This window comes from Schistocerca americana, chromosome X (assembly GCF_021461395.2).
Source record: "Schistocerca americana isolate TAMUIC-IGC-003095 chromosome X, iqSchAmer2.1, whole genome shotgun sequence".
Taxonomy (NCBI): Eukaryota; Metazoa; Arthropoda; class Insecta; order Orthoptera; family Acrididae; genus Schistocerca; species Schistocerca americana.
The window spans coordinates 938,241,334-939,394,766 of NC_060130.1; the positions used below are offsets into that span (position 1 = coordinate 938,241,334).

At 40.1% G+C, this 1,153,433-nt stretch overlaps 2 protein-coding genes, 2 long non-coding RNA genes and 1 other non-coding gene across 9 annotated transcripts; 4 read left to right on the plus strand and 1 right to left on the minus strand.

Annotated features, from left to right (window-relative positions):
* The first annotated feature begins 527 nt into the window (after window positions 1-527).
* On the plus strand, window positions 528-106,542 carry LOC124555317 (dynamin-1-like protein). Of its 5 annotated transcripts, none has more exons than XM_047129195.1 (14): window positions 528-571; window positions 829-931; window positions 6,049-6,193; window positions 43,350-43,558; window positions 44,152-44,362; window positions 60,689-60,789; window positions 63,325-63,471; window positions 63,695-63,858; window positions 69,827-69,986; window positions 77,186-77,419; window positions 95,320-95,514; window positions 95,596-95,854; window positions 95,937-96,148; window positions 104,627-106,542. In XM_047129195.1, the coding sequence occupies exons 2-14, from the start codon at window positions 830-832 to the stop codon at window positions 104,681-104,683; spliced, it is 2,196 nt and encodes a 731-aa protein (XP_046985151.1). In that variant the 5' UTR covers window positions 528-571; window position 829; the 3' UTR covers window positions 104,684-106,542. The 5 variants fall into 5 exon arrangements, with proteins under 5 accessions (XP_046985151.1, XP_046985150.1, XP_046985149.1 ...); XM_047129194.1 differs by lacking the exon at window positions 528-571 and adding an exon at window positions 578-727 and having other exon boundaries at window positions 811-931; XM_047129193.1 differs by lacking the exon at window positions 528-571 and adding an exon at window positions 578-727.
* Window positions 106,543-205,067: 98,525 nt separating this feature from the next.
* On the minus strand, window positions 205,068-951,335 carry LOC124556412 (dynein axonemal heavy chain 7-like). Its single transcript, XM_047130371.1, has 34 exons — window positions 951,136-951,335; window positions 877,613-877,787; window positions 842,631-842,797; window positions 800,854-801,046; window positions 800,538-800,743; window positions 782,668-782,824; window positions 704,136-704,299; window positions 680,579-680,742; window positions 660,953-661,143; window positions 653,474-653,668; window positions 618,370-618,488; window positions 579,999-580,176; window positions 578,738-578,966; window positions 576,022-576,179; window positions 566,890-567,120; window positions 542,000-542,216; window positions 523,150-523,285; window positions 491,129-491,308; window positions 472,927-473,144; window positions 437,271-437,463; window positions 426,486-426,645; window positions 411,425-411,630; window positions 379,276-379,297; window positions 365,474-365,589; window positions 365,184-365,332; window positions 323,091-323,242; window positions 309,363-309,584; window positions 306,767-306,946; window positions 299,525-299,803; window positions 265,053-265,266; window positions 264,760-264,971; window positions 242,630-242,938; window positions 231,328-231,557; window positions 205,068-205,326 (listed from the first exon to the last, which is right to left on the minus strand). The coding sequence occupies exons 1-34, from the start codon at window positions 951,333-951,335 to the stop codon at window positions 205,068-205,070; spliced, it is 6,381 nt and encodes a 2,126-aa protein (XP_046986327.1).
* Window positions 579,298-579,370, plus strand: Trnat-agu. Its single transcript has one exon. It is a non-coding gene; the product is annotated as a tRNA-Thr (tRNA).
* Window positions 759,904-769,824, plus strand: LOC124556745. The gene is made up of 3 exons (XR_006968677.1): window positions 759,904-760,128; window positions 760,203-760,286; window positions 769,640-769,824. It is a non-coding gene; the product is annotated as an uncharacterized LOC124556745 (long non-coding RNA).
* Window positions 769,931-780,356, plus strand: LOC124556747. Its single transcript, XR_006968678.1, has 3 exons — window positions 769,931-770,106; window positions 772,851-773,059; window positions 779,343-780,356. It is a non-coding gene; the product is annotated as an uncharacterized LOC124556747 (long non-coding RNA).
* Window positions 951,336-1,153,433: the final 202,098 nt, after the last annotated feature.

Here is a 1,153,433-nt window from a genome sequence, read left to right on the forward strand (position 1 = left end):
ATGTCTTTAGCAAATAAAACTGAGTGAAGTGCATGTGGTAGGTCCTTTACGAAGAAAAAGGATGGATAGGAACCCAATATCGAACCTCCTGATCCTCCTTGGGAAATTGTTTTCCAATGTGAGGAGTAATTACTTGTATTTGAAGTTACGCCTCGGGAAATAGTTTTCCAGTTTGAGGAATAATTGCTCGAATTTGAAGTTACAATTTTCCCATCTGTTAAGTACGAGATGAGCCATTGGAAAGCAGTGTGCCTGATTCTATAAACCTGTCATTCGTGGACAAGCAAGGAGCTATTCACTGAATCGACTGCATGGGTCAGATCACAGAATATTTCTGTGACCTTCTTACATGTGGAATATATTTTCCAATAAATTCATTGATGGCATTTACAGTGTTTGAATTAGATCAAAATATTCAGTAATAATTCATTATTTCATACTGTAATGCCTATTTGATGTTGCTACACTCAAACTTCATATGGGGAAATTGATGATATATTTTGAAGTTCTTTGTGTTGGGTGTGTTGCCTTTTGTTTTTGACGAAGTTCTCAGGCTACGTAAGTTCAAGAGGTAAGAGGGAAGTTGTGTTTGTATTGCGAATTGTGTGTGAAAGTTTAGTTGTTTATCAGTGTATTTACAACCTTAGAATGTTTGTTCAGATGGGTTGAATTGCCGAGAGAGAGAGAGAGAGAGAGGAAAAAAACTTAAGTTATTCTTAGAGTGAATGTACGTACTTCCAGTGAGATATGTTTGAAACATAGATATTGGAGGTTTTTGTCATTTTATGAATGATTAATAGTTGTATATAGAAATTGGGTGTATTACAGGATGGAGGCGTTAATACCGGTGATCAACAAACTGCAGGATGTGTTCAGTACTATTGGCGCCGACTCTATACAGTTACCTCAAATTATAGTAGTCGGCACGCAGGTATGTACAATAACTGCAGAACGGTGTTTACATCTGATGACATAAATAAGTAAGTGTTATATGTTACAAGTTCTTAGTGAACATCGAGATTAATTCTGTTGTACGCCGGTTTAAGTACGGTATATGTCGGATGATAGCGCAAGCGAATGTAATCACAAGACCGGATTTATTTTGTGAAACTGTTCTGTAGAAAATGATACTTAGTTCGAAGAAGAGCTCTGTGACAAGTGCATAATTTCTTTTAAGGAGCTACATTATTGTAGCAGAAACTATTTTTGTGACTTTATATCGTTTCTTGTAAACGTCCATGGAAGGTGGCATGGTGCAAGGCCTTTCTACTTTTATGGCAGCGATTGTATAGTTTTTTCAGTGACAGGGAATATGTGGTATTGATAACGGTTTTATTGTGACATTGTTAATATTAATTTTCATTAAAAATTTTAATGTGTTTATGTGGATGCTCCAAAACATCAAATAGCGAACAGAATTTTTTGTTTATGATCTGGCATCAGCATTATAATGTTCACATATTGATTGATAATGCATCAGAGATACCACAGTTGGGCCCTGATGCCTTTCAAATCTGCATGTGACATTTGAAGAATGTTGGTATTATTTTCATTAGGGTGCAGTGGGAACCACTCCGAATGATCATGATCAACAACCTTATCAAGTGAAGAATTTATTTTTGTACATAAATTTAAAAAGTATATCTGCAAAAATCTTCCTTATGAAGAACAGCTATCAGTGATTTAGAATGATCAATTCATTTTCAATTTAAAAAAAATGCTTCTTGGCATTATAATAAGATTACCTTTGGGGAAAAAAAACAACAACTAAGGAGTTCTGCATAATCATTTCAAAATATTTCCATTTTATGTTATGCCTGTGCTATATGACTTTATCCATTGTTTTGGCATCTTTCTTACATTATGAAACTTCGAAGGTTTTTGAGGGCTTGTGCTCTGATATTTGTGATCGTGGTGTTATAGCGATCACTAGAGACACAGCACTTTGCCTCAGTTATGATGAAATATAGTGTGTTTGCTTCAAAAAGTGTCCAATAGTTAATGCACAAATCTGCTTTAATTAGTTATAGTAGTGATTATATGAAAAGAAAAATGGTAATAGGCCTACTGACTGATGATCCTGAAATCCTTGGACAGGTGGTTGCTGGACAATATAAAACAATGTCAGCAATGCAACACTATGTGATTTGAACTGATTGCCATGGGAATCAACTTGCAAGCTGTTTATTCTGTGCACACACTTGGCTAGTCCAGTTAATCTACTGCAACAACCTAAAAGTTTAATGTCTCTATTCTCCCAATATTTTTTTTTCTTCCTACTGAATCATGCCAGTACTATGTACTGTGATGCTATACATTGGCCACCACTGAATGTGTGATGATTGGATGCCATACAGTTAAAGAGAACTATGAACACTGAAAACAATATGGAACATGCAGTAGCATTGCTAAATCAGCTTGCGTTTGCACTGTCACATTTGTCTTAAAAAACTAGGCATGATGTTTAAAAATGAGAACAGTCGTTACTGCGCTAGCAATTCTGGTGGAACTGTCTATAAAAGTCAGTCAGTGTAATGGAAACCTATTGAGATTAATTTGGTGCAGCAGAGAAAACTGGTTTTTCTGTACTGACATCAACCAGGATTTATAGACTACATCAGTAGTATCATCTGCAGTGCATATGATACATATTTGATTTGGAAGATAGTGTAACCGTGATAGTATGCCATATAAGATACTTGGAGATCCTCTTTTAGTGTAACAGTGAAAAGGCGCCCTGAATTCTAATAAAAGAGCAAGAAGAGAATATGGCCAGAGTCTTAGGGTCTCAGTAATTGATCTAGTTCCATTAGGCAACAATGCTTGTACAGCTGGGTGATGTCTTTGGGCAGTTGTCGTAGACATCGCCTGGTTGCATTCCCGTAAGCTATTTTAACAGTTTGTATGCTGGGGGAAGGTAAAGTTCCACATTTGTATAGTGTTTCGGTGTTGTTGGTGGTGGTCTCTGTCCCCCCCCCCCCCCCCCCCTCCCAACCCCCTCTTCCCCCTACCTGTTGCCCACTGTTGTTCCATCTTTGGATGATCATCAGTGTCGATTAATTGCTGAGAGGAGGTACGCTTCACTTCCACTAACATTAAAGAACATAGGGACACACTGTAAGAAAACAGATGCTTAGCTGGGTGGTAATGTGCTTGCCTCTCATGCAAGCGGGCCTGGGTTTGATTCCTGCCCAGGTTGGAGATTTTCTCCGCTCGTGAACTGGGTGTTGTGTGTCCTCATGATCATTTCATCCTCACCACTGGCTCACAAGTCGCTCAGTTTGGTGTCGACTGCAATCAGACTTGCACTTGGCGGTCGTACTTCACCAGATGGGGCCTCCTGGCCAACAGTGCCGTACTCTCATCATCATTATTTAGTGAAGCCTGATGGATAAATCTTAATAGCAGAGGGGTCAGTGCAGTCATAGCCCAAGATGTTAAACGAAATATTTGGAGGTATTGTGTGGACTCACTTGCAATGTACTAATTTTATGAACTTTCAAAAGGCACACTTGGCAGGAAGTTCACAACACAGTTGCAAGGAGGAAAAGAGCTTTAATAAGTGGCTTGTTTGTATAAATACTGACATTATATTTCTGTGTAATATAAGAAATAGGACCTATATCACAACTGGCAGTTGTAGTAGAGTTACTGAATTTAATAGCAGATAATGCTGCTAAGTTCTACAACATGTTACCAGACAGGTTCTACCATTGAGTTACACTAAAAGAATAGGAAGTTCAAGGAATAATATTGAAGTTTATGGTGAGTCATGAATAAAAAGAAAAACACCAGGGCAAAAAGGAGCTCAACATATTATGTCTTCTCCATGGGAAGATGAAAGTGATGCTTCACCAGAGTTCTGTGAAATATTCACTATCAGCTTCTTTTCTATAATTGGGAAGTTGAATGAAAGTTTTATTGGTACAGCCAGATATGCAGGAGTTTTCAAAGCTGGTGTCTAGAGACAGTTAAATCACTTGTAGCTATAAGGAAGGGGGAACCTTAATTAATTATTGAATTGCTGGAGAGTTGAAACTAGGGTGTTTATGTGCAGACCAGAGTACAGTACATTAGTGTCATTCTGTCACCTGTGTTTTTCAAGTGTAATCAATTCATTGATAGATTAAAATGCTTCTTCACGTCTCTCTATTAAAAAGGATAAAGGGATAACAAGGAAAGTTATAGGCCTGTTTCCCTGCTGCAGGTTTCCAGAGATTCTTCAGAAGACAGTTTATGTGAAAGCAGGGTGGCGATTCTTCAGGAAAACCTGGAATTCCCAGGGAATTATAATTTACCTGGAAAACTTGGGGAAATGTCTGAGAATTTGAGGAATTTCATACATTATTTGGGAATTCTGTGTATTTAACATAGCACTGAAATTAAATTTTACTGAGTTTTATAAATCACAAATTTTAAAATATTTAATATTTCAAAGTGTGTTAATTGAATGCATGTTATTCCATGTTAATAATTAATGTTTTAAAACTATTGTTAGGCTACTGCTTATGGCTGGCATATAGCTCATAGGAAAGGAAAGAAAAGAAAAGTTATTATTGTGGTGACATATACCTCACTCTCACCCCACCTCACCCCCTCCTCGTAAACTATTAATTTATTTGGAGCTTCTTACCCCATCTTCCTCCTCACACCTGGAATTCGTAGGGAATTTTTTTCCAAGTTTGAGTAGTACCCTAGAAAGACTAATCTCTGCACTATTAATTCATTTTTGGGCTTGCAGTTAGTGTTCAGGAAGCAGAAATAAACATTGAATGCAGTTTATTCTTTTCTCAGTAAGGCACTTTTAGGGCGATAGTAAATACCTTATTTTATTTAAGTAATGTATTTGATTATGTGGACACTGATACACTTTTGTATAAAGTGAAGCATTATGTTAAAGGGAAAGCAAACACCCACACTACATACGGTGTTAGGTACAGAAATCTTATAAAAGTGAAATTTTTTACTCAGTGAAAGCATGTTATTTCCCAGTACAATAGGGAAGGAGGTAAGTAGCGAGACTGGTTGGTAATTATTATTATCAATCTTAGCATACTATATTTCTTGTAGAGGGGTCTGAGAATAGCACATTGCAGCCCAGCTAGAAATATACATTTCAATGGTGGTGTATTGGCTATGTGACTAAAACATGTGTGTGTGTGTGTGTGTGTGTGTGTGAGAGAGAGAGAGAGAGAGAGAGAGAGAGAGAGAGTGTTGTCAGAGCTTGGAGTAATGATGATTTGTCTATGTGGATATGACATTGTTTTTTGCATGTGTATTATTCCATTTTTCCCCTTAACTTTCCATTCCAATCTTGTGAGCTACTTCCAGGAAGCTGGGAAAAAGCCATCGATATTTGTAACTTATTATTTGGCTGTTTTTCTTTAATAACAAGGTTCTCATATTCTTTAACTGATTTCCTGGTTTCTATTTCAACTATTGGCCACAAATATTTAATTTTATTATTTGCATTCTTCATTTCAGACGTTACGCAGATCGTTTGATTTTTAATCACTTTCCTTAAGGTAGCACACCATTTCTTGATATGTGACATCTACTTATGTCATCCTCAAAATTACAGTTTCCTTTTCCTTCCACCTGATATTTGAACTCCTGATTCCGAAGCTTTTAGGCTTGCTTATGCCATGGGAAAGCAGTTATTAAAAGTTTGCAAGGCAGTTATTAAAAGTTTGCAAGCAGCCATCTAGAAATACATTAAACTCAGAACTGGCATCTGTCACATTATAGCCCACTCTACCAAGCTTCCTGCAAGGCTACCTTGAAGCATTCTGTTGTCTGTTCACTCTGTTTTTCATTATACCACCAAATATAACATAATGTAGTTTTCTTTTTAAATATATATGTTAGAAATAGTTTGTGTTTAAAATCTCTTTTCTCACCAATGAGATGTGATTTTTCATTGTTTTTAATATATAATATGATCCACATTAGAGTTGTTTGGTTTTGTGTCCTGCACTGTAAGCTCCTATTTATTTAAAAAAAATTCTTGATGAGATGATTGTGACTGAACCCAGTCTGTTGTTACAGAGCTCGGGCAAGAGTTCAGTTATTGAGGGTATAGTTGGTCGTTCTTTTTTACCACGTGGTGTGGGCATAGTCACCAGACGCCCTCTGGTACTGCAGCTCATATATAGTCCTAAAGGAAGTACACGTCATAGGTCAGCTGAAGAAGGTAATTAATTATTATTGTAGTTGACTACACATGTACTTCTTTCATATTTGTAATAAACAAGCCCATTCCTAGAATATAAATTTTTGTATCATTACATTTAAAATAATGCTGTCAGTTATACTTCCATTACAATTTTTTTCATGTCACCCTGTAATGACGAAAAGGAGAATTTTTCCGATGTGGGAAGCTTGGAAAGAATTGGCTGATTCTTTTGCAGCCATAAGGATTGTTAGGAATACACTGTGGCAGTGTTGTATCTCTTTGGCTGCCATTTTCACACTATTAGATATGAGGCTTTATGTCAGTGAGAGACTGACTGGAAGCAAGGACTAGTAATATTTAGTATAGAATAAAAATCCCAAAACATTACAAGGCCCAATGAAAGGTTAAAAATATTTTTAATATAGTTTGTGGTAAAATCTACTGAAAAGTTGTAGCTGCTAATCCTCGTTTATTGTGGAATCAGGCTGCAGCCAGTTTCACAAAAATGAATCATATGTTCAGGTTAAATCTTGCTGGAATACATTGAGATAGGATTTACTAGTAGTTGCATCTGCACAGCTGAGTTAGCTGTTCTTAAATGTACTATCAGGACTGCAACACTGGTTCAAATTAGTATGTCCCTCATTTATTACCCATAATCGTCTAAAATTATTGATGAATCTTTCAACCTCCATTTCCATTTGATGATAACTGGATGTGTGCCTTATAGAAAGTTGGGAAACTGTATTGATTTAATGGCTTAATGTAAACAAGCCAAATTAACCTGAAGAGATCAGTTCATTATTGTGAAGCCGGTTGTACATTGATTCCTCAATAAATGAGAATTAGCAGCTACCAGCAGCCTGTACAATTTTTTAGAAGACTTTACAACAAACATTTTTTATAAATGATTTCTTATCTATCTATAGACAAAGCTGCAGTTGCTCACATAGAAAACTTAAATGTTTAGTGAAATGGTCAAACTGTACAAAGATATTATAGTGTGTGTAACACTCCCTTGTAGCATCTATGCCGACCATGCTTTAAGCTGAATAATAGTATTAAAAGCAACAATTTATTGAAAAAGGGTACATTGAGCCAAACCATAACAACTCTGATTACATCTGGTTGTGGGAGATATTGCCAAATATCTGTAGGTGTGCATGTACAGATACACCACTTTCAAGATAAATGCTAAGGTTGCACTGGACTCACATTCAGGATGATGATGGTTCAAATACCTGTCCCACCATCCAGATTTAGGTTTCCTGTGATTTCCCTGATTCCCACCAGCTAAATCCATTGTTGTGAAGGCACTGGAGCAGATGAGATATGGAGATGGAGGAAAACTCCATAGTTGTTACGACATCTTTAATGCTTTAAAAGCAGTCAAATAGATTTAGTCCAGAAGATGCAGTATATAATGCTTCTTCTACAAATGCTGGAGGAAATAATAATCTGAATACACATGGGAAGGAAATGAAATGAGGTAGTGGATAAAACACCAAAAGCAGCAAGCCTCTAAATCCCTGCTGTTCACTTAATGTCCTCCTACAGAGGAGAATTAGTGCACGATGAACTGATGTCAGTGAGGTCACAATCTACCCACTTAACACCTCTTTCTAATATTATAGGAAAGACAAAGGTAATTCTTAGTTGTCTTTCTGTTGGGCATTGTCCTTGTAAATGTTTCTACTTCCTCTGATAAGAAGGCTGCAAGGAATGCATTACTTGCATAGTTCTCACTGTGTACAATATTTTAGCTTCCTGTGTACTATGCTAAGGATATGAAAACTTTTGAGATTACCTTTAATTTTTATTTGTGATTTGTTCATTCATTCATCTAAGGATAATCTGAGAACTGTGCAGGATTTGTCGTCATAATACAGTGAAAGTAAATGGCTGAAATGTAGACTTGCATGTAGTACATAAGGATGTTTTTATGGAGGTAGGATAGGTGATAATAGGGCAGATGATAATGAGATGACTGTAATATAGATGTTATAATTTTATATAACATCAGAATAGCTGTAGTTTAAAGGGGCAGATAATTAAATGTGTTTTAGAGTGGCTGATTTACTTTATGAAGTGTGTGATCTATTGACCATATCTACATGCTGAAATGTTTGATCAGAAGTTCAGATGTTTGTTTTTATGGACTAAAATATGTTTTAAGAGAGTGGTGAATTTGTATGCAATATTTTAAATACTATATGGAGGACAGTCTATTTTTACCTAGCTTAAAATTTTTAATTACTTTCATCCCATTATTTCAGAATATGCTGGGGACCTTGATGCTCAGTACCCTAAAATTAAATATGCCCATACAACACTAATATGAACCGTGGTTTGTTTGTGTACGACAAAGTAGGACATTTAATGTATGTGACTCGCTGGCCACTGTTTTCTCTGTATAAACAGTTGCATAGTTCTGCCAACATCCAATGTGAATAAAATTTTGCTTAAAGATCCAGCAGGTAATTGTAAAATGAAGTTGCATTTATTTTTTTATATTTTTGAAGAATGTAGTAGAAAATGTACACATTGGTTCCTTCAATAACGCTACAGCATATTTCCTTCCTCGTATTGGCTAACAGAACATGTTATATTTCTAATGACCTCCGTCGATAGAGATGAACTCCAATCGAACTTTCTTCTCTCCTTCTGATCCATCAGTAATACAGAGTTACAGTATATCCCTTGCTGAGGAATGAAAATGTTGTGGATCTGCATAGAAACGAAAACGATTCTCCTATTGACATAGGCTCTTATTTGACATTGACTTTCATCTACATTCAGATGCTGTGTGTGTGTGTGTGTGTGAGGTGGGGGGGGGGGGGGGCACACTCTCACTTCACGACAGCACCAGTGATTGTATGAAAGCAAGGTTGAGAACATCCTCTACTATCTGTAACTCTGAATTAATGTAATGAATGTTTCACTTACTGTAGACTGATGGACTTGTCTCATGTGAAGCCCCCAGGCACTGATTGAATTTATAAGAAGATATCCAACATTACAGATACATCTCTGCAGTTTTGATACACATTGTAAACCCGGGGCCAAAGTATCGTAGCTTGCTGGTACAGGAATCAAAACAAAGTTGCACAACCCATTAATAATGCGGAGTTTGTGTGGTAATTCATTTTCTGCTTTTTGTGGGGAACAGTTATGTAAAAATCCTTGCTAAGTTAGTGGAAATGTACAGCAACAGTATATCTTCGTGACACAGTGGTTACACTTCACCACTGCCAATGTGGCAAACAAGTCTGAACGGTGTACAGCAATGTGGTAGACCCTCGCTTTGTGAAGAATTGGGAATTGCAAGAGAAGTGGAAGCCCTGGTGCTGAAAGACCAGTGTGTCACATTTGAGACAGAAGTGGAAAAAGTGAAAAAAATAGTAATGGATGAGTTTTCAGTGTCACGCATGACATTTTGAACATGATGATCACCACGCACTGGTATCTATGAGTACTCATCCTCATTCGTAGAGCCCACTGAACCAAGGCATTGACAGAAGAGATTGCATTGGTGTCAGCACAATCCAGGTGATGTCTTTAGTTGGTAGTCGCTATGCTGGGTGTTTCACTGTGGTCCCACGACAAAGGAGCAAAGCAGACAATGAGAAAGTGGAGTTTTCGCTGGCGAAAAAGATGAAGGCATGACCATCATCGGGCAAGGTAATGCAGAGTGTTTTATGAAACTGCCATAGTGCGTAGCTATCAGATTTATGATCGTAAGGGGTAAAATGCTACGAAAAATCTCCTGATGAGGTTACGGGAGTCTGTCGAGGTGAAGTATTGTGAGAAAATATCGAAGGAGGTGTTTCTTATCGACCACAACTCTTTAGCTTAATGTTCCATGAACGTAGATAACTGCGTCAGTAATGTTGACCTAATTGTCTATGGGATGAAAGCTAAAAACATTTACTGTCACTTTAATAAGAATAATAAAATTGTTTCTGATGTATTGGTCAGATTGGAACAATGTTAGGTTGGACGTCGCCGCAGCAGTCTAAATAAGCCTCCCCACCACAAATATCAAATAGTTATTCAGTAATAAAGTTCACTCTCCTATTTCATACTTACTAAGCATAAACTGCTGACAAAATTCAGCCCCCAGGGGCTCAGCATTTGGTTGCTGGGTACAGGCTTGGTGACCCCAGGTTCCTGAGCTGGGGACTGGTAAGCACCATCAGTCCTCTGTTACTGTAAGCTCTGGGCATGCTTCAGTAACCACCATGCGGTGATTTCGGATATCGGGGACCTCAGCTTTATTGCCTGGGTCGCGAGGAAGGTACATACCTCTATTAAAAAAAAACACCTTAACCTCAGGGTGTGCTACGTGCTGATTAGGTGAGTGGCTGTTGAGGTAAAACAGTCTCTAGTGGGCAACCTCTGGGGCTCATGTTGCCCCCCAGTTCTATAAGGCTTGCTCAGGCATGCAGAGTTTTGCCTGGGTCAACGGTTGTTTCCCTAGTATCTCATGGGATCCCTATGGAACGGCCTCATCAAACTGCTGCTCCTGGGGGGGACGGGTGTACTGTCAGGTGTACCTACACCCACTCATCAAAGAGAGTTCTGTTGGTCAGTCCTCCTGAAAAGAAGTGTCAGAGTCATAGTAACAGGGCATTAGTGTGCCATAACACTTTCATTGTAATCAAGTGAACAGGAGGAACCTTGGAGAAGGTCTCCCCTTTCTATATTCACAAGGCGTTGGAAGGTATTGCTGGGTCTCTAAAAAGTGTCAAACGACTTAGCAGTGGAACACTTCTAGTTGAAACTGCTAATTCAAACCAAGTATCTAAGCTTCTGGGATGTAAGGCCTTAGCTGACTACCCAGTCGAGACTGAGTTGCATAACACCCTTAACTTTAGTAAGGGCGTGGTTACCTGCTCTGATATAATGGGGGTGGACCCTGTGGAGTTAATGTGAAGAATGGAAAAATAAAGGCATCACGGAAATACAGAACTATATGAGGAGAGTGAAGGGCAAATTGGAAAAATCTGCAACATTTACTTGAGCGTTTGGTAATCCAGAATTACCTGACATATCCTTGCAGGCTATATTCGCCTTAAGGTTCGCCCATTTGTTCCTAACCCAATGCAGTGCTTCAGATGTCAGAGATTTGGCCATACCACTATGGGATGTAATGGGAGTGTTACGTGTGGCAACTGTGAAGGCTCAGCTCACGAATTGGACAACTCTTGTACACTGCTCCAGAGATCACCAAGTGCAGAGCAGAAAGTGTGATGTTTACAATGAGGAAAGGAAAATTCAGGAGTCAAAAGTCAAGAGATTCTTACCATGTGCTGAAGCTAAAAAGCTTTCAAAGATAAGTGACCTCCTGTTTTTGCTACTTCTGTTGCATCAGCCCTTAAGATGCCAATTGCCAAGTGCAATACCTCTGCACAAACTCAGACCACAGATGTTGTTGGTGTACCTGTGGGGGAAACGCTACATTTGGAACAGAAGTCATTCAGAAGCCATTGGCAATGGGCTTACCACACAAGCCAGATACCACTTCCCACCGTCAGATGCCTACTAAGCTGTCACCTCAATCCAGGCAACCAACTCCTCCCATAAGTAAAGAAAAACGCCCTTCAAATAGTTCAAAGTCAAAGGAAATGGTAGGTAAACCTTTGGATTGGCAAGCTCTCTTTTTCTCTGATTGGGACTGCCCCCCCTCCCCGCCCAACCTCCCCAGTAAATCCCTGCCTCCAAGGGAGAAAGAAAAGAACAACCTTCGCTAAATAGTGGCTTCCACAGGGACTTCTCTGTTGCAGTGGAATTTAAATGGCTATCAATCACATTTGGAAGAATTCAGCTCCTGGTGTAGGAGAAACAGTTCTGCATCTGCTTACAAGAAACGCATCTTAGTCACTGACAGCTGCATTATGCAGTTACCACTTCTATGGGAAGGACGGTATTACTGGAGGCAGGGCTAAAGGTGGAGTGGCTGTTTTCATTGAGGACAGATGCCACTTCTCTCCTGTCCCTCTTACCACGATCATACAAGCAATTGCTGTGCACGTTCTATCATGCTTTAACGTCACAGTGTGTTCTTTGTGTCTTCCACCTAATGATGCTTTGGATGCAGATGCACTGCCAGAACTCCTACATGCACTCCCACGCCCGTTCCTAGTTGTGAGGGACTTCAGTGCACACAGTAAACTGTGGGGCTCCAGGGATCAGATGATCGAGCGACTCTTCCATTCTGAGAATATCTGCCTTCTGACTGCGGGTCAGATGACACACTTTTCCACAGCTACAAGGTCTTTTACAGCCATTGACCTTTGTTTTTGTTCCCCAGCTATTACAGACTCAATTTAATGGGAAGTGGCTACGGATTTACATTCTGGTGACCACTTCCCAGTGTGGATCCATCTGCCGACTAGAACGGTGGCTGACAGAAGACCATGAAGATGAAGATGGATGATACAAAGGACAAATTGGTTGCAGCACAGTCGACACGCTGTTTTTGTACAAAAGGATTGTGCACAGGAGATAGTGGCCCATATCACTTGTGAGATCCAATGGGCTGCCACAGCGTCCATCACCCGGTGTAGTAACCACCTCAGACGATGGCCTATACCTTGGTGGAATGACAACTGTTGATTGGCAGTCATAGCCAGACGAACAGCTGTGTGGGACTTCAAACAACATCCAACTAAAGAAAACCTTCACGCCTTAAGATATGCGAGGTGAGTGATGAAAGAACTGAAGAGGACTTCCTGGAAGGAATTCAAGACTTCCATTAGAAGTTCCACTTCCACTGCAGAAGTTTGGGGCTCAATAAGACAGATTTCAGTTATGGGTAGTACCCATCCCCTTATGGCCTTGTCAAGTAGTGGACCTTGGTGGACACGCCAGAGCACATGGCTCATGTTTTAGCTGAACACTTTTTTACTGTCATTACATCATCTAGACAAGTTTCTGGTTTTGAGGTGTTCCGTAGTACTGCAAAGATGAGGAAGCTCAATTTATTCTTGCATAATGAGAAAGTTTACAACCTTCCGTTCTCCACATTGGAACTGGAATCAGCTTTGTCTGCAGCCAGACACACTGCTCCAGGCCCTGATGAGATCCATTATGCCATGCTTCATCACCTGTGCCCTGAAGCAAGAGGACAGCTTCTTTCTTGTTTCAATGAGATCTGGTTTGATGGACAGTACCCCGTGACTTGGAAGGGGGCAGTATTAATTCCATTCTCTTACCAGTGGTATGAGTAAGACTCTTGAATCCATGGTTAACCACCACCTCATATGGCCGCTAGAGTCCCGAGGTTACCTGAGCTGCTCCCAGTGTGGTTTCAGGTGCTACTGTTCTACCCTTGACAACTTAATTCTACTGTAGACAGCGATACAGTAGTCCTCCTTATGCTGAAACTGTTTGGTTTGTGTGTTTTTGACCTCAAAAAAATAATGTGACAGTACTTGGAGGTACAACATTCTTTGCCAACTTCATGAATGGGGACTACGTGGATGCCTGGTACTTCTTATGCAATCCTTTCTCGGCGACTGGCGTTTTAGATACTGTGTTGGAGGTGCCTTGTCTGACTGCTTTGTTCAAGAGAATGGGGTCCCCCAAGGCAGTGTCCTCAGTGTCAAAATTGTTTGCCATCACTATCAATGGGATCTCCTCCACAGTCAGGAGCCCTGTCAAATGCTCTTTGTTTGTGGAAATCTGGGCCAGGACAACAGGTTTTCAGTGCTCACCAGAGAAGATTACATGTGTCAATTTTACCCATGCTCATCAAAGTTTCAACCAACCAGTGCTCATAATGGGGGACAATATTTTATGTTTTCAAGAAACTGCGGTTTTCGGTTTATTCTTTGACTCAAAATTAACTTGGCTCCCACACCTGAAAAACCCATCATCAAAGGACTTAGTCATTGACTATTTTGAAATGCCTTAGTGGAAAAACATGGGGAAGTGACAGGTCCCCCCTCCTGCAGTTTTGTAGGACATTTGTTCAGTCATGTTTAGATTATGGTAGTGTGGTCTACAGATCAGCCCGTACTTCCTAACTCAAGATGCTAGACGCTGTCCACTGTGGGGGCATTCGGATATTGACTGGAGTATTTCAGATCAGCTCAGTTCAGAGTGTGTGTGCAGAGGCTGGTGAACCACCACTATGGATTTGGCGACATATCCTTGTAGCTTGACAGGCACTGAAAATCTCTCAGTATAGAAACAAAAAAGTTTTGTGTAGAGAAACATATAGAAGCATGTGCCTGTGAGCTTAAATTAAATAAAGGCACATTTATAATTGTAACTGTATATAGGTCCCCATCAGGAAATTTTCATCTATTTCAGAAAAATTTGGACTCCTTGTTGTGCTATCTGTCAGACAGGGCGAAGCAAATTATTATTTGTGGGGACTTCAATGTAGATTCTCTGAAAGAGGGTAATAGGAAAAATGACCTTGAAGTATTACTCGGTTCTTTCAATTTGACACCCGTTATTGATTTTCCTACTCGGGTGGTAAAGGATAGCAACTCACTGATAGATAACTTCTTTATAGACCAAGGTAAGTTTAACCAGATAAATGCTCAGCCTGTTGAGAATGGTCTTTCTGATCATGGTGCACAGCTAGTTACAATATATGACATAGCTCCATTCAGCAATACTAAACAGTCCTTCAAAGTGGTACGTTCAGTCAACAATTTAACAATTGCAAATTTCAGGGAAAGCCTACAGCAGTTAGACTGGGATGAGGTGTACCGTGAACCTGATGCCAATTTAAAATATAATTTATTTCATGACATTTTTGTAAATGCATTTGAAAACTGCTTCCCCAAGAAAATAGTTAAATATACTCGTAAGAAACCTTGTAACAAACCATGGCTTACTAAGGGTATAAAAATATCTTGTAACCGGAAAAGGGAAATGTATCTGACAGCAAGAAAGAGTAGTGACCCAGAAACTATCAAAAATTATAAAAACTACTGTGTTATATTAAGAAAAGTTATTAAAAAATCCAGGAGTATGTGTATCATGTCTGAAATCAGCAACTCTGATAATAAAATTAAAACAATTTTGAATATTATTAAAAGAGAAACAGGTCAACCAAGAGCAGAGGAAGACAGTATTACCATCAAATTGAATGAAAACTTTACGAACAAAAAGTCAGAAGTTGAAAATATTTTTAATAATCATTTTCTAAATGTTGTGGATATAGTAGGATCCAGGTGTTCATTAGAAGATGCTAGGCTGTTAATGGAAGAGGCCATACCTATGCAATTTGATACAATTGAAATCTCACCCACTTCTCCCTCTGAAATTAGGAAAATAATAAACTTGCTTAAAAGCAAAAACTCACATGGAATTGATGGCATTTCCAGCAAAATACTAAAAGCTTGTTCTCAACAGATAAGTAAGATTCTCAGCCACCTGTGTAATAGCTCTCTGGAACAGGGCATTTTCCCTGATAGACTGAAATATGCTATTGTTATACCTTTGCATAAAAAGGGGGATAGATCTGATGTCAACAATTACCGTCCAATCTCCCTTCTAACAGCTTTATCCAAAATTTTTGAGAAAGTAATGTATTCAAGAGTAGCTTCACATATCTGTAAAAATGAAGTACTAACAAAATGTCAGTTTGGTTTCCAGAAGGGTTTTTCAACAGAAAATGCCATATATGCTTTCACCAGTCAAATTTTGAATGATCTGAATAACCGAACACCACCCATTGGGATTTTTTGTGATCTCTCAAAGGCTTTTGATTGTGTAAATCATGAAATTCTGCTAGACAAGCTCAAGTATTGTGGCATGAGTGGGACAGTGCACAAATGGTTTAATTCGTACCTAACTGGAAGAGTGCAGAAAGTTGAAATAAGTAGTTCTCGTAACATGCAAAGATCAGCACATTCCTCAAACTGGGGAACTATCAAGAATGGGGTTCCACAAGGGTCAGTCTTGGGTCCTTTGTTGTTCTTATTATATATTAATGACTTGCCATTCTATATTCATGAAGAGGCAAAGTTAGTTCTCTTCGCTGATGATACAAGTATAGTAATCACACCTGAGAAACAAGAATTAACTGATGAAATTGTCAATACTGTCTTTCAGAAAATTACTAAGTGGTTCCTTGTAAACGGACTCTCACTGAATTTTGATAAGACACAGTACATACAGTTCCGTACAGTGAATGGTATGACGCCATTAATAAATATAGACCTTAATCAGAAGCATATAGCTAAGGTAGAATATTCCAAATTTTTGGGTATGTCCATTGATGAGAGATTAAATTGGAAGAAACACATTGATGATCTGCTGAAACGTTTGAGTTCAGCTACTTATGCAATAAGGGTCATTGCAAATTTTGGTGATAAACATCTTAGTAAATTAGCTTACTACGCCTATTTTCACTCATTGCTTTCATATGGCATCATATTTTGGGGTAATTCATCACTGAGGAATAAAGTATTTATTGCACAAAAGCGTGTAATCAGAATAATAGCTGGAGTCCACCCAAGATCATCCTGCAGACATTTATTTAAGGATCTAGGGATATTCACAGTAGCTTCTCAGTATATATACTCTCTTATGAAATTTGTTATTAACAACCAAACCCAATTCAAAAGTAATAGCAGTGTGCATAACTACAATACTAGGAGAAAGGACGACCTTCACTATTCAAGATTAAATCTTAACTTTGGCACAGAAAGGGGTGAATTATACTGGCACTAAAGTATTTGGTCACTTACCAAATAGTATCAAAAGTCTGACAGATAACCAACAAGTATTTAAGAAGAAATCAAAAGAATTTCTGAATGACAACTCCTTCTACTCCATAGAGGAATTTTTAGATATAAATTAAGAAAAAAAAACAAGAAAAAAAAACAAAAATATTAAAAAAATAAAAAAAAATAACGAAAAACAAAAAAACACAAAAAATAAAGTTGTTATATTAACTTAAGTATGTTGTTAAATTAACCTAATTATGTCATGTATTGGAAAATTCGACTCGTTCCACATCATTACGAAATATCGTATTCATGATCCATGGAGCTAGTATTAATCTAATCTAATCTCTGTCGCCACAGTCATTGACATATAGTGCAGTGGTCCAACACACCTTTGAATGGCTGTTCAGGAATCATTCTTATGGGACCAAGCCATTTGGGATGCATGCTACAGACTGTCTCAAGGATCTGGATCTACTGGACGTCAAAATACACAGCCAGGGAGGGAATGCATTGCCGCCTTGGTGTCTTCAGAGGCCCAAAGTGATTTTAAGCTTGACACAGTACAAGAAAACTTGTACTCCAGATTATGTTTTTGCAACTGTGTTTTTGTCCATTTTAAGTATGTACCACAGTTTTATCATTGTTTATACAGGTGGAGTCCAACAAGACTTTGTCCTTGGTTGTTCTGCAGTTTTCTCTGATAGGGTTTTTAAAGTGCGTCTTTCGGAACAGTTTACAAGTTATGATGCGGAATTATATGGCATTCTAATGCCACTGAAGAGGATTCACATACCTGGCCACATTGAGATATAGGGAAACAACATGGCCGACAAAGCCACCTAGGAAGCATATTGGGATGATGCTGTCCATCGGTGTCCCATCCTGTTACACGCTATCATCTCATTTTTCTGACAGATGGAGCATGCATCAGTGGGAGATTGAATGGTTGCAGGTAACAGAAGACAAACTGTGTTCTCTCAAATTGACCACACAAGCATGGTGGACTTCACGTCAGCCTCACCGCTGGAAGGAGGTTCTTCTTACCAGACTGTGCATTGGACATAGCCCTTTAACACATGACTTTCTCTGCCAGTGGGAGGATCCATCACTCTGTGAAGTTCGTGGTGTGCCACTTTCAGTTCAGCATATTTTGGCAATGTGTGGCCTATATACTGATATTAGGACAGCCCTCAGTCTCGATGGAAATCTGCCCACCATCCTCACAGATACTGATTCCAGTGTTGCAAGAATGGTGAAATTTTGTGAACTGTCAGGCCTCATCCCTAAATTAGTGGGGAAGGGAGGCAGACTTTAATGCATTATAAACATGCTCTGCATCTGGGGACAGCTTTCGTCCCCACCCGTGAGATTGGCATGCCGACTTTTCATCAGGGTGCTGATGACAATGATGTTGCGTGCCCCTCACCTCAAATCATCATCATCATCATCATCATCATCATCATCAGACTCAACGTTGAAGTTAAGTGAATCGAAAATAGTTCAAGCCCTCAGTATAGTGGTTAACAAACACACCATAAAATTAATATAACTGGACAATACAACAAGTGTTGATTGTTTGAAGTCAAATGAACACTAACACAGTAAAATGCAAGTCTGAAGAGACACGATGTGATGATCCTAAGCGTCGGCCAGTGTGGAATTGAACAGAGTCGCCACTAACAGACAGAGTTAGACTTGATGCATGTAATTCAAAGTTCAATCTAGATTGACACGCAAAAAATTCAAGTTCATCTGGACTACTGGCAGAATAAATTGGAGTCTAGAATACTGTGGATTTTTCTGACTTCCTACTGAACTAATGCAGAATATTTCTGAGTATCATGCCCATTGTCACAGAAAACTTCTGAGTTCAAAAGTGTGCAGCTGGACTGCCACCCGAACCTACATAGGTCTTAGCTCTGCAACTCCATCCAGAACAGTGCTCTTGAGGCCAGATGGCCACCACCTGTAATAAATTTGGCATCCTTTTCTCCAGAAATTCCAAGCTTCTATGTCACATGACTTAGAACAAGTTAGTTAGATCTTTATACAATAATGCAGTCCTAACAGGGTGTGCCTTTAGATGTGCACTAAAAATCTGAATAAAATGACATATTACATTTAATTCTAGAAAATGCACACTGCTCACAAATTGAAGGTAAAAAAATGCATATTTTAATTGCAGTAATTAAATGCAGTTTATGCTTTCTTTGCCTTGAGTGCTTATTGTAAGGCACATATGCATCTCTCTTTCATTTGAATTGATATATTCTTTCCACTGCTGCAGTCAGGTTTAATGTAACTCAAACCATTTTTAAATTAAAGTTAAAACTGTACAAAATAATAAACAATTAATTAAAATAACAAACACGCAAATCTTATCAACAAAGTGTTGGTGATATATATGTGTCTGCCAACACGTACTGACTTGCTGGTAGTGTAACTGTTTTGGCCTACAAATTATGCTGATTTTAACCAAATTTATCATTAAACCATGGCTCATAGGTTAATTCTTTAAGTAATAGAACACATAACTAGCTCAGTCAATGCGTATTGATGAGCAGTGCTAACTTATATGTCAATCTTTTTTGTGCAACTAAAATGAAAGTGCTTGTTAATTATTTACTAAATTTCTGTTAAATTAACCTTCTCAGCACTGTAACTTCCTTTACACATCATCTGAATAGCAAATCAATGTATCTTTTGATTCATTCTTTTTCTCCTCTTCAAAATGGTGTATCGTGCTTTATTGTAATTATGAATGCTATTCATCCCTGTGTGATGTCAGTTGGGCAGATGTGTCACATCTGGTTAGTGCACAGATCTGACAGTTCCATGTAATTTCAGCCATGCCACTCCACGGTACACCACACCCTCCAGTCAGCTGTCAGAGCCACACCAGCCTGGCCTCTGCACCACAGCGTGCCTAATTCAAATGCCATGCTCGACCAAAATCAATCACTTCAGCTCAAGTTGTAGTGCATTGTGACACATCATTCAGAGCAGGACACAGTTGCATGTGCTGCTTCTTTGGGCTGTCAAATTTTGCTTTACCCCTGTGTTGTTCTGATATGGCAGTTAATGACTTGTTTCTCTTTCCTCAGATCAAGAAACTATTCTGTGGCAGTCATTTTCAGAGTGATGATTGATGGTGATTTTTGAGGTGTGACCTCTTGTGAAAAGCCAAATTACAGACTTCTGTAACCAAGGTCTTCACCAAGTCGTTCACCAGTGTGTGAAAATGTCACACTGGAAGTGTAATATGTACAGATGGACTAAGACCATAACTAAGTTTCTCACAGCTTGATTTTTTTCCAGATGATAATTTAAACTTTATGACCCACCCTTGTGTATGGCAATGATCTGATTTCACTGTGACAAGTACTGTGTTTAAATAGCCATTGGATCCTCCCATTTCACTCATGGCTTGCAATCACAGTGGCTACTGCAACTCCAGTGTCAACCGCAAGCTGCACAAGTCAACATTGCTGTACATTCTATGCTGGCCAGAGTGTTAATTTAATCATAACTGCTTCTGACGAGCAGGGATAAAATATGGTACAGCTAATGCCTATTGCAGACATAGAGGTATATTTTTATGAGTGCTGAGTTAATAATGGCTGCATTGTATATGAATCAGTGTGACCTTCATACCTTCAAATGCTGTACTTAGTGCACTGTGAGAAAATCTGATGAGCCACTGGAGTGTTATAGGACTAGGGCAATAACCAGTCCATCTGTAGATATTGGATAACTGCCAGTAGCAATCTTATGGAAGTTAGTAATGGTACAAAACGTGTATTATGAGCACAGCCACAGTCAGCTGTTTCTGTTGCTGTTGTTCATGCACTCGTAGAAACATGTGTATTAGTGCCATTGCCCCATTTGGAGTGTGTATGGAGCAGAATGTGACCTAACTGAGTTTTGCATATATGAATGCCCTTGTACAACATTGGAAACCATTTCAGTGTTACTTATTAAGGCCCAAGTTGATTTTATATATGTTTGAGTGTAGAAAGTATTGCATTCCACTTTTAATTTTTAAAACAATTTTACAATATTTTATGTAAGTATTGCAGTTTTAAGTTTTTGTTTTGTGACAAATTTGAACAAGGGGACACAGTCAGCTGCTACACCACTTTCCTTCACAGTATATTCTGGATTTAGCAACTTGATGAGTATATTACGTTGGTTGCCAAACTTAACACTCTTTAGAGTGTGTAGGAGCTAATAAATTGGTCCAAAACTTCCTAGATGCTCCTTTCTTCACAAAGGGAAAGGAAGAGAGTGCCGTTTGGCTGGATATTGGCCCATATGGGAATTATGGGTAGGTAGTTATTGCAGCCATGAAGGTGTGGAGTTCAAATTGTGTAGGTAACTATGTTGTCCTACTACACATAGTGATAATGAGATGTAGAAGACACTTCTTGGGTCAGTGGGTTTGTTACTGGCTGGAGGTGAGTAGAAGTATGTTATGGATTGGCCAAGCAGATATGATAAAGTTGGTCTCAATAGACACTGCCTGTTGATGTGTGAGTTCCTCCTCTATTTTTAGTTAGAATGCATGAACACAACATTAATTTTAAAATTTTATGTGATGTTAGGACTCCCCCCTAAATGGATAGTATGAAGGTTTTAATTTCTAATGCACTGGCTGGGATGGTCAGACAAAGTTTTTTATGTTAATGATCAGCTAGGCTCATGTGTATGAAAAACCGTTTCATATGCTTTGACCTTTTATTAGTCTTCAAATTTTGTGACTTCTGAGAGTGGTCAAAGTAGCAGTGAAGTACACATAGTTGAGAAGGCAAGTAAATGTCATTAATTTGTGGTTTTAGGAGCAAAGGCAATAAAGTAGAACTGGAATTATTTTCTTTGTGAGAGAATAATAAAGATACAATAAAAATTAAGGTTTTAATTGTATGGATGGATTACAAGGGAAAAAATCACCAGTTCTTTTAATTATTTCTACACACTGAAATATAGGATTGAATCAGTCATCAAAATATTGAAAACTTAATGAAGTATATAACTGCTGTAACAAATTTACTATTGTTGGCCCTGTTTATGTACATGATGATCCCAACATATTTTCACCATAAATATAGTGTGTATTCAATAAGCATTGATACAATTTTATTTTGCACCCCAAATCCATTTGCATTATACTCTGTCCATCGTTTATTCCTTTAAGAACCAGTCATCAAACTGTTCTTCTTTTTTTTTCCGAATACCATCAGCATTCATGGCCCTACACATAAGAGCTAATCATCTTTTAACAAAATCATTGTGCTTGTGAAATTTCTGGAGAGCTACAAACTTAGTGGTGTTCTGGAACATTGTGTAAGTATGAGTAAGTATCACCATTAGTTGTCACGATACAGCAATTATCTCTTCAGTGACTGAAGTAAGGAGTGAGGCTGCAGGTGCATCTGTTACTCTCTGAATTACCCTTGTGGTGCTTCACATTGCACAACTTTCCTACAACTGAAGTTAAATTATTATATAAATTTTGTATACTAATGTAGTTGCCTAGCAAGATGACATTTGAGTTGCATTTGGGAAGTGTGGGATTAAAAGTCCCATGTAGCCATTTCGATTAAAGTAATTTGTGATTTCCCTTGAGTTGCAGGATGCTTATTTGGAAAAGGACATGGCTGACTTGCTTCTCCCATGTAGTGCATTGTGATCTTGAGATTCTTCTCTAATGACCTTGTGTGTGAGAGATTACACTCATGTCTTCCTTCCTTCCACTAGCCTAAGACAGAATTCTTTTGTGGCTGAAAGTAAATAAATTTTGGGATAAACTCTGAATTGCCAAAACTTGGGTAGATTAAGAGGCCTACTTCCATAGCTGCGTGGTCAGCACATCTTTTTTGACTGCCCTGCAGAGGATCAGAGTTAAATTACTCTTACTGCCAGGGATGTTTCCTTGATGGAAGGCGTGGAACAGGCTCCACTTAGCCACTTAGTCTTGTTATGCCAATTGAGGAGATACTTGAATAAGAAGTAGCGGCATCGACGTCTGGGAAGCCAACAGTGGCCTTGCAGGGTGGTGTGTTGACTCCGTCCCCATCTGTACCACATCCAAATGATGCCTTATGACAACTGATTTGCATTGTGTGGTCTTCTGAGCTTGATCAAGGAGTTTAGGTTAAAAATAAAGTAGTCTGAAGTACGTTGTTTTTTTTCTGTTGTAATATTAAGATCATGTTTAATAAATGTTGCTTTTGTCATCAGCTAGTCATCCTAGGATGTGAGCATTGCTGTTTGCTGTTTCACAAGCATTATTGAAATATCAGAAATAAAGTGAAATTTGTGACTGGATTCAGGTAGGGAGGTGCAACATGTTATCTTGGATGGAGAGTCGTCGTCGGGTATAGAAGTAAGTTCCCAGGAAAGTGTGTTCGGACCCTTGCTGTTCATGTAGTGTATTAATGACCTCGTAGACAATATTAATAGTAAATTCAGACCTTTTTTTCTGAGATGGTGCAGTACTCTATAATAACGTATTTTCTGAAAGAAGCTGCACAAGTATTCTGTCAGGTGTGAAGATTTGCAGCTAGCTGTAAATGTTCAGAAATGTAAAATTGTGCATTTCACGAAATGAAAGAATTTGGTACCCTATGACTATATAGTCAGAGTGTCACAGTTGGAATCTGCCAACTCATAAAAATACTTGGCTGTAGCATTTCCTACAGATATGAAATGGAATGGTCACGTAGGCTCACTTGTCAGTAAAGTAGAAGGTAGACTTTGGTTTATTGGTAGAATACTGGGGAAATGCAGTCAGTCAGCAAAGGAGATGCTTTCAAATCACTCACGTGACCCATTCTAGACTATTGCTACAGTTTGTGGGACCTGTACCAAGTAGGACTAACAAGGGATGGTGAACATCTATGGAGAAGGGCAGCATGAATAATCACAGTTTTGTTTGACCTGTGGGAGAGTGTGCACAGAGATACTGAAGAAACTGAACTGGCAGACTCTGGAAGATAGATGTAAATTATGCTGAGAAAGCCTATGTACAGTATTTAAAGAACCACTTTAAATGATGGCTCTAGGAATATTCAGCAGCCTCCTACATACTGCTCGCGCAGGGATCAAGAGTAGGAGATTAGATTATTTACAGCACACAAAGAGGCACTAACTCAATTATTATTCCCACACTCCATACATGAATTGAATGAGAAGTGGCTTGTGGAGTACAGATGTAGATAAGAGTATTTGATTATGCTCTCTCGTGTATCTGTAGAAAACACTCTCAAAGACCATATTACAGCCGACAATTATGTGAACAGTGTAGGTGATCAGGTGCACCCCATGATTCACATGTTGTTACCTAACAGTGACGCCATATTTCAGGATGATAATGCACCCATTTACACAGCCAGGATAGGCTGGAGCATGCAACTGATCTACAGTGTCTTCCCTGGCCAGCACAGTCTGCAGACTTGAACATTATCGGACTCTTGTGGGTGTCATTGGAGTGCAGACTCCGGAGCAGATTTCTGCCTCCCTCATCACTACAGGATTTAGAAGGGGTTCTGATCGAAGAGTATGAGAACAAGGGCATTATTTTAATGTCCCAGTAGCAGAGTTAAAAATGTGTATTTGGAACTGATTGTGTAATAGGAGAGGTGTAGAACAGATGATACAAGAAGAGTTGGGATATCAGATTATGAGTAATTGCTAAACTAAATTTGGTTAAAGCAACATAGGAGCCTTCAAAACTACAAGGGCATTCTGCAAAGTAATGCCTGTGAATTTTTTTATCTGAAAACTCTTCTAGCTTTTTAAATAAAACAAACATTATTAACATTCTTCATCTTTATTCTTCGTGTCTACATACATATTTCTCAACATAGTCACCTTGGCAATGAACGCATTTCTCCCAACAAGAGAGCAGTGTGTTGATGCTCTCACCATAGAATGTTTGACTTTGTTGACGGAACTGCAGCCTCACCTCTGCTTGCACCACTTTGTCACTATCAAAGTGAAGTCCTTGAAGTTGTTATTTAAGTGTTGGAAACATGACACTGTCATACTAAAGGAAAGGGTGCTCTGTTTATGGACGAACTCTTTGTGTTCAAAGCTCAATTATAACCTGCTGTTTCTCATGCTCTGACATAGTTACATTACACTGCCATGTTACACACTGCAATTCGGGGTCCTATAGTGGCAGAGGGCTGCAAATACAGTGGACATTCAAAATAATCTGAACAGTGGTAGTAATGGGATGGTTGTGTTTGATGGTCAACAATGCAGATAACGCAGGTGTCGTGCTGGACTGTGCATGTTGAGTATGGATTAGGCAACAGTGCAGATTGTTTACAAGTAGTGCACACTTCGTATTTGCATTCAGAGACCGAGGTCAACGTGCAGTGAATGACCTAAAAGGGTTCCAAACAGGGTAGATTGTGGGGGCTCAGTTAGGTGGAGCATCAGTAACCAAGACAGCCAACTTAATGTATGTTTAAACAGCAACTGTTTCAACAGTCATGGCAGCCTACAGAAAACATGGGAAGACATTGTGTAAACATAATAGTGGGCACAATTCAAAACTAAATGACAGAGATCGTCGTACGCTAACGCAAATTGTCAAAACAACACAAAACTCCGAGGGCTAATGTGACTGCAGAGCTCAATAGCCAACTTAGAGACCCCATATCTGTTGACACTGTCTGCTGAGAACTCCATAAAGTAAATATTCATGAACGAGCTGCTATACCGAAACCATTAGTGACGACAACTAATGCAATGAAGTTTAAAACGTGGTGTTAGGAGCTTAAAACCTAGACAGGTGATCAGTGGAAACACGTCACATGGTCTGATGAGTCAACGTTTTCATTATTCCCAACATGAGGCTGGGTTTATGTCTGGAGAAGGCCAAAAGAAGCCTACTGTCCTGATTGCATGATTCCAATGGTTAAGCATGGATGCGAAAGTGTGATGGTGTGGGCAGCCATATCGTGGTATTCTGCTGGTCCCATCATTACTCTCAAAGACCGTATTACAGCCGATGATTATGTGAACAGTTTAGGTGATCAGGTGCACCCCATGATTCACATGTTGTTACCTAACAGTGACGCCATATTTCAGGATGATAATGCACCCATTTACACAGCCAGGATAGGCTGGAGCATGCAACTGATCTACAGTGTCTTCCCTGGCCAGCACAGTCTGCAGACTTGAACATTATCGGACTCTTGTGGGTGTCATTGGAGTGCAGACTCCGGAGCAGATTTCTGCCTCCCTCATCACTACAGGATTTAGAAGGGGTTTTGATCGAAGAGTGGCATAACATTCTACTGGAGACTGGACAATCATTATGTGCCACTATTCGAAGAAGAATCGCAGCTGTATTGTGGGCAAGGGTCCAACCCCTTATTAATAAACCATTCCGAAGTATGTACAGGTGTTCACATTATTTTGCCTATCCCCTATATGTAGACATGAAGAATATAGATTTAAGTATTAATAACATTTGTTTTTTTAAAAAAGCTTTAAGAGTTTTCACATAAAAAATTCAGAGGCATTACTTTCAGCACACAAGTCAAGTATCCTGACTAAAAACTTAGATTATGGCATCCAAAATGACCTTTATGGAATAGGAGCTGCAACATCACACCCAAATGTAAATCCTATGGTGATTTTGCAATACCATGGCTGACTTCCAAAGTAAGAATTTTGTAAGCAGCATAAAAAAAGAATTGGACTGGTTGCAATTAACTATAACAAGCTGCTGTATGTCTGATGTGGCTGTGGTGGAAATGAGAGCTGTGGATTTACAAACCATAGATGGACTTGATGGAGGAGGGGGGAAGGGGGGGGGGGTTAGAGAAGGGGAGAGGGAGAGAGAGAAAACCACTGTAGTAATTTTAGTCAGATTTTAGGCAGAATTAGAAATGGTGTATTTTGAGTTCAGGTTATTTTTAAAGCTAAAGCAGGGACATATGTTTCCAGTCAGGGCCATATAGACCCTAAATAGTGGAGGTATGCTGTGCCACAACTACAGGCACAGATTATTGTACAGTAAAACTCCCATTTTTACACTTTTCAGTGATTTGACCTAAGAAAGTGTGAAATACAGGAAAGCATGGGAAACACAATAAAAACGAATAAATTACTGTTACTGTCATTCTCTTTATATTGTTAAAATATGAACTGAAAACAAAATAAGTATTTAAAAAATCTGAAATCCTTAATTGTTTTTGTTTCTTTCTAATAACAATTAGCTCTACTTCTCTCCCCATAGTGTACAAAGCATCAAATGCATTATCACCACAAGATGTGCTACAGATGTACCGCCTCAAAGTGTTGATAGCTTCCCTACTGCTTGTCACAACTAGTTCTTGGTCATTGTGTTCATCATCTTCTTCACCAATCACCTCTCTCTTCTCTTCAAAATGTTTGGTAATGATGCTACCTACTGTTGGTACCTCTGAAGTGATGACTGAAGCATCAACACAGGTACTCTTGAAATGAAATGTAGATGATGTGCAGATGATATAACTACTGCAGAAAAATCTGTAGACTCAGAAAAATCTTCTTCAGTGGTTCCTGTGTGTTTTCTGTGAACTTAAATCCTGCTTTCGTGAAACAGTTAGAAATAGTTAAAGTAGTCAAATCCATTCATGCTTTGGCCATTCTCTGCTTACTCAGTTCTGCACGGTTGCATTTCTCACCTTCAAAACATAAGGTCTTATTTACTAGATAATATGTTACAAAGAAAGACCATTTTTGTCAACATTAAAAATATTTATACTCTTTAAAGATTTTTGCAGTTCTGTTTTCCTTTGGTCCACAGTTCAACTGTCAACACTGAGACTTTCACCACACAGTTGGTTGCAAACAATGTTATGATGAGTTTTGAATCAGTTGATCCAACCATTTGATCAGTGATTCCCATTTTTGCAGCAAACAGCACCTTTTCTCTCAGTATCTTGCTATCAAATGGAATTCCTGGTGCTCCTGTGCTAACAAACCATGCTGCAGTGAGTTTATCCAAACGATCATATGCTGATGGTTGAATGTAGTTATGCTTTTTTGCCATGGAATCAGACTGTTGCACATTGGCTTCAATGTTTTCTCACTGTCGTATTCAGAGTGGAAGCGAAAATTCTTAGGTCCATCGCTAATTGAATTTGTGATCCAAAACTCGGATCTACATGTTGTAGAACCATCATTTATTTCGTTCACAGAAATACATTTCCTATCTTTCTGATCATTTCATTCATAGGCACTGATTGAAATTGTTACAGAGCATGACTTTTACACTAGTGATTATCTTATTATTACTGGTACAGTACTATTTTTTTGGTATCATTGTTAGAATTACAGCTCCATAGTCACGTTCAAAGAAGCAGTCACTGTTAGTAAAAGGTAGAATATAACTTTTACCAACTACTGGTAGTGAAGTTTAATCTAATGGTGCATTTTGTTTCATAATTATTAATTAAATATGCCGTAATCATTTTTAGTTTTTGGCAACAAGAAGTCTTCTTGCATAGCTGAGGAGCGCCAGAACAAAAACCGATAAATCCGCATTTCCCGTTAATACAGAAAGTAACAAATAGTGATCTCTAAATGGCTCCACAAGCTATAAAAAGAAGAAACACATCATAAAACACTTGATGTCGCATTGTGCTGAAAATTATTTTGTGGCAGCGTATATTAATCCCGTATCTCCCCCCTACAGCTCAAACACGCGAATACAGCAAAAGTGGATATATCGGGTTTTGTTCTGGCGCTCCTCAGTTCTTTTTGTGACATGTTGGCACAATTTGGAACATCTCCTATTGACTATTTTAGGTTTTCAATTGTGGCAACTGGAAACAATTGGACAGTAATAACTCAAGTTGCAACCTTCATTCTGTTCATTGCATTGAGTTACAACAGCTTTAATTTATTTTCACAGTTGTGTATAGAACAAGCATACATGTGCGTGCATGTTATTTGTGTGTGTCTGTGTTTGTGTTTGTTTGTTTGTTTGTTTGTTTGTTTGTTGGTGGGTGCGTGTGCGCGCCTGTGTGGGATACACACAGCCACTACCTTTGTGATAATCACAAAGGCAGTGGCTGAGGGTTGACACAAATAAATGCGCACACGAGTTTCCCTTTTAGTTATCTATAGTTTGTTGCCGACAAGATCACTAGGTTCAGGGATGTCCTGGGTGAGAAAGAGGGTGGACATTGTCATGTTACTGAGCATCTTGAAGAGGAATGTTTATATCCGACATCAGCTTGTACCAGCTGAAAGACTGCGCACCTGGTATAAATTAGCATATTTCATGCAAATGTAATGACAATTCGTGAAACCCCATTATATAGAAGACTGTCTTCAAAAGCAGTGTATATTTGTGTATATGACTGTGAAATTAAATTAAAATGTTGTAATACATCGCAATGAGCACAAGGTAGGTTGTTACTAGAGTCACGATCATCAGATCGTGATTATCATTAAGACAATATCATGGTATACTTTCTCACTCTTCCAAAAATTGTGAACCTATAATACAGGTGGTCATGATCCCAATGTGCTGACAGCAAAAATATTGCTTATTGTGCTAACTTTACATTATGTGATAATAACTTTGTCAGCATTTGTGCTTTGTTCCATATCTGACTTTGAGTAGGAATACAACACACTTTTTGCAGAAATCTGTGTGAAAATAAATGTTAAAGGTTGTGATAATGTGAAAGCAAACTTAAAATGTGGAAATGTTGTAGCAAGGAATTGGTAATGGTGGGAAAGCATTGTATTGAAAGAATAAGACTTACGTTGAGGCTGACTGAAATGAACATAAAAAGCAGGAAAATGTAAAACGTGGGTATGTAAAAAATGGGGTTTTACTGTATATCCTCTGGTATATTTATCTACATGGCAGACATTCCCTCTTTCTGTCTGCAGCCTGAAAGCTTTATTCACAAAATGTTTTATAACTCTTATTGGTAGCAATATATTACAGAAATTTTAGAGAAAGAGCAGGTATGGACAAGTTCTATAATGTTCAGTACACACATTGCCTAATGTGGAAGGGAAGATTGATATTAAAAGACAGAAACATGTTGGATTGTTTTTTTTTTATTTGTTGATGTCATTTGTTGGATCAGTTCAGATTTTGACTGTTACGGAGGGACCAGAAAATGTAGCATCTATTTTTTTGTAGAATTCACATTTATTTCACATATATTTTTTGCAAAATTCTAGTGAATTTTTGTCAAAATTTGCATCAAATTTTTTTTTTGTTTGTAATTCATTGGAGACACAATTAAAAGGTTGTCATGCTACATGAGTGAAGACAGACAAAGCCTTAGTTCTTTGAAATTGACTGCTAGAACAAGTGCTGATGGGGAACTTTTGGACTGAAATGTTTGCTTTTGCAAAAACTTTAACACCCTTTTCTTCCAAAATGGATTTTTCTTCATTTGGGTGTATTTAATGTTTAAGGAAGATTGCTTTGTTGAAAAGCAGCAGCATCATTTTCCCCGCCAGGGGACAGAATGCGCCTCTGACGGACAGTGTTTCTGCGCATTATCTGACTTTTCCCCACCCAATTCAATGATTACAAAATCGGCAGACTATTAATTCGATCTTTCATGGGTATTTATAGCTGTGCAACCCATGCTTTACAACGCCACAGGTAGAACTGACAAGTCAGTTAGCATACAAGTAGAACCGAATGTATCTTAACTCCGTTTTAACTTTAGGGGGAGAATTTCAGTGCAGTTGAAAAACTTAACAGATTTTGTTTTCTAAATGCTGTAGCACAGATTGCAGGCACGATAGGCTATAGTGGCAGTGGTAAACAGATGAGAATTTTGACTGCCAGAGGTGAGAGGTGCAGCCTACAACAGACCTAACACATTGTCACAGGGATCGCTGCTTTCTTCTGGTGTTGTAAATATCATAATCGAAATCTGTGATGGACCAGGATTAGTCGGTTCACATATTTCAAAATAAGAAAAGAAAATGATGAGCAACGCACAAGACACAGCAATCTGAGGTGGCCACCATGCAGTTGCTTCTTGAGGTGAGCAATTAACAACGTAGTTGAGGCCCAACCTCTAGCGGAATTCAATGCAACCACAATTCAAAAATCCACCAACTAATTTGGCATGTTAAAAGTGTGTATAACATGATATGTCTCATGGCTGCGTACTACATTGCATTATGTGGTGTGTATCTTCACTGGAGCACCAAAGAAACTGGTATAGGCATGCTTATTCAAATACAGAGATGTATAAACAGGCAGAATATGGCACTGCAGTTCCCAACGTCTTTATAAGACAACAAGTGTATGGTGCAGTTGTTAGGTTGTTTACTGCTATTACAATGGAAGGTTGTGAAGACTTTAGTGAGTCTGAATGTGGTGTTAGAGTTGGCGCACGAGCGATGGGACGCAGCACCTCAGAAGTAACGATGAAGTGGGAATTTTCCCGTACGAACATTTCATGAGTGTACAGTGAATATCAGGAATCCAGTAAAAAATCAAATCTCAAACCTCGCTGTGGCCGGAAAAAGATCCTGCAAGAACGGGATCACCGATGACTTAAGAGCACCATTCAACATGACAGAAGTGCAATGCTTCTGCAAATTCCTGCAGATTTCAATGCTGGGCCATCAAAAAATTTCGGCGTGTTAACCATTCAATGAAACATCACCGATATGGGCTTTCGGAGTCAAAGGCCCACTCCTGTACCCTTGGTGACTGCATGACACAAAGCTTTACACCTCCTCTGGGCCCATCGACACAGACATTGGACTATTGATGACTGGAAACGTGTTGCATGGTCAGACAAGTCTCATTTCAAATTGTGTCCAGCTGATGGATGTATATGGGTATGGAGACAACCTCATGAATCCAAGGACCCTGCATGTCAGCAGGGGACTGTTCAAACTGGTGGAGGTTCTGTAATGGTGTGGGGCACAAGCAGTTGGAGTGATATGGAATCCCTGATACTTCTAGATATGATTCTTAACAGGTGACACATAAGCAAGCACACTGTCAGATCACCTGCATCCATTCATATCATTTGTGCATTCTGATGGACTTGGGCATTTCCAGCAGGACATTGTAAAATCCCACATATCCAGAACTACTACAGAGTGGCCCCAGGAACGCTCTTCTGAGTTTAAACACTTCCGCCGGCCACCAAACTCCCCAAACATGAACATTATAGAGCATATCTGGGATGCCTTGCAACATGCTGTTTAGAAGAGATCTCCACCCTCTCTTACTCTTACTGGGTTTAAGAACAGCCCAGTAGGATTCATTTTGTCAGTTCCCTCAAGCACTGCTTCAAACATTGCTCGAGTCCATGCCACATCGTGTTGCGACACTTTCACGTGCTTGCAGGGCCTCTACGTGATATTAGGCATGTGTAACAGTTTCTTTGGCTCTTCAGTGTAAATGGACTATTTAACATGCACAATTGGCATGACACCAGATCATTGAGCACACTGATATGTTGTTGTGTTCGTACACTTTTTATTTTGCACACAGTTTCTTATGCACATTATCTTTCCAATTAATGTCGTCATTGCCCAACCTTTCTGTGCACTAGTTGACTCAGGAGCTTCCTTTTCTGCAATGTCAAATGCTTATCATCAGCAGCTAAAGAAGACTACTACTTGTGATACCAAAGTGATTATGCTGAAGGTCACAAACAGGAAATACATCCAGCTGACAGGAACATGTATTGCAAGAATAATGATCAGTGACAAAATGCAGACCTTTGAATTTGTCATTTTAGCTGAATGTAGTCATGTTGTTCTCAGATGGGCCTTTGTGCAGACATCACATGTAGTGAGACTGTTCAAGATAGATGAAGCTATTCCAACAAGTGCACACAATAAAGATTGCTGTGGGTGGTTGTTTGCCATTGAAGATGACGTTATCCCGCCATCATCGAGATGAGTTCCAGTGATCAAAAAATTACTCGGGCTCACAAAAGGCATGTATGCTAGTGATGATCATATTCATTGTAGGTGCTCAAGAAAGCTTTGAATCACTAATTGTCCTGAGCAGGTATGTGCATAGGGGAGCTGAACCAGGGTAGCTTAGTGCCGTTGATGAGGAATCATACTTCATTATTACTGAAGACAACATATTGGAGGAAGCAACTATCAAACTGTCAGTAGGATCTGGCCTGACCAAGGAATGATGTGGGCAAGTGTTACCGATTCTGTGCCAATTTTCAGATGCTTTAAAATCTGGAGTGAAGAAGAGACGGACCAAATGACCCATGGTAAACTACTACCTTATCAGTACTGGTTATCATCTACCAGTACGCCAGCACTCATATGGGGAGCTGCTGGCTGAATCCAGGAGGAAGTCTTGAAGGTGCTGAAAGCTGGCATTATTCAGAGAGTCCTTGGGTGTCTCCTATTGTCCTTCTAAAGGAGGAGGATGGCACATGGCATTTTTGCTTTCATTGCCATTGACTGATCAAGGGCGGAGGGGGGGGGGGGGGGGTAGGGAATCCTCCCATTGCTTGAAAGGGTCCAAGTATTTGCCAAATATGGACATGCAGACGGGTTGCTAACAAATCAAGGTTGATGAAGCTGACTAGGATAGCCTGCCATCATAATTTTTGATGCCGTGTACGAGTTCAGAGTTACACCATTGGGACTATGTAACACTCCAGTGATCTTCAGATGTATGGTGGATAGTCTGCTTTGACACCTTAAATGGATGACGTGTATTTGCTATGTAGATGACAATGCAATTTTTTTTGAAGACATCTGACAAAGGTGTGGAAGTGTGCTCAGACTGCAGGTCTTCACCTGAATTTTAAAAAGTTCCTTATTGTTGCCCAAGAAATAGAAATCTAGAGCACCTAGTGAATGGCAATGGAGTCCATTCTAATACGGAGAAAATAAGAGCTGACAGATTTTCTGACTCCTTGGCACATTTGTGATGTGAGAAGTTTTATCAGAATGCACTCAACTACAGGCAATTCATAAAAGGTCTTCTGTACCAAGGCATGTCCCTTGCAACAACTACTACAGGGAGGTGCCAAGATTTACAGGAACAAAGTGCAAGAAAGCTCTTTTCTTGCCCTTACGGAAGCACTAACATCTTCTCCAGTTCCAGCATTGTATGACGAGAATGTCGAGACAGAACATCACAGTGGCACTAGGGTTTGGGATTGGGGCAGTTCTAGTTCAAATTCAGAAAGGTGCCAACTTGTGCTCCCAGATTACTGTCAAAGTGTGAGGTCAATTACTCTCTGCAACTGAGAAAGAGTGCCTTGCAGTCGTTAGGGCCATCAAAAGTTCCAGTTGTATTTGTTTGGCAAACCATTAGCCATAGTGATGGACCACCATTCTCTATGCTGTCTGACTAGCCTGAAGAATCTGTCATAATGACTAATGACTGAGGCTTTAGGAATCTCAAGGACACTGACTGTCTTGCAAGGAATTGTGTGTCAGAAAACAGCAGTGGGTATGAAATCTGTTATTGCTGTATTAAATAAAATTGCTGTTGAACAGAGGGAAGATCCAGCAATGCTCAAAACCATATGCCATGAAGGTTGAAGAACTATCAGAGGAGAATTCCAATGAATAAATGTGACATTATATAAGAGTAACAATGATCCAGTGGGGCAGAAATGGTTGCATGTCATTCCAGCTCATCTACTGCCAGCTATTCTGAAGTTTTCCACAACACTCCAAAATCTAGTCACCTGAGATTCATGAAGACTCAAGACAGAATCAGATGCAAGTATCACTGGCGTGGTCTCTACGGATCTGCTAGATACTGTGTGAGCCACTGTAAGGAATGCCAACAATGGACGTATGTGCCACAAGGTAAATAGTCTGCAGTGATTGCCACCCACTATACTCTCACTAAAGCTATACTGACTACTGAAGCTCCAGAAATGGCAAATGTCTGTGTAGAAAGCATCATTTTGAAGCAAGGAGCACTCAGTGGGATGATCTCTGGTTGTGGAAAAGTTTTCCAGTTAAGACTAGTGTCAGAAGTAATTTAATATTGCGACATCGACTACAGGGTGGCAACTACCTACCACCCACAGAAGGGTGTCCTCAAACAACATGTTTGTAAGATGTTGGCAGGTATGCTCTTGATTTACGTTGATGTCGAACAGAGAAATTTGTATACAATACAGCCCAAAGTGACATTTGCATATAGTACAGCAAAGTGACGCTGCAGGTAGAACAGCAGTCTTCCTGTTCCACAGTTGTGAGAACAAAAAGACAATGGATACACTGTCACGTTTCCAATGGGTGATACTCGGGATGATTATGTGAAACCAGGGCCAATGAAGCAGGGCAATTGGCTTGTGTATGGACCCTGGACACCAAAGAGAAACATGGAGAGTACTGTAATGCCATGTATTGGCCAGTGAGGTACAGCGCGTGAGGCTTGGTGTGTGGAAAGGAACACTATTGGAAATTTTACTAAAGTGCTACTTTGTATTGCACAGTTTCCTTCGTCGCTTGTTGAACATTGCATCTCAAAGGTAGCCAATGAAAACCTTGTAACACTATTTGGTTAAATTTTGCATGTGAAGGAAAAAAACTCTTTCTTAAAATAATAATAATAATAATAATAATAATAATAATAATAAAAGTGACAGAGAAAGTTGCTACATTTGTAACTGTATAGTAAAGCCTAGCTATTGAAAGATTAGAGAAATCCATGTACTTTCAAATCACTTTTTGGCTGTGGAGTTACTGGTTACTGGAATTAAGTTGTCAGAGACAGATGGAATTATGAGGTTTTCATTGCCTGGTGTTGATACGAAGTTGAGGATTCTGACCTCCACCAAGAAGACAAAAGCACATAGACGTATTCCACATCCTCCGTATGATGCCCTATTACAGTCCAGAAGTGCAGATGAACACTGGGAGGTTCAAAGAAACTGAAAATCCTCTTGACTATTGTGAAGCTTTGACACGAGTGACCCTCGTATTTATGATTTATGGAAAGTTCTTGAAATATCTTAAGTTTGTATACTCTGGAATATTCTGTGTTTGTATAAATATCAGCATTCTGTAACATTCAGTGTTTGTATGAATAGCTGCACTCCCGTCCACGAGCTCATTTCTGTTCTGTCCATGTGGTGGTGTTAGTAATAAACATGCTTTCAGTGCTAAGAATTGTACTTCATTGTGACCCTGCCTTTGGATTTGGACTTGATTATGGTTTTGACATGAAAATATAAATAAGTTTCGTACATCTTCCTCTCTTCATTTACTGGTATAGTAAATATTATTATTTCTTCTGTACATGTGATAATTCATACTTAGTAGGATGTTTCACGCTACAGTTGTTCTCATATCTGTCTCTGCGGAGAGCAAAGTGGTTGAAATAGTGGATCAGCATATATACTGGTATAGCCTTCTGTCTTCTGTGCGTCCATCACTATATTCGTCACTTATTGTCACATTTTTAGCTGTGAATGGTACCCGTAATTATTCTTTGTAATGAATAGACCTTCTAGCAGATAGGGAGTTGAGAGATTGTATAGTTCTTCTTTCATTTTTGAAGTATTCTATTTTTGTGAGACGAAATGATTGTATATATAGATGAAAATTTAAACTAGAAGAAATTTGTCATGGAACTTTTGACACACGCAAGCCAATAAATCTTGTTATTCTCGTGATTAATAGCCTCAATAACAAAGGAAACAATGTCACAAGATAGTTTGCCAGTTTCTACTCATTAATGATTGCATGAAAGGAAACAGTAAAAATGAAAGCTGATGCTCATCCAAAATGGCCTTGTATGTGCTTCTTCAAGGAGTTAGGGATTGTAATTACTGCTTCACAGATGTATGTCTGGTAATAAAATTTGACACAATAAGCGAACTAATTTAACAACAATGTTGTACAAAATGACAACACAAAAATTAAAAATTACCTTCATTATTTATTATTATAGCAGTTGCTGGCTCAGAGCTGTGCAGTATGCAATTACGAAAATTTTTGATCATTTACCCAATAGAAAAGTATCAGACCATTTGCAAAGTAAATTTAAATCTAAAGGAAATTCAGCTACATATATTTGACAGATTAAAACAACCAGTAAACAGTAAAGCAAAAGTTGATGAATAGATGAAAAGACATGGGGGAAGAGGCTTGGCTGGGGGTTAGCACAGGCGTAGATGAGTATTTTGCAAACCTTCCAGAACTACACTTAAGGAAAAGACTGTAATCACTGGAAAAACCTGGGGCACAGTGCTTTTAACTAAAAGAAACTGACAAAAAATAAATGCACTTTGATCTTTGCAGATGATTCTATCATGCTAATAAGTTAATGTGGAGGCTGATATTTTTTTGATATCTTTATTACAGCTAACATATTTATCCTTAGTGGTTGCCTCACACGATTTTTTTGGTACTTCTTTCATTGGCAAATATCAAGCAGGTTTTAGGAAAAGTATATCCTTTGTGGAACAAATTCTCAATTTAAGTCTTAAAAATCTGCAAGACAGACGAACTGTGATCATCTTTGTAGACTTCAAAACAGCATATGATTCAATAGATAGGGTACACTGTTTAATATACAGAAAGAGTTTAAAGTTGATAGAAAGACCACACAGTTGATTAAACACTTTTGATATAAAAACTGGTCTGACAGGGAGATTGGTATCCCCCTCACTGTCCAGTCTTATAACAGAAAAAGAAGTATGTCCGGAGAAGGGTCTTAAGGGATGGGAAAGACCCATTGTAGTTTAATAGCTGTTTTTGGAATCAACAATGTAAACAAAGAGAGCTTTATGACAGATTCAAGAGCTTTCAAAACTTGTATGACAAACGAAAAGCTGAATGAAGTGAAAATGAACACAAGGAGAGCAGTGAAGGAAGCTTTCAATCACTTCTAAAGTAAAATTTTGTCAACTGATCTGAGCAACAACCCTAAGAGGTTTTGGTCTGATATAAAATCAGTAAATGGTTCAAAATAATCTGTTTAGTCACTCGTTGACCCTAATGACACTGAAACGAAAAATGACGAGGGAAGGCTGAAGTACTGAATTCGCTCTTCTGAAATTGTTTCATGGCGGGAGACTGTAATGTGGTGTCCCCTTCCAATCATCATATAAATCTTTGAAATGGCAGATACGAGATAACTGATCACAGAATAGAAAAAAAATTAAAATTGTGTTGTTGTAGAAAGGTATCAGGACCAGATGAAACACCTGTAAGATTCTACAGAGATTATGTGAAATAACTTACTCCCTTTCTAGCAGTAGTTCATTGTAGGTTACTGGAGCAATGAAGGGTATCTTGTGACTGGAAAGAAACAGAGGTCATTCACGTTTTCAAGAAGGGCCATAGAACAGATGAACATGATTATAGGCCTATATCATGGACGTCAATCTGTTTTAGAATTATTATCATGTATTATGACATTTGTGGAGAACGAAAATCTCCTCTATTTAAGTCAACATGGATCCTGCAAACAGAGATCGTGAGAAACTCAGCTTGCTCTGTTCCTCTAAGAGATCCACGGAACTGTTGACCTCGGCACACAGGGTGATGCTGTGTTCCTTGGACTCGTGAAGACATTTGACATTGTCCCTCACTGTAGATTTGTGACTGGATTCAAGACTTCCTCACATGTAGAACTCAACATGTTGCTCTTAATAGAACAAAATAGACAGAGGTATAGGTAATTTCCAGACCACCCCAAGCAAGTGTGATAGGACAGTTGCTGTTCATGACGTATATAAATGATCCAGCAGAAAGTGTCACAAGCTCTTTAAGGCTTTTTGCAGATGATGCAGTTGTCAACAAGAAGGTTTCAACGCCAGAAGACGGTAACAACTTGCAGAAGGATGTACAGAGGACTGTTGAACAGTGCAGGGACTTGCCGTAGACTCTGAACATAAATAAATGTGAAATATTGTACATACATAGGAAAAGAACTCCACTACTGTACAAATTTCTGGACACAGTAACCACCATAAGATATCTAGGAGTATCTGTTGAGAGCAACCTTAAGTGGAATACCCAAATAAAACAAATAGTTGGAAAGGCAGATCTCAGAATTAGGTTCGTAGAAAGAATATTGAGGAAATGTAATTAATTTACTGAACAAGTGCCTTACAAGACACTTGTTCAACGAATTCTTGACTATTATCAATCGTGTGTTACATTGCCAAATCCTAAGTTTATTTTGTTTGCAGATGATACAAACAATGCAATAAGTAGCAAGTCAAGTACAGATTTAGAAATAGCTGCTAATCAAATTTTCACTGACCTTAATAAGTGGTTTAAAGCTAATTCACTGTCATTAAACTTTGAGAAGACCCACTGTATGCAGCTCACAACCTGTAAGAGATTTCCTTCCAGTATGTGTATAACATATGGAGACATGCAGATCGAAGAGGTTGAGAGTGTTAAATTTCTGTGGTTACAACTCGATAATAAATTCAGTTGGGAAGGGCATACCACAGAATTGCTTAAGCACCTAAACGAGTCTGTATTTGCTGTGAGAATGATGTCAGGTGTGGGAGATATAAATATATAAAAAAATTGCATACTTTGCTTACTTTCATTCTATTATGTCATATGGGATCATATTCTGGAGTAACTCATCAAACCGAGCAAAAGTTTTTAGGGTGCAAAAGCTTGTGGTAAGAATCATTTGTGGTGTAAATTGAAGAACATCATGTAGAAACCTGTTCAAGGAACTTTGTATTATACTCACTGCTTCTCAGTATTTTTATTCCTTAATGAAATTTGTTGCAAGTAATACATCTCTATTTCCAACCAATAGCTCGATACATAGTATCAATACTAAGAATAAGAACAGTCTACATAAAGACCTAAAATCACTTTCCTTGGTCCAAAAAGGGGTCCAATATTCAGGAACACACATTTTCAATAAATTGCCAGCAACCTTTAAAAACTTGGTTTCAGATAAAGCACGGTTTGAACAGAATTTGAAAGAATTTTGATAGGCAACTCCTCCTACTCCATAGATGAGTATCTTAACAGAGACTGTTAAGTGAGCTTAAGTAAAAATAACTGTTAGATTTCAGTTTTGACAGGACTTGGTCACAACAGTCAAGATTAGGTATTTTGTGTATGATAAATTTATTAATAGTGTATAGCAGTGTTTCATTCTGACGGCATATTAATTCTATAAATATTAGCTGCTACAGTTTACTGAATTGTATTCACCTATTTTGACAATCTCCTGACAAATGATCAGGGTTGTAAGTATTATATTAAAGTGTTTTATGTTATACTTTCTGACATGGTACACACCCACAAAAATCATCTCATTTTTTGGGTTTAAGGAACGTAAACTGAATCTAATCTTATCAGTTAGGACTGATGGGGGTTGGGGGGAGGGGGAGAAGAGGGGGGGGGGGGAGGGGGAGAAGAGGGGGGGGGGAGAGAGAGAGAGAGAAGCACATTTCCGCATGTTATTGTTCAGTCAGCATGGAAGCGTTACAGAGCTGCTGGACAAACTTGTGGCAGATGCTACAAGAGAGGTGTTCTGTATCATGAAGGGGTTTACTAATTCAATTTTGGGAGAGTACTATCCAGGACGAGTTAGCCCCACGTATATCTTCCTGCCACACACATTTTGCAAAATGACTATGAGAAAATTTGAGGAATTAGATCTGATATGGAGGCTTAACGACTATCATTCTTCCGACCTGCCATTTGCGAATGGAATAGAGGTGGGGCATCAGTTAATGTTACCAAAGGTACTCTTTGCCACACACTGACCTCTGGCTTGCAGAGTATAGATGTAGAAGTAGAAGTAAAAGAAATAATCATTGGCAGACTACGTGAAACTACAATTCTTTTATGATGATTGGCTGATGCAGACAATCTAGTAATCCTTTCAAATAATAGAGTAGATTAATTCCCTTGGATAACAGCATGAAATAACAGCTAAAAGTGGACTGAAAATTTCTCAAGAAAAAATCCAATACCTGGAAGGTTCTCCTCTGTGGACAAATCATGTTTTCACAATTTGGCAAAATATCTCAAGTATCCAGATTTAAATACCTATGAGAAATCATCCAGTGCTCAGGGTCAACTCTTGAAGCAAACAAAGAGGGGACCATGAAATTACTAAATGCTTATAGAATTACGTGGGATAGATGTAATGGAAAGTAAATATCTCATAATGCAGAATTAAAACATTACATTACAGTAGGCAACTGGAAGCATTATATGCATTGGATACTGTCATCATTGGAGGTAGATCTTTAACTAGAGACATAGAAAAAGAAGAAAGGAAAATACTAAGGATTTTTTTTTCTGGTTTGTATTGATGATGAAGTCTGGGTGAAGACAGTCATCTAATGAGTTATATCAAAATTGGGAGAAAATCTGACACTTTCAGGGAAAGGAGGTTGAAGTTTTATGGCAAAAATCAATGGCAATAGATTGGCCAAAAGGATTCTTACCTATGCCTTTTCAATGAAATTTGAAAACAATTAGGTACTTGAAATACAGGTAACAGGCATTACAAACAAAATTCTACAGGACACAGCTGCATTCAAAACTTTGACAAGGCATCAGTTTGAAGCCAAAACAAGTGTTACATGTGAGAGAACATGGACAGAAGATTATAAGAAAAATCATAGTGAGAAGATGAAGACGAAAGCAAATACATCAGTGTAAGTTCAAGTGTGCTCCTTAGCTGGGCATAATTGGGCATAATGGTGTAGAAAAAAAAATGCATATTGATCTAAAAAGCCCAGTCTTTCAGTACCTGGCCAAGAAAGTCTCTCTTTGCCCTCGTTTATTTATTTATTTATTCATTCTCAGTGTGTAAAAGTATCACTTCATGAGAGTATTGTACCATTAGAGGTAACATTTTTTAGCATAACTTGAGAAAATGCCCATTGCATAGCACAGTCACTTTCATCATTTCCCTTTCAACTTTTTTTCTGTGCATGGGATTTTAGGTCTAGGAGTAAAATTTTCATTAAACCAAAACCAGAAATTACGTACTAGCAAAACACCTGTAGGCTAAACAATGTAGAGATTTTCTTAATAGTCTAGTCACTACTTCCATTAAAGTGTATCCAGTGGCTTGGCATTCAGTTTGCTTGTTCTGAAAGTTTGAACCCAAAGCAAAAGGGCTGAAACTGTTCAGAACGTTAGCAGTTTGCCACAACTCTTAAGTGAATATGAAATATCCATTATTTTACTGCTCAAAATCACATCGTACTGCTAGCACAAGAAGAGTATAGGTGGCTACTTTGTGAATTTTTTTAGTCTTGAATACTGCAACAACACTGCTAGAATAGTTTGTGTATGATGGTTTGAACAATTATTCCCAAGACAATAGGAGATATTTTGTGAGTTGGCAGAACTAGACTCAGGGTATTAGAATATAAAAAAAAGAGAAATTGTAAACACTGTACACGCGACAGCAATCAAATTTGAGGTAGCGACTATGTCGACAAGATAAAACTCCAGTCATTGTAACAAATAGTACAGTTTAGTGAGATGCATCATGGGGACAACAACAGATGTTGTACGGGCAGTCTTCACCATAATCTAATGCAGGATGGGCATGGTAGCAGGTGATCAGTGTGGTCACTGAACTTATCATGTGCCACCATGTTGAAGGTGTATGCAAGTACTCCACCTGAATTGACTAATGCAGGCAAGAATGTTGATAACAAGAATCACAGTTTATGACAGTGGATACTTGGATGATAGTACTACAAATCGTTTGCATATTAAATGCGGAAAGATAAGTCAGCGGCTGCAATGTCGGGAACAACTGCCTTGGTACAAGGTGCTTTAGCGACTGTTGTTCACGTGTTCCTTGCATGTCACATGTCGTAGAGATTGGAACGTTCAGAGGAACAGCACCATGCGACACTCAGTATGTAAAGGAAGGTTCCCTGGAGTGGCAAGGCGTGATGTGTTAGTGGCAAGGTAGTAGTGTGTTTCACCAATAGCTCTCTCTCCAAGTAGATGAAGGAGCTAGCCTGGTTATACGACATAAATTGGACCCCTCACAAATGACATGGGAATGTACTGTCCATTTGCGTGCATTCATTTGTTGCTTACAGTATTCTGTAGGGTATTACAAGTTGCTTGTGAAACCCCCAGGTTACTAGATTTCATTATGCTGAGCATGTCTGTCATGTCATCGGGAGAGATGCACGCATCTCTGTGTCAACTCTGATGGGTCTCAATGACTTGGGGGCAGTGGCTGAGCAGTGGCAGTTTGACTTTGATCTGCCACACTTTGAACATCTCGTAGAGTTCATCTCACTTCACACTTCTGCCATAATTGGGGTAGATTTCTCTAATTATACTTCTTCTGAGCACAGTTCATGTGGACACTGAAATGTGCCGTGTTCACATGCAGAAACATTATAGCAAAATTACACTACAGGTTGTGCGTGAGCATTTATGCCAAAGTACTTGAATATATCCTACTGTTGTATTCCTTTCCTTTAATGAATTAATCATTACAGATTTCATGTAAGTTTCATCTTTTATTCTAGGCACACTCAACATTGAAGAGTTTGGGAAGTTCCTTCATAAAAAGAATGAAATATTTACTGATTTCAATGAAATACGCAAAGAGATTGACAGAGAAACTGAAAAAGTAGCGGGATCAAATAAGGGCATCAATGCAAATCCTATCACTTTAAAAATTCATTCACCACATGTTGTGAATTTGACTCTTGTTGACCTACCTGGCCTTACAAAGGTAAGGGTAAAATGGCTGTGAGTTGTTCAGATATGTTGTTGTCTAGATATGTTAGTGGAACATATGTGCAAGAGAAGAAGCAGAATTATTTTAAACATTATACTACCTGTTGTGCCTGTACCAAATTGACTAAATTGTTAGGTGTCTTGTTGCTCTGCTTTTTACGATTTCTGATATTAAACATTTTTAATGTGACCACTTTTTCCACTCGCTAGGTCATTGTGATTTAGTATGGGCTCCTACTTCTGTGTGAATATAAATAACAATAATGTGAAGCTGAGTGTTGTAGCAACAAGTTCCAAAGTGTAATGAAGGTGTACTTCAGCTACAATCACTAATCTGCAAATAACTGAAAAGTCTGTTTTCTCCATAACATTTCTTATCTTTCTTGTTTGTTTTCTCAGAATCTGGCAACTTCACAAGAATTTTCTATTAGGTGCGACAGTGTCATTTTTTTCTTGTCAAGTTGCTTGCATTGCTTTTTAATCATTTTTGTTCCATCCATTGAAAGCCTTTAACAATAATTAGGGAAAAAGTAAATAATGTAGTTTTTTTGAATTCTAGGTCTGGTAAAATCAACTCTTTTGTTACAGGTACCTGTTGGTGACCAACCGGAAGACATTGAAGTTCAGGTACGGGAGTTGGTCTTAAAATATATAAGTAATCCGAACTCAATAATATTAGCAGTTGTTACTGCTAATACTGATATGGCAACTAATGAGAGTCTGAAACTGGCAAAGGAATGTGACCCTGATGGACGGAGAACTTTGGCTGTAGTAACTAAACTGGATCTAATGGATGCAGGTATTTTGTTTATTTGAATTACTTCAGTGTATCTTAAGTTACAAATGTAATGTTTGTCTATGCTGCAGAAATATTTCACAGAAAAGTCCTTCCCAATTCAGGGAACTAAAGCAAGAATAAACACATCTGGAAAGTCTTGAGCTTTTGGTTGCCTTCCCTCAGTTCTGTCGTAGCACTGTTTGAAAATTCTCTTGTGGAATAAAAACTTCGTTTCACAGTGCCTAGCTATTTTGTAGGTGGCCCAAAAACAGTTACTGGTTTCTTCACTTTGTACCTTCTCATTAGATGAAGTATAAATATTTTCATTACCTGTTTATTTGCATTACTTGAAATGCAGTAGAAGTCATGGTCCGAAGCTCTCTGAGAATGTTTGGGAGCTTTTAGCTTGTAAATTGTAGAAAATAATTAAATTTCCCGACTAAACTTTTGAAACTTTTTTGCCCTGCATCTGGATGCATGAAGTGGAATAAAGTGCCTCTTGGAAGCAACACATTTATAGGAAGTGAATATTTTGCTTCACTGATTGAATATTGCATTTATTAGTCGAGAAACTGAATGATTTTCCAGGTTACCAACTGATAAAACTGCCCTTAGGGGCCCAGCATTCAGTTGCTGGGAACAGGCTTGGTGGCCCGGAGTTCCATAGCTGGGGACTGGCAAGCGCCACCATTCCTATGTTCGCTGCACACTTCAGCAACCACAGTATGATGCAGCAGTGGAACATTGTGTGTCACGGGGACTGGGGATCTTGGCTTGACTGCTCGGATTGCAAGGATGGTAGAAACCTCTATAAAAAGAACCACTAAACCTCAAGGTGTGCAGCGCACCAATGAGATGTGTGGCTGTTGACGCCGAACAGTTGTTAGTGGGCAATCTCTGAGGTAACTACCAAATGTCAGTTGTACAGGGCTTACCTAGGTGTGTGGGGCACTGTGTAGGTGGACTTTTATTTCCATAGTTGCTCATGGGACTGAGATGGATTCTTCAACATTATCCTTCCTCCTCCCAGCAGAAAGCGTGAGCTCCTGGAAGGTACCAACACCCAATCTAACAAGAGACCTCATGTAGCTAGACCTCCCTACTCGGAACTGTTTCAGAACTCTATTCTGTACTGTAACAGAATACATGCTGTTAGTCATAATGTATTATTATTAGTTAAAAGGGAGGGGAGAAGCTTTGCCAAAGCCTCACATTTTATATTCAATTGGGTTTAGAGGAGATTGCAGGTACGTTAAAATCTGTTAAGCAGTTGCAAAATGGTACGCTGTTGATGGTGACCTCAACTTCCTTGCTTGTGACAGACCTGCAGAAAACCAAACACCATGGGGAGTATCCCACTGAGGCTGTGCTCCATTCTACATTAAACTACGGTTAAGGTGTTGTGACATGCAGGGATGTGGTGGACATCCCCAAATATGACCTCAATGTTGAGTGGACCCAAGAAGGCATTGTGGACATGCAGAATATCATGAAAAGGGTGTAAGGCGATCTGATTAAATCTGACTCATTTATCCTCACTTTTAATGACACAAAACTTCGCTTAACCATGTGGCTCTGTCTCCCCAACCCAATGTGCCATTTTAAGTGCTAGTGCTTTGGGTACTCCACTCTTGGATGTAAGGCGAAAGCCACTTGCGATAAATGTGGTAAGGCTGCCCACAAAGAGGTTGGATGTTCTTCTCTTCCAAAGTGTGTGAATTCCTCTGGGGCTCACCCTGTCTGGAGTAGTGATTGCTGTGTCTTCCTTGAAGAACAGAAGATACAGGAGATCAAAACTAAGAGACGGATCCCCTATAGTGAAGCCAAAAAGATTTACAAGGCCCTGCAGCCCCCCACATTCGCTACCTCCTTTGCGTTACTTGTTAAACAGTCGGTTCAGAAATCTGTTGCTGCTATACAAACAGAAGCTATTAGTGTCAGCACTAGTACCTGCATTTATCAGTGCACTTGTGCTGCTGCAGTTACTTGAAAGCCTGCACTACCTCCCAAAACATCAGACAAGGCTGTGGTAGCCAAAGTTGTGGAGCTCCCTGCTCCTCCAAAGGTTCAGTGTGGTCCACCACCCAGTGCTGCCTGTACCCCTGCTGTGGTTGTGGCTCCGAAGCCTACCCACGACAAAAAATCAAAACGTCAAGCATCTACCACTGATGGATTCGGGAAGTAAACAGTCACACAGTGTCAGCATAATCCTCTCTGAAATTTCTCAGGATTCTTCTGTAGAGCTAATGGACTGATGTCAGATTGGGGCAATCATCTCTGCCCCCCCCGCCCCCTCTCCAAGCCTGGGCCTCTAACCAGTATGGGCTCCCCTCCCTGGCAGAAAGACAGAGTGAAAGTGCAACCCCTGTGATAGATGGCTCCTGTATTACAGTGGAACATTGATGGGTTCAGGACACATGTAGAGGGACTGAAACTGCTAGAACAGGAATGCCCCTGTGCCTGTGTTTGCAAGAAACACACTTGCCACTGACACCCCTGTATCCTGTACCAAAGGGATGACCTGACTGGGGAGAGCCAAGGGAGGGTTTGCTGTGTTTGTCAGTAAGATGCACCACTCCTCTGCTTTCTCCTTGTTCTCCTTGGTTACTGACCTACAAGCAGTACCTGTTGCAGTTCATGTGGATCAGATCATCACTATGCTCACTGTACTAACTTCCAAATGATGTGATACTCTAAAGCTCTCATGGGCATTATTGAACAATCCTGATGCCCATTTCTCCTGCTGGGTGATTTCAATGCCAATAATGTGTTATGGGGCTCGAGCTATACTTGCTCTAGAGGTTGAGTCTTGGAGAACCTCATGATGTCTGAGGAGCTTTGCATCCTCAATACGTGCAGTCACACTCATTTCTCGGCTGCTACTGGATCATCCTCGGCCATCGACCTGTCTTTCTGCTCTCCCACTCTTGCAGACTCAGCTCAGTGGGAAGCAACTGATGATCTTATTCCAGTGGCCACTTCACACTGTGGATCAACCTACTGGATGGAGGATTGCTTGAACAGAAGCCACCAAAATGGATGGTCCATAGGGCTAACTTGACACAGTTCAGCCAGCTGGCTGTGTGTTTGAACACTGCAACGTTGTCCAGGAATGGGTGGAGCCTGTACCTTGGTGGACTTATAAGTGCCACTCAACAATCCGGGACAGGCTTTGATGGTTTAAATGCCACCCAACAGCAGATGACATCACAGCATATTGAGTCGTGAGAGCCTAGGAGGCTCGACACATAATTAAGGAGAGCAAGAAAAGGTTATCGCAAACATTCCTTGGCTCTGTCAACCATTCCACTTATTCTACCAAACTATGGGAAGCCACCAGGAGGATTTACAGTGAACAGTCATTTACCACCACCAGCAGCAGCAGCAGTGCTGAAAGAGGGGTGTCATTGCTCAGATGATAACAGAGCATTTTGCAGAGACTACTGACAATGCCAGCCAGGATCCAGCATTTTGTCAGTACCATGTGACTACAGAGAAGGGGGCACATTAGATTACAGATACAACATATCTGAGTCTTACAATTCCCTTTTTCCATGTGGGAGCTCTAATTGGCACTGTCCGAGACTAGTGATGCTGCTGCACCCAGTAACGACCAAATCCACTACAACATGCTTTAATATTTGCCAGCAATGTCAAAGGAAATCCTCATCGAATATTTTGAATTGACTTGGCAGTCAGGTCAATTCCCCAGCTTGTGGACAGAGCAATTTTGATACTTCTCCTCAAACCAGGGAAGGACCACACATGTCCCAGTAGTTACCAGAGTATTGCCTTAATGAACTATGTCACGAAGACCCTGGAATGAATGGTTAACCATTGTTGGGGATGGTTGTTAGAGACCAGGCAACTTATTAGCCATTCTCAGTGTGGGTTCTGGAGATTTCGTTCCACTGTTGACAACCTGCCCCCTGCTAGAGGCAACTATTCAGCAGGCTCTCCAACGTCAACATCACAAGCTCGGTATTTCCTTTGTCATCTGTTCCCTTCATCATATTGCCTTTCCTGTCTAAAGTGGTATTTTAGGTCCTGCATTGGTGACATGCTGTCAGGTCGTTTTGAGCAGGAGAATGGTGTCCCTCAGGGCAGTGTTTTAAGTGTTACCCTCTTTGCTATAGCCATAATCAGTATCATATCTACAGTAACGGAGTCCTGTACAATACTCAATATTTTTGGACTGGTCCTCCTCCAGTATTGCAACAGTGACTCATCTGTTGCCACTTACAGTGCAGAGGTTAGAGGAGTGGTATGAAAAGACGGGTTTTCATTTAATCGTTCTCTTTGTATTTTAAATTTACCACATTCGCATGTATGGTATGCCATTCTCCATTTCAAGGCTCTGTGAGGTTTCAGGGCCTCATTTTTTTACTCCAGACTGTTGTGGTTACCACACCTGTGAGACTTGAAAGCCAGAACCCAGAATGCACTGAATATCATAAAGTGTCTCAGCCACAGGCCATGGGGAGCAGACAGGATGTATCTGATCCAGTTTTATAAGGCTTTTGTGTGTTCACTACTGGACTATGGGTGCACAGTGTAGGGATTCGCAGGGCCTTCTTATCTGAAGATCATTGACAGTATCCACCATGAGTGGATTAGGCTGGCCACAGGTGCTTACAGGACTAGCCCCATACCCAGTCTCTGTGCTGAGGCTGGTGAGCTGCCACTTACAATATGAGGGCAACTCCTCATGGTATGTCAGACATGTAAGTTTCTTGCAGCTCTGAATTCACCTGCATACCAAACTGTTGCTTGTGTACCTCTGTAACACCTTTTCTCCAATCGTCTATGAGCAACGAGGCCATTTGGGATCCATGTACGGCATGTGCTGGAGTCACTTGGTTTGGACCAAGTACAATCCCAGATCCAGGGTTTTAACTGTCTGCCACCCTGGTTGTCGCAGAGATGCAGAATACTTTCAGATTTAGTGCGCTCTTGCATATGTTTTTAATACATTATTTAGGGATGTTTAACTGACCAACACACCTTTACAGCTGTCTTTACAGATGGGTCAAAACAGGGGGGGACTCCGTAGGTTGTTTACCCTGATCATGTCCTAACGATTGACCTAACACTTTTTTCAAGTTTGGTTCTCAGATGGCATACTTAAGCTGGAACAGCTGTGTATAACAACTAGCACCTTCTAAATTAATGTGATTTTTTTGCCCTGGCTATTGTTTAAACTATGATAATACCAGGCAAATGAGTATTGAGTCCCCACACTGCATCCTTTAGATGTCTAGAATGTTTTTGGCTCAGTGCACATTGTCTTTTGTTTTCTTTACACTATCACAGCTAGATAAACTAAGACTTCCTCTCTCTTTTTTTTGTAATCAATTACAAACTCTCCATGATCTAAAGACAGGTTAGTGGAGTGGGATGTTACCCTTGGAGTTTCACAGTTTCAATTACAGGCTTCTAGGGATTGTCGAGGGGACTTACCAGATAAAGTAAGTCTGGAAATGTACTATTTGGATATAAAATAAGTGGAAATGTCTGATCACTTTCAAATGTTTTTCACAGTACATCCACAAGCTGAGAAGAGTGCCAATGTCAGCCTCTGTTGTAATTATGACATTACATACCATTTTCATCAGACTACAAGAATGGTTGTGGGAAACTGGCGCATTTGCAACTAGGAGGGTTGACTGTGGTACTGCACTGTAGCCGAAGAGGACAACTTTCATCTCATAGAAGAGAACCTGATGACGAGTACTCGAAACACTACCTGTGCAATGATCTCCTGTAGAGCACACAGATCAGAGCTCATTATCTCCACTGTTTGTATACCATGAACCGAGAGAGTTGAAAGTGATGCGATATTCAAAGTTATTTTATGTCTGAATGGTACATTTCTAGATGTGAGTTTTTTGTGAAAACTTTATCTAGTAAGTCCCCTCTACAATCTACATCTACATCCGTACTCCGCAAGCCACCTGACGGTGTGTGGCGGAGGGTACCCTGTGAGTACCTCTATCGGTTCTCTCTTCTATTCCAGTCTCGTATTGTTCGTGGAAAGAAGGATTGTCGGTACTTCTGTGTGGGCTCTAATCTCTCTGATTTTATCCTCATGGTCTCTTCGCGAGATATACGTAGGAGGGAGCAATATACTGTTTGACTCTTCGGTGAAGGTATGTTCTCGAAACTTTAACAAAAGCCCGTACCAAGCTACTGAGCGTCTCTCCTGCAGAGTCTTCCACTGGAGTTTATCTATCATCTCCGTAACACTTTCGCGATTACTAAATGATCCTGTAACGAAGTCCGCTGCTCTCCGTTGGATCTTCTCTATCTCTTCTATCAACCCTATCTGGTACGGGTCCCACACTGTTGAGCAGTAGTCAAGCAGTGGGCGAACAAGCGTACTGTAACTTAATTCCTTTGTTTTCGGATTGCATTTCCTTAGGATTCTTCCAATGAATCTCAGTCTGGCATCTGTTTTACCGACGATCAACTTTATATGATCATTCCATTTTAAATCACTCCTAATGCGTACTCCCAGATAATTTATTGAATTAACTGCTTCCAGTTGCTGACCTGCTATTTTGTAGTTAAATGATAAGGGAACTATCTTTATATGTATTCGCAGCACGTTACACTTGTCTACATTGAGATTCAATTGCCATTCCCTGCACCATGCGTCAATTCGCCGCAGACCCTCCTGCATTTCAGTACAATTTTCCATTGTTACAACCTCTCGATACACCACAGCATCATCTGCAAAAAGCCTCGGTGAACTTCCGATGTCATCCACAAGGTCATTTATGTATATTGTGAATAGCAACGGTCCTATGACTCTCCCCTGCAGCATACCTGAAATCACTCTTACTTCGGAAGACTTCTCTCCATTGAGAATGACATGCTGTGTTCTGTTATCTAGGAACTCTTCAATCCAATCACACAATTGATCTGATAGTCCATATGCTCTTACTTTGTTCATTAAACAACTGTGAGGATCTGTATCGAACGCCTTGCGGAAGTCAAGAAACACAGCATATACATGTGAACCCGTGTCTATGGCTCTCTGAGTCTCGTGGACGAATAGCGTGAGCTGGATTTCACACGACCATCTTTTTTGATACCCATGCTGATTCCTACAGAGTAGATTTCTAGTCTCCAGAAAAGTCATTATACTCAAACATAATACGTGTTCCAAGCTTTTAACAGAAATTGTGAAACATTCTTTATAAGATCAAATGGGATGTAGTAGGGTTATCAGATGAGTAACAAAGAGAATGAACACCAAATAGAATTAAGATCAGACAATGTGGTTTACTACATAGGAACAGAACAGGAATTAAATTCAAATGTAGGAGTCTCGATAAACAAGAAAATTGAAGGTGATATTACAGATTTTGAACAAATCTTGAGTAGAACGATATAACTTGTTTCAAAAATACACAAAAGATATTCTGTAGAGGTAATTAGTCTGTGTACCAATATTGTCACATTCTGGTGAGGAGAAAGAACTACTTTATGAGAGGTAGGGGGGGCTGATAAGTGGCAAATGCCCTACAGAATGATTCTATGCAGAAGTAGGACAAAAACTAATGAACTGTGGATAAGACACCAGAAAAGATGGGAGACAGGTTGTATGTTAGTAGGTTTTACTGTGCCCTTAACACATTCTCTCAAAAGAAAACAAATAGAAAATGGACTTGGCAGGGACCAAGGGGTACTAAAAGTTAACTTTTGTGCTCTCTTATGACTTTCATATTAGGGACTTGATATACTTCATTGAAAGGTTCAGGAAGTTATAACACAGATCGAGTGACATTATGCTCAGTTTCGATGTAGTTTTGTTGTGTTCAAAGTTGCTGCTAAAGGACTTGGTGAAGCACATCGGGTCCTTCTTCACGGATTATATAACAACTGTTCCATACTTACCTCACATTTAGTTACCTCATGTGTGATGGTGATTTCTGTGAACAGTTGGAAGAGGCTACTGTGTGAATTCCACTAAGTCCAGTGGTATCCAGTTGATTATAGAACAGTTCAAATTGCAGGCACGGGACTTGGCACCATAGCAGCTTACAGTGAATAACTAAAAGGATGACACCTTCATAGTGTGGATTCTGGTCTCCCAGCATATTGGACATTTAAATAACTGGTAGGACTGCAGCTGGGTAACATTCTCGAGAATTGTCACTATTTTGACAGGTTAACTCTCTGTTATTGCCAAGACACCTTTGAAATTAGAGATCACTGTGCGTGGCTATTCGAACAGTCATCTTGGTGTATGCATAAACTCAACACACAACTAGTACGACGACACAAAGATAACCAACATCAGATATTAGTGATGGTGAAATGTCAATTAACAACAGGTGAGCAAGTACCGTTAACTCTGTCCTTGTGTTGTTTGACCAGAGAGGGAGTAGGAATCAAAGTAGAAGTGGAAACATTAGTATCTATTTATAAGGTTACATTCTAGCTTAATTCTGAGACACTATCTGTTAAGACACTATCCCAATAACTCGAAGTGCACATCAGATTATCTGTGTTGTTACACTCCATTGGATGACCAGTAAAAAGGCGATACTCTCCAGTCATAGATTTGTCTATCTGTTATATGTCTGTGTGACGTTTCATCAGTTCCCCACACTCAGACCATCAGTGTGATAGTGCAGTAGCATAATAATGCCCTTGCAACAAATGTGCGAAGAGTATATGAGTTGTGACACATTGGAAATGAGGTACAAAACTTGGAATGGGTTTTGTAGGCAGTGGAAGAAATCTAATATGTGATAAAGCCTGACACTGGAGAAATACCTTTAAAGAAGATATTTCAGGCTCAGTGTTTTTTCTACTCAGCCAGAGTGATGGACAGTATGAGCTGTATACTCTGAAAATTCACCACAGAGACAATATATGGGCAGACAAAGTTGACGAGTGCCTCGGATCAGCCAGAGATCTACTGGACCCACTCACAGTATCAGGGGCTTACTTCATAATGTGTAGATGTGACAAAAGTGTAGATCAGTATAACAAGATGATTCATTAACACCAAGATCACAGAACATAAATGAAATTGCAGTCTGTGACAGATGGAAAAAAATCATCTGTGACTGAGCATTCATGTAATGATGCAAGTTGTTGTACAAAATTAGCTGAAACTCTAGTTATATCAGCAAGGGAATTATTGTACTCGATTGAGGAGACAGTGAGATCTATGAACATGATATCCTGTCTTAGAGAGAATGGTGACCACATGTAGCAAGTGTAAAGGCTCATTGAAAATGATCCCAGAGAGGCCCTTGAATGGTGCCGCCACAGTGGCATATATCTTCCACTCATGAACTTGACATTGGTTCACCAGAAGTGATGTAAGATAGTTCTTCAAGAATGCCAGCTAATTGTGCTGGTGAAACGTCTGACGATACAGCTTTGGTCAACATGTCAAGGTGTGTTTGTGAATATTTTGGTTATGTAACTTTTGTGTGCCAGGCTCAAGGATACCCAAGAAATACTGTGAGAGGCCACCGCCACCATACAGGCATGGAAACTCACCTTGGCACCTCTGTTGTGAGCAGCAGGCTCCAGATGCACTTATAATCCGGACATCTTTCTGCTTCCATGCCACATCCTTGAGCATGTCCGTATACATCTACTGATAGTGTGGACAGTTGCCAAAGTGTATGCTCTCAGCCATGGATGACATTGCTTCCAGCTTGTAATGGCGGATGTAGAAATTTTTCTGCTGACATGCACAAAACACAATAAGCCAAACCAGCCGTCTAGACTGTTCAGTTCAGTGCCTGCAGCCAGCTCAGGACAGTTATCTGAAGAGTAGATTGTGACTTAGCATTTGCTATTTATGGAGTAATAGAACAGCCAAGTATGGTTGCTTCATTACTATCAGTTATACAGACAATCTCGTAGACTGCTGAGAGACAGAAAATATTATTTAGATTACATTGTATTAGGTTCAGGACGTAAAGTGCCCTGCAACACACTGTACGAAAGTTAAGTGGCATTGTTCTACAGACTCCTAAAAAAATGTTATTAGTTATTTCTTGAAGTGTTGCCATTTTTCTGTTCTAGTGCTGCCATGTCAAGCTTGTGTTTATGTCGCTGATTAGTAAGCATTTAATCTGCTACCATTGCAGAACAGTAGCAGTAAGCCACTTATCTGCTACCATGGATGTTTCAGCTGAATTAATTATAGCATTCAGTCACAACATTCCCATCAACCACCAGCAGTTACATACATCGTTTCTGATGAGTAAATTCTGTAAATTTACTTACTTTCAATTAAGCCCTGTAAGTATTACTCTGATATTGATATTGAGCTGGTTTTCTAGTGTTAAAACTGCTCTAGTGTACAGCATCTGGTCTTTTCTTACGTATTGCACTGGGAATTTTCTCTTCTGATATGAAGTAGGCATAGTTCATTCTTAAACTGTGAAAGGTTTCCAGATTCCATCCATCCATCTATCTGCTCGATGCAAATTTTGGATCTGATGTGTTAGGTGATACTTGGGGTATTTCAGTGTGGGAGATTAAGCTTGCTTTATCTGTAGCATTCTACGAGGGCGGTTCAGAAAGTAACCTCCGATTGGTCACAGTGCGGGTTGTGGGGGGAGTAGCAACACCATCTGTGCGTTCACGCACTCAACAGGTCAGTCGGCATCAAGCCGTGGTCGAGTGAACGTCGTACCTGCGCTAGTTTAGTTTTTGTGGCAGTTTGAAATGTGTGCTGCAATAGAAAACCCCGCCAAATGTGAAGTGCGTGCTGTCATAAGGTTTTTTACAGCCAAAGGATATTCTGCAGCAGCTATTCATCGTGAGCTTTGTGCCGTGTACGGACCAAGAGTTATGAGTGAAGGAGTTGTCCGTGAATGGGTACGTTTATTTAAAAGTGGACGAGAAAACGTTCATGATGAAGAGAGGAGTGGTAGACCATCATTGGTGACTGACGAACTCGTTCAGACAGTTGATGCAAAAGTTCGTGAAAATCGACATTTCTCAATGTCGGAGTTGTCTACTGGTTTTCCACAGATTTCTAAGACTCTCTTGTACGAGATAGTGACAGCAAGATTGGGTTACCATAAGTTCTGTGCACGATGGGTGCCCAAAATTCTTACCGACCACCACAAAACTCAAAGAATGGCCTCTGCATTAGACTTTCTGTCACGTTATGAGAACGAAGGAGAACCATTGTTAAACAGAATCGTGACCGGTGACGAAACCTGGATTAAGTATGTGAACCCTGAGACAAAAGAACAATCAAAGATGTGGGCACATTCAAATTCGCCTACCAAACCAAGAAAAGCCTCACAAGATTTTTCTGCCAGATAACTGATGGCAACGGTGTTTTGGGATGCCAAAGGGGTGTTGTTGGTTGAATTCATGGAACGTGGTACGACCATTAATCAAGACGTGTACTGTGAAACAATAAAAAAGTTACGACGGGCTATACAGAACAAACGCCGTGGTATGCTGACTTCCGGTATCGTTTTTTTGCACAATAACGCCCGTCCTCACTCTGCTCGCAGAACAACGGCCCTTCTTGAGTCCTTCAAGTGGGACGTTATCAACCATCCACCTTACAGCCCAGACCTGGCGCCAAGTGATTATCACCTCTTCATGCATTTGAAGAAATGGCTCGGGTCACAGCGGTTTGATGACGACGAAGAGCTCAAAGATGCGGTCACAGGCTGGCTCCAGGCACAAGCGGGTGATTTTTATGCAGAAGGAATTTCAAAGCTTGTGAAGAGATACGATAAGTGCCTCAATCGCTATGGAGACTATGTAGAAAAATAGTGCAAAGATGTAGTTGTAAGATGTATATATTAAAATATTTTTATTTAACTTGGTGTATTTTTTTAAATCAACCGGAGGTTACTTTCTGAACGGCCCTCGTATAAATTACATGTGATGTTTGTGTCAAGCATCATCCATTCTGGGTTGTTCATTCCATGTTACGAAGTGCGAATCAGGTGTACTCTGTGACCTTTTTGGCATAGGTCTAGGCACTGGTACTAAGTATAACCATCATTACTGTGCACGTAATGTATGCACTAATTGTATTATGCTTACTGAGGAATGTACCTATGATTTCTTTAGCCATCTGGATAGGCCCGACACAGCTGCAAGACATCCGCTGTGGCCAAAAATGTATTACCACACAATACTCCTCTTCTCAGTGGGTTGAGCCATATTGTTTAGACTCCTCTAGCAGTGTGCTATGAGACTTTGGCATGGAGATTTCAGGGTGTAATAGAACTACAGACATGTATCTGCAAACAAACAAAAATAAATTACGTAACTTAATTTTTTCAAGATGAGAGTTGAAACTTCATGACTACCTGTTACACATGCATAAATTACTCCATCGTTATAGGAGGTACAAGAAGAGCCAGTAAAATGAAACCTACCCTTCATGCCTTTGAAGCCTTTGGTTTCCATTTTTCAACACTACTTCAATGGAAGTGCAATGGTCATGAATGCCACCTGCCGTCTAGCAGAGTTCCATCAGCTGATGACCATTAGCCCTCTCCCCCCATTTCCTGTGTGTATTGCAATACAGGAATCAGTGTTATGATGAGATCACCTTCTAAACATCAGAAATTACCATGTCATTTGCAAAAACAGAGTAAACTTAAGGAGGGCATCTGGAGGAATCTGTGCACTGATAACTTTAACACTCTTAGCACCAAAGTGCCGCCTAACACCACACTAGATGCAGCAGTCAGATTAGAGGCCATAGGAGGGGGAGTGTTCATTGCAGTTGAGAAAAATATTATCTCTGTTCAGGTCAAAGTTGAGTGTGACAGTGAAGTCATCAGGTTGCATGTAACAGGTGTAGATGAAATTAAGTTAATTGTAGGATGTTTTTACTGGCCACCCGATTCCGCTGTGGAGAGTCATTCAAAGAAAGTCTACGGTCAGTTGCATGTAAATACCCAGATCAAGCGGTTTTAGTTGGAGGTGACTTTAATCTGCCGAGTATAGTCTGGGATGTCTACGGGTTCATTGTGGGGGGTACAGACATAGTCATGCGAAATAATTTTGAACACGTTTTCTGAAAATTGTCTTGAGCAGCTAGCTTGGCAGCCCACACACAATGGAAATATCTTGGACAATGTAGCTACAAGTAGGCTAGATCTTACCGACAATGTCAGTATAGAAATGGGATTTAGTGATTACGATGTCATTATAGCAACTGTGATTATGAAAGTTAATAAACCAGTCAAGATGGCTAGAAGAGTGTTCCTGCTAGATAGAGTAGATAAGCAGTTACTGACATCCCACTTAGTGAACTGGCATCACATAGTTCCAGTAAGATGGATGTAGAAGAATTACAGGCAAAGTTTAAATAGATTGTAAATCATGGTCTAAAGATTCACGTGCCTAGGAGGTGGATAAAGGGTGGAAAAGACCTATTGTGATTTAATAACGAAATTCCGAAAATCCTGAGGAAGCAGAGGCTGTTGCACTCTAGGTTCAAAAGGGGACGCACAAATGGCGAAAAGCAAATGTTAGTAGAGATTGATGCATCTGTGAAAAGATGTCTGCTTGAAGCATACAACTACTGCCTCCATCACACCTTAGTAACAGGATTGTGGAAGTTGAAGATAGCGAAACAAAAGCTGAAGCTTTAAATTTCACATTCAAGATATTGTTCACACAGGAGAACTGTACAAACATACCATCATTTGACCATCAGACAGACTGCTGTATGGACGACATAGAAATAAGGGTACCTGGCGTAGAGAGGCAACTTCAAGATTTGAAAACAAACAAACCACCACATCCAGATGGAATCCCAGTTTGATTTTACAGAGTGTACTCGACGGCATTGGCCCCTTACTGAAGTTGCATATATTGTGAATCTCGTGCCCAGCACCAAGTCCCAAGTGACTAGAAAAAGCGCAGGTGACTCCAGCATATAAGAAAGGTAAAAGAATGGATCCTCAAAATTAAAGACCAATATCCCTAACTTCTGTTTGCTTCAGAATCCTTGAAAATATTCTCAGTTCAAATATACTTTCTTGAGGTTAAGAAGCTTATGTCCATGAATCAGCATGGTTTGAAAAAGCAACATCCATGCAAAACTTGGGTTGCCCTTGCCTCGCATGATATACTGCAAACTATGGATGAGGGCAGCAGGCAGATGCCGTATTTCTAGATTTCTGGAAGGCATTTGAACACTGTACCTCATTGCAGGCTGTTAACGAAGGTACGAACATATGGAATAAGTTCACAGTTATGTGAGTGGCTCTAAGACATCATAAATAATAGAACCCAGTGTGTTGTCCTCGACAGTGAATATTTATCAGAGACAAGGATATCATCAGGAGTGCCCCAGGGAAGTGTGATAGGACCCCTGTTGTTGTCTATATATATAAATTAATGATTTGGCAGATAGGGTGGGCAGTAATCTGCGGTTGTTTGCTGATGATGCCGTGATATACGGTAAGATGTTGGAAGTTGAGTGACTAGACGACTTAGACAAAATTTCCAGTTGGTGTGATGAATGGCAGCTAGTCTAAATCTGGAAAAATGTAAGTTAATGCAGATGAGTAGGAAGAACAAACCTGTAATGATTGGATACAGTATTACTAGTGTTGTTTAAATATATGAGTGTAACGTTGCAAAGTGATATGAGATGGAACAAGCATATGAGAACTGTGGTAGGGAAGCCAAATGGTCGACTTCAGTTTATTGGGAGAATTTTAGGAAAGAGTGGTTCACCTGTGAAGGAGACCACGTATAGGACACTGGGGCGACCTATTCTTGAGTACTGCTGAAGTGTGTGGAATCCATACCAGGTTGGATTGATGGAAGACTTCAAAGTGGTTCAGAGACAGGCTGCTAGGTTTGTAACCAGTAGGTTTGAACATCACATACGAGCTACGGAGATGCTTTGGGAACTCAAATGGGAACCCTTGGAGGGAAGGCGCCATTCTTTTTGAGAACCACTATTGAGAAAATTCAGGGAACCGGCATTTGAAACTGACTGCCTAACGATTCTACTGCCACCATCATACATGTATGGACTAAGAGGATAAGATATGAGAAATTAGGGCTCATACAGAGGTGTACAAGCAGATGTCTTTCCCTTGCTCTTTTTGCGAGTGGAACAGGAGGGGAGATGACTATCATCATGATAGTAATAAAATTTATACTGCCAGTTCTGAGTAAGGAGAATACAATGGCTGTTAAGCTGCATTCCCTGCCTCTTTGGAATTTGTATCAGTTATGGTGTTTAGTACAAAAGTTACTAGTTTACGCTTAATATGCTGGCACTTCATTCGGAGGAAGCTTTTTCGAATCCTGGTGGCGAAATGAATTTTTATCACTAGTATTTACCAAGATGATTGAGGGGAGAACTATTGGCGGTGTGAAGCTTTTAATTCCTGTACCTCCATGTAATTGAATGTTGGTGTGTACCATTTCTAAGTAACATACCTCAAATGTGACACTTAAATTCTGACTACTCCATGCAGTACTTTAGAGTGAGGCCTCTCCTGCTCCTGTGGTACTACTCAAGAGACATATGCTGTATGCCATAAGCTAGTTTTATCCTGTCCCTCCCTTTCATTTCCTATCTATCTGTAATGACAAAAAAACACACTATACTGCATAATTTCATCAGTCTTTAATGCGAAACTTGATGCTTCATCACACAATATAGATAAACATTTAATATTTCACATCTGTTACAGCAGTCCCTGTATGTAACTCCACAATTTTATGTTTGGGGAGGTGACAGTGTGAAATAATGTGTCTTTCCTCTGAAGGCTACCATTTTGCTGTAGAGTTGGGAGAGCCGTGGCACTCTCTTAGGAACTGCTGCTTGTGAAGTTAACTGTCTGCCTGCAGCATGTCTCGTAGTAGTCGCTCCACAGGGACTGGGTCAGAAATTGATAGTCCTTTGCCGGGGCACCAACATTTTTCTATTGTATTCTTTATATTCTTATCTGTTAAATTTATTTAACCTTTGTTCAATTTATCATTTGTATCATAAGTTTATAAAACTTACAAATAAAGTGTGTGATATATAGTGGAAAATGTAAACTTTTATCACTTTTGCTGACTCTTGTCTCCTAAGATTAAATAGGGACACTGGAGACCTTGATGTCCTTTTTAAAACCTAGATGTGAATGGGTCTTCCAAATATCTTACTACTCATACTTTAACCAACATATTTAAAACCACAGGATTTGCAGTGGGTCAGTGCACAGTGCTTTAGTTGAAGGTGAAAGGCCCTATCGTGTAATTGTTGCTTGTCTGAACATGTAATATTAACTAAATTTGCGTTTATAAAATTGCTGTTGCTGTGTTGATTTTGCTTCATTTTTATATTAAAAATGTCATTTTTAGGCACAGATGCAATTGACATACTCTGTGGCAGAGTAATCCCTGTAAAATTGGGGATCATTGGTGTTGTTAACAGATCCCAGCAGGATATAATGGACAATAAGGTAACAGAGCTGCTTGTGTAATTTAAGTGTAATATTTCCTTTATGTAATCTGAAATTTTAGTCACTGCCCTTACTATTCTTGCTACTTAATTTCACAGATACTGTCTGTACAGTTCCAGTTTTTATTAGTACAAACTGTTTAAACTTGCACCATTTTCAGCTTAAGTGCTTGGCAACTATACTTTCAAATTAAACTTTCACATTCTTCTAGCTATTACTTCACAGATATCTTATAACTACACACTGACATTTTACACCACGTAACATGAAAAACAGATATCTTATCACTACACACTGACATTTTACACCACGTAACATGAAAAACAGTAAAATGTTAGTAAGTTTTGCTGCACACTTAACACAGTGTACTAGAATAATGTTAATCCAAGATTTTACCTTATTTTATCCATTTTGGTTAGAGAACACCGCAGCTCTTTTCGTAAATTACACTGCAGGAAATACTGCAATCGGTCATAAGTTTTTTGAAATGATTTTATTGTACCATTACTGGTTTCAGACCTGAGCCCATCTTCAGATGGTAGTGCTGACTTCATTGCAAGTTTTACACGTGTATCTTCCTGGTAACCACTCTTCTACATATTATAAGACAGAGGTTTTATTTTCTTTTACAATCTATATTGTTCAGTGAATTGAACTAATAAGAGATGGCAGATAAACTCTACCTTTTATCTTGCATCTGTTCTAGGAAAGCTTTTGCACTTCAGTTGCAGACAAGATACTGAATTCTGTGCATACTTTTCTGATTGGTTCACACTGCAATAGACTTTAGTGTATTGTACTGTGCTAATAGTCTCTGCTGAGTAGGTACATCCCCTGATAGATTGCAAATCAAAGATATAGCTATAAAGTTGTGAGTATACGAAATAATGAACAATTAATGACTGATCATCTTTTTGACTTGACATTACGTATGACAAAGCTGACAGTAGCTAAAATTATGAAAGTCTGAAAAGCTGACAATCGCTTACCTTCAGGAGATGCAACTCCCATTACTGCTAATGCTAAAAAACATATTATTTTTAATTTTTGTAACTACACATTCCTTACTCAGAGAAGGGGAGAGGGTTAAAGTGCGACAACATTTAGGAACTCTGCATCAGAGTCATGGCTTTCATAGCTGCTGTGCATTCTAAACACAGAAAAAAATATTGCTAGAGAAGAAATCTGATGTTAGAGCTATTTGGGGAAGTTTAGTTCAGTCATTTGCAAAAGCTAGATCTTTGTATATTTGTGACAGAATTATGTTATCTGAGGAATTTTATGGTGAATGATGGAGAGCACATAGGTCTACAGCCAAAATCTGCATTTGCGTTTTTTTTTAATTTGTTAAGATACAACTTGTTTAGGTGTTGGTCAACAGCATGTATGAATTTAACAAAATGTATTACACTGTGCTGTCAGTGATAAATGATATTTATTCTGCTACCAGTTTTGGTCTTAAATCATCTTCAGTGGCAGCTTTGCACGTTGATAAGCCAAGATTGCCTGGACCAAAACCGGTAGCAGAATAAATATCACTAGCACAGTGTAATGCATTTTGTAAAATTCGTACATGCTGTTGACCAGCGCCTAAATAATATCTTCAGTTTACTGCCAAACACAGCAAAACAGACAATCTTGGCTAATCGACGTGCAAAGCTGCTGTTGAAGATGGTTTAAGACCAAAACTGGTAGCAGAACAAATATCAATATCACAGACAGCTCAGTGTAATGCATTTTGTAAAATTTTTTGGACATTTCGAATGCGGCCTTTCTAGAACTTGTCTTCAAGTCTGCTCACCAGTGCCTCCTCTCAAATTATTTAGTGTGAACTAGAGAAGGTCCTTCAGAAACACGCAGCAGTCGCAGCAGCTCGGGGATCCAAACTTTCATGGATATTTTGTTTAGCTTTTCAAAAGAGATTCACATAAGCACTAGAGCTGGGCTGTAAAGTGACAAACTGTTTTAATTTGGGACAATTAGCATACCAATTCGCTATTAATGCCCTCATTTTTTCAATTTTGATTGTAATGATGTATCCTGTTGCTGAAGAATAAGTGTACTTTATACCTACATTCATTCTCTTTTTACATTTGATGGATGACATCATTAGGAAATAATAAGTGCACAACTATCACTTCTTTGTGTCATTTGTTGCATTTAGATTTTGAGCAGCCTGTCATTCCTAGCATATGTTGGCAGAACCCCAAATGCTGAGTGTTGTGTCACTGTGTTAGACATACTGGAAACTTTCCCAATATGACTCTACTGCTAAAATTTTACAGGCAGTTGATGATGTAGTACCTACAATTTAGTTAATGTGATAGTAGATGTAGGAGGTATCTTTTTTGGGTGTATAAGACGCAATGTTTTCAGTTGCAGTTGTTACTGTGTGCCCAGACTGACCTTCATCTTAGTCTCTGACATTAAACTGCCGAAATGATATATATCAATTTGCAGTATATCTCTGCAGTAAGTGTAAAACAGATATCACATATTCAAATTATGGTTAAATTTGTTTTTTTACATTTTCAGTCAATAGCAGAATCGCTTAAAGATGAAGCAACATTTCTTCAGAGGAGGTACCCAACTTTAGCAAATAGAAATGGAACACCTTACCTTGCCAAGACACTTAACAGAATGCTGATGCATCACATACGTGACTGTTTACCTGATCTGAAGGTAGTTCTCTCATTTTAAATGTTAGAATGTACATATTTGTTAAAGGTGATTTTTTTTCCTTATAAACTTGTTACTATTAGCTCTCATTTCGTTGTTTCTTGGAACTTGCATTGACTTTTTTCCTCATCATTTTTAGTCATCCATAACTATAAATTTCATGCGAAGAAGAAAAAAATTGAGTTGATTGATTGATTTCTCTCTTTCTTTCTTTCTATTCATACAGACAAGAGTGAATCTTATGATATCACAGTTTCAAACATTACTTACATCATTTGGTGATGATGTGTCAGACAAGAGCCAGACACTACTTCAGATTATTACAAAGTTTGCTTCAGCCTATTGTGCTACTATTGAAGGAACTGCGAGGCACATAGAAACTAATGAATTGTAAGTACTTGCTGTATAATCATGCTTTATATTATGATGTAATTGGCACATTATTGGATAGTGCTGTGGTGTCACAGAAATAATGAAGATATAATTGAGCTTATCATGGTGTGGCCATCTTGAGTCGTGTTTTAGTACAGTTCACTTTATTTACCTCAGCTGAGCTATGAATTAGTTCCTTGAATGATCCCCCATTCATTTCCTCCATACCTCCATATATTCAAACACTTGCTGTCATCCTGCTCATGGTCCAGGTGGTGGCTGATGCAAGAGAGATTACCGCACAACATAGTACTCCATGGCTGAAAAATTTTATTGGGTATCACCATGGTCATTATCATCCTCCTCCTCCTCCTCCTCCACCCAAATCAAATTCTTTGAATAAGGTTCATGAGTATAGAATTAGTAGTTCATACTCCAGTATTAGGTGTGTCAGTGGAGAACAAAAGAATTGAGAAGATTGAATAACAGGACAGTATGTTAGTACATTTTGTGGAGAATGAAAAATACTGATAACTGAAAGCAATATAATGTGGTGTTCCCCTTGTTATTTCATCTCCTGCGAAGGGAATGCCACCATCTTCCTGTTGTGAACTGAATACGACCTGAAGATAGATGTACTGCTTGACAAGCCCTGTGTATCACAAGCTAAGATAGGATCTGACTGGCAAGATTCAAAGAAAAACTGTAGACCTCCTCAGGAAGAGTTCTGTTCCCACAAATTTCGTCCAGGGCCTGAGTCAGCAGGCTGTAGTCTCCCAAGATTGTACAGCATACGGAGGATTCAAAAGGATGGTTCCACTCTTTGCCACACTGTAAGGCCGGTATTACACTATCAAATTTCTTTGTCAAAGATTTGATCAAAGATGTGATCCAATATTCCGTCCAATATATTTGACAAAGATCTTTGACGTAGCGCTAGAGGGGGTATTACACTGTCATCAAACTTTTCGTCAAAGTTCAAGATGGCTGACAACAACTTGCTACAACCGCAGCAGCTCTACATACTCCAATTGCATTGTGTTCACATGTGGGAAAGAAGTGGGGGAAAAAATGGAACCATACATACGAGGTTGACAGTCTTAAAAGTCCTGGGATTACAACTTGATAATAAATTCAGTTGGGAGGAGCACACCACAGAACTGCGGAAAGGCCTTAACAAATCTATATTTGCAATTCGAGTGTTAGCAGACATAGGAAACATAAAAATGAAAAAGCTTGCGTACTTTCATTCCTTAATGTCATATGGGATAATATTTTGGGGTAAATCTTGAAGTCAAACAAGTTTTCAAGGTCCAAAAGCGTGTAATACGTATTATTTGTGGAGTAAATTCACGGACCTCCTGCAGAAACCTCTTCAAAGAACTGGGTATACTAACTACTGCCTCTCAGTATATTTACTTCTTAATGAAATTTGTCGTAAATAATATATCTCTTTTTCCAACAAACAACTCAGTTCATACATACAATACCAGGAACAAAAATGATCTGCACAAGGACTTAAAAGCGTCTGTGATCTATTCTGTTACTCGTTTTTATTCTCTGTGGGTGTTTTTAGTATTTGGAAAAAGGGACCGATGACCATCGCAGTCTGGTCCCTTTAATCCCACAAACCAACCAACTTACTTTAGTTCAAAAAGGGGTCCACTACTCAGGAACACTCATCTTCAATAATTTGCCAGGAAACATAAAAAATTTAGTTAGAAATAAAGATCAGTTTAAAAGGAGCCTGAAAGACTTACTACTGGCCAACTCCTTCTACTCCATTGGCGAAATTTTTAATAGAAACAAATGATGTATTGTATTTATTCATACTATTAGTATTGTTATTTCAGCTTAAAAAAACATCGACATGTTCCACATCCACGAGGCTCTCCTCAGCACGGATCTATGGAACGAAAAACTAATCTAATCTGGGTGAAGCCGTGGGTTTTACGACGACACGATAAAAGCATTCAACAAAACTTCTTACGTGAGCTTACAGTGGAAGACGTCAAGTTGTACATCAATTACTTAAGAATGGATGAGCATACATTTCTGTATGTGCTCAATGAAGTGTATCCTCATATCAGAAAGCACAAAATTCACTTAAGAACTGCTACATCTTCTGAAGACAGGCTCACTATAACACTCCCATTCCTTGCTACAGGAGAGGGTTATGTTAGGTTAGGTTAGGTTAGGTTAGGTTAGGTTAGGTTAGGTTAGGTTAGGTCAGGTCAGGTTAGGTCTCCAATCTTCTTAATCTATTTTTGGGCCGGCCGAAGTGGCCGTGCGGTTAAAGGCGCTGCAGTCTGGAACCGCAAGACCGCTACGGTCGCAGGTTCGAATCCTGCCTCGGGCATGGATGTTTGTGATGTCCTTAGGTTAGTTAGGTTTAACTAGTTCTAAGTTCTAGGGGACTAATGACCTTAGTAGTTGAGTCCCATAGTGCTCAGAGCCATTTGAACCATTTTTAATCTATTTTTGTATTCAGGGTGCCTCACGTTGTAAAGCGCCTCATCAGCTTCAGACATCTCTATTAATTTTGTAGTTGTCGCCACACACCCATTGTATTTACCGGCAATGGTTATAAAAACACTACAGACGACAGTACGCTGCAGCGATGCTAGCACTCCATGTGGTAACATGTCACATTGCAGTGAACAGAAGACAAGCGGTTTCTTTGATCAAATATACAGCGAGGCCCTAGATTTAATCAAATATTGGACGACATTTGACAAAGTCCCTATTACACTATCAAATATCTTTGACAAAGATATTGGACAAAGAAATTTGATAGTGTAGTACCGGCCTAAGCAACATTGGAGCACCTACCTATTTTGTGGGTAAACATCTTACTTCGGCGTTGCAATTTCTCATAGATGAAAGTGACAATCGTATTTAGACGATTTCTTAGGATGCTTGAATATGCTTAAACTAAAACAGTTGGATCTTTCAGTGAACTTCGATGTTGTATCCTTATTTACAAAAGTGCCTCTATGGGACTCATTAGAGCTTATTCACAACAGATTTTAGAAATACATTGTGACATTATCTAAACATATTCCTACCTCAAGGTATTTCTTATGTAATTCCAAGTAATTTGAACAAGTGTAAGTTGTGGCCATGGGAATCTGTAGTTCCCAATGTGCCCAACTATTTTACGGAAGACTTTGACGGACATGCACTTCAGGTGGCAATTCCCCCAACCTTCCTGCTTCTGGCGCTTTGTAGGTGATGTGGCCCCATGAAATAGACAAACTGTGTGTGTTTCTTCAACATTAGAAATCACTCCATTTGAATATTCAGTTATCCATGGAAGTGGAGAGAGGTGACACCCTACCACTTCTGGGTGCTACGGTTAGAAGAAAGGTCGATGGAGCTCAAGACACAGGTATTGCAAACTCCCTCTCACAGGACGTTATTTGCAGGCCAAAAGCTGTCATTACCCTCCACAGTGCAGTAGTGTCTACGTTCCTATTTGCATAGAGCACATGTGGTCTCAGATCCCAACAGCCTGCTAAGTGAGCTGCGACACCTAAGATAAGTGTTCCAACAGAATAGTTATTTTGATAAACAGTTATACAACGTATTATGAAAGGCAAACACAACTCGCACACACATGCCCAATGTCTATGGCAGAGACAGTGGTGTGTGTGTGTGTGTGTGTGTGTGTGTGTGTGTGTGTGTGTGTGTGTTTGGGGGGGGGGGGGGGGTGTTACTCTGAAAGAAGGCTTTTTTTGGCTGAAAGCTTGCTTGTTTAGCAGTCTTTTTGTTGTGTCTGTCTGTTACTCTGCATCTCAATTGTGTGTTGAATATCAATCTGTCCTTTTCATAATATTGTCACTATTCCATCCTGGATATTCCATTGTTTGATATGTAATGTATTCTGACCAAAGTGAATTCATTGTTGGGGTGTGAATGAACATGCGGAGGCATCCACTGCAATTGCCTTTGATGGCATGTTTTCGAGAATTGAAGGGGTCCTCAAGAAATAAAGACACTTAGTGTGTTTTTTGTCCGCCAGCAAAACAGTAGAACTTCTTACAATTTTAGAAAACGGGGTCTACTTAAGATCACTTGCCGGTATAGGAAGCCAGACATGTCACACTGTGCAAGAATGTTGTGCTGAACACTGGTATGACATACACGCGTGGGCCAGCTTGACAAATCAGCTGTGGTGGAACACTGCCTGAATATGGAGCATTGTATGGTCTATGAAAAGACTGAAGTTTTATGCTCAGCAAGTTTTATGCCCAGCAAGTTTTATGCCCAGCAAGTTTTATGCTCAGCATCATCATTCTGCAATTGTATTTTTGAGGAGGCCATACTTATCTGTACAGCAGACAATTTTATCAACAAGGATGTGAATTTTATCGAAGCACTGCTTGAAATCCAGCACTGGCTGCCAGTAAATCAAAATGGGGAGAATCAGGGACTTCAGATTTTTGACCTGACACAGCACATTGCTGACAGTTAATTTAACTTTCAACCACAGCAACATCTGGCAACACAGTCATTATCCACTGCACGCTTGCAGAAAGCCTTTCTTCAGCACTCAGCAGGGGACACAATGAGCAGTACTTCTGTCCAGTTGTGAGTGCCTCTCTGTGTGTGCCATATTCCAGCCCCAGGCCTTGACAAATTTTGATGCTGCTGTGCAAGTATCATCAGTCACATCTGGCAGCAGTAAATACCACAATATTTACAACCTGAAGATATTAAACAGTTGTTTTGGTGAAATACTGTTGGATGTCCATAAGGTTATCCAGTGGCATACCTGAAAACTGTATTACCAACAGATCTGCGAGGAAAGTCTGAAAAATTATAAGCACTTATGCACTGAGGAAAACTACAAGTGAACGCGTGATCCATAAAAATCTGTGGACATGGACTTATTTTTGATGGTTTACAATATTGTTACAGAATACCAGAGGGCAGGATCTATCAGATCCTATGTTCTTAACTTGAAATATTTGAGGATGACTAATACTTTCTTTGATTTTTGGTTGATATTTCAGTAATATGGGGGCAATTTTCATTCTAAAATCATGTTTCTAATAGTTTGCTGTGACTTCCCATCATGCAGTGTCAAATTTAGTTTGGTTTTCTTGTGTCAACGGATAGAATTTCTTAATAGTTCAACAATAAACATAAATTGCTACAGTCTATCATTTGTAGGTGGAATGAGGGGAAAAAATAGATGTTTTATACACAGTCATAGTGAAAGACAAACCTGAAGAGGTCGCAGCAGTGTCATAGTGGGGACAGAAAACATATTATACTCATCACACAAAAGGTAAGAAAAGAACTGCTGAATCACAATGTGAAAACACACGCGTGTGAATCAAAGCAAATCATAATGTATGCATAAAAATTGGTAGCTGATTTATGCAGGTTGTTCACACAACCATGAATGTGTACCAACATTTTTATGGATAGGATTTTGTGTTTTTTGTGGGTTCATGTGCAGAATTTGTGGTAATAAATTACAAGATAACATCCAGTATCCATGTGACTTGTTGGAATTCACAAATGACATTGGATCTCTGATAAAATTTCAGTTGCAGTACAACCAGCCTTGTAGAACCAAATGAATGTACTGTCGAAGATATGCTGTAGGATAGATGGGAACAAGCAAGTGTGAATATAATGGCTCAGCCACACTGTGCAAAATGCAGAATTGTCTGATACTAAAATATATCATTACTGAGAAGAGGAATAGATGTTAGTGATAAAAACTGTAGTGTAAAAATTATGTTGCTTGACTTGTAAATGCCAAACTAGATATCTGAAATGAATACGGTAGTTCATTCAGTTACAGTGTACCATTCTTGCAGAAGTGAAAGTTTCAGCTCCATGTGCATAGCATTCTTTGTTAAAGTTATATTTTAACGTTGATTTGAAGTGTTTGAAGGGCAAAGTAGTTCCATAAAAGGAGGTTTAAAAAATAGTTTTGTGAATGGTTTTTGTGATAATTTTCTTGCAGATGTGGTGGTGCTCGGATGTGTTTCATTTTCCACGAAACTTTTGGGAGAACTTTGGATACAATTCACCCATTAACAGGCCTTAGTAAAATGGATATATTAACAGCAATTCGTAATGCAACAGGGCCTCGACCAGCATTGTTTGTTCCAGAGGTTTGTAAAGTAAATATTATTTCACATACATATTTAGTGATTCTGATGTTAAAACTATTCCACATTTTATAATACTTGAGTGGTGATTTGCCCGGATTAATTTGAATTTTTGGAAAAATTGATTTTTACCGAGAAAAGCTCTGAGAATATGGAGTTATTCTAAGAGACTGGTGGAATCTTTCGAATTTTGAGCTGTTTGTTGAATACTGATTGAAGGGTGCTTTGAATAATGTGTTACAAATTCCAGAATGTATTTTTGCTCTGTAGGGGAATGTGCGCTGATTTGAAACTGTGCTGCAGAGTGAAAATTCATTATGGAAACAATCCCCCAGATTGTGACCAAGACATGTCTGTGCAGTATTCTTTTTTACAGGAGTGCTATTCCCACAAGGTATGCAGGAGAACTTTTGTGAAGTTTGGAAGGTAGGAGATGACATACTGTTTTGGGAGTAAAACTGTTAGGGCCAGTCATGAGTTGTGCTTGGATGGCTCAGTGGGTAAGAGCACCTGCCTGCAAAAGGTAGGTCATAGGTTTGAGTCCTGGTCCGGCACACAGTTTTAATCTGCCAAGAAGTTTCATGTTCTAAATGATCGAGAAATTACAGTTTGGAGAACAAGGAGTTGTAGAGTTGCTGTGTAAAGGAAGGGGAACCGTGCATTGAGTTTTCATAGAGTGTTTTATTTGGTAGTAACCAGCTCAGTGTGTTAACCAAGGTCACTTTTATTTTTAGAAATGTTCACCACCGACATTATTTGCCATTATATCTTCATGTTTCCAAGTGATATCTCGTACTTGAATTCTCCATAGTCTATTCAAAGGTGCTTCCATAGTAAGGAGCATGTAAAGCGTTTGTCAAAAAATTTGTGTGGCAAACATTCCTTCAGTACCATTCAGCTTAATTGTTGGCAAAAGCTGCAAGTAGTCTTGATCCCAATCTGATTGGAACATGTACTGATTTGAGAGAAAACAGTTGGATAAAGTTACTGCAGTACTTAAGGAAAGAATTGACTTGGAAGTTCTGTAACGGTTGCTGTAGTGCAAGAGTTCCAATAACTTTTAACACACCAAGAAGAATTTTAGACATAGTGTCCATAACACAGGCCAACAAAAAATATACTTTTGGATAGTAGCTTAATCTCATGGTTTATTATATTCTGAATCCTTATCTGACATTAGTTTTGTTTCTGTCACTTATGATATTGCCACAGTGTGACTTCGTTATAAACTATAAAATGAACAAAACACACACACAACTGTAATTACAAATAATTTAATTTTTCAATATACACAAAGGTAGTTTCAAAGTACAACTGTAGAAAACCCTCTTTCTTACATAGGAGTATGTGTCCATTGGCTTACATTTCCCTACTGTTCTCTCCTTAAAGCATCTAATGTAGCTTTTTCTCTGATGAATTACCTGTTCCACATCTTTCTGAAGTGACCAAAAGTAGTCTCCCATGATACTGTCATTCCACCAGCCCTGATACTATCTTCCCATCACTTCAGTGTCCTGTAAATGTTCCTCTTATTTCTTATTAGCAGCACTCAGTTTTTTTTCTTTTAGGTGACTGTGCCTTGGGTGAGTCTTGAGGTTAATCAAATCACCCAATCTTTTGGGCTTATCGAGAATATTGGCTGCAGCACAAAGATGATGTGGGCCCTTATTGTTGCATAAGAAGTTCCAGCAAGAAGCTCCTTAGCTGAAACCACCTTCATTAACGCACCCTCTCTCTCTCTCTCTCTCTCTCTCTCTCTCTCTCTCTCTCTCTCTCTCTCTCTCTCTACCTCTACCTCTACCTCCCTCCCTCACTCACTCCCTCCCTCCCTCCCTCTCCCTCTCACAGACTGTTTGTATTCAAAGTATGAGTCAAATGTCATTTTTCGAATTTCAGGTCCAGTGATGTGTCTCTCTTCCAATTTTGCACCAGATGGATGAGGAAACATCCCACAGAGACACTTGAAATACTCCCTATGTCACTGGAACAGCAAAATCTGAATATCGTCCCCCCCCCCCCCCCCTCCTCTCCACAACAGTTGCATAGCATACCTTATGCTGTATCCTTGCAAAGTTTGATAAGCCTACTTTCCTTACAAAAATTGTAATGTTCCTGATGTTTATTAGTCACAAATTCCCATGAAACATAAAAAGTACGTATAATGAAAATCACAGAAAATGCATGTTTGTACATTTGAGAGTTGCTACTATAAAAATAAAACCAAGAAAACTCCAGGTAGAAAGCTCAGAATCGTAGGAAAAACAGATTGTTACTTACAGTAAAGAAGTTGCAGACAGGCACAATTAAGACACATAAAGCTTTCTGCCACAGCCTTCATCAGTGAAACACACACACACACACACACACACACACACACACACACACACACACCATTCCTACCCATGAGAGCAAGCACACCACATGCAAACATGGTCGCCAACTGCGGCATCTGGGCATTCCAGCTGGAGATGCTGGAGTTGGCGGTCGGTGTGTGCATGTGGTGTGCTTGCCTGTGTGTATAAATGGTATGTATCTCTCTTTTACTGATGAAGGCTGTGGCCGAAAGCTTTATGTAAGCGTCTTTTAATTGTGTCTGCCTGCAAATTAATATATATTCTTTACGGTTGTTAGTATAAAAGTACATTTTTTGTTATATTAGATTTCAGCACACTACAAACCACCATGATAAGCCACTGTCATTAAGGAAGTTCCTTTCACTGTTGGCCTTTGTAATCATAAATTCAATCCTCAGTCAGTCAGTAAGTCACTTTTTATTTTTACTTAGTGGCTGGTTTTGATGTTATTCCATCACTGCTGCCTAATTGCCACTGATATAATATATTTATCTATGAACTGTCTTTCTTCATTTCATTGTAATGCTGCATTTGCACTTTCTTTGACCCAGTAATGGAACTGTGGAACTGACCAATAGAGCCCATTTTGTTATGAGATATTATACACTAATTAAAGTTGTTTTCAAAAAGCATTTGCTTAGTATGATGATAGGGTAGATGTTGCAATCAGTATATTTAAATTAAGATTTTTATTAGTTTGACTTGCGTTATTTATATGTATGATTTTATCACTCATATTATTATTGTCGCTGAATTATTCTTTATGCTATTTGATATTTCATGTAACTTAAAAATGCGGTATCAATTATCGATACAGAAATCGTAAGTCAATAGACTGTGATCTTTGATCAGCAACGTGATTTTGGCCACTTGTGTTATGGCCGTGCTCGAGAATTGTTATTTTTTGTGTGTTTCTCGATAAACATGTGCTATCCACAATGTGTGTGGTAATTAAATTTTGTGATTTGAGATTGTGAAATTTACTAAATTACTTTAGTGTTCAAAGTGCTGACAATAAATACGTGTTTTTTCTAAACAAAAAATCGTGAAATCCTGCTTCATGATTTCCATAGTCATTCAGAGCAGCAAAGGAATCAATCATCGCATAGCCAACGAAGGCACATGTACAATGGGTATTCAGCAGCATCAAGATAAGTGACATCATGATCATCTCTGCAAATTACTTTACATCCATTAGCCACACCATAACTGTGTTTTTATGGAAATAACTTTGCATTGTAGTAGAGAGGGTCCATGATAACCCACAATAATTTTCTTTTTAATAGTTGATCTGAAGATCCTTATTTGACCAAAATGGGCCACCAACTACAAATAAAAAGTGATTATGACTCTTTTAAGATCTGCTTTACACCAAAGAATCTGCGATATCTTTTACATTGCAAGAAACAACACTTTGTTTGCATGTGTTTCACTTTTTTGCAAGAAACATAGGTGGTGGTGGTGGTTAGTGTTTAACGTCCTGTCGACAACGAGGTCATTAGAGACGGAGCTCAAGCTCGGGTTAGGGAAGGAGTGGGAAGGAAATCGGCCGTGCCCTTTCAAAGGAACCATCCCGGCATTTGCCTGAAACGATTTAGGGAATCACGGAAAACCTAAATCAGGATGGCCAGAGGTGGGATTGAACCGTCGTCCTCCCGAATGCGAGTCCGGTGTGCTAACCACTGCGCCACCTCGCTCGGTAAGAAACATAGGTTTCTGGTTCCTAGTCGATACCCTAGTGTGGCTTGGAACCAGCAACCTATGTCCTTTGTCTTGTGGAGTAAAAATCAAGTTAAATAAAATCAAAAGGATGTGTGTTCCTGTGTATTAATTCCATTGTTTCATGAAAAACTGACAGTCAAGTCAATTAACCTTTTGCTGCTAGCAGATATCCTCTCTGCATTCCGTGCTGAGGTTGTCTTTTGTTATGGCTATACTGCTCGCCAAATGCCGGTGCCTGTGTTGAGAGACTGCATTCTGGCCATATGAAATACTTAACATATGATTTGTCAAAAACTGTTGGGTGAAAAAAAAATTGATTTTTGCGCATTTTGCAGTACGATTTCTTCACTTGCCTAAGAATTGAATTTCTTTTCGTTATCCACCATACTTTTTGCGCCACATCAACTTAAGTAAAACATTGCACGAAATTTTAAAGAGTTCACAGGGGCAAAAACACACTGCGTAAACTTTACTTATGGTTGATTTTAGCTGATACATTTCAGTGAATGAAATGCAGATTAAGATACCAAAATTTTATTTAAAACTTCGTGCAGAAAAGTATTCCATTTGGTTCTGAAGTTTTTGGGTTTCTGAAGGACAGTCGCATGTGATGCATCCATTCATGTCATTGCACATTGCAAATTGTGTTCATAAGAACCATCATATCTCATAAACAATTCAAAATATTAAAATGAGATATTCTGCAAATCATAGTATGCGATGAGGCACATATGTTGTATGATAAATACTTGAAACTTTTTAATTCCCTGAGATATCAAAGTAGTTTGTCCGTAGCACTGCAGGAAAACCCAAGAGCTGCATGTATGCATGTCCATAGAACCTGGGGAATGGTGTAAAAGGATGTTTATACATTTCCAAATTAGCAAAACAGTTAACATAATTGACACATTCAAAACCTTCAGTTGCATAAAAACATTTCTGGATAGCTCTTCTTGACATAAATAAATAAATTGCAGGCAATGTTGTTAGAAGATAGTGCGGCTTCTAAGTGAATACAATACGTTATTGCTTTTGGAGAAATAAGAGCAATCGATGTACACACATCAAAAAAAGTTTTGCATCACCCCGGTTCCCAGAACTCCTGAAGATAGACGTTGCATGTAGATATTGTATCACAGACTCAGTCCCTTTGACTGTTCACAGATGTCACTAAACCTGCCCAAAGATGTAAACAACCTTGCATGAGCAGTGCCTATTAGACAGAGGGGGTCCAACAGCCCCATTCATTCCACCAGGAAGAAGATACGCGGCTCGTGTTGTGTGTAGTTCAACCATGCCTAGACAGCCAATACTGCAGTTTGATCGCGTACACGTTGTTACTTTCTTCCAGGAAGGGCTTTCAACAAGGGAAGTATCAAGGAGTCTTGGAGTGAACCAAAGCAATGTTGTTCGGGCATCGAGGAGAAACAGAGAGACAGGAACTGTCAATAACATGCCTCACTCAGGCCGCCCAAGGGTTATTACTGCAGTGGATGATCGCTACCTACTGATTATGGCTCGGAGGAACCCTGACAGCAACGCCACCATGTTGAATAATGCTTTTCGTGCAGCCACAGGACATCGTGTTATGACTCAAACTGTGCGCAATGGGCTGCATGATGCACAATTCACTCCCGACGTCCATGATGAGGTCCATCTTTGCAACCACGACACCGTGCAGTGTGGTGCAGATGGGCCCAACAATGTGCCAAATGGACCACTCAGGATTGGCATCACGTTCTCTTCATCGATGGGTATTGTATATGCCTTCAACCAGATAAACGTCGGAGACATGTTTGGAGGCAACCACCATATCGGCAGTATATTGGCAAAGCATTCGTCTTCATGGATGACAATTCGTGCCCCCATCGTGCACATCTTGTGAATGATTTCCTTCAGGATAACGACATCACTCGACTAGAGTGGCCAGCATGTTCTCCAGACATGAACCCTATCGAACTTGCCTGGGGTAGATTGAAAAGGGCTGTTTATGGACGATGTGACCCACCAACCACTCTGAGGGATCTACTCTGAATCGCCGTTGAGAAGTGGGCCGATTTGGACCAACTGTGACTTGATGAACTTGTGGATAGTGTGCTACGATGAATACAGTCATGCATCAATGCAAGAGGAGGTGCTACTGGGTATTGCGAGGTACTGGTGTACCACACTCTGGACCAACACCTCAGGAGGTCTCGCTGTATGGTGGTACAACATGCAATATGTGGTTTTCATGAGGAATAAAAAGGGTGGAAATGATGTTGATGCAAAACTTTTTTTGATGTGTGTGTGTGTGTGTGTGTGTGTGTGTGTTTTGAGTCATAGGTTAACTCAGAATCCCCACTTATAACTGATGTGGCAAATCAAAAACTTCAGTTTGTGACCATGAGAACATGGAGAAATTAAGAATTTCGAGTTGGTTATCTGAGAGAAATCTTCTGGTTGGATAAAATTAGCACCCTGATTAGTGGAAAATTATATTTTGATTGAGACTTGATTTAGTTGTGAGATAGAAGGTTGTATATGCGGTTGGAAGTAATATTTCATGCAAATGAATGCTGATAACAAGAGTACTGGATGGTCCTCATTAGTTGGCAGACATGATATTCATTTAAATTTGCTACATATAAAAATGCATTTTCCATTTGTGTATGTATGACTAGCATAAAATATTAGACTACACCCTATGTGAAGTCAGTCTCATCTTTTCTTTATAGTATCTGATTTTTGGAACTTCAGTGGTTTTCTTTGTCTATTTGCTTTAGTTGTTTACGTTTCTTTTAACATTGCAGTTTTTATCTGTGAGTTTTTTTCTTTTAGCAACCTCAATGCCCCGCCACCCTTCTTTCATACGAGCTTTGGTGTTCACTCATTGAATTTCATCAGTATTGCTTTTTTTCTGTGTTAAAGCATTATATTTCTTTTTTAATATCATTTACAAATTAGACCAACATTCTGTGTTACTGTTCGAACATACCAGTTCCGTGCACTCTTTTTAAGTTTCCTTTCACTTCCGTTGTTTATGCTTATTAGCAGAAAATTGTACTGTGGAGCCAAATTTTTAGGGAAAAATCACTTTTTTATGTTAATGAACGTGGCCAGTACTGCTGACAGGTCATGTCAGGTGAAATTTAGTGTATAATGGTGTTCCAGATATCATTTGAACTTCTTGTGAAACGCCAAATTCGACGCCTTGAAGAGCCTGCTCTTCGTTGTGTTGAATTAGTCCATGAAGAAATGCAGAGAATTATCCAACACTGTGGTTCTGAAGTCCAGCAGGAACTAATGCGCTTCCCTAGGCTTCATGAAAAAATCGTGGATGTAGTAACTCATTTGCTGAGACGAAGACTACCAGTCACGAATCAGATGGTATGAAAACAAGCTGAATATATATTATGTTATGTATGTAGTGCTATGATACTGCAAAAATGTTAGACTAATCTTGGTTTTTCTTTTATATGTGTTAATTTTATGTAAAAGCTTTTGCTGGTTCACAAGAGTTGTAAAAAGTTTAAAAATATTGTGTAATGTTGTCAGTAGAGTCAGGGCTATACAGTGTAGATAAATGAAGGAACTGGGTACTATCATAACCTGCATCTTGTGTTAGAATTTTATGTAGTGACCTTTGTTTTTTAATTCCCTATCAGAAAATCTAACTTTCCCCTGTCTACATGGATTGGCTGAGAAGTGAAGCTATCATGTAAGTGATTTCTGGTGGTATCAGCTGATAGGTTGTTAAATTGAGAGAGAGAGTGCAAAAAATTGGACTGTGAAAAAAAACTGATACTTTGTACGGGTGCTGATGACCACGCAGATTGGCGCACCACAAACCAATCATCATCATCATCATCATCATCATCATCATCAAGAGGTCTGTGGTTCTATTCCCTGTCAGAGCCTCCAGACCTCCAGATATGGATTTTCTGTGGTTACCGTAAATTGCTTAAGGAAAATTCTGATGCATTTTCCATTAATTACCATTCCCAATCATAGGTTTATTCACCTACCCACAACTGTCTGTGCTGATCACCACCTGTTTATCTCAGTAAACCAAAATGGCAAGTACTAATCCTCTTTGAAACGTTCCTGGATCATTGCATGTCATGCCAACCAGAAAAGAGCATTACCCTGCGCACCATCTTGGATTTGGATGAAACTTGGCTTACGTGTTCTTCCTATGAAGATAAGCAACCACACCAAATATTAGCATTTATAACTGTCTGTTACTGTGTTATGCCACCTTAAAGTTAGGAAATTTTGCCATTTTTAACACTGTGATTGCACAAAATGACACTTCTGAACATTTTGAAAATAAACTACTATTTTAAATTTATCATCCAAACTGTGAAATTTGGTGATTAATAATTTCTGTGGTAAAGATTGGTGCAATGCTGCCCCATGTGGTACGAGCATTCCCATTCTCAGGTGCCCCTTGTCACATTTGCTGGCAGGTGCGGGTAGTTCAGGTCACCATATGGTCAGATTGCACAAGTTTTGTCCATGCGCAAGCTGATTGAGCATCTCTGCCTTGTGCACTCTACCAGTACAGTATGATTGTGTATGCTATGGCCTGGCTGCTTGACTGCCCACGTAGCAGCTGTATGCCCTTTCCTATACACCTGTGCCTTGTCTGCCTGAATGCCTTAATGCTGGCACTCAACGTGTTGTGGTCTACTGTAGTATAGGAATGTGAAGATAAATAACTCACATTTTTATGTAAAATCATCAAGAAAAAGAAATTTAGACTTATAGCTTCGTATTTTATTTTATAAAAAACTTAGTTCACCATTATATTGACTCTCACTTAAAGGAAAAGAGAGAAATTCTCCTTTCTGTAAATCGTTGCAACTAGCCCCAAAACTGGTTTTAGGTTACTTTATGAAAAGTTACTTTTACTGGTTTTGAAATGATGGAATTCATCATTAGACAGCGTGCATGCATTCATAAAAAGCAGGTTACGTTGGTTTGCAGGTGGGTTGCCATAGGTTAAATGGTAATTCTCAGTTACAGAAGTGTAAGAATGATGGTTATGCTACAGACTAGTGTGTTAGAATGCAACTTAACACCCCCACCCCCTCTCTCTCTCTCTCTCTCTCTCTCTCTCTCTCTCTCACTCACTCTCACACACACACACACACACACACACACACACACACACAAATAATGGTAATTTATTTTTAAAATGTTAACAAGTGTCATTTGTGTCATCACAGTGTTAAAAACCATAAAACTACAAAAATCTGAAGTTCCATAAAAAGAAGACAGATATAAAGTACTAACATTTGATATTGTCATTTATTTTTCTAGAGAGAACTGAATGTGTAAGGTGGCATGGTGGTTAGCACACTGGACTCATACTCTGGAGGATGACCGTTCAAATCTGTATCAGGCCCTTTTAGGTTTTCTGTGATTTCCCTAAATCGCTCCAGGCAAATGCTGGGATGGTTTCCTTGAAGGGCATGATCAATTTCCTTTCCCATCTTTGAAACATGTCAACCTTGTACTCCATCTCTAATGACATCGATGTCAACGGGATGTTAAGTCCTCGTCTTCCTTCCTTCGTTTGGAGAATAAATAAGCCAAGTTTAATCAAATCTGAGACTCTAGGGGAGAATTTTTTGTGGTGGAATTGACGTGGAAAAGAGAGGAGTGCTTTGAAGAGGACTAGTACTTGCCATTTTGGTGCCTCTACATGGTAAGCAGATGTTTTTCAGTACATACAAGAGCCCTGCAAGTCTGTCATCCAAATAAACCTGGGGTGGGGCAGATAATCTAAAGGATACACCTTACGCATGCTAATCTTGACTCAATGGTAATATTTTTGTTTTTACAAAACTTCTTCCCATAATTGTACTTTGGGCAATAAAACAAAATCCATGCTGCGCAAGATAAATAACATTGTTAATTGCTGCCAGTAGAAAAATCTCGAATGCTTGGTGTTCTGCAGCTTACATCTTCTATACACGGTGAGCTGCACTAGAAATGAAAATTGTTTTGTGGGTTTATAACCCATCAGAACCATATTATATGTTTCTAGAGCAATTGCATGCTCGTCAGTTAATATTACATGATTTGAAATGTGTTCTATAATATAGTACACAGTTTCTCATATATGTTACTGCTGTCAAGTTTTAGGCAGTGATCATTCTTGATAATGTTTGACAGTTAGAGTAAACTGCGCAAGATAGCCCATTGTGGCCAATTACTGTGCCCCACCAAGAGAATATCTGCTCTTGTGGACCAACACCTACTGCCTGTTATCAGTAACCTGTGCTCCTATATAAACAACACTAACCATTTCCTGTTCTGACTCTCCACAGTTCCTGATCCTGTACATACCACACAGCACCCTGCTTGTCATTGTTGATGCCATTCCTCTGTTCACTAACATCCCCAACGCCAGTGGCCTTGCCACTAGTGAACACTATCATTCCCAACGTCCTTCTGACTCCAAACCTACAACCTCCTTCATATCCTCGCCCACAATTACTTCCCTTTTGAAGCAAATCCATGTTACAGCAGTGCGTACCAGCATTGCACCAGGCTGTGCCAATCTGTTCATGGATCATCTAGAGGCATTCTTCCTAATCACCCAGGATCCCAAATCCCTAACCTGGTTCTGATTCACGGATGACGTCTTTGTGACCTGCACTGAGGGTAAGGACACCCTATCCATATCCCTCCAAAACCTGAACACCTTCTCCCTGTGACTCAGTGCCACCCAGGACTGAAGCAACTGAATCATATTCTCTGTCAGGGTTTCAATTGCCTCTCTTCAAACCTTGAAATGAGGAATATCCTACCCACTATACTTCCCACCCTCTCCCACAGTGGTATTTTGCCACCCACCAAATCTGCACGAGATCCTTGTCCATCCCTATTCCAACCCAGCTCCCAAATCCTTGCCTCATGGCTCATATCCCTGGTCAGACATAGATGCAAGAACTGTCCCTTACATCATCCCTCCACCACCTACACTGGTACAGTCACAGGCATCTCCTGCCCTGCCAAAGTCAGGACTACCTTTGAAAGCTGTCATGTGATCTGCAAACTAAGCTGCAGCCATTGTGCTGTTATCTATGTGGGCATGACAACTAACAAACTGTCGGTCTGCATGAATGGCCAATGGCAAACTGACCAAGAGACAGCTGGAGCATCCAGTTACTGAAAATACAGTGCACCACATCGTGCATCACTTACATGTATGCTTCACAGCCTGAGTCTGAATTGCACCTCTCACCCCCCACCACAGGATTGCTGCTCCTGTAAGGCACAGTTACCACTCAGTCTGGCCACAGAGGCTAGAGACAGTGGTCATATGTATGTTTTCTCTGTCAGTAGAAGGCCTAAGTTCTTGAGAAGTCGCACTTCTTATTTTTTATTGACCAGTTTCATTCTTCAAATGAACAAGAGCATCATCAAAATATACACTGTAAAAGATACAACTTGAGATAATACGGAAAACTTAGATTGCTGTTATGTAAAATACATATTCTATTTCAAGCATGGTGACTTTCGTTGATAAGTTGGCTAACAGCTCTAAAGGTTAAACTGGCTGTACTGTAGTACGTAAACTTATGTTTAAAGTACAGTAGTAAATGATATTGACAGAGACCCCCCCTGCGGGTCCGGGGGTTAGAATAGGCCCGAGGTATTCCTGCCTGTCATAAGAGGCGACTAAAAGGAGTCCCTCCCCCTCAAGGGGGTAGTTAGCGCCTGCGTCCGGAGACCGACGGTTCCACGACCTATATTTGCGGTCATTTTTGTTTTTCACTTCTTCTGGTTTCTTCCTTCCTTTGGTTGGTTCCTTTCTTTGTTCTTCTCCATCTCACTGTCTTACTTACCCTTTCCCTTGCCTCCTCCTCCTTGCCTCCTCCTTGCCTTCTCTGGTCTCCGCCTCGGCGTTTGAGACAGTCTGTCCTTTCTCTTCCTCTCTCCCTTCTTTTTCCTCTTCTTCCTTCCTCCCTGTGTGTGCCTGAAGGCCGACCCACGCGTTCACACGCGTAGCCGGTGACGGGGTAACGCGTAATTCCCCGTCCTGGGTAGACAAGTAAGGCACGCACGTACCCCCTGGTAAAGGCCAGGCCCAGGGAGGAGTGATTGCCTGAGCTGACACCTTCTGTCCATGCCTATTGTGGTCCCTCCATCCGTTTCTCGGGAGGTGTGACCAGAGGTGTAAACATTCACCTAAGGTGGGAGTGCCCTCTGAGAGGGTCCCCACAAGGAAGGAGCGTGCCATCAGAGACGCTGGCAATCATGGGGGATTCCTCCGCAATGGATTTCTCTTCTTCTTCTCTCTTCACTTCTGCCCAAAAACGGAAACTTGACCAGCCACCAGTGACAAAAGTACTACCGTCTGCCCCACAGTTTCTCGTAGTTTCTCGATCTGAGGACGGAAAGGATTTTTCCTCTGTCAACCTTTTCGTTATCCAGAACGGCGTAGATGCCATAGCCGGATCTGTCAAGTCTTGTACCAGGTTGCGTAACGGTACCTTGTTACTAGAGACTGAGAGCGCCTTTCAGGCACAAAAACTGCTTCGGGCCACACTCCTGTACACGTTCCCTGCCCGGGTGGAGGCTCACCGCACTTTGAATTCGTCTCGTGGTGTGGAATATACTAGATCACTCGACGGATTGACTGACGAGGAGATTCAGTCTTTCCTCACTGAGCAGGGCGTGACGGCTGTCCATAGGGTCATGAAAAAGGTCAACAATGACCTTGTACCGACCCGGACACTTTTCTTGACCTTTGATAGGGTTCAGCTGCTGTCACGCATCAAAGCGGGCTACGAGGTTATTTCTGTTCGCCCCTATGTCCCGACACCTACGCGCTGCTACCAGTGTCAGCGTTTTAATCACACTCGCCAGCCTTGTTACAATGTGGCTAAATGTGTCACTTGTGGCAGGGATGCCCATGAGGGTGACTGTCCACCTCCGTCTCCTCGTTGTGTGAACTGTCAGAGTGACCATGCAGCGTCCTCCCACGACTGTCCCATCTACAAGGAAGAACGCTGTATACAGGAAATTCGGGTCAAAGAGAAAGTGTCCACTTCGGCTGCTCGCAAGCTATTTGCTAGTAGGAAGCCCACGCTGCTCCCAGCGGGGAAATACAGTACTGTCCTTGCCTCTCCTCGGACTACCAGGGAGGTGGCGACGCAGACATGCGATCTGACCTTCAGCACTACGGTCGTATGTTCGGCCAGTGCTAAGATCGCTTGGTCGACGTCTCCTCTTCCTCCCGTCACCCCTCAGACACAAGCACCTTCATCAGCTTCTGCCAAGACGAAGACCCAGAAGTCAGATGCACGGGCCTTCAAGAAGGAACCGTCCCGTGCAGACTTCCTACGTACCTTGAACTCCCAGCCATCGACCAGTACTTCCACTAAACGACCTTCCAAGAAGGCTCATAGGAAGCACAGTTCTCCTTCTCCGCCACGGTGCGTTTCTTCTCCTGCGCCACCCAGCAGTTGCTGCCCTGGCCGTCATCCGTTTCGCCTGACCGCACCGCTGGTAGCCGAACATCTGGCTGTTCACCAGCGGAGGAAGCTCCCCCTCCTGGCCATCTTAACAAGATGGCCGATGAACCTATAGAACCAATGGACGATGACTGTCCGCCTACTGATAGCGGCGGCAGTACTCGCTCGAAGCCAGGCCCTCAGCGGCCTTCGAGGTGGCCCCTTCTTGCATTTTCTTTTTCTTCTCACGATGGCACTTATTCACTGGAATATTCGCAGCATTCGCTCCAACCGAGAGGACTTAAAGTTGCTGCTCCACTTGCACTGTCCGCTCGTCGTAGCCCTCCAGGAAACGAAGCTACGCCCATGCGATCAAATTGCCTTGGCCCACTACACCTCTGTGCATTTTGACCTACACCCTGTGGCAGGTATTCCGGCTCGTGGAGGGGTTATGTTGCTGGTCCGGGTTGATATTTACTACGATCCCATCACATTGCACACCGGCCTGCAGGCAGTTGCCGTCCGAATTACTCTCCCCACTTTTACATTTTCCATTTGTACCGTTTACACTCCATCGTCGTATGCCGTTACCAGGGCAGACATGATGCAAATTATTGCTCAGCTACCTTGCACCATTTATGTTAACTGGAGACTTCAATGCCCACCGTCCCCTTTGGGGCTCACCAGCAGCCTGCCCAAGGGGCTCCCTGTTAGCAGACCTTTTCAACCAGCTCAGTCTTGTCTGCCTCAATACTGGGGCCCCTACTTTTCTTTCGGACACATCTCACACCCATTCCCATTTAGACCTCTCTATATGTACTACCCAACTTGCACGCCGGTTTGAGTGGTATGCACTTTCTGATACATATTCGAGCAACCACTTCCCGTGTGTTATCCATCTCCTGCATCATACCCCCTCTCTGTGCTCAACTAGTTGGAACATCTCCAAAGCAGACTGGGGGCTCTTCTCTTCCAGGGCGACCTTTCAGGATCAAACCTTCACAAGCTGCGATAGTCAGGTCGCACACCTCATGGAAGTCATTCTCACTGCTGTTGAATATTCCATCTCTCACACTACTTCTCCTCCACGTCGCGTACCGGTCCCCTGGTGGACCGCAGCATGTAGAGACGCTTTACATGCTCGTCGACGTGCTTTATGCACCTTTAAATGCCACCCTACAGTGGCGAATTGTATCAATTATAAACGATTACGTGCGCAGTGTCGTCGTATTATTAAAGAAAGCAAGAAAGCCAGCTGGGCTGCTTTCACAAGCACCTTCAACAGTTTTACTCCTTCTTCTGTTGTCATGGGTAGCCTGCACTGGCTATCTGGCACTAAGGTCCACTCACCAGTTTCTGGCTTGACGGTCGCGAATGACGTCCTTGTGGCCCCTGAGGATGTCTCCAATGCCTTCGGCCGCTTTTTCGCAGAGGTTTCGAGCTCCGCTCATTACCACCCTGCCTTCCTCCCCCGAAAACAGGCAGAGGAGGCTAGGCCACCTAACTTCCGCCCCATTCACCATGCGGGACCTCGAAAATGCACTTGCCCAGTCATGGTCCTCCGCTCCAGGGCCTGATTCTATTCATATTCAGATGCTGAAGAACCTTTCTCCTGCGGGTAAAGGTTTCCTTTTTCGTACTTATAATCGCATCTGGATTGAGGGACATGTTGCCGCATGCTGGCGCGAGTCTATTGTTGTACCGATTCCTAAGCCGGGGAAGGACAAGCACTTGCCTTCCAGTTATTGATCCATCTCGCTTACCAGCTGCCTGTAAGGTGATGGAGCGAATGGTTACCTCTCGTTTGGTTTGGCTGCTCGAATCTCGACACCTACTTACCAATGTACAATGTGGATTTCGTAGGCGCCGCTCTGCTGTTGACCATCTGGTTACCTTGTTGACCTTCATAATGAATAACTTCTTGCAGAAGCACCCGACCGCGGCTGTGTTCTTTGGTTTGGAGAAGGCTTACGACACCTGTTGGAGGGCGGGCATTCTCCGCACCATGCATACATGGGGCCTTCGCGGTCGCCTCCCTCTTCTTATTCGTTCCTTTTTAATGGATTGACAGTTCAGGGTACGTGTGGGTTCTGTCCTGTCAGACACCTTTCGCCAGGAGAATGGGGTGCCACAGGGCTCAGTTTTGAGCGTCGCTCTCTTCGCCATAGCGATCAATCCAATAATGGATTGCCTCCCAGCTGATGTATCAGGCTCCCTTTTCGTGGACGATTTTACCATCTATTGCAGTGCGCAGCGTACATGTTTCCTGGAGCGCTGTCTTCAGTGTTCTCTTGACCGTCTTTTCTCCTGGAGTGTCTCCAATGGCTTCCATTTTTCTGCCGAGAAGACAGTCTGTATTAACTTCTGGCGCTACAAAGAGTTTCTCCCACCATCCTTATGACTCGGTCCCGTTGCTCTCCCATTCGTGGAGACAACAATAGTTTTGGGTCTTACATTTGACAGGATACTTAGCTGGTCTCCACATGTGTCATATTTGGCTGCCCGTTGTACCCGTTCTCTAAATGTCCTCAGTGTTCTCAGTGGTATGTCGTGGGGAGCGGATTGAACCATCCTACTTCGCCTATATCGGTCGATCGTCCGCTCCAAGCTGGATTATGGGAGCTTCGTATACTCCTCTGCACGTCCGTCCATCTTACGCCGCCTCAACTCCATACAACATCGGGGTTTACGTCTTGCGATAGGAGCGTTTTATACTAGTCCCGTCGAGAGTCTTCATGCTGAAGCCGGTGAATTGCCACTCACCTACCGGCACGATATACTGCTTTGTCGGTATGCCTGTCGGCTACTGTCAATGCCCGACCACCCGTCGTATCGTTCCTTTTTTGACGACTCTCTCGACCGGCAATACGGGTTGTATGTCTCTGCCCTGCTACCCCCTGGAGTTCGCTTTCGTCGCCTCCTTCAACACCTTGATTTTTCACTCCCTGCAACCTTTAGAATGGGCGAGAGCCACATGCCACCTTGGCTCCAGGCTCAGGTTCGCGTTCACCTTGACCTCAGCTCGCTCCCAAAGGAGTTTACCCCCGGTTCGGTATACCACTCCCGTTTTGTCGAACTTCGTTCGAAGTTCATTAATATGACCTTCATTTATACAGATGGCTCTAAGACCAATGACGGGGTCGGGTGTTCTTTTATTGTCGGGGCACAAAGTTTCAAATACCGGCTCTGTGGCCATTGTTCGGTTTTCACAGCTGAGCTCTTTGCCCTCTACCAGGCTGTTCTTTACATCTGCCGCCACCGACATTCTGCTTATGTCATCTGCTCCGATTCCCTGAGCACCATCTAGAGCCTCAGTGATCTGTATCCGGTTCATCCTTTCGTGCACCGGATCCAACGCTCTCTTCAGCAGCTGGTGGACGACGGTTCTCTGGTTAGCTTTATGTGGGTTCCTGGCCATGTCGGTATCCCTGGGAACGAAGCTGCAGGTGCCGCGGCCACGGCTGCGGTCCTCCAGCCTCGGACAGCTTCTTGTTGTGTCCCATCATCAGATTGTAGCAGGGTCATTTGTTGGCACATTTTATCGCTGTGGCATGCCGATTGGGCTGCGTTTACGTACAACAAGCTTCGGGCCTTGAAACCTCTTCCGCGGCTTGGACGTCGTCCTCACGCCCTTCGCGGCGGGAGGAGGTCGTTTTGGCCCGGTTATGAATTGGACACTGCCGGTTCAGCCATCGCCATCTGCTGACGGCTGCGCCGGCGCCGTTCTGCCCATGTGGGCAATTGCTGACGGTTCGCCACATTTTTATGTCCTGTCCGGATTTTAATACACTGCGTCTTGATCTTGGCCTGCCATGTACTCTTGGATGCCATTTTAGCGGATGACCCAGGAGCAGCTGCTCGCATTCTTCGTTTTATCAACTTGACAAACCTGTCTAAGGACATTTGATCATGCTTTTTTTTTTTTTTTTTTTTTTTTTTTTTAAATCCTCTGCCTGTCTATGTCTTTTATAGTATTGTCCCTTTTAGTTGCTGTTTTAACCTTGTGCCTCGCGGTGCATTCCTAACTTAGTCTGGGCGCTAATGACCATTGTAGTTGTGCGCCCTAAAACCACAAAAAAAAAAAAAAAAAAAAATGACAGAGCCAAAGATGAAATTGACTGTACAACAGTACTTGTAACGTCCATGGTATAGTGTATCCAAAGATAATTTACAACTACAGAAAACGAAATTTACTTTTTAGTCTCCTCTTTTTATGGGCTTGCATATAGACGTCTGACATCTGTAAGTATACCGTAAGTGTACTTTAAACATAAGCTTAAAACTACAGTAAAGCCAGTTAAATATTTATAGCTATCAGCGTACTTTAAATGCAATCATTAATGCTGTCAGCCAAGTTTCAACATAAGTAACCAGCTGGAAAAATGTACGAGGGCAGTTCAATAAGTAATGCAACACATTTTTTTTCTCGGCCAATTTTGGTTGAAAAAACCGGAAATTTCTTGTGGAATATTTTCAAACATTCCCGCTTCGTCTCGTATAGTTTCATTGACTTCCGACAGGTGGCAGCGCTGTACGGAGCTGTTAAAATGGCGTCTGTAATGGATGTGCATTGCACACAACGGGCAGTGATCGAGTTTCTTTTGGCGGAAAACCAGTGCATCTCAGATATTCATAGGCGCTTGCAGAATGTCTACGGTGATCTGGCAGTGGAAAAAAGCACGGTGAGTCATTGGGTAAAGCGTGTGTCATCATCGCCGCAAGGTCAAGCAAGACTGTCTGATCTCCCGCGTGCGGGCCGGCCGTGCACAGCTGTGACTCCTGCAATGGCGGAGCGTGTGAACATGCTCGTTCGAGATGATCGACGGATCACCATCAAACAACTCAGTGCTCAACTTGACATCTCTGTTGGTAGTGCTGTCACAATTGTTCACCAGTTGGGATATTCAAGGGTTTGTTCCCGCTGGGTCCCTCGTTGTCTAACCGAACACCATAAAGAGCAAAGGAGAACCATCTGTGCGGAATTGCTTGCTCGTCATGTGGCTGAGGGTGACAATTTGTTGTCAAAGATTGTTACAGGCGATGAAACATGGGTTCATCACTTCGAACCTGAAACAAAACGGCAATCAATGGAGTGGCATACACCCACTCCCCTACAAAGAAAATGTTTAAAGCCCTACCCTCAGCCGGTAAAGTCATGGTTACAGTCTTCTGGGACGCTGAAGGGGTTATTCTGTTCGATGTCCTTCCCCATGGTCAAACGATCAACTCTGAAGTGTATTGTGCTACTCTTCAGAAATTGAAGAAACGACTTCAGTGTGTTCGTAGGCACAAAAATCTGAACGAACTTCTCCTTCTTCATGACAAAGCAAGACCTCACACAAGTCTTCGCACCCGAGAGGAGCTCACAAAACTTCAGTGGACTGTTCTTCCACATGCACCCTATAGCTCCGATCTCGCACCGTCGGATTTCCATATGTTTGGCCCAATGAAGGACGCAATCCGTGGGAGGCACTACGCGGATGATGAAGAAGTTATTGATGCAGTACGACGTTGGCTCCGACATCGACCAGTGGAATGGTACCGTGCAGGCATACAGGCCCTCATTTCAAGGTTGCGTAAGGCCGTAGCATTGAATGGAGATTACGTTGAAAAATAGTGTTGTGTAGCTAGAAGATTGGGGAATAACCTGGTGTATTTCAATGCTGAATAAAACAACCCCTGTTTCAGAAAAAAAATGTGTTGCATTACTTATTGAACTGCCCTCGTATTTTACATAACACCAGTGCAAGTTTTCTGTATTATCTTGATTTGTATCTTTTTACGGTGTATATTCTGATAATGATCTTGCTCATTTGAAGATCAAAACCGGTAGATAAAAAATACAAAGTGCTGCTTTCAAGAACTTAGTTTTAACAGCCACTCCCCCTGCAGGCAATTGCTATATAGAAGAGGACCTTTTGGCCGAAAGCAAAATGTATAGCAAACTTTTCATTGTGCCTGTCTGCAACTCAGTGTCTCTTCTGTATGCTGAGTAGCAATCTGTGCTTTTCAGAATATTGTTGTTGTTCCATCCTGGATTGTGTGAAAGAATAAAATAACTAACAGAAAGAATGCTGAGAGAACGAAAGTGAAATGAGTAAACGATTAAAAAAATATAAAAACACCAAAGAAGAGGAATAGGGGGTGGGGGGTGCTATGCTAATGGCGAGTGAAGTGATTGAGGATATGTTTGAAAGTTTCCATATCTTGAGTTCCTGTGGTAAGGAACATACAGAATTAATCTCTGAAATGTTTGTAGAATACACAGGTATAGGTCACAATTGTTGATTTTGTAAGGATGAACCAGTGCATAATATTCCTAAAACTGAAAATTCTCATAAACTATAACATACACAAATCCTTACAGAGGATAAGATACACCGACAGTACTTTTAATATGCATTTAAATCATGAAAGTGTAGAATTTTTAACTGAATCTCTTAAAGTCTGCAAAATGTATATAGAAAAAGAGAAACATGTTGAATTACAATATTTTTTCAGTCAGCATGTTCAGACGTTTTGTACAACTAAAGGGCTATTCCATGTGACAGAAGTGAAGGGTGACAATTACTGAACTATATGAAAAGAAACGTAAATTAGTTACAAGCTACAGCATGCGCACACTTCATTCAACATGTAAACATCACTACAGGTATTCGGATTTAGGTTATGACATGTTAGATATGCCTGCCATCATTGGCGATGATTTGGCGCAGGCAAATATCGAAATTCTGCATGACCTGCTGAAGTGTTGGAACATCGATGCTGTCGATGACCTCCCGAATGGCTGTTTTCAGCTCAGCAATGGTATACCTTGTCTTTAATGTAGCCCAACAAAAAGGAGTCGCATGTATTCAGATTTGGAGAATATGATGGCCAATTGAGGCCCGTGCCAGTGGCCTCTGGGTACCCCAGACCAGAATGCGATCCCCGAAGTGCTCCTCAGTGATATCAAATACTCTCCTGCTTTGATGTGGTCTAGCTCTGTCATGGATGAACCACATCTTCTTGAAATCAGTTTCACTTTGGATAATGGGGATGAAATCATCTTCCGAAACCTTCATGTACCGTTCAGTAGTTATTGTGCCATCAAGGGATATCACACCGATTATTCGGTGACTGGACGTTGTACGCCCCACAGTCACCAGTTGAAGATGAAGAGACTTCTCAATCACGAAATGCAGACTCTCAGTCCCCCAAACATGCCAATTTTGCTTACTGACGAACCTATCCAGATGAAAGTGGGCTTTCTCGCTAAACTAAACCATACATGCACATATGAATTCCCATCATACCTCGTGGCCAACTGTGCAGTTTGAACGTCCTAATGCAAACTGTTCATAAGTTACGATGATTTTATTTCATATACTTATATGATTTTCACCCTGTAATTTACTCTAGATTGCAGTGCGGCTCAGTGAGATATGAGAATGTTATGTTTGTATGAAACTTTCGAGGGTCATTCCATGTCAAGTCACCCAGGCCTTGACACCAACCATGTCAGATTTTGATGAAACTTGGTACAATTACTTCTTTTATCATCATGAAAGCACTAGTAAAATTTTTTTGCTCTATCTCTTATAGTTTTTTTTATAAATTTTTAAAGTTTTTAGATTTGGCGTTGTTTCAGCTGTCGGAAATCGTAACTTAAACATGTCCTCACAACTAAAAAAATTTGTATATTAAAGAATACTAAAGATATCAGTATGAAATTTTGGAATAAGTTTGTGTATTATATCTAAATGTTAAAAAAAATTACCATAAAGATATATTAAAATCTTTCAAATGAAAAAAATTTACTAGTTTTTTTATTTTATTTTATTTTTTATTTATTTATTTATTTTTTTTTATTTTTTTTTTTTTAGCTAATGGATGTTCAGTTTTACAAAAACTGCAATATCTAGAGTCTCAGACCTGATAGAAAGCTCAAATATGTTTTAAAATACTCTTAATTGTATAGGCTATTAGATAAAAGAAAGATTATGTTGGCTTTTTAACCTGTTTAATAGTTACCTAATTTTTAAAATAATATTAATTATATTTTAAAAATAAGAAGTACCAAGTGACTTAGACACCGAAAATAAGTTTTTGTCTTCTTGGAGTAAGAATGTATGCTTGGATTTTGTTTTGTTACTCCTGTGTTTTGAAGTAAAAAATTATTACAGTGTTAAATAGTGCTTGCATAGTATTTTATTAAGTTTATTCGAACTTTCAGTAAGTACTGTTACTTAGTTTACAGAGATTCTTTTCCAATATCCTATAAAAGTAACCAGAACAGTAATCAGACCAAAAGTGAAATCAGTATGTCAGATATTCAAACTTGTAGCGTAGGGTTGTTTAAAAAATCTGACTGTTTCCAAACAACCTACACACCTTCAAAAAAGTTACAGCTGGTATCTGAATTGAGTGAGGAAGAAAAAGATTTGATCCACTTACGATCTGGAATTAATCTGTGTGAATTTAAGAATATATGTTCACACCACAGCTACTACTTTTTAATTGTTTGTGAAAAGTATCAAACAACATGTGCAGACCCACTAAAAAGACACAAAAAGCCCATCAAAAAATCATTGAGAAGTGTAGGCTTGGATCTTTCTAAACAATTTCTGACAAAAAATATTAGCATAAAACCTGGACAAAGGCTTTGCTCAACATGCAGTAACTTTTGTGAGGAAAAATTAAGAGTTGAAGTCAATGAAAGTGAAACAGATGATGAAGTCATGGTTGAATTAGAATCATTGGAATTCAGAAATGAATCCCTTGTACAAACAAACATTGCTCTTGATAATTTAGGTTTAACACTGATAAAGCTTCATGGCTTGTCAGAACAAAGTAAAGGGTCTTATTTTAAAAGGAAGGTTAGCAGTATTGAAAAGACTGCAAAAAAGGCGGTTTCAAAAGCATTAAAATGTGATGTACCAAGTTCTGATGATGACGAAGAAGATAAAAGTGTGGTTGAGAAAGCAAAGGATTTTGATGTAATGATGTCTCTTATGATAGAGAAGTTTCATCTGTTGGGAGGTCCAGAAAAATCCAGATTCTGACCTTGGCCCCAGATTCTTGGAGTCGAAATAAAGTGATAAAAGAATTTAATGTAAGTGAGTACATGGTGCGACAAGCTAGAAAGCTAAAATCTGCAAAGGGTATTTTGGAAACTCCTGGTCCAAAAAAAGGTAAAACTCTTTCTGAAAAGACAGTAAGACTTGTAACAGATTTTTATGAAGAGGATGAAAGTTCCAGAGTGCTACCTGGAATAAAAGACAAAGTAAGTGTTCAAAAAACAAAAAAATGTTTACATGCAAAAAAGACTCATTTTGTGTAACTTGAGAGAACTCTATTATTCTTTCAAACGGGAGAATCCTGAGGTAGAAGTAGGATTTTCAAAATTTTGTTTCTTGAGACCTAAATGGTGTATCCTTGCTGGTGCTGCAGGCACACACACTGTATGTGTATGCAGTATCCGCCAGAATGTTAAACTATTACTGGATGCTGTGAAAATTGAAGAATCTTATAAAGATCTAATTAAGATGCTTGTGTGCAACACGGAAAACCAAAACTGCATGCTACATCATTGCGAAAGCTGTCCTGCAAATACTGCACTAACTGAGTACTTAACTGAAAAACTAAGTGACGATTATGATTTAGAAGAAGAAATTGTAATCAGTCAGTGGGTTAACACAGACAGAGCAGAAATGATCAAACAGTCTATCAGTGTTGAAGACTACATTTCTTTATTGGTTAGGTCATTGGAAAAGTTCACGCCACACTCGTTTATAGCAAAATCCCAGTCAGCAGCCTTTTCAAGATTTAAAGAAGACCCACCACCCAAAACAGCAATTATTGTGATGGATTTCAGTGAAAATTATTCCTTTGTTATACAATATGAGATCCAAAGTTACCACTGGAATAGAGGTGGTTGTACTCTACACCCAGTTGGAGTTTTTCTAAGAAATGAGGAAAACAATGTTTTTGTTTCCAACCACTGTTTTATTAGTGATGATCAAGAACATGACACTGGTTTTGTTAACTTTGTACAAAAAGAAATTACAATGTGGCTGTCATTACATCATACTGCAATTGACTCAGTTCAGTACTTTACAGATAGTTGTGCTGGGCAGTACAAAAATAGAAACAGTTTTAAAAATATGACTGAACACTTGAGAGACTTTAATTTGAAGGCCCAACACTCTTTTTTTGCAACAAGTCATGGGAAGTCAATTTGTGATGGCCTAGGAGGAACTATTAAAAGAATTTTAAGGAAAGCCAGTCTACAGCTTTCAGACGAAGAACAGATGATGACAGCAATCGATGTGTACAAGTTTTGTGAAAAAAATATTGAAAACATCCATTTTTACTTTATTGACAAAGAAGCTGATTTGCTACTGTTAAAACTAGAAAAACGTTTTTCAGCAACTCGAACCATTCCTGGAACAAGAAGTTTTCATAACTTCAAACCACTTCCAACAATCAACCTTGAAATTAGAAGGACTACAAATAGTGTAAAACCCTCCTTAGTCTTTTCTTTCCATTCTCTTCTGATTGGGATTCTTCTTCTGATTGGGTTCGTGCTGGACCATCCATAAATAGCTATGTGGCTGCAAATTATGATGGTAACTGGTATTTTGGACTGGTAAAAACAATATTCAATGATGAAGAAGATGCAGAAATTCTATTTCTACATCCTTCAGGACCAGCTGCATCATTTTATTGGCCTGAAAGAGAAAATTATCGCATAATGCCTTTGGAGCACAGTGTCTGTGTAGTAGACGCACCTCAGTCAAGCGGCACTGGAAGAACGTATTACTTCAAAAAAGACTGTATCAAAAGAACTGAAAGCTCTTGGATGAAGTGGAAAAACAGTTTGAATCAGCATTAATGTTTATTAAAAAGACAAAATTACTCAAAAAATTCAATGTTTCAAGCAGTCAGTTGGGTTATACATAAGTGTCGTAAGTACACTATCTTTGTACATAATTCTAATGTAATCTACTATAATTAATAAACATGTAAAAAATCCATCATTATTTTTCTTTTATCATGTAGCCTATATGTTTAAGAGTAAATTAAAACAAATTTGAGCATTCTATCAGGTCTGAGACTCTAGATATTGCAATTCTTATAAAACAAAACATCTGTTTAAAATATATATATATCTAAAAGAGTTTCTAAGATTAGCAATTTTAAAGTTTTGAATACAAATTAAATTTACCATTTCCGAAGGTTCGGAAAACGCAAAACATAAAAACTTTAAAAATTTATTAAAAAAAAAATATAAAAGATACAGCAAAAAAAAAATTGCAGGTGTTGTCAGGATGGTATTAGAACCATTTGAGCCAAATTTCATGAAAATCTAAGGAGGTGGGTGTAAAATTTATTTTTTATTGGGTGATTTGATATGGAATGACCCTCAAAGCTGTAAGACATAACCAAACTGGTGGTAGGGCATTGTGATGATGAGCAAGGCAGAATAATGAATAGTATCCCAAAATGTAAGAGAGAAAATTAAATAAACTTTTGTGACAAATGGGAAAAAAAGGTCTTACACATTGCTAGCCACCTGAAAATCCCATCTTAATGAAAAGAGAAATATGTTACACTTGCAAGTCAGACACTTTATTTCATCCTTTTACAAACAGGATGAATTCTGTGAATGTAGTATTTCATGTGATGCCTGCAAATTTGTAACATTTTGTGAAGTGAATTTGTCAGCTAGCTCATGTGACAGACCCAGTGCTCTTTGTATATGATAACCAACTCAGTATACAGTTTTCTTAGTTTAATTTTTTTATTTAGATGCGACTTGTCTTTTTTCAGGTAGAAAACCTGGTAGCAATTGAACTTGCGTATATTAATACGAGGCACCCAGATTTTAATAAAGATGCAGCACTTGCGTCATGCTTGTTCTCAACGCCACCAGCTGAAGAAGATACACCAACACCAAAGCCTACAAATCTAAAATATCCTGAAAATAATTTTCCTTACACACCAGTAGAACTGGAAGGGGCCAAGGTAATATAGTACTTTCATTAATTTAGTTGTAAATAGATACGTGTATATTGTGGTACAGCTAAAGATTCGTGTGTTTTGCAGAACTCCTTTGGTGCCAAGTCAAATGCTGATGCCAGCGGGTGGCTATCAAACTTGTTTCCTGCTGGTCGAATGGACAATAAAGAAAACCAAAGTATTAGAGATAAATCTATAGAACTTAATTCTTCTGCTGTACCAAACCATGTTTTTGAAGCAAAAGGTGTGCTTTCGCCTCAAAAGCCAGTAAATTTGCTACCTGAAGTTCCTGTACAGACGAACAGGAAACTTTCAGAAAAAGAGAAAAGGGATTGTGATGTAATAGGTTGGTGTATAATTCAGGCTTTTAAGTCATTCTTATTCTTAATTATGCGTTTTCCGATGTCTGACTTCTTGTTTTGTTTCAGAACGCCTCATAAAAGTATATTTCTATATAGTACGTAAATCAATTCAGGATACTGTACCAAAGGCTGTAATGCATTTTCTTGTAAATTATGTGAAAGATAACCTCCAGTCTGAGCTGGTTGCACATCTTTACAAATCGGCACAGGCTGAGGAGCTGTTGAGTGAAGCGGAACATGTCGCACAGCGTAGAAAAGATGCAGCCGATATGTTAAAAGTATGTACTTTGTGGTGGTTATGTACTTTGTGATGGTGATTGTCTAAATTTCTGTCTATCTGTATAATGGTTACCTTTATAGCTTGTGCCTCTTGACACTGTACAAGAGATGCCATAGGTTTCTTCAAGTAAAAACAAAATTTAAGTGATATATTATTCTTCAGATTACTACAAACCCTGTAGAGCAGACAAAGAGTGACAGACAGGCACAATGAAAAGACTGCTACATACATGACCTCTGTCTCTGGCAGCTGTGGTCAGACTCTGGAAGAAGGCCATTTGTTGAAAGCTAAAATGTGTAGCAGTCTTTTCCATTGGGCCTGTCTGTGACTCAGTGTGTCCTCTATACAGTGAGTAGCAATCTGTCCTTTCATAGTACTGTTGTTGTTCTATCCTGAACTTTACATTGTTTGATATATTAGTCTAATTTTTTCGGATGGATAGAAAAATAAGTCCAATTGTTCAGAGAATGACTAGGTGAACCACAGAAAATTGGAAACCAAAATATACTGTTCGAGGAATGGGCACACTGCACTACAAGCAGTCTTGTCAAATTCCTCACCGTGTCATCAGAAGACATAAACCATGCATTATGCATAAAAATAAAACCCAAGAACAAAGAGAAGGCAGTTGGGAACATTTGTAGGCATGATACTAATTAACTCAGTAAGGAAAACTATATCCAATCATTGATGGCAGTAGCAGTGAACAGATGATAAATTTAGTTCATTGGCCACTAGATTCGATCAGTACTTCGTAAATCGGAGAAAAAATGGGCCATTGGAAGTGGAGGTTTTAGATGTACTTAGACAAGCATTGTATACTCCACCAGCAAATCAAAGTTTTGCCAAGTCAACTATTAAATAGATCTCAAAATTCCTTAGGTTACTGAAAAGCAGCAACTCTTGTTGCTAGGGGATGGTATTTCACCAAAGTGTTGAAACCATCTGTCGAATTTGATAATGGCCCTGCTAGATTTACCTCTTTCATTCAGTCAATATAAGTCAAGTGGTATCTCTTGAAAGACTGATATGTGCAGTAGTAATTCCCATTTATAAAAGTAGAGATAAGCAAATGACCTTTAGTTATGGATTCTGCTTCCTCCTCTGTGTATTCATAAAAATGTTTGAAAACATGTCTTACAACAGAATATTGAACCTCCTACCTAAGAGTAAAATTTTAGCAACTGCACGGTTTGCTTTTATAAAGGATTCTCTACAAAGAAAGCAATATATGAACTCACCAACCTAGTTCGATAGTACTAAACAAGAAAAATTACAGTGTTGGTACTTTCTGTGAACTTGCTAAGGGCTTCAGTTGCGTGGATCATAAGATTCTGTTTTGGAAATGAATATGTAATTGCATTAATGGCACCAGTGTTGCATGGGTAGTCAAATCTTGTCAGAAAACGGTCATGTTAACAAATTATGCCACAGGTATAAATCAAAACTCACAGTGGAGAAACATTAAATATGGAGTCCTACAAGATTCAGTGCTGGCCCACTCCTGTTTTTGACCTGTGTAAATGATCTACTAGGGACATGGAGGACTCTTCAAAAACTGGAATGTGTATTGACACATGAGGAGACTTCTGAAAGGATTCACACATTCACATCAGGCATAGCCTAGAGCTTAATGGAACACACTGATAATTGGTTCACAGCCAACAGTTTAAACCTCAGTTGTATAAAACAAGAAAGAGTGACCTTACGATTAACTCTGAAATTGACAGAGTCCTTATAATTAAACTTTCGCTTCTTGAGCCAGTGTAGAAGGAAAACTGTGTACTCAACTTTATAGGAATGATGTTCAGACTGTCCACTGCAGAATTTGTGTTGTTAGTAGTGTGTGTCATGACTTGTTGTTAGGTGCCAATACTGGTATGGCAACATAGGGTTAAAACACAAAAATCAGTCTGCATTACAGTTGCAGACAGTCAACATGGGGTCTGGAAAGAGTGAGCAGGACTTTACTCGTAAATCTCAGAACAATAATAATAGTGCTACTGCTGGTAGCGAATATTGATCATTAAAGAAACATGGAGAGGTCCTTTTTCAGCAGTGGGGTTGTGGAACTTAATTTGGAAGTTCGAATTAACTAGCGATTAGGGAATTTCTCCTTTAGGCTGACAGCCAATCGTATCACAAATTATTGAAGAAGTTACTGTTGCCTTGGCCGAGAATGCTATATGTAATTTCCAGTCTTTGAGCAGTGCACAAGCTGTGTCTTGACGGCTGAACGTTGCATAGTCTACCATTGTTTTGGGCACAGATAGAGCAGTCTCTATTGTAGTTCCAGGCTGTTGTGAATACAGATGGTCATCACGTTGAGCAACATTTGTAACATGAGACATAAACATTTTACATAGTTGACAAGTGTTAATTTCACATGTAGAAATTAAAATAGGTTTCTTTCAATGGTTTATTCATTATTTCTCTTCCGCATGTCCTTACAAATTTTGCCACAAAGTTTCATTCTCGTATGATCACTCGTTTGTCTTGAGGGTGCTCTCAAGTAGCATAAGTTTCATTATAACCAGTCTTTATATAGAGACTTGAAAGTGTTCTCTGAAATGATTGAAGTCACTTAAATGCTTTATATGCAGTACAGTGTAACCCCACTTTCACTATCCCAAAACTGACATTTTTCCCAACTTTTACAACATTTTTTGTTCAGTCCCTTAAAATTTTCAATGTTCTAGTCATTAATTTTCACCCACTTTTGTGGCATTATGATTATAAATTTATTGCTATTTACACTTAATGAAATGATGTTCATGGAGATAAACAAAAAATGGTGTAATTACTAAAATGTCACTGGCAAGACATTGGATTTCTAGTAGTGTTTACAAACATTACACAGTTAACTTCCTTTGAGCCTTGGACTCCATAGTTATGAAGTGATTAAGTTCATTAAAAGTTGGAAGTACCTCCAGTGCTTGGTCTCCTAACGACTGCTATATTGTGTGTAGCATTGTCCTTAGTTACAATATTGAACAAAATGTCAGATTGAGCCAAACTTCAGTATTAGTCAGAGTGGTGGGAAGTTGGCAGCAATAAAGATGAACAATGGCAGTGTCTCTTCTGAATTATACAAAATATTGTCCCAAACTGTCACAGATGTGGCAACTCTTGTGAAAAATGTAGGAACTGCATGGGAATTATTGGCACATTATTTCATAAAAAAATACATAAATTTTGATTTGCAGGGAAACATCCTCAAGTGGTCTATTGCAGTATCTCCCAATCACGCCTCTGCCCCCCCGCCACACCTCTGCCCCCCCGCCACGCCTCTGCCTCCCCGCCACGCCTCTGCCTCCCCGCCACGCCTCTGCCCCCCCCTCCCCGCCGCGCCTCTGCCCCCCCCTCCCCGCCGCGCCTCTGCCTCCCCCTCCCCGCCGCGCCTCTGCCTCCCCCTCCCCGCCGCGCCTCTGCCTCCCCCTCCCCGCCGCGCCTCTGCCTCCCCCTCCCCGCCGCGCCTCTGCCTCCCCCTCCCCGCCGCGCCTCTGCCTCCCCCTCCCCGCCGCGCCTCTGCCTCCCCCTCCCTGCCGCGCCTCTGCCTCCCCCTCCCCGCCGCGCCTCTGCCTCCCCCTCCCCGCCGCGCCTCTGCCTCCCCCTCCCCGCCGCGCCTCTGCCTCCCCCTCCCCGCCGCGCCTCTGCCTCCCCCTCCCCGCCGCGCCTCTGCCTCCCCCTCCCCGCCGCGCCTCTGCCTCCCCCTCCCCGCCGCGCCTCTGCCTCCCCCTCCCCGCCGCGCCTCTGCCTCCCCCTCCCCGCCGCGCCTCTGCCTCCCCCTCCCCGCCGCGCCTCTGCCTCCCCCTCCCCGCCGCGCCTCTGCCTCCCCCTCCCCGCCGCGCCTCTGCCTCCCCCTCCCCGCCGCGCCTCTGCCTCCCCCTCCCCGCCGCGCCTCTGCCTCCCCCTCCCCGCCGCGCCTCTGCCTCCCCCTCCCCGCCGCGCCTCTGCCTCCCCCTCCCCGCCGCGCCTCTGCCTCCCCCTCCCCGCCGCGCCTCTGCCTCCCCCTCCCCGCCGCGCCTCTGCCTCCCCCTCCCCGCCGCGCCTCTGCCTCCCCCTCCCCCTCGCGCCTCCCCCTCCCCCTCGCGCCTCCCCCTCGCGCCTCCCCCTCCCCCTCGCGCCTCCCCCTCGCCCCTCCCCCTCGCGCCTCCCCCTCGCCCCTCCCCCTCGCGCCTCCCCCTCGCGCCTCCCCCCTCGCCCCTCCCCCTCGCCCCTCCCCCTCGCCCCTCCCCCTCGCGCCTCCCCCTCGCCCCTCCCCCTCGCGCCTCCCCCTCGCGCCTCCCCCTCGCGCCTCCCCCTCGCGCCTCCCCCTCGCGCCTCCCCCTCGCGCCTCCCCCTCGCGCCTCCCCCTCGCGCCTCCCCCTCGCGCCTCCCCCTCGCGCCTCCCCCTCGCCCCTCCCCCTCGCGCCTCCCCCTCGCCCCTCCCCCTCGCGCCTCTGCCTCGCCCCTCCCCCTCGCGCCTCCCCCTCGCCCCTCCCCCTCGCGCCTCTGCCTCGCCCCTCCCCCTCGCGCCTCTGCCTCGCCCCTCCCCCTCGCGCCTCCCCCTCCCCCTCCCGGCTCTGCCTCCCCCTCCCCCTCGCGGCTCGCCCTCGCACCTCCGGCTCGCCCTCGCGCCTCCAGCTGCCCTCCATATCCCCCTCCCATCAGGCCTCTGACTCCATCTCCCCCTCCCCCTCACACCCCTGCCTCCCTCTCCCCTTCCCCCTCACGCCCCTGCCTCCCTCTCCCCTTCCCCCTCACGCCCCTGCCTCCCTCTCCCCTTCCCCCTCACGCCCCTGCCTCCCTCTCCCCTTCCCCCTCACGCCTCTGCCTCCATCTCCCCCTCCCCCTCTCCTTCCCTCTCCATTGCCCACCCTCCCCCTGCCTCTTCTTGAATATGTAGTGATTTCGGAGTGGTGGCTAGGTTAGGACCTGACAGTACATCTTAAATTTAACTACACATGCAACTATGTATTATGTCGTACAGAAGTGTAGTGCACAATGTAACTAATTTCATGATCTGTCATTAGATTTATGTCTTGTCTACACTTTGGTGTCATGTATACGTATGTAACATATGTCCGTGTCTTGTAACCACCTTCGAACTTCTGTTAAATTTTTTATGTACACAGCAAAAGTGTAAAAGCTGTTTACGAATTAGAGGGATAAATTCACCAAAAGATATTGAAAGAAACTATAATAAAAAAGAGACCTAGCAATGTGTTCCAGAAAAATAAAACTTACATAAGAGCAAAGGTCTGGAATTGGTCAGTAGGCAGCAATTACATTGCTAGTTGGGGTTTTGTAATTTTTTAAAGTTACGTGAAAAGTGTGGAAAAGGTTTTGATTGTAGTAGGTAAAAACAGCAGTTCAGTAGTGTAGAGGAAAAGCAGTGATTTACTTCAGAGTGTAATTGTTAATGTGAGTAGATTATTGTTAACTGTAATTGGATGCTTCTGCACATTAATGTAAAACGTGACCCGTTACACACCCCTGATCCTTCATGATGGGATGAACGACTCATTGTTTGAATAAATGACTGAATCTGTGTGATGCTGAAGGATACTGGGTTACCAGAAGTATCATTAAGTAATGTGTTAAATGTAGTTGAGGTATGGGATCAATATAGAGTGAAAATCCACTGGTTCTTAAATGAAATATTTCTGTACAGGTTGTATGTAATGTAAAGATGCATTTTCATCTCAATAGATAAATCACCGTCTAAGGAGAAAGTGCAACATGGTTTGATGTGGCAGAGGTTGTGATACATGAGACAACTTGTACTTTTCACTAATAACACCAAAGGCAGAAAGTTTTTAATATATAAAAAGGATTTGCAGCATATAACCTCTACAACTGTGTGATGCAGTGTATTGCTCACGGTTTGTTGAACTTCGTGTGCAACTTGCCAGTAACACCTTTATTTACACTGATGGCTCCAAAACTGACTATGGTGTCGGCTGTGCCTTTGTCGTCGGGGACGCCACCTTTAAATGCCGGCTCCTCGACCAGTGTTCCAGCTGTACAGCCGAGCTTTTTCAGTATGTCCGCCGCCACCGCCATTCTCCGTATGTTCTCTGCTCTGATTCACTCAGTGCTCTTCAGAGCCTTGGAGCTCCATATCCGGCCCATCCCTTGGTGCAACGGATCCAGCAATCCCTCCATTCCTTTGCAGATGCTGGCTCTCATGTTAGCTTTATGTGGGTGCCAGGCCATGTAGGAGTGCCTGGGAATGAGGCTGCTGATGCTGCAGCCAAGGCTGCAGTCCTCCTGCCTCGGCCAGCCTCCCTTTGTGTCCCATCGTCTGACATTAGTGGGGTTGTTCGTAAGAGGCTTGTGTCATTATCCTGGGATACTTGGTCGTCACTTCAAGACAATAAGCTCTGGGCCATAAAACCGTTCCCAACAGCTTGGACAACCTCCTCCTGACCATCTCGGTGAGAGGAGGTCCTTTTGCCCAGGTTGCGGATTGGGCATTGCCGGTTTAGCCACTGCTACCTGCTATCCGGTGACCCCGCCCCGCAGTGCCCTTGTGGTCATGCATTGACAGTGCGCCATGTTTTATTGTCGTGTCCCCGTTTTAATTAATCTCGTGTTGTCCTGTCTCTGCCACCTACTTTACTGGAAATTTTAGCTGATGATGCTCGAGCAGCTACTCGTGTTCTTTGTTTTCTTAATAAGCTTTGACGGACTTGTCAAAAGACACCTAACTCTTTTAAGTATTTTATCTGCATCTTTGTCAGAACTTTCTGGTGTCTCCCCCCCCCCCCCCCCCCTTGAGTTTTACCAGATTATATGTGCACTTACATTTGTGACTGGGCGCTAATGACCTCAGTAATTGAGCGCCCTAAAACCCCACAAAAAATAAACCTCTACAACTGTGTAACAATTTGGATCGTGTACGTGAAATTCATGGTATGATATAGTCAATGCCAAATATACGCAAACATGTCAGTTAAATTGAGTAAAACTTCTTTTCATTTATAGTGTCATTGAAGTTCAGCAGTTTATGGAGGCATTGTATGAACTATCCAGTTTCATAAAATATTGTTTTTTCACGTTCTCGTCACTTTGTTTTACTACCTACAGGGTGATGATTGCTGTTACCTTGTGTTATGATTAATTATAAATTTCACATGGTATGATGATGAGTACACGTTTTCAAGTGGTTGTAATATAGCAATCAGTGTCCTTTATCAAACCTCAGTGTATCCTGTTGTTCAGTTGCCCAGCTCGAACAATAATTTCTTACTAATGGGCTATTTCTGTCACAATGTGCTAAAGGATTTTGCAGTGATTCATTGTGAATTGCTACATAGCTGTTATTACACATTATTGATGTGGCAGTATAAGATTAGCTACAAATCATTGTACAGACCCAGTGCTCATACTAACAGCTAGTTTGTGGGGTATTGAGTGTTTGAAAGTTCAATATGTAAACAATTTTTTTTGTTGATGCTATCAGTTGGAGGGGGTTTAAGAAATTGTTCCATTACCATACATAAGGTTGTATGTGTAGGGTATTCTATTAATTTGGGGGGGGGGGGGGGGGGGGGAGGGGGCTGTGAGAGTATCACAGAAACATTAAAGACACCTGAGTGTGATACGAGAAAGGCATTGTGCATTGTAGACTTTACCATTAATTTTGTGACAGCTTTCAGTTCAAAACAAATTGAAGAAATCACAATTTATCCAGTGTACATCTCATGTAATGATGACGACGACAGAGTTAAAGAACTTGGAGCTTATTTGTTTTTGCCATTTACTACCTGCAAGTGGTCTGGATAGGTAAAAGGAATACGTCTAGCATATTATATAATCACTGAAAGGTGCTGAGTTAGGTTGCAAAGTACTTAATGCACTCGACTCACATTTGGGAAGAGTAGAGTTCAAATCCCTATTTTCTCATCTAGCTTAAGGTGAATGCCAGCATAGTTCCCTTAAAACAGATACGGCCAGTTTTGTTTCCTGTCATTGTTCTATCTGAGCTTATGTCCACTCTCAAAAGGCATTGTTGTTGTCAGGCCTCTAAACACTGATCTTTCTTCTTTTAGTACATGTGTAGTTACTGTAGCAACTGTGTATGTCACTGTTGCTATTGGCACATGGAAATAAGGAGAAATGGAACAGCATTTACATAAGCAGTGGGAAAAGAATAATAATTTGATGCTGACACATTGGGTGGAGGAAATTATACCAGCAGTAAGGAATTAAGATTTTTACACGTAGGTTAGTTACATCCCATTCTCTTTCTCTCCACTCATGTCATCACATATTGTACAAACGTCACTGGATTCCAGAGGTAACCTGTTTACGCACAGAACAGGTGCGTTTAAGCCTTGCCCACTCAGCTCCTCCCTCAACACTTTATCTTCAAAATTCGTGATTAGAGGATGCTGAGGAAGGGGACTTCACTGCTGTGATTAACTGTGTAGTATCTTATGCTAGCAGTAATGATACTTGTTGCAATAAAACTTTCTTTTTTTTCCAGGCTCTGCAAAATGCAAGTAGCATTATTAGTGAGATACGTGAAACCCATGTGTGGTGAAGACTTAATAGTGACTGGAAACAATTGATTGCGAGTTTCCAGAAAAATCGCAGTTTGCCAGTAGTTTAATTCAGATACATGGAATGTATAGCACATTTGTGACCATGTAGATGACTGGGTTTGAATGCAAATCTGTTTTAATTGTGTTTATTGTTATTTATTTGAATGATACATCCGTTTGCATTTTTTACACAACATAGAATGTAGCAATCATTATTAAATGGTGAAATTCACAATTTTCGAAGTATGTGTGTTATTCATGGTTCCTTGTGTACCTGATTCAGACGTTTGCAGATGACTCGTAAACTTCGTGTATGTAATTAATCTTTGTATTACTACGTTTACGCAAAAAATAAGCTTGTTATTTAAATTTTAAAAATCTTGACATTTGTTAATAACTGTATGTAATCACATAGTTTGTAGGTGTTAATAATAACATCATTGCCTCTGTGAAGTGTTCGATTTTTTTGTATAGCTCAGTTAAGTTTAAAATACAGAAAGTTTACTGTATATATGATGTTCAACTGGACCAAATATTTGGAAGAAAAAAAATTCATGAACATTTGTTTTATACTGCACTGTCAATAATTGATAATCATGTGTTGTTTTGTGATCTTTGTGGAGACAACAGTTCTCCTTTCATGCCTTTAAAACGAAAAGCATTTTGAGATGTTTAAATCTATATTACACTGAACTGCGTGTATAGAAAGAGATGCCAATTCAGACACATTAATGTGGTGATACAAGAACTTATGCAATAACATTCATTTTGAGTTAATTGTTTGACCTGTCTTATTTGTAGTTTATCACAATTGTATTCACTGCAAAAAGTGAATTACTGTCAATTTTCAGTTCAGTTAAAAACATCGTACTTAATTGTTTGCCTGGCAGTTTAGAGCTTAAAGAATATTAATTAAGAGTATGTTTAGTTCTGTCAAGTTTTTCCTAAAAAGCTTGATATGCCATTATTATTTGGAACTAGCAGATTTTGTATTACATCAGTTGTGGATATAATTGAAAGTTAAAATGCATTAATAAACAAATTGAAATTGTTATTGCATACTGAATTTGATGCTGTGTTCCAATTTTATTCATTCCTTCTGTGCACTAATGTTGAGCACACTTTGATCGGATGTTGTGGACCTTTTACTGTTGTTTGTTAAGCAGTAGCGTAAACGCTTTAGACCAGGCAGAAAATCTTCAGCAAATTTCCCTCCCTGACCTTGTCATCTGAGATAATCATCCGTCTCAAATGATGTTAATATGAGGTGAATGGGATGTTAGCCACTGACTGCTCTCCCATTTAAGATGAAATGTGCTCTCACAGAAACTTATTTGCTGCAGTGAGATAACATAAATTTCTGTGACCATTATGCAATAATTGCAAATGCTGAAGAAATATGTGATTATATCAACTTCACTGTCATATGTTGTTGATGATTGACAGTGGGGCATATTTTCATAATGTACCAAATGAATTTCTGTAAAATGTAGTACAAATGGCAAGCAGTTGGAAATGTGCACCCACTGTGGCCCAGTCAGTTTAACCTAGGAAAATATATAGAATAATTATTTCTGTAGTCCATTGCAGATGTCATATATTAAATGACCCATCTGACTCACTGCACTTCGATCAGCTTTGTTTCCATATACACACACAGAATCAGCTCATCGTCTTGTTGAAACTAAAAGTTATGTACATGTAACACTGAACTCTTTGTTCATAAGATACATCTCAGCTCATCGAACGATGAACAGTGTCATTTGGTAATGGTCTTCCACATGTGAGAGAGTCAACATTTTCCATATAAGATTTCAAAATAAAGTTGTCGCTGATTTGTGAAGTGACACAGCAAGTCCTAGTTGGTTTCTTTTATTTGCAGATCCTGATTGCCTCTGTTCCATCAACTGTCTTTTATGCTTGCTATCAAAATTAAGTGTGTTAGCTTTCATCATACATGGTGGTCCATGAAGCATATTGGACATTCCACACAGAAACCTAAAAAGATGAGCATGCAGATTCTTTTTGAATTATATTCCTTGAAATAAGAATTAAAAATGGTTGTCAGTATTTACATGTACCCCAAGATGATTTGCAAATCAATAGAATACGCTGTTATTACTGAAAAGTGCAAGTAGCTGGGCATATAAACATTTGTCGGTGGTTTCTCTAGCTGGTTGAAGAATGCCAAACAGTTTTTAAGTGGGATGGTTTCTTTGAAAAGGACGTGATCGATTTCCTTCCCCAATCCTTCCTCAGCCTGAACTTGTTTAGATTACATTAGATTTACTTTTATTCCAATTGATCCGTAGAGAGGAGGTCCTCCAGGATGTAGAACATGTCAGAAAAACAATAATACATGACAAATATTAACATCTGAAACAAATAAGCTAATATACCTTCCACAGGTCCCAAGTGGAATGATAGTCATTTTTTTAATGAACACTATATGAAATAATCATTTTACAAACACTCATTTACTAAGATTGCATTAATGCACTGAATTTAAAATTAAAAAATGTTTTTTTCTATTTATAAGGTAGTAAACATATAATAGAACTAAAACAATACTTATTTACAATGACCACATTACTGCAATGAAATGATGCAGAAGTTAGATTATATATATACACACACACACACACACACACACACACACACAGAGAGAGAGAGAGAGAGAGAGAGAGAGAGAGAGAGAGAGAGAGAGAGAGAGAGAGAGAGAGAGTTGGTTCTACTGAGAAATTCATCAATGGAGTAGGAGGAGTTGGCCACCAATAAATCCTTTAAGCTTCTCTTAAACTGAATTTCATTGGTTGTTAAGTTTTTATGGCTGCTGGCAAGTTATTGAAAATGTGTGAATAATGCACACCTTTTTGTACAAGAGTAACCGACTTTAAATCCTTGTGAAGATTATTCTTATTTCTAGTATGGATTCCATGAATTGAGCTGTTGGTTTGAAAAAGTGATGTGTTTTTAATGACAAATTTCGCTAAGGAATAAATATATTGGGAAGCAGTAGTTAGTATCCCTAGTTCCCTAAACAGGTTTCTGCAGGATGTTCTTGAGTTCACACTACATATAACTCTTATTGCACATTTTTGTGCCCAGAAAACTTTAGCTTGGCTTGACCAATTACCCCAAAAAATAATACCATATGAAATTATGGAATGAAAATAAGCATAGTATGATAGCTTTTTCATTTTTATATCCCCTATGTCTGACACAATTCACATTGCAAATAAACATTTGTTAAGATGCTTCAGCAGTTCTGTGGTGTGCTCCTCCCAGTTGAATTTATGACACCCCTTACAAGTTCTGAAATGCATGTAGTGTGTTTTTTCAAAGTTTTGTGACAAAGAATTGGCTAGGAACCAGTGATTAATTTCCACAAATATTTTATTACCCGATATTTCTAAGACTACACTTGATTTGCTAATTATTGCAATGTTTGTATCATCGGCAAACAAAACAAACTTGACATCTGGTAATGTTACTGATGAAAGGTCGTTCCCAAAGACGGAACCTTGTGGGACCCCACATGTAAATAGTTCCCAGTTGGAACTCCTCTTCTTTCCTAATAACACCCTTTGTTTCCCTCCAGAGATATAAGATTTGAACCATTTTGCAGCATTTTCTGTAACAACATAATATTCTAATTTACTTAAAAGGATATTGTGATTTACACAGTCAAATGCCTTTGACAGATCACAAAATATACCAGTTGCCAGCAATTTTTTGTCTAATGAATTAAGTACATTTTCACTGTAAGTGTAATAGCCTTCTCAATATCAGAACCCTTTAGAAATCTGAACTGTGACTTTGACAGCATGTTATTTGTGATACGGTGGTTATAAAGCTAATTGTACATTACCTTTTCTAAATTTTTTGAGAATGCTGTCAAAACGGAAATTTGATGCTATTTCTTTATCTCCCTTCTTAAACAGTGGCTTAACTTTAGCACATTTCAACCATTCAGGAAATATTCCACTGATAAACGACTGATTACACAGATAGTTTAATATGTTACATAACTCAGAACCACATTCTTTAATTAACTTTGTTGATATTTCATCATACCCACTAGATGTTTTTGATTTTAAAGATTTTATGGTGGACATTACTTCTGGTGTCCTGCTTCACTGTATCCCATATTGTCTTTATTTTGTTATCTGATATGACTATCTTTTCCTTGTAATATATTTGCTTTGATGTCTGTATTACAGTCTTTAATATTTTGCAGTATTTCTTGTAATGTGCTATAGCATCACCACCAGAGCTGTTTCAGGTTAACAGATACAGTTTTCTTTTTGTTTTACAAGCTACATATATTCCTTGAGTAATCCATGGCTTCTTTGTAGACTTTGCTCTAACCTTGGTTAGTTTTGAGGGAAAACTGTTCAAATAAGGTAAACACTTTATTAGCAAAAGTGTTATATTTTTCATTCATGGCATGAGCTCTGTAAATATCACTCCAGTGAATGTCACTGAGGTATGTCCCAAAATAATTTTTAGCTTATGGATTACCTTCTTGAGCTCAGATTTAACAGATTTTATATCCTCTTCAGTATTAACATATAACAGAAGGACTGCATGTTATGTCTGAGAGGTCTTTGACTATTGGTTTTGTAATGTAATTTTGTTCATTGGACTTTTCTATAAAGATACTATCAGTGGTTGTTTGTGAGCAATTGGCTACCCTAGTGGGGAACTTTACAGTGGGAATGAAGTGTTACTAATTCAAATAATTCTTATTGGGAGAGTCTTTAAGGAAATCTACATTGAAGTCACCAGCAACCACTATTTCTTTGTTTTTGGTTGTTAAATGGGCCAGTACAGCTTCAAGGTGGTTTAGGAACAGATTAAAGTTACCTGCAGGTTCTTGATATGCACTTAATATTATGAAGGAGTTTTAGTGAAATTCTACTTCTGTTGCACATGCTTCCATATGCTGTTCCATGCAAAATTTATGAATGTCTATGTTCTTAAATTCATGACAGTTCCTGATGAATGTGGCAACTTTTCCTTTCTCCATTCCTGCTCTACAGAAGTGAGATGCTAACCTAAATCCTGTGACACTTAAAAGTTCTATACCACTGGTCACATGATGTTCAGAGAGACAGATTACATCAGCTAGGTTTGAGGACTTAATTCATCTATGCAGACAATTAATTCAATAATTTTATTTCTCAGTCCTCAAATATTTTGATGAAATAAAGATAGATGAGTTAAAATTGGGTAGAGTTGAAATTTCTGCTGATTGTTGACAATTATTAACTGACAGCTGTTTATGCTGATGTAATAAGCTAGAATTATGTTTTTTGGTTTCTTTCTCAAACTGAAGGTTTGTCTCAATCCTAACCTCTCTTAAAATTTGGTTTCTTTCTGTCCTCCCTACCCTAAAAAAGGGTCTTTTCTGAACCCTATAACCACAGGTATCTTATCACTCATGACAGTGCCTCCCCTCCTTTAACTTTCCTGCTATTTTCCCAGCCAGTTTACTCTTCCCTTTCCTGTTGAGGTGAAAGCCATGCCTAGTATAATCCCACCTATTGAGAGAATCAACAGGAACCACACCAATGTGTGACCTGGCACTCGACATAAGCAGCTGTTACAACTCCAAATAAACTCTCTTGACAGAAGACTTCAAATGAGGTCAGTCATGGTGCCCAAGAACAGATACAAACTCAACGCTAGTATGCTTCGATGCTGATGCAATCTTTGCCAGGTCACACTCCATACTGTACCCAGCATCTCTGTCAATATTATTACCTGGCCCACCCACTATAATCACAGAATCTTTCTTAGTGAAATCTTTGCAAAGTGATCCTAACTCCTCTGTCACCTGCTCCAGACCAGCACTAGGTTTAAAAAAGTTGTTGACCTTGTATTCTGATCCTAGTTCATCCTGCAAAAGTTGACCAACACCCCTTCCATGGGAACTACCTAACAACAACACTTTCTTTCTCTTTAATGATTTCCCTACATTCTTACTTATAATTTGCTGCTGAAAGTTTGTTGTACCCTGTCTACACCTGCAACTGCAGGCTCACCAGTTTCTTACTGAAGCAATAGGTCAAATCTATTTTACACATTCACCATGAAGCTGTCACACAAAGTTCTAGGCCTGTTCCTCTTGTTGCCACTTCCCACCTCTCTTTACCCTTCTCCCTCCTTAATCTGTCAAGATCTCCCCAGGCCCTGTCTAATTCAGTCTGAAGGGCGGCAATTTTCCCCTCCTGTTCTAGCCTCTTCCTGTCTCTACTAAATATCCTACAAAACCACTGATGAGTCTAATTTACTTTTCCTATTCCCATGCCACTACAGTCACCCACGTGGAAAAAACTACAGCATCCGTCACACCAAAGCCCCGACCTAACAATTCTACGGCAAGTCAAGCACTTTTCACTCATGATAAACGTAATAATTTATTAAGATAAGTCAGTTAAATTACAGATAAACACGAAAATATGATTCCACAAATTTGGCCTGTACGCAACTGTATGTAAACAAGAACAACGGTCCAAAGTTTCTTTAACGACAACTTAAAAGTTTACGCTACTTTCCGGAAATGTGAGTTAAATAATGGAGAGGTACGCTATAGTTAAATTGCTAGAGAGCAAAGAACAATTAAACGAAATTCTTTAGATCTGCTCCGGCAAAACGTAAACAGAAAATACGACTGTAACCCGACTGTACAATCTTTTCGCGTTTTCTGCTATAGTACGTAAAGAAAAATGAAACCTTTAATGGTACGCTTAAAAAGCACACTAATGCACCTATTTACTACGCAATCAGTACTAAACTAATTGTTGTTATAAACATGTCTCATTAGAGAGCACTCGAATGCGTTAACATTAAAGGGCGCTTTACACGTTCCGATTGGTCTGTGCAGACTAGATTCACAGTGGCTGTCTGCACATTTTACGTTGCATGTAAGCGTCCTGATCGTAGGTACAGTTTTGGTTCTTTGGTTGATTCGAAGGAGGGGACCAAACAGATATGTCAGAGGTCCCACCTGAAGCGATTTAGGGAACTCACTGGAAACCTAAGTCAGCATGACCGGACGCGGGTTTGAACCGTCGTCCTCCCGAATGCGAGTCCAGTGTCCTAACCACTGCGCCACCTCGCTCGGTAGGTACAGTTTTGTTCACTCTGGAATTCATCGGGGAACAGTACAGAGGCTTTGGCAAAACTGGGTAAATTTTCTTATAAAGCAATCCTGCTGTCTACAGCTACTGTTTATTTCGCAAGTTGAAAAAAAAAAGGCTAAAACGCGCGTCACACTCACATGTTAATCTTTTAAAGGCCTTAAAATCTGAAAAAGACGGCTGGTTCTACTGTATAATAGTGAACGGGAAAGACATTTTTGGTACTTTTGCGACATTTCATACCATGCATACAGACATAATAGCGTAACGAGAAAATCAGTAAGTGCTTACGAGAGACTTTTAGTGACACTGCCATTTCTAGCAACTGGTAAAAGATATGCTGATCTTAAACTTTATGTTGTGGTGTCATCATTATTAAGTCACATCATTCCAGAAACATGTTGTGTTACATACACAGTATTATGGAAGCAATATTTGAAAGTGACAATAGAAGTTTAGCACAGCTCTTTATTATTTTCCAGTGTGGTTAAGTTTCTTAATCTCGTACAGTGAAGGAAAGTTGTCACATTTACAAATTAAATGTATTTACAAATTTATACGTATGGAATATAGGCCTATTAAAATGTGAGAGACATCTTCTTTCTCCAGTGTATTTAATTTTTGTACACTACGCACTGAAGATTGTCCTCCATCCAAAACACTAACTCTCGTTTGTCAGGGTGATTAACTGTTTCGTTGTTACGCATCTTCTATGTTCTGTGACAGTCAGTCTATTTTTAGATTACCGGTAACTGAAACAATGTGAAGTACAAAACTTATTAAACATTAATATTTTAAAATGATGAACAGTTTTAAGGAGTCAGTATGGTAGTAGGAAATATATTCTACTGCGATTTTTTTGTTGTCAACAAAAAAATGTTTATATTTTCAATTTCCAAACTCTGAGGAAGACTGGAGACACATCTATGTAGTTTGAAGAAAAATGGAATTTCCCACATGCTCTGGGGGCCATAGATGTAAAGCCTAGTTTACATGACGACATTAGGTTGCGCCACTCGTTGCGTGAAATGAGTTGCACGGAAATGGTTTCATATTTGACTGTAGACATGGCGAAACCAGTATATACTTCAGTTTCGTCGTTTTGTGAGTTCCTGAGTCGTGTCTGAAATGATAATTTTGGCAGCTGCACGTCGCACGAGTTGTGATGAAGTTAAAAGCTTGTTGCGCGGAATCGGTGCATAAGAAAAAATAAAAAACGTTTTTCGATTCGTGACTGACAGACATCAGCTCGGTTGCTCAGCATCCTTGCTGAAATAATTTGTAATGGAAGACCCAAGAAGTTTTTTTAATTATCTTAGAATGTCACCAGAACTGTTAACGTTTCTTCTAAATAGAGTTAATTATACGATAAGGAATAAAGATATTGTAATGCATGAAGCACTGTCGCTAGAACCGAAATTACATATCACATTACATGGATTACAATCGAGAACACTGGGCATGCTATAAGATGCGGTTTTAGTTGGTGATGACGCTTTTTCATTAACACCAATGATTATTAACAATAATAATTATTAACACTGACAGCAGTAATTGTTCGAAGCAGGCCGCATTAAGAAAAGAATAGTTTGCAAACTACTCTCTTGAAGATAAATGGCTCTGAGCACTATGGGACTTAGCTTCTGAGGTCATCAGTCCCCCAGAAATTAGAACTACTTAGGCCCAAACGTATCTAACCTAAGGACATCACACACATCCATGCCCGAGACAGGATTCGAACCTGCGCTCGTAGCGATCGCGCTGTTCCAGAATGAAGCGCCTAGAACCATTCGGTCACAAAGGCCGGCTTCTCTTGAAGATAGATCTGTACAGTGGTAATATTTCAAAATTCAAATATATGCGAATGGGGAGTAATGTGAGATATTTTAAATAGATGAATATTGAATAAAGAATGTAGCTTCTTGATTTGTGTACATTCCCTCCTGTCAACAATATTCCTTATTTTGTTTAAAAAAAAAAAAGGCCGGCCTAGGTGGCCGAGCGGTCCTAGGCGCTACAGTCTGGAACTGCGCGACTGCTACGGTCGCAGGTTCGAATCCTTCTTCAGGCATGGATGTGTGTGATGTCCTTAGGTTAGTTAGGTTTAAGTAGCTCTAAGTTCTAGGGGACTGATGACCTTAGAAGTAAGAATTACTTTTGCATGTATTTTTCTTAATTCAGTTGTATATGTGCTCCTAATTCAATAAATTTTTCCCTGCAGCTCAGATATTGTCTAACTATCTATGTTCTGATCGCAGCAGTATGTTGCTTATTTTTGTAATCATCATCACTTAAATCCCACAAATACCTCTGCAAAAGCATAGATATCCAAAAAGCGAACATTATTCTCCGTTCCCCACTTCATATTTCAGTTTGTTTACACTCTACGAACACACATAACCTCAAAACTCTTACAACTAGTATTACCAGAGGACCAGGCGTGAGTCGTGCTTCGGTAGCTCAGATGGCAGAGCACTTGCCCACGAAAGGCAAAGGTCCCGAGTTTGAGACTCGGTCGGGCACACAGTTTTAATCTGCCAGGAAGTTTCATATCAGCGCACACTCCGCTGCAGAGTGAAAATCTCATTCCGGAGTATTACCTGAGTTGGAACACGCCGAAACTATTTAGTTTCACCAACGAGTTGCGCAGACGCGCGGCGCGCATGCGCAGTGGCGAGTAGCGCAGTTGCCTGCAACCTAGTGTCGTCCTGTGAATTAGGCTTAAGCCTGAAAGCATGTGTGTATTATTCCTCCACCGAATAACGGATCATTCTTTTGTAATTACAAAGGATATAACAGCATAATTTTGTTGGCTATTGTCAACGCTAACCACGAGCTCATAGTGGTTGATTTAGGAGTCAATGGTCGTATTTCTGACGGAGGTGTTCTAGAACATACAGAGTTCTACAAAAGGGTAAAGAACAATACGCTGAAAATTCGCAAACCTGAAACTATTGATGATCTGCCGCTTGTTTTTAGTTGAGAGGAGGCGTTTTCCTTGCAGACACATCGAATTTAACAGAAGAGTGACGTGCTTCAACTACTATTTGTCAAGGGCTCGCAGAGCTGTGGAAAACGCATTTTGGATTTTATTTGCAAGATTTAGGATTTTCCACACAGCAGTCGCTTTGAAACCAGAGCACACAGATGTTGTTGTGGTGGCATACTGTGTTCTGCACAATTTCTTGCGGCATAAGTGTGCTTCTGCTTATATTACACCAGAATATAGGGTAGATCTGTAGCCCAGGATACAAATCAGCTAGTGGGATTACAGATAGGGCACAACAGAAACTGTTCATTAGAGACCAAGTTCTTTCGACAAAATTTCGTTGCCTATTTCACAGCCAAAAACACTACAGAATGATTAAAGTACCGACAGTGCCTTCGAAATGTGTTGTAATTTACGTGCTGATGTGCGTTTTTGTTCAACTTATCTGCATAACTATTTATATGTACATAAATTTGTCACGCTGATTAAAATGAGCATATTTATAAAGTCTGCAACATTCTTTCACTTACCGTATTTTCTGTTGAGTCAGTGCCTGATGTCGATGGCCAAGGAAGTTTATGGTCCTGCAGAAAAGAAAGAAGCTCAAAATACCAAAACGTTGGTGTATGTATGTATTCACTGCCTGCCCCTGAACGACTTGTCTGCTGCACTTTTTAAAAAAATTCCATCCTAGACTATCCAGATTATTAATTTTCTTGACAACCACATCACGATTAACATTTGGCGGCCTGACAGGTTGCACGTTTTTTGTTTCTATGACTCTATTCTTTGCTTATAATTTTCCATGCAGATGGTTGTTGTTGTTGTTGTGGTCTTCAGTCCTGAGACTGGTTTAATGCGGCTCTCCATGCTACTCTATCCTGTGCAAGCTTCTTCATCTCCCAGTACTTACTGCAATCTACATCCTTCTGAATCTGCTTAGTGTATTCATCTCTTGGTCTCCCTCTATGCTTTTTACCCTCCATGCTGCCCTCCAATGCTAAATTTGTGATCCCCTGATGCCTCAGAACATGTCCTATCAACCGGTCCCTTCTTCTTGTCAAGTTGTGCCACAAACTCCTCTTCTCCCCAATTCTATTCAATATCTCCTCATTAGTTATGTATCTATCCACCTAATCTTCAGCATTCTTCTGTAGCACCACATTTCGAAAGCTTCTATTCTCTTCTTGTCCAAACTATTTATCGTCCATGTTTCACTTCCATACATGGCTACACTCCATGCAAATACTTTCAGAAACGACTTCCTGAGACTTAAATCTATACTCGATGTTAACAAATTTCTCTTCTTCAGAAACGCTTTCCTTGCCATTGCCATTCTACATATTATATCTTCTCTACTTCGACCATCATCAGTTATTTTGCTCCCCAAATGGCAAAACTCCTTTACTACTTTATGTGTCTCATTTCCTAATCTAATTCCCTCAGCATCAGCCGACTTAATTCGACTACATTCCATTATCCTCGTTTTGCTTTCGTTGATTTTTATCTTATATCCTCCTTTCAAGACACTGTCCATTCCGTTCAACTGCTCTTCCAAGTCCTTTGCTGTCTCTGGCAGAATTACAATGTCATCGGCAAACCTGAACGTTTTTATTTCTTTTCCATGGACTTTAATACCTACACCGAATTTTTCTTTGGTTTCCTTTAGTGCTTGCTCAATATACAGATTAAATAACATTGGGGACAGGCTACAACCCTGTCTCACTCCCTCCCCAACCACTGCTTCCCTTTCATGCCCCTCGACTCTTATAATTGCCATCTGGTTTCTGTACAAATTGTAAATAGCCTTTCGCTCCCTGTATTTTACCCCTGCCACCTTTAGAATTTGAAAGAGGCTATTCCAGTCAACATTGTCAAAAGCTTTCTCTAAGTCTACAAATGCTAGAAATCTAGGTTTTCCCTTCCTTAATCTTTCTTCTAAGATGGTAGCGACCTGTAAAGTTCTATAAATTCTGTTACAAACTCTCGGGTGTAAATCCGCGAATCTCCAGAAACATCACTCATACTAAATTCTGCTTATCACAACACCGACCCAACAACGACACGGTGCTCGCCAAAGCAACAGTGGACTGAGCGGTTAGTCTGAGATGCCGCTTACAGGCTCAGACTTGTGTGTGTGCGTGATTTCAAACCCGGCTAGACTTTGCAAAGGCAACAGTGCAGACCAAGGCTTCTGTTGAACCAGTTTCACGCAACGACATGTCTGAGCAAACACGGTCTGTACAGAGAGATCTGATTACATATCGGTGCGTATAAAGAGAGCCTATCCTACGTGAGCGCACTGTTGCGAATGTGAGGCGGCGCGGCGACCATGCGAAAGTGTCAGACAGTTGCCAACTGTCGAACTGTCATACGGCGAAGTGGACGCGATCAGTTGCTTTGACAGTTTTGCGCGAAGGGACGTATTTTGTGGTCTTTATTTCGACCTACATTGGCAGAAATTTTGATTAGTGCTCTGCTTCGGACAAGAGAAATAAAAATTATAATAACCACATAATATCATACTGTGAGTGGGAGTAAGTTGTCAAAATAATTTATACTCTCAGTAAATACATATAACACACAGTTATTAAGCAGCGTTGTTTGCGTTTTTTTAATATATGATTTTTTCCAAAATACAAAAATCCTTCACTCTCCAAAAAAAAGGTACTTCAAACACGTACCTATAAAACATTTATCAAGCAGCATAGGTAACATTCTTTGTATATTGTTCAAAATACAGTTGTAAATTTTACCTCACTTGCTCAGCTGCTCGCTAGGAAGCATATATCTTTTTTAATCTGTCTTGTGCTGTTTTAGGTATATTTCGGTATAATACTGGAAAAAACCGATCTCAGCTTCATTTACTGATTCGAGATCATGGATGCTGTGTAATAAAGTTATAGCATTCACAGTATTTACTGCATGTTCTACAATAGTTTCGATAAGTTTTTGCACAATTCTGGATTTATCTTTTATAGAATCAAATGAACATTCAACGACCAATCTTGCTTGAGATAACCGAAAGTCTTTCTTGGAAAAGGCCCCACTAAATATTCCTTTAGAGAAAATGCTGGATCCCCTAGGAAAACAGGTAGGCTCTTGTCACTCGATCCTGACAAAATTATTCGTTAGGTATTTTGTCTTCCCTTATCTATTGCATGTCAAAAGGGGCATTCATCGAAAATACCTACGCGGTGCCCTTTACAGTAGGAGTGTATATTCACCGTAACGAGCCTATAATTTGCATCAGTGACAGCTAATAATCCAGTGGAAGAGACGGATTTATAGCGATAACACTTGGAAACAGATTTACTCGGTTTTTTAATGTGAATGTGTTCCCCATCAGTACATCTGAGACTACCGTCTACTGAGCTCAGCGTGAGGAGAAAGGCGTGTGCATGTCAGTGTGTGTGTGTGTGTGTGTGTGTGTGTGTGTGTGTGTGTTTCTCCTACAAGCTTGAAAAAGGAAGTACATTCCGAAAGCTAGGCAAGCTCTGTAACTTTTGATTGTGTACCTACCGACGACGCAACACTGCTGCCTTTTTTGTGAGTCATCTCCTTTATTCCTAAATAATTCGTAATGAAAGGGATCTGTAATTTCCCACATTATTTTTCTTACTTTCCTTAAAAACTGGGTAACTTTTGCCACTTTCCTACAATCATGGAAGGTACCTGACATCAAAGATGAATTGTACACATTAGACAGTGTGAAATGTACCAAGTTGGAGCCTAATCCATCTGTTATACTTTCTGCTCCCAAGAATAACCATTTTTTTTCTCTTTTGCATTCTATATCTAATACAGCTGCATATACAGGGTGTTACAAAAAGGTACGGCCAAAATTTCAGGAAACATTCTTCACACACAAATAAAGAAAAGATGTTATGTGGACATCTCTCCGGAAACGCTTAATTTCCATGTTAGAGCTCAATTTAGTTTCGTTAGTATGTACTGTACTTCCTCGATTCACCGCCAGTTGGCCCAATTGAAGGAAGGTAAAGTTGACTTCGGTGCTTGTGTTGACATGCGACTCATTGTTCTACAGTACTAGCATCAAGCACATCAGTACATAGCATCAACAGGTTAGTGTTCATCACGAACGTGGTTTTGCAGTCAGTGCAATGTTTACAAATGCGGAGTTGGCAGATGCCCATTTGATGTATGGATTAGCACAGGGCAATAGCCGTGGCCTGGTACGTATGTATCGAGACAAATTTCCAGAACGAAGGTGTCCCGACAGGAAGACGTTCGAAGCATTTGATCGGCGTCTTAGGTAGCACGGAACGTTCCAGCCTATGACTCGCGACTGGGGAAGACCTAGAACGTCGAGGACACCTGCAATGGACGAGGCAATTCTTCGTGCAGTTGACGATAACCCTAATGTCAGCGTCAGAGAAGTTGCTGCTGTACAAGGTAACGTTGACCACGTCACTGTATGGAGAGTGCTACGGGAGAACCAGTTGTTTGCGTACCATGTACAGCGTGTGCAGGCACTATCAGCAGCTGATAGGCCTCCACGGGTACACTTCTGCGAATGGTTCATCCAACAATGTGTCAATCCTCATTTCAGTGCAAATGTTCTCTTTACAGAGAACCTTCCAACGTGATCAAATTGTAAATTTTCACAATCAACATGTGTGGGCTGACGAGAATCCGCACGCAATTGTGTAATCACGTCATCAACACAGTTTTTCTGTGAACGTTTGGGCAGGCATTGTTGGTGATGTCTTGATTGGGCCCCATGTTCTCCCACCTACGCTCAATGGAGCACGTTATCATGATTTCATACGGGACACTCTACCTGTGCTGCTAGAACATGTGCCTTTACAAGTACGACACAACATGTGGTTCATGCACGATGGAGCTCCTGCACATTTCAGTCGAAGTGTTCGTACGCTTCTGAACAATAGTGTCGGTGACCGATGGATTGGTAGAGGCGGACCAATTCCATGGCCTCCACGCTCTCCTGACCTCAACCCTCTTGACTTTCATTTATGGGGGCATTTGAAAGCTCTTGTCTACGCAATCCCGGTACCGCCGGCCGAAGTGGCCGTGCGGTTAAAGGCGCAACCGCAAGACCGCTACGGTCGCAGGTTCGAATCCTGCCTCGGGCATGGATGTTTGTGATGTCCTTAGGTTAGTTCGGTTTAACTAGTTCTAAGTTCTAGGGGACTAATGACCTCAGCAGTTGAGTCCCATAGTGCTCAGAGCCATTTGAACCAATCCCGGTACCAAATGTAGAGACTCTTCGTGCTCGTATTGTGGACGGCTGTGATACAATAAGCCATTCTCCAGTGCTGCATCAGCGCATCAGGGATTCCGTGCGACGAAGGGTGGATGCATGTATCCTCGCTAACGGAGGACATTTTGAACATTTTCTGTAACAAAGTGTTTTAAGTCACGCTGGAACGTTCCGTTGCTGTGTGTTTCCATTCCATGATTAATGTGATTTGAAGAGAAGTAATAAAATGAGCTCTAACATGGAAAGTAAGCGTTTCAGAACACATGTTCACATAAAATATTTTCTTTCTTTGTGTGTGAGGGACGTTTCCTGAAAGTTTGGCCATACCTTTTTGTAACACCCTGTATTATACGTACAGGAGCATATAAAATTGTTGTTAATATTTATATTCTTGATTACAATGGTACAAGTGGTTTTGCTATAAGCCTGCATAATTAAAAGTTAGGGTAACTGAAGTTATGACAATGCCATATAACAGAAAAATATTTCGAGCTAGTTAACAGCATAGGAGCTACCATTACCAGTCATTCAAAAGCAGAAATTACCTACTTTCTGAGAACATATTTGCAATTATCCGAAATTAATTAACTTAGGGAATAACGGGCACCAAAAGTTCAGACCCTCAAAATTTAAATTGCCATTTTTGCAGGAATGTTTACAAGATTCTGAACTTTGACGATGTAATTTTATTTCTGTATTTTTACACCACCTCTCACTAATCAGTTCAGTCAGTAAGAATTATTTTGAATAATTCATAATCATGAAACATTTATTGTAAGATGGATGACATATTCATAAATAAGGGTTTTCAGATGATGAGTAATAATATTATTCCATATACTTTTGTGAATTATTAACCTGAAACATTGTTTATGAAGCAAACAATAGTAAAATGTTAGAGACCATGCAGAATAGTAAAATCTAACCTAGCCAAATTTCAAAGCATTAAGTAGTTTCAGAAATCATATCATGTTCTTATGCCAGTTTTTTAAGTAGCCACCCCTTCCGCAAAATAACAGGTAACATCTCTATGTTGGTTTGTGAAAGTCAGGAATCAGAAAACATTTTGGTAATATCTCCGTGTTGACAAAGTGAAAGTTGTGGTCAGGAAGTAAACACTAAACATCTATGTAGCCTAAAGTGGATGACCAATGAACAACCATTTTAGCTATGCCATGTATGTAATACAATTTTTTATAACCTACATGAGCGTGTGGAAACACACAAAATCGAGTTATAGGGCAAATAAATAAGTATTCATGCAATCACCTACAGAACTGCCAAAGAAGAATCACAGTCTGTTACTTCAGAGTCAGTTTTATGAACAGACTGGTGTTAGTGGAAGGGGCATGGCAGCATGTTCATGGTCCAGGACTCACTAGCTAGTACCTTTAGTATGTGCAGTGAAGATGAGCATAACTTTGTTTTATATTATATGTAAGCTGGATCAAATTGTGTGGAAAGTAAAGAAATTGTACAACAAGGACCAAACAAATGAGGCAGTACAGTTGTTAAGACACTGACCCAATATTTAGGAGGATAGTGTTTGCTCTGTCTGGCTACCCTGATTTAGGTTTTCCTAAATCATTTCAGGCAAATGCCAAGATAGTTCTTTGATCAAGGTCATGGCTGGCCAGGTGTCATATCCTCATAAAAGGATACTTACATAATGTGTGTGCATATATATTTTTGAACTATTTATTTTGATTGTACAGTGACAAATTCTGTATGATTGTGAAATGATCCCTGGGCGAATCAATAAATAAACAATTAATGCATTAAGTAGTTACAACTGCAGGCACTTTCCTCATTCATTTACCATAAGACTGACAGCAATTAAAATGACTAGTAAATAAAACAAGCTGACAAATAATGATGTGTAGCTTGACTACACATATAAGCAAACAAAAAATTTGCGTTTGAGGGAGTCCTGTAGCGTATGTGCTACATTGCATGCTCTAATCTGATGCGAGTATATAAGCTCCGACACGCAGGCAAGGTATTAATGTGGCATTTGTGTCTTTATGATGTGCATGCGGTAAATACAGAAACACTGTTGTAAGCCAACATGGGTCATGACATACTTACTCGAGAAGCCTGCACTCATATCAGAGATGAAGCAAGATATTTGGTCATCTGTTTCTTGGCACACGATTAGCTGCATATGGGAGGAACAATGATGGGGTCAAGCTGAGATGTTTGAGGTCTCTGAATGACTTAGATGTTAAGCTAAGGAGGTAGATATGCTGATGACGGGGGAAATGAGACTCTGGGTTGGCTTACTGGTCTGCTTTTTTATTCCTTCTTCACATGTTAACAAGGAGCATGCAGAGGAGCACAGGGATTGGTTTACAGAAACACAGATGATGCTTACTAGATTCTCCAGTCAGTTAACAGAACCTCATCAACATATAAATTTGTTAAGATTCGGGTATACACAGTAATATATTGTATTACAGATCATGAGCTATGGAAGAGCCAGATTCTATTGTTCTCATTTTCTCATTAAACCCTAAGTTTCGAGAACTCATCACAATATAAATTGCATAAAGACATATGTACATTTAGACAAATGTATGATGATAACCAATAAATCTATCCCAGAGCTACATATAGGCAAGCTTTGCAAGTCCTTGGTGCCTGAAGTTAACTGAGTCTGACTGCTCACCTATATAGCATCTGCTGTAGGCTCATCCATCTGGGGCAGTGTTGCTGGATCTCTCGTATTCTCAAAAGTTGCTGAACCCCTGCCTTGCTTGTTCTTTAAGGACCTCTATATATGGCGTTTGAGGCTGTTTGCTAGTAGATGGTATAGGACTGCATTGCCTTTTGCCTCAACTTCGCAACTGGTGCACTTGAAATCAGAGGTTTCTCAATGCGTATGACCTCTTAATGGACTGATGAAAGCAGCTTGCACTGTGCTACTCCACCTGAGTTACAGGAGTTAGAGCTAATATTCATACTTGAACGATTTTTCATTTTTTGTAGCAACCTTTCATGATTTGATCATTACAGTGTGAACTATGGTGATGTTAGTACTAAATGTATCCAGACAGGATAAACATGATGTAATTCTTTTCTTGGCTGCCAAAGGACAAACACCAGTAGACATCCATTGGAGAATGAAGAATATGTATGAGGCAGCATGTCTGTAAAAAACCACCTTTGTGTAATGATGCACCAAGTTGGGTGCTGATTGCGATTCAACACAAGATGCCGGTCGATCGGGGAGGCCAGCCACATTTGTTACGGACAACAACAACTCAAGTGAGAGACACTTGTGCACCTACCCTATAGCTGTGATCTGACCCCATGTGATTATCATGCCTTCAGTTCCCTAAAAAAAGGCCCTGAAATGTCAATGATTCCTGTTGGATGAGGATGTGCAGCAGGCAATTATGGACTTCTTCACATTGCAGAACATGGTGTTTTATCAAAGTGGTATAATCAGTCTGGTGCATTGGTGGATGATTGATTAAATGCTCACGGCAATTTTGCCTTACCAGTTGTGGACTGTACAGCCTTTGAACAGTAACATTTTGATCACCCCTTATAATATGATTTTTGACAAAATATTTACACTGATACAAACCAAAACACCAACCTGTTACACGTTAATGTTGAGGACTCTAAGGTGATATTCACCGTTATTTGTAAGGTTTAGCTTTGGAAGTAAAATAATATCTCAGAAAAATCTAAAATTTACAAAGCCCACCAGAAAATGGGAATGAAGTTTTGTCTCCTCTCAAAGTCAAGTGTGGGTATTGGCCTGAATAAAGCTGATAATATTAAGGACGATGACAACAAGAGCAATGAAGGTCTGCAGCATCTGGATATCAAGAAAAGAATGAGAACTGGGAGAGCATAATTGGTGCATCAGTGATCCACTGTTAGTTTACCACTGAGGTAGCACTATTACATTTCAAAAGCTACAGGCCTCAATAGCGTTAATACTTCAGTATATAACCGCAAAGTTGCCTAGTTTGAGATGTAATGATATTGAATTGTCCTAGTACTCTTTATAACTTTTGATACTGAAATGGAAATAATTGTCTTAACATTATAAATATAGCAGAAGTAGACTTTAGCAGCACTAGATGAAAGTGTATATTTCAGCGCTCAGCTAACAATTTTGTCCTTATAGCTGAGATCACTAACACACACTTGTCAGCTGGTACTCAGCTTGGAGTAGCTGTATCACATTCTGGCTATGTAAAATGTTTCATTGTCAATATTTTGACTGCAAATGGAGGAGAGGCGATGGCATCAAATTCATGATCAACACAGTTTTTATCAATATTCTGGATTGGATAACAAACTTCACTACAGTGTCTTATGGTGCCAGGGCATGTGGCCCTGCTGGCAGTGATCTGTGTGTCAGATAGAGATGTGAAGCTCAGTGACCCCATTAGTGCTATTCAAGAGGTGTAGGTTATGTGCTAAAAGCAGTTTTCAGCTTCTTCCTCCTCTCATTGTCATCAATACAAACAGTATACTACACTCACTGCTCTATCGCAGTCCTACATAGGAAAGTTACAGTGCTGCTCAGGAGATGTCAACTAGAAAGACTTCCACCAGGCTGTAAGCCATACAAATTAGAAAGAAATTAAGTTAAGTTTTACCTAGTATTTATACTTCACAGTAGTTTCTGTTACAAATTAGGGCTTGCTGGTTCTGATTACTACGAGATAATGTACAGGATGCAAAAAAAGATTGCTGACAACTTTCAAGGGGGTACAAGGGCACCTCGAGAAACAAATTAAAGATAGGAAACCATGCCTGGAAATGACACTATAGATCATCGAGGTTGTAGAGACCAATACTTGCCATAGGCCACTCGTTCAGCAGGAAGCACATGTTTAGCAGTCTCTACAATGTTGTGACAGGTTCAGTGCCAACTAATGTACTAAATACTATACAAGTATGGGTCATTGTAAGAATTTGCAATCATGGTACTTCAGTAAAAAAGTTCAGGTTTACTGCCGAAGAATCGATCTAGTGCTAAGCATTAGTGTCTTTACTCTAACAGTACTTTATGTAATACAGTTGGAAGATGTATCCCCACGTAGGTTCCCATCCTTAATTTGTTCCTCATGATACTCACTACAATTGTTAATAATTGTTTGGTATTTTTTTGTTACATCCTGTATATCTGAATGTTTTCTTAAGTTATTTAATAATGGTTTGTTTGAGTTTCATAAAGACACCAGACACCTAAAAATATTCTGCGTAGGCCTAACTGAGTGAAGTTAGCTCAAAACAAGAAAAGACATGGTAGATCATAAAATGAAAAGGCTACAACAGAAGAATGTTTTCTTGTCAGAGAATTCAATTCCCACCAGCAATATGTAATGTGTAATTTCTGACAGATATTAATACCAATATTGGTAAATCAAGATTTTGTCTTAATTTTCTTACTGTTTTCTGTGTAGATGTGAAATCATATTAACTCAAAAATTAGTCAGAAGTTGAATATTGAACTCTGCTGTAATTAAGGAGCTATTTGTTCACAATGAGGGACACAGAGAACTTCTGAGTAACTTTTTTAAATAGTTTACAAGCATGACATATCCTTTACAATTTTGTTTCTGCCATCTTATTTTTATAATCATGTTTGTTGTTTAAAACATTCTCATATATTCTAAGTGTATGTGTATTTGGGCTGACGACAAATGCGGTATTGTTATGAGATGATCACTTGTGAATAAATAAATAGGTCATTAAAATATGGTATCAGAAGGAACTGTGTACAGCTACAAACATTATTAATAGTCATAATGAACCTCATTGGCTGATGACAACAATATGGAAAAATTAACTGCTTCTATTTCCCATTTAGGAAGGAATTCGTTATCTGTCTCCAGTTAATGCAAGAATATGACACTGGTGATAGTTAACAGAAGTTTATTCATTGTGGTTTCATGACTTTGAGCTGTTAGCTGTAAGGAAAGATAACTGTGCTCAATCCAAAAGCTGGTTTGAAAACTTCAGTGTTTTATCAGGAACAGTTTTCATCAAGGTGCACACTGTCTTACTCAGCCGGTTACAGGGTGGCCTGTAGTTCAATATGCGCTCTAAACTATTGTGCAACTTTGTATTTTTGATACATGCAAATTATTGTCAGAAGTGAAGAGTGTCACTGAAAATCCTAGAACCAACTGGGGATTTAACAACTGGACCTTAGGTTTTGGAGGGTGACATGTGACCACTAAATTATTGACCTGCTTGCTGCTAACAATATAGAAAATATTATTCTCACCAAGTGGAAATTCCATAAGTTGAATGGATATTCTTCCTTGAAAAATTTTATATCCTGTCAGTACATATTATTAATGGCTGAGACTGGAATGTGTATCAGAAACTACTGAAAAGAAATATAAGTAGACAAGCCATGTTTTTAGCCCCAGTGTGTTCTAAATACAAGTTAATTGCAAATATTTCATCAGTTCACTAACGTTCTTTCAGCAAATGTATCTTTCTAGATGCATGGCATTGATTTTACATATTGTTTTTCAAACTGAGGAAAAAAAGTTTGCATACACAGCTTGGGCCCATGTAGTAAATTTTTCTTGAAAAATCATAAAGAAACTTTCATATTAATATGTAATTTAATTACCAATCTCTTTAATATATGTAATGGTTGCATAGAAGAGTGTAATGGTAACAGACTAAATAAACCACAAGTTCTATCAAAGGTAATAAGGGTGTGTAGTACCAGTAGCTAAAGTGACAAACATAGGCTCCCTACACCTCACACATTCGCGCAGAACTGCGCATTTTAGGCTGCTTGGATTCCTTTTGACGCAAGCTTTCTTCTGACTTGAGTTTTCTATCATTCTGAGGATATTTATGAGTCATTTGGGATGACACATTTTGTATTGCAAGATGGCGTCAAGTGAAGTTGTATATGTTGGCAAAGTGAACACAAGTTACAGTGAAGTGGTGAAAAAGCAATTTTGTAGCGACTGTAACGGGGAAATTAGGGAGCTAAATGAGCGCTTAATAAGTCTACAGCTCATAATGGATCCATTAAGATGTGAAAATTCCCACTTATCAAATGAAAATTCTGTACTGCAAAAGCTACAAATACCACTAGTTCCTGATCTGCAAACAAGTAGGCCTAAACTGCAAGACTGGAAACAAGTAAGTGCTGTAAAAGTAAAAAAAATGTATCAACCACAGAAAATGAACAAATGTTTGTTGATAAAAACAAGTGTAGTGTACTCTCAATAAGTGGTCGCAGTGATTGCAGTACATTTAGGCCTACAGAACTTGATAACGAACATACTGGTAGTAGATGTAATTTTGAAAGAAACCCAATGAAAAGTGCGAAAATAAGATACAACACTAGATCCTCAGTAAAAAGGTATAATGAACATCCAAAAACTACCGTAATTAAGCATAAATAGCTCCCAAAAACTAATGAAAGAAAGACAGTTAATAAGGAAAATTGGAACAATTCAGAGTGGCAAAGCAGTCAGTGACTCCTTCAACGAACTCTATAATTCTGGTACTCCAAAGCACACACTAAGGTGCAATGTCACTATACTGTCAGACAGCTGTGGAAGAAATCTAGCTGAAATCCTAAATAACTCAAATAAACTTCTTCAACTGAGTAGTGTTGTGAAACTCGGCGCGAAAACAAAACAAACATCGTACAAGATACCAACTTGAAAGGTAATTGTATTATTGTCTGGTGCGAATGATATGTGGAGCAATGAAGCTGATATCTGCATTGAAGAAGCTCTGAAGAATTTCCTTGAAGAAAATAGGCAGAAAAACACGATTGTCGCTACTGCCCCGCATCAGTACGATCTGACCTATAACTCGTGTGTAAACAAGGAAATTAGAAAAACAAATATTAGAATTGAGGCACTATGTTCAAACTATGGAAATAGTTGAACTCTAGATATAGGAAAGTTGGACAGAGGTTAACACACTAGCTGCAGATTGTACTTGAATTATGCAGGTAAACGTTATTTGTGTGAAACATTAATTTAAATAATAAAGGAAAGGAAAGCCTTATGTATAAAAACAATTCGTTCATAAGTGAAAGTAGACCTACAGAAACCTTTTTTAGAGTAAAACAACTCTCACATTGCATACGTTAAGGCAAAGTACTTGACAACAACATAAAAAATGACAGTAAGCTCAAAATAATATCACAAAACGCCCAATACATTAGCAACAAAACTGGAGAAATTGACGACTTTCTAAGTGGAAGTAGTCCCTATATTTATCTTGTGAGTGAACTAGGGTGCAAAACTGAAGAAATGTGTAACATTAATTTAAGTAATTATAACACTGTCAGTATGTATTGTGGGAAACAACATAAAGGGAGTAGTGTCAAAAATAATGTCCAATATAAACAAATTGACTAGGTAGATCAATTTGCATGTGAGATGATTTTTGAAATAGCTGCAATACGAATAAAGCTTGGAAATAGCCGTTTAATAATAGCTAGCCTGTACCAATCCCCTGACAGTAAAATGGAAGAATGCTTTTGTCGTTTAAAGGAACTTCTTGATAAATTATCATCTCATAAAAAACAGACTATATGTTGTTGTTGTGGTCTTCAGTCCTGAGACTGGTTTGATGCAGCTCTCCATGCTACTCTATCCTGTGCAAGCTGCTTCATCTCCCAGTACCTACTGCAAACTACATCCTTCTGAATCTGCTTAGTGTATTCATCTCTTGGTCTCCCTCTACGATTTTTATCCTCCACGCTGCCCTCCAATACTAAATTGGTGATCCCTTGATGCCTCAGAACATGTCCCACCAACCGATCCCTTCTTCTGGTGAAGTTGTGCCACAAACTTCTCTTCTCCCCAATCCTATTCAATACTTCCTCATTAGTTATGTGATCTACCCATCTAATCTTCAGCATTCTTCTGTAGCACCACATTTAGAAAGCTTCTATTCTCTTCTTGTCCAAACTATTTATCGTCCATGTTTCACTTCCATACATGGCTACACTCCATACAAATACTTTCAGAAATGACTTCCTGGCACTTAAATCTATACTCGATGTTAACAAATTTCTCTTCTTCAGAAACGCTTTCCTTGCCATTGCCAGTCTACATTTTATATCCTCTCTACTTCGGCCATCATCAGTTATTTTCCTCCCCAAATAGCAAAACTCCTTTACTACTTTAAGTGTCTCATTTCCTAATCTAATTCCCTCAGCATCACCCGACTTAATTCGACTACATTCCATTATCCTTGTTTTGCTTTTGTTGATGTTCATCTTATGTCCTCCTTTCAAGACACTGTCCATTCAATTCAACTGCTCTTCCAAGTCCTATAGACTATAATAGCAGGCAAAGTGACCATTGACTCCTTGACTAATAGTATAAAGTATCTTAGATCTATTGATATGTTACAGTCCTATAATTACACCCGTGAGAATTCAACACCAACAAGAATAACATGTGTCTTTTAGACATGTAATGACCACATTATTACAAACTTAGCAAGGAAGACCTTGTAGTTAGAACTGTTGAGAACCACATTTCAGATCATACTGCATTAGTCCTAGTGCTTTATTCAGACAAAGAAATAGTATTTCATGAGGATCTCTTTACCTATAAAAGAGAGCTAGACTATCACACATTAAAGGAACCCTGGACACATAAACTGGAATCAGGTAGACCTATATGAAACAGAAGATATTAATGAAAAGTGGGACAAATTTTGTACAACATTAACCCATTGCGTTAATCAAGTGTGCCCAGTGGTCAAAAAACTAAGGAAAGGTTGCAGTTCCCAGAATCTTAAACTTCCCACTAATGTGATGAAATTAAAGGAAAATATGAAATATTTATGTATGCTTTTTAGAGACATCAAACTGCAGTACTTCCAATCTAAATATAAGGCCTGTAGAGAAACCTTCAGGGAAGCACTTAAAGACATTAAAAGCACAGATGTATGCAGAACAGATGAGGCAATCCAGCAATGTTTGCAAAATGGCGTGGAGTATGGTAAACAAAGAAAGCAGGGGAAGTGAAAATCCAGTGCACAATAACATAATAATAAGAGGCAACGAAAAATTGCTGAGTGACCCAAAGGAAGTATGCGAGAGATTAATAGACCAATTTAGTAAGATGAGTAGGGAGGATGTGATTGACCCATCACAGGCACTAAATCCCAGTAATGCAGTAATTTATTTTTCCTGAGATGTGTTACAGAATTGGGAATTCTGAAAACCATTTCCAGCTTAAAAGCAAATACATACAGTGGCTGGGATGACAGCTCAGCCAAATTTCTAAGAGAATGCAGTGATGAATTAAAAAAGCCACTACAACATTTAATAATCAGCTTTTTCTCAGGGGTCATTTAATGACTTCTTTAAAAGTCACTCAAAATAAGACCGGTGCATAGAAAGGGAATAACTAGCGATAGGCTTATTATGTTAAAATCAGTACTTAATAAGTTGTTGGAAAAGCTACTTCTTGATCAACTTGAGTCATTTTTCTGCAAGTACAGTTAACTAAAAAGCTCTCAGCATCATTTCAGATGGGCAGATCTACAATAACACCTGTAGCTACATTTTTCCAAGCAGTATTGGGTAAACTTGATGATGGAAATAAAGTTATTGGCACCCTTTTAGACCTCTCCAAGACCTTTGACTCTGTGAATCATTCTGTTCTTCTATATAAATTTGAAACTTATGGTGTCAATGGAGTGGCATTAGAGTTGTTAAGATCCTACCTTGCTGACAGGAGACAATGTGTTAAACTGTATCATACAACTGGGGGATGTACACAAACAGTAAAATCATCTTAAAATTCTTAACTGTGGAATCTCTCAGGGAAATTTTATCAGGTCACTTTTGTTCATTGTGCACCAGTGACATGATAATTCTACAAAATTCAAACCTAGTAAATTATACTGACGATACCCCCTTCCTAAGCTGGGGCGCTATAAAACAGTTAGCAGTGCAAAATAATACAGAGAACATCAACCTCATCACAAAATACCTTACAAAAAACAAATTGGCACTAAGTAAGGACAAGACAATTCTCATGGAGTTTCTGCTAAATTATAAATCAAGACAAGTGGATATTGAGCCAGGGTTGTCAGTTGAAATGGATGATGCTTTCCAAATAAAAGAAGCAAAATGCGTATGGCAACAAACAAACTGCCTTCAGTTAGTTGCATAGATGGTACATACCTTCACGACCTTAAAGCAACTAAGGGAAAGACGGAAAATAGAAAAAAATGACGATAAATCCCTGGGTATTATAGTAGATGTTATGGCGTTAAGTCAAGTGCCGGCATGCCAGTCAGGAACAAAAGAGAAGAGATGACTGTGAGAAGAAGTCAGCCAATTGCGCGATGACCAGATCTCTCTCCAGGGTGACAACACAACAGTGGCGACAACTATGTGAAGAGGACATATGCGCCGTGACCGACTGGTGATGCCCAGTTCACTAGCAGCGTCAACTCTAGTCACTTCACTTGTACTCTCTATGTAGGACAGACTTGGGATTGTCTATACTGAAGAAGATTGTTTTATTTTGTATGTCGCCCTTTGCTTGTGACACACCTGTGTAACTGCAAAAGTTAAGTATTGTAATTTTCTTTTTGTAATAAACCTAATTAATACGACTGGTTTCATTGTTTGTCTAGTGATCCGAGTGTGCAGGCTTCCTTGACACTACATATTTGACGACACTACATATTTGGCCATGAGGAGGCGAATGTGACAACCTAGAGCCTGGCTGCCACAATGTTGTTTTGTTGTGTTCTGCTGGCGCCTTAATGCTACCTTGTCTTTTCTTTGCAGGGGTGTGTTTCCATGTTTTAACAGTGTCTCTTATAGTGTTTTCTCTATTCAGTGTTTTCAGGTGGGCGATGAAGAAATTATCTTTGCTTCTGTGCTTATTTTTCTTGCTTGCATTGTCTATTTGTCACATTTGCCTATTTCACAATGAGCAGCTCACCTCTCCCACCTCTGCTCAGGAACCTCAGCTGCAAGCGATAGATGCAACGCAGCTAACACAGACGTCTCAGTTTCAGACGCAGCAGACTGAGACCCTACTAAACACAGTACAGCAGCTCCGGGTAAACCAAGCCACTAACGCAGCGCCACAAGCAATAACTGTAGCTTCGAGTGCCACACCGCCTTTTCGCCTGTTTAACGAAAGAGAAGAAGAATGGCTCGAGTGGTTGCAACAGTACGAAGCCGATATCATTGCCCACAAAGTGTCAGTTACTGTGAAACTACATTACTTTTTGTCAATGGTGTGAAGTGCAGTCTTTCGCCTCATTCAGAAATTGTTCCCTAATGCCACTCCGAGTGATCTTTCCTATGACCAGGTTGTAGATTCACTCACTAATTATTATGACCAACAAGTGGATGTGGTGGCAGCTAGGTACCAATTCTTTCGTTGTAAGAAAAGGTCAGAACCAACTTATCTGTATGACGAGGAAATTAAAATTCAAATGTGCTTGTGGTGCTTTATATTCAGACGTTATGTTGCGTGATGTGATCGTGTACAATGCAACTGATGTCAAACTAAGAGAAGAGATTTTGAAACAGTCAGATCCATCATTTCAGCACGTAGTGCCTCACCAATTAGTCAGGCTGAGTCGTCCTTTGCTCACTACCCGCCCAGTAGGCAGCAATAGCACGAAAATGCCAAGCTGTGCAAACAGTTCTCCACACAGGCAAATAGAATTTAGTCATGCCCTTGGTGCTATTCACGGCGCAAACGCCAAGATTGACCGTCCAGACAAGCACAGTGTTATGCTTGGGTCAAGAAAGGCCACATGCAATTCGTATGCTTGTAACAGAACAAATATGAGCATTCTGCCCACTCACAAAAATTAGTCACAAGGCCCACATAATCAATGCAGTGTATTCAAAGCCTACGGCAGGCACTAGCAAAACTAGCAAGCAAACAGTTTCTTCAGTGCTATGCCAGTCCAGCAAACTTTTTGTTCATTTGCATGTTAGTGGAAAACGTGTGAAATTTCAGTTGGACATGGGCACCTCAGTTACATTACTGAATCATAACACATTTCAACTGTTAGGCTCCACACGCCTGTCTAAAACTAGCACACACCTGACGAATTATAATGGACATGTCATTCCAGTTCTCGGAAAATGTACTTTGCCTGCCATGTATCACTCACATACATGAACTGTGGATTTCACTATGCTACAAGCACGCAATTGTGAGAACATATTTGGCCTTGATTCATTTGATTTGTTTGGCTTTAAAACTCAGGACAATGTGTTGTCAGTGTCCCCATTCAATGCCAAAGACAGTGTAGATAGCTTGCTGAAAGAATTCCCCGAACTTCATTCTGAAGGTTTAGGCAAGGCTAACAATTTTGTTGCACATATTACTATGAAATGCAATGCTCAGCCGAAATTTTGCCGCTCCAGAACTGTTCCCATTGCATTACAGTACAAAGTGGTTGATGAACTTAAAGAACTGCAAGATAGCGGAGCTATTGCGCCCATACAAGCTAGTCAATTGGCAAGTCCACTGGTTTTGGTCCCCAAACCTTCAGGTCACATTTGCCTCTGTGTTGACTTTGTCTACAGTCAACCCCAAACTCTGATTGATACTTATCCATTGCTGCACCCAGAGGATCTCATGGACAGATATGGCGCTGGTCGCTACTTTTCAAAAATTGATTTGCATGACACATATTTTCAAATACCACTAGATGAAGAATCTCAAAACATGTGTGTTGTGAACACTCATTTGGGCTTGCTTAATATTTGCGTTGGCCTTTTGGCAGTGCTTCCGCACCCACCATTTTCCAATGATATTTCGAACAGCTGGCTGCTCGAAACTGTTCAAATTATCTGGACGATATTGTCGTAGCAGGCCATACACCTTAAGAACACATTGCAAATTTGCGTGCTTTGTTTTGTATGCTATCTGCGGCAGGGCTAAAGTGTAGACTGGACAAGTGATTTTTTTAAACCTGAGTTGCAGTGTCTTGGTCATGTCATAAACAGTCAAGGTGTACATCCTCTTCAGTCACATTTGTTAGCCATATGAGACCTGCCAGTTCCTCACACTCTCACAGAGTTGCAGTCAGTCTTAGAGAAAACTCACTATTATATTCGGTTCATGCCGAATGTTGCACAAATCGTCGTAAGAACGTCTCCTTTGTTTGGACAGTGAGTGCCAAGAACCTTTTCAAAAGCTTAAAGATGCATTGCTCAGTGATCGACGCTTGGTTCACTTTGATCCTTAAAAACCAGTTGTGTTGCAAATTGACACCACTTCTTATGCAATCGGTGCAGTGCTTTTGCCCAGATTTGGTGATAAAGACAGGCCTATTGCTTTCGCACCTGTAGCGGCACCACCGTTTAAGATGGGATAAGGTTAGCTTTGATGCAATATTTCTGAGCGCACAAGTTACAGCCAGGTGCAGGCCTGTTGACAGTAACTTACGCTACCAGCGGTTGAGAAGTAGAATGGAGGCCACAGGGCCATAGACCCGCTGAAAAGAGTAAATGCAGCGGTTTGCATGGCACAAGTTACAGGCAGTAGGGGCACACTGGCCCAAACCAGGTATTATGAGTACATGACTCGGAGCAGTGCGTTAGAAAAACAGAGGTGCATAGCCTCGTACAACCAGGCGCCAGTTCACTAACAAGGCATTCAAGTGTGGCAACTCTCTTGGATGGCGGGGCGTGTCACACCACCGACTACACGCAGCAGCAGATGGGGCGCCAGTATTCCAGTCCACAGCAGGTCGCTGGTTCGAACCTCTGAGGCCAACGTGGGTTCCACAGCCAGCCAGCGGCGGGCCACACCACGGCTCGCTACTGTGGGCAGTCTTGTTGGCTCCCAACACATGCCGGAGGCATCCCGAGGTGAGCGCCACAGATTTGGCTTTCGGATCACAGGTGCTTGTTGTCACCATGATCCTAACCGTGACTGCGAATAGGCATGCAGGGGCCGTCCTGCAGCTTCCCGTGAGCGGCGCTGAGACAATGGGGATGGAGGCTGCTGAGTTGGCTGCCAGCGCATCCTGACATCGTCACAACTCAGCGGCCATACAAGGCCGACACACAGCACTGCACTGCACGGGTCGCTGAGGCAGCCATTCCTCGCCAAGCCGTTTCACAGACAGTGAAATGGTGTCCTCAACATTGCAGGACCTGGTGACGCAGACCGAGAGGAACGGGGGCACTGTAGCTGGAAATAATAAACCACATGGGAAACTCGAACGAGTTTTAATATGGTGCATCCTGACAGTTTCCATCCTCGTCCAACATACCGCTACATTTGGTGTCAGAATAGCAGGTGTCGTCTGTACAGTATGACATTCGAGCCCACCGCCTACATTACAGTCACAAAACGTGGTGAGTGTTGACTAATTTTTCTTTTTGACTGTTGGATGTTTTCTTTCTTTTCTTTTGTTTGTGTTTTGAGCATGGCTCCTGGCAGGCCATTTTAGATGTTTTGCGTAGGCATAGATTTTTTTTGTCAGGATAAGTGTTAGTGTGTTTGGGGCAGTAAGATGTTGTTTTTTGAGGCATTTGATTCCTTTGGTATTGGGGTATAATGATACTGAGTATGATGATACGGAGCTGTAGGAAGTCAGGTTATTCTTGTACTTAAACGTTTTGTTTCAGGACTAAATGGGAACGTAAGCAACACAATGGCAGAGTCAGGGATGCAAGGTGTGTCGGAACCAGAAGCGGTACGGATTTTGTTGTAAAAGGTAGCACAATTCACAGTGGACAATAAGCAGTTGAGAAGTGAATTAACATTTAGAAGTGAGAGGGAAATCGCATCGGATCAGTCGTTGCTGCCTAGGGTACCACAGCAGGAGATTGATCCACTTGCCACGAGTTTGATTATTCCGTTTTCTGGCAAGGCATCTGAGGATGTGCGTTCGTTTGTGGAGGACTTGTAAACTTCAGCTGTGATGAATGGTTGATCTGATGAACAGTTGTCACATGTAGCCAAGATTAGATTAACAGGTGAAGCGAAGACATATGTAAGGTGTTCTGAGGCCTTAATGAAGGCAGGACAGTTTAAACAGTTAAAGGAGTGGCTTTTACAGAGGTACAAGAAACAGAATAGCGCTCGGTACTTCAGGGAGAGGTTGAGTATAAAGACGATGAGGCAGAGGAAGACGGTAGAGAAATTTGCGGACAGGATACGAGAAATTAACGAGTATACTTACGAGTTGGGTCAGAGCGATGAAGCAAATGGTGTTCTGTTGCAGGAGGCCGAGCAAAGGGCAGCTGATGCATTTCTGAGGAGGTTACCGGCGCATATGTTGCGTCAAGTGCGTGAAGGGACGCCGAAAGATTTGTATTTGGCCATTCAGCTGGCAATTCAACATGAGGAAATAGACGTGGCAACTGGGGTACATGATAGACAAGCAGTGTTTACAGCGGGTATAAAATGTTATAAGTGTGGCCGTACAGGACATGTGCAGAGACAATGTACCCAGTCACCGAGGAATAGTGGAAGGGGTGGAAATCAGCAGCGTGAAGGATGGAGAAGTCGAGTTAGTAGAGGTGGACAATCGTTAAATGGCAGAGGGGGCCCAAGACCCACCTAAGGGAGCTCCTGTTTAATTTCAATGCTACAAATACGTATGCAGAGGTGGAGTGTTCAGTGGTAGGATCCATAGGAACTAAAAAGTTTAAGATTTTGTTGGACACAGGGGCACAAGTGTCAGTGGCCACTAAGTGTTTAATGGGACGAAGGAAGTTAGACCCACCACGTTACAGGTTGCGTGGAGTGGGGGATAAGGAGGTCACACCTTTGGGGTCAGTGACTGTTGACTTTGGCATAGGGAAAGTTCGATTTAATGCATGCATGGAGGCAGTACCATGGGTAAGCGAGGGCTACGACATGATCCTAGGAGTAGATTTCTTGCATCAACATCATACCAAAACTGACCTTGAACAAGGAACTGTGGAACTTGGTGGAATGTTATTTCAGATAGGGGAAACTGTTGTCTATGCAGAGCTGTCACGAGGGCCGTTCAATGCAATGAACAAACCAACTGAACTGCCTACATTAGCATTAAGGCTTAATTCGCATGAGTGTGTGTCTAGTGGGATCGGGAAGCCGCTTTGGGTAAGTGTAGAATTAGATCTACCTGTGGGTATGGTATGTGTTATTGAACCATTGGAGGATAATTAGGTTTTGGATCCATTAGCTCATTTTGTGAAATGTAGTGTTGTACGCATACAAGAGGGAAACGACGGGCGAGTAATCCCCATGAAAGTGGATAATTTTAGCGCTGTAGAAGCGAATTTGGGAAGAGTTTTAGTAGCGAATTTAGATGTACCGGATGACGAAGACTGGTGTTCGAGAGGTAGGCGCAGTGATTCACGACTAACTGCATTGCGAAACAAAGTTAAGCATTTGAAAGGAGGAGAAAGAGAGCATATAGAAGAATTGTTGTGAGAATTTAAGGATTTGTTTCTTTTTTTTCCGTGAGGACCGTTACCAGCAACTCCATTAGTTGAACATAGGATACCAACAGGGAATGAAGCACCTGATTACCGTAAACCATACAGAATACCGAGGCATTTGCAGCCGATTGTGGAGGATTTCATTGATCAACAGCTTACAGACGGTATAATAAAGCATAGTAATAGTTCCAGAATGAGATTTTCACTCTGCAGCGGAGTGTTCGCTGATATGAAACTTCCTGGCAAATTAAAACTGTGTGCCGGACTCGGGACTAAGTTCGAGTCTCGGTCCGGCACACAGTTTTAATCTGCCAGGAAGTTTCATAGTAATAGTTGCTGGGTAGCGGGCATTGTCGTTATGCCTACAAAATGTATGGATGGAACTAAGAAATACAGGTTCTGTTGCGACTACCGATACCTTAATAATAAGGCAGTAACTGATGCATACCCCATTACAAACATATCACTTAGGACAGTGCCAGTACTTTTCTGCGATGGATTTGACAAGTGGTTATCATCAGTTAGAGGTCACTCCAGAGGATCGTCAAAAAACTGCTTTCTGTACTATGGGAGGCCATTACCAGTACATCAGAATGCCATTCGGGTTGAAAAACGCTCCGGCAATACTTCAGAGGTTGCTAGAGATTGTCTTGAGGGGTTTAAAAACCACGACAGTGTCTGGTCTATTTGGATGACATTATAGTGTTTTCAAGTAGTATGGAGAAACACAGACAGTGGCTAAGGAAGTCTTTAAGAGGTTAAGAGCAGCTCGTTTAACGTTGAGCCTGGAGGAGTGACATTTTGCATTGAAAGATGTGAAATATTTAGGTCGTATCATCAGTAAGGAGGGAGTGTGAACAGATCAGAGGTTGGTACAGGCTGTAATGGATTTTCGGGAGCCGAAAGCAGTTAAGGAAGTTTAATCATTCGTCGGAATTTGCAATTTATATCGAAAGTTCTTGAATGGCTTAGCAGCTATAGTACAGCCATTGACGCGATTTTTACGGAAGGGTGTGAAATTTGAGTGCACAGCAGAGTGTCAGAAAGCGTTTGACAAACTGAAAAAAGTGTTAACATCAAGTCCGGTTCTTGTGTTTCCAGATTTTGAAAAGGAGTTTATTCTAGCATGTGATGCATCGAATCAAACATTAGGGCGTGTTCTTAGCCAGGAAATTGATGGGAACGAACATCCTGTAGCCTGTGCGTCTAGGCAGCTGAATGCAGTAGAGGAATTTGTCAACAACAGAGAGGGAGACACGTAGTGTAATCTATGGAATCACATGTTTTAAATATTATTTATATGGGACTAGATTTCGGGTAGTGACAGATTATGCTGCTTTGAAGTGGTTGTTGGGGATGAAGGATCCGTCCACTAGACTCACTAGGTGGGCTGTGAGGCTTAGTGAATTCGACTACAATGTGGTGCACAAACTTGAAAAGAAGTACGGTACTGCGGATGTACTGAGTAGAAAGGTGGCAAAAGTAGAAGTCATAGGGTGTGACCTAGCAGTATGGCAAGAATTACGGGCCACTGACAATGATTGTAAATTGTATCGGACACAGCCACAATTTAATATGTATGATGGTCTTCTGTGCAGGGAAACGAAGTTCGGGCCAAGGGTAGTAGTGCCAGCGAAGCTGAGAGATGAGGTTTTAAAAGAAGCACATGGTCACGTGTTATCTGGTCATGGTGAGAGTAGAGCGACGAATAGAAGAATGGCGGAGAGGTATTGGTGGAGGGGTAGGAAAGTAGATGTGGACCAGAATGTCAAGAATTGTATACCATGTGCGCAGAGAGCAGATTTGAGTCGGAAACAGATACAGCTGCAACGAATGCTGGAAGTGTCATGTCCATTTTCTGTGTTGGGAATTGATGTCTTAGGACCTTTAGAACAATAGACCATTTTTCGAGGTATTTGGAGATGGTGGCTATGTCAAATCAACAGGCAGCAATAGTCCGACAACTGTTAGTAAATAACTGGATTTTGAAGTTTGGTGTACCGGAGACGATAATTACTGACCAAGGAACCAAATTCATGTCGGATTTAATGAAGGAACTGTGTAAATAGTTGAACATATAGAAGTTGAGGACAAGTGCGTTGCATCCACAGGCGAACGGAAGGACAGAACGAGTGCACAGAACAATCGGGAAGCTACTGAGCCTTTATGTGGGTTCTCATCACCGTCAGTGGAACGAGTATTTGAAGCATACTGTATGTGCATACAATGCAAAGGTCTATACAAATACTGGTTTGTCTCCGTATGAGGTAGTGTATGGGCGAAAAATGCCGTCACCGTTTGATTTAGTGATGCTACAGAAAGGAAGGACCGGTCAATCTGTATATCAGTTCGTGAGAACAATTTGGGATGTTTGGAAACGAGTACAAAAGGCGAATACGAAGGATTTGAAAAGGCAGGATGACGCAGTGAAGCAGAAAGGAAGTTTACCACAGTAAAGAGTAGGGCAATGGGTATTGCTATCCAACCCCTATATGCCAAAAGGGAAAACGATGAAGTTCGTCACGAGGTATCAAGAGCCATTCCAAGTAGTTGAAACCACATCCCCCATTAATGTTAAGCTTCAGCTGCCAACTAGAACAACGATAGCACACATTGGGCGGTTGTGGCCATTTAAGGGTTGTCCGGATGTGATTCCAGGCATGTCACAGGAAGGGAAGAGGAAGAAAGAGAGAGTGGAGAGAGGCGTTAAGCGCAGGGAAAACCAGGAAGATAGAGTACAGCATGATGTAGCGTATGCTTTGCGATCCAGAAATTAGTGGAGTATTTGTAGTTTTTTTTTTGTTTTCTTGTTTTGTTTCATTGGGTTGCGTAGATAAATTAGGCGTTGTATTTTCGTATCCCCCCATGAACCATGGACCTTGTCGTTGGTGGGGAGGCTTGCGTGCCTCAACGATACAGATAGCCATACCGTAGGTGCTACCACAGCGGAGGGGTATCTGTTGAGAGGCCAGACAAACGTGTGGTTCCTGAAGAGGGGCAGCAGCCTTTTCAGTAGTTGCAGGGGCAACAGTCTGGATGATTGACTGATCTGGCCTTGTAACACTAACCAAAATGGCCTTGCTGTTCTGGTACTGCGAACGGCTGAAAGCAAGGGGAAACTACAGCCGTAATTTTTATCGAGGGCATGCAGCTTCACTGTATGATTAAATGATGATGGCGTCCTCTTGGGTAAAATATTCCAGAGGTAAAATAGTCCCCCATTCGGATCTCCGTGCGGGGGCTACTCAGGAGGATGTTGTTATCAGGAGAGAGTAAACTGGCGTTCTACGGATCGGAGCATGGAATGTCAGATCCCTTAATCGGGCAGGTAGGTTAGAAAATCTAAAAAGGGAAATGGATAGGTTAAAGTTAGATATAGTGGGAATTAGTGAAGTTCGGTGGCAGGAGGAACAAGACTTCTGTTCACGTGACTACGGGGTTATAAACACAAAATCAAATAGGGGTAATGCAGGAGTAGGTTTAATAATGAATAGGAAAATAGGAATGCGGGGAAGCTACTACAAACAGCATAGTGAACGCATTATTGTGGCCAAGATAGATACGAACCCCACACCTACTACAGTAGTACAAGTTTATATGCCAACTAGTTCTGCAGATGACGAAGAAATTGAAGAAATGTATGATGAGATAAAAGAAACTATTCAGATAGTGAAGGGTGACGAAAATTTAATAGTCATGGGTGACTGGAATTCGAGAGTAGGAAAAGGGAGAGAAGGAAACGTAGTGGGTGAATATGGAATGGGGGAGAGAAATGAAAGAGGAAGCCGTCTGGTAGAATTTTGCACAGAGCATAACTTAATCGTAGCTAACACTTGGTTTAAGAATCACGAAAGAAGGTTGTATACATGGAATAACCCTGGTGATACTAAAAGGTATCAGATAGATTATATAATGGTAAGACAGAGATTTAGGAACCAGGTTTTAAATTGTAAGACATTTCCAGGGGCAGATGTGAACTCTGACCACAATCTATTGGTTATGAACTGTAGATTAAAACGATTAAAACTGAAGAAACTACAAAAAGGTGGGAATTTAAGGAAATGGGACCTGGATAAACTGAAAGAACCAGAGGTTGTACAGAGTTTCAGGGAGAGCATAAGGAAACAATTGACAGGAATGGGGGAAAGAAATGCACTAGAAGAGGAATGGGTAGCTTTGAGGGATGAAATAGTGAAAGCAGCGGAGGATCAAATAAGTAAAAAGACGAGGACTGGTAGGAACCCTTGGGTAACAGAAGAAATATTGAATTTAATTGATGAAAGGAGAAAATATAAAAATGCAGTAAATGAAGCAGACAAAAAGGAATACAAACGTCTCAAAAATGATATTGACAGGAAGTGCAAAATGGCTAAGCAGGCATGGCTAGAGAACAAATGTAAGGATGTAGTGGCTTATCTCACTAGGGGTAAGATAGATACTGCCTACAGGAAAATTAAAGATACCTTTGGAGAAAGGAGAACCACTTGCATGAATATCAAGAGCTTTGATGGAAACCCAGTTCTAAGCAAAGAAAGGAAAGCAGAAAGGTGGAAAGAGTATATAGAGGGTCTATACAAGGGCGATGTACTTGAGGACAATATTATGGAAATGGAAGAGGATGTAGATGAAGATGAAATAGGAGATATGATACTGCGTGAAGAGTTTGACAGAGCACTGAAAGACCTGAGTCGAAACAAGGCCCCCGGAGTAGACAACATTCCATTAGAACTACTGACAGCCTTGGGAGAGCCAGTCCTGACAAAACTCTACCATCTGGTGAGCAAGTAGGTACTGGGAGATGAAGAAGCTTGCACAGGATAGAGTATCATGTAGAGCTGCATCAAACCAGTCTCAGGACTGAAGACTACAACAACAACAACATTTTCGTACGTTGTATGTGTTTCTGAGTATTGTGAGCCTGCTAGGGAAAGCAGTCTTTTTGAAGAGGGAGGAAGGGTGATGGTGATCCCTGTCGTCAGGTCACTGAAAAGGGGAGCGTTGAGCAAGTTTGTAGAAGTAAAAACTGAGGCAGTATTGCTGATCTCGGTAGTTAACAGCTGGTACGCCGAGATGACGAGGGAGGAATTACGGAGCTGCCATAGAGGGAAGGTAACGGTCTATCCAGCCAGGGTGATAAGCACCAATCCGGATACGTGCACGGTGCAGTTATTTTTAGCCAGGAAGGTAGGAATAGGCTGTCGAAGGGACATCATGGAGCCAAAAATTGAACTTGCAACGGGTTGGGATGTATTGGATCTTCTCCACCTACGAAAAGTTAATAGTAGTAACAAGTTGTTTTGAGCAGGAAGTATTTGCCGAAGCGAAACGTATAGAGCCCGAGGGCAGCTGAATTTTAATCAATGGAACTGCGTGTAACATAATAGGACCAACCTTCCATCTGCCAGCGTCAATTTCAGGAGTCACGCAATTGAAGGTTACACAGCCACAGCTGTACTGTCCAGAATCAACTTTAGAGCTTTTGCCAACGCAGAATCTGACGTTGCTAAATCTGGAGTCAGGTCTGTTGAGATCCATAAACCATTTCATTCCAGAGCAAGAGGGGTGCATATCAGCCGAATGGCTTGTGCAGCATGTTGCTCAGATTTAGGGAAAGACAACGACAAGTAGCGATCATTTTGAGCACCTCTGTGCCAAGTGCCATTGTAGCCTTAACTTTGTTGTGTGTTGTTTTCATTCTGATCAGGTGGAGAGCCAATTTCAAGAGGGAACCGACGGTAGTCCAAATCCCAGTGGATTGTATACCAAGGGCGTAAGATGGGTAGGTAAAGGGTTGATCGAGCATTAAGTGGAGTGGTCATCCAATAAGGGATTTTTACGTTTTGTCTCATATCATGTGTTTTAAGAGGACTAGACCACATCTAAGTTTTCTAATAGTAGTAGTAAATATGTCCTAAGTATGTGCCGACCCAGAGAAGTTTAAGAGTAGTTAGAGGTCGACCCGGGGACCGGGTCTTTCCGAAGGGGGCATAATGTAGTGGCACCACCGTTTAAGATGTGTATAGGTTAGCTTTGGTGCAATATTTATGAGTGCACAAGATACAGCCAGGTGCAGACCTATTGACAGAAAGTTACGCTACCAGCGGTTGCAAAGTAGAATGGAAGCCACCGGGCCATAGACCCAGTTTGCATGGCGCAAGTTACAGGCAGAATGGGCACACTGGCCCAATCCGGGTGTTATGAGTGCATGACTCGGAGTGCTGTGTTAGCAAAACAGAGGTGTACAGCCGCATATAAACAGGTGCCGGTTCACTAACAAGGCATTCAAATGTGACAGCTCTCCTAGACAGAGGGGCGTATCACACCACTGGCTACACGTAGCAGCAGATGGGGCGCCAGCATTCCAGTCCACAGCAGGTCGCTGGTTCGACCCTCTGAGGCCAACCCAGGGTCCACAGCCATCCAGCAGCGGGCCACACCACGGCTCGCTACTGTGGGCAGTCTGGTTGGCTCCCAACACATGCTGGAGGCATCCAAATGTGAGGGCCGCAGATCTGGCTGTCCGATTGCAGGCGCTTGTTGACGCCGCGATCCTAACAGTGACGCGAAGAAGCAAGCAGCAGGCCACCCTGTGGCTTCCCACAAGTGGCAGTGAGACAATGGGGATGGAGGCCACTAAGTCGACTGCCAGCGCATCCTGACGTTGTCACAACTCCGAGGTTGTACAAGGTCGACACACAGCAGTGCACCGCATGGGTCGCTGAGGCAGCCATTCCGAGCCAAGCCATTTCACAGACAGTGAAGTGATGTCCTCAGCATTGTGGGACACAGTGAGGCAGACCAAGTGGAATGGGGGCACTGTAGCTGGAAATAATAAATCACTTGGGAAACTCGGATGAGTTTTAATACGGCGCATCCTGACAGTTTCCATCTTCGTCTAACATATCGCTACACATCTAAAGTGTTGTCCAAAGTTCATTGTAACTATTAACAAATAGAGAAAGGGGCATTGGCTATTGCGTGTGGTGTCACCAAATTCAACCATCAATCATATTGTAGAAAATTCTACTTAGTAACTGATCAGAAGCCATTGCAGCCCATGTTTCATTCAATGAAGCCAGTTTCTATACGAACTGCCCAAAAATTGCAAAGATGGGCTTTGCTGTTGTCTCAATACCAATACACAGTAATGTATCGTCCGACAGCTCAACAAGGTAACGCGGAAGCACTTTCACGTCTTCCAATTGGCCCTTTGGCCCTGATACAGACTTTGACGCTTCTGCTGCAGCTTGTTGTCACATCGATGCTCACGATTCTGAATTGCTTCATTCCTTTCCTCTGAACTAAAGGGAAACTGCACAGGCCACGGAAGCTGATTCAGATTTCCACATTTTTGTAAAATACATTCGCAGATCTTGGCTCTGAGCACTATGGGACTTAACATCTGAGGTCATCAGTCCCCTAGAACTTAGAACTACTTAAACCTAACTAACCTAAGGTCGCGCGGTTCCAGACTGAAGCGCCTAGAACTGCTCAGCCACACCGGCCGGCGCAGGTCTTGGCTTCGTTCATTGCATAGCATAAAGAACTCTGTGGTGCTCCAATACTTTGCACATTGGCATAGCCTGCTGTATGTCAAGGTGTGATTTTTGTTCAAATTGATGTGAGTTGATCCCCAAAGCTTTACAAAAAGAAGTGTTGCAATTACTTCACCAAGGACACGAAACAATTAGTGCGACACTGTACTTGGCAGTGTATGGACACCCAAATAGAACAGTTGACATAACAATGTCACGCATGTGTGGAAAATCAGTCCGCTCTGCCACAAAAGTTCTCTGCATACTCTAAGTCGCAATCACCATGGCATATAGATTTTGTAGGACCTTTCTGGAACACTCGTTGGTAGATTGTGGTAGGCTCTTATAGCAAGTTTCCTTTTGCTGTGCCAATTAACTCGGCGACGTCAGGTAGAAGAGTTCAGGCGTTGCCCTCTGTTTTTAGCCTCGAAGGTTTGCCTGAACTCAGTGTCAGATAATGGCCGTCAGTTCACGTCAAATGAATTTGAAACATTCTGTGAACGCGATGGCATATGACATCTAACTAGTACACCGTTGTATCCAAAGTAAAACGGCAAAGTTGAAAGTTTTGTCACAACCCTCAAGCAGCAGATGGTCAAACTTTGCACCACACTCACCAGATATCAAACAATGCAATTGTTTCTCGCCTCCTATCGTTCGCATCCACAAAACGGAACATCGCTGGAGCAATTGCTTCAGGGGCGACGCCAGCGGACACTGCCCCACCTGCTCCACTCTCCTAAGCAACCGGCACCATAGGAAGGCCGTAAGTATCACTTTGCTCCGCATGAGACTGTGTTTCTCAGGGTTTTTAGTGGTAGCAGATGGTGGACCCAAGGCGAAATCCTTCGTCGACTTGGAGCATGTACGTATTTCATTTCAGGCCCAGACGGATTACAGCGCCGACATCACAATGAAATTCGCCACTGTCATGTGCACTGTGATTCTTCTGTATTTCTTCACCCAGATTCACAGATCCTGAGGAGAGAGCGGCCACAGCAGCCGCCAGAGGGTATCATCACGACACTGTGGGACTATCCCATGGAGACGGAGCCTTGTCTCCTCCACCTCCTCTCGTCCTACCGATAGAGTTGGACCTGCACACGCTGTAACAGCTGACACCTTCTACATCTTCGTATGGGCCTCAGGAGCTGGACACGTACCCTTCTGGGCGTTTCCCAGGAGACGTTTCCACCAGAGCAAAGGCCGGATGGTGGGTTACGACCGGAAGTCTGACGTCCCCTGCAACAACAGCTTCCAGTACCTCAGAGCATCCACGCTGCTGCCTCCCCTCCCGTTGTCGTGCTAGTTATAAGACGACAGTCCGTTGCTTTGGGGGAGAGGGAGAGGTTGGTTGGTTGGTTTGGGGAAGGAGACGAGACAGCGTGGTCATCGGTCTCATCGGATTAGGGAAGGATGGGGAAGGAAGTCGGCCGTGCCCTTTCATAGGAAGCATCCCGGCATTTGCCTGGAGTGATTTAGGGAAATCACGGAAAACCTAAATCAGGATGGCCGGACGCGGGATTGAACCGTCGTCCTCCCGAATGCGAGTCCAGTGTCTAACCACTGCGCCACCTCGCTCAGTCGGAGAGGGAGAGGAGGAATGTTACGGTGTAAAGTCAAGTGCGGACACGCCAGTTGGGAACGAAAGAGAAGAGACGGCTGTGAGAAAAAGTCAGCGCATTGCACGCTGACCAGACCTCCCTCCAGGGTGACAATGTGAAAGCAGCAGCCCCTATGTGAAGAGGACATAAGCACTGCGACCGATGGGTGGCACCCAGTTCAATATCAGCACCAACACTAATCGCTTTGCTTGTACTCTCTATGTAGAACTGACTTGGGACTGGCTATACTGAAGAATATTGGATTATTTTGTATGTCGTCCTTTGCTTGCGACATATCTGTGTAATTGCAAAAGTTAGGTATTGTAATTTTCTTGTAGTAATAAAACTCATCAATATGACTGGTTTGATTGTTTGTCAACTGATATGAGTATGCAGGCTTCCTAGACACTACAGTAGATGAACATGTTACATGGAAGGAGCACATCAGTAATATGTGCAAAAAAATCTCCTGTGACACATTACTGCTAAAATGCCTTTCAAACATAATAGCACACCTGCCTTAAGACGAATCTTTTTTGCAATCATAGGCTTCCACCTGCAATATGGTATTGAGATTTGGTGTGGGGCAGAGTCCAGAAAAGAGCAGTTAGGATAGTAGCTGATATTAGTAAAGGTCAGTCCTGTAGAGAATACTTCATTAAGTATAATATACTAACAGTGTATTCATTGTATGTTCTCAGGACACTACTGTTTGTAAAAGAAAATCAGGAGCATAGTATAATCAATAGTGAAATCTATAATTATAATACAAGAAGTAGAGAGGATTATCACATAAAATGTAGTAATAAAAGAGCAACAGTTCATAGTCCATTTTCTGCTGGAAGACATTTTTATAACAGACTGCCAAATAATATAAAACTGTTAAATGGTAACATATTTAAGACAAAATTAAAGGAACTGTTAACTGATAAATGTTTGTACTTCATCAAGGTTTTTTAATGTTGTTGTGTATAATTTGTTTATTTCTAAAGTCTTATTAATGTTCATATATTTATAAACAAACTATGTCCACGACTGAGAAAGTTATTATGGACAAACAAACCATTTATTTATTTATTTATTATTTATTTATTGTTTATTATTTTGTAAATTTGATATTAATAGCAATTTTCACTTATATTCTGGTGAGTATTTTTATTGCCTGACTTTAAGTCCTAGTAGTGCTCCACAAGCTGTTCACAATGACATCTTAGTTAAGCATGATTTCATGCTACTTCAATTTTTATAACTTTACACAAAGCTTATTTATTTATCTTTCACCCACTGGCCGCTTTTTCTGTTGGATATGTCAAGATATACATCGATATGTTATAAGGTATTTGGTAACCACATAGAAAACTTAAAAGATTAGACAAGTAATTCAGTATAACCCAAAAGGGGCCTCAAATGTCGGGAAATACCCCAAAGTTGAATGACAAATGTTGAACATGTCACCAGACTATGTATGTCGTCGTACATGCCATGGTTGGGCTTGTTGATCCTTCTCTCGCCAATAGGGGCAGCGCTACACGTTGCTCCACTAGACTACTCTGTTTGCAAACATTCTTTCTAAATTTGGTTCGTTCTAAACATAAAAGTTACAAAGTTATTGTCCTCACCATAAGCAAGCAAAAGCTGTTCTCTTTTGTGTTTATTTCCTTTCGCCTCTTCATTTTTTGTTTACAGACTTTATACAGTAAAGAATATTTAGGTCATTTCCTGGTAGTGATGGAATTCGGAAGCCTATACTTATTTGATTGAGATGCATTGCGATGGTTTTTTTGCTGTACTGTACATTGCAGTTAACCAGTGGGGAGCACAAAACCAGTAAATAAAATAATAAATCTTACATCAATGTATGCACATAAGCAATGCAAAAAAACACTGCCTGTGAGGCACAAGACTTGAACCCTGAACCTCATGCACTGAAGTCATGCACATATGCCCAGAGCTACACCAAAGTGAATACTTGCCCTGGGTTGGGTTGATCAGGTGTTACAGACAGACAGGCTGCACCACTGTACGTGCAGTGAGGTACGTCATCTGGTAAGGTCACATGTTCAATGTTTGTCACCCACTTTTGGGGTATTTCCAGACATTTGAGGCTGCATGTCTCTTATACTGAATTGCTTGTGTCAGAGTCATCTACATCACTTTGGGGGCTTCAAACGTTAATAAGAATCACCCTGTGTGTGTCTGTAAGTGTGTATATATATATATATATATATATATATATATATATATATATATATATATATATATATAAACTGTGAGGATATAGAGTTTACACCATATAAGCAAAATTACACACATACCTACACGAAGTAGTATCAGACAGAGTTAAGAAAATACGTGCAGGTGTGCAAGGAAATATATATAGTTGGGTATCTGTAAAGTGGCCAGCACAACACCTTTACATGATTTTACATGGAAGTTGTAGAAGAAAATCTTATTAAAGGATTTGTATATTTGCATCTAAGAACTCCCTTACACTGTAACAACAGGCTGTGACTAATTGACAACTTAGTCTTTGTTTGAAAGTAGATAGTGTGTTTAAGTTCTTTCTACTGCATGGAAGCTTCTTTTATAAAGTATGCATCTGGTTCTTTCAGGGTCTTTGTCACTTTAAGTCTATTTGTATTCATGTCGTAGTTGTCTTTACACCTAGTGCTATGAGTATGTATATTTTCGTTCATCAAAGCAGTACAGTTCATTTCTTAAAACAATTGTTCCATATAGGTAAAGAACAGACACTGTTCATATTTGTAATTTTTTGAATTTATTTCTTCAGGACTGCCTAGGTAATAGGTTTCCAATGCACCTAGTAACCATCTTTTACATTTTGAGCAGTCTACATATGTGTATATTATCTGGACTGCTCCACATATGTATACAGTAAAAAGTATGGATAAGTTAGATTATAACACATTTTTAATAAAGTATCCCAATCAACAGTTTGTGATGTTTTTCATGAGAAATATATTTGTGCTAATTATGGAGCATATTTTATCTATAATAACCTCCCATGCAATGAAACAGTCCATCTTTGGAGCGTGGTATATTATCATAGGATAGAACACAGGTGGAGTGATTGACTGAGTTCAGTGATGTTTATAGAATTCACTTTTAATACACACCATTTCATATAAGAACATATTTTGAAGCAGTATTGTACAGATAGAAAACCATTAGAAAACAATAATTTTACAGAAAACAATGATCCATAGTTACAAACCAGCACAATAGTAAACTAATTTAAATTTCAGGAGCACAAGACTCTTATCCTATGTGTCAGACTGATGTAAGAAGTGGGTACCAGACTTGTAAATACCTTAAACAACAAGTACAAGAGCAACCACTGAGATTAATTTTAAGAAAAGATGAGAAATCACTTAATCAAAAACCAAGGCAAACTACATCATACCAAAGTTTTCCCTTCAGGTTAGTTAATCTTGATAGTTCTGAAATATGCCTTAGTGAAAAGACTTAATAATGGCCAGTGGATGGGTTTACCAAATTTAAAAAATGAATAAGCTAAACATAAGCACTGTCTCTCAGTCTGCACAATCACATACATTTTAAAGAAAAAACAGACAACTCATGACATCTAGAAAACTTACAACCTTTTCTTAAAAGCAAATGTAGGAATTATTACTTTTAGGAAGAGCAAGACCACAGCTAAAGCAATTAACCTGTCCTGCAATTTTAGTCTACCAGGTATTTAGCAATGCTCAACAGGCAATATTTAACAGGGAGGCCACAAATATATTAGCAAATATCATAAGCTATAAACGCTGTTCCTTCCCTTATTTGTCAGTTGGTTTGGAAACCTGGTGGCACACCTTTACATCCACTCCTTTGATACCCACCTCCGTTCAAAGTACAGGAAATGACATCTCTGACTGCACCTGAAATGGACAAGTGTTAGGAACGTGCCATACAGAGTAAACTCGCACTTCTAAGAACAAATAACGACCTCAAAACCAAGTCAGTCAGCACAGCACACATCAATGCCAAACTGCAACATCACCATAAGAAAGAGTGTAGCAAACCAGGATTGAACTGTGGTCAAGAACTGGTGTACATCCACGGAATTTGTATTATATGAAAGCATAACACAGGTCAGTGATCAATTAGTCCACACTATAGATGAACGTAAGACAGAAATAGTGGTGATGTGGCCATCCATACACAGTACCTGACTAACACTGTACAATGTAGATGCAATAACAACGCCTGATTTCCTCTTTGGCAGGATATGTCACGTGCAGTATATTTTCATCCACAGTCTGTTCATGCTTCAACTATACAACACCATGCAGCATGCAGCAGGTAACCTTCTCTTTGCATGGGCATTACAAGTTACTGTATAATGCCACACAACATCACGACAACCAGCAAGAGCTTCCAAATGCTAGCACACATGGCCACTGCTCACCCTGTGCTGGCCAGATAAACCACCCCTAGCGAGAGAGGTCACAAACACAGTTGGGGTAGGAAGTATGACCAACCTACTTGGCTAGTGCCAACCTAAGCTCATAGTGCTCTACACGACACACCATCAGTCCCAGAAACTTGCTGCAATGAACTTCTGAAATACATCAGCCCCAAACATTGATATCAAGATCATCTTCTTTGGATCCCTGATATGCTTGTACTCTCATGAAAGTTGTTTTACTGCCATTTACAAAGAGGTTGCACCCTTGAAAATCTTTATATGCACTTCCCATGATGAAACAACTCCTGAATTCAAGGTCTTCTGCACATTAACTGCTGACTACTAGAGATGTGTTGTCAGCATACATGACCAGTGATAGATGTACAGCTATTGGCACATCATTTACGTATAGAATAAATAGTAATGGTACCAGTATTGAACCTAGTGGTACACCATGCTTTGCTTCTTTGAATGCTGTATACATAGTTACCAGTCTGCTACCCATTTTAAATTTAATATTCCCTATTGTTGTTGTTGTGGTCTTCAGTCCTGAGACTGGTTTGATGCAGCTCTCCACGCTACTCTATCCTGTGCAAGCTTCTTCATCTCCCAGTACCTACTGCAACCTACATCCTTCTGAATCTGCTTAGTGTATTCATCTCTTGGTCTCCCTCTACGATTTTTACCCTCCACACTGCCCTCCAGTACTAAATTTGTAATCTCTTGATGCCTCAGAACATGTTCTACCAACCGATCCCTTCTTCTAGTCAAGTTGTGCCACAAGCATTCTTCTGTAGCACCACATTTCGAAAGCTTCTATTCTCTTCTTGTCCAAACTATTTATCGTCCATGTTTCACTTCCATACATGGCTACACTCCATACATATACTTTCAGAAACGACTTCCTGACACTTAAATCTATGCTCGATGTTAACAAATTTCTCTTCTTCAGAAACGTTTTCCTTGGCATTGCCATTCTACATTTTATATCCTCTCTACTTCGACCATCCTCAGTTATTTTGCTCCCCAAATAGCAAAACTCCTTTACTACTTTAAGTGTCTCATTTCCTAATCTAATTCCCTCAGCATCACCCGACTTAATTCGACTACATTCCATTATCCTCGTTTTGCTTTTGTTGATATTCATCTTATATCCTCCTTTCAAGACAATGTCCATTCCATTCAACTGCTCTTCCAAGTCCTTTGCTGTCTCTGACAGAATTACAATGTCATCGGCGAACCTCAAAGTTTTTATTTCTTCTCCATGGATTTTAATACCTACTCCGAATTTTTCTTTTGTTTCCTTTACTGCTTGCTCAATATACAGATCGAATAACATTGGGGAGAGCCTATAACCTTGTCTCACTCCCTTCCCAACCACTGCTTCCCTTTCATGTCCCTCGACTCTTATAACTGCTATCTGGTTTCTGTACAAACTGTAAATAGCCTTTCGCTCCCTGTATTTTACTCCTGCCACCTTCAGAATTTGAAAGAGAGTATTCCAGTCAACATTCTCAAAAGCTTTCTCTAAGTCTACAAATGATAGAAACGTAGGTTTGCCTTTTCTTAATCTAGCTTCTAAAATAAGTCGTAGGGTCAGTATTGCCTCACGTGTCCCCATATTTCTATGGAATCCAAACTGATCTTCCCCAAGGTCGGCTTCTACCACTTTTTCCATTCGTCTGTAAAGAATTTGCGTTAGTATTTTGCAGCCGTGACTTATTAAACTGATAGTTCGGCAATTTTCACATCTGTCAACGCCTGCTTTCTTTGGGATTGGAATTATTATATTCTTCTTGAAGTCTGAGGGTATTTCGCCTGTCTCACACATTTTGCTCACCAGATGGTAGAGTTTTGTCAGGACTGGCTCTCCCAAGGCCGTCAGTAGTTCTAATGGAATGTTGTCTACTCCCGGGGCCTTGTTTCGACTCAGGTCTTTCAGTGCTCTGTCAAACTCTTCACGCAGTATCATATTTCCCATTTCATCTTCATCTACATCCTCTTCCATTTCCATAATATTGACCTCAAGTACATCGCACTTGTATAGACCCTCTATATACTCTTTCCACCTTTCTGCTTTCTCTCCTTTGCTTAGAACTGGGTTTCCATCTGAGCTCTTGATATTCATACAAGTGGCTCTCTTTTCTCCAAAGGTCTCTTTAATTTTCCTGTAGGCAGTATCTATCTTACCCCTAGTGAGATAAGCCTCTACAGCCTTACATTTGTCCTCTAGCCATCCCTGCTTAGTCATTTTGCACTTCCTGTCGATATCATTTTTGAGACGTTTGTATTCCTTTTTGTCTGCTTCATTTACTGCATTTTTATATTTTCTCCTTTCATCAATTAAATTCAGTATTTCTTCTGTCACCCAAGGATTTCTATTAGCCCTCATCTTTTTACCTACTTGATCCTCTGCTGCCTTCACTACTTCATCCCTCAAAGCTACCCATTCTTCTTCTACTGTATTTCTTTCCCCCATTCTTGTCAATTGTTTCCTTATGTTCTCCCTGAAACTCTGTACAGCCTCTGTTTCTTTCAGTTTATCCAGGTCCCATCTCCTTAAATTCCCACCTTTTTGTAGTTTCTTCAGTTTTAATCTACAGTTCATAACCAACAGATTGTGGACAGAGTTCACATCTGCCCCTGGAAATGTCTTACAATTTAAAACCTGGTTCCTAAATCTCTGTCTTACCATTATATAATCTATCTGATACCTTTTAGTATCTCCAGGGTTCTTCCATGTATACAACCTTCTTTGATGATTCATGAACCAAGTGTTAGCTATGATTAAGTTATGCTCTGCGCAAAATTCTACCAGGCGGGCTCCTCTTTCATTTCTTACCCCCAATCCGTATTCACCTACTACGTTTCCTTCTCTCCCTTTTCCTACTACCGAATTCCAGTCACCCATGACTATTAAATTTTCGTCTCCCTTCACTATCTAAATAATTTCTTTTATTTCATCATACATTTCTTCAATTTCTTCGTCATCTGCAGAGCTAGTTGGCATATAGACTTGTATTACTGTCGTAGGCGTGGGCTTCGTGTCTATTTTGACCACAACAATGCGTTCGCTGTGCTGTTTGTAGTAGCTTACCCGCATTCCTATTGTTTTGTTCATTATTAGACCTACTCCTGCATTACCCCTATTTGATTTTGTATTTATAACCCTGTATTCACCTGACCAATAGTCTTGTTCCTCCTGCCACCGAACTTCACTAACTCCCACTGTATCCAACTTTAACCAATCCATTTCCCTTTTTTCATTTTCTAACCTACCTGCCCGATTAAGGGATCTGACATTCCACGCTCCGATCCGTAGAACGACAGTTTTCTTTCTCCTGATAACGACGTCCTCCTGAGTAGTCCCCGCCCAGAGATCCGAATGGGGGACTATTTTACCTCCAGAATATTTTACCCAAGAGGACGACATCATCATTTATTCATACAGTAAAGCTGCATGCCCTCGAGAAAAATTACGGCTGTAGTTTCCCCTTGCTTTTAGCCGTTCGCAGTACTAGCACAGCAAGGCCGTTTTGGTTAGTGTTGCAAGGCCAGATCAGTCAATCATCCAGACTGTTGCCTCTGCAACTTCTGAAAAGGCTGCTGCCCCTCTTCAGGAACCACACGTTTGTCTGGCCTCTCAACAGATACCCCTCCGTTGTGGTTGCACCTACGGTACGGCTATCTGTATTGCTGAGCACACAAGCCTCCCCACCAATGGCAAGGCCTACTTTGAATAAATGTCAGTAGTTAGTGGGTACACTGAATGGGGCTGGGGTTTGTTTAATGTATACTTTTTTTCTGATGACTTAATTATTTAAATACAGATAATATTATGTAGTGAAGTGAATTAAATTAATTTGGTAAGCTAGCTAGCTACATTGTTAAGCTAGCTGGCTTAACAATTTCATTAATTAAAATAATTAATTCCTCTGTGTAAATTCATCTATATTTAATTAATTAACCAGTCAAAAAAGAGATACATTAAAAACACTTCAACTGTGCTCAACCTACCCACATACAATTATATGTATGAATTCACATCAATTCTGAGTGCACTAAAAATTACAGGTTATTTCTAATACCATCTAATTAAAGTCCATATAGACTGAATTGAAATTTTAGTTGAAAAAATGGGCATTTGGATCACACTTCAATTAATTTATAAAAAATAATTTGATATTAATCTAGATCCAATGCTGACATCTAGTTCCCATTAAATGATGGAAACAGAAGTTATAAATAACATTAATATTTTACATGTTATTCATTTTGGTGCATGAAAGCCCATGTTACATGAGAATGTAATGCTAGATTATTGTGATATAAAACATGTTTAACATATATTTCAATTAATTAAAAATGAATTAATATCTTGTTTTAATTAATATTTTACATTTTATTCATTTTGGTGTATCAGATTCATTGTTGAATGGCCATACAAATCACTAATTAATTTCAAATATCTGTCTGTTTTATATTTTATCTCCATGTCTACTATTGAAATATTCACAATTGATAATGTTACATAAAAAATTTACTTGTACCTCACTAATCTCCTTAAAGAAATTAGTATTGCTGTCATTGTCCAGCTTCTTCAGTAAGGCTTCCATTTATATGTAACAAAAATTTATTAACAAAATTTAAAATCCGCATAGTACTGTATCACAATTTTCTAGAACTATTCTTTTATCATTCTGAAATGATAATTCCTTCTTAACTAGATTGTTGATTAAATTTTTAGTAGTTACATCTCCAGTTATTTGGTTGTATTCTAATTGTATCTTTTCTTTCAATTCATCCTTAGCTTTTCAGTATTCTTGTAGTTTAAAGTGAATCCCTTTGTTTTCATCCCTGCGTTTGTATCATTTTCCTCGAAGTAATAAGTTTTAGTTGCAGTTGAAGCCCAATCTGTTTTTCAGTAATTTCTTAATTCATCTATCCATTCACCTAGAAAACAACTTCTATCCACAGTATTTTCACCATTATGAATGTGTACTATACTTACTATATCAAAGTATATAATAGCTTTTCCTAGGTTATCTAATACATCATATCATTTGAGGCTTGCTTTAGATGTAGTGAATGCTGCTATAAAAATGTATGTAGATTTGCTACTACATAATAATCTTTGAAATTGTACTTCATCTGAACCATATTGTCATTAATAAAATTTATATCTGTATCATCTAATCGAACATCCAATAGTGTCTCATAAAATTATTGTAAATCTTTAAGTTTTCCCATTGTCCAAATTTCCCCTGTAATGAATTCAGATTATCTTAGCAACAACTCATTTTCTTGCGTCTAATTTTGTTCTGTCTAGATCTAAGTCAATATCTACTTTTCCTCTACATATTTTATATACATCTTACTAGTTTCAAACATATGGGGGCTTGTGTCTAATTTTATTTTCAGATAGGTATGAAAGTGACAGCACTATGCTTTCAGGTACCCTAGTTTCAACTACTTTTGAAAACCATTAGCTTTTATGTCTTTTAACAAAAATTTTGCATTTCTAATTCTAGCTGCTTTCAGGCAAATTTTATAAAAATATTTTCTATATAAGCGGAAGCAAAAAAAAAGAGTTACCAACAGAAAGAAATATTCTACTACAGAACTTCTTGGAAATAAAAAAGACACATAAAGAAAAATTTGGCTTATGGCTACTTATAAAAAATTTAAATAACAATAATCTTATTACAAATATTGGAGGTATTAATCACATAAAAGGAGAAAATAATTAGAAGAGTTTATACTAGTTACAGAAACATTTTTCGACATTATGGTCACGAAAATAACAGCTTTTAGAGACTGTGATGGAGAAATGAAAAATAATAAATTTCGTGTAAAAAATCGGCTTATGGCAATTTAATACTTTTTTAGCATTTAAACTTCCTAAATTTAATTTGTCTAGATATGGAGTTAAAACACAAATTCCTTATATCTCGTAACTCCTTTAATACTGTATCCAGCTGAACATCAGCTGATGCTATTTTAAATGGGATAGCAATAGGATTTTTATATTTTTGCTAAATAATTTATATATCTTAATACCATTAATTGTTTGCACATTAGAATCTAGTAAATACAGAATTTATGTTTGTAGCTAATAAAATGCATATAAAATATGTAAAAGAAAAAAATAGATATTGACTTAGATCAAGACAGAACAAAAGTAGACTCAGGAGAGCGAGGTGTTGCTAAGATATGTCTGAATTCATTGCAGGGGAAATTTGGACAATGAGAAAACTTGAAGATTTATAACAATTTTATGAGACACTACTGGATGATCGATTAGATGATATAGATATTAATTTTATCAATGACAGTATGGTTCAGATGATTTCAAGGATTATTATGCAGGAACCAATCTACATATATTTTATAGCAGCATGCACTACATCATATGATATGTTAGATAAGCTAGGAAAAGCTATTATATGTTTTGCTATAGAGAGTGTAGAGTACACTGATAATGGTGAAAATACTGTGGAGAGAAGGTGCATGCTAGGTGAATGGAATGATGAGTTAAGATATTACACAATAACAGATTGGGCTTCAATTCGACCTAAAATTTATTACTTTGGGAAAAATGATAAAAATACAGGGATGAAAATAAAGGGATTCACTTTAAATTATAAGAATATTCAAAAGCTGAATGGCGAATCTATGATAAGATTAACAGAGGATGAAGTGAAGAAAAGGTATAGTTAGAATACAACCAAAGAACTAGAGATCTAACTACTAAGCCAGCCATGGTGGCCAAGTGGTTATAGGCGCTTCAGTCTGGAACCGCGCTACCACTACGGTCACAGGTTCAAATCATGCCTCGGGCATGGGTGTGTGTGATGTCCTTAGGTTAGTTAGGTTTAAGTAGTTCTACGTTCTAGGGGACTGATGACCTCAGCTGTTAAGTCCCATAGTGCTCAGAGCCATTTTTTTTGTAACTACTAAAGGTTTAATCAACAATTAAGTTAAGAAAGAATTCTCATTTCAGTGTGATAAAAGGATAGTTCTAGAAAATTATGATACAGTACCATACGGATTTTAAATTTTGTTAATAAATTTTTATTCTATATAAATGAAAGCCTCACTGAAGAAGCTCAACAATGGCAGCAACCCTAATATGTTTAAGAAGATCAGTGAACTACACGTAAAATTTTTATGTAACATTACCAGTTGTGAATATTTCAATACTAGACATGGAGATAAAATATGCTTGGAACTTAATAACTAATTTAAAATTACTATGCCAGACAGATAGTTGAAATTAATTAGTGATTCAGATTTTCAATTTTTTGAGGTTGGAAATATTAAACCAAGATATGCAGATATAAAGAAATAATGTAACTAAAAAGTAATGATAATGAATTTCATGATTTACAATTTTTGGTTTAATACTGATTTTTCACGATAATCTAGTGTTGGATGGCCATCCAACACTGAATTTTATACACCAAAATGAATAAGATATAAAGTTTTTGTTAAAACTAGTTACTAATTAATTTTGTTTAATAAATTCTAACATATGTTAAGCTTATTTTATATCGCAATAATTTAGTGTTACATGATCATGTAACAAGGACTTTGATGAACGAAATCAATAAAATGTAAAATATTAATGGTAATTATAATTTCTATTTCCATCATTAATGGTAACAAAATATGTATAATGGATGTAAATTAATATCATTATTTTTTAAAAATTAATTCTAGAGTGATCCAAGTGCCCATTACTTTCATCTAATATTTCCTTTCATTCTATATCAATTTTAATTGGGAATGAAAAAACTTCATATATTTTAAAGTAACTCTAGTGTGGCCAAAATGCCCATTATTTTTAACTAAAATTGTATTGCATTCTACATGGATTTCTGTTAGACAGTATTAGTAATAACATGTAATTTTTCAGTACAGTCCAAAGTGATGTGAATTTCTACATGTAGTAGTCTTTAGCCTGAAGGCAGTCTCTTTTTTTGACGAATTAATTAATTAGATACAGATAAACTGATATAGATTTAGTAATTAAATTTGTTAAATTAATGAAATTAATTAAGTAATTTAATTATTTTATTTATATAAATTTTTCTGTGTTTAATTTGCTTCATTCATCACAGACAGAGTATCCATTAAAAACACCCTCACTGCGCTCAGTGTGCCCACTTAGCACTATCTTGAGAATATTATTTTATCTGCTTCTTATGCCAAATTGTTTTAATGTTTGCAACAGAAGTTAAAACCCTTTGATAGGTCAAGGAACAGACTACAAACTGAATATTTTCCAATTCGTGACAAATTCATAACAATCACGCTCATATGCCAATACTAGTACAACATTTTAGGCAAAAGTAAAAATGCATGAAAAACACATAAGGCATTATCTAGCCTTGCTCAACTTTGTTTATGTATTATGTCTTATAATTATTAAGGTGCCTTTATTCTGTTCAATGCTAAGTGTGTGCGCACATTTCCAACAGTGCAACTATACAATTTTCTCGAAGAAGAGGATTCACATGAAGCCCCCATTATATGATGCACCTACAAAACTGGTAGCATGCTGAATTAAAGCAAGACAGACAATCAAACCAAATGTGAACTTTCGTCAACTAAGGTGTAACATATACAAATCGAAAATTACTATTTAAAGTAATATGAATATTACTCAGCAATAAACTATTACTGATGTACAGGTGGCTGTGAGGATCATACAGACACCTTTCATTGCTAAATGCCTGAATTAGGACGCTTAATGCCAGTTTGGAACAGGTCCATTCTATTTCAAGAACACAAAGAATTAGGACAAAGAATGCTGTTCACAAATAGCTTGTATAAAAGAAAGGCTACTGACAAAAAACATTTCTTTTGTTTCATTAGTGCATTTATGACAATTTACTTACTGAAAAATGCATAAAACCTCCAACACCAAAAATCTGAAGTTACGTACTAGCCACAGGTATCAACAACAACCGAAAAGTGTAGTATAGATTTTGACAAATATTATTGCTATGGTGTTTTAAAAACACAACTGAGGAGCCTGACATTTTTACAAAAAAGTGATTGGGTAACTTAGGCGTATCTTCTCAACAGACCACTAGAAACTGACACTGGACACTGATGAGCAAAAAATTCATAATTGGGAAACATAACCTCCATTCTAGTGGATTCTGATGTATATGACGTTTCCATTTTGAAGAGTCTGGGCATGTTAAACCACATCTTCTATTGTTAAAGTTTTAGGTCTATAAACAACTTTTTTATAAAATAAAGTATAAATGATGCATTTAAAATTAATTAAACTTCACATAACGACGTAAAATGTCTCTTAAGCAGGCTATTTCTGTTTTAGGAAACACCACCAAAATGTTTTGTTTTGAAATGTGAAATACAAAAGTTGAAACTGCTGTGGCGAGTGTCGACCACAGCCAAGCATAATCGCTGCTTTATATTCACCTCTACGCTGATTTCTTTGATTTGTCTCTTTTGTCTTATGTTTCGCTCCATAATTTGTGAAGTATCATGTTATATTGTGTTCTTATATTGAATAAATCAACTCATATCATTATGTGATTGACTGTTACTAGTGTAGTCTACATTGCTGCCATATGTAATGTCCACACTGGTAATAAGCTACCGGTTGCTGGCTGACAAAATATTGTCAAAGCTTGCTGATATTTTTCTCATCCGTATCAGGCAAGTGAAGAGTGTGTAGCAGCTTTAGGACAAAAAGGCTGCACCAACTTGCTGCTACAGTAAGATTGTATTAAGAGTGAAAGAAATTTTGCAAGTTTATATTTAGACAACTCAAGCAGCTAAGAAGAGAAACATTTACTCACTGCATAGATCAATTTGATAATTTTTGTGCGACTCTGATACAATTACACAGTGGCTACCACACATTTTTTTCGTTAATATGTATTTGAATAGGTAACAAACGTAAGTCTTCATTTGCAACTGGAACTATAAACTGTCTTAATGTACATGAATAATGAATACACGCAGTTTATTTAAACTGTTGTGTTATTGGAGGAAATGCTTTTATTTTACCATAAAATAGCAGTGCAATGATTACGATTTGTCCCCAAAAATCCATTGCGTTATGAAAGTATGAACGCACATAAACATGACAGTCCAAAACTCATGGAGCTGGGCGCCGCCAACATTGCTAGGTTAACTTAGCCAGCCATCCAAATAAAATGGAAGATAATACAGACTGTTGCTTCATCACATCTAGCTGCTGGTTGCACATTGTTCTGCACAGCAAAGGCATTTCCGCTTGTTAGTGTCTATCAATATTAATCCATTACTGAGGTGGCATGAGACGAGATTCCCTATGTTGTAAAGATACTAAAATGTTTGAACACATATTTCATTACCTATGTGGTCAATAATAACTGCCTGGCCACTTTGTTTGCATTTCATTGGATTGATCAAGATTGACTGTGACCATAGCTCAGTGCTGACCTATGTAAACTTTTCACAGCTCAGTATATGACAAAGAATACTTATGAAGCGAGGTAAGGTGACAGCCCCAACCACATTTCAACCATGAGTGTTATTGTGCAGCCCTTTGTGTCTATCTTGCAGAATCATGCTACTTTCACCTAAGCTATGGCGTTTTAAATCCACCAGTGCTTACTCTCATAGCAACAATCACAGTATTGCCAATGTCTGGTAGGACCCCAAGATCTGAATACTTATCCCCACCACAAGCGAGGCTCGCTGTGTTCTTCACTAAACACATCATAACTTCTTCACATTTATTCCTGCCATCTGAAAAGAAGTAATGGACTCCCTTCAATATTCTGTATCATCCTGCACCATTTGTCAGAGACAGCAACTGTTACAGAAGTGGGCTGACATTACCAAGCACTTTGTAATCACCCCAAACAACATTACATACCCTCTCAATCTTCGAAGTTTCATTTCGTTTCCACCTTCTCTTGAGAATGCTTCACTCTTGTCACGAAGTACATATCAAAGAGTAAAACACAGAAGTGCAGGTACAGGCCACTCGTTCACCTACTAAGAAATCTAGAAGACTGTCACACTGGATATGTGTACCTAATTTTACTCAAATAAGTTATTGACGAGTTGTGGGTAGCTGCTGTACATAATGAGCAAGGATTGTTCCCTAGCCTAATGCATTCATGGCCTTGTTGGTTGGGGCTACAGAAGGCCATGACTGTCATAAGACTGGATGGATGAGGAGATATGTTCAGGAGATGTGTCTAACTCAAAAACTGCTCAGCCTTTTTTACACTAAATTAATAGCAAACAAATGCCATTATTGAAATTTTTGAAAGTTATGTATGCTTCTTGAGTAAATACTCTGTTTTTATTGTTTACATACTGTAATAATTGTTTACCGACTGCTACATCATAGAAAATACATTTTAACAGTGGAAAAGACTTTTTAAAGTATAGATTGAAAATACAATGACTTCCCTAATTTTATTCGATACAACTATGGAAAATATACTGTGATTATCTTTCCTTCTGTAGAGTATCATGAATATGAAGCAAATAACTTTTTGTCAAACATTCCTAATCATAGTTTTTTCAGACTGCATACAACTTGAATCTTCCTAAGGAACTAAATATACACTCCTGGAAATGGAAAAAAGAACACATTGACACCGGTGTGTCAGACCCACCATACTTGCTCCGGACACTGCGAGAGGGCTGTACAAGCAATGATCACACGCACGGCACAGCGGACACACCAGGAACCGCGGTGTTGGCCGTCGAATGGCGCTAGCTGCGCAGCATTTGTGCACCGCCGCCGTCAGTGTCAGCCAGTTTGCCGTGGCATACGGAGCTCCATCGCAGTCTTTAACACTGGTAGCATGCCGCCACAGCATGGACGTGAACCGTATGTGCAGTTGACGGACTTTGAGCGAGGGCGCATAGTGGGCATGCGGGAGGCCGGGTGGACGTACCGCCGAATTGCTCAACACGTGGGGCGTGAGGTCTCCACAGCACATCGATGTTGTCGCCAGTGGTCGGCGGAAGGTGCACGTGCCCGTCGACCTGGGACCGGACCGCAGAAACGCACGGATGCACGCCAAGACCGTAGGATCCTACGCAGTGCCGTAGGGGACCGCACCGCCACTTCCCAGCAAATTAGGGACACTGTTGCTCCTGGGGTATCGGCGAGGACCATTCGCAACCGTCTCCATGAAGCTGGGCTACGGTCCCGCACACCGTTAGGTCGTCTTCCGCTCACGCCCCAACATCGTGCAGCCCGCCTCCAGTGGTGTCGCGACAGGCGTGAATGGAGGGACGAATGGAGACGTGTCGTCTTCAGCGATGAGAGTCGTTTCTGCCTAGGTGCCAATGATGGTCGTATGCGTGTTTGGCGCCGTGCAGGTGAGCGCCACAATCAGGACTGCATACGACCGAGGCACACAGGGCCAACACCCGGCATCATGGTGTGGGGAGCGATCTCCTACACTGGCCGTACACCACTGGTGATCGTCGAGGGGACACTGAATAGTGCACGGTACATCCAAACCGTCATCGAACCCATCGTTCTACCATTCCTAGACCGGCAAGGGAACTTGCTGTTCCAACAGGACAATGCACGTCCGCATGTATCCCGTGCCACCCAACGTGCTCTAGAAGGTGTAAGTCAACTACCCTGGCCAGCAAGATCTCCGGATCTGTCCCCCATTGAGCATGTTTGGGACTGGATGAAGCGTCGTCTCACGCGGTCTGCACGTCCAGCACGAACGCTGGTCCAACTGAGGCGCCAGGTGGAAACGGCATGGCAGGCCGTTCCACAGGACTACATCCAGCATCTCTACGATCGTCTCCATGGGAGAATAGCAGCCTGCATTGCTGCGAAAGGTGGATATACACTGTACTAGTGCCGACATTGTGCATGCCCTGTTGCCTGTGTCTATGTGCCTGTGGTTCTGTCAGTGTGATCATGTGATGTATCTGACCCCAGGAATGTGTCAATAAAGTTTTCCCTTCCTGGGACAATGAATTCACGGTGTTCTTATTTCAATTTCCAGGAGTGTAAATCAATCTTCGAGAATTCTATCTGTGTTTACTAAGTACTGCCACGTGTTTGTGGACATGGCTGTTGCTGGTACAGTGCTCACATGAATTTGTTGCTTTCGCAGAGAAGGTTGTGCTTGTACCACATGTTTCTAATAATTTTCTTAATCAGCAAGCACCACACTGTCAACCACACATGACAGTTCAGCACACGCATCTCCTACAGTAATCTTGCACAGTTGCATATGGCCATTGCGTTGGGCATGTCCTATACCACGAATCCACCAATGGGTGCTCACCAGATAATGTCACATTGTAACTCCACACCGCTCCCTTGTCATACACCAGCCCATAGCACTTTGGCCATAGAGAAATTCTTGCATATTATTCACAAAAATTACTATTTGTTTTTATTGATACTAGAATTCATTGTCGAGCTAACATGGGAAAAGATTTTCTACAAAGTGAGGGTTGCATTGTAAAGATAGCTATCCTGGAAGAAATATTTATGCACACCTCAAATGTCTGTCATTACCTATGTAGTATTTGATGCTAATAATTTTCTATCTAGTTAATAATTTTGCTTGTTATTTTATTGGATTGTTCACTGTTAACTGCAGCCACTAATTCTCATATGTAAGATTTATCATTAAGTTTCTAACATCAGTAAGGGTACCACTCCTTGTGAAGTACATGGCTTTATTTGACACCGGTAATTCGTCCTGGTGTCTTTTGCAGAACCATGCCTCTTTCATCTATTATGGGAAGAGTAGCCCTGAAATTAATCCTACTTTAAACCAGTCAGAGTTTACAAAATATGGGTAATATGTCCAAAACACACACACACACACACACACACACACACATATATATATATATATATATATTATTGCCAACAACTAGTGTTTGTTTCTATTAGTTACTGAATTTGTACTCTTTCTGTGAACAACTGTGCTTGAGGATTTTTTACAAATGACGTCTACTTGTTACGATGATTGAGTGTAGTTCCTAATAATCATAGTCGAGTATTGCCTCCTTTTACTTTTCCTCTCTGTTAACTTGCACATCGTCAGTAGGCCTGACAGCGAAATGTGGATACACAGCTGGGCTGTGCTGTGCTGCACGTTCCTCTAAACTGATAAGGCACATCTTGAGCTCTGGCTGTGTACCTATACTGCTACACAGATGCAGTCGATTTCATTGAAGCGAAATGGTGTCGGCAGTAAGCCATATACCTGTCAAAACAACTTCATGATTTAAAAAATCGTCTTGTTTAACCTTAGGTCTGTAAGAGTTAACGAGAATCAATTAATGAAGCAAGCTCAAGCGATCACTTTTATTTACTTCAGCCACTAAAAATTTGACAGTGCCTCATGATAGAGAAGTTAACGACTTGGTTACTCGTTCTGGTAGCGTCCATTAGTATGCACTATATATCTGAAGAAGGTACTCAGAGAAGTTTTCATACCACATGTGCTAAAAAAAATGATACATCTACAGTATAGTATGCTACAGTTTCGTGTTCCTCATTTCAAGCCCGTAATGTGGGAAAAATGGCATTCTGTATGCAAGTGTTAGATCTACTGTTAGTTTAATTTAATCTTCATAATTACTTAGGGAAGAATATGTAAGGGATAGCAGCATATGTCAAACTTGCTCACTGCAGTCTGTGCACTTATACAAGGGAATTGTTTTATCAAGATAGTAAATGCCCTTCTTAGTGTGTCTGCCAGTTCAGAGTCTTTAGCTGTCTTGTTAGATGAACCAACAAGTCATAGATGTGGTTGTTATCGCTGTTTTTAGTATAATAAGGATGTTCCTCAACCAGTAAGCATCCCATGTACTCAAGAACTGTTACAAGACAAGCATTTTATAATATACAAAAACTTTATAACCTACACTTTTCACCATCTTCGCAATGAAGCAACAGCTGCAGTTACATTGGCCCTGACAACTGTAATCTGAAAGGAAAAATTCAACTATTATTCACAATGTGTATTTAGAGCATAGGTGGGCAACTAGCAGCCCACAGAACAGATATGGTTATTTCAGTCTGGCCTGTGGAAGAAGTTTGTGTGAGATAAAGTGAGGCAGTCGCATTGTGCTCAACCCGGGATGCATTTTCATCGATTAGTGCTTGTGCTTGGTTCACCCAACGCCACCTAGAGCACTGTTGAGTTGGCGTAGGGTTGCCTTGGGTTCGTAGCTCATGACTCAGTCCAGTGAGAGTTTCACTTACTCCATGCATGTGCAATGCCATTTCACCACTGCTGGATTTTAGGAACAAAGAGAAATGCGTTTCCAGTGTGGGCATGAAGTTGTGGTCCACATGCTCATGTGAGAGGGGGAGACAGCTCAATACTTTGAAAGTATGTGGGGAGAAGTGCTGGGTGAGGGAAATAAAAGTGGCCCAGAAGAGTGCATAAGTTTGGGTTACCATTTCTGGCAGCATTCACGTAGGAGGAGAAGACCTGTAGTTACTTCCAACAGGGTGGAGCATCAGCCCATACAGCTGGCCGAACCTTGGACCACATTTATACGATCTTCACGCCTGAGAGAGTTGTTAGTAGAGCTATCCAAGTCACTAGATCTGTCAATGTGTGATTACTTTGTGCGGGAAGTCCTCAAGTCGAAGGCAGATCACAACAATCCTCACAGTCTTCAAGAACTGCAGTAGAACGTTTCGGAAGAGACTGCAGCATTTCCAGCAGTTCTGATCCGCCTTCACTAACTAGCTGATGAGGGCCCAGAAGGGCCAAAGGATGAATGGTGGTCACTTTCAACATATGCTATATTTAGGTTAGTACTGTATTTCCTTTTCTCTGCTGTGTTTCTTTGTGCCCTGGAACTCTGGGCCATTTTTATTTGCCTCACCCTGCACTTTTGCTTCTGCATCGGTATCAACAACACACACGCACACACGTATACATACTGCTTACTCACTATGTCTGTGCTCAGTTCGAGAACCTTTTTCCTCAGAAAAGGCTTTTCTTTTGCACCTTCTCCCCCGTTCTCTCATGACTTTGACCCGTTTCAATTTTCGCTACTAACTGGGATACACATTGTATACAAATCTGTCACTTAGATGCCCCTGTCACTCCTCTGAGAATGGTGCCCCAAGTTGCGGCTTTTGCCATTCGGGCCTGTCTGTATTATTCAGTGATACATCGCAGACATTGGTAGTAGGGGAGAAAGGCACGAAAATGACCTGCTACTCTGGAAATGTGCGAGCCTTAACTTGGGGAACAAACTACTAGTTATCTGTCGTCAATTGGGATGTAAAATTCTTCCTGTTTGTTAATTTGGTTCAAGTGTTTCCGCGTGCCTTTACTGACTTTATCTGCAAAATGTCTGGCATTAAGAAGAGAAAAATAGATTCTGAACACCACAAATTCCAGTACAAATGGACGGAGGATTATTTCTTTATCGTCTACAAAGATAACCCTATTTGCCTTTTGTGTAGTGAATCACTATCTGTTGCGAAGTAAATATAACATGAAAAGGCACTTATCTACTAGTATGAAGCACATTCCTCGACAATAGCTAGTGGGGGAATTGCAGAAGGCAAAATTAAAATATTAATTGCCGATCTGGACAAGAAATAGCAAATGTTTGCCAAACCGAGGGCACAATGTGACAGTTCGGTTAAAGCTAGTTTTACAGTAGGTATAAAAATTGCGAAATCATTAAAACACTTTGCTGAAGGCGGATTCGTAAAGGAGTGCCTCTGGACATTGCAGATGTACTGTGGCGGCGACTGAACATATCAGAACCCTGAAACTATTAAAAATGAAGATAATTTATAGTGAATTAGCAGAAACCAATTGCTTTTATAGGCGCTTATTTTTCCATGACGACATTTCAAGATATGTGGCATCCTGTCATCAGATATTTACATTTATTTCCGTACATGAACATTGTTCCCTTACCAAGTGCATTGCAGAATTTTGTTATCAAGGCTTTAAGGTAGCTATTGTAAAACGTCGCAAGTAAAGAAACAATTTTCACAACGTGTAAATAAATGTAAACATCAGAGAAGGGGCTGAACATAAAATCAGTTCACTGTCAAAAACGTTGTTTTAAGGCATAATTTGCTGCCTGTCGTGTCGGGAGATGGGTGACGTTCATATATGTTTGTTACCACATAAACGTTAACGTCATGATACTATAGTTTTGACGTTACGTGCTACGAGTGCTGCTGTCGCGTCTTGTGACGAGGTGGCCTGTGATTTTGGGCAGGAGCCGAAGTCAGTGGCCTGCATTACTCTAAGATAGCAGTTCATTTGAAGATCTATAACTTATTATTAATTTTGGGGAGATTCGGCGTTGTCTCCAATCATCAAGTCCAGAAACTGAGATCACACCCTTTCTTTCACAACATAGTGTGTAGTTTTAACTACCCTAAAATTTTTTTGTGCTAATATATATAAACGTCCTAAACTCGTTTTCTCAGGGTATATAGTCTTTGAGTATGGAGAAAGCTAATGTTGTTTCTATTTAGTTTAAACTGAGGACCGATGCTTGGTTTTCCTGTCTGAAGCAGACTTGTAAGTAGTGAAATTACGTATCAGTGTGTAAACTGACATGTAGAAAGCTGTGCGTATGTTTCTCTTATAGATGTTTACAGCAAATCTTTCTTTGCTCAGTGCAAGAGTCTCATCAATTGAACACATGGAACCTAGATGGACATACAGTAAATAACTGTAAGATGTGGCTGTTAGATACAGCTTGTCAACTGGCACGCAGCAAGCTGTGAGTCCATTTCTCTGATAGCTACACTCCTGGAAATTGAAATAAGAACACCGTGAATTCATTGTCCCAGGAAGGGAAAACTTTATTGACACATTCCTGGGGTCAGATACATCACATGATCACACTGACAGAACCACAGGCACATAGACACAGGCAACAGGACATGCACAATGTCGGCACTAGTACAGTGTATATCCATCTTTCGCAGCAATGCAGGCTGCTATTCTCCCATGGAGACGATCGTAGAGATGCTGGATGTAGTCCTGTGGAACGGCCTGCCATGCCGTTTCCACCTGGCGCCTCAGTTGGACCAGCGTTCGTGCTGGACGTGCAGACCGCGTGAGACGACGCTTCATCCAGTCCCAAACATGCTCAATGGGGGACAGATCCGGAGATCTTGCTGGCCAGGGTAGTTGACTTACACCTTCTAGAGCACGTTGGGTGGCACGGGATACATGCGGACGTGCATTGTCCTGTTGGAACAGCAAGTTCCCTTGCCGGTCTAGGAATGGTAGAACGATGGGTTCGATGACGGTTTGGATGTACCGTGCACTATTCAGTGTCCCCTCGACGATCACCAGTGGTGTACGGCCAGTGTAGGAGATCGCTCCCCACACCATGATGCCGGGTGTTGGCCCTGTGTGCCTCGGTCGTATGCAGTCCTGATTGTGGCGCTCACCTGCACGGCGCCAAACACGCATACGACCATCATTGGCACCAAGGCAGAAGCGACTCTCATCGCTGAAGACGACACGTCTCCATTCGTCCCTCCATTCACGCCTGTCGCGACACCACTGGAGGCGGGCTGCACGATGTTGGGGCGTGAGCGGAAGACGACCTAACGGTGTGCGGGACCGTAGCCCAGCTTCATGGAGACGGTTGCGAATGGTCCTCGCCGATACCCCAGGAGCAACAGTGTCCCTAATTTGCTGGGAAGTGGCGGTGTGGTCCCCTACGGCACTGCGTAGGATCCTACGGTCTTGGCGTGCATCCGTGCATCGCTGCGGTCCGGTCCCAGGTCGACGGGCACGTGCACCTTCCGCCTACCACTGGCGACAACATCGATGTACTGTGGAGACCTCACGCCCCACGTGTTGAGCAATTCGGCGGTACGTCCACCCGACCTCCCGCATGCCCACTATACGCCCTCGCTCAAAGTCCGTCAACTGCACATACGGTTCACGTCCACGCTGTCGCGGCATGCTACCAGTGTTAAAGACTGCGATGGAGCTCCGTATGCCACGGCAAACTGGCTGACACTGACGGCGGCGGTGCACAAATGCTGCGCAGCTAGCGCCATTCGACGGCCAACACCGCGGTTCCTGGTGTGTCCGCTGTGCCGTGCGTGTGATCATTGCTTGTACAGCCCTCTCGCAGTGTCCGGAGCAAGTATGGTGGGTCTGACACACCGGTGTCAATGTGTTCTTTTTTCCATTTCCAGGAGTGTATTTACTACAGACTGTTCTTTGCTTAACGCAAGCATCTCGTCAGTTGAACACATGAGACCTAGACATGCACACAGACAATGAATAAATGCTAGGGCTTAAGTCAGTGTTATGTATTTCTTACATAAATCCATTATTATTCTCGTGACATCACAATTACATGATTCTGTACTGCACCGCATGCAAATTACAAAATTTGCTCGAAGGGTGTGGAGCTTACATGCAATTGCCCGACTTTGACATTAAGTGTGTGTGACATCGCTAGATCATTCAGATACAATTATGTTTACAACAAATAATGTTGGGAGCCCATGAGATTTGTACATGGTGCAGGCAGGCTGCAAATGACAGCATTCATGAATCTAAGTATAGAAAAAAATCATTCATAGAGGCGTCCACTTTTTTTTGGGTGGATAGGCCCCCTGCACTTATATATACAATTTGCCTAGAGGACTAACATTTTACTGTATAAAGTTCCAAGGCGTCACGCTTCATTGTCAAAGTATTCCAAACTCACATAAATAAAATTTACCAGGGTTATAGCTGCTATAGACCTAACACAAGCGCCCCTGTTTGGGGTATAGATGTTCAACGATAGTGTAATATATATGATGTTTTTTGGATATCCCCAACAGCAGTGCTGCATGCAGGTAGCACATGGGTATGTCGGATATCAGGTGTACATCAGCACACCCACATATCATGAATGTCACTGTTGTTTTTAAACTGGTCCATGTTGTTGAGAACAAATTTCGTTAGTGAGTAGATGTATTGTGAGGTTGTTGTAAGAAATCCCAATCTTTTAAAAAGATGCCTACAAGGTGTGCGACTATGAACCCCACACATTATCCTAACCACTTTCTTTTGTGCAGTGAATACTTTTTGTCTAAATGTTGGGGTAATATATATATATTAATAAATTTTGTTTCATATGTGCATTTCTTGTGCACTTGATACGTTCCACATCATAACAGCTACTGTACAGTGCGATTGATCAACGGAACATACAACCAACTAACTCACTAACATACATGTGAACTACAGCCCACTGCAATGAGATGTGCAAATTCAACAACTACGTGGTACTAAGTCTCTGCTGTGCTAGAAGCAAATTGAAGGTCTTGGCCCACACTGCAAGAAGCATGATGTCAGCTGCTTCAAGTCAACTCTCGTTCCCACAAAAAGCACAAATGCGATAACTACATGGTCTGTTGACTTCTGTGCAATGTCTTCTCTGTTCTGAAATCAAGTCCCTTTTAGTGTCTCTTTTTAGGGAAAAGTCAGAAGTCACTCAGTGCTTGGTCAGGGCAACAGGTAGACTGACAAACCACAACCATGTTGTATTTGGCCAAAAACTGTATTAATTGAGAGTGATGAGCAGGTGCATTAGCATGGTGAAGTTGCCAATTGTCCACTGCCAACAAGCTTGGCCATTTGTATCTCACTGTTTCACAAAGGCGATGCAGGACCGTTTGGTAGTACTCCTTATTGACATTAGTACCTTCTGGGGCGTACTTATGATGGACCACTCCACTGGAGTAAAAAAGGATGGTCAGCACAACTTTCACATTGCTGTGGACCTGCCTCCAATTTTTGGGTCTCACAGACGATGGATGTTTCTATTTCAGTGACTGAGACATTGTTTCTGGGTCATAGCCATAAACCCAACACTCATCACCAGTGATCACTATGACAGGAAAGTTTAGATAACTGTTCATAGTATCCAATATGTCCTGTGCAACTTATGAACAAATGTGGTTGAGAACCTCCTGAGGCCCAAATGGATTGCATGGATCCAGTACTAATTTTATCCTCATCTGCAAGTTCTGTGATTGTGCTTTGTCTATCCTGCATCGTCAATGCTCTTTCTTGACCACTAACAATCTCATTTGCAGGTGCTGAAAGCCTACCTAACATGCTACACTCTTCACTGATGAGTGGCCACCTTTCAAGTGTTTGTTCCACTCCTTTATCAATGTGGTACCCATTGCTTCACCCCCAAACAATTGTCGAATCTTGTGGATTGTTTCAACTTGACAGGTGCCAAGCTTAAACAAAAATTCAATGCAATAATGTTGTTCCACATTTTCTGTCATTTTTCTCGCAGCAAAAATTCCGACGACTACTACAATAAAAAGTAAGGTCAGATACTTTTGAACAACCCTCATATAATGGTGTGCATCTCGACCCTTGGCTGCACTCTGTTCACCCGGGATAGCGGTTAGGAGGACCACCATAGGTAGCTGCGCACAACTGTTGCTTATTACAGTGAGATAATACAAGTTATATTTCAAGACAGGTATCCTTATTTACAGAACATTAATAATACTGGGAGCAGGACTAGCCATATAAAGTCCATCACTCGGATTTCTGAACTGACAGTATAAATCTATCTTTTTCTGGAAGGCTCTGAGGAATAGATACAGTTGAAGTTTGAAAAATATATAGTAATTACATGTATTTACATATGTCTAATGGCGTTAGGAGTCAGCATAATTATTTTTTGATGTTAGGAGAGGTCATATGAGACCACTGTGGTACAGATATTACTCAGATTCGCTACCGAAGGCCACCTGAAAAATGTCTGCACAAGGCAGAAAGTGCAGGTCGTCGTTCGATCCTGAGAGAGGAAAAACCAAATGAAGCAGAAGTGAGGATGAAATGTCTGAGTGATACGGGGATAGATTAGTGACATGTGCTTGTTATGTTTAACAAATTTCAGAATGGTGTTTGGTACATGTAGTGCCAATGGACACTCAAAGGAAGAAATGAAGTTTACAGTATTTTGGTCAGTAAAGAATGTAACAAGAACGTGGTGAACATAGTATCAATCGGCACTTTCAACCTACCGAAGATCGAGAAGGAGATGTAGTGTTTGTCTGCATTGTGAAGCTACCTACTTGCTGCTGTGGGACGATCCACTTTGGAACAGCTTTTGGTTGTATAACGTCTCCTGGATAAACAATATATGAAATCATGATAAATTTTAATTAACGTCATTTACATTTTTATTATTTCTTTGTGAAATTGAAAGGCAAATATGTAAAAGTTATCGCAGCGTCCGGCGGAGAAAGAGACCGCCACAGACAATTAATTGGTCGCTGAAACTAAGATGATAAAATTTCATTGTGTTTTATATTTATAACCGAATTAAGGCCAATAATTTCTCCATTCTTCTTCACTTGCCGACGAGTGCAAACGCACGAAGCGCTGTATCTTTATAGTATCTGTATAGTAGTCGTGTTTTGTCTGTTGAAACATTAGCCGCAATTAGGGGCAAGATTCTGTAAAAATGTGTGTATCGTAGGAAACTTATATTTTAAAATATAATCATATATGACAAAGTGTGATATTAATTTTGTAGATAGCTGCCCCAGCCATAATACCTATTTTTTTTGGACACGGAGCAGAACGATGGTTGGCGGAAGGTGCCGCAGCTACAAGCACAGAAATTAAATATTTCAGCAGTCCGTCTACAGCGCGGGAGAAAGAAAAGCAACAACAGGAAATAACATCAATCCATTTCTCTTTCAGTGAAATTAGCAGATGCGGAGGATAATATTTTATCCCGCTGTGAATTTTTTAGTTAGACATTGGGAAAGATGAGCAAAGACTGCACTCTGAATTTCACGTAAAATTTCAAAGCAAATAATTAATTTTGGTAAGATTCCTGGTGGGTTAGGTCTGATCTGACTATACAAAATTTAGACAGTTAGCTTTTGTGTCTCATGTTCTACGAGCAGCTTGGCAAAAATATTTCATCGTGCCAGAGAAATCCACTGCATATTTTTCAAGTGTAGCCTTATAACATAGAACATGGCTATAACTGTTGGCAAAAGTTTTAATAACCAAAATCAAGTGATATAATATAGCAAAGAATAGTAAACAGTTACAAATTAATTTACCATTTCTTTACAAATTCAGACCAGAGAATGCAAACAAATTCTGTATAATTCGCACTGATAGAAAATCCCACCACAGGGTTAACTTCATGTTGTTATTCATCTCTCCAAAGGTAATATCACAGAGTATGATTTAAAATCAAACTTCTATTGTTAGGTTGTCGCAAACTCTCTGAAATTCTTGTAAGATGCAACATAACATAATACACAAAATTAAAATCAAACAAAAGGAGAGACAGAGTAGTTGGTATACAATGAGACCAGCCTGGCTCTAGCAGGCTATTACCTTAAGCCGGGACCAGCCATTAGATGTATCAGGTGATGCAGCAACATCGCCAAAGCTGCCCACTTCTACATGATAGGATGTGCCAGATCGTCTTTCTTGAAAACAAATGTATTGTTTCTGACAACAAAGCATGAGTTAATTTGATATGTCGGTATTAGTATTATTATTTAATTCCTTGATGATTCAAGTTATTGTAAGGTGGAGGCAAATTTAAGCAATTTTTTAGTAGAATATGTTTTTATTTACATATATACACCAAACATTGGTCTTTTATATGCCTTATGTTTAGCCTGAATTGTAATCAGATCTGTAGGTACAATTACATTCCTTGGCAGTCCTTCAGTAAATTCAGCTTCCACTGATTTTTTTATGCTTAAAATGTTTTCAGCATACAACCACAATGTTAGGGTGCCAGTGGCTGTTAGTTTATTTGAAATGGATTCTGCACATTCGTTTACATCTTCATAGACTTCAACAACTTCTTTACATTCTCCCTTATTTTTGGAGAAGTGCATTACAACTATCAGGTAATGTTTTATTGCCCTTATTTGAAGCGTCTTAACCTAATGAAAACGGAACATTTTGCTTTAATCCACTTAGTAGTTTCTCTTTAGCATGGGACAGAAACACATTTTTTATGAACACTATACTTTTATTTTTGCCGCATCTTTCTTTTGTTGCTCTGAAAACATGTGGCTATAGCTTATTACTTAAATCTTGAGAATTGTAAGAATGGTGGTGCTTCACACTATGATAAGTCAAAGTTAATTCTGTTGCAGTGATTTCGTTGTTTTCTGCAAAAGAATTGTTTTATCAAAAATTTAAAAGGAGACTAATTTTTCTATTCTGTGATAATATTCGCTTTGTGTCTTTCTGATCGTAAATGTTTATTCATAGCCTTCACACCATCATGCTTAACAGTAAATGAGATACTGCATGTGCTGCACTTAAGCATACACTCATCACTATCAACTTTTTGTAACCATTCCTTATAATTTTTGTCCTACAACCATTCTTCACAGAAGGAATGTAGATATAATCTCTTCATTTCACTGTTATTGCTCTCTATTCTGAATTGTAAGAGGTAGTCTATTCACACATGATCCAAGCACTCCAGGAATTGCTGGTAAACTGATAACTGACAGTGAACGAACGAACACAAAAAATTGATGTTGCCATGACTTATCAGTATGCCTTTAATAATGCACAAGCCAAATATTACATATGCAACAATGAAAGTTATAGCGTTTTGTTACAAGTATAAATTAACATTGGAAGAAAAGTTTCTCTGGTTAGCGTCTGGAGATCTGGTAAGCTTACTCTCCTTCAGTGATAGAAGAAGATCTTAAGATCACAGAAGGAGACTTCCCTGAAAAAATTATAATGCAGTGTTTAAGAAGACAGAGTGCTCACAGCTGCAGGAGCAGAGGCTTAAGAATCTAATTTACACTGCTTACTGCTTATGCAACACAGCATGCCCTTGAGTGTCAGCTTAGGTGGCAGTCGCATATCCACCGATTCTGTAAGACACTGTGGAGTAATCTGTTGGAGTTAGCTCGCCAAACTCTTTTTCCCATCAGTAGAAACCATCGCTCAACTCTGTGATTCGTGCTGTTCATCCACAAAAGAAGAAATGTATGGGCCAGGTGTGACCGTTGTAGGTACAGAACTGTGTGTGTAGAAACAGACTGGTCCTGCAGTGATACTGGAAGCTGTAAGAAGACAAAGAATGGACTATTACTTCCTAAAAATGCACATCCTTTAACTGTTGGACCTTCAGACTGTGGGAAGACTAATCTTGTTCTATCACTGTTAACGTATCCTGAGGGGAATTGCTTCAAGCGTGTAAATATATTTTCAAAAACACTATTTGAGCTCAAATATCAGCTATTGCATAAGATTTTGTATGCTGTCGATGGAGTAACATACTAGACTTTCAGTTAAACTAGCGATTCTCCACTGTCTGGAAAAATAAAGCCAAACAGGATATTTATATTTGATGACATCACAGGGAAAAACCAGGATCAGATATCCAAACATTTTGATTTGGCTGCCATATGAAAGTTGATGTCTTCCTATTTGAATAAGATATACTCCAGGATTCTGAAGCAGTTGGTCAAGGATATGAGAACCTTATTATCGCCCACAAACAGGTCAATGTGAATTTAAAGCATATTTACCGATCGCATGTAGCAACCAACATGCCAGTCAATGAGTTTGTTACCATATGTGGGAATAACACACAGTACAACTTTCTGATTATTGAGTAAATGAGGAAAATCAGTGACGATCAATATAGACGAAAATTCCATGAGATTCTGCTTAAAGGATAGTGTACCAGTATGTGACTATGTCAGCATATTGTAGGATACAGGCAAATCCGCATGTATGCAATGTCTTAATTCTGTGGCATGAAGCACAAGCCAAAAATACGTTTATAAGTCGACAGAAAAATCGAGGCTATAATCACAAATCTGAAAGGCTCTATTGAAAATATCGGCAAGACCCTGAAAAATCATACTACTGAAATGCAGACTTTGGGGATGGTATGTAAGTGATAACTGTAAAGGCTCATGAAACTGGGAAAAAATTAGAGATTAAAAAAAATCTTGCAGAAGTAAATGCTCAGGAAGAAGACAATGAAACCCTTCCGACATTAATCAGTGTAGTAAAACTGGAAAAGTCTTAAACATACGAAGAGAAAGCCCTCTATAAGAGTATATATGTTGGATACTATCTCAAAGTTGGTTTAGTATGCAGCAGCATGTTGACAAAATGTCTCATCAACACGGAGAAGGCTAATCATTGGAAATTAAGACTGTTAAAATTAGGAAGTTTTAGTGGGAAGAGTCTCTCTCTCTGAAATGTTTAAGCCACAAATACAAAGCATTAAACACCCCTCACATTAGGTAGATGAAACCACAAGGAAAGGAGAGGAAGAAGGAGAAGAAGAAGGCTATACTACCACCGATTTCATGAACCATAATAGTGCTCTCAAATAAGATATAACTTAGGGAGTCAGCTGCAATCAACCGTATGTGGTGGGAAAACATCCTATATGCTTAACAAAGCACACCATTCATGTTGGAGAGAAGGAATTGGACTGAACACCCAGTTTAGTTGAACTGATATTCCTGAAAACTTCGAACCGCAAAATGTTGCATTCATCAGTGTCAGTGGCAAAAAGTGCCATGAAGTAAGAAGGAGTCAGAAGGGGACATGTAAAAACGATGAGGGTTCTACCAGTGCCTAAGACATTTGCTGGATTATCACATTTCTAATTCCAGAGCTTGCAGGACAATCAGCAGTTGGATCACTAGCAAGAGGAGTACATACCGTAGTCAGACCAGTATAGAATTCACAGAACTCAGAGGAGGAACTATAGGGAACTAAAAGGCATAACAGGATGATCGAAGCCATCGCTATTGGTAAAACCATTCAAGAAAGAGATTGGACTGTTTATTAAAAAAAGTACCATAACTATACTACTGGACAGACTGGTTATCGATACAGATCTGCTTAAATTAATCATACAACTCAAAATCCCAAGACTTTGTGGAATGTTTATGTGGAATACACTGATAAAGATGCTGTGGGAATGGAAAGAATGTGGGCTCGTAAATTTAGACATTTGCAGGAGGATCTCGAATGCACTGTGTTGCATATGTTAACAAAATGGAATAATGTGCTCCAGTTTCCTTCTTATGGGGGCTTGTGTCTGCCTGAAGAATTGCGCCGTTGCTTCACTCACATCCATGTGTTCTACATGTTTTAATGCTACCAGGACTTCAATTCAGACCTCTGTGGTCATATCTGCATAATTTTTCTCCTAAAACTGGCATAAAAACAAGCAGCATGCACGTTACTACATCAGTTGAGATTTAGATGTGATGCCACACACTCTGCTTTTAAGAAAACAGTTGTTTGTACACTAGTGGCCGTTAAAATTGCTACACCAGGAAGAAAAGCAGATGATAAACGGGTATTCATTGGACAAATATATTATACTAGAAGTGACATGTGATTACATTTTCATGCAGTTTGGGTGCATAGATCCTGAGAAATCAGTACCCAGAACAACCACCTCTGGCCATAATAACAGCCTTGATACGCCTGGGCATTGAGTCAAACCGAGCTTGGATGGAGTGTACAGGTACAGCTGGCCATGCAGCTTCAACACAATATCACAGTTCATTAAGAGTAGTGACTGGCGTATTGTGACGAGCCAGTTGATCAGCCACCATTGACCAGACGTTTTCAATTGGTGAGAGATCTGGAGAATGTGCTGGCCAGGGCAGCAGTCGAACATTTTCTGTGTCCAGAAAGGCCCATACAGGACGTGCAACATACGGTTGTGCATTATCCTGCTGAAATGTAGGGTTTCGCAGGAATTGAATGAAGAGTAGAGCCATAGGTCGTAACACATCTGAAATGTAGCGTACACTGTTCAAAGTGCCGTCAGTGCGAACAAGAGGTGACCGAGACATGTAACCAATGGCACCCCATACCATCGCGCTGGGTGATACACCAGTATGGCGATGACGAATACATGGTTCCAATGTGCGTCCACCGCGATGTCGCCAAACACGGATGCGACCATCATGATGCTGTAAACAGAACCTGGATTCATCCGAAAAAACGACGTTTTGCCATTTGTGCACCCAGGTTCGTCACTGAGTACACCATCGCAGGCGCTCCTGTCTGTGATGCAGCGTAAAGGGTAACCGAAGCCATGATCTCCGAGCTGATAGTCCATGGTGCTGCAAACGTCGTCAAACTGCTCGTGCAGATGGTTGTTGTCTTGCAACCGTCCCCATCTGTTGACTCAGGGATCGAGACGTGGCTGCATGATCTGTTACAGCCATGTGGATAAGATGCCTGTCATCTTCACTGCTAGTGACACAAGGCCGTTGGGATCCAGCACGGCGTTCCGTATTACCCTCCTGAACCCACCGATTCCATATTCTGCTAACAGTCATTGAATCTCAAACAACGCGAGCAGCAATGTGGCGATATGATAAACCGCAATTGCGGTGTGTAGGGAAGCAGCCTACTCACGCTGTATAAAATTCACATCAGTTTTTCCATTGTGTGCCAGGCTAGTCCGCTGTAACTAGCTCTGACATCATAAATGTTGCGCAATACTTTAAAAATCAAGCAAATAACCTAAAATGTTTCTAGCATGTCAGGAGTAATACTAAATTAATATGTGTTGATTATCAGTTCGATAACTTTAACCATTTTCGAAATTTGGACTTTTTCTGTAAAAATCATTGGCGCAACAGAAAAGAGCTAGAGACTTAAAAATTTATATTTAGATTCCTTTTTCATAATTATTTAATACAAACAGTCTTTTGGATCTCAAAAATTAAGATTTTAGTTAAAATTCATAATTTTCTGGTTTCTGTCTTAAAAATTAAGGAAGCAAGATAGATTAAGTAGGCTAATAAATAAGGCTAGGATGTTTATAGTTAAGTAGAATGGAGATCTGCTATAATTATAAAGATGTGAAAAGTTTCATTTGAATAACTATAAAACTATAGCGATAGCGTATCTCCAAAGGGCAAGTTCAGAGCTCGTCTACTGCGTGCAGTGTAATTATATTAATTCTCTCGCCCAAAATATTTAACTTAGCCACGTAAAACTTTTATTATGATTGCTTACCTGTGTGCTGAATGCACATTTAAATTGAGAGCTTCATCGGCCATCAGCAAAAGGAGCTATGATTTATTCAATAACTTAATGTGGTGCATTACTAGCCCAGCGGCTATTCGGGAGAGCCGATTTGATCAGGCGTTCCGTTAGCCGTCCGCACTGCAGTTTTATATATAAGAACGCTGCGCGAGGAAGCAAGGCCCCAGTTCTCTCCAGACGCTGAATAGCACGCCATCTGTGTCGGGAGTCGCGTCACGTCGGTATCATTGCTATAAACAGCCTCGGATGCCGTATTAAGTTACTCGGGATACGCGTAACCATGAAATCATTTTCGAGTGAAGTGTTAATTCTGGGATGATTTTAATTATCTATCTTCAGTTTGCGTATGTAGTATTTTCATGTGCCGTCGCGGGACAGACATTCTACCATTATTTAGCGTCGCGTTTGATGAACCTAATCATCAAATTATGGCGAGCATTCATTTAAATATTTAAATTTGGACAGTTATAGTGGCATCAGCGCATTAGACTCTGAACTGCTCTGTTAGTTAGATTGTGTGGATTCTTTTTTTTTTCATCTGTGACTTTCAGAATATAGAGAAAGTTTTTTTTTCACGATCGTTTTTGATTATAAATCCCAGACAATCTCCTAATTCCTCAGAGCTATAAGCTGTAGCTATAAGTGTATTTCTCAGATGAAGTGGGCACTAGGAATTCTAATTACAGGCTTCATGCTTTGCTAATCACTTTCTGGTTGCCAATATTGTAGTTAGAGAGCCAGTGTTGAGAACGGCAAACAACAGCATAAATAATAGGAACATTTATAGAACGGTAAGTAAATTTCCTAACCGCCGCCCCACATATGGTGCATCGGCTGGGAAATGAAGTGTTTCTACATTCTACAAACATTTTATATAACAGCAATTAAATATTCCTATCAGCCGCCCCACGTATGGTGCATCGGCCGGGAATGGAAAGAAACTGAGTAAAGTGAAAGTGACTTTTAAATATTCGGATTCGCGAGTGAAATGCGACACGCAACTGAGTAATAGAACAGTGAAAGTGTTACGTGTGCATGTGGAAGACGCAATTGGATTAACAATGCATCTGGATTGACGGAGCTGGCACCGAGTCTAGCGGCTCTGCCGGCATCGAGAGAAGCGAGTTTCGCCTCTCCGCAGTGGTCCGCCCGAGCAGCCGGAGCCGCACCTGCAGTTGCGGGCCACGCAAACACACAACAGCTGTCGGAGTGCAGTCTGCAGTTCAACGCGCTGCGTCGCATCAGTAATCGTGGTACGCCGCGTAGGCAACGCCATACGTCATGCAGAAGGAACTAAGTTAAGTGAAAAGTTGTTAAAAATTTTACTAACCTGCACTAAAAGACTGTCGGCAATGGAACTGCCAGTAGAAACTGAGGTTAAACTTAAATCGGAACCTATGTCTGTTGAGGGAACTGTAAATCCAGCCAATGGTTCAAGTGTAAATATGCGTGAAAGTAGTAATGTTAAAGTGAAATATGAAGTATTGTCTCCTGACAGTAGTGTGGGAAGGGGCAATGATTCAATAACAGAGACCCCTGTAGTAAAGCAGAAAGCAGAAATTGTTAATTTATTGAATGATAGTTTATCTGATGAATTAAAAACGAAACATCCATCAGAGGTGGTAGAGTTTAAACAGGAGAAGTTAAATATGACTGATCAATCAGAAGTTTCATTTAGTTTTGATGATTCTGGTGTTGGAGCTAGTTTTTCGTCACCTGAGTGTGAAAAGAAACCAACTAGTGAGCAACCCAAAGATACTGGGGCTATGGATTTAAATGTTATATTTCAAGCAATAGCTGCCAGTAATGCTAAAATGACAGCTGAATTAAAATCGGATATAATTGAGGTAAATAACAGGATTGTGGCCAGCCAGACCAATTTTAATAAACGGTTTGAGGTAATGGACAATAAATTAGAATCCAATAAAGCTGAATTAGAAACTTTCTTCAAGACTGGGTGCAGTAAGTTGAAAGAGGATCTAGATAGTTTGAATTATAAAATTGATTACAACCATGAGGATATTAAGAAAAAGGTTGCTCAAAAATTTTCTGAAATGTATAAAACAGTAAAATCCGATGTTGCTGAGGTTCGCAAAGACTTCCAAATGGAAGATGCGAAGCTGGAGCACAAGTTAACAGAAAAGATCGAGGCGGAGTCTGAACTGTGCTCAGATAGGTTTAAAGATGTTAATATAAAAGTAAACATATGTCAAGCAGAAGTAGATGCAATCAAATTTGATACTACTCATATTGTGCAAAGAGTAGATAATGTTGAAAAGAAAGTAGAAAATATTAGTACTAACATTGCTAACATTGAGAGTAAAGTAGCTTCAGTAACTTCTGGCAATAGTAGTATGCAACAAATTGTAGCTGCAAACGCCGCTTTTATCGGGTGTCGGCAGTTCTTGCGGTTCGATCCAGATAAAAATATCCACCCGCTAGATTTCTGGAATGATTTTGAAGATGTGATTCCACCAGCTTGGTCTGAACGAGAGAAAATCTCATTTATTAGAAGCCATTTAGCAGGTGACGCCATGCGTTGGTCATCTGATGTTATGTTGAAGTGTAAAACATTAGCGGAATTTAAAACAGCTTTCATTAATGAGTATTGGTCTAGTAATAAGCAAAATGAAGTATTGAGAGAATTTTGGAGTGGAAAACGCTTCAATGCAGGCAAGGAATCTATTAAAGAGTTTGCTAGGTCATGGATTTCACGTTTGTCACATTTGGCCGAAAAGCTAAATCCTGAAATGATAATACTAGGTCTTGAAGCCAAACTGCCATGGTATTGGCAAACTAGAATTATATCTGCCCCTAGAGACAATCTGGATCGTTTCATTGAATATTTGGAACGTGTAGAACGTGTTGCTGCCAATGAGGAGCAAGCACGTAATAACAGAAATGCTAATAACACTAGTAGTAATTTTAAGAACGAGCAGAATGGCAATGTAAACATCAGAACAGTAGGTGTTTGTCATCCTAAGAGAGGTAGGAATTGGAGAACCAACAATGGCATCCAAGTGATAATAATTTTGTTCCAAACTAAATTATGCATGTAAACAACAGTACCTAAAGCAATGCTGTGCCAGTTAACTATAATGAAAATAAAGGAAACAGTAGTAGGCCGAGGCAGGAAAACTAGTGCCCGTCTATGAGGACACTGGCGCTCACTAGGCGGTTACTTTTCCTAAGCCAGTAGTTACGGGAATTGGTAAGACAGATCAGAATACTCAGACTGAACATGTGGATGAAGAGTCGGTAGCGTCTAAGAGTACAGCAGAAATATTAGATCACTCACAGTATTTGATAGATGCCGTGTTAGAGACGCTTTCTAAGTGGGAAGAGAAAGAGAAGGCGCAGCAGTGTAACGATAGGGAGGAGCTACAAAATACTGAATTATCAGGTGAAGAAGCAGAAGAAATTCATGGTTATATTTACGATGAGGATGATGTACTCTTATCTAAAGTGCCTGTGCAGGATGTTGATAATGTAATAATAGATTTAGGACAGGAGATAAGTGAGAATGTAGAGGGTAGCCTGTTGCGGGTCGATGAAGCCAGTAGCTGTGGCCAGTTGTCACTTGAGAAGGAACCCGACGATAATGGTGAAAGTGGTTTAGCTGTAACTAGTGTTATGCCCGGTCTGGAGGCGCAGAATCGCTCAGACTACAGTAATTTGGGTCATGTTCAGCAAACTAAATGTAATGAAGTCGTGCGGTGTTTCGATTTGAAATTAATAGACCGACTGGAAAAGGCAGCTGAAAATGTAATTCAGGAAACCCCTACATACTATGACCTAAATGTAATGAAGACAGATGTCGATCACTTTAGTTGGAGACAAATGCCAAAGGAACTATTGGATGAGTTTGAGGAACCACCTGTACAAACTAGAATAAGCCACCCTATAATAACAGTGAATATGTTGGGTATCAATGTACGTTGTCTCTTAGACAGTGGAAGTGAGTGAGGTGAGTGCGATATCTCAGTCCTTCTTTGATGCATTACCTGGTAAAGACAAGCTTACAGTAATGAGGGTATCAGGACTAAGAATAATTTGTGCTACTGGCAAGGTGTCAAAAACGGTAAAGCAAGAAGCTTTGCTGCCCTTTAACATTAATGGTAATTTAATTTGTCATCCTTGCTTAATTGTAAACAATCTCAGTATTGAGGTTTTAATTGGCATAGATTTCTTGTCAAAATATCAGAGTGTTGTTGACTTTGAAAGAAGCCAGTTAAAAATGGTCTTGCCGATAACTGGAGTAATTACAGTACCTTTTAGTGATAAACATGTAGTAACTAATGATGAAACTTGGGAGCTGCCTATACGAGTTCTGAAAAATAGGAGGTATTGGGACGAAGGTGTTAATCTTAGTAAAAATAAGCTGAACACAGAAGAAGAAGAAGCAATTATTTTAGACAAAATAGAAGCTAAATTGCAGGAAATCGATAAAATTTCAGCTAATCAGAAGGAAGAACTGAGACAGGTTTTAAAAAGGCATCATAAGGTATTTTCAGATCGACCTGGCGTGGTCAAAGGTTATGAATGTCAATTAAAGGTGAAACCCGGCCAAGTGTTTTTCAGGAAGCCATACCAAATACATGTAGCTAGGAAGGAGGCAGTTCGAAAGGAGATACAGAGAATGCTAGAGTGGGGTGTGATTGAAAAAGCGGTTAGTGAGTACAATAATCCTCTTGTTGTTGTACCAAAAAGAGACGGGAGTGTCAGATTGGTCTTGGACGCTCGTTGGTTGAATGAAATAGTGGTTAGGGAAAGTGATAGACCGCAGAACATGGACGAGTTATTGCAAAAGTTCCGGGGAGTAAAATTCTTAACTTCTATGGACATCACGTGTGGATATTGGAATTTGCCACTGGCGGAAAGTTCAAGGAAGTACACAGCTTTCTTGTACGAAGGAGTTTCTTACCAATACCGTGTGGTACCTTTCGGGCTTAATATTTCTGTTTGTGCCTTCGTACGTGTGATGTGCCATGTTTTAGGACCAGCCTTAAGTAATAAAATAACAGTCTACGTAGATGATCTGTTAATAGCCACTCCTACCTGGGAAGAACACATAGCTTTATTAGAGGAAGTGTTAGAGGCTATTGAGAGAGGTGGCATGAAACTAAAGATTGAAAAGACAGAGTGCGTTAAAGGGGAAATAGGTTTCTTGGGATATATGATAAGTGGAAAAGGTATTCGGAGTGACCCAGGCAAGCTAGCAGTCATTGAAAAATTTGAGGCTCCCAGGAACAAAAAGCAGTTGAGATCGATGTTCGGTCTTTTCGGCTTCTATAGGCGTTTTGTTAGTGATCAGGTTTTTAATGCGCCCTGTCTTCACCTCCTGCAGAAAAAGAATACCCCTTGGGTTTGGACAGCAGAATGTCAACAGGCGTTTGAGGTGCTTAAACAATCTTTAATTAATAGTCCTATTTTACATCATCCTGATTTTGAAAAACCATTCTACATGTCTGTTGATGCTAGTGGCTATGGTATAGCTGTGGAGGTATTCCAAGTAGAAATAGAGAACGAACAAGAAGTGCACAAGACTATAGCTTTCGCAAGTCGATCTTTACAGGCAGCAGAGAGAAATTATGGCATCTCAGAACTAGAAGCATTGACAATTGTATTTGGGGTACAGAAGTTTGAGCAGTATCTATTAGGTCACAAGATAATTGTTTACAGTGACCATAAGGCGTCGACCTTTTTAAAGACCTGTAAGTTGTGGAATGCTCGTTTGATAAGATGGTCATTGTATCTCCAGCAGTTTGACCTTGAGGTTAGACATATTCAAGGGAAAGTCAATCTAGTAGCTGACGGGTTATCTAGAAGTGTGGAGCTCTGTGATGACGCGGGAATTACAGCAGCAGACCTAAGTGAAGTACGAATGTTTGCGTTGCACGAAGTAAAGGAAGAAAGTGCATTAAAGAGGGTGATTAAGAACTTGAGACGTGAGCAGAATGCAGATGACCAGCTGAAATTAGTGAAGAGCTATTTAGGAGATGCGAACTATCCAAAGGTTTCGCAATGCTATTGTCTGCATAAAGGTATTCTGTTTAGGAGGAAAAAGGTAGGTGTTTCTGAGTGGAAGCTGTGCTTTCCCTCACAACATGTAGACTTACTAATCGACTATGTACACCTGAGGTATGGGCACTACGGTACAAAGAAGTGCATTGCAAAATTAAAAGAGAAGGTTGTGTTTAACAACATGTACCGCCGTGTGGCCAAGCGTCTAGCATCTTGTGTAGTGTGCCAGAAAGTCCGTGCAGCTAACACCAGAATACAAGGGGATATGCATTCAGTAGAGCCAACTGAAACCCTAGAATTACTGGCTTGTGATTTGTTTGGCCCTCTTCCTGTTTCGAGAGGTGGTTGCACCCATGTTTTTGTTGTTGTGGATGGATTCAGTAAATATGTTAAGCTATACCCAATTAAAAGAGCAAATGCAAAAACATTGGTAGAAAAATTGGAAAAAGATTTCTTTGTGAACATTGGCGTTCCGAAGAATTTGCTGTCAGACAATGGGCCTCAGTTTACTTCTGATAGATTTAAAGAATGTCTGGCTAAGGTCGGAGTGAAACATCTGAAAATATCTGCGTATTTCCCCCAAGGAAATATGAGTGAACGTATTATGAGAGAATTGAATAGGCTTTGCAGGACTTATTGTGCTCGGAAGCACTCAAGTTGGGCAGAGCACATTAAGTATTTTGAGAATGTAATTAACAACTTAAGGCATGATGCAACTGGTTTTGTGCCTTGCGAATTGATGTTTGGCCAATAACCGCACAATGTGATTGCAGATATGGTAGAATTCCCTATTCTAACGCAAATATCTACAGACGAGAAGAAATTAAAGGCTAGGGCAAATATAAGAAAAAGAGCATTGGAAAGGAAGAAGCGTCATGACGCAAAAGCTGTACCCACCAGTTTTGAAATAGGTCAGTTAGTCCTTGTCAAAACCAAGATAAATCAAAGAAAATAAATGCAGAAACAAAGAAATTCATGTTCGTATACCAAGGACCTTTCAGGATCATAGGAAAACCACATGCCAATGTATATAGGCTAGAGTACCCTAAAAGTAAAAAGCTATTAGGTCTCAGGAACGTGATCGACCTAAAGAAATTCATAGGTAGTGAATGAATGCTGTAAGGAGGAGATTGTTCTGTAACCTCTACACAGTGTGGCAGCTGTGCAGTCCCAGCTGTGTGAGATCTTCTTTCCTTTTCAGGTCTCACTCATTCTTCATCTTTCCTATCCACAAAAATTTCGGCTTTTACTCTTAAACACATTAAATTTTCCGTTATGGTTATCAAGCCAATAATAAACTAATGAATGCTGTAGGGAGGAGGTTGTTCTGTAACCTTTACACAGTGTGGCAGCTGTGCAGTCCCAGCTATGTGAGATCTTCTTTCCCATTTCAGAACTCACTCATTCTTCATCTTTCTTATCCACCTAAAATTGCGACCCCTTCTTTCCAATACAAAGATTTTCCGTTATGGTTATCAAGCCATGAGTTCTGTAACCATTCTATCCACCGATTAATGAAGAAAATACCTAATGTGACAAACCTAACAGTGACATAAACAACAGAGAAGTATGACGTAATTAAGATACAAATGTATTTGAGTAACAAGTATGTATAGAACCCTGGTAATATTGTAAGTACAAAGTGTTGTGTTATTGGAAATGGTCCACCAACAATATTTAAAAAAGATATACAAGTCGTTTATAAGCAGGATCTGAAGTGGCAGTGAAACCTATTGTATGCTGTAGAGCTAACTAATTAATAGTAAAAGAGATTGCTTAGTGTTATGAAAAATATGCAGATAAGTTGTAAAAATGAACTCACCTTGTGTAGCAAGGAATGGCAGTATAATAGAATTGAGTAGTGTTTGTGGTTGAGACGTGAAGGACATGTCCCTGAAGTATTTATAAGGTTGGAGCTGGCCATTATTTTGGTGTAGTGTGTGACAGGACACACCTACATGTATTGAGGTTATGAGTTTGGAGGCGTGAATGCGACCATAGGTACCCTTATGTTAGATGAGACAGAGCAGCTCATGGTGTCCTATAGGTTTAAGGAATTTAGCATTACGCTCGTCCATAATTACTTGATGCACTTTAGTGGTAGGTCGAGAGAGACTACCTGTGGTTTCAGCGTCCGATCGAGTGGAAATGGATTGCCACGTGAGCAAACTAATCAGCTGCAATACAATATAGATATGAAATAAATGTGCTGTCCTATGCTTTAAATGTTAATACAGTGAGTGTTAAATAAGTAAATACACTAGCAACATATTTGAGTAACATAATGGCAGATATGAAACATTATTTATAGCTCAGCATAAATACACTTCGATGAAGTAAGTACATAATTGCAGATGTGGAACTGACACAACAGCAGAGGACCAATAAGTGGATTTAGTAGTCAACTAAACGTAGTGCGTTTTGAACACTCAGAACTGTACTATTAACAAAAGTTACTCACATGTACAAAGAATCTGAGAAAACAACTACTAATCAAATATACTCATACTATCTCTAAGAATAAGGTAATCGAAGATGAGTCAGCTAAGTAAATAAAATACAAATGTATCAGGAATGTACCGAGCATTGGTTCAGTGTTCCGGCCCAGAAATAATAAATTGAAATTAAATAGGATTTATGATTGTATGCCTTGAGCAAAAATTTTCTCTAGTAAGTGACTAACGGCGTTTTGAGCCATTTGTTTACCGATTTTATGACAGTCAAGTAACCGTGAGAGTAAAATTAAAAAAGATCTGTTAACTTTGTTCCAGCAAAATATTGAAGGATAAAATGTATATATCCCCATTTCATTGTGTCCCACCCTTAGATAATAAGTGAACAGAGTCTGAGGCACTCTTTTTGTTTGTTCTACAGGACAAACCAGATAATGGCAGCCTGGTAGCTGCGTGAAAGCATGGAGTGACTTGGACACAACTCACAGTGACCCGACCCCTTTCCCCATGTAATTTAGAGTGAGCGTGAAGGATGCACACCATAGCAACTTCCCCTCCTCTACCCTTGTGAATGGAAGTGTAGAACACCAGCCAAAGCGGCTACAACCACGTGTGTAAAAATTATTTGTGAAATTTTCTTTCAGGTTTAGAAAAGACTGCTAAGATATAATCATCTGTTTATGTATCTTGAATAACTATTATTTTCTTTGAATTTGTGTACGTAAAAATGTATTTAATGGATTTAAGATTTTCATAATTTTACATATTTTATGTGTTTGTTTGCTAAGGCAATATGTATGCCACAGTGTTTCATTGATTTTGCTTAGATTTTGAGGGATAATGTTGCTTAAGAGGCAGTGAACATGCCAACGATTTAAATAATTAATGTAGGTAATCAGTTTTCTTTTAATATTTCTACATGTTTACATTTAAATTTTAATTTTCATAGGAAGTTAAGCTGTACTCTTGCTTCCCTTTTTGTAATTAAATTTTTTTTTCGTTCATTAACATTCAAAAACAAAAAAATTTAAGCAGAGGATGATGTAGGGAAGCAGCCTACTCACGCTGTATAAAATTCACATCAGTTTTTCCATTGTGTGCCAGGCTAGTCCGCTGTAACTAGCTCTGACATCATAAATGTTGCGCAATACTTTAAAAATCAAGCAAATAACCTAAAATGTTTCTAGCATGTCAGGAGTAATACTAAATTAATATGTGTTGATTATCAGTTCGATAACTTTAACCATTTTCGAAATTTGGACTTTTTCTGTAAAAATCATTGGCGCAACAGAAAAGAGCTAGAGACTTAAAAATTTATATTTAGTTTCCTTTTTCATAATTATTTAATAGAAACAGTCTTTTGGATCTCACAAATTAAGATTTTAGTTAAAATTCATAATTTTCTGGTTTTTGTCTTAAAAATTAAGGAAGCAAGACAGATTAAGTAGGCTAATAAATAAGGCTAGGATGCTTATAGTTAAGTAGAATGGAGATCCGCTATAATCATAAAGATGTGAAAAGTTTCATTTGAATAACTATAAAACTATAGCGATAGCGTATCTCCAAAGGGCAAGTTCAGAGCTCGTCTACTGCGTGCAGTGTAATTATATTAATTCTCTCGCCCAAAATATTTAACTTAGCCACGTAAAACTTTTATTATGAATACTTACCTGTGTGCTGAATGCACATTTAAATTGAGAGCTTCATCGGCCATCAGCAAAAGGAGCTATGATTTATTCAATAACTTAATGTGGTGCATTACTAGCCCAGCGGCTATTCGGGAGAGCCAATTTGATCAGGCGTTCCGTTAGCCGTCCGCACCGCGGTTTTATATATAAGAGCGCTGCGCGAGGAAGCAAGGCCCCAGTTCTCTCCAGACGCTGAATAGCACGCCATCTGTGTCGGGAGTCGCGTCGCGTCGGTATCATTGCTATAAACAGCCTCGGATGCCGTATTAAGTTACTCGGGATACGCGTAACCATGAAATCATTTTCGAGTGAAGTGTTAATTCTGGGATGATTTTAATTATCTATCTTCAGTTTGCGTATGTAGTATTTTCACGTGCTGTCGCGGGACAGACATTCTACCAATATTTAGCGTGGCGTTTGATGAACCTAATCATCAAATATTTAAATTTGGACAGTTATAGTGGCATCAGCGCATTAGACTCTGAACTGCTCTGTTAGTTAAATTGTGTGGATTCTTTTTTTTTTCATCTGTGACTTTCAGAATATAGAGAAAGTTCTTTTTTTTTTCACGATCGTTTTTGATTATAAATCACAGACAATCTCCTAATTCCTCAGAGCTATAAGCTGTAGCTATAAGTGTATTTCTCAGATGAAGTGGGCACTAGGAATTCTAATTACAGGCTTCACGTTTTGCTAATCACTTTCTGGTTGCCAATATTGTAGTTAGAGAGCCAGTGTTGAGAACGGCAAACAACAGCATAAATAACAGGAACATTTATAGAACGGTAAGTAAATTTCCTAACCACCGCCCCACATATGGTGCATCGGCCGGGAAATGAAGTGTTTCTACATTCTACAAACATTTTATATAACAGCAATTAAATATTCCTATCAACCGCCCCACAGGTGGGGCATTCCTCCTGGCTCGTATGATCCATACAATGTATATTGTTCTACGCATGATTAAATCAATTAATTAATACTGGGTTTCTTGAGGAAAGAAGTTTTGTTGAATATAACCGAGAAAATTTACAATCATATCAAGAAGTTCATATTTTATCTGTTAGCGAATTCTGTATCGAGCATAATATTGCAAGTAACCATTAATAAATACTATCTATGGATTCTTCTCAACAGTGAGACCAGGATACTAGATACCACATCACTGTTGCAGAAGCAACCAAAAAAGCATGCCAAATTTAAAAGAATGTAAAATCCCCATAATTGGCAGGGTTTTGTAGAAGTTCGAAATATAGTGCGTACTTCAATACGAGATGCTTTTAATAATTTCCAAAATGAAACTCTGTTTCGGAATCTGGCAGAAAACCCAAAGAGATTCTGGTCATACATAAATCAATGGTAGGTTTTGGAACATATACTGTGTTCAAACATTATGAAGTACCTCGAAGGAAACGATTTATTGACTCAAAGTCAGCACCGATTCAGAAAGAAGATATAGTTCTTGTGAAACACAACTAGTCATGAAGTAATGAGTGCTATAAATGGCGGATGTCAAATTGATCCCATCTTTTTAGATTTCCCAGAAGGCTTTCGAAACCATTCCTCATAAGCGTCTTCTAGCCAAACTGCGTGCCTATGGAATATCGCCTCAGTTGTGCGGCTGGATTCGTGATTTCCTGTTAGGAAGGTCACAGTTTGTAGTAATAGATGGAAAGTCATCGAGTAAAACAGAAGTAATATCCAGAGTTCCCCAAGGAAGTGTTATAGCCCCTCTATTGTTTCTGATCTATATTGATCACGTAGGAGACAATTTGAGTAGCCCTCTTAGATTTATTGCAGATGATGTTGTCATTTACCGTTTAGTAAAGTCATCAGGTGACCAAAACTAATTGCAAAATGATTTATATAAGATATCAGTATGGTGCAAAAAGTGGCAATTGACACAGAATAAAGAAATGTGTGAAGTTAATCACGTGAGTATCAAAAGAAGTCCGCCAAATTTCTATTACACGTTAAGTCACAGAAATCTGAAGGCTGTAAATTCAACTAAATACTTAGGGATTACAACTACAAATAACCTGAATTGGAACGATCACATAAATTGATTTATTGATCCGTTTTCATCTACAGCTACACAGTGTGCTAGAGATATTTGGATTTTTATGTTAATATTAACAGTTTATATACAATTATGCTGATGTACATAATAACTCACAGTAAAATATCAGTTAATGATGAACACTTACATAAATGTTTTTACACTATATACAGAGAGATAATATACAAATGTTCTTCTGTCCATTGGGTTAACATAGAAAATTTATTTTTCTAGATATTCATTTACTGTGTAAAAGTAGTGATCAAGCAAGTACAACTTCAACTTAGATTTGAAATGACCAATGTTCTGTACGTGTTTAATGGTATCTGGCAAGGCACTGCATAGTTTGATACTAGGATGGATAAGACTGTTTTGAACTAACTTTTTGTTGGCACTTTGAACATGTACATCCAATTTTCGTCTTGTATCTTAGCTGTGTATTGTGTGATTTTGAGTGATGAGTGGTCTTTTTGTGTGTAAGTTTTGTTTTAAATACAAATGGAAGTGGTAGATAATCGCAAAACATATAGACCATTGTTTCAAAAAAGGATGATTTTGCCTCTTCCCTGTATATATATACAAGGGTGAGGCAAGATCATCCTTTTTTTAAACAGTAGTCTATATGATTTGCAATTATCTACCACTTCCACTCTTCTTGTAATTTTTGGATTTTGAATGTTTTATGGCATCTCCAGAATTTCCCCATAACATAATCCCATACCAGAGGTGAGATTGTACAACTGCATAATTTACAGACAGTAGAGTGTTGTAGCTGGTACAGTTTTTTAATGTAACCAGCGCTAAACAAGAAGCTAGTAATTTTTTGTTCATTTGCTCAATATGTGCTTTCCGTTTCAAGTTATCTTGCAGATGAAATCCAAGAAATTTGGTACAGGCTGTTTTGGTAATTGTCCACATAGCTCTAGATTGGGTGATATCAGATTTTTTGTTTGTGCTATGTGTATATATCCATAGTTTCAGTTTTTTCAGTGTTTATTATTCAGTCATTGTTATTTAAATAACACATTAACCTGTCAGTGGCTTCTCATCTGATTTTTAAAAGGTTTCTTCTGAGTTTCCTGTGATTAGAATGCTTGTATCATCAGCAAATTGAAACATCTTACTGCTCTCATTGCTTATGTTTAGGTCATTTACATAAAGTAAGAACAGAGCAGGACCCATTACTGATCCTTGTGGCACACCATATTTAACAGTCATTAGTTTGGAATTATATTTCCCATTGACATTATCCCTTTCCTGATCTATTTCTGCATATTGTTCCCTGCTTTTAACACAAGAGTTGAACCAGTTGTTAGCTGTTCCTCTGATGCCAATATTTTCTAGCTTGTGTAGCAATTTATCATGGGTTATGGTGCCAAATGCCTTTGACAAATCTGAAAATATGCCAGTGGTAAGTTTTGTTGTGGGTAGAGATAACCAAAGACCGTGATTCATTGGTAGAACACTTAGAAGGTGCAACAGATCTACTAAAGAGACTGCTTACACCACTCTTGTCCTCCCAATTCTGGAGTATTGCTGTGTGATGTGGGATCCACATCAGGTGGGACTGACAGATGACATAGAAAGAGCTCAAACAAGGGCAGCTCGTTTCGTATTATCTCGAAATAGGGGAGATAGTGCCACAGTCATGGTTTGTTAATTGAAGTGGCAATCATTAAAACAAAGGCATTTTTCGTTGTGATAGGATCTTCACAGGAAATTTCAATCACCAGTTTTCTCCTGTGATTGCGGAAACATTCTGTTGGCGTCCACCTACGTAAGGAGAAATGATCATCACCATAAAATAAGAGAAATCAAGGCTTGCACAGAAAAATTTAAGTGCACGCTGTTCGAGAGTGGAACGGTTGAGAGACAGCTTGAAAGAGGTTCATTGAACCTTCTGCCAGGCACTTTATTTTGAATATCTGAGTAATCACGTAGATATCGATGCAGATGTAGATACAAGGGTTTTGAGGTGCTGAGAACACTGATACATCGCCCAGTAAATGTTCAGACATTAAATCATCTCTAGTTGAACATTGTTCACCAAGACAGGAATCTAGTCGATTTCTAAGGAGCGAAAATCATAATACATCGTCATCTGAATCAGCATCAGTATTATGGGTTTAAAGTATAAAATCAAGACACACACTAGTCAGGATGTGACTTCACAACAGAAGGACAGAGTGGAAACATGTCAGAGTAACGAGTTCCTTAAATTGATAGGACTGAAACCTTGCAATGACTTCACTGGATACAAAAACTCCAATTCAATATGACAAATGAATCAGGAATATGTCTGCCACAAACATTATGCTTGAGCTAAATTTTACACTAATGAAAAATGAGAATTCCCATCCAATATCAAGATAATTTAATAATCCCTGGCAACAATTTCCTTGGAGGGCACATTTATGAGGAATGTTGGGAGCACTCCACCAGGAACAAAGTGACTTACATGTAATGCATTTGCCTTTCTGTTTCAAGAAATATGATATGAATGCCATACAGGAACTGATTCTTATTTGAAGTGCTACAGGTAAGAAGGCATACATTCACCAAGCATAAGCCACAGAAAATAAAATTGCGTTGGATAAGCTAGTGAGGAAAGTGCCCCATGTATCTGTGTCAGATGAGGTGCATCTGAAGCTCTTATGTGTACTGAATTTTGGAGTTTAGCTGCCATTAACTTTCCATTCCTGGGAATCTACAGGTATCTAGTTCTACTGACGACATCCATACAGTCTTGGTCAATAAAGACATCTGTTCAAGTGGAACCACCTCATTTCATTATTCTGAGACAATAAACAGACAGGAGAGGGAATATGAAGAAGGATCCCAGCATATTCAACAACTGTAAATTACCCAATGCAAGAAATTCTGAATATTACCTGTATGATAATCTACATCTTTCAAGAAATAATAACAGTAGTGGTCTAATGTACAATATATCCTCCAGGTTTCACTATTCTTACTACGAGGACGTTAAATTTAAAGGATAAGTGCCAGTTACCGTGATCAACTGTTCAAAGCAAAATTAGAGTATAAAAAACAGAATTGATAGACATCCATATTGAATTTGAATCGTCAGACAATTACCCTGTCAAACAGTGAACATCGTCGAGAGTGTGTAAGGCTTCTATGAATAGTGTGGACAATTTGTGTTTGAAGATGTTGCATTTACTGTATTCACCAACTCTGGACGAGTATTAATGATGTCATCCACTGTCGCTGCTTTCCCCAAATCATTTAGAACAGTACAGAGTGCTAATGCTGGATGGACAGCAGCATGGTGGACTCGCTTTCACCACAGAAAACAGTGGGATTGCAGTGTGAATATATAACGACAGTGCTCTGAATCTATGATCATAAAGACAGCATAGTTCATCTCAGAGGCTATTGAAAAGTTTCATGGTTGCATACCAACTTCCAATGTACATCAGTAAGGAATGTTGAAATGTCCAACCGCCCATCTATTCAAAGACTCAGGAAAATGTATGACAGAGACACAAGTGATTACATCTGTGCTTTAGAAAATGTACAAATACTTTCAAGATCACTTGGTGAGTGGGGCAGCGACAGCTGTAGAAATCCAACTGAATAAATAAATAATCAAAACAGCACAACAGCTGCTATGAGAAGATTTATTAATCTCCTATTGGTTCACAACTAGTTTTGTGACTTTAAAGTCACATCCTCAGGTGTGAAACACTTGACCTATAGCAGGATAAAAAATATTTTTTTCAACCTTCGTAGGCTAAGCCATATGAAAAGGTTTTTAATTACATTGTAAATTACAAAAGAAAGACCGCAGACCATTTTTAACCATGGAAGCCGTCTGTCAACTCACCCCTATACTTATGCTGATCATAGCATAAAAATGCAATCATACAAAACTTGACAGTAAGCTAAATACGAGATGTAACCTAGAACAAATAGGTATACAAAGAACCCAAATAAATTTAACTTCTTAAGGGTACAGGGCACTTATAAATGGCGGAAAAATTGAAATATTTTTATGACTTTATTAAATTCTATAGTCTTTCCTGATTACATTGATATATACATTATAGGGTTTCAAATGAAAAATGATTTATATATACCGAATTTTAAAGTTACGGTCGTGAATGCCACCATGCCCATTTTATTTCTGTTACAGAAACCAGTATTATTTCGAAAAGAACTGTTAACTTTCTGTTTCCAGCGTTTATACGTATGATACATTGTATATGTTGGTGAGAATGCAGGTTTCTAGTGTATGTAAATGATTCTCTATGCTAGTATTTACTTTGTTTCGCTGAAGCAATTTGTTCATGTGTTATTGAATATTTGTTTCCCAAGTGCTACATATATTTGTGGATGTACATATCCTTTGGTGCACAATAAATAAGAACCACGCCACACATCAAGAAATTCAATAAAAGGAAATTCGGTGGTAACCAGTTCACAAACAAAGCAAGCCACACTGTTGAAAGTAACCCATGTGCTCCCACATGGCACACCTCCTGGTGATTCAAATTTTTGTGTTAACAATGACGCAGTTTGTAGTGGATTTGTTGTTGTTGATGAGGCCATCTTATCTTCTTTGATAAAGGAAGTGGCGAAATGTAAAAAATGTGATTGTTTATACTGTCTGGAAATAACTGAACAACAAAGTAGGAAGAAGGGTTTAGCGTCAAAATTAGTTCTTTTCTGTAGATTCTGCAATAAATCTACCTTTAAATTGACTTCGAACATTGTTCATAATCTTACAATGTTAATTTGAAGTTGGTGTAAGCAATGGTTCCAATAGGAAAAGGAAAAAAAGGCTGCTCAAACGTTTTGTGGTTTGATGGACCTTCCTCCTCCTCCCAGTAGGTTCAGCAAGTACATAAAAATGCCTTTAGGTGTCTTGACGGTTGTCTCTAAAGCATCTATGAAACGTGCAGTAGAAGAAACTGTAAATATCAGTGGAACCAGGGACACTGTTGTTGCACTTGATTTGACATGGCAACGTTGAGGACATCGTTCCTTGAATGGTGTTGTAAGTGCTACTTCTCTGGAGAAAGGGAAAGTTGTTGATGTTGAGTGCTTATCTAAGTACTGTCACACCTGCCATGGTAAAACTGAAGAACACATTGGCATCAGTGTTCTAAGAATTATGGTGGTTACAGCGGAGGTATGGAGTGTGATGGAGCTCTAAAAATATTTCAGTGTTCGGTGCCTGTTTATACCATTAGATATACGAAGTACCTAGGTAATGGGGATTCTAAAGCTTTCAATAAAATTAATGAGTTCAATGTTTATGGTGATACACTGCTAACAAAACTGGAGTGTTGTGGACATGTGAAAAAGAGGATGGGCGCTAAACTGAGGAAGCTACAAAGAAAAATGAAAGGAAAATTGCTATCTGGTGGAATATCTCTGTCTGGCCAAGGCAGATTGACAGAAACTGAAATAGACCTTCTTCAGAGTTATTATGGACAGGCCATTAGACGAACTGCAGCTCTGAATGATGTTATAGCAATGAGAAAAGGCCACCTACTTTCATATGTTGTCCACAGATGACCACCCAGTTCATGGACTTTACCCTAAAGGAGCAGATTCTTGGTGTGGTTATGAAAAAGCAAAAGAAAGTGGTCAAATATACCATCATAAGCATTCTCTTCCTGAGCGTGTTAGGAATGAAATAAAACCAATTTTTAGAGTCCTAAGTAACGCTGTTTTGCTAAGTAAATGTCTTCATGGGGCACTCAGAATACAAATGAAAGTTTCAACCATTGCTTATGGCAAAGATTACCCAAGAATGTTTTTGTAGGACTAAATACATTAAAAGTTGGTGTACTACATGCAGTGATATGTTTGAATGATCGAGTGAAAGGAAGGTTGGAAGTCCTGAGAAATTGTAGCATAAAATGTGCCTCTAATATAAAAGATCATTTGCTTGTGTGTGACAGACAATGGATGCATGAAGACGAAGGATTAGCTTTTCAAGTTACTAAAGAAGCAAGAAGTGCTGAAAGGAATGCCAAGAGGAAGCTTGAAGATGAAGATTTTTATCATTGTAATATACATAATAGTTGGAATTAAAGAGGTCTAGTACCTCAGCCATCAAGCCATGCATATCTGGTAAAAATTTGGTCTCCTGCAACAATTGAAGAAGAATTTTGGAAAAAATTGCATCAATTTCGTTTTAATTGTTTTAATAACCCTAATCAGGTTCAAAAATATTCGAAATACTTCGAATTTGTTTAGAAAGTGTGCTGCATTACCTAATGTCAACAAAAAAACCTGTAAAACATGTACATTATAAACAGTGCCTGAAAGAAATACGTGTTGATTTTTACATAATATTCAGCTGGAAAAGTACCCTGTATCCTTCCTTAACTTAACGATTTTTTTCAGATTATGTTCTAAAAGATAATTTTATTTATGAAAAATATCCTATAATGAATGATATTACATAGACATATAAAGACAGCATTTAAAACTCAGAGTAATAAGACATAAAATTTTGAAAATCACCAGTAGTATACTCGTGGATTGGAAATTGACTAAAACATCCCAAAACATGAAGTCACTTCATAGTTACTGTGTAGCTATGAAATCTAACCATACGTTTCACAACGGCTTCCTGTGAACATAAATCTTGGAGGAGCTGGATGGAGCACAGTGGCTGTATTCATCTTGTACCACTGGTTAGCACTTGTCGCTCAGCTGACGAACTGTCATCAGTTTCAGTTTCTAATGCAGTAACATCACATTTTCATTCACTTTCTGAGCTGCTAAATTCAATGTCAGACTCAGGCTGAGTGCAGTAATCCTTTTTTTGAAAGCACTCCCTAAACAAAAATATAGGAGAGAATCCGAAAGCAGGAGTTTTGTTGTCGAGTATCCAAAGCAGCACACAGTAAAGACAATATCTAGTGGCGAACATCTCAACCAAAACACTACAGCCAGGCTACAAATGTAACACCAGATGCTCTCTAGTTGCCGAATACGTAACTATCAGTGCTGAAACGGTTGTAAGTGGGGTTTTATTTTTTCGAAGGTCTCTTCTTAAGTTGCCCAAGTATACTGTCAAAATAATAAAGACGAGGTAGCTTAGGGTTTTGTGTTAAGGGCTTAAAGAAATTCTGGTGATAAATGATGATCACTCGGAAGAAATTGGGAACCTAGTCTAAGAACTTCAAATAATAAATAGTGCTTACACAAGCAGCACTGAGAAGACATACATGGAGGGCCTGGCACACAGAATAGTACATACTGAGAGTCTAAGAGTAATACATGGAAAATCAATCTCTTGCGCATGTGTGTAAAGATGCGCTCAGGTAAGCCAAGTTGTAGCTACAATAGTTATAAGACGCAGTACAGTGCTAGTATAATCCAAATTAAAATTAAAATTAAGGATACCTGCCAGCAATGAAGGTATGGAAGATATCTGTACAATAAAACATCTCTACAGAAATCATATTGATAAAATTATAGAAGTTCCACAAACACTAATGGTACACTGTGTGGACAGACTAATATTTACAGTGATTTATCTTTGGCGAAAAAGTAAATAGCAGGGGATCATATATCAACTATTAGTGAAGCTGCATCACTGGAGGAGACTGTCACATAATAAAATGAAAATAAAAATACTAATAAAAATGACATAACACGACTGTGTTGAGCCCAAGTGCCCATAAAAGACAAAATTCCAGCTAAGTTAACCATTGAGTATTATAATGAATTATATAGAAACCAACCACAAACTGTTTTGAATGGGGCTGTCACATACAAGAGGTCAGAGAGAATAAAATAACAGAAGTTACAAAAATTACCAAAATCAATAATTAGCAAAGCAGAGGCAAATACAAAATTAGTAAAGATTGTGAACTACAAAAAGCTTTTTCTGTAATCAAAAGTTACCAATAACACAGGGGGAAGGAATAGCCAGGATGGGAAATCAAGGTGAAGGTACCTGTCCACTAATACCAATTACGTTAAAGCAACAAATAACGACCAGGGTTCCTTTACAATTTCATTGTTTTCTTTATATCTGTTTGTTCTAGTTTATGTCTTGCATATAGTCCACTATAAGGTTTGGAGGATTGCCTTTTTATGGTCTGAACAGCATATGGACAGGGGATATCTATGTTTTATTAAGGGGTAGCTTCAATGTCTAGAAGAGGTCTGTGGTCTTTCTTTTGTTATTTACAATACAATTAAAAATATCATCATGTAGTTTGGCCTGTGTGGGTTAGAGAAAAGTTTTTTACATCTTCTTCAGAACAGTTGTTTGGCACCTGAGAATACAAGTTTAAAAACATGAAGCCAATTGGAGATCAACAAATCTTCTCATGGCAGGCGTTGTTGTTGTTTATTTATTCAAATACTTTTAAGTAAGATTGTAACTAATGATACTGTCTTTTTCCAAATGTTTATTTTATTTATTCACATATTTCTATATCTCTTAGCTGCTTTTATCTGTCAGTAGTCATTGTATATTACCTATATTTCTCAAGGATTGGTGTTATAACTTCAGAAGTGTCTTTGATATGATTCAAGAAGCACCATCTTTTCCTCAGCTGCCTGTATCCAAGGTGCCATGTTGGCCTCCTTGTACACAGTAACAGGCAAACCACTTAATTCATGAACTAAGGTACACACCTTATCTGGAAAGTGAACTTTCTTCATGATCACTGCACTTATGTTGGACATGTATGTCACAGCCCTTTTTACGTACAGGCATGTGTAACTGCACTGCATCACGAAATGGTCATGGCCAGAAACACCCTGGCTGCAGAACACCAAATGCCTGCACTAATCCCCAACACTTCCCACAATAGCAGCACACAGTGGCCAGTACACATACGTCCATGATCGCTGAGGTGTGGGCAGTGCTCCACAATAACACCCATGAAGTACCAGCCTTTGGTGGTGCCGTATGCAGCAATAAAAATGATAAATGTGATAAAAACTGGGTCATAACAGATGTAACAAGGAAGAAGGAAGAGCTAAAAACTCCATATGATCATTTTTGGATAAAACCAATGTGAGGAAACTGTGATCTATACAGGAACAAGAAGATATCATATAATGAACTGCTAAAAGAAACCAAATCCATTTATTACCAAAACAAAATTACAGCTTCTAGTGATATCACAAAGACCATATGATTCTACATAATATAAATAAAGACAGCAAAGGAGTTGATACGAAAAACGATGGGAACATAACTAGCAAGTACGATGTTAAGAAAATGGATGAAAATGGAATCTCACAAGGACATAGCTAGAATTTTGTCGAAAGGGGGACCAGATTTGTTGAAGAAGACAATAAAAACACTCTTTTTATTTATATTGAAAAATATTTATTTATTTTTTAATTTTATCTTCATAATTTGCTTTCGGGAGGGCTCAGCATGATAACTTCCATTAATTGGCAAACAAATTAAAACTCTGGTATAATTTATTGGTCCCTAGGTAACAAAACACAGCTCTGTCCCCTAATATAAGGTTCAGTATCACAGAGCAGAAGAATCTTAATGTTGTACTGATTAACTTATAATGTTGAAAGGCTCAAACCTCTTTTGAAAATAACTGTCTTTCTTCTACTACAATCTTGTATTTAAGTTTCCAGCTTATCTGAAACCAAGTCAGAAGTCCTTCAGCTCGTCAAAGCATCTCAAGTTCCTCAGTTCCATCTCAAATTAACTACCATTTCATTAAACCTCTTCACTTTCCATAAGCGATCAAGAACATCTTTTTAAATTATCATTTCAACAGCCAACTTGAAACTATAGCAACCAAATTTATTTATGAATAAACTGGAATACATGAATACTATGAGCTACAGTATTGCGATCTGAACATTGGTTCATGCATTGATTTCAACTAGACTTGTAATGTGCACAATGTCACAAATGAGTCTCCATTTACCCACGATAATATGGTTATACAGTCTTTGATGTTGATAAACTGCTTTGTGATATACAACATACGTTATCCCTTAAATGGCGTTTATTTACAAATATGTTAGAGTTGTCAGTTGCGACAGATGGATTCACTGTTCCACGGATATTACGAATAAGGCATTTCACTGTAGAACATTTTTCTTTTAGTAAAATTTTAAGATGTGATAGATCGCCATTCCTCAAGCGATCCATATCTATGCACAGATACTAGTACAAAATGACTATTGCTAACAGCCTTCCAATGTAAATATCGCTGAGCTATGCATATTGTCGAAATCTTACTCAAATCAACATTAGGAACAAACACCATCACCCCCAAATTGCTTCAGTTATTGTAATGTTACAACAAGAGCATAATTGATGAAAGGGATGGGGAAGGGAGCAAGGGTGGGAATTCAGGCTGCATTTGGCATGGATGAATTCAAGCAGCCTGCTGAAGAAATATTTTAGAAAAGACAAATTACAGAATCTACTGTCATCACAGACCCCTTCCGCTCTCCTCAAACCCCTTCCTGTCGTTCAGTACCAGAACTTGTTTTCATAACTGAGTACTGCCTAGGTGACGAGATTGGGAGATATATTGACATTTGGGCTACTAAAGATAGAATCCTGAGCAATTTTTTTTAAAAAGAAATGCAACCATCGCCGTTTGCGTGATATTTTTGTTTACAACGCAAATTTGGGAAACACATTAAAATCCAGGTGTATTTTTATCCACTGATTTTAGTTTAATGTTATTTGTAGTTACATTTACCACTCTGATACTTGTGAAATACTGAAACATTGCAGACCCAAAGTTCTAATAGTCTCCGAGTAACATGCTAACATTAAACTGCTATCGATAGGTAATTAGTGCACACATATTTTTAACTTACCATAATGCTAGTGCACGAATCAAGATTCATTTCCTCTTCAAACTTGTCCATAATTAGAAACTATTAGAACACACAGAACAAAAGCAATAAATGGCAGCACTGTATCAAAAATGGTTCAAACGGCTCTGAGCACTATGGGACTTAACAACTGAGATCATCAGTCCCCTAGAACTTAGAACTACTTAAACCTAACTAACATATGGACATCACACACATCCATGCCCGAGTCCGGAATCGAACCTGCGACCATAGCGGTCATGCTTTTCCCTACTGAAGTGCCTAGAACCATTCAGCCACACTAGCACTGTATCAACCAAGCAGTTCGTTTGAAACTATTAGTTTTGTAAAACTTCCTGGCAGATTAAAACCCTGTGCCAGAGCGAGACTCGAACTCGGGACCTTGCCTTTTGCGGGCAAATGCTTTACCAACTGAGCTACCCAAGTACAACTCACGACCTGTCCTCACAGTTCTACTTCAGCCAGTACCTCATCTCCTACCATCCAAACTTTACAGAAGCTCTCCTGCGAACCTTGCAGAACTAGCACTCCTGAAAGAAATGATACTGCGGAGACATGGCTTAGCCACAGCCTGGGGGATGTTTCCAGAATGAGATTTTCACTCTGCAGCGGAGTGTGCACTGATATGAAACATCCTGGCAGATTAAAACCGTGTGCCAGAGCGAGACTCGAACTCGGGAACTTTGCCTTTTGCGGGCAAATGCTCTACCAACTGAGCTACACAAGCACGACTCACAACCCGTCCTCACAGCTTTACTTCTGCCAGTACCTCGTCTACTATCTTCCAAACTTTACAGAAGCTCTCCTGCAAACCTTGCAGAACTAGCACTCCTGAAAGAAAGGATATTGCGGATTGCTTTCGTAGTTATCTAACCCACAGTGAAAGAAAATTGTTACTTGATTCAATAGGCTGACATCAAATACGAAATTAGACTCTTGTATCAGCATAAAGTAAAATGTAATTACCAATTTCACTAATTACTCTTACATGTGTCTATATATTCTATCAACAGACAATATGTTGACAGTCTAAGCCTAGTCATCATCTGGATATTAAGTCAGTGTCAATCCACATAAACATGATCAGTAAAAGACAGTCTGTAGTCAGCAAATCGTTACATCAATGTATCAGCGATGTCTGCCATAAATTTTTCACTAAGCTTTCTGTATCAGTAACACTAACATCTGTGTATTACGATCAGTTATCAGAGCTCTATTGTGTTCAGTAACTATGTGTTCAAAGCAGCTTTGTGATATTCATCAGTCAGAATTCAGTTGTGGAAGTGCAATCTAAAATGATTGTCTCTGTCAAAATGCTTCATAGTCTATTGGAAGTATCTACCTGTGATTAACATTCCATATAAAATCTTATAGACAAGCCTGGGAACTGTGTTGCCATGAGTGATAATAAATGTGAAAACTGGCCAAGTTAACTAAATTTGTGTTGCATCTGTTCCTTAAAAACTTTCTACCTAAAACCATATTTCAGCAAGCTAAGGATATCTGGCAAATGGCTAGCAAGTGCCATCAGTAAATCATAGGCGAGTCATGTTCCACTAGGGTAGTTGGAAAGGACTTACAGAAGACTAAAAAACATCCATAAAGAAATGGAGACTATATTCAAAACTAAAAGAAAAATCTGTAAATTAAGTTGATGTACATAATTTATGACGAAAATAAAAATTAGTATTCATAACAGTAGGAAGTGTCTTACATAACTTTCAGAATGACTCCAATATGTATGTAGGTGTGACCTGAAAATAAAATTAATGCGTGACACATTGCTTAAGCTATGAATGTTTATTTTGACTATAATTTGATACTTCCAGACAAATAAAAATATAATGCATATCTATTATTTATTTGTTTGGCAGAGAAGTGCTACTCCTCTCTTTATCCAGTGGGATTGAGGAAGTTCACTTGGTAATAACATAGCTAGCACAAAATTTGTTGATAGCCCATTTGTCATAATTATTCCTCGACGTTCAGGTGTTCTGTAGAGTGGACATACGTAAAAGTTTCTCCATGTTAACTTAGAGATCTCTGCAATTTTAATCCAAATTATTGGCATCTCTTCCTGTATTTGTTTCGGATATTGATCTGCCAGCTGGTTCCTGCAACATTAATTTGATACATTCATTGCTCTCATGTAGTGGAGTATGTGAGACAAATGTTCCATAAAATTTCGCAGCCACATACATTTCACTTCTTCCTCAAATATGTCGGCTATATACTATCCAGCCATCTTCAGAGTGAGCAGAGGCGACTGACACTCCTGCAATTGCCCTGTCTTTTTAAACCCTCAGACCTTGTCACTGCGCATGTGACGACAGATATACAGTGTGCCAGAGACTTTGATCAGCGGCAAAGAGACACAACTTATGCATGAAATTAGATCTATGACTGCACAGTCGACGAACACAGTGATACTGTTGTATAACTGTGAGCTACACTGACGCGATGTCTTTGTGAATTTATTACAGAAAGCGTTGGATTCCATGACTTGTCCAAGCTGAAGTTGCTATCTCTATAAATTAAATTCATCACCAACTGAATTTCAATTGCTTCTTTCACTACTGAGTCCCAGAAAGATGAAATCGAGGCTAAAATTTCGACGTTATCATACACCATAGAGTGCCCAGTGTCAATACAGTGCTCTGCCACCGCCAGTCTGTTAGGTTGTAAGAACTGGATATACCTGTGGTGCACTGTGCAGCTCTCATGGATTGCACGTGTCGTCTGTCCAGTGTATGAATGGCCACACTGACAGGGCTTTCGAAGTACAAATCATCTTTAATGGAACCTAGGAATGCTGCTGTCTTTGGTGGAGGGTGAAAAATCCTAGCTCTTTGTGTTTGCTAAGGATGCGTCCTATTTTTTATGATAGGTTTCCCACATATGGCAGAAAAGCCACAGATTTAAAACTTTACTTATGGCCACTGTTGGTGTCATTCATAGTGCCACACATATCTGCTGTGGAGAGTACCCATTGGCTTCAAAAAGTCTTCTCAACTGTAGAGGCTCGTCCTCCAGACTGCTGTCGTCAACAATGATATGTGCTCTGTGTACCAGATTTCTGAGTACACTCATCGTCTGCAAAGGATGGTGGCAGCTATGAACATAAATATAAATCAGTATGGGTTGGTTTCTGATATACTGCACGTCCCAAAGGGCCATCATCTTTGTGTTGTACCAAAACATCCAAAATTGGAAAGCACCCATCTTTTTCGATTTCCATCACGAACTGTATTTGTCTGTGAATGGAATTGAGATCATTTAAAAATTCTTTAATTTATTGTCACCACGGAACTGTACTACAAACGTGTCATTGACGTACCTCCAAAATACTGTGGGATTCAAACTAGTAGATTTCAGTTCATTTCCCTCGAAGTCTTCGATAAAAAATTTGGCCACAAAGGGCGACAAAGGACTACCCAAGGTGACAACATCAGTCTGTTCATAAAATTCGTTATTGAATTAAAAATATGTCGAGGTCAAAACATATTCAAACAAAGCTGAAAACTCTTTATCAAAGGTTTTGCCAGTAAGAAATGATGATTCTGAAAGAGGAACACTAATGCATCTGAACTGTTCAGTTTGAGTGATTCTACACTTGAGAAGAGTTTTTGAAGCCAATGGGTACTCTCCGCAACAGGTATAAAAGGCCCTACGAATGGGACCAACAGTGGGCATAAGGAATGCAGAAGACACACAAAGTTTTAAGTCCGTGGCTTTTCTGTCATACGTGGAAGCCTACCATGAGAAATAGGATGGATCCCCAGAAAACACCAAGTGAAAGTGATTTTCACCCTCTGCTAGAGACAGTAGCACTCCTGAGTTCCATTAAAGAAGATTTAGTGCTTTGGAAGCATGGCATTTACAAGATCCCCTTTGAGTGTGGCCGTTCATACATCAGATGGACAACATATATGCTCCACAAGAGACGTACAGTGCAGCACAGGTATACCCAGCTCTTACAACCTAATAAACTGTCGCTGGCAGAGCACTGTATTGACACTAGTCTATGGTGTATGATAACGTCAAAATTTTAGCCTTGACTTCATCTTTCTGGGATTCAGTAGTGAAAGAAGGAATTGAAATTTTTTTGGTAACGAATTTAATTAATAGAGAAAACGACTTCAGTTAGGACAAATCATGGAATCCGGCACTTTCTGTAATAAACGCACAAAGACATTACGACAGTGAGCTTTACAGTGATACAACAATATCACCATGTGAAATGACTGTGCAGCAATAAATCTATTTTCATGCATATGTTGTACCTCTTTGCCGCTGATCAACGTCTCTGGCACCTTGTTCATTTATTTATTTATTTAGATTTTTTTACGTGTAGTCATCAATATGATGGCTTTTGCAAACATCACGTACAGTTACAAACATAAAATACATTTAGATCTTAGCTTTACAGGTAATAGTTAAACAGTAAATTGATGCTTGTCAAAATACATTACATCTTAGACATATTAATTCAGCCAATTTTTTTGTACATTATTTCACAGCTCTTAAACTTAACCATTTAAAATTCTTTGAGTGAATAGTGACACTTTTCAATTAAGAATTCTTTTAGTTTTGATTTGAATTGCTTTTTATTACTGTATTTCTTGGACTCTGGCAGTTTATAATACCGTATCAGTCCATTAGTATACGGGCTCTGGTCCATCATTTTTAATCTTGTTCTGTGTCGGTAGTAATTTTCTTTGGACCTGGTGTTGTGGTTACATAAATCACTACATTTAGTTACTTCAGTTTTCTGTGAGACAAAAAAGTAATTAATTTATAAAGATACAAAGAGTATATGGTGAAGTAGTTGTGTTGTCTCAAAACATCATGGCAAAAGTCTTTGTAGCCTAATCCATGTATAATCCTTAACCCTCTTTTTTGTAGCAATAGTACTCTGTTAAGGTGAATGTCTGCAGCACAACCTTCAATTTCTATACAGTAGCTAAGATTGGGATGGATACAGTTTTAAGCATGTGGGTGGGCACCATTTTGGACAGTTGGCTAAGAAGGTACAGCCCATTTGCTGACTTTTTTACATTCAGCGTTAATGTGGCTAATCCACCAGAGGTTTGAGTACAGATGGCTTCCTAGAAATTTACATTTGTTAGCTTCCTCTGCCACTATGCTGACTACCTCATTTATGCATGAGTAGTGTGAGCTGCCAGTTGTAAATATTAGCATCTGGAATTTATTTACATTGACCTTTAATCCTTGTGCATGAAAATATGGATTTAATTCTAGTATCCCATTACTTGCTGAAAATCTCAGTTCCTCACAATCTTTACCATGAAATAAAAATTAGACGTCGTCAGCATAATTTACAATGTGCGAGTTAATGGGATGTACAACGTCATTAATATATGCTAAAAATAGGAAAGGTCCAAGAATAGAGCCTTTAGGGACCCCTGTGTCACTGTTTCACTTGTGGATTTAAAATTTAAGATGTTATTGTCAATTCGATGTGTAAGTTTGGTACACTGTTTCGTATTCACCAGATAGGTGGATAGAACTTTCATTGATGCATCACTGATATTGTACGCCTGCAGTTTTTTAAGAGAAGCTCATGGTTTACTGAGTCAAAAGCTTTGCTCAGCTCAAGGAATATTCTGGCTGAGTGCACACCTCATTCTATATTCTATACTTCATGGAAGAAACTGGTAATAGCATTGGCCGTGCTTAGGTCTTTCCTAAACCCATACTGCGATTCAGTAAGCATTTTGTGTCTTGAGAAAAATGTAGAGTTGGGATAGGATAACTCTTTCAAATATTTTACTGAAGGTAGAGGTTAGTGATATCGGTCTAAGAGGTGTGACTGGAAAGTTATAAGAATGGATCCGCTACTGCTTACTGGTTTGGTGTGCAGGTGCATAGAGGATAGGGAGTGATTCATTGCCTTGTGCTTGAACGCCCTCTGACAGGAAACTGTGTTTCCTTTATTCAGTTCATCGTGGCAGCTGGTTGAGTGCGGGTCTGTTAGGGCTTGTTGCCGGATTCTGTCAGTGTGAATAAAAACGGAGCAAGAAGTTTGTGTGAAATTTTGTTTTAAAACCCAGAAATCAGCTGCTGAGACCTATGAACTATTAAAACAGCTTTTGGATATAATTATATGAGCCAGTCAAATATTTTCGTCTGTTCAACAGATTTAAAAATGGCCACGAATCATTTGAAGATGAACCATGGTCTGGCCATCCTTCCACCTCCAAAACGAATAAAAATGTAGTGAAAGTTTGTGACTTAGTGTGCTCTGATCATAGACTTACAATTAGTGAGATGTCTAATGAACTTAATTTAAGTTTCTATGCAGTTCAGTCAATTTTAACTGAAGATCTTAGTTGGGTGCTACACCATGTCACTGCTCCGGTTCATCATGCCATCTCCATCGTTGAATTTTTGGCCAAATTCAAAATTCCTGTGCTTCCACAACTGCCATATTTCCCTGAATTGGACCCTGCGGACTTCTACCTGTTTCCTAAAATGAAATTTTCACTGAAAGGGAAGCGATTTGACTCGACTGAAGACATCCAGGCAAATACGGAGAGCATCCATAACAAAAAAATTCCAGGAATGTTTCCAAAAGTGTAAACACCGTTGGAGTCAGTGTGCTCAGTCAGAAGGGGACTATTTTGAAGGAGATGCATCACAGTAGCATGTAAGTACTACCATTGTAAATTACAAGCCCATTCTTAAAACTTTCCTTCACTCCTTGCATAATTAGAAACTACTTCTTTATTTCCCTTCTTATGGATTGGCTGAATTACACTTATTTTTAAGGCATTTGGGTATATGTTTTCATTAATACTACAGTTGATAAGATAGGTAAGAGGTGTAGTTATTTAATTTGCACATTTCTTTAACACCACACTTGGGATACCATCCCATCCAGATGAGTGCTTGTTCTTCAGCTTTTGTATTGTGTTAAATGTTTCCTGTTCATTAACCTCCATAAATTCGAGCTCTATACCATCCGTGACATCATTTGGTGTGCCAGCCTGTAGATCTATAATAGGAGCTGGTTGGTCAAAAGGAGAGATAAAATGCTTATTGAATAAATCACATACTTCATTTGGATCTTTCACTAGATGGCCCTCATATCTAATTTTCACTGGTTCACTTTGTCCCTTGCTGGTGGCTTTACAATGTTTATTGATTAGTCTCCAGGATGTCTTACCTATGGTGGTTGAGTGCTCTATTGCATCATTGTTTATCTGTTTCCTCTAGTGTAAAAGGTCTGTCTTAAAAGTTCTGTGGCCACATGTGCAATGGGGTGGCCCGCAGGTTTAAAAGGACTGAGTAATTGCTGAAGTGTTAGTCATCTTTGTTCACTCTGAAGATGGTTGAACGATATACAGCTAAAATATTAGAAGAGGGAGTGAAATTTATGCCGCTGCACGCCTGAAATTTTATGGAACACTCATTACATGATGAAAATATGAAGATGCACAAATCAGACAAATGTTTGTCTCTGCCTTCTCCTTTCTTTCCGTGACAATACAAACACTACAGTATACTGCTCTACCTTTGGCTTATGCTCACCTTCAGATGACAGTTACATGTCAGGAACATTATCCACAGGCTGAAGGAAGACAATGGAGAACAAATTTTGTTGAAACTTTACCAAAAAAGGAAGACATCATTCTTGCCTTCAAAGCCCATTACTCAGTAATGGAATTTACTATTTTTAGAGTGTCTTTTGAAAGTTGAGGAAATGGAAATGAATGAATTTAGCCAATAGTGTTTGGATTAGTAAATTGTTTTCATTCATGGCAAGATATCTTAATGTCCTAGATGAAATTCCAAACTTCCATTCAGTACATGATGTGGTGTCACCGCCAGACACCACACTTGCTAGGTGGTAGCTTTAAATCGGCCGCGTGTCGCCACTGTGTGATCACAGACCGAGCGCCACCACAAGGCAGGTCTCGAGAGACTGACTAGCACTTGCCCCAGTTGTACGGACGACGTAGCTAGCGACTACACTGATGAAGCCTCGCTCCTTTGCCGAGCAGATAGTTACAGACCTATCTCTTGCCTGCGTGAACTAAACGCGTGCCTTTCGGCTACTTCCGTGGCGTGGCTGTCTTGCTACGCCACAACACATGATAACCAGGTGAACTGGTTCAATGCTTAGGGCATTGTACTTGGAATTAGTCAAAATTGAAGTGCTATTCCGCAGTTGGTAATCCTGATTTATGTTTTCCACAGTTTTTCTTAATGTCTTATGGCGAATTATGGAGTGGATTCTTAGAAAACAATATAGTACATTATCGTACTTATATGCAGAAAACATAGCCATAATATTGTTTTTAACATATTTTAATGCAGTTGAAGTAAATTATGCATTACAGTTTCACATATGACTTTTAAAGACATTCACGAAAGATTGTAACTGGGACCTCTTGCTTTAATGTAAGGATTAGTCAGTTTTACAATTACAGTAACTTGCTCAGTGAAAAATATGCCTTAAGCTACTGGAACATGTTTTTTTCTTCATATATACAATGATTTCTACTTCATAATTTATTTGATATTTACGTTGTAATTTGTTTTTTAACTATTATTATTTTACTATTAGAAAAACATTTTTAAACACGACATTGCTTTAAAAAAATGCTACCCACCTCAAGCAAGGTGGCATACAGAAATTGAGAGACAACAGTATGTAGAAATAAAAATGTTTATTTTATATTGTGGAAATCTGGAATGTGAAGGCAGACTGGAGATAGGCAAACGTCTCTATAGAGTAATGCAAATGTTTGAAAAGCCATGCGACAATCTTAGAAACAGGGATCAAATACTTGCAATTGTAATCAAATTAATTGTTGAGATTATTTTATTGTAAAGGAACAGAGAAGCGATTTTTGTCTGTGTTGTGTCCATTGAAATTTAAGTAGTGTTTTGAGGATAAGAAAGAGATTACTCAAAAGCGCTGGATATTTAGATGTCTATGATGATGATAAAGTTTTTCAAAATAGTGGCTGGTGAAATTACAGGAATGACTCAGTGTAAAAGACTACAATCAACAGTGAAAATCAGTGAAAATGAAAATAATAGACTATTAAGGATAAATGGACACACCAAAAAATATGTTTCATAAAGGGACATGATGTAAAATAGAACAACCTGTGAAAATTGCACGTTATTTCTTTAGAACATTGAGAAAGTTGGAATGGAGAGAATACAGTCAGTTCCACAAGAAACAGTATGCATAATGTTAAATGTAACATCTGCAGCAACATCTCTGGTAGTACCTGTAATCAATGAACTTTTACACATTGTATAGATAAACAGGGTGGGACTTGAATGTTTTGTTTCGTCAGTTACAGTTTTGGCTATTTGCACTAATTAGCGGCGAATTTAAACGCGTAAAAATGAACAACATTTATCAAAAATGTCTTCTGAGCTCCATTAGAGAACTCCTTGGTTCAAACAAGGCAAACTAGGTGCTTCAAGAGGATAATGGTCCAAAACATCGCAGCCGTCTCTGTACAGTGCAGAAGTAAGACAATTGGGTGTCCTTGATGTGTTCGCCTGCAATTCCTCCAGATGCAAATCCTATCAAAAGTGTTTGGTCATATATTAAGGTGAAGCTTAAAGGAAAGCCAATATATACTTTGAAGCAGCTGTCATATAAAATCAGGTTGATTTGGATACTGTTACTGTGAGAATATGCAGAAAATCTCATGGAAGGCATGCCAAAAAGGTGCCAAGCTATAATTGATAACAGCTGAAATTGGATATCAGGTAATTCTGCAATTAGTAATAACACGTCTTTTCATGTAAATATATGCTCATAATAGTGTCTTTTATTTCATACAGATAATGGTATACACTTTCTTGTGGACCTGTCTGTATACAGGGTGCTCCATTGATAGTGACCGGGCCAAATATCTCTCGAAATAAGCATCAAACGAAAAAACTACAAGGAATGAAACACGTCTAGCTTGAAGGGGTAGCCGGCCAGCGTGGCCGAGCGGTTCTAGGCGCTACAGTCTGGAACCGCGCGACCGCTACAGTCGCAGGTTCGAATCCTGCCTCGGGCATGGATGTGTGTGACGTCCAGGTTAGTTAGGTTTAAGTAGTTCTAAGTTCTAGGGGACTGATGACCTCAGATGTTAAGTCCCATAGTGCTCAGAGCCATTTGAACCATTTTGAAGGGGTAAACCAGATGGCGTTATGGTTGGCACGCTAGATGGCGCTGCCATAGGTAAAATGGATATCAACTGCGTTTTTTAAAAGAGGAACCCCCATTTTTTATTACATATTCGTGTACTACGTAAAGAAATATGAAAGTTTTAATTGGACCACTTTTTTCGCTTTGTGACAGATGGCGCTGTAATAGTCACAAACGTATAAGTACATGGTATTACGTAACATTCCGCCAGTGCGGACGGTATTTGCTTCGTGATACATCACCCGTGTTAAAATGGACCGTTTACCACTATTGTAATCAAAATGCCCAACAGGCGTGTACTATGTATGCTGCTCGGTATCCTGGACGACATCATCCAAGTGTCTGGACCGCTCGCCAGATAGTTACGTTATTAAAGGAAACATGAAGTGTTCAGCCACATGAGAAACGTCATCCACGACCTGCAACAAATGATGATGCCCAAGTAGGTGTTTTAGCTGCTGTCAAGGCTAATCCGCACATCAGTAGCAGACAAATTGCGCGAGAATCGCGAATCTGAGAAACGTCGGCGTTGAGAATGCTACATCAACATCGATTGCACCCGTACTATATTTCTGTGCATCAGGAATTGAATGGCGACGACTTTGAACAGTTCTGCCACTGGGCACAAGAGAATTTACGGAACGATGACAGATTTTTTGCACGCGTTCTATTTAGTGACGAAGCGTCATTCACCAACAGCGGTAACGTAAACCGGCATAATATGCACTATTGGGCAACGGAAAATCCACGATGGCTAAGACAAGTGGAACATCAGCGACCTTGGCGGGTGAATGTATGGTGCGACATTATGGGAGGAAGGATAATTGGTCCCCATTTTATCGATGGCAATCTAAATGGTGCAATGTATGCTGATTTCCTTCGTAATGTGCTACCGATGTTGCTACAAGATGTTTCACTGCATGACAGAATGGCAATGTTCTTCCAACATGATGGATGTCCGGCACATAGCTCGCGTTTGGTCGAAGCGGTACTGTATAGCATATTTCATAACAGGTGGATTGGTCGTCGAAGCGCCATACCATGGCCTGCACGTTCACCAGATCTCACGTCCCCGGATTTCTTTCTGTGGGGAAAGTTGAAGGATATTTGCTATCGTGATCCACCGACTACGCCTGACAACATGCGTCAGCGCATTGTCAATGCATGTGCGAACATTACGGAAGGCGAACTACTCTCTGTTGAGAGGAATGTCGTTACACGTATTGTCAAATGCATTGAGGTTGACGGACATCGTTTTGAGCGTTAATGTGATAATTTCAGGTAATCACGCTGTAACAGCATGTGTTCTCAGAAATGATAAGTTCACAAAGTACATGTATCACATTGGAACAACCGAAATAAAATGTTCAAACGTACCTACGTTCTGTATTTTAATTTAAAAACCCTACCTGTTACCAACAGTTCGTCTAAAATTGTGAGCCATATGTTTGTGACTATTACAGCGCCGTCTGTCACAAAGAGAAAAAAGTGGTCTAACTAAAACATTCATATTTCTTTACGTACTGCACGAATATGTAATAAAAAATGGGGGTTCCAATTAAAAAAAACACAGTTGATATCCGTTTTTACCTCTGGCCGCGCCATCTAGCGGGCCAACCATAGCGCCATCTGATTTCCCCCTTAAAGCTAGACAAGTTTCGTTCTTTCTACCGTAGTTTTTTCGTTTGACGCTTATTTCGTGAGATATTTGGCCCGGTCACGATCAGTGGACCACCCTGTACATTAAATGTTCAATTGTGCATATTGGAGTAAACAAAAATGCAAGGCACATTATGAGTCAAGTACAGAGAATCACACACAGTTTTAGAACTACGTTATTTCATAGGTCTTACTATTGAATTTTAAGCCAAGTGGGGAATAAGCCATTACACGGAACTACTCTGTTTTTAAGAACATTAAAAATGATTAACTGGTGTGTTAAGGGCAGTTACTGGCAGCAGACTCTCAGTGTGCTGTACTGTAACATATGATACACTAGTGGTCATTAAAATTACTACACCAAGAAGAAGTGCAGATGATAAACGGGTATTCTTTGGACAGTTATATTATACTAGAATTGAGATGTGATTACATTTTCACACAGTTTGGGTGCATAGATCCTGAGAAATCAGTACCCAGAACAACCACCTCTGGCCGTAATAACGGCCTCGAAACGCCTGGGCATTCAGTCAAACCGACCTTTATCAAAGTCGGAAACGTCATGGTACGCATTTCTCCTCCTTACACGAGGCATCACAACAACGTTTCACCAGACAACGCCGGTCAACTGCTGTTTGTGTATGAGAAATCGGTTGGAAACTTTCCTCATGTCAGCTCCTTGTAAGTGTCGCCACCGGCGCCAACCTTGTGTGAATGCTCTGAAAAGCTAATCATTTCCATACCACAGCATCTTCTCCCTGTCGGTTACATTTCGCGTCTGTAGCACGTCATCTTCGTGGTGTAGCAATTTTAATGGCCAGTAGTGTATAAATGCATCAATATTGATTAGTTTTGCTGCTGGTAGCTCGAGGCAGTAAATTGTTGAACTGACAATGAGGAAATTAGGTATCACTTTTTAAAGAAGTCATGTTCAGCATATGTATGCTTATACCAAGCTATTTAACCTGGCAAGAGGAAAAAATTAATTCATTCAAAATTTACTCATGGTTGTCAAAGACCCATTGGCACAATGGAGTTGCACCAGTAAATGAGATAGATGAATCTGAGAGTACATTTTCAATGTCACTGACATATGAATGGTGGACAATCTCAAGATTTGCCACACTAATGATAACCCAGAAGAATCGTGTGGTGGAGTACACTGCAATCTGCAGTAAAGTGATAGTTGCCATGTACACAATGTGCAGATACAAAATTTTAATGAGTGGTTTCTCAGGTTTCAATTAAAGGCCTGTTCTTCAGATACACAGCAGGACAGCAGGATAGTGAATTCTTATGTATGGATTTAATGAGCATAGGGCAGAGACCGACACACTCCTGTGTCAACACATTTCATGTGATAGAAACTGCACTGTGGTGCTATAGACTGAAGACGGTCTTTGAAGGGGAGGTAGTAGGCAGCAAACAATAAGACTGCTGGATGCACCCATTTCCACATCTCCATCTACGTGGAAGCTCTGCAAATTACATTCAAGTGGCCGGCAGAGGGTTCATCGAACCACCTTCACTATAATCCTCTATTATTCCACTCTTGAACACCCATATCTTTCTCTTCTAGCTCTGATTCCCCATATTTTATTCTGATGATTGCTTCTTACTATGTAGGATGGCGTCAACAAAATATTTTCAGAGGAGAAAATTGGTGATTGAAATTTCGTGAGAAGATCCCGCTACAATGAGAACACCTTTGTTGTACTGATGTCCACCCCAAAACCTGTATCATGTCTATGACACTCCCTCCTCAATTTCTTGATAATACAAAATGTACTGCCCTGCTTTGAAATTTCTCGACGTGCTTTGTTAATCCTATCTGGCAAGGATTGCAGACTGTGACTGTGCAGCACTACTCCAAAAGAGTATGGTCAAGCGTAGTGCAGGCAGTCTCTTTAATAGATCTGTTGCATCTTTTAAGTGCTCTGCCGATAAAACACAGTCATTAGTTAGCCTTCCTCACAACACTGTCTTTGTGTTCTTTCCAATTTAAATTGTTTGTAATTGAAATTTCTAGGTATTTACTTGTATTTATTCCTTTTTGATTTGATTGATTTATCGTGTAACCTAAGTTCAATGGATTTCTTTTAGAATGAGATTTTCACTCTGCAGCAGAGTGTGCGCTAATATGAAACTTACTGGCAGATTAAAACTGTGTGCCGCACCGAGACTCAAATTCGGGACCGTTGCCTTTCACGGGCAAGTGCTCTACCAACTGAGCTACCCAAACACGACTCACGACCCGTCCTCACAGCTTTACTTCTGCCTGTACTTTGTCTCCTACCTTCCAAACTTTACAGAAGCTCTCCTGCGAACCTTGCAGAACTAGCACTCCTGAAAGAAAGGATATTGCGGACACATGGCTCAGCCACAGCCTAGGGGATGTTTCAAGAATGAGATTTTCACTCTGCAGCAGAGTGTGCGCTGATATGAAACTTCCTGGCAGATTAAAACTGTGTACCGGAGCCAGACTCGAACTCGGGAGCTTTGCCTTTCACGGGCAAGTGCTCTACCAACTGAGCTACCCAAGAACTACCCAAGCACTTTCTTTTAGCACTCATGTGGATGACGTCACACTTTTCATTACTTAGGTTCAATTGCCAATTTTGGCTCCATAAAGATATCGTATATAAATCGTACTGCAATTTGTTTTGATCTTCCGATGACTGAACTAGATGACAAACAACAGCATCATCTGCAAACAACCTAAGATGTCTGCTCAGATTGTCTCCTAAGTCATTTACATAGATAAGGAGTAGCAGAGGGCTAGAACACTACCTTGGGTTTGCCAGAAATCACTTCTGTTTTACTCAGTGACTTTCCTTCAATTACTACAAACTGTGTCCTCTGGGACAGGAAATCACGTATTCACTCACATAACTGAGATGATGTTCCATAAGTACACAATTTGATTAAAAGCTGCTTGTGAGATCTAGAAATATGGAATCAATTTGAAACCTCTTATTGATAGCGCTCAACACTTCCTGTGAGTAGAGAGCTAGTTGTGCTTCACAAGGATGATGTTTTCTGAATCTGTGTTGACTGTGTGTCAATTAACAGTTCTCTTCAAGGTACTGGTAATTCATAATGTTCAGGTACAATATATGTTCCAAAATCCTGCAGCATATCGATGTTAATGATAGGGGCCTGTAATTTAGTGGATTACTTCTATAGCCTTTCTTGAATATTTATGTGACCTGTGCAACTTTCCAGTCTTTGGTAATGAGTCACAACACCAAATACACCTCAGTTGTATAGCTTGACTCGCTTGACATCTGTGAAGACTCTTCTTCATGGTGGGATTTAGTGAACATCATGTGTAAATGAATGAATGAATGGATGAATCACAACACCAAATGACCCTAACACAAAAACACAGCAATTACATGTAGATATATGCCAAAAAAGTTGGCTAAAGCTTGGGTGCTGACATTCGCCACTTCTGAATTACAATAGAAATACTACAGTGCAATTAGTCAAGTGTTCTGGTGACCTGTTTTGCAAGTTCAACCATTCTACAATGTAATATCAATAGTTAATTAATGAAAAGGAAACCATTCAGTTCCAGCTGAGGTTAACAAATCCAAGAACTAAGGAATTTTATAATGTGCTGAAATAATAAAGCATGTATTTTCCAAAGAATAGCACAACATACTGAACAGGTTACTAGATTTAATCATCAGTTATGATTCACATTTTCAAGTTTTTGTTTATTTCAGATGTCATTCCTGAGATTTTTATTAGAATAAAATTATTCATTTTCTGTTTGCTTGTTTAATTTTATATGTGTGAAGTGGTGGTTAGTTTCTAATTTAATATGCAAGAGGTTTGTTTTTGTATATTGTGACATTATAATGTTTTCAAAGTTTAACAGAAATACATAAAATGTACCAGTCCAAATCACGTTAATTTCAATTTTCGAAGATGCTAAAAATTCTTTTTGTCCTACATAATATACCACTCTCTCAATTAAATCTGTCGAGGGTGTGTTATATTTAACATTAATATATGTCAAGGGGACCCAAAGCTGTGTGCAAATGTGGGCTGTGCCCCCTGTCCGCCTAGCTTTCAGAGAAAGGAAAGATACAGGGTGTAAACGGTATAAGGCGCCAAAATTATACAGATGGCACATCTCGCAATGCTTGACAAAAATGTCTAGTAACATGTTTGCGTATTCCCTACGGTTGTCCCAGAAAAAAACAGTTCGTCTCAGGATAATGGTTTTGGAAAAGTAGATACTTGGCCGTTCTCGTACGTAAGCAATCGGTTCCTGTTATTGCCCGCTGCGCGTGTTGACATCGCGAGCGTAAATCGTAAACACATAGGCAACTGCGGCCTGAGTGGCTGCGTCATTTTAATACACCGAGCGACGACAGTAGGCGAGTAACCTGTGCAGGTGTTATTGCAACTCTGTTAACTGTTAAGATGGAAAGGAGACTTACTATAGGTGAACTATGCATTTAATTTATGGCGAGGCAAAAGGTGTTGCGAGGGCAGCTGTACGAATTTATCGAGAACGCTTCCCACAACGACGACTTCCTGCACGAAAGACATTTGCTGCTGTCCACCAAAGGTTTGTGTCATTGTTATTCTCTACTTGTATGCGATTATTATGCATTTACATCTTAATACAGTACAGTTGTTATCTGCACCTTTGTAAATTTTCGTCCGTATGCGAAACGTATCTTCTGATATGCTTTCCGTTTTTGTTACATCATGACAGAATACAACTGACGAGTACGTATTTAATTTCCTTAGATTGAGAGATACTGGCTCTTTACTGCCCCGCGCAGAAGGCAGAGGCCCACAACGCGCCGATCGTACATTGCAAGCTGAGGGAAGAATTCTGGACCGCATCCAGGAGGATCCTTCTCAGAGTACTAGAAGCATCGCCCGCCACGTGGGTATATCGTACACTTTGTAAGAGGAGCGTCTGCGGCCTCACCACATTCAACGCGTACAAACATTGGAAGAACAAGGTTTCCCTCCACGACGTGAATTCTCAGAGTGGTTTTTGTTACACAGTGCGCAGTATGATTTTGTCAACAAAATACTCGTCACAGGTGAAGCGTGTTTCACTCGCGACGGAATAACTAATTTCCATAACATGCACACGTGGAGTGTACACAATCCTCGCCACGTAGTGGCAACACATTTTCAGCGACGATTTTCCGTAAATGTGAGGGCGGGTATGCTCGATAATTACATTATTGGGCCCTATGTTTTACCTGCACGTTTGACTGGTAACTATTACCGAACGTTTCTAGAGGAAACATTGTTACCACCGATGTTAGAAGACATTCCGTTAGGCATACGTCATAACATGTGGATCCTCCACGATGGTGCTCCACCCCACATTGGTCACAGAGTACGCAGATTTTTGGATAGTCGATTTACAGGACGATGGATCGGGCGTTCGGGTCCACGTCGATGGCCAGCACGCAGCCCTGATTTAAATCCACTGGATTTTTACTTTTGGGACCATATGAAAGAACTTGTTTACGCCGAGCCAGTAAATAATGTGGACGAATTGACGCAGAAGATTTTAGATGCTCCTAATACCATAAAGGCCAATGTGCATGTGTGTGAACGAGTGCAATGAAACTGGGTTCGCCGTAATGAAGCATGTGTAGAAGCGAATGGTGGTCATTTCGAACATTTATTGTGGTATTGGTGTAAGAGGAAACGAAGTACAGGGTAATGGGTTTTCTTTTCGTTACGATGTTGTTGTACAGAAGGAAAATAATGTGAATTTAGTATTCGTTATGGCATTGCCGTAAAAAGGTGAAACAGTTGATTGTAAATAATGCACAACTATCTACTTGGTGATTGATTGAATTTGTACTAATGGAAATACATTGTGTTTGATATTAGCTTGTCATTACTACTACGACCTTCGTTATCAACTTGTTGAGAAACAGACTGGTTGTATTCAATTCACGTAAAGCGAATTACACATTCTTCACAACCCAAAAACCGTTTACATTCCTTTTTTCGGTACCACCTGATTATCACACCACGTCGTTGTACACGTCCAATGATTTCAATCCTCTGGTCGGCTCGTTGCCTTTCTCTGGCCGCCCCGTCATTGTAGGCAATAAGCTCGGTACTCCGTGTACTGTCGGTTGACTACGTAAACAGAAATGCGTATACTATCTATCCTACGAACATTAGCTTTTAATAATACAAAAATAAAGTACATGATGCAAGAAAATGTCATTAGACTTTTTGCAAAGCACACAGAGATGTACCATCCGTATAATTTTGGCGCCTTATACCGTTTACACCCTGTATAGTGCAGTCAGGCGTTTTTCCCTAAAGGAAGTGATTTAAAAGTCAATATTATGCCAGTTTTGAACAGGGTATGAAGTGAAATTTTTTATTACTATTTACAAGCCATCATTTGCCTTCCAAATTATTAAAAATACTCCATATTGTTTGGGTACCTTTGATATACACTCCTGGAAATGGAAAAAAGAACACATTGACACCGGTGTGTCAGACCCACCATACTTGCTCCGGACACTGCGAGAGGGCTGTACAAGCAATGATCACACGCACGGCACAGCGGACACACCAGGAACCGCGGTGTTGGCCGTCGAATGGCGCTAGCTGCGCAGCATTTGTGCACCGCCGCCGTCAGTGTCAGCCAGTTTGCCGTGGCATACGGAGCTCCATCGCAGTCTTTAACACTGGTAGCATGCCGCGACAGCGTGGACGTGAACCGTATGTGCAGTTGACGGACTTTGAGCGAGGGCGTATAGTGGGCATGCGGGAGGCCGGGTGGACGTACCGCCGAATTGCTCAACACGTGGGGCGTGAGGTCTCCACAGTACATCGATGTTGTCGCCAGTGGTCGGCGGAAGGTGCACGTGCCCGTCGACCTGGGACCGGACCGCAGCGACGCACGGATGCACGCCAAGACCGTAGGATCCTACGCAGTGCCGTAGGGGACCGCACCGCCACTTCCCAGCAAATTAGGGACACTGTTGCTCCTGGGGTATCGGCGAGGACCATTCGCAACCGTTTCCATGAAGCTGGGCTACGGTCCCGCACACCGTTAGGCCGTCTTCCGCTCACGCCCCAACATCGTGCAGCCCGCCTCCAGTGGTGTCGCGACAGGCGTGAATGGAGGGACGAATGGAGACGTGTCGTCTTCAGCGATGAGAGTCGCTTCTGCCTTGGTGCCAATGATGGTCGTATGCGTGTTTGGCGCCGTGCAGGTGAGCGCCACAATCAGGACTGCATACGCCCGAGGCACACAGGGCCAACACTCGGCATCATGGTGTGGGGAGCGATCTCCTACACTGGCCGTACACCACTGGTGATCGTCGAGGGGACACTGAATAGTGCACGGTACATCCAAACCGTCATCGAACCCATCGTTCTACCATTCCTAGACCGGCAAGGGAACTTGCTGTTCCAACAGGACAATGCACGTCCGCATGTATCCCGTGCCACCCAACGTGCTCTAGAAGGTGTAAGTCAACTACCCTGGCCAGCAAGATCTCCGGATCTGTCCCCCATTGAGCATGTTTGGGACTGGATGAAGCGTCGTCTCATGCGGTCTGCACGTCCAGCACGAACGCTGGTCCAACTGAGACGCCAGGTGGAAATGGCATGGCAAGCCGTTCCACAGGACTACATCCAGCATCTCTACGATCGTCTCCATGGGAGAATAGCAGGCTGCATTGCTGCGAAAGGTGGATATACAGTGTACTAGTGCCGACATTGTGCATGCTCTGTTGCCTGTGTCTATGTGCCTGTGGTTCTGTCAGTGTGATCATGTGATGTATCTGACCCCAGGAATGTGTCAATAAAGTTTCCCCTTCCTGGGACAATGAATTCACGGTGTTCTTATTTCAATTTCCAGGAGTGTATATTGTTCTTTTGTTTCACATTAAATCAAACGATGGGTACTCCGTGTTGGAATATTGACAACATAAGGAAAAGGTAGTTTGCTTCTGACTGTAAAAGTGGCACATTTGGGTATAGACAATAACAACAAAAGACTATTACACATTTAGCTTTCAGCCAAAGCCTCCTTCAAGAAAGAAAACAGATACACATTCATTCACACAAGCAAGCACTTGTCACACACACATGACCACCTTCTCTTGCAGCTCACACCGGAATGCAACTATCAGGTAGAACGAAATCAGCAATATGAAGTGGGCAGAGAAGTGGAATGCAGAGAGAGATATGAGTGCTGTCTTGTGGAATGTGCAGGGTCTAGACCACGAACAGACAGTGAGGGGGAGGGGGGAGGGAAAATGGAGAGCAAAAAAGAAGACGAGAAGGGAAGGGGAAAAATGGGAATGTGAATTGCTTGAGAGCAGCACACAGAGAGGGTAAATGGTTCAAATGGCTCTGAGCACTATGGGACTCAACATCTTAGGTCATAAGTCCCCTAGAACTTAGAACTACTTAAACCTAACTAACCTAAGGACATCACACACACCCATGCCCGAGGCAGGATTCGAACCTGCGACCGTAGCAGTCTCGCGGTTCCGGACTGCAGCGCCAGAACTGCACGGCCACCGTGGCCGGCAGAGAGAGGGTAAGGGGATGAGAATAGGGAGGAGGTCATAGTCAGAGGGTGTGGAAGCTTTTGAAACTGTTGGATGGAGGATGCAGGGGTATTAGGTTACAGTAAGTTGAGACCGGGATAATCTCAAGAACAGAGAATCTGTTGTAAAGATAAATCCCATATGTGTAGTTCAGAAAAGATGGTAGTGTAGGGGAGTATCCAAATGGTATTCACAGGTGTCCCGGCATCTGGTGGGATAGGTTAAGCCTGTGACGGGGCTGGAATAGGAAGTGTTGGATGGATGGATTGGACAGGTCTTGCACCTCAGTCTTTCACAGGGATATAATCCCTGTGGCAAGGGATTGGGATTGGAAGTGGCATGGGGATGGAATAGGCTGTTGTGGGTGTTGGGTGGATGTCAGAACAAAACTTCAGGAGGGGTGGGATGGATTTTGGGCAGGATTTCTGTAGTTTCAGGGCATGATGATAGATAATCAAAGCCCTGACAAAGGATATGGTTGAGTTGTTCTAGTCTGGCGTGGTACTGGGTGACAAAGGGGGCACTCCTTTGTAGCTGGTTCTTGGGGGTGGTGGGTATGTGGGGAAATGGCATGGTTGATTTGTTTGCAAACTAGGTCTGGGGTATAGTGTCTGTCTGTGAAGGCCTTAGTGAGAGCTTCAGCATGCTGCACCAGGGAGTTTCTGCCACTACAGATACTCTGTCCCCAGATGGCCATGTTTTATGGTAGGGTGTGGAAGGGATGACAGCTGTCAAAATGCTGGTACTGTTTGTTGGTTTAATATGGACAGAGGTGTAGATGGAGCCATCAGAGAGGAGGAGGTGAACTTTGGGTTGAGGTTCTAACATTGTGAAGGAATGATGATCAGGTCTCTTGGCCCTGGTCCAGATCACCAAGAAATCATCAATGAACCTGAATCAGGCTAAGGATTTGGCATTTTGGGAGGCTAGGAAGGTCTCCTCCAGATGCTTGAAAAACAGGTTGGCATATGAGGGTGCCATTCAGGTGCATATGGTTGTGCTGAATATTTGTTTGTATACCTTAACAGGGCAGTAGGTTTGGAGTTTGAAAGATGCTGGGAAAGATAGTGTTCAACAGAAGTAAGACTATGGGCATGAGGGATGTTGGTGCAGGGAAGTGGCATCAACAGTGCTGAGTAGGGAACCAGAAGGTAAAGGGGTTGGGAGGGTGGAGAGTAGGTGAAGGAAGTGGTTGGCGTCTTTGACATCAGGCTAGATTACAGGCAACTCATTGGAGGCGTTGGTCAATGAGGGCCAAAGTTCTTTCAGTTGGAGCCCAGTAACCAGCAACAATGGGGTCCCAGGATTGTTGGGTTTGTGGATTTTGTGAAGCATGTAGAAGTTGTGTCTGTCAGTGGGTGTCATGATAGTGTGGAGGGAAATGGATTCAAGGGGTTTAAGCAGGGATTGGAGATTATGTTGGGCATCTGGGATGGGAACACTCTGGCAGAATTTATAGGTGAAGCAGTCAGATAACTGGCAGAGGCTTCCACCAGGCAGTCACTGTGATCATGACGATGGTGGTGGAAAATTTGCCTGCAGGTAGAATGATTAGGTCAGGTGTTTTCTTGAGGTTGTGTATGGCTGGCCCTTCTTCTTCAGATAGGTTGCTGTTCTGAGGAAGGGACTTGGGCAAGGAAGATGAGGCCAAGTTGAAGGTAAGGCATTCCTGGAAGGTGACCAGGGTATGGTTGGTGGGGGGGATGAAGATTGGTCGTGGTATGAACTCAAAAGGCAGGGTTCAAAGTTGGGATCAGGCTGGATTTGGCTGGCAGGACTGGTGGCAAAGAAGTGTTTCCATTGCAGGGATCAGGAAAAGGAGAATAGGTTTCTTACAAATCCACTATGGTTAATTTGGGGTTAGGGCTAAAAGAGAGGTCTTTGAATAGAACTGAAGCTTCTGTGGGGATGAGGGTTTTGCTGGAAAGGTTAGCAATAGTGTTCTGGGGATGTTTCAGATCTGAATTTGGTGGAGTTTTGGTACGGGGTTTGGTGGGATGTGACAAGTTGAAAAGGTCATCTAGGCAGGAGCTGGGTGCTATGAGGGGTTGACAAGGAGGAAAACTGTGGGTAGGATAGGCTTTGGATAGTGGTGGTGTGAAGTGGCAGTAGGATGTCAGCAGATTGGATAACTTATGGAGGTAGTGTCTGGAAAGCTCCTCCAGTTGCTGGAGAACAAGGGATACAGTTTCAGAGATGTGATGTATTTAGCAGGATTGCGCATTACCAGAAACTTGTGGAGTGAACAGAGATGGTTCTGGAATGGCTGTGCCATAAATATGTGTTTTTGCAGTATCAGGTTTGTGAGGGCCAGGGACTGGTGGGATCTGAAAAGATGAAGGTCCTTGTGAAAGTAAGGGTGGGGCACAGAGAAAGGAATTTCTATGGTTAGGCTATTGGGAAAAAGGGGGGGGGGGTGCTTGCGTGCTTCCATGGTTTAGGCATAATTGAAACAGGATGTGGCAATGCGTTTTAGCCAGGGAAAGGGGTACTTTTTTGAACTGGTGCAGAAAGATGGAACAGGGGTCCACTTTGAATGATGCGGAAATGGGCAAATGACAGTGTTTGACAGTTGTGAGGGGAGCTGGATAACAGAAAAGAGACATAAAAGAACATAAATACACATTAAAAAAAGACCAACAGATACGTAAAAATACGCAAAAATGAGCGAAACTACATAAAAATACGCACAAATACGTTAAAAAATGTACAGAAACGTGGGAGAAAAGGAATGGATGTGGTACAGGATTATGCATGTGTTGGAATAAGAGAAGAAAGTGGGAAAGGGGATTAGTTATGTCAAGGGTCACAAGTTTTTGAGGCATGGGTAGGTGTGAAAAATAAAATTCAGACCTATGTAAGGATGAGAGAGGAAGAGGGATCAATAGCAATAATTATAATTTTAAGAATCTGGGGTCTCAGATGCTTCATCAACAATACATGTGGTCATGTAACCATGTGTTGTGTGTGCATTAGATCATTGTCACAGGGTGGCTCATAAATATTTGTGGTTTTCAAGGTGGGGAATAAACACAAGAAAGAAGAGAAAGAATGGATACTGAGAAGGTTAACACTATAGAGAATAGCAACAAACGAAGTGATCACAGGCCATCCTGTGGTACAACATGTAGCTGAACATAAAATGCATGGGTTCAATGGCAACTTCACAACCTGGGCCAGCTGTATTCTCTGCTCCACCACCAGCTTTTGTGAACTGCACATATGTGAGCTATCCTTACAACACATTCTCCACTCCCGAAATTATCCTGGCCTTCAGCCTTTGGTAACTTACTATCTCTACACCCTCCACCCAACAGCTTCCCCCTCTGTCCTATCATCTCCCCCCTATTCTCGTCCTCTCACCCTCATTGTTAACCAATCACAGCCAATGCACCTGCCCATCTTCCCCATTTCCTGCTCCTCTCCTTTTTTGCCATCTGTTTCCTCTCCCCTCCCTTTCCCCTCTCTGCCTGCAACGCCATTATACTGTACCTGTTGGCAATCTAGTCTCTGCACAGTCTGCCAGACAGCACTCTTATCTCCCCCCACCCATACTCTGCCATCCATTCCCCTTCCCTGCCCCCTCCAGACTGCTGTTTCCATTCTACATGACAGTAGCATTCTGGTCAGTGCTGCCAGAGATGGCAGTCACATGTGTGTGAGATGTGCTTGTTTGTGTGAATGAATGTGTGTGCATTTCCTTTCCTGAAAGAGGCTTTTGCCAAAAGCTAAATGTGTTTCTATTTCTTCATTAGATATGTCTGCATCTCAATGTGTTATCTTTACAGTGAGTAGTACACTATCTTTTCCTTATTTTCTTTCATACAAACATGCAGTTGTACACACTATACACATTTACCAACAATTTAATTGAAACACTTAAACAATACTTCTATTTTGACTCAATGATTAACCTTTTAGAAGAATAAAAGAATAGACTGTTACATGTAAATTAGTATTACACAAATGAGAGCTGGCATAAGCAATTTTAACTTAGTTCATAATATTTCTTTTAAAGTTTAATTAATTTTGTCTTTATTTTAAAAATTTTCAGAATTTTTGTGAGAAACAGTGGTCTGTGGAAATGTTCTATGCCTTTAGATTCATAAGATTAAATTACTGACTGTAGGTGAGTAAGTAGTCTGGAGTGGGCAGTTGTACAAAAGGGTCTGACACAAGAATCAAAACTGTGAGGTAATGAGAAATGCATGGACCACAGCAGTGAGATTTATTTAAATGAAGGAACTGTCAAAACTATCAAGGCAACACTAAGGGATTAATACACTAAAGGGCCACAGAAACTGGTACACCTGCGTAATATCGTGTAGGGCCCCCACGAGCATGTAGAAGTGCTGCAACATGACGTATCAGGGACTTCACTAATGTCTGAAGTATTGCTGGAGGGAACTGACACCATGAATCCTGCAGGGCTGTCCATTAATCCATATGAGAGCGAGGGGCTGGAGATCTCTTCTGAACAGCATGTTGTAAGGCATCCCTGATATTCTCTACAATGTTAATGTCTGGGGAGTTTGGCGGCCAGAAGAAGCGTTTAAATTCAGAAGAGTGTTCCTGGAGCCACTCTGTAGCAATTCTGGACATGTGAGGTGCCACATTGTCCTGCTGGAATTGCTCAAGTCTGTTGGAATGCACAATGGACATGAATGGATGCAGGTGATCAGACAGGATGCTTAAATATGTGTCACCTATCAGAGTCATATCTAGATATGTTATGTGTCGCATATCACTCCAACTGCAAGTGACCCACACCATTAAAGAGCCTCCACCAGCTTGAACAGTCCCCTGCTGACATGCAGGATCCATGGATTCATGAGGTTGTCTCCATACTCACACATGTCCATCCACTTGATATAATTTGAAATGAAAGTCATACAACCAGGTAACATGTTTCTAGTCATCAACAGTCCAATTTCGGTGTTGGTGGGCCCAGGTAAGGCATAAAGCTTTGTGTCATGTCGTCATTAAGGGTACACGAGTGGGCCTTCATCTCCTAAAGCCGATATCGATGATGTTTCATTGAATGGTTCACAAGCTGACATTTGTTGATGGCCCAGCATTGAAATCTGCAGCAATTTGTGGATGGTTGCAATTCTGTCATGTTGAATGATTCTCTTCAGTTGTTATTTCTCCCGTTCTTGCAGGGTCTTTTTCCAGCCATAGCGATATCAGAGATTTGATGTTATACCAGATGAAATGGCTGTACAGGAAAATCCTCACTTCATCGTTACCCCAGAGACGCTGTGTCCTGCACCAAATATAACACCATATTCAGACTCACTTAAATCTTGATAACCTGCCATTGCAGTAGCAGTAGCCAATTTAACAACTGTGCCAGACACTTGTTGTCGTATATAAGAATTGCCGACTGCATCGCCATATTCTGCCTGTTTATACATCACTGTATTTGAATACACATGCCTATGCCAGTTTCTTTGGCACTTCAGTGGAGACTGATGTTGTGAAATTGAATTAAGAAGTAGAAATTGATCTGAACTGTGAAACGTTATGGATGTTGGGAATGCATGAATCCCAATATTTGAATTTGTGTTAATGAGAGAATAACTGTTTAAGTTGAATACAGAAGTAAAGTGATTTATGGGAACTATAGCAATAGGAACATTAAATTGAAACTAAACTCTGTCCAAACAGGCCTTGGAATGCCCGATAGTACTGACCAACTGTCTTGTAATCCTCAGCCTTCCGGCATCACTGGATGTGATATGGAGGGACATATGGTCAGCACATCACTCTCTTGGCTGTTGTCAGTTTTCATGACCGGAGCCACTACTTCTCAATCAAGTAGCTCTTCAATTTTCCTGAAAAGGGCTGAGTGCACCCCGCATGCTAACAGCACTTGGCAGGCTGACAGTCACCCAGCCAAGTCCTAGGGAAGCCCAACAGTACTTAACTTTGGTGATCTGACAGGAACCAGTGTTACCACTGCAGGAAAGCCATTGGCAATATGAACATTATGTACGCCAATTATGATGAAGGCCTATGTCAGATCAGTGAGTGCAAATTTTTAGCAACTGTGCTGTGTGAATAGGCTACTTACAATAAAACAGGAAAAGTGTTGTTTTACTTTAGTTTCAAGAATTACATCACTAACTGAAATAGAAATTATCAGAACACTGATATTTGGACAGATATTTATTACTAGGCCATGGATGAGTTTATTATTGAGCATGGATAATCCAAATTTATTTACTCTGCTGGCTATTACAATTGCAAGAGCATGAAGGTGACATGCATTATGATTTCAGCACATCAAAAAAGTGGCTATAGTAATACCACCTATGTTCTGTTTGTAAGGGAAGATTAAGGAGTGAGTGTCTCTCTCCAAAATCATATTTGAAAGTGTTTTGCTTGTAAGATGATTGTGTTATGTCTCACGTAGGAAGAAGAAGCTTCTATCAACACACATCAAAATTCAGCAACAGTAGGAGTGTGGCCTATTGAGACTGCAGCTTGTCATTCCTTGACATCACTGCTTACGCTGGCCAGAATCCTACGATTTTCGTGCAAATGTAGAATCAGTGGTTCCAGAAGGATCATATCCAGTATTACGCAGGGTTTCAATGGCCCTGCATTACTAATGTTTGATAGGAGAGACATACTGTTTGCTCAACAATGCAGTATCACACTGCCATGTCACACATCATGAGTCAAGAAACAAGACGGTTTGCAGCAAGATGAGTATCCACTGGGCACCATGGATTGTATCACAGTGCCTGTTACAGCAGCTACCCTTGATGTGGCAGCAGAAAGAGGTGCACCTGAGCTTGTGCACCCAATTACTGCACTGGACACACAGGAGTGACACCACAACATCTATTTGGAAGAGTGGCATCTTTGCTGTATCCAGTGTTGTCTCTCTGCTGCCATGTTGGGAGAAGCCACAACAGTGGTTACCATGCTGACAGTCCACAGAGCTCCAGAGGTCACTGCGCTGTCAATGAGGATACTTGTCTTGCTGTAAACGAGTCCATTTCCTGACTCAACTTATGAGACATGGCTGTACATTCATGCACAGCTGAGTGAACAATCTGTCCACATTCTCAGGTACCAGTCACATGGAGCCATTGAGAACCTGCATTGCATTCAGTATGGCTCCCCTGAACTCATCTATTCCATTTTTGCATGACAGTCACAGAATCTGATAAATGTGAGTACCAATATTGTGAAATGAACCACATTCTTGATGGGCTTTCCTACTGTTGCTGAGCTCCGGCATGTGCTAGTAATCATTTTTCCTATTTACACAATGCATAACACAATCTTCTTACAAGCAACCAACAATAAAATGTGATTTCTGAATGAGAAATCCATTGAGTAATATTTTCTCATATACAGAATGTAAATTGGCTTATGTAGTGCAGTTGCAGTGAAATGTTAATCATTTACCTAGCCAAGCATATGCTACACATCATGCCAATTTGACATTTGTTATTTCCTGCCTTAATTGTATTACAATTTTAATGACCAGCAGTACATTGCAATACTGAATGACATGTTGGAGTGTTACATGCAATACAACACTGTCAGAAATCTAAGTAGTCTTAACCATCTACTTATGGTGCTGCTACCTAGTATTTTCATTGTGAATACACAAGATATCATAAAATACCAAATATGGAATACTGATTTAACAAAGTAATCACCTGATACAATCCCAACGAGCACCATCCAAAAACAATCCATATGTATAGACACCATCATCTGGAGCCTCATTCACAGAATAAACTGAAAGAACTTCAAAGTCAAAGTCCAACATGCAAATGTGAATGCCATGTTTTCTGGCATAATTTAACTTAATTGCACTAAGAAAGGCTTGAGTGAAGAAGAATCCTGGTAACCAAAAAGATGATGGTATTCCTTTTTCACACCAGTCCTGTAACACCAGTGAAACAAAGTTTTCGGATTATACATTATACTGTAAAAGTACAGTAAATTTTTGTGGATAAAGTGTAAAAATCTCTTTTTAAGTACAACTTCCACAAGCTTCCAAATACATATAGCATTGTACAGTATTAAGAAACTCAGGATGGAAAAAAATACCTATATGAAGCTAGGTGACCGGTGACCAAATAGGGGGAATTTTGAGCAGCAGATAGGGATGAATGATTACCCACAGTCTACCATAGACAACTGTCATCTTTTCTTTTAGCTTTCAGTTTGGATCCTCTACCTGTAATATCTTCTAGCTATATATCACAACATTCACCTGTTATGCCCCCTACCTATTTGCAAAGGTGCCAGCAGCTGTACAGTGTGTATCTCCATTTTTATTTTCTCTCCTTACCCTGTCCTACACCACCTGCTACTCCTTCACTTTCCTACCTTATCTGTGTTCAGCTGGTCCAACTGTCATCACTATTAGCAGCAACTGGGATGTAGCATTGGGAGAGAGAGTGGCTGTGTACATATGAGCTTTAAATGATGACAGCAACAAGAAAGTGCTTCCAAGGTCCATTCATAGATCCTTCTTTCCATCTGACCTATCATGTTGTTGTTGTTGTCTTCAGTCCTGAGACTGGTTTGATGCAGCTCTCCATGCTACTCTATCCTGTGAAAGCTGCTTCATCTCCCAGTACTTACTGCAACCTACATCCTTCTGAATCTGCTTAGTGTATTCATCTCTTGGACTTCCTCTACGATTTTTACCCTCCACACTGCCCTCCAATGCTAAATTTGTGATCCCTTGATGCCTCAGAACATGTCCTACCAACCGGTCCCTTCTCCTTGTCAAGTTGTGCCACAAACTCCTCTTCTTCCCAATTCTATTCAACACCTCCTCATTAGTTATGTGATCTACCCATCTAATCTTCAGCATTCTTCTGTAGCACCACATTTCGAAAGCTTCTGTTCTCTTCTTGTCTAAACTATTTATCATCCATGTTTCAGTTCCATACATGGCTACACTCCATACAAATACTTTCAGAAACGACTTCCTGACACTTAAATCTATACTCGATGTTAACAAATTTCTCTTCTTCAGAAACTATTTCTTTGCCATTGCCAGTCTACATTTTATATCCTCTCTACTTCGGCCATCATCAGTTATTTTCCTCCCCAAATAGCAAAACTCCTTTACTACTTTAAGTGTCTCATTTCATAATCTAATTCCCTCAGCATCACCTGACTTAATTCGACTACATTCCATTATCCTTGTTTTGCTTTTGTTGATGTTCATCTTATATCCTCCTTTCAAGACACTGTCCATTTCGTTCAACTGCTCTTCCAAGTCCTTTGCTGTCTCTGACAGAATTACAATGTCATCGGCAAACCTGAACGTTTTTATTTCTTTTCCATGGACTTTAATACCTACACCGAATTTTTCTTTTGTTTCCTTTACTGCTTGCTTAATATACAGATTAAATAACATTGGGGACAGGCTACAACCCTGTCTCACTCCCTCCCCAACCACTGCTTCCCTTTCATGCCCCTCGACTCTTATAACTGCCATCTGGTTTCTGTACAAATTGTAAATAGCCTTTCGCTCCCTGTATTTTACCCCTGCCACCTTCAGAATTTGAAAGAGAGTATTCCAGTCAGCATTGTCAAAAGCTTTCTCTAAGTCTACAAATGCTAGAAATGTAGGTTTGCCTTTCCTTAATCTATTTTCTAAGATAAGTCATAGGGTCAGTATTGCCTCACGTGTTCCAACATTTCTGTGGAATCCAAACTGATCTTCGCCGAGGTCGGCTTCTACCAGTTTTCCCATTCATCTGTAAAGAATTTGCGTTAGTATTTTGCAGCCGTGACTTATTAAACTGATAGTTCGGTAATTTTCACATCTGTCAACACCTGCTTTCTTTGGGAGTGGAATTATTAGATTCTTCTTGAAGTCTGAGGGTATTTTGACTGTCTCATACATCTTGCTCACCAGATGGTAGATTTTTGTCAGGACTGGCTCTCCCAAGGCCGTCAGTAGTTCCAATGGAATGTTGTCTACTCCCGGGGCCTTGTTTCGACTGAGGTCTTTCCATGCTCTGTCAAACTCTTCACGCAGTATCGTATCTCCCATTTAATCTTCATCTACATCCTCTTCCATTTCCATAATATTGTCCTCAAGTACATTGCCCTTGTATAGACCCTCTATATACTCCTTCCATCTTTCTGCTTTCCCTTCTTTGCTTAGGACTGGGTTTCCATCTGAGCTCTTGATATTCATACAAGTGGCTCTCTTTTCTCCAAAGGTTTCTTTAATTTTCCTGTAGGCAGTATCTATCTTACCCATCGTAAGATAAGCCTCTACATCCTTACATTTGTCCTCTAGCCATCTCTGCTTAACCATTTTGCACTTCCTGTCGATCTCATTTTTGAGACGTTTGTATTCCTTTTTGCCTGCTTCATTTACTGTGTTTTTATATTTTCTCCTTTCATCAATTAAATTCGATATTTCTTCTGTTACCCAAGGATTTCTACTAGCCCTCATCTTTTTACCTACTCGATCTTCTGCTGCCTTCACTACTTCATCCCTCAGAGCTACCCATTCATCTTCTACTGTATTTCTTTTCCCCATTTCTGTCAATTGTTTCCTTATGCTCTCCCTGAAACTCTGTACAACCTCTGGGTTAGTCAGTTTGTCCAGGTCCATCTCCTTAAATTCCCACCTTTTTGCAGTTTCTTCAGTTTTAATCTACAGTTCATAACCAATAGATTGTGGTCAGAGTCCACATCTGCCCCTGGAAATGTCTTACAATTCAAAACCTGGTTCCTAAATCTCTGTCTTACCATTATATAATCTATCTGATACCTTCTAGTATCTCCAGGATTCTTCCATGTATACAACCTTCTTTTATGATTCTTGAACCAAGTGTTAGCTATGATTAAGTTATGCGCTGTGCAAAATTCTACCAGACGGCTTCCTCTTTCATTTCTCTCCCCCAATCCATATTCACCCACTATGTTTCCTTCTCTCCCTTTTCCTGCTCTCGAATTACAGTCACCCATGACTATTAAATTTTCATCTCTCTTCACTACCTGAATAATTTCTTTTATCTCATCATACATCTCATCAATTTCTTCATCATGTGCAGAGCTAGTTGGCATATAAACTTGTACTACTGTAGTAGGTGTGGGCTTCATGTCTATCCTGGCCACAATAATGTGTTCACTATGCTGTTGGTAGTAGCTTACCCGCACTCCTATTTTTTTATTCATTATTAAACCTACTCCTGCATTACCCCAATTTTATTTTGTATTTATAACCCTGTATTCACGTGACCAAAAGTCTTGTTCCTCCTGCCACCCAACTTCACTAACTCCCACTATATCTAACTTCAACCTATCCATTTCCCTTTTTAAATTTTCTAACCTACCTGCCCGATTAAGAGATCTGACATTCCACGCTCCGATCCGTAGAATGCCAGTTTTCTTTCTCCTGATAACGACGTCCTCCTGAGTAGTCCCCGCCCGGAGATCCGAATGGGGGACTATTTTACCTCTGGAATATTTTGCCCAAGAGGACGCCATCATCATTTAACCATACAGTAATGCTGCATGCCCTCGGGAAAAATTATGGCTGTAGTTTTCCCTTGCTTTCAGCCGTTCGTAGTACCAGCACAGCAACATTTTGGTTAGTGTTGCAAGGCCAGATCAGTCAATCATCCCCTGCAACTACTGAAAAGGCTGCTGCCCCTCTTCAGGAACCACATGTTTGGTTGGCCTTTCAACATATACCCCTCTGTTGTGGTTGCACCTACGGTACGGCCATCTGTATCGCTGAGGCACGCAAGCCTCCCCACCAACAGCAAGGTCCATGGTTCATGGGGGGAGGTGACCTATCATATTGTGGAAAATAAGGGATTTTACAATGAGAAATGTAATACAGGATGATGATATGTTGAAAGCATAATCACATTAGGTAGATAAGCTATAAAAGTGGTTGTTAATAATTATTGTTTCATGACAAAATGCTATGAAAATGTGTAAAAAGAACTGTTACAACCCTTCTGCATTGACATGGAATATAGTTAAGCTAAATGTATTGAATCTAATTAAAGACTACAACAAATTTGGTCCTGTGACAAAAAGTGCCATTCTTTATTGTATCTCCTCTATCTCACCTATCAGTCCTACCTGATAAGGTTCCAAGACTGATGAGCAATACCCAAGAATCAATCAGATAAGTGCCTTCTAAGGCACTTCTTTTGTGGATGAGTTACATTTCTTTAAGATTCTTCCTATGAATCTCAGTTTGGCATTTGCTCCTCTTACTATTTGTTGTATGTGATCATTCCACTGAAGGTTGCTCCAGATAGTTACTCATAAGTATTTTATGGTAATGCTGCTTCCAGAAATTTGTCGTCAAAAGTGCATTTGTATATAAGTGGATTTGTTTTCCTGTGTATGCACAATCAGTTGTACATTAGTGGATTTCTTTTTCTACATATGCACAATATGTTACATTTATTTATGTTTAGGGTCATTGCCAGAGCCTGCACCATTAATGTATCCTCTGCAGGTCTTTCTGTGAACTGATACTGGCTTCTGGCATTGCTGATTTCTTACAGACAACCATATCATCTATGAACAGTCTTGAGGAGCTTCCAACACTATCTAACAGATCATTTCTGTACATTGTAAACAGTAACAGTACTGTCACACTCCCTTGGAGTACTCTGGAAATTATCTTTGCATCTGTCAATCTTATTTCATTAAGTGTGGCATGTTGAGTTCTGTCTGTAAGGAACTCTTGAATTCAGTGGTAAATCTGGCCTTATACATGGTGAACTCATATTTTATTTCAATAAACAACAGAGTGGGGTGGCGTCAAATGACTTCCTGAAGTCAAGGAACATGACATCAACCCAAGTGCCACTGTCTACAGCACTATGGATCTCATGGAGGAACAGAGTGAACTGAGATTTGCAACATCTCTGTTTGCCAAATCCATGACAATTTTTGTAGAGGAGATTTTCATTCTCCAAAAATGTTACAATTCTTGAATATAAAATATGTTACATAATTTTACAATAGATTGAGGATATATGCCTATAGTTATGTGCATCTGTCCTATGACCCTTTATGCAAACAGGAATAACATGTGCTTTTTCTAGTCACTATGCACTCTTCATTGCTCCAGCAAACTATGCTAAATTACTGCCAGAAGGGTAGCAAATTCTTTTGGATAATGTTTGTAGAATATTACAGGTATCTCATCTGGTTCTGATGCCTTTCCAGTACTAAACAATTATAGTTGATTTTCTATTCCATGATCAGTTATCTACCATTTTGACATTCATATGATGATTGAAAGGAGGGGCTGTATTATGATCGACCAAACTCTCTTAGGCTTTGTTATGTCCGCACTATAACACAAAAAATATTCCGTGATAACCAAATTTATTTGACCTTCCGTCACTCAAAACAAAACTTAAGTTCGACTACACAACACTTTGCTTGCTGTAGCGCCAAGGAGAAAACAGAGTCACTAGTAGAGAATACAAGTCCAAACCACAGCCAACCAGTCGATACCGACGTGTCTCAAGTTTCCAGCCAGGGTGGCCACAGTACAGTTCGGTCGTCGTGAATCCAGCAGCCGGGTAGTAACACAGCCATCGGCGAAGATTGAACAGGTTAAACGGGCTCAGGGAGCTTGCTTAAATCCGCAGGTCCGGCCAATCAGAGTGTTGGTAGATGGCACCTTTATACGGTAGCTCACTCTGGTGGCAAGGGCAGCGTCGCCAGGGTAATCCATATCGATAGTGGTGTGTACGCTGCCCCTAACCTCGCGACGACACATTCACTTGTGCCAGTTGTTGACATCGTACTCGCTATGTGCTGAGCATGTTGTAGCACACCACGCCAAGTTGATGGCTGCTGTGCGGCGGCCGATATGACAGGCTTTTAGTTAGATTGGATAAAAACTAGATTTATCTTTGTATTGGACAATATGACATGTATTTATGTTCTTTAGTAATTACTATGGTGTTGAGATTTATATTTTATGTATTCTATGTTTAATGAGTAAATTATCTCCTCAAGGTAATATTCAGACTGTTCATTCACAATAATGTCAGACAAATCCATGTCTCTGGCACCAGTTTTGATAGCATGAGACTCTCAATCTATACCTGGCAAGTTGAAGCCATCCCCTATTCTAACATCTTGATTTGGAAAGGTTAATGACATTATGCATGTTCTCTCTGAAGTGTTCTACCACTAGAGGTCCTGAATGAGACAGTCTATAAAAGCATCTGATTGCCATTTCTGACTGACCTTAGATGCTTAACTCCACCCAGACTAGTTCACTTTCAGGATCCATGTTAACCTTGCTAGATATTATGTAATTTTTTACTGCAGCAAATATGCCACTACCACCGGATACAACCTATTCTGATGATAAATATTCCAATCTGAACTTAGGATTTCGCTGCTGTTCCTTTCCGGTTTCAACAAGCTTTCTGTTCCTAACAATAATTCTGGAATATTTCCTTGGATGCTCCAGTAGTTTACTGTTATCATGGACTCAACATCAGCACTGGAAAAAATGAAAGAAATGTTTACAATCTTTTCATATTTAATAGCTAACTCATTGGCTTCAGACCAAAAACTGGATAACCTGAGGGAATCTTTACTCTGCTCCTTCAGTTCATTTATGTCCTAACCAGAATTGATGAAAGTTGTATCATCTGCATAAAGGACAGATTTGCATGGTATATTGCTGGGCATGTCATTTATGGATATTATGTACAGTAGTGGCCCAAGTGCTAGTCCTTGGGGAATGCCTCTAGTAAAATTCAGAAAGTGTGGCTTTTGATCATTGTAGCTTATGATTGGTATCTTGTAACTGAGATAGGGTGTAATGAGGGAGCATTCATCTGCAGCCATTCACACACTCGCCTTTCAGATGGTGCAAGCCATGCCTTCCATGTTGGACTTCTGCACTGTGAATGTTGCAACGGACAGTTATAGAGCCTCATTTCCTAATGCTTTGGTGCCATTCTCATCTGCTCCGACAGACTGCTTGCTTGCACCTTACACAGTGCCGTTTGTGTCAACTGCGCCAGCCCAGCATCCATGTCATATGAGTGATACAAGGGACTCACATATGGAATGAGCTACACCTTCGTTGCCACCATCAGGCCGCTTACCGACCCTGCCCGCACCATCTGAGGACAACCCAGCAATGTGGTTTGCACTATTGGAGAACTTGTTTGAACTGTACCGCATCACTGATGACGATTCAGAATTCCTGTGCCTCATGACTCAAACGCGTGGCCACACAGACCTGATCTGCAACCTACTTCTGATGCCGCCGCTAACTTCAAAGTATGATTTCGCAAAACAGACTATCATCAATCACCTTTCGCGTTCCCCACAAGAGGTTATTCTGCGAATACTGCACAAGGAACATCTCAGTGCCTGCACCCTATCTGAGCTTTGGCACCAGCTGTGCCTCTTGAGCAGATAATGCCTGACGAAACCCTGTGGTCGGTGTGGTTATCAAACCTGCCTGCAGATCTCCAGGTTCATCTCCTCCCCCACGCCCTGGAATCCATCAGTTTGCACCTGCAGATGGCTGACCAGTTTTAGTCACTCACACACCAGTGCTACCAGCAGGAGATCATGCCACAGATTGGTACTCCTGCACTGGTACCTCTCCCAACTGCGCTCGGCCTCCCAGATTGCAGCGCCACTTGGCACTCGGCATGCACACACTCCGCCCACTGAGCCGCTGTATATTGCACCTGCACCTACTACCCTGCAGTACAAAACTGAACACATAGAGGATGATCGACCACCTCCTCTTCCAACGTACCCTCACTGTTGGTACCACACCATATTTGGCGACTACACAAGGAAGTGCCGTCCCCCTATGCAAGCATCCGAAAAGCCAATCATCCGATATGTGCCAACCCATGCTACATTCCATCCATGTCTCTGTCCTGTCAAATGGCTGCCTTTAGGTCAAAGACTGTTCTTTGAGCTGCAACTTCTTTGTGGACACTGTGGCTGATGTCTCAGTCATACCTAAATTGATGGTCACATGCCCCCTCACATGCACACGCTCTCTCCTAAGAGCCGTGAACTCATCAATACTCGAGACCTGCGGCTCTGTCGAGCTTCAACTCTGCCTCTCTAAAGGAATCTCCCTCCCCTGGATTTTCCATGTGGTGGACATCAGAACCAATCCTGGGAATTGACTTCTTATCATCTTTAAACGTCATTTGAGGTTCTCTGTTTCACCACACCTGTAACTCTCACATCCCATGTGACTGTGCTCTACCACCTGCTCCGAGTGTAAACGCCATTAACTGGTTAGTGCATCAGTGAGTGGCTCACGCGAGCAGGTCTTGTGCAATTGTGAATCGCGTCCTGGCAGAAAGTGCCAAGACATGTGCCCTCCGCTGTGAGAATGCCGTTTTGCAATATCGCATTGCACCCAACAGGACGAGCTTGTGCAATTACAGCCTACATCTAATCACACCATTCAGCAGTGCCAACACCCGAGCCTGCATCTGCCACACCTGACAGGTCTGCTGACAACAGCACATAGGTTAGCAACACCATACCTATCTCATGAGACTCCAGTCGCAACCACACAGTGTTACCACTGCCTCCCCCACCCCCATCAAATGGTGTGTCCCATCTCTCACTTGTTTCACAAACTGACACACACACTCTCATGAAAATCCAGCTGTTGAACATTCAGTTTCCAACGTCATGAACGGAACTGTTCACCACATCATCACATCTGAGGGCCCATCTATTCGTCTCAAGGCTCGTCGCCTTAACCCAGCTCTGACCACGCCCGTGCCACCACGTGAGCGCCTGCCCAGTGTGTTGATAAACATTTCCCCCCTCTTGAACCTCCTCACAAGGCTTGCTCCATAGCTCCATGTGTGTCAGCAGCGTCGCCACCGTTGAGCGCGCCTCTCTCGCACACTACAGACAATAGTCAGCATCTACGCACACCACTCGTGCCCGCCTCATGCTCAGTACTCTCAAATTCCATCTGCGCTAGCCGAACATAACAAAAACGTGACTTTTTCGCTGCCATTCCCCTCTTGAGCAGACAACTATGCTGCTTCCAAGCCATGTGCCCCTAATAAATCAACCGACACCACACCCTGCCTGTGCGCAGTCGTTGAACATTCAGTTTCCAACGTCATGAACGGAACTGTTCACCACATCATCACATCTGAGGGCCCATCTATTCGTCTCAAGGCTCGTCGCCTTAACCCACTCAAGTTATGCTCGGCTCGCCAGAAAATATAGGAACTTCTTGAGGCGGGAATTTTACATCCCTCCGATAATAACTGGTTGTCACCCATACACCTCACTCCTAAACAGGATGGCTCCTTTTGTATGTGTGGCGATTACAGATGCTTGAATGCTAGAACTGTGCTGGTCAAATATCCTATATGAAACAGTTCCAACTTCACTCAGCTACTCGTGGGTGCTATAATTTCCAGCGCACTGGATTGCAAACACGCTTATCACCAAATCCCAGTTGTACCCAAAGACATTTTGAAAAAGGCAATTAGCACCTCTTTCGTGTTGTATGAGTACCAGTTCATGCTATTTGGGTTAAAAAACACCACCCAGATGTGACAACGCATTATTGACTCTCTCTTACTCCAGCTTGACTTCTATTTAGTACATCTCAATGATATACTGATCTGCAGCAAATCTGCACAAGATCATGAACACCACATGACGATAGTAAAGGACGCTCCCCCATCAAATGGAATGGAGATCAGCACTGACAAACTGCAACTGCACCAACAATCTGTCCAATTCTTGGGGTACACAGTCTCGGCCACCAGTATACACACCCCTGAACCTAAGGCGCAATCAGTCTTATACATGCCACTCCCTACCACATACAAAGAGCTCCTTAGGTTCCTGGGAACGATAAACTACTACTGTCATCATTTGCCTGCAGCAGCCGACAAGTAGGTAGAGGCAGTGTGTTTACTTTCATCAGAGTAAGTAAGGACTTATGAAGTAAGTGTTGCATATGCTTTTGTAAACAGTCAATGTTTTAATTTCTCATCTTTTTCATTTTTTGTCCTCATTTGCTCAATTTAACTCTGTTTGAAATTAATTTTTTCCACCCTTTGCCAAACCTAAAATTTTGCTCCCTAGTCTTGCCTAGTGTTAGAAATGGCCCTGGTTGCAAGGATAACTTCTATCAATGTAATTCAGAAAAGCTGGTGCTGGAGGTAAGGATCTAGGTGGCATGGGTTGTGTACCAGCATTTCAACTTGAACATACTGTACTCAGCAGCACGTTTCACCACTGGGTGGTACCGCACACTTGCTGTTGTCTCCCTCCAATTCATTCATTTTTGTGTGACAATAGACAATCGGTTCAGTATAAGTCTTCCTGACATATTCTGTGTGCAAAGAATATCCATACAAACTTCAATGTAAGGACGGTGGAACTGCTATTAAATGGAGTTAAAATATGTTAATTCAGTAATTACAAACAGACACAATTCAAAACGAAACAGGGACATAACAGAGGAATATGGAGCCAGATATAATTATGAGCTGTGTAATTAATATGTAGTGGTGGTGCTCCAAGACTAAATTTCACAAAGTATGAGGACAAATAGTGCATATAAATTTTTACCCTCACGGACATAACAGAGGAATATGGAGCCAGATATAATTATGAGCTGTGTAATTAATATATAGTGGTGGTGCTCCAAGACTAAATTTCACAAAGTATGAGGACAAATAGTGCATATAAATTTTTACCCTCAGGGACATAACAGAGGAATATGGAGCCAGATATAATTATGAGCTGTGTAATTAATATATAGTGGTGGTGCTCCAAGACTAAATTTCACAAAGTATGAGGACAAATAGTGCATATAAATTTTTACCCTCTTAGTGTTGCATGTCATTAATATGAATGGAAACAATGAACAAAAACCAATATCATCATGAAAATTTCCCTAACATAAATAACTGAATAATCTTCTGAGTAATGATTACTTACTTTAAAAAAATTTACACGTTTTTGCAGATCTGAGATGTAGCTACCTAGTAGTTTCACACTGGGATATGATGCTTTAATCCAGAGAGAAGGAACTCGATTCTCCACCAAGGAAAGGATAACATCTTCAAATGTAGAAGTGAGGGATGATAAACCATTAACACAATCTAGAAGTGTATGAAGACTAGTTTTAATGGTGTTTAACAGAGTATTGAAACGTCCAACTTCTTGATTCAGTACTGAATTCATGGTTTCTTGATAGAGTGCTGGATACTTATCACATATATATTTCTCATCAAATTTATCTGGTATCTGTAAAGCAAAGAAATTCATTAGCATTAATCAAGAACATATATATCTGAAAGTTATTTATTTAATATCAATGAATAAGAAACATGAACTAAAAATACAAATTATTGCACTGTTATTTCCTCAATAATTGTGATTTATCTGCGTTTGGGTATATAGGTTGTTCATATAAAAATAAGATGAAACTGGTTTGAATGGCTTCATATACCTCTAGGTTAAAATATTTGACAGTTATTTGTCATATTAAGTGTTAGTGGATGTTCCAGAACTCTCTTCAAAACATTTAGAGCTGTAGTAAGAGGGTTTGTTTACATGAGATGTGTAAGTGATAAATACATGGAGTGTTTGTACTGTGACATAAATGAAAACTATGAGTCTAAGAGCAGCAAATTATTGACCAACAAGTGTTTCAGTGAAGATGGTTTATAGTCATAAATATTATCCAAGATTCCATTTGCTTTCTCTAATAGAAGTTCTGGTGTTTCATCAATGATGATAATGTTACTGTTATCAACAAAGAGAACTTTTCCTCCATCTCTTATAATACCTCAAAAAGTCATTATATAAAGGTTGTTTATAATTAGAGTTCCAGTTTCAAAATGCTGTAAAAAATGAACCACTGCTTTGAATGACATCAAATTTGAATGGAATATTATCAAAGAAGGGGGAAATGTTATCAAAAAATGTTTTACAACTAGCTGGCACTGTAAGTGACAGAATATGCAAAATAAAAGACAAGCAATATGCAGCTGTGCCTCAGATTGTGTCAGAGACAGTCAGCATGACTGTCTCAATGTAGGATCACGCACTGCTGGTAAGGCTCTTTTAATAGAGTGGTGCCTGTGTGCTAGTAACTCTGCAGAAATTCTACACATGGATACAGAAAAAGGCATTGCTCCAATGTTTGCAAAAGGCGTGGAGAAACTGATATTAAAATTTAGAAGATAGGTTCCTTTAAAGTGCAGTCTACCAGAGCAAGGAAAATAGGTGATCGAACATCAGTAGGAGATGTGATGACAGCATTACAGGAGGTTTTGAGTGGAAGTGTGCAAACATGCATTGCATGGGGAATTACCCAAACTTTGGATATACCTGTGAGCAAAGTGCATAAAATTCTACAAAACATCCTGCATTGATATCCATGCAAGATTTCCCATGTTCAGGAATTGCTGCATGCTAACCAGCCAGTAAGACAAACATCTGTTCTAAAGTGTCTTGCTTGCATGGAAGCAGACTATGAATGGCAATGGAACATTCTATTGAGAGATGAAGCCCATTTTGATCTCCAAGGACATGTCAATACCCAGAACTGCAGAATACAGTATGGGTGTAGTAACACTGTTCACGTTTACGTCGCACTTCACTTAGCATAGACCGGGACTGTGTCCTAGGCATGCCCGATGTTAACTCACTGGACACGGCCCGTGCTGCATGAGTTGTTGTTGTTGTTACGCCGGCAGAGGTCGCGTCCGAATCCTCGCATGCCCTCTGGTGGATGGGACTCTACTTGCGGCAACTACCATCCATGACACGCCGTGCCGATGTGTGCCTCCCATGATCTTTCCGGTGGCTACTGCAACGGGCAATGGAAAATCCACTTGCACATCAACTGTTGTTGCTTTATTCTGTGAAGATAATTGTGTGGTGTGGGTTGACAACCCTGTTTGTAATTGGGCAGTATTTTTTCAAGGAGATGGGTCCTGTGGGTTCTGTTACCTTTATCATCACTGGCAAATGCTATGAGACTCTTTTGTATACAAATCTCATCCAGACGCTTCAGTACTGTGAATGTGTGGCTAGGATCATTTTTCTGCAAGATGATACTCTTCTGCACATTGGACAGCCAGTGAAGCAGATGCTGCAGAGGCATTTTGGAAATGCTAGAATTATCAGCCATCATTTCCCTACAACCTGGGCCTCCAGATCACCTGACCTTAATCCAGTTGACTTCTGCTTGTGGGGTTATCTGAAAGATGCTGTGTTCAGTGCTCCAGTTACAAACATAGCTTAACTGCAGGAATTCACTGTGCAACACATTCTTAATATGACCCTTGACATACTTTGATCTGTTATGGAACACACTTTGTCTCAGTTTCAACTTGTGGCAGAAAATGTTGGACAGTATATTAAACATGTATTGTACCAGTGTCATGACAATTAAAAATCAATTTCATTCTTAATTTTTGTGTTTTTTGGTCTCAGGACAGTTAAAGGCTGATGTCAGTGTTACTTTTAATGTGGTTTTCAGTCTCAGGAGAATTAAAGACTGATTTTTTCCCATCTGATGTGTTACAACCCTGCTGTGGTGGATGGGCTTACCTAGCTAACAGTGCCACAAATGTTGAATGCCAAACTTGTGTATACATGCACAGTGTGGTTGTTTTAATGTACAACACACACCATAGTAATTGTATTGTTATTCATCTGTCATTTGTAGGCAAACCCATTTATGTTATGATTCTTACAGCACTATCTAAAGGGAAAGTTTTAATTTTTTGTTTGTTTTCATAACACTTACACCTTCTTTGATAATATTCTCTTCAAATTTAACTTCATTCTGGACAGTGGTTCTTTTGTTACAGTGTTATGAAAATGGAACTTCAATTACACACACCAAAAAACGTTGTGCATCACCTCAGTTCCAAGAGTTTAAGAACCTGTACAGAAAACTGGAATAGAGGTCAACATAAACATCATGTCCACCCTTTTTATTGCTCATGAAAACCACACATTGCATGTTGTACCACCATACAGCAAGACCTTCAGAGGTGGTTGTCCTGATTGCTGCACACACTGGTACTTTTAATACCCAGTAGCACCTCCTCTTGCATTGATACATGCCTGTATTCATTGTGGCATACTATCCACAAGTTCATCAAGCCACTGTTGGTCCAGATTGTCCTACTCCTCAATGGCAATTCAGCATAGATCCGTCAGAGTGATTGGTGGGTCATCCATAAACAGCTATTTTCAATCTACCCCAGGCATGTTTGATAGGGTTCATGTTTGGAGAACACGCTGGCCACTCTAGTCAAGTGATGTCATTATCCTGAAGGAAGTCATTCACAAGATGTGCACGATGGGGGTGCGAATTTTTGTCCATGAAGATGAATGCCTCTCCAATATGATGCTAATATGGTTGCACTATCGGTCAGAGGATGGCATTCATGTATTGTACAGCCATTACAGTGCCTTCCATGACCACCAGCAGCATACATCCACCCCACATAATGCCACCCCAAAACAGCAGGGAACCTCCACCTTGCTGCACTCGCTGGATAGTGTGTCTAAGGCATTCAGTCTGACTGGATTGCCTCCAAACACATCACAATGATTGTCTGGTTGAAGGCATATGTGACACTTATTGGTGAAGTGAACATGATGCCAATCCTGAGCTGTCCTTTTGGCATGTTGTCGGGCCCATATGTACTGCACTGCATGGTGCCGTGGTTGCAAAGATGGACCTCACGATGGACATCAGGAGTGAAGTTGTGCATCATGCAGCCTATTTCCCACAGTTTGAGTCATAACACAATGTCCTGTGGCTGAACGAAAAACATTATTCAATATGGTGGCTTTGCTGTCAGGGTTCCTCCGAGCCACAATCTGTAGGTAGCAGTCATCCAGTGCAGTAGTAGTCCTTGGGCGGCCTGAGCAAGGCATGTCATTGACAGTTTGTGTCTCTCTGTATCTCCTCCATGTCCAAACAACATCATGTTGGTTCACTCCAAGATACTTGGACACTTCCCTTGTTGAGAGCCACCCCTTCCTGGCACAAAGTAACAATGCAGATGTGATCAAACTTCAGTATTGACTGTCTATGCATGGTTGAACTACAGACAACACGAGCCGTGTACCTCCTTCCTGGTGGAATGACTGGAACTGATTGGCTCTTGGATCCCCTTCATCTAATAAGTGCTGCTCATAGATAGTTGTTTACATCTTTGGGTGGTTTGAACTGTCTGTACTGAATTACTCAGTTAAACTTACAAAATGACCTATACAGAGGCTTCCTATATGTTTGGTGTCATAAATCATTTGGTCATTATCTTTAATTACTAAATCATTTTGTTCCCTGACAAACACTCCTAAAAATGGATTCTAACTATGCTCCATACTCTTTTGATTTTATTTTCAAAATTATTAAACTCTGAAATGAGAGGCATACCTTTAATTTTTCAAATAACTCTTCTCATTAAAGAAAAATATTTTACATAAAATGTACATATTTCTTGATACTTTAATCCATTTTGTTATAGTAAAGCATTAAATTTAGGATTTACATTTACTGCCTCATACACCTCTATCCAGCAGCTCTATCCAGCTGATGGCTTGCAGATTCCTTCCAAAGATGTCTATTGTGAGGCCATTACTAGTCTGATTGCTTTTATAACACATGACTTATAGTTGTTGCATTGTCCTCAGTTGCCAGAGACACTGGTCATGTATGTGTGTGCTTGCCATCTGGCCGAAAGTTCATATATTTAGCAGTAGTTTGGTGTGACTGTCTGCAGCTCAGTGTCTCCTCTATATGGTGAGTAGCTATCTATCTTTTTTGTAACATTGTAATTATTCCATCCTGCATTTTCCATTGTTTCACATCTATCATTTTCCATTTGTGATTATTTTTCACATGCATGACATCTCCTCCTTTCTCCATATGCTTCTACTGTAGGAAGTTTCTAATTTATAATCTTCAGAATTTAAAATTTCCGTTCCTGTACTTAAATAGTGCTCATATAGGCAAAGAAAGAATGTCAAGTAAATATCCATTTACTGTTAGGCCACATTATTTGGTTGGTTGTATCCACAGTCCTACAATATTTTTGAAATGACTAAATTTTCTATCTGAATTGCAATTTCTGCCATTTTGCCATTCTCAAGTGACAGCTCCTTATGAAGTTCATCAATGCATAATTGACATCAGGACAGAGTACTCTTAAAAGGGACAATGTGTATTTACACACTTCACAGTGAGCTGTCATTTGAGGATTGCAAACAGGTGTAAATCATGATTGTTAATAAATTCATTTATTGATGGTACTGATGGAAAATGTTGTCATTTACACTTGTTGTTTTACTTAGCCAGTGATGGCATTGATGGCCAAAATCAACATTGACAGCCAAATCGTATTAGAAACAATGAGAAAAATGATTGTCTTTGTCTTTCAGTTCCAACTGTTGTCTTCTCTCATGTGCTCTGGACTCAAGTGTTCTCTTAGTATTGTGTATGTACTACTTGAATTCATATAAATAAAGTGTCTAATTCATGGCAACAGTATCCAAAGATTATTCCATGTACTCACCAGTATCAAATTATGACAAGTTAAATTGCAGCTGCTCAACTAATTGAAGAGGTATTAGGGGGTATCAAAAGCAAGGAACATGTGACAGGTGTATACCTAGACCTGGAAAAAGCCTTTGATTGTGTAAATGTTGAGATCCTATTAAACAAGCTATGGAACATGTGCATTAGAGGTGTTGCTTATGACCTAATAAAGTGTTATATGAGCAGTGGAAAACAGTTTGTTCTGCTTAAAACGGAAAGTGGTGTCTACAAATCAGAGATCACTTACATAAAATATGGCTTGCCCCAGGTCTCTGTGTTGGGCCCCCTTCTGTTCTTGATATTAAATACTGTACTATAAATTTCAAAACTGTTCTGTATGCCAATAACATGTCCGTTATGTGTAAAAAGGTATCATATAATAATGTGTAATAATGTAACAAAAGAAATTGTTCAGTTTTGTAATGAAAGCCACTTAAATGTAAGTGCCAGTAAAACATGTTTGATGGAGTTTAACAAAGGAATTTTGAACAATGAAATTAAATTATAACTTGGCAAAGAATTGATAAAGAAAGAGTCTAGTGTAAAATTCCTTGGTCTAACAATCCAAAGCAACCTGAAATGGGACACATTTATTGACTCCCTAGCAACTAAGTTGTCAAAAAATATTTTTGCAATCAGTACTATTAGCAAGTTCTGTAAAGACATTATAGTCCTAAAGACTGCATACCATGCTCTTTTCTCCTCTCACTTGAAATATGGTACTGAAATTTGGGGGGGCAACAACCAAAGTTAATCTATATAAGCTACTCATTCTTCAAAAAAGGGGTGTGAGAATAATCTGTGGAGCAAAATATAGGGAATCTTGTCGCAACTTGTTTCCAAAAACAGGGGTGTTGACTGTTATAAACACATGCATCCTAAAAGCCATATTGCTTGTGAAAAGGCTGCACCAAAACACTTATTCGGATTTCCACCAGTACAATACTAGAAATAAAGAAAGATTTTACATCAGCAGCCACAGAACAGCACTTTATGAAAATGGGCCTCAATACACAGGTATAAAATTAGCTAATGCACTGCCTAGTGCAGTCATGACTTTTCCTACAGTTAAACTGAAACATCAGCTTAAGAAATTTTTAGTAAACCACCCTTTCTACACATTAGAAGAGTACCATAATTATATGAAGAACAACAAATGCTTTGTGAAATTATGTAAATAGAAATCAGTAAACATCTTACTGTAATTTTGTTGTAAATTAATGATGTATTCAGAAGAATGTGTCTTGTGCATTGTACAAATAACTGCAATCATAACTGTTTCTTTGTACATGTGTAGGGTACCATTCGATGTTGAATAAAGCTATTATTATTATTATTAAATAACAAAATTATGAACTTTGTTCCTCAATCCCCTCATATACTGGTCCTGGTAGTAAATATACTTCCCAATTTCTCTATTACTGTCTTTCCACAACCTATGAATGTGGAGGTCATGCTTCATGTATTCACATACCCAGATAGCATAACTCAGACAACTTCAATGTTAGCTTTCACCACAGTCCCACCTACAGACTTAACTGCTGCAACTTGAAGAGGTATTTGGGATAAGTGGACATACAAAACATCAGATTATGAGAGACCTTTGAGAGAAATTGTCAGAATAACTAAAGGAAGACCATGAATAAATAAATATAAAGTCTATGGCCTTTCTACTATATGTGGGAAATATATCTTCAAAAATTGCCAAAATAATGAAGACAAATAAAGTGGGTATGATCGTCCACCCACAGCCAAGATAGTAGCTCTTCTGGGATCTGTAAAACGTGATCTGCTATTAGGAAAGGTGGGTATTTAATGAAATTAACTCTTGGTGTGGTGAAAATTACATCAGACAAACAGTTCACACTGTACAATAACTGTCTACAAATATCAGAGACATACCCACCTTCTACATCCCAACAAATCATGGCTTAGCACTGTATTTCTGCTGGCTGTTAGTTACTTAGTTAGCTAGTTTCATCTACCATGAATCATGCTTCACAATAAATTTTAATGATGTGGAGTGAGTCACTTACATTCACATTTCAAATTAATTTATAAATATGACTACATGCTGACCGTTTGTAAGTTTTATTTTGTTTTTTAAATATACAGATGTGAGTCAATAATTCCTGCCAATCACCTTTTATAGATTACAATAATAGAAATTATTCTACGGAACAGATGGAGTTGTCAAGGAGAAACTTATTAATTTTATCTTCAAATTTCACTTTGCTCTGTCTGAGACAATTTGTGCCACTAGGTAAGTGACTATAATTTTTTTGACAGCATTGTGCACCCCTTTTTGTGTAAAAGACAACTTTAATGTGGAGTAATGATTTTTTTTTCATTCTGCTGCTGTAGTTATGAACATCATTGTTTCTTCTGAACTGTAGTGTATTGTTTACAATAAACTTCATGAGGGTATAAATCTACTGTGAGGCAGTAGTCAGAACGCACAACTCCTTAAACAGATGTCTACAAGATGATTAAGGGTGAGCACCACATATTATACTTACAGCACATTTTTGAGCAATGAAAACTTTTTTCTTAAAAATGAGTTACAGTAGAACTTTATTCCATATGACATTATTGAATGACAGTAAGCAAAATATGTCAACATACTGATTTGTCTCCCCCCAACATTTGCAATGATTCTAAGTGCAAATTTGGCTGAACTAAGTTGTTACTTACCATATAATAGCGATGCTGAGTCACAGATAGTCACAATAAAAAGACTGTCAGAAAATAAGCTTTTGGCGAACAAAGCTTTAGCATATTCCATCCTGGATTTTCCGTAGTTTAATGTGGTTTGAACTAAGCTGTTTTAGGAGTTTGAAAGAGTGTTATTTCCATTATAAATTCTCATCAATATAAACACCTAATAATTTCCAACCTATTTATAATTTTCTCACCATGCGTTATGTTTATCATTGGTGCAGTACTGCTAGCTGGTCAGAATTGAACATGTTACGTCTTTTTAAAATGGAGGGTGTGAACATTTGTCAAAAATCAGTCAGTGTTACTTTTGAGAACATTGTTTACCATTTCTTTTGTTTCTGTATGTACACTTGGATTGATTAGAGTACTAGTTTCCTCTCCAAAAAGAACTTGTATATTAGATGTAAGATTGTTTCCATGGATTATGGGGAAAGGCAAGACACTTGTGACAGACTCATCCTCTTGGTGAAAGGAAGCTGTAGAAATACAATTAACAAACAATTTGCTCAACTGAAATGAGGGTTTCCAAATGAACAGATCATGGATAGCACTCATTTCATGCCTGCACTTTAAAAGGAATTATTGTTATGTGTCTTTGTTGCCTGAATACCAATGTATGTCATTTATTTTAATAATTTCTGTGTTTTATTCTCAGATACATAAAGTTTTATCAGGATTCAGGTACCCTGTTTTGAAAGAAGTCAAAATAACGGAATAGCCCCACAGAACGTTTAAATATGCACAGAAAAATAAGGATAGCATATTTCATCTTTTTTTTATGGGTGTTGCAATCTATATCAACCAGTCACTCAGTTGCTCCATTAATAGGTTGGACCTGAAGTATCTGTGTAATCAACAGAAATTTGAAGCTGCTGGTATAGTCATTGATAGTTGTAAGCTAGTAATAATATCCTTGTATAGGTCATCTAAGGGTATCACCTTTGTGTTTCTAGAAAATTCGACATGCTGTTATATGTAGTTAGAGAGACAAAATAGTATTTGAATTTATAATTGATAATGATCAAAATATGTTAAGTAAAGAAAGATTAAAGGAAGATAATATTAGGCCTAATGAAGAGTTAGAGTTTGAGAGTAGTAATGAGGAAGAGGACCATGCATTGCAAATTTTGGTGATAAGAATCTCAGTAAATTAGCTAACTATGCCTACTTTCATTCACTGCTCTCAAATGGCATCATACTGGGGTAATTCATCATTGAGGAGAAAAGTATTCATTGCTCAAAAACGTGTAATCAGAATAATTGCTGGAGCCCACCCACGGTCATCCTGCAGACATCTATTTAAGGATCTAGGGATCCTCACAGTAACCTCACAGTATATATATTCACTTATGCAATTTGTTGTTAATAATCCAACCCAGTTCAAAAGTAATAGCAGTGTGCATAGCTGTAACACGAGGAGAAAGGATGATCTTCACTATGCAGGGTTAAATCTGACTTTGGCACAGAAAGGGGTAAATTATGCTGCTACAAAAGTCTTTGGTCACTTACCAAACAGCATCAAAAGCCTGACAGATAGCCAACTAACATTTGAAAATAAATTAAAAGAATTTCTAGATGACAACTCCTTCTACTCATTGGCTGAATTTTTAGATATAAATTAAGGGAAAAAAAAACTTAAACATTAGTGTCATGCAATATTTTGTGTAATGTAATATCTTGTACAGACATCTTTTATTAACCTGACATGTTCCACATCATTACGAAGTGTCGTATTCATGATCTATGGAACAAGTATTAATCTAACCTAATCTCATGCTATCAGTCATTTGACCATGTCTGATAATTATTTTGGTAAGCAGGATGATAGTTTTTCCAGGGAAAGGATTAATGAGGATTTGTTGTATAAAGAAGATCTCATGGTAAGTAAAAATGAACTGTGTGGCATCCTATAGTAACAGCAAGTGTACAAGGGATACATGATAAGTGTTTACTGGGTAGTGGTAGTGATTTGAATGTCATTTCACAGGCATTTTTTGAATCTATTAAGAACACAGGGGGTATAGTAGTGATGCATGTTTCTGTAATAAACATTATTGGTGCTACTGGTAAGCTATCAAAAAGTGTGAAACAAGACGTACTATTAACTGTGGAATTGGCAGGACAGCTGTTGGAGATAAATTTCTTGGTAATTCAAACTCTCAGCATTCATGTAATATTTGGGACTAATTTCTTGTGAAAATGGTGTGTAAATATTGATTTTGGTAGTGGTAAGTTTAGTTTTAATTGCAACAGAAGTAGGCATGTAGTATCATTTCTGGAAGGTATGGACAAGTGTGTGCAAACTGAAATAGATTTGCCATTAAGAGTTTTGACCACAGAGGAGGTTGCTGAGGAAGAAGAGAAGGAGAGTGTAAGGTTGGAAATAATAAAGGGAGTTTTAATTGTAATTTCTATAAACATCAAACAATGTGCAGTTTCAGTTCCTGTTATTGTGAGGATATACACTACTGGACATTAAAATTGCTACACCATGAAGATGACATGCTACAGACGTGAAATTTAACTGACAGGAAGAAGATGCTGTGATATGTAAGCGATCAGCTTTTCAGAGTATTCACACAAGGTTGGCACAGGTGGCGACACCTACAATGTCCTGAAATGAGGAAAGTTTCCAACCTATTTCTCATACACAAACAGCAGTTGACAGGCATTGCCTGGTAAAACGTTGTTGTGATGCCTCGTGTAAGGAGAAGAAATGCATACCATCATGTTTCCGACTTTGATAATGGTCGGATTGTAGCTTATCGCATTTGCGGTTTATCATACTGTGACATTGCTGCTCACGTTGGTCAAGATCCAATGACTGTTAGCAGAATATGGAATTGGTGGTTTCAGGAGGGTAATATGGAACGCTATGCTAAATTCCCAATGGCGTTGTATCACTAGCAGTCGAGATGACAGGCATCTTATCCACATGGCAGTAACGGATCGTGCAGTCACATCTCGATGCCTGAGTCAACAAATGGGGATGTTTGCAAGACAACAACAACCTGCACGAACAGTTTGATGACGTTTTCAGGAGCATGGACTATCAGCTCGGAGACCTTGGCTGTGGTTACCCTTGATGCTGCATCACAGACAGGAGCGTCTGCGATGGTGTACTCAACGACAAACCTGGGTGCACGAATGGCAAAACGTCATTTTTTCGGATGAATCCAGGTTCTGTTTACAGCATCATGATGGTTGCATCCGTGTTTGGTGACATTGCGGTGAATGCACACTGGAAGTGTGTATTCGTGATCGCCATACTGGCGTATCACCCGGCATGATGGTATGGGGTGCCATTGGTTACATGTTCGGTCACCTCTTGTTCGCATTGATGGCACTTTGAACAGTGGACGTTATATTTAAGATGTGTTATGACCCGTGGCTCTACCCTTTATTCAATCCCTGCGAAACCCTACATTTCAGCAGGATAATGCACGACCACATGTTGCAGGTCCTGTACGGGCCTTTCTGGATACAGAAAATGTTAGACTGCTGCCCTGGTCAGCACATTTCCCAGATCTCTCACCAATTGAAAATGTCTGGTCCATGGTGGCTGAGCAACTGGCTCATCACAATACGCCAGTCACTACTCTTGATGAGCTGTGGTATCATGTTGAAGCTGCATGGGCAGCTGTGCGTGTACACGCCATCCAAAATCTGTTTGACTCAATGCCCAGGTGTATAAGGCCATTATTACGGCCAGAGGTGCACACAAATTGCGTGAAAATGTAATCACATCTCAGTTCTAGTATAATATATTTGTCCAATGAATACCCATTCATCATCTGCATCTTGGTGTAGCTATTTTAATGGCCAGTAGTGTGTAAGGGTCCGATTTTTGGTCTCGAGTTTCAGATGAAGAACTTGTATTTGTTAGATCAACAACAATGCATCCACTTAACTGTGAAATAAGTGGAACAGTCCATGTGTTAAAACCATGACAGTGTTTGTTCAGTTTATTTGAAAGACTGTGAAATGTGTGGTTCAGTTTTTAATGCTCATAAATATTCAACAGTAAACTATTGTAGAATTATGATGACATATGCCTGCAAATTATTAATGAGGCTTATCAAAAGTTAACCAATAGTGCACTGGCCATATTAACTGTGTATATTGGGGGTTTGTGAATAGTGAAAATAAATGCAAATGTGTACCTGTCGTCTACATCATTTAAAGTAGTCAGTCTTGATCTTCCACTCTCCATTTTTCAGCCAGTGCAGCAATGCAGTACATCGACACCAAAGACAATCAAGAAAGAAATAAAGCAGGAGAAATTCACATAATCAATTGAGGAAGTAGGAATAGTAATCCATCACAGATTATTCCAAAAACTGGCTGTAAACCACTGGCTAATACACAGATGTCTTCCTTCTCTGAGGTCTCTCAGTCTTGTCCTAAGAATGGTAAAACTGCTAAAACCATCAGATAGTGTAGATATATATGACATATCTTGTAACATACTAGAGAAAGTAATAGATTGTATTGTGTATCCCTTAACATATTGTATAAACAAGTGCATAGCTGAGGAATATTTTTCTGATGAGCTAAAAGTGTCTAGGTTAGTTCCAATACATAAAAAAGGAGATACTGACTCATCTTCAAGTTACACGCCAATTTCTATAGTCCTGGCTTTTCCTAAAGTACAGGAATGTGTAATTTACCAACAATTATATGTTTACTTTGAAAATATAGGAATAATTAATGAATCACAGTATGGTTTTAGGAAAAATTTGTCAATGGTTGATGCTATAGACTCTGTAGTCAAATAAATACATCAAGTGTTTGAGGATAAAAGCTTTTCTCAAGCCACTTTTTGTGGTCTAAGTAAAGCGTTTGACTGTGTAGGGCACAACCCTGTCTGGAAAAAAATGAATTCCTTGGTATTGAAGGCAACAGCCTTAAACTTTTAAAATTGTATCTACAGAACTTATCTGTGTTGGCAAGGAAACGTTGAGAATAGAGCAAGTTAAGGTAGGTGTTCCTCAAAGATTCATATGGGGCTCTTTTTTGTTCCTAATAATGATCAATGATCTGCCATCTTTTATAAAGTCTAGTTCAGTTCTATATACATATGATACAACCTTTCTTCATTGTCGTAATAATCTCAGCAGCCTTAAAAGTTGCGTAGACAATGGAACAAGCTTCCAACTAGTTTAAAGCAAATGTCTTCTTATTGAATGACAACAAAACTTAGCATATGGTTTTTAGTCTGAAAGACAAGCTTCATCAGATGATCATAGTTATTTTAAGTTCTTGTGGGTATATTTAGACAATAAATTATCTAGTGGTCAACATGTACAATGTATTAGTGTTAAGCTGGCGAGAGTAATTTTTCTGTTAAGCTGACTTATGGACTGTGTACTCAAAAAGTCTGTCTGAACATCCTGTTTTTCTTCCTTCCAAAGCATACTAACATATGGTACTATTTTATGGGGGAGCTCTAGTTGTAGGCATAAAAGAGATGTTAGGGTATTTACTCATTTTTCTTACAAGGCACACTGTAAACTATTGTTTTGTGAACAAAAGATCATGACTAATACAGTTATAAATATACTACATTTTTATTTACACATAAAAGAAGTTACCAGATGCAAAATACAGAGAAAATGTCCATTGTTAGAGAACAAGAGGCAACAGATGCAATTATACCCCATACCACAGACTCTCAAAATCACTGAACAGTTATGAACTCATGGGCCACAAATTATTTAATAAGATTCCACAATCTGTATGAGAATTACCCGTACAGGCATTCAAACAAATGCTGTATGACTGACTAGTTACCTATCCATTCTATGACATAAATGAATTTTTCAACTGTAATATAATATTGTTATTTCTCTTAAATTATCAATTGTGTTGTATAACATGTGTTACATTGTCTGTTGATGTAATGGGCGGATGGCAATAAAATTATTATTACAATATTAGTGGTCTGAAAAATAAGGTAGAAGAGCTTCTTGTCTGTTTGAAAAATTTAGAGAATTCTGAAAAGATAGACATCCTGCACCTATCTCAGCACCACATAACCACAGGGTTAGATAAGCTACATTTAAATAATTACACTCTAACAGCTTACTCATGCAGAACAAGTATGGGAAAAGGAGGGGTTGATACATATGGTAAGACAGAATACAAGTTCAAAAATATTGAGACAAGTAGATTTTATGGTGATCTGCACATAGAAGCGAGTACCAAAAAATAGTTCACTTTCAATTGCAGTGGTATACAGATACCTACTGGGAAATTTTGAACTGTTTATGAGGAGTCTTGATTTGTTACTGTGATATCTGTCAGACAGAAGCAAGCAGTTAATAATCTGTGAAGAATTCAATGGAGATTTTCTAAGTGATTCTGATAGGAAGAATGATCTGGAAACCTTAATTGGATACTACAGTTCAATCTCAGTAATAAAAGCTTCCAACATGGGGGGATGAAGACTGTGGGAGTCAAACTAATAATGCTTTCCTTGGTAAGGTTCAAAGCAAGAAAATAACTGTTTAGCTGGTAAACAAATGTTCTCTCTGATCATAACACATAATTAGTCAGGATTAATAACATAGTGCTTTTCTGTATGGAAACTCATTAATAAAAATCATTTAGAATAATTGACGACTGCAGCAAAAATGTTTTTGAGAATAGTTCACAAGAGATGACCTGGGATGAAATTTATAATGAACCAAATGCTAACATAAAATTTAATGTATTCAATGATAAATTCATATCATTATCTGAAAATAAGTTTCCACATAGGCCAATCAAAAGGACATTAAACAGCAATGTAAGAGACCATGGATCACTAGAGGGATTACAGTATGATGTGTAAGAAAAAGAGAAATGTGTCTTTTGCAAGAACAAGTAGAGATCCTGCAGAAGCTGGACAACATGAAAACTACTCAGAATTACTAATAAAGATTAATAGAAAATCATTGAACATGCACATAATCTCAGAAATCAGTAATTCCAACAACAGGCTTAGTGCTATATAGAATGTAGTGAAAGCAGAGATGGAACAGACAGCCATAGAACAGGATAATATCACTACTGAACTGAATGGAAGGGCTATAAATGAGAGTCACAGGTAGCAAATCTATTTAATAATTGTTACTTAAATACTGTAGAAAGCAAGGGGCAAAGGGTTCAAGAAAAAAAACCAGCAGTATGCTGAAAAAAATAACTCTCATAAAATTCAGTTCTATGAATGTATCACCAACTTCTCTTTCTGAAATTAAAAAATTGTACATTCTCTCAAACACAAAAGCTCATCTGATTTGATCGTGTCTTCAATACACTGATGTGTGTAATGCATCACTAATTCAAAGCATTTTTCCAGAGAGAGAGAGAGAGAGAGAGAGAGAGAGAGAGAGAGAGAGAGAGAGAGAGAGAGAGAGAGAGAGAGAGAGAAACATGCCTTTGTTAAACTTCTCCTTAAGAAAAGTGATAAGAGAGACATCAGTAGCTACAGACCTTTTTCACTACTGACAGGATGAGATGTATTCTAGAATAGTATCTCATCTTAGCAACAATAAGTCATAGTCTGGGTTTTTAGAAGAGTTGCTCTACTGAGAATGCCATTTACATGTTCACACATCAATTTTTACCAGAATTAAATAATAAAATAGTCATGGTTGGTATTTTCTCTGACTTACCCATGACGTTTGACCACGTGACTCACAATGTTCTCCTAGATAAATTGAAGCTTTGTGGGATTGATGGTATAGCAAACTAATGGATGGTTGGTATTTTCTGTGACTTACCCATGGCTTTTGACCACATAACTCACAATATTCTTCTAGATAAATTGAAGCTTTGTTGTATTGATGGTATAGAAAACCAATGGATAATGCCATATATAACCAAAAGAGTGCAGAAAGTTTTATTTAGAAATTTAGCCAATATAATCTGGGGACACAAATCTGACCAGGAAGAAATCACATATGGGACTCCCTAAGGCCCAGTCTTGGTTCCACTATTGTTCCTCATATATATGAATGAACTTCAACCTAATATACAACAAACAGCACAAGTTCTTTTTGCTGATGACACTGGTATTGTAATCAATATAAGCATACATTCATAAATGTAAGTAATTGTAAACAATGTTCATAAAAGTAGTATTGACTAGTTTTCTGTGAATGATCTCATGCTCAATTTTAAAAAGGCACAACATATTCAGTTCTGTACATCAACGTAAAGTATAACACATGGTGAGGAAATAGAGTAGAAACTTCAGAAGTCTTAGGTGTCCATATTGATGAAAATTTAAACTGGAAAAAGTATATTTTGGAATCCCTAAATATAGGTCAGCCACATTTCCACTTAGTATTATTGCAAATCATGGGGAAAGAAAAATCAGTATGTATACATATTTTTCATATTCTCATTCAATAATGTGTTCCAGAATAATATTCTGGGGCAACTCATCTTTTAGGAAGAAAGTTTTCAAATATGTGCTGTATGAATAATATATCATGCTCACTTATGATCGTCTTGTAGACATCTGTTTAAAGAGTTGGGCATTCTGGCTACTGCTTCACAGTACATTTATTCCCTCATGAAGTTTGTTGTAAATGATACACTACTGTTCAAAAGAAACAATGGTGTACATAATTACAGTACCAGGACATTTAGTACTCCATGTTATGGTTGTTTTTTAGCACAGAAAAGAGTGCACAGCTCTACAACAAACTGAAAACGTTTCTCCTTGACAAGATCCTCCATTCCATAGCAGAGTTTGTATTTCTGTAATGTGTAAAAGGTGGTTGGTAGGAATTACCAACTCACATCTGCATATTTAAAAAATAAATAAATAAAATAAAAAACTTACAAATGTTCATCATGTAGCCATATTTATGCATTAATCTGCGATATGAATGTTAAATGACTTGTTCCACATGATTACAATTTATCATGCAAAATGGTCCACGGAACATGAAACTTACTATCTGTAACTGACAGTCTGGTGCCAACTATCTTATCTCTGACATCTGATTTTACTGCACAGTATATCACTTCGTCAAGTGATTTTTATTCAGTTGTAGACTCACCTTGATGATGCAATGCGACTATCAGCTGAAATATCAAAAGAAGAAATGCTATTGTTCCAGCAACATCCTGAAAGACCATGGAATAATACTTCTAATGATGTGTGATGCATTAAAGAATCTCTTAGTAAGGATAATAATAACAAGTTATAAAAATTTAATTACCACGTCAGAAAGGTAGAGTTTTGTGATTTTTTTTTTCCGTTCAGATTTAGGTACACATCTTGAGCCTGGGTACACACTGAAATTAGCATCTTACAGCAGCATAGCATACCAAAATAAAATGGTGAAGCCTATTTATAAAGTGGAATTGGTTTGATGCATTTCAAGGGGAATCACACTGCATGAATTCATCCTGTGTTAATTGAAGTGTGCCATAAAAATGCACCATCATATAACATAGTTATTAGGTGAAGCAGATGCTTCCTGTATGGCCAAAGAATAAAAAGGCAGATTACCTTTCTGCAAATAATTAGAAACTGCAAGACAAATGGAACCCTTAGTTCTTGAAGACCAGTGTATCACAACTGAGACAATAGAGTAAAAAATGAAAACCACTCATAACTCAGTTCTTAGCTCTTGCATGAGATGTTGAACATGACAATGTTTGTAGCCCACTGGGTTCCACAACTGTTCATACACATTCAAAAAGGACCCTCCCACCCCCTCCCCTATCCCAACCGCCCTGCCAACTTGAGGCAGCAGTTAAAATGTTGTAGATGTGTCAGGCCTCCCAGATGGACTTCTTCAGACACTTGATCACCATGGATGAGTACCACATATGCCAATGTGACTCCGAGACACTGGAGCCCTGCAAGCAGTGGAAATGTGGATTCACCACTGTGAAAAAATGTAAAAGGCCTAACATGTGGAGTGGTATTTGGGATTGCCGTGGTGAAATGTTAACAGATTATGATCACCTGAGCAAACTGTCACCAGAGTTGTCAAGATAAAGTGTCAGAGAGAATTATAAAAGGAGATGTTGTTGATTCGCAACAACACACAACCCATTCTGCACATGATGCAGTCACACAAGCTGCTTCTCAATATTAGATTAGATTCAGTTTTCGTTCCATAGACCCAAAAAAACGAGATGAATCTCGTGGGTGTGGAACGTGTCAGAAAGCATAACATAAAAATATAAAACATTTGAATATAATACTCACTACCCAGATCATTTGTCAGGAGATCGGCAAAATAAGTGAATAAAATGCCGTAAACTGGAACAGCTAATATTTATAGAATTAATACACTGTCAGAATGAAACATTGTTATGCACTATTACTAACTTTATCACACACAAAATCCCTAATCTTGACTGTTGTGACCAAGTGCTGTCAAACTGAAATCTAACAGACATTTTTACTTAAGCTTGCTTAACAGTCTCTGTTAAGATATTCATCTATACAGGGTGTTACAAAAAGGTACCACCAAACTTTCAGGAAACATTCCTCACACACAAATAAAGAAAACATCTTATGTGGACATGTGTCCGGAAATGCTTAATTTCCATGTTAGAGCTCATTTTAGTTTTGTCAGTATGTACTGCTCAATGGAGCACATTATCATGATTTCATACGGGATACTCTACCTGTGCTGCTAGAACATGTGCCTTTACAAGTACGACACAACATGTGGTTCATGCACGATGGAGGTCCTGCACATTTCAGTTGAAGTGTTCGTACGCTTCTCAACAACAGATTTGGTGACCGATAGATTGGTAGAGGTGGACCAATTCCATGGCCTCCACACTCTCCTGACCTCAACCCTCTTGACTTTCATTTATGGGGGCATTTGAAAGCTCTTGTCTATGCAACCCCAGTACCAAATGTAGAGGCTCTTTGTGCTCGTATTTTGGATGGCTGTGATACAATTTGCCATTCTCCAGGGCTGCATCAGCGCATCAGGGATTCTATGCGATGGAGGGTGGATGCATGTATCCTCGCTAACGGAGGACATTTTGAACATTTCCTGTAACAAAGTGTTTGAAGTCACGCTGGTACATTCTGTTGCTGTGTGTTTCCATTCCATGATTAATGTGATTTGAAGAGAAGTAATAAAATGAGCTCTAACATGGAAAGTAAGCGTCCACATAACATATTTTCTTTCTTTGTGTGTGAGGAATGTTTCCTGAAGGTTTGGCCATACCTTTTTGTAACACCCTGTAGAGTAGAAGGAGTTGCCTATCAAAAAGCCTTTCAAGCTTTGTTTAAACCATGCTTTATCTGAAACCAAGTTTTTAATGGTTGCTGGCAATTTATTGAAAATGTGTGTTCCTGAATATTGGGCCCCTTGTTGGATCAAGGTAAGTGTTTTTAGGTCTTTATGTAGATTGTTCTTATTCTTGATATTGATACTATGTATTGAGATATTGGTTGGAAATAGAGATATATTACTTGGAAACAGATTTCATTAAGGAATGAATATACTGCGAACTAGTGGTTAGACTACAAAGTTCCTTGAACAGGTTTCTACATGATGTTCTTGAATTTACACCACAAATGATTCTTATCACACGCTTTTGCACCATAAAAACTTTTGCTCAGTTTGATGATTTACCCCAGAATATGATCCCGTATGACATAACAGAATGAAAGTAAGCAAAGTATGCAAGTTTTTTTATATTTATATATCCTACATGTAACATCATTCTTGCTGCAAATACAGACTTGTTTAGATGCTTAAGCAATTCTTTGGTATGCCTTTCCCAACTGAATTTATTATCGAGTTGTAATACCAGAAATTTAACACTGTCAACCTCTTTTATCTGCATGTCTTCATATGTTACACACATGCTAGAAGGAAATCTCGTACAGGTTCTGAACTGCATATAGTGGGTCTTCTCAAAGTTTAATGACGCTGAATTAGCTTTAAACCACTTATTAACGTCAGTGAAAATTTTGATTAGCAGCTATTTCTAAATCTGTACTTGACTTGTTACTTTTTGCAATATTTGTATCATCAGCAAACAAAAAAAAACTTAGTATCTGGCAATGTAACAGACGAGAGGTCATTAATGTATACAAGAAAAAGCAATGGGCCCAAGATGGAACCCTTGGGAACAACACATGTAATTAATTCCCAATCAGATGAAGACTGACTGCTTACTGCACAAATAAAATTTTTCCCTATGCTTTGTATTCTCCAGTGACGTCTTCCTGTTTCCTTGGATGAAGAAATCCTTATTTGGCAGGTGTTGCCTGAATGATGGAAGGTAATTTTCAATGTATACTTCTACAGTCAAGGTCTGAACCAAGTCATACATTGGTGGGAAAATGAGTTGCATTCAAAGATAAATATGTTGAGAAGGACTAACACCATTACTAAGTTTCATAGAAACTACTAGATCTTTTCAAGGCAATAATTAATGTCATTAGCAATAGTTACTTTTCCTCTGAAGATATCACATAAAAAGAAATCGACAACACTAACACAAGTACTTTAATCATGCTGTCTTGTGCTATCCTGTTTCTGTGTCATTAATGGGAATTCTCTGTATTTCAGACTTCCACCTCTTTCAGATTAATTGCTAACAGATCTATGGTTGGAATGCAGGGTGAAGAAATGCCCATCTTTGTACCTCCAGAATATCATCATTACTTCATTCTCATCAGGTTTGATGTTGACCTCCACCTCACTGATAGCTGGTTCAGGACTATTGTTCACATTAAACATTTTAGTCATGCACTAAACAGTCTCACCACCTGTAGAATTCTCACTGCCTGAATGTTAAAATCTTGTCAGTGACATGACTGATTAACCCTGAGATTCTGATTTTGTTACAAAACAGATCTCTCATGTCTTGTCATCAAGTACTTATAATACTCCTCATATATCTGATGACCAACCATGAAAGATTCAATCTTTACATCACACAATACCATTAATGTGTTGAACAGCTGAACCAGGCTTTTGCCGGAGCTTGCACTTCCATTTATCATGCTTCCAAAGTAGTATTCTGCTGTCCACTCAATATCTGTAGTTTTCTTGTCTGTCCCTTTGTTATTCCCAGTACCAAATCAATAGACTCATAAGTCATATCCCTGCAGAAGATCCTAGTGCAAGATCAGTCCTCTGCATCTGCCCATTGCTTTCTATTATGTCACTGACAGGGGCAGGCACCCCCTGTCCCATCAGACACACAACTGACTATGAAAAGAACCATACAATTTATAATTGTGCTCTGAGGCTACTATGTAAGTGCAATCTCAAATGAAATATATGCATTGATATATAGCCATTAACTATTTACTGCCAAGATCCAACTGAATTTTTAATTGTGTAATATGCTCCCAATATAATGCCTTCTTTACGCCTTCCTCCTCATAATATTAATTTTCGTCAGTTGTACTGGCAGGAATGCTCACTGTCCCCCCTGCAGTCAGCCTCTGTTAGTAATTGTCTTCCACCTGAGTCTGTCTTTATTCTTGTTCTCACCCAATTCCAGTCTCCTGTTGCCTTGTCAGGTTAATTCTCCAACTGACACTTTTCTACTCAGTCTGACCTCAAACATTCTATTCATATCTGTGCACTTTATTTTTAATTGTTCAATTTGTTATTGCTTTCACTATTTTCTGGCCTACATTTCATTGCCTCTTCTCCTTTTATCTACTTTCAGATACATGCTAACAGAATGAAAACTTCTGTATATCTTTTACTTACATTTATTATACCTAGAGGAAAAAATCTTGTAATTAGTGCTGCATATTATTTGTTAATACCTTCTGCAATATATGCATCAGCATGTGATCCACCATGTGTAAGTCTTTATATTTCGCACTTAACAAGTTACCATATGCAGATCGTAGGCTTTGAATGAAATGCCTGGATTCATTAATTCCACATATAATTCCAGCATTAGAATGAAGACCAAGTATTTCAGTTGTTGATTGAGTAGGAAGTGCCTGCAACAAATTCAATAAGTGCAAAAATTCTTACAGTATAGCTATCACGGTAAAGCATTTATTAAAATGTATGTGCCATATACTGACCATAATGTGCTCGATGCAAGAACTGTATGTTGTATCTATAGGGAGACTGTATTTTTTATTTGTTGAGGAGAATGTGTAATGTTGACTGTATACAACACTGCTGTTGATGAAATCTAAAAGTATGGTGTTAAGTGTTCTTTGGTCCCATTCATCCAGTATATGTCCACCATAGTTACACTCTCCTACTAAGTACCTGATGGCTTCGTAAGGAACATCAACTGATTGATTTATGTGTACCTAGAAGACAAGACCAACTATTAATTTAGCACAGTTCAAGAAAAAGGATGAATACTAATAAACCACAAAGCTTGTAAAACACTGAAGAAATATACAACATAAACCGTATGTAACTATTCAACTGATCTGTGTATATTTACAGATGTATATGTTGGATAAATGATCAAGTAATAACATGGCAATTAATTAATAAATTTACTTATCTATCAGGTTCCATGGGACTATACAAGCCACAGCTTCGTGGTCAGTAAAAAAGTCACTGCATTGTTTACAGAATGCTGATTAGAAAATTTTTGGATGAAATAATTGCTAAAACACAAAAATATTCTGAGAAAGGATATGAATGAATAATGCATTACAGAGAAAAATTCTGAACAACTGTATCTCTTGTACAGACTAGAAGGAGTGTGTTATGAGGAAACCTTCCATCTTGGATTTAAATACTTGGCATTTGTCACTAATTTTTTTCATCACTGCTGGAAACCTGTGGAACAGTTAATACCTTTCTATATGATGCTTCAGAAAGTGTTATCGAAGAGCTTATTAGTTTTTGATCAATTTGAAATATGGCAAGGTAGAATCATTCTCCTTGTTATTATTGCATTCCTACAGATAAATTATTTTTTCCTTATTTTTTATTGTGTCCAACCAAATAGACAGTGCTTATATTATGTATACAGTACCCAAAATTCACGAATTACTACTCATACAATACAATACGTAACTTTAGTATTTATGTTATAATTTCCAGTCTGCTAGGTCTTGTGGTACATTTATTTCTGTGAAAACACATTTATTTAAGATAAATTCATAATTAGCATGTAATCATCAAAAAAGTATGGGCTAATAACAGTTTCTGCCCAGAACAACCTGACTCAGTGGATAGCAATAATTATCCTTTTTCACTAAGCGGTTTCATTTTTCCAGAAACTCATTGACTTAGAAGATATTCATAACTAAAATTTGGCTAGAGTCAAAAGCACTTTCATCATTTGAGCCATTCTGCTTGTTTAAATCTCAGATTTGACTTTATACTTTTGTTACCCAAATTTTTCTGAACCTGATAACGCCTTTGGTTATTTACTTATGCCATTAATTAAGACTTTGGCTACGTTAACAAAATTCCAAACATGGTAATTTTCCATGAGAGTAGGGAATCCACGACAGCAGTATATAGTGTATTAATCAAATAGTACACTGAACTTTAATACTTTCCTAATTGACTATCATTTAGTTAAATCAGATTATTGTTGGATTAAACAGAAACTCTAATGCTAATTCTGACCTATAAAATTTTGTAAACTAATATTTAATTATCAAGATAACAATATATCATTGTGCCAGTCTATATAGGCATATACCCCACCACACTAAAAAAATCCTCATTTTGTGATTACCAACCACTGAATCAACATTTCTAAGTCAGTTCTAAAGATTACTATCTATTTTTGTAAGAGTTTGGGCTTGGTAATCAGCACAGAAACATTGGCAACATTATCACATAATAAGATAGATATCACAGCTAAGGCACATTTTTGTTGTCAGCTGAACATGTGCACTGAGAATTTTCTGAAAAGAAGAAACAAAACTGATCTGGAAACATAATCTTAAGTACTAATACAATATGTTGCCAGAGGTCTTAAAATTATGACTGGAAATACATGAGACTCAGAACTAAGTATACTGACAATGAAGACATTAAGTTAGTTTGTTACAAGCAAAAACCTTATGTACTGATACCATATGCCAAGACAAACTGTCCACCAAGAAAAAGTTAAGGTTCTACACCGATGTTTGTGATAAGATTTGATTGCACATTTATTTTATGAGAAGTTGGATATTAGTGTTATAAAATGAGACATTGGAATAATGCAGTGTGAAAGTGGTAGGAGTAAATAGATTAAGAGTCTTGAGTAGCACTTGATGATTCCAGTAATATAACAGTCTAAAACAAAAAATAATAAGAAAGTGAATTTTATAACAGTTTATGAATGAAATGTGAAGAAAATTTGAATATTTGTGCTAAATGATTATCAATGGCTGTATTTAAAATGTTAACTGTACATATTAGAATCAAATGTGCTTGGCCACAAATGGACTTTTGACTAGAGTAGTGGTCACTTGACTTACTGAGCTGAGTGCATGGAGAGGTTTTGTGAGGTCTTTTGCTGGTGGGCACCAATCTGCTAATATCTCCTTCTTTTTGAAACAACATTATATTTTAGAACCTTGAACATAATTTGCCTGCAAACTGCTCTACATGCACTGTTAGATGTATAACAAATTTAATATGTTCTTGGTGTTATAATAATGAACCAAGTCCAGTGGCTTATTGATATACTAAGATCTCTTCTATTTCATTTTATATCTTTGTATCAATGTACCCTGTGTTGAGCCAGTGCTTGAGATAATCTTATATATTGCAAATAAATCAACTGTCTTGCAATACAAGGGATTTATATTTGTCAGAATTGCCTTGATTCCAAATACACGTTATTGACTGACTAAATTTCATAGGTCACTTGTTTAAAATTAAAACTTGGACATAAATGCAATGGTGGACAATTGCTCCCCTCAGTGGGTGAGCCATCCACAAACATTTAGGTTTTTCACTAGTCCCCTTCAGTGGGAAAGTAGCTTTAGATTGTTGTTTCCTCTGCAATTTGCTAGGCAAAAAAGGAATTTGTTAGAAAGTGGATGTTACACTCCCAGTATGTTGGAACATCATGACTTACCTTGAGTTTTCTACTGTTAATTACTATGAGTGGTTCTGTGACTAGTAATCAACCAGTCAACAACCTGTTGAAAATCCATGGCTCATGTTAGATAGTAAAGTATATCATGAACCTAATTGGGCCTACATATTACTAACATCTTTAATGTGAGCAGTGGAACACACGTGTACTAGTATTGCTGATGATATTCTGTTGCTTCCTTTAACTGATGTCTGACGAACAACTATATTTACTGTCATTGGTTCAGGAGCTTTGAGTATTGGACAGTTATGTGCACAGTGTTATGAGTGAACTAAGTGAATGTTAGAATTGTATTATGTGTACTAAGTGAATTACTGTGAATCCTTAGTTATGAACTAGCTACATAATTTACCACTGAGTTATGATATTTCTTCCTAATGTCAAATTATAAGATTGGTTAGCTTGCTCGCTCAGAAACGTTGCTATGAAGGAAATGGTACTGGTCAGATCATATGAGAGTTGCTTGTTACCGGAAAAGTCATAAGGGCTGGTCTTTGCTTCATTGGGTTATGATAAAAATAAACTCATTAATTAGTGAAAGTAAAATCCATGGTGTTGTGCCTGTTACATTATTCATTAATTAGAGATCCTAAACATCTTTCAGTAAGAAACTCAGAAGTAATGGAGCTACTGAGGAAATAAGAATCTACAACCAAGTGAGTAATCTAGTAATCTTACACATGGTGCCACATCATTTTGTAGGTGGGTGCAGGGAGGGCACAGTATGTATTGGAATAGAACATGTGCCAGTGTAAAAAGCTTGTTATGAAGGAAATAGTACTGCTTTGATCACACAAAAGTACTTGTTAAGTGATAATTAAAGTTCCGTTAGTTGTTAGAAATTGGGTTATGATAAAAATAAACTCTGTCACTGTATGAATGTTGCAGGTTCTTCTGAGTAAGTCAATATTGCCAACAAAAAGCCCCATGATGGAATATATGTACATGGATGGACGAGTAAAATTCTGAGATACTTGAACAACAGCCTACATGAAGTTTGCAAAATGATACTCAGATCAGTCTTACCACCCTTTTCTGCTATAAGAATGTTCTTGGTGAGAGCATAGTGTTTCCCAAAATATAGCACCACAGAAGATAATAGGGTAAAAGTAAACCAAGTAAGAGAGCCTTCTGTTATAACTTCAAGTTGAACAAATAGATTTCAAGGAAGTCACAACACATGAAAGTCACAGATCAAGTAAACAGATTAAGACGTGTGTACACTATAACCTCCAAATCATAACTGAGTCGAAGTCTAGCATCTGCTGGCTGGCTGGCTGCTGGCTGCTGCTGCATGGCTGGCAGACAGCGCCGTATGTAGAGGATGCGCGTAACTGCGCGGCGGCACTTTGAAAGATCGGCGAGTCACGACACTTTCCCCCCTTGGAAGTTTTTGCACAGGTCTTGATGGAGGTGACCTGTAGATTATTAACATCGATAGGTGTTGTTTGACTGGCCGTAAAGTCTCGAGGAGGAGGCTTCCCGTACGGGCGGAAGTGTCCCCGATGATAACGGGTCGAGATGACATGAGACATGGGGGTCGAATCTGCTGGGGCCCCGTGCATCAATCTGCCCGTTGCGGCAAGTCCGGTTGTTATAACGTGAGACATGGGCGATGTGTCTGTGTCTGTAGGAGAAGGAGGCGAGTAGAGTTGCTCCGACAGATGATGGTCATCTGGTTCCTGCATGGGCACGTCTCCTGGTGGTGTCAGTTCTTGTGCTGGCACCGATATGATGCTGAGAGAACTGCGTTGTGAGTAATGAGAGATTCCAGTATCCCGAGCATCAGATAGAGGCAAAGGTGGTGTAGCGGCATCCAGAACAGGCGTTGCTTGCACACGAGGCCGAAGCTGGTCCGAATGACGCACTGCAACACCTGTGTCCGTCGGGACTTCATACAGGTGTTGGCCACACTGTCGTAAGATGTGACCAGGACTCAATTTTGGCCGTCTGCCGTATACCCGTACCCATACAAGGTTGTTGGCGGTGAACCGGCCAAGCGAAGACACCTGCAGCTGTGAGGTGGAAGGCTGCAGAAGATGAAGTAGCGTGCGGGGCTATTGGCCATGTAAGAGCTCAGCCGGGCTGTGCTTGCCCACGGGGGTGAAACGGTAAGAAGCCAGAAATTGGAGAAGCACATCATCAGCACCAGAAGAAGTCATGAATTTCCTCATCTGAGCCTTAAATGTACGAACCAGTCATTCAGCCTCACTGTTTGATTGTGGATAGAACGGAGGGGTCGTGACATGCATGACACCATGACGGGTGCAAAAACCGGAAGAAGCAGATTGCGGACTATTATCAGTAACAAGAGTAGAGGGAAGGCCTTCCAAAGAGAAAATGTGAGCTAGAGCATTGGTGGTTGCTGCGGTGGTAGGCGATGTGTAACGGCAATGAAAGGAAAGTTAGAGAAGGCGTCAATAACGAGAAGCCAATAAGTACCTAAAAAAGGTCCCGTGAAGTCAGCATGAATACACTCCCAGGGCTTCTCAGACGAAGGCCACGGTGACAAAGATGACATCGGGGTGGTGGCCTGTGACACACAAGAGCCGCAGGCAGTGACCATATGTGTGATTTCAGAGTCGATGCCGGGCCAGTACACATGACAGTGCACCAGAGATTTTGTTCGAGAGAGACCCCAGTGCCCTTGGTGAAGGAGATGCAAGACCGAAGCACGCAAAGATGCAGATACCACAACATGCGGCAAAGCATTTTCGGTGGAAAGGAGGATAACACCATCCCTAGCCATGAGGCGGTAACGCAAAGAGTAGTAGTTCCGCAACGGATCAGAAGTCTTAGCGGATGGACGATCTGGCCAACCCTTCTGAATACAGCGTAAAACCCAGGAGAGGGTGGGGTCAGAACCCGTAGCAGCCGCCAGCCAGTCCCTGGTGGTGGAAAACCCATCCACAACTCGCTTCTCGGCAACGTCCAGGTGGAAATACAAAAGTTCATCCCTATCGAATGCCAGATCAGAACCCATGGGAAGGCGAAACAGTGCATCAGCATTTGCGTGTTGAGCCGTCGGCCGGAAATGAATCTCATAATTGAAATGAGACACATAAAGAGCCCAACGTTGGAGGTGGTGTGCAGCCTTGTCGGGAAGTGACGTTGATGGATGAAAGAAGGAAACAAGTGGTTTGTGATCCGTAACAAGATGAAACTTGGATCCATAGAGAAAAACACCAAACTTATGAAGAGCATAAATAATGGCCAAAGCTTCTTTTTCAATTTGAGAATACTTTTGTTGGGCACCCGTGAGTGTTTTGGAGGCATAAGAAATGGGTTTTTCAGAACTGTCAGAAAAACGGTGCACAAGGACTGCACCGACCCCGTATTGAGAGGCGTCCATGGCAAGAACAAGATGTTGGCCAGGTTGATAAGTAGCCAGGCACGGGGCCTATTTCAGCATAGTCTTCAATTTCTGGAAAGCTGCATCGCATGACGGGACCAGTGAAAATGCACGTTTTTGTGCAACAGGCCATGCAACAGCTGAGCCACTGAAGCAGCAGACGGTGAAAACTTGTGATAGTATGCTATTTTCCCCAAGAAGGCCTGCAGTTCCTTAACAGATGTAGCACGAGGAAGGGCATCGATCGCAGCGACAGTTTGCTGAAATGCACGAATACCATCCCGAGAGAGTTGAAACCCTAAGTGCGTGATAGATGCCTGAAAAAATTTTGATTTCTGAAGATTACAATTAAGACCATCAGTCTGTAAGACATGAAAAATGGTGTGGAGATTTTGAAGATGTTCATCAGTGGTAGAGCCAGTGACAAAAATGTCATTCTGGTAATTTATACACCCAGGGACAGTGAGCAATAATTGTTCCAAGAATCGCTGAAAGAGATCAGGGGCTCTGGCAACCCCGAATGGCAATCGTTGGTATTGATAGAGGCCGAAAGGCGTGTTAAGGACCAGAATCTGCCGGGAAGCAGTGTCAAGAGGAAGTTGATGATAAGCTTCTGACAGGTCAAGTTTAGAAAAATACTGGCCTCCAGCAAGTTTAGTGAACAATTCTTCAGGTCAAGGCATAGAGTAGGTGTTGATAAGGCATTGAGCATTTACAGTGGCTTTGAAATTGCCACAGAGACGAATATCACCATTTGGCTTAGCAACGATGACAGCAGAGGACCACTCACTGTAAGTGACAGGAAGCAAGACCCCTGAAGCAGTGAAACGATCCAGTTCCCATTTGACCTGATCACGAAGGGCCACAGGAATGGGCCGAGCCCAAAAAAACTTAGGCCAAGCAATGGGTTTGAGCCTGATATGAACTTCAAAGTTGTTTGCATGGCCTAACCCAGGAGAAAAAAAGGGACAAAAATGTCATCGACAAGGAATCCAATTGAGCATAAGGAATAGCATCAGAGACAATATTGACAGAGTCATCTATGGAGAACCCAAAAATGCAAAAGGCAATGAAACCAAAGAGATTCTCCGTGTTACTATGGTCGACCACAACTATGGGAGCAGTGTGAATGACAGATTTGTAAGATACCTCATCATCAAATTGTCCCAAGACAGAAATCTTCTGTTTATTTTAAGTCTGTAATTGCCTAGTAACAGGTGACAGGATTGGAGAACCCAACTGAAGATACGTCTGAGAATTGATGACAGTGGCAGCAGAACCAGTATCCACCTGCATGCAAACATCTCAACCAAGTATTCTGACAGTGAGGAATAACTTTCCTGAAAGAGAAGAAGTACAATTGACAGACAACACAGAATCAGAATCAGCATCATGTTCATGAACATCATGTATGCGGTCAGATTTGCACACGGATGACACATGACCCCTTTTTTTTTTGCATTTGTGACACATGGCCCAATGTTGTGGACAATCTTCTCGTGAATGTTTCGTAAAACACAGCGGACATGAAGGAAGTTGCCGTGGATTTTGCTGCAGTTTCTTAGAGGTTTGTTTACAGTTAGGCCGAGGCTGCACTTGGGGGCATACTGCGGCCACGTCGGCTGGCGGGGACACGCCACACGCTTCGTCAACATCGTACAGAGGTTGTATTTCCCCGACATCGCCCCATTGCCTCTATTTGCGCTCCAGCAGCATGAGAAATTTCAAAAGACTGAGTGACGGATAGGACTTCATCTAGAGTCAGATTTGCCAACTGAAGGGCACGTTGCCTAACTTCTTTGTCGGGCGCCGATTGGATAATAGCATCCCGTACCATGGAATCAGTGTAGGATTCTTTGTGAACTTCCGTAACAAATTGACACTTTCTACTGAGGCCGTGAAGTTCAGCAACCAAAGCATGATAGGATTGATTTGGTTGTTTTTGACAACGATAAAAGGCAACACAAGAGGCTACCACATGCGTTTGCTTTTGAAAAATAGACGGACAGAAGTGAGCACATTTCAGCAAAGGAAGATGCAGGATCTTTCAAAGGAGCCAATTGCGACAACAACCGATACATTTGAGGTGAAATCCATGAAAGGAACAGAGACTTACATGTTTGTTCGTCCACGACATGAAATGCCAAGAAGTGCTGTCGAAGATGTTTTTCATAATCAGACCAGTCTTCCGCCGTCTCGTTGTAAGGAGGAAAAGTAGGTAGAGACAACGACGAGAGATGCCCTGCATTTGATGCCGCAACAAAATCATGAATCGCATTTGTGAGAAGCGTTTGCTGTTCTATGAGACCTTGCAATAGTTGCTCTAAAGTAGCCATGGAAACATGTGGGTCAACGATGGGAAAGAAAAATCCCATCCTTATCACCAATTGTTATAACTTCAAGTTGAACAAATATATTTCAAGGAAGATGCAATACATGAAAGTCACAGGTCAAGTAAACAGAGTAAGACGTGTGTACACTTTAACAGTCAAATCATAACTGAGTCGAAGTCTAGCGGCCGCTGGCTGGCTAGCCGCTTAGGTGGCGCTGCTGCTGCATGGCTGGCAGACAGCGCTGCATGTAGAGGACGCACGTAACTGCGCGGCGGCACTTTGAAAGATCGACGAGTCACAACACCTTCATGTTTCAGTGTCAAAGACAAAGGAAACAATTCTTGTAGTGAAGATAACAGCATCAAGTTTCTGTACAAAGACTTGAATGTGTTACTTCCAAGAATGTCTTCCATTTATCCTCATTCCTGAGAATTTAAAATAGTCAACTCCACTGTCTGTTTGGCCAGCTTGTAAAAATAAAATTTAGCTTTTACAAGAGTTCCAGGTCAGAAACTGTATGCATTGCATTTTGTTTTAGCTACATCATTTATATTATGTCATATGTCTTTTACAATAACATTTGTATCATCAGTAAAGAGAAAAAATTTTCTAATCAGCTGCCATGTTCAGTGGCAGATCATGTATATAGAAAAGCAACAGTTTAGAATTGAGCCCTGTGGCACCCCCTGCTAAATGATCCCAGTCAGATCAAAAACATTTTCCGTGTTTACTGACACTTGGGAAAATGTTCTGCTTCTTAATTTCCAGATGTGAAGTGAATCATTAATGAGCTTTTTCCCTACTCACATAATGTTCCAACATATGCATAAGTGCTGCATGGTTAACACATTCAAATGCTCTTCTTAAATGAAAGAGAGTACTTATTGCCTTCATCCTATCATTGTGCCCTGCAAGTGCCTCACACATTAAAGAATAAATAAAAAAGTCTGTTGAAGTTCCTTTCCTGAGGCCAAACTGTGTGTCTGATAACAAATTATGGGCACTGAGATGTGCTAGTACTTTCCTACACATTCCTTTCTCAAAAACTTTTGACAATGCAAGTAGCAATGAAAATGCCCAGTAACTGACTATTTAATCTCTTTCAACCTTTTTATTAAGTGGTTTCACTAATGACTGTTTCAGGTGTGATATGTGGAGCATCCACATTATTCCCTGATACATCTTTTACAATTGACCATACAGTTTTAAACTTCTTCTGAGAGCATTCTATTCTCTTGGAGAATGGACTGTTTCAGTCTGTCTGATGACATTCCGTAGCACTTTTTGGTACTGTTTGCAGTCAGATTCTGTTGCTGGGGTCTGACTATCCTTTCTATTATGGTACAGCACCTGCTTCCTCGTACACAATATTCTAATGCCATTATTTATACCAATCAGTTGTTTCTTAGTATTGCTTGTCTCCCTGCAATTTTTTAAGGGTAAAGAGCTATCAAAGAATGTGACAGAGATTTGAAGAAATTAATTATATGTATCATTCAAGTTATGTCTTTTGCAGAATTTGTTCTAAGTTTCAGATCAGGACTTCAACAAGTACAAAGATATTTCTTACAAGGGAAACTCCATGTCACACTCCCCTCAGGTTTAGTGGTAAAGTAGCTTAGTGGATAGCTCATCAAAAGCTGAACACAGATCAAGCATGAAAAAAAGAAGAAGATGCACCAAACTGTGAAAAATGAAGAAAAATAGAAACCGTGAACAGTTTAAGCTCAAGATGTGCAAAATCGAGCAACTTGCAAGAATGATGGCTTTGTGGTTGTGTGGTCATGGTGTTGGACTACAAAGCAAGAGCTCTGTGTTCAAATCTCCATATATATATATATATATATATATATATATATATATATATATATATATATATATATATATATATATATATATATACACACTCCTGGAAATGGAAAAAAGAACACATTGACACCGGTGTGTCAGACCCACCATACTTGCTCCGGACACTGCGAGAGGGCTGTACAAGCAATGATCACACGCACGGCACAACGGACACACCAGGAACCGCGGTGTTGGCCGTCGAATGGCGCTAGCTGCCCAGCATTTGTGCACTGCCGCCGTCAGTGTCAGCCAGTTTGCCGTGGCATACGGAGCTCCATCGCAGTCTTTAACACTGGTAGCATGCCGCGACAGCGTGGACGTGAACCGTATGTGCAGTTGACGGACTTTGAGTGAGGGCGTATAGTGGGCATGCGGGAGGCCGGGTGGACGTACAGCCGAATTGTTCAACACGTGGGGCGTGAGGTCTCCACAGTACATCGATGTTGTCGCCAGTGGTCGGCGGAAGGTGCACGTGCCCGTCGACCTGGGACCGGACCGCAGCGACGCACGGATGCACGCCAAGACCGTAGGATCCTACGCAGTGCCGTAGGGGACCGCACCGCCACTTCCCAGCAAATTAGGGACACTGTTGCTCCTGGGGTATCGGCGAGGACCATTCGCAACCGTCTCCATGAAGCTGGGCTACGGTCCCGCACACCGTTAGGCCGTCTTCCGCTCACGCCCCAACATCGTGCAGCCCGCCTCCAGTGGTGTCGCGACAGGCATGAATGGAGGGACGAATGGAGACGTGTCGTCTTTAGCGATGAGAGCCGCTTCTGCCTTGGTGCCAATGATGGTCGTATGCGTGTTTGGCGCCGTGCAGGTGAGCGCCACAATCAGGACTGCATGCGACCGAGGCACACAGGGCCAACACTCGGCATCATGGTGTGGGGAGCGATCTCCTACACTGGCCGTACACCACTGGTGGTCGTCGAGGGGACACTGAATAGTGCACGGTACATCCAAACCGTCATCGAACCCATCGTTCTACCATTCCTAGACCGGCAAGGGAACTTGCTGTTCCAACAGGACAATACACGTCCGCATGTATCCCGTGCCACCCAACGTGCTCTAGAAGGTGTAAGTCAACTACCCTGGCCAGCAAGATCTCTGGATCTGTCCCCCATTGAGCATGTTTGGGACTGGATGAAGCGTCGTCTCACGCGGTCTGCACGTCCAGCACGAACGCTGGTCCAACTGAGGCGCCAGGTGGAAATGGCATGGCAAGCCGTTCCACAGGACTACATCCAGCATCTCTACGATCGTCTCCATGGGAGAATAGCAGCCTGCATTGCTGCGAAAGGTGGATATACACTGTACTAGTGCCGACATTGTGCATGCTCTGTTGCCTGTGTCTATGTGCCTGTGGTTCTGTCAGTGTGATCATGTGATGTATCTGACCCCAGGAATGTGTTAATAAAGTTTCCCCTTCCTGGGATAATGAATTCACGGTGTTCTTATTTCAATTTCCAGGAGTGTGTGTGTATATATATATATGGTTATAATAAAGGGAAACATTCCACGTAGGAAAAATATATCTAAAAACAAAGATGATGTGACTTACCAAATGAAAGTGCTGGCAGGTCGACAGATACACAAACAAACACAAACATACACACAAAATTCAAGCTTTCGCAACCAACTGTTGCCTCATCAGGAAAGAGGGAAGGAGAGGGAAAGATGAAAGGATGTGGGTTTTCAGGGAGAGGGTAAGGAGTCATTCCAATCCCGGGAGCGGAAAGACTTACCTTAGGGGGGAAAAAAGGAAAAAAGGACGGGTATACAGTCGCACACACACACATATCCATCCACACATATACAGACACAAGCAGACGTATTTAAAGACAAAGAGTTTGGGCAGAGATCTCTGCCCAAACTCTTTGTCTTTAAATACGTCTGCTTGTGTCTGTATATGTGTGGATGGATATGTGTGTGTGTGTGCGAGTGTATACCCGTCCTTTTCTCCCCCTAAGGTAAGTCCTTCCACTCCCGGGATTGGAATGACTCCTTACCCTCTCCCTTAAATCCCACATCCTTTCGTCTTTCCCTCTCCTTCCCTCTTTCCTGATGAGGCAACAGTTTGTTGCGAAAGCTTGGATTTTGTGTGTATGTTTGTGTATCTGTCGACCTGCCAGCACTTTCATTTGGTAAGTCACATCATCTTTGTTTTTATATATATATGGCACAAGACGGATTTGGAACCAGCTCTTCCCTGTTGCAGTTAAAGACTGTGGCCAACCATGACACCAGAGACTTCCAGTGTAACTAATTGTTGCACATCTTAATATTGGACTTGTCACTGTTTCTATTTTGATTATTTTTCCCACAGTTCAGAGTTCAGTAAATGTTCTTCCTATTTTCATGCTTGATCTGTGTTCACTTTTTGATGGGCTATGCAATAGGCCATCTTACCACTAAATCTAAAGGGGGTGCAATCAGGAGTTTCCCATGTTATTAGTTCCAGGGTACTCTACTATTACTGTAAAGTATTTTCAATCCTATATGTAAAGGAATTTGTTGTTACCTGTTTAATATCATCTGACATCTTGCTGTGGAACTGTCACTTCAAAACGAGACTAAGGGAAAGAAATTCATAAATAATTTCAGTTGTTGCTGTGCGAAAGATGACTGGCCTGGCTTGCAAAAGAGTCATCATTTGGACTGCATAGTATAGTAAACCAAAAGCAGCACAATGTAGAAAAAAAAGCTCCATTAACAACTGCACCAAAATGATTTTTTTTTTTTTTTTTTTTAAATCCAAAACATAAAATCATTTGTAAAATAGTGAAATATTTATAAATTTAGGTAAGCTGTACCCATGAAAAAAAAAAGTGAGTGTCATAGTGGGGACAATAGGTATATGTAGGTAAGTTGTTGAATATCAGCTTTCACAAGTCAAATATTTTTCCTATTGGAGGTGTAGGGAAAGAGAGGAAAAATCATGGGAATAGTAAAGCTCAACGTATGTTATCAGAATTACTACCTCAAAAAAATATGCAAAAGATGAAATGGGAAGATTAAGCGAATGTCAGAGATGTGTCGTGGAAAGTAAATCTTTTATAACTTGGAAGTTTCTGCCCTCTTTAATCACATGAAATATTAATATCCTTTTTATTCATATTGCAAAACTAAAACTAGTTTTGCGAAAATTACTGGTTAAAATGAAAGCTTTAAAAATTTCTGTAATATGAGGAAATCATTCTCGGACTTCTTGCAGTATCAATTCTTCATCTACACCCTCCATACGTACTCCGCAAATCATGATACAGTCTGGGGCAGAGAGTACCCTGTACCACTACTCGTCATTTCCTATCCTGTCCCACTTTCAAATAGAATGAGGGAAAAATGACTATCTATATGACTCCATGTGATTCCAAATTTCTTGTATCTTATCGTCATAGTCCTTACATGAACTGTACATTTTCAGCAGTAGAATCATTCTGCTGTCAGCTTCAAACACTGGTTCTTTAAATTTTCTCAATATCTACATCTACATCAACATAAATACTCTGCAACACACCATATGGTGCGTGGCAGAGGGTACCTCATACCACAACTAGCATCTTCTCTCCCTGTTCCACTCCCAAACAGAATGAGGGAAAAATGACTTCCTATATGCCTCTGTATGAGCCCTAATCTCTCTTATCGTATCTTTGTGGTCTTTCCACGAAATGTAAGTTGCCAGCAGTAAAATTGTACTGCAGTCAGCCTCAAATGCTGGTTCTCTAAATTTCCTCAGTAGTGATTCACAAAAAGAACGCCTCCTTTCCTCTAGAGACTCCCCCCAAGTTCTTGAAGCATTTCCGTAACACTCGCATGATGATCAAACCTACCAGTAACAAATCTAGCAGCCCACCTCTGAATTGCTTCTATGTCCTCCCTCAATCCAACGTGATAGGGATCCCAAACGCTCGAGCAGTACTCAAGAATAGGTCATATTAGTGTTTTATAAGCGGTCTCCTTTACAGATAAACCACATCTTCCCAAAATCCTACCAATGAACCAAAGACGACTATCCGCCTTCCCACAACTGCCATTACATGCTTGTCCCACTTCATATTGCTCTGCAGTGTTATGCCCAAATATTTAATCAATGTGACTGCGTCAAGTGCTACACTACTAATGGAGTATTCAAACATTATGGGATTCTTTTTCCTATTCATCTGCATTAATTTATGTTTATCTATATTTAGAGTTAGCTGTCATTCTTCACACCAATCACAAATCCTGTCCAAGTCATCTTGTATCCTCCTACAGTCACTCAAAGACGACACCTTCCCGTACACCACAGCATCATCAGCAAACAGCCTCACATTGCTATCCACCCTATCCAAAAGATCATTTATGTAGACAGAAAACAACAGCAGACCTACCACACTTCCCTGAGGCACTCCACATGATACCTTCACCTCTGATTAACACTCACCATCGAGGAGAACGTACTGGGTTCTATTACTTAAGAAGTCTTCGAGCCACTCACATATTTGGGAACCAATCCCATATGCTCATATCTTAGTTAGGAGTCTGCAGTGGGACACCGAGTCAAATGCTTTCTGGAAGTCAAGGAATATGGCATCCATCTGATACCCTTCATCCATGGTTTGCAAGATATCATGTGAAAAAAGGGTGAGTTGGGTTTTCAGGAATGATGCTTTCTAAAGCCATGCTGATGCATGGACAGCAACTTCTCTGTCTCAAGGAAATTCATTATATTCGAACTGAGAATATGTTCGAGAATCCTGCAGCAAACCAATGTTAAGGGTATTGGTCTGTAATTTTGAGGAATCGTCCTTCTACCCTTCTTATATACATCCGTCACCTGCGCTTTTTTCCAGTCGCTCGGGACTTTAACTTGGGCAAGAGATTGGCGATAAATGCAAGCTAAGTAAGGAGCCAATGCAGTAGAGTACTCTCTGTAAAACCGAATTGGAATCCCATCAGGACCTGGCGATTTATTTATTTTCAACCCATTCAGCTGCTTCACAATCCCAGGGATGTCTATCACTATGTCCTCCATACGGGAATCTGTACGAGACTCAAACGGCAGTATGTTTGTACAGTCCTCCTGCATGAAAGATTTCTCAAATGCTAAATTTAAAATTTCAGCTTTCGTTTTGCTGTCTTCCGTTGCCAGGCCAGACTGATCAGTGAGTGACTGGATGGAAGCCTTTGACCCGCTTACCGATTTTATGTAAGACCAGAATTTCCTTGGGTTTTCAGCAAGATCTTTTGCTAAGGTATGACGGTGGTAGTGGTTGAATGCTTCGCGCATTGCTGTTTTTACAGCAGCATGAATCTCTACTAACTTTTGCCTGTCCTCATTCTCCCAATCTTTCTTGTACCGCGAGTGCAACTGTCTTTGCTTCCTGATGATTCTCTGAATTGTGCTGTTAAACCACGGTGGGTGTTTTCCGTCTGTAACCCACTTTTTCGGCACACACTTGTCCAATGCGTGATTTACAATATGTTTAAAATTTGCCCATAATTCTTCCACGTCCATCATACCGGATGTAAATGAAGTCGATTCATTTACTAAGTGGGATGCTAACAACTGCTTATCTGCTCTTTCTAGTAAGAATACTCTCCTAGCCTTCTTGACAGACTTTTTAACTTTTGTAACCATAGTTATAATGACAACATCATGATCACTAATCCTTGTCTCAACACTGACACCATCTATGAAGTCTGGTATGTTCATGGCTACCAGATCTAAAATATTTCCATTACGCATTGGCTGTCAATTTAGCCGCTCAAGACAGTTTTCAGACAATGTGTTCAAAAGTAATTCACACAACAGCTTCTCTGTAACACCTGTAATGAATCCATAGACATCCCAGCTATACTAGGTAGGTTGAGGTCGCCTCTGACTAATATAGCATGATCTGGGTACTTCTGCAATACAGAATGTAGACTCCCTTTGAATGATTCTAGAGCTGTCATGGTGGAACCTGGTGGCCGGTAATAATACCCAACAATTAACTTTATTTCCCCTAGCCCTGTTAAATGTGTCCAGATAACTTCACAATCACACTCTATTTCGACCTCAGTAGACACAATATTTTTGTCAACTGCAGTGTCTAATCTGTCTTTCCAATACACGTTCCAACCCTCACTAAATATTTCAGAACTTCCTATCTCAGGGTTCAGCCAGGTCTCAGTCCTGAGAATAATTTGCGTGCCACACGCTTCCTGGAGGGCAGTAAATTCAGGAACTTTATTCTGAACACTCTGAAAATTTACTGCTAATATCTTGATAGCTGAAGTGTCTTTACACTGAGTGCATTCTGATTTCCCCACGTGCACGTCGACTGATGAGTGTTCATCAGTGTGTGTGTGTGTGTGTGTGTGTGTGTGTGTGTGTGTGTGTGTGTTTGGAACTTATGGGAGCTCAACAGTGAGGTTATCAGTGCCCTTACACTCATTAAAACAAGTGAGTGTGAAGATAATCTCTAAAATTGTTGCATAGGGCTATGGTCTATGTGAAAATGAGTAAGGAAAACCTCATTCTGTTGATGTGGCTGGAGGGAGGTATGCCACAGACACTTTGTGACCTTTACTAGATGGAGCTTATTGCTTGTCACTTCCATCTTTTCATCCCCCCACCAATGCAAAGACTCTGGATCTCAACAGTGAGGCTATATCATGCAGTGGATTTTCACACTGAAATAACTGAGGATCATGACACACCTCTTTGACTGCTAGATACACCCTTTCATTCCCCATAATACTCATGTGCCCTGGTACCCAGCAGACAGGCACCTCTTTCCCCAGTTGTTGTAGTTGGAGAAGGACATCCTGGATATTCTGGACTACTTTATCTGCTGGATACAAATGTTGCAGAGTGAAGGACACTCAGAGTATTGGAACAGACAAGAAATTTAGCAGTTGAAGCTGATCTCAGCTGCTCTAGTGCTCACAGTTTCATATATAATTCTGTGTGAAAGACAATAAAGTCTTGAGGCAGTTGGATCTTTAGGACATGATGTGGGAAAACAGCAGAGCAACAAACAGGTTCCCCATGTTTAGACCCATCCATAGAGACAGCTATATAATTGCTCATATAAAATGGTAGAGAATATTGCATTAAAAACAGAAGCAAGACTGCAGTCTCTCCTGTTGTGCACTAAATCAAAAACCACCCTGGGCCTCTGCAGTAACAGTGATAGCAGATAGTTAAAACCCTGGTTTTGTGGCTGTATTTTCTCCACACCAGGTGACTCCAGCATATGCTGCACTCAGATCCCAAATGGCATTGTTGCTCGTGGGTGATTAGAGAATAGGCATTCCAGAGATGGACGAGCATCAGTATGGCATGCAAGTGATTTCTGAACTGTGAGGAACTTATGTACCTGATGCACCACAAGGAGCTGCCACTGGACAGTGAGTGTCAGATCCTGAGCTTCAGTGCAGAGACTGGTTATGGGCCTGGTCCTGTAAGCTTCTGTGGCTAGCCTAATCCCCTCATGGCAGATAATATCAATAATCTTTAGGTTAAGATGGCCTCTCTGACCCATACACTGCGCACCCATAGTCCAGCCATGAATGCAAAAAAGACATATAAAACTAGAGAAGACATGCCCTATCTGCTCCCCAAGACCTGTGGCTCAGACACTTGATGATTTGCAGTGCCTTCTGGGCCCTGGCTTTCAGGTCTCACAGGTGCAGTAATCACGGCAGTTTTAGAGTCAAAAGTGAAGCCCAGAAAACTCACTGAGTCTTAAATGTGGAATGGTGCCCCTCATCTGCAAGTTAGGTAAATTAAAAATATGACAAGAATGATTAAAATGAACACACACACACTTGTCTGCAGAAAACAGAAAACCCATCTTTGCCACCCTCTCCCCTAACCTCTGCACTGTAAATTGCAACTGATGGCTCTCAGTTGCAATACTGGAGGAGGAACAGAAAACAAAAAAAATTGTACGCAAATAAGAAGCACTGTGCAGGACTTCTTAATGTAGACATGATGCTGTTGATGGTCATGGAAAAGTGGGTAACACTTAAAAGACTGCACTGAGGAACAACAGTCTCCTGCTCAAACTGATCTGACAGCATGTCACCAACTTGAGACCTAAAAAAGAACTTAGACAGGAGGGACCATATGAAAATGGGGAGCTGGGTGTGAAAGCCCCATTGATGGACTTATGCTAGAGTATTGTGTCTTTAAGTAGTGTCACACACCCTACTGATACTGAAAAATATACTGAGACAGTGTTGTTTATGTAGGCAAGTCTGCTGAACAGCCACCTCTAGTAGGGCCAGGTTGTCGACAGTGGACCAAAATCTCCAGAATCCACAGTGGAATTGGCTAAGGAGCTGCCTGGTCTCTAACAACCAGACCAGGTGACAGTTAACCATGTGCTCCAGGGTCTTTGCTACACAGCTCATAAAGTCAATGTTTCGGTAACTACTGGGACATGTGTGGCCCATTCCTTATTTCCGGAGAGGTATCATGATTGCCTCTCTCTATGATTTGGGGTAGTTGTCTGTCTGCCATATAAGATTAAAAAATTCAAGGAAGATTTCCTTTGATGCCACTGGCAAATGTCAAAGCATGTGGTAACTGGAATGCTTGCCATGACCGTTTCTTGCTCTCCTTAATTACACCTTGAGCCTTGGCTCTTGTGACATGAAATGCTGTGATGTTCTCAGCTGTTGGGTAGCACTTCAACTGCCAGAGCCACATGCCTGGCACAGATAGCACTCACTAGTCCACCAATGTACATCTTGACTCCTAAGATGGCCTGAGGACTTTGAGATGGATAAGTCAGCAGCATGATGGGTCACCATGTAATGTGGTCCACCCATTCCTGGACACTGTCATGGTGTTCAAATACTGCCAACTGGCTGAAAAATGTCCAGTTAGCCCTGCTGACCATCTATTTTGGTGGCTTCGCTCAAGCTAATGCTCCATGCAGTGGGTGAATGCGGAATGGGAAGTGGTCAGTGGAATGAAAGTCATCAATGACTTCCCACTGAATGGAGTCTACGAAGGCTGGAGAGCTTAAGGAGAGGTTGTTGGCTGAGAATAACCCAGTAGCAGCACAGAAATGAGTAGGAGTACCAGTGTTTAGGGTGCACAAATCTGGATATGTCATTAGGCTCTCCAAAACCCAACCCCAAGGGCAAGTGGAGGTCAAGCCCCACATGACATGTTGAGTGTTGAAGTCTTTCAGGAGTAGAAATTGGTGAGAAACTTGTTCCATAAGATCTGTGGGAGCCACAGAGTCTACTGCATCAGACAGAGGTAAATACAGTGATCAAAATGTGATCCTCCAACATGTGTGAATTTTAATTGCAACTGCTTACTTGTCAGTAGCCAGGGGGAGCAGAGGAGTGGTATGCATTACTTACAAACACAACTACCCTCCCTTGGCTATGTTTCCAGTCAGGTCATCCTTTCAGTGAAGTGTATAGCTCTGTAGCACAGGGGTGTCAGTCGATTTAAAAATGTGTTTCCCCTAACAGGCACAGGGGGCGTTCCTGTGCCAGCAGTTTCATCTACTCCACACAAGTCCTGCAATATGGGAACCATGTATCATGGGGGTTATATATTCACCCTGTCTTTCTGCTGGGAAGGGGGCCCATAATGGGTGGGGACTCAACCTTGGAGCGAGATGATTGCCCCAGTCTGACATCAAAGTCCTTTAGCTCTACTGAAGAGTCAAGAGAGACATAAGTAAGGATGACATTGAAATTGTTGGACTGTTTGCTTCCCAATTCTGTCAGTGGTGGACGCTTGGCCTTTTGTTTTTCGCTCTGGGTAGGCTTCGGAGCCACAACTGCAACAGTGATAGTGGCACAACTGGACGGTGGACCACACTGTGCCTTGGGGGAGCAGGGAACTCTGCAGTGTTAGTGACCACAGACTTGTATGATGTTTTGGGAGGAAGTGTAGGCTGTGAAGTAACTGCAGCAGCGCCTGACAAATGCAGGTGATAGTGCTAATACTAAATGTCTTCATTTGCGTAGCAGCATTGGTTTTCTGTACCGGTTGTTTAATGACTGCAGCAAATTAGGTAGTGAATGTCAGGACTGCATGGTCTTATAATTCTTCTTGGCCTCACCATAGGGAATCTGTCTTGTGATTTTAATTTCCTGGATCTCCCATTCTTCAAGGAAGAGACAGCAGTCTCTTCTCCCGACAGGGTGAGCCCCAGAGCAATTCACACACTTTGGAGGAGATAAACATCTGATTCCTTTGAAGATGGTATTATTACATTTACCCCAAGTGGTTTCTTCCTTACATCCAAGAATGGTATGCTCAAAGCTGTGGCATTTAAAACAGTGCACTGGATTGGAGACATAAACCACATGGTTAAGCATAGAAAACCTGCCTTAATATGTTCTGGGAGTTTTGTGCTGTTAAAAGTGATGATGAATGAGTCAGATTTAATCAGATCACCTTCTACCCTTTTCATAATATTCTGCATAACTTCTTGGCCCATTCAACTTTCAGGTCTTCTTTGGGGATGTCCGTCAGGTCTCTGCATATCACAACACCTTTACTGTAGTTTAATGTGGTGTGGAGCTCAGTGTCAATGGCATATTCCCCAAGGGTGTCAGCCTTCTGCAGGTTTGTCACTTGTTGGGAACTTAATGTTTTCACAAACAGTGTCCCATTTCATAAATGCTTAACTGAATTTAAAGTATGTGCAATCCCCTCTAAATCCTTTTGTATTTAAAAATGTGACACTTTTTCAAAACTTCTTTCTTTCCTTTTAACCAATAAAAGCACACAAACCCTCTTATTTGAATAGATGTTGGTACCCACCGGAGATCCACATACTCCACTGGGAGGTGGAAGAGAAAACTTTGTAGGATCCATGTCAGCCCCACGAGCAGCTAAAGAAATAAAGTCCACCGAGACAGCGCATCACAACCTTACATAAGACTTATACAACTGCAGTGCAGCAGGTTCCCCTGTACTTGTCCGCTAATGACTGTTCCACCTCAATAGTTATGCATCTCATCACTGTGCAGCACATGTTGAGACTGAGGGGGTTTTAATAGATGTTTTTACCATCCTCATGATTCAGGCAGTCAAGCTTAGATACCCATTCCATGTGACGCACAATATTCCACTGCCATGTCATTCAGTGGTCACTGTAGCATGCCCAGAGCTTATGATGACAGCGGACTGTCAACACTTACTACTCCCCAGTGCAGGTTGCCAAGCCTCCACTCAGCAAATGAATGCTGAGCCCCTGAGGGCAATTCCCTTTTGTGTTCCCAAAACATCTCTGAAATACTTGTGTGTTGTTCAAACCTACCAGTAACAAATTTGGCAGCCCACTTCTGAATTACTTCAATGTCTTCCTTTAATCCAACCTGGTGTGAATCCCAAACACTCAAGCATTACTCAAGAATGGGTCACATGAGCAACAACACTACTGCCATACAAGTCTGGTGTGGCAGTAGAAGATAGCAAAATGAAAGCTGAAGTTCTAAATTTCACATTTAAGATATTGTTCATGTGGGAGAATAATGAAAACATACCATCATTTGACCATTAAACAGACTCCCATATGGACAACATAGTTATAAGCATACCTGGCTCAGAGAAACAACTGAAAGAGTTGAAAACAAATAAGTTGCAACAACCAGATAGAATCTCAATTAAAGTTTATAAAGAGTAGTCTGCCACATTGGTCCCTTGCTTACCTTGCATTTATCATAAATCTCTTGCCCATTGCAAAGCCCCATGTGGCTGGAAAAAAATGTGGGTGACTCCTGCATATAAGAAGGGTAAAAGAACGGACCTGCAAAATTACAGACCAATATCCTTAACATTGGTTTTCTGCAGAATTCTTGAGCATATTCTCTGTTTGAATTCAATAAATTTTATTGAGTCCAAGAAGCTTATGACTGTGAATCAGCATAGTTTTAGAAAGCATCTCTCACTTGAAATGAAGCTTGACCTTTTCTCACATGATACACTGCGAACTATGGATGAAGGGCAACATTCAGATTCCATACTTGAGTGGGTTAGAGACTTCTTAAGTAATAGAACACAGTATGTTGTCCTTGGCAGTGAGCATTCATCAGAGACAAGGGTATCATTCAGAGTGTCCCTGGGAACTGTGATAGGACTCCTATTATTTTCTATATACATATATTCTCTTGCAGGCAGGGTAGGTAGCAATCTCTGGTTGTTTGCTGATGATTCTGGGATCTACGGGAAGGCGTCAAAGTTGAGTGGCTGTAGGAGGATGCAAGATGACTTAGATGAAAACCAAATAACTTCATTGCCACACTCAGATTCAACCTCAATAGAGACAATATTTTTGTTGACTGTAATGAACACTCCCCCACTAATAGCATCTAATTTGTCATTTTGATATACATTCCATGACTCACTAAATATTTCACAGCTTTCTACTTCATGTTTCAGTCAACTCTCAGTCCCAATAATAATTTGAGTGCAAGAACATCCCTGGGAGGCAATAAATTCAGGAATGTTGTTATGAATACTTCAACAATTTACTGACATAACAGCATGGACTTCAAGGTTAGTGCCAGTGTAAAAGGCAGTGTGAAACTCAAAAATGTTTTAGAAGGTGTAGATAAGTGTAACAACAAATTTTCTAAAAACAATATTGTTGTTATTATTGCTGGTTCAAATGACATTTACTGCAATGAATCATTTAACATGCTAACTCAGCTAGGTATAAAACTGCAACAGTTAAGAAAATCCAAAATAATAGTAGGAAATTTCCCAAAACAATATGATCTCCCTGACTGGTCATGTGTAAAGATGGAGATCAGAAAAGTTAATTCCAGATTGTTTAGTATTTGTAAGAAGTACAATAATGTCAGTGTCCTAGATATTAGCAATTATGACAGAGACATATTTGCCACTCATGGTTTGCATATGAACAGAATGAGTAAACAGAAATTTACAAATGAGCTTATAAACTTGCTAAGCTCTAAATCAGAAGCAAACTCTGTAGGCACAATAGCACTCAGCTGGCCAGATCAGGGAAACTTGTGAAGGGCCCAGAAGGGAACATCCAAATTGTAGATGAGCGTCCACCTAATTTACAAAATGCAGCTTGTACCTTGAGATGTGAAGCAAAATATCCCAAAATTGACCAAGATAATTGTGAAAGGGAACATCTTGAGTACTTACTAAATAATGCAGAATCTGATTTAGGTTTACCAGAGCTGAATACTAAACACCTTTGTTTCTTTCACATCAATATACAATCAATACGAAACAATTTTCCTGAATTAGTAATAATTTTAGAAGAGTTACATTGTTATGTTCTGTGTCTTAATGAGCACTGGCTCACAAAAAATGAAAGCCAGTTGTACATTCCCGATGGCTACAAAATAGTCTGGTTATTTTAGATCCATTATGCAGAAAGGAGGTGTAGCTATACTTGTAAGAGATTATGTTAAACTTAAATTCAGTATAATAGATATTAAGCATTTAACTCAAGAAGGAGAATTTGAAACTGCTGCTGTTAAGTTCCAAGAATGCCTGGTTATTGTGATTTCCATATACTGCACTCCCAGTACTGACTCAAAAGTTACAGTGGACCATATAGAAAAATTGTTATTGTTTCTACTCAGATATAAGACATATAAAATTCTTATCTTTGGAGATATTAATATAGATGTGAATGTGCATAACTGTCAAACTAGCCTCCTGTTAGATGTATTGAAATCATATAATTTCTTCTGTCTCAACAGTATACCCACAAGACAAAATGCATGCCTAGATAATGTTATCTCAAATGTCTGCAGAAATAATGTTGTCTTGGATGTTGTGATACCTATGCTGTCTGACCATGATGGCATATTTCTAAAATTAACTGAGCTTGGCAAAGGTCAAGAGAAAACAATAGAACCTAGGGCAGTGAGACAGCTAAACCATATAAACATAATAAATATGACACATAGAATTATGAGTGTAGACTGGAATGTCACTGCAATTCAAACTGACTCATTTACTGGAACATTTCATTGCTTCAAATATACAGTTGTAAATATCTTTAATGAGTGCTGCCCATTTAAAACAAAACCAAATTGGTTACATACCAAGAAGCAGAACAGAACTTCCAGCAGCTGGTGTACACCTTATCTCCATAAATTAAGGGTCTTACTATATGCTTATGATAAACTAAAAAAGATATACAGGAAGGAGATTGCTGAAGCTAAAAAAAGACCAATGGTGATTACACTTTTAATTCCAGCAACAAATGCAAAGCAGCATGGAGTGTAATTAAAGCAGAAACTAGGACTACCACAGAAAAATTACCCATTCCCTTAAGTGCAGAAGAGCTTAACAATTACTTTATAAATGTTGGAAAATTTTCTATGACCGATGAAGTTAAGGCAAGTAATAATCACAGAAATTCAGATAGACTACCCGTTTTATGGAAAGATTGATCTAACACTGGTTTGAAACTTTTCAGTGGAAAACTGTTGACCCCAAGGAAATAATAGGTGTTGTCTCCAATATGAGCAACTCTAGAACAGGGGATGTCTATGGTTTGACCAATTTTATCCTTAAAAATATTGTAAATACAATCTGTCACCCTATGAGTTTCCTTATAAATCTTATGTTCACAAAAGGAGTATTTCCAGACAGCTTGAAGTTAACCGCCATATTGCCTGTGCATAAAAATGGAGACAGAAACACACCCAAAAACTATAGGCCTATTGCAATAGTCCCAATAATATAAAAAATTATTGAAGCTGTAGTAAAAAACCAACTGAATGATTTTTTGCAAGTAATAACCTCTTAAACAAGGCTCAGTATGGGTTTCAAAATGGATTGTCTACAATTAAGGCCACTCAAAATGTTGTGTTGTCTGCTCTGCATAGCTTTGAAGATAGACAATATACCTATACCACCTTGTTGGATCTTAGCAAGGCCTTTGACACTGTTTCACATAATATTTTAATAAACAAAATAGAACATTATGGAATAAAAGGCAATGAACTGGCATTTTTGAGATCATATTTATCTAACAGAAAACAGATGGTGGTCATAAATCCAAACAAAAAATCTGCTTTTCAAAATGTTGTGTATAGGGTCCCACAAGGTACTGTGCTGGGACCCTTCCTGCTTGTTATATATGTAAATGACTTGCCAACTATGGTGCCATGTAAAGTAGTGATCTATGCAGATGACATCACTTTCATCACATCTCATAGAGATGAAAAGGTTGTGATACAAATGAATGAACTAATGATGGAAGAGGTTAGTGAGTGGTTCAGGGACAACAGATTAAAGCTAAATGATGATAAAACAGAACACATACTTTTCTCCCTTAGGAAGCTTGATACTGACCTGCACAAACTCAAGGAAAAGTCAGTGAAATTGTTAGGCATCCATCTTGACAGTAAGTTATGTTGGAATACCCAGACAGAAAAAGTTTGTAATAAGGTATCAAGAATAGTGTACCTGATAAGAAAATTAAAAAGCTGTGTCAATCAAGACCACCTCCTTATGGTCTATTATGCATTTTTCACACACATTGGAACTGTGGGATAATACTCTGGGGGAACTCTGCTGGAGCTAAGAATGTCTTCCTGTGGCAGAAGAAACTAGTAAGGTGCATTTTTGGTCTACAAAACACAACTTCCTGCAAAGAATACTTTACAGAATACAAAATACTTACTGTTCCCAGCTTGTACATACTGCGAGTTCTTTTCTACACCAAAGAGAATGCTCTTATATATGAAACTTGGGCTAATGCCCATACTTATGAAACCAGGAACAGAAACTTGATAAATGTCCCCTGAACTAGACTATCCAAGACAAAAAACAATTTTACACACATTGGCAAGGTGTTTCTGAACAAAATACCACAACGTAATAATGAACTACCACACAATAAATTTAAAATGGTGATGGAATCATGGCTAAAAAGAAAAGCTTTCTATAATGTTCAGGAATTTTTATGTAATACTATAAATGATTTAACTGTAATGTGAACTAAATTATGCATATTATAAAGTGGATAATATAAAAGTGGAAATTGAAATTTATGTACGTTTAATATATAACATTGTATTCTGTTGCCCACAAAGAAATAACTTGTACTTGACAATGTCTTATGCAACAGCAATGTTGTCTTCAGACAAATAAAAGGAATTGATTGATTGATAAAATTTTGACAGTCAAAGTGTCTTTACCCTGAATGCAGTCTGACTTCATTATTTGTATATCAACTGGTAGGTGTTCATCAGATTACCTCAAACTACTGCCTAGCATAACAAACCTCTGTTCACTCTAGAAGTACTCTGCTACCCAAGTAGCTGATTCCTTTGTGTAGTGTTCCCCTGACGTATCAAAGGGGTCCTACAATTCCTCACCCAATAACACATCTCCAGAAATCTGCAGCCAAGACTGTCACCAGAGTCAATGAAGCCTTTCAGTGAGGCCATCCACTTGGCTCAAAACCAAACACCTGATAAGATCAGGAAACAATGCTACAAACTGCTAGCTGCACTTGCATTCAGCAGAGACCAGTAGCCTTCATCGACTTCACCAGCTGCCTGTATGAACTGAGGAGGGCCTCAGAATCAATGTGACTGGCATAAGTGAAGCTAATGTGAACCACAACATGCAGAAGACTACACCTTGCAGGCCTCTTCCACATCTCACACGAGGACCCCTTTCAGACACATCAAGTGCAAAGTGGCTTTCTTTCCATCCTTGAATGCTATCTCTCCAAGGGGCTCCATCATGCACCTAATGTTGGAGCTCCCAATAACCAGAAAACCTCTACCAATGTATGCCTGATTGGGTGTTGCTGAAGGAACAGCCATTTCTTCACTTGCAGGACATATAGGTGAGACCAGGTGGCCAGTCCCCATCTTAGCCCTCTGCCTCGGGCAACACAAACATGTTACCATCAGCCACTCACCCTGCTGCGAGGGCAGATCCACTGCACTGGGTACACTAGGAAGTGTCTTTGCAGCAGAGCCCATGTGATGGACCAGATTCACTGGTATCAATATTATCTGGTGCAGCAGCCTGAAGGTTGCTGACCATAGCCAAATGTGCATTCATCTGTTAGCAAACTGTGGCCAACTCCTCCTGCATCTGCACACAGCATGCAGCCATCCAACCCATGGTAGGAAGGCTAACTTAAGAAGACAGACAGAAAGCTAGATATGCAACCTGCTACTTTCCTGATGTGTCACCAATGGATGCTGATGCCTTAATGAGCTATGTAGCTGGCTGATCAGAAGAAATGAGTACTGTGCTACAGGCTGCCTGAATGTACAAATACAGATAAAAACATGATATTAAACTGATTCAGTAGAAAAAAACACATTGAATTTAACAAATATTCTGCTAGAAAACACAGGAAAAGCTAAATATGTGACTTGTTGCACTAGAGATATCAACAGGTGACAGCTGAGGGCATGACTGACTGGCTTACTAAACAAATGGATGCTTGTCTACAAAAAAGAACAAATGAGCAACTACAGAGCTACAGCCTGAATGAATTTACACTTACAAAGCATGAAATTAAACCTCTTAAATAGAAAAGATGTATGGAATTTAAGAGGTAGATTACTAGGAAAACACAGGAAAAGTTAAATACATAACTTACTTCTCTGGAGATGTGAGTCTGGGTAAAAACTCAATCTGTAACTGATTGCCACCATTAGCTTTATCAGAAGCAACTGGGTTTTATCCAGAATCAAAGCAGCAAGAAGTTCAAGAAAGTTTTATACAAGTGCAGTCACAAAAAACTTCAGTCTCATGAGCAAATCTTGTAGTAAGTTGCAAAATTTTTAGAATTGTTGGTAGTATGTGAATAGCTATGTGCACCAACATAAGGTGCACTGTGAAACCTCAGAGAGTGACTGGATTACGATTGAGAGTATGATTTCCAAAACAGATGCATAAAGCAGCAGTCTGTATAGTCTATTGTTAAAATTTTTTTAAATATGCATTTACTACACTGCAGCACGAAAGAAACTGGTATAGGCATGCATATTCAAATACAGAGGTATGTAAACAGGCAGAATATGGCACTGCAATTGGCAATGCCTATATAAGACAGCAAATGTCTGGTGCAGTTGTTAGATCAGTTGCTGCTGCTTCAATGGCAGGTTATCAAGGTGTAACTGAGTTTGAACATAGTGTTATAGTCAGCAAATGAGTGATGGGTCACAGCATCTCCTAGGTAGTGATAAAGTGTGGATTTTCTGGTACAACAATTTCATGAGTGTATCATGAATATCAGGACTCCAGTTAAACATCAAATCTCCAACATTGCTGCAGCCGGAAAATGATCCTGCAAGAGTGGGACCAATGATGACTGAAGAGAACCATTCAACATGACAGAAGTCCAACCATTCTGCAAATTGATGAAGATTTCAATGTTGGGAATTCAACAAGTGTCAGGGTGTGAACCATTCAATGAAACATCATTCATATAGGCTTTTGGAGCTGAAGGTCCATTCGAGTACCCTTGCTGACTGCACAACACAAAGCTTTATGCCTTGCTTGAGCCCGTCAAACTAACATTGAACTGTTGATGACTGGAAACATGTTGCCTGGACGGATGAGTCTCATTTCAAATTTTATTGAACAGATGGATGTGTACGGGTATGGAGACAACCTCAGGAATCCATGGACCCTGAATGTCAGCAGGGGACTGTTCAAGCTTGTCAAGGCTCTGTAATGGTGTGAGGCGTGTGTGGTTGGAGTGCTATGGGACTCCTGATAAGTCTAGAAATGACTTTGATAGGTGACTTGTATGTAAGCATCCTGTCTGATCACCTGCATCTATTCATATCCATTGTGCATTCTGATGGACTTGAACAATTCCAGCAGGACAATGCGGCACCCCACACATCCAGAATTGCTGCAGAGTGTCTCCAGGAACACTCTTCCACTGCCCATCAAACTCTCCAGACATGAACGTTATTGAGGATATCTGGAATGCCTTACAACGTGCTGTTCAGAAGAGATATCCACCCCCTCATAATCTTCGGGATTTATGGGCAGTCATGCAGGATTCATGGCATCAATTCCCTACAGCACTACTTCAGACATTAGTTGAGCCCATGCCATGTCATGTTGCGGTACTTCTGCATGCTCGCGGGGGCCCTACATGATATTAGGGAGGTGTACCAGTTTCTTTGGCTCTTCAGCGTATATGTAGACAAGGTGCCTCCATTGCCATGTTCCATGCATTATTCAGTAAATGTGAACCAAAGAATATGAACATATCCATCTGATGATCTGCTATTATTTTAAAAGAAGTTGTTTAGTGGCAAGGTGTGTGTGTGTGTGTGTGTGTGTGTGCGTGTGTGCGTGTGTGTGTGTGTGTGTGTGTGTGTGTGTGTGTGTGTTTGTCAAACAAGATACACAAAGATTTCAGTCAGTGGTAGGATTTTTTTCTGCCACTTATCACTTTTTTCCCTCTGCAAATTATTTGTACACATGAAAAATGCCATGAAACAATGTCTTCATGCTAAGAGTATTTTTAATTGGTACATAGTACCTTGTCTTACTTAGGAACTGAAGGCCCAGCATTTGGAGTCCTCTCACATGATGCTTGACAGCTGCAATCCTGACACCTTAGCACTGATAGTCATTCTCATGTGGTTCTACCAATTTAATCTAGAGACCAATTGTCAGTCATTATCTGAATCATTATTTACAAAACTCCACCAACAAAATCCATAATGTACCAGGTGATCAAAAAATCAGTATAAATTTGAAAACTGAATAAATCACGGAATAATGTAGGTAGAGAGGCACAAATTGACACACATGCTTGGAATGACATGGGGTTTTATTATAACCAAAAAAATACAAAAGTTCAAAAAATGTCCAACAGGTGGTGCTTCATCTGATCAGAATGGCAATAATTAGCATAACAAAGTAAGACAAAGCAAAGATGATGTTCTTTACAGGAAATGCTCAATATGTCCACCATCATTCCTCAACAATAGCTGTAGTCGAGGAATAATGATGTGAACAGCACTGTAAAGCATGTCCGGAGTTATGGTGAGGCATTGGCGTCGGATGTTGTCTTTCAGCATTCCTAGAGATGTCGGTCAATCATGATACACTTGCGACTTCAGGTAATCCCAAAGCCAATAACTGCATGGACTGAAGTCTGGGGACCTGGGAGGCCAAGCATGACAAAAGTGGCGGCTGAGCACATGATCATCACCAAATGACTTGCGCAAGAGATCTTTCACACATCTAGTGATATGGGGTGGAGCACCATCCTGCATAAACATTGTACGTTCCAGCAGGTGTTTATCAGCCAGGCTGCGGATGATGCGATTCTGTAACATATCGTCGTACCTCTCACCCATCACGGTAGCAGTTACAAAACCAGAATCATGCATTTCCTCGAAGAAAAAAGGCCTGATAACAGTAGATGTCGTAAATACAACCCATACCGTGACTTTCTTGTCATGCAATGGAGTTTCAACGACAGTTCTAGGATTTTCGGTAGCCCAAATTCTGCAGTTGTGGGCATTAACAGACCCTCGGAGCATGAAATGAGCTTCGTCAGTCCACAACACGTTACTCAACCAATCGTCATCTTCCGCCATCTTTTGAAACACCCACACCGCAAATGCCCTCTGCTTCACTAAATTGCCAGGTAACAGTTCATGATGCTGATGGATTTTGTACAGATAGCATCAGAGGGTATGCGTAAGTGCCAACCAAACAGTAGTGTATGGAATGCCGGTGCGATGAGCGACTACACAAGTGCTGACGTCCCCATGCATAGACGAACCTGCTACCATCTCCATTTCTTCCTGAACTGTCTCAGCAGCATTACGCCTTGTGCTCAGTCAGCCCCTATGGGGTCTATCATCTAAACAACCCGTGGCTTTGAACTTTGAAATCATTCTCGCCACAGCTGCATTTGTCAATGGACCTTTACCCATTCGAATCCCCTTCCTATGGCGATAGGATCATAATGCTGAACTAGCAAATTCCAAATTGTGATAATACAGCTTAACTAAAAGTGCCTTTTCAGGTAATGTCAGCACGCTGCGACTGCTGGTGCATCTCATTCTCTCTCTCATTACAGTTCCTTTTATACACGATTGTCATGTGCAGTCACTGACGTTTTGCTGTCCAGCGCCATCTGTTGGACATTTTGTGAACTTTGTATTTTTCTTTTTTGGTTCCAATAAAACCCCATGTCATTCCAAGCATATGTGTCAATTTTTACCTCTCTATCTCCATTATTCCGTGGCTTATTAAGTTTTCAAATTTATACTGACTTTTTGATCACTCGGTAAATAAACAAAAGAATATGGAGCCTTTTATTTGCTATAAGTGACCAAACTATCATAACTGCATTTGCAGAAGTTAGGATAGTGGGTACAATTTGCTGAGCTGGAGCATACTTCTATAAAAATGTTGAATCAATTTAAGAGAATTGATTGAATTTGTGGCTTCATGGGATCACATTCTACAATGAGAATGCACCATGCAACATACCAGTGAAAAGAGTGGCATGAATGAGAAAAGTTAAGATCACATTTAGCTATCCCAGATGAGACAAACCATTTATGACTTACCACGAAATAATGTGATAAAGACTGGTATTGGGAAACATGTGGCTCAGATTAGATATTTGGCTCACTATTGTCATAGAGGTTGATCCAGATACATTGGCTTTAATACCCTCCAGTTGCTTAACTGTGTAATATACATCAGCTGTCAGCGACCTTACAGTCTAATTTACCAGACATTAGCTAGTCATTCTGAATAATGAATAACATATAGTGCAGCTGATTGCATTACATAAAATAAATGATATCAGGTGATGTCACAATTAAATGATGTAGTTGACCATGCATGGTTTAATCACTCAGAAGCTCTTTGAAATAAGTGAAAGTGGTGGTCCTGTGTAAAATTATTTAAATAATTAATAATACAATAAATCTCTCAGTGAAGCTAGGTATAGTGTTTTAATCAGAAAATATATCAGATTCTCCAATACTAACTGTACATAGAGCTCAACTCAACAGCATATCTCAACTACAGAGTTTTGGCTAAAAGCCACATCATATGATTACTTTCAGAGTCGCAACAATTGTTATAGTATCTAAAGCAACTGCATGCCATCTAAGTTAAACCAGCACTTGAAAACTGTTCCTACAACTCCCCAAATGTGACTGCATCTTTACCAGTGTAGCATGAACTCCCTCTTTCACATGGTCCCCTGGTTCCCAGCTGGCCTCCAGACACCCCATCAGTACCACTCAGTGCCAATAAGACAGTTGACAGCATACATTACCATGCCAATGGAGGCTACAGTCTGCCTCCCTTCTTAACTCTAAGTCTTAATAAAATTGAATGCATCATAAAATGGAATTCTTAATAAAATGAATCACCTAATTTTGCCTTATACTGTTACAATAAAACTGTTTACATTATATGATGTTCAGTTCTTTCTGGTTTGAGTGGTACCAGACAACACATATTTCATGCAATAATTTCATATAAATAATTAATAATGTACTTCCACACAGTATGGTATTAAAGAAATGCATGGATGATTGATGACAAAAGTATCATGCTGAATTCACTGTGTTCATGTGGAGGGCATGATGATCTGTCATTCGTCTGCAATAAATCTATGTTATAACTAATACTTTAATGATTCTGGCTGTGTAGCATTCACAACCAATAGCTAGAGTGCAACACTATGGTGTGATATGATATCTGAAGAGATCACATGTAATGCTTACTTATGATTAAACTTTATGTGATTCTCACATGATTTGCTTCCATTCAAAAGCTAATTTACAAAAAAATGGTTCAAATGGCTCTGAGCACTATGGGACTTAACTTCTGAGGTCATCAGTCCCCTAGAACTCAGAACTACTTAAACCTAACTAACCTAAGGACATCACACACATCCATGCCCGAGGCAGGATTCGAACCTGCGACCATAGCGGTCTCGCGGTTCCAAACTGTAGCGCCTAGAACCGCTAATTTACATATTATCAGAGATATCACAGGTATTAGTATTACAATAGAAGCATTATGGCTGCTTAGTGATTTTGCTGTACTCACATTAGTTTTATGATGAACAGTTGAATTACTATTTAGTCTTTAATGTTTGAATATTCCTTCACTTTTTAAAGTAACAAAAGTCTCAGTTCTTATTGCTGTCCAAGCATCCTGCCTGCCACTGGTCCCTTAATGAGCATGGAATTGCCCTCCTTGTATCTGCACTGACCAGTCATTTATATCAACTCCCTAACCACCACTGGGTTAGGAATTCCCCAGTGCTGCTCAATCTGGGTGGCTGGACCATCACCACCACTGCCAAACAATACTTTCATGCCCTCAAGAATTTAAGATCTAAATGTAGATGGCTGGGCCTTCTACCAATACATATTATCTTACAACCTGTTCACTATTTTATGACGAAGCCTCACCAAAACATCTAATATCCACTTTTTATCTAAAAAGTGAAAGAAACATTCAGTCGGAATTGTTTTGAATCCCATGAATGACCATGCCTGTTAACAAAATATTCTTTAGAAATCTTATCAAGGGTCTTCCATAAGCCACTTGAAAAAATGAAGAATTTGAATTATTTCTGCATAACTCAGAAGATGATCCACAGATGTGTTTTATTTATCTATTTATTTACTTTTGAGGTGGAGAAGATGGAGGTCTGTAGTAAATTTTAGGATACTTTGGAGACATTTATCAATAATACTGTATTAGAATAGTCTTGTACTATAATGAAAAACAAGGCAAAGTTCATGAGAAAGTTATAAACATAAAACAAAATCAGACATGAACATTACATATGGTAAGACAACAAAAGATTGTGTTAAAAATGAATAAATTAAATGGAAAAATGATATAGTTTTTCTAAAGATGTCCCTTGTGTGTATTTCTAACTTAATTGTGGCTTACATTTATGGTGCATAAATCAGTGCCAGTGAGTTACTTTAATATTGCTAATTATTTAGTTTGTAATAACCTGAAGCTGTCTGATTGAAATATTCAGATCTGATTCATTGAAATTATATGGTCTGTTCCATCCAATAGCACCATATTTCCGCCTTTCTTGTATAACAGCATGGAAAAAACATAATGAATATAAAAGTCTTCTGAACTCTTTGTCCTTTCCCTTGCATCCATTGAAGAACTCTGGTTCCTTAATTATTCCTGATATGAATGAATGAAGTAATTTTTCCTTCAGTACTGCTGGAGTCTCATTGACAATCTTTACACTCTTCTGCAGAATTGCTTGTGAAAACTGTAAACATTGAAAAATAATTTTATCAAATTTTAAATATGTGATAGATCATTTGTAATCGAAACTGTGTTGATGAATCATAACAGTTTTGTTTTATGTAGCTGCTATTTTGTTCATGTACAACACAAAGAAAGTAGGCATATGAAGCATTTCAACTTAGCTATGAGAAGTATATGAACACTGACAGATGGTATAGGGATGCAACAGGGTTATAGTAACCACTGTACTTGACTTTTGGCTGTGATTCAGTTTGTGAATGCTGAAAACATTAAAACATACAATCTTTGTGAAATATTTGAGATCTGGGGTTCAATCTATTTGTTAATTAACATGCATCTTATATCTACAGACTCATAACACATGCAATGTCATATAATTTGTCGGACTTCCTACATTATGTACAGGGTGTCTCTCCTAAAAATCATCAGGCATATTTTTTCTGACATTTGAGGAGATATTTGCAATTATTTTTTTGCATCATATAGTTGGAGTGAGCCCATACAAATAGTGAACATCACATCTTTGATGTGATGCCCAGTGTCAGTGGAAAGTTTCGGTTTGTTTACTGCTACAAGGAAAATGATTTTTAAAGAGGAATTTTATGTGCCCATTTGACAGAGCAGTCCCATTTTATCAGTATGTATTAACAGGGACAGTAAAAGTGAGGAATAAACAGTATTCCAGAAGCAGCTCAATAGTACTGCTACATGGCAGTAGGAGTCAGTGTGGGACATGTTTTTTTGATGCAGAACTATTGTAAATTCTCCAGCTGTTATCAGTGATGTTAAAGAGTCAAATTTAACTATGTTTCACACATGTTATAGATAGTTTTAGAAAAACTGAAATATTTAGGATTAGGTGCTCCAGGCTAAAGCAGCTAAAAGAGTCCAACTACTAATTCAGAATCTCTGAAAAAGTTTAATTCAAAGTTGACAGTAATCATGATTGCCTACACATGACTGGATCAACACATCAACTGGAGGGCTGAGGATGTGTTACGTAAGAATGAATCACCAGTTAATTACAGTAACAATTCTATTCTTCTCTGTTGGATCATTGAAAAAATACTGAATCTAACAAATTGAATTGATTTATAAAACTGGGAACTGAAGTATGACAAGTGTTAAATAATAACCTCATCTGGAAGAAAGAAAATAAATTTGTGTCATCACATTTTGCAAAATAAAAAATGGGTCCAGGAATATAAGTGGCAATTTAACCCTCTTCCATATTTGCCCTAAAGGTGAAAGGAGGTTCTGCAGAACCACTAACACTTAATATTTCTAAGTTTGTGTTTATAAGGTTTTCAGACAGGGACAAAAATCATTTTCAGACTATCTTAAAACTTCTTCACAAAAAGAAGCTTATCTTATTTGCTTCTCCATTTCCTAATGTTATGATGAATTAAGCTTAAGTAACTTTTCAGAAACTTCTTAAGGAATTTGTTGGAGCCTTTCCATCACTGCAGTCTCTTTTAAAACTGTATGCCTGAATACTGATTACTATCTAAAAAGAATGTCCTTGTGTATTAGTAATTATGGGGGTCATGTTTTGCATGATGATGGCACCTATATATTCAGTACAAGGGACTTAGCTACATGCACCTTTGTCTCTTATTTATATTTATAGAGTAAGTACTAATCACCCACTCCCAAATTAGCAAAAGTCACAGCAATATTATTACACATTTTTTCAGTCAGTGCAACTTGTCAAAGTCTATATTTCTTGATCATATTGAGCACCACAGTTTAAGTGGCATTAATTTTAATGATTAATGGAAACTAACTCAGCTATATTATTACACATTTGTTGGGCTATGACCAGTTTCATTCTTAAAACATCTTCAGGTTGCCAGCTTTCGTCTTGGCTGTTGAACCACAACATTAGATTAGATTAGATTAGATTTACTTCATTCCACTTGATCCGTAGTGAGGAGGCCCTCCAGGATGTGGAACATGTCAGAAAAACAACAATACATGACAAATATTTACAACTAAAACAAATAAGCTAATGTACCATTCCACAGGTCCCAAGTGGAATGATTGTCATTTTTTTAATGAACACTATATGAAAGAGTCATTTTACAAATACTAATGCACTGAATTTAAAATAAAAAAGTTTTTTATTTATTTATAAGGTAATAGACATGTAATACAACTACTATAATAGTTATTTACAATGAACACATTACTGCACTGAAATGGTGCAGAAGTTAGATTGTACTTACACACACACACACACACACACACACACACACACACACACACACACATTTACAATGAACACATTACTGCACTGAAATTGTGCAGAAGTTATATATATATATATATATATATATATATATATATATATATATATATATATATATATATATATAAAAACAAAGATGAGGTGACTTACCGAACGAAAGCGCTGGCAGGTCGACAGACACACAAACAAACACAAACATATACACAAAATTCAAGCTTTCGCAACAAACTGTTGCCTCATCAGGAAAGAGGGAAGGAGAGGGGAAGACGAAAGGAAGTGAGTTTTAAGGGAGAGGGTAAGGAGTCACTCCAATCCCGGGGAGATGACACTGAATATTGTATGAATAAACATAAAATCAGTGATTCTCGAACAGTGTAGACGTTGTCGCAGAATCACAAAGAAAAAAAAATCTGTGCGAATTCGCACTTTTTTTTTTTATATGTAAACGCCGACTTGCTTTGCGTGAGACCGGGTGTGCCGGATTTGTGTTCCTAGATTCGCATATTTTACTTTTCGCGCCGTAGTTGCATAACTTTCGTTGATTGTGTCAATTCTCGTTTGTTTTGTGATATATTGTAAGACTTCGAACATTTTATGGTCCACAGTAAACTCATACTGCTATCGTCAGCCGGCCGGAGTGGCCAAGCGGTTAAAGGCGCTACAGTCTGGAACCGCGCGACTGCTACGGTCGCAGGTTCGAATCCTGCCTCGGGCATGGATGTGTGTGATGTCCTTAGGTTAGTTAGGTTTAAGTAGTTCTAAGTTCTAGGGGACTGATGACCTTAGAAGTTAAGTCCCATAGTGCTCAGAGCCATTTGAACCATTTAATAAATCCTTTAGGCTTCTCTTAAACTGAATTTCATTGGTTGTTAAGCTATTTATGGCTGCTGGCAAGTTATTGATAATGTGTGGACTGCTCATTTTTCTTGGCCAAGAAGACAGGAAATTATCTTATTTCACAACATGTTATTTTAGCCTTCATACAATGATTGAAAGGAGGAAACAATTAAAAAAAAAAATGTTTTGCACTTTTCCCTGTCATATTCCATGTTGGTGTCATTATAATCACTGGTTGTGTCTGGATGGATGGCTTTGATTTGCTTACTGATTTAGCATAAGATGAAAACTTCTTAAGATTTTCTGTCAGATGGGTAGCTAGAATTTTACATTCAATTGAGTTTCAGTATTGGTTCTGCTATGGAAGGATACTGTCGTCAGAGTGTGACTTGCTTGAAGATATTTGAGAATTCTAACCTTCAAATTTAAGTTGTGTCTTTATGTAATTACATCATAAGCATCAATAAAATATTATATTGCTCATATGGTAAGTGATAATGTGACTGAGACCTTATGATTCTAATGTACTGCTTTTCATATGCACTGAACCACGTGAATTTTTAATGTCAACATTATGTCTATCCTTTATAGACAGAACAATGTCAGGTTATGGGAAAACTGTGAGAGTCGCTTACATTAGGGGCTTCATTTTCATTCTACAAGTTTTCTTTTTTTTTTCTGAATGTGCTTAACTTTTGGTCACTAGAGTGTTTTGTATGGTTTCTGACACCAGCTTTGTAGCATTCATGCCAGTCTACTATAACTCAGTTTCACCTTCATCTAGACACAGGTTTTCTCTCTTATCTCAAGTAACAAACCAATATCACTGTTCAGTAAAACACTCAAGAGTGTTGCAGAACTGTTCCCTTTTTAATTTTGTATATTACCTTCATCCATTTCTCATAGCCGTTTTTCCCCATTAAAGTCACATTTAATGAGAAATTAATTGTGCCTGAAGAGAACAAATTCTTTCTTCTGTTCAGAAAATGTCTTATATTTTCTGCATTGCTTATATAGTTCCATGGAAGAGGCTCAATGTGACCCCTGTCAAAATTTCAAGTGACTCAGTGAAACATCAACAACAAAAATTGTATGAGTCACTTGTAAACTAATTAACCTATGGCAGCAGCCACTTGCTGGGCAAGAGCCCTGTCAAGGAGATCAATTTACTTGCCAGTATAGACTGTATAACTACATTGACTTATGCCAATTATGGTTTATGGTAGAATGTGTGGGAGTCACTGTGATTGCAAGTCACATGTAAAGCTGACAGAGCCACTTACTATTTAGGTATGGCCTTCATCATCACCATATAATAAAATTAAACAACTACAGCCATCATTTGCTGTTATTCTACCGCATTGGAACCAGTTTTGGTGACTCAATACACCATCTTCTGGCCTTAACTGATACTTAAGAGGGGCAAACTCCAATTGTATAAATGATTCCATCAGTAACCAACATCTATGAACTGGCTTGTGTCTGCAACTATCAACTACCAATGTGACAAAAGGTTCATGAAACAGTTAGCCTCTTTGATGTCTGTGATGAGAAAATTGAAATTAAAAGCATTCTGCAAGATAAAATCAATCTGCATTCATAATGTACCAAAAGTAGTTATGGAGGAACCATTGTCAGATGACAGGCAGAATGATGCCAGTGGTTGATATTTGTAGAGGGGTCCATAAAAATACATAAGTCTGAACTGGTGTTCACAAGGAATTCCTGTCTGGATTTTCTGACAGTTGTGTACAGGTCCTGAGAGGCTGTTTGGCAAGAGGATGCATCTATGTCTCGATGCTGTTTGCTTTCAGATATGCACAAGGTGATACATATTTTCTTGCTAGATCCTCAAACATTCTGTGGAACCAAAAAGTCACAGATGACTGATCTGTATCGCTGGATGTCAGCAAATTGACTCCTAAATGAGTACTGGAACACTGGGGATATTTCTTGTACAGAAGCTTGCACCGTAATGAGTGAGCAGCTCCCTCAGTTGTGCAGCTACAGAATCTACCTTATTGGATGGGCATTCATAGTCTGATTCTATAATATTGGGAGGTCGTACAGTGTTGCTGTGTGTTGTCACTGCAGTGCTGATGGATGGCAGAGAGAGTGCATTATGAATGCAATCAACTATCTCTGCTACAGTGTCCAATATTACCTCAGCCTGAGTTGTGATTACTGTCCACACTTATGCCAGAAGTCAGCCAGCCCAGAGCATTATGAGTAGAGTACAGAAAGTTCCCATGTTTGATATGCTTCAAAGATGTCACAGGAATTGAGGTTTTCTATCTTGTTGGGTAAATACTTGCTATATCTGCTGCTTCTCAGATGTGGAACTACATTGATTTGGCTCAGATTTAAACTTGAGGTAACTATCAGTTTCTGGACATGCCACAATAATGTCTTCTACCTTAGCAGTGTAGTGATGATCTAGGTGACTCACCACCAGAGAAAATTTCATAAATTCAGCTATGATTTCCAAACAGGGAAACCTTGCTTCCACTTGTTCAGTACATAGAGTTGATTTATGAGACCAAAATGAAAATCTACAGTGAGGCATGAAACTGCAGGTTTTTCACTCCCTTCTGTTTCTAATTGACCTCGCAGCATTAAAAATATATGGTCATAACTGCACTAAAATATACAGTCAATAACTAATGGTTCACTAATCACATCGGGGTCAATGAGACAGTTATGAGAACAGTTGGATGAACGTCCTGAAGCATATGCATTCATTATAATTAAGCAGAATTAGTTACTGACTACAATTATGGAATTAACACAATAACATTCAGAATACATTACACATACTACCTACACACTGTTTTGCAATGTATTTTTGTCCATAATGAACATCTCAGTTAAATGGTAAGCTGTTAACCAACAAATCATGAATCTTAAAAGCCCCAGTAAAGTTTTCAGAACAGTAATCACACTTATTTATACACAACTTCAATCAACCCCCAAAGTAAAGTCTGTCTTTCAAAAAACATTGATAACAACATCTGACACTGTATTTCACAACATCTCTGGTGGCTAGGTTGCAAACACTGTATGAACAGTGATTAGTTTTCAGTTTTGCAACAGCCACCAATTATCTTGTTGACTGAAACGGATCTTTTCCTACAGTCTACTGAAGTGCAGCCAGTAGGACTGTGGTTAAGTCAAACTCTGTTCTACAACCTTTCTTCCAGAGGGCCTGGCCCAGTGGCACAATAAGAGAGCCTCTGTGAATTGTGGAAGGTGTGGTGAGGTAAACTGAAGATCTGAGTAATTCTGTAAGGTGCATGTGGATTGCATAACTCTCTCTGCACTATCTATGACAGGTTTTAGACCTTGTCTGGCACACAATTTCAACTGTTTGTTAGTACCTGTTTAGGCTACTTCAAATTTTGAAAAATGAAATCAGTGTGATTGCATGACTGCAGTATTTGGAATCAGGTGGTCAAATATTTTTTAAACACATTATAGATAATACAGTGATGCAATTCTGTACAAAAATGAAGGCATTTGCTGAAAAGCAATTTCCACAAAATCTTATGGCAGAATCATATTATGTCAGTGGATCATCTATATTTTTCAGAAATGGTTTGTTAGTAGTTATTCATACACAAATAACATTAAGCAGTCATATGGCATTAATCAATATGTGTGAGTTAACTAGTATAAAAGTTACAGCTTCTCCTTGTGCTTGGATAAGGTATTATTAGCATTTTGTCAACCTAGGAAGGGTACACACATGTACAGAGTACACAGAAATTAAACCCAAAAATTGGAAACACGTAGAGACCCATCAAGTATGAGGTAAACAGCTTTGCAGCACATAACATATTATGTGGTTTCCAATAATATTCACTGATGTAAGAGTACCTTTTTTGTTGAGTAGCTTGTGAGCCATAATCTAAAACTGTGTTTTGTATTTTCACTGCTTATGTTTTCCCATATATTTTCCAAAGTGTTCATCCATGGAACTGCTAAGTGGCAGTTCTGTAAACACACCCATTCTCCTCCTTCCTGAGCAAATGTAAGCAAATTTTTTACAGCATCTTCCTGAAAAATAAAGTGTAGAATCAATTTTAGAACACAGAGATGAATATTTTTGTTAAACTTATTGTTTGTGTGTTCTTTGCTAATAAGCATAATGTGTGGAGCTTTGTAGATTATTGTTGGTATTGTTTTGCCTTGAGATTTATGTCAGCACATCAGGTAATCATAATGAATTTTCACTGCTCCTGCAGAGTTTCAAATCAGCTAATGACTGACCAATCGAATAACCAAACTATCATCTTAACAGAAAATAATAAAAAAAGAGAAAAACAATAATTTTGTAGTAGTATAAAATGTATTTCATTAGACAGTTGACTTTACCAAACCAACATAAATGAATAATTTATCGATTGGAAGTAAATTACGGCAAACAAAAAGGCTGCATTTAATTGGTGGAAGAATAATAATTTATAATGAATAGGTATTCAATGTACACACAGAGATATTCAGTGGTCATAAGTATGTGTGTAGTAACTTTCTTGGATGATGTCTGTTAAAATCACTAGCTATGATTTGTATTTGCGGACAAAGCTCCTGGTCATTCTTGCATTCGACATTGAGAAAATATATCAAGACAAGGTTTCTATTGGCTCCTGAAATAACACTAAAACAATCTCTTTGACACCTGCAGTCTTCTTCTGCCATCTCTTTCAGAACTCATTCAACTCTATAATACAAATGTTGGAAATACGGAAGCGTCCGATCTAACCCATCGGCTTTGACCCATGACGTCACAAATATAGCGGAAACGACAATTCCAATATGGCGGATATAGAAACGTTGCATACGTATCACAAAGACGAAAACACATAGAAAAACAACACACACAAAGGTTTCATAAGAACAATCTGCTAACATTGATAGCAAACAAAGATAATAATAAACAAGTGGTACTCAAGGCCAGGCAGGGGGGGGCTGCGCCCCCCCCTGACACCCCCCGCCAAAAAAAAACTCCCAACCTAACCTCGTATTCAGGGCTACGCTACAGATCAATGTGTAGGTCAATCAAAAGATAAAAAAAAGAAACAAATAAAAAAAAAAAAAAAAAGAAAAAAACAATATTGATTCATTAGACATAACGAGTAGCGACAAAACATATAGACCATAAAGATTGAACAATCTAATGGCAAACTGATAAAAGCCTCATAGATGACGTTAAAACAAAAAGTACAGTAAAAAGGTAAACTATATATTACAGGCCCTAAAACTCCTACTAAGGTAAGGTCAACGAGGCAACATCTACAAACACGCCACACTCACAAACCAAACTCCGCGCCGTAATGACGTCACACACCACAACACCCTTACATCACGGGTCAATGCCGACGCGTGAGATCGGATGTTTCTGTTGACCCCAAATGTTCATCTCTGTCGATTTTAGCTTTCTTCATAATGTTTCTCTGATATTTGGAAGAGTGTTTCAGTCTTTTCTTTGAATCACTATTGGAACAAGCCTCTTCATCCATTTTCACAAGAATACTGAAATCAGCAATACCAATTTATTCTATGCAGTGGTATCACACATTACTGTAACACCAACAGCTGAGAGGAAAAATAACCAAATTCCTGGACTTTGGGTGTTTCTGTACCTTGTTCAAACTTTCTGCCTCTGTTTGCATGGCAGGAAATGATTGGAGGGTACCACAGGTGAATGCCTCTGATGTATGAGCCTTGCAAACACGTCACAGATAAATTCAAAGTTCAGTAAATTTCTTACAGTTCTTCTTAAATCCATTGTGATCCACTTACCTACACTCTTAGATTAGCATTTATGAGCAAAGTAATATGACAGGATGTGATTTGGTCTGAGTAAGAAGAGTACATCTTGAGGTGAACTTTCCTCATGGACTAGATACATATTCCAGCCTAGGTTCTACACAGTTATTTGCTTCAATGGCAATGTTCTTTCATTTAAAAATTCAAAAAAATGACTCAAACCTTCAGTCAGTAACTAGGAATCATATATGTTTCCAAACTCCACAGAGATTCACTTCCATAGCCTGCAGAACTAGCTCATAAGTGAGAATTACATGTCATTTACCATATCCACAGGCTGCAGAATTTGCACAAATGGGTGCTACCTACTGTCTGAAATAGCTAGTGTCTGTACCATTATGATGTTACCAGATGTGTGATCATAGTGGGTTCATCTCAGAAAGTGTAATAATAAAGGAAGTGTATGGAAGGCAGGATAAAGTATTGTACTACTTTTAAAAAAATATATTCAGTTTTCCTTAATCATGTTTGACTTATCCACAACTTTTGCCAAGTAGTAGACAGATATTAAGCGTGCTTATTCAAGCCATGCTGGAACAGGATGGTAGATCCACAACTGTTCAGATATTAACCGTTAGATATTAAGCAGTGAGCAGTGAAAAGTTTCATGCAGTCGAGTAGTACAGTTTGCTTAATAACATACCTGTCCTTCTCCAAGTGATACTACATGTAACTTAGAAGTGTAATCCTTTCCCTTAGCAAATTTATCTAGTTCCTCTGTGGGGTCAGTACCAGGTGACAGGATAAACAGTAGTGGTGATGTGATGTCTGAATCTTCAAATGATTTTTCCAGATCAAATGTTGGTGGTGTTACATACTTTCTGCCCATTAGATTTTCAATAAATAAAGCAACTGCATCTATTACCTGTGGAATAATAGTAAATATATTTTATATAGAGTAATTTACTTCTCATGTGGCACTAATCACAATGTTCACTTGAGTGATTAGGATCTATGGCAACATCAAAAAACAGAGAGAGTAATTAATTTTCATGAAGCATGACGTGCAATGGAAATTATATTTATACTCAGTCTTTTCAAAATAAGTGTTAAGGAAACTAAATAATACAAGTTTGAGGTGTGTGGATTGTTGAATTATGATAGACTGCTTCTGTATGAATATTTCAGTATTATGACCTCAGTTTTTGTGTGACACTACTGTTGCATGTTCTCTGTGCCATAGCCCCAATCTACAATGCAGTTCATGCATTTCAAAACCTAAATTTTCTGCCATATTTCTATACTTATTTGTAGACAAGCCCATTCTTTTTCAGAGACTTAAAAACTTGGTTTAAAGTAATATTTCTCTTTACTGGAAACTTATCCATTACAGTGTTTTGGCAATCTAACTGTACACTGAACATCTTGCAGCAATCATTATTTTCTTTCATTTTCTGTATATACTTCTATTAAATATGAAAATCACAATCGTTTAAAACTCCTGAAATACTGTGAACTGAAATGATCTTGACGGACCTAATTAGTGCAACACTGGCCTGTGTTGCGCAAATGTCCTGTTTATTGCCTTACTGTAGAACAATCAAACAGAACTTTTATGTCCACACACAGTTCCTAGCAGCAATGCTCACTATCAGATTCTGATAATGTTATTTCAAAGAATTTGTAGAGGAACACTGCCAAAGTTTAAATCCCATCGATATAAATCCACCTTTTGTTGGCTTCTCTATTCAGAAATGGAACACACACACATTGCCATCTCAGAGTTTGTCCTCACAATGGACTACCAAGTCTTTTAAGGCTACAGTCAGATTCCTCTAATCTTCCTGAAAGATTACTGCAGGCACAGTTATATTTATTTAGGCTTTGCTCATGGATCCTAGTTGATGATTTTCAGCTGTGTACTGGGTGCATCATTCAATTTTACAAGCAGATTAAGGAAAAATAACATCTATATTCTGACCTCATTTACCAATTTACATGATATCAAGGCTTAATTCTAGTGAATACAAAATGTATTGATAATAGAATAATAGGTCAGATTCTAAAGACATTGAAAAGATGATTATTTGTGTTTTTAACATTTATTGAGAAGTGACATCTTAAATTTAGTTTAATTAAGAACATTCACTCATATAGGATGTAAATTTATTTGGAGATCCACTTTTTACTTGTTTCACCATTTATGCAATTCTGATTACATTACTGTGCAATGTTTGCAGATCACATTCTACCTCCACATTTTCTGCCTTAAATGATTCCACTTCTGCTCTGGTCTCTCTAATAGCAGTGATTGTTTTGGATTGTTATGGCAAACACAGAGCTGCAGCTATTGTAGCATTTTGTCACTTTGGTTTTCTGTGTTGCATCCATTGTTCTTCTATTCTGTCAATCTATTGATTTTTATCTATCATTCTGAGTTGGTTAAGAACCCCTAATTATGTTGACTTAGTAGGTTTATGCTGTGTTGTCACCCAACATGAAACCAAACTCGTATGCGTAACTGTACTTCTACAGTATTCTATTGAGGAAAAAAATTGTAATTATGTTATGAAAACTGATGATTGTTTACACTATTAATAATATTTGATGACATTTCTCATTCTTCTACATTTGAATATTCAATATTTCCCTGTGCTATGTCAAAGGTTTGGAAATTGGATCTGTCATGCTTCCTTGTGCTATGGCATTTCATTATCTTGACTCTGCTGGGTAATGAACACTGACATGCATTACTTTGACTTTGTATATGGTTCAGGAAGCTGGTATGTATTAATGAACATGGACTGAATATTATTAGCTTATGTGAATGTTTATGAAGATTTACATTTTATTTCAATTTGTACTTACTTGTAATTTTCAGTATTTTAATAAATGCTGATATGATTTGTCTGTACACTTAGTTACATGATGTGCACCATTTGCTTTTGTCTTTTTTTAAGTTTTTTAAAAATTTTCTCATGGAATATTATACTCCTTTTATCATTATTGGGGAGCAAGGAAGGAACTGATAAGGATCAAGGGAGATAGGGGGGAGGAGGGTGCTTGGGAACTGGTAGCTGGTAGGAGGATAGGAAGAAAGAGAATATGATCTGACAGTTTTAATATCTACACCAAAAACAGGTATCTGCCACTGCCAGAGTTAAGTGGAGAAGAGCCTCAGGCAGAATGAGGAGCAGGAAATGTGCAGCACACTTCAACCAAGGCCAAGAATCCTAGGAATGTACAAAGTGTTAGGAATAAGGAAATGCTGCTGCTAGGTAGTAGCCATGGGCGAGGTGTAGGCCCTCAGTTACAGGGAAATTTAGGGGGCAGCGTACCAGGCCACCAGTATCTTCAAGCCTAATGCAGGGCTAAATCATGTGACAGAGGACTTAGGGTCTTTATGTAGGGACTTTACACAAGACCATGTAGTGATAGTGGGTTGGACTGGTAACAGTTAGGACAGGAGTGGGACGTATGACAAAAGGTGGTGAAAAATACTGAAACAATCACTCACGAGACAGATTTTAACACTATAAATATCACACATACCAGATGTCACAAAGGAAAACAAACAGTTGGAAACAGTAACATGAGGCATTTCACAGGCTTAACAATCCTCCATCAAAACATGCAATCAATAAAAATTAAAATACAATTATTACAAATTGAGCTCCGATATTTGAACTGCACAGTAGTTTGTGTTACTGAGCACTGATGCAGAGACACAGAAATCCAACATGCAGTATTATCCTTGTATGAAAGGGTAACCTCTTACTGCAGAACAGCTTCAAGGGATGGAGGATCGTGCATTTATATCAGAAAAGCAACACAGTGCAAATCAATACATGACCTCAGTACATTAAGTGGAGACAAACACTTTGAAATATCAGTTACTGAATTAACAAGGCTTAATATCACCAAGAAATTAATAATTTTGTGTGCCTATAGATCTCCCAGTGGTAGTGTGCACACCTTTTTTGATAAATTAACAGAAGTTTTAGATAAAGTCTCAAGTACAAACATCAACACAATTCTGTGTGGAAACATTAATGTCAACACTAATATCATAAATGAATCCAGCAGCACCCTCTTAAATATCCTTTTGCATGTCCCTATTGGTCAATAGTGCAACAAGGGTTACTACAATAACTACATCAGTATTTGACTATGTGGCTACAAATATGGACAGGGAAAAATGTGATGTAGCTGTAAAAGATCTCAGACTATCAGACCATCTCCCTCAAATAACCACAGTAAAATCAGGCATCAAATCATTCCCTAAACTACAAGCCTACAAATGACTTCTATCAGAAATCAAAATAAAAGATTTTTCTAAAGAAATAGCAAAACAAACTTGGATGAAGTGTGTAAGGATAGCAATGTGAATATGAAATTCTCTAAATTCTCCACATTATTTAAACTGAACTTTGAAAAGGCATTTCCAAAAATATGCATGTCTGTATCAAAATCTCACAAAGAGAGATGGATAACGGCAGGTATTAACACTTAAAAATAACCTCGGTTCCATGAAACAGTGTCACAGTGACCCAGAACTCTTAAATTTTTATCATGGATAGGAAAAAATCTATACAAAGATGCTAATTGCTGCAAAGAAATATTTAATGACAAAATAATATATAATGCAGAGAATAAAAGCAAAGAAGTCTGGGATGTTATAAAAAAGGAAATGGGGAGAGTCAAAAAAACACAGAATAATATACTGCCAAGGGAGGGGGATAAAATCATAAATGATCCACATCACTTAGCAAACTATGTAAATGAGAATTTTTCAAGTATTGAAGAGAAGTTACAGCACAAATTCCCTGAAAAAAATATAACACCTGTAAATAATGTTGCACTAAATACAATTATGTTACTTCGAACCACAGAGAATGAAGTCAATAAAACTGTTCAAAAACTAAAAATAAATAGTCAGTTGGCTTAGATGAAGTACCAATGTGTGTACTGAAACAATGCATAGGGATTATACAAGGCCCCTTAACAAGTATAATAAATTAATGTTTCAAATCAGGGACATTTCCAGAGCAGTTAAAACAGGAAAGAGTTGTACCTTTGCTTAAGAAAGGTAATGCAGAAGACATTGAAATTTACCAGCCCATTTCCTGCTGTCACCATTCTCAAAAATAATAGAAGCAATTATGAAAGGCAGATTAAGGAATTACCCGAATAAATTTAATCTTTTAAGCAAATCACAGTTTGGTTTCTGAAGTGGTAAAAATCAGAGTCAGCCATAGTAGAATTTACAAAGGTTGTACTTGATGTTCTTGATAAAGACGAGCGTGTCACAGGCATATTTTTTGATCTTCCTAAGGCCTTTGACACAGCTAATGACTGGTTTCGATCATACCCAGCAGATTGGGTACAAAGAGTAGAGATAACACGTACTTCAAATAGATCTAAACATTTAGTAAAACACTTATCAGAACAAAAATACATTACTATAGGGGTTCCGCAAGGTAGCATATTAGGACCAATGCTATTCCTGATGTACATCAATTACTTTCCCAGTAGTGTTACTCATGGTGAAAAAAGTCTCTTTGCTGATGACAGCACTATTATAGTCACTGAATAAACAAGAGAACTCCTGCCAGAGAAAGCAAATGAAGCTTTCAAGGAAGTTTATGATTGGTGAATGAGCAATAAAATGACACTGAACATAAAGAAAACTAATGCCGTGAATTTCAGTTTGAAGAGAGAAAATGGCAATGTTAAATTAAATGTAAATGGTGCCTCTATAGGCTGTGAAACAAATGTAAAATTTCTAGGAATGAATATTGATTCAAAGTTACAGTGGTGTTAACACACAAAGGTACTTGCAAATAGAATTTCATCAGCATGTTATGCCCTTAAAGTCCTATCATCAGTGTGTAGCATGCAGTGTCTTTTAGTTACATATTATTCATATGTACACTCAATTCTTAGCTATGGCATTCTTTTTTGAGGAACAAATGCACAAAATATGAACACGATTTTCAAACTCCAGAAAAGAGCCATAAGAATAATAGCCAGAAATACAATAAATTACCAAAAGAGATTAAAGAAACTGCCAAAATACACTTATTTAAAAAGGCAGCTAAAAAGCACCTATTATGGAATACATTTTCTACATTGAAGGATTACCTAGAAAAAACAAAGTAGGGGCTTGGTTAAAAAATTATGCAAAGAAATATTAATAATGACTATAAAACATCCAACATTCCACATACCACCTTCACACTATGTTTCTTTCCTTCATTTTTTCTTTTCTAGGAAAACTACCCCCAAGCTATGCATAGCACAATACTAACACCTCTTCCTCTTTCTGAGCTCAACAGGGATGCTGACTCAATTTTTCACGATAGCAAATGGTTAGTTGTAGTACAGAAAATAGCCCAGAGATCACCAATGTGTGTGTGTGTGTGTGTGTGTGTGTGTGTGTGTGTGTGTGTAGTGAGTGAAGTGAGATTTTAGTGAACAGTGTGGGATTACATTATGTAATATGTTATTTGTAAAAAAAAGAATTTTATACTAGGAGTAAATATAATGATTGTCTCCAAGTAGAAGTCTGTAAGTGTATGTGTATACAAAGTAGTTTATTTTAAATTGGTCTAAACTTGTAAATACTTTGACATGTCCTATATCCTTGTAAAAAGGGATCTATGGATAAATAAAGCTACTACTACTACTACTACTACTACTACTACTTGCTTGCTACATTGCTTTAGTGTTACTGAATATGTTTCAGAACATTTTCTCTGCAACTGACTGCATTTCACATGCTTTACTGCGGCTGATATTTATAGCAACTTCAATTCATTCTTTGTTCTAGCATAGCTTAGTGGTTGAACTCTATTATGTGTGTTCGATCATGAGTGCAATCCACACCAAAATGATGTCTGTGTAGTTATTACTGGAGCTAATGATGTATATAAAAACGAGTCAAAAATGTAGTCAGAGCACTGCACCAAATGTTGGAAAGAATTGGACAACAAAAAACGATCATCATTAGCATTCCACACAGACATGACTTAATAAAAAGTTCATGTGTAAATACCGAAATAAGTTTCACAAACAGAAAGTTTCAGAAAATTTGTAAAGTATTTAAACCTGTCAAGTTCTTAGACATTAGCTCCAAAGAAAGACGCTTCTTTACTGGCCATGGAATGCACAGAGACTGCTGAGGAAAACATGTACTTGCTAATGCATTGTTAACAGAAACATCCAAAAAATATGAAAACACCACACCACCAATCGCACTAAAAGCACCCATGTCTAATGAAGTGTACTACTGGAAGAAAAAGAAACAGCTGCATCAAAAAATTCCCTTGCAATTAATGAAGAAGCAGACAGGAAAACTTCACCTACAAAATCACAAGAAACTAGCGGCGAATTATTACACAGTCAAAATTTGGATGCCGTTATTCAAACAACAGCTCAACAAGGAAAGTCTATGAGATCACAACATACTCCCACAACATCATATTCGTCATTGGAGAGTCACGTTTCTTCTGGGAGTACAGTCTCAAGCAGTAAGATCTCAACACCTCTGAGAAGATCGTCAAGAAAAACAAAAAAAGTATCAGCTAATAACGAAGGTTTTTTATGGTCAAGTCCCATCTTTCGCAAGAGGACACAGCAGACATAAATCTTCCTCACATAGAGCAACGTGACAACCTTAACATATACTGTCACAATGTACAAGGATTGAAAAATAAAGTGAACTTGAAATTCTTACAAGTGATACTAATGTTTTGTCAGACATGCACTTACTGTGTATTAGTGAACGCTGGCTAAAAGAGTCAGAATTACCTTATCAATATACAAAACTTCAGATTAGTCCACCACTATTCTAGGAAAAATTACAAAGGTGGTGGAACTTGTATATACATAAGAAATAGCATTAGCTGTGAACCTTTCCATCCCTGCAAAGTGTATTCCTTAGAAAAAGATATTGAAATAGCTGGGGTAGTACTTGCCGACCTAAATATGTATATAATGTGTGTATATAGATCACCTAGTGACAACTTTTCAGTCTTCCTCAGAAACTTTGCACTATTGCTAGAAAAAGCTTGTCACAACAACTCAAAAAATATAATAATATGTGGTGATCTCAACATTGAGTTCCTCGAAGAATCTGCTCAAAAGTCCCAATCAGTAAATTTAATGATATCATTCAACTTAAATATGAAAGTTATATGTCCTACGAGATTAAACAGGTGTCTTGATCAGGTTGCTACTAACATTGATTGCACTGTAAAAGTTATAGATTTTGGTTTTTCAGATCACAGTGCACTAACAATATATTTTAATCCACCACTCAATGTACTCGCAACAGGAGAAACAGTTATTAAATGTAGAAGTTATGATGATAGCAACATAAACAACTTTGTACTTAGCTTAGAGAAAGAAGACTGGAAAAGTGTATTTACTTCCTCAACGACAAATGAAAACTATGACAATTTTCTGCAGATATTTAAATATTACTTTAATTGCCACTTCCCAGAGAAAACAAAGACTATCACTAACAAAAAACAGAATGCTTGGGTCACAAAAGGTATTAAAACTTCATCAGAAAAGATGAGGCTGCTGCACAGACTTAGCAAACTGGACAGTGGCAAATCCAAAGAGTTCAAGGTATACTATAAAAATTACAAAAACACATACAGGAGAGTTATCAAATGGGCTAAAAAAGCTCATAATGATAAAACAATTAGGTGCTCTTCAAACAAATGTAAGACCATCTGGGGTATAATAAATGAACAGACTTGTAGAAAGTTAAGGATAGAGCATAAAATCACACTAAATATAAAGGACAAAAGACTGAAAATGCACATAAAATTGCCAATAAATTCAACAGCTATTTTTCAGAAATTTCCACAAATCACCTAACCAACTCTTCAAATACTGCTCACTCTCCTCCCACAAATCTCCTGACTAACTCTTCAAACACTGCACACTCTTGTCTCAAAAATAATACTCCTCTGAACTCCTTTTTCCTATCTCCTACAACACCTTATGAAATTGAAGATATTATTAAAAAAAAGAGTCAAAAAGATTTGTTCTGCAGGGCATGATCTGATACCCTGCTTCTAACTTCATAAGTGTTCAAATTACATCAGTGGACCCCTGTCAAATATCGTAAACACCTCATTTCTAGAGGGAAAATTTCCAAATCAGCTAAAACTTGCTAGAATTATACCTCTCTACAAGAAGAGAGAGAAAACGGACATGACAAACTATAGGGCAATTGCTATACTATCTGCCTTCTCAAAAATATTTGAATACTGTATGTTAACAAGATTAGAAATATGTTTAAATTCTAACAACATAATCACATCTCCCCAATATGGATTTCGGAAGAATAGGTCCACCACACATGCTCTGTATGCATTTCTAGAAAATTGCTCAAGTTTTGTTGACCATAAACAACCTGCTGTTGGTATATTTCTTGATCAGTCCAAGGCCTTTGACATGGTCGACCACAAGCTGCTGCTTATGAAACTCCATAAGTATGGGATTAGAGGTGTAGCCCACAATTGGTTCCATAGCTACCTTAGTCAAAGAAAGCAATGTGTAGAAATAAGAAAATCAGAGACATTCAGGCACTGCAGGTCAGATATACTACATACAACAAATGGTGTCCCTCAGGGATCTGTCCTTGGCCCTGTTCTTTTAACATTGTTCATAAATGATCTACCATAACGCATACCAAATGCCAGCTCCTTTCTGTATGCGGATGACACAAATATCCTGATAACCAGTAGAGGTGACACATTGCAAGATGCAGTTAATGAAACTACTTGTCATTTACAATCGTGGTTTGAAGCAAATAGACTACTCAAAAAACTTCATTTCATTTCATTTCATTTTATTATCTTCCTGTATACCATTTACATGATGTAGGAATTGTCACAACAAAGTTATCATACTAGTACAAGTACTACAGACATAATAATGGAATATCACTTTCAAGACATTTTTTAAAAGTACAAGTTTAGACATACATTTTAAAATTTTTGGCAATAAATTTACACACAATCAAAGTACTCATCTACATCATAGAAAGTTTTGCTTAAAAGGTAATTTTTAAGTTCAGTCTTAAATTTTACTTCATCTATTATTGCCTTCATGTACACTGGCAGAGCATTGTAGAGTTTTATTCCAAAATAACTTACATGCTTTTGGGTTTGTGTTGTCCTTACCCTATCTACATACAAATTCTTACGAGTTCTAGTATTATAATTATGGCAGTCCTCATTTGTATGTAGATTTTTCATATGTGCTCTTGTACACAGAATGCTTTTAAAAATATACAGTGATGGTATTGTGAGTATTTGCAGTTCTTTGAAAAGGGGCCTACAATGAGTTCTTGGAGAGTTATGTGTTATGATTCGTACAGCCCTTTTCTGAAATTTGAAGATATCTGTTAAGCTCGATTTAGTTTTACCCCAGAACACTACGCCATAAGACACGATGGACTGAAAGTAAGCAAAATACACTAGTCTAGTACAGTCTGTGCTGCATACTCTAGATAATATCCTCAATGCAAAACATGCCGAATTGAGCCTGTGAGATAAGCACTTCATCCACACCTGTGTCAATAATAAAAACAGTTGTGCAACAAATTATAAAGCCCCTGCTACATATTGCCAATTTGTCTTTCAGCGAAGGTGTGTTTCCTGAGAGGTTGAAAATCTCTAAGGTTAGACCTCTGTTTAAAAAAGGAGATCCATACGAGGTAGAAAATTATAGACCAATATCCCTTCTCCAATCATTTTCAAAAAACTGTAAGTATGAACTTCCATACTAGACAAAATCTAACCCCCATCAATGCAGTTATAGTTATCAGCAAAGATGACATTACAAACAGGCAGGACACCAAATTTCTTGGACTTACCATCAGTAACACACTAAATTGGAAACCACATATTGAGGCATTGTCACAAAAGCTTAGTAAAACCTGCTATCTATTACAATCATTAAAAGACACAGCCAGTGTAGATACCTTGAAGCTGGTGTACCATGCCATGTTTGAGTCTGTCTTGAGCTATGGCCTAATCTTCTGGTGAAAGAGCTCTGATTCTCTCACAATTTTCAAGTTACAAAAGCAAGTAGTAAGAATAATGAAATGTAAAAAGAGAACTGAACACTGTAAACCACTATTTCAACAGCTAAAAATCCTGCCACTGCCATGCCTCTATATATTGGAACTAGCTTGTTTTACAGTACAGCGCGCTCAACAGAAATGCAGACCGCCACACACATGACACCAGAAACAAAACACAGTTACAAATTATAGCCCACAACACAAAATTATATGCGAATTAAAATATACAACCACCTCCCAACAGACATAAAAACAAGCAAAAACCCACAAATAATGAGAATTAAACTAAAGGAACTGCTACTAAATCACTGTTTCTATTCCATACATGAAGTTTTTGAAACAAAATTTTAATTACTTGGAATAAGCTGTTTATTCAGTGGAAGATATTTCTACTTTGTAAGATAATTTAATTATTGTATTTTATCTATATTCTGTCTGTATCTCATATATGCATTCTGCTATGTGAACTATGTACCACAATATTTTAATTACTTGTAATAAGCTGTGTATTCACTTGTAGATATTTCTACTTAGTAAGATAATTTAATTATTGTTTGTTACTCATATTCTTTCTGTATCTCTTATATGTATTCTGCTATGTACAGTTTGCACCACTGTCATCTCTCATCACACACCACTTTTTTTATATTTTGTCTCATATATCCTATATGTATTTTGCTATGTAAGTTATGTGCCACTACTGTCATCTCTCATCATATACTATCTTAACACAATTTTTCAAATTGACTTATCCTATATCATGATGTGCTCAGCTGTACAAATTGTATGATCTACAGGACCAATAATAAATCAATCAATCGATCAATCAGCCCTCGTAAAAACTGTCAGTAACACAGATTATACCATGATTAAAGATGCTGTTACTCAAAATGTGTCAGATCCTGGTGTACGTGAACAGATTCTTAGGTATCCTGATCCAAGCTTGCAACATGTTTTGGAATTAGTGAAGTATCAGAACTGATATGGTAGTGCAGTGGTAGACTTTGTTTCTGCTCCTGTCTGTGTCAATCAGAGTCATGGTAGTTACATTTAATGTAATGGTAATGATGTTGGGCTTGTCGTTCACATTCTGAGACATGCAGCATCATAAACAAAACCAGTGTTCTACACAGTGCGCAAGTGGCAGACATGCCCCTGTCATGATGCTAAGCTCTACCATTGTGGCAAGCATGTTCACTTTCAATCTCTTTGCAGAACCACAAGCAAAACAAGCACTCTGCATGTTTTACAATGTCTCAGTCAATTGATGTAAATGCAATTTTTTCAAAGCCAGATAGTGATTCTAGTGTTGATTGCTGCAAGTCAAGTGCAACAGCAAATAGGTAACACACTTCTTCCATTCAGTGTCAGGCTGATAAATTGTTTATCACCTATGACTCTTTTCAAAAGTAGCACATATGAACTGTTAGGCAATACCAAGCTATGTAACTCGCAACTCTTTCCGCTTGCAGTGGGCATGACATCCTTGAACTAGGTACTTGCAGCCTACCAGCCACATTTCATAACATTACAAAAATGGTCTCACTCACAGTGTTGTGCTTACGTGAAAGTGAAAATATTTTTGGTGTGTCTCTTTTGATCTGTTTGGTTTGCACATCCAAGATGATGATCTCTCTGTGAACCCTCTGTAGCTACAGACAGGGTACCTGAACTTTAGCTCAACTTTATGCTGAGTTTAGTGACATTTTTCAAGATGATATAGGCAAAGCTAACAATTTTGAAGGTCACATTACCATGAAAGACAATGCACAGACATGGTTTTGCTGAGTGTGACCCATTCCCCACACTATCAAAGATAAAGTGGCACAGGAACCCTTAACCTGACAGGACAATGGTGTGATTTCCTCTGTAGCAGCCAGTCAAATTATCCTTATGTGCAGATTTCAAGGCAAATATAATTCCACAGACTGTGACTGATGTTTTTGCCTTGCTATGGCCTGAGAAACACATGGACAAGCTTGGTGCAAATCTCTTCTTTTCCAAGACTGATATTTGTGACGCTTTTTTGCAGCTTTCTTTGGATGAACAGTCCCAACAAGTTTTGTGATTAACAACCAAATGAGTTATTTAAGTTTTTGCAGTTGCCCTTCATCACTGCATCAGCATTTGCTTTTTTTCAGTGTTAATTATTGCAGTTGATTGCTACAGTTCCTTCTTTGAACTATTTTGATGAAATGATAGTTTTGGGTTGTTCTCCCAAAGAACATCTTTCGTCTCAGGAAATTGTTCAAGTACTCTTAGATGCTGGGTTAAAGTGTAATAAAGCCAAGAACTCTTCCTTCCAGACTGAGACTGAATATTTAGGACATATTATCAACAGCAGAGTATCCACCCTTTGCAGTCACACATAACTGCCATCCAGGATCTCCCAGCTCCTCAGATCATCACTGAATTCCAGGCTGTATTGGGTAACCTGATGTATTACACTCAGTTCATTCCAAATACTTTGCAGATTGCAACTCAACTGCATCATCTTCAGTGAATGAATGTTCTGCTTGGGTGGACTAGGGGGTGAAAATCTGCATTTCAGAAATTGAAATATGCTTTATTGAGTGATTACTGTTTTGTATGTTTTGATCCCGCTAAGCCAGTCATGCTGGCGGTTGACACACCGTCTTACAGGGTTGGCACTGTTCAATCACACAGAGTTGAATTGTTGGGCAGACCATTTGCCTCTGCATGTGAACTTCTAACCAAAGCACACTGCACTTATTCATAGGTTGAGAAGGAAGCTCTTGTTATCTTATATGTTATTACCAATACTGGTATGGCACAAAATTTTACTTGGTGATGGACCACAGGCCACTCACCTCACTGTGCAGCCCTTCAAAGCTGTCTGCACATGGCACAAAAGTTGCAGCATTTGTCATTGTTTCTTTCCAATTATCAATATAAAATTGTGTAATGACCAAGCATTCAAATACATACACTCTTTCTTGCCTACCAGGGCAGTCACACTGTGTAATGAAATTTCCTATGCTATGCCCAACTGTATCACATTTTGAGTATGCCAAATACATTTTGAGTTTGACTAAAAATTATTTTTTTAAAATTAGTATTTCATGTTTTAGTTGTGAACAGCAGTTAATTGTCTTCCCTTTGGACTTTTAACTTTCAGAATCATCAATATATTCATAAATACTGATGAAAAACTACGAATTTTCTATTTGATATCATAGGAGTCATTTATACAACTTAATTTTTTAATTGTTATTTTTTTGCAGTAGAATGTGATACTTTCAAACTTACAAGGAGTCCAAAAATCATCTTATGTATAAGTGATTTGTTTCATGGACTGACCTGGCTTGGATGGAATATTTTTAACACAATTAATTTTTGAAAGTGAGAAAGCCTTGTTTCCCAAGGTGCTGGTAACTTCTCAGTCTGTGGCTGCAAGTGGTTCACATATATTTTCCATTCCTCTTGCCTTGTTTCCACACTTTCTGAAAATCCTGCAAACACAATAATGAATTAGGGTCTAAAATGTTAGGAGACCTTACATTGAAAAGATACTTAATGTTTATTTTAACATTTTGATTATTTAAATGTTACTGCAGGACTTTTAGTTCCATATTTCTGTCTCAACAGATATTGTTACAACATATTGTTGTCATTATGCCCTAAAACCATTACTTCCAAAATGTAAACTTACATCTGTTCTGAAACTAGTTACGAGTTTGAAGAATATGATCAGTGGTAAGTGTTAAAGTTGACAGATATGATGCTCCTAGAAGGTAAGGAGTTCGTGTAAAAGGAGAGGAATCTAAAAGGTGGAGCTTAGCCTAACTGAGAGGCAGATCTGTCATGAGTGGAGACAGATGAGTGTACTGACTTGTTGTAGGCCAGATTCTAAGGCAGTCTGTCCAGGACAGAAAACACTTAGGAGGCATACGTGTATGGAGTTTGATATTTCTTAAATGGGGAATTAGAAAATGACTAACCAAACATCAGTTGCTGAGGGAGCAGGGAGGAGAATGAAAATTGTAAATCATGAAATACTGGTTACAGAGGATATGCACATAGCAAATGATGCAGACATAGAGATTACTATTGTAATCTCATGTTGCAGTATGTGAGTCACAGCTTTTGATCTATTACTCAATACATGGTATCGAGTATTCCACTATCTTTGAACCACACTCTACATTTATTATTCGTATTGAATGTAGTATGGAAGAATTGTAGATTATAGACCTACTTATGTTAAACACACTATTTCATCAACAAAAACACAAACTTTTACTATTTGTAATAATGCATTTTTGAGTTTGTAAGCAGTTAAAATGAAGTTGTCAAATCTTAAGGAATATTAATGAAATTTTGAATTGCAGTTATTTTCATATGTCATTATCTTTTTGAAGTTCCGGAATATCAGCACACAAATATCAACTGCTTATAAAGGTATAATATAAATTATGAAGTAATTTGCTAAAGTAAAATATGCATTTCTCAAGTGAGATTATATGTAACTGTTGGTAACTGAAATAATAATGCTTTTTATAGGAAGCTAAATTTTTAGGACTATAGATCTACAGTTCATATTTTATGAAATTTAACTTTGGAAATCTGGGTATTTTAGAAAACTATATATGAAGAGTATGTTTATGTTTTCCCCTGAGTGTACTATCATGTATAAACAAATTTGTTCTAGTTTTTCTACATTGTAAATTACATAAAATTGTCTTTGCAGTAGTACCTAAATTGACTACATTGTTGAGGTTTTACATAATTAATTGTTATTGAGACTGCAGGGCAACTGATAGTTGTTAGAGTTACACAAAGAAAGCAGTTCCATACAGTGCAGCTATAAGAGTCTTGTAATGGTAGTAAGCTGCATGGAATAAATGAAGAACTTATCAACTAAGGGGTGGCAGACTTTTTTCATTTCAAAAGAAAGATACCTTCTGTGAAATGGATAAAGGATCCAGCATTTTTCAAGAACAATAGCAACAAAGTTTCTGTAGTGGACAGTATATACACTGTGTGATGAAACTGACCTGGATTTCATAGTCTCTCCTCAATAACACCAAACTGGATCACCTCAAAGATGAAAGTTTACAAAATGTGGAATGATGGTCATTCAAAAGTGTACCCAACATCAACATTTAGATTTAATTATCACACACCTTTATTCCTTGCAAAGTTTAGTTGTCAAGCACAGCAACCAGATTTTACTCTATGAACAGATTGTTAACACACTTATACAAGTGGTGAATCTGAATGTTCTAGTGTGAAACAAAAACAATGTTTCTATTTATACAAAAATATCACAGTTCTCACTTAGTGCAGTTCCAGTTAAAAGCAATTACACTCCAGTGGTTCAGATAAGTGAGTCCATCATATGAGCTGTGAGTCTAATAATGGCTCAATTTGATAATAATGATAGTTCACAGTACTTGTGGATCACATTACAGTTCAGTTAAAAAGCTCCATTAATTTAGATTACATGTATTATTTGACAGTACCTACACACTAATATTATTGAGTTTCACAGTTGTCAGAACATGTATTTTCACTTACAGGATGTGCATAATAGTAGCACAAGTCAATAATGAATGGGCATCTGACATAGTGTTACTCATTACCTCTCAAACCATGGAATAACTTTTTCAGATCTGAGAAGTACACTCAGTAACTTCATGACAGGCAAGTGAGTGCTTTTTCTGTGAAGTAAGCAATGGAAAAGACTGTGATGTACGATGAAGGTGACACTGGCAGTGCTGAAACCTTCACTGGGATGTGGCAGAAGTGTTGTCAGCTAACAGTGAAAGGTGTTGTTGCAGCAACATGCCTAGAATATGGAAAGGTGATGGAGATTGAATGTTTGATAAAATACTGCCATGAATGCAAAGGAAGCAACCAGGATCATGTTTGTGTTCTGAATTTCTGGGTTCAATTCTCAAATGGAATCAGAGGAACCTTTCAGAATCCTTTGAAGGTCAGAAGAGATTTGTGTTGCACATTTTGTGAAGCATTTTAGAGACGAAGGCTTGAAAATGTGTGCAAATGTGTTCAAAACTACATTATGTAAGCCAGAAAACAATAAGGTCCACAACACTGAGTCCAGTTAGTATGACATACATATTTTTTTTTATTACAGTCTCTATTTCCAGAGATCTTCTATAGTTTGTCTGCTTTACTCTTTCATATTATCTGATAATTCAAAAAGTAATGTGTGAGAATGCCAAGTCATAATTCATGACCACATTTTCATTCTTATGCAGTCATAAAAAAACTTAATTATGTCCAATAAAATCAGATATATACATATATGGGGTGATTTTTTCCACCCTGTACAAACTCTGGGGATTGATCAATGAGAGGATACAGAACAACAAAGATTTAGTGAACTTATGTTGGAAATTCATGGTTTTCATGCTAGAGACCATTTTATCTCATTATACATTGTTACAGAGACTCCGGCCCAATACAGACTGTACCATACAGCCACACTTACAGTATGAGTTGAAAATGGTTCCCATGTGCCTCAATACATGCTTATATGTGCCATAACTTGTTCTGTTACACACATTCACATTGGCCAGGCTGCATCTTAACAACGTCAAAGGCAGCATCAGTACGCTGCTCTAGTGTTTCCACATCTGGAATGGGCTCTGCGTACACAATACTTTTGGGCTGGCCCATAACCAGAAATTGCATGGGTTGTGATCCAGTGAAAGAGCAAGCCACACAACTGGACCCCCTCTTCTGATCCATCGACCAGGGAAGGCCCGATTGAGATGCGTTCAGATGTTAACCACAAATGGGGCTAGAACACTGTCACGTAACAGCCACATAATCCTTCAAATCATCAATGGAACTTTTTCCAGAAGGGGAGGCAAAGTCACCTGCAAGAAACACTGACAGTTCTGGCCTGCTAGGTGACTTGGATGGAAGACTGGTCCCAAGATACAGCTGACAATTATCCCGGCCCACACATCCCAGATGCACCAATGCTGATGATTCCCTGGTAGTGTACTATGGGAGTTCTGCATACTATCCCAGATATTATTGTTATGAAAGTTGAAGATACCACTCTGCATAAAGGTGGTCTCATATGGAAATACAATAGGTGACACAAATCATGGTATGGTGGTTGCCTAGTGAAGAAACTAGTGACAAAACTGGTCCTCATGTGGAAATTCTGTCGCTAGTAAGTTCTGTAAATGCTATAAGTGATAAGGGTATTAACAATTGTCATGAAGAATGTTCCATACAGTCATGTGGATTACCCTGAACTGGCAGCCCAATTGCCTGCTACTAACATGGCGCTAATAACATTTTCCTCCAAGTCTGTTGTCCGAACATTTTGAGTACATCCTTCGTGATTTCCTGTTTCCTGCAATGACCCTTGATCAGTTCTATTAGAAGTATCACTCTGGGTCTCTAAATATTTGAGCTTCCCCCTTGAGGCTCTTGATGGACTTGACCTAACATCCAGTTGGTTTGTAGATGTACTTAGGCAGTGTCTAGCTCTTGGTAACATAAACCAATTGCCAACAAACTTATGTTCTCCAGTCCTATAACGTGTTTTAGGGGGCACAATAACATGTGCTAATGACAAAATAGTATTAACTCATGCAAGGGAAACATAAGAACACCACAAAGTGTATCTTCTAACAGGGCATTCAACTCAAAAAGTTGTATAGTATATCTTCCCTCAATAGTACTGTAATGACAACTTTTGACATGTGAAAACAGCAGAAACATGGGTGTGGCCATACACTGAGAAAGCTTTAAGTTCATTTTTAAAAGATTTCCCAGTGTCCAATTCAGTTCTTTTAACTACTATTTTGTTCATTAAACACTAAATGCTGATTTAAGGTGAAAAACTGAAAATCAAGTTCTTGTAGGGGATTCACAAGCAAGTGACCTCAAAGACAGATTTCCATAGTTAAACAAAAGTGATGCCATTTGGTTGCCACTCAGATGGCATCACCAAAGTTGCATCTGGAAACAATCCCATGCAGTCACCTTGCAGTGCATGGGAGGGGGTACATTGCACCAGTACTAGTCATTTCATTTCCTGTTAAACTGGCAAATTGAGCAAGAGAAAAATGACTCTCTATATGCCTGCATACAAGCTCTAATTTTTCTTATCTTATGATAGTGGTCCTTACGCAAAACAGGCATTGGTGGAAGTGGGATCATTCTGCAGTAAGCTTCAAATGCTAGTTCTCTAAATATTCACAGCAGTGTTCCTCAAAAATAATGTTACCTTTCCCCCAGGGTTTCCCATTTCATATCCTGAAGTATCTCTGTGACACTTGCACAATGATCGAACCTACCAGTGACAAATCTAGTAGCCCACCTTTGAATTACTTTGATGTCTTCCTTTAATATTACCTTGTGAGGACCCAAAATAATCAAGCAGTACTCAAGAATGGGTCACACTAGCATTCCACACTTAGTCTGCTTTGCAGATGAACCACACTTTCCTAAAATTTGTCCAATAAACCAAAGATAACTATTTTTCTTTTCTACTACACTCCTTACATGCTCATTTCATTTCATATTGCTTTGCAATGTTACACATAAATATTTAATCAATCTGTGTCAAGTAATACAGTAATAATGCTGTATTCAAACATTACTAGGTTGCTTTTCCTACTCATCTGCATTAATGTACACTTTTCTATATTTAGAGCTAGCTGCCATTCATCACATCAAGTAGAAATTTTGTCCAAGACACCTTGTGGCTTCCTACTGCCACTCAACAATGACTCCTAATGATACCCATGCCTCTTAGGAACATTTGTCATTGACGTCAACAGGTCAACATACTGCTTCATATTACTTAAGAAGACTTCATGCTCCTCACATATTAGGGAACCTATTCCATATGCCTGCACCTTCATTAACAGTCTGCAGTGTGGCATGATGTGAAACACTTTTTGGAAATATAGGATTATGAAATCTACCTGTTGCCCTTCATCACTAGTTTGCAGGATATCAGGCGAGAAAAGGGCAAGCTGAGTTCCATGCAAGTGATGCTTTCTAAATGTGTGGTGATTTGTGGGCAAAAGGCTTCCTGGCTCAAATAGATTTATATTATTCAAACTGAGAACATGTTCAGGAATTCTGCAGCAAACTGATGTTAAGTGTATTGGTCTATTATTCCTGTGGGCACAATTGAATGACATCACTTGTAGCCATGTCACAAAAGCTAAAGTCACTCAAACATTTTGTTGACACTTTCCTTCCCTCTCCAATGATTAGCATTACAAGCAAAACAAGCAGCCACCATCTTGATGTTAAGGCTTCCTAAGCTATTATATTTGGTGTTTTTAACATTTTTTTCTGCTTTTTATGAAGATATGTGGTTTCATTGATGCACTGCATTAATGATATCTGCAAAATGCATCATTTTGACTATAGTTTGTTGAGCTACAGTGTCTGGAAGTAAAAATTTGGTATATAAAACGTTCATGAGCATGTGGCGGTCATCGACCACCGGAATAGAGCAGAGTGGTATCTCTGTGCACTGACACGCTCTTAGGATGCGGGTCTTGCCGCCCGCCTTTGTGCAGTGGTGTTTACGTTTCGACCGGTGACACTCATGAGGCTTGTTTATGTGTGTATATGTGTAATTGTGCAGTTAGAATAAAGAGTTTCATACAAGTGGTGTTCAGGTTATTATGGCAGCTAAGCTACCTCTAATGTAGTGCGTGTTACCCCACCTATTCCCAGTGTGGTTCCCCAGGGTGTCCCACAGGTGATAGACGTGATTACTAACAGTACCTGTCACCGTTTGAACACCACGGAAGGCCCCCCAGTACGCAACAAGGCTTGATGCCATTATGCCACCAAATTACAGCATGCAAAAACCGCTGTACAGGAGCTGTTAGATTCAGGTATTGTCCATCCATCCAACAGCAATTGGTCCTCGCCTATCCATCTAGTGCCCAAGAAGGATGGTTCTTTTCGTTTGCGTGGCAACTACCGACAGTTGAACGTCAGAACGATTTTAGACAACTACCCTATACCAAACATACAAGATTTAGCCCAACAACTCCATGGTGCACGCATTTTCAGTGCACCTGATTGCCAAAAAGCATACCATCAGATCCCCATGTACCAGTACGACATCCCTAAAACAGCAATTATCACCCCTTTCAGACTGTACGAATACTGTTACATGCCGTACGGTCTCAAAAACGCCGCACAAACTTGGTAACGGTTTATCGACTCCATCCTTTTCTCACTCCCATACTATTACGCATATTTGGACGACATCCTCATTTCATCAACTACCCTCGAGGAACATGAACAGCACCTATCAACAGTTCTTAGTATTCTCGCCGAGAATGGAGTCCAAATCAATGACGATAAATCTCAGTTGCGGTCTGCTAGTGTGACATTTTTGGGCTATACTGTTTCCGTGGAAAGGACCCGCCCCACGTCAGACAGAATCGCCTTTATACACGACCTTCCCCTGCCCGAGACTTACCGCGACCTACGTCGTTTTTTAGGGATGATAAATTTTTTTCTGGCGGCACATCCCACACGCCACATCCCTACAGGCTTCGTTGACCAACGCACTCGTCGGAAAGAATACTTCAGGGCTCCGCAAGGTCCCATGGGGCGAAGACATGCGACACGCGTTTGACGCACTGAAAATGGCACTAGCGAATGCTGTCATGCTCGTGCACCCGGTATCTTACGTCCCAATATCAATCACAGCTGATGCAAGCGATGTTGCTATCGGTGCTGTGCTCCTGCAGCAGGTGGCAGGCTCCGTACAACCACTACGTTTCTTCTCGTGGATGTTGTTAGCCTCCCAGCGTAAGTGGTCCACTTTCGACCGAGAACTCTTTGCCATTTACGAGGCAGTTCGGCATTTCCGAGAGGACATTGAGGGTAGGTCAGTGACGCTATATACAGACCACAAACTGTTGGCGGATGCTGTGTGTAATCCCACAACTGACCTTCGCCCCCGCCGTTTCAGACACATGGACCTAATATGTCAATTCACAACAGACATCCGTTATATGAAGGGTGGGGACAACGTCGTTGCTGACTACATGTCACTGGTTGGTACGATCTCATTTTATTGGGACTTCGATGACCTAGCTGCCCAGCAACAAGCGGATGACAACATTCAACAGTTACTGAATAGCGAGTCCACCTCGTTCTCAATTGAGCTCTGCCGAATTCCAGGTTCGGCCTTACCAGTCCTCTCTGACGTCTCCACAAGTACAGCCCACACCCTAGTACTGCGCCGTAAGTTATTTGCCGTAATCCACGACCTAGCACATCCCAGTATTCAGGCTACCACATGCCTCACAAAAGAGTGATTCGTTTGGACTGGGGTTAGAGCAGACAGCAAAAACTGGACACGGGCATGCATACCTTGCCAATGCACTAAGGTCGGCCTTCACACCCCACCGTTGGGTTCGTTTGAGGTACCGAAAGGCAGGTTCCGTCACGTCCATCTTGACCTGGTTGGACCGCTCCCTCCTTCCAAGGGTTTCCAATGCATTTTATCTATCATCGACCGTGTTAGTCGGTGGGTGGAGGCGATTCCAATAACAGACATTACCACTGACTCTGTTGCATGAGCCTTCATTGCCTTGTGGATCGCGCGGTTCGGTTGCCCATCTTGGGTCACACCGGACCAAGGACGACAATTTGAAGCTGTGCTCTTTGGAAAATTATGTGGTCTATGCAGTGCAAACAAATTATGTACAACCGCCTACCACCTGCAAAGCAATGGGTTGGTGAAATGCTGGCATCGCACATTGAAAGCAGCGCTGATGTGCCACATCAGATCTTGGTCCGAAGCCCTCTGCTGGGTACTACTAGGTGTCCGTTCGGCTTACAAAGACGATTTGCAAGCCTCCCTAGCGGAATCGTTGTACGGGGAACCCCTTGTCCTCCCATTACAATTCGTTGAGGATTCCAATCCTCCCCCATAGTCAGAACTTCTGACGCTTATAGAACGCATCCGACACTTCGCCGCGAATGTACACCCCCTGCCCCCACGAGCACACACGGTCCCTCGTGTCTTCGTGCACAAAGACCTACACGTTTGCGATTATGTGATGCTGCATGATGATACAGTACGACCCGCAGTACACCCGCCCTACTTGGGCCCACACAAAGTGATAATCCACTCGCTGCAGACCTTTGACATTCTGTGCAACGGTAGAATACAAACAGTGTCCATCTCGCACCTTAAACCAGCTTGGTGCCTCAACGACGAGACAACTTCAGAATACAACTTCCACCCTGACCACACTCTTGTGCCACCTTCCATCTCTAATACCTCAAACGCGGCGAAACCCCCCCCCCCCCCCCCCCACTCCAGTACCTGTGACACATGTGACGATGCGTGTGATGATGCAGATGTCACCAGTGGTTCGTGTTCTCCCTCCAGCTCAGAGGCTGCAGGAAAGGTCACGTGTGAAGGTTTCACCCCTCCCTCCCCTCACCTTAGTGTTTCTGTCGACCAGCTGACGCAGACCGATGACACCAGCATCGCCGTTTTCCACATAGACGTGTCACCTTTTCTCTGTCTCTCCAGCTACGAGATGGGACACTGTTTGTCCTGCACGTTCCCCCCTCCACACACACACACACACACACACACACACACACACACATTGGACGATTCAGCCGCCCGGGTTACACTCCTACGCATGTTTGCAGTACCGACAGATGCGGAGGAGGCGGTACTCACCGCTTTGATAGTCGAGGACAGCCACCTCTGCATTCGCGTGCCATGACTGCAAACCACGCCCCCGCATCGCCGGGCCGCTTGATCCCAGTTTCCCATTTCGGCCGCCCGCTACGCCCACCGGCATGGCACCGCGACTTCATCACAATGGACCGATCACCACGCCAACCTACATCACCTCCTCTCACCGTGCTCCGCACGGGAAGGGGGGAGCTCTGTGGTGGTCATCGATCACCGGAATAGAGCAGAGTGGTATCTCTGCGCTCTGACATGCTCTTAGGACGCGGGTCTTGGCGCACGCCTATCTGCAGTGGTGTTTACGTTTCGACTGGCGACACTGGCGAGGCTTGTTTATGTGTGTATATGTGTAACTGTGCAGTTATAATAAATATGAGTTTCATAGGAGTGGTGTTCAGGTTATTATGGCAGCTAAGGGACCTGATTCCCATAAGTGCATAACGGTTAATTCATGTGGTGAAAGTATGTGTTTTTATTTATGGTGCATGGATAAGATTTGTGAGTGAGTAAGCAAGTATTATTTAAATAACTAGAGATAGGTGATTTCTAACTGCACAGCAGTTTACTTAATTTTTCAAATGATGAAAATTAATGCATTGCGGGCAGTATATTGGCATCTAGTATAATGGCATCTTCAGCACTCTTAAAGACTTGCCCAGAGGTTTTGAGAAAGGAAGTTATAAGGTTTCTGGTAACAGTATAATTTCAGATTGAGTGTAGCTATTAGTAAAGACATTAACTATATTACAATGTCTTTTAGTGTATTTAAAAGAAGCATAATTCCAAAATTCGTTATAGAATAATTTTCATATTTTGTCATAGTTAACTGATGTGTGGTACAAGAATGAAAATACCATCTTTCAAATGAGATTTGAGGGTATTGTGAACAGCATCTAACACATCACATAAGAATACAAAAATTGCAATTTTGAGGATGTGATCTAAGTATTGGAGGGATGACACATAATCACCAGATCTCAAATATCAAACTGCAACTTTGAATTTCACTCAAACAATAACTGCATCTCTAAAGTGAGTATCAGATTTTTTAATACAGCTTGATGTGTGGATGAACATTTTCTTGAAACTTATTTCTGTTATCTGAAAGGGGTTCAAGAATGGATTTTTGTTCATGAGTGCTACTTCCATCATAAGTGTCTTTGTTGCCGCTGTGTTATTTCTATGTGAAATACAGTTCCAAATTTAAAATTATTCTTTTCCTTGTTCTTACTGGATTCTAGGCACAGCTCAAATGGCATAACCTGAATGACAAAACCAAAGTCTTTTTGAATAATCTCAGTTGATGCCATATTGTAAGCTGCGCAACTAGAATTTTGCAAGGGGCATGAGGAAACAGCATCATGTGGCACCACTGCCATATCAGACATCTGTGACCTGCTGTGGCATCATTTTAGTTGTACATTGAAACCAAGCTTAATGTTAACAACCTTGATGTTCCTGATGCAATTAACAATGATGACAATGCAATTATTTCACATAACAATTATGTAGAAATGTATGTTTTGAATGAAGCAGATGATGTTGATGAACAAAAATATTGTCTTGTTTTGAAAGATGAGTATTTGTCAGAGGAAAGTGAAAGTGTTGTATTTAAACAGTCAAACGCATATGGTTTGCCAACATTATTCAAAATTTGTTGGACACAAAGAAACTGTTTGGGAGAGAATATCTGAATTTTATAAAAAATTACTGCTTGACTGGTGGGAAAAGCATCAGAACAAATTTTGTAGTTAGTTTAAAAGTAGTTCAAAAGTAGCCAACGGCCTTGCCGCAGTTGTAACACCGTGTCCTGTCAGACTACAAAAGTTAAGTGCTGTCGGTCTGGGCTAGCACTTGGATGGGTCACCATCCGGTCTGCCGTGTGCTGTTGGTAAGCGGGATGCACTCAGCGCTTGTGAGGCAAACTGAGGAGCTACTTGATTGAGAAGTAGCAGCTCCAGTCTCGGAAATTGACCTATGGCCGGGGAGCGGTGTGCGGACCACATGCCCCTCCATATCCGCATCCAGTGATGCCTGTGGGCTGAGGATGACACGGCGGCCAGTTGATATTTTTGGGCTTTCATGGCCTGTGTGGGAGGAGTTAGTTCAAAAGTACATTTTGATAATGTAGCAAATGATTATGTTTCCTGTGAAATGTTTTTCCTTTCTGATGAGAAAATTCTTAATTTTGAGTTGTCAGTTTCATTATGGGAAAAAGTTGCTAGTGTATGTGAAAGTACAGATATGTTTGTCTGTTCAAAAGTTACACAATTTTATTTTGAGGTATATTTCAAAGAGAGACTTGCAGTAAAACATACAAATAAAGTTATGTATAATTATGGGGTTTTAATGGAGAAGGAATCACAGAATACATAAATTAAGATGGTCAAAAACCTGCCAGATAGATTAATATGTGACAGAGAAACAACAGTGATGTATAGAAATTTGTCTCAAAAGGAGAACTGGAAGACTTTTTTCTTTGCTTCATTTGCTTTACGAACTTTCTATTTTTGCTGTATTATGCTTTGAGGTAAGTTTTACGTTGCACTGTGAATAAATTATGGTTATTTGATGCTTCAGATTATATTGAACTAGAATTGATGCCATACTGTAATATTTAATGCTTTTGTCTATTATATGGCATTACATGCTGACAGATATTACTTTTGGTTCATAGGATTTTTGTAATGGACTGTGCTGCACTAATGGTGACTTAATTATATGAGAATTATGCCATATTTCATATTTTGACATCTTTTCTGAAAAGCTTATGTGGAAAACAGTTTTCAAATAATGATATGAAATTGTCACAGAATAGATTAAATTTTTTGTCAATATTTGATGCATTATAAATTTCATCCCAGGTTATCTCTTTTACAGCATTCTTTAAAACATTTGTCGTGGAGTTATTAATTATTCTGATTTCCTCTGAGGGGTATCTATACTACAATGCACTATGTTATTTATCTTAATTAGCTGTGAGCTATGATGAGAGAGAGCATTTGTTAATGAGTATAGAGTCATTTTCTTGCTTTGAGCTTCATAAAAGAAAACATCAGTTAGTGTCCTATCATCTTCATTAACCCATGTTGGAAAGTTAATTACTCAGATCTAATTATACGGTCCAAATAGGGATATAGATAATTTTGTCTATCAGAATCCTTTAGAAAATCTACATTGAAATCACCAGAGCCTTTTGACTGCTTGCTACTTTCTGACAGACAGCATACTAAAAAATCCATATTCCTTATAAACAATTCAAATTTCCCAGTGGGGATCTATATACAGTTACAATCTACAGTAAAGTATTTTTCAGTATCAGTGATCACTAAAAAATCTATTGGTCTCAATGTTTTTTAACTTGTGTTCTGACTTAATATACAGGGTGATTCAAAAAGAATACCACAACTTTAAAAATGTGTATTTAATGAAAGAAACATAATATAACCTTCTGTTATACATCATTACAAAGAGTATTTAAAAAGGTTTTTTTTCACTCAAAAACAAGTTCAGAGATGTTCAATATGGCCCCCTCCAGATACACGAGCAATATCAACCCAATACTCCAACTCGTTCCACACTCTCTGTAGCATATCAGGCGTAACAGTTTGGATAGCTGCTGTTATTTCTCGTTTCAAATCATCAATGGTGGCTGGGAGAGGTGGCCGAAACACCATATCCTTAACATACCCCCATAAGAAAAAATCGCAGGGGTAAGATCAGGGCTTCTTGGAGGCCAGTGATGAAGTGCTCTGTCACGGGCTGGCTCGGGTAGTTTGGTTTTCAGCCTAGTCAACAGCGCCTCAAGCCAACAAATGTACAACTAAATGAAACTTTATAGCTCCCTTAATTTGCCGACAGATAGTGCTTAGCTCTGCCTTAGAGTTTTAAATTCCTAAAGTTGTGGTATTCTTTTTGAATCACCCTGTATATAACAACTCCTCCTTTTCTCATGTTACAGCTACATGAGTAAGATGCTATGGTGAAATCTTTTATATTTAACTTTCCTAGCCCTATAGTTAAGGGGTGCTCAAATAGACATAGGATGCCTACCTTTTCAGAGGCCTCTAAATTTCACAAGTAGACAAGAAGCTCTTCTATCTTATTACTACTCCTCCAATATGCTGTGCACTCTTAAACATTTTACGGCGCTCTTTGTTTTAAATTGTTTCACAGCACGGTGCCTAAATCCTGATTGTAAGCTACCCCTCTGACCCTAGCAACCCCAGGTATCTTGTTTTGCATGATGATGTCCCATTGTACATTTTCTGCAAGAAACTGAGCCACCCTATCTCTCCCTCTTTTAACAGGTGTAGGCTGTATTGAGTGTATATCATATCCCAACTGTAACAACAGGCACTGCACCCTGTAACATCATAGATTATGGGTCGACCTGCGACAGCAATTACACAACTTGCGTACGGGCCGCTAGACACCGCCACGAGTGCTAAGAGTGCATTGCGGTCACAGGCGCGCGTGTTGCGCACGGGCCGCGAGGTGCCGCCACGAGCGCAACCGTATATAAGTGCCGACGGAGTTCGGCCAGCTCTTATTTTGTTGGCATCTCATTTTGTTGGCATCACATTTTTGCCTATTCTCTTATTTGCTTAGTTGCTTAGCTTTAGCTTTTATGGCTCATGTTATTGTGCTCTCTTTCAGCCATTCAGATTGTTCTGATTTACTCCTAATTGAGAAGTGCTCATTTTGGCATTTCACTTTTGCATATTTCTCATTTTGTTAATAATATGCTCCTTATCTTTTTACAGTTAAATTGATTAACAAAGTCTCATGTACTGTTTGTTCATTTCAGCCTGTTCATATTTTGATGTTCTTTAAATACTGCAATAATTATCGGAAGCATTTCTTCCCTCAAACTTATGTAAAGTATTCTCGATGTAGGATTTGTTCTGTGACACAAGTGTAAGGTTTTGAATATAAATTATATACAAAACTGTGCTTTAAAAGGAATTTATTTTTCAGTTTGTACTACATCAGACAACAATTTTGTGACATGAGGGAGGAATTTGAGGGGCAAACCCATGGAAATAGTCTTAAGTGAAGCCCTTTAAAAATCAAAATTTGTGTGACACTGAAAGACGTGACACTGTAGCACCGAAAATTTTTATACGTCACACTAGAGGCACCGGAGGGATTTTGCTTCAGCCTATATCTCAAGTAAGTTCACAATTTATTCAATAGCCAGCCGGTGTGGCCGTGCGGTTAAAGGCGCTTCAGTCTGGAACTGCGTGACCGCTACAGTCGCAGGTTTGAATCCTGCCTCGGGCATGGATGTGTGTGATGTCATTAGGTTAGTTAGGTTTAAGTAGTTCTAAGTTCTAGGGGACTGATGACCACTGAGGTCAAGTCCCATAGTGCTCAGAGCCATTTGAACCATTTTTTTTATTCAATAAAATAGGAGTTACATGTATATTTCTATTTTTCTGGTAAAAACTGGCATTTTTCTAATCTATGTCTGTTTTCTTTTTCATGTAAACGAGTGTATGAGCAATTGTAATTATAAATGGATTCTTCAAAATTGATGGTTTAGCTGGTCAAACAAGGTATTTGGTGAGCAACGTACTTTATTTTGTCCTAGAGGTTTATCTACCTGTAGAACACCCAAGTGTAGTGAATAGTTTCCAACTGATACTTAGTGAACAATTTTCCTTTCCTATGGTATGTAGCATAGCGAGTAGTGCTGTAGATAAGTGGAACCACGGCTAAGTGTAGTCAAAACAGGTCACTGCGTAAGCACCAGGGACATGTGTCCCTGAATATTTATCCGTATTTCATGTGATGGCTAGCCTAAGATTTGAAATTGACACGTGTAATCATGGATTTAAAGGAAGTAGGTGAAGAACAATTGGCGACTAGTGAGACTGAGGAATTAAAAATTGCTGAAAATCTTCCCAGTATACAAAAGCCGCTATATTTTTTCAAGTAGGTGAGATGAATAAAAAACAGGAAGCCGTGTCAATACGAGTAGATGACATACATAAGCCAGGAATCAGTGTCGGCACAAGTAGGCAAAATGTCTTGTAAGATAGGGCAAATTTCTCAAAATCAAACACAAATGGCTCAAGAAATAATAAATCTCAGACGGAAACACGAGGACGCGGTCAGAGACTTAAATTAGGATGTAAAACAGTTAAAAGGAAATTGTCATTAAAGCATATGGGAATATCTGTAGAAATATTCTCGGGTAAAGGAAGCCGTAAATTCCATTTCAAAAGAACAAGAAAGACAATCGATAGATCCAACTGCCCAGATTTCTTAAGTAAAAATGCAAATTACTCAGGAATTATCTCAATGGCGAAGGGGAGTAAATGAGCAATTAAACAAATTTAGAAATGAGCTTAGTGATATCAAAGAGGTAGTCAAGAGTGATGTTTCCATGCCGACACATGGAGAGAACGTAGTAGATGCTAGTACACAAAAGCAGGGGCAAGCCACCGAAGTAAATTCTGAGGAGAGAGTAAGATGGCGGCTAGTGTAAAAATTCGTTGTGCGTGTCCGAGAAAAAGTGTGAATTTTGCCATGAAAAAGAAAAATTGTGACAGTTGTAAGGATGAAATTACAAAGCTCAGCGAACGGGTGTCTAGTTTACAATTTATTATCAGTTCCTTGAAGATGGATATCAAGAAACTTAAAGAAGAAAAAAGTGAACGAAACATGAAAAACTCGCGCCATGAAAGTACGAATATGTCGGAGAATTGGACGGAAGTGAAGTACAAAAGATGCAAACAGATAATACAAGATACAGAAAACGGCGAAAGAAACATAAATATAGTGAACAAAAATTACTTTCAAGCTCTTTCGACTACAGATTGCGAAAGTGAAGTTAACAGTGCGAGTGTACCATGTGGAAAATCAAACGACTCTGTGAATAAGGTAAAACATGGAATATTTCAGCAGCAGTTAAGTAAAAGATCATATGCGAAAGTGCTCACGAAAAATCTTCCACCGCTAAGCTGCTCTACTGAGACAATATCGACATGTGTTAGCAAAAAAGACACAATAAATAGTGCCAAACAAGACTTCGCTCACTGCAAAGATAGGCAGAAAACAGGCAATCTCAGAACAGCAAGTACCGGTAAAATTGAACTGTATGCCGACAGCCAAGGACGAAATACAGCCGCTGAATTTTGGCGTACAAGTAGTCAGAATTTTAGTTTTAACTGTACAATAAAACCAGGAGCAAAATACAGTGCTGCTATGTCAATGAGTCAAGAAAAAATTTCCTCATTGAGCAAAAAGGACTTTTCCATCTTCCTGGCGGGATCAAATGATATAGCTAGGAACGAAAAAAACGATCTCTTAATCTCGCTAAAAAGAAAACTGTATGAGCTGAGAGGAACAAATGTTATTGTTTTTTCAGTGCCACACCGTTACGACTTGATAGAATGGTCCTGTGTAAATAAAGAAATTGAAACTGCAAATAAAGAGATGCAAAATATTTGCAAGCAGTTTGAAAATGTAACATTTGTGAACATCAGCAATTTAGGGAAAAGATTTCACACAACACATGGTTCCCATCTAAATGTACTGGGAAAAAACGTAATAGTAACCAAAATTTTAGAACTTGTAAATAAAATCTCAAATGTGCAGTGTGATGATAGAAAAGTCATACCTCTCATGGACAGGAAGTGTGTGTATCCTGTAGAATGCAATGTGAAATCTGCTATCAGTGAAGCTACACCTCTCCAAGACAAATGTGAAATTTTATTAATGCAAGTGAACACTCCAAATGTTAATAGTTCACAGAAAGGCACAGCAGTTATGGAACAACAAACACCAGAAATAAGTGAAACAGCAGCAGCACCATCATTATCAGCAGAAGCAGCAGCAGTAACAGAACCAACGACTGGAGCAGCAACACAGCAATGCTTAAGGAGGAGCCAAAGGAAAAATACATCTGTGTCATTCAGTGATAATTTTTTATGGTTTCAAGCCAAGAACAAAATAAAAATGTGAAAAACCAGCCTGCTAACTCACAGATAAGTCACAACAACATCCTATTTTTAAACATTCAGGGTCTTGAAAATAAAGTTGAAATTCTGGATGAGTCATTACCACAGAATAAGTATTCTTTCTTATGTATATCAGAACATTGGCTTAAACCAGAACAAATACAATACTATGTACCAGAAGGTTATAAATATGGAAACAGTTTTTGCAGATCTCAGTACCGTAATGGTGGTACTGCTATCTATGTTTCAAATGAAATAGAGTGTAGAGAACTAGATCTTAGTTGGGCATGTGTAGAGAAACACTTTGAAATTACCAGGATCATATGTGATATAATGAAACTTATCATAGTATGTATCTACCATTCCCCTGACTCAGATGATAAAACTTTTTTAGATAATTTAGACAGTGTACTCTGCTACATAACGAAATGGAAACAGTATGTAACTGTAATTGGGGGAGACTTTAATTCAAGCTTTGATGTAACATGTAACAAACCCAGTGTAAATAAGTTACTGAATATGCTGAGGCAGCACAACTTCCATCATGTAAATTCAGAACCAAAAAGACTACAAGCGTGCTTGGATAATGCTTTTGTCAACTGTGCTCGTGATATGTACTCCACCAAGGTAAAGGAGTTTGTTTTCTCAGACCACTCCATGTTAACAGTAAAGTTAAGACATTTTATAAAAGGAGATGAGAGCAAGGCTGGACAAAAGTTAACAAAATCTAATACCTTAATATTAACAAAACACAATCTCATAAAACTAACACACCAGTTGGGACAAATTATTTCAAAACTGTGATTCCAGTGCCCAAACAGTTTATGAAACATTCCACAATTACTTAACAGGTATTTTAAAAGCCCATCCTGTTCAAAAGAAATACCATAAAACAAGGAAAGGTAAATTTTGGTACACCAAAGAACTGGAGAACCTAAAAAATAAGCTACTGCTGTTGAAGCGCCTTGCCAAAGTAAACAATTCTAATGAAATTAAGGATCTCGAAAAAATCACTAAGAAACTGTATAAGAAAGAGTTGCAATTAGCGAAACTAAGATACAACACAAATTTCATAAAAAATAGGAAAAACCAATGCAAAACAGCCTGGTCAGTAATTAATACTGTTAAAGGTGAAGTCAGAAACTTCGACAAGACAGTCCCAATACCAGCAGATACATTCAATAAATATTTTGTAAGCTGTGCTGATGATATCAAAAAGCTGATCAGTAAACCCAATGTAACATGTGTAGATTATCTGAAGAGAGCAAACCTAAATCATAATAGGGCCGGATCATCATTGAAACACTTCAGAGAGGTATGCCAACATGAAGTTCTTAAAATAGTCAAAGAAATGAAAAATTCATACAGTACAGATATTTTTAATATGTCAAACAATCTATTGAAAGAAATCATACATTACATTGCAGCACCATTAACATATTCTATAAACCTGTGTCTCATAGAAGGGTTTTTCCCTGATCCTCTGAAACTATCCAAGGTAACTCCAGTCTTTAGGAAGGGTGTCAAATCAGATCCTGCAAACTACAGACCAATTTCACTAATTCCAGTACTAGGAAAAGTCTTTGAAGGCATAATATATAAGCAGATGTATGAGTACCTAGAACTAAATGGTATGTTAAGTGCATCACAGTTTGGTTACAGAAAAGGAAGGTCAGCTATACATGCCATAGAGCTCTTAGTCAGAGACATTCTAGCGGCATTTGAGTACCATGTGCATGCACAGGTAACCTTATGTGATCTGAGCAAAGCTTTTGACTGTGTTGACCACTCACTTCTGCTCTCTAAACTTGAGTACTATGGAATATGTGATAAAAGTTTAAAACTCATCAAATCATACCTCAGTAAAAGGAACCAGGCGGTGAGTTCAGGAAGTCATCTGTCAAACGTACTCGAGGTTCAACATGGAGTGCCACAGGGATCTAAATTGGGACCACTTCTTTTCCTTGTACACATAAATGACTTACCAGGAAATATAGATGTAAAGACATATATGTATGCAGATGACACAACTTTTCTATCTGTAAACCATGTACTTGATAACCTTGTAAGTGATATGAAATTGTCAAAAGAAAATGCAACATCATGGTTTAATGCCAATGGTCTGCTATTAAATGAGGAAAAGACCCAGAATATGTGGTTCAGTCTATCAAAGACTACAAAAATAGAAAAACAAAAGGCAAAGTTTTTAGGTATTGTACTTGACAACAGTCTAACATGGAACTCTCATGTTGATCACATAGTGGTTAGGTTGTCAAGAGTTATATATTTGTTGAAGAGACTGATGTGTTGTGTGACATTTGAGTATGTAAGGACAGCATACTTTGCCTTTTTTCAATCTGTTTTAAGGTATGGGTTAATACTCTGGGGAAACAGCAGAAAAATAAATGAAATTATGGTGATCCAGAAGAAAGCAATCAGAGTAATGGCTAAGGTAGATAATAGAACACATTGTAAACCATTGTTCACTAAATATAGAATTTTAACAGTAATTAATTTATATATTCTTGACAGTGTTAACTACATACTTGCTGAACTACCTAATTTAAGTGTAACAAATGAAAGACATGGCTACTGTACAAGAACGTGTACTTCTCTGCTGTTGCCACAAAATAGATTAGCTAAAACTAACAATAGTCATAAGTATATGGCAATTAAAATATATAACAAATTGTCTAAAAATGGGTCAATCAAGCGTGACAAATTATTTAAAGACAATGTTCATAACTTCTTGTTAACCAATTCATTCTATTCATTAGAAGAATTTTTAGAAATGCCTAATATCAACTTAAATGTGTAAAAATTTTTTTTGTAAAATTAATAGGTTAAGTGAACTGACGAAGTCTATTGCATGTAACAATGCTGAATGACTAATAAAGAATCTGAATCTGAATCATTACTGGGGGCTATGACACCTTATGTAAATGTCATTATGGAGGAAAACATTATCAAACAGAGGAGGGGTCAGTCATTCTCACCTGACATGAGTGGGGTGCATCCAGTAGTATTTATTCGTTCTTTTCATGGCGTGTTACCCACAAAATGGACGGAATTACAAAAGATGGATTACGTAAGTGGATTCATGTTAAATGATGCGGCCTTGTGGGCCACTGAAGTCATTGAAAAATGTTCCAGATATGACGAGTTTGAAAAAAGGTTTCTCGCAAAATATTGGTCTTTAGGGGTACAGCAACAACTTCGTGAGGCTGTATTAAACCCTGAGCAGTTTAGTTATAGCAAAGGAATGCTCCGAAAGTATTTCGAGAAGTATCTGAATAAAACAAAATACTGGGATGAGCCAATTTCGCAAGATTTGTTGTGCATTCTTAAGAGTAAGATGCCTATTGATATACGCGAAAAATTAATTCATGCCCCAGATGCAAACATTGATGAGTTTATGCCCATCCTAGATGCAATTGATTTGATGCAGGAGGATGTGCGGGCAAGATCTCTAAATCAGTCAGTTGTGGAGGAATGGAAATATTCAGCGTCGCGAGCTGGCTGGCAGAGAACCCAGCTCGGTGTACCAAAGCCAAGACAATAACAACGCGTGCGGCTACTGTAGAACAGGCCGGTGGGAACAAGGTACTGTGGATAGGAGGCAGGAACGTAGGTTGACTCCAGGGTACTACAATAATAATGAAATAACACAAAACAGAAATCCAGGGGGACAAAATACCCGGACACAAAACCCAATAAATGAAAACTGGTGACAGCATCTGCCACCAATAGTAATTGATCAAGTAAATGATACCGAAATGCGGCCGATTTCTCAGCCAGCGGAAAACAAATTACTGCCACATTAAGTCCCGAAGTGCAGGTGGGTGGGCGAGATAGGGACGATTCTGATTTAAGATTAAAAATGTTAAGGTACAATGATGGCACTGACATGAGAAATGAATTGTATAACGAGGACACTAAATACAGTACCAATCATCTGGCAGTTATAAAACCTGCCATTAAAATATTAATCGAAGGTATATCAGTGAATGCAATATTTGATACTGGGTCTGATATTAATGTGATTTCTATGGACTTATTTAGACAGATCACTAAAGCAAAACGGGTGCCAATATTGCCAGTTAGCAATTGTAAGGTTTTGGGAGCGATTGGAGGGAGAAGTAGAAGCGTGAAAACACAAGCCCAATTAGAGATAGAATTTGGAAATGTAGTGACTGAATGCATGTTCCTCATAATTGATGCGCTGATAGTGGACTGTATTTTAGCGTTTTATTTTTTGCAAGAAAAGGACACAAAGATCGACTTTTCTAATGGGATATGTAAGTTGAAGATCAAACAGAAAATCATCTCTCTGAAATTACTGAGGATAACCGACACACATGGAAGGTTTTGCCCGGGTATACAAATAGTTCATTTCAAGAAATAAAACTACAGGCTCAGGGAATCAGGTTCAAGAAATAAAATCTGACCAACATGAACAAATGTTAAAAATAGTCTCTGAATCTGCTCAGCTGTCCTCAGAGCTATGTTCTGAATTGTTTAAGGCTCTCGTGAAATACAAACAAGTATTTGAAGAAAAACCTGGTGCAATTAGGGGATATGAATATAGGATGAATGTCATGCCACATAAAACCTTCTGTCATAGTTCGTACCAAGTACCATGGACAAAAAGAAACACAGTTAGTAATGAAATTCAAAAGATGCTTGCATGGAACATCATAGAACCATCTGACAGTCCCTATTCAAGCCTTTTACTTGTTGTAGACAAACCAAATGGACAAGTATGACTAGTATTTGATGCAAGAGAAATCAATAAAATTATAATACCGGTGAGAACAGGGCCTGAGAGTATAGATGAATTGGTACAGAGATAACATGGCATAAAATATTTTTCTAGCCTCGATCTCTGACATTCCTACTGGCAAATTCCTATTGCGGTAGAATCTAGGAAATATACAGCCTTCATTCATGCAGGAAGAAGTTACCAATTCAAAGTTTTACCATTCGGTTTAAATACAAGCTTAGGTGTCTTTATTGCGGCACTTGCTGTTGGGTAGGGAACTTGTGAGTAAGATATCACTGTTTGTAGATGCCATTTTAATCAGCACAAATAGTTGGGAGGAACATATGGAAATACCGGAGAATGTATTAAATAAGTTTTGCATGCTGGTATTACAGCTAATTTGTGTAAATCGAAGTTTGCACTAGAGAAAATTAAATTTTTGGGCCATATGATTGATTCGTATGGTATCCTCCCAGATAGTGAAAAATTGAATGCCATGGCGAACTTCCCAGTGCCCAGAACAAACTGGCAATTAAAAGCTTTTCTGGGACTGGCGTCATTCTATCACCGATATATTCCAAATCAAATACTAAATGCGGAGCTGTTGTTGCATCTTCTCAAAAAGGATACGTACTGGAATTGGTCTCCGGAATGCCAGTCGGATTTTGAAAAATTCAAAGAGGCTTCATTAAATGCAAAATCACTCTGTCATCCTGATATGAGCATTGAATTTTGTTTGTATGCAGATGCATCCAATGTGGGATTAGGATCATGTCTGTTCCAAGTTCAAAATATTGATGGACAACCCACCTTTTGCACAATTGCATTTGCGAGTAGGACTTTAACCTCATGTGAAAGGTTTTACTATACTACAGAATTGGAACTACTTACCATTCTGTGGTCATTCTGAAAATTCCATTATTATTTACCTGGTGCACATACCAAAGTCTATTGTGATCATGAGGCGCTAAGCTTTTTGCATGGTTGCAAACTCCTACATGCATGACTTGGCAGGTGGTATCTTGCTTTGCAAGAATACAGTTACGAGATAGTGTGCATCAGTGGTAAGGACAATATTGTTGCTGACGCCCTATCTCAGATGCCCCAAGGACTAAACGAATATTCTCCATCCTCAGATCTAACATTGGAATTTAACGTGTTTCTAATGAAAGATGAGGCAAATAGACAGTATTTTGTTGACTTAGGTAAAAATATAGCAGCATTGCAAGATGCTGACCCTCGGTGGAACTCGGTTAAACAGGAGCTATTGAGAGGTCATGATCCAAAAATCATCAACCATTACAGACTTGAAAAACAGGTGCTATTTTATAGGAAGAATCCTGCATCTGAAAAGTGGTGTGTATGTATGCCGGTTGATTGTCTAGACTGATTAATATGGTATACCCATAACACCTGGAGGCACTTTGGGGTTATTAAGTGTGATAATAAAAATGGGACATGTTATTTCCCCAATCTTAGAAAGTCCAGAACTTGATACACGCTTGTGTAATTTGTCAAAAGGCGAAAGCCATAAATATATGTAGAAAAGGTGAACTACACCCAGTTTTACCAGACTCTCCATTGCAGATTTTAGCAGTCAATGTTTGCGAGCCATTCCCAGTAGCCAGGGGTAGTGCAAAATTCTTTGTGGCATTTTTTGATGTTTTTACAAAGTACCTCAGAATTAATGTTCTTAAGTCAGCAAAAAGCTCTTTCACATTTACCTCATCCATGTGGAAAAGATGTTTGGCCGCTCTACAAATTAGGGAAATACTTGTGTCCAAATATCATCCGGAAGCGAGCCCTGTAGAAGGGTATTTTGTAAGTTTAATAGATTTGTAAGGACATATTGCCATAACAACCATACTGCTCGGGTCAGTTATGTAAAACCCTTTCAGGAAATTGTAAATAATCTTACGCATTCGGCAACAAATCACACACCAAAGAGCTCATGTTTAAAAGGCCCAAACAAAATGAGTGGACAGAAATTTGGCTGAAATGTGCAAATCAAAGCATCTCCTTCGACGAAAAGATTAGGCAGGTGACCATTTTTCTACGTCACCAAGCACAATTGAGGAAGAAATATTTTGATAATAGACTAACTGGGAAAAGAACATTCTTAGTCGGTGATAAAGTCCTGATTAGAAGTCATGTGAAATCGTCAGTATTGTCAAAAAGGAATAAAAAGTGGCAGCTATTATATACTGGACCTTTTTTAATAGAGAATATACCCCATCCTGGCGTGTATCTATTAGTGTATCCCAGTACCCTTAAACAAAAGGGGCTATATCCTCGTCAAGACGTTAAAAAGTATATAGATTTGAAAAAAACCAGGATGACTGTACAGATAACCATCTTGGACTGAACATTGTATGTTGCTACTAATAAATTTGCTTTTTCACTGTTTTATTCAAAATTTTCAGCTATACACGTTAACTATCTAAAGATGTCTCCTACACTCACCTAAAAATTGATTATATTATGTGATATGTGAAAGTACAGGAAGTTATAATGAAGTAATGTAGTATCGAGGTAACACATTTTCTATATAAAATTTAAGTGAGTCAAGTAGAATTTTGTAAAGATGCTTCCGGTAAAATGTTGATAAAACAAATATTTCTAATGCAAAGGAATGAGGATAATGTAGTGTAAGGAACAACATAGAATGTTTTTTTTTCTTTAATATCAGTACTAAATAAATTTAAGACCAACTGTAAAATTGTTCCTACTATAACAGGACAATTAGGTCACAAATAGTGGAAACATAGCATGAGACAAAATATTATGAGAGTTATGGTTCTCTAAATGCACATTAATACAAGAAAAGACTCGGAAGAGTGAAGTCCTTTCAACTTGTAATTCATGAAAGATAAGTTACTTGCACTCATTCAGGAATTCATTTCTCTCCTTTTTTTTCTTTTAATAGATATGAATATGTACTATTTTGTGTGTGTGTCTATATGGAAATGGAAAAAAGAACACATTGACGCCGGTGTGTCAGACCCACCATACTTGCTCCGGACACTGCGAGAGGGCTGTACAAGCAATGATCACACGCACGGCACAGCGGACACACCAGGAACCGCGGTGTTGGCCGTCGAATGGCGCTAGCTGCGCAGCATTTGTGCACCGCCGCCGTCAGTGTCAGCCAGTTTGCCGTGGCATACGGAGCTCCATCGCAGTTTTTAACACTGGTAGCATGCCGCGACAGCGTGGACGTCAACCGTATGTGCAGTTGACGGACTTTGAGCGAGGGCGTATGGTGGGCATGCGGGAGGCCGGGTGGACGTACCGCCGAATTGCTCAACACGTGGGGCGTGAGGTCTCCACAGTACATCGATGTTGTCGCCAGTGGTCGGCGGAAGGTGCACGTGCCCGTCGACCTGGGACCGGACCGCAGCGACGCACGGATGCACGCCAAGGCCGTAGGATCCTACGCAGTGCCGTAGGGGACCGCACCGCCACTTCCCAGCAAATTAGGGACACTGTTGCTCCTGGGGTATCGTAGAGGACCATTCGCAACCGTCTCCATGAAGCACCGTTAGGCCGTCTTCCGCTCACGCCCCAACATCGTGCAGCCCGCCTCCAGTGGTGTCGCGACAGGCGTGAATGGAGGGACGAATGGAGACGTGTCGTCTTCAGCGATGAGAGTCGCTTCTGCCTTGGTGCCAATGATGGTCGTATGCGTGTTTGGCGCCGTGCAGGTGAGCACCACAATCAGGACTGCATACGACTGAGGCACACAGGGCCAACACCCGGCATCGTGGTGTGGGGAGCGATCTCCTACACTGGCCGTACACCACTGGTGATCGTCGAGGGGACACTGAATAGTGCACAGTACATCCAAACCGTCATCGAACCCATCGTTCTACCATTCCTAGACCGGCAAGGGAACTTGGTGTTCCAACAGGACAATGCACGTCCGCATGTATCCTGTGCCACCCAACGTGCTCTAGAAGGTGTAAGTCAACTACCCTGGCCAGCAAGATCTCCGGATCTGTCCCCCATTGAGCATGTTTGGGACTGGATGAAGCGTCGTCTCACGCGGTCTGCACGTCCAGCACGAACGCTGGTCCATCTGAGGCGCCAGGTGGAAATGGCATGGCAAGCCGTTCCACAGGACTACACCCAGCATCTCTACGATCGTCTCCATGGGAGAATAGCAGCCTGCATTGCTGCGAAAGGTGGATATACACTGTACTAGTGCCGACATTGTGCATGCTGTGTTGCCTGTGTCTATGTGCCTGTGGTTCTGTCAGTGTGATCATGTGATGTATCTGACCCCAGGAATGTGTCAATAAAGTTTCCCCTTCCTGGGACAATGAATTCACGGTGTTCTTATTTCAATTTCCAGGAGTGTATATATATATATATATATATATATATATATATATATATATATATATATATAATTTGAGGCTAGATATACGATGGAAAAACAAAAAAACGGAGTCATGTGAATATAAACTTGAGTACAAGAACAATGTTGACTATAGCTAATAGTCGCATAGCCAATAGTCGCACGAAATTCATAGCACCTACAATTGGTAGTACTTACATTCTGAGTAGTGGTCTAAGTCCAAAAAGGGCAAAGAAACAAGGAAATATGTATAATATACCTAAAATGCAAAAATTATTTTTATCTCTAAACAAAAGAAAATACCTTAGTCATAGGACAGGTACCCTATCAACAATTAGTGATTAATCATTGCTTGATCTGAGGACCTTAAGAAAAAGAGCAATATTCAAAATTTCTAAGTGCTATTGGACTACTATGTACTCAAAATATGTCAATAGCCAGTAAATTGGAAAGGATAAGGATATACAAATGTTACCTTATATATTTGAAATGTATGTCTGTTGAACATCATTACTCGAAAGACTCAGATAATTTGAGGTCTTTCGAGCCAACCTGACATATATTCTCTTTGAAAAATAACTTCTCGATGCAAATGGTTGGATATGTATATGTGTGTGTGCTATATATTTCTATACAGATTTTTAAAGCAGTTCCTTCGAAGTTAACGAAGTACACTACAGAAACATTTCATCTACATAAACGATTTCCAGACGTTTCCATGTACAGTAGATGTCACACTGCATATACAATGAATTTTCAAACAATGTAAATGTGTGTTAATAATTACCACTTTTGTAGTTAAATAAAACCTGTAAAATAAGTAAATATTTACACCAAAGCATCAACTGAAATATTGTACAATACCTTCTCTTCAATAGTTTAGCATTTCAGGTGTATGATATAATGTAAAGCATTAATTATTTCTGCTTAAAACAAGAACTCAGCACACACTTAGCTGCATTATCTGTTAATTAACTTATTCACGAAAAATGTAGCTACTAATCACCACTTATCATGAGTTATATTACATATTGATAACAGACAATGTTGATAATCAGCAGAATATAACCTACTACCCTCGATATAATTTTACATGATAGTATAAATACTTCAGATCATGAAATCTGCAATTGCTCAAATTTAGGAGATATAAAGGAATGCAGTTAATTTACTCCATGAAAGTTATCTATTTGTAGCTATTAACACAGGCTCACCAGCAGAAAGGCACCGGAGCTGTTTAAAGACAGATTGTATGATTTAGCCACTCAACATTCATTATTTCGTTATGCATACTGTATCTTTTATGCCCTGGGATTCATTCCACACTAATTCACAGGAAAAAAGAGACATAGGGCATGGTGTTTAAGCAAGAATTCCAGCAAAGAAGGTTAAGGTAGACGACTAATCCCAAGAGACATGAAACAAGAAACAATAAAGATGAAAACTTATTAAATTATTTTATGTTCCTGTATTTCATACATAACTCATGCAGTTAAACAATTTTCTTTGGAAAAGAAAAAGCAGACTGTCACTCTTTAAGGGGGGACCTTTAACCAATAAAGGCTGTGGTGACTCAGTTCAGCTTGTGTCAACACAATTATGACAAGTAAAAATTGTTTCTTTTCTGTTACATGCATATTCTGGCAGTATCTCAAGCACAAATATTTTGTATAAAATTCTGGGGGTGTGTGTACTGTAACAGTCTTGAATCTCATATTGAAGTGTGTGATATAGTTTTTAATGTGTTGGTGGATACACAGTATTGAGTATTGAACTATCTTATGACCACATTTCACATTTATTATTCATTATTTAATATTGTTTGGAATAATAGTAGAATAAATACCTACTAATGCTAAACAAATCGTGCCATCCAAAAAACCACAAACTTTAGTAATCTGTAATAATTTTTTGAGTTTATAATCATCTATGACAAAATTGTCAAATCTAAAGGAATATTAACTCAACTCTGTAGTGCAGCTCTTTGCACATCAAATTACTGATTTTAAAATTCCAGAATTTGGCTTAGAAATATCATGTATGTTTTGTAATATATAACATAAGAACTGATTGTTTACAGTTCATATTTTATCAAATTTAACTTTTCAAAAACTCTGTATTTTAGAGAAATTTATATGAAAAATATGTTTATGCTTTCATCTGAGCATACTGCCATGTACAAATAAATCTGAACATGTTTTTCTCCATTACAAATTAAACAAATTATTGTTTTTAATAATATGTAAAATTGATTTCATAAGTGATCACAGCTGAGGGTAGAGGCCAGTTGGTAGTTGTTAATGTTAAACAAAGAAAGCAGTTCAGTAAAATACCAGTTTTAAAAGTTTTTTCATGTCTGTTTTACTTATTTCAGTTACATATTTGGTCACACAGAGGCAGAGGTACATCATAAGGAGGTTATTGATGCACACTATGTGAAGGAAAACTCTTGAGTTGATGAGGCTTAAGATTTGAGTATAATTTCACTAATTTATTATTACAGATTTATTAATTGAACTTGTACCCACACCAGGCAACACTATCCTTGAACACTTTCACTATGTTTGTTACTATTCATGCAATGTTTAATTTGAAATATTTACAGCGCAGAAATAAATTTATTTCTGCTCATGTGAATAATGGAAACAGATCAGCTGAAAGTGGCAGTACTCAAGAAAAAAATTAAAACACATGGAAGCTGTTTGAAATTTGATTGATTTGCAAATATAGGCCTATATTTCAATGAGTTTGTGTTGTATTCTTTGCTGTGTATATACTGAAGAATCACATTCTCTGTTTATTTATGATAGTACTGGTGAACCTATAATACTTTATGAAGCATGAAAATGACAAGCACAACTGTGCAATTCTATAAATACATTGTTTATAAGATGTTTCTAGAGTATTTTACAATGCAGTGCCATATGCATGTTTAAGCAAAAGTCACTTGTATTGTCTTGAGAACAGGCACATTATGTGATATTCATAGCAACAACATAGTGACTATTTTCAGCACACATCACTTAGTGGAGCACAGTTTCTGTATGCAGATGTGAATATTTGTGTTTTATGTAAAGTTCATGCAATGTCATCCACATCTGACTCAGAATCAGATTTTCAGGTTTTTGTAGGTGTGCTTGCATTCTTACTCAGATTCTAGTGAACTTCTTGTGACAGTTTGCCTTCTTTATTTCTTCGTTTGCTGTCCTTGGTGTTGACATACTGCTTTGTGATACTGGCTGAAGAAAGGGGCGTGGAAGTACAATACTGACTACTTTAAATAATGTAGCCAACAGGTCCACAGTTGCATTTCACAGTATTTTACATTCACTGTTCACAACCCCCCAATAATGCAGTTATATATTGCCAGTGCACTATTGTTTTAACTTTCCATACACCTCATTAATAGTTTGCAGGCAAGCCTCCACATACTGCTACAATAGTTTACTATTGAACATCTACGAGCAGTAAAAACCTAACCACAAAGTTCACAGTTCTTGAAGAATAGAAATGTATGTACGGAGCAGACACTGTTGCTGTTTTAACACATGGCCTAATTGTGTGACACTTATTTCACAGTTAAGTTGAGGCATTGTTGTTCTTCTAATCAACACAGGTTTCTTGACAGAAACTCGGCCATGGACTGACTGTCTTGGGACCAAAGTTGGGCCCATGTATATCCTCACAATAATAGGTACTGAACTTACACATTGTTGAAAGTTAAATTTACAGAAATTACAATTATAACTCTACTCATTAAATTAACTGAATACATCAAAAAATTCATCCCTTTTAATAGTTTCTTATACTACATGGTTTAGCTGAATTTGTTTAAATGATGAAATTAACATACATGATTATGTAAACAATACTTTTGACAAAACTGTTAATTACTTTGGAATTAATTAAGGGCTGGCTTTGCTAACATGTTTTGCAATAAAGCCAAATAAATACTTTAAGAATAATATTAATTGTTCCTTCAACTATTTATAATTAGTACTGAATTTATATTCGTTTGTATGTCAACAATAGAATTTAAGTTATTGAACAGTTACTGATTGCACCCTATTCCTAAAGATACCGGCTAGGCACAGTCAAATTAAATTAGAAAATCAATTACATACATAAAACAAAGCAAAAAATTAGTTCTGGTGTTATATTCCTTAAGACTAAGGGCCAAACTTTCTTTTTTATGAAAATGCAGATTATATCATACTCATGTATGTTAATGGTAATTAGTTAGAAATGAAAAAATGAATTTTAAGAAGGCAGATGGCAAAACAAGAGGGGAAGTAAAATTATGCTGACTTGCTTTGTCACATGCTGTAGTTTGATATGTTAACTCTGATATGGTGTTGACTCACTACAGACCACTAATCTGTAACTTAAGTTATGTGAGATTTTAATGAATGCATGGGTTACTAGCTTTGGCAGTAAAGCTGACTCTCAGTTGAGATGTAAATACCCCGGATTGGGCATTTTGTAAGTGTGGACAGAGCAACAGAAATTCAGTATGGCGGAAAGCTTATTGCAACTACTCTTTGTAATCAGTCAGTGAGTCAGGTTATATTTTATAATAAATTATGAGACAGAATTTCTGGTTGTAACTTACTTTCAGGAGGCATAATATTTAGTATTGCTGTCAGACAATTATAAAAGTGTGGCAGTGAAATTAGAGAACTAAACTACAATCAGTCAAAATGACTAGTGATATCTTTGGCTTTTGTAGCCTTTAATCTCAACTCTCTGTTCTTCCAATTGGTCGGCAGCTATCAAATTGTGTTTATTACACATTTCCTGTTAAATTTTTCAATAAATTACTGCACCTTTCTCCTCTTCTCTCAGTATATACATTGTTTTTATTGTGGTTAATACTGTCACAAAACTAAAAGTGACAGAGCTATCCTAGCTTTCAGAGCTATTGTTTCTTCCTACAGAAGGAGAGAGGGATTTGTTGGTGGAGGTTAAAAAGAAAAGGTGTGTCACTCAGACCTTAGAATGAGAGGGACACACCTATAGTGAGAACTGGCTAGTAATTTTATCTCATAATCTAATGTATCTTTTGATTTAATCTTCCTCTGAAGGAAAGGTATATTTTCTGAAAGATTAAAATGACTGAATACTGAACCATTGATTAACAATAGCTTTTCAATAACTTCCCAGTTTGGCTTCTGTAGAGAATCCTTATCACGGAAAGGTCTCACTAGCTCATTTTGGTAGGTTTATGCCCTAGTGGGGTTCTCTGATAGCAAAAGTAAAAATATGTTACTAAAGGAACTAGAATATTGTGGAGTTGAAGGTATGCATGAATGGAGACATATCTCAATCTTAGAAAACAGAGGGCTGTGTCAAGAAATGATGCCATGGAAATAATACAGTATGAGGAAACACTAAATATGGTGTCTCAAAGTTCAGTACTGAATGCACTTCTGTTCTTAATGTGCATAAATAATTTACCAGTAACATTGGAGAAATCTTCAAAAATGGGCTGATGAGTAAAATATACTGATAATGGGCCCACATACATTGCTACAAGACACATCCAGGATAACAAAGGCACAAGCTTGCTTGTGGTTCACAGCTAACAGATTAAAAATTTATTTTACAAATACTCATACTACATAAGTTCAGACAAATAGTAATGACTATATGATTCCCCCCCCCCCCTCCCCCCTTACCATTGATGGGGAGGATTGCACACCTCAGCGATACAGATAGCCGTACCATAGGTGCAACCACAACAGAGGGGTATCTCTTGCGAGACCACACAAACGTGTGGGTGTGGTTCCTGAAGAGGGGCAGCACCCTTTTCAGTAGTTGCAGGGGCAATAGTCTGGATGATTGACTGATCTGGCTTTGTAACATGAACCAAAACGGCCTTGCTGTGCTGGTAAGGCCAACAGCTGAAATCAAGGGGAAACTACAGCCGTAATTTTTCCCGAGGGCATGCAGCTTTACGATATGATTAAATAATGACGGCGTCCTCTTTGGTAAAATATTCCGGAGGTAAAATAGTCCCCCATTCAGATCTCCAGGAGGGAACTACTCAGGAGGGTGTTATTATCAGGAGAAAGAAAATTGGTGTTCTACGTATCGGAGTGTGGAATGTGAGATCCCTTAATCGGGCAGGTAGGTTAGAAAATTTAAAAAGGGAAATGGATAGGTTAAAGTTAGATACAGTGGGAATTACTGATATTCGTTGGCAGGAGGAACAATACTTTTGGTTGGGAGAATACAGGGTTATACATAGGGGTACTGCAGGAGTAGGTTTAATAAAGGATAAAAAAATAGGAGTGCAGATAAGCTACTACAAACAGCATAGTGAAAGCATTATTGTAGCAAAGATAGACATGAAGCCAATGCTTACCACAGTAGTACAAGTTTATATGCCAACCAGCTCTGCAGATGATGAAGATATTGATGAAGTGTATGATGAGATAAAAGAAATTATTTAGATAGTGAAGAGAGATGAAAATTTAATAGTCATGGGTGACTGGAATTCGATAGTAGGGAAATGAAGAGAAGTAAAAGTAGTAGATGAATATGGAATGGGGACAATGCATGAAAGAGGAAGCCACCTGGTAGAATTTTGCACAGAGCATAATTTAATCATAGCTAACACTTGGTTCAAGAATCATGAAAGAAGGTTGTAACATGGAAGTGAGCTGGAGGCACTGGAAGGTTTCAGATAGATTATATAATGGTAAGACAGAGATTTAGGAACCAGGTTTTAAATTGTAAAACATTTCCAGGGGCAGATGTTGACTGACTACAATCTATTGGTTATGAACTGTAGATTAAAACTGGAGAAACTGCAAAAAGGTGGGAATTTGAGGAGATGGGACCTGGATAAACTGAAAGAACCAGAGGTTGTAGAGGGTTTCAGAGAGAGCATTAGGGAAGGATTGACAAGAACGGGGGAAAGAAATACAGTAGAAGAAGGGTCTTTGAGAGATGAAATAGTGAAGGCAACAGGGGATCAAGTAGGTAAAAAGACAAGGGCTAGTAGAAATCCTTGGGTAACAGAAGAAATATTGAATTTAATTGATGAAAGAAGAAAATATAAAAATGCAGTAAATGAAACAGGCAAAAAAGGAATACAAACGTCTCAAAATTGAGATCGACAGGAAGTGCAAGATGGCTAAGCAGTGATTGCTAGAGGACAAATGCAAGGATGTAGAGTCATATATCATTAGGGGTAAGATATGTACTGCCTACAGGAAAATTAAAGACACCTTTGGAGAAAAGAAAACCACTTGTATGGATATCAAGAGCTCAGATGGAAACCCAGTTCTAAGCACAGAGGGAAAGCAGAAAGGTGGAAGGTGTATATAGAGGGTCTATACAAGGGTGATGTACTTGAGGACAATATTATGGAAATGGAAGAGGATGTGCATGAAGATTAAATGGGAGATATGATACTGTGTGAAGACATTGATAGAGCACTAAAAGACCTAATTCAAAACAAGGTCCCGGGAGTAGACAACATTCCATTAGAACTATTGATAGCCTTGGGAGAGCGAGCCCTGACAAAACTCTACCATCTGGTGAGCAAGATGTATGAAACAGGCAAAATACCCTCAGACTTCAAGAAGAATATAATAATTCCAGTCCTAAAGAAAATAGGTGAAAATTACCAAACAATCAGTTTAATAAGTCATGGCTGCAAAATACTAACACGAATTCTTTACAGATGAATGGAAAAACTGGTAGAGGCTGACCTTGGGGAAGATCAATTTGGATTCCATAGAAATGTTGGAACACATGAGGCAATACTGACCTTACGACTTATCTCAGAAGATACATTAAGGAAAGGTAAACTACTGACCCTACGACTTATCTTAGAAGATAAATTAAGGAAAGGTAAACCTACATTTCTAGTATTTGTAGACTTAGAGAAAACTTTTGACAGTGTTGACTGGAATACTCTCTTTCAAATTCTGAAGGTGGCAGGGGTCAACTACAAGGAGCAAAAGGCTATTTACAATTTGTACAGAAACCAGATGGCAGTTATAAGGGTCAAGGAGGATGAAAGGGAAGCAGTGGTTGGGAAAGGAGTGAGACAGGATTGTAGCCTATCCCTGATGTTATTCAATCTGTATATTGAGCAAGCAGTAGAGGAAACAAAAGAAAAATTCAGAACAGGAATTAAAATCCATGGAAAAGAAATAAAAATTTTGAGGTTTGCCGATGACATCGTAATTCTGTCAGAGAGAGCAAAGGACCTAGAAGAGCACTTGAATGGAATGGACAGTGTCTTGAAAGGAGGATATAAGATGAATATCAACAAAAGCAAAAGGAGGATAATGGATTGTAGTCAAACTAAATCAGATGATGCTGAGGGAATTAGATTAGGAAATGAGACACTTAAAGTAGTAAAGGAGTTTTGCTATTTGGGGAGGAAAATAACTGATGATGGTCGAAGTAGAGAGGATATAAAATGTAGACTGGCAATGGCAAGGAAAACATTTCTGAAGAAAAGAAATTTGTTAACATCAAATATAGATTTAAGTGTCAGGAAGTGGTTTCTGAAAGTATTTGTATGGAATGTAGCCATGTATGGAAGTGAAATATGGATGATAAATAGTATGGACAAGAAGAGAATAGAAGCTTTCAAAATGTTGTGATACAGAAGAATGCTGAAGATCAGATGGGTAGATCACATAAGTAATAAGGAGGTACTGAATAGAATTGAGGAGAAGAGAAATTTGTGGCTCAACTTGACTAGAAGAAGGGATCAGTTGGTGGGACATGCTCTGAGGCATCAAGGGATTATCAATTTAGTATTGGAGGGCAGCATAGAGGCTAAAAGTTGTAGAGGGAGACCAAGAGAGGAATACACTAAGCTGATTCAGAAGGATGTAGGTTGCAGTAGGTACTGGGAGATGAAGAAGCTTGCACAGGATAGAGTAGCATGGAGAGGTGCATCAAAACAGTCTCTGGACTGAAGACCACAACAACAACAACAACAACAACAACTGATACCATAAGTAGAGATTAATGAATACCAACTAAATGAAACCCCTTGTGTGGAATTCCAAAGTAACCAGATGGAAAACAAACTACAATAGTACCTACACATGGATAAGTGAGAAAAAAGTGGAGGTGTGCCTGCTTTGCTTTTGGAAATCTCTCTCACTGGTTTGACCTGTACGTGAGATTGTTACTGTATTTTGCATACTTTGGGATGGTGTGGATAGAGGGAGGAGAGGTGGCAGACACATAGAGGGGTTGGGGTGTGTACTTAGTAGCTTGAAGGAAGGCAGCTGGCCTACTGATTAGGAGTGCCAGAGCTTGTGACAAGCAGTGCAAAGCAACATAGAGATGCGAATTTGGAGGGGTGATACTACTACAGAGAGGAAACAGCTGGGGGGGACAGTGTGGTGACAGTGAATTAATGGAGACTGAGGCCAGGAAGGTTGTGGAAGTGATATACGTGTTGCAAGAAAATTCCCCATCTTTGTAGTTCTGGAAAAGCTGGTGATGGAGGGAAGTACCTAGATGGCCTGTGTTCTGAAACAGGCATCAAAATTTGATACTGAAACCTGGTAGTGAAGGGAAGGCAGGATTTCGTTACAATTGTGGATGGGGCCATAATCAGTTACTATTGGTTGCCTTTTACAGTTACACACAATTTATTTTAAAACAATAATTCCAGACTCCTCAATAAATAAAAAATACCACACATTATTAATGAGGGAATAAACAACTGTGTAAATAATAGTGTTTTCAGTGAGTTACAGATTAGCAAATCACCATTAAATACAGATACAATAAATAATGTTTTAAAATCAAGTCACTGTGATCTGGGTTGAAGGCCCTACACGTCAGGAATGGCAATAAATTAAGAATTGTTTAAGAACTCGCTGCAATTTACAACTTACAGGTATTGAAATATTAAGGTTAGTCGCCCCAAACACATCGGAAGGCATCAGTCGCCAGGAATGGCAGTAATAAGGTTGAAACTTCCTGGCAGATTAAAACTGTGTGCTGGACCGAGACTCGAACTCGGGACCATTGCCTTTCACGGGCAAGTGCCCTACCATCTGAGCTACCAAAGTGTGACTCATGACCCATCCAGAATACAGTGTTTAGAGCGCCCAGAATGAGAAAGGAATCATTATCACCCAAGTAGAAGAATCACCAACTGGCTCACCATCAAGAAAGTTGTCAAAACTACATGCCTTACCAGACAGCAGTGGCAAGGTGAGGAAATGTACACTGCCGTTACATACACTAACCCCCAGGGCAGGTAACTGGGGTGTTAGCAGTGACCAGGCAAGAAAAATTACCGCTGGTTGAACTTAACAAATTGTAACAAGTTGAATGCAGTAAATAGTAATAAAAAGTTGAGGAAAGCAAATCAGATCCACCTTCCCCAAGCACTCCACTCACTGTTCTTTGCCTCGGCAACACTACAAGCAGCAACACATACCCAAGTCACTGGAGAATCGTGAGAAGTCACAATGGTGGAGGTTTCTGTAATTGAATTGAAATGCACTCATCTTAAAGCTTGCTGGATCCGGTTTACAATGAAGCCGTGCGCCCTCGTGACCTCGGCCCTTCCATCTAGAAGTCCATGCGTGCCGCCAGCAGTCTTGGCGTGTTCCTGCACTGCTTGGACCTGGCTTCTCCTCAGCCCCAACTGAACTCGCAGACTCACACGACCCAGCAAAACAATGATGTTGCCCCAAAGATAGGGCAACAGTTACTATATATCGATAACTGCCGCTACTGCCACTAGTGGACAGGCAATGCTTGCGAAACCAAGTGGCAACAGTCAACACGAGAAGAAGACAAACCACCGCAATCATGCCAACTAAACGATACCGTCTGGCCTCTGGCGGAGGGCAGAAACCTACAAACAGCACCAACACAAGCTGCAGCACAGCTAAACCTCCCCCTCGCAAGGACAAACCCACCTGGGGGAAAGGGTGGGGGGGGTGATAGGAGACCCAACTAGCTGGGCCTAAAATCTGCATAATCTTACAAGGACCCAGAAAACAAGGAGTAATTTTACCAAAGTTGCCAACACATACCTCCCTCTCGGGAAAATTATGGACATACACCTGATCTCCTAGCTTACCCCTGAAGGCTTGTCAATTATCATTATAATGACCAGAGTAGCCTTCAAAGCCTTATGGCTGGCGGTATTTTAAGGCAAAGCCAAGCCAAGGCAGACTAGAATCCCACTTACTGGGAGACTTCTGATGAAAGATAATCAGTGTGGTTTTAAGGTTACGATTGACCCTCTCCTCAAAGGACCCCTGCAGATAATACAGAGTGGTAGTTACATGCTTAACACCACTTTGAAAACAGAATGCCTTGAAGGGAGCCGAAATAAAGGCCAGCGCATTATCACTAACGATTTGCTTAGGAGGTCCAAAAACACTAAATACGTTAGTTAAGTGAGCAATTATGGTGGCAGCAGTCACATTATGACACGGAAAAAGCCAGTTAAACCTCAAAAACGCGTCAAGAATAACTAATACATACCGATGGCCTCTTTTGGTGTGAGGTAAGGGCCGAACATAATCAATATAGAATTCGTCCATGGGGCAAGATTCACGCTCAGAACTAAGGAACCCCTCTTGAAGAGCGTTATTTGGTTTGGTCACATGACACAACTGACACAAGGAAATCATTTCTCTAACATCTTGGTCAATAGACAGCCAAGTAAAATGCTTCTTAATCTTCTGCAAGGTGTTATAGGGTCCTAAATGCCCGCTAATCAATGAGTTGTGAAAATAACGGAATACGGGGCATACTAGGGTGCCTGGTAGACAGATCTAAATCTCCTTGGTACCTCCCACCCTTTTACACAAAATGCCTTTCCTGATAATGTATTCATTCAAATGCTCCCCCGCACAAAGCCTTTTCTTAACAGGTCGCCAAGTGGGGTCCTGATCCGGATGGTCTTCAATGTCACTGAACAAATGAGGACTACCACCTAACATGACATAACTAAGATTGCCATCCAAAGCTTCTTTGGCGCCCTCACTAAATGGTTGTTCAGCAAACATATGGCTGAGAACATCCACGAGCACATTCTCAGTGCCTCTAATGTGCTTAACCTTGAACTGAAACGCTGAAATGCATACTGCCCACCTCATGATACGACCAGTTTTACGCAGCCTGACTAGCACCCAGCTTAAGGCTTGATTGTCAGCCTTTAGCTGAAATACTCTATGTTTGTTATAAAACCGGTACTTATCCATTGTGAACAAGACAGCCAATGTCTCACATTTGTAAACAGAATATTTAGGCTCGATGCTGGTTAACTGATGAGACATGTATGCTAGTGGTTGCCTTTGACCCTCAAACTCCTGAAGGAGGACTTCCCCCATTAAATGCGTCAGTTTCGACTATAAATTTATTATTAAAATCAGGCACTCCAAGAACTGGAGGACTAGCTATAGCCACCTTGATGTGCTCAAACATGGCCTCTTGAGCAGGTCCAAACTCAAAATGCACCCATTTTCGGCACAGTTCATTTAAAGGAGCTGCCAACTGAGCAAGTTAGGGACAAAACACCTAAAATAATTCGCCATCCCTATGAACTAGGAAATCCTTCACTTATCAGTGGGCGGCGGAAGGGCTCTTAAGGCTTTAGTCCGCTCTTGATCAATGCGAATACTCTCGCCTGATACTAGGTGACTTAAGAAGGATACCTGCTGCCTGGTTAATGTCACCTTATTGGGTTTAACAGTGAAATTGGTCCCCTGCAACCTAGCAAAACCTTGCTGGATGTATTCCAAATGCTCTTGAAATGAACGACTATAAATTACCAACTCGTTCAGGTAATTGTAAACACAGAAGAATTTCAAGTCTCCAAGAATATTATCCAGCAAACGAGAAAGGATGTTGCGCCAGTAGCCAAACCAAAGAGGGCCGTATTAAACTCAAACAGATTACAATCAGTACAAAATGCTGTAATGTGCTTCCATTCTTTGGTTAAGGGAATCTGACAATGGGTTTGATTTAGATCGAGCACAGTAAACGAATTAGCCCTGGCAGACCAAGTAAAAGAGTTATGAAGATCAGGTAAAGGAACCAGCTCGAGGACAACTTTCTTATTTAGGTGACAGTAGTCAACAACAGTCCGAAAGTCCCACCCCTGATCCTTAGGAAAGAGGAATATAGGGGGGGGGGGGGCATAAGTGGATTTAGGAGGCCTAATAACTCCATGCTCAAGCATTTTGGAGATCTTTCCCCTTAGTATCTTCATCTTAGGCAGTGAGAGATGATATGGGGACTGCCTGATGGGAACATGGTTAGAGAGATGAATATGGTATTAAAGAACATTAGTAATACACAGTCTATCACAGAGAAGCTCTGGGAATCTCTCCAACAAACCCCTAGTTCGAGACCTACTGGGAAGAAACATGTGTGAGATCAAACTCACTAAGCTTAGCATGAACAGCCAGCATCTTGATGCACCTTAGATTTAATACACTCACAGAACCAAAATTTCTGACCAGAAGCGAACTTAAAGAAAAAGGTGTACCCAGAATAATCAAAGACAAGACCAGTTTTACCATTAAAATCACATCCCAAAATCAAATCAACCAGCAGATCCTTAATCAAGGCCAAAGACAAGTGCCATGAGAAATCCCCAACCAAGATACTCACTTGGACCTAACCCTGCAGAGGCAACAGCTGTCCGTTGGCAACCCGACATCTCTGCACCGAAGAAGGGATTGGCCTGTCTCGCAAGATGACAAAATTCAAGAAACCATTCCAAGCTCAACGATGAAAAGGAGCTACCAGAATCCAAAAGGGCTCAAATAGGTTTGCCACCTACTTGAGAACAAATATAAGGCAGTGGGGATGATGATCAAGCAGTGACATGGGCACACTAGGGTTTAAAGGCTTGACCCCGGGGTTGCTGCCCAGCCGGGTGTCATTTATTGGCTCTGGGTGTCCAAGGCTGAATGCAAGTGTGAACTAAATGCCCTGTTCGACCGCACCTGAAACAACACCACAATTCCCCTTTAACAGACTCAGCTTATGTTGGTAATCCAGAGTTCCCCTCAGTAACACCAATGGGCTGAATTTTAACTTCATGGTGTCTATCGTCCAAGAGTGGCAATGCAGATATCACTTCAACGACAGCATGAAGTTCTTCCCAAGTGGAGGGATGTCCATGAAAAAGAAAATGTGACTTATCCGCTGCGCACATTCCCCTCAGGACAATTGCAACTAACTCCCTTTCTGGCAAGTTGACTAACAAGGCCAAACAGGCCGTCTTAACTCTTTCCACATAATGATGCAACTCATCCCTATCTTGCTGCATCTGCCAAATATAGTGACACTTGAGTTGTTTACAAACTCCCGTGGTCAATAGTTCCAGGAGTTTCACAAATTTTGCATCCATGATACACTGCTAATCTATTACCCCACCCCCAGTTGTTGTCATGGGATTCAACAGAAGCTCAGCTGTGACTAAAAGGGAACTGCTGATACTGGGCCAACCAACCTGGGGCCATCAACAGTGGATTGATAAGTGTGGACATAGAGACAAACAATGAGCAAATAGATAAGTGGAGATCATGTTACAGATAAATAAGTCAAAAGAGTAATCCACAGAGAGAACACTTGACACATAGTGAAGCAGAAATCAAGAACAACAGTGTATTGTTACAAGTGAAATGTTAGCAAGGTGAATACACCACTGTGTCTGGTGCGGTGGAAATTAAAGAGTGTTTGTGAGCTCTGACTGGTCAAGAGAATGATGCATGGCACTACCAGTAAGCTCCATGGGCTCTCACAGATACAATGGCTCGGCCTACCAGCAAATGTCAAGTTTCATGCTACCCAGCAGGCTTTCAAAGTTTTCAGATATGTCTTATAACAGTTTTGGTGGAATTCATAACTTGTCTAACACATATCACATAGTGGATATTACATTATGCATCCTTATCATTTATTGTGCGTATCCTTTGGGTGGTGCCATATCATGAATATCTTCAGAAAGTCATCCAACCATATCTTAATTTGAGTTTGGTACACCTGGGCTCCTTGATTGTGCTTGCTCACTGTCATCAGTTGTCTATTACCATAAGTTGAAAACATGCTTCAGCAGTAACTACTGGTGGAGTATGGTGTGTGGGAGAAATTTGAGAGCTTTGATTAACTGCCTGGCTCATGAGAATGGTAGAAATATTCATAGAAGACACCCAACTTCATTGCTAGCTATGTGCTGAAATAGTTAAAAGGTGATACTGAAACATTTGCTAGTGAGCAATCTCTATGATACTTACCACTGTTCAGTTGTATTAAAATGTATGGGGCTCTGCTTAGGTGGAGTGTACAGCTCCTTTATTACCTCGACACTAACACTGATCCTAGCCCAATGATTAGGATTTTCAAGGAACCCTATCAACTTTCTTACAGTGCTTTCAATAATATTGAGACTCATATATCAGTGTCACACATTATGGCTGATTTTCTCAGAGGAAGAAATTGTACAGTTAAAATATCAAAGACTGTGTACTTCTCATTCCTTAACACATCTTATATCAGATATCTAATATTAAACTGAAAGATTATCTCTCTAAAATTGATTGCACACAGATAAACAGTAATAGAGAAAAGGCAATACCTGCAAAATACGGTGCCTGGCTTATGAAACAAATCTTTTGCCATAGCTCTTGAGGAAGCCATTCCTCACATGGATTCAACATTTCGTTCTCACAGCCCCCTGAAGAGAGCAAAAGAGCTAATTCTTCAGGATAAAGCTGATTGTTAGACCTGTAGTACATAAAACGACAATATAAGGCCACAATTACCCTATAGTGGAAAATATAGAAGGAGAAAAAGTTTTAAAATGTATTTTATTCTACATTTAGATGTAAGTGAGATCATAAAATCTAAGTACAAATTTCTACTCACATCATAATTGTTGTACAGATCAGGAATGAGAACAGCAGTTTATCTTTCGCAAACAATGAGCGGCAGACCTTAGTGTACAGGTTATATGTAAAGGACTCTCGAATATATTTTAAATGCTCTTCATGCGACACAAATGCCAGACTGCAAAGGAGTCAAAAGGTTTTAATATTTGAAGAAGTATTTCTACAGAACATAATATGTGACACTAAAATATTATGAGAACGGAAACAATGGTACTGTTAAATCTCCAACAACAGTGTTGTTTAGATTTCTGGTCAGTATATGCATAGACTGAAACTAATAAACAACTTCAGAGATTCATTTTTAGATTGAAACCACCTTTTATCAAAAAATGTTAAGTGCAGAGTTTAAATTAAAAGTAAAAATTTTAAAGAGTGTAACGTAAGGAGAAAAACAGAAATATACCAAGTACTTTGTTACATTGGATAGTCATGTAATCCCATCTCAGTCACTGCCATGTCTGCTCATGTGTTGTACTTATAAAATGGATCAATTACATTCATAGAGGTTTCATGAAGGTGCCTTGCTTACATATACAGAAAATAAGGAGAAAATCATATTTTGACATGCATATCACTCTGTAGCTAACAAGGCACAAAACAGGAAAGGAAGATTGCTCAATACCCAGGAGGAAACAGAGGATTTCAATATCAAAACACAACATTCAGAATGGATTTTAAATGAACAAAGTAAATTTAGCCAAAATTTTTGAAGAGTAGGCTTCTTTATGATGTCATGTGCTCAATGTGTCCACCAGACCATATGAGGTAGTGCCTTGTTAATTATATGCTTTACGTGACACCCAAGAGCTGATGCGACAGCTCCCACCTGTCTGTATGCTCTGCAGCTGTACAGGACATGGCGGAGACTGTTGTGTCTAGACAAGACAGCCTAGACACAATGAGAGGAAGCCGAAAGACACGCGCTTAAACTCACGCAGGCTGGCGTGAGGTCTGAAACAGGATACGTAATGAATGCTATAAAGAAAAGTACATAGCTTCTGGAATACTTAACTTTAATCCACATTTGTAGAACATCGCTCTTGATGATACATTAATAGAATCTCAGTATCAATTGAATACGGTGCCTTGCTAGGTCGTAGCAAATGTAGCTGAAGGCTATGCTAACTATCGTCTCAGCAAATGAGAGCGTATTTGTCAGTCGGCTGTACAACTGGGGCGAGTGCTAGTACATCTCTCTAGAGCTGCCGTGTGGTGGCGCTCGGTCTGCGATCACTGACAGTGGCAACACGTGGGTCCGATGTATACTACCGGACCGCGGCCGATTTAAAAGCTACCACCTAGCAAGTGTGGTGTCTGGCGGTGACACCACAGAGACGATCCTCTGTCATTCAATTATACATTCACATTTTACTACCCTTTGCTGGCAAAATACTTGTATCTCTGTTTACTATGGTTTTACTTATGCTTGGGTCTTTCTGCAGTTTTATATACTCTCTAATTAAAGCAGTGAACAGCCATAATCATTCCATTTTTGGGAAAAGTGGACCCATGATGCCAGTAATCATTTAGCTTAGTTTCTTTAAATACTGAAAACTGTAGTTGATTAGTGTACTTCAAAAAATGAAACTTAATGATTATGTTACAGTTTTTTAAACATAAAAAATTGTAATTTCCTCACATTTAAGCAAGGGATGATCATGTGCCATTTACAAACATTACTGTTCCATTTTATAGGGATGCTGCATGAGCAGTCATTACAGTTGATGTCAGGTGACTGATATAGGTTCTATGTGATTGTTTGACTTGCTACTTTTATAACAAGATACTGAGTATATTTTTATATATCTCTTTATTTTGTAGCGGTTAATTTTTCTATATAATAGTAACATTGTGTTTTGCCTTTTCTGTATTTCTCTGATGATGGCTCATAAGAGTCAAGATTGGCAAATTTTTGTAAGTCAATACAATGCAGTGAATACAACTATGAGTTAAAAACAAGTAGGTCACATGCTCCAATTTAAGGATGTCAAATTTCTGAGACGCCCCAAGACATCAAAAGGTACTGAATATCTGGAAGGAGATGTTCTAATTAAAATTGTAGGTAGAATCATGCCACTGACCTTATAATTTCTTAACGAAAGATGTGACTGGACTATTGGCATCCAAATGAGAACATTATGAACACATCATGAAAATTTCACTAATATTTAATAAAATGTGTTTAAAACTAAAAAGAGAGCCAAATGATACACTGCTCACTTTCAATACAACATACCGTATCATGAAGAGGCATATGGGAGACATGATGTATGAATTTTCTTATGATATTGGTAAATAGTTTTAATGTACACAAACATTCCTAATGTGATGAATATAAAAAGGTAGCATACTAGGGGTTTGCATTTAACAGCACTTTTGAACATATCTAGTGCCTCACATAGCTGCTTAGTAAATTTCTGTCAGTGCCTGTAGTGACCACTATCAGACCTCCTCCAGTCAAGCATTTGTTTTAGGACAAGTGGCTTATTTGATTGGCCTGATCAAAAGGTAAAGCAGAAGACATACAAGATGATTGACCCATTTCTCTGCTATCATCATGCTCGAAAATAATAGACTCAGTTATGAAAGACAGATTAATGAATTACTTGAATAAACATAACCATCCAAATGAATCCCATATTGGGTTCCGAAGTTGTAGAAGTACAGAATGAGCCATACGTACATTCATAAAAGTGGTAATTGAGTCTCTTGACAAGGATGAGGATGTTGTAGGCATATTTGTAGATTTTTTTTAAAAGGCTTTTGATGCTGTTGCACATTTAGATGTGGCTAAAAACTGGTTTCGAGCATAGCTGTCAGATAGGGTACAAAGAGTGGAGATAACAGAAACATTAAAAAAGGCCATACTTTTAGTGAAACACTAACCAGAAACAAACTACATACATCATAAAAAGTTTTGCATCGTATGGGTTCCCAGAACTCCTGAAAAAAGACATTGACTGAGGATATTGTATCACAGAAACAGTCTCTTTGGCTGTTAAGAGATGTCACTACGCCCACCCAAAGATGTAAACAACCATGCATGAGCAGCACCTATTAAATGGAGGGGGTCCGACAGCTGATCAATTACTGTCATTCTACCAGGAAGGAGGTACATGGCTCGTGTTGTCTGTAGTTCAACCATGCCTAGATGATCAATACCACACTTTGATCACATCTGCATTGTTACTTTGTGCCAGGAAGGGCTCTCAACAAGGGAAGTGTCCAGGCATATTGGAGTGAACCAAAGCGATGTTGTTCGGACATGGAGGAGATACAGAGACACAGGAACTGTCGATGACATGCCTCATTCAGGTTGCCCAAGGGCTACTATTGCAGTGGATGACCGCTACCTACAGATTATGGCTCAGAGGAACACTGGCACCATGTTGAATAGTACTTTTCATACAGCCACAGGATGTCATGTTATGACTCAAATTGTGTGCAATAGGCTGCATGATGTCCAACTTCACTCCTTACATCCATGGACAGGTCCATCTTTGCATCCACAAAACCATGCAGTGTGGTACAGATGGACTCAACAACATGCCGATTGAACTGCTCAGGATTGCCATAATGTTCTCTTCACCAATGAGTGTTTCATATGCCTTCAACCAGACAATCATCGGACATGTGTTTGGAGGCAACCCAGTAAGGTTGAAAGCCTTAGGCACACTGACCAGTGTGGGGCCACAGTTCCACAATTTGTGTCATCCATGCAATTCACAAATGAGACCACCTTAACATGGAGTTTTTATCTTCAACTTTCATGACAGTCATCTGTGTGATAGTATACAGAACCCCCATGGTATGCTGACAACGAGTTATGAGCATCAGTGCAGCCAGAATGTATGAGCTGGGATAACTGTCAACTATATTTTTGGACCTGTCTTCCTTCCATATTGCCTAACAGGTTGGAACTAACAGCATTAATCGTGGGTGACTTTGCCTCCCCTGATGGAAGAAGTGCCATTGATGATTCAAAGGGTTATGTAACTGTTAAATGATGGTGCTCCAGCCCAATTCATCCTTAATGTCCGGATGCATCCCAGTCATGTCTCCCCTGATCAGTGGATGAGATGAGGGGATCCAATTGCATGGCCTGCTCATTCACCTAATCTCAACCCATGTAATTTCGGGTTATGGGGCTATCTAAAAAGTACTGTGTATGCAGAGCCCATTCCAGATGTGGAGACAATGGAGCAATGTATTCATGCTGCCTTTGACAGTAATTCAATATGGTGTGGGGTGTCGAGTGCAGAGTCATGTCGCTCCCAAAAAAGAATAAAATAAACAGTGTAATCTTGTAAGAAGTGTCAAAAACATGTAGTTAAAGGAATTCTGTGTGTTAAATGCAACTTAATGTTACATGAAAAATGCGCCAGAGTATGTTCAAAATTCATTAGTGACAATATACAATGGTCATATGCCAACTGTTTAGAACAAGAAAACAAGTGTTTATCATTGGCAGTGAAGTCAAAAGATGAAATTATAAACAAACAAATGTTTTATTCCACTGTTGAGCATATTTACATGCAATTGTTCAAATGGTTCAAATGGCTCTAAGCACTATGGGACTTAACATCAGAGGTCATGAGCCCTGTAGACTTAGAACTACTCAAATCTAACTAACCTAAGGATATCACACACATCCATGCCTGAGGCAGGATTTGAACCTGTGACCATAGCAGCAGCACAGTTCTGGACTGAAGCACCTAGAACTGCTTGACCACAGTGGCCGAGCATGCAGTTGTTGTCATCAGTGTTGACATAATAATAATAACAATAATAATAATATAAACATCAACAGGACAAATGTTATTAACTACAATATAATAATCCAAGATGGATACAACACATATTTTTGCAAATGTCAGTAACAACAAGAAGTTTCCTAATAGATTAATTACAAGATAAATGAACTACATAGTTCAGTGAATGACAAATAAATAATCAAACAGATATTTAACAATAAGCACATGAAACAGAAATTAGATAGTTCCACAGTGAGGCATATGTACAGTTTGCAGTTAATTTATAGTTCACTCTCATAAGGAAAATGGGTCATTTGTCATATACTCAAGGAACTCTTGAGCAGAGTAAATTACCTTACTTTTGATAAAAGTGCTGCTAAGTGATATAGACACTCTGGAAAGTGAATTATGACTACTGGGAGAAGAAAATACAGACCTGAAGTGTCAAGAAAATTGTAGTAGCATGAAAACACCAGTTGTTGATGAGCATACACAAGAAAATGAGAGAAACATTAATAATGGTCAAAGCAGCAAAAAAGGCTGGAGTGATACACTTCTGAAATCCTCGAAAGAATGTGTAATGCTTTTGGAACAAGCTGAAGAGCTTAATTAGGGAATAAATATAAATGGAAAAAGTGACATACAATAAAGAGTTTACAAGCAGCTCAGTAGTGATACGAGTCCTCTCAAAGAAGAGTTCCTCACTAATGGAGCCCATATGCTGAAAAAACTTTGAAGTAGTTCCAAACACAAAAATTGATGTTTGTTGAGGAATCAAGGCTCAACAAATGAATAACATCTGAATAGCTTATTAAGCTTGGAAGAAACTTCAAGAGGTGAATCCAGCTGGAACTACAAATCTGTTTTCCTACATGTGGGGATGAATTCTTTTTGAAGCTGTAGTGAGGAAGAAATTGTCCATACTAGAAACATGATTCAAATGGCAAGACACCTCTAAAAAGCTTCTCGGATTGTAATAAGTGACATAATATATAGAAGGTCAGTGAGTGAAATATACAAGCAAGAATAAATTCTTGTATCAAAGAGCATTGCAACAGGTTAGGAGCTGTATTTATAGATCCTAATAAATCCTTGAGTAATAAACGTCTGGGGAAAGATGGTTTACATCTTAAAAAATTGGGTTTGAAAACATTTAGCAGAATGTTTGCTGATACTTGTCAAATCATAATAAACAAGGGAAACTAAAAAGTGCTGATGGGGATGTAAAAGAATCTAAATGACTTCCAACCAATAGTAAACATAAAATTGTAAACAGAGCTGAGTGTACATATGTTAGGCACTGCAATGAAAATGTATTAAATACTGAATACTCTGGTGACAAAATCTCTATAATAGATAAGCTTGAAATTTTTTGGCCAAGATTAAAAATGTTAAAGTAATGTGCTTAAATGAACACTGGCTTACTGAAGGTACAATAAAAATCTTAAGTAAAATTGAAAACTTTAAGGTAACGACCATATTTTGTGGGAATAATAAATCAGGTGGAGGTTCATGCATACTTATTCATTCAGATTTAAATTACCATGTAAGACATGACTAACTGTTTGAATGATGAGTGTATTTTTGAGGGTTGCTGTGTCAAATTCAAGAACCTAAACATTGTTATAATTTTGATGTATAGAATTCCAGGGAAAGTCACAACTGAGTATTTCATATGTAAATTTCAGTTTTTGCTAGAACACCTTAGTAAAGAAAAAAATGAAGAAAATTGTGATGAGTGAAAACGGCAGAGCATCAAAATTCATTGACTTAATAAAAAATAAAGTATCAAATTAAATTTTGCAGAATCAATGAGCAAAATGGTCAGTCAGCTATATGCATTGACAATATTTTAACGAATTATGTTTTTAAAGATGTACACACATTTTGCTTAGAGTTAGGAATTTCTGATCATTCAGCATTATTCATTGAGTTACCCAGATCAAGTAAGGAAGTTCACTGTAAAAAGGTCTATTTAAAATGAAACTTTAATAAGGAAAACATCATTTCATTTCATGACAAGCTGAATGAGACAGACTGGCACTCTGACAAAAATATTTCAAGTACTGCAAATATGAAGCATTCTTAAGTAGTTTTTTTAAATGTTTCCACCTAAAACTTGTCTTAATAAAGTGACAAGAAATTAAAATGGATCACTAAATATAAAAAATCTCCATTGCTAAGAAAAGGCAGCTACATAATGAACTAAGATATAATAAAAGCACTGACTTTGATGAATATGTTAGATGATACAAAATTATGTTTAAGAAAGTTGTGGAGGCAACAAAGTAAATGGCAGATAATAGTTTAATTTTAAGACATGAGAATAAATCAAAGGGAGTGTGGTCATTTGTGAAATCTGAATTAGGTGTTACAGTGTCTAGTCACGAAAGTTGTAAAATCAAGCTTGAAGACAAGGTTATTGTGAATCCAACTCAAATTTAAGATACTTCAATGAATTATTCATTAATGTAGCAAAATTAGATGTCAGTGTTGCAGATTATGACAATAAAGTATGTACTTTCAGACTTGATAAAGTCTTGGAATGATTCACAAAATTTGAAGCGGTGTCACCGACAGAAGTAGAAAACATTATATTACCACTGAAAAACTAAAATTCTTCAGGTTAGGCTGGGATAGCCCCAAAAGTTCTCAAATTTGTATGTAAAATAATAGGACACTCATTATCTACAATAATAAACGAGTCTTACCAGCATTGATGTTTCCCAGAGGTGCTAAAGTACACAGAAGTAAGACCGCTGTTCAACAAAGGGTCAAGACAGGATATGGGAAATTATTATCCCATATCTCTTCTCCCAGTCCTGTCAAAAGTATTTGAAAAAACTGCTACCATCCAGATTCAAAATTTTATTGAAAAATATCAGATTATTTTGAAAACTCAATTTGGCTTCCAATGTGGAAAAAGCATTACAGATGCAATAAATTAGTTTGTTAATAAGATTAACTCATCATTAGACAATATGAATAAAGTCACAGGGATCTTTTGTGATCTCACAAAAGCTTTTGACTCAGTAAATCATGCCCTTCTTATCAACGAACTTGTCAAGTATGGAATTAGAGTTAGTGCTTTGCAGTGGCTTACTTCACACCTGAGTAACAGAAAGTAAAGTGTGGTTGTCTCTACAAATACTGCAAATTACTTTTACAAATGGAAGACAGTAATACAAGTGTCCCTCAAGGTTCTACCCGAGGCCCTTTTTGTTTCTGTTTTACGTTAATGCCCCATTGGCCTTATTTGCAGATGACGCGACTGCATTAACAGAAGAACAGGAACCACAAGCTATTCCTATCAGCATCATCAATACAATATATTATTTAGAAACTTGGTTTCATCTCACTTGATTAACCCTAAACATCCCAAAAATCCGTGTGATCCAGTTCAGAACAAAACAGTCAACATCCCATGAAATTAAAATAAATCACAAAAATCAAAATCTAGAAGAAGTGGATTCTGCAAAATTTTTAGGATTAAACCAGGACAAGAATTTAAATTTGAATAAATGTGTTGAATATCTATTAAAAATTTTATGTAGCTTTGCTTTTGCAGTGGAAATATTAGCTAATGTCACTGACCTGGACACAAGGAAAATTGCATACCATATCTACTTCCATTCAGTTATAAGATATGGTATCGCTTTTTGGGAAAATTTAAGCAACTTAATGTGACTACCGAAATTATTGAAAAGAATTGTTAGAAACATGTGCTGTACATCCTAGAAAATCATGTCACCCACAACTTAAAAATCTGAAATTACTAACAGTGTCCTCCCTATTTATCTATGATATTATAATTTTTTATGTGACAATTTAGAATTATGCAAGGAGAATTGCTTTGATCACACTTATAACACAAGAAATAAAGAAAAGTTTATGCTGCCTGCTCATTGTATAACATTGTATGCTCAAACACCCCGGTATAAGGGAATGAGAATTTACAACAAACTAAAAGCCAAGAACATTCTGATGCATGATACTCTACTTCAGCAATGCTACTACTCAGCTGAAGAATTCATGAATGATGAACTGAATATATGAGCAGGATTTAGTTTATCAATTGTCCTATTATGTAAATATGTGAAGGTATCTTTTCACAAAAAGCTACATTAATGTTTAAATCATCTTATTAACCATAGTTTTATATCAATGAAGTAGTATGAACCATATTTTGACATGGCTCCTGCACTCTAATAAAATGATTAGCTTATGTATGATACAAGATGAAAAATCACAGTTCACAAGCCACTGTTGGGATGCCGCCAGGTTGACGTGAGTATGTGAGGCAGAACATGCTATGGCATGTACACACATGCATTGAGGCACATTGAAACCATTTTCAACACATACTGTAACTGTGGCTGCATGGTACAGCGTGTATTAGACTGCAGTCTTTGTAACAATGTTTGTTCGAATAAATGGTCTCTAGCGTGGAAACCATGCATTTCTGACATAAGCTCATTAGACCTTTCTTGTTCTGTATTCTTTCATCGATCAGTCGCTAGAGTTTCTGCACAGTGGAAAAAAATCACCATGTATTTATGTCACAGTTTATGATGGTTTTGTTATTACAGATCAAAATAACATTTATTTTACAACAAAGAAAATAATATATCATGTACGTATGTAGCCTTTTTAGATCATGGTAAATACGAATTACATTTTTTTGGGTGTTTGGCTGTTTCATTATGAATCACTAAAATAACTTATCATCAATTCTCTACTGACAGACTAAGCTACTGGGTTCTGGGCATATCCTTACACACACACACACACACACACACACACTCACACACACACACACACACATATATATATATATATATATATATATATATATATATATATATATATATATATATATATATATAATAGAAGGAAACATTCCACATGGGAAAAATTATATATAAAAACAAAGATGAAGTGACTTTTTTTGATTTTCATTGTTGGGTGACAACAGACATCACATTCTCGTACGTCATTGGACAGTTTAGTGCCAAGATGCCTGTGGAGGGTATAGTGTGGAAGGTTATTGCCTGTGCTATTGTCACAGATGAATGGTAGACAACAGTAAATCAGCAGCTCGTACTCAGGGGCAACATTTTCCTGGAACAAGATGACAGTGCTGCTAGACCATTCTCTTTTGGCCACTTTTTTTATACTATTGAACTCAGGTCTTGTGGAGCTGCTGCTAGTGAACACGCATGACCTACTGGACTGGAATTCTTGGCAGTCAGACTATTGATGAGCTGTAGCCATCCTCACTGTTACTGCTACTGGAGAATTTAATTATCTCAGTAGGAATATTATTTTCTGCAACTGCATCCATGACTGCCAAGCTAGCATATTTGCACCTCGAGAACTGATAGTGGCCACAGTCTACATGATGTTTGGCTATGAACTGAATGGAATTTTTAATGTATGACTGTGTGGGGCCTATCAGGCTGTGTAACTTGTCGGTCAGATGATAAAATCTTCTTGGGTTGGCAGCCAGGTCAATGCGTCATTCTCTGGCAATGTTTCAGCACGTTTCTTACTTGCCATCTTCAGGCAAAGCATCAGAATCGGTGAGGCAGTGCGTGGTGATGTGCACTCGTGCATGATTGTCCCAACTGGCCCAATGATGCAGAGCAGGCTATAGTCCAGCAGGTATAAAGACGTGGATGAGATGTGAATGTGACACTTTGCCTGAAGTTGGCAAGTAAGAAACTTGCTGAAACTTTGCCAGAGAATGATGAATTGACTTGGCTGTCAACCCAAGAAGATTTTATCATCAAAATTTGTCAAGAAAGCTTGCAATCTCATCTTGTTGGTCAGATGTTTTGCCTTATGGTAATGGTTGAGATGATCCAATTGAGGAGTATCGTAAGAGGTCCTGCTTATTTCTGCACCACATTTCAACCTGGCTCTTGTTGCTGAGTCAGCAAAATGGCATCCTAAGGAGGATACCACATGACACCTGTAGGTGACCTGGTGCAGAAGCATGCATTCAATAAGAAAAAAGAGATGTGCTATGGTGGAGCAGATGCTGGAACACATATAGAAATTCAGTGAGGAGTGATGTAGTGAAGTCATGACAATAAGGGTATCAGTCTCTATTATTGTGGTTCTGTCTTTACATTGTCTAATCTGTATTTTCTATAGGTGGGAAACCACCTGACCACTTGAACTCCCAGTGCATCAGTTGCAGCAGTTGTTTAATATTAGGATATAGTAATTAAGTTAATAAGCAGCCAATGAACATTGTAATTCATACTGGACTAGAATAAGAGGAATCAGAGTACATTGTACATATATGCGTAACCATGAAACGTGTTGTTAAGAATTTTTTCAGATATGTAAACAGATGACTATCCAGTAGACCAGACCTCTCAAAGAGGAGAGCAATGGTGGACCTAATTCTGTGTGAAAAAGCACATGGGTCTTGTGATTGAATCAGCAGAATGATGTCATAAAGAGGATATTGCAAGACACCTCAGCAACTATGTGGCCTGATGCAAGAACATGGTTTCAGCAATCTGACACTGCAGAAGACACATCCCAGGTCCCCTACAAGTAGGATTTACTACACATTACAGCACCAGCAGGGCTTCTGGAGGCATTGACATCATGATCACTCAACAACTACACCAAGAATGCTTACCTCATTATGATGTAGAGGCTAGGAGCACCGCTGCTTTAGAAATACTAGCTGACCTGGCTTGCATAAATATTATGTAATTCAGATAGAGACTATGCCATCATCAGAAGCTACTAGTCATGAGGACAGATCCACAATGGTTGATTTGAAATGAGTCAACAAGCATACTCCGCCAGACTCTTTCTACACTAGCTGCTGATTAGTGCTAAGTCTGGATGCTGCAGGCTTGTGTCTTTCTACTGGTGGTTCACCCACTGAGTGACTGTCATCTGCTGCTGGGTACCTTCCTGGTGGACTGGGGTTTGAGCCTGGGAAATGTAGCTGCCCAGCCGTCACTGCTTGAGGGGGAAGACATTATCACTGTTCACAGCCCTGTGCAGGAACGTGCCACAATTTCGACAACTGCCATCCACTCTGGGGGCCACAGTTTGCCTCCACCATCCCTGATGTATTTCAAGCCAAGCATTGTAAACAGGCCAACTGCTGTGACTGGCTTTCCTGTTTATGTTACCACCTCTGCTACCATACTGACTACAGCATTCTCCTGGCTGCCACCACCATCGCATTAGATAACATGTCACATGCTGTTCGTATGATGGGCTGCTGCAGAAACTGGTGTGCTTCAGCTGTCCAGTGCTGCCCTGTAAATGGTGAGCATTAGCTGCTGCTTCAGCACTGTCTTTGCTGCTGTACCTGGTATCAAATAAAGCAATTATTCAATGAGTACTAGTTCCATGATGGACGACCATCTGTCACCTACCACCACACCAAGCAGCCACATCCCAGGAGGGGGGGGTCTGCAACTGCAGACATCCTGACTTATCACAGCTAGCAACACCACTCACTGTAGCACTCAGGCAACCCTGATCATGACATTTAATAACAGGTGTGGTTGCCGATATCTACAGCTGTATCTAGGACCCTATCTCCAGCCCCAGCTTGCATTGTCAAAATGCAGTAGGATGAATGCAGCTTTTTTTGATATTTTTTTATTTCATTGCAAGCGTTACGGCAAGTCTGTTGGTCTTCTACCAGAGTCTTAATCGTATTTTTATGTGCAGTATGGGGAAACTAAACACAGGTGGTGTTCTGAGGAGTGTTAAAAATCTATATTAGTCTGCTCTATTTGGAACAGTCAGTGTATTTTGTTGTGAGGAAGGAGTATGGCTCATTGTTTCTAAGTGTCTGAAATGAAGTGGGAAATGAAGTTAAATAATAGCAACAAGTATTATGTTGGTATTACATTTTAGTTCCTCGTATTCGTTCTATTTTGTTTACTTGTTATCTGTTTTCTATGGAACTGATAGAAGGGCAACCATGTGAGGGTTGAAAACACAGGGAGCTACACTTCAGGGTGCATTGTGTGCTTTGGCAGTTGAGTTAGCTCAGATGAGGGCAAATAATGCAGTCATATTTAAGAATATGAAGGCTATGGAGGGGAAGAGGCCAGTGCCCAGTGTATCTGTCCACACTTATGTGGAAATGAGTCAGAAAATATGGGACATGTGTTGGATTAGACACAAGGAAGAAATATTAGGAATATGAGGAGGCTTGAGAGATTAAATAAGAGTAGTAGTTGTGTGTAAGTAGAAAGTCAGGGGAGGGAAGTTAATGCTATAGACTTAAGTAATGCAGAAAGTAGTAACAGTGTGGAAGTTAAGGGAAGTAATGTGGGTTTATTGGCTCAAATATCTTGTGGAAATTCACAGTCTGAATCCGTTTTAGTGCCATACAAAGTGAAAGTGTGCTGTTTTAAAGTAAATGAGTGTGAAAAGCAAGATTGACGATACTGATTTAGGTTCTGTAGTATCTACCCCAATGGGAGACAATGAGTGCTGTTTACAGGCCTTAGAATCTGGACAAGGTGTGAACCTGGCTGGGCATGTACACTCTAATACTTATGCCAATGATTTTTGAGTCATGCATAGTGTAGCTAAAGATGGTAATTTTGTTGTCTGCAAAGGATGCACACAAAGCTTCTGATAATGTAGTTATGTTGTAAATGTTGTGGATAAAAAGTATTGGAGAAGAATTATTTTTACAGTCTGCAGGTACAGTACCACCTGTGAAGACACCACTCCCACAGAGGATGGAAAGATTTAGAAGAATAAAGAGGAAAAGTACTCATTTGAATAGTGACTGGGGTCACTATTTTTCAGTGCTGTGGCATAAGATAGTAGCAGTACCATAGCTGTTGCAGAAAGGGCCATGGAAGCCAGTGAGCACAGGGCTGACCAAAACACCAGAATATCAGATGCAGCAATACAATCAAGCTGTTTCCACAGTGGAGGGCAGTGGCCAGTAGCCACAATGCCAGAGACAGAGCAGAAACGCAGAGCAACAGTGGCAAAGATAGGTCATTTGATAAACCTTCTGCTGCTGCATTGTTTTGCTTTATGTGATTGGAAGCAGTGCCTCAGCAGAACAAGTTGCCACCAAACCCGTGGAACTATCAATGATTTTTAGCCAAAGCAGTCACAGTCTGGTGGCACCATCTACAACGAGAGGAGTGCATTTGGTGATGGGGTGGCATATTTCTGCAAGCAGCCACCATGAGACCCCACCACCTAAGAGCCTACGGGTGATTCTAAGTCCACTGCCATGAACTTGGAACCTTCCACCTGGTGGGCCACCTCTGGGGTCACTGCAACCAAGTCAGCCTTCTGCCATGGACTGTTTCCTGCACTTTTGCAGGCAAACTGACACTCTGTCACATCTGGGGGTTGTCTTCTCCTACAAGAAACATGATAGGTTCCTGTGTCTACTGGCATGTCCACGCTGATTTCAGAGTCAGGCTAAGATGATACATGTGCCACCACAGACATCGCATGTCAGTGTTGTAGCGTGGTCTTCAGAAGGCCACTGGCTGCCCATTGCATTAGCAGTGCCATGCTCGCTGGTGTGAGCACACATCAAAGAGGCATTGCTAACACAAAACAATGCTAGAGTGCTGTAGCATGTTTTCTAATAAAATTTATGACTATTAATGACTTAAATAATGTAAATATATTAATAATAATTAATATTTTAAGTTAAATAATATACTCAATGCAGTGTAAGTGAAATTTCTTATGTGCACACATATAGCACCCTCTGCAGGTAGCTTTTCTTAGTGCTAGAACCCGTACTTTCAGGGAGTTGGCATTTACTATATGTCATATGCATACCCTTCTAATCCGGACGCCATACTTGTGTTTTATTGTATACAAGACAATTTTTACATTGACAAGAGCCTTATGTTAATGGATCACTATACTTGGCATCTAATCTTCACACCTGAAATACTATGTTGCTGGAGTCTTAAGTTGTGGCTTGTGTTAATTTGTGTTCTTAAGATGGATGCCTCATATGAAAAGAGCTATTTGGCTTCATTCATTGTACCTTACCAGCATGTGATGTAGCAAAAGCATACACTTATCTTACAATTTTTTGTTTTGTTTAAAATATTTTTGTAACCACTAATGTAATGTTTAGGGTCTGTTACTCCTTCTGAAGAAGACAATTTTAAAATTGTTGAAATCTAGGTCAAGATTTCCAATAAACCTTTATTTGCAACTGGTTGGCTGATTTTTTCAACCTCTTCAAGTTTACTGTCATGCAGTTACTGAACTTACAGCCATGTTTAAGATTTTTTTTTTTGATCAGGTCCAATGATACGTAGTAATGATTGCCATTCCAAATCAGCAAGTCACTACAGTATCACAGCCTGAGGTAAAATAATCATCGGCAACAGTCTACTAACTTCATGTTTGATTCAACAAAGCAGTCATGTCAGTTATTACAGGGGCAGAAACTATGGACTAGCCCATTGCACCCACAAGCTAATGGTAGATCTGAGCATGTACAACTTACTATTGGTAGATTGTTGAGTTACTACTTATACAGTCATCACAATAATTATGATGTTTGCTTACCATTTGTCATTGCAGTATATAACCCAAAAGGGCACACCTGCACTGGGTTTTTCCCATATGAGGTAATGTATGGGAGAAAGATGCCTTTGCCATGCAGTACATCCAAACCAAGGACTGGGAGGAACAAAGAGCAAATTCAGAAGGGAAGTAAGGGAAGATGTACAGAGGGCAAACACCAAATATCTGGAACATTTAGAAAAACTAGGAAAACATGCAGAGAATATAGAGTAGGGTAGTGTGTGTTGCTGTCAGATCCATATATCCCAAAGGGGAATACCAAGAAGTTTATTACCCTGTGCCAAGGGGCATACCAGGTCATCAAGATAGTGCCACCAGCAAATGCCAAGCTACAATTGCCAACTCAAATGTCTATGGTTCATGTTGGATGCCCATGACTTTTGAAGGCACTCCAGATTCATTGCCACATGCGTCAACACTGACCACTAAAAAAGGAGCAAGGAAAGGTAGGGATAATGAGAATCAAAAAGATCTTGTGCAAGCTACATGTGTGATACCATACGGGTTGAGATCTCGTGCATAAGAAAGAAGGATATGGAGTACGATGAAATTTAGTTTAGTATAAGTTGTGGTCTAAGATTATTTTGGGGTAGTAATGTTAATTATGGTAACTTATGGAAGAGGTAGGGAGGACAGTTTGTACTTGCTGCACAGTGTGATTTCCTTGCTAGAAAGACTTTGGGGGAGAAACTGTAAATATTGTGTTTTATGTTGGTGTGTCATCACCTTCAAAGGTGTTTTTGTTTGTTATCTATTCACATGTGAAGTTGTGTGGGGGAATGTAACATGTTTCAAATGGGGTCAGCTATCTTAGTTGCTTCAGGATTTCATAGCTCACGTTTCAAATGCTCTTTCTGTCATGTCAGTATTTTGGATAGTTATTCTTGCATCCAACATAAGCTTGCCTGTGACATTTCATGTAATCACCACTATGAGAATTTACTTCCTTAGCCACAGCGCCATTCAGCTATGTTGCTTGCTTGAGTGCTCACCTCATTCAAGGAGTTGCAACAGCTTGTGTCTATCCTGATGCACCATCAGAGGTTCCTTTATGCTGAATTGTGCCTGGTTATCAACACATTCTGTTCTGTCTATGGCACTGTCAGTGAAGATCTTTAAAATTTTCTGGCTGTACCAAATATAGTACTCTGCTGTGCAACATTCCCCCAGCCTTTAACAAATCTGCCACAGATTTCTCTAAGCTGCCTCTAAAATAGTCTTGATGGACATGTGCAGAATACAATTTATACAGTTTTTCTGATTCTGGACTCAATCTGTCTAGTTCAAACAACATAGTTCCTCAGTCATGTTCTTAATTCTCCAAGCTTATTTTTGAAACTCATATGAGGAACTCACATTCTTAAAAGGTCACATTCCATGCACATTAATATTTACAAACTAATACAATCACTTTCACATACTACTCACAACCGTTCTAGAATTCACAATCTAATGTACTCTTCCATGGCTAACAGGTAATTAAATACTCTTATTCTTTCTTAAATATTCTTACTTCTATTAATAAACCTGTCTACTGTTATTTGGTGCACAGGTGGTTCAGAAGCAGGTACAGGTTTCTCCTTTTGGTAGATACTGAGCACAAAGGGGTGAATAGAACCAGCACAGCACTAGGAGCTTTGACACTTGTGATCAGTACAGCCTGGCATTGCTCCTCGCGATAAAATTGTATGTGTTGAAACATGTGCTCCACATGGCTCATTCCTTTTGTGATGGTATGAATTTGTGTATGGAGTGTAGGAGGTCTGATTTATGAAGATTAGGTTCTGGGCTGACGACACATCTTGTGACTTTTCTGGCCAATATAACACAGGTTGCATCAGATTTATGACAGTCATCCCAGTGACAGTAGCTGGGAGGCAGAATATCATACTCACTATGCCACAGGTTGTAACATTAATTAGCATCCTGCTATCTTGCAACTCCATCCATGTCATCCCTCTTGGTTTCCCTTGTTCATAACAGTCACCACTTCTGGAGTGAATACTGAGTAAACCCTTGCATGTCCGCAGCTCATGGTAGCGTTCTCACTTCCCGCGCCCGGGTTCCCGGGTTCGATTCCCGGCGGGGTCAGGGATTTTCTCTGCCTCGTGATGACTGGGTGTTGTGTGATGTCCCTAGGTTAGTTAGGTTTAAGTAGTTCTAGGTTCTAGGGGACTGATGACCGTAGATGTTAAGTCCCATAGTGCTCAGAGCCATTTGAACCATTTGAAACCCTTGCATGCCTACTTTTTGAAAGTAAGTGTAAGGTGCAGCACATCTCATGACATTCAGCTGCTTCTGTCTTAACCTGAAACAGTTGTACTCTACTTGAGTATGTACTAGTATGAACCATTCTAGCTGGGCAGACTGTAGGACTCTCTCTTTGGCAACCCTGTTGCTATTCTGCTAATACTATTGTTGTGTTGATAGTTCGTATTGACCACGAAACTTGATATCTGTGAATTCCCATTCCCATCCTATCATATATTTAAACACGATGAATCATACTTCTTGCCTACAACAAAATGCACTGCTTGTTCCAAACAGTACAAATTAACATACACACTCAGTTAGTTAGTTAATTTCATGTTGCATAGATCTTTTACACGATAAATTGTAATGGTGTGGAATAAGTGATTTTACATTCCCATCACAAATTAATTGTAAATATGGCTAAATGCTCAACATTTATAAATTCTTTTAACATACATATGTAAATTAGTAGGTCATACCCACCACCTTTTACACATTACAATAACAGAAATTCTTCTGTGGAATAGAAGGAGTTGCCAAGGATGAACTTTCTTGGTATGTTTTCAAATTTCACATTGTTGGCTGTCAGACATTTTATATTCCCAGATAAGAGATCAAAAATTTGAGTTACAGGGCTGTGGATTTCTTTGTGTGATAAAGAAAACTTTAATGTGTAGTAATGAATGTCAATTTTCCTTCTGGTATTGTAATTATGTACATCATTGAACTGAAATTGATTATTTGCAAAGAACTTCATGAGGGAATAAAAATACTGTGAAATGATAGTCAGAATGCCCAACTTCTTAAACAGATGCCTTCAAGATGGTCGAGCACCACATATTACTCTTGCAGCACGTTTTTGAGCTATGAAGACTTTCTTTCCTAGAGATGAGTTACAACATTATTCCAGATGACATTACTGAATGAAGAAAGGCAACATAACTCAGTAAGCTGATTTGTCTCTCCCCAAGATTTGCAATGCTTCTAAGTGTAAATTGGCTGATCTAAATAATTGCAGGAGTTCCAAAATGTGCTATTTCCAGTTTAAATTCCTATCAATATGAACACTTAATTTTTTTCAAATTTCCATCCTGTTTATTATTTCCTCACCAAGTGTTACACTTATCATTGGTGTAATGCTTCTACATGTGTAGACAGAACATGTTGTGACCTTTTAAAACTGAGAGTAAGACCATACACAGAAACTCAGTCAGTGATACTTCAAAGAACATTGTTTACCACTTCTCCTGTTCCTGTGTGTATACTTGGACTGATTACAATACTAGAGTTGCCTGCAAAAAGAACTAATTCTGTTTAATGTATATTATAAGCAAAATCATTTCCAGAGATGAGAAACGATAGTGGACCTAAAATTTAACCTTGGGGAACCCCATAAGAGGTTTCACACCAGTCGAGATAACAACTTCAACAGTATTAGTTGAATTACTTAGCACAATTTTCTGCATTCTTTTGGTTAGATATGAATGTATCCATTGATTGGCTATACCATCAATCCCATAAAATTTAAATTTCTCTAGGAGAATACTGTGACTCACACAGTCAAATGCCTTAGATAGGTCACAGAAAACAGCAACTAGTGCTACTTTATTATTTACTGCTTGCAAAATTTGGTGAATGCATATGTAAATGGGAATCTTGATAGAGAAATTCTTCTGAAATCCAAACTGTAATGTGCTGTTGCCTTAACTGAAATCTTGTTTCGTGTAATTGTTTCACTTCTTATAGGGAATTAGTAATTTTTTAGCTCATAACTTAAAGGACAATCAGCAGGATTAGTTTAAACCAACCAAAATGCAGCCTCAATGCGAATACTGTTCTCAATCACAGGCTGAGGCTCTAAATGTACCTCAAATAATATTCTCTCCTGTAGAGCCTGTCTCATCTGTGGAAAGTACAGGATCTGCTATTACTCACCCACCGCGTGCAAGTGGCATCTCAGTGGAAGATCTAGGCACCTGGCCAGGTTATTCGGGAACCAGGGAGGACTCAGGGTGTTAGACTGATCCCCTAACCAACAAGTATGAGGTGCTATCTTTCACTGAAACTGAAACTGAGCTAGTGGGACTCACTTTACCTGTTCTGTGGAAACCTGTTTTTTGTGGTGTCAAGAGGAGGCAACACAATTTATTAGACATTGGAAGTTCAAATGTACAGTGAATGATGGTACCCCTTATGGAATTGCCAGCAGGAGGACTATACCAGAGACTTTGAAGGTTGTGTGACAAACTAGGCTGTGATATCCTGGACTCACGTCATAGAACTGAAAACTGTAGTGTCCCTCTAAATGAGTCAGGTGTGCACTACACATCAGAAGCTGCTACTCAAGTAGATGATTGTGTGTGGAGTTCACAGAGGGGTGCATCCAATTCAGATGATGACAGCTGTAGGAAACTGAGAACAATTAGAACCCAGAAGTTTCAGTGTAAGATCAAAAGAAATGCCTCCCACAGGTGAGAGTATTAAAATCCTAGTGGTTAAATGCCAAACAATTTGCAAAAAAGTGTCACAGTTTGAAGTACTCCTGAAAAGCAGTGAAGTTCACATGATACTACTTACAGAAAGCTGACTGAAACCTGAAGTTCACAGCAGTGAGATTTTTGGGGGAAATTTAATTGTATATTGACAGGATAGGCTAAAGGGAAATGGAGGTAGTGTATTTGTTGCAGTATCCAGGAAATGCAGATCCACTGAGTTAAAAATTGAAGCTGCATGTGAAAGTGTTTGCTCAAGACTCAGTATCAGAGATGGGTGTAAAATGATAACTGGATAATTCTGTTGCCAAACTGACTCATCTTCTAATGTAACTGAAAACTTTAGAGAAAATGTCAGACTGCTTGTACATAAGTTCCTCAATAATACTATAAAAATTGGTGGAGACATTAATCATCCTACACTCAAATGGGAAAATTACAGTTTGTTAGTGGTGGTCATGTAAAATCATGCTATGAAACATTACTAAATGCCTTCTTTGAAAACTACCTAGAACAGATATTTCAGAACCCCACTCATGTTCGACATATATTGGATCTAAAGGCAACAAACAGACCTGACCTCTTTGAGGATGTCCATAATGAAACTGGTATCAGTGACCATGATGCAGTTGTGGCAACAATGATTACCAAAGTACAAAGGACAAGTAAAACAAGCAGAAAAATACATATGTTCAGTAAACTAGGTAAAAAGTCAGTAATGTCATATCTCAATGAGGAACTTAAAATTTTCAACTCAGGGGAGGAACAATAGAGGAACTATGGCTAAAGTTTAGAGGAATAGTTGACCATGCACTAGACAGATGTGTACCCTGTATAACAGTTCATGATGGAAGGGACACTCCATGGTGTACAGTTAGTGTAAGGAAACTTCTAAAGGAACAGAGACTACTGCGCAATATGTTTAAAAGAAAGCATAGGGCTATAGTTAGAGATATGCTAAATGAAATTAATTTGGCTCGCAAGAGAGCCTTCAATGGCCATTGCTGCAGAATATTATCAAATGATCTTTTACAATACCCAAAGAAATTCTGGTTGTATGTGCTGTTATTAGCACCAAAGTTAGTGTCCAGTTCTTGGCAAATGAGACAGGAATTGAAATTGAGGGTAGCAAAGTTTAAACAGTTAACTCTATTTTCAAATGTTCCTTTACAACAAAAAACCAAGGACAATTGCTCTAGTTTCATCCTTGTCACACTGAAAAGATGAGTAAAATAAGTGTTGGTGTCTGTGGTGTTGAGAAGCAGCTGAAATAATTAAAAGTGAACAAAGCTCTAGGGCCAAATGGAATTCTTATCAGATTCTATACTGTATTTGTGGCTGAGTTAGTTCCTTTTCTAACTATAATCTATCATGGATACCTCACTCAATAAACTATGCCTAGTAGTTGGAAGAAAGGACAGGTCACACTTGTCTACAAGAAGGGTAGTAAAAGTGATCCGCAAAACTAATGTCCAGTATCCTTAACCTCAATTTGTTGTAGAATCTTAGAACATTCTCTAAGCTCAAACATAATGAGGTACCTTGAACAGAATGTCAACCAGCATGGGTTCTGGAAATATAAATCATGTTATATAGTGAAACCTTTGGATCAAGGCAGTCAGGTACATGCAGTATTTCTTGATTTCCAAAGTTCTTTTGACTCATTACCACATCTACACTATGTGATCAAAAGTATCTGGACACCCCCAAAAACATATGTTTTTCATATTAGGTGCATTGTGCTGCCACCTACTGCCAGGTACTCCAAATCAGCAACTTCAGTCATCATTAGACATTGTGAGGGAGCAGAATAGGGCTCTGTGGAACTCACAAACTTTGAATGTGGTCAGGTGATTGGGTGTCATTTGTGTCATATGTCTGTACACGAGATTTCCACACTCCCTAGGTCTGTTGTTTCCTATGTGATATTGAAGTGGAAATGTGAAGGGACATGTACAGCACAAAAGTGTACAGGCTGATCTTGTCTGTTGACTGACAGAAAACACCAACAGTTGATGAGGGTCATAATGTGTTAAAGGCCGACATCTATCCAGACCATCACACAGGAATTCCAAACTGCAGCAGGATCCACTGCAAGTATTATGACAGTTAGGTGGGAGGTAAAAAAACTTGGATTTCATGGTCAAGTGGCTGCTCATAAGCCATACTTCATGCCGGTAAATTCCAAATGGTGTTGGAGCATAAACATTGGATGATTGAACAGTGGGAAAATGTTGTGTGGAATGACAAATCACAGTACACAATGTGACAATCCAGTGACAGGGTGTGTGTATGGCGAATGCTCAGTGAACATCATCTGCCAACATGTGTAGTGCCAACAGTAAAATTCAGAGGTGGTGATGTTATGGTGTGCTCATGTTTTTCATGGAGGGGAATTGCACCCCTTGTTGTTTTGCATGGCACTATCACAGTACAGGACTACATTGATGTTTAAAGCACCTTCTTGCTTCCCACTGTTGAAGAGCAATTCAAGGATGGCAATTGCATCTTTCAACACTATCTAGCACCTGTTCATAATGCACAGCCTGTGGCGGAGTGGTTACATGACAGTAACATCCCTGTAAGGGACTGGCCTGCACAGAGTCCTGACCTGAATCCTATAGAACACCTTTGGGATGTTTTGGAATGCCAACTTTGTGCCAGGCCTCACTGACCAACATTGATATGTCTCCTCAGTGCAGCACTCCATGAAGAATAGGCTGTCATTCCCAAAGAAATCTTCCAGCACCTGATGGAACGTATGCCTGTGAGAGTGGAAGCGGTCATCAAGGCTAACGGCGGGCCAACAGCATATTGACTTCCAGCATTACTGATGGAAGATGCCACAAACTTGTAAGTCATTTTCAACCAGGTGTTTGGATACATTTGAGCACGTAGTGTATGTTTATTGTCAAAAGTTTGACCATATGAAGTATCAAGTGAAGTTTGTGACTGGATTGAGGACATTTTGGTAGTGAGGATGCAGCAGGTTATCTTGAATGGAGAGTCATCACTAGATGTAGAAGTAACTTTGGGTGCACTCCAGGTAAATGTGTTGGGACCCTTGCTGTTCATGTTGTATATTAATGACCTTGCAGTAATATTAATAGTAACCTCAGACTTTTGCTGATGATGCATTTATCTGTAATAAAGTACTGTCCAACAGAAGCTGCATAAATATTCAGTCAGATCTTGATAAGATTTAAAATTGGTGCACAGATTGGCAACTTGCTTTAAATGCTCAAAAATGTAAAATTGTGCACTTCACAGAATGAAAAAACAAAGGATCCTATGACTATAATATCAATGAGTCCCAGCTAGAATCAGCCAACTCATGCAGATACCTGGGTGTAACACTTTATTGGGATATGAAATGGAATGATCACATAGCCTTAGTTGTGGGTAAAACAGGGTTGGAGATCAGTTTTCTGGAAGAATACTGGGGCAGTGCAGTCAGTATACAAAGAAGATTGCTTACAAATCACCCATGTGTCCCATTCCAGAATATTGCTCAAGTGTGTGGAACCCTTACCAAATAGGTCTAACAGGGGATATTGAACATACAGTATATAGAGAAGTGCAACAGGAATGGTCACAGGTTTGTTTGACCTGTGGGAGGATTTCACAAAGATTCTGAAGAAACTGAACTGTTAGACTCTTGAAAATAGATGCAAACTATCATGAGAAAGTCTCTTTACGTAGTTTCAACAACCAGCTTTAAATGATGACTCTGAGAATGTACTATAACCTCTATGTATTGCTCATGTAGGGATTTTGAAGACAAGATTATATTAATTAGAGCATGCACAGAGGCATTCAAACAATCATGTTTCCCGTGCTCTGTATGTGAATGGAATGGGAAGAAACCCTTATAACCGGTAAAATGGGCAGTAACCTCTTCCATGGAATTCATGGTTTTTCAGAGCAGAGATGTAGATGTAGATGTTAAGGATATTACCATTGATGAGGTGAGATACTATTTAAGAATACATCACATTCTCAAATATTTTGGAAAATTATGTCATCAGTGGAGCAGATTGGTCATTATTATGATCTCTCCTATCACCATTCTTAAACAGAAGTTTGACAACAGCATATTTTAGTCTCTCTGGGAAAATGCCATTAGGTAGTGATTCATTACATATTTTGGGTAAAACCAGGCTTTTTATATGGGAAAAAATCTTTAGTACTCTGTTGAAACACTGTCAAAAGCAGATGAGCTTTTACTTGTTAGAGAATACATCATTTTCATAATTTCAGAAGGATATGTTGGTGTTACATTCATATGACTGAATTTTATGGTGATTAATTTTTCAATAAAATGTTGTGCTTTTTCTCTGGAACTATTTGTCCCTATACGTTCTACTATATTTAAGCAATGATTATTAAATGTATTTGCTACCTGCGACTCATCAATTAGGGTCCTATTGTATTTATCCACAACTGTTGGAAAGTTTATTGCTGAGCTCAGATTTTAGGATCCAAATAAGGTTTCCAGGTGATATTTCTTATTAGGATCCTTAAGAAAATCTACACTGATTGCTGCTTTCTGACACATAACATAGTAAGGAATCCAGATTCCTCACAAACATTTCAAAATTTGCCACTGGGAACCTATATAGAGTGACAATTAAAAGAGAACTGTTTTTCAGTATTAATTCACAAGCACACACTACTATGAGCTGATCACTATGAAATCTACTGGTCTCAATGTCTTTGAACTTGTCTAACAACTCCTCCTTTTCCCATATTAGTTCTGCATGAATAAGCTGCTGCAGTGTAATCTTTTATATGTAACCTCTTTAAGCCTGTGGTTACTTTTTTGTGCATTATTAAGAATTTTGTGGGGCTCTTCTGTTCTTTTGACTTATTTCAAAACAAGGTGCCTGAATTGTGACTACAATCTAAAAAAGGTACCTCTCTGACACAAGTAACTACAGGGATCTTCCTTTGTATGATGGTGCCCCCTCCTACCCTTATATCACCTCCAAGAAGGTCAGAAAACTTATCTTTCTCTCTCCTGTTCAGGTGTAGGCCATGTCTAGTATATCTCCATCTCTCAATTGTAGCAACAGGCACTACACTCATTAAAGGTTTCATTTCAGTCAGCATCAGCTTGCTCAGCTAAGTGTTCACTTGGCTCACAACTGCGTTAACACAGTGTTGGGCATGGCACTGTAGGACCTCCACAGGGCAAACCTATATGTACAGTTGCTACTCATGTTTTATTCAGTTCACTCCTAATTCTGTTATATTTGTCCGTAGCCACACAGTTCCCTACTTCACCTAATGTGATCACCTGATCCTCTTTGTGAAAATCTTTAAACAAATCCCCTATGTCCTCTGTCACCTTGCTAGGCACTTGGCTTCACATTACTTGTGCCCATGTACTGCATTCCTAACTTGTCCTGGACCATCTGGCCTACAACGCTGTCATGGCTACTACCTAGCAGCAAGACTCTCTTCTTCACTCTCTTTTCTTGTACTGACATGCCCTGAGTTTCTTTGTTAAAAGTCTGCTGTACCCTACTGTGATGCTGCACTGGATGAGGCACTTTTCCTCCTACTACAGGTAACAAGTTGAGATTTGACAACACTATAGGCTCAAATGTAGATGAATTTGAAGAGCTGTTTCTCTTTTACCCATTGCTTGTTATCTTTACCCACTTTCCATGATGTTTCTCCTTGGTCAATCTATCTACTTAAAATTTCATGTGCTCTAATTCAGCCTGAAGTGCACAAATCTTTGCCACCTGTTCAGTAAGTCTCCTCTCTGTTTTGCAGTGCCTACAGTTCCATAGGAGAACCTCTTTGATTTCCCCATCCAGTTCCCCACTACCGTGGGGAATGTTCTGTGTTCACTTCCCTCTCAGTTTCAAAAAAAAGGGTACACATTCCAGTTACTATTATAGTCATCCAGCTTGGCAATACCCTATGCCCTATCATTATCTCATAAAATGGCATCAATAAAGAAAAAAAGGTCTTCACAACACAACAGCCCACAGTAACAAAATAAACATGTAGTGTAACCTGAATATATCCAAACAGTGACCAAAAATAAACTATTTCACATATTATCAACAAAACTTTCAACAAACTCATGTCATTCAGTTTTTCCATGCTGTGGTCAAGTGTATATGGCATTTTTTGTGTTCCTATATTATTGACTTTCAATCTCTTTCCTTTCTTCTTGAACTTAAAATACTGCACTGGTGATGACACTGCTACTAGTGTAAAGCATCTTCTATTTAAGCTATTGGCATTTCCATGCTTTCTTCCTGGTTTATGCACTATCTAGCAATTCTTTCTTCCTGGTTCATGCACTATCTTATACTAAAATTAACTTAATTTCAGAGACAAAAGTGTCACTCTACTTGACAGATCTTTTAATCCCAGTAACCACTTCATTGTGGCATGGCCTGTAACTACCATAAATTTTCTTCCATAGAGATAACAACAAGCATATATAATACTGTAGATGACATCTCTTCCACAGTAGAGTAATTTCATTCTGGTTTATTTAACTGCCTTAATGCATACACCGCTGGGTGTTCTTTACCATCCAATACTGGACTATTAATGCTTGTTTTAACTTATCATATGTGGTCTTACAGTCAGTACTAATCTAAACTCTGTCTGAACATGCCTCAGAAAGCCTAATGGTACTGACCGACCTCTCTGCCATCCTCTGTCAATAGGCATCACTGGATTCGGATATGGTGCGGCGTGTTGTCAGCACACCTCTCTCCTAGTCGTAGTCAGTTTTTGTGACTGGAGGCGCTAATCCTCAGTCAAGCAGCTCGCCAATTGGCCTCACAAGGGCTGAGTGCACCTCACTTGCCAACAGCACACTGGAGAGTGGGTGGTCACCCATCCAACTGTTAGTCAGATGTGAGAGTGCTTAACTTCGGTGATCTGATGGGAACCAGTTTTACCACTGAGGCAAGGCTGTTGGTTTGATAGTCAGTAGACAACTGAATCTTTGCTCTTTTCTTTAGAAAATGGTTTAATGTCTCAGCAATTTTCACAAACCTTCTATGGATTTGCTGTAATAATTACAAAGACAGAGGAATGTTTGAAGCTGTTTTGTTGTCTCTAGTGCCAAGAAACCCTGTACTGCAGAAATTAAGTGCAGATCAATTTTCACACATTCTTGACTAATTATGTGTCCCAGATAATTCACCTTCATGGCTACACTGTGCCATTTATCCATACTCAGTGTCAAACATGCTGTATATAGCCTCCAATTCTTGTAAATGTTATTCCATGTTTTTGGTAAACACAATTTTGTCATTGGAATAAATCTGTCAAATTTTTGAGACCAAAGAGCTTTTTATGATATTGGTAAGTGACTACATGGGGCCATAAACATGGTACTGGGCTGGTCTTCTTCCAGTTAGTGACAGCCATATTTTAAACCCAGCATCGAAAAGTATTTACACTAACCTATGTTGTCCAAAGTCTCGCTATGTTTGGAAAAGGACATGCACTGATTCTATTTCTTGCAGTCAGATACCTGTAGTCACTGTGGACACACCCGTCAACTCCTATCCTTAATAAAAGTCCTTAATCTTTCCTCTCCCACATCCACACCGGCTGTTCAGAGCATCCTCCTACAGGCCAACCGTAAATTAGAACAGCATGCCACCCTCCACCTCAAAAAACTATCCAATCTCCTGGTTTCCCACCTCCGGAAAGGCAACTCACTCACCCTTCACAACCTTTCCAGCAAACCTCAACCTCCTCTCATTGCACACAAACCCAGTCTCTCCCATCTACTCAATCTCCCACTTCCAGCTCCACTCCCTCCAAACCCTCAAAATTCCGATCAACACAATCTGGAACCACAACACCCTAATTCAGTAGTTAAACTTTCCTCCAAACCTCTCTCCCAATCCGAAACCTCTGTCCTATCCAAAGGCCTCACCTTCAGCCCCACTCCCAGATTCAACCAAACAGCCCTCGTCAAAGATTTACTGTCCTACACTCGTACTCTCTGCTGGAAGTATCACTTTGCCACGAAGAAAAATGATCCTAATCCTACTCCTAATGATCCGACTCCTCAAAACACCATCCAAATTGAACCCTCCCTGGAACAGTTCCGTCCTCCGTCACAGCGGGACCCACCTCCTCTTCCTCAAAATCACCCTCTCCAAACCTTCCAGGAATTTCTGACTTCCAGCCTTGCATCTCAATCCTTCTTAAAAAACCTTAATCCTACACCCAACATCACCACTGCTGAAGCCCAGGCTATCCGTGATCTGAAGGCTGACCGATCCATCGTCATTCTTCCGGCGGACAGGGGTTCCATGACTGTGGTACTTGATCGTCAGGAGTATGTGGCTGAGGGACTGCGTCAGCTTTCAGACAAAACCACATACAAAGTTTGCCAAGGTAACCCCATTCCCGATGTCCAGGCGGAGCTTCAAGGAATCCTCAGAACCTTAGGCCCCCTGCAAAACCTTTCACCTGACTCCATCAACCTCCTGACCCCACCGACACCCCGCACCCCTACCTTCTACCTTCTTCCTAAAATCCACAAACCCAATCATCCCGGCCGCCCCATTGTAGGTGGTTACCAAGCCCCCACAGAACGCATCTCTGCCTACGTAGATCAACCTTCAACCCATTACATGCAGTCTCCCATCCTTCATCAAGGACACCAACCACTTCCTTGAACGCCTGGAATCCTTACCCAATCTGTTACCCCCGGAAACCATCCTTGTAACCATTGATGCCACGTCCTTATACACAAATATTCCGCACGTCCAGGGCCTCACTGCGATGGAGCATTTCCTTTCACGCCGATCACCTGCCACCCTACCTAAAACCTCTTTCCTCATTACCTTAGCCAGGTTCATCCTGACCCACAACTTCCTCACTTTTGAAGGCCAGACATACCAACAATTAAAGGGAACAGCCATGGGTACCAGGATGGCCCCCTCATACGCCAACCTATTCATGGGTCGCTTAGAGGAAGCCTTCTTGGTTACCCAAGTCTGCCAACCCAAAGTTTGGTACAGATTTATTGATGACATCTTCATGATCTGGACTCACAGTGAAGAAGAACTCCAGAATTTCCTCTCCAACCTCAACTCCTTTGGTTCCATCAGATTCACCTGGTCCTACTCCAAATCCCATGCCACTTTCCTTGACGTTGACCTCCACCTGTCCAATGGCCAACTTCACACATTCGTCCACATCAAACCCACCAACAAGCAAGAGTACCTCCATTATGACAGCTGCCACCCATTCCACATCAAACGGTCCCTTCCCTACAGCCTAGGTCTTCGTGGCAAACAAGTCTGCTCCAGTCCGGAATCCCTGAATCATTACACCAACAACCTGAAAACAGCTTTCGCATCCCGCAACTACCCTCCCGACCTGGTACAGAAGCAAATAACCAGAGCCACTTCCTCGTCCCCTCAAACCCAGAATCCCCCACAGAAGAACCACAAAAGTGCCCCACTTGTGACAGGATACTTTCCGGGACTGGACCAGACTCTGAATGTGGCTCTCCAGCAGGGATACGACTTCCTCAAATCCTGCCCTGAAATGAGATCCATCCTTCATGAAATCCTCCCCACTCCGCCAAGAGTGTCTTTCCGCCGTCCACCTAACCTTCGTAACCTGTTAGTTCATCCCTATGAAATCCCCAAACCACCTTCCCAACCCTCTGGCTCCTATCCTTGTAACCGCCCCCGATGCAAAACCTGTCCCATGCACCCTCCCACCACCACCTACTCCAGTCCTGTAACCCGGAAGGTGTACACGATCAAAGGCAGAGCCACGTGTGAAAGCACCCACGTGATTTACCAACTGACCTGCCTACACTGTGATGCATTCTATGTGGGAATGACCAGCAACAAACTGTCCATTCGCATGAATGGACACAGGCAGACAGTGTTTGTTGGTAATGAGGATCACTCTGTGGCTAAACATGCCTTGGTGCACAGCCAGCACATCTTGGCACAGTGTTACACGATCCTGGTTATCTGGATACTTCCCACCAACACCAACCTATCCGAACTCCGGAGATGGGAACTTGCCCTTCAGTATATCCTCTCTTCTCATCATCCGCCAGGCCTCAATCTCCGCTAATTTCAAGTTGCCACCACTCATACCTCACCTGTCTTTCAACAACTTCTTTGCCTCTACACTTCTGCCTCGACTGACATCTCTGCCCAAACTCTTTGTCTTTAAATATGTCTGCTTGTGTCTGTATGTGTGGATGGATATGTGCATGTGTGCGAGTGTATACCTGTCCTTTTTTCCCCCTAAGGTAAGTCTTTCCGCTCCCGGGATTGGAATGACTCCTTACCCTCTCCCTTAAAACCCACTTCCTTTCGTCTTCCCCTCTCCTTCCCTCTTTCCTGATGAGGCAACAGTTTGTTGCGAAAGCTTGAATTTTGTGTGTATGTTAGTGTTTGTTTGTGTGTCTATCGACCTGCCAGCGCTTTCGTTTGGTAAGTCACCTCATCTTTGTTTTTATATATATATATATATACAATAATTTATTTTAGTTTAATATTAATATTCACTTAAAGAATATAATCACTTGTCAATCAAGAAATACTTCAGTTTCTCTTTGAATAAGTTCCCTTTGTGGCACCTTATAGAGCTCGGTAATCTGTTGTACCATATTTGACCACTAATGCAAGGACTATGGTCTGTTGTTTTTAATTTTGTTCTTTGTCTGTAGTAGCAGTCTTTATTTCTTGTATTATAGGCATGCATATCAGAGCACTTTGTTGCTTTGTTTTGATGTCTCACAAAAAATATAATTAATTTGTAAAGATACAGTGAGTAGACTGTGAGGTATTTATGATGAACAAAGATTTCCCTGTATGAATCTCTATACCCTAATCCATGGATAATTCTGATTGCTCTTTCCTGTAGGGTTAATATTCTGTTCATATGTATGTCGGCAGCACAACCCCATATCTCTATCCCATAATTAATCTGTCCAAAAATGGTTCCATAATAAATTGTTTTTAATGTCTGATGTGGGACTACTTTTGATAACTGGCTGATTAGATGTAATGAACTGCTGATTTTATTGCATAAAAATTTGATATGGTTTACCCATCTTAAATTCTCATCTAGGTGAATACCTAGAAATCTGCAGCCTTCTGTGTCCACTACTTCCATTCCACCTATGTTACTGATAGAGGTTTGATGTGAGTTTGTAAGTTTAAATGGCAATAACTGAGATTTACTGATACTAACTTTCAAACCTTGATCTTGGAAATAAGTAGTTATTTGATGTAGGCCCTCAGTTGCTACCAACGTTAACTCATCATTTTGTTTACCAAGAAATAACAGTGAGGTATCGTCTGCATAGGTTACCAATTGGGAGTTGAAAGGCTGCTCTATATCATTTATGTACACTAGGAAAAGGAAAGGGCCCAAAATTGAGCCCTGGGGTATGCCTTGCGTGACTGTCTCATATTTGGACTGGAAATTAATGATCTGATTATTGATTTTGTAAGTCAGCTTTGTATACTGCTTGCGGTTAAATAAATATGTATCCAGCAATTGCAGGGATGCAGCATTTACGTTGTATGACTCAAGTTTACTTAAAAGTAACTCATGGTTTACCGAGTCAAAGGCTTTAGTGAGGTCTAGAAATATGCCAGCTGTTTGCATTCCTTGATCAAGGGCACCATATGTTTTGTGAAGAAATTCCGTAATTGCTTTGATAGTACTATGATCCTTTCAGAATCCATGTTGTGCGTCTGCTAGGAACTTATTTTTCAAGAAATAGTCACTAAGTTGTGTCAGCAGCACAACTTCAAAAACTTTGCTGAAGACAGGTATTAATGATATGGGCCTGAAATGTGAAACCTCTTCCTTGGATCCTTTTTTATGCACTGGTTGAACTGTGCTCCATTTCAGTACATTTGGAAATATATGTTCTCCAATACTGCAGTTTACCAGGTGGGTGATTATTTTAACTAATTCCTTATTACATTTTTTAATCACGATACTACTCAAACCATCCCATCCGGATGAGTACTTATTCTTTAGGTTATTTATTATCCTGCCTATTTCTTTTTCACTTACTTGTTTGAATTCAAAAGGTGGCTCTTCAAAGGGGCAGAGCTTTACCTCACTACTCACAGTTGTGTTATTAACTGGACTAACAGCTGCAGATATAAAGTATTTATTGAAAACATTGCAGACTTTATTAGGATCTTTAATTGTGTTTCCTTCATGTCTTATATTTACAATTTCAGTTTCTGGCTTCGGTGTGGCTTTGCAGAATGAGGTCTTGGCTATATTGTCTGACTGAGCTATTTCACTGCTGTATATCTGTTTTCTTAGATTTGAAAGGTCTTTCTTAAAGATTTTCTTGGCTTCATTGTGCTTGGCCTTAAAAACCTGCAGGTTTGTTGACTTGTGTAACACTTCCAGGTCCTGGATGTTTTGCCTGAGTTTTATCATATTTGCTGGAAGTATCAATCTGTTGGTTTTTGCACTTTGGTTATGGGTGAACACTCTTTGTATTTTTTTAACAGGGCAGCATCTGTCAAAGTGTCTTAGCATAGTATCATAGAATTTGGCCCATTTGTTTTCAGATCCTTCAGTCTGGTAAACCAGATCCCAGTCCTCTATAGCTAATTTATTTCTTAGGGCAAGGATGTTACCCTCTTTTAGGATTCTTTTATTTGCGGTAACTTTCGTCATTTTTGGGATGCTTGTGTTTACATACTCTACAAGATGGCATTTGTGGTCAGAGTAGTAAAAATCCATATTCCAGCATCTAACACTGTCTTTAATATGTTTACATAGTATAACGTAATCAATTCTGCTAGATGTGGACTTTGTTACCCTGGTATCACTATTTACTGCATTTACGAGATTATATGGGTTAAGATATCTATTAACCTCATATTACACAAACTGGAAGATTTTGCCTCAATATTCAGATCACCAAGTATAGTTAGGTCACTGGGGCCACAACGTCCCACTACTCTACTAAATATGTCTATGAAGCTAACTACATCAGCCTTTGGTGGATGATAAATCCCAATAACTTTATGTTTTCTCATAACCTCTCTACACTCTTTGGTGTGGACTTCGATGCCTGTCACTTCAATCAAGCCTTCTTTGTTGTACTGGTCTAGATAGTTTAATTTCTTGTACTCAAGATTCTCACTAATGTAAACTGCCACACCACCACCCTTATGTTGCTGTCTACAAGAACTATTTGCTAAGGAGTAGCCCTCTAGTTTACAGTAAATAATTTCATCAGATTTTAATCCATGCTCAGTTAGCACTACTATATGAGGTGACTGTTCATTTACAAAAACCTGTAATATATTAAGCTCATTTCTAAGGTACTGTATGTTTAGGTGCATGAGCCTTAGTGGTATTTTTAACTGGTCACTCTGATTATTTTCCTTTAAAATGCACTGAGTTGGTTTACTAACAGTTGGCTTTAAATGTAATAGTTCCCCTTCCTGTAATATACTAAGCACTTCACTTGCTCCCTTTGCTTCTGGTACTATGCAGTGATTTTTTTCAGTTTGTGTCTTTAAACCTGGATCGTATCTTTGTCCGGTATTCTATTCCTCTCACTATTGTCACACTGGTATTTAAGCTGGACAGTTTTACTTACATCTTTTTCCATGTTCTCTTTCTGCTTACTCGGTATCATAAAAAATCCTCACTTAGTGTAGCAGGTCTCCTAGTCCTCAGGCATCTGTCTTGATTGGAAGCTGCTTCTGCTGTTTATCTCCCAGGCCTCAGGTACCTCTTCTGTGTGGTTGCTATTGCTGGTGGCTCCTGTGCTCCCCGACTTGGTGACTGCCCTTCTTTGTTAGCTGCTGTAGCTAATGACCTTTGTATGTTTTCCTCACATGCATTTTCATTGCCTTGAGGTAGTATTGTGGGGTCTGCTGTTCTGGATGCTGTTGCTGATGATGACAGCTCTACTGATGATTGTGGTGATTCTGCTGCTATTGGTTTATCTGACACTGCTGCTGAGAATATCTGAGCCTTTGCTGCTGCTACTGGTGTTTGTTGTAGCTCTACTGCAGATAATGATGGTTCCACTGTTACAGACAACTCTTGTTTTGGCGGAATTGGGATTGGAGACACTTCCATTACAGATGACTCATTAATAAATTTAAGTATTTCGGCACTAATAATCTTTTTCCCTTTTATGTTCATGTGGAGACCATGTCTTGTGAAGTGCTCTCTGTGAACACTGTTTATCTCTACGAAGGTCGTATTCTGGAAACCTCGACATATTTTCTCAAATAGCCTGTTTGCTGTAACAATCTCGATGTTTACGCATGAGTTTTCCATCAGATCGTGTCTCCTGGGGATGTTAACAATGTAGAAATGCATCCGAGGCATCCTTTTGATTGTTTCCTTTAGGATTCTCGTTGCACGCCAAGTTTCATTACAGTAAACATCATTTGCGCCTCCTATTAAGATGCAGCTGTTACCCGTCGTTAATATGTTGTCACTGTTTTTCAGAATTTCGCATAATGGCGCGCCTGGTTTGATGATGCCTGTTACATTAAGGTCTGGGTGATTTCTTCTCATAATTTCCGTAACTCCTCTCCCATGACTATCTGCAAAAATATATGTCTGTTGCTTGTATCCTTGCTTATGCATAACGTGGTTGTTTACTTTTTTTTCTTTACGAATATTTACCTTGTGTTTTTCTCCGTTTAATCTACTTGTGTATTTTTGTGTGGATAGTTTGTTCATATTTTTATCCATAGATGCACTATTAACACTTTCTTTTCTTGTGTTTAATTCACGACCTATCCATAACATTCTCTTCTAGGATATCTAAGTTGGCAAAGAGTAAACCCTTTGGCAGACTTAACTCGTGCATGCCAAAATTATCTATGCTCGGCAGAATTACCATTTGTTTCCTGTACACATAGTATGCTTTGATGTACAAAACATTTATAGGTGAATATACATGAAATAACCTTACTTTTAAAGGAAGCTGTCAAACAGAAAATGGCTGTGTTGTCTATAATGTACTAATATAAGATTCTGATATAGTATCAGTACAATTTAAGAAACATACATATATAGTGAGCTTTAAGAAATGTGTTTAGCATTATTGCTGCAACATAATATTTAGAAAGGATATGGTGACTTTTCTGATACTTTCTTTTTCAAAAGTTATGCACTAAATAACCATTTTGTATGACAGTGTGGCAACAGAAAGGGGTTATGGAAAGTAGAGCTCAGACGTATAGCATTTAGCTGTAACAGTACATGTAGTTGGGAATTATGGATTAAATGGATATACATAGCATTTAGTCGTAATGGTATGTGTAGTTGGGGATTATGGATTAAATGAAAATGCATGCAGATAAATGTGCCTAAGCCAACATGCTGAAAATAAATATAAAAGTGATAAAACTTTTGGCTACAGGAACAGTATTTTCTAACAAATTTGAAAATGATTTGAAAGAGGATATTCTAACATTTGAAGAGATATGGGATGTTAGATGTAAGAAACTTTGCTTTCTATGTTTGCATAACTAAACAGATTGCCCCATAATCTCAATGTAGAAGAAGCCATGACATGCAAAAAGTGGGAGGCTAAAGGTGTCCTTTCAAGAAAGATTACTGACTCTGAGGGAAGTGATGAAAGTTCCAAGCAAAACTTCAAGGTTTCAAGGTCTAGCCAAAGAGCCTATGAGTTGATGAGTAGGCTATTAAAAAAAAAAAAAAAAAAAAAAAAAAATTACCAAAGCAAAGGAGAATAAATCCAGAACTACAGCTTCACCAGTGAAAAGGAAATATTTTTCAGACTCTGTGTGGAAACCACCACAGAAACTGATTCAAGAAACAGAGGAATGATATTGTGAGTTGTGTGAGGAATGTTGAATATAAAAAATGATCACTTGCAGGAAATGCATAATGTGGATTCACGGAAAGTGTGGAGAAAAGGAGTGTAAAAGTCATTTAGTAATTCCTGAAAATAGTGATGTTAGAACTAAAATATGGAAGTTTTGCTTAAAGTTAGACTAGTATACATCTTCAAGCTTAGGGAGAGGATGCTACAATTTATGCACCAACTGATACAAATTAGGAAACCAGAGTTCTAATTTGTACCACTTGGAAATGCTTAGAAAATTGAGAGCAGAATTCTCAGAATTTCCATCGTTTGAATCAGATACCAAGGACAACAACTTATAGTTGAGGATGGCAATGTTTAAATAATTTTGTAACTTACTACTCAAAAGTGGTACAATTTAGGCAACTCTCCCCTAATACTTGGCTTGTTAGGTCAATACCCACACTTACTCAGGCTAGTTTTACCATACCTCTTGGTACTTTTTAATGCAGATTGGTCTTAAGTGCATATATCTGCAGTTTATTTGGTACCACCTTCAGAATTGCTGAATCTTGCAGTGATGTAGAACTTGCAGCAGTCATGCGCAGTTCAAACAATGTCACACTGAGTTTGATTTTATACTGCAAAAAATCAATTTTTGTGTGATGCTTACCCAGAAATTTAAGCCCTTTGCCAAGCAGTGTTATTCCTAGTTATGTCACATCATTCATACCCCACAGAATCTATAATGTGGAGATTCAGTTCTTCCTACCTAAGAGCTCCAGACCAACAATCACCAAATAAGCCCCTGTATCTACCAAAAATTTATGTTCTACTCCACTTACTGAGTCAAAAAAGCAGAATTCCATCTTTGGATACATTTTTGCAGTATTCTGTGTTACTAGAAATGCCATCTCATGGTTGAGGCATTTCCTTTGTTGTTTAACAAACTCCTGTCATTATATTGTCTGTCCTGTTTTCTACTTCAACGCTCACACAGCTGGTGCCTACTTCCTCACAATTGTAACATTTGGATTGGCAGCATTGCTTCTTAATGTGACCTGCATGCCAACACCTATAACACTTTACCTCCAAGGAGAACACAGTTCAGTCATCTAATGCTTTGGTAAAAATGTCGATTTCCTCAAGCTTTGTGGCAACACTGATACTATCAGCTAAATCATGTATGTTTTCTGTTCTTACCTTTCTCACTATGTCAGCTGGAGGTCCCTACAAAAATACATTCAATGCTCTGTTTTCTCCCTCCTGCAGAATAACTGTCTGTTTCCATATGCTGCATCAGTTCATAGGTTTGCATGTTAATTTTTCTAATTCTGTCTGAAAATGCTTCTGCTGATTTATTGCACTTTTGTAACTAACCATGTAGACCATTCCCAAAAAAACCTCACACTGTTCTGCTTGTGGTACTATTGGTAATGTATTTAGCTAGCTGTTCAAACGTCTATGCTTGTTTTCATCCTTTGTGATACATGGAACATGACTGCACAACACCTAACAGCTGCAAGCTAGTCACATACAAGCACATCTGATCTGACAAATGACCTAATTTAGTGGCAGCCTTCAAATAATTAATAAATCCTTGGTTGATTTCCCTGAAAAAGGAGTCATTAAACTAGCTGCTACAGGATCTGCTGAAGGGAGAAATACATATGACAAGGTTTTTGCCTCTGCTGGTTTGGAATGTACAGAGCCACTATTGGCTTGTTAAGTGTCTACCTGTTTGCAACACAGCATTACTTTCTAACAGTGTGGCTACTTGCCCCATCAAAAGCCGAACTGCTTCATGTATCACTGCTGCATGCACTTCTGGCATTTGTGTAGACTCCATTTGATAAATGTAAGAATTATGATGGGATGTGGGTGCAATTACACATCCAAAGACGCTAGAAAACTAATCTTTATGCATTATTATGGCCCACTGAGATTTAGTACACTGCCATGTTTCATGGCTAACCCTTCTACAAGTATCACACACAACTGGCATTGCCTTTGTGCATGGAAATTCATCATACCCAGACAAATTACGATATTGGCATCTAACACGCCATACAAATACCCTTGAATTGTGGAAGGTCAGCAGGTTCCTGTGGCTTCATAAAAGTCACTTTCATACTGCAGTGAATATTCTATTTAATATTCATGGCTGAATACACAAAACAAATGCCAACCAAAGATGCACTCACCAACTCACAGAACTGGATTGATAGCACTGCCAGTCAAATGGTGAGTGGCAACAGGGCAATCCAATGGCCAATCGGAGTGCGTGGTGCAAAGTTTCTGTAGTTTAAAAATGATGCTTTGTTGACCTACACAACATTAGTAAGTTTGGTTCCTACTGGGATCAGCTATCCAGGGTTAAAATTTCGTGACACAATTTTTCTCCACCCTGTATACTGTCTAATTCAAACAGGCATTGTACAATCATCACTATGCACTAAACATGATGGGAGATCCATGACAGTTGAAACAAGCTGAGTCAACAAGCTGCCTTCAACAGACTGCTGCCTTCACTAAGTCTGAATTGCTGCTGGCTTGGTGTCTTTCCACCAATGGGTCTTCCACTAGGTAACTCATCTGCTGCTGTTCACCTACTTGTGTACTGAGCCTGGGCCATAAAGCTGCTCAACTGTCACTGTCTGAATGGATTAAAACTGTCACTATTCACCACTCTGTACAGGCACATGTCACTGCCACTGTACATGCTGGGGGCTGTAGGTCAGCCATCTTGTGTCAGAACCTCTGATACTTTGCTGACTGCACCTATCCGCTGGTAACTGCAATACCTGAGAGAACATGCCATGCACTATTTGTACAAAGAGCAGCTGCTGACACCTGCATACCAGGGCCACTGCTCCTGCGGTGTCTTCACAGCTTTAGTTGTTGTGGAATAAAGGGAAAAGGGATTATTCAGTAGTACTATTTACATGTTTGACTACCTCCTGACAGCGGCCATCACACGACTGCAGCCATACCCTGTGTGGTAAACAGTAGACATTCTGACCTATCACTGCCAGCCACTCCACCCACCTTCACAGCCATGCACCCCTAACAGCTACATTATGTACCTTCTGTAATCATTTACAGAGTGACCTAGGAAGAATGGTTAATATTCAGGGATATGACAGAAACAATCATTCTACGCGAAATAGTCTAGTAAACATGGGCTCTAAAATCAATACCTTAAGAGCTATGTGTGAGCTTTGCTAATGTGAAACACACATCTTCTACTGAATCAGTGCTTATAGTCCTCAAGGCATGCACTTTAGAGCTGATGTTTAATGGACATTTTTTACTTGTTTTGGTCCATACAACCTCTCAAAATGAAAAAAGCGAAGAGCTCGCTGTAGAAGAGTTTTGTTTCATAGTATTTAAGATGAAGAACTGGTATAGCTATTAATGTACACATTTTAGACCACATGCTTTTGCTTCAAATGATCATTCCTGTCATATCCCTGAATACTGACCATTCCATCTGGGATACCCTGTGTTCTTGATTGGACTGGAACTTTCAAGATAAGCTCTTTGACTGTCAGCAGTGATTCTAAAACCTGTAATTAGAGCTTGTGACTTCCTTTATCTTCTAGCTGTGGGGTCACTTCTCAATTCTTTGTATATGGAATGATTCAGAAAATCACTCATTTTGAATTCATACACTGTACTGTCCATGATTACTGTGAGATTTCTGTTGTATTCCTGTAAAATAAAAACCTCTTTACTGTTCCTGTAACTAATTAGGGCAACTCTTTTTTCATGTCAGGTTGAGACAGTTTCTGGAGTGACACTGTGAATGATTGTATGATGTCTTTTGCATGAATACACTTGATACCAATCTGGTCTTCCCTCTTCCATGTAATGTGAATTTGACTCATTACATTTTTGTGTCAAACAAAATGATACACAACAGTACACTAAGTGAGAAAATAATGACTGTCCACATTATAACCAACAACATACCACCTGTAAAGCACCTGGTCAAAAAGCTGTAGTCTGGAAGATCTGTGTTGGTCTAGTGCCTAGCAATCTATGTACCTTTTAGGTTATGCATCTTCAAAGTGCAACCACATCATCGGCATCTATAAATCATGTCTGATCTTACCTACAGGACAGCTAACAGCACATTTTCCGCCAGCATATGAATTCTGAGAATGATTTTGCTACAAAAATAATACTCTGAGAAAGTTGTTACACTCATAAATAAATTATGAAGAAATCTAGTGTAAGCTTAATATATTGAAACTTCAAGTGATGCCCTTGCAGAATGATATCTGACAGGATTTTACTTCTCTCCTAACTGTTAGAACTCATAACTTCATCAGGTCCTAATTTTCCTCTGGCTTTAAACATCGCCTTGGACTCATCTATCTCTTTGGAAAAAGAAGTCTCTGCTGCTGCAAAATAAGCAGTATTTTTGCTTAAGACACAGTTCCTTTCTATCTGCCAGCCTTTGAGCTTTCTAAGCACCACAACTTCACCTGCACCCCAATGACGTGCATTATCTCAGGCATCACTGTCCCAGTCGGTGACAATGCTGGAGCCCACTCACTCCTGGTACTCATGAATTGTGTTGATCAACTGAATGAAAACTATTCATCTCATGATTCAGTGCTCAGATCATGTTGCTGTATTCATCAAAATTATTACAGTACAAATCTCTATACAACTAGATATGCTTATACTTGCTCCATTCTTTCTTTCATTATTTTAATGTACCCCACCATGGGTAAGAAGTACAGTGAGTGTGGATATTGGGCACACATAACACTACCATGTCTGAGAGTGGTGTACCACTGAATAAAAAAACTGTTAGGCAGCACATACGTAGTCACCTAGCAGATAATCTGTGTTGGCATATTCCCCACAGTGTGAGACAACTGGTTTCTTTTCTTTGGCATGATCACAATAAATTTACAATTTTTCGACACTTAACTGATTCACTCAATGCATAGGCAAGTTTTCACATTTGAAGATAATACTTGCTTTTCTAAAATAAAGGCTTAATCACACTGGTAGTGCAATGCACTGCTTATGCAGCTTCTGAAACATCTAAGCTAAGATAAGAGAGCAACAGGTAGTTGTTCTCCTGTTTTGTTTACACTGTACCACATAGTTCATTGTTTAGCCAGCACAAAAACCTGTCATCTAATAATGTAAATATATTTGTCCATCTGCATTATGCTACAGCCAACCAGTACCTTCAGTATGAAAACGCAACATTTATTCACTCTTGAACTATGTCATAATGTAAGTTCTTATACTTTTCTGGCAATCCATTGTCATCTCATAGAATCGAGTGTAATACCAGTAGTTTGCATCTTCCCAACACAATATTTTTACTTCATAACTTGGTGTTTTCATCAGGTGTATCCTAAGACAGGTCACTTCTCTGACGAATTGTTTATGCTTGGGAGGTGCCTGGTGTTCACTATGCCGTCCTCACAAATTGTGGCTCTTTCTTGTGGTGGTCTCCATCTCCAGGCATTCCTTCTTCTGCCAGTGCCCATTATGGGTGCCTTGATGCTGTAGATATTCTTCATGCTGTTTGCAACCACTGCAACTTTCACTTGTGGCCATGTCATCTTGCTGGCATTTTGAATTCTGTGTACGCCTGTAAGGTGTGCTACCAGTGGCATCGGGTTGCTGTTGGCGTTGCATATTATGTCTGTGCATGCTGCAGCAATCTCTTGTGGTGCTAGCAGCCTTCTGGTGTTCCTTATTATGTCTACTCCCAGGTTATGGGGTGCCCAAAGTTTCATATGGTTGATGTTGTTCTTTGTCTTGTTTGTGACCAGTGAGACTGTCTCCCAAGGAGGTAGTTATTGCCTGGTGCTTTGTATGAGGTCTGGTCATGTTAATTATATTACGGTCATCTGAGGTTCATTACCAGAGAAGGGAACTTCTTTCTGGGGTTACTGTAATAGTTCAAAAGCTCTAAAACAAAATGATTGTACCGCATTGCTGGCTTGGAGGCCACATCCAGGGAAGTTCGGCCACCAAGTGCGAGTCTTATTTCAGTTGACGCCACATTGGGCGACTCGTGTGCCAGTGATGAGGATGAAATGATGATGAGGGCAACACAACACCCAGTCCACGAGCAGAGATAATCTCCAACCTGGCCGGGAATTGAACCTGGGCCCACTGCATGGGAGGCAAGCATGTTGCCATTCAGCTAAACAGGCGAACTCCAAAGCTGTATTCCACACCATACTAAGTTAGTATTTTGTTGATCAGGTTCCCCACCATCTTGATTTCAGTAGATTCATTGATGACACTATTTCAGAATCTAAGGGTTAAAGCCAGGATCCCGGTTTTGTCACAACTTAAGGTGCTTTTAAGTTCCAAGCTATGTTCTGTTATTGATGATATAGTGGTCTGCCGTAGCATGATGCATCTTTCGCTCTTTGGTGTTCCTTACATCTTATGTCCACTGTTCTGGTGATTTGACCAATGTAAGACATACCAAATTCACAAGTTATATGGTAAACACCAGGTTTTCTTAACTCTCAGCCATTCTTGACTGTTCCACAAGGGCCCTGATATTGCTGGGTGGGCAGAACTCACTTTTGATTTTGTGTGTCTTCAGGATTTTGCTGACCTTAGCAGAGATTGGCCCTGCATATGGTAGAAAGGCATCCTTCATGGTCTTTTCTAGTTGTTACTCTTCCATTGTACCAGGTCTGGCAGGATGGAATGCTTTGTGGATGTCCCTGGTTCAATATCCATTGTTCGTGAACATTTTTAGATGTTCTAACTCCGTTTTCAAACTGTCTCGGCCAGAGATTTTCTTGGCTTGATGTACAAGTGTTTTGAGCACCACAGTCTTCTGTGCTGCGAGACAGAAGCTGTCAGCCTGTAGATATAAGCTGATGTGTTGATCTCCTACACGCACTGTGGCCAAATGTGCCATGTAGCTTACACTACGGCATTCAGGAATGGGAGTTGAACACCATTCTCTAGTTCCGTGATGATCCTAATCTTGGGAGTTCTTTAGTTCATATGGTCCAGGAACTCATCCAGTTTTTTCTGCCTGTGTGGCCAGATGAAAAATATTTCATCAACATAGCTGAATAGACATGTTGACAGATAGGCAGCAGTTGTAAGGGTCTCATCTTCAGATTTCCCCATAAACAGATTTGCCACTGCTGAGATAAGAGGCTACCCATCACTGCACATACAGTCTGCTCATAGAACTGGCTTCCACATAGGAAGTAAGTAAATGTTAAAATATTCTTAAAAAGACTCAGAAGAGCTCCATCAACTCTCTCACTGATCAAATTGAATGCATCCTGAAGTGGTACCGTGGTGAATAGAGAAACAATGTCAAAGATGACCATGATGTCTGAGCTCAAGAGTCATGTGTTTATGAGGCATTCAAGAAGTCTGAGTGTAGCAGATGTGATGGACATACTTTCCCGCATATGATGCTAACATCTTATTAAGGCACATGACTGTAGGGTAGGTAGCTGCTTCAATATTGCTCATGATTGGACAAAGTGGTACGCCCTCTTTACAGATCTTGGGTAATCCATATAGTCTGGGTAGTGCTGGAGCCTTAGCTTTCAGTTGCTTGACAACTTTCTCAGGCCATCCTGTTTCCTTAAGAATGGCCTTGGTTTTTCTGTTCACTCTATTGGTGGTGTCCTTCTCTAGTGGACTGTAAGCAGGCTGCTATAAAAGTTGACAGATCTTTTGGTCATAGTTGGTCTTCTGCAATATCATCAATAGCAGAAAATTGTCTGATAAAACCAGGAGCTCAGCTCAAGCTTCCAGATTCTGGGATTGTGTCATCAATGAATCTGTTGAAATCAAGATGGCAGAGCACCTGCTCAGCCTGAAAGCAGCATGTTAGCTCAGTACCGCATGGAATCCAGATTTGGAAATATTACAGAAACACCAGAAAAAAACATGATATCAGCTCAGTATGACACGGAATCCAGCTTTTGAACTACTACAGAAACATTGGAAATAAGTTCCCTTTCTGGTAATGAACTTCAGACAGCGAAGTGTCTAATTGATGGGTTCAGACCTCATACAGAGCAGAAAGTGGCAACTACCTCCTGAGGAGACAGATAGGGAAAAACAAGATAGCTGGAAACATCAACCACTTGAAGCCTCAGGCACCACACAACCTGGGAGCAGACATAATAGGGAACAGCAGACAGTGAATACTGCAGCATGCACAGATATAATATGCAACTCCAACAGCTGCCTGATGCCACATGTTGTGTCTTTCACATGTGCATACTGAATTCAAAGTGCCAGGAGGATGAAAGTTTTGATTCTCATAATGTGATTGTTTATCACACTTATCATACTGGTGAAGTAGTGATAATGACTTTGGTAGATTATATTATTATTCTGATAAGACGTTGACTCTACACACTTGTAGGAGACTTAGGGCAGTGTTTTCATTTTGTTTGACTGACGTGGTGTATGTGAAAATATCTCTGTACCTGGTGATTGTTCTGTTTATTATCATCAATAGAGGCGACCTTGAACCACAAAAGAGCCCCATAGTATAAACAAAACACATTGATCTTGCCAAAGTCCAAGAAGTGATTCTTCTTGGAGTTGCAGCTCTCTGGTTTGCCCTGGGACAGTCACGTTGTGTGTATATGTGACTCAGTAGCTGTGTGTGGCTCGACTGTGTGATTGTGCAACATAGGGCAGCAAAGACATAAGGCCCACCACAGGTAGCCCACTGTGCCTGCCCACTGCTCCCTAGCTTTGCTAGGTATGGCAGATATATTTATATAAACTGGATACAGCTGATAATATTAATAAAGCTGAGAGTGGTATATAACTGTGACCACATCCAGTCATGCTGCAGTCTGGCTCTGGCTGCTGCAAAGGCAACTGCATTGAACACAGCTACTGAGCTATGGCCTGCTATGGGTGCATTACTGTGCTACTGTATTCAACAGTATTCTGAACATTGAAGCTAATGGTGGTGCTCAACTAGGTGTGGCAAAGAATAAACTGAAAGGAGTTGCCTCTAGAAAGTTGCCACTAGAGAAAGTAGTGAGGTCATGAACAGCAAAAAGAACATCTACAGCATTACAATAGAGCTAGGAACATGCCTGGCAGATGCTGACCTAATATGGAGCAGCATGGGATGGCCACCACTGGAGAAGAGAGTCAGAACAGGCATAGATGGAACAGGGAACTCCTGGAGAAATACACCACAGCACGAAACAGCCACAGGAGGTGTGGACAGCATCGTGAACACCAGGCACTGCCCAGGCATGAATATGGGATCCAGTCAACATTGTGACCAGTCTCAGGAAACACCTCATGAAGACACCAAGTTACGACATTGAAATGTTATGTTGGGAAGATGGAGAACACCAGCAGTACATCCAATTATATGAGTCAAAATGGTTTAAGGAACACTCCACAAATATGAGGCTATCTGTGTGCTTCTGGCCTCAGTCCTGTTGAACTGATCTGGAATACTTTCAAGTGAGATATGCACAACTTGGACACAGTTCTCACCTATCTCTATGAATAATGGGGGACAGTTGAGCAATTATGGATTAGGCCATTTGCTTAACACTGTCAATGTCTCATGGATTACGTGACACAATGCATCATTGTTGTCAAAATTCAACAGATATATTACACTCTTTGAAAACAGTTTGAAAGCATTCTTTGTCACTGATTTAAATGTATTTGGGTTTGCATGCTTGAGATACACAATCAGAATTCACATTTCATCATCAGAGATGAAAAACAAATTAAAATTTGGAGTGTTTGGTAGATGATTAAGAAGAGACAGCACAATTCTTCAGGGACCCCATAGTTAATATGTTTCTAGGTCCCATGTACCATGGATTCACATGTTGCTACCAGAGTGTTAAACAACCAAGTAAATTAAAAAATTCACAACAGATAAATCATATTTTACACATTATCACAATGGACTGATAATTATGTATCTCATATAGTTCAGTGTTATTAACATAATAGCTTAAACGTAAATAAGAGAAATTACAGATACATACTTCTTTCCATGAGATGAAATGTACAGATTTATGAACCACTCCAGTGAAAACTGGTACATGTATTCAATATTTGGAAGATCACAAATGCAATAGTAAAGGAGAGCTGCATGATGAGCAACAGGTTGGTAACTCTGCCTGAAATTATCTATTCTTTTCTGAGTCTCCTTAGCTGCTATTTGTTTCACTGTAATTTCTTCAGACAGCACCTGGAACAACATCATACAATATGATGAGGCATGAAATCAATGGCCTCTAGAGCAATAAACACTAAAAATAAAGTACAAATCGAGTACTCGCTAAAAATATTTTATTTCAAAATCGTGGTGTATTACAGAAGGAAGTGAGTCATGAGGCTTACTCACACACATTATCTCACACAAATAAAATTATACATTAATAGGCAGAAGCAGCCACCAGATGCTACATCTGTGAAAAAAAATAGCATCTGCTTAGAATGAATCCACTACTCTCTAATCTCTCTTTTCTACTTCTGTTTTTATCACTAATACTTCAAGCAAAACATTTATGTGACTTTACACAGACTGCACATACTAGCAAAGTCAAGATCTGCTTCATATAAACATTATAGTTATATGGAATTTATATCTTTCAGTTGAAATACACACAATACACAGAATAATTTTCTAGGTACAGCTGAGTATATATGAGACACTTGCCACAGCTAACAAAAGAAGCTATGGAAGTGAGACAGACTAGAGCCTACCGGGTGTTGTTACATCACGGTCATCTGCCTGCTAGTACAATTAGAACTGCTGCTGTGATGTCAGGTAGTTACCATATCATTGGGCAGCCAAGGGACTGGAGCTGGAATACCAATGCTGCAGCAGGAAGGCAGATCCACTGCAACATTTGTTACCTCATTACTTCACATCCAAGCCATGGTTTTGTTGTGGCTTACATGATAGAAACTGATGTAACAAAACAAGGCCAGGCCAAGTCCATATAAATTATCATCTTTTTTTAGTCAAAGGTAGCACAGGCTGTCAGCTACCAGTACTGAGTGGGGACCTATGAGAGACTATGAGCCTACAAGTCTACATAGATCTATCAGTCATTATCTCTGGACTCTGCCACTGCTAGCTGCGGCCCTTCTACTGACACCAAGTACAATGCTGTCAACTTACCACCCTCCGTCTGGTGGGCCATCTGGGAGAGTAATTCAGCTGCTACCAGCTCTTACCATGATGGTTCACAGCTCAAGCCCTGACTGTTCATCCATTCAGTGGCCATCCCCTAAGCAGGCAGACTCCTTACTGCCTGGCTCTGCTTGTGCGGGCAGTCACCACTGCTGCTGTGAGCCATCTCGTTCACCCTAGGTTCATCACATGATACTGCACATGCTACATCATGCACTGCTGGCCAGTCACTAGTCTGCATTACATGCCACCTCTCACTGCTGCAGTCATTGTCATGGCAGAATTGGTGCCATTGTTACCTCCATCTGCATGGCACTGCAAGCTGTCAAGCTGACAGCTGACAGCAGCCTCTACTTGCAGACTATACACAACTTACACACTTGGGATGCCAACCCTCTGAGTATCATCATGAGGGTTGTAGTTGATTAAGCATAAGCAGATGCTTTAACACAGATGTTTGTATGACAACATGTTGAACAATTACCAGATATCCACTCATCACGCCATTGCTACCACATCTAGGGTAGTGGACCATTGGCACCCTAACATCTCCCAAGCCAATTGCATTACCCAACATGGGGGTCTACCACTGCAGCCTCTGTCTACATTTTGATGGCAAAAGAAATTTGCCGGCCACCATCCCTGGGGAAGACGGCTTTACCAGTACTGGGAGTGCAATGTTTTTGTGCTTTTGGTTGATTGCAAGGGTCATGGTGAGCCAATGGGTTTCGGTCTGGTGTTTCTTTCCACTATAGGGAAAGTACAGGGTGTTTCAAAAATGACCGGTATATTTGAAACGGCAATAAAAACTAAACGAGCAGTGATAGAAATACACCGTTTGTTGCAATATGCTTGGGACAACAGTACATTTTCAGGCAGACAAACTTTCGAAATTACAGTAGTTACAATTTTCAACAACAGATGGCGCTGCGGTCTGGGAAACTCTATAGTACGATATTTTCCACATATCCACCATGCGTAGCAATAATATGGCGTAGTCTCTGAATGAAATTACCCAAAACCTTTGACAACGTGTCTGGCGGAATGGCTTCACATGCAGATGAGATGTACTGCTTCAGCTGTTCAATTGTTTCTGGATTCTGGTGGTACACCTGGTCTTTCAAGTGTCCCCACAGAAAGAAGTCACAGGGGTTCATGTCTGGCGAATAGGGAGGCCAATCCATGCCGCCTCCTGTATGTTTCGGATAGCCCAAAGCAATCACACGATCATCGAAATATTCATTCAGGAAATTAAAGACGTCGGCCGTGCGATGTGGCCGGGCACCATCTTGCATAAACCATGAGGTGTTCGCAGTGTTGTCTAAGGCAGTTTGTACCGCCACAAATTCACGAAGAATGTCCAGATAGCGTGATGCAGTAATCGTTTTGGATCTGAAAAATGGGCCAATGATTCCTTTGGAAGAAATGGCGGCCCAGACCAGTACTTTTTGAGGATGCAGGGACGATGGGACTGCAACATGGGGCTTTTCGGTTCCCCATATGCGCCAGTTCTGTTTATTGACGAAGCCATCCAGATAAAAATAAGCTTCATCAGTAAACCAAATGCTGCCCACATGCATATCGCTGTCATCAATCCTGTGCACTATATCGTTAGCAAATGTCTCTCGTGCAGCAATGGTAGCGGCGCTGAGGGGTTGCCACGTTTGAATTTTGTATGGATAGAGGTGTAAACTCTGGCACATGAGACGATACGTGGACGTTGGCGTCATTTGGACTGCAGCTGCAACATGGCGAACGGAAACCCGACGCCGCTGTTGGATCACCTGCTGCACTAGCTGCGCGTTGCCCTCTGTGGTTGCCGTACGCGGTCGCCCTACCTTTCCAGCACGTTCATCTGTCACGTTCCCAGTCCGTTGAAATTTTTCAAACAGATCCTTTATTGTATCGCTTTTCGGTCCTTTGGTTACATTAAACCTCCATTGAAAACTTCATCTTGTTGCAACAACACTGTGTTCTAGGCGGTGGAATTCCAACATGAGAAAAATCCTCTGTTCTAAGGAATAAACCATGTTGTCTACAGCACACTTGCACATTGTGAACAGCACACGCTTACAGCAGAAAGACGACGTACAGAATGGCGCACCCACAGACTGCGTTGTCTTCTATATCTTTCACATCACTTGCAGCTCCATCTGTTGTTGAAAATTGTAACTACGGAAATTTCAAAAGTTTGTCCGCCTGAAAATGTACTGTTGTCCTAAGCATATTGCAACAAACGGTGTATTTCTATCGCTGCTCGTTTATTTTTTATTGCCGTTTCAAATATACCGGTCATTTTTGAAACACCCTGTATGTGCAGACAGTGTTCTGGAAATTGTAGAATATGTGCATTACTTCGTTCGATTTGAATGGGCAACATATTTGGTTTTGAGGAACGAGTGTGGCTCATTGTGTTTAACCACTTTAAATTGTAGTCATAAATATCCATGCAGACAGAAGTTTAATTTACAATGATGATGAGGTCCCATACTCCGAGGAGTGTAGAGGATGATGCATGAGACCAGAACTGCTGTACTAGGCAAGGACCTAGTGGAGGTGGTTTGCCATTGCCTTATTTACGATAACAAGTGTTATATTAATAGTATATTTAAGTGTGGCCGGCCGGGGTGGCTGAACAGTTCTAGGCGCTACAGTCTGGAACCGCACTACTGCTACAGTCACAGGTTCGAATCCTGCCTCGGGCATGGATATGTGTGATGTCCTTAGGTTAGTTAGGTTTAAGTAGTTCTAAGTTTTAGGGGACTGATGACCTCAGAAGTGAAGTCCCATAGTGCTCAGAGCCATAGCCATTTAAGTGTGCTCATCACCATTTTATTATGTTCTGTTGTCATTTGTTGGGTTTTTGCGAAGTTATCAGAGGGTCAAACACGTCATTTTAAATACTACAGGGAGCTACACTGAATAAAATGTTGAAACTTTTTGCAGTCAAAGTGGCTCAGTTGCAAGCAGATAGTGGAAATATATCTAAGAAAATAAAAGCTGTGGAAGCAGACCAAGTGGATATAGCAAAGGGAGTAAAAGTTGCGAAGGAAAGGAAACTGAAGAAGCAGAGAAAATGTGAGTGGAGTCTAGTTCTTGATGGGCTGAAATCACTAAGTATTTACCTTCAGCAGTAAAGAGTGCTAAGATTTTGAGGAAGCATGAGAGAGTAAGATAAATGAGTGTTCATACAGAAGCTGAACGCAAGTTGAAGGAATTTAGTAGGGTGACTTTAATTGATATGAAAAGTTTAACATTGTGGAAGTTAAGAACACCAATGAACAATTATCAGGTCTGATATCTTGTGAAAATATGGAATCTAGCTGAAGTGTCAGAGGAAGTGATTGTGTGCTGTGCTGAAGTAAATGAGTGTGGGAGTAGCAACATGCATGATTTTGATTTATGTGCAATAATATTTATGCCATTGAGTGATATCTGCATCTACACTTTCATATATACTCTGCAAGGCATCATACAATGCATAGCAGGGGTGGGTAACATGTACCACTACTAGTCATTTCTTTTCTTGTTCCATTCACAAACAGAGCAAGGGAATAATGACTGACTAAAAGCCTCCACATGAGACCTAATTTCTCTCATCATATCTTCATGTTTCTTATGTGAAATGTGCATTGGTGCCAGTAGAATGGATCCACATTAGGGCTCAAATGCTGATTCTCTGAATCTCTGCAACAGTGCCTTGTGAAAAGAGCATCATCATCTCTTCAGGGAATACTCAAATGCTGATTGAGTCTACTGGCAACAAATCTAGCTGCATGTCTCTGAATTGCTTCAATGTCTTCCTTACTTCTTACCTGTTGGGGATCCCAAACACTTGAGCAGTATTCAAGAATGGGCTGCACTTGTATGCTGTATGTGGTCTTCTTTACAGATGAATCACACTTTCCTAAACTACTCCCAAGAAACTGAAGTCCGCAACTTGCCTTCCTTATTACAGTCCTTTCCATTTCATATCTCTTTGTATTCACATTCTATCTGGACTTAGTGACTTATTTATTTTCAGCTCTAACAGTTGCTTCTCTGTGCCAGGGATGCCTATTTCTATAATGGTTCTTATCAAGGGGCTGTGGAGCCAGGTCCAGATGTGCAGGGATGTGCATGTGCCAATGATTTTTGTGTCATGAAGAGTGCCACTACAGACAGTGATACTACAGAGGATACACAGGAAGTTATTAATGATGTTATTTATATTGTGTATTTTCTGAATAATCAAGTAGTACAGGATAACTTTTTTCTGAATGATGCAGATTCTTTGCCACCTGTTATCATGCTGCTTCCTTAGAAGTAAGGAGGGAGGAAGGATAGAAAGAGGAAAACTACTTGTAAGGCTACAGATTCAGCAGAAAAGTCTGAGTCATTGCAGGAATGTGTGCTTGAGGATTAGAATAAAGTCAGCGATACCTGCAGTGTTATGGGTACTGAGGGTAAGAAAAAATGTCAGGTAATGGTTCGCCAGCAGTGCACAGTTGAACTTGTGGAGAAATTGTTGCAGCTGAAGAAGACCACTACAAATGCTACATTGTTGCAAAGATCCATTACCTTGAAAGTAGAGCCAACTAAACTGCATATAACATCATTAAGATTCAGTTCACACACCAAAATGAAGCCGTTTTGGTAAAAAAAAAAAAAAAAAAACCTTACAAGATGACATGACACTGCAAGACATAGCAAGACATGGTTAGTTTTTAATTAGTGTCAAAAAGAATGGAAGAAATGAAACTACTGACCTGTGTATTTTCAGTGTTAATACCAGACACAGAATTTGTAAGAGCATAGTCTCAAAGATGTATTTACTGAGGAAACATAAGGGTAACTTTTGTCTCAGAGACAAAGTTCTGGATGATGTGCCAAAGCAGTGAGTAAAGAAACCATCTGATAGACAACGGGAAATGTCAAGCACAAGAAGCAGATGAGTGGAACCATTTGCAGCGAAATGATTTGTTAAAGGAATTTCATAAGAAGGAAGAGCCTTGGTAATTTTATTTTGCTAGTTTATTATATGACAGTTCAGCAGAGTGACGTTTGTGTGTGGAAACTAGAGAAATGGATTGGCTTATCTGTAGCAAGCAATAATTAGTTAAGTAAGAATTAGAAAAGAACAGACCTGATAAACAATGAAAAATGCTAAACACAAGAAGAAATTGAGCAGGATGATTTGCCTTTATGTGACTGCTGAGAAATTGGTTGAGAGAGAAGAAGTCAATGACATTATTGTATAAGTCTGTAAGTGATGGTACAGTGCAACCATATAATTGTAGAGAAACAAAAAAAAGTCCAGTAGAGTGCTTATAGAAAATACCTTTCAAAGATAAGAAAAGCCAATGAACATTGATGTTTAAACTATAGTAGTGTAAGAATGGAAACTGAATGCACTTTATATAATTGTCACCTTGTAAAATATGTATTGGGGCATTATAGAACTATGAGGAGATGGATCCAGAGGACTAGATCTCCTGAAGGAGGGAGACACATTGCATTGCAAAATACTTTGCTGTGCATAGTTGAGTAAATCTGAGATACCTGCCACAGCTACACAATTGAGTCAGACCAGAATTGACCAGATACTGTTATGAGAGGGTCTGCCTGCTAATTCAATGAGAACTGCTGCTATGATTCCAGGCAATTATCACCATACTTCAGGTGCTGCCAGCTTTTATATTGGTGGTCCACAGCTCAAGCTCAGACCATTCAGTCATTTGGCTACCATCCCCTGAGCAGACAAACTCCTTGCTACCTGGCTCTGCTTGTGTTGGCAGTCCCTAGTGCTGCAGTGGGCCATCTTATTCACCCTAGGTTAAGGACATGATTCTGTGCACCTCAGAATGCTATGTCATGGGCTGCTGGGCAGTCACTAGTCTGCATTATCTGGCAACTCCCCCTGTTGCACTTAGATTCATGGCAGAATCGTTGCTGTTTTTACTTCTGGCTGTATGACACCACAAACTGTCAGACTGACAGCAGACAGCAGCATCTACTTGCAGGCCATAGACAGGTTACACACTTAGAGTGTTAACCACTCTGAGTATCATTGTGATTACTGTAGTTGATGAACAATGTATGCATGTTTTAACAAAGATGTTTCTATGCCAACATGTCAAGAGACATAAATGATGTAGGCTACAAATGACAGATTAATCATAATATGACAGCTATGGTTTGAGATGAACGTTACTCCATTCATACAGTTCCATCATCCTATCAAGATATCCATGCTTTGAGGTTTTGGAATGACACATGCACACTTTGAAGTGTTGGAATGACATTGGTGTGCAAAAAACACTCATAGCAATTACCAGTGATGGTGGAGGTAACAAGATAAACAGAACTCACCTCCCCCCCCCCCCTAAAAAAAGTATTGCCTCACAATAAACAATGCCATCAACCTGCACCACAGACGTTCACCTTTGTAGACTGAAATGATAATGGTTGATGTGCACGTGGATTTTCCCTTGTCCATATTCTGCAGCAGTTCTGCACATTGGCATGCTCTTGGAGATAGAGATGGGCTTTGTCTATCCACAGAACATTCCAAGACCATTCATTGTCCACCTCCATGTGAATAAGAAATTCCAGAGTCAACATTTATCTTGCTGGCATTTCAGCAGGAAGCAACTCCTGAACATGGATGATTCTGTATGGATAGCAATCCAGGATGTCTCATAGGGTTTTATTGACTAAGCTCATAGACATGTCCAACGTTTGGGCAAATCCCCAGGTACTGCATGTTTGCATATCACTGCTCAATCCCTCCAGAAATGCTGTGGTCACATCTTCAACAGACGTAGGATCAGCTACTTTTCTCTCTATGTCACATTGCACTTCAAAAGAAACTGTCTTTTTGAATTTTGTAAGCTTTTCTCTAGATCCTTAGCAGACCTTGGACCAATGCCTTTTTTCATATCCTTGAGTGTCCAGAACTTTTGCAGGGTTACTGGTGCACAGTCACCATTCTTGTAAAAGAGCTTTACCCGCAGTGCGTGATCCTTCATGGAGACAATCATTTTAGGCATCTCGGATACAAACTGAGGAACAGCCAGTGCCATACATCTGTTGGTGTCCATATTCTGATGTCTACAGTGGTCAAATTTCCGTAATTTTTTTTTTTTTTTTTTTTTTTTTTATATCTATGACATTTCCCCCTGAATCGATAATATGGTCTTCAAACTTGTCATAGTTCTGAGCAGTGGCTCTCTTTCTACAGTGTTCTGAAACTGAAACTTTAATCATGGACACTATGTACAAAATATGTCATACATCATAATTAATTATGAAAAACATAAAATTTGTGTGTGAATATGAAACCAAAGCCCTTAATTTACTGCAAATGCAGAAGAGAAACAAAGTTACAACTGTTAAGATAAAACTGTAGCTCAACAGAAAATAAATAAAGACAAATGATTTACACACGTGTATCAGGAAAACTGTTGCACACTACAATTGCCTATACAAGGTGTACATAAAGTCTGGGAACACTTTCAATTATTTATTGCATAAGAACTAAACATTGTATAGATGTCATAGATATTGCACTTTGAAGAGAAACTCTGAAAATGTTTTTTACAAACATTCAATATGCAAACCATGAGTGTGCCAGCAGATGTCAATATGGTAACTGAATTCTTGCCATACTTGTCCCAGCATGGCATTGTCGACTGTGGCAGTCACTTCCTGTATTCTCTCCTGGAGTTCTGCTACATCACATTGTAGAGGCAATACATACACCAGATCTTTAATGTGTCCCAACAGAAAAAAAGTAACACAGAGTGAGATCTGGTGATTGGGCAGGCCATTTCATGAAACAGCTGTCCTCTTCTGTAGCATGGCCGATCCATAAATGCAGCAGCTCTGCCTTCAGGTACCCACAAACTTCACGATGAAAATGGGGTGGAGCCCCATCCTGCTGAAAGATGAACAGAGATTCCGATTGCATTTGAGGCATCAGCCATAGCTCCAACATGCCCAAGTAGGAATTTCCAATGACAGTGCTCTCAATGAAGAAGAATGGCCCATACAGTTTTCAATGTTACAAGGCACAAAAAACATTTACCTTTGGGGAATCACACTCAAATTTATTGCATTCATGTGGATGTTTTGTACCCCAGATTTGACAATTATGCCTGTTCACTTTCCCCTTGGTGTGAAAAGTGGCTTCGTTGCTAAAAATTAAATGATCAACAATGCCATCCCCATCTTCATTCAATTGTTGCAACTGCAAACAAAACTCAAAATGCTTGTCTTTGTAGTTGTCATTGAGCATCTGCACTAGTTCCAGTTGGAATGGTTTCATAGACAACTTCTGTTGCAGAGTTTTCCACACTGTCATTGGAGCCATTTCGAGTTCACAGGATACACGACACACTGATTTCTTTGTACTCCTTATGAATGTCTCTTGTATGCGCTCCACATTCACTTCACTCACACTGGGACATCTGCTTCTGTTTGCCGGGCACAAGCAACCCATTATAACCAATTTGTTGTGCCAGTGGTAAATGGCCTTCCTTGTTGTTGGCTTCTTACCATACTTTGTTCTGCTGAACAGCTGTAGCACACTTATTTTTGTAGAACTCCAACACACAAAAAGCTCACTCTGTACCTGAACTAGGTTTGCAACTATCTCTGACTATCGGCAAATTACAACTACACTGTGGCAGCATACACGAAAAAAAGCTTTCAGGTTTTCTCTTCAAAAGGACATATGTATGATATATGTACAATGAAAGTGTTCCCGGACTTTATGTACACCCTGTATTGGGTGAAAACTTATATTGGTAGGCCACTCAACTTCGTATAAAGACATGCACCTGACTGCGCAATATAAAATTTCAATTTTTTCAGTGCTGACTGACTGCAATATAAAACTTCAGTTTCTCTAGTGAATCTTGGTCACTTTCCTGAACAACTGACTATATTCTGCCCCAAACATCACAGGCTCAGTTGTATCAACTCTCAGATATACACTCCATCCACGTGACATGAAGGGGTGTGAGGCCACCAGACCAGTCTCCCAATTGTTGGTGGTTTTCATGACCTGGAGCTGCTACTACTTGGTCAAGAAGCTCCTCACTTAGCATCATGAGGCTGAGTGCACTCTGTCCCTGTTCTCCCACCAAGGCAAAATCCCTGGCCAGCCACTGTGGCTGGGCAGTTCTAGGTGCTTCAGTCCGGAACTGCACTGCTGCTGCAGTGGCAGGTTCAAATCCTGCCTCGAGCATGGGTGTGTGATGTCCTTAGGTTAGTTAGGTTTAAGTAGTTCTAAGTCTAGGGGATAGATGACCTCATATGTTAAGTCCCATAGTTCTTAGAGCCATTTTAACCATTTAAACCAAAATCCCTGGTAATAATGGGAATCAAATGCAGATCCCCAATGTGCCAGTAAACTGACAGATATAATCAAGTGTCAAAAGAAAATTAGATTGAGAAAACTAATAAAATGTGAGACAGAATTATTGTTCAGTTCTATCTTCAAGAGGCAAAAATGTTTAGTACTACTAATAGACACATATAAAAATAAAATTGATAATACAGTCCTAGTTTTGGAACTATTAGCTCCTTCATCAACCAGGAATGAAGAATAGATTAAAGAAAACTAAAAAGCAAGGGCACATCAGTCAGACACCAGGATTAGAGGAACCCCACTGACATCAGAGACAAAACATTGGTAAGAAATGTGCCAGTTGCCATACAATGATGATAAGGACACAGTGAGAAGTCAAGATAGATTAAGGGAAAGCAAAATGAATAGTACAATTAGGAACTAGCATAGCAGAAAGAAGAGAGAAAGATGGGAGGTAGGAGATGAAAAACTAAAAGCAATAAAGAAAATAAATGAGATGTAGTAAATATTGTAATCTAAAGAGGGAATGTAGGACATAAGCAATAAAGAAAGTAAATGTGATTTAATAAAAGTATTATCGAAGGAGGGGATATTGGGCATGTTAATGGTAAGTAAGTCCATAAGGGTACCAGAATTTGGGAATGCATTGGAGGGAAAGTTCCCATCTCAAGAGTTCAAGGAAAAAATAGTGTGGGAGGATCCAAAATAGCCCTGTGGTGTAGCAGGCCTTCAGGTCCCTGACTCATGTTGTACAGCATGTTCAACAACTGGGTGTTGGCTGTCCCATATTAGATGGTTCTTCTATGGTCAATTATGTACTAAGCCCATTTATTATTGATCATGCCAACGTAAAATGTCTTGCAGAGGACACAAGTTAGTTCACTAATGTACCATCTCTGACCTCCTACACTCTCTGATGCCTCCCCCTTTGTCTTCCCTACCCCTATCAACACTACAGGAGGATTCCTCTCATCATGGGTTCTGGGTGACTTGTTCTTAATTTTTAATACTTCCAACCTAACCCATACTTCTCCCCAAAGAAGTAACTAACAGTTTTAAAAGCCAGGATTATGTCATCATAATAGACTGTATTTGTACAACTATTGTATATAACATGAGCACACAAAATTTACCTGTTCTCAAGTATATAGTATTTTATATAATCTCATGACATACTGTATTGTTTACAACTGGCTGATTATTATGGTATATTTCCTTTTGATTAAAGCCTTATTAATTAAGTGAAATTGTTTACTGAATTTGTTACACCAGTTTGTAATGATAAAATCTGAGCAAGTTAATCAGCAATTTTGAGCTGACTGACACCATTCATTAGAAATATTTCATTTCATTCTTTTCAGTAACCTGTTTCAGTTTTCCAATACTAATTAACTGAAATAATATTAGTAATTCAAGATTAGCCACACCCAAAATTGCTATTGGTTTTTGAACCATTATGCTTTTTAGATTCAATGATTTGACTCTATATTTTTATCACCCTCATATTTTGAACCAGATACACCCCTTCATTGTTCAATTTGTCACTCATTAAGAACCTACATGTATTAACAAAATTTCAGACATGACAATCATATATGCAAGTCAGTAATGTACCACTGAGGCATACAGTGTACTACTAAAATAGTACTGTGAACTTTTACACTTTTCTAAACAGCCATCTTGTAGTTAAGTTCAGTCGCCACTTGATCTTAAGGGTCATCTACTCTATTAAATTTTCACCCTACTGTTTTATAGACAGTAATGTAATTGTCAAGATTAATATCATCATGCCAGATTTTATATACCAGACCCACTGCAAAAAAAGTCAATCTGCTTCCAGCAATTAACATCTCTACATCACTCATTGATTAATCAACATGTAGTTGTTAATCTTTGTGAAGTTCTTCTGTAAAAATCAGTCTATGAGTGACTTCCATTATCGTTTCTATCAGTGATCAGGAAGTTTATTGTGTTGAAGGACTGTAGAATCAAAAACTAACCTTCTGATTTTTGGCTTTTGGAATTCATATGTGAAGGTGCTCTGTAAACATTTTCCCGTTGTCATACAGATTCATAGGATATTGAAAGTGTCTGGCTGTGACTATATTTCTATGTGAGTTTTGAGATCCCATCATATTGCTGAAAGTTATATAAGGTGTACAACTTTGTTTCGCCTTTTGCCAATAGGTGGCGACAGCGGTAAGTAGCGGTCAAAAGAAACAGATCACAGACATCAGACAGTTAGCTTGGACCTCAGTCAACATAGCCTCATTCAAACATTAGTCAATTTGTTTCTGCATCGTAAAGTTGTTCTTCAATTGAAAATGTCAGTTTACGAGCCTAATTCTCGTCATTTGCAGGTGGTGTTACTGTTTTGTTTCAATATGAAGAAAACATCAGCTGAGTCTCATCAAATGCTCTCAAGTACATATGGTAAGGACGCTATTAGTAAAAGAACGAGTCGTGAGTGGTTTCAATGCTTCAAGAATGGTGATTTTAATGTCATAGACTGGCACAGAGGTTGAAAAAAGAATGTTTTCGAAGATGCAGAATTGGAGATATTGCTGAGTTAAGACTCCTGTCAAACTCAAGAAGAATTGGCACAATCAGTGGGAATGACACAGCAAGCCATTTCAGAACATGTCAAGACTATGGGCATGATTCAGAAAGAAGGAACTTGGGTCTCGTGTGAGCTGAAACCAAGAGACATTGAACAGTGTTTTTGTGTTTGTGAACAGTTCCTTCCGAGGCAAAAGAAATGGATTTCTGCATTGCATTCTGACCAGGGACGAAAAATTATGATAACCCTAAACACAAAAGATCATGGGGATATCCCAACCATGCTTCCACGTCAATGCCCAAACCATGTAGTCATGGCTCCAAGATCACGCTCTGCATTTGGTGGGACCAGCTCAGTGTCATGTACTATGAGGTGTTAAAACCAAGTGAAACAATCACAGGTGCTTGTTATTGAATGCAATTATTGTGTTTGAGCAGAGCATTAAAAGACAAGTGGCCACAATACGGTGAGGGGCATGATAAAGTGATTTTACAGCACGACAACACTCGACCCCACATTGCAAAAGAGGTCAAAACATACTTGGAAATGTTAAAGTGAGAAGTCATACCCCACCCACCGTATTCTCCAGACATTTCTCCCTCTGACTATCACCTGTTTAGATCAATGGCGCATGGCCTGGCTGACCAACACTTCTGACCTCATGAAGAAGTCACAGATTGGATCGATTTGTGGATTGCTTCAAAAGATGAACAATTTTTTTGACGTGGGATTCGTACACTGCCCAAAAGATGGGAAAAAGTAGTGGCCAGTGATGGAAAATACTTTGAATGATACATGTGTAACCACTGTAATTCATTAAAGCCTCAAATGTTGGGGAAAAAACTGCAGAAGCAAAGTTGTACACCTTGTAATGAAACTGGAAACAAGTCAGATTAACTGAATACTTTGTTGAGTAGATTATTTGAGAATTTTTTGTAGTACAATTTCATGGTAATGCAACAGACTTTCGATGAAGAGATAATGAGAGCATTCAGGAGATCACAGGTAATAATATTTCAGCTGCAACAAGCCTTGAAGAGACTAAAATAAACCAATACTTATTAAACTTCCTGGCAGATTAAAACTGTGTGCCCGACCGAGACTCGAACTCGGGACCTTTGCCTTTCGCGGGCAAGTGCTCTACCAACTGAGCTACCGAAGCACGACTCACACCTGGTACTCACAGCTTTACTTCTGCCAGTACCTCGTCTCCTACCTTCCAAACTTTACAGAAGCTCTCCTGCGAAACTTGCAGAACTAGCACTCCTGAAAGAAAGGATATTGCGGAGACATGGCTTAGCCACAGCCTGGGGGATGTTTCCAGAATGAGATTTTCACTCTGCAGTGGAGTGTGCGCTGATATGAAACTTCCTGGCAGATTAAAACTGTGTGCCCGACCGAGACTCGAACTCGGGACCTTTGCCTTTCGCGGGCAAGTGCTCTACCAGGAGAGCTTCTGTAAAGTTTGGAAGGTAGGAGACGAGGTACTGGCAGAAGTAAAGCTGTGAGTACCGGGCGTGAGTCGTGCTTCGGTAGCTCAGTTGGTAGAGCACTTGCCCGCGAAAGGCAAAGGTCCCAAGTTCGAGTCTCGGTCGGGCACACAGTTTTAATCTGCCAGGAAGTTTCATATCAGCGCACACTCCGCTGCAGAGTGAAAATCTCATTCTGGAAACATCCCCCAGGCTGTGGCTAAGCCATGTCTCCGCAATATCCTTTCTTTCAGGAGTGCTAGTTCTGCAAGTTTCGCAGGAGAGCTTCTGTAAAGTTTGGAAGGTAGGAGACGAGGTACTGGCAGAAGTAAAGCTGTGAGTACCGGGCGTGAGTCGTGCTTCGGTAGCTCAGTTGGTAGAGCACTTGCCCGCGAAAGGCAGAGGTCCCGAGTTCGAGTCTCGGTCGGGCACACAGTTTTAATCTGCCAGGAAGTTTCATATCAGCGCACACTCCACTGCAGAGTGAAAATCTCATTCTCAATACTTATTAGATTTATACCTTGGATGAGTCCAATATTTTTATAGCTCTTTCATCTTCCAATATGTTACCACTGCTCTGTGACAGAGCAATTAAAATATCATCTTCAACTTGCTTTAGTGATTCTCGATGAGAAGTGCTTTCAACAATCAGATTTTGGCGTGTCTCTTCCAACTCTGGCCTGCAATATCAAGGCATTTCAGGAAACCATAAAATAAACATTTTGGATTTCAAGCAAACAGTAAGTAGAAGCAACTAAATCAACCAAAAAAAGTAAGAAAAAATGTAATAAAATATGTAAATAACATCACATGAAACTTGAATTAATTAACATATTTTCTAAAGAATTCTGAACTGCTGTTTTGCTATCCAGTGATTTACAGGAATGAAATTTCCTAAGACTGGACTGTAAGAAATAATATGTCTAAAACATTTTAATAAGAAATTAACAGGGACACTACTTAGTAGTGTGCAATAAGTCAAGAATTTGGGTCAGATGGAAAGCATGCTCGGATAGTCAAAGCAGGTAAGGTGACCACATGCATAAAGTGGGAAACACAAGTCTGATTCCCAGTCTGCCACAAATTTTCAACTTTTGTCATTGAATTATTCCAAGGCTAAAGCACAGCTGACACTTGTACATTCCTTGAAATACTGATATCTACAGCTACTGTATCAAAAACAGTGGAGTCCATTCTGCCTGACATTTCCGATAGAACAGACAAAATATACATATGGCATATTTTAATAACAACTCTCTTTCAGATGTAGATAATGAAATTTGAGGCAAGCTAAAAAGATAGACGAATGTGAAATTTATCAGAAGATGAAAGGGGAAAAAAAAATCATAAGTATGTAGTAAGTATAAACATAGTACAGCTGTAATATATGCTAGATTTACAAAAATCAAATTTAAGCGCCCTGTGAGAAAGTGCGTGATGTTATGGCTAACTTCTTATGTACAAGTGAAAGTGAAATAATTTAAATTAATTAAACAAACACTGTTTCTGCCTTGTTTCACAAATTTTATTATTGTTACTGCACAACCGAAGTTTCACACTATAAGCTGATTTTCAAGTACATTACTGATTCCAAACAATGTTAATGCACAGATAAACATAATGATAAGGAAAAGACAGTCATTCCAACTTCTTAATGTATAGATACATAGCTTAATGTAAAATTATCTCAAAGACCATTTTTTAACAAATTACTTATGGAATTAGACAATTCAGCAACACACTAACATGACTAAACATACCTGGGAATAAAGTTATGCATCAACCAAGAACTTTTTATCTACTGGTGGATTGAGGCCCAAAGTTTAACCTCTATCCTGGAGTTGTGATATCATCTAAAAGAGGTGAATAATTAATGGGGTTTGCTTGATTAATAATAGGTGTGGTGATGTAGACATATGCTAAGAATGAAGTTGGTCACTGAGTGGTGTTTTGGTTCTGAGGCATCAATGAACATCTTTCTTTAACTTTTCTCACTTCTCATCTTATTGAACTATATAGTATTTAGTACATATTGATGTGACTGAATAATAAATGTTGTTTTAAACAAAAAAATACATGATTAATTTATTAAGATGACCACAGATATATGTATGTAGCTACTAAAATACCTTTTATTTGTTTCTCTTTTATACACAATTCTATGAGATACTCGACTCCAGATGATAACAGCTAGGGACTCTGAGCAATAGGAGCAGTGGCATACCAGAACTTATAAAAGATGGTGGTTGTTATGTGTAAAGATGGACTTGAGGAAAGGACTAAAAAGTAGATTCAGTTATATGCCCTTAGTGAAATATAATTAACATAAAGTGGAAAGGAAAAAATATCTACAACAAATATGAACTGTGAAAAAGATGTTTCTGTTTTGTTTATGAAAACTATTTTCAATACTGAAAAAAACTAGAGTGTCTATTCCTACAGATATGCATACATGACAAACTGCAGCTGTTGTAATATTACAAAATTGTGAATACTTTTGACATCAGCTGTATTATGCATGAAAATCATACCTATTGGTATAGTTGTGCCAGATTGTGACTTCACATCTACATCTACATGATTACTCTGCTATTCACAACAAAGTGCCTGGCTGAGGGTTCAATGAACCACTTTCAAGCTGTCTCTCTACCGTTCCACTCTCGAATGGCACACGGGAAAAATGGCACTTAAATTTTTCTGTACGAGCTCTGATTTCTCTTATTTCATTGTGATCATCATTTCTCCCTATGTAGGTGGGTGGAAACAGAATGTTTTCGCAATTGGAGGAGAAAACTGGTGATTGAAATTTCATGAGAAGATCCCGTCGCAACGAAAAACACCTTTGTTTTAATGATTGCCACTTCAATTCACGTATCATGTCTGTGATACTATCTCCCCTATTTCATGATAATACAAAATGAGCTGTCCTTCTTTGTACTTTTTTGATGTCATCCATCAGTCCCACCTAATCTGGATCCAATACTGAACAGCAACACTCCAGAATAGGGCAGACAAGCGTGGTGTAAGCAGTCTCTTTAGTAGACCTGTTGCACCTTCTAAGTGTTCTACTAATGAATCGCAGTCTTTGGTTTGATCTACCCACAATATTATCTACATGATCATTCCAATTTAGGTTATTTGTAATTCTAATCCCTAAGTATTTAGCTGAATTTCCAGCCTTCTAGTACTCATGTGAATAACTTCACACTTTTCTTTATTCAAGGTCAATCGTCACTTTTTGCACTGTACAGATAGCTTATCTAAATCATTTTGCAAGTCGTTTTGATCATCTTATGACTTTACAAGATGGTAAATGACATCATCATCTGCAAACAATCTAAGATGGCTACTCAGACAGTCTCCTATGTCGTTAATATAGATCAGGAACAATAGAAGTCCTATAACACTTCCTTGGGGAATGCTGGATGTTACTTCTGTTTTACTCGATGACTTTCCATCTATTATTATAGACTGTGACCTTTCTGACAAAAAATTACAAATCCAGTCGCATAACTGAGGTGATACACCTTAGACACGCAGTTTGGTTAAAAGACACTTGTGAGGAACGGTGTTGAAAGCCTTCTGGAAATCTAAAAATATGGAACACAGATTACCTGGTTATTGGGAGTGGTCACCTTAAAGATCTCAGCTGTACATGCACGCTTCCAGGACTGATCAAAACCTCCATATGTCACAGAGTCTACTCCCCCATTACTCACAGCTTACCTGGATTTCCACAACAACATTAGTGAGACAAATGTGTTCAACATAAGTATTACCATCATTTTACCCATCTAGGCTGCCATACTTATTATTAAAATGTCTATTCCTTCGGATGTGCATTCATGTCTGAAGGAACAGACATTTGTGACAATCTGCAGCTATTGTAATATTACAAAATTTTATCACAATTTCAAATACTTTTGACATCAGCTGTATCAGGCATAGAAATCATACCAATTGGTGACACAAAATAATTTGTGATGGACTGCAACTTGAACCCAGATTTCATACTTATTTTAAGTGGTTGCCTTAACCATCTCAGCTATTCATGCATGCTTGTGGGAGAACAGATATTGTAATAACAAATATTACAGCCTAGACATAGAAAATGGTAATACTTAAGCTGAACATCCCTGCTGAGAGAATCCAGATAAGAGGTGCAAGCAATAGGAGTGTAGATACTGTGATGTATGGAAGTTTCAGTCAGTCCTGGAAGTGTGCACATCTAGCCAAGATGGTTAAGGTGATCACTCGCAATAAGCGAGCACATCACCAGCACGTATGATTACCATGTGTAATACAGCTGATGTTAAAATATTTGCAATTGTAATGAAAACGGTAAAGAAAGGACGCCAAATTAATAACATTTTTTAAAAGTTCAAGTTCTATGTATGTCTATGTATGCATGAAATTTACTGTGGGTGTTTTTAAATTTTGTTACGTCTGTTTTATATCAAAATGTTTAGCCTGGCCACATTTTGTCCTGTTTAATGTGTTAAGACATAACACATGTAATGAGTGTTTGTTATATTTCTAAATTGAATATGTTTACCAAGAAACTTATAATTATTATATTGCTTATGTGTTATGTAATTCTCATAGATACAGTTTTCAAAACAGAACCTTTCCTGACAGCTTGTGATAAATGTTACCAATATTCACTGTACTCAATGTTTTAGTAGATAAATTTTTTTCATTGGATTATCCAGCATAGCACTATCTATCTGTAGAAGCGAGTGGAGGTAATGACATACAGCAAGGTGGGATAGCTCCACTTGCTACAATTCTACTCCTTAAATTGACAGTTTTATTTTTCTTTTTCCTTTGTTCATTTAATGCTTATACCAGAGAAATTCCAATCCATATCAAGTTTCCTACAACTTCATTATTCACTCAGTAATATTCTGATTAATAATGACAACAATATAATTTGTTTACCTAGAAATATTTTTCAAATCTTCATGATTTACAACACCTATAGATCATGTACATGACAAAAGTAAAAAATGCTAAAATCTTCTTGTTTTAAGAATGATCTAGTTCATTTGAAAGCCCTAATTCTCCTCTTTTCCTCAAACATTTAATTTTTTCAGAAACGCAGCATTTCAAAAGTTAAATGTATACAAAATTTTTGTGCCATAGAAATTTGCAATCTTAAAATGTACCACAATTATTTCCAAAATAAAGTACCACAGTTTTACATCCCTAATTTTTCTGTTTATGAAAATGTAGACTTTCACTAAAATAAACTGTTAATTTGTTAATAAGTCCAATTAGAAAATTTAACTTTCTCAAAATTTTTTCATGAATTTTGGGAAAGCCATGCACATTAAGTTTCCCTACTTATGACAACTGATTCCCTATTCTGTGTTAACTGACAAGGAGAACATGTCAAGTGCCATCACCCAATTTACCAGGAACTTTACTCGCTGGAAGAGCAATCAAAATAAGGAAAGTCTAAGCTCATCCATAGATATTCAACCGTTTGTGAGAAATGACAGTCAAAGTTTTCAAGGTATTTTCTAGGTACTTTATGTGCCTTTTACTGCACAATATCCTCAAAAAGAAAGGTGGCTCAGTGCTAAGCATTGTGGTATCTTAATTTTGAAATCCTGTTATTTTTATTTCTTCTATTTTATTTTTATTCTTTTTATTTATTTACCCATGTCCATAGGAGATCACTACATGAATGATTATTATCAAATTAGGGGATATGAGAGCTTTATAGTAAATGTAAAATTACAGCCTGATTTCACAAAAAGTGTTACATATTTATTATATAATGTATATGTGTATGGTATATTGAGGAGTTACAATCTTTTCAAATTCTCATGTTCTGATATTTCATTTTCATATCCGTTCTTATTTTAAGTCTTCTTTTTATTCATAAGTTTGTTTTTAATGAACATTTGGTTCATTCCCTTGGGTGATACTGACCATAGAAACATTTGAAATACAGAATCATGAACATCACAAGTATTGCAAGATCATGTTTGGTACAGTAACATTTCTTCACATGAATTTCACTCAAGAAAGAAACATCATTAACATTGTTGAAGATTTCACAAGCTGAACATAATTTCTTGGTAAACCATGAATAATGGACCACTCCTCCGAAATCTGGTACCTTCTATTGATTATGAATCAAGATATGCTGCAGGAATTTCACTGAAAACAATTCCAAATAACTTTCTCATTTTTTAATTCATTCATATGATGTAAAATTATTAGATGGAATGGACTCGGTTATACCAGTACATACTACAAAAAATTTGTGTAGCAATTTTCTGCAAACATGGGTACATAAATGAAAAACAAAAATAAAAATAATAATTGGGTTGCGAAGATGGGGTGCAAAATTAAGAAGCCATGATGCTAACTGCTGTGCCACCATTTTGTCAGAGGGTATCTCATGGTAAAAGGCAGATAAAGTACCTGGAGAAAATCCTAGAAAACTTTAACTGTCATTTTCTCAGAAACGGCCAAATATCTACAGATACCCCTTTACCGCTGAACGAAATTTCTGGGAAATCAAGTTATGCCACTTGCAATGTTCTCTTTGTGAGTGTAAAAAATTGGGATTATTTGTAAGCAGGAGATCAAAGATATTGCCATGCATTCTCTATCTGCTCAAGATAATTTTCATGTAAGGTATTTAGAGCAATATAACTGAAATTCCTTCTTCCTGTCACCCACCCTAATGTCTTAAGTCTTCCAGTCTAGATTAGATTAACACTTGTTCCATAGATCATGAATACATCACTTCATAATGATGTGGAATGTGTCAGGTTAATAAAAGATGTCTGTACAAGATATTACATTACACAAAATATTGCATGACACTAATGTTTAAGTTGGTTTTCTTTCCCTTAATTTATATCTAAAAATTCAGCCAGTGAGTAGAAATTCTTTTAATTTATTTTTAAATGTTGGTTGGCTATCTGTCAGGCTTTTGATGCTGTGTGGTAGGTGACCAAAGACTTTTGTGGCAGCATAATTTACCCCTTTCTGTGCCAAAGTCAGATTTAACTCTGCATAGTGAAGATCATCCTTTCTCCTGGTGTTATAGCTATGCACACTGCTATTACTTTTGAACTGGGTTGGATTATTAACAACAAACTTCATAAGTGAATATATATACTGTGAGGTTACTGTGAGGATCCCTAGATCCTTAAATAGATGTCTGCAGGATGACCGTGGGTGGGCTCCAGCAATTATTCTGATTACACGTTTTTGAGCAATGAATACTTTTCTCCTCAACGATGAATTACCCCAGTATGATGCCATACGAAAGCAGTGAATGAAAGTAGGCATAGTAAGCTAATTTACTGAGATTCTTATCACCAAAATTTGCAATAACCCTAATAGCATACGTAGCTGAACTCAGACGTTTCAGCAGACCATCAATGTGTAGCTTCCAGTTTAGCCTCTCATCAATGGGCACACCTAAAATTTTTGAAAATTCTACCTTAGCTACAGACTTCTGTTCAAGGTCTATATTTATTACTGGAGTTGTGCCATTTGCTGTACAGAACTGTATATACTGTGTTTTATCAAAATTTAAAGAGAGTCCGTTTGTTGAGAACCACTTAATAGTTTTGTGAAAAACATCATTTACAATTACATCACTTAGTTCTTGGTTTTTGGATGTTATTACTATACTTGTATCGTCAGCAAAAACTTTTCATCTTCATCAATGTGGAATGGTAAGTCATTAATGTATATCAAGAACAGTAAAGGACCTAAGACCGAACCCTGTGGGACCCCATACTTGATAGCCCCCCAGTTTGAGGAATCAGCTGTTGTTTTAACATTACATGAACAGCTAGAGAGCTGAAATCTCATAGTAATATTACAATATGCTCAGAAAATTCATGGGTGATGCTCTCCACCAAAATGAATACATATTTTGAAAGTATTATGGGAGGATTTTTCAGTCCTAAAAATACTAAATGTGCATGTCACACACGTTTTGCCAGTCTAGTTACTGATTCCTACATTTAGTGTGCATGAGACCTATTGTGCAGGAAAGCTGTGGGAACAGGGGGTGGAGGCGATCCTACAATTCTCCAACTGTCAGCAAAGGTGAAGAAATATGTATCCTAGATCATCACAGAAGCATCTGAGTCTCTGGTTCAAGATCATAGTCAGCTTCAAACCAAAAGACTGTGATCAATTCTGGGAATGATGGTTAAAATCTCTTACTCAGCTTCCAGCCTACACACAATGCTAACTGTCTTCACCAATTCAGCAAGTTGCCTGTAGAAACTAAGGCTGGCATCTATACTCAGACAACAGTAATCATGAACCATGATTTACATCTGGATGCACCTAACTAACACAATAGCCACTGGCAGAGCCTTCTCCCTATCTCAGAGAAGACCTCCTGGCTAGCTTACTGAATGGATGCTAGCCTGCCTATCAGACCTGCTTGCTATTACTGCCTAATGTTGGAGTTCACAATGACCAATAAGCACACTCTTTGCTTTTGTCCAAACCTGCAAGGAAACTGGTCCCACTTGCAACAAAGGAAGAGCCCATTGATGGCTCACATGCTCAGAAGCTGAACAGATAAATACGATACAGAATTAGCAAATACGGTTGTATCATTTCTGAATAACTACATAAATTCAGCTTCAGTTATGTTATATGACTACACATCAACAGAGTTTGTGTCTATTTTACAAACTGCATTAAACTTAAATAGATACATGTCCTATGCAACTAGCAGTTCCTTAAATTGGTATAGTGACCAAATTTTGTTATACGTGTAAAATAACTAACGTTCTTGACACCCCAATATATACAAAAAATGAACCAGTAATTGGACAATTGATTTACTATTTAATTTAACAAGGAAATCATTTGCAGTTTAGTCACCGTGTTCCACAAAGAACAGAATTAACTATTTTTCTCAAGAGGCTGTCATTCGTTTCCAGACTGACACTGTTTGGTAGGCCATTGTACAGTTTTATTCAACTATATACATACATACAAAAGCATGGTAAGTTTTATTATTGTTAAAGTATGAGATAATGGATACAATGTTATGTCTGCAGTACTCTTTGTGATAGTGAATAGCATTCATATAAATCCCTTTAAAAATCATATATATTTCTACTTGTGCAATGTAATTTTATGAATTATTCTATATTGTGAGTTAATAGATTAGATATAATAGTAATAATAATAATAATAATAATAATAATAATATGCAAATGAGGGTTATCCCTGCAAAACATCCTTCACTCCAGTAATTATTGTGGCATGAATGTTCTGTAATCCACTATCTCCTCACCCTATTCACAACAGTTTCCTCTTCCTCCATCCTATCACCTCACCCCAAAGTCATATTCTGACATCACCATCAGCAGCTCCCCACTGGCTCTGACAATCAAGCTTCACATGACTAACCTGTGCTCATGCAACCCCTCCCTCCCTCATTCCTAGCCAGCAAACCAGCTGTCTCCTTCTGACGTGCTACTGACTCGCCCCAAACTCCTCTCTCTGCCTCCCAGCTCTCTCTCCCTTTATCTACCCTACCTAACACAATCTCTGGATGCATATGTACGAGTGTGCTTTCTGCGTGTATTTGTACATTATCTTGAGAAAGGATCACTTGAAAAGCTAGCACGTTTTCCTTCTTTGAATGTGTCCCTACCAATGAGTCAATGCTTTTGCTTTTTGGCAAGTAGTTTCCTTTTGCATATTTAGTAATTCCAGATAAATATACCTAGTTATATGTAACTGCTGTTGGCAGAGGAGTGCAAACTAGTAGAGGTATATTTTACTTCTTCTGGAACTTCACATTCAGTAATTTGTAGAAAAATGAATCCTGATAATATGTATGAAGCAAAAATGTCAGTAACAAACCCATAAAATGCATTATGTAGTCATTCTAAACAAGATGATGCACATTTGGAAGGATGGTGATTCTAATCCCCATCTGCTCATTTACAATTAGATTTTCCATATGTCTACCAAATCAATGGAGGCATTTTTTCCTGTGAAAAAAATCATTCTTTTTCCATCCTCATTCTTCCTGAAACTGAGCGTTTTCTCTGTTTCTAATGACCTTGTCATCAACTGGATATTAAACTCTAATCCTCCATTCTCTTATGCCACATAGTACATCTCATATTCCTTGTTTAATGAATCCCTCAGGCTGCAGAGCATATGTGATGTTTCCAAGCTTCCTGGCTGATTAAAACTGTTTGCTACACTGTAATTGCCTTCCATAGACAATTTTCTTATTTACTGAGTGTTTGAAACACTTGTCTACCTTAAACAACTCTTACACATAACCAACCAATACTAAGTAAATACCAAGACTGTTCCTAAGAAGATGCCATATGCCATCACTTACCACATTTTCCAACAGTTATTAGCAATCTGAAATTAACATCCTATACAGTCATACTACCACTCATCTACCATTCATGGCATTTTTAATATTGAGTTATCTCATTAGTTTGTAGTTCAAGTATCCAGTGTAGCTGGATCCATATTACTTCTACATTACGTCAGGTTTAGAGACCTCAGAAATTAAGCCAAATCCATTTAGATGGTGACTCAAACACTGAGGAAGTGAATGTCAGTATACAACAATAAAAGTAGGAATGACATGATACAGAGTTTATGGAAATGGTGCCAAAAACTTGACTTTTCATAATTTCTAGTATTTGCAAAAAAACTATATAAGAATTCTCAGTAACTGACTTAAATGAGATCATAGGCAAAGCCGAGGGCTTACACAACAACCATGTTTAACTATCTCAATTTGAAAAAAATATATGCAAAAATCCAGTTGGTAAAAACAATTTGCGTTATTACGTATCTTCAAAGAACTACAGAAAATTATGCACCTCTTTATATTTTATGCCCACAGGTGTGGTAAGCACTGAAATATAAATGCTATTAATCTTAATGGCATGTAATTATTTCATTTCTTGTATAACTACTGCAGATATCTATGGTGTTGAAGAGTTCCCCATCGTATACATATTAAACAAAAACTGAAACCTTAAAAAATTCTTCTCATAATGAAGAGAAATTTGGTTTCATTGTGTATATAAATTGTAGTTTCAGTACATGGGGTGAATATTCAGGGTAGTTAATTAGACAAGAGTCTAATTAATACTTTATCCCACTTTTGTCAAAATGAGGAAATTTCTTGGTCTTTTATGTACCATTATGACTCTTCAGCATTGAAATTAATGAAAAAAGTATTATAAAAATTAATCAAAATCTATAAGAGTGTAGATAATAAGTAGTGTAGCATAGTGGCAAGTTATTTACTGACCTTTCACTTTTCACAACAATTGCCAAAAGTTGATCCTCCAGTCCTTCAACAGTAAGAACAAAATTGATAATTGTGACTTTGCTGTATATTTCTGGAGAAAAATGTGGGGTCCTTAAACTGGTTGTCATGTAAAAGCGAAATCCTGTGTTGTATTCTATCATCTTTCTTCCAAAACTTATATACAAGAGATCACCTGTGGGAAAAAATACATAATTATTGGTATTATCCAAAATGGCTATTTACTGCTCAAATGGATATTCTTTGTTTATTTAGCTAGGCATTATACAATATATTTACACCTGATCCAACACACTTTTATTAGTGTGTTAGGAGTTCTGCTTATTTTTCCTGTCTAGAGTAAGACAGTCTTGTTCTACAGTTATGAATAGTGCTGTTTGACCTATTATTTTCCATATTTTCTTGATATGCACTACACTCTGTAATATGAACTCACAATTCACAATCAGAATAAAAATAGTTCTCTACAGAGAGCCCAGTTATTGATTTTCATTATGATTCATGCTGCTCTCTTTTGCATTTTGAAAAATGTTAATAAATTATGAAGACTAAGTCTCTAAAAAAAGTATGGCATAGTTGAGGACTGAATGCACACATAGCTAAAGCATACAGTTCCAAGACATGCATCATTGCACACCAGTGTAAAGACTCAAACTGCATAGCATGCTGTAAATATCCTTTTTGACAGTCTCGTAACATGTTCCCCCATTTCAGATGGCTGTTAATTTGTAGCTCTAAGAATTTTGTGTTGGGTTCATCATCTATGGAGGTGTTGTGTAGCTTTAAATTTAATGGATTGTGTGTCATATTTATTCTAAAGCATATACTATATGTTTTCTTCATGTGGACAATTAATTTATTCTATAATGACAATTTCTAGTCATATCCCAGTGATTTACCAACATTTTGTAACACTAGTGCTAGTGTCTAAATGGTGATTAATATACTACTGTCATCATTGAACAGCACTTTCTTTCCACGTCAGTTGTTATCTTGGTAACATTGCCTGACATATTGTGGAAAGGAATTAATATATACCAGTGCTAGTAACAATAATGGACAATGTGCTCTTCCTTAAGTTACTCCAAGACTAGTACAGTATTTATGTAACAAAGTTTATCCATAGCTGTAGATTTACTGGAGATATATGATATCTCTACACACTTTACTCTGCTTTCTCGGTATGAATGAAACCATTTATTGGATACTTCCCTCCCCTCTAGTTTCTATAAACATAATTCTCCATTAATGAGTAAAAGTATAAGCAAAATATTACTCATTTTATTACTTTTAACATGTAACTTGCTGTGAAATGTATAGCATATTGTAATATGGCAGACCAAGAGGCACTATATTGAAGTGTCCAATAAAGTATATACTAAACAACTTGATACACATTCAGATTAATCACACAAATATTCAAAATCGTATTTTATCTGTTGGTTTATGTTATAATTACTTGTAAAATTTGTTTCTCTATCAGATATGTAATGGATCAGCTCATTAGTTATGTACATTACTGAATTTAATGTTGAACCAAAATTTTTATGAAGACACATACACCACTCAAAACTACATAATGTAATACACTGAAAATGTTAGTGAACCTAAAAATGAAATAATTATTGTATTATGTAAGACTAAATGACTAAATATTGGATGAAATAATTATTGTATTATTTAAGACTAAATGACTAAATATTGTCAAAACTGCATATTTTACAACTTTTGGATGAAATCATTGAATACGTTATTATTTTGAATAGTAAATGTCTTTTTACAGCTCACATTGTACATCATAGTGGTCCCTCATTACATTGAAATTCACTGTTGCGACTGAGGAGCTTATTACAAAAGCTGGCCAAGTCCAAAACTGGGATTTTTTCAGGAATTAAAAAATTAATAAATAAACTTTCTGCTCCTTAAACTGAAGCATTAAAAGCACCCAAGCCCAATGCAAGGTCCTCCTCTCCCCTCTCCCTCCCCCTCCCTCCCACCACTGAGAGAAAGTAATAAATGTAGACTACACAATTTGGTCGGGGGTGGGGCATATGACGTAGGTGGTGACCTGGAAAAGATAGCTTCCCTGACTCATGGCACCAACGTGCCCTTTGTTAAGCTATTCCGGCATCATAATCGACCACAACTTGATGGAGCTATGAGGCAAATCAATGTGGGGTTAGGGATGCCTCTGAGGACAGCCAACTTTGCTCTTGTTTCTCTGGTGCCCGTCAGGACTATATAAACAGATGGGGTTTCACTAGGCATGCCATACACCTAAACAGGACTGGGAAGGGAAGATCAGTACAGCTGTGGATCTCAGGCCACACATGGTCAAATACCTGTTGTCACAGGTGGGAAAAACCAGGTTACCCTGCCTAAAGAATTTCTCCAGCAGTTTAAAAAATACTGAAACACTCACAAGACAAATTTTAACACTTCAGAGATCACACATACCATATGTCAAAAAGAAAAACAGATCATTGGAAAGAGTAACATGGGGCATTTCACAGACTTCACAATCCTCCATCAAAACATGCAATCAATAAAAAATAAAATACAGCTATAAGAAGTTGAGCTCCAATCTTTGAACTGCACGGTAGTTTGTGTTACTGAGCACTGGTGCCAAGACACAGAAATCCAACATGTAGTATTATTATTGTATGAAAGGGCAAACTCTTACTGCAGAACTGCTTCAAGGGGTCAAGAATCAAGAATCAAGAATCAAGAATCTTTATTCACCATAAATCATTTTATAGTGATATGGCTTTTGTCAATTTGATACAAGATAATGTATATACAATGCACAGTAGTACAATGTGTAGCATTAAACATTAGTTCCACAAAGTTTATGCAGTACATAATAATACTATTAAAAGCAACAGTTTTTAAAAGTTAATATAATAATCTGGTAAATCAAAGTATTCTTTAAAATTATAAAAAGGATGATCTGTTAAACAGTTGTACCACTTATGTTTAAAACTAATTATATCCATGGCCCAAGCAAAGACTGATAACTTATTAAAAATTATGAGTGAGTTTACTTTGTGAAAAATTCCAGTCATTGCTAACCTGTGGCTAGGCATATTTAACTTAAACTTAGCCCTAATATTGTGGTCATGAACTTCCCCCCTGACAACAAGTTTTGTCATATTATTTCCAGTGTGAAGTCCTGCAACATATACACATATAGATTTACAACAGTAAGTATTTTAAGCCTGGTGAAGAGTGGACGATAATGTTCCAAATGACCTGTCTTACAAATTAAATGCAATACTTTCTTTTGTATTTTTAAAATGTTATTGACATAGGGAGAATCTCCCCATATAATAGGGCCATATGATATATGCGATTGGAAAAGTCCAAAGTATGTCATCTGAAGGTAATCCATGCTTACCATGTCCCTTAGTTTCAAAAAGAGGTATGATACCCGAGATATCTTTTTGCACACATGATTGATATGTTCTTGCCAATTAAGTTTGGAGTCAATGTGAATACCTAGAAGTTTTACTGATTTAGTTTCTACATCCTTTGTCATGTCTAGTATTAGCTGTTGTGTTTTAGCGGGGTTACATAAAAGTTTATTGGCATTAAATCAGTCCAAAGCTATGTCAAGAGATTGTTTTGTGATGTGATTGAGTTCAGAGATGTTCTGCTGAGAGGTAAACAGCGTAGTATCATCTGCATAACATATGACAGGATGTGGTATGTTCTAAGGCAGGTCATTGATTGCAACAACAAAAAAGAAGAGTCCGAGGATAGATCCTTGGAGAACACCTGTGTCTATCTCGAGCAAGGAAGAATGCATATTCCTGACTGAAACAAATTGTTCCTGTTGTTCAAGTAAGAAGTGATGATGGCTAACGTGTTCTCTTGCAACCAATAGTATTCCAGTTTCTTTAGTAGAATGTCAACGGGTATGCAATCAAGTACCTTGCTTAAGTCACATGATACAAGTGATACTTTGTTTTTGTTTTCAGTAGCAGATAATGTTCAATCAATGATTTCTAAAACAGCAGCACTTGTGTTTTTTCCCTTGCAAAATCCAAACTGAAACTTACAAAGTAAGCCATGATCTTCCAAGTAGGTATTTAGCTGGTTGTGCATTAGTGCCTCATGTATTTTTGACAATATAGGCACAATTGAAATTGGTCAATAGCTTTCAGCCAGTTTTTACTCCTCTTTTTATAAACTGGGATGAATTTAGATATCTTGAGTGTATTAGGAAAAACTCCAAATACGAAGTGTATTGTTTTTTTAATAATGTAATTGGACAACCAGTGGCAATCCATTTTTTGAATCTGAAAATGTGCCAACAGTTGGAGGATCATGCATTTATATCAGAAAAGGAACACAGTTCAAATCAAGACATGACCTCAGTACATTAAGTGAAGACAAACACTTTGAAACATCAGCTATTGAATTAGCAGGGCTTCATATCACCAAGAAATTAATCACTTTGTGTGTGTATAGATCTACCAATGGTAGTGTGGATTCTTTTGTCAATAAATCAACAGACGTTCTAGATAAACTATCAAACATAAAGTTCAACACAATTTTCCTGTGGGGACATTAACATTAATATCATAAATGAATCTAGCAGCACCCTCATAAATATCCTTCAAAGTTTTGGTATGTCCCTATTGGTCAATTGTGCAACAACGGTTACTACAATGACTACATCAGTATTTGACCATGTGGCCACAAATATGGACAGGGAAACTGTAAAAAAATCTTGGACTATCAGACCATCTCTTTTGAATAACAACAGTAAAATCAAGCATCGAATCATTTCCCAAACTACAAGCCTACAAACGACATCTATCAGAAATCAAAATAAAAGATTTTCTATAGAACTAGCAAAACAAAGTTGGGATGAAGTGTATAAGGAAACCAATGTGCACATGAAATTCTTTAAATTCTCGACATTATTTAAATTGAACTTTGAAAAGGCATTTTCAAAAGTAAGCATGTCTGTTAAAAACATCTCACCAAAACAGATGGATAACAGAAGGTATTCAGAAGTCCTCCCAAACACTTAAATACCTCAGTTCCATGAAAAAGAGTCACAGTGATCCAGAATTTTTAACTTTCTGTCATAGATACAAAAAGATCTATAGGAAGGTGCTGATTTCTGCAAAAAGTCATTTAATGACAAAATAACATGTAGTGCAGAGAATAAAATCAAAGCAGTCTTGGATGTTACAAAAAAAAGGAAACAGGGAGAGGCAAACAAATGCAAAATAGCATCCTCCTTAGGGAGGGGGATAATGATCCACAACACATAGAAAACTATGTAAACATGCATTTTTCAAGTACTGCAGAGAAGTTACAGAAGAAGTTCCGCAAAACAAATATAACACCTGAGGATAATGTTGCACAAAATACAATTCTGTTACTTCCAACCACAGAGAATGAAGTCAATAAAACTGTTCAAAAACTAAAAAATAAAAAGTTAGTAGGTTTAGATGAAGAACCAATGTGTGTATTGAAACAATGCATAGAGATTATACAAGGCCCATTAACAAATATAATAAGTGAATCCTTCACATCAGGGACATTACCAGATCAGTTAAAACAGGCAAGAATTGTACCTTTGCTTAAGATGTTGAGTTTTGTGGAAATGGTCCTCAGTTTATGTTAAATACGGATTATAATAATCTGCTGTCAAAAGAGAAAACTAATGTATCTGGATGTGTTACATAATTATGGTAACTGAAAATCACAAATGTCAATTTACTATGAAACACATTAGGGGATGCACAAGACAGGCTACTTATGAAAAGTCTCAGAAATATACTTTTGCATGTGTCCAAAACTGCTCAAAAATATATCTTCTTCCAGTAAATATATACAGTAATGAAATTAAGTACAGTTGGTTTTGGACAAGGGTGTTGTTGATGTGGTCTTCAGTCCAAAGCGTGGTTTGGTGTAGCTCTCCATGCTGTTCAACACTGTGCAAGTCTCTTCATCTCTGAATAGCTACTGCAACCTACGTCCATCTGAATCTGCTTACTGTGTTCATCTCTCAGTCTCCCTCTATCACTTCCCTCCAATAATAAACTGCTGATCCCCTGATGTCTCAGAATTTGTGCTATCATATGACTCCTTCTTTTCTTAAGTTGTACCAAAATTTCTTGTCTCCCCAATTCCAAACAGTACCTCCTCACTAGTTAGATGGTCTACCCATCTAATCTTCAGCATTCATCTGTAGCACCACATTTCTAATGCTTCTGTTCTCTTCTTCTGTAAGCTGTTTATTGTCCATGTTTCACTTCCCTGAAGGGCTACACTCCAGACAAATACCTTCAGAAAAGACTTCCTAACACTTGGTTCTATACTCAATGTTAACAAACTTCTCGTCTTCAGATACACTTTTCTAGCCATCACTAGACTACATTTTATATTCTCTATACTTTGGCCATTATCAGTTATTTTTCTGCCCAAATGCAAAACATATCTACTACTATAAGTGTCTCATTTCCTAATCTAATTCCCTCAGCATCACCTGATATAATTCAACTACATTCCACTGCCCTTGTCTTGCTGTTGTTGATGCTCATCTTATCTCCTCCTTTCAATATGCTGTCCATTCGTTCAACTGCTCTTTCAAGGCTTTTGCTGTGTCTGACAGAATTACAACGACATTGGCATACCTCAAGGTTTTGCATCTTCTCCATGAACTTTAATTCCTACTTGAAAATTTTCTTTGGTTTCCTTTAATGCTTGTTCAGTGTACATATTGAGTGACTGACATTGAGAATAGGCTACAACCCTTTCTCACTCCCTTCTCAACTACTGCTTGCCTTTCATACCCATTGCCTCTTAGAACTGTTATCTGATTTCGCTGATTTCTTTACAACTTGTAAATATCCTTTCACTCCATCTATTTTATCCCTGCTATCTACAGAATTTCAAAAAGAGTATTCCAGGAAAAACTGTCAAAAGCTTTCTGTAAGTTTACAAATGCTGTAAATGAAGGTTTGCCTTTCCTTAACCTATTTCTTAAGATACATCTTATAGCCAGTATTGCCTTGCATGTTCCTACATTTCCTCAAAGTCCATACCCATCTTGCCTGAGATCATCTTCTACTAGCGTTCAGATTCTTCTGTTAAGAATTTGTGTTAATATTTTGCAACCATGATTTATTAATCTGACAGTTACATAATTCTCATATTTGTCAGCAAACTGGAATTATTACATTTTCCTTGAAGTCTGAGCATATTTCAACTTTCTCATAAATCTTGTACACTAGATGGAAGAATTTTCTCATGACTGGCTCTCACAAGGCTATCAGTAGTTCTGGCAAAATGTCATCTATTCCAGGGATCTTGTTACAGCTTAGGTCTTTCAGTTCTCTGTCACATTATTCTTGCAGTATTATGTCTTCCATCTCATCTTCATCTATGTCCTCTTCCATTTCTATAATATTGCCTTCAATTTCATTTCTCTTGTCTAGACCCTCTATATATTCCTTTCACTTTCCGGCTTTCCCTTCTTTGTTTAGCATTGGTTTTCCATCTGAGCTCTTCTTATTCATACAGCTGTCGCTCTTTTCTCCAAAAGTCTCTTTAATTTTCCCGTAGGTTTTATCTATTTTTCTCCAAGTGGAATATGTTTTAAATCCTTACATTTGTCCTCAAGCGAACTTGCTTAGCCATTTTACACTTCCTGTCAATCTCATTTTTTAGATTTTTGTATTTCCGTTTGCCTGCTTCATTTGGTGAACTTTTACGTTTTCTTTTCATCAGTTAAATTAGTATCTCCCATGTTATCCAAGGATTTCTTCTGGGCCTTATCTTTTTACTTATGTGATCCTTTGCTGCCTTCATGATTTCATCTCATAAAGCTACCCATTCATATTCTACTGTATTTCCTTTCCCCTGTTCTAGTCAATCATTGCCTAGTGCTCCCTCTGAAACACTCTACAACCTCTTTTTTTTTCAACTTTATTCAGGTCCCACATCCTTAATTTTCTACCTTTTTTACAATTTCTTCAGTTTTAATCTACAGTTCACAAGCAATAAATTGTGATCAGAGTCCACATATGGTTCTGAAAATGTCTTGCAATTTAAAACTTACGTCTATGTACATAGTGGGTGCATGTACCCAGTTTCACTACTGGTCATTTTCTTTCCTGCTCCACTCACAAATAGAGCGAGGGAAAAATGACTATCTATATGCCTTAGTATGAGCCCTAATTTTTCATATCTTATCTTTGTGGTTCTTACACACAAGGTATGTTGGTGGGAGCAGAACTGTGTGGTAGCCAGCTTCAAATCCTGATTCTCTAAATTCACTTAATAGTGTTTCTTGGAAAGAAGATTGCCATCCCTCCATGGATTACCCCCCCCCCCCCCTTTTTTTTTTTTTTTTTGACCTACCAGTAACAAATCTAGCAGCCTGCCTCTGAATTGCTTCAGTGTCTTTGTTCAACCTGATCTGTTACGGATCCCAAATGCCCGAGCAGTGCTCAAGAATAGGTTGCACCAGCATCCTATGTGCAGTCTTCTTTGCAGGTGAATAACTATTTTCTAAAATTTTCTCAACTGAATTTGACCATTTGCCTTCCTTACCACAGTTCTCACATGCTCATTCCATTTCATACTGCTTTGCAACATGTCAGCCAGATACGTAAATTACTTGACTTTGTCAAGCAATGCACTAATAACACTGCTCTAAAATCTTTGTCTTACCATTATATAATCAGTCTGAAACCTTCTGGAATCTCCAGTTCTCTCCCATATAGACAAGATTCTTTCATTCTTAAACCAAGTGTTAGTGATGATTAAATTATGCTCTCTGTAAAATTCTACCAGACCGCTTCTTCTTTCGTACCTTTCACCCAGTCCACATTCACCTACCATTTTTGCTTCACTTCCTTTTCCTGCTCTCAAATTCTGGTTAAATTTTTGTCTCCCTTAGCTATCTAAGTAATTTCTTTTATCTCATCAAACATCTCTTCTATCTCTTCACCATATGTGAAGCTGGTAGGCATACAAACTTGTACTACTGTGGTAGGTGTGGGCTTCATGTCTATCTTGGCTACAATAATGCAGCCACTATGCTGTTCATAGTAGCTTACCCATGTTCCTATTTCCTTATTCATTATTAAATCCATTCATCCATTACATCTATGTGACACTGTATTTATAGCCTTGTATACACCTGACAGAATGCCCTGTTCTTCCAGTCACATAACTTCACTCATTTCCACTACATATAACTTCAACCTATACATTTTCGTTTTTAAATTTTGTAACCTACCTGCCCAATTAAGGGATCTAACAGTCCACATTCCTGTCCATACAATGCTACTTTTGTTTCTCCTTATGAGAATGTCCTCCTGAGTAGACCCCACCTGGAGGTGCAAATGGGGGACTATTTTACCTCAGGAATATTTTACACATGCGGTTGCCACCATCATTTAACCAAACAGTAGAGCTGCATGCCCTCAGGAAACATTACAGCTGCAGTTTCCCCTTGGTTTCTGCCATTCACAGTAACAGCAGAGCAAGTCTGTTTTGGTTGGTGTTACAAGGCCAGATCAGTCAATCATCAGACTGTTCACACTGCAGCTACTGAAAAGGCTGCTGCCCCTCTACAGTTAGTTTTTTGTGGCATTAGCAAATGTTCAAAAACACTCATTATATCACTGTACACAGATGCATTTACACAATCAATAAAAGATTATGTGAAAATGATACAAATAGTATTGTTGAATGTTGGAATCTATAATTTCATATCAAACATATCTGGCACAATGGTTTTTGTAATTGTAAATTTATTAAAATTATAACTTCCACAATATGTATACTAACTTTGATTGTAAAAAATGTTATTAATATTTAGGCACTGTAGCCTGGAATATCAGCGTCAGTATCAGTGTTATGTAATCAGTTGTCAGTGGTTGTTAATCAGTGTATTAAAAAAAATCAGTAAATCTCACTAAAAATTAAAAAAATGTAAACTGTGTTTTCATGTTTTCATTAATAATTCATAAAAATACCCCAAACAATTGAAACATTAGATATATTCATTTATAGCTATGAGCAACTCAGCCCCCTTTGTTGACGGATGAAAGTTAAGTACAATAACTATTTACTGTATTTGACTAGTATTCAATCTGATTTATGCTTAATATGCTTCATACTGATCGTTTGATAGAAACACAACACAGAGCTATAATTTTCATGTTCATATAAGAACTGACAGTCAAAAGTAATGTTAAAAAATTATGGAACTGAAAAAGATATGCACATTCTTTGTGAATGACTATTTCTTTGCTTAAAAATTTACTTGTACTTTGAAGTAGTTTAGGTCAGTCTTCTTTGTTCACTGTCTTTTTACAATGATCAGATTCCATGTCTGAAGCATATTTCTAAAATATCACAAATTCCTCACTTTTCTTGCTACATATCAAAATATCATTGCAGACTCTACTGAGGAACGATTTTCTTTAAAACTTTGGTACTTAAATTCTGTTCTAATTTATTTTTCCATATAGCTGCACAAGAAGACTTCAGTAGTAATCAACAATTGTTGTTTCAACCTCTTCTAAGTAAACAGTAATAAAACCCCTATTAACATCCAAGCAAATACTGGCCCTAATCTTTCTGGCAGATGAAATCTATTTCGCCTTCCAACTACACATATTAAAGAAGTGTTGCATCACGCCAGTTCCTAGAACTCCTGAAGATAGACATTGACTGTGGATATTATATCACAGACACAGTCCCTTTGACAGTCCAGCGATGTCACTAAACCTGCCCAGAGATGTAAACAACAATGCATGAGCAGTGCTTATCAGATGGAGGGAGTCCAACAGCCAGTCAGTTCCAGTCATTCCACCAGGAAGGATGTACATGGCTAATGTTGTCTGTAGTTCAATCATGCTTAAACAGTCAATACCGCAGTTCAATTGCATCCACATTGTTACTTTGTGCCAAGAAGGGCTCTCAACAAGGGAAGTGTCCAGGTGTCTCAGAGTGAACGAAAGCAATGTTGTGATTCTTCAGTTTCTCCTGGCATATTTGTTGCTCGAACAGTCCATGGGTATACTGCCGGTTCATAGTGTCCAACGGGCACAATATTTCGGCGATCAGACATATCGCCATCGTCAGGTGTGCTGATGGACTGAGCTCCTGAGGGCAGGCGGAGCTCAGTCCGTCAGCGCACCTGACGATGGTGATATGTCTGATTCCCGAAATATTGTGCCTGTTGGACACTATGAAGCGGCAGTATAGCCATGGACTGTTCGAGCAAAGCAGTGTTGTTTGGACATGGAGGAGATACAGAGACACAGGAACTGTTGATTACATGCCTCGCTCAGGCTGCCCAAGGGCTACTACTGCAATGGATGACTGCTACCTACAGCTTATGGCTTGGAGGAACCCCAACAGTAACGCCACCATGCTGAATAATGCTTTTCATGCAGATACAGGACATCGTGTTATGACTCTAACTGTATGCAATAGGCTGCATGATGCGCAACTTCACTCCTGATGTCCAAGGCAAGGTCCATCTTTGCAACCACAACACCATGCAGGGCAGTACGGATGGGACCAACAACATGCTGAATGGACCGCTCAGGACTGGCATCACGTTCTCTTCATCAATGAATGTAGCATATGCCTCCAACCAGACAATTCTCGGACACATGTTTGGAGGCAACCCGAACAGGTTGAATGCCTTAGACACACTGTCCAGCGAATGCAGCAAGGTGGAGGTTCCCTGCTGTTTTGGGGTGGCATTATGTGGGGCTGACATATGCTGCTGGTTGTCATGGAAGGCACCGTAACAGCTGTACAATATATGAATGATATCCTCTGACCAATAGTGTAACCATATCAGCAGCATACTGGTGAGGAATTCGTCTTCATGGATGAAAATTTGTGTCCCAATAGTGCGCACCTCGTGAATGACTTCCTTCAGGATAATGACATGGCTCAACTAGAATGGCCAGCATGTTCTCCAGATGTGAACCCTATTGAACATGCCTGAGATAGATTGAAAAGGGCTGATTATGGACGACATGACCCACCAACCACTCTGAGGGATCTACGCTGAATTGCCATTGAGGAGTGGGACAATCTAGACCAACAGTGCCTTGATGAACTTATGGATAGTATGCCATGATGAATACAGGCATGCTTCAATGCAAGAGGATGTGCTGCTGGGTATTAGAGGTACCAGTGTGTACAACAATCTGGACCACCACCTCTGAATTTCTCACTGTATGGAGGTACAACATGCAATGTGTGGTTTTCATGAGCAATAAAAAGACCAGAAATGATGTTTATGTTGATCTCTATTAAAATTTTCTGTATGGGTTCTGGATCCCTCAGAACCGAGGTGATGCAAAGCTTATTTTGATGTGTGTATTACTTTGTTTGTGGTTTGATTGTGTCATGAATTGATGGAAACAGGGTTCAGGAGCACAATGCCACACAAAACTGCTCCAGTCTTTTTAAAATGAGTCAAATTTTGCAAATAAATGCATTTTTGCATTTACTTTAGGTCGCAATTCAAGAGATGAGCCACACAACCAGTACAAGGCTTTGTCAAGGTAACTCCACATATGAAATGTGCTACATACTTATTTTCTCATATACCAGTAGTGTAATATATTTCTTCACAAAAACTGCTGATTAACGACTAAGTTACTGTACACTTTGTTAGTGTTAGCATCTGTGCTTGTAATTTTGGGGTGCCTTATATTTGAATCCTGTTCAAAAGAAGTAGCCACATTTGAATTCAATTGTCCATTAATTAATGTTTGAAAATAAAGGAGGAAACGCCCTATAAACCTTAATCAACTTTAGATGAATTTCTATTGGGAATATCTCACTTCAATTAATGAAGGTTTCAATAATTTTGATTTTCAGTTGGCAGAAACACACACAACATAACTACATTAACCCACAAGCGGGCATGCTTATGTATCAACTACAAATATGGATGATTTGCACCATTCCACTGTTGTTTCACAATTATTAGCACTTACCCATTACTTCAGTATTGTTTCAGCTAACACAGTTATAAATTGTGTTGGCATAAATTCAAGTGACCAACAGTAATGTAAAATAAACAGCGAGCTTGGTGAGAAAAATTTATGATCCGTGCAAGAAAATGACCCAGATTACAAACTAGCAGGACAGTCCCACAAAGAAACAATTTTCTACAAGATGATGATAATTAAATAAGTAGTTGGCTGGGATATCATGCAAACTGTGCTGTTCAATGCTTTGAGTAGGTCGTTATGGTGTGGTAACACCCACTCATGGCAACAGAGTCATGAAATGAAAGTTTATTTCATTATTGTTTAATTAAACAGTGTTTTTGATCATATTATGTAAGTTTACTTTATTTTTGCTTAAGTAAACAAAGATAAAATTGTGATTTAACTGATACATATTTAGCTTGATGACGTAGAGACTGCCCTTCTCTACATGTGTACAAAGTGCTTTGCAATCCTGCTTGTGTGATGAAAAATGACATGTAAATTTGAGAGTTAAAAGGTCATATAAATAAAACTGTGTCCTGAGCATCTGGGTCACATAGCGACACCACTCCCATTGTGCTAACTTGATCAACAGGTGGAGGTGCGTCTGCAGTTGAAAGTCCCCTGTGTAGTGGATGATGTAGGTGAGGCCTCGGAGTATCTTTGTTAATCATTAGAGCCACTCTGTAGTCGATTCAGCTTTCCATGAGATGAGGGAGTCATGAGTGACTACAGAGTGGTCTCTGAGTTCTTTTGTGGTGTGGACTGCTTGCCACTTTCCTCCTCCTTCTGCTGCGTGAATTGAGTCAGCTTGGAGATTGTGCCCAAGCTGCAAGCTCAGCTGTCACAGCTGGTGGCATGTCTCTTCCTTTTCAGAATTAAGAGCAGCTACAAATGCAGCCGTTTCTCATACCATGACAGCTCTGAAGGGCATAGTTGCCTCCTCAGCTGCATCAGATAGCACAGTGCACATGTCTGTGGGTGGCAGCCCATGCCTCTCATCCACTGTTGGCTGGCCTCCCCCACAACTCTCACTGGCAGGATATTGTGGCCATTTCTGGTCAGCAGATGTCATTGTTGTCTGGTCATCTCTGGGTTGTGCTGTCTTCGGATTTAGCATTTTTTGGCACCTTTCCTTTTGGTGCTAGTTCTTCTTCATCTCATTCTTCTTGTCAGTGGTACCACTGTGTCCTGTGAAGGCCAGGTAGCCATGCCAGTTTGCGACATGTGGCCCACCAAAGTCAGCACACATCACTTTCTCTTCTTTTCTTTTGACACAGGCATGACGGTCATGGGCGCCTGAGCATACCATGCATCTCAGGGCACTGCAGCAGTACTTTGCCACACTGCTCTTATAGTGGTACAGCCTCCCCCAGAACTCATATGAAATGTCCGATATCACCTTTTTCTCTTTATATGCATACGGATAGTTATCGGACAATTCAGTGCTTTCTAAGGCCTTGTACATGTGTCTTTATATGTAGCATTCTGTCCTATTCAATAAAAAACTTGATATTCATTGTGAAGGCATGTGGAATGTCCTGGAAGAGCGTGCGTTGTCGTAATTATCGGTGGATTGTTGTCATTGATAAAATTATGTACATATACTATAATTTAAGTAACTAATCAAGAAATTGAAGTAATAAGTCCTTAGAAATAAATAACTAGAGACTGTAGAGATGTTAGCATGAAAAATCAATGCTTCTAATTAAAAAAACGCTAATCTAAAAATCCAGTAACAGAAGACCTCACTATCTTGAGAATCGGCTTAAAAGTTATTACCAGGCTATGTATTTTCATTTGTTATTTATTTTTATTTCTTCCTCTGTAATTAATATTCTTTGCAATTACATTTCTAATTAACTCTCCAATTGTTTACATCTCACAGTTTTTCAATTTCTAGAATTTGAGGCCTTAATTGTGCATTTTATGTATGTAATCGGATAAAGTATGAGCTCTCTACTACCATTGAATGTTAGTAACCAAATCCACATTGTAATTAATTATGTAACTAAAATAATACAAGAGACATTAATGTAATTAAAGTTCAGAATGATTTTCTAATGGAAAACTAAAGATATTACTATAAAAGATTGTCATTCATTATTGTATTTTATACGTTATTCGGCTGTAACATCAGTTTCTTTACTAAATTTTAGTTGTAACATCAAAATTGTACAAAATTATAATTCTTTATTGTGGAAGTTACTGTTAAAATTCTATATAAAGTGATGCAGTGATGCTGCGACAAGTCAGTTTTGATGTTACTTTTGGAAATCAAAGAGATCAGTGAAATCTGTTTGTTTTGTTTACATGACGAGTGTGCAGTTCGGATGTCAATTAATGTGAATAAATTTTGTGAAGCATGAAAATGTCACATTCATTCATCAGTGGACCAGACAGAAGAAACTTAAGTAACATTCAACATGAATCATCACACTCTCTTCCTGGCACTTGAAACACTGGAGCTTTGGGTCCAGGCCCAGAGGGAGAGCTTCTGCTTAGATCATGAAGCCTAGAAGTTCCTGCAGCGCACTTTTGGGTTCAAGATGGCTGCGTGTGTAGATATCCGCGATTTTACTCCAAAAATAAGTAACAGTGAAGCCGTTAAAAATTCGTGTGTGAGTTGCAAAAGTGAATTATTAAAGTATAATGAGCGTATTGCTAGTTTACAATGTGTAATCAGCAGTCTAAGAATAGAAATCGACAGCCTGAAGTCCGAAAATATGGAACTGAAGTCGAAGCGAACATGGATCCATTGCTTCAAGACAGACAGAAGGACAAAAACTTTCGCGAGAACATGGCTACATTGGTGCAAAATGACGCTGATAAATCATCAGAATGGAAGGTAGTACACAACAAGCGTCAAACAATCGGCACTAAAAATTCGTGTACAGCAAATGTTTCGAGGTTCGAAAATGTAAACAATTTTGATGTACTTTGTTCTAGTAATAGTCTCACTAAAAGTGAAAACAATCGTAAGAAGAGTGTGCCGATAAACTATCGGAAAAAGGTTGGGTTTGATCTTCCAAAGCCACAACGTTCAGTTAACAGCAATGAAAGTGGCAGTGGTGTGATCCAGTCTGCTGTGAGTGAAACATCAACAAATCGTTTTCACATTTTCGCTGATAGTCATGGTAGAGGCATGGCTGATATAGTGAAAAGCAGTTTTAATGCTGCCGATGTTTGTGGAATTGTGAAGCCAGGTGCTAAACTTCAAGAAGTTGTAGCGGGGTGTGATCCTGAAAAAGTAAAAAACGAGTGTGTGATCTTAATAGGTGGCTCAAACAACGTTGCCTGCAACGAAGGGAATGATGCCATACAGTCGCTCAGGAAGAAAATATCGGCGCTTCATCAGTCTAAGGTATTTGTTGTGAACATTCCACAGAGACATGACTTAATTCCACAGTCCTGTGTAAATGAGGCTATCTCACAAACGAACTCTAAGTTAGCAAAGTTGTGTAAGCATTTTAAAAATACTTGTGTTGTAGATGTAAGCAGTTTTGGACGAGAATTATTTACAAGACACGGTATGCACCTGAACAGATCAGGAAAAAAAACATTAGGTACCCTCTTAAAAACAAAAATATTGGAAGAAGCCCACAGATGTACCCCAAAGTTGGAACCAATCGCACTTGAATGGCTCCAACCATCAAGTCAGACTCGGTTTCAAACTCAAATGTTTCAGGAAATTGTTAGTAATGAACGTACTGTGTCTGTAGCTGCCGATAATTTTTTAGGCAAAACTTTAGATCTGTCTCTAATTCCAAAGAAATGACGATTTTTCACCAAAATGTGGGAGGACTTGGTAATAAAGTAAATGACATTACTGTTCTGTTAGAGGAACCACAAGGAATAAAAGATACTGATGTATTATGTTTTAGTGAACATCATGTGAAAGATATTGAAAGGTTACAGCTAAGTGGTTACTGTCAGGCAGCGCATTACTCTAGAACCATAATGGAAAAAGGTGGAGTGGTAATTTATGTAAAAAACAACATATCTTACAATGCATTAGATTTAAAGAGCCATTGTATAGAGCAACAAATTGAAGTATGTGGTGTTGAGATTTCTGTAAATAGGGAAACAGATGTAAACAAAAAGTACAATTCATTTTTAAATGAATTCATGTCTGTATTTGAGTCCATCTTTCCCAAAAAAGTAGGTAGAAATAGTCATATAGGCAATGCCAAGAAGTCTTGGATCACTACAGGGATAATAACATCTTGTAGAACAAAGAGGATGTTATACAGTTCTCTCAGGACTTGTAATGATCCAAAGAAACGACAACACTACAAACTTTACTGTAGCATTCTCAAGAAGGTTATAAATAAATCTAAAAGTATGTGCATAAAATCAGAAATTGAAAGCTCAGAAAATAAAATTAAAACTATATGGAATGTAATAAAGAGGGAAACTGGTAGGACAACAGGGAACATGTCTCAGGTAGAGATTAATACAGGGGACAGTATCATAAAGAAACCTGAGTTGGTTGCAGAAATATTTAATAACCACTTTTTGAGAGCAGCAGAGAAGACAGGCTGTAATGGTTCTATGGAAGAATCATTGTCCCTCCTACTTCTTCTTCATGTGCCGTCTCCTCTAAGAAGGTTGGCTGTCATCATGGCAATTTCTGATCTTTATTTGGCTGATCTAAGGAGTTCTGACGTTGAACAGTTGTACCAATTTTTTAAATTGTCAATCCAGGATGTCCGTCTTCTACCCCTCGTTCTCTTCCCACAAATTTTCCCTTCTAGTATTATTTGCAATATTTTGTAATTTACTCCCCTAATAACATGGCCTAAATATTGTAGCTTCCTTACTTTAATAGTTTTAATTATTTCTTTTTCCTTTCCCATTCTTCTTAGGACATCTTGATTAGTAATCCTCGACACCCAACTAATTCTAAGTATTCTTCTATATGCCCACATTTCAAAAGCTTCTAAACTGTTCATGTCCTTCTTTTTCAATGTCCACGCTTCCATTCCGTATAATAATTTTGAGAATACATAGCATCTTAGCAACCTCATTTTTGTGTTTAAACAAATGTCTCTCGAACAGAATGCATTTTTCATCTTATTAAAGATACTTCTGGCCTGTCCTATTCTCGATTTAATTTCTTCTGAGCTTTCAATCTCCTCATTTACAATTGTTCCGAGATATTTAAATTTACGTACTTGATCGACTCTTTCCCTATTGATTGTAAGATTTTCTTGTTGGTGTGTTTTAGATATCACCATAAACTTAGTCTTGCTTACGTTAAGAGCCAAGCCAAATTCTTCACTTTTTTCTGCGACTTTGTCAAGAAGTAATTGTAGATCTTTGAGGTTTCCAGCTAGTAGTGCAGTGTCATCAGCAAACCTAACATTGTTAATGTTTAGCCCATTCACTTTAATGCCAGCTATTTCATCTGATAGAGCTGCCTGGATTATGTCTTCTGAATACATATTAAACAATAAGGGTGAGAGAACGCAACCTTGTCTCACACCCCTCTTTATTTCTATATCATTCGATAACTCATTTTCTACCTTCACGGTTGTGGTTTGATTGTAGTAGAGGTTATATATAATGCGGATGTCTTTCTTATCAAGTGTTTTCTTTTCTAACAATTCTATGAGATGATCATGACGAACTTTGTCAAATGCTTTATTATAATCCAGGAAGCACACATATAGTGGCTGGTTAACCTCCATACATCGTTGCGCTAATATGTTAAAAGCAAACAATGCTTCTCTTGTACCGAGGGAACTTCTAAAACCGAATTGTGTTTCACTTATACCTTCTTCTACTTTTTTGTATATTCGTTGGTGTATAACTTTTAGAAATATCTTTAAGGTGTGACTCATTAAGCTTATTGTACGGTGATCATTACAAGTTTTGGCATTAGCCTTTTTGGGTAATGTAACAAAGGTAGATGTCAACCAATCCCTAGGAATAATTCCCGAATTGTCCCTCCTACAGAAAGCTATTAGTAACAGAATCCCACGGATATCCTTACCTCCAGTTACTGTAAGCGAAGTCATAAGAGTAATTAGATCATTAAAAAATAAAAATTCTGCTGGTGTGGACAATATTTCTAGTAAAATACTGAAACACTGTTATAAATTTGTTAGTCCCGTCTTATGCAACATATACAATGCATCCCTACAAGATGGGATTGTCCCTGACTTAAGTTGGCTGTAGTGATTCCTCTCTTTAAAAAAGGGGATAAAAGCATTGTTACAAACTATCGCCCAATATCCCTATTAACTACCTTCTCGAAAATTCTAGAAAAACTCATGCACAGGAGGATTGTAGACCATCTCAACTTCCACAGTACCTTAAGCAAAAATCAGTTTGGTTTTCGTGCCGGTCTTTGTACTGAACAGGCAATATTCTCTTTCAGCAACCAAGTTTTGGAAGCCATTAACAAAAAAATGTCTCCAGTGGGTATTTTTTGTGATCTTACGAAAGCCTTCGACTGTGTAAACCACCAAATTCTTTGGAAAAAGGCAGAATACTATGGTTTAGGTGGTACTGTTGGCTTGTGGCTGAAATCATATCTACAGGATCGGAAGCAGACTGTAATGCTAAATGGCTCTTCTGGAGAACCTGCCTCATCTGAATGGGGCACGATAACGTGTGGTGTGCCTCAAGGCTCCGTTTTGGGCCCACTGCTTTTCCTCATCTTTATTAATGATCTTCCTCTTTGTTCTGAGACAAACAGCAAATTTACCCTGTTTGCCGATGATACCACAATTCTAATTGACGATTTGATTGATCATGATCTTGAAAAAACTACAAATACTGTTTTTAATGACATCTTAAATTGGTTCTCCTCAAATGGTCTCTCGCTCAATGCAGATAAAACTCATTATATGAGGTTCCATACATCACAAAGTAATCCCGATGAAATTAACATAAAATGTAGAGATCAACCAATACAGAAAGTTGAAGACACAAAATTCCTGGGTGCTTACATAGACAGTAAATGTAATTGGTCAGTTCACATTCTTCATCTATGTAAAAAACTTAGCTCGGCAACATTTGCATTACGGGTAATTTCTTCAGTGGCTGAAGTTGACACTATTAAGGTGGCCTACTTTGGCTACTTCCACTCATTGATGTCATATGCTATCATATTCTGGGGGAACCAACCACTTGCAAAAAAAGTTTTCACCATCAAAAAAAAAGCAATCAGAATAATGTGTGGGGTCCATCAAAGACACTCTTGCAGGCACCTGTTTCGGAAGATAGGTATCCTAACAACTGCCTCACAGTATATTTTTTCCTTGCTTACCTTTGTGTGCAAAAATTATTCCATCTGCCAAGACAACAGTAAATTCCATGGTTATAACACCAGAAACAAAAACAATCTACATTTAGAAATGAAACGTCTCACTCTGGTACAAAAAGGAGTTTACTACTCCAGCATTAAGCTGTTCAATGCTCTACCACTACATATCAAATGTGTTCATACAGAACTGCCAAAATTTAAACAAGTTCTCAAAGATTACCTGACAGAGAAATCTTATTATACTGTGGATGAATACCTGAAAGAAAATGTATACCATCACTAAACGTATTATGTCTAGAAGTAGTTCAATTGATTTTATTGTGCATTTGGGTATTAGCACACTTCTTGTAACAACAGATTGGCTGTACATGTATTTACTCTTGTAGGCCTAATATCTGATTTAACTTTGTGCTCTTATCTTTAACCTTTATTTGAAGCTCCTTTTTCTGTCAAATGGTAGTTATGTTATCTAGCTGACATTGTATCTGTTACTGTATTTATACTATGTCTTACTTAAACTATGTACAATTTGCCATTGAAATGCCCTTGTATTTACTGTAAGTTTAAATTGAAATCTGTACAATTTGACACGTTCCATATCCTTGTGATTGACTCACTAACTGGATCTACGGAACAAGAAATAAATAAATAAATAAATAAAGATGTCATCTGCCATTTGCACAGCTATGACAAGCAGCACTGGCTCCTTCCTGTCTGTCCACTTAAACAACTTTACAGTCACATCCCCAAAACCAGCATGCTGCAGTCTTTCTTTGACTGCCACCTCATTGCAGATACAAGGCAGTCCATTGAGGAGCACCTCGGCTGTCTTCTCTTGCTGCTTTTGCAGCATTGTCTTCTTCACAGGGGCTTCCACAATGTGGGTGAGTATAGCACACTTGGGTGCACTGTAGTCAGCAAATTTTGCTGCTTCCACCTCGATCACAGCATCAGAGTCAACAGACTCAAAGCGGACTTCTCGTTTGCAGTAGCTAACATTCTTGTAATACATCTGTGTCCACCCTGTAACTCTGCAGTTGATGAACAGAGGGGGGAGGGGGGGGGGGGGAGAGCGGACACATGTAATGTCTTCTATCTTTTGTGTGTCGACACACTTGCTGAGTGGTATGACTGATGGCCCCTTCACTGCTGGAGCTTTCTTCTAGCTATCTTTTCTGCCCACATTGTGGTGCTACAATGATGACAATTTTCTTCATATTGTGAGAATGGCATTATAAACATTTGCTTCAGAATATGCTGCAGAATATGTCAGTCCAAACAGCTAGGCCACAACAGCATCAATGCAGTCACCTCATTGGCCCAGGCTAGACCAATGGATAAGAAAGAAGACAAAGCCAGTTATAGACCTCCACCTACAAAGTGCAAGGTAAATGGTATTTTGGGGGACACGGAGGTCTTTGGTTCGGTCTGAAGTTTGCAATACGCGTGTTTTGAATTTCTGTAGTGCCTTTCTTGTGTTTTGTGCAATTACGCAAAGTTAATAAAAGTGCCTGATTGCAATTTGTTGGTGTTCTCTGTGCTCAGTCAGCCGCTACAGCCAGAAAACCCACATTGGTGCCCACGAGTTGCAAAAATATGTTGCATTCGCTCACTGTGTACCACCGGTTTTGTGCCAATAGACAATGTTGCAACCACCAATTTTTCTGGCAGCACGGGACACTGCGACTGCAGAATGGACATTTGACTGTCAAGCGCAATGCTTTACCCTGTGTGCTACTAATACACTGGGAATGTTGTTATCTCCGATGTTTGCTTTGACTGGCCAGACGATCCTAACCTCTGCTGGCACACCACACCAGGCCCTGTACACATTGGCGCGGACACCTTCTATGGCATTGTACACTCGACAGAATGCTCCTCCAGCACAATATCCTGGGAACCCCTCATCCACATTTCTATCCCACAACATGGTCCACGCAGCTGTCCAGTTTCGGGGAACACACGTATGGCCCCGTCCTCCTCAGTGCGGTCTTCCGTTTGATGTGCCCCCCTCTGTGCCAGTCGAAGAGATCCTCGTGCCTGCCATGCCAGGCCATGTATATGCCTACCTGCCCTGCCGCCCCACGCACACCTCGAGCGACGCACCTGCCATGGTTTCACCCTATCACTCTGTGCTAAATCGTGATTTCGCGCCTCTGCTAGAGATTTCGTCTGCATTGGCCGATGATCCTCGCGCACCTGCCATGCCGTGCTCGTCGTGTAGCTGTACAGATTTCCTGCCTACAAGGACTGGATATCACGCCTCATCTGCACAACTTATGGACATCTAGCACAACACATTGCCCATCACTGAGGCACAGCACGCATCAGTGAACAACATGAAGAATCCCCGTATGATTCGTGCCTTTCCTACACCCCTGCAAGCACTGGCCCCTGATTGTTTTCTGAAGCTGCCGCCATTACAACTGGACAACCCAGTGACGTGGTTTACCTTGGTGGACAACATGTTGGACATACACGGTATTGCGGATGACAGCACTCGTTTTGTGTGTTTAGTGAATAACCTGGATGACCACCCTGATCTCATCAGTGACTTTTCGGTGAACCCACCCTGGAGCAACAAATATGCCTCTGCCTGTGCACTTCTCATCAAATGCCTTTATCTTCCACCAGCAGATATGATGCACAACATTATTTATGACGAGACTTTAGGTGACAGAACCCCCTGACAGCTGTGGCGACGCTTGTATTTACAGGTCAGTACCGAGATCTTGCAGAACTTAGTGCTCTGGGCGTTGTGATTGGTAAAACTGCTGCAAGAACTACAATTACATTTGCTTCCATATACCACAGCATCACTCAAGGATAAACTACACCTGGCAGACCAGGCATACGCCATTATCCAGCACCGCCACCTCCCTCTGCACAGCACAGTGTGTAATACCGCCGAGGTTGGTAATCCTGTGAGTATACTTCCACCGTCGGGCGATAGAGGCCGGGCACATGCATTTTGCGGACAGCACATGGAACAGCAGCCATCTAGCGGCCAAGATTGGGAACCATGAGCAGGCTGGCAACAGCCTCTCCCCACCCCAACTGGGCTAGTGCCTGCCCGCCCCGCCTTCCCCTCGCCTGACTCTTCGGCTGGCGGGACGAGTACAGATGACTCACGCATATGCTGGTTCAATTACACTTACAGGGACTCTGCTCGCAGTTGCTGCCCACCCTGCGCATACCCAAATGCCGCAGTAGGCGCCACAGCTCGCGGATGCATGCAAGGGCGACCACAGACGTTGCATTTTGTCAGGTCCCCCACCTCATAAGGACGTCTGTACACCTTGGATTTAGGTTTGCGCCAGTATTTTCTCGTCAATACTGGAGAAGATGTTAGTGTCACACCCTCCACATTCACCGTAAAGGACACGACACCAGCCAAACTGTTCCTGTGAGCAGCAAATAAATTGTCACTTCGTGTCGACAGTTTGGCCGGGTTACCTATCGAACTCATACCTGGCAAACAGTTCACTTGGTCCTTCTATGTGGCTGATGCAGAAGACCCAGTATTAGCCATTGACTTCCTTTTTCATTTCGGACTGTCTCCAGACCTCCAGTCGGCCACATTATTGCACCACGCCTCGTCCACTCATATTGTGTGCTCAGTCGCCCCCTTGGCCCCCCTTTCCCCTCAGCTCCCAGATGATTTCGACTCGGCTTTCATCGAGTGCCCTTCACTGGTGGACAGCCTCGCAACTCCCATCACCCAGCTTCAGTCTGAGCGCTCAGAGTTGATGATCTCCGCTCTTGCAAAGCCGAACTGAACCACGCCATATCGTTGGCTACACAAGCCCTTACCGAGGCACGATGCCCCATACAACACCTGTCAATGCTGCCACCCTCCGACACCGGTGACGCACTGCGTCAGACTTTAATGTTGCTGCCCCCCGACACCGGAGACGCAGCTGGCGGAACTTTGTCACCGCTGACACAGACAGCTTCTCCAGCACATCAGGTTTGTGACTCTCGTGTGCTACCCACTCCTGTTCGCGATGCCCCCCCGAGCGAGTGTGCCAGCCCAGCTGAATGCTATCACAAATGGCACGACACACAAAATTGATACAACAGACAGGCTACCAGTGTGTCATAAAGCGCGCTGACTGACGCCACATAAACTATGACTCGCTAAGTCCGCAGTGGAGGAACTTCTGCGGGCAGGTATTGTTCATCCATTGGACAGTAACTGGTCTTCGCCAGTACATTAAGTTCCCAAAAAAGACGGCACAGTGTACCTCTGTGGTGACTATCACCGCCTCAATGTGTGGACTGTCTTAGACAATTATCTGATACCTCATATACAAGAGTTCATGCAAGTACTTAGGGGGGCATGCATCTTCAGTGTCTTGGACTGCCGCAAGGCATATTTACAAATACCTATAGAACAGAGTGACATACCAAAGACAGCATTGATCACACTTTTTGGCCTTCACGAATTTTGTTACATGCCTGACGGTCTCTGGTCACGCACACTGTCTACGATACATAAGCTGCTCTCAGACGTCCGACCCGTCAGTTGGCAAGACTCACCGGAGGAGAAACAACCCTCTGAAGATGTCCAGCGCAGCTCTGGACGAAATGTTAGGAGCTGAAGAGATTCATGGACCACGTCCTTACAACCCGGAAGGTTTACCAGAAGATATGTCATCTGGTCGTGAAAGCTTTCATACTATGATCAGAAGACTCTACGGGGAGCAATTCTCAAAATCAGTTAGACGCCTGGAAATTTTATGTAAGAAGAGAGCGCATTTAATTTGTACTTTAACTTTCTTGTTGCATTGTAGGGATTCGTCTACCATATCGAATTTTCTAAAGTTGAAGAGGATGTTCCAGACAGCCCATGTTCATCGGGTATTTGATTATACAGAAGCAGCACTACTTCGAGAGAGGATACATTATACAAGACGAGAGATGGATTCTGTTGACCGTAAGTTACTGCAGTTACATTTACGATCGATAGTTAAGTTTTATCTCTGACAAAGGTTATCTCTGCATATCACGTGTAACTCTGGTCACGCCCACTTTCTACGATACATAAGTCGCTCTCAGACGTCCGACCCGTCAGTCGGCAAGACTCACCGGAGGAGGAACACCCCTCTGAAGATGTCCAGCGCAGCTCTGGACGAAACGTTAGGAGCTGAAGAGTTTCATGGACCACGACCTTACACTGCGGAAGGTTTACCAGAAGATATGTCATCCGGTCGTGAAAGGTTTCAAATTTATTATTATCTTTTAAATGAAAATATGTTTAAAATTTCTTGACTTATTCCACATCCACGTGAACCATCTCACTTTGGATCTTTGGAAGATACAGTATAACAGCCACTTTACTTTGTTAGTATTTACTGTGTGTTCTTGTTTTTTGACATGTTTTACATCCTAGAGTTTCCCCTCACCATGGGTCTGTGGAAACAAACACAATTAAAAAAATTTTTTTTAAAATGTACCATGAAGGAATTATCCAAATGGGATGGAAAATCATAGACATTATGTACATTTAAAAGCAAACATACAATTACAATTTCAGAAAAATTGAATGATTTATTCAAGAGAAAGAGCTTCACAAATTGAGAAAGTCAATAATTTATTTGCTGGTCCACCTCTGGTCCTTATGCAATCAGTTATTTGGCTTTTCACTGATTGAGAGAGTTTCTGGATGCTCTTCTAGGGCATATCATGCCAAATTCTATCCAGGTGGATCAGTACATCATCAAAATCCCTAGAGGGTTGGAGGGCCCTGCCTATAATGCTCCAAATGTTCCGAATTGCATAGAGATCCAGTGACCTTGCTGGCCAACGTAGTGTTTGGCAAGCCCAAAAACAAGCAGTATGGCAGGTGACAGCCAGGTTGGTATCCCACTGTCCGGGGAATCACCACACACGTCTTCAGCCTGGAATGTCATTGACTGTAGTACATCTACATCTACATCTACATTTATACTCCGCAAGCCACCCAACGGTGTGTGGCGGAGGGCACTTTACGTGCCACTGTCATTACCTGCATTTCCTGTTCCACTCGCATATAGTTCATGGGAAGAACGACTGCCGGAAAGCCTCCATACTCACTCGAATCTCTCTAATTTTACATTCGTGATCTCCTCGGGAGGTATAAGTAGGGGGAAGTAACATGTTCGATACCTCATCCAGAAACGCACCCTCTCGAAACCAGGACAGCAAGCTACACCGCGATGCAGAGCGCCCCTCTTGAAGAGTCTGCCACTTGAGTTTTGGTCCAAATAGTTTTTGTGTTGCTCAAAATTAATGTGTTTTCCCTAAAGCATGTGCTTACTTCTGTGACTCTCTCCTGCAGGTCATCTTCATTCACAGCATTAACAACAGGCTAGTGTCAGTGGCAAACTTGATTGTATCTGCTGCTGATATATGAGGTGTGGTCAAAAAGTAAGTTGACTTTATATTTTTATGAAAAAATATTTATTTATTCATCAATATTAATGTTGTTCCCTTCAAACTAATCCTTCTCAGATACAATACAGTTGTGCAATTGCTTCTTCCAATCCTCGAAGCACTTCTCACAACCACTTCTTAGAACAGCCTTGAGAACTTCCAGTGACACAATTTGTAATTTGTAATTTATTTGCATGAAACATGTAATTACATGCATAGCAACTGGTAGTACAAAACAACAGTATACAATGCAATTTTACTTTATAATAGGAACTTAAGAATGTAGTCAAAATTATTTGACATAATAATACTTTAGATTTTAGTTTCTATAGTAGGCTATAGAAGCACTGCTCAATGAGCCACGACATTAGATGTTTTTTGAATATCTCTCCAGTTATTACCTTCAATTCATTTGGCAGTGCATTGAAGCATTTTTCTCCATTAATATATGGACTGTTTGCAGTTTTTTGCAGTCTTCTGCGTATCATGTGGTAATTTTTTACTTGTCTTTTATTGTGATCATGAATTTCTACATTATGACTAGTTATATTTCTTATCTTCTACAGTTAATACTATTGTTTCAAACATATACATTGAGTAGATAGTCAGAATTTTAAATTCTATAAACAATCCCTTACATGATGATCTAGCATCTTTTTTGCCTAATATTCTCGAGGCTCTTTTCTGGAGTTTAAATACTTGTTCTACATAAGTTTTGGAAGCCCCGCCCCACAATGCAAGACCATATGTTATAAATGGATGTATTAAACCAAAATACATCATCCTCATTGTCTGGGTATTGGCATATGGAGCTATTCTTCTTAAAACATATAGGCTAGATGATAACCTTGCACATACATTGTCAATTTGTTGTGTCCAGAGTAGTTTTGCTATCTATGCATATACCTAGGAATTTACACTCACTGCAGATTTTCCCTACAATATTACTATCTTGAGAATCAATACAAGTTTGCAAATCACCAACATTGAAGGGGATTATATTTGTTTTTTGTAAGTTGACTTTTAAAATGTAATTTTCAAACTTTTCCCTTGCAATATCTATAATTTTTTTTACCTCTATGCTCAGATTAAGAATATCATTTCTCCAACAAAGGCCTGAACTGTCATATGCATACATTCTAGTGAAGGTATCTTTGGGAAGGCATTGACGTAACAAATAAAAAGGTAGGGACCAATTATCGATCCCTGAGGCACACCAAATTTAATATTCATGACCCTTGATGTATATCTTTTTAATGTTTCTCCATTATTGTCTGAGATTGAGGTACACTGTCTTCTGTTTTTTAAATATGATGTGATGAGGTGCAATAGTTTTCCACTTATGCCATCTCTGGCCAGTTTTGACAGAAGTACCTTATAATCAACCCTATCAAAAGCCTTTGATAGGTCTACGAAAACTCCAGCTACTTGCATGCCTTCATCAATTTTGTCAAGAGCTTTCAGCATAAATTGAAGTGTTGCAGTCAGGGTTTTATGACCACTTCTGAAACCACGCTGAAAATCTCCCAGGATGTTGTGCTTATTATAATGCTCTAGCATATATTTCAAAATTATTTTTTCAATTAACTTGCAAAAACGGAAGTTAAAGAGAGTTGTCTGTAATTTTCTACTATTTGTTCATCACCTTTTTTTGTAGAGACGTTTAAAAATGGCTAATTTTAATATGTCAGGGAACACTCCTTTCAAGACACAATTTATAAGATGTTCCACACTGTTTAAGTAAAAATGAAGAAATTTCATCCCAGGTAGCGGATTTTTTGTTTTTACATTCTCTGGTGAGCTGCAGAATATCCTTGATTTCAAGTTCATGGAGTTGATTAGCTTCAGAATTGTCCTCAGCAAGACTTCCAACAGGTACTTTATCTGTGGTACAAAAGTCAGATTCTATGATATCTATCAAATAGTCATTGAAAATGTTACTGATCTCTTGAGGATTGGTGACATCATTATTGTTATTAGATGACTGTATGTTGACATTACCTTTTAGTTTTGTTTTACTGTCTCTTATTTTATTTACTATTGATCAGCAGTTCTTGGAGATACAGTCTGAATTTTGTATTTTCGAGTTAATCTTTTCAGCCTTCAATCTTTTGACGTGCTTGCAAAACTGGTACTTGTATTTTTTGTATTTATCCCTGTGCTCATTGTATTGTTTTTGGTCTCTCTTTGTATCATATAGATTTCTTCCAATTTTTCTTTCAGTTCTTTGGTAGAATTATCAAATTCCATGGGACTTGAATGTATAGCCTTATTCTTATTAATATTTATCTTTCTGATGGGAATAGTATTATCTAGATGATAAGATAATGTATCTAGAAAGGAATCCCACTTATTATTCACTCCTTCGGCTTGAAATACTAGATGCTAAGATTCATGACCAAGGCTCTCTCTCAGTTTGGCAATGTTAATAACAGAGAGATTTCTCTTGTAGTTATAAATTTTCTTTGGTTTTATAAAAGGATCTCCCTTTAGCACTAATAGTTTGCCTAGATGGTCAGAGATGTGACCATTTACAACAGCAGCTATGGCAGTATTTTCACAATTAGTAATAACATGGTCTATTGAGGTTATACTAGTTGGAGTGATTCTAGTGGGTATGTGTCTCAACAGATCTTTTGTGCCATAAGAATAGATACAGTCTTTGAAGTGTTTGCTTTCTTGGGAATCTTGTAACATGTTGACATTAATATTCCCTAATAATATAACATTTATGTTCTCTTGCTTGGACATTAATTTACATTATACTGTATCTAGGGAATTAAGAAATAATTCAAAATTTCCATTTGTTTATCTATACAATGCTAAGATAAAGCACACAACAGACAAGAATTTTAACTTAATTGCTACAATTTCACAGTGCAAATCAGTGGAATACTCATTTACCCAAGATAAATTTTTGAAAGATTCTACTAAGTTATTTGTTCTCAGGTAGATAGCCACTTCTCCACCTTTATGCTTAGAATGACAGCAAAAATCAGTGCAGTTTTAATTTCCTCAATTGTTGAAAATCTTCGACCCTTCATAGGTCTCTTCAGTTTTGGGAACAGGAAACGTGGCAGGGGGCCAAATCTGGTGAATATGGTGGCTGAAGCATGGTTGTTGTGTTGTTTTTGGCTAAGAAATCTCTCAGAAGCAGTGACGAATGATCAGGTGAATTGTCGTGATGCAAAAGCCATGAATTGTTTTTTCACAATTCCAGACTTTTTTGCATATTGCTTCTTGCAAATGGCGCATAATGTCCAGGTAATACTTCTTATTGACCATACAACCTTGAGGCAAAAATTGAAAAAAAAAATTTAAAAAAATAATAATACAGTGAGCAATACTTTGACGTTTGATCGAACTTGGCGTGCTTCTTTTGGACTTGGCTCTCCAGGATGCTTCCATTGGGACGATTGCACTTTGGCTTCACCTTCATAACCGTAAACTCATGTTACGTGACCAGTTATGATCCTTTTGAGAAAATCAGTGTCGTCACTGACATCATTGAAGAGCTACTGAGTGATGCTCATGCGATCGTTCTTCTGATCAAAATTGAATAGTTCTGGAACAAATTTCTCTGGCACACGTATCATGCCCAAAACATCCAAAAAAATTGCATTACATGAGCTAACTGATATGCCAACATCCTCAGCAACTTCTCTTATGGTAATTCAATTATTTTCCAAAATAGTTTTCTTCACAGCTTTGATGTTATCTCCTGTTGTTGATGTGCTGAGCTGTCCAGAGTGAGGTTTGTCATTTGTATCTTCTTGGCTATCTTGGAAGAGCTTGTACCACTTGTAAACATTTTTTTTAACTTAGAGCAGACTCAATGTATCCCACTGTCAACATTCCAAGTGTTTAAGAGCACTTGATTCCATTTTTCACACAAAATGTGATGCAAATTGTATGATCCATGTTCTGTAATAATCAAAAACTGCCGAGCACACTAAAATACATCAAACCTTTCTATCTGTCTAAAATAAATGAAATATGCTTTACACTTAAAACTGTGAACATATGTTCAGGACATGTGTATTAACATAACAAAAAAAAAAAAAAAAAAAAAAAGATCGATAGTTAAATGTACATTGCCCGCACAATTTGAAAAGTCTTCTTATTTTTTGAACAGCCCTCATATGGTTGGCTTGTCATTTATAAATGTTAAGAACATCAATGGACCCATTATGGAGCCCTGTGACACACCATATATGACTCCCTGGTATGCTGATGTATTAACTCTACCTGTACGTTATACAACTATCCTATGATACCAATTAGAAATGCAGGTTATCAATCAGTCATATGCTACTCTACAAATACTATAGCAATATAGACACAGACGTGAGGAAGCTTATGTGCCTTCCCATTGCCCCCTTGCCCCTCAACTCCAATCCACTATGGCATACCCACAGCCCTTTAAACATCTAGTCATGCTGTCAAAAAGCCCCCCACTGCATTAGCTTTCTTATGAAGTTTGTTGGCACATCAGTCACAATTCAAAAACAACAGCAGCATTCATGAATATAATACTAGAAGGAAAAATGATCTAAATTGTCCATCACTCACCCTGTGTGTGGCACAGAAAAGAGTGAAGTAATCAGCCATATGAATCTTTTATCATCTAGCAAGTGATTTAATGGCTGATAAAATTAGCTCCAACCATAAACTGAATTGATGTCTCCTTCACAGTTCCTCCTACACTATTCAACATCAGAGCATAGTCAAGAGTAAGTAGTTGAGTGCACATAATAAAAACACACACACACACACACACACATACACACACACACACACACACACACACACACACACACACAAAAACAACCTTAATAAATCGTGTAAGTGGTCAGCATGGTGCCATATTTTCCACTGGGAAGATGAACTGTAATTGTAAAACTGTACCATATTTTAGCAAGAGACAACAATTTTGATCCACAGAACGCGCAGCTGACTAACTAACCTACTCCTTCAGTAAGTTGATCAAACTTCAGTTATATTAATTACATCTGGGATGGCACTGAGTGAGTTGTGTGTTTCTTGAATGCTGCTATGTCCAAGTTCTATCAGTTATTGTAGGCAACTGAGTAGGCTTGGATTTATTTATTTATTTAGGCAGGGATCAAGTTAAAATGATATAAGATTTGTCATAAAACAATGAAAACAAATAGCTCAAAACTATATACATATACAGAATATACGCTATTACCTACACTATTATGAGGATTGAACAGTTTCCTTCTCCAATAATTTTAATGTCTCGTGGAATGAATAGCATGTTTAGTCTTTTTTGTGATAAGACTGCTACATGCTAATGGGTAGTTGCAGAAACATCTCAATTACAAAGGTATAAATGACCATAGAATTGAATAAGAAATTCAACACATTCTGTGCATTAGATGTGAAGAGCTGACTTTGTTTCTAAAGTGAGAATTAGACATACTTAATTTAGGAAATGGCTCAAGTTTAAGCCCCCAAAAAATGTAAACCTAGCACAATAAAAAAGCAGAACTAACTCATAAAACTACTTTACTACTTCAGTCAAATCCCTTTTAATAGCATTCTAGAACATATGCTGAATTCAAACAAAAACTTACCCTGAAAAAATTATTTGATTCATGGTAACCAGTAAAAATGTCATAAACACCTGTCACTCAAATCCAAACTTTTGTAATTCATATATAATGTCATAACAGCAATAGACAGTGGTAATTTGTCTGGACCCACACATGTTCTATCAAGACATATTGGGCACAGAAGTACCTCAAAATCATTCGGACAGTTCATAGATCAACATGCCATGTGTGGGCGAGCATTGTCCTGTAGAAAAATATCACCACAGTATTGTCACAACAGGTAACCCATAAGGACGCAGGATGTTTGTGAAATACCACTGTGCCAATAGAGTTTCCACAGTCACTGTCAGCTATGATCTAAAGTCAGAGCCTATGGCTCCCCACATCATGAAACTAGGAGTAACAGCACTGCACTTCTCTAAAACAATGGAAGAAATGGACCCATACACACATCACTGAAAGAACACAATAATACCATTCATCAGCAGTCAGAGCTTCCCAGTGACAACACCACTACAAATGCAGCAGTTTGTGTTGTGTTGACAGTGACAGCCCTACACTTGAGGTGGTAATTCCTCAGCTGGTTGCTGTTAGTCTCCTAACTATGGTGCTGTGAGACACAGAATGTTGCAGAGAGACTATTACTTGTTGTAAGAAGGCAGGTGCAGATGTGAAGGAGTTACAGTGTGCTAGTTACATAATACTGCTATCCTCCCTTGTGGTTATCAGTTGTGGTTCTTCAGAACACTGACAATGAGTATCCTGCCCTCATGTTCACATGAGTTCCAAAATCATGCCACTGCCACATCCAAATTTCCCATAAATCTGGACATTGCAGGATTTGACATGGAAGGCTCTCTATGTGGCACCTTTTGAACTCTGCAGGTGCTGATAATACTGTCATACATGAGTACACTAGATTTCCATGTCCTACACAGTAATTACTCAATCACTCAACAGCTGACACTGTCCATGCTTCTTATACACAACACTAAACTCAAACTGTACTAATGCACTCTGGTGACCTTTGTACCTGTCCCAGAGAGTTGCGAATCTAATCATTCACATACCCACCAATTGTGCATAGATGTATGAGGTTACATTGCTCTCAGAACTAGACTTATGGGTGCTTCACATTTTTTGTAAGGCAGTATAAATCAGTTTTCCCATAGACTTGACAAGTATGAGTACTTTTCAATGTATAAAGAGTTGAAAGTATGCATTTCGTGAAACACAGAAATGTCTTGGCCTCTGACAGTAGAATAGGGCTTCAAATCTTAATCCTGGATTAATTAGTCACATCTGGAGTCAGCCATGTCAAACAATTTCCTGGGATTACACAATATGAAATGGAAAGATGACATACATTGAGTTGTAAGCAAAGTAAATAGCAGGTTTTTGATTTATTTATAGGATAATAAGTAGTCACTATCTGTTCACAAATGAAGAATGAGATATTTTTCTTTCTTTCTAAAGTGTGGAATCTGTATACAGCCAGAATACCAGAGGCGGTGGTGGTGGTCAGTGTTTAACGTCCTGTCGACAACGAGGTCATTAGAGACGGAGCGCAAGCTCGGGTTAGGGAAGGATTGGGAAGGAAATCGGCCGTGCCCTTTCAAAGGAACCATCTCAGCATTCGCCTGAAACGATTTAGGGAAATCACGGAAAACCTAAATCAGGATGGCCGGAGACGGGATTGAACCGTCGTCCTCCCGAATGCGAGTCCAGTGTGCTAACCACTGCGCCACCTCGCTCGGTATACCAGAGGCATTTAACACATACAAAGAAGGGCACTGTCAATGGGCACCTGTCAGTTTGCCTCCTAAAATGTGTAACATATAAACTGATGAGCCAAAACATTATGACCACCTGCTTAATACCTTGTTTGTCCATCTTTGGAATGAAATACATCACTGGTGAAAAGAATGTCTCCCATAGTATAATACTGCTACCACCAGCCTGCATCCATGGTGTGCTGCACGTTTTGAGCTACTGTTCACCTCAATGATGGTGTTTGTGGATACAACTATTGACCTAGTGTAGCAAACATGTGATTCATCTAAAGAGCCAACATGTTTCCATTAATTGACAGTCGAATTGTGATGGTGCATAATTTATGATGTCATTGGGTCAACATGTAGGCATAGTCTGCTGTGGAGCTCCATGTTCAACAATATACGATGAACACTATGCTCCGGAACACCTTTGTGTGCAGCAGTAATGGGCTCTTTCAGCATAGATGCCACATACCACCATCTATTCTACTTTACAGAGCAGACAAGCCTCCAAACTCCATGTTCTGTGAAGAATCACGAATGTCCAATCATTTAGCACCTAGTGGTAGTTTTACTGTCCTTCTACTTCTTTCCATAGATGTTTAAAACAGTAGTATGTGAACATTTGACCAGATTCAACATTTTTCAAATACTCATTCACAGGCTTTGCATAATAATAATCTGCCCTTTGTTGAAGTCACTTATCTCATTGGATTTCCCCATTTGCATCCCATATCTTTGCTAGGGTGATCCACTGTCTATGTCTGCCCCACTTACATACTTTTGTTACCATATCACATGCCCACCACCAGGCAACATCCAGTGTCACGGTGGGCAGTAGTCATAATATTTTGGCTTCACAGTATATAATGTACGACAAACAGAAACTTAGAAAATTCTAAGAATTAGCTTCCAGAGTGTAAGGTAAATATATTTACAGCCTCATGTGTAACACTCTGACAAAGTTAGTGAAGAAAAAAGTTGATTAACACTGAGTAAATTCAGTAAATTAACAAATCTTCTTTTTAAATTCCATTCACAAATCGAGTAAGAAGACTGTAGTATGTATTGTAAGTGGTTCATTTTTCCATATTCTGTGACATGTGGAGCTCTGATTGGTTGCTGTTCAGCAGGTATAATGTAGTCGAATGATTCCTTTAGTTTCTGTATCTAATGCATGATCAAATCAATTTAGTGTTGTTGTTTGGAGACTAGTATTGCTGCAATTACATGTATGTAATTGTGGATATCCATTTATATGTTTACAAGTTACATGGCATAGAAACTTTCATATTTATGTGCAACAAGAATATCTGCAAATGACCATATGTCCCAGCTGATGGTATTTTACTGTAAAAGGTGCCCTCTGCCATGAATTTATTAGTGACTAACAAGTTATTAGTGTAAATCCACATATTTCAGAGAAGAGAGGCACCTTATGGATGCACAGGTGTTTTATCACACATTTGAAGTACTTAAATTGGTGCATATATGTACCTTTCTGTCTGTAAACTTTAGTAGTTGTTTTAATTTTTTTAAAAGCTAATTGTTCATTACCTGTGAACTAGAACTAAATAATAACAATACCTTTTCTGATCATTTGCTTTCTTAATATAGGTTCCAAGGGTGTTTCCAATTCTTCACTCACATTTTCAAGTAGAACAGGCTTCCCAAACCTGACACAGTCCTCAAGGATTTTTGTATATTGCCTATCAGAAAATTTTACTTTTACCAGACCATTCTTTGTTTCCATAGATTTAATCCAAGAGTTTGCTTGTCCTTGTGGATCTACCATTAGTGACCACCTACAAATTTTAAAATATTATCATAATGTTGTCAAAATTGAGTATAAATTCACTAAGAAATATTTATGATAAACTGGTTTATACCACTGACAGCAATAATCATTTAAAAACATAATTTGATACAATAATTAATTCCACATGCATACAAAAGTATTTAAGGTTAATCTATTAAAAAGTAACTACTTTTTATTTCATTGCATGCATACAAAATCTATTGGAAAGAGAACTGAAGAAAATATATCATGCTCTTATAAACCATAATTTTGTTCTAATGTTGTAGCAAAGATCTTGTAGAATGTAAATACTTTTGGACTAAAGCAGACCATTCACCAAAGAGAAGAAGTACCGAGTTGTCTATAAACACACACAAAAGAAAGAAAACTTGCTAGCTTTTGGAGTTGTCTTTTGACAAGCTATAGTGAAACACAGACACAGACACACACACACACACACACACACACACACACACACACACACACACACAGGCATACACATGAATATGCCCTTACTTGCTGCCAACTGAACTTCAAGTGGCAATGCTATATTTCAGCAGATGGACTGGTTGTGGTGGGGATAGTGTTGGGTGTGGCAAGTAGAAGGAGCATGAGATGGGAGTGAGGAACTGGGACTGAGGTTGGGTGGCCAGCAGTTCAGAGGGAGGTGGCTGATTTACCAGCTAGGATTTGGTGAGAGAGGGCTGGCAGGTATATGGCCTGGGTTGACTGTAGTGGCCAGTGGGAAATGGTATACACTGAAGGCAATGTGGAGACATGAACTGGGAGGGGGTGACAGGACTAAAGATGGGGAGATTGTTGAGCGGACGGTGCAGAGACGGGATTGCCTGAGACTGAGGACAGGATGATTACAGGGTCTAGATAGTTCAGAGAAGTTGATGCTGGAGGAAAGGATCCACGTGGCTGGGGCTGTGAAGCAGCCATTGAAATTGAGTATTTTGTTCTCAACTGGTGGCCATTCATCCTAGTGGAGAACTGGTTGATAGTCATACCAAAACAAAAAGCTGTGCAGTGTTTGCATCATAGTTGGTATAACACATGGCTGCTTTCACAGGTGGCCTAGAACCTGATGGGGAAGGAGAAGCCTGTGACATGACCGAATTAGTAGATACCAACTGGGTGGATTGGCCAGATTTTTCACCTTGACCTGTCAGAGGGATATGGTCCCTCCAGCAGAGGGTTGGGAGTAGGAGTGGTATAGGAATGGACTAGACTGTTGTGTCAGTTGGTTGTGTAATGGAGCACCAATTTAGGAGGGTTAAAGGATATTTGGTGGGATGTCCCTCATTTCAGGGCAGGATGAGAGATAATCAAAGCCCTGGTGAAAGAAAAGGGTCAGTTGTTTCAGTCCAGTGTGATGTTGGGTGACAATCAGGGCGCTCCTTTTAAGCTGGTTCTTGGGAGTGTTGGAAGGATAGGGGTATATGGGGATATAGCACAAGAGATCTGTTTGTGGACTAGGCTTGTGAGGTATTGCTTGTTTGTGAAGACCTTTCTGAGTCCTTCAGCATAATGGGCAAGGAAATTATCAATACTGCAGATAAGTCATCCACACCTGGCTAATCTGTGTGGGAGGGAGCTTTTGGTGTGGAAGGGATGACAGCTGTCAAAATGAAGGTGCTGTTGATTGCTATTGGGTTTAATGTGGACAGAGGCATGGTTGGAGCCATCAGAGAGATGGAGGTCAATGCCCAGGAAGGTGGTGCATTGAGTATAGTAGGAGCATGTGAAGTGGATGAAAGAAAAGGTGTTGAGGTTGTGAGGGAATGTGGATAGGGTGGCTATATCATACAGATAACATCAATGAGCCTGAAGTAGGCTAGGGGATGGGTGTTTTGACAGTCTAAGAAGGTTTCTTCTAGATGACTCATGAACAGGTTGGCATAGGAGGGTGCCATGCAGGTGCACATGGCTGCTCCATGGATTTGCTTGTAAACCTTCCATTGAAAGGAAAAGTAATCATGGGTCTGGATATAGTTGGTAAGGTGTATAAAGAATGAGGTTGTGGGTTTGGAATTTGAAGGATACAAGACAGGTAGGGTTTGATAGTGGCAAGACCATAGTCATGAGGGATGTTAGTGTAAAGGGAGATGGCTTCAGAAGTGACAAGTAGGAATCCAGAAGGTAAAGGAGTGCGGATGGTGGAAAGTTAATGAAGTATGTGGTTAGTATCTTTGATATGGGAGGCTAGGCTTTGGGCAACTGGTTGGAGCTGTTGGGCAACAAGAGTGGAATTTCATTCAGTGGAAAGCACAGTAGCCAGCCACACAGTGGTGTTCAGGATTGTTGGGCTAGTGGATTTAAGCAAACATGCAGAAGCTGAGTGTGTGGGGTGTAGTTGGGATGAGGAGGGAGATGGAATCAGGTGAGAGGTTCTGGGAAGGGCCTATGGGTTTCAGTAGATATTGAGGTTATGATTGACTTTTAGGATGGGGCCACTCTGACAGATCTTGAAAATGGAAGAGTCAGTTTGTTGGAAGAGGCCTTCCATCATATAGTTAGTGCAGCTAATAACAGTGGCTGAGTCTTTGTCTACAGAGAGGATGACTACGTTTGGATCTGTTTTCAGGTTGTGTATGGCTATATTTTCTTCTTCCAAAAGGTTTCTGATCTTAGGAAGGGATTTGAGGAAGGATGGTAAGCCCAAGTTCTAGTTAAGAAATTCCTGGATGCTGACTAGGATGCACTTATTAGGAAGAGGTGGGGAATGAAGGCCATAGTTTTCGATGATGGTATGAACTGGAGCCGCCCAGGGTAGCCACACAGTCTGAGGTGCCTTGTCATGGTCCCAGCCCCCTCCCCCTCCGCCCCCCCCCCCCCCAATCAGAGGTTTGAGTCCTCCCTTGGGTATGAGTGTGTTTTGTCCTTTGCGTAAGTGAGGTTAAAGTTAGATTATGTAGTGCATAAGCTTAGGGACTGATGGCCTCAATAGTTTGGTCCCATAAGACCTTACTACAAATTTCCAAAAAATATGAACTGGAGAGGCAAGTTTTGATGTAGGGATTAGATTGGCTTTGTTTGGAGGGATTGGTGGCAAGGAAATGTTGGCACTGTAGAGATTGGGAGAAGGAGATTAGTTCTTACACAAGTGAAACATGGTTAAAGTTTTGTGTAGGTCTGAAGGTTAGGCCTTTGGATAAGAAAGAAAATTCTGCAACAACTGAACCATGTCCTTCACTAGGGCTTTGATTATCTCTTGTCTTGCCCTGAAATGAGGTACATCCCACCAAAGAACCTTTGCACCCCTCCTGAAGTAGTGTTCCATTACCCTCCCACCCTACAAAACATCCTATTCCACTCCTATACCACCTCCACTCCCAAACCCTGTGGCAAGGGGGTACAAGATCTGATTAATTCACACAATCAGCACTTCCTACTCCAGTTCTGTAACAGGCTTATCCTACCCCATCAGAAGTCAGGCAAATTGTGAAAGCAACCATGTCATATACCAACTCTGCCGCAAATGTTGCTCAGATTTTTATGTTGGTATGACTAACAACTAGCTGTCCATCAGGATGAATGGCCACCATCAAACTGTTGTTAAGAACAAAGTTGAACATCCAGTGACACAACTTGCAGGTCAGCACAACATGCACAATTTCAAAGGCTGTTTCACAACCCAAGCCACCTGGATCCTCCCCTCCACCGACAGCTTCTCTGAACTATGAAGATGGGAGCTATACTCTGCTCCCATAATTATCACAGCCTCAATGTCAGGTAACCCATTTTCCCCACACGCTCCACACAACAGTTTCCCCTTTCTCTGTCCCATTGCCCCTTCCCTATTTATATCCCCATATTCACTTCAGTGTGTGCCATTTCCCACTGGTTGCTGCAGTCATGCCAGCCCATATACTTGTCACCCGTCCCTAACACATTCCTAGCTGGTAGAGTGGTCTCCTCTCTCTGGCTGCTAGCCACTCACCACCAGTCCATCTCCCTGCCTCCCACCTCCTTCTCCAATTGCCTGTAACACCCCATACTAACCCCACCTCAAGTAGACCACCTTCTGCAAAGTACTACTGGCACTGTTAGTTCAGCCAACAGCATGGAAGAACATATGTGTGTGTATGCGTATGTATGTTTGTATGTATATGTGTGTGTGTGTGTGTGTGTGTGTGTGTGTGTGTGTGTGTGTGTGTGTGCTTTTTACTCTAGCTCATTAAAGTGTAACTCCAAAAGCTAGCATGTTTTGTTTCTTTTGTGTATGCCTATTGCCAATTCAACACTTCTGCTTTTCAGGGAATAATTTTGTTTAATATCGTGCACAATATAGGTAATTTCTAAGTGGTTATATTTGTTTTATATATTAATTGTACCTAGACTGATGGCATAATTTATAATAAATAAAACTAAGAGCAAATTGTGTAAGTATGTTTTAAGAGTAAGGTTAATATAAGTATGATGCCACAGGTAGATATGTATAATCAATAAGCAATGTTAAAAATGCACCTAAATGTCATTGATAGAGTCATAGAAATCTCTCTAGCTAATATGCTACTTTTAAATCCACTGACTGAAAAGGATGAGGGTCTCAGAGAAGATACCAGATTTTCTGTAAAGACAATCATTTAAGTAACAGTAGTATCACACACAGGAGTATTTCCTGGAGGAGATGCTACATGGAATAGCTCAGGAATGGAAAAGAAACTAACCATTCATACAAGTATGTGATCATCATGTTTTGCTCATCTCAGAAGAGTGATGTTTTTGTGGATATGAATTCCTGTTCAGAATGATACTCACCTGCTTAATGCTTCATGATTCTTTATTAATAATGGAACATATATAAGAGAATAGGTTTAGTCATGAAATATACGCTGACAGAAAAAAAAATTGTAACACCAAAAATAATTAACATAGAGTAATGAAATTTTGGGAATACATTTATCTGGTTAATGCTGTTTGTGGCTGACACTGGAGTTGTTGTCCAAGGATTTCCCATATGTGCTTGACAGGAGGCAGATATGGTGATTGAGCAGCCCAAGGCATCATGTTGACGCTCTGGGGAGCGTGTTGGGTTACAACACTGATATGAGTGCAGGTGTTATCCTGTTGGAAAATACTCCCTGGAATGCTGTTCATGAATGGCAGCATGACAGATCAGACCACCTGGTTGACATACAGTTTTGCAATCAGAACATTTGGGATAACAATGAGAGTGCTCGTGCTGCAATATGAAGTCACACTCCATACCATAACTCCAGGTGTAAGTCCAGTGTGTCTAGAACACAACTGGCCTCCTTCTAACCAACACACGGCCATCACTGGCACCAAGGCAGAATCAGCTTTTTATCAGACATCCACCCTAACCTCCAATGAGATCTCACTTGATACCCCTAATATTACAAATGATGGTGGTTTGGGACCGGCTGCTGTGGCTGGGTGGTTCTACGTGCTTCAGTCTGGAACCACGCTGTTGCTACGGTCATGGGTTTGAATCCTACCTCAGGCGCTGGCCGCGGTGGTCTCGCAGGTCTAGGCGCTCAGTCCAGAACCGCGCGACTGCTACGGTCGCAGGTTCGAATCCTGCCTCGGGCATGGATGTGTGTGATGTCCTTAGGTTAGTTAGGTTTAAGTAGTTCTAAGTTCTAGGGGACTGATAACCACCGATGTTAAGTCCCATAGTGCTCAGAGCCATTTGAACCATTTGAACCTACCTCAGGCATGGCTGTGTGTGATGTCCTTCAGGTAGTTAGGTTTAAGTAGTTCTAAGTCTAGGGGACTGACGACCTTAGATGTTAAGTCCCATAGTGCTTAGAGCCATTTTGGTGGTTTGGGGTCAGTGGAACGCATACTACAGGTATCTGACTCAGATCTGTCCTTGAAGTGGACAATTTGCAACACTTCCATTGTCTCACTGTGATGCTAATTGCTGCTCAAATTATTGCTGCAGATGCAGTGCAATGTGCAAGAGGTATACACTGAACACAATGGTCTTCCCTCTTGGTAGTGCCATGTGACGGTGTGGAGCCCAGTCTTTATGTGACTGGACATTCTTTTGACCCCCACTGCCAACAATCACGTACTGTGGCTACATTCCTGCCAAGTCTTTCTGCAGTACCACAGAAGGAAAATCCAGCTCCTCATTTCCATAATACATGACCTTGTTCACACTCAGTGAAGTGCTGATAATGGCATTTGTCACCTGAAAGGTATTCTTTACTAACATCAACTGACCATGTCAATCTCAAAGTTAAGTAATGCTCACAACTGTTATAGTTTGTAGTTAAAGCAAACATGATTTGTATCCTCATAGTGGCACTACTAGCAACACTGTTACATGACTGGTGTGAAATTTGAATAGACATAATCTTTCAGACGTAGCAACATGCCTATCAACTTTAATTTATGTAAGACTGATCCATTCTGGTGTTGCAGTTTTTTTTCTGTCAGTGTAGGACTGGTAAGAAGAGTATTTTTACAAAAATAATGATAAAATTTAATGGCTCATTTTTATCAGCCTTCTTAAAAACTAATGTCAACACTGTTTATGTCAAAAAAATTTCTTGTTACATTGATAAATGGATGTTTTAATAACGAATTACATTGGCCAATAGTGAAAATGTAAATAGGGTGAAATAATTGTTTGTTAACTGTATTGACCATGCTGATAATTAAAAAATGATGAAAACTCGAAGTAGCTTTCATTTTCAATTCAAAGGGGGTGCATTTAATTATAATTACTATTTATTAGCATTCATTGTCAATACTCTCCCATATACACTTCAAAATCCCACTGATGGTGGATTAGTTGGCGCTTGTGGCAACAATGGGAGGAAGAAGAGAGAAGTGGAGCATGTTTCATTTGAGTGTAGTTTCGGTCTGTTACATGTTGTGTTCTGTTCATGTTACTGAAGTGTAGTTAGCAAATGTGGTCATTGTAAATCCTGTGATTCAATATGCCTTGTAACTGTGTGAACAGTGCTGACAGTTTTTCCTACATTTGTGGACAGGCTACATCGAAATCACAAAGGAGACCAATAATGCCATATATTAGGAAACATACAAACTATACTTTGGCTGTGAAATCAGGGACCAAGACAAGCCCTGAGATCCTCATTTATGTTGCATATCTTGTGTCTGGAGTCCTTATTTGTGGCTGAATTGTGAAAAACCTTCAATGGGCATTGCCTCACCCATGATCATCCTCTCAAATGCTGTCAATCTCTTTGGGTGATGAAACATGTTTGTGCCTCTTAAGTCTAATGAATGTGAATGATAGGTAATTTTGTGGGACAACTCCATTAACACATAGTATTTCCAAGAAGAAATAGTCTTCCTTGACATATTGTAACATACCATTGGCCATGCAACCACTGACCTACAGAGATGGACTCTCTGTTCCAGTCCACCTAATTGTGATAGTGATGAGTGCAGTAGTGAACTAATTCTGCACTGTCACCTTCAAAACCCACTGCTTTGAAAGATCCTGATTTTGTGTGTAATGGCAAGTGTACAGAAGTACACAAAATAACATAGAGTGAACTTCATAACCTAGTGAGAGATCTGGAATTGCCAAAAGGTAAAGCTGAACTGTTGCTGTCAAGCCTAAAACAGTGGAATTGCCTTGATAAGATGCTAAATGAGATTGCATTCCTTAACTGCAATATGCCATTACTTCAGTTCTTTGAAAGTGAAAAGACGTTGGTATTTTATAGTGATGTACAGGAACTAATAGCATCTATGGGCATTTGCTTGAGTATATCAATGACCTTTCATCAGTAACATTACAAGATGCCAAATTCATTTTGTTTGCCGATGGTACGAACATTGCAATTAAATAGCAAATCAGGTGTAGTCTTAGAAAGATCAGTTAATAAAATATTTGTGGACATTAATCACTGGTTCCTAGTCAATTCTTTGTCACTAAACTTTGAAAAAACACACTACATGCAATTCAGAACTTGTAAGGAGTGTCCCACGAGTATACGCCTAACATACGATGACAAGCAGATAGAAGAAGTGGACAGTGTTAAATTCTTGGGATTACAGCTTGATAATAAATTCAGCTGGGAAAAGCACACCACAGAACTGCTAAAGCATCTTAACAAATGTCTATTTGCAATGCGAATTGTGTCACACATGGGGGATATAAAAATGAAAGAGCTGGCGCACTATGCTTACTATCATTCCATAATGTCATATAGGATTATTTTTTGGGGTAATTCATCAAGCCAAGATAAAGTTTTCCGCGCACAAAAACGTGCAGTAAGAGTTATATGTGGTGTGAACTCAAGATCATCCTGCAGAAGCCTGTTTAGGGAACTAGGGATACTAACTACTGTTTCCCAATATATTTATTCTTTAATGAAATTTGTCAATGAAAATATATCACTTTTTTCAAACCAACAGCTCAATTCATGGAATCAATAATAGAAATAAGAATAATCTTCACAAGGTTTTAAAGTCACTTAGTCTTGTACAAAAAGGTGTGCATTATTCAGGAACACACATTTTTAATAACTTGCCAGCAGCCATGTGTTCATTGTAAATAAGTATTATAGTAGAATGAGATTTTCACTCTGCAGCGGAGTGTGCGCTGATATGAAACTTCCTGGGAGATTAAAACTGTGTGCCCGACCGAGACTCGAACTCGGGACCTTTGCCTTTCGCGGGCAAGTGCTCTGCCATCTGAGCTACCGAAGCACGACTCACGCCCGGTACTCACAGGTTTACTTCTGCCAGTATCCGTCTCCTACGTTCCAAACTTTACAGAAGCTCTCCTGCAAACCTTGCAGAACTAGCACTCCTGAAAGAAAGGATACAGCGCACACTCCGCTGCAGAGTGAAAATCTCATTCTGGAAACATCCCCCAGGCTGTGGCTAAGTCATGTCTCCGCGGTATCCTTTCTTTCAGGAGTGCTAGTTCTGCAAGGTTCGCAGGAGAGCTTCTGTAAAGTTTGGAAGGTAGGAGACGGATACTGGCAGAAGTAAAGCTGTGAGTACCGGGCGTGAGTCATGCTTCGGTAGCTCAGATGGCAGAGCACTTGCCCGCGAAAGGCAAAGGTCCCGAGTTCGAGTCTCGGTTGGGCACACAGTTTTAATCTGCCAGGAAGTTTCAAGTATTATAGTAGTTGTATTACACATTTATTACCTTATAAATAAATAAAAAAAAACTTTTTTATTTTAAATTCAGTGCATTAGTATTTGTAAAATGATCCTTTCATATAGTGTTCATTAAAAAATTATGATCATTCCACTTGGGACCTGTGAAATGATACATTAGCTTATTTGTTTGAGTTGTAAATATTTGTCATGTATTATTGTTTTTCTGACATGTTCTACATCCTGAAGGACCTCCTCACTATGGATCAATTGGAACGAAAGTAAATCTAATGTAACCTAATCTAATGACCATGAAAGTGATTAGTTGAAGTTGTTCATTGACTCCTCCAAAGTAAATCTCAAGTGTGTGTTGCTCAATAATGCCAATGTATTACCACTGAGTCTAATTGGATATTCACCTAACATTAAAAAAAAACCTATGATATGTTCAAACAATTGTTATTACAATTGAAGTATGAGTAGTTTAAATGAGAGATTTCCAGGGACCTGAATATCATAGGCATATTACTCGGGCAAAAACATGGCTATACCAGATTCTATTGCTTCCTGTGCCTCTGGGATAGCTGCACCAAATCACTTCATTATAAAAAGAAAGATTGGCTGAAGCATTAATCACTTTGAAGTGGGATCCCACAATGTTATGCATGAAACACTTGTTGAATCCAAGAACATAATTCTCCCTGCTCTTCATCTAAAATTAGGCCTCATGAAAAACTTTGTTAAGGCAATGGACAGAGATGGGGAAGCATTTCTCTATTTGCATGAGAAATTTCCAACATTTTTGTGAGGCAAAAATAAAAGAGGGGATTTTCATGGGTCCCCAGATATGCAATCTGTACAAAGATGAGCATCTCAAAATCATCCTGACAGATGATGAAAAGTTAACTTAGGATGCTTTTGTTCAAGTGTCAACAAACTTTCTAGAAAATAAGAGAGCAGAAAAACATAAGGATCTTGTGGAAAATCTTCATCACTCCTATAATAGATCTACATCTGTATACAGAAGCATTTAAGATTAATCCATTATCAAAGTAAATATTTTTACCTATCTATTTATCTTAAGCTTAAATGTCAGGAAAGGCTATGGGAAGAGAACTGAAGAAAATTTATGACATATTTATAATTTATAAAAACCATGTTTTTAAATGATAATTAAATTGACACCCTAGCTGCAAAGAGGCATTGATATACATTGTTGGGGACATGTTGAAAATGTGTGCCCCAGTTAATTATAATTTCATTCTAGAGAAGCTGCATAGTCACCAATGAACCTATTCTTTCACGAACAGATACTACCTTCATAACCATGTTTTTGTTTTATGAAGTGTTCAGTATATTTATATTCTAAACATTTACACTTGTTTACAAAAAATGTTGCCTTACAATATCATTGTACTTAAAACTTGAAAGGGGTACTGCAGAAACTGAAACCCACTTTTAGAGCAAATGACTACAAAACAGAACAATATATAGCATTATACACTACTGGCCATTTAAATTGCTACACCATGAAGATGAAGTGCTACAGACGCAAAATTTAACCGACAGGAAGAAGATGCAGTGATATGCAGATGAGTAGCCTTTACAGAGCATTCAAACAAGGTTGGCGCAGGTGGTAACACCTACAATGTGCTGACATGAGGAAATTGTTCCAATGGCTCTGAGCACTATGGGACTCAACTGCTGTGGTCATTAGTCCCCTAGAACTTAGAACTACTTAAACCTAACTAACCTAAGGACATCACACACACCCATGCCCAAGGCAGGATTTGAACCTGCGACTGTAGCAGCAGCGCGGCTCCGGACTGGAGCGCCTAGAACCGCACGGCCACCGCGGCCGGCTGACATGAGGAAAGTTTCCAACCAATTTCTCATACACAAATAGCAGTTGACTGGTGTTGCCTGGTGAAATGTTGTTGTGATGCCTCATGTAAGGAGGAGAAATGCGTACCATCACGTTTCCAACTTTGATAAAGATCAGATTGTAGCATATCGTGATTGCGGTTTATCGTATCGCGACATTGCTGCTTGAGCTGGTCGAGATCCAATGACTGTTAGTAAAATATGGAATCGGTGGTTTCAGGAGGGTAGTACGGAATGTCATGCTGGATCCCAACGGCCTTGTATCACTAGCAGTCGAGATGACAGGCATCTTATCTGCATGGCTGTAACAGATCGTGCAGCCACGTCTCAGTCCCTGAGTCAACAGATGGGGACGTCTGCAAGACAACAACCATCTGCACAAACAGTTCGATGATGTTTGCAGCAGCAGGGACTACCAGCTTGAAGACCATGCTGCGGTTACCCTTGATGCTGCATCACAGACAAGAGCGCCTGCAATGGTGTACTCAGTGATGAACCTGGGTGCACAAATGGCAAAACGTCATGTTTTTGGATCATGATGATCGCATTCGTGTTTGGTGACATCGCGGTGAACACATATTGGAAGCATGTGTTCGTCATGGCCATACTGGCGTATCACCCAGCGTGATGGTATGGGGTGCCATTGGTTACACATCTCCGTCACCTCTTGTTCGCATTGACGGCACCTTGAACAGTGGACGTTACATTTCAGATGTGTTACGGCCCGTGGCTCTACCCTTCATTCGATCCCTGAGGAACCCTACATTTCAGCAGGATAATGCACTACTACATGTTGCAGGTCCTGTAATGGCCTTTCTGAATACAGAAAATGTTCAACTTCGGCCCTGGCCAGCACATTCTCCAGATCTCTCACCAATTGAAAATGTCTGGTCAATGGTGGCCGAGCAACTGGCTCATCACAATACGCTAGTCACTACTCTTGATGACCTGTGGTATTGTGTTGAAGCTGCATGGGCAGCTGTATCTGTACACACCATCCAAGCTCTGTTTGACTCAATGCCCAGGCATATCAAGGCCATTATTATGGCCAGACGTGGTTGTTCTGGGTACTGATTTCTCAGGATCTATGCACCAAAATTGCGTGAAAATGTAATCACATGTCAGTTCTAGTATAATACATTTGTCCAATGAATACCTGTTTATCATGTGTATTTCTTCTTGGTGTAGCAATTTTAATGTCCAGTAGCGTAGCATTACAAAATAAAACTACAGGAAAGTGCATGACAGAAAAAAATCACATCATCCTCCAGTTGTATCTGCATAATGTCCATGAATCAGTGGGAAAAGTTCTTTGCAAGGGGGTATCAAGCTGATCTGTCACAGCAGCAAGGTGCTGTGGAAAGATATGCACATATGGAGTCTACAAAATAAACTGCATATTTAGAATATTATATGAAGAGTGCAGTTGCACTTGGTGGGGTGAGTGCTGGTGATGAATGGGATAGGAGGCCCAGTGGGAATACTACTGATGGTAAACTTCAGTACATGCTTTGCTGTGGCTCAGTAGGCAAACCGTGTCGTCTATTGACCAGGGCTAGTGCTGACATACAGGTGATGGCTTCCACCGTGGTAAGAGGATGCTGCTAGGCACCCTGTGTCACTGACAGCAGGTCCACAGATGACAAGTGGTCTCCATAGGCCATGGCTGTGGTGTCAATGATGTGCTACTTCTCCATCAGTGATGGGATCTGAAGTGGTCCCATGGCCGGGCAAATGTACTCCACAATGGAGCAAGGAGACTGCTGTGTGCAGGATCTGACCTGCTGATCTCTGACAGGCGTTGGCCAGTGGCTGGTACTGAGGAACTAAATCCTGTGGAGAACTCAGTCTTGATGGCAGCAGTTGAAGATGGTAGGTGGACACTAAGTCTCATGAGGAACTCAGTGCTGGTGGTTACAGGTACAGCCTGATCTTGAACCTATAGTTGCCACTGGTGATGCCCACTTTTCTTACTGTCCATCATGGCCCTGACATGCAGAACACAAATGCTATGTATGATTACAACAACACAATAAATCGGTGATAGCGGAACATCACCGTGACTTTGGACAACCTATCAGGTTCCAGGAAGCCTGAGTACTGGCGAAAGAATTGTGGATGCGAAAACACAAAATACGGGAGGCGATCGAAGTTATTAAGCAGCCTGACAACATCAACAGAGAAAATAGCTACAAACTCCCAGCATCCTGGCTGCCGGCCATCCCAGTCCAATGGGCTGTGAGTGGTCATGGGGCAGAAGCTACATGGGACATGGACGTATCTGCACAAACAGCTGTAGAGCAACTGTCATTCCACTTCCACACACACCAGGAGGAAAACTTGCTGACCAGAAGCCGAACGCTGATTGGTGGACAGCTACCAATCATTGACGACATCCATGAATAGCTTCTTTCCTTACATCTTCCCTTACGCCTTGACTAGCCAATCGTATTAGAGGGCGAATTAAAAGTTTTACAACAGTGACGATAGACATCGATAGTGTGTAATAAATAGAAGCACCTATCTGCATGCAAAACCAGTTGTGCCCTGAGGAAGGCCATTGCAATTCGGCCGAAACATCGGTTTTAGTTTATTATTGTTGTTAGCTTTTAGCAATGATGTGGCATAATACCCAGAATAATTTTGATCACAACTGTTACAGGTTTGACACAAGGGACAGAAATCCCACACAAACTTCACTGTGTACAAGGCACAAGTTCTAACAATTTACATCTATAGTTATCCTGATGCTATAATGAGTTGACTGGTTCCTAACTTTTACAAAAGTAACTTTATTATTATCATGCTCCCCAATCTTTGACCCAATGATTGTCACCACAAAAGAACAAAATTTCTCCCATTCACCCCAGATGATGATATTGTAGGCTGTGGTTCAGATGTTACACTGTGAGGGAGAGGGGAGTGGGGTTGGCTGACGCTCTGCTGTTGCCTGCAACAATGTCAGCCCCCCTGACACCACTTCGAAGAGTGCAGGTGCGCTAGGTGGGGTGAATGGTGGTGGTGATGGGCCAGAGGGCCAGTGGAAACACTACTAATAGTAAGGAATGCTTTATTCAACTTCTGTACATGCTTTGTTATGGCTCAGTGAGTCAAAACATGCCTCTTCCTCTTGACCATTACCTGTGCTGACATACAGGTGCCGACTTCTGCCATTGTGAGAGGATGCTGCAAAGGCAGCCTGTGTTGCTGACTGCTGGCCCGTGGTGGCCAGCAATCTCTGTAGGTCATAACTGTGACATCAGTGGCATGTTGCTCCTCCATCAATAATAGCAAATTGAGCAGACCCTCACCCTACACACATTCACAGTGACAGCACATTGAGACTACTGTTCATGGGATTCAGCTTGCTGCCCTCTGGCAGGAGCTGGCCCAGTGGCTGGTGTTGAGGTACTAACTATTGTGGGTTACTCAGTGCTGGTGGCAGTAGGCGCAGATGCCAGATTGGCAGTGCTGTGACGCTAAGTTCTGTTAGGAACTTTGTGCTGGCTGGTGTGGTCCTGGCATCATGGTTGTGCTATTAGACTCTAGCAAAAGAAACTGCCTCTTTCTCAAAATTCAGACATATTTATGTTGTTCCAAGGCACATTTGTTTCATTAAAACCTGATATCCAGTCTCCTTTTCCACAACAAGAGACTTGACCTTATGTGGTGACATTGTACCACTTGCTACAACTTTTACTGCTGTGTGGTGCAATTTTCCACTGAGTGCAGCTAGCCTCATCTCACAGTCCCATTATGTCCATGTTCTACTGATGTGCATGTAGCCACACTGTGGCTACTAGCCTGAAGCTGCTACTGCAATACTTCATGGTTGCTCTCTCACTATTTCTTATTGTTGTTGCTAAAAGACTGGGTAGCAACACTATATATAGGTTGGAGATGTGGTAAATCATATTAGCACATACCTAATGGAAGAAAAAAAGCATATATTGCTCTGACAACACAACAACAGTGGCATAATATTCCAAAACAGCATAACTGCACAAAGCTCATGAACTAGTTAGGCAGATGCCCTCCTTCCCTCTGTTATGAGAAAGATATGAGAGCTATTTGAAATTGTGAAGCAGCTTGCCCACACAAATGCTGATGATGAGCACAGATTGACACCATCTCAGCAGCCAGAAATAGCCAGGTTACAGACTGACAGCATTCACAAGGCTGCTCCATTAGACAAGATAATACAAATAGCAACTAAAGGCAGATAACATACTGAATGGTCTTTACTACCATAGGGCACCTTGGGAGCAAAATACTATGTCAGTGTATTGACTTTCTCTTCATTCACACGAAACAGTCAATATGTATTAAAATAAAAACTATTACTATTAAAAGTTATTAGTTTCTACCTTCCCACTCCTACCAGCCAATGAAAAAATATCAATGTTTTCTGACTAACTGACTCTATGAGCAAGATGAAATTACATTACATAAGACCTGAAAGAGGCATTGAAATGGTACTACATTCATCATTATGATGAAGCCCACTTACAATAATGGCCAAAACATTGATTTTATAAAGAACATGTTGATGAACTCACACATCCAGAAATTTCTTACTGAAGGATGGTAATACATTACTATTCTCAACTGTAGGAAGCACATACAATGCAGACCCTCTTGGATCAGAAGAGAATGACTTAGTACATAAAATTATTTTAATGTGAAACTTTGGAGAAATAATCTGCACTTACCAAGGCATATGACTTAATTGTGTTAATTGTTTTTAATCCTCCCCACTAGACATGAAAAGAGAAATTTCGAATAATGTGTATGTACTTTGCATTGATTTTATGTATGTATTAGTCTCTGTTGGGCATATTTTGTCTATTATCTGAACTTGTACTGCTTGTTTCCTCCTACACTGCCTGACAAAAATATATATAGCACCCAGAAGGGGAGGAAGAAAGAATATGAAACATCATGGGCTGCAAGCATACATGATTTTGTTTCAGTAATAACATTATTGAGTCAAACAAACAACTTTGTAGTATGAGTCCACTTATCAGTATGATGTTGAACACCCTCTGGCCAGGATGGATGCACTGATTCAGTTTGGAAGGGTGTCATAAACCTATTAAATCCTCTCCTGAGGAAAACTGGCCCAAAACTGTTGTAATTGGTCCTTGATATTCTGGCTAGCAGCACTGGAAAGGACTTGACATCCAAGCTGGTCCTACATGTGCTCAATTAGGAGCAAGGTTGCGCCATCAATTCAATGAGATCACCAAACAGCCAGGTGCATGTTTGCTTAAGTGTTTTCACTGCAGCTCAGTTATTGTAATGGTGGAAGCTGCGAAATTAACAGACCAATGGGAAAAGTTTTCATGTTTTCATGAGGCAGTTTCACATAAATCAGTAGGTATTTTACAGTGCAAATTGTAAAAAAAAAAAAAAAAAAAAATAGTAAGCTTACAATTGAGAGTAAATTTTGACATGTTTTGAAATTTGACAAGCAGTTTCCTCACACCATAACTATTTTGAAAGAAGACAAAACCTTGGTGGCTGATGGGTGTGTGAAATTGTGTGCTAAGGGCTTGAGCCAATTTAGCAGTAGAGAGGTTGAAAACTTTGTCAATTTAAGACAAACATTGATTCAAATAGGAAAAAATACAGGTCAGGGGTTATTAAAAATGTTATGCTGTCCCACGCAACAGTAGCTAGGAAAGTTGAAACCTTAGCTGATAACGTATCCAGTGAAGTGCTTCCTGAAATAGTGCATGCAATTCACTCTGTTACCTGTGCAAAAGCAACTGATTTATAGACAGACAATGTGTTTCATTATGTGTCTGTCACAACACACTACACAAATTCAAACTGGTGTTTGAATAAATACATATTAATGTGCTTGGCATTTCCCAAACACCCAAAGAGTGGAACAATCATTTTGAAGTGAGATGGAAGATCGACTGGAAACTGTAGGCGTTTCTCATGAGGACATTGTCAAAAAAGTTTTTGTCATAGACTAGGGCGGTAATATTGGTAAGGCTCTTAACATTTATACAAACATTCCTTATGCACAGCTCATACTGCAAACATGATATTGATGCATATTCTGAATGAACAGCTTTTGAAATAAAAGTTGCCAGATATATTAACCATTGTTAATTCAGTTAAGCTATGGTTTACTACTTCAAGAGAAGAGGTTTCTCTGCTGGACTAAATTAATCTTTAAAGCAGTGTGATTTCACATTGAAATAGTTATTTTGCCATGCTTCAACCAGTACATTCTCAGATTGAGTCAGTGAGGGCTGTTTTAGATACCAAACATAGCCCTAATTAAAGGCTAGGCTATGATCGCCATACAACTGGAGAGTTTACAGTATTTCTTAAACCATTTACGGAATCCACAGTTACGTAATCTAGAGTATGGGTAATCAACCTTTTTTACCCACTGTCCACTTTTTTTGATTCCTGATAGTAGTAAAATTTTCTAACCACCTATCAGTTCCCAAGTAACGATATTTTATAAAGTAGGGAAGTTACTTTACTTTAATTTATAAAGCAGAGACACAGCAAGTTAAAACACACAATAATTAGATGTATAATGGAATGATGACAGTGAAAATTTGTGTTGGACTGGGACTCAAACCCAGATTTCCTGTTTATCGTGAGTGATAACCTTAGCATTAAGCCATCCAATCATGACTCATAGCCAGACCCAAACTTTTATATATAATCAACCATGTGTCTACAAACTGTAGTTGTACACCCATTGTGTGTACTCCTCAAGAGGGGAGACATTTTACTTGAAAGTCACTCATCCAGAGTCGGCAGATAAATACAAAATTGCAGTGCCTGTATTATTCAAAATTATGATGCAATATTCCTTCATATATGCATGTATGTGTGTGTGTGTGTGTGTGTGTGTGTGTGTGTGTGTGTGTGTGTGTGTGTAAGGGATGTGCTGAGGAAGTGGAGATGGTGAATGCATGTGAGGAATATTCCTTGAATTGCATTACAAAGAACATAGAATTCAGAGCTACATGCTTTAATGACTGAAACACAAATATTTGTTACCTTTTTGTAGTATCAACAATTACTCCATTTTCTGTTGAGAAGTCATCCCTTGGTAGTCCACAGATATTCCAAGTTTGCACCTTGACTTCAGAACTCAGAACATTCATTATACTGAAATCATCTGAACATGGTACTTTCAGCGTCTTTATGAAGCAGTGCCAGTCTTTTACGCATTTACTCCTAGAATAATAGACTTAAGTAAAACACTTGTACTTACAGTGTCATGTGCACTCAACTGATTTCTGATATTCCTTTTGCCTCTGAAACTTACAATTGTGTTAATTACAATCTGTCAATAATACTGTTGAATAAGGTGATACAGGTAACAGTGAATGAGACAAAATTCTCTTTGCATTATAACTTAGTATTTGTTGTAATGAAAATTAGGAAATTACACCAATGGATATAGGTATGTCAGCTGATAATGTTTAAAATGTAAATACTTACTACTGGGTAAGTATTTATTTTCAGGAAGCAGAACTGGAAATGTGTTATGATAAAAAGTTGTTTTTGTGCTTTTGAATTTCTGTTTACCCCATGTGGAGTTTGCTGGTCTCCCATCGGACGCATCCCCAGGTGGCAGATAGGGGAATGCTCACCAGATATGGTGGGTACCAGGGAAATAAAATACCCGGGGTGGACCAAAACTAGCAACTGCTGCCTTGTAGTATGATATTGGTTTATCAAAGGCTAAAGGAAGAAAACCTTGATTAAAAATTACCTGGTCCTCTGGGATTGGGGTTGTGCAGTTGGACAGCTCCTCACTCACATAAAAATGCTAAAAAACCTAATAATATGCCTCGGAAAAATTGGAACTTTGGACGATGAACTGGTGATGAGAAACGGAAAATGATGTTTGGATGCTGGAATGTGCAAGGTATTTCCACTAAAATAAATTTACTACATGCAGAACTTGACATGTTCAACATGGATGTTGTCGTACTCTCTGAAACAAAGAAGAAAGGCCAAGGAGAAGAAGAACTGGATAATTATGTACATATCTGGAGTGGGGTATCACAAGCAGTAAGAGCCAAAGCAGGAGTCTCCATTATGATAAAGAAATCATGGAAAGAAAGAATCACAAATTGGACATTCATCAATCAACATATTATAACTGTTGAAATGACGTTATTTGCTAGGGAAGTTGTGATTATTGGCGTATATGCACCCACAAAAGACACAAAAGATAAGGAGAAAGATACATTCTGGGCCACCCTCAGGGAGACTATTAAAAAAATCCCAAGAAGAAAGGAACTGATTATCATGGGAGATCTGAATGGAAGGGTAGGAATTAGAGAATCCTGTAGAATAGTAGGAAAACATGGAGAGGACGAATATAATGACAATGGGGAACGATTGATTGCAATTTGTGAACAATTTGATCTAAAAATTACCAACACATTTTTCAAACATAAGGACATTCATAAATATACTTGGCAACAGAACACTAAAGAACTTCGTTCTATAATAGATTATATTACCATTAGGCAAAAAAGTAGTTTTAAGGCAGTAGATGTCAGATCTTATAGAGGAGCCCAGTGTGGACCAGACCACTATTTAGTAAAAATGAAGTCTTTCTGGTCATGGAAGAATGCAAGGAATGATACAAGTAACATAAATAAAACGAACCAGACTGAGAAAGATGAAAATTTACCTTTTAATATTGACAGCCTACAAGACGAAAGTAGCAGAGCACTCTTTGCGGCCAGGATGGAAAGGAAACTGGTTGAATCATTTGAAGGAAGAACAGAGGAAATATATGACTACATAAAAGCTAATGTGAAAATCATAGCAACAGAGGTGTTGGGTAAAAAAGATAGCAACCACAACCGTGCAGCAGAGTGATGGTCAGAGGAACTAGAGGTCCTCGTTAGAGCAAAACGAAATGCGTTCCTTCAGTGGTTGAATGATAAATCAGAAGAAACAAGATCAATATACAAGGAAAAGAAGAATGAAGTGATGAAAACAATAAGGATAGCAAAAAATGAAGCATGGGAAAGAACATGTGCCAATGTGAATAGCAAATTAGGATTTGGGAGAGCAAAAGAAGCATGGTCAGTATTAAAAGGGCTTCGACAGGATACAAAAAGCAAAACTAATCTCCAACTGATAACACAGAAGGAATAGGAAGAGTATTTCCAAAAATTATTAAATTAGGACAGAGAAGAATATCTAGAAGAAGGAACAGTGGAAGAAAAAAGACATGAAGATGATGAGATCCAAATTTTAGAAAGTGAAGTACTTCAGGCGTTGAGAACAGGAAAGTATGGTAAATATCAATCTGGAGCGTCTGAAATATGCTGGTGACAAAATTGTGAAACTGATAACACAGCTTTTCAACAAAATGATACATGGAGATTCAATACCCAATGAGATGAAGCTAGGTTACATTAATACAATATTTAAGAAAGGGGATCGGAAAATTTGTTCAAACTATCGAGGAATTTGTGTTACAAACACATTAATGAGAATTTTTGCGAAAGTAATTAAAAACAAACGAAAAAAATTTTATAACCCAAGAAGAACAATGTGGATTCATGGCTGGGAGATCATGTGTAGACCATATTTTCACACTACGACAGATTTTGGAGAAACATAGGGAAAAATCAAAAAATATAGGATTAATTTTCATAGATCTAGAAAAAGTATATGATACTGTTCCAAGAAAATTACTTTGGAGAGCACTACATATGGCAAACATAAACCTTTCCTTGATTAAAATAATACAACAGATGTATAAAGATAACATTTGCCAAGTGAAAGTTGGTAATAAACTTTCACAGAAATTTAGAACAAGCAAAGGCCTTTTACAGGGCTGTCCCATGTCACCATCATTATTTAAAATCTATACAGATATTAGCCTTAGAACATGGCCTCGTAAATGTAATAGTATGGGATTAGAAATAAGAGATGGAGTTTACCTACATCATTTATTGTTTGCTGATGATCAAGTAGGCGTAGCACAAGATGGGGAAGATGCTAACTATATGTGCAATCAACTAGCAGTAGCATACAAAACTTGGGGTTTGAAGATAAATTACCAAAAAACAGAATACTTGACTAATGATTCAGATGAGCTATACACTGAAGGAAAGAAAATCAAAAAGATAAACACTTTCTGTTATTTGGGATCCATTTTATAAATCGAGGGAAAATCAGAGTCAGAAATCAATAAAAGAATTAGTAACAGATGGAGGGTCATTGGGATGCTTAACTCAGTCTTATGGAGCAGGAATGTAATGAGCAGAACTAAAAAATGGAATGGAGACCTGGACAATTAACATGAAGCACATTAAAAAATTACAAGCTCTAGAGATGGACTTCTGGAGAAGATCGGCAAGAATCTCCAAGAAAGAAAAGATAAGGAACACCAAAATAATAAGGAGAATGGAAATAAAAGAAAGAATATATGACGTAATGGATAGGAAGAAATTACAGTGGTACGGGCATGTACGACGAGTGGAGAAAACCAGAATACCAAAATTGATACTGGAGTGGGAACTGGAGGGGAGAAGAAGAAGAGGATGACCTATGACCACCTGGCTCCAAAATGTACAGCACACAATGAGGAGAATGGGCGCAGAGGAAGAGGACACACAAGACTGAAACACCTGGAGGAATATTTTGAAAATATAGTTTAAGAACGTTTATTGTTTGTAATTTCCAAGTTAATTAATATGTTGGAAATAAGCCTCTGTAATGAGGAAAAGCTCAAAATAATAATAATAATAATTTCTGTTTACTCTCTGTACATCTAGCATAGTAATTAATGGATCTCTATAAAACCATAGTATTGGAGAAACAAGTTTAGTGGTTCCCTGGTCCCAGAGCATTATCTGTTACTGCCAATTTAACTGTATTTTCCAGACAACAATTGCCTTGGATGACTGAAGCTACATTTTAATGCTTATTTTTGTAGTTCCTAGAGCACTTCAGCACACTTGGCATGCAGAAGTGATATTATCATGTCAGGAATAACTGTACCTCACAACCATGACATAATCCAGGACAGAGAGAAGGTCAACATAGGTCACAATTTTATCTGTATTTTATTGCAGATCTAGATCAACACCACATGGTGAAATTTTAAAAACAGTGTCGTGTCTGCCAAGTTAAGGTTAAATGCAATTAAATGTTTATAATATGCTTGTTAGCAAATTTTTATGAAAACATAATTTGCACACATTGATGTTAAAACTACATTACAAACTGTACAATCTAGAAATACTAGAAAGATGCCTTAGATTTTTAATTATACAGTTTGTATACATATGGATGAGTCTGCTAGTTTAAATTCATACACTGCTCCCAGTAATGATTGCATAATCTACAGATACCTGAAAAAAGGTCCCTTCTCCTTCCTAGAAATCCAGGCCAATCTTTATAATATAGTCCTTTACCTGTATTTCTATCTTGAGCTGTGGGAAACCCCAAAAATCCTCTTCCTCAAACCTAATAAATCTGCCACTAACACCTACTTCTATCATCTCATCAGCCTCACCTACACATATCTGACATATCCACAAATACCTACAGCAAAACCTACCTAATCTAGTACATCAATGTGGATTCCACCCCAGTTTCTCCTCCAATGACCAATTCGTGTGCCTTACTCATCTTCTATCCCACCAAATCAACAACCACAAATCCATCATTTTTGTCTCCCTTGATCTCAAAGAAGCCTATGACCGTGTACAACATTCTGGCCTCCTCTTTAAACTCCAGACCAATACATGTCCCACAAATTATGTCTGCCTCATCTCATCCTTTCCCTTTAACACCTACCTTGTATCATCATCACAACACCAACTTCCATATCTTCCATTTCACTGCAAATGTGCCCCTAGGTCTTGTCCTCTCTCCTTTCCTGTATGTCCTCTACACCACTAAAATGCCAAAGAGCCCTTCTTCTGATCACCTCCTCCAGCATGCCAGTGAAACCACCTTCATTGCTCGCTACCCTATCCTCCAGAAATCCCAATGATCCCACCAGCTCAATCTCAATCAGTTCACCTCCTGTTGCTCCTCAAAATAAACCCTACCAAAACCCAGGCAATAATTACAGGCCAAACCTCCCAGACTTCCACCACAATGACTTTTATCTTACCATTTGACTAACACTCTAAAATTCCTTTGACTAACTCTTGACTGCCAACTACCATGGAAGCCCAATCTACTAACCATTCAACAGAAAGTCCACAACAGGCGAAAATTACTAAAACTACTAACCAGACAAACATAGGAACTGCACCCCATCACAGTCCTCCACACCTACAAAGTCTTGATCTGACCCATCCTCTGCTATGCAAATGTGGCAAAGACTTCCCCTCCTCACTCCTTCCATCATACCCTACAGATCCTTCAATGCCATGCACTCTGCCTAGCCTTTGGGATTCTCTTATCCTCCCTCACCCACATCCTCTACTAACCTATAAAATTCTCCTTGCTGCTCTTCTATCTTGAACTCCTCCAAAAGTCCCACATTATCTATAGACTTGGCACTAACCATCCCTTAGTTCCTCCTCTGCTCACTGATCCTAGTACTCTGCCACACCTCTACCACAACATTCCCACAACACTACACCTCCATGTCATCTCCCAATGAAACTTCAGTTATCTTCCCTTACCTGACCACAAAATCCATGCTGATATATACCCATCCTACCAAATCTGAAAGATCCCTACTATCCTCCTCTTATTAATGCTCCCTTCCCCTCCATTCCTCTCCACACATTTCCTAAGCCTTGGTCTGGAACTGCATCCCTCTTCCAAATATCAAACGACACAAACCACCTCCTATGCATTTCTTGATGCAATAATTTACCAACAGCCGTATGTATTGTAGAAATTTATTTTATGAACTTCTTATGTGCTACCAGTTTCGGCATTACATTGATGCTATCTTCAGGCCCCACATGTCATAGTCATAAAAATGCTATACATGGAAGGAGCCATATAACTGGATCTATGAATCAAATCATTATGCAACAACTCTTGGTGGCCAGGTAACCTTCATAGAGGTGAGAAGGACAGATTTTTGGATTTTTTTGAGGAGATGGAGGTTGGCATCATAGATCTCCTTAAGCCTGGCCACCAAGAGCTGTTGCATAATGATCTGATTCACAGATCCAGTTATATGGCTCGTTCCGTGTATAGCGTTTTTACGACTATGACATGTGGTGCCTTAAGATGGCATCAATGTAATGCCGAAACTGGTAGCACATAAGAAGTTCATAAAATAAATTTCTTCAATGCGTACAGCTGTTGGTAAATTATTGCATCAAGAAATACATGCCAGCCGTTGTCCCACGGTCCATAATAGATCAACAAAGACCATCTCAAGTGCTGAAATTATGGTCATTCGTGCTATGAGCAGCTCAGAGAAGGGACACAGCTGTCTGTTTTCAGCTGATGTGATTTACTTACTTCCAAAACTACGAGTGCTATGTTTCTTACAGTGTCAGGTCAGTATTTTTCTTTAGAAGAATGTGTAATGTATTGTGCAGGTATAGCACATGTGGGATTTGTGAGGAGCAGTTGATGTAATGGTGTTGTGGCCAACCGGTCAATCACACAGACTGGCAATTCTTCAGCTCAGGATCAAATCCCATTGCTACCATCAGTTTGTTTTCTGCCACTGACAGAATGTCGCCCCTTACTAATTGACACCTCCTACCAACTGCCCAACATCTAGCCTCCCACATCAAAGGTACCAATCACTTGCTTCATCAACTCTCCACTGTCCCCAACCCTTTATCTTCTGGGTCTCTACTAGTCACTATTGATGCCAGTTCCCTATACACCAACACTGCTCTTACCCATGGTATTGCCTCTGTTGAACACTACCACTCCCCATGTCCTTTGTACTCAAAACCCACTATCTCATTCCTCATACACCTTACTAACTTTATCCTAACACACAGCTGCTTCTCCTTTGAAGGCAACATATAGAAACAAATCCACAGCACAGTCATGGGCAGTTGCATGGCACTCTTCTATGCCAACCTGTTCATGGGCCATCTATATTAAACCTTCCTAGCCTCATAAAGCCCCAGGCCCCTGGTCTAGTTAAAGTTCATAGATGATATTTTCATGATCTGGTCTCAGGTCCTGGACGCCCTATCATCATTGCTTCACAACCTCAACACATTATCTCCCATCTGCTTTGCCTGGTCTTCATCAACACAGCATGGTACCTTCCTGGATATTGACCTCCTCATCTCTGATGGCTGCATACATACCTCTGTCCACATCGTACCCACCAATCACTGACACCACCTGCACTTTAACAGCTGCCTTAACTTTCACACAAAAAGATCTCTCCCACACAGCCTGGCCACTAGGAGTAGGGTATCTGCCATGATGAAAACTCCCTTACCCAATATGCTGAAGGGTGCCAAAGGCCATCAGAGACAGGCATTATTTTAAAGATCTAATCTGCAAACAGATTTCCCATGCCAAATACCAATACAGCCCAGTTCCTCCCATGACCCAGGTGCAAAGAAGCATTCCCTTCATCATCCAATACCACTCCAGCCTGGAACAACTGAACCACATTGTTCATCATGGCTCTGACTATCTACCATCACACCCTGACATGAGGGACATCCTACCCAAGATCATTCCCAACCCTCCTAAAGTGGTGTTTTATCCTCAACCAATCTCCACATCATCTTAGTCCTTCCCTATGCCAGTCCCATTTGATCCTGTAGAACACACAAATGTGAGGTCTGAAAAATCCACCCAGTCAGCACTTCCTATCCCAAGTCTGTCATAGGCTTATTTTACACCATCAGAAACTGGACCACCTCTGAAATCAGCCATGTCATAAACCAGCTCTGCTCCAATCATTACACAGCTTTAAATATTGGCTGGACTACCAAACAGATGTCCACCAGGAAGAATGGCCACCACCAAACTAGACCACCCTGTGGCCTAAATTGCACCAGAACATAACATTCCTGATTACAACATCTGCTTCACAAACTGCGCTATTTGGATCCCCTTCTACACCACTAGCTTTTGTGAAATGTACAGATGAGACTCGGCCTTACAATGCAACCTACAGTAAGCTACTGTCCCCATATCCTCCACCTATAGTGGAGACAGATCTCCTTTCCTATCAAATCCTCCCATTTCTCTACCCCTCACTGTCATCCTGTGCAGCTCTGTATCAATGCATGCAATCTGTCTTTTCCCCTTTTCTGCTCCTCTACTTCGCCACTTCCAATCCCTCCCCACTCCTCCATAGCATCCAAATGCTGCATGTAGCAGCATAATCCTGCCACCATCAGTCCCTGCACACTTTGCCAGGCAGCACTCACTTCTCTCCCCACAACCAGACTGCTGTCAATTCCCCTTCCCCACTTCACTCCTGACAGCTGCTTCCATTTCAGGTAGTATTGTTCTGTCTGGAGATAGCAGTCACATTGCATGAGGTGAATATGTGTGCACGTTTTGTTTCTGAAGAAAGCTTTGGTTGAAAGCTCAATTTGTAACAGTATTTCTATTGTGTCTGTCTGCAACTCAGCATGTTGCCTTTAGATGAATAGCAATCTGTTCTTTTAATACACTACTGGCCATTAAAATTGCTACACCAAGAAGATGATGTGCTACAGATGCAAAATTTAACCGACAGGAAGAAGATGCTGTGATATGCAAATGATTAGCTTTTCAGAGCATTCACACAAGGTTGGGGTTGGTGGCAACTCCTACAGCGTGCTGACATGAGGAAAGTTTCCAATCAATTTCTCATACACAAACAGCAGATGACCGGCTTTGCCTGGTGAAACGTTATTTTGATGCCTCATGTAAGGAGGAGAAATGTGTATCACGTTTCCGACTTTGATAAAGGTCGGATTGTAGCCTATTGTGATTGTGGTTTATTGTATCATGACATTGCTGCTCGAGGTGGTCGAGATCCAATGACTGTTAGCAGAATATGGAATTGGTTGTTTCAGGAGGGTAATACAGAATGCCATGCTGGATCCCAACGGCCTCATATCACTAGCAGTTGAGATGACAGGCATCTTATCCGCATGGCAGTAACGGATCGTGCAGCCATGTCTCGAAGCCTGAGTCAACAGATGGGGACATTTGCAAGACAACAACCATCTGCACAAACAGTTCGACAACGTTTGCAGCAGCAGGGACTATCAGCTCGGAGACCATGGCTGCAGTTACCCTTGATGCTGCATCACAGACAGGAGTGCCTGCGATGGTGTACTCAATGACGAACCTGGGTGCACGAATGGCAAAACGTCATTTTTTCGGATGAATCCAGGTTCTGTTTACAGCATCATGATGGTTGCATCTGTGTTTGGCAATATCATGGTGAAAGCACAATGGAAGCGTGTATTTGTCATCACCATACTGGCATATAACCCGCTGTGATGGTTTGGGGTGCCATTGGTTATAAGTCTCGGTCACCTCTTGTTCGCATTGACAGCACTTTGAACAGTGGACATTACATTTCAGATGTGTTACAACCTATAGCTCTACCCTTCATTCAATCCCTGCGAAACCCTACATTTCAGCAGGATAGTGCATGACCGCATGTTGCAGGTCCTGTACGGGCCTTTGTGGATACAGAAAATGTTCGACTGCTGCCCTGGCCAGCACATTCTCCAGATCTCTCACCAATTGAAAATGTCTGATCAATGGTGGCCGAGCAACTGGCTCGTCACAATACTACAGTCACTACTCTTGATGAACTGTGGTATCGTGTTGAAGCTGCATGGGCAGCTGTACCTGTACGCGCCATCCAAGCTCTGTTTGACTCAATGCCCAGGCGTATCAAGGCCATTATTATGGTCAGACGTGGTTGTTCTGGGTACTGATTTCTCAGGATCTATGCACCCAAATTGCGTGAAAATGTAATCACATGTCAGTTTTAGTATAATGTATTTATCCAATGAATACCCATTTATCATCTGCATTTCTTCTTGGTGTAGCAATTTTAATGGCCAGTAGTGTAATATTGTTGATATTCCAAGCTGGATTTCCATTGTTTGATATTTCAAGTCTTGTGAGATAGGATACTGCTGATCCACATGTGTATGATGTCTCTGTACCATTTATTGGTAGTACACTACACTACACATCCTCCGAGAATCTCTCAATTAAGGTCATTTTTCCTAGATTTTACAGTTTTCTCAAATTTTAGACTAACAGATACTTCTCAATTATTGATTGAAACCGTGATCTGTTTTATATGAGTACATCTTTGTATACTTAACTAAACTTGATCCAAACAGGCCTCGGAAGGCCTAACAGTACTGACTGACGGCCATGCCATCCTCTGCTGATACTCATCACTGGATGCGGATATGGAGAGGCATGTAGTTGGCACACGTCTCTCCTGATCCTTGTCAATTTTCATGACTGGAGACACTACTTCTGGGTCAAGTAGCTCCTCAACTTGCCTCACAAGGGCTGTATGCATTCCAATTGCCAACAGCACTCAGAAGACCAGAAAGTCACCCATCTGAGTGTAAGCCAAAGCTGACAGTGCTTAACTTTGCAGATCTGATGGGAACCAGTGTTACCACTGTGGAAAAGCTGTTGGCACCTCTTCATATGTTGCTAATAATTCCAACAATTTTTTACAGTTTTTTCTGCAGTAATATATATGTCAAATCTTGTAAATAATCTTCACTGTGTCGTTATCTGAAGGTTTGCAGAATATGACACCATTGTGGACAGATTTCACAATGTCAATTATATTTGAGGCACCTATGCTGCGTGAAAAGAAGAGAAGCACCCAGAAGGGAAGGAAGAAACAACATGACATTTCATGGGTTGAGATGGCATGTGTTATTTCAGTCACTAAAAAACTGAGTCAAATTGTCAAAGAACTTGGCAGTATGAGCCCACTTATCAGAATGATAATGACCTTCTCTGGCCTGGATGTATGCATTGATGCAGTTGGAAAGAGTGTCATAAGGCTGTCTTATCCTCTCCTGAGGCAAGTTGACCCACAACTACTGTAATTGGTCTTTGATATCCTGTATGCAGGTACTGGAAGGGACTTTACATCCGAGTTGAATCCACACATGTTCAACCAGGGACACATTGGACGATTTGTGTAGTTCAAAAATGGTGTCACAGTACTGTCACATTAAAAATAGCACATGAAAATGCACCATATATGTGACATACACTTGTGCTATCAGAGTTGCCCAATCACTACTATCCCTATCCTGAAGTCACACCTCATGGGTTCTAACAAAATGGCAGCAGGAGTAATACCACTGTGCCTCTCCAAAACACTGGAAGAATGGACCTCTAACCAAGTCATCACCATACTTGCTGAAGTTAGTACTCTGGGGTAGTGCAGCACCATGATTCATAATTGATCAAAATATGATGTCATTCATCAGCAGTCCATGCTTCCACATTGTGGTACAACTCCATTTGTTTTGTTCTGTGAACAGCAGCCTACACAGAAGACAATTCTCTAGTCTGGTTGCTGCTAGTCTCTGAGCAATGGACACAGACTGTTACAGGGTAGTCCATTACTTGTCCTTGGATGGTAAGTTCAGATATGAAGGGTGCTTGGTGCACAGTACAGTGATTCTCCCTTGTGGTGATCAGACGTGGTCACCCAGATCCCCGAAGGTGAGTATGCGTGTCCTCATGTTTCCATGCAGTCCAACACCAGGCAATGGCATAAATTTTCTCTTTCTCCTATCACTCATTGTACTTTATGAATTAAAACATTAAGAAATGCACAGTTACATATGTACAGTACACTGTACATACATACAACACATTAAAATTAATGTGACACAGGTGGGCTCATTACAGTACAGATCTTACTACACAGTGAGCTGCAGTATATGCACCAGCATTAAGCCAAGGCTGTAAAATGTGTAGTGTATTGTTACAAAGGAATATTGTATTTTAGTGAACACTTAGTAGGCATAACAGTGAAGGTATTGATATGGATGGTATGCACATACAACTGATTGTTAGATGGTACCAATTAGTCAAGGGTCAACAAAGAAAAGCCAAGTGCACTTCTCCAAACCAAATTGTACTTGTCCATCTGCAGTAGAAATGCATCAGCAGTCTGAGGCCAAGGCTATTTCTGCACATTATGAATGAAAACCCTAAGTGGGATGGTTTTACCTGTGTTTTACAAGGTGTGTCCAAAAAATCATGAAATATATTTTTTTGTTGCGTCACTATTGGTTGCAGCATGCTCAGATTGGTTGGTTAAGGACGGGTGGGCCCCCAACTTTACAGTGCACCAAAGCTCAGTCTACTCCAGGAAGTGATAGCAAGCTGAATAAGGGCGTCCCTGTTTTGTGACCTCATCATGACATGCGACTTTCGAGTGACATTGGCTGAGCATGTTTTGCACAAAGCTCGATAAAAAACGTTCTGAGACACACAAAATGTTAAAGCAAGCCTATGGGAAGTCTGTGATGAGTTACATGCAAGTTTCAAGATGAATGAAGAAGTTTAAGGATGACAAGGAAAAGGTGAGGAATGATCCTTGCTCTGGAGGACCATCAACAAACAGAAACAAAGACAATGTGAATTGTGTTTGTGAATTGTTTAATTTTGACCGCTAATTAAGTGTTCAGTTCTCAGCTGCCTCATTGAACATTCCAAAAAGTTCTGTGTCCAGCATTGTTATGGAGGAGCTTCACACGAGGAAGGTATATACGAAGCTGGTGCTGAAAATTCTATTGGACAAACAAAAGGCCAATTGAGTGTTGATCATGAGTGAACTGTTGGAATGTGTGGACACTGAAATGGATTATTTGGACAGCTTTATTACTGGTGATGACACATGGACTTTTGTGTATGATCTGGAAATGAAGCACCAAAGTTCAGAACGGCACACCCTCAGTGTCTCCAAAAGCGAAGAAGGCAAATATGAGCAAATCCACGGTGAAAATGAGGCTGCTTGTCTTCTTTGACAGCAAGAGTGTGGTTCACAAAGTGTTTTTACCTCAAAGACAGACTGTTAACGCTACTTACTACATAAATGTCCTGGAAAGATTAAGAAAAAGGGTCCTCTGAGTGCAAAATGGTGACGTTGCTGCCTGGTTGTTGCTTCATGACAACACGCCCAGCCATACGTCTCTACATGTCCTTGAGTACCTGAAAAACCACAATGCGACAATGCTACCACAGACACCCTACATTCCCAAACTCTCCATGCTGGACTTCTTTCTGTTCCTGAGGCTTAAAACCACAATAAAAGGTCACCTGTTTGAGACCACTGAAGATGTCCAAAAGGCTGTGACAATTCTTAAATGCGGTTCCAGTCAAGGCCTTCCAGGGGGCTTACCAATCATGGTTGAAGCACTGTAAAAAGTGTGTAGATGCTAAAGGTAACTACTTTGAAGAATTTTAAAGCTTTGTACATATAATGTCAATAAATATTTTTAAAAAATATATTTAATGACTTTTTGGACAAATCTTGTACATGGAAAATTGAAAGTAAGCTCAAAATGTAACACATTCAGAAGTGCATAAAATGTACATGAAGGTCAATATACAACAATTGGTTTTTACTCTTCTCTTTCATTTTCTTAAGACCAGGTCAAAGTACATGTAACCTTGAAATACCAGGGCTTGAATTAATGGGAGAAAAAAAATGTCAAGCACCCAGAAGATGTGGTTGGATGTCAGTGCCGCTTCTTACTCATACACACCATTGGCAGGTGTGTAAATGATTATAGTTGCAATTTTCATTGATAAGATAGAATTGCCACCAGTGTGCTGCAGTATTGTTACCGGTTCTCGTAGTGTATGTAAGAGGCATGAACAGTGTCAGATGTTGAGTGATCACTGTGAATGATGTGGAGATGCCACATAATTGTGTGAGACAGCTTCATCAGCACTTAACAGACTTTGAAGAGTGCCTAACTGTGGATCTCCATTTGGCTGGTTGGTGAAATTATGCAAAAGAAATCCGTTGGAATTCGATTACTCGATAAATAGTACAATTCTCAAGGCTATCAATTCAACTAGGTACCTGGGTGTTAAAATTATGAACAACTTCAGTTGGAAAGACCACATAGATAATATTGTGGGGAAGGTGAGCCAAAGGTTGCATTTCATTGGCAGGACACTTAGAAGATGCAACAAGTCCACTAAAGAGACAGCTTACACTACACTCGTTCATCCTCTGATAGAATATTGCTGCGCGGTGTGGGATCCTTACCAGGTGGGATTGACGGAGGACATCGAAAGGGTGCAAAAAAAGGGCAGCTCGTTTTGTACTATCATGTAATAGGGGAGAGAGTGTGGCAGATATGATACGCGAGTTGGGATGGAAGTCATTAAAGCAAAGACGTTTTTCGTTGCGGCGAGATCTATTTACGAAATTTCAGTCACCAACTTTCTCTTCCGAATGCAAAAATATTTTGTTGAGCTCACCCTACATAGGTAGGAATGATCATCAAAATAAAATAAGACAAATCAGAGCTCGAACAGAAAGGTTTAGGTGTTCGTTTTTCCCACACGCTTTTCGGGAGTGGAATGGTAGGGAGATAGTATGATTGTGGTTCGATGAACCCTCTGCCAAGCACTTAAATGTGAATTGCAGAGTAATCATGTAGATGTAGATGTAGATGCAGATATGTAGGGCATTTGGATGTAATAGTGGACTAGTAGTGGATTTCATTGGCATATAATGGCAGGTATACTCATCATCAAGGTTCTGGTCAATCACATCTGATGCTCACAATGGAGGACCACCACACTGTGCAACAGACAGATCATAACTCCCACCATCTGAGAAGAGGTAATGGGCTCCCTGCAATATTTCGTGTCATTATTTCTTATGTAGCTGTTACGGACCCCACAGCACACTTCCAGCTAAAACAGTAAATCACTGGGAAGGGGGAAAAAAGAAACAAAATGAAACTTCATGGGTTGAGAAGGTGTGTGATATTACTTCAGTGATTACAAAATCAAATCAATTTTCCAAAGAACTTGGCAGTATGAGCTCAGTTATCAGTAAGGTCTTGCCCTGCACTGACATGGATGCTTGCACATATTTGACTGACCTGCTTGTCATAAAGCCATTATTTCCTCCCCTCAGGCTAGCTTGTCCACAGCTGTTGTAGCTGATCCTTGACATTCTTGATACTGTTACTGGGGTGGTGTTGACATACAAACTTAATTGTCTAAGTATTTATTTTAATATTTACATTATACTTTTCACTCTGTTTATTCTACACTGAAGTGCCGAAGAATCTGGTATAGGTATGCGTCTTCAAATATAGAGATATGTAAACAGGCAGAATATGGCGCTGCAGTCAGCAATGCGTACGTAAGATGATAAGTGTCTGGCACAGTTGTTAGATTGGTTACTGCTCCTACAATGGCAGGTTATCAAGATTTAAGAGTTGGAATGTGGTGCTATAGTCGGCACATGAGGGATAGAACACAGCATCTCCAAGGTAGCAATCAAGTGGGGATTTTCCCATATGACCATTTCATGAGTGTACCGTGAATATCAGGAAACTGGTAAAACATCAGATCTCCAACGTCACTGCGGCCAGAAAAAGATCGTGCCAAAATGGTAACAACAACAACTGAAGAGAATCACTCAATGTGACAAAAGTGCAACCCTTCTGCAAATTGCTGCAGATTTCAATGCTGGGCCATCAACAAGAGTCAACATGCAAACCATTCAACAAAACATCATCAATATAAGCTTTCAGAGCTGAAGATCTGCTTGTGTATCCTTGATGACTGCATGGCACAGAGCTCTATGCCTCACCTTGGCCCATCAACACTGACATTGGACTGTTGATGACTGGAAACATGTTGTCCAGTCAGACAAGTCTTGTATCAAATTGTATTGAGCGAATGAACGTGTACAGGTATGGAGACAACCTCATGATTCCATGGACCCTACATGTGAACATGGAAGTGTTAAAGCAGGTGGAGACTCTGTAATGGTGTAGAGCATGTGCAGTTGGAGTGATATGAGACCCCTGATACATCTAGGTATGACTCTGACACGTGACATATATGTAAGCATCCTATCTGATCACCTGCATCCATCCATGTCCATTGTGCATTCCGACGGACTTGGGCAATTTCAGCAGGAAAATGTGACACCCAACACATCCAGAATTGCTACAGAGTGGCTCAAGGAACACCCTTCTGAGTTTAAACACTGCCGCTGGCCACCAAACTGCCCAGAGATGAACATTATTGAGCATATCTGGGATGCATTGCGACATGTTGTTCAGAAGAGATCTCCACCCACTCATACTCTTATGGATTTATGGACAGTCCTGCAGGATTCATGATGTCAGTTCCCTCCAGAACTACTTCAGACATTAGTTGAGTCCATACCAAGTTGTGTTGTGGCACTTCTGTGTGCTTGCGGGGGCCCTACATGATATTACGCAGGTATACCAGTTTCTTTGGTTAGCAGTGTAAATACTGCATATATTGTTTTGCATTTATTAATAAAAATATCGTTTTGTATTAGATATTTATTTTCATTTTCAGTATTCAGGACTGCTTGATGCTGGCTCACCTCCATTGTCTGAGATAACTGTCATGTCATCAATCTATATTGTAAGTCATCTTCGGGTTAGCCATCTAAGAATGATGAAGATGTTCTCCACTCCATCTTATATAGTGTGTTAATAGTATTTTTGTGCATGCATCACAGTCACAGGGCCAGAAGAACCACACTGCCCAGTGGCAATGCCTTCTCTGATGGAGCTACTAGGATCAGCTGTTTTCAGCACTGCCGATCACTGCAAGCATTGGAGTATTCTGTCACCTTCATCTGGAGCAAATCTTGGAGATGATGGGATTCCACACATTGTCCAGCTGGTAGCCACTGTCACAATTCAGCAGATTTGCCATGTTGCATATTTCAATTGATTCTTTTGTAATAGTTCCAAACAGATGTTGCTGTGGTCAAGATTAATGTTTTGTCATACTCCATTGAATGGCCATGGGAAATGCAATGTTCTGCAGTTGGACTTCCTGGACTGCACAAGGTGAGTGCAATGTTTATGTTCTGTGCAATGTTCTTCCACTGTGTGTCTTGTTTGTCCTATATAGGCCATACCACAGTGTCAAGGTATTTTGTAAATTCCCACCCTCTGCAATAACATGTTATCCTTCACTGATCCCACCAGGTCCAAAGCCGTAGATGGTGGGCAGAAAATCACTTTCACCTGAAAATTATTAAGGATTCATGTTATTTTGAAGGAAATATTCCTGCCGGATGGAAGAAAAGCTAGGTACTTTTGTGACGGTCCACCCGGTTTATTTCTTCATTTGTTGACCTTGGTGTCCACATACTTCACTGTGATACTGGCTGAAAAAAGGGGTGTGGAAGTACAACACTGACTACTTTAAATGATGTAGCTGACAGGTGCACAGTTGCGTTTCACAGTAGTTAACTTTCACTTGTCACAACCCCCCAATTAATACACAGTCATATATGGCCAGTGCACTGCTGTTTTAACTTTCCATGAGCCTCATTAATAGTTTGCAGGTGCCCATCCACATACTAATGCAATAGTTTACCATTGAACCTCTATTAGTAGATACAACCTAATCACAAAGTTCACAGTTATTGAAGAATAGAAAAGTATGTATGGAGCAGACACTGTCATTATTTTAACACATGGCCTAATTGTGTAGCACTTATTTCACAGTTGAAGCATTGTTGTTGTTCTAACCAACACAGGTTTCTTGCCTGAAACTCAGCTGTGCACTGACTGTCTCGGGACCAAAAATCAGAACCTTATATATCCTCACAATAATAGGTGCTGAAACTACACATCATTCAAAGTTAAATTAACAGAAATTACAATTAAAATTTCACTCATTAAAGTAACTGAATACATTGAAAAACTGGTTCTGTTTAACAGTTTCTTCTACCACAAGAGTTTTGCTGAATTATTTCTTTAAACCATGAAATTAACAAATATAGTTATGCAAACAATACTTTTGACAAAACTGTTATTTACTTTGAAATTAATTAAGAGCTGGCTTTGCTGACACGTTTTCGAATAGAGCCAAATATATCCTTTAAGAACACTATTAGCGGTTCCTCCAAATGTTTATAATTAGTAAACAATTTTTTTGTTTATATGTCAACAATAGAATTTAAGTTATGAAACAATTACTGATTTCCCCCTATAACAAAAGATACTAACTAGGAATAGTTGAAATAAATTAGAAAACCAATTACACACATAAAACTAAGCACAAAATTAGATCTGGTGCTATATTCTTTAAAACTGAGGGCCAACCTTTCTCTTTTATGAAAATGCAGATTATACTCACATATGTTAATCTTAATTAGTCAGACATGAAGAAATGAATTTTAAGGAGGCAGATGGCAAAACAAGAGGGGAAGTAGAAATATCCCAGCTTGATTCATCACACTTTGCTGACACATTCTCCTCTTTAATCACTTCCCTGATCTTGGTCTTAACTGAGAATGCCCTGTTAATTTGCTGGGTAAAGCATCCTTTGTCTGAATGTTGTCCTTAAATGTGCAAACTCTGTAGGTAAACTCTCTGCATCCAACACTGTACGGGCCCTGTGTACAAAGGTTTTAAGCACACTCATGTGTGGCAGCTTGAAGAGTGCAGGTACAAATTAGTGTGAGTTGGCTCATGATAAACAGAATGTCCCTGAGAGCTGTCACTGTTCTGGCTAACCAAAACATTCAGGAATGTGAGACAACCATCTTTCTCTAATTCCATAGCAAATCAAATGTTCTCAGGAATGGAGTTAAGATTATGTAAAACTCCATTAACTTATCTTTTCCATGGGGTCACTCTATGAAAGTTCATCCACATACCTCCTAAAACCAGTAGGTTTAAGAACCAGTGATTCATGTGCTCTTTTCACAAAATTATCAATAAAAATTATCCACCAGGGGAGACAATGAGCTGTCCATGGAGGTGCCATCAGTCTGTTCAAAATATTGTTAAGAAAGAGCATGCCAGAACAAAGCAGTGATGCCTGACTGAAACTGTTTACCAATTTGTGCTAAAGCATCAGCAGGAGGTACCTTTTTAGAAAGACATACCATATCAAAGGTCACTAAAGATCTGAACTGCTTAGGTGGAGAGTCCCCAGTCTGTTGATAAAATCATAGGAAAGCAAAATGTTTGGATAGTTAATATGTGCTTTCTTGCTTATAGCCTTGGTTGCCAAATGTTCACAGCATACATGGAACTCAGATGATTTTATCAACAGACTGTAGACTCTCCAACTAAGCAGGGTGGATATTTTAGAGAGTTCTGATGTAGTATCACTCTCTACAAAGATACCTCTTGCTGATCTCTTGGCACTAGTTGGTAAACAGATTCAGTCAGGCATCTCTTCTTTGTTTTGGCATGATCTTACCTCAAACTATATTACAGGGTGACATTTTAGGACAATATGTATAAAACCATCATAACATCTGAGCGGTTTGGATTAAGACATTCAAATTGCATGGTTGGCCACAAGGTATGAGCATGCATGTGCCACAACTGGTTCATTTTGATGGGTTCATCAATAACCAAAATTGGTGCTTTTTGGGGACTGAGAATCCACATTTTGTGATAGAGAAGTCTCTTCAACCTCAATGGGTGACTGTGTGGAGCACAGTGTCCAGTCATGGAATAATTGTGCAATATTCCTTGATGGTACATGAAAGCTCTGGAAGGTGATTTCATCCCCATTATCCAAAGTGACTCTGATTTCAACAAGATGTGGTTCATGTGAGACAGAGATCAATCCCATTAAAGCAGGGGAGTGTTTGATGTCCTGTAGGGGCACTTTGTGGACCACATGCTGGCCCTGGGGTACCCCAAAACCATTGCTGAGCTGAAAACACCCATTCAGGAGGTCATCAACAGCATTGATGTTCCGACATTTCAGCCAGTCATGCAAAATTTTGCTATTCATCTGTGCCAAATTATTGCCAATGGTGGCAGGCATATAGAACATGTCATTATCCTAATCCAATTATCTGCAGTGATGTTTAAACATTGAATAAAGAGTGTGCACATTGTAGTTTGTAACTAATTTACTTTTGTTCATATAGCTCAGTAATCGTCACCCTGTATGTTTAATCAAGAATACTTTGAACAGACTGATGGCATTGCCATGTCCAGCCATTTGTTTCCCCTGGTGGCTAACTTTCTTGGAGGATTTTGAGGGCAGAACACTTGAACCAGTGGTTCTTAAACCAACTGTTTTCTGTGTGTGGCCCCATGGAGAAGATAAGTTAATGGACTTGAACTTGGCAGGGCAGGGACACTCAAACTGAGCAAATGACTGCTTGTTGCAAAATCTGCACAAAAATGAGTAACCTCCATGGAGTGGCCATGACCATATGGACAATGGCAGTACATTCATATTGATTTCACAGGTCTATTCTGGAACAGGTCATGGTTGTTGCTTACAGCAAGTTTGCTTTTGTTGCCCCATGGTATCCACCAAAACTGCAATTACAGTACCGGATTTGTTGTCTACCTCGTTCCCCCCCCCCCCCCCCCCCCCACCCCCACACACACACACACACACTCAAATGGCAAAGCTGAATGGTTAGTTTGAACATTCAAACATCACATGGAGAAACTTCATTCCTTCCACACATGGGAGCATCTACTGAAAATTTTTCTGTCCTCCTACTGCTCCTTTCCATGTGATAAGAAGTCAGGGCTGCAGAATGATAAATGGTGCACAATACTGGACACGATACAAAGGTGCTGCACAATGTGTCTGAAGGAAGAATGCTTGATTTATTGGAAGCGTTAGAAATTTAGAGTTGTGAAAAAAAAACTGGTCTTGTACTGAATGAACAGGGAGAATTTAATCAGGGATATGTCTTTAATATTTTTGATGACCTTCTTTAATTGCATTTGGCTGGTGTGTGCTGGAGAATGTGCTGTCTCAAAGACTGCAATCTGCATTTCAATCTTCCTTCTTCCACATTTGTCTTCTCTGTGGTCACGTGTTGGGAGGTGGCATTTCCTCTACATTGGCAATTTTTCAAATTTTTGTTATTTTGAATGCTTTTTTAAATGGCTGTTTATCCTTACTTATATGTTTAATTTTAAAATGTACTCCTTAGATTTTAATATGACTTAAATATTTGGCCTTTTGTTAGTAACTCTTCTCTTTTATGTCGTCATGACTTTATTAGTACAACTTCAATGTTAGACTGTCAGATAGACTTGTCATTTTGCTCCTGTTCTTAATGCTTATGTTTACCCTTTAATACTATAATAATATTTCTTTTACATAATTAATTTTGTAACTGTGCATACTGCAGAGTACAACTTTTGTAACATTGCAAACATACCAGTTTCATTTGGCAATTCTTGACTAACCTCCACAAGCACTCAAAGCTGTTGGTCTGATTTTGACTTTTAATAGGTCACAAATAAGTTTGGCCTACTATATACACCTGTGTTTATTGTTATTCATGTTCTCACTTATAAAAATTTATATCTTTGGCATAGCCAGTACTTTATTGAAGTTGTCTCATACACTGGTAAGCTAAAACGTTATGACCACTGCCAACTGCAAAGTTGGATGCTACCTGGTGGCATTGAGAGCATGTGATGCAGTAACAAAAGTATGTAAGAAGAGCAGACATGGTCTGGGACTCACCCTAGAGCAGATTATTGTAGCAAACTCATGTTGATGCAATCAAATTTGTATGATATAAATCCTATGAAATCCATCTGGGTCACTATTAGACACCATCACTATACAAAAAATCAGTGGCCTACTATTTACATGAATTATATGACCTGTGCGTAGACACACACTGAAGAAGCAAAGTAACTGGAGTAACTGGTATACCTGCCTAATATCATGTAGGGGCCCGGTGCACATGCACAAGTGCCACAACAAGATATCACAGGGATTTGACTATTGTCTAAGTAGTTCTGACACCATGAATCCTTCAGGGCTGTCCATAAATCCATTAGAGTGTGAGGGGTGGAGATCTCTTCTGAACAGCATGTTGCAATGCATCCCAGATATGCTCAATAATGTTCATGTCTTGGGAGTTTGGTGGGCAGCAGAAGTGTTTAAACTCAGAGAAGTGGTCCTTGAGCCACTCTGTAGTAATTCTGTACATGTGGGGTGTCACATTGTCCTGCTGGAATTGCCCAAGTCTGAGACAATAGTGAGTAGAAAAAGTACGTCGGCTAACACAAATCCCAATAACATGTGGGTGGATGAATTGGTGAGGATAATAAAAGAAAGTATGGCGAAACAGGAAGAAAGTGTGGCGAAACAAGAAGAATATAATACGAAATTAAACTCAAAACTTGAGTACTTTATGCGTGAAGTAGACACGAAATTGAACGCAAAACATGAGAGCATCATGACCAGAGTAAATGTGAGATTTGAAGAGAATAAGGCGCTACTTGACGAGCTTCAAAAGGACGTTGTAAACGCGGTCAACGAAAAATTTGAAGTAGTAGGTAGTAGATTAAGTGCTGTCAAAAAAGAACAGAGAACAGTTCATGCCAGAATGAAAAAACGAGGAGAAAAATTAGAAAAGGAACTCCAAACATTAACAGAAAGATGTAACAGCGAAAAGAAAAAGGTGATAAAAGAGATAAAAGTCATTGAAGTAACTCAAGAAAAGACAGATGCAAACACTAGGGCAATCGTGGAACTTGAGGGAAAAGTAGGAGTGATAGAAGTGCAAAATAGGGAGGAAATAAAGAATGTGAAAGAAGAGTTAGAAAAACTCGCGGAAAAGGTTGCAGATAGTACAATATCAGAGAGAAGTGAGAACGCTGCGATGCTGAATGCAATTGATAATGAAGAAATCAAATTATTAAGAAGATTTCAGGAAGGCCAATGTGAGGTCAACAGGTGACAACGTGATGCTACAAATGAGGTATACAAGCGTGTGTCTCACATAGAGAATCTTCTCGCATCTGGAACCGAAAAGGGAAACCACGTGCGCAAAGGCATGCAAAACAGTAGTGAGGGATGTGATTCCAAACATGAAGAGGACTACAAAGAAACTAGCAAGAGTAGGGATGTAGGGAAATGTCAGGAAGGACACAGAAACACATGCATAGGTTCATACATGCATGATGGTACACGAATTTCAGCACGAGCTTCTCTCGTCCTATTGGTCCAAGGCAGCGCAAGACTGGGTAAAGCATAAGATAATGATGTTACTAAATTTAAACCAATCTGGTTTTGTGAGTCCTGCCAGACGGTTCGAACATGTGCTGCAGAGCATCCAGTTTCTGTACAACCCGTACAGTCCGGGTGAACTGATAAAGCTGTGTATAATGAAACTTCCAACTCAGCTGCGCCATATCGTACTAGCCGGATGATGTAAGGATGATATAGAATCATTTAAACTACCCTTACAGGAATTAGAGTATGACATCAGTGGGTGGGAACAGGAAAAGGCACAGTTCACAGAATGAGACAATGTAGGACATAAGCAGAAAACAAGTTGCAGCTGCAGTAAAACGTGGAGGCATACAGGCTCACGAATAGGCAAGTACTCAGACTCTAATTACCAACCATATAAAGGTAATTGGGGGAACAGAAATGAATATGGTAAATATACAAACGAATGGCATAATGACAATCACAATGCACACGATTACCACAACAGAGGAAAATACGATCACAGTAACTGTCCGACCTCACCACGAAATAGTGGTGAAAAATATGGGCAGGCACCAGCGAATAGGAAAAGGGACGCTATTACCGTTGATGTGAAAATCAGACTGGCTGACCCACGAAAAAAAAAAAAAAAACCACCAGAAATGGAGGGAAAACAACAGTTATGACCAATGCAGATTCAGGGAGATGATATTAGTCCACACAGAAAGTTGCAAAGTACATTACATAGGTCAGGAAGATATTAAGGAAACATTACTTCAGGAACACTTGGATAACAGGATTTCAGCCGTTAGGCCGGTGATTGCCATCTCAGTGAAAGGGGTATCACTGGACTGCGCAATTGACCCCGGGAGACTGATCTCGATTGTTAGTGAGACTGCATTCCAAAAATGCGGGGAGGCCGAAGCTTGGCCAACATTACTGTTGTGAGGGATGAAGTTGAAAGGGGCAACATACAGTAAAAGTGTAGAAGTCAAGTGGCAGACTAGGATAATTTTCCAATGCAAGAGTGAGGAGTTACAGGAAAACTTCTTCATTGTGCCCTTAATGAACAGTGAAGCAATTTTAGGGGTAGACTTCATGAATGCCCACCGGGCTATTGTAGACTTGGGTGGAGGTATCATGTCTCTAAACACAGAGGGGAACCCTGTTGAATTGAAGGTCAATAATTGGCTCATAAGTGATGAGTCTGAAGCCACCTTCCTACAAATTCTCACTTACCTGGAAGTGCATCAGGAACCATAGACCTTCATCAACTGTATTAGTGGACTGAGCTTACCGCTATCCGCACACGGAAGGGATGGGGTTTACAGAAAAATAATAGAATAAAGCATGCACAGCATAGAAGATATGCCAGAGGATGCCCGATTAAGATTGCTAGAGGTCTTAAGGAATAACGAGAGAATGTTTTCGGATGCACCGGGTGCGATAAAAGGCTTTGAAAACAAGTTCCAAGTAGGGGAGCACAAAAAGCTTTTCGTGACATCATACCCCATTCCGTTAGCACATAAAGAAAAAGTGAAGGCAGAGGTCATGAAGATGTTCGAACAGGATGTAGTCGAACAAGCCATGAGTTCGTACAACTCAGCGCCTTTAGTGGTGCCGAAAAAGGATGAATCAGTGAGATTGATGCTGAATTCTGAGCAAATAAACATGATTATTAAAGCAGAAACAGACAGACTGGATAGCATGCAAGAATTATTGCAACGTTTCATGGAGCGAAGGTATTAACTTTTGTTGATCTGAGAGGCAGTTACTGGAAAATCGTGTTGTATCCAGAGTGTAGGCAGTTTACTGCATTTTTGTGTTATGGGAACTGCTACCAATTTAAATGGCTTCCGTTCAGACTGAATGTGTCGGCAGCAGCTTTCACATGAGGCCTGAACAGCATCCTTCCTGAGGACCTACATGAGAGGATTACATTATACATTGACGACATGCTAATAGTGGAAAAATGTTAGGAAGAACACAATGAGATGTTGAACCATTTATTAGATGCTTTTGAACTAGCCAGTATAACAGTGAACCTAGATAAATCTCAGTTTGGGCATAAGAGAATAAAGTTTCTAGGTCACATAGTTTTGGTGGAAAGACAACTCTGACACAAGGAGATCATAGACATAGTTTTGAAGAACATCAAGCACACTGCCGAAATGAGGCAGAAGACATACCAAAAGAAAGTACGAAAAATCGACTTCTATACTGAACAAGAGGTGTGGTTTCGTTTACACAAGCTATCAAACAAGGGGAAAAGGATCTGCAAAACATTCCTTAGCCTTTACGGTGGACCTTACTGAGTGTGCTGTACCCCTCACCCCAATGATATCAATGTCTAGAACCTACGGACAAAGAAATTGAGAGGGCTGCATCATCAACGTGAAGACCCTCATAGAATAGCAGACAGTGTATCAATGTACATTTTTTTGTAATATAGGTCAATAGCGTTATGTTGTATATTAAATATCACTCATAGATTTTGTGTCCCTAGTATTATATTGTGCCAGCCAGAGTGGCCGTGTGGTTCTAGGAGCTACAGTCTGGAACCGAGCGACCGCTATGGTCGCAGGTTTGAATCCTGCCTCGGGCATGGATGTGTGTGACTTCCTTAGGTTAGTTAGGTTTAATTAGTTCTAAGTTCTAGGCGACTGATGACCTCAGAAGTTAAGTTGCATAGTGCTCAGAGCCATTTGAACCATATTATATTGTATAATGTCAACAAGGCAATGCAAGTCGTCTATGCTAGAGTCAAAAGGGTAAGAACAAGATTTACCAGGAAGATTTGATTGTAAAAGAAAAGATATACATTTTGTGGGGAAAATATATGTCGCAGCAAATAAGTCTTCAACAGTGTGAAGAGGAATGAAGCAAGACGCCACATGATGCGTGCCAGGGGCATGGAAAGGAAAAACAAAAATAAGGAAGCCAAATTATGATTGCACAATGCATGTTAGACATTGAAAAGGGTACTTTGGGGTTATGGGAGTTCTGTGTTTGTATTTGTTAATGTAGCATTCATGTAGTCTGTAATCATTTAATATCCATGGTAGAAATTCTGTATGTTCTGTGTATTACATGTGAAAGTAGCTTGAAATGAATAGCTATACATGCAGAAAATGTGATGTCACCAGAGACATCAAGGGATCACAAATTTAGCATTGGAGGGCAGCATGGAGGGTAAAAATCGTAGAGGGAGACCAAGAGATGAATACACTAAGCAGATTCAGAAGAATGTAGGTTGCAGTAGGTACTGGGAGATGAAGAAGCTTGCACAGGATAGAGTAGCATGGAGAGCTGCATCAAACCAGTCTCAGGACTGAAGACCACAACAACAACAACAGTCAAGATTGCCTGTGTGTGTTGTTTATATGTGTAAAAGAATATGAAATTTTAGGTGTGAATGATGTGAGAGTGTAAAGAAATGAGTGGGTTCTTCTCATATCTTATTTACCATTAAGTAAAAACACTTCAAGTGTCGTAAAAAAAGTCCCTGTGGTAAAGCTATTGAGGGAATGAGTAAGAAATGAGACTATTGTAAATTAGTGATAGAGTATTTGTTTACGTAATAGTCGGCTGAATCACAAGCCAAGAGAAATTTAATTTGAAAGTTAACGTCCATAAGGCATAATATGAAGAATCATTCAGAAGACATAAATGTTAGGAAATTATTACGAAGGATGTATTGAGAACATTGTTCCCCTGAGCACAGATTCCTGTCAAGAAACAGCTTGCAGCTGGGAAAAGTGGAGGCTGCAGGTGAAGGAGGTTAGCAGTTGACGATGGGACTAGCGTGAAGCATCTGGAATTCCCCAACTGACAGACGCTGCCTGCAGCCGGTGGAGATGACAACATGGGCCCTCCCCACCACCCGGCAGAAGCAGCAGACATTCCAGGTAGTTGAGCAGCAGCACGAGCGAGCCGAGCGCCCACACTGACAGGTGACACGCCCACCTACACTGAGGGAGTCACGCAGAAATATCAATTGGTTATGGGGAGTCTGTATAGACGACTCATAAAGCGACGCAATGCCAGATTGGTAGCCATTGCCAAATACAAAACTGAAGACTGCAGTGACCGCAAGAGGCGAGCTTGCCCACCCGAGGTCAGGTGTTGCGATGTGGCAGGATGGATGTGAGAAGAGGGACGAGTGCACGCAAGGGGCGTGGCCCCCTTGGCAGCATGTCAGCAACACCACCACACCCACGATGTCTGCAGTACTAAATCAAGAGACATGTCAGACCCACCACCAGAGTCGAGCATGGCGGGACTGCAGAAGGAAGAAAGGGGAATGACGCTACCAACGGGGTGACGTCATGAGTAGTGGCTGTCAGCACAAAACTTGCTGATAAGGCCACACTACTATAACATGCCAGCTACATGAGTCCGGCCATTCGTGATGTGGCAAGAGGCAATGACAGCTGGGATGAGTTCATCCTGCGCTGGAGGTCGACGCTCAACTAACACAGAAATGCATGCAGCCATGTCCTGTTGTGGCTGTAAACATGGGGCACCACAGGTCCTGTTGGGCTGCTGCCAAATCGTGAGGGAGAGGCCAGAGGAAAGGAATTGATCTGCATGACAGATGGACAGCCTACAGTCCCTAACATCTGCACAACAAGTTTCCTCCCCCCGCCCATCAAGTAGCCCAACATGGATGTCCTCCGAATGCCCCAAGCCCAATAGTGAAGTGTATAAGAGTGCTCGAAAGTGCCACATATTTAACAAAGGAAGAGCGTGTGTTTTTTCACAGCGGACCTGATTTTTTACGCATATTATCTTTATGTAATTCTTCAAAAATGTACATATGTTAATGACAGAGACTGATTTCTTAAAATCTGTGATTGTTGTAGCGAAAAGGAGAATCTATTTTCAAACTGATCTTTAGTTTTCTAACTAAAGGAAATACAGACCAATGTTAGAGAAAGGACTATATCCCATTAATCCGAAGTTCAGTAATGAACCTTAAAAGAATTTTAACAACTTTATATGTTAATCTCAGAAATTTCAACCATATTTGTTTACCGATTTAAAAAAAAAAAGGGAGAATATTTATGAAGTGCCAAAATAAGTTGGGGAATGTTGTATTAAGTGAACATTGTTAAGTTTCTCATGTAATTAGGTTAAATTTCTCAAATTTAAAGATTTTATGTTTTCCTCTATATTGTAGATTATTTCAAGTGAGGACACACTTACAAACAGATATTAATAGTTTTAGTGCCCATAAGTTGATTATCGATTTGTATACATGTTTTATGAGAAGTATATATTTGTGCATGAGCATGTGAAAGATTCTTGAGATTTCAAATGTTTAAAATGTAGAAAATTATCATGCCTTTGGTAACAATTTCAAAATTGCACTCACTTACATAACATTTAGAATGGAATGCTTGGTCTAGGCAATAGATGAAATGACTTGTGTTCACCTTAAATGCTAAGTCAAATCATGTATGTTTTGCACAATGATGTTTGAGAAGGACATGAGCCTATATGTTACTGCAATAGGGTTTTGTTGATATTCACTGAAGGAGGATAATATGTTAATAGTTAATAACTTCCATATATTATGTTCGATATATTAGATGATTAGGATTTTGTGTAGTTAAAGTTAGTGGTCAATCATATATTTACATGATGCACCTCTTGCCATTTTTTTCTCAGAAGGGGAAGGCTATGTAACGGCTCCATGTGAGCTGCTACATGGCTTGATACAAGAGCCACATGCTTAAAACACACCTGGGTGCCCGTCCGACACTCTGGGAATTTGTATCTGGAATTATGTTACATTATCACTCTTAGTATAGTCTGCAAATGTGAACACGAATCGTCTGCTGATGTATGCAAGGATTGTATGCTGTGGGTTCTGCGAATGTGGAGATGCAGTTTAACCAACCATTGTATTAAGTAGAGTGGGACTGCACTGGACCAGAGAGACATAAGTTCCCAGCTCATCAGCAGGCCCCTTTAGGTCGGCAAATAGCCGCTGTGCAGACTCTCTGAATGTGTGACCCCGGAGGAGGGGAGACAGTTAGGCATTCTCTGCTGAAACTCTGGTGAGTATAGACGCTCTGTGTGATGGCTCCTAGAGTCATCACAGTTAGAAGACATAGTCAGGTTGCATAAAATTTCTATTTTTCTTTTTTTTGGTATCACTGATGATGGGCCAACATTCCATATAACCATACTATTAAGTAAAATGTGTGATTGAGGAGTTATTTTCATGATTTTATTAAATAAAATGTTGTTGTTATACAAAATTCTTAACTTGGTCTCACAGCAACGTCTTATTTCCATTACCATTCCAGTTAAGTTATTCAAACTTTCAACTTAAAGTTAACCAATAATCAGAAATTTTGTAGTGATATTTGGACATGCAAACAGTCATAGGTGTCATTCACAAAAGATACAGGTTCTATTTTCAAGTTGAGGATGCCTGCCAACACTTTGCAGAAAACATTTCAGTCAACATTTCAATGTCGGTGTTGACAAGCCCAGGTGAGGCATAAACCTTCGCGTTGTGCTGTCACCAAGGTACATGAGTGAGCCTTTGGATCCAAAAGCCATATAGATTGATGTCAGAGATTTGATTTCTGATATTCACAGTACATTCGTGAAATGGTCTTACAGGAAAATCCCCACTTCATCACTACCTCAGAGACACTGTTTCCCATTGCTCATGCATCGAATATAACACCACATTCAAACTCGCTTAAATCTTGATAACCTGCCACTGTAGCAGCAGTAACCAATGTAACAACTGTGCTAGACGCTTGTTATCTTATATAGTCATTGCCAACCACAGTGCCATTTTCTGCCTGCTTAAATATCTCTGTATTTGAATATGCATGTCTATACCATTTTCTTTGACACTTCCATGTATAATGTCACATACCTCCACAAACCTACCAGCAGACTGATGGATCCCAGATATGCAGAATCAGGCATGTATTTTTTTCTAAAGATGGACAATCAGGTTATTTAGCAGGTGGTCATAATGTTTCGGCTCATCAGTGTATATGAGAAAGGTATGAGTTTCACAGTTATTACTTCCCTATTTTTGTTATGCTGTGAAACTGATTATGACTCACATTCTTCTGATAGTGGCTTTTCTTGTCTTATTTAGAACCAAGATATGTGGATGATGCACTGTAAACTTACTGTATACTTTGAGACTATGTCTTTACCATTGCTGGCGTGTCATTACTTTTTGTATGTTACTTTATCACGTATATGTGTGTCCTAGAAGACTGTTTAAGTCGGTTTGCCTAAAGGAACTTTCTTTTTCTGCTTTCTCTTTCAGAGCTGAGGATAGTTTTATGATCAACTGAAACTAGTTATCAGATTTAACATTGTATATTATTTTCAACCTACACACAATTAAAAATTTTTGTATTATATAGAATTGAACTGACTATGGAGCTTCATAGTACACAATTTTTAACAACTCACAGTGCAAGTCTGTAAGTGGTTGTAATTACTCTGTTAATATATTTGATTTCAGTGTATTGTTTCCTATTCATCTATATTTATTTTAATATTTTCAAGAGTTTCTGTTGAATTACACACACTCGCTACTTCTTCTATAACTTGGGATTAATCACACTGTCAAATGCTTTAGAAAGGACCATAAAATTTCACAAGTCTTCTGCTGCATGTCAGGGTAGTTCGAAACATGTTCAACCACATTTACTGTTATCACTTTTTTACTTTCCTTCTCTGAAACCATGTTTAGTGAGTATAACATGTTGAATATAATACAACATTGCAGTGTCTGCGTTGATACAAATTACAATGCAATGTTCCTTTGGACAAGAATGCATGTCTGACAAATTGTACCGCATTGACTACAGTCTTTATGAAATACATGAAATGTAGTCATAGTTGTGAATGTGGACAACCTTCAGCCTTATAATGAAAAGATGACAATGAAAATTTGCACCAGACCAGGATTACCAGCTTGCTGCTAGCAGCCACTTTACCATTAGGCTTCTGAGCACAACCAATGGCCAGGAAAAACTTCTGTATATCTTCTACCATGTGTCTACAACCTGTACTTATGCATTCATTATGTATATTCCTGTATGGGGGAGACATTTTACTTGAAAGTCACTTGCCAGGTGTTAAAGGATAAACGCAATACTGTGCTGCAGTGGCTGCATTGTCATTCCATTATACAGCTGATGGTTATCCATATTGGCAACTGCAAATACATTTCATGTATTTTATTATGGTTGTCTGAAGAAACATTGCATTGTAATTTAGAATGACACAGGCACTGCAATAATAGTTGTATCCTCCAATACTGGGCAGGTGACTTTCAAGTAAAATGTCTTCCCTGTAAGGCATATACATAATGGATGTACAAGTACAGGTTATAGACAAATGTTTGACAACATATGGAAGTTTTGATTTGGCTATGGATCATGCTCAGAGAGCCTAATGCTAAGGCAAGCATTCACAGTATACAGGAAATCTGGATTTAAGTCCAAGACTGGTACAAATTTTCACGGTTCTCATTCCATTATACAGCTGATGGTTGTCAATGTATGGAACCATGAATACATTTCTTGTATTTTGAATTTATTTGTGTAACTTACAATTGTATTGTTTATTGTTGTTTCATGTGATTTACAAAAGTAGTGGTTGGCGATAGTGGTCTGTAGTTTCTTAAGATGCCAATAGCCATGAAGATAAAGCTTTCTTTAAGCTGAATGTTAGTTTGAACTCCTCACTGCTTTACTAGATATGATCCTACTGACCAACCCATCCTGTTATAGGGGGAACTACACCTTAATATGGACTTCAGATCACTGTTCCAAAAAGCAATATCATACATAAAGAAATAAATTAGTATAATTATTACAAATAGAATCAAAACCAAAAGCAGAAGCTCTCACCTGAATGAAGCTGTGAATGGAGACAAATAAGCTATTACCCCACAAGCCATAAGTAAATCTCCTGCCAGTGAATTGTAGTCCCTTTGCAGAGCTTCTGCGGCTGCTGACCACCGTGCTTTCTCTCCTCCCAGGCCACCTAAATATGTAAAAAAAAAATAAAAATAAATAAAGAGCTATATTTTTATGAACAATTAATATTGATGTTATTAAAGAAAGACTACTAGAGTCATACATGTACTGAAAGGACAAAACAAAAAATTTGAATGTAAGGGAGAAACTATGCCTATAATTCTTGAAACAACAAGAATATTAACCCTTTCAGGACAGAGTGAGTTTCCCCAAAGCAGAGCAATTCGGCAGTGCTGTTCGGGTTCCATAACCCTTAGGTTTCTTTCGCCTCTTATAAAATCTACTGTTTTTGCCTTATCGGTGTAATTGTTTTTTTTTTTTCAAATAAAGCTTAAAACAGGCTCTTTAATAGCATACTATTTTCATTATTCCATATCACACACTTTTTGACCTGGTGGTGGTGTTAAAATAGAAAAAAATTAAAAATTTGATTCTTTTTAACTTTCTTTTTTTTTTAGTTGAGAGGTGATGCATTGAATTAGACATATTAAAATTATTTGTATCTTATTCTTTAAGGTTTTAGCTTTAAAACGACATATAAAATACAATTTTATCTCTTATGGGACATCCATGGGAAGAAAATAAAAAGTCCATTTTGAGGGATAAAAAATTTGATTTATGTCAATAAACTACAAAATTTCACAAAATTTGCTTAAAACAAACTTTACAACTTTGGCATATCGATTTTTCAATAGGCAACCATATTTTACTAAGTCCATTTGGTACTTTGCTACTTTGTGATACCTGTTGAAGCATTCAGGCACATAAAGAGTAGGGTTGGACGGACAAGTTTCGTGAAAATAGGGGGACTGTTTTCGCCCTCCTGGCTTGGAGTGATCACTGCAAAACGACACAGTCACCCTGTTTTCCAGTATAAATTCTTGTGATAGCATCGTACAGGCCGTCCATCCTGTGTAGGTCACCATGCTCAGAGCGTGGCCTCTTCCTCAATGGGATTGGTTGAGCCCTGACATCACCCACAAGCTCCTTTATGAGACTCCTCCAAAACTGGAAATGACTCTTTTGTGTCTCTCCTCTTTTCTTTGCTATGAAGACATACAGCAAGTAAGCGTTGATGATCCCCACCTGAAATTAGCCAGAACAATTACCCTTTTGTCAAAATAAAAATTTAGTAAGTAGGCCAAGGCCTATTAGAAAAGTGAATATCGTACCTCGAATAACCAGAAGAAAATTTTCCTCCACCATTTGAGGGATTTTCTGGCAAAATGGTATGATTCACAGTAGTGATCGGCCCCTGTCTATGACTCCCATACTTGCTGTGTAGTCACAAATCATTGATGCCTTCTGGATCACCTCTTCACTGCCTCCCCCCTTTTTCTGGGTGATTTCTTGCATAGCATCTTTGTGATGAGTAGATTCCATGATAACCAGCCTTTTGTCTTTCCACGCTAGAATAACTGTCACTGCATTCTAGAACGCCTTCACATCACCCTTTTCGACTTTTGACAGCTTTTTTCCCTTTACTGGCAAGTAAAAAAATATATGGTAAATTTTGTACAGTCCTATTTTGCAAAATATTTCGTGAAATAAGCTAATTACCTCGACTGGTAAACCTTTCCGGTTTGCCATTATTGTCCCGGTTAGATGAGTTTTTTCTTTCTTCAATTCCTCTGCCAACCGTAAGCTTGTAGAATACCTGTCAGTGTACATGGGCCTCCCCTGAGCTGGGCAATCTTGCTGTAGTCGAACAGACAAATGAAGGATGATTCGGGACATAAAGGGAAGTTCAGGGCTCACCAAGGACTCCATTGTAGGAGAGCCATAGTAGGGCTCATATGTCGAAATGTATCCTGTTTCGGAACTGGCCAGGATGTAGACTCGTAGGCCCCACTTTTTCAGTTTCTAAGGATTATAGCATTTGAACGCAATTCTACCCTTGAAACCGACAGTAGACTCATCCACTGTAATTTTTTCTCCTGGTTAAAAGTGCTATTCACTCTTGCTGTCAATGAAATTGGCAACATTCTTCACTTTTTGGGTTCAAGTAGCTAATTTTGATAAGCCCCAAGGAGCCGGAGGACAAATGTGAAAGGCCCGGGAAAATTGCAAAAATCAGTCACAGCGAAATACTTCTGGAGAAAAGTCCTGCTTTGTTGTCCAATCAGTAGAAAAGTCACTTTCTTCTTTCATCACTTTCTTCACTTTCTTCATTCATCGCCATGTTGAGAAAGGTAGCCAAAAAAGCTTTTATTTCCATCAAACTCACATCAGGGCAACCTTTCCACTGTGAATGGGATTTCAGGGGGCTCATTTTTTCAATCTTATGGCGGCTGTATTGATTTGTCTCGGCCATGAAACTCCTACAATTTGTCACTGCTTCATAAATGTTTTCCCTTTGTGGCACAAAATTGATGTCATTAGGAAGCCCCCCTTTTCCTGTAATATCTGTCCATACACCACCGCCCTGAGGAGCACCACTATTCGCGCCACTGCCGTCGTTGAAATCACCACCATCCTCTTCATTTTCTTCAATGTTTTCTTCATTTTATTCTTCATTGTCTTCTTCACTTCTCTCTTCATCTTGCTCTTCATTTTCCTCTTCATCATCTTCTTTGTCATTATCACTACTTCCTGACCACTCACTCTCGCCATCATCTTCATCTACATTCCACTCTTCATTACTGTCATTCAGCAAACTCTCAATGTCCTTATTAGATATGTAGCCACTAACACGAAAATCACCACTTCATTTGGAAGACAATAAATAACTGAAGTGCAAACATAAACATGACTGCAGGTGTCACGTGAACTCCCTAGCAACAGTGCGACCAATTAGCAGAGCAGTGAGGTAAAGACTGGAGGGAGAGGGGTTGAACACGTGCCAGTCACCCACACTCCGCATATAGTTTACATTTTTCCAAACAGAATGCGCCCCGTCATGTGTCAATACACTAGGCCAGTCCCTAGATACAGCGCTGAGTGTGTGACGCGACAATTGGTCACGTATACGGGACTCATGTCTCAAAAGGGTTAATGGAATTTAACTGTTACTTATACTTTCTGTCATTCCACACAAAGCATATGTCGATGCTTTAAACATAATATGTCTTCAATTTACATTTTTGTTACATACCCCTAAACATGAGAAATTTTTATTATTTAAATTTTTCAAACAGGCCATCCTTTCTGTCTGTCACCTTTCTGCAGACATGACAGCAATCAACCATTTCATTCTGCAATAGGCCAAACTGTTGTAAGCAAAGCCACTTTGCTGATCAAACCTTGCTGCAGGATCAACTGACTTGTAAGATAGAGGATTCTTGGAGACATGGTTGAATAACATCTGCCTCTTCTGTTCTGAGCTGCTGATTAGAGCAGGTACTAAGTAACTTAGTCCTAGTTTCCAGTCTGACTATATCCCTAAGTGAATCGAGAGTTATTTCTTTTATATATATATATATATATATATATATATATATATATATATATATATATATATATATATATATATATATATATATATATATGACACACAGTACATGCTTTGGTTTTCAGTATTCACACAGAAGAAGATTATTCTCAGCACACAATCACTTGCGTGTGTAGTAATAATCCACTGTACTTAAATTTACAACCACCACTGTCAGTCTAAAAATTTTCACAGGTTTCATACCTTACTTAATTATCAGTCTTCATCATCATCTTTCATGAGGTAAAGGATATATATATATATATATATATATATATATATATATATATATAATGTCTACATCAAAATCAAACACTGACGCAAAATGATGTTACATTTTTCGTTAACATCAGAGACATGACACATAACTGGGGGTCCTCAACTAATTGTTGTACACATAAAATGCCGAAGCAGTGGCGTGTAAATGATATGTATATTTAATGCTTCTATAAAGGACTGGTACATAAAAATTCCTACATTTTGTCTACAACAGTCATATAAATATAAAATGGATGAAGTGCAATACTTAATTTACTTGTTCTTCCTATCTGTCAGCACTCAGCTCATAAAATACTTTATGTCTGTGTAACTTCCTCCTTCTCGTATATCTTATTTTCATTCCTTTTGTGATTTTTATTTAGAATTGTTTTTCAGTTTCTCAGTGATTGTTATGGACAGATTTGATAATGAGGTAAATGTATTGTGGAACTATTGTTAGTATATGCAATTGCTTAGGCAGTCATCTTCATGAGGCTTGAATACGTAGTCAACATATAATAATTACTGAACTGTTTCAGGCTGTGACGGAATATTACTCAATATTAATCACTTGAAATAGTCAGCAGGAACAAACATTCTCACCACTAAAATCAAAATAAAGAACTTAAAGCAGTTAAGACGATTTGCAGCAAAGCCCTGTTCAAAAAGATGGATTAAATTAAATTGATTGTACCCACTGATCAATAAAATGAATTTGTAAGAAATATACACCATTTAAAATTTGCTATTGTAATGTGGTCAATTGCATCATGTTAATTATTATAAAGTAAACATTGCAAAAATTTTAGTAAAAGGTTTATAAATAATAGTAATATATAATTTTTTGTATGTTTTACTGAATCTATTATCCGATTAAATTTTGTTGCTCTTAAGTATTTCATTGCAGTATCAAAACAAGCAAATCTTTCTTAGGTAAAATAGCTACATGTGTGTATGGGATGCCAGTAAAATCTTTATTAGTGTAGATGCACATGACTGATTGTATAACAGAGCAAGGTGGGTCTATTCTACTTCTTATTTTTCTAGTCCCAGGATCAGTATTATATTTTTCCTTTTCTGGTGTATTTTGATTAGTAGTAAACATATAATAGTTGCTGAAAACAGTGAATTCTTTAGTCACACTGCCCTTAATTAATATTTAGAAATTTGTCTTGGAGAGTCTAAATTTTTATGAAATTGAATACTCAAACCTGGCAAGTCACTAGATAGAGTCCAGGCAGGACAGTGTCACACTGTTCATGTTTTAATGTTAAAAAATTTATCAAAGCAGGAAACAAAATGGAGCAGGAAACATCCTTTGCTTTCATTTACATACCATACATGATATGGTCTGGAGGCATTTGCTGCTTTGACAGTGCATGGGCACTGTCAACATGTACCACTATCCTTTTGAAGATTTCCTGAGAGTGACGAATGGTGTGATAAGTAAAACACCTTGATATTTCTTTATAGCTATTTTTATTTCTGTGATATTATTGTAGAGACCTGTGTCGAAGAGTTGATATCTAGATTGTAGATTGTAGGCTGTATTTTATTGGTCCTGTTGTCTACATAGCAGCTTATGCATAAGACATTGGACAAGTCAAGTTATAAATATACAGGCTGAAAGTCATTTCAAGGCATACATATTTAAGCTTAAAATAATACACTTTACACGTAAGTATTTATATAACACATTTCATAAATATAAATATTCTTCGATGGAGTAAAAGCAGTGATGCTGTAAATATGACTTTAGAGATTTTACGAATGTATTGACCTTAGTGAGAGCTTTTATGTTTTCAGGAAGTTTGTTATAAAGCTTAACTCCCATGTGAAAAGTACCTTTTTGTCACAGTGCTGTGCTGATTTGAGTCATATGTAAGTTTCTGTTTTGCCTGGTAAAGTGCTCATGTATATCACAGTTTTTTTGCAGTCTCCGGTCCTTGCCTATTACATTTAATTTAAAGAACAAAAGGGTTTCCATAATGTATACACATGGTAATGGAGGAATACCAGATTTCTTAAACAGGGGTTTACAAGAGTCTCTAGGCTTGCACCCAAACAAGATTCTAATGGCCCTTTTTTGTAGTTTAAAAGTGCTATTAGCTGTTTTAGAGTTTTCCCAGAAGGTGACCCCATATCTAAGACAAGAATGAAAGTACACATGATATGCATTCAATACTGTTTTCTCACTACAGGATGATTTTAATGAACAAAGAAGGTAATGTGTTTTGCTCAGTTCTGCATTGAGATATTCAATATGCTTATTCCATCTGATGTTACTCTGCAGCCAAAGTCCTAAGAATTTGGTTTCAGTACAGTTACCAACTGGTTCGTCATTGATAGAGACTGATGGGATAAACATGTCCATGTTAGGAACATTGTGGAATTTTAGAGTAACAGTTTTCTTACTGTTTATTACAAGCTGATTACTCTGTGCCCAGCTGCTAAGTTGTTTCATGACCGTGTTTACTGTCTGCTGTAACTGTTCATCGTCGTCTCCTTTTAGTAGAATTGTGGTGTCATCTGCAAATATGATTGTTTTGTGTGCATCAATATTTAAGCTTAGATCATTTATGTACAGAAGGTAGATAAGTAATCTTTGTATATGTATAACATAAAATTTATTCCAAAACTCTCAATGTATACCACACAATAAATAAAAAAGTTCATTAAAACTAACCACAGTGCCACCTAACTCAGTCTAGACACCTTAAGCCAGTACTTCCATAAATAGAGGTTACAACCTAACTCCAACAAAACAGAAGTTCAAGTTTTCACCTGTCCAATACATTGGTGCACAGGGCCCCTGCTGTCCATTTTGAGGGATACAAACCTCATCATAATATGCATCCCAATACCTTTGAATAACATTTGACAGGGCTCTATTTTTTTAAAGAACACTTGACGTGAAAATCTGCTAGGCTTAAGGGCAGATATAACATTCTTCAGGTATTGACACTTGGACTGGTATACTCAGCAACAGAGTACTTTGCTTCTGTATGGCTTAATAGCCCATATGTGAAACATATGTATTTACAACTTAATGAAAACATGCACATTGTTTGTGGGTCAATATGATCTACTCTCACATACTGGTTATCTATCTAGAGTCACATTCTACCTCCTAATATCAGATTGCAGACTGTGCTGCTAGGTGAATACCCAAGGATTGTTGATAACCCCAACCATCAGATATTGAATGGTGTATTTTTTGTGAAGCAAAAAAGATTAAGACCAACAACAAAACTGTCCTCCACAATGTTGACACTACCCAGCATCTAGGAGAAACTCCCCGTATTTCACCAGCCTTGGGCAATCTGGAATAGTCTGAACCACATTTGAACAAGCCATTGAAGTTGTGCAGACATTCACCACAAGTGGAACAAATCATCATTGCTATCTGGTGACTGTGGTGCTGAAGAACAGACAGTTGCCCATGCACTGTCAACATGTACCTCTACCCTTTGGAAGTTTTCCTGAGAGTGATGAGTAGTGTGATAAGTAAAACACCTTGATATTTCTTTAAAGATAGTCTTATTTGTGTTATATTATTGTAGAGACCTGTGTCAAAGAGTTGATATCTAGTAGATAAGTAATCTCGATATATGTATAACATAAAAATTATTCCAAATCTCTCAATGTATACCACACAATAAATAAAAAAAGTTCATTAAAATTTATTTTTCTGGCTACTGGAGATAATAATAGCCTGCTTTGGGTTCTTGTGCAATCATTCTCTTTAAGGAAATAGTCATTGTTTACTATATGCAAATCAGGTGATGGTGAAATTTTCTATGAGCAACTAGTTGTTTTCCTACATTAATAAAACTTATTTGAAACTCTTCTTCCTTTTCTACTCAACATTCACTTTTTCCAAAAACTTCATATCTTAAAAGTTATTTGTGTTCAAAATTTTTGCACTTTAGAAATTTCTGGTCATAAATTGTGATTACTTCCAAAATTCAGTACCATAATTCTGTAGCCCAAATTTTTCTGATTCCAAAAATGCTTACTTTCATTAAAGTAACTTGTAGTCTGTTAATTATTCAAATCATAAAATTTCACTTTCTCAAACTTTTGATGGGAATTGGGAATCCCTGTGTATCCTAAAATCAACCTCATACAGTAGCACCTATTGTATTTGCCATTTTCTATTTATATCTCTGTGCGTGGTCAATATTCCCTGTTAGTCCTATTTGGCAGAGGTCCCACACACTTGAGCTGTACACTGCAGTAGCAAAAGCCATAGGCTATCTCCTAAAATCATGTAGGACCACCTTTTGCCTGGTATAATGCAACAGGTTGAGGTTGCATGTGCCCTACAGAAATATTTACCCATGCTGCCCCTCTCTGCCCACAATTGTGAAATATATAAGATCTTGTACGTGAAATGACATCTCAATATTTTCCCATAAATGTTCAATAGGATCATGTCAGGTGATCTGTATGGCCAAATTATTCATTCAGATTGTCTAGAATGTTCTTCAAATCAATCATGAACCATTGTAGCACTTGCATCCTTCATCTGTTGACATAGCCCATTAATGGAAAATTTTGCCCACTGATAATCATACTCAAACTTTGTAGCTCTCTGTCATTAAGTGAAGGCTGTTGTCCACTGCGTTGTTCAGGGTGAGAGGTAATGTCTGAAATGCAGTATTCTTGGCACACTTTTGACATTATTGATTCCCTACTGATTTCTGAAATGGAATGTCCCATGTGTCTCACTCCAACTACCATTTAGTGTTCAAAGTCAGTTAATTCCCTTCGTTCGGCTGCAATCATTTCCTTAATCTTTTCACATGAAACACTTTGTGTACATGATAATACTGCCATCTGTATATGTGCACAATGCTATCCTATGACTCTTGTCACCTCAGTGTATTCTAGTATGTGTCACATGAGTGATTTGTAAGTAATCTTCTTTGTAGACTGATTGCAGTTCTCCAGCATTCAACCAACAAACCAAAAACCACTATCTGCTTTACCCATGACTGAAACTATGTGATCGTTCCATTTTATAACCCTACAAAGTGTTATACCCAGGTATTTAATGTGTTTACTGATTTCAGCTGTGACGCATTGATATTACGATCATAGAAAACTATGATTTTATAATTTTGCGAAAGGCATAATTTATGTTTCTGAACACTTAAAGCAAGTTATCAGTCTTTGCACCACTTTGAAATCTTATAAAGACCTAACTGAATATTGGAGCTTCTTCAGACAGTACTTCAATATGGATAACTGAATTATCTGCAAAAAGTCATGTTGTCCACAAGGTCAATTAATATACAGCATGAACAGCCAGGGTCCCAACACAATTCCATGGGTCATACCCAGAGTTACTTTTGCATCTGTTGATGACTCTCCATCTGTGGTGCTGAGTCACATGCTTTTCAGAAATCAACAACTACTGCATCTGCCTGACTGCTTTGACCTAAAGCTTTCAGTGCATCTCACGAAAAAAGTGCAAGTTTGTTTTGCATGTCAGTGATTTTGGAATCCATGTTATCTGGTGTGGAAAAGGTAATTGTGTTTGAGATATCTCATTACGTATTATAGTTAAAGGTGGAGCTAACTCATCCACAAATTGAGTATAGAACCTGTTAGGGATTCCATTAAGGCCTGGAGCCTCATTAAATGTTAACAATTTTAGCTGTTTCTCAACACCACTAATACACTTATTTACTCATCTTTTCAGTAGTACAAGGATTAAAATGGGGCAATTCCACTGGGATTTTTTTGCAAAAAGCATAAGCAAATGGAGTTCAGGATTTTACTTTTGCTTTGCTGTGCTCAGTTTCAATTCCTGTCGCATCTGTGACTGCACACTAACTTTGGTGTTGATAACATATGGTCTGAATTTCTTTGGGTTTTGTAAAAGATCATCTGGCAATATCTCACCAAGGCAGTCTTAAAGGCTTCCCCTGTCGCTCTCTAGACAGCCGAAGGCATTTCGTTCAGCATCTCTCTGACTATAGCCCCATGCTTTGTTTCAAGGCTCTTGCACAGTAGTAACTGTTTATTTAGAAGTGCCTTTACAGTGGCTGTATACCATGGACAGTCCCTTTCACTAATAACTGCTCTATTGGGTACATATCTGTCCATATCCGTCTAGTTAACAAATTTACATCACTGTTTATTCTGTCTCTGTTCCTTTTAATTTTCATGATTTTTATACTACCATCCGACATGTAATTTCAACAAAATATATTTTCTGACATTATGTATATCTGTAAATAGGGTGAACAAAGAGTCCCGAACAAGAGTCACTCAGTTTCTGTTTAGCTACCAAAAAGTAAACCTTATATTATAAGTCATTCAGATGCTGTAATTCATTTTGTAAGCATCATGGAATTTGCAATTTCTGTTCCACAATTATATGATAATATCGTGTAGGCAGTCTATATTTAGCTCTCAAAATGAATGGTTCATGTCTGAAGCATGTAAATTAATGTGTTATTCTGCCACTAAACTTTGTAATATAGTACTTATTTGTGTAACATATAATAGGTATGCGTGACGTATAGGCACAAAACGTATTAGTTGATAAACAATCAATCTCATGTGAATTTTACATTAAAGTCACTGGTAATCAATTATTTGGATTTGATTCCTCATCAAACATTGGAATAAAGTCAGACTAACATAATGTTAATGACACTGTAGCATCAAAACTATATTTTGACACTACTAAGTGAAACAGCAGCACGGCCAAAATGGACACAAGTGTGCTGCAGATACCAGTGGGTGAGAAGTGGACCAAATCACCATTGCATCAGATTTAGCAATACCACCTGTCAGTTTCAACATTGTGGGCCAGGGACAAGTGCTTGCAGTACTGACAAAGCAGCACAAGGGTGGGCCAAGCATGGCAGTTGCCACAACTTCTGGTTGCTATCTTGTTTTGGTGTATGCTGTTAGAAGCAGTGCCTCAGCACAAGTGGTCACAGAAACTGTATAAATACCCATCATTTTCAGTAGAGGTATTTACAGTCTGGCAGCACCTACTGTGACAGAGGAGGTCCATGTTAGGTGAGGGTGATGTTTTTGCAAGCTCCTGCCACGAGTCTTGGACTCCACCCCTGATCATCCATCTCCTGGTTTTGGGCCCACTTTGAGGAACATGGCACCTTCCTACTGGTGGACCACCTTGGACTGACTTCAGCTGTAGATGGACTTCTGACTCAAAGGGCAGCTGTTTTTGAAAAGGGCAGAGCAGTTGCCCAACACCCTGTATTGTTGCTGTATGCCTCCGCTTGCAAGTGCGGGGAGCTGTCTTCTCCTACAAGAACCACAGTTGATTTCCATATCCGCAGGCACACCTTGTCTGACTTCTAAGGTCAGCCCAAGATAGTGCACAAGCTGCCACAGGCATCCCGCAGCAGCTGTTGCATCAAAACCACTTGCTAGACTGCATGTCACACATGACAAGGGATGCGAATCAATACAGAAACTTGCTATGAGTGCTGTAGCTTCTTCTCTAGTAAAATGTGTAACTGTTAATGCTTCAGATACTACCAGTCAGCATCCTGATGTCAACCCACAACCTAGAATCAACCCTGCCACATTAAATGCCATCCATCTGTGACTTGTACATTTTAGCATCAGAAACAACTCTGAGACAGACATCATCAGCCAGATCCAGCATCACATAGCAGCCACTGTGGTCAGCAGTGATAATTCCAGTGGGGTGAGTGGATGAACTGTTTTGTTTCCTTTTCCTACTTTTGTGTGCAGAGGATGATTTCTAGGCAGGAGTGTAATTGTAACATGAGAGTAGGGTAGTAGTATATTTAAGGGGTTTCTGGACCAAAGAGCATATTTTTTTAAAAATTCCTTGATGTAAAATGGTTCAAATGGCTCTGAGCACTATGGGACTTAACTGCTGTGGTCATCGGTCCCCGAGAACTTAGAACTACTTAAACGTAACTAACCTAAGGACAACACAAACATCCATGCCTGAGGCAGGATTTGAACCTGGGACCATAGCGGTCACGCGGCTCGAGACTGTAGAGTCTAGAACCGCTCAGCCACTCCGGCCGCCCTCCTTGATGTAAATCAAGATTTTAGATTTGCTGTACACCTTACAAAAATATGTCTGTACCAAAGAAAGAAATTTCCATTTTATTCAAAAAATAAAAAAAACCTAATAATTTTTTTTCTTTATATACAAGTTCTCCCATATTGTTCTTATCTATGCCAAAAAATGAAATTCTCATTTATTTAAAAATCAATTTTTATAATTAATAACTGTCTTTTCATAGGATAATGATATTCTCTTTGTGGATAATTGACAATCAAGGTCTAGGACAGCTTTCATCACTGGTTGAATATTAGCAACTTTCATAATCTCTTTGTATGAAAAAATAGTTATCTATTAATGTATTACTATATTATACAGTTCTTTTAGAAATGCTTGCAAATGAAACAAAATTATAAGTGTTAAATAATATGTTTGTATTTTTTTTTTACTGTGATTTATTAGCAGTCACCACTAATTATTATTTACTTTCTTTTGCATGCAGAAGAGATACTTTTGATTCAAAATTTGCAGGAAATTTTTGAGAATTTGACATTACATTACATTAGCCATATTTTTTGTATTATGTAGCACTAAAATGTAGGGAATGTGAAGAGAAATCGAAGATGCGTATTTTAAATAAGCAAAATACAACCAAATTATTAGAAATTATAAAATATAATCATATCACAGTACTAATATTAATTATACAATGATCTAAAACTTTAAGAGTTTATGTCCATGTCCTTACCACTGGAGTAGAAAGAATAAACTGCCTGGCAAAAAACTGAAGTACCCACAAGGATAGCAAGAAAGAAAATGAAACTTCACACATCAAGAGAGTGCATGATTTGATTTCTGTTATTACAGTATTGAGAGAAATTCACAAAGAAGTTTGTAGGATGAGTCCACTTATGAGTATCACAATGCAGCCTCTGGCCTGCACTTCTCCTGAGTCAAGGTGCCATACAACTATTGTAACTGGTCCTTGATGACCTGGATACTGGCAAAGGATGAAGTCAATGCCCAAGTTGTTACCACATACACTCTATCACAGACATATCTGTGGATCTTGCTGTCCATGTGAGTACTCAATATCAGGCAGACCAATTATAGAGACATGTACCATGTGCTAATAAGTATTGTCTGGTTGAAAAATGGCACCATAATTCTGTCACATGAGAGATAAGATGTAAGAGTGCAGAATGTCCATACATTCCTCCAGGCGCTGTCAGCCATGTTCTGAGGTCTTAATTGATGGCTCCCCACATGATCACTCCCGATGTAACACCACTGTGCCTTTCCAAAACAGTGGAAGATGGGGGCCTCTCCCCAGGTTGCTCCCTTTCTCACTAAAGATGGTCATACAGGATAGTGCAGCACCATGATTCATCACTGAACAAAATGTAACATCATTCATCAGCAATCTACGTTTTGTGGTCACAGCAGGACAAAACACAGGTGTATTAACAGCAGCGTACTCATAGGGCCATAGTTCCATAGTATGGCTGCTGCCAGTCTCTGATAAATTGTGTGGGATGACACAGAATGCTGTTGGGAGACCATTACTAGTTGTCAGATGGCAGGTGCAGATATGAAGAGTTGTGACATGCTTAGTGCACAATACAGGGATCCTACCTTGTGTTGGTGAACCAGAACCTTGATGATGAGTATGCCTACCCTCTTATTCCCTTGCAGTCCAATGTCCGTCACATTTGAATGCCCCTCAAATCCGGGAAACTTCATGATTTGGCCCATGAGGCCCCTTTCAATGTCTACCAAGTACTGATAACACACATGCTGACAAGCACTTCCTGATGAAAATGGCACGATGATCTAGTCACATGAGATCTGGTAACTTATTTATTTTCTACTCTTCCAACTGTTTCACTATGCCAGGGATGCTTATTACTATGTCATCCACAGGGGACACTGTGTGATGGTTAAATGATAGAATGTTTGCATGCTTCTCCTGCATAAACAAATTCTTAAATGCTAAATTTAAAACTTCAGCTTTCATTTTGTTATTGTCAACAGCCCAACCAGACAGGTCAACAAGAGACTGGATAGAAGTATTAGACAAGCTTACCATTTTACATAGAACCAGAATTTTCTTGGCCAGATCTTTTGCTAACGTATGATGGCAGTAGTTGTTGAACGCTCCATGTGTAGATCTTTTCACAGATGCATAAATCTCTACTAACCTTTGCTGTCTTCACGCGTGCAGTCTCTTTGTAGCTGAGAATGCAACAGCCTTTTCTTGCCCAGCATTTTTCGAATTTTGTAGCTAAACCATGGTGGGTCCTGTGCATCCTTAATCCACTTACTAGGCACATACTTGTCCATATCTGTTTAATCTGTTCAAACATTGCCCATAATTTCTCTATGTCCATCATACTGGAACTAAATGATGACGGTTAATTGTCTAAGTGAGATGTTCTAGGTATTTATGCAATATGATGGTAGATTTTCTTTGAATGACTCTAGAACTATCACAGCAGAATTGGGTGATCCACAAACAAATTGAACAATTAACTTGGTTTCACCTAGACCTGTTATATGTGACCAGATAACTTCAGTGTAACATTTAATTTTGTTCTCAACAGAGACAACATTTTGGTAAACAGTAATGAACACTCTTTCTCCTATGACATCCAATCTGTTTTTCCAATATATGTTCCATGACTCACTAAATATCCCAGAGCTTTCTCCTTTGGGTTTCAGCCCGCTCTCAATCCCAAGAACAATTTAAGCATGAGAACTTTTCTAGAGGGTCGTAAATTTGGGAACTTTGTTATGAATACTTCAACAATTTCCTGATAGAATTTTGACTGTAGTAGTGTCTATACTCTGAGCATGGTCTGATTTTTCTATCTGCATATTGAGCAGTGAGTGTTCATAAGAGTACCTCAAGGTCTCACCTAGCCTAAAATGCCTCCCATTTCACTCGACAATTAGTCTGCTAAAGTAGCTTCTTCCTTTATCTAGTGCACCCCTGATCTGTTAAGGGGAGACCTGCAATTCCTCACCTGATAACACAGGTCCAAAAGGAGCTGAGAAAGAATGCAAGGGCCTCTTCTGCCAGAATTTTTGTGACATATTTGCACATTTGCTTTTTGAAAATCTGCATGAGATGTTCTGCCTCACCATTGGATTGTGGATGAAATGGAGGTGGCTTCACATGGTGGATGACATAGCAGGAACAAAAATCTTAAAATGATTGTGATAAAGATTGAGGAACCATCATACTGGGTAGGCATTCAACAGAAAAAAATTGCTGACACCACCTTGACTCTTGTGTTGGCTGTGGCAGATGTGCAATGAGCAACATCAGGAAACTTCAAAAAGGCATCAACAACCAACAACCCCAAAGTGTCTAAGTAATTTCCAGCAAAGTTAATATGGAATCTTTCCCAAGTCAGCAAGGGTGCTGCCAAGGGTAAAAACACTGCACTGTGCCACCTGTTGATTTGAACACTTGTGGCAAGACACAACCAGACACTCCACCTCATGATCATTACCAGGCCAGAACATGCACTGATGTACCAATTATTTTTTAGTGTGAGAGGCTCCACAGTGACCTTAATGTGACAGGTTGAGAACCATACACAGCAGTGCTCAAATCACTATACAGTGGATACCCCCTTCCACCGACAAGAGAATGACACAATCCAACAGGGAAAGGCAATGACAGAAAGCATAGAAGTTCTGCAATCTTTCAGATGCACAGTCCAGTGGACGATCAGCCCACCTGTGTAGCATCATGTGCACAACTTGTTTTAGCTCTGGGTCTGCAGATGTGGCTGATGCAATTCTGAAGCTGGTAATGGGGCAACCATCAATAGTCTCTCTAGCTTCCATATCAAGTTAAAAATACAACTGTCTTTCATGACCAAACAATGGATCAGGCCCCATGCTCAGCTGAGACAATGCATTTGCATTTGCCTGCTGTCATATAGAGCAGAAATGGATCTTGTAATTATGTCACGACAAATATAAGGTCCAACACTGAAGGTCATGAGCATCTCTGTCAGGTAAAGCAACTACAGGCTAAAGCGAGGAAACAAAGATTTATGAACTGTGACTAGGTGGAATTTTATACCATCTAAGATTACATGAAATTTTTGTTTGAGATAAAAGAGTACAAGGGCTTCTATTTTGACTTGTGAATAGTGCTGCTGAGCTCTGTTGAGCATTGTGGATGCAAAAGTGATGGGTTGCTTAGAGCCATCCACATGATAATGGACCAGAACTGCCCCAACCATGTACTGGGACTGGGACACATATATGGTAAATACGAATTGTTTATGAAGTTAGAAGGCCAAAAGACAAGACAGAGAGGGTAATTTGTTTTTAAGCTGCACAAATGCATGCTGACAGGCCAGAAACCACTTGAAAGAAAAGTTTCTATGGAGCAGCTGGTGCAGAGGGTGAGCCAGAGTGGCTGCACTTGGAAGAAACCTGTGAGAGTAAGGTATTTTACCATGTAACATCTTCAGTTTCCCCAAATTGGTCAGATGAGGCAAAATTGAAATAGCATTGACATGCTGATCCAGGGGTCAAACACCCTGGATGGAAAGTTCATGACTGAAATACATAATAGAGGGTTGAAGAAAATGGTGACTTAGTAAGATTATACTATTTGCAAAAAAGTAAACAAAGAACAGTTGTTATGTAAGTATTCTTCTGTTGTAGCACCCATTACTACAATATCATCAAGATAGTTGATGCAGCAAGGAATCTGTGCCATAAGTTGATCCACAAAGCATTGGAAAATAGCTGGGGCACTAGCTACACCCAACATTAAAATACTGATAATGATAAAGACCAAAAGGCATGTCCATGAGAAGCCATTGTTTCAATGCATAATCTAATTGATCCTGCAGGTATGCATTACCTAAGTCAGTTTTGGAGAAGAATTGGTCCCTGGCCACCTTTGAAAGTAATTCATCAGTTTGAGGCAGAGAGTATGTGCCAATAACAGATTGTGCTCTGGTATTAACTTTAAAGTCTCCACAGAGTCATAGCTGGCTTGATGGCTTTCTGACAAGCACCACTTACTTGTTGAAAACTGTTGGACAACACCTAGTGATGTCAACTGATCCAAATTGGACTTAACTTGTAAGGTCACAGGTATGATCTGTGCCTGAAAAACTGCAGCCAAGCTGGAGGTTTCAGCATTTTATCTCCTGTGAAGTTTTTCACACAGCATAATCCCTCAAAAAACAAATGCAAAAATTTGGAACACAATGAATCTAAGTCCTGATAAGGAGCTTTATGCCCTGCAAGATGTTCAGTGTCAGTAATAGAAAACTCAAAAGCAACAAAAACGTCTAACTCAATCAAATTCTTAATATGAGGATCATTAACAACCAAATATATGTTAGGAAAGACTACAGATTTGTAAGCCATGGTGCCAGTAGATTGAACAAGAACAGGAATATACCATTCGTTGTCCCTTACCAGGTCTTCAAGAGGAGCCAATTGTGAGGAGCCCAGCCTTGCATATGTTTGAGAGTTGAGGAGCAAAACAGCCACTCCTGTGTCCACTTGGAGTGACAATTGTTTGTTCAGCACAGACACATCAATAAAGAGTTTAATCTGACCTGCAGGCAACAATGCAATAGAATGAATGTCAATGTCCATTTGTTCAGAGGAAGGCTGAGAATGATAAACTGATACAGTGTGGTCTTTCTTCTGACACTTGTGGCACACTGCCTACCACCTGGGGTATGTAGCCACCTAATGTTGCATAAAGCAAGATGGCCTTGATGGAAGTGCTGCATGGTGCCTTTTTGTTGTCATCAGTGGGATTGTCTGTTGCAGATAGGTTTCCTGAACAGCAGTAGCTTTCTCTTTGCTCATCAAGGCTGTTGCTGTGCACCAGTGGTTCACTATCAAAATGGGGATGTTCCTCCCCAGTTTGATTTTTTTGGCCTGTAGTGCAGGAGACAGAAATGTTTAAAACTTCTTCCAAGGATGGATCCTCACATTGAATGGCTCTCTGATGAACTTCCTTATTAGCTGCTAGACAGAAGACCACATCTCTAACCATGGAGTCTGCATAGGATTCCTTGGAGGTTTTAGCAAAAAAGCAACACATATGTCTCAAACCCTACAGTTCTGCTGCCCTATCCCAATAAAACTGATGTGGCTGCTTGCAGCTCTGATAAAATTATACACAAGTGGCAATGCCACAGGTGCTCTAGTGATAATAAGAAGACAACAAACTGCACATAACATCAAAAAGAGTGAGGGTGATTCCTGCAAAGAGTCTAAGTGATACAACAACTGGTACATGCAAGGAAGAATCAATGACAAAAACAAAGTATTACAAGTGTCTGCAGCCATCACCCTAAATGCAAGGACGTGCTGGTGGAGACATATTTAATAAGCTTCCCAATCTTTAGAAGAGTCATTATATGGCAGGAGTGGCAGTGAGTGAACCTCAGACAGTAGAGCCTGAACACTCAACATAGCCATGAGTTTTTCTAAAGTGGCCTTAGTAGGCTGCTGCTGCTGGAGAAATGATTGAAGCACTGCCTCCCTGGAGAAGTTAACAAAAAAACAGTCAGTGAAGCTGAGTACACAGAAGTTTCACCTGTTCGCACTTGTGTTATAACTCTGAACACAATAAAAGCCACAGTTACAAGAAATCACAGCATGACAGCATACACATAAGTAGTATAACACAGTTTAGTGTAATATTCAAGACTGCTGGTGGGAGCCAGTGCATGGAAATATAAAAGAGCATTTGCCCACTAGGAGCCACTGGCTATTGGCTGCAGGTGATTGAGGCACTGGCCATGGTTGGTGTCTCTGGTGAGGGCCTGGAGCACGTGAATGGCATGCTACTCAAATTTGTGATGCCCACTGTGGTAGTCGTGGTGGAGGTGTAGTAATGTGCAGGTTACTACATAAATTTTTCTCTTTGAAATTGCAGTAGTTAAAATTAACAAGAAATAAAAACTCAAAAATGTTTTTATCATCATAGTACTAACCAATTAACTTCTCAGCTCTCATGAGCTTGTTGGTAGATGCTGCAACCTCATTCTCCAGCACTTTTTTTCTTTGATTTGCCTCATTTAATTTTGCATTAAGTTCTGCTAACTGTTCTTCCAGCTTCCTAACTTGTGCACGTTTCTCTTCTAGAAGAGCAATAGTTGCATTGTATTCTCTTTCTGCAACTTGTAATTTGGCTTTCTTGGGTGCAACTTCCTGAAAAATTGTTTGTGATTAAAATTGATTAACAGTTGTCATCTGTTACTGAATACAGAGAGTTAACATTAGCTACATAACAATTTTTGAAAATGAATATGATTAATTTGAAAAAATTACAGTAAAGTACATTAGGGAAGTGATCATTGGCACAATTTCTTAACACATTTGTAAGACATACACATCTGTAAGACATATATTGCCTTGTACAATGAGTCAATTTATGTCTATGTCATTTATCACAGTAACAGTTCTTTGACCGCCTGCACCATAGAATGTGTTACACTGTTTCCAATATAATAAAATAGGAAACTTTAATATAAGGATTTAAAAACAGAATGAATAAAGTATTCAAAAAACTTGATATCTGGGCACCCAAAGTGAAACGGAAAACTCACATTTCATTAATCTGGTGTTTCCTACAGACAAAAGAACTTATAACAACAGAAATACACCTGTTCAACAAACTATAATTCTTCCAGCTTTGTACATAAATGCCCTCTGACAGCTACCCAGTGCTGTGTCTGTGACCTGGAATGTATGCTATGGTACATGATTTGACACCCTTACATAAGTTTATAGCTCATACATAAGCTTATAGCTCATACAATATAGATAATATTTAGGAACAAGGACTAGTAAAATTCATTGTCAGTTTTTACTGAATAAATATAGGTCACTGATTCCCTTTTTTGTTCATTAATAATCCATTAAAAGTTATGCCAGCTGTTAATATTCCTCCCTATATCAAAGAGAGAAAGCCACAGCTTTTATTGATACCATGTTTTGTATTTTAATCCAAAAACTTTAGAGGTTGTCTGAACTATTACAAATATCAGGTGTATTTTGCAATGGATATTTTGAAATTTTATTTGTTAAAATTCTAATTATGTGCATGGTTTCAGTTCATAAAGTGCCTGGACATCTGTGATTCATATGAACCAGATGTAAGCAAATGTAAGTTATTACACAACAGGCTGAAATATTTATCTCTAATTGTACTATATAACATGAGTGGTGTGCCCCTTTATGATGATCTCAAATGGACATCAATCACTATAAAATGAAGGGAAACTTTTAACTAAAACTATAAGCAAAATAAAAAAAAGTCAAATTTCCAATCAATGAGTTCAGATGTCACAATATCTGGAAGCTCTGTGAGGAAGACATCTGCAGCAGACTTCAGGTTTATATGAACCACTCAAGACGTTCAAATACTCTCTCTAATGGTAATCTTGTTGGAAAGAAAGAATTTCCCCATGTAGTGACAATGCGAATAGTTCTACTACTCATCTATTTATCTCATCATAGTAACATACCAAGTTTCCCATGGAAACTTTTCACCACTGAGGAACAATGTGATGTTTATACCTATTGCCAGATAATTCTCTGCTTGTTTCCATGTACTAGCTTGACAGACAGTCCAATGGACATTCTGTTAACGTCCTATAGGAATAGACTGTGACTGTAACTGCCTGTAAATCAAAGCTGATGACAAGAAGCTGGACATGATATTCCTCACTGTGAATTACAACAATGCCTTTGTTACCTCTGTGATGCATGACACCATTCATCTTGTGCAGGATATAGTCCCTAACTACGGTAGCATTAGGAGTGTACTGGAATCAGAAGAAAAGAAGACTTACCAGTATGGAAAACAGGAACACATGTACACTGTACAAGGTACAAAGGTTGACTGGAACATTAACATGGCGGCTTGTCAGACCAGTTAGAGTTCAAAGATCATGCTTCATGTGGTTGATGTGACCTATCGACGCCACACCAGTATCAGAAACCTACATTGCTCCACATGACTCCTAAACCGGTTTCAATGTCTCTGTAAAACTGGGGTCATTTTACTGGTCATGTCAATCCTTTCTTTCTCTACCTTACTTCTTGGGAGGGCAGGGGGCCTATGACAGGACCAAGGCTCTGCCATGTTCACGTAGTAGTAGGTCACAGTAGTTATGCAGATACAACGAGGCCTACATGAGATAGACTAGCCTGAAGAGCTATAATCAAACCAGGCTTTGCACTGAAGACTGAAACAACAATGATGTAGGTGTGGCTAGACACACTCATAAAAATAAGAAAATTTTATGCCTTCACTGAGATATTTACTATACAAAGATCCTACTTAATACAGCCTCATGATACTACTACTACTACTAATATAGAAATGGTGCTGCAGTATTGTATCTGGATGGCAATAATCTATGTCACTTAATCTACAAAGTATTAAGCTTACGAAAGTAATATAAAACAATATACACACAAATTTTTTAAATAATTGAGTGATCAAAATTTGGCATTCAGTGTGATGTGTCTACATATGACCATACCTATCTGCTAAATTATATGCTGTACATTATATTTCAAAGCCTCTGAAACTTATAAATTTACTTTAATAATTCATAAACTGTCAGTCAGAAGAGCTGTTATTATCTTGACTGAATGGATGGACATGTAATCTAAAAACAATTTGTGTGAAACCTCCACACAGCTATTCGCATAGTAGCCACTGGTGTGTAGTGCATCACTGAGTGAATTAGAAGCTTCCTACAGTTTTCAGTCATATGGCACAGGTCTTGGAAGTTGAAACCTAACATGCCTTAAAACTTCTGAAATATCTAGTTGAAGCCTTCACAAGATTCAGAACTACTGACCCATGATCTGTCCCGGTGTAATGCTGTAAATTTTGAGCTTCATTGTAATTCAGTGATCAAGGCTGGTCTTCTCCATCTTCTCTATCAGTCAATGGAATGATCTGAGTATGACTTCAGAGTACAGATGACAGGTATTATTTCTTCCAGTGTGTGCAACAGTCTTCAGCTGGTTGCATTCTGTTTCTCTATGGCAGCCAGAACAACTTCTTAAATGTGTAGAAAGCCACTGTATGAACACACAAAGTGCACATGATGATCTGTCTTATTCTTTGATGCCATTTCGATGATGGCTACCATTATTTGCCTTATATGTAAACTGTTGATGATAAATGCACACTTTTCTTCTTGATATGTGACTCAGCAGACTTCCCAACACTTTAAGTGTCAGACTTGTCGATAATGGGGTGGGTGTAGTAGCCTAAGTTCTTCCCAATCCCTGTCTCCCCTGTGCCGGGTACTTGGACCTACCACTGACCCACCACTCACAACCAAGTTGATGAGATTTTCATTTTTTTCAATTGATTGCTCGTAACACATAATTTTACATGCATGTGTGTTTTAAACTAAGTATAAAGTTTTTACAATTACAATTTTTTTAGTTTACATTATTTATTATTACATTATAATTAATGATAAATTCAAGTTATAAGGGCATTTTTGGATAAGCCACTGCTTGACTCACTTTTTAAAAGTATCCCCTGTAAATATCTTAACTTCATTTGGTAATAAATTATATAAAAAAAAACTCCTTTGACATAGGAGCTTTTCGCTGTTAGAGTTAATCTTCTGTTAAACATATGAAAGTCTTTTCTATTCTTTGTTATATAGTTGTGAATATTCACATTCATATGCACATTCCTTTTTGTAGTCTTAGTGTCTTCTTTCACTAACATTATAGTTTCTAGTATATACATGGCATAAACTGTGAGACTATTGCGTCTAAATGATGGGGGTTTGCAAGAAATTCCTGGTTTTACTTTTGGTATGATCCTCAAGCTTGCTTCTACAGTATGAAAACCCTTTTCATTTAGTTTGGCATGTCCCATCCCACACTACTATCCCATGACAAGAAAGGGTACACTAATCCGTAATACACAGTCCTTAGGGTTTCAGAATTAATATATGGTGATAATCTTCTTAATACGTATAGTCTTGGTGTTATTTTTTACAGACATAATCAGCTTGCTGCTTCCATGAAAGTCAATCACCTATGCATAAACCCAAGAATTTAGATCTGTACAGGTTTTTGGTAGACTTTCATCAATCACAGTATTCTTTCTGTTTGGGCCACTTGGTTTAAAATGAATAATATTAGTTTTTTCTATGTTAACTTTTAGGTTGTCTCTTTCGAAGCGGGCTCTTGGATGTTCAATAAAGTTATGTATCTCTTCAACTAGGCTGGTCTCACTTTGAGCATTGCAGACACCAGATGTATCATCTGCATACATAATGATCATTTGAAACTTCCTGGCAGATTAAAACTGTGTGCCGGACTGAGACTCGAACTCGGGACCTTTGCCTTTCACGGGCAAGTGCTCTACCGCCTGAGCTTAGGTAGCTCAGGTGGTAGAGCACTTGCCCGCGAAAGGCAAAGGTCCTGAGTTCGAGTCTCGATCTGGCACACAGTTTTAATCTGCCAGGAAGTTTCATATCAGTGCACACTCCGCTGTAGAGTGAAAATTTCATTCTATAATGATCATTTCCTTATTGTCAAGAGAACTTTACATAGCATATGAATAAGACTGGGCCTATAATGGATCCCTGAGGTATACAAATTGTTTAACCCTTCTAATACCAAGTATTTTTTGTTATACTGAGTACCATTGGGGTCTTTAGTGACCCCAACCGAATTTATTTGTTATTAAGGATAGTTTTAATAATGGTAGAATAAAATCACGTTCCTTATTTTTTCCACAGTCTAAAACATGATATCAGTGACATTACATTAAATTAAAATGCATTTTTTTTATTATTTATTTCTGTAAAATTAACAAATGATACTCATGAAACTACAAACATTTTTGATTAAATTCAGAATTGACATTTATGATACATTACACTTACAAAAATAAATTGCAGAGTGGTTTTTACACACAGAACATTCACATTTTGAATATTTATCAGTGAATTTTCTATCCTCAGGCCTTTTACAAAACGGACACCTTCCTCTTTTTTTTTGTCTGTAGTGTTGATGGAAGTACTGGAGAAATAATTTGGTCTGGCCTTCTTCCGACGAGCTGCTATCCTAATTCTATGAGAAATGCCCACCTCTTGTAATTGGTCCTTTCTGCCCAGTGTGGTTTAAGATTTAGCCATATGATAAATGCATTCAGTGCACTGATATCAATCATGTTGTAAAATAATACCATTGGCCACCTTCTGCTCATCCTCTTTGTAGTGTATGTTCTAACCAGCTTGTCCGTGGTATCTACTCCTGGTTTTGCTTTATTATAATCCAGAATCATTACTGGCTTGCATTCTTCACGATCTTCCACTTCCTTCCTTGAATGCATTGTACTGAGCAAAGTTACAACTTTTCCCTTTTTCGGACAGTATGAAACATTTGAAACATGCTCTTGGAATCCAAAAATAAATGAATATTTGATTTGAATTTTGGTCTGAGTGAAAGCTTGTGGTAGTTCTCCTTTATTTTTTCTAATTTTTCCTAAGAGTGTGAGACTGATTTTCAGAAGTTCTCTAGCCAAACTAAGGTTAGTGAAAATTTGTCAGTTCTTACATTTCTGCCACTGTTTTTAAGTCTTTCACCATATCTAAAGCAACTCTCTTGCCTTGACCAACTTCACGAGATTCATTTTCTTGTTGACCAGTGTAAACTTGGAGATTGAGAACATACAGCCCATAATTTAAATCCACATTTTCCTGGTTTTGAAGGAATATATTGCCGAAATGGACATCTACAACGAAATGCCACAAGTTGTTCATCAATTGTTATGTTGCTGTGAGGAACATATGCTTCTTGAAATGTGTGTACCCACATTTCAAATATTTCTCTAATGGGAGCCAGCTTGTCAGAAGCACAGTTGTGATGTCTCACATCTGCGTCATCAAATCAGATGCACCTAGAAATTTGCATAAAGCAATTTTTAGCCATTGCTTCACTAAAAATGGGTCTACCATCCTCTTTGTTCCACAGATGTGTAACTACTTCATTATGGGCCTTGTAAGCACCTGCTAGGATCAAGACAATGGTAAAGCACTTCAGTTCAATTGCATCTACTGGTTTCCATTTACTACCATAAACAAGACTACCCTCTTTGTTAGTCCACGTTAGAATTACATCAACAATGTTTCTCCTAAGAAACAACTGAAAACCTGATTCTATGGCGTCTACATTTATCACTGCGAATTTTGTTGGACCTGGCTTTACTCGCATTATGTTCCATCTCTCTTCTCTTCGACAAGCTCTTCTCAACTTGTTTTTGTGCCACAATTCTTCTTTGTTTTTAGACCTACACAAACTAAAAAATAAATAAATAAATTTAAAAAATACAAAGGGTATATTTTGGCGTTAGACCCTGATGCACATTTACAAAAATACAATGTGTACTTACATATAACAGTCAGAAATATGTGTTACTTCCTGTTCAGGCTGGACATCTGCACTGTCCAAATCTTCTTCTGAACTTCCGTCTGATTGAAGAATATTCTCTTCTAAGACATCAATTTCTCCGTCGCTGCCTGAGACATCAAAAACTATACCACTGATATCACTATTTGATTCTCCAGATAGAGGATTATCCTGCAGTAATGTTTCGAGCATTTCATCTTTGGAAAGGTGACGAGACATTTTCCACTAAATGCAACACACACAATAGTAGTCTCCACTTGTATGGAACAAATAACTGTCGGCTTATAAAGTATCGGCAACAATCACACGCAACAACAATATTTACAAGAATAAAACAAAGGAAATACAGCAACAGTTATGGATTCAATGCAGTGTTATTGTGTAGTAATACCGCAAGAGAGAAATGGGGTCACATTTAACCCCAATGGTATTCCGTGGTTCTCTCTTGATTTTCTGCAAAACTAAATATTTTCAAAAAGTTATATAAAGATATTATGAACCCATTACTTAATTCAGGAAAAATCCGAATTTTTCATAATTTTTAGGAATAGGAAATAAGGTATATTTTACAGAAAATTACGGCCTAGGGTCATTATAGACCCCACGGTATTAGGAGGGATATTTCTTATACTTGACCTTCTCCTCTCCAGTATTTCTCCATTAGAGTATATAATCTCTCTGCACTGCTGTCTACCCTTTAAATATGTTTCTAGCAACTGCATGTTTTCAATGACTCAACTCTTCGCAATTTTGGATAGGAGCATGTCATGATGTATGCTATCAAAAGTCCTTGAGAGGTCCAGAAATACTCCTGCTGCTTAGGATTCTTAATTTCTTTTTTCAAGTATATGATGGACAAATTGCACTGCTGCTGACGTGGTACTTCAACCTCTTCTGAAACCATGCTAGAAATCACTTAATGTGTCAGCATTGTTGTAATGTTCCAGGATTTTTTATATGTTATTTTCTCTGTGAGTTTGCTGAAAGTTGAGATTATTGTAATGGGTCTGTAGTTCTGTACATGCTTTATTTCCCCCTTTTTGTATATTGGTTTAACTACAGCCAGTTTCAACTTATCAGGGAACGCACTGTTTTTGAGAACACAGTTTATTAAATGAACTAGTGGTTCCATTAGTTGATGTTTGCATTTTGTGACGACACTCATGTGCTTTGTTTCTTCATCGGTTGTCCTCGGTGTTGACATACTGCATTGCTACACTGGCTGAAATGTGGAGTTTGTTATTTGGACATGGACTATTGTAAATAATGTAGCCGACAGATGCACAATTGTGTTCACAGTTTTTTACTTTTACTTTTCACAACCCCCCAATAATACACGGCTATATATGGCCAGTCCACTATTGTTATAACTTCCCATAAGCCTCATTAATAGTTAGCAGGTGAACATCCACATACTGCTACAAGAGTACCCTGTTGAACATCAATGAGCAGTAAAAACATAACCACATAGTTCACAGTTCTTTCGGAATAATCAGGTAATAATCAGGTAAGTACAGAACAGACACTGTCATTGTTTTAACACACAGCATAATTGTGTTACACTTATTTCACAGTTAAGTTGATGCATTGTTGTTGTTCTAACCAGCACAGGTTCCATGTCTGAAACTCGGCCATGGATTGACTGACTTATGACCAAAAATCGGGCCCTTAGATATCATCACAATAATAGGTGCTGAAACTACACATTGTTTGAATTTGAATTTACAGAAATTACAATTAAAACTTAACTCATTAAATTAACTGAATACATAGAAAAATTTCTTCTTTTTAACAGTTCCTTCTACTACAAGAGTTAGGCCAAATTATTTGTTTAAATCATGAAATTAATAAATATCATGAGGCAAACAATACTTTTGACAAAACTGTTAATTACTTCGGAGTTAATTAAGGGCTGGCTTTGCTAACATGTTTTCGAATAGCACCAAATAGATACTTTAAGATTACTAGTAGTTGTTCCTTCAAATCTTTATAATTAGTACAGAATTTATATTTGTTTGTAAGTCAACAATAGAATTTAAATTATGAAACTATTACTGATTTCACCCTATAATGAAAGATACTAACTAGGAATAGTCAAAATAAACTAGAAAATCAAATGCATACATAAAACTAAGCACAAATTCGATCTGGTGTTATATTCTTTAAAACTGAGGTCCAACCTTTCTCTTTTATGGAAATGCAGACAATATTCACGTATACTAATGGTAATTAGTTAAAACTGAAAAAATGAATTTTAAAGAGGTAGATGACAAAACAAGAGGGCAAGTAAAAATATCCCAGCTTACTTCATCACAATTTCTTCAATAGAAGGAAGAGATTTGTATTGTATTGTATTGTATTGTATTTTTATTGATCCAGGCAATCACAGTAGTGTACAGCTGTACATATGATATTGGATAGGTCAAGGGAGCTATTTACAAGTAATTTTTACAAATTGATTTTTACATTATTTTGTGGCAAGGAAATTATCTATCTTAAACAAAACCGTTAATACAAATCATAGAAATGTAAGGTTGTACATACAATATTGGATAGGTCAAGGGAACATATTTGCAGGTAATATTTAATAAATTGATTTTACATTATTTTGCAATGAGGAAGTTAGCTATCTTTAACAAAACAGTAAATACAAATGTTGTATGGTAAAATACAAACAGCCAATACAAATGTAATAGTAAAGTAGTCCAGTGTATTTCATAGACATGCACAGTATATAATTTTCAGACCTAATTGAACATTTAACATATTTTTTACATTTTTAACCCCTTTCAAAAAAATGATCAACTGCATAAAAGCAATGGTCCAAGAGATATTTTTTTAACTTATGTGTGAAGGCTCTTGGGTTCTTTGTTGCTTTGATTTCATTGGGTAAATTATTATACATTTGTATCCCAACATTTAAAACACTTTTTTGGTAGCAGGTAGTTCTGGACTGAATCATATGTAGGTCAGATTGCTGCCTTGTTGCATAGTTTTGAATATCTCCATTGAATTTTAGTGTGCAGTCATTGTTTAACAGGTATGACTTGACAAATGAGACGATATTATAAATGTAAGCAGAGGGCAGTGTCATAATGCCATTTGTTTTGAAATGTTGTCTGCATGATTCGTTATGTCTTAGATTACATATTATGCGTATTGCCTTTTTTTGCATTTTGAAAATATATCTACCTCCAAGTGAGTTCCCCCAAAATATGATTCCATACTGTAATGTAGAATGGAAGTAAGCATAATATACATGTATGAGAACAGATTTTGTGACTGATTTTTTGAGTGTCCTTAAAATGTAACACGCAGTTGAGAGCTTTTTTGAGATATAATTTGTGTGAATCTCCCACTTAAGATTTTCTGCAAGCCATATGCCAAGAAACTTGACAGAGTCCACACACATATGCTCTTTGTTATTTAGAATCACATCAGGCATTTCTTGTTTTTGGGATGAGAGTCTGAAGTTGATGTATGTTGTTTTCTGTATGTTTATAATCAGTTTGTTCTCGTTGAACCATTTGCTGAGTGACGACATAAGCGGTTTAATTTTTTGGTTGTGGTCCTCTGTATCAGTACCCGTTATTAATATACTTGTGTCATCAGCAAATAGTGTGGTATATCCTGCAGCAAGCTTTGTGCTTATATCATCAATGTATAGCAGAAACATTATGGGTCCCAGGATTGAGCCTTGTGGCACACCATATCTAACAGGCATTGTGTCAGAGGAGTGGACAGTAGATTGATGGGTGGTTGTATTCTTTTTTTCAAAATTAATTTCAACTTTTTGAAATCTGTTTGACAGGTAAGATTCTAACCATTTGTTTGCAATTCCTCTTATACCTTTATTTGCTAACTTCTTAAGGAGTATGGTATGGTCAATTACATCAAAGGCTTTGGATAAATCTAAAAAGATACCAGTAGTGATTTCCTTACTATCCAGTGCTTTTAAGGTTTTGTTGAGATACTCATAAATAGCTGTGGTAGTTGTCTTTTGCTTTCTAAAACCATGCTGGTGTTATCTAATCCTGCTGATTTTTTGTTTCTAAGGCTATCAGTAAGTTGCAGGATGTCATATGTGCTTACTGTGGGTAGTGCACGGCAGTTACGTTTGTTACTGGACTCAAATGTGTGCTGTATATCCTGTTACATAGGGACATCATTTTTGATAGTATCTATGAAGTAATTATTAAAAGTATTGCTGACTAGAGGGGGATCAGAGATTTCTTCATTATTCACAGTTAATTGTACATTACTAATTTTAGTTTCTGTTTCATTGTTTCTGATTTTATTTACAATTGACAAGGAAGTCTTTGAAATGTTATCTGAACCTTGTATCTATTGATTGGTTCTTTCTGATTTAAATCTCCTGACTTCTTTGTGGTTCTTACATTTGTATTGCTTGTAGAGTTCTTTATGTAACTCTAAGTTAGTCTGTGTAAGCTATACATGTTTTCCATTTTTACTTTCAGATCTTTTGTTTTAAAATCTAATGGCACAGGTTTTGATTTTGAAGACTGATTTTTCTGGATACTCACTTTTTGTAATGGCATGGCTCTATTTAAGTGCTCAGTCAGAATTTCTGTGAACATGTTTCATTTATTGCTGATCCCAATGCTAGTCATAACTGATTCCCATGATTCCTAGTTTAAACTATGTCTTATTGTAACAATGTTGTTTCCAGATAATCTTCACCTGTGCTCATACATTTTCCTTGGTTTGAATTTGGGATAACATTTTAGCACAAGTGTTTGGCCTAAATGATCTGAGGTGTCACCATTTATGATGTCAGTTAAGATGATGTGGTTGTAATTTGTGATAACATGATCAATTGAACTACTATGTGTGTTAGCTTTTCTGATGAGTACTGATCCAAGAAGATATTTAGCTCCGTAAGACAGGATACAATCTGTAAAACGTTTGCTTTTCTGACCATCATTTAGAGTGTTAATGTTCGGATCTCCCAGAATGACAAGATTTACACTTCTACAACCTGACATTAATTTACTTAAAACTCCATCAAATTGTTTCAGAAAAGCATCAAAATTTCCACAGAGTGGGGGGGGGTGTCTATATACACCTATGACATAGAAAAGGACAGTGCTAAATGTGAGTTTAAGAACTGTAATTTCGAAATATTTGTCAACACAGAAATTGCCTGCCACATATATTTTTCCATGGTGATTAAGAACTTATATTTTCTTGAGTAGATGGCAACAGCATAACTTTTATTATGTGTTCTGCAGTAGAATGTAGTTATGTTGTAGCCTTCTAGTTTACAATATTGATGTTGTCCACTGTTTTCTGGTGTTCTGTAACTATTACTATAAGTGGAGATAGTTTTGTGGTAAATTATTCAAAAGCTTTTATTTTTTTTCCTGCACATTATAGTCCAAAAGTGATAAGTTATTTTTGTGTGGACTGAAGTCTGTGTGAGGCACATATGAAACACATACACTTGCATCTGGTGTTGTACTGGTGGAAGATTTTATTGTTCTAAAAAAATGTCACTCTTATCCTGCCGATGTATTGTTTTACTGACCTGGCATTTCATGGTTGATTCTACCAAGTAGTCATTACTTTTGTCCTTGAGAGGGATGGCCTCTGTAGCACAGCACTGCACATTTAATTTGCTGTTCACTACTCCTTGGGTCCATGTTATAACTAAGTCCTTCCCTAGACTGTTGAGATGTAAGCCATGAGATGTGTGGAATCTTCCTCCTATGCAGCTTATGTCCACAAACGTAACATTTTTTAATCTCATGCACATATTTAGGATCTTCTTATTTGTGCTTAACATTCTTTGTTTACACATAACCAGACTGGCAAGACATGTCAATAAGGAACAGAGAAGACGATCACATTTGAGCTGCTGAGCTTGTGAAGTCTTCTTTTGGGTGAGATAAATTGGTCTTTCATCTCGTTTTTTGCTACATCATTTGTTCTCACTAAGAACATGAAAAAGTCGTTATTAGTTTGTTGCTGTTTTCATGTCATGGTTCATGGAAGTCACTGCCTGAAATTTTGTGCCTGGTTCCACTACGCTAGTTATTTTGTGATTGCTGCTGGACTGAAATTCAGCTGGTAAGTTCTGCCCTTGACTATCTGCAAATAGGTTTATTTTACACATTTTTGCTGGTTGATGATAACTGTTTTTATGCCTGCTGGTACTTGGGTGTTGCATGGTGGCACTGTTTGTTTTGTCTTTTCTGTCCGTATTAGGTTGATAATCCATCTTGAGGAACATTGATTTTGATTCACTGTCAGTGGCTACACCCATTTTTCCTGTGGTTGAAAGCGACTATGTTGTTCTTTGTTTCTGATGTCCTTTTTCTTCCCATGTGGTTTGACACAGCTCATTGAGATTTCAAAGCCTACAGTTGAAAGCACTTCAAAAAGGTTTATGTGCACAAAGATTGTGTCACCGGCACATTTACTGTGTACACAATTTTGCAGTTCTTGCATGCTGTTTTTATAAGTGACTTAAGTCCTCTTTTTGCTAGCAGGCACAATGCTTTGTGGAACTTGTCAAGTATTCAGCTCACTTTTTCCAAGCTGAAAATTCTCACTGAAGGGATCCTGTATTTTCTGGGGAAGAGGCATGGCCCATGCGAGCGGATAGGATTGAGGTACCTGTGACATGTCACGTATGTGAGCCAGTAGTTCATGCAACATCCGCATTTTCAACAGCTTCCAGTTGCTTGACAGCTGTCAGGGAAACAGCTGTTTATGAATAGACTTAACTTATTCCATAGCCAAGACCAGAATTGACAATAAACCTGCATTGTGGCTTGGGCAATTATTTCTTAACATTAAACAAATAATTTTAAATTGACACACTGATTCTCTTTTAATCTTACGATCTGTTTTGACACCAGGATCAAACAAATAATTTTAAATTTACAAACTGATTCTCTTTTAATATTATGATCTGTTTTGACACCAGGATTAATGGTTCCCTTTAGGAGCTAAAGCTACAGTACCCAAGAATGTGGTTTTTATCACAACAAGAGAAAAAACCTAGGGATTAAATTTATTAAGATCCTGAAGCAGTAAGAGCTTTATGCCTTGAGCTGCAATTATTTGTTTTAGTGACAATTCTGTTAAATGATGAAACAACTCTGTAGAAGTTAACTTAAAATATTTTCATATTTATTAACACCAGAATCATTATGATGATCAGTCACCACATCACCTCCATAACAACATATACTCCTGGAAATGGAAAAAAGAACACATTGACACCGGTGTGTCAGACCCACCATACTTGCTCCGGACACTGCGAGAGGGCTGTACAAGCAATGATCACACGCACGGCACAGCGGATACACCAGGAACCACGGTGTTGGCCGTCGAATGGCGCTAGCTGCGCAGCATTTGTGCACCGCCGCCGTCAGTGTCAGCCAGTTTGCCGTGGCATACGGAGCTCCATCGCAGTCTTTAACACTGGTAGCATGCCGCGACAGCGTGGACGTGAACCGTATGTGCAGTTGACGGACTTTGAGCGAGGGCGTATAGTGGGCATGCGGGAGGCCGGGTGGACGTACCGCCGAATTGCTCAACACGTGGGGCGTGAGGTCTCCACAGTACATCGATGTTGTCGCCAGTGGTCGGCGGAAGATGCACGTGCCGTCGACCTGGGACCGGACCGCAGCGACGCACGGATGCACGCCAAGACCGTAGGATCCTACGCAGTGCCGTAGGGGACCGCACCGCCACTTCCCAGCAAATTACGGACACTGTTGCTCCTGGGGTATCGGCGAGGACCATTCGCAACCGTCTCCATGAAGCTGGGCTACGGTCCCGCACACCGTTAGGCCGTCTTCCACTCACGCCCCAACATCGTGCAGCCCGCCTCCAGTGGTGTCATGACAGGCGTGAATGGAGGGACGAATGGAGACGTGTCGTCTTCAGCGATGAGAGTCGCTTCTGCCTTGGTGCCAATGATGGTCGTATGCGTGTTTGGCGCCGTGCAGGTGAGCGCCACAATCAGGACTGCATACAACCGAGGCACACAGGGCCAACACCCGGCATCATGGTGTGGGGAGCGATCTCCTACACTGGCCGTACACCACTGGTGATCGTCGAGGGGACACTGAATAGTGCACGGTACATCCAAACCGTCATCGAACCCATTGTTCTACCATTCCTAGACCGGCAAGGGAACTTGCTGTTCCAACAGGACAATGCACGTCCGCATGTATCCCGTGCCACCCAACATGCTCTAGAAGGTGTAAGTCATCTACCCTGGCCAGCAAGATCTCCGGATCTGTCCCCCATTGAGCATGTTTGGGACTGGATGAAGCGTCGTCTCACGCGGTCTGCACGTCCAGCACGAATGCTGGTCCAACTGAGGCGCCAGGTGGAAATGGCATGGCAAGCCGTTCCACAGGACTACATCCAGCATCTTTACGATCGTCTCCATGGGAGAATAGCAGCCTGCAGTGCTGAGAAAGGTGGATATACACTGTACTAGTGCCGACATTGTGCATGCTCTGTTGCCTGTGTCTATGTGCCTGTGGTTCTGTCAGTGTGATCATGTGATGTATCTGACCCCAGGAATGTGTCAATAAAGTTTCCCCTTCCTGGGACAATGAATTCATGGTGTTCTTATTTCAATTTCCAGGAGTGTATTTGACAGAGTGGTATAATATTTGCAATATACTTTCACTATTTAGTTCTTCATAATTAATAACATGAAATTTACAATTTGATACTCATCTGCAGACTCACAATGTAATTTTAGATTTTGGATGACCTAGACATGTTATCAATTTGGTTACTTAACGTGACTCAATCAACTAAATGATGTTGAGGTTGTCAATGACTACTGCATGCTATCTGAATTGTTGTCCTGCTAAAAACAAAACAAGACAATGAAGTTTCTAAATCATACCTGATCCTGTCCTGAGCGAATGTTTTTCTTTTTTTCTTTTTTTTTTTGGCAATGTTAATTCTGATTTTGTTTGTACAGTACAAAATTCTTGATCTCCATATAAATATGCTACACACTGAAGTATTTATGAAATTATAGTTTTTTCTAAAATGCTTGCAGTAGTGTTACACGTCTTTGCAACCTATTATGTAAGTGAACTACAGTATGGAGTTTTAATATCATATAGATTTTACTTTACAAATAGATGCTGTGTCTATGAAAAATGTCATCTGTTTTATTTGTTTTATATCATTTATAACTAATGCCATGTGGACCTGATTACTTTCTAAATTTAATTTACGCAATGCCAAATTTTATTTGTCATCCAACAAATTAAGGAGCACTATTATATTTCTAGAACACATTCAATTTCTGTGAAAAGAACTTAATAATAGTACAAAATCTCAATGTAAACGAACTTTGTGATGTGGCATTCTTGAAATTTGACATTTTTATTTCATGATTGTATCGAACTACTTTTATTGCCACTTTTATTCTCAGATTTTGTACATACAAAAAAGACAAAAGCTTACTTAGATTCTTACTGTTTGCAAAACCAGATGTTATAGTAGTCTTCAGTTTGAACAAATAGCTTCTAGAACATTCTGGAAAACATGATTTGTTATATAGTACTGAATGCAAACCAAATTAGACAGTCTGCATTTAGTCTGCAGTCAGTTGATAAGCTGGCAGCAATCTGGAGTCAATCATACTGCTTTGAGTGCTTTTAGTATGTCTTTTGTTATATTTAATTATGTCTTGTGAACCAAGTTTCTTGTAATCTAAATATGTGATGAGAAACCAATGAAATAAAAATGTGGAAGTTAAAATTCATCTACGTGCCTCATTCTTTATACTAAAAACCCAGATGAATCTTACTATGATCAGCCCTATTAATTGTAATCATCTCCTAGATGCCAACACCAAATGAAGATACTTATTGATGTGACATCTTCTCTTTTACTGCCAAGCAGTAAATGCAATGTTAGTCAGTAGAAGTGCATGCATGAAGTATTTGTTGTTTATCCAAAACTGGGTTGTTATACTGCACTACTACTTACATATAACGATCAAAGTAAAAATACATTATTACATTTTACTTACTGGCATGAGAGAGAGAAAATCAGAGCATACAATATTATAATATGCAAAACAGAAAGTCTACTTAACTCTGAAATGGATAATTTTTGATAATATAGTTGGAGATAAAATTGTGATCTATTGCAGATTATCATGTAATGAAACAGCCAAGACCACAAATAGTCATTTATTTAAAATACTGTTATTTTTTGGTCTTTATGGTGATCATATTCAGATCTATGGCACCATATAGCTGAAGTCAGCAGCGCACAGAACAGTTCCATGACGGCACGGTTGCATCATGCAACTGTTCTTAGTACTGCTCAATTCTGCCAAATGGTGCCATAGATTTGAAGATGGCCAGCATAAATGCTTAAGCCAATCATCATTTTAAATATATGATTATTTGCAATCTTGACTATTTCATTAAGTGATATGAAATGGATGATCAGTTAAAAGTAAAAATTGTAAGTGCTACTTTATATTATTTCTACTTCTGGGAGAATTCACAACAGTGACAAAAAATGGCTAAAAAATGAAATTTTCCAAATTGAACAAGAGGCACACTGACAAGTTCACCTAGCGAAAGTAGACTTTTTTGAATCCAAACATCCAAGCTATAAAACTGTGGTACTAGATTTTGGAAATAGACGATACCTAAGATTTTAATTCTCTGGAACATGAGAACTATGACTGTCTGTAAGTTTTGAAACAGTATGTTTTTGGAAAAGTAAGATGTTATAAGGTAAGAGAAGAATGTGGGCCACTTAAAGACCTATATAAACAAATAACTATTTGCATTCTAAAAATTTCACCTTCACATCTTTTCTCTGAATTTGAAATTATGGATATTTTCTCACAAAAATTATTTCCAGGTAAACTACTTATGCTATTGTCATCAGTAATTAAGAAATTACAAAATAAATAACGAAGTTCTATGATCTACTTGAATAAGTAAAAAGCCATTTTATCTAAATTTTCAAATATGTATCATTATTATGAAAATGAATGTTGCTACTCACCATATAGCGGAGGTGCTGAGTCAGTCACACTTTCTGAGTCTGCAGTTGTTTGTGTGAGTTGTGTTTGCATCGAGAGAGAGAGAAAGAAAGAGAGAGAGAGAGAGAGAGAGAGAGAGAGAGAGAGAGAGAGAGAGAGGGTGTGTGTGTGTGTGTGTGTGTGTGTGTGTGTGTGTGTGTGTGTGTGTGTGTGTGAGAGAGAGAGAGAGAGAGAGAGAGAGAGAGAGAGAGAGAGCATGTGTGTGTGTGTGTGTGTGTGTGTGTGTGTGTGTGTGTGTGTGTGTGTGTGATCTATTGTTGACGAAGGCCTTACTGGCCAAAAGCTTTATTTGTGACAGTTCTTTTGTTGTGCCTATCTGTGATTCAGCATCTCTGCTACATGGTGAGTAGCAACTTTCCTTTTTATAATATTGGTACATTCCATCCTGGATTTTCCATTGTCATACATGTATCATTTATAAAAAAAATCAAATAAAGAAATAAAGTTGTAGGGATATTGGGAGTGGTCCAAGGACAAGTAGGATGCTTCCATCTTGTTCTATTACGAAACGAAGACCATATATGACTATACTAACTGGAACATGAGTTCACAGTTATGCACATACTACACTGTTATGCCATACCATTAGACTTCATAAATATTTATGTCTGTATCATAATTGTAAAGTTTTGAACACTTTTTCAGTACAAACTGCTCAATGAATAGAAAAAGATGGAATAAAGGCACTAACGTAGATGTGTATAGACTGAAATTAAAGGTAAATGATTTTCTGCATGAGATATTGCTACCAGAATTTGTGGTATATATAAATGTAGCTCACTTCCATGAATGAAATGTGTCTGCATAACACCTCTCTGTTAGAAAAGATCTTCCGCTGATAAAATCTGTACTGTGCAGAAACTTAGTTTACACTTTCAAATACAGTACAAATAATATTTTATGTGACAATCTTAAAAACTCAAAAATATGCAGTTTATCATGACACATGCATTTTGATGGAAACAGTCAAAAATGATGACAAAATAAAATGGACAGCATATTTAATTGGTATACAAAGTGCTAGAACCTAAAATGTAGAAGTTAATTTAATGACACACATGCTCTTGCTCATATATAAAGGAAAAAACTGGAGGTTACTATGCAATATTGCAGTGCCTGTGTTGTTCAGAAGTACAATGCAAAGTTCTTTCAGACATACAAGCATTTTGAAAGGAACAGACACTGTGGCAACTACAGCCATTATTAAACACATGAAATTATTCACAGTTGTGAATATGGACAACCATCAGCTGTATAATGGAATCATGACAATGAAAATTTGTGCCTAACTGGTGCTCGAACGCAGATTTCCTGCATATCGTGAGTAGTTACCTTAACATTAGGCTATCCAAGCACATGTCATAACCACACCTAAACTTTCATATATCATCAACCATGTGTCTACAATCTGCACTCATACATCCATTAAGTATCTTCTCATACAGGGGAGAGATTTCAATTGAAATTCACTTGCCTGGTATCAGCAGATAAAAACGATATTGCATTATCTGTGTTGTCATTCCATTATATGGTTGATGGTTGTCCATATCTGCAAGTGTGAATACATTTCATGTATTTCATAATGAGTGTAATTGCCACAGTGCATATTCTTTCAGACATGCATGCATGGCCAAAGGAAAATTGCATGATATTTCTGTACAACAGAGGCATTGTGATATTGTATTAACCACCGGCACTGGGCAATCAACTTTCAATTAAAAAGTCTCCCCTGTGAGGGAATATGCATAGTGGATGCACAAGTGCAGGTTGTAAACTCATGATTGGTGACATATGGAAGTTTGGATCTGTACATGACATGTGCTTGGATAGCCTAATGATATGGCAACTGCTTGTGGTAAGGAGAAAATCTGGATTCAAGCCCCAGTCCAGCACAAATTTACATTGTCATCATTCAATTATACAATTGATGGATGCATGTTCATGAAACAAATCCTTTCAGGCTCTCTTTATTTGAAAAGGTTTTTACTGTCCAAATTATCAGCTGGACTGCTGACACTTGTCATTGAGGCATTGCCTAGGTGTAGCTACAGAGGACCGACAGTGATCACCAGTTCTGAGAGTGAGCTCCCTGCCGCCGTTGGATAAGCAGCTGCAGCAGCAAGTAGTATACTCCTAGCTCACTCATTTGTTACATAGTTTAATTCTTAATTTCTTTGCGTGTTTTTGGTACTTGCATTGTTTAATTCATAAATTTCCGGCGTATTATAGTATTTGAGTTGTAGCATTGCGTTTTAGTACCTGAATAGTGTAAATTCGCGTAGTCGTTTGTCTTCTGTTTTTGTTTTGAACGGCCAGTGTCGGTTGGTCACAGTCAGTGTGCTCCCTGTCACTGTTGGATAAGCAGCTGCAGCAGCAAGTCGTATACTCAGGGCTCACTCATTTGTTACATAGTTTAATTCTTAATTTCTTTGCGTGTTTTTGGTACTTGCATAGTTTAATTCATAAATTTCCGGCATATTATAGTATTTGAGAGTTGCAGCATCACGTTTTAGTACCTGAATAGTGTAAATTCGCGTAGTCGTTTGTCTTCTGTTTATGTTTTGAACGGCCAGTGTCGGTTGGTCACAGTCAGTGTTCTCCCTGCCGCAGTTGGATAAGCAGCTGCAGCAGCAAGTCGTATACTCCTAGCTCACTCATTTGTTACATAGTTTAATTCTTAATTTCTTTGCGTGTTTTTGGTACTTGCATTGTTTAATTCATAAATTTCGGGCGTATTATAGTATTTGAGAGTTGTAGCATCGCGTTTTAGTACCTGAATAGTGTAAAATCGCGTAGTCTCCTTCCGCCGCCGAGCAGTGTCAGCAGTGCGCAAGTAGCAGCATTATTGCATTTACTAGGCAATCTTGTATTTTAATAACCGTTTAAATTTTGTCAATTTGTTTGCGCTCTCTGTAGATTAGTTCAGACGTTCTTTGCAAAATAGTTTTTAGCATGGATAGGGACTGCAACTGCTGTGTCCGGATGCAGCCTGAGTTGGCATCCCTTCGCTCCCAGCTTCAGCCAGTGTTGGCTTCGGTCACACAGCTTGAGGCTGTTGCCAATGGGCATCACTGTGGGGGTCCGGATGGGGGTTTGTCGGGGACGGCCAGCTCGTCCCACGCATCCCCCGATCGGACTACGACTGTGGTTGCCCGGGATACTGCCCGCATTGAGGCTGATCCCTCACCTGTGGTAGAGTGGGAGGTCGTCTCAAGGTGTGGCAGGGGGCGAAAGACATTCCGGAGGGCTGAACGGAAGGCCTCTCCAGTTTGTCTGACGAACCGGTTTCAGGCTCTGTGTCAGGCTGATACTGATCTTCGGCCTGACATGGCTGCTTGTCCTGTTCCAGAGGTTGCCCCTCAGTCTGCAAGATCCGGGCGGTCGCAGAGGGTGGGCTTACTGGTAGTTGGGAGCTCCAACGTCAGGCGTGTAATGGGGCCCTTTAGGGAAATGGCAGCAAGAGAGGGGAAGAAATCCAATGTGCACTCCGTGTGCATACAGGGGGAATCATTCCAGATGTGGAAAGAGTCCTTCTGGATGCCATGAAGGGTACAGGGTGCACCCATCTGCAGGTGGTCGCTCATGTTGGCACCAATGATGTGTGTCACTATGGATCGGAGGAAATCCTCTCTGGCTTCCGGCGGCTATCCGATTTGGTGAAGACTGCCAGTCTCGCTAGCGGGATGAAAGCAGAGCTCACCATCTGCAGCATCATCGACAGGACTGACTGCGGACCTTTGGTACAGAGCCGAGTGGAGGGTCTGAATCTGAGGCTGAGATGGTTCTGCGACCATGTGGGCTGCAGAATCCTCGACTTGCGCCATAGGGTGGTGGGGTTTCAGGTTCCGCTGGATAGGTCAGGAGTCCACTACACGCAACAAGCGGCTACACGGGTAGCAGGGGTTGTGTGGCGTGGGCTGGGCGGTTTTTTAGGTTAGATGGCCTTGGGCAAGTACAGAAAGGGCAACAGCCTCAATGGGTGCGGGGCAAAGTCAGGACATGCGGGGACCAAGCAGCAATCAGTATTGTAATTGTCAACTGTCGAAGCTGCGTTGGTAAAGTACCAGAACTTCAAGCGCTGATAGAAAGCACCGAAGCTGAAATCGTTATAGCTACAGAAAGCTGGCTTAAGCCAGAGATAAATTCTGCCAAAATTTTTACAAAGGTACAGACGGTGTTTAGAAAGGATAGATTGCATGCAACCGGTGGTGGAGTGTTCGTCGCTGTTAGTAGTAGTTTATCCTGTAGTGAAGTAGAAGTGGATAGTTCCTGTGAATTATTATGGGTGGAGGTTACAGTCAACAACCGAGCTAGGTTAATAATTGGCTCCTTTTACCGACCTCCCGACTCAGCAGCATTAGTGGCAGAACAACTGAGAGAAAATTTGGAATACATTTCACATAAATTTTCTCAGCATGTTATAGTCTTAGGTGGAGATTTCAATTTACCAGATATAGACTGGGACACTCAGATGTTTAGGACGGGTGGTAGGGACAGAGCATCGAGTGACATTATACTGAGTGCACTATCTGAAAATTACCTCGAGCAATTAAACAGAGACCCGACTCGTGGAGATAACATCTTGGACCTACTGATAACAAACAGACCCGAACGTTTCGACTCTTTAAGTGCAGAACAGGGAATCAGTGATCATAAGGCCGTTGCAGCATCCCTGAATATGGAAGTTAGTAGGAATATAAAAAAAGGGAGGAAGGTTCATCTGTTTAGCAAGAGTAATAGAAGGCAGATTTCAGACTACCTAACAGATCAAAACGAAAATTTCTGTTCCGACACTGACAATGTTGAGTGTTTATGGAAAAAGTTCAAGGCAATCGTAAAATGCGTTTTAGACAGGTACGTGCCAAGTAAAACTGTGAGGGATGGGAAAAACCCACCGTGGTACAACAACAAAGTTAGGAAACTACTGCGAAAGGAAAGAGAGCTTCACTCCAAGTTTAAACGCAGCCAAAACCTCTCATACAAACAGAAGCTAAACGATGTCAAAGTTAGCATAAGGAGGGCTATGCGTGAAGCGTTCAGTGAATTCGAAAGTAAAATTCTATGTACCGACTTGACAGAAAATCCTAGGAAGTTCTGGTCTTACGTTAAATCAGTAAGTGGCTCGAAACACCATATCCAGACACTTCGGGATGATGATGGCATTGAAACAGAGGATGACACGCGTAAAGCTGAAATACTAAACACCTTTTTCCAAAGCTGTTTCACAGAGGAAGACCAGACTGCAGTTCCTTCTCTAAATCCTCGCACAAACAAAAAAATGGCTGACATCGAAATAAGTGTCCAAGAAATAGAAAAGCAACTGGAATCACTCAATAGAGGAAAGTCCATTGGACCTGACGGGATACCAATTCGATTCTACACAGAGTACGCGAAAGAACTTGCCCCTCTTCTAACAGCCGTGTACCGCAAGTCTCTAGAGGAACGGAGGGTTCCAAATGATTGGAAAAGAGCACAGGTAGTCCCAGTCTTCAAGAAAGGTCATCGAGCAGATGCGCAAAACTATAGACCTATATCTCTGACGTCGATCTGTTGTAGAATTTTAGAACATGTTTTTTGCTCACATATCATGTCGTTTTTGGAAACCCAGAATCTACTATGTAGGAATCAACATGGATTCCGGAAACAGCGATCGTGTGAGACCCAACTCGCTTTATTTGTTCATGAGACCCAGAAAATATTAGATACAGGTGCCCAGGTAGATGCTATTTTTCTTGACTTCCGGAAGGCATTCGATACAGTTCCGCACTGTCGCCTGATTAACAAAGTAAGAGCCTACGGAATATCAAGCCAGCTGTGTGGCTAGATTGAAGAGTTCTTAGCAAACAGAACACAGCATGTTGTTATCAATGGAGAGACGTCTACAGACGTTAAAGTAACCTCTGGCGTGCCACAGGGGAGTGTTATGGGACCATTGCTTTTCACAGTATATATAAATGACCTAGTAGATAGTGTCGGAAGTTCCATGCGGCTTTTCATGGATGATGCTGTAGTATACAGAGAAGTTGCAGCATTAGAAAACTGTAGCGAAATGTAGGAAGATCTGCAGCGGATAGGCACTTGGTGCAGGGAGTGGCAACTGTCCCTTAACATAGACAAATGTAATGTATTACGAATACATAGAAAGAAGGATCCTTTATTGTATGATTATACGATAGTGGAACAAACACTGGTAGCAGTTACTTCTGTAAAATATCTGGGAGTATGCGTGCGGAACGATTTGAAGTGGAATGATCATATAAAATTAATTGTTGGTAAGGCGGGTACCAGGTTGAGATTCATTGGGAGAGTGCTTAGAAAATGTAGTCCATCAACAAAGGAGGTGGCTTACAAAACACTCGTTCGACCTATATTTGAGTATTGCTCATCAGTGTGGGATCCGTACCAGATCGGTTTGACGGAGGAGATAGAGAAGATCCAAAGAAGAGCGGCGCATTTCGTCACAGGGTTATTTGGTAACCATGATAGCATTACGGAGATGTTTAATAAACTCAAGTGGCAGACTCTGCAAGAGAGGCGCTCTGCATCATGGTGTAGATTGCTCGCCAGGTTTCGAGAGGGTGCGTTTCTGGATGAATATATTGAATATATTGCTTCCCCCTACTTATACCTCCCGAGGAGATCACGAATGTAAAATTAGAGAGATTAGAGCGCTCACGGAGGCTTTCAGACAGTCGTTCTTCCTGCGAACCATACGCGACTGGAACAGGAAAGGGAGGTAATGACAGTATCACGTAAAGTGCCCTCCACCACACACCGTTGGGTGGCTTGCGGAGTATAAATGTAGATGTAGATCCTCAAGTTCTTTTTTTATTGTGTTTAAATGTCAACAGTTATCGTAAGTGGAGTATTTAAAATATTGAACTAAAACTGCTGGAAAATGAAGTTTCCTTAAATATGTATTCTAAAATATTACTGTGTAAATGACTCATTTGTACATTATCTCATTCACACATCGTGTTCTGGAAGTTCCGTAATAAAGGACAGTCAATTATGATTAGTGCTAACATAACAGAGGTGATAATCATGGGAATTATGTCTATATTAATTTATTACTGTACATGTTTGCAGAAGAGCAGCTACATTGAAAAGGATGTTCCTTCCCATACACTACTCGGTTGTTGTTTTCATGTAATATTTAATGCCAAAAATTTGTGAAATTTTGCACAAATCAATATCAGCTCTTTATACACTTCTAGAGTTAGAGCCTATATAATAGGAACAAATTCTTTCATGCTACACAATAATTGAGACCACTATGTGAAAGTATTGTGATAAACAACTCTTACTTGCTTTTCTAATTTGTGCATGGAAACTCACCTTCTTGACAGCATCATACATGTCCATAGCCATGACCCATTTACACAAACCTTCAGCAGCACTAGATGCTTTGGCTACAATGTGTGGCTTAAAATCTTTATTAGGGAGATATTCTGTACGAATCTTCTTCATTATAGGTAATGGTATGTTATCTTTATCAAAATCCTTGAGGCTTTGAAGGAAATACATATCTCCCAACAGTTTTTTGCTAGGTCCCCAAAAATCAATTATCTGAAAATCATTGATACAAATTTTTCCATTACTTATTCTTGTTTAAATATAATTATGGCAAGTCATAAGAAATTTAAAGTTGCAATCTCATATAAAGTATAAGAGAAGTCACATGTCAAAATGTTAATTGTATATGATATGTGAATAATATTTAACCCAACAAGATAAATAACTGATAAATAAATCAGCACAGAGGACAGCAGTATCTCAGTGCAATACAACAATAAATAATTGTTAATATTGTCACAAACATACAATCATAATTTTTAGGAGATGTGAGTTTTTCTCTGGTGGTGAGAAATGAAATGCACGTATTGACTCCATGAAATTTTATCACTTTATTCAGCCTAAGTGATCACAAGACCTGAGATACACATGTTAGCACAGATAATCCTAAGCAAACAAGACAATGGTCAAGTATAAAACAAAAGATATTACACATATATAACGATCTTAGTCCTCTATTTTGCTTGCTCATATCAACTGCAGCAGGCTGATGTTGCCACAGAGCACCCACCTTCCCCTCCACCAGTGCACAGCTCAGGAGACATGGTAGGTGGATTTGTCCCTAAAAACAAACATACTCTTGCTGTGAAAGGGGAGGGGGGGGGGGGGGAGGCGTGTAGCATTTGGCCATAGCAAGAACTGTGAGGTGTGCCATTGTCATTGTATAGTGATGTTATTAAGACATCATATTCCTCATTTAAGAGTAAGCAGTTGGGAGAAACAATCTTGTCAGTTGAAGAGGAGGTAGATGTAGAATCTGCCAATTGTTGTGGTAGGTGATTTTCATCTTCCTGTTCCCACAGCACCCAAGCTGGCTTGAGGCAGTGAACAAAAACAGTTGTTTATTTGTTCTTAAGCAAGGTAGAGAATGGTTGGTTCCCCCACAGAAGCACCTTGTGAGCGCCTGAATATGACTGCTGAAGAGTTATTCATATGGTATCATTGTCGAGCATCACATGGCTACTGTCCTTCATGGCCCTATGTACAAAAACCTGCTGTATACCACGAGCTTGGGGATGTGAACTACAGCTACAGGTTGTATGTCGTTTGACTTTAGATACAAGAAACAGTATTTCAGAGACTGTCAAAGGTGGTGACAGTAGGAGAAAGCTCTTGAGAACAGTTAAGCATTTGTCATACAGTATTTTGGCTAAAGATTATTTCAAATCTACCTTGTATGACATGGGAACTCCCATCAAAACCCATAATAGAGCTTCAGTCCAAAGTGAATCTTGGAATATCTGTGTTGCTTTTAGTGCAGGATTCCAGTGTTTAACTGAACTGTTGCTTTGGGAGTGGAATGCTGTAATGTGGAAATGTTGCAAACTGCACACTTTTTACACAATACTTCAAAATGATGTGACTCAAAATTGTGCCTTTAGACAACAGTAATTGAAGACAGGCAGTGAAATAAAGCACTCCACATGTGAATGAAGGCCAAGGCAGTAAATTTGGCTGATATGTCCTACAAAAGTATCTGAAATGACAGGGCATAATGTTCCAACTCAGCTTGCAGATCATGTAAACCAAAGGGTGATGGTTAGTAATAATTTTGGGGTCACATTCCCTGATATCCTCTCTCAAGTACTTCACTGCTTCAAACAGGGCCAAAAGTTTGCAGTCATAGGCTTACCATAACTACTAGTCAGATTACATGAAAAGAAATGCAGGGGATGCTGATGTTCATTAACAGTCTGTTGCAAAAGTACTTCAATATCTCTCTCACTCATGAATGCCTTAATGGATAAATGGGACCAAGGGGAAGGGTGAGCAACAGTGATGGCATTTTGTAAGCACTCTTTGACAACCTCAGTTGTGTGTAGCATTTCTATTGTCCATTTTAAAGGCTATTTTCCCTTAGTATTTTTACCTCCCAGACTAGTGGTTAAGCATGCCTTGATTCTTGTAGCTTGCAGTATATGTCACCAGTAAAAATTAGTTGTCCCCAGAAACCTTCTGAGTTCTTGAAAGATTGTAGGTCATAGACTCTCTTTAATGAGTTCAGCTCTCTCTGCCATAGGCCTAATCCCATCCTGTGTCACTGAATGTCCAAAGAATGCCACTAACTCTGATATAACTGACATTTCACCTCATTCACAACAGTACATATTTTGTCCAATGTGCTAAACACCTGATGAGTATGATCCTCAAGTTGTTGAGATGAAGAGCAAAAAGTCAATAAATCATCTAGGTAATAGAAACAGAAAGGAAGTATGCCAAAACATGAATCACTAAAGCTCTACCAGGTCTGTACAGCATTTTTTGAACTGAAAAGCATGTACAAGAACTCAAACAAACCAAAAGGATTGATTATTGCCATCTTTGAAATGTTCTTCTTAGGCATAGGTATCAGTAAATAAACGTTTTCACAGTGTGTCACGCTAAGGACTAAAGCACCAGGCAGGATAGAATAACTTTGCAATTTGCTTCATGTGCTCAATGTTCTGTAGTTCCCGCACAACCTATAAGTACCATCGTTTTTGGTACTAAGCGGTTTGGGGAAGTCCATGCACTATCCAAAGGATGTACTATGCCCTTCTTTAACAATTCATCTACAGCTATTTTTGCGAACTGAGCAGGGAATAGTCACCACACTTTATGGAAGACAGCTTGTTCCTCAGTAGTGTATTTCCCTTAATATTTCCCTTAATGTCATGGTGAGTATTGGTTCAAGTTGCATGAATCACACTTGAGTTGGGGTGATTATCACTGAGTGCACAATCACTGTCCTGTAAGTGTTCCTTCAGATCTGATGGAATATCATTGTTCAGAAGAGTTGGTGTAGCCACTGATGATTCTAGTTGATCAGTGCACTTCTGGATGTGTACTGCTCTGTGCAATCATTTCATGCCCTAGCTGCTTCTAGTATGCACTGCATCCAAGTCCAATAGATTTTGTATGAGCATCTTCTTCAAATTTTTTAATTTTTTTATCATCCTTGGGACTGTCTTTGAAGTATTTTATCCTACTTCATCAGCTTACCATGGTTTGCAAAACACAACTGAAATGTTGACTGATGGTTGAATGGTAACTCTTACTGATGATAGTAGATCTTTCATCTCTACAAGTTTGTTGCACTTGTCACACAAAGTGTCATGTGAATACAAATTTTCATTCTATAGTGCCAGAGAATCCCTTGTAGTATCTACATATAACAAATGTATGGTAGTCATCTGCTCAGCTTCTGAGAATATTAATTTTTGAAGTTAATTTATCAAAGCTGTTGAGGGTTCTGTTTACTGTGGAGAAAAAGAAACTGGAGTTCTGCCAACGATATCTGGAATGGAATCACCCATTTCTCTCTTGAAAAGTAGACCTTCTCTAAAATCAGGACAGAAAAAGGTAAGAACACAGAAATTCAACTCCTAACATAGGTTGGTTAATGTCAGCTATCATAAAAGTGAATATAAATATTTTGCCAAGAACTATGTCAACAGAGCAGGGAGTGGAAGCATACATTATTACTGGTAAATCATTCACAGCCCAGAGTTGTAGCAGATATCTTGAAGTGTGCAACTGACAGTTTTTCTTGGGATTGTGCATATTTCTAAGCTGGAGTCCACTATAAAATGTTGGCATGTATTCTTGTTAAGAGCATAGAGAGGGTCACTGTCTTCGGAAGGATGAAGCAAACTAGTTTGGTTTATGTTAATAGGGTCTAGGCATACTTTCTAGACTCCATGATCAGTGATGCCCATAGAAGATCACAAGTGGAATTGGGTACTGACATGGTGAGATGCATTTGAACATGGTGGTGCTGAAATATGAGTGAAACCAACAACAATATGTGCTCTGTTAGTTGTTATTGTAACAGTGAGTGGCAGTAGCTGGTCCATTAAATGCAGCTGATCATTTCGAATCTTGGGAGCTGGGAGGCATTGACCTGTTTTGGGCACATCATGATTCACTGGCTGCATCCAGCATTATTTAGTTGCTGAATGCTGTTTCATAGTGCAATATGGATGCTGTAGGTTGTGACAAAGCAAACTGGAATATTTTTACTTCCCCTCTTTTTTTCCATCCCCCTTCTTAAAATTCATTTTTTCATTTTTGAACTAATTATGATTAACATATGTGTGTATAATCTACATTACCATAAGAGAGAAAAGTTGGCCCTCAGTATTAAAGAATATACCACCAGATCTAATTTGATGCTTAGTTTTATGTATGTAATTGATTCTGACTATTTCTGGTTAGTATCCTCTGATATAGGGTGAAATCAGTAATTGTTTTGTAACTTAAATACTATTGTTGACTTATAAACAAATATAAATTCTGTGCTAATTATAAACATTTGGAGGAACAACTGATAGCATTCTTTAAGTATTTATTTGGCTCTATTCAAAAATATGTTAGCAAAGCCTGCTCTTAATTAATTCCAAAGTAATTACTAGTTTTGCAAAAGTATTGTTTGCATAACTGTATCAGTTAACTTCATCATTTAAACAAATAATATGGCTTAGCCCTTGTAGTAGCAGAAACTGTTAAAAAGACACAATTTTTTGATGGTTTCAATTAATTGACTGAGTTAAGTTTCAATTGTAATATCTGTACATTAAACATTGACCAATGTATAGTTTCAGTGCCTTTTTATTGTGAGGATATATGAGGGCCCAATTTTTGGTCCCAAGACAGGCAGTCCACAACCGAGTTTCAAACAAGAAACCTGTGTTGGTTAGAACAACAACAGTGCATCAACTTGACCATGAAATAAGTGTAACAAAAAACAGTCCATGTGTTAAATCAATGACAGTGTCTGTTTAATTTATTTGAAAGACAGTGAACTGTGTGGTTAGGTTTTACTGCTCATGTTCAACAGTAAACTATTGTAGCAGTGTGCTGATGTATGACTGCAAACTATTAATGAGGCTTATCAAAAATTTGCCAATACTTAACTGGACATATTACTGTGCAATATTGGGGGGTGTGAACAGTGAAAGTAAATAACTATGAAATACAACTGTGAATCTGTCAGCTACATCATTCATAGTACTCAGTGTTGAACTTCCACCCCCTATTTTTCAGCCACTATAGCAATGCAGTACATCGACACCAAGGACAATTAATGAAGAAATAAAGCAGGTGAACGTAACAGGGTGAGGCTTGCCATTGGCTCCCAGGTAATAAGAGCATCCATCTTGAAGTGAAAAAACATGTTTTGTGATCTGTAGTTTGACATCTTGCATGAATACTTTATTCCTAAGTAAGGATGTGTGAATAACATGAGGCAATTTGCTCACCCATGCCGCCCACAATGTATTATCTGACAATGACTTTGGATCCACTATGTTTCATGAATAGTGCCAGAAATATGAATTTGTCCTACCAATTAATTGTTCTGAGTAAATTCCCAAATGAACTTGTTTTTCAGATGATATGAATAGTCTTTGCAATAAAGCTACCTTAGCTGTTTAAAACTGGCAAAAGTCAGATGGTGACAGAATTACAGTGTTGATGATAGATGCATAATCTCTGATATTACACAGTAATACAGCATATTTTGCCATATCATCAATGATGTTATGAATGAAAAGCACCAATTCTACAATGGTGAATCAAGTTGTTGTGGTTGTTCAGGCAGAAACTGTGGCACTTTATGTAATGTGCTGCAAGAAAAATATGGGAAATGTGTCTGTATGGCACCAAATAATTTGATCTGGAAATGTAGTCCATTGTAACACCAATGATTGGCTGTGATATAGTCCAGAAAAGTTCATGTGTGACCTGGTTGGCCATGTTTCACAAGGCAAAGAAATGAGTTCATCACCTCAATATTGGTGTCCAAGCAGAACTGGAATTCTGGGGGGTGTGGTCAAAATGATGTACTTGAACACAAAAATTTAATGCAGGTCCAGGAACACCAGTTTGTATTGATATATTTTGCTCATCTTTCATTAAAAAAAAGTCCATTGTGTTTGAGAATACCAACAGGCTGCATGCGTCCACTCATGCAGAACACACAGATGTATTGTTTGTACATGGGTAGCATAATGGTAGTAACTGTGTGGCTGTGACAGAAAAGCAGAGACATTTCCCTCATCAACAAACTCCCTGTGCCAAGGTATTTCCCAGGGTTTGGTACCATAATGGCAGTGCCTGTCCAGCTGTGAAAGAATACCAGAGACATTTCCCTCATCGACAAATCTGTAACATAACAGATCACTCATCCACTGTACCAGACAAATATGCCAGTATCTGAATAACACATCTGATCTATGGTGGCCTGACAGATCACCTGGCCTAATCTTATTAGATTTCTGGTTATGAGCCTGGTTAAATAGAGATGTATATGCTGTGAAAGCTGATACATATGAAGAACTTGTTACTTGCATTACTGGAGCTGTCACCCACATTAAAGATTGCCAAGATGATGTTCAATGTGCAGCACAACACACCAACCAGCATGTTGACAAGTGCATTGAGATGGGTGGTGGCGTTTTGAACACCTCTTGTAGGATGTATCTGTCATCTGTCTCACCATTATTCTGTCCACCACAGCACCTACCTAACATTTTGGTAAGTAACATTCACATTTGTCTTCATAATAACTCTTGGATAGGTGTTGTCTTCAACATGCTCCAGTTCTGTAACAACTGAAAACTAGGGACATGTTCATAGGACTTTTTTTGGTTTATTTTCACATGTAGAATCACCTCACAAATTATGTGATGTTCCTCTTGAACCACCCTGTAAAATGTTCTTAGAGCTCAGTTTTTCTTGGTCTTATTGACCTCCATAGATCAATGCCACAAGACATATACATCTGAAATGCTCACTACTGCATCCAAATTAAACTAATGGCAGAGTTCAATAAATGACAGTAATTTTTTATTGAATACACAGCTGCCAGGAACAACCTTTGTATAATCTAATAATGAAACACTGAATGCAGCATATGAACAACAGAGCAATTTTCAATATGAATAATCTTCACAACTAAGAAATGTGAAAAGAGTAAATATAAATACAGGCCATATTTTAAAAAGAATTTTTAAAATACAACTACATGAACAGAAGAGACTAAAATGATAAATCTCAGGATATTGTGATTAATTACCTGGGTGAACCAGTAAATCACAGAACCCACTAAAATATCTATCTAACCATTTGGATAGAACACCTGACATAACTATTCTACAATCATTTCATTGTCACCTAAAGGAGAGAAAAGTTTAGTTGATAAAACAAGTGCAGCCCCTTGCCATGATATACAACAAATTCAGTTAAGGAATGGTCTCTCAAAATCTGTACACAACAATCCCCACAACTTGATGAGTCAGCTACTCAGACAAAGACTCCATGTGCCACACATCAGTAGCCTGTCTGGAAGTGCAACAGAGTTACTTTATCTCTTCAATTTTATGAATAAAGGAAGTAAATGGTTTATACCACAACTTTTTGCCCCTCAGCTTCAGCCAAACCTTTTTTGGATTAATGCATTTGCCTGAAATAAACAACAAGGCTACAAAACTAGCACATAGTGCAATGGTTGTCCTCTCATTTGTTTCATCTGAATCCTAATTTCTCCTATTTTTCTGTGTTTTGTATAGGGGATTTTCGTAATTGAAATCTGCTTAAACTTATTTTTGAGTATATCTTTTCTAGGCTTATATGATGTTCTTAGCTCATAAATATGTTCATCTACCATCCCAGAAATATGATACCCTCCACTTCTCTTAGATCTGTGTCCCTAATGTTAACACTAAAATACTATGCATTATTTATGATGGTTCTTAGGAATTTTGTATAATTTGCTTTGTTTCCATATACAAACATAGACACCATATCTGCAGTGATGACAATTCCCTTGCCCAGTATCCCAAAAGTCTCACAACAAGCCTTCACAGCTGCAAAGGAGCACACCCTTCATTACACTTTATCATCATGAACTGGAGCAACTAAACCATATTCTTTACCAGAGCTTTGACTATCTACAGTCTTGTCCAGAAATGAGAGACTACCTACCCACAATCCTTCCCACCACTCCTAACGTGGTATTCCATTGTCTACCCAACCTACACAATGTCCTGATCCATCCTTATGCCCCTCCCACACCCAACCCCTTGCTACAGGAGTCATATCACTGTGGAAGATCCAAGTGCAGGCCCTGTGCAAGTTGCCCACTTAGCACATCCAGTGACATGCTTACCCTACCCCATCAGAGGTAGGGCCACCTGTGAAAACAGCCTTGTAATATACCAGTTCAGCTGCAGTTTATGCACATTTTTTAACTACATAGATGGGAGTTATTCTTGCAACACATCCTTTATTTGTGTATTCCTCCTGGCCTTAAACTCCACTAAGCAACACCGTCCACACCCTCTACCCAAAAGTGTGTGTGTGTGTGTGTGTGTGTGTGTGTGTGTGTGCGTGTGTGTGTGTGTGTGCGCGCACGCACGTTCTAACTCATTAAGGAATTCGACTGCAAAGTAGCAAAGTTTTCATCTCTTTTTGTGTGTCTGTCAACTACTCAGTGTCCCCACTATTTGGTGAGTTGTCTCCTTTACTCCTAAATTATTTGTATTTTATTTCTACGTTTTGTTTCTGGTTTCATTAAAATAATTTATAATGCTGGACACACTATTTCTTATTCCAAAGCAATGCAATTTATCTAAGAAACCACTATGACAAACCAAGTCAATAGCCATGGAAAGATGTAAAATACAATGCAGACTTTCTTTCTCATATTTCAAGAACCTGATTACATATTGTATGAAAAATGCTTCTGGATTCTTAGTGGATCACCCATGTTCTACCATCTCACTAGGTGACTGTCAGGAAAGACATCAACATTTCAGAAGTAGCTTAGGAAAAATAAGTGCCAAATAGTATTCTAATAAAGAGGACACATAAAATTAAATGGACAAGAAATAACAGAAAATAAAAATAACATACCTTCCTGCCTGTAGCTGCATCATTAATTCGATCTGGTTTAATATCTTTCATGACACATACAGCTGCCATAACTAACTTGACAGTGTCTGGTGGATTTTTCATTGATTTGACAAGGGTGATATCTGTTGGTTTCAATGTGTTTAATGCTGCAATGGCATCTGAAAACAAATTAAATGTCAATGGCAGTTTCTTTAAAAGTGTAATACTTGAAAGTTAACATCTTTCTGTTTAGTGTGGTTATCAATAGGATTGTTTATTTTCACAGCTTTGGTAATATCTATTACAAGATTAATGCTCAGTTGTAATTATTATTCTCAAGTTGAGTATTACAATATAAGTAAAAATGAAATAAAATAACAATTAATTACATAATAAGTCTCTTAATATTATGTGTTAGAAAAATGTTTCACTGATCATTTACAAGATGATAACTACCAGCATCTGAACCAGTTCCAGCAAAAACACCAAAAATATCTCCAGTACAAACAACATTTCAGTAAATTACCCTTCTATGGCTATTTTAATTCACTGCTTTCATATGGGATCATATTCTGGGGTAATTCATCATTAACAGAAAAATATTCATTGCACAAAAGTGAGTAATCAGAATAATAGCTGGAGCCCTCCCAGTATCACATTGCAGACGTTTATTTGAGAAACTCAGGATATCCACAGTACCTTCACAATACATATATTCACTTATGAAACTTGTTATTAATAACCTATCTCAGCTAAAAAAAAATTAGTGAAGTGCATAGCTACAGCACTAGAAGAAAGGATGACATTCACTATTCTATGTTAAATATGACTTAGGCATAGAAAATGGTGGATTATGCTGCCACAAAAATCATTGGTCATTTGCCAAATAACATTAAAAGCCAACATTTTAAAAAAATTAAAAGAATTTCTGGATGACAATTCCTTCTACTCAACAGATGAATCTTTAGATACAAAGTAGTAACTGTAAAAAAAGAAAAGAAAAAAAAGTCAATCTGACACATTCCACATCATTACAAAATGTCATATTAATGATCTATGGAACAACAGCAGGTAAGCAGGTATAGCAGTCCCATAACAAGCTATAAAAGAAAATTCACCAGTAACAGTAGCAGCAACCATAATGGGCACAACTGTACCATCAAAAGGAGGGAAGAGAGGTACAGTAGAAGAAGTAGTGTCAAGTGTTTAGGGCAGGCATTAAACAGAGCTTCCTCTCTGTTTAAATAATTTTTTAATCAAAATCTGCAAGAGGAAGAAGCCCATGGCATAAATAGTGCAAAAGAATTTATAGTCCCTCATCAAAATGTTCAGTCTAAAACCAAAAAAAGTTTTGATCTTAAAATTTGGTACTGAACATTGAAGGAGTACATGATAAAGAAATTATTATAAATACTTTTAGACTAAAGAATAGGTTTGATATCTTTTCTTTGAGTGAACATTGCACCACTGAGAGTGAACTTACAGTTGCTAAATTGGGTAACTATAATGTAGCAAATAGTTACTACAGAAAACTACACTTATGAGATGGTGTGGCAATCTATGTTAACCAGTCACTCAGTTGCACTGTTGTTAGATTGGATCTAGATTTTACTGAGTAAAGAACAGTACTTTAAACGTGCTGGTACAACTACTGAAAATTTTAAGTTAGTAATAATATCCTAAGTGTTTTTAGAAAAACAGGATATGATGGTTAAAGATTTTGATGAAATAACACACAAATGTAGTGTTGCTGAACAAAAAAAATCTACTAAGCCACTGCAATTTACACTCTATCAGAAATAGGTCCACAATCCACCTCTGTGCTGAGATTGCTAAGACACACCTGTGTGGTGACACTTTACATGGGATTAAGGCAGTTCAAATCCTGATGGTAGAAAATTTTCACTTCCAGTATTTGGCCAGCAAGGGGAAGAGTGGAGGTGGTGTAAAGTTCCTGATCACAAGACTTTGTGTCAACAATCCAGTTTAAATATGAAATCTCTCGGCAGTGTCTGACGAAATGAGCACATGTGACACTGTCGATTGTGATCCGCCCATCAGATGGGGACATTAAGCTCTTTAGCCCCTTGGTGCTATTCAGGAGGAGCAGGCTATGTACTGGCGTAGGGTTTCACCCTCTCCCTTCGTTCATCATCATCATCATCACACCTCAACACTGTCACAAGGAAGCCACACAACTGACAACACCTTACCCTGTATTACAAGTACTGGCCATCAGGGAATGCAAATCTACATAGAATCAGTAACTCCTGCATGCCACATGTGTGATACCATCACATCATATACCAATCATACATAAAGTTTTGTAATTGAACATTTAAAGTCCGATAGTGCTGTGACCACTTTTAATACGCCAGTAGTGGAAAAAGGGAAACACCATCTGGGTCACTTTTTATATTTATTTAGATTACTGGTTTTGACTCTAGCAAGAGTCATCTTCAGCTCCAAATTTAATTACCATGAATCACAGTTAATCATCAGGATTAGGATTTAGTTAACTCTCAAAGCCCCACACTGGTGATGAACTGAAGTTCATGGTAATTGGATTTATGACTGAAAATTATCTCTGGCAAGAGTCAAAATTGCTAGTCTGAACAAATATAAAAAGTGACCCTGATGTTGTCTTAGGGAAGAGTTCAGGGGAGTGGGGACTAAGGGAGGGAGGGATAAGCAGACTTAAATCAAAAAGGTTTTATCAAATATATGTGTAGCATACCCTCTAGAATTGGGATAGCTTGAGCGAGATCTGCTTCACATTCATTTTTAAGCTCTTGAGCAGCAGCTGCTTGGGTATTTGCAATTTTCTCATCTTCTCGTACCTGTGCTGATGCTTTTTCAACCTGTGATGTTTCCCTTTCTATAACCAACATCATTTCTGCAGTTTCATTAGCTGCTGAAACAAGTTTTGGCCTTAGAGTAGAGAGTTCTTGCTGCAGTGCACATACCTGTAGATATATGAAATACATGCTACTTAGAAGGAAAAATCATTGAAGCTGTATTTCTAAAAGATAGTGTTAGAAATGTGTTAACCCATCTTTCATAAAGGTAACATGTCCAGAGGGAAAGACACCACGTATATAATTAAGATCAGGCTGGCCAATGAGTCCTTCAATGCAGATGCACACCACACTCAGACTCTTACAGGAATCTATGAAAATCCGTGAGTAATGAGGATGGTGGGCAGGGGCACAACGTCAGTACTGTGTGGATAAGTTGAGAATTTGGGTCTGACAGAAGATGTGATATGGTACTCCATGCAGCTGCAATGATTACTGCGTCCGGATGGCTTAGTGGTCAGAGCATCTGCCTAGTGAGCAGGAGACCTGGGTTTGAATCCCAGTCTGGCACAAATTTTCAACTTACCCCATTGATGCAAGCAGCTAAATCTCATGATTCCTTTGTATATTTATAAATCGAGATCATAATGTACTAATAAAGTTCTTCAAAACAAGCCCAAAACACATTTCATTTAATTAATAGTATATACATTGTTTCACTGAGAACCCACAGTTGGATCAATTAAAATGAATGCATCTTGATCATCTGTGCTGCGAAAATTTTTTAGTAGTATGGTTAACAAAATATTGAAATTAAAGATGTTCTTTATCATAATGCAGAACATGGTATACTGTAAGGCACATCTTTCATTAGCTAACAGGGCTGTATGGTGTGGTTCTTTTTGACCAGAGTAATCCAACTGGTTAATACAAAGTCTGTTATGAGTTTACCATTTGAATTCATCTCTAAACACTAGTATACTGATCGTAAGTTCTGTGAATACAAATTCTTCTATGAAGTTGTATGTATATATATATGATGAAATCACCACTGCCATAACTACAAAAATGTATTTTACTCCACAAAAAGTAGATAAGTGAAACCCAATCTATAAAACTTGAACCATTAACATTCACTACACTTTGTATATACCAGACAACAATAAATGGAAAATTTTTATGTCAATGATCATTACTTACTTGTTCTGCAGCAAACAACAACTTCTCAAGACCAATCATGTATCTCTGTTTAACTTTCAATATTTCATACTGTTTGATGTTAATTAAATCCTTAAATAATGTTACTAGCTCAACATATGCTGTGGAGGTAATGTATATCTTCTGTCCTGTTGACTCATAAAACTGAGTAGTTAACTCTCTGTGGGACAACAGGAGAACATGTATTAGTCAAATAAGTTACTCACAGCAGCAGATTTTTTGGCTATTCCTACAAGATGATTCATACACAATAATAAGGTCAGACTTCTATGAATATACTGCTACAAACATATATTAACATGACATTTGTGTCTTCTGAATACATAACCATGAAGTTTGCAAAATTGTTCAGTGGAACATTGACATATAGCTAACAATGCTGCATCACCCTTCACCTCCTCACATCTCATGTATTCTGCTTTGAATGAGATTTTTTTCTAGGATGGCTAATTGTCTAAAGAAAACAATGGGAACAGTGTTGTATGCATCCAAACCCACTAAATACCTGTGATGACATTAACTGACTTTAGGGTGAACTTTCCTCAAAACAGCACTGCAAATAACTGCAGGCAGTGATAAAGATACATAGAAATAAATACTGCACATCTAACTCATCCACAGATTTTGTATATTTAACTAAAATATATAAAACTTCCAATACACAAAAATGAATATCTTTTAACCATACACATTAAATATATATGCTTTAGTGATACATGATAACAGTATTTTCTTGTACAATTAATAACAGCAAGAACGAAGCAGGAATGGATACGAAAAATGGAGCTCAGGGATAGGTTTTGAACGTAATCAAGAATCATACTCATCAACTTTTTAACTAATCTCAGAAAAAAACAGAACAATAGTTTTGTGAATCCATATACCATCAATAGAAAACGTTTGAAATCTACCAAGCAATGACAGAGGCACAGAAAAGTTAGTTATGTGGGGATTATCATATTATTACACAAATCATTCTCTCCACAGATTACAAGAATTTCTTAGTTCTGGTGTTGCCCCTCAGTCCTCTGTGAGATCACATCACCAATACCCAAAATCTTACTCAAGTTGAATCCAATGCTATCTGTGACCTGAAGACAGACTGTTCTACTATTGTTCTCCCTGGAAATTGAGGCTTCATTGCAGTTGTATATGGGCATGACAAGTATGTGGCAGAGAGGCTTCATCAACTCTTGGATTCCTCAATACACACAACTGTTCCTAATGACCCTATTCATTCCATTCAGACTGAGTTGCAGAATATCTTAATTACATTCAACAAAAACTTCTTCACACCTGGTACTTCATTGTGAGCTGGTGCATTTCTGTGTTACTTCTAAATGGAACTGCAAAATACAGAAATTTGATAGGCATATTACTTGCATCATTTGAAAAGGAAAAGTTAGTACCTTGTAGGAATATGAGTTTATTTTAGAATTCACAAATTAAGTAGATGATTCACTTAGCTCACAAAAGACATGAAAGTCATGAAAGAAAAGTTTTCCAAGTTGACTGTTACAATTATATTTCTGTGTGCATTCATAGAAAGAGCATGGAAATGTTTAGAAGTGGATACATTTAACTGAGAATATTTATACAGCTCAAATGTAAATAGTTTTGGAATCGTAATCTTGGTAGCACTGTGGAATGCAAAGGCCAATTGATGATATAGCAGAAAATTGATTGTGGATCAGCAATTTGATCACAAAACTTACCGGTACTGCAAAAATGGGTCTGTTGAACAATAACCACTGACTTTTAGCGATTTGAGGTTGCACATATGACAAATAATATTGAAAAACCAGTTAATTCAATGTTAATTTACATCATACCATTTATGCCATACAGAGTTTATTTTTAGATTGTCTTTACATTTCATTGCTTCAGTAATGTTACAAGCACATCAATTCACTTCACTTTTGATGCATTGAATCATGCAGTCACCAAAGAAATAAGCTAAATAATCAAGTTCTTCAGTTGAGTCTGAAAACTAAGAGACTACACCAACTTCTTCTTGGAACATTGGCAGTTGTGGCTGATCATCTAGTTTCAGTTTCCTTTGAGATATGCACATGACCAAATACTACACACAGTGACTGTAATGTTCTCTGAATAGAGAGAGAATGATTAGATCAGCACTTAGAAATCGCAAATGGAAATGAAGAAATAAATATTACTCACAATACAAAACAGGAGAATGAACTATATGCCTTACAGACAAGTGAAACACATACATTCCTGATTCATCATTCTTAATTTCATCTGGAGAGTATGAAATTCTCTGTCAGTATCTTTAATTTCTGATCCTCGATCTTCATATAAAATGTCCATAACTGCTGCCTCTGTCAGCAGGCTACACACTATTTCTACCTACATAAACACTTGTGAATGAACTATATATGAGTCTCTCCTTGTACATCTCTCAGTTACTTCTAGTCTAAGAAAATTCATAAATGTAGCCCTCTGACAACAGAAGAAGGAACTACCTGCACATTCTATGAGGGCATGACTTCAGTGACTAGTTAAATGGCCATCAGCTACAGAAGCTGTACAGAACACCAGGTCAAGTACACACATATGGCATAAGTACACCATGCTAAAAAAGTTAAAATCTTACAGTCTTCACAAGAACAACAGCTTTCACAGACATCCTTACCCCTCATGACCCATATACCCCTAATGGAAAAGGAATTCCTTAAGACCTAGAAGCTGGTTTCTCTATTTTGTTATAGATTTATCAATGACATCTTTGTGGTCTAAAGCTATGGCAACAGCTTAAGTCTTTTTTAAAAGTCATATTCACCTCATGCTTTTCAAATCCAAAACCACTTACCATTTCATTGACCTCCATGTTATTGTAGGTCACATCCAAACTTAAATCTATATAAAAGTAACCAACAAATAACAATGTCAACAATTTGACAGCTACCACTCATTTTATATCAAATGCTCTCTTTGCTACAGCCTAGGCATGTCAAACTTTTCAACTCCAATACTAAATCTCTCAACATCTACATCCATGACCTCCATCTGGCTTCCCTCTCCTGCAGTGACTTTGCAGATCTTGTCCACAAAGTTTCCTACATTCAACCTCTGACAAATGCAGCTCACACTTTCAAGAAACTCAGAAGTGTCCCCCTAGTTATCCAGTACCAGTGACATCTTCAATGCCTCAGTGCGTAAGTATGCCCAGGGTATGACTTTTTTAAACTAAGCCCTGAAATGAAAAGCTCATCTCTCCCTGATATTCTGCACACACCATCTACTGTCATCTTATTGCTCTTCTAACAACCATAACATCCCTGTTAAACTGTATGCCACACCATTATCTCTATCTCAAGATCCCCACCCATGAAATTCTTCATGCTGTAAAATCTGTCTCATGCATCCACTCACAAGAATTTATTCTAGTAACATCACTGTTAAATCCTACAATAACAAGGCAGACTACTATGTGAAAGCACAGATTAGGGGAAGTAGGTACTACTTCCTGTCCATGCTGTTTGTGCTGCCGACTCTTGAATGCATAAACCATGGAGCTGTATGAAGTAGCCTGGGATAGATTTGGCATGTCATTCGCTGGTAGGGATTGTGCAATAACAAGTCAACAGAATAAATGATACATGATATACACAATTTTTATGACATTCATTGCAGATCTATGTTAAAGTAAGTTTGACTCTTAAAGTAGCTTTTAGATAGTTCATTTTTGTTGTAAATTTTAAAGCCATTGCAAATATAGTTACAAACTTGAAACTTGAAGAGCATGGATATTGTACCATAGAGACATCAGCCTAAAGGCCATTTAAGAATATGTGTATAATATTCTAACTTATTAAGGAAAATGTGATTTTCTACTATAAAACATGATAGGCTAAGTAACCATTAAAACTGGAATATAATTTAGAAATTTCAGCACCACTTTCAATTACAGAATTAGTAATGCTGCAACAAATTTTAAAGTTACATCTATAATATCTTAGGCTGCAGTGAATATCAAACACATTGTGTGGGAGAAAAAAGTTTTGATTTAGGAGCATATTTATTTTGGGTGTGTCAAAGTGATGGTGTTGTGAAGGTACTCTTTGATAGTGTTAAATCCAAGTTGCATGTTGAAGATCCATAGCAGAGCCTGTTTATCCCAAATATTTTTACCTGCCAAGGCATGTGAAGGTACTCTTTGACAGTGTCAAACCAAAGTTGCTTCTTGGAGGTCCTTAGCAAAGCCTGTTTACCCCAAGTACTTTTACCTGCCAAAGCATTAGTTAAGGAGCCTATATTTCTGCAGAATGGGGAATGAGATACCTATAAAAGTTAACCATTCCCAGGAATTTGGTATGGTGTAGTGTCTAGTGGAGGAGTTCTGTATGTTCTTGAGTTGGTCTGATACCATCTCATGTCACTGTGTTTCCCAGAACATAATCTCTTCCTTGTGTATCTGGCATTTGTCCTTGTTTGTCACTGTTCCATATTAATCCAGTGCTCAGAAGGCAAGTTGCAAGCTCATATTGCTTGGGTAAAGAAGAAAAAACTCTTAGATTGTCAAAGTATGCAAAACAGAATAGAAGGTGATTGAGATCCTTATTGATTAAATGTTGCCAAGTTTGGGCACTGTTCTTGTGTTCAGTGCCCTGTATTCTTCTCACATCCCATATGTGCCATCCCTCTTAGGTACAAAGTGGATGGGTAAGGTGTGCACAGTATTTGATAGTCACACAATACCGTTATTTAATAGTTTTTCAACAGCTGTTTTTGCGAAAAATAACTCCGCTGGAACTAGACGTCATACTTTCTGGAAGTCTGGACATCCTTCAGCGTTGTTTACTCTGTGGATGGTTCCATCCTAATGCTATGTTGCGTTGGGAGTGTAGAAACACTAGATGAAACAGAAGGAACACTGGGAGAGTGAGAAGCTTCCCTGACCTGTATATGCTCTGTACCTACTGGATGAAGTCCATGGTTGTAAAGAGTAGTAATAATCACCAAAGATTCCAACTGGGTGATGCATTTGTGACTGTTACTTGAGGCCTCTTTATGCAACCATTTTATGTCCTTGTTATAGCCAGTGTTCACAGTACCCAGCACCAACAACTTCTGAGACAATTCCTCATCTATTCTTCAGCTTCCTTTGAAGTGTGTAAGATAGCACAGAGATGAGGACTGAGAGGTGAAGGATGCTTTGTGTCAGAAATTGCATGACTCATTGACTCTCGAGTGGATGCACCACGTTTTACAATGCAAGTAGGCGAGTGGTATATTTTGTGAACATGGAAAGAATAGTTGCCTTTATGTTACCAAAGTAAATATGCATGAGCAAAATCACAATTTAATCTTAGTTAAATTAAATAACAATGAAATAAACTTACATTGTGTGAGCTAAATCATTGTTTAAATAAATGATAATAAAATGAACTTTCATTATATCACTATGATTCCACGTACAAGTGTTACCTCACAGTAATGACACACTCATAGCATTAAAGAGTGCAACTGCATCAGATCACAGCCAACCACTTATTTGATTACTTATTATCTTGTAGATAACTACCTCGTTATGCGACTGTTCTGCTAGCTTGGAATCTGGGTCATTTTCTTGCATGGGTCATACATTTTTTTCTCACCCAGCTCAATGTTTATTTTATGCTACTGCTGCTCACTTGGACATAAGAGAGCACACTGCAGCATTGTTTTAGTTGAAACAGTAATGAAAGAATAGGCAGGGGCTCACAGATGTAAGGGAACAATGAAATGGTACAAGACAACATTATTTGTGGTTGGTGCACTTTATACATAGGTGCGCCCACTTATGGGTTAACAGTGACAGGTGATACTTGACCTCAGCTAGTTTGCTTTGTTTGTCATGCAAAGTTCTGTGTAACACCAAATTTTCATTCTCTAATTTTGAATGTTCAGTTTTCTGCTCTCACATAGCCTGCTGTTTAGTTTGTGAATGGGATAAGTCTTGAAGTTTTTTAATCAATGATGCAGAGGAATCTTTCAACATTGATGGAGTATGGACCAGTGATTTTCTGATAACACCAGGAATACACCAGTGCAAAGGTGGAAATGGTGGAAAAAGTTGGTGACCAACAGCGGTTCATTGATGTCTGCAACCATGAATGTTTATATAAATAGTGTGCTCTGTCCTAAGTTGACAGTGCAACTGGTGGTGCCATACATCTTAATAGGTGCATCATTCACCATCTGGAGCTGTAGAAGAGATCCTGAAGTTGAAAGCCTGGAAGATGTTTCAGGATTGTACTTATTTCAGAGCCTGAGTTGATGAGAAGATACTGAACTGTTTTTCTGTCAAGAAAATGTAAATGGCCATTATTCTCTGTCCCATGAGGCAAACTGGTTTGGCTGACGTGCATAGGGTTTAGGCATACTTGCTTATTTGCATGACCTGTGACACCAATTGGAGTTGACAACCATCATTTGGGTGCATCCTTGGTGTGGTGCATTTGTGAGTAGCTGCTCCAAAACATGAATGGAACCAGCACCAACATGTGATTTATCAGCTGTTGCTGGAATTTTGAGTGAAATTAGTAGTGGACTGATTTCTGACAGGCAGTTCATCATGAGGCATCCTGGGAGCTGAATGGCATTGACCTCCATCAAATGTGTCATGTTTCTCCAGCCACGTTTGGCTCATATCAGTTATCAATGCTGCCTCATTGTGTAATACAGCTGCTGCTGTTGTAGACCCCTGGCGAATCCTGGGTGATAATGGCACCCATCTTGCAGTGCAAAAATTCAGTCAGCAATTTGTAATTTGTTATGTTACAAGTCATCAACATTAGTAATCACAGGGACTTGGATTTAAGGGGGTAACTTGCTTATCCATGTCACTCTTTCAGCAGACACCCTAATGCTCTTTCCATTTTGCAAGATATCATTATATACACATCATGTCATAACATACGGTAAGGTCCAGTATAAGGGGATTGTAGAGGAGCCCAGACAGTGTCTGTGTGCAGCATGATGTGTGAACAATCTGCCACTGCTTTGTCCATGAAGATTGGATGTATGCTCTGGTGGTACACAGGTGACTGCCTCATTCCTGCACATGGTCATGAATCTGCTGCACCAACAGCAGTAACTCCATTTCTGTTGGTAGTGGTACAGTTGTGAAATAGTGTGCCAGAATCCTCAACAGCTCCCTGTAAACCATCTCTGATACTGATGCGCCTATATCCACCTTATACACAGTCTGTAAACCTAGAAGTAATAGTGGTAGCACCTCTGTTCAACCCTTTCAGTGACACAAGAGGGCTGGCTTCAGTGCTCTGTGCCACATTACAATCATTCTGTTGCTCACTAGATTATAAGTTCATATGTGATGGTACTAAAACCCATACAGTCTAGTCAGTTTGCTGAACAGATTATATTCAGATTGTCAGCCCTAGTCTGTTGTAATATTCAGTGGGCTTCCAAAATGTGCTAACCAATGTGCAATGAATGTCTTCACTACTGTCTTGGTTGCTATGTCTGTGACTGGTGTAGTCTCTGTCCAACCTGATGTCCTGCTTTATAATGCTGACATTGAGAGCATTAATGAGTCCCATTCCTCTCATCCTTTTTGATTGATGGCCACACAAAGTGCTCATTTAGAGACTTGATAGTGGCATTTGTCCCTGGGTGTGCTAGGTTTTGGATACTGTCAAATGCCCCTTTGCAGAATCACTGAGTAATGTATGGCCATAGCCTCCATCATGAGACATCATGCCATATTTTGACTTAGCTTCCTGGCACATCTGTTTGCTCCAGTCACAATCCTATGGGCCAGTCTGTTAGCAAGCAGTGAAGCTCTTGATCTGTCTCTTGTACTGTGGTGAGGTCATCATAATTTAAAATGCTGACTATACTCTGTACTCATGAAAATAGTTGACAACTTTGTTCTCTGTGTCTCTAATATGCAGTGTGTCTGTGTTGACCTAGCTGACTAATTCTATGTGCCATAACTGCCATGGCAAACAATTATTGTTGATGTGGAAGGATGACATGATGGGTTTATGGTCTGTGAACACGAACACTGTCAGTGGCTAGGCTTTAATGTAAGGGCCAAAATGTCTCACAATGTTGTATATTGCTGACAACACCCTACTGTAGGCACTCCATTTTGCCTGTCCATGTAAAACACTGTCAACAGTTCGCAAGTTCTGTCATATATATCTGTACTAAAACCTGTCATTTCTTATTCACGGTGCCTCATCTGCAATGTGATCCTCACCCTGGGCACCACATGAACAGTTACCTACCTGTAAATTCTATTCTGCACCCGGTGTCTCATAGCAGAAACTTCATTGAATTGCTGTAAAACTGGCTTTATGAGAAATTATCTAGTACAACACACCACAAAATTTTAAATTAATGAGATCTGTTTCACATTTATTGTCACTAGCAGCCTTTTCCCTGTTGTTCTGCTGATTTACGTGTTTGAAATCTACTGTATATTGCACACATACCCTCCTCCCCCTGTCTCTCTGTCCACTTCATCCTCCCACCTCTGTCTGTCCATCAGCCGCTCCTCACTTCCTCTGTCTCTCCATCTCCCCCTCCCCCTCTCTTTGTCCATTTTTTCTTTCACTCTCTCTGTCTGTCCCCTCCTCACACCTGTCTCTATCCATCTCTTCCACCTCCCTCTCATTGTAAGCCTCCTCCTCAAGCCCTCTCCCTATATCCAACTCCTGTTCCCCTCTTACTCTGTCCATTCTTCCTGCCTCATTTCTCTGTCCATGTCCTCTTGTCTCCCTCCCACTATCTATCTCCTCCTGCCAACTGCTCTCTGTTTGTCTCCTCATCCCCACATCTCCCTAATCTTCTCCCCCTTCTCCCCCTACCTCATTCACCCTACCTACCTCCTCATGCCTCCTTCTCCTTATTCATCTCCTCCTCCTCCTTTCCTTATCCTCTTCTGCCTCCCTCTCTCAGTCATCCCCTTCTCTGCCCCCCTCTCTCAATCATCCCCTTCAACCCATCCTCTCAGTCCATTTACTCCTATATCCATCACAAACTTCTCCCAGAAGTGTCCATCTGCATGTGCAGCCACAATAAAAAAGGTTGATTTGTGAGCTGATACAAAAACAGCAACAACAACACATCTGTCATGCAGGACAGTCTATATGTAAGGTGCTTGAAAATGGTGTTGGCTGCCGTACCAAAAAGATTGATAATGGAGGACAGTACTATTCCATCACAAGGTGCTTCTCGTGCAGACCAGCCTACACATTGGGGGCCAGAAAAACAAATTCTTGCCTCTGACATGCTGGCTGCCCTGCAACACAGATCAATAAAGCAGGAAGATACCTTTCACACACATTATTGGCAGCACTTCTGGAACTCACATTTCGTTATGGTGTTCAACTCCTTCAGAGATTCTGTTTTTATCTCATTAATGTTGGTAAAATGGCATCCCCTCATGGTTCTCTTCAGCTTCACAACCACAAAGAAGTCACTGTGGGCTGTGTCCAGCAAATATGGTGGATGAGGCAACAGAAAAATTTTTTTCTTGTCAAAAAACTATGAACAAGTATTGAGGTGTGAGGTGGAGCATTATCATGATATAATTTGTATTCCTTATCGACTGTACAACTGTAAGACAGGAAATCATTATGCACTAAAAGTGAGAAGTGCATTCACATGTGGTTGAACATGTCAAATTTTATTGGTCTTGGGTCTTCAGGCAGTTTCCATTTGGATGATTGGGCCTTGGTTTCAAAGTCATACCAGTATACCCATGTTTCTTCACCTGTTACAACATTGTTTAGAAGTTGTGGATCATTGTTGAATTCATTCAGCAATTCCTGAGTGATATCAATGTGAACCATTTTTGGTTGAAATTCGATAATTTCATAACAAACTTTGGTGCTACATGTTTCACATCCAAAACATGCAAAAAATTGGTTGACATGAGTCAAAAAATATGCTGACATTATCAGCAACCTCTCTAATGGAGATTTGGTAATTTTATAGAATCATGTTCTTTATGTCTTCCGTGTTTTTGTCAGTCATTGATGTTCTTGGGTGACCAGGGTGGTCATTGTCTTCAGCATCTTCTTGATCCTCTTCAGAACATTTATTCTTCTTGTAAAGTTCCACTGAGTCTACTCAAAATATGTATATGCTTTTTGACTGTCAACAATTAACTAAATATTGAAAACAGCTGAAAATACAAACAGACATCAGGAACCAACAAGATTAAAAAATTAAAAATAGGATGTATAATGCCTGAAAAATTACAGTAGTTCCCATTACTTCTTGATAACACATTATCACAAAAGTAATGAGGTAGCAATGTGCACATATACAGATAGTGGTAGTATCATGTAAACAGGATATAAAAGGGCAGAGCATGGGTGAAGCTGTCATTTGTACTCAGGTGAGTCTTGTCAAAGGTTTTCTAATGTAATTATGGTCGCACAACAGGAATTAACAGACTTCAAATGTGGAATGCTAGTTGGAGCTAGACAGAAGGGGCAATCAATTTCAGAAATCATTAGGAAATTCAGTATTTTGAGACACAGTGTCAAGAAAGTGCTAAGAATACCAAATTTTAGCCATTACCTCTCACATTAAACAATGCAGTAGCTGATGGCATTCACATAACAACAGAGAGCAGTGGAATTTGTGTAGAGTTGTCAGTGCCAACAGACATGCAACACTGCATGAAATAACAGCAAAAATCAATGTGGGATCTATGATGAATGCATCTGTTAGGACATTGTGGCAAAATTTGGTGTTAATGAGGCATGGCAGCAGATGACCAATGTGAGTGTCTTTGCTAATAGCATGACATTGCCTTCAGTGCCTCTACTGGATTCATGACCATATCAATTGGACCCTAGATGAGTGTAAAACTGTGGCATGGTCAGATGAGTCCCAATGTCAGGTGGTAAGAGCTGATGATCAGGTTCAAGTGTGGCACATACTCCACAAAGCCATGGACCCAAGTTGTCAAAAAGGCACTGTGTGAGCAGGTGGTGCCTCTACAATGATTTTGGCTTTGTTTACATGACATGGAACAAGTCACTGAAATGATTATGTTCAGTTACTTGGAGATCATTTGCAGCCCTTCATGGAATTCATGTTCCCTAACAATGGTGGAATATTTATGGATAACAATACACCATGTCACAAGGTCACAATTGTTCACTATTGGTTTGAAGATCTTTTTGGACAGTTTGAGTGAAAGATTTGGCCACCCAGACTGCCTAACATGAATGGTACTGAATATTTATCAGGCATAATCAAGAAGTCAGTTCATGCACAAAATCCTGCACCAGCAACACCTTCACAATTACAGATTGTTATAGAGACAGCTGGGTTCAGTATTTCTTGAGGGGACTTCCAACAACTTTTTGAGTCCATTCCATATTGAGTTGCTACACTACACAGGGAAAAAGGAGGTCTGACATGATATTAGAATGTATCCCATGACTTTTCTCAACACTGTGAATTACAGCAACAAGTAACCAGTTTCATCCCTCCCATCAAATGTTTTTCACAGGCAACCACTTTAAGCATCCTATGACAGGGGCAGATTATCAACAGTGCACCTTCACATGTGTTGTCTCACAAGTCAGTATCAAAGATGGTTTTTGTTAAACAGTCACTGAACAGGATAAACTTTCTTGATCATTTATAGAAATAAATGCATAACCAGTGAAAGGAAAGCTGGAGTTTTAAATTTTGCATTTAAAACACTGTTCATGCAGGAGGAGCCTACAGACATACCATACTTTGAGTGCTGCATAGGCTCCTGAGTGGAAGATACAGAAATAGGCATTCTGGGCATTGAAAGAAACTGAAAGAGTGGAAAACAAATAAGATGTTTGGTCCAGATGGAATACTGGTTCACCTTTAAGAAGTAACTGGTCCCTTACTAAGCTTGCATTCACGATGAATCTTGATGAACCTCTCACTCGCCTCAAAATTCCAAGTGTCTGGAAAAAAAGGGGAGGTGGTCACCTGTATATAAGAAGGGTAAAAGAATGGATCTGCAAAATTATACAGTGGACTGTTGAAGAACTGAGCACATTTTAAGCTTGAATATAACAAATTTCCTTCAGACAGAAAAGCTTCTGTCCACAACTTGGTAGAGATTTAGAAATCATTGCTCATGCAAAATTCAGCTTGCCCTTTTCTTGCATAATGTTCTGTGAACCATAGGTGAAGGGCAATAGGCAGAATCCATACTTCTAGATATCTAGAAAGCATTTGACACAATATCCCACTGCAGACTGTTAACAATTGTTCAATCATGTGGAATGTGATATTTCAGTGCCTGTGTTGTTAATAAGTACTACGCAATGTTCATTCAGACATGCATGTGTGTCTGAAGAAACAAGTACTGTGGCAACTACAGCCATCATGAAATACTGAAATGTATTCACAACTGTCAATCTGGATGACCATCAGCTGCATAATGGAATGCCAAAAATGAAAATTTATGCCTGGCTGAGACTCAGATCTGGATTTCCTGCTTTATGCAAGTTGTTGCCTTAACCACTTTTGATATCCATGCACAGCTGATGGCCAGACACAAACTTCCATCATCATCTTTCATGCATTACAACCTGCTCTCATACACATTATGTAATTCTCGTGCAGGAAGAGGACATTTTAATTGAAAGTAGCTGCCTGGTATTGGTGGATAACTACAATATTACAGTGCCTGCATAGTAAAGAAGTACTCTGCAACATTCTTTTGGACATGCATGAGCAATGCACAGATAGCCAAAGTGTTTAAGGTGACCGCCCGCATGAATTGGGAAATTTGGGTATGAGATCAGGTCTGGCATCAATTTTCATTGTTGTCATTCCATTAAATACCTGATGTTTTTCCATATTCACAACTGGGAATACATATCAAATTCATACAGAATAGGTTCCCAGATATATGAGTGGCTCAAAGAGTGCATTTTTCTAGATGGCAAGTGTTCATCAGAGACAAGGTTACAGTGGGGAGTGCCCAGGGAAGTATGATAAGGCCGCTCTTGTTCTCTATATACATAAACGATCTGATAGATAAGGCAAGCAGCAGTCTGTGAGAGTTTGCTGATGATGTTTCAGTGTACAGGAAAGTGTCACCCTTGAGAGAATGTATGAGGATAGAGGATGTTAGACAGACTTTCTATTTGGTGTGATGAATGGCAGCTTGCTCTGAATGTAGAAAAATGTAAGTTCAGGGAGATGAGTAGGAAAAACAATCCTATGATGTTCAGATACAGTATTAGTGGTGTGCTGCTTGACAGAACCATGTCAACTAAATATCTATGAGTAATGTTGTAAGCAGTATGAAATGAGCACATAAAGTCAGTAGCAGGGGAGGTGATTTGTTGACTTTGGTGTATTGGGAGAATTTTAGGAAAGTGTAGCTCATTTATAAAGGAGTCTGCATATGGAACATTAATGTGACTCAGTCTCTTGAGTACTGCTCAAGTGTTTGGGAGTCCCACTAAGTCGGTTTAAAGGAAGAGAGGTGTGCTGCTAAATTTGTTACCAACAGGTCTGATAGACTTGTGAGTATTATAGATATTCTACTGGAGCTCAAATGGGAATTGCTGGATCGAAGATGACATTCTTTGCATAAAACAGTACTGAGAAAATTTAAAGGCATTTGTGGCTGACTGCAGAATAATTCTACTGCTGCCAATATTGAATTTGTGTAAGGATCATGTAGACACAGCAAAAGATATAAGTGCTTGTACAGAGGCATACAGACAGTCATTTCTTCCTTCCTCCATTTACAAGTAGAAAAGAACAGTGAGCTACTAAGAGTGGTACTAAGTACCCTCCACCATGCATTTTATGGAGCTTTGCAGTGTATGTATGAAGATGTAGAAAGGATCTAAAATTTCTGCTCTGAGTCATAGAATGCTAAATTCATTTCTTTTTTTCTGGTGAGGCCATTCTCTTCAGTAGTTCCCACCTGTAGCTCCAACAAGGGTACCATGTTATCTCCAGAATATTTTACTCAAGATGTTGCTGCTACATCATTAAACCATAGAATAGTGCTAAATGTTATTGGAAAAATATAACTGCTGTAGTTTCCTCTTGCTGTCAGCTGTTCACAGTATGAGTAAATGATGCCTAATGTAACATGGTCAGGACAATCGATCTTCCAGACTGTTGCCCTTGTAACTACTGAAAAGGCTGCTGTCACTCTTCAGGAAACATTAGTCAGTCTCATCTCCACATAGTTACCCCTCCAATGCAGTTACACATAGAGTATGTTTATCGCCAAAGTACCCAAAGTACCCAAACCCCCACTGGGATAATGGCCTAAGTTTATTTTGGAGGGTGGGCAGTGTGTGTGTGGTTGGAAAGGTCCAAAGTGTGTAAATTCAATATCATTTTCACTACATCATCAGCAATCAGTTCCTAGACTCAGTCATGATTTTAAGGTATTTGGGAGTTGCTTTTGAGAGTTGATTAAAGTGGAATGACCACATAAATCAATTGATGGGGGACAAGGTAGATGCCAACCTTTGGGAAGAATCCTAAAGTAGAGTATTTCTACATCTATATCCACAGTCCGTGAACCACTGCGAACTGCATGGCAGAGGGTGCATCCCACTGTACTGATTATTAGGGGTTTTTTCTCATTCCATTCACATATGGAGAGTGAGAAAAATGATTATTTAAATGCCTTGTACATGCTGTAGTTGACCTAACCTCATCCTCATGATTCCTATAGGAGTGATGTGTAGGGGTTGCAGAATATTCCTGGAATCATCATTTAAAGTGGGTTCTTGGAATTTTGCTTGCAGACTTTCTCAGGATAGTTTCTGCCTGTCTTCAAGTCTGACAGTTCAGTTCTTTCAACATCTCAGTGATACTCTCGTTTGGGTCAAATAATCCTGTGACTGTTCATAATGCCCTTTTCTGTATACATTCAGTGTCCCCTGCCAGTACTACTTGGTACAGATGCCACACACTTGAGCAATATTCTAGGGTGGGTCACACAAGCTATTTCTGAATGATCTCTTTTGTAGATTGATTGTATTTCTCTAGTGTTACCTGTAAACTGAAGCCCACTACCTGCTTTATCCATGACTGAGCTTATGCAATCATTTTACTTCATGTCATGCAAAAGATACACACAGGTATTTGCATGAGTTTACTCATTTCAGTTGTGACTAGATGATATTATAATCATTGGGAACTATGTTTTTTTCATTTTGTGAAGTGCACAATTCTGAACATTTAAAGCAAACTGCTATTCATTGCGCCACTTTGAAATCTTGTCAAGGTCTGAGTGAATATTCAAACAGCTTCTTCCAGGTTGTATTTTTTTGTAGATAACTGCATCATCTCCAACAAGTCTGAGGTTCCTATTATTATTGTACACTTCCTGGGGTATACACAAATCTGCCAGTGGCTCTCCTTCCAAAATAACATGCTGCATCCTCCATACCAAGAAATTCTCAATTCATTCATATTTTTCATCTGATATCCCACATATTTGTACTTTTTATAATAAGTGTAGATGTAGTACTCAGTCAAATGCTTTTCAGAAATCAATTTACCTGACTGACTTGATCAATGGCTTTCAAGTTGTCATGTGAGAAAAGTGAGAGTTGGGTTTCACGTGATCTATGTTTTCAAACTCCATATTGGTTGGCATGGAGAAGGTTGTTCTGTTTGAGATATTCCATTATATTTTCATTCAGAATACATTTTAAGATTCTACAATAAATGGATGTCAATGATGCTGAAAGGTAGTTTTGTGGATCACTTCTGCTACTCTTACTGAAGATAGGTGTGACCTGTGCTTTCTTCTAACTACTGGGTACAGTTTTTTGTTTGAGAGATATATTTCAGATTGTAGTTAACAGATGGGCTACCACAGCTGTTAACTGGGTACAAAATCAGACAGAGGTGCCATCAGGTCCTGGGACTGTAAGTGGGAATTTCAAGCATACCCAGTAAAACATTTGCTACAGCCCATGTATTTGTCTTTTGTGTGAGGGCAGGCATTGCCATCCAGAAAACTTGTGTTCACTATCCAGGTCGGTTGCAGTTTATGACCTGTGACTGTTCCTGTAGTATGGAGGAATGGGATGTGTCATTGAAATTGTCATGATGAGACTGTAATCTCAGCAACTGCATTTTCCAAAACAGTGTCTGCATAACCTTACATGATCATGGCAATCTCTTATCCATTTTTTTGTTGGGAAGAAGGGGTGCTTAGATTCAATGAATGAGTGCCTTGACTCATGATGGTAGCGATGGACTTGCTACTCTTCCCCTGTAATGATCTGTATTAGGAAACCATCCCTTTTCTCCCATAAAAGCTGAGGTGCTGCAGATAGTATGTTCTGAATGTGAAGACAAAGACTGCTGAGACATTACAGTTACTCAATATTCATGGATTCAGTAGATAGACCTTTTCATTGTAATGAAAAATGTGTGTTGCAAAACTATTCACTGAAAGTAGAGAGTGCTAAGCCAAAGGTATAGACACTGACCTCAGTTTATAACTCCACAAAATATTAACACAGTTGTTACAGAAAATCATGCAAAGTGATTTTAACAGATGTGAAACTCACAAGATATCTTCAAAAGTATGACCACCAATGTGAACGTATGCTGCTCAACAAAGGATCATTACCTAGTATGTGATAAAAATGTATAGTATGTCCTGAAACGTATCAGAGGTAATGTCAGTTTGACTGATGAGTTCTATACATGAGCTACTTAAAAGAAAAGATGTCCAGATATGTGAGCTCAGGTAATCTCAGTGAACATGACATGCAGTCACCTTAACTAATTTTCAATTCCCATCTGTAATAGTCAGATGATCCCTTTACAGCAGCACTGAAGTAGTGTGGCATCATATGACAATGCAAACACATTGTGTGCACCATATGCTAGGGTATACACCCTATATTTTGACATATTATTATTTATTTATGTACTTATTCAATTATCATTTTACAATGATATTAGATTTGTCATCATAATACAATGAAAATAAATAGCTCAAAAATATATATACACCTAGAATATACACTGCAGAGCCAAAGGGACTGATACACCAGCCTAATATCACACAGGCCCCCCACGAGCACGCAGATGTGCTGCAATACGGTGTGGCATGAACTCGACTAATGTTTGAAGTAGTGCTGGAGGAAACTGACACAATGAATCCTAAAACTTCCTGGCAGATTAAAACTGTGTGCCAGACCGAGACTCGAACTCGGGAACTTTGCCTTTCGTGGGCAAGTGCTTTACCAACTGAGCTACCCAAGCACGACTCACAGCTTTACTTCTGCCAGTACCTCATCTCCTATTTTCCAAACGTTACAGAAGCTCTCCTGCATTTCAGTTTTAATTTGCCAGGAAGTTGCATTTCAGCACACTATCCACTGCCCACCAATCCGTAAGAGTATGAGGGGGTGGAGATCTCTTCTGAACAGAGTATTGCAAGACATTTAAATTCAGAAGAATGATCCTGGAGCCACTCTGTAGCAATTCTGGATGTACGGGGTGTTGCACTGTCCTGCTGGAATTGCCCAAGTCCATGGCAATGCACAATGGACATGAATGGATGCAGGTGATCAGACAGGATGCTTACAGATGCTTCACCTGTCAGAGTCATATCTAGACATACAAGGTGTCCCATATCACTCCAACTGCACATGCCCCACACCATTACAGAGCCTCCACCAGCTAGAACAGTCCCCTGCTGACATTTAGGGCCCATGGATTCATGAGACTGTCTCCATACCTGTACATGTCCATCCGCTTGGTACAATTTGAAACAAGACTAGTCCAACTAGGCAACATGTTTTCAGTCATCAACAGTTCAATGTCAGTATTGACAGGCCCAGGAAAGGCATAAAGCTTTGTATCATGCAGTCATCAAGGATACTTGAATGGGCGTTTGGCCCCAAAAGCCCATATCAATGATGTTTTATGTGCTGACACTTGTTGATGGCCCAGCATTGAAATCTGCAGCAATTTGTGGAAGGGTTGCACATCTGTCACATTGAATGATTCTCTTCACTTGTCATTGGTCCTGTTCTTGCAGGATCTTTTTCAGGTCATGGAGATGTATGAGATTTGATATATTTACAGCATTTCCTGATATTCACGGTATACTCGTGGAATGGTTGTACAGGAAAATTTGTGCTTCATCACCTTGGAGATGCTATGTCCCATTGCTCGTGCACCAACTATGACAGCATGTTCAGACTCACTTAAATCTTGATAACCTGCCATTGTAGCAGCAGTAAAATGCCTGTACCAAATTCTTTGGCGCTTCACTGTCTAAGCATGCACCATTAGTATTAGATGTGTTGGCAGCTGTGGCCTTAATGAAAGAACTGACCTGGCATTTGCGTGAACTGATATGAGAAAGCCACAGAAAACTTAAATCAGGGTGGCTGTACAGAGCAGACTTCATCCTCCCAAATATTCTCTCAGTTTCTCAATTTCTGCACTGCCTAACTTGGTTGTAATAAATCTTAGTTGAGTGCCTTATGCACAATGGCCACCTGTACAACAGATCCATCATTTGGGCCCTGGACTGAGCAGGGGCCAAACTGTTGACCACCAAGCAGAAACCAGGTCACACTGTCAGCTGCGAGGAGCCACATCATTGAAGATAGCATACAGAGTATTCTGCCATGAGCAACTCATTGAAGTACATGTACAGACCTGAGAAGTCAGTCTTCAGTGAGTAAACCAGCAAGCTAGGTGCTGGCAGCCATAACTCTTCCACAATCAGAGGCTTTCTCTGGTGCACCCAGGAAGACACATCATGGTCCACCACTGCTATGCCACCAAGTCGTCCTCCCAGGGGCACCACTACACTCTGAACAATTACCAATCAATGTGAGATCCTAAGATGCCATGTCAACAGTCTGGATCTGTAAATTATACTAGTGTCTGATTTTGGTTGCACCAAACTCAAAAATCTGTGACCTACTGTGGTCATTGACTACAAGTAATTGATGTCTAATGAAAGAAAACATAATTGACATACTTGTTCATTTTCTGAATTATGTTGACAGCCTAGTTCAAACTGTCTTAATTACCTTTCAATACTGGCTTTCCACAAGGCTAGTTAGTAGAGATATTAGTTGATGTTAAATTACAACTGGTCTTGGGTCAAAAGTTATTTTTATGTATAGACATTTAGCAAGAATTTATTTGTTATTGTTGTAATGCAGCCACCAGCCAGTTATTGATTCTTATTTCAGCCTTCAGCCAAGGTTACCACCACTAAACAGAATTTGTGTTTACTCACAGGAAACAAACTTTGTTTCTTTAGATTCTGAAAATTGTTCTTGCCTACTGATCACAGATATAGTAGTGGTGACGGGGATCTTCCCACTTTTGCAATGTGACCAGCATGTTTAGTTAACACCAACAGGCAGAGAGTGTGTGTTTAGGTTTTGTTTTCTTACTCTGGTGATTTGTATTTTTATTGGCAATGTTGCAACCTGTGGATGCATCCCAGCAGGTCATGCTGCTGCTATAACAGATGCAGATGATGATGGATCAGATTATGCAGACCAATCAGGTCTTGATGGAACACCTAGAAGTTCTCTTGGCCTTGGTACCAGATGACTCCCACTGCCTGTCAAGTTTCGACATGTTGGTGAAGAGTTTCTGGACAGCACCACCACTTTTTCAGTTGTTTGACAAGAAAACAGAACCATGGGCAAATTGAGTCATGCACATGGAAAAACATTTCATTGTACTTGACATAACAGTTAACACTTAGTGACACTCAGCAGTGGCATACCTTTTGGCCCATGTGGGTCCCAACAGCTCTCACCTGTTGCAACAGCTTCACCCAGAGGTAAAACTGCATGCCATCCCCCTATAAGTACTTGAAAGTAAGCCTGTCAGACTATTTCAATTCTCAGGTCCACTTGGGAGCTGCATGGTACAAGTTCTGTAGCTGTCATAAGACTACTGAGCAGTCCTACAGGACTGGATTACTCACCTTCAAGGATTAGCCAAGGTCTGTCAATTCCTTTGTCCTAACCCTGAATGTAAGCAATCATATGCAGTTCTTTAGTTCATGATATTATTCTCATGCATGCACCAGATGATATCCAATGAACTGATTTCATGAAGTTACAGGGTCCCTCATTGGGCACTTGTCTTCCTATTATAAGGGCACTTCAGCAATCATTGCAGTTGACTGCCTCCATGAAAGACCCTTCATCAATATATGCCACCCGACTGGCATGTTGATCCACCCCATCCCTCAAGTCTGTCTGCACGATCAGAAGCCACTGTCACCCCTAAGGACTTTTCAGCTGGTCAGTACCCCAACCCATACCATCTTGTCACAACTGTTTCTTTCAGCACCCCCGCCAACAATGCCCCCACAAGCAAATCAAGTGCAATGCCTGTGACAAGGAGGAACATAAAGGAGAAGTGTGTCAGTTGTCCAACATAATGATAACGAATGCTACTCACCTTGATACTTCCAACTCTGGAAAGAAGGACAAGCCTCAAAGTTGCCCAGATGTTTCCTTGGTGCAGTCAGTATTTCCGCATACCCAAAAGGTCATTGCTCTTACTTTGAGGATTAATGAGGTCCCAATTATGTTTCAGCTTGATCAGAGCATTAACTGACCATTTGAAATTTCATGAATTGGTTACCCAGTTCCACTCTACCTTTGACAAGCCTATGATGAGTGTTGTCAGATTTGAGACTCATATCACCCTACTGCTCATGGCTACACCCAAGTTTTATAAGGCCTAAAAAGTCCCACATACACTTTAGGATAACTTGTGTGTTAAGCTACAGCACTTGCAAGAGAAGAACATCCTCATGCCTATCCCCAGTAGTTGAATGGTCTCCAAAAGTGTCCTCATGGAGAAACCCAACAGAGTGCAGCAGATCTGTGGAGGTTTTAGGTGCACAATTAATGATCAGTCTGTAGTGGATGCCTATCTGATCACCAAAGTCAAGGATATATAATCTCACATTTATCTGGGGGATGACTCTTTGCCAGAATAGATCTCATAAATGCTTACCTCCAGTTACTGTTGGACAGAGGCTCCCAACATCTTTTGGTAACCAACAGCCCCTTTGGTATTTTTCAATATATAAAACCGCCTTTTGGCATAACCAGTGCATAAGTTATATTTCAGAGGTACCTGGAGCAGCTCACAAGGAAGATCCCCAGAGTGGAGAACTACCTTGATGACATAATTGTTGCAATCAAAACTGACCATATGCTGGATACCCTGTGCTCTTCTTCAAGGTGGTGCACCATGATAACATCAAGTGTAATAAAGATAAGTATTTTTTATTCACCAAGTAGAATATCTTGCAAATTCTTTTCAGTGCTACATGAATCTTCCCCCTGCCACAAAATCTCGTTCTGACAATAGTCAACTGAAGTCTGTTCTTGAGACTGCTCCACAAGACTGTGAAGTGGACTGATTGCCAGAGTCTGAGAAGGTCTTCCAAGCTTTGAAATGGCATTGTTGTACCACTTGTTTGGTGGCATATGAACCATCCCAACAATTCATCTTGACAATAGGTGCATTGGATTATGGAGCAGGACACTCCTTTTTCAAATCATAGATGGTGTAGCACATCCTATTCCCTTTGTTTCCAACACCCTGTCACTATCCCAAAGAAACTATAGTCAAATAGAGAAAGAGGTCCTAACGATACTTTTTTGTGTTAAAATTTTCATGGATACATCAATGGTCACCAGTTCACTCTCCTTACAGATCATAAATCTCTCTTCCCCGTTGTTAAAATTTTTCTTCCAGTGCCTATGAAGATGGTACACCATTTCCATTGATGGGCTCTTTTCCTCTCCAGTTATCAGTATGAGACTCAATACCACTCTAGCACTCATCATGCTAATGGCAATGTACTTTGTAGGTTACCTCTGTGGCTGGACCTGGCCTTTGACATAGAACCTGAAGTCTATTTCCATTTGGACATGGCACCTGAGGAAGTGGTGTCCATCTTGGCACTGAATACTATACTCATTGCTCAATACACAGCAGAAGATCCACTTCTGTGTGAGGTACTAAGCCAGATACGGGTGAGGTCATTGGCCGACTGGAAACAGCTCCAGCATCTGGAGGCTCAAGCATATTGATACTGGTGTCATGATCTCTCAGTCCTCAGTGGGGTCTTCCTCATTTCTGAAGATAATGGTTGAACCCAAGCCATTGTACCTGCCACTCTCTAATTAAATGGCTGGAGCAACAACATGTCTATTGATGTCACATGGATGCAAACATCACCACTACAGTTACGGCTTGTCATACTTGCCAAACCAAGCAAGCAGTATCACCCCAGAGGAATTTTTCCTGGCTGGAGGTGTCAGACCTCTGGCCCCTTAACCACTTTGATTTCTTGGACCCCTTTTCAGGCCATACATGATTGATTCTGGTGAACACTGGTGTAGGTATTCCATAAGTCTGTCAAATGACAAATTCTTCTGCTTGTGAAACTATCCACATGTTTTCCCACATTTTTTTCTATCAAAGGCCTACCAGAGACCATTGTCACGAACAATGGTAAACAATTTTCATCCACAGAGTTCACCTCCTTTTGCAAAAATAATAGTATTGCACTAATATATATAGCTCCATTTGATCCTGGCTGAACATTTTGTTCACACATTTGAGACTCAAATGTCTAAGTTGAGTGTATATCAACTTATTGAAGTAGCATTGCCCCTCTTTTTGGTTTCTTATCAATCTACTCTGCAAGGCAGTTCACCTCCAACTGAATGTCTGCATGGACACCCACACTGCTCTCTGCTTTCCTTACTGATTCCCATGCAAATAAATCCTCCCACTGAGTGACAAAAGTGGCACTGTTTTTCTGTCCATGACATTGTGTGAGCTCTGATTTTCCCTAATGGACATCAGTGGTGGACTCCCAGATGTGTCTCTCACTTGGTGGTCTGAGAGATGGTCAAAGTCACTCTCCTTACTGTCAAAGTGTGTCGAAAACATATCAATCAGTTGTTACCTCACCATGGAGACTGTTCAGGATCCACTAATTCCTCACCCTCTTTGTTCACTGATGTGACCTCTCTACTTCAGCTTGATCAAATCCAGTTGCTTGCCCTGGGGACTTCCACTTCTTCCACGATACTGGCAGATGCTCCACCTACACTGATGGAAGTGGAATCCATCTCTTCAGTGGCACCTGAAGCCATTGTAGATACGGAGGTCCCCTAAGAGGTCAAGATGTGCTGTACTTTCTCCTCTTCTATCGGAGGTAGGCATAATATATCTTGGCCATGTGTCTATGTGCACTGGCAATCTGCACAACAGATCCATCAGGTGCATCCCAGACTGAGTAGAGGCCAGCCTGTTAGCTGCCAATAAGGTTCCAGGATGTGCTAGATATGCAGCTAGAGGTCACAATGCACATAGAATAGTTTATTGCGCATAAACACATGACTGAAAACAGTGCAAAAAGTATTCTGTTGTGGGAAGCCCATTCAAGGCCACACACAGACCACATACATTAGTGTTTGCCAAGTAAGCCACTGGGCCCAGTGCTGAGAGCAACCATTCTTCCACAACCAGGGGCTTACTTTGGTGCATCCAGGAAGACACAAAAACCGAGTGGGGTGGCGCAGTGGTTAGACACTGGACTCGCATTCGGGAGGACGACGGTTCAATCCCGCGTCCGGCCATCCTGATTTAGGTTTTCCGTGATTTCCCTAAATCGCTCCAGGCAAATGCCGGGATGGTTCCTCTGAAAGGGCACGGCCGACTTCCTTCCCCATCCTTCCCTAATCCGATGAGACCGATGACCATGCTGTCTGGTCTCCTTCCCCAAACCAACCAATCCAGGAAGACACATCACAGTCCACCTCCGAAATTCTGCTGAGCCATCCTCCTAGGGCCAATACTATGCTACAGACCATTACCAGTCAATGTGTGGCTTACAACACTATATCAACAGTTTGTATCTGTAAACTGTAGTGGTTGTTGACTTTGGTTGCATCAAACTCTAGAATCTCTCACCTGTTGTGGACATTGACTTTCAGTGATTGACATCTAACTCCAAAAACACAATTGACATACTTGCTTATTTTTTGAATTACATTGACAACCTAATTCAAGCTTACACAAGTACTTTTCAATACTGGTCTTCCAACAGACTAGTTAGTGGAGGTGTTAACTGTTGTTCTATTAGAATTGGACTTCTGTTAAGAGTTATTTTGCTGTCTGGGCATTTAGATAGAATTTATTCATTAATGTTGTAATTTGGCCATTAATCAAGCATTGTTTCTTGTTTCGGCCTTCAGGCAAGGTTATCACCACTAAAAAGGAATTTGTATTTACTGGCAGAAAAAAAACTTTGCTTCTATGTACTGAGAACTGTTCTTGTCTGCTGACCATGAATATAGCAAGCTGGTATCTATTGAACAAGGTTATTTGATATAACACTGTCTTTCTCATCATAGCTGCCTGCATTGAGGACACCCACTGATAACTCCAGAGCCATGAACTTGCTGCTATGTCCCTTGCACTAATTATAGACCATTCAGAAAATGGACTCTATGCCTGCACACACAGGGCACACATCCCCAATGTACATTTTCATGTCCTCTGCTCATTTCACATGAGAAACTGAGTCAGCATCCCACTTCCCCATGATGAGTAAGATGGTGAACACAGGAGAATGACAAGCCATGACTAGAACACAGTATAGATTTTGACTTATTATTTTCATACAGAAGTATCACAGTATTGTAATGAGACATGGTGTTGTAGTTATTCTTTTCCATTATTAATCACTACTCTGAATCATCCAAGCATTTTTTTCCTTTTTTAAATAAGTATTACCTGTAAAGAACATTTTAGCTGCCTTGTTAAACAGACATATTCTGGCAATCTTTTTCATCCCCTTTGTTCAATTTACTACACAATTTTATTTTCTGATAGAAAAGGTTATTTTTAGTTTTTTTGCGTGTTTTCACTGGTAAATGTAAGTCCAAGCTAGCTTTTGTTCCATGATTATGTATAGAACTATTAGTAAAATACATGGTAATGTTTTCCATGATATATGCAACAAACTGGTAGATGTACTCACTTGGTGCAGCAAGGATACCAAGTTTTCTAAACATTATTTTAGAATGAGCCCAACTACTATTCTTAATATTCTTATGCTAATTTTCTGTAATTTAAAAACTATATACACTTTTGTCCCCCCCATGAACCATGAACCTTGCCGTTGGTGGGGAGGCTTGCGTGCCTCAGCGATACAGATAGCCGTACCGTAGGTGCAACCACAACGGAGGGGTATCTGTTGAGAGGCCAGACAAACGTGTGGTTCCTGAAGAGGGGCAGCAGCCTTTTCAGTAGTTGCAAGGGCAACAGTCTGGATGATTGACTGATCTGGCCTTGTAACAATAACCAAAACGGCCTTGCTGTGCTGGTACTGCGAACGGCTGAAAGCAAGGGGAAACTACAGCCGTAATTTTTCCCGAGGGCATGCAGCTTTACTGTATGATTACATGATGATGGCGTCCTCTTGGGTAAAATATTCCGGAGGTAAAATAGTCCCCCATTCGGATCTCCGGGCGGGGACTACTCAAGAGGATGTCGTTATCAGGAGAAAGAAAACTGGCGTTCTACGGATCGGAGCGTGGAATGTCAGATCCCTTAATCGGGCAGGTAGGTTAGAAAATTTAAGAAGGGAAATGGATAGGTTGAAGTTAGATATAGTGGGAATTAGTGAAGTTCGGTGGCAGGAGGAACAAGACTTCTGGTCAGGTGACTACAGGGTTATAAACACAAAATCAAATAGGGGTAATGCAGGAGTAGGTTTAATAATGAATAGGAAAATAGGAATGCGGGTAAGCTACTACAAACAGCATAGTGAACGCATTATTGTGGCCAAGATAGATACGAAGCCCATACCTACTACAGTAGTACAAGTTTATATGCCAACTAGCTCTGCAGATGACGAAGAAATTGAAGAAATCTATGATGAAATAAAAGAAATTATTCAGATTGTGAAGGGAGACGAAAATTTAATAGTCATGGGTGACTGGAATTCGAGTGTAGGAAAAGGGAGAGAAGGAAACGTAGTAGGTGAATATGGATTGGGGGACAGAAATGAAAGAGGAAGCCGCCTGGTCGAATTTTGCACAGAGCACAACATAATCATAACTAACACTTGGTTTAAGAATCATGAAAGAAGGTTGTATACATGGAAGAACCCTGGAGATACTAAAAGGTATCAGATAGATTATATAATGGTAAGACAGAGATTTAGGAACCAGGTTTTAAATTGTAAGACATTTCCAGGGGCAGATGTGGACTCTGACCACAATCTATTGGTTATGACCTGTAGATTAAAACTGAAGAAACTGCAAAAAGGTGGGAATTTAAGGAGATGGGACCTGGATAAACTAAAAGAACCAGAGGTTGTACAGAGATTCAGGGAGAGCATAAGGGAGCAATTGACAGGAATGGGGGAAATAAATACAGTAGAAGAAGAATGGGTAGCTTTGAGGGATGAAGTAGTGAAGGCAGCAGAGGATCAAGTAGGTAAAAAGACTAGGGCTAGTAGAAATCCTTGGGTAACAGAAGAAATATTGAATTTAATTGATGAAAGGAGAAAATATAAAAATGCAGTAAATGAAACAGGCAAAAAGGAATACAAACGTCTCAAAAATGAGATCGACAGGAAGTGCAAAATGACTAAGCAGGGATGGCTAGAGGACAAATGTAAGGATGTAGAGGCCTATCTCACTAGGGGTAAGATAGATACCGCCTACAGGAAAATTAAAGAGACCTTTGGAGATAAGAGAACGACTTGTATGAATATCAAGAGCTCAGATGGAAACCCAGTTCTAAGCAAAGAAGGGAAAGCAGAAAGGTGGAAGGAGTATATAGAGGGTCTATACAAGGGCGATGTACTTGAGGACAATATTATGGAAATGGAAGAGGATGTAGATGAAGATGAAATGGGAGATATGATACTGCGTGAAGAGTTTGACAGAGCACTGAAAGACCTGGGTCGAAACAAGGCCCCCGGAGTAGACAATATTCCATTGGAACTACTGACGGCCGTGGGAGGGCCAGTCCTGACAAAACTCTACCATCTGGTGAGCAAGATGTATGAAACAGGCGAAATACCCTCAGACTTCAAGAAGAATATAATAATTCCAATCCCAAAGAAAGCAGGTGTTGACAGATGTGAAAATTACCGAACTATCAGCTTAATAAGTCACAGCTGCAAAATACTAACACGAATTCTTTACAGACGAATGGAAAAACTAGTAGAAGCCAACCTCGGGGAAGATCAGTTTGGATTCCGTAGAAACACTGGAACACGTGAGGCAATACTGACCTTACGACTTATCTTAGAAGAAAAATTAAGGAAAGGCAAACCTACGTTTCTAGCATTTGTAGACTTAGAGAAAGCTTTTGACAATGTTGACTGGAATACTCTCTTTCAAATTCTAAAGGTGGCAGGGGTAAAATACAGGGAGCGAAAGGCTATTTACAATTTGTACAGAAACCAGATGGCAGTTATAAGAGTCGAGGGCCATGAAAGGGAAGCAGTGGTTGGGAAGGGAGTAAGACAGGGTTGTAGCCTCTCCCCGATGTTGTTCAATCTGTATATTGAGCAAGCAGTAAAGGAAACAAAAGAAAAATTCGGAGTAGGTATTAAAATTCATGGAGAAGAAATAAAAACTTTGAGGTTCGCCGATGACATTGTAATTCTGTCAGAGACAGCAAAGGACTTGGAAGAGCAGTTGAATGGAATGGACAGTGTCTTCAAAGGAGGATATAAGATGAACATCAACAAAAGCAAAACAAGGATAATGGAATGTAGTCTAATCAAGTCGGGTGATGCTGAGGGAATTAGATTAGGAAATGAGGCACTTAAAGTAGTAAAGGAGTTTTGCTATTTGGGGAGCAAAATAACTGATGATGGTCGAAGTAGAGAGGATATAAAATGTAGGCTGGCAATGGCAAGGAAAGCGTTTCTGAAGAAGAGAAATTTGTTAACATCGAGTATAGATTTAAGTGTCAGGAAGTCATTTCTGAAAGTATTCGTATGGAGTGTAGCCATGTATGGAAGTGAAACATGGACGATAAATAGTTTGGACAAGAAGAGAATAGAAGCTTTCGAAATGTGGTGCTACAGAAGAATGCTGAAGATTAGATGGGTAGATCACATAACTAATGAGGAAGTATTGAATAGGATTGGGGAGAAGAGAAGTTTGTGGCACAACTTGACCAGAAGAAGGGATCGGTTGTTAGGACATGTTCTGAGGCATCAAGGGATCACCAATTTAGTATTGGAGGGCAGTGTGGAGGGTAAAAATCGTAGAGGGAGACCAAGAGATGAATACACTAAGCAGATACAGAAGGATGTAGGTTGCAGTAGGTACTGGGAGATGAAAAAGCTTGCACAGGATAGAGTAGCATGGAGAGCTGCATCAAACCAGTCTCAGGACTGAAGACCACAACACATACACTTTTGTGCCTTTGAACCGCTGAATAGAATCCCGTAGCTAAGTATTAAATCTCCATAGGAATAGTATGTCACCTCCTCTTACCTGAATACTGTTTTTCCCCCAAAACTAACCTAGATTAGATTAAAGTCTGCTAAGACGCCATGGATTATTCAAGGAATAAAGGTACCCTGTAAAACAAAAAAGAAACTGCTTCTGTCAGTCAAAAACAGCTCTGATGTTGATGCTATAGCTCATTACAAGATATACTTGAAAATATAAAACTAGTAACACTGACATCAAATGCCTTATGAGAAAATAATAACCACATCAGATAACAAAATAAAGGCAATGTGGCATTTAGCATAAGATCAGACTTGTAGAAAGAGACATCGAAAGAAGCAAATAGCATTAAGAAAAAATGATACACTGGTCACAGTTGGATGCATTGTTGCAAAATCTTTTCACAAGTATTTCATAACTATTTCTGAAAATATGGGCTTTCAGTTTCAGTAGAAGCTGTCATGAAATATCTCATAGCAGTAATTACAAATAAATTCAGTCACATGAATATGACCCACACTACACCAGTAGAAGTAATGTCACCAAAAAATCTTTAAAATAAAAAAATCTAGCGATTGTGATAAAACACCGACAAAGTTAATTGAAGTATGTGCTTCTGAGTTTAGTAACATATTAAGTTATCCACGTAACCAGTCATTTATCTGTGAAACTTTTCCTGAATAGATGAAATGCTCTGAAGGTAAGCCTTTGTTTAAGAAAGGTGATAAATACCACCAAATTTTCATTCAATTTCATTTTTGTAAGTATTCTCAAAAATTTTAGAAAGGTAATATACAACTGGCTTCTTCCCTATCTGATAACAAATGAAACATTCTCAGAGGCACAGTTCAGATTTTTAAGGGGTTCTGATACTGAAAAGACTGTCTACACTAACAGCAAGAATGTACTTAATTCGTTAGAAAATAAATTACTGGCGTAACAGGAAAAGCTGCAAAGTGCTTCAAATCCTATATCTCTGACAGGAAACAAAGGGTATCAACACGCAAGGGATGTGTATTAAACTATCAGGCATCAGCCAACAGGGAACTAATTACAACTAGTGTCCCAGAAGGTTCTATCATTGGGGCTCTTAATTTTCTTGTGTATGTCAAAGACCTTCCATTTGTAACTTTACCAGATGCTGAGATTCATTTGTTGACAAATGAAGCAAGCAGCACAATAAATAGCAAATCAAGAATACTCTTAGAAAGATCAGCAAATTAAATTTTCATGGACTTTAATAAATGGTTCCTAGACAATTATTTGTCACTTAACTTTGAAAAAATACACTAAGGAATTTTAGAACTTGTAAAATGTTTCCCATGAATATATATACCAAAAATATGATAATACTGTTAAATTCTTGGGATTATAGCTTGGTAATACATTCAACTGGGAGGAGCATACTCCAGAAGTGTCTTATCAAATCTTTGTTTGCAATGTGCATTTTGTCAGATATAAAAATAAATAGACTAGCACACTTTGCTTATTTGCATTCCATAACATCACGTGGGATAATTTTTTGGGGTAACTCATAAAGCCAAACCAAAGCTTTCTTAGTCCAAGAATGTGTTATAAGACTTATTGGTAGTATGAGCTCAAGACCATCTTGCAGAAGGCTGTTCAGTGAACTAGGGGTACCATTTACTATTATCCAGTATATTTGTTCCTTAACAAAATTTGTCATCAAAAATGTAGTTCTTTGTCTAGCAAAAAACCCAGGTCATGGAATCAATATCAGAAATAAGGATAATCTTCACAAAGATTTAAAGTAATTTTCTTTAGTCCAGGAGGTGTCCATTATCAGGAACACACATTTTCAATAACTTTCCAACAGCCACTAAATGTTTAATTACTAATGAAGTTCATTTTAAGAGGAGCCTAAATGACTTAATGGTGGCCAACTCCTTGCTCTCCATTGATGAATTTCTTACTTGGTGCTGCTATCCCTCACCATGTCGAACCAATGCCTCCTCCTTAACTGCAACACCACCCCAGCAGATTTCTGCTCATGGAAGATGTAGTTGCAGTCAGGCCACAGCACCTGAAGACAGTGCCCATGTGTGCAAGGGAGTTGTGCTTGTGTGAATGGGTGTTTGTGTTTTCTATTTCAGAAGAATGACTTTGTTTGAAATCTAAATTATCTTAGAAGTCTTTTTTGCTTTGCCTGTCTGCAGCTCAACACTTCCTCTATGTGCTGAGTAGCAAACTGTACCTTCTGGACCTTCCTGTGCCACACATACTTTGTTGAACCTCATCCTTAATGAACCCTCCACCCCTTTTCTCTGTATTCTGCCATGCAGATACTGATCTCACCTAATCCAGCTACAAATGCTGCTCCTTCTCTTCACACATATCCACCCACTGACTTACATCCCACTATTGTTGTTCTTTTATTCATTTTTCTCTTTGATCTCATCATGTTTTCATGTTAATTTTAGTTTCTTTTCATCTTTCACTCTAGGCTTTACAACCTCAGGTTTCAAAACGTTCCTCTATCCCTAGCCACAACTCAGTTCGACACATTGTTCAACTGTTGTTGGCTATCACATGAAATTCCCTCCCTCCAAAATGTCCTGACCATCAAATTGCCTATCTCCAGCACCAAAACCCACTTCCACAATGACCTCTGACTGTTCAAATTCTGTCAGTCCATACCCCTCACAAACCTAGTCCTGCAAAACCATATAAATCAGGACCAAACATTCTTGCAATACCTTCTCTCAATCTATAAAATTCTCCCAATCTGCAGGCCCAAAATCCCACATACCATATCCCAAACTGAAACTCCTGCCCGCCAGGAACTAGAACAGCATTCAGAATGCCATTTAAAAAAATCTCCAACCTGTTTACCTCCTACTCATATCTTGGACTAAAACTAGCCATGACGTCTGCAACAGCCTCTATCAAACTTACCCTGCATCCCATCTTAGCTGCCAAATCCTGCCTTGCAGACCTACTACATTTACCACACCCCCAGAAACTGGAAGACAGTCACGAACCTGTCCTCCAAAAACCTCAGTCCCACAGAAGTATCAGTCCTTTCCAAAGGCCTTTCATTTTGCCCCAATACCAAATTTAATTACGCTATGCTTCTTAAAGACCTTCTCTTCTTCTCCTGGTCCATACAGTGGAAACACTTTTAGACCGCCAATCCTATGTATCAGACCTAACCTAAACAAACATTGAACACTGCCTGATTCAGTTCACTCCTCCGTCCATCTATGATTCTCCCAACTGCCCCCAAATAACCACCTGTTAACTTTCCAGAATTTGCTGACCTGATATCGTACCTCACCACCATTTCCCAACCTCCTCAATGTGGAAAACAAACTTGCATCTGCAAAAAGAACTGTAATGCACCACTTAAAAACTGAGCTTGACTTTATTATCACACCTGCTGAGAAGGCCTCCACCACTGTGTTTATAAACCACAGGGATTATCTGGCAGAGGGACTCTTGTCAGCTGTCAGATATGTCTACCTACAAACTCTGCCACAGCGACCCCATTTCAGAAATCCAGCAGCATCTGCAGTCCCCCCTCAAATCCTTAGGCCATTACAGAATCTCTCTCCTGAGTCTCTTTCCTCACCCTCATTATTTCCTGTGCGTGCTTCCTAAAGTCAATAAATGCAACCATCCTGGATGCCCACTGTGGCTAGTTACCATGCTCCTACAGACAGAACCTCTGCTGTCATGGAGCAACACCTTCAGCCTATTAGCTATGATCTATCTTACTATATACTTAAAAAAAAGCAAAAAGAAAGAAAAGAAAAAAACAAGAATTTCCTTCGTCAATTCTCCACAGTTCCTTTTCTTTCACCACTCAGTTCCCTGCTCATCACCGCCCTCTAACTAACATATTCAATATCCATGGCCTTGATACTATTGAACACTAACTTTCCTAACAACCAACTGACTCCAGACCTACAACCACTTCCTGGTCAACATATCAAACTGTATCCTCACTCACAGTTACTTCTCCTTTGAAGGTATCACCTACGAACAAATCTGTAATACAGCAGTTTGCACTCACATGGCACCACCATCCTATGCCAACCTATTCAAGGACCATCTAGAGCAATCCTTCCTAACCACCCAGAATCCCAAACCCTCTCCTGGTTCAGATTCACTGATGATACCATTGCAATCTGGACTGAGGTTGGGGACACCCTACCCAAATTCCTCCAGAACCTCAATACCTTTTCCCACATTCAATTTACCTTGTTGGGTCAACCAACAAGCCACATTCCTTGAAGTTGACTACCACCTCCAGGATGGCCACATCAGTACCTCAGTCCACCCACCAACTGCAGACAACATCTGCACTTCAAAGCTGCCACCCATTCTATACTAAAAAGTCCCTCCGATACAGCCTAAGTACCAATAGTCTTTGTATCTGTAGTGGTGAATAGTTCCTCTCCAGATATTCCAAGGGCCTCACTGAGGCCTTCACAGACTGAAATCACCCTCCCAGCCTCTTCCAGAAACAGTTCCCATGTGCCTCGTCTCTCCACTCACTTACCATATCCCACATATCCATTTCCCGACAACAAAGGAAACACTTCTCTCGTGACTCAGTATTGTAAAATGAGGTGAATCCAATCCAAAATGGCAGTTTTTTTCAGGATGTTAATATCACAACCCTGATATAGATATATTCATGTATTATATCTAAAAACAAAGATGATGAGACTTACCAAACAAAAGCGCTGACAGGTCGATAGACACACAAACAAACACAAACATACACACAAAATTCAAGCTTTCACAACAAACGGTTGCTTCATCAGGAAAGAGGGAAGGAGAGGGAAAGACGAAAGGATGTGGGTTTTAAGGGAGAGGGTAAGGTGTCATTCCAATCCCGGGAGCGAAAAGACTTACCTTAGCGGGAAAAAAGGACAGGTATACACTCGCACACACACACATATCCATCCGCACATACACAGACACAAGCAGACAAATGTCTGAAAGCTTGAATTTTGTGTGTATGTTTGTGTTTGTTTGTGTGTCTATCGACCTGTCTGTGCTTTTGTTTGGTAAGTCTCATCATCTTTGTTTTTAGATATATTTTTCCCACGTGGAATGTTTCCCTCTATTATATTCATGTATTATGTTATTTTTAGTTCATAATTGCAGTTATTATTTTAAGTTAACTGTTGATCAGTTTTATCTTCTCAGTTTGGGTGAATCCAATCACCATTGTATTTTTTATGCAAGAATGGAATCAGACTTCCAGCGGAGTGAATCCGATCACTATCTTGATTTTTAAAAAATATATTGCTGTATTTGCAACAAAATTTTACAATTTCTAGACTAAACAATTTTTAAAAGGATATTAAACTTGAGATTTTTGCTATAAAAACACTTGCACTTACGAAATTTGACAAACAGAGACACCTGTACAATGTCCCTAACATCATTATTCCTCAAAGGAAACCCCCATTTCGCACAACACAATAATTCTTTAACCAGGCTTTTTCCTTAATATTGGTTAATGCTGGTTGGCTGCCTATTTTGTATTTGTACCTCTCCTTCAGTTTGTCATTTAATGTGATGCTTAATTTTCCTGATGTGACACCTTTCACCACATTTAGAAGAAATTCTGGTTTTTAGATAGACTTCTGTGTTGGTCCCAGAACCCTTTGGTATACTTGCATGATCGGATTCACCCTACAAAAATGCAATTTTTTAATTAGGCATGCATAGTGACTAAGCAGCATTAGCAATGATCAAAAAAATGAAACTTTATCACTTAAGATGTTCATATGCAAGCAATATAATTGCAACTTACCAGTTACACTTCGGAAGTAACAGCCACCAGCAGAAGTTTTGTTGTGTTGACTACATGAGTGTAGCACAAGAATCACACACCCACTGACAACGTGATTTGCTGGTTGCACACACTCCAACACACCATTGTTGTTGATAGATCAGTCAAGAATTCATGGCAGTGGTCAGCTGCAATGTAATTGTTAAAATGCTATGCTCAGTTGTTCAAACGTGGAAAAACTGGTAAATGATTGACACCACCTGATTGGATTCACTTCATTTTGCAGTACCACCAGGCCTGTAGAAATTAAATCGCATTCTCCACCAGGGCTTTAACAATCCATGTTATACCCTGAAATGACAAATATCCTCACCACTGTTTTCCTCATCCCTCACACAGTGGTATTCTGCCACTCACCAAGCCTATACAACCTCCTTGTCGGTCCCTACTCCACCTCTGCTCCCAGCTGCTTCTTCATGGCTCATATCTCTGCAACAGACCTAGATCCAAGCCCTGTCCTTGACATCCTCCCACTATCACCTTCTCTAGCCCATTCACAGACATCTCCTGCCCTATACCCCATCAAAGTTAGGCCATCTGTGAAAGCAACCATGTGATCTACCAACTGAGCTGCAACCACTGTGCCACTTTCTATGTGGTCATGACAACTAATAAGCTGGTTATCAACAACCAAACTGGCCAAGAGACAACTGGACCACCCAGTTGCTGAACATGCCCAACATGATGTGCTTCACTCTAACCCAGATAAGGCTGAATTAGTTTTTGTTTGCATTTTAATGAATACTTTAATTAATCACTTAATTACAATAAAAGTTAGGCATATGTAATGTTCTTGCACTTTTTATTTGCATAGTTTTTTAAAAATACCCCATCCTTCTGGAAGGACTTCAGCTCTATATAGATGCACTTAACACAATCTTACTATTTAAGGGACAAATCAATACTGTCATACTTTTTGTATGGATCAGTATGAAACAAGAAACATGAAGTGGTACATTGCATTTAATGCACAGTGTTGTAGATTTTTCTAACACTGTTGACAGTGAAGTTGTTTCTTCTTTCTCAAAACAGGATCTAGTGACAGATCCATTCTTCCAGCTTGCCATATCTAAAATCAGTTTTTGCAGTTCTAGATGCTTTCTCTTTGCATAGCAGTATGGCAGTTTGATTCCAGAATTGCAGTGGTGATTCTTTGATAAAATGCCATGTGGACCAATTTACCACCCTTTACCAGCCTCCTCCCTCTACAGCTGCCACGTGTTATGCTTGGCTACATAAGAAAAGTATGTAATAAATAGGAATTACCATTTCTTAACCCTGATAACTACTCTACAGTCTGTAATATTTTGGTCAGCTCTATCAATTCCACCCATAAACTTGTTGTAATGGTAAACGACTCCTGGTTGTTGAATTAATATCCATCTTTTCTGCTGATGTGAATATTGCTTGACTTGATGAGTTGGATTTATGGTATTAAAGTTTGTTGCCACTGTCACTATGCTGTTGTCATTCCATGAAGCCACTAACATCTCGGCTGAACTGTCAGATCTGAAGTCAGCTGTCCCTTGGGTTTTGTTTTTAGTTCATCTCCATTACTTTTTGCAGTTATTTACTCCTCACTACTGAAATTTATTTCCTTATAATGGTATAAGAGTCATCCTATTGCAAAAATGTAGCTTATAAAGCAAATCTTAGCACATAGGTTTTTGTGTGGGTATTTATGTAACAATAGTAGCATAAATTTGGGTTCCCAACTTAAGTATAACAAACAATGAAATTTCATCCATCCTGATTGATGATCATATGATTATGAGCTTACAGACATTTTAGTGACTGATGTTGGCACAGTATGCTATTGTTGCTAAAATAAAGTATAAGCACATGTGTACATATATTACAGCAAAAGAGAAATGGCAGAAAACATTGTATCTGATTTTTATATACATACAACCAGTGACCTTCTAGAAGGATGCACTTCAACAGACAATCACTGAGGTTATATTACGCATGAAAATACACATACTACACTTCACTACAGTAATATGACATTCTGAGGGACTGTGTGAGCAGTTATTTCTCTAATACTTATGTGCATAGAAAACTTATACTTAGCTACCAACTACAAGGTCAGGTAGATAATCAATTTTTAGCAAACCACATTTTCTCATGCACAAAGAATAATGCATACTTAATAATGAAAGCTAAATGTTGTTTTGAACAATGGTATGTACCAGTTAGATGCAATGCATACTAATGACATCAGCTGGAAGGTAGAATAAGGAATTAGTATAAGAAGTTTCGAGCTCCTCTACAAAAATCATTCTTGAAGGACAACAGTTGTATCTCAGTTAAAAGTTGCTTCACTGCCTGCACCATCTTGATGCTTCCTAGCAACATCAGTTTTTTTCTGAATTGTAGTTGTTGGGACTCTACCTATAATGTACCCCTTGTTGCTTCAGTGCCCCTGGTTTTACCCTCATTAGTCTGTGTCCTCCACCACCTTTTACTTCACTGCTCCCGCACCAGCACTACACATGCCATTTATCACAGCAATGCACCTACTAGTCCTTTGCCCTTCTCTACTTCTTTCATCTCCCCTCCCCCTTCCCCCACCCTCTCAGAACAGCCTCCCAACATTGCACCTAGCAGTCCTATCCTATCTCCGCCATGTCCCTACACACTTCCAAAGGCAGCACAGCAGCCCCGTATTTCACCCCTTTCACTCATCCCAGCAGATCACTGCTCACATCAGACATAATCATAAAGTGGACATGTGTGTGTGTGTCTTGTGCTTGTGTGAATGTGTGTGTGTGTGTTTTTTTTTCTACTGTAGAAAAAGGACTATGTCCAAAAGGTTAAATATTTAACAGTCTTTTTCATAGTGCCATCTGTGACTCAATATCTCCCTTATGTGATGTGTAGCAGCATATACCTTCCATATTTTTTGAATGATTTCTTGAAGCTTTCAGCTGCCATTTTCTTTGTTTCCTGTACGGCCTTAGGCCATTTTCAGGTATTTTATGGATGATTTTTTGGCAACTGATTATGTCATATACGTTGTTGCTCCTATGACATTATGTTTGCTCATAAATTAGTTTGAGGTGTTCACACTATTTTAGGAGCACATTAAAATAGCGTGAACACCTCAAACTAATTTATGAGCATAACAATGATGTATATGACATAATCTATTACCAAAAAAGCATCCATAAAATACTTGAAAATGGTCTAAGGCCAAAATTGTATAATTGTACCAGAAATAAAGTAAATGGCAGCTGAAGGCTTCAAGAAATCATTCAAAAAATTCATCGCAGTTGTGGACCCTATCGCATTGAAAATTACTTTCCATATAATTGTTATAAATTTACCTTGGTGTCTGATACTTGTTCTGCCAATTGCCTTCGTCACATTGTATAGTTAAGCAATGTTACTGACAATACAGAGTGTTTATAAATGAATATAAGGGTTATAACACTTTATAATATTTACTATATTAAACTTACAGTTATAAATGATATGTCAAATGAAAGAGCAACTCAAACAGTTTTACCAAAAACCTTATAAATGTTCAATGTGAGCACCATTTGTCACATGGCACACATCAGGTATATAGCCGAGTTCTTCACAAATGTTGATAGGTGTGTCTTCAGTGAATGTAGCAATAGCTGCTTCGACCCAGTTTCTTAATTCAGGGAGGTCTGCTGGTAGCGGAGGCATGTACACATGATCCTTGATGATGCCCCAAAGGAAAAAATTGTATGGCATTAGGTCAGGTGAATGTGGAGACCATGCAACGCAAGCCCTGTCATTGGGCCCCTTGCGGCCTATCCACCGCTTGGGTACAGTCAGTTCAACCAGTCTAGCAGATTGCAGTGAAAACATCGCACACTGTGCATGAGCACTGGTGCCAAACACAACTGTCTGAGTTGCTCTTTCATTTGACATATCATTTATAACTGTAAGTTTAATGTAATAAATATTATAAAGTGTTAAAACCCTGATATTCATTTATAAACACTCTGTATTATAAACTATTTTCTTTGCGTACCTTGTTGTTACATGAAAATATTTTGATGCCACTACTAAGGAGCTCTTAACATCATCTGAAATCTTCACATCTTGTATGTAATGATGAGCAACTTTGTCCAGTGCATCTTCAGGCCAGACCTAGTGAGATTTTGAGAAAATTAATTAGTTCACAAATGAGATTAGGAAAGGTAGATAACATGACCTACATGAACAACTGCATAGACTATATTTTCATAAACTAAACAATTTATAAAGTAAATGTTAGTACTGATAGTGCCAATTAATATTTATGTAAGTGGTGATTAACAACTTTGCCGCTGATATGAATGTTTTTAATGGCTTACAGTTGCAATTACAAGTAAAGTATGTTTATAATTTTAAAAAAGGTTCAGGATGTCTTAATGAAATATAACATGATGGTGAATAGATCATTTGTTTGGCACCATACAGCAAAACTATTCAAAATTATTCTTACGATATTTATAAATGCCAACACCTGATTCCCTCCTTACTTTCCAGTGACCCTTATCCAGCCAATGCCAGGCCAGGACTGCTGTGGCAGTTCCCCACTTTCGCAGAGAACCTATCATACCCGTAGATAGGCTACTGCTGTCATGGGGTCACCACACCCCAGAATATTTCAAAGATACTGCCAGCTTGCAACCCCTCTCTTACCCAGGGAGTAATCCGTGCAGCCCTATATGCATCTACTGTAATACCATCGTAAGGTGTGGCATTGTTTTTCAAACTGTTTGCACCATGTGTACCTGAGGAAGGATGTGGAAACTAGCCTGGTATTTATGTAGGTAGATGTGGAAAACTACCTAAAAAGCGAATCCAGGCTGGCCAACATATTGGCACCCAACATTAATCTGTAAGGCAGATTCATTCTGGGGGTGTCACACCTCACCATGTCCCGCAAGCTAGCTCTTTAATGTGCTCAGCTATCTGAGTATGTTAACATTCAATAATCCCTAATGAGATAATAGTATTGAGAACTATAAAATGTACACAAGGAAAATAATGTTAATGTCTTGTTGCTACACTATTTATCACTCAATTTTAAAAACCAATAAAAATATACATTATTAGACACACATTCCAATAGTTACCTCAAGTCCTAGTAATGGATTTGTAAACATATTTCTATCTTCAAACATATTTTTATTCTGTTTTCCTTGTGAAATAAGGCTAATATGTCTATAAGCAATTATTTTCTTCTCAAAGTAACCATTTGCATAAATTGAAAGAAATATGCAATGTGTATGTAACATGCTATTATTCCAGATTTCCTACATACACACATCAAAGAAAGTGCTGCATCAGCCCAGTTCCTAGCACACCTGACAACAGTTGTTGACAATTGATATAGTATCAGAGACACAGTCTCTTTGACTGTTCAAAGTTGTCACTAAACCTGTCCAAAGATGTAAACAACCATGCATGAGCAGTACCTATTAGACGGAGAGTGTCCGACAGACGATCAGTTCCAGTCATTCCACCAGCAAGGAGGTACATAGCTCATGTTGTCTGTAGTTCAACAACGCCTAGATGGTGAATACCATGGTTCAATTGTGTCAATTGTGTCAAGGGAAGTACCCAGGCATCTCGCAGTGAACCAAAGTGATGTTGTTCTGACATGGAGGAGACAGAGAGAGACAAGAACTGTCGATGTCATGCCTTGCTCAGGCCGCCCAAGGACTATTACTGCAGTGGATGACTGCTACATATGGATTATGGCTCGGAGGAACCTTGACAGCAACGGCACCATGTTGAGTAATGCTTTTCATGCATCCACAGGACATAATGTTATGTCTCAAACTGTATGCAATAGACTGCATGATGCACAAATTCACTCCTGATGTCTATGGCGAGGTCCATCTTTGCAACCATGACACCATGAAGCGCAGTACAGATGGGCACAATGACATGCCGAATGGACTGCTCAGGACTAGCATCACATTCTCTTCACTAATGAGTGTCGCATATGACTTCAACCAGACAATTGTCAGAGGCATGTTTGGAGGCAACCTGGTCAGTCTGAACGCCTTAGACACACTGTCCAGTGAGTGCAGCAAGGTGGAGGTCCCCTGCTGTTTTGGGGTGGCATTATGTGGGACCAACATATGCTGCTGGTGGTCATGGAAGGTGCTGTAATGGCTGTATGATACATTAATTCCATCCTCTGACCGATAGTGCAACGATATCAGTAGCAGATTGGCGACGCATTGTCTTCATGGACGACAATTCGGGCCCCATCATGCACATCTTGTGAATGGCTTCCTTCAGGGTAATGACATCGCATGACTAGAGTGGCCAGAATGTTCTCCACACATGAACCCTATTGAGCATGCCTGGAATAGATTGAAAAGGGCTGTTTATGGATGACGTGATCCACCAACCACTCTGAGGGATCTATGCCGAATCACCATTAAGGAGTGGGACAATCTGGACCAGCAGTGCCTTGATGAACTTGTCGATAGGCCTGCATCAATGCAAGAGGAAATGCTACTGGGTATTATAGGTACCGGTGTGTACAGCAGTCTGGACTGCCATCTCTGAAGGTCTCATTGTATGGTGGTACAACATGCAATGTGTGGTTTTCATGAGCAATACAAAGGGCAGAAATGATGTTTCTCTTGATCTCTATTCCAATTTTCTGTACAGGTTCCATAACTCTTGGAACTGAGGTGACGCAAGACTTTTTTTTGTGTGTGCATTAGGGAGATTTTAATTTGTATTCACTTGAAGTGCAAGTAAAAAGAAGGAAATATCATTTACTGCCAATTTGTTGCCAGGAAACTCAGTTCATACCAGTTGTCAATGCTGATTTAAAATGTAAATTTAAAAATAATAGCAAAATAGTAAGTGCTAACTCTGCCATTATTAGTCTCAAGCCCTGCACCCCATTCAGAATGTGATAAGGAGGGAGATAAGAGAGGATAACAAGAACATGGGTCTGTCAGGTTCAAGATGACCAGTCCCAAAACAGACACTTGCCTATGGTTATAGGGAGAAACTGGTCAATGGTCTCAAAGACAGAAGAGGAAGCTGAATTCCCTGTAATAATGAGAATGGAAGAATCTAGAGAAGTAAACTGTAAAGGAATCAGTTTTGAACTAACAATTCAAAATTGTCTTCGAATTAATGTCTACTGCATACAATTAAAATTTCAGTAGCATGATGGAAAGTCCTTGAAAAGAATGCAGTTCTTCACGTGATGTACAGTCCATCACAACCTAGCATGACTGGAAATCCCAGCATCTACAGTCAGTTGGATCATTGCCGGAATATTTTAAAACTTAAATTAAAAAAGAAAACTGATATTAGCTACTTTAATTCAAAAACTGATAAACAGAAAGGACTGGATACGTGGATTAACACATGATGGAATGTCATTGTCACATCCCTCATGTTGAAAGATTCTCCTCTGTAGTTCAAATGCTGGCATTCACACATGCCATCAATGGAACATTGTCGACACATCATGTCACATCAGTGTCATGTCAGTGTTTCTCAGGAAGAATGTTTTGACAGGCCATTGATGGAGTCATGTGACATTTCCTTGTTGCTGCCAGCAAGTAGCAATTCTGTATTTGTTGTGTTTAGTTCAGCAAAACGGCCCATGTAGACATATCTTATGTAAACCATCAGCTTCTGCTGTGGTGATATTGGATGCATAAATCTTGCAATTTCTCTTCATAATTTCTATTTTAATCTTGCTTAACAGGTAGAAAACTATTGTTTAAAAATTCTGAAAGATTTTTATAGAATAATGACTCTTTCAGCTCCTTGCAAAGAATGAGAAACTCTCATTCACAATCTCAATTTTTTCACATTTTTCTAACACAGAGTCTTTTAGCTCACTGTTCTTGTTCCTCATCATCAAGAGCAACAGAAATCATTGCAAGCTGCTTTAAACTAAATTTCAGAATTTTATGACAATCTACCGCAATTTATGAAATGTGGCTATTTTATGAACCAGATGTAACGTCACGATTTTCTTTCAAAACTAACATGCCATGTAGTGTGAATGCTCAGGAATTCCTCTGACCATGAACACTCAAAAACGTGACAGTTATGGGATGGTGACGTTCTGACAAATGTGAAGCCACCGGTTCTTCTATGGAACAGAAGAAGTTGTTGAGGGGAAACTTTTTCAGGCTGTTTTCAGATTTTACTTGGCTGTCTGTCAGACATTTTGTATCAATGGCTAAGTGATCAAAAATTTTTGTTGCAGCATTGTGCACCACTTCCTGTGCTAAAGACAACCTGGGTAAGGAATATCATTTTTGCTTCTGGTATTGTAACAATATGCATCATTGCTGATTTTGAAATGTAGCAGATTTTTACAATAAATTTCAAGGGAAATAAATATGTTGTGTAGTAGTTGTCCAAATGATTGACTCCTTAAGCAGATGTCTACGTGATGATCATGGGAGAGCACCACATATTATTCTTGCAGCACTTGTTTCAGCAATGAAGACTTTCTTTCTTAAAGAAGAGTTACTCCAGAATATTATTCCATATGTCATTATTGAATGAAAATATGCAAAATATGTCACTTTACTGATTTGTCTCTCCCCAAGATTTGCAGTGTGCAAATGTGGGTGAACTATGTTGTTTTAGGAATTTCAAAATGTTCTTTTATAATTTAAATACTCATCAGTATGGACACCTAAGAATTTTGAAGTTTCCGCTCCATTTTTTACTTCCTCACCATGTGTTACATTCATCACTGGTGTACTAGTACCTGTAGATGTGAAGAACTGGATATGTTGTGTCTTTTTAAAATTGAAAGTGAGGTCATTCACAGAAAATCAGTCAGTGATACCTTACATTTTTGCCATCTCTTCTGTTTCTGTATGTATGCTTGGATTGACTGCATTGCTAGAGTAATCTGTGAAAAGAACTAATTCTGCTTGTTGCATATTAGGTGAAAGGTTGATGAGAAAAGATAGTGATTTCTTCCCAGTCAGAATTACGTCCTGAGGCTATATTGGTTGAATTACTAAATACAATAGTCTGCATTCTTTTGGTTAGATATGACATTACTCATTGATTGGCTATACTGTCAGTCCCATAAAACTTCAATTTATCTAGGAGAATACTGTGAGTCAAACAGTCAGATGCCTTAGACAGGTTGCAGAAAATACCAACCAGCATTATTTTATTATTTGATACTTGTAAAATTTGGTGGATGAGCTCGTAAGTGGTTCTCAGTAGAGCAACTTTTCTGAAAACCAAACTGTAATTTGTAGAGGATATTTTTGTTGCTTAAGTGAGAAGCTACTCTAGAATATATTGTCTTCTCAAAAATTTTGGAAAATGACATCAGCAATGAAACAGATGGGCAGTTATAAACATCTATCTTTAACAATGGCATATTTCAGTCTATCTGGGAAACTGCCATGAGTTAGTGATTCACTACATATTTCAGATAGGACTGGGCTTATTACACTGAAGCACCAAAGAAACTGGTGTAGGCATGCATATTCAAATATAGAGATATGTAAACAGGCAGAATATGGCACTGTGGTCAGGAACACCTATATAAGACAACAAGTGTCTAGAGCAGTTGATAGATTGTTTACTGCTGCTATGATGGCAGGTTATCAAAATTTAAGTGAGTTTGAATGTGGTCTTATAGTTGGTGCGCGAGTGATGGGACACAATATCTCTCAGGTAGTGATGAAGTGGGGATTTTCCTGCATGACCATTTCACGAGTGTACCGGGAACATCAGGAAATCTGGTAGAACATCATATCTCCAACATCGCTGAGGCCAGAAAAATATCCTGCAAGAATAGGACCAACAAGGACTGAAGAGAAACATTCAACATGACAGAAGTGCAACCCTTCAGCAAATTGCTGCAGATTTCAATTCTGGGCCATCAACAAGTGTCAGCGTGTGAAACATTCAACAAAACATCATCAATATGAGCTTTTGGAGCTGAAGGCCCACTCATGTACCCTTGATGACTGCGCAACACAAAGCTTTATGCCTTGTCTGAGCCCATCAACACCAGCATTGGACTGTTGATGACTGAAAACATGTTGCCTGTTTGGGCAAGTCTCGTTTCAAATTGTATCGAGCCAATGGACGGGTATGGAGACAACCTAATGAATCCATGGGCCCTGCATGTTAACAGGGCACTGTTATAGCTGGTGGAGGCTCTGTAATGGTGTGGGGCGTGTGCAGTTGGAATGATATGGGACTCCTGATACAACTCGATACGACTCTGACAGATGACACATACATAAGCATCCTGTCTGATCACTTCCATCCATTCATGTCCATTTTGCATTCCAATGGACTTGGGCAATTCTAGCAGGACAATGAAAGGCCCCACATGTCCATAATTGCTGCAGCGTGGCTCCAGGAACCTTCTTCTGAGTTTAAAAACTTCCACTGACCACCAAACTCTCCAGGCATGAACATTATTGACCATATCTGGGATGCCTTACAACATGCTGTTCAGAAGAGATCTCCACCCCCTCATATTCTTATGTATTTATAGACAGCCCTGCTGGACTCATGGTTTCAATTCCATCCAGCACTACTTTGAATACTAGTCAAGTTCATGTCATGTCATGTTGCGGCACTTCTGTGTGCTTGCGGGGTCCCTACACAATGTTAGGCAGGTGTACCAGTTTTTTTGGCTCTACGGTGTATATGGGAACAGATCTTTAGTACTCTATTGGAATCACTATAAGAACCATGTGAGCTTTTACTTTTGAGACAATTTCAGAAGAAGTTTTTGATTCATATATATGATTGAATTTTATGATAATTACTTTTTCAACGTACTGCTGTGACTTTACTCTTGAACAGTTTGTCCTTATGCTTCCTACTATCCTTAGGAAATGATTATTAGACATGTTTGTTACCTGTAACTCATCATCTGTAGTTATTCAGTCACCATTTTTAATTATTCAGTTTACCCACTTAATCTTTAGCAGTCTGCTGTAACACCACATTTCTGATGCTTCTTTTCTATTCTTCTCTATGTTGTTATCATTTATGTTTCACTTCCGTACAAGGCTGCTCTCCAGACAAATACTTCCAGGAAAGATTCATAACACTGTGTATTCTGTTCAACTTATATTTCATACTTTTGTCATTTCTGACAGAATTGCAATGTCATCCTGAAATCCACAAACTTTAATTCCCTTTCCAAGTATCTATTTGATATTCTCTACTATTTTCTCAGTGCACAGACTGAGTAACATCTGAGGTAGGCCACCACCTTGTCTCACTCTCTTCTCATCAACTGCTTCCCTTCCATGTCCTTCATCTCCTTTAACTGCAGTCTTTCACTTATCAAAATTTATCCCTCCTACCTTCAGAATTTAAAATAGTGTATTCAAGTCAACACTCTCAAATTATCTTTTAAATCTACAACAGCTATAAATGCAGCTTTGCTTTTCTTCAGTCTTTCTTCTATGATCAGTTTTAGGGTCTGTACTGCCTCACATGTTCCTACATTTCTCCAGGACTCAAACTTATCTTTCCTGAGCTCAGCTTCTACCAATTTTTCCATTCTTATGGAAATAATTTGTTTCAGTATTTTGCAGTCATTTCTTATTAAGCTGATGGTTCTGTGAAATGCCTCTACAGAAGAAAGTTCCTAGCAATGAATCATAAATGAGACATATTAGAAGTACCAGAAAGAAAAGTTACGAGGAAATTTTTAATCAAATAAGTGGCAAAGTGCCCTAGGAATTAATAATCAGTGATGAATTATGCAAAACAGAAAAATAATTGAAGTGATTATGAGAAAAAGGCAATTATTTTATATTTGTACAGAATTATTTACAAATAGCTAACAAAACAGGGTTTTGAGTGTCTCTGGGACAAGAAATTGAAAGCAAGCTGGATCAAAGAAACTAAAACAGATTTATTACTACATATTGTAATACAAAAAACAACAGAAAGGAATGTTTTCATAAGTAACTTCATAAAACTGAAATTATTTCAAGGTAATAAACAGTAAGAGAATAGGTGTGTAATGTTATGAAGAAAGAAATAATGGGCACAATCAAAAGATGACAGAATATTCAGAGAAAAGCAAACAGTAACTTAATTGACATGTTGTATCCAACTGACCAAAGAGAGAGAGAGAGAGAGAGCGATAGAGAGAGAGAGGGAGATGTGAGAAAAGAATGGCAGCTAACTCTAAATGTAGAGAAATGCAAGTTAACGCAGATGAGTAGGGAAAACAAACCTCTAACATTCAGCTATAGCTCATGCAGTCTGTCCAGTCACAACTGATAAATGAAGCAGACCTAGTAATAAAGTGTAGTAGTAACAATAGTGTCTTGCTTGATACAGTCATCTCATTTAAATATCTGAATGTAACACTGCAAAGCAATATGAAATAGAACAAGCATGTAAGGATTGTGGTAGGGAAGGTGAATGTTCGACTTTGGTTTATTGGGAGAATTTTGGGAAAGTGTGAGTCATCTGTAAAGGAGAGCACATACAGGATCCTAGTGCAACATATTCTTGAGTGCTGCTCAAGTGTTTTGGATCTGTACCAGGTTGGTTTAAAGTAAGACATTGAAGCAATGAAAGGCAGACAGCTAGATTCATTACTGATAGGTTTGAACAACATGCAAGTGTTATGGAGACGCTTCAGGAATGCAAATGGGAATCCCTGGAAGGAAGGCAACATTCTTTTCAAGGAACATTATGGAGAAAATTTTGAGAAGTCTCATTTGAAGCTAATTACAGAAAAATTCTATTAACACTAACATACTTTTCAAGTAAGAAACGTGAAAATAAGAAATGAGAAATTGGGGCTCATATGGAGACTCACAAACAAACATTTTTCTGTCATTGCAAGTAGAACAAGAAAGGAAATTTCATTCTGGAAACACCCCCCAGACTGTGGCCTAGCCATGTCTCTACAGTATCCTTTCTTCCAGGAGTTGTAGTTCTGCAAGTTCGGACGGCAGGTGATGAGGTACTTGTAGAATTAAAGCTGTGAGGGGGAGTCATGAGTCGTGCCTAAGTAGCTCAGTTGGTAGAGCACTTGCCCACGAAAGGCAAACGTCCCAAGTTCGAGTCTCGGTCCGGGAGATAGTTTTAATCTGCAAGGAAGTTTCAAGAAAGGAAATGACTTGCGGTGGTGATGGGTACCCTTTGCCATGAACTGTATGGTGCCTTGGAGGGTACATATATAGATGTAGATATAAACGGTGTCTACTTAGTAACTACAGATACAGGTACCACTGGAGTGAACAAGAATAGTGTAATTCAGATTTATACATTGCTTTAAAATAAAAATTGTAAGAATGTGTCTGTGACCAATACATCATGAGTTTAATAGGTAAACTTTGTTTGTGTGTGTGTGTGTTTTTTTTTCTTTTTTGTTTCTTTTTTTAAATTTTACAATAGACGATTAATATGGAGGAAGAATTCACAGTAAATAAAAAGGGAAATATACATGTACTGAATGAAGTAAAAGTCACTTTAAATCCAAAATAGGAGAGACACTCAATCCAGGAAAGGAAACAAATACTTAGTTATCGACTATTGCTAGACAACTACAGCAAAATTTTCTTAGTCTGCATTTCTTTTGAGTTTACCTTTCATAGATTTTTCTTTCCCTTTAAAGCATGTTTTATCTTTATACAATCTTCATCACCATTCCATGCTATTCCCCCTCCCTCTCTTCTTCTTCAATCACAACATGTATATCTCCCTCCCTCCCTCCCACTCTGTTTCTGTTCTGCCACATTCCTTTGTGTGATTGTCTTTTCCTTGTATTTTCTTAAATTTTTTGTACCCTTATATAACATACTATCACTTACTTTCAGATCACTTTTACTACTATGGACCTTTTGTCTTGCAGAGTCTAAGATTTGTAGTGATTTTTCTTTTTCTCCAGGAAAGCACACATGTTTGTTTCAGTTGTGCACATGTCAGTTCTACTATTGTTTCCCCAGTTTCAGCTATAGGCAAGTAACCACAATTGCTCAATTTCACATAAGAAGAATAATTAATGTGCTGTACAGAAACTTATTTTATCTCTCCATATTACTGATGCTTCATGATTACTGTATGTAAGATGATATGTGAAACATGATAAGGGTAAGTAGGTTTTAAATTAGTGTAAATAACAATTACATGCAAAACCTAATATTTTGGGTCAAGTAGAGCTATAAAGATTGGGGAAGAAGTTTTCCTGTGTTAGATAAAGGTAGTCAAGTGGTACCATTTGCTCTGATCTTCTGTTCAAAGGCTGGTTAGATGCAGTTTTCCATGATACTCCAACCTACGCAAGACTCTTCATCTTATAATAACTAATGCAATCTACATCCTTCTGAATCTGCTAACTCTGTTCATCTCTTGGTCTCCCTTTATGATTTTTAGCCCCCCCCCCCTCTACACACACACACACACACACACACACACACACACACACACACTCTTCCCTCCAATTCTAAATTGACAATTCCTTGATGTTTCAGAATGTGTCCTATCCACTGATCCCTTTTTCTTGCCAGGTTCTACCACAAATTTCTTTTCTTCCAAGTTCCACTCAGTATCACCCCATTATTTACATGATCTACCCATCTAATCTTCAGTATTCTTCTGTAGCACCATGTTCCAAAAGCCTCTATTCTCTTCATATCTAAACCATTTATCGACAATGCTTCTCTTCTCTACACTCCATACCAAGACTTTCAGAAAAGATTTCCTAACACTTAAATTTGTATTCAATGTTAACAAATTTCTCTTCTTCAGAAACGTTTTTCTTTCCATTGGCAGTATACATGTTATATCCTTCCTACTTCAGCTATCATCAGTTATTTTGCTGCCAAAATAGCAAACCTCATCTACTACTTTAAGTGTCTCATTTCCTAATCCAATTCTCTTAGCATCACCTGATTTAATTTGATTACATTCCATTTTCCCTATTTTGCTTTCGTTGATGTTCACCTTATATCCTCCTTTCAAGACACTGCCAATTCCTTTGGTGCCTCTGTTGAATTACAATGTATTCAGCAAAACCTTAAAGCTTTTATTTCTTCTCCCTGGACTTTATTTCCTGCTCCAAACATTTTTGGTTTCCTTTACTGCTTACTCAAAATTCAGAATGAAAAACATCAGGGATAAGCTACTACCCCATCTCACTCCCTTCTCAATCACTGATTCCTTTTCAAGCCTCCCTCAGCTCTTGTAACTGCCATCTGGTTTCTGTAAAAGTTGTAAATAGCCTTTTTGTTCCTCTATTTTTACCCCTGCTACCTTCAGAATTTCAAACAGATTATTCCAGTCAACAATATCAAAAGCTCACACTTCAGGGGAAAGCAAATGATATCTCCCATAACCTGTAAGTCTTTGTATCTTAGCTCTTCTCTAGAATTTGCCTGTGTCTGCATAAAAACGGAATGGAATTTGTGGGTCCACCTTGATACAAGCACTTTATTTGTTCTCCCAAAAACAGCGCCATGTATGAAATATGAAAAGTAAAAAAATTAATGTTATGTAACTGATAGTGGTAAGCTATTGCCAAACTATTTTTGAAGAGAATAAACGATGTATCTGTGACAGGACAGACCCATGAATTCCACATTGTCAGTTTGTATAGATTATTTAGATGAATCAATAAATTAATTGTAATTTGTAAACCATGAATTATTTGCACAGAAGCTACAAAGGGTTTTTGGATAACAGTTCATAGTTTAAAACATAATCTAATGAAAAGAGTAGTACTAGAGCCTTATCTCCCAGGAGGAAGCAGTGCCAGCACTAATGAGGTGTTTAGTTTAATGTTTCTCACACATTCCTGTCAATAAATAAATAATATTTGTGTGTTTGTCTATACTGATTACTAATCTGGTTACATTTCCTTGCATGAGCTTATGTGTGGGCTGATTTCTGGAATAGCTTCACACTGCCATTAGCATTCCTGTTTCCTGATTTACCATTGTACACAGTACTCGACCAGCCAGCAGAGCCATAGCCACCCAGGGGAGAGCAGCACCACCACCAGCAGTTTTCTGTGTTTCTACAGAGCATTTACTGTAGTGTTTTCTCACAGACTACTGGATAGGGACTGAGCATTATGTGTGTAGATGCAGAAAGAGCCAGCTGCAGTTTGTGAATACTTGAGTATGCTGTCAGCTACAGTCAGCTGTCTGCTGCCTTAGAGTGTAGAGGAGGTGGGAAAACTGGCACATTACATGGGACATCTCAGCTCTTGCCTGTTTTGTTTATGTGCTCTGCTGCTGCAGTACTTTCCAATGTACCCAAGTGGGGAAACCACATTCACCACAAAGCAAAAAGCAGGTTGTAACATGTTTGCATTTCTTGAGGTGGAATGTGAATGTGGGAACTGTACATCTGGCCTTGCCCATTTGCCCTGTGTGTGGACAACTGGCCACTCCTTCAGCAGAGTTTGTGGTGGCACAAAGGAGAGGGGGGCGGGGATTATGGTAGTAATTGAGAGCTCTCATATTAGGCTCATTATGGAGCCCATTATGGAAATAGCCTCAAGGGCCTGAAACAAGTTCAATGTGTGCTCAGTATCTATGCCAGGGGCACACATCTGATATGTGGAGGAGGACCTCACTGCAGCTATCATTGCAGTCATCTACAGTTTTTGGCTCATGTTGCCACCTGTGATGCCTGTGGTTGATTGGTTGGTTGGTGCAATTTCAAAGGAATCATCCTGGCATTTACCTGAAGCAATTTAGGGAAAACATGGAAAACTTAAATCAGAATGGCTGGGTGAGAGTTTGAACTTTTGTCCTCCTGAATGCAAGTCCAGCATGCTAACCACTGCACCACCTTGCTTGGTAATGATACCTGTCACTTGCGTGCTGAGGTGACCTTCAGTTCTTACTAATGACTGACACAAGAGGTGAAGACTGCAGGCTCATCTGTGGGGTGCAAGCACAGATTACTATTTGCAGTATCATACCCAGAATTGTTTGGGGTCCTTCCATTTGGAGCTGAGTGAAGGTTCTCAACCAGAGGCACTGTCATGTCCGCAGACTTTCGGTCCCGTGTTATGGGGTGGATAATTGTAGGAGCCACCTTGATAGATCAGGGTCACACTATGCTGAGGTAGCAGCTAGTTGGGTAGCAGAGTATCCAATGTCTGAATTTTAAATGTTTTTTCCACAGCAATCACAATGTTGTCCCTGAATTTAACTTCTTCCAAGAAAGCTACCATGTTCAGTTATAGATGAAACTGAGATCTGGATGAAACCCAAAGCTCTAAAATAATGAACAAGGTGTGGAACATATACTGAAAAGATGGATTATACATCATTGGAGAGGGGAGGGGGCTAGCATTCATGATAATTAACAAAATATTGTGTCTATTGAGGTCAAAAGTGAGTCTGACAGTGAAGTTATCTTGATGTGAGTAACTGGCCTAAGTGAACTCAAGTTAATCATCAGGTGTGGCTGCAATTTGCAAAAAACTGAAGACACTGTTGGCCATAGTAAAAAATCTACAGGCTGATGTCTTGGGGTGTAGCAGTGGTAGAGAAACTAGTGTATTGCACGGAACCCCTCAGGTGTCATTTGCTTCACCCATGGGCTCTGCTGCCAAGGTACCTAACAACGTGCCCAGCCCAGGGCCCCACATACACAATGGAGCAAGTGACATGTTGTAATGTGTCCTCCTCAAGTTGGATTGCCAGTGGGAGGACTGGCCATAAAGGCTCACTCATTCACCTTGTGAGTGGATGAATGGCCTTTCCTTCAGCAGGCTCTAAGCAGCCACTTAGGCAGACGGGTTTGCTAGGTATCAGGAGTTCCAGTCTGAGACACGTTATGGAGCCCCTTAGGGAGACAGCATCAAATAATTCAGTTTTAATTGTAAATTTCCAATGCATTAGAAACAAAGTTCTTTTATTTAATATCCTTTAGGAAAGCTGTTGTACTCGAATTGTACTCAGAACTGAGAGTCATATGAAACTGGATGGAGGACACTCTGTAATATTTATATGTATATCAAAAAGACAGGTTATATGCCACAGGAGAAGAAGTGTTCATTGCAACTGCCAAAAATATTGTGTCAATTGAGGTCAAATTTAAGTCTGAGTGTTATGTTATCTGGATGCAAGTAACCAGCCCACAAGGACTAAAGTTAATCATCAGATATTTTTAGCAGCCATCTGATTCTGCTGTAAGTGTTGTTGAATCGTTCAAGGAAACTCTACACTCAGTAGCACAGAAGTACCTCAGTCATGCAGTATTAGTAGGAGGTGGCTTTAACCTGCCAAGAGTAGACTAGGATATGTATGGATTCATTGCAGTTGGTACGGATAGATAGTAGTGAGAAGCAGTTCTGAACACTGTTTATAAAAACTGTCTTGAGCAGCTACTTTAACAACCCAAATGCAATGGAATAATTCTAGACCTTGTAGCTACAAACAAGCCTGAAATTATCAACAGTGTTGGTATCGAGACAGGGAGTAGTGATGATGGTTACTAAAGTTAATAAATCCATCAAGAAGTTGAGAAGTGTCTGTGAGCTGGAAAGAGCATCCTAAATATACAATGAATGGCCATCATTTGGTTACAGTGTGATGGACACAGGAACTAAGAGCAAAATTTATAAAGATTGTGAATTTTTCTGTAGGAAGTGTGCGTTGAGTAACTGAGTTAAGGATGGAAAAGGCCCACTGTTCCTTAGTAACAAAATTTAGAAAATGGTAAGGAAGCAGAAGTTGTTGCGCTATTGGTTCCAAGAGGAATGTGAAAATGTTGATAGGCACAAGTTAGTAGAAATTAGTGCATCTATAAAAAGACTGATGTGAGAGCATACAAGAACTTCCACCATCATATCTTAGTGAAAAATATTCCCGTGAACCCAAAGAGATTCTTGCTCTACGTAAATTCACTATGCTGGTTGAAGGCTTCTGTCCAGTTTCTTGATGGCCAGTCTTGTGTTGCAACATAAGACAGCAAAAAAAAAAGCTGAAGTTTTATATTTGTTGCAGAAAAGTTCTGGTAGAACATAGATACTTTTGGAATAAAGGGGACCATGCATTGAAAAGTAGAAACACAGTTTTTGATAGGCACACAGGAAAAGAAAAAAACTCTGTCATTTTTGGAGTAATCCTTTTTTGAGCTAGAGTAAGAATCTCTCTCTCTCTCTCTCTCTCTCTCTCTCTCACACACACACACACACACACACACACACACACACACACAAACAAACACACACACACACACACACACACACACACACACACACACACACACATATTTACATGAACATGTACGCGTACACACACACACACTTATACCCCTACATAGTGCTGCCAGGATGAACTGTTAGTCCAGCCAGTGCCATGAAGGGGCATAGGTTTCCATATGCATGCATGTGTATGTGTGTTTGTGTTTTCTATGTGTATTTTACTCAAACTTTAAAAAGTATTACTCTGAAAGCTAGCAAGTTTTTTTTCTTCTTGTGTGTTCCTATTGACAACTCAGCACTTCTGACTTTTGATGAGTGTGCTCCTTTAATCCAATATAAGTATCATATTTTGCATTATTCATGCAGGAGGATCATACAGATGTACCATTGTCTGACAATCATGCAGACTCTTTTATGAGGACATAGAAGCTGTACTGAGAAGCAACTTAAAGAGGTGAAAACAGATAATTTGCCACATGTGTATGTAATTCCAATTCAGTTTTAAAGAGAGTACTCTTTGCAATTGGAACTTACTTAACTTGCACTTATCATGCATCTCTCAGGCAGTGTGAAGTCCCAAGTGACTGGAGAGAATAGCAGGTGATAGCTGTATATTGGAAGGGTAAAAGAACAAATCTCAAGATTACAGACCAATATCATTAACATAAGTTTACTGCAGAATTCTTGAGTACATTCTAAATCTGTATATTATAAATTTCCATCAGACTGAGAATCTTCCATCCAGAAATCAGCATGAGCTTAGAAAGTATCACTCATGTGAAACTCTGGCTTTTTCTTGCATGGTATCCTACAAACGATGGATGAAGACCAACATGTACATTCCAAACTCCTAGATTTCTGGAAAGTGTCTGAAATTGTGCTACACGGCAGAACATTAATGAGGGTCTGAGCTTACGGAAAGGCTCAAAGACTTCTTAAGAAATACAAGCCAGTACATTGTCGTGGATGACTAGTTTTCATCAGAGACAAGGTTTTGTCAGGAATGCTCCCGGGAAATGCAATAGGACTGCTCTTGTTCTCTATACACATAAATAATCTGATGGATAATGTGAGGAGCAATCTGTAACTGTTTGCTGACAATTTTATTGTGTACACAAGAGTGTCATTGTTGACTGACTGTAGGAGGATACAGGATGATATAGAATTTCTATTTGGTGTGATGAATGTCAGCTTGCTCTAAATGTAGAAAAGTTTAAGCTAATGGAGATAAGTAGAAAAAATGATCCTCTAGTGCTCAAATATAGTACTTTGCTGCTTGACATAGTCATGCCAGTTTCATATCTAGGTGTAGCACTGCAAAGCTGTATGAAATTGAAAGAGTATGTAAGGTCAGTAGTAGGAAAGGCAAGTGGTCAACTTTGTTTATTGGGAGAATTTCAGGAAAGTGTAACTCATCTATGAAGGAACCTTTGTATGGAACAGTTGCACAACTCTTTCTTGGGTACTACTCAAGTGTTTGCGATTCCTACCAAGTTGGTTTAAGGGAAGACATTGAAGTAATTCAGAGGGAGGCTGCTAGATTTGTTACTTGCTGTTTCAGTCAACAAGAGAGTATTACAAAAATTCTCCATGAACTCAAGTGAGAATCCCTGGAGGGAGTATGAAGTTTCTTTTTGTGAAATACTATTGTAAAATTTAGAGAGCTGGCATTTGCAGCTGACTGCAGAATGAGTCTACTCTACTAATATACATTTCACATAAGAACAGCAAACGCAAGATAGAGATTAGTCCTCATATAGAAACATATAGATGTAGATGAAGGGGAAATAGTTGCCAATATCTTCAACAATCATTTTCTAACAGCAGCAGATCAAATTTTATGTAAAGGGCCTATGAATAAAGCCATGAACCTTCTACAAAAAGCAGTGCAGAGAAAAATTAGCCAGATGTATGTACCCTACATCACAGCAGGTGAGATTGAGAAGGTGATATGCCAAATAAAAAACAAAAATTCCACTGTTATGGACAATATATCTATCAAAGTACTGAAACATTGCCACAAATATATTCTTAAAGTTCTGTGTCACATATTTAATGAATCTCTAAATCAAGGTACTGTCCCTAATAGACTAAAATTTGCAGTTGTTAAACCACTCTTCAAAAAGGGCAATAATGCAGAGGTTTCTAACTACCGCCCAATTTCATTGCTAACAAGTCTTTCAAAACTCCTTGAGAAACTTATGTACAATAGAATCACGGCTCACCTTAATAAATATAACATCCTTAATAAAAATCAGTTTGGATTCCAAGAGAGTGTTTCAACTGAACAAGCCATTTTCTCATTTGTCAACCAACTCCTTGAATCAATAAACAAGAAAATGTCACCAGTTGGAATCTTTTGTGATCTGTCAAAAGCATTTGACTGTGTAGTACACATGATCTACTAAGAAAGGCTGAGCATTATGGCTTAAAAGATAAAGTAGGGAAGTGGCTTGAGTCGTATCTAGATGACAGAAATCAGAAGGTAGTATAAAAAAATTGTGCAAAGGTGCCTGCCAGCTCTGATTGGGGTACATTTAAATGTGGAGTGCCACAGGGCTCGGTGCTTGGTCCCTTACTTTTCTTAATGAACTCCCATGGTGTGTGACCCAAGAAGCACTCTTCACCCTATTTGCAGATGACACTACTATCATGATTGACAAGGTACCCAACTGCAGTCTAGAGAACACTGTGATCACTATATTCCAAGAAATTCTAGATTGGTTCACTGCAAATGGTCTGTCCCTCAATGTTAATAAGACTCATTTCATACAGTTTCAAACAGTAACCAAAAAATTGGAAAATGTTGAAACAAAATGTGGAGACAAAGAAATAATGAAAGTTGTATCTTCCAAAATTTTGAGTTTACATATTGATAACAAACTAAACTGGCCTGTCCACATCACTGACCTATGTAAAAGACTGAATTCAGCAGCATTTGTCATTCGCTCAATTACATCTGTTTGTGACATGGAAACAATCAAAACTGCATATGTTGGTTATTTCCATTCACTTATGACATATGGCATCATATTTTGGGGAAATCAACCACAAGAAAATAAAGTCTTTGTTGCACAGGAGAGAGTTATCAGGATTATGAGTAGAAGGCATCCTAGATCTTCTTGCAGAAATTTATTCAAACAGCTGGGGATCCTCACCATGCCTTGTCAATTCATCTTGTCACTAATGTGCTTTGTGAACAAAAATTATTCAATTTACAAAATGAATAGTGCAAACCATGATCACAATACAAAAAGAAAACATGATTTTCACAATGATTTAAAAAATCTCAGCATGGCACAAAATTGTACATGGTACATGTACATACCTTCATTATTCAAGTAGAAAAGTGTTCAATAAACTTCCTGTCCACATCAAATCAGTCATTGGGGATCTTACTAAACTCAAAACAGAGCTAAAACTCTAATTCTTTCTATTCTTTACAGGAATTCTTTGATAATGTGTAATACTTCTTGAATTTGTATTTACTTTCATGCATTTCTAATAAAACTGATTATTTAGATTAGAATATCACTTGTTGGCACAATATGTTTTAGATGAATTACTTTAAATTTGTTGATGCAATCATCTATGTCATTACTGTACTATTATCTGTGTTGTTATCTGAAATTTTGTGTGTAATTATTTGACATGTGGATGTCCTTTTTCATGTATCTGCTTATATATGTTAAATAGGTTTCCTCATGATCATGTACATGTGGTTATTACTGTAATAACCTGACACGTTCTACATCATAGCGATACATTCACGTCAAGGATCCATGGAAGTCGAAAATAAATAAATAAAATAAAAATAAATAGTTGTTTTTCCATGACTCTGTTTGTGAATGGAGCAGGGAAAGGAATGACTTATAGTGGTACAAGATACTTTCCACTATGCTTCCTGTTGTGACTTGTGGAATATGTATGTGGATGTACAAGACAGATAAATGGATGATCTAATGATACATTCCTTAAATAAATATTGAGTCTTCAGGAAGCCAGTCAAGAAGAAAACAATTAACAGGGAATTCATTGTACACTTTTCTTTAGCAAGCTGAAAAGCTGCAATGTTAGTACTAAAACAAATATACATCTGAATGGAAGAAATCTATTACTAAGATACTCTCACATATACAACTGGAAAAGGACCAAAAGAAGATGGCAGCAAGGGTGTGGGGTTTTTGACAGTTAGTGATAATGAATCTCTTCTTTCTGGAGTGCCCTGATATACAGATCACTACACTTTAGATGCAAACTGCTAGAGGAACAAGTCATTTACATTTATCACTAATACAATAATGAAATGCCTGGACAGATTTCAGAGACCAAATTTTAATATAAACTGGGAAGTTTACTTACAAAACATACTGAAGTTGGCAAGAAGTCAGAATATCATGAATACAGTCTGTAGATCAAGAAGTAAATCAAATTGCACTGTTTATTATTATGAACATAAGTAATATTGCTAACACAACACAACACATTGTATATCACATATTAATGACATTACAATACCCCTTAAACTGACATAAGTCTATTTACATAGAAATCATGAACAACTCATACAAATTCCATGATATTACTGGAATTTTCTGACTTGGAGCTATGTTTAATTATGGTTAGTTAAAGAGGTCAGAACATGTATCAAATACAGTACTAATTTATCCTCAATGAATGATAAGGTCCTTATTCATTTCAGACTTTATATTATAAAAACAGAATTTGGAGCATTACATAAAAATACTGACTTCTTTTACACAACTAGTGCAAAATGCATTTTAAATAAAGTCTTCTGAAAACAATATTCTGTTCTTCAACCATATTTATGTTTCTCAACCTTTTATAGTCATCAAGAGATCCATGGTAACTACAGTGGCCATAACATTGAATTGTAGCAATAACAACATTGAGTGGGAACAGTTTCTGGATAGGCAAGACTTTCCCATGTAAATTGACTGAGGGGTGGAACTTCTTTTGGGGAGCTGGTGAGGATGCTCTCTGGACTTTAATAATGATGTTACTTGTGCTAATGTTCTTGTCTGAATATATGAATAGTTAATATGTATTTAAATGGTGTTGCTCACACTTAGTTCCAACTGTTTATGCCAGTTAATTGCACCAATGACCCCATAATCAAGGTTTACGTTTTTTGATACTGGGACATTTGCTCTCAATGGCACGTTCATAGCATTACTTCTTCAGATGGAAGAATCAAACAGCAAACTTCACAGCATCATTATTTCATCAACTCAACGAGCCTCATATCAGAGAGGAAATGAGGCAGTGAGTACTAATTTCGTGGACCATAGTGTTAATGGCAGACCGATATGTGAACAAAGCAATGGAGAGTGATTGTGTTAAAGTGTGTATCAGGGTCCTATGTACAATGACCCCTGCAGATACACATGTATGGGTCAGTTTTACAATCAGCCAGTGTTACTGCAAGAGACAACTCCACTGGATTCTACTGCAACAAATTCTACCATGTCAGTTTATTACCCGACATTTCTTCCCGCTTCACTTTATACTCCGAAATCATTGGAGTGGCATGATGTGTACTCTAGTCACTCAACCATGGTAGTATTAACTTCACAGTCACATGAAATATGCATTGGGTGCTCAACCACACTACAAGCATGCCAGGATCTATTGTCATATGAATCAATGCCTCTCCAGTGAGTGGGAATAATTCCAAAGTTACCAGCATTCCAACCCAGCCACCCACAGACATGGTTTCAAATAATTAAATTCAGTTTACAATGTTGTGTAGTGGTGGATGATATGCATAAAACTGTAGCAGTGCTGAACAATTTAGCAAACATTCTCATATCATCAGTGACATTACTGGTACTCCACCTACTTCAAGTTTGATATGATAAAAAAGGCATTATTGTAACATCTGTTGCAGACACATGAACAATAAATACACAAGGTGTTCTATGAAGAGGAAATTAGAAGCACAGTACCTACACAACTATGGCAGCACATGAGGCACACAGTTGAACCAACACATTTTCGGATGACACCTTATGGAGAATATGGTTGCTCAAGCTTCTACCATCAGTGCAAGCCACATTTATTTCAAAAGAGGATGGGGCTTAGGTATAAAATTACTCTTGGGTGATAGACCCCATGCAGTGCTGCAATTACACAAGGAAGCGGATTCACATGTAAGAAATAGTACTAAAACTATGCAGGGGGTCATGTTGTCACAGCAAGAGAAGAGTGGGTCTGGAGAAGTAGAAACAATTACGAACTTTTGCAAGGCTAGCAGTGCACAATGTGAAGGATCATGTGATCCACAGAGAGGATGTGGAATGCCAATTAACCAAGCTTTAGTGGAAGCAGATGACTGCCTCCAACAGAAGACTGTAGACCCCAGCTTCTTGAAGTCACTTCACTTCAAATCAACACTTTTTGTGATGGTGTCTCATCACTGAAGGACATGAGAAATCTGGAGCAACAGCATGTAAATGTATTTACCATTGTAATTTCACATATCACTAACAACATACTACTATCAGTGCAATGAAGAAGAAAACTCAAGAGGAGTGCATTGTACAAGGTGTGAAGGAAGGGATAACATTTGTTTTCTCAGTTTAAGAACCCAAGAATTTATGTGCAGGATAGTGTATCTGGTCACCACTTCCTGGTAGACTCTCATTCTGCAGTAAGCACTGTACTACAGGAACATTTCTTCTCAGGTAGTAAACCAATAAAGACCTTGCTATATACTATTAGCAACACCCTACCGTCATTGCAGAACACATCACCTCACAGTAGATTTTCAATTGCAGCATACTTTCAACTGGGATTTCAAGTAGGAGATGTTTCTGCACCAATTATAGGGACACATATTCTTTGTCACCACACACTTTCACTAGACTTAGCAAATGGAAAAATTTGTTGTTCTATTATTGATCATTCAGTGCAGAGGCACAGGGACAATTTAGGTGCAACAGCATGGGGAGATAAAAGAAAACGGTTGACGAAAATTATAGTTGATACAGAAGAGATCACCAAGACTCACCAAATTACAGGAGGTGGTACAGTAGAAACCAATACTACATCAAGAAAATTCAGATTTACAGGAAGGAATAAGGAATTCTCAAGAATAGTTGGACAGTATATGTAAGAGACTAGCAGCCTTGCAACATCAGGAGCAACATCCTCAACCTCAGGTGGAGCAGCATATTGACACACTAGGTAGGAAAAGACAAAATACATAGATCAGTGGTAATGCCATCAAGATTTTACCTGGGTATGTTGGAAAAGTAAACATGTGATCAATATAAAATGCAGACAAAATGTGTTTGGAGGTGTTGTTCAAGGGACAAAGCATTATATTGACACATCAAAAGGTCCCATGGTCTATACTGAGGCAAGGAGACTTGGACTTGATATACAATGGTCAGCTAACCAAATTGTAAATGAACTTTTGCACTTAAGCATAGTTTGGCCTTCTACTAGTAACTGGGCACTCCCAATACATTTAGTACTTAAGGAAGACAGATTATAGATGACTTAACTCCAGTATTATACCAAATACTGTAGGTATCCTATTCCCAACTTAAAGGATTTTTAATATGCCCTGACAGGTGTAAATATGTGAGACCTAAACTTTTCCTGGCGAATTGAATGTTCAAATAACTTACGGGTTTCCTGCCGGGTGACGTCATTGACGATAGCACCCGGCAGCAAACCCATAAGTTATTTGAGATGCAAATGTGTTTAGCATGTTGGATTACAAAAGGGTCTTTCATCTAATTTCAATGGCAGTGGAAGCCATTCCAAAAATGGCCATTGTCATGCTCTTTGGCCTTTTTGATTTTGTGTAAGTGCCTTATGGGTTAAGAAATGCAACCTAGACATGGCAGCAATGTATGAACTCAACATTAGAAGAGTTCCCATTCTGTTTTTGTTACTTGGATGATATATTGCTGTTCTCAAAATCAACTGAAGATTGTGAAACACATTTAAAATTATTTTTGATACTCTGAAGATATATGATGTCATGGTCAATGAAGAGAAGTGTCAACTTCAGAAAAATTAGGTAACCTTTTAGATCATTCTGTAACTACATAGATCCACAGGTGATAGGATGAAAACTATACACTCCATACATACCTAGACCTACAACCTTCAAAGAGCTGTGATCATATCAGAGAACAGTCAACTTTTAGAGGAGACATTTGCCTCAGGCAGTGCGGTTGCAGAGACCTTTGACAGATGCCTTGGTGAGGAAAGATAATCATGGGAACCGTGTGCTGAAGTGAACAGATGATATGCAATAGACTTTTGAGAAGTTCAAATACACTTAGAGCAGGCAGTTACGTTAGCTCATTCAGTGGAGGGTGCCCCTTTAACTGTGGGAGCAGACATGAGTGATGTTGCAATTGGAGCAGTTTTACATCAGATAATAAATGGAAAACCTAACCCACTGAGATTCTTTTCAAAAGAACTAACAGCAGCTCAATGAAAGTGGTTGGTGTTTGACAGGGAACTCTCATGATTTATGATGCAGTCAGGTACTTCAAGGCAGAATCAGAGGATGTGAATTCACAGTATTGATGGACCAGCATCCCCTGGTGGAAGCAATAAGGAATCCTTGTAAAGAGTGTCCAGCTTGACACTTTCGGCATTTGGATTTGATGTGCCAATTGTTGATGGATGTGCTACACATAATACAGCCCCCCCCCCCCCCATGTAGGGGGGATTTAAATACATCTTATTTGCCACTGACAGAGTGACAAAATTGGTGGAAACCACTCTGTTACCCAACACCAAGGCTGATTCAAAAGTGAAAGCATTCTTTTAGGTGCGGATGGCTCACTTTGGATGCCCAACAGTCGTCACAACTGACCAAGACCAACAATTTGAGGTGGTACTTTTCATGAACCTTTGTAAAATGTGTGGAGTAAAACAATTCAGAACCACCACTTATCATCCCCAAAGCAATGGGCTGGTAGAGCGGTGGCAGCACACTTGAAAGATGGCATTAACGTGTCACTGGGGCAAGTGTCATGAATCTCTCCCTTGGATGCTATTAGGAGTCAGAGCAGCATTCAAAAAAGACAAGCATCATTATGAGAAATTCTGTATGGACAAGCTCTAAGCCTTCTGGCATAGCTCACCAAACCAGCAGCCTTGCCAGATTACAAAGTTGCCAGAATTAGTACAATGTATGAAACTTCATATTTCCAATATTCACACTCGTTCCTCAAGATTACACAGTGTTTCATGAGTTTTTGTACACAAAGAGCTCAAGAACTGTTATTTTGTGATGTTTAGGGATATTACAGAGAGGCCAGTGCTCCAACTGCCATATATGGGTTGATATAGGATGATATACCAAGATGACAGAACTTTTGACATTGTACTAAATGGAAAACCATCTATAGTTTTGGTACATAGGCTGAACCCAGCAAAGATACAGCAAGATGGGGACATAATACATGGTTCACAGGCTACTTCTGACATGCAGGGTACCTTCAGGGATTCACACTACACACAACAGCAACTGTCATCTCCAGATCATGCACACACTGTGGAGCCTGCTGATATGATTCAGACAAGCTATGGACATTTAGATAGTTAATTCTTATTTTCTTATGCCTTGTTATTGATATTATCTCTTTGTGCACTTCATGTATTTTTGTGTATGTTTCCATGCTTCTGGATTTTTAACAGACTACATGTTTACTACTCTACCTCTGCTGCTTTCCATAGTTCTCCACACTGCAAGGGGGAAGGGGGGCTATGTTTCTACTACAGTAGCATTAACTTTGAATTCTGGAAATTAAAAAGTTGAGCAGGATTGATTTTTGGACAGGTAAGACTCTCCTGTGTACATCAAATTATGTGTGGAATTCTTTGATGATCTCTAGGCTTTAATGTTGATCTCATTTGTGCTAATGTGCTTGATCAGAATGATTAATAATAAAGTAGTTACTGGGTGTTTGAATGGTATTCATCGTACTTAGTTCCAACCACATATGCCAGTTAACTACAGATCTGTTATTCATAGGAATGTTTTCCAAGTTGTTGATCAAGATAAATTATGTTTCTCAATGTTTAGCTGGTCTTAATGGACAATTTCATCAAATTGTAATCAGGTACTGTTACCCTCTACTAACACAATTACATTAATGATATTGGAATCTCTCTACTATCTGATGATACTTTCCTCTAACATGAGAAAAATTTAAGGAAGATCGAAAATACAAATAGGTACAAAAACTTTTTTTTAAATTTTTAAAGAAAAAAACTGATTATGAATTTATATTGCTATAGTGTCTGAATCACTTATCTTGGCTTGATTTAGATTAGTAAACTTCATAATTGGTATAGTAAGAAAAAAATTAGTAGTAAATAAGGTGTGACTAGTTTGTCAAATGGAACTTTACTGGTTCTCAGGTAATGCACATTCAAGGCATTGTAGTACAATAATTGAGTGCGTGCATGTGTGTGTGTGTGTGTGTGTGTGTGTGTGTGTGTGTGTGTGTGTGTGTGTGTGTATGTGACTGATTATAAACATTTTGTTGAATGTGAGCCTGATATATTATAAACACACAAACTGCATGAGGCATAAAGAATTCCAAGGAACTGTATTTTATTAACAAAGATGTTTTCATAGTACTCAAGTATGTGAAGAGCATAAGAACCACTGACTATTTCAGAGATTATCTAACTACACAGTGATTTAATAATTGTTATATATATATATATATATATATATATATATATATATATATATATATATATATATATATATATATATATATAAAAATGAAGTGCTATCTATCTACAGTAAAATTTGTAAATACTATATTTACTGCTACTAGATTTTGAAAGCGATTTTAACTACATATCCAAGAAAATAGAGTACTGATGGTTCCTGAACCATTTTCAATAGGAAACAGATCACAACAAATAAGAAAAAGACAATATTTGGCTGATATCAGCTGCAGGCTTCAAATTTGGTGTATTAATACTTCTAGGTTTACTTCATCTATATTGCTTATCAAGAACTGCTGTTTATTTATAAAATGTGCCCTTACATCTGAATCCATCCAATAACTATCAAATTTTTAATTACTTATTCTACTATAGTTTAGTCGCTATTTACCCTGACTCAGAATTCATCTTATATTTATGGGTAAACCACTCTAGACTTGCTCACTAAAACACATTTAGTATGGTCCTGTTTACTATGTGTAAAACATTAAATGAAAATACTATTATGTCAATGACAACTTGTACACACACCCCTAATTGTAACCTGCATCTATTAAGGAAACATGAATAAACCTTGATATACAGTTCTGGTACAATAAATATACTCTCTGCCATGCACTTTATACTGATTTGCAGAATATATATTAAGATCTATTGCTGCAATCTTAGTCTGTCTACTTCAGGATTATGCATGACACTATCCAGGTCTCTTCACTATGTAATTTGTTGTCATTAATTCATTCTCAATGCTATGAAAAACATTTTGCAGAGGACCAACAAACTTTATTTTAGATGAATGACAAGTGTTATACACTTTTAAGATTTTGTACTCACAGACTTAAGAGTACTCAGTTATTTTCATGATGCTATTTTATAATCTAGCACAAGAGTACTTTACAAGAGGACACTACAAACATGCTACAAAGTCTAATATTGCTGGTGAACATAATAACTGTAATACCTGTTTGCTACTGTTGCACTGTCAGTGATAAGATATATAGAAGTATTTTTAAATTTGCACAGCTGCAGCTATGTGAAACCAGATTTCATATACATTTCACTACTTTGGTGATTATATATGTTGCATAACTTTATGAAGTAAAATACTGCTAAATGCAAGCTGAAAATCTACTGTAATATGTATGTCAAATATTTGTAACAGATTTCAACAATTTCTTTTGTGGAAACTTTCTATAGGTCTAGCTAAAGGAACTGTAAAAAGGTATAGCAAATATAATCATTACTTACTACACTTAAGGAAAAAGCATCAATCTGTTAAGCCACAAATTTCTATTGTTATATATGTGGCACCAAATATATAAGTAGTAGATACAAATTATGTGAAGTTTTCTGAGAGTGTTTGGTTACATTAACCTGTAAGTGCTGTAAACCTACATATCAAACATGAAAAAATCAGTGCACTTAGATAATGGAACATGCTTAGCAATCCCACCTCTAAGTCATACACCTGATCATTCAGCTTCATCGGTTTGTATGGCTACAGGAGAAATATGTATTGAAATATTTTGACTCATTGTCATATACATACAATCATGAAACTGTTATTAGATGCTTACTCATCTGAAGAGGGAAACTGAATATATCTTTTTGCCCCTTGAGTAGATTGTTAAATAACTTTTATTTAGATTTTCAGTATATCACAAATAAATGACTACAAAATTATCACTGCATCTCAGAAAGACACAGATATTAGAAATTATTATTTCCTCACATTATTGACACATCTTCATAGTTTGGAAATGTAAATCAATTTGTCAATAGCTGTGAAATGAATATGTCAATCAAGTAACTTTCAGGTTCTCAACAGATAAGTATGCATGTACACAATCATTTTTCTTCTAAATGCATTTCAGAGAAATATTGTGACGATAGATATACTTATCAGTTACTTAATTTAAACTTTTTCAGCAACCAAATTTGGAGAACTAGAAGAGGCTCTTTATTTGTCTTACGAAAACCATGTGTTTAAGTTGACACTAAATGGAATATTGTATTAACAAATGGAAGAAGCTCTAAAATACTCAAAAAATTCATGTTTCTATGAAATTATGTAGACAGCTGATAAGACTGTTACTTTTATTCTACCCTTTATCATACTTTAATTCTACATGCTACAAATCTGTCAATGAATTATATTTTCTTCAATAAAACTTTTCTGGGTACGCATCCATGTCATCATGTTGTTTTACAAGCCACTGTTTTGTTTGTTGTTCCAAGTGGCCTTTGCCAGGGAGGTATATTTATTACTCAGTACTGCATTCAGATCTTAGTCAGTGTAACTTCATCCAATTTCCAGTTTCAGTTTGTCAAGTAAGTCATTGAATTTTTTTGATTGTGTGGTGTGAATTGGGGGTGGGGATGAAAATTGGAAATTTATTTGAATTTATTCACCTTCAAACATTTTATGTGTTACTGGTGTGATTATTTACATATAAAGCTAAGATACATCATGCACATAAGAAGTTCACAATATTTACATAAGTAACACATTGTTACATATAGTCGTTGATGTTGTGGTCTTCAGTCCTGAGACTGGTTTGATGCAGCTCTCCATGCTACTCTATCCTGAGCAAGCTGCTTCATCTCCCAGTAACTACCGCAACCTACATCCTTCTGAATCTGCTTAGTGTATTAACCCTGTATTCTCCTGACCAAAAGTCTTGTTCCTCCTCCCACCAAACTTCACTAATTCCCACTATATCTAACTTTAACCTATCCATTCCCTTTTTAAATTTCCTAACCTTCCTGTCCGATTAAGGGATGTGACATTCCACGCTACGATCCATAGAACGCCAGTTTTCTTTCTCCTGTTAACGACGTCCTCTTGAGTAGTCCCCGCCCGGAGATCCGAATGGGGGACTATTTTACCTCCGGAATATTTTACCCAAGAGGACGCCATAATCATTTAACCATACAGTGAAGCTGCATGCCCTCAGAAAAAATTATGGCTGTAGTTTCCCCTTGCTTTCAGCCGTTCGCAGTATTAGCACAGCAAGGCCGTTTTGGTTAGTGTGGAAATTATATATACAGGAAACTTGTAACCAGTCAGTTATTATAGCTTCATGTCACTTAAATCTGATTCTTCATTCTCTTTTATGGAGTAGTGAGCTTCCTTCTTAAACGACTCTGCTAGAACATTCTTAAATGTATTATAGGGAACAGAATGGGCAGCTTTTGGGAGCCTATTCAAAAATCTGGGGCCCAGATATTTGTGGCTGTTGTGAACCTCAGCTAGTCTACCGTAAGGTATATCAATTGACTGTCCAGTTTTTTTGTTGGGATTATGTTTAGACATCTTAAGGTTAATTATTTAAATTCTCTTTAACACTGAGAAGGCAACTATACATGTAGAGGCTTGGGATTGTCATAATATTGAGCTCTTTGAAGTGATGTTTACAGGATTCATTTGAAGTCAGTGCTGCTATACATCTGGTTGCCTTTTTTTGCCACTTGAATATGATTTTTGAGCTGGGGCAAATACCCCATAGAAGAGTTCTATAGGTTAGGTGGGAATGGAAAAATGTGAAATATGCATATACTAGTAGGGTTTTGCTTACAATATTCCTTACTTTGTACAGCAGATAAATTACTCTAGAAAGTTTTGAGCACAATTTTTCTGTATGACTCACCCAGCTGACTTTCTGATCTATGTAGAAACCTAATAGTTTGATTATTTTTTGATGTTCATTGGAGACACTTAAACTGAAAACAATATCTTCAGTATTATTGTTCTTAATTTGTAAATAATTGGCCAGGAACCAGTTTTAAATATACTATTGGAAATAGTGTCAAAAGCTTCCCTCAAATCTAGACGAGTTGCAAAGTAGGTTTTCTAAGTCTCAAAAGATTCGTATATTTTTCTGATAATAGTCTCATCTGCTTTGACAGTGGAAAGATGAGATCTGAAACCATATTGTGAGTAGATAAGTAAATTATTTTGATCAAAGTGTTGGTTCATCTGTTTGTGCATACAATATTCTATAATTTTTGATATGATTGGTATGATTGAGATGGGACAATACTTCTCAGATGATGCTATATCAGCTCTCTCATGGATAGGTGTTACAATAGTAATTTTTAGGCAATCTGGAAAGATTCCTTCATGTAGCATTTGGGTGATGATTTTGGTTAGTGGCAATAGAATTTCTATTTTTATATTTTTTATTAGATGATTTGAAAGTATGTAGAAGTTTCTAAGTTTGGCAATTGCTTTGCTAACCTGTCTGTAGGATACAGGAGTCCAGCAGAACTTGCCTGCTATCTAAAGCTGGAAGTAAAACTACAGCTTTATTTGCTTCTTTGGTGAGATTATTATTTGAGCTAGGACTTGTAAAGTGTGCATGTAAGGTGTTTGGTTGGATTGGAATGTTGCTGTGTTCATTTCTGGAGCTTATCTTTGGTCTGCTAACTTTCCATGCTGAAAGTTGCATATTATATTATCTAAGCAAGCACTGAGCCTGGTGGGTTTGTCATTTAGAAAGTATAAGTTATTGTCTGGCTGGTTGGACACACAAAATTCTTGACTAATGTCATCTGACTGTCCCAGGTGAAATGCATCAGATGACTGAAGGTGCACCTCCCTTGTGTGTATCACCATAAAAATGCTGAGGTTCCGTCTTCTTCTTCTTCTTCTTTTTAGTTTCACCTGACTTTAGAGTACTTTAAATCAACCAATTTTTAATGTTCCATGCCTTTCTATTAGCCCAGTATTGTTTCATTCTTTCTATCTTGCTTTACTTTCTTCTTCAGAGATTTAGATCATTTGTTTGGTTTTCATTTTGACTTGGAACCACTCTTTCTTGTTCTTGTCTGTGGCCTCTCTCTCTCTATCTCTCTCTCTCTCTCTCTCTCTCTCTCTCTCTCTCTCTCTCGCTCTCTCTCTCTCTCTCTCTCTCTCTCTCTCTCTCTCTCTTTCCTGTAAGCATATTTTCTTTGATTTGGCATTCTCTTAAGACCTTCACCATTTGTTTAAACCAATTTGGTTGGGTATTTTGTTGCTTAAATAGTCTAATTCATTTTTGTTTACCTATTTTGGTTCATTCTGAGAATGTTTCCATAAAAATAAATTCCCTTTCTCTTTATTGAGTTAGAGTTTTTTTGTGGATTGTTAAAGGTTTCATTTCTAATGTGGATTAGATTGTTGTTGTGGAATCTGAGATCAAGGATTGTTCATAATAGCTTCCTTTCTCTGATTTCTGGCTCATGTTTGGTGATGGACAGTGTTTCAGATGTATACAGGGCTTCCAGTTTGATTACTGTGTTGTAATGCCTTATTTTTGCATTCTTCAAGTGGGAATTTTTGTTATATGTATTATTTGTGAAGTGTAAGGCCAATTTAACTTTACTTCTTCTAGACTCCATTGCCTTTTGCCCAAGGACATTCCAGCTGATCTATTCTCCAAGATATTTGAATTCTTTGATGACCTTAAATTTTTTGTTCTCTTACTTTAAAATGTTTTGGTGGTCTTTTTATGTTTGTCATTGCTTTAGTCTTTTCAAAGGAGATTTTGAGATGTATTTTTGAAGCTTGTTTTTATAGTTCAAGTGTGCATTCTCTGGCTTCTTCCCACGTTTCAGATAACAGGGACATATCATCTGAAAAGGCTAGACAATTGACTTTGATGCCCTTTTTTTGTTCCTAGTTGGATTCTACTATGAACCTTCATTTTCCACTCTCTGACTATTTTTTAGGGCACAGTTTAATAGCAGTGGGGAGAGTCCATCTTATTGCCATACAACAATTTTCATCTCAAAGTGGTTGGAGAGTCCTCTCATCAATTTCACTTGGAGTACGTATTTGCAAGGGTTTCTCTGATTAAGTTTGTGGTTTTGTTGTCTAGGTTTAATTCTTTTAGTAATTAAAAGACACTTACACAGTAGCTTTCTGCAATGGGCTTTACCAGAAAAATAAATACACACACATTCATTCACACATTCAAGCACACCTCATGCACACATGACCACTATCTCTGGCAGCTCAGACCAGAATGCCAGTGTACCAGTTGCCAGAGATGGTTGTATGTGTGTATGTGAGGTGTGCTTACTTTTGTGAGTAAATGTGTTTGTGTTTATTTTTCTGATGAAGGCTGTGGCCAAAAGCTAATGTGTAAGTATCTTTTCATTCTGCCTGTCTGCAAATCAAGGTGTCATCTTTACAAGAAGTGGGAGTCTACCTTTTCCTTAACTGTTGATATTCCAGCCTGGAGTTTCAATTGTTTAATTCTTTTAGTATGAAGATGAGGGCTTCCTGGTCTATTGAGTCATATAGTTTTTTGAAAGTCAATGAAAGTGATAACACATGATTGTTCTTCGATTTTTGGTATGCCATGACATTTACAGATTTTTTATGGGCAGGATCTTCCTTTCCTGAAACAAGTTTGGTATTCTCCAAGTTATGATGTAATTGAGGTTTTGCTCTGTTTAGTAGGAATCTAGAGAATATCTTTTATGTTATGTGTAGGAATGAGATCCCCCTGTAACTGCTGTCTCTTTGAACCCTTTTTTATGTAGTGAATGGATAAGTGCCATCTTGTTATTGAGTTATAGGTGCTTACAAATGGAGGTTTTAATTTGTACTTTAAACTACCTGTATATAACCAACAAGATTTCTTCAAATAAGATTTGGAGGGAGTCTATGGCCCTTTTCTTTTTTCCCAAAATTCAGCTGTGATGTGGTTTTCTTCTGAGGCCTTATAGTCTTTGAGATTTGAAACAAAAGACTGTGTTTCCTCAGCAGTCGGTGATTCAAAGTAAGGGTTGGTTATTGATGTGGTCTAAAATTTCATTCTTCTATTGGTTCTAAACAGTTGATTAGGTTTCTGAAATATTCTTCTGTTGTTGTGGGCAATATTGTCATGGAGTTGTAGTGTTGGTGTTCTGTATTTCATTACTTTTTGATTTAAAGTCTTATAAAAGTTCCTTGCGTTGGTTTTGATGAAGTATTGATTACTTTGAAGGAGGAGTTGGTCTTCTTGGGCTTTCTTTTTTCTTTTGAGATTTTTGCTCACTTCTTTTCTTTTGTTTAAGAAGTTCTGTCTGTTATGTTCATTTTTCTGTGATTACCACTGTTGCCATGCTTTTCTTCTGAGCACAAGGAGTCTGTCACATTTTTTCATACACCATGCATATTTTTGGCATTGATTATGGGAGCTAATTGTCAGCTTTACTTATTAGGCTTTCTTTTATTTAATCCCAGTTTTGGTTTTTCATGTCTTCAATTGTGAGGGAAAACTCCTTAGAGTTAGTTATCTTTTCTGGATCATAGTTTCTTCTTTTTGGTTGTTGGTTTTGTTTTTCCTTTTGGGGATTCAAATGTTCAAATGTGTGTGAAATCCTGTGGGACCAAACTGCTGAGGTCGTCGGTCCCTAGACTTACACACTACTTAAACTAACTTCTGCTAAGAACCACGTACATGCGCGCATGTCTGAAGGAGGACTCGAACCTCCGACAGGAGCGGTTTTGGGGATTTTAACATCTGTTATTGATATTCGTTTTTATCTTATATTGGGTGTTATGGTAAAATGAGAGGCAAGTTAATACAGTGACATAATATTTTCGCTCCAGCAATGGCCACTAGCAGCTGACACTGAAGCATATTACTGTTCCATCTTGTCCTTCATTTACTGATACCAGTCAGTAGGAATTAAAATATGAACTAATATTAAGAAAAGATGTCAGTCCCCACCCTTCCACACCTACACCCAGTTGAAAATATTGTTTAAATACATTCTTAATAAACTGAATCCAGAAGCAGGATGAAATTACCAGTTCACTAAATAAGATCTGAAGATGGTACTTGGTCAGTAGTAAATTCACTATACTAATGATGATCACTTGCGACAGTGAACAAAAGTTTGTAAAACAACATGACATTTTGACCACATACCTGGAAACCTTTTATTGGGAATGATAATGACCATCACAGCCTACAATATCACAGGAAGCATTTCCTAGTATATCACAAATTCTGCCTTCATATTTTTTTTTATTGCTATGAGATGATTATGAGTATTTTCTACTGCTGTAGTATTCATAATTCTCTCACTAAATAAAATATGGTGCTCTGAGAAACTGCTCTATTGTGGCTAAAACTTTTACATGTGAAATTACAGATCTGGCTGACTAGCTCTATTCACCGAGGAAATGTTAGTAATAACTTCCTTTATGCATGTCTGTAGCAGATTGCTTGGCTGTTGAAATAAGAAAAAGGAGAATTGGTTTGAGTTATAAATCTTTAGATATGGAGATTTTTGGTATAATCTTTACAACCAAGTTCTTTCAGCTCTGAGACACTGATAATATCTTTCTTTGTGATTAGAGCAGGAAAAGTGTTTAGTCATTGAAAGAAGATGAAGGAGAACTTTTATTGAGTTATAGGTGCTTACAAATGGAGGTTTTAATTTGTACTTTAAACTACCTGTATATAACCAACAAATTATTTCAGCTGTGAGATAAAGATTGAAAAAGTCTATTCTCACAAAAAAATTTCAATACTGATGTGTCTGTCACTGTCAAGAAGAAGAAGAAATAGATATACCAACAAAAATAATAAATTTTTGAAACTTACATATACAGTTATATTATAGATAGATAGACTATTATTTTTATCTTTTACTTATTCAAATGTGTTTAAAGAATTATTTTTTGTGTGGTTGGTGGACACTATTTTTGATTATCTGAAATGCTCAGCAAAAGCACATAAAGTAAATAGCCCTGGAGAATTAGTCACCCCAAGATAATAGGAACCATTTGCTCACTGAGCACTGCCCTGTACTGAGATCCGGAATATCTGTTGTATTTCAAGATGTTCTACTCGACTGCTTCTACCTTGGTGATTCTACACTATCCTGTTTCAAGAATAATGACTAAGAGAACAGACTTGCTATTTGGGCAATTTCTTTGTTTAAACGTTACTGTACATCTGCAAATATGTTTCAAAAAGAAATATTTTTTAATCTTTTTATGATTGTTTGTATTTTACTAGAAAAAATTTCATCTTTTTGTATTATAGAACAATAAGAAGTTTCAGCTCATTTATATAATGTATATATTATCATATATTTCTGGAATTAATAACTTGAGTGTGAAATATATTTTCTTACTGCTACTCCAACCATTCTCATTAATAGCAAAAGGCTGCTCAGTGGGAAACCACAAGCGTTAGTAAAAGCACTATAAGAAGAAACATACCTGAAACCAATTAACTGTACAACAGTTTATAACTGAAGGATAAAGATGTAGCCACTTGCGAAATGATGAGCTGGCAGGACTGATGCATAATATGAGGTGTAATTTCTGCCTACACTGATTGACAAAGAAGGAGAATACTGAAAGTGCACTGATATCTAGATTGCTATTCCCTCCTTGGGCAGAAAGTCGCACAAGCTGAAAATATCATAAAATACAAAATAAGATTTCGTTTGTATAGTAATGTTTTTGCATTGTAACAGAAACACATATGTATTAACACCATTTGTTTTTTAAAGTGCGTAACAGGCTGTTTTTGTTTTCAAATAACTTCAATGGCCCTTCTGTTGAAATAATAATTGACTGATTAAAGGACTATGCTATATTTGTTCATCAAAAAGTACATATAATAATTTTTGGCTCTTAATTTTACTTCTCTTTTAAAAAAAGAAGACAGTGCAGAAGTAGCAGATACCAAAGCATACATTGAATTGATACATAGGATGCTCAAAATAGAGGAAAAATTCAGGCAAATGTTACTGATCATTGCTGTGGAACTTCATGACAGATGTAGACGCCAGACATCCTCAATTAAAAGAGAATGCCGCTGAACCTATAAGGTACACAGTGATCAGCCACAACATTATGAAGGCTGACCTGCTCTCGACATAAATCCAGCAATAGCAACATTAACTGGCAAAGAATGACTGCTAGTTAGACACATTCAGGATGCATGTAGTAGCAGAGAGCATGCTGTCCATGTGTAGAAAAGGGGGAAGTGCACGATCTATCTGAGTTTGACTTAGGGCAGATTGTGACGGTAGGAGGATTGGCATGAAAATTTCAGAAACTGCACAACTTGTCAGGTGTTCAAGGAGTGCTATGGTGAATGTCTTCAATATGTTGTGAAATGAAGGTGAAATCAGGACCACATGTTGTGGGGTTGGGTGGCTGCTCCTCATTACAGATGTTGGATGTCATTGGCTGGGCAGACTGGTAAAATAGGACATTCAGTGAACTGTAGTGGAACTAAAATCAGACTTCAATGCTGGGCAGAGAACAAGTGTGTCTGAACACACAGCGCATCAAATACTCACAACAATGGGCCTCTGCACCTGACAATTCTGTATGTGCCAATGTTAACATCATGACTTCAGCAACTACAACTGAAATGGGCACATGATCATTGCCACTGAACACTGGTGCAGTAGCAGAGTGTTACATGGTCTGATAAATCCTGATATCTTCTTCATTGTGCCAATTGAGAGGGCACGAATCCATAGTCTTCCAGGGGAACAGCTCCTTGACACAAGTACTGTGGGACGGAGAGAAGCTGGTGCTTGCTGCATCATGCTCTGGGGAACAGTCACATAGGGCATCTACAGATCCAGTTTAGCTCATGCAAGGCACCACGAGACCAAGGAGTATTGAACACTGGTTGCAGACCATGTACACCCCTTCATGACGATAATGTTTCTCAATGGCAGTGGCATTTTTCAACAAGGTAATTTGCTATATCACAAAGCTGTCAATGTGATGGAGTGGTTCAGAGAACACAGTGGAGAGTTCCAATTGATATGCTGGCCACCCAACTCGCCAGACCTGAACCCAATCAAACACATCTGGGATGTGATTGAACACAGCATCAGAGCTCATCGCCACCTCCCTGGAATTTATGGGATTTAGGTGACTTGTGCATGTAGATATGGTGCCAACTCCCTACAGTGACCTACCAAGGTCTCATTGCTGCCATGCCATGATGCATGGCTGCTGTTTCCTTGCCAAAGGTGGACATACTGGCTATTTGATAGGTAGTCATAAAGTTCTGACTGATCAGTGTATAACACAAGTATTCATTGGGATGGACTAGAGTTACTACGCATTTTTAAGAATATTTATGTAACTATTGTAAATTTCATTTAACCATCTTGTATGTTCAGTCATGGACAGATGCAAAGTGATTAACAGCTAATTACACATAACACCATTAAATAGGACCTTTCGTCATAATTAAGCTGCACTGTGACCCAATTAAACAGTGTTATACAATTAAATATTACATGATAACAATAAAAAAGAGATGTACTGATTTTACTATTGTTGCATTACAACATTCAGGGGAGCAAAAGAAATGTAAGTTATAAGTCATAGAGGTGTAGGGCCAGGGGTAATGGGTAGGGAGTTACTGCTTCAAACAGCAATATGTATTCATTTATGATAAGCTTAAATTTATCAGCAGCACCCCTTTCCAGATATACTGATTCTCTTCAATTACATATGAAACGCAATCTCAAGTACTTATAAAATGATGCCAGAGTCATCCACCTACATTTAACTGCAGTGGTGCGATGCATATAATGGGAGAACCTCTGCATTTAAGTGTTAAATGTGTAGGAAGGAACATTCTCAGTACAATGAGAATTTTGGCCAACCATGAAATGTGTCTGGATAACATAATAGTAAGTAGTCTGTTTACAAAAAGCAGGTACAAATCTTGATATGGACACAAATTTTCAAATGTTACTACAGATGGACACTGAGTACATTTCATTTTGCTGTAAGAATGATTCAACATTATGAAAGTTTCATTCTTTATTATACCAAAAGAGTTATATAAATGTTTTGGCATATGACTCAAACTGTTATAATCTGCTGCAAGGAATAGGGCATCATACATGGAGAGAGAATCTATGACCCTCCTTAAGTCATATAAGTTTCTTCCTTAAGATAGGTTATCAATTACAATTTGACAGCTATCAGTCAGTCCAATGGTAAAATTTTGGTATTCTCATAACTGTTTTAATTCTTTCCTGTTGTTGTTTACAGTTACACTGCAAAATGGTTTATCCAATAAGTAAGCAAAAGCTGTCCTCAGTGCAGAGAGCTCTTTAAAGATTGCACAGTATTACTGAAGATAATATTCCTGTGCCTTCCTCTGACCATTAAACAAATTTACTTTGACAGTTACAGAGATGCCTACAGTTTAACTAGAAGAATGTGTGGGATAATGGAAAATGTGTTAAGACGTTAAGGAATAACTTCATTGCTCTAGAGAGAGTCATCAAGGCTAAAATTGCAGGGAAAGGCAGAGACTGGAATATGCAAGAGAAATAATTGAGGATTTTGTTTGTAACTGTTGCTCTTAGGTGAAGAGAATGATACAAGAGAATAAATTGTAGCAGGCTGCTTCAAATCTGTTGAATCAAACCTGTTGAAAGAATGATGAGAAAACAAAAAATTTTTAATACTTAGTCCTATAAATGGTGCTGGCATTTTTACATTTATAGTTTACTGCTAAAGGTAAATGCGCTTGGGACTGAGCCCCAACCTTTGGATAGGTAGTGTGGCAGTACCCCTAAAATACTTAGCCTTTGAGCCATGTATATATGTCTTCTCTTAATGACTAAGTAGCTCATTCAGATTAGCAATATGGCAGTTCATCAGGTAACACACAGTGAAATAATGTAAATTGTGTTGATCCTCAAACATTTTAATGGAAGGAGTGTTATAAGATACTTATTACATTTCACAAGATAAATGTGAGTTTTCATGCTTACAAGAATGAGATATTTAATGCTAATATGTAGATGTAAACAACAGAATTATTGTAAACCACAGATTTTCATAGGTTTATAGCTGTGAATCATTTATTGACATTACAACCAGATGTGAATATTTTGCAACAGATATTTCAGTGAGACTGCTGGTCACCACCATCAGATGCTACCAATGCTGGTTAGATATCAAGAGGGTATTCCATGCTTATATACTATTGTCAGGTCCTTCCCTGTGATGTGTTCTGTATTTGATACAGTCCCAGTTTCTGGTAAATGTCCTCTACATGGTTTGTAGCCAGTGCATGTACTTGGACACTTAATGCTCTGTATTCATTTCATGCTAGCAGGTCTACGTCTTCTTTGTACAGTACATTTGAGTACCTGACTGTGGAAGTTCTGTGTTTAGAAATGTGTCAGTGTTGTCTTGTATGTTATGGTGAAGGAAATAGAAACAAACTGTAATGATTAAGGATAAATGAGATTACAGTCCTCCGAATTCTTTGAACTACACATAGTCAACAAACTGATCTCTAGACACCCTTTGCTTGCGGAACAAAATTTGCTTCAGTGGGTGATAAGGATGTGGGCAAAGATGCAAACTTGGGCTATTTCCTCTTGACCATGTCTCATGAAATAAAATTAAGATGAAAAAAAGACATTGCTACACAAAAACAGTGGATGAGACTCATGCATGCAGCCCACCTTCATGTAAAAATTTATTCAACAGCTGGGTACCCTACCATGCCATCACAGTGCATTCTTCCTCTTGTCTCTTATGTTGCCAAGAATTTTAGATTGTACAAAATCAACAAAGCATATCACAACCATAATACAGAAAATAAGAATGACTTGTATGGAGAGCTGAAATGCCTCAGCTTAGTACAGAATGGAGTTCACTGCTGCAGCATAAAGGCCAATAATTTTTTGCCACCCAACACCAAATCTAGTATTACTGAGATAACTACATTAATAAAACATCTAAAACAGTACCTTCTTGAAGCAAGTATTTATTTCTTATTTGAATTGTATAATGCTGTATGAGTGTTTAATGCATGGTAAAATGTTAAACGTTTAATATGAATTACGTGGTTAACAACTATTTGTCTTTATAACTGAAACTATTCTATGTACACACCAGTGTGTAAGAATAACATGTATGGACTCATTGTAAAAGTATGACATGTTCTACATCCTTGTGACCTATGAAACAAAAACTAAAATAAATAAATAAAAATGGAGAAGCAGAGGAGTCCAAAGCTATCAGCCTATCACCTATAATCCTTACGCTATGGCGGCAGCTACAAAAACTTCTAGGAAGCTGAAGAAGCACAGGGTGAAAGGGATGTCATATTTGGCTTATGCTGTTGCAGTGTCTACCAAAATTTACAATACACTGAAGAAGCATAGGGTGAAAGGTATGCCACACTGACCAATAAGCATCTGGTAATCTGGGCAATATCAGGGATAACTTCAGATTACAAAAATTTGGAATTTGCTGCATACTCTACAAATGTGGCATAGCCTATATCAGACAGACAACTAGCATCACTAATACCTGATGTTAAGAACACCAAATATAATTGAGGCTACTGTAAGCCACCATATGGTTCATGTCAGAGGGTCCTTGTGAAACTAATAGTCATGTACTTTCCCATTCCACTCTAAAACAGAACAGAGGAAAAATCATTGTCTTTATGCCTCCATATAAGCACTAATTTCTATTATCTTATCTTTCTGTTCCTTATGCAAAATGTACATTGGGTGCATTAGAATCCTTCTGCAGTCAGCTTCTACTGCCATTTCTCTTAATTTTCTCAATAGTGTTTTATGAAAAGAACATCATATTCTCTCCAAGAATCCCCATTTGAGTTCATGAAAGACTTCTGTAATACATGTGAGTTGTCTGAACCTACCAGCAACAAATCTAGAAGCCTGCCTCTGAATTACTTCAATGTCTTCCTTTAATCTGACCTGGTGGGGATCACAGATACTCAAGCAGTACTTGACAAATAGGTCATATTAGGGTTCTATGTGTAGTCTTCTTGCATGAGACTATCCACTTGCATGTCTCCTCTAAATGAGCGACATGTTCCTAAAACTCTCCCAACAAACTGAAGTCAATGATCTGCTTTCCCTACTACCATTTCATTTCATGTAGTTTTGCAGCATTATGCCTAAGTATTTAATCAATCGTCGACTCACCTCGGAAGATGTTCTCCGCAGTTGAGAACGAAACGTCAGGGAGAAGAAGTTCTACAGATCGACCACGGCAACTTAGCCCGGAAGAGTTTACTGATAAGGACGCCGGCCGTGAAAGCCTACATGGAATGATATTTAATCAATGTGAGTGTTTCGAACGGTACACTACTAATGATGTATTTGTGCTTTACAGGATTGTTTTTCCTGCTCATCTGCACTTGACTTACATTCAGAACAAGCTACCATTCATCACACTAACTAGAAATTTTGTGTAAGTCATCTTGTATCCTCCTACATTCACCCAACAATAAAACTTTCCAATGCAACACAGCACCATCAGCAAACAGTAGCAGATAGCTTCTCATTCTGTCCATCAAATCGTTTATGTATATAAAAAATAAGAGTGGTCCCACCACACTTCACTGGGTCACTCCTGATAATAGCCATGTCTCTGAGGAACACTCACCATCAAGGACAATGTAATGGGTTCTATTACTCAAGAAGTCTACAAGCTACTCACATATCTGGTAACCTGCACTGTATGTTTGAAGCCTCAGTAACAATCAGCAGTGTGGCACCATAGCAAATGTCTTCTGGAAATGTAGGAATACTAAATCAACCTGTTGCCCTTCATCCATGGTTTGCAGAAATATCATGCATGAGTGAAACTATGACATGATATGAGGTACTTTGAAGATCAGCTTATTGCTCAGATCCCAAACTTGAGAGTGTGTAATAAAAGAGTCTCTAGAAATCACATTTGCAGGGAACTTAAACAGAGAAGTATGATACCAATTTGGCAGGGCTTAGGAGCCTGCTCTCAGCCTACTATTGTAACAGAAGAGTGGATGGTGGGTGGGGATGCAGAAGGCTCTGGAGCTCTCACATTTTGCAAGCTTGCAACAGGACCAGACTATGAACAGGACACTTAACAGTGCAAGAATGGACTGGCACTCATATTCCTCTCTTCCTAGCAACTGCAATAGGAGCAAATATTATATAGAAACTAGGGAAACTCCAGAGTGAACTCAACAGTAAATATCTGTACTCAAAATGCCAGCTACATCAATGGAAATCCAGGAACTTCAGATATATTAGCCATGGGCTCATAGGGGGTGCTTACAAACATTAGGGAGTGCACTGGATACTGAAGAAAATGTAGGAAACTAAAAAACTAAAGTATATACACATGGAGTACCTTCTTGATTGCAAAGTAGAATCAGCACCACCTGATGATGGAAATGAGCTGTGACTGTTATGTTCTTAATAAAATAACTAAATTCTTGAAATGAGTTATGGAGTTTTAGGAATAATATTGTCTAGATAACTTAAAGTATTTACTTCTTTATCACTTTACTGAAATTTTTGCACCTGCTCCAATCATTACATCCAAAGCTAAAACTTATGAAACAAAGTTCAGTGTCACTTGCAATAAAACATTCACTTTATGGGATGTAGACAGTATTGTTTGTAAACCCTGAAATACTGAGCCAGCAAGACAGTAAAATAATGATTGTATGACTGAAAATTATTTGCACAAAATTATTTTTTACTGTAGGGCAATGAAGAAGAATGGTGTTTAAAAGTTGAAAATGTTCTATACGAACACAGCATTCCATAAGGACAAAGTTGTAGGTTTCAGTAATATTGTACAAGAAAATGTAAGCATATCATTGCAGATTAAAATTAAATTTCAAAGGAAACTGGAGACTGTTACTCAGTTTACCTCCAAGATTTCCTGTTTCTCATTAACAGAGAATATGTTTGGAACTTCACCAGAATCCAAAAGGAGTTCTATGTCACCTAAAAATACCTCCTCTTTAATTTGTGCTTCAGTAATCAGAAAAGCTGTCTCCAAACTTCTGCCACCACAGTTTTTGAGTAGGTTCCTTAGATCATCTCTCCACTGATGCAGATCTTAAAAAAGTGAAGTACATATTGTGAACATAGTGCATCACATGTGGTTTTAGGTAGCATAAATACTGTAAATACCTCATTAATTTACAAAGAGAATACCCACATGGGTCAAGCAATGGTAAACATATGTAGCATAAGACTGAACTCCACAGACAAACTAAGATACTGATAGACATGGTTAGCTGTTTTGATATGACTAACCTTTGGTCTTCAGTGGCTCACTGTCAACTGATTTGTTACTCAAATTTTTTTTTTTATGCCACATCAGATCCAAAGGTTAAAACTGTGACAGTATGAACAGTATTTATAAATTTTTAGTTATGAACTTCATAAAATAAGTTTACACAACTACAATTTTTTTGTTTGTATGCAGGTACATGTCTGTGGTGCTGGTACACAACAAAATCTTCATACCACAAGATGAGTCAAACCAAAATGGCACAGCCTGTATCCACTTCATAAAATTTGTGGAACTTTTGCATGGATATTTTGTTGTGTACCAAGTCTGAAGACATTCACTTGTAAACAAACCAGGAATTAGTTACATAACTTTATTTTCTGAACTGATAGTTGAAACTTTATGATTAGCCTTGTAAGAGGACAATATTGTGCAAAATAATAATAATAATAATAATAACAATAGCAGTGGACTATAAAATAAAAATTGATACATCAGTCCTCTTACTGTATAGTAAATGCCAACTGGTGATAGCAAAAAAATAATTTCTGAGAAAGAGAAATCTGTGTGGAGGGTAGAAATTGTTGAGGGTGACCAAGGCACGAACACACTTAACATGTTAAAATTTATATAGGTTGCAGCAGTCATACAATGATGAAGAGACTTGCATAGGCTAGACTGTTGTGGAGAGTTGCATCAAACCAGTCTTCAGAATGAAGACCAAAATATACGGCATTAAATTTAGTTAGTTTATTACTTTTTTATTTATCCACAGATCATTTTACACACATTTCAGACATCTAATTAACATAACAATAAAGCACAAATAAAAGATCAACAAAAAAAGACAAGTTATTCTTCAATTTCTCCCAGTGTATTTCTTGCTCGAACAGTCCACGGGTGTACTGGGGTGTACTGCCCGTTGGACACTACGGACCAGCAGTACACCTGTGGACTGTTTTGGGGAAAAGAAAGAAAAATTAACTCATTTTGAGATGCAAATTTTGGCAGGCATAGTGTAAAATGTCCTTGGCTTTCCAGCACTGTTAAAATAGAACAAAAGATTCCAGCTTTTGACAATTATTTTGACTACTGCCATTAGGATCAACTTGCAATATCTTGACTCTGATCTGTACATTGGTAATAATAATCAAAACTGTGAACTTTTACTTTAATTTGACATAGTGAGGAGACAGACAACATATTACACAGGCATGTTCTCATGAGAAAGTTTGTTGTTATACTTTGAAATTTAATTCCACAGTTTTTTATACGCTGTGTATAGTGTACAATTGTTCATTCATGGGATAGGACACCGCCTCCCACTGGGAAAATAACTGCCTAGACTGCTCTTGGGGTTAAAATTTCATCCAGGAAAAATTTCCTCCCCTTTCCATTGATGTCTTCATCATCACCTTTATTGTCAGTCTTCACCTTCATTGCCACTCATCATCTTTGTTACCAGTTATTGATTCAGTTTCATCACTTGGTTTTCCATGCCTTCATCAAGGCTTTTTGTCTTCCAGATTCAATGTTGCTGCCCTTATAATCTATGATAAACCAGCCCATAACTACAACATACAGAATCCTATACTCCCACTTGTAGTTCACTTCCACCTCCAGTTATGCCTTTATTCCTTTTGAATATGCCCACCTGTTCTCCCCACTTTTCCCACCTTGCCCACTACTCCACAATGTGGCCCCATTGGCCTTTGTATCTACACCTATTGAACCTCGGAACCCTCCAGACTTCTACTCTATAGAAAGTATCCCTCCAGTGCATGTTGCAGCTCCATTGCCATTGCCACTGCCATTGCCACTGCGACAGCTGCTGTTGCCATCACCACCACCACCATCATACTGCCACCACCACCACCACAAGCACCATCATCACCACTTCAACTGTTTCCAGTCAGAAACATTGCCAGCCTTAACTGTTACTCCATTGCCACCAAGATCATCATCACAAATAGGCCTGGGAGCAGAAGCACCATCTGAAACTATTGCAGCCACAACCATACTGCCACCACCACCACCACATGCACCATCATCACCACTTCAACTGTTCCAGTCAGAAACATTTCCAGCCTTAGCTGTTACTCCATTGCCACCAAGATCATCATCACAAATAGATCTGGGAACAGAAGCACCATCTGAAACTACTGCAGCCACAACCAAATCTGCACTAGCTTCATATGCAACAGCTGTGACCACACCAGCTACATCATCAACAGCTTCAACTCCAGCAGTTGCAGGTAAGATATCCAGCCATGTGAAAATTTATGCCATTCCCAGTCAATATTCTGATACAATTTCCCCCAAAACGTCCCCACCATCAACCCATGCATGCCAGAAAGCCAAAAACCCCCACAGAAGCCCAACACTTAATTTGGACTCCACTCCCGCCTTTTCCAACACATTCCTTCAGTTTATCATGCCCAGATATTAAAGTCCTTAATCTTAAAAATCTAACCCTAAAAATGAAAAAATAAGTTCCAAACCTCAACATGTCACAACTCATAACCCTCAAAGACTCCATAATCATAAAATAAAGTCATCTATCCCTGATCTCTTTTCCCACATGCTACCCAAATTTCCTGCCTTAACTTTCAGCCCTCATATTTACTTGCTCCCCCTTAGCCAACCATATCCCAGACCCACAAAACTATGCCCTGTGACTGTATCAAATGGTTATTGGTAGTGTAGTTGCTCTTCCAAACAGCATCCCATGTGATCAAATCTGTTGTGCCATTACCTGTCGTTACTTGTGCTTTAGGTGCATGGGCTATGCATTTCTCTGTTGAAAAGGAACAGCATGATGCAGTCAGAGGATCAAGTTGCACATGTCAGCTTTCATGCCCTGCAGCTAATTCACTGCAAATAATAATCTGTAGGTTTGAGCCTGCAGTCAAATAGTCCATGCACTGCCTAGAAATGTGAGTTAATAAAATACACAGAAATACAAATGAAAAGTTAAATGCATAATTTAACAACAAGAGTCCTATTCTATTGTCTGTAATTGATGCAGACTACAGGGAATTCTATTTAATAATGTTTATTCAAGAAAGGACATCCTAAATAAATGGGAAGTGGTCTTACAATATTTAATTAACGTACAGACAGAAAATACCCTTATCAAATACAGCAAAGTTTCGTTGAGAGCATTATGAGAATGGCAGCAAAATCCCCAAACTAAATTGTAATCAAAGAAACACAAGAAATAAGTCCATTTTGTCATCACAATACTTGAAAAATGCACCAGCTCAAAACAGTTCAGAGTTCAACATGTGATACATAGAATAGTAACTCATACTCTGTCTATCCTCAGTTCAATAATGTGGTCGGAAAAGTTCAAGTTCTAGTCTGGAGCCTCTAGATATAAAGTTCCTTCAGAAGTTAAAGTGTGGCAGTGGCTGTTCACTATCCAGAAACAAACACCTCCATGATCTAATATCACTCATTACCACAGGAAAGTCTGCTTCCTTCCAGATCTCACATAATGTGCCCAGAATTGCTCCCTTGAGCTCTTCACTTGAAAGTCCCAGTCTCCACATGATTTCCATAGTGTTCTGCTACTGTCTCTCTTTCCATTGGCTGAAAGCCATCCCCTCCAGAAATACATTATTCTTATGTTCTTCAGACATCATTTGACCAATTACCAGACTAATCTGACATATTATTACAATATTTAAATAAAGAAAAATTATAAACATTCATTCACTCACATTCAGACCTTTCACAATAAAAATAAGTATAGGTTTTTCCATAAAAATGAGCCAGTATTCTTGTGCAAGTGCACTCACAATAAATGACAACAGACTTGCTAAATATTGTTTGAACAATGATATAGACCTGCTTGTCAGAAGTGCCTTTTGGCACTCTTTTACAAAGGTAATGTCAGCTAATAAATGTGACTGACCAGTTCTTAGATTACCTGATATTTTGTAGCCAATTATGGCTGGTGCTGGTGGCCCCTCAGTTTTTCACATGAAACCATGATCATACATTCATCATATGTATGATCATGGTATTTTGTGATAAACTGAGAAGCTGCCAGCAGCAGCCATAGGGGCCTAAAAATATCTGAGGATGGTTTTAACATGAGCTGAAACTAGGGATAATAAACAAATATTATTGCAATCTTGACTGTTGTTTTATTAAAACTTTCCTTCAAACTCGTAAGATAACTGCATTCTAAATTCATCAACATCCTAGTTGCATAATATAAAACACTTCTCCCTACAATTATTATCTTAATCATAATACAAAATTGTTATCAAAATTTTACATACAAATCTACTCAAAACCTTTCCAAAATAACATGCATCAAAGAATTAATCCTTCTAATCTTCTAAAAACTTAACTCATACTTTGCATGTAACTACATGTTTTACTCCCACAGGCAATTTAATTTTTAATGAGGTCTGATAACCTCTATGCACTAAATTTTATGCAAACAGTAATAACAATTAAACTCCACATATTACATGAGAAACCCATCCAAAATACTACAAGTAACACATTTAAATAACCACTTGGAATTTCTCTCACATCTTACGTACAGTACAGTTCATACCTCTATTTCGAAAATAAAGAAATTAATTATGTTCTACTGATCTTCATGCACCAAGAGTTGTGCAGACAATATACACTCCCTCCAAGTATTACATTTTGGCCCCTACTTTATCACATACATCTTAAGTTTACCAAATTACTCCTTACACAAAATGGAGAAAAACCAAAATTCTTAAAACTACACCTGATATATACTTATTTACACGCTTATAAATACACATGCCATTCTAATTTTAGAAGGTGCAAACCTCCCACCATTGCCTTTTATAACATTTTTCCTCACCAATGTTAGTATCTTTTTAATTCCACTCTCTTATTTTTTTAACCTCTCTAACTTGAGGCCTTTTTCCTCATTCACCAACAGACTCTTACATTTACAAACCGAATTTGTAACTACTGCTGGAACATCATTTGTAGACCTGAGAAATGAACACTTTCTTTCTTCATCAGCATTGGTTATTGCACTTATGGGCCACAAATTTTTAATTTCATACCTCTCTAAACACTGTCCGCTCAAAAGATCACTTTCAATATCTCTTCCTTTCTCTTCCATACCTATTGTATACAATATAGCATCAGACCAACCTTCAAGTTCATTATCATTATCAAACAATTCATTAAACACTTCATTTACTCTGGTTTCATCTTTCCTCCCTTCAAGACTTCTTGCTACTTTATATTTCTCCTGTGTCCACCAGCAAGGTAGTGATAACTTCAAAATATTCCCATACCATTTCCAATCATATCTTCCTTGTCATACCATACAGTACTAACAGCATCTCCTAAAACAAATACTTCCCCCATTACCCACTTCTATATTCTCCCACTCCACCTCCAGATCATTTGTAGGCTTTAAATCACGCTCAAAATCCTTCATTTCATCATCCTTGTAAGCACCAAATATACTGTTTCCTTTGTCTGAAGTAATGATATCAGCAGCTGCAACAATCTCACAACTTAAAACCTCATCTCCCATACACAAAACCTTGCTTATTTCCACCACATCACTACAGACTTTATCACAACTAACTCCATTAACATCCACTGATAACTCATAAGATTCAGTACTTAAATCATCCATTACATTCATCGATACATTATAGAAATCACCAACAATAACTTCATAAACCTTGACCAATACATCATATAAACTGCTGCTAGTGCATCACTTCACCTTAGAATTCACAGTATTCTCAAATTCTGCCAATTTGCAACTACATCTTTCTTCGTAACATATTCTCCCTTCTCAGATTTCCCCAACACTTTGCATTCTGATTGACTGCTAATGCATTACTGTCACACTATCCATCTACATCCACTCAAAATTCATGTTTTCATTCCAGGTCATCAGTTCACTTTCACCAGTCGAAATAAATGCACAAATTCCTTCCTCCAAGATATCTAGATCAGTAACTCAAAATTCATGTTTTCATTCCAGGTCATCAGTTCACTTTCATCAGTAGAAATAAGTGCACAAATTCCTTCCTCCAAGATATCTAGATCAGTAACTTCAACCTTTGCAACTTCAGGTTACTGCTGGTCAGACAAACTCTTGGTGCTGGTAGTATCAGTGAGCGAGCTGATTCCTGTGTAGAATGGCGAAGGCGTGCCTCTATCTGAGTTTGACAGAGGGCACATTGTGGTGGGCCGGAGACTTGGCATGAATATTTTGGAAACTGCACTATTTGTCAGGTGTTTGAGGAGTAATGTCATGAATGTCTTCCACACATGGCAAAACCGAGGTGAAACCACGTCCAGGCATCGTGAGATTGGGCATACACCCCTCTTTACATATATCAGACATAGTAGACTGGGCAGACTGGTAAAACAGGATGTAAGGTAACAGGGGATAATATGGAGCTCTTTCAAGTAGTTCATAATTTAAATTTAAAGCACAGCAACAGAGATAATATGCTGGGCAAAATTGACCGGAAAATACTTGTTTTGTGTTTTGATGGGCGTTATAGTTCCGTTGCACAGTGTTTTGGTTTTCTTTTAATAGCAACAAATTATAAAAGTGTGGTGATAAATGTGTAAAATGATATAATGTATTTCATTTAAGTATTTAAATATTATAAAATACTGTAAACGAATTGTGGCCATGTTTAGCGATTATTTTGACTACTGTGGTGTCATGTGACCCGACTCAGGACTGTGGACATGAGCGGGAAAATCGAGGTCTTTGTGCATTGTCCGTTGTGGTGCCGAGTTGGGAGCCGCAAAGTGCCGCAAGTGCAAGCATGGACGCTAGTGTATGCGAAGGAACAAAGTGGACATGTGTGGGTGTGAGACAAACAGTGTACGAATTGCACCGATTATTATTTGTGAACTTAAAAATGCATGGGCACAACATTAAAGTGTTTCTTTTGAATAAATAAGTTTCAATGTGAACTTGTATAGTTCAATTCACTGCTGTTCAATAGCCAGCCAATATCTGACTCAATAATAGGGGCGCAAAAGCAACCGTTTACTATCAACCCCCTTTGCAGATGAGCCACGTGAAATATAGGTAGTAAACGAGCCCGAGTTCAGTTGCAAGGACATGGAGCAAACTGTGGTGAAACTAACATCAGACTTCAATGCCGGGCAGAGTACAAGTGTGTCTGAACACTCCTAACAGTTTGCCTCTGTAGCTGATGACCCATGCATGAGGCGATATTGACACTACGACATCAGCAACTACGACTGAAATGGCCACGTGACTGTCAGCAAGGATGCTGGCACAGTGGCAGAGCATTGCATGGTCTGATGAATCCCAGTACCATCTTCATCATACTGATGGTAGGGTGTGAATCCATTATTTTCCAGGAGAACAGCTCCTTGATACCTGTACTGTGGGATGGAGACAAGCTGGCAGTGACACCATTATGCTCTGGGGAACATTCAAATGGGCATTCATGGATCCAGTGGAGCTTGTGCAAGGCACAATGATAGCCAAAGAGTAACGTACACACATTTCAGACTACATGCACCTCTTTATGACAATCATGTTTCCCAATAGTAGAGGCATTTTTCAACAAGAGAATGTGCCACAAGCGTGATGTAGTGATCCGAGAAACACAGTGACAAGTTCCAATTGATGTGCTGGCCTCCCAACTCATTAGATATGAACCCGATCAATCACATCTGGGGTGGGATTGAATGTGGCATCAGAGCTCGTCAATTCCTCTTCGGAATTTACGGGAATTAGATGACTTGTGTATGCAGATGTGGTGCCACCTCCCTCCAGTGACCTACCAAGACCTCACTGCTTCTATCTCATGATACATCACCACTGTTATCTGTGTCAAAGGTAGACATACCAGCTATTAGGTAGGTGGTCATAATGTTCTGGCTGATCAGTGCAGACACTGCAGCTGCTGTAAGAAATGTAAAAAGGTACACCATGAATGGGAGGAAATTACAAAAAAATTAAATAATAAATATTGTAAAATCTTATAAGCCTTCTCACAGTCTGGATATACAGGTTGAACTAATGAACTGCAGAGAAAGATTCCTGACTGTAAATGAAGGAAAACAAGTCCTATGAACATTTGTCTGGAGATGCATTGTTACCATGATAGATGGCACTGGCTAATGAATGTTCCTCTGATATGTGCCATGTTTTCCTGGTTTGCAGGCTATGTGACTGACACAACATACTGCAAGCAGCAGACTGGTCTGGTATTCATGTCCAAAACAAGCAAAGATGGTGCTTGTGTATGGTCAAGCAGATAGAACTGGTCAAGAGGTAAAACCCTGTCCTCCAAATCTGGTGTATGCACTGTCAACCATCTCCCTGCACTTTCATCTGTCTGAAAGGACCCACAACCCACAATCACACAAATGTAAAAAAAAAAAAAAAGGCTTGAGATGTTAAGTGATGTCGTTGGTGTCTGTGAGGGTACTTGGTTTAGTGTAACTGTGCTGCCTCTCAATCATTTCTATCTGCTTGGCCATACACAAACACCATCTCTGCTTGTTCCCAACATGAATACCAGACCATTCTGCTGCTTACAGAACTTTCATTCATGAGTGCCACCTGCTGTGACAACGATGCATCTCCAGGCACATATTCATAGGACCTTTTTTCCTCCATTTCCAGTCAGGAATCCATCACTGCAGTTTGTCACTTTTATTAATGTTCACACAGTGTATGAGATGGCCACTAACATTCTAAAGAAAATTATCCATAGTGTTGCTGAACCGTTTACTATGGTAATTAATAAGTGTCTCTTTGCTGGTGTATTTCCTGTCTTTCTGAAACATGCAAGAACAGTACCAGATTATAAAAAGAGTGACCCATGCTTGGTAGCAAGCCTCTGACCAATATCAATAATTTCAGTCTTTGCTAAAGTCGTTCAGACTACAATGAAAGGCCAAATCTCAAATTACTTTCAGTTTAATGAACTGTTATTAGATGCACAGCACATTTTCCAAATAGGCAAATCTACAACAGTAGTAGCACTAGATCTGTTTACTAGAATAAAGCACAGTTATAAAGAAAAAGTATTCTTAGCAATGACACTCTGTGATTTCAGTCAGGCATTTGACTGGATTCCTCATAATGTCCTTCTAAATAAATTCAGTCAGTATGGAATTGGAGGCACTGTTTCAGTAACCCTCAAGTCTTATCTGGAAAACAGAACGCCGATCATTTCAATCCAAGGAGCACAATAATGTGAACAGAAGTCGGAATATGGTGTGCCACAGGGATTGGTAATGAGCCCCCTCCTTTTCCTAGTTTTTGTAAATCGCTTAAGCTCTCATGGGCATTTCTTGCAATTTACAGATGACAACTTTGTACTACAGAGGCAGCAATGTCAGCAAGAGTCAAGAAGAGGCAGATGCATGCCATGTTTGATGTGACGAAAGAATGGTTTATTATAAATAAAATGAAAACCAATGAAGAAGAGATGCAAAAATTGACAGGTTGCCTCACTGGCAAAGGATACCTAAACAGTGCAGGGGTTGTGAAACTTCTAGGGTTCATGGTGGACAGTAAACTCTTTGGGAAGATCACACTGCACATGTGTGTGCCAAACAGTCATGAGTCATATACCTCCTGAGAAAATTGAAGCATGTGATAACTGATCACTGTCTCCAAACAGTATACTATTCATTGTTCCACAGCACTTGTCTATGGTCTGTTGCTGAAAGGAAGTATTATTACACCAAAACTAAAGAAAATCAATAAGGATCATAACAATGAGTATAAGAAATAAGCGCTGCAGGACATTATTCACAAATTGGGAATAATGACTGTTTATAGTCATCATGTATTTTTGTGCTGCCTTCACATTATGGAAAATGTACATTCGTTCAACAGGAGGCATGACACACATTGCCACAACAACCACAACAAAGAGAGCATAAACATACCAACCTCTAGTCTATCAAAAACAAGAAATAGCTTGCTGAACATTACCCCGAGAATGTACAGATCACAACCAGTGGAAGTGCAAGTCATACCTCTGGATAAGTTCAAGTACAAATTTCAAGAGACTTGAAATTACGTCCACTCTAATTCATCCAGGAATTTTTTTACTGTGAAGAAAATGTATGGATTTACTGAACTTTCTCCAAAACTAGGGGCTCTTTCAGAGAACCCAAATGTCAATAGCAGATTAAATGTATATGGAGTAAAATTCTTAATTCATTAAATGCCCCATTCTCACATTCTACTACTCTACCTGACAAATTGTTAACAATATTCAATGTGCCTTTCTGTGACTTAGCATCTCCACTAAATGGTGAGTACCAACTATTCTTTTCATTATATTGTTACATTCTATCCTGAATTTTTCCATCATTCAACAAATTGTTAACTGATTTAGTGGTCACTTCCTTAAGTGTATTGTACCTCAGCACACAATTCTTAACATTCCTACCCAGCATGTCCCTTATCTTTTACAACTTTTTCCCAAAATCTTTTCCCACTGTATCAACTCTGGTGTTAGTTGAAAGAAACCTCTTCAGAAATTTTGCCCGCATCAGCCATTATAACTTCTCATTTTCTACTAATAACCCCTCCAATATCTAATTTAATTTTTTCCACGTCAGAATTTACAGTTTCAATATTTGAATTGAGGTCAGTTCCTCCACTAATATCATACTTATCAATACTACTACATTCAAAATTAGGGTACTTGGCCTACTAGCATTATCTGAACCACACAGACTGGGTGGTTGCTTAGTCGTTGTAAGCTCCATCACTGATCATGACCCTGCAGTTACACACATATTAATGCAATTGGCACATGTAATAACTCGTCAGACATGCTGGCTGCTTCTGATGAACTGCTGCTGCCCCTAAATGTGTATATACTGCTGAAAACAAAGCTGAGGAATGAAACTGCAACAAGTGGCCCCTCTTTGCTGTGGCCACTGCTGCTGCTCGCATGCAGTCAGTCTTCACTGTTGCTGACCACTGCAGACTCAAACTCAGCACACCTTTGCATAGCCTTCTTCTTCTTTCTTGTAGTTTCATGCCTAATTTCCCCACACCTAACTTTTGCTACCAATCATTGTGCATGCAACTGCTGCAATATCTTATACTCTGAGCCCCAATACAAACTGCATATCATGTAATAGATTTGAGAGATAGATTACAAAATAACTACAGTTGTAATTCTAAAGGAATTGCCTCAGTTGTGATGGTACCAAATGGTTACTGCGAGTGTAGTTGCTCTTCCAAACAACATCCCATATGAACAAACCAGTTGCATTTAAAGTAATTAAAAGTTGTTGATTCAGAGGTCACTGTGAAAATGTTTATTTGCTGTGAAATATTAACATCTGTAGTTTTAAATATACTGAAATATTGATGTGTCATTGGATGCATTTCATTTTTCATCACGTGGACATTTCGGGAATTTTTTTTCCTGTAGGTAGCCCCAAAGAAAAAAAGTCATGAGGATTGAGGTCTGGACTATTGGGGGGCCAATTTTGTCCGTCATTGAAGCAACCTGGAAAGCAGGGTGAAATTATCCGTATGTTGAAATGCTCATGTAAAAGCTCCAACACAGTGTTTTCAGAATGTGGCCTTGCTCTATCTTGCATGAACCACTGTGTGGTGAAGGGCAAGGCAGTAGCAAGAAGCTATGGAATTTAATGGAGCTCAGAAGACTTATTATTCAAGCTTGCGGTGAAATTACGGAAGACATGGGCCGTAGGGTAATCACTAACTTCAGTGTTCGTTTGAAGGAAGTTAGGAAACAAAATGGTGGATATATTGAGCATGTGCTGAGTTAGAACAAATCTCCATGGACGGCTCTTCATTGTAGTATATGTTCCTTTCAGATCATATTGACAGTAAAGTTTATATTAAAAAAAAATGGTAACACATTTCGTGCACCACCCTGTATTTACAATAACTGTTTAATTCATGATTGCAAAGATCCATTCACCTCCCCCCAATGCTAAGTCAGCCACCCAGACCAACGTTGCCCTAACTTCGAGTCCCTACCCCTCTGCAGCACCTATAACCAGTCCCATCCCACCTACTCTTACAAATACAAAACTAACCTCTCTTCAGACAAAACTGAACTGACCATCCTCTCTACTCTATTAGCACAGCGCATTACCCAAAAACTCCCTACATTCTCTTTCCACTACTGAAGACATCATACACTTCACTATCACAGTTCCTAAAAATTTCCACCCATTTGAGTGCCCCATATCCTCAATCAAGTTACCTGGACTGTTCAGTCTATGTTCCATTAAAATGTGAGTACCATATATTCATAAATCCACTCCCATTTTCCGTTTTCTTGACTAGACACCCCCAGCTATTACCTTCCACTCAGCCCTATGCAACATATCCAACCAAACTATACCCAATCCCTTCTCACATCACTGACAAATTCTTCCATCCACCTGAACCCCCACAAATCACACCTAACAATTTTTATCCATAACTATACTTTCAATGACAGCTCTCTATCATCATCCTTCATCCACTCTCCACCAACATCTCAACTCCTTCATGCTTTGCCTAGAGCTAGTCATGAAGAAGGACTAATGTCAGCTACATTTTCAGCCAATCTTCCTACCAGTCAGTTTATAAAACAAAGTCAAATCCACAGGATCAGAAGCAAAATGTATTTAATGATATTATTGTGCATCACCACTGAAATTTTTTGTTTCAAAAACCTGTATGCTGAAGTGGAGGCTACATCATTGCTGCCAGCCCGCCCCTGCATTCAGGAATGAAACTATAATAAAGAAAAAAATGCACAATTTTATTTTTTCTTTATGGAAGCTGTTCAATATGTTGGTTACTGTGATCATTACTGAAAATAGATGGATCTATCATGGACTATTTTACACTCACAAGAATCTTAGGAGATAGGAGTAAACCTTTAGCAATTACAGTGATCTTATCAAATAGTTTAATGTGAATATTTACTGGAATTTTAAAAAATAGGCTCTTCACATCATCCTAGTGTGTGTGTGTGTGTGTGTGTGTGTGTGTGTGTGTGTGTGTGTGTGTGTGTGTGTGTGTGTGTATGCGTGCGTGCGTGCGTGCATGTGTGTGGTGAGTGTCCTCTACCTCGAGAAAGGATATATTCCAAAAGCTGGCTAGTTTTCTTTCTTTTTTTTTCCTTGTGTGCCTGTCAACATCTCCACGCTTCTGCTTACTGTTGAATGGTGTCCTTTACTACTAGAGTATTTACATTTTACCAGAACTTTTGTACTATAGTTTAAGTGTATTATGATCTTTAAACTGAAATAAAGAATGTTACATATAACCTATCAACCTCAAAAAGGGTCTAGAAATAATTGAAAATGCCAAAGATGTAACAAACTAAACCTGCCTATGAAATTTTCACTCCATTCTCAAAGATTTTCAAGAAAGTTCATTCATGAAAATAGGCGCAGTGTTTAATGCTTAAAAACAATAATTATTCTGCTGATTTGGAAAAAAATTGCTTCCTTTCTCAAAAATGCGGCAAATTCATGTGTAGAAAATGTGTATGAAAGAGAAATATCATTTTAAGATGTATTTTGGGGCTAACAGTGATTATAAAGCATGACTGCGTAAAACAAAGTCATCAACATTCCTTAAAAGAAGTAACTTGTCTATATATGCATATTTAATCTACTGCCAAAAGAATATTATTTATCCATATTAATTTCAGGCATAATGCAGCGCTAAATAATTAACAAAAATTAATATTTACGAGGGTTATTCCAAAAGTAAGGTCCGATTGATTGCCAAATTGAAACCACAGTGAACATCAGAAATGTTTTACTTGTAACAATTAGCTACACCTTTCAGCTACTTCTCTACGTAGTCGCCGTTCTGACTTAGACTTTTGTCATAGCGTTGTACCAACTTTTCAATAGCCTCATCATAGAAGGCAGCCGCCAGTGCTTTCCGCCAATTCTCCACGCTGGCCTACATCTCGTTGTCTGTGTCAAAATGTTGTCGTCAAAGACAGCGGTCCATGTGACCAGAGATGAAACTCAGGGGGAGACAATTGCGGACTGTATTGTGGGTAATCTAACATTTCCATTTGAAAACGATGCAGGAGCATCTTCATTGCCCCTGCAGAATGCGGCTGAGAATTGTCGTGAAGACGAAATAGCACGACAGTTATGTAATGTTGGCTGCATAGCTTCAGGCGAAATTTCTCACCAGGCCCTCGTACTTGGCGGCAGACACTATTTTCTAGACATCTTTACGCACTCACTGCGAGCTCAGAAATGAGAAGAGCGACGTGAAGCTAACTGGGGTTATACTAGAGACACTACCCAACACATCTGTGCAAAGCTTTATCGGATTTTCATAGTCGTTTCCATTTCGCGACCGATCGGACCTTACTTTTGGAATAACCCTCGTAAATGAAAAATGCATATAATCATAATTCTGAGTAATACAAATACAGTTAAATATAATAATGTTAGCAACAATTTTTTGCATGGTTCAAAATGCCCCTTCCAATCATTCCATTAGGGGATTAAAATCATGAAAAAGTAAACTGGTATGTTATCAGGACAATAATACATTAGATGAACTATGGACATTATTCACCAAATAGTTGCAAATGAGTTTAACAGAAAAGACAATAAAACTGCAAGTATGATTTTACTGTAGTGTTCATATAGTACCACTCAAGTGGCAAAGAAAATGAGTCTTTAATTATCAATCATCTATTGTTAATTGAAAAAATAACAGTGAGTGATTTGTTCATTTATAAATTGAATATACACTCCTGGAAATGGAAAAAAGAACACATTGACACCGGTGTGTCAGACCCACCATACTTGCTCCGGACACTGCGAGAGGGCTGTACAAGCAATGATCACACGCACGGCACAGCGGACACACCAGGAACCGCGGTGTTGGCCGTCGAATGGCGCTAGCTGCGCAGCATTTGTGCACCGCCGCCGTCAGTGTCAGCCAGTTTGCCATGGCATACGGAGCTCCATCGCAGTCTTTAACACTGGTGGCATGCCGCGACAGCGTGGACGTGAACCGTATGTGCAGTTGACGGACTTTGAGCGAGGGCGTATAGTGGGCATGCGGGAGGCCGGGTGGACGTACCGCCGAATTGCTTAACACGTAGGGCGTGAGGTCTCCACAGTACATCGATGTTGTCGCCAGTGGTCGGCGGAAGGTGCACGTGCCCGTCGACCTGGGACCGGACCGCAGCGACGCACGGATGCACGCCAAGACCGTAGGATCCTACGCAGTGCCGTAGGGGACCGCACCGCCACTTCCCAGCAAATTAGGGACACTGTTGCTCCTGGGGTATCGGCGAGGACCATTCGCAACCGTCTCCATGAAGCTGGGCTACAGTCCCACACACCGTTAGGCCGTCTTCTGCTCACGCCCCAACATCGTGCAGCCCGCCTCCAGTGGTGTCGCGACAGGCGTGAATGGAGGGACGAATGGAGACGTGTCGTCTTCAGCGATGAGAGTCGCTTCTGCCTTGGTGCCAATGATGGTCGTATGCGTGTTTGGCACCGTGCAGTCGAGCGCCACAATCAGGACTGCATACGACCGAGGCACACAGGGCCAACACCCGGCATCATGGTGTGGGGAGCGATCTCCTACACTGGCCGTACACCACTGGTGATCGTCGAGGGGACACTGAATAGTGCACGGTACAGCCAAACCGTCATCGAACCCATCGTTCTACCATTCCTAGACCGGCAAGGGAACTTGCTGTTCCAACAGGACAATGCACGTCCGCATGTATCCCGTGCCACCCGACGTGCTCTAGAAGGTGTAAGTCAACTACCCTGGCCAGCAAGATCTCCGGATCTATCCCCCATTGAGCATGTTTGGGACTGGATGAAGCGTCGTCTCACCCGGTCTGCACGTCCAGCACGAACGCTGGTCTAACAGAGGCGCCAGGTGGAAATGGCATGGCAAGCCGTTCCACAGGACTACATCCAGCATCTCTACGATCGTCTCCATGGGAGAATAGCAGCCTGCATTGCTGCGAAACGTGGATATACACTGTACTAGTGCTGACATTGTGCATGCTCTGTTGCCTGTGTCTATGTGCCTGTGGTTCTGTCAGTGTGATCATGTGATGTATCTGACCCCAGGAATGTGTCAATAAAGTTTCCCCTTCCTGGGACAATGAATTCACGGTGTTCTTATTTCAATTTCCAGGAGTGTATATTTTCTCAGGTACAGAACCTACATCTACATTTATATAGATACTCCACAAGCCACAATATGGTGTGTGGCAGAGGGTGCCCTTTACCACTATTAGTCATTTCCTTTCCTGTTCTACTCACAAATAGAGCAAGGGGAAAAACACCAGCCACCATATGGTGTGTGGCAGGGGGTACCACTACGAGTTGTGATGGGTCACCCACTTTTATTTCTTCGTTAATCATCCTCGGTGTTGATGTACTGGCTGAAGTGTGGAAGTGCAGTACTGTCTACTGTAAATGATGATGCTGACAGATGCACAGTTGCGTTTCACAGTCTTTTACCTTCACTGTTCACAACCCCCCAATATTATATGGCCAGTGCACTATTGTTTAACTTTTGATAAGACTCTTTAATAGGTTGCCAACGAACATCCACATACTGTTACAATAGTTTACTGTTGAACATCTATGGGCAGTAAAAAAAAATAACCACATAAGGCAGAGTTCTTTCGGAATAATCAGGTACATATGGAACTGATAATGCCATTGTTTTAACACACAACCTTACTGTGTTACACTTATTTCACAGTTAAGTTGATGCATTGTTGTTGTTCTAACCAACACAGGTTTCTTGTCTGAAACTTGGCCGTGGACTGACTGTCTCGGGACCAAAAATTGAGCCCTTATACATCCTCACAATAATGGGTGCTGAAACTACACACTGCCCAAAGTTTAATTTACAGAAATTACAATTACAAATTAACTCATTAAATTAACTGAATACATTGAAAAATTTGCTCCTCATAACAGTTTCTTCTAGTACAAGGTTTAGGCCAAATATAACATATATCGTTACACAAACAATACTTTTAACAAAACTGTTAATTACTTTGGAATTAATTAATGGCTGGCTTTGCTAACATGTTTTCAAATAGATCCTTTAAGAACATTATCAGTGGTTCCTCTAAATGTTTATAATTAGTACAGAATTTATATTTGTTTATATGTCAACAACAGAATTTAAATCACAAGACAATTACTGATCATCTAGCTGTAAAACACCAGGAAATGAAGACAACAGAAGAGATTCTAGCCAATGACCTGTCTGCATTAGATAATTACTTCAAAATTTGGAGACTCCAACCCAGTGTGAGTAAAACAGAGGTGTGTTGTTTTCATCTAAATAACCGGTTGGCGAACGTAAAACTGGAAGTAAGCTTCAGAGACAGAATTCTTTGTCATAATTGGAACCCAAAATATCTTGGTGTCATCCTGGATCATACACTATGCTTCAAACAACACTTTCTTAACTTAGCTCAAAAGTTGAGGACTCGAAACAACATCCTCCATAAGCTATGCAGAACTACCTGGGGATCTTCAGCAACCACCCTGCAATCTTCAGCTCTGGGCTTGGTGTACTCAAGTGCTGAGTATAGTGCACCTGTTTGGATGAACAATCATCATACAAGGCTTGATGACTTGTTGATACACAGCTGAATACAACAACGCACATAATACCTGGCACAATCAGATCTACTCCAGTTTATTGGCTTCCACTGTTGACTGGTATAACACCTCCTGATATACGCAGGAATTCTAACCTTTTAAATTGCGAGAGACTGAAATCATGCCATCCAACTCTGTGCGATGCTGCTGACATGGTTGCTAAGGATTTCAAACCTCTTGAAGAGTGGAAATATCAGTGGGAAGCAGTGACAGATGTCCACCTGCATAACATCTTCTCAGGTGCTAAACTTCCAAGTAGATTCGACCTACCACACCAAGACCTGGACTACTCTCAACAGAATCCGTACTGGCCATGGCCGATGCAGGGATGCTCTCTTTAAGTGGAAGAAGCTGCCTGATCCCGCCTGTGACTGCGGGGCTCCATACCAGACTGTTCATCACATTGTCAGTGAATGCAGGATTCAAGCCTATCACGGCACCAAAGAGGACTTCCTCCTAGTAACTCCAGACGCAGTGTGCTGGATTGAAGGACTGGATATTCAGTTGTAAAGACAAACTTAAGTTTCTTGTGTATCAATATCTATATGTAATTCAATTTCATGATATGTCTGTATTAGCCATACGCTAAATAAATAAATTACTGATTTCGTCCTATAACGAAAGACACTAACCAGGAATAGTTAATATAAATTCTAAAATCAATTACATACATAAAACTAGGCAAAAAATTAGATCTGATGTTATATTCTTTAAAACTGAGGGCCAACCTTTCTCTTTTATGAAAATGTAGATTAAATTCACGTATGTTAATGATAATTAGTTAAAAGTGAAAAAATGAATTTTAAGGAGGCACATGGCAAAACAAGAGGGGAAGTAAAAATATCCCAGCTTGGTTCATCACATAGTCGCTTCCTTTCCTGTTCTACTCACAAATAAAGTAAGGGAAGAATGACTGTCTATATGCCTCCGAATGAGCCCTAATTTCTCATGTTATATCTTTGTAGTCCTCTTGCGCTACGTATGTTGGCGGCAGTAGAATCATTCTGCAATGAGCTTCAAATGCCAATTCTCTAATTTCTCTCAATAATGTTCCTCAAAAATAATGTTGCCTTCCCTCCAGGAATTCCCATTTGAGTTCCCAAAGCATAAGGCTGTCTAACTGCACTGATAACAAAAAGTACTTCCACTTAACAATATAATTAATTGATATTATCTAACAGAGGTTGATAATTTCTAAAATCTTGTTGAAGATACACATGTGAGCCCTGTAATTTCAGTAACACTTACTGGCTTAACCGATAACTAATTTTACATCATAATCATCTCTCGAGATAGATGAAATAACATGCATCAGGATATACTTAGCTATTGTGGTATAACAATGATAGTTGACTACACAAAATCTATACTTCACAGATAATGGTATCATTTATATTGACAATGACCCTAAAGTGTCTAAACAAGTGACAAATTTAAACAAATTAATAATAAAATGATTTGCTTCTGTCTGGTGGCAAATTGCCTTAAGCTCCTCCACCCCTGCCCACCACCTGACTCCTGTAAATTATACTACTAAATTAACATGAAACAAACAATTAATACTCCATTTAAACATACCATAAGTTTCAGTTATATCAGGTTGAAAGATAAGACTTCCTGACAAAGCTGCTGCAAGTCTTGTAAGTGACTGTCTTCCTGAACCTCCAACACCAATGAGTAAACCATGGGAGAAAGGGGTAATAAGAATCCTGCAAATTCTGGAAAGGTGTTCCAATGCAAACCTGAAAGTAAGATCAGAGATTGTAAGTTTTGTGACTCATAAAATGATATTCAGACTGTCTTATTACTATTCTCAGCACATTATGAATTGTACTAATGATATACACTGCACAAATTTTTAAGTTATATGCCTCTGTGCACATTTATTATCATCATAAACACTGTGATGACCAGATCCAGTTCCACATTAATTCATTACATACAAGTAGGTACTGCCACTTTTCTACACATGAAAATAGCATTTATGACGTAATCACATGATGAAGTCACAGGATTTTTTTAAACACAATATCAACAGCACTCCATGCCTATGGACATGTTCAAATAAGTTCAGGGTGTCCAATTTTTACATGGTGTTATGAACTCAAACTCTCATGAATAAGTTACATCGGTATTACCTAATGGCTTGTCAGACATGGACTGACTATTTTAGACTGGTTGGTGTATGAACATATTATGATTTCTTATGTTACATTTTGGTATGGAAAATGGCTAGGTTAGATTTTGATAGTTCAAATGGACTATATATCATGATGGTAATCTTATTTACAATAATATGTGGTGCTTTTAGGGAAATAAATGATATTGAGGAACCATGTTATATTTCTGCATTGCGAATGACCCATTTACAAGTACAATTGCCATAGTTAGATTTATAATCATTTATTTTAGCTAATTCTTAATTAATGGCTTGACTACTTAGTGTAGGGTGTCATTCTGTGCAAGAAATTTAGAGCAACAAAAGCATGATGGAAAAAACTGGAATCTGACAAACACAATGGCAAAATTTGCAATGGAGAATCTAGGTACATTTGAACATAAACATTAATTATAATTAATGTTATAATATGGCTGCAGAATATACTTTTTGCTCTCTCCATTAAAATTGGTGATTACAACTAACTTTCTGAATTCAGGTTTTAGTTTAGTGTTCTCCATCATGTACAGTTCTTCTCGAAGTCAATTTCTTCTCTGCTACAAAAATATGCTTTAATTCAAATGAAACAAGTGCCAGTTCACATGCAACAAGGAAACTTTCTTCCCTATGTGTATTTTGATGTCTGTGTTTGTCCATTTGGTGCCGGTGTTGGAATGGCGTTCCTCACTGAACAAAACAGGCGATCACTGTGGGTATGCTAGCTGTGGAGGGTAAAACGGATGGGTAAAGCATGGAAACTATAATTTAAACAGGCTCAGTGAAGCAGATACTCTACATTCAGTACCTGAGATTATAAGGAGGATGCTAAATAACGTTTCCCTGGTGTATGGTATCAATTCTGCCTACTTGTTATCCATAGGTGTCACGGGAGACTGCAATGCTGTTCACTTTATAGACTCACCATTTATGTCTTCATGGGTTGTGTGCCTATCTGGTAGCACTGTGGCCAGCTGTTAAGTTCCGATAACAAAATACCATGAACATAAGCATAATACAGACTGAAAACTATATCACTGCTCTTGTCATGTGGACAGCTTGGCATCAGTGTGGGAAGTGCCAGGGTTTGTGGACACTTAATGTAGTATGTTTTAGGGGGAAATCCCACATGCTGTGGCAAAGAGGCCCATGGCAGAGAAAGCTCTTGCTCTTGGAAGCATACAGTTTGGAATGCAGCTTTTTCTGGGTGATGTGTTGTCTGCTACAGTTTGAGACCATATGCTAGGGAAGACAGGTGTACGGTACCCCCCTTGGGGTAAGGAGAAGGCAGGTTGCAGGATGAAGTGGCCACTTCCAGCATCAATCAGTGAACTGTTGTGGACAGCAGCATGGTGCCTGTGTATCTGGGACCACTGGAAATGACAGAGACCATAGCAGCCAGAGGGGCATCTCATCATGAGCTCAGGTTGAGGGTAACACTCTGCCTTCAGGCATGGTGGGGGAGTGGTTGTGCACCATGGTCAACAGGTGTAGTCAGGCATTCTGTGGTGTGGAGCAGTGCCTAGTAGAGGGTGCAGTAGTGTCCTGGTGCTCGGACAGGTCGTGCACGGCGATCTGTGCACAGTGGACCCAACATGAGTGGCATAATGCACTCCATACTGTGCTGCTGCTGCCACCTCTTCCTGGTACACTGCATCACTCTTGTGGCAGGGGCATGCGTAGGTATCTCGGGGGTAGTGACAGGTGTCTCAGTACTGAATGTATGTTGTAGGCACCTCATGACTCCAGGGACACACCAGAGAATGTGTCTAGCAGCAGGGGCAATGTGGTAGGTGTCGTGCGTGAGTGGCTCTGCTGGGGAAGGTGGTTGGGAGATTGAACATGTACACCAGCTTCAATCTATTGATGGATATTGTGGTGGCAGGGCCATGGAGATGTGCAGAACAGGTATTCTCCCCAAGCTTGAGCACAAGCAGTGGGCACAAGTACTGTGGGCAGAGAGGCAGCTGGCAGGTATCTACCCGGAGCATGATGTGTTAACATGTGCAGAGATCACAGTGAATGAGGGATTTGCACTTGCCTTCATGTGCTCTGGACACAGGTACTCTGTGCAGTTTTGCAGCTGCTGTCTGAAGGCTGGGTTGCAAGTGGTGGCCAGCAAGAGCAGTAGCTTGATGAAGATGCCCAGGATGGTGAGGGACTGCCCAAACATGATTTTGGTGGCGAACACACAATAGTTGGTTTATGGGCCACCCGCAAGCCTAGGAGAACTAGCATCAGGGTGGTAGACCAAGATACAAACTGACAGGTAAGGGCAGCTTTTAGGAACCTGTGGAATCTCTTGACTATGCTGTTTGTGGCAGTGTGGTAACCAGCTGTAAAATGGATGAGTATACCAAAAGTTTTGGTGAGTGATTTAAACAGGCAAGGTGTGAACTGTTGTCCACAGTCTATTGTCACATGGCGGGGGCATAGCGGGGGAATAGCTTCCAGCCATGGAGTGAATCTGTTGATTATGGTGAGCATGTTCCAGTGTTGGTTTGATGATGGAATTGGACCTACAGTGCCAATATGGACATGGGAAAAATGATAGTCCTCTGGGTGAAAGAAGTGATAGGGGCATGCATCTGATGGGTTACCTGGGAATGCTGGCACAGAAGGTAGTTGTGGGCCCAGATGATGCAATCCCACTGGATACTGGACCATATGAAACACTCCTGCATGAGGGCAACAGATGCACAGATGCAGTGGTGGGACAGGTCGTGGAGATGTTTGAATGCTGTCTTGCAGGAGTCAAAGAGAAGGTAGGGATGGATGTGCTCCATGGAGTCACCTGAATGGTTGGAATTAATGTGGAAGTCGAACCAGACATGTAAGTCCGTACTGGAAACTGTTTGTGGTTTGAGGCTTTGAGCAGTCTGGAGGTCGCTGCATGGTATTACAGCTCAGGAAGGGTTGCATGGGTGGTGGACAGAGCAGTGTGGTCAAGGGGAACAGTGAAGGCACAGGAGTAGGTGAGGCAATTTGCAATGATATTTTTGATGCCTGCCATGCGTTCTCTGTTGGTTGTGAACTGTGCTATGTATTCCTGCTTATGGAATTCCCTAAATGAAATTGTGTACCTCTCCTTTGACAATTCTTTTGAAAACACCCTGTCATAAGGGGGCTGTGATCTGTGAAAACCATGAAGTGATATCCATCCACCAGGTCGCAGAAGTATTTCACTGCTGTGGCACAGAGAGCTTCATGGAAAAGAACAACAGCATCTGCCAGGAACCTTATTGAAGGACAGAAGGGCTTGTGTCAGTAACGATCACGAATGGGGTAGTCGGATGGGGGTGGACCAGGAGGGCAGCATGTGTGTGGTCATGTTTTGCTTGTTCAAGACTCTCCACCATATGCACTATCCAGGGAATGGACCTGATACCTTTAGCATGCTTGTCATGGAGTGCAGCAATGAGTGATGCATGTTTGCTGCACTCTGCGAGTAGCACCAGAAAAATTTTACTTCCCGAGGACATGCAGATTTCTTCGAAACTTGTAGAGCGTAGGAGCTTGGCAATGGCTCAGACCTCTTTTACCAGTAGGCAGGAGCCCATGGATGTTATCCCATGTTGAGGGAAGTCAATATCTCAATCACAGAAGATGCAATTCTGCAGGTTGATTATAACTCTCACCTCTTGGTGGTGGGAAAATATCTACTGGAGGCACTGGTGGTGCTCCGTGAGATTATGCAAATAGATGGAGATATCATCCATGTAGGTAAAACAATTGAAGGCACTGCATAGGATACTGCCAAGAAAGCGTTGCCAGTCTGAGTGGCGTTGCGGAGCCAGAAGGTCATAAACACACTTTTGAAAAGACCAAAGGGGTTCATTATTACCTTCTTCTCCACATCCTATGGGGTGACTGGAATCTGCGTAAAGACTTTTGTGCACTCTACCTACCTGAATATGGTTGTGCCAGACAGATTGTGACTGTAGCTGTGGAAGAGAGGCACTGGGTAATGGTCAGGGATCATACCGGCGCCGAGAGCCTTAAGGTTACTACACAGGTGCAAAGTGCCACCTGGTTTTGGGATGAGATGTAGGGCAGAGGCCCATAGACTCTTTGAAGGACAGAGTACAAGAGTGGTGATCACTGCCTCAATTTGGTCTGCACAGCTCTTGCTTACCCAGTGGAAGGCAGTGAGGGTGGCAGAAGGGGCCCAGAATCACTGCAACATAGTGCAATGTAGTATGGTGTACCTTCTGGAGGGGTGATGGAAGGGCTAATGAGGAGAGGAAATTCTGGAAGGAGATCAGGTCAGCAAAATTGTAGGAATAGGACACTTGCTTGATGGCAGAATGGATGACAGTATGTGCTCTACAAGGAATAGAATTGCAAGACATGCCATTGATGACAGGGCTATTCATCGGATCAAGGAAGAGGACAGAGTGGGCGATGAAGTTGGCACCAATGATAGGATCCTTCATGTTGGTCACAGTAGATTCATGAAAAATCTCCATCAAAGCTGAGGTCAATGGACCTGGTGTGGGAACAATAGGTTGTGATTATGGAGCCATTTGTCATGGTGAGGAGGAGGGGCAAGGGGGTACCAGAGGAAGGTAACAGTTTTCAGGGATAGACAGAGAGTTTATAGCCAATTTCAAACAGGTAAGTTGATGGAGAGGAGGATTTCAGATGATCATTCATGAACAGACATGACCTCACCGATCATACAGGTTATACACTAAGGTGACAAAAGTGATGGGATACTTCTTAATATTGTGTCTGACCTCATTTTTCCCAGTGTAGTGCAGCAGCTTGATGTTACATGGACTCAACAAGTCACTGGAAGTCCCCTGCAGAAATGCTGAGCCAAGATGCCTCTATAGCATCCATAAATGCAAAAGTGCTGCTCATTCAAGATTTTGTGCACAAATGGACCTCTTGATTGTGTCCCATAAATGTTTGTGGGATTCATGTTGGGTGATCTGGGAGGCCACATCATTTGTTCAAATTCTCCAAAGTGTTCCCAGCAACATGGTCCACTGTCGTAAATAAAAATTCCATCGTTGTTTGGGAACATGAAGTCCATGAATGGCTGAAAATAGTCTCTAAGTAGCTGAACATAACCATTTCCAGTCAATGATCAGTTAGACCAGAGAACCCAATCCAGTCATCTAAACACAGCCCACACCATTATGGAGCCACAACCAGCTTCCACAGTGCATTATTGACACCTAGGATCCAGGGTTTCATAGATTGTGCACCATACTCAAACCATACCATCAGTTCTTACTAAGTGGAATCAGTTCTCATCTGACCAAGCCTCCATTTTCCAATCCAACTGATTTGTTCACCATCACAGGAGAGGTGCTGCAGGCGATGTCGTGCTGTTAGCAAAGGCACATGCATTGTTCATCCGCTGCCATAGCCCATTAACGCCAGATTCTGCCACATTGTCCAAGCAGTTACGATCATCACACATTCCACATTGATTTCTGTGGTTATTTCACCCAGTGTTGCTTGTCTGTTAGCACTGACCACTCTACGTAAACATAACTACTCTCAGTCATTAAGTGAAGGCCATCAGCCACTGTTGTCCATGGTGAGAAGTAATGCCTGAGATTTGGTATTCTTGACACAGTCTTGACACTGTGGGTCTTGGAATATTCAATTCCCTGATGATTTCTGAAATTGAATGTCCCTTGCAACTAGCACCAACTACCATTCTGTGTTCAGAGTCTTTTAATTTCTGTTGTGTGGCTATAATCACATTGGACACCTTTTCACATGGGTCATCTCGGTATAAATGACAGCTCGCTGTAAGTTGCACTATGCCTGTGGAGGGTTCTTAGGACATGGAGGTTGTGGGTGCTGATACAGGCTATAGATGTAGGGACTGAGAGGGTAGTTACAAGAAAATAAAACAAAGAAGGTGATATAACTAAATTCGAAACAAGGCTAGTAGCTTTGGGTTATAGGCAGATATTTGGAGTAGATTACAGGAAAAGCTACAGCCCAATGATTGGACAAAGCAGCTTGAGGATTCTGGTAGCAAGTGCAGTACTAAGAGGGTGGAAAATCAAACACATTGATGTAGAAGCTACTTATCTAGATAGCCTCATAAGTGGCACCATTTTCTTGGAGCAACCAAATTTTTTCAGGTTGGGGTATAAAGTGTACTTATTGAATAAGAGTATGTTTGGGCTTCACCTGGCAGATAAGGATTGGAATCATTTTTTATGCTCTACAATGATAAAGTTAGACTTGAAACTGTGTGAAAAAAATACTTGTGCATTCTTCTGTAATAATTTAATCATTGGGGTTCATGTTGATGATTTCAACATTCAAGAATGTTTTCAAATGTCACATTAACATGAAATGTTGTTTATTCTAGGACTTGCGATTGAACGGTCTCAAGGACATGTGAAGTTAACCCAAAGTAACTACATTCAGCAGACACTCATAGAATTTAAAATGCATGATAGCAAGCTACACCATGTAATGAGAACCTTATTGCTGAAGACAAGAATGACAAGCATTTGACCAGAACTACTACCAATAGGGAGTGGATTGTTTCCTATATATCTCTATATGTACTTATTGCTGAAGACAAGAATGAGAAGCATTTGACCAAAACTTCTACCATTAGGGAGTGGATTGTTTCCTATATATCTCCACATGTACTTGATCTGATATTGCCTTTTTGTGAGAAGGTTGGGTCAATTCAGTTTTACACAAAGTGTTTCTCACTGGGCCAGAGTAAAAAAGGTGTTTTGCTACATGCAACAATGTAAAGATTTGAGTTTCTGTACTGAGCCAATTGTTCTGATACTAGTGCATCTAGTGATGCTGACTGGGAAAATGATTGAGCTGATAGTAAGTCTGTAATAGGACATGCAATTTTGTTAGCTGGAGCAGCAATAAGCTGGGAGAGTAGAAAACAATCCATTGTAGTGACCTCCACAGTAGAAGCTGAATACATTGCCATGTTTGAGACACATAAAGAGTTGGAATGGTTTGTAGAGTTTCTAAATGAGATAAAGTGCTCGGAATTTGCTATACTGCCCCTGTAAGTCAATGCTGACTACACACATGCCACTGAGATTACCAAGAAAATGAATGTATAAGAAAGGACCAACATTTTAGGCTGCACTATCATATTGTCAGGCAGACTGTCTTTGATAGTTTTCTTAAGTATGTGTTGACTGATGAGAGTGTCGCAGACATTTTAACTAAAGATCTCAGCAGTATTAAAACTGAGATATTCAGAGATATGTTAGGATTAAAATAAGTATTATCTTCTGTCAGACAAACCGCCAGCTAAATTTTGTCTCATTTGTGTTCTTATGTTTAATACTGGATTTTAGTAGCATGAGACTACTAAGTTATTCTCTTATATAGACACTGAGGGAAAGTGTTGCAATTCTGCCTGGCAATGCAGTGGCCATCATTTGAATTCAGAGCTACTTCCAGTGTACTTGGACACTAAAGAGATTTCTGCATGATGTTTCTCTTTTCTTTGTGTGATCTTTGGCACACCTGTGTAGTTTGTGCCAAAAACATCTCAGTGCAAAAACTATAATGTGATGGTAGTGCCATTCTGCACAGAGTATGAGTGGGTTTATCTGCAATATATTTATTAAAGCGAATATGTGTGCGTTGTAATTCAACCATCATCCTCATCCACTTCTCAATAACGTCACATACTTTAAAATTACAACACAATATTACTTACTTTGTCTTGAAATTATTTACTTTAACCTGAATGGCAATATGGTGACGTATTTTGTGAACACCAGTACATTATTACAGCAACTGATTTTATTTTTTACTTTAAAGTGACAAAAACGACTATAATAAATGAAAAGCACTAGTTTGCTTTTGTTCTACAGTATGCAAAAGCAAGCTAGTGCTTTTCATTTATTATAATATTGTTCTACCTAGAACCAACACACAATTCAGTTAAAATGACTATAATTTATTTTCTACTGCTGGTATATTGAAAGGCTTCTTGCATTCTTATCTTCATACATCCTTCAGCCAAAAATGATTTTGCCATTATTTATACAAATTTTATCAACATTACTAGATCCAAATGTAGATCAGACCTTTTTAATAAAACTTTTAAGGGGCTCCGGAAAGGCTCAAAATCATGAAAAGTTCAATTTTTACTTTTTTGCGTTTTCTGAATCTGCAGACTATTACCTTTTAATAGATATATAATTTATTCAATTTCGAAGACTACAACTATTTTTAAATTTTTTTTGAAATGTGTTCTACATGGGCGTGACCCACTGTGGCGCTGTTAAACTGCTGTCAAATGGTGTTATTATTAACGTCCGTGTTCATCAGGTACATTTTAGTGATGTGAGATAAAGTATGTGTTGTGGCTAACCTCTGATGGTTCAATATATATCGCTGGTGTGATTGTCGATTGTGTCATGTTTATTTACTCTGTCGTTATCTCGAAAATATTCGTAATTAATTCTGTTTCTTGAGTCTCTGTTTTGTTGAAGTATAATAATGAGTAAAAGTAAAGTTATTAGAAATCGTCTGAAGGCTTTTAAGAAAAGGAGAAATGATGGAAAGCCAAAGGTATGTGTTATTACTGTAAACAATAAAGACGATAACCAAGTGAGTGAACCTAACCTGTCAAGTACACCTGCCCATAGCAGTCAAAGTGGGAAAGAAAATACTTCACAGAAGAAGCTTGGTTCAATGAGTGAAAACTATGAATGTTTTATGGGCGAATCGGATGTGAATGAAGTATTTGATATGTCGGTTCTCAAAGGAATTTTTTCAAACTGTGTAAGATGTATTCATTGTAGTGAAGTTGGTCTGGAACTCTCCATAATAAAGCACGTAGGACTTGCTAGTGAAATACAACTGAAATGTGATAGGTGTTTGTACATGACCACCTTTTGGAACAGTGTTGCAGTAACTACAACTGAAGAAAATGGTAGCAAAATCTACGAACACAACAACGAGTGATGCTTGCTTTAAACAAGGAACGCCTTCGGGCTGCAGACAGGGCTGTAAAGAGTCTAGAAATACAAGCAAGAGTAAACAGGAGGAGGAACAAGAGGAAGCTGGAGGAGGAGTTTGCAGAGGATGAAGATAATCCATCCTATGGACCTGGAATGCACTAAAAAGTTAATCCAATCTTTGTCGCTCGATTCCCAAAACTTTTATTTTCTCATACTAATTACATGTTTTCTAAGGATCTTCCAAACATATTTGTTTCAAACTTTCAGTAAATGTTACACAGTACCTTCTGCATAATTTAACACAGCCTTTTTCCAAAAAACTGTATATTTTTGAATATATAAATAAAAAATTGCAAAAAAATGTTGTGAATTTTCATTACAATTGAAAAAAAAATCATCTTTAATAACTGAACTAAAATTTTGTAAAATCCCTGTGTTAAGTTGTAGCCCATACTCCAATAAATAATCTGTAAAAAGTTCAACTTCCTACCTCAAATACTTTGTGAGGAAAGATGTAATTTATAAGCGTTATTTTAACATTGCAAGTATAGGGCGTTCCGGAGCCCCTTAACTTCCATAGGAGTAAATGTTTTCGCTTCCATCCTCTGTTACGCTATTATTCTACATTTTTATTTTGTATTTTATTTTTTTAATTCTTAGAGATCAACAAAGAACCATGTCAAGATAACTATATACTTCTCTTTTCCTTCTGCTTCCTCCAAAACTCCTTCATTTTCTCAGAATTATCTCTTTTCCTCTCATCTTACCATTTGACATCAGTTGTTTTTGCATTTGTTTCAGTTTCCTGAAATCCTTTCAATTTCTTGACTTCTATTTTGAATTTGTCTCCAATTAGTAAGGTTTCCTGTTCAATCTGCTTTTCATCTATGTTCTTTTTTGTCTTGCCTCCTCAACCAGTTTGTTAGTGTGCTTTGGAAGAATGTGTTGATCTGCCTTCCATCATTCTCTCTGGATGTCCTTAAGAGTGAAACATATTTTTTCATGATCTCATCTGTTATTTTAAGGCAGAATGAGCATGTTGCCTCATTTGGTCTCAAAATCCAATTGTAATCTTTGTTCTTTTTCTATTCTGACATACAAACTTTCAATTACTGAAACAACACATTTTGAATTACCTGTGAATTGAAGATAGTAGAAGAGCACTTTTTTCTTACAATCTATGGATAGAATAGTAGGCAAAAAATGATTTAGTAAAGTAAGGATGGGATCACCCAGCTGGGGAGGCACTACTTGCCACATATTGTGTTCAGTGTAGTTTCTTGGGTTTGCAATGACTCTAATCCCCTGCACCTCCATGTAGTTTTGCAATACCGTGTGAAATGCTGTTCTTATTATTCAAATCAATTGCAAACAGAGATCTCCAGCTAACAAAATCTCTGAACATACTGCATGTTACAACTACTCTTGAACATACTGTATACCCTGAAAATTGCTGTCTGCACATTTGAATTGAAAATTACTTTTCAAAATTGTTTAATTCACTATCAACTTCAAAAATTTTACAGACAGTGAATACTGAGTATCTAGCAACAGTTTTTTTTTTTTACCATAGCATCCTTCATCTTCCTAACCTACACATTTTTCATCACAAAATTGTATGCATTAGAGGTTACTAATTGCAATTCTTTTACCTTACAGTTAGTTACACAAGTCCTTCTATTTCCTCCAACAATATCAACTCTGTCCACAATGTTATATATTACTTTTAAACATTCAGTTTCAATATCTTCAAAAGTATCATTATTTACATTAGCCCTTTAACTAACCTCAAATTTTTAACGCCAACAATAGCTGTTTCCTTTGAATTCAGAATAATACCATTACTATCATTACAGGAATAAGTTTATACCACTTCTATTAAATCATCTTGATCAACAACAGTGACTTCCATCTCCTTATTACAGTGGTTTTCAATTACATTTTCACTCAATAGCTTGTCAGTAATGAAAGTGTCTAATTTTGAACCAGAGTGTTTAGCCATTTATTCTAAGATTTTTTTTAAAACAAACTTTTACAGAAAATCTTATCATCTAAGAATTTAACATACTTATTGATATCTAGCTTCAAGCTGCTAATTCCATTCTTAAATTCCTTTTTAATACCACAACCACTTTTATTCATTTTACCCTTAAACTGACAATGTTCTTGTTCTGTTTGTCCAGTTTTACATTTAAACTGTTCATGAACTCCCCTAACATTGACCTAATGTCACTGGCCCAGTACTTCTCTTGTGACCTTGGTTTTCTTCATTCATTCTCTCAATTACTACCAAACACTTGAAAACACTTCAGTTCACTTCAGTTTATTATCATCCCTTTTATCAAGTACATCATATAGGGGTTGTCATACAGAAATCATGAGTGAGAGCAATTTATATATTTAATAACTATAGGAAATAACATTATTTTTTAACTTAGGCTTTGCAGACTTGCAAAAATTTGTTGTCTTCCTTATACATATAGGCTAAATAACAATAGTTCATAGGAATAAATATTTTGGTATAGGACTCTTGAATGAATGTGTCTGTGAAAATCTTGCTTGTTTATGGTTTCATAGATATGTACTTTGCTGTTGAGAGTAGAGAATTCTGGATGTGACTTAAGAAAACTAATAGATTCATAAATGGACCAGGGAGGGACAAAATTTTAAATTCCTTAAATAGTTCTCTAAATGGCTGCCTGTGCCCAACACCCTTATGCATACAAATGGTTCTCTTTTGGAGGTTAAAACAGTTTTTTGTAAATGCCTTTTTCCCCAGAATATCATACCATACCTCATAAGGCTATGTATATAAGAGCAGTAGGCACATAATTTTGTTTCAAATTGTAGTATTCTTAATGTTTTCTTAACATACAACAGCATATATTACGTTTTTTATTAAATTGTGGACAGCAGTACAGCAATCGCAGACCACACAATTAATGGGTCAACATTCGTCCATACGCGCCCCTATGCAAAAGTACCTTTAGTCCAAAGTACCGCAAAAGTGCAGCACCAAAGGGCACAGAGAACATATGGAAATACACCAGTGCTAGTTAACTGCTTTTACTCTATGGACATCTGCATCGTTCTGTGATCTTTCCAGCCACAGTACATGTGAGTTGAGCACAACGCGCCCTCCCCACTATCGGGTATACAAACTGGACAGCTGCCACTCATTTACTAAATTTCTCATGCCCACGAATTAAATGGCTTCTGTGAGACAAGAGAACATTTTCACACTCAGGTGGACATGCGCCCATTGTCTCCTGTGGCCATGAATCTGTACTGCATGCTTGATCACTGAGTAGCATATACCCTCCAGGATTTGTGGTCAAGCCACTAACTGTGGTCATGCAAGCACCCATGCGAACATTTTCAGTGTAATTATCATAACTTTTTGGTGTATGTATATTGCTGTGAATAAATGTGTTGTGCGTAACCACATGTATTTAATTACTGTCATCCATGCCTACAGCTTGGGCTTAGTGCATGTGCACAGCAGTAAGCCAGCCCACAGTATGACAGATCTGAAAGTGGCACAGAACCACACTTGCTTACTTCAGTGGTGACCCCAACATGATTTTTTGTAGTCAAAAACACATGGTGATGGACTCGATCGCCTTGAGTGACCAGGAATTGTGAGCTGACTCACTTTCAAATGTTTCTGTGCTCACCCGTAGTCTCGTGCGGACAATAGTTGGACCTCAATTGTTTAGTCAATTTGTGTGTGTTTTCTTTGCATGTGTCTTGGTACTTTTAGTGTATCCCTTTGACATTTGAACTTAGTGTGGTAGTACAATGGCGGCTATGGAGGTTCTCCAAAGACAACTAGAAGAGCTGTCAGTGCATAATTGGTTGCTGAAAAATGAACTGCAGGCACAGCTCATGTGCACAGACTCTGTGCAACCAGAGCCAACCCATGAAAATTCGGGTGCACAAAATAGCGCCACACCACCGCCCTCCACCACTGCTGGAGAGACAACCAGTGCTGGATGTGTGTTGATTAGGCTGCCCCCTTTTGACCCTGTGATCCATTCATGTGGTTTAGCCCAGTGGTGGCAGCTTTTCTAAATGACAATATCACATGCAACCACATGAAATTTCAACATACGGTGAGCCAGCTGGACCAGAATTATGTGGTTGAAGTATGGGACATAATAATTGCCCCACCAATGCATTCCGGCAACAAGTGGCTTGAGGATGAGTTGATAAGCCAAATTTTGTCACCCGAGGAGCAGCGAGTACAGAAACTGCTGCACCAACAACAATGTAGTAACTGGAGGCCTTCACAGTGTAATGTGCAATAAGTAGTTTGGACCATATATATTCACAAATGTATGATCTTATCCTTTCTTCATCTTATTTGAAATGTTTTAAACTCCAACTGTAGAATAGTATATGACATGCTCACACAGTTAACCCTGTGACCAAAAAAAAAAAATTCATAAAATTACTGTACTGCAAAAAGATATATTTTTTACGTGAATGTTATTATAATTGTTGTATTGTGCTGTTGAGTAAATTTCATTTTCGGTCAGTTATGTTTGATTTAATGTTCTATGGTCTATGTTTCGATCTTAGTATGAATACATCTTTACTGATGTACTTTGGAACAATGTTAACTAAGTGCGAGAGTGAAGGAAGAAGAAATGTAAAGTTTACTGGAGTTGCATACCAATGGAATGTATTTCACTGAGCAAACATTGTAAATTTATGGCAGCAAGGCATCTAGGACTATTAAATATGAAAATTACGTATGAATATGTTTTGTCGTCTACATAATTCTACAAACATATATAGGGCTTCCAGACCTACAACAGAACCCAGTTTACAGACAGAAGAAATTCAAGCAGTGGATTTAAGGAAATCCTCAAGATACAAGATGAGTATTTTTCTTTAAAACTACCACTAGACCTGGCCAACAGTATTTAATTACTCCATGAACAATTATTACAATTAACAATCATCCAATGTGTGTAACAAAGGCGGTCATTAAAACAGTTCCTGTGCCACCTACGAAGCCTTGCACAGTCTGCCATGGTTCCAGATTTGATGTTGCACACTATCTGGGTGTACAGCCTCCCAACCCATGTGCAAGCAGTGATAGCCACACAGAACAACATGCAGCCATAGACCATAGCGGATCTGGCAGACAGGGTGAATAATGCACTGGCAATGGCACCAAGCACGGCATCTGCAGCCACCTACGAGCCCTTACCCCCAACAGCCACCTTAACTCCACGGTAACACGTGCCTCCCCCAGGCCTGACAACAGACACCATCCTTCAGCACATCGTGCAAAACTTGGCCACCTAGGTGGCAGCACTTAGCACACAGATTTTCCATTTGATGCAGTTATGGCAAGAGGGCAGCAGGCATCACAGTGGCAGCAGACCAGGCTACGGGTGACATGGCTCACACAGCTGGCACTGCAGCGAGAATCACTCTAACAATATCCCACTGATGTCAGGGCACACTCCAAGTGGCATCTGCTAGTATCATGCCCATTTCGGCAGCGAAGTGACCAAGTGCTGCAACCCTTGCTCGCATCCAAATGCCAGATGTGACTGGGACTAGATGCACCTGGCTGCAATGTTGTATCAAAGCGTCTGTTAGTGGCAGAACAGTGTGGGGGTGTGAGGCACCTGATACACACTGGATCGGATTTATTGATTTTCTTCCAAAATCATGTTAAAAGATCACAGGAAGGCTGAAACACTGTGCCTCACTGCAGCAAACAAATCTACCATAAAAACATACGGCACTCATTATGGGAATTTGGATCATGGACTGCAGCGTATATTTGTGTGGAGGTTCACTGTGGTCGATGTCAATGAGTTGATCCTGGGTGCAGATCTCCTTGGACACTACCAGTTGCTTGAGAATATTGCAAAGGCCCAGTTGATCGATACTACAATGAGTCTGAAGATAGTGGAAAGCAACAGTAGGCCACTTTCTTCACTGTTAAACTCGTGGCATGCTCCAGACCATTCACAGATGTTCTAAGCAAATTTTTGGAGCTAACTCGCCATCTGGGTAGGCACAGGACATCAGTTTTTCAATGCTCCACTATGTCATCACCAATCCCAGTCCCCCAATCTTGTACCGCCCACATCGCCTCACACCTGACAGGCTCACAGTCACAAAGGCTGAGTTCGAGGCAATTTTACAACAAGGTGTCATCCGACCATCGAGCAGCCTTTGACCTTCTGCCTCACATTTAGCGCCCCAAAAAGACAATTTGTGGCCCCAAGCACCAAATTCAAGGACAGTGCCAGACAGATATTCAGGTTCACATCTGCTGGACTTTAGCCATGTCTTGGCACATGTGACTGTGTTTAGTTAAATCAACTGCATGAAGATACCTGTGGCACCTGAGGAGATAGAAAAAACCATGATTACCACTCCCTTCGGGCTTTGCGAGAACATGTTCGTGACATTTGGCCTTAGGAATCTTGCCCAGACTTGGTAGCATTTCCTGAATGGATTACCATGCTGCTTTGCATATCTGAATGACGTCCTTGTGTTCTCGAAGATGCCCAAACTCCACCCTAGCTACCTAAAAACCGTTTTCCTGTGTCTCAGCAAGGCTGGCACAGTGATAAATCCATTTAAATATGTATTTGAGGTCAGTGAGGTCTGTCTCCTTGGTCTCCTAATCACCTCTACTGAATCCACACCTCTGCTGGACAAAGTGAGGTGATCCTGAACGTGCCACACCCAGAAACTCACAAAGGCCTACATCGTTAAATCACAGTAAGACTCAGTTTTTAAAGTTTCTAACACACAATTCAACAAAACATGACATTTTAATTTCACAGAACGGGCATATGATTAGTGACACTGAACAGTTCAAAATTCTAGGTGTTCAGATAGATAGTAAGCTGTCGTGGAAAGCCCATGTTCCAGATATTGTTCAAAGACTTAATACTGCCATTTATACTATTCGAACGGTATCAGAAGTGAGTGATACATCGACATGAAAATTAGTCTACTTTGCGTATTTTCATTTGCTTATGTCATATGGTATTATATTTTGGGGTAACTCTTCCCATTCTACAAGGATATTTTTGGCTCAGAAACGGGCGGTTCGAGCAATAAGTGGTGTGAGTTCACGAACCTCTTGTCGACCTCTGCTCACGAGTCTGGGTATTTTGACATTGGGCTCTCAATATGTATACTCCTAGTTGCCATTTCTTGTTACCAATATTAGTTTATTCCCAAGAATAAGCAGCTTTCACTCGGTTAATACTAGGCAGAAATCAAACCTGCATTGGGATCGGACTTCCTTAACTCTCGTGCAAAAAAGTGTGCAGGATACCGCTGCATCCATTTTCAATAATCTGCCACTCGAGTTCAAAAATCATAGCAGTAATCCACGCACTTTCAAATTGAAACTGAAGAGTTTACTCATAGGTCTCTCCTTCTATTCTGTCGAGGAGTTCCTTGAAAAATTAAGCTGATTCTTATTGTATTGCTGACAGCGTTTACTTAAACTTATGGACTGACTTTTTTGAGGTTCATGAACATTTATTTTTATCTGTTATTACTTTTATGTTGTAATTTCATGTACTGACACATTCCATGAGCTTGGAGATTTGCTCCTCAGTTTGGTCCTACGGAACTTGACATGTAATTAAATAAATAAAGTTATTTCTGGATAGTCAACTTCTACCAGCCCTGTCTATGTAACATTTCTACAGTGCTCAAACCCCTGACTGCAGCAAAACATGATCCCATGGCGAAAGAAAGGGCTCCCATTACCTGGACTCATGAACTGGAGCAAAGTTTTAGTGTCTAAATGTCGCCTTGCTGAAGCGGCACTGCTCACACATCCAATACATGATGTAAAGTTAGCCATTGCTGTGGACCCCAGCCAGACAGCTATCAGCACAGCACTTCAACAACACACTGAAAGCAGCTGGCAGTTACTCAGCTTCTTCTCGCAGAAGTTGTAGGCAGGGCGGCACGCTTGGAGCATATACGATTATGAACTGCTTACCGTGTAGCAGGTGGTGTAACAGTTCTGTTTGTAGATAGCCCCTTTACTATCTTCATTGAGCATATACCTATAACACCTGCCCATTGGCACCTTTCTCAACATGACATGCTGCTTTACACATGTCCATGCTGACACTGTATTCCTGCTTCCTTTGTCCCAAGGCAAGTGCTGCCTCCTTACAATGGTGGTCTGTTTCACTCACTGGCCACAGGCAACACCCAAAGCCAACATCACCACTGAGATGGTCGCTACTGCTTTTGTTGACACCTGGGTGGTGTGCTTTGACTGCCTCAGGCACGTAACTATGGACCATAGCCACCAGTTTGACTGTGTACTGTTCAAACATGTCACCCAGTTGTGTGGTGCACAGCTACACAGCATAACAAGCTACCATCTGCTGTCTAACGGTGTGGTTGAGTGGCTCCATTGGATGCTGAAGGCATTCCTGATATACCACAACACCATCTTGATGGAAGCACTACTGCTCATACTCCTTGGCCTGCGAGTGACTCTTAAGGAAGAGATTGTCATCTCACCTGTAGGCCTCATCTACGGGCAGTCGCTCACCATCCCTGGAGGATTCATGAAAGAAGTACTGCCACCACATGACACTTCAACCCTGCCCCTAGCAGAATGCCTACTTAGTCACACAGCCATCCTTTGACCATACCTGCCAACATGGCACAGCACTGACAAAGTCTTTGTACAGACAGACTAACAGCACTGCATACGTGTGATCCTGTGCACAGATGTAGTACAGCCACAACTGCAGCCACTATACTCAGGACCACATCGCATGATAACTCATGGTGGGACAACATTGGAGATCGAGTATAATGGTAGACCACTTAAGGTCTCGATCAACAGGGTCAAACTGCCATAAGTCTTGACAGATCCCACCGCTGCACACTTCTTTGATCTGGTAGAGGACTGGGTAACAGATGATGCTCTACATACAACTGGCCGGGCAAAGGCTGCCCCAGCAGTTGCCGGTGGCTCACGCACACTGCCAGTTGCCACTCAACAGCCACATGTGCCCCAGCCTACCCCTACCCACCCAGACAGCCTCCCAGACCACACCCCACACAACCGCACTAGTCAGCCTCACCACTGCAACCAGCAGACTACGCCATGTGTGCCAGTTACCATGTTTGCTTCAAATGCACATACTGCATCATAATGACAATACATTGCATACAGCAGCCCACACACACACCACCCGCTGCCTGCCAGGTATGTCCGCCACAGCTCCAGAAGCTATGTTCGAGCCCCAATGACACCGCGTTCACACATGTTAAGCTCCGTGCAGTCTCCAGTGCCATGAGTGCAGGGCCCACATCAAGTGCCACAACATGCTTCTGCTCTGGGTTTGTCAAAAAAAAAAAAAAAAAAAAAAAAAAAAAAAAAAAAAAAAAAAAAAAAAAAAAAAAAAAAAAAAAAAAATACAAATGAACTCGGTGTTATGAACAGGGCATCTTCACCAATGCTTCATTTTTTATCCTTTGTAGCAGTTAACAAGAGCTTGTTCATGCACCAGTGTTCTCCAAACCAATATATACAAAGTAGATCTGCAGCCACTCATCGCTACAGACAGTTCCTGAACAGTGCCACTAGGTACTGCTGTTCTAGCAGGCCACAAGGGAACACAGCCCTTCGTACCCCATCAGCCATTCATTATGTCACACACACTACCTTTGTGCTTGCACTGATGTCACTGACTATCACCACTGTGCCCATGTTGCATGCAAAACATAAATATATGCTGACTGCCGACGGCACATTTTCACCTCTCGCACCTACCAAGCTCTGCTCTCCAATGGTGGTCTGTGTGGCAGCCTTGGACAGCAGCACAGTAATTGCATATGACACAGTCAATGGGCTAACATTTGTCCACATGTGCCCCCATGCAAAAGCAGTGTTAGCCCGAAGTACGGCACAACGCACCACCAACAGACATGCAGGACACAAAGAGAGACACCAGTATGAGCTAGCCACTGCTACTCAGTGGACGTCTGCATCATTCTGTGATCTTGCTAGCCTCAGACTATGTGGGTTGAGCCAAACACACACTCCCTACCATAACGTATGCAAATTGAACAGCTGTCACATGTTCACTATGTTTCTCATGCCTGGAAATTAAATGGCATCTATGTGTCAAAAGAACATTCACACACTCAGCTGGACATGTGTCCATTGTCTCCTGCAGCCATGGATCTGTACCACACGCTTGATCACTGAGGAGCATGTACTATCCAGGATCAGTGGTTGAACCATTACCTGCAGTCTCGTGATCACCCATGCGGCCATTATCATAACTTTTTGGTGTATGTATATTGCTGAGAATATATGTGTTGTGTGTAACCATGTGTATTTAATTATGGTCACACATGCCTACAGCTTGGGCTTAGGGCATGGGTGTTGCAGTAAGTTGGGCCACAGTACAACAGGTTTGATAGTAGCAAAGGACCACGCTTCCTTCCTTCACAATAATTCAACATGTTTTTCTTGTCTTAAATTGTCATCCAACCATACACATAAAAACTTTTTGAAAGATGGTTCAAATGGCTCTGAGCACTATGGGACTTAACTTCTGAGATCATCAGTCCCCTAGAACTTAGAACTACTTAAACCTAACTAACCTAAGGACATCACACACATCCATGCCCAAGGCAGGATTCGAACCTGCGACTGTAGCGGTCGCGCAGCTCCAGACTGTAGCAGCTACAACCGCTCAGCCACACCGGCTGGCTTTGAAAGATGTTTGTTCTGCTACACAGTCCCCTATCTCTAGTCATATGCAATTTTTTACTTTGTTCCTTATGTGCCTACAGTTCGTCCATGTGTTTTTTTTTTTACATTTATAATTAAACAGTTTGTTTGTTGCTACAGTTATCTTTTCTTGCAAGTCAGCGTCACTCTGTCTGTTGATAAAGAGGGTTGTATTGTCTGAAAAAAGTAGTGATTTGGCTCTTGTTAGATGATTTGGAAAGTCTTTAATAAAAACCAAGATACAGGGGGCCTAAAACAGAATCTGAGTGTGGCCTCAGTTGCCTGAGACTGCAGTCACATGCATGTGACTTGCATTTGTGTGAGTGTGCGTATGTTTGTGTTTGCCGTCTAATTCTGACAAAGGCGTCACTGGCTTAAGGCTATGATTTGTGAGAGTCTTTTTGTAGTGCCTATCTGCAACTCAGCATCTCACTATAGGGTGAATAGCAACTTTTCTTTTCACACTATTGTTACTTATGAATGTGTAACTGGGTACAAAAGATGGTTCTTTCATTTATGGGAACTTTTATGCTTGTTACTTTTGAGTCCCCCAAGTTCTTGTAAGATTTTGAGCAATGTTAATACAGCAGTCATTAAATATATTAACAATATTTGGAGAGTCTTCAACAACTTTTCCTTCCTTACATATAAGGGGATTTTTGTTTGTCACTTTGGATTTACCTATGTTGCAGGTTATGATCTTCCAAATGGTTTTGGTTTTATTGTTGCCTTTTCTGATAATTAAGTCATTATTCACCTTTTTTGCTGCATGTATAACCTTTCCATAGACTTTTCTGTAGTATCTGAGATGTGGTTTTAGTGCTGCATTGCAGTTGCAATACTGACGAGACTTCTAAGAGTGCCGGCAGAATTCTTAATTCTTGCAGTTAGCTATGAATTACATTTGGAGTATTGTTTATTTTTCTAAAGGGGAAGGCAACATCAAAGCATTATTTATATTCTGTGATAAACGAATCATATTTAATATCTACAGTTTTGATTTGGTCTGTGTCCCATTTAACCCTTTGCAACAGCTTACGAAAAATCATAAGGCTACTTTCTTTAATAGATCTTGTTTCTATACATTTTACACTGGCACATTTTTTTTCTAATCATGTTTTTTATTTGAAGCTTAATTTCCATTATCTGTTACTTCAACATCATAACTACTGGTATGTCTGTTAATGAACACCTGATCAGTTATTGTCTTGCAGCCACCTCCATACCTGGGGATACCTGCTAATGTAACTTTATGATTATATGACATAAGGAGATTTAATAACTGGTCCTTTTATGCACTGTTATAATTACTGAAACTGATGTTGGAATCACGCAGCACAAGTGGGCATTTTGACCTATTTGTCAGTTCATTTCTTAGATCTATATTTTTCTTTTTAAATAAGGAAATATTTCCAGAGAGTGACCTATATAAACAGACAATTATAAGGCCACAGTCCGTCAGTTCACAGACACAGTATCCAAACACTTTTTCTATATGCTTACTATTGCTTAACTTCACTTCTTTAGTGTTAAGATTTTCTCTAACATAAATATGCACACCTCCACATCTGTGCTTTTCTCTGCAGAGATTACTTATGATTTTAAAATTGGGAACAGTTGTTGTGCATATCTGAGAGTCTCGTAACCAGTGCTCACTTGTGCAAACCACAGAAATTTGACTTAAACTGTCAGTTAACAAAACTTCTACTTCACCTAGCTTATTACATAAACCCTGTACATTTTGATATAAGACCATTAATTGCTTATGAGTGGACATGTTGGAGAAGTTATGACTTGTCCTAGAACTTTTTTCCTGATGCTGTTTAGCACTAAAATTTTTTTTAGGTAATTTGGCTGTTTCACACTTTTTCTGACTGGTGGTGCTGAAATTACTGGTGCTGCTGCTGCCACTGGGGTGGCTGGTGCTGATACTGGAGTGTTAACTGAAGTCAGTTGCACTGTTTGCTGTGTTGATATAGGAATAACTTGTGCTGTTGTTGGTGCTGTTTTTAAACCAGGTACCATACTACTGTTATTACTGGGAATGTTGCAGTTACTGGAGAGCCCATTGCTGAAACAGACAAAGGTTCTTATGATGCCAGTGTCGACTGTCTAGATGCTGGATTAATTGTTGCTTTTCCTGCTCGTCACAGAGCATTCATGTACTTCAACACCATAATGAGTCATGGGGAGGAATAATCAGAATGTCCATCTGATTATTCCTCCCCATGACTCACTATGGTGTCGAAGTACATGAATGCTCTGTGACTTGGCATTTTGGTGGCATTACCAGCCTATTGTAATCCCCTAATGAAACATTTTGTGTTTTAACAACTGCATCTTCATCTTCACTTGTATCTATCACCTCATCTACTGTTTCTATTTATATCTATGTTTGTGTCTCACTGTTCCATGAAAAGTTAATCATCTCAGCTCTGGATGGGTCTACAACCCTATCCCCATTATACTCCGTGCTGTTGAAATTGTTTGTTTTTCCCTCCCCCTGGTCCAACCTAATTTTGCCTTTGGTTCTCATTCACAAGATTAGCAAATACACTGATTGGAAAACTGTGCCAATAAGTATGTGTCACACTGTCCTGACACAACACACATAGATAGTCAACCTTCCAAAATATGCACCGCTGATACCAGTACCATTAAAACATCTACCATTTGTGGTGCATAAACCACCAAACACACACATGAAAAATAAAACAATGAGCTGAAAAGTAGAAACAACTCATCGCTGATATCAGTACCATTAAAATATCAACCATATGCGGCGCAGAAACCACCAAACAAACACATGAAAAATAAAACAATGAGCTGAGAAGTAGACAATGGATTAGCAAATTCAGGCCAGCAACAGTAAATGAAATAAGATGGTCTGCATGTGGACATATCTTCACTTAGATAGTGTACAGCACCTGTAAACTTATCAACATGTTCTGTGTGAGAACAAGTGGTTGCAAATACAGTCAGCAGGAGGCACATATGCCTAAGCTAAATTAGTAACTGAAACTAAACTAAAGTTTGGTGACTGATTCCCTACAGCTTGGGTAAGAAAATGTACAGAAACTTTCTACTTCTTTTGTTTTATAAACATGTTTGAGTACCCAATATTTATTTAAGGTAATAAAGATAAATCTTGCTAGTAAAACAAATACCAGAAGAAGAAAAGATAACCACTGATTCTGAAGTGTAATTGTTGTGCAATCAAAAAGCAATTTTTAATTAATAATGCATTTATGGAAATTTAATACTTACTTAAATAAAACAATATTCAATTTATTGGTTTGATCTTTGTTGTACTGGTCAAGAGCTGTCATTGCAACATTCAAAAATTTATCAAAATTTAAAACTTCTTCATATTTTTTCTCTCCATCAACACAGTTTACAAATATTAGATTTCTTAGACATTCTTCTGTTACCTGTAATTACAAAATTTTGGTTTTTCAGTGTGGCTGCTTATTTATAGACTGATTAAAATATTAGTTACTAGTATTATGGGGACCTGACTGTTGTAATTGATAAATAATAATGTACTGTAACAGGTGACATAACACGGTTTTCTACCATTCTTTTTTATCTTTTTCCATGTAAAGAAACATCTAGTTATGAATGGAAGCTACCATTTTTGTGTGTGCATAAGTATGCTTGTATCTGCTGCTATTTAGTTATCAAAATTGTTTCCAATATGCTTCAGCTTGTGATAAAATCTTAGTGAAAATATTCCTAATGGGTAGCAGACCAGCTTGTATAGCTTACTGTGCAGTTTTATAACATGTGACACAGTGCATGTGGCAGACCAGAATTTCAGCTTATCATCAGATTAATTACAATTGGCCATATCCTGACTCCACTACCATGTTGCAGGGCAATTGTGACAGGACTGGTACATCAGTTAACACCATGCCATAATGATATAATCACAATGCAAAAATAGAAACAAATTTTGTAGCTGACCACTGGTACTCTTAATATACTGATTTCACAGTGGACTTCTTGGATCCCTGAAATATTTATTTATAGACTGCGGCTTGCTCTTACATGTATGCCCTTAACAGTACTTAATGTTTGTTAACTGTGTAATTAAAACTGCTTGTTTCTAAAATTTGAGATGCCTCTTGTGTTTGGATTTGTCTACTTACATGGCTGAGTTTAGTTAGTTAGGTAGTCATGTCTACAGGCTGGTATAGCATAGGTTCACAGTTCCTCCTATCTTGGTGCTTGGAAGTAACATTTTATTTAAGGGCATGTATTGTTTGTTTTCTGGTGGTTGTCACAGTTTTGCAATCCATACAGTCTTTTGGTCTTGACTGGGACTGAATTAGCAAGTTTGATTATTGGCAGCCCATACAAGCTGGGTCTCGTTATTTTAGTTATTTGACTAGGGTTAATTTGGTTCCTTCCACAATATTTAAGTAATTTCGGTTCAGTATAATTCATATGTGAATGGCTTCTAGTTAGTCATCTTACATGACCAGACTTCAGGTATTGAAACATGACTGTGAATTTGATAGTCCTCACCATCATATAGTTCTTCTTCCTGAGTGAATAAAATCATGAAAACAAATCTCTACTCATTTCCACACATTGTTGACACCCTAGACTCCCTGAAAGGGGCAAAGCATTTCTCAATTATAGATATGTAGACAGGTTACCAGTAAATTGATGTTGACGGGCTGCCCAGGAAAAGATTACCTTGACAACATCGATGAGTTCAAAGTTATGCTGTTTGGACTACATAATGTTTCAGCCACATGTGAGTATATGATGGACAACCTCCTCTTACACCTTCAACCAGGTTGTTCCAACTTGGATGCCTGCCTGACAACCAGGTAGCATGGGCACATGTGAGCAAATGGCTGACGTACGGACGGAGTTGTAATCTGACCATAGGACCATAGAGTGTGTGTAACGGTCAAGAACAGGTGGCCAGGCGCAGTCAAGCAGATCACGCATCCACAGTACGCGAGAAATCGGGGTGTTTCGTGAGAAGGCTACACTATCTGTTCCTGCCTGCATGCATGCTGAGCAGGACAGTAACAAAGGCATGGTAAGATAGGCTGCTGCCAATGGTACAGGTGCAGAAGGGATACAAAATCTGACCAGTTAAAAAAATACAGTTTAAAAAATTAACTTGGAGAAGTATGTGAGTTCTCCTACCTATTGTGTTCCTATCTTCTGCCAACAAGGAGAACCCTTCCATTGGCTGGCCACTGTAAATGCATCCTGTCATCACAGCACCATGTCTACGATGACGTTTTGTCCAAGCAGCATGATGAAGAATCAACTACTGCAGATCAGACGTCTATTGGTAAAGTGCACTTGGCAACAGTGCACTTGGTGCACAAGCCTACAGCCTACACAACTTGCACATGTCCAGCAATTCAGCTTTTGCTTCAACTTTGCTATGGTATAATAGGATCTCAAACGTTGGCAAGCTGATGCTAAAGCAAATATGCTATTTGACTGTAGTCATCCAACTTTTGCAACCTAGGGACTGGAGCAAGACTGCTTGAGCTAGAATGCTTAAAGATATTTAATACAATACTAAGTGTGATGGAAAATAGATCTCACATATATAAGAACATCTCATCTGACTGTACCTTCCTGTCATGAAACATCTTAAATGAAAGCTCAGTCTCTTACGCTACAAAAGTTCAGTTGATTTTAGTGTCAATCACAGCAGATACATTGGCACAGCACAGCTAGTTAAAATAATAGCTGCCTTCAAGTTAAGAGGATAAAAATGGACTCCCATTTGGATATTTTGAAGGATTTTCAAAGTACAGGTTAAGGGATGCTTATTCAAATGCCAAAAAAGCTTTGCCAGGAACAGCAGTATCTTGGATGATAGCAGACTGTAATCTCTAACATCATGGCCATAGGATATGTCAAAGCTGTTAAACCTGACTTGAGTGTCTTAATCAATACTTGTTATTGTCTCTGCTGGTAACTAACGAAATTTTTCTTCTATTTCTGATAAGTAATGTATGTACTGTTAATAATTTAGAAAGAACAAATAAATTCGCTTCATTATTGCTATTATTATTATTGTTTGCATGTGACCTCAGATGGATCACGAAGTGCTTCTAGATTCATAATCCTGATCTTCCTTACGGCTACTTTTCTTTCTTCAGTTCAGTTCGTTCCTAGTTTTCTTGGAACATCGTTCTACCCAAAAGTTTATCTCTTGACGAAACAGATTCCTGTTTGAAATATGGCTCAAAGGTTCCTAGAACCTTCCTCTGTAACGGTGCAAAAGCGTGGTGCCCTGCTATGTCGCTTTCTGGCTCGGCGTCGCTTCAGACGCACATCCCCTATTTTTACCATTTCACCTCTCGTTTTGATGCCTTTGCAATGGTGGTCAGCACCGAGACGCCTAGTGTTTAAAGCACGCAGTTTTTTTTATGGTGCTCGAGGATAAAATTTCAGACGCACCCCCGGTCAGAATCGACACCAAAAGGCCTCAGAAAGTGGCATAAAAGGCGTCAGTGAAATTACCCTTTTCCTTGGGGTGCTTATTCCCACACATTTCGCAGTCAAAACGACAGTTGGCACTATGATGAGCAACGGGACGCCATTATTGACAACCCTTGACACTGCTGGCACTGTCCGGATGATTCAACCCTAATGTAAGGACATCATGGGTCAGCAACCCCAGTGGACGTGATTGCACCCCTCTGGAGCGTAGAGTGACGGCAGTTATTGCTTTGGTGTATAGGATGGAAGCACTATGGTCCTTCAAAACCACTCGACGAAATTTTAATGTGATCGGAAACAGCAAAGCGTGCTTATGCTTTTTCAGCTCTCCTGTTTCATTCCACCCAGTGAAGTGATCATGGTACAATATTGAGAGATGTGCGAATAAAATAGAAGAGGTCCCTCTAGCACTTCCCAATTTGGCAACAACCTCAGTACCACCTGCCTGCCTTTGTTGAGCACTTTAAAAATGTACCTGTACAGAGATAATGTGCGATGAGAGACCTACGTGCCCTTGACATCCCTCCAGTTTCCCATGTCTGCTGGCAGGCTTAGGAGCAGCAGCGCAGCATGTCTATAGGTGCCCAGGAGTCTCATCACAGTTTGTCTCTGTACAGGTACATTTTTAAAGCGTCTCAAGAAAAGCACGCAGTTGGCACTGAGGGTGTTGCCAAATTGGAAGGTCTTAGAGGGACCTTTGCCATTTTGTTCATGCATCTATCAATGTTGTACCACTGCACAATAACGCCACAAGAGGGCTGAAAAAGCACATCCATCCTTTGCTGCTTCAGATCCTTTTAAAATTTCGTTGAATGGCTTTGAACGGGCCGTAGTGGCTCCACCCTATACACCAGAGCAGTAGCTGCAGTTGCTCTGCACTCCAGAGAGGTGCATTGACGTTCAATGAGGTTGCTGACCCATAATGTCCTTAGAGCAGGGTTGAATCATCCGGCTGGTGTCAAATATTGTCAAGAACAGCGTGCGGCTGCTCATCACACGGTGAACTGTCGATTTTCACCGCAAATCTGTGTGAAACAAGGCCCCAAAGAAAAGGTGGTTTCATTGATGCCATTTGTGGCAGCCCCTGAAGTCTTTTCGTGTCGATTCCGAGTGGCAATGTGTCTGAAATGTCTTCCTCAGCCACCCACAAGAAAACAGAACGATTTAAAGGCTGCGTATCATGGTTGCGACTTCCACTCCAAATGTGTCAAAAGAAGGGATAAAATGTGGTTAAGTGTGTGTGTGTGTGTGTGTGGCGGGGAGGGGGGGGGGCGGGGGGGGGGATGGATGGGTGTGTGCGCTTCTGTAGATATTCACTTTTGGTTGTAGATGTCATGCATTCTCCTGCACCCTTTCTTGAGTTTTTAATCGAACTCTTAATGCTTGTCTTACCAGGGAAGTGTTAAACCCTCTTTTTCCGTACTAGTTGTTAAATTTCTGAATGTTAAATTTAGTGCAGATCTACACTGAAGTATTTTTTCTTCTGTTTTAAGAAAAGGGGCTTGTTGGCCAGATTTCCCAGAACATTCTTTGAGGACGTCTGCCTTATTACTATGATTTCACTGTCCACCAAAACAAACAAATACTGTGAAGGCCCAATGATACTGACCGGCCACCATGTCATCCTCAGCCCTTAAAGTTGGATGCTGATACAGAGGGGCATGTGGTCAATGTGGTCAGCACACCACTCTCCCTCGCCGTTGTCACTTTTCATGACTGGTGCCATTTGCCATTACTTCTCAATCAAGTAGCTCCTCAATTGGCCTCACAAGGGCTGCATGCACCCCACTTGCTAACAGCACTCAGCAGAGCCAGATGGTAACCCATCCAAGCAAGGGCGTACCCATGATCTGAACTGGGAGGGATGGGGGGGGGGGGGGGGGGGGGCAGGTCATAATAGTCTCAGGAAACAATGAAAAACTGCTTTCAATAAACATTTTAAATACATGAATGTACTTGTACAATCCGAGAAAACATGCAGCATTTCTTATTAAATAAAACAGTAAACTAGTGAAAAACTGCGAATATCTTCTGCCCCTCGCTGGGTACGCCCATGCATCCAAGTGCTAGCCAAGTCTGACAGCACTTAACTGAAGGGGAACCAGTGTTACCACTGTGGCAAGGCCATTGGCTTCATTGTTCACTAATATCGCTAAATCGTCTACAAGAGCTAAGGAAGAGAGAGAGTCATCTTTATTTGCCCCAACACAATAGGCTTCCAGAGTCTTTAATGTTTTAATTCTTTTTCCCATTCCTTAACGATTTTGTCTAAGATGATATTGAAGTGAGCAGTGACAGTTTATTTGCTTAGCGAACACCTGTTTCAATTTCAAATGGTTCTGATATTTCACTCTAAATTTTACTTTCGACATTGAGTACTCGTATGTTTGGCTAGTGAAGCTTACCGTCTTTGAGTCTAGTCCCTACTCTTTTAGGATATCAAACAGAGACTACTCGTGGTCAATCAAAGTTCTTCTTCTTGAAGTAGATGGAAGTGTGTGTGACTGACAAGAGAACATTCCCAAGTGTAAATGAATGATGTTGATGAACGTTGCCAAGTTTGCAGAGAGGGTAAAATAGCGCAATACATAATTTTTTTACTCGTGCCCAATTTCACTTCAAAGTGGGCAAACATACCCCATTAGCTAATTTGGTGCATTAGGTTTGGAAGCGAATATCTTTGAAATGACGATATATAAAAAACGTTCCTCATATAAAAGTTGATATGTAACACTAGGCTGCATTTTAAAACTTTTTGTCATATGATTTGTTGCAAGTAGCTACTCTTGAATCAATTTTTTTATGCTGATTCTAGAAATTGCTACCGTTTTTCTCTATCACGTCAGGTTTTTGCACAAAACAGGAAGTAATATTTTGGCGATTTTCACTTCTGAGCCCACAAATATATTCTCACACCATTTCACTCAAAGTAAGTTTTTAATCAAACAAAACACATTAAAAAAATAAAATACATTTAAAAAACACTCCTCAAAACTCCCCTAATTTGTTTCTTCACTACAAGAAATCAAGAATGACCCATACATTTTTAAACTTCCTCTTCTTTCATTTCCTTGCAGATCCTTGTGTATGATAACATCCAACAGTAGTCGGTCAACGAAGCTGCTGTCCAATGCCGCTAGTACTTCCTCTCAATATCTCAGTGAAAACGTTCACTCTGCTCTTCAACATAATGTCCGCAATTTCTGGAAAGGAATCGATATGTGAGTGTAGAAAGTGGACTTTCACACTCATTTAATAACCCACCTTTCTGAAACCAAGCAACTCTTTTCAACTATTGCTTGTAATTAGGATTTTTGTTATTCCATAGAACTCAGTAAGTGATCACAAGGCGATCATGCACATTTTTCTCTTTTCTTTATTGTCTTCTCAGAATCTTCATCTTTCGTCAGTTTCTTTATTAATAGAAGTGCATTAACTCGTTCTCCGAGAATAGATGGACTAATTCTTTCTCGCTATGTCTGTACAATGAGTATTGTGTTCCTGATTCCAGAAGGTTCTTACTTTTTAACCAGGAACCAAGTAGTTCCGCACATTCCTTAGGCAAATTCAAATCTCGTATGAGAGCATTAAGTTCAGTCTGAGAGAACAGCTATGGAGTCGCATTCAGGCTGGTGGACATCACTATCGACTTCTGTAATTGCATCAACTTCGGTTTCTTCATCATATTCTGCCACATTCTCTACAACAGCTGGAGGAAGAGAAGCAATCAGATCTTCTCCGTGTGAAAACTGGTCTAATGGTTGAATCAATGCTTGGCTACATAATTTGTCTCTTATTTTTCGAACTGCACTCCTGAACATTAACTAAGCAGAAGTAACAGTCATTTAGGTGACATTTACGCTACCTCCACACCGTTGGAATCGGAAATGGGATTCATGTTTTCTTTTATTTTGTCCACAGTCTTAACTTTTCCAGACAATAAAGGCAAACTGTCTCTGGCACCCATGCCTTATGCTGGACACCAAAATTCATTTTAAAATAAGCACCGTAAGCTTTTTACACAAAGTCTGTTTAGTCACTGTATAAGTCCGAAAATGTAACAGAAAATATTTTGATTCTTCATGCACCGACATATTGACATGGTAGTAAATATCATCAGTAGCCGAGGTGTTTCATTAATACTGGCTTAAATATACACAATAATCACGGTATAGCACTGGTAATCCAAGCATGTGAGACAAGCAACGGTTTCAGGGCCACACAACAATTAAAAGGTGTAACAACCTAAAGGTGTACAGGGCTATACTGAGAAATTTCCCTCCAACAACACACATAACGTACTGGCACAGCAATACAGAATATCAAAAAGAATCATCCGATTTGGCACATCTATATTTCTAAACCTAGTAAATATCTACAATGAATTTTGTTTTTTGATGAACAGGAAATTAAAAAAACCTTTTTTCATACCTTTTCATAGGTGTTCAATACGTCCCCCATCAGATCGATGGCATATGTCAATGCAGTATTCAAATTTTTCCTGCACTGTGGTGAGTATGTCTTGAGTTATAGCTCCCACAGCTGCTGTTATACAGTATCTCAGTTCATTCATTGTAGTTGGTAATGGAGCCACATAAAAAGAATCTTTTATAACCACCCCCCCCCCCCCACCCCCCCCTCCCAAGAAATAATCACATACAGTTAGGTCCGGTGACCCTGGAGGCCAGTAACGTAAGGCTGAAACATTTGGTCCAGTAAGACTGATCCATCATTCAGAAATCGTTTGATTTAAAAATTCCTGCACTTCCAGGTGCCAGTGTGGCAGTGCCCCATCCTATTGGTAAATGAAGTTGTTCGAATCAGCCTCCAACTGTGGGAAAAGAAAGTTCTCATGCATATGGAGATATGTGCTTCCTGTAACAGTGTTCTTGGAAAAGGAAAATGGACCATACACCTTTTCCCATGAAACTGCAAAAAAAACATACAATTATGGAGAGTCTTACTCGTGTTGTACAACTTCATGTGCTTCTTCTGTACATCATATTCTCACATTATGACAGTTCACCTTTCCATTTAAATGAAATGTTGCCTTGTCGCTAAACTAAGTGTGGAAGCAGAAGACTCATCCTCCATCTTGCCAAGCACGAATTTACACAACTCCACACATTGTTGTATGTCACGAGCTTGCAGTACCTGAATTTTGTTCGGTTTCATGTGTAAACGTTGATGCAACACACGCCAAACATACATCAGGGGCATGTTGAGCTGTCGAACTGCACAGTGAACTGATTTTTGAGGACTCCTTGTTAAACTGAAACTATGGTAGATGTGTTCGATGCCTGTGCCAGACACTCAGGGATATCCCTACGATTTGCCTTTACACAAACAACCTATTTCTCGGAATTGTTCATGCCGTCGTCTAACACTCTGTGCTGTTGGAGGATCCACACCGTACCTAGTACGAAAGTCACGCTGAACAGTTAATACTGACCTCCACTGGGCAAAACATAGAACACAAAATGCTTTCTGTTGTCCTGATACCATTTTTACTAGAAATGAACTGGGCGCACACTGCTGCTACCTAGTGAGAACCATGTAAAACTCGAGAGTTAGCTCTTTCTAACAGTATGTTGTTCATGCACATATCTCAAATGACATAATACTTATGATTTTTTAAAAATTGGATGATTCTTTTTGATACGCCCCATATATCTTTGAAGTCAAATTGCGGCAAAACTGTACAAATTGCGACAAAACTGTACATCATAGGAAAAAAAAAAAAATTCAAACAGATTTGGAATCAGCGTAAAAGGCTGCATAAGTTTTCAGTCATCTGATACCATGTAAACTAGTGTAAGCAATGCTCTTGAAAACCGTGTAACTGGATTTTGCTCTAATTTCAAATTTTTCAAAATACCTCACCATCATTAATTAGTTTTGAAAAATGAAAACTTTTGTTACAACGTAAGTTAAAGAAGTTTTCAAGCTACATACAATCATGTGTAATGAATTAGGCATCTGAAACACCATTTTTGGAAAATAAGTAGTACACAGTGTGTTATCAGAGTATTTTCAACATAAATATTTAAAATATCTAAACATTCATTATTAGTCTACTTTTTGCTTTACTTCTATTTGTTTGATATTATAAACTGCTATTTTATGTCATACATTTTTTGTTTTGTTTTTTAGTTTATTGCTTCGCTTTTTACTTTATTGTTTTATATATGTGTATTTTGTTCATTTAAAGTAATAAATAATTCATTATTGTGATACAAAACCCTTACAATAATGATAATCTGTCGTAAATGGTTAAGCATAACGTTTTGTTACTCCATGCACATAAAATGAACGAAATTTCTTCACATAATATACATGACAAAGAACACACATAAAAAAACTCAACAGGATTTCTAATTGTCACAGGTGACACTCTAAATACCCTTAGTTGTATCAGGCATATTCCAGTGCATTGGTAAATCTTGGCGATGAGAGCTGATTATGTACTGCTGACTGCAGTTTCATTAAAGCGTTTCTTAAGTGGAGACTGATATCAACTCATTCAACAGAATAAGATATGACAATCTTCTCACAAAGTTTTACCAATACTGAAAACCATATACATTTCACAACTGTGCCATTAAGCCCTTTGGGATTACCAAATGAACAAGTCCCTTGTTCTTAGGTATTATGGCGGAAATGGTTTTTTCTCACTGATCATCTACCTTTTTAATAGTTACAAAAAAACAAAGTGTGAATTTCGTCAGAGAATTCGAGAATCTCGTTTTGAAACCAGAAATGTCCTTGTGATAGCATCTAAATCTGTTAACAAACGTCTGATCAGATCAAAGGATATTTGAAAGAGGTTTCTTTTTCCCAGTGAGTGTGAAAAATCTGTTTTATTGTTAGATCATTGGGGCTGTCAGTGTGAAAGAACCATACAGACCATCATACTTGAGGACAAGGAAATTGTTCATCTGGTGATTCCAAAGAGCTTGACAGCACAGTTGTGTGATTTACAGGGTGGTTATAAATAAAGTTAAACTTTCAAATCGCTGTAGAAATAACACTACTGATCAGAATGAACTCAGATTGCAGCGGAATATTATAGGAGAAGGGGGGGGGGGCGTATGGCAGAAGAAAAATAAATATTCATAAATAAAAAATAGTAGCAAAGTCATATCATATTGTAAGCGAAAAATCTGTTTTTAACTGTCGTGAGGCCCAAAACCGCACAAAAAGCATCACTCACATCGGTTTTTAATTGTCCTGAAGCCAAAAACTGCATAAAAAGCATCAACCACATCTGTTTTTAATCGTCCTGAAGCTAGAAGCCACATAAAAAGCATAGATCTCATCGGTTTTTAATTTTCTGAAGCCGAAAACCGCATAAAAAGTATCATTCAAAACCAAATCGGATTACTAATTTCTGCGTGATGGGCGCAGAATATGTTCAGTGTGCTGTCCACCGTTTTCTGTTCATCTGGTGATTCCAAAGGGCTTGACAGCGCAGTTGTGAAATGTACAGGGTGCTTATAATTAAGGTTAAACATTCAAACCGCTGTAGAAATAACACCACTGCTCAGAATGACATCGAATCACAACGGAATATTATTGGGGAAGGGAGATAACGTATGGCAGATGAAAAATAAATAGTTACAAAATGTAGCAATAGATGGCGCTCTAAGCATCATAATTTAATAGTGGTCGACTAGGTCAAAAAGTGCATAAAAAGCATCAACAACATTGGTTTTTAATTGTCCTGAGGCCAAAAACCACACAAAAAGAATCGATCACATCAGTTTTTAATTGTCCTGAGGCCAAAAACCGCAAAAAAAATATCAATCAAAAACAAATCAGATTACTGATTTCGTTGTGACTGGCTTTCCACAACTGATTGAAATGTTTCCGTGGTCATATTCAGAATGTGTTACTCTATGCTTCCCTTCAATGCAGCTAAGTTTGCAGTCAGAACACTGAACACAACATCTTTCAGATAGCCCCACAGCCAGAAGTCACACAGATTGAGATCAGGTGATAGGGATGGCCAGGCTGTAGGGAAATGGGGGCTGATAATTCTAGCATTTCCGAAGTGGCACTTCAGCAGCTGCTTAACTGGATTTGCAATGTGCCGAGGTGCGCCATCTTGCGTAAAAAAGATCATATCCACACATCCACGCTGTTGGAGAGCTGGAATGTTGTGGTTGTGCAAAAGACTTTCATAGAAGTTACCAGTGACGGTACAGGTAACAGAACCGGAAACACCTGACTCTTAGAAAAAATATGGCCCTACAATAAATGATGCTGTAAACCCGCATCACACAGTGACCTTTTCAGGATAAAGTGGTACTGGTTGATTTGAGTGTGAACTTCCCGTTGCTCGTATTCGGCAATTCTGTGTATTGGTATATCTTCTCAGATGGAAGTGGGCTTCATCTATTAACTAAATAATGTTACTTTAAATCCGTCTTGATTGCAAATTTTTTTTAATTATTCATATGACCGGTTTCGGTTCATTCAGAACCATCTTCAGATCTGTAAAAATAATTATACTAATTTACTATTTCACGAAAGCAAATCTTTTTCATCCTATCTAATCAACATCAAATGTACCAGAACGTACCTGATATTTAAGTTACAGGAGTAACCCGTCCAATTCAGCAACTTTCACATGCTACGTCACATAAAATTGGTTGGCAGAGTGCACGTCATTTATATTAATTATAATACTATTACCGACAGGTGGCGTCTGGTACATTTGTTACATTCCATTTGCACATATTGTATTCAGTAGATCTTTTTTATATTAAAAATATTTAATTAAAATATGTAGATGTCAAAGCTAAAATCTGTACTTGTCAGGATTAAAAAATAGTAAAATTATCATTTTTATACGATCTAAAAGGCATAGGGCGATTTATATATCTATGGTGCTGGTGTGAACTTGTTTTCTTCTACGGTCTGCTTCCGTGGTTCCCGCCACTTTGGTGTTGTGCCGCGGTACGCTCAGTCGTCTGCTGTCCATCGCCGCGGGCAAGAGGGCCGCACAGGAGGGCCCCGTCAACGACGCCAGGCGTTGCACGCGTCTTCCGGCTTCTCCACCGCGCACCATCTCTCATTCCTCGGCCTGGATCTCCATACGCAACAGTCATCATCTTAGTAGGTCGTCATAAATGCTAAAATACGCGTTATGATTAAATTCGCTTTGTTCGTTGAGGATTAAATCCGGGTCTTTATTTTTGTGGGTGTATATTTCGATCTCTTCTAAAATGTTAAGGAACCGTCCCTTGTGAGCTCTATGCAGGATATCTAAGTTGTTTTCAATATTCGTGACTGAGTGCTTTGTCGCAGCCATATGCGCCCCAAAAGCTGTTTTGTTTTGAGAGTAGGTGTGCTCCCTGAATCTGGTTTCAAAGTTCCTACCAGTCTGCCCTATATATTGTTTACAGCAGTCATTACATTTGATTTTATATACACCTGAATCCTGAAATTTATTCCTACTATTACATATTCTATGCCGGAGCTTCAATTTTAACGTGTTATTTGTTCGGAACCCTATTTTAACGTCGGATTTACGAAAGCATCTTTCAATTTTGTCTGCAATTCTTCCATTGTAAGTGAGAGCTACATATTTTTTCTCGTTGTTCCTCTTAACTGCTACTTGCCTTCCTTCTGTTTGTTCCATTTGCCTCTTCTTTATCTTCCTATAAATATTCATCACCTGCTTACACGTATATCCGTTCGCTACGGCCACTTGTTTTAAAATACTTAACTCCTTTTCTACTTCGTGTTGGCTTAGTGGCAATCTTAGTAGCCTGTATACCATCGAAGTAAAATATGCCCATTTGTATCGCGGTGGGTGACAAGAGCTCTCGTTGATAACTAGATCTGTACACGTAGGTTTTCTGAATATGCTAAATTCATGCTTCCCATTTTTCTTTATTAGTGTTAAATCTAAGTAATCTATACGGTTGTTTTCTTCAAATTCCATGGTGAATCTAATTTTCGGGTGTTGAGAGCTCATTTTTTGTGCTAAGTTTTCGATATCATTTTTATCTCCTTTGTATAATAAAATGGATTCGTCCACATATCTCCTGTAATATACAATTTTCTCAGCGATATTAGGATTTTCATCAAAGAATTTGTTTTCTAAGTGATTTACAAAAATGTCAGCCAGCGTCCCAGCTAAACTGTTCCCCATTGCCAGCCCGTCTTTCTGTTGATAAATTTTACCATTGAAAGTTATAAATAAAGAGCTAAATAACAGATTGAAGGCGGCATATACATATCGTCGGACTTTCAACATTAGCAACAGCTACGAATTTGCCGAGCAAATTAAAGACGTACTTATACCTCAGAATGCGTCACTAGCTTCATTGGATGTCACCAATCTGTACACAAACATTCCCGTAAAAGAAACGATTGAGATCATTAAGAACAATCTCCTCACTCATGGTAAATTGGCACTGGGGGAAGTGATTGAACTAGTGGAAATGTTGGAACAAGTCTTGTCGTTCAATTACTTTACTTTCAATGGTAATGTAAGCAGGTGATGAATATTTATAGGAAGATAAAGAAGAGGCAAATGGAACAAACAGAAGGAAGGCAAGTAGCAGTTAAGAGGAACAACAAGAAAAAATATGTAGCTCTCACTTACAATGGAAGAATTGCAGACAAAATTGAAAGATGCTTTCGTAAATCCGTCGTTAAAATAGGGTTCCGAACAAATAACACGTTAAAATTGAAGCTCCGGCATAGAATATGTAATAGTAGGAATAAATTTCAGGATTCAGGTGTATATAAAATCAAATGTAATGACTGCTGTAAACAATATATAGGGCAGACTGGTAGGAACTTTGAAACCAGATTCAGGGAGCACATCTACTCTCAAAACAAAACAGCTTTTGGGGCGCATATGGCTGCGACAAAGCACTCAGTCACGAATATTGAAAACAACTTAGATATCCTGCATAGAGCTCACAAGGGACGGTTCCTTAACATTTTAGAAGAGATCGTAATATACACCCACAAAAATAAAGACCCGGATTTAATCCTCAACGAACAAAGCGAATTTATCATAACGCGTATTTTAGCATTTATGACGACCTACTAAGATGACAACTGTTGCGTATGGAGATCCAGGCCGAGGAATGAGAGATGGTGCGCGGTGGAGAAGCCGGAAGACGCGTGCAACGCCTGGCGTCGTTGACGGGGCCCTCCTGTGCGGCCCTCTTGCCCGCGGCGATGGACAGCAGACGACTGAGCGTACCGCGGCACAACACCAAAGTGGCGGGAACCACGGCAGCAGACCGTAGAAGAAAACAAGTTCACACCAGCACCATAGATATATAAATCGCCCTATGCCTTTTAGACCGTATAAAAATGATAATTTTACTGTTTTTTAATCCTGACAAGTACAGATTTTAGCTTTGACATCTACATATTTTAATTAAATATTTTTAATATAAAAAAGATCTACTGAATACAATATGTGCAAATGGAATGTAACAAATGTACCAGACGCCACCTGTCGGTAATAGTATTATAATTAATATAAATGACGTGCACTCTGCCAACCAATTTTATGTGACGTAGCATGTGAAAGTTGCTGAATTGGACGGGTTACTCCTGTAACTTAAATATCAGGTACGTTCTGGTACATTTGATGTTGATTAGATAGGATGAAAAAGATTTGCTTTCGTGAAATAGTAAATTAGTATAATTATTTTTACAGATCTGAAGATGGTTCTGAATGAACCGAAACCGGTCATATGAATAATTAAAAAAAAAATTTTGCAATCAAGACGGATTTAAAGTAACATCATAAAATCACTGATTGCTGTTATCCCATGAGACATTATGTCTGTTTTTACAAATATTAACTAAATCTTCCACGGCCAGTCACTGTCCACTTCCATGCGAGAAATAAGTTCTAAAGCAAAGGTCTCCCTTGTTGGCAGGTCAACAGGAAGCAACTCATGCACATGGGTAATTTTGAATGGATAGCAAAGAAGGAGGTTTTGTAGGATTTTACACACAGTGCTCACGGGTATGTCCAATGTTCACACTACACATTTGCACACCACCACTCGTCTCCTCCTGCATTGCTGTGGCCACTGCTTCCACTGACATAGAATTAATTCGTTTCCTCCCTCTATCAGGTTGCACACCAAAAGAACCCGTCTTTTCGAATTTCCGATTCGTTTTCTCCAGACCCATGGCAGTCATCGGACCAACGCCTTTTTTCATACCCTTCAGTGTCTGGAACTACTGCAGAGTGATGTATACACAGTCTTCATTCTTGTAATACAGCTCTACATACAGAGTGTAATCCTGCATTGAGACAGTCATGGCGAGCATTGCAGACACGAAAGGAGGAAAAGCTGTGTACCCGGCATGTTTATACCAACTTCAGTGGGACGAACGCATTACAGTTGTTTTCATTTATGTATTCATACAGCGTCATATATTAATTAGTTTTCACCCTTTTTTTTCCTCTGCCATATGTGATCCCCCATCTCCAATAATACTCTGTTGCAATTTGATGTCATTCTGACCAGTGGTGTTATTTCTACAGCGTTTTGAAAGTTTAACTTTAATTATAATCACCCTGTATATGGCTTCCAGTGTTGGTAGAACTTTGTGAGAACATTTTCAGATCTAGTTCAGTTAAATGATTGTGATGTCAATCTCCACTTGAGAAACAACTAAAGCAATGTGAAGTCACTAGTACATAATCAGTTCTCTTCTTCAAGTTTTACCAATGTACTCAAATATGCCTGTATGTGAAAACTGTAGATTCAAATTGAAGAAATTGGAAAAAGGTAGGAAATTAAGGATTTGGGACCTGAATGAGTTGAAAGAACCAGAGAGCATTATGCAATGGTTTACTAGAACAGGGGAAAGGAATACAGAAGGTGACTATACATCCCACTTTGGGAGGTACAGTCCCAATTTCAGACTATTTGTCCTGTAGTCCCCAGCCAGAGGAAAAAGTCCCGCTTCTGCAAACTGACCAAATGTTAATAGATTAGACATACCCACTACTGCCTATATTCATTACATTCGAAACGACTGCAGTTTCATAGCATTAGTAGACTTAGAGGAAGTTTTTGACTGCCTCTCAGATTCTGAAGAAGCAGGGGTAAAATACAGGGACGGTAAGGCTATATAAAAGTTGTACAGAAACCAGACACCAGTAATATAAGTTGAAAGCCATGTAAGGCAACTAGTGAAGAAGGAAGTGAGACAGGATTCTAGCCTACCCCTGATGTTATTCAATCTGCACAATGAACAAGCAGTAATGGAAACAAGTTGAGGGAAAAGAAATAAAAACTTTGAGGTTTGCTGATGATATTGTAAGTCTGTCAGAGACAGCAAAGGTCTTATAAGAGCTGTTGAATCGAATGAGCATTGTCTTTAATGGAGGATATAAGATGAACATCAACAAAAGCAATATGAGGACAAAAGAATATTATCGAATTGCAGGCAAAGTGAGGGAATTAGATTAGAAGGCGAGGCACTTAAGTAGTAGATGAGTTTTGGTATTTGAGTAGCAAAATAACTGATGATGGTCGAAATAGAGAGGATGTAAAATGTAGACTGGTAATGGCAGGAAAAGCATTTCTGAAGAATAGAAATATGTTATCACTGAATATTGATTTAAGTGTTACTAAGTCTTTTCTGAAAGTATTTGACTGGAGTGTTTCCATGTATGAAAGTGAAAATGGATTATACACAGTTTAAGCAAAAAGAGAATAGAAGCTTTGTAAATGTCATGCTACAGAAGAATGTTGAAGACTAGATGGGTAGATCATGTAACTAATGAGGAGGTAATTGTAAAGGACAAGGGTTATTTTTAGGAAATATGGTGCAAAATTGTGATTTAGTGTGTTTCAGTGCACGATGCGCCAGCCTCATGGCAGACCGAGCGAGGTGGCGCAGTGGTTAGCACACTGGACTCGCATTCGGGAGGACGACGGTTCAATCCCGCGTCCGGCCATCCTGATTTAGGTTTTCCGTGATTTCCCTAGACCGCTTCAGGCAAATGCCGGGATGGTTCCTTCGAAAGGGCACGGCCGATTTCCTTCCCCATCCTGCCCTAATCCGAGCTTGTGCTCCGTCTCTAATGACCTCGTTGTCGACGGGACGTTAAACGCTAATTTCCTCCTCCTCTTCATGGCAGACGGCGCATGAAGGCTGGCTGGCACGTTATGCAGGTGACACAGTTTTGCAACGAGCGTCGGTATACGTGTACGTGCACAGCAGCCATCAACAGCCAGAATCCAGCATTAGCACAATTACGCAGACGCGGGCCAAGTGTGGCGCAGTTGCGTTAACCATCTCATCGAGAACCTTCTAATAAACACGGCGCCGCGTAACCGGCGGTTTCAGCAGTGGTCTGCACTATTTAACGGCATCAGAGGTGGGCGTCGGCATTCGGTTCGACCGATTGGGCGTTCGGTCGCTGTCACGTCATCGTCATCAGTGATGCTGTCCCCGAGGACCGGCCGGCGGAGGGCATTGCCCGCAGCTGCACTGGCGACTGCCGGCATCGTCACGAGCCGCCGCGTCTGCAGGAGGCGAGCCTGGCCGAGCCTCATGCTGCTAACCTCCTATCGCCTGCACAGCTGCTGACCGAGCACGGCGTCGCATTCCGCGGGCTGCGTGCATTATCACGTCTCCACCACGACACGAGCGGTGGGGCTGAGCTACCAGAAAATGTATTCGAAGAACCAACAATAAAGAGGAAGATTGCTAAAACAGCCACCTTCTTCTACCCAGCCACGCCCTACAACCCCGACCACGTCACCAGCTCCGGTCATCCTATTACAAGTGGTGACAGTCGGGCAACCTGCGCATCACACACTCCTGTTACAATTGGTGACAGTAGTAGTCTTCTCCCTGGATTTGGAGGAAATTGTGGCTGGGAATCGACGAGAATATGTGGCACCTGAGAAGGGCAACAATGGATCAGCAACTCCTGCAACATGACAAGTAAGTGCCAATTTTTCGTTTGGTGGTTTGTCTGAACCTGTAGCATAGTCCGTCTTCCCTTCCTGTTCTTCTTTTTGGGCTTACTGTATTCTTGATTCGATAGCTGGTAGTGTTGGAGCAGTCTGTGTCAGCCGAGGTGGCTATTCAGCAGCTACTTGAGCGAGTGTCAGAATTAGAGCTTGCTCGGTCTAAAGAAGCGAGCAAGGAACGGTTTCCTGTTAATGCAGTAATTCTTGACACTAACGCTGCGTCTTTGGTCATCCCTTTCTGGGGAAAAGCTGGGGAGGATGTTATGATTTTTTTTGAGAACCTTAGCACGGCCAATAAATTGGGAAATTGGGGTGCAGAAGCACTTTTGCATGTGGCTAAGTTGAAAGTAACTGGGGATGCCAGAGCGTGTGTTACATGCCATGAAGAATTAAGGGATTCTCGCATATTTGAAGTATTCAAAAAAGGGTTGCTGGAAAGGTATTGGAGGAAAAATACGTCTAGGTATTATTGGGAACAATAGAGTAGAATTATCAAAGGAATGGGGAATCAATAGAAGCTTTTGTAGATCGAATTCGAAAAATTAATGTTAATACCTTTGAGCTAACGGATTCCGATAGGGTTAATGAAGCCATTCTGCAGGAAGCGCAGCAGAGGGCACTAGACGCATTTTTGTGGGGAATACAACCCAAAACCTCCCACAAGATTAGGATGGAATTCCATAAGACTCTCAATGAGGCAGTCGGAATTGCTGTGGCATTAGAGGAAGTTGAAGCAGTAACAAAGACGTGGGACAGGAAAGCAGTACTTAAAGCAGAAACAAAATGTGTCAGATGTGGTCGGATGGGACACATTAGACGCGATTGCAAGGAAGTGCAGTGCAGGAAATGCAGACGTTGGGGTCATCGGGAGTGTAGTTGCAATGGGTCCTGGCAGAAACATGATAGGAAACCGCAAGGTGGGCCTGACAGAGATGTCATGGAGAACCTTTTGATAGAATATAAAGAGTTATTTAATTTCCATGGTTTCTGCCCGCCACACCGTTAGTTCAGCATTAAATCCCCACTGGGAATGAAGCACCGGTGTATAAACGTCCATATTGTGTTGCAAAAAGTTTACAGCCTGTCATGGAAGAATTTATTAATCAACAGCTTAGGGATGGGATAATAGAAACCAGTAGTAGTCGCTGGTCCGCTCCTGTCGTAATAGTGGGTAAAAAATCACCTGATGGGGGCAAGGCATATCGTTTTTGTTGTGATGATCGTTTCCTGAATCAAAAAACTGTATCAGATGCATACGCAATGCCTAATATCACTGAAACTCTGGATAATTTGGGTCAGTGTCAGTACTTCACGACCTTGGATATTCGAAGCGGGTACCACCAGTTGGAGGTCCGAATACAGATTTTTCAACACCTGCAGGTCATTTTCAGTATCGGCGAATGCCTTTCGGACTCAAAAATGCTCCGGCAACCTTCCAACGGCTACTAGATAGCGTGTTATGAGGGCTGAAACCAAATCAGTGTATGGTTTATCTGGACGACATAATTGTTTTCTCAAAGGACGTGCAAGAACATGTGCGCCGTTTGCGTGAAGTTTTCGATCGTCTGAAAGCAGCGCGGTTAACTCTTCATATGGAAAAATGTCATTTTTTGTTGCAAGAAGTCCACTATTTAGGTCATATATAGGACAGGAGGGTGTCCACATGGATCCAAAACTTGTAGAGGCGGTAATGAATTTTCGGACACCTACAAAAGTAAAAGAGTTGCAATCCTATTTAGATCTTGCTAAGTTTTACAGGAGGTATATACCAAAATTTGCGGAAATTGCAAGGCCCCTCACGCAGTTGTTGAAGAAGGGAACAAAATTTCACTGGTCAGCAGAACGCAAAGAGGCTTTTCAAAAGTTAAAAAATTTGTTAACATTTAGTCCGGTTTTGGCTTTTCCAGATTTTAGTAATCAGTTTATATTATCTTGTGACTCTAGCAATTTCGCTTTGGGCATTGTATTATCTCAGGAAATAGATGGGCAGGAACACCCGACAGCATATGCATCCAGACAGCTAAACAATGCAGAAAAAAATTACTCAACAACCGAGAAGGAGTTATTATCATTAATTTTCGGAATAACCTATTTCTGGTGTTATTTGTATGGACGACATTTCAAGGTGGTTACTGACCATGCAGCACTTAAGTGGTTGTTAGGGCTTACAGACCCAACGAGTAGATTAACTAAGTGGGCTTGCGTCTTAGTGAGTACGATTGTGAAGTGATTCATAGACCGGGTAAATCGCACTGAAACGCAGATGGTCTGAGTCGTAAAGTATGTCCCATGGTATGCACAGGATAAATGAGAACAAATGGGTGGAGTCACAAAGCACCGACACAGATTGTCAACGATTTACCTCGCAGTGACAGTTCGTCTTGGAAGACGGGATATTGTACCATAACGGTCCACGCAGAAGCGTACCAGAAATATTGTGAAGCGAAATTTTAAGGCAAGCACATGATTCAGTGTTTGCTGGTCATTCGGGTCGAAGAGGAACAGAAAGGAGGGTAGCACAGAGTTATTGGTGGTCAATGCGTAGGCAAGATGTCGATCAGTACATACAGAATTGCATACAGTGTTGCAACGACTACCGGAAGCAGATAGACCTTTTTAATTACTTGGTGTAGACGTCTTGGGACCGTTTGTGCAAACGCCAGCGGGTAATCGCCATGTTTTAACAATAATAGATCATTTTTCGCGCTATGTGTCTATGAATGATATTCCGGCTGAAACAGTGGCTCACGCCATGGTATATCAATGGATATTGAAATTCGGAACACCTGAAACTACACTCCTGGAAATTGAAATAAGAACACCGTGAATTCATTGTCCCAGGAAGGGGAAACTTTATTGACACATTCCTGGGGTCAGATACATCATATGATCACACTGACAGAACCACAGGCACATAGACACAGGCAACAGAGCATGCACAATGTCGGCACTAGTACAGTGTATATCCACCTTTCGCAGCAATGCAGGCTGCTATTCTCCCATGGAGACGATCGTAGAGATGCTGGATGTAGTCCTGTGGAACGGCTTGCCATGCCATTTCCACCTGGCGCCTCAGTTGGACCAGCGTTCGTGCTGGACGTGCAGACCGCGTGAGACGACGCTTCATCCGGTCCCAAACATGCTCAATGGGGGACAGATCCGGAGATCTTGCTGGCCAGGGTAGTTGACTTACACCTTCTAGAGCACGTTGGGTGGCACGGGATACATGCGGACGTGCATTGCCCTGTTGGAACGGCAAGTTCCCTTGCCGGTCTAGGAATGGTAGAACGATGGGTTCGATGACGGTTTGGATGTACTGTGCACTATTCAGTGTCCCCTCGACGATCACCAGTGGTGTACCGCCAGTGTAGGAGATCGCTCCCCACACCATGATGCCGGGTGTTGGCCCTGTGTGCCTCGGTCGTATGCAGTCCTGATTGTGGCGCTCACCTGCACGGTGCCAAACACGCATACGACCATCATTGGCACCAAGGCAGAAGCGACTCTCATCGCTGAAGACGACACGTCTCCATTCGTCCCTCCATTCACGCCTGTCGCGACACCACTGGAGGCGGGCTGTACGATGTTGGGGCGTGAGCGGAAGACGGCCTAACGGTGTGCGGGACCGTAGCCCAGCTTCATGGAGACGGTTGCGAATGGTCCTCGCCGATACCCCAGGAGCAACAGTGTCCCTAATTTGCTGGGAAGTGGCGGTGCGGTCCCCTACGGCACTGCGTAGGATCCTACGGTCTTGGCGTGCATCCGTGCGTCGCTGCGGTCCGGTCCCAGGTCGACGGGCACGTGCACCTTCCGCCGACCACTGGCGACAACATCGATGTACTGTGGAGACCTCACGCCCCACGTGTTGAGCAATTCGGCGGTACGTCCACCCGGCCTCCCGCATGCCCACTATACGCCCTCGCTCAAAGTCCGTCAACTGCACATACGGTTCACGTCCACGCTGTCGCGGCATGCTACCAGTGTTAAAGACTGCGATGGAGCTCCGTATGCCACGGCAAACTGGCTGACACTGACGGCGGCGGTGCACAAATGCTGCGCAGCTAGCGCCATTCGACGGCCAACACCGCGGTTCCTGGTGTGTCCGCTGTGCCGTGCGTGTGATCATTGCTTGTACAGCCCTCTCGCAGTGTCCGGAGCAAGTATGGTGGGTCTGACACACCGGTGTCAATGTGTTCTTTTTTCCATTTCCAGGAGTGTATAATTACAGATCAAGGGACAAACTTTATGTCTGATTTGATGAAACAGTTATGCAAGTTGTTGCATGTAAAGAAATTGAGAACAAGCGCGTTACACCTGCAGGCTAATGGTCGGACCAAGAGAGTTCATCGTACAATAGCTAAGATGTTAAGTTATTATGTAAATTCACAACACAACAATTGGGATACCCTATTGGCGTTTTTAACTGCGGCGTATAACTCAAAAGTGCATAAAACTACAGGATTGTCTCCGTATGAAGTACTGTTCGGTCGGAAGATACCATCTCCGTTTGAATTGCTCAAGACCGCACCGGGAACCGATATTTCGGCTGTTAAGGATTTATCCACAAAGTTAAAAAAAATCTGGTGGCAGGTGAAAAAAATTAACACTAAAGCATTAGAGAGACAGGACAAAGTTCACAATAGAAAGGCAGCTTTACCCAAATATCACAAAGGACAAAGGGTGATGATGACTAGCACGTATGTGCCAAAAAGCAAAACGAAAAAATTTGTATTCCGTTATTTCGAGCAGTTAGTCCACAAACCCATGCGAATTGTAAATGGTTGCGAAAGCACACTTGATCTCTTAGCCACAAACAATCCAGAGCTAATAGAGAGCATCATGACTGATACAGGGATTAGTGATCACTAGGTCGTTGTAGCTAGGCTCAATACCGTTTCTTCCAAATCCACCAGAAACAAAAGCAAAATAATTTTATTTAAAAAAGCGGATAAAGTGTCACTAGAAGCATTCCTAAGAGACAATTTCCATTCCTTCCGAACTGACTATGCAAATGTAGACGAGATGTGGCTCAAATTCAAAGATATAGTAGCAACAGCAATTGAGAGATTCATACCTCATAGACTGGTAAGAGATGGAACTGATCCCCCATGGTACACTAAACAGGTCCGAACGCGGTTGCAGAGGCAACGGAAAAAGCATGCGAAGTTCAGAAGAACGCGAAATCCCGAAGATTGGCTAAAATTTACAGACGCGCGAAATTCGGCACGGACTTCAATGCGAGATGCCTTTAATAGGTTCCACAACGAAACATTGTCTCGAAATTTGGTAGAAAATCTGAAGAAATTCTGGTCGTATGTAAAGTACACAAGCGGCAAGACGCAGTCAATACCTTCGCTGCGCAGTGCCGATGGTACTGTTACCGACGACTGTGCTGCTAAAGCGGAGTTATTGAACGCAGTTTTCCGAAATTCGTTCACCAGGGAAGACGAATGGAATATTCCGGAATTTGAAACACGAACAGCTGCAAGCATGAGATTTTTAGAAGCAACTCAAATCGCTTGATACGGGCAAGTCTTCAGGTCCAGTTTGTATACCGATTAGGTTCCTTTCAGATTACGCTGATACAGTAGCTCCCTACTTAGCCATCATATACAAACGCTCGTTCACCGATAGATCTGTACCTACAGATTGGAAAACTGCGCAGGTCGCACCAGTGTTTAAGAAGGGTAGTAGGAGTAATCCATCGAACTACAGACCTATATCATTGACGTCGGTTTGCAGTAGGGTTTTGGAGCATATACTGTATTCAAACATTATGAATCACCTCGAAGGGAACGATCTATTGATACGTAATCAGCATGGTTTCAGAAAACATCGTTCTTGTGCAACGTAGCTAGCTCTTTATTCGCACGAAGTAATGGCCGCTATCGACAGGGGATCTCAAGTTGATTCCGTATATATAGATTTCTGGAAAGCTTTTGACACCGTACCTCACAAGCGACTTCTAATCAAGCTGTGGGCCTATGGGGTATCGTCTCAGTTGTGCGACTGGATTCGTGATTTCCTGTCAGGAAGGTCGCAGTTCGTAGTAATAGATGGCAAATCATCTAGTAAAACTGAAGTGATATCAGGTGTTCCCCAGGGAAGCGTCCTGGGACCTCTACTGTTCCAGATCTATATAAATGGCCTGGGTGACAATCTGAGCAGTTCTCTTAGGCTGTTCGCAGATGATGTTGTAATTTACCGTCTAGTAAGGTCATCCGACGACCAGTATCAGCTGCAAAGCGATTTAGAAAAGATTGCTGCATGGTGTGGCAGGTGGCAGTTGACGCTAAATAACGAAAAGTGTGAGGTGATCCACATGAGTTCCAGAAGAAATCCGTTGGAATTCGATTACTCGATAAATAGTACAATTCTCAAGGCTGTCGATTTTCAGCTAAGTACCTGGGTGTTAAAATTACGAACAACTTCAGTTGGAAATACCATATAGATAATATTGTGGGGAAGGCGAGCCAAAGGTTGCGTTTCATTGGCAGGACACTTAGAAGATGCAACAAGTCCACTAAAGAGACAGCTTACACTACACTCGTTCGTCCTCTGTTAGAATATTGCTGCTTGGTGTGGGATCCTTACCAGGTGAGATTGACGGAGGACATCGAAAGGGTGCAAAAAAGGGCAGCTTGTTTTGTATTATCACGTAATAGGGGAGAGAGTGTGGCAGATACGATACGCGAGTTGGGATGGAAGTCATTAAAGCAAAGACGTTTTTCGTCGCGGCGAGATCTATTTACGAAATTTCAGTCACCAACTTTCTCTTCCGAATGCGAAAATATTTTGTTAAGCCCAACCTACATAGGTAGGAATGATCATCAAAATAAAATAAGAGAAATCAGAGTTCGAACAGAAAGGTTTAGGTGTTCGTTTTTCCCGCGCGCTGTTCGGGAGTGGAATGGTAGAGAGATAGTATGATTGTGGTTCGATGAACCCTCTGCCAAGCACTTAAATGTGAATTGCAGAGTAATCATGTAGATGTAGATGTAGATCAAGGTCCTTCCAGGTGATCGAGATGACATCCCCGGTGAATGTAAAATTACAGCTTCCAACTCGCCCTACTGTTGTGCATGTGAGCCGAATTAGGCCTTTCAAGGGGAATTTTGAGGAACTTCCTTCATTGTCTGTGGTAACTTCTAGTGGAGAGAAAGATTAATCTAAGAAAAAGAATAAGAAAGGAGCAGATAAGCAAGAGAACCAAGTTAATTGTGGAAGCGATCAGACATGCTATTATGCTCTTAGGTCACGCGTAAAAAGGAAGAGCTAATATGAGTTGTTTTTCTTTTGTTTCTCAGGAGGCGTGACGTTCTGGTAAGACCAGCAGTTCCAGCGTCATGGGTTGCGCTGAAGAGGGAAGAGGGTTCAAATGGTTGAAATGGCTCTGAGCGCTATGGGACTTAACTTCTGAGGTCATCAGTACCCTACAACTCAGAACTACTTAAACCTAACTAACGTAAGGACATCACACACATCCATGCCCGAGGCAGGATTCGAACCTGCGACCGTAGCGGTCGCGCGGTTCCAGACTGTAGCACCTAGAACCGCTCGACCACCCAGGCCAGCAGGGAAGAGGGAAGGTGTGCACTATCTCTCAGCATAGTTATTCTGTTTTGCTGCTGCAACTTAGTTGAAGCCTTGAAGATCCGTGCAATATCATGTGGTGATTTGTTCTCGCGACAAACGGACGTCTGGTCATCAATGGACCTTAAGGGTGGACTGTAATATTTGGGCGGTTGAAGGCGAAATCTGTAAATTAGAGGAGACATTTAATGAACTTCATCCCATGGTGGCTAATCAGACAAGGTTTAATGACACAAGCCGGCCGCGGTGGCCGAGCGGTTCTAGGAGTTTCAATCCGGAACCGCGCGACTGCTACGGTCGCAGGTTCGAATCCTGCATCGGGCATGGATGTCTGTGATGTCCTTAGGTTAGTTAGGTTTAAGTAGTTCTAAGTCTAGGGGACTGATGACCTCAGATGTTGAGTCCCATAGTGCTCAGAGCCATTTGAACCATTTTTTAATGACACACAGGGGGAATATCAGCTACTACGATCATCTTTTCCACGCTTACAAGCGCAGTTGCGGCAAACTGCAAGGTTAATCCCGCACGTCCGTAGGAAAAGAGGATGGTTAGACGCAGGTGGCCGTATCCTAAAAACTGTTTTTGGGACCGCTGAAGCGGAAGATATTAAAAGTATTAATGAAACGCTACGGCAGATACAGGACAATGTGAGTAGCAGCCAGGGAATGCTAGATCTTCGCACAACCCAATTAGAGAGTTTGGAGAAAGATGTAGTTAATAATACGCGCCAATTGCTAACTTTGGCCGCTACCTTGATGTGCCACATTAAGGCCACAGCCGACACAACCAATCACGACTTGGGTATAATCAAGTATCGGTTGGATAACATCGATTCACAGCTGATAATCGCTAAGCTGCTTCGTTTTCTTGCTGATAGTTTATGGAAGCACACATAGAAGCCACTGAACTACAGGAGGCTTTGTTGCATGCAATGCGCGGGCACCTAACCCCGGTACTGTTACCTTCAGAACAACTTCGGGAAGGATTACAGAAAGTTCAGTCGGAATTGCCCAAATCCCTGGAGCTACTGACGACATTAACAGATGAACACTTATCTCTATACTACAAAATGGCCACTGTTACCAGCACGCGGACGGGTACCCTGCTGAGAATTCATATCATAATGCCATTAACATGTAAGGATTGTAAATTTGAATGTTATGCCCTGCATACGTATCCAGTGAAGTGGGAAATTTTGCAGAAATTCATACAATTAACCGTACAGGAAATACTTCTAGTGGCATATAACAGACAAGCTCATGCGTTCCTCACTGCACAAGACTTTCTGCATTATCGAACAGGTCTAGTTACCATCTGCCCTGTGAAATTGTTACACACTGTTCCCAAATCTTGTGAGTATTCTCTATTCCGCTCTCAAGAACCAGTCACGGAGTGCCCTAAGGAAATTATAGCAGGCACGGTGCAGTTCTTTCAGCAAGTGGGTCCACATTGGGTATTTTCAGTAATGGAAAACACAGTCGTTACTTGCGTTTGTTACGAGCAGGGTAAGCAAGGGAGTACGCAAAGAATAGAATTGCAGGGGCAGGGACTGTTAATTAACGGCACACAGTGTGACATTTCAGGGCCAACTTTCCGTTTACCAGCCGTGATTACTAGAGTTACAATCATGAACATAACATTCACATTGATCTATGTACCCGACCAACTGGTGCAATTCGTCACGAAAGAAAATCTCACTCTTTTGAATAGACATTAGACCCGACTTTGCTCGCCTCCTTGGATCGGATGCTAGCAGCTCAGGATGGACGTATAACTAGGGAACATCTTTTTCAACGAGTGCATGAGTACCGTAATGTGTACACGCAACACTTTCTAGTTATTGTATCATCAACCACCGCCACCTGTATTTTTATCTTTGTCGTAGGATTAGTGTACTATCGGCTGAAGAGGAAGGTAGCCCAAATCCCGCCCCTTCCAACCTTTAACCTAAGGGTCCAGACAAAATCAATGAACAGTTATGAGACACTGCAGCAGAACACTGAGTAATATTTATGAACAAGGATTAGACTGAGGATAGAAGCGAATGAATACAGTGTAAATAGTGAATCAATCGCATTTTGTGGTGTTTGTGAAGTGAACTGTAGTTGTTTTGACTTTTTGGTTGAATTCGGGGACGAATTCTTCTCATACGAAGGAGCATTTCTGAAGAATAGAAATATTTTATCACTGAATATTGATTTAAGTGTTACTAAGTCTTTTCTGAAAGTATTCGACTGGAGTGTTGCCATGTATGATAGTGAAACATGGATGACACACAGTTTAGACAAAAAGAGAATAGAAAATATGGAAATGTCATGCTACAGAAGAATGTTAAAGATTAGATGGGTAGATCATGTAACTAATGAGGAGGTAATTGCAGAGGACAAGGGTTATTTTTAGGAAATATGGTGCGAAATAGTGATTTAGTGTGTTTCAGTGCACGATACGCCAGCCTCACGGCAGACGGCGAACGGAGACTAGCCGGGACGTTATGCAGGGGACACAGTTTTGCAATGAGCGTCAATATGTGTGTACGTGCGCAGCAGCTATCAACAGCCAGAATGCAGCATTAGCAGAATTACGCAGGAGCGGGCCGCGTGTGGCGCGGTTGCATTAGCCAACTCATCGAGAACTTTCTAAAAAACACGGCGCCGTGTAACCGGCGGATTCAGCAGTGGTCTGCACTATTTAAAGGCATTAGAGATGGGTGACAGCATTTGGTTTGACCGACTGGGCGTTCAGTCGCTGTCACGTTGTCGTCATCAGTGACGCTGTCTCCGGGGACCGGCTGGAGGAGGACGTTGCCCTTTGCTGCACCGGCGTCTCCCGGCATCATCACGAACTGCCGCATCTGCAACAGGTGAGCCTGGCCAGGCCTCGTGCTGCTAAACTCCTACCACCTGCGCAGCCGCTGACCGAGCACGGCGTCGCGTTCCCTGGGCTGCGTGCATCAGCGCGTCTCCATCACGACACAAGCGGTGGGGCTGAGCTACCGAAAAATGCATTAGAAGAACCAACAATAAAGAGGAAGATTGCTAAAACAGCCACCTTCTTCTACCCAGCCATGCCCTACAACCCCGACCACGTCACCCGCTCCGGTCATCCTATTACATACAGAATAAAATTGGAGAGCTAAGAAGCTTGTGACACAACTTGGCCAAATGAACGGATCGGTTAATAGGACACTTTCTGAGATATCAAGGGATCACCAGTTGAGTGATGGACGGAAATGTGGGGGTAAAAATCATAGAGGGAGACCAAGGTTTGAATACAGTAAGCAGATTCAGAAGGACGTAGGTTGCAATAGTTATTCAGAGATGAAGAGGCTCACCCAGGATAGAGTACATCTACATCTACATCTATACTCCGCAAATCACATTCAAGTTCCTGACAGAGGGTTCATCGAACCACCTTCACAATTTTCTACTATTCCAATCTCGTACAGCGCGCGAAAAGAATGAACACCTATATCTTTCCGTGCGAGCTCTGATTTTATTTTGTCGAGGTGGTCGTTCCTCCCCATGTAGGTTGGTGTCAACAAAATATTTTCGAATACGGAGTACAAAGCTGGTGATTGGAATTTCGTGAGAAGATTCCGTCACAACGAAAACCGCCTTTCTTTTAATGATTTCCAGCTCAAATCCTGTATCATTTCTGTGACACTCTCTCCCATATTTCACGATAATACAAAACGTACTGCCTTTCTTTGAACTTTTTCGATGTACTCCGTCAGTCCTATCTGGTAAGGATCCCACACCGCGCAGCAGTATTCTAAAAGAGGACAGACAAGCGTAGTGTAGGCAGTCTCCTTAGTAGGTCTGTTAGATTTTCAAAGTGTCCTGCCAATAAAACGCAGTCTGTGGTTAGCCTTCCCCACAACATTTTCTATGTGTTCCTTCCAATTTAAGTTGTTTGTAATTGTAATACCTAGATATTGTTTGAATTTACGTTTAGACTGATTTATCGTGTAATCGAAGTTTAACGAGTTCCTTTTAGCACTCATGTGGATGACCTCACACTTTTCGTTATTTAGGGTCAACTGCCACTTTTCGCACCATTCGGATATCTTTTCTAAATCGTTTTTCAGTGTGTTATGATCTTCTGATGACTTTATTAGTCGATAAACGACAGTGTCATCGGCAAACAACCGAAGACGGCTGCTCAGATTGTCTCCAAAATCGTTTATATAGATAAGGAACAGCAAAGGGCCTATAACACTACCTCGCGGAATGCCAGAAATCAATTATGTTTTACTCGATAACTTTCCGTCAGTTACTGCGAACTGTGGCCTTTCTGACGGGAAATCACAAATTCAGTCACATAACTGAGACGATATTCCATAAACACGCAATTTCACTACGAGCCGCTTATGTAGTTCAGTGTCAAAAGCCTACCGGAAATCCAGAAATAAGGAATCGATCTGAAATCCCTTGTCAATAGCGCTCAACACTTCATGTGAATAAAGAGCTAGTCGTGCCTCATACGAACGATGTTTTCTAAACCTGTGTTGACTGTGTGTCAATAGACCGTTTTCTTCGAGGTAATTCATAATGTTCTAACACAATATATGTTCTAAAATCCTGCTGCATATCGACGTTAACGATATGGGCCTGTAATTTAGTGGATTACTCCTACTACCTTTCTTGAATATTGGTGTGACCTGTGCAATTTTCCAGTCTTTGGGTATGGATCTTTTGTCGAGCGAACGGTTGTATATTATTGTTAAGTATGGAGCTAATGCATCAGTATACTCCGAAAGGAACCTAATTGGTATACAGTCTGGACCAGAAGACTTGCTTTTATTAAGTGATTTAAGTTGCTTCACTACTCCGAGGATATTTACTTCTACGTTACTCATTTTGGCAGCTGTTCTCGATTCGATTTCTGGAATATTTAATTCGTCTTCTTTTGTGAAGGCATTTCTGAAGGCTATGTTTAGTAATTCTGCTTTGGCAGCACTGTATTCGATAGTATCTCAATTGCTACCGTGTAGAGAAGGCATTGATTGTTTCTTGCCGTTAACATACTTCACATACGACCAGAATCTCTTTCGATTTTGTGCCAGTTCTCAAGACAAAGTTTCGTTGTGGAAACTGTTATAGGCGTCTCGCATTGAAGTCCGCGCTAATTTTCGAGCTTCTGTAAAAGATCGCCAATCTTGGGGAGTTTGCGTCTGTTTAAATTTGGTGTTTCTTTCGTTGTTTTTGCAACAGTGTTGTAACCCGCTTTGTGTACCAAGGAGGATCAGCTCCGTCGTTTGTTAATTTATTTGGTATAACTCTCTCAATTGCTGCCGATACTATTTCTTTGAATTTAAGCCACATCTGGTCGACACTTATATTATTAATTTGGAATGAGTGGAGATTGTCTCTGCTTTTTTGAATAGGTTTATTTTTCGAGGATTTAGGGATTATCATATTAAATCTCGCTTCGACGACCCTGTGTTCACTAATCCCTGAATCGGTTTTGATGCTCGTTATTAACTCAGGATTATTTGTTGCTAAGAGATCAAGTGTGTTTTCACAACCGTTTACTATTCGCGTGGGCTCATGAACTAACTGTTCGAAATAATTTTCAGAGAATGCGTTTAGCGCAATTTCGGATGATATTTTGTGTGTACCTCCGGAATTAAACATGTATTTTCACTAACATATCAAGGGTAAATGAAAGTCACCACCAACTATTATCGTAAGAGTCGGGTACATGTTTGAAATCAAACTCAAGTTTTCTTTGAACCTTTCAGCAACTGTATTATCTGAATTGGGAGGTCGGTAAAATCCTCTTATTATTTTATTCCGGTTGCCAACAATGACCTCTGCCCATACTAACTCACAGGAAGTATCTACTTTAATTTCGCGACAAGATAAACTACTTCTGACAGCAACAAACACGCCACCGCCGACTGTGTTTAGCCTATTCTTTCGGAACACCGTTAGGTTCTATTTCGGCTGAACTTATATCCGGCTTTTGTCAGCTTTCAGTGCCTATAACGACCTGAGTATCAGTGCTTTCTATTGTCACTTGGAGCTCTGGTACTTTCCCAACACAGCTACGACAATTTATAATTGTTATACCAATGGTTCCTGTATCTACGTTCTTCCTCTGTTCAGCCTGCACCCTTTGTGACTGAAGCCCTTCGTGTGTTTTCCCGAGACCTTCTAACCTAAAAAGCCGACCAGTCCACTCCACACAGCCCCTGCTACCCTTATAGCCACCTCCTGCGTATAGTGAACACCTGACCTATTCAGCGGAACCCGAAACCCAACCACCCTTTGGGGCAAATCGAGGAATCTACAGCCTACACGGTCGCAGAACCGTCTGAGCCTCTGATTCAGACCCTCCACTCGGCTCTGTTCCAGAAGTCCGCAATCGGTCCTGTCGACTATGCTGCAAATGGTCAGCTCTGCTTTCATCTTGGAAGAAAGACTGGCAGCCTTTACCACTTCTGTCAGCCACTCGAAACCAGAGAGAATCTCTTCCGATCCAAAGTGACACACATCATTGGTACCAACGTGAGCAACCACCTGCAGTTGGTTGCACCTTGTGTTCTTCGTGGCATCTGGGAGGACCCTTTCCACATCTGGCATCACTCTACCTGGTATGCACACGAAGAGTGCACATTGGTTTTCTTACCCTTCTTGTCAGCCAAGCAACTAAGGGGCCCCATAACGCGCCTAACGTTGGAGCTCCCAACTACCAATAATCCCTCCCTCTGCAGTTGCCCAGATCTTGCAGGCTGTGCGGTTTCCTCTGAAGCGAAGAACCGCATCAAACCAGTCTTCAGACTGAAGACAACAACAACAACATGTTGAAAATACTCTGATAGCACATTGTGTACAACTTATATTTAATAAAATGATATTTCAGAATTCTGCTTTATTGCATATGGATATATATAGCTTGAAAGCGTCTTTAATTTATGTTGTAACAAAAACTTTCGTATTTCAAAATTAATTAATGATGGTGGGGTATTTTGCAAAATTTCAGATTATTAGATAATTCGATTATACAGTTTTCAAGAATGTTGATTACATATTAACTTCTATATGAGAAACATTTTTTATACATCACCATTTGAAAGATATTTGCCCCAAACCCAATATACCTAGTTACCTTCTATGGAGTGTTTTAACCCTTAAAAGTGAAATTAGGTGTAAACAAAAAAATATGTATTGCACTAATCTGCCCCATCTACACATCTGCCAAGTTTCATCAAGGTCGTTTATTGATATTTGGGTATGTTCCCATGTGAGCTGTTATGGGTAGCCTTATGACTTTAGTACTTTTTTGTTGAAGATCTAATATTAGTAATAGTAATATTAATAATAATTATTATTGTTAATATTATTATTCAGCATCGAATAATACAATCATTAGAAATAATACAATTTCAGGACATCATACAGATTATTATTCTGAATGTGTCAGTTTCTAAGTTACAAAGTAAAGATTTGTTTGTATTAATAAATTTTACAGTTTTGTTCATTTTACATCTGGTAGTATATAAATAGCAATGTTATAAACACTATTGTTAACAACATTAGAACAGTTGTGAGTTACTTAAAACTATGAACTTTACACACTTACGAAACACTTTTCATAAAGATAAAGTATTCATCTAGGGAATAAAAAGGGTTTTCAATTAGAATTCTTTTTAGCTGGACTTTTAATTTGTTAGTAGAAAGAGCTGTGAATCTTTTTAGTAGGTTTAAGATCCCTTATAGACACGAGTTCCCGAGCGCAAAATTCAATTTTTATTTGCCAATCTTATGTTCATGCTGTGATTGTGTTCGTTGAAGTAAACATGCTGGAAAAATCTTGCATGTCAACTGAAGGAGAGAAATACCACTGTGATTAAAAAGTTTCCAGTGGTGTTGAGCCACAGTCATAGAACAGTTTTGAAAGGCTAACCACCATTGTATTGTATATTACTGCATTTTTCTTCTGTACAATCTAGATTTTGGTTTTCACACCATTATTAAGTGCAATGTTATTAGACTTTTAACATCATTTTGCTGTGTACTGTGTAGGATGATAAATACTCAGGTCAACACACCTGCTTGTAATTATGTAGTCTTTCATGTCACCTTTCTTGTGGAATGGGTGGATGAGTGCATATCTTCTGGCAATTTTTCTGTGTTCCTAATATCTAAGATTTGTAGTAGCTTGATTTAGTCCAATAACCCTGCAGTGATACTATTTTTCTAAGATGTCCTGTTGTTTATGAGTCTGGACAGTGGGCTCAATATTAATATATTGAGCTCATTGGTCTGGATATATTCGCAAGATTTCTTTGGTGGGTGATTTTAAAGAGACATCTATTCATGTCTTCTAGAAAACCAAAGTACTTTTTTGAAAGGAGCACGGCCACAGTACCTCTCATGACATATATACAAATAAAGGCACATAGTCTTCTTAAAAAGTCTTGAAGGTGGTTCTGGAAAGTTGTGTAGTCAGAGAAGTGTTGCAACTGCTCCCTAAAGTTGTGATTTTTCAGAGTGAGTTTACCATTCTGCTTTCTGAAACATACATTTTATGGTGTGTATGCAGGAATCTTCCCATTGAACACTGTATAAATGCCACATGTGTTGTGTTCCCTAAACTCATTTTCAATAATGTAATATTACTGTCTCCTGTTTCCCCTCTTTCTATATCTGATTAATGTTGAAACCTGTTTTCTGAACTCAAAAAATGTATTTCTTAGTCTCAGGTCATATTTTGTTGTTTAGTCTCAGGTGATTGTTTACTGTCATACTTCTGAAAGGCTCTCTTTCGTACTTCCGAAATGTCTTCACGTTCATAGTCCCACCAAGGTTGTTCCTGTTCTGTGAGATAGTTTTCTGGCATTTTGTGTAATCTTGGGTTGGAACTGTTACCAGCTTTCTTTTGTCCATTCCTCTTTTATATTAGTTTGTTGGATCCTTTTTGTGTAAATTTTCTGAAGGTATGTACTCTTGCAATGTGCTCTTTTGGCGTAAATTTAACTTTGGCAGAGAAAAGATAGTGATCTGAGTCGAGGTTTACACCTCTGTGAATTGAACATCATGAATTTCTCTCTGAGAATGGTATGTTATAGCAATGTAATTGACCTGACACTCATCAAGCAATTGTATGGGTTACCTCCAAATCATTTCTTTTCCAAAATTTTTCCTTGTGGAGGTCAACATGACTTTAAAATACTGTTGTTGATGGAACACAGATAATCTTCCCCCATTTCTGTTCATGAATTTATGTGCTGGGAAATTGCTAACAGTTTTTCAATATACTTTACTACACTAAATTGTGCAGTGGCATTGCCTAGTATGATTCTTCTATTGGTTCTTTGTTATACAACATACCAAAACCAATGCGCACTAGCTCAATAAACAATACAACACCATACTATTTTTTTTAGAAAGTTTAAACCAGAAGTGATTTCTTTATTACAATGATACATTTAGATTGTTGTCTGGAATATTTATGTAAATATACTGGTTGTTCAACTAAATAATATTTTTCAATTATTAGAATAGCTAAACCTACATAGAAAAAAATGTAGAAATGCAGTTCTACAGGGCCAAGGGGGGAACACAGATTTGGTAGTTCTACCATAAGTGAAGGAACACCTTGGTACAGCTCGGGTGCTAAGGTGTGGGCAAATGGGCAAAAGTGATCCTGCACAACAGAGCAGTGATGGGACAGCCTGCCTTAAATCTACAACATTGGCTATTTTTTGGAGACATCTGAAGAACACATAAGATGTCTGACAACCACGTTGCAGTGTGTTCAAACTGCACTCTTCCCGCTGAATCCAAATAGTACCTCTTCACTAGCCAAGAAATAAAAATCTTGGAGCACTAGGTTAATGGTGACGGCATCTGTCCCAATCCAGAGAACATAAGAAATGTCACTGAGTTTCCAACTCCTCAGCATATTCTCTATGTGAGAAGATTCCTCCGAGTGTGCTCAATACCGGCGATTCATAAAGTTCTGCTCTGCCAAGGAACGTCCATTGCAAGAACTGCTGCAGGGAGATGCCAAATATTTCTGGAATGAGGGGCAAGACAGAACTTTCCTTGTCCTAAAGGTTGAACTAACATATTCTCTAGTCCTAGAATTGTATAATTAGAATGATGAGACAAAACTTCACACTGAAGCTAAGTGGTATGGAACAGACGCAGTTCTATTGCAAATCCAGAAAGTGCTGATAGGTTATGCTGCCAGAGTACTCTCCAAATCCAAAAGGATCTACTCTTCAACTGAAAAAGAATGCCTTTCACCTGTTTGGGTCATCAACATGTTCTGGCCATATTTTTTTGGCAGACCATTCACCATTGTGATAAACCACCATTCTCTATTTTAAAGAAAGAAAACGAACCACGACACCCATATAAGCAAAGAAACTTATTTCAAACGACTAGTTTTGGCATTACCCTTACTCCATCTGCAGGTCCTGATAACCAAAGAACAATTTATGTGGCTACAAGCCTAAGAGTGATGTCTAAGTTAATATAAAAATAATATACTGTAAAAGAACAAAAACCACAAATGGAATAACAACAATGACACTGTGAGTGCATATGTCAAGTCCATGATTTCTTTTTAAATTTTTAACTGTAGCAAGAATCCTAGAATATGTGAAAGTATATGAAAGTAAAAGCACATAATAGAAGCTGTATCATAGTCACCATACATGTACTTACTGTCATATGTGTAAAAATGCTGGACATTCAAAAGACATTTGGCTCACTTTAAAATTGTACCAGCGTAATACAATATATACAATGCAGTCTCCTACAACTTTAGATTTAACAAAGGCGCAGAATACCAGGCATCAAACTGATCAGTTGGATCATATATATATATATATATATATATATATATATATATATATATATATATATATATATATATATATATATGTGTGTGTGTGTGTGTGTGTGTGTGTGTGTGTGTGTGTGTGTGTGTGTGGCGGTTATCGACCGCAAGCAATCGACCGACTCATCTTTGAACTAACTTCATTGAAAAAATTGTTTAGAGTGTGTTCGCCATGTTGTCGAATCAAGCAACTGTGGATGTTCAATGTCACTTCATGTGTCTATTTCTAGCAACAATAAAAGTATTCAATTGATTTAGTGGTATGTTTCGGTTTTACAACCTCTATACGACCTAACTACCACACTGGTGACCCTGAACTTTCGTTTTTTCGTGTGCTTCTAATACAACTCAGTGTATAAACAATGTGGCCAATCAACAACGCGATTGTGCCTACGATTCCACTGTCCTGTGTAAGTGCGAGTGAATCCTCACGAACAGCCCCAGGACAACTACCGTTTACACTGCATCCTAAGTTTGCGTCTCTTACTAACTATTACGCTCCACAGTCGCAGCTTGCGACAGACTCTTGTGTTGTGACAATGCCACCCAACAGTGTTAGCGTGAAACAACACATCGACAACGCATCACATGCTGTGTATTCTGTGTTACCTACATCGTTTGGCACACAGCCCACGCAATATGATCAGATCGCCTGCTTGTTTGTTCCGGCGGCACAGGCTGACCCTGCCACGCCTACAGCGACTTACGCTGATCGTATTTCGGACCGTTCCGTGTTTTCAGCAGCACCGTCTGTTTCATTCGCACCGGCAACACACCACACGTCTTCCGTGCGAACCAGGTCGCGTCTCTTCGCAGCTTCAGCTTCCACGCCAGACGTCGCATCTCGCTCCAAGCCAGATACCAGTTTCTGGGAACCCGCCTTGTCTCCAGTCGCACAGCTGTCGAAGCCCCCAAAACTGCCACCATTCAATCGTGACAATCCTGTCACCTGGTTTGCTCTAGTCGAGCATTTGTTTGAACTTAATGGTGTTATCTTGGACGAGGCACGTTACTCCAGTTTGATTACTCATCTACACGATGAGCTCGAGCTGGTGAGTGATATAATTAATTCACCACCACCTCCGCCAAGCTATATATATTGTTGTGCAACGTTTAGCACGCACTACGGATGAGGCACTGCAGCAATTCATCCATGTCGAGCAAATTCAACACAGATCACTGTCTCAGGTGTGGCGCCGACTACGCTCAATGGTCGACGAGCAAACCCTGTCGGACACTGCCCTGTGGGCCATTTGGTCAGTCAAGTTACCATATGACATCCAAATGCAACTGCTCGCCCTCTCGACGGCACCTTTGGACCAGCGCCTACGGATCACTGACAGCACGCATCGGCTATATTCGCACAGACACCTCGTCCCTGCAAGCCGTGTTCACACGGCGCCAACGAGTGGCACACCTGCAAGTGTCAGTGCCTCAAAGCGCCGCCTAGGAGCGGCCGCGCGAACTCCAACGCATCACGTGAGCCGACGGCGTCCCCACCTGGGAGCCACACGGGAAAACTACTAGTGCTGCCCGCCCCCACCACGGCTAGCACTCCCACCACTGGCGCCCTGTACAGCCCCGCGACGGAGGCGGGGACTCCTTGCCCGGTTTCCCCTCCCACTCATCAGCTGTGCTGGTTCCATGCAACATACGGCGACGCCGCCCTCAAATGCCGAGAGCCGTGCGAGGCGGAAAACTACAGGCGTGAGCCGCTTTAGGCGCCTCGTCTCGCGCCGCCTCTTCAGGACGTCTCCAACACACAAAACATTCTACACACGACGCCAGCTGCGCACCCGGCCGTCTGTACATTCTCGACGAATGCTCCAAACTCCACTTTCTCATGGATACAGGCGCGGACTCCCGGGTTCTGCCCCGAACACTTGTTCCGTCGAGCTTGCTGCCTACCGTTTTCACGCTCCGCGCGGCGATTAATTCCAATATCAGCGTTCACTGAACAGTCGAGATTCAGCTTCAGCTCGCACCCGACGTGCTGTTCCTGTGGACGTTTAACGTCGCGGATATCGACGAGCCACTGATCGGTATTGGTCTCCTCCGACATTATGGACTTTCTCCAGACCTACAGTCTGCAGCACTGGTGCACCACGCTTCCGGCACACGCATCCCTGGCTTCTTCGCGCCACGTGCTACAACTCTGCCTCTCAGTTATGATTCACTCATCAACGCATCTGCCGATTGCTCCAACCTGTCGGCTCAACTCGTCACCTCCATCGCCGAAGTCAACCGCCAACGTCGTGAAATAGATGCTATTAGTAACGACAACAGCAGATTACGACAATTGATTGCGGACGCATCACGCGAGCTGGTGCGCTCACGCAGCGTGATTGCCAACCTGTCATCTACGAACGCTCTCCAGTCATCTGTGGTCACTCACACCGCCAACCACACGCACGTTTCCGCACCTGTCGCGGACTCTACTGATGAACTCCAGCTCGAGTAAGTCCCTCGCTCTCGTGTCGAGCGACTGGCTCACGTCGAGCCGACACACGACCCCATCTCACTACAGGTCACAGCCACGGACCGCAGATCTCTTCCTGCGACGGCACTTCGCACGAAGGCCTCCACCGACCATGCCCACGCAGCTCCTGTTACGACGCCGACTACGCGGCTCCCGCAGCCACCACCACAGGTCAGTGACTCTTCAACTGTCAGGGCCGCGGGAAATTCCACATCCTCCCATCGCCCCCACGTCGCGGTGATTTCGAACAGCACGTGCCACAGACTGAATACTACCGAAGGCCCGCCAGTTCGTCGCAAAGCCGGGCACCTGTTGGCCCACAAACTTCGCCAGGCAAAAGCTATCATACAGGACCTATTAGACGCCGGTATCGTCTGTCCATCCACCAGCAACTGGTCCTCTCCAATTCACTTGGCTTCCAAGATAGACTGTTCGTACCGCTTATGTGGAGATTACTGCAAATTAAATGCACGCACCATCATTGACAATTATCCGATTCCGCATATTCAGGACTTTGCACAACAACTACACGGTGCACGCGTTTTCAGCGTTATTGACTGTAAAAAAGCGTACCATCAGATCCATATGCACACTGATGACATCCCAAAAACGGCTATTATCATCACCTTCGGCCTCTATGAATATTGTACCATGCCGTACGGCCTCAAAATCGTCGCGCAGACCTGGCAACGCTTCATTGACTCACTCCTTCTCCCACTGCCTTTTTGCTGCGCATATCTCAATGACGTCCTTGTTTTCTCAGCGTCCGAAACATATCATGAAGAACATTTGTCACGTTTGCTACAAATTCTCTCAGACAATGGCGTTGCGATTAACGAGGATAAAAACCAGCTCCGCCGCTCTCATGTGACGTTTCTGGGTCATGAGTCACCCCCGACGGCATGCGGTCTACATCCGAGCGTGTCGTCATTATTTACGGACTGCCACTTCCGGACCTCCATCGTTTCTTACGAATGGTGAACTTTTTCCGCCGACACATCCCGCTCGCAGCTTCACTCCAGGCACCGCTCACAGACGCGTTGGCAGGCAAGAACACTTCTGGCGCATGCAAAGTAGTCTGGTCCGAGGATATGACACGCGCGTTCGACAATCTCACGTCCTCCCTGACCAACGCGGTTACACTCGCGCACCCACTTCGTGACGCGCGCATCTCTATTATTACAGACGCACGCGACGCCTGGATCGGCGCCGTGCTTCAGCAACACGTCGGTTATACCTCGCAACCACTCCGATTCATCTCTAAATAACTGTCTGCTTCGCAACGCAAGTGGTCCGCGTTTGATAGAGAGTTACTGGCCGTTTACGAAGCTGTAAGACACTTTCGCGAAGATATCGAAGGTCGCGAGGTCACTATTTTCACCGATCACCGTCCGCCCGCAGATACCATTCGTAATCCTGCTACCGACCTCCCACCGCGTACGTTCCGACACATGGATCTCATATGTCAGTACACGACGGACGTCCGCTATATAAAAAGTGCAGACAACGTCGTTGTAGACTATATGTCATGCATAAACGCGATTACTTCGCCGTTTGACATGGGTAATCTGGCGCGCCTTCAACAAGATCCCAGCATACAGGACTTATTACAGGACACCAACACATCTCTTACCTTGGAGAACCGCCACCTACCGGAGTCTGACGTCCCAGCCATATGTGACGCTTCCACCAGTACACAGCGCCCGATCGTACCTGCCTCGCTCCGTCGAGCAGTTTTTGATACCCACCACGACCTATCCCACCCTGGCATTCAGGCTACGACACGCCCTGTAACCGAACGTTTTGTATGGCCTAACGTCAAGCGTGACTGCCGTGACTGGGGCCGTGCTTGCACACCCTGTCAGCGCAGTAAAGTCGGACATCACGCCCAGCCGCCACTCGGACATTTCGTTGTTCCTAAGGGTCACTTTCGCCACGTCCACCTCGACATCGTCGGTCCCCTCCCCCCTTCTGAGGGCTACTTGTATATGATCGACCATACCACCAGATGGGTGGAAGCTGTACCGCTTATTGACATTTCAGCTGCCTCAGTGGCTCACACCTTTGTCCAAACGTGGCTCGCCCGCTTCGGCTGCCCATCCACGATTACTACGAACCAGGGCCAGCACTTAGAGTCCAGTCCTTGCCAACTATGTGATGTCAATAAATTCCATACAACCGCTTATCATCCACAAGTTAACGGTTTAGTCGAACGCTGGCACAGAACACTAAAAACAGCCCTCATATGCCATGCGGAAAAGTGGTCGGGGGCCCTTCCCTGGGTGCTTTTAGGCATGTGATCAGCCTTCAAAGAGGACCTGAAAGCATCATTAGCGGAAGTGCTCTACGGCGAGCCCCTTCTTCTTCCTTGTGAGTTCGTCAAGGGTTCACATCCCCTTCCATCGGACGAGCTCCCCAACTTGGTCGAGCGTGCTCGCACGTGCATTTCACGCATCTGTGTACCCCCTCCACATGCACACATGGTTCCACGCGTTTTCGCACACAAAGACTTGGCTCAATGCGATCATGTAATGCTCTGGGATGACACTGTGCGAGCCACTTTACAACCTCCCTACACAGGACCTTACAAGGTACTGTCACACTCCCAAAACACGTTCCAAATCTCCATCAATGCACAACCACACACTGTATCCGTGAACCGTTTAAAGCCGGCATGGACCATCTTGGAAGCAGCATAAGTTATTCCATGTGACTTCACCACTCCAGTCGAGTGTACTCACCCGAGTGACAACAGTGTTCTAAGTGACGTGCCGTGTGATGCCCACACTCCGAGCGAGTGTTCCGAATCAGGCCATAGTGTCCCGTGTAATGTTTCTCCCCCTCAGTGCGACACAGCTATGCCCCCCCCCCCCTAAGGTCGAGTGATTGTGTCTCACCCGCACCGTCGCCAGCAACTCACCTTTCGCCAGCTCCTCCATCAAGCATCTACATCATGGTCGACATCTCCATGGTTGGTTGGTTGGTTGGTTTGGGGGATTGAAGGGGCCAGACTGCTACAGTCATCGGTCCCTGTCTCCATGTATACAGCCGACAATCTAGCAGTCCAGGTCCGTGAGGGTTCCCTTTTCATCCTCCACGCTCCTCCCCGCTCTCTCGACGATTCATATCCCACTGTTACACTACTCAGGCATCTCTCCCTTCCTCCCGAAGCTCATGTCGATAGCATTACATCATTCATCGACACGCAGTTTTAGATTTAACAAAGGGGCAGAATACCAGTCATCCAACTGATCAGTTGGATAATGTCATATATATATATATATATATATATATATATATATATGTGTGTGTGTGCGTGTGTGTGTGTGTGTGTGTGTGTGTGTGGCAGTTACCAACCGCAAGCAATCGACTGACTCATCTTTGAACTAACTTCATTGAAAAATTGTTTAGAGTGTGTTCGCCATGTTGTCGAATTAAGTGACTGTGGATTTTCAATGTATCACTTCGTGTTTCTATTTCTAGCAACAATAAGAGTATTCAATCGATTAAGTGGTATGTTTCGGTTCTACAACCTCTATACGACCTAACTACCACATGTGTGTATGTATAGAAGGTCATAAAAGTGATATAAGAAATGAAAAACAGCAACAAAGAACCAAAATGGTGCAGGTTAAACATAAGCCAAATATAAATACACAACCGCATATATCAATATGATGTTTCGGACAGATGTCCTCCACGGAACAAAATTAACAACCTGATCAAAAACCACTGGTAAACATAAAAACCCATAGAATATTGTGGATGCTCGAATTGTGAGTGTCATATGCATTATTTTGTCAATATATAATAAGCACAAACTTGTAACAGTAAGAAAACTAAAACTAAATATCCAAAGAACATCTTCATGCATCTCATTTAATAAACATAGCCTACGAAATATTAATTAAACAATGTCACAATCAACCTGTCTGCAACAGTATATAGATAGTGTGGTATCAATATACCTAATTGTCCATAATTACGTTGTATCAAACACTATCTGCTGCCCCTAGAACTCTTGCCATCGAAGGCACATATAGATGATTGGTCAGGTGTACAACAGCACATTGTAGAAGAAAAATTTCAGTAACAATAAAATATAATATAATTTGGATGTTCCAGTCAAACTCACTTGTTATATACAATTATGAAAACACTAAAAGAATAAAAGAGAAAGAAAATTATGTAAAAATGCCACTTACATCACATATGAATCGGTTATTTGTGAAAGGGCTCATGTCACTTTTTTTTCAAATACGAGTTTATCATGAAAATGGATTGTGCCAACATTCGCGCACCGTTTACTTACGAAAAGTCTCTTCTCACACCAATACTTTTCAAGATACAGCCATTGCAAGTCTGTGTCTAGTTATGAAATGGGTTATGTCAACAACAAGAGCCCTTTCTTAAATAAAGTATGGTTGGCAGCAGTTGTCTGGTAACCAGCTGTTTCTATTTACTAGTCTGTGTAGTTTACACTTCTGTTCCTCTCTCTTCAGTGTGATTGTTATTGTTGTAGGTTAGTATCAAGTGATATCTTTAAACTAAAATTAATTTAAGAGTTGTTTAGAAGATTTCATGTGCTCATAAAAAATGTCAGAGAGAGATAATGACATCGTGGAAGGTACTAGTAAAGATAAAAGAGGAGTTCCCAAGATCGAGAACTACAAAGTAAATCGCAGAAAAGAAGCAATAATCCGTGGTGATGAGTGTATTAATTACAAAGGAAATGTTCTCAGGCACGAAAAACAGGAACACCATGGTCGCAAGTTGATTTATTTATTTTGAAATACCTTGTGGCTAGACAGTTCTGTAGGTTTGCGTTGTAGGTTATGCTTCAATTTATTGCGTTTTGTTGTTCTATGTGAGCCCTAACTTAGCCTACATCTTCAAGTCTTACATTTTTAAACTGAATTTAAATAAATGGGACTAACTTATTCTGCATTTTGTAGGTGCAGAACGAAATGTTTCAAGTTTTCTGAGGAGGACCAAATTGACATCGTTAGCAGATGCAAAAGCTTTGCAAGCAAAGATGAGCAATACTTATTTTATCATTCATTAATAGAAGCCCTTCCAGTGGAAAGTAGAAGGTCTAGGTTGAAACCTAACCCCACATATGACAAAGAAAAGGAGTTTACTAAGCCTACGCATACTGTTGAACATTTACATTTCATGTTATGGCTGGTGAACAATGAGTTAAGGTTTGCAAAAAAGCATTTCTGAGTTTGTATGCCCTAGGGGATAAAGAAGTTAGAAGACAAAAAGAGTTAATTTCAAAAGCTGAGTCGCCTAGAGATTTGAGAGGACAACATAAGAACCATAAGACTTTTCCACAAGATTATACTGATCAAATCAAAGACCACATTAAGACATTTTCCCTAAAAACTAGACATTAATCATCGAAAGAAATACAATATTTGGATGCAAGGCTTAAAACAAAGAAAATGTACAACATGTTTTTAGAAAAATATCATGGTCGTGATGTAAAATATAGCTTTTATTATAAGGTATTCAATGAACTTTTAACTGCCAGTTTGGATGGCCCCAAATTGACACTTGCTGTGAGTATGAGATGCTTAATACACGAATCAAAAACTCTCTCTGCTTAATGATATAGCAAAACGAGTAGCTGCTGCACAGTTACACGTGCATGAAAGGTGGGGTAACAAATTTTATACTTCATTATGTGAAACAAACAAACTGTGCAGAACATGATAATGCTGTGCTTCTGTGTTTTGACTACATGGCAAACATTTATTTGCCCTTAATTCCAGTTCAGTTACCTCTTGCAGCTGTCAGTTTATCCATTTTGTATCCACAACAGCCATATTGACACAGCATCCTTTTACTTGTACCACCAAGGGGATGCAAGAAAGGGCAGCATTTAAATTTGCTCTTTTAAAATGAAGTGTATCAATGATAATATACCAGAAAATGTTGATGAATTGTACCTGTACAATAATAACTGTACACGTTAAAACAAAAATCACACAATGATTAGGTTCCTACTTTCTCTTACAGGCAGTAGAAGATTGAAAGAGAATGTGTGCAGACTGCCCATAAGGGGCCACTCTTATCTGCCCTGTGACAGAGTCCTTGGCCTTGTCAAATGGAAATTAAGGAAATGTGACCGATATTACACAATAAAAGAAGTATGTGAAATGATATTAATACATACAGTACAGGGAAAGTTTATGTTGATTTGATAGAAACAAAAAATATTTTAGATTTTCAAATATGGTGCCCTCAGTCTATAAAAAATGTGCTGTTTCAGATAAAACCAAATCTGAAAAGAAGGAAAAAGATAATATTTTATTATTTATAACGACCATGAATACTCGTTCCATCAATCAAGTAAAGGAAAAGTAACAGTATCAACTTGTATTAGTGGAATCCTGTACAACACATTAAAGCTAACTATCCTGACACAATCATGCATTTCTCTACCCATACACAGAAAGCGTACATCTTCCTAAAAATAAAATGGATGATATAAAGAAGCTTGTTCAGTTGGTCCCTGAAGAACATGGTTTCTTTTATGACAAGGTGATTCAGTGGCCTATAGTTGAAAAAGAACTGTGAAATTTAATGATATGAGACTTTAATGTTAATTTGTGTTTCGTAAAAACCCATTCTTATGCATCTGTTATAGCCAATCTCAGTTTTGTATACAATGTTTAATATAAAATAGTCTTCATAAACTCTCAATCGATCTTTGAATTCTTTTTTTACTTTTGTCTCTATGAATGGTCTTTTATCAGTCCTTTGATTATGAAAGGACTCTTCTCAAACAACTTTGATAGGCACTATCATGCAACATAAACAACATAATTGTTTTTAATCATTCTTATTATTAGTGGTTAGTAGAATCGAAATAACTAGAATTAAAAAATCTGTCGTATTTAGTAATATTGGGAAAAAACCTTCTTTTAATCTCCCAACAGTTTACTTTTCGTGACAAGAGCCCTTTCATAAATAACCAATTGATGTTATGATGTAATTTATAGGGAATTACAAGAAAAAAGGAAATGCAATTTGAACATGAAAACCTCTGAAACCGTCATGAAAAGTATCATGCCATTACAAAAAAGTATATGAAGAGAGTAAACCAATAACAGAAATATGTAGCTTAAGAGTGATCACAAGTAAATTGATGATAGCTTCATTCCTTCACCCTAGGAAATGAACGAACCTGTCCTGAAATGAAAGAGAATCTAATCTTGAAGGGTTATTAAGCAAACCATTCAATGAAAAGTTTGATAAAATTTAAAAGTCTGTGACAAGCACTACACGAAGAATGATAGACTAAAAAATCGAGAACTGGACAGGCTACCAATTGACTCGTAGTTAGTAACAAGTCAGCTTTACAATTAGCTAAAAACATTGGTAGGTGTGACTTAGCGTATGCCAGGTAAGAACAAATTGAATGTCAAATAAAAGGCTGGTGAACGTGAATTAATATTCACCAGGTAAATAAAAATATAATGTAAAATACGAGACCGATTAAGGCTGTCATTAAATAAAATAAAAACCACTTTCATAATACCAAAGAATGAACGTCAGGTTGTAGTTCAAGCTTTACTAAAATATCGGATCACATATGAAAGTATCCAGAATGAGACATATCGGTTAGCAGGATAGTGCATGCAATGTAATGAATGATGGTAGGTAATCTGTCAAGTAATCACGGTTGTTGATGTGAAATTAGAGCTGTATATCAGTTTAACTAGTCATACTAATACAAGAGAAATATATCCTAGAACTGCAAAACATAAGGCGCTAAATGCAAATTGTGCATGCTAATACATATGTCAAAATAAAAGTATGTTTGTGGAACAAAGTAACCATGGAGGCTACAACAATGCCACATACATATATATAAATGTAACAACCAAAACCAATGAAGAAGAACAATGAGATCGAACTTATCTGAAGATATTTCAAACTATAACATTACATATGAAAAGGCCTTTACATAGTTTAAAGCATAGCCATCTTAAAATGACAATGTAAACTCAACACCAATAAATAGCACATAAAACTGTGCTGGTGGCACCTATTTAGCACTGTATCACAATAAAGGAGAACACCAAAATACACATTGAACTATATTGGATCGAGTAAATTACAAAAGGATCAACTATCTCACAGAAAAATCAGCAGAGAGGAATGTCACTTAACCAATTCACTGTAAAAAGTAACAATACACAACTATATTCATAATGAAAAAGAATCACAATGACAGTGGTCAAACTGTCCAGAAAATACAGTCACAAAACGTAACTACAAAGAAGAAGTTCGCTAGGGAGGAATAATGCAGCTGTGTGATACCATATTACACCAACACATATCAAAATAAAGAAAAAATACAACATATGCAAGTGAATGTCATATGAATGCTAAATACATGGAACCCAAGTTATTATAAATCGATTACACTAAACTTCACTAAAAGTGAGTCAAATGCTCTCCGTATGAAGAAGAGAGAAACATGGAAGCCTCTGACCAGCAACGAGCTACCAATATCGAAACACACCAGCTTCAAGCCTAATTTTCACGATAATCGAACATCACATCCATGTCTAATCTGAGCTAAATTCTTTGCTTCCAACAATGCTCTTAGTTCCTTATGTGATTCAGTGGTACTTTTCTCTTGTATTAGTATAACTGGTTTAATTGACATATAGCTCCAAGTTGTATTTCAGTAACCATAGTTTTTTGACATATTATGTACCATCATTCCTTCCATAACCTATACCATCATGCTAGCAGATTTGTCTCATTGTAGTTTCAATTTGCGACCCTATATATCTTCATAAATGATCTGACATGTTAGTAACAGCTTTCATTATAACTTGATAGTCATTCTTTGAGGTTATAGGCCGTTCTCTCAAAGCTTTTTTGATTTTATGTAATGACAGCCTTAACATGTCTTTTATTTAAGATTCTGGTTTTACTTACATGGCAAATGTTAATTAATGTTCACAGATATTTTATCGATTTTTTATTTGACATACCATTTTTTCCTACTTGGTATACGTTACATCAAGTTCACCAGCTTTCTTAGGTCGTATGGCTGACTTGTCACCAACTAGCAGTCAGTTGGTAGCGTGTCCAGGTTTCGATTTTTGAGTCAACCAGTCTTCATTTTACGTTTGTCACAGAGTGTTACATTTTATAACAATACGCGTTTTTTGTTACTCCATGGTACTTTTCATGTTGGTTTCATAAGATTCTAAGTCCAAATTGTGTTTCTTTTTCTTTTATGGTTCCCTGTACATTACATCATCATATATTATGTAAGCGGCCATTTTTTGCTGTTTTATTCTTGTGCAATTTTCGCAATTGTATGTAAAGTGTGATTTTGACAGGAAGTTACCAAATTCTTTTAAATTTTATTGTTATCTACACGTTTCTTGGAGAGAGTGCTGTTGTACATATGACTGATCGTTTGTAAGAGTACAAGGGATATCAGATAGTGTACTACTACACTATGGTCCCCAATACTGATACAATACAATTATGGAAAGCTAGAATAATTGGTACCAAACTGCCTACGTACTGTCGCAGGTATATTGAGGGTGATACTGTTTAACTAATTATACCTGGAATATGTGTATTAACTGAGGATGAAGGTCAGTCGCTGTGGCTGAGCGGTTCTAGGCGCTTCAGTCTGGAACCGCGAGATGGCTACGGTCACAGGTTCAAATCCTGCCTCGGGCATGGATGTGTGTGATGTCCTTAGGTTAGTTAAGTTTAAGTAGTTCTACGTTCTAGGGGACTGATGACCTCAGATGTTAAGTGTCATAGTGCTCAGAGCCATTTGAACCATTTTGAGGATGAGTTATTTGAAGATGTTGTTTGGACATAAATTTTTAGTTTTCTTAGCATTAAAAGTTTATGTTTATTACATATAGACAAAATAGTACATATGACGCTCATGACTGGAGGGTTGTAGGATGTTTTAATGAAAGAAGTCGATTCATAACGACAGATGTTGAGATGTGAGGTGATACAGATCCAGCATTAATGGAAACTGAAGCACTATTGCCTGTTGCTCAGCCTGCAGAACTGTCAGAAATAAAGTCATTTGGTCAGTGGAGTTGTGGCAATGTTCAAGTTTCAGATCTGTCACTACAGGATTACATTGCTGTCAAGGAGAAGGATGCAAATATCTTCCGCATTCTGCCTACTGTATGCAGCAAGATATTCCATAAGACGCAATGCCCAGCTGTGAAAGGCTTAACATATTCACTAATGATGCATGGCTGCAACTATGGGAATAAGTTAATGGCCATGCACATTGTAAAGTATGTATTTGGGATCATTCACCATCCTATGGTAGAGAATCCACAGCAGGGTTTAATATCAGCTGTAATTAATTCAGGTCCACAGGAAGACTCTGCACGTGTTGGTAGAGCAAAAACTGTGCATTGTCAAGCAGCTGAATTGTCTCCATTAAGGAGATTGCACCAGGGGATCTGATTGCTGCATACTGGAGAGAGAAAGCAGCCTTCAGGAATATTAAAACTACTTCAGATCGTGTTACTGATGAACTTATTAATGTAGCGATGGGAAATTCCATCTTCTATGCTATGAACAAGAAAAATGAATACAAAGTGTGCTGGATGTTCATCGTTCTGTTAGTTTGAATTCGCACACCCATCTGCCCATCAGCAAATTTGGGTTGCGCTGGCTTGCAACTCGCCTCTATGTTGTTGGTGGAGTGCCCTCTGTGAGAAGCGTGGAATGCTTGGGGCAAGCAAATAGCAGCAGTTGGCTCTGGGATTTGCTTATCATAAGATCCCCTGATTGTGTGCTGCCAATGTGGGGTATAACAGTATGGCATCACAGTGTGGAGTGTTAAATGTTCTTTTTTTTTTGTAGAGAAAACGGTCTTGGCCAGCAAATAATGAAATGCGGATTCCGCCTATTTCTTTCAACTAACCATCTAAAGAAACTGTTTTATTGTTGCCTGTGGGACTGATAATGCAAATGTGAACATTACGTGTTGAAAGAAGGTTTTTTTTTGTAGTTGACTGGTAATTTGTACTATTTGTTGACAAGAGGTCTTAACGTCATTGTAGCAGTCAATCCGATTTGTCCAGGCACATCTTCTAATGAGATGCATACAGATGCATTTACTACATAGCGATCCATTACTGAAGCCTTTAGTTTCACTGTGTCTCTGAGGGTTCACCTTTAACATAGAATCGGGGTCAGTGGTGCATGTTGGTCTGGTTGTATTATGAACAGCCTACATTGGGAACTAGATAAACTGCTAGACAGACAGCACAACACAAAAAAATTCTGCTGAGTGCTATGGGTTTTGTGCAGCACCGATCAGCATGGAACAAGGTTAGTATTGATTGAGTCTGATGCAGAAGGTATCACAAAGTGTGGCCCTTTTAGCTGTTCCGTCATTATCGTGTCACTTGCTGCTACAGGCCTGGTTTGTTGAAATTACAGAAGTTCTGATTTGTTGATGCTTTCTAGTTTGCTGACTGTGGTAGGAGTTGGCAGTGTTGCCTTACATGGAATGGGTTGCACACATCTTTAAAGTGTGTGTTGACTGTGCAAAGGTCTATCCAATTTTGCTAGATTATTGAAGCATTTGTGTCTGGCCCCACACGGGCAATGCAGTGGAAGTTTTTACTGTAATCATAACGTTTAATGCTATAAGGATTATAGGGATGAAACATTAAGAGTGTGGTGTCTGTGTGATTCTAAGTGAAACCAAGGCTAATGGTTCAGTATGCCAGAGTGCTGTGCTGGTCAGTGTGTATTCAAATTCTAAGTAAAAAAAAAGAGTAGGTTTAGAATCACTGGTGCCTCAAATGGCCTCCTCTTAATCTTAGAAGTGGTGCACCATGATAATTCAAGTTACTGTGTTTACTTTCTTGGTTTAAGATAAGTTAAATCAGAGGTAAGGCTATTAAGCAATAATTCAACAAATGCCAATGTGATAAGGAATACCACTCAATCCATAATAACAAGATTGCACCACTGCTTTGACACCAATGGTCGTCACATCAAACACCTTCTGTAAATGGACTTTCATGCCACATTTGTGACCTTCGTTGACCTTCATAGACCTTACTGTTACACATCAATGGATTCATCTCGATAGCTGCTATCAGAAATTAAGTACCAAACTACAGCAACCCATTTAAAAAAAAACAAAAACAAGGTTGACCTTCATACCTCTGACACGACTCCACCTAGCAACAAACAATCAACGTCACATTATGGGCCCCATTGTCCCATGCAACATTTATCCCACAAACTTTTCAGCTCTTATCATACTTTCAGAGTTATTCTTCGTGGCAATAGTTAATGAGTCACCCTGTATATATATTACTATAAATTACCACACACACACACAAACACACACACACACACACACACACACACATATATATATATATATATATATATATATATATATATATATATATATATAGGGTGATTATAAACTGTCAAAACGCTGTAGAAATAACCCCACTGGTCACAGTGCATAAAATCCTACGAAACATCCTTCTTTGCTATCCATTCAAAATTACCCATGTGCACGAGTTGCTTCCTGTTGACCTTGCTTTAGAATTTGTTGCTCACATGGAAGTGGACAATGGTTTTCTGTGCACGATTTTGTGAACAGACAAAGCCCACTTCCATCTGACAGGATATGTCAATACACAGAATTGTCGAGTATGGGCAAGAGAAAATCCACATGCAAATCAACCAGTACCACTTCATCCTGAAAAGGTCACTGTGTGGTGCAGTTTTAAGACATCATTTATCATAGGACCAAAGTTTTTGCGAAGAGACAGGTGCTTTCAGTCTTGTTACCTGTGCTGTCACTGGTAAGCACTATATGTATCTTTTACACAACCACGTCATTCCAGCTCACCAATAGCATGGATGTGTGCATGGGATTATATTTATACAAGATAGCGCACCTCCGCACATTGCAAATCCAGTTAGGCAGCTGCTAAGGCGCTACTTCGGAAATGCTAGAATTATCAGCCCCCGTTTCCCTACAGCCTGGCTGTCCCCATCACCTGATCTTAATCTGTGTGAGTTTCGGCTCTGGGGCTATCTGTACGATGCTGTGTTTAGTGTTCCGACTGCAAACCTAGGTGCATCAAAGACACACATTGCGCAACACATTCTGAAAGTGACCCCGGAAACACTTCGATCACTTGTGAAACATGCTTTTTGTTGATTTCAACTTGTTGCAAGAAAAAGATTTTGCGCCAGTCAAATGGAAATTAACAATCTGATCTGATTTTCATTTATGCTTTTTATGAGGTTTTTGACCTCAGGACAATTAAAAACCGTTTTTTCCCATATGATGTGATATGACCTTGCCGTGGTGGATGGGCTTACATAACTAACAGTATCACACCTGTACGCCCATGCACACTGAGTAGTACAGTTCGTTTAATGTTAAACATACGCCATAGGCACTATTGTATGATTCATTTGTCATTTGTAGTTGACCACTATTAAATTATGATGTTTACAGCGCCATCTATTGCTACATTTTGTAATTATTTATTTTTCTTCTGCCATATGTTTTCCCCCTTCCCCAACAATATTCCGTTACAATTTGACATCATTCTGAGCAGTGGTGTTATTCCTACAGCGATTTGAAAGGTTAACTTTAATTATAATCACCCTATATATATATATATATATATATATATACAGGTTGGCAGGAGAGCTTCTGTAAAGTTTGGAAGGTAGGAGGCGAGGTACTGGCGGAAGAGAAGCTGTGAGGAAGGGGTGTGAGTCACGCTTGGGTAGCCCAATTGGCAGAGCACTGCGACAGGCAAAGGTCCCAAGTCTGGCACACAGTTTTAATCTGCCAGGAAGTTTGAACTTTCGTATGATTTCTTCCATTTCGATAATGAGATGTACCAGCAGCCAGATGGTTGTTTATCAGACATGCTAGCAGATATTTTCGTGAATTTTTTCAAGGAAATCATTTTTGAAGGACATGCAGAACTGAACCATATCATAAAATTTATTACCAATATGTAGATGACATGACAATGCTGTATGATGAAAACAATGAAAGTTTAAGTAAGATCATGGAGATGTTCAGTAGCACACATCCTAAAATGGAGTTCACCTATTAACAACAAGTAAGGAACAAAACAGATTTTTTTGACATTTCTGTCCTGAATAATAATGGCTTTCATGGTTTCGCCATTTCTAGGAAACTGACAACATCAGATACCATCATTCCATATGACTCAATGTATTTCAGTAGATATAAGTGTCCGTTTTTCTACTGACTAGAAGATATATGTTAGTATGAAATTCAAAGGTACCGTATCTGATAAGATTGCACAGATGTTTTGCAAGCTAAGCATCAGTATTGGCTTTAGGAATTCTAGCGCACTTCCCTTGTTGCTACGACACTTACGGAGATCAAGTGTACAGAAGATGAGTTGTAGCAGTTGTAAGTCTATACATGTGAGTGTGACTATTGGATTTTTAAGTGACAGGTCCAGAGAACTTACCAATGGTTGGTTGGTTGGTTGGTTGGTTGTTTTGGGGAAGGAGACCAGACAGCGAGGTCATCGGTCTCATTGGATTAGGGAAGGACAGGGAAGGAAGTCGGCCGTGCCCTTTGAAAGGAACCATCCCGGAATTGGCCTGGAGCGATTTAGGGAAATCACGGAAAACCTAAATCAGGATGGCTGGACGCGAGATTGAACCATAGTCCTCCCGAATGCGAGTCCAGTGTCTAACCGCTGCACCACCTCGCTCGCTCCGAACTTACCAATCTGCATACTATTACACATTCGACGTTTAAGGAACACTTAAGGACATCTAAACATGGAACTGGTGATATTGAAGACTGCCTATAAGTTCTGCATTTTGTCAATAAAGTGGTCAGTATGAATATCAAAGAAGATATTGAAGTTTATATATATTCAGAAAATGTACCAACATTTTTACTGAATGAACAGAGAGAATCTAAGAACAAATATTTATTTGATATTTTCTGTAATCATTTACTTTGATGGGAATATAAGCAACGGTTGCTCTTGGGCCACTTTGCGGTTTTAGTCTTCGTTCATTGTCTACATTTGGACATACACTTGGTTATCGTTTTTTATGGCTGGGAAATCTATACACCCGTTCGAACGGGTACGATATTTACCAATACGCCGCAGCATTGGATAAAATATCGAACAGTGCAAGGGATGCGCAAGAGACTACGAACTGGCCACAACAATAAGTTATGGCTCTAATTAAAATCTGAAAAATTCGTGAAACACTTGAGGAAGCAGCATTAAATCCTACCTCCGCACAAACCTCTATTGTGCTTGTACAAATTTACTAGTTCTCATAAAGAACTGGTATGTACAAACATATAAACATTTATCCTGATTTTTAAGTAAAGACAGCAGACAAGGACGAAAATGTTGCCCTCCAAAAATGGTACTTTACTGAACGCATGTTAAATATTTTGTTTATTAGAGGCAGTAATGATTTACCAAGTAGGTAGCAAATGAGCAGTTCAATCCCCATACTCGTTTTAGAATAACACCCAAAAACGGTACCATATTTTAATTAGTTTTAAAGCAAGATGACAACATTCAGATGAAACAATGAAGACAATTAATGGAAAATTAAATGCCGAACTCACGAAATATATCATAGTACAGTGACTAAGTTTTATCACGAGAATGTATTACAGTGGCAAGACCCAAATACCATGAGACGTCACTAATTCCCGGAACGTGAGAAAGCTCGAGAATTAGACAGATATATGATTGCAGTCTTTCATGTATTTAGTAGTTGCCGTTGTTACACATGACCTGCACCCTATAAGGAATTTAAGTTCGTGTTTCATAGTTACTTTTATTATTAAAATCCATTCTGCTTTGAAAACGGTATGGATCGTTGTGATAGTGGAAACAAAACTCATTAGATCGCAGGCCGATCACAAGATCGGGAAGAACCCGAGATTTCCCGAACTGTGACGTCAACTGTTTGAACAATTCCAGTCGTGTTGAGGCAGCCATAGTCTGTGTTGACTGTCGTTTGATTACTGTCTTAGCTCCGGACTTTACTGCTATAGTTGTCGTGTCATTTCAGGTAAGGTAGTATGACAACTGTGTAACTTATATGGTGCTAGATTGTTTCCTGTTTACTGAATTATAAGTTGCTTAATTGTTATCCTAGTGGTGGCTGTCCTTTCAGTCCCTCTCTTTTTTAATGCACATGTTAGACCACCCATGGTTCTAGTGTCGTCCCACTTTTTTACATCAGGACGAGACTGTGCGTTGTCTGTTTTACTTCATTTAATTTTTGTTTTAACGTTTACAATGTGGCTGTATTTGTTCTTTACTGGTTCTGATCTTGTTGTCTTGTAAATTACTCTTATTTTTTACTTCAGGTACTACCAGCTGGGACTTGCATTATTACTAAATATTCTTGAAAGTTCAGGACTACGTTAACAGCCGACGCATTATTAACTGGCGACAGTATGTTATCGACGTATATGTGTTACAACGTCAAACGAAGTTGACACTCGGCGCGGTGTGTGAGGGGAGCGAAACGAGCGATTGTATGTGGTAAATGCATTTCATATCACCCGCCACAGACATACAGTGCAGACTGCAGAGTGTCAACTTAGTTTGCGGATACAATACACTCTTTCCTTTGTGGCGTCTTTGAATACTTTCTTCGTAGGCACATTATGTGCAAGTAGTGACAAGAATCTGTATAGTATACGCTCTTGATATATGGAAAGTAACATTTGACGGTTATTCTGGCGTTACCCATATAGCTGGTAACGTTTTTATGTTATTTGTACTTCTGAGGAATTGTAAGTAACTTCTGATGGGTTCTGGGGTTATCCTTGTGTATGTTCAAATTTTTATTGTGTTATTTTCTCTTCAGCAATCTAAGACAGTTCATACTATAACGTATGGATTCTACGGTACGTGGCCCTAGGAATGGAGATACTCTTTCAAGATTATAGCGGTGAGTACAATGAGAGTAAATGTTTTATGGTTTTTTTTTGGTCTAGATAGGCGCCGAGTTGTGCACATGTATCCCCCACTTGTTCAGGTTTTCGTACACTATCAGTGCCTTTGTCTTGTGTGTTATAATGACTTAGTATGCCCACACTTTATCGTAGGTCACTAGCATTGGGTTAGGTTCAAGTGAATTAAAGTTATCTTCGTTACATACAGTGTTAACTGCGTTTAGTAGATTCTCCAAATATTTCTATTTATTTATTTTCCCCTTCACGGTTTTCGACCTGGTATTATTCAAGATTAGTTCACCGTCTTTACGGTCATATGGGTTCCATGCTTTCTAATTTAACGTCACTACTAGTACAGAATTTTATGTACTTCTTATCAGTGCCGAGTGTGCTTGATAAGTTTTAGTTATGTTTTAAACTATGTAAATGCATTTTCATTTGGTATGCTTTTAAACACTTAAGTTTCATATTGTTGTTCTTCATTGGTTTTGGCTGTTAAGTTTTTATGTTATAGTTATGGTCTCTTTGTAGCCCTCATGGTTCCTTTGTTCCACATACCTAATTTTAACAACATGTACATTAACCTGCATAATTTACTTAGCATATAATGTGTTACAATGGTATTTTTTGTGTTAGTTTTATTGATTAAATTGACATACAACTCTTGTTGTTGTTAGCTCTCCATGCTACTTTATCCTGTGCGAGCCTCTTTGTCTCTGAGTAGTTATTGCAACGTACATCCTTCTAAATCTGTTTAGTGTATTCATCTCTTGGCCTCCCACTATGATTTTTACTCTCCATGCATCCCTCCAGTACAAATTAGTCACCGTATGATGCCTCAGAATGAGTTCTACCAACTGATCCCTTCTTCTAGTCAAGTTGTGCCACAAATTCCTCTTCTCCCCAATTCTGTTCAGTATCTCCTCGTTAATTGTGTCATATAGCCGTCTAATCATCATCCTTGTGTAGCACCAGATTTCAAAATCTTCTCTTCTATTGCCTAAACTGTTGATTGTCCATATTTCACTTCCATATGTGGTTATACACCGTGTAAATACTTTCAGAAGGGATTTTGTCACTTATATTTATACTCAGTGTTAACAAGTTTCTCATCTTCAGAAATGTTTTCCTTGCCATAGTCATTCTACAATTTCTTTTCTCTTGACCATCATCAGTTATATTTCTGCCCAAATAGCAAAACTCGTCTGTTACTTTGTGCTCATTTTCTAATCTAATTCCCTCAGCATCACCTTCATTTAGGCTAATTTGATAAATAGGTAATTTTCACAAGTGTCGGCACCTGCTATCTTTGGAATTTGCAGTCTGAGGGTATTTCACCTGTCTCATACATCTTGCTCACCAGATCGAAGAGTTTTGTGTTGGGTGGCTCTCCCAAGGCTATCAGTAGTCTTAATGGAATATTGTCTACTCCTAGGGCCTTGGTTCGATATAGGTCTTTCAGTGCTGTGTCAAATTCTTCATGCGGTATCCTATCTCCCATCTCATCTTCATCTGCATCTTCTTCCATTTCCATAATATTTCCTTCAACTACATGTCCCTTGTATAGACCCTCTAATGCGCCTTTCTGCTTTCTCTCATTTGCTTAGGACTGGTTTTTCATTTGTGCTCTTGATATTCATACAGGTGGTTCTCTTTCCACAAGGTTCTTCTAATTTTCCTGCAGGCAGCATCTATCTTACCCCCTAGTGATATATGCTTCTACATCCTTAAATTTGCTCTCTAGCCATTTTGCTGTTCCTGTCAATCTCATTTTTGAGATGTTTGTCTTGTCATCTCAAAACAAATATTATACAAAATTTCTCAACTTAAGACAAAGCTACAGCCACATAACCAAATGGAATTGCAAACTTCACTCAGCCTATATAGCTCAAATGAAGCCCACTGTAACAAATACACATTTGCAGTTCTGAAAAATGAAATCAGACATTTCCCTTGACCTATACAGCTCAAACACAGGAAAGACAGGGGAAAGACACACATTAAAAAAAATGAAAACAGAAGAACACCTACATAACTCACAAATCATCACCAAAACAACTACCCCAATAACTTGAATACCCAAAAACAGCCATATTCACTAGATCTATTAAAACACAACCAAAATACCATAAATATATAACAGACAAAAATCACAACTACTATAGAATAAAACCAAAATAAAAATCACCAACAAAAGCATATGACATAATCACCTATGTGTCCCCCCACCCCTTCCGCCCGCCAGCGCGCGCGTGCCCGCGCGCGCGCGCACACACACACACACACACACACACACACACACACACACACACACACGAACCAACTCAAAAAATTCATGCCATAACGATGTCATACACAATACCATTATTATGTCACAGGTAAAAGCAGATGAGTGGCATCGGATGCTTGCAATGATCCCCTCATCCACTTCGTTGCCTGTACTATCCCACAAAGGGACCGATGGCCCTCGTAGTCAGGTCCCTTGAATCCCACAAACCAACCAACCAACTACCCCACAACCTGTTTGCTCACATTGTGGTTTCACTTTGTTTCTCTGGATATCTTGATTTATGATTTGACTAGTTAGTAGTAGCTTCAGCTATAAGTTGATATTAATCCTTTGGGATTATAGGCTGCTCTGTCAAAATATTTTTGATTTAATGACAGCTGTAATCAGTGTTTCATTTGTCATTAAATTTTTACTTACTTGGAAAATGTCAATTCATATTCATTGATATTTTATTTGACATGCTATTAGTTCTTAACATGGCGTACATTGTCACTGTCACCAGTGCTTTTAGCTCTGTGTATGGGCTAACTTGTCACAGACTGTGTCTAAGTTTGGATTTTTTATTCCAACATTCTTTGTATAATGTTTGTTACAGATTTAACTTTATCATATTATGCGTTGTCATGTTTGTGTAAGTAATTCCTTAATATTAGTTTCTCCTTCCATTCAGGACAAATTTGTCACTTTCCTAGTATGAAGGACAGGAATTCTTGTCAATTTACTTGTGACCACTCTTATGCTACATGTTTCTATTATTGATTTACCCTCTTCATACACTTTTTCTTTGTTATGCCATATTATTTTTTGTGTTGGTTTCATAGGATTAAACGTCCAAATTGCGTTTTTTACTTATTTTTCCCTATTACGTTAAATAATCATATATTAGGTAAGTGGCATCCCCCCCCCCTCTTCCGGTTTGATTCCTGTACTGTTGTCATAATTTGTTCATAACTTGCCAAAATCTTTTACATTTTATTGCTAACACCTTTCTTCCAGAGTTTGTTGTTGTACACATGACTGGTCATTTACATGTGCTGTGTATAGTAGAAGTTTATGGGGTACCAGGTAGTGTACTACAATTTGGTCCTCAGTACTGATTTATTGTAGTTATTGGTAGCTAGGTATATTGGTACTACACTCTGTGTACTGTTGCAGGTATGTTGACCAGTACATTGTTTAACTAATACTACATAGGATAAGTTCGTTACATGAGAATAAGGTACATGAAAATATTTTTTGGACATGTATTTTTAGTTTCAAACCATTTAGAGTTTGTGTTTATGTATTGACAAAATGTGCATATGACACTCATGATTCCAGCATTCGCAATTATCTATGGGTTTTTATGTTTGCCAGCAGTTTTTGATCAGGTTGTTAATTTTGTTCCTTGGAGATCATCTGCCAAAAACATCATATTTACATATAGTATTGTGCATTTTTATTTGGATAGCGATTAGCCTTTTGCATTTTGGTCCTTGTTGCTATCTTTCATTCCTTGCATCATTTTCAAGACCTGCTACATATGTTTCTTGTATGTTGGATCATTTGCGATACTTTGCTCCTCTGTTAAATTTAAAATTGTTGGAGGTCAGGTAGTATTAGACTGGTACAATTTTAAAGTGGGCCAAATGGTACTTGAATATTCTACCTTTTTTCACATATGGAAATAACTACATGTATGGTAACTGATAGTTTTTGTTGTGTGCTTTTATGTTCATATACTTTCATGCATTTTACAATACTAAGTATGGTTAAAAATATTTAAAAAGAAATCATATATGTTACAAATTACACAGTGAATGTATATGTATTATTCCAGTTACAGTTTTAGTGCTTTTATGTTACATTATTTTTGCATTAATTCAGCTATCACACTTGGACTTTGTAGCTATATAAATTGTTGTTTGGTAAACAGCACCTGAAGATGGTACAAATGTGGCAGCAAAACAAGTCATTTGAAATAAATTTAATTTGTGGGCTGTGGTGGTTAGTTTTCTATTTATATCAGCCACTGTTCCACCTCTGTGAGAACGATGAACTTCAACAACTATTCTTTGTGTTAGCTGACTGATCTGATGGGGCAGAAGTAGTTACTTGTCATCCCAGCTCATTTACAGCTGGCTGTCTCAACGTGTTTCCATGATTCTCCAACATGTCACCTGTGATTCATGAGGACTCTAAACAAAATCAGACGCAGGACTCTACTGATCTGTTAGACACTGAGACACCTGCCAGCTTTCACAGACAAAGGGCTTCACAGAGCACTTAAGTGATGGCAGACATGATGTATGTTTTATGTTGAGCAGAGACTGGGCTACGATACTGCTCCGTGTGACATTTGCATAATAATAGCATAGCGAAGCACAACACTTCAGGCTTCACACCAGTTCTTGCGCTCCATGGTTGTGAGGCAAAAATGATGGATCCACTGGTACTGTTTCAACTGCCTTGTCCTCATGAAGAGTATGTGAAACATGTCATCACCAGAACCTAGCTGGCTGACATACAAATTCAGGACACCCAGGGAAAAGACTAGCTATAACACTAGTCACTGGCCAGTTAGCTACAGCCTTGGAAGGCTCGATATGGATTTTAATGCATGTGTAGATAGTGGAAGTATCGAAAAAGTTACTTAAGTGCTACTCTTTGCTCTAAATCATCCTTTGCTTGTCAGATGTCACATATAAAGTTGAGGATTATGACAGTCATCAAAAAAAGAGAAGTGCAGAGATGTCAACATCCTCCAAAGCCCTACAACAGCTCTGAGGTGCCAATCAATGATAAGGGCTCCAGGTGAGGAGCTAAGTTTGATGCTCTTTATATTGAAGAGGATATGCCAGAATGAAAATAATGTGAGTCCCTGAGATGCTCAATATTCAGGGTGCTGAAGTTGTGTGCAGTGAGAACCTCTGAAATGGTGGGGAGATCGTTCTTCAGGGAGAGAGCAATGTAGTTAGCTGTGCTTGATTGCCTTGTGGCACAGGAGTTAGCATTGCTGATTGGCATGCTCTAGGTTGCCAGGTCAAACTGAGTCACCAGTAGATATTTGTTATTTAGTTTGCGTCAGCTTTGGAAGGTCCTCTAAACTTATGATGTCTGCATGTTCTAGAGTATTGTGTGTTTGTGTAAATAGCAGCACCCACTGCCCACGAGTTCTGTTCTGGCTGTACATTGTTGTCTGTAATAAACATGCTTTTGGTTTTAAGGTGGCATCTTGAAGTGTTAAAATAGTAAGTACAAAAATAGCCAAATTGAGATAAGATGAAATAGTAATTGCAGGTATGACATTTGTACAGGGGAAGTTTAGGGATTGAAAGTACACAATGTTTACCGTTCTCGGCATTAAGTTCATAGCATTGTCATATAATGAAATGATATGCATCCAGAGACCTTTTCAAGTATCAAACATCTATAGTATATATGAAAACTGAATGATGAATGCAAATTTTTACCTAGGCCAGGATTCAAATCCAGATCTGCTGCTCACAAGGCAGATGTGCTGACCACTATGCCACCCAGGCACATTGGCTTTTCACAACTGAATGGGCTACCCTAGCACACCTCTCCCCTCAATCTACTGTGCCAGGGTGGGGTAGTGGTTAGTGCAGTGAGCAGGAGACCCTGGTAAGAGTCCCAGCCTTGATATAAATTTTCATTTGTTGCTTCTGCCTTCATGCCAACTGTCATCTAAGGTTGCTTTTAGCTAATAATAGCAATGCTCATCGTAGATGTGGTCATAAGTAAGAGTGTAACCAGTGATTCACATAGAATAACAATTAACAAAAAGCTGTGTGAATGGATTCAAAGTTCGCTATTGGCTTAATTCCATGCCAAGTGGTCTAGAGTTTCCTGCATGACATCAGATATTTTGATCAAATTTTATATGGACAGTCACACATGTTCCCAAAGAACATTGGTAAAGTTTCATTATCATTAATTAAATTCTTCTGGAAATATAGTCATGTGTTTGACCCTTTAGTGCAGCTATCAACAATGCATCCGTGAGTTTTTGGCAGCTTTGAGATGTAATACATCTGGTAATTTTTTCTTGAGAGAAACAAAACTAGGTCATCTTTTATAACTTTCTGCACTTGCTTAAGGAAAAAAAAATTGAGTGATTTCCTTATGGATAATGTGAAGCAAAGTTAGCTGAAAAATACACACTTGAAAAAGTGTGAGGTTTAGCTTTTTATATCTTCAGAAGGAATTGTGGGGTACATCTAAAACCTTGCTCACAACTTACCAATACAGGGTTGTAGAACATAAAATTTCATTCTCCTACTGCTTTCCAATAATTGAAAAATTGAGGGCAAAGTTGATAACTACGCAAAAAACGGCTATTTGTGGCCCACTTCTACAAAAGTCATCTGCAAACTCTTAAATCATTTCCATGCGAAAGGGCATGTTCTAAATGCCTAAAAAAACTGTACTTGGTTGCACAGTGCGTGTGTGTAAGGCTCTAAAAAATTGTGGCAAGGTGAAGGTGCATTGAAAATGGGCCCACATCTGGTACTCAAGTTAAATTGGACATCTGTTGTTATGTTCTACATTTGTTTGGTACTCCCAGGGGAAGTCAGTCAACTCTTGATGACTAGGAAGTTAGATAAAGTCCAAATAACATAAAAACTTCACAAAAAGTATGTCCTTTTGTCACGACTGATCATGACATATTTAGTCTGTTTTTCTGCAACTACTACAGAATCAAATTGTTTATAAGCTTCATAATAGTTTACAGCAATCTTCCTGACATTTTTTTGGAGTGGAGTCATGTCAGAGAAAATTATTAATGTCATTTTATTGTGTAATGCTATTGATGTGCCAGTTTAATTGTGGTTTAAGGTATAGCATATGTTGTGTTGAGCATACGTTGTGTACGTTGTGTTGAGCATATGTTGTGGATAATGTGGAATGTTACAGTACACAAGATAAAATCGTGTAAATATGTTACGGCCCATGGTGGCTTAACAACTGCTGATTCCTTTTAAAATGAGGAAATAACCATTCCCATTGCCATAGGAACCACACCCGACAGCTGTGAAACATCAACAATGGCTGAGTTTATCTGTCATAGATTTCCAAACCCTATATGGGTTTCTTTACATAGGTTCCCAAGCTGGTGATAAATTTGTACAAGTGTCAGAGGCCAAAGCTAGAAGAGGTCTCTTGTAGGATTTTTATTTATTTATGTATTTATCGTATCCAAGATATCACTTTTGTCTTTTAGGATCATAAGCTTATCTTTACTTCGGACTCCATAAATTTTTTTACAGGTTTCAAAATTTGCTGTAGAATGTCATGAGGAAAACCAAACTGCTGACCAGATGATGTCACTGTGGGATTGTTTGGGAAGAAATTTTGATAAAATAGAACCCAAAAAATTACATTTTTCGAGTGTGATTACCTCAATTTATTAGCACCACAAAAAAGAGAATTGTTCTATTTTGGCTTCAGTATTCCATTTCATTTTTTATACAAAGAACATTGCAGAGCTGAATACTGTAGACACATCAATAAAAAAAAAGATTACCTATATGCAGTTTTTTCGACTCGTGCTCATTTCTTGGTCATCAGGACTTTCGATACTGTTCTCCAGAGAGTACTAGACAATTGTAGAACATACTGAAAGCTGTCAGATTGGAGTACCAGCAGAATAAGGGCCCATTTTCAATGCACGTCCCCCTTGTTCTTTTTCAGAGCCTTACATTCTTGCATTGCAGAACCAAATATAATGTTTAGGTGACTCAGCACATGGTCTTTCTAATGAAAACAGTTCAAAATAGTTTGCGGAAGATCTTTTTTTATTGCTGTAAAAGTGGGCCAAAAACAGCCAGTTTGGCATTTTTAAAAAGTCAGTTTCGTCCTCAGTTTTTAAACTACTGTAAAGCAATACGAGAATGAAATTTTAAATACAAATAGCTTCTGTTGGTAAGTTAGCATCTGCAAAGTTCCAGGTGTATCCTACAGTTCCAGAGGTATAAGAAACTAAGCTTCATATTTTTTTCGGCCGACTTCGTATCAAATTATCCACTTGCAAATCGCTCAGTAGCTCTGTTTATTATTTCACCTCAGGGAGTGCTAAAAGCTGTAAAAGATGGTGTACTTATGTTCCTTTCAAGAAAATACTGCCAAAGATATTACCTCAAAGTTGCCAAAACTTCATGGGTACACTATTGGTAACTGGAATGTTCGCACAAAATTTTTGTAAAATCCATGGTGGTCATGTGGGAACTTTTTCTGGAATTAGACTATTTGACATGGAACGGCCCTACTTTTGTAATTTGTATCAGTAATTAATTTCTGCAGTGATCGTTGACAGCTGCGTGGAGTGGCCATGCTGTTTGCATGCTTGGGCACTTAGGTGTTTGCGTGCTTGGGCACTTAGGTGTTTGCATGCTTGGGCGCTTAGGTGTTTGCGTGCTTGGGCGCTTAGGTGTTTGCGTGCTTGGGCGCTTAGGTGTTTGCGTGCTTGGGCGCTTAGGTGTTTGCGTGCGTGGGCGCTTAGGTGTTTGCGTGCTTGGGCGCTTAGGTGTTTGCGTGCTTGGGCGCTTAGGTGTTTGCGTGCTTGGGCGCCTAGGTGTTTGCGTGCTTGGGCGCTTAGGTGTTTGCGTGCTTGGGCGCTTAGGTGTTTGCGTGCTTGGGCACTTAGGTGTTTGCGTGCTTGGGCGCTTAGGTGTTTGCGTGCTTGGGCGCTTAGGTGTTTGCGTGTTTGGGCACTTAGGTGTTTGCGTGCTTGGGTACTTAGGTGTTTGCGTGCTTGTTGTTAACATAAGTTCGTTTAGTGTGTGTAAGTCTAGGGACCACGACCTCAGCAGTTTGGTCCCGTAGGAAATAACACACATTTTTTTTTTTTTATTTTGAACACTGATAAAGAAGAGAATTTCATAGAACCTGTGAAACCTGTAGAGCCCTGAAATTCTATAACAACATAACTTGTTTTATATACAAATTAAGGATAATTTTCATAATTTGTTGACTGCATAGTTCTACTTAGCACCACAAATGACAGTGTGTGTTGTAGCAATAATTTTTATTTGAAGTGGCCCACTTTTCTTTCTACAGGGGAAGGAAGTTTAAATAAAAGGGAAGAGTGTAGCATTCATGCTGGAGGCCATAGTTCGTGGTTTCCAAATGATCAGCTCAATAATGGCACAGATTTAGTACCAAATGGCAAGCTGAAGTACTTGATTTGGATTACTGAATCGAGGAAATACCAGTTGTTGCCAATAATGGCACATACTTATGAAAAGGCAAGATTATTGAAATACTTTATTTTCTTTATTCAATTAGGATATAACAATTCTTAGTTTTGTTTGTTCCATCTGTTCTTAGAAGCTTTGTTTTTGTACAGCTGATGTGGTGAAAACAGGAAAGAGGGCAGAAGTTAGAGATTCCTTATGTTTGGCTTATAGTGAGTACTAGGTTGATGATTTTTGACTTTGTCTTCTTGATTGATGGTTCATCAAACACCAGCAATAAGGAGCAAGAGAGAACAACATAGTTGAAAGGGAAACAATGGAAAGACAAGGGTAAAAAATATTATATAGTGTTATAAAAAACTTGTAGTAATTTAGTAATTATGATAATGGATTATGTTGTTACTATTACTAATATTACTATTATGACTTGTTATTTATATTGTTATTGCGAATAATAAAGTTAATGACAGGATGTTCCAAGCAAAGAATGCTTGTCTTTTTCTTGTAAATATTGAAGGAATCCTACAGAGTGGCTGAAAAGGTGCTGAAATACAAGCCAGATTAATGAAGTTACAATCTTCTGGGTTATTAGGCCATGTCTTTTTTCTACTAAAGTGATTGACGTTTTGGCCACTCTGCTGGGATCTTCCTCAGGATCTTCTGGTGTCCACTACTGGTAGAACACATGCATGAGTGTTCTAGCAGTAGTGGACACCAGAATATCCTGAGGAAGATCTGGTCAAAATGTTGATCATTTAAGTAGAACTATGACTTGGCCTAGTAACCCAGAAGATTTTAACTTCAGTGACAATGGCCATGAAAGCCTGCAGAATTAGATTAATCACGCTTGGACCTGACCCAACTCGTGCTGACCGAAATGTCATAACAAGTTAACCATTGCAAACAGGCAGGATACTTTTGAAGGTTTAGCGGATGGGAGATCATAGTAGACAGTGAGAATTCATCTACAGACATGTGAGAAATGTTAGAAGAAAACTGATCTGAAATGTGACTGAATCAAGAAGAAAAATTTCGAGACTATTGTCTAAGAGTGGATAGGAAAAACATTAAGCTGTATCAGAAAATGTTATGCATACCCTCTCTGTTACATTATGGGGGTGAAGACTGCTATGAAAAAACTGGCAGCAGATAGAATCGTCAAGTGTTGTAAGAGGAAAGTGTTCCAAAAGGGGAATACAACAGAACATGAAATAAAGGAGTCAACATGGGGGCATATAAACAGTTTTCCTTGTGTAATAACATTATGCAAGGAAAGAAACAAGCAGAAAACAATTTGATGACAAACTGAGCATTGCCATGATGCACAAACTGCACTGGGAATGGATCATGGGAAGTAAATGTCTCCTTGAAATGGGCAACATTAAGGCAATAAGCTGCACTGATACACTTCAGCCTAAAAAAGATAACTGTGAATTGTGCAAACTCTATGCAAGTTGTTCTGGGAAGGAAAAAGCAAAGTTGGCAGATAAATAGACCTCACATTGCTAACAAAGCTATTGTCAGGAACCTGAAAGAAAAACAGTCGCTTCAATCTTAGACAAGACTGTTATCAATTGTCGCATGCTTCTCATTCTGCAGTAAGCCTTTATTACTACAAACAGTAATATTCCACCTTCAGTTTCACGGTTGACATGGAAAACAAGGAAGGACAATGCTGTTTTGCATGATAAAATTCTCTCTCATGGTCTAAATGAAACAACCAGCGTTTTTACCTTTTCACAGGTGGAAGATGATAAAGGTGGCAAAACATTGAAACTGTACTTGGACAGCTGTGTATAGCAAAATAGGAAACACCTATTTTCTGTGTTTGTCATTGCATCTATTAAGTCTGGAATATCAATCACACATTGCTTTCTAGAATAGGGGTGCTCCCAGAATGAAGGTGACTCAGTGCATGCTCTGATCGGAAGAAGAACCAATCTGTGTACATTCTGGATCAGTATGTCACCTTAATTATATCACAGGCAAGCCATACATAGTTAATGAAATGAGTCAGGACATGTATATGATTTCAAGAAAGTGGATCAGAAGCAACAGTGGATGTACACCACCAGTAAAAATAAGAGTATGTGGAGTCAAGTATGGGAAACAGCTGTCTTATGAGGATAACCATATGAAGTGTACTTACAGTATACTTACCAGGAAGAAGCAAAGTGTATCTTTTGACCAGAAGCGACCCAGAGGAAGGCAACTCTCATTGTGAGACATTCTTGAATTGGCATATCATAGGTTCCTGCCAGTCAACAAACGGAAGTTGACTCTCTTGTTCTTACGTGATAGCAAGTGCATCCCAGCTGAATATCAGTTTTATCAAAGCCTAGTTTCAACAACAAACCAGTACACCAGAAATGCAGATGGTGATGTATCAAGGTAAAGATAAATGTGAAGCAGATATTTTTTCCTGCTTGTTATTTGGACAATTAAACGACCATACAAACATTTTTGTATTTCTTAGAAAGAAGTCACTAATAGTCTGTACTGCAGAAGTAAGAAAATAGTTGAAAAACTTAAAGGGATCATCACACACAAACTTTAGAATTAAGAATCTTAATTTGGAACACAACCAAGGTAGGTAAAACAGAAAAAGAAGAATAAAAAGGACGACATGTGGAAATACTACGAAGTATTCAATGAACTGTGGATGAAGCCCGACCAACAGGCATTACATACATAGATCAAAAATGATAGTGCATTGAGAATGGCTAGTGTCTAGCTGAAATCTGGATCTGCCAGTAAAATTTAGAAAGGACGACTGATAGCTGAACTCCATTATTTACAAGAAAAATAGCTCATAAATGTTTAAAAGAATCAGGAACCATAGACAGAAAACAACTTACTTAACAAAAAATTGAAAGTTTTCTAAGATATCTTGACCATATATAAAATAAATCTTGTGTGTTCAAAAATTTAGATGTAGTGAATCTATTTTAGATTCACTCCAAAAACAAAGTTCTGTCTACTGCTTGTATGTAAGAATGCTGATAAAATACATAAGCCAAAACATTATGACCACTGCCAACTGTGACGTTACATGCCACCTGGTGTCATTGCAGGCACGTGATGCAGTAAAGTATGTAAGCGGAGAGGACGTGTACAGGAATCACCCTAGCAAGATACAGGCTGCAGAGGGGACATCCATGAAGATAAGCAACTTTGACAAAGGGCAAATGATTATTAACGCAGAGCCTGTGAACGAGTATCTTGAAGGTGTCAAAGCCGGTTGAATGTCAACATGCTACTGTGTGAGCATCTAGGGAAAGAGGTATGAATACAGTGAAACTACCACTAGGTGCCAATTGTTGCATGTCCATGACTCTTCACAGAACTTGACGTTGGAAGGCTTGTCTGATCTGTAAAATAGGATAGACAGTGTTCTGTGGCATCTCTGCCGAAAGAGCACAATGATGGTGCATGCACAAATATTTCAGAACACACTATTCATTGCACATTGTTGAATGTGGAGCTCCATAGCAGACCACTCTTACTTCTTCATGTGTTGACCCAACGACATAGTCTGTTAATATCGCAGTGGGCACAGGACCATCGGGATTTGACCATTTATCAGTGAAAATGTGTGGGCTATTTGGGTGATTCACATATTTTGTTAGGCTAGGTCACTGGTCATCTCCACAAATGTCATCATCAAGGTAAATGGTGGCTTGAAACGTGCAGCACGCCATGAATGCAGGCTGGTGGGAGCAGTATGGGAGGCATTGTTCCGCACTTGCTTGGGACCTGTGGCAGTAATGAAAGACACGCTGACAGCTGTTAACTATTTGTCTCTCTTCATGCTTGATGTCTTCTTCGACGGCAATGTCATCTTTCAACAGTCTAAATGTCCATATCTCAGAATCAGAACCATGCTGCAGTGGATTAAGGAGCAATATAGTGAACTCATGTTGATGTCTTGGTGATCAAATTTGCCTGATGTAAATCCTATGGAACCCATCTGGTTCACTATTGGGTGGCTTCACTGCATATGCAAATCAGCAGTTGGTTATTTATGTGAATTACATGTCCTGTGTGTAGACATCTAGTGTAGACATGTAATACCATCTGCCTCCACAAACCTACCAGCAAACTGCCAGATCCCTGTTGGGCAGACTCAGTGATGTACAGGGTGATTGTAATTAAGGTTAAACTTTCAAACCACTGTAGTAATAACACCACTGGTCAGGAAGACGTCAGATTGCAACAGAATATATCTGAGGAGAGGGAAAACGGCAGAAGAAAAATAGTTACAAAATGTAGCAATAGGTGGTGCTGTGAGCATCATAATTTAATAGTGGTAGACTACAAATCACAAATGAATCATACAACAATGCCTAAGGTGTACATTTGACATTAAACTGTACTACTCAGTGTGTATGGGTGTAAAGGTGTGATACTGTTAGTTACATAAGCCCATCCACCGTGGCAAGGTCAGATCACATTGGATGGTAAAAATCAGTTTTGTAATTGTCCTGAGGCCAAAAACCGCATAAAAAGCATCAATCACGTTTTTAATTTTCCTGAGGCAAAAATGCATAAAAAGCATCAAACTCAAATCGAATTATCAATTTCCATGTGGCTGGTGCAAACCATTTTCAATATGCTGTCCACTGTTTTCTGCGACAAGTTGAAATCAAGAAACAGCATGTTCCACAACTGATAGAAGTGTTTTCGGAATCACGTTCAGAATGTTTGCACAATGTGTGCCTTCAATGCAGCTAAGTTTGCACTAGGAATACTGAACACATCATCTTTCAGATAGCCCACAGCCAGAAGTCACATGGATTAAGATCAGGTGATTGGGACGGCTAGGCTGTAGGGAAATTGCGGCTGATAATTCTAGTAATTCCAAAATGGCACTTCAGCAGCTGTTTAACTGGATTTGCAATGTGCAGAGGTGTGCCATCTTGCGTAAAAATGATCACATCCACATTGTTGGTGAGCTGGAATGACATGGTTGTGCAAAAGACACTCGCAGTGCTTACCAGTGATGGTACAGGTAACAGGACTGGAAGCACCTGTCTCTTCGAAAAAAATGTGGCCATACGGTAAATGGTGCCATAAACCTGCACCACACAGTGACCTTTTCAGGATGAAGTGGTACTGGTTTATTTGCATGTGAATTTTCCGTTGCCCATATTTGACAATTCTGTGTATTGACATATCCTGTCAAATGGAAGTGGGCTCCGTCTGTCCACAGTATCTTCCATGGCGAATCATTGTCCATGTGAGCAAGAAATTCTAAAGCAAAGGTCTCTCTTGCTGGCAGGTCAACACGAAGCAACTCGTGCACATGGGTAACTTTGAATGGATAGCAAAGAAAGATATTTCGTAGGATTCTATGTGCCATGCTCACAGGTATGTCCAATGTTTGGGCAATTCTCCATGCACTACACGTTTGCAAACCACCACTCGTCTCCTCCTGCATTGCTGTGGCCACTGCTTCCACTGATGTCGAATCAATTCGTTTCCTCCCTCTACCAGGTTGCACACCAAAAGAACCCATATTTTCGAATTTACGAATTATTTTCTCCAGACTCATGGCAGTCATTGGACCAACACCTTTTTTCAAACCCTAAAGCATCTGGAACTTGTACAGAACGATGTGTGCACAGTCCTCATTCTTTTAATACAGCTTCACAAGCAGAGTGCAATCCTGCATTGGCACAGTCATGTGCCAAGCCCACGGAGGGGTGATTACCTGAGCTGCAACCTTCCCAAATTGCCGACTGGTCCCTCTGTCAGGTGTTTGGGAGGTGTGAACAATCGTACAAGGCAGATGTGTCCCCTTGTGAAGAGAGCCCCCAGTTGGAAGGAGCGCACCATTGGAGGTGCTGGCAATCGTGGGGTACTTTCTCGCAATGAGTCAATCATCTTCCCAATCAACGTCTATGAAACATAAACTTACTGATGCTAATGATTCAAAGACCCTTGCCACATCACCATGGTTCCTCGTGGTCTCACGTACTGAAGATGGTCAGTCCTTCGCCACGGAAAATCCGTTTTTTATTCAGAAGCATGTTGATTCAGCTGCTGGCCCTGTAAAATCCTGCTCTCATTGACAGAATGGCACTTGGCTTTTGGAGACTACTTCTGTTTCTGAAGTACGACAACTGCTTGCTGCCTTGCTTCTCCATGGCTACTCTGTTTGTGTCAAGGCCCATAGAACTCTGACTTCTTCTCGTGGTGTAATTTACACCAGGCTGTTCGACAGTCTAACCAAGGCCAAAATCCAATCTTACCTCTTTGATCAGGGTGTCATTGCTGTCCATTGTGCAATTAAAAAGGTAGGTTCCTCCTCAGTGCCCACCCACACTCTTTTCCTCACTTTTGATAGGGTGGTACTGTCGTCAAAGCTTAAAGCAGGCTATGATATTATCACAGTCTGGCCGTACATTCTGAACCCGATACTCTGCTACCTGTGTCATCGTTTCAACCGTACTAGAACGTCTTGTCAACACCCAGTCTGTGATAGGGGTGCACACGAGGGTGATTGTGCAACTCTTCTCCCCACTGTATCAACTGCAATGGCGGCCATGCCGCTTCCTCTCGGGATTGTCCTGTATATCTTGATGAGCTGGCTGTCCAAGAGATCTGGGTAAGGGAAAGAGTGCCTTACCTAGTCATTAACAAGTCACTGGCTAGCTGCAAACCCTGTGCTCTCCTGTCTGGCACCTATAGTTCTGTTATTGTTACCCTTCGGTCCATGAAGGACATGGCCACACAGACATGTGACTTCAAATTCAGCTCTGAGGTTGTAAAATTGCGCAGTGTCAAGGTAGCATCGCCATACCCCGTCCAGCTGTGCAACAAACCATCAAACTCTCGCCTGAAGGGGAGAAACCACCAGCTACACGACCGGTAGGCCGGAAAGGACAGTAGTAGTACTCCCGTGTGGACTACCTCTGTCCCTCCAACCAAATAACACCAGAGTCTTCCTCTAACTGGAAAGGCTCGAAGAAATCCATCAAAGGCAAATGATCTCCTTCGCCAACTCAAAGATCCTCTTCAACCATGTCGCCATGTGGTACCTTAGCCCGGCCGGCCTCTGTATCACTGGTGCACACCGCCAACCGTTTTTCAGTGTTGGACTCCATGGACTGACCGCACAAGCAAGCCCATGGTTCTGTGGACACCTTGTAGCAGGATCCTCCTGCTTCTGTGCCCTGTAGTAGCGACTTTACACCAGCTGTCACTAAGCAGCCACTGAGTTTTGACACCCCTACATTTCTTCATCATGACTCTCCTCCAATGGAACATTCGCAGCCTTCAGTCCCACAAACAATATTTACAGCTGCTTTTAGCATCGCAGCATCCCCTTGTACTTCGCCATCAGGAAACAAAATTGCGCCCTCACGACCGCTTTGAGCTTTCACATTACTTATTGATTCATTTTGCCCTTCCCCCTAAGGGTGGCATTCCATCTCATGTGGGCATCATGCTGCTCATACGGAATGGCATTCATAGTCAGCCCATCTCCCTGACTACCCATCTTCAAGCTGTTGCAGTTCGCCTTTTCCTTCTCCACCTGACTTTTTCCCTGTGTACCATTTATGTCCTTTTGTCATTCGATATCACCAGGGCAGACTTACTTCAGCTTATTGGGCAGCTACCTCCCCCATTTTTGAAAACTCGATGACCCCTTTGGGGTTCTCCCAGACCTGTTAGGGAGGTGTCCTCTTGGTTGACCTTCTTAACAAACTTAACCTCTTCTGCCTTATCACTGGAGCATCCACTTTCCTTCCCAACTCTTCACATGCCTCTTCCCAATTGGATCTATCCAGCCTGACAGTAGCAGACAATGTTATAGTGGACCCTATTGCTATCTCCAACACCTTGGGCTGCCATTTTGCGGAAGCTTAGAGCTCTTCCCACTATCACCCTGCCTCCCTTTATAGGAAAGAAAGCAGAGGCGGCTCGGGCGGTATCCTTCTCTTCTCAGCCATGAGTGTTACAATGCCACCTTTACTATGCTCTGTTCATCCCAATCCTCTGCGCCAGGGCCAGACACCATCCACATTCAGATGTTGCAGCACCTTTCTCTTGCAGGCAAGCACTTTCTGCTTGACACAGACAACCACCAACCACATCTGGGCAGAGGGGACATTTCCCAGACACTGGGTTGAAGCCACTGTCATACCCATACCTAAGCCTGGTAAGGACAAAAACCTTCTTTCTAGTTACCACCCCATCTCTCTAACCAGCTGCGTCTGCAAGGTGATGGAACGTATGATACTTGCCCAGCTGGTATGGTGGCTCGAGTCTTGTAATTTACTGACGAATGCACATTGTGGATTTCGAGTGAAATGTTCTGCAGTTGACCATCTCGTTACTTTGTTCACCCATGTCTGCGGTAATACCAGACTGTGGCCATGTTTTTTGATCTGGAGAAGGGCTACGACACCTGCTGGAGAACTTGTATCCTCCGTACTATTTACATGTGAGGCTTCTGTGGCCGCCTGCCCCGTTTCCTTCAGGAATTTTTAAAAGATCGTGTTTTCAAGGTGCATGTGGGTTCTGCTATGTCGGACACCTTTATCCAGGAGAACGGTGTGCCTTAGGGTTCTGTCCTGAGTGTCGTCCTCTTTGCTATCGCCATTAACCCTATTGTGGCCTGTCTCCCACCAGGCATCTCCGGCTCCCGTTTTGTTGACGATTTTGCGATCTGTTGCAGTTCTCCACGGACCTGTCTCACTGAGCAGTGTCTTCAACAATGTCATTATAGTGTTTACTCCTGGAGCATCAACAATGGCTTTCGGTTTTCCACTGTCAGAACAGTTTGTATGACTTTCTGGTGACGCAAGTGGTTTCTCCCACCATCTTTACATCTTGGCCTGTTGCCCTTCAGTTCACTGAAACCCTTTGATGAATCTGTTGCTCATCAGCATAGAGCATGTCCCTCTTCTCTGTTACCTCCTGGTGTCCGATTTTGGCACTTTGCACGCTGGCTTAACTTCACACTACCTGCAAGTTTCCCGGTGGGTATGAACCTTTCACCACCTTGGCTTCGTGAAGTGGCCCATGTTAACCCTGGCCTTCATTCGCTTCCTAAGGACACTACTCCAGCCTCGGTCTATCACCTTCATTTTCACGACCTTAGCATGGAACTTCGCGATAGTACCTTTGTATATACTGATGGCTCTCTGACTGACTGACTGACTGACTCTGTGTGTGTGTGTGTGTGTGTGTGTGTGTGTGTGTGTGTGTGTGTGGGCGCGCGCGCGCCGAAAGCTCAGATGGATAGAAGTCTTTTTATTGTGGCTCTTTGCAACTCAACATCTACTGTATATGGTGAGTATGAATCTATTCTCTTCATAAATTGTTGTAATTGGAAGTTTCGGTGATACGTGGAATATTTCATAGGTGATTAAGCATATAGTACTTTGTATAAAACAGGCAAGAAAGAGTTGAAGTCACTAAGAAGGATGGAATACTCATTCATGCCACTCAGAAAAATATATTAAAGATTTAGAACTCTAAGTCTTAATCCTAGGCCCAATCATATTCTTGCATTTAGTCATTTCATGCTTTCTGTTAAAGTATTTAAATTGCAGGTAAAGACAGCTGTGGAGGTATGGCTGTAGAGAGTGCTATCAAAACTTTAATAAAAGTCTTAAAAGTGAATGGTTATCTGAAACAAGACATCAAAACAACATGAATAAAGCAGCGAGTGTCATTAGAATATTATTTTCCATGAATGAAAGACATGCTAAATTACAATACCCAAAGGAAATAACGTATCACGGAGTGAGGTTAGGGAATGCCAAATGAACATAGCACATAAGGAAGAAGACAGCCACCACATTGACAAGTGGAACATGTGAAGGATAAAATCAAAGACCAGGTAGAACCCCTGGCATACCTTTTCAACAAATGCTTCAAGAACAACTCTGTCCCAGAACAATGAAGGGAGACACAACTGTGTTCTGCAAAGGCAGGAAAGTTGACCCAAACTCCTCTATAGGAATTACTCTGGTGAGTGTCATGTTTAAACTCTTCTCTAAACTCCTAATGACAGTGCATTGATACTTGTGTTAGAGCTCAGCTGTGACATATAGAATGCAACTAATATGGATATACCTGAGGGTGAAAAACATCAAGAAACCAGATAATGTTAATTTCACAAGAAATAGCTACACCTATGTAGTGTGTAGGAATCTTTCATCATAGAAGATACTGGACAATGGTTCAATTTTCCAGAGAGGCAAGCATGCAAAACAGACCTCAAGGAGGGACAGAACAATGCAAGGGAGGTATTGAAGGAAACTGTGGAAACAAATGCGAGGAATTCAGGTACCTGGAAAGGACCGAACTTCCAACTCTGCCACCTGTGCACACATTTTTCAACCAATGGTTTCCACTGGAAGATCTCCCAGAAAGGGATCATATAATGAGTACATGGAGGACTGCATCTGTAAACTACACAAACTATACCCCAGATAGCATTAAGTGAAGTTTGAAAATGGAACTCTGCCTCTATGCACATTAACAAAAGACTGATGAAAACATAACTATAATGTAACTGTATGTGCACAACTTGTTTAATAAAGTTATTATTTTAATTGGCAGATCATGCAAATATTTATTAATAATAGGGATGCCTACAGATTAGTTGTAAAAGCAAATAGGTCTGCGTATTTCACAGCCCAGGGTTGTTGTTGTTGTGGTCTTCAGTCCTGAGACTAGTTTGATGCAGCTCTCCATGATACTCTATCCTGTGCAAGCTTTTTCATCTCCCAGTACCTACTGCAACCTACATCCTTCTGAATCTGCTTAGTGTATTCATCTCTTGGTCTCCCTCTACGATTTTTACCCTCCACGCTGCCCTCCAATACTAAATTGGTGATCCCTTGATGCCTCAGAGCATGTCCTACCAACCGATCCCTTCTTCTGGTCAAGTTGTGCCACAAACTTCTCTTCTCCCCAATCCTATTCAGTACCTCCTCATTAGTTATGTGATCTAACCATCTAATCTTCAGCATTCTTCTGTAGCACCACATTTCGAAAGCTTCTATTCTCTTCTTGTCCAAACTATTTATCGTCCATGTTTCACTTCCATACATGGCTACACTCCATACAAATACTTTCAGAAAGTAGCTCTCAATAAATGCAGATAAAACATTTGCAATGCACCTATATCCTACAGAAATAACTGTACAAAGCAGCTACAAACTGTGTGCTACCAAATTCCTTCGACCATGAATGCAAGATGAATGTGTGAACTGTATAAACAATAAATTAAGTGTGGTGCCATGTATTACATAAAATCTGACAGGATACACAACATATTGTAAAAAAAGTATACTGTACACAGGTGGAATCATTGTTAAGGTATATAATTATATTTTGAGGGAACTTCTTTGCAAGTAGAATATACAGAAAATTAAGGACAATTGAAAATACATCTCATAGAAACAAATGTAAACCACTGTTTAAAGACGGTACAAATTCTCGGGCTGATTTCCTTATATTTCTTGGACATCACAGCATTTGTGAAAATCATTATACAAGTAGAAAAGAGACCAGAGCCTTTGCACAAACCAAGATGTTCACATATGCAACACTAGGCAAAAATCTAAAACATTCACACACAAAAGCAAATAGGGATTAAGCTTTACAGTAGATTAACAGACAGTATTAAAGCAACACAAAGTATTACACTGTACCTTCTAAACTTACAGTACAGGTGAAAGTTTAAGTGTTGTGTGTTAAATATTTCTTGTATCATTGCTAGAAAATCTACTCTGTGTGTGGGTGGGGGTCACAAAATTGTAAAAGTCATATACCTACTCATTTACCAAATTACGCTCTTATAAAAACAAAATTATCAGTTTTTGGTAATATAATGTAATTGGATAGATAAAAATCTACTCACCAAGTGGCAGCAGGAGAAAATACATTCAAAAAAGTGGCAGACAGGTTGAAGGGGGAGGAAGAGGGATGATGGGGAAGGACTGGAGAGGTTTAGGAAAAGTGGTAGAGTTCGGAAGAGTCACTCAGAGCCCTGCGGTGTGGAAGACTCACTGGGCAGGATGAAAAGGAAAGACCGTTGGCCACTATTCTCCTGAGGAGTTGAAACATCTTACTGCTAGAATAGGCAAAGTTTCCACTGTATATATGCAAGACGGTAGCATTCAGAAAGTGATATGAGGAGGGCAAAATACAATCACTGTATTCAAAACTACTGCTGTGAAAGGCTTAAGTGACACATTTAAGCCATTTGTAGTGCTGTTTGTCATTCTTAATTTATTAAATATGTATTCCTAAAGCCATAAAGAAGTGTGTATGATGGATAACATGACTTGTCCTATATCTCATTGCACCTATGTATAGATAAACTGAGGACCAGTCAATAACCTTCTGTACTATACTACATATTCATTATTTGCGCAAAATCTTGTTTCTTGCCTGCAAAAACCGCAGCTATCACAAGGTTCCTGGAAATGTTAAATCAGTCAAGCACTTTCTTCATGACATATTATAGTAGTCTGTATGCTGTCAGTAAATATTACCGGACTATTATATCTAAAATATCACTGTCAGGTAAATTAAATGTAGTTTCCCATGTAACAAAAAATTAAAACTTGTGGAGTAATACGAATGGCTAGTATTGTTAGAACAGAAAAAATTATACCAGTTTGTATTGTTACACTTAGGAATTTTGTGTAATAGTAGTAGATCTGTGGGTGCATATGTAAAGCAAACATTAATGGACAAGTCACTCTGAGTGACCTGTATCAGATGATTGGCATCTTTAAGAATATCTGAATATCTACACATGATATCTACAAATAGGTAATGGAAAAACACACACACACACACACACACACACACACACACACACACACACACACACACACACACACAAACATTAAATACCTGTCCTGAATTGTCTTTCAAATTGTCAAAGGTCTCTTTAAATCGTTCATTAAAGTTTTCTCCCATGCAAGACACAATTTTTTCGAACAGCCATGTCCGATCCTTCTGATCCACAAGACGATCATAGTAAACACGAAGAACTTCATGCACCCATAACCTGCAGAAAGCAATAACATATTGTAATTTTTAATTTAAATTAATGAGCCACGTTAAAATTGTTTTTATTTAATAGATTTCATTGATACATGTATATTATTCTTACGAACAACTGCATTTGCTGTTTGCACTGTCTGTATTTCAAATAAAACTTGGGATAGCAAGTCAGATTTCAGTAAGTTCAGGTATAACTATTTAACAGGTAAGTTTTTATTGGTGTGATGTTAGACAGCCATCTCTGTAGAGGTTCTATGAAAAAACTTCAAAAAATGTTTTCAGTTGATGAATGCTTGTATTTCACACATTCTGCACTGAAGAAGTATGTTTCCACTAGAGCATCCAAACCTTAGATGTGAGTTTGTTATAGAAAATCCATAATAATAAAATTATGATTAATTGTAATGGGCAACATTACAAAGCAGAAATAGTGACTGGACTTAAATACTGTGACCAAACCACAATTTTCCACAAGCACGTGTGATATCAGGACTCAAAATGATCAGGTTATTGAAATATTTAGAAATTATTTTTAAAAGAAAGTCGTGTGAGCAAATTGTGGTACTGGAAGTATATTTAAGAAATTCAATATGTGGCGTAGAGCGCCGTAAAAATCGATATTTGCTCTGTGCGTAAGTGTGCTATCTTTGAGGAGAGGGCTTTGGAGAGCATGTTGGACGCTAACGGCAGTTAGCCTCCGGACTTGTATCTGTGTAGACGCTAAGTGTGAATAAATCTGTATATGAGAGAATTCTAGTTGTTTACCTACAACTATACCATATTCCCTCAAATATTTTTAGTGATGCCTACAATTAAGTCATTTTGATGCAACATTTCTGCTTCTTTGGCAAGATGCCAGCCATGTGACAAGTGTAGTTATAGTGCTTGTCAAAACGTAAGTCTTAGATCATATTTTTTAGTTGTATTTTTGTTTTCCCATTCTGAATACCTTTCACACTATATCAAGTGAACATTGTGGTGGTCCTGGTGGGGGCTATCAAGAGATGGAATGACACTAGGCATGGTCTGCAGCTCAACAGGTTTGGGAAAGGGAGGTTGATTAGTGAGAGTATGGTGGGTAGGAGTGGGGCCACACATGGTTAAAGACCTGGTGTGATCGGTAGGAGAAATAGGTCTTCTTTCAGGATAAACCATAACAGACTTCCATCCTTTAAAAGTATCCCAAGCAACTTAGACTTGGGCACCATGTATGTGGAAAATAAAATGAACCACACTGAGTGTTGCTCAGAATTATCTATTATTCATCAAAACGTGCAGGACATTAAAAATAAAGATCACCTTGAATTAGTCTTTGAACAGCATGGTAGTGTGCATTACAGTGCTCAGGTAGAGAGATTAGTTGCAGCATATAGTGCTGTCATCATATGACTGTGCAAGTTACTACTATAATAGGTTCCTCTTAAATGGTTTAAAGCTAGAGAAGATATGATTACAATTAATGTAGATAAACATTTTGAACTGTCAGCCATTGAAGTAACAGAACTAGCTCCCCCTAAGAAGCTAATTATTCTGTGTGTTTACCTCTCACCTAGTGGTAATGTGGGCACTTTCTTCAACAAATTAACTGTGGTCCTGTAAAGGGTATCTGCCCCCAAAACTAGCATAATAATATGTGGAGACATGAATATCAACACAGGTGTTGAGGGTTAGCAATAACTTCCTAAAGATGGTGGGCACTTTTGTTGTGGCCCAAATAGTACACACTGCTAGGAAGAATTCAAAAAGTTCAGCTTCTATTTTGGACCTGGTATTTATGGAAATTGACAGAGAAAATTGTAAAGTACTTATAAGAGATCTTGGTATTTTGGATCATTTCTGTCAGATGATAAAGCTTAAGGCAGGATCAGTGAAACCTGTAAAACTACAGGCCTACAAAAGGATTTTGTTTTTTTCCTCAGATCAGATCTGTACTTTTTCTAGAGGACTGGCATATCAAAGCTGGAACACATTGAATATGGAAAGCAATGTAGATGCCAAGTTCTCAAAATTTAGCACATTGTGTAATTTTTGAGGTGACATTTCCAAAAGTAGCCATTTCAACTGCAGCCACTATGAAAAATAGATGGATAACTGCGGGTATTAGAAAGTCTTCAGACTTTTAAATTTCTCAGGTCTCTGCAGAAACAATGTGCTAATCCGCAGGTAATTTACTACTGCTGCTGCTGCTGCTGCTGCTGCTACTACTGCTGCTGCTAGTACTACTACTACTTAAATAAAGACATATGCAGAAGGGCACTGCTCGTGGCAAAAAGATCATTGACTAATAAATACATAATGCAGAAAACAAAAGCAAAGTGGTGTAGGGTGTTGTAAAACAAGAAATTGGGAAATGGTAGACACAATTATAACAACATATAAATCAAAGATGGGATAGGATAATAGAAAGATTTCAGGAATTTTGTAAATGATTACAGTATTTCTCTGATCTTACAGAGAAGCTGCAGTAAGCTGTTCCTAAAAGACATGTAGCACCCTCATGAAGATGTTTCCTGCAACAGAATTTGCACTCCCAACGGTCTTCCCAAACAATGGTTGTATGTCTGGCATGTTGGAGGTCAGTTATTCAAAGGCTTCTGGCACCCCACACGATTTTGACCGGAACTTGAGTCCTCAAGATGCCACACTTCACTGATCAGGTGGCCCAAGAGAGAACTGGTCCAAGACATTCTGGCTACCGTAGCAGAAAATAGAATTATGCAGAAACAGTGGGTGATGAGGAACTCACTTGCTAAACGTCTGTTAAGAGAACGCCAATGGGAAACACACGCCTTTTCAGAGTGACAGGGCATCTGAGACTGTGGAAATGAAGTTGAGCCATGCCAGCTCAGCCATGGTTTTGCCTAGAAAAAGCCAAAGACTTGACTGAAGTGCACCAAGCATCTGCCTACATTACATCTTGGGGAACAAATAGTGAGTGAACCAGATACAAATTCGAATTACTGGTGGGTACATCTACCTAAGCCGCTTCGCCCAGTCTTGTGGCGCAGTTTAACATCATCCTCATGCGGGTATAGTTTACAGCAGCGTGGAAACATGGGGGGAACAATATTATGGAAACAGACACAACATATTGCTATGTCTAATATGGTATAGGCAACCTGTTGGCATTCAAAACCGCTTCCAGTCATCTCAGAATGGATAAATACATGTCCTGTGTTCTTTCCAAGGGGAAAGTATTGCTTCCTTTCTTCAAAACAGTGACAAGTTCAATTAATGAATCTGGAGGTGATGATGATGATGATGATGATGATGATGATGATGATGATGAGCGTATGGCAGTGGTGGCCAGGAGACCCCTCGTGGGGCGGTTCGGATGCGATACCACAAGTTCTTTAACGCTACTTTGGCGACTCGCGGGTGAATGAGGATGAAATGATGATGAAAGAGACACAACACCCAGTCATCTTGAGGCAGAGAAAATCCCCTACCCCGCCGGGAAGCGAGAACGCTACCGCAAGACCACGAGCCACGGACAATCTGGAGGTGGATTGTGACCACACATACTTCTCTCCGAAGTAGACCACAAAGGCTCATCAGTACTAAGATCTTGTGACTGTGGTGGCCATGGGAGATGCAACAGTTCGTCCTCGTGCACACAAAACCGGTTCTGAACGATATGAACTGTGTGAACAGGAGCCATGTCGACATGGAACACGGTATCGCCACTGGGGAACAAACTTTGTACCATATGGTGGTCCTTATCAGCCAAAATGGTCACATTACCCTTGGCTCTAATGGAACCTTGCAGAGTTACCACAGGGCGCATGGACCCCTTAATATGGCAACCAAAAACATCACCAAACCTCTGCCATATTTCTCTTGGAACGTAGACTCGGCCAGAAGTTGGAAACACTGTGAAACAACTCATATGACCAAATGACTTTCTTCCATTGCTCCATAGTCAGTTTTTTTGACTTCAGCACCACGTTCTCGTTACAGGCATTTGTGTCACTGGTCTTAGAACTCCAGCTTGCCCTGAAATTCCCTTCTTATGGAGCTCTCATGTTGATTAGGTACTGACAGGGTTCGTGAGTGTAACATTCTGTTCTGCACTGACTTTTACATCTGTCATCCACTTACGTTTCATCATAATCCTCATCAATGACAATCCGTCACGATGACTCAACACACATTTTCGGCCGCATAAATCTTCGATACAGTGCGTCTTGTAACATGAAGTATTTCCTCTGTCTTGTTTATGGAAGCAGTTACCTTACAGGCACCAAGCGCAAATTGTCCACATTCGAATTCCCTTAGCTCTGACGTAATGCGCTCACAACTACACAGAACCCTGTTCTGACCATCACGGAAACTAGATATGCACTGAGGACATTGCAGAGGTGCCGTTCATGGTCAAATACAACAGCACAACTTGCAGGCTTGGCCAGAATCTGCATTTATGTTCAAGCTTGCATTTTTCGTAGTGTTTTCATGTTTTTTCTAACCTCTGTAGTGGCTGTCAAGGTTCCCTGGTCTACAGAGAACATAATGTCTGTCAATCAGCTTTCTGAACCTCAAAGCTTGGTTGTGCTCTGTGCACAATACGTCGATCCTCCCATGTGATGGTCAATCAGAGCCTTAATAACAAGAATGCCTCCCTCACATTCCCATGATACCACAGTTCCTTGAAATATGAAGGCATCATGTCATCTAGCCATGCACATTGGCCTCCTTTCCCCCTCTCCTCTCCTCCCCTCCCCCTTCCCTTGTAGCCAATCACAGCATAGTAATAAAATGAGACAACCAATCAGAATCCAAGATGGTGGAACCAGTGCAATTGCTCTAGCAATAAAATTAAAAAAAAAAGAAATAAAACAAGCCACACTTTCCTTTCTCCTCTTCACCTTCTCCTCCTCCTTTCCAGCCAACCATGGTGTATTATTACAATGAAATGTAAAAAAAAATAATTTCAAGTAAAATAGTAAAGATATTTGCAACAGCCCCCAACACATACGCACATTTGTATGTCAAATACTATATCCTCAGCAGCAAATTTCGATACTTTTATACTTTACTCGCTTTCGTACTCAAACACTGCACTGTCTTACCAGTAAATTTCCTACCTCCGCCCTCTCTCTCTGTTTCCATACTCCAACAACCTCTCTCTGTTTTCATAGTTCAATAATATTTAAGTGAAACAGTGTACTCTCATTAATGTATAATACAGAGGGAATGGGAAAGAAATGAAAACTCAGACAAAAAATAGTCTACATAAAGAATAGATTAGATTCCAAAGAAAGTTAGATGCACACTTGGATGAGTTTAGAGTTTAATGTGTACAATATGTTTTACATTTCTTATCAGTCTACAAAGAATTCTAGTATGCTTCCAACCAGTCTGTTATACTGAAAGAGATTTACTTTAGAATGTCATCCATTGTAAACAGTGGGTTGTTATAATTTGTGTAAATATTTGAGATATCTCGACAAGCTAACAAAGTGTTGACGGCTGTATCTGTCTTAATAAAATCGAAATGGCACTGAACTACACCTTGTGGAAGAACTGTATAAACTGTATATAACAGGAGCAATATACCTTTAATGTGTTAATCAACCAGTTTGTTGGATTGAAACAAACACTTCAGTGTAATAAATGCATTCATACTTATCATATACTTCAAAAGCAATAAAGTGCTCAGAATGTGTAAGGCACTCCATCTGAAGAACTGAAAGAGGATTACGGTTAATGAAGTAAAGATCCACGCAGTGGACACCTAATTAAAAAAGCTATTCCTTATGTTTCTGATCTAGACTGCCATAAAATGTGAAGGAACTGTTAATCAGAACTCAGGGAGAAGTCGTAGTCTAATTTACAATCGATTTATTGATCTTAAACAAGGCAAGACAACAAAATTATTAAAGAAACATCATACAAAAATATTTATCAAAAGCCTTACTAAAATGGGATCTATGGTGGACAAAGTGATCTGCTGGGGATCGACACACGACACTAACCAGAACACTACTCGCTTTATCTCACTTCATACATGTGAATCCACGTTATGGTATCAGACTATGCCACTACCAAGCATCTATATTTTACCATACAAAAAAAAGGAAAAATATGGTTCGAAAGAATGGGGTGCTGAGAAATAGATATTATAGCCCTACATTGCAGCAGCAAATACTTTACCATCTTACTGGTCAAGGCGGCACACTACGATGTGTTTGGTGACTGAAATCATTGACGGCAGAAATCTGTTATGAAATGCAAGTACGCAGCCTCGCGTTCAATTAATTCAGAATGCAGGTACTTCCCTAAGAGCCTCTGAAACCCCGACGGATTCCAGTGTGCAGGTGAACCCGTTTGCTGGTCTGCCAAACCAATTTGACTCTGTGCCACAACTGTGCGTGTCAGAATACGTCAAATGTTTGGACGGCTGACTCGAGACAAATAAGTACACCCATGCGTCACTTGTTGTGACCGTGATGATATAGGCAGTACCTCTGACGGTTCAGAAGGTGACTGGCACAGGCTCTAAGTCGCACCTTAGCAAAGGACACAAGTCTCACTGTTTAGGTAGAGACCTGCAGTTCTTTACTACTGAAGTGCCAGTACAAGAGACTTGTACCAGAGAGACGATCTCCCTTTCTCTATGTTGCCCCCTCAGCTCGGTTCCAAAAGCACATTTATCTTTTTTTGACCTCCCCCAATTTCGCACAAGCCAATCACAAGTTGGAGCCCGGCATTCTAAGATCAGTGAATGGTCTTTGCACTGCAAACCGATTTGACCAATTAGAGACTTAAAGTTAATTGGCAGAAAACGCAAAAAATTCGGCTTAGTGGCCTCATTCCCACATGTTTGCCGCGTCTTTTGCTAACACAATACAGGGTGGAACCACAGCCCTCCATAAACAGCTTGTTACCTCCCCTGTTGCATCCATTTCAAAGTTTGCAAAGAACGGCCATAAACTAGCATTGACAAAACATGTTTTGAAACAGTCTGCACGTCTGGGCGCCAGTTTTCCTTCCCACAGACATTTGCAGAACGTTTACATTTCTCATGGCGGCTAGCTCGCTAACAAGGCCTACAATGCGCTGTCGGCGACTTTTCGGCACTAGGCCGTATACCTGGACGTCTGCCCCTGTCCGTGGCGTCAAGCTTAATGTGTTTCTGCACAATACGACCGTGGCTCAGGCCCATCTGGAAATGTCTCTTCATCATTCTCCAAAAAAAACGCGCTTTGTCGCCCCCAACAACGGCTTTCTTTTACTGCACTCGTTTAAGTCAGCACCCTGTTCCTTTGAATGCAGATAAAGCTTACCGTATTTCTTTCCCTAGAGCAAGCAAACAAGACCATAAACTGCTGCCCACCATTTCATCACAATGTATGAAGTCAAATCGCTGTAGATCGTATCCCCTACACCAAATCAGAAGTGAGAGTGCCCTGCAATCTCTCAGAACATTCACTTCTGAAAAAAACGTATGGACTGAATCCAAATTCAGTTACTTTGTGTGTTAGAACTAAACACTCTCGTGAATTAAATAGAGATCAACAATAATCTTCCTTTAGATATCAAATATCAATATTTCTAATATTTCCTCTGAATGACACAATATGAAAAGGAAGTGAAATTTTTATGTATAAATAGTTTTGTGGTAGTCGTGAACATTAGTTTGTATCACTATTTTCGAAATTAACTGTGTCCATTTTGTTCAGTCTTTCATGATATATTGTGCGCACTGTGCCATTGTTGAGAATGTTAAGTTCATGACACTGATAGCAGAGAATCTTGGTGGTAGATATGTCTTGCAGTCCTTCAGATAGACCAATACTGCCATTCATAATTCGGTGATAATGCAGCTTGGACTCAAGGTTGAGTGATGCTCAGCTTCTTCAATGCTGACAGTTCTTCCACCATCACTCACATGCTTTAAGTTATGTAACACAGAAGCAGAAGAATCGCTGTTTTCTTTTATCATACCAAGTAATTGATGAGCAAAATATAAATTTTATTAGTATTGGTAATAGTGCGTATTAAACTTACAATTTTCTAATTCGATGAGGCATGGACAGAGAACAGCAACCTCAGCAACAGTGCCAATGACTTTACTTCTATTAGCAGTCGTCTCGTATTCATACATATTTTCTTGCTGAGTGAGCAACAATCAACAAGTTCTAACAAGCAGAAGTACTCAGTCAGCGAGTCAATACTTACACAATTATCAAGCATGTTACATATTGCTGACTCGAAAAAATGCAAGTTTTTTTAACTGACATTAGTATAGCTGTGAACATTTTAAAATCTGATGGAACAGTAGATACATGCTGATATTTATCTATATATGCTGCAAATAATATGACATATGCTTAGTAACTTCTCACTTCAAAATCATCAGCTCAAGAACGCAGTGTCAGTGACTCTCTCTCGTCTCCACAAATTATGATTTGCTTGTTCTATTGAACATTCAATGTGAAATGTCTTTGATATTTATTCGAAAAAAATCTGAACTCCATCACAGCATATTTTACAACACTCAGTTGGTGCGAGTGTTCTGTCTTTGTTGTGTGAGTGTGGTAGCACTGCATGCCACTTGAGACATCTACTGAAAGCTGTTGTTTTAACAGCGTAGTGCCGGCACGTAGCGTGACAGTTTAAAAATATAACTGTTGGGAGACTGCATTTTCTGCGTGAAACGCAAACTCATACTATTTACATTAAGCAAATAACCGCTTATTTTTTGCGAGTGGCTAGATTTCATTGCAGAAATAAATTTCAGCACTTTCACTTTTGCATATTAGAAAGTAATTTTGATATGTAAAAATGGTCTGAGAAAAGCTTGAAGTGCTTCATGTCTAGTAGTATGATGTTTGATACTATTGTCGAGCATTTGAAATTACACATCAACATACAGACAAATGTTCTGCCTTCCTACGCAGCTTGAGTATGGATGGATGAGCACGTTAACTTGTCCATAGTGTAAAGTATGACGGATTTGCTCTGTTCTTTCATAGTACTGGGTGAATCACCTAAAACTTGCATCACAAATGTTGTAGAAATGGAAAATATTGTTGATGCACGTTCTTCAGAGAATGGATTTGCAGTCAGGGGCTCCTACTGTTAGCCAATAAACAGGTTGTAATAATGACATTTTCAATCTGCAGCAGAGTGTGCGCTGATATGAAACTTCCTGGCAGATTAAAACTGTGTGCCGGACCGAGGCTCGAACTCAGGACCTTTGCCTTTCGCGGGCAAGTGCTCTACCACGAGTCTCGGTCCGGCACACAGTTTTAATCTGCCAGGAAGTTTCATATCAGCGCACACTCCACTGTAGAGTGAAAATGTCATTCTGGAAACATCCGCTAGGCTGTGGCTAAGCCATGTCTCCGCAATATCCTTTCTTTCAGGAGTGCTAGTTCTGCAAGGTTCGCAGGAGAGCTTCTGTAAAGTTTGGAAGGTAGGAGACGAGGTACTGGAAGAAGTGAAGCTGTGAGGACGGGGCGTGAGTCGTGCTTGGGTAGCTCAGATGGTAGAGCACTTGCCCGCGAAAGGCAAAGGTCCCGAGTTCGAGTCTCGGTCCGGCACACAGTTTTAATCTGCCAGGAAGTTCCAGATTGTAGTGATACTTAGAAAGTGTATTTTTTGTGTAAACATACATGTTTTTAAATGGAAAATGCCTAGTGACAGTAACAAACTAAAAATAGAGGAAATTAGAATATCAGGGGTGTTCATTGCAGGATTCTAGCATAAATCAATTAGGAGATATCATTTTTTGAAATGTTACTACACTGGCACTTGTACAATACCTGTAGTACCACACATTAAAGAATGACGCAAGTGCATACACTAGTTATGAAGATTCTGACCAGTAACGAGACAAATGACCATCACAGGTTGTGTTCAAACTGACACCGACAGTGGCAATACACGCTTCCAGTCCGGTATGGAACAACTGCTGCACACATTCTAGCATTTCAGCAGAGATGTCCGACCAGGCTGCAGTAGTATGTCGTTGCTTATCAACAGGCGTAATTTGTATGTCCTTTTAGATAACGTCTTTCAGGTTTCACCACGGAAAAATGTATATAAGTGTGAAATCAGGGAACCAGCCGGCCAACGTACAGGTCTTCTGCATCCAATACAACGATTTGGAAACAATTTGTGGAGACATGCTGAAGTACTTTGTGCACTGTGGGCTGGACAGCCATCATGTCAGTACCACAGGTTTCTCCTTGTCTGCAGAGGAACGTCTTCTAGCATCCATGGAAGATAATCTGTTGGGAGGTTGTGACACTTGTGGACATTCAGTGTTCATATATGAAAGACAGGCATAGGCGCTGATGGTTTACTATCCCACACCGTACGTTTACACTATGTGGACACTGACATTTCACCTGTCAACAGATCAATAGTGCATAGTTCGGCCGTTTACCTGGCCATGATTGGTAAATGTGGGTTCATCACTAAACATGATACATCTGGAGTATCCTTTCTTAATGCCCATGTGTAGAAGTTAACACGATTCTCATAATCATTTCCATGCAGCTGATGATGGAGAGAGATATGATAGGGATGGAACGTATGTCAATGGAGAATGCATAGGACACTTGCTTGTCTCATGCCGCTTCCTCATGAGATTGCACAGGAGCTAACATTCGGATCAAGTGCAACAGCAACAAGAACATTAATTTCCCCCTCTTCTGTCGTCACTTGTTTCCTTCTGTTACGTTGTCTAGGTGTCACAGTACAACTTTCACTTAACTGGTTGAAGAGTTGACAAATAAGTGCCGAGATTGTTGACGTCTGTTGCAATATCTTTGCTTCATATACCGTACAAGAACGAACTGCGTTCTTCTTACACTCTCCATGCACTATGAGCTCGTCAACTTATTCTGCGTTGGTAATTCCAGTCGCCCCCTCACTACCTACTGCTTGGACTGGCTCACATTAACTGACATTGAAATATCTCAAAAACGACACATTGGATCCATGAAATGTATTAATTAATTAAATTTCTTCATCTCAAATGGAGGACATCCAATGCCCCACCCCACATATGATGGTGGGGGTGATGGGAATTTTGAAACCTTAAATGAGAATTCCCATTTTTTGTTGTAGGTTCGGATTACATGGAAAAACTACAAAAGTAATGTTCGGAACTTTTTTCCGTTACGTGACAGATCGCGCTATAATCGGAAAAAATCAAAGTGGGTAGAAAATCGTATGTTTCAAAAGGCTATCCAGTGACACTTGAATTAACCGCTCACGTTCACGTGGCAAGGGTACGACAGGTAATTGATTAATAGCTTTTAATGGGACTGGACTGCCAGTTATAACTCGTCGTTAGCTACACAGCCACAGTGGCACGTTTAGCATTCCCCTTTTCAGTTTGTTGGAGGAATGCAACTTTGAGAATGGGTTTCCCATTAAAAGTTATGAAATAATTGCCTGTCCTACAATCGAAGCATGTAGATGATAGGGGGTGGGGGGTTAATTCAAGTGTCACTGAATAGCGTTTTTAAAAATACGATTTTCCACCCATTTTGATATTTTCAATTTCAGCGCTATCTCTCGCAAAACGAAAAAAAAGTGTTTCAGACAAAACCTATGTATTTTTTTCTGTAGAATCTGAATCTGCATTAAGAAATGGGTGTTTCAAGATTTCAAAGTCGCATCCTCCGTCCCCACACACGTGATAAGGTGGGCGATCGAGTATGATATCACGGGATGTCCCCCTCCGATATGAACAAGGTCTTCAGAAAAACTGAACAACCTATATACACAACATTATCTTTAAAAGAAATCTCCTTAGAGTTTCGCTAGAATTGATCAACAGCGCTGTTTTATCGATAACTAAAACGCTCTACTTGAAAAATTCCAGCAATCTTTGCATTAAGTTGCTGTCCAGTGTTAGTGATCTGTTCTTCTTCTTATAAAGTTTTCTCACACTAATACGTTGCAAAAATCTTTGCGAAGAGGATGTTTCATACATGCGCTCATGGTGAATACTATATGACTACAATAGCATTCACAGTTTTTTTATAAGGAAAAAGAACACAGAAATCATACATACTTCATCCCTTTTTTACATATCGTCGAATATATATATATATATATTTTAATGAGAACGAAATTTAATGCCTATATCAAATGCTGTAAACTCATACATACTTCCATGCAGTGACTTGCAACCTGCATTGGTATACTGGGCCATAACGCTTTCTGTGGGATTCAGAGCTTGTCAAGTCAGTTCCAGTAAACTGTATAGCGTTGCCAGCTCAGTCTCAGGTCGAGTGGACACACTGTATGGCATAACCGCTACACGTTAAATTCTTGAAAGTCCGTTTCTGCTTGTGAGTGGATTCTGCTTCATTGACAACTTTGATTGTTTGTGTGAAGGTGCCTGCACTCCGTGATCAGTCAGTACCACTGAAGTAGTCAGAGTATTTCCAGTAAACATGCCTGTAATTTTGAACAAGTTATCCCAGAGCGGAAGCCATTCTGTAGGGGATAATATTACTTTAGTGTCACAATAGTGTGGGTTTTCAAAAACTTGAATTCGTGATTAGACAACATTCTGACACTGATGCATTTTCTTCCACTCGAATTTAGGATGAAATTCCTGTTGAATATGGTATGTACTCCTGTTGAGACGTCTTCTTCTGGGTATAACACACATCATTTGGAAATAAAAACAGAACGAGTTAAGCCATGTGCACACTGTAGATTGCACAATCATATATGCAAGAACAATGACAATACTCATATGATGACGACTGCTGTGTTGCAACTTGACACATCATTTTTATCCATTGCCAGCTCAGTGCTAACTGAAATCGCTCTTTATAGTTGGTATATATATATATATATGGTCCATTGATCGTGAACGGGCCAAATATCTCACGAAAAAAGCGTCAAACGAAAAAACTACAAAGATCGAAACTTGTCTAGCTTGAAGGGGAAAACCAGATGGCGCTATGATGGGCCCGCTAGATGGCGCTGCCATAGGTCAAACGGATATCAACTGCGTTTGTTTAAATAGGAACCCTCATTTTTTATTACATATTCGTGTAGTACGTAAAGAAATATGAATGTTTTAGTTGGACCAGTTTTTTCGCTTTGTGATAGATGGCGCTGTAATAGTCACAAACATATGGCTCACAGTTTTAAACGAACAGTTGGTAACAGGTAGGTTCTTTAAATTAAAATACAGAACGTAGGTACGTTTGAACATTTTATTTCGGTTGTTCCAATGTGATACATGTACCTTTGTGAACTTATCATTTCTGAGAACGCATGCTGTTACAGCATGATTACGTGTACATGCCATATTAATGCAGTAAATGCTCAAAATGATGTACGTCAACCTCAATGCATTTGGCAAAATGTGTAACGACATTCCTCTCAACAGCAAGTAGTTCGCCTTCTGTAATGTTCGCACATGCACTGACAATGCGCTGACGCATGTTGTCAGGCGTTGTCGGTGGATCACAATAGCAAATATCCTTCAACTTTGCCCACAGAATGAAATCCGGGAACGTCAGATCCGGTGAACGTGCGGGCCATGGTATGGTGCTTCGACGACCAATCGACCTGTCATGAAATATGCTATTCAATACCGCTTCAACCGCACGCGAGCTATGAGGCGGACGTCCATCATGTTGAAAGTACATCGCCATTCTGTCGTGTAGCGAAACATCTTGTAGTAACATCGGTAGAACATTACGTAGGAAATCGGCACACACTGCACCATTTAGATCGCCATCGATAAAATGGGGGCCAATTATCCTTCCTCCCATAATGCCGCACCATACATAAACCCGCCAAGTCCGCTGATATTCCACTTGTCGCAGCCATCGGGGATTTTCTGTTGCCCAATAGTCCATATCGTGCCGGTTTAAGTTACCGCTGTTGGTGAATGACGCTTCGTCGCTAAATAGAACGCGTGCAAAAAATCTGTCATCGTCCCGTAATTTCTCTTGTGCCCAGTGGCAGAACTGTACACGACGTTCAAAGTCGATGCCATGCAATTCCTGGTGCATAGAAATATGGTACAGGTGCAATCGATGCTGATGTAGCATTTTCAACACCGACGTTTTTGAGATTCCCGATTCTCTGCTGTCTGCTACTGATGTGCGGATTGGCCGCGACAGCAGCTAAAACACCTACTTGGGCATCATCATTTGTTGCAGGTCTTGGTTGACGTTTCACATCTAGCTCTACACTTCCTGTTCCCTTAAATAACGTAACTATACGGCGAACGGTCCGGAAACTTGGATGATGTCGTCCAGAATACCGAGCAGCATACATAGCCCACGCTCGTTGGGCATTTTGATCACAATAGGCATACATCAACACGATATCGACCTTTTCCGTAATCGGTAATCGGTCCATTTTAACACGGGTAATGTATCACGAAACAAATACCGTACGCACTGGCGGAATGTTACGTGATACCACGTACTTTTACGTTTGTGACTATTACAGCGCCATCTATTACAAAGCGAAAAAAGTGGTCCAACTAAAATATTAATATTTCTTTACGTACTACACGAATATGTAATAAAAAAATGAGGGTTCCTTTCAGAAAAAAAATGCAGTTGATATCCGTTTGACATATGGCAGCGCCATCTAGCGGGCCAACCATAGCGCCATCTGGGTTCCTCCTTCAAGCTAGGCGAGTCTCGTTCTTCGTAATTTTTTCATTTGATGCTTATTTCGTGAGATATTTGGCCCGGTCACTATCAATGGACCACCCTGTATTTTACTTTCATGACGCAGTGTAGGTAACCTCATAAAACAAAGTGTGTGAGCGATTTGTGGTAGTTCTCTGTGGGAACCTAATGCTAGAACCTTTGCTAGGATAGAAGAGCCCAGCCAATTCTTACGTCACTGAGTGCTGTTTTCCTGAGGGAAAAATATATTCACGTCTCCTAAATGGATTTTCATGTCACTGAAAGAAGGTCAGCTATAAACAGCAGGCAATTTCAGACTGGTTACCGCCTGAATAGCACGTCTGTGGCTTTCTTGCTAAGTGAATAATATGTCTGGGTGGTTCTCCACGTTACAAGAAAGTAGGCCATTTATGAGTAGCATCCAACACAGATTTCAGCTTGTCTATGAGAAAAATCGTTGTCTACGTCAGGGATTCCCGAACTGTGTTCTGGGGAAGATTGGTGTTCTGTGGGATGTGGAGAAGTGTGTCATAAAAACCTGTTAATAACCTGGTTTATGTTTTCGACCTTTTAATGAAGCATATTATTTTTAAAAACATTATTATTATTTCTGCGTTATTAGTTATGATTTTAAATTGAAGTAATCTCAAAATGAAACAAGTTTTTCTCGTTTCTATAACTTTATTAAGTTTCAACACAAAGAAGTTGTTGCATTAGAGTACAAGCTTTCTCAAAGTGTTCCATGAGAAGAGAAGTTAAGGAATCCCTGGCCTTGCATATGAATAGGAGGTGAGCTTTGATCTGCAGGGAAAACAAACATCTTTTTCCTGGCTATTAACAGCAACCTATGTTGGTTGTAGTTTCCTGGGAGAAAAAATGATTTGTCTAAGCTACTAATAGAATGCGTTTGGACCTGTAAAAATCTTAATCTCATGTTCAGGAATGAGGGTGTGGTGATTAGTGCTGCCATTAAAATGCAGGTGTCCTGAACACGACCATAGCAGGACGAGGGGAAGTCAGAGTGGGCCAGTGGAAGGGTGGTGGCTCCTATCACTGCGAAATGTCACAGCACTGGATGGTTGCAGGCTGTGGCAGGGGAGAATATCCAGTCATGTTGGGAAAGCTGGGGCATGCAGGTAGTGGCCTGCTGTGGTGGCCCAACCCAGCATGGTCTGGCCCAGAGCGATGGTTGTAGAGTAGTGGCAGTGACAGCAGTACAGCTAGGGACACACCATGCCTAACACTCTGCCCATTATGGTGCTCACAGTGCATGGTCTCACGTGACTGACAGCACCTGAACTGTAACATCATATTAAATCCAAATCTTTTTTTAATTTCCTGGTAAAGAAGTGATTCTAAACTTACAACACACATAAAAACTCACAAAAATACAGGCTGCACCAGTATCTCAGGGTCATTCACCTTGGATTATGATGTCATGGGGTTGGAGGGGGGGGGGGATCTGAGGACCATGCAGGCTCCACCGATACCCTCAGGTACGCTGTATTGTATCACTATCTTGAATTTCAATTTCATAGGGCTGCGTCATTGTTATGATGTCATAGTGCTGAGGTAAAACTGACAACAATGCAGACTGCACCAGTAACCCAGTATCAGCCATTCTAGATATTTCAGAAAATAGAACAATGCTTCCTCTTGGATTTTTTGAATTTCTCGCCATTTTAGAATTAGGAGAACTTAGCTGGATTCAGTTTCCTAATTGAACACCATTTTTTGAATATCCCATCAATTTAGAATTTATTGCCACATGATACATAAGGCAATTTGCTTAGACTGTAGGGGTTGGGGAATGGGAGTGAGTGAACTGGCAACAGTACATGTCATCACAGAAGAGAAACTAGGGGGAAATCTAGAAACAATGCAGACTGCACAAGAATTCTTCCAGCTACACTTTCTCCTTAACCAACACAAAGTGGGCTCTACTGCTAAAAAGTTTAAATTCAACCATACCCAAAAATTGAACACACAGAATGTGAAGAGAATGAAGTTTCCGAAGGCTGTCTTTAGGTATTATTAGATTTGTGCTATGTGTAGAGAGAGATTTTCGCGAAGTATAACTTACATAACAACAAAATTTCACTTCAAAGCAGCATAAGCGAATTTGGCGGAAATTGCAGTTTATGGATTTTTTATTATATCTGAATGCTCACTCTAAGACTCTAATTTTTATTATTATTTCTGGTCTTAGAAATATTTCAACAATTCCTGGGTGAACTTGGTTGAAAATTTAATGATGTTGAACTTGTGAAATATTGAGTCCAGTTTGGCCACATTACTGATTTGTATCCACAGAAATGAAATTGTAGTTATTAGTCGCTTTACCATAATGAAATACTCACATTTCTAAAGTTCTATAATTCCAGATTACATTCAGCTTAGGTATTTACAAATAACAACTTTCAGCAAATATTGCTGTTTATAGGATTATATTGCTATGCTCTGATAAGCAAAAAATCCACATTATTGATCTATTAATCCTTGACAAGTTGGCAGGCAGTCAAATTTACTACATAATGCAATATTTAACATGACAAGCCAGCAAATCACAAGCTGCAAAATGTTAGTGTATCTGTGTGTAAAATATTTATTATTTTTGTCACAATATCATTATTAATATCTTCAGTAGAGAGAATGAACAGAAAAGGTCTCAGGATAGAGCCCTGTGGTACATCATGTTTAATTATTGTTTACTGGACAATTATCTTGTTTTTTTAATGACATTTTCTTTAATTTCATCATGTATTTATGTTACTGTTTGCTGTCTGTCTTCTAGGTAAGACTTCATTCGTTTGTTTGGTATGTTTCTGATACCTTATAGGGCTAATTTTTTGATCACAGTGTCATGGTAATTAGTGCCAAATGTATTTGACAGGTCCAGGAAACTATCAGTAGAGTCTCACTTGCCAATCAGTACCTTAAGATGAGATTCTAAATGCTTATTCATGCTTAGATTACAACCAAGACTTCCCATTTTTTTCTCTTGTGCTACAATGTTATAAAGTTTCAGGTACATTCTGACAGTGGCGACATGTAATGAGGTGCTACATGGATATTTACCTGGTGAAAAATTGCTTGTTGTCTGCTGATTCTTTCCTAATGAGGGAACACCCTTGGATTACTCGTGAAAAGTCACGCAGATTGAAAATATAATGAGAATTTGCTGGTGTTGGGCGCAGAGTTTTCATTGCTGATGTATAGACACTTAGAGTAGCTTGAACGATGTTTTGAACAGTGGACATAACATCAGCAGCAAAACCATTTTTCTGAAAAGTTTAAATATATTTTTAGAAAGAAACACATACAGTATTCTACAGAGTTCACAAAAATTTTACTAAAAGAGTAATTTTCCAGTATATGTCAGATGTATGTATACCTTCAGATTTGTCATTAATGTTGATGAAAATATTTTTGTCACAGTTTCATCAGAAAAATTGTTCATGAAGTATACATTTAGATGATGAAGTAACCGTTTGGTTACACACTGATGGATACCCGCTGGAAGTCTCATGGCAGCAAAAAATAAAATATTTTGCAAGAATATTTTTCCTCCAGTTTTTAAGTCATACCTAAACAGATAAACAGTATTATCAACAGTTTTGACACTTATCAGTTTGTGATCAAGTAAGCTTCTTCATTGATAAAACTCATTATAATACATCTCAGCATCGTATCAATGTATGAAGACATAGTGGAGGAAAATTCCTAGATATTTTAAAATTGTTAAAAGCTACTGGCACCATATGCCAAATATGTAAGGAAAACCAAATAGTGTGGTTGGCTGGGAGACCCTGATGATTTCTCAGCCAGTTAATTAGAAATTGTTTTCTTTCTTTTGCAAACAATTACACCATTCCTTTCCAAAGTTTGAGAGTTGTTGTTTTTGACAACATTTATAGTGTAGAAACAACAGTAAAGCTAAAAGTACTTTACAATGGATTACATACACTCTCAACCACAATAAAACATTTATGTCAATGGTTACCATCCTTTGATCCTCATACCATGATGGTAAGTGGTTGCAGTGAACAGAACAGGTGACGTTTGTGGCGCCATAACACCAGTTCCGTTCACTACCATCACCTGCCATCATGGTATATGGATCTGAGGATAGTCACATACTGACTGAAACTGGTAACCATTGAAATAAATGCATAATTACACTTGATAGCGTTTGTAATCCATCTTTAAACTAGGAGAATTTTGTATTAATTTGTATGAATTTAGTGTATGTTACATTAATGGGTACAAGTCATGTTTGTGTTGTATGAAGTGCATAATAATGTAGTACACAATAATTGTATAGTACAGGAAAATTGTAAAATTCTTAAGCTAGGAGGAACACCGATATAGTTTATATTACTGTAGTTGGCAGCTATAGAATAGAGCTGTAAAATTCATAAAAGCTAGTACCACTATCTCGGATATCAAAATCTTAAATATTAAAATGTATTGTTTTATAGGGGTTAAGCCACTTCGTTTGATAAAAATCAAGCAGAGATCAAGCAGAGAGTGCTTGAAAATTCTAGCTGCATTTATTTTGTTTGAGTGACCATACTTGCTAATATGTGTAAAAGAATATCCAATATTTACTTCACCTCTGATACCATAACGGCGACTTTCTCCCTGTACTGCAAGTTATCCTTTATTACTTTTGGTATAGATTCCAGAAACATATGGTACCTGTACAGATTGACAACTGTCAGTTCTCTCAATTTTATAAAGAGAGAATGACAGTGGTCTACAGAAACGTCCTTTTATGCTATATAAAGAATTTATTTATTTATTTTGAGAAGGCTTATTCCACGATGAGAATACCTCCACACAAGCTGGCCATAAGAAGTATATGATTGGGATAGTCCAAAGTATGTGACAAGAACATTATAACTTTTACCATATTTGTTTGTTTCCCCATGAATTAAGTGATTCAGGACATGATTTCGCAAATATGGCTAATATGTTCCTCCTAGCGGAGTTTTGTATTGTTGTATGCATGTTAAACTTTTACAGATTTAGTTTATAAATCCTTGGACTATCCCAAAATGTAAGCTTTTAGTTTTGTTTGGATTGCAGAGGAATGATGTCCCGAGATGCGAAATGTACTTTTATATCATCTGAATAGCATATGACTGACTGAGCTACAGAATGCAGCATTTCACTCATTGCAGTAACAGAGAAGAAGGATCCAAGAATATAACCCTGTTGAACTTTAATGACAATTACAGCTAATGGGGAATATCTGTTTTTGAATGAGGCAGGCTGGGTTCTGTTACACAAATAGCAGACAACTGTTGCCTAGAGGAATGATGTCCTGAGAGGTGATATATACTGTTATATCATATGAATAGCATATGACTGACTGAGCTACAGAATGAAGCATTTCACTCACTGCAGTAACAGAGAAGAAGGATCCAAGAATATAACCCTGTGGAGCTCTAATGACAATTACAGCTGATGGGGAATGTCTGTTTTTGACTGAGACAGGCTGGGTTCTGTCACACAAATAGGAGACAATTGGTGCCTGTGTGGAGTTATGTATACCATACGTGTAGAACTCCAGCTTTTTAGTACCATGTCAGATGGAATACATCAAATGCCTTGCTTAGATCACACTCTACAAGTGACACCAAGTCCACAGAAGAGACATGAGAGTTGTTGTTTTTGACAACATTTCTAGTGTAGAAACAGCAATCACGCTAAAAGTATTTTAAAATGGATTACATACTCTCTCAACCACAATAAAACATTTATGTAAATGGTTACCAGTTTCGGTAAGTGTGTGACCATCCTTTGAGCCTTATACCATGATGGTATAAGTTTTTTATATTCATTTCAGATTTCTTCTGGTTTTGATGTATGCCTGTACTAGCCAACATTAGTGAACTCTATATGAAACCTCATTTATATTTCTCTGCAACATATTGTATTCAGCATTCCTAATTTGGATTTTTAGTTCCTCCAGTATGTGTGTCACACATTGACAAAATACTGGAGGGTCTTTTGAAAACACAAACATAAGAATGACAACAAACTCATTTTCCTATGCATATGATGTCTGATAATACAAACATATCACTAAAACATTGTACAAAATAAAAAAAATCACAACTAAAACTAAATGTTGAATTATTTATTGTTATATTTTCTCTTATTATTATGATATATATACCTTTCATTTCATTTGCTTGGAGTCTGCAGGGAGTTCTCAGCTGTAAGTCACTCAATTAATACAACTTTATAAGTTGAAATTACCTAACAAATGAAAACTGTGTCCTGGACTTTTATCTATACCTGAAACATCTTCTTTATCAGGCAATTTTCTTATCATCTTAGGTACTCCAGTGCAAAGCGTTTTGTAGTCCTCTTCATACACCATACCATAGATTTAGTCTCACAGTGTCTCTCACCTACTTTCAGTACTGTACAGAAGTTCTCTTGCATAATTTCCTGGATGAGCACTACTGGATCAGCACAAAGGATATGTCAGAGGAAATTTTTGCAACAATTTGCGAAACGCATTAGCTATGTTGCGGCATCGATGGCCAAAATCGATATATCGACATATAACATACCACTTACAACAATGAAAGAGTGTACTGATTATTGTTTTTATCTATCTATTTCGTTATTATCTTGCTGTGTACGCTTATGACTTAAATGTTTGCACCTTATTGTATGTGGATTTATGTTAATATAGTCAACAATTCATGGCAACAGTATCCAGATGTTATTTTACATACTCATACGAAGACCCCACGTTGGTGACCCACGACAACTGTAGTTTTTATATGAACTAAGAAAACACGCAGCGCTACTTTCCCAGTGAGGCAGTGGTTACCACGAACCATCAAAGATTACTGGGAGATTTCGACAGATTGTGCTTCTCTTAAGTTGTATAGTGCTTCAAACAATATGGAGCCACCCAAGTCCTAAGCTGCTAGTGTACATGGACGTGTAGATTCCGCGTGATGACATTCCAGATTGTCTCCCAAGGATCTGATTGAATTAGCTCCAACGGAGGAGCAACAGAGATTAATACCTACTATGTTAAAGATACTACATTAGACTCTTGCGTACGGAAGCAAGATCTTATGCTTACTTTCGACGTGAGCTTCCTCGCTGCTTTTTGAGGTAACGAACCTGTTCTTACTTCTCGGTGGAGCTCGGCCAGCCGAACCACACCGGAAGATTTCCAAGTTTTCTACAGTGCTACGGCCGATCGATGGGGCTACACCCGACGATACACCTGGACTGGTTCAGTTGGTGCCATACAGACACTTTTCCAGCAATGTTTTTGCTGTTCAGCAGGTGTTAACAAAGGTCTCTCAGTTCCTACCAGAACCAGAACAAACGTGGTTCGCCATTGTAGAATCGGTGTTCTTGACTCACTATGTTATTGACTATAGTGCGAAAAATTCCGCATTACTATGTCACGTAGGAGAGCATGCTTCTATCATCAGCAATGTTATCATATCACCACCTGCTTTGAACAAATTTTGAGACAGCTAAGATGGCATCATTTCAAAGACTGTGCAAATCACCTGAGCAACAAATTCGACTGTTTTCTCAGAGCAGTTGATCGGATGGACATCCTCGCAGTTTTGGCGCCACATATGATCTCTAGTATATTCTGCATTAATACCAGACAATACACTATGGGCTGTATGGGCAAGTAAATTACCTCACAGGATGCAAGTGTCCTTAATTTGTAACGAAGGACTCACATAAGAGGTTGCATTACAGACAGCAGACCATGTTTACGCGTTACAAGATGGATATCCTTGCTACCCAGTAGCCACCAGCAGAACATGTACTTGGCATCAGTTCTGTGCTACTACATGGTAGGCTGCTGCCAAGGATTGTTGATCTCATCCCGTGTTTCACAACATGGCGCCTACAGTGCTGCAGCAGCCATTTTGCCCTCCAACATGGCTAACAGTAGCCGAGCAGGACCAAATACATCTGAAGACTCTAGATGCTCTCGCCACAGGTCAGCACAGCACCTCGTGCTGACCGAGGTGTACCACAATCAGCAGACAACAACAAACCAACGAGTGCTACTTACCACTCTGGGTGCTACCAGTGGCCAACAGATCATGGGATGGTGATGGTTCCATGTATGCTTCAAAGCGGCTGTGCGTAAGTGGTGTCCTCCATACAAGCACGCAAATGCCACTCACGATCTTCATTATGCTACAGAAATTGCGATATTATGAAAGTAAAAAACGTCAACTACGTGGATCAAACTGCTTTGCTTCCAGCATCTCACCCCTAGGACCTCCTCTACATACTTGACAGTAGTATGAACTAATTATTTCTAGCCAACTCACGTTCTCAGACCAGCACAATACGAAACACCACTACTCTTCCTCACATTGCAGATATCTTACCTTAATTCAAGGTGGCAAATGGTTCAGTTATTAGGATGTATGCTAGATTGACTTTGGAAATGTCCAAACTTTCACATGGACTTTCATGAAAATGGAGATGAATGAATCACTGTTAGGGGCAGATTTTTTGAGCCATTTTCTCTTTTATCCCAATTCGAGAGGAGTGCTGTTCAACAGAAAATCCGGTGAAAGCATTCAGGATAAGAATTGGAGACCTTTAGTGCAGCAGACTGTTTCCCAACATGTAGCAGCATTCAAACCCACTGTCTGCAAGCTTCAGCAGTTATGACCCTCAGTTTACCATCAACTGGCTGCAACTAATAAATTATACATTGACACCAAAAGGGAAATGTCTTACATTGCAAAAGAAAGATCCCTTGTTATCTGAGACCTTGTGTGGCCAACACACAAACAGGCAGAGCTTAAACGTCAGTTTTCATCGATAAAAGCATCATCTATTACCAACACTAATCTAAACCATAACAGGACTTCAACCTCATGGACATTTGGGGAAACATGAAGAACCTTCAGATGAAATTAAAAAACTTCATTAACAATCGCAGGGACGACAATGGATATAGGTACAATGATGAGTTGCTCACCTGGGATTTATCAAATTTGGACCTAATGGCCCCTAAAGGTGTTGAGAACACATGCCAATTCTGAAGAGAATCTGAGCATTCAGCACTGTGTTACACAGATGGAATCATCATGGAGTATAATGTCAACCCTCTAAAGAATGTTCCTTCTACAGCAGTAACACATAAGTTAGTGACAGTGCAATCAGTACTGAGCCTCCCACATGTGTATGTTCAGTGCTTCCCAACCCACCCACCATGGTATTAAGGGAGATGCAGTGCATAAGATTTAAACTAAAGAGGGCTCTTCCACGGCGGCGGTTACTTCCTTATAATTTACAGATAGCAAAAGCTGTCATAGACGGAGGGCATCACAGCATCACACGTCCTTCCAACAGTGCATCGGCCTTCCCAGTTCATTTAGTTCATAAAAAGGAGAAGAGAAGGTACTTTCCGGATGTGTGCAGATTACAGAGCTCACAATGATCAAACTATTGTTGACCCAACATTGGTGAGCGTCTGCGAGTGTATGTGCATGCGCTGTGTCAGCTGTACTGCCTGTTGGGAGGTCTACCACCATGCCACTTGCTGCCGACCACTGTAACTGCTGGTGCTTCCCGATCAAGGGCGTCAGGTGAGCAGCTGCTTCAAAACCTGCTCCTTTTCTTTTCCCCTTTGGTGTGCCTGTAAGAGTGCATATCGGCCAAATAACATACTTCATCCACCGTTTTGACAGAGGCTGAGTGCATTCCACGATGCGTCCTACACTTCACAACGCATTACCTCCCCACCATCACATCATGCATCTTCGCTACTGTATCCTCAAGTTATGACTATCTATAGGTGAGTGTGTGAAGTTTTTAAAAGCACCATGAAAGTGCATCGATGGAAAAAGGGAATTTCCCACAGCTGACGGTAGTTTTGCACCATATTCTTACCTTATTTTAAATTTAAATACGCCAATTTTAGTATTTTTTTCTGATGAGACAATTTTATCTAAATACTGCAGAGGCGTATTGTAATTATTTAATAAAATTATTTTATTATATCTTCATGTATCCTGTTCTGCTATGATTTGTATATTACTGCATGGCATTTTCTACGTCTTTTGATCTCTCTTCTTCAGATAATTAACTTTTACGAAAAAAACATGTGTCTGGGCAAATATTCGCATCTCAACTGTTGTGTTAAACGAGTGCACCGACTGATAAGAATTAGAAGCCAGTCTACCCAATAGAACTTGTAAAGCGTTTAGATATCCGATATTGGTGTCATCCTGCCCAATTGCCTAAAAGACAGAGTGCTTAAATAGAAGTAATTGGCTTTGTTTGTATGGAAGTGGTCTTTGTTTACTAATTACTATCCTTGCAAGAGCTTATCTTCTTCAATACTTAATTGTGGTCACAGATTCAAAGTAAGATTAGATTCCTCCTTCTTTCATCTATGATTGTGTACAATGAAAAAGTTTTTCATGTTATCCTACTTAGATGTTACCTTCATAGTATATGGTTTTGTTGACATTATATGTCTTTCCACTGCATGGTAACGATTAATTTATCTTTCTTGCCCTTCGTAATTTTTCTTGGACGTCTTGAATATTTCGTTGAGGGTTTGTTTTTAATTTCTTCCATTAGATTTTACATGTGCATGAGGTGTGTAAAGTCCAAAATTTACGAGTTACAGAGACGTGAGTTTACCATTCCTATGCCTCTTTCATTAGGAGAACAAATATAGCCTGTGTGAGCTACGACAACTAGTGGCTAAATGTCTCTGGTTACAGCAGATGTGATGCTGATTGTTGTGGGCGCCCAGCACGGCAGTTGTGGTTGTCGGTCAGATTTGGACAGTTGTTAAGATAAAGGTGCCATAATATGTGTTCTGCCATGTGCACGAAGATTGTTTAATGTTAGCGTGAGTGTAGGAATTGTCGTCCCAGAATGAATCATTTCAGACTGCAAGGTGTTATTCGAATCTTGTGGCATGATTTTGTTATTTTGAGTTCATAACTATCGTCTGCAAAGGCATTAATAATGAATAGTTGCATCTTACTTTGTTGTAGTTTCATAAATTGATTCACCGGCAATGAAATATTATTAACTAGTCAGCAGTTAAAAGGGAGAAGTATGCCCTGATATGGGTAGGTGTCAATGGAACACTCGTCGAGAAAGAGGTGTGCACCTAAGGGATGCCTCTCCTTGCGAGAGCGCACGACAGCTAGTCATAAGGAGCACAGATGTAAACATACCTTTTTAGATACTACTAGTCCCCCACACAGTAAGATACTAAAATAGTGCACAATTAAGTCGAAACCGCCAGTTCAGTGTGTAATCGATAATTTTTATATAAACTGACTGATATAATTATCAAGTCATTTGTCTCGTAGAATAATAGATAAAATCATTTATTAATTCATTGTCATGCATGACTACCTTAGGAAATACGCTTTCTACAGCCACTGTTTACTCACGCTTTATCCTAGTTAGTCCTACTCCAGATCCAAAGGCTTTTAACGTAACTGACTGAGGAAAGATGGCGACTTCGTCATCTCGCCCTAAATGGTTTCTTTTGGGTATTATATGCCTTTCATATTTTTGGAAGCGTTTTCTCAGCAAAATAATCCACAAATGTTCCGCAACGTTTTGTAAGGCGTGTAGACCAACAGAAAATATTGCAACTCTGCCTTTGCACTGTGTCATTAATTTCTGGCTCATGGCCCATCAGATATAGCGAAAAATTATAAAAAACAATGCATTAGAGTTTAGTGGGATAAAAATACATGTCTGCTTTATTACAAGTAAAAGAGGGAATAATGAGTTGCTCCGGTGTAGCAAATACGATACCCCCCAAAGCAACACTTTGTCGCCTTTTGAAGAAAACTGATGATGTAAGAATCGGAATGCCTTACATATCGGTGGGTGTGCCGGGGAGGCTCGTATGTAGGGGAGACTGGGGCAAGTTGGCGATGTTAACGATTAAACATTTTTAATAAATTCATTTTTTTGAAGAAAATATTTTTTCGTTGCAAATATCATTAGACTGATTTTTATTGCAATGTTCGTAATTATATATCATTTTATTCTAATGTTATCCGAATTTTTTGTTAATTTTAGAAAGTAATGCAAAACTGTCATGTTGCCCCAGAACTGGGGCAAGATGACTTTGACCTCGGAGCAAGATACCACTTAATAAAACTGCTATACATTTTTATTGTTACAAATATTAATACAATATTGTACATACATTAACAAAAGTCACATAAAAATTTCCCTTCCTCACTATTTGAGCAGCCTTCGTGCCACCATCTACAGCACTCATAGCACTGTATCCAGTCTTCTGATGGAGGGTCTTCATATATCTCATCACATCCAGGACATTGAACTAAACTTTCTTGGGGAGCATTGGTTGATTTTACCGAAATTCTGGGTTTTTTATTTACATCAGAAGAGGAAAACGCTAGATTCTTAGTAAAACTTCTATTTCTTGTATCACGAGCCTGTCGTCTATGTTCCTATAGAAGTTCTTCTTCCATCTTCTGTGCTTCTTTCTGCTCTAAACTGTCTTTCATAGGCGTGCTTGTTAAAACATTTGCACATTGTTTGTGAGTTCTACGTTTCCTCATGTTTGGTTTCTCTTTTGGCACTGGTTTTAGGTCAAAAATACTTCTGCGTAATTTTGGTTTATCCAGATGGCCGCTACTTGATTGAGGACAGGACATTAGGTTCTTCACTCTGAACTGCAGGATTTTCATGTTCAGTAGGACTGCCTGAAGCAAGAGCATGGTCTGTGACGTCTGCTACAGCAAAATCATCCTCATCAAACACAAGAGGATCATAAGGCTCGATTCCACATTTTCTGAATCCCTTCACGGCATTCCCAACGGTGGCTGCTTTGAAATAGGCAGTGCTCAGTAGCCCACCAACATTTTTGTCAGTAATCGCCTGCCCTGGATGAGTGACCATAAAGTTATCACAAGCTTGGCTATAATAGCTCTATAAAGGTCCAAAACATTAAACGTCCAGTGGTTGTAGGCGATGGCTAGTGTGAGGTGGAAATCCAACCATAATTATATTACGTTCCCTGCCAAATTTACCGAGCGGGGTGGCGCAGTGGTTAGACACTGGACTCGCATTCGGGAGGACGACGGTTCAATCCCGCGTCCGGCCATCCTGATTTAGGTTTTCCGTGATTTCCCTAAATCACTCCAGGCAAATGCCGGGATGGTTCCTCTGAAAGGGCACGGCCGACTTCCTTCCCAATCCTTCCCTAATCCGATGAGACCGATGACCACGCTGTCTGGTCTCCTTCCCCAAACCAACCAACCAACCAACCAACCTGCCAAATTTGATGGCCTCCAGCGTTATGTGAGATTTATGGTTGTCAACCAGCAACAAAACTAGTGATTCTGAAGTCGGCTTAACATGAGAATTAAAATGCTTCAAAAACATCACAAATGTATCTCCATTGCTCCATCCATTGTCACTACAGTGTCCAATCGTTCCTGGTGGTGCTCTTTCCACAAGCTCAGGTCGCATCCGTTTTGGTCTACAGGAGGGATGATGGAACATTAGGAAACAGCGTTTGTCGTAAGCCCACGCATACAGATTGATATCTTCATGCATCAAGTTGTCATCCGTTGTACAAACGCATAAGGGTCCTATGTACATTGGTAAAAAGAACCTATGGTATCACACGTGCAGATGGGAACTGGATCATCTGAAAGCAGTGTTCAAGCAGAATGGTTATACCGACAATCAGATCCATCATGCCCTACAGACCTGACCTCCGCGGGAACCAACAGTAAATACAAGCAAATCGGTGCCGTTACTACCTTTCGTGGAATGCATATCTTCAAAAATAGGAAGAATTTTAAAGAGATTTGGCTCACTGAAGTATGATTTGGGTTTGAGGAAGCCCGGTGTCTACAGAATTCACTGCCATTGAGGGGAAAGCCTATATTGGACAAACGCTTCGTTCGGTCCAGGATCGATGCGTGGAGCACCATTGCCACTGTTCCAGACAGAAAAATCTGCCATTGCAGAAAATCATCTTACTAAAGGACATAAACTGTTGTATGATGAGACGTAAGTGGCTGCCCCTCCGTCGCGTTATTGGGACTGTGTAGTGAAAGAATCTGTTGAAATCCGGCTCTGAAAACATTACAAACAGAGATAAGTGGTAACCTTTAAAGTAAGAGTTGGAACCCTGTTTTGTTTGACATTAAAAAACAATGGTCTTTGTTTCGGACATCAAAAGGGGTCAACAATTTTCGATTTAGATTTATCGATTCCGCTAGTTTTCACAACCGGTGCGCTGTCATGCTTTCGAGGGCAGCTACGTTCGCGCATGCGCGGTGAACTTGCTGCGGTTTGGTTTCAGTTTCCGACGAGTTAGTGCGACGGCTTACTCACTGGCAGATGGCGGCCACGTGGACCGCCAAAATATTGTCTCAAGATTACATTACCTTCCGGCTGGAGACCCGATATGAATATAATTTGACGAGTGGTTTGTTAATACAGAGCCTCAATTGATAAGGATTGTGAAGATTTTGGAGAGGCTTGAAAGAAGAAAAAATGATGGTACTTGCACAGACGCAGAAAGTAGTAACATCGTAGTAGTTATGGGGAATATTGATGGATTGTCAGCTCCAATATCTTGTAAGAATGGGGGGTCTGAATTGTCTGTGGTGCCGGATGAAGTATGTGTGTGCTGCACTAAAGTAGGTAAGTGTGTGGATAGCAACATGGGTGAGAAAGTGCAGTAGTGTCCACCGCACTGGGTGACATTGGGTGTTGTTTAGGCATGGTCAAGGATTTTTGTGTCGTACTCATTAGAACTGCAGGCGGTGATTTTGTTGCAGATACTATGGAGGATGCCTGGTAAGCTATCGATAAATTTGATTGTATTGCAGATGTTGTGGATAACAAAGTGGTATTGATTTTATTTTAACGGGGAAGCTAAAACAGCTTAGGTCTAACCCACCAATGCCCGCACCGTAACTGAGTTTAATGTGCGGTATCGCTCCCTGTATATCTAGTAAAGCCAACCAATGCCCTTGACTAGTGCACGGAGTCCCTTTACCAGTTTTTGCTGGACACAATTTCTTCAGGTCTAGTTGTCCTGAAGATTCTGTATCTTTTGCTTTCCAATGCCATGCATTCGAAGATTAGGTATGATGCAGTTTCTTCACCCTCATCACAGATCCTACATTTAGGGTCTTCTTCCACTATATCCATTGTATGCAGGTGTTTTTTGAAATTCCCATCGCCTGTCATGAGTCCAGTCATGAGTTTGATCTCTTTCCTGTTCAATCCCAGGGTTACAGAGCTTCTTTTAAAACATGGCTTGGGCATCATTTGTTTATGGATCTTGGTCCAATATTATATGTGCTGTTTCCCAAGCCAGTTCCGTAGTTCTAGTTTGATCATAGCCTTGGTAATTGTCAGGACAGGTTCCGGTCCAATAAATGGAGTCATTGCCCCCTTCCTGTCCAATCTGTCGGCTTGTTCATTGCCACAGATCCCTGAGTGGCCAGGGATCCATACTAGGTTTACCCTATTGCTTCCCCCTAGCTCCACCAGGGCCCTGTGGCATTCTGCAACAAAAAAATGGTTCAAATGGCTCTGAGTATTATGGGACTTAACATCTGAGGTCATCAGTCCCCTAGAACTTAGAACTACTCAAACCTAACTAACCTAAGGACATGACACACATCCACGCCCGAGGCAGGATTCGAACCTGCGACCGTAGCAGTCGCGTGGTTCCGGACTGAAGCGCCTAGAACCGCTCGGCCACCGCGGCCGGCCATTCTGCAACAATCTTAGATCTTGTTGCAGAAGCTGACAATGATTTCAGGGCTGCCTGGCTGCCTGAATAGATGTAGATACTACGGTCATTGTAACTAAGTGGTATAGACGCATTTGTTCCCGAAGAACGCAGCTTTGTCGCCACCAGTGCTGGTGCCACCTCCTCAGAAGAGGGGAGAGAGTAAGTGAAGAAAGAGGAAACGCGTTTGTATTGTGAGTGATTTGGTCAACAAAGCTTAATCTCTTCAGGAGTGGGTGCCTGAAGATCATGAGGTTCGCAAAAGTGATGACGCTTGCAGTGTAATATGTACTAGAGGTAAAGTGAAGTGTCATGCTAAAGCACACCTGCTGCGATGCATGGTGGAATTTGGGGTGACATTGCTGCAGCTGAGGAAACTGTCACCTGTGAGAAGCAGCCACAACGCTGATGTGTTGTGAAGGACAAACAAATTACACTCTAGGTCAAATCCCTTCGGTTCAGTTCGTGTGGTGTAGTACCGCCAGCTGCAAGGAAATGAAACATTGCAAGAAGGATTCAATCTGTGATTAGCATTGTAGTGACAGAAATATGGAGAACTAACCGTCAACATATTGTGCGTGGTAGACCCGTATGTGGTTTATGTGTGAGCGTAGTTTTAGGGGAGAATTTTCTGGGAAAACAAAAGGGAAAGATTTTGTCGCAGTGACAAAATTCCGAATCATGTGCCAAGGCAGCAGGTAAAGAAACCACTGGGCAGACGAATAGAAATGCTGGACATAAGAGATCAGTGAAGTAAGACTATTTACTGTGAAAGATGATTTGTTAATGAGTTTTCAAGTAGCACTTTTAGTTAGTTTTTTGTCAATGACGTTGGTGGGTTTGTTGTTTTCTGTGAATATATGTTGTGATTAAGAGTACGAATACTTTTTTCAGTGACTAGGTTGTTTAATGGCTTATGTAGATATTTTGGGTATTCTGAATGATTGGATGTTTTGCTATAATGCACCGAAGAGATTAATAAACTAGTGCCCTCCAGCGATTTTTTGTGTGATGATTAATAAGGGTAAGTCAGGCAGCACTTGCCGGCCAAGACACAGCAGCAACAGGGAACTAAACGACTTTGTGACATTTTATGAGTTCCTAACCAGGAGTGAATTATATAGTTTCATTTGTGCGCTTTTGTAGTTTAGTTTTTGAATTTCTGTCCGTTAATTTAATATTTAATAGGCACAGTTCTCGCAATTTCGTTTGTGTCGGAAAGTAACCGATTTTGTGACATTTTACAAGGTCCTAACCAGGAGCGAATTATTTAGTCGCACCTGTGTGCTTTGGTAGTTTAGTTTTTGAATCTCTGCATTTTAATCTATTTTATTAGATACAATTCCTGCGTTTTCGTCAACGTCTACAGTAGAGTTTCGTATTATATGTCAATAGCCGTTTGTCTGAGTAGTGTAGCTTTCCACCATCTTTAGTATGGATAGGGACTGTGACTGTTGTGTGCAATGTGAGCTGAGTTGGTGATTGGTCTCAGCTCCAGGCTGTGTTGGCTTTGGTTACAAAGGTTGAGGATGCAGTGGCTTAGGGACATGGCTACCAAGAAGAGGAAGAAAGCTATTCTGCTCTCCGTCGCTTTGGATTGGAAGAGATTCTCTGTGGTTTCGATGGGCTATCAGAAGTGGTAAAGAGTGCCAGACTTCCTTGCGAGATGAAAGCAGAGCTCATGATTTGCAGCTTGGTCAACAGGACCGATTGCGAGCCTCTGGTACAGTGATGAGTGGAGCGTCTGAATCAGTGGCTCAGACTGTTCTGCGACCGTGTAGGCTGCTCACTCCTCGACTTGCGCCGTAGGGTCGTGAGGTTTTGGGTTCTGCTAAATAGGTCAGGAGACCATTTTAAGCAGGAGACTGCTACATGGCTATCGGGGGCTGTGTGGTGTGGACTGGGCGGTTTTCTAGCTTAGAAGGCCTTGGGGAAACACAGAAGAGGCTTCAGTCTCAAAGGGTGCAGGTCGAACACAGGAAGAACGTAGATCTGGGAACCATCGGTATAAGAGTTGTAAATTGTCGTAGTCGTGTTGCGTAGGTACCAGAGCTCCAAAAGCTTGTACAAAGAACTGATCCTCAAATCGTTACAGGCACTGAAAGCTGGATATAAGTTCAGCTGAAATTTTTGCGAAGGATTTAACGGTGTTCAGAAAGGATAGGCTAAATGCAGTTGACGGCTGCGTGTCTGTTGCTGTAAGATGGTTCAAATGGCTCTGAGCACTACGGGACTTAACTTCGGAGGTCATTAGTCCCCTAGAACTTAGAACTACTTAAACCTAACTAACCTAAGGACAACACATACATCCATGCTCGAGGCAGGATTCGAACCTGCGACCGTAGCGGTCGCGCGGTTCCAGACTGTAGCGCCTGGAACCGCTCGGCCACTGTTGCTGTAAGAAGTAGTTTACCTTGTAGCGATATTGAAGTAGATAGCTGCAGTGAGCTAGTATCGGATAAGTCATTCTTGGCAACCGGAATGAAATAACAATTGGATCCTTTTACTGACCTCCCAACTCAGAAGATGCAGTTGTGAAAGGTTCTAAGAAAACTTGAGGCTGATTTCAAACACATACCCGACTCATAAAGCTATGTTTGGTGGTGACTTTAATTTAGCCTGGATATGATGGTGGAAATACATGTCTGAATCCGGAGGTACGCATGAAACTTCATCCGAAATTGTGTTAAACGCATTCTCTGAAAATTATTTCCAGCACTTAGTTCATGAGCGCACTCGAATAGTAAACGGTTTTGAAAGCACACTTGACCTGTTAGCAAGAAATAATCTTGAGCTAATAACAAGCATCAGAATGGATACAAAGATTAGTAGACACAGGGTTGTCGTAGCGAGACTGAATACCGCAAATCTCAAATGCACCAAAAATAAACGAAAGGTTTATCTATTCAGCAAAGGAGATGAAAATTTGCTTGACGCGTGCCTGAGAGACTACCTCCACACCTTCGAAATTAACAATGCAAGTGTAAACCAGATGTGGGTTGACCTTAAAGAAATAGTATCGACAGCAGTTGAGAGATTTATAGTTGAGAGATTTATACCAAATAAATTAACGAAAGGTGGAGCTGATTCCCAATGGTATAAAAATAGGTCGGAACACTGTTGCAGAAAAGACGAAAAAAGCAAACGAATGCCACATACCTGAGATTAGCGATGTTTTACAAAAACCAGCAATTTAGCGCGGACTTTAATGCGAGGTGCTTATAATAGTTTCCACAATGAAACTTTGCCTCGAAACATAGCACAAAATCCAAAGAGATTCTGGTCGTATGCAAAGTATGCTAGCGGCAAGACACAATCAATGGCTTTTCTGCGTGATAGCAATGGAAATACTATGTATGGATGACAATGCTGTTAAAGCAAAGTTACTAATCACAGTCTTCCGAAATTCCTTCACCAAAGAAGACGAAGTAAATATTCCATAATTCGAATCAAGGACAGCTGCCAGCATGAGTAACTTAGAAGTAGATATTCTCGCAGTAATGAATCCGCTTAAATCACTTCATAAAAGGAAGTCTTCCAGTCCAGATTGTATACCAATTAGGCCACTTTCAGAGTAAGCTGATGCAATACCTCCATACTTAACAATCATATACAACCGCTCCCTCGACGATAGGTCCGTACCCAAAAACTGGAAAGTTACACAGGTCACGCCAGTACTCAAGAAAGGCAATATGTGTAATCCACTAAATTACAGACCCATATCAGTAACGTCGATATGCAGCAGGATTTTGGAACATATATTGTGTTCGAACATTATGAGTTACCTCGAATAAAACGGTCTCTTGACATATAATCAACATGGTTTTGGAAAAAACCTGCATATGAAACACAACGAACTCTTTACTCACACTAAGTGTTGAGTGCTATCGACAAAGGATTTTAAATTGACTCCGTACTTATAGATTTCCTGAAGGCTTTTCACACTATATTTCACAAGGAGCTTGTAATCAAACTGCGTTCTTGTGTAATATCATCTCAGCGACTGGATTCTTGATTTCCTGTCAGAGAGGTTACTGTTCTTAGTAACTGATGGAAAGTCATCGAGAAAACAGAAGTGATATCTCCAGAATGAGATTTTCACTCTGCAGCGGAGTGTGCGCTGATATGAAACTTCCTGGCAGATTAAAACTGTGTGCCGGACCGAGACTCGAACTCGGGACCTTTGCCTTTCGCGGGCAAGTGCTCTACCAACTGAGGTACCCAAGCACGACTCACGCCCCATCCTCACAGCTTTACGTCTGCCAGTACCTCGTCTCCTACCTTCCAAACATAACAGAAGCTCTCCTGCGAACCTTGCAGAACTAGCACTACTGAAAGAAAGGAGAGCACTTGCTCGCGAAAGGGAAAGTTCCCGAGTTCGAGTCTCGGTCTGGCACACAGTTTTAATCTGCCAGGAAGTTTCAGAAGTGATATCTGTCGTTCCCCAAGATAGTGTTGTAGGCCCTGTGTTGTTCGGTATCTATGAGGTTCATTCAGATGAAGCCTGGTTAGTGCGTCTACCTTTGCCTTACACATAAGACGGCACCACGTAACAGCGGGTATGGTGGCGCCATCTATTGGTAGAGGCACTGAAGCGTGCGCAACGTTTGATGTTGCATAGTGCCAGCGTCGTTTCACGCCGAAGAGAAGATGGTCACACAAGTTATCGTCCACCACCAAACACGCAGGCGAGTAAGCAGGAACAACGAGGAGTGATTCGATTTTTGGCGGCGGAGGGAGTTGGAAGCCGTGAAATGTATCGATGGATGAAGGCTGTGTGCGGTGAGTACAGTCTGAGTCGTTCAAGTGTTGTGGAATGGAGCAAACGATTGCTTGCGGGCCGCGAGTCACTGAAGACGATGCTCGTGCTGGAGAGGCTCATCGTGTGATCACACCGGAAATGATTGCGGAAGTGAATGCTAAAGTCTTGGACAACCACAGAATCACTGTGGACGAGATTAATCGGTTACTGGGTTTTAGCGTAGGCACCGCCCACACCATAATGCATCGACACTGGAACTTTCAAGAACTCTGTGCGCAATGGGTTTCCCACCAGCATCCACCGTACAGTCCCGACCTTTCACCGTGTGACTTTCATGTGTTTGGACGCATAAAACAAGCTATTCGCGGACATCAATTTGCACCGGACGACGAAGTGTGTGACTGGGTCCAGGCCTGGATCGGACAGCAGCCTACTAGCTTCTTCAAGGATGGAATCGACCAGTTAATGTCCCAATGGGATTAATGTGACTACAGTTTTGGCAACTATTTTTGAGTGTGTGTACATTTTTCAGTTAATAAAATCGTTACCGTTACTTTACACTAGCGACCGGGTTTCATTTGAATGCCCCTTATATATAAACGATTTAGTAGACAATCTGACCATCCGTGTTAGATTGTTTTGCGGATGATACTGTCGTTTATCGTCTAATAAAGTCTACAGATCAAAATCAATTGCAAAACGATTTAAAGAAGACATCTGTATGGTGTGAAAATTGGCAATTGACCCTAAATAATGAAAAATGTGAGGTCATCCACATGAGTGCGAAAATGAAGCTTTTAATCTTCGGTTACGCGATAAATCAAGCAAATCTAAAAGCTGTAAATTCAACAGAATACCTAGGAATCACAATTACGAACAATTCAAATTGGGAAGAACACATAGAAAATGTTGTGGGGAAGGCGAACCAAGGACTGCGTTTTATTGGCAGAACATTTAGAAGATGCAAGAGAGCTTCTAAAGAGACTGCCTACATTACACTTTCCGTCCTCTTTTAGAGTAATGCTCGGTGGTGTAGGATCCTTATCAGATAGGGTTAACGGAGTACATCGGGAAAGTTAAAAGAAGGGCAGCACGTTTTACATTACCGAGAAATAGGGGAGAGAGTGTCATGGACATGATATAGGATTTGGCGTGGACACAATTAAAACAAAGGCGTTTCTCGTTGCTGGCGTTGTATGTCTCTACTTACAAGGGCGGAAACCGCAACTGAGGGCTGCCTTGCCTACTTGAGCTACAGAGCCGTGCCCGGGCAGTACACACGCTGCTGTGATTCTGCATATCAGTATTCAAATCCAGCCGCTGGCATCATAACAAGCCACTGGTCGATTGTTTTGCTTCAGTGCTGTCACACTCACTGTCTTCAGGATGCGCCCAAGTATGCCACAGCAGAGCATAGCTATGAGTGTTGTAGTTAGATCTTCAATAAAACGTACGATTAACGATGATATCTTTATGAGCGAGCGTTGGTTATCATCCTGACAACAACCCACAGTCTCAGCTCAACCCTATCACTGCAGAAGTCATCCATCCTGAGCCTTTACAATTTATACAATTACGTACGATACAATAGAAGGCCATTCTATTAATATATGATGATGATGAATTCCCATACTCCGTGACAAAGCGTAAGGGACGATGCGGGAGACCCGCATCACTGTACTAGGCAAGGTCCTTGCGCAGGTGGCTTGCCATTGCCTTCCTCCAACCGTAATGGGGATGAATGATGATGATGAAGACACAACAACACCTAGTCATCTCGAGGCACGTGAAAATCCTTGACTTCGAAGTGAATCGAACCCGGGACCCCGCGCTCGAGAAGTGAGAACGCTACCGCGAGACCAAGAGCTGCGGACCTATTAATACATACAAAGGAGAAAACTCATAGCAATAATTTGAATGAAAATGATTAGGTCTTGACATAGATATCCTCTAAGACATCGTTTGAATTAATATAAGTTATGATATCAACGTTTATATCAATATAAACAAAAGTTAAATGCTGTTCGTTGGTATGCGCATCAGTTGAGAACTGCTGGTCCGATTTTGCTTTTTTTTATTTTTTAAAAATGTTCGTAATAGGACGAAAAAGAATTTTAGGGAAAGAAGAATTGAAGACTTTGCTCGAGAAACTGAAAAAAATCGGGAAAAACTGAAACTGCTTTTTTTCTATGTGATTTTTGTATGAACTCAAGGCCATAACTCTCGATTCGAACGATGAATATGTGTAGTTCTTTTTTTGTATCGTGGAAAAGTTTTCAGAAGAACAACATATTTAATTGATTCTTTTTTTTTGTTTTGTTTGTTATGCTTCCAGGATGGAAATGACTCAACTGGTTATTTTCAATTTTTAAAAAAATGGAAGATCTGTATGTAATGTCTCTTGCAGCGGTCTCTCCGCGATATTTTCAGAAATTTTATAAGTTATATAACTCAGTACATATCTCGAAATATCTCTTCTTATCTTACCGATTATCAATGCAAAGTAGTTTCAAGCCTATTTATTCCTTGGAGCGTCCATTTACTCCATGGAATAGCTTCTCTGCTATCTATGTTTTCTCTTATGAAAAGAATAGGGACTTCTTGCCGTTTAGTCGTGAAAGAAGGATGTATATGTATGTATTGTTGAGCTAGTCGCTATCTTGATGAGATTCTGTATGAGAAGGAATTTAATACCTGAACTAAACTAAAGTAAGTGTGTTCGCGTATTATTTACTGATTATTATTGACAGTGTCTGCTTACTACGCTGTGTAGCACGGGATCAGTGGGGAACGTCTGATTTACACTGGACGAACCTGCCGTTTTGTATGCTCAAGATATCCAGTTACTTCAAATAAATAGGCTAACACGGTCTTACCAGCAGATCTCCGGTCTTCCCCATGTGATCACCGAAAGTTAATAATTATTACAAATGTTTTCAGGAGATCGACTCACAATTTTCGTCGCACCGAGACTTCGAAATGGCTTCACTGCCTTATGGAATTTAAGTTAAGCTCAATTTAATCAGGATAGAACAGTATTGAACTGTGTGAATGTGATAAGCCTGCCTTGTGAATGAAAATTCCCTTAATATACGCATGTTTTTTCTATCCTGATCAGTGAAGCTAAATCAGGTCGGTGTGAGAGAGGTTTTAAAATTTTAGATCCCACACAAAATATATTAAATGTAGAAAACTCTGACAAAACGCATTCCAGCAAAAGTAAAATAAAATTACATTTGTTTTTATTTTCGCGCTGTTTCGCTATCTGTACAACAAATGTAGTGATTTTATTTCTATTCCAATTCAAATTTATTTCGCTACTGCGTCGAAAATGTCGTTTGGCAGCTGATTACCAAGTTGCGCATAACGGCAATCGGTTACATAGTGCCGGAAAATTGATCAGTTGTTTATTTTCAGTTGCACAGTGATTGTTTTGTGAGTTCATTGCAATCGTTTCATGAAATGAATTAGGATTCGTCGTTTTATCTCAAACAAGTTTACAGATTTACCAACGAAATAGAATTCTGAAGAGACAAACGGTTATACAGTGGCAACAAAGTGAACCAATTGCCCATTTTCAGTTGAATCGTGGTTATTCGCTTCGCACATTACGTGCGACACAACTGAATTGAACCTATACATTTTAATCGCACAGCAATGCCGCCAATAAGCAGAAATTTAGGTCGCAAAACTTGCAATGCTAGAAACCAATCGAATTTTCGGTCTAATCGAACTGCAAAGCAACACGAAGAGCGAAGTGAAATTGAACGGAATCGGTAAACTCGTTCAGCACGTACAGGAGAAGAAAGTGAAAATGCAAACGAAGACGATTTGCTCCGATTGAGATATCATTGATCAGTAGAAACCAATCGCGCGACAATGGATTTGAACACTCGTGCAAGAATACAAACAAATGTTGTGTTACTGCATTCCGTTACAACGCGACAATTGACTGCAGTGCAGACCAATCCGTTGCTATTGGATCGATGACCGTTGTGTGCCCACATTCTAAGGCATTAAAATACAGAATCGAAACCCCTCCACTGCGCTGCACAAGTGTCAAAGTCAAATTGGCTCCATTGGTCCCTCCACCAGAGCCACTGGCGATCATTGGTTTTTCGAACAGAAACAGATTCCACATATTTCCTACCGCAAATCCTAAAGTAGAACAGCTGCTTCCAAATGACACTATTTGTCGCAGCAGAATTCATCCCGCATGTAAAATTTCTTATTGGCATACTTCTGAATGTACTCCTCTTCAAATTGAATATCCGTGGCCAGAATCGTTGGTAAATACAGTGATAACTCAAAGGTACATTTTTTCATTTTCACTTTCTTTACACGTTTGCAGTAGCTTTTCACAAAACTATCACAACCAAATATATTGTCATTTGGACAGGAAAATGCCTGTAATGTCAGCTAGTTATAAATATATACATGTACAGTATGTGACTGCTATAACAGTGAGAAATGCAGCACGTTAAAACGATTTAACATTATGACAAATCAATGCTCATTTGGTGAACGGTTAGTATCAACTTTTAACACGAATTCATCCGACATCGCTATGTTGAGGAAATGTTCTACAGAAAATTTCGCCGGCTGCTGTGACCGAGCGGTTCTAGGCGCTTCAGTCCGGAACCGCGCTGCTGCTACGGTCGCAGGTTCGAATCCTGCCTCGGGCATGGATGTGTGTGATGTCCTTAGGTTAGTTAGGTTTAAGTAGTTCTAAGTTTAGGGGACTGATGACCTCAGATGTTAAGTCCCATAGCGGTTAGAGCCATTTGAACCATTTGACAAAATTTCTCAAAATCTATTACTGTAATTACGAGACAAAGTTGTAACTTAACGAACTTGTCAAGAATACGACGGATTGTTGTATTTAAATGTGGTTATGATCAGCCTCTACATTCATAGCTCATGGAATGTAATTTAAGAGTTCCCACTACGGCAGATGAAAATTCAGGACAGTTGCGAGCCTATTACCAGAACTTGACGGTACCGAATGGATTAAAGTGGATTACAATATTTTATTATTCGTAAATTTGGAAAAGACTTGTGTGTGTGCTTAAGGGTAAGGGACTGCAGACGTGGTGCAGTTAGCATTTCTCTTATCACTCAGACTTACAGCTGCAGGTGTTTGGGGATGTATTCTGTCATTGTAGATTTGTTATAGTCTTGATTGTGTATCGAACATGGAACGAAATGTACCTTCGGGCACGTGCTTGAGGTATTACCTAAGTCCCATTACTTGTAACAACGTATTATTGCTAAGTAATCTTTCACATTTACTGATTGGAAAAAAAATGTACACTCTTTCCTTGGATATTAAGCAATTTTGTACTTTCAGATTGATGTCAAACGCGACATGTGAATAATCTTTTTCATAGAGACCAATTTTGAAATTCAGTCAGACATCTTCCTTACATTATCCACGTGATATTAACTAAGGCTGAGCTCTGAGTATAATATCTGCTCACCAAATTCAGAGTCAGAAAGTTGTCTGGTACTATCAAGCTTCAAAGTATTCAAATGACCTGAACTACATTCCACCTGATTTGTATGCAGCACACTTAACGTAACTTTTTTGCAGGTCCTCTAACTCTTTTAAGTAATCGTTTGACTATACAAAATGGTTACCACAAGGGACTGCTCCAGACCAATGCTCTGTACGCCTGTCAGTCCAGATGCTAATTAATACCACGATAACACAAATAAGGAGTCATGTTATTAGAGAAGACATAGCCTTTAACACTAATGGACTAATATTTATGAGATGTTTGGACAACATAGTTATGGATTAACAGCGATTAATGTAAATTGACTTAATATTAAGAAAACAGTCGTAATCACGTTTTTTATTTATTTTGTACCGACCAGTTTCAGCCCATCGCAGGGACCATCTTCAGGGCGAACATATGGTCGACTGCTGGTGGCGTCACGTCTACCAAAGTGTGGCCAAAAACCAAGTTTCACCTTCAAAATACATTAAGAAAATTTTTCTACTGAATTAGGACCCAGGAGTCCTATCCAGGAGCTATTGTCCCTGTTAACCAACAACGAAATGTCCTAAATATCGTTTCATACACAATTAACGAAGTGTGTGCATGTTTAATCTTGAAATTACGTGACACAAAGTTTGTGTTGCACAGGGATTTGAACCCAGCACCTAATCGTCTTGTTAAATAAGGACAGTCAGTTGTTACATATAGACGAGACGAAAAAGTTTTGCCTTGGTACCTATCACGGTCGTTTTGTAGCCACGAATGGGCGTTAAATATTGGCTTATTATACCAGTAACGAGATGCACGCAAGTCTGATCTGGAAATAACGTGAAGCAAAGTACAGTGGCTCTGAGCACTATGGGACTTAACATCTGAGGTCATCAGTCCCCTAGAACTTAGAACTACTTAAACCTAACTAACCTAAGGACATCACACATCCATGCCCGAGGCAGGATTCGAACCTGCGACCGTAGCGCTCGCACGGTTCCAGACTGTAGCGCCTAGAACCGCTCGGCTACTCCGGTCGGGGAACTCGGCACCTATCACCGTTGCTGACTACACATGTAGAGAAGTTAACTATTGAACACTTTTTCGCCAGCATGTAGGATTGGCGTGTTTGAATCTGAACTGGTGTGATAAAAAGTTATGTGTCTGACTGGGTGTCGAAACCGGCACAGGTCGCTATTGCTGACACTGAACGAAGAGACATAAAAAATTATAAATATTTTTACCTGTAGTTTGGCGTGCGATGCTGCAGCTTCAAACATGATGAAAATTTGTGTTCCTGACCAGGATTCGAGCGCGGACACGCGCGTTTCGTGGAGATCTTGAGGAGTTAGGAATTTTGGGGAAGGAGCGAAACGATGGAGCTGTATCGTGCCGAAGGGGTCAAATCCAACAGAGGCACTGAGTGAGAATCCCAGCCCAGCAACAATATTTTCAAGTTAAAATACAATAAGAAATAAGTTTCTAATAATACAAAAAATAAGTGGCCTGTGGCCTTGCATAACAATTGTTTCATTAATAAAATAAAATATATGTTGTTAGAAAGCTTACACTTGCCATGACTTCAGCCGGTGTCGCGGCCAACAGTGACCGTTACTTCTCCAGTTAGCAGCGGGGCGACAAGATGTTTAATGTAGATTTGGAACCACGGTGTAGCCCTGTGTTGTTCAGTTTACGTTACCACAGGTGAAGGGGATCTGACTGTAGTTGTTAGAAACGGTTGCCTGGCGTGTGAATGGAAGCCAGACCTTAGGCACACGAAGCTAGAATTATTACTACAGACCTCTGGACTACCCATATGGCTCGCTCATGATTTAGTCGTAACTAAACTCTAAAGATGCTCCAGACTGTACGAGTATTCTGACTTGTTGTAGGTGGATAGCAGCATGTTGAAAAAATTCATTTTCTTCTTTTGTCACATCGTCATTCACTAGCTGTCTCATGTACCCAATGTGTGCTTACCATTTGATTTTCTCATCAATGAGTTAAAATCACATAACGGCCATCTGCATGAACGGAGCAACGTAGGATGCTGAAATTTATACACGAGCTACCCCTTTCCACCTCTGATGCTGTGATGATGCATGTATTAGTGATCTAGCGCCAAACGTGGCACAATACAAAAGTAAAATATTGAGCTTATTCATCTCTTTACTTTGTAAACAACATTTATTCTGGACTTTTCTTGCTTTCCCGACGGATCTATTGCAAATACCCTTCTCGCGTTTGCCGCCGGATCGTATTGTGTAAATCGCACAATATTTCTTCGAGGCAACTGCTCGACATCATCCGGTAGTGGTAGCTGCTGCTGTCACTGCTGAAAGGCGCGACTGATTATCGCGCGGCGGTGTCGGAATTTATCATGCCGGGGGCAAGCAATACGCGTGCGCGGGGAGACGCTCATAGTTGAAGGAAAGCGGCGCTCCTGGTGCCCCCTACTGGGAGCTGCAGAAAGGCCATCCGCGCGTGCGCTATGGGCAATAACTGTGCTGCCGGACGCTCCTGCGGTTAAAGTCTGAACTAAATCTCAGCTACGCGTTGCGTCACTTGAGGAAACGGTAGTTCTTGTTTTCCCTGTTTTTGATTTAATGGCAGCCAGTGCTGGATTCCAGGCGGCGCTCAGTTGAAAACCTGCATCCCTGTTGATAAGATTGTCCGCCGTGCGAATATGTGTGGCCTCCTTAATAATACAGTCCCAGAAAGATGACGCTGGTTCGTATGCTTTACGAACAGACGGAAATTTTATCCCCAGCGTCATCTTTCTGGGACTGTTGTTCCTCCAACATCTCCGCATCCTTTACATTGTTCGCAGGGTTGATCCCCCCCACCCTCTGGTTTCCTCCTTCCTCTCCACCCCTCGCCCGTTGCCGCGCCTCTATCGCTGTATCCCTCCCTCTCTCCACCTCCACACCCTCCATCTCCTTCATCAGGGCAATTTCCAACGCCTCCCCCTCCCGGATGACGAACTTTGCCGTGACATATACCCTTCCTTCCAACTATAACCCGGCCTTCTTCCCCCCCCCCCCCCCTCCCCAGGGCCCCCTTCTCCTCTTTCCTCCTCCTCCCAGAGCGGATTTTCCTCCATCCCCCCCTCCCCTGAGACCCTGCACCCCATACTTGCCTGTCTCCTTCCCACATCCCTCCCTACCTGGCCCTCTTCCGAGCGCCCCCCATTCCCCTCCCCCATCTCTTCCCCACCCTCCTTTCTTCAGGTCTCCCTCATCTCCTTGAACCTGGCAGATCCTCTGTATTGATCATCATCAGTGTGCCACGTCAGTGTTGTGTTTCGTGCTGTTTCTCGTGTGCGTCCGGAGGTGTGATTTTAATTGTGTACTGCCTTGAGGTTCGCCGTCAGTGTTACGTTGTGTGCTATGCCATCCATCAACACCTTTATGCTCCAGTAATACTGTGCCTTGTGTTCTTTTAATCGTCGCAGAGTGTGGCTTTTTGTGTGTGCTACTTTTAAACAGTTTTTTATCTCCGTTTTACAGTCACCCCGTTTTTTTGTATATTGCCTTCCATGATGTTCTCCCTTTTTTATCTCTATGTTCGCCTTCTTCTCTCCTTTGCTGTTTTTCAATGTCTTCTATTGTTTTGTTCTATGTCTTTCGGCTGAAGAGCAGCGCATATGCTGCTGCCAGCCCGCCCCGATGGGGAATTGAAATACAATAAAGAAAAAAAAAAAAAAAAAAAAAAAAAAAAAAAAAAAAAATTCTGGGACTGTGTTATTAAGGAGGCCATACATATTCGCACGGCGGACAATCTTATCAAAAGGGATGCAGGTTTTCAACTGAGCGCCGCCTGGAATCCAGCACTGGCTGCCATTAAATCAAAAACAGGGAACACAAGAACTTCCGTTTCCTCAAATGACGCAACGCGTACACGGAGGTGAGGCAGATGGGAAGGTCATACCTAATATGGCACCCTTTTTTGTTCCTTATCGAACAACCATCAAGAAAATTTATTCTCGGGCGAAAGTGTCCTTTAAACTTGGATTGACGACATATTTGTCTCTGAGCCAGTAGCTTTTAACAGGCGTGGATTACAAACACAGCCTGTTTTCATCACTGTTTTAGTTTCTGTGAGAGAATCTATTGTTGATGATTAATTTCTCTCTTATGCTGTTCTGCTATTTTCAATAAACCAATGAGAAGCACTATAAAAATCTGCCCCTTCCTATTAAGAATGACTTACAACTTACCATGAAAACCTTATGGCAAAAGGTAATTTAACTAAAACATACAATATCTGTAATACGAGCCTGCCCAAAGTTTTATGCATTGGTAAGATAGTACGCTCTATTGACCTCAGTATGGTCTGTGCCCACATGTATTACTGTGTCCTTCCCAGTATAGAGGCCTCTGTGGTAGAACTCTATGACGGGTGATGGAAGCAGATTGGCACAGGTCGGAAGACCAATGGTCCACCACCAACGGTAGGTAATGATGGACTGCTGAGTGGATACCTGATAGTTGCTCTAAGTGTTGTTATAAACACATTATTGATAAGACACGCATTTATTGCCCATCAACTACAACAGACGTGATGATACTCGGGGAAGCCAACGCCCCCAGGACGTAACAAGCCTACAGATTACGAGGAGGTGCTGCCGTCAGAGGGGTGGCCTGACAGAGGACGCTGAGTTCACAGCATCAGACTTTTCGCCAGCTTGGCCCGTCCTTGTTTTGCTACAGCATTGGTTTCCATCATGTAAGCCACAACTTCCATGGCTTGGATGTGAAGCAATCTGGCCATCAACGCTGCACTGTCTATGTCTTTCTGCTGCATCACTAATGTTTCAACTCTAGTCCCTTTGTTGCCTACAATACGACAATTGCCTGGTGTCGAGGTGGCATTTCTTGCTATATCAGCAGGCATCCCTCAAGTAATAGCGTCCGATTTACACCGATCTGATCCGATTTCATAGCTACTTGTGTTAGCCGTGGCACGTGTCTCAATTTCACGCAGCAACACCAGTAAATTATTTTGTGATGTAACACCTAGAATCATTTCGGGACTACCACGAAAATATGTAAACCTGGCAGTGAGAGCAGATACAAAAGGAAACCCAGTTGACAGATCCTTCGGTGCCTCACGTAGATCAATCACATTGTGTATTAACAAAAAATTAAAATTTGTGTCGATGTAAGCAGCAAAAAACATCTTTCAATAAGGATGCAATAACACAGTTTCTTAAAGTGTTTTGCTACAGTCGCAAGTTCGAATCCTGCCTCGGGCATGGATGTGTGTGATGTCCTTAGGTTAGTTAGGTTTAAGTAGTTCTAAGTCTAGGGGACTGATGACCTCCGCTGTTAAGTCCCATAGTGCTCAGAGCCATTTGAACCATTTGGAGGCCGGCCAGAGTGGCCGAGCGGTTCTAGACGCTACAGTTTGGAACCGCACGACCGCTACGGTGGCAGGTTCGAATCCTGCCTCGGGCATGGGTGTATGTGATGTCCTTACGTTAGTTGGGTTTAAGTAGTTCTAAGTTCTAGGGGACTGATGACCTCAGAAGTTAAGTCCCATAGTGCTCACAGCCATCTGAACCATTTGGAAAAATTAAGATTTCCTTACTGATTTTCGATCGTGAAGCTCGTAGCTCGGTAAGGGAAGAAGTAAATAGCTGACAAACTGTAACCAATAGGTAATGCATTTTCACCTTCACGAAGTGGCCATATTACCGCTTAGCTAGTGAGCCAGTACTGCTTGCAGTACACTCTCATTATCACAGTGACTGATAATACGGATAACTTGCAACAGAAGATATGAGATTAGCTGTAGATTCTTTACGGTACGACCCTCCTGGCATCAAATTATAAATTTAAAAACCCAATGTCACAACTTGAGCAAGAATCTTTCAGATTATTTATTGGGAACGGCAAGTAAATTTCGTGTGAATTTAGCAGAATAATTCTGAACCACTCCAGGAAGCAAATTGACGGCCACATTGTTGCCAAGCGTGTTTTACAGTGCTGCGAGTTCTCAGTCAGACTAGCAACAGGAAGAACAAGTTTGCTCAGCTGTCTGTTTCTTGAGCTGACGAACACTCGAGAAGCTCGCACTTCGAAGGGCTGCCACCGCATTGATTAGCAGCCGAAATACCCATAGCACAGGCCAATGAGTTTCATTTACATTCCTGTACATATGATTTGGTTTTGAAGTGTAGTTACGTATAACATCCAGATGCAGCGACTGCAATTAGAACACTATAAACAAACAACAGGGGGAATAATTTGGGTAGCCCTTTTCTTCAGTAGCTGTCGTAGCTATATTTGATTTTCTGTGTTTAACATGCTGGAAACTGAAAAGCTTATTCACCAGAAGTAATTTTTTAGCATCTTCAGATGCTATTAACTTTAAGCGTACATATCCTTATTTTTAATGTTATATAATAAAAAACAGTTTCCCTTAAGAATACTTTCATTGGCATCAACTTTAGCACATAACAACACAAATGACAATATAAAACTGATTAAAAAACATGAACACACAAAACGAAATTTCATAAGCTGTGATTAACGTACAGTTCCTAGTCAGGAAAGCATTCTGTGCAAGGAAATCTTGCACGATAACCGAACAATAGAACTCAGAAAGCCGTGAAGAAAATGAAACAAGAGGATGATGCAGCGCAAGTTCGATTCCAGCCTCTGATGACATGAAAGGAGAAGCAGATGTGATGAGAATGTGGAACAAGTAACACAAAACGCTGACAGTAAAGGCTAGAATATGTCATTCTTATGCAAAACCGTCATACAGCCTATAAAAACCAAAGGAACAAAAAGCATCATCTACTCAGAATGATTAAAATATAACTGCTGGTGATGCTTTGTCAATAGACTCGAAAAGCGCCTGATTAATGAACTTTTCAGTTTTCAGGCAGCTGAAGAGAGAGAGAGAGAAACCAAAATAACGGGAAGAAGTTCACCTAGGTGAGTGTGGGACAGTATTTGTATGCAGCTGCTTGCAGTTGACGTATCTTCTTTCAGTTTATTTGCTGGTTGATTCACACTAACGACCCCTCTAGGCTATCAGAGCATTCATATGAAAATTATCGAAGGGTAACTGTCAGAACACAGTGCTCCGTTAGGTATAATAGTACTTGTGGATGTAAGTGACCCAGTGGACAACGCTAACTGTAATTTGATTTCATCTTGGAGACTATTCGAAAGGATTAATAACGCTTTCGAGATAGCCACTGCACACATCAAGTTGCCTCCTGCTACTGCCGCTCATTGGTTCTGCACTTATTTCTTACCGTATTTTAACTTGACATGGAGAAAATATTGATGCTGGACTATGATTCCTTTCAGTGGTATTTGTGTCCGTCGGGACCACACAGTACCATCGTGGCTTTCACAAGATTCCAAACTCCTCAAAGTCTCCATGAAAGGCATGTATCTGGGTTCGAATTATGGTCCAGCACAAAAATTTCCATCATGCCATTTCAAGATGTAGCATGCACGCACCACACTCCCAGCCATACAAGGAACTTTTCACGATATCATTTCATGTTCATACACGCTACTCCTATATGCTGGTGAAAAAGGATTCGATAGTTAACATCTCTTCATTCGTAGCCAACAATGATGATATGTGTGGGTTGTGCTCTGTCAGCACAGAACTTTTCGTACTTTATTTCCACTTCAAACACACACACAACTTGGTGTTGGTGGAATAAACTGATATTTGTTGTCTATTCGTGACTAGAAAACGACGGCGATTGGTGCCGGTTTCGAATGTCGCTAAAGAAAAACTTTTTGATATCGTAATTTAAATTTTAATCATCTCGCTACTGGTGAAAAATTTCGTTATCTAACAATTGACTGGGCTTAGTTAACAGTCTGTTAGTTGCTGGGTTCGAATCTGGATCCAACACAAAACGTTATGCCACGTTATTTCAAGTTTAAACAAGTGTAAATTTTGTTACTTGTGAATGAAACGGTATTTAAGATATTTCATGGTTGGTTAACAGGGACTATAGTTGTTGATCAGGGGTGCAGGTCCTAGTCCAGTACAAAAATTTTCTAAATGTAATTTGAAGTTGATTGATTGTGCACTAGTTCTTCCCCAGAGATCCCCAGATGTAGCTAGGTGGCCAAAGCATTAATTTCGTTTGTTCTAAATTAAGAGTAGAGGGAGTCTTATGATTTTTTACCACGGTGTCGGACGGCAAGTGGTCACCGGCCAGTTCAACTTTAATTCCAACACTCCACAGCTGGATAAAACTCAAACCACCGAATCTAACGAACACCAATTAGACTTTATCATAGTTTGGGATGACGAGTCTTACCCTCTTGTAATTTTTGTCTGTCTGAATTCCCTATGTCCATAAATCCATTCCAAAGGTAGATCGTTATCCGTGGAGTGTTTTCGCGCTAAATTCCCATACAGAACTGACGAAATCCACCTGTCCTTTGTGTATACATAAGCGTATAGCATACATAAGGGTAGCAGTATGTCAATTTTTTGTACGTATTGAATACGGAGTCAACTTTTTAATAAACAAGCAGATCTCTGAACGTAGGTTGATAACAGTTATTTAAGATTACTCCACCTCCCCCTTCCTTCATAGAATATTGGTACTACATCAACAATTTACCAAAGAAAATGCGTACTGAAGGAAAGTAAACAGCTTCGTCACTGCATGGTCATGGCGGATCTTCGCGTTTCCGATGTGTTTGTTTCTTTCTCCTTTTGTCTGGCCAATTAGACAATGTAGGGCTTAAATGTTTAACGAGTCAGGATACCGGACGATCCTCACAAGTGCAATGAACAATTTATCCGCCCACGAGGCGACATACGGGAAGTGACACCTTTCTCCGTGCTCTAGCTTAGATAGAATTCTTCACTGTTTTTCGTCACAACAACGCTGAGAATTGACTAATTAAGAGGATAATATGGTACATTTATGCTTACTTTATCATCAATGGTTAACATTGACGCACCTCCCTTTCATGTACTGATTCTACTCGGGTTTACATCAGGGAATACAGAGCCGTATCATAGGTCAAATTAACATACCCCTTGTTCAATCCGAGAATATGTTAAGGGTTCTTCGCTTTATTTGTCAGGTAGTATAGTGTTATGTTGATTAACCTGGATTTACCATTACCAGAACAGTCGAGTACTCAACCGTCATCAGGTAAGGTGATACTGTCGTTGTGTGTTCATAAATGCCAAACTGTCGCAGCAACATACCACCGAAATTTCCTGACGACGTTACACGAGGCTATAAAGACAAAGCACCGCGTGATCTGACCAAGATGGTGTGTTTGCTCCATGACAATGATGTAGCTCATTATGCGCAGCACACAGCAACAGATGTTGTGTTTTGGGCTATCAAATTTTTCCACACCTGCTGTGTTCCTTAATATGGCATCCAGTGGCTTCTCCCTTGTTCCTCGAATGAAGAAACTATTGCAAGGTAAGCACTTTCAGAATGCCCCTGAGGTGATTTTCGAGGTGACACATTTCCCGAAAAGCCAAACTTCAGATCTGTATAACTACAGTCAAAGCGAAGTCGAGGGAAAGATGTGTTGCATTGTAGGGTGAATACGAAGGTTGGAACTTAAACAGTGGCACCTATTTATTTACAGCTGGTACAAAATAGATAATCGTTTCAAAGTTTTACTGACCTTCAGAGTAGTCACCAGCTTTGTATGTAACCCGCTGCCAGCAATGTCGAGGTCGTAGGATACTCTAAGCAGCGCCAGTTGTATTGACAGTTCGAGCGGCGCGGTCTATTGCCCGACGAATTTGTAGCAGTTCCGAAGCGAATGCCGTGAAGTGTTCCCTTCAGTTTAGAAATCGGGTTGAGCTCACGAGGGCTTAAGTCGGGGAAGTGCTGTAGGTGGTATAGCACATAGCAGCCTAATCAGTCAAACAAATCAGTAACACCTTGCACTGTACGTGCTTGAGCATTGTACTGCAAAATGATGGTCAGGTTCTGTAGACAGTGTCATCACTTTTGTCTGTAAGCTGGTCGTAGGTTGTGTTCCAAAAATGAATAGTGTATCTATTTTGTACGAGCTGTAAATAAATAGTTGCCACTATTAAAGTTCCAACCCTCGTATATAGAGAAAGAATAACATCGTCATGAGAATTCATTGTCGCAGCTGGATTTTTCTTGAGGCGACAATTCAAACTTTATGACTACGCCTCACATGACTGAGTAGATATTCCCAGTCCTTCTTTTGTGACAAATAGGCTTTATAGTGTAAAGGCGTATTTATGTAAACAACGTGATACTTTTATTAATAGGATGTTCGTGTAGTAGTCATCTATGTGAAGAGAGTCTGTAAATAGTACACTGTTTAAAAGAATTAAGGTAATAGGTGTGTCAACGCCCGGTATGTTAAATGTATTTTCATACAAGCTGTTACTGTGGTCTTATTCCGTGGTCTGAGATCTTCGCTTTCAATGTAGGCAACAACTAAAATCATTCGCCATCAGTTGGCCGTGTTACGCATCACAGTGTCAAGTGGCCCCTTAGAAGGAAGTCCGTACCGCTGTCTCAGTGTTTTCTTGTGAGTTACACGTATGGCAGTTGTCATCTGTGGACGTTGTATTCAACCGAGCACATGCAAAGCGACATCTTAATGCAGTGCAAGTTGCAAGGGCAGTCTGTTTGATCGAGAAAGAGTGGACTTTCGGTTGTGTTGCTACAGATGCCATTGTTTCTCCATGGGTCATCCTTAGGTTGTGGACACGCTACAGGGAGACAGTACATCAAGCGAGTTGGACAAGGTCAACAACGCACTACAACCGCACGGGAAGATCGATATCCAACCATCTCTGCGTTGCGGCGTCGTAGGGCACTGCAGGGCGATCTCAGGAGAGCCACTGAAGCCGCTGTGTTCGAACATACTGTAATGAACAGGTTGCGAGAAAGGATATCACGACCCACAATCCTGTTTGAGTACCTCGCTTGACACAACATCTTGCAACTCGCCTTCAGTTCTGCCGTTCCCATGTCAACTGACAACTTAGTCACTGGCTAAATTTGTTGTTCACTGACGAGAGCAAATGTCCTCTGACGCAAGGTGATGGCAGTGCTCCATGGTGAGCGGTGCGTGCCAAATGTTGTCCAGGAAAACGACGTATTTCCAAGGTTCCAAGGTGTTGTGGGGAGGCTTCAGTGTCGACAGCCACACGGATCTTGTCGTTGTCCATGGTCTCCTCGAAGCCAGGCAGTACACCGAACAGGTCCTATTGGACCACGTGGTGGCTGCTGCATATGGTGGTGGAGCAGAATTCCTCTAATGTCAGGGCCTATGTGGGGTGCGCCAGCAGAAATATCATGCGAAGCCTGGGCATTGAAGTAATGAAATGGTCAACGCTGAACATGCTTGACAGACGTGTTAGTGGTCGTCCTGTTCCGCCACAGACTCTCCAAGAACTCCCATGGGCTCTCAGGGGTGAGCTCTGTAGACTTATTCGGAGCATGACATGTAGAAGTCAGGCAGATATAAACACTCAAGGAGGGCTTACACGTTACTGAAGCTCTGAAAGTCCAAAAAATAGCTCTCCAGATGACAGGATGAACGATTGTTTCCACTTTGTTTACTACGCCTGTCGGGCATTTTAGTTCTTTTTGTGTAAACGATCGAGAATGCAATAATGTTTTGTTGTGTACTTTGCTGTGGCCTTCTCCACCAGACATCACGGCGCCTAGAGTATCAGCAACCAAACTGACAGCCTGCAGCCGCGGGTTGCCCGCTCGCAGGCACACCGAAGCACTACACAACCGACAGGCAATATTGATGAACGGCCACGACAACAACAACAACAACACAGCAAAGACACCAGCGGCTACCAGGGGCCACTACCGGCCCACATAAACATAAGGAAGAGGTTGCCGCAGATCCCGGAACTATTTTCACACGTAAAACCACGTGATTGAAAATACGAGTAGTTCCGAGGTACTTATCCGCCGAAGCGCTATAAAGGCCGGCGCTCGGCCGCACATCGGCAGTTCATCGACCGCCAGCAGACGTGGATAGCTGCCGCCCCGGCAGCCCGGCTTGCATCTTCTCGCTGATCTCTGGATTAGGCTTGGTATATCGGAAAAGTCTCTGGCGGAGACTAGTAGGAAATTATTTCAGTTGTTTTCTATATTATTCTTGTATGTAGTTGTGATTCGAAGACGGATCACTATTTTGTGTTGGTGCTATACTTGGAGAATTTGTTTTGGTTCATTGAACAGTCCAATAAATTGTTATCGGACTTTGATCGTTAGTTTCTTCTGCTTATGCAGAAATATCATACTTAATTTGTGAAAAATAAATGTATGATTTGGTAATATACCAAGTCCTCAGTTATTGCGCAGTGGAGTATGGCAGACACTCAAATTCATGTTCCCCTAATTCTTTTGAGCAGTATATTAAGACCTGACGCTAAAACTACAAATAAATGTAAATTTTTGTATATATCGTACGTTTTTGTATGTCGGTGCTGTGGTCACCTGAGTGAAAGAGTGACCAAGTAATCCCAAGGACCAAGTACAAGTAAACTATTTTCGAGCGCATTGCGGCAGAGACCTCGCGCCATGCTCTCGACCGTCACGTCCCGCGAGATCCAGCAGAGCGAGCTGTTTGGGCACGCAGTGAGCGAGGGCACCGAGGCGGCGACCATCTACTGTGGTCTGTAGTATGTCTTTCTTAAATCCGACCCTTGCCGTCGCTCCCGTCACTAGCCCCTTTGCATTCCTTCCCTTCGCCATTTCTTCTGTACCATTGTACCAAGACAATGTACCTTTGCATATACGTGTGTTTGTGTCCACTGAAGAAGGTAATAAAACTGGAAACTAAAGTAGCATATTTTTTAAAGATGTTATTTGTGTCGCTATTGGCCTTCACTATATAGTTTGTGGGTATGTTCCATTGTTCTTATCCAACCTAAGATTTCTAATACTGTATGAAATAATTCTATTTCAGATGACAGTGGTAAATATTTGTTAACTACCACTCTTCCTATTGGTTGATGTATTTCCAGCCTCCCTCAAAATTTTGTAAATAGGCTTACACATTGTATGGCAAATACAGAATAACGAATATGCTTACTATCAAAGCTGGTAGCAATACTTGTTCTGGAGGAAACTTAGCACGAATATTTTTCAAGTACAAACGTTCCAATTTGTGATTTTTCATTTTGGTGGTCAAGTAGAATACTGGAACTTTGATTTTGACTCACACTACTATTTTGAAAATACTTCAGGATTTCTTAATTGGTTAGAAATACCTATAATTAATTAATATGAATTGCTTAGAACTATAAGACGAAATAAAGCTTCACATGCAGTTATTTTTTACTGTACCTGCTTTTATTCAGGACAGAAATAATCTTCGTTTTCTCAGCATTTAACTTATGCTGTTATTGAGCTATAATTCATTTCTTCCCGCATTTTATCATTTGAAATGGTACTCAGTTCTTCTAATACACAGCTTGACAAAAAAAAAAGTGAAGCACCAAGAAGACATGCTCGGATGTGAGTGTAACTTAGCACACCTACACACCGTCGGCAGGTATGTAAATGATAAGTGCTGAAATACTCTGTGACAGGTAGAATGGCTCGCTACCAGAACGGATTAGTGTTGTTCGTGTTTAGTGTTGTTAACAGGCCTGGTAAGGTAAATGAGGAGCCGTAGAGACCACTTTAGATTTTTTTTTACAGGAGAGACAGAAAACTGAAAACCATATTAGCAAAATACCCGCGCTGGTAAAATTTTTGGTCTGCTCACTTTTATGTCAAACAAAAGACTTTCATGACGAAAAAGTGGCAAAAATCAATAGTTAAACAGTAAAACTGGGTTAAAAGCTGAACTTGGCCGGCTTTGATACTAACTACTGGATCTGTCCGCTATTGAAACTAAACCAAAGTGTATCCACGTACTTCTTAGATGGATTTTTACTGCAATTTCTTAAAAAATAGTTAACAATCCGTTCCTTATGCACGTTTGATTTAAGAATAACCCTATTGTCAGTTAATGTAAAATAAACATACAACATAGAGAAAGTGGAAGTGTTTGAACCAAAAAAAAATTATTGAACGGTCAAACCGAAACATTTACCAACATAGTCAACCAAATAAAAGGAAGTTGCATAACATGGATTTTTAACACTAGTTGCTCTTGACTAAAGAAGAGAAATGTTTCAAACATTTGCTACGTAACAACAGAGAACGAAGCACATGGGCTGAGCATTAAATCTTCATCTTCTTCCACATTCTCACACTCGCAGTATTCTTTTTCGTCTGCCACACCACAAGTTTCGTTTTCAGTGATGATGTGATAACATTGCAGTCTCTCAGTTTCACACCATTTTTCACCAAAATGTCTCTCTAGTAATTTTTTTACATCTGCAGTCTGTTTGGGGTTCGCAGAACACCGAAGAGGTATTAGCGAAGGACTCATCGGAACAAGGGATTTACCTTTCTTTGTAACAGCGAAAAACCTGCCAACGTCTGTATTATAAGGTCTCTCTCTCTCTCTCTCTCTCTCTCTCTCTCTCTCTCTCTCTTACTTTGCTAACTTTTCTTTGGATGGGTGTCGCGTACCGAGTCCCGTGTTATGATTGGCTACTGATGGAGTCGGCCACTTTTCAAACAACAGCGAACTGAACTTGGCCTCAGTTTCAAACAGCTTTTTAAATCATTTTGTCGCTTTTTGACACTAGGTGAGGGTACCATCCGATTCAGCGCGGAAAATACTGTAAGAAAACGTCGATAACAGAAAATCGAAAAAAATAGACTAGGCTCTTAAAATAAGGGGCGTGAACAGAGTCAGATGTTGACAGGTCACTGTGAAGGACACGGAGGTTCCGCGCACTCTTCTGAGGCAGCGTTATCAGCACCTGATCGAGTCTGAAACGGGGTCTCAATTTGACCGGCTGGGTGAATCGTGCATTATCGATTTGTGGCGAATTCGGATGTGACGCTCGCCCGATGCTGAACGGTATGGGAACTTAAGGACAGGCATATTCGTCGTCTAGGTCAGATATTCAGATACTTTGTGTAACAATAAGAAAAAAACTTAAAATTTTATTCCAAAAATGATTGATCTGTTACCAACCCTACCCGATGAAGTAACGTCATGCTTTATTGCGCGGCCCCCAGTGACCAGTTATAATTTATTGATGCATTCTGAAACACCTGTACCCTGCAGCCAAGATAATTTTCTCTACCTTTTTTTTTTATCGAAATTTGGTCTGTTCGACAGATGCCAGGATTCTTGGGAGAAACTATTATGATCCTTATTCGGAGCGAGGGAAAAGATGGTCGGCAGCCATGTAGTTATCCCAGTATAAACCATACATGCTCGCAGCGCAGAAAGGTCTTAAGGGATGGGAAAGACCGACCATGACTTAATAGCCGTGTTAGAAAACTGCTACGTAAAAAAGAGAACTTCACCTCAGATTCAAGAGAAGTAAAAACCTAGCTATAAACAGAAGCTGAACGAAGCGAACAAGAGCCTAAGGAGTGCAATGAGAGAAGCGTTCAATGACTTTGAAAGTAAAACTATGTCAACCGATGTGAGTAGAAACCCCAAGAGAGTTTGGTCGTATGTAAAATCAGTAAGTGGGTGAATAACATCTATTTATCGACTCAGTGATCATAGTGGCACCGAAACGGAAGATAACAGAGAGAAGGCCGAAATACTGAATTCGTCTTCTGAAATTGTTTCACCCCGGGAGATCGTGTAACATGGATCCTCCTTTCAATCGTCGTACGAACGTCGAAATGGCAAATATAGAGATAAATGACAGTGGAATAGAAAAACAGCTACAATCGTTTAGTAGTGGAAAGGCGTCAGGATCGGATGAGATATCTATAAGATTCTATAAAAGATAATGCGAAAGAACTAGCTCCCATTTAGCAGTAATGTATAGTATATCGGTTGAGCAACGAAGGGTACCTTGCGACAGGAAGAAGGCGCAGGCCATTCTTGTTTATAAGCAGGGTCGTAGGAGAGATGCACACAATTACAGACTTTTATCGTTGACGTCAGTCTGTCGTAGAATTATGGAACATGTTTTACGCTCAAGAATTATGACGTTTTTGGAGAATGAAAATCTCTTCTATAAAAATGAACATGGATTTCCTCCACGAGATCCGCAGCGCCGTAGACAACGGCTCTCAGGTTGATGCCGTCCGTATTCCCTTACTTCAGCAAGGCACTTGACACCGTCCCGAGCAACCGTTTAGTGAAAACCGTTTAGTGAGAAAAATACAAGCTTATCAAGTATCGGAGTAGGTTTCCGGCTGGATTCAAGACTTCCTTGGAGATAGACCTCAACATTTTTTGGTTGTATTGGTTAAAAACAGTCTTGGTGGCAATTTTAGTTTTTTTTATTTTTCATCGACGCCTTTCGCCTTATTTAGGCATCTTCAGGTTATCTTTTCTAGATGGACGCGAGAGGCACCAAGATCTGCATAACGCGTTCCCGTTCACAGGAGCGAGTAACAGTAAGATGGGGGGTCAGGTAGCAAGCATAATGCGCCACAGCGTTGTGTGCCAGTACTGAAGCCTCAACATGTCTCTTTTAATGGAACAAAATCGACAGATGTAATTTCCGGAGTACCTCAAGAAAGTGTGATAGGACCGTTACTGTTTACAATGTATATATGATCTAGTAGAAAGCGTCAGAGGCTCTTTAAGGCTGTTCGCAGATGATGCGGTTGTCTATGAGAAAGTAGCAACGCCACAAGATAGTAACGATTTGCAGAATGACCTCCAGAGAATTGATGAATGGTTCAGGCTCTGGCAGTTGACCCTGAGCGTAAATAAATGTAATATGTTGCGCATACAGAGGAAAGGAAATCCACTACTGTACAGCTACACTACTGATGACAAAGCGCTGAAACAGCATACACCGTAAAATATCTAGGAGTAACTATACAGAGCGACTTTCAGTGGAATGACCACATAAAACAAATAGTGGGAAAAACAGATGCCAGACCTAGATTCACAGGAAGAATCCTAAGTAAATGTAACTCATCCATGAATGAAGTGGCTTGCAAGGCCCTTGTTCGGCCAATTCTTGAGTATTGTCATTCTCTCTGGGATCCCTACCAGGTAGAAGTGATAGAAGAGATAGAGAAGATTAAATGAAGAGTGGCGTGTTTCGTCACGGGATCATTTAGCCGACGCGATAGCGTTAAGGAGAAGGTCAACAAATTCCATTTGGCAGACGTTACAAGAGAGACGTTGTGCGTCATGGAGAGATTTACTAGTGAAATTTCGAGAGAGCACTTTCCAGGAAGAGTCGGACAGGATGTTACTTCCCCCCTACATACGTCTCGCGTAATGACCATCACACACCATTTGGTGGCTTGCGGAGTATGATTTAGATGTAGATATATGAAAGCATGGAAAGTTAGCATCTACTTTATAAGTAAAAAAACATCTAATACTCTACATAGTTTAAAGTGGTTGGCACTTTGTGATGTAATTGTCACAGTAGACTTGTTAATTACATAAAGATAATGAATAGATTTAGTTTTGTTAGCTCTTGACAACGGTTATAAAACACATACCTTACAGCACAGACTTTAGATGAAAATGATCACAAAATGATATTCGGTGGTTAAAATGGTATTGACCAGGGATTTGTACGCTTATTCTCGTTCTTCATGACAGTAATTTCAAACTTTATATTGCCAAGTTTGTGAATCATTTGTTAATTAACCTGCCGCATATTTCTTAGTTTATATTTTGCGAGGGATACAATGCACAACTTTACTAACATATTTTGTTAAATATCATAAAGTTTATGATGTGCTAATAGGTTTTATGTGAGACAACAACGTTTTCAGATTATTAGCATGACTAAAATTGGGTAAAACTAAGGAACAGAAAGCTTTGTTACAAAACTGTTACGCTTTGAAATGATTTGTAGCCATTAAATTGTGATTTTTCATGTTTCATTACCGTCTGGAGAAGTGTATAGGATAGCACATACACTGTGAACAAAACGATACATATTGGTATCATATATAATGTTATCTAATTAGTTATACGTATTAATTTTATGTGCAAATGAAGAGGCAAAAAGTTGCAACTTACTTTAAGAGAAATAAACCTAGTCACAACATAATATTCCAGTCTTCTGAAGCTACACATTGTAATTCTATCCATTCCACACATCCATTCTGTGACATTATTGTCAAAAAATTCATTAACTGAACGATGGAGGTGCTCATATTCATTTTGGCTCTACGGTCCTCTTAGCATGAACAATGATGCTGAGCAGTTAGACCAATATCAAATATTTTCGAGAATTTTTACTTCTGAGGAGATCGTTGATGTTGTCTGTAAGTAGTAGTTTCTACCAGCTGGGTCACATTATGGAGTTGCTTCACTGATTTCAGTGTACCCCTCAATTCAGGTAATTTTTTTTTTTTTTTAAATTAGCAGGCATTTTTATCAGAGGTGCCATCACACCTTCAATCTGTCATGAACACAGTTTTAGAATGTGTCATGTTATTAATTTCAGATTTTCTACATAGCCAATGTCTCATCACAAGAGCTACCCTTAATGAGCTGGGTTTTAATTTTATCCAATAGCTGTCGCAAATTGTTGTGAATGTTTGAGGGTTAATCCGTGGGTTCCATCTGCACGCTTTGCCAAGCTAGAGAAATGAACACATCTACAGGCAGACGTCTATACGTCTATATAAGTTTCATACAACTTGTCTGAGGCAAATGTCCCACAAATTGTCACCTACAACTGTTATGCCTCAACAGCCGTTCACACTATCAGCACATAGCTCACCTTAAAATTGATCTTGGTATCTGAGAGAATAACCCAAAATCCTCATTTACTGTGAGGTTCAATGTTCCGCCAGCTCCCTGAATGCTGATTACAGTAGTACGTCCAGGGTCTACAATTATAGAGGCCTAGTCAGCCCCAGCTCAAGAATCCTGGGTTCATTATATTTTATCCCAGTCGAGACTGGTTGGATTCCCTGAGGTTGATCCCATTAGGCACTAACCACGGGAACAAGTCGCTTAGAGAATGCTGTGAATGTGGGGATCATTATTCTCAAAATATTAACGAAAAATTTGTTCCAGTGATTATATTGTCTTACTTACCAATGTCCCTGATCAAAATATTGCCTCAGGAGTTCTATTGGTGTTGGCGCTCCATGCTGCGCCTTTAATGGCATGTTCAAATTATCAATCAATGTTACACAAAGTTTGCCTTTTTGGGGACCATATAGTCCATTCTTCCCTTTATTTAATTTAGAAAGGATCTGCTCCTGAAAAAAGGGCAGATTAAAAACATTTATTGTTTCTTTATTGCATTTAGCAGATGTTACATATACAAACAACAAAACTGTACTTCAGCCTTCACACTGCTATACACCTACCTGCAATGAATTTCAGCCAAAATGGGTATACATTAGGAGTTAATATCATGTATTATTCTGGAGGCAAAACATCATATGAACAGGCGCTCCACCATTAATATTGCATGGGATATAGCTATTTGCAATTTATTATTCTCGAAAAATTAACAGACCAAATTACGAAGTGAAAACTTAGTGTAACAACCAGTGAAACTTGATTCTTATTGTGATATCGCCAGTTAGAATAATCTGGAAGACGTTCTCACAGAAATTAATGCTCTTTTCGTTATTTTATCAGAAGAAATAGTGCATTGTACAATCATACAAGCCGGCCGCGGTGGTCTAGCGGTTCAGGCGCTCAGTCCGGAACCGCGGGACCGCTACGGTCGCAGATGTTAAGACCACAGATGTTAAGCCCCATAGTGCTCAGAGCCATTTGAACCATTTGAACCAAACATACAAAGATAAAGTCTAAAAAGTTATACAGACAAACGTTTAGTTTCTAATATGCGACACAATCATAAATTATATACTTTTCACACACCTTAAATCTCCTACTTTTTATGCGCACAGTGGATTTTTTCCCAGCATGTCCGTCTCGATAGCGGAGTGGTCAGCGCGACGGAATGACATACTAATGGGCCCGTGTTCGATTCCCACCTGGGATGGCGATTTTTCTACGCTCAGCGACTAGGTGTTGTGTTGTTATCATCATCTAATCCCCATCGACGCGCAAGTCGCCGACGTGGCGTCAGCTAAAAAGACTTGCACAAGGCGACCGGTCTGCCCGACGGGAGGCCCTAGCCACACGGCATTATTATTTTTATTTCGTAGCATACCAGCAATAAGTGCATCATTAGTCAGTAGTGATAAATCTATGTTATGTTTCGTTTCGAGTTGTTACCTAAAAATTTTACTGCGTCACATCTAATTCAATTCCTCAAACACAAATGGATGAGTTAAACATTTGGAAGAAGGTGTACCGAAATATGAAAAAACGGCAGAACAGGAACAGTGAGCGGTCCAAGTGTAACAAGAGCACTATAAAGAAATATGGCGTAGCATCGGCGTCGTGGTTGAGTAATGACTGGTTGAATGCTAAGTAGGCCAGCCGTGTTCGAAGCTCCTTAAAGCCAATTTTTTTTCTTTCTTTTTCTTCTGCAGTTCGATGTATTCAAATTTGTGCCTGTGTCGAAGTGTAACTCCGTTACACACAGTTTACACCCGTTTATTTGTTGTTTTCATTTCTATGAGACATCTATGTGCCATCTCACCTACTCTCTCTATTCATCACATTTACTTTCGACGGTAACGTATTCTTACCACATGACTCATGTTCTATAGCCAATGTATAGTATGACAACTGCCAAGACTACAGAAAGAGAACAAGCATTTCAATGACAGGGCGGACAGTTCATAATCTTTTGAAAAAAATAAACAAAAATAAATAGCAGGAGGGAGTTTCACTCCAATACCGCGACCACTTAACCACGACGCCGTCAGACTTCCAGTATCCTCGATATTGCACTAGTTAATCTTGGACCGTTCACTGTTTCTACTCTGCTTTTTTTTCAGTCCAGTACACCTTCTTCCTGTTTTCATACTTGATCTGTGTTCAGTTTTTGACGGGCTATCCAGTGAGCCATCTCACAACTTAATCAGAGGCGGGTGTGATGCGGGGTTTCCCTTGTGACATAAACTGAGTTCAACGGCTCCACAAGCGAGGGCGTTGCTCGCAGGTAGTATGGTTAGTTTGTCAACTTTATTTTGACGCACGCGTGGAATACTCACTACGTAATGTATACTGCCGAGCGGAGCACGGTTTGGTCAGTCTTCGATGACACACCTGACGATGACTGACAGGTGCTCGAATGAAATACACAATGTGATCAAAAGTGTCCGGACACCTGGCTGAAAATTACAAGTTCGTGGCGTCCTCCATCGGCAATGCTGGAATTTAATATGGAGTTGGCCGACTCTTAGCCTTGATGACAGCTTCCGCTCTCGCAAGCATACATTCAATCATATGCTGGAAGGATCCTTGTGGAATGGCAGCCCATTCTTCACGGATTGCTGCACTGAGGAGAGGTATCGATGACGGTCAGTGAGGCCTGGCACGAAGTCGGCGTTCCAAAACATCCCAGCGGTGTTCTATAGGATTCAGGTTAGTACTCCGCAGGCCAGTCCACTACAGGGATGTTATTGTCGTGTAACCACTCCGCCACAGGCCGTGCAATATGAACAGGTGCTCGATCGTGCTGAAAGATGCAATCGCCATCCCCAAACTGCTCTTCAACAGTGGGAAGCAAGAATGTGCTTAAAACATCAATGTAGGCCTGAGCTCTGATAGTGCCGCGCAAAACAACAAGGGGTGCAAGTCCCCTCCATGAAAACCACAACTACACCGTAACACCACCGCCTCCGAGTTTTACTGTTGGCACTATACACGCTGGCTGGCAGATGACGTTCACCGGACATTCGCCATACCCACACCCTGCCAACGGACAGTCACATTGTATACCGTGATTCGTCACTCCACACAACGTTTTTCCACTGTTCAGTCATCCAATGTTTACGCTCCTTACACCAAGCGAGGCGTCGTTTGGCATTTACTTGCGTGATGTGTGGCTTAAGAGCAGCTGCTCTACCATGAAATCCAAGTTTTCTCATCTCCCGCGTAACTGTCACAGTACTTTTGGCGGCGTCCGATATTTTTGATCACATAGTGTATCGTGGAGTGTAGATGACGGCGACTGGCTGCAAGCCCGAAATTTCTTCAAATAGGGTATATGTTATATCATTGGTTCCTAAATCGAGGAAAATTTACAAATAACTTGGCAGTATGAGCCCACTTATCAGTATGACATTGCATCCCCTCTGACCTGAATGCATTCACTGATCTGGTTGGGACGGGTGTTATAAAGTCGTTATATACTGTTTGTTGAGGCACGTTGGCCAACAACTATCGTTCCTGATATCCCAGACATCGGCACTGTGACATATTTGTCGTCCGAACTGCTCTCACATGTGTTCTCTCAGGGACAGATCTATGGATCTTGATGGTCATGGAAGTAACTCAACTTCACACAGATCGCTCATAGAGACAGGCCATGTACGAAAGAAACATTATGCTGTTGAAAATTGTTACTACAATACTGCTTCATGAGAGATAACACACGACTAGGCAGAATGTCTGTGACGTACCATTGTGCTCACCGAGTTCCCTCAGAAACTGCCAGCTGTGATCTGAAATATTACTTAATGGCACCCAGCCCCATGACAGCAAGAGTACCAATGTTGTGCCTCTCCCCAGCACACCACCATACACTCTGATGATGATCATCTGAGGCAGCGCACCATTGTTATTCGTGGCTGAACACATTGCAAGACCACGGATGCAAAGACCTGGTCGTGGCACCACTCCAAGCACTTTTGTGTTAATGTAGTAACAGCAGCCTAAACTGGAGGGGGGGGGGGGGTGGCAGTTGCTGCTGGTCACTAGCCAATGATGTGGGATGACACATAATGTTACAGGGAGTTCATTACCTGTTCTTGGATGACAGGCACAAATGGTAAAGACTTACAGAATACTTCGTCTACAGTACGGCTGTCCTCCCTTGCTGTGGTCAGATGTGGTCGTCTAGAACCTCCATGATGAGTATGTCTGCCCTTGCTTTCCCATGCAGGACCATTGTCACATGCGAATGTCCCACAAATCTGGATACTGCATGACTGACCAGCCGGCCATGTGGAGTCCTACAGTGAGTCCCCACCCCTTTTCTAAATAAGTGAGATGCTGCTAACTCTGCCTCGTGCAAGTATACAGCATCTATGTGTCCTTCACAATGATGATTCAACATCTGATCATATTCATGCCATTTGTATACCACATAAGTCCTTGTAACAACACTGTACATAATCAACACTAATAGACACTGGTGGCTGTTCTACCTGTTACAGAGAAATGCAGCTCTAATCATTTACATACTTGCTGATGGTGTATATGTGTATGAAGTTTCACTGACATACAACCATGTCTTCTGAGTGCTTCACTCTAGTTAACAGGCAATGTATTCTAAGAAATAAGTCAAACATTTGTAAGCATCTTAATAGCCACACTAAACACATCTCATTGCCAGGTAAAGTAGATATATGTTGTTGTTTTGGCCTTCAGTCTGAGGACTGGTTTCATGTAGTTCTCCATCCTACTCTATCCCACGCAAGCCTCTTCATCTCCAAATAACTACTGCAACCTACATCCTTCTGAATCTGCTTACTGTATTCACCTCTTGGTCTCCCTCAACAATTTTTATCCTCCACACTTCCCACCAACACCAAATTGGTGATCCGTTGATGTCTCAATATCTACAGGTAAAATAGTTGCTGCAATATTGTCTGAATACAAAGTGTTGTCAACTAAAATGTGGCGCTCTTTGATCTGTATGCTACAAGCACCACACACTGAGGGTCCTATCCTTGGGTTAAGAATTCATGTATCATGGAACTACTTCCTGTAGGTAGATAGCTGAGAAAAACCTCATCTTGTCTGTGTCACTTGTGATCACGTTGTTGGCATTACTAGCTGCAGCTTATTTTTTTTCCCTGTCAGCCATTTTTCTTCCCATTGATGCATGATTCTGTAAATCAAAAGCGAGGTGATAGCATGAAAGACGATGGCACAGTCAACCATTTAATTGTCATCAACGCCTCACTGGCTGCTACATCTGCTAATTCGTATCCCTGAATTTCCACGAGTTTTCATACCCAGCAGACTGATACCTCCTTCTTCAAGATATTCTGGACTTCTGTATATGTTAAAAGTGTTGGAGAGACTGAAGGGCAGTTACAGATTCGCAGGAGATGAGGCGTTTTGCATTCAGTACACATCTCATCTGCTCCAGTGCCCTCAAGATTTCCTGTAATCCATCATCATGCACAATGAAAACGCAGTATCTAGGTAGCCTGATCTTGAGGACACGATAATGGAAAACCACAAAGCATACGAAAGAATCCCCTTCCTTAGGCCCATCTATGGATACAGCTAAACAGTTGCGCCGCTCGTTTAAAATTTCTTAAAACATTGTATTACAACAGATACTGACGGAAAAAATGGCAACACCAAAAAATAATTTATGTAGAGTAATTAAAATTCAGGATTACATTTGTATGATTAACATTGCAAGACCAAAAGTTAATGTAAGCGCGACATAAGCAATCACAAATGTGAAATTCTGGTACATCACTAACCAGTGTAACCACCAGAATGTTGAATGCAAGCACGCAGACGTGCATGCATTGTGTTATAAAGGTGCCAGATGTCAGTCTGTGGGATGGAGTTCTATGCCTGTTGGACTTGTTTGGTCAGTAGAGGGACGTTTATTGCTGTTTGTGGACGACGCTGGAGTTTCGTCAGATGATGTCCCATATGTGCTCGACTGGAGACAGATATGGTCATCGAGCAGGCCAAGGTAGCATGTCGACACTATGTAGAGCATGTTGGGTTACAACAGCGGTATTTGATCGAGCGTCAGCCTGTTGGAAAGCACCCTGTGGAATGTTGTTCATAAATGGCAGCACAAGAAGTCGAATCACTAGATTTCCGTACAAATCCGCAGTCAGCGTGCATGGGATAACCACAAGAATGCTCCAGCTGTCATACGAAATTGCACCCCAGACCATAACTCCAGGTGTAGGTCCAGTGTGTGTAACATGCAGATGGGTTGGTTGCAGGCCTCCTTCTAACCGATACACGGCTATCGATGGCACTGGGGCTGAACCAGCTTTCATCAGGAAACACTACAGACCTCCACCCTGCCTTCTAACGACCTCTCGCTTGAAAAGTGAAGTCGCAAATGGCGGTGGTTTGGGATTAGTAGAATGCACGCTAGAGGGCGTCTGGCTAGGAGCTCTCCTTGAAGTAACCGAATTGTTACAGTTCGTTGTGTCCCTGTGATGCCAACTGCTGCTCAGACTGCTGCTACAGATGCAGTATGTTGCACCAGAGCCGTACATTGAACATGAGGGTCTTCCGTCTCAGCAGTGCCATGTGGCCGTTCAGACTCTGGTCTTCTTGCGACCGTACATTCTCGTGACCATCCCTGCCAGCAATCATGTGCAGTGTCTACATTCCTGCCAAGTCTCTCTGCAATATCGCAGAAGGAACATTCAGCTTATTGTAGCCCTACTGAGCGAGGAAGCTGGACTCGCATTTAGGAGGACTTCGTTCAAATCCACGTCTGACCATCCTGATTTAGGTTTTCCGTCATCTCCCTAAATCGCTTCAGGTAAATGCTGGGATGGTTCTTGTGAAAGGGCACGACCGACTTTCTTCCCTAATCCGATGGGACTGATGAACTCGCTCTTTCGTCTCCTTCCCCTAATCAACCAACCAACCTATTGTAGCCCTATTACATGACTTTGTGGCGCGAAATTTGATTAGACGTCATCTTTCAGATGTAGAAACACGCCTACCAACTTTCATTTATGTATCAAAACTTCTCTTGGTGTTGCTATTTTCTTTCCAGTCAGTGTATGAAGGAGTGCATTATTTCCTGTAACTCATTAACTTAAACATTACTCTGTGCCTCTTTAGTAACCAGCGTGGCAATTGGTTCCAAACCTGGGTTTGAATTTGTAGTGATCCCACATCAAGCAAATGCTCCACGTGGGTTTGAAATGGTCTCATTGCTCACGGACGATTTCTATTGTCCCAGAGTAGGGAGAGCCAGTTTGGCACATTGGTGAATTTGTAAGACCGAGGGTCTTAAATGCTCGCTGTATTGTGATGGCTTACTTGCTGCGGCTTAGGTAGCAGCCATGGAAGAGGTGTGGGCTAGATCTTGCAGAAAAAATTAGGCGACAGGTACCAACTCACAAGTATTTTCAAGCCCAGTGCATGTCTTAGCCAAGAGATAGAGGATGTAGGATCATTGTGCAAGTGTTGTACAAAGCAGGATCATGTTGTGGTAGTGGGTGGAGCGGGAAACAGTATTGATAGGGATCATGGCTACAAAAATGAGTGTAACCTGGTAATAATAGCATCTGCAACGAACCATACAAATGTTGGGTTGGTTCCTCCTATCATGCAGTATGACTGGCCCCAATGGAACAGCTCTGTCGGGAGGGTCAATATGGGGTAAGATCAGCTGCTTTGAGTGGCTACTTTGCCAGGAATAGGTTTGGTTTCTGTTGATAGTGGGACCTGACAAGACATGGCCTGCATATCAATAGGAAAGGAAAGGGTAAATTGGGTGGGATGACAGCAAAATCTTTAAGGGAAGGCAATAAAACTCATGGGAGTACTTTCTCTGGCTAAGATCAGTGTCCAATCATCCTACATTGATAGAAATTAAGCTTAATGAGAAGTTCAGACAGGCAGGTACCAGAGATGTCAAAAAAACCACAAGATTCTCATAAGAGTACAGTGAAACGTAATGTTGGTACGTCAAAAGATTCACATAAAAGCACAGTGAAAAATAATGTTAATATATTGCATCAAAATATCAGGGGATTAAAAAACAAAGTAGATGAGCTTCTTGTTTGTTTAGAAGATATAGAAACTGAGGGTGGATAGATGTACTATGCCTGTCTGAACATCGTATAGTCACAGGTATGGAAATGGTAAATGTAGGTGGATATAAGCTTTCAGCACATGGACACTGTGGAGAGAGGAGGGGTTTGTATATATGTTAAAATCAGTCATAGTATGAAAAATTTGGAAACTAAGAAATTTTGTGTAGAGCAACATATAGAAGCATATGCATGTGAGCTTAAACTAAATAAAGGCACTTTTATAATCGTAACCATGTATAGGTCCCCATTGGGAAATTTTCAACTATTTTTGAAAAACTTGGATTCTTTGTTGTGCTATCTGTCAGACAGAGGAAAGCAAATTATTGTTTTTGGGGATCTCAATGTAGATTTTCTGAAAGAGTCTAATAGAGAGCTTGAACTTGAAGTATTACTTGGTTCTTTCAATTTGACAACAGTTATTGATTTTCCTACTCAGGTGGTACAGCAAAGTAGCACACTGATAGGTAATGTTTTCATAGACCAAGATAAATTTAATCAAATAAAAACTTTTCCTGTTAAGAATCGTCTGTCTGATCATGATGCACAGCTAGTTACAGTATATGATATAGCTCCATACAGTAATGCAAAACAATCCTCCAAAATAGTGCGTTCAGTTAACAATTTAACACTCCAAAATTTTAGGGAAAGCTTGCAACAGTTAGAGTGGGATGAGGTGAACAGGGAACATTATGCTAATTTAAAATGTAACCTATTTCATGATACCTTTGTGAGTATATTTGAAAACAGTTTCCCTAAGAAAACAATGAAATATAATTGTAAGAAACCATGTAAAAAGCCATGGCCTACTAAAGGGATACAAATATCTTGTAAACAGAAAAGGGAAATGTATCTTATAGCTAGGATGAGTAATGTCCCCAAAACAGTGAAACATTATAAAAACTACTGCACTATATTAAAAAAGTTATTAAAAAGTCCAGAAGTATGTGCATTATGTCTCAGATTAGCACATCTGATAACAAAATTAAAACAATTTGGAATATTGTGAAAAGGAAAACAGGGCAACGGAGACCACAGGAAGACTGTATTTCTATCAAACACAATGAAAAGTTTGTTAACAAAAAGTCAGAAGTAGAAAATATTTTTAATAATCATTTTTAAGTGTAGAGCAAATAGGATCTAGCTATTCAGTAGAAAATGCAAGGCAGTGTATGGAAAAGGCAGTACCTATGCAATTTGATAAAATTGAAATTCAACCCACCTCTCCTACTGAAATTAGGAAACTAATAAATTCAATCAAAAGTAAAAGCTCACATGGAGTTGATGGCATTTCCAACAGAGTACTAAAAGCTTGTTCCCAACAAATAAGTAGGGTTCTCAGCCATATATCTAGTAGCTCACTGAAACAGGGCATTTTTCAAGATAGACTGAAATGCACTATTGTTAAACCATTGCATAAAAGAGGGGATAGATCTGATGCTAACAACTACTACCCAATCTCACTTCTCACAGCTTTATCCAAAATTCTTGAAAAAGTAATGTATTCAAGAGTAGCATCACATATTTGTAAAAATGAAATACTAACAAAATGTCAGTTTGGTTTTCAGAAAGACTTTTCAACAGAAAATGCTATATATGCTTTCACTGATCGAATATTAAATGCATTGAATAACTGAACATCATGCATTGGGATACTTTGTGATCTCTCAAAGGCTTTTGACTGTGTGAATTATGAAATTCCTCTAGATAAGCTTAAGTATTGTGGCATGAGTGGGACAGTGCACAAATGGTTTAATTCATACTTAACTGGGATAATGCAGAAAGTTCAATTAACAGTACAGATAGTCTGCAAAAACCAGCAGAGTTCTCTAACTGGGGAGGTATCAAGAATGGTGTCCCACAGGGTTCAGTATTGGGTCACTTATTGTTCTTAATATATATTAACGACTTGCCACTCTATATTCATGAAGATGCAAAGCTAGTTCTTTTACCTGATGATACAAGTATAGTAATCACACCCAAAAAGCAAGAATCAGCTGACAAAATTGCAAAAATATGTCTTTCAGAACATTATTAAGTGGTTCTCTGCAAATGGACACCCACTAAATTTTGAGAAAACACAGTTTATACAATTCTGTACAGGAAATGGCATTAAACCATTGATAAATATAAACTATGAACGGAAGTCTGTTGCTAAAGCAGAATACTCAAAATTTCTGGGTGTGTGCATTGATGAGAAATTGAATTGGCAGAAACACATCGATAATCTGCTGAAACAGTTAGGTTCAGCTACTTATGCTGTTAGGGTTATTGCAAATTTTGGTGATAAACATATCAGTAAATTAGCCTACTATGCCCATTTTAATTCACTGCTTTCATATGGCATTATATTTTGGGGAAATTCGTCATTAACAGAGAAAGTATTCATTGCACAAAAGTGTGTAGTCAGAATAATAGCTGGAGCCCACCCAATATCACCTTGCAGACATTTATTTAAAGAACTAGGGATATTCACAGTACCTTCGCAGTACAAATATTCACTTATGAAATTCGTCATTAATAACCCATCCCAATTCAAAAATAACAGCGAAGTGCATAGCTACAACACTAGAAGAAAGGATGATATTCACTGTTCCGGATTAAACTCACTTTGGCACAGAAAGGGGTGAAGTATTCTGCCACAAAAATCTTTGATCATTTGCCAAATAACATTAAAAGTCTGACAGGCAGTCAACCAACATTTAAAAGCAAATTAAAAGAATTTCTGAATGACAACTCCTTCTACTCAATAGATGAATTCTTAGATATGAAATAGTAACTGTAAAAAAAATAAAAATAAAAAATAATTATTTTGTGCAAAAAAAAAAAAAATCTTAAAGTGACACGTTCCACATCATTACGAAATGTCTTATTCATGATCTATGGAACAAGGATTAATGTATGTATGTATGTATGTATGTATGTATGCAGCTCCCCAGACTCAGTGCAGAGATTAGGGTGTGGAGCTGGTCGTGCAGTCACCTGTGGTCAGCCTGATCCCTCTTGACGGCTAGTTTCAATGAGCTTGAGGTAAGTAGGTCTCCCTGATCGATACAGTGAGCATCAGACTGAGTATTTCGCTCTGCAGACGAGTGCGAACTGTTTTGAAACTTCCTGCCAGATTAAAACCGTATACCAGGCTGAGACTCGGGCAAGAGCTCCCATACAATAACCTGCAGATGGGTGGGCAAAGCGAGGGTAAGGAGGGGGGGGGGGATACGAAGTATTTTTAATATTTTGGAAGATGAATAGCGATTTGTGTGGAGGTGCACCAACATGTTGGAACCATGACGTCTGCCGAACATAAAGCTGAACATTTTCCAGTGCTCCAGGCAAATAGTTCGAGAGGAATGCATGATATCTATTTGCAGGGACTCGGTCAGGCAACAAGTAGGGATCCAAACTTCTGTCTCCCTGTCTTCTGACCCAGACGTTGATGCCAAAGAGAACTTAATATCAAGTGTCGTGGGTGACGTGCGGGTTAACGTCATACCAATGGCGGGCGTTGTGTGTATTGAAGACGCCATCTCGAATGAACGCTGCTTCATCCAACCGTATTACAGTGTTTATGAGCTCGCCGTTGTTTTGTTGTTGTTGTTGGAATCATTCACAGAACTGCATCCGTAGACGGCAGTCTGCAGGACGCAGCTGTTGCATTCAAGAATAATGATAGGGGTGGAGCCCATGCTCATGTAGCACGTCTTGCGAGACACGCAGCTGCCATTCTACGCATACTTCTCTGGGGTTCCTTGTGTGTGATCTCCGGAATAACTTCCTCAGTAGCTGGTATACAGCGAGTCCGTGGACGATTTCTGTCACGCCATTGTGGAACGTGAGAACCTGTCTCCAGTAGGGGAAGCTCCAGACGACGAAATATATTTTTATCTGGATGACATCGACCATGATGCCTAGCAGCATATTCACCAGTGGCAACACCTGCCCAGTTATCAGATGCACCAAGGACCAGAAGCATATTCACATATTCATCGTTTGTGTATGCCATACGTATGCCACACTGTTTTAAAATAACACAGGAAGAAAGTATTTTATGTACGTATGTACACGGAGTCCGTCACGGACGCATTGCTCAGCTGGCAACTAGTACCTGTCTGGTGAACAGCGCAGTATAAACACGTCATTAACTGCAGCGGGCTGTTCCACCTAATGCTCATCACATTTCTTACAGCTTTTGTTCTGTATGATTCATCACGACACTGCTAACTATGAAATGTTCTGTTTGAATGACACTGTTTCCCTAACGGTAACAGACGGGATGTTTCCACATTTCCATTTCTTTTCTTTAAAAGCTGACCAACGATAACGATTGTACTTCAATTTCTGTGTTCGTAGTATGTAAGTGCAAATGCTTTGTAGAAGATCGAGTGTAATAGCTGTATGACGATTAGACGCCAGATACCGCACCACACAGACAAAATTTTGCAAGTAAAAACTGATACATCTCAACCCAGAATTGAACCCCCGACCTTCTGCATGCTAACCCAAAACGCTATGCACTGCATCAACTGTACAGCACTGCTCTTACATGCTGACAGGGGAAGTTACTGTACATGAGATTACAGTGTTGCCAGATTGCCAATTTTAAATATGCACTGGACAAAATTTTGTAAGAGACAGTTTTGTATTACTAGTATGTGAGGAACTGCCCTGTGAAGTCCGAGTACGTGAATTTTTCTTCACCCTGCATATGGCACTCTCTCTCTTATTTTGCTATAATGCAAATGAGCTGCCCTTTAGGATTCTTGAATTTAGTTCTTTTAGTAACCATGAAAGTTGCGAATTATATATGCAGTCCAACAACTGCGCCTCTGAAATGTAGAATAGCGTCTGTCATTTGAAAGTGAGGCAAATTGAAAATATGGTGAAAATGATTAAAACCAGCACACATGTGTGCTTCTCTGTAGAAATATTAAAGTCTCGTTTTCCTACTGACCTCTTCACCCCCTTAAGCATGTATATCACTGGTTGAGTAGTAGTAGGGTTGTGGCAATTTGAGCACAGTCTGCGCAGTTACCAGATTTCCACCTTCCCCTCTCCCTACCCCTTTATCTCTCTGGCCCCCTTACCCTCCCTCTATGATGTCATCGATAATATCATGCATTGTTCCCAGTTTTCTCCCTCTCCCCAAACCTTTGACATAGGTCAATTGCACTATGTGTAGAGTGTTGCTGAATTAAAAGAAATGGTGGAAAATTTAAAATAGCCCCATGGTGCCCCCAATTCTACGATGTCACTGTGGAAGAAGGGAAGTTGTCCTAAGTGTAAAAGGGGTAGAAACTCAGAAAATCCAAGATGGTACATTGTCCTGTTGGTGTGAAATTTAAACAACCGAGATGGTGATTCAAGTTGGCAGATCTTTGGAATATGAGCACAGCCCTATGATGTCACAAACCAAGGTGGCGGTTCTGAGCACTATGGGTCTTCACTGCTGAGGTCATCAGTCCCAAGGTGGAGGACAGAGAAATTGGGTATGATATCACAATACAAGATGAGAATACGGGTCCAGACTGTGACATCCCAATCCAGTGTGGTGTATATCAGTGATATGGGCACAGCCTGCAAGGTTGCTGGGTCTCTTGTGCTAAGTATAGAATCTGGTCCTAAGTTTAATCCAGGGAATCCTAAAATCACTTGTTTTCCCCACTCCTATGACGTTACCTATCCTACATTAAGTTTCAGTTGTCTAAGTTCAAACATCTTCCATCATCCCACTAACAGCAAATGCCCATCGTGTTTGTGCTATGCTTCAACAATCCCGCTCCACCCCAGTTGCCAATTCATTTAAGCCGTGTAGTAGGAATATGATAGAAATAATTAGTTCTTTATTTAAATAAATGCCACGCTAGGAGGGTCTTCTCTGCGTCTCTGGACATTTATTTATTTGCTTATTTACTTATTTATTCATAATAGTCCACTTTCTTGATTACAACATTGGTTCATTATGTATAGAATTACATGTGAGTGAATGTTCATGATAATCTACTTGTTTCTCTATATATATCTTTTCTGTTATGAACATGAATTATGCTTACACTGTCCACTACTTTTTCTTGTCTTTATTTATTTCTGCTACTATCACTCTAAGAGTTAGTTGGTTAAGTATAATTTTATTGTGTCATCTCTATCCACCATCAGTTGAGTCTTCCCTTACTGTAATAGAAGGAGAGCTTAGGTTTCTATTACTTCAAATTATCTACACTAATTTACAGTTTTCATTGAACCTGCTACTATTAATACTGTTACAACACCATATACTACTGCTACAGTAACAAATAGTATAAGTATTACAATTACAAAAGGAGAAAAAACCAGAAACACTCAGTAATACTACCACCTTGACGAATCACGCACGAATTGTCGTCCATGAAGACGAATGACTCGCCAATATGTTGCCGATATGATAGCACTATCGGTCAGAGGATTTCATTCACAAATCGTGCAGCCGTTACAGCGCCTTCCATGACCACCAGCGACGTACGTCGGTCCCACATAATGCTACCCCAAAACAGTAGGGAACCTCCAACTTGCTGCACTCGCTGGACAGTGTGTCTAAGCGTTCAACCTGACTGAGTTGCCTCCAAACACATCTTGAACGATTGTCTGGTTGAAGGCATATGCTACACTCACCGGTGAAGAGCACGTGATGCCAGTCCTTAGCGGATCCATTCTGGATGTTGTTGGGCCCAGGTGTACCGCGTTGCATGGTGTCGTGGTTGCAAATATGGACCTCGCCATGGACGTCGGGAGTGAAATTGCGCATCATGCATCCTATTGCGCACAGTTTGAGTCGTAACACGACGTCCTGTGGCTGCACGAAAAGCATTATTCAACATGGTCGCGTTGCTGTCAGGGTTCCTCCGAGCCATAATCCGTAGGTAGCGGTAATCCACTACAGTAGTAGCCCTTGGGCGGCTTGAGCGAGGCTTGTCATCGACATTACTGTCTCTCTGTATCTCCTCCATGCCCGAACAACTTTGGTTCACTCCGAGACGCGTGGACACTTCCCTTGTCGAGAGCCCTTCCTGGCACAAAGTAGCAAAGCGGACGCTATCGAATCGCGGTATTGACCGTCTACACATGGTTGAACTACAGACAACACAAGCCGTGTACCTCCTTCCTGGTGGAATGGCTGGAACTGATCGGCTGTCGGACCTCCTCCGTCTAACAGGCACTGCTTATATGCACAGTCAACGTCTATCTTCAGGAGTTCAGGGAACCGGGGTGATGCAAAACTTTTTTTGATGTGTGTACATTAGATATGTATCAAGAAAAAGTTTACATGAAGTTGATACATGAGCACCAAAATGGTACAAACACAGACGCCCAAAATAATGATATAAATAAGCAGAACTCAGTAACCTATTTGCAAGAGACATTTCCAGGATGAAAAAATCCTGCTACCATCTGCAGGAAATGCAACCCTCACCTGGCGGGTGGGAGATAAATGTCGCAGGAAGAAGTGTCCAGTGATCCAGTGATTCACAAGAGTCTGCTGGCTGCAGCCAGAGGCGCCAATGTTATAACTTGCTGCCTGCGTTGCCATCCCATGTTTCACCATTCCAGATTACAGCCATTGCGGGTCGCATGCCGGTCAGCAACCAGCCACTGCATGTCTGCACCAGAGCTCATCGCCATATATGTGAATGTATATGCTCCTTAAGACACCCCGTCATGCTACTTCTCTTTATAGACACGTAACAGTGTAAAGTAGCCATGGCCTCGATAAAATATGGAAAGGAGTGAAGTGATATAACAGCTTGTTGACGTTTGTGAAACGAAAGTTCTAGGGAAAAAACTTGAAAATGTGGAATTGAGATGTCCAAGACAACAGTTTCTACATCTACTCAGCTCCAGAGTACCTATCCACTGGTGTGGTGCCGTAATCAAGTAGGCATGAAAGCATTTATCGATACACTTTAGGGACCGATTATCAGCGTCATAACACATCAGTACGCTCATATGAAAGTGCAACAGAGATGTTCTGAGAACTCATATTTGTACTTACAAGGAAAGTATACCAGCTCGAACGTTTCCAGAAGATTTCTAATCATTTCTGATTAATGTCTGTATGGTAATTTCAACAAGCTCACTACTAATTTATGGCCCCATCAGTGTGAGCTTGTGTTTTGTCTCTAATGATTTAAAAGTAGCATGTGCATTAAACTTCAATCCATGTTCCTATAAACGAAAAGTGAATTTGTGTTCGTGATAGCATTGCATTTTGAAATGACTCTCCACGTAAATCATACTGAACAACTATGTTTCTCTCCAAGTTGCTTGCAAGAACACAAGGTGGAGCAAGAAAATGAAATATAAGCACTGCATAGACACCAGACGTTTTTCTCACAACGTAGATTGACGTTGTTGACACAGAACACATAACGTAAGTCCAACCACACTGTGCACTATAAACCTCTGCGATGCTATAGGTACATTAAGTTGTTGGCAATGTCAAGTTCAGTTCTTTCTGTAAACACACAGTTCTTTGTAGATGCCATAATTAAGTGCCATCGTCGAGATATTACCAGTAAAGTCGAATCGTTTGTATTGAAATCGGAAAACGTGATTTGATGCGACGAACGTACATCTCCTGTAGCTACCTTAAAGACAAGGGAAATCAGGGCGCTATGGAAACGTACAGTAATTCTCCCATTGCTACATTCGTGTGTATAAAAACGAAAGGGAATGACTATCAGTGATACCTTCCTTCGATGGCTTTTAGATCATGTAGAAGCGTTTTGAAATGGTATGAAGCAGGAATTTACAATAGCACTGAGACATATGCACCCCGACCACCTTGATGCTTACAGTGGCGACACAGTACTCGGAAAATGTATGGTTAGCCCAACGAAAAGTGAGGTTGAAAAATTCATAACGGATGTATGCAACATGAGGATGGAGATCAACTGAAATGAAGAAAGACAACTATCCAAAGAACAGAAGAGAAAGTAGAAATAGACATTATAGTGCAAACATACAGCAACTCGGACGATCCTTCATCGAAATTAGCAAACTTCTTGTCAAAATCTGTTCCTATAAAAATCGTAAGGGAGAAGTGCTTAGACTGAATAGGGAAGTTGCATTTCTCTGCGGGATATGCAACTATAAGCGCAGTACAGATATGTGATGTTTCCACATGATTTCTTTATCATTTCCGATGAATACAGCGTGCTTCCTTCAACAAGGGTGTTTGTGCGCTAAGTCTTTTACTGACCAAGGTTGTTAACACTCATGATAGTGAAGAATTAGTGTTATAAGCTACACAGCACTCCAGATAACAGCTTAGAATAGTTGACTGATCAGACTTGTTACCACAGTCAATTACAAGTATGCTTATGTGGGGAAAAGTACTATAATAGTTCATACAGTCGTGTGGTCGGCATGGTGTCGTTGGCAGTGTACTACTAGTACATTCATTCCATAGATTCAAACTATAGATCCCAACAGGAATTTAGTAAGGTAGTAGCAGTAAAATCATACTACAGATTCAAGTAATTTCCCCATTAGCTGCAGCGGTAGAGAACCAATAATAGATTCATAACTGTACAACAATGACCCCACACTTTTTGATAGAAGGTAATATCATTCTTTAACTGACACTGATTTTTGATGTAACGGAAATTTAATATCGATGTATGCAAAACATTTAACCCCAGTCATTCTTCCTATAAAGAGAAAATCATCTACTGTCCATGGTAACATTGCATTTTAAAAGTTTTTTAGCGATTCTTCACATTTTTTACGTTACAAATTAGGCATTTAACATTTCCAGTGGATTTTTAAATGATCACAGCTGAGAAATCTGAAGGTGTGAGCAACATGTGAACAGTCATCATAATTGTAATCGATATCTGGGGTAGTGGGACTTGTTTTTGTGTGCTTTACGATTTTATAAGATTCCTGAATCATTTTCTGATGATGCCATTACGATGTTTGCGACATGGATGATTATGCAGGAAGTCTTTTGTTAGTTACAGTACTAAGTATGGGGAAATGTGATGTGTGTGCTGACTTGTAGATATTATAAAAGCCTACTGAGTTGAAGGACAGTAAAATTTGTTCGACAGTAGTTAAATATTTGCGATACTCATTGAACTTAAAGTTAATCTAGTTTTGGGGAGTTTGATTTTAAGAAAGGTGCTCTGGAATAATTCGAATGAAGTTAGAACTTTGAACGTTTCATATAAAGTGGTAATATGGCGCACAGTAGAGACTACATAAAATCCATATATTATAGATAAGTTCAATAAATGGCATTTACAGTACAGAGAAATTGTAAATAACAATCCAATGTTTCAGCAAAAGTTGTAACAAACTGCCAAATGTTACAGTGAAATTGTAACAAATTACCCTATTTTTCAATAAAACTAGTAATAAAATACTCCACATTATAGTAAAGTTATAGCAAATTACCCCATGTTACTGCAAAAAGTGTAGTAAAATACCCCATGTTACAGCGAAATTGTTGCAAAATGATCTATGTTACAGTGAAATTGTAACAAATTGCCCCATGTTACAGAAACAAATTGCACCAAGTTAGTCCACGTGCCAGCAACACTGCAACAAAGTACCCTGTCTTACGTTGAAACTGTAACAAAGTACCCAATATATAAATATATTATAGCAAAATTTACTGGCTGCCTCAAGCATTACAATCCCTTGAGACCATCAGAGTAGACCACAAACCCAACATGAAAGGTAGGTACAAGTTCCTCATCACTCACATACCATTCGTGCTGATATAGAGGATATTAATACATGCAACAACATAAGTTTCACACTATTCGGTGCTGCTACCAGAAATCTCTTACTGCCAACACAGTCATACCCTACTGATTTTTTCCTGATGGCATAGAGTATAATAGTTGCAGGATCTATTTATAGCTCACATAGTCTGCACACACATCCTATCACATCACATCTTCTGACACCTGCTACCACAGAAGACCTGCACAAGTGCCCTTGATGAAGGACTCGTAATGACATTTGTCTAAAAACGATTTTGAAATCTTATTGAAGAGAGTTAGCCCACAAAAAGAACTCCCACTAGTCCACTAGTCGATTACAGTTACGATACCCTATAACTTATCACTCAAATTTTCAAACTCCGCAAGGATCACCATTTAAAATGTACTGGAAATGTTAGATGTCTTATGTCTAACATAAAACATTTACTATTTATGTGCATATCACTTAAAATCATTTAAAAATGCAGTGCTAGACTACATTACATCTTTTTCTATTTATCAAAAGAATGACTGGAGGTTAACATTTCATATGCATTGATACCAAATTTTCATCACACTAAGGCATACGTATACATTAAAAACCAGTGTTAGTTAAAGAACAGCACTGCTGGCTATCACAAAGCGTGTGGTTGTTGCAGTACAGGCAATTGAGAATCAATAATATGAGCCTACTTCTACTCTCACCGCTACTACATCTAGTGTAGCAATTACTTTAATCAACAGTATCAATCTAGTGCTACTACCTTACCGAATTAGCCTTGGGATGTAGTGTCACTATAAGTTCTTATATCATCTCATAAGTTGTCACATGGAGCATAGAGAGACACGCAAGTGGAGCGATGGCAGAATAACTATGAGTTTCCATACGAGCTCTGATATACCCTGTCTTAATGGTCATTAAATCTCAGATGTTGTCCCATTTTAGTACAAACGATTCCACTCTGCTGGTAATATTTCGACAATGGCAGTTCACCACGGCATCCAGAAAGAGCTGTGTGTTCGCAGAAAGAAGTGAACTTGAGAGTGTTGACTAATTATTGTACCCATAACAACCTCGCCCCTTGTCCTGTAGAGTGTGGTGGAGCTACTTTAGGTGTTCTATGTCAATTACCCCCACCTACGTTGCGAGAAAAAGTCTGATGTCTATACATCGCTTAGATTTTATTTATTTGCGGCACCTAGTGTACATGCAAGCAGCTTGGAGAGAAACATAGCTGATTACGATTTACGTGAAGAATAATTGTAAAGAATGCAATGCTGCCACGAACACAAAATCACTTTCTGTTTATAGGAACATGGATTGAAACTTGACATACAGCCTGCTTTGAAATAGTTAGAGACAAAACGCAAGCTCACACTGACAAGGTTATAAATCAGCAGTGAGGTTGTTGTTACCACAGAGATATTGATCGGAAATGATTAGAATTCTTATGGAAACGTTCGAGTTGGCGTAATGTACTCGTTAGTACAAATATGAGTTCCCAGAACAACTCTATTTCATATGAGGGTACTGATCTGCAATGATGCTAGTAATGAGTCCCTAAAGTCGACAGATAAATGATTTCATGCCGACTTGATGATGGCACCACACTAGTGGATATGAGCTCTAGAGCTGAGTAGATGTAGAAACTGTTGTCTTGGATATCACATTTTCAAGCTTTTTCCTGAGAACTTTCATTGCCCAGACATTAACAAGCCATTAAAGCGCTGCACATCTTTTCAGGTTTAACCGGGGTCATAGCTACTATACACCCTTCGGTGTCTATAATGACTAGTAGCATATTAGGGCATCTTAAATGAAGTAGACATTCGTACCTGTTGCGATGTGCTCTGGTGCAGGCATGCAGTGGCCTTCTACCAATGTGCATCACTTCTAACAGCAGTCATATGAGGAATTATGCATAGGGTAGCAATGAAAGTGGAGGGATGAACTTTGTAACCTCCGGCTGAAGCCATTTCGGATTTGTGAGCACAGGGCCCCACCTGACTGCGACATTCATCCCTAGTCTGCCAGATAGAACTGCGCCTGGTGCAAATGGTAGCAGAATGTTTTGTCCCAGAAAAGTGTCTACATCTACATCTACATTTATACTCCGCAAGCCACCCAACGGTGCGTGGCGGAGGGCACTTTACATGTCACTGTCATTACCTCCCTTTCCTGTTCCAGTACGCGGGATGAACGACAGCTGGAAAGCCTCCGTGCGCGCTCGAATCTCTCTAATTTTACATTCGTGATCTCCTCGGGAGGTATAAGTAGGGGGAAGCAATATATTCGGTACCTCATCCAGAAACGCACCCTCTCGAAACCTGGACAGCAAGCTACACCGCGATGCACAGCGACTCTCTTGCAGAGTCTGCCACTTGAGTTTGCTAAACATCTCCGTAACGCTATCACGGTTACCAAATAACCCTGTGACGAAACGCGCCGCTCTTCTTTGGATCTTCTCTACCTACTCCGTCAACCCGACCTGGTACGGATCCCACACTGATGAGCAATACTCAAGTATAGGTCGAACGAGTGTTTTCTAAGCCACCTCCTTTGTTGATGGACTACATTTTCTAAGGACTCTCCCAATGAATCTCAACTGGGCACCCGCCTTACCAACAATTAATTTTATATGATCATTCCACTTCAAATCGTTCCGTACGCATACTCCCAGATATTTTACAGAAGTAACTGCTACCAGTGTTTGTTCCGCTATCATATAATCATACAATAAAGGATCCTTCTTTCTATGTATTCGCAATACATTACATTTGTCTATGTTAAGGGTCAGTTGCCACTCCCTGCACCAAGTGCCTATCCGCTGCAGATCTTCCTGCATTTCGCTGCAATTTTATAATGCTGCAACTTCTCTGTGTACTACAACATCATCCGCGAAAAGCCGCATGGAACTTCCGACACTATCTACTAGGTCATTTATACATATTGTGAAAAGTAATTGTCCCATAACACTCCCCTGTGGCACGCCAGAGATTACTTTAACGTCTGTAGACGTCTCTCCATTGAGAACAACATGCTGTGTTCTGTTTGCTAAAACTCTTCAATCCAGCCACACAGCTGGTCTGATATTCCGTAGGCTCTTACTTTGTTTATTAGGTGACAGTGCGGAACTGTGTCGAATGCCTTCCGGAAGTCAAGGAAAATGGCATCTACCTGGGAGCCTGTATCTAATATTTTCTGGGTCTCATGAACAAATAAGGCGAGTTGGGTCTCACACGATCGCTGTTTCCGGAATCCATGTTGATTCCTACAGAGTAGATTCTGGGTTTCCAGAAATGACATGATACGCGAGCAAAAAACATGTTCTAAAATTCTACAACAGATCGATGTCACACAAATAGGTTACCGAGCTCTACTGTCTCAGAAAGTAGAGGTGTCAATAATCATCAGTGATATTACAGCTACTGCTGCAGTAGCGTAAAAGTACAATTCGCTACCAAAAGTCGAACGTTTGCTTCAGTCAGGTACAACTATTTAAAGGTATGTTGGATGATGGATGTGGCCCCCCTGTTAACTTTGACTGGCCAGTGTTCAAAGGTGCAGTAGGCAGAAATAAAGAATCTCTAGCAGTTAGGCAAAGCACATGACATGTCATATGCTTAAAGGTCACGTAATAAACTATAATGTTGAATTCTTTGCGACGGTTTGTGTGATGTTAGATTTATTCTTGATATTTCCCGTTTATGGATATACCGGGTGATCAAATAGTCAGTATAAATTTGAAAACTGGATAAATCACGGAATAATGTAGATAGAGAGGTACAAATTGACACACATGCTTGGAATGACATGGGGTGTTATTAGAACCAAAAAAAAAATACAAACGTTTAAAAAATGTCCTATAGATGGCGCTTCATATGATCAGAATAGCAATAATTAGCATAATAAAGTAAGACAAAGCTAAGATGATGTTCTTTACAGGAAATGCTCGATATGTCCACCATCATTCGTCACCAATAGCTGTAGTCGAGGAATAATATTGTGAACAGCACTGTAAAGCATGTCCGGAGTTATGGTGAGGCGTTGGCGTCGGATGTTGTCTTTCAGCAAAATGTCCAAATGTCTGTGAAATCTTACGGGACTTAACTGCTAAAGTCATCAGTCCCTAAGCTTACACACTACGTAACCTAAATTATTCTAAGGACAAACACACACACACACACACACACACACACACATGCCCGAGGGAGGACTCGAACCTCCGCCGGGACCAGCCGCACAGTCCATGACTGCTGCGCCTGTCTTTCAGCATCCCTAGAGATGTCGGTCGATCACGATACACTTGCGACTTCAGGTAGCCCCAAAGCCAATAATCGCACGGACTGAGGTCTGGGGGCCTGGGAGGCCAAGCATTACGAAAGTGGCGGCTGAGCACACGATCATCACCAAACGACGCGCGCAAGAGATCTTTCACGCGTCTAGCAATATGGGGTGGAGCGCCATCCTGAATAAACATCGTACGTTCCAGCAGGTGTTTATCAGCCAGGCTGGGGATGATGCGATTCTGTAACATATTGGCGTACCTCTCACCCGACACGGTAGCAGTTTTGCTGTCCAGCGCCATCTGTCGGACATTTTGTGAACTTTGTTTTTCTTTTTTTTTTTTTTTTTTGTTCTAATAAAACCCCATGTTATTCCAAGCATGTGTGTCAATTTTTACCTCTCTATCTACATTATTCCGTGGTTTATTAAGTTTTCAAATTTATACTGACTTTTTGATCACCCTGTATTTTATATTGTGTTGTGTTCGGATGGATTTAGTGTTGTTTTGTTATTCATTTCTACATGCACTTTTCTTTTATTTTTGTAGGATTATTGCCACGTTTTTGTGTTGATTTTTTGTTTTCTACTTGTCGTTAGTTACTCGTTTCGAAAAAAGGAAAGGGATGATGGACGATTCCTTTCCTTAGGTGGCAAGTTCTTAGAGACATCGTGAGTGATGGGAATGGTCGTGGTTTGGACATGCTTCGTCAGGGTAGAGCAGAACACTTAATTTTCGATCAGCCGCTGGATTCAGCTGTGTTGTTCTCTAAGCAGTCAGAGATATTGCTTGCGAGTTATTTAACAAACATTAAAATCAACAACAGATATTTGGGAAATTAGGAATGAAATTTGGGGATAGGAAGATGTTTTTTCGAAACTATATAAAGAGGCGCAGGAAGTGTTACTTTTAGGGAAGTACAAGAGGTGTACCATGAATTAAAGTTTACCTATTGTAAGTTATGGGCGCAGTTGTCACAGATGTTGAGTACTGTACCATGGGCTGTAACTGGTTTAATCTGAGACTAATATTACGAAATATGGTGTTTGAGCCAGCGGATGATGAGAAAGCTCAGAAATTAGATCATACACTTGGTAAGGTCCAGCAAATGGCAAGCTCTACATAAGGTGTCATGGAATGGCACGCAACACGATTGTCTAGTTTGGAGCAGGGAGTACTGAACAGTGCGAGGATACTATGACAGTTAGCAGTGGAGATAACGTGGTATACCAGTGAAACGAAGAAGGTGCTGAACAGCGAAATGGATACGAGGCAGTTAAGTTTACTTGAGAACAAACTGGTCATTGCAAGATTACCCCATGCACTGGCAGATCAGCTCGGTGACTCATAGACTGAGGTGATAGTGTTGCAGGAAGCAAAGCAACATGCGGTAAATGGACAGCTCAGTCTGGTGATGATTCCACCACAGAAGCTTATTGTAGAATTGCGTCTCGTGGAGAAACAGTCCCCATCAGAATTAAGATACATAGGAGAAGCGACAGAAGGTAATTTGACATTGTTTTTCCATATGGCTAGGATTAAAGACACAGGAGGTATTGTTGATATCATACAATAAAGAAGCTGATTAGCTCGTTAGCGGATTTAGAAGAATGCACTCAAGAGAGTGTTATTGTCTGTCCAGACAGACCGGTGCAGACTGATATGCTAGCATATGAGGCGAGTAGGTTTTAGGGGGAAACGAGTGACGCCAGTTGCGAAAAGGAAATCTTGCCTACACGGTATTCCTTCCAAAAGGCAGGGATGTACTGGCTGTACTCAGTATTCGCGCCAGAAACTGTGTTGACAAAATGCTACGTAAAAGGGAAACATCAGGGGTTCAGAAAATTATAGTTGCAGGGGAATAGTGTTGCCATTAATGGTGGTTTGTTAGATAGCAAGACGGATTTCCGCCTTCTAGCTACGTCTACTGATACGCCTGATAATACAACGTATTCGACATGAGTGTGAACTGATGTGGAATACGTTGTATTATCCGGAAGTGTCACTAAGGGCACTGCCCACTCAAAATGTAACTTACATTAATGCCACCCTCAACTCTGAACTTCTGCATTCATTAGACAAATTTATCGAATCACAGCAGAGGAAAATATCAATGGAGCAGATGTTACATGTTCAAAATTTTCAAGAAAATCGTCAGCACAAGTTTATATCGATAAGCATTTCAGTTAGCAGTTGTGGCGTGTTTGTACTAGGTATTTGCATATTTTATTTCTCTAATAAACGCAGACATACAGAACTCACAGGGACACAAATGCATCAGTTGCCAGTCAAATGGCTATCCGGCTTTGGCTGGGGAAACTTACTGGAAGAAAAAACACTTCATTTAAGGCATTACGTGAAGGATTGCTTTGTAATAATGTTCTGAAAACCGCACTTTAAGATAAGCTCATGTTATTAGTAGATAAGGGAGAAACAGCTCGTTGCTAAAGCTGGACGTTGCCAGCAGCACAGTATAGAATTTCGGGGTTAAGAGTAATTGTCCTAAAAGGCTGCTCTTCAAAGTTTGGAGAAAATCTTTCGAAGGAGGGGAGGCGCACTACGTTCCAAAAAAGTTCCGCCCGCCTATCGTAAAATGTTTTGAAATTTTATTCCAGCCACTGGCAGGCAGTAGAGGTCAGCTCAGACAGATGTTCTAATTAAGCAGGCCACTGAGCAGTACTGCTGACATAACGTCAAACGCACTGATTGGCCAGGTTTACAACATCACCCGCGGGCGAAGTGCATAGAACAACTAACAGTGCAACACAGTGTCACCAAGAGTGAAGTAACATCTTGTGATTCAGAGCACTTGAGTGCTGCTGAGTACTCACACGTAGCAAATATAGCCATGCCTAGTAATCAGTGCTCGATGCAGAGCCTTGGAGTGAGCCAGAAACAACTGACTGGATGAGTGACGAGGTACAAATTCACTCAACCCTCCAGTAATACTACTTCAAGAGCGTAGCAGTAAGTGTGTAAACAATCGAGCCTAGAGACTCAGTGTTTAGTCATGCCGCCATTCTGTCTGCATCTTGAACTGGAGAGAATGACGATCTGTTGAGTTTCAGAGAAACCACGACTAACACAATGGTGATGCAGATCTGCTGGCTGGCTGTATACTGATCAACATGTCAAGTTCCAGGCTGAAGCACTCCACACCCGTATCATAGTAGTTGCTGTACTTGGAAACTTCAACAATGTGAGTAGCTGGTATGTGCCAACCTCCACACTATTAAGAGGCTTCGGTTAATGGACTGCAAGCTTTCTACAGTCCAGCCCAGGAAGAGATGCCCTCGCAGTTATCACACCCAAGAAGCATGACAGGGGATCACAAGTAAGTACATGGGTGCATAGCCAGCTAAACTCCAGAGTCCCTGAGTGGGCCACACCTGATTCTTCGCCTCCTTGTAGGATACACAGCTTTGCGGTCGCAGCCACCCGTGAGCTAGGGCAACAGACGTCACAGGCGCATTGGCATCAGATCATTGCACAACCAGCTGCATTTTCACACACCTTATGGGCCTAGAGGATGGCCATCGCACTGTATATTACTGCTGGACCCATTGTCTCACTGTGTGCCTCGTTGTAAATCTCTCCAACGCTATTTCTCTCACCCATCCTGACGTGCAGCGGTCCTGAGTAGGACAGGTCGCTACATAAGTTTAAAATGGTTAGAAATTCAAAGAATCGTTCGTTTTCGCTATTCCTGTGACATTATCGTTTCCTGAGTTTGAGTCCAATTGTCTTAGTTTTAAATGTTTTCCCATCCCTCTAATGCTATAGATTAATAAATTACCTCCACCCGCCGGCCGGTGTGGCCGAGCGGCTCTAGGCGCTACAGTCTGGAACTGCGCGACCGCTACGGTCACAGGTTCGAATCCTGCCTCGGGTATGGATGTGTGTGATGTCCTTCGGTTAGTTAAGTTTAAGTAGTTCTAAGTTCTAGGGGACTGATGACCTCAGCAGATAAGTCCCATAGTACTCAGAGCCATTTGAACCATTTTTTTACCTCCACCCAACTTCTATTATGATTCAATCATCACTTTCCACCATAGTTGTCAGCTAACTTATGCTGTGAAGTAGGAACAGAATACGAATACCTAAATCTTTATTTAAAGAAATATCACGCTAGCGGCGTCTCCTCCATGGTCTCTGGACACACAGATCATGAGTTCACCGCCGATAAGGCTCTGTGCTGCTGGTGCCGCCACAGCCACAGTCACAATCACAATCACTAGCTACCTCGTCGCACTGGAGAGAACCACACAGACACACCATGTGATTCGGCTGCTGAACATGAAGTGCAGGGTTGTAGTTCCGATTCCCACTGCTGGTATGCAGTTTATGATGGTGGTGCAGTTACAGGCCATATGACTTAAGTATTAATTGTGGGGAAATCCGAAAAGGTAAAAAGCAGACTTCAGCTCGAATGGAAAATTGGTGTAAGATTCAAAATTCTCATCAGTTTAAATTAACAGTAGCTCACACATACATTCTATTAAAATATTCCAAAAAAATCAAAAACACATTTTCCCGTCTGTGAGTAGGACTTACACAAAGTAATGTTACACACTATCCTGTTAAGACATATCACAAAAATGAGCAGAAAATAATAAAAACAAGCAGTAAGCTGCCTTTCTCATAGCGAAGTCCCCATTCTATTAATCAGATGAGTGAATTTACATAAACCAGATATGTATCAAGCTCACTCAGAACGAAAGATGTTTATACGACGTGACAAGTCGATATGTAACTAGAAAAATGGTAAAAATACATATATCTAAGCGAATGGGGATTGATAAACTACGGTATAACCGGATGAACTTGGCCTTATTTTCCCTAGACTGAGACTGTGACTGAAACTGAATGGCTTTCCAAAGCATCAAATCTACGAAGTTCCTCGTGCTCCTGCTTTTAGGGACAATTTTCATCTGTTAACACCCACAACTGCTCTGTTAGAGCAGTAACAGAGTCTGTAGTAGTAGCAGCGTTTGAGTCTACCATTTTGAATACATTCTCATATTGTACTTAATACCCAGGAATACAAATAAGCAACTAATGCAACCAAATACTAAAAGGAAACACTACAAATTAACTTTTTCGGCGTATCATCGCCCATTTACACTCCGAAAAATCGCGAGCCAAATGACCAACACGTCGACACACACAAAATGTGGCTGCTACAGCGTTAATGAGTGGCAACTCGTGCCCCACAGGATTGCTAAACTTGTGTGTGGGTTACGAGAGTCACACAACAATGACTTCTCCCACCAAACCGTAGCATTTAGACATTGGACTAACAAACCTCGCACAACCTGTAATGTTGGGAAGTACACCGATGAGCCAAAACATTATGACCACCAGCTTATGGCTTGTTTGTCCGTCTTTGGAATGAAATACAGCACTGATTTTACGTATCAGGAATCCAACAGTTTGTTGGTAGGTTTGTGAAGGTACGTGCCATTGGATGTCTACACACAGGTCGTGTAATTCGCCTAAGTAATGAACCGCTGATTTGCGTACGCGATGATGGAGTTCAATAGCGACCGAGATGGGTTTCATAGCACCATTTGGTAACCGAGACATCAATATGAGTCCACCATAATGCTCCTCAAACCACTGTGGCATGGTTATGATTCCGAGATACGGAAATTACACTGCTGAAAGATGACATCGCCATTGTGCAAGACAGCAAGCATGAAGGGATGCAGGTGATTTGCAGCTGTCAGCGTGTCTTCGATTACTACCACAGACCCCATGCAAGTGCATGAGAATGTCTCCCACAGCATAATGCTGCTTCCATGAGCCGGCATAAGTGGCGCGCAGCACGTTTCTAGTCGCTATCCACCTCGATGACGGCATTTGTGGAGACGTCGATCGACGTAGTATAGCAAAAATGTGATTCACAAAAAGAGTCAAGACGTTTCCATCGATCGACGGTCGAATACCGATGGTCCTGTGCCCGCTGCAATCGTAATTATGTCGTTGTGTCAACATGTGAACATGAAGGGATGGTCTGCTGCAGAGCTCCATGCTCAACAATGTGCAATGAACGGTTGCCCCAAAACACTTGTGCGTGCACCAGCATTGTGCTTTTTTGGTAGAGATGCCATAGATCATCATCTATCCTACTTTACAGAGCACACAAGCATCTGAACCCCATGTTCTGTGAAGAATCGTCGAGTCCAACCATTTAGCTCATAATGGTAGTTTCACTGTCCTATCTCTTTCTGTAGATGGCCACGACAGTAGCACGTGAACATTCCACCAGCTTCGCCGTTTTCCAGACACTCGTTCACAGGCTCTGTGTAGTAATATCTGCCCTTCGTCAAAGTGGTTTATCTTAATGGATTTCCCCATTTTCAGACCGTATATTAGCCAGGGTGATCCCTCATCCGTGTCTGCCCCACCTGCATATTTTTTACCGCATCACGTGCCCGCAGCATCACCAGGCGGCATCCAACGTCGTGGTGGGCAGCGGTCATATTGCTTTTGCTTATCAGTGTATAATGACCACTTACTGACACCAAGGGTTGTGACCCAGCCTGCTCAGCTCCGCTATGCGTCAGGGTGCGTGAGAGAAATGGCGGGAAAGAGTGCCAATTTATGCTGGGGTATGCAGTGAAATAGTAGCATTAACAAGTGTTTATATCCAGTGGCAATGTATAGTGTGATGGATGTCTAGGCCACCCAGCGCACATGTAGGCACAGCTAGTTGCAAAATTTGCTGATGTCGATGGCGCCTGTGGCGTCCATTGGCCTAGGTCATGGACAGCTGCTGCCATGGAGCTGTGTGGCCGGCAAGCAGGCGAAGAAATGAGGGTGGCCTGCTCAGGGCCCCCAGAGTTTGGCTGGCTGTGAACCCATGCACTCACCTATGGTCCCCTTGTCATGCACTTGGGGGCGATAACTAATATTAGATACTGTATTCAATGCTGAGAAGCAATGGCACTAGTCACCCACAAGAGGTTGGCCAAGACAATGACCACTGACGTGCAAGTGGCTAAGAGGCCGTCAGGGTGCACAATCCCTAGGCTAAGTTGTAGACTGTTTAGAGTCCATCAGAGGGCTGAGACTGGCACATACCACCTACTTACATTGTTGAAGTTCCTGAGTTTAGCACCTGCTATGCTACAGGTGTGGAGTACCTCAGCCTGGTACTTGACAAGTTTCACAGCAGACAGGCAGACAGCAGATCTTCATCACCGAAGTGATAGTCACTGTTTCTCTGAAACTCAACAGACCATCATTCTCCCTGGTTCGAGATGTGGATGGAATGGCAGCACAGCTGAGTACCCTGAGCCTCCAATCTCCATTATTTATACATTTATAGCAACACTTCTGATGTATTTCAGTGTGCCATCCCCTTGCATGCAATCACCTCGCTGTTGAGCTCAAGCATCTTGCGTTGGTGGGAGCATAAGTGGCTGGAAGTGACCAATAATAAGCTTCATTTAGTGAAGACCACAACGCAGGCGTGGCGTACTTCCTTCCAGCCACGTAGACGGGATGAGGTTCTCCTCAATTGTCTTTGCATAGGCTGCAGCCCTAAGAGCATGGCTTCTTGCTCCGGCGAGAGGACGCTAAAATGTGTGGTGCTTGTGGCCTACAGATCGCTGTGCGACACGTTTTATTGGACTGCGTTTTATTTTCTAACCAGCGGGCCGTGGCTGACTTGCCGGCGTATCTGCCATCTCTTTTAGGTAATAATCAACCGAATGTAGTTAGAGTTTCAAAGTTTTATGAATTGTCCAATGTTTTTACTAAGATTTTAGGGAGAGTGTTTTAATTTGTTCACAGGATGACTGGCTCGCCCATATTTTACATAAGTGGCCAGCCAATGACAATTTACTGTGGCGTTCTTTTAGTTCCTTTCTTGATTTACTCACGTTTTAGCCTCTTGTATATCATCTTTAGTCTTTTACCGTTATCTTCGCATGTATGACCACATTTTACTTATTTTCTCCACATTCGTTTCTTTTAACGTGTGTCTGGGCGTTGATAAACTCGGTGTTGAGCGCCCATAAGCACCAACACACACGCACAATTACACACACACACACACACACACACACACACACTCATACACACACACGCTTCTGATGTAGTCTTAATGGGGGACGAGTGGATTTGCTCCACATTACTTGCCCCATCAGCTATTCCAGGCTTGTCCAGGGCTCTGCATCGAGCACGGGTTGTTAGGCACAGTCATATTGGCAACATGTGAGGTTTTGTCTGCATGAAAGTGCTCTGCATTACAAGATATTACCTCACCCTTGGTGCCAATGTGTTGCAGTGTTAGCTGTTCTATGTACTTTGCCTGTGGGTGGTGTCACCAAACCGCCTGGCCAGTTTTTTGATGTAATTTCAATAGCATTGCCCAGTGGCACATTGGGCCAAGCGAGTTCTGCAGCCTGACAGCAGCTGGAATAAAATTTCAAAAAAAAAATTTTCAAATTGTGTGCCCAACTTTCATAGGTCACAGCGCTTAGCACAGGTGAAATGGCCACCTTGCAAGCTGTTGCTATATGCCTCAGGTCAATCACAATGGATTTTGAAGTCGTAGGCCTGCACCCATATTCCCAGATCATCCATCTTGGATTGTGGCATCATAGCGCTGTGCCTGTATTCCAACGTCCTCCATCTTGATTTGTGACATCATAAAGGTGCATTGTTATTTCAAAAGCACTCTACTTTTCGTTGTGACATCATATGGCTGCACCCTTATTCCCAAGTCCTCTATATCGGATCATGACATCACCAGGCTGCACTTCTGTTCCACATTTTAAAAATTTCTCTACAGTAGGACAGTGCATCGCCTTAGATTTTATGAGTTTCTTGCGATTTTACACTTAAGTTAACTGCGCTACTTCCAAAGTGCTGTCATAGGAGTGGGCACTACTGGGCAGTTTTGGATTTCTGGCAATATTTTGAATTTCCCTACAGCCTATGCCAGGGGTGTGGAGAATGGAAGAAATCTGTACGAATCTGAAACATCATCTATGATGTCATAGGGTAGGGAGGAATACAGAGGGCAAGGAGTTGGGCTACAATGCAGACTAAACTTGAATGTCCACACACCCACTACTGTCAGGACCTCACGAAATCCCTGTCTGCTTTCCCAGATCTGCGGTTTAGGTTTTAAGCGCCTTGAGGATTCTTGCCTTCAGTTTCCTTAGGTACAGTAACCACGGCAGTTCTGAATAAAGTTCACTGCAGCTTTAAAGTGTAGAATAATGTCTCTCATTTGGAAACCAAGTAAATTGAAAGTAGGGTGAAAATGGTTAAAATCAATACACACAAACCTATCAGTAGAATATTTAGAATCTCTTCTTGTAGCCCACTCCCTCAACCTGTTAACTGTGAATTATAATGGACGAATTGCTTTTGCAGGGTTGGAGGAGGAACAAAAGATAGAAAAATCGTTCATAAATGAGGGGAATTGTAGGGAATCCCTCATTGTGGACACAATACTTTTCATGGACAGTAAAAGATGGTAATACCTTACACATTTTTGCGAGGCATACAATTATCGTTCTGATAACCAGCGATCACCACTTCACTAACTCACTCCTTTCTTTTTTTAAAAAAAAGGAAAAGAAAAGGTCGTAATAAGGAGTACCAAATGAATATGGGAAAATGGAGGCCGAAGACCCACTGATGGGGCTATCTTAGGATATTGTGCCTCCTGGTAGCGTTGTATACCACATGTACATCCAAAAATATCCCTGAGTAAAGCTTTCGACGTAAGAAAGCCCGCTGTATCGCCGCCTCCATCGATACCTCTGAACCCACATCTGACAGTGGGTAAGGAACTGCTTGGTCTCCAGTGTCCAGACCATGCGAAAGTTAACCATTAGCTCAAGTTACTTTCTACACGGCTTGCTAAGGCGATGCATCTATAGCTACTGCGGCACGTTCGGTTTTTTCTGGCTCGAGAAGAGGCATCAAAAATGTTTGCCGCCATAGGTTGATTCCTATCATAAGTGGCAAACAATACTATATTTTTTTAAGCCGTGATCAGACGCACTCTCATGATTTTTGAACAGTATCAATTCCAACTCCCGCCTGGAGAGGGCCTACACATTTTTTAGTAGTTGTAAAGACGGATTTCAAATATCTGAGTAGAATTTATATCTGCCTCATTGTACGCATCACTATACTCAGCTTCCTGTCTAAAATTTCCAAACAGCTAGAAAATCATGATTGTTCATACACATATGTAGCAGGATTGTTAAGTTGGAAAGAGCCGAGAAACAGTGAATTATGTTACAAATGTTTCTAATAACTGTTCTGCATCACAGAATTTCATTGAGATTTCGTATTTCTGGCAGGCTCTGATTCAAGAATCTTACATTAGAAACATTTGTAGCCTAATTCACTGTTTTTCGGCTCTTTACAACTTGTGTCTGTAAACAATCCTGCTACATACGTGTATGAACAACATGCTTTTATACCTGTTTGGAAATTTTATGTCTTGCAATAATACCCATTTTTCATTTTATTTTTATTTATCTATCACATTCCATGGTGCCATTTGACCCAGAGCTACTTGGTCATAGTAAAAGTCAGTACACAGTTTACAAAACTCTCATTTAAAATTTAGAAACAAAAGAATTAAAGAATTAACAAAAAATAAATGGTGAGGCGTATATGAATAAATAACACATCACATTACAGTGGAAATTTCTCAACTACTACGAGGAACGCCTTTACAGAATAAAAGGAGTGTATTACGAGGAAATCTTTTACCTTGGATTGAATACTTGGGGTTTGTAACTCAATTTATCAGTTATACTGGAAGTGCTATCCAAGTGCATATCATATATCTGTCTGGTGTTCACTAAATTAACGTTGTAGTTTCTTCTGAAGGAGACAATGTAGTAAATAACAAATCCCATGATGTAATATATGCACTGTGATGTCAGAGTTAAAATTCCGAGATACCCGAGCAACAGCTTACAGGAAGTTAAAAAAATGGCACCGCAAGTCAGTCTGACCACCCTTTGTTGATTTAAGGATATTCTCGGTCAGTGGACATTCTTGTCCCAAAATGTGAAACTATATGAGATAACTGAGAAATAGTAAGCGAAGTAAACAAACCTTTGTGCTTCAGCGTCAGAGATAGTGGAGGTCGTTCTTATAGTGAAGATATCAGCATTCAGGTTGCACTCGATTTTGAATGTGATAGTTCATAGAAACCATTCCACCTAACATCAGCTCTAAGAAATTAACATGGGCGACTTAAATGCGCGTTAGACCACTTTGCTCCAAGAATATTTCACTTTTACAGGAGTTAAATATCAGAAACTACATGCATTGCATTTTGTTGAAGTTTAGCATTAATCCGTTCTCTGTATGCCACGTGCTGATATCAGCAACTATCCCATTAGCTACATCATTTATGTTACTGTCCAATTTTTTTACAGTATTATTTGTGTCATCAGTAAAGAGAAAATTTTTGAGCCATTTGTCAAGTTTAGTGCCAGATTATCAAGAAAAGCAACAGGCCAAGTACAGAACTGTATGGCATCTACCACTTTACATGGCCCCAGTCATATTCAAACCCCTTCCCCTGTTTGGTGACATTGAAGGATAACTTTCTTCTTAACACTATCCAGATATGAAGAGAACTTATGCAAAAGTATTTTATGGGTCACACAATCAATGCTTTTGTTAAATCAAAGAAAACAACTACTGTCCTCGACATATCGTTTAGCCCTGATAGATTCTGTTGTTTGATTTTATTCTGTAGGTTTTGGTAATACTGTTACTGCCTTGTAATTTGCTAGTGCTATTTTTGGTTGTATCGTTTTTCATTATCCCTTTCTCAGGTCTTTCAGTAATCATAAATACAATACAATAGAATGTCAGAAAAGTATTCCTGACCAATTTAAGTAGTGATTTTAATATTTGTTTTCATTCATATCGTGATCAGAACTTACCAGTTCTTGTTGCTGCAGAAAATGCAGTACAACATCAGAAAGGGTTTCCTTATCAATTTAAGTACTTATCTTAAAGATATTTGTTTCCATTCTTATTGTGATGGGAACTTATCATTTCATGCTGCTGCAGAAAATGTGAATAAATACTAATTACTAAGAGTTTACTTAAGATTTTCATACCTGCACATCATTTGCTGTTATTTGTGACGTAAATATAACAGATGCTGGGGTGTACTTGTCTTGCGATAATCTATTTAGCAGATTTTGATAATATAAACTCTTTCCTGTTCCAGAATGGCCAACCAGGAGCATGGGTACCCCATTACGCATGTGAAGCTCCATTACATATTGCGACCTGAAATACAAATTAACTGAAATGATTTAAAGTAACTCAAAAACATAAATTTTGAAATATCCCATGAGTAGCATAATTAGCTGATCAAACTTATGTAATTTTGCGTTGGTAATAATTCAGCAGGAGGAGGATAATACATTATTATAACCGAACTAATTTTTGTATGTGAAAAGCAAGAAGGAAGATTAGAGTTTAACGCCACATTTAACATAAAAGTGTCCAATTGCAAGTGTTAGATTTAAAAATGGTTTGATGATTAAGAAAAATTAATGAGTCAACATCTCTTGTTCATCACTAAATAAAACTAGCTCACACAGTAAAACTGACAATTAAAAAGAATACTGATATTCAGATGAACTGGCACAAATTATAGAAAACCTGCTCTGTTCTACTAATAATATAAAAGTACTCATAATTAAAGATGGAGCAGGGAAAGGTAGTCTATAATTTTCTGTAGAAGTAAAAAGGTTCATAAATCTGTATGTCTACATGCTAAAAAGATAGAAGGCACTTGGAATATGTGTAAATTTCCATTGGAAGTTGTGAGAAAAGAGAAATTCGTCTACATTGCCACATAAAATTCTGTTTCATCCAGGATCATTAATACGCGAGCTACATAGAAGGCGCTTGGAATATGTGTAAGGCTGCAATGGACGCTGTGAGAAAATATAAATTCGTCCATCTCAATACATAAAATTCTGATTGATCCAGGACAATTAATCATTACATTTTCACGTGAACCATAGACTGTTGAAACAACGTTGAAGAAGCCGACATATCAATGAGGATTCTGCTTGCTGCTCAGTTGTCAGCAGAGCCTGTATTTTACTGGGATATTATTACACCTCCTGACCTTAAAAAACATAGTGATATGTTTTAAGTTCATAATTATTATCTGGTACTGAATATCAAATTACATTGTTAAAAGAACAATTAATTAGATATGTAGATCATGAAGTTCCAATTTTGAATAATTTTTTAAAATATCAAGTTTTCCTGACTTGCTGAATATATGAAATGCTGTCTCAGTATTCAAAATGGATGGCTAACAAATCCTACAGAGCTACTAATCAGAAAAAAACCAGAACTGTCACAACTGTTGACATCTCATGCAATGGAATAACAAGAACTGGGAATTAACACAAATTTTTTAATGAATTTTTTAATGAACAACCAGTCTCTTTGCTATCAAAGTTATTGAAAGTTTTCTCAAATAAAACCGCATAGCTGACTGGCAGAGAACCATTTTACAGTGTAAAAGAATTTGAGGTGATATAAAATATGGATTTTAGTTTTTAAAATTTTAGCTGCGCTCATTGAATTGCCTGTAACAGGAGATAACAACCTTTTAGGACCCTTGTGTGGCACTGTCAAAACCTGAAAAATCTAATTTTTATAACTTAATATTTAAAAGATGCTCAACAAAGAACAAATTAAAATTCTATAACCTTTTTAATTTGATATTTATATTATTAGAAATTAGCAACAAATGAAATATTTTTAGTAAGTTAATGAAAATGCGTTTAAAGTGTAGGGTACCCCACATAAAAACGGTATGCCTCACATACCGGTTAATCATCTCTAGTCGAGTTGCTTATGAAGTAGCAACAATGTCTCGACAGTTGGCTACCGCATTTTATCAGAAAGTTGAGTGTAGGTGTGTGTTCTTGTGGCAATTGTTGTGAGAACCTGGTGTCGTTGAGTTGTTACACGAATGAGGCACTCTGCATTATAACAGAAAAATGATGTTATGGAGTGTTATATAAAAACAGGCTGCATCAAGAAATGTAAAGAAATACTTAAAGTGAAGTATCCTGGTGGGAAACTCCCCATGACAACGCTATTCAAGATGTGTACAAGAAATGGTGCGTTGTAGGATCCGTTCAGATTGTGCAGAGGAATAGGAGACTGCCAGTGAGGACCAATGTTGCCAGCGTATTGGATTTTCCACTAAAACTGGTGGTTTCTACCCTCCTTTTAGTGGCGAAATATTGTTTCTAGTGGCTGGTGGATTTCATAGTGGTTTATTAGAATTCTGTGTCAGTTACTGAAAATGCGATCTCTCAACCACTAAGCTATTTATATGTTTCGAAATATGTTATTTCTACTTTATTTGATTTCAGAAGTATTGAACTTGTGCTGTGGAGACAACATTGGTCATAACAATGTGACATCAAACGAACACTCACACTCCGTAGACTACATGCAGGAGGCCGGCCGAAGTGGCCGTGCGGTTAAAGGCGCTGCAGTCTGGAACCGCAAGACCGCTACGGTCGCAGGTTCGAATCCTGCCTCGGGCATGGATGTTTGTGATGTCCTTAGGTTAGTTAGGTTTAACTAGTTCTAAGTTCTAGGGGACTAATGACCTCAGCAGTTGAGTCCCATAGTGCTCAGAGCCATATTTTGAACTACATGCAGGATTTCCCTGTAGAAAGAACAGTAATTAGCAGCACATAGTTGTAGTTTATTTCACGAGCGAACGCGGCTTGCGCAAGTGCAGGGAGTGCACTAACCGGTTTCAAGTTATGGGTGCTCACTTATTTCATTGTCACTGGGAACAACCACTGAGCGCTTGTTGGCCCACAATGGATGCGTCGCGTCAGATGAGCAGAAACAGTAGCTCGATTGTCGTCGACCGTGATGTGCACTATACAATTGTGTTTCTCGGTGTATGGCATTATTTCACGACTTCAATAACTATGCCAAAACCACAATGTACGCAAAAGTTTCAGGATTCTTGGCTTCAAGACCCACATTTAAAATATTTGGCTTCAAGTTACTGAAAGTACTAAGGGTCAGGTAGCGAAGTGCAAATTTTTTGGTACAGCTTTAAGGAGTCACTATGGAGATCTGAAGTCTCGTGGGATGTCAAAGAAGCATCTACAAACTAAAAAGCTAAGCAACCTTTTTTTAAATTAATTAGTCATTCATTGATTGGTTTTACATCTTTGATCACTCTTTGGCGAAGTAAATTGTTGCAGATTGCAACTTTGCAGCCCAAAAGTGCTTTTTAAGTCAGAGCCCACTGGGAAAAAGGAAGAAGCAGGACTTGCATTATTCACAGACATGCATACTAATATGCATATAGGCGACCATTTGGGAGAGGTAATTAATCACAGTCATGGAAAAGATATCGAAGAAGTTCAGCTGCACCGAAATAAGTGCACCTCAGTTATAAAAAAAGGTATTAGCACCGCATTTCACTGACGTTCTAACACACAATTGCAAAGATCAATCATTTAGCTCATTATTTGATGAATCTACTGATATTGCTGTACATAAATACTTGGGGTTCATAATAGTTTATTACAGTAAATTACACCAAAAAAAGTATCTACATACCTTGACCTTGTTGAACTGCACGAGTGTTAAGTTCAAGCTATTGTCTCTGCTGTAAAGAAGGCACTTCAGCGGTATGTGGTTGTATGCATACATGCACGTCCAATCGTATCCACTCGTCCGGGCCACTTTTATTTGCCCCACTCTGTATAAATCGCCTGGTCCGAGACAGTCGGTCGTTAAATGCTCTTTCATAGTTTGTTAAACTTCTTCCTTCATAAAGACGCATTAAATTTTCAAATATACCAAATGCCCTATCTTCAACAATTACGCACATCATCGGTACTCCTTTGTTTGATATGGAGCTTTTCTCTGATATTCATAAATTTTTAATAACGATATTATCATGTAAAACTGACTATATAACAATAGATGAGTCACTAAATTTTCCGTATGCTCCAGTATCTACATGAATGAAGCTATAATCCGCAGCCCATAAAGCATGCAAAACGATGGAAAAATAATTTTATAATTATAGTAAAGTACGTTTGTTATGAGACAAAACGCATAACGTATCCTACGTCTATCTCCCTCGGTTGATTGTACATGACTGACTGTCAGCTATCTGACTACATTGGCTGCTCAGAATTACGACTGCCTAGAGCATCATAGCCCAAAGTGCTGAGGCCGTCTGCCTACAACTACTACTATATTTCATTTGTTAACCTATACATTAGGTAAACCTTTGCTCAACAGAAGAATAGTTTGAGCACTGCAGCGGTTTACTACGCATCGTGGTGTGTCCCTGACTTCCTCTCACCTATGAACAGACTTATCAAGCCAGTTAGGGGAAGATCTACATTTCAACACGCACTCCAAAGTATGGTGCAACTTGACTTGACATTATTGTCACTGTCTTAGGTGAAAGAAGAAAGAGAGAAAGTCATAGAGCCAACCGGGCATCGAACACTAAGTCTAAGTTTTTTAGTCTGGAATTTAAGCCACTGAGCCACAAAGGAACGTTTCTAGGCAAACCATTCACAAGTTATTTATCAAACAGGAACTGCACTGAGACAAAGGAACACATTCTAATTCTTTACAAGAAGCAAACAAGGAAAATACACCTATGTTATTCGTTATTTAATTTACAGATAATTTATTGACGAATAAATTTGTTTGAATGCTCTACTTCTTCAAACAATTATCCAAACAGAAATCATTTCGAATAATACCCACCTCTTACCACCACTACACCTTATGTTTCCTTTCTCTTTCTGTTCATATTATCAGATGTAACATGTCTACTAGTTAATTTGCTTGATTTACTCGTAAAAGCCTACAGTGTAGCTAGATTTAATTTATTTTCCTTAATTATAAACGAGGTTGACAATTATAGTCTGTTGTCATAGTCCTCATCGTAAATCTGTTTAATTTGTTCCGTTCAAAATATGTCTAAATGTCAGTGCGAGGCCGGCCAAAGTGGCCGAGCGGTTCTAGGCGCTACAGTCTGGAACCGCACGACCGCTACGGTCGCAGGTTCGAGTCCTGCCTCGGGCATGGATGTGTGTGATGTCCTTAGATTAGTTAGGTTTAGGTAGTTATAAGTTCTAGGGGACTGATGACCAAAGAAGTTAAGTCCCATAGTGCTCAGAGCCATTTTTTTGTCAGTGCGATTTTAGCAGCTGACTGAAAGCGAGCATTAATTCATCTGCTATTATTTCACAGAAATGTACAGTTCCACAACTGAAACAATGATCTCCAATAACATTCAATATTCGGTTATTACTTTAATTTTCGTAATAATGTGGTAGCCAGGTGAGGTGTGCTGTAAACCACTGACTAACTGGAAACCTGTCACGTCTGCAAAGACATTTACTCGGAAATTAAAAAAAAAATAGATATATAGAGATAACTTATATTTCCACTTGTGAATACCAATGTCAGTGATGTAGCAGATTCCAAATCATCCCTATAATTCTCCATGTCAACTAAGGTGTTTCTCATGTCTAGAGATCTGGTGAACGTGTCTTCCACATGCTAGATGCACACGCCACAATCGATCTTCTCTGAACTAAATAAAGGTGTAAAATGTGCAGTAGCAGTCAACCGAACAATTTACATGGGAGGGAATAACAGTCAAGCGCAAGCGCACCTCCATATTCAATCTCAAATTTCCACGTGATCATGAAAGCTATCCAACACATATTAGTTCACTATTAGTATTAGTATTAGTTCACTGTTTGGTAGCGTAGAAGACAACACGTTAATTCATCTACATTCCTACTCTCTACCAGGCCTCTCCATTCTTAGAGCTCCTTCCGTTAAAGGGAAACGTGAATCATCCCGCACAGGTCACCGGCGCTGCAAACCGAGCCTGCACAGATAGAATCAATCATCCAAAGAAATGTTAACGATCGCGGTCTCAGTTGAACGACATTCAACAATGAGCGAATAATGGAAACACACACTGTTGATGGCTATGGCTCAGGATATAGAAATATCAGTACCACTCTTATGACTTGACATTCTTTTCCCTTTGCTATCACAGTACTACACGTCAAATCTGTACCTTCTTTATGAATGGACATAGTCATTTCCTTTGCACATGTCGGAACACAAACACATACTTTGTAAGTCTGATGTTCAAGGCGAATCTATCACGCACCCCATACTACAAAGTATAATACTTCGTCAATAACTGATTACCTACGATACAAAATAATACTGAGAGAAAATCAGCACCTTTATTTAGTTGAGAGAAGATCGATTGTGGCGTGTGCATCTAGCATGTGAAAGACACATTTGCCAGTTCTCTAGACATGAAAAACACCTTAGTTGACCTTGTAAATTATAGGGACGATTTGGAATCTGCTACATCACTGACATCGGTATTCATGAGTGGAAATATCAGTTTTCTCTATTTTTTTGAGTTTCCGAGAAAATGTCCTCACAGACATGACAGGTTTCTAGTTAGTCAGTGGTTGACAGCACGCCCCACCTAGCTAAAGGTCGTATTTAACGATATGTAGGGGCATTTTGCAGGGTTTAATTGTCGGTGCAATATGGTGATCTGTGTATAATAGTTTTTACATCTGAAAGTCTCGACTACAGAAAGAAAGAAAAGGCAGATGGTGCTTCAATACCGGTGGCATCAGTAATTCAGCGGGTAAATTCGATAAGAACCAATCATGATGCTCGAATTATTCACAAGACATCCTTTGTGCTGGGATATGGGAGTATCTATATAGCGGCGGGAACGTTTGTATGTGTTGAAAGCAGGAAGGGTAACACGTGAGTGGACCACTAGGAAGAGTGCATTCGAAATTATTCTACGCTACTTTCGTAAACAGGTTCTGATAGGGAAAGATTTTCCGTGCATACAAGCTGAGACATCACGAAAACTCCTACAAAAGCGCAAGTTAAGTATTTCTGGGGCACTAGAGTTCGACTTGGTTATTATTTTAGATAGTCATGTGGCTTCAGTGTAACATTTAGAATGTTGCTAGATGCATTTGCAATGGTATGTAGCTACGTGCGGCGATGCGTCAGCCACACTTCACGTATGGTCCGTTAGAATCGCTAGGGAGAAAGTAGCTTGTGCTATTCTGGAATGGATTTCTGCAGCGTCACCCGGCTATTAGCTCTTCACCTAACCGCAGGTAGGGGGAGGGGGTAGTGGTGAACACACCCTGGAGCAGCCCACATTGGAGCGTCTGACCTTTGTAAATAGGTCTTTGCTCCCGTGCGGTCACATCATCAATGGCGCCTAAGTGATCACATATTTCGAGAGGAATTTCTCAGGTGTTGATATGAAAGGGATGCCGCCACCTCATGTGTGCATGACCTGAATGGGCGCCTGTGTGTGGTTTGACAGCTGACGGCTGCGTCACTTCGCGAGGCTGTCGGTAGACTCCTGTGCGGTCTAGTGGACAGGGGGCAGTGTACGTTGTTTGCGTGTCTGTTGCATTATTTTGCGAGCAGGTCTGTAGGCTGCGCTATGACTTATTTGGACAGTTTACGAGTTGTTTTCGTGTCTGCACATCTGTGCAGAGCAGGAGCAGGAGCAGTTTGCAGGTCTGTACTGAAATTATTTCGGTATTTCTAGCACTGAAGAGTTGCTCCATCCAGTCTAGCGAATGGCTCTGTACAGGAAGGATGGGCAATAATAACAGTAGATCTATCTATCACTGAAGAACAGGGGAGTAGCTATCTGCCAGTCTACAACTGAATAGCTGCTGGGAGGAACATAAGTATGTGTAATAGCATTAGAACAGTGACGCACTGCTCCAATGAGGCTGTTTTTTTTTCTTTATTGTATTTCATTTCTCCACCTGGGAAGGCTGCGAGCAGCATAGGCACTGCTCTTCAGCCGAGAGACATTAAGTATGTAACAGGAAGACATTTGAAACAATAGAAAGGAGAAAATACAGTGGAACATAGATATAAAAAAGGGGGGAGATAATGGAAGACAGCATATAAAATGGCGTGAGTGTAAAAATGGAGATAAAAATCTAAAAAAGTATTTTGCACAAAAAACCACCCACTATAAGGATTAAAAGATCACAAACCAAAGTACGGCTGGAGCATAAAAGTTGCATAATCATTAAGATAGAGACGCGATAGGTGGCGTAGCACGGAACAATCAGACAGCGAAACTATGTACAAGTCCAGCACACAATTAAAACCACAGCACCTGACGTCACTGCAGAATGTCACCAAACACAATACTGACATAGCACACTGATGACAAAGAACGAACTGGGAGGATCTGCCAGGGGTAGGGATAAGAGGGAGAAAGGAAGAAAGGGGGGGAAGGGGCAGTGCTAGAGGTGGGGAGAGAAGGGGAGACAGGGTGGGGGGTCACGCTGAAGGGAGCTGGGGAGGGAAGGATGGGAGAGGAAAACAGCCAAGGAGGGAGTGCAGAGACTTAGGGGGGGGGAGAAAGAAAAACCGCTCTGGTGGAAGGAGGGGAGGGGAAAGAAGGGGCCCTGGGGAGGGGAGGGGGAAACAAGACCAGGCTACAGTTGGTAGCAAGGGTAGATGTTACGATGAAGTTCATCATCTGGGACGGGGAGGTGCTGGAAATTGCCCTAATGAAGGATATGGAGGGTGTGGACGTGGAGAGAGGAGAGGATATAGTGATTGAGGCGTGGCAATGGGTGGAGTGTGGAGAGGAAGGAGGACACCATGGGGTGGAGAGGATCAAGCCTGCGGATAGTGTAAAGGATGCGGATACGTTGGAGGAAAAGGAGGAGGTGGTGGATGGGGACGAGATTGTACAGGAGCTGTGTGGGGGATGGAATGCGGATAGGGTAGGCAAGGTGGAGTGTGTAGCGTTCAAGGACTTGGGTGGCCTTATAAAAATGGGAGGGGGGGGGGTTGCGGAGATCCAAACAACGCTGGCATAACAGAGGACAGGACGGATGAGGTATTTGTAGGTGTGGAGGATAGTGGAAGGATGTGTGACTGGGACTCCCTGCCTCTACATAAAGGACTCATGTAGTAACGTCGTTTGGGAATTGTAGACTTATACCCACTCACAAGACGCAAGTCGCATTGTTGGCAACAGGGGAAAGATGTCGTACGACATTTTTTACGAATGTAGTGCTTTTTATCTTAATTGAACACGGCGTCTCAAGACGAGTCACCTCCTGTCTAGTCCAGCGCCATCTAGTAAGTGTATTGTGTACCTGAAGCTAGCTGGGAAACCGCCACTCATGCAGCCTTAAGCTTTGAGTTCAGGTCATTGACCAGGAGCGATTCTAGAAGTCGGTCAAGGGGGGAGGCTAATTTGGGGGGGGGGGGGGTTGGGGGAATGGAATGTGGCTTAACAAAAGGAGATTTGGGGTCCTCTACCGACAAATTGGTAAAATTTGGTGCTGCTTAAAGTAGTTTTTGGTAACTGTTTTGGAGTTCAGGGTAAAAAATGTGTATTAACAAATAATAAGACGCCTATTTTAAGTTAAATGAAATTTATTGGTTTAGGTAGTAAGCTATTTTCCGCTCTTATTATTTTGTTAAATAATTACATAATTATAAAAAAAATGATTGAATCTGTCGGAGTAATATATTTTCTGAAGTTATTTTATCCAGTGTAATATGATACTCCATGGGGGGGGGGGTATAGCCCCCACAGCCTCCCTCCTCCCTGCCACCACCCCTGCTAACGACCATTCCCACCAATGACCATGGCACAATGTGGTGTGACTAGGACTAACTGCAATTCCACCCCCTACATAGACTGCTCAGTTCAAAATATCCAAAAGGGGAATGTTGTTTTGTCTATACACCTCGAATTACTCATGGGAAATGTACATTCCTGCCGTTTATACGAGTTATTTTTTAAGACAGAAGCGATCGGACCATACACGCGTTTTCACGGCGCTAAAGTATCGTTACTTGATGTGAAAATCCTACAATAATACGGCATTTGATGTATTCCCTGTAAGTATTTATCTCATCAAGCAAGAAAATATCTTTTCTTGTCTGCTTAATATCTGCTACATCCTACATCACAGGACTAGAATATCATTTTTAGCTCGTGGCGGAGTGCTCTACCTCTGTCACAGATTGCTTCCTCACTTTTGAACTCTCTTAAAGTAAACAAATGTCTCGTCGCATACGAAATCTCTCGGGGTAACAGCGCTGAGATGTAAATATCAGGTTTACACTAAATATCACTTTGTAAATTGGGTAACGTAGCTGATTTCATTACGATGATCGTTTCTCCCTGTATAGGTGGGAGATTCAAATTGCGAAAAAAGATCTCACCGCAACGAAAAGACACATGATTACCGCTCCAACTATCGAATCATATCCGTGGTACTCTCACCCTCGCTTCCATCCGCCTGGCGGAACGTCACTGATATCAAACTCATAGGCTAATTACTAAATGGATCATGAGAGTCCTTTGCATGGTGAGTAATTATTTTTTCTTTTGTTGCTGTCGGATTACACTAGGCAGGTAACCGTTACGGACGCTTCCATGACATCTCTGGAGACTTTCCACAGGCCAGATTTGGTAGTCACTTCCTCCGATACCAAAATGGATGGGAACCGTCGTCAAATAACTGCAGACATCCAACGCTATTTGCGTTCTGTCTCTGGGTTGTCTTGTCATGCTGATGGAAGTAAGTCACTTAGAATTCTGTCAGTCTGTGAGGCAGTAGGATGTTTCACTCTCTTCTCCACCCCCGCGATGCCTCCGCCACCGGACTGTATGTGAACAGCTGCCACCACCGCCGCTGGGTGTGTGTTGACTTTACGCATTATCTTCGCCGTTTTAATGTACCTGACATGCCAATGAAAGACCAAATCACAAATTTCATATATTTGCTGAGATTTCTGGGCTTCATATTGGTTCGAAATTGCTCTGGTTATCACGCCTAGGGAAAACAAAGGAAAGGTTCTTGAAGATACTGAACATTTTAAATTGCTGTAGTCACAGGTCTTGGAGAGCAGAAAGGGCGCATTTGCTTTAGTTTTAAAAAACAATTACACGATCATGGATACTTTATGGACGCATGGTTTATGAATCAGTGAGACCTAGTTACCTCGTGACTATTGATGCTACCCACCAGGGAGGGGTTAGGCTGGGCACAGATGCCAACACGACCAGCCTTATACCTTGCCTTTGCGAGAAGGTTGCAAGCCGCTACTTACCATCTGGCGGAAGCTTATCATGCGTCAAGTTTACAGGTCCTCTGCTGTTCCAGATTCAGTGACGTACCAAACAGTTGCTCGCCCTCTCTTGGAAGAAATTTTATGAATTGTCTACGAGTAGTGAACCCTTTTCAGCTCTGTACAAAGTACTACGTTGTGGCGTTTGGTGTGGGTCAAATACCAACACTGACTCGGCCGTGGCGTTGCTCCTACCAGCCAGTAAAGCTACATGAAGTCCTTCTCAACGCGATCGGCTAGGACGCTGGCCAATGACACATGATTTTTTGCTCTGGCAGGGAGACTCTCTAATGTGTGTTTCTTGTGGCTTAAAGATTTCAGTATTCTACATTTTAACTGATTGTGTTTTATATTTAGATAAGAGGGCATAGGTTATGTTATGAGTTGATCTTCCGTCCATTTTAGCTGACAGTGAGATGTAGGCTGTACTATTTTTAAGATTTCGAGGGATGACTGACTAATAAGTAGGTTTTAACGTGTTATCAGGGTGGCTGGCTCTTGTTTTTTTTCTCTTTTATGTAATTACCCAGCCATTATTTTTAAAACTTTTATCTAGTAGTTGGGTTAGATTTAAAATAGATATCTTAACGTTGTCAAAGTTGCAAATTTTACAGTCTTTATGGCTGGGTATGCCTGGACGGGTAAATGTTAATGAAAATGGGTGACAGTGATCGCGACTTTAAGTAAAATTAAATTTTAGGTATTTTAACTTTTAACTTCCTTAGCAACATTCTTCTCAGACTAAAATAGCAAGGATGTTAATCTCACTGGTGACCGACTTAGCTCCACTAAAGAACTCTCTCTCTCTCTCTCTCTCTCTCTCTCTCTCTCTCTCACACACACACACACACACACACACACTTTCAACATGCACAGATGCAATACGGCGGCGAACTTCATTCTCTTATCTCCACCCATGGACACGTCCATCGTGATGTTGTATGCGGAACCATGACTAGTCTGAAAATCGTTCTGGCACTAGTCTGACAGAGACGTGGTGTCGCTTCTGTATTCATTACTGTCATTGAGGTTAGGGCACCTCACTTCACTGTCGCATCAAGGGTAGCCGCAGCAATGGTCGCAGCGCTGACTCGCTGTGGTGTTCCAGACGTCGTCTCACTGCCTGCATATACTTGTTTGCCTTCAAAGAAGCCCATTTCCTGACTCTAGGTAAGTGACGTGATTAAATGACCGTTCACAATACAGTTAACAATATTCTTGTCTTTTGGGGTTCTAGCTGTGTCGAACTAGCATGGTTCTGAGATCCGCCCTCCTGAATCCGTTGACTCCATATTTGCATAAAAGTCGTGGAATTCGGTCAAATGTGGACGGAAACGTCGTAGAATGGTAAACTGTAGAATCGGTATGTTGTATTGCCCGCATTGCCACATCCCGACACCTACTAGTAGACGTTTCTCTTTGTGACATGAGGTATAACACGATCTTCTGACAAAGGCCCACCATTCAAATGTAATTTCTGAATGAGAAACTCGCGGGTTAATATTTCATTATAAGAACTCCTATCTGATTAGTGCGGTTGCGTTGAAATGATAATTACTGGCCTACCTAAGCATGTAGTAGAATTCATGGCAAACTGACTTTGACTGCATTTTACTGAAATTTTAATTTTAATTTTAATGTATTTTAATTTTAATGTATTTAGACATGGACAGTTTATACATACCTTAAAAGGAATTCTGAGTAATCGTCTTGCCATGGCACTGTATCACACACTATGTGAGATTCAATCCTTATAAACTGTAAAGTAAAAGTGCCGTCAGTTGCCTGTGACAGATACGATTGAGAACGTAATGACAAAAAGCGAAAAGGTCATTAATGCTCTACACAATGGCCTAATGACCTACTGAGCTTTAGCACGCCTGTATTTCAAATATGTTTGTCTCTGATATGGCTCAGCATCCGGCACTTCTCTCCATTGTCTCGATATATACCAATAAAAGGCATTTCGGAACTGTCTCGGAGCTTTCTGCTCCATCACAATAAAGGTACTATAGATGGGAAAGAAAGAACACTCTCTGACAACACGATGCCGATATATTAGTATGAAATTTAGCTTGAGACACTCTCAAATCATACAGGACAAGGTACTGGAAGATCTTTAAAACAATACCTGTCACATCTAGACTTTAGGTTAATAGGAGCATCCCACCACTGATAGCTGACATAACCACACATATTGCTAACACTAGACTGGAAAATCGGTTTCGTTGCTTTCACTCTACTTACCTAAGTACCAATTTGGAGATAGATATTATGCTGGGTCTTGCGTCTGAGGAAGGTCGTCCACAGCTTATGCCAGCGGAGTAACTGTCAAATTGTGATACCATGCGAATAATATTCAACGATCGATGTACGAGGGAGAACGGTTGTGGCTACGGATTTTATTAGCTTGCTAGTCAACAGTTGTATAACTATGGGTGCTGGGTGCAGTTTTCATTGTTGTCAAATTTCCCCTCCTCTCTTTGATGTCATGTGCTGCTGTCAGCGTTCCTCCCTCCCCCTCCTCCCTTCTGACATAGGTCAGTTGTCAAATGTACAAAACTGTGCGAAACTGAAAAATGGATGAGAAACTGAAAATAGTTGTGAAATTCAAAATAGCCGAATTGCCCTATGCACAGAATGCTAGTAAATTCAAGTAAATGGCAGTAGATTAAAAATTACGAGATGGGCAATTATCCTACATGTTGGAAATCCATCTTGACCGAGCTGGAATGCTGGTCCAGCCTGCGTGGTTGTCAGATTTCCTGGTTTCCCCAACCCCATGAAATCAGAACTCAAGATTGCGGATCCTGAGATTCTGTTCCAACCTTCAAGTTTTTCACATTTCCTGAGTTTGTCCCAACGCTATGACGACAGAATTCAGGATGCCAGACCCTAGGATATTGGTGCAGTCTGCTTGGTTATCAGATTTCATGGCTTTTTCCCCTGCTTGCTATTTACACCCAGAACAAAAGATGTTTTTCCTCATGCAGATCCAAGCCTACATGCAATTCATAACTGGGACAAAAGATGTTTCTTCCAGCCAAACCGAAACCTGTATCTCATTCCAACTCGGGAATTTACTTACAAGGACTGCTATTTCTAATCATGACAAAAGATGTTTCTTCCGTTACCGGTTTTTGCAGGAACTCACGTAAAGATGTAAACATATTTTTTCCCCTACAGTTAGTAACCACTCTGAACATGTCTACTGTACAGGGTGTCTCTCCTAAAAGGTGCCAGGCGCATTTTCTATGGCGCTTCAGCAGATACACTCCTGGAAATTGATATAAGAACACCGTGAATTCATTGTCCCAGGAAGGGGAAACTTTATTGACACATTCCTGGGGTCAGATACATCACATGGTCACACTGACAGAACCACAGGCACATAGACACAGGCAACAGAGCATGCACAATGTCGGCACTAGTACAGTGTATATCCACCTTTCGCAGCAATGCAGGCTGCTATTCTCCCATGGAGACGATCGTAGAGATGCTGGATGTAGTCCTGTGGAACGGCTTGCCATGCCATTTCCACCTGGCGCCTCAGTTGGACCAGCGTTCGTGCTGGACGTGAAGACCGCGTGAGACGACGCTTCATCCAGTCCCAAACATGCTCAATGGGGGACAGATCCGGAGATCTTGCTGGCCAGGGTAGTTGACTTACACCTTCTAGAGCACGTTGGGTGGCACGGGATACATGCGGACGTGCATTGTGCTGTTGGAACAGCAAGTTCCCTTGCCGGTCTAGGAATGGTAGAACGATGGGTTCGATGACGGTTTGGATGTACCGTGCACTATTCAGTGTCCCCTCGACGATCACCAGTGGTGTATGGCCAGTGTAGGAGATCGCTCCCCACACCATGATGCTGGGTGTTGGCCCTGTGTGCCTCGGTCGTATGCAGTCCTCATTGTGGCGCTCACCTGCACGGCGCCAAACACGCATACGACCATCATTGGCACCAAGGCAGAAGCGACTCTCATCGCTGAAGACGACACGTCTCCATTCGTCCCTCCATTCACGCCTGTCGCGACACCACTGGAGGCGGGCTGCACGATGTTGGGGCGTGAGCGGAAGACGGCCTAACGGTGTGCGGGACCGTAGCCCAGCTTCATGGAGACGTTTGCGAATGGTCCTCGCCGATACCCCAGGAGCAACAGTGTCCCTAATTTGCTGGGAAGTGGCGGTGCGGTCCCCTACGGCACTGCGTAGGATCCTACGGTCTTGGCGTGCATCCGTGCGTCGCTGCGGTCCGGTCCACAGGTCGACGGGCACGTGCACCTTCCGCCGACCACTGGCGACAACATCGATGTACTGTGGAGACCACACGCCCCACGTGTTGAGCAATTCGGCGGTACGTCCACCCGGCCTCCCGCATGCCCACTATACGCCCTCGCTCAAAGTCCGTCAACTGCACATACAGTTCACGTCCACGCTGTCGCGGCATGCTACCAGTGTTAAAGACTGCGATGGAGCTCCGTATGCCACGGCAAACTGGCTGACACTGACGACGGCGGTGCACAAATGCTGCGCAGCTAGCGCCATTCGACGGCCAACACCGCGGTTCCTGGTGTGTCCGCTGTGCCGTGCGTGTGATCATTGCTTGTACAGCCCTCTCACAGTGTCCGGAGCAAGTATGGTGGGTCTGACACACCGGTGTCAATGTGTTCTTTTTTCCATTTCCAGGAGTGTATATATATTTTAAGAACTCATCGCAGAAAGAGGAAATTACCCTAGGAAAAAGCGCTACACTTTCACTTAAAATACGGAGGACCTGCAACAGGAACAAAAGGATTTGAGGAAAAGGGAATACGTTCCATCGCAATCGGGAGGACGACGGTTCAATCCCGCGTCCGGCCATCCTGATTTAGGTTTTCCGTGATTTCCCTAAGTCACTCCAGGCAAATGCCGGGATGGTTCCTTTGAAAGGGCACGGCCGACTTCCTTCCCCATCCTTCCCTAATCGGATGAGACCGATGACCTCGCTGTCTGGTCTCCTTCCCCAAACAACCCAACCCAATACGTTCCATACTAGAGTCAGCCATGGCGTGTCAGACTTCATGTGAGCCCAATGTGAGGTTCGACCTGTCTCAGCTTTGCTTCGTCCTTCTCGGAAATACTCGGTATAACACGACATTTCATTTAGCATTGCGATGCGGCATTTTGTGGTGGGAACGACAGTCTTCAGTTCGTGTGGCTGTTCGCACAGAATGAGGCAACTTGTGATCCATCGTCTTAAGCCTTTAAAAATGAATGGAAGAATGAGAATTCTCAATATACAGCCTATTAAGCAGTCGCATAAGCGACAGACGCCAAAAATATTCTTTGGAGTGACACTACATCATCCTGAAGAAAGAATTTAAAGACTTAATTGACGATCAAAGACTAAAAATTACAAAGATCGACAGACAAGATGCATATTTTGGAAAACATCGAGAATCACTTGATGCTAAATTTACAGGCATGGAGAATGTGATGAAACTGGTTGTACGAATAGTAAATTTTCTGAAGTCGCACGCGTTATTACAGTGTCAGTTGCAACAGTTTTCGATTAAATTAATCGAAGATTGTGGAAACTTTACATATTACTGCCAACTACGTTGGCTAAGTCGACACTCATGCCTAGAACTCTTTAGCAATTAAAAACCCGCTATTGTCGAATTTGTGAAACAAAAAGTGAATCAGGAACGAAAGTAGTATACCCAGAATGTATTGCAGAACTCACATTTTAAGTGGACATGACTGCACACTAACCATTGCAAGACACTACAAGGTGAGGAAGAGGAAACTATATATCTTACATACGTTTTCGAGCTGTTTATGATACCGTATGTCGTTTCATTTGAAAGAGCGCCTGTGGATGTGTTGATGGAACGAATGAATCTGCAGTGTAATTCCCATATGAAAGACAAATTCTTTTGCGTTCAAATATCTACAGTCTTTTCTTGAGAAAATTAATGACGCTGCAAGAAAGATAAAATATTTCGTTCAACATATCTGTGCCGATGGCTTTTTTCGATTCTGAAACAAAAGAAATCATGATTACGCGCCAAGCTGAGGGCGAAAATATGTGAAATTGTTTGAGTCTGCCGTATGCCGACGGATTGTACCAGATAACAAGTATATCAAGTCTTCAGAGCGCCAACAATAGTTAAATAAGTTATCCATGTTGTTGAGAAATAGGATATATAAAACCAAGCCATGCGCAGTGTGACTACACCTCTCCATGCTCAGACAACGTGGCGTGGCTTGGGGGAAGTGTGTTGCTAGTCGAGAGAGCTATGACACTTGTGGCTGGCTCTGAGCGCTATGGGACTTACCTACTGTGGTCATCAGTCCCCTAGAACTACTTAAACCTAACTAACCTAAGGACATCACACACATCCATGCCCGAGGCAGGATTCGAACCTGCGACCGTAGCAGTCGCGCGGTTCCGGACTGCGCGCCTAGAACCGCTAGACCACCGCGGCCGGCTATGACACTTGTGCCAGCACATAGGCCTCATGCTGAAATCTTGGCTGTCACTATTATTTACGGTTGAAGGGTGTGAGCAAAAAGAAATATAGTGGTCCCTTAGGTAGGAAACTATGGAGATGGAGATAGGTGTTGGGGTGGATAGTGGGAAGTCAGAAGGAGAGATGACAGATGATGAGAAAGAGTTTGTTGTGGAGGTAGCATAGCGATACCAAGAGGAAAGATGGGGTGAGATGGGGAGGGAAAAGGAGAGGGAAGTCCTGATGTAGAGTGGGATAGGTTGGGAAGAGTTAGAGTTGGTAATTGGAGCAGAACTCATTGTCTGGGAGAAGGAGTTGGTTTAAGTTTTGTTGGGAGAGAATACGGGCTGTGGGTAGGAGTAGGAACAGTGGGGTACATGTGTAAAAGCTTAGCAGAGTACTAGGGTTGGTGATTACAGGGGAAACAATAGGGTTATTGGAATCTGGTGTGCAGATTGTGTAGGATATGTGGAGGTTTTCGATGTGGCAAGGAGTGGTGGGAATATGGTTAGATGATAGAAGCTCCATTTGGGAGTAGGTACACAGGTATGGAAAGTGAAGTGGGGTGCATGATGTTCTAGGATTTGGAGGGACTTATAGAATTCATGCAACATTCGCATAGGAGAGGGTGGGTCAGATGAAGACTAATAATGGTATAAGGTTCCCTCTGCCATACATCATCTGTTGGCTACCAGAGTATGCACATAGATAGACGTAGAAGATTTTGTAGGTGTGCACGATTGCAGGAGGGTGCAATCACCAAGTTCGGCCAGTTAGTAATTTTCGTCAATTCTGGGCTTTCTGTTAAATGGCTAGTAGGTGAGGGTTCCATGTTAGTTGCCATTTGAGGGTTAGTCGAAGGTACTTTAGTGAAATGGTTAACAGTATAGGATGTTGGTAAATGTTAAGGTAAAAGACATGGAGATGGAAGGTGTGGGTGGTTCATCCTGTAATTATTTCCTGGATTTTGAAGGGGTTCATTGAAGGAGTCGTTGGTTGCAGCAGCAGGTAAATTGATTGAGTTGGATTGGGAGGGATCTTTGGCATTTCTCGACTGTAGCACAGAGCGAGAGGAAAGCTGTGTCATGAGCATACTGAAGGACGTGGATTGGCAGAGGTGGTTTGGGCATATCCAGGGTGTAGAGGAGATGAAGGAGAGGGAAGAGAACAGAGTGTTGCGGTACATTTGCTGTGAGATGGAAGGTATGGGAATTAGTAGTGCTTATAGTGTCAGAGGGTGGACGATTAGAGAGGACAGACAGAATAAGGTAGACATAGTTAATTGGAAGTGCATCAGTCTGGAGACTGAAGAGGAGACAGGAACGTTCTGCATTGTCGTAGCACTTACTTGGCTATTCTGTCAAACATTTACCGATCTTACATTAACCCACGTATATACACTGCATCTGAGAACCAAATATATTTCTGTGATGTGACCAGACGAATTACGATTATCAAAAACGCAGCAAACACTGTTAAAGAGAATAGAGAGACATGTTATGTGGTCATACACCTCTAATGTTCACCATTTCAACACGACACGTAGCCAACCGTCCTATCTCCAAGCACCAGGCACCTACTTTCGGATAAGAAGCAAAATTATCTGGTCGAGAACAGTCTAGCGAGCCAGAGCACTCCTGCGCTTCACAATAGCGCACGTCTCCCTGTAATTAGATTCTGAAGACAATAGAGGAATTGGGTGCGCCACCGCTGCCACCAGCCAGAGGGCGAGAGGCGCCGGTCGCATGCATGCTGCCGACCTGTGCAGACATCTGAGCGCGCCCGCAGCTCCAGTCACATGTTGTTGTTCTGCCCGAGTCTTTTTCAGATTGCAAGACGCTCAATAGCATTTGGATCATGAAAGGTTAATACACCACATGAGAGTATAACGGAGATGCTCTCACAACATTAATCGGGAAGGGGAAACGTCTGTAGTCCTGAAAAACTGCTAGGAGATGACATAGCTCCACAGAGGGATGTGCATTCGTTAGGAACTTGTAGTGACACAGAGTAACACCAAGCAGGTTCAATGACTTTAAGAAGACCAAATCAGTTGCCAGAATACTGCGAGACTTTCGTACACAATACAGCATGACATGAATCGGACGTCCCTTTCATAGGTTGAAACTGAGTGAAACGTATGATGATTTTAAATGGTAGGTTGATGATTTTAAATGGTAGGTTGTTACACACATTTCTTGAGCGAAATACGTCCAGATGGAAACCTATCCTGCTGAATCCTATAGATGCGTACAAGACAAGCATTTAGAACTCACAGCGCTGATGCTGCGGTGATTTAACGACATCCAACACTCATTAGGTCTACGTTTTAAAGTAAAATCAGCAGAGAAGTACTAGACTGATGCACACTAAGCGTTTCAATCACAACGTAGCCGAAGTTAATTGACAGAGAGCACTTAAGTTACTGAAACACATCGTCGTTTGCACATCGCTTCATTTGCGAGTAGAATAGGGATGGGATTGACTATAAATGATACAAGTTAGCCTGTACAATACCCTGTATGAAGGCTTGTATTTTCTTTGGAAATAAAAACTTATACTGAAACTGGGACGAACGTACCTAAGACCACCTTTACGCTTACAAAGACCTCGTACTATTCGAAGAAGCATGGTTAACACAATGAAAAGCGATGTGAAAGATTAAGTATGCGATCATCAGATTCGAGATCAACCGAAACTAAGAAAGACAACTGTGCAAATCGACAGAATTGGAAATGGACAAGACGGTATATCGTATACACACAGTAAATTTGCCGTCTAAATCAGCGACTTTCACGTCAAAATCATCTCATATGAAAGATTCCGAGAGAGACGTGCTGGTATTGTGAGAGGTAGTTGTATTGGTCTGTAGGATACGCATTTGTTAGTGCGCCATAAACATCTGATGTTTCCACAGGATTTCTAAATCATTTCAGACAAATACAGGTGTGTCTCCTTCATCAAGGGCGTTGATAAATGAACGCTGACCAAGGTTGCATACATTCATGACAGTGAGGGTCTTGTCTTACATTTACATTGCACTCCACACTGCTTAGGATTGCAAACAAATCAAACATCCTACAACAGATTCGTCTAGGTTTCTGGTGGTATCTGACATTGCATGCTTGCACAACTCCCACAAACTGCAGCTATACACCTGGCATCCAACAGCATCCTAGATGCGTTCGGATGTGATGACTGCCTTAGCAAAGACATCAACGTGAGTGCTCCTCAGACCACTGTAGCATGATTGAGTCTTCTACCACGGTCAGTTCTAATGGTGTTTGTGTTGGACAATGCACTGTAATGCTTCTTGGAAACATGTGGTCAGTGTGACGCAGATTGTGGAGTACTAGTGACTGTTTTTGTGGTAGTACATTCATTCCGTAGATACAAACAGTAGGTCTACAGTATGGTAGTAGGAGGAGATTCATACTATAGACTTAATTATGTTCCCAACTAGCTATAGTAGTAGTAATAGATTCATACCATAGGTTCTCAACTAGCTGTACCACAAGTACCACACACTTTTGGATAGATGACAGTATTATCCTTTAACGAAAACTGGTTTTCGCTGTAGGTACACCTAGGTGTGACAGTAATTTGACATCAATGTAGACGAAAGGTTAAGCTCCAATTATCTTTCCTATAAAGAGAAGGCAACATAACGTCCCGGCTAGAACATAAGTGAATCATCATATGAATTAGTATATTACTAAACGCCGATAGTTGAGGATTCCGTAGGTGGGGGATAGGTGTGAAAGGACCTCATCTTCCGAATCGATTTTCTGGTTACTGAAAGTTCTATTTGCAAGCTTACACGCTTCCAAAGGATTTATAGATCACCTTCCAACGAGTGCCAGTACGATTCCTTCAACCAGGGCGCTTTAGTTATAGATCTTTTGCTGACCATGATAATGAGATGTGATGGTAAACGACCTTGGTATGCCTGCTTGGAGAAATGCTACAAGCCTACCTGGTTGTAGGACGTTGAGAATGTTCGACTGTGGTGAAGTATTACCGACAATCGTCGAAATTAGAGTCATTACAGGCTGTGGGGAATATGTTTTACAAAGGCCACTCTGAAATATCGGACTACGTGTATTTTATCTGAAGTGGGGATATGGCAGGGAAATGGGACAACTTGTGCACTGCACAATGGATACTACGTAACACTTCAAACTACACATTTCCATTTCAGGAAAAGTTGTAGCAAAATGCGACTAAAACTGTAAATACTATGAAGTGCCATCAGAGGCCAACAACCTCCAGACGGAAAAAAGAAATCCACACAGTCGGATATAAGTACTAACCAATTCCTCTCTCTCAGTGTTTACTATTGTTTACCTTGTGTGTGTGTGTGAGTGTGTGTGTGTTTGTGTATGTGTGCGTGTGTATTTTTATTTCATGGTTTTGCTTTATTTCTCTCTCAGCATGACAGCTCCCTGATGTAGATGATGAAGTGCTGATACATCTGAGCAGTAGCAGAAATCAGTAGAGCAGGCAGAGATGCTCCCTGATGGAGCCCCCAGCACATTTCAGTGGAAATCAATTCATCACAGAGAACTGTTTCCAAACCTTGAAGTTCCACTATATTCAACACATGCACAACTCCTCCAGCATCAGCTAAGTCATTGCAGAATGCTGTTGTTCTACACGTCTTATTAATTAACCCTCAATGGATCATTGCATTTTAATGTCAGTTTAGAATCTGACATGACGTCGAAGTTATAGCAGAAATACTGGTAGAATTTTTTTTCTTTAATGTTATTTCACTCCCCAAAAGGGGTGGGCTGGCATCAGCACACTACGCCACTCTTCAGCCAAGAGAGTTACAGAGAACACATAGGAAAATGAGAAAATAGCACATAACATAGAATGGTATAAAGTGATGAACAAGAACAAAAATAGATGAGTAGAAACGGTAAATTTAAACACAACATAAACGATAGCCATACACACATGTGGAGAATAAACACTGTGAGTCGACACAAAAACAAAGAAACATCACAGTGTGAACACAAATGAATGATGCTGGCGACACCGCTGGTGCTGGTGAAACGTCCACTGCACACAGCACTAGAGTAACAGTGACACCACAACGAAAACGTTAAAAATCACTGCACTGGAGGGGACCTACCACCAAGTGAAGGGAGGAGGGGGGGGGGAAGAAAAGGGGGGAGAGATGGTAGGGGGAAACCAGGAAAGGGTAGGAGGGGGCAGTGGAGGGGAGAAGGAAAGGAGCTGGAAGCCCAGGGGGGGGTGAAAAGGAAAAAAGAAGGTGTTTGGCAGGGAAAAAAGGGGAAGAAGGGAAGGGGACAGGGAAGGAAAGAGGGAGCCCTGAGTAGGGGGGGGGGGAAGAAGGAGGGATTAGATACAGTAGGAGGGGTAGATAGAAGACACGGGGACATCATCTGGGAGGGGAAGTTGGCGGAAGCCATCTTCGGCGAGGGTATGGAGCATGTGGAGATGGAGACCAGGCGGGACACTGTGGTACAGGCGCAGCAGTGGGCTAGGGCGGGAGAGGATGGGGGAAACCAAAGGAAGGGGGGGATCCAGTTTATGGGAGACAGATAGGATCTGCATTCGTTCTAGGAACTGGAGTAGATGGGGGAAGGGAATCAGATCATGAAGCATCTGTGTGGGGGATAGGAGACAGATGCGATAAGCGAGGTGGAGTGCATGGTGCTCAAGGGTTTGGAGGGATTTGTGGTAGTTGTGGGGGGGGGATAGAGATCCAAGCAGGGTGGGCATAACATAGGATGGGGAGGATGACGGACTTATAGGTATGTAGGATAGTGGAAGGGTCTAGTCCCCATGTTCGACCAGAGAGGAGTTTGAGGAGACAGAGACCGTTATGTGCCTTGGCTTGGACTGTGAGGAGATGGGGGGTCCTGGAAAGCGGTGGTCGAGAGTGATGCCAATATACTTGAGAGTGGGAGTGAGGGCAATGGGGCGGCCATAGATAGTAAGGTAGAAATCTAGGAAGCGGAAGGAGGGGGTGGTGCAGCCTACAATGATTGCTTGGGTCTTGGAGGGATTGATCTTAAGGAGCTATCGGTTGCACCATGTGGTGAACAGGTCAAGGTGGAACTGGAGGAGGCGCTGGGAACGTTGGAGGGAGGGGGCAAGAGCAAGGAACGTGGTGTCATAGGCATATTGCAGGACATGGACAGGTGGTGGGGGCTGTGGCATGTCCGCCATGTACAAGAGGGAGAGAAGAGGGGAAAGGATGGAGCCTTGCGGCACGGCAGCCGAGGGGTAGAAGGTGTAAGAGTTGGAGTTGTGGATGGTAGCATAGGAGGGGCGGTGAGAGAGGAATTAGGCTGTCAGGCGAACATAGTTGATGGGGAGGGCGTAAGTCTCGAGTTTGAAGAGGAGGCCGGGATGCCATACACGGTCGTAGGTGTGTTCAAGGTCAAGGGACACAAAGATGGCAGAGTGATGGGAATTGAGGTGAGTGGAAAGGAGGTGTGTCAGGTGGAGGAGGAGATCATCAGCAGAGAAGGAAGGTTGGAAGCCATGTTGGGTCAAGGGAAGGAGGTGGAGGTGGTGGTAAATGCAGTGGGTAAGGACGGACTCTAGGGCCTTGCTGAAGACCGACCTGAGACTGATAGGGCGATAGGAGGAGGTGTCAGAACGGGGATTGACAGGTTTGGGAAGCATAAGGATCTGGGAAGTCTTCCACAGGTCGGGGTAGAAGCTGGTGGAGAGGATAACATTATAGAGGGTGGCTAGGACAGTAAGGAAGAAGAGGGGGGCATCTTTGAGGTGGCGGTATGTAATACAATCGTGACCGGGAGCCATGTTTCGTTTGGTACGTAGTGGGGTGATGATGTCTTGTGTGACGATGGGGTGTTGAGATTGGATGGTGGTGTGGCCCCCAAGTACTGGAAGCTAGTAGCAAGTGGGGGGAGAGAGATGTCAGTGCGGTCCTGAACATCAGGGAAGAGGGAGTAATCAAATTGGGGATCGTCAGGGATGGAAAGAACTTCAGACAGGTGGGAGGCAAAATGATTGGCCTTACTGGTCTTGTCCAGGAAAGGGTGGTCATTGTGTAGGAGAGGATAGTGGGGAGAAGGTTTCATGCCAGTAAGGCGGTGGAAGGCTGAATAGAACTTTGAGGAGTTAATAGGCAGTGAAGCATTAACACGGGTGTATGTCTGGGACCAGGCCCGGCGTTTTTTGGCCACGAGCAAGTTTCTAATATGGTGTTGGGGTTGTTGGTGGCAGAGGAGTGTGTCCTGGTCCCAGGTACGGAGGAAGGATCAGTAAACGCCACAGGATTCGTGGAGGAGGAATTCGGCCTATGGTGGTAAGGTAGGACGGTGAGGGTGGATGGCCATGGTGGGGACATGCGCCTCGACGGCCTCCGACAAAGTTCAGTGGAGAAAGGAAGCGGCATGGGTGATGTCATGAGGGTGTTGGTAGGTGAGAGGGTGGCATATGACCTGGGTATCTATGTTATCCTGGTAGGTACTGGGATACCTACATTGGAGTAATAATGGACGAGTCTTGGGGTTGGGTCTGGGTCATGGGCAGATTGAGGGCGAGGTCTGCCTTATATGGTGAGCAGGACGGGAAGGTGATCGCAGTAATGCGCCCAAGGAGGTTTGGGGAGGTAAGGACTATGTCAGGAGTGGTATTGGATTCTGGGCAGGTATGTTGAGGGAGAGGGAGGAGGTCACCTTGGAAGGTGGCAATAAACTGATGCCACCGTCGTAACTGTGCTTGTGTGCGGCTGTGGATGTTGAGGTCGGCGGCAGTCACGTAGGAGGAGAACGTGTGGTCCATGTGGGCGAGGAAATCATATGGCATCGTGGTATTAGGGCGGATATAAATGGTGGCACAGGTGACGGTAAGGCCAGGGAAGAAGAGACTGCGGATCAGGTGTTCGGTAGGATAGTTGAAGAGAGGTGAAGGTCGAATAGGGAGATGTCGGAGGTGGCCAATGGCAACTCCGCCACGCGCAGCTGGAAGGGAATTGTCGGTGCGGTGAAGGGTACACGGGGAGATGCTAATCGTGTGAGTAGGCCAGAGAAAGGTTTCATTGAGGATGAAGGCATCCATGTGGTGGTGGGAGAGGGCGTGGAGTAGGAGATGTTTCTTGGTGGGGAGGGGGCAGATGTTGGTGAACAGAATACAGTGCTGCTGTCGCACCATAGTAGGGAGGCTAGACGAGGGTGTCGAGACGGGAGAAAGCAAAGTGGGCGAGGTTGTGGGAGAAGGTGGCGCAGGTGTTGAGGTGAAAGACGGATCTGGCGGCAAGGGAGATCACTGGTAGAAAATGTCTAACTGGATACAAATGTGCAGTTCCCCGATATAGAGTAAGATGAGCTCTGCTGAAAGCTGAAAAAAATTGAAGATTTCGTGACAATCGACTACCTCCATTCCTTAAAAGACATCATAGTCGCCGTTTACTGTATGAAATACTTATTATTACGATTGCAATTTCAGCCTTAGGGCCATCTTCAAGTAACACTGCAAAAGTTACATTCTGTCAAAATACAAGACCGTCTGACATGCGTACATGTCGTCGTCAAAATGCAGGCTTTTGAAAGCGAGAGTCCCACAAGATCCGATGAGTACGACACTTGTCAATGTTACCATCGTTCTAATAATCTATCACAAATAAAGCTCAGGTGCACTGACAATTCAGCGCATATTTAACAACATTTTACGATGTTATAAGTGTCGTATTCATCGGATCTTGCGGGACTCTCGCATTCAAAAGGTTGCATTTTGACGATGACATGTGCACATGTCAGATAGCCTTATATTTTGACAGAATGTAATGTTTGCAGTGTTAGTTGAAAATAGCCCTAAGGTCGAAATTGCAATTGTAATAATAAATATTTCATACAGTCAACGGCGACTATGATGTCTTTTAAGAAGTATTATATGACTGTGAATCCCAAAAATTAGAAGTCATTCACACTCCATTCCCTCGAGGCATGAACGCCTTCAGCAACAACAGTAAATCCATCACCGATTTATTTGAAGGTGATAAGATGAAGTTAACATCTCAGGACTCGACATAATGAGTATATTTAAAGCATCCAAGTGTCGTGAATCTGTGCAGTTTTTATGCTGCAATATGGATCGCTATGAAGAGATTCAAGCTCATGTTAAATTGCTCTTCAATGACGCTGTCAAGTATGTATTAGAAAAGAAAGTTCGTGATGTGATGCATGTATACAGGGTTTTTCCGCAAGAGCACGCAAAAATTTAACAGGACGTAGAGGATACTCCACTGAACAATTGGAGGTAGGCAACCTGGGTTCGGGAACCCACCTTACGGAGATAATAGAAATAAAATCACATTAATGTTTATTTTTCTATTTACATTAGTTAAAGTTGACTGCAAATAGCATCACTGACACAATGAACATACCATTTGTACTGCATCTTACAAAATGTGCTGAAACTGACGGCCATCAACCTCAATGAAAATATGACATTGGCGAAAAAGATTCTGATGCACCCTGACAAATACCCTGGTATCTCCGTATCCAGTGGGGTTTCATACACAAGTGACTGTAGAGATCCCCATAGGAAACAATCAAGAGGATTCATGTCAGGTGACCTCACAGGCCATGAAATAGGACCCGTCATTATTGCTATGTCGTTGTTATGATGACCAGCCATGCTCACAACTACTATTTTAGTGCCGCAACTGGCAGGTTAGGCTTCAACAATACACACTGCTAAAAGCAGGTCCAATCCTACTAGCCTAGCTACTTCTTCCCTCTGTACACTCTTTGACATAAAACTCGACCGGCGGCCGGCCGCTTCAGAGGCTAAGTCCGCGCTGATCGCGACATGGGACAAAAAAACTGGCCAACTCGCTAATTCTCTAAGTCCGGTTATCTGCACAATCTGGCAACACTGTAGACTGCGCACTTCCTGGACGACAAACTTGTCCCATGATAGAGAAACCCTAGGCTGATTACGCCTGTGGTCTAGCGGTAGCGTGCGTTGTTTCTGTTCATAATGTCAGTGGATCGAGAGCAGCTGGCATAAAATATTTTTATAGGCTCTTCTGTCTGAATGGTGAAGACGTGAATGTAATGATAGCGCAGATTCAATCTATTTCGCTTTCTGACACACCGATATCAAAATTTCATCCTGTAACAATTTTGCGCCAGATTTCCTGCAGACTGTCCTCCTCTGGACGCCGTGTGCGGCAAAGCTCCGGGATCCACTGGCTGGCTACCGGCAGCGGCCGTGGCGACAGCAGCGGCGCTGCACTTCCCCGTTCTTTATCGAAAGCGCCTGCTACCGCTCATCGCTTTTGATGATTTAAAACGCTTCATTATTAAATGTTGCTCCACAGAAAATTTCTACAATTTCCATTCACCCTCAAAAGCAACGGAGACAGACGCCCTGATTAGTAGGCGGGTATTATATTACATTAATCGGCAAGAGGTGAGTATGGCTCGAAATTAATTTTACAGACTGGGACGAAATTAAACCAACTCGCTACATTCGATGGATTTATAAATGCTTCATACCTCGTTTCTTTTCCTTTCAAACTCAATTATTTGTGCAACTTTTGGTCAATGTTCGGATGTTTTCGTCAAGCCAGAGTGAGCGGCTGTGGTGTAAAGTGTATTACTGTTCTTGTTTCATTCCTTATGGTAAGTCTATGCGATAAACTGTGTGAATACCTTGCAATGCATGCTCTGTAGCAGTGCAGGAACACTGCACATTTGGAGTTCCATGTATGGGTTCATGAAGTATGTAATGTTGATCGGAAGTGAAAGTTAATTTCATCAGATTTAAACCAGAAAAATTTGTCGTTTTGGAGGTTTCAGTGAACGGAAAGGAATTGCTAACGCCGGTGTTAGAAAAAGTCTACAGTTAAATGCTATTTCAAAAATTTAGAAGAAGGGAACTATATTAATCAACATGTGCACTTCATAAACAACCTCCTGACATGTTAGACCTATATGACGAACAAAGCTCTAATTTATATCTTTGACAGTCGGTTTGAATCTTTTCGGGATCTATGTTACAGTGAAGCACCTTGGCATTTGCGAAGCAGACATCCATGATATTAACTTAATTTACTAAGTTGAAATAGGACGAAGATTGATGTTTAAAGCCATTCTTCAGATTTCGTATAAGGAATTTTTACTAGCAGTTTGCCACTCCATTAATTAAAATGGAAAATAAAAGGTTTTAGTCAGCGGCTTCCACCGAGATTGGAACTGCTATGTCATACAGTACGAGCACCGCAACGCACAAGGGAACCTCTTTTTTTTCAATTTTGCTTCTTTTCTTTTACGTTTTTTTGCGATTACCCCTTTTTTCTCTCTTATTTTAAAGCCCCTTAGGAAAATGGCACAAAAAAAAGAAACTAAGTGAAACCGACACTTTTCATCCTATAACAAAAAAAAAAAAAAAAAAAATCTGGTCCACTTCAGGCGTTGGCTCCTGACTAAACCTACCCCAGAGAGATGCCTATATAGCAGGGGAAATATGGGAATTAAAGGTTAGAGCTATCCTTAAAAACAAAACAAAATTTTCCTTTTTCTGAATTTTATTTTTATTTTCATTTTTTTTGTTTATTTTTGTTGTGTAATTGATCAGACGCCTTCTGCGCCCCGCTGGTAATATGTTGAGTCACGTCTTCTCGAAATTGATGTGTTCCGTTCAATAGTTCAGAAATGTTCATTGGTTCAAACAGGAAACCTTCTTCACTCTTGGCTTAACACATTCCAGCTGCGAGGCGGGTCGTGGAAAGCACTCTCAAGGAAGTTCGAGAAAAATTGTCTGTATTTTGGGTGACGGACAACGACATAATGACGGTCGTTGAGGTATGTCCAAAAATCGAGTACAGAGTCTACAGTTTGTCCAAATAGGTAGTGAATGGCACGTCCGCGAATCCAATTCACAGCATTGGTCTTTGTCCGAGGAAAATAGTCACGTCCCGGAACTAATAATGACAGGGGAGTATTCCGATTCAGAATGTCTCGCGTTAGAAAAGCCACAATACGACGAATAACCAGCCCGCATCTCGTGGTCGTGCGGTAGCGTTCTCGCTTCCCACGCCCGGGTTCCCGGGTTCGATTCCCGGCGGGGTCAGGGATTTTCTCTGCCTCGTGATGGCTGGGTGTTGTGTGATGTCCTTAGGTTAGTTAGGTTTAAGTAGTTCTAAGTTCTAGGGGACTGATGACCATAGATGTTAAGTCCCATAGTGCTCAGAGCCATTTGAACCATTTGAACGTATAACCTCTGAGCTAACGACACACTGGCGACAACAGACGGACTATAGTCACTGTGATGTTGCCTGAGCCTCAAAACGCAACCTTAAAACACACAATCAGGTGTTACTTATGTGAAGAACGCCGTTCTTGGAGTCCAGAAATTAAATATACTTTCTAAGTGTCTCATCTTACAGTGGATTATATCGTACGAGTCTTCGATGTGGAAAACGAATGTCAAGTGAAATTAGCGAGGTAATGCCGGCCTACACCCGGAAGTAAATGCACTTTCAGAGTGTTGACAAATACTTGCTACGACGCTGCCATTTCTCGGCTCTCTTACGAGGCAGCTCTTGAGCGAAATGCTTGTCGTGATTGTCCGATACGGTTCTTCAGAGTGGAGACGCGCGCGCACGTTTGGTTTTTATGCGGCGTTCTCCCCTGATGGTTTCTGACGTCGCCTTGTGGGCTATGTATACATTGAGACATTCAATTATCATTAATCCAGAATGATACAAGTTTCAGCTTCCGGCGTGGAAGAAGGCTGTTGACGCCGACATTACATCATTTCAAAGTAGGGAAAGCAAAACGGGTCATTCAATGTTTCTCATTCAACATAAAGCGTGTGAGATAATTTTCAGTAACGTTCACAATCATCTAAAAATACAAACGAAGTAAAAATACATCGGAAGCTTATTCGAATTGAATATAATGTAAGATATGAAACGCTTTGCACCTCGATGTCGAATTTGTCCACGTGCAATCTTTTGCAGCATACACATAGAATGTCATGATTACCACGAGAATGAAGAAATATGTTGGCAAGGATGGAAGCAAGAAGAGACGCAGCCAACAAATATTCGATTCCTCAAGGCATTCGTTTCACTTGAGACCTAAGAAGAGGTAAAGCGGGATATTACTTTCGTTAACACGAAAGATATGCCGCACATATTGATAACGAGGAAGTCTGCGTCTTCATACGTTTCCTCCTTGAAATCTGTATGCTCTATTATATACTAAGTAGCCTGGTCATTGTTTCAGTAATGTTACCCTCTTGTTGGACCCCGTAACGATGAACAGATTCCAAATGCATGTCTCTGCATGAAAGTAGCTGTTCTAACCCTTCCAGGGTTGTTTTTGGTGTTTTATTGCTTGGAATTCCTGAAGCACACCACTGTGCCTCCCCCCCCCCCCCCCCCCCCCCTGTGTTAGGGCTCAAAACTAAACCACTTTTTATCCAATGGCATAATTTATTGAGACAGCGTCAGCACAAGACTATCAAACAAAGCCTTCCATTTACAGTTGCAACACTCTAACCACCACTGACCGAAGTGTAATCCACGGTCATGGTCCGAAATTAGCAGCAGTTTGCTACTGTGGCAAAGTCCGTACTACACTTTCGATCCCGCAGCACCATTTTATCTGGTAACACTGTGTAGTTGCAGAGTTGTGCCAGCATGTCTGTCCTCAAACTGTCAACTTTATGTATCTCACTTCTCCTGTAGCGTTGATCACGAGGAGCCGAAGTAAATGAGTGTATTCTGCATGACGTAACATTCAGTATTCCCGTCTTTCATAGCCACTCTTCATGTGCATCGATACCAAATAAGAATGTGAAAACTCTTGCGAGTGAGAGAATGACAATAACAATCTTAACAAGAACAAGCAAATAATGAATGATGTTTATTCCAACGCAGAACGAGAATGGCTTTAAATATATAAATCTATATCTATATCTATATTTGTATCTATATCCATATCTGTTGATCGTTGAGTTGGCACAATGCAAATATATTCTTAGCATTTAGTTACTGAATTTAGTTCTGGATGTTTGCAGAGAAAAGGAAAAGTCGGTAATTCTCGCTAGTGTAATATAATGTGAACCAGCAACTACCCTTTCGTTAGAACACGACTCAAGCAGGTCCCCAAGTAGGTACCAAGGCACTGCTGCATTCTGTTCCCTGACATTGCTCTGGTGACGGTTAATGCAGATAGTTCCGATTATGAAATACAAAACGTATTGCAGGTTAGTTCCTAGGATAGTAACATTAAATTTGCGTTGTAGACGGCACATGAACGTGACGACTATCCATATTACTCATCAATATAAAAAGACAATATTATGGGAATTTAGCAGGATTACTCAACATGAATTCTGAAATTGGGTGACTGGCCGCACAGGTGCTAAACGTCGTCAAGAGTATACGATGTCCTAATCGAATTAGGAATATGAAGATCGTCTTCGACAGCTCGCAACTTTCACATTGCTATCTCCACCCTACTCCAGACAGCCCTCGGTGGAGTTGCACTACGTTGCCGATGTAATGGAAGGCCTTCAAACCGACAACAGACCACATATTGAAAAATACAAGCGAATTCTCTTGCAGCGTAAGCTTATTGTAACTAATCTAAAAATTATTGGAGAGGAACATTGTCCTATTCAAAAAAAGTAAAATGTTACACACTGTTGACGTCAAACGGACATTATCTATGTCCTGCCTTGTGTCCTACTTATCTATAATATCAAGTGTACTATAAAAATGATTATATATAATGGATGATAATGTAATGCATTGATACCAGGTGGTGGGTTCACAACAGTATTGATGCGAAAATAAAACAGAAGTTCGCAAAAGTGCAGTTGTGCATTTTCGTACGTTTTCACCTCGAGATGTGCAGTCGTGCTCAAAAGTATCCGAACGACCTGAATTGCATTTCGCCTGATTCGCATGCAACCGTCATAACGCAGCTGTCTAGCAGGTCCTCTAATCGCTCCTTGGTACAGTCGTTTGACTATTGAAAATGGTTCCAACAAGTCACCACTAGAAAACACTGCTCTGTATCGCAATAACTCAAGATGTAAGGTAATACTACGATACTACAAATATCAGGGAACACCTTATCACAGATAAGACTGTCCTTAAGGCTTGTAAGCTCACATTTATTACAATAAATGACATACCTGAAATGTTACCACTCTCATTATTACGTCAGATTGGTAATGCACGTACAAAGTTCGTCGTATTCATGATTTCCTCTTCAAAGTAACATACCGTACTTATTATTTAACACAAAATTACATTAAAAATTTAAGTTATTCACGAGCAGCTAGTTGAGAATATGTATGAACTTCAAATGACACGACGAACCGTCTTGTTCCGCATACGGATTCAAACCCAGCTCATGCAGACTAAGTAAAGATTTCGTGACTGACGGAAACTAACAGTCATTCCTGATTAGGCATACAGAGAGTGATATACCTCGATTTTAGACAGTATCAGTTAGCAAATATCAACTTTAAATTGCATAACGCAAGTATTTTTAACAGACGGGAATTCCTACCCAGCATCTATTGTCCGTGTTAACGAACTAGGAGAGATGTTAAATACTGTTTCTTCACAAGTAACTTACTTGAAATGCGGTGAGGTAAAGTTTTGTGTTGGACACGGATTCGAACCCAGAACCTAATCGGATTGCTATCGAAGCACAGTAAAATGTGACATATCGGATTTTCGCGGCATTAGCTAGGTGTTTTAACTGAAATGACGAGACGAAACATTAATTTTTTCCTTCCCAGGCACCAACCCGGCACCTATCACTGTTATATTCTACAGAAAACGAACGTTAAATATGGGTTTGTTGCACCAGCAGTGACATTTGAGCATGTTTGAACTACAAATAATATGACGAAGAGTTCAGCGCTCACTGGGAATAGAACCCCACACATATCGTTGTTGACTACACACAAAGAGACGTCAGCTACCGAATTTTTCTTCACCAGCTGCTCAGAATAACATCTTGAACTTACAGTCATCTCGCAAATAGTTCTGTGCCTCACTGGGAGTTAAAAACGTCAGATATCGTTAGTGTTGACAACGAATGAAAATACATTAAAAATCAAAATTATTATCCACCAGCAGATAGGTGTTCTCATGCTAGAGCTTGATAATACATAATTAAATCTTTAGTACCGGGCCAGGATTCGATCCCATTCACGCGTAATATGTGGAGATGTTGAGGAATCTGCAGTTTTGAACAAACAACAAATTGTAGCCGAGCGGTATTGTCACGAAGGGATCAAATTCCGCGTTAAGGGCGGTCTGAGTTGCATTCCCAGTTCAAACCAATTTTATCAACATACAGAAGCTCAGATAAAAGATGGAATAAGTGTCCTGTGACCATACATAGCGTTTGTTTCGTCGCTTGAAATAAATAACTAGTATAAGAAAGGTTACTGGTGATAGAGTTTCTACACGTCGCCACTCCAGACTTTATTGTGGTTCAACCTACCGTCTACTTGGTAGAGAAGGAATATTATCTTTAATGAGAATTTTCAGACCACACTGCCATTATATCTTCTTCACTTGGTGTAGCCAGGACAGCCAGACAAAATCATTGGCAGAAGTGGGAATCGAACCCAGACCATAGGTATAACAACCTACCATCCGTCCAACAGACCACGAAATTCTCGTCTCTGCGACTCATTTTTCTATCATAACGACGTTGCGCCACACTGGATGAGAATTCTGACACACAGACTTCCTGTAGTAATTTGCAGCATGTTCAGTAAATTCATTTACTTGGTTGACCGAATCACCATGAACTAGCTGCCTCGGCTACCCAGTGCATACATTCGACTCTATTTTGCAATCACCGAAATAAAATCACGTAACTGCCACCTACACAGAACTGCCAACAGTGTAGGATGGAGAAGTTCAAATAGGAAGTGTTCCTTTCCACTTGAGGTATTCTATTGCGCTATCTGTTGGTAGAAAACGTCGATCAGTCCAAAAGAAAAGCTGTAACTGTTTGTCTCTCAGAAGTCAAGACCTGGCCATATGCATAATCTCACAGTGCTGAGGAATCCAAAAGTTCTGGAGGAATAGTTGTCGAGCTCTGGAGCTGTTATAGCTACGTGTCAGCTAGTAGCGTAGATAAGATGTCGCGAGTTCGAATACATTCAGTGCTGCATTTTTTAAAACGCAATTCTGCTCTCTGCTGAAGTTATCAATCTAATGGGACTTTGAACATAATTCCCTTCACTTCTCAACCCAAAGTAGTCGCATGTGGAAAAAGGGCTAACTACTGTGACATTTTGTTCTATTCAAGTTTAATAGACAGCAGGCAGCAGATGCATCTCGAAGATGTGTAGGGAGAGCGCATCGTGCCACAATATGTCAGAAAAGTATTTTCTACATTAGCTGTCGTGTGGTAGTGGGATTTTATTCTTCTTCAAACTTTGTTTGACAGCTTTAACTCAGAACAAGTTTTCTACATGCATGTAATCAATAAATTGCATGTGCATTGTCAGACTGTCATAGGTAACATCAGAGAATTCGCATATATCGTTGATGACTAATTTCTCTCTCATGTTTACTATTGTTTTAACAACACTAAAGGAAACCTTACGAAAATTGTGCACTGTATTATAAGAAATGAAATAAAACTAACCACGATAACCTTACAACGAAAGTCTGTTTTAATAAAACCGAGTATCTGTACACAAGCGTGCCTCTATCGACATGAACTAGTAAAATACTACTCACTTAGATTTTGATTGGGTCTGTGTTTAATTGGTATGCTGTGTCATACTCAAGAGGTATGCAAATGTGGCATTTCATAAATATAGTTACGTATTCCTAGAAACCCAAAATTCGCTTGTCAGCAGCGGAAAGAGGCGTTACCTGTTGTGCAGCATTGTAAGTTTTTCAACATTGCACTATGAGCCGAAAGTATTTTTTTGCGATTTCCTTATTGATGTTTGATCCGACTGCTTGTAGCTCTTTCACAGAAGGGATAAAAATGTTGTAGTCAGTGAGACTGGAACTGCGAACCATAACAGACGCTTTTTCACAGGTCAGCACGTTACCAGGGAGCTGGCGAAGAGGTATGGGTCTGAGTTTCCTCTTACGATGGCAATAGTCCCTAGAACTCGTAAACCGCTATTTAAAGGTCGAGATTAGTTGCGATTTCCACCTGCAACGACTTTCCTGGTCTGAAAACCGTAAATTTGCAATATTTTGTTACATTTCAAGCGATAATAACTCAGATTATTCAATGGAAATGACAGGTAAAATCAAGTGAACTTTGAGGCTTAATTCCGTGCACACTAAGAAGTAACTCGTCGATCACAGAGTTGCCAAACATACGTTGCCTTGTTGCCAAATTTCAGTTACAGTACCAGCAGGAAGAAGACGAACCCATGTGATCCTACAGCGGGCTGGGAAGTGACCATAGCTGGTGTCTCCAAGTCGCGGCTGCTACGGCCTGGAATATGTAATGCGTCTGATTCGCATTTCTGTATCTAGGTTTTGGGACTGGAGCGTAGCTACTAATAATGTTCAGAACTGACTGCAAAATCTAAGCATCATAAATCAGTAACTCTCATTGTTGTTTTAGATTTCTTTCGTAAGTGTACTCAAAACTAAGAAACTGATTCACAGGCGTTTTCGTGCCTCGCCGATAGTCGAGCACAACAAACAAATAAAAATAAAAAGAAGAATGTGTATGTGTGTGTGTGTGTGTGTGTGTGTGTGTGTGTGTGTGTGTGTGTGTGAGAGAGAGAGAGAGAGAGAGAGAGAGAGAGAGAGAGAGGGAGGGAGAGAAATAAAAAAGAATGAGAGAGAGTGTAAAAAATTGTTGTTAAGAAATTGAATCATGGTATTTAAAGAAACCTTTCATTAAAATGACACGTTCCACATCATTACGAAATGTCGTATTCATGATCTATGGAACAAGAATTAATCTAATGTAATCTAATCTAATCTAATCACATCATATTGATGACTAGCCATGAAGAGTGATGAATTACCGAAATTTTTGCCAATACCAGTAACCAAATCTAAACTTGAAAATAAAAGACGACAAGTTTTGTAATAAACCGTGACTCCTATCAAGACCCTTTCGTCCCTGTTATCTAACCACCAAAGATGTCTGATATACCTCCATTCTGAAGTAACAAAGTGTGCATGCATTTAAAGATGAAGTGCATGATGTGAAGTTCTGTGACGGAGATACGAAGCCGGCCGGTGTGACCGAGCGCTTCTAGGCGCTTCAGTGTGGAACCACGCGACCGCTACGGTCGCAGGTTCGAATCCTGCCTCGGGCATGGATGTGTGTGATGTTCTTAGGTTAGTTAGGTTTAAGTAGTTCTAAGTTCTAGGGGACTGATGACCTCAGATGTTAAGTCCCATAGTGCTCAGAGCCATTTGGAGATACGAACCCAACACGTAATCGGATTGTTCACTAAGAAAAATCAAATGTTACGTATCGGTTTTCCTTACGAGCCGCTAGGTGTCTGAATCTAAAATCAGGACACAAACTTTTGTGCCTAAGCGACAATCGAACTGCACACCTACTGTGCATCCACGAATATAGCTTAAGTATCAGTTGGTTACTCACGAACAGTAAGATGTGTGCGTGTTTGACCAGAAATAACGACACCTGTTGCGATTGTTGGCAACACATGAACAGACATTAAAAATGCGCGTTAATTTTCACTAGCAGGTGGGCGTGCACTTGATAAAGCTTGAAATGAAATTATGAATATTTTTGTACTGGATCAGGGTTCAGACCCACATACTTACCTTTGGAGGAGACCTAGAGATGATTGCAGTCTTGGGAAAAGGAACGAAATGATTGAACTATATTGTTGCGAGAGATTCAGATCCTCGAAAGAGGAGATACGAATTCGAATCACAGTCCAGCACCAAATTTTTCAACGTCTCTAGTTCAATCAAGTACAAGTAAAATAAGAGCCCTGTCCCTTTAAATGGCTATCGGTTCATCAAATAAAATAAAATTTTCTAAAGTAAGTAAGTTTACTGGCGATTGTATTTCTGTTTACCATGACTTCCGCTATGTCATTTCCCAACGTTAATCGGCTCTGCCCAGTTGATAATGAAGGAACGTGATGTCTAATGCGGATTCTGGATTATAACGTCTTTCTCTTGAGGTTGCCAGAGGTTAAGTAAATATGTTTGTGCCTCTTAAAAGTAAATGCCTGAACCCACGCATTGCACCTGTGATAGTTCGATCCACCAGACCATTGTGGCCACATTTCCCAGCCCCAGGAGTGTGCTGTAACGGATGATGTGCTTAGCTTACAAAATTAGTCTTGGTGGAAAAAATGCGAGTCTATTAAATGGTGAAGTAGAAGCAAGCTTCTGACGCAGGGATTATGCTATTCTCATGTCAGCAGGATGTAAAGACTTTTCTAGGCATCATAGGCTGGATGTGAAGCCATTTTGATTTTTCACAAATTCAGCAAATTTCTTAGTTCGAGAAAATCCACTGTGAAGTGTGAAGTTGCCGGATAATTCGATTATTACTGTCATTATTACTATCATTTTATTCATACCGCTGCTGGAACACGACCGTAGTCTTGAGGTAAAACGCGAGACCAGCTTATATGACGTCTGGCGACCGAAAGCACATATCAACAAAATTTTTATCGCCACTATCCTCTCCGTGCTGAAGCTCTGAGTGTAAATCAAGCGAATCTACAATATCATATTAGCTGGTCTCGCGTTTTAGCTCAAGACTACGGTCGTAGTCAAGAGTAATGTACTAAGACTGGAGTCAAGACTTCTTATGGGAAGTGCTGCAGTCTACATGTTTCCAGATCGAGCATATTGCCAGACATAGAATTCTGAGAGGAGCACGACTGTATTGTCCACCTTACGTGAACGACTCGGCGGTCAATTTTTTGGTCTAAGACTGTATCTACAACACATGTTGCACGCTGAAGACCCAGAAGAATTAAAAACACAAAAGTAGTTTATGAGAGCAACGTTAACCATAGCGTTCGAAGAATTCACAGTATTGTATACGTGTGTGTAAACGCCTTCCAATGACCACTCAAGGAAGACAAGGATACACAGTCTAGCTTCTATATTATAAATACGCCTCAGTATGTGGACGAACTCAGACTTAGGTTGATAATAATTTTGAATGTTTAGCAACACTGTACCCATTGGTGTTAAACTCGTTTTCAACCAACGATTCCCACAGCTACAGGAACACTACCTCTTAGACAAAATACTTAATCAGTGTTATCAGACGAAAAGATCAACCTGACACAAACTGTGGGAAGTTTGTTTTACAACCTTCGTACCTGGATAATGAGCTTTTTCCTATTTGAGATATCTGTGAACGTTGCTGCTTAAGACGATTTAAGCACAAACTAAATTCCCTCAGTTTCGACAATGTTTAAAGAAATCGTCTTATCGGCACTAAATCGTGGTTTGTGAATTGTTTACCGGACGTACTCTGCCGTATTTCGCCGGTTGGAAAGCAAAAGCTTACTGACAAATTTCACACAGAAATAACTGTTACAGTGTACTTAATGGAGCCCAAGAAGTGAATTGCGTATTTTCCCGTGAGAAAGAGCCCTGGCAAACAGTCTTCGCTACATTAGGTTATTTAAAGTGGTGTCACTCTGAGCTAGAATTTATGGTCAGCGACTAAGCGTAAGGTCAATGTTTCGGATGCGAGTTTTGCAACTGTGAAATATTTTCCTACATTATAGAAGCGAATATTAAATTTGAACTAATATTGCGAAAATCTTGTACTTGGACAGCTTAGAATGAAAATACTTCTGTTTATTTCAAAGGGAAACAATAGATTTTCTAAAACATTGTCTGTCATACACAACTTGAAACAGGTCATGTCGACCAAATCAGGTGGAAGAACTGACAGCATCGTATATCGGAAGGCAGTAAGATCTCTTGCCTTTTGGTTTGTCAGTACTCGATAGCGCAAGTAAATGAAGAAAGTCAGCGCGTTTTTGTTATCAAGTAACGTCTTCGTCAATTACTTTAGTTTTAATGTAATCTACGAGTAATTGCTGATGCATGATATTAACATGAAAAGGATTCCGTAGACAGGGAAAGAACCCATTCTTGGGAAACTACATTTATAGCGACCAAAAGGCATGAAATGATCTTCAAGCACTTGAGTACCAGCAGCGGTATGAATGAAATGATAGTAATAATGACAGTAATAATCGAATTATCCGGCAACTTCACACTTCACAGTAGATTTTCTCGAACTAAGAAATTTGCTGAATTTGTGAAAAATCAAAATGGCTTCACATCCAGCCTATGATGCCTAGAAAAGTCTTTACATCCTGCTGACATGAGAATAGCATAATCCCTGCGTCAGAAGCTTGCTCCTACTTCACCATTTAATAGACTCGCATTTTTTCCACCGTGACTAATTTTGTAAGCTAAGCACATCATCCGTTACAGCACACTCCTGGGGCTGGGAAATGTGGCCACAATGGTCTGGTGGAACGAACTATCACAGGTGCAATGCGTGGGTTCAGGCATTTACTTTTAAGAGGCACAAACATATTTACTTAACCTCTGGCAACCTCAAGAGAAAGACGTTATAATCCAGAATCCGCATTAGACATCACGTTCCTTCATTATCAACTGGGCAGAGCCGATTAACGTTGGGAAATGACATAGCGGAAGTCATGGTAAACAGAAATACAATCGCCAGTAAACTTACTTACTTTAGAAAATTTTATTTTATTTGATGAACCGATAGCCATTTAAAGGGACAGGGCTCTTATTTTACTTGTACTTGATTGAACTAGAGACGTTGAAAAATTTGGTGCTGGACTGTGATTCGAATTCGTATCTCCTCTTTCGAGGATCTGAATCTCTCGCAACAATATAGTTCAATCATTTCGTTCCTTTTCCCAAGACTGCAATCATCTCTAGGTCTCCTCCAAAGGTAAGTATGTGGGTCTGAACCCTGATCCAGTACAAAAATATTCATAATTTCATTTCAAGCTTTATCAAGTGCACGCCCACCTGCTAGTGAAAATTAACGCGCATTTTTAATGTCTGTTCATGTGTTGCCAACAATCGCAACAGGTGTCGTTATTTCTGGTCAAACACGCACACATCTTACTGTTCGTGAGTAACCAACTGATACTTAAGCTATATTCGTGGATGCACAGTAGGTGTGCAGTTCGATTGTCGCTTAGGCACAAAAGTTTGTGTCCTGATTTTAGATTCAGACACCTAGCGGCTCGTAAGGAAAACCGATACGTAACATTTGATTTTTCTTAGTGAACAATCCGATTACGTGTTGGGTTCGTATCTCCAAATGGCTCTGAGCACTATGGGACTTAACATCTGAGGTCATCAGTCCCCTAGAACTTAGAACTACTTAAACCTAACTAACCTAAGAACATCACACACATCCATGCCCGAGGCAGGATTCGAACCTGCGACCGTAGCGGTCGCGTGGTTCCACACTGAAGCGCCTAGAAGCGCTCGGTCACACCGGCCGGCTTCGTATCTCCGTCACAGAACTTCACATCATGCACTTCATCTTTAAATGCATGCACACTTTGTTACTTCAGAATGGAGGTATATCAGACATCTTTGGTGGTTAGATAACAGGGACGAAAGGGTCTTGATAGGAGTCACGGTTTATTACAAAACTTGTCGTCTTTTATTTTCAAGTTTAGATTTGGTTACTGGTATTGGCAAAAATTTCGGTAATTCATCACTCTTCATGGCTAGTCATCAATATGATGTGATTAGATTAGATTAGATTACATTAGATTAATTCTTGTTCCATAGATCATGAATACGACATTTCGTAATGATGTGGAACGTGTCATTTTAATGAAAGGTTTCTTTAAATACCATGATTCAATTTCTTAACAACAATTTTTTACACTCTCTCTCATTCTTTTTTATTTCTCTCCCTCCTCTCTCTCTCTCTCTCTCTCTCTCTCTCTCTCTCTCTCTCTCTCTCTCTCTCACACACACACACACACACACACACACACATACACATTCTTTTTTTTATTTTTATTTGTTTGTTGTGCTCGACTATCGGCGAGGCACGAAAACGCCTGTGAATCAGTTTCTTAGTTTTGAGTACACTTACGAAAGAAATCTAAAACAACAATGAGAGTTACTGATTTATGATGCTTAGATTTTGCAGTCAGTTCTGAACATTATTAGTAGCTACGCTCCAGTCCCAAAACCTAGATACAGAAATGCGAATCAGACGCATTACATATTCCAGGCCGTAGCAGCCGCGACTTGGAGACACCAGCTATGGTCACTTCCCAGCCCGCTGTAGGATCACATGGGTTCGTCTTCTTCCTGCTGGTACTGTAACTGAAATTTGGCAACAAGGCAACGTATGTTTGGCAACTCTGTGATCGACGAGTTACTTCTTAGTGTGCACGGAATTAAGCCTTAAAGTTCACTTGATTTTACCTGTCATTTCCATTGAATAATCTGAGTTATTATCGCTTGAAATGTAACAAAATATTGCAAATTTACGGTTTTCAGACCAGGAAAGTCGTTGCAGGTGGAAATCGCAACTAATCTCGACCTTTAAATAGCGGTTTACGAGTTCTAGGGACTATTGCCATCGTAAGAGGAAACTCAGACCCATACCTCTTCGCCAGCTCCCTGGTAACGTGCTGACCTGTGAAAAAGCGTCTGTTATGGTTCGCAGTTCCAGTCTCACTGACTACAACATTTTTATCCCTTCTGTGAAAGAGCTACAAGCAGTCGGATCAAACATCAATAAGGAAATCGCAAAAAAATACTTTCGGCTCATAGTGCAATGTTGAAAAACTTACAATGCTGCACAACAGGTAACGCCTCTTTCCGCTGCTGACAAGCGAATTTTGGGTTTCTAGGAATACGTAACTATATTTATGAAATGCCACATTTGCATACCTCTTGAGTATGACACAGCATACCAATTAAACACAGACCCAATCAAAATCTAAGTGAGTAGTATTTTACCAGTTCATGTCGATAGAGGCACGCTTGTGTACAGATACTCGGTTTTATTAAAACAGACTTTCGTTGTAAGGTTATCGTGGTTAGTTTTATTTCATTTCTTATAATACAGTGCACAATTTTCGTAAGGTTTCCTTTAGTGTTGTTAAAACAATAGTAAACATGAGAGAGAAATTAGTCATTAACGATATATGCGAATTCTCTGATGTTACCTATGACAGTCTGACAATGCACATGCAATTTATTGATTACATGCATGTAGAAAACTTGTTCTGAGTTAAAGCTGTCAAACAAAGTTTGAAGAAGAATAAAATCCCACTACCACACGACAGCTAATGTAGAAAATTCTTTTCTGACATATTGTGGCACGATGCGCTCTCCCTACACATCTTCGAGATGCATCTGCTGCCTGCTGTCTATTAAACTTGAATAGAACAAAATGTCACAGTAGTTAGCCCTTTTTCCACATGCGACTACTTTGGGTTGAGAAGTGAAGGGAATTATGTTCAAAGTCCCATTAGATTGATAACTTCAGCAGAGAGCAGAATTGCGTTTTAAACAATGCAGCACTGAATGTATTCGAACTCGCGACATCTTATCTACGCTACTAGCTGACACGTAGCTATAACAGCTCCAGAGCTCGACAACTATTCCTCCAGAACTTTTGGATTCCTCAGCACTGTGAGATTATGCATATGGCCAGGTCTTGACTTCTGAGAGACAAACAGTTACAGCTTTTCTTTTGGACTGATCGACGTTTTCTACCAACAGATAGCGCAATAGAATACCTCAAGTGGAAAGGAACACTTCCTATTTGAACTTCTCCATCCTACACTGTTGGCAGTTCTGTGTAGGCGGCAGTTACGTGATTTTATTTCGGTGATTACAAAATAGAGTCGAATGTATGCACTGGGTAGCCGAGGCAGCTAGTTCATGGTGATTCGGTCAACCAAGTAAATGAATTTACTGAACATGCTGCAAATTACTACAGGAAGTCTGTGTGTCAGAATTCTCATCCAGTGTGGCGCAACGTCGTTATGATAGAAAAATGAGTCGCAGAGACGAGAATTTCGTGGTCTGTTGGACGGATGGTAGGTTGTTATACCTATGGTCTGGGTTCGATTCCCACTTCTGCCAATGATTTTGTCTGGCTGTCCTGGCTACACCAAGTGAAGAAGATATAATGGCAGTGTGGTCTGAAAATTCTCATTAAAGATAATATTCCTTCTCTACCAAGTAGACGGTAGGTTGAACCACAATAAAGTCTGGAGTGGCGACGTGTAGAAACTCTATCACCAGTAACCTTTCTTATACTAGTTATTTATTTCAAGCGACGAAACAAACGCTATGTATGGTCACAGGACACTTATTCCATCTTTTATCTGAGCTTCTGTATGTTGATAAAATTGGTTTGAACTGGGAATGCAACTCAGACCGCCCTTAACGCGGAATTTGATCCCTTCGTGACAATACCGCTCGGCTACAATTTGTTGTTGTTCAAAACTGCAGATTCCTCAACATCTCCACATATTACGCGTGAATGGGATATAATCCTGGCCCGGTACTAAAGATTTAATTATGTATTATCAAGCTCTAGCATGAGAACACCTATCTGCTGGTGGATAATAATTTTGATTTTTAATGTATTTTCATTCGTTGTCAACACTAATGATATCTGACGTTTTTAACTCCCAGTGAGGCACAGAACGATTTGCGAGATGACTGTAAGTTCAAGATGTTATTCTGAGCAGCTGGTGAAGAAAAATTCGGTAGCTGACGTCTCTTTGTGTGTAGTCAACAACGATATGTGTGGGGCTCTATTCCCAGTGAGCGCTGAACTCTTCGTCATATTATTTGTAGTTCAAACATGCTCAAATGTCACTGCTGGTGCAACAAACCCATATTTAACGTTCGTTTTCTGTAGAATATAACAGCGATAGGTGCCGGGTTGGTGCCTGGGAAGGAAAAAATTAATGTTTCGTCTCGTCATTTCAGTTAAAACACCTAGCTAATGCCGCGAAAATCCGATATGTCACATTTGACTGTGCTTCGATAGCAATCCGATTAGGTTCTGGGTTCGAATCCGTGTCCAACACAAAACTTTACCTCACCGCATTTCAAGTAAGTTACTTGTGAAGAAACAGTATTTAACATCTCTCCTAGTTCGTTAACAGGGACAATAGATGCTGGGTAGGAATTCGCGTCTGTTAAAAATGCTTGCGTTATGCAATTTAAAGTTGATATTTGCTAACTGATACTGTCTAAAATCGAGGTATATCACTCTCTGTATGCCTAATCAGGAATGACTGTTAGTTTCCGTCAGTCACGAAATCTTTACTTAGTCTGCATGAGCTGGGTTTGAATCCGTATGCGGAACAAGACGGTTCGTCGTGTCATTTGAAGTTCATACATATTCTCAACTAGCTGCTCGTGAATAACTTAAATTTTTAATGTAATTTTGTGTTAAATAATAAGTACGGTATGTTACTTTGAAGAGGAAATCATGAATACGACGAACTTAGTACGTGCATTACCAATCTGACGTAATAATGAGAGTGGTAACATTTCAGGTATGTCATTTATTGTAATAAATGTGAGCTTACAAGCCTTAAGGACAGTCTTATCTGTGATAAGGTGTTCCCTGATATTTGTAGTATCGTAGTATTACTTTACATCTTGAGTTATTGCGATACAGAGCAGTGTTTTCTAGTGGTGACTTGTTGGAACCATTTTCAATAGTCAAACGACTGTACCAAGGAGCGATTAGAGGACCTGCTAGACAGCTGCGTTATGACGGTTGCATGCGAATCAGGCGAAATGCAATTCAGGTCGTTCGGATACTTTTGAGCACGACTGCACATCTCGAGGTGAAAACGTACGAAAATGCACAACTGCACTTTTGCGAACTTCTGTTTTATTTTCGCATCAATACTGTTGTGAACCCACCACCTGGTATCAATGCATTACATTATCATCCATTATATATAATCATTTTTATAGTACACTTGATATTATAGATAAGTAGGACACAAGGCAGGACATAGATAATGTCCGTTTGACGTCAACAGTGTGTAACATTTTACTTTTTTTGAATAGGACAATGTTCCTCTCCAATAATTTTTAGATTAGTTACAATAAGCTTACGCTGCAAGAGAATTCGCTTGTATTTTTCAATATGTGGTCTGTTGTCGGTTTGAAGGCCTTCCATTACATCGGCAACGTAGTGCAACTCCACCGAGGGCTGTCTGGAGTAGGGTGGAGATAGCAATGTGAAAGTTGCGAGCTGTCGAAGACGATCTTCATATTCCTAATTCGATTAGGACATCGTATACTCTTGACGACGTTTAGCACCTGTGCGGCCAGTCACCCAATTTCAGAATTCATGTTGAGTAATCCTGCTAAATTCCCATAATATTGTCTTTTTATATTGATGAGTAATATGGATAGTCGTCACGTTCATGTGCCGTCTACAACGCAAATTTAATGTTACTATCCTAGGAACTAACCTGCAATACGTTTTGTATTTCATAATCGGAACTATCTGCATTAACCGTCACCAGAGCAATGTCAGGGAACAGAATGCAGCAGTGCCTTGGTACCTACTTGGGGACCTGCTTGAGTCGTGTTCTAACGAAAGGGTAGTTGCTGGTTCACATTATATTACACTAGCGAGAATTACCGACTTTTCCTTTTCTCTGCAAACATCCAGAACTAAATTCAGTAACTAAATGCTAAGAATATATTTGCATTGTGCCAACTCAACGATCAACAGATATGGATATAGATACAAATATAGATATAGATATAGATTTATATATTTAAAGCCATTCTCGTTCTGCGTTGGAATAAACATCATTCATTATTTGCTTGTTCTTGTTAAGATTGTTATTGTCATTCTCTCACTCGCAAGAGTTTTCACATTCTTATTTGGTATCGATGCACATGAAGAGTGGCTATGAAAGACGGGAATACTGAATGTTACGTCATGCAGAATACACTCATTTACTTCGGCTCCTCGTGATCAACGCTACAGGAGAAGTGAGATACATAAAGTTGACAGTTTGAGGACAGACATGCTGGCACAACTCTGCAACTACACAGTGTTACCAGATAAAATGGTGCTGCGGGATCGAAAGTGTAGTACGGACTTTGCCACAGTAGCAAACTGCTGCTAATTTCGGACCATGACCGTGGATTACACTTCGGTCAGTGGTGGTTAGAGTGTTGCAACTGTAAATGGAAGGCTTTGTTTGATAGTCTTGTGCTGACGCTGTCTCAATAAATTATGCCATTGGATAAAAAGTGGTTTAGTTTTGAGCCCTAACACAGGGGGGGGGGGGGGGGGGGGGAGGCACAGTGGTGTGCTTCAGGAATTCCAAGCAATAAAACACCAAAAACAACCCTGGAAGGGTTAGAACAGCTACTTTCATGCAGAGACATGCATTTGGAATCTGTTCATCGTTACGGGGTCCAACAAGAGGGTAACATTACTGAAACAATGACCAGGCTACTTAGTATATAATAGAGCATACAGATTTCAAGGAGGAAACGTATGAAGACGCAGACTTCCTCGTTATCAATATGTGCGGCATATCTTTCGTGTTAACGAAAGTAATATCCCGCTTTACCTCTTCTTAGGTCTCAAGTGAAACGAATGCCTTGAGGAATCGAATATTTGTTGGCTGCGTCTCTTCTTGCTTCCATCCTTGCCAACATATTTCTTCATTCTCGTGGTAATCATGACATTCTATGTGTATGCTGCAAAAGATTGCACGTGGACAAATTCGGCATCGAGGTGCAAAGCGTTTCATATCTTACATTATATTCAATTCGAATAAGCTTCCGATGTATTTTTACTTCGTTTGTATTTTTAGATGACTGTGAACGTTACTGAAAATTATCTCACACGCTTTATGTTGAATGAGAAACATTGAATGACCCGTTTTGCTTTCCCTACTTTGAAATGATGTAATGTCGGCGTCAACAGCCTTCTTCCACGCCGGAAGCTGAAACTTGTATCATTCTGGATTAATGATAATTGAATGTCTCAGATGTATACATAGCCCACAAGGCGACGTCAGAAACCATCAGGGGAGAACGCCGCATAAAAACCAAACGTGCGCGCGCGTCTCCACTCTGAAGAACCGTATCGGACAATCACGACAAGCATTTCGCTCAAGAGCTGCCTCGTAAGAGAGCCGAGAAATGGCAGCGTCGTAGCAAGTATATGTCAACACTCTGAAAGTGCATTTACTTCCGGGTGTAGACCGGCATTACCTCGCTAATTTCACTTGACATTCGTTTTCCATATCGAAGACTCGTACGATATAATCCACTGTAAGATGAGACACTTAGAAAGTATATTTAATTTCTGGACTCCAAGAACGTCGTTCTTCACATAAGTAACACCTGATTGTGTGTTTTAAGGTTGCGTTTTGAGGCTCAGGCAACATCACAGTGACTATAGTCCGTCTGTTGTCGCCAGTGTGTCGTTAGCTCAGAGGTTATTCGTCGTATTGTGGCTTTTCTAACGCGGGACATTCTGAATCGGAATACTCCCCTGTCATTATTAGTTCCGGGACGTGACTATTTTCCTCGGACAAAGACCAATGCTGTGAATTGGATTCGCGGACATGCCATTCACTACCTATTTGGACAAACTGTAGACTCTGTACTCGATTTTTGGACATACCTCAACGACCGTCATTATGTCGTTGTCCGTCACCCAAAATACAGACATTTTTTCTCGAACTTCCTTGGGAGTGCTTTCCACGACCCGCCTCGCAGCTGGAATGTGTTAAGCCAAGAGTGAAGAAGGTTTCCTGTTTGAACCAATGAATAATTCTGAACTATTGAACGGAACACATCAATTTCGAGAAGACGTGACTCAACATATTACCAGCGGGGCGCAGAAGGCGTCTGATCAATTACACAACAAAAATAAACAAAAAAAATGAAAATAAAAATAAAATTCAGAAAAAGGGAGATTTTGTTTTGTTTTTAAGGATAGCTCTAACCTTGAATTCCCATATTTCCCCTGCTATAGAGGCATCTCTCTGGGGTAGGTTTAGTCAGGAGCCAACGCCTGAAGTGGACCAGATTTTTTTTTTTTTTTTTTTTTTTTGTTATAGGATGAAAAGTGTCGGTGGCACTTAGTTTCTTTTTTTTTGTGCCATTTTCCTAAGGGGCTTTAAAATAAGAGAGAAAAAAGGGGTAATCGTAAAAAAAGTAAAAGAAAACATGCAAAATTGAAAAAAAAGAGGTTCCCTTGTGCGTTGCGGTGCTCGTACTGTATGACATAGCAGTTCCAATCTCGGTGGAAGCCGCTGACTAAAATCTTTTATTTTTAATTTTAGTTAATGGAGTTGCAAACGGCTAGTAAAAATTCCTTATACAAAATCTGAAGAATGCCTTTAAACATCAATCTTCGTCCGATTTCCCCTTAGTAAATTAAGTTAATATAATGGATGTCTGCTTTGCAAATGCCAAGGTGCTTCACTGTAACATAGATCCTGAAAAGATTCAAACCGACTGTCAAAGATATAAATTAGAGCTTTGTTCGTCATATAGGTCTAACATGTCAGGAGGTTGTTTATGAAGTGCACATGTTGATTAATATAGTTCCCTTCTTCTAAATTTTTGAAATAGCATTTAACTGTAGACTTTTTCTAACACCGGCGTTAGCAATTCCTTTCCGTTCACTGAAACCTCCAAAACGACAAATTTTTCTGGTTTAAATCTGATGAAATTAACTTTCACTTCCGATCAACATTACATACTTCATGAACCCATACATGGAACTCCAAATGTGCAGTGTTCCTGCACTGCTACAGAGCATGCATTGAAAGGTATTCACACAGTTTATCGCATAGACTTACCATAAGGAATGAAACAAGAACAGTAATACACTTTACACCACAGACGCTCACTCTGGCTTGACGAAAACATCCGAACATTGACCAAAAGTTGCACAAATAATTGAGTTTGAAAGGAAAAGAAACGAGGTATGAAGCATTTATAAATCCATCGAATGTAGCGAGTTGGTTTAATTTCGTCCCAGTCTGTAAAATTAATTTCGAGCCATACTCACCTCTTGCCGATTAATGTAATATAATACCCGCCTACTAATCAGGGCGTCTGTCTCCGTTGCTTTTGAGGGTGAATGGAAATTGTAGAAATTTTCTGTGGAGCAACATTTAATAATGAAGCGTTTTAAATCATCAAAAGCGATGAGTGGTAGCAGGCGCTTTCGATAAAGAACGGGGAAGTGCAGCGCCGCTGCTGTCGCCACGGCCGCTGCCGGTAGCCAGCCAGTGGATCCCGGAGCTTTGCCGCATACGGCGTCCAGAGGAGGACAGTCTGCAGGAAATCTGCCACAAAATTGTTACTGGATGATATTTTGATATCGGTGTGTCAGAAAGCGAAATAGATTGAATCTGCGCTACCATTACATTCACGTCTTCACCATTCAGACAGAAGAGGCTATAAAAATATTTTATGCCAGCTGCTATCGATCCACTGACATTATGAACAGACACAACGCACGCTACCGCTAGACCACAGGCGTAATCCGCCTAGGGTTTCTCTATCATGGGACAAGTTTTCGTCCAGGAAGTGCTCAGTCTACAGTGTTGCCAGATTGTGCAGATAACCGGACTTAGAGAATTAGCGAGTTGGCCAGTTTTTGTGTCCCATGTCGCGATCGGCGCCGCCGGTCGAGTTTTATGTCAAAGAGTGTACATGTAGAGAAGAGGAAGATATTAACCAAAGGGTACCGACATGATAGTTTCTAGGGGAGGAGGGCAAGGCTAAATCTGTGGTACACAGCATTTCTAATATTTTAGAAGAGAAATGGCCACTTGTAAGTTGGCATAAAAATTCCAGCTCTGACCCTGTTCAAAACCTGTGTATATCGGATTTCAAACCATTTCCATGAAAGAAAAACAGTTGACTACACTATTCTGCATTCATTAAGTGCTATGGCCACTTCTTCATCTTTGCTACTTTGAAACACACCTCTTCTAATGATCAACTGCACGTAACTTTTAAGGTAGCCGTTTTAGAGCACATGTTTGCTGGACATTTTTTTCTTAATTTGGTCCATACTACCAGTTCCCAAAATATGGAAAGCAGAGAACTTGCAGTTGAAGAGATTTCTGTTACAGTATCGAAGACGAAAAATCGCACGTAGCTCTTAAGGTATGCATTTTAGACCACACGTTTACTGAGACTTTTTTTGCTTCTAGTTTCGTGTACTTTCAACTGTATGCGTTTATGTCATTAATTATTTTGACTCCAACACTGGAAACAAACCGAAGCTCTCCGTCGACATTTGCGTGTCGTATGAGACGTGATGAGCACTATTTGTTTGGGCTGACTCCGGCTACACAATGCAAAAATTAAATTGCATTTATCTTGCTGAAATATGAAATATCACAGAAAGAGACATGACGACCCATATATATATATATCGTCAGGTCTCTTTCTCTGATATTTCAGCAAGAGAATATATATATATATATATATATATATATATATATATATATATATATATATATATATATATACAGGGTGGTCCATTGTTAGTGACGGGGCCAAATATCTTACGAAGAAAGCGTCAAACGAAAAAACTACAAAGAACGAAACTCGCCAAACTTGAAGGGGGAAACCAGATGGCGCTATGGTCGGCCCGCTAGGTGGCGCTGCCCTAGGTCAAACGGGTATCAACTGCGTTTTTTTCAATAGGAACCCCCATTTTTACTACATATTCGTGTAGTACGTAAAGAAATATGAATGTTTTGGGTGGACCACTTTTTTCGTTTTGTGATAGATGGCGCTGTAATAGTCACATACGTATAATTACGTGGTATCACGTAACATTCCGCCAGTGCGGACGGTATTTACTTCGTGATACATTACCCGTGTTAAAATGGACCGTTTACCAATTGCGGAAAAGGTCGATATCGTGTTGATGTATGGCTATTGTGATCAAAATGTCCAATGGGCGTGTGCTATGTATGCTGCTCGGTATCATGGACGACATCATCTAAGTCTCCGCACCGTTCGCCGGATAGTTACGTTATTTATGGAAACAGGAAGTGTTCAGCCACACGTGAAACGTCACCCACGACCTGCAACAAATGATGATGCCCAAGTAGGTGTTTTAGCTGCTGTCGCGGCTAATTCGCGCGTCAGTAGCAGACAAATTGTGTGAGAATCGGGAATCTCAAAAACGTCGTTGTTGAGAATGCTACATCAACAGCGACTGCATCCGTACCATATTCCTAGCACCAGAAATTGCATGGCGACGACTTTGAACGTCGTGTACAGTTCTGCCACTGGGCACAAGAGAAAAATGGCTCTGAGCACTATGGGACTCAACTGCTGAGGTCATTAGTCCCCTAGAACTTAGAACTAGTTAAACCTAACTAACCTAAGGACATCACAAACATCCATGCCCGAAGCAGGATTCGAACCTGCGACCGTAGCGGTCTTGCGGTTCCAGACTGCAGCGCCTTTAACCGCACGGCCACTTCGGCCGGCGGCACAAGAGAAATTACGGGACGATGACAGATTTTTTGCACGCGTTGTTTTTAGCGACGAAGCGTCATTTACCAACAGCGGTAACGTAAACCGGCATAATATGCACTATTGGGCAACGGAAAATCCACGATGGCTGCGACAAGTGGAACATCAGCGACCTTGGCGGGTTATTGTATGGTGCGGCATTATGGGAGGAAGGATAATTGGCCCCCATTTTATCGATGGCAGTCTAAATGGTGCAATGTATGCTGATTTCCTACGTAATGTTCTACCGATGTTACTACATGATGTTTCACTGCATGACAGAATGGCGACGTACCTCCAACATAACGGACGTCTGGCACATAGCTCGCATGCGGTTGAAGCGGTATTGAATATTTCATGACAGGTAGATTGGTCGTCGAACTACCATACCGTCGCCCGCACGTTCACCGGATCTGACGACCCTGGATTTCTTTCTGTGGGGAAAGTTGAAGGATATTTGCTATCGTGATCCACCGACAACGCCTGACAACATGCGTCTGCGCATTGTCAATGCATGTGCGAACATTAGGGATGGCCAACTACTCGCTGTTGAGAGGAATGTCGTTACACGTGTTGCCAAATGCATTGTGGTTTTGAGAATTTATTGCATTAATGTGGTGTTTACAGGTAATCACGGTGTAACAGCATGCGTTCTCAGAAATGGTTAGTTCACAAAGGTACATGTATAACATTGGAACAACCGAAATGATCAAACGTACCTATGTTCTGTGTTTTAATTTAAAAAACCGACCTGTTAGCAACTGTTCGTCTAAAATTGTGAGCCATATGTTTGTGATTATTACAGCACCATCTATCACAAAGCGAAAAAAGTGGTCTGTAACACCATAGCTCTAATGCTGTACCGATTTATTTTGCTTTTGTTTCATTTAATGTTACATCGCTGAGCTTCTGTAAATGTGTTTGTTTGAATCAATAATACAAAACTGTATACTCCTTTCTTTGTAAGAACTTTGATGTCATGAATTGATTCTATGCAATGTAGTATATCTGTCATTTAATTTCTTTGTCCCCTATTTGGAGGGAACAATTGTAATTTATGTGTAAATAATTTTTTGTAGAAATGCTAATATGTGCAAAGGCTCTGTTTTGTTTAAAATATTTGTTCTCTGTTATGTAAACTGCTGATCCTCACTTAGGGTTCTTAGTTAGTTTGTATGTAAAAGTTGTTGTGGTTCCCCTTGGGAACGGAACTGTGTAGCGCGCGCAAATTGTGGTTGGCGTAGGTAGAAAAGGTGGAACAAGAGTCAGTCGGGGATGAGCTACGAGTCGGGGATGAGCCACCAAACTGTGCACTGCCATGTAAAGGATGCATATTGTGCTGGTTCCGAGAGAGGCTTTTTCTGCTACTTTCCAATGCCTCGGATAGATGGATAAATAGCTGGAACTATTCTGGAATTTGTATCTATCATCGCCACCAAGAACTGACAGAATCCAGCAATTCTACCTGCAATTCCTCCTACCAACATGCAGTTGCCACCACATTGCGCAATCATTGCATCGGAATGATACAATGATGTGCAGTGAAGCATCAGCTTAATGGATGTGTTAGTGTGCTCAAATATAAGGTAATTTATATCTGAATTTACGTACCTACCTTGATTTTTCTCCTCATCATAACACCTCTCAGGTTCCTCTCCGTTTGAACTAAAGTGATTTCCGAGTGTCCTTACTGAAAGTACATTAAAGCCCAGTGTTTTGCTAATTGATGCCTCTTGAACATAGTAAAAAGAAAGTTAAAGTTAATGTGGGAAGAGAGTGGATTAAAGTTAATGATGCTTGCTGACAATAATTTTCCCAGTAAAACTGCTTAATAATGCGTTGTTGCCAACTTCAAATTAAAAGTTCTCAACACTGAGGCTTATAAAGGTTTGCTTAGTAAATGATTACATTACTGCCTGTTGTAAATCGCAGAAGGTCAGTATCTTACATATATGTTAATTTTGTGTCTCACGGTAGTAAAAGTGGAAAACTGCAGTTGTGAAGAGTTCTATACTCATGTTTGCTAAGGGTTTGTCTCTCTTGTGTATTAGAAGTGCATATTAATAGTATAACAGGATCCACAGTTTGTCTATTGTGTTAATGCTCGGTAATAAGTAACGGAAAGACCACTAATTAAGGAAAACCATAATATCTTTATTCAAATGTTAGTGAGAAGCAACCTGTTAGTGGATTCCAATTAACTTTCATTTTAAATAGTAAAGTATTAACTGAGAGAAACTTCTCCTATGTACAATTTATAATCCTGCAGTGAATGTTAATAGTAATGATATAAAGACCATTCAGTTTGAACAAGTCCTGAAAGTAATAGAGTGTTTCGGTATCTGTTATATTTTTGCAAATAGTTTGTGCTGCTCCAGTTGTTAGCTTCAATCTTAACGTAAACATATGTATGTGTCAGAGTTCATTGCACTCGCGTGTGGCCAAGTATTGGTTGTGTTTATCCATTAGAGTTACTAATAACTATTTTCTTGAACGAGAATGTTAATCATTCTCTTGTCTAGTTAGGCTGGCGACCGTTTCAGTTAAACAGTGCAGATAGGCAAAATTTTGTTTGTTGCTGTTCAAATATTTACGTAATTCTGATTTTCATTTCCGATAAGCCACCTCAGTTAGGTACAACACGGTCAACATAACAAAATTCCTCTCAGAGGGTAACACTGCTCTGTTGCTTTAACAAGATAGTTTTATTTCACAACCTGCTTCCAACTTTAAGGTTATAGTATAACAGTAGCGGACAGAAGTGTTATAGGTCCAACTAAAACATTCATATTTCTTTACGTACTACACGAATATGTAATAAAAAATGGGGGTTCCTATTTTTAAAAAAACCGCAGTTGATATCTGTTTGACCTATGGCAGCGCCATCTAGAGGGCCAACCATAGCGCCATCTGGTTTCCCCCTTCAAGCTAGACAAGTTTCGTTCTTTGTAGTTTTTTCGTTTGATGCTTATTTCGTGTGATATTTTTCCCGGTCACCACCCTGTATATGAGTCGTCAGGTCTCTTTCTCTGATATTTCAGCTAGGTAATTGCAATTAAATTTTTGCATTGAGTAGCCGGAGTCAGCCCAAACAAATAGTGCTTATCATGTCTCACACGACACCCAAATGTCGACGGAGAGCCTCGGTTTGTTTCCAGTTGGGGTCAAAATTATTTTTAAAGCGAAATTTTAGTGGCCCATTCGATAAAGCGGTCCCAGAGTAGTATAGTGCGTTACTTCTTTTATCGATATGTGTTAACAAGGACAGTAAAACCCGAAGAATAGCCAGTGACAGCGCTGCCCTGGCCCTCGCTGACTGATACTGCCAAGCTGCAGCGCTACTGAGTCGTTGCTGGATTGCTGTTTATTCTTCTTGCGTTACTGTCCCTGTTAATATAAATCGATGAAAAGGATAGTGGATTATACTAATTTGGAAACGCTCTGTCGAATGGGTACGTAAAATTCTAATTTAAAAATAATTTTTTTTTGTAATGGGAAACAAATCGAGGCTTTCTGTTGACGCTGGGCATCGCATGAAAGACTTGAGAAGCAGTAATTGCTTGGGATGAATCCACCTACACTATGCAAAAACGAAATTGCAAATATCTGCCGAAACGCCAGGGAAAATGCGCATGACGACTCTTAAGAGATACATCGGTACACATATTAAAATCATCGAAAAGGAGACTAAGTCTGTATAATGTTGCTGGTCAATATAGCGAGCCTGCTGCAGCAGGTAAGTGGAGCTCTGTGGTGAGCCAAGCCACGCTGAGGGCTAGGGTAGTAGCAGTTGGCAAGTGCTCTCTGTCTGGTATTCCCTAGCTGGCCTACTGTCATGCTATACCGGAACGTCAGCGTCGCTACACGAGTACTTGAAATATACACCAAGAACAGTAAAATTAGTTGCACACTAGCTACACTAATTCTGATTACATCTTTGAGCTCTTAATAAAAGGACGATTTCAATAAAATTTTCACCATCAATGTAATACCAATATATTATTGATGTTTATGGTAAAAATATTCACGATTACACACATCTTTCATAGCAAATGACATGCTATCTGAAAGACAATGAAGCTAGCTATCAAATGAGAATAAGTGACATAATGTTAAACAAAACCTGAATTTAATGTAAAGGGCAAAATCGTATTATTATGGTCATGTAGCTAAGCAAAACGTTCTCCACAATTACTCAAGCAGCTTAGCCTCTGCAGGAATTATTTATGCTATTTTCTTTCATTGTTATGTGCATTGGTAACAAAATTTGGTAATGCAACGCTAAACTGGGACACTCAGATGTTTAGGACGGGTGGTAGGGACAGAGCATCGAGTGACATTATACTGAGTGCACTATCCGAAAATTACCTCGAGCAATTAAACAGAGAACCGACTCGTGGAGATAACATATTGGACCTACTGATAACAAACAGACCCGAACTTTTCGAATCTGTATGTACAGAACAGGGAATCAGTGATCATAAGGCCGTTGCAGCATCCCTGAATATGGAAGTTAATAGGAATATAAAAAAAGGGAGGAAGGTTTATCTGTTTAGCAAGAGTAATAGAAGGCAGATTTCAGACTACCTAACAGATCAAAAAGAAAATTTCTTTTCCGACACTGACAATGTTGAGTGTTTATGGAAAAAGTTCAAGGCAATCGTAAAATGCGTTTTAGACAGGTACGTGCCGAGTAAAACTGTGAGGGACGGGAAAAACCCACCGTGGTACAACAACAAAGTTAGGAATCTACTGCGAAAGCAAAGAGAGCTCCACTCCAAGATTAAACGCAGCCAAAACCTCTCAGACAAACAGAAGCTAAACGATGTCAAAGTTAGCGTAAGGAGGGCTATGCGTGAAGCGTTCATTGAATTCGAAAGTAAAATTCTATGTACCGACTTGACAGAAAATCCTAGGAAGTTCTGGTCTTACGTTAAATCAGTAAGTGGCTCGAAACAGCATATCCAGACACTACGGGATGATGATGGCATTGAAACAGAGGATGACACGCGTAAAGCTGAAATACTAAACACCTTTTTCCAAAGCTGTTTCACAGAGGAAGACCGCACTGCAGTTCCTTCTCTAAATCCTCGCACAAACGAAAAAATGGCTGACATCGAAATAAGTGTCCAAGGAATAGAAAAGCAACTGGAATCACTCAATAGAGGAAAGTCCACTGGACCTGACGGGATACCAATTCGATTCTACACAGAGTACGCGAAAGAACTTGCCCCCCTTCTAACAGCCGTGTACCGCAAGTCTCTAGAGGAACGGAGGGTTCCAAATGATTGGAAAAGAGCACAGATAGTCCCGGTCTTCAAGAAGGGTCGTCGAGCAGATGCGCAAAACTATAGACCTATATCTCTTACGTCGATCTCTTGTAGAATTTTAGAACATATTTTTTGCTCGCGTATCATGTCATTTCTGGAAACCCAGAATCTACTATGTAGGAATCAACATGGATTCCGGAAACAGCGATCGTGTGAGACCCAACTCGCCTTATTTGTTCATGAGACCCAGAAAATATTAGATACAGGCTCCCAGGTAGATGCTATTCTTCTTGACTTCCGGAAGGCGTTCGATACAGTTCCGCACTGTCGCCTGATAAACAAAGTAAGAGCCTACGGAATATCAGACCAGCTGTGTGGCTGGATTGAAGAGTTTTTAGCAAACAGAACACAGCATGTTGTTATCAATGGAGAGACGTCTACAGACGTTAAAGTAACCTCTGGCGTGCCACAGGGGAGTGTTATGGGACCATTGCTTTTCACAATATATATAAATGACTTAGTAGATAGTGTCGGAAGTTCCATGCGGCTTTTCGCGGATGATGCTGTAGTATACAGAGAAGTTGCTGCATTAGAAAATTGTAGCGAAATACAGGAAGATCTGCAGCGAATAGGCACTTGGTGCAGGGAGTGGCAACTGACCCTTAACATAGACAAATGTAATGTATTGCGAATACATAGAAAGAAGGATCCTTTATTGTATGATTATATGATAGCGGAACAAACACTGGTAGCAGTTACTTCTGTAAAATATCTGGGAGTATGCGTACGGAACGATTTGAAGTGGAATGATCATATAAAACTAATTGTTGGTAAGGCGGGTACCAGGTTGAGATTCATTGGGAGAGTGCTTAGAAAATGTAGCCCATCAACAAAGGAGGTGGCTTACAAAACACTCGTTCGACCTATACTTGAGTATTGCTCATCAGTGTGGGATCCGTACCAGGTCGGGTTGACGGAGGAGATAGAGAAGATCCAAAGAAGAGCGGCGCGTTTCGTCACTGGGTTATTTGGTAACCATGATAGCGTTACGGAGATGTTTAATAAACTCAAGTGGCAGACTCTGCAAGAGAGGCGCTCTGCATCGCGGTGTAGCTTGCTCGCCAGGTTTCGAGAGGGTGCGTTTCTGGATGAGGTATCGAATATATTGCTTCCCCCTACTTATACTTCCCGAGGAGATCACGAATGTAAAATTAGAGAGATTAGAGCGCGCACGGAGGCTTTCAGACAGTCGTTCTTCCCGCGAACCATACGCGACTGGAACAGGAAAGGGAGGTAATGACAGTGGCACGTAAAGTGCCCTCCGCCACACACCGTTGAGTGGCTTGCGGAGTATCAATGTAGATGTAGATGTAGATGTAGAAAGAGCGCCATTTCGCTCAAGCAGTAATTCAGGAGCATACGAAAGTAACTTGTGAACTTGATTAGATTCCTGCAATTCCGACTTGCAACTTAAAAGTAGTTACCTGAAAGACATGATTTCAGGTATGTATAAAATTAGTCTGTGAAATGATGGAATACAAATTTGCTGTAAAGATGTCTTGTTTGTTTAACATGAAATATGTTTCAAATTTGTAAAAAGTTTGAAATGGTGGTCTAGAAGTTAAGAGCTGACAAGACTACAATGGTAGTCCTGTGACAGAGTTGAGGAGAGAGCAAGCAGAGCATGTTTAGAGGTCTTTTGTCGCTGTCCTTGGTCTGGGTAAGTGCTTGTGTGGCCAGCGAGTCAGTTATAATAACGTGGTGAGTAGACACTTTGAACCCAGTCGTTTCAGTGCATCAGTTTCCAAGTCTGTAATGGATTTTCATTGTGAGTTAGTGTGAACAATTGTATTGAACTTTATTTTGAGAATCAGTTATTCAGTAGAGTGCAGTGAATTGGTTAGATGTGGGGAAATTGCATAGATTAACGAATCACTGCACTGGACAATGCCACTGGCACAAATTAAACTTTGTCTATGTACACTCTGCTTGCTTTAAGCGCACTTGATATTCCAAATCATATTGCATTCTTGTATGTATTGTCACTTTTGCCCACCTCCATAGCTGAGTGGTCACTGTAGATGGCTGCCATGTGGGGGACTCAGTTTTAGTTACTGGGACTTGCAAGGATTTTTCTTTGGTGAGAGGACTGGACTGGGGTGCACCCACCCTCGTGATGCCAACTGAGGAGCTACCTGATTGAAAGCTAGCAAAAGAATGGTTCAAATGGCTCTGAGCACTATGGGGCTTAACATTCAGGTCATCAGTCCCCTAGAACTTAGAACTACTTAAACATAACTAACCTAAGGACATCACACACACACATGCCCGAGGCATGATTCGAACCTGCGACCGTAGCGGTCGCGCAGTTCCAGACTGAAGCGCCTAGAGCCGCTCGGCCACCAGCGGCCGGTTGAGAGCTAGCAGCTCCAAGGTGTAAACGTCGACAACAGCTGGAAGAGCGGTGTGCTGATCCCCTGCCCCTACATACCGCATCTGCATGACGCCATGTGGTAGAGGATGACATGTGAACCAGTTGACATCTAAGATTTGATCGCAGAGTTTCGTTTTCATTCCATTATCAGTCTTTGTAAGCCCACCACTCCAAATAACTTGTTTTCTTGACTTAAATGAAACTGAAATTGAACCTATAGGGGTTGGATAAAAATATGGAAACACCACGATAAATGCTAACTCGAACATAAATGCAGATGCTAGCTGAGTCTGCAGGTTGCTCTGTTGTATTTGACCATGAACGGAATCTGTACAATGTCCTCAATACGTTCTAAGTGTCAGTGTTCTGTATAGTTGTGTGCGCATTATGTTGGAGCTAACCGAGTGCAAACTTTGATAAATTGTTGGTGCTCGTATGGTGACTGCGTCCATAACCAAGGTAGCTGAAGTGTTTTATTGTTAAAGAGGTATCGTATCGAAAAATTGCCGCATACAGAAAGCGAAGGAACATCATCAGCTAAGTCACAATGTGGATGAAAGTGTGTGTTGAGTGATCGTGTCGGACGGGCACTGACGAGGATTCTGACGAAAAGTAAGAGAGCGAGAGCTGCAAAAGTCTCTGCAGAATTCCATGTCCCTCCCGAAAACCCTGTCGGCATCAAAACAACACTAAGGGAGCTCCATTATCAGGAAACTGCAGGGCGAGCTGGAATTCCAAAACCACTCATCGTTGATGCAATGACTGTAACAAGAAAACCAGGTACCGAAGCCATAAAACATGGACTATGGAGCAATGGAAGAAAATCATTGGTCTGTTGAGTCTTGTTTCATACTGTTTCCAACCTCTGGCCGAGTCTACGTCGCAAGAGCGAAACATAGCTGGGATTCTGTGATGAATTTGGCTTCCATACCATGGTATTTCATGGGCTATATGATTACCCTGCAAGGTCGCATTACTGACATGGATTGTGTGATCACTTTAGCTGATCAGGCTCAACCCATAGTACAATGTTTGTTCCATAATGGTAATGCTGCTTTCCGAGACGTCAGAGACCCTGTTCACATCTTGCATTGTCCAGAAATGGATTACTGAGGACGAGGGTGAATTGTTACATGTACCCTGCCCATCATAGTCATCACATATCAGAGTTATTGAGCCTTTGAGCTCAACTTTTGGGTGTGCAGTCGCTATCCAGCTCCATCCTCGTTCCTTGAACGTGCCACTATTTTTCAGGAAGAATAGTACAAGATTTCTTTGAAACCATGCATGACCTGTATTTATGCACTGAGAAACGATAGGAAGCTGTTTTGAATGCCAACGGTTTCGTACACCATATCTGGAATGGTAATGTGTTGTGGGTTCGGTGTTTCCGTATTTTTGTCGACCTCCTTAATTGCATTGTCAGGGTACCACTTGTCCTAAAGCACTATTCCCATTTCATCTCATTTAGCGTTTCATATTTTATTTGCGATTTTCAGTGTATTCAGTTCTTTAAGTGGGCGTATTATTATTTAAGGAATTTCTTAAGGACACAATACAACAGCGCACAGCCAACTCCTATATTAGCAGATGAACCACTAAATTTATTAAATGGTTGTATGCTTGCTCATCGATTGTTAGGTAGTGGCAAAGTGTTTCATCTGATGATGAACTTCACTTCATTTTTGTTGCTATACACCAAGCGGTACTTAGCAGTTGGTTAGATTTCGCAGAAAATAAAGCACCAGCAGAAAATGTGACGTTGCAATCATACTACGTTTGAGCGGTGTTAAGACTTTTCTCTCAGATGCCACAAAAGAAATTCAAAAAAATATCCCCATTACAGTCACGTACACCCAACAGATACACATAAGATGCAACTCTCATACAGTATGTCTGGAGGAAAGAGCACATTCAGATTAAGCGGCTGAACAATCCCCTCAGAGTCACTCACTCAACTATGCTGCTTCACTCTTTGATCACTACTTCGGTATAGTTTGTCATGAACAAATCAGTCTGTGAAAGACAATTCAGATAATCAGGTGTGTTGTGCACATCTCAGCAAGATATTAGTCTTGTTCTGAAAAACCAGAAGTTTGCATATATATCCTCCGCAGTGTGTTTAAATAGGAGAACAGTGTAATGTTGTTACTTTAATTTGCTATGAAAGCGGTGCTGATAGACAATAAAAGCGGGTTAAAAGCTGTGAGCTGTCTGGGGAAGTTAACCTTGCATTACTGCGCAACTGTTTCACCAGGTATCCAGTCTAGCTTACCAAATTCCCAACCAGACTAACATTAATTATAATCTTTTAATAGTCATACGACAACCGGTGATATATATATATATATATATATATATATATATATATATATATATATATATATATAAGAGAATTTAAATAAAAAGAAATAAATCAGTTTATATTTGGAAATTTATTTTAATATTGATCATTGAAATTTCAGCATCTTAAACTTGATTCATAACTAAACTGGTGCCTTATTTAAGATTGTGAAAATGTGAGATTGTAATCTTACGGAACACATCAAATATGGATCCAAGATTGGGAGACTGCACACACCGCATTCATAAAATAACACACGAAGAACGTTGAAACATATGCAAGAGGAAATTAACCACAACCAACCGATTCAATTTTCACCCAAAGAAGTTACATTCGTAGCACAATCCTGTTCGTCGTGTAATTACCACACACTGGTATACTAAATTCATACTAACTCTGTGTGAAATCTTCCCGAAAAGAATAGCTGAGGGCTATTTTGATGATTACACCACATGCTTCATGTGGTCAACTTGGTTTACACAAAGAGTGTAACTCCACAATAATTTTGATAATTAAAATAAATTAGATCGAAAAGCAATTTGCAAAAGAAAAACCTCGAACTGGTTACTATCGTATTACTATTAACCTGGTGGGTAGAACAATTGTATAAGCACGTGGTACTGGTATTACAAAGTACACCCCACGTGGGTTGAACATAAAGAAAAGTTGCTATATTGAAAAATATTGTCAAGACGAGACGTTATAGTCTCACGCACATTCACATTTAAGATTGATGAACTTAGTTAGAGTTACTGATCAACACATGGTTCCACTTTACTCACAAAGTAGTGACAAAGCAACTACCGGAATATATTCTGAACTTCACACTCGAATTACACTGCGTTGCAATTTAAGATAACATTAGATATTTTAGAGCTAAACCTGAAATAAAGGTGATTAAATTTTCAGTTAGGCTGAACTTAAGAAATCCATTGTCCTACGGACTTAGCAGACACACACTTAGCCGGAGATCTTACCACTTCAGACGCTCGCCGCAAACAGACTGACCCGGGCTCCTACCTGAGGGTGCCTCACAAATACAAACGGAAGTGACCAGAGAGGCAGCTTCCTATACCAACATGACAAGGGACGGAAAGGACCATACTAAGAATAGAAACCTCTCTGCTTTTAGAAAGCGTAGCTACCTGTTCCGACGTTTGTCCTACTGTTCTCTAGGAGACAGGCTTGTCTGCTACCCTCAAGCATGCAACTAGAAATACATTTGCTCATTCATCCTCTCACACAGAAGGGAAGGGGGAAGACAGTATCTTATCATATACAGTATATAAAAGAAAGCGGATGTAGGTTCTGTATGAGACTGTGTGGCATGAATTACATATAAACTGTGTTTTAAAGTGTAGTAGTGTGACAGATCGTTCTCGTTTATGTATAAAAGTAACACGTTCCACTACTCAGTCTCCCCCCTGATAATCAGAAACGCCACAGTAAATTTAGAAGAGGAATTTATGCCGTAAATGTAGGTTCTGTATGAGACTGTGTGGCATGAATTACATATAAACTGTGTTTTAAAGTGTAGTAGTGTGACAGATCGTTCTTGTTTATGTATAAAAGTAACACGTTCCACTACTCAGTCTCCCCCCTGATAATCAGAAACGCCACAGTAAATTTAGAAGAGGAATTTATGCCGTAAATGACAACAGATTTAAGAAATTAACATGAAAGGAATCCAACAGAGACCTTTCAACAGTCACTCTTTGATCCCAATAGCGCGTATCACGCTTATGACTCTAGAAGCAAAGAAGATATCAACTTTAGCCTACAATACTGAATATGATAGAAAGGTATCCAGTTCAGTGGCTACATGATTTTTAATGGCCGCACTTCAGAAATTAAGTTTCTGTTGGATTACGTGCCCTTGTTTAGACAAAAGTAAGATATTTCCTGTTGCAGGGGTCGTTTTACAGTTGTGAAGAGTTCCTGATTCATAATGTATAATATTTATGTGCTTGTAGGACTTATATGCATCCTGAGATCTTTGTATGAAAGTATGTGTATTTATCGTTGTGAGTGTATTTAAATATTGTATTTCATCTGTAAGTGAATCTGCTTAACATTAACATCTGTAAGTGTGTAAGTGAATAATACTACCTATTTACGTAACCCATAGACTGCTGTATTGCAATAACAAGAAGAAGTTAATAAAATTTATGTGGTCAGTATCTTACGACCTGTTTCGAAGAAGGATAAATGTTGTATTGGAAGGTAATACTAAGAATTAATGTTATGGTACAACCACAAAGTTTGGCGTAAAGGGCACACTCCACTTGGCTTTCGTTTGACCTATTGATAATTGCTCAGTCAGCATTAGAAACCCTGTAGTTATCTGTGGTGTGCAGTTCATGGTGTAGTCCAATTTTCTTCATGCACAAAACATAGACCACATTTCAATCAAACAAGTTTCCTAATACCATTTGAAATTCGAAGGGAGACATACCGTCTCCTGTTCGCTCTTGAGTGAGCAGGTGGTCGCTCTTCAGCAGGGTCTGAGCAGGCACATGTGGATGGGGTTTGCTAGTTATCAGGAGCTTCAACGCGATTTGTGCAGCACTTTAGGAAGATAGCATTCAGGGATGGAAAGAATGCCAATGTGAACTCGGTTTGCACACCAGAAGGCCTCATCTGGGATGTGGAGGCGACCTTGCCTGCAGCTACTGAACGTGCAGGGCGCAGTCTTCTGCAAATTGTGGCTCACATCGGACCCACGACGCCTGTTGCATGGGTTCTGAAGCTATCCTCAGTTTATACAGCAGCTCGAGGAGGTGGTGAAAGCTGCTTGCCTCACATGCAGGTTGCTAGCAGAACTTGCAGCTTGCAGCATTGTTCCCAGAGTTGACTGGGGTTCTTCGGTTTGGAGCCGAATGGAGGGTCAATAAAAGACGTCGTTGACTCTGTGACGGTCTTTGTTGCAGATTTCTAGACCTGCGTTATCAGGTGAGAATTGTAGGCTCCCCTTGATAGGTCAGGTGTGCTCTACACAAAGATAGTAGCTACTCAGGTAGCACAAGAGACGGTATCTAACAGTTACAGCTGGGTAGATCTTTTCTAAACAGCATCCCATACGAGCAAACCAGTTGCGTCCTCAGCTGCAGTTACTCGTACTTTAGATACCTTGGCTATGCACGGCTCTGTTTAAAAAGAATAGCTCGATAGGGTCAAGCTGTGCATGTCTGCTTTCATGCCCTGAAGCTAATTCGCTGCAAATAACAACCTGTACCTGTGATCCTGCAGTCAAATAGTCTATGTATTGGCTGTTGGCTGTTGATGTTGTTTTCGTGGTCTTCAGTCCTGAGACTGGTTTGATGCAGCTCTCCCGCCCCTCTATCCTGTGTAAGCCTCTTCATCTTCCAGTACCTACTGCAACCTACATCCTTCTGAATCTGCTTAGTGTATTCCTCTCTTGGTCGCCCTCTACGATTGTTACCCTCCACGCTGCCCTCCAATACTAAATTGGTGATCCCTTGATGCCTCAGAACATGTCCTACCAACCTAGCCCTTCTTCTAGTAAAGTTGTGACACAAATTTTTCTTCTCCCCAATTCTGTTCAATGCCTCCTCATTAGCTACGTGATCTACCAATCTAATCTTCAGCATTCTTCTGTAGCACCACATTTCGAAAGCTTCTATTCACTTTTTCTCTAAACTATTTATTGTCCACATTTCACTTCCATACATGACTACACTCCATACAAATACTTTCAGAAACGACTTCCTGACACTTAAATCTATACTCAATGTTAACAAACTTCTGTCCTTCAGAAATGCTTTTCTTGCCATTGCCGGTCTACATTTTCTAACCTCTCTACTTCGACCATCATCAGTTATTTTGCTCCCCAAATATCAAAACTCATCTACTACTTTAAGTGTCTCATTTCCTAATCTAATTTCCTCAGCGTCACCCGACTTAATTCGACTACATTACATTAACCTCACTTAGCTTTTGTTGATGTTCATCTTATATCCTCCTTTCAAGACACTGTCCATTCCATTCAACTGCTCTTCCTGATCCTTTGTTGTCTCTTACAGGATGAAAATTTCATCGGCGAACCTCAAAGTTTTTATTTCTTCTCCATGGATTTTAATTGCTACTCCAAATATTTCTTTTGTTTCCTTTACTGCTTACTCAATATACAGATTGAATAACATCGGGGATAGGCTACAACCCTGTCTCACTCCCTTCCCAACTACTGCTTCCCTTTCATACCCCTCGACTCTTACAACTGCGCTCTGGTTTATGTACAAATTGTAAATAGCCTTTCGCTCCCTGTATTTTACCCCCGCCACCTTCAGAATTTGAAAGAGAGTATTTCAGTCAACATGGTCAAAAGCTTTCTGTAAGTCTACAAATGCTATAAACGTAGGTTTGCCTTTCCTTAATCTATCTTCTAAGTCGTAAGGTCAGTATTGCCTCCTGTGTTACACCATTTCTACGGAATTCAAACTGATCTTCCCCGAGGTCGGCTTCTACCAGTTTTTCCATTTGTCTGTAAAGAATTTGCGTTAGTGTTTTGCAGCCGTGACTTATTAAACTGATAGTTCGGTAATTTTCACATCTGTCAACACCTGCTTTCTTTGGGATTGGAATTATTAAATTCCTCTTGAAGTCTGAGGGTATTTCGCCTGTCTCATACATCTTGCTTATCAGATGGCAGAGTTTTGTCAGGGCTGGCTGTCCCAAGGCCGTCAGTAGTTCTAATGGAATGTTGTCTACTTCTGGGGCCTTGTTTCGACTTATGTCTCTCAGTGCTGTGTCAAACTCTTCACGCAGTATCATATCTCCAATTTCATCTTCATCTACATCATCTTCCATTTCCATAATATTGTCCTCAAGTACATCGCCCTTGTATAGACCCTCTATATACTCTTTCCACTTTTCTGCTTTCCCTTCTTTGTTTAGAACTGGTTTTCCATCTGAGCTCTTGATCGTCATACAAGTGGTTCTCTTTTCTTCGAAGGCCTTTTTAATTTTCCTGTAGGCAGTATCTACTTACGCCAAGTGAGATATGCCTCTACATCCTTACATTTGTCCTCTAGCCATTCCTGCTTAGCCAGTTTGCACTTCCTGTCGATCTCACTTTCGAGACGTTTGTATTCCTTTTTGCCTGCTTCATTTACTGCATTTTTATATTTTCTGCTTTCATCAATTAAATTCAGTATTTCTTCTATTACCTAAGGATTTCTACTAGACCTTGTCTTTTTACCTACTTGATCCTCTGCTGCCTTCACTGTTTCATCCCTCAAAGCTACCCATTCTTCTTCTACTGTATTTCTTTCCCCCATTCCTGTCAATCGTTACCTTATGCTCTCCCTAAAACTCTCTACAACCTCTGGTCCTGTCAGTTTATCCAGGTCAAATCTCGTTAAATGCCCACCTTTCTGCAGTTTCTTCAATTTTAATCTAAAGTTCATAAGCAATAGGTTGAGGTCAGAGTCCACATATGCCCCTGGAAATGTCTTACAATTTAAAACCAAGTTCCTAAATCTCTGTCTTACTATTAAATAACCTATCTGAAACCTTCCAGCCGCGCGGGATTAGCCGAGCGGTCTCAGGCGCTGCAGTCATGGACAGTGCGGCTGGTCCCGGCGGAGGTTTGAGTCCTCCTTCGGGCATGGGTGTGTGTGTTTGTCCTTAGGATAATTTATGTTAAGTAGTGTGTAAGCTTAGGGACTGATGACCTTAGCAGTTAAGTCCCATAAGATTTCACACACATTTGAACACTTTTGAACCTAGCCAGCGGCCGGAACTGCCGCCGAGCGCGCTGAGAACTGGGCCTGCTAGCGTTCAGCTTTACAACAAATTCATCTTACCTCGCACCAATACTGGTAAACTCGTCTAAAAACGGATAACGTCACAGAGAGTACTTGTGGGATACACATGGGGACTTTTTAGGCTAGGAGGTAGTTTGAAGCACTTCGATAAACACTCACTAGTCGATTTGCAAGCAGCGAAATCAGACCCCGTACAAAGTAAAGACACTTCGGCTGACAAAATTTTATCAGTAAATTGTCAAAGTATTCGTAACAAAGTTCCTGAATTTACTGCCCCCCAGGAAAGTTCTCACGCTCAAATTTTTCATGGGATTCAAAGTTGGCTAAAACACGAAGCAGAAAGCTATGGAATATTTAGCGATTCATGGAATGTATATTTAAAACACACGTTAGACGCCATAGCTGGGGTAGTGTTCATTACAGCTGAGAAAAATATTAACTCTATTGAGGTGGAAAATGAATGTGACAGGAAGGTTATCTGGTCGCATATAACAGGTGTAGGTGAAACCAAGTTAATTGTTGGATGGTTTCACTGTCCTCCCGATTCCGCTGTGACAGTTCTAAAGTCATTCAAGGAAAGTGTACGGTCAGTAGCGCGAAAATACCCCGAGCATGTAATACTAGTTGGAGACGACTTTAGGCTGCAGAGTATAGCTTGAAACATCTATGGATTCATTGCAGGGGGTTCGGACAGATAGTCTTGCGAAGTACTTTTGAATACGTTTTTAGAAAACTACCTCGGGCAGCTAGTTCTTCAGCTGGTACGCAATGAAAGTATCTTACACCTTGCAGCTACAAGCAGGCTGAATCTCATCGACGGCCTCAGTGTAGGAGCAGGGATTAGTAATCATGATGTCATCATAGCGAATATGGTTACAAGACCTAATACATCAGTCAAGAAGGCTAGGAAAGTGTATCTGTTAGAAACAGTGGCTAAGCAGTTGTTAGCATCTCACTTAGAGCTGACATAATTTAGAACCAGCATGGCCGATGAAGCGGAATTATGAACAAAATAGAAACAGCTTGTAAACCATGCTCTGGAGAGGTATTCGCCTAGTAAGTGGGTTAAGGACGGAAAAGACCCACTGTGGTTTAACAATGAAATGCTGCAGCAGCTAAGGATTTTGCACTCTCGGTCCAAAAGAGAAGACGCAAATGAAGGCAGGCGAAAGATAGTAGAAATTCGTGCGTCTGTGAAAATATCTATGAGCGAAGCATACAGATACTATAGGTAGGAGCAAATAAAACTGGCCCGGACGAGTGGATGTGATTGGACGTGTATGTCCGCATATAACTACACCATGTGCACACTCGCCACGTGATCATCAGCGGTTCAGAGAGTAATGTGGACTGTGTCAGTGTGAGTGGAGCAGTGCGAAGGGGACGATGGTACTCACAGTGAAGCAGTGGGTGTTCGTTGTGGAAAGTTAACGGGACAATAGAGTTGTGTAAATGGTGTGGTCAGCTGTTTGCTGAGAGTTCAGTGGTGTCAAGTGCTAGCTAGGAGTGTCGTGGAACACATACCGAAAACGGCGTCAGACAGAATCTGTTTCGTAGAAGTCAAAAAACACTCCGAAACATGCCCGCGCTCCAGAAGAGGTGGCTGCATTTCACCAGAAAATGCTTCATAGTTCCACCAAATCAAACTGACGGCTGTCGCAAGAGACCGGAGTATCAGTCAATCATACGGACGAATACTCCACCTAAACCTGCACATGCATCCCCAGTGAGTATTTGTTGTCCATGCATTAAAACCAGCGGATGTTCCTGAGCGCCGGCTGATGTGGCCGAGCGGTTCTAGGCGCTTCAGTCTGGAACCGCGCTGCTGTACGGTCGCAAGTTCGAATCCTGCCTCGGGCATGGAGGTGTGTTATGTTCTTAGGTTAGTTAGGTTTAAGTAGTTGTAAGATTAGGGGACTGATGACCTCAGATGTTAAGTCCCATAGCGCTTAGACTCATTTTCTTTGTTCCTCAGCGCCTCCAATTTTGTGAGTGGCTGTTCACAGTGATAATAATGAATGGCTTGAACATGAATCTGTTCTTTTTGTCTGGTGAAGCCTGGTTTCATCTGAGTGGTTATGTCAACTCGCAGGATTACAGATTCTGGGCAGCGGAGAATCCGCATAACTTTCACGAAACACCATTGCACCATGAAAAGGTTAGGCTTTGGTGCACAGTGTCTGTACGCCGCATTAGTGATCCCATCTTCTTTCATCAGACGCTGACTTTGGTGCGTTACATTGCCAACGTTTTGAAACCATTTGTGACAGCATTAACGGAGGAAGAAAAACCTACATTTACTTCCAACAGGATGGAGCACCTGCCTATAACAGCCGGCCGAACCTTGGAGCACATTTACACAATCTTCATGCGTGACAGAGCTAGTTGGCAGAGGTCGATCTGGCCCTAGCCATAGCTGGCAACCCAGGTCACATGAGCTGTCCTGTCAGTGTGCGATTACTTTGTGTGGGGCCCCCTCAAGTCTAAGGTGTAACGCAACAACCCTCATAGTCATCAAGAGCTACAGAAGAGCATTTCGGATGAGATTACTGAAATTCCAACATTCCAGCTTCAACAACTTGCTGACCAGGGCCCAAAAGTGCCAAGAGATGAATGATGGTCACTTTCAGCATCCGCTATAGTCTGTACTATCGCCATAGCTTAGCAAAAGATCTAGCTACTAGCCAAGAACCCGAGAAAATTATGGTTCTATGTAAAGTCGTTAGAGGACTCTGAGACTTCCATCCAGTCACTCGTTGACCGTTCTGGTGTGGCAGTAGAAGACAGCAGAACTAATGCCGAAATTTTAAATGTTCTGCTTAAGAAATCGTTGATGCAGAAGGATCGCAAAAACATACTCTTGTTTGACTCTTGTACAGAGTCCCGTATGGATGACGTAGTAACAAGCAGCCCTGGCGCAGAGACACAGTTCAAAGAGCTGAAAACAAATAAGTCGCCAGTTCCGGATGGAAACCCAATTCGGTTTTTAGAATAGTACACTAGGGCATTGGCCCCATACTTACCTTGCATTTATCGTGAATCTCTCGCCCATCGCAAAGTCCTAAGCGAATGGAAAAAAAGCACCGGTGACTCTTGTATATAAGAAGGTTAAATGAACGGGCCTGCAAAATAACAGACCAATGTCCTTAACATCGGTTTGCTGTAGAATTCTTGAACATACGCAGTTTTAATACAATAAATTTCCTTGGGACCGAGAAGCGTATGTCCACGAATCAGCACGGTTTTAGAAAGCATAGCTCATGCGATACTCAGCTTGCCCTTTTCTCACATGATACATTGCGAACTATTTATGAAGGACAACAGGCAGATTCCATATTTATAAATTTCCGAAAAGCATTTGACACGCTACCCCACCGCAGACTGTTAACGAAGGTACGAGCATATAGCATAGATTCCCAGATGTGTGAGTGACTCGAAGACTTCTTAAGTTATGGATCCCAGTATGTAGTCCTCGATGGCGAGCGCTCATCAGAGACAAGGGTATCGTCAGGAATAACCCAGGGAAGTGTGATAGGACCGCTGTTTTTTCTATACGCATAAATGATCTGGCTGACGGGTGGGCAGGAATCTCCAATTGTTTTCTGATGATGCTGTGGTGTACGGTATGGTGTCAAAGTTGAGTGACCATAGGAGGATACAGATGGCATACACAATATTTCTAGTTGGTCTGATGGATGGCAGCTAGCTCTGAATGTAGAAATAAGTAAGTTAATGCGGATGAGTGGGAAAACAAAAATCGTAACGTTCGAATGCAGCATTAGTACTGTACTGCTTGACAGAGTCACGTCGTTTAACTGTCTGAGCGTAACGTTGTAAAATGCATGAAATAGGACAACCATGTGAGGACTGTGGTAGGGAAAGCCAATGGTCGAATTCGGTTTATTGGGAGAAATTTGGGAAAATGTTTTTCGTCTGTAAAGAAGACTGTATGTAGGACGCTAGTGCGACCTGTTCTTGAGTACTGCTCGAGTGTTTAGGTTCCGAACCAGGTCGGATAAAAGGAAGATATCCAAGCAGTTCAGAGGCGGGCTACTAGATTAGTTAGCGGTGGGTACAAAGATGCTTCGGGAACTGATATGGGAATCCCTGGAGGAACGGCGACATTCTTTTCGTGGACCAATGTTGAGAAAAGTTAGAGAACCGGTATTTGAAGCTGACAGCGGAACGATTCTATTGTCGCCAACACACATCCTCGTAAGGGCTGCGAAGGTAAGATACGAGAAATTAGGGCCATATGGGGGCAAATAGGCAATCATTTTTCCCTTGCTCTATTTGCGAGTGGAATGGGAGAGGAAATGACTAGTAGTGGTACAGGGTACCCTCCGCCACACACCGTACGGTGGCTCTTGGTATATGTACGTAGATGTAGATATCCAGTGAGGTGCCTTAATATCCAAACAACGAAATTCCTCAGCGATTTAAAATGAAAAAAAAGAGAGTAAAGCTGGTTATGTTATACAAGATTATACGGGGGTTACCTGGAAAGTAAACAATGCTACGAATGCGAACCGTTACGTATGTGTTTGAAGTCTCCTGAGTGAACGGGTCAAGTTTCCGTCACTTCCGACAGATAGCGTAGCTGCAGGACAGTTTCAAAATGGCGTCTGTAGGTGATGTACGCTACAAGCAACGTGGCGTCATTGAATTTCTCACTGCAGAGTTTCTTTAACTGTGGGGAATATTCACAAACGCTTGTGCAAAGTCTACGGAGCATTTGCTGTCGACGGAGGTGCATATAGTCGCTGGGCATGGAGGGTGAGGTCATCAGAAGGCGGTTCGGTGGAGCTCCACAATTTGTAGAGGTCAGGGAGGCCATCCAAGGCTGTCACACCTGCTACACCTGACCTAGCCCCCTCGAACTTCCACTTGTTTGGGCTACTAAGGAATGCCATTCGTGGAAGACATTTTGAGGACGATGAGGAGGTGATTTACACAGTGAAGCACTGGCTCCGCCACCAGGACAAGGACAGGTACCGACAGGGCATACACGCCCTTCTTTCGCGCTGGAGGAAGGCTGTAGAAAGGGATGAAGATTATGTGGAAAAATAGGGTGTGTAGATAAAACACCATTCTTTCATGTGTATAGTTCTCATTATGTTGGATAAAGAACTGTTGAAGAAAAAAATGTGGTGCATTGCTTTCTGGGCAACCCTCATATTATATTATGTATATGATTTATTCCTGAACAAATGACTGTGTGCTACTGTTATTACAAGAGTTCTGCTTAACATCACAGAATACATGTATGTCAAATTTTGGGGACTCAACTGGAAGACAATGCCTCTAACTTTCTATGTATCACGTAGAGGCACAGCATTAAAACAAATGTGAATGAAGCATTCTTGTTCAAGCAAAAATTTTTTAATTTCACAAAACGTTGATAATTTTAAAAATTCCTTCTAAAACGAGATTTATCAATTTTCAAATAATCTACAGTTATTCTGTTTCCAACAGCAAATAGTTACTTACCTAACAGAGTCAACTGTTGGAACCAAGATGGGGTGTACATTTGTCATCTCTTCTGCCTCCATGCCTCTGAGTAGTTCTGGCCAATATACCCAGGTTCCTTTTTCTTTAAAGGTGTACATGTGATCATAAATAAGGCCTTTGGAAGGAACTGCCACGTCCACCTTGTCTAGAGATCGTGGTACCTGATTCTCATGAGACATTCCTGAAATTAAATAATATGTTTGTTCATGACACACATAGTTTTCATTAAAACTAAGTAACTAATAACAGGAAATACTTTTATTGACACAGTACTTATTTCAGTGGTGAGATAATGGTTCACAGTTTATGCCAGAACACTGTAATAGATTACGTAATGTCTGTGGTATTCTACTGTTTATTGGCCAATTACAGGTAGATTGCTGTTACCAGTTCTCTAAAAAGAGTCATTCTGGTCAGTGCAAGAGGTATGGAAGTCGCCTGAATTGCTCTGTAATTATCACGTCGCAGGCAGGTGCTGCGTATTTGACAATAATATCTGCGCGTACAAGGCTAAAATGGGATGTTCTTCTGGAAGCTCATGACACGCTGAGATTACTCGGAAGTAACATCAAAATGACGTGTGCTTGTCTAGCAGCACACTTCCTGTAAGCCGAGCATGACACTGATACCAGACCGTGCGGTTCTAGGCGCTGCAGTCTGGAACCGCGAGACCGCTACGGTCGCAGGTTCGAATCCTGCCTCGGGCATGGGTGTGTGTGCTGTCCTTAGGTTAGTTACGTTTAACTAGTTCTAAGTTCTAGGGGACTAATGACCTCAGAAGTTGGGTCCCATAGTGCTCAGAGCCATTTGAACCATTTTGAACACTGCTACCAGCTTCTCCAGTGGTTAAGTGGGCAATCGGAAATCACAACACATTCGAAAGTAAACAGCAAATATTTGTGACAAGCGAGGAATATAAATGTCATTGCTGGTTCCAGAATCTGATACGAATGCGAAGATGAAATAAATATTAGCATGTAGCAGGACATGAACCTACTTCCTTCCACTCCAAAACTCGATATTCTAACCACAAGACCCCACTGCACATATGCAACACTCAAAAACATTATCATTCATCTTATGATCTCCTGAAGGCTTGACTTTATTAATCGAATTTTAATTATAAGAAATCATACCCAGGGTGCCATGTTTGTGATAAATCTTCAATGCACCGTTCCCTTGAAATGGTATACTTCCATAAAACGCAAACTATAATACAGAAACTGCGAAATATGCTGAAATTAATGTAGTATCTCCAAAGCTGTTAGTTTCCATGGTCACATCAAGTGATATGTGATTTTGACGTCACTCCTCAGTAAACCGAGTGTGTCACGAATTTCTCCCTTCTCGTGCATCCCTATCTCCATGGATTTACTACCTAAGACTCCGTAAAGTACACTGCTGAGCCAAAAGTTCATGATCACTGCTTAACAGTGTGCTGGTACATCTTTGGAACACACTACAATTGCGATTCTTCGAAGCATGGATTCGACGGCACATGGTAGATTTCCAGAAATATGTGGCGATGGAACTAGTCGAACGTCAAAAACAATCACTGAAGAATTGAAGCGTGGAATATCTTTGTTTTACTAACTCTGTATTCCCGCCTTTTAGTTTCTGGCATTCTGTTTATCTATTGCATTGTCTCGTGTTTCATGTATCAACCAGTGAGTTATTGTAAAGTGTGTCATCTAAATAAGAAGAAGTACTTACTGCACATATTGTTGATCAACGTTTCCCACAAGGGGTGACCAAGAAGAAAGCCATGGATCACGAGAAGCATGGTAAGGGTGAAGTTAAAACTTTAGGCACAACAGATGCCGTCTCGTCGGGACAGTTACTACGATATCCAGAGCGGCTACTACTGAGGTTTCTGAAGTGCTTGCAATCAACAGGCATTAGCGGGAAAATTCGTGTAATATGCAGCATGCGGACAATTTACCGATACGCCGCACTGCGTCTTCTGCGCCGTGAAATAAAATAGTAATTCCTCAGTACATGCCACAGCAGCCATATCTGTGTTTCAAACTACTTAAAATTTCGTTTGCTGCCTACGCTCTATATGATGACAGTTTACATTTTGTCCTTACCATTAGTGCATTTGACACTTAAACTTGTCACTCAAGACACAAACCAATTGAAGGCATTAGCTGCCAATGGCCGCTGATTGATATCAGTGGGGCAAGTTGAAAATTTGTACTCAACCAGGATTGGAACCCGGGTCTCCTTCTTACTAGGCAGATGCTCTGACCACAATGCCACAGCCGCATGGACTATGTTAGCTCTCCTCTTGTCAAACCCAATTTCTCATCTTATTCCACACACTACTTATATGCCGGCCGGTGTGGCCGTGCGGTTCTAGGCGCGTCAGTCTGGAACCGCGTGTCCGCTACGGTCGCAGGTTCGAATCCTGCCTCGGGCATGGATGTGTGTGATGTCCTTAGGTTAATTAGGTTTAAGTAGTTCTAAGTTCTAGGGGACTCATGACCACAGATGTTGAGTCCCATAGTGCTCAGAGCCATTTGAACACTACTTATATAGTCACGTCAGAAAGAACAGACACCACAAATATATCATCTGTTATTGTCAGACATTATTCATAACATGCCCAGTGTGTGCTATACCACACACCTTAAAGACTACATGCTTCACCGTGTTCGAAAATCAAGGAACACATGTATTCAACAAGCGTTAAAATGCGAGTGTATAGGGGATGGACCCCCATCGGAATTCTGGCACCATCTACGTTCGTTAGTGACTGAATCTGAAATTTCAGACGCAACATTAACACAAATGTGGGTCTGTCAGTTGCCTTTCGCTATTAAAACTACTGTGATGTCTAATAACAACGAAGACTTGGGTTCTTAGTTGCATGTGGCTGATCAAATGCATAATATTTTGTAAAATGACAATTTAACTGGGAGCTCTGAAACTGGTAATAGTGTAGCCATAGGACAACAGCTACCGCTGGCTGAGCAAATTCGCACACTTCAGCTGTATAGGGAGAGAGTGGCCAACCGGACGATACGGCGGCCATTTTTCTGCCAGACTGCGGACGGGACTTCCGAATGGCCAGTAGTGTAGTAGAGGAGTATACACTCACCGAATCAAAACCTCAAGACAATATGGCGAAATCATTCGTTAAATGCCTTTCTTTACAGCTATAATATACTCATAGTAGCCTACTACGTACAGCACAGGAAAATTTGATACAGTGGCTGTAAAAATTATTCGTTACTTGCATTTATCTAATGGTTCAAGTGGCTCGGAGCACTATGGGACTCAACTGCTGAGGTCATTAGTCCCCTAGAACTTAGAACTAGTTAAACCTAACTAACCTAAGGACATCACAAACATCCGTGCCCGAGGCAGGATTCGAACCTGCGACCGTAGCGGTCTTGCGGTTCCAGACTGCAGCGCCTTTAACCGCACGGCCACTTCGGCCGGCTGCATTTATCTCCTTTAAAGTTCGTTTACTAGACGTATTGCAATGAAAGTGACGCAAATAAAAAAAAATAGTATATAGCATTTGTTTTGTATCGGAAGTGCATAAGATTTAACTACCTGTATTACGTCAGATGAATGAAAGTCGTAAGCAGTTGTTTACTTGTGACATGCAAAAAGTGTGAGACGTATTAGTACTTCTTGTCACGTCTTCAAACTTTTTGCATGTTACAAGTTAACAACTGCTTACGATATACTGAATACCTCTCGTAGATAACAAACGAAAAAGATTACAAAAATCAGGTAATGTTAAATGTAGGCTACTGTAATAACGACCAAATATAACAAGAAAACTACCGTATTCCTTCTACCCCACAGTAAGTAGGCCTATTAAAAACTGTCTTCAAGAGTACCTATAATTATTTACTACGAATAATGTTTCAGCAACCACGACAACTGCGGAAAACGTGCTTACAACTTGCCTGCGTCAACAGTCAGGCGATAATACTGAAACCAAAATAATGCCTCTATTGGAACAACCAAATGCAGCACAACCTAGCATCGTTTACAAACGTCTGCAGAACGAATTACAGATGTCAAAAACAATACTGTACAATTACTAACGTGTTTAAGTCAAACATGTAGGCCTACCGACTTCATCACAAAACGATTCATTATTTCAACTCGTATTTAAGATCGCAAACGTTAATTACGTACTAAAAACGATATAAAACTAAATCGAACATGCATGCATAACGCATAATAAGTCTCTCAATAATTCAAATACCTTTCAATCGTTTCCAAAACTCCTCTCAGCTTCAATTCAACTCAAGAGCACGGCGAACATAGGAAGCGCGAGAGACGTTTGGCAGAAAAATGGCGCCAAAGCTAATCAACCAATCACGGGCAACTTCACTTATGGCCACTCTCTCTGTATACAGGCTCTCTAACTTCAGCACGACTTGAGTGCTCTCTGGCTGAAATTCAAAGAATCTCCAGCAGAAGGGCTGACTCATGACAGACAGCAGGCCAGCTGCCGACGGGACGCACGCCGCGATTCTGGGTCTAGCTGCACAATCCGGATAATGACTGCAATTTTTATTTTTCAAGCTGTATTGCGACTGTTAGGGCCTGCCATCTTATTACTCTATGCAGGCTGTAGAGCTCCACACGGATCTCATAGCGGCATAGCCAGTACCCATGGCCACCACAGCGAAGCAAAATTGCGCTGCACCGTTGAGGCCATGGGCACTGTCGCCCATGCAGCACCATGTGGAGATTGGGCTGGGTAGGTTGTAGTACATTTCTAGATTCATCATTTAAATCGAGTTCTTTCAAGGGTCTGTCAGTTCCGTTTTCTCAGCATCTCTGTGACACTTTCCCATGGGTTAAAAAAACTGACTGTTCGTGCTGCCCTTCTCTGTACACATCAGGCATGAAGGAATGAAAGTTGTCTGAAATAATGCCCATGTAGTCCAAAACTTTTATGGTGCCTTCGATTGCTATCACAGATCTTATGGAAGCGCAGGTGAATGTCCCCCATAGTATAATACTGCCCCAACCGACATATCACTGTGGCATGGTGAATGTTTCAAGCAGCACTTCGCCTGCCAAGGTCTATCCAACACGACCACCGAACTAGTGTGGCAAGAAACTTGATTGATCCGACGAAGCGACACGTTTCCATTAATCCACCTTCCAATCTCGATGATCCGGTGACCACTACAATCGTAAATCACAATGTTTTTAGGTCAACGTAGGAACACGTTGAGGTTGTCGGGTGAAGAGCCCCATGTTCAACAATATGCGCTGAACGGCTTTCTTCGAAACACGTATACCTGCATCAGATTTTACTCTGCCACCTATACTGCTTTATAGAGCAGGCAAGTTTCCAACCTCTACTTTCTATGATGAGGGATGGACGGTCAACACGGTGACGCGTACTCGTGGTTTCACTGTCCATAAACCACTCTTCATATATGTTCACCACAATAACACATGGACAGCCGACCAGCTTCGCCTTTTCCGAGTTTCTCCTTCCCAGGCCCCTGGCCATAACAATCTGCACTTTGTCAAAGTTACTTATTTCAGTGGGTTTATGTTATCGATGGATAGATTGTCTCTGCTCTGCTTATATATTTTCCTTCCGCGTCGTACGCGTACAACGCCCCCAGGTGGCATTCAGTCTTGCGGTGGGCAATGACGTAATGTTTCGTCTCATCGGTGTATCTGTAGGTGGTATTTCTGCAGTTTCTACTGTTTTGTTAGAAAGTCGGCACTCAGAAACATAACGATGTGTTGGATAAAAACAGTTACAGAAAGTAGGAATACCCTCGCGAAAATGACAGAAATTAGTGCTTGTGTATTGAGGCAAAATACACGTAAGCTAGCGAGATACGACATTTTGAAGTCTATGGACCATGTCAGTGATAAAGTCATTGGTTTGTGGGGCGTTCTTGAGGTATTGCGAACGCTTGTAAATATTTTTCATCAGTGCCTGACACTGTGTAAAGCCTTTGTCAAAGCACAATTGTGATAGTATAGACAGCAACAGTAGCAACAATAGTACAAGGTAAGATCATGTTCTTTAAAGAATATATCAGGTAAAACTCTTTGATTTGTACAGAAACAGTCCTTTTTTCTACTTATATATGTTCCTCAAAATAACCTGAAATGAAAGAAAGAATTAAGCTTGCTTCTCTCGAACTCTGCATACTAGAATTTTGGTCATTCAAAGCACTTATGGGAAGAGAGCAGATAAACTTTACGCAGGCTGCAGTAAGTAATGGCATTTTTTTCAGGAGCTGTCTGTGAGGCGTTAGGTGTACTCATTCCGTATCAGGGTGTAGGAACTGCCACAAATGCTATAAGAGGTATGATCATATTTTCCCAAAGTACTACACATGTGGTTGGATAGATAAGTTCACCAGCCACCATTATATTGCTTTTACTCTTCGTTGCATTTATAAGTGGGAACTGTAGTATAGGAACCTTTCCAGTACAACATTCCCAGGACATGAAGCTCTTTCTGGCAAGAATATTGATGAAGAAATGTAGGTGTTGACACTGATACTGATCTATCAGACAGTGTCGTTACGTCATGGATGACGGAACAAATGTAAAAAAAAGCTGTACAGGTTTTCAGCAGATCATCTTGTCTCGCGTATTACGAAGCACAGTGAAAACTACACAATGGGCCACGAACACTTCACAGGTTGGCATCATGCAGAGCCGTCGTCAATACCTGAACTATTCACGTCCAGCTGTTTATAAACATACACACAATCAGTGAATCACTAGGAACTGGAATTTTTCCTAAATATCTCGAACTTCTAAGAATCTTACCACTTTTCAAGAAAGGCGATCCTGAAAATATTGATAACTGTAGACTGTTTTCGCTACTGTCATCTTTGTCAAAAATTCCTGAATCTTTCATGAAGGAAAGGTTGACAAGTTTCTTAAACAGTCTTCACATTCTCATTGAACCCCATTATCGATTCAGAACATCTAAAACACAGAAAATGCAATTGTAGACTTCATAGGTATGCATGCGACGGCTCATACCTCGGGTACTATTTGTGATAAAAAGGTAGAGTCAAACTGCTACAGATAGACCTTGGGCTAGGGACTAGTTACATATCAAACAAAAGGATCGTCTTAGTGTCATTATCAAATAGTATAGAGTCAAAGTATGGATATTACACGCTTCATCTTGCTTAGTCAAATGAAGCAAATCGGTTGGTTATTTTTGAATCTGATGTGGTCTACTGTGGGATGATGGGACTTATGAAGCTACCATTAGTTCATGGGCGGTTCCAGGGAAAACACCAGAAAAGGGATTATTCGCTATATTTTCGCCGTCACCAGCTGACCAAAAGCCAGCCGCGGATTCCAAAATGGCAATGCACAATAAATGGCTGAAATTTTTACAATATGTTCCTAAGATTCCGGTCTTGAACAGCCGTGAAAATTTTCTTGATATCTTTATCACAATGGCAGTGTGAGAGAAAGAGAGGGACACAGTGGCATTGGAACATAGTTGACAGAGACAGTAACAGTGCAACGAAAAGAGTGAAGGAGACACTGTCAGACTGGGGAGGGGGGGGGGGGGCGAGTGGAGGAATAAAGAAAAAGAGAAAGTTGAAATGGGTGAAAGGCAATGATAAGAGACAAAGCATATGACAATGACAATAAGGAAGAGAGCGATAGTAATAGTGAGAAGAGACAGCAGCAGTACGAAGGAAGGAATGAGATAGCAGTAAGAGAGAGTAAGAGGAAGACAGTGACAGTGACAGGAGAAAGTAGTTGTAGGACCGAATGAAGGGGACTGTGACTGTGACACAGGAGACAATTACAGAGAGACACAAAGAGATAACGACAATGAGTTGTACAAAATTGTTAAGGCTTTCGTGGCCACTTGTAGACAAACTGCCTATTGGCTTCTGTCTCGGGTTCTTCGGCCGACGTCCATCTAATGATTTTTCTGACGTTTCGCCACCACGAGTGGCTGGCAATGTCAAAGTTTCACCCTCCATTGCCGGTGGTGAACTGGAACCGAGCTCGCGGCCGCAGACATAAAAAAACGTGAATATGTTCGCACGCCAAAATTTTTGGGAAAATTTGGTGCTGAGGAATGTTGAATGAGACACCTGGTACCCCACTTTTCAGTCAGAGTCTTTTAAATAATCAGGAACATATCTGCATTTTTTATGCTTCGATAAGAGTATTTTTGAGTGGGTGAAGTACATCTTAGAAACATTTGAAGGAGGACAACAAGCAGCCCGGTGCAGTTTTAATTTATCAAAGACGTTTAAGGCACGTAAACATAGGCTTCCACGACCGTTATTATTGTCCATAAAGTTCTTCTTGGCTGCCATTTGTAACAGCGCTACGGGATGACAGATGTCTCATAGCAACCCACACAAACGCGCGAGAGACCAAAGCTGACGTAGATGCATGGAGTACTCGCACGCCTCAGCCAGCACTAAGCACCAGGTTAACAGCACTTCTGCCGGCAGTTTCTCAGTTGCCTATTTTTCACCAATGGCAAACGCCAGGCAACGACGTCTATTACCACGAATAACGGGAAACAAAACAAACAAGTCTGAAGGACGTCTAACACCCCTCCTCTTCATCGTCAATAGCCTATCAAATTACGAGAACAGCGTCTTCCTCTATTTTATAAGAAGTATGGTTTTTCTCATTCAGCAGTAAGCAAAACTACTTGAGGAAGAGCATTTGCAACAATGATCGAAATGTCAGAGGAATCCTACGTATTGACAATGCGATCACATACCCTGCAGAATTTTATGGACATTTGATACAGCACATCATGCCGTCCTTTTCCACAAATTGGATGCAATAGGAGTAGAAGTTATACTCAATGTATGCTTCAGATACTACTTGACCAAGTATTTATTAAAAAAACCGCAAATGTTCAGAATATATTTAAAATGGTTAACAAATAGTTAACTAATTCCAGAAACCTGAAAAGATATGTTCCACAAGGAAGTATCTTAGGGCTAATCCTGTTTTGATATACATTAATGGTTTCCCAGATACTATTTGCTATGGCACAAAAATATTTTTAGCGGATGACAGTAACACAATAACCACGACAAAAACTTCGGTATAGCTGCAGAAAAAAGCAAAGTTAGCAGTAACTGATAGTCATATATGGACGAATACTAATAAATTATTACTTAATACAAAAAAGGCAAATAGTATCAACTTTGCATTATCAGAATCAGATCGCTTCACAGATAGCGAAGGAATAACTAGAACATACTGTAAAATTTCATTTCCTTTTTGTACTTATGTGTTAGTTCTGTTCAGTAGGACCATTTTCGGTGGCAGGGGAAAGCGGTTTTTTGTTCAGCCTCGAGGTGTGAGTCGACCTTTATCTAATCCTGCTAAATAGTAGTATGAGAGTTAATGAGACAGACATCAATGGCACGTAATATTGCTGTGACAGCCTGTGTTTTCCAACTCTCATTGTTGAGAAAATACTGAAAGTGTGAGCGGGAAGTAAACCTTCAGAAGCACTCTAACTGGGGCAGGAAACAGCTAGTTAAACTCCCTACATTTGTTCCCGGTTCTGATTGTCTGAAGGCCTACATGTCACATAATTTCGTGAAGTGGTTTGGAGCTCCTGAAATCAAGGAGTTTGCCAGTAGCCCTCGCAGTGTTTAGAGGTCGTGTTCTCTCTGGGACAGAGATGATTTTGTACGATATTTCAGAAGTCAAAAAATGATCCTTCGTGAATAACAGAGTTGTTTCTTGCAGTGTAGAAAACTGAGAGATAACAGACATATGTTTAAGTGCACAGACGTGAATTTCGGGCTACATAATTCCGGTTTTCTAGGCGACTGATGATCTTTTAGCGAGTGTGCAGATATTCAGTTGGCGGATACATCAGAGAAGGTTCTGGAACCTTGTAGCTAACTGGACAATGATGTTTTAGTGAACGAGACAGACTTCGGGAGGTGTTCTTAGAAGCAAATAAATCATATTTTTTCCGTGGAAATTTGAATGTGGTGTTCTTGTGTGTCCTCTGTTTTGATTTAAAACTGATACTTTGTTTTGTTTTTGAATAGATTATTGGTGGGAGAGACAAAAATAAGTTTCAGACTACGTTGCGACTGTTTGCGGTGCACGTTTTCTAATCCAGTAGTGGGACCTGAGAGAAGTCTGAAAGTAGTTGGATTGCTGCAGGGTTATGAAACAAGATGGTTTAGAATATATGTGTACTTGTGAGAGCTGCTGATACTTATGTCATATACACAGTAAGTATTGTAGTACATATGTGTCAGTTAATCGAAGGATGGAAATAGTTCTTAATATAGCCTATTTATACTGCAACACAGGCCACTTAAATGTTTGTAATCAAGTGCTTATTTCTATAAAAAAAATTCCTCTGCTTTATGGAAGGGATTGTTAAGAAGTTATTTTCGGTATTTGAAAACACTGGACATCGTTACTGTGTATCAGAAGCTTTAATGGTTACCATGTTAAGAGTTTTTAACTACATACTGGGTGAGCAAGAAGTCAGTATAAATTTGAAAACTGAATAAATCACGGAATAATGTAGATAGAGAGGAACAAATTGACACACATGCTTGGAATGACATGGGGTTTTATTAGAACCAAAAAATACAAACGTTCAAAAAATGTCCGACAGATGGCGCTTCATCTGATCAGAATAGCAACAATTAGCATAACAAAGTAAGACAAAGCAAAGATGATGTTCTTTATAGGAAATGCTCAATATGTCCACCATCATTCCTAAACAATAGCTGTAGTCGAGGAATAATGTTGTGAACAGCACTGTATAGCATGTCCGGAGTTATGGTGAGGCATTGGCGTCGGATGTTGTCTTTCAGCATCCCTAGAGATGTCGGTCGATCACGATACACTTGCGACTTCAGGTAACCCCAAAGCCAATAATCGCACGGACTGAGGTCTGGGGACCTGGGAGGCCAAGCATGACGAAAGTGGCGGCTGAGCACACAATCATCACCAAACGACGCGCGCAAGAGATCTTTCACGCGTCTAGCAATATGGGGTGTTTTTTTGTTGTTGTAATAAAACCCCATGCCATTCCAAGCATGTGTGTTAATTTTTACCTCTCTATCTACATTATTTCGTGTTTTATTCAGTTTTCAAATTAATACTGACTTTTTGATCACCCGGTATTTGCCAGATGTACCTGGCAACATGTTGCTGTGGCTCAGTCTGGATAAATGCAGAAGAAAGAAGAGAGAAAACATATCCTAATTCCCTTCTCCCCCAAGTATCTGTCCATCTCCTCCTTCCCCTCTCTTTGTTCATCTCCTTCTTCTTCGTCTCCCTCTCACTGCACATCACCTCCTCCAATCTCTCTGCCCATATTCTTCTCATCCCTCTCTCTCCATCTTCTCTTGCCTCCTCTGTCCATCTCCTCTTTTGTACCCAATATGTCAATTTCCTCCCACCCCCGTGTCCATGCCTCTTCCCCCTCTCTCTATGGGTCTTGTCTATTGTTATTGCAAACTCAGATTCTGTAGTCTAAATGTTTAAAAGAGTATCATTTAAAATTTGAAGCAAACTGGTCAAGAACGTTTCGATATTTTAGGTAATAACATTTCACTTATGTTGTTGTGGTCTTCAGTCCAGAGACTGGTTTGATGCAGCTCTCCATGCTACTCTACCCTGTGCAAGCATCTTCATCTCCCAGTACCTACTGCAGCCTACATCCTTCTAAATCTGTCTAGTGTATTCATCTCTTGGTCTATACACATCAAAAAAAGTTTTGCATCACTTCCGTTCCGAGACTTCCGGAACTTGTACAGAAAATTGGAATAGAGATCAACATAAACATCATTTTCACCCTTTTTATTGTTCATGAAAATCACACATTGCATGTTGTACCACCATACAGCGAGACCTTCACAGGTAGTGGTCCAGATTGCTGTACGCACCTGTACCTCTGATACCAAGTAGTACGTCCTCTCGCATTGATGCATGCCTGTATTCATCGTGGCATACTATCCAAAAGTTCATCGAGGCGCTGTTGGTCCAGACTGTCCCAGTCCTCAACGGCGATTCGGCGCAGATCCCTCACAGTGGTTGGTGGGTCACGTCGTCCATAAACAGCCCTTTTCAATCTATCCCTGACATGTTTGATAGTGTTCACGTCTGGAGAACATGTTGGCCACTCTAGTGGAGCAATTTCGTTATCCTAAAGGAAGTCATTCACAAGATGTGCACGATGGGGCCACGAATAATCGTCCATGAAGGCGAATGCCTCGTCAATATGCTGCCGAAATGGTTGCAGTATCGGTCGGAGGATGGCATTCACGTATCGTTACGCCGTTACGGCGCCTTCCGTGACCACCTGCGGCGTACCTCGGCCTCACGTAATGCCACCTCAAAAGAGAATTATACCTCCACCTCGGTGTACTCGCTGGACAATGTGTCTAAGGCGTTCAGCCTGACAGCCAAACACGTCTATGATGATTTTCTGGTTGAAACCATTTGCGACACTCATCGGTGAAGAGAACGTGATGCCAGTCCTGAGCGGTCCATTCAGCATGTTGTTGGGCCCATCTGTACCGCGCTGAATGGTGTCGTGGCTGCAAAGATGGGCCCCGTCATGGACGTCAGGAGTGATGTTGCTCATCATGCAGCCTATTGTACACAGTTTGAGTCGTAAGACGACATCCTGTGGATGCACGAAAAGCATTATTCAACATGGTGGCGTTGCTGTCAGGGTTCCTCCGAGCCATAATCCGTAGGTAGCGGTCATGTACTGCAGTAGTAGCCCTTGGGCGCCCTGAGCGAGGCATGTCATCGACAGTTCCTGTCTCTGTGTATATCCTCCATGTACGAACAAGACTGTTTTGGTTCACTCCGAGACGTCTGGAGACTTCCCTTGTTGAGAGCCCTTCCTGGAACAAAGTAACAATGCGCATGCGATCGAACCGCGGTATTGACTGTCTAGGCATGGTTGAACTACAGATAACACGAGTCGTGTACCTCCTTCCTGGTGGAATGACTGGAACTGATCGGCTGTCGCACCCCCTCCGTCTAATAGGTGTTGCTAATGCATGGTTGTTTACATCTTGGGGCGGGTTTAGTGACATCTATGAACAGTCAAGGGGTCTGTGTCTGTGATACAATATCCACAGTCAACGTCTGTCTTCAGGAGTTCTGGGAACTGGGGTGAAGCTTTTTTTTATATAAGTATATAGCATGTATTCATCCAAACGTTTGTTAGAGTAATGTCTAAAAATTTGAAGTAAGTTAGTCAGCTACTTCTTGAATTTCTATTTTCTCTTTCGTATATTGGATATATATTTAAATACTGTATATATTAAAAGTATGTATGACCACGTGTCTGCCTGAACGTTCCTAGGAATATTGTGTAAAATTTTAAATAAATCTGGCCGAGCCTTTCGAGATTTTTGATAGAGTATTGTCTAAAAATTTGAAGTAAATTGGTTTAAGAAGTTTTCGAGATTTTTGGTAACACTGTTTCTATTAGATATTAAATACTTATTTGTTGTTGTGGACTTCAGTCCAAAGGTTGGCTTGATGTAGCTCTGCATGCTACTCTAATCTATGCAAGCCTCTTTATCTGTGAATAACTACTGCAACCTACACCCTACTGAATCTGCTATCTGTATTCGTCTCTCGGTTTCCCTCTCCGATTTTTACTCCTTCACATTTCCCTCCAGTACTAATTGCTGATCATTTGATTTCTCAGAATATATCCTACGAATTGATCCCTCCTTCTAGTCAGGTTGTGCCATAAATTTCTTTGCTCCCCAGTTCTATTCAGTACTTCCGTATTCATTATGTGATCTACCCACCTGATCTTCAGTATTCTTCTGTTGCCCCATATTTCAAAAGCTTCTATTCTCGTCTTGTCTAAATTGTTCATTCTCCATATTTCACTTCTATACATGGTTACACTCCATACAAGGACTTTCAGAACAGACTTCCTGACACTTAAATCTATAATTGATATTAACAAATTACTCATCTTCAGAAATGATTTTCTTGCCATTATCAGTCTACATTTTACATCCTTTCTACTTCAGCCATCATTAGTTATTTTGCTGCTCAAATAGCAAAAATCATCTTCTGCTTTAAGTGTCTCGTTTCCAAATCTTTACATAATATTACATTTTATTGATACTTGTTCCATAGATCATGAATGCAACATTTCATAATGTTGCGGAACATGTCAGCTTAACATAAGTTTTCTTTACATGATATAGTTTTTTTCCTATTCATATTTAAAAATTCTCCCAATTTTTCTACAGATCGTACTTTATATCTAAAAATTCATCTCCTGAGTAGAAGGAGTTGTCATTCAGAAATTCTTTTAATTTCTTTTTAAATGCTGGCTGGCTATCTGTCAGACTCTTAATGCAATGTGGTGCATGACCAAAGACTTTTGTGGTAGCATAAGTTAGATTTAACACAGAATTGTGAAGATAATCCTTACTTCTAATGTTGGAGCTATGCACTTTCCTATTATTTTTGAATTGGCATTGGTTATTAATAACAAATTTTATAAATGAATATATATATATATATATATATATATAAAATTCTAAGGTACTGTGAATATCCCAAGTTCCTTAAATACATGCCTATGAGGTGATATTAAGTGGGCTCCAGCTATTATTCTGATTACAGGCTTTTGTCCAATGAATACTTTTTTGCTTAGTGACGAATTACCCCAAAATACGATGCCACATGAAAATAGGCATAGTAGGCTAATTTGCTGATATGTTTATCACCAAAATTTGCAATAACCTTTATATAATATGTAGCTGAACCTAAACGTTTCAGCAGATCATCAATATATTTCTTCCAATTCAATTTCCCATCATTGTCTGCACCCAGAAATTTGGAATATCCTGCCATATTAGCAGACTTCGGTTCAAAGTCTATATTTATCAATGGTGTTGTGCCATTTACTGTACAGAACTGTATGCACTGTATTTTCTCAAAATTTAGTGAGAGTCCATTTGCAGAGAACCACTTAATACATTTCTGAAAAACATTATTTACAATTTCCTTAGCTAATTATTGTTTGTTGAGTGTGATTACTGTACTCATATCATCAGCAAAAAGAGGATCCTGCCGATTTTTGCAGATTATCTGTGCTCTTAATTTCAACCTCCTGCATTCTTCCAGTTAAATATGAATCAAACATTTTGTGCACTGTCCCACTCATACCATAAGACTTAAGCTTATGTAGAAGAAGTTTACAATTCATATGGTAAAAAGCCTTTGAGAGATCACAAACTCTCAGTGGCTGAGGTTCGGTTATTGAGAGTATTTAATATTTGATCAGTGGAAGCATATATAGAATTTCCTGTTGAAAAGGCTTTCTGGAAACCAAGCTGACATTTTGTTAGTACTTCATTTTTACAAATGTGGGAAGCTACTCTTGAATAGAACACTTTCTCAAGAATTTTGGACAAAGGTGTCAGAAGTGAGATTTGGCGGTAGTTGTTAGCATCAGACCTATCCTCTTTTTAATGCAATGTTTTAACAACAGCATATTTCAGTCTATCCAAAAAATGCAGTATTTTACTGAGCTATTAGAAGTGAGGCTGAGAATCCTACTTATCTGTTGGAAACAAGATTTCAGTACTCTGTTGGAAATGCCATCAATTCTATGTGAGCTTTTCCTTTTGAGTGAATTTATATTTTCCTAATTTCAGTAGGAGAGGTGAGTTGAATTTCAATTTTATCAAAGTGCATAGAAAATGATTATCAAAAATATTTTCTACTTTCGATTGTTTCTTAACAAACTTTTCACTGAGTTTGATAGAAATGCTGTCTTACTGTTTTCTCAGTTCCCTGTTTTCCTTATAACAATATTCCAAATTATTTTAATTTTATTATCAGAGGTGCTAATCTCAGACATAAAGCACATGCTTCTAGGCTTTCTAGTAACTTCTCTTAATATAGTGCAGTAGTATTTATAATATTTGACAGTTTCTGGATCATTTCTAGCTATAAGATACATTTCCCTTTGGTGTTTACAAGATATTTTTATCCCCATAGTAAGCCATGGCATTTAGATGATTTCCTACAATTATGTTTCATTGTTCCCATTGGGAAACTGTTTTCAAATATACTCACAAAGGTATCATGAAATAGGTTAAATTTTAAATGAGCATCAGGTTTCCTGATACTTCATCCCAGTCTGATGCAAGCTATCCCTAAAATTTGCAATTGTTAAATCGTTAACTGACTGCACTTTTTTGGAGGACTGTTTTTCATTACTGTATAAAGCTATGTGATATGCTGCAACTAGCTGTGCATCATGATCAGAAAGACCATTCTTAACAGGAAAAGTTTTTATTTGATTAAATTTATCTTGGTCTATAAAAATATTATCTATCTCTGTACTTATTTCCTGTACTACACAAGTTGGAATATCAATAACTGGTATCAAATTGAAAGAACCAACTAATACTTCAAGGTCATTCTTTCTATCAGATTCTGTCAGAAAATCTAAACTGAAATCCACACAAACACTAATTTGCTTCTCTCTGTCTGACAGACAGCACAACAAAGAGTCCAAGTTTTTCAGAAGTAGCTGAAAATTTCTCAGTGGAGACCTATACATACCTGGAATTATAAAACTATCATTATGTACCTTGTGCTCGCAGGCACATACTTCCAAACTTTGCTCCACACAAAATTTTTTAGTTTCCAAATAAGTTTTCACATATATGGCATCTCCTCGTTTCTCCATTGTGTCTCTACTTACATGTGCTGAAAACTTATATCCACCTACATTTACCTTTTCCATGTCTGTGACTAGATGTTGAGACACGCATAGTACATCTATTCTACCCTCATTTTCTAAATCTTCTAAAGAAACAAGATCATGTACTTTGTTTTTTAATTCCCTGATATTCTGATGCAATATACTAACATTATTTTTCACTGCACTTTTATGAGAATCTAGTTATGCACTAACATTATTATTCCCTGTACTTTTGTGAGACTCTTGTGATATTTTAACATCTCTATTACTTGTCTGTAAGAGATTCTCGTTAAGCTTAATTTCATTCAATGTTGAATCATTGGACACTGGTCTTAGCCTAAAAAAGAGGTACTACCACGAGTTTCAGTGCCCCCTTAAATATTTTGCTATCATCCAGCCAGTTTACCCTTCTCTTTCCTATTGAGATGCAGGCCATGACTTATGAAATCCCACTTACCAATAGATTCGACAGAAAGCAAACCTGACAAAGCAGCCGCCTGAAGCCACTGATCTAACCGCATATTGACCCTCCAGACAGAGCTGTTCAATTGTAGCTGATCACACCACACGAAAGCATGAACGAACACAACATTTCTACAGTTCGTTAAAGGTGCTATTTTTACGATGTCACAGTTAACATTGTAGTCCTGACCCCTATCAATGCTGTTTCCCGCTCCTCTCACTACCAATACATGATCATGCTTTGTAAAACCATTGCATGATGATCCTGCATTTTCCATTACTTGGGTAAGAAATGAACTGGGCTCGAAAATCTTGTGACTTGGTACCTGTACCTAATTTTTCCTGTAAGATGAGGCCCATACTTCTTCCATGCCTGCTACCTAACAACAGAACTCTCTTCCGACTTTCCACTTTTCTTGAAACAGTTGGTTTCTTGTTACATATCAACTATACTTCCATCTACCTGAGCCTCTTCCTTAGTTAACTGTGGTAGTACGGCGAGTCCATTGCTTGTGCCAATGATGAAACTTTCAGTTACTGCTCTCTCTCTGCGAATCCTCTTCCTAGCTACCACTTTCCACCTGTCATCAGTTCAGTCTTAAGGGTTCTAATCTCCCTTACTGGTTCAGCTATTTACCTATCACTTGAACATACTTTGCAATACCTTTGAAGAGACCCATTTAATTCCCCAATTCCCATGCCATTACATCCCCCCCCCCCCATTGAAGCCACTTGCCACAGAAGCTGTATAGTGCCCCAGAACTAACTTTTCTATGGTAGCTCAAACACTTCTCGCTCAAGGTTGTTTATGGTCTTTTACAACAATTTATCTAGACGATAAAAGTTATATACTATTAACTACAGATCACAAGAGTCGATAAAGTTACATAGAGCAGTAATTTATGTGTATACTTTCGATAGAGTAACTTAATGCACTTAAAATAACGTTAAAACTCAGAACTTGTATACCCGAAAAATTAGGCCTAAGATCGCGTATGCGTAATACGGACTTTGAAAAGAAATAAAAGGTACAACTTAAAACCTGTAATTCCACGATCAGATATGACACTACTCATATGTAACGAAACCAACCTAAATTCTTCATTTAATGTTAACGCAGCCGTCTTAAATTTGTATGAAAACCTATGTCTGGCCCCCCCTGCGGGTTCGGGGGTTTGAATAGGCCCGCGGTATTCCTGCCTGTCGTAAGAGGCGACTAAAAGGAGTCTCTACTGTTTCGGCCTTTAATGTGATGGTCCCCTACTGGGTTTGACCACTACCTCTCCAAATTTTCCATTAGTGCGTACCATTTGGGGAAGGACACCTTACGTGGTGCATCTTAAATCCATCTTGCCCTAAGATCTGGCACACCTGATATTTTCATGGAGTTGGACTTACATCGAGCTTCCGGCCACATCCACTGCAGTGTGTTCTGGGTAGCATACATTCCCTCCATTGTGCACTTCCATCTTTGCCCTCATGATGTACATGGATATTTCGACACCTGGCATCCAGCACGGTAGCCAGTCCGTTGTGGTGGGGTCGTCATGTACCCTCTTGGTGGTAGCCCCCTAACAACACAGGGATCGCACTGCTGATGCCTGAGCTGCTACCTCCCCATGTATGCCGAGGAGTAGATGCCTATCCCTTTGGGGCATCGGGACTCCCGGCAAAGGCCATCCTGCCAGGTGCTGTTTGCTGCAGCTGGGTGCAGCCTGTGGGGAGAGCCCCTGGTCGGAGTGGGTGGCATCAGGGCAGATGACCCGCAATGAAGCGTGGTACATCATCTCTCGCTGGTGGGCTTCCACCAGCAGTCTCTAAGCGATCGAGGTCTAACCCCAACGCCAAGAAATATGATCCGGGATCATTTCCCTCCCTGGCCACTCCATGGGAGGAACACATGGCTAAAGACAGCAGTGGAGATTATTCACCCTGGTACCTTGTCTGTACGCGGGTTGAAGGTGAATCTTTTATCCAAACCAAGTCTCAGTTTTTTGTGGAGCATTTAGAGGACAAGTTCGGGGAGGTGGAGGGCTTGTCCAAAATGCGCTCTGGGTCAGTACTCATCAAAACAGCATCCTCTGCCCAGTCACGGAGGTTGCTTGCTTGTGACAAGTTGGGGGATGTTTCAGTTGGTATCACGCCCCATAAGAGTCTCAACATGGTACAGGGTATTATATTCCACAGGGATCTTCATCTGCAGTCCGACGATGAACTACACGCCAACCTAGAACGACGAGGTGTTCACTTCGTCCGGAGCGTCCATTGGGGTCCGAGGGATAATCAGGTAGCCACTGGTGCCTTCATCGTGGCCTTCGAGGGTGATGTCTTACCCGAAAAGGTTAAGGTGATGGTCTACCATTGTGATGTGAAGCCATATATCCCTCCTCCGTTGCGGTGTTTTAAATGCTGGAAGTTCGAGCACATGTCATCCCACTGTACTTCCGGCATCACGTGTCGAGATTGTGGACGTCCTTCGCATCCCAATACTCCATGTGCCCCGCCTCCTATCTGTGTTAACTGCAGAGAACACCATTCCCCCTGCTCGCCGGACTGTAGGATATTCCAGAAAGAAAGGAAGATAATGGAATATAAGACCCTGGACCGCCTGACCTACCAAGAGGCTAGGTGGAAATATGAGCAGCTACATCCTGTGCCGTTGCCACCAACTTATGCCGCTGCTGCAACACTGGTACGATCCTCTTCTGTGTCGTCATGTACTGTTGCCTCTCAGCTATGTCAGAATGCGCCAGCCCCCTTGGTTGTGGAGGGCACTTATCCCTCTGTTGCTGCTGCCCCATCTACTTCAGGAGCAACGCCACCCCAACCATTGGGGACATTAGTTTCCCCTTCCCAGCCGGAGAAGCGTGAGACTTTATCAGCTACTCTAGCCAGGAAGGGGTCCCTTGGGGCCCTCCCATTCCAGGCTTTGCCCAGTGCGAAAGCGGACACCTGCAAATTTTTGAAACAACCACCGGTCGCTGGTCGTAGGGCTTCATGGTCCTGGTCCGTCCCTGAGACTGACCCAGTGGGGCCCTCCCAGCCAGACCCACCAAAGGCACAGCGTGCAAAGCAGCCGAAGAAAAAGGCTCCCAAGCCTGACATTCTACATCTACATCTACATCTACATTTATACTCCGCAAGCCACCCAACGGTGTGTGGCGGAGGGCACTTTACGTGCCACTGTCGTTACCTCCCTTTCCTGTTCCAGTCGCGTATGGTTCGCGGGAAGAACGACTGTCTGAAAGCCTCCATGCGCGCTCTAATCTCTCTAATTTTACATTCGTGATCTCCTCGGGAGGTATAAGTAGGGGGAAGCAATATATTCGATACCTCATCCAGAAACGCACCCTCTCGAAACCTGGCGAGCAAGCTACACCGCGATGCAGAGCGCCTCTCTTGCAGAGTCTGCCACTTGAGTTTGTTAAACATCTCCGTAACGATATCACGGTTACCAAATAATCCTGTGACGAAATGCGCCGCTCTTCTTTGGATCTTCTCTATCTCCTCCGTCAACCCGGTCTGGTACGGATCCCGCACTGATGAGCAATACTCAAGTATAGGTCGAACGAGTGTTTTGTAAGCCACCTCCTTTGTTGATGGACTACATTTTCTAAGGACTCTCCCAATGAATCTCAACCTGGTACCCGCCTTACCAACAATTAATTTTATATGACCATTCCACTTCAAATCGTTCCGCACGCATACTCCCAGATATTTTACAGAAGTAACTGCTACCAGTGTTTGTTCCGCTATCATATAATCATACAATAAAGGATCCTTCTTTCTATGTATTCGCAATACATTACATTTGTCTATGTTAAGGGTCAGTTGCCACTCCCTGCACCAAGTGCCTATCCGCTGCAGATCTTCCTGCATTTCGTTACAATTTTCTAATGCTGCAACTTCTCTGTATACCACAGCATCATCCGCGAAAAGCCGCAAGGGACTTCCGACACTATCTACTAGGTCATTTATATATATTGTGAAAAGCAATGGTCCCATAACATTCCCCTGTGGCACGCCAGAGGTTACTTTAACGTCTGTAGACGTCTCTCCATTGATAACAACATGCTGTGTTCTGTTTGTTAAAAACTCTTCAATCCAGCCACACAGCTGGTCTGATATTCCGTAGGCTCTTTCTTTGTTTATCAGGCGACAGTGCGGAACTGTATTGAACGCCTTCCGGAAGTCAAGAAAAATAGCATCTACCTGGGAGCCTGTATCTAATATTTTCTGGGTCTCATGAACACGATCGCTGTTCGCGGAATCCATGTTGATTCCTACATAGTAGATTCTGGGTTTCCAAAAACGACATGATACTCGAGCAAAAAACATGTTCTAAAATTCTACAACAGATCGACGTCAGAGATATAGGTCTATAGTTTTGCGCATCTGCTCGACGACCCTTCTTGAAGACTGGGACTACCTGTGCTCTTTTCCAATCATTTGGAACCTTCCGTTCCTCTAGAGACTTACGGTACACGGCTGTTAGAAGGGGGGCAAGTTCTTTCGCGTACTCTGTGTAGAATCGAACTGGTATCCCGTCAGGTCCAGTGGACTTTCCTCTGTTGAGTGATTCCAGTTGCTTTTCTATTCCTTGGACACTTATTTCGATGTCAGCCATTTTTTCGTTTGTGCGAGGATTTAGAGAAGGAACTGCAGTGCGGTCTTCCTCTGTGAAACAGCTTTGAAAAAAGGTGTTTAGTATTTCAGCTTTACGTGTGTCTTCCTCTGTTTCAATGCCATCATCATCCTGGAGTGTCTGGATATGTTGTTTCGAGCCACTTACTTATTTAACGTGAGACCAGAACTTCCTAGGATTTTCTGTCAAGTCGTTACATAGAATTTTACTTTCGAATTCACTGAACGCTTCATGTATAGCCCTCCTTACGCTAACTTTGACATCGTTTAGCTTCTGTTTGTCTGAGAGGTTTTGACTGCGTTTAAACTTGAAGTGAAGCTCTCTTTGCTTTCGCAGTAGTTTCCTAACTTTGTTGTTGTACCACGGTGGGTTTTTCCCGTCCCTCACAGTTTTACTCGGCACGTATCTGTTTAAAACGCATTGCGGTGGCACCTGTCCCACCGCAACCTTCCAACTCTGCATCTGAGGATGAGGTGGAGATTCTGGCGTCTGCTGAGGACCTCGATTTCGCTGGTCCCTCAGACACTATTGATAGCACCAGCACAGGTGCTCAATCCGAGGCAGCAGGTGACCCAGCGGCGTAATCTGCCTTCCCAGTCCCGTCACGCCTTTCTCAGACATGGACAATGTCATCCTCCAGTGGAACTGCAGCGGTTTCTTCCACCATCTAGCTGAGCTCCGACAACTTATCAGCCTTCGCCCTTTCTTCTGCATTGCTCTTCAGGAAACTTTGTTTCCAGCTATGCGAACCCCTGCCCTCCGTGGCTATTGGGGTTATTATAAGAACCGGGCAGCTTATGAAAGGATGTCTGGTGGCATCTGCATCTATGTCCTTAACTCTCTTCACAGCGAGTCTGTCTCTCTACAAACAGCTTTAGGGGCTGTCGCTGTTTGGGGTTGGACGCCACAGGCTGTTACCGTCTGCAGCCTTTACCTGCCACCAAATGGCGATGCCGCGCAGCATGTCCTGGCCGCGCTGATAGCCCAATTGCCGCCAGCTTTCTTGTTACTGGGCGACTTCAATGCCCATAACCCTCTGTGGGGTGGGTCAGTGGCAACAGGTCGAGGCGCCACCGTTGAGCATTTATTGGCGCAGCTCGATCTCTCGATTTTAAATGATGGTGCATTCACACACTTCAGTGTGGTGCATGGCACATACTCCGTTGTTGACCTTTCGATCTGTAGCCGTAGCCTCTTACCGTCTGTCCAATGGAGTGTGGTTCACTCAGTCACCACCAGCATCGTTACTGCCGCAGAACCTGCCATTTCCAGTTCTTCTGGGTCCCCTCGGGGGCGGACTGTGCCTTGGTGGTCGCCTGAGATCGCTGAAGCGATTAAAGATCGCCGGCGGGCGCTCCAGCGTCACAAGCGACATCTCTCCATCGTACACCTTATCGCCTTCAAACGGCGGCGTGCACAAGCCCTCCGCCTTATGCGCCAACGCAAGCAGGAGTGCTGGGAGCGGTATGTGTCCACCATTGGCCTCCATCTCACTCAATCGCAGGTCTGGGCCAAGATTCGACGCCTCTATGGCTATTGGACCCCTGTCAGCGTGCCTGTGCTCTCACTGAATGGAGCAGTTTGTACTAACTCCGACGTAATCGCCAATCGCTTGGCAGAGCATTTTGCTCTGAGTTCCGGTTCTGCCAATTACCCAGTGGCCTTCGGCTCCCTTAAAGAGCGGATGGAACGTCGGAGCATTTCGTTTCGCACCCACCATCCAGAATCGTACAATGTTCCATTCAGTGAGTGGGAATTTCGCAGTGCCCTAGCCGCTTGCCCTGACACCGCTCCTGGGCTAGATCGCATCCACTGTCAGATGCTGAAACGCCTTTCAGTGGACTGCCAGCGACAGCTCCTCAACCTTGACAACCGTATTTGGGTCGAGGATGAGTTTCCGTCGCAATGGCGGGAAAGTATTGTTATCCCCATTCTGAAACCAGGCAAGAACCCTTTGGAGGTGGACAGCTACCGTCCCATTAGCCTCACCAACGTTCATTGCAAGTTACTTGAACGGATGGTGAGCCGGCGCTTGAATTGGGTACTGGAGTCTTGGGGCCTTCTGGCTCCATCTCAGGGTGGGTTCCGTAAAGGCCGCTCCGCCGCCGACAATCTGGTGAGCCTGGAGTCGGCCATCCGTACTGCCTTTGCCCGCCGTCAGCACCTGGTCGCTGTCTTTTTCGACATGCGGAAGGCGTACGATACGACATGGCGTCATCACATCCTTTCTACGCTTCATGGATAGGGTCTTCGGGGCCCTCTGCCGATCTTTATCAGAAATTTTCTGTCGTATCGTACCTTCCCCGTGGAAGTCGTGGCCTCCCGTAGTTCCTCCCGAGTTCAGGAGAATGGTATGCTACAGGGATATGTTTTAAGTGTCTGCCTATTTTTAATAGCCATTAACGGGCTCACTGCGGCGGTGAGAACGTCTGTCTCAGCGTCCTTGTATGCTGACGACTTCTGCCTTTACTACAGCTCTATTGGCATTGCAACTGCTGAACGTTAGCTACAGGGCGCTATCCGTAAGGCGCAGTCTTGGGCTGTAGCTCATGGGTTCCAGCTTTCAGCGGCCAAGACCTGCGTAATGCATTTCTGCCGGCGACGCACTGTCCACCCGGAGCTGCGGCTTCATCTTGACGGCGAGGTTCTTGCAGTGGTAGAGTCACATTGGTTTTTGGGGGTCGTTTTTGATGCTCAGTTGACTTGGCTGCCTCATATTCGGCAGCTTAAACAGATGTGTTGGCGGCATCTAAATGCTCTACGATGCTTGAGCCACACCCGCTGGGGCGCCGACCGATCTACCCTCTTACAGCTCTACCAGGCGTTAATCCAGTCTCGTCTGGATTATGGGAGCCTGGCTTATGGCTCAGCATCCCCATCTGCATTGCGGGTGCTGGACCCAATCCTCCACAGCAGGATACGCCTTGCCACTGGTGCTTTCTGGACCAGCCCTGTGGACAGCATACTTGTGGAGGCGGGTGTCCCTCCACTGCGGTTACGGCGCCAACGATTGCTGGCCGCTTATGCTGCCCATGTTTTCAGCTTGCCTGGGCATCCTAACTATCGTCTACTATTCCCACAGTCGCACGTCCATCTTCCAGAACGTCGGCCCAGGGCTGGATGTACGATCGCGGTCCGCATCAGAGAGCTTCTCTCCGGGCTTGGGGCTTTACCTCTTCCGCCTCCTTTCCGGGCTCCTCTGCGTACACCCCTGTGGTGTGTGCCTCGCCCTCGCCTTCAGCTGGAACTGACACAGGGCCCGAAGGACTCAGTCCCTCCGGAGGCCTTCCGCCGCCGCTTTCTTTCCATCCTCACAATGTATCAGGGCTCTGGCATTGTTTACACTTACGGCTCGATGGTCGCTGGTCGTGTCGGTTATGCGCTAACTCTAGGGGACCATTCTGAACAACGTTCATTGCCGGTTGGCTGCAGCGTTTACACTGCTGAGCTGGTCGCCATCTTTTATACCACAGAGTATATCCGCTCCTGCTCAGGTGAGTCCTTCGTGATATGTAGCGATTCCCTGAGCGGTTTATGAGCTCTCGACCAGTGTTTCCCTCATTCTCGTCTGGTGATGGCTATCCAGGAGTCCCTGCATACTCTTGCCCGTTGCGGCCACTCTGTGGTCTTTGTTTGGACCCCAGGCCATGTTGGGATACCCGCCAATGAAAATGTTGACCGCCTGGCAAAAGAGGCCACCAGTACACCATCTCTGGACATTGGCCTCCCGGAGACTGATTTGAGGGCAGTCTTACGCCGCAAAGTTATCTCTGTTTGGGACGCTGAATGGCGCGGTCTGGCCACCCCTAACAAACCCCGTGCCGTCAAGGAGACGACGACTGTGTGGCACTCCTTCTTGCGCTCCTGCCGACTGCGCATTTGGCACACACGGATGACCCACGGCCACTTATTGCGCCGTGAGGACCCACCTCTATGTCGCTGCGGCTCCGTTTTGTCTGTGGTCCACATTTTGTTGCAGTGTCGCCTTTTAGCTGTGCTCAGGCAGACGTTTGCGCTGCCTGAGACGCACACTGCCCTTTTAATAGATGACTCTGCCATGGTGTACTTAGTTTTGCGTTTTATTCAGGCAGGTTTTTTTTATTATTTAATCTGAGTGTTTGTTTTTTAGTGGTGATTCTGGCTTTTGGCCTCCGATTTTAAACTGAGTTTTTAATGTGTTCTCGGTGGTTGGCTTTTCCTTTTTTTTTTCTCTATGGTCGGCCAACCACCGTCACACTCTGTGTGATTTTAATTTGTTTTGTCTGATCTCTGTCTGAGTCTTTCTTGTCCTGTGTCGTCTGACGTCTTTTCTGTTGTTCGTTTTTTATTCTCAGTGGGTGATTTTAGTTTTTTGGAAAAAGGGACCGATTACCATCGCAGTCTGGTCCCTTTAACCCCCACAAACCACCACTTATGTCTGGAGCATGCGGAAACTGGCCCTTAAGATTTTTTTTCCGAGAAATACGCTGAAACAAATGAAACCTTCAACAGATAATATGAAACAGACACTGTTTAACTTCCCTACCTTGTAATAGTAACTTAATTGACAATTATTACAGAATTAACTACTTATCTTCACTAGCTCAGTACTCAAGCGTGTGCAGTCTTTTACAAGGCTCCAACATTCTGTTGAATCCCCTCTGTCTAATTCCCTCAGAATAACCTGATTTAATTCAATTATTCTCTATTATGCTTGTTTTGCATTTGTTGATGTTCATCTTACATCCTCCTTTCGAGACCCTGTCCATTCTGTTCAACTGATTTTCCAGGTCCTTTGCTGTCTCTGAGAAAATTACACTGTCATCGGTAAACTTCAAAGTTTTTATTTCTTTTCCCTGTACTTTAATTCCCATTGCACATTTTTCTTTTGTTTCCTGTATTGCTTGTTCAATGTACATATTGAATAACATCGGCGATAGGCTACAACCCTGTCTTAGTCCCTTCTCAACCACTGCTTCCTTTTCGTGTCCCTCGACTCTTACAACTGGCGTCTGGTTTCTGTACAGGACAACGCACGAACATAAGACACACAGTACACATAAATCGCCTGAACACACAGAACGAAGTACATGCCATAATACGCGACCCAGAAAGGTGGACTGAACTCACAAACTAACGGACGAAATCTCGAAGATCCAACAAATAGAATACTTGCGCAACAGACCCTACCGATGGCAAGTCGATCCAAACAGACATCACGATGCCCAGGAGGACACAGATATGACTAGCACCACGAGTGATGAAGAAGAAACAGATACAGACCAGGGCACCAACACAGATATTGAAGCGTCCAGCGCGGATGATCCATAGTGTCAACCACGTAAACTTCAAAGAACAGAGTGGAACAACCGACAAGAGGAGCAAAAGTCACACACAATCCTAAAAACAGATTACACCTTATATGTAAATAGTTAACAGCATCTCCAAGTCTAATAAGAGCTTAAAGCTAGGTACCTCTTCAAGTGACCTACGCCTTCCGTTAAGAGGCAACGCACAGTCTGGATGGAAGGATCTTAATTGTGGTCCCTCTCTTTTGAGCCCAACCCGACGGATACCTATGGTAGATCGGGGAAAACCACCGTTCAGGCTGTGTTGCTGACAGGGCCGGAAGGTGCTAACTGCCACACCACGTATCACTGTAAGTCTCATTGGCTCAGTGTGAATTGTTTGTACAACCAACCTACACAGCCTATACCTCAACCTCCACTACACTAATAACTTCTGATCTGAAGCTTAAAGTTAGGCACCTCTTCAAAGTACCTACGCCCCCTGGTAAGAGGCGGCGCACGGCCTGGATGGAAGGATATTAATTGTGGTTCCTCTCTTTTGAGCCCAACCCGACGGATACCTATGGTAGATCGGGGAAAACCACCGTTCAGGTCGTGTTGTCGGCGGGGCCGGGAGGTGCTTGCGCCTGATGTACTCTACCAGGAGCCTTGTAGGCTCGACACAAACCGTTAGCGTCATTACCTTATTACTTTTACCACAAGTACCCTTTCATTAGCAACTTTGAGTCAAGCACAAAATCAGTTACCTCTCTATTGGATATCGTAAATAGCTTAGCAGGCTGAACATGGAGGTCTTAGTCTTAGTTTCTAGCTTTAACGTACCCTAATCTCTTCTAGTTAAGTTAGTTTTTAGGATGGTAAATGTAAAGGCATGGTGAGCGACGGCCAGCGTCTTGAGGGTCATTCCAAGACCCGGGCCGCCGCCCAAAACCAGGTGACGGGCAATATTATACCTATCCCTTCTCTATTCAATTCTCTTCCTTCCTTCTTTCTAAATATTTAATTTCGTTTTGTTTACTAATATCTTACTTGATTTTGTATCAGTTATAAGTTTTTTCTAATGCTGCACAAAAAAAAGATATCAAATGGATCTAAACAAATAGAGCCCGCCTCCACGTGGCGGGACACGGGCAACGGTGTGAGTGGGGACGGGAGCCGGTATGGCGTTACTTTCAGTCACTCCGGACCCCGGACCCAGTCACAGCGGCTAAGTGGCAACATACGACCCACCATAAGAAATTAGATGGTGGGTCATAAAATGTAAGTAGCTAGTGAAAAAAAAAGTGTACAGGTTGTAAATAGCCTTTCGCTACCTGTATTTTACCCCCGCTACACTCAGAATTTCAAAGAGAGTATGTCAGGCAACAAAGTAAAAAGATTTTTCTGAGTCTACAAATGCTATAAACGTAGGTTTGCCTTTTTAACCTATCTTGTACGATAAATTGTAGGGTCAGTATTGCCTTGTGTGTTCCTATATTTCTCCAGACTCCAAACTGATCTCCTTGAGGTCGGCTTCTACCATTCTTCTGTAAAGAATTCGTTTCAGTAGTTTGCAAACTTATCTTACTAAATTAGTAGTTCAGTAATATTCACAGCTATTATCACTTGCTTTCTTTGGAATTGGAATTAATACACACTTTTTGAAATCTGAGGGGATTTGGCCTGTCTCTTATACCTTGCTCACCAGATGGAAGAGTTTCGTCATGGCTACCTCTCCCAAGGGTATCAGAAGTTGTAACGGAATGTCGTCTGCTCCCAGAGCCTTGTTTCGACCTAGGTCTTTCGGGCGTCTGTTAAATTCTTCTCGCAGTATCATATCTCTGATTTCATCCGCATCTATGTCCTCTTCCATTTCTATAATACTGTCCTCAAGTACATTTCTCTTGTATAGACTCTCTGTGCACTCCTTCACCTTTCAGCTTTCTCTTCTTTGCTTAGTACTGATTTTCCAGTTGTGCTCTTGGTATTCGTACAGGTACAGCACAACTAACTGACGAAATAATAACTGCCATAGAGAACGAGGAGTATGTTACTCTACTGTTCCTTGATCTAGGAAAAGCTTTTGATTGTGTTAACATCACTATATTACATGATAAACTGTCTGTCTGGGTATTAGAGGAACTGGTTATGAGTTAGTAAAATCGTATATGAGTAATCGAAAACAATTTTTATTGCTCAAAACAAACACTGGGTCTTTCAAATTCAAAATTACTGATATCAAATATGAAGTGCCTCAAGGATGTGTCTTACGACTCATTCCTTTCTTGATTTATATTAATGATATATGGTACTACACTCCTAACTCTACAAAAAGTGTTGTATGCAGCTAATACGCCAATAGTGTGCAGACACAAAACCTATGATAGTCTGGAATTGCTGTGCAACAGTGTAAGCAATAAAATACTCCAGTATTTCAATAAACAACATCTAAATTTAAGTGATTCAAAGACTGCAATAATGGAATTTAGCACCAGGAAACAAATATAAATTGGTTTGAAATTATCAGTAGGAAATGACATTGGAAGAAAGGAAATAATGTACAAAGTTCCTGGGAATAACAATTCAGGGCAACCTCAAGCCTTTAAGCTGTCAAAAAACATATTTGCCTTAAACATAATTAGCAAATATTGTAAGAATATCTATGAACTAAAAACTGCTAATCATTCATTTATTACTTTCGACAAATTTGAACTATGAGGTATAAAGATAGGGTGCAACAATACAGTCAATCATAAGCACATTATTAACACTACAGAAAAAGTTATCATCATTATTTGTGGTGCCAAACCTAAAGAATCACGTTTGAACTTGTTTCCAAAAATAGGTGTCCATGCCATTATAAGTGTATGTACACTGAAAGTAATATCGCTTGTCGAAACAATAAATCCAAACTTCAACTGTGACCTACACCAGCATGAACAAGGAAATAATTCAGATACCAAATAAATAGCCACACTACAGCTTTACATGAAAAAAAAACATTTCATGCTGGACTGAAGCCATCCAATGCCCTATGAAAAAGTCTCTCACCCTATCCTACAAGCAAATGAAAGGAACACCTAAAAATTTTTAAGTTGAAAATCAATTTTAATCCATAGATGAACACTTTATCTACATGAGAAGTGGTTTATACGTCATCTCAAAGTTTCAAGTAATTCACAAGTGAAGTAATGATTATAAAAATACTTGTAACACTGTTACTGGTATATAAACAAATGTAAAATTTCTTGGTACACATATTTTTCGTTTTTAATTTGTAAACTGACGTTTTCAGAAGAATAATCCGCATGTTGGTCTGAAACTGTATTATTTCTAGGGATTGTACATGATTATTTGATGTTGAAAAAAATTGCTATTATTATTATTAATAAACATTGACAGGCTGAAAGAATTTGAAAGAAGTCATTATATTGCATTAAGTTGCTTTTGTCTGATGCAAACGTTTTTTTGTACTGGCGATCCACCCATTTGCCCTCTAGGCATTAGCAACTGTATTTAAAAAGCGAAATGTTAAGTGGCTCATTAGTCTGCACATCATCATCCTAAAAATTATTAGAGTTGATCAACAACTAAAGGCATCCCCTACATCGATCAAATGGGAAGGATGTCATACATTTAACAAATACCATCTTCTACATGTGTAACTAAAACTTAAAACTCATATGTGGCTCTGTTTATCATGAATACATACATGTAATATTAAAACAAAATAGGGCTGTATACATCTTAGAATAAAGACATGCACACTGTAGTCAATGTCTTACAAAGAAAACATATTTCTTTTTTCGTCGTTCTTTACCCATCTTCTGTGGTTCCTTAGTTGTTTCAAAATTCATGGGGGTATCTTCTGCCTTTCAACTAGATGAGAGACAGTTTGTTCTATACCATAAGCGTTTCGCTACTTTTATTTATGAAGCATCTTCAGTGGCCTGTGACACAAGTTTTTTATATATGCTGTGATAAATGCATTGTGTAGTAGTTGCAAGTACGTTGTGATCTTAAGTTTTCTCATGTTTTTCTCTTGTTTTTCAGGTAAGAAACAACTTTTACAATACAATTTTCATGAAGTTAAGTTAAGGTTTAAGGTAACTTACAACTTCCAACATTGCTGGGCAATGTGCGTGCTCTTGGAGATGTGTTCACTTGGTCCCTATACTTCAGATGGCCGATTCTGACGTTTTCATTCACTTTCACTGCAACACTTTTCACTTGCACTTTTCATTGTGTGTTGAACTCGTGTGTATATGTTTTGTTATGTGTGAATAACTCGTGTGTGTGGGTTGTTAAGTGCAAATATGCTATTCCTTATAAGAGCAGATGTGTGTGTGTGTGTGTGTGTGTGTGTGTGTGTGTGTGTGTGTGTGTGTGTGTGTGACAAAGAGATATAGAGAAAGGGTGGAGAGATTCATTAATTATTTATTCTTGTTAAGTTTCGCATTTCTGTCTGTTACAGTTTTAGTGGCTAACAGGACCAGTGAGTTATTGCTTATATTGATTTTCTCATTAAATGTTTTCTTTTTCATTGAAATGACTCTCTGAATGTCAGGATTTTATTGTTGTAATTGTTTACTCTAATAATTCTTATGTCCTGTTCCATGCTGGATAGTTCATGTCCATGTTTTATCAAGTGTTCAGCAATGGTAGGATGGCTATTTTAATACTTCCTGCTTCTCATATATTTTTACATCCAGTTTTGAAATTCCTTCCTGCCATCCTCCGAAAAAACTATTTCACATTCTTGGCATTCTAACTGGTATATAACCTGCATTCATCTTTGTCTAGTTTGTAAATTGTTGTTTATAAATGTGAGTGGAGTATGGTTCATGTTCTGTAAGCAATTTGTAATCCCTGTTTCTTTAGTATATTTGTTGTCCTGTGTGCTAGTTTGTGTTTGTATGTTAAACTGTAGCATTTCCTTCTGTTAGTCATGTCATGAGTGTACTGTTTTGTGTTTCTGTGTGTGCTTTAGTGTCTGTATTGTTGGTGGGGTTTCGTGGTGTTTGTGTTATCTGTTTGTTTAGCTGTTTATTTAGCTGTGTTTTGATTTTGTGGTTGAGTTTTTGTGCCATATAGGTGTTATAACAATGGTTTGTGGGTATGAGTTGTAGTGTTTGTAATTATTTTTCAAAACACATACACACCCACCCACCCATTCATGAAACGAAGCCTCTAACACAAAGAATAGCACATTCACACGTAACAAAACACGTGCAAACACATAAAACAAATAATCAAATATCAAACCACACGCACAAACACAAACAAAAGACAAAATGATAAGCACACAGCGACAGTTGGCAACACTGCATATAACAGGCATGCCCCCCCCCCCCCCCCACACACACACACACAAAACGAAAAGTGTTAAGTGAAGTGTTGCAATGGATGTGGTAAAAACGACAAAAATCGTACATCTGGCATGCGAACAGAGAGTAAACACATCTCCAGTAGCTACACATGGACTAGCAAAGTTGGAAATCGTGTTACACCAAATGATAATTTAACCTCACGTAACGTACTTGTAACTAATATATAATGCACGTATTATATACATAAAAACAAACATGTGTTATAGGCCACCGAAGATGCTTCATAAATAAAAGAAGCAAAACGTGTATGATGGGAAACAAACTGCCTTTCATTTAGTTGGAAAGACGGAACATACCTCCATCATACTTGTTTTTGTGTTCATTGAGAATGAAATTAACTTTTTATTTCAAATAAAAACATCTTGAAGTGAGAATGTTACTGAAACTTCCTGGCAGATTAAAACTGTGTGCCGGACCGAGATTCGAACTCAGGACCTTTGCCTTTCGCGCTCAAGTACTCTACAATTTGAGCTCCACAAGCACGACTCTCGCCCCGTCCTCATAGCTTTACTTCTGCCAGTACCTGGTCTCCTACCTTCCAAACTTTACAGAGGCTCTCCTGCGAACCTTGCAGAACTAGCACTCCTGAAAGAAAGGCAAAGGTCCCGAGTTCGAGTCGCGTTCTGGCACACACTTTTGATCTGCCAGGAAGTTTCATATCAGTGCACATTCCGGTTTGTTATCGAGCTTTAAGGAATGTATTTCATTAGACTGCGACTATCATTTTATAATGACTATGGTTTTGGAATTTAATTTTGTCTATTTCTGTGAGTGTTGACCCTGTAGCTATTTCTTTTGTAAAAGAGAAAAACAAACAACCTAAAGTCATAAATCATGACACACATGAAGTTACATCTACAGAAGCCTAACTGTACTCCACATGGAAAATTATGGTAGAAAACAATACTGCTACACGAAGAAAAGTTTTCTGAACACAAGTTTTAGTGCATTTAAAATTGGTTGCGACTTTTGACGTTTGGTTCGCCAGAGGGGACGTGACGCCGTTGCCCAGGTAACAACAACAGCGAGCCAGCTTTTCCTGCCACGCTGCCAGCGGTTCGATTGATAAAGCGCCCTGTTGGCATGCCGGGGGTAAACAGTACAATGTAGTGCTGCACTTCAGTTGCTTCTGTGTTCGTAAGCTCTCTTTGTGAAGTGTTATTTTTTGCCCTTGAAGTGCTCTTCAATGCTCAGGTGTTGTGAACGAGTGTTTTTCTGTTGGCGTTGCGTTTATAATAACTGCTGCATGACTGAACGCGAGATTCACAGTAAAACAGGTCGTCCAAGAACACGTTCACCGGTTGCGATGATAGCGAGCTGTGGAAAGGGAATTCCGATCCGTGGCCAATGTTGCGAATTTGTGTGCTCTGTGAGCACCTATTTTGAACTCGAGTGCAATAACGGAGTCGGATTTTTGACGTTACAAGAGTGGTAGACAGAACATCTGCTGCTCGTAACATTCATCGATCAACGGTGCTGAGATTTGGCAAGGAGAAGGAAAGCAAGGAAGATGTGAGTGAAGAAGCAACACCAGGTCATTCTTTATTAGAAACTCCAGGCAAGAAATGATGTTGTGACAGAAGGGTAACGAAGATGGACGCATTCCAGCAGGATACAGTTTGGAGATGTGTACGCTTATTATCAGTGCAAAGAATATCCTACCTTGAATAAACTTCTTTCCAGCCTCAAAGAAGCAGAGCAGTTCAGTGAGAGTAGGTCGTTATTTTGAAACTGTTCACACGAGCTTGGTTTCCGGCACGAAAAGTTTTCGTCTCGGACAATTATCGTGGAGAGAAGCAACATAGTGGCGTGGTGAGCCAGTTATTTGTGAGCAGCGAGGAATTTTTCGTTCGGAGACATTGTGTGGTTGGACGAGACGTGGGTTAATGCGTGTCACACGTTGACAAAGGGGTGGACAGATCGCACAATACAAGGGACGACGAAAGCGCCGATAGGCAACGGTGGCAGGATGATCGTTCTCCATGCTCGCTCTGCTCGTGGTTACATTCCAAACAGTTTATTGGTTTCATGGATTGGTTTTCTGATGTTCTGCTACAGAATATTCCTTCAAATACTACAACAGTAATGGACAATGCGCCATACTACTCCGTTGTGATAGATAAAGCTCCGATAATACAGTGGAGGAAAGCAGATATTTTGCTCTGGGTGCAAAGAAATGTTCCATCGGATGAAGTTGAACTTGGCAATAATAAGGCAGAGTTAATGCAACTTGCAGCACTTAACAAGCCAAAAACCCCACGTTATCAGGTCGGCGAACTGGCTACCGACAAAGGGCATAATGTTATTAGGTTTCCTCCATATCACACACATGTAAACCCTATTGGGAATATATGGGCGCAGGTGAAAGGTAGTGTGGCAAAAAACAACAAGTCGTTTACACTCAGTGAGATTGAAACACCGAGAAAAGAAGCCATTGCAAGTGATACCCCTCAGGACTGATTTCCAGTTGTCAGCCACATGAAGAAAGTAGTTGAGGAGACGTGCATACGTGAAGGACTGCTGGAAGAACAGATCGAAGAGCTGGTAAATTCATTCGTCGCCAGTACCAGTTCTGAGAAACAGTACAGTGATGAATCTTTCTTGGGGTAGCTCCACTTACACCATAACTGTGAGTATGTATAAAATATCATTGATTTAACTGTTCTGTTCATTATTGACGTTTCTTTACCGCCAAATAACGTTTGTCTGGCCGCTGACGCGCTGGTACACGCTGGCTACTACCCTTCCCCTACTCGCCCTGTTGGGTACTGTCAAAAGTCGCAACTAATTTTAAACGCACTATAAATGAAGAAACAGAGTTCAAAAGCCACAACCTTACCAGTGAATTCATAATTTTATACATATTTTTTAATGAAACAGTTAGTAGTTGCTATCACCTCATAACATAATATCACAAAATAACTGTTTTTCAAGTGTCATTGACATTTAAATTAGAATGTAACATCTTGTCATCATCTTAGAAATAGCAGCACCTTTGTATATGTGTAAATGTGACATATTTGTGTTTAGGTATTCTTTGTGTTGTTTGAATTTTGTTTACAAATGTGATGTGAGGCTAAAAGATTTGTATCTATATGACTATGCCTACTTGTACGGTACCTACTAGAAACGTAAGTAATTTTTTAGTTTTATCTTAGTTTCATAAAAATTATTATCACCCTGTAATGTACCTAGATGCTCTTAACAGGACCAGTAGTAACCTAAACTGGAAAGAATTATTTAAACTGATCAGGTACCTGAAGATGAGCCGTACATGCTAGAAATGTGTTGTGTACTGAAATACATATCACGATTTATGAATGAAGATGCTTTGTTTTTTAGTGATGGAATTAATACAAAATTTATCTTTATTCATCATTATTCAAGATTCACTTTTATGAATGAAGCTGATTAATTTTTTCCGTACCAACTGAGAGCTTAATGTAAATTGGTTGCAGTTGTGAAATCAAAGAGAATGAAAGTGTCAGATTCATTTACAATGGATATTATTTCACTGGTGTCATTTCTAAAGAAATTATACGTTTTGTACAGAGTGTAATAGGAAATTTTAAGAGGCAGAGGTGCAAGTATCAATAACAGGACGGTAAAATTTATTTTGAATTAGAATATTTTGGGATACTGTTAGTAATTTATCCAACCAAGAAAACTCTAAAAAGTTAGATAATTTGGAAACTGATAATTAATATGCAATCACTTATATTTATGAAGGTAAGACTAAGGTGTTGTAGAACTGAAGACAGTAAGGATTCCAAAAAGTATGACAAGGTTTGATTAAGAGTTACTTACAGAAAGGAAAATAATTCATAATAGAATGAATGTGTAGAAAGCAAATAATGCAAGGAGCTAGAGTATTTGAAAAGGGAAATGAAAAAGCTGAAACAGGATGTTGTGGTGGTTATTGAAGTGAAATAGAAAAAAGATAGAGATATTTAGACAGACTGACATAGTGCAAAATCATCAGTATCAATAAATGCTATTACAAGAGTGCAGTTCATTAAGAGTAGGAAAGTAGGGCACGGAATGAGGCTCTGTGAACGTGGTCAGCGACACTGTTATTCTCAACAAAATAGGAACCAAATCGGACATAAAAGGTGTGTTGCAGGTATACTTGGAGGTGTAGCAAGATACAGATAGCATAAGGGAACTGAACAGGTAATTCAGAATGTGGAGGGAGACGAAAATTCAATAATCATGAGACTTTATGCTGTAGTATAGTAAGCAGTAGAAGGCAAAATTTTGAGCGCAAACGGTTTGTAGTGCAAATGAGAACAGGGAAAGCCACCTTGAGGTCTCCAATAATTGTCTGCCAATGTGAAAAAACTCACTGTTAAAAAATTCCACAATGAATAAGTATATTTGGAAGAGTCAAGAAGAAACATTCAAATATCAGCTGAATTACATCATAGTGAGACAGATGTTATGAAATCTGATATTGTGTTGTAATACATATTCAGGAGCAGATACAGGCTCTCACCATTGTTAAGTAAGGACGAAGAATAAGTAGAACTTCAAGAGAATCATCAGGATGAGTCAATATACAAGGCAGCTGGATACTGAAACAGTGAGACATGACAATGTGTTTTCGAAATTTTCGAATGTTGTAGGTACTGTAATACTCAGTTCCATAGTAAGTAGATCAGTTGTGGCATGGACATCTTTGAAGAAGACTAGTCACAGAAGTTGTACAGTCAAATATAGTTGTAAGAAAGTTAGATGTGAGAAAACAACAGGTAACATCAAATAATCGAAAAGGGAAAAAATACAGAAATGTTAAGAAAATCAAAGTAGTATAACAAATCTAAAGTGAAATAGCAGCATGGAAAGTTTGAAGAAAACGAAAGAGAAATGATTGTTGGAAGAACTGGTTCAATATACACAAAAACAAATTAGAATCCATTGTTAAACATAGAGGAATTAAGTGTTAAACACAGAGGAGAGATCGGATAGGCGGAAATATAACATTGAGGGCTTCTGTCTCATAATACAACGTATGATAGTCATAACTTGAAAGTCATTATTTGAAAGAAGAGATTTAGAAGACCTGGGATCGAACAAGGCCAAAAGGAAAGATAACAGTTGTGTAGAATTTCTAAAGCTATTGGGAAAAATGGTAACCAAACGATTATTTATGCTGTTGTGTAGAACGTATGAGATTTTAGGTATACTGTGGCGCTTCCAGCAATATATTGCTTACACAATTCTGAAAGAAACAAGGGCTGGTAAATATGAGAATTAGCACACAATCAGCTAAATGATTGTTGTCCCCAAGAATATACAGAAAACTGCAATAACAAACGAAAACTGAAGATCTGTTAGTTGAATATTGGTTTAGGTTATGCAAGTTAATGGCACCTGAGGGGCAGGTATGACACTGTACCTGATAGTCAAGCAAGACTTAAGAACAAATAAGACACATTCACAGCATTCACCAATGTAAATTTCTTCAAAATGTTTGTAATCCCTAGTAAAATGGAAACATGGTATTGAGAAAGAAAGGTGATATATAATGTGTGCAAGAACCATGGTCACCCAATAAAAATGCAAACCAAGGCAGCAGTTCAATGATTAAGAAGGGTTTAAGGCAGGAAGGTAGGGTATCTCCTCTACTCTTCAATCTGTATAGGCTCTAATGAAGAAGCTGTGGAGGAAAACCAAGAAAGTTTCAGAAGTGGAATTTAAATTCAGATCGAAAGGATGTCTATCACAAGATGTGTTGAAATACTGAATTACACTATGAGAATGATGAAGAGTTGCAGGACTTCTTAAGTGCCATCTCTGAAGCCCTCATTGTCAATGCGATGTTAAACACTATTCTCCTTCCCACTTTATTAAGTGGAAAGAAAAGTCTACTGAGAGTAGAGGACAGATTGACAGTATACTAAAGAGAGAAAAAAGGTAATGAAGTGTAGGAGAAATGAGATGAATGGCAAATGTAACATCGAAATGGAGGACCATGTAGTGAGCAAGGTGAATAAGTTTTGATTCCTTGGCAGCAAGATAAAGGACGATGGACAAAGCAAGGGGGATGATGGAAGCTGACTGAAGTCTACTAATATCAAACCTAGGTTATAACTTAAGAAAGATATTTCTGAGACTGTGCATGTGGAACTCAGTATTGCGTAGAAGTGAATTACAGACTCTGCAAGAACTAGAATACAAGAGAATCACTACATTTGAGATGTGGTGTCATAGAAAGATTCTGAAAAAAAATTGGCTGATTAGATACATAATGAGGATGATTTCCACAGAACACGAGTAGGAAATGATATCGAGAAAATAACAACTAGAAGGGACAAGATGATAATGCATGTGTTGTATATAGCACAGAATAATTTCCATGAAAGTATAGGAACCTCTATAAGACAAAAATTGTAGATGAGACAGATAAAATATAACATCAAAAAGGTGAGAGTGTTGAGCACGGAGGCCCATTTGAGATGAATAAATTGATACAGGACAGATAACGGTGTTTCACCATATCAAATCAGACATAAGACTAATCACCAAAAACGTAATGAAACCATATAAAAAATCGATGGTGATAGGCAGTGACAGTTCATTCTATCAACCATAGATAACATAACCTCAGATTAAAGTACCAACACCCTTTACACATTTTAGACATGAAGATACCATTGAAACACTTGACAAGCAACATAGAACGATTTATGAGAGGTAATATTTAACTTGATGGTGCATTCAGCTTTACACCAAGTGTAGGCATAAAGTATGGAATTAATTACATTCTTTCAAGCTGTCAGTATTTCACACTGTCTGTTTGTTTGTTGGCTTGGATGCTTAGTATAGTATTTTAGTGAACATGTGTTTTCTACAGCTATAAGCTTGGTCAGCTTATTTTTCCTAATTTGTCTTATTTAAGCCTGTCATGAGATGTCAATTGTATCTTTAGCATTCTAGTTGTAACTATTTAGGCATGAAAGTGGCATTGGGGTACACACTTAATTCTAGAGTTCACAGTCATGTTCTAGGAAGCTATTTTGACGATGTGTGTGTGTGTGTGTGTGTGTGTGTGTGTGTTTGGAGAAAAACATTCAGGATGTAATCTCTGCACTTTTTATATTGCTGCAGGATTTTTGCAGACACTAGCAGAGTGAAAAGAACTTCACAACAATTGTCAAGAATCATAGAACAATTTACACATGGGAACTGTTTAATTTAAGAATCTATTATGTTTTGCATGAGGCATAGTACATTAGTCAAACAACGGATGCAATTGCTTTCATCTGTTGGCAACAAAAAACACCTGTTTTTATTTAACAATTGGAAGTTTGCCGATATGTAGCTGACGTGAAACTGATCTTCTGCAGTTACGTATTTCTGATTTGTTAATTACAGTATGTAAGCAAACAATGGTTTTTAACTGTTTAAGGACAGTTCTTTTATTCTCGTTTTCATAATCCATTGCGATTTTTATATAGTTTCCAGTGAAAGTTATGAAAGTCAGATGCAGTTTGTTGACAAGACAGAATAGTATTTGAGATGCAAAATTTTTCTAGCAATGTTTGAAAACAGATTGGGCAGTACTTTTCTTTTAAAAAAAAATATAATGTCACCCTACACTTGTGACTGGCAGTTTCGTTTTAATGTCCACTAAAATACTACACTGTGATTGGGTGATGATATTGGTTGGAGATGGGATTGGGAGAAGGAAACCGGGTAGGGGGGGGGGGAGTAGTGTAGTTTTTTTTAATGTGGGAAATCTTATGGGACTTAACTGCTAAAGTCATCAGTCCCTAAGCGTACACACTACTTAACCTAAATTATCCTAAGGACAAACACACACACCCATGCCTGAGGGAGGACTCGAACCTCCGCCGGGACCAGCCGCACAGTCCAGGACTGCAGCGCCTGAGACCGCTCGGCTAATCCCGCGCGGCTGTAGGTTTTCACATGATAATTATGATGTCATTAATAAAGGGTTAGGTGCGTTGCTTACCTTTGGAAAGGTGTCTGTTGATACAGCTGCCCTTCATTTCGACCATGTATTTTTCGCATCAATTACAGAAAGCTCTTTGCCTTTATTTCACGATGCATGTTGATCGATTTTGATAATAATCTTTGCTATATCGGATTGCAGTTTTACTTCCGGTCTTTAGAGAGGGTAGCTTGGCCATTGCACAGATATGGCATGGTTGTACCACATGAGCATGCAGAATTTGAAGGGAAGAAGGAGAGACAGTTGTAAGAAGCAGTCAGTCCGTCGTGGCGCTGTACACTTTTGTGTATGAAGTGCCTGTACTGTGAGTCTGTGTCAGCTGAGCCAGAAGAGGCTGTTTGAAAGTTGTTTGTATCTGACAAGCTGCTCAGTTGTAGAGAGGGAGTGCATAATATTGGTATTGGTAGTGAAAGTGGCTACTCTATTATATCTTTATGGAGCGATCTATATTTTTGAACTAATTACGACAAGTATATGTGCTTCTCTTTTTATTCTGCCCACCAATATGAGGTACTGTGCTATTGTCTTCCTGACGGTTTGGCGTGTTATGTAGAGGCAGTGTGACTGATTAGGCTCTCCTATGTAATGTCTAGCAGAGTGACAATATTGATTATGTTCCTGTTACATGTTTAAACCATGATCATGAATTTTTAGGATGCAGGTATTGCTTGAGGTACACCAGAATATCTTCAAAGTAATGACAGATTGTACTGTTACACCATATTTGTACTGGTGGATGTTTAGAGATGCTTGGATATAGTCAAATGCAACATGATACGATTACTAGATGAATACACTGGGTTATTAACAGGTGCAGCATAAGCCATCTTGGATTTTGACATCATTATACCCGCATGTAAGCAACCTATATCAGTATTTGCACTTGATGTCAGTTTTATAGCAAGGATTAATACTATATATGAGTGAAAAGTGGCCAGAGCTGTCAAATTTAGACAATTATCTTCTAATGTTATTTTATTACTTATAATTTATTTCATCAAACTTTGAAGCTCTTTTGTCTCTGCTTCTGTCACTATTGTATGCATATACATTTCCTCTTCATCATGCAGATTCTATTAAATATTACTCTTAACAGAACTGTTAACTTCTGTACAATCAGTTGCACCAAATAGTTCAACCATATTTTTTGCTTATTTATAAATGATTTCAGCCTTTATAGTATATTTATTGGAATCTGTGTCATGTAACACAATTATTCTCCTAGTTTTTGTGTTGGTAATATTACAGTGAAAACTATGTGCTATGTCCTGAATCCCCCCCCCCCCCCCAATGAACCATAGACCTTGCCGTTGGTGGGGAGGCTTGCGTGCCTCGGCGATACAGATAGTCATACCGTAGGTGCAACCACAACGGAGGGGTATCTGTTGAGAGGCCAGACAAACGTGTGGTTCCTGAAGAGGGGCAGCAGCCTTTTCAGTAGTTGCAGGGGCAACAGTCTGGATGATTGACTGATCTGGCCTTGTACCACTATCCAAAACGGCCTTGCTGTGCTGGTACTGCGTACGGCTGAAAGCAAGGGGAAACAATAGCCGTTATTTTCCCTGAGGGCATACATCTTTACTGTATGGTCAAATGATGATGGAGTCCTCTTGCGTAAAATATTCCAGAGGTAAGATAGTCCCCCATTCGGATCTCCGGGCGGGTACTACTCAGGAGGACGTTGTTATCAGGAGAAAGAAAACTGGCGTTCTATGGGTCAGAGCGTGGAATGTAGATCCCTTAATCGGGTAAAAAGGGAAATGGATAGGTTAAAGTTAGATATAGTGGGAATTAGTGAAGTTCGGTGGCAGGAGGAACAAGACTTTTGGTCAGGTGAATACAGGGTTATAAATACAAAATCAAATAGGGGTAATGCAAGAGTAGGCTTAATAACGAATTAAAAAAATAGGAGTGCGGGTAAGCTACTACAAACTGCATAGTGAACGCATTATTGTGGCCAAGATAGACACGAAACCCACGCGTATAACAATAGTACAAGTTTATATGCCAACTAGCTCTGCGGATGACGAAGAAATTGAAGAAATGTATGATGAGATAAAAGAAATTATTCAGATAGTGAAGGGAGACGAAAATTTAATAGTCATGGGTGAATGGAATTCGATAGTAGGAAAACGAAGAGAAGGAAATGTAGTAGGTGAATATACATTGGGGGTAAGAAATGAAAGAGGAAACCGCCTGGTAGAATTTTGTACAGAGCATAACTTAATCATAGCTAACACTTGGTTCAAGAATCATAAAAGAAGGTTGTATACATGGAAGAAGCCTGGAGATACTGAGGGGTTTCAGATACATTATGTAACGGTAAGACAGAGATTTAGGAAACAGGTTTTAAATTGTAAGACATTTCCAGGGACAGATTTGGACTCATCTATTGGTTATGAACTGTAGATTAAAACTGTAGAAACTGCAAGAAGGTAGGAATTTAAGGAGATGGGACCTGGATAAAGTGACTAAACCAGAGGTTGTACAGAGTTCCAAGGAGAGCATAAGGGAACAATTGACAAGAATGGGGGGAAATAAATACAGAAGAAGAAGAATGGGTAGCTTTCAGGGATGATGTAGTGAAGGCAGCAGAGGATCAAGTATGTAAAAAGACGAGGGCTAGTAGGAATCCTTGGGTGACAAAAGAAATATTGAATTTAGTTGATGAAAAGAGAAAATATAAAAATGCAGTAAATGAAGCAGGCAAAAAGGAATACGAACGTCTCAAAAATGAGATCGACAGGTAGTGCAAAATGGCTAAGCAGGCATGGCTAGAGAACAAATGTAAGAATGTAGAGGTTCATCTCACTACAGGTAAGATAGACACTGCCTACAGGAAAATTAAAGAGATCTTTGGAGAAAAGAGAACCACTTGTATGAATATCAAGAGCTCAGATGAAAACCCAGTTCTAAGCAAAGAAGGGAAAGCAGAAAGGTGGAAGGAGTATGTAGAGGGTCTATACAAGGGCGAGGTACTTGAGAACAATATTATGGAAATGGAAGAGGATGTAGATGAAGATGAAATGGGAGATATGATACTGCGTGAAGAGTTTGACAGAGCACTGAAAGACCTAAGTCGAAACAAGGCCCCAGGAGTAGACAACATTCCATTAGAACTACTGACAGCCTTGGAAAGCCAGTCCTGACAAAACTCTACCATCTGGTGACCAAGACGTATGAGACAGGCGAAATACCCTCAAACTTCAAGAAGAATATAATAATTCCATTCCCAAAGAAAGCAGGTGTTGACAGATGTGAAAATTACCGAACTATCAGTTTAATAAGTCACGGCTGCAAAATACTAACGCGAATTCTTTATAGACAAATGGAAAAACTGGTAGAAACCGACCTCGGGAAAGATCAGTTTGGATTCCGTAGAAATATTGGAACATGTGAGGCAATACTGACCCTACGACTTATCTTAGAACCTAGATTAAGAAAAGGCAAACCTACGTTTCTAGCATTTGTAGACTTAGAGAAAGCTTTTGACAATGTTGACTAGACTACTCTCTTTCAAATTCTGAAGGTGGTAGGGGTGAAATGCAGGGAGCGAAAGGCTATTTACAATTTGTACAGAAACCAGATGGCAGTTATAAAAGTCGAGTGGCATGAAAGGGAAGTAGTGGTTTGGAAGGGAGTGAGACAGGGTTGTAGCCTCTCCCTGATGTTATTCGATCTGTATGTCGGGCAAGCAATAAAGGAAAAAAAGAAAAATTCGGAGTAGGTATTAAAATCCATGGAGAAGAAATAAAAACTTTAAGGTTTGCCGATGGCATTGTAATTCTGTCAGAAACAGCAAAGGACTTGGAAGAGCAGTTGAACCGAATGTACAGTGTCTTGAAAGGAGGATATAAGATGAACATCAACAAAAGCAAAACGAGGATAATGGAATGTAGTCGAGTCAACTCGGGTGATGCTGAGGGAATTAGATTTGGAAATTAGACACTTAAAGTAGTAAAGGAGTTTTGCTATTAGGGGAGCAAAATAACTGATTATGGTCGAAGTAGAGGGGATGTAAAACGTAGACTGGCAGTGGCAAGAGAAGCATTTCTGAAGAAGAGAAATTTGTTAACACCGAGTATAGATTTAAGTGTCAGGAAGTCGTTTCTGAAAGTGTTTGTATGGATTGTGGCCATGTATGGAAGTGAAACATGGACGGTAAATAGTTCGGACAAGAAGAGAATAGAAGCTTCCGAAATGTGGTGCTACAGAAGAATGCTGAAGATTAGATGGGTAGATAACATAACTAATGAGGAGGTGCTGAATACAATTGGGGAAAAGAGGAGTTTGTGGCACAACTTGACTAGAAGAAGGGACCTGTTGGTAGGATATGTTCTGAGGCAGCAGGGGATCACCAATTTAGTATTGGAGGGCAGCGTGGAGGGTAAAAATCGTAGAGGGAGACCAAGAGGTAAATACATTAAGCATATTCAGAAGGATGTAGGCTGCAGTACGTACTGAGAGATGAAGCAGCTTGCACAGGATAGAGTAGCATGTAGAGCTGCATCAAATAAGTCTCTGGACTGAAGACCACAACAACGACATGTCCTGAATTAAATTTTCTGTCATTACTATATAAATAAGTTATTCATACAGCACAAATGCTCCATCTAAGTGTATTTTTAACACAGTTTTATCACAGATTGTTGTAGTTTTAAATTTGATTTAATAATGCTTGACATTTCTTACAATCGAATGCTAATGACATACCTGATCTGGTTCTTTCATTTTTTGTAGTATTTTCTGTAGTATTTCTATATATATAAAAGAAGATATTGAACATTTTTATTCATGTCTGTATTTAACGTTATGTATTTCGTTAACCAATAAGCGTCTTTAGCTTTGAGTATTCTGTACGTTTTTCTCAATTTATTTCAAGGGGGCATATTTATGTTTTTATTTCTGTAATATACTACATAGTAGACTCTCCTACTTTAGCGCAGTCAGTAATTTTGATTAATTTTTTCCTGGAACATTTATGTAATCTAACAGAAGTTGCAGTTTTTCCATCAGGTTTGTAATTGTTTTTGAGACTGCAACTCTACTGAAAATTTATCTAAGTTGTGAATCATTCTTCATTTTGATTGTTTTTTTTCGAAAAATCTAAACTTAACTCTGCACCTTTTTAAAACATGAATCTGGCACATGATGACTGATTCTGTTACTTCGTTTGCTTCTAAGTACATCAAATATTGAATAACACACGTCTTTAGTAGAATCAGACTGTATTATAAATTCATTTTCTCTTACATCTCTTTTCCAGTATTCCAAAATTGCTCCTGTTGACCATTTTTCGAGAGTTAACATCCCATCACATTCATTTCATTATTAAGGCTATTGTTTAATCATTTTCATCATCACAAACTAATATAATCCTAATTTAGTATAATACCATGCCAGATCCAGTCCATTCAATTTTGTACATTTGTTTTAAATTTCTCAAACATTTCTGTTTAAAATGTTGCATCACTTTTTAAATTATAAATAATGACAGTGTCCAAGATTCTAATCGATGGCCATACAAGTTTAAAATGCCTATAGTCTTCAACAGTTATAGCAGTTTCTTGTAGTCTCTTTAAAATATGTTTGTGTTATGCTAATTCCTCATAAGAAGCCGCCATAGACCTATCATAAAATCTACAATTTTCGTCTTAAACATTCTTACATTCTTCAAAATATACATTTGCCTTCAGGTTGTTACAAAATATATATTTCCGTAGCCAAGTTTCTTTCCATGCAAATTTATATCACTTCCAGATGGCTTCTGCATAATCATTGAAACAGAATTTAATAATGTATAAATTAAATTACAGTAACTGTGTCAACACCTTGATACTTATCAATTAAATGAGTAAGACCTAATATTTTTCTCATGTTTTCTTATTTTAAAGTTTTAATAGTTATTTCTCAGAGATTTTCAAACCCCTTATCGGATGCGTATCATTTGGTTTGTTGCACAAATGCTGAAGTTCAGTTTCTATTTTTCTCTTAATTTTTGTAAGTTAGTTTTCTATAAATGTCCATCTCAAATGTGACATATCTTAAATTAAACGGACAGTTCTTCATATTTTGCTAGAAGTTTTATTGCTTTTATGTTTAATCAAATCTTCAGTTGCTACTATTTATTTAGAAATCATTTCAGTAATCAATTTCTGAATTAAGACTTCTGTAACTTACACAACATTTATAATGTTCACTACTGTGATGCACATAACATCAAGCTGTTAATATTTCTTTCCTGAATGCCCATCAACGTAAGGATGACATTTATCTATTTGATTTGTTTAATATTCCAAACCTTCACATGCTGAGAAGGGTACCTTGAAGAAAGTGTTAAAGATTTGGTAGAACACAATATTTGATACATGGCTTTTAAAGGTTGGCAGCTATGGTAGTAAGAGAACGCGAGTTATGTGAGAGAGCTGAGTCTCGCCAATGTTAGGTCACACGTCGCTACTGTAGTAGGAAGACTGCTAATTGAATAACATTCATGACATTATGAGGAAGGCATCTGGGTCTGTAACTAATGCCATCATGTCAAATTCATCAGTAACTTGTCTTTTGACACAAGTGATATCTCTCATTTGTTAGTGAAAGACTGTTAATTACAAGACCTACCAGTACTCGATAGATTACAGATTACTGAACAGAACATTGGCTATCTTTGACTGAAATGTCTTAAGAAACAAGGTTCAAACACGAAAAATATAGACTAATGTCACAGACTGATCCATAGTGTAGTTACAGATCTGACTGTAAATAGTCTGTGGCCAATGAATGTAGCTATGAACTATTAGTCTAAATACTAAAGGATTTTTAGCTGGTACTCAGCTATAGGTTACCACAATAGTCAGAAATTTGATTATCTCCGTTTTTGTGAAGCCCAGAATCACTTATGAAAGTTTATTTTTGTAAAATGCGTAATTATGATCGTCAAACAGTTGTTCAGGTGCACGTATTTTAGAGTCTGATAATTGACAGAAATATGGTCATTACATGGGCATATAATAAAAAATATTACCTGTGTGCTACTATGCTTCAACTGTACTGTGTATCACCATAATTTAGAGAAAAATGTTATTTACAATAATTAAGAAAATACACTGAAGCGCCAAAGAAACTAGTATAGGCGTCCATACTCAAATGCAGAGATATGCAAACGGGCAGAACACGGCGCTGCCGTCGGCGACGGCTATATAGGACAACACGTATCTGGTGCAGTTAGAGCGTTACAGCTGCGACAATGGTAGGTTATCAAGATTTAAGTGAATTTGAACGTGGTATTACAGTCGGCGCACGAGCGCTGGGACACAGCATCTCCGAGGTAGCGACGATGTGGGGATTTTCCCAAACGACAATTTCACATGTCTACCATGAACATCAGGAATCCGGTAAAACATCAAATCTCCGACATCGCTGCGGCCAGAAAAAATCCTGTAACAACGGGGCCAACGACGACTGAAGGGAATCGCTCACCATGACAGAAGTGCAACCCTTCCGCAAATTGCTGTGTATTTCAATACTGGGCCATCAACAAGCGTCAGTGTGTGAATCATTATCGAGATGGGCTTTTGGAGTCTGAGGCTCACTTGTGTACCCTTGATGACTGCACGACACGAAGTGTTACGCCATGCCTGGGTCCGTCAACACCGACATTGGACTGTTGATGACTGGAAAAATGTTGTCTGGTCGGATGAGTCCTTGTATCAAGCGGATGGACGAGTATTGGTATGGAGACAACCTCATGAATCCATGGCCCCTGCATGTCAGCAGGGGGACTGTTCAAGCTGGTGGAGGCTCTGTAATGGTGTGGGGCGTATGCGGTTGGAGTGATATTGGACCCCTAATACGTCTCGATACGGCTTTTACAGGTGACACGTACGTAAGCATCCTTTCTGATCACCTGCATCCATCCAAGTCCTTTTTGCGTTAAGACAGACTTGGGCAATTCCAGCAGGATGGTTCAAATGGCTCTGAGCACTATGCGACTTAAATTCTGAGGTCATCAGTCGCCTAGAACTTAGAACTAATTAAACCTAACTAACCTAAAGACATCACACATATTCATGCCCGAGGCAGGATTCGAACCTGCGACCGCAGCGGTCGCCCGGTTCCAGACTGTAGCGCCTAGAACAGCACGGCCACTCCGGCCGGCAATTCCAGCGACAACCCATACGTCCAGAATTGCTTGTCACAGAGTGATGTACTTCTGGCATGTGAGAGACTGTTTGTTTACTCTTAGGACAGTGTATCTTTGACATGTTGTATTGTAAGTTCTGTGACTATTAAGTAAAGTCTTGTCAGACTGCTAATCGCTGCTCTACTGTGATTCAAGACATAAGAATTTGGTGCCGAAACCCGGGAGACAATTTCCACGATTGCCGTTGTGAACCACGAATTCTGGACGCACGTCACGCGGCAATAGGTCTACTAGGAGGGGGCTTACTGCAGCGATTTGTCATACCATGCAACAAGCTCTTCGATGACAACCGCCTGCATACACAGTTAAGTTCAATTGAATTATCACGCTACATGTTTTGTAGTGCCATCTGTAAAGGCAACTGATTACGTTGTTGCCGCTCTGTACTGCTATCGTAGCTGTTCGATTAGCGCTTTAACGAATTATCGGATCCTACGCTACGCCTGTAGCTTGTTTATGACTGGTGCTGCCATCTAACGACCATCAATTGAACTACTTCGACTAGCGATCCAAAGTTACCGCCTTACTAGGACCATCTGATCGCTAGCCGACACTACTTTAAACTTTCTAGTAATCGGACAGAGTGGACATGCCAGACCACAACCAGAACCACAGTTAGACCCTCTAAATAGAAAACGTGTGAGAGAAAGAGCAAACATTACGCGATTCGTAGTGGAAGCTGCAAGGTTGTCAGACACATCGGAAATAGCGGATTATAAATATTAAAATGACAGATTGCAAAGCGTTCTGAACCGCCTCGTTAAATTAGATGAGGATATTCACGAGTTGTTAGACGATGACGAATACGAAGAAGATGTTCTTAAATGCAAAGATTATATAGACACCGCGAAACTCACAATTTCTCGATTGTCTCACGAAGTAGAGAAACAGCTTGCGAAATCGGTAGCAGACATAAATATTCCCGACAATCCGCCGGTACAATCTGTAACAATGAGTGTTCCCACAGCTTCAGTAAAGCTACCGCCGATCAAGCTTGATCCTTTTCCAGGCAATCTCGAGACATGGGCACGATTCTGGGAGCAGTTTGAGCAGCCGGTTGACAACGATCCGACGGTAACTAAAATTAATAAACATATCTTTCTTCGCGGCTATCTCTCGGGAGAACCAAAGCATTTAGTGGACGGTATTGCGGTGACGGCCGAGACATACGCAGAAACGAAGAGGACTCTCCAAGCCGGCCGCGGTGGTCTAGCGGTTCAGGCGCTCAGTCCGGAACCGCGCGACTGCTACGGTCGCAGGTTCGAATCCTGCCTCGGGCATGGATGTGTGTGATGTCCTTAGGTTAGTTAGGTATAAGTAGTTCTAAGTTCTAGGGGACTGATGACCACAGTCCCATAGTGCTCAGAGCCATTTGAACCATTTGATTCTCCAAGCGCGTTATGGCAACAAGGATCGAGTAATTCAAGCCCACTTAGATTATCTCGAAGCCATAAAACCAATTCAGCTGCCCACCCCAGAGGAACTTAATTCAATATTCATTAAATGCCAGCGACGTATTCAAGCTCTCCGGGCACTTGGGGAAGACGTGAACGGTTACGGCCGAGTCCTCGCGCCGAAAATTTTACGCTCTTTTCCGGATGACATATACCGCTGCTGGATAATTCACGCCAAGCGTACGGGAATATCCGAATGGGACATTTTGCAACTGATGGAGTTTCTGAACGAGGAAGTCGACGGGGCGCTTACCATGCAGAAGATACGCAGTGAATTTTGTAGCACTTCTAGTAACCTTCCCACAGCGTCCACACTTCACGTACACTCGACATCTAAAAGATCGACTCCGAAGGATACCAGCGTAAAGGAGCCATTCTGCGTCTTTTGCGAATCTTGCGGTCATTGGACGCAAGACTGTAAGAAGATCGTACGCGTTAATGATTGAATAGATAAATGGAAACTAGCAAACAGATGCTTTCTTTGTCTTCAACGTGGGCACAAAGTGTCAAATTGCAAAAAGAAAGAAAAGGCTCGGTGTGTTAACTGTAAAAGACTGCATCATAAGTGCACTTGTGAGGAACGAAAGGATATTAGGAGTCCTGCGGGTCACACATACGTTACTTTCGTGGGAATGGTATCTGTCGCTCCCCACGGATACACGTACCTTCTGACAGCTCAAGTATGCGTCTCAGGACCTACAGGACAACGCCATGTCTACTGGACGCAGGTAGTCAGTCCAGCTTCATAGCAAAATCGCTGATTGATGATCTGAAACTGCAAACGGTAGACCGACAAGAACTAACCGTTTGTTCCTTTGAATCAAACCCTACACGCGCACGCCACCGCAGGCTTGTTCAGTTTAATATGAAGGGGCTTTGGCAGAATTCTTCAGTTCCACTTACTGCCTTCGAAAGTACTCACGTTATTTCTCACTAGCCTTCGGTTCCACAACATATAAAGAGTTTACTAGATGCCCGTAAGATTATGCTAGCAGATCCGAAAACCGATTCAACAGAAGATCTTCCCGTGGAGATTCTTGTAGGAGGCGATTTTTATTGGAAGACAGTGAAGCACAATTCACCCATACGCATCTCTGAAACATTAGTGTTAGTTCCTTCTCTACTTGGTTGGATACTTAGTGGTAACAAGTCACAAGCCTGTGTGCATGCAACCGTGGTAAATTTTGCTCAGACTGACCGATCTCCTCTGCACTCGGACAGTGATTTCAGACGCTTTTGGGACTTGGAAACTATAGGGATTACTGCCGATCAGGATCTACCAGTGAACAACAAGGATACGAGACTTCTTGAAGAGATTGGAGCATCTTTCTCTATAAAGGATCATCGAGCAGTGGTTACACCTCCCAAAAGACAACATACAGTGTTTTCGAGTAACAGACCGATCGCGGAAAAACGATTCAAGCACCTTAGGGAAAGATTTCAACGTCAAGAGACCTTTAAGCAAATGTATTTCGATCTTATGCTAGACTACATTACGAAGGGGCAAGTAGAGGTCGCTCCCTCTCCACTCTCAGGAAAGGAGCTATTTTATCTCCCTCATCATGCAGTGAGGAAGGAGAAATACGGCACCACTAAGTGGAGAAGCCTTTGACGCCTCATCTCACGAAAACAATGCACCTTCTCTGAGTGAGGTATTAGGAGTAGGACCGAACCTATTACCAGAGATTCTGGAAATTTTACTGCGTTTCAGACTATATTCTACGGATATCGTCGCGGACATCACACAAGCTTTCCTTCAATTAATCTTGAACGAAAAGGACAAAGACTTGACCAGATTCTTCTGGTTCAAAATTAGCCAGGATCAAACAGGAAATCTTCAAACGACGGACGAACTAACAGAATACCGTTTTAACAGACTCCCATTCGGCCTGACCTGCAGTCCATTTTTACTTTCTGCAGCACTAAGAGAACTTGCCGACAAGTGTATGACAGCATTTCCCACCGTAGCCCCACTTATAAACAAGAATGCATACATGGACGACTTTGTGATCTCAGTAGAAGGTGATAATTTGGTGATAACTATATACTATGAACTTGTAACTCTAATGAAATTGATCAGTCTCCCATTATCAAAATGGGATACCAACTGTGAACAACTCGAAACTATCTGGAGGGCAGAAGGGCGAGAACTCCATACCCAGACTCAAGTTTTAGGCGTAGACTGGACCACCGCAGGTGACTACTTCTGTATCGATCCTAGCGAAATCAAACGACTCCTTTTACAATGTCCGGCTAAATTCTATGACCCACTCGGACTGTTTTCCCCTGTTTCTCTTGTTGGGAAATTGCTATTCCAGGACACATTGTGCCGAGTAATTGGCTGGGATGAACTTATGCCCTGGGACTTACGATGGAGCACTTTGATATCTAGCTTACCTTCATTGTCACATATACGTGTCCCTAGATGGATAGCTACAGCTCATGGAAGAGACTCTCAGCTGCACGTATTCTGTGACGCCTCGGAAAAGGCATATGGAGCAGCTTTGTACTTTCGTACTGTCTTAGATGATGACGTCGTAACCCATTTAGCCTGCAGCAGGAACAGACTTGCTCCTATTAAGTAGGTGACATTGCCTCGACTCGAACTTTTAGCGGCAGTAGTTGGGACCAGACCATTGTGTTACTTTTCCGCGCACCAGACTTTAAAATTGCGCGCGAGTAATAACTGTACAATTGCTGCGCCGCCGCCCCGCTTACGTCACACACCCTCCATACACGCGACGGACATAGCCTTCTGTAAATACCTGGAAAATTACTCTTTAATTCAGACATTACGGTCATGTAGGTGTGTTCCAACTGCGAAACTCCAGAGCGCAGCTGATGTACGCCCAGCCAGCTGAGCCCACTCCCTGGCCGATTGACGCCAAGCACACCCCCACGGCCAGCGCCCCAGCTAGGCGGCGAGCGGTGCATCAGCGCCCCGCCACAAACGGTCAGCCGCGCCCGCGAGCAGTTAACGCTGGACACGATGGAACCTGTCGACCGCGTGACGGACAATGGATACATTTGGCGCCATAGTTTCACCGACAGTGGAATCCACCATGACCGTATAACAGCGCGTTTGCTCGTCGCGAGAACGCTCGCTAATTCACTCTCACCACCCCGCTATATTAAATAATCCAATTTACAATTTCATATACGTATGCAAACGTGTTCAACTCCCTAATTTCAACTACTTTTCGAGGACCAGATCGCCACTTCCTCCTCCTCCTAGGAACCAGCGCCAAGTTTCAAATCTGCCAATAAACAAAGCTCACTTGCGCTTCCGCCACCTACCTAAGAAAATTGTTTCAAACTAAGCCACCAGCACTCAACCACTCCCTACACGTTTCTGGTAAAACGGACTCACCCTGCAATAAGTCCATGGATGGAGGAGCGAATATACTTTATTTAGGAATGGAGTATATCTATCACACCGACATGTCCCACCCACATCATACAGACCTGCAATACACTCCTATATAACTCATTTACAATGTTCTACACACACGCTTGCTAATTGTAAACAGTTAAAAATAACTTATAGCACAGCCTACAGACATGTGAACCGCTCATAAATAATGCAAAACATTTACCTCCAAATAGCCAAACAACAGCTAATTTTCGGAAATAATTTCAGTTCATAGGCTGATGGAAGGAGGAACGAGTGTACTTTATTTATTTGCAACATATCTTTTTGAAACTTTTACTTCTCATAGGTTTCGATATGTAAGGCTGACATAAGGCAGTTTCTGAACTCCAGTAGTGCACTACACTTGGCAACACAACAACACCCATCAAGATATTCATTCCAATCCAGACCTGTAACTCCTCTACAGATAAATTTGTCCAGTTATTTGTCTACTCACTCACATTCTGACCAGATTGCCGTTATTGCCCAAAAACAGCTCAGACTGCGCTGTGCTGCTCGGGGAATTAAGGAAGGACTGCACTCTATTTATTTGGAACCCTTTTATTTAGTCGTGGAGTAGATTTGTCACAAAACATCCGCACTGATCCCACTGTGGTCGTCTGACACAGGCCACAAACACCTAAGCAACTCCTAATTTCACCACACAATACCAAACAGCTCTTAAGTAATGCAGCCGGCCGCGGTGGTCTCGCGGTTCTAGGCGCGCAGTCCGGAACCGTGTGACCGCTACGGTCGCAGGTTAGAATCCTGCCTCGGGCATGGATGTGTGTGATGTCCTTAGGTTAGTTAGGTTTAAGTAGTTCTAAGTTCTAGGGGACTTATGACCACAGCAGTTGAGTCCCATAGTGCTCAGAGCCATTTGAACCATTTTTAAGTAATGCAGTACATAATATCAGCAGACGAGCTCTGTACTCTTAAACTCTCCAAATAAAGCATCGCACAGTCCACAGACATGCTCGCAAAATAGTGCAACAGACGCGCCCAAACACCACCAGCTGCCAAACCGACCAAAAGTCTCTGCTCGGCCTCCCCCAAACATGACCTCAACACAGTCGCACTCGCACCTATCACCAGAGAAACTGATATTACCTATGCGCCTAAGATTACGCTCCAAGGCAGGCGTCGCGCGCGTGCGGTCGGCAGGGAAGGGGATTCTAGAGTCTCCAGCCAAGTTCAGCTTCCGAGTGCTCGCGACAGCCGACACATGTGAAAGCTGCATTGTTCTTCTCATGTATACCGCCGGCGTTTCAGGTCTGGACCTGGATTCACGTCTATTCTCAGAATAGCTCATAGCTCGTTGACACACTCGATTAACACGGCCGGGAAAACATTTACTATTCGCATGCAACCGAGATGGTGAAGGAAAACCAATCACCCTGACCTGCGCTGCAGGTGCGTGTAATCATTGAGAACACTCTATTTATTTTTTTTTGATCAACTTATTTAACCATACAGTGTATCTATCACGCGATCACAAAACACCAATCCCAGATGTGCCCTGTGCCATGTTGCACAGCCCACAGACACGCACCCAATCATAATTTCATTAGACACTATAGCAAACTGCTACTAAAAAATACATCACACAGATGTGTAGATACGCTAAGTACTCGTAAACTTTCCTAATAACGCATAGCAGAGCCTGCAGAACCGCTCGCAAAATAACTCAGCAGATGTGCGCAGGTACCGCCACTCTGCACCCTGCCCACAGGATCGTGAAGTCACCCATCCGTCTGATTTCAGAGCTCGCACAGCCCCTGCTCGGCTTCCGCAAGGGTGAGTTGGCGCGGTCAACGTGCTCGTCAGCGGTCAAAGCACACACATACATCCGTCCAGGACCGCGATCCCGAGCCGCGACCACCGAACGCGGGTGAAAGTCAACTTTATATCAACGTAGCATAATTCCAAAGCGCAGCCTCCATACGCTAGACACATAATAGCAGCACATGTCTTTACCTCCTATGACACTGTAGCACACTGCACATTGCTCCTCACACGACATTACACGGCCCTTTAACGAAACATAACTACACATCCCTGCTCTCGCCTCGTCGCGTGACCAGCCATCTAGAGACCTTCTCAATATTATACCTACTTTACAACATTAAAAAAAAAAAAAAGATCTAATTTACACCTCCCACCGCACCTATCCTCACACCCGTCCCACCATCAGCATACGCAAACGTCCTCAACCCTATCTTGACACTCATATATCACGCCACAAAGCATGCCTATCAATCAATTTACCATTCTCATCCCCTCTTTTCGAATTACAAACGTGGTCTCTATCTAAACACCAATCAACTCGTCTTTCTCGCAGTTTCAACAGTAAAATTAATTTTACACACACCCAGAAATACCAAACGCAAGTAAAGAGTCAAACTTTTATACAGAGCATCAAGCACATACGACAATATTCAAAGCCCGGTTCATATTTACCACCTCCACCTTCAATTAAATATTATTACCATTGCCCCAACATTCTGCCAGCGCTCGATTTGTACCTATTTTTCCGCTCTTAACTACTGTCACTAGCGGTCGAATACCACTATCTGTAGATTGCATAAATTTCCACATAAAAAAATCTCGTCCTGCCGTTTAGAGACTCCTATATCCAAACACATAGCATCATTCAACTATCACTTGCTCTTATCTAATAACTCATCCATGAGGTCTGGGGGCAAGATCATCCCTTTCTTTCTTTCTTTCTTTCTTTTCTTTCTTTCAGCAGCAGACAGCTATTTTTTTTTACAGTGCTAGCTAAGCTGAGCCATCAACTTAACATCACCATTCGCGAAACATGTCTTCAAATACATAAACACACTTACTCAATTACACAGCGGTCCCATTGAGGAAATGACCTTCAGTATTACAGTTGTTAATCCAATAACCGCCCAAACAAGTACTAAATGCTCAAACTAATCCCATAGCGCCTTACAAAGCGAGTGTCCCAGCCAGCGAACCCGACGTCATTCACCCTTTGCTCACAATTTCCACTCACATACATAAAACTATATTCACTCCTGCCAAAACTCACTTAATCATAAGAAAGCATTCTCCCTTTCCAAGCATATATGAGTGTGCATTTATCTTCACCCATCTGATCTGTGCAATTTAAGTTGGAGAAAGACGTATCTATTACCTTCTGCAACCTGTCTACAAACAGAACGATCTCAGTTACTACAACAGGACCTTGTTTTGACCATTCGCCGGAAATGCGCGCAATGTTGTACGCCTCAAACTAGGTACAAGTACAACAGATCCTCAACACCCTATCATCTTTATCCTCTACCATCAAACAGTGAAAAAGTCACGAAGGCACCAATCTGATCCACCTCCAGCGCGGACAAACGCAATTCACAATACTCCCCCCGAATAACTCAGAGTGCAGCCATCCAAGAATTGCTAACAGCTCGCCAAATCCAACACCTCAAACTACAAATGCCTATATGAACAAGATCATATTAAATATACACACACGCTGCAGAAACCCCTTTAAAGTTCGATCACCCATACTCTAAGCGAATGAGAAGCTGCCTCTGGCCCTTGTTCAAACAGTGTTTTCTAACACGCTTTTGCACACTGCCGAGCATTTCGTCTTTCTGCCGTGACTTCGAAGTCATTGTCGTATTCTAAACAGACATTAACGGACTGATGCACGGTCTCTCACAGGAAACTATAACTTCCACCTTATAAATCATATTCTTACAGTCGATAGCATTACATTGAATGCACATGCACGCCTCGCGGAAGGCTCCCAGGACCGGCGGTAGAGTAGTGTTAACGTTCGAATGTGGATCCGCCGCGAGTTATATGGTGAGCAGCATTCACGTCTAAACTTACTCACATCTGTGTTAAATCATAACAGAGGGTGTATGGGATGATCGATTGAGACAGAGCTGCAACTAGGTACGATTCAAACGTTGACTCATTTATTCTAGAGAAGGACAAGTTGCTGAAGGTAGATTTTTTTCCCAGTATTCTATTTGGGTGCTTTAGTCACGTGATACAGCCAGCGTTCTAGTCATATGCGGCTACGTGTGCGGTATGTGGTTTAAAGCGCTGTCTACTTGCGATCGTTGACGGTGAACACGTCGGTCATCAGAGGACTTCCATCTCATGTGTGATGAAGGTTGACACATTCCTCTAAATGTACTTTGATTTACGCGATCCCCACCCTATCGCATCGAGCCTTCAGCGTCATAACTAAGTTAGCTGTGGGTATGTGTGAGGGGCTGTAATAATTGTGTACACACTTACCCGACAGAGAGGTGTTTACAGAGTCGGTGACGGGATGACTTTTAATTTTCACATGTTGGTCACTGCTTTTATACGTATCTGTTTGCTTGTAGGATGTACCGGCTGCTAATAACTATCATTTTTTATATAGACCTAATTGAGTAATAGTATTATTTCTGACTCGTGATCTGGTGTGATCATTGGGCACTAGACGTGTCCGCAGGGCTTTATTGGGCTTGTATCATAGAAAGGAAAATTTTTACGATTGGGGTAGAGATTGCTCAGCGTAAGGTGACCGGGGAGAAGGATGTATGTCTGACAGGACGGAAAAGTAAGCGATCTAAGGTTATTGCCCGTTTTTAAGTACTGAACGTTCTAGTCTTAGGATTGTGTGTGTGTTTATGTTCTCTCTCTCTCTCTCTCTCTCTCTCTCCTACCGGAACCTTCGATGCACCGATCATGGACTCTAGAACAATACGGTACACATGATAGATTGGATGATTTGCTTAAAAATCTATTCAACTACGTTGTGTATAAATATCGCTCCGTTCTTGTTCTTCTTAACTGTATGCTATTAAATTAAGGCACTTTGAGATCTGTTACTATAGGTCGATATGGTGTGCTAAGCTCCAAGACTTGATTACATTTCGAGAAATGTGGTGCACTTGGAGGGTTTAGGACTAGGAAAGCTCTGTTCAGTCAAGGGACGTGGAGTGTAGCTGTATTCGTCTGCTCAGTTGAGGAATAATTGGGTAGCGATGCTGTGGGGTAGGTAGGTCTTTTAACGTAAGAGGACTAGATAGCTCTGTGACCGCCATACGCAGAGAGAATTAAGTGTGAATGGACGTGCTGAGTAGTCATCTATGACTGGTCGGAATGATACTTGCGAAGTAGAGGATGTATGGTTTAGCTATTATACTGAAAATAAGAAAATAAGCTGTCACATGATTGTCCAGTGTTGGACTTACTGTAAAATTTTTCGCGATATCAGCTGTGATGGATAATATTAAAGTAGATCGGTGGTGTCATATCCATCGCATCTGTGCATAATGATTGACTCACAATGCATGCTTGAGTTGGGGGAGAAATTTTGGTTGATGGACCGCAACTTCCAGGGTTGCTAGCACCGAAAACGGTGATCCCCTACTTGTGTGAAAAAATGATCAATCACTAGAAGGAGAACGCAGAGTTATAAACTATACGGTCACTGCGACATTTGAGTTTAAATGTGTTGTTGTTGTGGTCTTCAGTCCTGAGACTGGTTTGATGCAGCTCTCCATCCTACTCTATCCTGTGCAAGCTTCTTCATTTCCCAGTACCTATTGCAACCTACATCCTTCTGAATATGCTTAGTGTATTCATCCCTTGGTCTCCCTCTACGATTTTTACCCTCCACGCTGCCCTCCAATACTAAACTGGTGATCCCTTGATGCCTCAGAACATGTCCTACCAACCGATCCCTTTTTCTAGTCAAGTTGTGCCACAAACGTCTCTTCTCCCCAATCCTATTCGATACTTCCTCATTAGTTATGTGATCTACCCATCTAATCTTCAGCATTCTTCTGTAGCACCACATTTCGAAAGCTTCTATTCTCTTCTTGTCCTAACTAGTTATCGTCCATGTTTCACTTCCATACATGGCTACAATCCATACAAATACTTTCAGAAACGACTTCCTGACACTTAAACCTATACTCGATGTTAACAAATTTCTCTTCTTCAAAAATGCTTTCCTTGCCATTACCAGTCTACGTTTTATATCCTCTCTACTTCGACCATCATCAGTTATTTTGCTCCCCAAATAGCAAAACTCCTTTACTACTCTAAGAGTCTCATTTCCAAATCTAATTCCCTCAGCATCACCCGACTTAATTCGACTACATTCCATTATCTTTGTTTTGCTTTTGTTGATGTTCATCTTATATCCTCCTTTCAAGACACTATGCATTCCGCTCAACTGCTCTTCCAAGTCCTTTGCTGTCTCTGACAGAATTACAATGTCATCTGCGAACCTCAAAGTTTTTATTTCTTCTCCATGGATTTTAATACCTACTCCGAATTTTTCTTTTGTTTCCTTTACTGCTCGCTCAATATACAGATTGAACAACATTGGGGAGAGGCTACAACCCTGTCTCACTCCCTTCCCAACCACTGCTTCCCTTTGATGTCCCTCGACTCTTATAACTGCCATCTGGTTTCTGTACAAATTGTAAATAGCTTTTCGCTCCCTGTATTTTACCCCTGCCACCTTCAGAATTTGAAAGAGAGTATTCCAGTCAACATTGTCAAAAGCTTTCTCTAGGTCTACAAATTCTAGGAATGTAGGTTTGCCTTTCCTTAATCTGGCATCTAAGATAAGTCGTAAGGTCAGTATCGCCTCACGACTTCCAATATTTCTACGGAATCCAAACTGACCTTCCCCGAGTTCGGCTTCTACTAGCTTTTCCATTCGTCTGTAAAGAATTCGTGTTAGTATTTTGCAGCTGTGACTTATTAAACTGATAGTTCGGTAATTTTCACATCTGTCAACACCTGCTTTCTTTGGGATTGGAATTGTTATATCCTTCTTGAAGTCTGAGGCTATTTCGCCTGTCTCATACATCTTGCTCACCAGATGGTATAGTTTTGTCAGGACTGGCTCTCGCAAGGCTGTCAGTAGTTCTAATCGAATGTGGTCTACTCCCAGAGCTTTGTTGCGACTCAGGTCTTTCAGTGCTCTGTCAAAATCTTCACGTAGTATCATATCTCCCATTTCATCTTCATCTACATCCTCCTCCATTTCTATAATATTGTCCTCAAGAACATCGCCCTTGTATAGATCCTCTGTATACTCCTTCCACCTTTCTGCTTTCCCTTCTTTGCTTAGAACTGGGTTTCCATCTGAGCTCTTGATATTCATACAAGTGGCTCTCTTTTCTCCAAAGGTCTCTTTAATTTTCCTGTAGGCAGTATCTATCTTACCCGTAGTGAGATAAGCCTCTACATCCTTACATTTGTCCTCTAGCCATCCCTGCTTAGCCATTTTGCACTTCCTGACGATCTTATTTTTGAGACGTTTGTATTCCTTTTTGTCTGCTTCACTTACTGCATTTTTGTATTTCCTCATTTCATCAATTAAATTTAATATTTCTTCTGTTACCCAAGGATTTCTACTAGCCCTCGTCTTTTTACTACTTGCTCCTCTGCTGCCTACACCATTTCATCCCTGAAAGCTACCCATTCTTCTTCTACTGTATTTCTTTCCCCCCACTCCTGTCAATTGTTCCCTTATGGTCTCCCTGAAACTTTGTACAACCTCTGGATCTTTCAGTTTATCCAGGTCCCATCTCCTTAAATTCCCGCCTTTTTGCAGTTTCTTCAGTTTTAATCTACAGTTCATAACCAATACATTGTGGTCAGAGTCCACATCTGCCCCTGGAAATGTCTTACAATTTGAAACCTAGTTCCTAAATCTCTGTCTTACCATTATATAATCTATCTGAAACCTGTCAGTATCTCCCAGCTTCTTCCATGTATCCAATCTTCTTTTATAATTCTTGAACCAAGTGTTAGCTATGATTAGGTTGTGCTCTGTGCAAAATTCTACCAGGCGGCTTCCTCTTTCGTTTCTTACCCCCCGATCCATATTCACCTACTACGTCTCCTTCTCTCCCTTTTCCTACCGACGAATTCCAGTCACCCATGACTATTAAATTTTCATCTCCCTTCACTATCTGAATAATTTCTTTTATTTCATCATACATTTCATCAATTTCTTCATCATCTGCAGAGCTAGTTGGCATATAAACTTGTACTACTGTGGTAGGCGTGGGCTTCGTATCTATCTTGGCCACAATAATGCGTTCACTATGCTGTTTGTAGTAGCTTACCCGCATTCCTATTTTCCTATTCATTATTAAACCTACTCCTGCATTACCCCTATTTGATTTTGTATTTATAACCCTGTACTCACCTGACCAAAAGTCTTGTTCCTCCTGCCACCGAACTTCACTAATTCCCACTATATCTGACTTTAACTTATCCATTTCCCTTTTTAAATTTTTAAACCTACCTGCCCGATTAAGGGATCTGACATTCCACGCTCCGATTCGTAGAATGCCAGTTTTCTTTCTCCTGATAACGAGTTTAAATGTAGAGGTGGTCAATCACTTTCGAGGGAAGTGGCTACAACGTCAGCAGGCTCTTCTATTTTCCTTGTGTTGTGGGTGTCCTTTGGTTAAAATCATTCAATGTTATGCTATCGACTGTAAGAATGTGATTTATAAGGTGGAAGGTATAGTTTCCTGTGAGAGACCGTGCATCAGTCCGTGTTAATGTCTGTTTAGAATCAGCCAATGACTTCGAAGTCACGGCAGAAAGACGAAATTCTCGGCAGTGTGCAAAAGCGTGTTAGAAAACATTGTGTGAACAAGGGCCAGAGGCAGCTTCTCATTCGCTTAGAGTATGGATGATCAAACTTTAAAGGGTTCTCTGCAGCGTGTGTGTATATTTAATATGATCTTGTTCATATAGGCATTTGTAGTTTGAGGTGTTGGATTTGGCGAGCTGTTAGCAATTCTTGGATGGCTGCACTCTGAGTTATTCGGGGGGGAGTATTGTGAATTCCGTTTGTCCGCGCTGGAGGTGGATCGGATTGGTGCCTTCGTGACTTTTTCACTGTTTGATGGTAGAGGATAAAGATGATAGGGTGTTGAGGATCTGTTGTACTTGTACCTAGTTTGAGGCGTACAACATTGCGCGCATTTCCGGCGAATGGTCGAAACAAGGGCCTGTTGTAGTAACTGAGATCATTCTGTTTATAGACAGGTTGCAGAAGGTAGTTGATATGTCTTCCTCCAACTTAAATTGCACAAATCAGATGGGTGAAGATAAATGCACACTCATATATGCTTGGAAAGGGAGAATGCTTTTTTATTATTAAGTGAGTTTTGGCAGGAGTGAGTATGGTTTTATATATGCGAGTGGAAATTGTGAGTGATGGGTGAATGACGTCGGGTTCGCTGGCTGGGGGAGACACTGTTTACATGTTCTGTTCGAGATGCAAGGGGCAGATAGAGATCTGCGCTATTCAGGAATCCATTTGTGCACTGTATGTCGTTAGACAATAGCTGGAGAGCAGGTATAGGGAGAGCCCACTTCAGCATTCTGGTCCTGGGGCTGAGTGGACGGCTGTTTAGATGGACAGCTATGTGGCTTTGATATGCCGCTGGCGGGCCTTGGACATTCGCTTTGTAGGGCGCTATGGGATTAGTTTGAGCATTTAGTACTTGTTTGGGCGGTTATTGGATTAACAACTGTAATATTGAAGGTCATTTCCTCAATGGGACCGCTGTGTAATTGAGTAAGTGTGTTTACGGATTTGAAGATATGTTTCGCGAATGGTGATGTTAGGTTGATGGCTCAGTTTAGCTAGCACTGTAAAAAAAAATAGCTGTCTGCTGCTGAAAGAAAGAAAAGAAAGAAAGAAAGAAAGAAAGGGATGATCTTGCCCCCAGACCTCATGGATGAGTTATTAGATAAGAGCAAGTGATAGTTGAATGATACTATGTGTTTGGATATAGGAGTCTCTAAACGGCAGGACGAGATTTTTTTATGTGGAAATTTATGCAATCTATAGATAGTGGTATTCGACCGCTAGTGACAATAGTTAAGAGCGGAAAAATAGGTACAAATCGAGCGCTGGCAGAATGTTGGGGCAATGGTAATAATATTTAATTGAAGGTGGAGGTGGTAAATATGAACCGGGCTTTGAATATTGTCGTATGTGCTTGATGCTCTGTATAAAAGTTTGACTCTTTAATTGCGTTTGGTATTTCTGGGTGTGTGTAAAATTAATTTTACTGTTGAAAGTGCGAGAAAGACGAGTTGATTGGTGTTTAGATAGAGACTACGTTTGTAATTCGAAAAGAGGGTATGAGAATGGTAAATTGATTGATAGGCATGCTTTGTGGGGTGATATATGAGTGTCAAGATAGGGTTGAGGACGTTTGCGTATGTTGATGGTGGGATGGGTGGGAGGATAGGTGCGGTGGGAGGTGTAAATTAGATCTTTTTTTTTAAAAAAATGTTGTAAAGCAGGAATAATATTGAGAAGGTTTCTAGATGGCTGGTCACGCGACGAGGCGAGAGCAGGGATGTGTAGTTATGTTTAGTTAAAGGGCCGTGTAATGTCGTGTGAGGAGCAATGCGCAGTGTGCTACAGTGTCATAGGAGGTTAAGGCATGTGCTGCTACGATGTGTCTAGCGTATGGAGGCTGCGCTTTGGAATTATGCTCCGTTGATATAAAGTTGACTTTCACCCGCGTTCGGTGGTCGCGGTTCGGGATCGCGGTCCTGGACGGATGTATGTGTGTGCTTTGACCGCTGACGAGCACGTTGACCGCGCCAACTCACCCTAGCGGAAGCCGAGCAGGGGCTGTGCGAGCTCTGAAATCAGACGGATGGGTGACTTCACGATCCTGTGGGCAGGGTGCAGAGTGGGGGTACCTGCGCACGTCTGCTGAGTTATTTTGCGAGCGGTTCTCCAGGCTCTGCTATGCGTTATTAGGATAGTTTACGATACTTAGCGTATCTACACATCTGTGTGATGTATTGTTTAGTAGCATTTTGCTATAGTGTGTAATGAAATTATGATTGGGTGCGTGTCTGTGGGCTGTGCAACACGGCCCAGGGCACATCTGGGATTGGCCGGCCAGCGGTGGTGTAGCGGTTCTAGGCGCTCAGTCCGGAACCGCGCGACTTCTACGGTCGCAGGTTCGAATCCTGCCTCGGGCATGGATGTGTGTGATGTCCTTAGGTTATTTAGTTTTAAGTAGTTCTAAGTTCTAGGCGACTGATGACCACAGATGTTAAGTCCCATAGTGGTCAGAGCCATTTGAACCATTTTTTTTTTTTTTTTTTTGAACATCTGGGATTGATGTTTTGTGATCGCGTGATAGATAGACTGTATGGTTAAATAAGTTGATCAAAAATAATAAGTACAGTGTTCCCAATGATTACACGTGCCTGCAGCGCAGATCAGAGTGATTGGTTTTCCGTCACCATCTCGGTTGCATGCGAATAGTAGATGTTTTCCTGGCCGTGTTAATCGAGTGTGTCAACGAGCTATGTGCTATTCTGAGAATAGACGTGAAGCCGGGTCCAGACCTGAGACGCCGGCGGTATACATGAGAAGAACAATGCAGCTTTCACATGTGTCGGCTGTCACGAGCACTCGGAAGCTGAACTTGGCTGGAGACTCTAGAATCCCCTTCCCTGCCGACCGCACGCGCGCGACGCCTGCCTTGGAGCTTAATCTTAGGCGCATAGGTAATATCAGTTTCTCTGGTGATAGGTGCGAGTGCGACTGTGTTGAGGTCATGTTTGGGGGAGGCCGAGCAGAGACTTTTGGTCGGTTTGGCAGCTGGTGGTGTTTGGGCGCGTCTGTTGCACTATTTTGCGAGCATGTCTGTGGACTGTGCGGTGCTTTATTTGGAGAGTTTAAGAGTACAGAGCTCGTCTGCTGATATTCTGTCCTGCATTATTTAAGAGCTGTTTGGTATTGTGTGGTGAAATTAGGAGTTGTTTACGTGTTTGTGGCCTGTGTCAGATGACCACAGTGGGATCAGTGCGGTTGTTTTGTGACAAATCTACTCCACGACTAAATAAAAGGGTTCCAAATAAATAGAGTGCAGCCCTTCCTTAATTCCTCGAGCAGCACAGCGCAGTCTGAGCTGTTTTTGCGCAATAACGGCAATCTGGTCAGACTGTGAGTGAGTAGACAAATAACTGGACAAATTTATCTGTAGAGGAGTTACAGGTCTGGATTCGAATGAATATCTTGATGGGCGTTGTTGTGTTGCCAAGTGTAGTGCACTACTGGAGTTCAGAAACTGCCTTATGTCAGCCTTACATATCGAAACCTATGAGAAGTAAAAGTTTCAAAAAGATATGTTGCAAATAAATAAAATATACTCGTTCTTCCATCCATCAGCCTATGAACTGAAATTATTTCCGAAAATTAGCTGTTGTTTGGCTATTTGAAGGTAAATGTTTTGCATTGTTTATGAGCGGTTCGCATGTCTGTAGGCTGTGCTATGAGTTACTTTTAACTGTTTACAATTAGCAAGCGTGTGTGTAGAACATTATAAATGAGTTATGTAGGAGTGTATTGCAGGTCTGTATGATGTGGGTGGGACATGTCGGTGTGATAGATATACTCCATTCCTAAATAAAGTATATTCGCTCCTCCATCAATGGACTTATTGCAGGGTGAGTCCGTTTTACCAGAAACGTGTAGGGAGAGGTTGAGTGCTGGTGGCTTAGTTTGAAACAATTTTCTTAGGTTGGTGGCGGAAGCGCAAGTGAGCTTTGTTAATTGGCAGATTTGAAACTTGGCGCTGGTTCCTAGGAGGAGGATGAGGTGGCGATCTGGTCCACGAAAAGTAGTTGAAATTAGGGAGTTGAACACGTTTGCATACGTATATGAAATTGTAAATTGAATTATTTAATATAGCGGAGTGGTGAGAGTGAATTAGCGAGCGTTCTCGCGACGAGCAAACGCGCTGTTATACGGTCATGCTGGATTCCACTGTCGGTGAAACTATGGGGCCAAATGTATCCATTGTCCGGCACACGGTCGACAGGTTCCATCGTGTCCAGCGTTAACTGCTCGCGGGCGCGGCTGACCGTTTGTGGCGGGGCCCTGAGGCGCTGCTCGGCGCCTAGCTGTCGTGCTGGCCGTGGGGGTGTCCTCGATGTTAGCTGGCCAGGGAGCGGGTTCAGCTGGCTGGGCGTACATCAGCTGCGCTCTGGAGTTTCGCTGTGTGAGTATGGAGAAGTCAGTTGGAACACACCTGCATGACCGTAATGTCTGAAATAAAGAGTAATTTTCCAGGTATTTACAGAAGGCTATGTCCGTCGCGTGTATGGAGGGTGTGTGACGTAAGCGGGGCGGCGGCGGAGCGATTGTACAGTTATTACTCACACGCAAGAGCAAGTTAATTAGCGGGTATTCTAGTGTGGTCGTGATGGCGGATTCCACTGTCGAGCAAGCTTTGCCGGCAAAAGTGTAGCACTGCGTTCTCGCTCGCACAGGGACATGTGGTGGACGGTGAGCGGTCGGCATCGACAGGTTTGAACGTGGCGCCGAAAGTGTTGCAGGGAAACGGCCGACCGTTGTGCGATTCAGCTCTGAGGGAGACAATTTTGGCGGGAGACGTGTGAAGGCGACGAATACACGTGGTGAGTGGACAAGGGCCGCTGTGACGTCAAACTCGACAAGTTCCAGCATGTCCAGCGGAAACATGTTTACGACTTGGGAGCGATCGCTGGGCTCGCCCTCCGCGCTAGGGGCCAGCTGCCTCACGTGACAGGCGTAGGCAGTGTCACCGCGCGCTGGCCAGGGGGTGGCGAGGATTTGATCTAATTCAGCTGGAGCGCGGACGTCGTGGTGACCGCACTGCGATATCAATTGATTCAAAATGGCTAGCTCTGAGCACTATGCGACTTAACTTCTGAGGTCATCAGTCACCTAGAACTTAGAACTAATTAAACCTAACTAACCTAAGGACATCACATACATCCATGCCCGAGGCAGGATTCGAACCTGCGACCGTAGCGGTCGCTCGGTTCCAGACTGTAGCGCCTAGAACTACACGGCCACTCTGGCCGGCGCGATATCAAAGATGTGTGTGCTGACTGTGTTGGAGAACAAGTGATGACCGTACTGCTTGAAATAAAGTCTTCAGTCCCTTACCCCCTGCAGAATCAAAGGACGTGAATTACGTTACTATAAGTGCGGTTTATTATTTGACGCGATTATGATAGGCTACCAGAGAAAAAAGATAAGTGACGGAGAAAGCTCGTACATGTGATCAATTATGGTGTTGGGGATTTGAACTTGTGAAAGATTTTTGCTATGGATGTAAGGAGAATGGGTTTCTCACCGAGAAAATCGGACATCTTGAATAAATAAAAAATTATAATAATATATAGAAGTACAATTTTCGAGAGAATATCGTGTTGGAATTTGATTTTGTGCAATTTTCTAGTGGAGGTAGGCCTATAATAATAAATGATAATGAATGGTAATAAATGATAATGAATGATGTTAAATGACAATGAATGATAATGAATGTTAATAAATGATAATGAATAATAATATACAAAAGTAAGGTTTTGCAGCCATTATCGTGTAGGAATTTGAATTTGGAGGGAATTTTCTAGTGGAGGCAGATCAATATTAATAAATAACAAATGATAATAAATGATACTGAATGATAATGAATGATAATAAATGACAATGAATGATAATGAATGTTATTAAATGATAATGAATGATAATGAATAATAAACAAAGGGAAGGTTTTGCAGCCATTATCATGTTGGAATTTGTATTTGGAGGGAATTTTGTAGTGGAAGCAGGTCAATAATAATAAATAATAATAAATGAAAATAAATAATAATAAATGATAATAAATGATAATAAATAATAATAAATGATAATGAATGTTAATAGATGATATTAAATAATAATGAATAATAATAATAATAAAAACAAGTACGGTCTTTGCATGCATTATCCTGTTGGAATTCAAACCTGTTGCCATTTTTGCTTCTGAAGGCTTAGGTTAGTGGACATAGCACAATTGGCCTATTTTGCCCGCCAAAATTAAAAATTCCCGCCATTTTTTCTTGAGGTTAGGTTAGTGGACATTGCACAATTGGCCTATTTTCCCACCAAAATCCGCCATCTTGTATTACGTCATGCGCTGTTGCCAAGTCTACATGCCGCCATCTTGGATGACGTCATCGCCGCCATCTTGAATAAATTTGGCAACAATGGAGCGTGGGGTGGCACCACCCTTGTCCCCCTACTCACATCTGCCTCCATCCCTTTGGTGTATGTTCTGTACTATCCGATCTGCAAACCGAATTTTGGATCATTGGAGCTCCTCAGGCCATCAAAAGAATCCTACACTCATACCTCGCGTGCAGGATCTTGAAGAATCCACGAGGGCAACAGATCGAAACACCGCTGCCACCTGAACGAATTTCGCCTGCCAAACCATTTGCTGTAACCGGAATAGACTTTGCTGGCCCACTATTCATCAAAGTGGTGAAGGAAATGCACAAGTCATATATCACTCTTTTCACATGCGCTACCACACGAGCTGTACACCTCGAACTCTGTACAGACTTATCAACGGACAAGTTTCTTATGGCACTTCAGCGATTCGCCGGAAGACGCGGACTACTCCACACGATGTATACAGATAACGCGAAAACATTCCATGCCACGAATATGGAACTAGCTCAACTTTGGAAGGCATTAACCACCACAAAAACTTATCAGTTCCTCTCCCACCACGATATTACTGCGAAATTCATTATCTCCCTGGCTGCTTGGTGGAGAGGACGGTGGGAAAGAATGGTGGGCACTATAAAGCGTTGCCTACGGAAGGTATTGGGACTCGCAAACCTCACTGAGGAACAACTGAACACCACCTTGATCAGCATTGAAGCCACAGTGAACCCCAGGCCCATCACACCAGGAGATGATTCTGATGCACTCACACCTTCCCATTTTCTGAAGGGAGAAAAACTTACGACTATTCCGAAGGGGACCACAACCTTCAGCGAGCACGAATTTGACAAAGGAATACCGACTGAGACAGCAACTCTGTGACAGTTTTTGGAACCGTTGGATTAAAGAATACCTATTGGAGCTCCAGAACTACCATGAAGTTAAACGCCCATCGGGACAAGTCATCCCCTTTCGCACTGGCGACATCGTGCTGATCCAAGAGGACCTTCGTCCGTGACATGTGTGGAAGAAGGCCATGATGGAACAGGTACTACCAGGAAGAGACGGCAGGCTAAGGACGATAACACTCTGGACACCAGAAGGTCACATCATTAGTCGTCCTGTGCAGCTGGCCGTACCTTTGGAAGTCGACCAGGGTGGGGAGGATGTCACAGAGTGATGCACTTCTAGCAAGTGAGAGACTGTTTGTTTACTCTTAGGACAGTGTATCTTTGATATGGTGTATTGTATGATCTGTGTCTGTGGAATAAAGTGTTGTCAGGCTGCTAATCGCTGCTCTACTGTGATTCACGACATTGCTAGAGAGTGGTTCCAGTAACCCTCCTCTGAGTTTAAATACTTCCGCTAGCCACCAAACTCCCAAGACATGGACAGTATTGAGCATATCTGGGATGCCTTGCAACGTGCTGTTCAGAAGAGATCTCCATCGCCTCGTACTCTTAAGGATTTGTGGACTGCTCTGTAGGATTCATGGTGTCAGTTCCCTCCAGCACTACTTGAGACGTTAATCGAGTCCGTGCCGCATCGCGTTGAGGCACGTCTGTGTGCTCGTGGGGGCCCTACACAATTTAGGTAGTTGTACCAGTTTCTTTGGCTCTTCAGCTTAAGTGCAATTAAGTGCCATGTTTGATACTGCTTCACCAACTCACAACCAAAATGTAATTCTCTCACTATTTTTTGTCCATAATTGAGAGACGAGTTGGGCCAAGCACCCTTCAACTAAATGGCACTATTCTGCTGCTCTATTGCTTGCTTATGGACAGACTGGATGTGCGAGGTGTCAATGCTAGCAGGCGCCTAGAAATCGGTCAACAGTTGTTTCAGTACAGGTACATTTTTAAAGTGCTCAACGAAGATGTGTAGGTGGTACTGAGGGTGTGGCCAAACTCAGGGATCTTAGGGGGACCCTTTGCAATTTCATTCACACGTATATCATACGCCCTCTCCCCCTCCAGGATAACAGCGTAGGAGGGTGTCAAATAAGAGGCCTCAAAAACATAAACACCCTTTGTTGCTCTGGATAACGTTCAAATTTCGTTGACTGGTTTTGAACGATCTCCATATACCAAACCACAAAATTGTGGTCTCACTACGGTCCAAAGGGGTCAGATCATTGTAATGGGGTTTCAGCAGTACGACGTCAGTAGAGAAGGGCTGTATCATCCAGGAGGTTGTCAGCTGTGTTAAAGGTAGTCAAGAACGTCATTCTGTTGCACATAGCATTGCAAACTGGCGTTCTCGCCTGCGGAATGTGTGTAAATGAACGCCCATGGTAAGGGGTGTGTGAAGAGCTTCCTATTGCGTGACATGTTCACAGTAATGTTTGGCAGAATTTTGCGAAATTTGATGATAATGTGACATCATTGACCCGTCTTACAGCCCACATGAACTTATGAGCTCTGTTTTTTTTTTTTCGTATGTGTCGACAGCTTGCTGTTTCAAGCGTCGACGAACCCAAGGGTGCCACACTTTTGCACCTTTACAGAGGAAGGTTATAGAAAGCTTTGAGCCTAATTTCATACGTCAACATCACAAGAGGAAAAAAGTGATGGGATTTCAAACAAGTGACCCTTTGAAACTTCCTGACAGATTAATACTGTGTGCCGGACCGAGACTCGAACTAGGGACCTTTGCCTTTTGCGGGCAAGTGCTCTACCATCTGAGCTACCCAAGCACGACTCACGCCCCGTCCTCACAGCTTTACATCCGCCAGTACCTCGTCTCCTCCTTTCCAAAGTGATCTGCCAGGAAGTTTCATATCAGCACACACTCCGCTGCAGAGTAAAAATCTCATTCTGTAAGTGACCCTTTAATCGTTTTGCTCAGTGTATGTAATTTGCTACGGATCTGGAAATTAATAAGTAGTCCGCTGCACCTGCAAACTAATGGTAGAATAGAGCATGTGCATCATTCTGTTGGTAGGATGTTGAGTTGATAAGTGTACTCTTATCATAATGATTGGAATACATACTTGTCATTTGTCGTAACAGCATACAACTCTATGGCTCACACTCGTACTGGGCTATGCCCTTATGAAGTGGTGTATGGGGAGGAAGATTCATATGGTTAGAACAAAAATTTCCAAATATGGGGAACTGGTTTAAAACCTCGCCAAGATACTAAGGGAAATATGGAAATGTGACGAGGGGGCAAACACGAAGACCTGGGAACACAAAGAGCTGGTACAAAAACACACAGGCAATTACTTCAGTATAGTGTAGGGCAGTGGGTGATGCTATAAAGCCCATATACCCGAAAGGGGAAACAAACAAGTTCATTATGAGGAAACAGTGACCATACCAGATAACAGAGGCAACATCACCAATCAGTGTCAAGCTTCAGTTGCCATCTAGAATGACGGTAATTCATGTCAGGCGCCTACGACCATTTGACAGCGCCCCAGACTCATTACTACAAGTTTCCACAGCCATTGCTAGGAAGAAGATGGATGGAAGTAATAAGGGAATGGTCCAGGGCGACATGTCGAAGCATACACTGAAATTATTCACACATGAAGAATACACCAAAGAAATGCACGGTCAAAATCTTAGCTGCTAAGGCGCACTGTTAGTACCTTTTTTTTATATGTTAATGTTACACATTTTTGCCACATGAAGAACCGCTTAGAGCAATGGTTACTACAGCCATTTCTGCTCGGCGCGCGAGTCGGCGAATAAGCAGACGCAGCCACAAGAAAAGTAGCGTTGTCAAAAGCGAAGGCAAAAGTGCACACACGCATATTTTAAGCGTTTAAACCATACCAACGATGTCTCAAATCATTAACTTTGTGAAACTTGCAGTTCAGACATAATTGTTAAACAAGTGACTAGCAGAAGAAAGAAAATCAAGGTATGCATGATGTTACATGATAGACAGCTTCCATTAGTCGGAACTTTAATTTGTTGACATGAGATGTTTTATAACAATTCCTGTAACACGTTTCTTATAATAATTTTTAATAATGTATATTTTACCAACAATAAGCGGTTCCTTCTTTATTCGCTGTAGTCGTCACAAAAATGTGAAGTGTCCATTGGATGACGAAAAAAAAACACGTTCCTTGCACAAGGCACACCGGTTAAAAGAAACATTAATGCATGAAATCACTTTACAGCAGTTAATATTTTTATTTAGACAGTACTAGGATGTAGTAAGAAATAGTCGTGTATATCATTCTGGATAATGTACTGGGTACTGGGAATGCTTGATCAAATTCGTAAGATGTGGTGATGCAAACTGACAATACAAAAAGACTAAAATTTAAGAACACTGTTCGTTGATGAACCTGAAATAGTAAAGAGCTGTCAGAAATATTGTTCGACAATTTTCTGAAAAATGCATTACACGGTTAAAAAATTTCTTTATGCAGATTCAGACTCACTCTGTTAATTCCTTGTTGTACCTGAATTACATACACATCAAAAGAAGTTTTGCATCACCTCGGTTCCCAGAGTTCTGGAACCTGTACAGAAAATTGGAATAGAGATCAACATAAACATCGTTTCCGCCATTTCTATTGCTCATGAAAATCACACATTGCATGTTGTACCACCATACAGTGAAACCTTCAGAGGTCGTGGTCCAGATTGCTGTAGACACCGGTATGCCTAATAACCAATAGCACGTCCTGTTGCAGTGATGCATTCCTATCTTCGACGTGGCATACTATCCACAATTTCAGCAAGGCACTGTTGGTCCAGATTGTCCCACTCCTCAACGGCGATTCAGCACGGATCTCTCAGAGTGGTTGGTGGGTCAAATCGTCAATAAACAGCCCCTTTTGGTCTATCTCAGGTATGTTCGATAGCGTTCATGTCTGGAGAACATGCTGGAAACTCTAGTCGAGCGATGTAGTTATCCTGAAGGAAGTCATTCACAAGAAGTGCACGATGGGGGAGCAAATTGTGGTCCATGAAGACGAATGCCTCGCCAATATGCTGGCGATGTGGTTGCACTATCGGTCGCAGGGTGGCATTCAGGTGTCGTATAGCCGGTACGGCGCCTTCCAGGACCACGAGCGGCGTACGTTCGCCCGACATCACGCCGCCCCAAAACGGCAGGGAACCTCGCCCTTACTGCACTTGCTGGACATTGTGTCTAAGGCGTTCAGCCTGGCCGGGTTGCCTCCAAACACGTCTCCGACTATTTTCTGGTTGAAGGCATATGCAACACTCATCGGTGAAGAGATCGTGATGCTAATCCTGAGCGGTCCATTCGGCATGTTGTTGGGCCCATCTGTACCGCGCTGCCATGGTGTCGTGACTGCAAAGATGGGCATCGTCATAGACGTCGGGAGTGAAGTAGCGCTTCATGCAGTCTATTGTGGACAGTTTGAGTCGTAACACGACATACCGTGGCTGCACGAAAAGCATTATTCAACATGGTGGCGTTGCTGTCAGGGTTCCCTCAAGCTATAATCTGTAGGTAGCGGTCACCCACTGTAGCAGTAGCCCTTGGGCGGCCTGATCGAGGCATGTCATCGACAGTTTCTGTCTCTCTGTATATGCTACATGTCCGAGCAACATCGCTTTGGTCCACTCGGAGACGCGTGGCCACTTCCCTTGTTGAGAGCCCTTCCTGTCACCAAGTAACAATGCGGACGCGATCAAACCGCGGTATTGGCTGTCTAGGCGTGGTTGAACTACAGACAACACGAACCGTGTGCCTCCTTCCTGGTGGAATAACTGGAACTGATCGGCTGTTGGACCCCCTCCGTCTAATAGGTGATGCTAATGCATGGTTGTTTAAATCTTTGGGCGGGTTTTGTGACATATCTGAACAGTCGAAGGTACTGTGTCTCTGATACAATATCCACGGTCAACGTCTATCTTCAGGATTTAAGTCCAGTCAAAGAATGCAACAAAAGCACTGACTTTTTTCTGCAACTGGGAAGGAACTTTTCGGATGGAATATTGAAAATTATTCTCTCCCATTTTTCGAAATTTTTCTACGTCGATTACAATGTTTTTGGAACTATTGTTGTTGTTGCGGTCTTCAGTTCAGAGACTGGTTTAATGCAGCTCTCCATGCTACTCTAACCTGTGCAATCCTCTTCATCCCCAAATAACTACTGCAGCCTACATCCTTATGAATCTGCGTAGTGTATTCATCTCTTGGTCTCCCTCTACGATATTTACCCTCCACGCTGCCCTCCAATGCTAAATTGGTGATCCCTTGATGCCTCAGAACGTGTCCTACCAACCGATCCTTTCTTGGCTCTGAGCACTATGGGACTCAACTGCTGAGGTCATTAGTCCCCTAGAACTTAGAACTAGTTAAACCTAACTAACCTAAGGACATCACAAACATCCATGCCCGAGGCAGGATTCGAACCTGCGACCGTAGCGGTCTTGCGGTTCCAGACTGCAGCGCCTTTAACCGCACGGCCACTTCGGCCGGCTGATCCTTTCTTCTAGTCAAGTTGTGCCATAAATTCCTCTTCTCCCAATTCTATTCAGTACCTCTTCGACCTACTCATCTAATCTTCAGCATTCTTCTCTAGCACCACATGTCGAAAGCTTCTATTCTCTTCTTGTCCAAACTATTTATTGTCCATGTTTCACATCCATACATGGCTCCACTCCATACAAATACTTTCAGAAAAGACTTTCTGGCTTCTTGTCTAAACTATTTATCGTCCATCTTTCACATGCATACATGGCTCCACTCCATACAAATACTTTCAGAAAAGACTTTCTGACACTTAAATCTATACTCGATGTTAACAAATTTCTCTTCTTCAGAAACGCTTTCCTTGCCATTGCCAGTCTACGTTTTATAACCTCTCTACTTCGACCATCATCAGTTATTTTTCTCCCCAAATAGCAAAACTCATATACTACCTTAAGTGTCTCATTCCCTAATCTGATTCCCTCAGCGTCACCTAATTTAATTAGACTACATCCCGTTATCCTCGTTGTGATTTTGTTGATGTTCTTATTATATCCTCCTTTCAAGACACTGTCAATTCGGTTCAACTGCTCTTCCAGGTCCTTTGCTGTCTCTGACAGAATTACAATGTTGTCAGCAAAACTCACTGTTTCTGTTTCTTCTCCATGGATTTTAATTCCTACTCCCAAATTTTTCTTTTGTTTCCTTTTCTGCTTGCTCAATATACAGATTGCATATCAGGGATAGACTGCAACCCTGTCTCACTCCCTTCCCAACCACTGCTTCCCTTTCATGCCCCTCGACTCTTATAACTGCCATCTGTTTTCTGTACAAATTCTAAATAGCGTTTTGCTCCTTGCCACCTTCTGAATTTGAAAGACAGTACTCCAGCCAATGTTGTCAAAAGCTTTCTCTAATTCTACAAATCCTAGAAATGTAGGTTTGCCTTTCCTTTATATATCTTCTAAGATAAGTCGTAGGGTCAGTATTACCTCGCGTGCTCCAACATTTCACGGAATCCGAAGTGATATTCCCCAAGGCCGATTTCTTCCAGTTTTTCCATTCGTCTGTAAAGAAATCGTGTCAGTATTTTGCAGTCGTGACTTATTAAGCTAGTAATTCGGCAATTTACACATCTGTCAACATTTGCTTTCTTTGGGATTGGAATTATTATATTTTTCTTGGAGTCTGATACATCTTGCTGTCCAGATGGTAGAGTTTTGTCGGGGCTGGCTCTTCCAAGGCTATCAGTACTTCTAATGGAATGTTGGCTACTCCCCGGGCCTTGTTTCGACTTAGGTCTTTCAGTGCCCTGTCAAATTCTTCACGCAGTATCATATCTCCCATTTCATTTTGCCGTATGTCCTCTCACATTTCCACAATATAGCCCTCAAGTACATCGCTCTTGTATAGACCCTCTATATACTCCTTCCACCTTTCTGCTTTTCCTTCTTTGCTTAGAACTGGTTTTCCATGCGTGCTCTTGATATTCATACAAGTGTTTCTCTTTTTCCAAAGGTCTCTTTAATTTTCCTGTAGGCATTATATATCAATGGAGTATGAGAAAACAATGATTTTGTCCACAGAAACGTCTTTCTGGGACTCCATTATTAAAGAATCCGTAGAAATACGACTGGCGGAAAATCTGTTAAACCGTGACAGCGGCTACCAGCTGGACAGTGCATGGAATCCCATCATCTCCGTGATTTGCTCAAATCAAAGACGACAGAGTGCGTCGACGTCCGAGGCAAAGAGCAACGCAGAGGGCGACTGAGTTCCGCTATTCCACCAGCGAGGGCGCTGCCGGCGGGCAGTGTTGGTTCAACAATCAAGTTTTCGACGCATGCGCAGAATAGTTACAGTACGCTATATATTGCGGAGCGGAGGATATTATCGCCAGTCTGCGACGGCTCATCTGAAGATGACTGGCAGGTGCCCAGTTGAAATATCGTGCGAAGTATTGAATGACGACCGGCTGCAAGCCCGAAATTTGTTTGAACAGTATATATCTTACTCCTAGCGATATACGCCTCTACAGCCTTACATTTGTTCCATAGCCACCCCTGCTTAATCATTTCTCACTTCCTGTCGGTCTCATTTTTGAGATGTTTGTATTCCTTTTTGCCTGCTTCATTTACTGCATTTTTGTATTTTCTCCTTTCATCAATTAAATTCAGTATGTCTTCTGTTACCCAAGGATTTCTAATTTCCCTCGTCTTTTTACCTACTTGATCTTCTGCTGCCTTCACTATTTCATATCTCAAAGCTACCCATTCTTCTTTTACTGTATTTCTCTGCCCCGTATTTGTAAATCGTTTCCTAATACTCTCTCTGAAGCTCTCTACAAGCTCTGGTTCCTTCTGTTTATCCAGGTTCCATCTCCTTAAATCCCCACCTTTTTGCAGTTTCTTCAGTTTTAATCTACAGTTAATAGCCAATAGATTATGGTCAGAGTCCACATCTGCCCTTGGAAATGTGTTACAATTTAAAACCTGGTTCCTAAATTTCTGTCTTACTATTATATAATCTATCTTAAACCTTCCAGTGTTGCCGGCCGCGGTGGCCGTGCGGTTCTAGGCGCTGCAGTCCGGAACCGCGGGACTGCTACGGTCGCAGGTTCGAATCCTGCCTCGGGCATGGATGTGTGTGATGTCCTTAGGTTAGTTAGGTTTAAGTAGTTCTAAGTTCTAGGGGACTGATGACCTAGGACGTTAAGTCCCATAGTGCTCAGAGCCAGAGCCTTCCAGTGTCTCCAGGCCTCTTCCACGTATAAAAGCTTCTTTCGTGATTCTCAAACCAAGTGTTAGCTATGATTAAGATATGATTCAAAATCTACCAGCCAGCTTCCTCTTTCATTCCTTACCCCCATTCCACATTCACCTACTACTTTTCCTTCTCTTCATTTTCCTACTATCGAATTCCAGTCCTTCATGACGATTAAATTTTCGTCTCCCTTCACTATCTGAATAATTTCTTTTACCCCATCATACATTTCTTTAATCTCTGCATCATCTGCGGAGCTATTTGGCATATAAACTTGTACTACTGCAGTAGGCGTGGGCATCGTGTATATCTTGGCTCACTTTGCTGTTTATAGTAGCTCACCCGCGCTCCAATTTTTTTATTCATTATTAAACCTACTTCTGCATTACCGCTATTTGATTTTGTTTTTATAACTCTGTATTCACCTGACCGGAAGTCTTGTTCCTCCTGCCACCGAACTTCACTAATTCCCACTATATCTAACTTCAAACTATCCATTTCCCTTTTTAAATTTTCTAACCTACGTTCATGATTAAGGGATATGATGGCCCACGCTCTGATCCGTAGAACGCCAGTTTTCTTTCTCCTGATAACGACGTCCTCCTGAGTAGTACCCGCCCGGATTTTGGAACTAAAAGGTCCTTTCTAAAATTGTGGTCCAAATTTGCTTGATGAGAGATACAAAGCTACGGAGTACTCCAATGATAATTATGGCTCTGAGCACTATGGGACTCAACTGCTGTGGTCATAAGTCCCCTAGAACTTAGAACTACTTAAACCTAACTAACCTAAGGACAGCACACAACACCCAGCCATCACGAGGCAGAGAAAATCCCTGACCCCGCCGGGAATCGAACCCGGGAACCCGGGCGTGGGAAGCGAGAACGCTACCGCACGACCACGAGATGCGGGCAATGATAATTATCACTGGCATTGTTGCATACGAATGTGTCATAGCATTCTTTGACTGCACGATCTCCTGTGTATATTTTTCGCTCAAAATGATAAATTATGCAGAATGAGACTTTCACTCTGCAGCGGAGTGTGCGCTGATATGAAACTTCCTGGCAGATTAATATTGTGTGCCGGACTGAGACTCGAACTCGGGACCTTTGCCTTTTTGGGGCAAGTGCTCTACCAACTGAGCTACCCAAGGATGACTCACGCCCCGTCCTCACAGCTTTGCTTTCCCCAGTACCTCGTCTCCTACCTTCCAAACTTTACAGAAGCTCTCCTGCGAACTTTGCAGAACTAGCACTCCAGAAAGAAAGGATGTTGCGGAGACATGACTTAGCCACAGCCTTGGGGATGTTTCCAGAATGAGATTTTCACTCTGCAGCGGAGTGTGCGCTGATATGAAACTTCCTGTCAGATTAAAACTGTGTGCCGGACCGAGACTCGAACTCGGGACCTTTCCTCAGTTTTTAGAGCACTTGCCCGCGAAAGGCAAAGTTCTCGAGTTCGAGTCTCGGTCCGGCACACAGTTTCAATCTGCCAGGAAGTTCGATAAAGCATGGTTTGCATAAAACCTGACTGATTGGCTTCATACATAGCATTCTAGGGGGAAAGAAGAAGCTTCGTCTTCACATCAGCTATGAATTGCTCCATGGTATTACCTATAATGACATCTCCTCTGCATGTCTACTTGAAGTAAACGAAGCAATTTTGTGGATTTCTTTTCCATATAATTTCTTGATTCTGTTTAAACTGGTCGAAGAAGTCTGAAAATCAGAATATTAATCTAACTTGCAATTCAGAGGGCCCAGTCTCGAAGATCTCCCTCGGTAAGGGTGCACTGATTCTCATGGGTAGTTGTAAGGCATTGAATATAGTTCGTATTTCACACTTCTGTGAATTTCATTTTGGCGCCTGTTTCGTACTTGATGTAGATCTTTCTTCCATTTATACAGTTCATGTACAGATTTTACGAAATTAAACAGGCTTTTAGTGTACATGTTTTCTTTAGTCTACGAAGGTACTGTATGTTTGTTCCGGACTTTATTTAACACAAAAATTTTCATTCAAACCACAATCGGGAATGTTATTTCCTGTTTCTTCTAACGTTTCCACAATTTATAACGAAATGTCGACATCATTTGAATGAATGTCCATGAAATTAACTGCGAAATAACACACATGTGGTTCTACAGGACAAGTAGGTGATTTCGATTGCATACTATGTTCTTCATATTTACTCTTTGCAAGATTAAAAACATTAACAGCATCCCACATTATTGCGAATCGCTGACACATACACGAAGACGGATGCCATTAGCAAGCATATATTAAGAAACCAAAGAGGATTAATTAAGTTTTGTCTCAATTGTTGACGCTTAGCTATACAGCAAAAGCAACTGCTAATTAATACTGACATTAAATGAGCTGCAAATCTGAATGAACAGTAACTGTGAACAATTGTGTCAAAAAAACTGTCTACCCAAATTGCAATTCGCTTTACAAATTACGATCGCGAAGATGAACAGAGGGCCGTTTATGCATTTTCAAGAGGTTATGTGGGGTTCTTATGGAAATCCCAAAGACGCTGCACGAAGCAGTAAAAAACCATGGTACCACTAGCTGAAATCGATGTGGGCACCATACCACAGGAAAGGAAAGCAGTATTAGATATAGATATCAAATGTTTTAGATGGTGCCATACAGGTTACATGAAGCATAATTTCTCGGAACAACAGTGACACGCCAATAAATGTTTTGGACATTATGAACGGAATTGTACGAACAAAGAGTTGCAGAGAGAGGAATGGCGGTAACAAAGTAAACCCATTATTCAATGTTTAAATGGGGAAGGTCTGCTGTGTCCACTGTACAACGCTGCCAGGAAGGCTTAGCACAGGTTGCCTCTGTGTGGAATCGGTAGCAGACTTTTTCCTGACTGGTTACATGAAAGGGAAGTTGTGCAAATATTTATAAGATACTGGTGCTCAAGTATCTGTAGCAAGTAGGAATATACTTAGTACAGTAGAACTGAATCCACTAAAATGGATTTTAAGCGGAGTAGGTAGAGCTCATTTTGACTGACTTGGGTTAGCAGTGTTCGGATTCTGAGAGGAGGAACTAACTTCTGGGTTAATGTAGAGATTCTCCGTGCGGCTGATAGTGGCTATGAAGTTATACAAAGTTTAGATTTCCTGATTGCGAACCATGCTAACGGTATCTCCTCGGTTTTACAGGTGGAAATCATTACTCTCGCAAGGTCTCCTAAGGTCAACTTGAGAGATATCATACCGAGAGGTACTGGAAAATTAATTTGGTTTGATGTACGAGTTGTTCTAGAAGTTAACTATCTGTGTATATTTGAACCTATGTCTGAGACTGAAGAACTAGATAAAGCACGAGCTTTTACACAGAACAGTTTGTCCCATCTTTGGGAAATTGATGGTAGCAGAGTTGTGTTTGTAAGCATTGATAACTTTAGTTCTGAAAAGGTGAAGCTATCACAAGGTACTCTTGTAACCAGCTCAGACATATTGGATGAAGATAAATTAGACAAGAATTTCACATCAGTCTATGCAATGCCAGAGCAGCCTTTCAGTTTGACCACATCTAGTGGGACAGGACGAAGACGAAATACAGAGACTATTAGAAGAATAGGATGAGTTATTTGATCCTCCTGGACCATGGCCTGCCAAGTCACTACCTCAGCATCGTATTCCCACTTGGAGTGAGACACCAGGACCATTGTCAGGGAGGGGCGGGGGCAGTGGGGTAAATGTACCTCAGGCCTTACTAAAGAGAAATCAAACGCAAGTTTACAAAATGCAGTAATGATTTTGAATAAAAAGCCTGAGTGATGGACGCCCTCACTTAAGCCATGAGATACTTTAGAAAGATCATATATATATACATGGTGTTCTTTTGAACTGAAGACACTGAAATATCTCGAAAACTACACATTGGACCAAAAAAGGTTATAATTTCAATTTGTTTGTATCGGGGGGGGGGGGGGCACCCAATGATACCACTCGACCCCCCACCCCACCCAGTGCACTGTTGGGGAGGGGGGGGAGGGGGGGGGGAGGGGGGGAGTGGAGGGGCAACTTTGAAATCTTCAGTGGGAACCCACACGTTTTACTGCAGATTACGATCCCTCAGCAAAATCTACATACGTTTTGTCTGAAGCATTTTATTCGTTTCGCCACATATGTAGCTGTAATCGGAGGAATAGAAATGGTATACAGTTGTAATTTACAAAATGAAACTCAGTGCCCTTAAATATCTAATGACACGTGGGAGCCCACCTCCATGCTGCGAGGATAGGACAGGTCACTACTTCATTACTTCCAGTTGGGAACTCCATTTGCAAAGTTGTATTCCTCCGACATATCGAACAGGGGACTACTCGACCTGTCACTGTGGCTGAGGTTCGAGGTGAAAGCTACTCTACTTTTCCAATTATAGCAAGTATTCAAATGTAGTACTATCAACTTCCAAACACTTAGTGATCCGGTTTTCAAATGGCCGTACACAGGACAGAAGCATATTTGCGGGAATGTCAGCAGAGGCGTATTGAATGTCAGCACAGGTGTTTCTGATGCTGTCCACCACGTCTTCACGGCGTGTTGGCACTTACTGGTACACATTATCTTGAAATAGCCTCACAGAAAGAAATCTGGCGACGTCAAATCCGGCGACCTAGCGGACCAATTAATGTGACCATCTCTGCCGATCCATCGACCAGTGTAAACATGGTCAAATATGAGCCGTGCTTCAATTGCGTAATGCGCTGGGCGAACGCCACTCTGAAACCAATTACATTATCAAACGTCCAGGGCAACATTCTGCAGTAGTACAGGAAGTTCCTGTTCCAAAAACGTACGATATTTGCGTCTATTCGACGTGCCGTCGATAAAATACGGACCAATAAGTTTTTTCCCAATGATGCAACACCATACGTTAACCGACCAAGGAAGGACGTTGATGGTCACCTTGCCGTAACCAGTTGGGATTGTCTACGTTCCAGTAATGCACGTTATGATGGTTGACACTGCCATGGTTTGTAAATGAAGACTCACAGGAAAATAGGATCTCGGCAAAGAATGTGGGGTCGTTTGCATTTGTTGACGTGCCCATTCACAAAACAGTACGCAATAACGGAAATCTATGCCATGAAGTTCTTGATACAGTAACAGTATAGATGATCCTCACGACGATGCATTATTGTGACAATACTATCTACTGACATACCGGAATCGCGGTGTAATTGCCGGGCGCTTACCCGTGTTTTCTGCACTGTCGCTGGTACACGTTGTTTCATTAGCTTCTCCTGTAATACGTTTGCTTCGTTTCCTTCTGCCGGTCTGTACGCTGCTATTAGACACAAAGGCGTTCACAACCTTGTAGAGAGTGAGTTTGCTGTGGAAAACGCTCGACATACAAGGCAACAGCTACCTCAACATTTCTACTACATTCTCCGTTAATCAGTATCAATTTAACTTTTTCTTCTGTGGTTGAAACATTCATCGTCCACTTGCGCGTCTGTTCTCCAAATGATAGGTAGGTGTGCAGGCAATAAACACTGCGAAAGTTTTGTAAAGATTTAAGCCGCTCTCTGTTTTACATTTGCGCGATACATTGGCTCTGGTCGCTGCGTACTGCCTGTTATGATAGTTCGCTACATGGTCATGGTGTCGCATCGACTAGTCCCCCGTTCGATATGTTGGAGAATACAACGTTACGAATGTGGTCAGTTACGACTGTGTACCCATTTCTATTCCTCTGATTACAGCGCCATCTGTGGCGAAACGATGGAAATGCCTCAGACAAAACGTACGTAGATTTTTCCATAAAATCATAATCTGCAATAAAAAAAGCGGGTTCCCATTGAAGATTTCAAAGTTGTCCCACGCACTAGGGTGGTATCATTGGATGTCCCCCTCCGAACAAAAAAATTTGAATTATTATTTTTTTGCTCCGATGTGTAGTTTTCGAGATATTTCAATGTCTTCACTTAAAATGAACACCCTGTATAACTAATGGTGCAAAATACTATGGTTCTGCATGTAAGGCGCGAACAGTACATCACACTATGTATAGCAAAGAATATTATTATTAAAGACGTCAGAGTGTTGTAACATCTACGAACGTATTTTGATTTATGTCAGTTGATTCCAGATTTTAATGGAACTATAAGTGCTGGTTGATGATAAAGTGCAGCTATTTACAGAGGTCCAGTGTTGGCTGTAATTATGGTATAGCAGCGAAATTTGGTAGATATTCTAATACGTTAATGTGGAACCGATTTTCATTGGAAAAAATTATTTCTAATTTTGGCCACCAGGCTTAAATACGGCGCTGTGAATGCAAGAAAGACGTATAGAAACATTTCCAAATGTAAAAGTTTAGGAACAGGACGTGAGCAGAAAAGGTGAAACAAGTGAGAAAGGCATAATATCGATCTTATTATAAATCGCCGATTACTCAGTTTGTCCAAGATGAGTACAAGAGACGTCATCGAGATGCTGCATCTACAAAACAATGTGATAAACCGTTGCTGGCTAGTAATTTTAGTGGAATCGGAGTAACATGTTCATGTATGCTGCCTTTAGTTTAGGTAGAAACTGAATGTGTCGCTTGTAAATGCGTTTTTTGAGACATCCCCAGAGACAAAAATCACTTCATTCAAATCAGGTGATCTTGCAGGCCTTGCATTTGGAAGACCCCTAAGATTAACACGTTCGTGGAAGGTTGCATTAAGGGGATACGGAATCGGATTTTGGGTTAAAAAATCGAATTTTTTTTTATTGGCGTATTATATTCTGCCATGTTTCCTCTTTAAAATGACGTATCATACATAGCTCTACTACAATTATAACTATTTTATTTTTATATATTTGTGAGATCGGGTATTGCGCTTTAGTTATACACGTCTCTCGTGGCTGACCATGAACTTTTTGGCAGTACCTTTAAAGTGACATGAATTCAAATATCCCGGTTTCCAGCGACTATTTATACACTAGTTGCCCGAAAATGTTTCTCTCTGGTTTCCTCAAGTTACTCTTTGACTTTGTGGCGGGACTGTTTTGTAAACAGTGTGATATAAGAAAGTAGTTGTTGTTGAGTTATTTCGTATTTAGTGCTTCATTTTTCGCAGTGAAAATGCCTAGAGCTAAAGCAAAAGTATTTAAAAAGCGTGTGAACTGGCAAAAGAAAAGAAATAATGATTCATTAGCAAAGCAAAGCAGTTCATCATCATCACTGTTGGAAAATGTGAATCCACTTATTACTGATTTGCCGAACGAACTTACACCAAATGAAAACAGTGCTTCTCATAAAAAACTAAGAGATTTGGAAGAGAAATATAATTTACTTGATAGAGGGAATGAAGTTTTTGAACTCATTGATACGAATATATTGTCTGAAGCTCTTGAAAACAGTTTGTGCTGCAAAAAATGTCATGGAAACGTTTCTCTGAAAGTAGAATCCCATGTTGGCCTGGCTGCCCAGTTTAATTTAATATGCAGTGTTTGTAAATACAGCTGTAAGTTTCCAAGTTCGGTTTCAGTAACTGTAAATAATGGATACAAGAAAACTGAACTTTATAGTGTAAATATTAGGTTAGTTTATGGATTGCGAGCAATTGGTAAGGGCAAAGCAGCTGGTGATATGCTATGTGGTGTTCTAAATCTTCCAAGTGCATCTTCAAAGTTTGAAGCTTACAATTATGTACTAGGATCTGCAGTTGAAGATGTAGCACAGAAGTCAATGCAGGTTGCTGTGGAAGAAGCAGTGGAAGAAAATGACGGCAGTCGTGACCTCACAGTGGCGTTTGATGGCACGTGGCAGAAAAGGGGCCACACCTCCAACAATGGTGTTGTAACAGCAACTAGTGTTGATACTGGCAAGGTTATTGATGTTGCAATAATGTCTAAATACTGTAGGTGCACAGGCAGGCTGAAAAATGAACACAGTGATGACTGTATTGCTAATTATTATGGTAGTAGTGGTGGCATGGAGGTTGCTGGGGTGAAGAAAATTTTTCATCGCTCTTCACAGTGGTATAATGTTCGCTATGTCAAATATCTGGGAGATGGTGACTCTAAAGCATTCAAAGAAGTTTTGGAAAGCAAACCATATGGGAACAGTGTAAATATAAGCAAACTTGAATGTATAGGACATGTGCAGAAGAGAATGGGTGCCAGGCTGAGAAGGTTAAAATCAGTTATGAAAGGGAAAAAACTAGATGATGGGAAAACCTTGGATGGCAGAGGAAGATTGACTGATTCCATAATAGACCACATTCAGAACTGCTATGGCCTTGCAATCAGGCAAAATACAGGCAATCTTGAAGAAATGAGGAGAGCTATATGGGCTTTATATTTCCACACCGCATCCACGGATGAGCATCCACAACATGGTTTGTGCCCCAAAGGTGAAAAAAGCTGGTGTAAATACAATAGGGGACTAACAACAGGAGAGAAATACATTCACCACCACAGTCTACCATCAGCCATCATGGCAGAAATAAAGCCCATTTTCAGAGATCTGGCTGACAGAAGTCTTCTGATGAAATGTCTTCACGGAAAAACGCAGAACCCCAACGAATGCTTGAATAGTGTGATATGGCATCGTCTCCCAAAAACAGTGTTTGTCGGAATTAATACACTACATTTTGGTGTGTATGATGCTGTGGCAACCTTCAATCTTGGAAATATAACTAAATGCCAGGTCCTTCAAAAGTTGGGTATGTGTGTTGGTTCCCGTACGGTACGTGCTATGTTCTTTTTAGATCAGCACAGACTAAGGCATGCTGATAATATAATCAAGACATTAGTGAAAAAAGCAAGACAGGTGCAGAGGGGTGCCAAAAGAAGACTTGAAGATGATTATGAAGACTGTGAAGGGGGTATTAGCTACGGATCAGGAATGTTTTAATCTTCTTTCTCCGTTTCCCGTAAGTTTACTTTTTACTTCATCTAGGAACATTATCTCAGGTACTGGTCAACCTAGAAGTCTGAAATTTTTATGACGTAGTGACATAGGTCCCTATTACATACTGAAACAACGATTTTTTAATTACTTGATTTACAAAAGACTTAGGGGTGATAGTCTAGTAAAAAGCGATGGAAAAAATTTACTTAAAAATAAATGTACAATATCTCTGTAAGAAAATACTTTGACAATAAACTGTTGTTTCAGTATTGTTGTAACATATGAATGCACATACAGTAAAATTTTTACCTCTCTGTCTCCAGTAGTTTGTGAGAAAATGTTCCCTATAGTAGGCATATATTAACATTGCGGGGATAGGTGATTCCGTATCCCCTTAAGCAGTTGCCTCACTGGGGGAGCAAAATGAGAGGTTGCCCCATTGCATGTAAACATGGGTTTCCACACATTTGCTGTACGGTAGAAGGAGGTCTCGATAGCGTTGAAAAAGTCACGGTACACCTGTCAGTCCCTCTGGGTATATTCTCTTCAAAGAAGAAAACGCCGAGAATAATGATGCTTGTGAATCCACACCACACAATCGCATACAGTGAGTGCAGTGGCTCTTTGTGCTCAACATGCGGGTTAATAGCACTCAAAAGTCAGCAGTTTTGTATACTCACCACACTACGTAGTGTAAAATGTGCCTGGTCACTCTACAGACTATTGCACAGCCACAGCTCAAATTTGATCTATGCCAGAAGCTAAAGGGCAAATACATAATGTTCCTGCGCATCACGAGGTTTCAAGTGTTGCACCATACGGATCGTGTACGGGTGCCAGTGTAAAATAGACCGGAAAACCTACCATATACTTGATAATGGGATGTACAATTCTCGTGATTCTGCACGAGCACCAGCACTACCGGAGGCATGTGCTGCATAGCCAGTTGCCGCCACAGAATCCTCATAAATATCTTCCACTGGGATAGGACGCGCCGGACGGTGTGGCCGAGCAGTTCTAGGCGCTTCAGTCTGAAACCATGCGACCACTACGGTCGCAGGTTCGAATCCTGCCTCGGGCATGGCTGTATGTGATGTCCTTAGGTTAGTTAGGTTTAAGTAGTTCTAAGTTCTAGGGGACCGATGACCTCAGATGTTAAGTCTCATACTGCTCAGAGCCATTTGAACCATTATTTGGGATAGGACGCCTTCGCCTTCCCCTTCCAGATGTCACACCAAGCTCACCAGTGTTTTAGAATTTTATTATCATCTTCTTTAAACCATTTAATGACATCGGGAAAGACTTTTCAGTCTGCGACTAACTCAGTGCACCACCGTAATTTCTGCCACTCACAAATACAAAAAATGGTTCAAATGGCTCTGAGCACTGTGGGACTCAACATCTATGGTCATCAGTCCCCTAGACTTAGAACTACTTAAACCTAACTAACCTAAGGACATCACACAACACCCAGTCATCTCACAAATACACAGAAGAGCCAAAGAAACTGGTACACCTGCCTAATATCGAGTAGGACCCACGATGTAGCATTGACTCGACTAACGTCTGAGGTATTGCTGGAGGGGATTGACACCAAGAATCCTGCAGGCCTATCCATAAACCCGTAAGAGTACGAGGGGGTGAACAGCATGTTGCAAGGTATCCCAGATATGCTCAATAATGTTCATGTTTGGCGAGTTTGGTGGCCAGCGGAAGTGTTTGAGCTCAGAAGGCTGTGCCTGCAGCCACTCTGTAGCAATTCTGAATGTGTGGGCTGTCGTATTGTCCTGCTAAAGTTGCCCAATGCACAATGGACATGAATGGATGCAGGTGATCAGACAGGATGCTTACGTACGTGTTGTAACAACAACAACGCTGTACTATTGTACATATAATAATTTTGTCTTCTGATTTTCGATAAATTAGTGTAATCGATGTTCTGATTTCATTTCTTTTTTGTTTCATTCCATTATGTTAAAGAAACTGTAAACAATTTTCGATGTGAATATTAATGTTTATGTCAAATTTCAAGCAATATTATAACAGAATTGAAATGTAAGAAACATTGAAACTATTGTAAGATGTTAAAATTGTAATTGTGCGTCTGGTCCATACATAGGCAATGTATTAGGATATGTAGAATGCAAAACCTCGGGTGAATACCCTGTCTGTAGGGGAGCGGTAAAAGGTGGATGGCAGGCGAGCGCGGGAAAATGCACACTGGCACTGCACGGCATAACGGGCTCAGCCGTAGTAGTCGGAGTTGGGCATTGGTCTGAGCAACACGTCCTGGATCGAGGAGGCTCTCCTGGAAGACGTAGTTTAATTGAGCCTCGGATATGACGTTCCGACGCCTATACAGCATGGCAAAATTCCATAGGCACTAAATGGGAAAGTATTGCGACGCTATGAAGAAGTAAAGTGCCGATACATCAAGAGCCATTGCTGTGGTTGTATGTGTGCTCTGTGCCTCGCCATCTCGCCGCCCGCCAACCGCCACATCGATACAAACTGGTTGAAACTTTTAGTACTGTGTTCGTGTGGACCAGTGTTACTTTTGTTCCATACTGTTCAATAACAACTTAAATTTTACCAGAACTGTCCTATCATTTAATTATCCTTACAACTAACCTAGACAGAGTCCTTTGCAAATGGTGTGCAATCCGAGTGTCCCGAAATGAAGAATTAAAGTTTATGTTAATAATAATTACCGGCAGACCTAGCTATGTTAGAATGATGTTTAAAGAACTTTTTTGTTAATGAACCAATAGACGAATAACAAGGTCTGACAAAGTTGGAAGATAATTTTGATATTGATTTAGTAATGAAGCTTAATTATTTCGAGACAGATATAATGGTATTTAAATGAGCAGGAAATAAGACAAAAAGAATAGTAAATCATATATTGGAAATCTTGAGGGCATAATGATTTCAGTAATTAATTGTTTTAATACAGTGATCATAACAGTTTCAGGGTTCCTCCCCCCTTCTTTTTGTCATTTGAATTCTGAAGTGTTCTAAACTGATTTGACCAGCAAAGTCAAAGCCAAAATAGAAACCAAAATATATCAGTGTTTTACCTTTATCAAAATTGACATTGTGTGTGTGTTTCGAAAGTGCTATTTCTAGGGTAACCTATGCCCGATTTTAATCAGATCAATGGACAGTTCGAAGTTTTGTAGTAAACATTATAGTGTAATGTTATGTATTTATGGTTTATCCATATTAGTACAGAAAGTGAAATTATCAGTTCAGTAGATTTTCTGGTTCTAAAATTTACCATATTATACAGTGTTATTACGTGTGGTTTTGCTTGAACGTACATCAACTTGTACAGGGAAGAAACTCAGTTAATGCCTAATTAGGCTGGCGACCGTATTATTAACAAATTGGTATCATCTTCTGTGTTGTTTCTTGTCCGTCCTGACGTGTAGTTGCATTTCGGACTTGCTTGACGTACCATTGTTATTACAAAGATAGTGTAAGTCTGATTTGCCACCATTCAGGTACACGCGGTAAATATTTATACAAAAATCATTTCTCATAAGGTGAAGCCCGTCAGCTTACCATAGTACAGGCTTTAATGAGTATCGTGTGCCCACAAGCGCAGCGTTACAGTGTCACCTATCAGAATCATATCTAGACGTATCAGAGGTCCTATATCACTCCAACTGCATACGCCCCAAATCATTACACAGCCTCCATCAGCTTGAACAGTCCCCTGTTGACATGCAGGGTCCATGGATTCATTAGGTTGTCTCCATACCCGTACGCGTTGATCCGCTCGATACAATTTGAAACGAGACTCGTCCAACCAGACAACATGTTTCCAGATATCAAATGGTTAAAATGGCTCTAAGCACTATGGAAATTAACATCTGAGGTCATCAGTCCCCTAGACTTAGAACTACTTAAACCTAACTAACCTAAGCCCATCACAAACACCGATGCCCAAGGCAGGATTCGAACCTGCGACCGGAGCATCAGCGCGGTTCCGGACTAAAGCGCCCAGAACCTCTCGGCCAAAGCGGCCAGCTTCCAGATATCAACAGTGTTGGTGTTGACAGGCCTAGGTGAGGCGTAAAGCTTTGTGTCACACGAGTGGGCCTTGGGCTGCGAAAGCCCATATCGTTGATGTTTCGTTGAATGGTTCGCACTCTGACACTTGCTGATGGGCTGGACATGCCTGCAACAATTTGCGAAAATGTTGCATTTCTGTCACGTGAACGATTCTGTTCAGTCGTTGTTGGTCTCATTCTTCCAGGAGCTTTTTCCGGCCTCAGCGATGTTGGAGATTTGATGTTTGACTGGATTCCTGATATTCAAGGTACATTCATGAACTGGTCGTATTGTAAAATCCCCACTTCATTGCTACCTCGGAGATGCTGTGTCCCATCGTTCGTGCGCCGAGTATAACACCACGTTCAAACTCACTTAAATCTTGATAACCTGCCATGGTAGCAGCAGTAACGGATCTAACAACTGCGCCAGACAATTGTTGCCATATATAAGCGTTGTCGACCGTAGCGCCAAATTCTGCCTGTTTACCTATCTCTGTGTCTGAATACAAGTGTCTATTCCTGTTTCTTTGGCGGTCCAGTGTAAAACAGCTTCACGACACATCGTCTCTCTTCACGATGTTAATACTGCTCACTCACGTTATGGCTTGTCAAAAGACATTGTGGATGGCATACCATTGTACAGACAGTGTACAGCGCCAGAGTACCCCCTGGTGGCCACAACTGGAACTAATTTGTTTTCCAGCGTAAATGGGTTCCACATTAACACATTAGCCAATCTACCAAGTTTTGCTGCCACAGGATAATTACATCCTTCACTGGACCTCTGTGAGTAGCTGTACTTTAGTTATAACGACCCAGTATCAGTCTAGTACCCAAAGACGGAAAATCTTAAAAGAAAATATTGGATTGCTCTTTCAACAGATAATGGAAATGAGATGATCTGCATGGACAGATGCTGTGCGTCCAGTTGCTAAGCAACTGCCAGGATTTCAAAGGGTGGTTGTATTTGCTTTTAACTTCGACTGTAGAGGCACATATTGAACTGAAGACAATTCAGAAGTATTTGAAATCATTTCAGTATGTCTTTACGTCTTCAATGTGATACAATTTATTAGCTACAGTAAACATACATAACGTTATGCTTTAAGTAAGAGCAGCCACAATACATGTTGAAAGTGCCAATATTGAGAGTCTCGTAGATGAATTAAATAAATTAATAAATAAGTGGGATACTATTTACTCAGAAAGTTGCAAGACAGTAGAAAACATTGGATTATCAATTAACTTCACTGTAATGAATCGTGGCACAGAGAATCTAAAGGGCAAAAGAAAATTTTTTGTAGATGAATCGACAGAAGCAGATTGAAACCTGAGCCCAGAGGACGGTTTTAAACTATATATTCTCAATGTCATTCGAAATACAGGTGCTATAACTATGCTGCCATAGACAACATGATCAACACATTTAGGCTATTATGCAATTACACTCCTGGAAATGGAAAAAAGAACACATTGACACCGGTGTGTCAGACCCACCATACTTGCTACGGACACTGCCAGAGGGCTGTACAAGCAATGATCACACGCACGGCACAGCGGACACACCAGGAACCGCGGTGTTGGCCGTCGAATGGCGCTAGCTGCGCAGCATTTGTGCACCGCCGCCGTCAGTGTCAGCCAGTTTGCCGTGGCATACGGAGCTCCATCGCAGTCTTTAACACTGGTAGCATGCCGCGACACCGTGGACGTGAACCATATGTGCAGTTGACGGACTTTGAGCGAGGGCGTATAGTGGGCATGCGGGAGCCCGGGTGGACGAACCGCCGAATTGCTCAACACGTGGGGCGTGAGGTCTCCACAGTACATCGATGTTGTCGCCAGTGGTCGGCGGAAGGTGCACGTGCCCGTCGACCTGGACCGGACCGCAGCGACGCACGGATGCACGCCAAGACCGTGGGATCCTACGCAGTGCCGTAGGGGACCGCACCGCCACTTCCCAGCAAATTAGGGACACTGTTGCTCCTGGGGTATCGGCGAGGACCATTCGCAACCGTCTCCATGAAGCTGGGCTACGGTCCCGCACACCGTTAGGCCGTCTTCCGCTCACGCCCCAACATCGTGCAGCCCGCCTCCAGTGGTATTGCGACAGGCGTGAATGGAGGGACGAATGGAGACGTGTCGTCTTCAGCGATGAGAGTCGCTTCTGCCTTGGTGCCAATGATGGTCGTATGCGTGTTTGGCGCCGTGCAGGTGAGCGCCACAATCAGGACTGCATACGACCGAGGCACACAGGGCCAACACCCGGCATCATGGTGTGGGGAGCGATCTCCTACACTGGCCGTACAGCACTGGTGATCGTCGAGGGGACACTGAATAGTGCACAGTACATCCAAACCGTCATCGAACCCATCGTTCTACCATTCCTAGACCGGCAAGGGAACTTGCTGTTCCAACAGGACAATGCACGTCCGCATGTATCCCGTGCCACCCAACGTGCTCTAGAAGGTGTAAGTCAACTACCCTGGCCAGCAAGATCTCCGGATCTGTCCCCCATTGAGCATGTTTGGGACTGGATGAAGCGTCGTCTCACGCGGTCTGCACGTCCAGCACGAACGCTGGTCCAACTGAGGCGCCAGGTGGAAATGGCATGGCAAGCCGTTCCACAGGACTACATCCAGCACCTCTACGATCGTCTCCATGGGAGAATAGCAGCCTGCATTGCTGCGAAAGGTGGATATACACTGTACTAGTGCCGACATTGTGCATGCTCTGTTGCCTGTGTCTATGTGCCTGTGGTTCTGTCAGTGTGATCATGTGATGTATCTGATCCCAGGAATGTGTCAATAAAGTTTCCCCTTCCTGGGACAATGAATTCACGGTGTTCTTATTTCAATTTCCAGGAGTGTATATAAGCCTGGACGATTGTACACTTTCAGAGTGCATAAAACACATGGTGTCTTTCTACAACATAGAAGTTAATAAGCAGGTTTTGAAAGAAGAAATTTACAGTCAAAACAAATCGTGATACTAATTGTGGGTCTGAGCCATATGCGCCTGTGTACCTCGTCGATGCTACTCATAAGCGCAATTTTAATAACAAAGACTATTTCCAAATGTAATGGTAGCCTTATGGAATTTCAGCACTTTTCCTGTTACTGTTACCGAAGCAGAGCAGTCATTCAGTTTTCCTGCAAGAGTTAAGAACAAATTGTTTGACAACTACAATGTTGCAAGAGCAGCTTGTTGGATTAGCTATGATCACAGAGTCAGCGTTAGCACACATATTAGATTATACCACGATTTAAAAGATTAACATCTAAACAACCTAAAAAGAACGTATAATTCGTAAAGTATTGAATTTATAGATTAAAAGTTTCTTAAAAATGTGTTGTTTTATTTTTTGACAGTAAAATTTTCTGACTTAATCTAAAAAACCAAAGTTTAAAATAAAATATTTAGAGTAGGGGGCTAAGAACGCTTACCTGTGAGTCACCTGTCTAGAAGAAACCTTTTAGAGTCCACAGCATTTGAAAGCTGTCAAGGAAAGGTTCATAGATCAAAAACTTCAGGACGACACCATAGAAGACATAAAGAGCCCCTGGTATGCACCCATTGTCATTGTACCAAATAAATCATCAGACATGTGTAAACCATATGGCTTTGTTGGGAAAGCATTATTTAGAACAGAAAGCGGTCACAGGTGTCTTCTCTGTGTCTAATATAACAGAGAACTTTGACTACTTATAATAGTGTCGTTATTTTTCAGCCATGGGACTATGAACTGGGTAACATCAATTAGAGGTAGTATCTGAAGATTGTATAAAAACTGTATTTTCTACAACAACTGGTAATTGTCACCACCGTTGCATGATTCTGGGCTGAAAAACCCACCAGAAACTTTCCACCACCTGCTAGATGATGTACTGCCAGGATTAAAATAAAAAACAATGCACGATCTATGTAAATGACATGATTGTGTTCTCCAAGGATATCCAGGAGCGTGTAATGCATATACGTGAAGTTGTTGACAGTTCACGTGCTGCAGGACTGACAATCAGTCTGTAAGTATGCGATTCCGTTTTGCAACATGTCCATTATTTGGCCAATAGTATCAGCCAGAAAAGTGTATCGCCGATCCATGACTTGTTGATGCCTGCAAAAAGTTTATGACACCCATGACAGAAAAGGAACTGCAGTCATATTGAGGCCCAGGGAGCTCTATAAAAAATGTGTTCCAAAATTTGCTGAAACTATAACACTACTCAGCCAATTATTGAAAACCAGGATAACACTTTAATGATCTCGACATTGTGAAACAACATTTGTAAAACTGAAAGATTTATTGACCTCTAGTCGAGTTCTCAGTTTTCCAGGTTACCAAAAACAGTTTGCACTGTTGTGAGATGCTAGCAATTTTGTCTTGAGGTGCTTTATAAGCCAACAAGTGGAAAGACAGTCCATATAATGGCATATGCATCGAGACAACTGAGTACAGAAAAAATATTGTTCAACTACCGAGAAAGAAATGTCCATACTAATATATGGAACAACTTATTTCCATTGTTATTTGTACAGACGACCCTTCAAGGTAATAACTGACCACGCAGCAGTGAAATGGTTCAAGGGTTTAAAGATCCAATAGTCGGTTCACTAGATCGAAATGGTGACTGAATGAAGACGATTCTCAAGTAGTGTCGGCCGCGGTGGTCTAGCGGTTCTAGGCGCTCAGTCCGGAACCGCGCGACTGCTACGGTCGCAGGTTCGAATCCTGCCTCGGGCATGGATGTGCGTGATGTCCTTAGGTTAGTTAGGTTTAAGTAGTTCTAAGTTCTGGGGGACTGATGACCACAGATGTTAAGTCCCATAGTGCTCAGAGCCATTTGAACCATTTTTTTTTCTCAAGTAGTACATCTACTGCGTAAATCACATTGGAATAGTGAAAGTCTCTGTCGAAAATTTATGCTATGGAATGAATCCAGAGTAAACACAGAGGAATGGAAAGAAGTACGAAGCACTGATGCTGATTCCACTGGCTCGCCACGCAGCCACAGTTCAACATAGTAGACAGAGTGCTGTACAGAGAGATAAGATGTGGGCTACATATAGTGGTACCAGTGAAGTTGGAAAATGAGGTGTTGAGGCAGACTCATTATTCAATTTTAGGTGGACACAGTGGCCACAGAGCCACAGAACATCTACATCTACATCCTACATCCATACTCCGCAAGCCACCTGACGATGTGTGGCGGAGGGTACCTTGAGTACCTCTATCGGTTCTCTCTTCTGTTCCAGTCTCGTATTGTTCGTGGGGCTCTAATCTCTCTGATTTTATCCTCATGGTCTCTTCCCGAGATATACGTAGGAGGGAGCAATATATTACTTGACTCCTCGGTGAAGGTATGTTCTCGAAACTTCAACAAAAGCCCGTACAGAGCTACTGAGCATCTCTCCTGCAGAGTCTTCCACTAGAGTTTATCTATCATCTCCGTAACGCTTTCACAATTACTAAATGATCCTGTAACGAAGCGCGCTGCTCTCCGTTGTATCTTCTCTATCTCTTCTATCAACCCTATCTGGTACGGATCCCACACTGTTGAGCAGTATTCAAGCAGTGGGCGAACAAGCGTACTGTAACCTACTTCCTTTGTTTTCGGATTGCATTTTCTTAGGATTCTTCCAATGAATCTCAGTCTGGCATCTGCTTTACTGACGATCAACTTTATATGATCATTCCATTTTAAATCACTCCTAATGCGTACTTCCAGATAATTTATGGAACTAACTGCTTCCAGTTGTTGACCTGTTATATTGTAGCTAAATGATACGGGATCTTTCTTTCTATGTATTCGCAGCACATTACACTTGTCTACATTGAGATTCAATTGCCATTCCCTGCACCATGCGTCAATTCGCTGCAGATCCTCCTGCATTTCAGTACAATTTTCTATTGTTACAACCTCTCGATATACCACAGCATCATCAGCAAAAAGCCTCAGTGAACTTCCGATGTTATTCACAAGGTCATTTATGTATATTGTGAATAGCAACGGTTCTACGACACTCCCCTGCGGCACGCCTGGAATCACTCTTACTTCGGAAGACTTCTCTCCGTTGAGAATGACATGCTGCGTTCTGTTATCTAGGAACTCTTCAATCCAATCACACAATTGGTCTGATAGTTCATATGCTCTTACTTTGTCCATTAAACGACTGTGGGGAACTGTATCGAACGCGTTGCGGAAGTCAAGAAACACGGCATCTACCTGGGAACCCGTGTCTATGGCCCTTTGAGTCTCGTGGACGATTAGCGCGAGCTGTGTTTCACATGATCGTCTTTTTCGAAACCCATGCTGATTCCTACAGAGTAGATTTCTAGTCTCCAGAAAAGTCATTATACTCGAACATAATACATGTTCCAAAATTCTACAACTGATCGACGTTAGAGATACAGGTCTATAGTTCTGCACATCTGTTCGACGTCCCTTCTTGAAAACGGGGATGACCTGTGCCCTTTTCCAATCCTTTGGAACGCTACGCTCTTCTAGAGACCTACGGTACACCGCTGCAAGAAGGGGGGCAACTTCCTTCGCGTACTCTGTGTAAAATCGAACTGGTATCCCATCAGGTCCAGCGGCCTTTCCTCTTTTGAGCGATTTTAATTGTTTCTCTATCCCTCTGTCGTCTATTTCGATATCTACTATTTTGTCATCTGTGCGACAATCTAGAGAAGGAACTACAGTGCAGTCTTCCTCTGCGAAACAGCTTTGGAAAAAGACATTTAGTATTTCGGCCTTTAGTCTGTCATCCCCTGTTTCAGTACCATTTTGGTCACAGAGTGTCTGGACATTTTGTTTTGATCCACCTGCCGCTTTGACATGAGACCAAAATTTCTTAGGAGTTTATGCCAAGTCAGTACATAGAACTTTACTTTCGAATTCATTGAACGCCTCTCGCATCGCGCTCCTCACACTACATTTCGCTTCGCGTAATTTTTGTGAGCAAAACGAGGATAATGGAATGTAGTCGAATTAAGTTGGGTGATGCTGAGGGAATTAGATTAGGAAATGAGACACTTAAAGTAGTAAAGGAGTTTTGCTATTTGGGGAGCAAAATAACTGATGATGGTCGAAGTAGAGAGGTTATAAAATGTAGACTGGCAATGGCAAGGAAAGCGTTTCTGAAGAAGAGAAATTTGTTAACATCAAGTATTGATTTAAGTGTCAGGAAGTCGTTTCTGAAAGTATTTGTATGGAGTGTAGCCATGTATGGAAGTGAAACATGGATGATAAATAGTTTAGACAAGAAGAGAATAGAAGGTTTCGAAATGTGGTGCTACAGAAGAACGCTGAAGATTAGATGGGTAGATCACATAACTAATGAGGAGGTATTGAATAGAATTGGAGAGAAGAGGAGTTTGTGGCACAACTTGCGTAGAAGAAGGGACATGTTCTGAGACATCAAGGGATCACTAATTTAGTACTGGAGGGCAGCGTGGAGGGTAAAATTCATAGAGGGAGACCAAGAGATGAATACACTAAGAAGATTTAGAAGGATGTAGGCTGCAGTAGGAACTGGGAGATGAAAAAGCTTGCACAGGATAGAGTAGCATGGAGAGCTGCATCTAACCAGTCTCAGGACTGAAGACCACAACAACAACAACAATTTTTGTTTGTCTGCAAGGCTTTGGCTATATTTATGTTTGCTGTGAAGTTCCCTTTGCTTCCGCAACAGTTTTCTAACTAGGTTGTTGTACCACGGTGGCTCTTTTCCATCTCTTTCGATCTTGCTTGGCACATACTTATCTAATGCATATTGTACGATTGTTTTGAACTTTGTCCACTGATCCTCAACACTATCAGTATTTGAGACAAAACTTTTGTGTTGTGCCGTCAAGTACTCTGAAATCTGCTTTTTGTCACTTTTTGTCACAGCGTTGCTCAAAATGACTGGCAGATGACACGGAAACACGATGTCGATCATCATGTGCCAAATCGTGTCCCATGCACACAAAGAGTAGAACTCTGTCTTCCAGTCATTAAATGTTTACATTGCAGACGTTATCAGAGGCAGATAAATGATTTCACATGACCGTCATGGATGTAATCAGACCAATTGTTCAAACACCAGCAGGAAAACGTTACATGTTAACGATAATTGATAATTTTTCACGTTTTTTGTCCATGGTAGCAATACTTCACCAGCAGGCAGAAACAGTGGCACAAGCGATATTTAAGCAATGTATACTAAAGTATTGAACAGATGAGACAGTGATAAAGGACTAAAAACTGAATTTTGTCTCCGATTTACTGAAGCAGCTGTGCAAATTATTACACATGAAACATTGGACCACTGAGTTATACCCACATGCAAATAGACATATTGAGGGAGTCCATCGTACACTAGCAAAAATATTGAGTTGCAATGTTAACAGTCATCATCATTAAACTTCCTGACAGATTAAAATTGTGTGCTGCACTAAGACTCGAACTCAGGACCTTTTTCTTTTGTGGGCAAGTGCTCTACACGACCCAGACCCAATCCTCACAGCTTTACTTCTGCCAGTACGTCGTCTCCAAATTTTCAATCTGCAAGGGAGTTCCATATCAGCGCACCCTCCACTGAAGAGTGAAAATTTCATTCCTTTCATCAAAATGATTTTGATGTCTTACACCTACGTATAGTCACAGCACATAATTAAAAAATCTCTGAATGTACAAGGTTATCCCCGAACGAGGTTGTTTTTGGTTAGAAGATGCTCCTTTTGAGCAAAGTAAAGGTCCCTCCACGAAAATATATTACGTAAGTAAAAAAAATTCTTCGGAAAAGTTAAAATATAATGATGATCACAAAATCTTGGGAAAGACAGGAATGTACCCATAATAAAGAGCAGTATTACACAAATATAAAATCGAACAATGAGTGATACTAACCAACACTATGTACCAACGGGGAAGACTAATAAATTTCTTACATTTCACCAAGGACATTGTGAAGTAATACAAATCATGTGAAGTGTTAGTCAACCTGCACCATGGTAGTTCAAATAAGTCATGTCTGCCCTTTTAATTGGCTCCATAGGTGCTGCCTCCATTTGCGGCAGCATCCTCAGAAAGGGAGAGATGGCGCCTGCGAAAAAAGGAAACGAAGGGAAAATCTAGACAAGAAAAGTAGAACTCCCCAACCACTATACTACCACATCCCTACGCACTTAGGCTAACAGGAGTATTGTAAGATAACTGGGGGTGTAATGTGTTTACGAATTTTGTGTGTCTATGTACTAATCATTAGGGTTATATGTGTGTATATATGTTATGGTAATGTTTACATTTAGGAAGTACTGAAATATAGAGGGTGCTATTTTTATGAAAGAGGCTCTTGGGTGAGCAAAAAGGAATTATCTTGTTCATGTAATAGACTCAAGAAATCTTTGCGCTAAAGCTTTGTTTGCAATGTTGTTAATGATGGTAGTAGAACCTTAGCACATAGGCTGGAACGAAAACATTGATGCTACATGGTACGAGATATTAATTTTTTGTGAAGAGCTCACTTTCAATAGAAGTAGTTGTTTACTCTGAGCAGGCTTAACAGCAAGAAGGTCGGCATTGTGTATATGTGTCTATTTGTGTGCACATTAATCGTAGGCGTTCAGCTTTAAGGGAAACGACTATTTGCTAACTCAGTTAACTTCAGTAAGACGAAGGGTAATAATAACCAGGAATTTCCCACACACTGCTCTCTATTCAGGAGTTCTGCTACAAAATGTCCTCTAGAAATGGTCACAGTCAAAACCAAATTCTTCTGAAAAGTAGGTCTGTACTGTTTATAATATGTAGCAAACCCAGCAGTTGTTATTTTTACATGTTATGAGCAAGGACGTTAGAGTGTCACACAGTGCATAGAGCTACAGGGTTAAGGGATATTGTTCAGTGGCACCCGATATCACTACCATTGGAAATACCATCTTATACATCACCCAAAACATAAATTTACCTAACCAACCTGGCATTACTTGAATAACACTGTAGACCCAACTCTGCTCGACTCCCTACATCATATTTTAACTGTGTAAAATGGTCGCATATCAAGGGGGTACCTTTTAGACCACGTAAAAAGGTGCCATTCCGAACATAAACATCAACTCACAACTATGGGAACCTCAACCTCAGCCTCCTGTATGATTCTGGGTGAAATAGATATTGGTTACTAACAGCTGAAGCCGAAAGCAGCACAGAAACAATTCTTGTCGATTTTCAACCTACATCTATATCTACATGATTACTCTGCAATTCACATTTAAGTGCTTGGCAGAGGGTTCATCGAACCACAATCATACTATCTCCCTACCATTCCACTCCCGAACAGCGTGCGGGAAAAACGAACACCTAAACCTTTCTGTTAGAGCTCTGATTTCTCTTATTTTATTTTGATGATCATTCCTACCCATTTAGGTTGGGCTCAACAAAATATTTTCGCATTCGGAAGAGAAAGTTGGTGACTGAAATTTCGTAAATAGATCTCGCCGCGACGAAAAACGTCTTTGCTTTAATGACTTCCATTCCAACTCGCGTATCATATCTACCACATTCTCTCTCCTATTACGTCATAATACAAAACGAGCTGCCCTTTATTGCACCCTTTCGATGTCCTCCATCAATCCCACCTGGTAAGGATCCCACACCGCGCAGCAATATTCTAACAGAGGACGAACGAGTGTAGTGTAAGCTGTCTCTTTAGTGGACTTGTTGCATCTTCTAAGTGTCCTGCCAGTGAAACTCAACCTTTGGCTCACCTTCCCCACAATATTATCTATGTGGTCTTTCCAACTGAAGATGTTCGTAATTTTTACACCCAGGTACTTAGTTGAATTGACAGCCTTGAGAATTGTACTATTTATCGAGTAATCGAATTCCAACGGATTTCTTTTGGAACTAATGTGGCTCACCTCACACTTTCCGTTATTTAGCGTCAACTGATACCTGACACACCATACAGCAATCTTTTCTAAATCGTTTTGCAACTGATATTGGTCTTCGGATGACCTTACTAGACGGTAAATTACAGCATCATCTGCGAACAACCTAAGAGAACTGCTCAGATTGTCACCCAGGTCATTTATATGGATCAGGAACAACAGAGGTCTCAGGACGCTTCCCTGGGGAACACCTGATCTCACTTCAGTTTTACTCGATGATTTGCCGTCTATTACTACGAACTGCGACCTTCCTGACAGGAAATCACGAATCCAGTCGCACAACTGAGACGATACCCCATAGGCCCGCAGCTTGATTAGAAGTCGCTTGTGAGGAACGGTGTCAAAAGCTTTCCGGAAACCTAGAAATACGGAATCAACTTGAGATCCCCTGTCGATAGCGTTGCACAAGAACGATGTTTTCTGAAACCATGCTGATTACGTATCTATAGATCGTTCCCTTCGAGGTGATTCATAATGTTTGAATACAGTGTATTCTCCAAAACCCTACTGGAAACCGACGTCAATGATATAGGTCTGTAGTTCGATGGATTACTCCTACTACCCTTCTTAAACACTGGTGCGACCTGCGCAATTTTCCTATCTGCAGGTACAGATCTATCGGTGAGCGAGCGGTTGTATATGATTGCTAAGTAGGGAGCTATTGTATCAGCGTAATCTGAAAGGAACCTAATCGGTATACAATCTGGACCTGAAGACTTGCCCGTATCAAGCGATTTGAGTTGCTTCGCAACCCCTAAGGTATCTACTTCTAAGAAACTCATGCTAGCAACTGTTCGTGTTTCAAATTCTGGAATATTTGGTTCTTCTTCCCTGGTGAATGAATTTCGGAAAACTGCGTTCAATAACTCCGCTTTAGCGGCACAGTCGTCGGTAACAGTACCATCGGCACTGCGCAGTGAAGGTATTGACTGCGTCTTGCCGCTTGTGTACTTTACATACGACAAGAATTTCTTCGGATTATCTACCAAATTTCGAGACAATGTTTAGTTGTGGAACATATTAAACGCATCTCGCATTGAAGTCCGTGCCAAATTTCGCGCATCTGTAAATTTTAGCCAATCTTCGGGATTTCGTGTTCTTCTGAAATTCGCATGCTTTTTCCGTTGCCTCTGCAACAGCGTTCGGACCTGTTTTCTGTACCATGGGGGATCAGTTCCATCTCTTACCAATTTATGTGGTATGAATCTCTCAATTGCTGTTGCTACTATATCTTTGAATTTGAGCCACATCTCGTCTACATTTGCATAGTCAGTTCGGAAGAAACGGTATTGAGCCTAGCTACAACGACCTTGTGATCACTAATCCCTGTATCAGCCATGATGCTCTCTATTAGCTCTGGATTGTTTGTGGCTAAGAGGTCAAGTGTGTTTTCGCAACCATTTACAATTCGCGTGGGTTCGTGGGCTAACTGCTCTAAATAATTTTCGGAGAAAGCATTTAGGACAACCTCGGAAGATGTTTTCCGCCTACCACCGGTTTGAACAAGTATTTTTGCCAACATATCGAGGGAAGGTTGAAGCCCCACCAACTATAACCGTATGAGTGGGGTATTTATTTGTTACGAGACTCAAATTTTCTCTGAACTGTTCAGCAACTATATCTTCGGAGTCTGGGGGTCGGTAGAAGGAGCCAATTATTAGCTTAGTTCGGCTGTTAAGTATAACCTCCACCCATACCAATTCGCACGGAGTATCTACTTCGGCTTCACCACAAGATAAACCACTACTGACAGACACAAACACTCCACCACCAATTCTGCCTAATCTATCTTTCCCGAACACCGTCTGAGACTTCGTAAAAATTTCTGCAGAACTTATTTCAGGCTTTAGCCACCTTTCTATACCTACAACGATTTCAGCTTCTGTACTTTCTATTAGCGCTTGAAGCTCAGGGACTTTCCCAGCACAACTACAACAATTTACAGCTACAATTCCGACTGTTCCTTGATCCAAGCACGTCCTGTATTTGCCACGCACTCTTTGAGATTGCAACCCACCCCGTACTTTCCCGAGGCCTTCTAACCTAAAAAACCGCCCAGTCCACGCCACACAGCCTCCGCTATCCGTGCAGCCGCCAGATGAGTGTAGTGAACTCTTGACCTATTCAGCGGAACCCGAAACCCCACCACCCTATGGCGCAAGTCAAGGAATCTGCAGCCAACACGGTCGCAAAACCGTCTGAGCCTCTGATTCAGACCCTCCACCCGGCTCTGCACCAAAGGTCCGCAGTCGGTTCTGTCAACGATGCTGCAGATGGTGAGCTCTGCCTTCATCTCGTAAGCAAGACCGGCAGCCTTCACCAAATCAGATAGCCGCTGGAATCCAGAGAGAATTTCCTCAGATCCAAAGCGACACACGTCATTATTGCCGACATGTGCCACCACCTGCAGCTGGCTGCACCCTTTGCTCTTCATGGCATCCGGAAGGACCCTTTCCACATCAGGAATGACTCCACCCGGAATGCACATAGAGTGCACACTGGATTTCTTCCCCTCCTTAGCCGCCATATCCATAAGGGGCCCCATTACGCGCCTAACATTGGAGCTCCCAACAACCAATAAGCGCACCCTCTGCGATTGCGCGGACCTTGAAGGCTGAGAATCATCCTCTGAAACAGGGCAGGCAGCTGCATCTGGCTCAGCCAGGGACAGTACCTGAAACCTGTTTGTCAGACGCACTGGGGAGACTTTCTGATCAGCCTCCGGGGACGTCTTTCGCTGCCTGCCACGCCTTGGAACGACATCCCAATCAACCACAGGCGAGGGCTCAGCCCCACTGCGGGCAGCAACTGGGGCAACCACAGCGGCAGACCGATCTGAGGACAGACGGGACGAGGTTGACATCCCCGTAATACCCAAGTCCGGCTCCCCACAGTGGTGCCCATTGGCAACAGCTTCAAGCTGCGCGACCAAAGTCAGCGCCGCCTGCAGCTGTGAGCGAAGGGATGCCAACTCAGCCCTCATCTGAACACAGCAATCACAGTCCCTGTCCATTATAATCGATGTTGAACAACAGTTACTGAAACACGAGTCCGTGCCTAGATAACGCAAGGGAAACACGCAAAGAATGTATGAACTAACCTGTACAAATGCCTAACGACTGCGCTACAATCTGCATGAATTTACGATTACAGTAACTAAAACTCGAAATTACACCTCCTATACGAAACTATGTAACAAATAAGTGAGCTAGGAGTATACGATTTGCTGCTGGCAGCTGCTTATCCAACGGCGGCAGGGAGCACACTGGCTGTGACCAACCGACACTGGCCGTTCAAAACGAAAGCAGAAGACAAACGACTACGCGAATTTACACTATTCAGGTACTAAAGCGCGATGCTACAACTCTCAAATACTATAATACGCCCGAAATTTATGAATTAAACAATGCAAGTACCCAAAAACACTCAAAGAAATTAAGAATTATACTATGTAACAAATAAGTGAGCTAGGAGTGTACGACTTGCTGCTGGCAGCTGCTTATCCAACGGCGGCAGGGAGCACCTACAGGTTCAAACCATTAATGACAGCATCAGCGAGAAACAGTTTGGGAAAGGGTAGAATCAATAGTGAACAAAAAATCTGTGTGTGAGACAAGTGCTAGTGAGGTCGAAAGATAAGTTTAAACAATGTAAAGGACCAAGTGTCGCAATGAATGAAGTTGGAAACACAAAGTGTAAACACTTGCAAATAAAACAGTGCTCATGCTACGGTTAGTTTTCAACATAAATCCAGAGACGAGATTTTTTTAGGAAGAAGCCACTCTAACAGAATGGATTGTGACAGGGTTTGGACCCAAGAACAGCACACCAGGAAGTGGACATAGACGACTGCCAGTTACCTGTCTGCATGCTCAGCACCGCAACAGAATTCGCCGTTCCTGTACCGTCAGACTTCCATGTGTCAGAGCTCTGAGGCTAGCCTTCGGAAAGCCACTCCAACTTGATTGACTTCTGCATGATTACAGCTGCTTCAGCCATTGCTTCCATTCCAGAACATTTCCGCGGTAACACAGAAACGCTGCGCTTCGATGAAGTCAGTCCCGAGCAACTACATTAAAACCCCTCCCCATACCGGCTATCGTGTGTGGAACAGCTGGGTAGCAATGTGACATCCAGCCTGTGTTGTTCACCGCTGTATTGATCACATGGCTACATTTCCCGTCGCTGGGCTTCAAACCTCTGTGCGCCGTGTGAGCATCCAGGTGAATGGACATCAGCATTCAAGGAACCTTCAAGGATCCATCTATCCCTACTCCTGCACAGGTATCGACGAAGGTCTCCCATGTCCTGCACTACCGGGCGTGATGTAGTAGATAGCTGCTCCTGGATGGTAGGACATGGGCCGGAAAATGTAAGCCTTCCCTTGTGCTGTAGCTGCAATACATCACAGGCTCAGTGCTACTACCTACCGACACTAAACTGGAACACCGTGACGTTTGCTAGCCTCGCTCATCATACCAAACGATTAGGAACAAGAAGAACTGGGATCGTCGGATGATTATCGGCAAAGCAGATTTATACATAATCATAGTACCAAAAGAGGGCGTTAGAAAATTCTTCTCCTGTACGAGATCGTTTGCTTATCGAAAAATTGCCCTACTTCATTACGTACATTTTTATCAATTTACCAGATTATATGAATCAGGAAGAATATACACATTAGTTTAAAACTGAAAACGGAAGAAAATATCTTATGGTCCACAATATCGGCCAATGAATTCCTTGATATACTGAAGGGCCAAAGAAACTGGCACAGGCATGCGTACTCAAATACATAGATGTGTAAACGGGAAGAATACGGCGCTGCGATCAGAAACGCCTATATAAGACAACAAGTGTCTGGCGTAGTTGTTAGATCGGTTACTTCTGCTAGAAAGGCAGCTTAACAAGATGTGAGTGAGTTTGAACGTGGTGTTACATTCGGTGCACGAGCGATGAGACACAGCATTTCCAAGGTAGCGATGAAATAGGGATTTTTCCGTACGACCGTTCCCTAGTGTATCGTGAATATCAGGAATCCAGTAAAACATCAAATCTCCGACATTGCTGAGGCCGGAAAAATATCATGCAAAAACAGTACCAACGACGACTTAAGAGAATCGTTCAACATGACGGAAGTGTAACCTTTTTTCAAACTGCTGCAGATATCAAATTTGGGCCATCAACAACTGTCAGCGTGCGAACTATTCAACGTAACATCAACGATATGGGCATTCGCAGCCCAAGGCCCACTCGTGTGACACAAAGCTTTACGCCTCACCTAGGCCTGTCAACACCAACGTTGGACTGTTGATGACTGGAAACATGTTGCCTAATCGGACGAGTGTCGTTTCAAATTATATCGAGCAAATCGACGCGTGCGGGTATGGAGACAGCCTAATGAATCCATGGACCCTGCATGTCAACAGGGGACTGTTCAAGCTGGTGGAGGCTCTGTAATGGTACGGGACGTATGCAGTTGGAGTGATATTACTGGACCCCTGATACGTCTAGATACGGCCGTGACAGGTGACACGTACTTACGCATCCTGTCAGATCACCTGCAGCCATTTATGTCCATTGTGCATTATGACGGAGATGGGCAATTCCAGCAGGACAATGCGGCACCCCACACATCCAGAATTGTTACAGAGTGGCTCCAGGAACAATCTTCTGAGTTTAAACACTTCCGCTGGCCACCAAACACCACAGACATTAACATTATTGAGCATATATGGGATGCCTTGTAGCGAGCTCTTCAGAAGAGATCTCCACCCCCTAACACTCTTACGGATTTATGGACAGCTCTGCAGGATTCATGGTGTCAGTTCCCTCCAGCACTACTTCAGACGTTAGCCGAATCCAGGCCACACGGGGGCCGTACACGATATTAGTCAGGTGTTCCAGTTTCTTTGGCTCTTCATTGTATATGGACTGTAACCTCATTATGTAAATCATGGTAATTTATATAATTATAGTTAATTACAAACATGCAACTTAGTGTGTAGACTTAAAGCAGACCATAATTAGTATTAATCGCTAATTTTGAGTTCTATTTGACGTCTCCTCCCTCTCCATAAGATCTCATTCAACGAAATACGAATATACACTCCTGGAAATTGAAATAACAACACCGTGAATTCATTGTCCCAGGAAGGGGAAACTTTATTGACACATTCCTGGGGTCAGATACATCACATGATCACACTGACAGAACCACAGGCACATAGACACAGGCAACAGAGCATGCACAATGTCGGCACTAGTACAGTGTGTATCTACCTTTCGCAGCAATGCAGGCTGCTATTCTCCCATGGAGACGATCGTAGAGATGCTGGATGTAGTCCTGTGGAACGGCTTGCCATGCCATTTCCACCTGGCGCCTCAGTTGGACCAGCGTTCGTGCTGGACGTGCAGACCGCGTGAGACGACGCTTCATCCAGTCCCAAACATGCTCAATGGGGGACAGATCCGGAGATCTTGCTGGCCAGGGTAGTTGACTTACACCTTCTAGAGCACGTTGGGTGGCACGGGATACATGCGGACGTGCATTGTCCTGTTGGAACAGCAAGTTCCCTTGCCGGTCTAGGAATGGTAGAACGATGGGTTCGATGACGGTTTGGATGTACCGTGCACTATTCAGTGTCCCCTCGACGATCACCAGTGGTGTACGGCCTGTGTAGGAGATCGCTCCCCACACCATGATGCCGGGTGTTGGCCCTGTGTGCCTCGGTCGTATGCAGTCCTGATTGTGGCGCTCACCTGCACGGCGCCAAACACGCATACGACCATCATCGGCACCAAGGCAGAAGCGACTCTCATCGCTGAAAACGACACGTCTCCATTCGTCCCTCCATTCACGCCTGTCGCGACACCACTGGAGGCGGGCTGCACGATGTTGGGGCGTGAGCGGAAGACGGCCTAACGGTGTGCGGGACTGTAGCCCAGCTTCATGGAGACGGTTGCGAATGGTCCTCGCCGACACCTCAGGAGCAACAGTGTCCCTAATTTGCTGGGAAGTGGCGGTGCGGTCCCCTACAGCACTGCGTAGGTTCCTACGGTCTTGGCGTGCATCCGTGCGTCGCTGCGGTCCGGTCCCAGGTCGACGGGCACGTGCACGTTCCGCCGACCACTGGCGACAACATCGATGTACTGTGGAGACCTCACGCCCCACGTGTTGAGCAATTCGGCGGTACGTCCACCCGGCCTTCCGCATGCCCACTATGCGCCCTCGCTCAAAGTCCGTCAACTGCACATACGGTTCACGTCCACGCTGTCGCGGCATGCTACCAGTGTTAAAGACTGCGATGGAGCTCCGTATGCCACGGCAAACTGGCTGACACTGACGGCGGCGGTGCACAAATGCTGCGCAGCTAGCGCCATTCGACGGCTAACACCGCGGTTCCTGGTGTGTCCGCTGTGCCGTGCGTGTGATCATTGCTTGTACAGCCCTCTCGCAGTGTCCGGAGCAAGTATGGTGGGTCTGACACACCGGTGTCAATGTGTTCTTTTTTCCATTTCCAGGAGTGTATGAAGTAAACATCACTTACGAAAGACTGGTATTTCATGCTATTGACAAATGTTGACAGTAGCTCATTGAGTTAGAGTGAAGATGGTGAAATTTGGTATTGCATCATTATTGTTGTTAGTTACAAATTCTCTAGAAGCACTAATTCTGCTCTTTGCATATATTTTTTAGTTAGTGAAATAAAATGTGACAGCACCCTACTTATTATATGAAAGATAGTTTTATGCTCAAATGTGTGGTGTACAGGCATCTCTCAAGAAAAAATTTATTCATGGAACACTGTAAACATATCGGTCCTGTTGTGCCACCATCAGGTCTTAATTTGCAACCTTGAAATAAACGAGCATTTTGATTACTCACCATAGAGGAGTAGCATTTTTAAGTGTTGCAGTTTGTTCATGTGTTTCTATTTCACATAACTAACTGGAATACAATCCAGAATGCCGGCAGAAAGCCACGCTGACAGCCGTACATAGTTAGTGTCCTTCATCCATGAGTATCCAGTACAAATGAAATCAGTTTTCAATATTTGGTGCACAAGGCAACATTAAGAAAGTATTTTGAACAGTATTAAATCGTTCTTCAATTTTTCTACACATATAAAACTCCATAAAAGTGAAGCCATTGAGTATCAGACAACCTATATGTACCTTAAAACAATGAAACAAAGAATGTGAAACTAAATTAGAGTCGGTGTAAATTTGGTTCAATTGTGAGGAAATCCTACAGGATGTAGAATGTGTCAGAAAAAACTAGAATATGCAGTAAACAATTACAAAGAAAAACAAATTTGCTAATGTACCTTCCATACATTTCAAGTGAAACGATTCTCATCGATGAGAAATAAGTCAAAAACATCTTTAACATATTTTCTGTTGAACTGTAATAAATAACTTGTCACAAAACGTGTAAATGTTTAGTTTTAATTTCTCTTTGAAGAAAACTCAGCTATTGCAGAACATCATCAGGAAAAATATAGAATATTGTTTAATAAAACAGTTATTATTACACACACAGAATGTTTATGGGATAATGTCACTGAGAAAGCAACAAAATTTAGCATACATGCAATAATTTTAATGAAAGAAAGGATGGAACACGACTTTATCTGTTCCAGTGAAGGAGCAGAGTTACAGAATTTGGAAATTCAATTTTTAGATAGGTGCACCACTCAGATCTGATCACAGCCAAACATACACGACCTTCTGGCAAAGGAAAGTTCTGTGAAAAGACTAGGCGATTTTAATAATTTGATGTGTGCTGTTCATAATATTTTATTACGTTAAAATGTATTATGTTACTGAAGTAATATATTTAATACTTTTAAAATACGTTAAAATGTATTATGTTACTGAAGTAATATATTTAATACTTTTAAAATAAGTTTATCACCTTTCCAAATATTTTTATAAAATTCATCAAACTTTTCACGGCTTTGTGTATCCAAGGTACCTCCAATGCCCCAGACAACGGCATACATAAATGCTGCTTGAAACCATGACTTTAGGTATTCATGGTCTTCATTCAGTGATACAGCTTCATTCAGCAACATTTCTATTAATGATAATGTTGACCTGAAGTAAAGAAAAATTAAATTAAATTATTTCAGACGATTTGCAGACTCTCATGATCACGATCATTCCAGATTTATAGGTAACAGGTAGCTCTTGCAGGCAATGATTGAGGTAGTGACAAGTTGTTCTCAGCAATGTACTGCTGGATGTATTTACTGGCCTTAGATATGAGGTGATTCACATTAAATAATATCAAAATTCCAGATCAGATGTGAAACCTCATTCTTCACCTGACACGCTTTCTTTATTATTTATTAAATTTTTTGTGAGTCTTATTTTTACTTTATAGGACCATTTTCATATGATTATAGAACATGTTAGTACATTAGGTGTATGTTAAATAAAAATATTGAAAATTAATGTCATTACATGTGATGTTGATTTCAAATTACTGATAATGCTTGTGGAATGAGAAAGTAACACTAACTCTCTGTTAGGTCACATCTTAACAATTATCTGGGATGATCTGAAATAAACATTGTAATCCTACAATTAGAATTGCTAAACCAGGTAACTCTCCTGGGTTCTAATTACAACAAAAAATTATAGAAGTTTATGAATTACTAAATTACAGTAACGACAATCAAGAAGTACTGTTGTTAAAGAAGAAACTTGCCAAACTAAAATCTTTTGAAATGGTGTTCTAAATGTGGACTCACTGCCTTCAGTTCTTTCTGATGTTTGTTGAAAATTTATCTCTCAGAGCGCAACACACTTCTTAGAACAAAAAATAAGTTCGTGCTCCACACATAAAGAGTTTTCTTGTCTTGTATATTTTCTGAGTTGACATAGATTTTCCTTTCAGTATAGGAAGAACCCCTATTTCCTTTCTTCACCTTTCTCCTCAAGCCTCTTCCTCCTCTCTTTCCCTCTCTCCCTCCCTCCCTATATGTGGCAGTAAAGCAAGTAAGTCAAATCTCATGTCTGTCGTCATAATTAACAATGCTGCCAGTTTTGGAGGATTGACCCACCATTTTTAGGTTTTAAACATCAACAACTACATTCACGTAGCAAAGGATAAGCTAGCAGTCCCAAATTTTTCTTGGCCCATCGCACAACAAAAGCTTAGCATCAAAAGCCACTACACTTAGTGTCCAGTACAGCATGCTGTAGTGGCTTCCTAAACCTAATAAACAACTACGTTTTTAAACTTTCTTTAGTTATGAAGACCATCATTTACTTAGGAATTTGTCATAGATTATCGAGGTTGGCTTTTTCATCATTTCTGTAGAACAGGAATTTCGGGACTGAAAAGAAAGCATAGTAATTTTCAAACATTGCCTCTATACAGTGATCTTTCTTGGGTTGGAAGCTCCTCTTAACATTTTCCGTGTTTGTGATTTAAAACTGCAGATTATTTTAAACTATATCTTATGCAAAACAATATTTATTGCCTTCTATTGATCCAGACATGCGTTGACACCTATGTGTCATCTTCTGGGATCACATTTATTTCTGAAAATTACACAGCTAGAGGAAACGCTTTATTACAGATCGGTTTTTTGTGCCTTTTATGTCGCTTTGACAATATGTCTTATTTTCCGTCCTGTTGTGCATCTCTGGTGCATATTTCTTTCTACTGCTGTTGTGTGTACTGTTTTCATACAAATATTTTAAATAATTTTGCGTTCATATTCACTTCACCCATCTCCATTTCGAGACTTGAGTGTCTGCTCAAATCAAGTTTTGTGAAAAATATATGTGAAGTGAAGCTGAGAATGAAATTATATAAAACACCGGTGTGAAAACAGTGCACACAAAAGGAGTAGAAAGAGAGATCCTCCAGGGATCCACAATAGGATGGAAAATATGACATGTTGCCAAAATGACAAAGAAAGCGCACAGATGACCAATATGTAAAAGTGCATTTTCACTAGCAATGTAATTTGCAGAAATAAATTTGACGCACAGAAGTGGACAAATAAGTGTCGGAACATGTCTGGGCGAATAAAAAGAAATAGATAATGTTTTGCACCAGGCATAGTTCAAAATAAATCCCAAAAAATTAGTTAATGTTTAGAAATACAGTTTGTTTTTCTCTGTGTTGCAGTGAAAGTCAGTCATCTGTATTAAGTACTTTACACTGATAAGCCAAAATATTATGACCAGTGTCTACCGTGTCGTTGGATTTCGCCTCGTGGGGCACGTGACGCGGTAACAGAAGCATGTAAAGCGAGTAAACACGGACGTGGTATCACCATAGCGAAGATATGGGCTGCAAATGGAGAAATGCATTGAAATAAATGACTTTGAAAAAAGGGCAGATTATTAATACGTAGAGCCTGTGAACGAGTATATTGAAAACAGCGGTGCTGGTCGAATTTCAAGTGATACTGTCGTGATCACATATGGAAAGAGTTAAGGACAGTGAAACTACCACCAGATGCTAAATGGTTGGACGTCCACGACTCTTCACAGAACATGGAGTTTGGAGGCTTGTCTGCGCTGAAAATTAGGATAGATAGTAACCTGTACCATCTCTGCCGAAAGAGCACAATGCTGGCGGACGTACAAGTGTTCTGGAGCACACTATTCATGGTATATTGATGAACATGGTGCTCCACAGCAGACTACGCCTATGTGTTCACATCTTGACCGAACGACATCATTAATTACGATTGCAGTGGGCATGGCACCATTGGGATTCGGACACAGATCAACACAAACGTGTCGGCTCTTCAGCTGAATCACATTTTTGCTACACTAGGTCAATGGTGGTCTCCACAAACGCCGGCATCGAGGTTAATGGCGGCTCTAAACGAGCAGCACGCCACGGACGCAGGCTGGTGGGAGCAGTTCTATGCTATGGGGGATATTCTCCTGCGCTAGCATGGGACCTGTGATAGCAATCCAAGACACGCTTACAGCTACGAACCACCTGCATCCCTTTATGTTTTATGTCTTCCACGACGGCAGAGTCATCTTCCAGTAGTGTAATTGTCAGCGTCTCGGAGACAGAACCGTGTTATAGTGGTTTGAGCAGCATTATAGTGAACTCACATTGATGTCTCAGTGACCAAATTCACCTGTTGTGAATCCTATGGATGCTATTTGGGTCGCTAACGGGCTCTATCACTACATACGGAAATCAGGGGCGTGTTATTTACGCGAATTACGTGATATGTGCATAGACATCTAAAGCCACACACCTCCACAAACCTACCAACAAACTGTCGGATCCCTGATACGCAGAATCAGTGGTGTATTTCGTTCCAAAGACGGGCAAACAAGCTATTAAGCAGATCGTCATAATGTTTTGGCTCATCAGCGTGTATCCCATCCTCATAGCTGAAGACTGAGGAAACTAAACAAAAATAAGACAGAATAATGGTATAAATATTTATCGGTAGTAAATTTTATTCACAGTTAATTTCTGTGGAATACTTATGTAAAAATTTCAGTCACTTGTTAATTTATAATAGCAATATTTAATATGTTTCTAAATATTATTCTGATAATCATACAACCTCAGGATATATCTTTATAGTCAAAGATCATGTAATTTAATGTTGAACATCAAATGACACAGTTATCTCCAGATACGTATCTATTATGTTCTCACAACAGAAAATTCCATTTTCAAGTCCTTTTAGCCATGGTATTAAGCACATATTTGACACAAAAAAGAAATAATTCTTACTTCACCAAGGTGCGAGGATCTTCAAGTATTAACTGTTTGCAGTTATTCTGAACAAAATTTAAGCAGGGAGGAAACAACCACTGAATAATATCCGCAAGCAGAGCCTGATTTCCAGCCATCCATACTTTGTCATCACTGAGGAGCCATGAACTAATAAGCATATTCCACGTAACCACAGCTTCCTCAAAATAAATTATGCCACAGCGAGATATAGTAGAAGGAGAGGTCTGTAACAGAAATTAATTACAATTTTAATAGGACATAGATGTGAGTTGGATCTAACAATTTTATTGTATAGTATTATATGCTTATTGGTCCATAATTATAATAAAGCACAGTAATATTAGTCAGGTCAAAAATATTATGGTACTTCATATTAAAAAAGAAAAATATATACATTACTACGTTACGTCTTTAATTGCGTCCTAATACATAATTAAGAAAAAGTAACTGTTTTTACATTTTTATAAATTATTGAGGAGAATAGAGACAGTGGTTTATTAGGAACATGTACAGTTTGCCATTAAATACTGAGTAGGGAATAATTTTTATGTCTTCTGATTTAGTGTTGTATAACTTGATGTTATAGTTGATTGCACTTTTTAGTGTTCTGGAAAATGTTTGGTGTGCATTTGACTGTCATGTTGTATATTAATTTTGTACATTCTTGTTGTGTATTACTTCTTCAGTTTCTGCTAAGGAATCCTTAGTGAATAAGATGGTTAAAAAGATTAATGTGGAATGGAACATTAAGAACACTAAGCTCAGTTACATAAAACTTTCTCAGGCTTTCAGAAAAACAGTTGACAGAAAATTGTTAAATATAAGAACGACAAAAAAAGAGAAAGAAAGTAACAAGACTAAAAACAATCTACGAATATATAAATATAACACAATGCAGGTTATTTAGAAAAAAAAACAGATAATTAGTAAGTCAATAGAACGTATGCTGCTAAATGAAAGAATGGTGCACAGTGATGCCATACCAACGAGCAGGAAGCGTGGTTGTACCCAACGGCAAGTTTTCACTGTGAATTCATTTCACATTGGTGTACATGAAGAATATTAGTGAGTCATGATGCTCTTCCCCTATGTTCATATTTGCATGGAACAGTATTTTATACATAATAAATAAATAGCAGTTACTGATGTTGTACGCTACGCAGGAGGTAACGGCTCCTTTTCTAGTTACACCCCTCCAGCTGTCATTTACATACGTGAGGAATAATATGAATTTTTAAAGTCATATTTCATAACTTTATCTCTTATAGAAAAAAGGATCATAAAATACGCCGTCATGAAAAACGAGTGATCGTAGAACAACGAAAGTCAGTGGGGAAATTTGTAATGACATGTGGAAAAAAATATCGAATAAACCATTGAAAGAAACGCATTTTAACTTCCACATGAGAGGCAGAGACAACGGTGGACACTGAAACGTTCATCTGTCGTGACACAGCTCGCGCACTGCTTGAAGATCGCTCACTGCGTCCGACGTTCTTAGCCACGGCAAAAGTAAATTATTTAACAATTTGTTCCGCAATTGGCTGTTGGTGTCTCCCAGGAGAAATTCATAAATCGCCAGTTAATTCGAACTTCCGAATTATGTTCGTCAACCCTGGTGCGGAAAGAGGTTTTCACCATATTACTTCAGCGCGTCGATACATGACTGTTGCTGCCGTTTCGATAAAACAGCTTTATGAGGAAAGTCTCCTGTGCATTAAATCTTGTGATTCAACTCTGTACGTTATGGGATAGTAAAAATTCTGATTCTGATTATGCACTGCTCGCCTTTCCGGGACCCATGTGGATTGTCTGCAGCTGTAATGGATACTGATGCTTGTGTTTCAACCCCACCGCACCAGTACCGGCGCCCAACGGTAAGCCATGAGATTAATACTACTAACAACACAAATTCTGCAGCGCACAGTCCCATTAAATTGGGTACCCATGCTGTAAATAGGTTTCCTTCCACATCGGCTCAAGCAGCGAAAGTTTAAATATCACCACTCTGTATGTAAACAAAGGTGCTTGAATTTATTGTAACCTGAGAAAACATGTAATTTAGTTAACAATTGTTTACTTATAAAACTACAGTTTTATAGGATCAGGGACAGTGATTTATAATGGTTCACCTTTTATATCTGATTCTTTTGTGTGTAAGATCTTTATCACTGAAAATTTCTATTCATTAAGACTAATTGGCAGGTGTCACTATCATTTTAATTGATAGCGATTTTCCTAATGAAATCTGGATAGTATTGTGGTCATACAAAGAAAAGATCAAATACCAGTCCTATTTTTATCTAAGTGGGCTAATACTGAATGATACAAAAATATTTGTAATGGAGTTGATTAGAAATTCGTAACAAAAACTGAGTGAGATATGAATAACCAGGACCAATCAAAAGGCCCAAACAAAAGCCTCTGCTTGGGGCACCAGGCTGACAGGGACGCCAGAGCCGTCCCTGGTGCAAAAATTGTCACATAGTGTATGATAATTAGCAGCAAAAACAACCCATATTCAAGATCACTAGATTTAAGTTTAATTTGTATTTCTTTACTAAGAGCTCAAGGAACAGCAACCAATGTACGTGTGAAGGACGAAAGGGAAGGAGCTCCAAATTATACGTCGCTTGTGGGGAAAACTAATGATGGGAATGGGAAGTGAGGAGGGGGACTCAAAACGCTATGTCGCTTGTGTGGCAAAGATTTCTCGGCTCGTCCCTGAGAATAACTTCATACATTTACACGTATACTCTGCAAAAATGTTTGAAGGGCATTTTGAGATGACGTAATAGATACGTATCAGGAGATAACTGTGTCATTTAATGTTCAACAATAAATTACATGATTTTTGACTATGAAGATATATCCTGAGGTTGTATGATTATGAGCATAATATTTAGAAACATATTAAATATTGCGATTATAAATTAACAAGTGACTGAATTTTTTACATAAATATTCCACAGAAATTAACTGTGAATAAAATTTACTACCGATGCCATATACTGTTGTGCAAAAAATAAGGATGAAAATAACTTCCAATGAAACTTGGACCACACGTAGAACCGCTGCAGTACAATACAGAAGGTAACTGAAAGAAATATGCAGTGAGACGAACAGATACACTAAGCGATCAAAAGTATCCGGACACCTGGCTGAAAAGAACAAGTTCGTGGCTCCCTCCCTTGGTAATGCTGGAATTCAATATGGTTTCGGACCACCCTTAGCCTCGATGACAGCTTCCACTTTCACAGGCATACGTTCAATCAGGTGCTGGAAGTTTTCTTGGGGAATGGCCCATTCTTCAGTGAGTGCTGCACTGTGGAGAGATATCGATGACGGTCGGTGAGGCCTGGCAAGAAGTCGGCGTTCCAAAACACCCCAAAGTTGTCCTATAGGGTTCAGGTCAGGATTCTGTGCAAGCCAATCCATTACAGGGATGTTATTGTCGTATAACCACTCCGCCACAGGCCGTGAATTATGAACAGGTGCTCGATCGTGTTGAAAGTTGCAATCGCCATCCTCGAATTACTCTTCAACAGTGAGAAGCAAGAAAGTGCTTAAAACATCAATGTAGGCCTGTGCTATGATGGCGCCAGGCAAAACAACAAGGGCTGCAAGCCACTCTATGAAAAACACGACCACACCATAACACCACTGCCACCGGACATTCGCCATACCTACACCCTGCCATCGGATCGACACATTGTGTACCGTGATTCGTCACTCCACACAACATTTTTCCACTGTCAAATCGTCCAATGTTTACGCCTCTTAACCAAGCGAAGCGTCGTTTGGCATTTACTGGCGTGTGGCTTACGAGCAGCCGCTCGACCATGAATTCCAAGTTTTCTCACCTGCCGCCTAACTGTCATAGTACTTGCAGTGGATCCTGGATAGATGTCTGCCTATTACACATAACGACATTCATCAACTGTCGGCGGTCTCTGTTAGCCAACAGACGAGGTCGGCGTCTAGGCTTTTGTGCTGTACGTGTCCCTTCACGTGGACCTAGAGATGTTTAGGAGTGTGGAAATCTCGCGCACTGACGTATGACACAAGTGACACCCAATCACCAGACCACGTTGGAAGTCCGTGAGTTCTGCAGAGAGCCCCTTCTGCTCTCTCACGATGTCTAATGACTACACTGAGGTCGCTGATATGGAGTATTTGGTAGTAGGTGGCAGCACAATGCAACTAATATGAAAAACATATGTTTTTGGGGGCATCCGGGTACTTTTGATCACATAGGGCATGAATCTTTTATTCAAAGAAGTCACTGCGATTTACGATGGTCCCTTGGACAATATAAAACACGGGACATGGGTTTTAATCGGCTATGTGATCACCACAGACGGCAACATATACTCTACATCGTGCCCCCGTTGCTGGCTACAAGGTGGGTAAGGACTTCTTGTGGTAGGGCGTTCCATTCCTTCACCACCGCCATTGGTAACTATTGGATGCTCGTTGGTGCATGTGAAAGTGCTGCAATGCGCCTTTCCAATTACCCCCCCCCCCCCTCCTCCACACATGTGCTCAATGCAATTTAAGTAGGAGAATCGGCAGTCCTGTCCATTTGTAGAACATACTTTCAGACCAAGAGCAATTCCACCTGAGCTGTTCAATGTCATCCTCATCCATAAATATGAAGTCAGGACCGAGTGGTCTGATGAAAAGATGCACTCGTGGAAGGAGTACAATGTCACAGTAACTTAGACTGGCAATTGTACTGTGTTCAAGAATTTGCAGGTCAGTACCCCCATGCAACTTATGCCCTCCCACACCATAACACCCTGATCACCAAAACGATGATGATCAGCAATGATCCTGGGAGCATTACGTATTGCCACCTCTCACCTTATGAGGATATGTCCAAAATCACTAGTCAGATTGAACCTTCTCTCAGCCAGGAAGAACCCATGACCCCACTCCTCGTTGTTCCAGATACTATGCTCCTGGGACCATCTCAAAAAAATGTGTTCAAATGTGTGTAAAATCTTAAGGGACTTAACTGCTAAGGTCATCAGTCCCTAAGCTTACACACTACTTAACCTAAATTATCCAAGGACAAACACACACACACCCATGCCCGAGGGAGGACTCAAACCTCCGCCGGGACCAGCCACACAGTCTATGACTGCAGCGCCCCAGACCGCTCGGCTAATCCCGCGCTGCGGACTATCTCAAACGGTGCCTTAGATGTGTGGGTGCCAACGGTACACAGTGTACTGGTCACCAGGCAGAGAGGCCACCTCCATGCAGTCACTGTTCCACTTCAGAGAGTTTGATTGTATGTTTTTCAGTCCTGTTAAATGTGGGTGCAATTGCACCCGTTGTATGATGTGGGTGCTTGTTGTACAATTTACAGTGATCGATCATCTCCTCTTCTTTGGGCAGCAGTGCCTGTGTTTCAGAATGCTCCCCATGCAAGGGAAACAGTTCTGTGAGCAATAGCAAACTCTTGGGCTATACTCGTCATATTTCGTCCTTCCTATACTTTCCTGATGATTCTTCTCCATGTGAAGTTCAAATGGTTCAAATGGCTCTGAGCACTATGGAACTCAACATCTGAGGTCATCAGTCCCCTAGAACTTAGCACTACTTAAACCTAACTAACCTAAGGACATCACACACATCCATGCCCGAGGCAGGATTCGAACCTGCGACCGTAGCGGTCGCGCGGTTCCAGACTGAAGCGCCTAGAACCACTCGACCACAGCGGCCGGCCCCATGTGAAGTCATCTAAATGTTGTCTGCAGGTCATGCTGTAACAAAGAACTCCACCAAAGAGCACAGTAACTGCTCGCTGATTGACACATATTCTCTTTTCCCCTTCCTTCACCGGTCTCATGTTGCAGAGCCAGTCCCATCTGGCGCTATAGTCACACTGACCTCACCTCATGTGATGCCCAGCTTTCTGTGTGCTACTGGAAGACCTCTGACAACATTCTCTCGCACTTTCATTCATTTACAGCAAGTTATTGATACGCTATGTTAGTATATCTCTATGGTCCTTAAGTTTTACAGAGCAGTGTAGAGCTTATTAGAGTTAGTAGTTATTAGAGGTCCATTCACATATGGAGTGCGGAAGTAATGGATGCCTGAATGCCTTTGTGCACACAGTAATTTGTTTAACCGCGTATTCACTCTCTCTATGCCAGCGACACCTCGAAGACTGCAGTATAACCCTAGATTCCTGACTTAATACTAGTTTTTGACACTTTATATATAGCCTTTTGTGGGATAGTTCCCATCTATCCATAAGAGTCTGCTAATTCAGATTGATCAGCATGTCTGTAATCGTCTCCCATGAGTCAAACAACCCAAAGGTCATTTACATTACCGTCCTTTGAATATTTGCACATTTATTCACTCTATTAGTCCTATTTGGTACGCACATCACTTACTTGAGAAGTACTGTGAGATGGGAAGCATGAAGACTTTCATTCATTTGAGCAATAGTGTTAGACGGGGAGCCTGAATACTTGGTCTGAAGCATTTTCCCAGGATCCTACCTATGAACTGAAATCTGTCATTTACTTTACCTACATCTGAAGCTGCGTGCTCATCTCTTCTCATAGCCGAGAAAATTACTGCTCTCACGCATTTATATGAGGTGACTGGTTCTATCTATGACTCGCTGATATTACAGCCATAGGGTTCTACGTTTTTGCACTTTGAGATGTGTGCAAGTGTATATTTCTGAAGATTCAAAGCGAGTTGCCAACCTTAGCACCACTTTGAATTCATGTCAAAATTTAATTAAATGTTTGTGTAGCCATTTCTTCACACACTACTTCATTATAAGCAGCTGCATCGTCTGCAAGAAGTCTGAAGTTATTATTAAAGGTTATCTACCAGGTCATTAATAAACGATACGAGCAGTAAGTGTTCCAATGCATTTCCCAGGGCACGCCTGAAGTTATTTCCAGATCTATCAATGGCTCTCTACTCTAGATAACTTGCTGTGCCATCTCACTGAAAAACCCACAATCCAGTCAAAAATTTCGTTTGATACCCAGTAAGGTCATACTTTCTTTAATAAGGATTGGTATAACACCAAGTAAAAGACTTTTCCGAACTGCATTTGTAGTTCTTTGCTTATCCATTGAGCTGTTGGTATGTACCTGGTGAGTGTGCTTGCTGATCTTTACTTGGATGAGTGTTTTCAGACATATTTTTCGATCTGTTCAAGACTTTGAGAGTGCTGAGCATGATATTCTACTGAATAAGTTAAGCTCATTAGGAATATAAAGTTGTACTTTATGACTGTTTCTGATCATAATGTGTAAGTAAGGTACATAGAGGAGAGAACACAAGCCTCAGATAAAGCTATAATTTTATTGAAACACTCATTAGATCCAAAATAAATTAAGATAGTAAGATAGCACATTATGACCAATACTTATCCTAACAAACGCAAATGATTTTTCGAGTAGTGTTACAGACAATCATGATGAGAAACTTCTGCATGCTAATGACAACATTATTATCAGTAAAAAATAAAGAAAACTCCTTGCAGAAAACAAATCAAACTCTCAAGGAATGTAATTAACTTAGACTGAACATTAAAGAACCAGTGTCACGAATTTAAGTTTGAAGAGGAAAAAATGACATTGTTGAATGAAAATGTAGATGGTATCTCTATTGAATGCACAACAAAGACACCATTTCTAGGAATGAATATTGTGTGCAGTGTATGGCGATGCTGCAGTTGATAGGAGTACAGCTGGGCGATGGGTAGAGAAAGTTACAGCCTCAGGAAATGCAGAAACAGAGCTCCATGGTCAGCCACGCTCGGGACATCCTGTCACAGCCTCTGCTCGAGACATGCCGAATCGTGCGGATGCCATTCGTGCCGACCGGCGCATCATAACTCGACAGTTAGCTTTACAGTCGTCGGTACGGAAGTGCGTCTGCAATGACGGAGACTCTCGGATATTCAAAGAGTTGCTCACGATGGGTTCCTCGAATGGTACGCTTTACAGGACAGAAGCTTTTACCAGCAAGGAATACATGCTCTTCCGCGACGTTGGCGTACGGCCATAGAACAAGATGGTGACTACGTAGAAAAATAGGACATGGACAAAATATATTGACGTATATTGACAAAATTCTGAGTCTTTACAATGATGTTCCGAGGGAAAAAAATGTGGGGCATTACTTATTAAACGACCCTCGTAAAATCAGACAATTAATTTTCTAAGAAACTAAGGTGTTTCAGGAAATTCATGACGTTTGGCTGGCTTAGAACAGTTTATTAATTTTAAATAACCTAGGGGAATGCCGCCAGCTGACATCTGCCGTTATTTCTACAGGAACACACCCTGCCATTTTCAAGATAGTTATAATTTTTATCAAACTTCCACACAGGAATTCTCTACTTATGGTGGTATGATGACTCAGATTCTCTTACATATCTTTTGTATGAATCTTTCATAAAATTAACGTTAAAGTCTCTTTCAATCATTATTTATTTTGTTTGGTCTGCTAGGTGGTAATGTAATTACCCAAATCCTTCCAGAAATATCGGATTATTTAACAGTGAGAAACTATGTACTCAGATAAGTATAAATAACATTTCTGACAACAACTGTTCACAAGCACAGTTTTGTAATCTTTAATTCAAGCAGAACCTACCGTTTTCAGTAAATTTGATCTTGATGTTATTTTTAATGTATGGAAAAACTTCTGTTTTCTCCACATTTTCCCAACAGAAATTGATTTCTAATCTATAGTCCCCTGTGTGTAACATATGGATTCTTACTTTATTTGGTGCTCATACAGAAATATTGCACAACATCCGTTCCACACTTCAGATCATATAAACAGGTAAAAAGTTCATAAAGTTTTATTTTTGTTTAAATCTTGTAACATTCTGATTCATCATGATATGCAAATTCGAACTAATTGTTTTTGTGTGTGTAACTTCATTGATCTTCCTTTGTCAATTTGTAGCTGCCTTCTTGAAACTGAGCCTCACATAACAAGGCAGGCATTCTGCAAGATATGACAAGCGATCCTGAAATATTCTGTCAAATTTTATTTGAAGCTATTGATTTCCTTTGTTTAAATATTCGATAATGCTCCCTGCCTTCTATCCAACAATTATTTCATCATTGGCAAAGTGTCCAGTAATGATCCTTCTCTCTTCACTGTAGTGGGTAGAAGGAACATCACCAACATTTATTATTCTCAGTGATACTAGAGATTCTGAAAATATCTCATTCCAGTTATTAGGAGTTTATTTCAAGCCATTTTGTAGTGTCTTTGATTCTTTCAGTTTAATTCATGGAAATTTCTGCTTGCAGATCTCTATATAAAGACGATGAATTTACGTTCGGGCGGAGCCACTATTTTTCTCGGCTTTGTACAGCAGAAACCAACAGTTCAGCGGCAGCCGTTAGAAGTAGTCAAGGGGCGCTAGACCATCAGTATATCAGTTGCAGCATTGGGACAGTTTATGCAGCATGAAACGGACAAGGCCAAGCCTGCTATACTGCAAAGCTGCGGTAAAATGGAGCCCTTGCAGGACGACCCAAGCATTTTCCTCACAACCAGGTAACGGATTTTTGTCCATAGTGCGACTAGAAGCAGCATTTCAACAGAAAAATGGGCCATGACCAGTACGAATAACCTTTAATTTATCATATTATCAGGAGTATAGGAGCGCCTATCGGAGTGAGAGGGACAGAGGATGACCGGGCAATATGGGACAGCATGCAGCCTTTACAAATTTGGGCTACAACCACTGCACTATCTGCTAGTACCAAGTTCTCCTCCTAGGACTTGGTATTTCTTCCCCAGTGGGCTGCCTCCTGGCCCATCTCAACAGCAAAACAAAGCCAGGACGGACAGCTACCCACCCTTCTATGCTGGTGTGCGCCTCTAGGCGCTATATTCCGTCACTCGCAATGACAGGTTCCACCACTGGAGGCCAGTAACCCCTACAAGCAACTGGGCAGCCTTCAGTGCTGTTAATTCTATTGGAAGTGGCTGTGTTCTACTAACGGCATAAGCTTCTGGCATTCCTGGTCGCCAATGTCACGGCTCAATAGCCACCAACTCGTTGCTGCCATGCGCTGTCCTCTCCATGTGCCGTGAGGGGGTCATGGCTGCAGGCTTCACCGATACACAATGAGTATAATCACACGAGTGTTAATAAAATGTCTTAACTTTTCATATTATTTGTCAAGCTACCAACGGCCTGCTCCCTCGCCTAATCACACTGCAATGACCCAACTCCGCACAGAAGTACTCATGCACCGTGTCATGTGTCAGAAGTGGTGGTGCCGACTCTTTGGGGCATCATAAGGTCCGACTGCCATGCAGAACGATGTCACAGCTGTAGCTTGCACTGTCATCTACACTGCGGTGAGTGAGTAAACTGTTGATTCTCTTTGTCTGTCTGAAGGTGATGGGGCCTAGGCAGAAAGTACACTGAAAGTAGAAAGTTAAGTTGATCAAACCGGTGCAACTGGCTGATATATTGCAGTTCCGTGTGAACTGTAGGGAGCACTATTTGCAGCCACTGTGGTGTTCTCAGTGCAAACTTTTAATGCATAATGCACCTTATGCAGACTCACTCTCGGCAGAATGTTTTACATGCCACTGTTAAGACTATTCTTCTAGGCAGTCGAAAGAATCTAGGTATAGAGTTAAAGTGATTGTCCACTAAGTTCAAGTGTGTAAATAGTCTAAACTGATGAAGAGTCGTTCCATTTTGTGTATGGAGGGTAAAGGGTTCTACAGTGGCGGAATCGAGGATGCAGGGTTTTGTCCAGGTGGGCAGGATGCAGTCTCCACTTAATGAGGTGGCACAGCTGAGAGCGCGGAAAAGACGGGATTACTAGATCAAATTACGGTTAAGGATGAGCAGTTAGCAGTAGTCGGTCAGTCTGAATCCCAGACCGATCCAGCCACAGCCAACCTAACTACTCCATTTTCTGATAAGTCAGCTGAGGATGTAATGTCTTGAAACTTCCTGGCAGATGAAAACTGTGTGCCGGACCGAGATTCGAACTGAGGTAATGTCTTATTTGGATGACCTAGAATCACTGGAAAGATTGGAGGTTGCTCAGATGATCAGTAACAGTAAGTAAAGAAATTACGGTTGGCTGAGGAGGCAATGACGTTTGTCTCGTGAACAAAATGGTTAAGGGACGAATATGCATTTAAGCAGTTAAGGGAAGGTCTCCTACATTGGTATAAAGAAAACTGTGTGAAATATTTATGCTAGCAGTTGAGTAGTGTGACGAAAGGAAACAGTGGTTCAGTTTAAGGCTTCACAGACGGAAATGTATGATTAATGTTCAAATTTTCGGGCGAATGACGAGGCAAATAACATTATACTAGAAGAAGCCAAACATAGGGCTGTTGACACCTTCTTGAGGGGCTTTTCATCTGATATGTCTGCACATGCTTCAGTGAGTAGCCAAAAGAACTGTTCAGTGCCGTCAGGTTGGCTACGGAGTTTGAGGAAACTGATATGGACGGTTACTGATGTCAGTTTGGCTAGGGAGCTTAGGGAAACTGATATAACAACACGGGTGCCGACAAGTGGGAAGCGTTTTATACGTGTGGACGACCAGTGTGCGTTCAGAGCAACGTAAGCAGGCTCAATGGGGTATAAATGGTGAAGATGGACACCATCAGATGGGTTATAGGAATACTGGTGGGCATAGACAGGACAGAAATGGAAAAGGGTTAAATGCACAAGGGAACCTAAATCCACTGAGCAGCGTTCACATTAAGTTTTGATGCTACAGATACTTATGCAGAGCTGTAATGTGGTTTAGTGTATAGGGTGAGAGACAGGAAACGTAAGTTTTTTCAGATGCATGTGTCAGTGGAAAGTCAGGATCTCATATGTCCAAAGTGGTTAAACCCACCATGCTACAGGTTGCATGATATGGGAGGCAATGACATAAAAGTATTATGGTTAGCGTTATTGAATTTTGAGGTTGACGTGGTTCAGTTTGAACAATGTGTGGAAGCAGTACCTCATGTGAGAGAAGATTACTGTATGATAGGATTGGACTTGCTGTTGAAACATCATGCCAGAATTTACATTTAGCACATACGGTGGAACTTAGAGGGACGGCATTCTGGTTAGGGAAAACTGTTGCCATCGAAGTACCGTTGGAAGGTTTGTCTAACTAGAGGGATGAATCGATTAAACTGTGTACAAAAGCGGTAATGCTTGTTCAAATGATATTCTGTTGGAGGGCATCGGGAAGTTGGGAAGTAATTTCTTTACTTACTGTTAGTGATCATCTGAGCAACCTCCAATCTTTCCAGTGATTCTAGGTCATCCAAATAAGACATTACCTCAGTTCGAATCTCGGTCCGGCACACAGTTTTCATCTGCCAGGAAGTTGGGAAGTTTAGGTGAGTGTAGGACCTAAGTTATCTGTTGGTATGTTAGGTGGAACTCACAATAACAATACATCTAGGGCGAACTGTTGCCAGTGCCATATTGTTGCAACAATCATCTGCCTAAAGGAATGATTCGATTAAACCGTGTACAAAACAGCTCAACCTTGTTTCAGATGATATTGTGCCATAGGGTACCATTAAGTTGCTTTGGGTGGGTGTAGGACCTAAGTTAACTGTTGATATGTTATGTATAATAGAGTCACTAGACACGATACATCATGTTGTTTTGTAAGAACGAGCATTGTATGCATACAAGAGCGAGATGTTGGGACAATGGTGCCTGTGAGTACAAATAAATTTGGTGCCCATGAAGTAAAACTAAGAAGGGGACTATTGGTAGCGCATCTGGACATCCTAGAGGAGGATTATTTGGGCGCATCAGATGTGGACCATAATCAGAAGCAGGCCACTAATATAATTGCATCTGGAAGGACCAGAAAAACAGGAAATGGAGAAATTGATAGTAGAATTTGAGGATTTATTTTACCCTTGGATCCTTTGCCAGTAACATCTGTGACACAACACTGAATTCCAAAACTGAATGAAGCACCAGTATGTTGGAAAATGTGTCATATACCTTGGCATTAACAGCCATTTCTTCTATACTTGCAGACTATAGTTGAAATGTCATGAGGGATGCCGAAGAGGAGGGTTGCAACAGAAAAAAACCCAGAAACGCTCAATGCTCAAGTGAATAATTAAATAGGTAAGAGAGCAAAGAGAGATATTCTGTACACACATGTATGTATCTATCAACCAAGAGCTAACACAAAAATTCTGATGTCATATTCTTGTTCTTCAGCCTCAATTTGGTAGGACGTGATTGTTTTTGTAAAGGAGAGAGACAACTTTAAGTTTTTTGTAGTCCTGTGTCACTTAGCTTTGGTAGTGCCACCTTTGATTTCACTATTGTTTGTTTTCATCTGTGAAAGTATCAGCTTCAGCTGATCCTTTCTCATCTTTGATTCTTTCATGTGTTTATAACAGGATGAACTAAAACCACAATTAATCTAGATTCTGTACTTTGATTTATTATTGACGCTTCAGATGTAATGTTCAGCTACAATATTGCAGTTACATTAAAATTTTCTCAAATCAGCAACATCCGTTTTAACTCCAAGGAAATATAAGGAAAACATGTATTGCTTTAGCTTGCTGATTCTAATTCAACTTTTGTGTATGTATTAATGATCAACTGATGTGATACTGTGTGCATCTGTCTTTAAACTCTTTTGTCTTTTCAGTGAATAAGTGTTTTGATGTTGAAACTATTAGGACCATATAGAAATCTTTTAGTTTCAGTATTCTTGTTTTCATTCTCCCATTGTCTAACTTTGTATGTATAACCCACTTACCTTATCTCTTATTTTCATGAAGAAGTAGTCCTTTTTAAAAGATATCTGTTGCTCTACGGTACAATTTTGATCCCATGTCATGTCTTATCAGATCGTAACTTCGTTATTTGTTTGCCATTAGATAATTTGATGTCCACTAGTGCTCTGTGTTTGTGGCTTTTTTGCTGTTTAGAAACGAATTTTTTCAGTTTTCTCATTTCTGTATAAAGATGCATTATGACATGGCCTGGAAAGCGTGCCCTTTTGGTTGAACTTAAAACAGAAGTAATTGTCTTTAGAGTACGCCCCCGGTAGCTGAATGGTCAGCGTAACGGATTGTCAATCCTCTGGGCCTGGGTTCGATTCCCGGCTGGGACGGGGAATTTTCTCCGCCAAGGGACTGGGTGTTGTGCTGTCCTCATCATCATCCTGTCATCCTCATCGACTGCAGGTCACCGAAGTGGCGTCAAATTGAGAGACAGGCACCCGGCGAACGGCCTGCCCGATAGGGGGCCCTAGTCATACGATTAAATAAACAAATCGTCTTTAGAGCACGCGAACAGCTTAATAGTGCAAAATTTTTAACCTGCCCTTTTTTGCCACATATCAAACACTCAGCTGTAGACTTTCCTCTTAACTTTTTGTTTGTTTTGAAATGAGAACATTTTCGGATATACTTCATCTTTCTGTTTCATCTAATCTGGCTTCTTCCCAACACTCTCACTGAAAAAATTATTAATATTTTTATCATTTGCTTGATTAGAAAGATGTAATTTCGTCAATAACATTCCTGAAATAATTTGCATTTTACCATCAGCTCAAAAGGTAAAGTGCAACAATGTTATCATCAGGTAAAATTGATATTCCTCCGAAATTTGTGGAAGCAAAGCCGATAAACTCAAAATTACCTATGATTAATTCCTAAAAAAAAAAAAAAACAGAAACAAGAACGAAGTCTCATGTGGAAAAATATTCAATGGCATCATTTTGGGTGACAGTCAAGGCCGCAAACTGCTAGGTTTCTGAATGAAGACGCACACATCGAATGTTTACGTTATGTTTAGTACCAGGTCAATGCAAGTTTCATGTTGAAAACCATTTACCACAACACCCCCAAAATATGCCCTTCTGATATCCTGGTAATTTGCAACAGGAACAAATGATATTTCCCACAACAACAGCAAACATCTGTTGAATACTTTATGGAAGAAACTACCTTACACTGTTTCTAAGAACGTTCATTTAGTGCCATTTAGACATGACGTTAAAAAAGTCATGTGTGAAGAAATAATTAAGTTAAATAAAATACGCAGGTCTATGAACTGTGTTCAAAAAATGCAAATGTTCAAGTATGGTAATTAAAACAAGTGAATTTCGCAGAGAATATTGTACGCGAAATGGGTATCACTTAAACAGTCTTGGCAGAAAATAAGTCGCTAACTTTCTATTAGAAACCATGAAGAAGAAAAAAACTACAGTACTAAGGTACCCCATAATGTCACTTGGTCATAGAGAAAAAAAAAACACAATTTGCAGTGATAGTGTTACAACTCTCAATCTGTGAGTAAGGACAACTTGATATATAAGGGCAAAAATTATATAAATTATACTGATAACGCAACTGGATGCAGCACGCGTAACACTCGTAATAATTGTAGGAAACACAAGGCAGACCATTCTACAGCAAACAAAAACGTCAACGTCACGACTAGTTAAAAAATCCTCGAGCTCGGCGACGCTTCAAATAGCAAGGTGCAGACTCCTGTGAAAAACAGGCCAGGGCTCAGAAGTTCATGTGTGACCTAAGGAGGGTTAATGATGTCACATTGGCACCAAAATTCACCATAATTCTGCCATGCGCCTCCCTGACCGTGACACTCGGTGGGAAAGTCGTCGCACCCCTCGTACCCGCATTTCACCCCTTCATATGACGCCTGTGCAATGGATGTCAGAACTGCGATTCCCAGCGTTTAAATCACCTGGTTATTTTATTTTATGGGTGGCTGAGGAAAACATTTCAGACACACCGGCGCTCGTTATCGATACGAAAAGTTCTCAAAGCGTGGCATAAAGTGCGTCAGTGAAACGACCCGTTCCCTTGGGTCGTTGATTTCCACACATCTCACGGTCGAAAACGGCATTTCGCTGTGCGATGAGTAAGAGAACGAGGTTTTTGACAACTTTTGTCACTGCTGTCTCTCCCAGACAATTCAACCCTTCTCTAAGGACATATAGGCCCTGCAACCACACTGAACGTGATATCGCACCCCTTTTGAGAGTAGCGTAGTAGTTATTTTGCTGTGGTATGTAGGGGGTGCTGTGGTATGTAGGGGGAACCACCAGAGACCGTTCAAACCATTCGACGAAATTAGAAAGTGATCTGAAGCATCAAAGGGTATTTATGCTTTTTAAGCCCTCTTGGTCCACACCCTCCAATGGCGTGATCACAGGGAGGAGCGACACTTACACATCTATGAGCAAAACGGCGAAGACACCAGATTTGACAACATCCTCACTGCCACCCGGACACTGTTGTTGAGCATTTTAAAAATGTACCTGTATAGAGACTGCCAGTAACTGATTACTAGGCGCTTGTGAGACAGGAATCCCTTTCGACACCCCTTAGAACTCACATGCAGACAGAAGGTGCTATTTCAGCGATACAGTGATGCGCAACTCAGGGTTGTCGAAATGGTTGCCTGACACAGCAGTGTCTAGTGATTAGTGACTTGCTGTCTCTGTGCAGGTACAGTTTTTCAATTCTCAACAAAGGTGCGCAGGTGGCACCGACGTGTTGCGAAACTGGGTGGTCTTAGAGGAACCCTTGCCATTTTACTCACTCGATGTCTCACCCCCCTATGACCACGCCTCAGGAGGGCACGATAAAGGCGGGCTGAAAAAGCTTAAACATCCGTTGATGCTTCTGATTATTTTGAAATTTTTTCAGATGGTTTTCAAAGGTCCCTAGTGGATACACCCTGAGGGCCAGAGCAGAAATTACCCTCGCACTGCACTGCAAAGGGATGGGTCGTGTATCTGAAATGTTTACCTCGGCCACCAATAAGGAAACCGAGTGTTTTCAATGCTGCGCGCAACAGTTTGACCTCCAACCCAGAGGCGTCAAAAGAACCGTTGAAATATGTGTAAGAGCGGATATGACGACCTTCTGATCGTGTGACGTGTCCACGGTGGCATTGGACAGAATTCTGGTGAAATTTCGTGCCAATGGTATAAAAGTAACCGACCTTACACTTCAGATGAACTTCCAAGCTGTGGCCTTCTTTTCGCACGCGTCGACACCACTCTGTTTGAAGCGCCGTCGAGTCCAATGGTGACGTCCCAGGGCGCCACGCTTTCGCACTGTTACAAACGTAGGTTGTAGGCACCTTTGAGCCACATTTCAAACTTCAATTACGCGGTTTCGAGAATAGTGACACTTTCTGATGCGCACTGTACAATGTAACAGATGCAAGTAATAGAACTAGCAGCAGTTAACTGCAAGTGGAGGAAAGACAAGTCAAATATTATAGGTATATGCAGACCTCCCTGTGGTAACTTCGATATTTTCTTGTAAGTTATTAATGCACTGCTTCTTGACATAGACTGCACTAAAGATTACTGGGTTAACATCACTCTAACTGAAAGTATAAAAAATTGACATGCTACCTACTAACTCCAGCATGAAAAAAATTGTGGTAATCGTAGATCACTTTAATTTAACTTTCCTGACAAATGAGCCCTCTAGAAAGGTCAATAGCAGCAAATCTTTGCACTGTCAACATTATAACTAACATGTTTCCCTCAGTTCTAAAGCTTCCCATTTGCTGTTCATATGCTGATAGAAGCTGAAAACTATTGACATTGCAAAAAGATAAAATATGTCACAAAAAGAACCACCCATCATGGCAATGTTGGGAATTTCAACATAGCTAAAACCTTTACAGCATTATGTAAGAAACTGCATTAATTTCACTGGACTGGTGTCAATATTTTATTATTGCTTCAGAGTCTCATACCAAGAAATTACCTTTCCAGGAAATTGGTGAAATCGTTAAGTGAAAACAACAAGAGAAAAACATTGATATTTCCAATGTGCAACGCCAAAGGCTGGCAATAATCGTTGACTGAAGATGGAATTTAAGAACTACTGGTGATTGTTACAATGACCTACTATTAGAAACTAGAAGTAAATACGTAGCCATGGCGTTAAGAAACTTGAGTAACACTGGAGGGGGATGGGTTGTTTTGATGGAGGAGACCAGATATCGTGGTCATCGGTCTCGTCGGATTAGGGAATGACGGGGAAGGAAGTCGGCCATGCCCTTTCAAAGGAATCATCCCGGCATTTGCCTGGAGCGATTTAGGAAAACCACGGAAAACCTAAATCAGGATGGTCGGATGCAGGATTGAACCATCGTCCTCTCGAATGTGAGTCCAGTACGGTAACCACTGCGTCCTTTCGCTCGGTGAGTAACACTAGATAGCTGCTTGGAAAGCTATAAATAGCATCATGGATTGCAATGACAAATCAGCCATGGACCTTATCAGTAACTATAAACTATCATCAGGTGCCAGGTATTTAAATGAGTAATTTTCTTTTGTTGAAAATTCATCAAAGATAATTTCAAAACTCTCCAGTACAGATATAATGCCAGTCCAATTAAACAGAGTTTGTATTTGGTCCCAGATAACAACAAGGTGAGGAAATACGTAGTAAGGTCACTAAAAAATTCAATATCGACAGGCCATGTTGAGTTGGCTTGGCTATCAGCACATTAAAAGGGTGTATAGACAACATATCTGATGTCATGCCCACAGTAGTAGATGATGTAACTATGTCAATTAGTTTTCTAACCAATCTAAAAATACCACAAGTAACACTGATTTACGTGAAAGGTGATAAACACAAAATTTGAAACTATTGACCCACGTCAATCGTACCAGCATTTTATGTGGTAATTGAAAAAGTCATTTACACACAACTAATGACATTCCCGAGTCAACATAGTCTACCATCTGAAAATCAGAATGGCTTTATGAAAACGTGTCAACATCAGTAGCCACAGTAAAGTTAACAGACGAAATAAAACTATCAAAGAGAACAATGAATATGTCACTGCAGTGTTTCCCAATATCGAAAAATCCTTAGATCATATCAATAGCACCATGCTTCTGGACAGCTATGGAACCTGGGTATTAAAGAATTTCCTATGAATTTATGAAATCGTATATGAGCGATAGGATGTAATTTATGTTGCTCAAAACAAACAGTGGGTCATTCAAATACAAAATTACTAATATGAAATATGAAGATACGGAGACTTCAATGTTGGAACCCTTTCTTCTCTTAATTTATATTAAGGTAAAATATTGTTTTCCTAACTCTAAAAAAGATTATATGACATTCTGAGCAGCATGAAGTTTATGACAGTCTGGAGGTGCTGTGGAACAGTTTTACACATGAAATAGTCAAGTATTTCAATGAAAGCAATCGAAATGTTAGTGCTTAACAGACAGCAGTAATTGCATGTAACGCCAGGAAACAGACACAATTTAGTACGAAATTATTCAAAGGGAACGACGTTGTGAAACAGGAAAAATGGACAAAATTCTTTGGAATAATAATCAAGGACAACGTCAAGTGAGACATGCTTATAGATTTCTTAGCCTTTTTCTTGTTTATGTCATTTTAATAGTGTCATACTGAGGAGCAAGTCTTCATGTTCACAGTACAAGACAGTACACGAAATTATAATAGAAGTGTAGTAACACATATAATGAAACATATACGACTCCTATGCAAACGACGGGCCATAAGTTTAAATAAACGTAATCAACAACATAAGACAGGAATTAGCTTAGTTTTTCAGTTTTTCCAGGAGTCAGCGATGAGGAAACTCTTCAGTTTAGACTTGTAAGGGCGTAGTATACTGCTAAGAGTTTTGAATTCTTGAGGAAACTTATTGAAAATGGATGCAGAAGAATACTGCACGCCTTTCTGCACAAGAGTCAAGGAGGTACATTCCAAATAGAGATTGGATGTCCGCCTAGTATTAACTGAGTGAAAGCTGCTAACTCTAGTGAATAAGCTTATATTGTTAACAACAGTGTCAGAATTTCCTGATGGAGGTGAGAAGAGGTTCCCGAGCTTACACCACATATTCCTCGAATGGCCGTTTCTGGCCATGTGTCGTAAGGGAATGAAAACAGGTAAACTGCTTTTCATGTTCAACTATCACAAATTTCACGCACTGTTCTAACAGTAAGTAAAGTAGTGCTTAGTTCTGTTAACTGCAAAAAGTCAGAGTGCATGATTTTTAATTTAAAATAGAACTTCTTTCTGAAGACGCAAGATGTGTCAATTCCTTGAATGTAAATTAGTGTGATGTTATTACCTTAATTTAAACAAGTAAAAATTGCGTGAATTAAAATACAGAGAAAACCTCTATTATCATAGGACAAGAAACAATAGATAAAACTAAGTACCATATTATTGAATGTCATGATTAATTATCAGGTATGAGCTTATAAAGCATATATTATTTAGTAAAATTCGACTAGTATACAAGATCTTCCAGCTGATGTATTTAAATAAGCAATATAAGGCTTTGCCCATCATAGACGAATATTCATTAACTCTATTAAAAGATCGTAATTTCAGAAAAAAAAACATTCTATTTTAGTGTATATTAATGTAGTTACTACCCTGTTCTATTGCTGTAATGGCATAATGAAATTATTGTTATTATTATTATTATTATTATTCTTTGTCCTTAAAATTTGGCAAATAAATGTATAATTACTCAATAAATGTGAGACTTGTTTTTATAATGTGTGGTACTTTCATTTGGCTGTGATCCTATACATTGATAAAATACTGAGAGTGTAGGATTTTGAAAGTGGCTGTGCATCAGCAGATGGAAAACCACCTTAAAAACCATCCAAAGGCTGGCTGGCAAACCTGGACTCAATACTAATACGCCAGGCAGATTCTTGCTGGGGACCGGCATGCCTTCCCCCTTGGGAAGCAGCGTGCTAGACCATGCAGCTAGCCAGGCGATCTAGTGAAGCATACTTACATACAACTACATCATCTATATCCAGTGAGGGAGTCGTTGACCGTCCGGTGTGGCTTCGACTAAATCACTATTTAAAATACATGATTTAAAAGTAGTAGCTCTCTACTGTAGAGCTTTGTCTTAAAAGAACTAATAGTATGTCTTTTATTTTATTATTTTGCAATGTTCATTTCATCTTCAACTTTTCTTAATTTTTAATGTGTCTTATTCTGCCTATAACATCGCGTTTTCTAGAAATAAGTACGCTGCTTTGCGGTCTTCATATATTCACTCTTTTATTGTGTATTTTATATCACCCTAGTGTATTCGTTCATATAGTATGCTTTCTCCTTTAGCATCTCATTCACCAGTCTGCCTTTGTCTTTTAATATTTGCAGTTTCGCCATTACTGTGTGTCCTTTTACAGTATTCCTCCATCTCATGGTTTATCTTAATACGTTAGTATTGGACCTGTGCTACATTGATAATATTTCCTTAAAGCTTTCTTGCCTTGTCACTCATGTTTGTTAAATTTAAATATTCACCCACAAGTGCTTCTTGTGCCTCTTTATGCTATTGTAAATAGTTTGCTATGTTTACCGGAGCCTGCAGGCACTTTATTAGCCACATGACTTTAATGGCACACTTTTTACTCGCTCCCCTCTCCCTCTTTACAAACTTTTTAGTTAATATGTTAACTCTAGTAATGAATATATTCTTCTGATATCACACACGCTACTCACTGCAGTTCCATGCATACAGGGCATGTATGAGCGCCACCTACCTGAAACTAACGCTTCTACCCTTCAGCCAGTCACTAGTTCTGTACATGAAACATTTATTCTCTGTAGGATGCGAAGCAACATTTCTCATTTTTATTTAATATTATATATATATATATATATATATATATATATATATATATATATATATATATAAATCTTCCAAGTGACACACTACACAGTGTTGGATTCAATGCCAAATGTGTGATATTTTAAATTTTTTTAGACAAACCTCTGCAATAGAGAGCTGTTACTTTTAAATTACGTATTTGAAATGGTGATTAAGTGAATGACATGCACATGTACTAAACAGCCAATGACTCCCACAGTGGTTATAGATAATGTATTTCTACATGATTATGCTTCGCTATAATTATTTTTAATCGTTTCCTAATAATTTTGTTTATTTAAATGATGCCATATACTATATGTCCTACATAAAATGTCATAAAATTTGTTAATAGGTTCAATACCTTCTGAAGAAGACAGTTTTAAAACTGTTGAAACCATGGTCAAGTTTTAATAAACCTGTATTTTGGAAGTGATTAACTGTTATTCCCAGTACACTGAAAATAATGAGATCACGTAGAATTACGACAACCGTGTGAACCACATTCCTACAGAATTTATGGCTACCGATTAATTTGAAAAGTTCTTTGATGTGCCTGTTCGCATTTTATAAAGAGTTGTACAGCATATAACAACTCAGCGTAGATATTCCATGGTTGCCTCTGCTCTGCATATGTTGAAGTATAAAACTCTTTGATAAATTCTCATAATACGAATACATATTGTGTTAATGATATACCTATAGGTCTACATTTGAAGCAGTTATATACATGCATATTAAGTTTCTCCTCCTACAGTTTCCACTCACAGAATTTAAATAAATAATAACCTTAAAAAAGAGCACTAGGAATACTAATAGTAATAAATAAAACAAAATTTGAAATATTCACCTCAGACAGGTCAACTACTTCAAAAATTATTGACATATTTTCTGTCAGTTCAAGAGCTTCGCCAGACGTTAAACAAAGCTTCTTGTTATCGTCGAGTACAGTGTTCAAATTTTCTACCCATCTCGAATCTATTGGTCCATCAAAAACAATCCACCTCCTTTTTGAAGCATCATTAGCACAGAGTCTCCTGCAAAAAAGTAACTTCTGTAGCACAGTTATTTATATAACTGATGTTTTTTTCACTGTTTTACCAGTGCTGGAGCATTGTGTAAGCTACAGATTAAGACTGACGCTGGGAAATTTTCAATATTTAATAACAAAATAGAAAGTATACTGCGTGTTCATAATTGGAATGTATTAAATCCAAAAATATTGTTGACACTGGTAAAGGGGAAATTACAACTGTTACATAGGAAAAAATGCATAAAGATGTTTTGAATAAAATATCTCAGGCATTTAATTTAGCATACACATTATAGTGGTCCCTATTTATCAACTTCCACAAGGTATGGCTCTGACTCCTTTATCTGTTTCAATGGACAACTAACTGATCAGTGTAATATTTTAGCTCACTCAAACAAATACTTGGCGACCTCCAACGATCATGAAGTTTTCGCCTAGAAGCTTGTTTCATCTGTTAAGTCAATATGAAAAAGCACCAAGTGCTGTCTATATGAATTACTTCTACTATTGTTATCATTATTATTATTTGATAAATTTATTTTGATGTGTCTATATCTTTATAATGATATATGCTTGGTTTTCCTATTATGTAAAGAAAAATGCATTTGTATTTCATGGCTGATTTTACAGTTATTGTTTTGAGTAGCTTCTGCTGTTGATGTGGAGGGATTGCTGTGATGTGGTATTCCTAAACTAAGAAAACAGCAACATCTTCTTCTGGAAGGTGATTAAACAAATTAGTGTAATAGTTTTACACCTCTCATTGACTACATTTGTTATCAAATCATTGGAGCCAAATAACATTGACAAGTGTTGAACACTTTCTTCTACAACCTAAAATTACTAAAACTAAGAAAGAAAGAAAGAAAGACCAGTGGGGATGATTAAGAAATGTTTCCTTTTTTGGCAAAAAGAATGAATACCTGTTGGAAGTATTGATCGCAGTGATGGTAAATTAATAAAACTCTATGATGAAACGATATGTTTACAGAAATATTTGGCTAGAACTGCAGACAAGAGAAAAGAGATTTTTTTGTATAAATAATGGACAAACTCCTTGATATATAGTAGCTCATTCAGATTATTTACAACAAATATAACAGGTCAGGATAAGACTTTCATATAGTACATATCTCTGGTCACGAAAACTGACGACTGCGAGAGCAGTGTGCTGACCACACGTTCCTCCATGTCTGAGTTCAGTGACACCCGTAGGATAAGGATGACACGGCGGTCGGTCAGTACCGTTAGGTCTTCTGAGACCTGCTTGGATGGAGTTTAGTTTAGTTCAGTTATAGTACATATCAAAGGTGGAGTATCGCATAGGAAAAATGATTTGCTAATGCTTCAATGTCAACAAGGACAACTGGTCTCTATGGAGGTCCATGTCAACGTGAACCCCACCATCAGCTCTTACCAGCCGACATCGAAACTCTTGTGACCAGGCCAAGGTTTTGTAGTCGTCTATAGTCCAAACAATGTTCTCACGAACCCAGTTGAGGCACTACAACCGATGTTGTGCTGTTGCCAAAAGCACTTGCGTCGATCGTTTGCTGCCATCGTCCGTTAACGACAAATTCCGTCGCACTATCCTAATGCATACGTTTGTTGTACCCCCCCGTTGATTTCTGCCGTTGTTTCACGCAGTGCTGCTTGTGCATTAACACTGACAACGCTACGCAGACACCGCCGCTCTCGGTCGTTAAGTGAAGGGCGTCAGTAACTGCATTTCCCGTGGTGAGAAGTAATACCTGAATTCTGGTATTCTCGGCGTACTCATGACACTGTTGATCTCGCGATAGTGAATTCCCTAACGATTTCCGAAATGGAATGTCCCATGCGTCTAGCGCCAAATACCATTACGCGTTGAAAGTCTGTTAATACTCGTTATGTGGCCATAATCACGCCATAAACCATTTCACAAGAATACCCTAAGTACAAATGAATGCTCCGCACAGTGCACTGTCCTTTTATACCTTGTGTACACGATACTACCGCCATCTGTATATGTACATATCGCTATCCAATGATTTTTGTCACCTCAGTGTATAGGTTATAAATCGTGATATATCTGCAATAGACGACATACGAGTAGAGCAGATTAAGAGCTTCGGTCTTGTGCGTTGGCTACTTGATTTAATGAACAACTGGGTCCAGGTTTGCAAGATCCCCAAAGTCTCGCAGAAGGCTGTCCCTAACCCAGGCAAAGATCGCATGGGTCCCAAAAATTACAGGCCCCTTTTGTTGTTCTGTCACCTCTAAAAAGTCCTGGAGAGGCTCTTCTTATATCACAGCCAGTTGGTTTCAGAGAAGGAAAAATGCGTACATCACAGCTCTTCAACTTCACACAGCACATCAAGTATGCATTCGAGGAATGGCACGTCACAGGCGATGTGTTCATTGACCTCTCTGTGGCTTGCAATACTCTTAATCATCAGTTTCTTCTAACAAAAGTATGACATCAAAGACTTCAATTTCATGTTCATCATCATTGCACCCCTACCCAGAATTTACAGGAATTAAGTGACTAGTGTATGTAGGTGTGGTACCAACCCCCTCCAATGACCTACCAAGTCCTCATTGCTTCCAGGCCATGATGTGTTGTCGCTGTTATATGTGCCAAAGGTGGAAGTACTGGCTATTATGCAGGTGGTCAAAATGTTCAAACTCATCAGTGATGTTCTTCTGTAGTACATTAACGTCATTAGAAAATATTATGGGTTTTTGAAGAATCCTTCAATATCACTGGTAGGTCATTTATGTTCAGAGTTAACTGTTCAGTCGATTATTTATCTTACAATAGTTTTCTGGTGAGATTCTGTGTGCCAGTTTAACACTTAAGGTGGTATTGGATACAAGACAGTAGTATGGCTGGCGACTCTAGCCCACTTTGTTTACAAATTATAGGATTTTTTAACTTGTTTACATCATGTGACCAAGGTCATTGACCTCCATGACCAAAGCCACTTTATCAATAATGTCTTCAAACCACGCTGCCTGCGGTCGCAGGTTCGAATCCTGCCTCGGGCATGGATGTGTGTGATGTCCTTAGGTTAGTTAGGTTTAGGTAGTTCTAAGTTCTAGGGGACTGATGACCACAGATGTTAAGTCCCATAGTGCTCAGAGCCATTTGAACCATGCTGCCTTCCCTCCCTTCCGCATCCCTTCCCCATCCTCATCTCCCTCTCTCCAGTAAATCACAATGTAATATTAAACTGAAAGAACCAATCAAATATTCAACTATGCGAGTGAGAAAATTAAAAATGAAAAACAAGAAAATTAAAGATGGCAGTGAATGGTAAATTTCAACATCAACACTCCCTCCCTCCTTCTCTCTCTCTCTCTCTCTCTCTCTCTCTCCCTCTGATACACACACACACACACACACACACACACACACACACATACACACAAACACTACATAACATATCGCCTCCCTCACTTCTCCTCCAATCACACGTAGCATTTCAGTCACCACTAAAATGAAAGAGGCAATTAAAATGTAGCTCTATCCGGGCTGTGCTCAAAAGTAACTGAACGAACTGTATTATTTATTAAAAAAACACACGTAAATAAGGATATGAATGGTGTAAAATGACAAAAAATTGTCTACTATGTTTTTATTACTGACTTCAAAACATATTTTGTGGATGGGTTACTAGCCACATCAGTAAATTACATTGAAATCCTTATATCAGTTGCTATGCCATATTACAAAGAATATATAATGTATTCTCTATAAACGTTTGCTTATGCAGTGTAATTGAGGCATTCGTTATATGTACTTGTTGAAAAAGAGTTTTATTTTAAATACTATTCAGCAGAACTTCGAAAACACAAAATAAAATCAACTTCTGCTTTTATGCTACTGTTGAATGTCGATGATGCTTGTTAAATGTCACAATATTCTATGTCTGGAGAATTGCATAAACAATATAAACTTGTGCAATGTTAACATCAACCTGATGTTGAAAACATGATTGTGAACTCTAAAGTAAGAACCTGAAGACTATTTTCATGTATAAACGCATGTGGCCTGCTAAACATGCAAGTAAACTTCTTACGGAAGATGAGAATAAGTATAAAATGTACTCTCCATAAGTAGTTAAAAACCAGTGTTTACTTAGACAATACAAAGAGGTTGAAAAATCAGCCAGCCAGCTGCAATAGAAAGTTTATTTAGCCCTTGAACTGTTTCGATATTTATAAAAATAGTGAGTGTTTTCAAGATATGAGGAAACCAAGGTGAAACCATGTCCAGACGTTGTGGAGTCGGGCAGCCACTCCTCATCACAGATGTGATGTAGCAAGGCCCACTCTTTCTGAAGAAGATATTTTTATAAATACTGTAACTTATGTCAAGGGCTATATAAACCTTTGGTTTGCAACTGGTTGGCTGATTTTCTTCAATCTATTCAAATTTTTAAAATTGCTGAATTGCAGCCATGTTTAAGATTTTACAAAATATATTTAACACATTAGTAATATGTCGTTCTTGAAGATGAGTTTTACTTTGAAGTTAATATTTTCATGTTAAACTTCAAATATATACTTATAAGAATGTTTATTATAATAATTACTGCTTTTGACATTGAAAATACACTACTATCCATTCACAGTATCTCGAAACAGACATTTTGTATGTCATTTACCATGTAAATTGTTTCATACACAAAATAATTATTACTTCTGAGTTGCGCTACAGTCTCCACTAAGTATACAATTGAAAATATCATACAGCATACATTCTTTATCACAGTATGTAAAACGATATTGACAAGTGGAAGACTTTGCTTCAACAATTTCATATAAGCTTTCAAAATTAAAAACTAGCTATGTGTAGTTGACATTAACTTTCATTTCATACTTTCCATTACATGAAATAAGATTCTGTGTTAAAAAAAAGTGTAATGCACCACTTTACATAGAAAAATGCTTTTTTCGTATATATAATGTAAGAACTGTGAGTCTACATACTTGAATATGGCTGGAAACACTCCAGGGAGCTTTAGAAAGCCTGAGTCCCCAAAAATCTGTGGGATTGTCATTGATTTAGGGTTAATAACTTCATAATCTATTTCTTCCACAATATCACCACCTCTCTGAAGTTTAGGAAAAGCATTGGCGACAACCTGAAAGTGTAATACAGAATTCTTACGTTGAACTTGCTAGACTGATGAACCTTTAAATACAGCTGTTTTTTTAGTAAAAACTGAAACTGAGCTTGTAATTTTTCTGTTATGTAACAAGCATAACTAATTTCACTTTATTAGTTAACTCTTATGATCAGACCTGTGTTTCTTCTATATTTTTATTGCTTCATTTTTGCACTTACGTTTTCTGTTTATTTCAACTATGTATTAATTTTTTAAAATACAGTACATTGTTTGTTTAATACATTCAACAGAGTATGATAAAGTATAGATACGCTAATCATCATCTTGATTATAAATGAGATTAAAACAGTCATCATTAGGGTTATGTGTGTGAAATATTATATGTGCCCTGCCAGTGGTCTAACAGAACCCATGTTTATTTCATCCGTTTATTGCTTACCAAAAGGCTTGTTAGGTAAGATGATTTCTCACCTTACATGTAGTATGATAATCTTAGACTGAGAACACAGTGTCACAATTCCTGCTCAAGGCTCCGCACTAGGGCTAACTCCATTATTGTTCTTATTCATGAACATTAATTCTATGTTGATCTTATTTGGAGATGATATTTACTAATTTAAAGTAATGCTGTTAAAAAAAGAAATTTAAAATACTAGAAGATTAAATTCAGTGAAAATAACAGAAACATGAAAGAAACAAATGTTGTTTAATAGATTTTCCGAAATCTGTACAATCATTTCAGTTATAATATGCTGACGTTTCCACTAAAATTAATACTGTAACAATATTTTGTGGGAAATATTTGGTACATATGACTACCTTCCTCCAATCAGATATGCTGTCTATGACCTTCAAAATTAAAATATTAGCTTCAACAGTTGCAGATAAGAAAACTATATCTACTTCAGATGAAGATCTGAACTGATAATAACCACTTTTTCTATTGTCAATAAATATGCAATCATATTCCACCTGCAATAACTGAATGCTAAGGAATTTTGTTTCCTGATGTAGTTGTGGCAAGTGTGAACGATCTCTACCAGTACAGTTTCGATTTTAGCTCTTTAACAGTAAAGCAAAGTAACATATTGTGAAATAGTAAGAAACTGTTAACTATCCACACTTATTTTCAAATATTAATAAGCCATTCTTTTGCAAGTTCTTCATTTTCCATTACATATCTGTTACCGCTGTTATTGTATTCATTGTGATAGTAATTTTCAAAAAACAGTTATTTACTGTTATTAAAAAACAAATTCATATACTGTATTAGTGGCTTTTCAGTTTGTACTGTAACAATCTATTTAATAATCTTTTTTAATTTGATTTACTTGTCCTTTGTCTAAGATAACTCTTCACAAACTGAATAGTTAGCATTCAAAAGAAAGAAATGAAATAAAACAGACAGACAAAGTTGTCACAGTAGGAAATTATAGATCGTGTGTGTGTGTGTGTGTGTGTGTGTGTGTGTGTGTGTGTGTGTGTGTGTGTGCGCGCGCTCTGTGGCAGAAGGGTCATAAGGCACATTTTACCACGTTTTTGGCAAGTATTTGACATTTTGCTTTTGTAATGTCTAGATGCAGTCAAGCCAGACAGATTCATGTCTTTCCTGCTTTGTCAATGCTCACAAAAATGTGAATTTTTTCTCATTGCAAACAGAACATTTTTAAAGTGGAATTTTATTGTGTATTCGGTAGAGTGGTTCCAGATTAGTATACACGGATACTTGTTTTAAAAGTATGTCCTCTAACACTAATCATATCTCAAAATAATTATTTGCCCTGTCTTCTATGGTATCTTATCCCTTCTCATGTGGCAGTGTGCACTGTGCTGTCTGTATGCTATTATTATGGAACTGTACTCTTCAGTCACTGCTGGAATAATGGTTGTTCTTCTTGGTTTCAGTCCTTTGTCTCAACAGAAATGGATTCATATGCTGCACAGAACACCGTTTGAAGCACGTGGGATTGTTCCAATAGACAGTGTCTTTCAATGTGCCCCACAAAAAGTAGTCATAAGGAGCCAGATTGGGAGGATATAGAGGCAAATCCATTCCTGCACCAGTAAATTTGCAATAATCCAACGAAATGATTATTCACGAGGTATTCATCAACAATGTGAAGCACCTGCTAGGTGCGTTGTGGTCTAGCCCCATCTTATATGAACTACTCGGTGCCTGGTTGACCCTCCATCGCTATCTGAGTGGTAACAAATTGCTCCAAAGTTGTAACGTGATGTTAACTAGAGATTGTTTCCCGCATTAAAAAGAAACCGATCACGGCCAGCCTCGGGCATGTGGTAACAGTGCAGTTGTACAGGGCTCCACGTCTTTAGGGGCCCTGTGCAAAGAGTTAGAAGGTAATTTTAAAACTATCACATGTAATGTTGGTTTCACAAATATACAGAATAAAAGTAAGGTGTTTCTGAAACAACTTTAGTTTTAATACGAATATAATGTAGTTGATGTATATATCTACTGTGACGCGACTATGTGTCACAGAAAACTATTTCTGCATCGGAGTCGAGGGAACCAAGGACTATGATAGGGATGCGCGAAAGTAATATCTGTTGTTAACATATGGCTATTCCTCATTCGTAAATTAAGAAATGCGCTATTCATTGTCTCTCAGCGCCCCTCCGTGCCCTTGCAACTCATTGTTCTAGTTAACAATCAAGCAGTACATTCATGGGTTAGCGTGTGTCTCTCACAGAACAATTCAATCCGTGTCCGGTTGGCACCGTTCCACGTGTTGCCTGTGCGTTCTATGTGAAGATACAGTATTTTACCTGTGCATTCAAGTTTAAAGTGCCAACAGGGAAATGCCTCGTGAGGGAGACATATTTAGGAAATACTATTGAAGTGTTCACAAGAAAAAGAAAAAGCTACATTATAAACAATTTTTGAACTCACAAAAAGGTGCTCTCCACAGTTTCTTCGAGCAACATCTTCACAAACTGAGAACAAAACTGAAGTATGCTTAAATGGCGACGGAATTAACAGTAGCTTCTCATCACGTGGTGCTTGAGATAGAAATGAAAATGAAGTATTGGAATGCGAACCTCCTGCTGTGCCACATTTAGGCAGGCTTACAAGCAGCATTCGTGAAATGGTCACAAATCCGGACCCAGGCGCTTGTTCTAATACGTTAACATCCTCCATAACAGACGGAATTGTACAGAAAGACCCTACTGAAATTGTAAATCCCTTAAATGAGAACAGAAGTACATTTTCAACTATTTTTATCTCAGAACTTCACTCAATGGAGAAGAAAAGGATGAAAAATGACTTGTGTATTCGAACCCTATCGACAAAATTTTTTGTTACTGTTTTAAAATTATCGATTTCCTTCAAACAAGTTGTCAAGTGGTGGACTCATGCAGAAGAGCTCCACAGAGAAGTTTTGCACAGAGCCCAGAGACAGCTCTGGGGCCAATAACGCCTCTGCTGCATACCACATCCCCAACAGATATTTCGCTTCACACAAATGGGCATTTTCGGGAAGCCGAAAATCGACAGTTTTGTTTATTCACGACTCCATTTATCTGTGAACTCGGTGCCGGCAACATCAAATCTTTCATTATCAATCACTGTGAGAAACTGGTTCGCTAATTCAGGCCTTTGTTGCACATCTAGTACAGGCATTGCTTGTTAGCTTTGGATTTTGAATGGAAACATGTATAGGCTCTGTCTCAGTATTTTCTGCGAGCAGGAACGCTTCGAACCACTCTCTGCTGAAATTCTTCAGACAAATGTCTTTCCATTTTGCTGAATAATTCCAAAAACCGTGGAGACAATTTCGTAAGTGACTACAGTTTGCCTGGGGCCGACATTCCCTGATATATGATCAGCCACGCTGACTATCCGTTGGAATTGGTGAAAGGCTTGCGAATGGTTTCCACATCGGGTCCTTATGGATCATTAAATCTTGTTTGAAAACTGTACCTAGTTGCCACAGGACCGTGTTTCACCTTGCGGTTTTATAGTACCAGAAGACACATTGCTCAGTGGAATAAATGATTTAAACCTTTTCCTTCCATCCTTCCATACGCTGACTTCCTTTCACGTTTCAGCGGTGGAGCTGATCTATCTGAGCTGAGTCGCAGTATTTCTGCGCACTACACACTGCAATTATAGCGGCGTCTATTTCCCTACTGCCTTATAACTTTTTAAAATCCTTACAGCCTTCACAATAAACATAGTGTTTGGTGCACTTGTCTACCGAGCTTAGTTTTGGAGATATTTAATTTTGAAATCAGAAACTCTTCACTGTACACTCTGTGTTAGTCAATGCGAGATAAATAAATAAATGGTTCAGGGCTATCTAATAAAATAATTTTTTTGAACACGATTTTGTCTTGATACAAAATACGATGACTGATGTTTTCACTACTTGCGAAACATACACAAAAATACATATACACTCTCAGCTTTAAATATTTTATTGTCTTTGAATAACGTTCTTGTTCCATAGCAGTCTTCCACACAGGAAATATATTTCTTCCTAAAGAAAATTATTCTGTTTGAGAATGCTGTGAAAATTGACAAACATATCAAATCTTTGAATACTTGCAGTTTGTTTTCTACATCTACATGTACATACATACTCCGCAAGTCACTATATGGCGCATGGCGGAAGGTACTAGGTACCACTACTAGTTATTTCCTTTACTGTTTCAAATACAGCGCGGGGAAAACGACAGTCGTTAAGCGCCAGTACGAGTCCTAATTTCTCTCATCTTATTTTCGTGGTTCTTACGCGAAATGTACATTGGCCGCAGTAGAATCGTTTTGCAGTTGGCTTCAAATGCCGTTCCTCTAAATTTTCGTAATAGCGCCTTTTACATTGGAACCAATTTTAAAGTTCATAATATCAGGTTTTTCGGAAATTTACATGCTGCGGGTGTGTCAAGTTTAAGGTAACTAGGTTATGTGATCGTCTCCTAAGTGTTAAGTATCACAAAATCGCATAGCAAATAGAGAAAGTGCATGGATTATTTCTCTCGGATCCATTTATGTCAAAATTTATCTGTTGTACTTAATCGCGTTATAAGGAAAAGAACAACGTTATTGTCCTAGGAATGAAGAGACACTGAGCAGCACACTCGAGAGACTGTGAGGAGTATGAACAAATATCAAAATGAAGTCATCCTGGGAGACTGGCCTTCCACTATTAAGACTACTGTAAACTACATTTGCCTAATATGTCATTTTGTAAGGTCCACAAACTATGTGAAAGTATTCAATGATGTAAACTACTTGTACCATGAGACTTTTTCATGTTTCAAAAGGTAGCTTTAATTTCAAATTAGAACCACTAAATACTTTATACGCTGCTGCAAAGTCTCAATACAAATACCGGTGAGTTTGATTTTATTTTTAATTTGAAGCTGGCACTAAAAAAATTACAAAGCAGCTCACACTCTGCAACACAGTGACGTATTCAGACTGCAAACTGCTATATTACCGGAATTTTAAACTATTATTCGGCTGAATGGTAAGGAATTTCATGCAGGGACGTTAATTTACGGTGTGAAAGTCGTATCTGTTTCTGTGATTGGTTCTAAATTGTTCAAAATTTGGTAGTGATTACCTTTAATAACATTCAGAGTCCAAAAACACCTTGGTATCAGTTACAAGCCTGTTTTGCTATTAGCTCTCATGCATTTAAAATAATAAAGTTTGAGTTCTAAATCATTATGCCTGATGATTTTTATTTTCTTCTTATTTTAAACATTTGATATATTAGATCCATTATTTTTGTAGGTCATGGGCAAATGTTAACTGAGTTCTGAAAATCTAGGGTAGAATATTTAACATACCCAAAATAATTAGTTCCCTATCAGTACAGATTTGTGAAGTGATACTTTGCTTTTTGCTAGTGAAGTAAAGCACCACACTTACTTTGTTCACAATGTAAAATCTTGTTGGTCTCACAACGGAAGGCCATACAAACTTCGTGATATAACCCCAGTCTCATTGTTTGTTTTATAATCACAATGAAATAAATGACTAAACTGAAAAGACAGTTTGTGTACAGGTATATCAGCTACTAAAAATTAATTTTGAAATTTAAATTCTTGGTCATATAATAATACTTAAAATTCATGTTTCTACCTTCTTAAAGTTAGAATTTTTGCAAAGAATTAATGTAATGCTTCTATGACAGTGTACTTCAGGATTATGGTAATATTTGATAGTGCTGCTGCAGTTCTTAATTGTAGGTCATCCTTCATGGGATATATTACTTTGAATCTAACTGTAAACCATAAATACCCCCAGTCTTAATTTAATTTATACTGAACTGTCTTCGGGGAAAAAAGATTCACATAGTTTCAGTAATTTATGTATGGTGGATTAAACATTGCTTTTTCCCACATATTCTCCCTTAATATCATGATCTAACAAAATTTACCTTTATGAGACACAATATATAGCAGGTGCCCTTCTAAGAGTCGCCAAGCGCATATTCCCTGATGTTTCGGCAGAAATTTGCAATTTAATTTGTGCAAGGTGTAGTTTGAGTCAGACCAAAGAAAAAAACGCTGCTTATCACGTCTTTCATCTGAGACGAAATGTCGAAGGAAAGCATCAGTTTGTACCCCGTTACAAACAAAATGATTTTCAAAGCGGAATCTTACGTGCCCAATCGGCAGAGTGTTCTCAGATTAATCTAGTGCGGTATTTTTTATCGATATATATTAACGGGGACAGTAACACACATAGAATAGGGTAGTGAGGCAGTGAGCCTTGACCAGCCGGTGGTGAAGTATCAGTGCAGCAGCAGTGCAGTAGGGAGTCGCATATTTAGCTTTCATATTTGTTTTGAAGTTTGATTCTTAATTTCTTTCCGAGTGTTTGTGCACTTGCATATTTAATTACATAAAATCCTTGCGTATTCTCGTATTTGAGAGGAGTAATATTGCTTATTGATAGCTGTATAGTATAAATTCGCGGAGTCGTTAGTCAGTTTTTGTTTTGGACAGCCAGTGCTTTCTGTTTATTTCGTAGAGTCAGTTAGCAGCAGACAGAGGCCAGTGCAGTTTCATCTGTGCTTGCAGAGTGACGTGTGCGAGCAGCAGTAGCAGAGACTAATCGTATATTCAGTTTTTCATATTAGTTCCGCAGGTTTAATTCAAATTACTTTGTGTGTTTGTGTGGTGAAATTTTTCGGATTAGAAAGGGGTAGTATCAAATTTTAATAACGGTAGTAGACCGAGCGAGGTGACGCAGTGGTAGCACACTGGACTCGCATTCGGGAGGACGAGGGTTCAATCCCGCGTCCGGCCATCCTGATTTAGGTTTTCCGTGATTTCCCTAAATCGCTCCAGGCAAATGCTGGGATGGTTCCTTTGAAAGGGCACGGCCGACTTCCTTTCCCATCTTTCCCTAATCCGATGAGACCGATTACCTCGCTGTTTGGTCTCTTCCCCCAAACAATTCAATCCAATCCAACTAATAACGGTAGAGTGTAACATCGCGTAGGTGGTTGTCGTTTGTACTAAGACAGGGATAGGATCGCATTGTAATATCTGTATAGTGGCGTAGTCGTGGTCATTTGATTGCTTGGTTCGTAAGTAATTGTTCATATATCGCAGCTCAATCTGGCGCTAGTGACGCAACTGTGCAGTCGCATATTGCTGCTTTATTTGTCGCAACTCTATACGTCCAGATCTTAGCAATAGGGTGTGTGCGTGCTGTGTGCAGGCGCTGGAGGAACTGGCCGCGGTTCGCCAGCAGCTGAGCGTGCTGTTGGCCACGTTCAGCCGCCTTCAGGTTGCTGCCTCGAGGTGCAGCGACGGCGGAGGGTCTGGCGCGTCGCTTGAGACACCCCAGGTGTCGCTTGCTGCGTCCGCTGACTCAACCGCCGAGGCACCTTCTAGTGTTCCCTGCGCGTTGGGACCGCCCTCACCTCAGGGTGAGTGGCAGACTGCAACGCCTCGCCCGTTCATCCTGTCAGTGGGTAGGTGTCCGCTCCTTCAGCAGGGCCCGAACAGGCACACAGGGGCAAAGACTTGCTGGTTATTGGGAGATCCAACATTAGGCGGGTGATGGAGCCCCTTAGGGAAATAGCGTACAGGGCTGGGAAGAATTCCAACGTGCACTCGGTTTGTCTGCCGGCGAGCCTCATCCAAGATGTGGAGGCGGCCTTGCTGCGGCTATCGAGCCTACGGGGTTCAGTCGTCTGCAAGTAGTTTCTCACGTCGGCACCAATGATGCCTGTCGCTTGGGTTCTGAGGCGATCCTCAGTTCGTACAGGGGGCTGGCGGATTTGGTGAAGACCGCTGGCCTCGCCGGGGTGCAAGCAGATTTCTCTATTTGCAGCATCGTTCCCAGAGTGGATCGGGGTCCTTTGGTTTGGAGCCGAGTGGAGGGTCACAACCAGAGGCTTCGTCGACTCTGTGACGGTCTTGGCTGCAGATTTCTAGACTTGCGCTATTGGGTGGGGTATTGTAGGACGCCCCTAGATAGGTCAGGAGTGCACTACACAATGGAAGCGGCTACTCGGGTAGAAGAATACTTGTGGCGTGCACATGGAGGTTTTTTAGGCTAGGCAGTAGTGCGAGGTGCCCTAATGAACACTCACCAGTCGACGTGCAGGCAGGGAAATCAGGACGCACTCAGTGTAAAGACACTTCAGCTATCAAAATATTAGCAGAAAAGTTCCTGAATTTACTGCCCTCCAGGAAGCGTGTGGCTCGCAAATTATTCTCGGGACTGAGACTTGGCTGAACCCTGAGATAGGAAGTTCTGAAATATTTAGTGAGGGTGGGAACGCGTATCGGAAAGGCTGATTAGACATCGTAGAAGGTGGTGTCTTCATTGTAGTTGACAAAAATATTGTGTCTACTGAGGTGGAAGTAGAGAGTGATTGCGAAGTTATCTGGACACGTTTAACAGGGCTAGGAGAAATGAAGTTAATGGTTGGGTGTTATTACCGGCCACCAGGTTCCACCGTGACAGTTCTACAATCATTCAAAGGGAGTCTACACTCTGTATTGCAGAAGTACCCGGATCATGCTATATTAGTCGGAGGCGACTTCAACCTACCTAGTATAGACTGGGATGTCTATGGGTTCATTACAGGTGGTACAGACAAGCCGTCGTGTGAATTACTTCTGAACACATTATCCAAAAACTGTCTTGAGCAGCTAAATCGACAGCCAATGCGTAATGGAAATGTTTTAGATCTGGTAGCCACGAACAGACTAGACGTCATCAACGGTGTCAGTGTTGAGACGGGGATTAGTGATCATGATGTTGTCATTACGACTATGGTTACGAAAGTTAAAAAGTCGGTCAAGAAGGCTAGGAGAATATTCTTACTAGAAAGAGCAGATAAGCAGTTGTTAGCATCCCACTTCGTAAATGAATCGACTTCATTTACTTCCGGTACGATGGACGTGGAAGAATTATGGGCAAATTTTAAATACATTGTAAATCACGCATTGGAGAAGTATGTGCCGAAAAAGTGGGTTACGAACGGAAAAGACGCACCGTGGTTTAACAGCGCAATTCGGAGAATGCTCAGGAAGCAAACACAGTTGCACTCGCGGTACAATAAAGATCGGGAGAATGAGGGCAGGCAAAAGTTAGTATAGATTCGTGCTGCTGTAAAAAGAGCGATGCGCGAAACGTACAACCACTACCACCGTCGTACCCTAGCAAAAGATCTTGCTGAAAACCCAAGGAAATTCTGGTCTTACGTAAAATCGGTAAGCGGGTCGAAGGCTTACATCCAGTCACTCACTGATCAGCCTGGCCTGGCATCGGAAGACAGCAAAACGAAAGCTGAAATTTTAAATTTAGCATTTGAGAAATCTTTCACGCAGGAGGATCGTACAAACATACCGCCGTTTGAGTCTCCTACAGATTCCCGTATGGAGGACATAGTGATGGACATCCCTGGGGTTGTGAAGCAGCTGAAAGGGTTGAAAATAAATAAATCACCAGGTCCTGATGGGATTCCAATTCGGTTTTACAGAGAGTACTCTACTGCATTGGCTCCTTACTTAGCTTGCATTTATCGCGAATCTCTTGCCCAACGCAAAGTCCCGAGCGACTGGGAAAAAGCCCAGGTGACGCCTGTATATAAGAAGGGCAGAAGGACGGATCCTCAAAATTACAGACCAATATCCTTAACATCGGTTTGTTGCAGGATTCTCGAACATATTCTCAGTTCGAATATAATGAATTTCCTTGAAACAGAGAAGTTGCTGTCCATGCATCAGCACGCCTTTAGAAAGCATTGCTCCTGCGAAACGCAATTCGCAATTTTTTCACATGATATCTTGCGAACCATGGATGAAGGGTATCAGACGGATGCCATATTCCTTGACTTCCGGAAGGCGTTTGACTCGGTGCCCCACTGCAGACACCTAACTAAGGTACGAGCGTATGGGGATTGGTTCCCAAATATGTGAGTGGCTCGAAGACTTCTTGATTAATAGAACCCAGTACGTTGTCCTCGATGGTGAGTGTTCATCGGAGGTAAGGGTATCATCTGGAGTGCCCCAGGGAAGTGTGGTAGGTCCGCTGTTGTTTTCTATCTACATAAATGATCTTTTGGATAGGGTGGATAGCAATGTGCAGCTGTTTGCTGATGATGCTGTGGTGTACGGGAAGGTGTCGTCCTTGAGTGACTGTAGGAGGATGCAAGATGACATGGACAGGATTTGTGATTGGTGTAAAGAATGGCAGCTAACTCTAAATATAGATAATTGTAAATTAGTGCAGATAAATAGGAAAAAGAATCCCGTAATGCTTGAATACTCCATTAGTAGTGTAGCGCTTGACACAGTCACGTCGATTAAATATTTGGGCGTAACATTGCAGAGCGATATGAAGTGGGACAAGTATGTAATGGCAGTTGTGGGGAAGGCGGATAGTCGTCTTCGGTTCATTGGTAGAATTTTGGGAAGATGTGGTTCATCTGTAAAGGAAACCGCTTATAAAACACTTATACGACCTATTCTTGAGTACTGCTCGAGCGTTTGGGATCCCTATCAGGTCGGATTGGGGGAGGACATAGAAGCAATTCAGAGGCGGGCTGCTAGAGTTGTTACTACTAGGTTTGATCATCACGCGATTGTTACGGAAATGCTTCAGGAACTCGGGTGGGAATCTTTGGAGGAAAGGAGGCGTTCTTTGCGTGACTCGCTACTGAGGAAATTTAGAGAACCTGCATTTGAGGCTGACTGCAGTAAAATTTTACTGCCGCCAACTTATATTTCGCGGAAAGACCACAAATACAAGATAAGAGAGATTAGGGCTCGTACAGAGGCATATAGGCAGTCATTTTTCCGTCGTTCTGTTTGGGAGTGGAGCAGCGAGAGAAGATGCTAGTTGTGTTACGAGGTACCCTCCGCCACGCACCGTATGGTGGATTGCGGAGTATGTATGTAGATGTAGGCGGAGGTAAAAGTACTCTAATTTTGGTTTTACTAAATATTTAAGAGAAACTTGGAACAAAATTATATTAATTACGCATGCAACACATAGTTTGATATATTGGTAACATTGTGTGGAAGTTTCTGTGCCATCCAATAATTATTATAGGAATAATAAAAGTTTTCCTAAAGTATACATTAGCGTTCTGTTGCCCATGCTGAGGGGTAAAAGTATACAGGCCTGGGGCAAGAGTGTGCAGTGCGACTTTTACCCCAACCACAAAAATAGAAAGATTGAAACGTCCCCTTAGAAAAATTATGCATGACTGTGCTTAAACTGACACACAATATTTTTAGCGCAACGCAGTCTGACTTTCAATAATCCCTACAAAAGAATGGCCCTGTCTAACATTAACCTATACCTTTCACAAATCACTTACCTCACAAAAATTTTCGTTACTCGAACTATTGCACTACAGCGAGCGCCACTACTACCAGCTAAAAAAAGATTCAAACTACTGAAGGCACTAACTACTGATAGGCATAGTTAGCAAATGAAAGATTTCGATAGAGAACAAACAATGTATTTACCTTAACAGTGTTCAAAAGTCATAATATATATAGCAGTTCATGACATCCATTCTTACAAATGTACTGTTTCAGATGGACACACGTCCAGATCATACGCTCTCAAAAATCTGCCATCTCACTTCCCCACATCCACCACTGCTGGCGGCTCACCTCCAACTGCGCTAAGCAACGCGCTGTTACCATCCAGCTGCCCAACACTACAATAGCGAATATTACAACAATGCCAACCAGCCACAGACTGCTCATAGCACAGTCAGTGATTTTCATACAGAGCGCTACGTGGCGTTACCAATAAAAGAACCTAAATAGCTTACTTACAAGAGTTGCAAATAAATACGTGGAAAACCAAATTTGGTACTCTTTATCTAAAAATGCACATATACATAATATTATTATAACTAAGAACAGCCTTTTACGCATTGTAATTTCACGAACTGAACCTAGTTGACCAGCGAGGGTTACTCCGCCTCACTTTGAATGCTGACGTAACTAAGGCGGACAATGAAATAAAATACATATTCCTCTTGTAGAATAACGGAAAGTAACATAAAACAGCCATTTTGAAATTAAGATACTTTAACACGATGAAACGGAAATGGGAATGGTTGCCTATCCAAACTCGCATTTCAACGAAAATTTCAGTAAACTGGTAAGTCGGACAGATCGTCGGCAAAACTAATTTAGACACAAACCTTCCAGAGCATTTATGAATTGGTCTTGATAGTCTTTTAAAAATGTCTTTAATTTCGATATAACCGCCTTTAAAAATCTGCATCGTAACGATGACTGAAGCAATGAAGCACTTTTAATAGGTAAAGGTGAAGCAAAGTTTTAGTGTTCCGTGGAGTTTTACAACTTCTGTCCTTATAACAGAACTATCTTCTACATCAACTTCGTCCTCTGAAAAATTTGTGACCAGGTCAGAGCTATTGTTTGCAGAAATATCTTTGACTCTGATTCCGACGAAGACAAAGCAAGAGTTTGTTTCTTGGAAGGTTTTTTAACAGTAGAAAATGTCTACTTCTTTCTACTACTTCTAGCAAAGTTTTCTTTTCAGCATATTCCACCTCCCATATTGCCTTATGAGGCCTTGAAGTTAACCACTCTGGCGAACACCCCTTCCTACGTTTCCGTTTTTTTTCTTTTTTTTTTAAGTTTGGGAAGCGGAATTATTCGCCTGGTGATACCAAGGGTGCAACTGATGAAGCATTGGCAGAAAAGGAGTATGTGCTGGGAGAGGAACTAGCTCTGCAGTTAGCTGATGAAAGATGAGCAGACGACTCACTAACGATGGGAGATCCTGGTTCAGAAGTAATAAACTGTGGATCCTGCTGGGCATTATTTCCGGCGTCGTGCTCCTTGTCTTCTAGAGTGATTTCCTTATCCTTGGTGATTCACCCTCTTCATTTCCACCAATGACTATGAATTGTCGTTCATCAGCTCGTAAGAGCCATTGTCAAAATTTCTATTAGTCACTTCTGACGCCGCAAAATAGGCATCTGAAAATTTGTTTCGATTGACAGAAAAAATTCTCATGGCACTGAAACCTGTTTCGACATTTTCAACAGTAACCGCCTTTTCAAATGCCACTTTCATCCGTTCAGCTACGTTATACAAGCTCAAGACTTGCCTGGGATGACGCACCTTCCACGAATCTACTGCCGTTTCGTAAAATGCCTTGAAAGACCTGGAAACGTTGCCGTCAAGTGGCTGTGTCTTGGCTGCTATGAGGTGAAAAATCTTAGCATATGTTTGTGGCTATTTTTGGCGAAGGAAATAACCTCCAAGCTTGTGTGGGAGATATTGTTATCCAAGATTAATAAAATGGGTTTGTTACCTTTGAGGTTCGTAAACTTATGATTAAGCCATGTAATAAACTCTATTACTGTTATGTAGCCTTTATCGGATATAGCCATAACACATCCCTTTGACCTCTATTTATCACTAAGGGATAACGTCGCTTCCGTGCAGAAATGAAGGGTAGCACATGGTGTGCAACAGTGACTATTTGCTTCTGTTCTGCAGCCACTAATTTTCCCCCCTTCTCTCTTTCGTGTAGGAGCTACATGTTAAAGGAGTTTATTAGGGACAGTCTGAACGCCTGTCGTGTCCATGTTGTAAACACGATCGGGAGGAAACCCATATTTCTAGAAGACTGCTTCCAGATTGTCAAATTATTTCTTTCATTGTGTCTTGTTAAGCCTCATCATGCGTGCTACGTACTTTTCCAGGTCGTTCTGTGGGACAATTTATTTCTTTTCATAAACTCACGGGTGAATTCTCTACCAGAAAGTCGTTTCTCAACTGGAAACCTATGACTGGTGCAGTTTTTTTTCGGTGAATTCAAAAAGTAAATGTAATTATTTGAGGGTAAGGCCGAAAAAATGCAACGCAGCACTATTGCTTGTTCTTCCTCCAATGAAAAAGTTTTTGATAATCGGCGGAGCTTCTCACTATCTTTGCCAGTTTTACGACGTTTTCGTGAGGCAGCCTCTGGAAAGCTAATAGCTTTGGCTGCTTGCCGAATTGAGCTCCCATTTCCATTAAGGCCAACAACTTGGTGGTAGAACTGCTCAATTAAAGGCTGTCGAGTTGATGTTGTCGGTCGGTTTCTGGAAAACAATGCTTTCATGGACACATGTGATTGTATTAGAAGTGTGTGAGACCTTGACTTTTCCCGTCGAATTGAATGTTCAAATAACTTACGGGTTTGCTGCCGAGTGACGTGGTCGACCACCGCCGATATTTCGACAGGAGCACACCCCGCCATTCTCAAGGCATATCTGCAAGGAGGAAGCAATGTGCAAGGGAATTTTATACCTCTGCTCACTAGGGTTGTGCATCATATTAATTCTCCTGCCGCCAATCGCATCAAGCAACGTGCTGGTTTAGCTCTAGTTCGTGAAAGGATCCACTATACTCGCCGTCAATTAGATTTTGTTTCTAAGGAATTATTTCAGCTTCATTTAATGATGGCGTCTAATGTTTCTGAATTTTCTTGGGTTGGGTGGACGGTGCCTCTTGGTCGCAGTCTGACTGGGAAATTCAATCTGTAACTGCTCGTCATTCGGCGAAGTTTGAACGTTTCCTTGGCTCAGTGTCTAATTCTCATTTTAATTCTCGACGTTCTGTGACCAATCTCACTGAGAAAACGTTTGACGACGCAGCTTTGTCTGTGCTGAGGAAAGGTTTGAATTTCGCACCGACGCCTAAGAGTTTGCCAGTCGTTGATTTTACTAGTTCTATTGAACAGGCTGTTTATAAACTACCTTCTGAGGTTGCGGAAGATGTTAGGAGGGAAGCTTGCCGTGTGTTGACTGGGGCCCGTCCGCCCAAGTGCATCATTACAGCAGCTGAGGTGGCTGCTTTACGTTCACACAGAATGGATCCTGATATTGTTATTTTACCTGCGGACAAGGGGAATGCCACCGTTTTGTTGAGCAAGCACGATTACATTCAAAAGATGCAGTGTCTACTTTCTGATTCGGCGTATCGCAAAATCGGTGCTGACTCCACTAGGAGTGTTGAGAGAAAGACTAATAACCTCCCGAAGAAAAGTTCTTTGTCACAGGAGACTATCAAGAGTCTTAATTCTTACTGTGCTGAACCACCTAGATTATATGGCCGCCCTAAGGTCCATAAAGAGGCTGTCCAGTTGAGACCTATTGTTTCTAATATTGGTGCTCCGACATATCGTGCAGCTAAACATCTTGCTAGTTTGTTGAGCCCACTAGTAGGTAGGTGTGAACACCACATTAAGAACTCTGCAGATTTCTTACGTCGATTGCAGGGGTTGCGTTTGAATGACTCTGATATTTTAGTCAATTTTGATGTGGTTTCTCTTTTCAGTCGCGTTCCTCTCTCTGATTCGTTGCAGCTAATTGAGGTTAAGTTTGGTGTCGAGTTAACAAATTTGTTTCGACATGTGCTGACTTCCACTTACTTTTTGTTCAATGGTCAGTACTACGAATAGACTGATGGAGTCGCAATGGGAAGCCCGTCGTCACTTATTGTGGCCAATTTGTTTATGGAAGACTTTGAGGAACGTGCATTGGAGTCAGCGACCTTGAAACCGGCGTGTTTTTTCAGATATGTAGACGATACTTTTGTTGTTTGGCCTCATGGTAGTGAGAATTTAAACCGGTTTTTGGAGCACATGAATTCAATTCACCCTAATATTCAGCTCAGCATGGAGGTGGAAAAGAATGGATGCCTTCCCTTCCTTGATGTGTTGGTCAGAAGGAAGACTGATAGTACGTTGGGATATTCTGTTTGTAGGAAGCCTACTCACACTGACTTGTATCTGCGAGCTGATAGTTGTCACCATCCAGCTCAGCGTGCAGGAGTACTTTGTACCTTGGTTCACAGGGCCCTCGTTATCTCAGACCCTGAAAGTTTGGCAGCTGAGCTGTCACATCTCGAAGCCACCTTTCGTCAGAATGGTTATAGTGAGAGGCAGATCAAACGTGCGTTGCGCTATCAGCCTTCTGTGCAACGGGTGGGTGACGATAGCAACGAAGTGGCACCTAAGTCTACGGCCTTTTTGCCTTACGCAGGAAGCATTTCCAACGGGACTGGCCGTATTTTGCGGAAATATGATGTGAAATGTGTTTTTCGACCACATTCTAAGATTAGGGCCCTGTTGGCTTCCGTAAAAGATGATCTTGGTTTGCGTAAGGCTGGTGTCTATAGTATTCCTTGCAGTTGTGGCACGTCATATATTGGTCAGACAATCAGTACTGTGGAAGATCGGTGTATTGAACATAAGTGTCACATACACTTACAACAGCCGAGCAAATCCGCTATTGCAGAACATTGCCTTGACACCGGACATCCTATGGAATACAACAACACAGAGATTCTGGCTTTCACGTCCAGCTATTGGGATAATGTTATTAAGGAAGCTGTTGAAATCAAACTATCAAGCAACCTTATAAACAGAGATGGTGGATTTTGTTTAAATGCTGTTTGTAATCCGGCTCTGCCTCTCATCAAAAAACAGAGGGACAGAATTAGTGCTACCTCACCTGTTGATTAATAGTCACTATCGATATTTCTGATGTTTGTTATCTTTGGTTGTGTGCTGACTCTGCGGTTACTTGTTCTGTGTGTGGTATCTTTCTTGTTTCTCCTCAGTGAACCGAGGTATTACATTCCCTTGCACATTGCTTCCTCCTTGCAGATGTGCCTTGAGAATGGCAGGAGGTGCTCCTGTCGAAATATCGGCGGTGGTCGACGACGTTACCCGGCAGCAAACCCGTAAGTTATTTGCATATTATAAGTGTGTTTGAGAGGTAGGTCTATTTGAAAAAAGGACTACCAAACGAACGAAGGGCTACAGAACAGGAAAATTAATTTCAGTTCTCTGAATTGAACAACGAGGCATCTAAGGTAAATAAATACGAACAAAATATACTTGAATATGCTAGACGGGACTACACAGGTCAAGGTGCAGCTTATGGAGTAAAAGTTCGCAAATAGTTTCTTGATGGAGTAAAAGTTAGCCGGCCGGACTGGCCATGCGGATCTCGGCGCTACAGTCTGGAACCGGGCTACCGCTATGGTCGCAGGTTCGAATCCTGCCTCGGGCATGGATGTGTGTGATGTCCTTAGGTTAGTTAGGTTTAATTAGTTCTAAGTTATAGGCGACTGATGACCTCAGAAGTTAAGTCGCATAGTGCTCAGAGCCATTTGAACCATTTGAGTAAAAGTTCTCAAATAGTTTCTTGATAGGGTAAAAGTGCACACTGCGGACTTCTACCCGTTTACAGCTGAATATTTGTACCCCATTCCGCTATTTTTTCTGGCAATCTACAAATAATACATACAACTAAAGTTATGGAGATCAAGGTGGATTTTGGAAGCCGACAGCCACCAGTTCTACTGCCGAATTATATGATTTTTAAATGGATTTAGGCTCACCTAACACTCAATGAAAACTATACGAATTTTACGTGTAAAACGTACAAAAGTGAATTACCGCAATTTCTCCAGCTGTAAGCGTCCGATTACCTCGAGGTACCAGAACAGAAATGAGAAAAGGATGACGTGTGCGCTGCCTGGTGGTAGAGTAGTGCCTTAGGGGCCTGAAAGCTTGATGCGTAGTCTTTCCCCATGTGTACTCTCACCCCCACCTACCCTAAACAGTATTCCAGCAACAACAGCACCGATATGCTAACTGCTAACTCCAAGCAGCATCACTGCTCGTTCGCTGCTAGAGTACCGATTATTCTTCGTATTTAACTGTCCTCATTCATACATATCGATAAAACAAATATCACACTAGAGTAAGCTGGGACCACCCTATCGAATGGATACATAAAATTCCGCTTTAAAAATAATTTTGTATGTAACGGGAAATAAACTAACGATTTTCGTTGATACTGAACATCGCAAGAGCAGTGTTTGTTTGCGATGACTACTACTGCTATAGATGGGGAAAACGTAATTGCAAACATCTGGGGTAACTCCATAAAAAATGCGCCTGATGCCTGTTAGGAGGTACACTAGGTGATCAAAAGTATCCGGACACCCCCAGAAACATACGTTTTTCACATTAGGTGCATTGAGCTGCCACCTACTGCCAGGTACTCCATATCAGCGACCTCAGTAGTCATGAGACGTCGTGAGAGAGCAGAAAGGGGAGCTCCGCGGAACTCACGGACTTCGAACGTGGTCAGGTGATTGGGTGTCACTTGCGTCATAGTCTGTACACGAGATTTCCACACTCCTAAACATCCCTAGGTCCCCTGTTTCCGATGTCATAGTGACGTGGAAACGTGAATGGACACGCACAACACAAAAGCGTATAGGCCGACATAGTCTAATGACCGACAGAGACCGCCGACAGTTGAAGAGGGTCGCAATGTGTAATAAGCAGACATCTATCCAGACCATCACACAGGAATTCCAAACTGCATCAAGATCCACTGCGCGTGCTATGAAAGTTAGATGGGAGGTGAGAAAACTTCTATTTCATGGTCGAGCGGCTGCTCATAAGCCACACGTCACGCCGGTAAATGCCAAACGACGCCTCGCTTGGTGTAAGGAGCGTAAACACAGGGCGATTGGGCAGCCGATGGCAGGGTGTGGGTATGGTGAATGTCTGGTGAACGTTATCTGCCAGCGTGTGTAGTGCGAATAGTAAAATTCGGAGGCGGTGGTGTTATGGTATGGTCGTGTTTTTCTTGGAGGGGACTTCAACCCCTGTTGTTTTTCGTGGTACTACCACAGCACAGGCCAACATTGATGTTGTAAGCACCTTCTTGCTTCCCACTGTTGAAGAGCAATTCGGGGATGGAGATATCATCTTCCAACACGATCGAGCACTTGTTCATAATGCACGGCCTGTGGCAGAGTGGTTCCACGACAATAACATCCCTATAATGGACTATCCTGCACAGAGTCGTGACCTGAATTCTATAGAACACCTGTTTTGGAACACATGTTTTGGAACGCCGTCTTCGTGCCAGGCCTCTCCGACCATCATCGATAGCTCTCTTCAGTGCAGCACTACGTGAAGAATGGGCTGCCGTTCCCCAAGAAATCTTCCAGCTCCTGATTGAACGTATGCCTGCGAGAGTGGAAGCTGTCATCAAGGTGGGCCAACACCATATTGAATGCCAGCATTACCTATAGAGGGAGCCACGAACTTGTAAGTCATTTTCAGCCAGGTGTCCGGATACTTTTGATCATATAGTGTACGCCAGTGTTTGGGGACAATGACTTGCGAAGGTAGGTGCTGGATCTGAAATCAGAGACTAAGTAACAAAATTTGTGCTTCTGTATCTTTGTTGTAAGTTATTTCTTCAGTCTGTTCATGGTATCTGGCTTAGTCCCACGTGTAGTTTTCGCTGTGTGATACCTACGATAATAATGTGATTTAATTTCATTATAACAGTACACAAGTGTTACTGTGGATACTGCTCTGCACGGAATTTTCCACATTGGTGATCCATGCCAAGCATACTGAATTCGGTAACGCCCAGTGCCATATTCCCGCCAAATTAGACATATGTTATTAGGATATTTCCCCCAACCAAATACTGTTTTTAGTGGACTACAAGATATGATTATGTTCTCCTCCCACACAGATGGATGGCCATGTGGAATATTTGCAACGAATTAGTGTGGTCCAGCCCTTTCGATCTTAATGTCTTCACCAATGAGACAGATCAAACTACCTCCGTACAAAACTGTGTTTAAGCGCCTGAACCAGATCTTGTGTATAATTCTATTGGCAAGATTATGTCCCATACGCATTCCATTGTAATTCCATGCCAGAAATTCAGCAGATGAGCCTGTTTCTTCTCCCAAGTGGAACCTGACAAGCCATGTCACATGATGGTACGTATTTCTCCTCCTTACACGAGGCATCAAAACAACGTTTCACCAGGCAACGCCGGTCAACTGCTGTTTATGTATGAAAAATCGGTTGGAAACATTTCTCATGTCAGCCCGTTGTAGGTGTCGCCACTGGCGCCAACCTAGTATGAATGGTCTGCAAAGCTAATCATTTGCATATCACAGCATCTTCTTCCTGTCGGTTAAATTTCGCGTCTGTAGCACGTCATCTTCGTGGTGTAGCAATTTTAATGGCCAGTAGTGTAACTAATGCCGTGGTGGGTAAAGTTTTTTGGGGCAAGCAGCAGTAAATCTCGGAGATGCAACATGGATTTCACACTATCGAAGACTGCGTTCAGAGGTGCCTTAATTTGTCTTACCGTTTACCTTCAGTACCATTATCCACAATGGCGGACGCCAGAGGAATCACAATCGGGGCAGTCCTGTCACAAACAGTAAATGGCAAACAACAACCGCTCCGAATCTTCTCATGGAAACTCACAGTCTCAAAACAGATGTGGTCAGCTTACGATCGAGAGCTTTTGGCTCTGTACGAAGGCATTAAACATTTACTTGAGGACATTGCGGGATGCCTGATAACTACAGTACATTCACTGACCACCAACATGCGATACGCAACCCGAGTAAGAACTGCACTCCACACTGCTTCCGTTATATGGATTACAGTGGCAATTCACCACACAAATTTGTCAGTTAACGTTGTCAACAATGTGGTTGGTGACTTTCTGTCTCGAATTCACACACTGAGAGCCACAGTACATTTTATTGAAATGGTGAAGGAACAAAAAAACAACACAAGATTACATCAATCTCGATAGACGGCAACATTTACTTAACTGCGGAACCAGTTCCGATTCCTGGCACAGACTTGCGCCTATGGTGTGATATTTCACAATGCAGAGTATGTCTGCTGGTTCCATTAAAGTTCCGCAGAGCTATTTTCGATAACCTATAGTTTATCACATCCTGCACATCTAGCACCAAATTGGTCAAGGAGCCTTTCATGGTCTCCGATATTAAAGTCGATTGCAGGAAGTGGACCCATACTTGCATCAACTGCCAGTGCTGCAAGACAGATAATACTAAATTCCTAAAGGAAGACTGCAGCACATCCGCCTGGCTCCAGTGGAACTACCACATGTGTATCGCACATTTCGGCTTCCCCACATCAATAACAACTGATACAGCTGACAGTTCAAGTCCCACCTGTTCACAGAGTTACGCAAATTGTGTGGTGTCCAAATATAGCATACCATCCTGGAGGTAATGCCCTCGTTAAGCATTGGTACAGGACTCTTAAATCTCCTCTCATGTGCCATTGCACACAAAGTTCAAAAATGGTTCAATTGGCTCTGAGCACTATGGGACTTAACTTCTAAGGTCATCAGTCCCCTAGAACTTAGAACTACTTAAACCTAACTAACCTAAGGACATCACACACATCCATGCCCGAGGCAGGATTCGAACCTGCGACCGTAGCGGTCGCGCGCTTCCAGTCTGTAGCGCCTAGAACCGCTCGCCACCCCGGCCGGCCACAAAGGACAGAAGCCCTGCCATGGATATTGCTTTGTTGTGTGTATTCCCTATGAAGAAGATTTGTCATCATTGGCAGAAATTTTGTACAGTGAATGCCTCGGTCTGCCAGCTGACTCCGCTCCCAGCTGATAGTCAGCTACCAGCAGTAATAAAAATGGTGAAATAACGTATCTCCCACGTCCATGCACTCCATAGTCATGCAGTAACTATCTGTATACAAGGCATTGAAGGATTGTGGGCGTGTTATGCTGCGTGATGACACCATGTAGGTAGCCCTACAATACCTGTACTCCAGACTTCGTAAGGTGCTACAGTGTGGTGATCACTCATTCACAGTACTACCGAGAGGCAAGCCCTCAACAGTTTCCTTTCAAAGGCTGAAGCCAACATGAATGCGTCAGGATCAAGAGAAGGACTAGCTGTTCCATAAGAGGACCTGCTATCTAACACCGACACATTAGCTATGGATTTCAGCTCTGCTCTTCTCCCCCAGCGGGAAGGAACAATGAGCTGCCGTCATCCTCGTTTCCCGCTCTCGCTAGGGCTGGGACCTACAGACCCTGTCTTACGTGACTCACTGGAATAAGGGCACCACTGACTCCACCTTACCTACCAAAGGTACTCCATTTTGAAGCGGGGATGTGCTCTATGGGGACAACGACCTGCATAGGTCGACGGTACATCTGAAATCAGAGACTAAGGAACAAAGCATTTGAATTGATGCCTTTGTTTTAAGTTGTTTGCTCGGGCTGTTCGTCGTATATGGCTCAACCTCACATGTATATTTTGACGCTTGATATTCATGCAAATAAAGTGGTTTAATTTCGTCACAACAGAATGCAAGTGATCTTGTGCCAACTTACACTGAAGCAATTTCTCATATTTATATAATTTAAAATTTTAATTTAACGAATATATTTTAAAAGTTAATCGACTATCATGATACAACATTATACATATTAATGTTCTAACATTTATTTTATAATACAGTTGAATATGACTGCAGCTTGTCTGTGGGTAGTATGCTACACATTTAGCTCCTTGTTTGGAGAAACATGAAGTGTGTTTCAAACATTCTAAGTATCTTTGAGAGGGCATCTTTATTATTTGTCACAAGAAATCTTTTATGGACTGCAACAACAGTTACTCATGCAAACCTTTGCCTATGAGACTACTGTCAAAACTGCTGCCCTCATCAGGAACCATAGATTAGTCTGGCCTCTCCACAAATATCTCTCCACTGTGGATGGACCTACTGTGTGGCTATCTGTCCCATTCAGGCATGCAGCCCAACCCACCTTGGATATGTCCATGGTAACAGAAGTTAAAAAATGAAATGAAGAAACTATTGCAGAAAGTGCAAGACTGATTTCTTCACCTCAGAAAGACAGAAATTAAATCGAAATGTTTTTATGGTGATATTCGAAAGAATACTGGAAGTCAGACATCAATGAAAGAATTGTATTTAAATTACGGTATATTTGGTAGAAATTAATATATCCATAATGTCCACTGCTAATGTTTATAAATTACTTTGTCGCCAAGTTTCATGGAAAACTAAAATAATTAAAGAAAAATTTTGGAAGTATTAAAGACTTTTTAGACTATTGAGAATCCACTTAATGTAAAAAACTTAATATCACCATAAAACAGAAAAAAATATATTTCAAGGGTAATGACCTAATAGATACTAACCTTAAGTGCACTAGTTTTACCACAGAACGCATTACCAACCAAAATAATGCCATTATATATGGGAAAGATTTCAAGAAACTGAATAATTTTATTTACAAATTGAGATTCTGGTTGATATTTCAGCTTCAGAATTTCCTGTAACAATAAGAAGTATTAAATGTTAAAACATAAAATAAAGAGATTTCTTTATGAAATTTTATTTGCAAATCATGTACATATTTCATGACAAACCTTGTGGACTATCTCTTGAAAATCAGGTGCTATCCTTAATTGATTGTTTTGTTGAAATACATCTGATAATATATCAGAAAAAAGAGTTCTATCATGTGGAACTAATTTCGGTGCATTTAATTTTATTATTGTCTGCATTAGTAGTAGCTCCTCATTTTCATTTGGTAGCTGTAATTTCAATTTTCCAGCAGCCCGTAGGACAGATTTTATTGCCCGCATACCTTGAAAAAAGTAAATAACATAATTCCATGCAAACTTTTTAAGAATGAAAAGAAGTACTGTAACATACTGTATTTGGCAAAGTTATAACATAATAGCCTAGAGCTACACAGCCTGCTGTGACTACACTTCTGTTAACATTTTTTCCCTTCTTCATAGTCATCCAAATATGGCTATTCACATAATGTATTTGTAGTATATGTACAAGCGTGTCTAAACGTTATTCAACCTATTTCTCCTGTTAATTCATAACGGGAAACTTTATTAATTGATACTAATGAGTAATTGAAGCTATCATAATGATGCATAAGGACAGACTTTGAATGAGCTAAGGAATCATATTAGACATGTCGACTCCTACTACTAGAAGGCTAAGACTGAAACTTTACTACAACATGTTCTAATTTTTCTGAAACTAGTTAACTAATTAGTATTGAAGTTAGGAAACACCCAAAAGACTATTGGTTTTTATGTCTTTTGCCTGTCAGATTTCCAAGCTTGACAGTAAACTTTTGTAGCTAAAATTTTTCTAAATGGAATGACACCTTCTGTTAATTAACTAAGCCATTACGCTAGAACTGGTCGAAATTAACATAAATGAATATAAGTGTAAATATGGCTGTCATACACATAAACTGGTAATTCACAGAGTAGAAACACAAAATAGTTGTGCAACCTTTCGCACATTACTGAATATTTATTTTGTAAACTAAATTATTACTTGAACATACAGCTCAGTCTATTTAGAAAATCTAACCCAGAAGTTTCTCAAACCATTATGTGCTTCCTTAACTACTAAAATTTTCGTACAACAGTCTTTATGTGGCCAACCCCAACCAAAAATCTGCAGTTCGCATGCTGATCTTGACATGATAACATCTGTGACAGTCTTGGCGCAGAAAGCTCAATGGTGACATCTGTTTAACACGTTTGGTACAAAAATACCTATCTGTAGTCTTTATTCACATGCTCAGTATATGTGTGTGACTTACCTAATATATTAAATGGAACTAGTGACTGGTATTAACGTTTATGAGTTTTCCTATCAAGTTAATGTGTGAATAATTGGACTCTCGTTATGTGTTATGTATGTCAAAGTGTTATGTTGGAGAAACTTAACTTCCATTTATTTTTGTGACATATGAAGATGAATTCTGTCTACTGCCTGCATAAACTGGAGCCACTGTAATAACGTTATTGTTGTGTCATAAATCTATTACGAATAAGTGCTGCGAATATTTTGTTGCTGAGATGCACTGTGAAGGTGACTGCCTGTGAAAATTATTTTTTCTAGCATCTATAACTGGTCACTATATAGAGTAATAATAAATACGAGAAAAACTTAATTAAACGATGTGTGGTGTACATTACTGGAATATTTCCTGTAACACCAGTTTTACAGCAATGTAAAAAACATATTTGATGAGACACAGAAGGCAGAATAAGGATTTGCAAGAAGGAGACCTCACAAAATGGACGTTGGTATTATTTTATGCATCTGGGGATCCTCTCTGTCAAAGAGGTAAATAAAACGGCCTTGGAATGGCAGCTGCGCTAGCACATATTACTGCTGCACTATAAATTATATTTACTATCAAGTGCGGTTAATTTTAATACTTCAGTCAGTTCCAATTTAGATGAAATCTCTGGGCAATGTGTGTATCATCATGTTCAGTAATGTTGCAGTTGCATTAATGTCACATGAAAAGACCAGCTGTTCTTACAAGACTTCTTTTCCAAAATGTGGAGGGCCATTCATTTATGTCTCAAATGGAATAAAATTTAAATGCACACATCACATTACTACACTCCTGGAAATTGAAATAAGAACAATGTGAATTCATTGTCCCAGGAAGGGGAAACTTTATTGACACATTCCTGGGGTCAGATACATCACATGATCACACTGACAGAACCACAGGCACATAGACACAGGCAACAGAGCACGCACAATGTCGGCACTAGTACAGTGTATATCCACCTTTCGCAGCAATGCAGGCTGCTGTTCTCCCATGGAGACGATCGTAGAGATACTGGATGTAGTCCTGTGGAACGGCTTGCCATGCCATTTCCACCTGGCGCCTCAGTTGGACCAGCGTTCGTGCTGGACGTGCAGACCGCGTGAGACGACGCTTCATCCAGTCCCAAACATGCTCAATGGGGGACAGATCCGGAGATCTTGCTGGCCAGGGTAGTTGACTTACACCTTCTAGAGCACGTTGGGTGGCACGGGATACATGCGGACGTGCATTGTCCTGTTGGAACAGCAAGTTCCCTTGCCGGTCTAGGAATGGTAGAACGATGGGTTCGATGACGGTTTGGATGTACCGTGCACTATTCAGTGTCCCCTCGACGATCACCAGTGGTGTACGGCCAGTGTAGGAGATCGCTCCCCACACCATGATGCCGGGTGTTGGCCCTGTGTGCCTCGGTCGTATGCAGTCCTGATTGTGGCGCTCACCTGCACGGCGCCAAACACGCACACGACCATCATTGGCACCAAGGCAGAAGCGACTCTCATCGCTGAAGACGACACGTCTCCATTCGTCCCTCCATTCACGCCTGTCGCAACACCACTGGAGGCGGGCTGCACGATGTTGGGGCGTGAGCGGAAGACGGCCTAACGGTGTGCGGGACCGTAGCCCAGCTTCATGGAGACGGTTGCGAATGGTCCTCGCCGATACCCCAGGAGCAACAGTGTCCCTAATTTGCTGGGAAGTGGCGGTGCGGTCCCCTACGGCACTGCGTGGGATCCTACGGTCTTGGCGTGCATCCGTGCATCGCTGCGGTCCGGTCCCAGGTCGACGGGCACGTGCACCTTCCGCCGACCACTGGCGACAACATCGATGTACTGTGGAGACCTCACGCCCCACGTGTTGAGCAATTCGGCGGTACGTCCACCCGGCCTCCCGCATGCCCACTATACGCCCTCGCTCAAAGTCCGTCAACTGCACGTACGGTTCACGTCCACGCTGTCGCGGCATGCTACCAGTGTTAAAGACTGCGATGGAGCTCCGTATGCCACGGCAAACTGGCTGACACTGACGGCGGCGGTGCACAAATGCTGCGCAGCTAGCGCCATTCGACGGCCAACACCGCGGTTCCTGGTGTGTCCGCTGTGCCGTGCGTGTGATCATTGCTTGTACAGCCCTCTGGCAGTGTCCGTAGCAAGTACGGTGGGTCTGACACACCGGTGTCAATGTGTTCTTTTTTCCATTTCCAGGAGTGTATATTCAGTCATGACAAGCTCCCATTTATATGAAATCTCTGGTTAACGTGAGTATTATCATGTTCAGTAATGCTACAGTTACGTTACTGTCACATGAAAAGACCAGCTGTTCTTGCAAGATTTTTTTTCCAAAGTTGGGGGGACCATTCATTTATGTTACAAATGGAGTAAAATTTAAATTCACACGTAACATTACTATGTGCAGCCATGACAATTTCTTTGAAAGATTACTTACTGAACTAAAAAAGGTGCCATTTAAAGGCAAATCAATCAGACAGTATATGTTTACTAGTCATCTTTTTTAACTAACTGAAATTCTAACCTGAGTCTAATTATGTGAAGACAAAACTATAAACGAAAAGCTACAGATAAATTCAATATTACCCTCATTAACATGTTCCTAGTTTCACACTCTCACAGTTCATGAACAGCACAACAAAGATAATTATAGTGCCTTCATCAGAAAGTGACCATGTGCTTCAAGTCTAGATAGAGAATTTTATGATACATCCTTAAGAAGCCAGTCCTCAAGTGTAATGCCTCCACACCAAATCCAGACCACAGATCCAAGTACAAGTGCAAGCACTTGTCAGTGTACCTGTGGACGGAAAAGCTACACTTCTATATCTACATCCTCCTACATACTTCGCTAACTACTGCATAGTTTATAGTGGAGGGTACCCTGAACCCTTACTAGTCATTCCCTTCCTTGCTCCATTCGCAAATCAAGCGAGGAAAACATGGCTATGTACTTTCATATGAGTGCTAATTTCTCTCGTCTTGTCTCCCCAATCGTTATGTGAAATACACGTTAGCGGCAATAGAAACGTTCTGCAGTCAGCTGCAAAAACTGGTTCTCTAAATTTCCCCATTAGCGTTTCGTGAAAAGAACGTCGTCATCCCTCCAAGGTCTCCTATTTGAGTTGATGAAGCATCTCCATAACACTCATTAGTTGATCGTGTCTACCGGTAACAAATCTAGCAACATGCCTCGGAACTGCTTCCATGTCTTCGTTCAATCGAACCTGGTGGCGATCCCATACACTAGAGCAGTACTCAAGAATGGGTCACACAAGTGTTCTATACTAGGTATTCTTTGTTGATGAGCTACACTTTCGTAGAATTCTTCCAACAAACCGAAGTCAACTATTGGTATTATCTACTGTCGTCCTTAGTTGTACACTCCATTCCACATCGCTTTGCAACGTTACGCCTAAAAAGTTTGTTTTATTCACTTACTTGCATTTACTTACACTATTCTACATTTAGTATAAGCTACTATTCATCATAGCAAACGAAAATTCTGTGTAAATTATCCTGTATTCTTCGACGGTCAGTCACTGATGATACTTTCTCAACTACTACTGTGTCAACAGCAAACAGTCACAGGTTGCTACTCACTCTGTCCGTCAGATCATTTACGTATGTAAACAACGAGAGCAGTCCTGTCACACTTCACTGAGGCCCCCCTACAATACCTTTGTCTTTGAAGAATGCTCGCTATCGGGGACAACGTACTAAGATATTCTACTTAAGAAGTATTCGGGCGACTCAAATATATGGGAACTTGGAACCTCACCCATCCACCACTAAACGCCAAGGCTCCCACAGGAACTTCTGTACTGCAGTGAAACGTAAATGGATACTGATCATATTTGGCCCTGGAGAGACCTGTCTGCATCTGCTTACAAGAAATTGGTTTTAAAGTCACCGACGCAACAGCATTTAGGGGCTAACACACCTCAAGCAAGGACGATCTTCCTGGGGACAGGGCTAATGGTACGATGGCTGTTTTCGTCGTTGACAATGTCACTCCTCTTCTGTCCCTCGTACCATGTCGTACAAGCAGTTGCAGTGGAAATTCTCACACCAGCTAAATTCACAGAGCGTTTTCAATATCCTCCACCTCATGATCCGTTGGATGCAGATGCGCTTCTGGTCTCTCCACCACCCATTCCTCCTTATGGGTGACTTCAATGCGCACAGTTTGCTGTGGGGATAGGATATGGGGATAGGATATCTTATGCTCCAGGGATGAATTATCGAGGGCTTCGTCCGGTTGGAGAGAACGCAATTTTATACAGCTACAAGGTCGTCTACAGCCATAGATTGTTTTTCTCCTCAGCTATTGTAGACAGGTTTGGATTCCACTGACCAATTTCCGGTGTGGATTCACCTGCTGACTCGGACGATGGTCAGCAAGAGACGACAAAGATGGATGCTTCGAAGTGCAAATTGGTAGCAATATAGCAGATCATCTTCGAATAACAGAAATGTGCCCAGGAGATGGTAGACCATATTACCTTGAATGATCCGTCAAGCTGCTGCCGATTCCATTCCCCAATTTTGCAACCACCTCAGACGACGGCCTGTTCCATTATGGAACAAAGAATGTAGCTCAGCAATCAGATCCACGAACACAATTTTGCGGAAATTCAAACACCATCCAACTGCAGAAAATCATCGTGCCTTCAGCTCTGCGAGATCACAAGCGAGTCGAGTGACAAAAGAACGGAAGAGAAACTCCTGGAAGGAATTTACGACTTCCATTACTGAGTCCACTCCTACTGTATAAGTTTTGAAACCAATAAGAAGAATTTCATTGAAGTGTGGTATACCTTCGCTTACGACTTTATTGAGAAGTGGAGTCTTGGTGGATGTGCCTAAAGACATGGCCTAGGTTTTAGCTCTACGCTTGTATATGGAGTGGCACCACACTCTCTCTCCTCCGAAGAAGTAGTTCAAAGCCGCTAGTGATGGTGACGGTCTTCTGGGTCTATGAAGGGATTATTCTCTTCCATGTCCTCCCTCATGGTGCAACCTACAACTCGGAAGTGCATTACACTACCCTCACGGAATTAAAGGAACGACCTCAGCGTGTTTTGCAGGGCCTAACAAGACCTCACACAAGTCTGCGCACCCGAGAGGATTTCACAGAGCCTCACTGAACTGTTCTTTCTCACCCACCCTACTGCAAGACGTTGGCTCCGACTAGACCAGTAGAGTGGTACCGTGTGGGCATACAGGCCGTTCCAGTAAGGGGGCGTTAGGCTGTCACATTGAACGGAGATTATGCTGATAAACAGAGGTTTGTAGCCAACAGTGTGGGGAACAATATGGTGTACTGGAATTCTGAATAAAACCAACCTTCTTTCAGAAAACATGTGTTTTATTACTTATTGAACCCATCGAATATAATTCTGACTTCAGATTCATTTCTCCTGTAGCTCCTCTACATATCCCTTCCATCTTCCAGCTTTCTCTTCTTTACTTAGTACTGGCTTTCTAGCTGAGATCATGATATTCATCCAGCTGCTTCTCTTTTCTCCAAAGACCTCTTTGATGTTCCTGTAGATGGTATCTGTCTTTCCCTAGTTATACATTTCTGCTTAGCCATTTTGCACCTTCTGCAAGTCTCCTTGATTGTACATTTGTATTCCTTTTCACCTGCTTCATTTGCTGCATTTTCGTGTTTTCTCCTTACATTAATTAAGTTGATTATCTCCTATGATTCCAGAATTTGTAGTACGCCTAGTCTTTTTACCTATGTGATCCTCTGCTGCCTTCACTATTAAATCCCTTAAATCTACCCGTTCGTATTCTACTGTATTTCCTTCCCCTGTTTCAGTTCATCGTTGCCTAATGCTCCCTTTGAAGCTCTCAGCAACGACTGGCTCTTTCAACTTATCCAGGTACCATCTCCTTAATTTCCCACGTCTTTGCATGTTCTTCAATTTTAACCTACATGTCCGAAAGAGCACACACCATATCCATATAAGTATATAGTTCTGGCAATACCGGCCCTGACCTTCTTCTGTGCGGATGCACACATATTACCCGAACTCTTCCCCGACTTGGTAAGAATGTCTTCCACGAGTAATGGCTGTGTTGGGTAGGGACACTACGAATGTAGTGTGTGGACATATAAGGTGAGAATGTGGGTCTCGTGGGAGGCGAGCGCGAGATAGTCCTTGTAGTCGCACTATCCTCTGTGCCCTCGGTGGCTCAGATGGACAGAGCGTCTGCCATGTAAGCAGGAGATCCCGGTTTCGAGAACCGGTCGGGGCACACATTTTCACCTGTCCACGTAGATATATACAACGCCCGTCAGCAGCTGAAGGTATTAATATATAATTCTAATTTCCTTCTAGACCACTGCTGGTCATCAATGGTGTCTGTTCTTTCGGACATGTCCGAAAGAACGGACACCTTATTCATATAAGTATATCAATTACACTGTGTCGGCTGCGCGAACACCGTTTCCACGCGCGTGTACACCGTCTTCTTTCTACCTCGCAAACATTTGGGGTTACATTCGTCTGGTATGAGATGTTCCCGAGAGGGAGGGGGGGGGGGGGGGGGGAGGCGAGAGGGAGTGCACTGGGGGCCGAACCGCACAATAGCCCTGGGTTCGGCGTGGGGCGACGGTGGGGTGGGTGGACTGTGTAAGTAGGCTGTTTATGTTTTCTCTATGTAAGTAGGCTGTTTATGTTTTCTCTATGTAAGTAGGCTGTTTATGTTTTCTTATATTGGTAACGCCACGTAGCGCTCTGAAAATCACTGGCTGTGCTGTGTTCATTTTACAATCAGTTGTTGTGGTGCACCATTTTAATTACTTAGACATTAAGATGTGATTATACATTTCCCTTATCTGCATTGTTATCTTTAGTGTACTATTTTTTCTGCTTGAGCTATGTCATGTTTAGATATAAGTTATTTCTGCTGCTATTTGCCAGGCATAGTGCTACTAAATTTCACTTTGTATTACTCTGTTAAGCTAGTTTTACTATTGATTTATTTTTATTTTTGCTGCTCATTGCATTATATCAGTTGTAATTTATGCTGCTTGCTTTGCCTTTTGTATTTTTTATCATTGCTGTTTGTGTTACTTATTTTGTGCTGCTGCATTGCCTCGTCCCTTAGTTTAGCATCTGAGCGCAGTAGATTTAAGTTAGCTTAAGAGGGGTAGACTATATAAGAAACTGACTATGGAGAATAGGTAAAGAATGCATTACGAAGTTATATGTAAAAGATTTGGGCCCAAATGAGTATTGTACAATCAGAAATAATTATTTTGAAAGAAATATGAACAGAATACAGAAAGCAGGCTTAGATAGGACTTTTGGGAATAATGATGAATGAAGGGAGATCTCCAAGAAGCAAAGAAAGTTTTGTTTGCAAAATACTGCAATGAAACAAACCCTGTCCTTTCCCTTTTGTGTTATCCCACTATGTGTTTGGGTACCCTTGTGTATATATGTTCTTCCTGTCTTTATATGTTTACCTCATAAGACTTATGTTGTAGAATTTTTCTAATAATATGTTATTTTCTTTGTAAAGATGTTTAGACATTATTTATTCTGTTTTAATGCTCATGTGTGAAGTCAATGTGTCAATAATTATTCTGATCTTTTATGTATGTACTCATGTCATAATTCCACTGATGTATATGTTAGTTCGATTCTTTTGTAAAGCCTGTACTACAAATGTTATCTGTATTGTTATGTTTTTAATGATGTATTTTGTACCTTTGTTATTGCATTCTTATGTTATAAAATTGTAATTGTCACCAGTTCATGATATTATTAACTTGTTAGTTCCATTTCACTGCACACGTTTCTGTTGGTCGTGGTATATGGACAATATGTAAGAAGTAGGGACTGATAGTGTTTGCACGTGTGTTAATGATTCAGCAAGGGACTGGATAACAGCACTGCTGGATCTAAGGACAATTCCAGAAACTTTGTGAGTGCACAAGTGGTGGTTTATGGACTTGCTATATTCTCCGCAAGACTCTTTGATGGTGAGTGTGCACCCGCACAATCGCAACAGATGGCTGCTGGCCATCTCTACAAGGACTACAGTGGGTCTGCATCTTTGATGGCCCACCATTACCATTATCTCTACAAGGACTGCAGTGGGTCTGCATCTTTGATGGCCCACCATTACCATTATCTCTACAAGGACTGCAGTGGGTCTGCACCTCTGGTGGCCCACCAATACCGTAATCTCTACCAGGACTACAGTGGGTCTGCTCTGTGATGACCTACCTACCAATATTCTTCCAAACTTCGAATGACTCTGCTGTGGGTTTGCTCTGTTGTGGCCCATTACCTGTATGCATGTCAAGAGTCAGCACTGTCTTTCCGTTGGAAGGACAACACTACTTCTTCAAGACTGCATGGAAATCCACTACTTCTGTGTGCAATTTCTTTTACTAATGAGACTTTGTGAAAAAAAACCTGTAATTACTGTTATGATGAATGATCAGGACTATCTTTATGGACTGTGAGAAAATTTTAGCTTTTGACCAACATTGTATCAATAAGTGTGTGCATTTGATTTCTTTGTTATTGTAATTATGAAAAATTTTATCAAATCATTATTGGCCACTGCCCAAAAAAAAATTTGTAAAATTTTTTGTGGGAGCATGGGGGCTATGTAAGTAGGCTGTTTATGTTTTCTCTATGTAAGTAGGCTGTTTATGTTTTCTCTATGTAAGTAGGCTGTTTATGTTTTCTTATATTGGTAACGCCACGTAGCGCTCTGAAAATCACTGGCTGTGCTGTGTGCAGTCTGTGGCTGGTTTGCATTGTTGTCTGCCATTGTAGTGTTGGGCAGCGGCAGCTGGATGCGAACAGCGCGTAGCGTTGCGCAGTTGGAGGTTAGCCGCCAGCAGTGGTGGATGTGGGGAGAGAGATGGCGGAGTTTTGATTTGTGCAGTTGGAGGTTAGCCGCCAGCAGTGGTGGATGTGGGGAGAGAGATGGCGGAGTTTTGATTTGTGCAGTTGGAGGTGAGCCGCCAGCAGTGGTGGATGTGGGGAGAGAGATGGCGGAGGTTTGTAATTTGTCATGAACTGCTATATTTATATATGATGATATCAAGGTAAATACATTGTTTGTTCTCTACTAATATCTTTCATTTGCTAACTATCCCTATCAGTAGTTAGTGCCTTCCATAGTTTGAATCTTTTATTTAGCTGGCAGTAGTGGCGCTCGCTGTATTGCAGTAGCTTGAGCAGCGAAAATTTTTGTGAGGTAAGTGATTTGTGAAAGGTATAGTTTAATGTTAGTCAGGCCATTCTTTTGTAGGGAATTTTGAAAGTCAGATTGCGTTGCGCTAACAAAATATTGTGTGTCAGTTTAAGCACAGTCATGTATAATTGTTTAAAGGGGACGTTTCAACTGTTGTGGCCTGTTGTGGGGTTGTGAACCACTGAGGGCTAGGGCGGGGTGAAGCCTCTCCGTCGTCTCTAGGTCCATGATTTAATACATACATACATACATACATACTGCCCATAACTAATAAGTTAAGGTCAGACTCCGCAATTCTTCTGACAATGTCATACAGCTTAAAATATGGTTCTGATATTTCTGTATTACAATGATATGATCAATATGATTCGTTCCAGTGCCTCCAGGTCCCTTCTAGGTACAAAGCCTTCTTCTATGATTCTCAAACGGATTGTTAGCGACCACTAAATTATTCTGTGTGCAGAATTCTATCCGTTGACTTCCTCTTTCATTACTTTCCCCAAGTAGACCTTATCCTACTGATTTTCTTTCTCTTCCTCTTTCTACCACCGAATTCCAGTCACCCATCACAATTAAGCTTATATCTCTCTTAAATATCTGAATAATTTCTTTCATCTCATCATATATTGTTTCAGTCTCTTCATCATCTGGGGAGATAGTTGGTACATACATATTTTTACTATTGTGGTGGGTATTGGCTTGGTGTCCGTCTTGGCTATGTGTTCGCTATGTAACTCATAGTAGGTTATCCGAATTTCCATTTTCTTATTCATTATTAGGCCTACTCCTGCATATCTCTATTTGGTTTAGTATTTATAAATCCTGGACCCATTCATCCTGCCACCGAATTTCTCCAGTCTTCACCATATCTGTCTTCAACTTCCCCTCTCCCCTTTATAAATTTTCTAACATAACGACCCGACTGAAGGATCTAGCATTCCAAGCTCCGATCCACAGAATGGCAGTTTTGTTTTTCCTCATTACGACGTACTCTTGTGTAGTTCCCACCCAGGAATCCCAATCTGGGAAAATTTTGCTTACGGAATATTTTACACGAGAATATATCATCGCCATTTAACCACGCAGGAATAAAAAATGGATACATAGGCTTTGATATTTATCGAAATCCATCCACGACCGATCTTGTTACACACAGGCAGTCATGTCACCCAATGAAATATAAATCCGTTACATTCCGATCCATTTTAAAACGTATGAATGAAGTTCCTCTTAGTAGTGAATCTCAAGTGGCTGAATGTGAAGTTATGTAGTATACAGCGTATATAAACGGTTAAGATCCAGAATTTGTTAACGCAATTAATAGAAGTATATTGAAAAAGAAAAATCTTTTTTTTCATAGCGGATCAGAGGCAGATTTTATAAGGCTTAGACCAGCCGAGCACACAAAGGAACGTTCTATTTTTTTTGTAGAATACAGTATCTGGGTGCAATATTCGAAAAAAGTGGCACATGTATGAGATGTAAAAACATTATTCTAGCATATTATACTTTTTCGAGTATCAGGTATAAGGAAAAAGCTGTGGTAAATAAATATAATGAAGCATGTGTACGTTGCATTACATGAAATGATTGCCCTAAGAAATATATAATGTGTTCATTTTACCGAAGACATTGAAACATTCAATTATACCACACTCAACCCCCCCCCCCCCCAACCTCACCCAGGGAGTCGGTGGCTGGGGACAACTTTAAAATCTTCAATGGGAAACCTTGTTTTTTAATGCAGTTTAAGCTTCTGTGGCAAAATCCAAATACTTTATGTTTGTAGCATTTTCTTCGCTTTGACACACATGGCGCCGTAATCGGAGGAATAGAAATGGGTGCACAATAGTAATTTACATCCTGCTCAACGGCCCTTTAATATCCAATGGCCCGTGGGACCCCACCTCCATGCTGCGAGTGTAGGACAGGCCAGTAGTTCATAACTTCTAATTGGGAACCCCATTTGCAACGTTGTATTCCTCCGATATATCGGACAATTGATTACTCGATGCGCCACTGTAGCCGTGGCTCGAGGTGAACGCTGCTCTACTTTTCCAATAAGAGTAAGTGATCAAACGTACTATCGCGAATTTCAGTATACTTAGTGATTCACTTTTCAAATGACCGTACACAGAACAGAAGCATGTCTGCGGGAAAGTCAACACAGGCGTTTCTGATGCAGTCGAACATGTCTTCACGCCATGTTGGCACTTGCTGGTACACCTCATCTTTTACATATCCCCACAGAAAGAAATCCGGCGACGTCTAATCCGGCGACTTAGTGGGCCAACTGATAGGGCCACCTTTGTCTATCCACCGAGCAAAGTAAACACGGTCAAATACCTCCAGTGTTTCAATTGTGTAATGCGCTGGGCAACCGCCAAGCTGAAGCCACATAAGCTATCGAACGTCCAGGGCAACATCCTGCGATAGTACTGGTAGTTCATGTTCCAAAAACGTTAGACATTTGCTTCCATTTAACGTGCCGTCGATAAAATACGGAGCAACGAGTTTGCTCCCCATGATGCAACACGATACGTTAACCGACGAAGGACGTTGGTGGTCAACTTGCCGTAACCAGTGGGGACTGTTTACACTCCAGTAATGCATGTTATACCGGTTTCCATTTAACATTCCAAAGTTGTCTCCCGCCACCAACGCACGGGCCGGGGTGGTGGGTCGAGTGTGGTATCGCTGGATGTCGCCCTCCGAGCCAAACAAATTGGAATTATGATTTGCTCGCTATGGTATTGACAATATTCACTCAATAGTAAATTTTGACTAACAGCAATGAGTATGCCTATGATCTTGTAACGTTGTCAATACATTTCAGACATTTCTTTATTGATTTTAATATCCACAAAATGTGGTGACACTGTACTTTGCTTTTTACCATCTAGGTTGCACCTGTTGATGCGGGTTTTGGCTGCGAAGTGGTTGTGGTTTCAATGAAAAACAGTTTTACCAGCGGTTAGCGGAATTCTTCCTAACATCATACAGTAGAGCTGCATGTCCTCAGCCGTTCACGGCACCGGTACAGCAAGACCATGTTGGTTGATGTTGCAAGACCAGATCAGTCAGTCATGCAACCTGCTACTCCATTGTGGTTGCATCTACTGCACAGATATCGGTATTATTGAGGCACACAAACCACCCCACCTCGGCAATGTCTGTGGTTCACGCGGTAGGCAAAATACATATGAAAATCTTTTTTTCTGGATTGAAAAATAAGATGACAAGGTGGTTGCCGAGAACTACAATGTTAGAGTCAGAAATGGCTACAACTAAAGTTATGAAAACTATGTTTCGTGAAAAACATTCCCTTCCGTATGTAATTGTTACTCCAGAAATGTCTGGAAGAAAGAACAAAAAGTCAGCTTAATGGTGGAATGCAGGGATAGAAGAAGTCTGGTTGTTTTGCCCTTGAGGCACATCTTCCACCAAACAGTGTTGATTGAGAATGGACGATAATCAAGGAGGAAATGCCCATTGGAGAAAAGGTAATGACGTGTACAACGGATTTAAAATCCTAGCATACAAACCGAAATGTGGAATATTGTTAACCAGTGGCATAGAACCATGAATGCTGTCAAAGGCTGGCGTAGGAAGCTAAACTTGTCAACAAATCAAAAATATCTGGAAGCATACCTTAGGAAACAGCAAATGCTATATTTGAAACTCGATAATAGATTCCATTCTCCTGCCTCTTAAAAGAAGAGTAAGATGCATAGATCTTGACAAGAAGTTAAACGACTTTATTAGAAAATATAAATACTGGGGACATTTAAAAAGGTATTAAAATCTCTGGCTTTCTTACAACAAACTTAACGAGAAACTGAAATTCATAAAATAAGACAAGAAGTGTAATAGTTTGGTGCAGTAAAATGGTTCAAATGGCTCTGAGCACTATGGGACTTAACAGCTGTGGTCATCAGTCCCCTAGAACTTAGAACTACTTAAACCTAACTAACCTAAGGACATCACACACATCCATGCCCGGGGCAGGATTCGAACCTGCGACCGTAGCAGTCGCGCGGTTCCGGACTGCGCGCCTAGAACCGCGAGACCACCGCGGCCGGCGGTGCAGTAAAGTTATAGAAAAAAATGTACTACGTGCACAGCCAGTTCTAAGCCTGGATAAGTTGTGAAGGTATTTTCTTATTTAAAAACAATATGCAGAGCCTCAGCACTGTTGCGGTCGGAAAACCCACTGCTAAAATATTTGTGGTGGGAAACACTATGTAGACGTCACTAGTCGCAAAGTCCATAGTTGGAAACACGACAGCACTGTGGGACACTTAATCAGGCCCCTCCAATCAAGCCTGTCTATGTTGAACGACCTTGCCAGTAGCTACGATCCCGCTGCCATTGCCCTCAGCGTCATTGAGGTGGACAAACCCTTCTACCTGGCACCGAGGGTTCTTACAATAAGGCGATGTTACCTGGGTGGGTTCTGAAAGGAGACTAATACATCTTTTCTAGCGAACTGATATTACATTAACATTTATTGAATATAACTGCAAATGCAATAGGTACAAATTTCTTATAATGATTGAAACTTCCGGAAATAGAGTAGGAGAGAATATAATAAAACTACGATCTTGTAAAACAGAAGAACTCATATCAGAATTGTTTGTAAGTGTAAACACATCGTTATACCAACTGCGACTAAGAAATTTAGAAACTGATACAAGCGTCCACTTTCTAGAAATTACAGGTAACAAATACAAAGTTTGTATTATGACTAAATGTTTCTCTGAGACCCAAATTCCAGGAACCTTCTGTTGCTATTTTTGAACAGGTTGGGCTCTGTAAGAAGAATGTGTGCTGGCAGTATTGCTTAGGAGACTGGAATAAGAGCGAAACTACACATTGAGAGCTACCAGACGACCATTGACATATATCTGTGGCAAATATCAGGAAAGACGGTGGTAATGGATTTCATATATATAACTGCTGAAGTGAAATTTGTTCATTCAGCAGACATACTAACCATCTAAATTTACATGATCATTCTGCAATTAGCACTTAAAAGCTAGGCAAAATGTTCATAGAACCCCTTTCAGAATATTTCTCGACCATTCCCTTCTCGAATAGCACGTGGAAAAAATGAACATCAAAATTATCCGTGTGAGCTCTGATTCGGAGGAGAAAGTTGGTGAGTGAAATTGCCTGAAAAGATCTCATTGCAATGAAAAACACCTTTGTCTTAATGACTGCCACCACAATTCGCATATCATATCCGTGATAATGTCCCATCTATTCTGAAAAATCACGACGTTAAGAAAGCTGTGATAACATATGATGATAAACGTATTTGAAAAACTAATTTTTCAGATAATCTCATTATTTAAGTTAATAAGAATGAGCAAGTTGCTCCAGCTTTGCACGGGTAGGGCTAAGTATCTACAGCTGGACGACTTGTCTATCGTAGAGGTAATAGATTACACACAAAAAATTTCATTGTGAATCAGTCTGTCCATTAGTGTGTCAAAATCCACACAATGTTTTTTTTTCGGATTAGTCTTCACATACAGACAGAAAAACGTCGCAGGAGACTTTAATTTTAATATGTACAGATTCAGCAAAAATTATGTCTGACCTCAAGAAGAAAAAAGGGCTTAGGAACTTTTTGTTTATGAAAGAAAAGAAATATACACAGATAGCTAAGAATTTAGTAATCCCAAAACTAGATTCCAGGAAAGTACTACATAAATAAAACGAACCTCATCATCCTGTAAATAATAACACGGAATTCCATAGTTGTAAAATTAACAAACAGCATAAAAAGAAATTAAAAAAATCCTGAGACCTCCTGACCAATTATACTATGTAGAATATCTGTAAATTTGCACTGGAGAAAAATGCATGAACTATCAGAAGGAGAATTATAAGCATCAGTAAACATCAGGAGTTCATAAGCAACAGTAGATGGTAATCACGCTTTACAGTTCATAAACAACAATTTGTTGACGTGTAAAAAAGGACTACAGAGAAAATAATAAAACTTATGGACATTAAGTGATGTTAGCTTTCAATTATTTCTTAAGTAACAGACTCAACAATGAAAAAGTGATGTAAGGATCACCTGAAAGTTGGGTGCCATCCATCTGGAAGAGAATTTTTGACATCCAAATGTCAGGAGAAACGTACATAATACTTTAAATAGTTATAGCTTAAAATTTTTGTTTTGGAATATTCAATAAACCTAAAAAATTAGGAGAAATAGAAACATGTATGAGAGAGCACATGAACGTTTTGTGACAGATTATGTAACAGGAAACTGAATAAATGTTAAGAATTTATAGGTTTATGTAGGTTGTTGCAGTCATGCGGGATGAAGGGGATTATACAGGAGAGACTAGCATGGCGAACTGCTTCAAACCAGTCTTTGGGCTGAAGAGCACAACAAAAAGAGGCTGGGACATTTTTGAAGATATAAAATTCAGGGTATTGCAGGAGAATATATGTATATAACAAAATGAAAGGTAGCACACAATGGACAACGATAAACAGGACAGAAAAGGGTTTTTGAGGAGGCTGGGTCTCTACACATGACTTATTTCACAGATAAATAGTTTTTATCGTATTCTGCATTGCTTTTACCTCAAATACCCAGGGGAATAACTCATGGGATAATGGTTGGATGTATAAATATTAACAAATTCTACAACACCTACCATATAAAAATAAATTTCGAATGAGAACAAAATTTAAGATTTAATCTTAGGAGTCAATAGTCCACTTAAGTATAGCAGCCATCAATATGCTAATAGAGTATGTAATTACTAACATATTTTCAGTCGGAAATAAATATAGCATTAGTGCACCACTCTCATCAAATGCATCAAATATTAGAATAAAATAATAGAGACTGAAATAATGTATCTAAATTTATGGAAAATAAAACTAATAAACTTATTTAATTAAGGTCCTATATCTTAAAACCTGTCTAACACATGTAACTCAGATAATTCTATAACAGATAAAAATGTTTAATTACTCTTACCATAGTCATAATGGTTCTGAGAAGACAGGAGCTCAGAACATAACCTATATGTAGTCACAATTTTCTCTGAAAGCATTCTAGCAGCCAAAAAGCCATGGGAGTAGAGACATATTTCAGTCACCAATACTCTGTCTGGTAATGTCATTGCGATAGTACGAAACAGTATCTGAAAGTAGTAATATGTGCCATGTCTGTGTTACAATGAAAACAATTTAATGAACATGTTTTATATTTAATCAAATATTTATTAATTACACGTTGAAAATTGTGTGTTATACACTAAGTGTATATTAATATAACTGCTCTATATAATAAACAGAACGATTATATGGCTGGTTAGTTATGTGCACATTATGCACATTCCATAATACAGGGGAATATAACATTATTTGTACAGCTAGCACACCAAACTGTAACATATATTAATGCAACTGTTATACTATATGTCTGGCATTGTCTGTTGCATATTGTAGTGGCCTGATAAAAGCACAACTATGATTTTTGTGAATCTTATTATAGAGTATGCTTATTGCGTTGGAAGATGATAGTGTGCCAGTACGGCCTAGAATTTACAGAAGAAACCCTGGAGTATTGAAACAACCACATTTAAAGAAAAGGAACTCCACTAGAAAAGAAATAGCCTTAAGGAACTTGAAAATAAAAGGTCAGTCATAAATCATCATTTTTGATTAAATTAGCTACATTAAAAATATACTGTAAATATCAATAATTACAGAATGGTACCATCATCACCAGGTTGGTGCTGATTAAGGTCGAAACAAAAATAAATCTCACAACATTTTTTGTGTAACTGAAAAAAGTTTCTTTTTTGTTTCTACAGTTTCTCACTGAAAGAGAGAGTGAGTGTGGAATGTGGAGGTTACACCAGTGTAAAGAACATAAATCACAATTGTAATCATTAATGAAAACATATAAAGACCAACAGTGATTACTAATGTTACCACTCAGCAACAGAAGTAACAAAATGTAATACGTTACTCGAGGAAAGAAAATAGAAATCAGCATATTATGTCATGGAGACAGCAGTGAGAGCACTAATGATGAATCAGTTAAATCAGACTAGGGCTCTTTTCCTCATTTTTTGTTTTAGAAACATATCAAACATAAAGTTTTTTCATCAATTTGAACAAGATTCAATCATCACACCAGTGCTGAAATAAATGAATTAGAGTCTAGTACTCCAAAGACACTCACTAAGTTCCATAACATAAATTACCATTTTAATTGTTTTCACAGTTTAGTTGGCAGGAAAGTCATAATTGACAACATACAAATATAATGAACAAAATGTGTGCAGAAGCACGATTGATTGTAAAATCATAGTGACATGTTAATTCATAATTATTTTATTTTTACTCTGTTAGATCACATGATGATGGAACACATCATTCTATTGAATGAACAGTGACAACAAACTGATTAATAATGATAATAATAGTAACAATAATATTAATAAACGAAAGAACTTAGCTATGATAATTTCAAATGAGTAATGGAATATTTAAGAATGTCCATAGAAAAATGTTCCAAGGATTGGTGCATCAGGTAGCAGCACACATTCCTTTTAATAAAAGCAATACATTCCAAGCCATTACTTAACAGGGGTATACCCTCAAATTACTGCAGTGTCTGCAAAAGACTCTATGGCTAGGGTAACATACTATGTGCTGCCTGTAAACAAGCTGCCAATCTAGTCATGAAGAAGTTTATCATTCTGTGTGAGTATGTATTTGATATCGGAAGTGTCAATGAGGTTCTGAAATGAAAACTAGCTGGAAACCTAGCGACAGCAAATTCAATCAATTACATCCATACATAGGTCCTGAGATATCATGTTGGATAATTATAAGATGAATTTGGTATGATAAGAGTTTTCAGAACCTATGCTTGCAAACATGGCAGTCACTTAGTTTCATACATTGATACAGTAATAAATGAAAGAAATGTGAGAAAGTGATAACAGATATTTAACAATGGAGAAACAATTAGGTCTGATGAAAGGCAACATGTATATCTATCATTCCTTACAAACGATTAAATAATCTAAGAACAATTTTACAGTATACAGCGTACTAAATAATGGGACACATTTTATCACCTGCATGTATGTATTACAGTCAAATGTGTCAAAGAGTGCCTAAAAATAGTATTAAGATCTGGAAATAAAGTTGGAAATAAATGTAAATTATTGTATGTTTCATATGCATTTGTATGTCTGTGCTGTATTCAACCTACGAAATGTACAACTAGTTTAATATATATGTATATTTCTGACATTGTCAGTCTGAGGACGATCTGCAAAGTATGATAATTGAAGAAAACTTCCCAAGACAAGACTGCTAAAAAAGCATTATATTGGATGACCGATTTCGGCAGAACTGTAAGTTGGCAGAATAAATGAAGGGCACCTTACATAAGAGTTCATACACCATAACGGGAAGGTGAGTGTGACACCTAACTTACTTCAGCAGTAATGAGCAGATTTGCCTATAAGTATGTAATGCAATAGGGATGACACTCAATCAACGGTATTAACACACCAATCCTATATAATGGATGCCAATGAGCAGAAGGTGAAGCAAACAGCAAGAGGAAACGTTTTGTGTGGAAGGTGGAAGCCAGCAAGGGCAGATGCAGAGGCCGCACCCCAGGAGGCACTATTGAAAGTTCGTAAGGGAGCGCGCCCCGCAGCGAGAGTCATCGACCGGACAGGTGATGCATACTGCAGGGCGAATAATGGGCTACCAGAAGTACGACAGGAAGAAGCTTTAGAAAACTGTGTTTCAGCATTCCAAATGGATACAAACAAAACCAGTGACGCATTCGATCACGTGAACTGTAAGTGGTACACGCGTGATAGACACATGTAACTTTTTAGGCGTCTGGAGCAGGCACCAAATGTCCAATTGGCGGAAACGCACCAGGAAGGAGTAAAGTGAAAAGATTTCGACGCAGTTCAATGGCAGGACCCTTGCGATTCGTAGAGAGAGTTTCCACAAAATAAGAGGAATGGCCCTATTGGACGAAAAAAGCCGTGACGTGGAGAACGAAAGAACCCAGGTGGGGAGAGAGTTTGTCTATGAGAAAGACGAGAGCGAAATTTTTGTGGATTCTTCTCTGAACTGGCGTCAAGTACAGAACAGAGTGCATAATGATCTGTATGACGCAGAGGAGAAATTTCTGTGAACACTACGTTCACAGCAGCTGAGCTCCACCTAGAAATTAGCTGTAGCATCGTTGAGCTCCAACTGTGGAGAAATGAACCAGCCAGGCAGTTAATTGTTCTGGCGAGAAATGAGAGGGGGTTATAATATGCACGCTGCTCCCGCGTGTATATCGCCATAGTCTGAGACTAGGGTTGAGTTCATGTTTTCTCGCATATCGAGAAACATAGGGAGAGTTTCTGCTGGAAAATTCAGCAAAGACTTAATTAGATTTTATAGGAATTTCAGTGGGCGAGAGCAGCCATGCAGATGACAAGTCATAGCAGCTAAGGTGAATACCATGTGCAGAGGCGTAAACTTGTTGGTTCACCAGCTTGTGTCAACTGTAAACTAGAGCGACCTTGGGTAAACTTTTGCTCGACTTGTCGCAAAAATAACCATCGTCTGTAGACTTTATTGTCATCCTAAAAATAGTACCGAACTTTGAACCGTAATCGGATGATTTGTCGTAGTACTGGCCATATTATAACGTAATCGTAAGAATAATTTTGTTAAGAAACTTCTGGTTAAAATTTAATATCATTGTGTCTAGGATTATTTAACTTTCTGAGAGTTACAATTTAATACTGTTGTGTTTAGGATTAGTTCACTTTCAGAGGCTGAGATGCGTCATTTTGACAACTGTCTTAACATTGTCACATTGTAAACTGTGTAAAAGCATGTATTTCCGTGACAAAATTGCAATATTAAACAATGTCATTACAGCTTACACTGTTGTGTTCAGTCATAGAATAAGAAACCACCTAACCATAACCCTATGCTGCGTCACCAGATCTAAAAGGGGAGGAACAGACATTGGCGTGAAAATATTTTACGATAATGGTATTACAACTTGATAAGCTGTCTTGTCACATGACCCATGGAATTGTAACATACCTTGCGATTTAAAATTTTTAAAATATATTGTCCATCGGTGTTGCAAGTCAGTCCACATTATATATGCACTTCCCATTACCATGAAAATCACTGCATATTGGTATGTCAGATGTGAAGGTATTATGTATTCTGCTGGTTAGAGGTGTTCATGTTCACCACCAGATGACGACTGACAGAAAATTGGTGTAAACACAACGAACATAATGTACATCCACCAAGTGGCACAGACACAGTTGACTGAATTATTGTTTTGTTTTGCTTTTGTTCTATATTTTCGATATCATTACCTCCATTTATATTATTTTCTGTATAAATTCTAAGTACAAGTCAACATTATTTTAATTCCATTTCATGAGATAGATCATGAAGAACGTTGTTTCACTCATATCGCCCTTGAGAACAGATAAATAGGCGATGTAGTACGCAATACAAATAATATTTGGTAATACCATGGTTAAAATGATATAAGGTTGTTACTCTTGTAATGGTGATCTGTTTATGATAATGTGTGTATTGCATGTTTTTCTGGAAAATAAAAAAAAACAAAAGTATATTGTCTAGCCATTATGATACGAAATTCGAAATACAACTATGGACATTCTGATGTAAATTATAAATATGACATAGAGTACACCAGAATATCAACATCCTGCCTGAAGAATTTATTTTTAAATTTCTATCTACATTTAGCATATTGCAAGCACAGTTCTTGCTCCCTAACATGTGTCATACATATTTTATCCTATAAAACTATCAAAGGTGCATAGATTAATTATACATAAATTTTTATACTTCTCTGAGTTTGACTGTATACTAATGTAAATAAAAATTGTCCTTAATTATGTATTACCAATTACATGGAATTACGTAACTATGTTTTATGCTATATACAAGATGACAATCCCGTGAACTGACACAGTGCCAGCTGGTAGACATACATGGTGGTCATTGTGTTTACACCACTTCTCTGTCAGTTGCCAAATAGTCGCGAACATGAACACTTGTAATTGGTAGAATGTAGTTGCGTTTATGTTTGTAGATCATACTTTAATATTTGACATTCCAACGTGTAGTGATCTTCATGGTAGTGGAAAGTACATATGCAATGTGACGTGACTTGCAACACTAATGGACAATATATTGTAAAATTTTTAAATGACATACATTATAATTCCACAAGTTACATAACTAGATAGTTTATCAAGCTGTAATATCATAATTGTAAAATATTTTCATGTCAGCTTCTGTTCATCCTTTTGCAGATCTGATGATAACAGCATAATTCTGTCGAAACCAGTCATCCAATGAAATGTTTTTTAGTGTGCTTGGTTAGTGAAGTTTTCTTCAGTTATCAATTTAATATATATCTGTCATGAATAGCTTCCTGAACAGCTTGTTGAGGACAATTTCTTGAAAAAGCTTCCATAATAATTTTGCAAGATTAATCTTGGGATGGAAGCTCTTCTGTCTGTGTATGCTTACAAATAAATTTGTAACACACCTTGAGCAAACACAGTTCTGTTCTCTTACCATGACATGTTTAACTGCAGTTACAGAATCATCAATGAATTTTTTCTTTTAGTTTTATTTCTGTTAAGTAACGGGGAAATTCGTCTTTACTTTCTGTACACATATAAATTTCGGTTTTTAGGAAGTCTTCACAAATTTGGAAACGGAAAAAGCCTTTTATATAAATATTATTACACATGCTATGGTATTTGTTTTCTTTTATGTTTTGCATTACAGTTGTTTTTTTTCATAGTTTTTCATCTACAACCATAGAGATCTTAATGTAGAAAGTTGCTAACGTTGAAAAATTACGATTGGGAAAGATATAGTTGGCATTATTTTATTGTCTCTCTCTCTCTCTCTCTCTCTCTCTCTCTCTCTCTCTCTCTATATATATATATATATATATATATATATATATATATATATATATATATATATGTGTGTGTGTGTGTGTGTGTTTATCTACTCTATACAATGTCACGTACTTTACTGGTTTCCCACTACATTCAGTATGAAAAGTAGAACATTTTAAGCTTTCGCTGTCACTGTTTACAAGCTACAAAACCCAGTGATGATGCTATAAACTCAGTGAAACACGTCTAGGTAAAAGAAGAAAAATTGTGTTTGCTCCAAGTGGATCCTAGCCAAAAGCAAATTTCACGCTATATTTTGTCTCGTCATTTTCGTAGTAATTACTTTGATAAAAACAGTTTTAGAAAACGCTTCAAATGATCACATTTTCTGATTTTGCAGTTAATTACTAATAGGGTTAATAACATTATCTATTCAGAGCAGTTCTTGAAAAGGAAGATTACAGTAACATTATCTGTTGGAGACCATTCTTGGAAGGAATATTAAAGTTTAATATCAAGTAAATGAAGAGGTTATTAGATATGAAGCAAAATTCAGATTACGATATAGCATTGCCTGTATTATTCTGATGACAATGCACTGCGTCGACCACTGCCGTTACGACACACGTCAGTTACCTGCCGATACCGGGCATGCGACTTTCAAGCACAACGTCTGTACGGGAATACACATAATGCATGTGCGTGTATAGATCGTAGAAGTATGATGGACGACATATGGAAGCTTGGGTCTCGCCGTGAGTCGTGCACGGGTAGCCAAATGGTAAGGCGACCAGTCGTGATAAGTAGGAAATTCGGGTTCGGGTTCCGGTCCGGCACAAATTTTCATAGTCCTCAATTCTACAGCTGATGGTAATCATTATTCGCAATTGCGAATTCATCTGATGGAAAATTCAGATTGGTCAGGTATAAGATAGGAAATCTGCTATGGCCTTTTCAGCAGGGCCACCAACGCAATTGCATTAAGTGAGTTAGGGAAAAATTTAGTGTATAAATCTGAATGTTTTGAAGTTGTATTCATATCATAGTCTTCCAAAATGTGAGTTTGATATTTGAAGCAACCCTTGGAAGCCGCAACTATTTTTCGAGACATTAGAAGATACAGTCAGCCTAATTTATTAGAGTGTTGCCAACATTACCAAATCCTTCTGTGTTCAATATGGGCCAATTCGCCACAGTCGTAAAACCCAACTGAACATTCTACTTCCTCCTATAACTTGCTACAATGTACCTTATTGACTGAGTGTGTACAACTAATATTGAATGGACATGTGTGAAATGGTATCTAAATTACTGACACGAAATAGAGTGAATTAGGAGAGGTTACTGAAGAGTTTTTAAATATAAAACAGGACAGTAACATCCACCTGTGATAACGGGATACAGTGAAGCACCAAGTTCGAGTCCACACACCGTCCTGCGCTATTCCATCCTTAAGGAAATTGGTGCACAGCAATCTAATAACTGTTGTATGGTAAAATACGAAAACCTTCCATGTTCTATTAGGCAGTTTTATAGGCTAATTTACTCGTATCTAAACGGTGCCACTAATTACGTTCAGCTGAACTTATTCACAGACGAATGCACTAAGGACCAAAGAACTGACAGACATTATTTCTGTGACTAAGACGTTTCTTGATGAAGAGTCAGCCGGCCGGTGTGGCCGAGCGGTTCTAGGCGTTTCAGTCAGGAACCGCGCGACCGCTACGGTCGCAGGTTCGAATCCTGCCTAGGGCATGGATGTGTGTGATGTCCTTAGGTTAGTTAGGTTTAAGTAGTTCTACGTTCTAGGGGACTGATGACCTTAGATGTTAAGTCCCGTAGTGCTCAGAGCCATTTTGATGAAGAGTCACATAAGACAGAGTCCCTGGCTGACGCAACATGAAGAAGCACTTGGACGGGTCCTCATCTCTAAGCTTTGAAACAATTTCTGCACTGCTACTTCTGGTAGATGGCTATGTTATGGAATATTACACCTTTGAGGGCGCTCTTTTGGTACAAAAATGAGACCATCAATTTAGCAGACCCGGGGGAATATGTAAAAGAGTACTCACGTGTTTCATATTTTTGAGCAAAATATTAAGGCAGGTATGATAATGTGACAGAACGACCTTTCTTAATTTTCGATTATAGTTATTTGTATAAAGGTCAATTAGCAATTCTGACTGTATGCAGCTTATCAGAAGTGATAAACATGGCTTTGTAAAAAACAAAAAAACAAAAATGGTTCAAATGGCTCTGAGCACTATAGGACTTAACATCTGAGGTCATCAGTCCCCTAGAACTTAGAACTACTTAAACCTAACGAACCTAAGGACATCACACACATCCATACCCGAGGCAAGGTTTGAACCTGCGACCATAGCGGTCGCGCGGTTCCAGACTGAAGCGCCTAGAGCCGCTCGGCCACACCGTCCGGCGCTTTGTAAAAGATGACAGACAGAAGGTTTTATGATGCAGCACACAGCAGAAGGGACTGCGACTGACAGACACGCATTTTTTGAAACTTATTTCGCCAATAGTCTCAGGGAAGCCGGCCGGTGTGGCCGAGCGGCTCTAGGCGCTTCAGTCTGGAACCGCGCGACCGCTGCGGTCGCAGGTTCGAATCCTGCCTCGGGCATGGATGTGTGTGAGGTCCTTAGGTTAGTTAGGTTTAAGTAGCTCTAAGTTCTAGGGGACTGATGACCTCAGATGTTAAGTCCCATAGTGCTCAGAGCCATTTGAACCAGTTTTAGTCTCAGGGAAGCTCCATTATTAGTGCAATCATTTGACAGGGTGTTTCACGAAAGCAGCTTACGAGCCGTAGCCTGCTTCACGATATCCCAGCCGCAGATGTACCGTTATGCGAAGGAGGTCAGAATCAGACTGTTACCTCCTCGACCCATGTACAGGCGCTACAAATGGCTGCACAGTACAGTAACCTGCCACATTTATCTAGCATGGCTAAGCATACGACGTGCTGGCGTGTCGTCTTGACAACAATTTTAGAATCGTTAATAAACAAATGATCACGACAGTAACGCTAAAATGAAGGATTCAGATTCTTAGTGTTCTTTTGATTGTGGTGATCTGCAACTGGTTTTGGCCGGTTAAACATTATCAGTACCCTTTGTCTAACAATTGTTGTAGTAAGTTATAGAATTTTACTCTGCCTCACAAGTACTGAGGAAAGCTTCTGTGGAACATACTTGACATTACGAAGGACTTCAACAAATAATGGAACACATTTTTTTCTGAAAGTGGATTGGTTTTTTTCATGATTCCAATATACAATATTATTCCTCATTCTTTTGGCTACAAAATCCTATTTTTCAACATAATCTCCGTTCAATGCGATTGCCTTACGCCACCTTATTGAGAGGGCCTTTATGCCCGCTTGGTACCACTCTACTGATCGAAGTCTGAGGCTACGTCTTGTTGCATCAATAACCTCCCCATCATCCGCATACTGCTTCCCGTGGAGTGCATGCTTCTTTGGACCGAACAGATAGAAGTCGGAAGATGGGGGATCCGGGCTGTAGAGTGAATGATTATAACAATCCAGTGACGTTTTGTGGTCTCCTCTCAGGTGTGTAGACGTATGTGAGGCCTTGAGTTGTCACGGAGAAGGAGAAGTTCACTTGCATTTTTGTGACGACGAACACACTGAAGTCACATCCAGTGAGTGTCCACACGTTCCAACAACGCAGGAGGCACAGTTGTGTGTGGGAGATGGACAGGCTTGCGCGACCTTGTTGCGAGGACAACAGATGCCTTGCCCAAGCTCCGGCGAATAGCTGCGATGCTCCGGTTTTCCACTAAAATAAACTCAATGACAGCTCTCTGCTTCAATCGAACCTCCGTTACAGGAACCATTTTGAAGGCTACGGATAGTACCGCCAGCTATCGGAACTTCATGAAATTCTAGAGACTGAAGCGGGAATCCACAATAAATTCCATATTTTTTCAGTCTAAACTGGCAGAGAAAAAAAATGTGTTACCTTAATTATTGAACGTCCTTCGTATTTTCATTCCTTCTCTCTGCTTTGGTACCAAGCACAAGTGTGTTTCAGGAAGTGCTTCTTCTCTAATGTAATGCTTTATGAAGGTGCAATAGCTTCTACTTTATTTCAATGCCTTTTTTACAGGGTAGTTTTACTTTTATTTGGCTACCACAACAATCATTTACAGATTTACGCAGCTGATATAACCATTTGTGCAATTGAAAGTGAGTGTCACGTGTGTATTTTGCTACGTCAACAAGCAGGTACGTGTCACAGTGCTCCAGCCCACGTACCACATGCCCGTACACAAGACAAAGGTAAGTTTGTTTGGGATGTTTTCTCTTTCTACTGGCAAAAGAGGTGGATTTTGTTAAGCATATTTATTAACAACAAGGTAATTAACAACAAAGTAAATCTAATTATGTAACCCAACGTAGATTTGCGATCTACACATCACTTATGAAATCTACATCCTCAAAACAATCTAAGAAATTAATATTTTCAGTCCTTCCGTGAGTTAACTACAAACCTTTTGTTAAATGTAAAGTATCACTACTCGCAAAGTATACTTGAAGTGAGTATCGTTGTAACAATTTTGAAATCTACTTTTACAGTTTGCACAGCAGCCGATATCTGGTCATGTTCCTGAGCTAATGTACTGGAGTTTGCAGAGTACTTTGGTGGAGCTAATTGTCTGGTAGCTATCGAGAGATGCTGGGATTTGCCTGCTTTAAGGATTGGGATGATCATACTACTATCTCGCTATTGCGAAGGCAAGACACCTTCGTGTCAAATTCTATTGAAAACCCTGATTAGACGTAGCCTTTGAGTAACATTCAGGTGTTGTATTATGAATAGAATCATGGCCTGAGGCCTTATTGTGAGATAAGGTAAGAGTCTGAAGCTGTTCTGTCAGCGAAAGATTCATTATATAATTCGTCATGGCAAGGGGTGTAACGTAGGCGATGTCTTCAACTAGTCATTTATGCATTATAAAATTAGCTGCGTAAGAGGAAGGAGCTGATGCTGTAACAAACTAGGTCACAAGATTTTCAGCAAGAACCGACACATTGGAACAAAAAGTACCCCTAAGGACAAGATCTGGAACAGTTATTGATCTTAGCTGGCGGAGAAGACTACGGAGCTTCACCCACACCTGGAAGGATTTTTGTACCGGCTTTTTGTACTGGATCAGGATTCGGACCCAAATACTTACCTTTGGAGGAGACCTAGAGAAGATTGCAGTCTTGGGAAAAGGAACGAAATGATTGAACTATACTATTCTGAGAGATTCAGATCCTCGAAAGAGGAGATACGAATTCGAATCGCAGTCCAGCATCAAACTTTTCAACGTCTCTAGTTCAATCAAGTACAAGTAAAATAAGAGCCCTGTTCCTTTAAATGGCTATCGGTTCATCAAATAAAATAAAATTTTCTAATGTAAGTAAGTTTACTGGCGACAGTAGGATTTGGGTGAACTTTAGACTGCCAGAGCTAAAGGACAATATGTATAAATTTTGATGAAAATTTTGTTGAAATGATGTTTTAGAAAAGGGAAAATCGGTTATTATGACGTAAAAACTGCCGTAATGACGAAGAAAACCTGATTCATTAACAATGGAATGAACGCAACACCGAGCGAGGTGGCGCAGTGGTTATCACACTGGACACACATTCGAGAGGACGACTGTTCAAACCCGTGTCCGGCTATCCTGATTTAGATTTTTCGTAATTTCCCTAAATCGCTTCAGACAAATGCTCGGATGGTTCCTTTGAAAGCGCGTGGCCGACTTCCCCATCCTTCCTTAATCCTGTTTTGTCCCCTCCACAGAATCAACCAACGACCCAAACGCAACAGCCTCCTGATCGGCTACAACTAACGCGCCCACTACGCCGTTCGTGTTCTACTAATTCTTCGCGCCAACATTACAAACGCTTGTCACGTTTGAATATACACACAAACAGAAGAGTAATTCTTAGAAGCACTGGAAAGAGAGTTTAAACAACTTATAACTATCTGTGGTGAGAAAGTCTTTTAGTAGCTTCAGTGTTAATAGACATTGTCGGCGTATCGTTTTCCCATGTAGACAAACTAAATATCGTGATCAACAAGCGCCGACTGTACTCGATGCTGTAAACGTAGCTGTGCTCTTGAACGTTGACTTATCAGGATGCAGTAAAAATGTCTGTAGCTTTCTGTTTGGTTACTGTCGTCGCTCTTTACGGCGAGGAGCTAAAGTGCTGATCACGAATTCCAAGCTGTTTACCAGCATCACTAAAGGTAAATTTGAATCGTTAAACACATATTTTTATTAAACACGTAGTTCGTGGTCTATGTATCATACCAAAAACGAAAAAATTAACATAACACGTCTTTTACTTAGCAGTCTGCGTGTGGTATACCACAAACCAATTCAGCGGTGGGTGGCGAGTAGTAAACAGCACACAAACAACACATTAAGTGTCTGATCCACATTTCGTTACAGCACTAAAGGTAGTTCACTTGATAACGCCATTTAATTCACACCCTACATATGGATCAGTGCATACTAATTTGAGTGCGACAGGTAACAGCAACCAACACGTGTAAGCGTTCAGTTCACAGTACGTTGCACCGCAAGAAGTAATTCGTTTGAAAAAGCCTCCTCATTCACAGACAATGTGTGGCTTTCTGCGTATCAATTTTACTGTGAAGAGCAATAGCAGCTAATATACGAAACAAGTAATAACAATCAGCTCCCAAAACGCACTTCGGTTCCTTAATCATATTTTACAACACCACAGAAAACAGTTCATTTAGGATGAGTTTCATGCAGTAGGTTGCCGTCCGTATGTCACTTCAGCGGAAACTTGTAGACAGAGCACACGTTGCGTGCAAACGTTGAAACCATAGTTAACTGCACCGTGGAAAAAAGCCCACCTAAAAAGAGTGCTTTTATCTGATAGTCTGTTCCTAGCACTTCACGTAGTAATTCAAGAAAGATAGAGGACTGCAATTCGATAGTAGGAAAAGGAAGAGAAGGAAAAATAGTCGAAGAATATGGACAGCGGGAAAGGAATGGAAGAGGAAGAAGTCTGGTAGAATTCTTCACAGGGCATAATTTTAATCACCGCTACCACTTGGTTTAAGAATCATGCAAGAAGGCTGTCTAAATGGATGAGGCCTGGGGACGCTGGAAAGTTTTGGATTGGTTATATAATGGAAATACAGAGATTACGAAACCAGATTTTAGGCTTAAGACACATCCAGGGACAGATGTGGACTCTGACCACAATTTATTGCTTATGAATTGTAGATCGAAACTGAAGAAATTATAAAGAAAAAAAATAGGAAATTGAGGAGATGGGCCTGGAGAAGTTGAAAGTACCAGAGGTTGTTGGGGTTTCAGAGGGAGTATTACACAACGGTTGAATAGAACAGGGGAAAGGAACACAGTAGAAGACGAATGGGTAGTTTTGAGAGACGAAACAGAGAAGGCAGCAGAGGATCAAATATGTAAAACGACAAGGCCAAGTAGAAATCCGTGGATAACACAGGAGGTATTGAATTTAATTGTTGAAAGGAGAAAATATAAAAACGTAGCAAAGGAAGCAGTCAAAAGAGGAATACAAACGTTTAAAACTGAGATTGATAGGAAGGGCAAAATAGCTAAGTAAGAATCGCTAGAGGACATATGTAACGACTTAGAAGCATCTTTCAGTATGGAAAAAATCAGACACCACCTACAGTAAAATTAAAGACACTTTTGGAAAAAAGAGAAGCAACTGTATGAATATCAGTACCTCATATGGAAAACCACATTTAAGCAAGGAAGGGATAGATGAAAGATGGAAGGAGTATATAGTAGGTCTATACAAGGGAGTTGAACTTGAAAGTAATACACTCCTGGAAATTGAAATAAGAACACCGTGAATTGATTGTCCCAGGAAGGGGAAACTTTATTGACACATTCCTGGGGTCAGATACATCACATGATCACACTGACAGAACCACAGGCACATAGACACAGGCAACAGAGCATGCACAATGTCGGCACTAGTACAGTGTATATCCACCTTTCGCAGCAATGCAGGCTGCTATTCTCCCATGGAGACGATCGTAGAGATGCTGGATGTAGTCCTGTGGAACGGCTTGCCATGACATTTGCACCTGGCGCCTCAGTTGGACCAGCGTTCGTGCTGGACGTGCAGACCGCGTGAGACGACGCTTCATCCAGTCCCAAACATGCTCAATGGGGGACAGATCCGGAGATCTTGCGGGCCAGGGTAGTTGACTTACATCTTCTAGAGCACGTTGGGTGGCACGGGATACATGCGGACGTGCATTGTCCTGTTGGAACAGCAAGTTCCCTTGCCGGTCTAGGAATGGTAGAACGATGGGTTCGATGACGGTTTGGATGTACCGTGCACTATTCAGTGTCCCCTCGACGATCACCAGTGGTGTACGGCCAGTGTAGGAGATCGCTCCCCACACCATGATGCCGGGTGTTGGCCCTGTGTGCCTCGGTCGTATGCAGTCCTGATTGTGGCGCTCACCTGCACGGCGCCAAACACGCATACGACCATCATTGGCACCAAGGCAGAAGCGACTCTCATCGCTGAAGACGACACGTCTCCATTCGTCCCTCCATTCACGCCTGTCGCGACACCACTGGAGGCGGGCTGCACGATGTTGGGGCGTGAGCGGAAGACGGCCTAACGGTGTGCGGGACCGTAGCCCAGCTTCATGGAGACGGTTGCGAATGGTCCTCGCCGATACCGCAGGAGCAACAGTGTCCCTAATTTGCTGGGAAGTGGCGGTGCGGTCCCCTACGGCACTGCGTAGGATCCTACGGTCTTGGCGTGCATCCGTGCGTCGCTGCGGTCCGGTCCCAGGTCGACGGGCACGTGCACCTTCCGCCGACCACTGGCGACAACATCGATGTACTGTGGAGACCTCACGCCCCACGTGTTGAGCAATTCGGCGGTACGTCCACCCGGCCTCCCGCATGCCCACTATACGCCCTCGCTCAAAGTCCGTCAACTGCACATACGGTTCACGTCCACGCTGTCGCGGCATGCTACCAGTGTTAAAGACTGAGATGGAGCTCCGTATGCCACGGCAAACTGGCTGACACTGACGGCGGCGGTGCACAAATGCTGCGCAGCTAGCGCCATTCGACGGCCAACACCGCGGTTCCTGGTGTGTCCGCTGTGCCGTGCGTGTGATCATTGCTTGTACAGCCCTCTCGCAGTGTCCGGAGCAAGTATGGTGGGTCTGACACACCAGTGTCAATGTGTTCTTTTTTCCATTTCCAGGAGTGTATTATAGCAATGGCAGGGGACGTAGATCAGGATGAGATTGAAGATACGATCCTAAAAGACCTTAGTCGAAACAAGACACCGGGAGTAAACGACATTCCATCAGAACTGCTGACAGCCTTAGGAGAGCTAGCCATGCCGGAACTCTTTCATCTGATGTGCAAGAAGCGTGAGACAGGCAAAATACCCTCAGTCGCCAATAAGAATGTAGTAATTCCACACGCGAGGCAGTACCGACACTACGACTTACCAGATGGGTTAAGGAAAGGTAAATATACGTTTGTACCATCTGTAGACTTAGAGAAAGCTTTCGACAATGTTGACTGGAAAGCTCTCTTTGAAATTCTGAAGGTAACAGGGGTAAAATACGGCGAGCGAAAGGCTGTTTGCTACTTGTATAGCAAGCAGACGGCAGTTATTAGAGTCGTGAAAGGAAAGCACTGGTTGAGAACGGAGTGAGACAGGGTTGTAGCCAATCCCAGATGTTATTCAACCTGTATATTGAGCAAGCGGTGAAGAAAACGAAAGAAAAGCTGGGAATAGGAATTAAAAGTCAGGGAGAGGAAACAAAAACCTTGAGGTTTTGCGGATGACATTGTAATTCCGTCGCGACAGCAAAAGAGTTGGAAGAGCACGGAATGGACAGTGTCTTGAAAGGATGGTATAAGATGAACATCAACAAAAGCAAAACAAGGGTAATGGAATATAGTCGAATGAAATCAGTTGAAATCAGGTAATTAGATTAGGAAACCAGACAGTTAAAGCAGTAGATAGGTTTTGTCATTTGGACAGCAAAATAAATTATGATGGCCAGGACAGAGAGGATATAATATATAGACTGGCAATGGCAAGGAAAGCGTTTCTGAAGAGGAGAAATTTGTTAACATCAAATATAGACTTAAGTGTTACGAAGTCTTTTCTGAAGGTATCTGCTCAGAGTGTAGCCATGTATGGATGCAAAATTGTGCTACAAAAAATGATGAAGACTGGCAGATCATGTAACTAATGAAGAGGTACTGAATAGAATTGTGCAGACAACAGATTTGTGCCACAACTAGACTAAAGGAAGGAATCACTGATATGACGCATTATGAGACATCAAGGGATCACCAATTTAATATTGGAGGGAAGCGTGTGTGGTAAAAATTGTAGAGGGAGACCAAGAGATGAATACAGTCAGCAGATTCAGAATGGTGTAGGTTGCAGTAGTCATTTGGAGATGAAGAGGCTTGCACAGGTTAGGGTAGCATGGAGAGCTGCATCAATCCAGTCTTTGGACTGAAGTCCACAAAAATTAGTAAACACATTTTATTTACCGCGAGTCATATTCTACCGCACATCTAAGTAAATGAATATTCTTTCATATCAAAAGTATCCGAACACCCCCAAATCCGTACGTTTTTCATATTAGATGCATTGTGCTGCCACCTACTGCCAGGTACTCCATATCAGCAACCTCAGTAGTCATTAGACAGCAGAATGGGGAGCTCCGCAGAACTCACGGACTTCGAACGTGGACACGTGAATGGGTGTCACTTGTGTCATACGTCTGTACGCGAGATTTCCACGCTCCTAAACATCCCTAGGTCCACTGTTTCCGATGTGATAATGAAGTGGAAACGTGAAGGGACACGTACAGCACAAAAGCGTACAGGCCGACATCGTCTGTTGACCGACAGAGACCGCCGACAGTTGATGAGGGTCTTAATGTGTAATAGGCAGACATCTATCCAGAATATCACACAGGAAATCCAAATTGCAACAGGATCCACTGCAAGTACTATGACAGTTACACGGGAGGTTAGAAAACTTGGATTCCATGGTAGAGCGGCTGCTCATGAGCCACACGTCACGCCGGTAAATGCCAAACGACGCCTCGCTTGGTGTAAGGAGCGTAAACATTGGACGAGTAAACAGTGGAAAAACGTTGTGTGGAGTAACGAATCACGGTACACAATGTGGCGATTCCAGCACCGGAATGAACGTATTCCTGCGACAGTGGAAGCTATCATCAAGGCTAAGGGTGGACCAACACCATATTGAATTTCAGCATTACCGATGGAGGGCCCCACGAACTTGTAAGTGATTTTCAGCTATGTGTTCGGATAGTTTTGATCAAATAGTGTACTTAGGTTTCGCGCACCATGCTCCGCTCATTCACAACAATGAGTCTCCTCACCTCCATCCACAGTGTTTTAGTACCGCTTCACATAACGAAGTATCGAAATATTGAGCTCGTACCTCTTACAAATTATTAAATAAATTACAATCCTTTAAACTTTGCACACAGAGATACAATTTTGTGCTCATAGAAATACTTTGCTCAAAAGTGACAACATATTATTAAATGTGTAAGCACACAATAGCACAAAATGTAAAATAATAATTCCATCGATTGCAGTTATAGAATGTATATACACTCCTGGAAATTGAAATAAGAACACCGTGAATTCATTGTCCCAGGAAGGGGAAACTTTATTGACACATTCCTGGGGTCAGATACATCACATGATCACACTGACAGAACCACAGGCACATAGACACAGGCAACAGAGCATGCACAATGTCGGCACTAGTACAGTGTATATCCACCTTTCGCAGCAATGCAGGCTGCTATTCTCCCATGGAGACGATCGTAGAGATGCTGGATATAGTCCTGTGGAACGGCTTGCCATTCCATTTGCACCTGGCGCCTCAGTTGGACCAGCGTTCGTGCTGGACGTGCAGACCGCGTGAGACGACGCTTCATCCAGTCCCAAACATGCTCAATGGGGGACAGATCCAGAGATCTTGCTGGCCAGGGTAGTTGACTTACACCTTCTAGAGCACGTTGGGTGGCACGGGATACATGCGGACGTGCATTGTCCTGTTGGAACAGCAAGTTCCCTTGCCGGTCTAGGAATGGTAGAACGATGGGTTCGATGACGGTTTGGATGTACCGTGTACTATTCAGTGTCCCCTCGACGATCACCAGTGGTGTACGGCCAGTGTAGGAGATCGCTCCCCACACCATGATGCCGGGTGTTGGCCCTGTGTGCCTCGGTCGTATGCAGTCCTGATTGTGGCGCTCACTTGCACGGCGCCAAACACGCATACGACCATCATTGGCACCAAGGCAGAAGCGACTCTCATCGCTGAAGACGACACGTCTCCATTCGTCCCTCCATTCACGCCTGTCGCGACACCACTGGAGGCGGGCTGCACGATGGGGCGTGAGCGGAAGACGGCCTAACGGTGTGCGGGACCGTAGCCCAGCTTCATGGAGACGTTTGCGAATGGTCCTCGCCGATACCCCAGGAGCAACAGTGTCCCTAATTTGCTGGGAAGTGGCGGTGCGGTCCCCTACGGCACTGCGTAGGATCCTACGGTCTTGGCGTGCATCCGTGCGTCGCTGCGGTCCGGTCCCAGGTCGACGGGCACGTGC

Bases quoted from the DNA above. Each gene is read 5' to 3' on its own strand.
- LOC124555317 (XM_047129193.1), top strand. The intron at 63,859-69,826 runs GTAAGTACTTGC...ATTTTCTTGCAG, and splicing joins CACATAGAAACTAATGAATT to ATGTGGTGGTGCTCGGATGT. The intron at 77,420-95,319 runs GTATGAAAACAA...GTCTTTTTTCAG, and splicing joins TACCAGTCACGAATCAGATG to GTAGAAAACCTGGTAGCAAT.
- LOC124556412 (XM_047130371.1), bottom strand. From the start codon at position 951,335: ATGTCTCATGAGAATCAGGTACCACGATCTCTAGACAAGGTGGACGTG. The intron at 653,669-660,952 runs GTAAACTGAGTA...TGATATTTTCAG, and splicing joins AGAAACAGGAAATCTTGGAG to CTTGTGCGACTTTCTGCCCA. The intron at 323,243-365,183 runs GTATTGCCTTTT...TTGTGTTTGCAG, and splicing joins CCAGGCACCGTATTTTGCAG to GATTTTCAGAAAGTGTGGAA.